The 1,153,433-nt window shown below is 46.8% G+C and overlaps 6 protein-coding genes, 3 long non-coding RNA genes and 2 pseudogenes across 28 annotated transcripts; 6 read left to right on the plus strand and 5 right to left on the minus strand.

Moving 5' to 3' along the window:
* Positions 1–1,518: 1,518 nt before the first annotated feature.
* On the minus strand, positions 1,519–13,953 carry A3galt2 (alpha 1,3-galactosyltransferase 2). The gene is made up of 5 exons (XM_021720644.3): positions 11,890–13,953; positions 5,214–5,300; positions 4,942–5,031; positions 4,518–4,655; positions 1,519–2,730 (listed from the first exon to the last, which is right to left on the minus strand). The coding sequence occupies exons 1-5, from the start codon at positions 11,910–11,912 to the stop codon at positions 2,043–2,045; spliced, it is 1,026 nt and encodes a 341-aa protein (XP_021576319.3). The 5' UTR covers positions 11,913–13,953; the 3' UTR covers positions 1,519–2,042.
* A 140-nt stretch (positions 13,954–14,093) lies between these two features.
* Phc2 (polyhomeotic homolog 2) lies at positions 14,094–118,692 on the minus strand. Of its 9 annotated transcripts, none has more exons than XM_040288330.2 (16): positions 118,565–118,692; positions 103,339–103,441; positions 66,040–66,267; positions 63,416–63,574; positions 62,173–62,250; positions 61,564–61,728; positions 59,631–59,783; positions 58,216–58,528; positions 45,229–45,632; positions 44,820–44,985; positions 24,463–24,665; positions 22,694–22,823; positions 21,772–21,886; positions 20,001–20,142; positions 18,806–19,082; positions 14,094–15,492 (listed from the first exon to the last, which is right to left on the minus strand). In XM_040288330.2, the coding sequence occupies exons 3-16, from the start codon at positions 66,211–66,213 to the stop codon at positions 15,338–15,340; spliced, it is 2,634 nt and encodes an 877-aa protein (XP_040144264.2). In that variant the 5' UTR covers positions 66,214–66,267; positions 103,339–103,441; positions 118,565–118,692; the 3' UTR covers positions 14,094–15,337. The 9 variants fall into 9 exon arrangements, with proteins under 9 accessions (XP_040144264.2, XP_021590964.2, XP_040144263.2 ...); XM_021735289.3 differs by lacking the exon at positions 118,565–118,692 and adding an exon at positions 117,736–118,535 and having other exon boundaries at positions 59,631–59,717; XM_040288329.2 differs by lacking the exon at positions 118,565–118,692 and adding an exon at positions 117,736–118,535.
* On the plus strand, positions 25,557–26,027 carry LOC120890703 (large ribosomal subunit protein eL39-like; annotated as a pseudogene).
* A 29,181-nt stretch (positions 118,693–147,873) lies between the features above and the next one.
* Positions 147,874–151,522, plus strand: LOC101965095 (toll-like receptor 12; annotated as a pseudogene).
* Positions 151,523–153,413: 1,891 nt separating this feature from the next.
* LOC144367992 (uncharacterized) lies at positions 153,414–155,912 on the minus strand. Its single transcript, XR_013427700.1, has 2 exons — positions 155,424–155,912; positions 153,414–154,808 (listed from the first exon to the last, which is right to left on the minus strand). It is a non-coding gene; the product is annotated as an uncharacterized LOC144367992 (long non-coding RNA).
* Positions 154,633–174,691, plus strand: Zscan20 (zinc finger and SCAN domain containing 20). Of its 7 annotated transcripts, none has more exons than XM_021735318.3 (8): positions 154,747–154,834; positions 162,219–162,737; positions 167,138–167,324; positions 167,780–167,856; positions 168,150–168,231; positions 169,564–170,250; positions 171,382–171,810; positions 172,513–174,691. In XM_021735318.3, the coding sequence occupies exons 2-8, from the start codon at positions 162,327–162,329 to the stop codon at positions 173,784–173,786; spliced, it is 3,147 nt and encodes a 1,048-aa protein (XP_021590993.2). In that variant the 5' UTR covers positions 154,747–154,834; positions 162,219–162,326; the 3' UTR covers positions 173,787–174,691. The 7 variants fall into 7 exon arrangements, with proteins under 7 accessions (XP_077882001.1, XP_021590993.2, XP_013217745.2 ...); XM_013362291.4 differs by having other exon boundaries at positions 171,385–171,810; XM_021735321.3 differs by having other exon boundaries at positions 154,750–154,830.
* Positions 174,692–190,126: 15,435 nt separating this feature from the next.
* On the minus strand, positions 190,127–732,400 carry Csmd2 (CUB and Sushi multiple domains 2). Of its 6 annotated transcripts, none has more exons than XM_078025879.1 (71): positions 732,048–732,398; positions 672,122–672,338; positions 626,752–626,864; positions 550,301–550,495; positions 539,736–539,943; positions 473,639–473,751; positions 460,327–460,404; positions 454,795–454,882; positions 453,972–454,096; positions 444,723–444,844; positions 428,578–428,681; positions 427,716–427,828; positions 411,367–411,549; positions 386,768–387,094; positions 382,718–382,912; positions 371,999–372,137; positions 370,917–371,104; positions 369,760–369,948; positions 369,461–369,577; positions 363,089–363,304; positions 361,467–361,655; positions 355,939–356,108; positions 346,015–346,171; positions 344,623–344,814; positions 340,074–340,200; positions 322,122–322,324; positions 316,630–316,821; positions 312,655–312,793; positions 309,154–309,341; positions 301,210–301,404; positions 299,912–300,028; positions 297,434–297,547; positions 290,545–290,640; positions 289,134–289,337; positions 288,592–288,716; positions 287,611–287,707; positions 286,432–286,536; positions 282,118–282,236; positions 281,528–281,597; positions 280,730–280,846; positions 277,316–277,525; positions 271,315–271,503; positions 268,336–268,513; positions 266,904–267,049; positions 256,531–256,611; positions 255,910–256,023; positions 251,084–251,272; positions 247,884–248,030; positions 244,491–244,679; positions 241,686–241,871; positions 240,661–240,855; positions 238,384–238,557; positions 236,693–236,866; positions 230,419–230,592; positions 228,887–229,075; positions 220,406–220,579; positions 216,585–216,767; positions 212,310–212,486; positions 210,919–211,098; positions 210,333–210,506; positions 207,108–207,281; positions 206,744–206,817; positions 203,870–203,951; positions 203,129–203,308; positions 200,155–200,220; positions 197,870–198,031; positions 196,331–196,443; positions 195,029–195,116; positions 193,583–193,721; positions 193,168–193,383; positions 190,127–192,591 (listed from the first exon to the last, which is right to left on the minus strand). In XM_078025879.1, exons 1-70 carry the CDS (start codon positions 732,232–732,234, stop codon positions 193,224–193,226), a joined length of 10,794 nt encoding a protein of 3,597 aa, XP_077882005.1. In that variant the 5' UTR covers positions 732,235–732,398; the 3' UTR covers positions 190,127–192,591; positions 193,168–193,223. The 6 variants fall into 6 exon arrangements, with proteins under 6 accessions (XP_077882005.1, XP_077882004.1, XP_077882003.1 ...); XM_078025878.1 differs by having other exon boundaries at positions 200,155–200,217; positions 203,870–203,981; XM_078025877.1 differs by having other exon boundaries at positions 203,870–203,981.
* Hmgb4 (high mobility group box 4) lies at positions 494,882–495,735 on the plus strand. Its single transcript, XM_005318017.3, has one exon. The coding sequence runs from the start codon at positions 495,157–495,159 to the stop codon at positions 495,733–495,735; it is 579 nt and encodes a 192-aa protein (XP_005318074.1). The 5' UTR covers positions 494,882–495,156.
* Positions 732,401–748,735: 16,335 nt separating the features above from the next.
* On the plus strand, positions 748,736–784,949 carry C11H1orf94 (chromosome 11 C1orf94 homolog). Its single transcript, XM_005317783.4, has 7 exons — positions 748,736–749,064; positions 766,637–767,319; positions 770,489–770,737; positions 771,775–771,950; positions 776,358–776,435; positions 779,838–780,046; positions 784,546–784,949. The coding sequence occupies exons 1-7, from the start codon at positions 748,736–748,738 to the stop codon at positions 784,619–784,621; spliced, it is 1,800 nt and encodes a 599-aa protein (XP_005317840.1). The 3' UTR covers positions 784,622–784,949.
* A 261,154-nt stretch (positions 784,950–1,046,103) lies between these two features.
* On the minus strand, positions 1,046,104–1,090,653 carry LOC120890710 (uncharacterized). Its single transcript, XR_013427701.1, has 4 exons — positions 1,083,917–1,090,653; positions 1,068,723–1,068,796; positions 1,050,451–1,053,386; positions 1,046,104–1,049,946 (listed from the first exon to the last, which is right to left on the minus strand). It is a non-coding gene; the product is annotated as an uncharacterized LOC120890710 (long non-coding RNA).
* Positions 1,090,654–1,102,078: 11,425 nt separating this feature from the next.
* LOC144367702 (uncharacterized) lies at positions 1,102,079–1,107,421 on the plus strand. The gene is made up of 2 exons (XR_013427227.1): positions 1,102,079–1,102,300; positions 1,103,278–1,107,421. It is a non-coding gene; the product is annotated as an uncharacterized LOC144367702 (long non-coding RNA).
* Positions 1,107,422–1,153,433: the final 46,012 nt, after the last annotated feature.

Raw genomic sequence — 1,153,433 nt, forward strand, 5'->3', positions numbered from 1 at the left:
TTAGACTTAGCTCCATTGGATCTATGTTCCTTATGATCATTGATTCCTAAGAGACTTGAAGATGTTCTGGTATTTGCGGGGGTGGTATCTGAGCTAGCATGAGAGGGTGGGGCACCTGGGACAGATGAAGATTCTGTATTTAGCAGTGACACTTGGGACTGAGAGTTGTATTTTCATCTGCTTGCCTGGGGAATATGTGAGCACCCCTGTCTGTGTGGGCCCCAGGATAGGTGCTGAGGAGGACAGAGGTGGGGGCCACAGAATTAGCTACAGAAGGAGCTTTTTTCTCCCTGTCAGACCTGTCTCCAACCCAAGTCCTTCTATAATCTCTGCTCCCTCCTTAGGCCTCTGGAATCCATAGGAGGGAGCCATTCTCAAGAAGCTGCCAACACCGCTCTATTCTGCCCTGCCTCAAGCCCCTCCCCTTCCTCTGGAAGGTCTTCATAGCAGCACATGGCTGCCCAGAGCCTGGGATCAGGAAATTCCCAACTTACCATGTTTTCCCCTGTAAAACTCTGTTCTTGGGTGAATTTCTTGCACTCCATGAATTTGCAAGGAAAGGGCAGGCAAAGAGAGGAAAAGGAGAATATCTGTTCTCTGAAATATCACCAAAACCCCTAAGAGGGCTATATGTGAGGAAACTTGAGACTCGGCTCAGGTAAGGAACTTGTCTACATCACACACACAGAAGAGGAACGGGTTCACATCCAGCTCTCACTGGCTTGTGGTCAGCTCTCCCACCGTCCAAGGGTGTTAAGGTTGGTGAAGTCTGCAGCAGAAGGTGGAGGATAAACTTTGCCCCACCAGGGGAAGGCACATGACAACTCACTCAGCCAACAATGAATGACCTTTTCTTGGGCACACCTGGCTTGCCCTTTCTCTCACCCAGAGTCCACAGGGACTGAGTTTTGCTCATCTAGTTTCGGTAGAAGGAACTGGGAAACACTGAACTGCTTTTGAAAGGAGAGATTTCCTCTTTTATCATCAATACTTGAACTTGCCTGTAAAAATTTTCAGCGTCTAAAGATCTTCAGGGCCAGGTAAATAGCTGGAATTGCTGTCCTACCTGCAAACTGCGGAGGCTGCTAAAAATTCAAGGTCAGTGAGAATGCTCCATAGAAAATACTGGAGACCCACAGTGAAGTCCTACTCCCTCAGGACCTCAGTTTCTCCAACTGTCTGACAAAATCTCCAGGGCTTCCAGTGGCCACTTTCTTTGGAAGGTCGATGACTTCCAGCCCCCACTCAGAGCCTGTGTTTGTTCCTGTAGTTTGAAGAGTCAAGTGCAGGTGTGGATGAGGAAAATTACCTCCCAGATTCTGGCCAAACAGCCTTACCAGCCCAAGGTCAGGAATGTAATTTTTTATTTTGGGTGGTGCTGGGGACTGAACTCGGGGCCTCACACATGCTACCTCTGAGTCACATCCTCAGCCCACGAATGTCATTTTGTGTGTGTGTGTGTGTGTGTGTGTGTGTGTGTGTGATTTGATTATAGTAGAAAAGGCCCATGTGGACAAATTTGGAAAAATTTATCTATTATAATAATACTCACATATGTACATGCCATGCTTATGGGCAGGACAGGTAAAAAGGGAGAGCCAATGACCAGGATGCCTCCTGTGTTTGTCCCTCTATGGCTCATTCTCAAAGTCAACTGGACTGAGAGTGGAGTGGGGTCAGACAAGAGTCCTGGCTCTCCCAACTGCTGATGCCACTACACAGATCCTCAGCCTCTGGCGATTATGTTCCCTCTGTGTCTCAATCTCGTTTAAAAGCGAGTGGGGTGGGGGGTGGGGAGATGAGGTAGGGATAGAACATCACTTGAGGAGGCATCAGGTGAATTCTGGACGGCCACAGAGGTGTTTCGGTTGTGTTTCAGCCCATATTGAAAGTGAGGGAAAGGCGCACAGGAGCGGAGCTGGTTCTTTTCATTCAATCTTTCTCTGTCCTCCAAAGTATCTTGTGGCTTCCAGAAAGAAGCCAACTGAAGGAAGGGTCTCTCCCTCCTGTAACTCATCGGGTGTCAGTGCCGGTGGCTGGCACTAGTCGCGCAGGATCGCGTACTCCTTGGGCGCTGAGAGCAGACGGGGCCGGTGAATCTCGGGGCGTGGGCCGATATCCAGGCTCCAACAGAACTCCGGCGATAGCACCTTGGTGGGCTTGTGCAGCCAGAAGTATTTGTTGAGGTGGCTCTCGTCGTGCCAGAGTGCCTCGAGGCCGCGCTCGCGGTCCTGCTGCTGGGCGCGAGCGCAGTGAGCCGTCAACCTGCGCACCGCGGCCACGCTACCCCCGAACAAGGCGGCATGGTAGTAGAAGTCGCCCTCACCCTGGGCCACTGCGGCGGCTGAGCGCGAGTTGCGCTCGAAGGGCAGCAGCCACCGTGGCCAGCGGTAGTGCCAGGCGTGCAACTGCGCTACTGACTCTGCCAGCGCCTCGGGCCCAAAGGCACTGCTGAAGTACTGGTCCACGTCCATGCAGAACACGAAGTGCGCCTCGCGCCCTAGACGCCCGCCTAATGCCTCGTGCAGCGTGCCCATGCGTGCCATGGACACGTCCTGCCAGCGCCGTTCGCGCACCACGTACTGCACTCGCAGCTGACGGCTGGGGCCCAGCGCCACGCGAGGCACAGCAGCGGGCCTCTCGGTGAATACGTAGTACACCACGCGCTGGCCCACCATGAAGTGCTCCTCCGCAGACTCCAGAAAGCGCGCCAGGTACTTCTCCAGATACCTGCAAAAAAGTCAGCCTGGCTGGCTGCCCTTCCGCACTCGCCACCCCTGCCTGCATTCGTGCTTCCCAGTTTTACCCACACCGGCTCCGCAACTCCAGATCCCCCAAGCCTCTTTCAACCTTGGAGAGGCGGGTTAGAGATGGTGCAAGTTGCCTGCACCATCTTCTCTGAAGATACTTGCCTCTGACTGCCCGGGTCCAAAGGGAACCAGGGAAGCTATGCTGTGCTGGCCCTTGGAGGACTGACAGTGATCACCTCGTTAGCGCTCTAGGCCTTCCATCAAGAGATCCCAGAACTTGGTGCTGCCACAAATTGAGGAAACCCAGGCTAGTGACATAGAGAGGCTCCGGCTAGTCATCAGCCCTTGGTCTCCTAATGGAGACCAGACATTTGAGAGCAGTGAGAAGCCCTTCCGACTGAGCCCTCTGAATTCCTGGCACACTAGATCATGCTGTAGGAATAATGCATTGTTTTAAGTCATTGAGTTTGTAGAATGCTTCAAATACTAAGAATCCTAGCTCTTAGGATACTAGAGTTTTAAAATGAAAGTAATAATGCCTGATATTTTGAACATCTATCACTGTAGCAGACACTTTGAAGTCAACGTGCATTATCTCATTTAAAGAGCTCTAATAAATCCTAACTACTTGGGAGGCTGAGGCAGAAGGATTGGAAATTTGAGGCCAGCTTCAGCAACTTGGTGAGACCCTTCTCAAAATAAAATAAAAAGGGATGGGGAATGTTGCCCAATGGCAGAGTGTCCCCTGGGTTCAATCTACTGTACTATAAACAAAGCTCTAACAACTTAGAAAAGTATACTTGATTGGTAAGTGGTGGTAAGTAGTATAGCCAGGATTTGAATCCAACTTGGCATTGAAGCTTGTATCTTTTCTTGCACTTGCTCTATTCTTGGTGGGACTGTGGGAAGGGGAATCTAGGTTCTTGGAAACTTCAACATTCCAGGGTGCTAGACTTACAGGGTCTTGGAACTCCAGACTTCAGGATCCTGGAATTTCTGTTCCTTGAGACTCCATACCTGGAGGCCTGTCCATTGCCTGGCCTATCAGTTCTTTGACTGACCTCCTCTCCTGTGATTCTGTCCTCTATCCACATTTACCTATGCACTCCTGTGGCCACTCCCTCAGGTTGGACATCATTAGCATCCCATCTTCAAAACCGCAGCCTCACCCATGCCACTGTGTGGGTTCCTCATTCTTCTGGCTCACTTGCTCTGATTTACACCCCTCACAGTCCTGCCTCACTGAGCCCTCTGATCTGGTGGTCTTCCCACTTCTCAGTCTCTGTCACCTCTGTGTACCTTCTTACACGCTCAGATTCACTCCCTTGCAACCTCCCTAGCTCTCCAGCCCCTCTCCCACCATCTGGCTTTCCTGGCGAGACCCACCATACTGTGTGCTATGGCTGAGCTGCTGCCTCCAGCAGCCAGTTCTGTCTCTCTGCTTGCCCAGTTGCTCTTTCCCTCTTCTCCCCTCTCACCTGGAAGACTCCACCATTTCCTCATCAGTGACATGCCACTTCCTGGTGGACAGCCCTAGCCCCTAAGCAGGTTCCTTATGGCACATAGTTCTGAGCCCCTGGCTGGGTGGGCTCCATGATATTGGTGTCCAGGGAAGAGGGGAAGGGAGAGGATATTCCTGCATTCACCCTGGGAGTCTGGGACAAGGGTGCAGCCTCCAGCTGCACTTTAGGATCCAAGGCCCAGGGCCATGGGGCCACATCCTTCCCACTCCCTGCTGGACAGTGGCGCTCCCCTCCCCAGGCTTACCTGCCGACCGCAAAGACAGTCAGCCCAATGGTGAGGTTCTGCCGTCTGGCCTCTCGCTGGGCTATATCTGGGTCGAAGGTGCCATCCCAAATAATGGGGGCCCCCCAGGAAGTACAGGTCAGGACTTCAGGCCGGGCCCTGGCCAGGACAAGAATGGAGAGAGCTCTAGTCACCTACTCATGGATGCATGATTACTGCCATCTCCCCTAGGGACCTAAGATGCATCAGACCAGTCCCTGTCCCTAGGTCGGAACCACCCCTAGACAGTTAAAGGAGAAGTATGACCCAGTGGGGCCCCTGGGGTTGGTGGTGCAGTGCTTGGATCTGTTGGAATAGCACTTGAAAGGAGCACAGGGGCCTGGGACAGAGGTCTAGGTTTGTGGACATTCTCAGAGTGGGGGGGAGGGGAAGGATAACTCCTTACCAGGGACGCAGGACACCTGTGAAGTTGTCTTTCATCTGGAGCATTGTGGCTGCAGGGCAGATACCCATGGGGATGAAGACTTCCAGCTTCCTAGGGGGTGGGGGCGGCAGGAAGTGGCATGTCACTTGCTCAGGAGGGAGGACTCACAAGGACACTTGCCCAGGCCAAGCTAGCCACCACCCTCCATCTCTCAACAAGGCACTTGGAAAGAGCCACTTTAAGTGTAACCCTGGTGATGGTCCCATCTCAGGTGCTGGGGAAGGGATTTGTACCTGAATATAGGGAGCCAGTTCAGAAGGAGCAACCCTAAGAGGCCAAGTGCAAGCAGGATCAGTCGCCAGAAGGTTCTCTTCCTGGGCCTGGAAGGCAGGGGGATCAGCAGCCCATTTACACACACACACACACACACACACACACACACACACACACACACACACACACACGTATGCACATGCAAGGTAGAAATCATTTTTTTGTGATTTTAGTGCTTCATTTTATTTTATTTTGAGTAAGAATAACTGTTTAATGGTACAGACATTCAAAAGGATGAAAGATAACACTGAAAAGTTCCTTCCTGTTCCTCCGCATGGAAACAGCCAGAGGGACCAGTGTCATGTCTTTCCAGCAGTGGTCTGTGCATACACAGGGAAGGGTGAATGTGGTGGCAAGTACTCTCACTTCCTTTCTTTTAGTTCCCCAGAAATGGTAGCACAGTGGACATGCTGTCCTGCACCTTTTCTTCCTCACTGACCAGTATGTCTGATTATCATCTCAGCACTTAGAGAACTCCCTCACCCTTTTGTCCAGCTGCCTGATGTGCCACGGAGTGGACATAGCCCCAGCTGCCTAACCAGGGCTCGTCTGATCCTTTCCTCTGGACAACAGTGGTGCTGGTCATGACTTTGGGCAGGCACGGAGGACAGGAGCATCAGGGCTTTGGGGTCTTAGCCTGGGGAGGGATGAGGATGACCTTGGACAAGAGAATAGGCCAGAGGAGGCTACCGATTAACTTATAGGTTGGTGGCTGGGAGTGAAGAGCTGTCTGGGACCTAGAGATGAGGTCAGGCTGGCTGTGGTCAGAGACCATGTGCCTGTGGCAGCCCCAAGCCAGGCTGGGGGAAGAGTTCCTTCCGCAGACCTTAGTGGCCTAATTGCTGGCTTAAGGGAGGTACATTTGGAATTTGTCTATGGTAAATCCAGGAAGGGTCTCAAATGTTGAGAATCTTCTGCAACCACATGGTAAGGAGCAGACATGGGGGCCAGACCCTCAGGTTTGAACCCCAGCAGAGGGCTAGGGGTAGTAAGCCCGCAGAGGGCTGCCGTGGACTCTGAGATAACATGAGCTGAGTGATTAGAATGAGGGGCTTACACACCGTAATCGCTCCCTCCACTGTTGATGATGACTCTTCCTAACAGATCCTCATCATGCCCTGGGCAGCCTCTAGCTCTGCCCCCTGCCCTACGAATCCTTCCAAATCCCAGCTCCCCTGCTAAGAAGGCTGCCTGCCTCAGACCCTCCGCCCCTGCCTTTTCTGCTATCCTACTTAAGGGATGCTTGAGAGACGAACCCAGGAGAGGCTCTGAAAACCTTGGAGTGTGTGTGTGTGTGTGTCCACCTGGACACCGTCTCAGCACACAGCACCTCCTTCTATTCATCTAGTCAACCTGAAACCTGCGGCCCCCAACCACTCTCTCTGCTGCATCCACTGTCTGCTGTCAGCCCCTGGGTTGGGTTGACTTGTCCTTCTTGATCTCGCCCCTTCCCGTCCCTCCAGCCACTGCAGTCTCCATCATGATCCTAGCCTGATCATCTGTCACCAAGACCATTGCAGGAGTTCCCTCGCTGCTCCCTGTCTCTCCCTGCACAGCCCCCAGAGCCATCTTGTAAAACATTACCTCCTTTAATAGTGTCTGTGTCACACAAACAGGTGAATCCTCGAAGAGATGCCTCCAGTAGGCAAACATATGGAAAAATGTTCACCCCCCACTAGTAATCAAAGACATACAAATCAGAGCAAGGTGGTCGGTTTTGCCTATAAAATGAACACTTTAAAGAACAGACAGAATGAAAACAGCCCAGCTTCCAGCACACGGCGAGGCACGCTCTCTTATGCTTGCTGGTGGCTGTGTGGATGGTTGGGCCTTGTGGAAAGTTTCCTGGCTGTGGGAATTGAACTCTTCGAATGCTCATTCCCTTTGATTCAGTAACCCCAGTCACTGGGAATCTGTTCAAAGGAGGTAGCCTTCAGGGTGGGGAACAAAGGGTGCACGTGGAGACAGTCGTCAGATTCTGTCTAGATATGCTTTCGACATGTCCAGACTGGGCACAGGTACAACCTTAGGCACTCAGAGGTGTGGAGCCAACATACGGTGTGGGGTGGGGACTGAGAGGACAGGTGATGTGGCAGACTGAAAGCATGAAGGAACCAGTGCTCAGTGAATGTTGAGGAGAGCGTTCATGAGGTGTGGAGGACGAGCAGAAGGGTGGCCTCGAACCCTGACAGAAAGTGAGGAAGTTGGGAGGCTTCCTGGAGGGGGTGACCTATCAGCTAGGACCTGAAAAATTAGAAATTATTCAAGCAAAGGAGGAAGTGAAGGGGAAAGGGCGATCATGAGCAGGAAACACAGTGAGGAGATGGAATAGAGCTGGGTGGGGCTGCAGGGCCTTCTGCCAGGCCGCCAGGGCCCACACTGCAGGCTCAGGGCCTTGGGCTTCATCTTGAGGGCCATGGGGGAGCCTGGGAAGGTATTTCCTCCAGGGAGTGCCACAGCCAGAGTTTTATTTGGAAAATAAAAAAATGTGTACCTAGTCTGAACCGTGGAGCCCGGACAGGGTGTGCTGGGAAAGGGAGGGGCTGGAGGAGGCAAGAAAATGAGGTGGAGGTGAGGACATCTGTGCCCGCTGTGGGAGCTCTGGGGAGCACAGCAGGTGTGGGGGGCTGGGTGGGGGAAAGTAGGAGGTGAAGGGCTGTCAGGCAGGGGGAATGAGCAGGGGGAATGAGCCACCAGTTGAAGGGACAGGGCTGTCTGCTTTTCTGGTTGTGGTAGAAGCCCAGAAGGCACGCAGGCTCGGGAGAGAGTTCTGGGGGCTCTCCAGGAGGGCAGGGGTGCCATGGGAGAGAGCATGGAGGGAGAGGAGGCCGGGCCCAGGCTTGGAGGGAGACAGTGGGAAGTGGAAGGTGCTGTGTGGGTGACTTCTCAGAAGCTGAGCTGTAAGCAGGAAGGACACAGGATGGAAACTGGAAGGGGCCAGGGCTGGGGTCAAGGGAGATGAGTGTTTATTTGACAAGAGGGAGACCATCTTGATGACTGCTGCCTAGAAAACATCCACAGAGAGGCGTCTGAAGTCACAGGGACACTCACTATCTGAGCTGCTCAGGTACCACTCAGGCAAACCTGAGAAAGGCCCCAGCATCTGGCCAGAGTGACTGGCTAAACACATTGTCATGGAGACCCTGCAGTCACACAGGAAAATGCATACCCTGGAGCATGAAAGGAAAAAAAGCAGGATCTGAAAGTGATGGCAATTTTGCAAGAATGAAAAAGAGTCTGAGTAAAGGAGAAAACTGTTTTTATATTGCTTTTTTTTTTTTTTTTTGGTACTGGGGATTAAACCCAGGGGCACTTAACCACTGAGCCACATCCCCAGCCCTTTCTATATTTTATTTAGAGACAGAGTCTTGCTAAGTTGCCTAGGGCCTTGGTAAGTTGCTGAGGTAGTTTTAAACTTATGATCCTCCTGCCTCAGTCTCCTGAGCTGCTGGGATTATAGGCCTGCACCACTATGCCCAACTATATTGCTTTTATAAAGAAGAAAAATACAGGGTTAGCAATTTACAAGGAAAAAAGTTATTGTATTGCCTCCTTCTGACTTCAGGACAAAGTCTACGTCTCTCAGTGCTGCCTAAGGAGCCTTCAAAATCTGAACCCTCCATCATTGCATTTCATTGTTCCCCTTCCTCTCTTCCTGCCTCTAGGCATGGACACTCCACAGTGGACAGTCCAGGGATGTTCTTGGGGCATTGTTTGTAAAAGCAAATGGATATCAATAGCCTCAGTGTTCACCAGTAGGAAACTGGATGAAAGAATCATGCATATCTATTTAATGGAAGTTAACATGGCCCCTAAAAAGAATGAGGTCGACAATAAGAGACCCTAATGTGTTAAGTGGAAAAGGAGTAACAGGACTCCCTGAGGAGGCAGATCTCACTTCTGTGAGGAGAGGCTCCTAGGCCGTATGTCCATGAACTCACACATATACATCCACGTTCTATAAATGTGTAGCGAGAGTCTAGACAGAACAGCATGGGCCAGCGATATAAAATGTGAGCCACATAGATGATTTAAAATTTCAAGGTAGCCACATTAAAAAAGTGAAAAGAAACAGGTGAAATTAATTTAAATAGTATTTTTATTGAACAGAACATATCCCAAACATCTTTTCAACATGTACTTGATATAAAAATTATTGAGCTATTTTCCAGACTTGTTTTGTGCTGTGTCTAAACACTCAACCCAGCGTGCATGTTAGGCTTACAGCACACTGTGGGGGCCCGTCGGCCCATGTGGCTTGTGGCAGTTCTATGTTGGACAGTGTGGATTTAGAGGAGAGGCACCAGCTGTTGGTGGTGGACTCAGTGGAGGGTGGAAGGGGCGCCACACCCCCACCTCCTCCCTGACGGTGTGCAGTGAGCATCGCTCCTTCTGCCATGTACCAGCTAGTTGCCTCCATCAGGCTCTGCATGCCTGGAGCCCCTAGTGGGGCTGATCTGGGCATCGTGAGTGCAGTGACCTGCGGGCATTGGTGCTGTCTGAGCTCTGTATTTGAGGGTCTCAAGGCATCTCAAATACATATGGCCAAAAAGGAACCCTCGATTTTCCTTAGAAACCTGCACCCATCCTGGCAAGTGACGCCATGATCCTTCCTCTGCCCTATTGCACACATGCCTTGGAGTCTCTCCCGAGGCCTCTTTTTTCCCGTTCTCCACATCTAATTCTCCAGCAAGCCCATGCCCCCCCCCAAAACACACTCAGTCTGTCACTGGCCTTCCCCCCGCTTCTCACTGCACTCCAGGCCATTGTGCCCCACACCTGGACAACTCCCCCTGGCCACCTCACCAACCTCCCTATTTCTACGACTGCCCCCTACAATCTATTCTCCAGAATGATCTTTCAAAATGTTACTGAGATCCCACCCCTCCCCTTGCCAAGGTCTTCTGATGATATCTCACTGCTCTTAGAAAAAAATCCACACCAGGACCGCCTCTCTCCCCCAGCTCTGTGTGGCTCTCCCCCATTCCTGCGCTTGCCGCCCAGCCACGCAACACATCTTTGCTGGGTTCCCACTGCCTGTTCCTCGGGACTCGGTTACAACTCTTTGCACTCCCTTCTGCACCCGTCTCGATCCTTCACCTTCCCAGTGAAGATGACTTCGTGTCCAGTCCCATCTTTGTTCAGACCGCTTTCCCATCCTCTGCCAGTCAGGTTGCTGGCTTCCTCAACACCTCCCATTCCCCTCCCCAGGAGGTTCCTCTGGCCCTTGCCAACCTGTGAGGGCACAGTCTTCCCTGTGGGGCTGAGTGCCCCTGATTCATCAGCCTTGGTACTCTGCCCCAAAGCCCGGAATCTGCCTCATACTTGGTGTTATTAAATAATGAATAATTTGTTCAGTAAATGGCTGGGGTGCTTTCTCTTCATCCTTTCCCAAACTGACTATTACTCATTTGCTTTAAACTCCATTTTTTCCCAGAATTAAGTCTGCACTCATTAATAATCCCAGACACTGCTAAGACATGTACAGAATTAAGTCTGTACTCTACTGTCTTGTTGAAGTCTGACCACAGTCCCTTGCAGAGGGCACTAGGATTATTTCCACCTTGGGAATGAGGAGATTTCAAAGCTCAGAAAAAGTTAAATCACTTCCTCAGCATCTCAAGCTGGCAGGAATGAGTCTTGAGTTTGGGTCTGACTTCTGAGTAGGGCCTCTAATGGCATTTGGGCTCCTTGGGACTGGATCCCTCTGCAACCCGAGCACCTCTCACAAGGATGCCTGGCTCCTCCCAAGTGACCTGTGGTCAGTGGCCAGTGTCTCTCCTGCAAGAAGCCTCCCCTTCCACACTTTGTCTTCGGCCCCTTCTGGACTCCTGGAAGACTGGCCGCAGCTGTGCTTTTCCAGTTTCCGGAAGCCTGAGTCCGTGGTTCTGGCAGCCGGCAAGTTTGGCCGGGCTGCAGGGGTAGGAAATGGCGGGAGCTGGCCATTCACTCTCTGCCTTATCGGCTTTCTTGGCCCTTTTAACCAGCCCCAGACCCACCCAACCAGGGTGGGACAAGCCAAAGTTTATCTTGGGCACTGGTCTGTCAGGGTAGCCAGGCAGAGCTGGTCCTGAGTGGGCCAGGCAAGCTCACATGGTCAGCTCAGGGTGAGTGCTGGTGCCCAAGCCTGGGGTGGGGACCCACCAGCTCCACGCGCTATTCCTGTGCCCCAGTCTGGAGCCCTTACCCTATAGGTACCCACTCCTCCACATTTCTTGGTCAAATAGCCTCAAAAGGACCTGTCTGGCCCTGTTCCACCAGCAGAAGGTGGTCCCTCAAGCCCCTTCCATGCCCTGCTCTCCCTCCTCCCTTTTAGGATCAGCCATTAGTCCTCCAGGAAGAACAAGTTCCTAGTCCTGGACAGGGAGGCCCACCGGGGGACTAAGAACCTCTCTGACTTTTGCTCTCTACCTCACCAAGAGAAGAGGAGGCACCCAGCTCTTCTCCAGGTACACAGGTCTCATACCCCGCAGTCCCTGCATGGCTGTGTGAGCCCCCTTTTCCCAGGGCTTGTGGCTCAGATGGTTCTCGCTAGCTAACATTGGTGCCTCTCCTTTGACTGTTCTGACCACCAGACTGCACCTCTCACAGGTTGGCTGTCCCACTGTCCCCACTCCCTGGCAGTTCCCCACTCACCTCAGTCCTTCCTTGAGAGCCATAGAAAGGAGCCAGTGGGGCAGCCGCCAGGAACTTTCTCAGCTCAGAGCTGGGGAAGAAATGACCTCTTTCCCGTGGTAGGGACAAACCAGCTCCTTCCTGCCCCTAGCCTCAGGAGCCACACCCACAGAAGCAATCAGAGATGAGGTGTAATGAAGGAAGCTGGTTCCAGGGTAGGGTGGGGGGTGGTAACCCCCCCAGGGGCCAATCACCTGCTAGAGGGTGGATCTGAGTGCGGCCAGCTCTGGTTGGCCAGGGACTTGGAGCTATTTGTACAGACTTCTTTTCCCTCTCCAGGGGTCCTAAGCCCTCTTCAGAGTCTTGTTCCTGGGACTGGCAGGGAACTGGGTGGGAAAGGGCTAAGGTGTTCCCATGGGGGAGAGCCCTGTTCCACAGAGCCCCAGCTAGAGCTGAGGGTACTGGGCACTGTGACCTTGAGCAATCCACTTCTCAAGAAAGTGGAATACACATGCCCAACACTCAGGCCAGTGTGAGATAAGATCAGGGCTGTGGAACAAGTTGTGTGAAGCTCACACTACCTATTTTCAAAAATGCACGTTTTGTCCATCAGAGGTACAGGAAATTAGTGGATTGTGATCAAGATTTTAAAACGTTGAAATAAGATTGAAAAAACAGCATCAGAATGTACAGTATGCATCTGACAGGTAGGTGTTGTTGCATGAAATTTTGGTTCTATTTTAAGTGTGTAGGCACCATTGGGAAATATTTTTTAAAACTAAAGGTCAAGATGGAAAGTTAACCAAGTTCTGTGTAAAGTATAAGCAACAGGAGCAAATGTATTTTTAAGGAAGTACCCTTTAAACTTACAATAGGTTCCCACTCTAAGAGTGGGACCAATAAAAATTAAACAAAGGAATGAATACACACATATCCCCCTTATTTACTCACTGAGAATGTTTTTAGAATAAAATATTAATTCTAAGCCTAAAAAACAAAACCCCAACAACCTTACAATAGTGAAGAAAACACAAATGTTTAGCTGTGAAAGACTATGCTCTTTCATTCCCTCTCTTCATCACACACATACCAGCAAACTGGGGTGGGGCCTGGTTTTCATTTTTCGCAGGAAAAAAGTCAAGGTCCAGAAGCAGAGAGAATTGCCCAGAGGGCTGCTGGCTGCAGTGAACCTGTGCACACGCCCTGTGTGCCTTAGCAGAGGGAAGAGGTGCAGGCAGCTTCCTGCTGTGGTCCCCATCCTGGTCCCAGGACTCTCCACTCAGGCAACTACCCAAGCCTCCCTGAACCCTCTGGCTTCCCAGTGTTCCCTGCCTCTGGGACACCAAGCTTTCCAGGCCCTGGTCCTACTGGATACCAACCAGTTTGTTTCTCCTCCTCCTCAAGTGGGTAGTTACATTTTAACAGGCTCTCCAGAGAGGAGTCACCAAGATAGGGAGGGTATTGGTTCTTAAAAGTTACTGTGACTAATCCGATTCAATACAGGTGGGGCTGAGCCTCAAACCCACATTCCTAACAGACACTTTAAGGAAAACCCCAATCCTGGGGAGGGAGCAGTGAGGCAGTAGTCTCCTTACTGCCCCATTCATATCTGAGGACAGACTCCTTTCTATGTGCCCAGCCCTCCTCTTCAGGTAGCTGTAACTGCTAGATGGCCAACCCCAGCCACTGCTGGCCACTTACACCTCACCCAACGTAGCCAGCATGGACCAACTCAACTGCATGTCTAGTCATATTATTTGTGCCCTCCCACACTGCCTGGTGTGGAATGTCCTTCCTCCTACTTTAGGCAAGGCTTAGGTGTTACCTCCTCTGTATAATCATAAAATAGGCTTGTAAAGTGCTGAGTGAACCAGAGGCATCCAAGGGCTCTTCTGGACACAGGGCAGCTCTCTCCAAGGCCATCTGCTGGGGGATGAAGTCTGGGTTCTGGCCCAGGCGTTCCAGATGCTGCTGGCCCACCAAATCTCCCAGGGGGACTCAGAGCTGAAGGGGCTTCTGGACCCTCCAGCTCTAAGGGACACCATGTGAACTGGGGCTAGGAGCAACCTCAGATGATCTGGAGTCCCAGCCAAGCATGAAGGATATGCTGTTCAGTTGAGGTGGATGTCTCTCCCTCAACCAGGGTCCATTCCTTTTCCTTATGGGTGAAAAGTAGCCATTTGGCTTCAGACTGATATCCCCAGGGGAGAAAGGCACAGAAGAGGCAGATTTTGCAAATTTATTTTTAAAAAAACAAAAAGGTTAAAAAAGTCCTTCATTTCCAACCTTGCCTGGGGGTGTGGGTGGGGAATAGAACAAGCTGAGAAAGGTGCCCACCCCTTCCTGTGAAGAGTCCAACTCTTCCCCCAGGAGCCTGCAAGGACAGGGCAAGTCAGAGGCAGGTCCTCACCCTTCCTGCCCTGCCTCCTCCTCAGGTAGCTGTAACTGCTGCTAGGAAGTTTTATAAGCTAAAAAGTGTGGGAGTGGGAGGTCAAAGGCTGCCTTCTTCACACCAACAGTGACTGGCTGCTCTCTCCCTGCTTAATTCTCTGGGGCCCCACCACTTGGGCTCCCAGGGCGGGCAGGCAGGCAGACCGACCCAGAGGCTCAGCTGAGGTGCCCAGCCCACCGGCAGTTTCCTTAATGCTGTTTGTGAGGCAGCAGGGCAGTCAGGGGACGTCACAGTGTGGGGAGGGGCTTAGAGACCTCTTGACTCCTCTGGAGGGGGACTTGCCTCTCCCTAGAGGCTGCCCTTCTTTTCTATTCCCCATCCTCAGGCGGAGTGGAGTCCAGGACAAAGCACTAAGTGGCCATTTGCTACAAAACACCTGGAGATGCCAGAGGGCAGCTGTGGACTGTCTGTCAGTCCAGGCTCCCACAGTCACACAGTCACACACACAGCATTAAGGCGTCTATGCCAGCAGGCACGGCCAACCTGGGCCCAGCTTCTCTCTCTCCACCTGCACCTGGTGTAGGGAAGCCCCTGGCTGCTGCCGAAACAGGCTGAAGGGGAGAAGCTGGCAACGGAAGGTTCACCAGGCCTGGAGAAGGAAGTGGAGGAAGGAAGGCAAGGGCGCTCCAGGCCTCGCTCAGGCCTGCTGGCTGCCCTTGGAAGGAACCCAACTTAGGTTGGGAAGCCCTGACCATAAACCCCCTGGAAAACGGGGGACAGAGAGAGGGGAAGAGAGCGGGGCTAGAGTACTGGGACTTTGGAAGAAGCCAGTGCTATCAATATATACAAGCATAAAGCCCCATCTTCTGTGCCACCTCCCTCTCTGCCCCTCCCACAGAAATGAAAGGCCCCTGAGAGCCATTGAGGAGGGCCCAGACCTCCTCACCAGCCATGCCCCTAGGGAGGCCCCTTTCCTCCAACTAGCCCCAGTTTCTGGGGCCCTCAAGGAATGTCTGTCTGGCTCTGCTCAGTTGGGGGGAGGACCCCTGGGCCAGGATCCTGGCTGCCCAGCCAGCCCTAGGAGTCCTTGAGCATGCTGATGCGGGCGTAGATTTTGAGGGCGGGGCCCAGCTTGATGTTCATGGCGCTCATCAGATGGTCCTCCTTGAGCAGCAGCAGAGCTTGCCCATCGATTTCCTGGGCTCGGAATTCCTCTGCTATCTCCTGGCAGCCTGAGGGGACACCACCAAAATCAACATCAGTTAAGTGGCCAGTGTCCACGCATGGTAGCCACTGCACTTTAGAGACCTTCTCTCCTTCAATCCTCACAGCCATACCTTGAAGATGGTGTTGCTACCTTGAGGCTTGAGAGAGGCTAAGTGACTGACCCCAGATAGCCATGATCCAAACATCCCCATTCACGACCTTGCTCATACTTCCCTAGATAACCAACAAGATGGTGCACACTGATAGGGTATGATTTCCAAGGCTAGGTCACAAAGGGCACAGCAACTTTCACCTTGTTCTTTCAGATAGCTAACCTCCCTGTAAGGAGATCCTTCAAGCAGCCCTCTGGAGAGGCCCATGTGAGAGCGACTGAGGCCACCTGCCAAGAGCCAGCCTCACTTGCCATGTGAGGCAGCCACGGTGGAAGTGGATTCTCTGGCTCAGACCTTCAGTGACTGCAGTCCTGGTTGACATCTTCACTAAGATCCTGCATAAGCTCCTGAGCCAGGGCCTTGATAGAGCCATTGCAAATTCCTGACCTTCAGATAGGGATTTTTGTATCACAACAATAGGCAACTAATATAGATTATGGTATCTGAAATAGGGGTGTGGCCATTAAAAAACTCTAAACATGTAGATGGGGCCCTGGAACAGGCATGGGCAGCAACTGTAATAACTCTGAGGAGGGTCAGTTAATATGGAAGGTGCGCTGAGCTGGTAAGCAAAGTCCAGTGGCCTCTGAGGCAGCTGCTGAGGAGGTTTAAAAAAAGTAAGGAAACTGCTATGAGAGATTGAAAGAAATGGGAATTTCAATTTCATATTGTTTTTGAAATAGCAGAAACTTTCTTAATGCTGTTTGGTGGTATAACATGCTGAGTTTAAAGATCCCAACGAACAGTGTGAATAGTTAAGGAGATTTCGGGAAGAATGCCAAAGGCGTTGCCTGGCTTCTCTTTGTTGCTCATAGTAAAAAAGGGAGGAGGAAAGGTTAGGTAAAGAAAAAGGTGTTCAATGCCAAGGAGCTGGGGAAGACTTCCGGGCCTCTCCAGATGGCAAACGATACTGGAATTATAAAATGGTTCTAGCCCAAGTCAAACCCAGGGCACAACCAAGAAATGATTTTCTACCCATGAAATGGAGGGTATGGCAAATCCTTTGTTCAGATTTCAGGAAGCTCTAAGGTGATGCCTTAGGGGCTCTCTAAGGAGTCGGGCAGCCTCACAGAATGTTCAACACAGGACTCCGTTCACATTTCAACATGGTGAAAGGTTTATCTGGAAGACAATTTTGGGTGTGGTTTTTGTCTAATGGAATATACTACTACAAATATTTTAAGAGAATTATATGGATAACCAAATTCTGAATATTTTCTCTGATATAAGGAGGCTGATTCATAGTGGGGTAGGGAGCGGGAGCATGGGAGGATTAGAGAAACTCTAGGTAGGGCAGAGGGGTTGGAGGGGATAGGAGGGGGCATGGGGTTACTAATGATGGTGGAACGTGATGATCATTATTATCCAGGTATGAAGACACGAATTGGTGTGAATATACTTTGTATACAACCAGAGATATGAAAAATTGTACTCTATATGTGTAATAAGAATTGTAATGCATTTCACTGTCATATATAAATAAAAAAAGGAATTATATGGGTAGAAATATTGGACTGGAAGGTCAGACAATATAAAAAAAAGGCAGTAGGAAGTGGGCTAAAAAACCTGCCACATTAAACAATCAGAATTCCCTTCACAAAAAAGGAAGGATGACTCAGAGGGTGGAACTAGAGGTGAGCAAGAATCACTCCCAGGCTGAATCTTCACTGAGAAAATGCCAACCTGTGCTTTACTGTATTGGGAACTGGTGTGGATCAGTGGCTCTGGTACGTTCTTTGTTTCCCCTTTTCGAGTGGGCATGAATTATTCTGCACCTATTCCATTACATGCTGGGTGTGTGTGTGGATCGGGGGGGACGACAGCCTGTGATTAGTCCTCACTGTCTGCAGACTGCAAAGAACCACACTTCAGGAGCTGGACCCATGGAACCTCATCCATGCTAAGACCCGAGTAGAAAACAAGACTCTGGACTTCAACTAATGTTGTCTTGGGTTGAGACTCCTGGGGACTCTGGCAGGAGGGCAGGGTATTTTGTATACGAAGGAACTTGAACCATGTTGAGCAAGGGTTAACCCACCTCCAAATGGCTCCCAATAATCCTTACTTACTGTACTCATGTCTCTGTGAGTTCCTCAATGGATAGGGCTTATTGTTATGACCAATAAGATATACAGAAGTGACAGTACGTGACTTCTGAGACTAGATCATCAAGTGCACACTGGCTTCTGCCTTGCTCTCTTGGATTCACTACCTGTGGGGGAAAACTGTGACCATGTATGTTATGAAAACAGCAAGCAGCCTCTGGAGAGGCCTGTAAGGAGAACAGGCCTCTTGCCAATAGCCAGCCTCCACTTGTGCATTTGCATGACTGAGGTGCCTTGGGAAAGGATCCTCTGGCCCCAGCAAAGCCTCCAGATCTTGGCCTTAGCTGACCCCTGCAAACTCATAAGACATCCTGAGACATGCAATCCTCCAGAAGTCTTTCCCTAATGTAACTGTGCTATGACAGATTTGGGGAATGTAGCAACAGATGAAAATTCATTGAGTTAAGTGACAGAGCCAGGGTATGAACCAGTTCTGTGATTTGGAAGTCTGTGTTCCCAACTACTATGCCACTGGATGAATAAGACTGGCTGAGCAGAGGGAGCAGCTCTGGGGTTCCACTGACCATCTGGGAATGACACAAGTCTGCCAGTCTGGGTTCCAGTCCTCATAGCTGTGCACACTTTGCCCCAAAGGCTACGTGCGGTCCCAGCTCTGTCCTGCATTTCCATGTCTTCTTCCTCAGTGCAAGCTGCTCCAGGGGACAGTCTCTCCACCTGGTAAAAGCGCACTTGCCCACTGTTGCTCAGTTTAAATTTTCTCAATTTTGACGTCCTCCTTGACAGATTTCCTACATTGTCACCTATCTCCCCTCCCAGCCTGCCCCAGGAAGAGAGATGGAGTAAATTTCATTATCATCTCTGCATTTTATGCAGACCACCTACCACACCAGTAGGTATTTAAAATTAGAGCTGAGGAATATTATTTATAAGATGTGTTCTATGCTAAAAAATAAGCTTACATGCAGGCGCTCATGTCACTCATTTCTGCACCCCAGATCCTACACCCGAGCCATTAAATGAACTACCTAATCCTTCCTGATGGAGTGAGGTGAGGTCTCCCGCTCCCTTTCATTCCTTGCTATTCCAGGCAAGGGCCTTACCTGGCAGAGAGCGGATGAATTCGTAGACATCTTCTACATTCCATTTGGTGGGCTCACTTGGAAGGAAGTGGTGTCCCATGCCCACCAGGTCCCGCATGTGCATGTCTGGGAGCTCCAGGTCTCGCTGGCCTTGTCTCCGGCGGGAAGTGGATGAGCTGGCTGAGATTGGTGACAAGGGTTCCTCATAGCTGGAGTTATCTGAGCAGCGGCTGGAGTCTTCCTGGCTGTGTGTCAGCTGCAGTGCAGCAGTAACTGAAAGGGGTACAGTGCCTGTTGGCTGGGAGCAGAGAGAACAGCTTCTTTAGGACAGCGAACAACCATCTTGAGCAGCAATGATGGGCCAAGGCAGGTGTTTCTCCCTTTTCAGCCTGGTCCACTACTACCTCAGAGACCCTGGATCAAACAGCATTATCTGTGCTGTCCCTCCTCGTACTTTCACCTGGGCCACGCTATATTGCAATAGCCTGATCTTACATCTACCTTTTCCTTCAGTTGTAGCTTTTAAAACCAGGGCTCTATTCATTTTAGGAGGCGGTCTATGCACCACCTGAAATCACTATGACACTTCCTGTACATTTTTGGACCACAGCTTTCATCAAATTCTTAGTGAAGTTTAAAATGAAAATAACAAGAAGCAAATACACAACAAATTTAAAAACAAATTAGGCTATGAATTCTTTTACGGTAAGTATATGTCTTAGGAGTCTCTGGGCCTAACAGAGTTCCTGGCACAGAGCTGGTGCTAAAAAATATTTAATAGATGAATTGCTCAGGGTCCTGGTGGGGACCTTCAAGAGCTCAGTGCTCCAGTGTTCAAGGGGCAGAAAGATACCAGGGATAGGGTGAAGGCCACCGTCTCAACTAGCCCTCCAAGAAAGACGGGCTGTAACCCAACAGCCTATCTCTGCCTATGATCAGGCAAGGGAGACCCCACCTCCACGGCCCACAGGTCAAGAACAGAGGTCAGCAGGAAGGCAAGGGTCAGGCCACTGGAGAGGGTAAGATGCCTCACGAGTATCCCTGAGTCTAAATGAAGGGACGCAGGGAAGGCCTGACCTGACTGGCTTGAGAGAAATGAGAAAGCACAGAGCAAGCTGAAGCCAGCACTGCAGGGACGGCGGGCGTAAGGGCCATGCCAGCAGGGAAACTGGCGGGCACCTGCGGAATGGAGCCTTGGGCTCTGCCTGCCTCTCACCTGCTTCTTGGTATCCTTGGTAAGTGTTGGCAGACTGGTCTTGCTGGCCCGACGGCGGTTGTGGGTGGTGGACCCTGTCTTCTGCAGCTTGCTCCGGTCTGAGTGGAAAAGTCCCACTCGCTTGGTGCATCCCACATTATACCTGTCCAAGATGGAGGAACAGGGAAGTCAGGGAAGTCAGAGCAGTCGTAGGGCTCATGGGCACCAGACAGAACAAGGCAGCTGTCGGAAGCCACCCATGAAATGTGCATGGACTAGATCGACATGGTAACCATTGAATAGGAAAATCAGGTATCTGGGAACTAACTCCCAGCAGCAGCACTTCTGCTGGTGAGACTGCCCAGGTACACGCGAGCTTCTATTCAGCTTTGGAGATGGGGTGACCTGCTGCAGCCACATAGCCACACAGCCTCCCAGAGATGAGTGTGGCTTGTCAAGATGCCATGAAGCAAGACTCCATCCACTGAAACCTTCTCTGCCTTTGATGTATCCCCTCTGTTCCAGCTCCTACCAGGACTAGAATAATCTATCAGGCACTCCCTTAAAACTATTTTTCTGACTCTGTCTCTTATTTCTTCCCTAATTACTTCAGACTATTTTTCTCAGGTGGCTTATCCCCTTTTGAGCAGGGAAAATTACCCTGGCAATATGCTGGCTGCCTCGAGATAGGCAGCCAGGCTGTTTGGCAACTTGTGAGTCCTTTAGTTGGTTCAAATCCTGACTCCACCACTTGCTGCTGGGTGTATGGCACCGAGCAATCACTTAAGCTCTGAGCCTTACTGTGAGTTGGGATAACACCACTCACCTTCTAAAACTGGTCTCATGGATGACATGAAGTAATATTGGTGACATGTTTAATTAACATAACAACTTGGGACTTGGCTGACACAATTCTATTTAATCTTACTTGTGCCAGGAAGCTGCTATGCATTGTTCTCTTGGACAGTGGTGTGAAAAGTTTGACAAAGGGGCCCTGGCCACCGCCAGCATAGCCTAAGCAAGGACAGTAGACTCTAGCTTAATTTGTAGGGCACCTTTGCCTGGGACCTACACATTTCTTCTTTCTAGGGGGCTCCAGGCTTCAAGATCAGCTGCCTCTTTCACCTTGGAACAAATATCACCTAAGACTTTAGTCAGACAAGTCTAAAGCTCCATGCCTATGACTTACTAGCTGTGTCGTTGTAAGCAAAACTGTTCCTTGGGCCTTACAAATATGCCTATACAAAAAGGACAACAGTAAGTATAACGAGGACAACAGTAATAGCTACCTTGCAGAGTTATTTTGAAGATAAGACAATGCATATTCTCGACTAGCACAGTACGTAGCACATGGCAGGTTCTCAATACATGACAATGGTTTTCGATATGATCACCAGTCTTCTAAGCTGGGTGAAAACTTGCCACAGGAACACTGTAACTAGTGTTATGGTTCCAGGCACAGCTTCAGGTGGAGAGCTTACACTAAGAAGGTAGTAGCTGCCAATGGCAGGCAAAGAAAGGGTGCCAGTGGGACCCCAAAGCCAGGAAAGCTAAAGCATTCTTCCTCTCCTCAGACTCTGCTGTGCTCTGGTCCACTCCTGGGGGTCTGGCTTGGTGCATTAGGAATGCAACAGTGCATCCAGGCAGGTCAAGGAAATAGGATGCTGGATAAGCCACACACCTATGGCCTCCTGGGGTGGATAATGGGTGGCGGCATAAAAACAAGATTCCAAAGTGCAGTCCTGAGGATAGGGAAGGGATCTGGCATGGCAGTGGGGCTGAGGTCACTCACCTCTTTGCACAAGCCATGGAACAAAAACGCTTGGATCGCTTGAACTTGTAGGCAAAGTCCACCCGGCCACAGAGCTCACACTTGAGTTTGAGGGGAGTACCCTCCTCTTTGGATTCTGAAAAGTACAGAAATGGGTATAAATATGGAGAAGGAGGAATTCCCACAGGCCAGTGGAAGCCACACTCCAGGGCCTCCCTACTCTATCCTGTCTCTTTTTTATGTTCCCATGGGTATCATATACAGTGGCAGTCTAGCTTGGACAATGCCAGTGCTTTTGCCACTGGGAAGTTCTCAAGGTGTCTGGTGTCCTTGGTAAACTTAACATTTTTTTTCTGCCAATTGCAACAAGTCTGGGGCACATCTTGGGTGGGGCAGCATCAGAAACCTTCTTCATGATCATGGAAGGAAGCAGGAGGTTCAGAAGAAATACTCTGGATACTGTCATGACTGTTCCTCTGGAATTATCCCACTTGACCTTGTCCCGTGGAGCTGGCTTCCTGGGTCAGAGAACCCCAGAGCCCACATTCCCATATTCTGTACAGCGTCCAGGTTGTTAGGGGTTCAGTCTTTTGCCTGGCCACTGCTGTGCCTCAGAGCCAGCGCCAGTCCTGAGTGCAGGCTCCTTAGTAAAAGACAGGAATACCTGACTGGTGCTGCATTCGCCCCAAGAATTTGCCAATGGAAAGCTCAGTTCCTGAAACCTTACAGTTGGCTGGAGTGGGGCTGGAGAAGCAGGGGACAAAAGGCACCTAATTTCTGCCATCCCTATTCTCCAGGGAATAAGAGTGAGGAAGGACTAGAGGAATTGTATTTATCAGTCCCTGTTCCAAGTTCTTCCATAGACATTCAGAAAGAGAAGAATGTGAGGCCTGCCATTCCTGCCAACCTGGAAAGCCTTCAGAACCAGGTCTGAGGCACCTACCTTGCAGGTAGGGCTCCTCCATCTCAGAGTCAGTGGTGGTGGTATGGTCCTGCTGTGGAAGCTTCTCAGGCAAGAACCCCTGTGCATACTTCTTCTTGAGATTCCCCACCAGCAGGGACGAGCGTCCCACCTACAGGACAGGTGACATGGAGGCCGCGAGGGTTAGGTGGGAGCAGCTCCCTTGCCAGCCTCATCACAATCACATGTATAAAGTATCCAGGCAGATGTCAGTCCTCTGCAAACCTCCCCCATGCCATTATCCAAAGGTGCCTGCTCAAGGCCTGATTCTGCTGTCTAGCTCCCAAGGCAGGATGCAGTAGGCACCAAAGTATGAGGATGGTTTTGGTGTAGAACCAATAGATGGCTTGGGAGGTTAGGAGACTATTTTTCCATGTGTAAGGGCAGCGATGGAGGCAAAGATCAGGTTTCCCACAGTGCTATGCCAAGTGCCAGGTCCTGAGCTCACAAGCTGCCAGGCAGGGGCAGGGCTGAGTCTGTGTGAGTGCACTTATGAGACTCAGATTTCTTACCATTCTCCACCTCACCAATGCCCTATCCAAGCCAAAAGTACAGGAGGCCAGAGGGAGAGCAGAAAATCAGACCCTGGGCAACAGCACAAGTGCCCCTTTGGTTGCCAGTTTGTAGACTGGCTTATTCGCCCCTTTGGTCCTCCCTTTGTTGTCTGTCCAGGCGTCATGGTGACCAGATCAACTGGTGTCCGACTCTAGGATGATGCTGTCAACCTGTATCCACCCTGTGAGGACAGCTGGTTCCCAGAGTTACTGCAGGGGCAGGGGAGGCCTGGTCCAGTAAGGGGAGGGTTGCAGCAATGTAGAGCCCCCTTATGGCTAGGGTGCTCCAGGTGGGCTTCTTTGCCAGTGGCCTTGGACAATCAAACCTCCAGGGTAAAGGGGACAAGGATCTATTTGCCATTTGACATTTTAGGTTATTCACCCATCTAGGTTATCAAGTTCATAGTTTTCTGCTGACTAATCAAACCACCCATGAATCCAAAGAATGAGCAAAAAGCAGATGGCATCCCAGAAGACTGGGTCTCTAATAGCCAGATAATCCTTATCAGGAGATAGGGCAGTATGCACCTACAGAGCAGCACCACCTGCCTGAGTCACGCTGCACAGAATCAATTGTAGAGCTCTCCTCTAACAGACCATCTTCATGATTCTTGCTACTTCCCTTCAGTCTCATACTTCTGTTGGAAACCCCAGATTGTGCCCTTTCTGAGGGCCCCTCAATCTCATGCACACCCATCAAGGCTCTGTCCCTACAGAACAAGCTTCAGGTGGCAACCCTGCCCCTCATCCTCATTTCCAAGAACTCAATACTAATCAAGTTCTTTTGTTCACTAACTGGCCAAAGTTTTGCTGTTGAGGCATTCAAAACTTAATGAGGTCTAATTCCCAAAGTCCACAGTCTCTCACCAAATGCCTTGAGGTGAACTAACTCCCTTCTAGCCAAAGGGTCTCAAATTACCAGACTGGGACACAGTTGGGTCTGTGTGTGGAAACTTCTAACTGAGGGGTCTTGACAATTATTTCTGATTACTGAGCCCTTCTCGACTCTGGACAGATACTCAATCCTAGAAAGAAATGGTTCTGACATGCTTTCAGAGGGATGAGGGGGAGGGATTAGCAAGACAGCAAATTGTTCACATTTTCAGAAACCATACACGGAAATGTAAAAATATTCTAATACACATCCAAAATATACTTAAAAAAAAAAAAAAAGAGGGGAAAAGAAGTAGTCCGTACCGGGAAAGGCTCCGCCCCCTCCTGGATCACAAACCCTTCGATAACATGCGTCAGGATTTGGGGTTTCACAATGGCCTGTGGTGGTTTATTCTCACCATTCTGGGGGGCAGTGCCGGCGATGCTGGAGGCAGAGTTTCCGTTCCCTGAGGTCATGCCGGGGCTGCTGAGGTCGGTCAGCGCATGAACAATGCCCTGCCCTGTCTCTGCATGGGGAGAGTGAGAAACAAAGCAGCAGAGATCAGAACAGAGATCAGGCCTGAAGAGGGACAGCAGGAACTCAAAGTGTGCCACCAAATGCCAACACCAACCCAAGCAGTCCCTCAACAGGACCCACTTGAAAAGTGGTACTGTTTCAATGGACACACCACCAAGTGTGTAATCAGTTCCTCAGCAACTCAGCTAGCAGCATTTCTCTACCACCACCAACTGCCCATTGAGCTGAGCTGCCTTTAACCTGGAACTTCCTTAAAAGGAAAAGGAGAAGCCATTTCCTTATTGGAACACACCTATAATATTAAGCACAACTCAGTGGTGTATGATATAGATTTTTAAAAATGATTTCAGTACCTTTATATCTACTCCAACATTCAGCTGTGCTAAGAACAGTTTAATCAGTCAAGAGTTGTGTCTTTAAGGAGGTAAAGCCTTGGGCAATACTGATTCTGACAAATAAAATAACATTCAATTTGAGGAAGAAAATTAAGTTGTATTCAAGATGAAACTTAAAACCAGGAAGAAAAGCTAAACTATGTATAAACTATGTACATATAAGTTTTAGGGTGTATTGGAGTCTGATGATCAAAGGTTACATGAACCTTCTGTGAGATTCCTTGGAGTTTTTTTTTTTTTTTAACTAGAGATTGAACCCAGGGTAACTCTACCACTGAATTACACCCCCAGCCCTTTAATTTTTTTTTAATTTTGAGACAAGGTCTCCCTAAATTGTTGAGGGCCTCACTAAGTTTCTCAGGCTTGCCTTGAACTTGCTATCCTGCCTCAGTTACCCAGGTCACTAGGATTACAGGTAGTCATTATCATCCCTGGCTAGAGGACTAGATTTTAAGAGCCCTGGGAATAGCAAAGCCCTGAGATCCATGTTTTCTCATAAAACTTTCAGGATCAAGCAATTTCTGGCCAAGAAACAAAAGCAAAATGGTCCCATTCCCCAATGGATTTGAGTGAAAACTGATAATAAAATCAGGTACAATTCTAAGAGGAGACATTGGAGGAGAACCAAGCTGGAGCTGAGGAATTACACATGAAAAGGTAGACATATTTATGCTGTGTCAAGGTTATGATCGTCTTGTCACAGCAAGCTGAAAATGTCACCATTATCTGGACAGTTGAGAATTTTTAACTGAGAATGTGAGCTTTCTTTAGTTACAAAGGTGCTATAGTACTGGTTTTGGGTGGCTCATTAATAAATATGTGAAACTTTGGGGACTGAACCCCAGAAATTGATGCCAAGAGATTTCATGTCAAACCAACACCAGACACTACCACATGGATCTGAATTATCCAGACACTGGTTTTTGAAGATTACTGCATTAAGAAATGCATAAATTTTCTTTCTCCACCACAGAAGGTGCTACACAGGTCTAGGACCTTCTGTCTTGTTTCTGTGGTCCTGGGCTATCAAGCCCCCCACCCAGTAAACAGCTTTATATCCACTCCAACACTCAACAAATCCCTCCATCTCTCTGTGGATCACCTAGCTTTCCTATAGAAGACCTAAAAGTACTCCAAAAAAGTGTGACAAGGTGCCTTATGCAACCCCACTGCAGCAGATCACCTTCCCTCTACTACCAACAGCATCACTCTTGAGTTGCCTCACTGCTTACACAGTAAGGTTTCATGGCCTTATTATTATTATTATTATTTTTAAGCTCTCACCAGCTTCTCTACCCAGGGTCATTTTCTACCATCACCAACTGTCCATTGAGCTGAGCTGCCTTTAACCTGGAACTTCCTAAAAAGGAAATGGGAGAAGCCATTTCCTTATTGCAACCCACCTATTATATTAAGCACAACTCAGTGGTATATGATATAGATTTTAAAAAATGATTTCGGTACCTTTGTTAGGTAAGTAATTTTTGCACAAAACATTACATGAAGATGTTATTTCATATTAAGAACCCAAAATATCATGATGAAATGGAAATTATGCAGCATGGGGAAATTGAAACAGACACATTTAATAAAGGTTTTTTTTGTTTTGTTTTGTTTTGTTTTAGTAGTAAAGGTTTTTTACCTGGGTCACAATAATCCTTTGCCTCCTTTGCGCTCATTTGCTTATGAGTAGTCCTAAGGCTCAATAAACCAGGATAAATCTTTTTAATGAAAAAAGCACTGTCTATGACACATGTCATTCCACAATTCATTTATATGATAAACTTCAGAGTTCAGCCGAAGAAGTCATTCAGGAGAAGTGACTGATGAGGGTTTTTTAAAATTAATTTTTGTTTGATGCACAAGTTAGAAAAATTCCCTTAAGTGTCTATATTCATTTGGAAAAATAATTTAATAGCTTTGCCTTTCTGAAGAGATGAAAAAAATTCCCCTTTTGGAATTAGTCTTTCTAATTTGTAAAGGTATCTGGGAACTGAAAAATATTCACTATCCATGAATAGCTAGAACTGAGTTAACGAGAATCAATCATATTGTTTCTCTGTTTTTAAGTTTTAAATATTTAAGTCTATGTTTACACAATTACATTTTCCTCGGTTCTTACTTTCTAATATTTTAAATACAAAGAAACAAATGCATATATTATTTAAAGTGATGGATATATGTTAAAACATAAAAACTAAAATTGTTGTTTTTAGATGATGGTGATTTCCTCCTAATTAGAGCCTAGTAAAACACTCCCTGAGGAATCTCATGAACCACAGATCATAAAACTGGACAAAGTAAGTGTCCATGTCTCACCAATGTTCTCCATAGTACCCCACCCAGGGATTTCCTAGCATTTGTTTGATGCTTCCAGTGACAAAGACAAATGAACCTTGTTTGTACCGAGCATCATGCAACTTAAAAGTTCTTCCTTATAATGAGCACCAAATCTGTCCTATAAATTTTTGCCCAATTAATCCAGGTCCTGTTCCTTAAGACTGAAGAGACCAAGGCCAGATGGATGTGTACACTGAGCATAAACATAGGCTTAGACCTGGCTTAGAGACTGGTCTCTATTACTGAACGAGTTATGATGGGTCATGGTCCCTCTCCAAGCCTGTTTCACGTATTATGGCTTGGATCTGGAATGTCTCCCAAAGGCTCATGTGTTGAGGACTTGGTCTTCAAAGCAGCAATGTACAGAGGTGAGTTTCAGAAAATGATCAGGTCATGAGGGCTATGACCTCACCAATGAATTAATTCATTGAGGAAGCCAGAGCTGAATGACTACTGGGAGGTGTTGGAAACTGTAGGAGGATTGGAGGGAAATGGATGGAGGGAGTGGGTCCTGGGGATGTACCCTTGGGTACCATATCTTATCCCTGGTCCCTTCCTCTCTTTCTGTCTCCTTCCCAGCTGCCACTAGTTTGAGCTGCTTTCCTTCACCTCATTCTTCACCATGACATTCTGCCTCTCCTCAGGGCCAAAACAAAGGAACCAGCCAACCATGGACTGAAACCTCTGAAACCAAAATATGAGTCAAAATAAATCTCTCCTCCAAGTTGTTTTTCTTAGGTATTGTCACAGTGGACTAACACACCAGGGTATAAAATAAGAATGCTGATATCTGCTTAACTGTGTTGCTGTGAACGGCAGTGCCACCTTACCACATGAAATGTAGGGTGCTGTTCCAGACTCCAGGGTAATCTCTCCTCCAGGCAACCCAGTTTGCTCTTTCAACTACTCCTTATGTAAAAATGGTGCAAGTTTAGCTGGGTGCAGTGGTACACGCATGTAATCCCAGTGGCTTGGGAGGCTGAGGCAGAAGGATCACAAGTTTAAAACCAGCCTCAGGGATCTGGCGAGGTCCTAAGCAACCCTGCCCTCAAAATAAAAATAAAAAGGGCTGAGGACATGGCTTAGTGATTAAGCACCCCTGGATTCAATCTCTGATACAAAAAGAAAAAAAAAAGTGTGAGTTCATAGTCATCCTTGATCTTCTTTGTCTACACTTTTAAACATCAGGTGCCCAGTCAATACTGAACATAACAATATCAAATATAATCATCTGAGTGATCGCATTGATGAGATTTTTTTTTTAAATTTAACAGTGCACATCCTGTTAAATAAAAGGTAGGGGGAAGCAAGTATACCCCTTGCTTTAGTTTAACTTCTGGGGTTAACAATGGAATTAATCCACTCTCTCTGAATTCTGGGGTCACTCCCACCTTTCACCTTTCATTAATAGTCATTACTAAACAGTTCCTGATATCTTATCCCCTTTTATGGGATCCCTCTGACCTTGCTCAATTGCAATCTCCCTGTTCTCAGGCTTGTGCATATTGATTTGCCTGTAAGATGGTGGGATAGGGTGGCTTGGTCTTAAGGTCAGATTCTTTCTTCAAGCCCAACACAGATACTACAGAACCAGTTCTTGCCTCTGGGAAGCAAAGACTTCGAACCTCTCTTTGAATCTCTCATTAAAAGAGAAGACTAACTAATAAATCATTTCACCCTAACTGGAAGCTCCCACTCTTCATTATAGCCCTGGGGAAGATTATAGGAGAGAGAGAATCCAAGGGACAGAAGGGAGGATGTTTTATAAATAACAAAGGTCCACAGCTGTTTTGCTGTGCAGTCATCTTCTAGGCCAATAACTCCACATCTGCTTTAGTAACAAAGGAGTACGGGCTATTTCTGGAATGACCAAATACAATCTCACCCCCTGCCAAGCTCAGCACACTGAGATTAATTTAATCTGCTTCCCGCTTTCCCAGACTGCTTTTCGGGCTGCTTGGGGGAAAGCAGCTTAACAGAGAAACTTGCAAAAACCTGCCCTGCTGGCCCTGAGGCCAGATGAAAGAGACAAAGAAACAGTCTATGGAATTCAGTTCCTTACTCTATTCTCTTAGCCAATCCTGGGGCTGAAAGTGCTGCCAGGGATTCCCACAGGTCTCAGATGCCTTTATTCAGATTGGCACCTGAAATGGAGTGGTAGGGCAGGCCACCCTGAGCTCCTGGAAATCGCTGGGAAGGGAAGTAAAACCAAGCTCCACTGGGTGGGTGGAGCTCGCCTTGAAATGGCTAGGCATCTGGGTAAGAATGAACCAAAACATGAACAAAATAGCATGGGCTGGGGATACTTGCAAAATGTCTGCTCAAAATTATGCTGCTTTGCCATTCTAGTCTCGTTTATAGGCTTTGGCAGACATTGTCCTTACGCAGGATGAGATAGGAAGGACCATCCAGTATCCCTTCTCTGTCCTATGTTTATGAAATTATCTGCTTTGGGGTTGGTCATTTCTGCTAAGCATAGCAGGGGGCTATATTTTTTCACCTCTATGCCTTCAGGAGCTAACCTGATGTCCAAGACAGGACCAATGCTCAACGTCTGTTACACTGGAATGTATGGAACCCAGAGTCTCTGTTTTCATTGTCAACATAAAGAGTTCAGGTCTCCCTAATATTAAAACAAGCAACTCTGCACCAACTGAGATCTATGAATTGCTTTTTGGAGCTATCATGATTTGAGAGAAACTAGGCTGATATCCATCTTCAGGGGTGGCATTTCTGGGTACCTGGTTATAAAGAATGGCTATTCTTTGGCCTACTTCTTCCTGTCACAGTGGGGATTTCCTCAGCAGAGGGGAGATACGGCCCTGGAGTCTGGAGCCAAGCCCAGGCATCCAGAATTTCAGATTTCCTGTCCTCTGAAACATTTATGCCAGACCCAAGAACTTGGCAAGAGAGGGTGACCTCTAGAGGCAAAAGCCAGGAGGCGCCTAGAAAAATGGCCTGGCCCTCAGGACACATGGGTGGATTGTCCAGAGAGACCCTATTCTCTAGCCCCTGAGGACAAAGGTCAAACTGGCCCCACATCTGGCTACCTCAGACCAATTTTAATGTTCTTTATATGCACAGATAAAACAAAACCATTCATTATGCTGGACTATGACTCAGTACTAACACTGCAAGGGGTATCAGATGGTCTAGCACTCATTCTAAGTGAGTACACCTGACAACAGAGAGCCGGGAAGACCTGACAACAGAGAAAATGGAGAACAAGCAGAGCTTCTACCTCCTCTGCCTGGCCAATGGCCATTTCCTCCTTTCTCTAGGCATGAAGAAGGAGTGCTTTAATTTAAAATTGTTTTAATTTAAAAGACTTCTATCTGCCTATGTTTGGTGACAGCAAGAATAAGACAGAGCTAATGAAGCCACTCAAGGACTTAGGAAGCAGAGTTAGGTAATAACATGGATCATCTTCTTGTGGCAAATTCTGCTCCACAAATGGCAAGACAAGACTGCCAATAAAATGCTGGGTGCTGACAGCTCTGTGCCTGTGCTTAGCAGGCCCAGTAAGTGACAAAGCAGTGGTGGAGGGTAACAGCAGGGTTCCTCAGGAACCACCTGCTCTAGAGAGGTGAGAGGAGCACCTGCAAAGTGACTCCCTGAATTCATATCCAGGAGACAGACAGATGCAGACCACCCCCTCTGGTCCCAGCAACATGCTTGCCGTCTTGCCGACTGGTAAGCTGTAGAGAGGTCTGGGGCCACCCTTTACAATCTCTAGTTTATACATGTGCCACCCCCCAAAAGGTCAGTGGCACTCTGAAAGTGAAGGAGATGCATTCCAAGAATACCAATTTACTGACACCCTTCCTCCCCCTGACTCCCAGGAGAGGAAAGTGAAGAGGAGGGCTGGGGTCAGGGAGGCAGGCTGGAGCTCTATCCTGGGACACTCAGAGAGCCCATCAATTAGAGATTCTCAGGTTAACAATCCTCTTTCAAATCAAGTGTGTACCTACAGACATTTACACTTTACTGTGAATCACTGCACTCAAATAAGTGCTTCTCCCTCACACACTTTGGGACAGAGGTATGGGAGTGGGGAGACAGTGATTATTTTGGTGAGGATTAAAAGTGAGTCCTACTTAGGGACAGAGGTGTGTGTGTGTGTGTGTGTGTGTGTGTGTGTGTGTGTGTGTGTGTGTTGGGGGAGGGGGGGATAGTGATTGTTTTGGTAATGGAGCACTCAGCTGAGAGGATTAAAAGTTGGTCCTACTTAGGGACAGAGGTGTGTATATGTTGGGGGGGGGTATAGACAGTGATTGTTTTGGTGATGGGGCACTAACTTACAAAGGATTAAGAGCTTGAGGGCCCTGAGTTGACCTTCTTAATTTCTTTTTTTAAACATCAGAAATTTATTGGTTGCTCAAAACATTACATTGATCTTGAACCTTCTTAATTTTTTTAAGTACATTTCATGAATCCCATTTTGTTTTAGTTGTAGCTGGACACAATGCCTTTATTTTATTTGTTTTTATGTGGTACTGAGGATCATACCCAGGACCTCACACATGCTAGGCAAGCGCTCTAGCACTGAACTACAACCCCAGCCTCAACCCTCTTAATTTTAATAAAGCAACGTGGTCTCAGGGTGAGGTGACTTACCCAAGGTCACAAAAGCTAGTCAGGGGTCAGAATCCAGTGCTTTAGATTTCCCTGAATGGACTGCTCAAGTGGAGCAGTGGAGGGAGAGCTGGGCTTTGTTTAGTCATGGGATAGCAGAAAGGGACCTAGGAAAAGTAGGCGAAAATGCAGAATGCATTCTGGGACATTCTGAAGCAGAGGCCAGATATCTATCACATGTGGTCTGGTAAGTGATAACTGGAACGAGATTCCTGGGGTAATAAGAACAGGATCCTGAACAGGTTAATGGGAACCCACAAGTTAGATCCAATATTTCAAGACACTTAAAAGGAAACAGCACATCTACCTTCAACAGGGATAAACATGCTATTTAAAAGAAGTTCCCCAACTTTAAAACGACCCATCTCCCTCACAAAATTTTTTATACAAATTTACATAAGATCACACATGCATCTTCTTTGCAGATTATACATGTTCTAAGTGTGCATTTTAGAACCAAGATGAACGAGTGCCACTTGGAAGGCAGTATCTTCTAGAACACACATCAAAGGAGCTCTTAGTAGTGAAAAAATTCTAAGCTCCTTCCCACCCTCAGGTACTGAGTACCACAGACAGGAAAAACCAGAGGAACCAGTGCCAAATGTTTGTAATCTTTTCAGTGCTGCTAAGGATGAGGCTGTCAGACGTGCAAGACCTCCCTGCCTGAAGGACACAAAGGCCGTGGCTCTCACACGGGGTGCCATCACAAGCCTGCCCCCAGCACCCTTCTCAGCTCTGCCAACAAGAGCAGCTTGCTCTGAAAAACCTGACAGAAGGGAAGAAACAGCAATGACAGGAGGACCTCTTGGGGCATCCTGCCCAGCACAATGGTGAGCTTTTCAGTCACCGGGGCGGGGGCGGGGGCGGGGGCGGGGGGGGGGCCTGAATCCACACCAGGGTTCCATGCAGGAAAGGAAGCTGGCAAGCAGAATGACCTTCTTGAGTCTGGGTAGCAAGAAGTCTTCTCAAGCACCTCGGCTGAGACATCCTTTAGAGAGGCTGGCTCCTCCTTTGCTGGCAGCCATTACCATACAGCTGACTTTCATGCTGTCTCTTAGGACACAGGCAAAGAGAGGGGCCCTTTTGACTCACCCACAATCCCCAGCTAACATGTACATAAGCTGAATTGTAAACAGCTGAATGTCTTCCAAGCTGCTACCCCAGCTAGGAGGGAAAGAATCAATGGAGCGAACAGCTGCCCTCCCCCATGCAGCTCAGGAAAACTGGGAGCAATGGGGGATTTCCAAGCAGCGGCTTGAACTGCTTCCCAGGCCACAGGCTGGGACCACAATAGGGCTCAGGTCAAACACAATAGCAGGACCACAGGGTGACTTCCAACAGGCCAGTGCGTCAGGAATGATAGCTAGCCCTGGTTGCAAGGGGTCAAGGTAGATTTCAGAGTTCTGTTTAGCACTGGCAATGGAGGCCAGTCACACGATGGTATGCAGTGAGGAGCTCATGGCTCCCAGGTGGTCTCACAGTACAGTACTCTGGCAGATGCTATGATTTCAAAAGGCAATACAAGTCTGGGGCCAGGGGAGAGGCCTCACAGAGGTATCCAGATCAAAGGAAATGGAAGGAAGAATGGCAGGGAGGAAGGAGCACTGGGTCTGGAGTCAGATCTGGGCTCATGTACAGGGCTCCATCTGTGATGATCTGTGTGGCTTCAGGCACTCAGTACCTGCTGGGCCTTGCTTTCTATATCTCTAAGGAGAAGGCTCATATTGCCTGTCTTGCACGGTTACAATATTAGTTTATATAGGTGAAATGCCTGCCATTGAATACGTGTAGAGAAGCTGTGCTACATGGCATTATAAGACTTTGAGATTAGAAAGGCCCTAGGCACAAACCCCAGCTTATAACGCCAGCAAATACTCTTGGTCTCAGTTTCCTGATCTATGGCAGGGGGTATCTGTCCTACATGGCTACAGCAAGGATAAATAAGATAATGCAACACAACAGAGTGGGATAGGCTTTTCCTGGCCATAGGAGTGGCAATATCACTGAGAGCTGAGAGAAAACTAGGAAGCAACCTTAAGCTCGCTCTCACGGAGCCTGGCCTCTTCATCTTCGCAGGGCGGCTAGTCTTTCCTGGGCCTCAAAAGGCATCATTGTGTCCCCCAGATGCCTTAGCTACTCAGGGTGTCCAGTGCTTCACTCTTGGGGTTGGGTTTCAGAAAAAAAGTGTTACCTTCACTTTGACAGTGATAACAAGAAACAGAAATGCCCTTCAAGGTAAACCAAGTCTTAATTCACCATCAATAGTTATTAATCCAAAGGGCAAGAAAGCAATGCCCGGTTCCCTTTCTATACGAATCTTCCATCAAGAGACTCAGTCATCAAGCAAACAGTGCACAAGGACTTCAGAAACCAGAAAACAGGTTCACCCTGAGACAAAAGGAAGAACCCCTTTACCTATTTAGTAAATTTATGGAACTTGTAATGATAGGAGGTATTTTGGTGTTCGAAATGAGTTTAAAAAACTGAAAATAAACTCATGGATGATGGATATCTTCCAGCTTATAAAAGAATCTAGAAATATTTAGTAAATGCTCTAATTATTTTCAGGCAGTAGAAAAGCAACCATTTCCCCACTATGACATGTTATTTACTTTCAGTTATCAACTACAGGATCACTAATATTCTCAAATAAATGGTGGGGTAGAGGATGCACCCAGTCCCAGTTGTCTTGCCTGCATAATAGTCCAGATGACACTTATCTTATAAATCAATCCTGAACATTTCTTTTGGAAAACATTATCCCTTCTTCTCATAGTCATTGTCTAAGCTTTCAACTACCCTGTTTAGCACCAATCAACTAACAGAACAGATTAATACTGAATACTGGAAGCCTGGAAATATGAATTTAATCAAGATTTTTAAAATGCATTTGCTTGCCATTAATTTTGTTTTAAAGTGTCACTTAAAGTGTTTCAAATGTCTTAATATAGCCGTATAGCTTTAAGCCACACAGGGATAGTTTCAAATATACTAAAGATATCAGTAACTAGGAATAATTATGCACTATTTGAGACATAATAGCCAGGCAACTAAAAGCTTTAAAAATAACTCCCAGCAGACATGAACTTTCATTTTCTTGTGTACAGTTTTGATATTCAGTATCAGGACTGGTCTTCCTAATCTGCTACAGAAGACGGGTTATAACATGGCATCTAACAGTCATCTCTTCTTAAAAATGATAATAATATCACTGCTAAGAAGAAATTTATCCAAGAAACAGACATTTCCTTACACTTTCAAGAAAGTTGTAAGAGCAAACCAGGACTCTTTTTCAACATCTGGATTCATCCTCAGAACACTGGCAATCTGTGTTTAGCTGTAATCATTTCTTTAGCAGATGCAGAAAGAATGGTCTTTCCTTTTGGACTTATCTAAACTAAGACATCATTTGGAAGACTAGGAAAGCACGTCCTTTCCCACTAACTATAAATAATTTGGAAGGGAAGAGAGAAATAGAGCTATGAAGTTTACTATCATGGCTTAGATGGTCTTATAATGAATCCCATGGCAAAAATTTATTTAAATCACATGCTGTGTTTCTTACAATACTCATCTTCAAAAACTAGTAATTTAAAATTGCATAATTCTTTTTTTTTTAATCTTATTATTATTTTTTTTTTGGCGGGGTTCTTTTTTTTGTCTTTTTTTTTTTGGAACTGGGGGTCGAACCCAGGGCTTTGCGAATGCAAGGCAGACGCTTTGCCACTGAGCTACATCCCAGCCCAAAATTGCATAATTCTTGATGAACTATAAAAAGTCCATTTCTTGACCATGTCATTTACATTCTAGTTTTGTTATTGATAAAGAAAAAAGTCCAGAATTTGTAAGAATGTTGTCTTGGATAAACAAATGGTTATTTTCCTGACAATTCCCAAAATATGCACATTGTAAATAAAGTATAATTTAAGATACTTTGTCCCTGAATATATTTACAAATAACTCTGATGAAGCTAGTTAATTAAAAATGAAAGTTAAAACTTTTAACACTTAAAATGAAACCTACAACTACTTGATTTTGTGAATAAGTAATTAAAATGATCTTAAATGGCATATTTTTTTAACAAAAAATATACTCAGTCTTTTTAAATGACTACTCGTGTTATAGTTTAATCCATGCCATAAAAACACTGAAAACATAAATCTATATATGTTCAGACCTCTACCTTGAGAGTCATCCAGCCTGGAGTTGTTAAATCGTTGAAGAGAAAGATTTCTGTCATTAGCTCGAAGGCCCTAACAAAGTAGACTACATAAGGTGGTCTCAACCTCACATGGCTTTTCCATGTGGAAGGGACTGGGGCGGGGAGGTGGAAGGTGGGTGGCAGGCTCAAACACTGAGCCTCACTTCATTCAGGGCAGTCTCCTGAGGGAGTACCCAAAAGCCTCTCCCAGTGACTTTTCTGAGATTCCCCCTGACCACAGAAAGTCATCACCTTCATATTTCAAGTGTAAAATGGTACAAAATAAAAAGACGACTCATTCTCATTGTCTATTCCCATCTCTAGTAGGCACCTTTTTACAACAGAATTTTTTTGTGGGTAGGATCTACTGTCTGGAGATTAAATATTGAACAGCTGGACAAACTTTAATATAAACATGGACTAACTCAAGAAAAGGGGGAAAAAACCTTGGTAATTTCATATTAACATGGAAAAGGAGTATCTGATACTCCTTTGGTGGTTCTGATCAAAACCACTATTCCATAGTTTTTAACTTTAATTTCATTTGAGCTTGCTGACTCATGCTGTCTAGAAGTAAGGGACTCTGGCAGGAGGCAGGTGAACTTTATTCAGCAAATGGTTACAGAATGCCCACATCAGACCCACAGCCCAAGGTAGGACAGAGACCTAGAGGGAAGAGTATAAGCCAATCAGTCATCCTATTTACATTCACAACAGGAAAAAAAATAGAGATACGATATTCCTGAGCATACAGGGAGAAGTACCTAATTTTGAGACAGTAATCCTTTCCTCTCTTTGCATTTCCTTAAATAAGACAATATAGGGAGAGGGCAACCTATATAAGAGAATGCAGGGCCAGAGGTAATAAAAACTCAATTTTATAAGATCATCTCTCCATTTATTCCTCTTCACTTAGTTTATTCTCTCTCCCCCTGAAAGATCAGAACCAGGGATCCAAAGCATCTGAGACAGGAAATGAGTAATGCAGGAAAAAGGATGTGGTCTGAAAAAGAGTGGATTCTGGGGCTGAGCCAGAAAAAGTAACAGGCATAGGTCAGAGATGGGGGAAGGGGTTTGGGTGGCAGGAAGAGAAATCTCAGAGTCAATCAGCTTGGACGAGAAAGTCAGTGACAGAGTATGTCTGGAGAACAAAACAATATATTTCCAAGGAGGCTGTCCTCCAGGGAAGGTACAGAGAAGCAATGGCTGAAGACCTGCAGGAGAACCATAGCTGTGACAGAAGGAAGAAGGCTGCAATATCCTCTTTATTCTAAGGGGAGGAAATAAAATACACCATGTACACTTGATGAAGTAAATTAGAAATTAAGATGGGATGTGGAAGAGAAGCAGACAGGGCTACAAGGTGGGTACATGACAGAAGATCAACATCCATTAGTACTTATATGCCACATGTCAGTAAAAAAAAAAGTTGGGGGAAAAATAAGGGGATGAAAACAGGAAAGACTACTTGTAGAAAAGCAGTTGGGTAACTGAGACACCAACTTGAGAACAACAGGAGAGTGGACTACGAAGCTACCTACCTCCTCAAGATAGAAGATGGAGGGGAAAAAATCATCTATTCTTCCCAGTGTGTATGGGCAAGCCTGGAAACAGATCCTGGGTGGGCAAAAAAGCAGCACTCACGTGATAAACAGGGCCTGGAAAGGGCAGGTGCCCAAAGAGCACCACTCTCCATCTGTTGGGCCCTCTGTGAAACAAGCCTGCCCTTGTGAAGGAGACAAGCCAGAAGCCATGGTCCCTGCCTTGCAGGGGCTGGAGCCTACATGTAGAAATGAATCGTGGAAAACATAGCTTATCAGCTGATTTAAAAAGTGGGAATATCCCCAATCCAGACACTGAAGCTTATATGTGAAAAGCACTTTATATATTCTCCATAGGGACTAGGACAATGTTTTACCTCAAACATTGTATTTTACCTTTTAGTGTTTTACCTAAAAATTTAAGGTGTGTTAAGTCTAACTAAACAAAACCCAAACTAGTTAGCTATACTGGTATATTAATATTCAAGACAAAATTCCTTGCCCTATAGCTAATGAAGCAGGATATGCTCTAGAGTCCAAATGATGTGAAGCTCTATACTCCTGTGACCCAAAGCTAAACCCTAAGCAATAGGCACCACCACAGGTGACCTGCCCTGCACTGCACTGGAATATAAGATAGGATTGGAAGTGGGGAATACGGAGCAAGAAGAAATTTCTTTGCTTCATCAGACTGTAATGTTCATGCTGACCTAGAAATCCTGGCAATTCCAACATTTGGGTTGACTCAGGAGGGGAATAAAAATCCCAGGTGAGTGATAATTGGATTACCCAGTAATGCCCCAGGGCCAAATGGCTGGAAAAGGCAGAGAGAGTAGGGTCTGGTACAGGGAAACATTATTTTCTAAACCAAAAATCAACACACTCAGGCTGATAGACAATGGGACGTAATAGTTTAAATTGGGGCTGTCCTAGAAAAATTGCGGACATATTATAGATTTAGGTTGGTAGTTTATTTCACAAGGGATCCTCTCCGGGCCCAATATGCTAATAGGCGGGGATTAAGAATCCAAGGAGGGGAGTTGTGTGAGGGGAAAGCTGTCATTGATTTTTGTAAAGCAGGAAAAAGAAAAAGTGTGTGCTCTGTAGACCAGACATGAAGCTGGTAAACATTCTACGTTTGGAGTAGGAAGGAAAGGAAAGTTGATCAGAACCGAAAGTGTATTAGTGAAATCTACTCAGGCAGCAAGGCCAAGGTTAGGTTGGCAAAGGGGGGTCGCACTGGCACAAACTGGCATCCAACGCGGGTGCCACGGGGCTAGGCGTTCAGATGTAGCTTCACCACTGGTTTGCAACCTGGCCTTGGGCAAATTATTTCCCTCTCTGTGGACTTCAAATTTAAATAAAGAATCGATCAGATCCCGCTTTTAACGCAAAGAACTAACAAACGTAGCATACCTTCATTTGGCACAGGAAGGAGAGAAAACGCTCTTCTAAAAATGGAAGAGAGGACAGGCACGGAACAGCCTGTCCCTTTCCCATCCAATAAAAAACCTCATGAGGCTGAACTAGATTAAGAACAAAACTCTCCAGCGAGGCCGCAGGCGCCTCCGGGATAGGTAGTCCGCTCCCAGTAAAGAGCAGCAGATGCCAGCAGTCCTGCTCTAACGGACCGTCCACCCAGGAAATCGTGCTCCCGGGAAGGCGACCAGCCGGGGCGGGGGCGTGCGGGGACAGGGACACACGGAAGCCTGCGGCGCGCGAAGCTGACGCGGCGACTTCCAAGGCTGCGCGGCCGGGGCAGCAGGGTCCCCAGGCGAGGCGGCGGCGGCCGGGCACCTCCCAGGCGCCGAGGCGGCGAGCGCAGCGGCTGGCACGGCCTGGCAGTCGAGTAGGCCCGCCGCGCGCAGCCCGGAGGGCGGTGCCGGGTTTCCAGCGCGGCGCACAGCCCCGGCCTCTCCAGGCGAGAACCCCTCTCCCGCCCCGGCACTGACCTGTCCAGGGCCCGGCTGGGCCTGGCCGGGCGGGGCCTATGCAGCCCCTCGGCCCGGCGCCGCCGCGCGCGGGGTCCCGGGCCCGGGAGGGCCGCCTCCTCTCCGCCGGGAGCCTCCGAGCCGGGGCCCGGGGCTGCCGCGGCGCATCCGACCGCACCGGCTCTGCCGGCCTCAACAAAGGGCGGCGGGGGCGCTGGCCCGAGCGGGGGCGCGGATGGCGGCTGGGGTTGCGCGCGCGCGGCGGGCGCTCGAGGGCTGCAGCGCCGCGGAGACAATGCGGCGCGTCCGGGACGGCTCCCGCGGCCGCCTCCGCCGGGGGCGGGGCTAGGGCAAGGCGGGGCCCGCGCGCGGGGCGGGGCGGGACGGGACGGGCGCGGGGCGGGGCCGTGGGCCCGGGCCGCGCGCTTCCTTTGTGCACCCGAGCCCCGCCCGCGCCCTCCGGAAGGCGCGGCCGGCGGGGACCGCGGGGACGGCGGGGTCCGCGGGGCAACGCGGCCGGGCGAGCGGGTCTGGGTCTCGGGAGGCGAGTGGCGCGCCCTAGCAAGGTTGCCTCTGTCTTCCGCAGAAGTGCCCCGGGGCGGAGTGGCTTGTGACTCCCGCCTTGACGGTTCACTGTCTGTGGGGCCTGGAAGGCAAGCGTCGTAATAACGACCACTAGTAATTGAGGGCTGAGTATGTGTCAGGGCCTAAGTGAACGCGCCCTCTGTCCTGTGCTCACAATAACCCTCCAAGTGGTCATTATCCTCCCCACTGGGAACCGAAGATCAGAGAGGGGAAGTAATGACTAAAGTGACCCAGTCATACCTCCATAAAGGGCGTAATCCCTACCCGTTAGGTTTAATGTGAGGGTTAACTGATTTACAAATTGCTTGCAGCGCCTGACGCACAGTGGGAGCCCAATAAATGTTAGTTTTCTTCCCAGAACACACTAGTTAAACCTGAACAGTCTAGAGAAACACCCTCATTCAGAAAACATGCTAAGAGCTGTGGGGTTCGAAAGATGTACAACATGACACAATTCTCACTCCAGGAGCTGGGGATAAACCACAGCGAATTTCTGTCTATTCCCAATATTCCCCCATCTTGCCTTTCTTGGTATTCCTATTCATTCTCTATCATTCTGTTTCTTTTAACCCTCTGGCCTCATACCTTTTGTTTGTTTCCACGTTTTATATTTATTTTGCATTCTCTAAATTTTACTTCTCTCCATTTCCCATCATTCCTTTTCTTTCCACTTTACTATTTTTCAAGTCCCTTTTTTATTAATATTCACATTTCCTTACCCCCGTGTCTCTGCATTTCTTACATATTATATTTTGCTTTACAAACTGAGGTAATGAGGGATTGAATACTCAGCTTCTCTCTATTCCCCAAACTTACCCATACTTTCTGACCCCACCCCTTTAACTTCCACTGATCCTTCTGGGAATGCTCTTTCCTCAACTTTCTATATTCCAGACTCAAGAAATGCAGTGACCAACTTTTTCTGTAAGGGAAGAGAGAGGAGATATCTTGGAATTTACAGGCCACATGGTCTCTGCCCAGCTACTCCACCCTGTCATTGGAGTATGAGAGATGCCACAGAACTTTGCCATGAACACTGAAATTTGAATCTCATAGAGTTTTCCTGTATCACAAAATAATATTCTCTTGATTGTTAAAATCATTATTAGCTTGCAAACTGTTAATACTAGGGTTACGATGGATGTGGCCCTGGGGCTGTAGTTGCCAATCCCTGATCTAGCACAATGCCATTTCCTCCCTGGAATTCATCCTTGTAATCTCCACCTGGCAGTAACATTTCCTTCCTTGCCACTTGTAAAGCACTTACCTAAGATTCTTCTATGGCATTTAACATGGCACCTTAGCTTTTACTGTAATTTTCTTCCTGTGTACTTTACATCTTTCCCTGCAGATGTTAAACTCCTTGAAGGTTGGGACAGTCTGTGTATTGCCTCCCATCCAACAGTGCAGGCATTCACACATACAAGAATGCATGGATATTTAAGGCAGGCTTGCTTGGCAATTGTTTCCACTATGCAAGACTTACTTCTTTCATAAGATAAGACCTCAAGAACAGGATGCTTTTTATGGGTTGATCATAACCACTGAGCCACATCCCCAGTACCACCCCCGCTTTTGTATTTTATTTAGATACAGGGTCTCACTGAGTTGCTTAGCAACTTGCTTTTGCTGAGACTGGCTTTGAACTTGTGATCTTCCTGCCTCAGTTTCCTGAGCCGCTGGGATTACAGGCATACGCCACTGTGCTCTGCAGAAAGATAATTTTGAGAGCTTTGTGGACAAGATGAAAGAAGGTAGGCAAATGTCAGTTCACTTAGGGGATGTTGGATAACAGGTCCTTGAACAAAGAATGTTGATTAGCAACAGCCTGGAGACAGGTATGTAGCTCAGGTAGGTCCTATACAACATTCCTATCAGCAAATTGGTAAAAGACTAGGAAATCATACTGTATAATTACAGGTGGCAAAGCTAAGTAGAAAAGATAGCATAATGAATAAAAAGGGTTCATATATAAAAAATTCCTTTCCCACATTTTATTCTTTCTGTACCTTGGTTTTCTCACTTTTAAAATAGGGATAAATGATAGTTCCTATTCAGAGGGTTATTGTCAGGATTAAATGAGGAAATGTATGTAAAGCCTTTTAGAAAGAGTTTAATAAATGTTAGATATTAACTATCACTAATTATTGTTAGGATGGGACTATGGGCTAAATTCACAAGGTAACATTTAGAAGATAAAATTAATCATATTTTGGTTCAAAATATAAATTTTGAAAGTTTGAGACTGAGGAGAGACCAGGCAAGATAGCAAATTCATGGGGAAAAAAACAAAACAAAACAAAGCCTTCCGAAATAAAACTAAAACTAAATCCAACCCTCTGAAATTCAGTTGACATAGTACTCTGTGAACCCACAGCACCATTCCCATGAGTGGGAGGAGTTAATATGGGGCCACAGTACATGGATAAAGGAAGGTGAGGGAATTACTACACTAGGAGCCAGGGCCAGATTGATGCCCTTTCACAGTTGTGTGATCTGTAGTTCCTTTAGGCTTTTGTTTTTCCCCCGTGAATCATGGGGATAATAATAATTATCTCAGGGGTATCATGATTGAGTAAAGGACAGAAGAGTATCCAATACATAGTAGGTGCTCAGCAAATTTTAGTTCTTTCCTACCTTTTCATGTGGATCTAGGAAATAGTCCTGTCTCTTAAAAGGCTTATAAAGATTAGTGACTTTTTAATTTGGAAGTACTGTGTTTAATTTTGGATGTCACACTTTAGAAAAACAAGTAAAAGAACATGGATTGATAAGCAAATCTAGAATGGTAGGAATGGAGGCTTTGACAAGTCATAGAGAAAAATGAAAAAAGTCTCAGGTCTTTAGCCTGGAGGGGTTTGTCATTGTCTTCTCCTTCTCCTTCTCCTTCTCTTCTCTCTCCTTCTCCTTCTTCTTTTTTTTTTTAGAACTGAGGATAGAACCCAGTGGTGCTTTGCCCCTGAGCTCCATCCAGCCCTCCCTTCTTTTTTAAATTTTGAGACAGCATCTCCCTAAGTTACTGAGAGCCTCTCTGTTGCTGAGGCTGGCCTTGAACTTGTGATCCTCCTGCCTCAGCCTCTCGGATTGCTGCAATTACATGCTACCATGCATGGCCTCAATTCTCTCTCTCTCTCTCTCTCTCTCTCTCTCTCTCTCTCTCTCTCTCTGTTAGAGGAAGATGGTGGAGACATAACAACTGTCAATGATACTGTGAGATGGATTCTTGTTAAAATTTTTAAGACAGAATCGTCATCAGTGATGGTCAAGTTCCAGAAGGGCAGGTTTTGGCTTACTTGAAAAGCAACTTTCTGGTAATTAGAGCAATTCCAAAAAGAAATGGGCCCGTACTGTCATGTGTAACTAATTAAAACAAAAAATAAAAATTAAAAATAAATAAATAAATAAATGGAAAAAACGGGCCTGCTTTTCTTTTCCTTTTTTTTTTTTTTTTTTTTTTTTTTTGTGTGTGAGTGTGGTTTTTCAGTGCTGGGGATTGAACCCTGGGGACCCAAGGACCCATGCATGCCAGGCAAGTGCTGGACCAGTGAGCCAAACCCCCAGGCTGCTTTCCAGAATGATGATCCTCTTACCATTGCAAGTGTACAATGAGAACGGATGATCTTCTTCCCATATTTAATTTTTCTAGTATCTTTTCTCCATATTCTTTTGCTTTCTATTTCCTTGATCTCATCTCCTATTCCTTTTAGGTCCTTATAAACTTTTAGCCCTACCTTGTTCCAAAGTATTTTTCTCCTCCCTACTCCTTTTTCAATTTCTAGATTCTTTTTCTCTGGTTTCTCCCATCCCTACTCCTAGCACACACTTAGCATCGTGACTGAACTGCCTCCCTGAGCTGCAGGTGGCCCATGGCTCAAAATGTCACTGAGATGTGGGCCAAGATTGCTGTGCAAACTGGCAGAGAGGGAAAGGAAGCAAATGGATCTCCATAGAGGGCGGAGGTCCTGCTGAGACTCTCCCATCAGGGAGGAGGGATCCAGCCTCCTAAATCCTGGGCGGTAACTCTCAGACAGGTGGGGACTCCAGGGCTGAGCACATTCCCTCAAAGGTGCTTTCTGAATCCCTTCTAGATCCCCTTATCTTTGAGATATGGCAACCATCTTGCCATATTTCCAATTTCAAGAAATTGAAAATTTCTCATACTAAATGAAGCAGACAATCAACAACGGGATGCCTTACCTCAACTCTCAACTTGGTGCGTCTATCTGCACATACATCTGACACCAGTGACAATGAAGTCTGCTGAGTCTGGCTCTAGAACTTTCAAGTCTCCTTTTCTTTCTCTACCAATTTCCTTCTATATCTCCTGGGTCCTCTGTCTGCATCCCTGATGCAGCTTCTCATTTCCCTCTTGTTTCTAACTGCCTAGCTTTCTCATTGCCTCGTTGGGTTTACAGTTTACCCTCACGTTCCAGATGCTCAGGCGAAATGTGCCAGGGGATGGCTAGGAAGACCGACTTTCTCCCCTCCTCCCAGGGCCCCACTATGCTTCATACCGTGAGCTGGAGACTGCTGGATGTTAGGGCTCTTGGCTACAGGCAGGCCACTAGGCATGGCAGTGACAATGGCTTGCTGGTGTGGTGATGGACCTGACCGAGTCTCAGGCATACTCTTCTCCCCAGGTCCCACTTCCTTCCAGTCATCAGGGGAGCACTGCTGGGGCTGTCAGGGGCAGGACAAAGAGATTGGTCTTCTCATAAACTGCCTCTGCATTCTCACACACTACCCCCGTTCCTGTGGAGCTTGGGGCAGCAGGCAGGGCTTTAGGTTTCAGTCATCTTCCTTGGAACACCCAGAGATGACTATAACACTCGGCCTACCCAGAAACACATCCAAATGGGGCTGTGGGATTGCCTGAGCTGCGGCCTCCCCAGTCGCTCCACACCCTGGGATCAGCTTACTTACCACTGGTGAAGCAGGCTGTAGTTGTAAGATGACAGCTGAGGTGTGTTGGAACCTGCGATGAGGGGTGTGGGGCATGCCCTCGGGATGTCCATTCTGAGGCCCAGGGTCTGGCGTGGGAGGGTGACACTGCTGACTGCTGCTGGGCTTGTGCAGATTGGCCGTGGGACACTGGAGTGGCAGGGTGGGTGTAACTGGGCCCAGGGGCATGGTGTGGGCTTCTGAGCCAGGCTGCAGGGCCAGGCTTGGAGGGACTGAGGTGAGCTGGGGTTGGGACTGGGCTTGGGGTGCAGGTCGTGGCGGCTGGGTCTGCTGCGGCTGCGGCTGCTGTTGGATCACAAACTGGGGCTGCAGGTGCTTTGATGATGGCTGCGAGAGGAGCTGATGTGGCTGTAGTTGCGCATAAGCTGAAGGGGAAACACCAGGTTAGAGGCACAGCTGAAGCTCCTCTGCCCGTGGCCCTTGACGCACCCCTCCTGCACCCACAAATAAAGGGCTTCCCCAATGCCACGTACCCTTTCATGTTTCACCTAGAGCCTGGCCTCGGCAATGCCAGAGTCCAACACATACTCCCTTCTTGCTTTTCTCTTATGTCAAACGCTGGGCTCTATGGGCTGCCTGTCAAAGCCTGACTCAAAACTCATGCCCCTTGAGAAGGCTTCCTTGACACATTCCAGAGAAATACTGGATTCTAAGTGTTTCCTCTTCTTCTCTCTTCCAAGCCCAGCACTTGCTGTTCTCTATGCCTACAATATCTGCAACCTCCTCGCCATCCACACCCAGCTCTGTGTGGTTCATCCTTATCCATCCTTTTGGCTCTGCCCAGGTTGAGCTTCCTAGAAGAAGAGTCAGTGGACACAGTAGTCCTCCAACACTGGCATTGGGCAGACCAGAGCTGAACTCCTGGTTCCCCCTCCCCTTTTTTTTTAACAAACCATGGGAACTAACTAGTTATTGCTACCTAACCTCTCCAAGACTCACCATCCTAATCCAAAAATTGGAAATAGTTTCTGCCCAGAAAATCACTGTAAAGGTGAAAGGAGGGGAAAACCTAAAAATAAAATGTAAGCAAATGACATAATGTGTATAGCAGTGCCGGGCACACAGCCATGATCAATCATTTCTAGATACAATTTTAAATATTATTTCCATCTTAGTTTAGGTTCTCAAAGCATCCCTGGTTTACCTCTGTCATAATAATATTATTCTTGGTGGGTGATATTGCTACTTATCTGTCTTCCTTTTAAGTCATGAATCCCCAGTGGTCTGAAACTACAATGTATCTCTTTATCCTGTACCTAACATAGTGCTGGACAGCCATTGTTTTATTTACAAGAAGATAAAACATGTCTTGATCTGGAAGTTCTTTCTTTCTCTCTTTCTTTTCTTTTCCTTTCCTCCCTTCCTTCCTGTACTGGGAATTGAACCCAGGGGCTCTTTACCACTGAGTTATATCCCTAACCCCGCCTTTTTTTAATGTTGAGATAGGGTTTTGCTAAATTGCTGAGGTTGGCCTCAAACTTGTGATCCTCCAGCCTTAGCCCCTCAAGTAGCTTGGATTGTAAGCATGAACCACCACACCTGGCCTGATCTAAATTTCTCTCTCTTTCTCTTTTTAGACAGGGTCTTGGTAAGTGCTGAGGCTGGCCATCAACTTGTAATCCTCCTGCCTCAGCCTCCCCAGTGGCTGGAATTATAAGTGTGTGCCATCATGCTTGACCTGATCTGGAAGCTCTTTGTTTCCATGTGTTGGTAGCTTTTCTTTCTGCTATTTGAACCAGGCTGTCTCTTTGAGATTAAGGAAGCTTATATTTTTTTAGTAATCCCTTCAGCATCTAGCGGCTGCTCTGTATATATTAAGGATTCAGGGAATTCAGCTGAAGTGATTGATTTCCTCCCACAAATCCCTCTGTTTACTGGCACCCAGGGTAGCTCAGTGATTCTATCCCATGTAGAAGCCACTCTCTACAGACTCCCGTGGCTGGAGACCCACAGGAGGAGCGAATGCCCTGGCAGTCACAGCTGGAAGCTTACACATGGATTTTACAACTAGAGGCTCACAACCTTCCGGGTCTCAAGCTAGTATTTTAGAAAGAATTCTGTGATGCAACAGGTACGCTGATTTCAAATTGAGTTAGGCGAGGTACCTTCTTTTGAAAATTTTTGTCTATATGCAACTTTCCGACTGTCTCATCACAGCCCAACTGGAATTCCAAGAAGGATGCCAACAGGAATGGAAAGGAAAGAACAGAAACAAGAAGCAATACGAAGGAAAGTCACAATGGTCCTGGTGACTGCTGTAGACGAGGGAATTTGGATGGCCCATAAGATTTTAATCTGAATTGTCCTGGATGGGGGAATTAGGAAACTTGACATTGAAGTGGTTTAAGGGGAATGTGTTGAGTTTGAGGTGATGGTGGGACCTTGGTGGAAACTGCCAGCAGACATTTGGCGATTATAAATTGTCCCTGATCCCAATCTAGGTCCTGTCTCCTAAGGCTATGTCAGATAGCTCTGAGGTTACCAATCAGCAAAGATTGTTCATCAGATAAACTAACACTCAGGTATTTTGAAAAACAACTCTTGATAAGGCACCTGAGAGATACTGCAGATGCCTATTAGACCCCAGTGGCCAAAAGGACCTGCAAGTGATGGGCATTTGTGTCACTGAAAATGCAACCCATTCCCATGGGACACAGTCATCCCGGGGGCTACCCATCTGAGGTGAGAGCTGGAAGTGGTCCATGTCAGGGGAGCTTACAGCATCAGTGGTGTGTCCCACCACCTGCTGACGATGTGGTCAGAGCTCCAGCTTTTCCCAGTGGAACAAGAGTTCTGGGCTAGGTGCTCACACAAATTTCCTCTAGCTCTACAACTTGATTGGGGTGGTTATAGTAGGAAGATTAAAATTCAGGATTAACAAGATGAGAAAGGAAAGTTTGAAGAGGCAAAAGGTCTAAATCTGTGGAGGACAGAGAATAAATTTAGAGATAATACATATTTGTTGTACCAAATGCTATAGTTTGGACCTTAAACAACCCACAAAGGTCCATGTGCTGGGAGCCTTGGGAGACTTAGGTCACTGGGGGTGTGCTGCCCCTGAAGGGGACTATGGGACCTTTGCCCCCTCATCCTCCTTTTGCTTCCTGGCCAGGAGGTGAGTGGTTTTGCTCAACTACTATGAATATGCTTTTGACACAATGTGCTGCCTGACCACAGGTCCAAAACACTGGGGCCAACCAGTCATGGCCTGGAACCTCCAAACCTGTGAGCCCAAATAAACCTTTTCTCTTTATAAGCTGATTGGGTGATGGCTACAGTGACTGAAAGCTAACACCAAAGGCTGGGAGAGGAAACCACCAGCTCCTGGCCCTCTATTCCTGCACTTCCCACCCTATTCCCTGCTCTCCCCTAACCTGTGCTGCTCGTAGAAAACCAAAGGGAATCGTTTCAGGATACATAATGCCACTATAACCCAATCTGGAAATGAAGCTCATAAAACTTAAATAAGTTCATAGATTAAAGATCCTAAGGTATTTTAGAGGAATGAATAGGTATTTTTGAGGTTAATTTAAAAAAAAACAACAACAACACATGGTTTAACTTATCCTGGGTAAAAAAAAAATCCTTTTGATAGAGTATTGCAATAATTTTATAACCCTTTTCCTGATTCCAGTTTCTTTCTGCTATAATTCATCCTATGAATAGAGTGCAAATTAATCTTTCCTAGTGCTCAGATCTGACCCTTTACTGAACGCCACCAAGGACTCTCCTATCTATAGTTGTCCCAAGCCCCTGGCATTCAAGATCTCTTTTCAATATAAACTAACCTTTTTATTCTTATTATTTCTTTGACCCAAGCAATCTTTACCATTCACTGTGCTGTGCCCTATCCCCTGTACAGTTAGTCCCTTTTCTCATAAACCAAATTTTTGTCATTCTTCCTTGATGCATATGGCCAATGGGACTCTTCCATTTTTTGAACTGCCACTAAGGTTTTCCAGATTAACACTGTCCTCTAAGATGCAATGTGCCCAGCAGTAAATGTGAGTTCTAGAGTCAATATGCTTGGATTTGAATACCAACTCTGCTGCTTACCATCTGTGTGATGCTGGGTAAGTGACTTGACCTCTCTGTACCCTTTTGCCATCATCTTTAAAATGGAGGTAAGCATGATATCTGTCTTGTAGTTATTTCAATAAATGACTAATCTTAGTAAGCAAGATTTATGGAACTCATTTGTTTCTTCCAAAGTAACTTGAATTTAGAAGATGCTTAGTCAGCACTACTGAGTGAATGAGTGATGGTATGTTGGGACTTGTTCTCTTTAGAGCCAGTCCATGGGTGAGATGGGTATCATCCCACAGGCCACACCGTCTCACCAACAGTCTAGCTGGCTGAACCCTGTGCCCGCCAGCCTATCCTGACCTTCCTGTACCCACCCACCCTGATTCCCTCATTGTGCCATAAGACTTCCTGTCCCATCATGTCTGTTGGGCCTCATTCTTAGTGCCTCCACCTATGGAGATGCCTGCCTTCTGCTTCAGTGATCTCAGGTTTAAGGGGCTTTGGCTGGGCCTCAGTTACAGGTGTTTCCCTAGAGTTCCTGAATGCTTAGTTTGATTCATTTGTAATAGGTACTCTCCTATATACATATTTCACGGATTTAAAAAAATTGATTATCCCCCTCCATTTTAGCATCTTTGGAAGTGGGCTGCTGCGTATTACAGCGGATGCTAGTTTCTTTCTTAAGAGTTAGTAAAATAACTTTCATCTTATAATTAAGAGATGTCTTAGATTAAATGAAATGGGAATACTTTTATTATTTTGTGTGTAGATGTCCTATTGCTCCAAGTAGACTATATGCTTTTTGAGTCAAAGGCTTTTGAGTCTTATCTTTTAATCCAAAAGATGTACTCTGATTAAATTAAAGCAGTGCTTCTTTTACCCTCTGTTTTGTCTAACATAATGGCAAGTTTGTAGGTGATCAGCAAATGTGTTCTGATGATCATGACAAGATCAATTCACTTTCTCCCTCTTCCTTTCCCTCCCTGTTCAATTTGGGGGCAGTGAGGCCACAATACCAGAAGTCATATCCTCCCCTCCAGCTAGGATGGGTATATCAGTCTGTGAAATATTAATGTACAGAAATCTCTCCAGACCTTTCTTCTTATTTCTTCCTAAAGACCAATAGCTTTCTTCTCCCCAGCTCACACACTCCCTCGCTGCCAGAAAGCACATTGCTTCTAAGAAACATGGGTCGTTTCTGTGGGATCTCAACCACAGCTTTGCAAAGCCTGATCAATCCTTTGTGTTATGGAGCAGGGGAGAGGCAGGCTGAGGGCTTTTGCAAATTAGGACCTCGCTCAAAGGAGAGACTGCTTTGAAGCATCGCTCAACTTCCTGGCTGGTGCTCTAACCTGAATTGCCTCCTTAGAATCTGAAGAGGCCAATTCACTGCTTCCGAACCAGTGTGTTGATACTAACAAGAGGATTAACATCTCGCGGGCAGGAGGGCTGACTGAGGGGTCACTGGCACACTCCCTTGACTGCATCCACTGCCAAAATTTATCAATAACAGTTCTCTATTGATCTCAAGGCTTCACATAGGTAGGGAACAGCTCACTGTCTTAGAAATACTGCGAGCACCCTGCTTACGGGTGGTGGGTGGGTCTGCCTACAGCCTTATTTTTCTGAGAGTCCAGTAAACTGACTTCCTTTGGAGGATGCCTGTGGGAGAGAAATGGTGTATCTTTTTCCAACCACTACTTTTCAAGATTTAAAAAGTTAAGTGAAGATATACTTTCAACCATTCAGTCAGTCAGCATTTACTAAGCACCTACTACAGAGGAAGCACTATGCTTGAGCTGGATAAAACATGGTCCCTAGATTAGACTGCAGTCTAGTAAAAGAGACAGATGGTAGACAGAGACTTTCAGCATCATTTGGTAAATGTTGTGATAGGATAAGCACAGAACAATAAGAACATGGAAAAGAGGATTTGGCTTTGGAAGGAGGGCAGAGAAGGCTTCCCTCAGGAAGTGCTTAATATGGTTCAGAGTTAGAAATTCCACAAAAGGAACAGCACATGGGGAGACCTGGAGGGACAGGTACTGTGGTGTATTAAGGGACCCACAGAGTGCTCTGTACAGTGCTCTCAGCCCAAGGGGTCTGTAGGAGGGAGCCAGATGAGCAGGCACTTTTAGGTTGGGTCTAAGTTGTGCACCATGTTCAAGAGGTTGCTCTGCTCCAAAGAAGCCTCATGTGACCAGGCTTCAGGAGGTGACTGAGACTGAAGCTAACCAGAGGTCAGAGCTCCACACACACATGAAAAGACGAGGTCACTTTTTAAAATTTATTTATTTGTTTATTTATTCATTCTGGAGATTTAACCAGGGGCACTTTACCACTGAGCTGCATCCCTAGCCCTTTTTGTTTTTCATTTTGAGACAGGGTCTCATTAAGTTGCTTAGGGCCTTGCCAAGTCGCTGATGCTGCTCTTGAACTTGTAATCCTCCTGTCTCACCCTCCTGAGCCCCTGGGATTGCACAACTATATCTGGCAAGGGTGCTCTTTTTAGAAAGACCTAAAACAATTCTACATGAATTTTCTGTGATGCATTCCCTCCAGGCTTAGGGTCAGGAGAGGTTTGAGAGGGGAAGGAGAACTAAGGGGAGTTTCCCTGTCAGAGGAAAGTAGGTCATAAAAACAGACGTGTAGGGCATTCTGTCACATTCTACTCAGCCTTAATGTCTTTGGGTCTGCTTGGCAGCATCTGGCAAAACCACCAGATACTCTTGTGTGGGCAGGATTCCTTGCTGAGTGGCTTGGAGAATTAAAAAAGAAACTGTTTTCTGCATCTCTGCCCCTGCCCTCCCTTGGCAGAGGGACGGCACTACAGGGAAGTGAGTACAGGCATGGGTTTTAGAGTCAGGTAGATCTGGGTTGGGTTTGGTTCTGCCACCTTATGATCTTAGAGAAACTGCCTAAGCCTCTCTGCATCTTGACTTCCTGTCCTGTAAATGATTGATACATAGCATCTAGGGTAATTGTTAGTATCAAACAGAATATTATGTTTGAACCACAAATACCATTGCTTTGAAATTCTCAGTTTTCATAATTTGAATCTCATTTACTCCTAATAAGAAGCCTATGAGGCAACTGAGCAGTGTCCCCATGTTACAACCAAGAACTGAGAGTAATTTCCAAATGACTTCCACAATGCAGAAGGCTGAGGGGAAGTTGACTTCATTTGACAAAGGAAGCCCAGTGGCTTGCCTACAGCAAAAGCCCCAAATGCCTATGACTGAGTGAATAGCTGTTAACAAGCACAAACTAATCTGGCAAGCCCAGGAATATGAACTGTGACTGCTGAGAACTTTGGAGAAAGTCTTAGAGGGATGGACGATGAAAAGGGTGTGTTCTGGCAGAAGGTAGGAGGCAAAAGGAATATGTCTAGTCAGGTCAGTCACAAAGGGGGTGGGAGTGGGAGAAGAGACAAGACCATATTTGCTTGAAACAGAGCGTCTATGTGAGGAAGCCATAGCAATCAAGTGGTGTGTCAAGGGTCCTGAAGGTCCCACCCAGGTCAGAGAGTCATCCATCAGCACTCATCAACATGCCGCTTTGTGGGCCCTTATGGAGACTCGACATTCCAACTGGCCAGGTAGGAAATACAGACACTGTGAAGTCTCTAAACAGGAAAGAAACAATGTTTAGGAAGATAATTCTAGCAGCTTAGAAGGATGTCCTGGAGATCAGTTAAGCCTCATCAAATCAGCTGGCCTTGCGCAAAGCAGGAAGCCAGTACAGAGGATGCATCATCAGAACCTGGTGATCAACTGGTGATAAGGTAAGGGTAGGAACAGGAAGGGAAAGAGAAGAGCATTTTCTGTGTTGGTCATTTTCGCAGGCCTCTCATTCATTGATATAGCCTATGGAAAATGTTTTATACATGAGGAAACTGAGGTTTAGTAACTTGATCATTAAACCAGTAAGTGATGAAACTGGGATCTGAAGCCAGGTCTAAGGCTGAAGCCCCTGCTTTTCCTGCTAGAACATTCTGCCTCCCTGGTGAAGGGAAGTGGGCTTAGGAAGACCTTGGGGCTGTGCAAAGTGTCAGGAATCTGGGAAAGGGGACCTCTCCATAGAGGAAGACTTCAGGAGTTTTGTTTTTGTTTTGTTCATAAATTCTTAGGGAAAAAAATGGTATAAAGTGGGATGAAACCAAAGTAGGAATACCCTAGAGAAGCTGGAAATCTCTGGGGAGAGGGCATGAGAGCAGGGATGGATGCATATTGAGAAGCGATTGGCAGACAGGTGGCAGGTATCTGAGGGGTGGGAAAAGATAAGTTCCTTTAAGAGTTAAAAATAAACACAGGGGGCACAGAACTGAGGAGACCCACAGCTAATGGCAGCAGGCAAGGGAAAAGGCAAAGACAGGTCCTACCTCCACACATAGATGGTCACGTATGTATGTGGCCACTTTGGGTTCAGGTGCTTCTCAGGGCCAGCTGAGACAATCCTCCTTCTGTTTCACGTGAAACAGACTCATTTTTAAAAGCATGACCCAAATTTTCATACCCCCTATTAAAATTTCAGCTCTTATTCAGTTATGTAGCTCCTATAGTGCTTAGAATAATGTTTGCCACATAATAGTTGCTAAATGAACAAGAGATAGAGTAGAATCATTTGGGAATGGCAGTTAATTATTCTTTCTGAACTAGATCTTCATTTATGCAATGGAATGATCACCATTATGATTAAATGAGATAGATAGGTAAATAGTTAGTACAATACCTACAGCATGGTTGTTCACTAACTAGAAATTATTATTATTAGCTGGTAGCAACCAGGGAAGTAGTATAATAGAAGCCTTAGGTAAAGAATTTTAGGAAAGAAGGAAAGCTGAACAATTCCAAGGCCCTTTGTGTATCACAGTGGGCTCTCTCTCCTCTCTGTCTCTCTCATACACACACACACACACACACACACACACACACACACACACACACAAATATGCATACATATATATGCAGTGAATGATGTTAAGCAAAATATAAAACTCCTCTACTGCTAACCTATATCTTCTGGATTTTCCCTCTGAATAGTAAGAAGAGATTCTTCATCATTTAAATGTGATTCTACAGTAGATAGTTGAAGTGACCTGCATGGCTAATTCCATGATTTTAGTGTTAGAATTGGTGGGAATTTTGATTTCCAGAGACAACAGGCTCACCTGCATGCACTGCTGTTAGCTGGATTCTGTAAGTAAAAGTGTGTTTACCCCATCGTTTGGTGGCTGCTTTGGAAGGGAAATGTGGTACCCGAGAATCCAAAAATCAGCAAGCATCACATTGTCCAGTCTATTACAGATGGAAATCTCTGCACCCTGACATAGAATACCCTCTGTGATTAAACAAAGCAGCTATGTGGCAGGCCTGCCCAACAGAGAATTCTCTCTTCAGTGTCCTGAGGCGGGTTGAGGCTATGGAACAAAGGCCTGGCATCTGGAAGCAGGACTGGGTGAAAAGGACCCCAGGTTTTCAATGACCCAAGAGCTCCCTTTTACCATAGCATCCCCCTCCCGGTCAGCAACTTTCTCCTCACCTTTGGGCACCCAAAGCCTGGAGTTTATCCTCTACAATGAGGACTCCAAGAACCAAGCTAGAGCTGTGGCCCAACTCCTTTAGGACTCGGCTTCCCTGGAGGCCAGGCCCATGAGACCCTTGCTGCCTGCTCCTCTTCTGCCCTCTGTGGTCCAGTCCTCCTATCACTGAGAAGGGCAAGACCAGACCATTGCCTTCCCCTCAAAGTGCAACCTCAGGCTCCCTTCCTCCCTGTACTCCCCTCCCCCACCCCGCCCCCTTTCAGGGCATAAGGGACCTTTTCTATTTGCAGAGCCTAAAGAAGCTGGTTGCCAAGGTGACAGGAGCAGGAACAGCAGGGAGCTTGCCATGGGGGAGGAGCTTTGCCCCCAAACAGCTGTCAGTGGGAGCAGTCCCAGCTGGGAGGGAGAGTTTGCCTCTCAGGGAGGAAACACCCAGGAGAACACATGCAGCCCCCCAGGGTCTCCACTGGCTACTTTCCCTGGGGGCTGCCTCCTAGCTGCCCCCCAAATGCTCAAATAGCAAACAAACACGCACACTCTCTCCCTCACATGCACGAGCACACTCTTCCCTTAGCTCTTTCCCTCCCTTGGTTCATTCACCATGGGTCCTCTGGGTAGGAGGCCCCAAGTCACCTCTGCCTGGGGAACTGTGAAGCCCAAGGCAGGTGCTGCTTCACGCTGTCCCCAGCAGGCCATAAGAATCATTTTAGTCTTTTTGTTCTGGAGGCCCTCAGAGGATCCAAGCTTCCTAAGCCTCCCCCAGCTGCCTTCCCTTGGGAGGTGAGAGAGGGGGAGTGGAACCAAGGGCTTGTAGAGAGGAGGGGTGGCCAGAATAGGAGAGGCCGGTGGGAGGCAGGAGGAGGGCAAAGCCCACTGATCTGTGTCTCTGGGGAGAGGGTCTTTGTAGTAAGCACTCAGTTCACAGCTGCTCCACGCAGAGTGCCATGGGGCCGCTGGCCTCTGTACTGTGTCGGGCACACACTGTTAGTCTCAAGCCACACCTAGGCTCCCGGATCACAAGACTGTTTCTCACTGATGCTTACAGGGCTTAAGAAGAGAGAGCCTGTCACCAGCTCTGCAAAGTCCAGACAGTCTTAGAACGCCTAGACTCTTTGAGCTTTGGGTCAGGATCAGGCAAGGCCAAGAAGGCCCCAAAGCAATCTAAGAACTAAGGGGCAACCTGGCTTGATTAAGGACAGAAGCTGACTCTGCCAGATATGGAGTTAGGTCTCAACTCTACCATTTACTACTTAGGTGACCTTAAGAACTTAGAATATACTAAGTTCTTCTGAGCCTCAGTTTTCTTATCTATAAAATGGATAAATACCTACCTTAAGTTTTTTTTTTTTTTTTTGAAGATTTAAATGCCTAGCAGATTAACAGATGAGGGACTTTCCCTAATGCTGGTCCCTTTCTATCTAATTTCCTTGAAAACCCAGAGATGTCTAGCAGGGGGAAGACCCCAAGAACTGCTCTTTCTTTTGAAAAGTCGTTAGACTTTGGGGGGCTTGCTTAGGTTTAGAGAGAAGCCATATGTTGGACTGGGCAGGAATGGGGTTCTCAGGGAGTCCTGAGTCCTGGTATTGTTCAAGAGTCTGTGGGTCAAGTGAGAATGTAGGAGAAACGCAGCTTCCAAGTTCTAGCTGGAATCCAAGCTGCTGTCAGCACATTGTAAGATCCCCTTGAGTTTCACCATTCTGAGCCTCAGTTTCTTTTCCCATAAAAGGAAGAGGCTGGAGTCTCTGGGGAAAGCTATGTCAGCCACTGAGAAACTTGGGGAGCCACAGCGCTTCAGCAGGGCAGTGTCTTCCTCACTCGGCAGTGGCCACTTGGAGGTAGCAACTGGCCCTTTGTCCCAGGTGGTTTCTGGAGTCTCAAAAAATGAATAAATTATTTCAGCCCAGTTTTTTCCAACTCAGGGTCATGCCCTCTTGTGCTTCCCTCTGTCTGCCTGGGATACTTTCCTCGCTTCATCTGCTGGGTCACTCTCATGCTTTCAGATGGCACCTCTGACCACTGTGCCTGGCAGTGAGGTGATCATATGCTCCCCGGTTCCTAATAGGACTATGAAATTGAATGGATTTGTTTATATGTCTGGTTTCTTCCCTTTGGCTGCACACTCCTTTAGGTAAGAAGTCATACTGTGAGCTGGGCATAGTAGCTGTAATGCAGCAGTACACCACGGAGGCTGAGGCAGGAGAATCACAAGTTTGAGGCCATTCTCAGCAACTTAGTGAGACCCCGTCTCAAAAAATAAAAATGGCTGGGATATGGCTCCGGGGTATACTGCTTGCCTAGCATATGTGAGGTCCTGGGTTCAATCTCCAGAATTGTGTGTGTATGTGTGCGTGTACACACACACACACACACACACACACACACACACACACACACACCACACACACACACACACACACACACACATATGCTTAGATGATCTTGGTTTTAATTTAGAGTAAACAAATAGTAGGTTTTCAATAAAAAATATGCAAGTTACATTGAATGGTAAAATGGCCTGGATGAGGGCAGAGGGTTAGTGGTTTTCTCAGGTATATGACCAGAGTCTTTCTTTAATACCAAGCCATATTGCCTGCCACTCTATTTATTTCCCTAGACCGATAAAGTCTGGCTTCTAGGACTGTTGGCAGATTTTTCCCATTAAAGATTGCCTATAATAGGCAGTGCTGGGAACATTTAGCAAGCAGGGAAAGGAGTCTGGCCAGGGAACACTGATTCATTCCCTTTGCCGAATATGCCGGGTTTTTTTCTTTTTTTAATCTCCTCCATCTATTCTCGAGTGTCACCCTTACTGGCAAGCCTTTCTCAGCTCCTCTCTACAAGGCTGGCCCACTCTTGCTCCTACAGTGGCTGGAGCTTACAGCCTGTCTGTACCTGTCAGTCTCCCCACCTAGACTGTGCCCTTCTTGCTCTCATTGATCTCTGTCCACCCAGAATTGGCAATGTGACTGGCAAACACCAGTAAACAAACATCTGCTGAATGATGAGAAGACAAACGCTCTACTCCCCACTCCCTGCATGGCTCCTCCGCGTTTCTGGCTAGCCCCAATTCTTTTCACTGAGTCACAGGGAATTTGAAAATAGTCCACCTGCCAACCTCTGCTCACTCAAGGTTAAGAGATATGATAGTGTACTCCAAGATCCATTGTGAAGAACTCATTTATTCCTACACATCTGGCTTCCTTTCTTAAAGTTAGAAACAGAAATCAAACTAGAAAGTTGAAACAGAATCAGGAGCTGATGAACACCCCAAGATTGGAAGAGGGGAGAGAGACACACAGCTGGTCCATGGGGAAAACGAAGGTTTCAAAGATTCCTCCTGATTCACAGCCTGGTCTGGATTCTGTTCCTGGAGCCCTTACCTGGTGCAATGAGGGGGTGGGCAGCCACAGCAGGAACAGTTCGGCTGAGCCCAGCCCGGCCCTCCACGGTCCCTGGCAGGCTGCCATTGCCATCTCCTTTCTTGAGTGGCTCCACCACACTGTCAGTTACGCCAGGCTTGGCACCTGCAGGGGAACCCTGAGCAGTGTTCCTGCCCTGTGATGGGGTAGGCAGAGGCTGGCTACTGCCAGGTGTGGGTTTCAGGGCCAAGCTGGGCAGGACAGGCTGAGTGGGGTTAGGGCCCGAGGCTGCTGCAGCTGGTGTCTGCTGTGTTCGGAGGGTCAGGTTCTGTACCTGGAAAAGAGGGGTCTTTGGGAGTCCAGAGAAAGTGGGCAGGAGAAATGCTAGCACAACCAAGAGAGAGGACTCAGGGATGGATCCAGCAGTGGCTGAACAGGATAGTGGGTTATAAAATTAGACAGAAAAAGAATGAGTTAGGGCTGAAAGAGGAACCAGAAGCAAGTGAAATTCTAGAAAGAATAAGAAAGATCACTACCGACTGGATCCACCAACAAAAGTAACTGAGTTCTCAGAAGTGACTGCTCCCCAAGCTGGGGCAGGCTGGGGGGGGGGGGTCAGGGAGGCCAGGCTCTTTCCCCAGTTAGCTTCCCTCCTCCCCAAACTAACAGGGTTGGATGCGTACACTGGAAATAATTCCCAGATATAGTGAGCATGGGGCTTCCCACGCTGGAAAAGGCCAGGGCAAAAATGAAAGTTAACTGGCCAGGAAAGCCACTAAACAAAGCATTATCTTGTCCTCAAAATAAGGTGAACTCCAGGCCTTTGCAGAAACGGGCAGCATGTTTACTCAGCCTGGTTCCTGGCGCCCTCTGCTGGATACATGGAAGCTGTGCCAGACTTTGATAACTGCTACCCAATCCTGGGCTCCCATCCCCATTCTGGAGATGGGGTAGAGAGATGGGAGCTGGAAGGACTCCTCCTTCCCCAGCAGCTCCTAGAATCTTCACCGCCATAAGAATATCCATGTGCTGCCAGCAGAAAGCAGGAACCCAGGACTCATCTCCTCCCTCTCAATGCCATTTCCCCTGAATCCTGGCAGAGCTGGCACATGTAATCAGAGTGGGATTTTCCCCTTGCAAAGCAGCAATAAGCAAGTTATCCCGAGGAGTGTTGTGGGGTATTAAACCCTCAGCATGCTGCCCTCTGAACCCTAACTGTACTTGAGGGAAAAGCAGTCAAGAGGGGCCGAGGCCGTCTAGCCAGGAACTGAAGAGCTGGTCTGGGAGCAGTGGGCCATCGGGTCTCCACTTGCTTCCCTAGAAGAGTCCAGCCTTTCCAAAGACTCAGAGCTCCTCCAGGGCTGCCCATCCCCAGTGTCCTACCCCTGTAAAGTGCTGCCCACCCACCTGCCCTCCCACAAACATGGGATCCTCACCTGGGCGGGGGTGGGGGGCCGGGCGGGGGAGCCAGTGCCGAGCTCAGGCTGCACAGTAGCGACGGTGGCCGTGGGCGTGAAGATGAGCTGAGGGGACAAAGGAACAGTGCCGCCTAGGCTCCTAGCTACCTGCACCAGGTTACCTGGCTGGGCCTGGAATCACAGGAAACGAGGCGCCTTTTACCTGCCCCATGTGGGTTCAGCCACAGGGCAGAACACTGTAGCCAGGGAGCAGAGATGGGGTTGGCTGGGAAGTAGAAATAAGGAAGCAGGTAAGGGCAGGGGTCCCAAGGACCACCTGAAAGTTTCAAGAGGCTTGTAGTGTGCTGACCCATGCTGGGCAGTGACAGGATGGAGCAGGAGAGCTGCTCTGGGACTTCAGAACACTGTGAGGGGCTCATTCTAGGTGGGTGGGTGGGGTGGACACCCTGAACTCACTGTCTCCTCAGCATCCTGGCCAACAGGGACCTCAGACAGGTGCCCAAGGACTATTTTCTGGGTCTAATTCAACCCTAACCCAACGGCTGAATCAGATCAAAATTCTCCTCCAGAAGGGACCAAATCAGACATATGCTTTTGGTGATTTTAAAGTCAAATTTGGAGGAAGGGGCCTAGGAGCAGCAATAACAGAGGAAGTAGACAACCTGGAGCTGTTGGTGTCTGAATCTCATCTGGAAGGGCACAGGTTACTTGCCATTCCCAGCTGGCACCTCGCCCCATGTGGGTCTAGACTGCACCAGTGTGGACAGGCTGTGGTGCTGTCAGGGCTTTCCCCTCAGCTCTGTGGCCACGCTTCCAGGCTCACTCCTCTATATGTGTATGTCCTGCTTTTGGAGAGCAGCAGGCAGGCATCGGGGTCCTAGTGGGGGCATTGAGTGGGACATGGGGGTGAGTGAAGTGGAGGCAAGGGCAGGTTTGGGAGGTATCAATGTGTGGCTGTCAATTTGCTAGGGAAGTGAAAGTCAATTTGATGTTGTGTGTCTAAGAAGCCTTGCTGGAGAATGGGGATGAACCTCAAATGAGGAACTCAGAGCCCAGGACAGGCGTATGGTAACAAGACTAAAAAACTCCAACTGCCAAGTTCTGGCCATAAGAGCAAAGGGAGGGGCAGGACTGCACTATTCTCAGGATGGTGTGCCAAGGGGCTGAAGAGAAAACTCTTTAGCATGGGAAATGTGAGGTATAACTCAGATGGGAGCTCAACACAGGCCATATGTTAGTTACTGCCTGCTAGGGAGAATGCTGTCATTGTCCCAGGGAATTCTCTAGAATCTTAGAAGCCCATCAGGTTTCTAATGGACCCCTTAGGGACAGGTGCCAAGGAGAGCTTTTATGTGTGCTGGCGATAGCCTGGGTGTATCCTGCCCAAACAAGTTCATGGGAACCTGATTAGAATGGGGGGTATGGGAGGGCAGTGGGGGCAGCAGCAGTAAGCATCAGGCCCTAAAGCTGCACCTCTCTGCTCTCCAGTGTACCTTTGGCCCCTGAGCTAGAGGTGGTCAGTCCATGCAAGAACTGTCAGAGTAGGGGAAGATTCCATTTTGGGAAAGTACCTGTGTGTATGCTCATCTTAAGTCTGAGTGTGGAGGATTGGCTGGGCATGGGCCCCTGCACACTCTACCCTAATTAGTTCTCAGGAACAGTTTCTGATAAGGAGATGATTTTATTTGCTGTAGGACAGGGAAGGGAAGTATTATGGGTAACTTCTTCTCAGCCTGGAACCCCACCCTTCCTTGAGTCATGGAGTCTACACCACATTCCCACTCAGCCTTCCAGGCCCACCCTTTTCTTTCTACCCCCTTCCTCTTGCCCCTGTCCCACAGTACTTCTTCCCCCTTTTCTTGTCTCCTCATTTTTCTAGTCTTCCAGCTCCCAAACTCTCAGCCTGTGTCTTCCTGGCCCCAAATCTATGGCTCAAGCCAGGGGTACTCACCATCTGTGCCCTGAGATACATCTGTGCTTGGCTGGCGGTGAGGGCTGGAGAAGATGTGTTGCCCAGGAGCACGGCCTGCTGGGAAAGGCCTGAGGCTGTGGCTGAGTTGACACTCTGAGCCCGGTTGATGAGCTGGGCTGCTGCTGGGGAGGCTGCCAGATTGATCTGATGAAAGAGACACGTGCAGTAGGGTACAGGAGGCTCTGAGGTGAGCTGTGTCCCCTCATTCATTTCTTGCTCTCCCTCTCTTCTGTTCCTTGGTTTATGTAGCCTCCTTTAGAACCTCTGGTCCTTGGGTCCAGGAGTTTCACCTAGAACTTCCCCATCTCTGGCCTAAGTACAGAGGTTCAGGGAGGACTCAGCATTCAAAGGAGGAGCTAGCAACAGAGCCTTGACACCAGAAAGATGACAGAGCATTGTTATAAGGGTTAGAGAGAAGTACGCACTTTTTATTTCCCTGGCAGGAGCAACAGACTCCAGATATGATCCTGCACAGCTAAGGATTCACTAAGGATCGCTGGGTCCAGGAACTCGTGAGTATCTTAGGTAAGAAGGAAGGAGTTGGTCCAGAGCTATGGGTGCTGTGTGCTGCTCCCCAGTTCTACTCACCGAAGGTGACTGGGCCGGGGTCTGTGCAGACACACTGCTGCCAGAAGTGCTCCCTTGTCTGCTGGCCACTAGGCTCGCCTGGAAAAGAACAGACTCTTGCTACTAGTGTCCCAGCACCCCACCCCCAGTCATTTTTGAGCTCTCATCTTCCAGGGACAGTGGTAAGGACAGCAACCCTGGGAGCCCAACCCCATCATGGGCCTTGAGCAAGGGCCCAGTCTCCCCTTTCGTAGGGGGTGATAATGACCATACCCAGCTGAAAGGTTGCTGGGAGGACTGAACAAGAGAACACAGGCACTAAGCACTCTGTCAGCCATTGCTGCTGCCCGTTTCTGCAGCTCTCTCCAGGCCTCCTCCCCACCCATGCAGCTTGCTGTGCCATGCAGAGAGTGTCGATACTCTGTCTCACGTACCAACTGCTCCCCTCTGCCTCTCCTCTTTGTCATCTTTCAAGCATCAGTTTTGATGTTATTCCAGTAGGCAGACCTTCCCTGACCACCCAATGTAGGGTCATCTTCCTTGTCCTTCAGTGACAGTATCTTTTCTTTTCTGTCATAATGCATCATACCACAACTGAGATATTTAAATAGCTTCTTTTCTTGTCTATTTTGGTCCTATATACTTGCTAACTCCCTACTCCAAGCTCCAAGGAGACAGGGTCCACAGCGTACCCAGTACCTGACATGAACTTTGCATAAAACATTCTTTCAGATGGATGGATGGATGGGTAGGTGGGTGGATGGGTGATGGATGGATGGGCGGATGGGTGGGTAGATGGGTGGGTGGATGGATGGATGGGCGGGTGGGTGGATGGATGGATGGATGATGGATAGGTGGATGGATGGATGGATGGATGAGTGGAAGAATAAATGGATGACCGTATTCTTCTCAACTACTGGGAGCAGAGGGAAACAGACAGAAAGTGAGTCTGGCACACCCTTCTCCTGTGAGTGCCTCATTGGAGTTATGGTCCCTTTCCCAGCAGCACAGTGATGTGGTTGAGGAAGTGGCTCTCCTAACACTTCTCTATGGGACAACCTGTGAGAATTCCAGCTGCTCCACTCACTAGCTGGGCTCTCTCTGTTCCTCGTCTGCCAAAAAGAAATGATGGCAAGCCCTCACTAGGACTCTGTGGACTGGCAAGAGGAGACAGGGGAAGCATTGGCAGTACCCACTTCCTCTTCCTCTTGCTCTAACAGTCTGGACACCCCATGAGCCTCATTCTTGCTGCCAGGCTCCTCACCTGCTGTACTGCTGCCAGGCTCTGGAGCTGGGCGCTGCTGAGATGCTGCTGCTGCAGGGCGGCTGTCTGCAGCATGAGGTGCTGCTGCTGGGCGGCGTACATCTGCTGCAGGTACTGAGCCGCAGTGCTGGGCTGCCTGTGCAGGGCCTGCTGGATCACCTGGGAGGCAGGGAGAGTGGGAGCTGGAGATGTCAGCTGGCTGCATGGCACACCCCTACTGCAGCCATGGCTTGTCAACCCAGCTCTCCTCAGCTGCTCGGGGAACCCCAGGATCTGTGACCATCACCACAACCCACTGCCCTCTCCAGAGCCTCTGACTCAAGAGACATCTGTTAGAAGAGTTTTCTGTCTATTTTGGCTATTTTGATTAGTCTCCAGCTCCTCCCTGACGGGCCTGCTCCTGCATCAATGCTGTGAGGAGAGTTGTAGCAGCGTACTACTGCTCTAACCAGCTCTCCCAGAGTCAGAAACCTCCCATGCCAGGCTTGCCAGGTACTCTGCAGCTCAGATGAAGGTGAAGCAAATGAGGCAGAATGAAGAGAGATTCTTAGAAGAAGAGCTCAATCAGAGGGGGCAGGTTCAGCAGAAGCAGCCAAACTGAGACTCATGCAAAGGCAACTGCTTTTGCAGAAGCTACAAGGTTGAATGGGTGCTACTCCCCAGGTTTGGCACACAATGCTCAAAGGATCCTATCAGTCCTGAGAAGGGGGCCTTGCAGCAAGCTGGGCCACAGGAATGACACATTCCCCTTTTCTTCTTTCCCTCCCTCACCTCTTTTCTCCTCTGCTCCCTCTTTGTAGCTACTCTCTCCCATTCTGTGGCCTTACTGCTTACTCCCTCCTTCCTGATTGATTGAACAGCAGCCTCTAGGAAATGATAAAGGGCTATTGTTTGATCCTCCCCCACCCCCAGGAACAAAGAGAGCTGGATGCTACGCAGCAGGCTTCAGGCCCTCTGTCTTCTTCTTAGGAGGCCCAGAGACATTTATTCTCCCTCCTACCTTTGCTTTCCAGCTGGTACCCAGCACTAGTGCTGCCTGGGTTCTGGCCTACTCCCTGCCCTAAACTCTGTGGGATCCTTGGCTATAGGGCTGCTCCTGACCCCAGGCCCTGCTAAGGGTGAAAGCTCTGGGCTCAGACTTGGGGTTCTTGAGAACAGGCTGATATCACAGATCCTCCGTGGGCTCTGGTGTCTCCCTAGAAACCCTAACCCCAACTCTTGCACATATTTCTCTGACTCCTCTCTCCCTGGTACGCTCTACTCTCTCAGATCCTCTTCATCTGGATTCTACTTTTTAACCCCCTGTTGTCCCCAGAATCATCTGCTCCTCTTCCCCTTAAATTGGCCCTTCTTTTTCCTTAACCTCCTAAAAGTGACCTTTCAGCAGTTCAGCCAGCAGTACCTGAGGTTCTGACTCTTTCTCATCAGAGGGTGGCAGTGGATGGGCCAGGAGGAGCTCCCAGTGGCTCTGCCTGGGTGTAAATGCAAGGCTGCCACAGCAGAAGCCCCGAGCCTCTTTTGCCTTGAGTTCTGATGAGTGGTGGGAGGAGGACACATCCCTGCTGCCAGATGCTGGATACCAGAGCTCAGATACTCATGCATGAAGGGGCAGAGGAAGAGGCAGGGAGCAGGGTGGGAGCTGGAGACATGGTTAGATTAAGTGTGAGGCAGAGATAACAAGGAGAGGGACAGTCCAGGTCATCCACTAGTGTCTTCTTTAGCCGAATTTCTCAGGCTTCTCACTGTCTGCTGTGGCTTCTCCCCCACTCCCTTATCTGGGCCTGGGGCCAAAATGGGATGAGGTCACACCTCCAGTACAGCAAAATTACTTAGAGTAAACATTTCTTAACTGCGGCCTCTCTCTTCTGTCTATATTATCTAGGAACCTCAAACAGATATTGTTGTGATTAAGAACATGGGCTTGGGGTCAGATTTAGGCTCATTTTTTTTTTCTTTATCTGAATGGCCTTTGACAAGTTACTGCCTTCTCAGAGCCTCCATTTCAGCAGTTATGGGACTGTGTTGATAACAGCCATTCTCATAGCTGGAGAAATAAACATGCAGAATGCTGCCACAGTGCTGGGCACACAGAAGGTGGCAACACATGGCCAGGACTGCATTTTGGAACGTTGTGTAATCATCTGGGGGTCTCATGGATGACATTTTGTTAATTTCAGGGAAAAAAGAAAAAAAGCTCAAGAACAATAGACTCCTTTGGGCTTCTTTTATGCTCCTCTGTCTTTGAGACACTTATTTGTTCCTGACAGGTCAATGTTCATTTGGATAATGGGTTTGGATTTTGGCTGAGCAGTTAAGTCATTTTTGCTGTTTCTTATTTTTAGCTGTCTGCCCTTTTACACACTATTCTCCTAAAATATCACCCTGGGATCTACACTGTTGGGTAAGAAAGAGATTTTTATGATCTGCTAAGTACTCTCCCTTTCCAAATTTCCTTGCACCTCTCCCACTCCCCTAACCATATACAAATATAGATCTACTAACCTACTCCCTTTTGCCCATCTGGGAGGCATCTAGGTTACTCCAGCAGATCATGCCTACACCTCTGCCTGGCTAACCCTGCGGATGGTTAAGGAATGCAATTCCTGGATCAATCAGAATCTTACCTGCACGGTCTGTCGGTCAGGAATGCCACTGTATACAGAAATCTGGGGTCCCGGGGGGCGTCCACTGCCACCACTGCTGCTATTGTTGCAGCCACTGCTACTACTGGCCCCGCTGGTACTATTGGTGACACTGGCACTGCTAGATGTGTGCGGGACTGGCAGCTCATTCTCCATGGCCTACAGAGTGGCACAGTCAGGGCACACAGACAGCAGAAGAGCAGGCAGACGCTAGGAGGGAAGAGGCAGTAGTAAAATATCTAACAAATGCTTTCAGAGAATGTGCATGCAGTTGGCCCTCCATGGTTATGCATCCTTGAGTTCAACCAGCTTTGAATACCTTTTTTGTCTTGTTATTTTTTTCCCTAAATAATATAGTAGAACAATTATTTACATAGAATTTTCATTGTATTAAGTACTACAGATAATCTAGAGATGACTTAAAGTATCTGGGAGGATGTGGGTAAGATATATACAAATACTATCCATTTTACATAAGAGGCTTGAGCTTCTGCACATTTTGGTGACTATGAGGGGTCCTGGGACAAATCTGCTACTGATACCAAGGTTTGACTACATGCACATCACCTTTCCAAACAGCCTGCCATGGAGCCACTTGTAAACCAATGTTTTGAGACACACTTGTCACCAAAAGCACAGGGCCATGGTTGGTTCATTAGTCGAGATTTGAAATTAGGTCAGACTGATGTTAAAGTCTATGACAAGTTTCTTCTGCCAGAGGAGGTAAAACTAATGCAGAGGAGGTGGATTTCTGCATGTTCTTCTGGCAGTTATCTTAGGGATCATCTTCCACCCTGTCAACCTCTTCTTTTGGGATGGAGAAACTGAACATCAGCATGCTTATTATGTACACAGCCAGATGGTGAAAGAAATAGGATTAAAAATTTGGAGAGAACAGAATAAGAGAAAGAGGCGAATAAGGAGGTAATAAAATAAACTGAAAGGCTGGTGATATAGCTCAGGGGTAGAGCATGCGTGAAGCTCTATAATCAAAATAGTCATTAATGTCCTGTTGGAATCTCCCTAGTGCTGCTCAGTTTGGGGGTTGACATTCATCAGGCTGTTTTCTTCAGACTAGGGAGGGTTTCACTGTGGGTTTTAAAAATATGAGTGAAGGCTGAAAGGCAGGACTCTTATCTACGTGGCAGGCGGCAAGTTGCTTTTGGCTTCCAAGGTTGTGAACCCATCTGCAAACCATGCTCCTGACCTGGGCCTTTCAGTAGAGGTTTTCCCTAGCATTTCCATGTCTACTCTTACTGCACAGGGCAAGGCCCTTGTCCATGAATTCCCTTTGTCTTGAACTGCACTGGCTACTCACTTGTTAAGGATGTTTATGACGATAGTGATGACAGGGGAATCAATGCACAGCAAAGTCAACAAGGGTTTCCTGTCCTCTGCTTTGTGGAAATCCACCTTATCTACATTCTAGCGGGGGAAGACTAGGCTGGGCGGAGAATGACAACAGGGTTAATTCATGACCTTGCAGAAACTGAAAAACTAGTTGTCAAGAGGGGGCTCAACTGGGATTTTAAGATCACTGAGCAGGAAATCAGTAAACAACAGTTCTGTCCAGACATGGGATACAGTTAGGGACTTTGAATCCCAAGGTCCTTTCTCAGTTCAAGGCCTCACTTCCTTTCCCCAAATGTTGACCTGCATTGGGTTTCAGTTCCTGCTTCTCATCCCACCCTAGGAACTCTCAACTAAAGTACTTGTAGGAAATACATGGGAAAACAGGGCAACAGCCACAGCAAATCAAGATGATAGGCTGTCCAGGCCTGGGATCAAGCCGCAGCTCCTTTTTGTTTCTTCTGCAGCAGTTAGGGACACTATCGTGGACAGTGTGTACTCAATCCTCTTGAAAAACAAGACAGCATCCTACAGAGAGCAAGGCATTCCTTTATAGAAAAAGTGCACAGGTAAGGACAGCCTCTGCTCCCCTGTGGGGTGAGACTTACCTAGCAACTTGGGGCCTCAGGCACACAGCACTTCCTGGACTCCCTGACCACATGTCCTTCCTGCTGTGGCCAGCACGCTCCCTTCTCTCTTCTCTCCTCTTGTTCTTGGCTCAGTCTGTCTGGTTTTTGCTCCCTTGGCCCCTGGGGCTGCCCCTGTCCCTACCCTTTCACACCCTCCCTTTCCCCGTTGGCCTTGGTGGCTATCTCCTTGCTGGTCCTCCCAAGTGTGCCTCACCTCACTGTGCTTTTGCTCCCAGGAGCCTGCTCTCCTCCTCACTCTCCTTCCTTCCCTTGCCCACTTGCCCTCCTGATTGGTCTGGCCTGGTCACTCTTTCTCTTCATTCACTGATGAGCTCTCTCTCCTAATCTTCATTTCTTCACTCTCTTTGGCCCCTTGCCCTTGAAAGCCTGCCTTTGGTCCTCTCTGTGATGGGCTCCCATGCTGCTCAGCTCCAGTTCTCTCTCCTCTTGAGGATCTCTGCCACCCGCTGATCAAACACACACTGTCTCTCCCTTTCAGGCACACATATACCCTTAACCCTTAGACAGTGCATGCTCACAATGTGTCTCATCCCTCAGCCCTTTCTGTCCTAGCTCATGCTCTTGGTAGCTACAGCTGTCTCCCAATCGCTCACAAACAGGGAAAAAGAAGGAAGGCACTGACTCTGATGGGAAGATCGGGAGATTAACCATTTTTAAGCATGCTGTTTGGTAACATTAACTCACAATGTTGTGTGACCATCACCTCTATCTATTTCCTGAGCTTTTTCATTACCCAAAACAGAAACTTTATAACTATTAAGCAATAAATAAGGCCCCATTGCCCTCCTCTCCTGACTGTGCCCTGGTAACCTCAAATCTACTTTCTGAGTTTGCTTACTCTGTCTCATGGAAGTGGAATCACACCATATCTTCCTTTCAGGTCTGGCTTATGCACTTAGTACAATGTTTTCAAGGTTCATTCATGCTGTAGCATATATCAGAATTTCATTTGTTTCACGTGTGTGTGTGTGTGTGTGTGTCTGCACACCACATTTTGTCTATTCATCTATTGTTGATGTCCACTGGTTTTACCTCTTGACTACTGCTACTGTGAATAACATTGCAATGAACATTGGCACACAAGTGTCTATTGGAGTCCTTGCCTTCAATTCTTTGAGTATATAAGTAGCAGTGAAATTGCTGGACCATATGACATTTTGTGTTTGGACATTTGAGTATCCACTTGTCCCTGCTCCAGCTGTTGAGTTACCACTGCAAGTTTTGGGATCCACGTGGTTCCCCTGGTAAGCTTCTCAGTGTGTGTAAAGCCCCCAAGTCTACTCTGCCTGTCTTTCTCACCTCATCTCTCACTACTTTTCCATACCATACACCCAATGGGCTCAGAATGATTCTAAATTACTATTTGCCACCTCTTTTACTGCTGTGGGCTACCCATGCTGCTCCTTTCCTCTGAAATGCCTTCCCTCCACCTTTCATTTAACCAGCTCCTTAGATCTTCAATAGTTTGAGTCTCTGCCATGGAACAGGCACTGAATATAACAACCTCTAGCTGTTCTGCTTTTGGTCTGAATTTTTCCTTTAAGCCATCCAGTGGAGAGCTGCTTCCACAATACCTTGTGCTTACCTCACTTACAGCACTCACAAGTGTAGAATTACATGAAAGTGATTTGATTGGGGTGGGTCTTCCCCACTGGACTCTGAACTCCTGGAGAACAGGGCTCATGTCATGTTTTCCCATGCACATCTAGGATTTCAGTCCATAAATGTTTTTTTAGCAGTACATGACGAGTGCCACATTCTAACCTACTGCTCATTTGAAAGTTTAATTTCCACCTGACCTACAGAACTCTTCCCAGCTAGTTTAAAAACATGAATTATCTTTTAATTACTATACCTTCCATCAATAGTGATTAAAATTTATTAAGCACTTATCATTTGTCAAGCATAGCAGATGCTTTATATAGACTCATGACTTCCATTATGGGGTAGCTATTAATACCCAAATTTTGTCAGTAGGAAACTTATCTAAATAATTTATCTAAGGTCATCAAAGAACTGGGATTCAGACCCATGTGTGACTCCAAAGGCAGTGTTCTTCCCCTACATACTCTGCAACTCCCCATAATCTCACCTTGAACTAGTACTTTAGTGACATTAAACAGTCTGTGTGAGAGCATATTAGATTTTTAGAGTTTGAAAGGAACTGAGATTACTAAATTTAATCCCCTAATTACTAATTATTAATTACTAATTAATGTCCATAAAATATTTTTATATTCACAAAATAAACTCTCTATATGTATAAAGGATAATACACATGTGTACCTAATAACCAACTTAAGAAAATGAACATTATCATAACCTCATTTTTCCTATGCAAAAACTGAGGCCTAGGGTTTAGAGAGTAAGTGCCTTACTCAAGGAGACCTGGCTCTTTTTACTCTCCTCTGGCACCATGGAAAGTGCCCCTAGAAAGCCTGTTGGCCTCATGGTGGTGGGATCAGAAGGCTGAAGTTTGCCCGGAAGAGAATCCAGGAAGAAAGTTGCCGTATATCCGGTTTTCATTGTTCTCTTAGTGGGAGGGAACTTGAATTAATCAGGAAGTGTGGGTCACTATACTGGCTTTTGAGCCTTTTCTTCTGTAGTTCCACTCTTTGCACCAAAGCTGTCACATTTGCCCACTCCTATCTTCCTTCTGCTTCAAAGCTCTGGGCTGGTGGCGAGCGAGGGCTACAGAGACATCTCACCCTCTGGTGTTCCACAGTAGAAAACTGAAATCCTTAAACATTCCTAGTATTTACTGTTTAAACATTTACCCACTCATATTCAATTTACTTTTAATTTCTACTCTTATTTCTTCTGACAAATGCCTTATTTCTTCCCCTAGGCCACCCAGCCCTGTGGAATCCCAGTGTGAACCACAGCCAAATCTCTCTAATGGCTAACATCCAGCATGAGAAGTCTATTTTTCTCCGGGTTCCAACTCACTGTGTGGTTTTGTGTGAGCCTGTGCTCTCTAGAGCCGGGACTCCTATTTCCGTTGATTCTCCCCTCCCAACCTCAAGGGACCACTTTGAATGATGTGCTGACTGTAACTGGCTTAGATGGTGATCTTATTACAGGTCTCTGCCGCCCACAGGGCTTGAGACCAGCAGCTGGAGAAATGCTGATGGTTCTGCCCTCCCAGGAGCCGCCAAGTCTAGGAAACACTAGGCCTTTGTCCCCAGGGTCAGGGAAATCCATTTGCTGTGGATTACAGCTGTGACAGCTTTCCAGGGACAAGAGGAAAAAGACACTGAAAATGGAGCTCTCCAAACCTAGTCTAAAGCCCTGGGGTAAAGCAGGGTGAGGTTTTCCTAATGGAATCAGAGCTTGACAGGAAATGAGAGGTCTAGTCAATTTTATAATGGCTGCTGTTGGTATTATCATGCCTGTTCCGCTTACATGAGCAGAGTCTGAGCAGGGGGAAGGGATTCTTCTTTGATTGCCCATATCTCTGAGGCACAAGAGAAGAAGGCTCAATTTTCTAGACTTACTGGCCTGGAGGAGACCTCTTTATACTTTCAAGTTGTTGCATGAACATAGGACCCTGATTCACACCCATGGAACTGTCCTCGGACAGCAGGCTGGAGTGATTGAAATACTGGCACAGTCCAAATGCACTCTTCCTAGTTGTCTGTGTTACCACCCTTAGTGTCTCTAGAAAGTGGAATAAATAAATGAAGGTCAACAAGACAGATGTAAAAGACGCGAAGTTAGACCCAATCATATAGTCCTAGCAATAGAAATCAAACCGAATGGTTTCACTGTGGAACATAACACCATAAATTTAAACAAATAATCTTTATCTGAAACCTTACCATTTTCTTCACAATTTATAAAAGGAAGATTTTTACCGAATATTTATATTATAACTTAGTACTGGTTAGTTGAAGAATATGAGAAAAAAGGATTTGATCTTTTTGGAAGGGACACATAGTTTGAGGCATGCTCTGCACATGCTGAGTGTCTGGGGACTGAGTGGAGGGTGAGTTTGTCTAGACTAGGACAGCTCTAGTTTCATTGCTCTAAGGCACAGAGTACACATCTATAGGCTCTTAATCCAGCATGAATGGTGTCTTTATAAGAGAAGCCATGTGAAGAGACGTCACACATAGGGAGAATCTGGCTGAGTGAAGCTGGAGGCAGACCAGAATGATGCTGCCACAAACTGAGGAATGTTTAAAGCCACCAGAAGCTAGAAGGAGGCAAGAAAGCATTTCAGAGGGAGTGTGGCCCTGCAGATACCTTAATTTCAGACTCTAGTCTCCAAAGCAGTGAATTGCAATTACTTGAAGCCACCAGTTTTTGGTACTTTGTTATGGGTAACCCTAGCAAACACTAAATCATATTGCCTAATATTGAAGCCAACTAGCTCAGAAACTGGTATAAAAGAATACAAATGAAATTGGTACAAAGGATGAAAAACCGCCTTGTCTTCACAACAGTTTTGCATACTTCAAGGCAGAAGTTCTCAAAATATGGTCCTTGGCAATTCTTCAAAAATGCCACTTTTGGGGTCACATGTGGCATACATGCCTGTAATCCCAGCTACTTGAGAGGCTGAGGCAGGAGGGTTGCAAGTTTGAGGAGGATTATATGTTTGAGGGTAGCCTGGGCAGATTAGCAAGACTCTGTCTCAAAATAAAATAAAAAGGGCTGGAGATGTAGCTCAGCAGTAGAGTACTAGCCTAGCATGTACGAGGCCTTGAGTTCCATGCCCAGTACTGCAAAGAAAAAATAAATGCCAATTTTTGGGTCCCATTTTAGACTTACCAAATCAGAACTCCTGGGAATGTCACTCAGCAACCTGTATCTTCATGAACGCTCTTGAGGAATTGCAATGCACATAAAGTCTACAGTTATACCTTGTACAAGATAAAAGATGAGGTGCTGGGGCTATAGCTCAGTGGTAGGGTGCTTGCCTCACACTGTGAGGCACTGGGTTCAGTCCTCAGCACCACATAAAAATAACTAAAGATATATTGTCCATCTACAACTAAAAAAAAACTTAAAAAATGAGTAGCTGCCTTTATGATATAAATGATCATTATAAAGTTCCTAAAGGAGGAGGAAGAAAATGGACAGTGGTGGAATTGGGGACAGTTACCAAACAGCTTGCTTACTGCTGAAGATCCCCAAATACCTGCCGTGGAAAGGGGAGATGCTAGCAGTGCTTCCCTCCAACTGCACCTACTGCTTGCCCACAGGCTGCAGTTCCAGAACCAGTCACACTTTATCTCATGACTCTGCCTGGACCCTTCCCTCTACTTGGCCACTCCTGTGTCCTCTTCCCATTTCCCTGGCCAGAACCCAGTCATCCTGTGCCATTCAGCTTGAATGTCTGCTCCTCCTAGAGGCTTCTCTTTGTACTGGGTTTGGTACCTTCTTCTGATCTTTGATAATGTGTCAGGATGGCTGATTTTCTTCAGCAGGCCTTGACTATTATTTTTAGATTCCAAATGCTTAACATAGTGTCTGGCCAGCAGCAGTGAATGCTGTTAAGCGAGGAATGAATAAAGCTGGAAACTCTGCTGATAGATCTTTCCTCCTGATGAGGAAGTACCCAAGTAGATACTGAAGTACCTCATGAACACGAGACATTGAGAAGGTACCTTTGAAACTCTCAATAGCCATTAACACTTTTATTCAGATTTGTTGGTCCGGACTACTATTTAGAATAGTAGAGCCCAGCACATTTTGGCTTGGAAAAGGAATAAGAGGGAAAGTTAAAGGAAGGTGGTGTTGAAGTGATGTGAATCTGTCACTGCAAAAGGCAGGTGTGGGAGATCCTGGTCAGGAATAATGGGTTCTAGACCAGCTCTATTACTCAACGTATTAACACAGGCAGAGACGGAAATCTTCTCACTTCTGCCTCTCAGAGCTTTTGCAAAAATGAATCAGAATAGATACATATAAGAAATCACTTTGGAAACAAAAATTACACAAACGCAAAATGTCAAGAGAGAGTTCAGAAAAAAAGGAAGAAAAATTAAGTACTATACAAATGAACAAACGTCACTAAGGCCTAGAATATACCAAAGCAACCCCGACCAAGTTACTTAGCTCTTTATGCCTCATTTTCCTTTTATGCAAAAAAGACAGAAGAATAATAGTACAGATTTCATTGGTTTGTTTTAAAGAATGGGAAAAACAATGAATTAAAAACACCTAGCATAACTCAGGCATAGACTGGTAGGTAGGTTAGGGTAGAAGATGTTTTTTCCCCTAGAGAAAAACTATATTTTCCTTCAATAGCCTCAAATTAGAAAAAAATCTTTCTTGTTTCTAATAATGAAGTAAATTCTTTATGATATGATCTAGTCAGTTCTTTCTTATTTAATCTTAGTAGAGCTATCCTTTTGGGAGATTTATATACAGAAATCTTGATAGCCAGGGCTACAAAAAGACTGTTTTAAAGTCTCTCCATGCTAGATCTCTGTCTGTCTGTCTCTCTCTCTTACACACACACACACACACACTCACACACACACAAACCCCACATCTACCATTTCTAGAGCTTGCCATTTTCTGTCACCCCAACTCATCCTTGAACTAGTCTGATGTCAGTGCAACCCATGGTAGGCTGGTCTTTCTATCACTGCTACTTAGTGACAAGCAGCGTAATTAAACAGGCCAGGGATTATAGGAAACAGTGAGCAGCCTTTTTCTCTCTACTTCCTCCTGTTGCACTGTCCCCTGGGCTGTGGCAATAGCCTCCCTCTAGGCATCGATTGATGTTTTGCAGCCTAAGGACTTTGCTGACTTACTAAGGCAAGCATCAAAAGCGCATCTGAAGCTGGACATGGTGCACACGACTATAATCCCTGTAACTGGGTGAGGGGGTGGGCAAGGCAGGAGGATTGCAAATTTAAGGCCAGTCTCAACAGTTTAGTGAGACCCTCAGCAACTTAGCAAAATCCTGTCTCACACTTAAAAAATAAGTAAGTAGAAAGGACTGAGGATGTAGATCAGTACCCCTGGGTCCATTCCCAGTACCAAAAACCAAAAAACCAAAACCAAAACAAAAAAACCCTCAAAACAAAACAAGACCAACAAACAACACGCCCCCCCCCCAAAACAACAACAACAACAACAACAACAACAACAACAACAACAAAAACAAACCAAAGTGCCTCTGAGAAGCAGGTATCATGTTGGAGTGCCCTAACAGGCTCCCACAGAGCTTTTTCCAAGGGCATAGTCTAAGTGTTTCCCTTTATATCCTCTTTGAGGAGATTAAAGGAACAGATTTTGAACACTTTGACATATTTTAAACAGACAAATTGCCAGGGACAGGTGGGGCATCTCTTGTCATAAATATTTTCATTTGGTATGTAAATGATCTTTTATCCATGAGGAAGCCAGCATCCTTGGAACTGATACTGGTAAATAATCATAATTCTTGGCACTTACTGTGGGCTTCTTAGGGAAAATGATCTCATCTCACAATCCCTATATTGAGCTCTGATACAGGGATTATTTCCTCATTTTTTTCCACAAGAAAACTGAAGTTCATAGAGGGTCTATTACTATCAGAGGACATAGAGCTGGCAAATAGCAGGCACAGGATTCAAAACCAGGGTTGTACATCCATATACAAGAGGGAAAACTGCTTGTGCTCACTCCAGTCTAGCTGCTTGGAGTTAATCCATTCTTATGAACTGAACCTGGCCCCAGGGTCTTCTGTCTAGTAGACTGTCTCACAAGTCATCCAAAGCTGTAGAGTCAGTCCAAGCAAATCTGTCAACCACAGCTCACACAGGTGTTGCCACCAAGAATCACTACTGGTGTAGTAACTGGAGCAAGTCTAACATCCACAGACCTTTCCTATTCATAAGTATTTTCACATATGTTATCTATACATAAGACTAGTTGTGTTATCACTGTTTACAAAATCACTTGCAGTCATTTAATTGTAAAGTAACACAAAACAATGACAACTGCCCCAAAGTGCTTTGCAAGGAAGGATAGAGGAATGTCTTTCCTGAATGCTGGGCACAGGGCTGGGCAGCATGACTTATAAGACAGAGGAAGAGCAGCATCACAGGGAACGCTGTTTTGATTTCTGCCTCCATCCTAGCTGGGGGACCTTACAGGTTACTTAACCTCCATGAACTCAGTTTCTCAGCTTCCTCATGTGTTTAACAGATCAATTATCAAGAATTATTGGGGTTATAGCTCAGTGGTAGAGCACTTGCCTAGCACATGTGAGGCACTGGGTTTGATTCTCAGCATCATATAAAAAATAAATAAAATATAAAAAATATATGTGTGTGTATTTGGTGTGTGTGTGTGTGTGTGTGTGTGTGTGTGTGTGTGTGTGTGTGTGTGTATGAAAAGAGTTTTGGGAAAAGTAAGAAAGAAAACAAGAAGCAAACACTCGATACCATGTTTTGCACCATGTGCTGGTTTGGTTAAAACTATCCCTGCCCCATGCCCCCCCAGGTCTGTGTCATCCTTTTAGTTTTGCTTTAGAGCAATAATTACAGATGAGAAAACAGTTTCTGAGAATTAAAGTAACTTGCCCAAGACCATTAAGCTACTAAGCAGCATAAACCAAAACAGCCTGAATCTAGAGCTCATGTTCAAATTGTAATAAGGGAGTGCCTTGCGTGCAAAAGGAAGGCCCCAACATGGGGGCCTAAGCCTTGATGTGATTGAATATGCTCTGAGTCCTGGCTTGGATGTGAATGTTCCACTAGAGGCCAAAAAGTTCTGTTCTTAAATCCTAGGAATTTTCTTGTCTTCCTAAGAAAAGAAAAAAGAAAAAAAAAAAAAAACTCACCTCCAAGTGAAACTGGGAGAAGTGATAACCCCGAATAGACAGAAGCCAGGCTGTGTGTGTGTGTGTGTGTAAGAGGTGGTCATACAACATGTGCACTCATGTACACATGCGTGTTGTGAAGGGAAGGGAAAAAGCAAGAAGCCAGAAGCTGGTTAGCGACAGCTATTACTAGATAACATTCCTCCTGTGACTCCTGGCTGTGCAGCAAAGGTTCTTACAAATCTGGAGAGTCGGCGAACGCTCAGTAAGCATTCTTCTTGGGACTATTTTTCATGCAGTGATTGGTTTATCAGGTGTTTGGATTAATGTCAACACTGCTGCACATTATGCTGCTGACAGGCATATGACTTGGAGTTTAGGCTTTCTTTCTTCACTCCCTTCTTCCATCCTCTGTGGGGAAGGTCTTTGTGTAAGGCCCTCTCTATTTTGGCCTAACCCACCATTTAGAGAACTCAGCCATTCCTAAGGGGTTTTCTCCTGCTCTGCTTCTGCTCTAGCATCCTGTCTGGGCCACTGTTTCATAGCTCTGGAATCACAAAGCAATTGCAGAGTCCCTCAGGCTCAGCTCTGGGGCCTCCTCATACTCATGTGACCCAAATAATAGCCTCTAATTGTGATTAACATTCCTTTCTAGCAGGGACATACTGCATACCTGTGGTCAGCCGATGATCTCCCGTGGCCACCAGAATGTCCTATTTCATTTCATACTTACAAGTTTGCTTTCTTCTTAGCATATGTGCTGGCTTTTAGTTCTTGTATTTCTTTCTTTCTTTTCTTTTCTTTTTTTCTTTATTTTTTTGGTACAGGGGATTGAATTCAGGGGCACTCAACCACTGAGCCACGTCCCCAGCCCTATTTTGTATTTTATTTAGAGACAGGGTCTCACTGAGTTGCTCAGTGCCTTACTCTTGCTGAGGCTGGCTTTGAACTTGAGATCCTCCTGCCTCAGCCTCCCAAGCCACTGGGATTACAGGTGTGCGCCACTACAGCTGGCTCAAATGAACTCCTTTTGCTCACAAAATGGTGTCTTAGAAAAACTTCATAAATCTTTCCTTTAGCTTCTCGTATTTCTAACCTATTCTCTTACTATTTTCAGGGGAAAACTATCTAAATGGGTAGATTCCCTTCAACACTCTACCCTTTCCTTTCAGGTATAATTCTACCCTACTTCCTACCTCATACTTACAAAGCTTAGGTAGCTAATTTTGATAATTACCAATGAGGACCACAGGGTAGAAATCATAAGGAGAGAGATTTCAGTGTAATAGAAAAAAGAACTTCCTACCAATTAGGCTGTTAAGAGGTGGACTGGGGCTGCTTCCTGAGGACATGAGCTTCTGTTTGGGGAGATGTCCACCCAAGCTGGGCATCCTCAAGGCAAGTGTAATCCTCAAGGCTACTAGCACTGGTAGTGTATTATTCCATGAAAACCTTTTACTGAACATCAGAAATCCACTTGAAGATTTTCCATTTCTTATTTTTAACTTTCATTTATGAACTAATCTTTTTTTAAATGCTAATCTTTTTTTTTGAGATGCAATGCAACTCCTAATTGGCTTTCATCATTTTAGATACTAAGGAAAAGAGTAAATACCATAAGTCTGAACTTCTTGATTTTTTTTTTTTATCTGCTTAAGTCATTGTTCCTATTTCATGGATGGGCAGCTACAAAGTGGCTAAGTAGGAAAGTTGATCTCTTTTGGGTTCCCAGAATACTTGGTGGTTGACAACCATCCAGTTAGTGCACCCAACCACCACTAGCTCATCCATTCTTTCTATATTTATTGAACAGCTATTATGTGCTCAGAACTGAATGGAATACAGAAGTGATTCAGATATTAACTCTGTCCTTAAGGAGTTAACAGTGTAAGAGGAGAAATAAGTACATAACATCTATAAAAAGAGTTAGAAAGCCTTTTTTTTTTCTGTAAAGGTACAGACAGTATATAATTTAGGCTTTACAGACAGCTTAGAGTCTCTATTGCATATTCTTTGACCCCCCTCAATCTAAAAATGTAAATACTGCTTTTAGCTTGAAGGCTTTATATAAACAGTTGTGAGTTAGGTTTGGCCCATGAATCCTAGTTTGCCTACCCTGGAAATGTGATAAAGGGTAAAGTGACAACCTTCAGATGAATCAGTTAAAGTTTTACTTGGGGTGGGACTTGTGAGACAGATTTGATTGGGACTTTAGGAAGGGGTACTAAGTGGAAGAGGATCATTCTCAATATACATTGTCCCCTGTTTTCAAGGAACAGAGATTTTACAGTGGTCAATTTCACCTGATAATTTATTTAAAATGAAATTTTCAGGTTCACAGTGGTTCTCAAACTTTAACGTACACCAGAATTACTTGGAGGATTGTTAAATGGTTGCTTGAATTCCACCCTCAAACTTCTGATGCTGCTGGTCCAGTGATTACACTTTGAAATTCTGTCTTGGAGAATGCTGGGGAAGAAGAGTAGAACAGAGATTGTTTTCTGAATTGATGTATGAGAAAGCTGGGATGAAGAATTGAGAACTGAGAGGTTAACAAAAGTCACTGTTGGAGACAGAGAGCCTTCACAGAGTACCAGGTTCATTCCATTAGTATCTGTACTCTGAAAGGGGCAATGAGCCCCTGTGAGTTAGGGATGGCTTTTTCCCTCCGGGGCAGGAGCTCCGAGTCTTGTTAATCTTACCCACTGGCAATAGCCAGTGTTTACTGGGGCAGGGGTGTGGTTGGGAGGATCTTCTTCTCTTCTGAGTCTGGATTTTTGGAATGCATTCTGTCTTGCTTCTGATGTATTTGTACATTTTTACCACTCCTATAAAATGGTCCTCTCTGCATTATGTCTGGGACTATCTCCTGTGATTAGGCAAAATATGGTAGTGCTTCTAGTTTAGTATTTAAATTGAATGGCTTCTAAAAACTCAGATGTGGAGCTCGAGAGGCTGAGCTGAGGATGTAGGAAGAAGGGAAAGATAAGCCAGAAAAAGTACACAGCAGAATCTCAGGAGGCTCTGGGCAGCCAGACACAGGAGGAGTCATTAATCTGGCAGACAATGAATGGCAAAAGGCAATTAGCTTGCCTGGGGTTGTAGCAAGCCAATGAAGTATGCAGTGTGGCAAGTGAGGGTCTAGTTTAAGGGCAGGGTCATTGCTAGGGAACTGAACAGGAGGATAAGACAAGGGAGGCTAGAGGTGGGAAAGCCACCTGGGGCAAACATGAAGGGAAAGGACAGTGCTCAGGGTCTTCGTGGATATTCACTACCCAGTGGAAGCATCCAGGTAGGGCTGTGCTCTTGCTAGGACTCTATGTGCTGTTAACCTTGGACACAATCTTAATAATGAACCAGGGCCTTTGATTATGTGTGCACGTGCACACACAGTCACACACAGACACATTCACATACTAATGTCTTTTCACCTACCTGCTAAGTGTAACCAGGCAGAGGGTAGGATGAGAGAGCCTGGCCGAATGACTAGAGGACCACATGCCTCAATGCAGGAGGAGCTACAGCAGACAGTTCTAAACTTCAGTTTCCGGGGCTCCCTTCCACATTTTATAGCATGCTTGTTTTTTCTGCCACATGCCTCATTCACATGCACTTTCTCACGTTCTGTTCCTTGCTGGCGCTCTGCAGCCATGCGAACGGATTCTTACCTGCCAATACACATTCCTCACACACCTTCAGTTATTCGCCTTCACTCAGTCTTCCCCACATACCAAACACTGCCTTTTGCTTCTAAAAATCAATTCAAATGTCAAAGTTGCTTCCATAGCTTCTGTTCCTGCTGTCTGCAGGGCCCTGCCAGCTTTGTCATTTGTACAAAAATAAATAAATAAATAAAAGGAAAATATACCAATATTGGCTTGACTGAGTAAATAGCCCAACCCAAAGCAGATTGTCCTACCGTGGGATGCAGGTTTGTGGCTGTGGTGTCCCCGCCTTCAAGACCATCCCATTTATCTCTCTTTGTTCCACTCCCTCTCTCTTCCTGCACAACGCTGCAATCACACACATACTCTGGGTTGGAAAAAAAGAGGACAGCCTAATTTCCTGATGATTATGTTGTTACCTAGCAACAGCCAATCAGGGGCTGGGCTTTTTGTCTGCAGTATTTCATGCAAATAGTTTGGAGAAATTGCAGGGTAACACAGGCTGCTTAGTCTGTCTTCTCAGGGGACACATTACAGAACACAACCAACCCAAAAGGGGACTATTGAAGCCAGACACATGCTTCAGAGAACAGACCATCTGATCTCATTCCCTTCTCTCTCCGCTTGGTACCCTCTTACAAAGCATGAGGGTTCCGCAGAGATACCTAGGGAGGCCCAAAACTTGAAGAGAGCTCACCAGCAGCCACCTTTACCTTAGACCTATGTACTGATAGCCCCAGCCCAGAGCAGCCTCTGATAGTCTGAGAGCTCTTCTACTTTCCCAGGAAGGCAAAGAATGTTACCTGCTCTATAGCTGTCTGTAGAGGACAGGAAGGAAAATCCTCCTCAGCCTTCCTGTTTAGAAAGAAGCTAAAGCTTGGCACTTTATCTGTACCCATGTTGGCCTATCTCACCTAATATGAAAAACCTACTATTTGCAACTCCATTCTTCCTGCTGCTAATAGGCAAATCTTCATTTAAATAGTTGAAGGATGAGAGACCATATCACATACAAGATCCCTTTAAGAGACTTCTTTTCTTCCAATAAGTACTGAGTGTTTGATATAAAACACTGTCAGGAGCCATACACACCAACTCTCTGTAAGGTTCAGGGACCTGTTCAATCAGATCTGGATGGTGCCATTTAAAGTGGATTCAGAAGAGTTTCCATGTCTGTCTCCTCAGGGGGAGTGTGACTTCAGACAGTAGGGATCAAATCTGAATAGGTCTGTTCCTTTGCTGTTGTTGACTCAAAGCTCAGCAATCCAGAGCCAGCGAAGGCATGGCTAAACTAGAACCTCTGCTATTGGATCACTCCCCACTGTTCTCTTAATACTGACTCTAACCGGCAGTCCTGTAAAGGTTCATGTGGGTACACAGGGACAGTGAATAGGGAGATCAGCCCAAGTCGCTATCAGGAAAGGAAAAGCAATACAAAATCCCCATCCTATTGAGTTACATATATGTAAGACAAGAGGTAATTATGCGTCAGTCATTAGAAGAAGGTAGTGACAGCTCTTCAACCTCTGACATCTACAGCCTCACCATCCACAGCCATTTTATGGAACTAAAGAAAAGAACTGTCAATCTGCCTTTGTTCAGAAAGGCAGAGCTGAGGAATCCAACTGGTTTGGAGGAGTTAGATAACTCTACTCCCACCCTGCTGAAAATTCTCTGAGTCAGGCACTTTTATCCTCATAGCCTTGGAACACACAGGAGAAGCCCTATATTGAGTAACGTTCCCAAAGTTGAACAGTCACCAAGTGGCAAAGCGGGATTAAAAAGTGGGTCTTTTGACTCTAAATTCTGCAGCAGGGTGTCCAAATAATCTCAGAACACCCCAAGGCTTTGTAACAGTAAAAGTAAAGGAAAAAAGGGAATAGCAACAAAAGTTTACTTTTCAAAAGTAAAAAAAGAAAATCAACTTTTCACATTTATTATAAGTAACTGGGGTTCATCTGGGGTTGAATGTTAAGCCTTCAGTGACTCCCCTCCAGATGGATGTTAGACCCACCAAGATGTGTGTAAGAAACACCTGTGCCTGCTCCTCACCAATTAATTAATTAGTTAATCATTTTTTGAGGGAAGGGCAGCTTTATTTTTAAAGCTTCCCACAAATAGCACAACCACTTCAGAAAATGACTGCACAACAATTTTTTTAATTTTTAAAATTTTTAGTAGGCACATAATAATTATACATATTTATGGAGTATAGGGTGATATTTTGATACACATATACAATGCAAAATGATCAAATCAAGGTAATTAGCACATCAATCACCTTAAACACTTATCATTTCTTTGTGTCAGAACATTCAAAATTCTGTCTTCTAGTTATTTTGAAATATACAATAAATTATTGTTAACTATAGTCACCCTACTATGCTACAGAATACTAGCAGTTAATCCTCTAATTTAACTGTATTTTTGGACTCATTAAACCATACTTCTCCCTTCTCTCTTTACTATCCTCTGGTGAACACTATTCTACTATCCACTCTAAGAGATATACTCAATTTCTTATAAAAATTAAACATTAACTCAATCTGTAACCCTGAAATTTCAACCCTAGGAATTTACTCAAGTAAAATGAAAATACATTTCAATGAAAAGCCTTGTATAGATACATTCATAGCCATTTTATTCATAATAACCCCCAAACTGTGATATACCCATACAAGGAAATACTACTCATCAAAAAACAAAGGAATAAACTATTGATATATACAACAATATTAATGAATCTAAAAAATACTATGCTGAATGAAAGAAGCCTTATGTATATTCAGGGCAATATTAGGGTTGTTTAATAGATACAAAAATACAGTTAGGTAAGAGGATTAACTGCTAGTATTCTATAACACAGTAGGATGATTATAGTTAACAATAGTTCATTGTATATTTTTAAATAGCTAGGAGAGAAAATTTTAAATGTTCTAACAAAGAAATGATGAATGTTCAAGATGACGGATTGCTATGTAGAATTTTATGTTGCATTTATATGATTTTCTAAGAATCGGAAAAATTAATCTGTGATAGAAAAAAATGAGAGCAGTGGTTGCCTCTGAAAACAGGAGGAAGGGGCAGGGAGTGGGAGGGAAAAGGCATGAGGGAACTTCTGATGACCATGACCTAGCGATTTGTTTAGTATCAGTGTATGCAGCTGTCAAAACTTACAGAATGGTATTTTTTAGATTTGTATATTTCACTGTATGTAAATTTTACCTTAAAAATGAATTTCAAACTCTAGCTAATGATGTACAGGTTGAAGCTTTTAGGGGTGAAGGATACTGATGCCTGCAACTTTGAAATATATTTTGCAAAAAGATGAACTGATGGATAGCAGGAGGGATAGCTGGATATATATGTGATAAGCAAGTCTGGTAAAATATCAGATGTAGAATCTAGATAGAATACACTTGGCATTGTGTAAATGTTACAACTTTATATTTAAGCATTTTCATTAAAATTTTTAGGAAAATCTCCTCAGATGATTCTAACAGATATTGGGATAAAAGACAACTTTCAATTATCTGAATTGAAAAGTACAAAGTGCAATAACTCTGTGTCCTAAATGTCCAGAAATAACTGCAGTCACCACCCCCACCACCATATCTGAACTATGAATGAATGTCCAGGTTGCAACAAGACTTCCCAGAGTTAGGCTAAATCTTCTCGAGATACTATGGATTACTTCACACTGGACACATCATTTGATATGTGGTCTCATGGGATGAAATATTTGTATTCAGGCAGTTCAAAAGTTCTGGGGAATGTGGTAACTATATTATTCTCTAAAACTAAAATATCTTAAACCAATCTCACAGCATGAGAATAAAGTACTTATTACTACTCAGTATATGGCATGAAGAGCCCCTATTTAGCCTCTAATTCTCCTTTGGGGCTCATACCTCTGGTCTCTTCAGACTCTAATTTTCTTTAGTTCTGTTTTCTACAAATCCACAGGGACATTGCAGGATAAGGCATTGCAGGATAAGAAAGAAACTGGTGTGTGGCACCTCAAAGGATCTGAATGGACAGTTATTTTAATGGGGTGGAGAAAGGTAAGGGGAGGAGTGAAGGGGAAATAATGCAGTCAAGTGCAATATGGAGCCCTATTCCCTGACCTGCCCCATTTATTCTGCATAATTGCTTCATTTCCACTGGCAGTGCATCTCCAAATGAATTTCATTACTGGTGCCTTGGATATCATATTGATTACCAGTTTCATCGATCCCTATCTTGCTAATTAGCATATAAATTAGCCATTTGGGGGGAGGCATTAGGCAAAATTGAATTTTCCCCTTAATCTTCTTTCAGAAGGTAAATGAAAATAGATGTGGCCTGTGAAGGCCCATGGCCTTCCTCTGACACAATCTAAGTGCTGTTCACAGCCAAGGAACCCTCTTGTTGAGGGAGAGAGAGGCTGATGGAAGAACCCTTCTTACCCCTGATTGACATAGCTGTGCTCTGAACCCCTTATGTTATCCAGAAAATTTTGAGGCAGAGGAGAGATCTGTAAGCCAAGATGTGTTGCCTTGGAGGAGACACTGGAGCTGAACAATGGCAGTGCCCCATCCCGCAGAGACATAAGAGGAGGCCTGTGACAGTTATCTCTGTAGTGTTCACTTCTAAGACTGCAGTGGAAAAAGCCATTCTTCTCTTGGTTTAGGGGAGTCTGGAACTGGAAGGTCTCCTACCAGCTGTGCAGTCTTGAGCATGCTAACTGCCTAGGTCTTAGTTTCCTCATTTGTATAATGGGGATGATCATAGCATCCACCTCATTGGGTAGCTTTGAGAGTCAAGAGAGAGGGAATGTATCTGGAGCATTTAGCACTATCCTGGCACACAGCAGTGCTCACTCAGTCTCCACTTGGCAACCTGAGCCAAGAGGACCAGAAAGACCACATAGGGATCTGAGGAAAACAAATGCCAGGGTTCTCCAGTGGCAGCCGCTCGGCTTTGAAATAGACATTATTTCAAAATTCCAGGTGCTTAGTTCCTGGGACAGATCACAGTCTTGATACCAAAGATGTGGCCCTTAAAGCAGTGGATCGCATCACTGGGAGCACATTGAAAATGCAGAACTTCAGGCCCCACCCCAGATGTGTGGCACCCCAGATGTGTGGACTGATGGGGGGCACAGGAAAGCTTGAGCAGTGTTGTGAGTGACCTACTGATTAGAATGTGACACTGTCAAAGAAGGAAGGGACTCTGGGTTACCTAGTGAAAAGTCCAGGTTCAGAAAGGTCAGACAACTTGTATACAGTGAGGCCACAGCACAGCTGGATGAGGCTTTTGGTCTTCCAACTGAGACTAGTTCAGGGTCAGAGGTGGCCCCCTGAGGCTCTGCTCCCTTTCTTTGGGGTGGTCTCAGTGGTGGTGGTCTTGACCTGGCCTTGGAATGCAGCCACCATGGGCTTTGAAGGGTGACTGGGTTCCCTCAGATGCCACTGGGGGTAGGAGGCAGGGTTACTCAGATGACCTCAGCAGAGGATTCTAATGAGACAGGGGAGTGCACCCTGGATGACCTCTATGATCTCCTGCCCTTTGAACTAAGAATGCTTCTCATAAGGACACACAGGAAACCACTGACGGAGACACCCACAGAGAGGACAACTGGGTGGCCCAGGGACTCAGCAGCAGGGAGGTAGGGTGGAAAAGGGGTGCTTTTCACTGTATGCTCTTTTATATCTTTTACATTTTGTTCCCTGTGCATGTAAAATACATTAAATAATTAGTCAATAATAACACGAACAAGAATGTCTCAGATAGATGGCAGCTAAAAACAATACCCCATCTGGCCCTGTCACTCCAGCTTCCAACTCCTGCCGCCCTCACCCCTCCGGAAACCTGAAACTTAAAAGCACCATGGAAAGAGTCTGTGGCTGGAGTGCAGATACAGATGCTGTCTTGCCTCGGCACTGTGACCATGACCAAGTCATTTCCTTATTGGGGTGTGACCTGCTTTGCTTTGCAAAGTTTTAAATGATATTAAGTAAGTGTAGGGATGAATCAAATTCCACCTCCACTCCACAAAATCACTGTGAAAGGAGGGACTGGACTTTCCCCTAGTGGGCTTTCACAAGGCTCAGGAGAACCAGTAAATATGGAAGGGCACTAAGCTTGTCCCAGAGAATGCACAATATAATAGCATTTTTGTTAAGTACATGTTATTTAACATATAGCTTAACTGGAAAGATATATTTCAAAATGTTAAGAATGGGGGACTGGGGTTGTAGCTCAGTGGTAGAGTGCTAGCCTAGCAGGTGTGAGGCCCTGCGTTCAATCCTCAGCACCACATAAAAATAAATAAATAAAGGTATTGTGTCCATCTACAGCTAAATAAATAAATAATAAAGAAAAAAGAAAAAAAGAATGGCTGCTTTCAGGGACAGGGTTACCCCATAGGTTTTTATTTACTTTGTGCTTTTCTTTATTTTTAAAATTATCTCTATTTTTAAAAATATCTGGCTTTAGCACCATATCCTTATATGAAACACAGGTGAAAGATAAAAACTCTGGAAAGGACACTCCTCTATCTAGACAACAGATCACTCAGAAGCTGGTGACACAGATTTGTCCACAGGGGCCCACAATGTCCAGACACCTGCAGCACCAAAGACTGAAGGTGTTCTTGGTTTCCTGAGTCCATATTCCAGTGGACCCAGGGAATACTTGGTGTTTTTAGAGCTGGAAGGCAAACACAGATCGGAGATACCATATTCCTAGGATTGTCTCTTAAGAGAGAGTACAGTTGGCCAAATGACCCAGACACTGACCATTTCTTGGGGCAAACCCAGTTGTCCTGGACAACATCACAAATAGTTGCTTGGAGGGTAAGTGAAAGAGATGTAGTTTCCGCCTTCTCGGACTTTGACAATGGAAATCTATACAAGGCAAAATGTGAACAATTCTACCAGAGATGTACAAAGTGCAGCCAAGCACTGTGGAGCATTGGGGAGTCCAGGCCTTTGTCCTTCAGTGCCTGCATGACTCAGGACAAGGCACAGAACCACACATAATTGCTATTTTCTCATCTACAGTGGAAAGAGCATCCGTCAAAGAGACACTCAGGAATGGAAAGGATGTGTGAAAAACCTCTGGAACAGCACTTGCATACAGCAGGCCCTCTACAAAAGGGTCTGGCATTATTATTCTTTGGGTACAGAGCTCACAAGGACCATGAGGGCCATATTATGGTCACGTTATCATCATCACTGTCATTATTTAGAAAATTTCCAAGGAATCATACAATTATAGGAGAATGCATACCAAAAAGCTGTTAATGGCTCTGCATCTTTCTGGAAGATGCCACACAAACAGATCAGCCTTTTTATTTGCTATAATCGACTTAAGCATTTTGCTTTTGAAGATACTAGAAGAGCCTGTTTAGCCCCTAGTCCACTTTTCTTGTTTTTCAGGCTTCACATCACCCAATGGGTGGTTTATATTTTGGGACTGTGACTCTGTTCATTTTTTTTGAAAAATTTTACAGCAAGTTCCCTGTACCAGTCACTGAATTTGGCAAAGAAGCTTTTGCTACCAAAGAAACATGAAATAGGAAGGAATAAAGGATAGAAGTCATAGACCTTGACCCCCCCCCAAAAAAAATATAGGTGGAAATGCTCAGGATATATTGAGGGGGAGGAAGGGAAAAGAAGCTTTAAAATCTTTACAAAATAATATCAAGTGAATGTAACTATTTCACACTTATATTTAACTTTCATAGTAACTATGTTTCTAAAACCTGATCTGACAATATTCTTTTTTATAAAGCACCAAAGACTCAAAAATCAACAAGAAATATATACATAACTTAGTGAGAAAATAGTCAATGAAGATGAAAAAGGATTCATCATTATTTGTAAAAAAGTATAGATGATAAGCGTACAAGTATGTTTAACCTTTCTCATATTTAAAGGTAACGTTAATATTGACACTTAGAAGTTTGATAATAGTTTGATAATAAGGTGATATACTTCTTAAACCGAAATTTGGAATACCCTTTTTACAAGGCAATTTGGCAATAGATACCATTTTTAGGTACATACTCTGTGACCTAACAACTCTGTTTATAGGAATTTAGGGATATACATCCTCTCAAATATTTTAAGATATATGTACATGGGTGTTCATCTCAGCATTGCTTATCATAGCAGAAATATGGAAATTAGCTAAATATTACTGGTAATGTAAGAGTGAAAAAATAGCAGTTAACATTTATTGAGCACTTACTAGATGCTCTAATGCTTCACATGAATTGTCTCCTATAAGTCCTCATACCAATTCTATGATGTAGGCATTGTTACTTTGTGCATTTTATAAATGAAGAAGATGCGATTCATAGAGGAAAGAAATTTGTCTATCACTTAGCAGGGTGGCAGAGCAGGATCCAGAGATAGGCAGTCTGCTTCTAAAAGTGCATGCTCTTAAACACTATGTCACACACATAAACATACACACATAATAGAATATTCTGCATTCTGTTAATATTCTGTTAAAAATAATTAGTTAGAATAGTATGTGTTGATATGGGAAAAATCTCTAAGATACATTATTAACTGAAAAGACCTAGGTTGGGATGATTTTCTTCAGATGTCTTCTCTTGGTGTCAATAAAAAAAATATATCAATGGATCATCATATCATTATTTTCCATATTTAAAAATATTAAATAAATAAAAGCCTTAGGAAACCTGTCTAAATATTAAAAGACTCCAGTCCAAATATATATATATATATATATATATATATAAAATAGCATAAAATGACTTTCATTTTGTTTGGATGGTATGAGAGGAGATGGTGAATGCAAATTTTAAAGTGGGTTTTCCTAAACTAAATGATTTCCTTAGCACATGAGGAAATGGGAGTGGAAAGAATGAGGGGAAGATGGTAAGAGAATTGGTATTGAATCCTCAAGGCCAAACAAGGTCTAGATTTAAAGTGTAACCCAGGCCTTTGTGAGTTTGTTTATAAAAGTGATTGATGTGATGACATTTTTTTACATGAAGATTGTTCCAAGGCCATGTATTGGGTAGAAAGAAGCTGCAGAAACAAAGGGAGAATAGTTGGAGTTTATAATAGCAATAAGAGCACAAGGGCATCAAAGTCTGGGCCTGGCCGCAGGATGGGGAATTAGGAAAAGCAGCATAGCTAAAGTCTATCTATTTGAATGAAATTTAAGCTGTTTTGTGGCTCTTGGTAAAAAGGATAGCTACTTGCCCAGTCTATCTTCACTCCGTTCTTTTCCATTCCAATTGCTACCACCTTAGTCGAGGCCCTCATCATAATGTGGTTAAGTTGTTGCAAAAGTCTTTTGAAGAGGTTTCCCTTCTTTCCCATGTCACAACTCTGATTCATCATGTCCTGATGCATTAGTTTAATCTTTTTATAATACTGGTTTTACAGTCTTCTCCCTTTAAGATTTTTAACAGCAACACTTTAGGAAAGAATTCACGCCACTTAGTGTGATAGGTACTGACCTTTAATTGGTCCCACCCATCTAACCCCTGTTTACTCATTCAACAAAGTCCTGAGCATCAAATATGTGCCAGGAAGTGCTCTCAATATAAGGGATACAGTGGTGAACAAAACAGACAAAGCTCCTTCCTTGTGGGGAGATACAGAATGAATTCCAGGTGGTGATAAATGCTTTATCAAAGACAGAGTAAGGTCAAGGGTACATGGACAGGTAGGTGGTGGTAGAGAAGGTCGATATTTGTGAGTGGCCACAGAATGACTCTCCAATAAGGGACATTTGAACAGAAAACTGAAATAAATGAGCAAGTGAGCCATGTAGTTCTCTGGAGGAAGAGTATTCCAAGCAAAGAGAGAGGCAAAGGCCTTGAGGTGGGAGCATGCTTCCTGCATGTATCTAAAAATAGAAAGGTCCCAGTGTGGCTCAGTGAGGTTTGAGTAATAGTGCAGACTGCATCTGTGGGCAGAGGTTCTCAACTGAGGGCAGTTTCTACCCTTAGGAGAAATTAGACAATGTCTGAAAACACTTTTGGTTGTTAGAACTGGATCGGGGGTTCCATCAGGATTCAGTAGGTCGAAGCCTGGAATACTGCTGCAAATGCTTTGATGCACAGGAGAACCCCCACAATAAGGAATTACCCAGCCCCAAATATCAGTAGAGTTAAGGCTGAGAAACCCTGATGTGGGGCCTTGCAGGGCATTACAGGGACTTTGGCTTTTCTCTATATGAGAGGGAAAATCCTAGAGGGTTCTAAGTAAAGGGGTGACATTTTAGAGGTATCATGCTGGTTGCCAAATGGAGAATAAATGGTACAGGGGACAGGCTGCAGCAGAGACCTGTCAGGAAACTTTTACAACCATCTAGGCAAGAAGTATTAGTCTGAATTTGGGGGCTATGAAAGACGTAGTAAGAAATGGTCTGACTCTAGATGTGATGTATTTTTGAAGACCAAGCTGACAGGATTAGCTGATTGAATCCAAATGAACTATAATCATTCAGCCTCTTACTCTACCACCATGTGCCAAGCTCATTCCTGCCTTTGTTCTTGCCATTTCCCTTCCCTGTCCCTTCCCCTGGCCTGCACTTTTTAACTCAGCAGTCTATCCAGTCTGGATTTCAATCAAGAATCTTCCTTAACCAAAGGAGCCCTCTTTTCTCCAAAGTACCTAGTTTTTCTAGTCTGCACATCCTAATTATATTTTCAATATTCTTTTCACATATGTAATAAGATGCCATGCCTTGTGATGAAAAGTGACCAGACCCCTGCTATTATCACTCATGAAATATTATAATGGAAGTCCTAGCCATCATGGTAGGGCAGGAAAAATAATTCAAATACACAAAGTAAAAGCATAGGGAAGGAAAGAACAAAAATTATCCTTACTTGCAGTTTACATGATTGTATGAACAGAAAACCTGATGGAATCTAATTCAGTTTAGTGATTTAGAACTATTGAGAGTTGCAAATTTCTGGCAACAAAATCAACTTGTACAAATAAAATGTATTTTTATTCACTAGCAATAGTGTAAATGAAAAATTTAAAATTACATTGTTTCTAATAGCAAAAGAATAAAGTATCAAGAATAGAATAGAGTAATAAAATATTCACAAGACACTTATGGGGTAAGTTATAAAAATTTTTAAAAAGCATTTAAAAAACCTAAATAAATGGAAAGATATACTATGTTCATGTTTTGGAAAACTTCATAATATAAATATGTTATTTCTTCCTCAATAAAACTTCATGTTATAAATATGTCATTTCTTCCCAAATCAAACAGATTGATTTAGTCCCTAGTTTTTTTAAAAAAAGAAAACGGACAGGCTGATTCTAAAATTTATATGAAAATGTAAAAGGCCAAGAATGGGCAAATTGCTCTTAAAGAGAAGAGTGTAAAGAAAACTGCCCTATCAGATATCCAGCTCTATTTCTTAAGAAAGTTTGATATTAGACTGGGAGAGATACCATTCTTTACCTCCACTTGTTGACATCTCTTAGCAATATCATACGGGTACCTTGTGTACAGGACAGGAGAGGGAAGAGCTGGTTGCAAAACGCTACTAGAACACCACTTACTGGAACTAAATAGAGATTCCCCAATATTTACATGGACCTCCAATTTCATATATCAATACAAACAAATCTCAAAAAGATAAAAAATTTTGAGCAAAAGAAGCGAGACTCAGAATGGATACAGTCTGATTCTATTTAAAGAGAGTTCAAAATCAGCTGCAACTGAAAAAGGATATTGTAAAAATACATATGTGGCCTGGGCAGAGGAAGAAGGTAGATGCAACCAGGCAGGGCAAATAGGTGTCATTTAAGATTCTATTTCCTAGCTTGGATTATAGGTCAACTTTGTTCATTCTATTCCTCAAATGCTACATATATGCTATTATACATTTGTCTGCATAATTATATGTTTCATGATAAAACAAAACAAAACAAAATCAAGCATCTACCCCATGCAGAGATACTGTGGGCACTAACCTAAACCAGACTCAGATTCCATCCCCACTCTGCTAAAATTACTTTCACTGAGCTCAAAGACTTCAATGTCACTAAAGCTAAAAAACATTTTCAATTCTCATTTTCCTTGTGCATCAGCTGCATCTGGTACCGCTGACAACTCTTCGCCTTGCAACAGCATCTTACCTTGGCTTCAACGAAACCACATTCTCCTGGCCCTCCTGCAGCCTCCTTCCTGGGGCTGTCTCCCACCATCCAGAGCACTACATATCAGAGTTCTTTAAGTTTCATCCCTGGAATCTTGTTCTTTTGAATTCTGTTCTCTCTTTATAGATATTCACATCATGCCTATGGCTTTGATACATCAAAGATTTAGACCTCCAGCTTAGACCTCTGAGCTCCAGGTGGATGAACCCAATCATCTAGTCAACATCTCTATTTGGATTTTTTGAAGCAGCTATACCTTAATGCATTAAAAATGAAAGTTATGATTTCTCTCCAAAAGTTCTGCTACCATTCTTTCTTAAGGAATGGCCCTACCTGACATCCTTGACAATCTATTCCAGGAAAACAAATAGTTTTTTTGTTTCTTTCTGTAGAATGAAAACACTCTCTTTTCTTCCTAAGGAAGAGCTGAAAAGGAGAAAAGTTATTTTAGTGATAACTCTCAGTAAGAATAAAATCTTTCAAACAAACAAACAAAAACTATCACCTGGCAATTTAGGTTCCCTACATAGGTAGTGTTCAATACAGTTAGTTCCTTTCCCTCTAATTAAGTTTTTCCAAAACACAACAGTAATAATATATAATTAAAGTATTTTCCTCTCTCCTTGTTTTAATTCTTTTCTGCATGTTTTCATGTCTCTTCTTTCCACTACATTTTTGCACACAATAGTTTCTTTTTTTATTCATTTTCTGTTTCTACATTTTCCCCCCAGTCCACTTCTCCACAACTAACAAAATATGGTATTTTCAATCAATATTTATTGAGAACCTGCTCTGTGCTCTCTGAGATAGAATGATGAACAAGATAAGGTTCCTCGTGTATTTTACATCTATCAGGGAGCAAATAAAAAGTCAGATAATAATATGAGCTAATTAGGAATTAGAACTTGAATGACATCATGGAGAATAACTGGGTTACTATTTTAGATTGGGTGATGAAAGACCTTTCTGAGGAGGTTATATTTAAAATTGAGATCAAATTACAAAGAGACCGACACTGCATCCCTTTGTACTACTTAGCACAAAGATCTAAGTGAGAAACAAGCTTGGCATGTTTGATGACAGGAGTGGTGTAAATTGAGGCGAATGCAGGAGTTAGATCATACAGGGCTTTGCATATCCAGAATAAGAAATTGGAATTTAATTGTTTAGAAATGTATTTTTTTTAATATCTGTAGGATCTGCATTGATGATTACTTCTTCATTCCTGTTATTGGTTATGTGTGTCTTTTTTCCTTGACCAGTCTTTATAAGGTTGAATAATCTTATTAGTATTTTAAAAGAACTGACTTTATCTTTGCAGAGCCTTTCTATAAGTGTTTTCTATTTCATTAATTTCTGTTCTCGCCTTCATTATTTGCTTACTTCCACTTTTTTGAATGCTGTTTTCCCCACTTAAGATGGATGAACTTAAAGTTCCCTCAAAGCTCAGTTTTATGTATATACCAAAAGATTTTATGTTAGAAAACATTCTTAACTGAATGATGATGTTACATAGAACTGTACTAGTTACTTTTCAAATTTTTGGTGTGGTGATGAGTTTCTAGTCACCTTTTTCTTATTGAATAATTAATTACATAATTACATTGTGGCCAGGCAGGATTGTTACATGTGACTTTAATCCTATGAAATTTGTTGACACTAGCTCTATGATCCAGTATATGGATATCTTTAATAAGTGTTCTATGTATGCTTGAAAAAATATACTCTGCAAATGTTATAGCTTTCTAAATATGTTCATTGATAAAATTTGATCATTGTGTTATTAAATTGGATGTTCTTACTGTCTTTTTATTGCTTGTTACATCAAATGCTGAGCGAAATATGTAAAACACCTTAAGAGTGGACTTGTCTTTTTCCTTGTGGCTCTGACATTTTTGCTTTATCTATTTAGTTGGATAAATATAGTTCATTATTAATTAATTAATTTTTACATAACTTTAAAATTACTAAATCTTTCTGTTAAATGAAAATTTTAGTTTTTAAAATATTTTGTCCAATAAAATTGGCTAGCATATTATTTTATCAATAATCCCAGAGGTTTTTAAGTTATGGAGAAAAGCAGTACATTGAGGAAATTTTAATAAAATTAAAACTAAGATTAAAAGTAGCCCCTTTTATCTCTAGAAGTGCTGACTCAGTATAATTCTGTCTATTGTTAACATAGCTGTATTGGCTTATCTTTTAGTGTGCATTTTCATAGTATATCTTCTTTCCTATCTTTTTATTTGTAAATTTTTTGTTTACTTATATCAAGGTTTCTCAACCCAGGTATTATTAAATTGGGCTAGATAATTCTTTGTTGTTGGGGGCAGTCTTGTGTATTATAGTTTACCATAGAAATCAATCCCAATTATAAACTACTAACATATTTTAAGTGTGTCTTCTGTAAATAGCAGAGTGTTAAATTATTTTATTTAGTATGACAATCTTTGTCTTTTAGTGGAAACATTTAGCCCATTTACATTTAATGTAATAATGGCAAACTCTCTGCATCTGTCTGGCTCAAATGCATTTAATTTTCCTTCTGCCTAAGTGTACCTGTGGGAAGAAGAGAAAGAACATATAACTTCAAAACTGAGACACTTTGACATTATTCCACCCTTCTGCAGAGCTGCTGCTAGTTCATTTGGTGATTTCATGAAAATTAAAACAAGGTACCTTCAATGAGTAGACGCTGCCCTACAGACACGTGGCTTGGCAAATGGAAGATACTTTGTGGAAATTAGGAGAAGGTATTCTTTGAGAAGAAACAATTGAGAGCCAGGGCCAGGTTTGGACACTTGGAATGAGGATTAGATTTTGATTTCATGCACCCCCTGGGCAGGAGGTCCTTATATAGCAAAGGATCTGCAAAGACTTCTGTGGAAGTCTTGTCTTTCATTATTGCTATCCAGAAGTTAGCCATATTTTTTACCTGATGCTTCTTTCAAGGCAAATTGTTTATTTATTAATCATCTTTTAAAGACTTATCTCTGGTTATCTTCAGCTTTACTATCATGTGCTTAAGTGTGAATTCTTTTCATTTACCAGTGTGAGATTCATTAAGCTTCTTGAAAATGTAGATTGTAGTTTTTATGTCACTTAGGGAAAATTCTCAGCCATCATTTGTTCAAATACACCTCCTTCTCAACTCCTCACTTTTTGGAACTCTAAGTAAAGGTATGTTAGTAGATGTTCTCCTTCTATCCTCTTTGTCTCTTGCATATATTCTGTCATTTTATTTTCCATGCTGTATTCTGGATAATTTCTTCAGACCTATTTTCCAGTTTTGTCCTCAGTTATGAATGATTTTCTGATAAATATGTTAACTGGAGTTCTTAATTTGGTTGATGTTTTTTTTATTTTAGAAGTTATATAATTATTTTTCAGATCTATTATAATACTTTTAATAGATTCATGTTCTTAAAGATATTTAAAAATCATTTAAAAATATCTTTAAACATAGCATAGTTTGCCTACTGATTGTAATATCTGAAAGAAGTTTTGTGGGACTCTGTGTTTTCAAGAGTATGACTCTTTACATGTATGTGTTTTCTCTCTCCTGTCTCCACAATGAGCTTTTCTGATGGTTATTACTCAAGGTATCTTGTTATTTTATGGAATGATTATGTGTAACTGCAGGTAATTATACCAGAAAAAATTTAAAGATTAATTTGAGTCCTAGATAGTGGAACCATTCTTTAGAAAGGATTTTTCTTTGCTTTTGTCAGGTACCAGAAGACACTAGTAGTATAGAATCACCCTGGTCTAAGCCAGAAGTCTGTTACCTAGGAGACACAAAATTGACCCATTCCAGGAATGGTTTACTTCCAGATCACTCTTAGATTTAGCTCTTCATAGTTCCCCTTAAAGAGGGAAAGGATTTATCCAATTTCTTACTTGGGGGAGTCTCTAGGTTTGATACCTATCTTTCTTATCCTATGAGATTGGCAAATACTCAGCTTGACTTCACAGACATTTCTTTCAGACTAATAAATGCATTCAGAGAAAAATGATTTGAGTGCTAAGTTTACCTCTCTGCATACTTGCTTTACCCAAGATTTTGGCTCAGTACTACCTTCCTATTTTGTTAACACTCTAATAAATGTAAGAAAATTTAAAAAGAATGCTGTTCTCAGCTTTTCTAGTTGTCACCAGTGGCTCTAAGTACCTAGATCCCATTAACAGAAGTAAAAGTTCCTCAAGTAAGAGTGAGGGAACGCGGTGGGGTGAGGAGAGGTAATCAGCCAGCCTGTTTTGATTATCTTCTGTCAGAGTGTTTATAGGCAAAAGGAAAAATGTATTTAAATCATCAATTGTGGGAGGCCATCCTCGCACGTGATTTGAGTTACCTCCCTGGCTGGGTGAGAGGCGCTTAGACACAGCTGTGTTAGAGCTTGCCCCACCCTTCTCCAGGTCGGAGGGCTTGTCCCTGCAGAGGCATGTCTGGCCACTGCCCCAAAGACCAAATCGTCGCCCCTGGCCTTGGGATCCTGCCCCCTTTAACCTTCATTGGATGGGATTTTCCCCGGAATTTTTTGTTCCCCAATAAAAGTCCATTCCCTGGCATGTTCTCTCTCTCTCTCTCTCTCTCTCTCTCACAATTGCTCCTGATAAGTTGGGGGAAATAAAAAAAACTACATTAAGAGTCATAGTATTTCATATAATTTTGACACAGTAATTCCATATTTAGGAATTTGCCTTACATAATCATGGGGGTAGGTAGTGTGTATGAAGTCCCAGCTAGCTACTCAAGAGGCTGAGACAGCAGGATTGCTTGAGCCTGAAGGACTACATGGCCCCAAACCCAACATTAGGAATTCTAACCCCTGTGCCCTACAGGATGTTCCCATGTACAACCCCCATGTTAAAACCCCACAAGCTGCACGTAGCACTTCCCAGCTGCACGTAACACTCCAAGCTCTATACAATGCCACCACCAGATGTTCCATATAGATAATCCTGGGAAGGCCAAGCTTGAGCAAATAGAGTAAAAACAGGAACTAAAAGAATAGGATGCAATTTATGGGTTTCTTTTCTGAGAACATAAAGTGGAAAAAAAACAAGTTTACCCCCCAGGTGACCTAAGGGGCTGGACCTAGAGGAACTTAGATAAACCAATAGAATAACTGTTACTGTGCTAGGCTGAAACCTTGCCCCCTGCTTCCTATAAAAACTCTGTACCCCCGAGCCCGGGTGTGCCAGTCACCGAAGCTCCAGCTGAGGTTTTGCTGTGCACCCGCAGGCGCCTGTGTGAGAATAAACCCTCCTGCGGTTTGCATCTAGTGTCTCGCGTGGTCCATTCCGGGTTGGGGGATCTGGGGGGTCTTTCAAGCCCAGGAGTTCAAGATTGGGGCACAGTGAGATCCCACATCAAACAATCAAACAAACAAAGTGGATGGTCACAAAGATTTACCTGGATGGTCATTAAAAGAGGGAACTAATACGTGCATGCTGATCCATAATGGTGGGGGCAAGGGAAGAATGGAGGAACTTTGGATGGGGCAGAGGGGAGTGAGGAGGGAGTATGGGGATGGGAAAGATGGTGAAATGAGACAGACATCATTACCCTATGTACATGTATGAATGCTCGAAATGGCATGACTCTTCATTGTGTACAACCAGAGAAAAGAAAAGTTGTGCTCCATTTGTGTGCAATGAGCCAAAATGCATTCTGCTGTCATGTATAACTAATTAGAACAAATAATAAAAAAAGAGGGAAATTAAAAATTTTAAATTCCATCAGTCGGGGATAAAGTTTCACAATAAGGTAATAAAAAGAGTTTACAAAAGATTATAAGGCATGGCTTTTGTAAAAAAAATATACCTACAGCTATGTCTATATATTCACAAACTTAAAAAGTTAGAAGGATATCAAACAAAATGGTAACAGCATTACTTTAGGGTGCTTTCATAATAGGTTTCTAACATTGACTTTGCTTATCTGAATCTTCTATAATAAAACATATTACTTTTGTAATTAGAAAAAACAACATTGATTATTAAAAAAAAAACCTAGAGTTCCTTTATATCTATTGCCTATTATTAGCCACCTCTGACCAGTGCTTTCCAGGTCCAATCCATCCTCAATCAGTGATTAGCAAAGAGGTTTATCTTCTAATTCCATCCTGTGTCTCAGATGGCCTACACAAAATAAAGAGTGGCACTCATCCATGAGTGGGTGGGTCATAATACATATTTATTGAACTGTACTCAGAAATCTACCTACATAGTGTTAAGAGAATGACAAATACTTCAAATGTGATCATTTTCTATCAAATAGTCTTCCTTTTAAACTATCCCTACCTTATAATTTCTTTTGCACCAAGTTAAATAAAAGATTTTTAAAGAATACCATAAGGAAAAAACTATATAACTTCATATCATTATACATGAAGTATATACTGGAAGGCCTGTTATTTATTTAGTAGTTTTGTGTAGGCTTAACTGCTTCTGCTGAATGGCCTGTCACATAAAAAGACTCAAACCTGCCCTGCTCTTACAGAGAAAAACAAATGCCTGGAAAGAGCTGGAATTTCCAGGAAAAACCTACCAGCTCAATTTGTTTCAGTCCCTATGGGATTACTGCACTGATGTCATTTTTAATGTCTTACTCTTCCCCTCTGATTGGCATGATTCCCTCGCCTCCTTCCTCAGCTGGCTGTGCCTCTCCTTAGAGCAGACTGTCTTTGTGAATGATGCTCAAGGAGCGAGAGACAGAGTTAAAGAATGGGGTAGGCATGGCAGCTGAATGGAGCAGGCCATGCTGCTTCTGGAAACTGAAAAGACCAATCCTGTGAGAGAGCTGATACAGCTCACATAGGGGAAGCATCACAAGATTCCAGAGCTGCCTTCAGCCACGTACTCACCTTTGTGATTCAATTGTGTTTGTACAATGCATTTGTTGAGGCAATGGGCAAGCTATGGCTTTAGGAATCAAAGGCTATGAAAATAAAACCTAATGGAAGACTCAATCAGCTGATGTCCCCCTCAGTGCAATTTCCATTTGTAGTACTGGCCCTGGCAACAGGGGAATGAATCATTCTTTCTATATTTGAACACTTATTTTAAACTACTTTCTTTACAAAAATAGCAGTCACTATGATAAGACAGGCCTTGTAATACCTAGTAACAAACAACCAAAATACCTTCCTATAAAGAGAACGAACATCATATGATGGCCACAGTTGAACAGCAAATGTGACAAATCAAGGTGTCAACTACGGAAGTCCCCATTTTGTTTATCATGCAATGAAGAACTGAGCATTTTATCACTTGGACACTTGTGCTTATTATAATTGCCACTCTAAAATATTTCTAAATATGGAGTGAATTACATCTCAACAATTATGTGTTACCTAGTCAGCTTCATTACCCAGTGTGTTCATTTATTTGAAAAGGAAGATCTCAAAAGAATTAAAATTGCTTTTCTGTGAATTATGGGAGAATTAAATGATCAGGAAGCTAGTGTAAATACTATATTATTATAGTTTTATTTCATCACAAAATTTAAATCACCAGTTAGAAAGTCTCAATATAATCATTTGTTTTTCCCCCAAAGGGTATATTATTGTTGTCTATTATGTCTTTAACATATTGTCTTTATAACTGAGAGACAGAGAATAAGCCTAGAGATTTTGAACTATCTTAAAATACTACCAGTTCCCAACAAATGCACAAAAAAAGATAATGGAATATCTCAATTTCCTTTTGTTATATTAAGAGAAATTCTAACATTTGAAAAAAATCAATATAAATCACTATATTAACAAAGAAGGTGAGCATATGATTATCCCCATAGATAGATGAAAATCATTTGACAAAATTCAGTACTCAGTCATCATAACAACTCCAAGCAAACTAGAAATAGAAGAAAATGTCCTCAATTTCAAAAGCCTACACTGACATCATGTTTATATAGTGAAAGATTGAATGTTTTTCCCCTAAGACTGGGAATAGAATTCAATTGTCCATTTAATATTACATTGAAGGTGCTAGCCAGCACAACAAAGTAAGTAAGAAAAGCATAAAGGTTTAAAAAAGAAGTAGTAAAGCTGTCTTCACTTGTAGGCAAAATGAATGAATTTGTAGAAAATCCTAAGGAATCTATTGAACAACTACTATTAGAATTAGTGAATTTACCAAGGTCACAGGGTACAATAACACAGAGAGGTTAAGTAACTTGACCAAAGTCACACTTACAATTAGTGACTGGAAGAGCTAGGGTTCAAGTTCAGGCAGTCTGGTCCTGAAGAGGACTTCTTAACTAATATTTATATGGTAACTTAAAAACCAAGGCTTACTATTTGTAAATAGTCAAGATACGGAATCAACCCAGATGTTCATCAGCAGATAAATGGATAAAGAAACAATGGTAAATATAAACAATGAAATATTATTCAACCTAAAAAATAATGAAATCCTGTCATTTGTGGCAAAATGGGCAAAGTCAGAGGTAATTTATGTTAAGTAAAATAAGCCAGACACAGAAAGAAAAATGCTGTATGTTCTCAGTCATATATAGAAGTTGAGACAGTTTCTCTCAAGCAAGAAGAAAAGACAGAGATAGAGACAAGGAAGAGTGTGGTGGGTGGATAGAGAGAGGTTGGACTATGGGTGATAAATAGGAATAATAAAATGTAGTGTTCTGCAGCATGGTTGGGTGACTGCAGTTTATAGCAACCCATTATATATTTTATGAAGAACTAAAGTGAGGAGCTTAAATGCTTCAAACACAAAGAAATGATAAAATATATAAGAAGATGGAGAAGCTAATCACCTTGATTTGATCTTTATACATTGTATAAGTGTAGTATATTAAATTATAACACTGTACCCCATAAATATGTACATTGATTTGTTAATTAAAAATAAAAAGTACAAATTAAAAAATAATAAAATAAAATAAAAATTAAAAAATAATCAAAGTGTTATCACACATATATATGTAAACACTACACATAATTTCTCCCCTTCTATTTAATTACCACTAGTTTCACCCTAAATTTTGGAGATGAGGAATTTAAAAAAAAGTGAATCCTGAGTCTCCATTCTATATACAAAAGCATGACATGACCACTGACTATCTAATAAAATCAATGTTGTAGATATAATCCTTACATAGGCCAGCATGTTTCACATTAAGAAAAACTCCTGACGAACACAGTACCAGATATATGTACCTTATAATTCTCTATCCCAATAAATGGCAAATTCAAGTTCAATACAACCTATGTATAATACCAAAAAACAATATGAAAGAGAGCACTGCTCACTGATAAATGCAGAAACTATTTTAAAATTGTGTAGGATTTGAAAGTAAGGCTCTAATACCTGATTAGCCACAAGCCAAAGTAAATCTGTTAGTGTTTGTATCTTTATAGGAGAAACTCAAGGTTATCACCAAGGACTTTATATATGGGTTTTTAAGTAGCCATACTCAAGGTTGTCTGTACCAATAATAGTAGAAATAATAAGATACCTAGAATTGATAAATTAACAAGCATTCATTGAACCTACTATCTAATTATGCGTTTCTATAATAACAGCAATCTACCAACAATGGACACCAACACAGGCAGAGAGAAGCTGAAGGAGGAGCCCGAGGCAGCTTCATCATCATGAGAAAAATCAAGATGACTGCAAGCAAAATACAGGTGGAGCATACCTTGACCATACTAAAATCCAAAGTGCTCCAGAATCTGAAGATTTTGAGTACTGACATAATACCTAAGTGGAAAATTTCATGCCATAAAATTCAGTTTCATGCACAAAATTATTAAATACATTATATAAAGTTACCTTCAGGATATATATATTATAAGAAACAAAAATTAATTTCATATTTAGAGTTGGGTCCCTTCCCTAAAACATCTCATCATTTATGTGCAAATATTCCAAAATTTGAAAAAATAAAAAAATAAAAAAACCCAAACCCCCAAATACAAATATCTCAAGCATTTCAGATAAGGGATACTTGACTTGTAGTTGATGTAGGATCTTATACAGAATGGCACAGCTAGAAGTCAACTACAGAAAAATTATTCCATGGTACAATCTCAAATGTGAAGGTCTTTATGAAGACCATCAATTTAACAGATAAAAGTGCAAACACAGACATTGTTAATAGTGACTATAACCTCAAACTTAAAGGCCTATCTAACAACAGGTAGTATGGTGTTGGGCACGCATCAGTCTCTTTCAGTTAAATTGGCCTAAATAAAGAAAATAATGTACTATTGCCTTAATTACTTCATTGTTGTTTTGATTTGCTGCATGTGAATTATAAACTTTAAATTTTTTTCCTAATGAAAGACACGATGATTATCCATCCAACACTGTCTTACTTGCCTTTTGTAGCTCAGGGTCATGACTGCAAGATGCATGGCCCAAGGTTGTTTGTGGTCTGTTGTCGGCTGAATTCTGATACTACATATGGTAATGCTGCATGGCATTGTAAGAGATAGTGTGGTGTAGTGGGAAAACTTGGACTTGTCATTTAGTATCTCTGGATCTCAGTTTTTTCATTAAATGTCTGAGATGTATACCTAAAAACCTGAATTTACAGGGTTGCCATGATGGTTGAGATGCCCAGCATATACAAGGTGCAAAATAAGTCAGGGAGCATGTGTACTTGCACATGCACTTTCTGTCTCTTGCATACATGCGCACACACCACACATACTCACACGAAAGGTTAATAGTTGAGGTTGATCTATTGCTCCACAGAAGTTGGCCCAAGGATGATTATTATAATTAGCCTCACTTATTTTCAGTGCAGTCAGCAAGGATCTGGAGAAAAATATTAATTCTGGTGTTAAACAGTAGTTAATGGAGACTATCACAGTTTAAATATTGTTAGCATTTTATTTGTCTGACTTTTTCACTATGATTTTGATCTTTATCACATTGATTCTGAGTATTTTACTCCTTATTCGAATTATGGATGAAACATCAAAATAAAAATTTAAACCCTGAAAAACACTGACAAAGGATTTAAATAGACAGTAAGGCAATGAGGGTTTATAGCTAAGATTCAGTGACTGGGTACAGCTCTGAGCAACCACAGTTCTTCAGTAAGTCACAATTTGATCTGCGTTAGCCCTCTTCTGAAACTACTTTTCAACCCCATGCAATTCTATAACAATGAATTAGTCTCTGGTCATATGATAGATAGCCATGTGGGGAAGATCTAAATTTCCTAAATAATATTTTGATTTATTTAGATATACAATTTTTATTACTTTAAATACAGATCTACTTTTTAACTGTTCAAAAGCCGTGTCTGTTACAGTGAGAGCTCTTTAAAGAAAGCAATCTACTCTCAATATGTAAGGTCCCTAAAAAATGGTAGAGACTTCTACCTAGAGGACGGAGAATCAGGGACCAGATTTACCCTCCTACTATACACAATTAAAAAATTGGACAAAGTATAGAAGCAATGGTTTCCAGGCAGTAGCTGATAGGCTTGTGGTCTCTGGGAAAAAGGAAACAAAGTGAGCCCTATGAATTACCCATTTGCTGCTTGAAGGCATTTCTAGGATGCAATGCAGAAGGGGACACACAACCAATCCAGGGGTTTCCCTGGGTTGAGGAGACTGAGAAAAGAGATCAAGGAGGGCAAAATGGCTTAAATTTGTGGAACAAAGAACCAGAGAGAAGGGCTGGGGAGGGAGGGAAGAAAAGCATGGAGAGAAAGAGAAGCACCCTGGAGTTCCACAGACAGGCCTCCCTGAGTTTTTGGCTAAGTACTAATCTACACATGCATGAGAGAAAACTACTGAAGACTATTTGAAAAGAGTAGACAGAACAACTCCAGTGTTGACACAGGGCTGTTAATAGTTTATGTTCAAGTAACTAAACTGTATTCCAAAACAAAAGCCAAAGCTAATTAAAGGAATATAACAAAATCTAGCAATGAAAAATATAAAATTCACAGTGCCTGGTATCTAATAAAAAATCATAAGGCATTCAGAAAAACAAAAAGACAAGACCCCTTGGGCTGGGGATATAGCTTAGTTGGTAGAGTGCTAACCTTGCACACACAAAGTCCTGGGTTCAATCCCCAGCACAGGAAGGAAGGAAGGAAGGAAGGAAGGAAGGAAGGAAGGAAGACCCTTAATCGGGATAAAAAAGTAAATAAATAAAAAATAGATCCAGAAGTCACAGGGATGAAAGAACTAGCACATAAGGTATTTAAATATCTTTAGAAAAATATGTTCCATGTGTTCAAGAAGTAGCAAAAACATGAAATGAGAACAAGAGAAAAGGAAAACATAAAAAAAAACTGATATTAAATTTTAGTGACTAAAAACACATCTCAGATGAAGAATAGACTGAATGGGATTGATAACAGATTAGAAATTTCAGGAAAAAAATCAGTGAACTCGAAGGCATACAGCATTAGAAATTATCCAGAATGAAGCCTACAAGGCTGAATAAAAATGGGCAGAGCGTCAGCGACCCGTAGGACAACACTAAGCAATCTAATATTTTTGGGATTGGAGTTCCAGAAGGAAATGATATCTGAGAGGAAGGGAATAACATTTTAAAATTTAAAATATTTAAACATTTCTGTATTTGATCCAAGAAGCCCAAATATAAGCAGAATAAATATAAAGAAAATGATCCCAATAACATCATAATCAAATTGCTAAGGTGATAAAATGAAAATCTTAAAAGTTGACAGGGAAAAAGACACATTACAGAAGACCAAAGATAAAAATTATAGATTTTTTATGAGCTTTGGCAGGCAAGAGAGTCCTGGAATAAAGAGCCCCCGCCCCCCGCCAAACAACAACAACAACAACCAAAAACCCTGCCAAGCTAGAATTCTTTGCCCAGCCAACTATCTCTCAAAATGAAACTAAAATAGAACATTTCAGACAGATGAACATGGAAATAATTAATTTTAGCATATTTGCACTACTAAAAGTATGAAAAGAAGTTCTTGAAGCTAAAGGAAACTGATAACAAAAAACAAAGTACAGGTTGAGCATCCCTTATCCCAAAATACAAAATACAAAATGATGCGTAAAAAAAGGCATGAGGATTAGAAAAGAAGAAGAAAAACTTTTTATTTGCAGACAAATAAAAATAACATGATTGAATTTGTAGAAAATTCTAAGGAAGATACTCAAAACCTTTTGGAACCAAAGTGAATTTACCAAGGTCATGGCATTCAATAACATAAAGAAATAAAGAATGTCTGAAACAGTACACAGGTGGGCTACTTGTTTTCCCACTTTAAAATATCTTTTAAAAATAATTGACTATTTAAAGCAAAAATGATAGCATATTAAATGAAATATATGACAATAGCAGACAGAAGGGGGAAAAATGGCAGTGTAAAGTTTTAAAGTACTTTCAGTAAAAACAAAGTGATACAATATTATTTGAACATGTAAATAAATAAAAGAGATATTAAAGAAGCAGCCACTAAAAAATGATAAAGACATAAAGACAATGTGTTTGCATCCTATTACTGTAACTAATACTTGTGATAATCAACTTATAGAGAGAAATGTTTTCTTTTGGTTCATGGTTTTGGAGGTCTCAGTCTATTACTGATTGGTCCCATTGCTCTGAGCCTGTAGTCACATGGAATATCATGGTGGGAGCATGTTGGGGAGGAAGCCTGATCATCTCATAGCAGGGGAGTGAAAGAGATTGAGAGAGGAAGAGACCTTGGTCCCACAGTCCCTGCTGCGGCACATCATCAGTGATCTACAGTCTCCCACTGGGTCCACCTCTTAAAGTTTTCACCACCTACCCATAGTACCATGCTAGGGAACAAGCTTTCATCACAAGGGCCTTTGGGGACATTTCAGATCTAAACTACAGCAGGCAATAAGCAATAATGAGGATAAAATGGAGTTATAAATAAAAAACTCAATCTAAAATAAGAGAAAAAATTTTTAAAAAAAGAATAGATGGGGTAAACAGAAAAAAAATAGCAAAATCATCAATTTAAAGCCAACCATACTAATAATTATGACAGATATAAATATAAATAAACATTCCAATTAAAAGGAAGAAATTGTTATACTGGATCAAAAGGCAAATAAACACACTCTATAAGAAACCAATTTTAAATATAAAGACACATATAGGTTAAAAATAAAATGGTGGAGAAAATATACCATGCAAACAAAAAACATGCCAAAATGATTTTATCAAAATCGAACAAAGTAGACTGCAGAACAAAGAATATTACTAGGGAAAAATAAGATAATGTTATAATGATAAAAGGGTCAATTCATCAAAAGGGCATACAATCCCAAATGTGCATGCACCCAGCAACAGTTTCACAACATATAAGGGGAGAATTCGTAGAACTAAAAGGAGGAAAAGACAATTTACATTTATAGATGGAAGTTTCAAAACTCCTCTTTTAGTCATTGTTAGATCAAGCAGACGTTAAAATTAATAAAGATATAAAAGAATTGAATAACACTACTAACCTAATATAGATATATAGAACACTCTACTTAATGACAATGGAATTCACATTCTGAACCACAAAGCAAGACTCATTAAATTTGGGAGAATTGAAATCATACAAAATATATTAACTGAGCCTAACAGAAGTGTACTTAGAATTGACAAGAAAAAGCTGGTAGGAAAATCCCTAGTATTTGGAAACCAACAATGCGCTTCAAAATAACTCATGGGTCAAAGAAGAATCAGAAAATATTTTGAACCTAATAAAATAAAAACATGACAGAAAAAAAATTTGTGGGATATAGCTAATACAAGGATTTTATAGGAATAAATACCTACAGTAGGAAAGAAGAAAGGTCTCAAACCTTAAGAAGCTAGAAAAAGAAGAACAAATAACATACAAAGTAAGCATAAGAAAAGAAATATTAATGAGAATTGGAATTAATGAAATAGCAGAAAATGACAGATAAAAATCAATGAAATGAAAAGTTGGGTTTTTGAAAAAGATCAATAATATCAATAAACTTCTAGTAAGAGGGATCAGAAACAAAACAGAAGACAAAAATTATCAATAGTAGTAATGAAAGAATTCTATAGATACTAACGGACAATAAGACACTAGTATAAAGTAGTTTATGCCAATAAATTAAACAACTTAGGTGAAATGGATGAACTCCTGTAAAGACACAAACTATCTGAGTTCACTCAAGAAGACAGAGAAAACCTGAATACCCCTGAATCTACTAAAGAACCTTGATTCTTGGCTTAAACACCTTTCCACAAAGACAATTCATGGTCCAGAAAACCCAGATAACTTCACTGGTGAATTCTATTAAATATCCAAGAAAGGGCAGGGCATGGTGGTGCATGCCATATCCCAGTGGCTCAGGAGGCTGAGGTAAGAGGATTTCAGGTTCAAAAGCAAAAATAAAAAGGGCTGGAGATGTGGCTCAGTGCTGGGTGGTTCAATTCCTGGTACCAAAAAAAAAAAGGAAGATATAATGCCAACACTATATGAACTCTTCCAGAAAACAGAAAAAGAAGGAAACTCTTGCCTACTCAGAGTGACCCTGATACTAAAACTATACAAGGATATTAATAAAGGATAAAAAGATATTAATGGTAAAAGATAACGAAGGAGGAAAAACACAGCAAAAATCAGAAACACAAAGAAGAGGGAGGGGCTGGAGGAGTGAAAGGACTCGACATTGTCACATGTCTTCTGTTGACCAGTTCCCAAGTGTAATGCCCTGTGTGGCACAGTGCTCAACAGCATGGACTGTGGGCGCCAGACTGCCAGGGTTCAGGTCTCAGCCCTCCTACTTGTTAGTCACATGACTTTTACCAAGTTACCAATTTCTCTGTGCTTTAAACTTCCCATCTACAAATGGAGATAATAATAGTATAGTTGTTACGAGGATAAAATGAATAAATATATTTCAATTGCTTATACCAGAACCAGGCACAAGGTAAGTACTTCATCTGTGTTTGCTGAAATTACTATCCGGGTTATATTAGTTGGTTCCTGTCTTCATAATATTTAACCTCAAAACGAACCAAGCAGCATAATTGGGAACAGTGATGCTACAAGTGATCTTCCTAAAAGGCAAATCTGATTATGCCTCTCTTGAGGTGGTTTAGTAAAGCATCATCACCTGGTTTCTGTGACTACCCCACTCATGTTGCACTGCCATCCTCAGGGTTGTTTGGAGTTCCCACATATGCTCTCACCGGCAGATGCCCCACTTAGGCACATACTGCCTCCTGTTGGCCTGGGAAGTCCCTCCCTATGGGTCAATCATCATCTCAAAAGTCACTTTTGCCAGAAAAATTTTCCTAACATTTCTCTGCAGAGCCAAGTGGTCCCTCTAGTAAGCTGTCGGATCTCTTACCCATATTCCTGTAATGACACTAACCACAGTATAGAACTAAAATTTCTGTGTCTGTCTCTAGAGACCTATGGGTAGGGTTGTGTCCATCTTAGCATCCATAAAAATGAGGTAACGAAGTTTAAAGAAGTTTCTTGGATAAATAAATAGATTTAAAGGCCAAAAATAGAAATAAAGCTTATATATTCAGGTGAACAAGACAGAATGGGATACTAAAAATCTGTGAGGGATGGGTAAGTTCACCTCTATAATTAGAAGATTTTGACATGATTGGCAGCTGTTGTACTGCCATTTCCCTGTTATCAATAACAGGGCTGGATATACTACAACCCTGGCTCAAAATGATATTCTCTTATATTTATTCCAATCATTTCTCACATTCATTCTGCCTTTGAGAGAGAATATTCATTTTCATGTGCTTCAGTGTCTTTTGTGAAGTAATTTCTATGTCAAAATGCTCCAAAAGCAAAGTTCTTCCCTTTTACTCTAATTCTCAATTTCTTTCTCTTTTATAAAGCAGAATAGGAAATTTCAGTGCCACACTAAAGTGTAAGAATAATGAGCTCAATCTTACTGAACGACTTTGGGGAAGTTATTATACATTTATACATCTCAACTTTTTCTTCCTTTAAAGGGAATCAACTCTACTATCTTGGAGGTCACAGGAAATAATAAAAAAAAATTACAAAGTGCTTTCTATGCACCTTACATGTATTAACCTATCTAGTTCCATAATTCTTAGAAGTAGGAGCCATGATTATCCCCAATATACAAAAGAAGAAGGAAGCATGGAGTGAGACTTGAAGAATGAATGAAGGTCACAGTTAAAGAGTGGCAGAAGCAGGCTGGAACCCAAGCATTCTGGCTTCAGTGTCCCTGCTGCTACCCTCACCTCCTGCCTCCCTGCAGGCCAATGAAAGCTAGCAGGCACCAAACAAAACCTCAGTACATTAAAGGATTAAAAGACTTTAAAGTTATATGTTTTTTTTTCTTCAAACAAATGCAAGCCTTATTATAACTGAACACAAAATAAAAGTGAAAAGAAAAGTAAAGCAGCAGTGAATAATAGGCTTCAGATATGGGGCAAGGTTTGATATTTCAATCACATCTTGCAGACAAGATTTTAAATTCTCAATCTATCCACCAACTATAGCAAAAATAAGGAGAGTTTTGTGATTTTAGCCTTTAAGAAGATGGACTTGTCTTTCATGGTTACTAAATCCACAGTAAAGGTGACACTGCCACTAGATGAACTTCTACCTTAGGGTAAAGCTTTACGAATCAGCAAGTTAGGCTGTTCTCAGGAGCAATGGCTGAAGAACACAAATACAGCACAAGATACACTTGTGTTATGTTTTTTTCTACAGAAGTCAATTTTATTTTTTATAAAACATTAAATATTTAATTAATTCCATGTCATCCTCTATTCAAAGAAGTAATTTACAGCAAAATTGAAGGAACATTCACTAGGTGTAATCCATTACCTCCAAATAGTTATTAATCTGTTACAATTATATTTCCTTCTGGGCAATGGACCTTAGAAAATGCCAAATAAATAACTGTTGAATAAAGAAATACTATTTCAGAGATGGGTTCACAGAAATTCTGCATTTCCAGATGGTTCCTTAAAAGGAACAGGAGCCTTATGCTAGTTGTCAGGTGCCCTGAAGAACTCCACTAACTTGGAGAACTTACACCTTAGGTCTCCAAGTCTCAAGCCCCATTTATCTGCAACTATGGTTTCTTCATGCCCTTCTCCCATCAGAAAGAACAGAGGAAGATCAGGTTACATTGCTTCTTAGGGACGGTATAAATTCCTGTGAGGTCTCTCTTCTGTCAGGAAAAGTTGCCCTGGCAACCATATTTACACATCCATCCATTTTCCTCCCCTCCTTTGATTCACTGGTTGGTATAAAAATTAATTTGCATTGAGCTGCTGAAGCTTACAAGTCAATCAGTCCAATAAACTTAAAAAAAGTTTAGACCCTGGTTTATGCCCAAAACTCATTCTTTTTTAAAAAATATTTTTTAGTTGTAGATGGACACAATACCTTTATTTTTATTTATTTATTTTTATGTGGTGCTGAGGATCGAACCCAGTGCCCCATACATATGAGACAAGCACTCTGCTGCTGAGCCACAATCCCAGCCCCCCAAACTCATTCTTAAAAAGGATACATTCACTTTAGAAATTTGAGTGCAATTTTCTTTAGTTCAATATTTTAAAACAGAATACATATGCTAGATGTTTCTGGTTAGAGGTAAAGAAAAGAATATTGTCCCAAGGGCATCTGGCCAATATTAGTTAGGAAGACCAAGAGACAACAAGGTAACTTAGTTCTAAGTAAGCTACGTTATGTATTGGAGAAAAGAATTAAGGACCAGGGCAGAAAGTCAAGGCCATATGAGAAGTCAGCACGTGGATAGCAGGAATAGGCATAAGGTTTCAAGAAAAGAGATCCATTAATTCATTCATCAAGTATTTAAGTAGCTTCTAGTGCCAGGTATTGGGAATATAGCAACTAACACTCAGACACAGACCCTGCCTTTATAAAGTCTCAAGTTAAATATTTGAAAAGTTAACCAATGTTGACTTTGAAACTATATGATTTCATATGAGATCTGGAACTGGTTTTAGAGAAGGGATGGCACAGGGATTCACAGAGTGAGAGAAGGCTGAGTCCTCACTAGAGCCAGAGAGCTGGCATGTCAAGTAGTCCTTGACATAAACCTTTACATTTTTACCTTCAGTGACAATAGATCTATAGATGGGAAGATGAACAAAGATATATTTATCCTAGGGCACAAGGCTGGATACTTTGCAGTATACCTAAGTTTTCTAAAGAGTAGTGTAAAAGATAAGAAAGGTAGTAGTTATCCTTAAGATTGTTCAACAACCATTTATTAAGCATCTATCATGTTCAAGGAATAGTTTTAGAAATTGGAGCTATAGGTATGAAAAAGACACAGTCCCTAGAAATTATAAAATTTGGTAAATGCTATCATGAGATGTTAAAGTACAAAGGAGGACCAGAGAGGAAAGATACTAAGTCAATAAAAGCAAGATGGATGTGTTTCCAAGAAGTAATGCTTGAATAGAGCCTTAAAAGATAAAGAAGCTGATTGTTTTAAGCTGATAAACTTTGAGTAATTTCTTTTGCAGCAATATCATAGCACAAACAAGAGAATGTGGAGAACACGTAGCCGCCTAAACTGCCTCATGAGGTATGCCATAAGTTATACTGCACCAGAAATCTTTTCATATTTTTAATCTCACATTTTCTTAGGTTTACTTGGTCCATGTTGGGAATAGGAAAGGAAAACAAACATTCCAAACAGGAAGGAGATAGGTAAGGGAAGGAGGAAACACAATCTCAGTCCTGTCTGATTTCCATGAAGACATCTGGGTTGGCTGGCGTAGGACTAGGTCAAGTGGTTGGTTAGTGTCAAGACCTGGTTAGTACTTGGTTAAATCATTACTCAGGGAGATAGAGAATAGGAGGAGAGAGAAGGTGAGTAAAAATTGTTTTCAAGAGAATAATAATCACTAAAACCATAAAAATTCTAATTTTTTAATTTTTCAGGTTCAAGCAAAGGCAAAAAAGAAAGAAAATGTAAAAAAAAAGTTTTTCTGTTTTTCATGGTCTGTGGGAGTACATGAAATTTTAACAGAATGAGCAATAAAGGCAAGAGCAGAAAATGAGCATTCCAGACACTATGGGTAAACAGGGAAGTCTGTGCTTTGGGAGTGAAAGGGTGGTGGCAGTCTGGGTAAAAAGGCACCAGAAGAGAACAGAAAAACTGTCCAACTCTAATTTCTGTTTCAGTAGTTTGAAAAGTGGTCTCCTTAGCTTTCCATAGACACATGGGTACATCTAACTACAAAGGAAACAGAAATGAACTCATGTTTTATTTACATTGGGAGTAAAATAGCACAGGATTATACCTTTATCAAATAATACCTTTGAAATATAATGGATGAGTTTCCAGAAGTCATTTTGAGTAAATAATTCCTTGTCTCTTCATTCTCTATTCTTTTCATACTGACTGGGAATCCACTTAAAATTCAAATTATCTCCTTTTCCCCTTCATACCACCAAACCAAAATGAGAGGAAGACAGGAAAATGTGATTGTACATCATGACACAGCAAGGACTCTGGGCCACTTGACCAAAATAAAGGCTACAGCGTGGCACACTTTCCCAGCTTTACACCTAAAGGCAGCACTGATACCCCAGCCAGAATGGTTACATGATTTGTGGGGCCCAGTGCAAAATGAAAACGCAGCGCCCCTTGTTAAAAATCACTGAAATTGCAAGCCAGCAATAATAGAGCACTAAATCAGGCACAGGGCCGCTCTAAATACAGGGTCTTGGGAGACTGCATAGGTTGCATGTCCGTGAAGCTGGCCCTGCCTTCAGAGACAGCAAGGCATGGTCCTGTAGAAAAGCTGAAGAGTCAGAGTTGGATCAAAATCCTATCTCTGCCACTCATTAGCTATGTGATTGTAGGCGATGTATTTCACCGCTCCATGTTTCCAAGAGGTTGTGTGATTAGAATCCAGCTTGTGAGAATTAAATGGGATATTTAATAGAATATATAAAATGCTTAGCACAATGCCTAGCACTTAATAAATGGTAACTATACTATTACTGTTCAGTGTAATGTACAGGTAGATAGTTATTAAAACAGTAAGTTGAAGAAATGAATTGTTGACTTGCTATTAAGGTCACAAAAGAAAAAGAACACCAGTTTAGAACAAAATAATGAGGCACAAAGGGAGGACTAAATCTTTTCTTTGATTCTGCTACTTTTTCTAACCATTTTCCTATTTTTTCTTCCTTTTATTGCCAAACATACACAGAGTAATCTACATGCTGTTTCCATTTCTTATCTGCGTCTCATGCTACAATTCCCCCCCCCACCCCCACCTTTTTGGGTTTTAATATCCATGCTTCTCTGCCCCCACCAAATTAAAGTTATCACTTTCAAAAAGTTACTCCGACCTCCTATCTCCTAAATATAATGGATGTTTCCCATGTTTTCTGCATAGTTTTTTACTATGGACCCACTCTCCCAGCTTGAAACTCTTTTTCTCGTGACTTCTGTGAGGCTGCACTCTCATGGTTAGCAGCATGGCCATGCATCCCCAGGGCACCACAAATAGTGGTGAACAAGAGGCACGCCTTAGATGAATAAATGAGTTCTTCTGCCTTTCTAATATTTCTTGTTTTCTGCCATTCTAGCTCCATTTCCCCTCCTTATCCTTAAGTGTGGCTAATCTCTGAGCCTCAATCCTTGGTTCTCTATACCTCCATTTTTATGCCATAATCAGTGGTGAACCCAGCTAACCACGTGACTTCAGTTACTACCTTCTCTACATACAATTCCCTATCTTCCCTCTTTTGACCATTAGCCCCCAAATTCCAAACACTTGTGGGGCATGTCCTCTGAAAAGTCTAGCATTCTCTCAGGATATTAGCATCTCTTCTTCTCCCCTGGCTTTCCTTCCTCTGTCCTATTTTTGCTGATCTTTCACCTAGGGTCAAGACTCCATTTGATGCTACTTTATCTCTTGCCCTCCTTATCCAATCAGTCACAAAGTCTAGTTCATTTCTCCTTTATAATACTTATTAGACACATTTTTATTGTTGTCATTGCAATATCCTTATTCAATTCCTGATCCCCTCACACTAACATCCTTTAAATAGCCAACTAACTGGTTGTAAAATTTTCTTTCTCTCCTTATTAAAGTCTATTCTCCATATGACTGTTGAGAATCTTTTTAAAATATTATTTTCATGACCTCACATTTTCCTAACCAAAAATCTGCTTTCTGTCATCTACAGCGTTTCAGTGCTTGTGACAATATGTCTTCAACAAACTCTTCCAGTCTCACACTTTTCTACTTAAATCCTCTGATCTTGCCAGACTGGCTAACCTCATTAATTGATGCCTGAAACTTTCATCTATATCCCCACCTAATGTTTAATGAACATTATTTTTCCCATCAGGAAATCCTGTCCACTTTCCTTCCAACAGAATTCACCATAGTTCTGAAAAAGCTTTCTTTGGTAATCATAGTCCATAGCTCATGTTGATCTTTTCCTTTCCTTCCCTTCCCTTCTCTTCCCTTTCCTTAAAAAAAATACATATATACATATATATATATATATGTGTGTGTGTGTAAATATATATATATATATATATATATTTAGTTGTTTATAGACCTTTATTTTATTTATTTTTATGTGGTGCTAAGAATCGAACCCAGTGCTTCACACATGTCAGGGAAGTGTACTACCTCTGAGCCACAACCACAGCCCCTCTTCCCTTTCCTTTTAAAATTGAAGCCCTAAGATAATTCATGATTATTTCTTCTTTCCTCTTCTTCTTCTTTCTCCTCCTCCTTTTCTTCTTCTTCTTTTTAACCAGAACTAGGGATTGAACCCAGAGTCTCACACATGCTAGGCAAGTGCTCTATCACTGAGTTATATTCCCAGCTCTTTTTAATATTTGTGTTTTAAGACAGGATCTTGCTAAGTAGCTGAAGCTGGCCTTGAACTTGCAGTCCTCTTGCCTCCGCCTCCCAAGTAGCTGGGATTATAAGTATGCACCACTATAACCAGCATGATGATCTTTTTCTTTCTCAACTCCTAAAATAACACGTTTAGTACCTCCAAAATGTGATGAATTAATGCTTTATCTTTGTGATTTCATTTACTCCTCAAAATAGTATGAGGTAGGTGGCTTTCTTACAGATGAAGAAACAGAAGTCAAACAACTTGCCCAAAGTTATGCAGCAAGTAACTGGAAGAACTGGGATCTAAATCCTAGTTAACTGAGAATAACCCCATACCACATCACCTCTCTCATTTTCTTGTCTCCTCCAAAGCACAAATACTGCACAGTATTTGCATACAAGCAGGTGTTCAGTAAATATACTGAGAAGATTGCTTAAGTACTACCCATGATTTTCTAGAACTTACACAACTGTCAATCTTAGCAAAGCACTTTAGGCACATCACCCCTGAGTTACCTTCTTTACACAGCTTAATCTGTAATGTAGTTCACAAGAGATGTGTCAAAAAATCTCCACAGTTCATTCTAAAACCAAATTTTGAATTACGTAAAGCTAAAAGGACTTTAATGATTCAAACATTAGATGAGCTCTGGGGAAAAGGCCCATCTTACAACTTTGTCACCTACCCTTGTGCTGTTTCTAAATGACCAGAAAGTATAAATAGGCTGGCAAGTTGATGGCTTATGAGGTAAAATGGACTATTTATAGTTCTGGAGATACATGCTAAGGCAGAAGAATAGGATTTTCTCTGCTCTCTTAGTTAAGACCTTAGTAAAAGAAATCCTACAAAAGTGAATCATGGGTAGAAATCGGGATTAAGAGGATAAGTAGTAAAGAGGAAGAGAGAATAGAAAGGAGACAGTACTGGAAATAGTTTCCCAAAGAAAAAACACTGTCCTTTTCTGCACAGGTGCTTGAAGTTGTCAGATCTACAGCTGTTTTACACCACAGTGGGTTCTGACTCATCTGCGTGATTCATGGCCTGTCCCCAATGGGCTTGCCCTAACTCCCGGCACAGTCCAATCCTCTTTTGATCCAGATCCTTCTAGTTTCTGATCCTATTACTCATTTCCCTAGGTCTCACAGATTTGACATCCAGCATTGCTTCCCTGGCTATGACCTGCATTTCTCTTTTTGTATGGCTTAGATCTGTCCTCCTAGGAGGCTGCTTCTAGTGCCCAGTTTTCAGGCCCTCTACCTTGGAAGTCTTGTAAACTACCCCGTTTCTACTTCCACTTGTTGGAAACTTTCTTGCCAAGATATAGATGACAAAGACCAGGAATGAGGCTCAGAAAAACTGATGAGGGTAAAATATGAGGGAGAAAAACAAATACCACTGGAAAATTGTAATAAGAAGTGAGAAATTCTAGGTAATATTGGTAAAGGCATGTTATAGAGAAAGGGAAAATGCCACAGTTACAATATGAAGCCATTCCCCAGAGAAACTGTTCTTTAAGTGGCTGCATTCACTGGTCCTTCTGCTTTGGTTGTTCTTCAAGTCCTTTCACTCTTCCTTGCAAAGCAAACTCTTATTCATCCTTTATCACCTTGCTTAAGTGTGTTCTTCCCTGATCTTCTACACAGTTAATTGTGCCCTCTTCTATTATGCTGCTATCACGTTTACTAACAATTTTGTCTCTCCCACTACTTCTTTGAGGACAAGGACTAATTATCTTATTTATCATGGCATCCCCAAGACATAGCAGAGTGCCTGGCATACGCCAAGTGTTTATTGTGTGATAAAAGACATCAAGAGCAACACGGAAGTACAATTTGCACTTCATTTGCAAAAATCAATTTGGTTCCTGGTACTTTACATGTGTAACCACATTTTCCCTAGATTTTGAAGAAAAGGCTTTAGACTCATAAATGAAACTCTATTGATATGACTGGTACATTAGTAGGTTTTTCATCACCATGGGAGATGAAAAAATTTTCCCTAACAGGAAAACTCCCAGGGCAAACTAAATATTAGTGGCACATCTCCCATCCTACCATTTCTATTGCAGTGAAAGCTAAATTACACTGTGAGCCTAAAGCTGCCGCCAGTCTTAGTGAATTGGGGGAGGGGGAATAATTAAAAGACGTCACTTCTGTAGCAGTCCTAGGAGGGGGGTGGGGAGAAAGATGAATTTAAATCTTTCCTCATAAGAAATTTGTTAGAAACTCACGTAAAACAGCTGCTTCCTCTGTACATGACAGACCCGATCCAGGTGTCCCGCAGTGACCTTTTTCCATGGGTGTCAGGTCATCACCCAGCACAGAAAACAAGGGGCCAGTGCCTTTCTTGGGTAAATTTCCTTTTCATACTTTGGGGCCTGTGTTTCCTTAAGGGGACTGTCCTCTCCTCCCAGTACCAACAACGGGGTTCCCTTGGCTGGTGATCCCACGCACCAATCTCGCCTTCTTCCCGCAGGATTCCCCCCTCCCCGTGCCCGACCCCAGGCTTGACTCTGGGTCAAAAGTGCCGGCGGCTGGACTGTCAGGCCGCGGCTGAGGAGGGGGCGCCGTGGTCAGGCCCGACCCCGGGTTTCCCCCGCATTCTGCGGGACAGTGGCGGAGACGCAGGCCGCCAAGGCCACTGGCTGCTGAGGCGGGCCTCTGCGCCGGACCGGATCCCCGCTCCCTAAAGCGCGAGAGTGCCAAGACTTCAGCCGGTTCCCCGCAGCTTCCCGCAAACCCGGGCCGCAGAGTTCGCCGCAGCCCTCTTCTCGGCTGGGTCCCGGGCCCCGGCGTGCCGCGGTCAGCTGGTCGCCCGCCCGGGCTGCGCAGTCCCCGCGCCGGCCCCGTGCTGCAGATCCCGGGTCAGGCCGTCCGCCGCCTGCCGCCGATGCCCACGGCAATGCCCCGCCTCGCGCGGCCGGGCCCTGCCGCCGCGCCCCGCTGCTCTGTGACAGCTGGGTGCCCAAAGGGTTAAGCCGGCAGCGCGGCGCCGGGAGTCCCCCGCGAGCTGCCGGTCCGCCGCGAGCCGACCCCAGCGCGCACGCGCCCGCCCGTTACCTGCGGTCGCCTTCGCGCTCCTCCTCCACCTGGCCGTTCTCTCCCGGGGGCCGCCCCTCAGCCCGCCCCCTCGGCTCGGCGCCGCGCACCCTGCTGGCTACTCGGACGCGGCCCGGGGAGGAGGGGCGTGAGGGCTATTACCATATATTAGCATACCAGCGCCGTCACGTGGCTGCTCTAGCCAATAGTCACTCTGGAAAGGCGGGGATTGGGCTAAACACGCCTCCCTGCTGCTCCCGACCTGAACCGGTGGCCATGGCAACGACTGGGTGGGGGAGTGGAGAGTCCGCTGGGCCCCGGGAGCATCTCCTCTACCTGAGCTCCGCTTGGCAGTACCGCGTAGTACTTTTCCCATCCCACGTAGGGAGAGGGGCTGAGTTTGGATCAGCCAACGAGATTCAGATTCAGTAAATACTTACGGAGTACTTAATCACGTGCTTAATACTTTTCTGCCGAATATGATTCTCTGGGTAACCCTGAGAAGTTTGTACTATTAACCTCACTTGATATTAGGAAAAACGGAGTCCCGGAGAAATTAGGTCACTCATCCAAAGTCACTTAGCCACACCAAACAGCAAAGGTGTAGATCTGATTTCAGGCCCAGGACTCTCTTGAGTTTTTTCTCCAGTAGGGGTCACCCAACACCTCTTCACAATTCCAGGTATCCCAAGCAGTTGAGAAAATCTTCATATATGAGCTGCCCAGTTCCTTACTGTTTTCTTGCAACGACTTTTGAGGTTAGCAGGCAGAATAGATATAGCCACATTACTGATGAGGGAAAATGAGGCCTAGAGAGGGGGATGTGACCTCCCTTAGGTCAGATAGCTATTGAGAGCTAAGGTTTAATTATTATTATTATTTTGGGGGGTACAAGAGATTGAACCCAGGAGCACTTGACTACTGAGCCACATCCTCAGCCCTATTTTCTATTTTATTTTAGAGACAGAGTCTCACTGAGTTGCTTAGTGCTCCTCTTTTGCTGAGGTTGACTTTGAACTCGCCATCCTCCTGCCTCAGCCTCTTAAACGGCTGGGATTACAGGCTTGTGCCTCCTCGCCCAGCTTAATTATTATTATTCATATATTCTCAAACTGATTTCTTTAGAAACTTTTAAATTCGGCCTTCTCAATGCAGTATTATAGGTGTAACCATTTTACAGATTAAGAAATTTTGCAAATTAAACAAATTGCCCAAGGTCACACAGCTAGCAAATAGCAGATTTAGGGTTCAAATCCAGGTTTGTCTGGCTCCAAAAATAACCTTGTGGAGTTTCATTATACCAGGGTCATTTGATTTAGGATTGGGCATTAGAACTCCTTTCTGTAATAGAACTTTCAAGATGTAAACTTATCTCTTAATCCTATAGCAAGTATATCTTGTGACAAGTGACATGTGCTAAGGTTACAGAGGCTAAATATTAAAAGAGAAGTCATTGGGTCGGTAGGTGCACTCTAGAATTCTGTCTCTTTATTTTCACCCCTGTGGATTCCATAGCTCACCTAGAGGCAGGGTAGCTTAAAAGCACAAACATCTGCATATAGACATTTTTAGCTCAGTATTTCTCTTAAGTTTAAAGTACTATATATGAATGACTGGATGGGACCTGAAGTCTTAAATGAAATATGCCAAACTGTATAGGCATTGTAAAGAATTTTGAAAAGTGTGTGTGTGTGTGTGTGTGTACACATGCTTTCCACTTTACTGGACTGACTTAAAACCCAATTCTCTCTAAATTATGACTATTTGATGCTTAAGAGCACAAACATAGACTCAGATGTGGTTCGATTAAAATCTTGACTTGGCCACTCATTGGCTGTGTGATCTCAAGAAAATTATATAACCTCTCGGTGCCTAGATTTCCTTGTTTGGAAAATAGGATTGGAAGATTGTGAGAATTAAATGAATTACTGTACAAAAAAACATTTAGTTCAGATCCTGGCCTAGGGGTTAACTGTTGTAATTGTTAGCTATTGTCTTTTCTGTCATGGTCCCAAAAGTTTTCTTCAAAACAGACAACCCACATGTACGACAGTGTCTCTCAAGCCTTCCTAACTGGTTTTGGAATTTTGACGCTGCCCCGAATCCCTCGGGCACATTAAATAGCCTGTTGTGCTGGTGAAGTCTTGTTATCTCTCCAAATGACATACTCTCTTCTTGGGACCATAAATAATTCCTGGACTCAAAGGAGCTGGTTTCTCTTGCACATCTCTTAGCACCAAATTACCGGAGTGGCTCTTTGCAGAAGAGGATCTTGACAAACAGTCGAGCTGTAAGTCAGCCTCCTTGAAACACTTTTATGAGCTCCTTAATGAGGGAGATGAGCTGTCATCAGGAACTTGTCCCGTCTTTCCCGGCCACAGGAAATGACCTCTTTGTACTCAAAGGGCTTCCAAAACTGAGGCGCAAAAAGCTTTCAGGAAGTGGACCAGGGATGAGAAGCTGTTGACTCAGAAGGTCCCAGAACTAAACAGCCCCATTCTGCCATTCACCTCTTAGGGTCAAATTACTTATGGTCTTATGGCAGCAATAGCACCAAAGGGTGGCTTGTGTGTGTTTATGGGGGGGGGGTGTCAATCCCCCCTGTACCCCACTATGTGCACACTCTGACTTCTATGACTCAGTATCTGTACTTTGTTAGGAAAGTTGCTTAACCTCTTTCTGTCTTAATATCCACATCTGTAAAACGGAACAAACAACAGTGCCCATTTTATAGGCTCTAAGATAGAGTGCTTAGGACACCCGATGGTAAGGACTAGAGATACATTTGGTAATTAAACAAAATGTAATTCTGGTAAATGTGCTTTCTATGCAGGCCACTGCAGCCTTCACTGAAGTGCCCTAGACCCTCTCCCAAACAATGTGCTGCCCTCCAGCCCCTTCTGATTTGCATGTAAATGTCACTCAGGAATAGGAAGAATGTGTGCTTAGGCGCTCTATTTTGCATTCCTTGCAGTGTACATGAACTTGGCTAAGTTGCTTGATATCTCTGGGCTACCGTTTCATTATTTATAAAATGAGATGAACTTCCTCCCAGAATTGCTCTGAGCATTCAGTCAGATGGTATCTGGCAAGAGGTGATGGGGGGTCCTGCTTGATCTAAATCACCCTGCTCTTTTAGTGAACTGTTTCTGGAAATAACTTTGCTCGCCAAAATATTTATTGAGCACTTATCCTGGCCCTCTGCTCTATACATCATTTTATTTAATCCTCACAGTAAGCCTGAGGGCCAGGGAGATTAAGAAGCTTGTCCAAGATCTCAATGGAAGTCAGTGGTAGAGCCAGAATCCCAACCAGGACCATCTGATCCCCAAGTCAGGCTGCATGGAGGCCCCTCCAACTCAGCTTGGCTCTTAGAACTCAGGGAATGTGTGTTCTATTTCTTTAGCATTCCTCCTCCATCCATCTACACACTCTGTCCTGTCTCCCACCAGTGCCTGGCATAGTAAGTGCTTCATATATATTTAATGAATGAATGAAAATAAATGTGACATCATCTTACAGTGATGAAAGCTCCTTATTCTTGGCCTGTCCCTAGTGGGGAGGGGGAAAAAAAAAGCACCTGGCAATCTTTCCCCATCCAGCATCCTCTTCTGGATAATAATCATTTGGAAGACCACTCCCATCTTTTTCCCTACAGGGAAGCCAGGCTTCTTGGTTTTAGAGATCCACAGTAGAAATGATGACTCACTTTCAGTGTATAATTGTAGAGATGTCAGGGCCACCAGAGCTCTCTAGAGCTCTGTTAATCAGTGGGATCATCTCCAAATAATGGCAGTATTTGTTTCCTGGGGCTTTCGAGACAAAATACCACAAACTGGGGTGTGTTAAAACAACACAAATTGATTCTCCCACAGTTCAGGAAGCCAGAAGTCTGACATCTGGCATCACTAGGGTGGATTCCTTCTTGGGGCTCAGAGGGGGAATTTGTTCCATGCATCTCTGAACTCCTGGTGATGGCTGGCAAGCTGCAGCAGACCTTGGTTTGTGGATGCATCGCTTCAGTCTGTGTCTCTGTTGTCACATGGAGTTCTACCTGTGTATTTGTGTCCAAATTTCCCTTTTCTTATAAGGACACAATTACTGGATTAGGGCCCACCCTAATTGACAAAGACCTTGTTTCCAAATAAAGTCACAGGTACTGGGGACTAGAACTTGAATATATCTTTTTTGGGGGAAACACAATTCAACCCACAACAATGTGGGGTAGAGTGGAAAGGAGATAGAAACTGAAGGATGGGAACAAAGAGAAAGAGGAGGTGGTCCTTGAAGGGCAGATCACTCTGACAGGACAGAGTATGACCTAGGGCCCATCAGGAAGGGGATCAACCTTTTTCTTCTTGGTCAATTCCATTCTTTCTCAGAGGTCTCCAGCATATAAATTTACAACACCAGAGCTGGAAAGACTTTGGAGATTTGCTCATTCACTCCATAAACATTTACCAAGTAAGCTTTGAGGATCTGGGCACTGAGAGGAAAAAATACATTGTCTTGGGAAACTGAGGTCCAGAAAGCAAATGTGAGTTTTGTCTAAGATCACATATCAAGTTAGAGTACAGCCAGGAACAAAACAGGTACCCTGAACCCCACTCCTGGGCCCTTTTGGTGCCTTCTAGGAAGGCTATCCATACCTCTAGGCATGAACCTCTGATGCACAAACAGATCTAAGTGTTTAAAAACCAACCTCCCCATGTGTCCATCAGTTGATCCAGTACTTGAAGCACTTTGGAGCCTTGGATTAAGCTACAAACACCCCTTCTCTGAAAGTGAAATCTGATAACCTTTCTTCTCTTGAGTCCAATTAACTGCCTGATCTCATCTCTGAATATGGCAGCAAAATTGGGCATAAGGGCACTCCTTGGGGGCAGACTCAATGACTTGTTCATCTTTTTCACCCCCAGTGTTAATACAGTAACTGTCATGGAATCGGCCCTCACAAAGCATTTGTTCAACAAATGAAAGCCCACGTTGTGCCAGTTTGTGCCAAGGGCTATTTCTGTTTCTATATCCCATACTCAGCGACAGTGTTGAATTGGTTTAAGATACCTGAATTCCACTCTCAGAGTTACAGTGGAACAAATATTCCATTTGTCCCTACATCATTAGAAGAGATGGCATTTCGATTTTAATCTTGGTGGCTGATACAAATATTGTCCTGCCTGAGCTGTCATGAGGTAAGGTATCAGCCTGGAGCAGTGAGGCGGAAAACTGGGGCAGGCCAGGGGTCAGAGAGGGTGTCAACCCAGCAGGAGTTGCCAGATCAGAGCAGGGGTGAACAGGAGGTCAGATGGGAGATCAAAGTCCAGGAACTAGGGCAGGTACAGCCAGTCCTGACTCTACTGAGGACAGAGGCCTGCTAGCTGGAACCGCTTGAGAGAATATCTCCTAGGCAGTTCCTCTGGGCGGGTCTTCTGCTCAAGGGTCCCCTCCCCGGAGGGTTCTTTGTCATTGATCTGGATTTGAGTTCCCTTGTCACAAAGACAATATGATCATTCAGCAGGCTTTATGTTCATAGAATCAGATAAACCTCAAAATAGTCAAAACAGCCTCGTTTGTTGTAGCCACACAGCCCTGGGCTTACTGCTGTTTTTTAGATTGGCACTTGTAGGTGTAATTCTGGTTGTGCATCAGAATCATGTGAACTTTTTAAAATAGAGATTCTCTGGGCCCACACCCAGATTCTGATTCCTTAAATCTGGGGTACCTGCTGGCATCTTGGAGATGGTGTGATGCGGTGGTTGAGGAGAGACTCTGGAGTAGGCTGCTTAGATTTGTAATGATTCTGCCATCAACCTAGTGAGCTTGGGTGTCTTTCTTAACCTCTCTGTGCCTCAGCATCTTACTTTTAAAAGGGAATAATAATATTCTGCTCATTGGCTTGATGATAATGATTTAAAACCTTCAAAGTCCCTTAGAATACTAAGAAATGTTATTACTATTGTTATCCATTTTTCTTTTCTTTTTTTTTTTAAATCCATCTCTACAAGAGATGTGGGAGCACAGTTCTTGGTTCACTCAGTCATTCATTATTAGTTCATTTGTTCTTTTGTTCTACAAATACTGAGAATTTCTACCTACCAGGCCTCTTGTTAGGTTCGGGCTCCTCTCCAGGTTATAGACTAGCAGGGAAACCAGTATTAAAAATACCTCCTTCAGTTCTTGAACCCTCTTTGGATTCTGAGGCTCTGGGACTTACCTCTGGTGTCCTGCAGGCACAGAGGCCTTCATTTCATAATCTTGAATTGGAACAAAATGGAAAGAGCTTGGGAGTCACTGGGACTTGATGTTTGTGTTGGTCATCTTTTTCCTTGCTGAGACCAAAAGACTTGATAAGAACAATGTGGAGAAGGAAAAGTTTGTTTTGGCTCATGGTTTCAGAGGTTCAGTTCATGGTTGTCTAACTCCATAGTTCTGGGCCTAGGGTGAGGCAGAACATCATGGTGGAAGGGTGTGGCAAAGGAATGTGGCTCAGGACTTGACAGCCAGGAAGAGAAGCAGAGAGAGCTCTGCTCACTAGGGACAAAATATAGATCCCAAAGTTACCCCCATATCCACCTCTTCCAGCCATACCCTACCTGCTGTAGTGACCACCCAGTTAATTCATAACAGTGGATTAATGCACTATACAGTTAGGTTATGGCTCTTATAACCTAATCATTTCACCTTTGAACATTCTTGCATTGTCTCACACATGAGCTTCTGGGGGATTCTTCATATCTAAACCTTAACAGTGTTCCATTTTCTAGCTGAGTGACATTGGGCATATCTCATGAAGAAAGTACCTGTGTCTAATGCTTGTGCAATATCTTTATAAATGGCCTTGACCCTCTTGCATCTACAGGGTTGGGAGAAGAGTAGCCTAATATACCTGTGATTCTTCCCTTCACTCCAGATCACAGATAATGACTTAAGTGGGCATCTGACTCAAGCTGAGCCAATCATATACCATCTCCAGGCCCCCACAGCCTTTCTGCTATTTCTAGCTCCTCCCTTGTATGCAGATGATATATAGGCAGAAACTGTTGGCACCATGCATACCAGAAAAAAGAAAGAGCTAGTCAGTATGTAGTGAGGAAGAAAAGTAGAGCCGTTGCTCAGATTTCCCAGGAAACTAAGTTTGCAGATTGCTTCCCTATCCTGGGGTCCAGTACCATCTCCAGCCTTGAGTCCTGTGACTCATTCCTTATCCTTATAGTAATCCCTCCTTGTATATAAGACAGATGTAGCAGGTGCCACTTGGGAAGGACCTCAACAGCTCAAGATGTCTGTGCCCAAGGATTACTCAAACAGAAGCAAATTCAAGGGCCCTGGTCTGGAATCTTGAGACCCAAATCCCTACCTCAGTTCTGGAGCCTCTGAAATTTTGGGGTCAGGGAACTTTAAGAATACAGAGGAATCTTGAACAGAAGTTGGGTGCCTGGCCAGGCTTTCAAGAGAGAGACTCCTATTTCTAACTTCCCCGAGTAACAGAGGACTCTCCAGAGGCACAGTCTGCTCTGCCACTGTGATGTCCAGCACTGTTCTCTTCCTTCATGTTCCCGGTTCCCAGGCACTGATGGCCTCTCCACCTTGAGCCAGACTCATCCTGCACACCTGGAATTGGCAATGAGGACTCTCTGTCTCTCTTGGGGCTGGGGTGGGGATGAGGAGCAGGAAGGTGGAGTGTAGCTATGTGTGTCCTAGCATTATGGATAATTTCTAGGGTTTCCTTTACTGTAGGCCTGCCTCTTTTACATGCCACAGAGCTTATGTGTGTTACCTCCTCTAGCTCCTCCTGTGCTCAGTTAAGTCTCTGTTCCTCCATTTTACAGATGTGGCTGACATTTAGCTGCTTTGCACCAGTACAGCCTCAAGTGCTTGCTAGTTTAGTGAAATGTTTTCCTATTGATTACTGACCCAAGTTGCCTTTTTTATGAGGGAGGGTGATGATTACTGGGGATTGAACTCAGAGGGACATGACCACTGAGCCACATCCCCAGCCCTATTTTGTATTTTATTTGCAGACAGGGTCTCACTGAGTTGCTTAGTGCCCCCCTTTTTGCTGAGGCTGGCTTTGAACTTACAACCTTCCTGCCTCTGCCTCCCAAGCTGCTGGGATTACTAGCGTGCGCCACTGTGCCCAGCCTGGATTTTGAATGCCAACATTATACCATGAGTAGAATATTCCATGCTTAATCTCAAGTGTCAGGTTGAAGTCAAAATATTGTATAAAATAATTTCCCAGGTTATATGAATAAAGTATATATGAAACAAATGAATTTCAGGTTTAAATTTGTATCCCACCCCCAAGATACTGTATACAAAGTATCCCCAAACCTGAAAAAAATCCAATATCTGAAACATTTTTGGTCTCAAGCATTTTAAATAAGTATCAAATACTCAAGTTGAATGACCAAATACTAATTAGCACCTGGGTGGTGCACAGGAGTTCAGGCAGAAACTTGCTTTTAGGTGGGAGGCCTCTGAAGGACTTGAGGGAAGAGCTGTCAGTTACAGGGGCCTGGCAGTTATGAAGATTAAGGCATGCATTAGATGAACTTGACCAAGGTCATCCAATGAGAAGGGACAGGGCTGGGCTGTGGGCCTACATCTGTCTGACTCTGATGTCTGTGTTCTTTTCTTTCCTCCTTAATGATTTTGCCCCTGCCACTTTTCCTAGGGTAGGGATCTCAGTTCTCCTGCAAATCTTTCCCATCACTGTCTATATGGTTAAACAATACCCCTGTAATACAGGGCACAGTCAAAGGCTTCTTGTCACCCCAACAAGCACATTTTTCACCAGACAGCCACATGATCATAAAAGATACAAAAGAATACTAGAAAAGCATCACAAGGAGAGTCTGCTACAAATTAAACCTTTGGTAGGTTGGAGGAAAGAGCTTTTCCTCCTCACATGCATACAGTGCTTACCTCTATTGCCAGTTTTACCCACAGATCCTCTGGAGTTAGTTTTATGCATGGTGGTGATAGAGCTCCTCCAGCCCTGGGCAAAGCTGAGTTGCCCAAGGTAAGTAGACATCCTGCTCAGGGCAGGCAATCCATAGGCCAAGGAAAATAAATAACAGAGGAGCTACCCTCATGAATTTGAGAAAAGGAGGGCTGCTTGCAGAGCAGAAAGTGAAAATGGTGGTCAGAGTGAGAGGAGAAAGCAGCAAAGACACCGAGAAGACATGGCCTGGCTATGGCAGACGCTGCTAACTGCCTCCCAGCACCCACTATCCTCAGTGCTAACAAATGTTGAGTTGCCTTTTGGTGGAGGGTGTGGGAGGGGCAGAGCCCAGATTGGAGTGTTGGCCAATTTCTGTGGTGTAAATACTCTCCTCAGGGCTGATTTCAAGGCCCATGTCAAGGAATACAGCATCTGGGGAAATTCATGCAACTGACTCTCATGAGTTTGGGTGAGCCAGCTCTAGGACAACACTGAATTAGCTCCTCCTGGGTTCTACCATTAGGAGGTGCCCTCTGAACTTCATCAGAGCAGGTGACCCCCTGGCTAGAAACTATATTTCCCAGCTTTTTTCCCCCCTTCTATTAGAAATGGCCATGTAAGTAAAATATGGTCAATGGGTTGTGAGTAGAAATGATGTGGCCAACTTTTCTGTCACATCTTTAAAGGATCACTGGCTGCCCGTACTTCTCTCTTTCTTCCGTCCTGTAGTCGGGACTGCAGACCTGGTATAAATGAGACTAATAACATGGGGGCCAGAAGGAGCAGGGGGTTAGTTAGAACCTGGATCTTTGTGCAACCTCTTGAAGCAAAGCTGCCTGGCAACCCTGGGCCACCCACTTACCTCCAGGCCCTTTCATCAGAGAGAAGTCAACATGTATCTTACTTAAGAGTTGTATTTTGGAGTTTCTTTATTTTGGCAGCTTGCCCTAAACACTAATTCTCATCCCTAGAGCTACCTGGAATTTGATGCATTTTATGGATCTCTTCAACCACAAATCCCATCTTCCCTTTTAATTTGTCCCTGATGATTCTGTTTATATCACAGCCAAAAGATTATTAGTGGGGCTGCGGTGGTGGCTCCATGGTAGAGCACTTGCCTAGCATGTGTGAGGCACTGGGGTAGATTCTCAGCACCGCGTATAAATAAATAAAATAAAGGTCCATTGACACTAAAAAATATTTTTAAAAAACATTAGTCAGCTTTTGGTAGGTTGTGCTACAGAAACCACCCCAAAATCTCAATGACTGACAAAAAAAAAAAAAAAAGGGATTTATTTGCAGACCATTTAAACTTCTGTTCAACATGTCTTCACATTCTAGGTTCCAGACTAAAATATCTGCCTATATCAATCTGAAGACAAGAAAAAATGTGATGGGTGAATTTTGCAAAGACTCAAAGTTTCTGCTGAGATGTGGCACATGTCACTTCTGTTCCATTGGACAAGGGAAATCAATGGCCTAGGCTGGCACCAAGGGGTCAATGAGGTCTATTCCTCCCACAAAGAGGTTCTGCAAAATTGTGTTGCAAGGGTAGGGATGGGTAATCCTCTTCCTGAGAGTCCAGAAAAATCATAGGGAATAATGCTACCATCTATTGAAAGGGCCTAAAACAGGCGTGTCAGGGCAGGTGCCGCTATTATTACCATTTCACAAAAGAGGAAACTAAAGTTTAGAGAGCCACATGGTCATATGATCTTATACTTGCTTTGGGGACTGGACATTTCTGAGAAGTTTATCTTGTTTCTTAATCTAATTTAATTTAATTTATTAATGATACATAAATCCCATTAATAAAATGTTGTAGATAGTCTAGAATATCCTCTACCTTCCTTCTATTTTTGGAAACCAAGCTCAGGAGTTTGTGAAGAACTGACTTTAAGCTCAGCGTGTAGGGAGAGAGGAGGGCACTGTGGACTGTGAAGTTAGGTGGTTTGGGGACTGGCTCAGGAACGATGCCACCAAATTCTTGATCAAACTCAGAAAGTTGTTTAACTTCTCCGGGTCTCAGTTGTCTTACATGAAAGGGCATGCAACTAATAAGGTCTTTCTGACTCTGTCTTAGTCCATTTTCTGTTGCTATAATGGGATACTTTATAAAGAATAGAGATTTATTTAGCTCACAGTTCTGGGACTGGCACCAGCATCTGCTTGGCATCTGGCGAGGGCCTTCTTGCTACATCATAATACGGCAGAGGTCATCACATGGCAAGACAGAAAAAGTGTGCCAGCTCGGATCTTTCTTTCTCTTGGTACAAAGCCACAAATGCCATAATGGGGGCTCGGCTCTCATGACTTCATCTAATCCTAATTACTTTCTAAAGGCTCCACCTCCAAATACCGTTAACCAAATGAACTTGAGGATTAAAATTCCAATTCACTGAATTTCCATCCATGGCAGGCTCCAGGAAGCTAATATCTAATTTCACTATTCCCAGCAGAACTTCAGATGGCTTGTTCTTTTTTTTTTTTTTTTTTTTTTTTTTAAGAATTACCTCAGGGGCTAGGGTTGTGACTCAGTGGTTGAGTGCTTGTCTTGCACTCTTGAGGTACTGGGTTCTATCCTCAGCATCACATAAATAAACAAACGAGTAAATAAAATAAAGATATATATATATATATATATTATACATATGTGTGTGTGTGTGTATATATATATATATATATATATAAAGATAGTCTTGATAAATGGGCCCATCTCTGTTCCTATGTTTATTCCTTCAACCATTCAGCTAGAAGTAGAAGTTCTCTGTGCCAGGTTCTGCTGTAGGCACTGGGGTACAGGGATGAGTCAGATCCCATTCTTTGTTTCCAGGAGTCCACAGTCTTTATCTATAGGATATGGATGATGGTAAATTCATGACAAGTGCCCTACCTATAAAACAGGGCTGAGGCTGTGGCTCAGTGGCAGAGTGCTTGCCTTGCACATGTGAGGCCCTGGATTCAACCCTCAGCACCACCTAAAAATAAACAAAATAAAGATATTGTGTCCAGGTATAACTAAAACCAAAACAAAACAAAAAAACCAACCAACCAAACAAACAAACAAACAAACAACAACAACAAAAAAACAGGGCCAAAGAGGAGGTTGTATGAAGATACTCATCATGACCAGAAGAAGCAGCTTTCTCAGACTCACTGTGGTGCTAACCAGATGTTACGGTGTAAATATCAGGTGTCCCCCAAAAGCTTATTTGTGAGACAATACTAAGAAAGTTTAGAGGGGAAATGTTTGGGATATGAGGGCCTTAACCTAATCACTGTACTAATTCACTTGAATGGATTAATTGGAGATAACTGAAGGCAGGTTGGGTGTGGCGGAGGAGGTAGGTGCCTGAGGGTATGCCTTTGGGATCTGTTTTGTCCCTGGTGAGTGGGGCTCTCTCTGCCTCCTGGTTGTCATGTTCTGAGCTGCTTTCCTCTGTCATACCCTTCTGCCTTGATGCTCTGAATCACTTCAAACCCAGAGCAATGGAGTTGGCTGTCTGGACTGAGACCTCTGAAACCATGAGTGCCACATGAACCTTTCCAAGTCTTGGTCGCAGCAAAGGAAAAAACTGACTAAAAACACCAGGGGAGGAGGAACAGGGAGATGAGCAGGCAGGCAGGTCAACGGGAGTTTAGGCTGGAACTGGGGACATGTGAGAGGAGGTGTCCAGCAGGCCTGTGGACAGCTGGGACTGAAACTGAAGGGAAGTATAGGTTCAAGATGTGGGTTGGGAGACATTTGCAAATAGGTGCTCACTGAAGCCATGCAGGCACAGGAGAGTGCGACTTTTCCTTCCGCTCATTGTCCCTGGGCCAAGATCAGGGTCCCGAACTCCCAGCAACCTTGACCGCACAGGGTGGCCACACAGAATAACATTTCCCAGGGACGATTCTGCAAGGGATTGACTTGAGCTGGGTGCATCCGCGGACACGTTGTCCCTAAAGGAACAAACAGGCAGCACCAATTCCGTTTTATGGCCTTGTCTGACGCTAGAACACGTAGAGAGGGCACCAGGTCACCCCTGGTGCAACATGGACATAAATCAGACAGCACCCTGCTTCCTGAGGCCCCAGCCAAGGAAGACAGGACCGGCCCAGCCCTGACTGGGATCAATTACAGGCCATTCCTCTGCCTGCCTCCTTCCACAGACACATGCAGGCCTGGCTCCAGGAGGCCCTGCGGAGAAGCAGCTCTCAGACTGTGTCTGTGACAAGATGCAGAGCTCTACCTTGGACAGGGCAAATGGGAGAGAGCTGAGTGAGGAGGATAAAAGTAACGGTAGTGAAACAACATCTACTTTTGTTGACTGCAGCAGGTCAGGTGCATGCCAGCAATTTATACCCATTACTTAATTTTAATCTCACACTAACCTTCAGAGGTAGGTTGTATTATTGCCAAGAACAGCAACTAGAATTGGGAGGTAATCCTGGAACTGAGGTGGCAGCAGGTCCTCTGAAGACAGGATGCATGGGTCACTGGTGACACAGTGTGCGAACATACCCCTGCTTCTTTTCTATTCCCAGGCCCGTCTCATTCTTAGTTTTGGCTCACTTGGGCTTGCCTATGCTATGGCCTATTCTAGTTTCACCAGCTTTCTCTACATTATGACCTTTCAATCATAGATCCTTTTGATAAGTGGCTCATTGCTTTTCAAGATAGAATCTAATTGGCCAAACCTCACCTTTTCATGCAGCCCAAGTCTGGATGAGGTGCAATGCATACCTGAATAAAATCAGGATTCCTTGAGGTCAAAAGAAGGAAGGATGGAGAGGTATTGGAATAGCATTCAATAGTGACCACTAGGTTGCACAATTATTTAGTTTCAGTCTGTGAAAAGTGTTTAGAAGAAATACAGGATGCTACAAGACAATGTAACAGGAAGACTTAGGTTGGATGGGAGTGGTAAGGTTTCAAAAGGAATATGGCTTGCTAGCTAGTGACTCAATGTTATGTTATCTAGAGTACAGATTAAGCTGCTGTAACAAAAAGTTCCCACACACAATGGCTTAGATGAAATATATGCTTATTTTTCTTACATGAATAGTTCAGTGTTGAGTAGTCCATTGCTAATAGAGCTGGCTCTGTCCTAAGGAGTCATCTGGAACGCAGATTTGTAAGTTGATGTTACTTCCCTTAACTTGAGGGTCTCATCTCTGGGTTCGCAGCACCAAGGGTGCTCACTTCCTATTGGCAATCAGAGTGCTCTACCTACCTGCCTGGAAAGATGGAGAATGGACGATCCCACTGGGCTTCCACGTTCTCTGTTTCAACTCTGATGTTGAGAAAAGAAAGAGGGAAAGGCAACCACTGAGGGCAATTCCAAGACTCTGCTGCCGGTACCTGCTCTTTGGGGAGAAGATGAAGGACTGAGCCTGCATAGTTGAATGCAGTAGGAAAGACCAGTGAGACGAGGGGAAAAAAGTGCTCACTGGACTTGGCATTAATGAAGTTTTTGTGGCCCTGAAGATCATAAGGAGTCAAGGACTAGAAGTGTCAATGTGGAGCTCGAAGTATAAGACAACGCTTTTGAATAACTTGGAGGAGAAAAGGAAGAAAGAGTGTCAAACCTAGATACAAAAGGTATAAGTCAAAGGTACAAAAGGGGTCTCTCTCTCTCTCTCTCTCTCTCTCTCTCTCTCTCTCTCTCTCTCTCTCTGTCTCTTGAGTTAGGGATTGAACCTGGGGCCTTGTGCATGCCAAGTAGGCACTCTACCACTAGCTATACCCCCAGCCTCTTTCTTTTATTTTCTTCTTCTGTTTTTAACATTGAGAATATTTATAGGCAAAGAGGAATATTTTAGGGAGGGAGCATTTGAAGATGTGAGAAAGTGAGAGTTAGCACCCTGTACCTGAGAGACACCTCTCACAGCAGACAGGAAGGGACCAAGCACAAATATGTGGACAGGAGCCTTGAACCCAGAGAGAAACGTCCCCTCTGAGGTGACAGGAGGGCAGTGAGGGTGGAAGGTGAGGTGATTACATTCGTGGGGAGGGGAGTCAAACCATTCTTGCCCAAGAGCTCCTGTCTCTGAGCCAGAAGGGAGGAGCTTCCTGGCACAGAAGAGACACATGGTTGAACAGGAAATGAAGGAATCTGTGAAAGGCCCAGGATCAGGGGCACAAGGATTGATCCAAGAGGGATGGCAGGCTGCAGTCCATCAAGAGGAAGTCAAAGGGCCGGCAGTGCAATGTGAGCACCTGTCCATGTAGAACACTGTCCTGCTGCCCCAGGTAGAGTGAGCAGCAGCTTCGGTGGGCCCAGACAGTGCTGGAAACCCTGAAGATGGGGGCAAAGCAGCCTTGTAAGGGTTCTGAGCCTTGCATTCACCTAGGCTGGGGTGGGGCAGAACTGAGCTAGCAAAATGTACTGTCCAAATGATACCTTGGCCTCCAGGTCACTCCTGGAACATGAACAGAAGGAACCTGCTGTGGTCAGATTGTGTCACTTACAGAAAAGTAACTTGAGTCTTGACTTTAAGTATGTCAGAATGTAACCTTTAAAGATAGGCCCTTTCTAGAAGCTCTTGAGTAGAGTGAAGGCATTAAGGGTGGCTTCAACTGGCCATCCACTATGGCTGGGAAATCTGGGCAGAGATAGACCACATAAAAGGAAGACAGTGTGAAGGGACGGAGAGGAAATGGCCATCTACCAGCCAAGGACAGAGGCTTGGAGCTGATCCTTCCCTCACTGACCTCTGAGGAACCGAGGCTGCTGATGCTCGGACCTTAACCATCCAGCCTCAGAACTGTGAGATGAGACCTTTCTGTTGTTAACCACACAATTTGTGGTACTTTGCTATAGCAGCCTTAGCAAATCCACTATTCCTCTGCGTCCACCGCACATCTCCTAGAGGGCTCATTGACCTGATGAACTTGGGGTGTGTGGGAAGGACCTTTGGTGGAACAGCAGGAAGCAGCAGCTGTGTCCTCTGTGCCCAGGAGTACAGCAGGGGAGCCCCCACTACCCCCTCCCTGGCAGTGTGGCTGAGGCAGCTGCAAACAACAGCTGTGCCCAGCAGGAGCAGCTGTGGGAAGTGGGATTTGGAAGGAGTATGGAGGACACAGGGATCAGCAGAACCGGAAGGGTCACTCTGGGAAAGGACTTGTTTTTTTAAGCACAAGTGAGACTTGTCTTGGGAACCAATAAAACTTGGTGGGGACACTTTACAGGGGGCTGGAGATGATGTGATTATTCAAAATCCTGTTCACTAACTCACGTGTATTGTCCCAACTCCTTCTTCCTGCTGTATCAGTAGCTGAGGTTGTCAGCAGCTGATGGTGGCCTCTCTCCACCATGCTCTCCCATCTTCTAGGAAGTCATTGTGTCAAGTCACTGTGCCCTGCCTATTTCTGGGAAGTAGCCTCAGACTTTGTGTCTCTAAGGAAATGGGAAGAAGCTCTTACTGCAGGAAGATTTTGGATCCTGCCTTAGATTGGATTGGGAAAAATAAACTCCTGTGTCCTGGGAAACCTGCCAATCTAGTTCCCGGAGTCTAGGGGAGGAAGAGGGAGTGTGGACAAAGGGAATGGGGGCAGGGATGGGTGGGAAGCAGATGTAGCTGAGTATAGCCCATTGAAGAAGTTCTCTGGGTGCTATTAAGTTGAGGACCGAGGAGGCCAGGGCCAGTTGATGGCTGCAAGGCGTCCTGGTGGTGCTTCCTAATGCCGAAAATCTCAGAGCCGGGCTGATTGGATGTTCTCCTCTGGAAGACTTGACCAGAGTTCCTAGATGAGTAGCTCAGGATATATACGGACTATGGCTCCACCCCTCTAGATGGCTTTCTGGTGCACATAATACTTAAAGTTGCCATTTTGCTCACAGACTTGCAATTTGGGCATGCCTTGATGGGAACAGCTCATCTCTGCTCCATTCCATGTTATCTGGGACAGCTGGGATCATCTGAAGTCTCTGTCACTTGCAAGTCTGGCAGTGACCTTCGCTGGAGCTGAGCTAGAACCTCTATATGGCCTCTATTGTGGCCTGGACTTTCCACAACGTAGTGAGTGGGTTCCCGGGGTGAGTGTCCTCTAAGGGAGAGCTCGGAAATCTGGCTAGCTTAGCGTTGGCAGTCTGATTGCCTCACTTCTGCCGCATTCGGCAGTCAGCCACTAAGGTCTTCTCATTTGCAAAAAGAGAGAAATTAAAAACTTTTTTTTTTTTTTTAGTTAGACAGAGTGTCAAAAAATTGTAGACATAATTTAAAACACTCTGGAAAGTAGGCCAAATTATCTCTGTGTTCCAAAGAAGCTGGGTGATTTGCCAAGATCACACGACCACCAAGAGACAGAAGTGGGCCTAACGTCAACATAGCTACACGTACACATCACACGATGCACGCACATGCACATGGATTTGGACGCATCAAGTGTTTCCTTTGCCTAGCAATTTACATTTTCTAACACCTGTACTTGGGTATAGGAGGGTCATTTTAAGTTTACACTTCAAAAGTCAAATACTAATTCTCCTAGTATTGTTCTGCAGTTTCACCATCCTTCTTGACTCTCCTCACATCCCACATTGAAGTCATTAACCAATGCTTCCTAGCTTCAAAATACACCCAGAATCCAACCATGTCTTCAATCCTTAACTCAAGTCTACCACCATGGTTCAAGCCAGCATTATCTGACACCTGAATTATTGCAATTGCTACCTGCTTATCTCTTGGTTTCTGTCTTTACTTACCCACCACTTCTGGTCTCCACAAAGCAATCTGAATAATTCTTTTATAGTATAAATAAGATCATGTCTCCTTTCTGCTCAAAACCTTATAATGATATCACTCCTCATGCAGAATAAAAGCTAAAGTCTTCATAATACTCTATAGGCTCCACCCTGAGCTGTCTATGTTCATCCCCAACCTCTTGAACCTCATCTTTTACAACTCTCTGGCTCATTCTACTTTAGTCACCATGGTCTCCTAGCTTTTTTCAAAAGGGCCAGGTACTGCCCCCCACCCCACCCCACACTGCCACAGGGCCTTTGCACTTACAGTTTCCTCTGTCTTTCAGGTTTCTGCTCAGATGTTACCTGTTTTTTTTAAGGTCTTTTTGGATTACATTAGTTATTGCAAGTATTCCTACACTTGCTTTTTCCCATCCACTGTCATTGCTTTATTTTTCTCCATAGGACTCATTATTATGCAAATATGTGGCTTACAATATTTACTTTTATAATATTATTACATGTTTTATAAAAAAACTGCTGTTTCCTACAAGTTCTGCAGTCTCGGGGATTTTATGTTTTGTTCAGTGCTTATTCCCCACCATTTAGGACAGTGCCTACCACATAATAGCCTATCATTTGTTGGATGAATAAATGAAAACTAAAATTGTGCTATCAACTTATCCTTATATTTTTGAAAGCTATGTTGGGCGTGGTGTTGTTCTAGCAATATAGTTTCTGTTCTTTCAATATGAGCCTCTTTAATATCATTTCATGATTTAGCCTTAAATTCTATTTTGCTTTCATATTATTATGATTACCAAGTTATGGTCCTTTCATTGTTGGAAAGATTTTTCAAAGTGATTTGTTTTGTTTTAGGTTCAAAGTCATGTTATCTGCTAAGAAAATAGGCTGGGAGAATAGACCCTCCTGTTGGTCTAGGAGAATTATTTGGTCTTAGCCCAAAAGTTCCTAATGTGGTAGCCCATGGGCAAAGCCATTGGTTCTATAGCATTAATACATGATTAGTAAAAACAGACAGACATACACATAGGCATTCACACACACACACACACACACACACACACACACGCAAGCAGACACGTGCATGTACACACACGCACATAAGCAGACACATCTACAAAACAACCAGTCTCCCTAAAACAGAAACCAAAACCCCTCCCAGATGGTAGAGCTTACCAGACAAAGGAAACGACTATTAGGAAAGCCCATGAGTGGAGGTGGGTCCAATTCTTCTGATGAACAGAGAGAAGGTCAAGTGTGGCTGAGGGAGAGAGAGAAAGGGGAAGAAAGAAAGGGAGAGAGGGAGGGAGAGAGGGAGAGAGAGAACACTATGGCTTAAGAGAGGTAGTCAGAGGACAACTAGGCAGGGCACTGTAAGTCAGAGAAGAAAATTGAGTTTTATTCTAACTTTGATGGGGAGCCATCAAAAAGGGCTTAAGCAGGAGAGGAGCATTTACATTTAAAATATTCACTCGGGTTCTCTGCGGAGAACAGGTTGCAGGGGGCCAGGATGAAAGCAGAGAGACATCACCCCTCTCATCTAGGCAAGAGGTGATGGCCACAAGGTCTAGGGGACTCTGGATGGAGATGCAAAGAAGAAGGCAAATTCAGGAAGGGGCCTGATGGGGTGTCAGCAGAGCTAGCTGCCAGGCATGAGCAAAGAGAGGAACCAGGAGTGGCTCTCAGGTTTGTGGATTGAACAATGAAGTGGATGGTGCTTGTCCTATACTGAAGCCAGCCCAGGTGGAGACGTGGCGAGGGGGGAGCAGGTGGGGTTGGACATGGCAGGGCCAGAAGTCCAGAGTATGCTCTGGCTAAGTGAAGTCTGAACTGCTTGTCTTGACCTCTAGTAAAGGTGACAGGCAGTTGGACACGAGTCTGGAGCTCAGAGAAAGGTCAGTGCTGATGATTGGCAAATCGATGATATCCCAAAGCCACGAGACTGGACAAGGTCACCTGTGAAGAGAACCCAGAGGAGAGAAGGGGGTTCGGGGTCCTCTGGGAATATGCTCACCGTGGGGAAGAGTCGAAGGGAAGCAGCAGCTGGAGAGAAAGTCCTGGTCTGGTCCCCTGGGGTCCAGTGAAGCACAGGGGTGACATGCCACGACCACAGACAGTTGGTGCAACCTGTAAGTTTTCTCAGAGACTTTTGGCAAAAGGGAACCTGGTCAGAGACCTACTTTCCTGAGGTCTTGCAGGTTGAGGGCTCAGATGGTTGATGGTTGCTGCTTGCACATTAAAAGGAAGTGTGGCCTGCAGGCTGGAGAACCAGGAGGACATCTGGGTCCCTCCTTTTCAATGGATTAGCTGCCCCCACCTCTTATGAGCCTCCTGAGGACAGGGACTCTGCCTTTGTACCCAGTGCCCAGTTCAGGATAGGTATGGCCTGAACAGAATGAGGGAATAGAATGAATGTCTACAGACCTTGGAGGCTGGCTGAATAATGGAATCTGTAAACCAAAAGGAAAGGAGGCCCAACTCCATTTGGGGGGATGAAAGACTGGTGTGGTTTGCCCCTTCCCTGAGTGGGAGAATCTTTTGCTTCCTTCCCTGGGACTGAGTAGAAACCCACCACCCGCGAGAAGGTCCACAATATAGACAGGGAACCATGTGGAAAGGGATTTCTCAGAATACCCTTGGAAAGAAAGGTGCTGGCTTCCGCCCTCCTGAGCCCCCATGGTGGATCCCTGGGGTGTGTGCATGAGGGTGGACATCAACATCTGCAGCCAGCAGAGGAAGGACCTCAAGCAGGTGTGCTGGGAGTGGTGAGTGGTCCAGTTTAGCAAGGGGTGGCATTTCTGCCCTCCCCCCACTGCCCTAAAGCTGGCCTTGGGTTTGGATTCAGCCTGGTGTTTCTTGGGAGTGTGGACATCACCAGCCATAACATGTAGAAGCAGAGATGGCCATTCAGGAGAAAGTGGGGAGAGAGAGAGAGAGAGAGGCAGACAGACAGACAGACATTGGTATGTCTCTGATGCATCCTCTCTCTGGCTCTAGTCCTCTAGACCTGGCTGATTTAGGCTTCCTTAAGATACACCCCCCACCTTCCCACAAATTCTACTTGTGCAATCCAAGTTTATTTTTATTTCAGGACACAAAACAGAAAGAAACTCCCGCAGAAAACTCAACTGAGCCCACTTTTGGCCTGGCACTTTCACTTCCCAGAGGGCTGAGGCTGCTGGCTCTGCAGCTCTGGGGCAAGATCTTCTCTGGAAGTTCTGCCCAGCTGCCCTGTTTGCTTCCCCATTTGTTCTGCGAATCAATGAGTATCTCCTCATTGGATGGCTCTTAGCTGGACTCCTCCATCTCTCCTTGTGATGTTTGACATATCAGGGAAGAGGGGCATCTTTTGGTCAAGGATACCTAGCAATTGCTCCCGAAAACCCCAAAGCCACAAAGGCAATAAAAATAAAGGATCTGGCAGTCAAACCCCAGTTGGCCCCTGGAAATCTAAATGGGGAAGTGGTAACCAAGACATTTTCTCCTTCTGAGAAGAAGCAAACCAACTACCCTGGGGCCAATGGCAGGTCCCTGAACCTCTTTGGGCAGCAGAACTTCCTTTGGAGATTTGGGGGAGGGGTGGGACACATACATACAAAAGCTGGGTCATGAGGATTAAAAGAGGGCATTATATGGCGCCTAGTGTGGTCTCAACAAACATTCTTTTTATAAGAGAAAGGAATTCTGGGGAAGTGAAAAAAAGGGGGAATTCTGGTAATAAAACATTGCTGGTGATATGGTTTAAAGTGCTTATCAGGATGTCTGATAAGCTTAGGAAGCCGAAATGGCAGGTTTAAGAAAAAAATGTTTAGTGTTGGGACAAGAACTGACAGGAACTCAGGCAAGTGAAAACCATTGGAATTGGTGGGCAGAGCTGCGCTGCTTCTTTTTATTTATGAGTTCTAATGTGGTTCCCCATGGAATGGCTGTACATTTGTTCTGAGTAGAGTTTATATTGGTGGAGTGGTTGACAGCTGTTAGTGAGGTCGATTACATGGGTTTCTTAGAAATCCGTCTTCCAATCAGTAGAGTAGACAAAAGGGAGGGAGGAGGGGAACAGGAGGCACCAAGGACTGAAATGGAGCAAATTAAATTCCATGCAGGTACGATGATGTCAAAATGAACTCCACTCTTAATTTATAACTATAATGTACTAATAAAAACATTTTTTCAAACAAAGGAGTCTGTCTTCCAGGAAGCCAGAAGGGCCTGGGTTGAATCAGGGAGCCTTGAACGTGAGGAAAAGGAGGTTTTGGAGAGGGGGCCCCAACAGTATGTGAGGAGTAACAATCCACAAAGTATTTCATGAAATCAAATGTATCTTCCCACAGGGAAAGGAAAGAGGAAGGCAGAGAGTTAACACACCCCCGTTGACTCCCCCAGGACATTATTACATCATACCCAAGGAGGTGTGATGGGGTGAAGGCAAGGGGATTCTACTGATGGAGTTTCCTTCACATGAAAGGAAACATCAGGAGGGAGTAGGAAGCATCTTCCCACCCACAATGAACTCAATGCATTTCATGCAGGGTAGTGAATTTTTTTTTTTTGGCTGTCCATCATCCACATCTTCTTTCTGTTTCTTTTAGGAGAGGAGGGTTCTACTCACAGGGAGGTAGAACATGCTTCTCATTAGAAAAGACCAAAAAATGACAAAGGCTTGCTTTCTGTCGTGCAAACCCGGAACTAGAATTCTTCAATCAAGGGCATCTAACCTTGACTGTGAATCGGAAGATACAACTTTAAATAGCAGGGACCAAGCAGAATGTCTCTTTGGTCATGGGTAGGAAGGGGCAGAAGGTATCTATGCCTGACATCTAGTCTGGCAGCAGCTCCAGTGTCTAATTTTTGGGAGACTGGCAGGGCAAGCTAACACCAGCAGCAGAACTGGTGTTCCCACTGGATCAATTCTACAGCATGATTTGGGCTCTAATTTTTGGCTGTGTGGTTCTATGGGTAGTTCTCAATATCCCTGAAGATTCCATGAGCTAACCAAAATCTTTATTATAAGTTTCTTTCCAGCTTTATTTAGCCAGATTCACATTCTGTTGCCTATAATTAAAACCTGCCTGATACAGAACTTTGTACAAGAAATGACTGATGACCACAGACCCTTAGGACCAGGGAGTGAGCCAAGAATTCGTTATTTGTGTCTGTTGGAACCAAGGGCAGTGAGAAATTCAGCTTTAAGCAATGGGACTCTGACAGATCAAGCACACATTGGTGAAATGGTAAATTAAATTAGAACTTGTAGTCAACTAAAATGAAGTGTCCACTAACAGCAAGGCCACAAGGCTGAGGGGTCATTGCTATATAGCAGCATGAATAGCACAGAGACTTCAAGAGCGAAGTGGGGTGGTTGCTTCTAATTACACTGTAGGAGCTCATATCCTGACTCTTCAGCCCAAGTGTCCACCTAAAAGCTAAGGGTCTTTTATGACTGTAATTGAAAAAAGCCTCACATTTCTCGCAGAGGCAGGAATAAAGAGAAGAGGTTGTATTACTTAGAAGCCCAGAGCCTAGAGTCAGCTAATGGAAGCTGGAACTCTGACAGGTCTGTCCTTCAGGGTCTGGAGACCCTGACCAGTTGCCACCAAAGCAGAGAAGGAAGGGGAGAAATGTCCCATCACCTCCCTTTCTACTCCAACCTCTCATTCACCCAGAAGTCAGGAAATATAACTAGAAGGCATCAGCCCATCTGTGATACAGAGCAGAGGAGAGAAAGGAGATGGATCTGGGACACAGCAAAAGCATCTTCTTTGCTAGACATGGTAGGACATGCCTGTAATCCCAGTGGCTTGGAAGGCTGTGATAGGAGGCTCTTGAATTCAAAGCCAGGCTTAGCATCGATGAGGTGCTAAGCAACTCAGTGAGACCCTGCCTCTAAAGAAAATACATAAAAGGGCCAGGGATGTGGCTCAGAGGTAGAGTTTGCCTCTGAGTTCAATCCCTGGTACTAAAATTTAAAAAAAGAAGCATTTTCTTTGTGGTCCAGTGATGTAGAACTAGAATCAGACCCCAGTGTACCTAGAGGGCAAATTACCAAGACAAACTCAAGAGGAGAGGCAAATAGGGGTAAAGTTAGGCTGTGAACACATGTGGAAATAGACCCTGAGGGTGCTGGACCAAGGATCAAGTACTATAATTTCAGATTGGACTGAATTTATGGATATGAATGCATTTACTAGAGATTCTTATTTCAGCAGGCTAATTTCAGTAGCAAGAAGATTCTGTTCATTCTTGATTGGTTGACTGGAACTTAGACTAAATGGTGGTCTACTAAACAATGTTAAGATGCCTTAACTTCCTTAAGTAGAAGGGAGATTAGTACATTTCCATGTGCAATGTGTTTCACACCCGCTAACTATACACCCAGAATGAACCCAGAAAACAATCCCTTTGTGGAGAAATTGAGAAATATATTAGTGAGAGGAACCCTGTCATTTTTAGACACTGCTGAAGCTATTCTCTATGAAGCTGGGAGTAGTGGTAAAAAATAGCATTTGCTTCCTGATTTCAATGGAGACAGCAGGATCCTAGAGTGGTAGAATCCAAGTAGTAGCACTTAACCACCCATATGTAGCAAGATGCACATGGTTACCAAGTAGGACTAGGAGAGGAGTCTAAGTGCTAGATACAAAATAAGTGCCCACTATGGTCTATCCTTTGCCTGTCCAAAGGATACTTACTATCCTCCAATACTTACTATCCAATTTAAACTTTCTGCCAAGTATAATACAACCAACCATCTTTTTTTTTTGTACCGAGGATTGAACCCAAGGAGACTTAACCACTGAGCCACATCCCCAGCCCTTTTTTATATTTTGTTTTGAGACAAGGTAGCACTAAGTTGCTTAGGGCCTCAATAAATTTCTGAGCCTGGCTTTGAACTCACAATCCTCCTGCCTCAGGCTCCTGAGCCGTTGGAATTATAGGCATGTGCCAATATGCCCAGCTAAACAACCATCTTTTGAAAAACTGTTAACTTGTTTATCCATCCCCAAAGAAGTCAACCCAAATTCCATAAGTAACTATAGTCCGTTGCAAGTCCACAGTCTATGAGTGATGGTCGTTCCTCTGGTAATACCATTATCCTGTCTCAAAATTATATATTCTGTGCCATAAATTATATTATAGTCCTACTTTCAATTCCTCCTACATTATTTCCCCCCCAAAAAAATATCTGCCTCACTACTATCTTTCCATGCTCTTTTGCACATAGAGTATCTTTTTATTTCAAAGTGGAATTATAGTGTGATATTTTTGAGAACAGTTAAAAAGACAATTAACCTAAAATGGGTAGTACTAATAATCTGCATAGCTCAACTGAAGTGATAATAAGATGAACAGCTATGGCCAACTAAGAAAATGTGCACGCAACAGTAATTAAGAATGTTGCCTGGTTACCAGCAATACCAATGTGATTTTAATTGTGGGATGCAGCCCTTTTTCAAAGGTGTTAAAATATGAATAAATGAGCATCTCAGAATTGATGAAGTACAATAGCTAATATAAAATCCACATGGCACATCAAGAAAGAAAGTGCAAATATATGTGAAGTTCTTCTTTTTCATATGGTCTATTTCACTTCTGTTTTCCAAAAACTCATCCATGTTCCATTTGACTTAATTCAGTATCTCTCTCTCTCTCTCTCTCTCTCTCTCTCTCTCTCTCTCTCTCTCTCTCTCTCTCTCTCTCTCTCTCTTTTGCTGTTGATTGTTTGCTTTTTCTTTCTATCCATCAGGGTAACTAAAATAATTCTTCTTCTTCTTCTTCTTCTTCTCCTTCTCCTTCTCCTTTTCCTCCTTCTCCTTCTCCTTTTTCTTCTTCTTCTTCCCGCCCTTTTTTTTTTTTTGTACTGGAGATCACAAGCAGGATACTCAATCACTGAACCCCAAACCCAGCTCTTTTAATTAATCTATTTATTTTAAAATATCTTTTTAGTTGTAAATGGGTGCAGTACCTTTATTTATTTAAATAAATTTTGTTTTATTTTCATGTGGTGCTAGGGAAGTGCCTCACATGTGCTAGGCAAGAGCTCTACCACTGAGCCACAACCCCAGCCCTTATTTTTTATTTTGATACAGAGTCTTGCTAAATTGCCCAGGCTGGTCTTGAATTTTCAATCCTCCTACTTCAGCCTCCTAAATAGCTGGGATTAAAGGTGTGCAACACCATGTCTGGCAGGTTAGTTTCTATCTCTAGGTCTTCAAGTTCACTAGTCATTTTTTTTCTATAGTGTGTAACCTGCTTTTAACCCTATCCAGTGAAATTATAATTTCAGAAATGTAATTTTTCAGTTCTAGAAGTTTCATTAGTTTAAGAATCATTTTCCCTTTCTCTTATTATGTTCATGTTTTCTTTTAAATCTTTGAGCATACCAAAATATTTATGCTAGCTAGTTTAGTATTTTTGTCTGCTAACACCATCATCTTTGTAGTTTCTGGGTGTGTTTGTACTGATTATTTTTTTTCTTGGTTATAAGTCTCATTTTCCTTTTTTAAACATCTTCTAATTTTTATTAGGTGTTGGGCATTGTAAATGTTACATTATGGACAAGCTGGACTTTGTTGTTTTCCTTTAAATATTATGTTAAAGTTTGGGCAGACAGCTTAATAATTAATAATTTCAAGACTTTTAAGGCTATGCTCTAGGCTATGTTAGCTGTATTAGTAAGGAGTAACCTAATTGTTCTCTACTAGTTGCTCTGCATATTCAACTATGTCTCTCATGTCTGACTGGCCAGACTTGAGCATATCCCAACCCTGGAAGAACTCTGGAAAATTTTAATCTTACAGCTCTCCAACAGGTATTCTTTGCCTAGTCCTGTGGTGTTTCATCCTAGACACATTCAACTTAGCATTCAGTCCAAACATCTGGGGGACCAAGGCAGATTTCTAGAAATTTCTGGAGCTCTCTCTGTATCTCCCTGCTCTCCTGTACTCTGGTTCACAGATGTAGTTGTCTTGATCTTGTGTTCTCTCAGCTCAGAAACACTGTTGCCTTCCCTCCCCTATCCCCACCCTTTTCTCCTGGGGATCAGTAAATACCTACAGGTAGAAAGTCAGGGCAACTGTAGAGCTAGTATCCTTTGTTTCCCTTCTCTCAAGGATGTTCATCTTTATGGTTTCAATGTGTCTCCTACACAATTTAAATGTTGCCAATGTAATAGTATTAAGAGTAGGATCTTTAGGAGGTGTTTAGGCCCAAAACTCCTCCTTTGGGAATGAGATTAAACCCTTGTATTAAAAAAAAAAAAAAAAGCTTCACATAGTGTTTAGCTATCTTGCTTTTCTGGCTGTGCATGGGATGACAGTGTTCTTCTCTTCGGAGGATCCAGCAATAAGGCACCATCTTGGAAGCGAAGCAGAGAGCAGTCCTCACCTGACCACCAGACCCACCAGGGTCTTATCTCAGACTTCTCAGCCTCAGACTGTAAAAAATAAATTTCTGATTATTACAGAATGCCCAGTCTGTGCTATTCAGTTACACAAATACAATGAGCTGATGTCCCTGTATCTGAGAGTAGTTATGTCATTATTTGGTCCAGTTTTATATTTGTTCGTGGGCTAGTTTGATATGTTGCTGCATAATGGAGGCAGTGAGAATCTTCTTATTTTTGAATTATTTCTTTTCTAAATTTTTGAGTCTCTTTCCTGGTTCACTAATTTTTGACTTTCTCTCTTATATTTTCTAACACAGATAAATAAGATCGTACATTTTCCTTACAGACATTACTTTAGGTTTATCCTACAAATTTTGTTTTGGTGGATTTTTGTTATTATTCAATTAAAGCACTTGCTAATTTTCATTATGGTTTCTTTTTTGGCCCACGTGTGATTCTGGTTTATATTTATTATATATCCCACACTTTGCGTCCTTTGTTAAGCATATGTATTAAAAATATCTTCTCCTATGCAAGGCTTATCTTTGCACTTTCTTAGTCACATTTTCAAATGAACACATTTTCCAAATTTTAATAAAGTTAAATTATGAAAAAGTTTATGGCTAGTAATTCTTGTGGCCAATTTAGGAAATTTTTACTCATCTCAAGACCATAAAAATATTCTGTTTTCACCTAGAAGATTTATTGTTTTATTTTTTTGGCACCAGAGATTGAACCCAGGGGTGCTTAACTTCTGAAGCACACCCCCAGCTCTTTTTACATTTAATTTTTTTTTTGTAATTGTAGATGGCCAGCATGCTTTATTTTATTTGTTTATTTTTATGTGGTACTAAGGATCAAACCCAGTGCCTCATACATGCTAGGCAAGTCCTCTGCTGTAATCCTCTTTTTACATTTTACTTAGACACAGGGTCTCATTAAGTAGCTTAGAGCCTCACTAAGTTACTGAGGCTGGCTTTGAACTCATGAAACTCCTACCTCAGACTCCTAAACTGCTGGGATTACTGGCATGTGCCATCATGCCTGTCTATTGTTTTCTTTTTTATGATTAGACTTATGATGCATCTTGAGTTGTTTTGGATAAGATAAATGGAATTAAATAGGTGTCTTTTATAAATCAGGGAATAGATATGATTAGTTCTATTTTTGGACTATATTCTGCTCCATTTATCTACAAATCCTTGTCTATTATTATTATTATTTATCAGAGTGCATTTTCTAATTGTCTGTGTTTATTTAGTTTTTCTGACTATATCCACTTTTCTGTCTCCATTTGGCTCTATGCTCAGAGAAACTGAACTGAATGAATTATGTTAAGGTTTTTCTTCCCTTTGGTTCTGGGGCCAATGGAGCATCCTGGGAAGAGATCAAAGGGAGGGAGGAGAGAGAAAGAGAGAGATAAAGAGTGTGTGGCCAGGAGATATCAGGACATTTGGGATTCTTTTTTCCTTCCTATGATGTCCCCTCAGGTTGGTTTCATTACTTGACCAAATGTCATTGCTCCTGTCAAGGTAGCTAATCCTACAACAAAACTCCCTTTCCTTTTAGGACCTAGTAACTCCTCCCAATCTTATCCATTCAATTTTAGGAAAGGAGACAGGTTCTGTGCTTGTCAATCTGGCCAACTTTCCTGAACTATCTTGTGATACCCAAAACCAGTTAACATCTTTTTGATCAGTCCTTTTGCCCAAAAAATTGCTAGAAAAATATTAATTTGAATGTGCTATTTTCTATAGAGACCTAAACTAAGGCATTAATGCATTAGAACATTAAAAAATATGTCTAGTATCCAGCATCTTTGGTAAATATTCTTTAGTTTTAATAGTCTGTTTTTAGAAATTCTTAGATTTCCTGTGTAGACAATCAACATCTTAACCTAGTGTTTCTTCCTTTAAAATACTTTTTTTTTTTAAAGGGGCAGCTGATTTTTTTTTTTTTAAGAGACTTTATTTTTTAGTTTTCAGCAGACAGACACAACATCTTTGTTGGTATGTGGTGCTGAGGATCGAACCCGGGCCGCACGCATGCCAGGCGAGTGCGCTACCGCTTGAGCCACATCCCCAGCCCAAAAATACTTTTAATTTTTAAATTTTAATTTCTTTTATTGCTTATTTCCTTGGCTTAGACCTACTTCCATTATACTGTTTACTGCAACATTTGATATAACCATAAAACTCCTTTTTCTCTTTCTGTCCTCCCTTGGGTCTTGTCTCCATCTTGGGAGTGTGTGTCAAGGTCAAGGCCATGAAGACCTTCCTACCTTGCCCTAGACTTCAAGGGCCTTTCAGTCCTCTCAGGTGAAGCTCAAGGTTTTGGAATCTTCCATGTGGAATGTTGCAAGATGTCCACAGAGGCATCATTTTGATATATTATTTTGCTTCCAAAACATCTGCTTTGTAATTTACTCAAGGACTCCTTTCTCTTAGGAGTCAAAGGAGGAAGTAGTAAAGGAAGTGATGAGGTGAGAAACCCTTTCTGACCCCCATTCAGTATTCGCAGCAACCCTATGAAGCAGGTGTTAGTAGGTTTATTTTATAGATGAGGAAACCAAAGCCCAGAGAGATGAAATGCCCTGCTCAGGTTAATGGCAGAGAGAAATCCTGGCTCTCTGGCTCTAGATCTTATGCTTAAAAGCACTGCTTGCTTTCTCACAACAGAGAAGTGAGACCTGGGCCCACTTCTGCACTAGTGTACTTCCTTTCCCTGCCCTTGGAGTTTCAGCTATAAGCATTTCCTATTCTGTTCCCACCCTCCCATTCAGTTCCCCAACAGTTGTATAGTCTGGAAGCACTGTAGTCCTCTATCCCTGCTCCCAGGCCTCCCAGGCACTTGAGGATATGCAACTTGCCACTGCTGTAAGTACTGTGCATGTGCATGTAGAGAAGGAGGGTGGGTTTGGGATTTATTTGCAAAAAGGAGGGTTGCTGAGAGAGGCTTTGATTCTGTGATTCTGTTTCTCTGTGGATCAGGCTGGTGCTGGGATGGCTGGGCACTTGCTGCTACACAGTCTGCTCCTGTCACTTCCTTTGATTGCTGGCTGGACTGCTTCCAATTGCCTAGTGACAGAAGGCTCCCGGCTGCCCCTGGTCTCCCGCTTCTTCCTGAACTGCCCCCTTGAATTCCAGACTGCCCTTCCTTGCTGTATGCACCAAGGTGACCAACCTGACACAGGCCTTGGAAGCTGTGCCTCAGAGTGTGGAGGGGCTCTGCCTTGCTGGTTCCATTTCTGTTCTGCTCCAGGATGCCTTCTCCAACTACCCTGGACTCAAGGTTCTGGGGTTGAATTTGTGTCTTACCTGACTCCTGCCAGGAGCTCTCCGAGGCCTGGGTCAGCTGCAGGAGCTCTCTTTTATGGCTCCTCAGTCTAAGAACTACCTCTTCCTACACCCCAATGCCCTTGATTACCTGAGATTCCTCCAAAAATTCAATTTCTTGGGCCCCTGTCTGGACAGGAACTCGAGTATCCAATTGCCTACCAGTCTACGTCAGCTGGTTGTCAGGTACAGTTGCCTTCAGGATGTGGGGGAACTGGATGACATCTTCCCAGATCTGGCTCATAGTCCCTTCTCTGGGGATGCCCGGACCCTGGATGTATTGGATTTATCATTCAACTGCAGCTGAAGATGACCAGTCCTGAGGCCCTCCAGGGCCTCAGGCTGGGGACTTTGCAAGTGGACCACACAAAGATGGATGCAGCTGCAGTGTTGAGTCTGGGACTGCAGAAGCTCAAGAGTCTGTCGGTGTTATTCACTGTCACGGCTGAGCTGCCTGCTGAGACGGTGGCTCACTTTGAGCTGCAGGAACTGCAGGTGGGAAACAAACAGATAGGGCACATAACTCTGGAAGCCCTGGCTTCCTGCCACAGCTTGCAGAGTTTAGTTCTTCAGAACGGTGGCCTAACTGATCTGCCACCAAATTTCCTGACTGCCATGCCCAGGCTTCAGAGATTGAACTTGGCTGGAAAGCAACTGCAGAGGGTCAGGCTGTGCATGAATGAGACAGGATTTGTGTCAGGACTGTGGACCCTGAATCTGACAATAGGCTGCTCGCCTTGTCCCCAGCCACTTTCTCTTGTTTGTCCCACCTGCGGGAGCTGCTACTTCAGAGAAACCAGCTGGTGAGCTTGGAGGGTGAGGTATTCCAGAACCTATGGAGGCTGGAGATCTTGGACTTGAGTACAAACCCATTGGTAAACCTGGGTGGGGGCTGGCTGGCTCCTCTGCCTTCACTGACCACTCTAAACCTTCTCAACACCCACATATTGTGTAGGCCAACCTGGGGCTTCTGGGGCCCAGAGAGTTTGCACCACTTGAGACTGCAGCTCCCCTCTGCCCCTGCTGGGGTAGTAATATCCCTGCCTGAAAGGCTCACCAGCTTGGAGCTTCAGGCAGTCCCAGGCATGAAGCACCGGAAGCTGTTTCCTAATGTCTTTCCAATCTTAGAGACTCTGACTTTAGATGGCTGGGACTGCACCTGGAGACCCAGAACATCTCGGAAATCTTCCCGGCCCTTCGTCAACTCACCCTTCTTGGCAGTAGCCTGGAGGCCCTCTGCTCTCAGGACACCTCCAGCTTCTTCCTCTGGCAGTTTCCGGGGCTCCAGTCCCTGAAGGTATGCGGAGATGTGCACAGCCCCAGGCCCTGCTGCATCACAGGGCTGCCCAACCTCCAGGAGCTGAAGCTGGACGCCTTGAAGTACAGAGCACGCCTGCCCAGCGCAGCTCCAGGAGGGGTGCTGCAGCTGGCCAGAACAGGGTTGGAGACACTGTCTGCTGCCGCTTTCCAGGGCTTAGGCAGTCTCCAGGTCTTAGTGCTGGACTGGGAGAAAGGCCTTGTGCTGGATGGTAGTCTACAGGAGCGGAGTCCTCAGATGCCCCAATATGTGTACATTCTGACTTCGTCCTTGGCCTGCCTGTGTGCCAATGCATGGGTGGAGCCCTGGTTTGAACGGTCCCCCAGAACATACATGTGGGTACAACCACCACAGTTGTGGCCGGCAGAATCAGGGGGCCCCTCCAAGAATCCTCTTTTCCCCTTTCTCTTGAACCACTGCCAGGAGGCCTTGGAGTTGGAACTCTTTTGGGGCAGCTTCGCCTTGCTGCTGCTTCTGATCTCCTTGCCCCTTCTACAGGAAGCCAGGAACTCCTGGGTGCTCTAAGTCCAGGCCTTGTTCAGGGCTTGGTTCCAGGGCCTGAGGGGTCAGAAGAATGAGGGCAAGAATTTCCTCTACGATGTGTTCGTGTCTCACTGTAGGCAAGATCAGGGCTGGGTGGTGCAGGAGCTGCTGCCTACCCTGGAGGGCTGCCCTCTGGTGGGCCAGGGCCTGCGCCTTTGCCTCCCCTAGCGAGATTTTGAGCCAGGCAAGGATGTGGTGGACAATGTGGCGGACAGCATGGCCAGCAGCTGAATCACACTCTGTGTGCTGAGTCACCGGGCCCTACATACACCTCACTGCCGTCTGGAGCTGCGCCTGGCCACTTCACTCCTGTTGGCTGTCCCTCAACCCCCAGTGCTGCTGCTGATCTTCCTGGAGCCACCAGCTGCCCTGCTACCATAGACTGGCCCGGCTGCTCCGCCGAGGAGACTATTGCGTATGGCCCAAAGAAGATGAAGGAAAGGACAGCTTCTGGGCTTGGTTGAGGGGCAGACTGAGGCAGCCCCGGTGCAGGTAGAATGGGGGCCTGTTTTAGGGCAGAGGTAGGGAAGGCAAGCCGCCTTGCAGGGAGATAGTGATATATGGGGCCGTGAATCTGAACCCAACTTCCAGTGAGATGGGGCTCTGCAGGCACCGGGAGGACCAAATGTTGGCAACCCAGACTTCGGGAGCTTCTGGAGGGTGAAGGAGAATATCTGGAACATGGCAGGTGGCCTTGCTGTTTGTGATGTGATTTCAACATCTCCAAATCCTCCAGTAAATTTACTAAGTCCATGAAATACTTGACTTGATTTTTTTTTTTTAATAAAAACCCACATGAGGCAGAAGGCAAAGTAACTTGAGTCACAGAGATTGTAGCACAAAGAATTTTATAAGGCTGGGATTTTATGAAGCATGCAGGGAAGGATTGAAGGCTCTGGACATTCCAAAACTGTAGAATCTGGGACTAGGCTAAGTTCAATCAGATCTGCAAGGGGCACAAGGCCTCTTTTGCCATCTGGGATTATAGAGGGATTGGTACCTAGGGACTAAAAGCTGAGACACTGCCCAGGAGACAACAGACTGTTTGCCTGTTCCCTCCTTGAAAATATGAAGTTGTGTTCAAATCTATTGTCCTTTGAGTACCTGAGTACCACTGTGCTTTAACTAAGATAACCCACCGGTGACTCCCAGAATAACATATGCTCTTGCCTCAGGGCCTTTGCACCTACTGCTCCTTTACTGAAGAACACCTTTTCCCTGGGGACCTCCAAAGCATTTTGTTTTTTGATTACACATTTTTTAATACCTGTATTTTATTTTTTTACTGTGGTGCTGAGGATCAAACCCAGTGCCTCATGACTGCTAGGCAAGTGCTCTACCACTGAGCCACAACCCCAGCCCTTTTTCCTAAGCATTCTTTCAAGTTTCATCTCAGGTATTATTTTCTCTGGAAGCCTTCAGAGACCTCCCACCTGGGTAAGCTGTTGCTTCTGGGCTCTCATAACTTCCTGGACCTCTCTGTCTCAAAGGACAGACTGCAGACCTGGGAGCCCCTAGAGCAGTGTCTCCAAAGTGGAGTGTACAAGATGACCTATTGGGCTTTGGAAAGAAAATGTTATAGCTTCTATTTATCTTTATTTTTTTCTCACTTTATTCTGAAGCTAGATGCCCTGCTTTTCAACCAGGAGGCTTTGGTGTGTTACTTAACCTCTCTGTACCACAGTTTCAAATTCTGTATTATGGAATAGCATTTTACCCTCTATCAGAGGATTTTGTGAGAATTAAATGAGTTAATATGTCTGAAACACTGAGACCAGAACCTAATCATGCATTACAAATATTCTATAGAAGATATTATTACATGTATATCATTTATAAGTAAATATACATACCTTGGAAATATGTGTTCCCTAATGTTCTACTAAACTCATAGGAGAGCTTGATTGGGAAAGTTTGGAGATCAGATCCTGGAGGCAGGGACCAGGTTTGTTTGAGTCATCTCTGTACTCTTGGAGCCTACTGCTGGCCCAGCTGAGAAAGGATTCTGATAGACAACAGTATACAGAATGCTTATAAACCAAACTCTGATGGATGCTGAACTAGAGAGAACCCAAGTCTTATTCAGGTTCTGTTGCATATTTCTGTATGACACTGGGCAAGGCACTTGGACTCTTAGGGACTTTCTTAGGGACTAAGCTGTGGAAACTGGGAACTTTACTTTTTTTTTGTAAAATGCCTGGCTTTTATTACCTAAAAGCTAAGGGAAGCTATAGAACAATTACTGGATTTAGGGCAAGGGGCGCCCTCTTGTGTCCTAACGGTGTATTTCACTTTCTGCATACTCACTTCCATTCTTTCGCTTCAAGGCAGGTGCAGAAGATGACTTTACTTGACCCTGAAAAACCATCTTTCAGCTTCAGATCCTGACACTCTCTCAAATGTCTCTGGCCCACCCAGCACCCCATATTCTGTCTATCCCATGAGGCTTCCCTTTGTCTGAGGTCTCTTCCTCTTGAAATGTCAGAGAGGAGGTCTTTGTAGGCACATACACAGGGGGTCAAATTCCAACCCTGGTACTTAGTACTCATGCATTCTTGAGTAGGTTACTTCATTTCTCTAAGACCCCACTCCCAAATTGCGGGCAACTCTATCAAACACACAGGGATGTTGTGAGACTTCAGCAATGAGGACTGTTAGTATTACATTTACTGAGTAAATTCACAACAGACATCATTATAAATAAGTTGGTACATGGTTTACGGAGGACAAGGAATTTGAACTGGGTCATTAAAACTAAGATATGGATTTCCCCTAGTTTTAACACTAGCTAACAGTAAGCCTCTGTCATATGCTAGGTACTGTTAATTTACCCCACACCTTATAGCTATTAACAAAATAATAATGGTTACTGGTTATTAAACTTTTTGTGTACCAGACTTGTTACATCCTTTCTCCTATTTAATACTCTCGACAACTCTATCAAGAAGATACCATTGTTATCATTCCCATTTTCCAGATGAGGAAATTGAGACATAAAGAGGTTAAATAATTTGCCTAAAGTTTCACAAATAAGAAAAAAAATAGCAAGATGTGCACCTTACATTTGAAAATAATACGTTTTGGACAAAAGCAGCCGGACTATAGAGACCCTTCTTTACCCACGTCATCTCTTTTAATCTGTTCAACAATCCATGATGTAGGTTCTGTTATATTACCTGCATTTTATATATGGAAAAACTGAAGACAAAAGTGATGCAGAATTTGTTCAAGACTACATCGCTAGGAAGTAGTTGGGGCTGGGATTTGTATCCATGTCTGACTATAAAACCCATATTCTCAGCTCCATATTAGATTGCTCTTACCTTGAACTATTCACAATGGTACAAAGCAACTACATATTAAGATTATTCTGTAATAATGATTAACATTGCTCTGACACCCACGAAGTGTCAAGCTCTGTACAAACGGATTTGCATAATAATGGCTAACATTCACTGTGCATTATTAGGCCCGCTGGTCCTTGAGCTAATCGTATTGTCTCATGAAGCCTCACATAAATCCTGTGACATGGATGTTATTATTGTCCTACATTTTACACGTTCAGAATTCATCCAAAGCCACACGACATACCTGTGAAAATGGAACCTACAACTGTTTCTCTATTGCCCAACAAACGGTCTATTCATCTCTAGCCACCCCTTTGCTTATTTCATATTGTTTCTTGCATTGATCTCTCCGCGTCTAGAGGTCGCTCAGTTCTTTCAACAGACCCCGCCCCCTTTGCACCAGTGCCCGCCTACTGGGCGGTGCTTCTATCTCGGAGCCAACGGAAAGGGTCAGGATTGAAGCAGGCCACGCCCCCAGGCATGGGCCCTGTTCCGATTTGTTCCGGTGCCAGGATCCGCGAGAAGATGACACATCGATTGGCTGACATCATCCGAAAGGCTGCAATCAGAGGGAGCCACTGGCGCTCTCGCGCGGTTTCTTCTGGGAGTTGTAGTCCTAGACGCTCCATTTCTGGGGTGGCCCGGTCCGGACTCCGCGTCCCAGAATCCCTTGCGCGAGTTCTGGAGCACTTCCGCCCTGTTGTGAAGTGGGTGTCTTGGTGGGTGAGTCCGGGTGGCGGGGCGGGGGCAGCTGAGGCTCAGGCACTGGGCTGGAAGCTTAGGAGGTGGTGGTGTTACAGGGGGCCGGGGAAGGAGAGCGGGGAGATAGAAGCGTAGGTGTGGGGTTGGCGGGTGAGGGGCGGTCAGAAGATGCAGCGTCCGGAGATGGGACGGGTCATAGAGGGGTCGGAGATGAGGAGGGACGTGGAGGGCCCTGGGAGTGAGGCGGGGGTTAGAAAGGTCTGTAGGGTAGGCGGCAGAGGGAGGTTTGGGAGGTGCGAGAGTCACTTGAGGGTCTGGAGAGCACAGAGGGGACGATAGAGGGTTCTGGGGCCCTGGCAAGAAGTGAAGATTAGAGGCCAGAGCTGGGAGCCCGACAGTAAAAATAGTTTCCTTCTCCACCTACCCGTCTGGGACAAACACACGCAATTTGATATCCTCGATTGGTGGTTCCCTCTAGAACCCAGGGGCGGGGCGGGGGGCGGGGGACGGACGGCTATTGTGTCCTGACTAAACCTGCACTTTCCTTAGGCCTGATAGGAGTGAATGGCACCATCATCCACTTTACCTACCTGCCTGCCTACTTACCTACCTGCTTGCTTCACCCGCTGGTTCATTCCACTTGAGTTCTTCCACATCCACGAATCTTTGAGTTTCTTTGATGTCTAGAATCTGCCCCTTTCTTGTCAGGGTATCTGCAGAAGCCTTCACCTTTTCACTTCCCCAGAATGGACAGATACATTGCAGCTGGTGTGATGTATTTAACCCGCAAATCTGATTATACTTTCTCCTGCTTTAAAAACCATCACGTGTTGAATTAAGTCCATACAGTCTGATATTCTGGACCCTTCATAAACTCCCTTTGGCAGCGTAACCTTTGCTACAGGTTTATCAAGGTTTTCTGCGTGTCCTTGGCAGGCTATTTGATTTTCCACCATTATGTATGCTGTTCTCTCTACTTAGAATATATCCTTCCACCCAATTCTCTGCCAAGAGAACCACTCTTCCTTCAAGAACCAACTCAACTGTTACTTTGTTCAGTTCCTTTAAGCAGATTAAGTCATCTCCAACCTCCAGCTCCCATAACCCCTCTCACTGTATTGACCTCGTTTGATTTAATTATCTGTGACTTTTTTTTTTTTTTTTGGTCTTCCATTAGACTGAGCATGTCCAGGATGGGAACAATGTCTGAGTCATTTCATTTCCCCATTGCTTGCTCAGAGCAGTGAACTCTTGATATAAATCAAGTAAATCAGTAAATACTTGGTGAATGTGTGAATAGAGGCCATTGGGGGTAAGCTTTATTATGCTAGGCTTGAAGACTGCTACTTTCAGTGGATTTCCAGTGACATGAGATTTAGTCTTCTCCTGCCTGTTGGGTCTGGCTTTTGAAAGCTGAGGCCGATTCAATAGCAGTGGAAATTTAAGCTAGGGGTGCCAAATACATGGATTATGTGCTATCACTTCCTCTTCTTGTGTCCCTGTCATGGCTAACTGGTCACAGCACATACTCCTGTGGATCTCATATTCCTCGGCACATTACTTGAGGCAGCCAGTTAAGTTGATTAAAATTGGTGCTTTAAATGACACCTATTTGCCATCCCTGGTTTAAATCCCTAACTGTGAGGTCAGCCTGCGTTATGCCACAGTTTGGGCCATTAGTCTAATGGACATGACATCCCTTGGGAGCCCTTTGTTTCTTTCTGTTGGAAGATCCCATCCTAACATTCCTTGTGTGGGCTTCTCTTTTTTTTTTTTTGAGAATTTTAATATTTATTTTTCAATTCTCGGCAGATACAACATCTTTGTTTGTATGTGGTGCTGAGGATCGAACCTGGGCCCGCACGCATGCCAGGCGAGCACGCTACCGCTTGAGCCACATCCCCAGCCCCAATGTGTGGGCTTCTCATGTTCACATCCAGGCTCTGCCTCCGGAGCCAAGGTGCTTCTCAGCTCCCTTGTGTTTGTAAAAGGATCCTGGTTTTGATGACCATCAGCACTTCTCCCTCATCACTTGGGAGAATCTGTGCTCTTTCTAGGTCTTCCTGGATATTGGAAGAGACCTTTCAGATCATCTAGTTGAAAGCTGGCAAAGTGGCAGCCTTCTGAATGAAGTCTGCCATCATACTTTATTTAATTCTCATGGTATTTGAAGCAGTTTTGAGTTGGTTGTTGTTTAAGTCAGCATTTATATGACCAGAATATCTGACAAGAACAATTTAAAGGAGAAAAAGTTAATTTTGGCTCACAGTTTGAGGGGTTCAGTTCACAGTCACCTGACTCCATTGCTTTGGGCTTGAGTGAGGCAAAACACCAGGGTGGAAGGGTGTGGCAGAGGAAAATAGCTCAGGAGTGGCAACCAGGAAGCAGAGAGGGAGGGAGCACAGGAAGGAGAGAAGGCAGGGAGAGTGAGTGAAGAGTGCATGAGCTAGCTAGCTGGTCACCAGGATCAAAATATAAACCTCAGAGTCATGTCCCTAGTGACCTACTTTGCCCAGCCACACCCTACCTGGTTACCACCTGTTAATCCATATCAATGGATTAATTCACTGATTGTTACAACTCATCATTTCACTTCTGAACAGTCTTGCATTGCCTCACACATGAGCTTTTGGGGTACACCTCATATCTAAATCATAACAGTTTTGACATTAAAAATCCAGAGTTCTAGCTTCTCTTGGAAAAATTGGAAAGTGTAGGAACACCCTGGGTCTATATTCCCCCTGGGCCTATCCAGTTCCCTTCACCCATTCACTCATTTGTGTTGCCAGGTCTCTGCAGCCAGTTAAACTCATACCCACTGATTCTGATTTCCCTGCTATGTCTTGTTCTACCTGCATCACACTATTGAGCAAACCTGGGACAACTACTGAATAGGACCAGACTGTAAGCTGCAACCTGGATGGGCAGCTGCAGGAGCTTCCTGACTTGTTTGAAGTGACACGGCTGATAAGTGGCAGGAATGGAAGTAGAACCCCAGTCTACCTGCTTCTACCTTCATGGTCTTCTCTCCATACCATATCCTCAGGAATTTGGATGACTAGCAGACATAGGCAGCCATGTGATGTGGTTAAGAAAAGAGAGAACAGATGTGGGCCTGGGTCCGAGCTCTGCTATCTGGTGCCAGGATCTGTGAGAAGATGACACATCTATTGGTTACTTGCTAGTTATGTAATCTTACATGAATCTTTTTTGTAGAGACAGAGTTTTCCTGTATGTTATTGAGGATATAGTGGAATCCTACTGTATCAGAGAATTACATTCTGAAATCTTCACAGAAGGTGAAAATCACATTTTGCCTTGAATGACAGCTTGAAAATCCTTTGGTAAGGAGCCGTTTCAGAAGCCAATGCACTTTGAACCAGCACAGCTGGGTTTTCTTGCGTGAACCTTACAAGAAAAGAGTTGGCTTGTGTAGGGACTGTGCTGTATGAAAGATACTCCGGAGACTCATTCTCAGTGGACAGAGGCTTCAGAGAATTAAGATTTGCCCTGGGAGTAGCATAGTCATGGGTATCATCACCATGTGCCCACTCTGGAACAGATGTGGTGGATGGAACTGGCTGCACTATTGAATTATGCTCTTGCTCTCTTTCTGGTCTAAGTAGAAGTTACAGTTCCGTGGAATGCAGCTCAAACTCTCCACTTCCTTGCCTGGAAGAATGGGTGAGAATGTGAACGTGGAACACTTTGGCACTGGGCAAGTGTATACTCTTAAAGGTTGTTGATCCTGGGGGGGATATCCTGAATATTCCTGGGAAGCTCCAGAACTGAGGAATGGCCTCGTCCATTTCTCTTGGTTATCTGTGTGAGTCACCCTACTGTTGGCTGTTGACCTCCCTCTCCCCACAGTAGGCTGCTATCCATATTTGTCTAAGGAGTGGAAAAGGTTGAGTGTGGACCTTGTCTTTCTAATTTCTGTTTGAAACTAACCTTGGGAATTGCAAGTCTTCCCAAAAGAAAGTACCAATTATTTGAAACTCAGGGCTTTGGGCCCTATAGGACTACCAGTTGCCTGTTGTGTTGCCTTTTTATGCAGGAGCACAAATTTCTTTGGTTGCTTACTCATTGTTTCTTACTACACTGCAGCTTTCATGAATGCAGGGACTGTCTGTCCTAGCTCCTGGCAGATCTCTTCTAGCTCCCATTGCAGTGCAGGGTACACACTGGGTACTATGTGAATGCCTGGTGAGTTAGTTCTTGGGTGAGACAGTGACAGAAATGTGTTTAGACTTGTGTGCAGCAGTAAGGCTATGGTCTTAAAAAAATCATGAAAGGTTAATTCTTTTTTAAATTTTTTTTTAGTTGTACATGGACACAATATCTTTATTTTGTTTATTTTTATGTGATACTGAGGAATGAACCCAGTGCCTCACATTTGCAAGGCAAGTGCTCTGCCACTGAGCCTCAACCCCAGCCCAGGTTAATTTTTTAATATAAACAAAAGACCCTCCATGGCTCCTTAGGCCCCCCAACCCCACCTTCTTGTGGTGCTAGATGAAACCCAGGACTTCACATGTACTAGGCAAGCACTTTATTGCTGAGCTACATCTCCAGTCCCCATTTTTTGGGGGGTGGGGGTGGGGGGTGAGGGTAACTGGGATTGAACTCAGGGACACTCAACCACTGAGCCCAGCCCTATTTTATATTTTATTTAGAGACAGGATTTCACTGAGTTACTTAGCACCTCACTATTGCTAAGGCTGGCTTTGAATTTGTGGATCCTCTTGCCTCAGCCTCCTGAGTTGCTAAGATGTGCCTGGCCGCCATTAGGCTTTGATATACCAGATTTACCATTTTAATGGTAAAACTTTTTAATGGCCCCATGTTATGGTTTGGATATGAGGTGTCCCCCAAAGCTCATGCGTGAGACAATGAAAGAGTGTTCAGAGGTGAAACAATTAGATTATGAGAGCTGTAACCTAATCAGTGGATTAATCTGCACTGATGGATTAACTGGGTAGTAACTGTAGGCAGGCAGGGTGTGGCTGGAGGAAGTAGGTCACTGGGGGTGTGCCTTTGGGGTTTATATTTTGTCCCTAGTGAGCAGAGCTCTCTTTCTACTTCCTGATTGCCCTTTTCTGAGCTGTTTTTTTTTTTTTCTGCCACACCTCTCCTCCAAGATGTTCTGCCTTACCTTGGGCCCAGAGCTATAGAACTGGCTGACTGTGGACTGAAACTATGAGCCAAAATAAACTATTTCTCCTCTAAGCTGTTCTTGTTTGGGACTTCTGAATCATAGCAGTGAAAGGCTGACTGAAGTACCCTGTTTATCAAGTGCTGTTTTGGGCATTGTAGATACAGAATTGAGTAAGAATCATATTGATCCTAGTAATACAGTCTAATGGGATTGTCATATGTAGGAACAGGTAACTATATTAATGTAGGATAACATGTTGTAGAGGTATATACCAGCCTCTTTGGGAACAGAGGATCAAGGAGACAATTTTTAGAGAGTGGGGATGGGAGTGGGGCATGACAACGGCATGTGAAGGAACTCTAATCAAAGAAAGTGACGTTTGGGTTGGTACTGATGGATGACTCAGATGTTGCCAGGTAGCCATGAGTTGTTGTTCTAGCTTCTTGCTAAGTATGTGGAGGTCTTTAAGATAAGCCTTTAGTTTTTAGCATGTTTATCGTGCTGTTTGGGGCATTGTAGATACAGAATTGAGTAAGAATCATATTGGTCCTAGTAATACAGTCTAATGGGGCTTGTCATAAGTAGGAACAGCCCAGTCAGAAGGTCTAAAATATAAAATGCCACCCTCCCTTCACTCCATTTGGGAGCAGCCAATAGCCTCCTTTGAAGAGGAATGATTTATGTCATCTGGACTTGTCACAAAGAGCTCATTTTCTCAGACAATCCAGCATGGTGTCATGAGGGAGGCTGTAATCTCCTTGGAGACACATGTGCATACATCCCTTTAATACAGTGTAGAAAGTGGTAAGTGTCATGGAGGGATGGAACTAAAGAGGAGAAAGGAAGTCCTTCTGGCATGAGGAGGAAGGTCATTTGTTCTTTATTTATTATGCACAGAAAGGCATTAGTTGTAATCCTTGCTTCATGACACACCATTGTCATTAAGCATTTATGACTTCATTGTGTCCTCTGTGCTGAGCACTGTACTAAAGCCTCTGAAACTTATGATCTAGTAAGTAAGGTAGTTGCAGTAAAGGATGATCAGGTTCATGGAGGAGAAAACAAGGTGCTATGGAAGTTTGTGGCTGAGGATGGAATGTTGTTTCAGGGAAGAGGGAAGGCCTCATGGAGCAAGTGCAGTTTAAGCAGAGACTTGGCTAGGCGAAGAAGAGGAGGAAACTTCACAAAGGAGACCACAGCATAGGCAGGCTCCTAGAGCAGCAGGTTGTGGGAACTGCAGGTTGCACAGCTGGAACACTCTGACTGGTGGGAGCTTGGGAAAGAGATGAGGTTGGAGACATGGGCAAGGTTTACATGGTCTCCTAAAGGTAAAGGAGATCATGGAAAGGAGTTTAGTATGGAATTGACATGGTCATATTTTGACCTAGACTGGTAGTTGTACAGAGAACAAATCGGGGGTTGGGGTGGAGAGTGGGGGAGAGCCATTAGTTGAGAAGCTGATCAAGTGGAAGACTTGATGATTCTCTGGACTGAGGTGATGGTATTGGGGAGGTAGATGCCAAGTGGACACAGCTTGCTGATGAATTGGTTGGGGCATATTGGAGAAAGAGGATGGTGAGGTTTCTGATGTAGGTAACTTGATGGAAGGTGGTGCCTTCACTGCATGAGGAACTGCAGAAGATGGACAGGTTTGCAGGAGAAAATGAATTTTTTTGACCCATTGAATTTTAGGTACCTAAGAAACACTCAAGTGGAAATGTCATGTAGATATTTGGATGTGGGGGGGCTGGAGATCTAGAGATAGTCCTGTCTGGAGTTTGAGAGTCATTAGTTTAGAAATGCCGAATAATGACAAATGGATGGGGTGACCAGTGGGGAATGTAGAGAGGGATTTTGTGAGGAGAGCATCTTTAGAGCAGTGCCAAGTTTTAAGGCTCAGAATGAAAGGCCTTATGAAGGGGGTGACATTTGGAACCCAACTTGAAGGAACGTTAGACTTTGGACATGTGTAGAAGGGAAGAAGGGTAGGCCAGGTCATGGAGGCCTGGGTTGCTAGGCTGGGGCATTTAGGCATGTCCCAAAGGACTTAACACTGTGCTGTCTTCCTCCAAAGTGCTGCTGCTGGCGTGGTGCCAGATCATGGTCTCGCTTTCTGCCTGTGGGAAGGGAGCGTCTCTTAGTGCCCAGGTGCCTTGCAAAGGTGGTGGAATGTGTGGGGGAAGTGAGCAAAGTGAGGCTTCTGAGTCCTCTCGCCCACTCACTTCTCTGTATTTTCTACCTTCACAGCCTTGGGGAATAGTCCTTCACTCAGGAGACCTTTGAAGGATATACTCCAGATTCAGGAAGTCATTGGACAAGGGCAGCCCATTTGACGTGAGGCATCCTGGCCAGAAGATGGCTGTGGCCCTGGAATCTGAGGCCCAGGCCTGTCCCAGTCCAGAGCCTGAAGACCTCCTTATTGTGAAACTGGAGGAGGACACATGGGGATCAGAATCCAAGCATCGGGAGAAGGACCATGACCTTGGCCCTGAGGCCTCCCGCCAGCGCTTCAGGCAGTTCCAATATAGCGATGCAGCTGGACCCCATGAGGCCTTCAGCCAGCTGTGGGCTCTCTGCTGTCATTGGCTGAGGCCAGAGGTCCGCCTCAAAGAGCAAATCCTGGAGCTGCTGGTGCTAGAGCAGTTCCTGACTATCTTACCCATTGAGGTGCAGACCTGGGTGCAGGCACGCCATCCTCAGAATGGGGAGGAGGCCGTGGCCCTGGTGGAGGATTGGCACCGAGAGGCCCGGGCTGCAGGACAGCAGGTGAGGCAAATAGTCTGTTCTCTGAGAAGCCAGCTAGGCAAGGCAGTGGGGCTGAGACTAGGTTAATAATTGCCAAAAATAATTCTTGAGCAACTGACATTTATTGATCACTACTATATAGCAGGTGCTATTCTAATTGCTTTACATGTACTAACTTAGTCTTGTCAACAGTTTAATAAGATAGGTGCTATCATTCTAATTTTACCAGTGAGGAAACAGAGGCAGAGAAAAGATAGGTAATTCGTTCTGGATCATACAGCTTCTAGATTTTGAACTTGGACATTCGGACTGTAAAGCCTGCACACCTGACCACTCCAAACTGCCTCCCAGTTGGTGCAGTGTTACGTTTCATGTTTTAGCACTATCTTTTTACATATGTGACCTCTCTGGATGCTTAGGGCAGTGATGTAAGTAGACAGAAATAGTATTATTGTTCTCACTTTATAGTTTGAACTAAGGCCCCAAAAGTCTGATGGCTCACTAGAGCCTCCACTCAGATCTTTGGGTTCCAGAGTTCCATTTTTCTTTCTACTACAGACAGATTGCTTCATCTGCAGTCTGTGGGAATTAAAATACCTCTCAGTTGTGAGGCTCAGATGAACTATTAAATGACATTTTGTGGGTGCTCATTGTGTATCAGACTCTGTTCTAGGCTTTTTGTATGTATCCCTCATCTAATCAACCCAGCAGTCTAATAAGGTAGGAACTAATAGGTTTCATTTTCCAAATTGGTTATCAGAAAGAGAAGTAAGTGATTTGTCTATATTTATATATAGCTAAATGGTAACACTAAGAAAAGTGAAAGTATTGTGGATCTAACATTACAGTCTCAACAATTTATAGACAATGACAAATGTGTGTGTGTGTGTGTGTGTGTGTGTGTGTGTGTGTGTAAATAAAATTTTGCTATGACATGGATTTTGGATACTGCGTTGAAGCTGGCATATGTAGAACAGGTCCTTGAGCTGGCTGTGTCTGTGTCATCCATCCAGAACACTCACCTAAATACAACCCTGTTGCTTTCCACTGGTTATAGTCAGAAATGCTTGTGATGTGCTAACCACACTTCACTGGGAAAGTTCTAGGTTTGAGAATATATCCTTGTAAATGGCAGGGGCTTTCTTCACATTTAAACCATAACATACTGAAAGATGTGAGTTCAGAGGAAGAACGAGTTAAGGTCTGTGGCTTTGCACTTGGGATTCCAACAGCAAATTCAGGAAATGAATTGAAAATACAAAGAGAATCTTAAAGTTACAGAACTAAGTATGAGAGTGTGCTTAGTTTTAGTATATTTCCTTCTCATATTTCTTTTAAAGAATATAGCTATTTATCTTAAATGGCAGTGAAAAAACAAAAGAAATTTTAGGACTTCAGAGCTGGTATATGTAGAACCTGATATCAAGAGATGAGAATTGTTTTAAATCTAGGTCTTTTTTGATTCTTCATCTGTAAAATCAGAGGTTGGACTAGACCGAAGGTTCTCAGATTAATGCTCCTATGAGCTGATCAAAGGTTGAACTATTTCTAAGATTGAGAAAAGGAAGGTATTGGGTTGTATAATTCCATTCTTTTAGACTTATTATGATTGTTGTCTGTCCCTTATTATCCTTTTAATGTCCATGACACCTGTAGTGATGTCCTCTCTTTCATTTCTGATATTAGTAATTTGTGCCTTGAGCCTTTATTTTATTAGCCTGATTAAACACTTAACTGGTGTTACCAATGTTTTCAAAGAACCAACTTTTGTTTTTTTGGATTTTTCTCTTCCTGTCTTTAATTTCATTGATTTATGCTCTAATTTTTAGTATTTCTTTTCTTCTGCTTATTTTAGATTCTTTTCTTTTTCTAGTTTCCTAAAATGAAATCTAGATTTTTGATGTTAGATGTTTCTTTTATCCTGATATATGCATATAGTGCTATAAATGTCCCTCTAAGCACTGCTTTTGATGTATCCTACAAATTTTCATAAGTTATATTTTCATTTTCATTTAGTTCAAAATATTTTAAGATTCTCTTTGCTATTTCTTCATTGACCTGTGTATTATTTAGATATATGTTGTTTGATCTCCAAATATTTTGGGATTTTCCAGCTTTCTGTTGCTGATTTCTAGTTTAATTACATTGTGGTCTGAGAATAAGTGTTGTGTGATTCCATTCTTTTTAGACTTATTATGATGTGTTTTTAAGACCCAGATTGTTGTCTGTCCTAGTGAATAAATGTTTCATGTGAGCTTGAGGAGAATGTGTATTCTGCTGATGTTAGATAAAGTACTTTATAAGATGTCCATTATATCTCTTCTATTTTATTCCATTCATGTGTCCTACTACCCTTGTAGTGCTGTTTAGTTCAATGTTGTCTTTATTAATTTTCTGCCTGCTGGTTCTCTCCTTTCATGGAGGGATTTTAAAGTCTCCTACTGTAGTAATGGATTAATCTATTTCTCCTATAGTTCTGTCAGTTTTTTGCCTCACATATGCTTTGTTAGGAGCATTTAGGACTAAGTATATGTGTATCTTTATGTGCAATAAGTATTGTTACTTTTTCTTAGGGTACTGACCTTTGTATCATTTTGTAATGCCACTCTTTATCCTTGGTAATTTTTCTTGCTCTAAAGTCTGCTATGTCTGAAATTAATATAGCTTTCCTCACTTTCATTTGATTAGTGTTAGCTTGGTATATCTTTTTCCATCCCTTCACTTTTTATCTCTGTGTATCCTGTAGACAACATATAGTTGGATCTTGTTTTTTGATGCACTGAAACAATCTGTATTTTAATTGGTACATTTAGAATAATAATATTTGAGGTGATTAGTGATATAGTTAGGTTAATATTTTAAAGATTCATATCTGACTGGTTCTGATACTTAATATTTTCTTTTCAGACTGTGATTTTTATGCTTTGTAATTTTGTTGTTGCAAGGGGGACATGGGGTACTGAATAAAAGGAACCATTGTAAATAGGCCTTTCATAATGTGATAAAGTGTCAGGAGAGCAGGAAGCATGCTGTTGTTCTATGATTAGGTCTCAGTCCTGTAGTAAGCCTGTGCCCTGGACTCTGAACTTCACTAGTGCTTCTCAAGTTCTTTTCCCTGAGGAGACTTCATTCGGGTGTTTCTCATCCGAATGTGGAACAATAGAGGGAGCTGAAGTTGGATATTTCCTTTCTGTAAGTTAGGTTAGACTCTGGTAAACTAGTTTATCCTGAGGGCAGGCCTGGTTAAGAAGAACAGAGTGTGCTGGCATATGTCAGAATGGTTCTTTTCCTGTACTCTGCCAAAAGCTGGAGGCGATTTTTCTCTTTACTTTCACTGTGAGGACCTGGTGCAGCTCCTGGAGGTAAAACTCATAAAAAGTACACATGTCCTCTCCCCTCCATGACGGGTGCCCTGGGGCTTTTACTCTCAGAATTGTCTACACTGAGCCTTCAGCAATTCATCAATTACAGATTAGTTTTTCCTGCCTGGCACTATTCCAGCAGAGATTTCTGCTCAAGTAAGTTGTGATCTCTGAATACACCTGTCTAATTTCTCCAATTTTGAGGGTAGTGGTGTGCCTTGTGACTCACTTCTCTGATGGATCTAAGAAGACTTATTGATTTTTCAGTTTGTTCAGCTTATAACCTGTTGTTGAGATGAAGTGGCAACTTCTCAGCTCTTATCACTGGACTAGAAACAAGAGGTCTGACTGAGTTTTTGCCCCCTCATTGTCATTTGAGGCTACTTTTTTCTGTGTCTACAATGATCATCCCTGGCATCAAAATCTTTGCTTAGGGATAGTAATTGAAGGAACTGGGGCTGAGAACAAAGATTGTTCTTGAGGCTGGGTGCAGTGGTATATGCCTGTAATCCCAGCAGCTGGGGAGGCTGAGACAGGAGGATCATGAGTTCAAAGCTAGCCTCAGCAACTTAGCAAGGTACTAAGCAACTCAGTGAGACCATGTCTCTAATTAAAATACAAAATGAGGTTGGGGATATGGCTTATTGGTTGAGTGCCCCTGAGTTCAATCCCCTGTACCAAAAAAAAAGGATTGTTCTTGAGTTCAGTCACATAATTCCATTATAATTATAATTATTTTAAAACAAAAAAGACTATTTTCATGCTTATGAATTTTTTGAATGTCACAAACATTATATGTAATTTATATCTGAGTCAAAAATACTTTGAATAGTGGAAACCCAGTGTTGAACAAGCCAGTGCTCATTTGATGGTATAAATGTTGGTCTTTTTATTGAAGTCAATCTAAAGGCTTTCATCTCATCATATTTGAAGCCCTCTTCAAATCTTAAAAAGCCTATTAACTCCTGGATCACAGTCATACTCAAAGCCACATTGTCTGCCTTATCAAAATGGGTCTTATTGAATTGGTGATTGGGAATTTCAATTATCTGTGTATAGGAACTGGAGTTTTGTGCAGAAGAGACCAGGTCCTCAAAGGCAGTTCAAGAATCTCAGAGCCTCAAACTACAGCCAGCAGATCCCTGGCCTGAGGGACAGGCCCAGAAGCAGTGTATGAAGAACACTTGCCCAGACCTTTCCAAGTATCTAAGTGCCAAGATGGCACCACGGCCCTTGAAAGAGAATGGTGAGTACCAAGAATCTGGGAACACCAGGGAATAAAGACTTTTCTCTCAAGGTAGAGGGTTGGGTTGGGCAGTAGAGAGTAGTGTTCGGGGAGGATGATCATAGAGAATTAAGGGCAGGGGGTAGGATGGTGCCTAATGGGACACACATAATGGAAGGTAAGAAGGCACTGTCAGAGGAGGGTGTTTGAATGGTGCCAGCATGCCTACTACATATATAGGCTGGACTGGGATGGGTGGTGAGCACAAGTGCTTAGGGTTAGGTCTCACCTGTGCCACATTACCCAAGGCAGCTGAGGAGCTGCATGCCCTGGAGGGAAGTAAAAGGTGACCTCTGCACTGGCTACAGGAATAGCCTTAGTTTGATCCATGTCTGACCTTTGGAAAACTAGATCTGAAGGGAGGTAGATTTTAGGGAAGTAGAACTTAGGTTTCCAAGACTTTTTCTTTTCCTCAGCTGTCCTTACTCCTCGAGTCCCTACTGTCCCAAAGATGGGGAGTGTTGGAGATTGGGAAGTGACCGCTGAGTCCCAGGTAGGCTCTTTTTTTATTCTCCCTTCCTGCCATGGCTACTGCTGTGCTCTTACCCTTCATTGCTCCTCTTTTGTCTGTGGCCTCCCCCCAGCTAAGGGGATAAGGCACAGGGTGTTAGCCTTTGAGCCCTCTACCCTGTACTGGGCCTCTCCTTGGTCTTGCTGCTGCGTGTGATGCTAGTCCCATACCTGATGCCCTGTATTTCCTTGATCTTTCCTGGGGTCTGGCAGGGTTCTCAGGCTATTTTAAAGGATCAGTGATATTTGAGGTCCTTCTTTTCATGCATCTCACAGGAAGCCCTGGGCCCTGGCAAACATGCTGAGAAGTTCTGCAAGGACCCCCGGGGAGACGACTGTGGAAAGAGTGTGTGCCTGGGTAAGGAAGAACATGCCCTGCCCCAGGGTGTAAGATGCCAGTTTTCTGGTACACTCAGTTTCCTAAGAGTTGTCTGCTACTCCTTTAAGAGAGAATCATAGCTCTGTGATCTCTGGATTTTCTGAGGTTGGAAGAAGACTTGGTCCTTATAGTCAACATTGTAAAGCAGGGAGAGTACACCTGGAGAGAGGCTAGCAGGGCGGTTTCTCCGAGCTTTCCCTGTTGGCACTCATTACCTCCAGCACCTCAGTACATTCTGCATGGGGTGGCAGCTCTGTCTAGCCTGCTGCCTGAGAAATCTCATCTTTTCCAACCAAATGCGATCTGCCTCTTAGGGCAGACTCAAGTGAATTAAGCCCATGAAACCCGTATTAAACCACAGTGAGAAAAAAGTATCACAGGCCTTAGAATACTTGAAGCTCACGTGATAACACAGACTTCTTTCTCTGTAAGTTCTTCTGCATGAGAAACCAAATAATAATAAGCCATTTCCCCTGGGATCACTTGGGGGGACTTAGACACTGACTGGGTGAAACAGACCATGACAGGTCTGCTTTAGTTAGATACTAGAAGCTTGTTGTCTACTTGCTTCACAGAGGAGCCCCCCCAGCCCCCACTTTTTTAATACATGATATCTGGTGGAATTAGTGTGTTAAAGGAACCAACTTTGGGAAATGCTGAATTAGATTGCCCTCAAGCCTCTTTTTAGATGTAGTTTTCTTCAAATATTTATTTTAATTAAAGACTTCAGGGATGGGAGCTGTTGTAATAGTAGTCCTTTAAACATACCTAACTGAAATAGGAGGACATTTATTTTCTCCCATTATTACAAGTCCAGAGGAGGAAGTGTTCCAACCATAGGACACACTAGTTCAGCATGGCCCTAATGGACCTGCATCCTTTCTGCCATCCTGAGGATGGCAGAAAAAAAGGTTTTGTGGAATGAGTCACATGTTTCTTAGCAAGAGAGCGACTCACCACATGCATACATATAGAATCCTTTCTCCAACAATGGAATTCATTCTGATGAGGCCAGTTTAGGCCACGTGTCCATCTGTAGACCAGTTATAGTCACTCTTTTATATGTTTCAAAACAATAATAAGAAAAAAGGAAATGAACAAAGCCATCGTGTTACTTGCATTTTTGTTCTGGCTTGAGTCTTGTTATTTCTATTACTTCTCCTCAACCCTTCAGACATATTAGGGGATTAGCATGGGAATCTCTTAGAAGCCTCTTAGGGGAAAGGATATAAATTTCAGGGACATTTTGGACAAATACAGTGTTCAGCAGGTCATTTCTACTCAGTCATTTCTCTTCTTCATTTTGTGTAGGAGTTCCTGTTTCAAAAGCAAGTATCACTTCCCAGCAAGAGCAAGGACCAGAATTTTGGGGTCTAAGTCCTATAAGTTCTGGGAAAAGGAACACTGCTAATTATAGCCTGGATAATGAACAGGCAAAACCAGCCCAGGCATCGGCCTGGAGGGACTCAGGGGCTTGGGAAGAACAGTGCCAGTGGGATGTGGAGGACACAAAGGTGTCAGGTGTCCACTGGGGTTATGAGGAAACCAAGACCTTCCTGGCAATTTTGAGTGAGTCTCCTTTCTCTGAAAAGCTCCGGACTTGTCATCAGAACCGCCAGGTGTACCGGGCTATTGCAGAGCGGCTAAGGGCACGGGGTTTCCTGCGGACACTGGAACAATGTCGCTACAGAGTCAAAAACTTGCTCCGGAATTATCGGAAAGCCAAGAGCAGCCACCCTCCAGGAACATGCCCCTTCTATGAGGAGCTGGAGGCCCTGGTGAGGGCTCGGACAGCCATTAGAGCCAGAAATGGCCCAGGAGAGGTAGTAGCACTCCCCAGGCTGGGGGATAGTGACGCAGAGATGGATGAGCCCGAGGAAGGGGGCTGGGAGCCTGAGGAAACAGCAGAAGATTGTAATGGTGCTGGTCTAGCTACTGATGGGTCTGTCCAGAGGCCCAGGATTCCAGGGGGCCGAGCTCTGCTCCAGAGTCGTATTGGTAAGAACTTGGGGATTTGACCATGTAGATTGCAACCCTGCCACTAGCCAACCAGCCAGGCTGCTGCTCCTGAAGTCAGGGCTCAGACTGTGAGTCTGGATTGATGGCACTAGAGTTAGGGTATAAGCTCCTTGGGTCACCCTCAGACTTTCACCCTCTTCTACCGTGACAAGGTCTTCTTGCTCAGAATTTTCTTAGAGAAGCAAACACTTTTAAAGCTTGACCTTGAAGAGAGAGTCCAGTATTTTCCAAAGTGTCACAGGTAATATGGAGATGATCATTGGTGTCACGTTAGTGGACTTTTAATTCTAATAGTACGCATAATGTGTGAGTACATCCTCTTAATGTGTGAGTACATCAACTTGTGATTTCACAGATAGTGAATTTAGGCTTTTAAAGAAAAATGTTGCAATATCAAACAGATATAACAGAAATCAGGCTCTGCTTGAATAGTCATTGTGTGACAGACACCCAGTCATTGTAAAGGTGAAAACATGGAAGCCTAAGAGATGAAGCATGTTACCTAAAGACACACAGAAGAGGTATGAGGAGAGCCTGTGGCTCCTGCTTGCTAGTTGCATATGGTTTTCCTTCTCCTGTGCTGCCTCCCTGGGCTACATCACTTACCAGCAGAGGAGCTGAGATTAGGCTGTCTCCTTTTTATTCTTCCACAAGAGAGGAAAAGGCATCTGCAGTTGGACTCTGTTGCATGATCATTTGAAATCTACTGATACCTCTGATGATCAGGGATTATTAGCATCAACGCTTTGTTAAAGGGGAGTTCATAAAGGAAATAGCGGATATGTATTGACTGGATGTGGGGAGAATCTCATGAATCCCAGGTACCAGTCAGCTGAAGCCAAGGGATTGATAATTGATATAGTACGACCATCTAAGTGTGCCCCTTCTGCAAGTCTCAAGGTGTTAATAGGATCTTCTAGAAGTGATGGAGTAGGGTATTCTGGCCAACTTTTCCAGAATAATCCTGAGAAGCACTGGTGTATTTCTGGGCATCTGAACAGTTTCTGAGATGCTGGTGATCTAGGTGGTTAGAGGGCAGGCGACCCCAATCTCTGAAGACCTAGGCAATCTCCTTAAATCTAATGCCTCTGAACTCTTCTCTCCTGACAGCAGGTGTGCACTGGGGCTATGAGGAGACCAAGGCCTTCCTGGCAATTCTCAGTGAGTCCCCATTCTCTGAAAAGCTTCGCACCTGTCACCAGAACAGCCAGGTGTATCGGGCCATTGCAGAGCGGCTATGTGCACTGGGCTTCCTGCGGACACTGGAGCAGTGTCGCTACAGATTCAAAAACCTCCTTAGAAGCTATCGGAAAGCAAAGAGCAGCCACCCACCAGGGAAGTGCCCCTTCTATGAGGAACTGGACTCCCTGATGAGGGCTCGGACTTCAGTCAGGGCCATGGAGACTGTTGGGGAGGCCACAGGTCTCCCCAGGTCTGGGCAGAGAAGTACTAAGGTTGATGACCAGGAGGACTGGGATGAGATAGCAGATGAAGCTGTCATCAAACCACCAACCCCACATCCTAAAACTCCAGACACAGGTAAGCTGGGAGGCACTGGATATCTACAAAGTCCGTAGGCATGTGGAAAGTGGGGGGCCAGGCTTGATATCTCTTTTGTTTCTAAGCTAAAAAGAATGGGATTGAATAAGAAAAGAATTTGTGCTTTGCTCTGATTATTGTCTGTGGTTTAGTGTGAACCCCCAAAGGAGGTGGTTAGTCTTGCTTATACATCTGGCCAGTTACAGAATTGATTCAATCTTGTATGACATGAGGATCCACTGAGTGTACTAGGAGGAGGCAAGTGTTCATTGTGGAGTATTGAGATCCGGGAGCTGGCAGGGAAGCTGACTGGCCAGCAGCTGGGCTGGGCCTTATGGTTCTCTTGGTGGGGTTACCAAGTCCCAGACTGTGTTCATCAGTTTTGCAGGATTAGAAACACTTGCAGGGCTGGGGTTGCAGCTCAGCGGTAGAGCGTTTGCCTAGGTAAACCACATAAAAATAAATAAATAAAATAAACGTATTGTGTATGTCTGCAACTAAAAATATTTTTAAAAAAGAGAGAAGTTTTAGAAACACATGCATGCACAAAAACTTGATGATTTCATGTTAGTCACATTTCCACTAGGTGAGACATAAGATACAAATTCATGGTAGCCACATTCACAATTCACATGACACGGATACAAAAATAAATGCTAACTAATGAATTAACAGAACCTCCATTTCTGTCCATTCTTTCAGGCTTTGAGTTGAGGCATGAGGATGAAGACCAAATTTCAGAGCAGGACATTTTTGAGCATTTGCCTGGAACCTTATCAAAGTGTAGCACTGAGGCTGTTTGCCACCCTCATGACTGGGAAGAAGACAGTGACAATGAAAACGAAGGTGAAGGGGTGTGGGGAGATCCTCCACAGGAACAGTGGGAAGAGAGTTCCTCTGAGGAGGACTTGGAAAAACTCATTGACCATCAGGGCTTGTACCTCGGGGAGAAACCCTACAAGTGTGATACATGTGTGAAAAGCTTCAGTAGGAGCTCCCACTTCATCGCCCACCAGCGGACCCACACAGGGGAGAAGCCCTACAAATGCCTGGAATGTGGAAAAAGCTTTAGTGACCGCTCCAACCTCAGTACCCATCAGAGAATCCACACTGGAGAGAAGCCCTACAAATGCCTTGAATGTGGGAAAAGCTTTAGTGACCACTCTAATCTTGTCACCCACCAGAGAATCCACACCGGGGAAAAGCCCTATAAATGTGGAGAATGTTGGAAAAGCTTCAACCAGAGCTCAAACCTTTTGAAGCATCAGAGAATCCACTTGGGAGGAAGTCCTGATTTGGGAGGAAGTCCTAACCAGAGTAGTGAGCCTGGGGAGAGCCTCGGCCAGAGCCCGTCTCGGGGTGCTACCTGGAAGGATTCCACAGAGGAGACCTCGGAACAGCCTCACAGCGTCAGTATCAGCTTGAGCTCTCCTGGGCCGCTCGCTGCCAACCCTGGGGAGAAACTGTATCAGTGCTCAGAATGTGGGAGGCGCTTCTCCAAGAGCTCCGCCCTCATTAGTCACCAAAGAATCCACACGGGAGAGAAGCCCTACGAGTGTGCCGACTGTGGAAAGAGCTTCAGCAAGAGCTCCACCCTGGCCAACCACCAGCGAACCCACACGGGGGAGAAGCCATACAGGTGTGCGGACTGTGGGAAGTGCTTCAGCGAGCGCTCCAAGCTCATCACACACCAGAGGGTGCACACCGGAGAGAAGCCCTACAAATGCCTCGAGTGTGGAAAGTTCTTCCGGGACCGTTCCAACCTCATCACTCACCAGAGGATTCACACAGGAGAGAAGCCATACAAGTGCAGAGAGTGTGGGAAATGCTTCAACCAGAGCTCCAGTCTTATCATTCACCAGAGAATCCACACTGGGGAGAAGCCCTACAAGTGCATGGAGTGTGGCAAAGACTTCAACAATAGCTCCCACTTCAGCGCCCACCGGAGAACACACGCCGGAGGGAAAGCATCTTAGGAGACCTCTCCCCAGTGGATACGTGTATATCCAAATCCCAAGATCCTGAGATGCACACTAGAGAGAAACCTTGTAATTTTTAAGCCTGGGGTATACCCAGGGAGTAATCTTGGTAAAAATCCAGGTAATTCAGAGATGAATTACTAATACTAAGGATCCAGAATTGAAGGCACTTTGTTTCTCAAAGTAATTTGTTTTTCTCCTGTTAAAACCTACACGATCCTCAGGCTATCCTTATATTTGTTTTGTAAGAGCTTTATCAATATATGAGCCAGAATGGTAACTTAGGGGATTAGAGTTACATCAGTGGCCCTGACAGCGCGTCATTCGCTCAGAGGCCTTCACACTGTCCACGTATACACACCCCATCAGAGAAGCTTCTCATATGTGGCAGTTTGCATTTGGGGCACGTCCTTATGGGAAAACCTTGAGACTGGTGACAGAGGAGCATAACTAAGAATCAGTGACGTAGAGTAGTCCACTGTGAACCCAATGGAGTAGGAACAACAATAACATCATTAAAAAATCCTTATTTTGTATGATAGCATAAATAGCCAGTATTTACTGAGCATTTGCTTTGTGGCAGGCTCTATGCTAGGTACTTTGTGGACATCATCTCATTTAGTCCTCACTTCAGCTCCAGGAGATAGCAACTGATTTTCTCCTCATTTCCCAGAAGAGAAAACGGAGGCCTGGGAAAGTTAGTAACTTGCATTGGTCACACATCTGAAAGTGAGAGAGGGAGGATTCAGCCAGATGTATCCCCAGAATCTGAAGTGCTTCCCAGTGCTCCACTGAGTTTCCTTTTCTAGTAGGGCAGCTAACACAGATGTCAGGATCTCAAAATGTGATGATTACTTAATGAATTTACCTTTTAACAAATAAAAAAGCTGAGAATTCCTAAAGATGAGTGGACCTGAATGTTCATAATGGAAAAGTGTTTTGAGTGGCTGAACTATTGTCAAAGCACTTGATGGGAGTTTCCATCTTTATAGTCACAGGGTGAGAGAGGTGGGTGGGTTGAGATGGGGAAAATATGAAGCCAAAGTGATGCTTCTTCCAGTGAGATAGTGCTTCCAACGAGGGACACTTTAGTTACACACTGATTGACGAAGTAGAGTTTAAGTCTCCTTTTTTTGGGTCAGTCTCGCTTCTTATTATATAGGTTAAATCTCCTGGAACCTAGAAAGCTCCCTCCAGCACTCACCCCTGTGTTTTGCCTGCTGAGAGCCCTTTAATTTTTGGTGTGGCAGAAGCTTTATTCCTCTGTCAAGACTGATGTGGAAGAAGTTGATTTTTGTACTGAGTGGACTTTGAATGCAGTTCCATGTTCTAGGTTCACAGACCCAATTTATCCTGAGCCCTGCTATCCCGTGCTTATCCATGCAGGTCAGTCTCACACAGGCTGAGAAGTTCACACAGGATTTTCTCATTTTTATCACATAGGCACCAAGAGTTTCCTCTTAGAAGGGTTTTAAAGTGTTGACCAAGGACTTTGGTTTCCATAGGATTTTAAAAGGCAGTCCTTCTCCTGACATCTGCCTATGATATTGGAATACCATTCATCCCCTTGAAGTTTCTGGAAACTTCACTGTGGAAGCAAGCTAAGCTCTATGTGAACCATCCCCTCCCTGGTTCCCTTTCCTTCACCTTATCTTTGAGGGGAGGGGTTATAGAATGGGCCCTGGATTGAAACCAGTAGATGTCAGTAAATTGCAATAAATTAACAATATGAAGAGCACCAATAGAGGCTGAAAGGAAGTGTCACAGTGGAGAGAAAGGAGTTCCTTGCTCTGGAATTGCTATTCCAATACAAGTGGAATCACTGTGTTGTGTAATAGTGATTCAGGAAACAGGTAAGTGACCATAAACTTCTTAGTACTACTGGGGTATAAAGTGGGTGGGGGAGTGGTGGGGCAAGGTCACAAAGGACATCATGTATGAGTGGAGCTTGGATACCAGGTGACATGTTCAGATATGCATTGTCAAAATCCAACAGCTGACTAGAACTTGGGTATGCTGCACTTAGAGTCGCCGCGGGGTGCCATGGCAGTATCTCAGAAGGCAAGGATTAGGCCACAATAGTAGTTACCCTGAAGTTGAGGGGATGCATTTTAGGGCTTCAGGGTGGACTTGAGGAGAGCAGGGGAAAGTTGGAATGCCTTAGACTGTGTTTTCATTCAGTAGGGACATGAGGAGCAGATGCAGGTAGTGCAGGAGGGAAGATATCCTAAGTTACTGGGACATTTTGACATGTGCCTAATGGACATCCAGGTGAGGTTGTGCATTATATCTCTGGGCCTGAAGTGAGAGGACCTAGAGTAATACCTGTGTTCATGTGGTAATTAATGAGAAAGAGATTATGCTCAAAAGTCAAAAAAGTATTGGGCTGGGGTTAGGACTTGGGAAGCACCAAAATGGGGAGGAAGGTGCCCTCAGAGGAGATGTGGACCACTCTGCACTCTCAGTCCTGTTATCTTTTGGATGCTGGCTCTAAGTTCTTAGTCCTGAGCTTTCTGGAAACTTCACTGTGGAAGCAAGCTGAGCTCTATGTGAAAGTGAGATACCCTCTCCTTCTTTGAGTATTATTCTTTCCACTTCTCTGGGGACTGTGCCATTGCCTCCTGTTGCCAGTGAACAGTTTTGCTGTTGATTATCTATCTGCTCCTTTCTTCCAACTTGGAACCATAGGCTCTGCTGTGAAGGTGAGGGCAGCATGGGCCAAGAGAGAACAGTGGACCCAGGTGGTCTCGCTCTCTCCCTATGTGACCTTTCCTCTGGAAGAAGCATTCTTTCAGATGTTGGTCAGTGTTCAGGTCCTGACCCTGCCCCTTGCTGGGGCCCCCATGTGTCTTCCAGCAGGTCTTTGCTGCTTTACACCTTTGCTTTTAGGAAGTACATTTACTCCACAGAACTGTGGACAATTCCTCAGCCCCCTGGCCATGGGTCACACCCTGGTTATAAGAAACTGAAGGAACAAATTCTTCCCCCAGAGGATGTTGTGTGTGAGCTGCTAAAGGTGAGATCCTTCACCCCAAGAAGGGCACTCGCTCCTCTGCCTTGACCAAGAGGTACTGGAAAGTCACTTAAGGCCTCCCGTTCTACAGACTCATTAGGACGCAGCAGGCTCAAGGAAACGTGGGCCAGGGCTGCTTTAGATGCCTGGTTTTACTTAGTCCCACCCTTACCCTGAATCTACTGTTCCCGGGACATACACACTCCCCAATGCAGTGTAAAGCAACTGAACCCCATTTTTCATTCTAAAAATTCTAAGAATTTTTTCATTCTAAAAAAGTAGAGTCAGGACCCTTGGGCAGCCCTTTTGCCTACCTCATCCTGTCTCTGGGCAGGGAGGGTTACTCTGCCTGAAGGCTGCAGAGGAGTTTATGTTTAGTCACCGAGAAGAATGCCCGCCCTGGGGTGGGGAGAGCAGGTTGAAGTCCTGAGTGCAGTGGAGGTGGGTGTGGCAGGAGTCCTTTGTCTTTGTGCTCTCAGTGTGGTCCCAGGCTTGCCTCTCCCTTTGTTTCTGCTTTTATTACTATAGAGAAGCTATGTCTTCCCAACCTGCCTGCTGCCAAGGCCTCAGGAACCCAACTGCCAACCTGCCAGCTCTGCCTGGGTGACTCCAGAGTCCCTCAAAGCTCCTGTCTACCTGCCACCCTCTGTAACCTCCACCCACCTGTTTAGCTTGTGCATGTACATACATACTTCATGACTTACCAACAAGCCTCCTGCACAGGTTCCTGGAACTCACAAATACACATTCTCCCTTGGAGAGTCTTTCAGATTGGGCTGAGGCTCTTAGCTGCCTGAGCAATCTCTTTGTGACAAGAGGCTTTGCCTAAAGTCAAATGCATGCAGTGAAACACCCCCTTACTACAATTTTGATCCTCTCTTCCCTTTGGATTTTCTTAATCCCCTCCTGTTAACAGCAGACACTAGTCCTAAGGCCCTGCCCCAATTTGCTGCCTACCATGGGAGATATACAGCCTTGCGGGAAAGTTGGAACCCCACTGGCTGCAAAGCCATGGACAATAAACTCTGTGGTCTCTCCTCTTCAGCTCCTGGTCCCATCTCTACCAACTCCCAGCATCAGCACCACCACTAGTGTGTTTTTAGCATTACTTTTTCTCACTGCTTTTGGGCAAACGTGCAATTTCCTCCAAATGCACATTGATCTCCATTGTTCCTTCTCCACCCACTGCAGATCAGTGAATGGCCTCCACTCCTCCTCTTCCTCTCTCACATCTTTCCCCTGCTCCCTGTCAGGACCCTCATCTGCCTGGAGGAGGTAGAGAGGGCAGAGTCGTCAGTTCTTCTCGGGGTATGCCAGTTCTTCCACTCTCAAAACTGACAGCATCTTTGGGTTAAGAGCCACTTGGTTAAGTCAAGAGCTTTAGAACAGTGGAAGGAAGAATCCAATTAAACAATGTTGCCTAACTACACTGAACAAGTGGGCTAGGGATTCACAGCTCTGATTTCCCACTCAGGTCACCATTAGTGATTCTGTTTGCATTAGCAATAATTCTGATGTTGTCTACCATTATTTGATATGTGTTTCTAAAGTCACATTTATTGTTCACATTCTCTTAGTAGAAAAATACCCTGTAATTGTACAACTCGAGTGTGGAATCCATAGGAAGGGAGATTAGGAAAACAAGAGTCTGTCTCTTAACATTGGTCCTGGAGTGGCATTATGTGGTTGCCTAAGCTCAAGCAGGAGAGGTGCTACAAGGCTGGTGCTGACAGAACTATTACCAGAATCTCAAATCAATGGGGCTCAGGAAGCCCTACATTGGTGACAAGTGACACAGAGGGAAAGGGGGCTTCTCTCTATTTCAATGCAGAAAATAGCTTGGCCTCAGTGCTTTGGGGGAACTGACTGATAAACTACAGAGTAGCTTCTTCGTATTTAGAGGCAGCAGAGACCAGCAGGAGGTGGTCTCAGGAGGTGGTCTCAGGGCGTACCCTGGAGGTGGTCTCAGGGCATAACCTGGAGGTGGTAGTGAGAAGCTGGAAAACCCAGGCAGGAGAGGATGTTTCTGAAGGCAGCAACCAGTCAGGAAAGGGTTAGTTCATGACTACATCTGAGGTTCCCAGTCCAACCCTGCTCCTGGTGTTTTCCAGAAATAGGTGGAGAAGTGAGGGTCTCCAGGCAGGAAGTCACAATAAGCCCCTCTGCTATGTCCTGGGGAAATGAAACACAGGTGCTGTTTCCAAGGACATCTCTTGATCAATTAACTTCTTACAGAAAGTAGACATTTCTCTTTTGAAAAAAATTTAAAATTTATTTTATTTAGTTAAACATGACAGTAGAATGCATTTATGCACTTTGATGTACCATATATGGATGGGGTATAATTTCTCATTTTTCTTATTGTACATGTTGGAGAATCACATTGGTCATGCATTATATAAGGTAATAATGTCTGTTTCATTCTACTATCCTTCCTATCCCCATATCCTCCCTCCCCTCACTCCCTTCTACCTAATCTAAGGTAACTCTATTCTTCCCTAGTGCCACCTCCCCTTATTGTGAGTTAGCATCTGCATATCAGAGAAAACATTTGGCCTTTGTTTTTTTGAGATTGGCTTATTTTGCTTAGCATGATATTCCCCAACTTCATCCATAATTTCATTCTTCTTTAAAGCTGAGTAATATTCCATTGAAAAAAATATATATCATAGTTTCTTTATCCATTTATCTGCTGTAGGACACTTAGGTTGGTTCCATAGTTTAGCTATTTTGAATTGAGGTGCTATAAACATTGACATGGCTGCATCACTGTAGTATGCTGATTTTTAAGTCCTTTGGGTATAAACCGAGGAATGGGATAGGTGGGTCAAATGGTGGTGGCATTCCAAGTTTTCTGAGAAATCTCCATACTGCTTTCCATAGTGGTTGCACAATTTGTGGTCCCACTAGCAATATATGAGTACCTTTTCCCCTACATTCTTGCCAACATTTATTGTTTCCTGTATTCTTGATGATTGCCATTCTGACTGGAGTGAGATGAAATCTTAGTTTTGATTTGCATTTCTCTAATTGCTAGAGATGTTGAACATTTTTTCATATATTTGTTGATTTATTTTATTTTTTCTTCTGTGAAGTGTCTGTTTAGTTCCTTAGCCCATTTATTGATTGGGTTATTTATTCTTTTGGTGTTAAGATTTTTGAGTTCTTTATATATCCTACAGATTAATGCTTTGTCTGAGGTGCATGTGGTAAAGATTTTCTCCCAGTCTGTAGGCTCTTTCATTATTATTTATTTCTTTTGCTGAGAAGAAGCTTTTTAGTTTGAATCCATCCCATTTATTGATTCTTGATTTTACTTCTTATGCTTAAGGGGTCTTATTAATGAAGTCAGATGGGGTCTTGTAAGGCCAGTGTGGTGAAGATTGGCCTACTTTTTCTTCTAGTAGGTGCAAGGGTCTCTGTTCTAGTGCCTAAGTCTTTGGTCCACTTTTAGTTGAGTTTCTTGCAGGGTGAGAGATAGAGGTTTAATTTCATTTTGTTAAGGTGGTTTTCCATTTCTCCCAGCACTACTTGTTAAATAGGTTGTCTTTTCTCCCGTGAATGTTTTTGGCACCACTCTTATACCTTTGTCTAATATGAGAACTGTATTAGTGTGGGTTTGTCTCTGTGTCTTCTATTCTATACCATAGGTCTACAGGTCTGTTTTAATGCCAGTACCATGCCATTTTTGTTACTATAGCCCTGTCGTATAGTTTAAGGTCTGATATTGTGATGCCTCCTGCTTTACTTTTCTTGCTAAGGATTGCTTGAACTATTCTAGGTCTCTTATTTTTCCAAATGAATTTCATGATTGCTTTTTCTATTTCTATGAAGAATGACATTGGGATTTCAATAGGCATTGCATTAAATCTATATAATGCTTTTGGTAGTATGGTCATTTTGATAATATTAATTCTGCCTACCCAGGAGTGTGGGAGATCTTTCCATCTTCTAAGGTCTTCTTCAATGTCTTTCTTTAGAGTTCTATAGTTTTCCTTGTAGAGGTCTTTCACCTCTTTTGTTAGATTGATTCTCAAGTACTTTATGGGAAACTGGACATTTGTGACTACTTTTGGTTCTCTTGGTGACTGAAGTAAAAATGGATTAAATGCTGGCCTCTAGGAGACTCTGGGATTTAAGGTTCTATTCTAAAAACAGACCCTTTGGCTTGCAGTTGGCTTCATCCTATCTGGCTTTGTTTTCCTTTTCCTATCCTTTATTATTTTCTTCTTTCTGAGGCATTATGTACATCTCCTAAAGCTAATCAAATTCTATTTTGGGATGGAGTGACCTGAGGAGCAGGGGGAGCTGGAGGTTCTTCATGGGTCTTCTGTCCCTTCCCTCCTCCATCCATTTCCCTTCTGCCAACATTCAGGAGATTTTGTAGCTCCAGGTTGAAGAGTCCTAAAAAGTTCACTCTTTTATCCTTGTTGAGTGGGATATAGGCACTTCATTGTCTTGGATTTTTAACATGTTTGTATATAACTTCTTTCTAACAGTTGCTCCTGCTCTAATGACCAGACCCACAGGGCTTACCTTTCTGGTCATCTGGAGGCTGCAGATTCCTTCTTGTCCATACTCTTGCTTGTAGCCAGGTTTGACCAAACAGCAAAGCAAATAAATGTCAGTTATAAATGTCAGGATCTGTGAAAACTTGTCAGCCAATCCAAATAAAAATAAGAACTCTGTTATCTGAAAGGGTCAAGGTCAGTATGACTTAGGATGTAACACTAGGAAAAACCCTACCTGAGAGAGATGCCTCATTGACAGGCTGGCTACGTTGGCCTTCAAGCCAATAAGCTGCTGAATACAATGTGTCCAGGAATCCTAGAGGCAGAGGTACCCAATCCTTAGACACTGGGGTTCATTTGGTGAGGTCAGGGCATCTTTGGGATTGACATCTGGAGAGGAGAGAGGAACCTGATCATCACAGCGCTCAGGTAGCTTGAGGAAAGAGCTGAGTCAGGTCAAAGGACAGAAGAGAGAGAAGAAAGGGGAACAAGCTGAGAAATGGAGCTGGGTGGATGAGACGTGCAGAGAAACAGAAAAGGAAAGAGGAGGAGCACAGGGACAGGTAGGGGAAGGCAAGATGGGAAGGGCAAGAGGTAGAAATAGGGAGCCCCTGCCTGGTGTGCAGGGAGTGAGGTAGGGAGCCTGTGGGACAGGTGGAGTCGGCTGTGGGAAGTAAGGAGAGCTGAGATGGAGTAGGAGGAGGGGCAAGTGAAGCAGGAGAACAAGGAGGCAGCTTCTTCATAGTTTCCAGGAGACAGATGGAAGGCTGGCTGCTTGGTTCAGTGTTCTACATTCTTCTTCCATGACTCAGACTCCATAGTGACCAAGATCAAGAATCCTTAAAGTACACCATTCAAGATGGCAGCCACTCACAGCGTGTGCCTGTGGAGCCCTCTCCATGTGGCTGTAAGTGTAAAATACATCCCAGACTTTGAAGACTTCTATGAAAAAGCAGCAAAAGAGCTCAATTTTTAAATATTGGTTACATCTTGAAATGATGATATTTTGGATATATTAGGTTCAATAAGATTTTATTAATTTCATCTATTTCTTATTTTTATAAAGTGGCTACCAGAAAAATTTAAATTGCACATGCTGCTTGCCTTTGTGGCTGGCATCATGTTTCCATTCTTAGCACTGTTGTAGGGCATTTGAACTAGAGAAGACCCAAGAACCTCAGTGTATAGATGAGGCCCAGATGGCAGCTCAGCTGCAGTGGTTTGGCCCTAGGGCTGCACTCTCACCACCACTCCACCATGAGGTCCTTGGAAAGCTCCTCTCTGTGATGCCAGTGCCAGTTGTCTGTATTATCCAGAATCCTTTTCCTGTTTGAGTCGGCTCTCGCCTCCTGACCATTCTCCTGCATTCATCTAAGACTTCATCTCTGGATGGCAGTCCTCTGCATCCCAACTCTTGCCTCCACCCTGGATGACGTGGCCATCCACAGGAAGGCCACATGGATGGCCATCTTTGATTTCATTGCTGCCTCCTCACTTCTTAACCACATCCTAGTTCTTGAAACCACTACTTCTGATATCATCATTCAACTCATCTAGACACTAATCTCTCTCCTGAGCTCCAGATTTGCACAACTAATCACTTGGCATCTTCACTTGGGCTTAGCACATCCATGCCAATTTCCTCCTAAGCCCACTCTCCAACTATCCACTTGCTTCTTTTTCATTCCAGCAAAGAGTGCCATCATATATCCAGATGCTCAAGCCAGACATCTAGGAGTCACCCTTGAATCTTCTCTCTCCCATGCCATGTGTGGAGTAAAGGTCCCAAAGATCTCTTAACTCCATCCATTTCTCTCCATTCCCATTGTTACTGCCTTAATCCTGGTTGCCATCACCCACCTGATGGACTGCAGTTGCCAAGCTACTACTTCTACTGCTACTCTTGGCTATCTTCAACCCAAGCTCAAAAACTAGCATGTTCTTTTCTTGAAATGTATATAAAGTCATGTCACTCAACTTCCCCTTACAGATGCATGAGTTAGCACTTGCCTTCTGTCACATGGTATTTCCCCCACTTGACCATATTTCAGCCACGTTGATCTCTTTTCAGGTCCTCCAACAGTCTAAGCCCTTCTCAAACTTAACACATGTAGTTCCTGATACTCAGGATGCTCTTTGCTGCATTCATCACCTGGCTGATTCCTGCTCACCTCTCAGGTCTCAATTTAAGTAACAAAAATGCAGTTCCTGACCCTTCCCTAACCTATGTCACCTTCCCACCCACTGGTTTTCCTCATACCACTCACCACGGGCTGCTATTACATGTTGGTTTTTAGTGTCTGTGTTGGATGCTGCTGGTCTCCCTAAATACTGCAATTTTTGTTTAGGTAACTTGCTCATCTCATGAAGCTCCTGTGTCTCAGCACTTCCCCTATTCCCAGTTCCAATGCGCCCATTCTTTGTCCAAAGACAATCCCACTTCCTCTCCCCGTGCCTTCATTCAGGTACACAATAAGCTAATCAGTGACAATCCCAAGATGGTGTAGATTCATTCAGGAATGGATGACCCAGTTTGTGCCAATGAGATGTGAGGTTGAGTGGCAGGGCTAGAGAATCAGTTTCCTCCTTTAACTACCTTGAGAAAAGTCTGCCTGGAGCCAAAGCCACACATCCAATCCAATAGAGGGAACCCCAAAGGGAGCTGGATCTTCCCATCTGAGGATTGCAAATTCTTTCTTTCTTTTTTTTAAAAAACTTGTTGATAGACCTTTATTTATATGTGGTGCTGAGAATCAAACACAGTGCCTCACACATGCCAGGCAAGTGCCCTACCGCTGAGCCACATAGCCCCAGCCCCATTGCAAATTATTTCAAGGCCAACCAGCACAACTGAGTGAGACTCTGTCTTAAAAAAATAAAAAGGAACTGGGAATGTAGCTCAGTGATATAGCATCCCTGTTGTAAACTTCCTAGTAATATAAAACAGACAAATGAAATAAATGGAGCTGGAGATACTGGCTAAGCCAATTTCAAAGCCCACTTGGTTGCTGGACTTTGCAAGCAAATACATTTTTTTGTTAAGTTAGTTTGAGATGGTTTCCTCTTTGCAGCTGAAAGAAATACAAGTAAGGACCTTTGGTCTCTAGTCCCTTCTATTCCTCTCTATCCTTCCCTCCTCTCTTCGTATCCTTTCCTGCCCAGCTTAGGCACCGTAATTCAGAATTTCAACCACTCCTACCATTATCTTTGTTTGCCTTAGAGCTGTCTTTTATTCCATTTGCTTGGCATATCTCAAATGAAAGAATTCAGTGATGTGCCTCTCTATTGCCTATGTTCATGCTATTGACTTTTTTCTGGAAGGAAAAAGAAACATTATCAGAAAGACTGACTGGTGCTGTAATAAAGCCATGGTCCATCAGGTCCTACACAATGTCCAACAATTCCCTTATGAGGTTGTTTGTGGCATCAATACGAAGTCAAAATATTTTATAACTGAAATGTCCAACGAAGGGGATTGTGATGCAAATGTATTACCAACAGGTATTGGAAAAAAAAGAAGTCAAATAAAATGGTAAAAAGCACATATATATACAACTGCATGTAAAAATGCCCACTATAAATTGTTAGCTGAGAAGAGCAATATTACAAAAGTGTGTGGGGCCACAAAAATGCTCTGAAAGGATCTATAGCAATATGTTACCATGGTTACCTCAGAGTTATAGATTATGTTCTGTTGTGATTTTTATATCGTGGTCAAAATTAATTTATCATAAAATTTAAAGTTATTTACATTTCTATGAAATAAAAGCAAGGTGATCACCAGAGGTGATCAAGAGTCCTTATCAGGCTTCTGAAGTGTACCTCCTCTCTTTTTGTTTTTAGAATACATCTCAGTAAAAAATTTGTTGGCAAGGTACTGGGTCAAGATTTATTTGAAATATTATTTGCAAATTTTATATATTGTTGTGTTCTTGTATGCAGTTTTTGGTTGAAGTTTTGCACAACTAATCACTTTGCATCTTCTTATTTTTTATTATTTATTTATTATACGTCTGAATAAGTTTTCCTTTTTCCCCCTCCCCTCTCTGGAATAATTCATATAAGGTAGGGATTACATATTCTTCCCCTGTAAAATAGCATAGACTTGAATAGGTCCATGAAAAATTGCTTAGCATCACTAATCATCAGGGAAATGCAACTTAAACCACAAGGAGATCTATCATCTTGCTCCAGTTAAAATGGCTGTTATCCAAAAGGAAAGTGTTGGTGAGGAGGTGGAGAAGGGGGATCTTGTACCCTGTTGGTCGGAATATAATTTAGCAGAGCCATTGTGGAAAAAGTATAGTGGTTCCATGGAAAAATAAAAAAATAGGACTACCACATGATCCAGGATCCTACCACTGGGTATACACCCAAAGGAAATGAGGTCAGTATGTCAAAGAAACCTCTGCTTTCACAAGCTTATTGCAGCCCTCTTCAAAACAGCCAGGAGAGAACAACCCGGTGTCCACCATCAGAGGAGTGATCCAGACAATGTGGGAGACACACCTCTTATTCCTTTGCTTTGAGCCATTTTAACTCCCTTGTTTTAGAGATGCCCCTTGTTATAGCAGAGTTGAGTTTTATCTTTTGAGCTGATCTAAAAATCATTTTAGATTTTAGTTACCTAGTTACAGGTAACAATACCATGGCTATGTTGGTTCTTAAATCTGTCACATAATTTTATGTTGTGTTTACTTTGCTCATTTGTCATATTTACTGGTTCTTTCCAAAACATGATTTTGGGGGGGGTACCTTAAAAATACATGTATTTATCAAAACTTGTAATTATAGTCTACTGATTACCTTTGTGTCGATCTATTTGTATGATGCCCTTTGTCTTTTTTTCTGCTTATTTTCTTACTGTGTTATTAGTTTGGGATTAGATGTTCTCCGTGGAGGTTGGGTGGGTGGGAGGGAGTCCTGTGCACATGGGCTTTGTTCCCTAGAGGACTTTTGGCAATGTCTGGAAACATCTGGTACAATCCAGAGAGGGGGTCCTCAGTGGGCAAAGGCCAGTGATGCTGCTAGTAGCCTGTGATGCACAGGACAGCCCAGCCCTCAACTACAACACAACGTTATCTGGCCTAAAATGTCAATTATGCCAAGTCCTTTAAATATCTTTTGACTCCTGCCTATTATCTATGTGGCAACTGATGGTAACATTCACTTTATTTACCCTTTTTCTCTCCCTTCTCTTTCCATTAAAAAATCATGGTATTTCTACTTTGTTGGAATCTATGTCATTAAAATACTGTTTTTCTGCCGTCATCTTCACTTTAGATTTCAATATATTCAATTCTTGCTGAAATTCCCCAATTATCCCATAGTAGGATGAAACTCGTTATTATTTAATGCTGTGTTTTCTTAGTTTTGGTGATTAAAAATCACTGCACATGAAATCCTTGGCTCGTTCTTTCTTTCCTTCCATTTGCTTTATTTAAGAAGAAATCCGATGACAACCTGGTTTTCTGCCCTTTACAAGTGACTTTTTTTAAAATCTTGAGGCCCAGAGTTTTATGGGATATGACCATTCCAGGGTAATTGCTCCAGCAACATGGGGGTCTTCTAGTCTATAGGTCAAGCTTTTCTTTTAATTCTAGAAAGTTTTCTTGGAGCACATCTAAAACATGAATGCTGTGCCCCCCCCCCCTGTTTTAGCTTCCTTCTTCAGGGGCTCCTCTTGTGCATACATTGGTCTGCTTTCTTGCATTTCACTTTTCACATCCTTTTTACTTTTTCAAATAATTTTTATTTTCTTTAATGTTTTAATTTTCTTCCTAGCTGATCTTTCTTTACTATGCTTTCTTTCTGTATCTTGGACACTTTGTAAATCTGGTCTTAATTTCTAAAACTTGTTTGTCCTGTTTTTGATAAGCTCTTACTTCACTTTTTGTTGTGCGTCCATTTATATTCTGAGTTTTTAAACTTCTGATTCGTGTTATGCTTTGATATTTCAATTGCTTATTTAATTGAATTCAATTAATATTGGGACACTTAAGATCTATTCCTTCCCTTTATTTTGGGGAGAATATTTTAATTAGTTAAAAAGTTCAGCTACTCATTTTCTGTCTGATTCTTAGAGAAACTTTGAAGATATGTGAATGTTCTACTCTCTTCATGAAAAAATAAGTGTGTAGGATTTTCATAGACCAGCAATAATGGCTGATTCTATTAGAGGGATGGGATGGCTTTGGTTGCTCTCTCTTTTTTTTTTTTTTTTTTTTGGTACTGGGTATTAAACCCACTGAACCATACCCTTAGTCGTTTTTATTTTAAATTTTGAGACAGGATCTTGCTAAGTTGCATAGGGCCTTGCTAAATGTCTAAGGCTGGCCTCAAACTTGTGATCCTCCTGCCTCATCCTCCCAAGTTGCTGAGATTACAGGTGTGTGCCACCTTGCCTTTTGGATACTCTTTTGATGTGTTGGTCAAGAGAACTCTCTTCTCTTTGTATAAGGGTTCTGTGTAGATGGTATAGCACGTCTCCCAGGCATTGTGATTTGAACTGGTCCCCTCTTTCTGTGCCCTTTTGTTTATGAAAATTTGTCCTGGACTGATTCCTGGAGGTGTTCAGAATGTTCTGGTAAGTCTTGATATGGCTGTGGTGAATTAAGATTCTGGACTTAGACTTGATATCGACTGCCTGATTCTCCAACCTCTAATCCAAAAGGAACATGTTTTACATCAGTTTGGTTCCTGACCCTGAACCCTGACAAGCTACCTTAGGTCTCCAGGGCAGGGCTAGAGATAAATGCCAGGCATTATTCCTCAGATGAAATGCCTTTACTGAAACTGGGAAAGTTGGTCTAAATCGAGTCATTGAGGGGACAAGTGGGCAGGGGTTTGGACCTGAATTACAGTGCAAAGGAGAAGGTAGTGGAAGCCAGAAAACTGAAGATCATCTGCGTAAACTCTCCACATAAAATGACAACTCTCAACATGCCCAGGGAAGTCCTGGCCTGGCCTCCTTTCCCTCCTCTGTTCCTTTGATGACGTCTTGCCTGGAAGATCTTCCGTGGGTGGGTCTTTCTCTACTATAGATTGTTCTGCCTCTGCAGATGGCAATCCTTCTATCCTGACCTCCACAGTCCTGCTAAACCTTATCCCTTCAACTCGTTGTCCCCAGTTTCTTGTTCTGAGCTGACCTGGGCTTCACTATTAAATTAAAACTTTTTTTTCATTGTGGTAACATACACATAAAATTCATCATCTGGATGATTTAAAGTGTGTAGCTCAGTAGTGTCTGGTGAATTTGCATTATCATGCAACCAATCCCTGGAAGTTCTCATCTTATAAACTGAAATTCTATACCTATTAAATAGTAAGTCCCTGTCCCCTCACCCCCCAGCCCCTGGCAACCACATTCAAACATCTCTATGAATTTCACTACCCTAGGGGACTCATATAACTGGAATAGCTCAGTATATGTTTTTTGTGACTGTTTTATTTTACTTAGCACAATATCCTCAGGGTTTATTAGTGCTGCAGCACATGTTAGAATTCCTTCCCGTTTTTCCTTCTTATTTTTACTTTATTTATTCATTTAATTTTTGAGTTACTGGGGATTGAACCGAGAGACACTTTACCACTGAGCTATCCCCAACCCTTTATATTTTTATTTTGAAATGGGGTCTCACTAAGTTGCTGAACTTGCCATCCTCCTGTCTCAGCCTCTGGAATCACTGGGATGACAGGTGTGTGCCACTACACTTGGTAGAGTTATCTCTCTTTTTCAGCCTGAGTAATATCCTATTTGATATGTGCACACATACATTTTGTTTCTCCATCCATCTGCTGATGGACATCTGGGTTGCTTCCGCCTTTGAGGTATTGCAAATAATACTACTGTGAACGTTGGCATGCAGATATCTCTTTGTGATCTCACTTTCTTTTGGGCATATACCTAGAAGTGGGATTACTGGATCATATGGTAATTATGTTTTTAATTTTTTGAGTGGCCGTCATATTGTTTTCCACAGTGTTTGTGTCATTTTATGTTTCTATCAGCGGAGCACAACTGTTCCAATTTTCTCACATTGTTGCCCACACCTGTTTTCTTTTTCTTTTCAAATAGCCATCCTGGCAGGAGTGGGTGTGAGGTTATGATTTTGACTTGTACTTCTCAGTGATTAATGATGCTGAGCATCTTTTCCTGTCCTTCTTGGCCATTTCTATGTTTTCTTTGGAGACATGACCAAGACTTTCGTAGGAGTTCCTTATATATTCTCCATACTTTCTATCTTTATACATTCTGGATATTAATACTCTATCATATATATGATTAGAAATGTTTTCACCCATTTTATAGGTTGCCTTTTACTCTATGGACTTTGTTGTTTAGTGCTCACAAGTTTTACATTTTGATATAATGCACCTTCTTTTTTCTTTTATGTATATATATTTTAGTTGTATATGAACACAGTAGCTTTATTTTTGTTTATTTATTTTTATGTGGTGCTGAGGATCGAACTCAGTATCTCCCACATGTGAGGCAAGCAATCTACCACTGACCCAGCCCTTATTTTTTCTCTTTGTTGCCTATACTTTTGGTGTCATAAAGCTTCCCCCTATGTTTTCTTATAAATGTTTTATAGTTTTAGATCTTTGATCCATTTGGATATATAAAATTCTATATATGTCATTTTTTGCTGGGTGTTTCCAAACACAGCAGTGGCCAAATAACGCAATTAAGAAGGTATTTCCACATCTCGACTCTTGGATCTTTGCCTAAAACATGTCTTTCCTCCTCTTCCCCAACAAATTCTTGTCTTCTAGCCATGAAAGAGGCCATAAAAATGTAAGAAAACCAATGCAAAAATTTATATTTTATTTGAATTCAAAAAATTTAAAATTGCTTTCAAATTCAGTAAAGTACCATAATGCAGGACCCCAGGGGGAAGCCTCATATACAGAGACAGATAAATTAAATGTGTATACCGCAGACAAGCCAAGAAGGTGTGTAGATTACATATTTACAGCACTTGATGATTTCTGAAAACCATATTTATACATTTTATTACATTTACAAAAAAGGCTTCCACTACCATTTACCTACAATAATGAAAAAAAATTTACACCTTTTTTTCTGTCTTTTTTGGTACTGTACAAACTTTGTATAATAAAAATATATCTCTGTACAAAAGATTTTTTTTTGTTTTTGTTTTACTTTTTTTTTTTTTCCTCATGGGATGGCGGTGGTGGGTGTATGTTGTGAATGGTGGGCCCAGGGCCTCATCTGCCCTGTTCCCTTCCAGGCCTCTGGAGGTGGAGAGAAAATGCCAGAGGTGGTACAGGGTGGTGCAAAGCAGAGTGCTGGGTGCCCACCAGCCTGTGCTCCTCAGGCATCTCCTAGGACTTTACAAGGAGACACAGGGGAGGGAATGGAGCCAGCGCTGGAGGAGGAGTCCAGTGGGTGGCAGAATATAAGAAGGGGAAGGAGCATCGAGAACTTCCTGCACTTGTTTTCTGGGACTGAAAGAAATGAGGGTGTGAGGGTGTTGTCTGGATGGGTCCTTCCCCACCAAGCCCCAGGATGCCAGGTCTCAGGGTGGGTGTGGGCAGGAGTGGGCTCCTGCCATTGCCGGTCTCCATTCTATCTGCTGGAAATTGACACCTCTCACTTTAGTTCATCTTGACATCAATCGGTCAGATCTTTTAATTGTTGCAACTCAGAACTGGTTTAAAAACCAGGTGGCCCTCTCCCCCTACTCCCACTCATTTCTATTTGCTATTTCAATACGCTATACCAATATCCAAGGCTGGCATGTCACACATGCACAGGGGAGTGAGCCCATGGGGACCTTCCCAAGGACAGAGAAAGTGGCTCTAAATGTCTGACTTTGTTTTCTAAACTCATGAGCTTCCCAGCAATACACATGAAATTCATTAACGACCCAAGCACAATGAAACTATCAAAATAAGTCAAACCCACTGAAAGGAGCTGGAGAGAGTGTGACTTTCATTCATTTCATTATTATTTTTGATTCAGAGCTGCTAGGTCCCTTTGTTTGCTGTGGTCAGGGGCTTCTGGGGCCAGCAACATCTCCAGCACACTGGAGATAATAGGTCGCTGTCCTGATGCTGCCCAGGCAGGGAGAGCAGAAACAAAATTAGACACAGGTGCCCCCTGCCTGGTCTGCCAGACCTGGCCACAGTGCTTTAGTCGAGATTCACCTACACCTCCTTTCTTTGGTGTCCCTTTTAAACCTGGGTTTCTGGCAGCAAGTAGAGTGAACTTTGGGGTCAGATTCATTAATTTGCGTCCTGACTCTACTCTTATTCAATCTGTTGCTCATGTCTCTTCACCTTCCCAGGACTCTGTTTTCTCATCTATAAAATGGGAGTAATATATCCTCTTTTGGTGGTGTGTACAAACTAGAAATAACACACAAAGAGTGTTAGGCACAGAGAGAAACCCAGTGTGTGGTGGCCATCATTTTTCTGAGTGCTGGGGCAGGTTTGCTCTCCTGTCATCCACAGCACCTCCCTGCTGCCTCCAGACCTGCCACTCATCTGGGTCATACATGTGTGTTCTTTTTTCTTGGTGAGTTGACAGCCAGATGTTCCCGGCCAGAATCCTGCCCTGTTCTCTCTGGCTTGCCATTTTCTTCAGGGGCTACCCAGGAGCCAAATGACTTTTAAGTCACTGGGTTTAGAACTCAGTACAATTATGTTTGAAACAAATTTAAAAAAATGATTACCAAACTATTTTTGATTTCCCCCCTGCCCTCGGGGCAATCCTGTCATTGTGCAGATGGGATCATCCATCTGCAGATGGCTGGTATCTATCTGCACACTGACTCCTTGATATGTCCCACCAATGCATTCGCTGTGTCCTCACACATGGGACAGGGGGAAGGCATGTTGGTTTGAGAGCTGACTATACCTCTCCCTATTCATTTCTTTTCTGTTTGTGGGGAGCATTTTTGACATGGGGCATTTTTGACATACACACTTCTCTTTTTTAAGCCTTTGTGGTCTCTTCCATGGGTTGCAGATGAAGGAGAGGTGTGTGTGTGCATGTTCGTGTGTTCAGGCCTGTGCACACACATGCACATCCACAAGCTGCTTGGCCATTTTCAATCTTCTGTCTGAAGCCCCTCTTCCTTTACTGCCCCAAGCCAGGGCATCGCAGGAGTCCTCTCCAGGGTGGCAGGAGCAGATGGTGGCAGGGTGTGGGCTCGAGTCCCAGCAGTGGCAGAGACAGGCGTAGAGACAGACGAAGACGGGCACCAGGCGCTGTGCTCAGGGGCGCTCCTTCCTGCCCCTTGGGGAGCTGGGAACAAACAAGCCACAGCAGAGGTGGCAGAAGAGGAGAAGGGGTGGCAGCAGGTGGAAGGAAGCAGAAGAGAGGCAAAACCAGGAAGGAATACAGGGGAGAGAATGAAAGACAATTCGTCAGCTCCACCTTTTCCTTTGATTTTTTTAACCCTCCTAAACTGAGGTGTGAGGTGAAGGCAGGAGGTAGATACAGTAGAATATAGTGTTTTGCATCTGTGGTCTTTTTCCCCTTGTGGGCCAACGTATGGAGCTGGAGACTGGATTTTGACCCCACCACTTCTCAGCTGCATGAGCTAGGTCAAGTTTGTTGATTTCTGAGCACCTGTTTTCAGCTTTCTCCTCTGCAACGAGGATTCCAATAGCACCTATCTCACATGAGGTGTGGGGATTCAATCAGATCCGCCAGGTCCCCAGCTCGGCGCCTACACACACTCAGACGCACAGCTGTGCTCAGGGCGCCGCCCTCTCCTCCCCGCGCTCCCGGGTGCCTCGGGTCTCCGGGCGAGCCCGCGCCTGCGCAGAAGCGTGCCCGCGCCCCGCCCCGTCCTCCAGCCTCCCCCCCCCAGCTCACCGGTTGCTGGAGGCGGGGCTCTCGGTGGCGGCGGCGGCGGCAGCCAGGCCTGGGGGCTATACCGCGGTACACACTGTGCTGACTGTGAACTCCGCCTCGCTGGCCATGATGTCTGTGGGCTGGATGTTGCGGTCGTACATGGGGTTCTCGAATGTGGCCCGAACGTTGGTGTTCTCGTGGCCGGCGTAGCCATTGAACGGCACTTTGGGTCTTCTCCTGGGGATGAGAGAGAGTGACCTTGACATAGAGAGGGAGGGAGGTGCGGAGAGACTCGGCCCGAGGGGAGGAGGGAAGGGGACAGGTGGGCAGTGGAGGCCCGGGCCGGGAAGGCTGGAGGGCTGGGGAGGGCTGGGGTCGGGACGGGGCGGCACCCTCTGGTCCCCGCTCTCGCTCCGATCCCCTTCCTCCACGGTACCTGTGCTTGTAGAGATAGAGCACGAAGCCTGCGATGATGAGGGCGATGAAAGGCACCAGGATGGCGGCCGCCACCGAACTGCTGTTGGAAGCAAAGTGGCGGCCGATGGATTCGGGGTCAGACTCCAGCAGCCGGAGGTCTGCAAAGTCCCAAAACATAACACTCAAGTCACAGAGACACAGCCCCAGGTGGAAGGTCCCACTGCACACCATCGGGAAGTGGCACCTAGTCCAGCCGTCTGCCTTCCCCAGCTCAGACGGGATTCCCCTGAGAAGAGCCCAGATGATGTTCTGGGGACAGCGTCCATCCAGGGGAAGCCATTCCACATAGGACTTAGCCATGTTCCCAGAAAAGACCTTAAAAGGATGCAGCCCTTTGAAAGTTTCTATAGACTTCCTTTGGCCTTAGAAGCCTTTTATCGGAAGCCAAAACCCAGCACAGGTGAGGTAGAACAGCTCTGGTTGAAGTGGGGAGGGGCTGAGGCTCCCTCTTCTGGAGGACACCTCTCCCCACCCCAGGCTGGGAAGGCCCAGATGAACATAAGCCGACTCTGGTCCTTGCCCACCTAACTGAGGAGGCTGGAACTCTAAAAGAGAGTACAGGGATAGAGTCCATTGTGGAGCCCAAACAAGAGCCCCAGTTTTCTGAGGTCTTCCCAGTGGACTCAACTGTGGGGGCTGGGGAACTCTGCAAGGTTTGAGGGCTGCTGCATGGAAGAGGGTGGTCTTATTCCATGCAGTCCATGATGGCAGAACTCAACTCTGGAGAGGGGCAGCAAACAGGGGAACTACAGGGAAGCAAATTTCTGCTTATAATAGAAATTTCTGGAGGTCACAGCTTTGGGAAAATGTAATGGATCACCCTGGCAGGCAGGGGACCCTGGGGCCCAGTGCTCGGGGAGTGGGGCTGACTCTGGAGCACCCATGACCCCCACCCCACTCCGCCTCCACTGCTCCTGAGAAGCCAGGGCCCCTCTCTGCGACAGTCTGAGGCCAGGTGCCCTGAGGCTCTGGGTCAGGGCCGTCCCTGAAGTGAGGAGGCTGGACTAGGATGACATGAGGCACACAGGGTCAAGGTGCTGGGGAGGAGCAAAGGGCCACCTCCTTGTGCTCAGCTTTCTCATCTGAAATGAGGACAATGCCAACCAGGATGACTTGCTCTTTTGTGGCAGCAGTGATGATGCCTGAGGCTCTTGGTGGCCCTGCAGTCGGGACTCTGAACTCAAGGGCTGAGCGAGGAACTGTGTGGCAGAAGTCAACTGCCAGGCATCGGTGTTTGGAGAGCTGTGACATAGCTTTTGTCAGGATCTCAGAGGTGTCCTGGATCCAAAAGAGGCTAAGAACCTTGTCTCAGATGTTGAACTTCACCAGTCCTCTCCTCTATCCCAGAACACAGTTTCCCTCCCACTCCACGAGCCCACACTTCCAGGAGACAATTGCTAGTTACCAAGTCTTTGAAAGCCAAATTGGCCAAAGCCTTGACCCTTGACGGAGCCTTGGTAGATGAAGGTACCTCCTGCAGATTCCGAGGAGACCTGCAATGGTGGGGGGCAGAGAGAGCAAGATGCAAGGCATGCTAGAAGGATCTAGAACTCTTGCTGGCCACACCAGGTCAGGCCAGAGATATGGTCATAGGTTCTTGCTGGTGTCCCCTACCAACCTGCTGCTCAAAGCACAGACATGACTCTGCCTACACCAAGGCACTGATGTGTGTGTGGGGGGGGGGCATGTACTTGGTATGATGTAGGAAGAATATTCTGTTTTCTACTGTTCAGATCACTGAGGTCTGGGCCTCAGTTTCTCATTTGTAAAATGGGAATAGCAGTATGTTATAGGGTTACTGGGAGGATTAAATGAATTGGAATTAAAGCACTAGGACATTTATAGGTCTTAGATACATAGGAGCTATTATTACTGTGATGGAAACCAATTTTTGGAGCTTCATGGAACAAACATGATTAAAATATCCCTAGCAGATTAATGTGCTTTGGAGAGTTGAACATAGTTTCAATAGCTGTTCATTTTAGGTGGGTAGTAGAGGCCATAAATCCTTCCTGCTCCCTCTCTCTCTGCCTCCACGATGCTCAAACAAGTGGCCGGTGACCTCAGCAGCTAAAGTGGGCTTTGAGGATGCTCAGCTGCTGGTGTACCTCCCAACCCTTGCTCCATCCCCAGGGCACACCCTCTGTCTAATGCACTCTAGGCTGACCTACCCTGCTATTCCCTTAAACAAGCCCTGGCTGGCCTAGGCTATTCAGCTGCTCCTGGTCCTGAATCTTCTCTTGCACAGGGACTGACTTCCACCTGGAGGAGTCCCTAGCATGTAATGCTCTCCCAAAGGAGAATGCAAGGAAGTTTCACCTTTCCTACGTGTGCTGGTTTCTCAAGCTCTGCTAAAAATCACAGTCCACATCTTGCAAGTACATGTTCAAGGTTACTTGCCACTTACCACCTTCTTCCTGTTCTCATGCACCAAACTATGACCTTCAACTTGCTTATACCCATGGCCTCTAACCCTGCTCTAAAAGCAGAACTTCCTCATCTTTCTCAGATATGGTGACCCTTTGGCCCTTTTAATTTTTTCCCTTTTCCACTTTATTAGGTCTCCCTTGCTCCCAGTCCTGGCCCCACAGAGAACCTCCAAGTTTCAGTGTTGATCCCCGGAGTTTCCATAACTCTCTGTCCTCCTCCTCCTCCCTGGGAATTGGGAATGGGGTGAGGTATGCGGAGATCAATTTGCTGAACTTACATGCCCATCTAAAGCCCAGTGGTCATCTTTGAACTTATTCACAAAGATCTCCACAGGTCCTGTAACCTGGTAGACTTGCAGCAGGAGATGGAAATCTTCTTTCTTGTAATATCCTGGGAAAAGAAAGTTTGGAGAGTGGGTGGTATACTTGAAAGAAGTATGAAAATCTCAAAATCTAAATTTGCAGGTAAATGGGTGTGAAGGTTTAAGTGGAATTTCACATGTATCCATCGATGGAAACATTCTCTGCACACCTGTGAGGAGGTGAGTATACTGTCACATGTTAGTATGGGCTGAGTGTGAGTATGTGCAAGTGTGTGCAACTATGTGTTAGTAACTAGACTACTGGGTGGAGACTGATCCTGTTTATACATGCACACATGAGATTGTGAATTTTTGCATTTTGGTCTGCCATTAATACATATATATGCTTAGAGTTCAGTGGGTGCAGGAAGACCTGAGGGCATGCACGTGGGGTAAATGAATGTGTTTAAGACTGTATTGGAACAAATGTGGCTGTGTGTATGTGTGACTATGAACACATGGGGTCGTGTATCAGCATGCTCATTTACTTGTGCATTCATCAGTCTATCATCTATTGAAGAAACACTCGCTTTCTAAGATTTTTAGTTTTTCTGGTTATACAAACATTGAAGATTGAGGAGATTTTTTTAAAAAAATGCAGAGGTACATGAAGGAAAAAAAATATTCCCTCCTGATCTCATGACTAAGCAATAACCAATGTTAACATTTCACTGTAAATGATACCAATTTTCTTTATTACAAATACATTTTTTCATTTCAAAAACTGGAGTCAGATTTTGAACGCATTATAATGGGTGCAAATCCCTCTGAGGTTGACATGGTATTTTATCTAGCAGATATGACATAATTATAACACCTATTTTATTTTTTGGAAAATTTCTATTTTTAGCTTTTTGTAGAAAAGAACCCTCTAAAGAGAACATCCTTTATTAATAAGTGTTGGACTCTGTCCATATCAATTTCTATGATAAAAACTGTTAGAAATGTAATTGATGAGTCCCGTCACCTTCAAGGACCTTGATGTGAATTGCTCAACTCACTTCTAGACTCTACATATTTTCCTTGGGTCTTCTTGCTAGACGTGACCTGCGCTGAGCTTTATCACTTTAAAAGCTCTGAGCTAATGGGGTCAGTGGAAAACCACACTTTGTGTTCATTTTTTCCATGACTGCCGAAAGACACATTTTCTTTGATTGATTGCTGTGTACTTGGGCTTCTGAGAATTCTCAGCCCCATTTTTTGGTTTGGTTTTAGGGATAGAAGGATAGAACTCTCTCTTCTAAGAGCTCTTTACACACGGAAGTATTAATGTTGGTCATCTAACCTTTTCATTAGTGTGTGGTCAAGATGAACAGACATCCCCTCTTTCCCTGACCACCAGGCACAAGCACCAGCCTCCTGTGCGATGCGAGATAGTAGGCTTCCTGGTGAAGGGGGGAGCCCACCCACCACCTTCCCACCCGCCCTGCTTTGTGGACATGGTCTCCTCCTTACCAGCCAAGTGCAGCTCCACACCACTGTGGTCAATCATGGTGGCGTTGACTTTGCTATTGGCAGCCTGGAAGCCGGTCACTCTGAGCATGGCTGGCTGCTTCTTCCCCTGGTACTCATAGGCCCCTTTCCATAGGGAATTCTTGGCAAAAACATCCCCAGGAACTAGAGGAATTGAGAATCAGGTGTGAGAAGGATTTGTGTGTGGGGGCATAAATGGGGGCCAGCTGAGGAGCGATCCCAGCTCACTCAAGGAAGCTGTTTCTTCCCCCAGTGTCTAACACGTGGGAAGGGTGGTCGAGTGCTCTGGCTCTCTTGTGATCATCCCGAGTCTCAGAGTGGATGGGTGGAGGGAGTTGAAACAGTACATCAAAGAGATGTCTGTACTTCCATGTTAATTGAAGCACTATTCATATGCGTCAAATTAGGGGAACAACCAAAGTGTCTCATTAATGCATCAGCAGGTAAAGCAAATGTGGTAAACATATGCATTCAGCCTTGAAAAAAGAAGGAAATCCTTTCATTTGGGACAACATGGATGAACTTGGAGGATATTATGCTAAGTGAAATAAGCCGGGGACAGAAAGAACAAATGCTGCATGATTTCACTTAGATGAGTGAGCTAAAAACTGAACTCAAGAAAAGCAGACAGTAGAATGGTGGTTACCAGGGGCTGGGCGGGAGGCAAGATGGTCAAAGGGTATAAGATTTCATCTGGACAGGAGGAATTACGTTCCAGTGATACATTTCACAGCACAGTGACCACAGTTAATAATTATGTATTGAATATTTCAAAACTGCTGAAGGAGCAGGTTTTAGATGCGCTCACCACAAAAACACCCAGGGGAGGATGTGTGAGCTTTATTCATACAACAACATATACTTGTTCCACAACTTCCCATTGTACCCCATAAATATATATGTTTATTATTTGTCGATTAAAAGCAAAATATTAAAAAAAAGAAGAAAGAAAGGGAATCACGAGACAGTGAGAGAAGGAAGAAAGAAAAGAGAAGAAAAAAAAAGAAGGAAGGAAGGAAGGGGTTTAAAAGATAGAGAAAGGGGAGAGAAGAGGAAAGTGCCACCAGTCTAGTCTGGTAGGGGGAACGTGAGCTGGTGAAGTGAGAGGGCTCTGGATTCCAGTCTGAGCTGTCATCAGCAGTTACTTGATCATGTGCAAGAGCCTTGACTTCCTCCCTGTCTAGGCCACACCTGTAGTTCAGCTAAACGGGGCCACCCCCTCTACCTCAATGTCAGGCTAAACGACTGAATGCTGCAAACTGCATGTTACACCATGCTGAGCAGTCACAGCACCTAATGCACGATGGCTACTAAAACTGTCATTTATCCTTGTAATCATTCTTGCAGGCAAGAATTCCAATCCCTATTTTACCAAAAGGCGAATTGAAGCTTTAGTGGAGACGCACATCCGCCTAAGGACAGAGCTGGTCAGATAGCAAAATGGCACTAGAACTGAGTCTATGATGCCAAATCTGGCCTTGGTTCCTAGTGACACACAGGCTCATGTGGTGCTGTTATTTGGATCTCAAATGCCTGTGTGGTAAAGGACTGGTCCCCAGTTGGGCAATATTGGGAGTAAGTGAGGCCTGGTGGGAGGGTTTAGGTCACTGGGAACATGCTCTTGAAGGGGGTTGTAGGACCCTTCCCCTTCCTCTTCTTGTCTCTCTTTTGCACCTCAACATGAACTTGCTCCTTCCATGATGTGCTGCCTTACCATAGTCCCCAAAACAAGAGGTCAATCATTCATGGGCTGACCTCCAAGACCATGAGCCAAAATAAACCTTTTCTGTTCACAAGCTATCTCAGGTATTTATTTGTTACAGTAACAGCAAGCTGACTAACTCAAGTGGTTAAAAAAAGTAGAAGGTTCAAAAAAGGCATGTGATAGTCTGCATTAATTTTGCATTGGTCAGACCACATCTGTCATTCCATCAGTTCTGGAACTGTCTTTGAAAGACACAATACCAATCTTAAAGAGGTAACAATTTCCAGGAAGCTCCCTGGGCAGGACCTGGATCTAAGCCTATGCCATGGGAGCAATTCATGGTGCCAGAGCTCAGAGCTCTGGACATGTTTCTGGGAGGCCCTGCCTCTCTCTTCTGATGAGGTTTCTGCTTCCTTCAGTCTCACTTACTTCTAGGCTGCCTAGGTGGGGAGGAAGGTGGGGAAACCGTGCCCTCCCACTGGAACTCGTGCGCGTGATTCTGGCTCACTAGGCAGTAGAAACAACACAGGTGTCTTGAGCCAATGGTCTGGACAGTACATACCCGAGGCTTGAGTGAGTGGCGGCTCCCGGGCAGTGTTGATGGGTCTCCCACTGGGCCGGACCTCTGCTGGGGAGAGAGAATGGAAGAAAACAGCATCAGCCTCTGGTCCACACTCTTTTGGAAACTGTGTGACACGAGGTCAGTGGGTCCTCTTTGGAGTGAGACCTGCTTTGGACTCAGCTTCTTAGACAAGGAGTGTGGCCCCATCTCAGAATAATAAAACAAAGAGCTGCAAAGGAAATCCATTGCACCAGTGACAGTTATTAAAATTTTAAATGAGGCTTTAGGAGATAACCATGTATATGATTTTTTTATTACTGTGTTAAATAACTAGGGGAACAGTATCTACCATAATCTTGAAGTAGCCAGGAGAAAGAGTGGAAATAGAATTACCATATGATCCAGAGGTCTCACTCCTGGGTATCTGCCCAGCGGGACTGATGTCACTATGCCCAAGTGATGCCAACACTCCCCTGCTCATTCAGCATCATCCACAGCAGACACGATATGGAATCAACCCCCTTGTCCATTTTTACACACACACACACACACACACACACACACACACACACACACACGAATGCTATTCAGCCTGTTAAAAGGAGATGTTGTCCTGACAACATGAGGACAGTAAGTGAAACAAGCTAAGTAACTCCTGCATGAGCTCACTTCTTTTTTATCATCATACAGAAATAAAAAGAAGTTAAACTCTAGAAGCAGAAAGGAACATGATAGTTCCCAGGGGCTGGGGCAGTGAACAGCTGGAATTGGGGAGATGTTGGTCAAAGGGTACAAAATTTCAGTTAGACACGAGGAACAAGTTCAAGATTTATTGTATGTGGTCGTGAACAGCTCAATAACAAAGTATTGTATATATGAAATTGCTAAGAGAGTAGCTTTTAAGTGCTAATTAGCTTGGTTCAGCCATTCCACAACATATACAGATGTCAGAACATCATGTTGTACACATACCAATATTTATTTGTCAATGAAAAATGAAGCATTAATTGGATGAAAAAACTAAAATCATGAGGCACCACTTGGCATCCTTTTTGGATGGCTGTGCTAAAAATGATGGACAATAATAAGTGTTGGCAAGTATGTAGAGCAATTGGAACCTGAGTATATATGCTACTGGGAATGCAAATGGTGCAGGCACTGTGGAGAACAGCTTGGCAGCTTCTCAACATGCCACATTCTACTTGTAGAGGTCTACCCAAGAGAATTGAAAATATTCACACAAAACATACACATTTGTTAAAAGTAGCATTTTTTTCATAAAATAGCCAAGTAGAAACAACCAAAGTGTCCCTCAATGGATGAATGGACAAACAAAATGTAATATAAACATATCATAAAATATTATTCAGCCATTAAAAAGGAGTGAGATTCTGAGACTGCCAAAACATGGATGAATGCTGAATACATTATGCCAAGTGTAATAAACCAGGCACAAAAGGACAGATGTTGTATGATGTCACTGACACAAGATATTTAGAATAGGCAATTTCACAGAGATGGAGAGAAAAACAGAGGTTACCACAGGCTAAGAAGATGGGAGTTATTGCTTAATAGGCACAGAATTTCTGTTCAGGATGATGACAAAGTTCTGGAAATGGATAGTGGTGATTGCTGAATGATACTGTGACTGTACCTAATGCCAATGTACACTTAAAATTTTATGTTGTATACATTTTGCCACAACAAAAAATGAATAATGAATATATTTTTAAAAAGAACCCATGTATCATCTCCATATGTGGAAAACACATAAAAAGGATAAATATGCCGTATCCCAAAATATGTGCCCCATACATATGCACAAATGTGTCACTTCAATTTTAATAATTAAAAAAACTTTAAAAAGCAAATATTGCTTTCTATAAATAAAATTTACAATAATCCATACAATGAAAATAAAACAATGTTATTCTGATCAAGACTCTGATCATCACAAGTCTCTTTGGCAGGCAGGATGGCCAAGTAGTCAAGAGCATGGACCCTGAGGTTAGAATGTCAGAGTCTGGATCTTTTCCTTTACCAGCTGGTGACCTTGGGCATATGACTTAACCTCTCTGTGCCCCAGTTTCCTTATACATTAATGGGACTCACAGGATGATGAGGACTGAATGAGCTAACTCACACAAAGTGCATATGGTGTGGTCAGCTCCTATAAGAGAGAGTTCAATTCTATTCCAGCCTCAACTGATGCTCTATATTTGACCCTTTCACTTAAGGCCAGACTCAAACATCACCTTCTCCAGGAAGCCTTCCCTGACTCCCCCCAGGTTTAGCGCCCTCCCTCCCCGTTCCCTCGGTGTTCAGCGCATCGCTACGTTCCTCAAGGTACTGTTACACCTGAAAACACGTCTGTCTCTCTGCAAGTCAAGTCTGAGCTCCTTTCAGGGCAGGGCTGTGTCTTCCAGCACTGAGTCCCGCACAGTGATGATGCACAAGAAATAGAGAAATTGTGGATGGAGAAGAGGGAGGGGCTGGCGATCACTTGAGGAGAGAGATGTTTGCTGACTTGAACTTTATGCAGTGTCCATGTACCGGGATGTCACATACGACCTCAGAAATGTGCATTATTTTTATGTATTAGTTTAAAAAAGTAACAAGGTGCGGGGGGGGGGGGGTCCTGGACATCTTGGGTGGGTACCGTTTCATCAAGTTCATAATCTGTGTCATGTGTCCTTCTGATTTGGTGGAAAAGCGACCTTTTCTGTGCCTGGTGATGAGCCTGCCCCTGCAGTGTGCTTAAGTACAGGCAGAGGTGGCGAGCTAAGCCTTGGGGTTTGCCAGGCGCCTCCTTAGACTGCTCTGGGGTGGTCTCCTGGAGACACAGTGCCTCGCAGGATCTGAGCCAGGGTCCGGCTGCTGGAAATCCCGTTTATTCCTTCCTTTCGCCTTTTCAGCCCAAGCACAGCGTCCCCTCTGGCCTCCCACCCGGGGGGCTCTGGGCGGGCTCACTCACCCAGGCAGATGGGCGGCTTGCCGGTCCAGCTGCCGTCCGCCCGGCAGGTGCGGTGCTCGGAGCCACCCTTGAGGGAGAAGCCCTCCTGGCAGGAGTAGATGAGCGTGTAGCCCATGGAGGGCAGGTCCAGGGCCCCGACGTTGGCATGGGTTGGTGTCTCCGGCTGCTTGCAGTGGTGGGCTGGCGGGAGGAGAGACGTAGCGAGACCTGAGGGGATGGGGTCTTCGGGGGCCTCCTCCACCATTCCGGTTCCAGATGGAACGTTCCCTCCCTTTCTTTCCCTTCTGGGTCCTTTCCTGCCCAGCACCCCTCCCCCCCAGACTCCTCCCCAGCCTCAGATTTGGTCAAGTCTAGGAATGGCCAAGATGGAGATGGCGTGGCGGATGGCTTGGCCAGCCCTGGGGGAATCCAAGCCTGCAGCACTGCCTACGGGACGATGGAGTCACTGTGGTCAGAGCCTGAAATCCCCGGACCCCCAGGACGGGGCCTTGTGCTTAGTTTTTGCTGCCACTGGACAGATTTTGCTTTGTGAAGGCAAGGAATTGCTTCTAATTCCAGAAAAGCTTTTGTGTGGAGACACCTGTGAAGCCCCAGGGGGCAAGTACCACAAAGAGGTCGGCACTGGTGGGGACAGAGCCGAGTGCTCCCTGCCACTCAGGGCACTCAGAGCATCAGCGCATCTCCCAGGTGCCCACAGGCAGGGGGACGCAGGTGGGGGACACAGGTGGGGGCCGCACTCACGGACGCAGTCGGGCGGGGTTCCGCTCCAGGTCAGGTTGGGCAGGCAGGTCCTGGTGGTGGAGCCCTGAAGCAGGTATCCTTTCTGACAACGGAAGAGCACTGTACTGCCAACCTGTGGCAAGGACAGAGGGTCCCATCATCCCTTTCCAGCCAGTGACGCCTGTCCCCCGCTGCTTACTTGCCCTGACCCAGCACCTGCCCACACTGCTGCCTCTGCCTGCAACCCTGGGCGTCTCTGCCTGGTTGACTCTCAGGTGAGGCGGTGGTGGGATGGAAAACATGGTGTACAGATCACCGCTCCAGTGTGTCCCTTTCTTCTATAAACGGTGAGTTTCCCAAGGATGGGAGACTTGCTTTCTTTACGGATGTCCCTCCCCCAGCAGGGCTCTGGGCTTTTTGAACATCTCACTCACAGAATAGCCCCTTCCTCCACTTCTCTCCTGCTCAGCTGCGTTCCCCACTGTCACCTCCACTAGCTCCTAACTGTCCCCCTCCATACTCCTGCAGCCACCAGCCCCACCTCCCCTTCTCCAATCCACTTGTGTGACCACATCAGTTTCCTACTCAGCAAATCAGACTGTACCACTTCCCAGCTCAGATGCTCCTGTGTCCCTGTCACCTCCTGGAGCAAATTCCAATGCAACATGAAACTCCATGATTTCCACTCCTTTCCATACCCAACTTGTCTTCCTCTTAGATTTCATCATTTGATTCAGCAAACGGCAACTTTATCCATCCAGTTGTGCAAATCAGAAACCTCAAGTCATGTTTGACTCTTTCCATGCCTCAGTCCGACCCATGGTCAGGTCCTCTTAGCTCTGTGGAAGGACACTGTGCCCCGAAGCCTCCATGTCTCTCCCTGCTGTCCCTGAGCTTGCACAACATCACCCTTACTTTTCATGTGAGTCACCTCCACACAGCGTCCTGCTTGTCTGAGTGCCTCTATTCTTCCCCCCTCTGTCCTTCAGTCTCAACTTGGCAGCCCAAGTGGTCTTTCAAATGATGTTGCTTCCTGTGACTTTTCAAATAAAACCCAGGAGATGACATTGGCCTCAGGGCCCTGCATGGCCTGGCCCAGATCCCCTCCTTGCCAAAATTATTAGGAGTTATCTGAGACGTACAAAAAGATGCACAGAACTGATGGGGATGGGATCACAGGGCATGTGATCACAGAACGAGCTCCGTGAATGGAGCCGCTGTGCCACTGAAGGCTCAACTCTGTGGCATGGTGGTCACAGCCCCTGCTCCTTCTCCGCCCCATCCCTTGAGACCCTCTCAGTGGTAACCATTCTCCTGAATTTTTCCTTACCCTGATAATAGTTGTCCTATCCCATCAATGTGTAATACATCTCCAAACAGTTTAATTAGTCTTACTAGTTTTCATCTGTGCATCACCGCTGTCATTAATGATGCATCTCCAGGATGCATCCGTGTTACGTAGAGCTGTGGTGCATTCATTTTCACTGCTGTGTAATAATCCACTCTATGATTATATTACAGTTTTTATTATTCCCTGGTGACATGTGCAAGACTGTCTCTAGGCAATAATAAAGTTCCAGGAGTGGAACTTTTGGACCACACAGAAACTTCTGGTGAGGTGTACTGTGTCTAACCTCAGCAGCCACTGAAGCTTCCACACCTAGCCCAGACCTCAGACTTCACCTCTCCTCCTCGCCCACTGGGCTACAGACTGGCTGAGGGCCTGCTGTCCAGCCTCACCCTGATAAGCCCTTCCCTGCCTCGGAGCTCCTGTGCCCTGGCCCTGGCTCAGACAGGAGTGTCACCTGGCTTTGCACAGGATTGCCCTTCTCATTGTGGAGGCCGCAGTTCAAATGTCACCGTCAGGAGGGCTCTTCCCTAACTACCCTACCTAAAATAGTGACCACCTTGTTCAAGCCCCCTTATACCACATTATGTGATGCTTGGTGCTTGTGGAAGTTATCTTGGTAGTTGGATTATTGTCACCATCTGGGCAGCTCCTCAGGGCAAGTCCCTCGCCTGCCCACTCACCCTGAGTCCCCTCATCTGGAACTGCTCATGGCAGTGAATATCTGCTGCCTGAGCACAGATTGAAGGAGTAAGTGATGTCACCTGGTGAGGGCCCAGTCTGTCCTTCCCAGGTTAGTCCCTGACACCTTCTTGGGCGTGTCTTGGGCTCTAGCTAACTGTCCACCCCCCTGCCTTTCTGCTTCCTTTCTTCCATTCACCCCCCCCACCCCAGGCCTTCCAAGACTCGTCCTCCCATAGCTCCTTCTGAAATATGTGAGGGGCCTCCATCCTCACAGGGTGCTTCATACACTTAATATCATCCTGCAAACATTTTCTATGTTTACAACACCATTATCATTTATTGGCTACACAATTTTGCAATGGGCAGTTGCACTGTAATTACATTTTATCATAAATCTGATGTTAGGCATTTTCTATTATAAAGGTACACGTGACTTTCACGTGTATTATTTTCTTGGGAGAATTTCTAGGAGTGCACTCATCTGCCTGCTGGCAGACATGCCTCTGGGGTGGCCCCTGCTGGTTCCCACCACCCAGAATAAGCTGTGTCTGTGGCCAGGGTGTGGGTGCCTTGAGGACAGGAGGTCTGACTGCCTCACGCATTTCAGTATTTCCACAAACACCCACCCCAACTCTGGGGTTGCGGGAATTGTTCACGCCCTGCAAGCCGCCTGCCTCCTCTGCCTCCCTGGTGGGCAGAGCTATTCCAGTTTCGAAGGGTTCGATAAAGCAGAACACTTTTTTCCTCCAATTTCAAGTCTTGTCTTGCCCCCGTGCTGTCCCCAAGAAGGTCCCTGAGTCTTCTGATGCTGTGACAGGAAGGGACAGGAGGCAGGAAGGCCCCGTCTTGGCTGACCTCCTTACCTGGTAGCCTTGGGAATTGTTCTGTATCCCGAACTGTGGCACTCCGGGGTCTGCGCACATGGTCAGCGTGGGATCTGGATGGCCAAAACAAAGAAGCAGGTCACATGGTTACCCACACTTTCACCGTGCCGGTCACCCTGACAGACGAATGTAGAAAACCAAGCCACATCCCGATGCCCCTGCCTTCTGAGGCTCTGCCTGCCCCAGAGCCCCAGCTGACTGCTGATTCCCCAAGACATTAACTCTGGCCATTTCTCATCCTGCTCCAAGAAACCTGAAGGAAAGGGAAAACAGCCTCTCAGGTCGCAAAGATGACTGCCCCGCCACCTGCCCAGCCCCGCACTCAGCCCCACAGCCCCCTCACCTATGCAGCTGGGCTGGGTGCCACTCCATGTCCCATCCGATTGACAAAACCTCCTTGGAGAGCCCACCAGCACCAGAGGAGGGTGGCAGGAGTAGGACACAGATGACCTGTACGAGAAGCCTCGGTCCTCTCTCCTCCCACGGGGCGGGACCCCAGGATCGCCACAGAACACAGCTGGGAAGACAGGGGAGAAAAGCGGGTCTCAGTTACTTTCTAGAGCCCAGTTGTCCACCGGCTCTGCTTTTGTTCTGCGTCCTTCCAGGTTCCACTTGAACTCTGGGACGACAGCTGCTTCCACCTGTCTCTGTGTTGCAACTGCTAATCTCCTGTCCTTTGCACATTCAGAGAGCCTGGCAATTACTGTCCAAGTAAAGGAGTAACATCTCAGGGAGTGCAGAATATGGAGGCAGGGCTGTGGGTGTAGCTCAGTGGTAGGGCCCGTGCTTAGCATGCTGAGGCTGTGGGTTCAATCCCCAGTATGGCAAAGGAAAAAACAAAAGACCAATTTTTGTGCATATCCCCTTCCATTCCTTATTTGGTTGTATGTATATCTGTGTTTGGCTACAAACTCAGTACCCACATGACTGCAATCTTGTTTCATTCACTTAATATCATCCTGCAAATGTTTTCTATGTTTATAAAATTATCATCATTTATTGGCTACACAATTTTGCAATGGGTAGTTACATTGTCATTACATTTCTGGAAGGTAGTAGGGAATGAACCCAGGTGTACTTAACCATTGAACCACATCCCTAGCCCTTTTTATTTTGAGACAGGGTCTTGCTAAGTCGCTGAAGCTGAGTTTGAACTTATAATCCTCCTACCTCAGCAACTTCCTGAGTAGCTGAGATGATAAGTGTTTGCCACTGCACCCAACTGTAATTACATTTTATCATAACTCTGATGTTAGGCATTTTCTATTATAAAATTATACATGACTTTCCTTCCACACATATTATCTTTTTAAGAGCATTTTCTAGGAGTGCACTTATCTTCAAAGGTTTGAGCATGGTCTCAGTGAGATATAGTGTCAAATTTCATTCAAAAAGGTTGACATTTACACTGTGGCAGGTGTGTATGAGTGTGCCCATCTACTGAGATCATGTTAACATCAGAAATATCATTAAGCTCAATTCACAATAGCCAAACTATGGAACCAACCTAGATGCCCTTCAATAGATGAATGATAAAGAAAATGTGGTATATATACACAAATGGAAAGTTACTCAGCATTAAAGAAGAATGAAATTATGGCATTAGCCAGTAAATAAAGAAAAAAAGCAATAGTAAAAAAAAATTCACCACCAGTAGGCTGGGATGCGGCTCAGTGGTAGAGTGCTTGCCTAGCAACTGCAAAGTCCCAGGTCCAATGCCATGGCAAAGCTCCCTGGCATCACTACAAACATCACTTTATGCTATCATGTGTGCACACACAGCCATGAGGTTCATTATCACAGGCAAGATAAAATGCAAGATGAACCTGTAGCCTATGCCCTGGAAATTGGAGATTCTGAGCTGACCAATCAGAAGCAAGCTAGAAGCCGAGTAGATAAGATACCGTAATATCTGGAAGAGACAACTCCATAAACAAGATATGCAAAGGCTGACAAAGACCCGCTCAGCCTGTCTAACAAGCAATGGGATACAATTAAAAGGATGAGATATCTTTTTAAACTCCATGGGCTTGTAGATATTTTAAAATATTGGCAACTCCATTGTTGATGAGGGTGCGAGTCTCAGCACCACATAAAAATAAAAATTAAAGATATTGTGTCCACCTAAAACTAAAAAAATTTAAAAAAAGAACCATTGCTGAAATTGCAGGTGGAATGTAAATGAAGATGCTCTTTCCAGAAGGCAGTTCAGGGCAACACGTGTCAGGAAGTACAGGGGCCTGCCCACTGGCCCAGCAATCGCATTCCCAAGACTCTTCTATGAGAGTGAAGAAATGTTATTTGCAGGGATGTTTACTACAGAACTACTTCTAACATGATTAAATTGGAGACAATCTAAATTCATCACCAATAGGAGGAGATTAAGCAAACTGTGGTGTGGTGTAGGAAATTCTTTAAAGCCATTAAAAATGATGATGCATAGATCTGCATATACTAATAGAGAGAGGTGTCCTTATGGCCCATCAGTGAATACAAGTCATGAAATAACATGTACAGCATGATCCAACACCGTTTATAGAGACTTGTGTGTGTATCACTATATATGAAAAATACATGTGATCCATGTGGAGGCAGAATCCAAGCCTGACTATGGTTTATCTTTGAGAAATATTATTTTCTAATATAGTACAATTTTCTTTTACAATGTCCTTAATTCATTATTTGCTTTGTGAGTGCGTGTGTGCGTGCGTGCGTGCGCTGGGGATTGAGCCCAGGGCCTCACTCATGCCAAGTATGCACTCTGCCACTCAGCTATACTGCCATCCCCACCCCCACAGTCCCCATCATACATTGTTAAAAAGAAATATTGGCAACTCCATTTTTCTCAATAGGAAAAGCAAGGTTGCTGAGTCCACATTCAGTGCTGAGACTCAGTGAACTTTCAATGACCCCTGGTGGTTGTGTGAAGTTCAGAGGTGTTAACCATGAACCAAATGCCTATGTCCACTTTTGGGCTGCTGGCCCTAATCCCTGATGAAATTCCCAACTGAAACAAATCTTAGAGGTATTTAAACAGTGTCATGAGCATGTAATTTGCAGAATTACAAAAATGTCGATTAGAAAGGAAAAATAGGTTTGTTTACCCAAAGCATGGGCAAGAAGAAAAGCTTCCAGAGCCCATTCATGAGGTTGTCAAAAAAAGAGACCCACAGTTTACTTCTCTGGGGACCTTGGTCAGGAACGAGTCCTGGAATGGGCTTGGGGCTCATCAGGACAAAGCTGGGCCAGGGGGATAAAAGGTAGCATCCCACCAGAAAATCAGGGACCTCCAGTAGTCTTTTCCATGCAAGGGATTTTCCACAAAGATGGGCATGTTCCTAGCACTGGCTGTCCCCAAATCTTTGGGTACTGCCCCCTTTAAGTAAAGAAACACCTTCCTCATCTGATTTAATTCCTTTTCATTGTGACTCCAGACACTAGTGACAAACTCTTCCCTGGTTTGGGGCAAGGGGCTGCTTACTCTAGGCTTTCCCCCAGCGAAGCTCTGTGGAGGGAACGGAAGGAGCCATCAGACAGGATGCACCCCAGGTCCCTGTGAGCCACTTACGGAAGCACTGAGGCAGCTCTCCGGTCCAGGATCCGTTTCCTTCACAGGTGAGCACCGCTGGCAAGGAGAGCTGGTACCCTTCCAGGCAGGCGTAAGTCACACTGGAGCCCCACATGAAGTCAGATCCCACCACTTTCCCGTTGGGGATGAGCTGAGGCGGCTTGCACATGATAGCTGGGGGACACCAGAGCAGGCCGAGTTCTGGTGCCGTCCTGGGGAAATCAGCCCCCCTCTCCCCACACCATCATGGATTCCCCTGGGTCCCCTGCACCAGCTGGGAGTCTGAGCCAAGCAGAAAGAATCAGAAAGGACCCCTCCTACTGCAGGAGCTCTGATCTTGCATCTGAAGTATGACCACCCTGTCTTGTCTCTGCACAGCCCTCCCACCGATGTTCAAATCCAGGCCTCACCTTGGTATCTTCCATCTCCCACCTGACAATATTCAGGACCAGTCCTCACCTTGGTCACTTTCCCCAGAGGATGGTAGGGCTCTGCTTGGCCACCCCTCCCTTCTAGATACTCCAGGCCCACGTCTCACTTGTGTATCCTCTGGCCCTCTGTCCACATCTTCAGCCCTCAGACACACCTTTGCAGACTGGCTTGGTACCATTCCATGTTCGGTCCTTGGTGCAGCTCAGCACAGACACCCTGTGTGACTCCATCATGTAGCCAGGGATACACTGGTATGTCACAGTTTTGTTGTACCTGAAGTCATTGCCCAGCCGGAGGCCGTTGGCTGGAATCCCAGGGTCACCACAGTTTATGACTAGGGTGAGAGAGAGACAGTATTGTTGACTCCCAGCCTGAACCCCACTTCTCAGCATTCCAACGCCATGCCTACCACTCCCTGCATGAGTCCAAGGAGGAAAAGTGTCAGATCAGTGACGTCCTGTGCCCTCCCAGCCTCCCAGCTGGGCAATGCCCATTGTAAAGTCCACTGAGTCAAATATCCCTGACTGGCCTCCCCACTCCCTGCTCTCCCTGCCCACACCATCTTTACGTGACCCAGAAACTTGAGCCTTAAAGATCAACCCTCTTATTTATAACCATCCTGCCAAGAGGAAGAGGGCTCTCACCTAAATGGGGCCCAGAGAGAGGGGATTTCTAGGTTGAAGAGCCTGATCTGTGTTTGTGGACCACGTAAGACAGTTTGCCCACCGAGTGCCTCTTATCATCTGCTGTTCTGCCTAGGAGGCCTCTGTAGGCCAAATGGCCTAGAAGCAATGGTCACATCTCTGTTGTGGTATCAAGCAAGGGTGGATCTGATAAGCTGCTGGTCTCAGAGCTTGACACAGACTTCAGATGGGCTTGAAATCACAGACTGGACTTAGGAAGGGAGAATGTTTTCAGATTCTCTCATCCCATCTGGGCTCCACTTTGTCTGACTTTCCGGGTAAAAGGGTCTGGGTGACCCCTGAGAGGAGCGAGGAAGGGAAGCCAATGCTCAGGAGCCAAGCCACATCTGGGATGGGCCCAAGGAGGAGAAGGAAGGAACAAAGTTGGTGGATGGTGGCAGCTTTAAAGCAGAAAGGGAACCAGGCTGAGCCTGAGAGTATTGAAGTCTCTGTCTCTCCTTCCCTTCCAGGGATGAGATGATCAGATGGAAAGCAGCAGGTGGCCATCTCCATCCAAAGGTCCTTAGGTAGAGTAGGATTTCTTTCCTTTTACTTTTCTACCCAAACTAGATAGAAATGTATATATTCTCACCTCTCTGAGCCTCAGTCATCCCATATCAGAAATGGGACTACTAGAAGCGACTTCATGGGGTTGTGGAGAAAATCAAATGACATATACATATCAAACAAAGCCCATGGCTCCTGGCTGACACACACGCATGCTCAATAAGCAGAAGCTATTTGTATGCGTCTTACTCTAGCTCAATCCCACCCTTCCAAGTAGTTTTCCCAGGCTCCCACGGACCCGCTTCTTCAGCAAGGAAGGGCCAATTGCATGGGCCACCGCTTGCCTGGCTCTCACCTGTGCACTCAGGGTCACTGCCTGTCCAGGTGCCGTTGACAGAGCAGTGCCGGCTGAGCAGGCCCGTGGCATAGTAGCCTTCCCGACACTCGTAGACAATGGAGCTGGAGAACACCAGGCCGTCACTGAACATGACGCGGGCGTTGCTCGGAGTCCCAGGGTTCCCACAAGAGATCACTAGGAAGCCAAAACAGCACATTATTCACCAGACAATGGTGGTGCCACCTAGGGGACCGAGGACTGCCTGGCACAGAAATCCCTTGCTACCTAAGGACCCTTGGATGGAGACGTCCCACCTGCAGTTTTCCCATCTGATCATCTCACCTCTGGAAGGGAAGCGAAGGAGGGACAGATATGTTTGATTGTTTTTTTATTTCTAAAAATTTTGTATTTTTTTAAAAAGGAAAAAGACTATATATTTTATGATCGTACTTAAAATTTTATAGTATTCCTTAATATTACCAAATATTCTATCAGTGCTTAACAACTTTTCTCATTTCTTTCTCTCTCTCCTTCTCTTTTTTAAAAATTTATTTTAGTTTTAGTTGGTACAATATCTTTATTTATTTATTTATTTTTATGTGGTGATGAGGATCGAACCCAATACCTCACACGTGCAAGGCAAGTGCTCTACCACTGAGCTACAGTCCCAGCCCCTCCCTCTTTTTTTTTTTTTTTAACAATTGTTTTGTTTGAATCAGGATCCAGATAAGGCATCCATGGGCATTTGGTTGGCACATCTCTAAGAATTTGAACCCAGAGCCTAGGGTTCCCCCTCCTATAATGGATTTGTCATAGAAACCAGGGGATCCTGTTCTGCAGAACTGTGCACTTTCTGGACTTTGCTAATTGCATTGGTGAGGGTCCTTTAACATGTTCCTGTCCCCTGTAGCTCCCTGACATTGCGTTCTACATGTTGGCAAAGGTCCTTAGGTGGCTTTCTCTTTCCTGATGCACTAGATTGGAAGGCGCAGAATTGTGTAGTTGCTTTCTTCTTCATGATGCTGAAGCTAATCAAGGGTTGCAGGTTTGCTTGTCTAATCTGGTTTTATAAAAGTTCCCCTTAATTTTTCACTTAATGGTTTTTAGCAACAATTGCTGATCACTGACCAGATTCATTATTTCTTAAGGGTTAGAAAATGGTGATATTCTAATTCTGCATGAGAGTTCTTTAATAAAGAAATTTCATATCATCAAATATTTGCTTACCCTGAAATATGGTTCATAGGGGAAGATCAGATAATGCTTGATTCTTTTTCTTTTTGTCAGACATCAGAATAACGAGTTTGTTCCCTAGCGTGTTTCAAAGGTGTCTGATAGGTTTATTTAGGGATCATTTTGAACTTATGGATTTAAATCTATTTACCATGTTGTCATCCATTGTCATTATTATTCTTATTAATGCTCATGTTATCCCATCTTTGACCAATAGGAGTCTTCTAGTTGGCTCCTGGGTTCCTTTCACATGACCCCAGTTATCTTAGGTGGATTCTTTGCTGGAGTGATAAGATATCCTATGTTTATCTTATATATTCCTTGCTTTAACCCTAGAATCAAATATTTCTCCAAAGAACCTGGTTCCTTTCCAATGGAGAATGGGTTTACAGACCACAGTATGGACACTGAAACTAATCTTACTACTGATGCAGTCATTGAATCTAGATTTTACAGTGGTTAGAGCTGGAAAAATGACCATTTCAACTGAAAATATGTTAAGAGTTTATATTGATATTGCCAGCCCAAATTTAGAATGATATTTTCCCTTGATTTCTTTATTTTTATATTGTACCTCTTATATGCCCCAAATCTTGGTTCTTAGTAACAGTAAATAGTATGTCTTTGCTTTATCCCATATATATTAAAATATTTAAGATGTGATATTTTTAGAATAGTAATATCAATATGGTTACTAACAGTATGATTGCTGATTGCTAAAAACAGCTGAAGAATTCTTTGCAATTCTCTTTGTCCTTGGGCTATATACCATAACAAATTCCACTTTTTTTTTTTCAATCTAGTTGAAATAATTCTCTGGGTTATTTAATCACCAACTTGATATATAGTTAGGTTCTCTTATTCCCATTAAGATTTTGATATTGAGAGAATGCATGTCTCTAATCTTAGATGAAATTTAATTTTGTAAGTATGTACATTTATGTAGTCCCAAAGTAAAACTACAAAATGATTTCTGTATAATGAGCACAACAGGCTCTGACATCCATTCATCCAACAAATACCTGTGCTGCCTACATGTCCAGAATACATGAGCCTACAATATAGTGTCCTCTGCCCTTGAGGAGCATAGTCTAATAAGAAACCTACCTATAATCAGATGAATTAAAAACATGAAATATGACATAATAAGTGTCATATTTAAATGGGAGTAGGGAGCACTAAGAAGGGAGTAGCCAACTGGGGCTGGAGATTAGAATCCTTAGGGAAAAGTAGGAGCTTTTCAAGAGAAGACACAGGAGCTGTAGATGTTCTCTCTCTCTCTCTCCTCACCCCTTCCCTCTCTCTAAAACATTCACTGTCAGGTCCAAACTCTTAATTGCCCAGTTTTTGACCCTGAACACTCCTGACCTGGTAACTGACTCTGCTTAGAAAGTGAATGCATTAAACGGGACATAGGACATAGGTCATGGGGGTTGAAGAATCCCTCTTTTGCCTCGCCTACAGAATTCTACAGAAACTAACTTTGCAAATAGCATACCAGGTAAGGCAGGATTTTGGGTGGATGAGTGGGAGGGGCCTTGACTCCAGGTCTCCTTTCCTGGGCAGGTGTCCCCAGGTCTTAGGCCAGGATGCCCCTCCCTGCTCCGCAGGACTGCTCCAGGGCCTTTCCCAGTAGCCTGCTCAGTGCCTGCTGCCTCTCCACTCTTCCTCTGGGACTAGTTCTTTCCTGAGGTTTTTGGTCCTCTGGGGACTGACAAACCTACTTTTTTCTGTCTCCTACTCCACTCAGAAATCTGCTCCTTCCTTGCCCATTAGATGCCAAGGCCCCTCATAACTACTGCACACATACACCCAGCCTCCTTTGCTTTGCCCCTTTTTGCCAACGTCTCAGCTCCTGGTCAAACCCCAACCTCAAACGCAACACACCGTCTACCCTGCCTTCACCTAAGTGCAAAACACAGTTGGACAAGCAGCCTGGAGCTGACTGCTCTCGCTTTGAATTACTAACCCTAAGTAAGGCCTCGGTGCTATGGTAATGACTTCCCTGCCCAGCCCCACACTACCTTACTAGATGGTCATTTCATACCACTCCTCTCTCCTCAACCTCACTCTGGCTGTTCAACTCGCCTTCTGCCTACAAGAGTCCTGTGCAGGCTGTTTGGGTACTAGCAACAAAAAGGGAGACTCTACCAAGAGAACTTTTAGAATTGATTCCCCATCCCCTAGAAATTTAGGAGTGTGTGGAAAAATATAATTTCTCCCAATAGTGTGACCTTCCAAGACATCATTGAGGGACCACATGACTTTTAAAGTGTTTTAAATTTTTTTCTTTGTATTTCTTTTGGCATTTTGCCTGTTTGTTTAACATAGTCTCTTCCCTTAGACTTCAAGTTCTGAGAGTGGGCTGTGTTGCAGTCAGTTCAGCTGCTGTGATAATACGACAGACTGGTGGGGCTCATAAACAGCAGAAATTTACCTTCACAGCAATTTGGAGGCTGCTCTAAGATAGAGGGGCTGGCAGATTCAGTGTCTGGGGACAGCCTGCTCTCTAGCTTCGAGATGGTATATTCTTGCTCTGTCCTCACGTGGCAGAAGGAGAAGGGAGTTCTCTAAGTCCTTTTTATAAGGGCTTCTTCTCCCATTCATGGGGGCTCTGGCTTCATGACATAATTACCTCCCCAATCCCCACCTCCTAATACCATCCCCATGGCGATCAGTTCTCACCATGAATTTTGGCACAGGTGGGAGTAGAAGGAGCAAATGTTCAGACCATAGCAGTGTGTCTGTCTTAGTCACCCCTGTGTCCCCAGCAGGAACCACAGCGTTTACACATAATTGTTGAATGAAACTATATGAGGACTGAATGGGGGAGTCTTTGGTGGCTTCCTCCTGCGCTGCTAGGTGAGGGTGGGACTGTGTTTGTGTTTGGATCACTAATGAGGACCAACCCAGCTCTCTGTTGATGCCCACTCCCTGTTTGCCAGGCCCAGGGCTGGAGCGGGGTTTCCCTACGAGGGCAGGTGCTGGACGGGGAGTGGGAGCAGCAGGGGCGTGCTGGGGCTGGGCTAAGGGGAGAAGCAGAACGGTCACATACATTACCTCCACACTCAGGCTGCGTGCCGCTCCACGAGCCGTTGGCCTGGCAGGTTCGCTCTGACGACCCCCGGAGCACGTGGCCAGCTTCACAGCTGAAGCGCATCAGACTGCCTGGAGCAAAGCTGTCCCCCAGACGGATGCCATGGGCCGGGATCCCAGGGTCCCCACACACTCCGGTGCTGGTGCCTGTGGAACAGAACCAAGCAGACGTATTTCAAAATGGCTGAAAGAGGGTTTTAAATGTTCTTAACATTAAGAAATGATAATTATCTGATGATATGGATCCTAGGACTTTAATCAAGATTTCCCTACTTACAAATTATGTGAGCTCCGGATGGAGTGTCCTAAGCCCTCACATTTCCTCCTACCTTCCCTCTATCCCATGTTTCATTCCATTATTTATCCAGCTCTGATATTGTACAAATCCACTTAAGTGAGTGCTAATGACCCAAGAGGTGAGGGAGGTGGATAGCAGGGGACAGAGCCACAGGACCTAATGCCTGAGCAAGTTAGCACATCCCATAAACAGAGATGAACAGGAGACACCATTAATCAGGTCAGGCTGGGCCATATAAGCCTGAGAACAGAAGATGACACATTATTTAGCTCCTGTGTGAGAGGATAATTTCCCACTGATGTGATATTTATCTCCTCATGACCCCACATATGTGGGCATCCAGTGGTAACATCTGAATGACCACAGTCAGGTTGTTGGAGTAAAAAAGGTGCAATTCCTGTATATCCTACCACTTACCCTTTATGGCTTTTTTGCCTTCTCAGTCTTGGAGTTATTTCCTTTTCTAGTAGCAGACTGTGAGAATGTGATTTTAACCCCATGCTCCCTACCAAGGAAGGGAGTTTCCTTCAACTCAAGCATCTGAACAAAGTGGGTCCCTGTCACATTGGGCTAGATTTTCTTTTGGAGTTTACCAGGATGTAGCTCATGCAATGGGCAGTTCTGGGTTGCTGGAGGGTCTTGCTGGCGGCTAGCTAACCTTGACTGTAGTCAGCACTGGTAAATAGGGCGGAGTTCTCCAGTCCTAGGGGTGTGTTTTGACAGAATGAGCCAACTGTAGTATTGGGGGGTCTTCTGTTTCAATGCTATAAAGGAGTCTTGGTCAGAATATTGCACCATTGGACTAGATAAACAGCAACAATCTTTCACTGAAGAGTGTATCGGTGGGCTGGGGATGTGGCTCAAGCGGTAGCGTGCTTGCCTGGCATGCGCGAGGCGCTGGGTTCAATCCTTAGCACCATATAAATATAAAATAAAGATGTTGTATCCATTGAAAACTAAAAAAATAAATATTAAAAAATTCTCTCTCTCTCTCTCTCTCTCTCTCTCTCTCTCTCTTTCTCTTAAAGAAAAAAAGAGTGTATCAGCAAAGTGAGTGAGTGATAGGAGATAGTTGGGCAATGAGCTTCCCAAGTGAGCCTCAAACTCCTGAAATCTGTGGCAAAAGACAGATGGAATAAAAAACGAAGATTTTAAAATTATTTTTATGTTGATTTGAATGTGCCACAATGAACTCACCATTCTGTATAATTAGTGTACATCAATTAATAATAATAATAATAATAATAACAATAGTAAATAATTTTTGAATGAGGGAAAAAACCCCTCCTGAAATCTCTGCAGGTCCATGTGGCCCAGGGGTGTACAACTCAAGGACTTGGGAGATTTTGTTATATATTGTTTGAGTCCATGGAATGCACAGGATGAGGCTCAGAAAATTGACCTGGAATTCTTGAATGTTTATTTCTTAGGGATATATATATAGCAGGAGATGCTGTTGCAAAAGATGATATCTGCAAACTCTGGGAAGGGAGAAACTGGCTCTGCTTGGCTCATTGGAGTGTACCTAGAGCTGCTTCTTGATTGCCTGTTTTCTCCTCTAATTTCCTTACTAAGGCACTGAGGCTTACTCATCCCCCAGTTTACCATTTACAGAATCCCTTCTCATTCTGCTCTTAGAGGTTTCCACAAGACTCAGCTTGTGATTGGTTTCTCCTAAGTGTCTGCCACCTTTGCTGAATACCCGGCAATAAGATGCTAACTATTCAGGATCAGGGATTAAATCTTCTACTTTTTCATGTCCCCAATGTATCTGCTTGTTTAGAGTTTTGATGTTGACAAGGAAACTCTTCTCTCCCCATGCAGGACAAGCACTCAGGGGGTCACACAACAATGAAATCTCAGGTCAAAATTCTTCCTTTCCCAGTATCTGTTAACACAGCTGAGAGGAGGAATTGGAGTTTGGACAAGAAGAGATTTTCAATGCTCTGCAGTGGTCCGGGGGGTGAACATGTGGTTGAACTCCAATTTTAAGGTGCAGGAGGTGCTTGATGCGTTCCTCTGGTTTCTTTCTCTGTTCTTCCTTTTACACCAAGAATAAAGATTCCCCCCCCCCAAAAAAAAATAGATCAAGTAGACTTTAAGAAGGCCATTAGCCCAGTATCCTGGAGGGCGGAGCTTTATGTGAAGATTAGCACAAAAGGGACTGTGGCAGATGTATGCATGGCTCCCTTTCCTCTTGGGATGCTTCTTTTCCTTCTGGAACTTTCTCAGTGGGTTCCCAGGTGGCCTCCATGTACATGACCCTGTTCTTCCCTTACCATCCTCCCACAAAGTTCAAAAGAAATAAGTCAGGTGCTCAGTTAGCAGGCATCCTGTGGTTCTTAGGTAGTCCTTCCCAGTTCATTGGTTGGCTGACTACTAACTCTCCAATGAGATCAACAGGAGAGAGGGTCCAAAGTCCTGGTTTCCGTATGTTTGGGACTGTCCTTGGAAGCCAACAGCATTTTGAAATGGTGGTTTAAGGTCTCTCCTTTATGGGGAGACCTAATGAATACCTAGGAACCTTGAGCTACATGAGCAGCTGTCCTCTTGAGGGTGATGTTCCAAATGGGATCCCTTCCTTGGGCCGGGCAGACTAACCTCAAAGAAGACAAAGCTGTGGGTGCTAATTTTTTTAACCTGGCGGTTTCTGTTATGAATGGCACAATTAATTCACTTTCAAATATTTTCCTTGTTATATGACATTACAGATGAATTTTTGGTTTGGAGAATATGGATGTGGGAGCTTTGCCAATTCCCCACATTTACTATTTTGATAGTATGTCAGTGTCCTTATAGAGATTAGCAGTAAAATTAATAAATAAGAAAGTCTGGGGACTATACCTGGGGGTAGCAGGGAGGAAGACGACCCCACCAGGCAGCCAGCACATGATAAGAAGAGGAAGCAAGCTAGGGGCCAGGAGACTGAAACAGGGTAGAAAAAAACACAGATGTGCTGGGCACAGTGGCACTTGCCTATAATCCCAATGGCTTGGGAGCCTGAGGAAGATTGCAAGTTCAAAGTCAGCCTCAGCAATTTAGTGAGACCCTATCTCAAAATAAAAGTAAAAAGGATTGGGGACGTGGCTCAGTTGTTAAGTGCTTCTGGGTTCAATCATCCCTGAAACAAAACAAACTCAAAACAATGAAGTGGTTTTGGACGGGGCTGGGATGGTCAGGAAGTCTTGGACTACTCTCAGAAGCTCATGAAGTCAAGTGTCTGGATAGGAGTGTGAATTCACAAAGTTGTGCGCTTCCTAATTTTGCAATCTGTATGGGTGTGGCCAGAACTGACCAAATAGGATGAACTGCACTCAGACCACGTAGGGCTGAAGTCCAGTTAGGACCTCTTTTGGCTGCCCTCTCCACCTGTCAGGGGAGGGGCAGGGTACCACCCATCAGGCATGCTCACACGGTGGGAGCTAGTCCACCTCCCAACAGCCCGTGTTCCCCAAGACCCCTTCCCGGTGGGTGCCAAGCTCCTTACCTGAGCAGTGGGGGAGGGAGCCGGTCCAGTGTCCATCCAGCCCGCACATGCGTGTGGCATTTCCCACCAGAGTCCGCTTGCCGGTGCAGCTGTAGCGCACGACTGCCCCCACGATATAGCTGTCTCCGGACATTTGGGAATGAGGTGGGGATCCTGGATGGCCACAGGACACCACTGTGGGGAAGAGCAAACAGCTCAGCAGCTTTTTGTGTGGGAGGCAGGGAAGAGGAGAAACCCTTGGTGTCGATGGGAGCAAGCTTCCTGCAGTCACACCCGCTGGACACCCGCAGAGGAAGGCTCCCACCTGCCTGCAGTGCCCAGGTCTGCACGGGGAAGGGGGAAGAATAAACCCTTGAGCCCACCTCTCCCTGTTTCCCCACGGCCACAGGACATATCCAGGGGGTCTCTGGGAAGAAAGATGATTCACAAGGGAACATAAGATAAAGAGATCCACCATTTTGGGACCCTCTTGCTGACCATGGTTCCAGAATGAGGGCCAGTGACAGCCCTTTTCCAACCGCATCTTACAGTTGTCTCATCAGTGGTCACTGAATTGTTCCTTTTACCCTGAAAGTTCCCTTTCCGGAAACACCAAGGTCTCACTGTGAAGGTGGTGATAAGAGTGGGACACCAGAACTGAGGTGCACAAGCCAGGGCAGGGCCACACTACCACTGTGGCTGGACTTGGCCTTCCCTCTGTCCTCATCACAGGCTGCTCCTTTCATTCACTCCACACATCTGTTGAGCATCTGTTATGAGCTAGGCGCTGTTCTCTGTGTTTGGGGAGAACAAAGTCCACGCACTCATGAATCTTATAGTCTAGTGGGAAGAGACGCTAAAAGTAAGAAAATGAAGAGGTAATGCCAGGGTGTGTTATGAAGAAAAGTAAAGTTGCCAAAGGAAAAAGGTGTTCAGGGTGAGGCGCAGGTACTCTTTTTGAGTGGGGTGACCTGAATGATGTGAAGGACCAGCCTTGTAAGCTGAGGGGGAGGAGTGCTATAAAAGAAGGGACATGGGGCGTAAAGTCCCAGGGGACAGAGGAGCTTGGTGTGCTGGGGAACAGCAAGAAAGCCAGAGATGCTGCAATAGAACAGGTGAGGAAAGAATAGAAGATGGCACGGGTGGAAGGGGTTCCTCCTGGGAACCAGATCATGGCACAGAATTTAGATTTTATTGTAAGCATGATAGGAAACTATGGAAAGATAGGATCCAGCTTACATTTTAATATGATTGATTATTCTGGCTGCTGTGTGGGGAAAAATCCAGGGTGGGGCATGAAAAAAGGGGCTGTTGCAGTAGTTTCAGAAGAGATGATAATGACTTCACCTAAATCATGAAGCCTGGTGGGAGATCCTCGTGGCCATAACTAGTTTCCAGGAAGGGCAGAGTTCTTGACATGGACGCTGATCAGGACAGACAATGCAGGGATAACATCTGGGTTGGACTAATGCTGTCCCTGGTAATGAAATTGTGTCAGGGCACATTGATGACATGAACAGGTCTTAGGTACCTTCACATCTCATTGTGGTCTTAAAGTGTGTCCAAAATGCTTCTAAGTGCTTGTGGTAGGTTATCTGCAAAGATTCTCATTAACAATTTTGCTCATCAAGGGATGGAGCCTGTTTCCCCACTCTTTGGCTATAAGGTGGGTTTTTGATCTGCCTTGAATAATAGAATGTCATGAAGGGGACCTTGGACCAGTGGTAGCCTCAGTGGTCTAGCAACTTCTACCTTCATGTCTTGAAATATTAGTCCTACCATATAAGGAATCTGTGTAGATTGCTGAATGAGAAGGAATCATGTGGACAGAGGGACCAGGTAGAGAACAATCATAGTGTCTCAGATCACAGCAAGCTCCAGGATCCCTGATATGTGAATGAAGTCATCTTGGATCTTCTAGGCTCTGTGGAGCCACAATAGCCAATGATGTGTGGAGTGGAGATGAATGTTTCCACTAAACCCTGCCCAAATTGTCAATCATAGCAATAAAATTATAGTGGCATTAAGCAGCTATGTTTTGGGGTGATTTGTTACACAATAGATAACTGAACACAATAACTATGATGTTGGAGGTCTTGAGGGTGAGGAGTTGTATACTGCACAAATCAAGGCTATGGGCTGTGGTGACAGAGGGCTAACTGCAGAGATGGCACCAACAACTCTTCCAACCCTGCACCTGCATGCCACTCTTCCTGCTCCAAGAAGTGGAGTCTATTATTTCCCTTTCCCTTTAATCTGGGCTGGCCTTGTGCTGCTTTGATTGACTAAATGTGGTAGAATGAGGTTTGAGGAATTCTGAACTCTGTTCTTCAGAGATCTGATAACTTTCTCCTTTGTCCTAGAAAAACAACCTTGTGGAAGAAGACAATGACAGTCTGGTAGAGAGAGCAGCCACATGGAGAGATGCCACATCAAGAAGAACAGCTTCCTCCTCAGCCCACAGCCAGTCCCAAGTGCTTTTTTGTGTGTCAACTTGACTAGGTTATGGGGTGCCCAGATGTTTGGTTAAACATTATTCTAGGTGTATCTCTGAGCGTGTTTCTGGATAATAGTAACACTTGAATAGGCAGATTGGACAAAGCAGGTTTCCCCTCCCCAATGTCATTGAGCTTCATTTATTCCTTTGAAGGCTTAAATAGAAAAAAAAAGAGTAAGAAAATTTTCTCTGCCTGGTTGTTTTCTAGCTGGGATATCATCTTCTCCTACCTTCAGACTTGGACTGGAACTTATACCATTGACTCTTCTGGGTCTCCAGCTTGCTGAGCCTCCATAATTATATGAATGAATTCCTTATGGTAAATCTCTTCCTATCTATCTATCTACCTATCTATTTATCTACCTATCTATCTATCTATCTATCTATCTATCTATCTATCTATCTATCTATCTATCTATCTTCTTCCTGTTTCACTGAAGAACCCAGACTAATACACCAGCTAAGCCTTACCTAAATTTGTGACCTATAAAATTGTGAGAAAACAAGAACAGTTGGTACTAAGTTTCAAGATCAGAATTGATCATTAATTCAGTGAGTTTCAAAGATTTTGCTATTTATTTCTTGAGATAACCCTATAGGGTGGGCACCATTTTTATCTCCATCTTACTGATCAAGAGAATAAGAAATGCAAGGACATGTAAGTTACCCAAGGTCACAGACCTATTCAATGACAGAATCAGCTCTGGAAACCAGTTTGCAGGGGCCATACTCTTATGCATGCTAAGAGACTTCCTTCTGCAATTCTATTTTAATGCAACCAACGAATTCTCTTCTTCTGAAAGCAGTGGAGTCTCCAATTTTCATTTAAATGCTTCTATGATTATTTATTAGTGATTTCTGCACTTCCCTAAATTGTCCAATTTAAACTCTCTAATAGTTTTTCAAATATACTCTCTTTAATGGAAAAACAACATACGTACAGAAAAATACAATAATCACCAGTGCACAGCTTAATGGATTGTCACAAAGTGAACACATAATTACACTCGTTAATGAACACACTCATTATACCCAGATCAAGAAGTAGAACACTGCTAGCACCTTAGAAGCCACCATGCTTTCTACCTACCGCTGCCCTCGCCACCTCCCTAGAGTAAACCACCATCTTGACTTTGTACACCATTCATTAGTTTTGCTTGCTTCTACAAATTTTTGCGCACTGACTGAATTTTATGTAAATGGAATTATTGGGTATGCATTTTGCATTTGGCTTTACCCCCTTGGCATCTTGCTTGGAGAAGCAGCTATGTGGATGCAGGAGCTCATTCATTATCATTGCGATGGAGCAGGGCTTGGCAAACTTTCTCTAGGGGCCAGATAGTAAATATTTTAACCTTGGAGGGCCATATAGGGTCTCTGTTGCTTATTTTTCTTCTTCCTTTCTTTTCTTCCTTTTAAAAAATGCTTTATAAATGTGAAAACCATGATAAGCCCAGGGTCATAGAAAAACAGGTCATAGGTTGGATTTTGCCCTAAAAGCTAGACAATAATACATATTTGCTATTGCTCAGGCTTTGTGAAGGTCAGAAATTTGAAGGTGGTTCTGGCTCAGGATCCCTCATGAGGTGGTGCCCAGGATGCAAGGTGCCCTTGAAAAGCTTGACAAGGCAGAAGTGGCAATGTGTTTTACAATGTAGCTTTGGAAGCCACTTCTACCACTTCCACCATGTTGGTCACAAGACCAACTCTGTTACAGTGTGAGAGGGTACATGAATGCATGAGCTGTGGAACTTTGGGGTCATCTTTGCATGAATATGCCACATTTTATTTATCCATTTCTTATGATCATTTAAATTGTTTTTACCTTTGGATTTTTATGAATAATACCAATAAGAACATTTTTGTTCATGTTTATTGGCATATACGTGCACGTACTTTATGTTGGCTAGATCTCATGATTTCTGGATAGTAGTGCCTGGATGCTTTTCTTTCTTTTCTTTTTTTTTTTAAAAAAAAGATATTCTTATTTGGCTTTAAAATTTTCCTGAGGAAGGTTTGAGGAGAGTATTGTATTGTGGGAATATCTAATAATCTCTGAGAAAGCACATGAATTTTTATTTTATTTTATTTTTTTTTTGGCATTGACTTGATCTAAGCTACCCAGGTATCTGTAAAGTCAGAGGAATATATTCTATTGTTTGGTTCCCTTTCTGTAGTTTGTCATTTGAAAGGATGAAGAAGTTAATAATAATATTTGTGACAAAAGATAAAATAACGACAATACCATTTGGCTGCTGTGGACAAGAAAAAAGAAGAAAAAGATGTATGATAATGGGAGAAACAACTTATGTTTGGAGTATATTTGCATAAAAATCAAGTAGGCAGAGAACAAAGAATGTGAATAGCTGCTGCTACATTTTTCAATTTGTCAAAATAAAGTTTTTAAAAAATGTTTTTAAGCTGGGCAGGGTGGCACATACTTGTAACCCAGCTACTTGGGAAGCTTAATCAGGAGGATCACAAGTTCAAGGCTAGCCTCAGCCATTTAGTGGGGCTTTGTCTCAAAAACAAAAACAAGACAAACAAACAAACAAACAAAAAACATAAAAAGGACCAGGGATGTAGCTCAGCAGTAGAGTACTTGCTTAGCAGGCACAAGACCCTGAATCCAATCTCTTATACTAGAAAAAAATGTTTTAAATATTCAGGCTGGTGTCCAAATGAGGTCTTTTGGGTCATGTCATTGACTCTCACTGCTAACTGCAAATTAAATGAAAATGTGTATATGAAAATAGACAAGATAGGTATTTAGCAAGCCTAATAATAACAGACTTTCTTGAATTACACAGAGTACACATTTAACAGGGGATTGAAACCCCCCCCCCTAACATTATAATTAAGCAAAACCCAAAAATATAAACTAGGAATTAGTGGTTGAATGGGCTATGCCAAGTCCCACAGCAAAAATAAAAGGACCCTTCACTGTTCTTGTCCCCTGAGTATGAGAGCTGTACTCTCCAGACACCGCCTTCCACTGTCTCCACAGCTCTCCAGCTGAGAAATAGACCCAGTCATGCATTTTCTTTGGTCTCTGCACATCCACACTCATTAAAGCAGTTTTCCTTCACCTGGAAGGAACAGAGGATTTTCACTGACTAGCTTGATGTGGGGTGGGTTGGGGGGATGTTAAAGTCCTCTACAGTTTGCCACATCCGTATTCACAGGTATATCTACATCTTCTAGATAGAGAGATGTGGTTAGCCCCCAAACAGTGTCACAATAATCATGAAGCATCAGTGAAAGAGTTTCTCTGGGTGGGGGTGTCATCAGGGATCAAAAGAAAAAAACAGATAAGCTGGACTTTATTAAAATTAAAAAACTTCATACATCAGAGGACATTACCAAGAAGTAAAAAGACAACCCACAAAACAGGAGAAGATATTGGCAAATCATAGATCTGATAAGGATATAGTTTTCAGAGCACATAAAGACCAGTTTCAACTCAGATTGACTCAGCTGTACTAAAAACCCAATGAAAAATAGACAAAGGACTTGAATTGATATTTCTCTAAAGAAGGTATACAAGCAGCCATTGTGTACACACACACAAAATACTCAACATCATTGGTCCTCAGGGAAATGCAATCAAGACCATGAGAAGAGATCACTTCATACCCCCTAGGATGGCTATGATGAAAATGATGGACAATAACAAGCTCAGGTGAGGATGCAAAGAAATTGGAACCCTCACATGCGGCTTGTAGGAATGTAAATGTTGCAGCCCCTTTGGAAAAGTTTGGTAGTTCCTCAAAAAATTAAACACAGAGGTACCATATGACTCAGCAATTTTACTCCTAGGTATACCCAGGAGAACTGTCACATGTGTTCACACAAAACACTTGTACACAAATGCTCAAAGTAGCTTTCTTCACAATAGCCAATGCATAATTGCAATATTATCTCCTGATGAAGCATAAACAAAATATGGTATATCCATACAATGGAATAGTATTTGGTCATAAAAAGGAATGAAATACTGATATATGCTAAGACATAATGTACTTTGAAAATTATTCTAAGTGGAATATCCCAGATACAAAAAGCCACATAGATAATCATTTTTTTTTGCAATGTCTATAATGGGCAAATTTATAGAGACTCAAAGTAGGTTAGTGATCACACAGGGATAGGGTGGTGGTGGGGGGTGGGGGTTAGAAGCTAAAGGATTTCCTTTGGGGGTGATGAAATGTTCTGGAAATAGCTAGTGGTGATGGTCACAAAACTTTGTGAATGTAAAACTTGCTGGATTTGTTGTTGTTCAAGTTGATTATACAAAACGGGGCCATTTATGTCATATCCAACTAAGATGGAGTTCAGAGGCCAAGAGGAGGACATTCAGTTTGCATAGGACCATTTGAAAAATGATATCACCAGCCCCATATCAAACTGCAAGGGCCTAACCATAACTCCAAGATGACCAGTCCTTCCTAGCAACTCCTGGCGCTCCCCAGTCAGAACTCGAGAGCTCTTGCGAGACACTGACAGCACCAACGAACTTTCACACCAACTCACGCCGCCTCTGGATGTACCAGGGGCCATGGTCTCTGTGTGTCCCAAACTGCCATTCTACTTCTTGCCTATTATTCCCAGCTAAATCCTTGGCTGTGAGATTCACCTCTGTATTTTGATTTCAAGTTGACATCATCTTTAAAAGAGTGAATTATATTTCATTGAAGGAAAAAATGCAAATGGATCAAATCCTCCAACTGAAGGAAAAGATTGTCCGATAGGTTTAAAAGGTAACGATACAATGTTTTCTTCTTTTGCATAAAGAATGGTTAAAAGAAAAAGGACCAAAATATATTATATACGTACTAAGCAAAGGAGAGGGGTTATAAATTTGATATTTATCAGTATTAACGTCGGATAAAAGAAGCCTTGGGGGCAGAATGTGATGTAGGTAAGGTCATTTTATCATGATAAAAGCTTTATTTTAACCAAGGACTCTAAATCTCTGCTGGACCACTGTCCATGGGTGGATGTGCATTCAAAACCAACAACTTGTTGGTCAAGTTCAACTGCCAGGTCAGGGTCCTCAAATAGGAGGACTATGTGCAGAGGGTCGCTGTACCAGGCTCCTAGCACCCTTAGAGGCAGGGTGTAAGAAGAAGAAGGCCTGGGGCTGGAGGGCTCCAGAGTGTATAGGACAGGGCTCCGCTGAAGGGCTACCACCCGTCCGTCCCTCGGGAGTGTGTCTTCAGCTCTACCCCTGGGGGGGATGGGAGAGAGTGATCCACAGGGCTCTCCTGGGGACCCAGAGGAGAGTGTGAGAGAACGGGCACTGCTCTCCTAAGGACACGGAGGCTCTCAACCAGAGGTTGGTGGCCTGAGCACCTCACCCAGGCTTGGTTTCTGTTTTTGCCCTGTTGTCCCCATAACTTTTTCTAAGATGAATGGATGCAGTTATTATTGATGGAGCAGCTTTTATGTACCACACGATAAATGGACACTCTCTGTGGGTTTTCTCACTGAATCTTCTAACAGGGATGAGTGGGATGTCCAGCCATGAAGAAGCTGAGGCTCAGGGAGGGCAGCTAACTTCTCCTGAGCCACACAGCACGCTCAGTAGCAAAGCCAGCTCCACATGCAGGGAGGCCCTGCCACGGAGCCTGTGGGACTTGGCTTCAGTCCTCCAAAGGAAAGGGGTTCCTGTGCTGCCTTTCTGGAAATCCCGGAAGGGCTAAAATGAGGAGATGGTGTCCCACTAGGCACTCATTTATGAAGGGACTCCTGAAGCCTGCAGGGGTTGGGGGCAATACTAAGAAGAAAGGGAACAGCGAGGAGAAGCACATGAGTTGGTTTGGCAACGAATCCAGCAAGGGCTCAGTGGGGGCCCTGCTATCCGAGGAGCAGCCAGAATGACGGTCACGGTGATAGAACACGCACTTGTGTGAGCACACACACACACACACACACACACACACAGGACCCATCTTTGCCATGGACCACCCATCAGTCACTCTGAGCAAATGACGCCTACTTACAGAGGCACTGGGGGCGGGGACGGTCCCAGGTGCCGTCCCCCTGGCAGCTGAGCACGGGGCTGCCCAGGAGGTAGAAGCCGTGGTTGCACTGGTAAGACACGGAGGTGCCAAAGCTGAACCTGTGTGGGCCACTGGCATGGACTTGACGGATGCTGTTTTCTTGGTGCCCAGGATCTGTGCAGTTGATGACTGTAATCAAGAGGGACAATTAAGAGGCAGGAAACTCAACGTGAAGATTTTTTTTTTTCAACTTTGCAAGGAGAATTCCCAGAGCAGCAGAACTCCAGGCTGAAGCCAGGTGTCAGAGCTGATCCTCCCCAGGAGGGTGGGCTGGACCTGAGGCTACTGCCCTGTCCCCACCTGGGTCCCTGGGTCAAGGGATCCATCCTTCATGTCCAGCTGGATGGCAGCTCAGAGAAGCCTGCCCCTCCTCATGGAGCGAGGCCCTCCCCTGCACAAATTGTACTGCTGACTTTCCCGGCCTGGGTTGTGACTGGTGCCCACATATGTCCCTTGGGGGCATGGCCCTCTTACTCGGGGTGCCGGGTCCCTCACACAATGTGGCTCCCACGGCAAAGCTCGCCCACAGCAGGTGGGGCCTGGAAACTGTTTTAATAAATTCTGTGAGTGCTTCAGGGAGACACTAATCCCCCGAGGATACAGTTGACTTTAAAATGTTAAAGTGTTTCCAAAGCAGCTTTACTTAAAATTAGGGTGAGATTTTAGAATAATGACAGTATTATTCATAACCTCTAATATGTGCTTTTGCTTTCAAAACACCTTCACATTCATTATCTAACCAGAGTCTTTTTTTTTTTCCTCTTTGGTAAGCCTTTAAGTATAAGGTACTTATTGATGAGACTCTCAAGACTTCAATGCTTTACTACTGTAAAAAGCCTTTAAAAGCTTTAGAAGTTACTTCCTAAATAGTTCAAATAGGGCCAGGATATCCTCTGCCCCGTTTGCCTGTGGAGTCTTTGGTTTCCTCTCTGAGCCTCTTACACACCAGCCCTAGCCCTTTGTCTCGACCCTTAAGTTCCTCTGTTATTTTTCTTTCCAACTCTGCTGCTTTAAACAAATTCATCAAAAACAGGGCTCCATTGAATGTGGTTACAATGGAGTTGCAGCAGCTAATCTGCAACCATGAGGAAAGACCAAGATGTTGCTCTGGACCTCACTGAGCAGCTACAGAAATAATACTACTTTTAGATTTCTTGCTTATATGAGGAAAAGTAAACCTGTTTGCTTATAAAAGAGTGTGGCTTAATAGGATTATTTGTTCTATGAAATTGCCAACAACTGAAGATTTAGAAAAATGAAGCTAAGTCTTGCTTTCCATATAACCCATGAAGAAATTTTACATGGCCATATCTAGGGGTCGACAAAATTTCCACTTATGACCCTTCTCTGTCTCAAGTGTTCCCTGAGTCATAATAACGTAAGGACTGAAGGTGCTGGCTTTTGCTCCTGGTTACAGAACCACAGAAGGTGGAGGTAGTGAGAGGTAGAGGGGGACAGGAAGGGAGACTCACTTCTGCAGGTAGGCAGCATGTCACTCCATTGCCCGCTGGCCAGACACTGGGACCTCGAAGCCCCCTCAGCCACATACCCAGGGTTGCAGACAAACTTGACCACATCGTTCAGGTTAAACTGGCTGCCGTGAGTGAGACCGTTGATAGGATTGCCTGGGTGTCCACAGGTGATCGCTGGAACCCAAACAGAAGACGGGTAAGCCCCCTGTTGTTCCACACTCCCCGAGATTGAGCCTCTTCTCCTTGGCATGACATTTGAACGGGGTCTCCATCCTACTCCAGGGCAAGCAGGACTTCACCATCAATGGGGCAGTGGTCAAGTTGGGGAGAAGCTCCATGAGCCCGTGCGTTCACTGCGAAGATCTGCGAAGTGGCAGCCTAGGAGAGGACCCTCCAGTTTCACCAGGTGGGCGAAGGGGCTTGGCCCCCTCCCCAAGGTTAAAAACCATGAGCCTTGTGCTTAGGATTACAACCCTCCAGGACACCACCTTTGAAGGGCACAGAGACAACAAAACCTGCAAAGGAAGCTGAGGAATGGTGGGAAAAGGAGCGAGCATGGCTCAGGAGGAAGGGGCAGTGTCACGGAGGCCAAGGACAGAGCTACAAGGTATGCTGGCACCCCATAGGTCAAGTAAGATAAGGACAGAACAGCATCCACCAATGTATCCGAAGGGGCACTGGTGGCCTGGCAGTGTCTCTTGGTCTCTTGTGGCTCTTGCTCTCTGCCTCTCACATATTCCCAGGCCCTGTCCATGGAGCAACAGGAACCGAGCAGCTGCTGCCACCAGGTACCATATCCTGTATCCCCACACAAGGGCCTGGAGCTGTCTGGGTCCCGGGTCACTGTCTGCTTCAGAGCTCCGGCTGCCACGCCTTGGACTCCCATCCCACAGCTCTTGGGCAGCAGGGCCCTGAGGACTCTGTGATGTGGTCCAGGACCAGAGCTCCTACTGCCTGGGAGGTTCTTTCTGATTGGAGCAGAGAAATGGTGGGGGCGTAACTCATATTTCAGTGGCCCTGGCTGCCACTGTGGGAAGAGGTGGAAGCAATTTGAGTAGACAATGTTGTCAAGCAGTAAGTTCAGGCGACAGTTAATTTCATGTGTTAATGTGGCCAGGCTGTGGTACCCAGATATGTGTTCAAATGTTATTCTCAGTATTTCCGTGAAGGCATTTTTTTTTTTTTTAGATGAGTATAACATCTAAATCAGGAGATTCTGAGTAAAGTGGATCATCTGCCATAGTGTGGGTGGGCCTTGCCTAACGTGTTGAAGACTTTGATAGAAAACACCTGGCTTTCCTGGAAGACGAGAGGCTTCTGTCTGCAGACTGCCATCAGCCAAGAACAGCAAGGCCCCCCTTAAGTCTCCAGCCTGTGCTGCAGATTCTGCACTTGCCAGCCTCCATGGCTGCATGAGCAGTTTCCTCAAATAAACCCCTCTCTCTCCAGACACGCACACTTCCTGTTGGGGCTGTTTTCCTTGAGACCTAACACAGGCTGCAGAGGGGAAAAGGGAAGGCATCACCAGGGGGAAAGGAAGGGTCCTGCTGAGGCATCAACTCAACAGGGGCTGACCCTCTTGGACCCCCGGCCCTCAATTTCCTGGGGGCAAGACTATGACACACTCCATTCTCCACGACACCAAATACAGTGCCTGGCAGTCTTGGGTGCTAAGGAATGTTGGCTGAATATGGCCGAGGGAAGCAATGAAAAACAGGGAGAACGGAGGAGAGATCGTTCAAGACAGACTAAGCTCATCACGGAGGCAGGAGGGAAGGAGACCCAGAGTCTAGGGAAGGGACAGCCCTGGACAGGGAGAGGGATTCTCCTGCTCCTAGGGTGGGAAGGGCAGGGATAGATGCAGATGAGATGGGTGGGCGGGTGGGGAAGCAGGAAGTAGAAGGGATTATTGTCTATGGCTTCTATCATCTCTGCAAAATAGAGAACGGGATGATCCGATTACCTAACGGTGGTTGGGGTTTATATGCACGAGCTCATTTCATCCTCGACAGGCAGGGTCATTATCCCCATGGGAAAGAGACTATCAGGGGAGTTGAGACACTTGTTTGGGGGGCTCCATTTCCAAGGTGCTTATCTGAGTTCTGAGCCTAGCTTCTCATTCCAGGCCAGCTTTGCCACTTCAGCTAGTTCCCCAGAGTACAGGCAGGGGTGTGGAATGTGAGTCTTCAGAAGGCTGGCGAAAGCATGAAACAGCTGTGTGGGCCCAGGGCAGGGGAGCTGAGGAGGGCAGTGCAGGAGGGAGGGAGGTCTGGAGTCTGGTGGACGCCAGGGAAAGTGAGTTTACATGGACAGCAGCCAATGCAGGGCCTTGGACAGAGTAAGCACCCCCATATCTCTTCTTTTACTAGTTTTTTTTTTTTTTTAACCAGAGATTGAACTCAGGGGTGTTCAACCACTGAGCCACATCCCCAACCCTTTTAAAATTTATTTTGAGGCAGAGTCCTGCTAAGTTGCTGAGGCTATCTTTGAACTTGAGATCCTCTTGTCTTAGCCTCTGCAGCTGCTGGGATTACTGCGTCCGGCTTGTTCTTTTACTTGCCTTTCTCCTCTAGGTAGCATGCCAGGCTCAGTGCTTGAGAAGAGAAAGGGGCCAGCATAAGGGATCCTGGATTCTGTGATGTGACAGGGTGGCAATATCACCACCCAGGTCACTGTCATCACTAGGCTGGTGGCAGCAGCAATAGGGTTCTGTTCTAACTATTCTCGTGTTTTAATTTATTTAATCCTCAGGACAGTAGCTGAGGGACTGGCTTTTCAGAGCCCATCCAGTGCATGAGCTGCTTGGTCTGCAGTCACATAGCACGTGGTGTCTGGCTGGAGCTGGGTGTGCGCCGGGTGGTTGAGGCCCACAGCTGTGTGCCTGCCTCCTCTCTGTGCCGCCTGGTAATACCACCCAGGCCTAAAAACGAGTATCTTTAGGTCAGGCAGACATTCTCCATCCAGACCCCTGTTCTCCATTATTCACAAAAGAAACCTCTTCATGTACACTGGGTGCCAATTCCTGAAGGCATTTGAATTTGCATCTTCTCATGAAGCTGAACATGGTTTGTTTAGATGTATCTGAAGGTGTGACTGGATACCAATGCGTCTTGCTTTCTGTACATTAATAATTCTTAAGCCACCACGAGGAGGACTACTGTTCATGCATTGCTTAAACAGCAAGTCTTGTGTTTTTTGTTATGGTTTAGATATGAGGTGTCCCCCAAAAGCTCATGATTGAGACAATGCAAGAAAGCCCAGAGATGAAATGATTGGGTTATGAGAGCCGTAACCTATTTGGTGCATTAATCCACTGACGTGGTAACTGCAGGCAGGTAAGGTGTGTCTGGAAGAAACAGGTCATCTGGGGCATGCCTTTGGGGTTTATATTTTGTCTCTGGTGAGGGGAGCTCTCTCTGCTTCCTGGTGGCCGTGTTCTGAGCTGCTTTCCTCCTCCATACTCTTCCACCAGGATATTTTGCCTCACCCTGGGCCCAGAGCCATGGAATTGGCTGTCTGTGGACTGAGACCTTTGAAACTGTGAGCCCCAAATGAACTTTCTCTTTTCTATTTTGTTCTTGCCAGATCTTTTGGAGACAGTGATAAAAAGGTAAAATAACTTTATGGCTCTATCCTGCATAGGAAAAGCCAAATAAAGACAAAGATAAAAATGAAGAACATAACCCTACACTTTACATAAATCTCACTTTAGGGAACTTTAAAAAGTGAGAAATTGTCCAAATTGCTTCCAGGCATCGGAGGATAATGGTGGTTGCCTAAACCTAAAAGTTGTAGATTAACAAGAACAAATGAAAGTACAGAAAACCCACACCTGCAGAGAAAACAGAGAAGGCTACAAACTTTAAATGATGCGAAGTAGAGAAATAAACACTAAACCCAGGTACAATGTGCCAGAATTAGTTCTACAACTATAACCCAATAGAATGTAATAAAATAAAAGAAGACCTGAATCTACACATTCACAGATGCACAGAACACCTGGGGAAATTGTCTTGGAACAGTCAACTCTAAAGGCATCACCTAGCTAAAATATTAGACTTTAAGAATAAAGCAAAAAAAATAATCAGGACCCCCAGAAAATCATTTAATAGCTTATAAAATGGAATCAAGCCAATCTTATAATTCTAAATGTTGGATACATAGAAATGGCGAGGAGAAGGGTGGTTACCAGAGGCAGTGGCAGGGGAGACAGGGAGATAGTGTTAAAGGGTTCAAGGTTGTAGTACAAGTAAGATCCAACCCACGGCATGGCAACTTCAGTTCACAGGACCGTACTGTGCAGTGGAAATTTCCTAAAGCAGCTTTGGGTGCTCTTCCCACAAACACCTGAAGGGAAGTAGGTGAGAAGATGGAGATGCTAATTACACGGAGTGTACTAAGCCTTTCACTGGGTCTCCAAACATTCTGTAGTTCAGTTCGAATACATACAATAAAAAGAAAGGTGTGAGGAAAAAAAAAAGAGTAACATGCTAAGCAAAATAATGGTGGAGGAACACTTTTTAGACAGTCAAAGCAATAAGGTGGCCAGGGATTTTCCAATCCAGCTGTCCTTCAAGTTTAAAGGTACAGAAAAACAGTTTTAAATATGTAAGAACTTGGGAGAATATTATGCAAGGAATCTTATTGAAGAATCTACTAGAGACTGAGCTTGACCCTACTAAGAGATAACTGGGAAAACTTCAATAGATTGGGTAAGCTTCTGATATATTTAATTATAGATCTAGGAGTAGAGGTAGGGGGAAAAGATAGAATATATAAACACTGTCATAAATATTTTATGTCCTGACAAAGTAGGAAAATCCAACTAAAAGTGAAAGGAAAGAGGAAAAGGGAAAGAACATAGAATAAGCTCATTGTTGTATAAACAGGTAAGAATTGATAAACTACATAATAAAAAGTTAAGTCAGACAATCAGAGCTAATGGCATTAAAATGTTACAAGTACAGAAGTAAGCAAAGAACAAAGATTCAAGCTTTCCTAAATACCTAAAGAAATGAAAAAGAAAGCAAAGAAACACATCTTACAGAGATATACTATACTATTTCATAATACTAACTACATAAAGATGACAGAATTAAGACCAATTCAGACCTATCAATACACATGAATGAGTTTAACTCATAAAAGGAAGATTTTCAAGTTGACTCACGAGGCAAGTTTAAATTCAATGCTGTGCATGAGAATAACACTTGATTTAAGAGATTCATCCACCATTAAATGGATGGTCAAAGACCATATCAGGAAAAAGAATCAAAGGAGTTGGTGTAAGCCTGATATCAAGCAAAGTAAAACTTCAACTAAAAAATGTTATCAGTGATGAAGAAGACAGTTTTAAAAGCTAAAACCCACAATTTGACATTCATGCCAATAATTATGAATATCTATGCACCCAATAACACAGCAATTACCTTTATTTAGCAGAAACTACAGAGTCAAAGGCAGCCTCAGGAACTTAGTGAGGCCCTAAGCAACTCAGAGAGATCCTGTCTCTAAATAAGACACAAAAAAGGGCTGGGGATTCGGCTCAGTAGTTAAACGCCTCTGGGTTCAATTTCTGATAATACAGAAAGAAAGAAAGATACTGCAAGGAATGCAAGAAAAAGTGGAAACACACTGATAATAGGAAACTTTAAATATACATCTTAGGAAAAAAAGGCCAAGTAGACCAAAATTAGCAAGAATAAAGAGGACATAAGCAACATGATTTATGAAATACATATCTACATGACTCTCTCTCTCTCTCTCTCTCTCTCTCTCTCTCTCATCTATCTATCTATCTATACACACACACACACACACACACACACACACACACACACACATATATATGGACAGAGAGATACTATAATACCAAAATTACAGACTTTCTCACAAATGATAAACCTTCATTATGAGACTCTCTGAGATACAATTAAAACAGCTGATCAAAAATAATTCCATAGGTTTCAATACTTATGTCAATAAATATCTATACAAACGAAAGAATGAATTAAAATCCCAACAAATGAATTAAAATCCCAACTCTGAAGCTAGGACATGACTATTAAGCAAACCAAATCATAGGGAAGAAACAATCCAAGTGAAAGCAACAATTAATGATGTGGACAAGTGAAAACAATGGAGGTCATGATTACATCTTTGAGAAAGAAAAAAATTAAAAAAATTAAAAACTCTACGAATCTTCTAGCTAACCTAAGAGAGGGTCCGTGTTGAATCTGAGCCGGGGACTAGGGAGAGCGGGTGACATACTTACGCACACAGAAAGGGGTCTTGCCCGACCAGTGGTGGTCCTGCTGGCAGATGCGCACGGACATGCCGATGAGGCGGAAGCCGGCGTTGCACTGGTACACCACGCTGCCCCGGTAGTTGTAGTTCTCTCCGTTGATGTGTCCGTTGACGATGGGCTCAGGGGTCCCACAGTGTCCAGCTTGGGTGGGAAATGGGAAAGAGGAAATCAAAGAGGAGCTTCCAGAAAATGAGGCAGAGCTTGGTCAAGGTGGAGAGAGACAGGGATATGGGGGAAAAAAGCACCGAGTCCCAAGCACCCTTCACTTTTCCCAGCTCCCCCTGAAAGTAGCAATACAGGAGTGACTTCAGGAATCAGAGACATGATAGAAATGGTCTCGAGGGCACGGCAACCCCAATCGCAGGGTTGCATCCCAAATGGCCACCTGTTTCTGAGCTTTTTGTTGCTGCACACATGTGGGAACTCACCTGCCTCAGGGATTGCCTTGGTTTAGATAAGATCCTGGAAGGCCCCTGTGCTGAGGCCCCTGTCCCCAGCCCACACAACTGTTAGAAGGTGGCAGAAGCCTTAAGAGGTGGGGCTTAGTCAGGAGAAGTTAGGTCACTGGGATGTGGGGTGCTCTTGAAGGGGATATTGGGACCCTGATCCTGTCCAGGTTCTTTGCTTCCTGGACGCCATGAGGTGAGCAGTTTCCTTGGTTCCAAGTTCCCTCCATGATGTTCTGCCTCACCACAGGCCCAGAGCAACAGGGCTGAGTGACCATGGCCTGGGACCTCTGACACCATGAGCCATGAACCTTTCCTCTTCACAAGTTGGTTACCTTAGGCATCTGTCAGCGCATGGAAAGCTGACTAACACAGGGGTGTCTCTCCTTCTCATCAACCAGCATTTACTGACCATCAACCTCATGGAGGATGCCACGGTCTAATTAAGGCTGTCAAAGCCTAGTCATATTAAAAACACTATATAAAAACATGGTTTGGCTAAATTTCTTTCCTTTTTGAGTGACACTTGGGTGAGTTATCTTTATTCAATGGGGTTTGAGTAGCAGGTCTTCCTGGCATTCTGTTGGCTCCTCTGTTGGCTTCCTTTGGCGCTGTGTGGAAATAACCCATGACTGTGTGCTTAACAGGGGCTTGAGAGGGTGGGAGGGCAGCACTGTCCACCCAGGAGAGATGGCCCAACTGATTCTGTGAGGTTTGTGTGGCTGAGACCCTCTTTTGGAATTGAGAGGAGCAAGAGGAGAGAAAAATGAAAACTTCGTATTTTGTAAGCCAGGTTGCTTTTATGTATGTCTTTTTCTTACCATATATGTAAGAAAACACACACATATATGCAATACGATGTAATTCACATATATGCATACATATGTATTTTAAATAATTTGCTAATATATAATATAAAGGGTATTTGAGTTATGTTACAGGAATGTGCCTCTGTAAGGTGGGGGCTGAGGCTTTACCCCTTATGCAAGGCCCAATAACAAGGGGTTGTTTTTCTGATCAGAATGAGAACCCCTCAAAGGCTGGTCTCATCGGACTTGAATGCTCCAACAGAAGCTGGTTCGGGGTTTTAGACATGGCAGCTGCAGAATGGTGCTTGGGGTAAACATTTTCCGACAGAAGGTAAAATGATCCTGGTGAAAAGGGGGCTCCCAGCTTTGGAAACATCTGGTCTGTCCGGAGGAGACCACTTACCCAGGCAGCGGACTTCTGAGCCGCTCCAGAGCCCGTTGGCCAAGCATTCCCGCACCCTGGAGCCCACCAGCGTGTACCCGGAATTGCAGGAGAAGATGGCAGTGGCCCCATAGACAGACAGTGTTCCAATGCGGTGGCCACTGGGGGGCGTGGGGAGCTCTCCACAGGAGGTGACTGAAAGGACCAGAAAACACACAGTCGGCTCTAAGAAGAGGGACACGTGCTGCTTCTGATGAACATGAATTATGACAAAAGTAACATCGGTTTAGCCTTCCTCCCCAGGAACTCAAGACCAGAATGTGGGTTGTGACATGGACTGGTGTGATGTGATGTCTCAGCTGCAGGTGTCTCTGGAAGGACCAGAGGAGCTATTATATCCTTGACTCTACTCCAGATGCCCTCAATCTCTGGAGATAATAAGGCCCAGGCATCTGTATTTTTTAAAAAAAAAAAAAACTCCTCAGGAGGTTCAGGCAGGCGCTGTGGTTAGGAAGAGGTGGCGATTCTGTACTCCCCAATGCCCTGGGCAGGCACTGCCAGTCAACCTCTCCTCTTCTGCTGAAGCCAGGGTGGCCTCAGGCTCTCTCTAAGAGCTCTGCTGATGGCCTTGGCTGACGATCAAGGTGAGGCCTAATCACCAAGCTGCACTGCAGTGAGGCTGTCCTATACTCATGACCTTGGGGATCTCTCTCTCTCTCTCTCTCTCTCTCTCTCTCACACACACACACACACACACACACACACACACACACACACTCACATATAAGTATATCACACTGTAAGGCCCACACCCTTCCCTTCCCTTCTACAGTGAGGATGGCCTTAGGCCCGAGACAAAGCAACTCTATTTTACAAACTCCAGTTTGAAACCTGCAGTCTCACCAGGAACACCCACAGAGCCCTCCAGTGTGGCCTCAGACAAGTTCCTTCCCCTCACCCTGATAAACAGAGGGAAGCCCCTGGCAGGCTGTCCTCCCCTGATAAGAGGGAAAGGTGAGAAGATCAGGGTGGAGACCACCAGACAGATGTTTCTGACCCCAGGGTAAATGATGTCACTGAGAAATCCAGTGGTAGCTGATAAGGATTGAAAAGGGGGTCAAAAGCCCCCAAATTTAGTATAAATAATAGAGCAAATGAACAGGGATTCAGCCAGCAGAAACAAGGATGCACTGGAGCTGGAGAGCCTGATGAGGACCTGACATCCCATCACTTGTCATCGTTCCCGAGCCTCTGCGTGATCCTCACCGCTCTCAAACTCTACTGCCTGTCTGGACCTTGGTGAGAGCTGCAACTTCTCTCTACAACACTCTTCTCAACTGGTCGTCCACTACACACCAGGAAAAGCCTGCCTTGGTTCTGGACCCGGTCACCATGGTCTGAGTGAGTGTGCATCTGCTGGACATAAAGCCTAAGGCTTGAGACTTTTGAACTTAGCATGCAGAGGGAATGTCTGTCATTAGCCTGTCTTGATTAAGTGTGTTTGCAATACTTAGAATTAATCTAGAATTGTTTGCTGTGAGTGGATTAATCTAGAATTGTTTGCTGTGAAGTGATCATGTCTATTGCAGTGCCTAGCACTAAGGATTGTCGTTTTCTTGATTAAGAACCTATAGAGTGAAATTATATTCAGTAAGTTGAGTGAATAAAGCATTGAAAGGGGCAGAAACACGTGGACATTCTTTATTTTTCCCCTCGACTGCATACATTGCAACTTTGCCCCCTCCCAACAAGTGGAGATCCCAAGAGCACTCCCTAATTAACCTCTGTTTCCAACTTACTTCCCAGGAACCGTGACCTTTGAAGTACATTAAAGAACTGAAGAAAAATAACAGTGAAGAAGGAGAGGAAGACAGACTAGGTGTCTGGTGCCTGTGCAAGCTTCACACCTGCACACACCATGTCTCACCACACACCATATTATCATTGCTTCTTTGTCTGCTGCTCTAGTCCTGCAAGCTCCTTGTTGGCAGGAAACACAGTCTTACTTCTTTATACCCCTACAACACCTGGAGTATCCTGCTGTGGGGCCTAAGGAATGTTGAACAAATGAATCAGTGCATGCTCACCTGTACAGCTTATTAAAAATGTACCTTCTAATATGAAGTACTAAGAAGTACTTTGTCAGTGGATCAGGCATTTCCCCGGCCCCTGATTCTAGGTGTGTGTACAAAAAGAGGACACTACAATCCCTGGAGGTACCCCTCCTCTCCCCTTCTCCAATGTACCCCCTGTAGGAGACCCTGTGCAAACTTGCCCACCCTCCCCTCCTGGGCTTACTTTGGCAAGTGGGCATGGAATCCCCAAGGCTCCATTTGCCATTGGCCTGACAGCGGATGACCCTCTGGCCAGTGTAGTAGTAGCCAGGGTCACAGATGAGCATCAGCTGGGCCTGGAACTGGTACTGGGTCTCAAAGATGAGCCTCCACCTGCCATGCTCCACACTGATACTGCTGACATCAGGACAGGTCACAGCTGGGGGAACAATGGGGGAGGAAGGTTAATCAATTATGGAAGACAGTGCAGGAGCCCAGAGCTGGGGACTGGAGAACCCAATGCAGTCATGATAAATTCAAGAACCTTAAGTCCTTAGGGAGGTTTGGAAAATGGGTGAAGTGCTGGGGAGGGGGATATGGCAAACTGAGGCGTGCAGATCAGAAGAAGAAGGAGAAGGAGAAGAAGGAGGAGGAGGAGGAGGAGGAGGAAGAAGTAGAGAAGGAAGAGGAGGAGAAAGAAGAGGAGGAGGAGGAGAGAAAAAAGAGGAGGGAGATGGTACTCAGTCACGGTTGGTGGTTGGTTTTTTGGTTGTGGGAATGTAAGTTCCATTTAGTCCGGCCTTTATTTTCCAGGAGAAGCCAAGAATCTGGATGTTTATTGAAAATTTCCTGATTTTACACTGTTGAGAAGCATTTTGTTTTTTTTTTTACAAAGCACAGTGTAGGCCAAAGGAAACCAAAAAACCTGTATCTTTGACCTAAGTATGACCATGAGGCTGCCAATTTGGATTCTAGCCTAAAAGTCATCATTTCAGATTTTTGTGATGGAGGGACATTCATACACACTCTCTGACAGTTTCTCCATTAGACGAGGTCACTTGTAAGTTCTGTGGTGGTTTATGGAAATGTCCCCGCACAACAGTCCATTAATCCTCTGAGAGGAACTTCAATGGCAGCCCAAGCTGGCAGAGGCCACTCCTCCCCTCCCCGAATCCCTGGACTGTCATGTACACATTCCGCTCTTCAGCTCGGCCCTTGCAGGCATCTTGTCTGCTGCCTACCCAGCCACTCCATTGCCCAGGGACTCACGGACACACTGAGGGGGGACGTTGTGGTTGCTCCACAGGCCTGTCTCCAGACACTCCGCGGTGGCATCCGCACCAGCCTCGAGGTGGTAGCCTTCGCTGCAGCTGTACACAGCCTTGGTCCCCACCGTGTACTCCTTGCCAAACACCATTCCATTCTTGGGGGCGTCAGGAAGACCGCAGGAAAGAGCTAGAAAAGGAGAGATGCATCATGAGTTTCTGGATGGGGTTCTGGGAAATATTTTGATCTTTCTTCTTCTCTCTAGGGCCCTAATAATATTATAGTAAAAAATAATAAAAGGGAAAAGACTCACAATAAAAAAAAAAGAAAATGGGAGTGTCATTGGCAGAGATTTTGAGGAAAACAAAATCTGGAAGATGGAGTAAAGACAAAAGTGCCTAGATAGATTAAATGAAGCAAAAAATCTGCAGCTCAGAAATATACGGGAAAGGCTTCAGGGTAAGACTTCCCTCCCTTCCCACAAATACAGCATAGGGGCATTCAAGCATCTATTTTCCAAACAAAATAGAGATTTTTGTCTCTTTTACTTAAGGTCAGAGAAAGAACTTTCTTCAACAAACTAGGGCAGCTGAGTTCTTTTCCTAGAATTTAAGGTCTCTGAACCTAAGGGATGCCCCTCTATTATCCTGGCTACACCTCAACTCAACCTCTTATTCATGGGAGAGACCTATGGGCAAAGACATTTGTATAAAATAACAACAAAGGCAATCCACGTTTGCTGCCTGGAAAAATCAACCTAGCCTTTACTTTTTAAATATGAATAATCACAGATCACAACCTGTAGGAGGAACACCAGTAGGTGTCCATGTGATACATAAAGATAAGATTAAAAAGTACAGGAAAAGATTCCCTTAGGAAACAGAGCTGATTCAGTAAACAGAAGATGTGTAATCTTTAAACTTTAGATTCATCGTGTCTTGAGGCACCTGGGGACCTCGGGTGAAGGAGTGACAGCAATCACCTCTCATGGCCCTGCTCTCCTGGATAGCTGAGAGGACAGAAGAGGACTCCTCAGCCAGAGAGAGGATAAGTCTGAGTCTCATGTTCTCCATGCCTAAGTGACATTCCCCAACCTAGAGGTAAAGGGACGTTTCTGTGGGTCAGGGAGGAGAAATACAAGCACAAAGTATCTGAAACGTATGGAATGAAACCTCTGTGGGAAGACTACATAGAGACAGAGAACGGGGCTGGGGAGGACAGAGAGGTATCTGGGGACCCAGAATCTCTCAGGTAGAGTAAATTCATGGTTTGAGAGAGAGAATGTCAGACCCTTCCTGACCCTGAAAATGGGAAATGGTGTTGGGGGGATTAACTTCCCTACTTCCAGGGCCACAGCACACATATGCTCAGGAGAGCCCTGGTCCCCGTGGAGGAGGGAGTGAGGAGAGCCTCCTGGGTAGGCAGCGAGGTGGGGTATAGAACCAGGATGCCAGAGAACACAGAGGGAGGGCATCGGAAGGAGGCTTAGTGTGGAACGGGAGGAAGGCACGTGGAGCAACACCAGGATGGCTTCCTTTGAGAGTGACAGAGGTAACAGATGAGGGTAGTTTGCAATGGGAGCTCTGGACAAAAGACTTGTCCATGTTGATGTGATTAAAGACACAAACTGAAGCCAGATAATATCTGCCATTTGTGGACAGTCAGTTCTTTGTGACCTTTGCTTAGGGCTTACAGTAGAATATTAACAACACACTGTTTCTTCTCTTTGGGAAAGAGCAGGCTCAGACCAGTAGGTTGTGAGGATCAGGGATGATGAATGTCACTAAAAGCACTTCACCACACTGGGAAGCAAAGAAAAATAAAATCTAATACAGCATAATTTCCTCTTCTTGTCTATATAAAGGACAAAGTTTTCCTCTTCTTTTTGAAATGCAGTACATATTGTTGAGATTGTGGGATAAAGGACAATCTCCATGTGCCGCTGGTAGAAGTGTAAATGAGGACAACATTTGTAAAAGGCTTTTATCGAAAGCTATTAATTTTGCATATTTTGTGATTCAACAGTCTCATTTCTGGGCATTTATTTTGATGAAATAAACATGAGTGTTCATAATATGGAGTTAAAAGTTTTGGGTAGCAAAAAGTATGGACTCCAAATGACTCATAGTAGAACTATACTTGATTACACGTCAGTTTTCCCATAATGCTATGCAATCACCAAAAATAATAATGAGGAAGTATATACAATTATTTGAAAGATATTGATAAAATATTAAAAGTTTTATACACTGACGATCCTATTTTTGCAATCAATCTATAGAAAACCAAAGGAAACGAGCTGAAATGTTAGCAGTAGCAATCTCCTGTGATGGAATTATTGTTCATTATTGCTTTTTAAAAATTGTTTGTAGTTTTATTCCCCCCGCCCCCGGATTCCTAGTCTAAATGTATATTCCTCCAGGGGTCAAAAGTGAAGTCTAAAAGATACTTCCTGCAAGCTAAAGGGTAGTCTGTACATTTTAAATGTCTGATCAACTCACTTGCTCCCCTCCTCCCCTCTGGAAGCCTTCCCTCACTGTCTAGTGGGTGGATCTGTTCTTACTGTGTCACTCTGCATTTATGTGCTCACATATCCATCTCCCCCATGGCTCTGAAAACAGAGACTGCTATGCATATGTCATCCCAGGGCTGAAGGTATTATGGATGCTTGGTAAATATTTGCTAGATTAATGAATTCATTATCAAACCCTTGGGAAACCTGCATGTGGAAGTGACTCATTTTGACAGAAGCCAAGAGTTGAGTTGGATCCCAGTCGCTTTGTGACTTGCTTCCCACCTGCTTCTTACCTTGACAGAGAGGAATGGCCTCGCTCCACAGGTGGTACCCCTGGGGGTGCCGGGTACAAATGGCCATGCTGTGTCCCACCAAGCGGAATCCTGTGTTGCAGCCAAAGTGGATGGAGCCGCCGGGCTGAGTGCTGGTCTGGCCCAGAATGAAGCCGTGGAGTGGAGCCCTGGGCAGGCTGCAGTAAGGGGCTGAACAACAAGATGTGGCTCAGGGAACCAGGTGTGAGCAGGAGCACAGGTGGTCTCTCATGCTGGCCCTTACCCCTTCTTCCCCCCTGTTTCTTTATGTTGGTCACTACCATGTTCTCTGCTATTTAGGAAGGTCTGAGTGGTTGATATTGGGAAAAAGAAAAAAGCCAGTTTAAAAGCAAAAGCAGAATAAAGGAGAATTTAAAAAACTGCTCCATGGGGGATAGTAGGGGATAGGAAAGGTAGCAGAATACAACAATTACTAATAAGGCATTATGTAAAATTGTGGATGTGTAACTGACATGATTCTGCAATCTGCATTTGGGGTAAAAATTGGGAGTTCATAACCCACTTCAATCTAATGTATGAAATATGATATGTCAAGAGCTTTGTTATGTTGTGAACAACCAATAAAAAATAAAGAAAGAAAGAAAGAAAATAAATAAAAACTGCTCCATGAAGAACTGGGTCCTCTTTGAGGCCTATGGGCAGCCCTGGATGCATGGCCCGGATCAGGCTCCCTGGCATCCTTGGAAAGTGCAACCCAGTGGGATTGGTTCCTGAAAAGTGAGACTGCAGGGGCCTCATTTTCTAAACTCTCCAGGCCCGTGACTTGGGACAAACCACTGAAACTTGTTTAGCTCTAGTGTCCTCCCCTGGAAGTTGGGATCTATATGTATCCACCTCAGGTCTGTGGACAATTTAAAAAACACCATGTATATAAAGCTCCCAGCACAGTGCAGGGCGCTGAGTGCTCCATTAATGATGGCTCTCCTTTTTTTTTTTTTTTTTTCTGCTGTGTAGGGGACCCCTGGGAATCCAGGACATAAATTCCCCAACATGTCCCCTCAACATATGGCTTCAGTGTTTCATCCATTTGTCCAACATAAAGATCTAGAATGTCCATTTACAGGCCAATGTCTGTTCTAGGTGCTCAGGAGACAGCAGTGAAAGAAACAGGAAAGCATCCCAGCCGGAAAACTCACATGACAAGCCCTGCCAGGGACCTGCAGGTCTATCCCGTGAGGCTGTGAAGACGGGATGACCTCAGGACAGATGGCATGTGCCCCTTGGTTTGCCTGAGGAGTCCTTGGTTGGGTCTCCCAGGCCAACAGGGATGAGGGAAGAGGGCCCCAGTCTCTGGCCTCTTCTTGTCTGGGGATCACACTCCTCTGTGAACAGAACTGGTGGTTTAAATATCTCCACACCATATTCATGGGTGTCTTTCCTCTCTTTGTCCCTTCTGTCCTGCATATATTGTATCTATGAGTCCCCCTCACTAAGGAACATGTTATCTTAGTCACAGTGAAAGACATATGCAAATTATACATATCTACTATACTGTAATTATTAAGTACTAATTGTTGTTACTAATGTAACAAATGTAGGAAATGCTGATTTCCCTTTAGATTGAGTAGCTGAACTGTCCCAAGTCATAGGCCTGGAGAGAACTGAGTCTCGTTCTTCCCTGAGAGGCACCTAGAGGTTCCTTTTTCATCAAGAGGAAACTGAGGCTGGAAGCAGTTCAGTGCCTTGGTAAATAATCCTAGAGCTAGACTGTAATAGAGCTGGTGGCTGATCCTGGGGGGTCATGATTCCCCACCCCAGGGTGTACATCAGGGAAAGGAGAGAACGTGGAAACTGGACCCCGAGGTAGTAAAGATCTATCTCCTTCCAGGTTCCCTGCAGCTTTATCTGGTTGTCTCTCCCTGGAGGCCACACTCCAGGGCTCTTTAGAACTGCTCTAGTGGGCCCTCTAAGTTTGGGCTGGTCTTGTAAGTAGGAGGCTCAAGCAAGACATGGATCAAGAAAGATAAGCAATACCAAAGGCAGAACTTGAGAATTTGATGTCCCTCCCTAACAATATACTTCAGAAATGTGTCCCACACTTGTTTGGAGTATGCTGAAGGGCACTGGGCATGGTGAAATTCCCCATGGCCTTAAGTAATTCAACTCCCCCCTCTAAGTCAGCAGTCAGGGGGTACCAGCCTTCCGAGTGGGTATCAAGCAGCTTGGCAAGTTCTCTTCCAACAAGTCAGTAATGGCAGTTTGGGTAGATTTGGTTTTCTCCATCTCATCACATGCCCAGGGATATTTCTGGGTTCCTGAATCAGCTGTTTGTGTGGCTTGGCCTTTGATCTGACTCTGCCTATAAGATGTGGCTTGTCATAAAAGAGAATGAAACCCCGCCACCTGGGGCCATGTGGATGGAACTGGAGGACATTCTGTTAAGTGAAATAAACCAGGTACAGAGAGACAGTACTGCATGTTCCCACTCATATGAACAAGCTAAAAAGGCTGATTTCACAGAGGTAGAGAGTAGAATAGGGGTTTCCAGAGCCTGGGAAGGAGAGCCGGCAGAGGGGACAGAAAGAGGTCGATCCTCAGGTACAGAAATACAGTTAGACAAGAGGAATAAATCCTTTTGTGCTCAGCAACACAGTAGGGTGACCCTTGTCAAAAATAAATTGTGTATTTCAAAATAGCGAGATAAAGGTTTTTGATTATTTTCAACATAAGTGGTAGATGCTTCGAGTGACAGACTTGCTAACTGCTCTAGTGGGATCACTATATACTTTTAGACATCTAAGGGCACAGTGTGGCATATACATAATATACCATACAGATATATCTATGTCACACTGTACCCATAGATACATAAAGGTTTATGTGTTAACTAAAAAAATAAAAAATAAAAAAGCAATAGGAATCAAAAAGACGGGGCTTGCAGAGCAGAGGAGACGCTCCTGGCCTTGGAATACAGCCCGTCCTTGCTGCTTGTGTGACCTTTCCCAGAGAGAGATCCACTGTAGGGTTTTTGGTTGAGGAAGTTTACTAATGTTTCCTAAATTTCTAAAGGGAGGCTTTTAAAGGGGGGACAGGAGCCCCCTTGGGCATCATGGGCTCTGGTATGATAGCTGGCAGGAACTGAGCCCTAAGTTATCCTAGAGATACAGGCTGGCACCATGAGAAGACGGGAAGAGACTGAAAGTGGGGCAAGGACTAGAGAAAGAGGCAACAGGATTCTGCCTCTGTGCTACTCCCAGGAGGGGGAGGTTTAGATAGGAAGAGGCTGCCCAGTCCCAATGAGGTACCACCACCTTGCTGAGGAGCTGGATCCCAGCTTATTTGGGTGTTTTGGGTGAATGACTGAAGGGCCTCAGAGGCCCTGGTCCTTCTCAGGAGCCCTGATGGGTTACTCACCTGAATACCGAATCTTAAAGCCCTTTCGATTGTAGGCGTGGTCAGATGACCAGCGCAGGTACACAGAGTTGCTTGAGCTGGTGACAATCAGAGGAGCAGAGTAATTCCCACTGAGGGCTTTCAACAGAGGACTTTGTCCTGAGGGACCTAGGTTGAGAAGGACACATGATTACAGGCTGCAACACCCTTAAGGAAAAGGAGGGCAGTATGACACCATGTCCCTGGAACACCACTTTAACTTCCCATGAACTTGGCAAAGTCAAGGGATCACAGAGAGCAGGCCCCGGGCCAGGATGTCTAGATAGTGGCAACTTGAAGGACACAGAATTCTCTTATAAGTGCTGGGAATGGGGATAAGTTAGTGTTAGGAATAGAAAGCTGCTTTTTTTTGTATGTACTCCAGGACAGCTGCTTCTTTGGATGCTGGTCATATGGGGAAGAAAGCAAGCTAAGCAAGCTAACATCACTGCTTCTGTAGTCTAACTTATAAGACCCCTGTCTCTACCATGACTGGTGCAGAAATCAGGGCACTAGATAGACTATAGGTCACTCATGCTGCTGACTACCCCTTGACAAAACACCATAGGGATTGGAGGCAATCTCTTTTGAGGTAGCACTATGAGGGACAGTAGGTACTATGTGACCAAGCACCATGAGGGAGGGGGGTGCTTTCTTTCAGATGTTGCTACTGGACTCTCTGGCAAAGTCTCCCATCCAGCCTGTCACTACTGGACCTTCTCTGTAAGCATTTCTCAATAAACCTATGTCTCACCTGCTATCTCTGGGTGCCTTCCTTGGTCTCTGCAGTCCACTCCACTAGTCTAGCACAACTGGGCTGGGGACATAGGTCATTCCAGCTCTACAGAGCACAGGTGCTGACACCAGGGCTTAAAGTGCTGAGTGACTTTGAGGGTCAGCAGCATCCTCTCTCTGCACCCACTGGTATTGCTCAAGGGTTCTTTCCTCCTAAGCCCAGATCTAAAGCAGTGCTCTCGGGAGAACCTGCCTAGAGCAGCTGGCAGGTAAGATGATATCTATTTTCCATTTTGAGATTTAGCCAGGGTCAAGCAGCTGGTTGATGGAAGAGCAGGTTTTCAAACTGGGAACCTCTTCCATTTGGATACCCTTCTTCTGCATGCTAAAAATAGAATGAACAGAGAGCAGCAAAACTAGAGGAAAACACGAGGTCTCAGCATCATAAGTAACAGAGATCCCCAACATTTCTTCCAAGGCCCCTTGAGGAAGGCCTCCCTCTTCCCTTTTCCTACCTTAAATGCCTGGGATTGCATTTCCTACCTTAAATGCCTGGGGTGCTGATTCAAGGGAGGCACAGCACACAGTGGGATAATCCATAATTCAGGATTTATCACCCTGGACAAGGCCCTGAGTGAAGGTTCTGATATACTATTAGACCACTCAAGGAAGACTGGGAAAGTAATAGACCACATTGAACAAAGCAGGACCATCAAAACTGCTGTGGCACACCATGGAGGAAGGGGCTCAGAGGCTCAGACAAGCAGCAGACTCAAATAGGTGTGAGAGCAGAACTCCCACCAGCTGACGGTATTCCCTGGAAGGGTCTGGAGGACACTCTGTTTAATTAAAGTAATCGAGAATGCACTGGGCAGGGGGATCACCAGCATTACCGAGGCCCTGAGCAATGGCTGTCCTCCATAAGCAGAAGCTTTGGGAGGAGAGGCTGTCATGGAACCAGGCTCCTTGGTAGTAATGGGGATGAGTACTGAGGATGGTCATATGGGGAACAAAGCAAGCTAAGCAAGCTAACATCACTGCTTCTGTAGTCTAACTTATAAGAACCCCTCTCTCTACTGTGACGGGTGCAGAAATCCTAGGATACATAGGCCAAGTGGAATCAGTGAACAGCCTGAAGCAAAGTTGGAGAAATTACTAAAATGGGTACCAAGGTTAGAATGGCCTTGGGAGGGCCTGATCAGAGGGTCTATGGAGATGGCCCATAGAACATGGGATTCCTAAGGGCAAGACAATGGGCAGCCAAAAAGGATAGAGATGTATGAGCAAAGCAGATGATGACTAGGTAACCAGTGGGCAAGGAAAGCTGCCCACATTGGACATTCTCAATCCCTTGTACAGTCTGCAGACCACCAGGCCAGGTTGCATCTCCCATTCCAGAACATTTCTGCTAAAGGAGAGGCTGGGTCCCTGTGAAAAAGGATCCTGCAAAATATGCCAATTGTATATAATAGTGATTTCTCTATTCCTTCCCCGCAAAGCCCTGCCACTATATACTCCAATAGCTGAATATTGTAGAAATGAGAATGTCTAAATATCTTAAAGTCTTTGGGTACAAGGTGTGAATGAGGCTGATTGCTGAAGATTCAGAGCCTATCATGACTATACTATTTAGATTGAAGTTGGTAATAAATGGAGACCTGGCCCAGTTCTACCTCACAGTCTAAACATAACTAAGGAGTAACCTAGTTGGAACAGCTGTGCCAGATGTTGTATCTTCGTCAGAGCAGATTAACATAGTCTTGGTTACATGGATCTGGCAATGCGTTCTTTTCCATACCCATCAGAAAGGAGGATCAGAATCAACCTGTATCCACATGAAGCAGGCAGCAGTATTAATTCTCCTGCATTTCGTCAAAATAGAGTATGAAGGACTGGGGGCCATCTGGACATCCTGTAGAATTTAGCATATTGGTTCACTATATTGAGGGCATCATATTAATCGGATCTGATGAGGCATTAGTGACAATTAGTGGAGATGCCTTTGCAAGGCTCATGCTCCACAGAGTAAGATATAAATCCTAAAAGGTCTGCAGTGAAATTTTGAGGGTACAGTGGTTTGGGGCTTGCTGAGATATTATTCCTTCTGGGTTAAAGAACAAATGACTGCACCTTTCCCCTCCCATGACCAAAGAAGCAGCTCAGTGTAGACTTCTTTGTGTTTTGGAAGCAGCAAGGTCTTTACCTGGGAGTAAGGTATTGAAAGACCCAATTTACTGGCTGACAGTCAAGTGTGCTTGCTTTGAGTGGGGACTAGAGTAGGAAGGGGCTCTGTAACAGGTCCAGCAGCCACATAGCCCATTAGATCCAGAGTCTTGGGTTTCTGTGTAGAGCAAGATAGCACATGGGGCCAGGAAAACTGCAGCACAGACTCTCAGAGACCTGAAGCCTTCTGTAGTAGAGAGGTACACAGCATTGGCCTGACTCACCGTCGAAGATCTCAAACTCATCATACTGCTTCTCACTGAGGAAGTATTCCACCGTGAGGGAGATGTTGTACTCGGGCTCCACTCTCACCAGCCAAGAGCAGGTCTGGAACTGGGGGTAGCTTCCAGGGTAGCTCTGGCTCAGGATCACACCCGTGGAGTCTGTCAGAAGCTCGTTTGTCGGGCAGTGCACTTGGAGGAAAAAAAAAACACCAGGTAAATGGGGTGACGATGGAACGGGGACCAACACATTTGCTTTTTCCTGGTGCAAAAGTCAACCATTGGAAAGTCAGTACTTGAGCATAAACAAGACCCACACCTGGCATTATACTGCTCCATGACATCAGGTGACCTTGGACACTGTGTCAACACTACAGTATTGCTGGGACTTGGGCCTTGCCAGTTGCTGGGAATCACTTCCTAGCTTAGATGTGGGCACTGCTACCTGGCTTTGGAGTAGGTAGGGATGGTGCAAACGTAGAGTCAGCAGTAAGGAACCCCAAACTCAAAAGAGTTGATCTCTAGGGAGGGTTAAGTTTATACAAAGATAGTATAGGGTGCAGGTAAGTCCATGAAAGTTTGGGCCAAATGTATTTGGATTTATAGCTCACCTCTGCCCTAGCAACCTGTGTGGTCTTCAACAAATTCTTTCTGCTTCGTGTGATGGCTTCTCCATCTCCCACTCAAGAGATATGACTTACCTCCCAGGACCATTGTATTATATAAAATATTATTTGTTATGAGACACTATATGTACAGTACACAACATAGTGCTTCAACAAATCATAGAGATGGTGATGGTGATGTGATGGTGATGGTGTTGGTGGTGGTGGTGATGGTGATGGTAGTGATGATGGTGATGGTGATGTGATGGTGATGGTGTTGGTGGTGGTGGTGATGGTGATGGTAGTGATGATGGTGATGGTGATGATGGTGGTGGTTGGTGATGGTGGTGGTTGGTGATGGTGGTGGTGATGTGATGGTGATGGTGGTGACAATAGTGATGGTGATGGTGATAAAGATGATGACGATGATGAGGATGATGATGATGGTGTGATTGCATCAAGAGCATAAAGGGTTCAGCAACACTTGGACTGGCTAAGTGGCAGTATTAACACATCTGAAGAAAAAATGCCACCCTAAGTAAGACATTCAGTATGGACCTTAAGAATGGAGGAGTCAGAGGAGAATTGGGCTTTCTCATGTCACAATGAAGGGGTAGGAAGATGCTGGTTCAGAAGGGCCTTGCACACCCCAGGTATGAGGAGCTGCTCTATCCTGGGGCACAGGGAGTGTCACAACAGCAAGGAACAAATTACGTGGGATCCATGGAATCAAGTTCCATTTGCTTGGTTTGGGGACTCCAAAGCAAAGTTCTAAGGACTAAATCAATTTCTTTGGTGCCCTTGACAGTGGTACAAGTACCAGGAAGAACTGGTGTTTTGCTGTAGATGTGCCGTTAGCCAGGCTTCCTGAGTGTGCTGGATTCTGCGACAGATAAAAGGGAGCTTCTGGGAAAGGAAGGCCAAGAAGTAACCCTGGGAAAGAGACTGTAGCTCTCTATCCATCTCACCATTTCCTTCATCCCCTGCCTTCACAGAGGAGGGGCTTGCTGATCAGCTCTGGGGATGGGCTCACATGCAGGGGTTTGCTGTGGTCCCAAATGAGTTTCATATGACTCATTCAGGATTCCTTCCAAGTGGCATTGACAGACACTAGCTTTTCCAGGGAGAGTTTCTTTTTCATTTGGTAAGAGGAAGAGGAAAGTAAATGGCTCTAGATGGAGACCCACCTGATTTTTGCAAAGCTCCTGACCTTACTAACCTGACCTGCACTGGCTACTGAGGTGAGGTGATATTTAAATTAAGGGGATCTGGTCCACTCTGGCCTCTACCAGTCCTGCTTCCCAGGGTTGTAGATGGCACAGTACATTTATTTATTTATTTATTTGTTTGTTTGTTTATTTATTTATTTATTTATTTATTTATTTATATTGTGCTGAGGATCGAACCCAGTGTGTCATACATGCTAGGCAAGCACTCTACCACTGAGCCACCACCCCAGCCCCATGACTTTATTCTTAATGTTGGAATTGCTCTGAGATGTTCTTAGATTAACAGTCTTCACCAACTCTTTCGTGTTTCCATAGCCAGAGGCATGCTGCTGGGACTATAACAAAATGCTTGATCCTAGTCACAGAATTGAGACGTTATTGGAAAAGGTGTTAGATGCAGTAGTGAGTGGAATAAGCCAAAGAGCAGAGGAAGTTGTGGAAAGAAGAGACATCCCATATGCATGGTGGGAAGACCATGTTTTTAACTTGGCAATACTTCCCAGATTGATCTGCAGATTCAAGTCCATCCCTACCAAAAATCAAATCTGGGTTCTTTGCAGATGTTGACAATCTGATCCTAAAATTCACAGGCATTCAAAAGACGCAGAAAAACCAAAATAATGTTGAAAAGGAAGAACAAAGTTGAAGGACTCCCCCCATTTTTAGTAAACGGTACTAGGACGGATGGATCTCTACATGCAAAAAAAGAGAAGTTGGACCCGTACCTTGGCCATATACAAAAATTAAATAAAATGGATCCAAGATCTAAATGCAAGGGCTTAAGTTATAAATTCTTAGAAGAAAGCATAGACTAGGCAAGAATTCCTTAAAAATGATACCAAAAGCACAACAAACCCAAGAAAGATATATAAATCAGACATCATCAAATTAAAATGATTTTGCTTCAAAGAAGGCCATCAAGAAAGCAAGAAGTCTGGGAGGCTGAGGCAGGAGGATTGCAAGTTTGAGGACAGTCTCAGGAACTCAGCAAGGTACTCAGCAACTTAGCAAGACCCTTTCTTAAAATAAAACATAAAAGGGCTGAGGATGTGGCTCAATGCTAAAGCACTCTGGGCTCAATCTCTAGTGCCCAAAGAGAAAAAGAAAAAGGAAAAAGAAAGTGAGAAGACAATCCATGAATTTTTTTTTTCAAATAACATATGGGAGGTTTCTATCAAGAATACACAAAACTATGACCACTCAATAATAAAAAGACAACCTAATTTTGAAAATGGTAAAGAACCTGAATGAACATTCCTCCAAAGAAGATATATAATAAGCACATGAGAAGATGCTCAAAATCATTAGCCCTTGGGGAAATGCAAATGAAGACCACAATAAGATAACAGTTTCTATTCACTGGAATGGAAAGAATTAAAAGAGAAATAATAATATGTGTTGGCAAGGGTGTGGAAAAGTTGGAGGCCTCAAACACAGTTGTTGGGAATGTAAAATGGTTTAGTCACCTTGGAAAGCAGACTGGTAGCTCCTCAAATGGCGAGACAGGGAGTTTTCATAGGCCCAGAATTTCACTTCTAGGTATATATCTAATTGAAATTAAGACATATTCTCCATACAAAAACAGATCCATGAATGTCATAGCAGCATAATTAACAATTGCCAAAAAGTAGAGTCAACCGAAATATTCATCAACTGATGAATGGCTAAACAAAATGTGGTATATCCATTTAATGGAATATTATTTGGCAACAACAAAGATAATAGTGATACGCACTATAGCAGGAATGAAACTTGAAAATATGACACTGAGTGAAAGAAGCCAGTCACAAAGGAGCAGATATTGTATGATTTTTTAATATAAAATGGCTAGACTAAGCAAATACATGGAGACAGAAACCAGATTGGTGTTTGTCTAGAACTGAGGAGTTAGAAGGAAATAGTGCCTGCAAATGGGCTTGTGGTCTTTCTTGTTGGAGTGATAAAGATTGTTCACAGTGATGGCTAAAAATTCTGAATGAACTAGAGTATTGACTTGGACACGTGAAATGAGTGAATTGCATCATGGGTGAATTATATCTCAATGAAGCTGTTGTTCAAAGAAAGTCTACAAGGGCAAGAATGACACAGTCCCGCAGGAAAGCCTGGGACTGAGCATGACTGAGCTGTTTGGCATGCAGGTGCGTTGGCTCAACTGAAATAAAGAGGCAGTGAATTTCTCCATGTCCTGGGAGCCCAATTCTGAAGGCTCCTCTCCTTCTCACTAACAACCCCCACTGCAGGTTCCTTCTGCCTTGCTTCCCAAGGGGTGGAGGAGAGGCAGGCTTGTTTCTCCACAGGCTACGGAGCGTTTGTTGTAGCAATAGCCCAGAGAGCAGCAGTAGTACGCGTTGTGATAATAGCAGTGACACGGAGCATCACGATATGCCTGGCATTTTTCTGAAGTGGTCCACATGAGGATCCCATTTCACTCCTCACAGCAGCCCCAGGGCCTGAGGGCAGTCGTCATCCTCATTTCAGGGAAGAGAACCTTCTACACAGGACGGGGGGGGTGCCTTGCCCTGGGTCAGATGCCTGGGGAGGGGAGGGTTGTTTGTGGTCGAGGAGGAGGGAATTCACCTGCTGTCAAGGCACTACACTGGATGAGGACAACTGTGGACTCGGGGTCCCCTGTCAGCACACAGGACCTTCAGCACATTTACACTCCAGTCGGGCAAGGTTTGGGAGTGAGCCCCGTTCTCCCTAAGGACCCAGAATGTTCTCCTTCCAAAGCTCAGGATGCAATTCCAGGGAATGCTCAGGCAAGGAAAAGGGAAGACAGAAATAAATGTGGCCACTGTGGCCAGTTCACAGCCCAGACCTCAGACCAGGGTGGGGACTCATTCCTCATTTGCTCACTCACCAGCATTTACCACATGGCCTCTAGCTTATGAGGCAGGGACAGTTGAGCTAAGAATTGGGACTCGAGAGAGGAGTGAAGCCAGGGTTTGGTTTGGGAGGAACTCCAGGCCCAATAGATGAGGTTCGATGCAATTACCTTCACATATTGGGGGTGGGCCTTCAAATTGCAGAGAGGTTCCAAGTTTGCAGGTCAGGATTTCATTCCCCACTAAGGTAAAGCCAGGAAGACACCTGTAGCGAACGATGTCACCTGCCAAGAGAGACCAACATGGGGATGCTCTGGAGCAGTTGGACAGGGCTGTTGGGAACCCCTTAGCACCTTAAATCCACTTCCAAGCAAGCAATCCATGGGGGGTCACATGCTGTCAGACTTCAACAATTGGCTCAACTCTAGTCCAGGGCCCAGATAACCCCTGCTTCCCTCTCACAGCTCTGCCTGGCCGAAGACCATGGATATCTTCATATTCTAAGAAATCCACACTGTCTTACATGGATTTATTTCTCAAAATAATGCTGGGATTTATTTCTCAAAATAATGCTGACTTGAATCACAGAGGAAAACCACTTTCCTGGCTCCTCTTCCGGGCATGTCAAAAAGGAAGAGGGAGGGTATTTTGGATGCAAACTCAGTTTGCATCCAAACTCAGCCTCTTGCTCAGGGCTCTTGCTTTTCTCTCCCTAGACAGGAGAAAGAGCTGAGCCCTGCTTCCTGCCCCTCCCTCCGGCCATGGCTTGCTATTTGGAATGAGGTACCTACCTATGTTGAATTCTTCATTCTCAGTGACAACTTCAGCATTGGGAAGGATGGTGGGAGGTGGGCACTTGGTGAGTGGATAAGCTGAAAAGAGGAAAGAATCTGAGTCAGGCAAAAGTGTCACCAGGGCACAGAGTCAGTCGTTCATCTGTTCAATTCCTCACTTTCTCAGGCCTCGCTCATGCACACGGTAGATATTTATTAATGAGTATTTATCTATACCCGGGGCATATTTAGCCAACTACCATTTTGCTTGTCTTCTGTCATGCTTTTTAGTTTCTTGATATGTTTTGGGTGCAAACACCAGGAACCATCTTTCATAACTAGTAATAAAGCAGCAGCCAGCGATGGTCCTCAGCACTAAGGGAGGGGGGTATTGCTGAGCACCTTCTCTATGTTAATGCTTCTGTGTGCTGAGCCCCCTAAGTCTCATGTGGCTGATCCCCTGGAGGTGTTCCTGCTTTACCTGTGAGCAGGTGAAATTCAGAAAGGTGAAGTTCCCTCCCCAAGGTCATGAAGGTATTAAGTGGCATTAGTAGGGTTGGAATCCAGATGTGGCTGCTCCCAAGTCCCATATTCTTTCCACCACTCTACGTCCTGAATGTGGCTGCTGTGGGCACTGGCTGAACTTTGGCCCAACGTGGCTGACCTCAGTGGACATCCTGAGTCTTCCCCTCGGGGCAGAGGCTGGATGGCATTAAGGTGCAGGGTGGCGTTCCCAGGCAGAGGCCATTGTGGGCTCCCAACTTGGCTTTCATCCCTTGGCACATAGTTAAGTGCTATCTAAGTGTCAGCTGCCACTGCTGTTATTATTTCCAAAATTACCTCCACCCCTGCTATGTTTTTTAAAAATAGGGGTTTTAAAAATGATATAAATGTAATACATTGTGAATTTTTAAAAAGCTGAGATTTTTCTATGAAAACAGTAGGAAGAAAATTAAACCCATGCATTTTCTTCTCTGAGGTATCAGTTACCTTTAACCCTAAGAACTTGGAGTATTTGTTCTCTGCATCTATAGCTATTTTTCTCTTACCACATTTGCATATGTTATATACTTTGTGCTCATCTTTGCCAAGTACCATTGCATTATAAGAATTTCCCCATATAATAAAATTTCTTAAAAAATATGATGGAAATGACATCACAGGATTTAATCATATGGATTTACTAGAATTTGTAGCACAGATTTCTAATGTCAACCACTTAGGTTTCCAAAGTTTTGCAATTTTAAAAAACTGTGATGAAATCCTGCATACAAGAATTTTTTTTAAAAAAATGATTTTTTTAAGAAACTAGGACTGATTAAAATGCATGGCCTTTTAAAAGTGCAGCATCTCCTGTTGAATGCCAAGAATGTATTCCCAGGAATCAAATGTTAACTAGGATTCCTTTTTCCAATATTTTACATGGAAAAACATAATGCATTGTACATCAAAATCCAAAAAGAAAGAAAAATACCATAAAACCCAACAGCCATTATGTTAGAAGCCAAACACTTAAAACATCACTTCCTGGACACCCAACTATTAAATGGCTGTACTAAATAAAGGGCTTGGTGCACTGCCTCACACATACTTTGTGTCCTGAACCATAAACATTCAGTGCATCCTGCAAAATTGCTGAGCTTTAAGACTTTAGGAGTTTCATGATGTAAAACTCGAGCAGAAACAAGGGCTAGAACATGAAAGCCACGGTGGGGATGTGTTCAGGACGGGTGTGCGGTGGTAGAGGACCATGGCGACGAACTGTTCCTGTGACACTTCTCACTTGCACTCCACTGTGGAATCTGAGCTTCTTTCCAGATGCTCACGTGGCATGCTGTCATTTTACCAACTGCAGCTGGGAAGTAATTTGGGACGTTCCCTATGTGTGGTTTTATTTAAAATGTCCTATTATGTTTGGGGGACCTCACTTTAAATTTTTATACAGTTGTGTTGGCTGAAGAGTGTCACACTGAGAGATACGTGAGCTTTATGGAGTGCAGGCATTAAAGCTCAAGAGGCGCTCTTGAGGTAGCTGAGCCTGTATAATCTTGATTTAACAGAAACCAGGAGGACCGCGTCTGCTCTTGAGGAGTGCTTCCAGTTAACTCTGCAGGAAAATTGTTCCAACTGACATATCAAGAGATGACAGTCTGTCCAACACCGAGGGCTGCCATTTTTCTTTTGTCCAATTCACTGTGTGGTGACCTATCGAGGGCTCACCTTGGGTCAGGTCCTGTGCCAAGAATACAACGATAACAAGCAATAGTCTCTACCCACCCAGGACTCAGAGCCCACCGGGGGAGACAGTCATTCATTTCAATCTTTGCCAATGTGACAAAAAACCAGCAGTTATTTTCTTTTAATTGGCATCTGATAACTAATAGGTTAAACATTTTTCATACACTAATAGGCTATTTGCATTTTTTCTTTTAAACTGGCTATTCATATCCACTCCCACCCCCCGCTTTTTTCTTTGTTTGCACGAGGGATTGAACCCAGAGGGGCTTAACCACTGAGCAACAACCTCAACCTCTATTATGTTTTATTTTGAGACAGGGTCTCCCTAAGTTACTGAGGGCCTTGCTAAGTTGCTGAGGCTGGCTCTGAACTTGCAATCCTTCTGCCCCAGCCTCTGGAGTCACTGGGATTATAGGTGTGCACCACTGTGCCTGGCTTTCTCACATTTTTTAAATGGTGCCTTATAGTCATACATACTGATGGGATTACATATTTGTGCAAGTACATAATGTACAAAGTAACAATGTAATTTGGCCAATATCATTCTATTTATGTCTTTTGCTCCTTTTTTCTTACAAATTTGAAGAACTCTGGATATTCAAGATTGACCTTAGCCTCTTAACTCTATTTTTACAGCTTGTCATTTGCTAAATTTTATTTATGGCACTCTTTTGATTATAGAAGTATCATTTTTTAAAAAAAATTTAGATAACTATCATTTTCCTTAATAGTTTTTTTCTTAAATTTTTCTTCAATTCTTAGCCTCATACTTACCTTTAAAACTTCTATGGTATGCTTAACTTTTCCAGAAAAAAAAAATCACTAAAAAATAATCTCCACTTAAACACAGCCTGGGTATGTTACAGTCTGTGGTTATTATTTGAATTGGGAGTGATTTCCCATTGCATTTAAAAAATTATTATTATTATTATTTAAATTACAAATTTCTGTTCCATGCAGGAAGTTTATGAAAGGCCAAAAAGAAACAAAGCAAAAATTCCCCCAGTCCCCCCATCTAGGTATAATACTCTTGGCATTTTGGTGCACGACCATCAGTCTTTCATAGACACCTCCATCCCAAACCCCCCAATACACACTATTACATTAATGGTGGGGGACAGGCAAGGCTGACTCCTTTGTTTCCACCCTTCTCCTCCTCCTTGGTGGTGAGGCACTGATTTGGGCTAGTCAGATCCTAATACTGTTAACATGGTCACTGGAAGGCAGGTGGGGTCCTTGCTTTATGTGAGCAGCTGTCCGCTCAGCAGTGGCCATTGAGGCCAGTGTACACCGTATTCTTTCTTTTTTATTTATTTATTTATTTATTTATTTTTTAGTTTTCGGCAGACACAACATCTTTGTTTGTATGTGGTGCTGAGGATCGAACCTGGGCCGCACGCATGCCAGGGGAGGGTGCTACCGCTTGAGCCACATCCCCAGCCCCAACACACCGTATTCTTTCTTGTGTCTCTTTCTGCTTGTCCTTCCTCAGTCTGATGGGTATGCTGGGCTGGCCAATGAGCCACATCCCCAGCCCTATTTTGTATTTTATTTAGAGACAGGGTCTCACTGAGTTGCTTAGCGCCTCACTTTTGCTGAGGCTGGCTTTGAACTTGTAATCCTCCTGCCTCAGGGATTACAGGTGAGCACCACCATATCCGGCCAATGTGTGTTCTTTGTTTTGAGTTCTTGGCTCATCCCCCCTTGGGTGAGTATGTCCTTGAGTGACTGTTCAGATTGAGACTAGGGTAGTACTGTCATTAAGCTCCCACATCCCAACAGGTGACTGCTTCCTCCCTTCACACATGGAGCCCCAATGTTTCCTCGCCTTACACATCTACAGAAGCAGTGTCTTTTATTTTCTGCAATCCAATGCCAAATATTGGTCTGAGAATTGCCTGGATTTGGTTCCCTTATGGTAACTTTCTCAGCCTGGATTCTAGTAAATTTCTTCTACTCTCCATCCTTAGAATTTGAAAATATTGCCTGGCTATTTTTGATTTCTTCTGCTTTAAGGTCCACCTGTTCACTCTACCTATACAGATCTTCCTTCATCTCAGGAAAGTTTATTATTTATTTATATATTTCTGTTCCATTCATTTGGCTCTTTCCTTTATATATTTTTTTTCCATCCTTATGCAAGATCTTTGTTCACTGGCTCTCCTGGTTCACCATCTTTTCCCAATCAAGTTCAAGTCTCTGTCCTCCTCCCTCCTCCTATAGACATTTTTGAGTTTGTTCTCCACTTCTCTGAAATGTTTTTCTACAATGTAGGTTCTCCTAGATAATTCCTGTGCTGATTTAAAATGTGCTATTGCATTTCTTTTCAATCTTATTTCTTGTTATCTAGCTCCCTTGTCAATTAACAAATTTTAATCTGAAATGGTCACAAAGGTATAGGAAAAGTTGGAACCATACTACAAAAACATTTCATTCCATGAAATGTTTGAATGAAAGCAACTATCACGATGCCTCATAACCCTGGATGGAATTTTTTAGTGTGTATTTCCTATAAACAAGTGTATTCTCCCACACAAACACAAAATAACAATCAAAATCTGGAAATGAATATGATACATTACTGCCCTCAAATCCTTCCATCTCATGCAAGTAAGAGATGGCTGGCCCCAGTAAAGTCTCAAATAGCGGAAGGATCCAGCTCAGAGTCGTGCTGTGCTAGATGTCATGTCTCTTTGGTTTCCTTTAGTCCAGTTCAGTTCTGAAGTCTTCCCTTGACCTTCATGCTTTTCCAAGTTTGCTGAATATTCACAGTGAATTTATAGCATGCTCCTAGTTTAGGTTTGTCTGATGCTTCCTCTTGATTAGACTCGGACTGTGCATCTTTGACTGGACCATCATGGGAGTCTCGGCAGGTTCTTCTCAATGGCATTTTCTCAACCAGGGTCTGATGTCTTGTCTCATCACTGACGATGCCAACCAGGATTGCGTGATCACAGTGGCACTTCTAGGCTTCTCTACCCAAAAGCGATTCTAACACAGATTGTAGTTATTTTAAAGGAAGAAGCTTGAAACCGTGCAAATAATCCATTCTCATAAAACTTGGAATGCATTCACTGATGTCTGTGTGGCTAGATGTAGTGTCCTGTTATTCAACAGGTGGCCATTTGTTGCCATTACCAATGCCTTTGACGTTCACATTATCCCTGGTGTGGTCAGCAGGAGTTCCTTCAAGCCAGTGTCTATGTTCTTTTGACATGTCTCCATCTTTCCTTGGGCATTTCCTTATTTTCTGCCATCAGATGCTTCTGGCTCATTTTGTATTTCTCTGCCTCAGCCTTGGGATGAGCCATGTCTTCAAGGAGCCCTGGTCCATCTTACTGAAAAGTGCTATTTAGAAACCAGGATCTGGTGCTTGATGTGTTCATTTTTATTGGGGAGACAGAGCTCTGAAGCCCTCTCAGTGGAAAGAGCTAAGGAGTATGTGTAGGCATAGATGTGTGTGTGCGCGAGTGTGCACACGCACACACCCACTCACACACCCACACACCCCTCTGAGTACTGAACACTGATATCTCCAATTCAAAGATAGGATATACCTTTATCTTAAGTTTTGCTCTTCCTGTGTTTCTAAGTCTCTTTTCTGATAGTGTGAAGCCTGCCTTCTATTATCCTTAACATATTAACTGGAATCAGGGTCTCATTTTACTGTCACTCTGCCCCTCACCCACTTGGGCTCTGACTCCCCTTGCTGGTCTGCTTTGTCTCTAAAACCCTACATGGATGCTGCTCATCTTGCTCTGAGCTCTGACACCCCAGGCCAGCTCTCTCCTTGTACAGATGCCAGCTTGTCTCTCATGGGCTTTAACTTCCCATGCCAGGTAGCCCCGCGGACTTCCTTCTCCTTCCTGTGGCCTGGGTCACAAAGGTTCCCATTCCTTGACAGGAGTGGACATCTATTTTGCCTCATTCCATGCAGGGGCCTTAGGACTAAATTGTTCAGGAAGGGAAGGACTAAGTTCCTCTTATATTGACCCCTCAGCCAGAACTCTCTTCTCATCTCTGCCTGTTGTCTCAACATCCTACCTTTTATTTAGAGTCCATGGGATCTAGATTCCTATGTAAAAGCAGAAGTAGATACTTTCTAAAATTTACTTCTACTTCCTAAACAATATATCTTTTCAAGGAAAAATTTCTCTGCAATTTAAACCCTATTTTCTCCTTTTAAAAACAATCAGAATCTTTTCATAGGTTTCTTGAAGGTATTTTCTTTTTCTGCTTATTGATCATTATGGAAAAAGAAAGTTACTTAGGGCTGATGTTAGCCTGTAGGAAGGTGGACTTTTTCTGTCCCACCCGACTCCCACTCTTAACTCTTTGCAGGTCTAATTTTTTCTTTTCCTTTAGTTCTTGTCTCAAATACTTCCTCTTAGTCTGTACAATTACTCTACATGGAGTAGAGTTCCGCTCTGCTACTTGCTGTCTTAGCCTCTTATGCATTTTTTTATAGCCCTTATTGCAAATTGAAAAGATTTGATTTGTCCACTTACTTGATTGCTGTCTCTCTATAGAGGAAGGAAGCTCAATGGAAGCAGGCATTTTACAGAATGAGAAAGTCCATGAAGACATGAAAGGATGCTCAACCTCATCATTAACGTAAAAGTGAAATGTCATTTCATGAATCTACCAGATTGCTAAAAATGTAAAGGTCTGATAAAACTCAGTGTCTGCAAGGGTGCAGAGAAATGGGAACACTTCCTGACTTGCTAGGAATAAATTGTTATGACCACTCTATATGACATCTCATCACCTAGTGAAACTGCACACATGTGCATGCTGACAATGTTATGACACTGGGAAGGCTTGTTCTCTAGAGAAACTCTGATGAATGTGTGCAACCTTCATAAGAAGGAATGGACAACAATGTTCATATTGCTTGAAATAAAAGAACCTAAATGTTCATTAACAATAAATTAGATGAGGGGCTGGGGATGTGGCTCAAGTTGTAGTGCGTTCGCCTGGCATGCGTGCAGCCCGGGTTCGATCCTCAGCACCACATACAAACAAAGATGCTGTGTCCGCCAAAAACTAAAAAATAAATACTAAAAAATTCTCTCTCTCTGTCTCTCTCTCTGTCTCTGTCTCTGTCTCTCTCTCTCTTTAAAAAAACAAACAATAAATTAGATAAACAATTGCATTTTTGTGTGATGGAATACTATATGGCATTGAAAATGAGCTAAGAGCAAGCATACACATCAGCATGAATTTCATAAACTTGATTTTTTTTAAGTGAAAAAAATCAAGCCACAGAAGAATATTTGCTGTGATTTGCCTTCCAAAGGTATGCAAGAAACTTGGTCACCAGTGTGGTGATTTTGAGAGGTAGTGGCACCTTGAAGAATTAGGAACTAGTGGGAGATAATTGTGTCATTGGAGGTCCTGCCTTGGATGTAGTTCCTTCGGCATCCTGGTTAGTCTTTGTGAGAGTGGGTTACAAAAACAGTGAGCCTGGCTCCTTGATCTCTCTGGCTTCCTGTTTTTCCATGTGATCTCTTCAGCACACATTCCCACCCTTGCGATGCTGTCTACTACAAGGCCCTCACCAGAAGCTGAACCTATGGGGCTGCCTGATCTTGGACTTTCAGCCTCCAAAACTGTGATCTTGGACTTTCAGCCTCCAAAACTGTGAGATAAATAAACCTCTTTTCTTTATGCATTAGCCAATCTGAGGCATTTTGTTGTAGCAACAGATCTAACAGACATTTATAGAATGTTTCCATTTATATAATGGAAATAACATGTACATTGTAGTGCCCTTGCCTGCTCCTCTGGTCATCGAGTCCTTGGTGGAACCTAGTGGAGGGAAGTGAGGTCTAAGCTGGCGCTTAAGGGCCATCTAGTCTGTTTGGGCTGGTGTAACAAGTTACCATAGCCTGAGAGGCTTATGGACAATAGGAATCCACTTCTCACAGCTCTGGATTCTGGGAAGCCTAAGATCAAGGCTTGGCAACTTCAGTGTCAGGTGAGGGCTTGCTCACTGGCCCAGATCAATTCACTGAGTCTTTACATGGGGGAAACGGTCAATGAGCACCCTGGGGCCTCTTCAGAAGGGCACTAATCCCCTTCCTGAAGGCTTTGCCCTTGTGATTCAATCACTCCCAAAGACCTCTCTTGACACCATCTTCTTGGAGGTTAAGATTTCTACCTATGAATTTTAGGGGGACATAAGCATGCAGACCACTGCAAGGGCTGCTTGTCTCTTTTGAGATACAGAAGGGCACAGTGCCCAGGATTCACCCTGAAGGATGTGCCCTTCATGAGGACTTGCTTGGAGAAGTGGGGAACAAGGAAGGCCTGGGGCTGGGCTGGGCCTCCTTCCCTGGGTCCTGGCACAGGTAGGAATGAGAGATCTGGCCTAGCACCAAGGCAACGCCTCCATGCCCTCCGTAATGTCATAATAATAACCAATGCGAAGGTGACTCTTATGGCTACCGATGCTACAATTTTGATCTGAAATGTCTCCCACAGGCCGTGTGCTGAAGGCTTGGCCACCAGCCTGTGACATTACTGGGAAGTGGTGGAACCTAGTGGAAGGAAGTGAGGTCATGAAGGGCTTGCCCTTAGTGGGGATACTGGGGCCCCAGTCCTCTTCTCCCCCCGCCCCCTGCTGCTTCCCAGCTGCTGTGAGGTGAGCAGCCTTGCTCCTCTGCACACTCCCTGCCTCATCACAGGACCAAAGCAAGGGGACCAAGCAGCCATACTGGAACCCCTGAAACCGTGAGTGAAAATAAACTTTTGCTCATTTAAATAAATAGTTTACTTCAGGTATCTAGTCATGGTGGCAGAAATTGGACATTGCCATTTGTTGAGTACTTTTGTACTCTGAGCCTGAAGCTAAGGATTTCTATGCATTATATAACATAACCCTGTGTGGTTAGTGCTGATATCATTCCTATTTGGAGGCTAATGAAACTGAGGCCTTGAAAGGTAAACTGAGAGACCCAAGGCCTCATAGCCTATATGTGGCAAGGCCAGCATTTCAACCCAAGCCTGTAAGCCTGTGACTCTGGAGTCCACACTTTCTCTAGGGAGCAGAGTTGAAATGAAATCACTTGAAAGTGTGAGTCCCATTTTTTGGGGGAAGAGGTGGGTTCAACAGGAGGGGTGTGGGTACTGAGACCAACCCAGAGGGCAGAGTCTTGTCTCTGGGTCACACTTATTCTGGGCCACAGCTCCTAGGGTGGTGGCTGGAGCTACCCGTCATCTTTACATTTTTGTTTCTGTTCGTCTCTGGTTTTATACAGCTGCCTCTTCCATGGATTAAGGGCTGAATGTGTTCAAGTTTCTATAAATGCACTCACACTCAACAGCCACACCAGAGCTGATACTATAGAATAGAAAGACCTGGGTGTTGTTGCCAGTTCTATCTGCACATTCTGGGCATGTTCTGGAAACTTCTTTTGCTCTCATTTCTTCCTTTGGAAAATGGAAATGATAATATCTGCCTTAAATGTCTCTATAAACTTAGAGGCCAAAAGGTCCAAACCATGCATGGCATAAGTGAAGAAACATCTCTCCTGTAGAAGGGTCACACAGTCACATACACCCCCCTCCACCCAGTGGAGCAGGAATGAAATCCACTTTTCCTCATTTCCAATTCAAATATAGTAATGCTCTGTAAATTGTGGACAAGGACATTATCCCATAGAGCAGCTCAAGCCCATGGAGAACTTTCTATGATTCTTTTTTCTAAAGCAGCATCTGCTATAACAACATGAAAATATCTAGGTTCAGAACTAACTTTGGATTCCTAGAAGAGAATGAGCCTCCAGCAAGGGCAAACCCACCTGAACTGTTCATGCTCATCCTATTTGAAATCACTGTCTTGGTGCATGAAATCACAGCATCCCTTGAGAGTTAGCAGAAGCTTCAGAGCCCTACGGAGGGGGACTACCCTCTAGAAGGTTGCTAAGGGAGAAGCTGGGCACAGGTGAATGGACAGGTCAGCTGACGGACTCCTGTGCTGGGAGCTCACACACAGGCTAGTCCACTTCCGTCTCATGACTCTGGGGACTCTGAGACTTAGAGAGACCATAGCACTCACACAAAGTCACACAGCTAGCAAATGGTGGAGTCAGGAGTCAAGTCCAGTCTTGAGAGCCTGCCCTTCCCACCAGGACAAGATTCGTACTGACCAGAGAAGGCGATGGCAAAGATCCCACCCAAGGCTGCATCATGGTGGAACTTGAGCAGGACCTGGTTGGTTGAACTGTGCACTGTTTTCTTGGCCAAGCTCCGGGTGAAGACTCCTAGCTGTGGAGACGTCTGCTGAGGCCCATCCCTGCATGTAGGAAAGAAGGTCCTGGCATGTCACCAGTCATGTGGCTGCCTGCTCTCCCTGGTGCCATCAGTGGCCTTAAGAGAGACCAGGAGTAGGTGACTATGACTCTTCTTGTACCCACTGCTCTTTCTCCAATGTCCTAAACACCTCTCTCCAAACCCTCCCAACTCCATATCCCAGTGGAATTGATAGAATGAGTGAAGCTCACATGGATTCCTTTTCACCTGATTCTTCACCAGCCCAATCCCTTAAATGGACTCCAGGGGCAACATAGGTGCCACAGAGCAAGGCTGAGAGTCTAACTGCAGTCCTCAGTCTGAGCAGCCCTGGGCCAGGGCTGAGGAACTGGTGTAGAACCTCATACTGTTTTCCAGGTCAGTTCCATTTTCTTTTCCCCAAAGAGACATAACCACATTGCCTTTCTGGAGGCAGGATTTTTTCACCAGAACCTATCTAGACTCTCCTATCTTTTCTTAGCAATTGCTTGAAAATTTAGCTAGAAATTAACTCAGGACAGACTTGTTACAATTATCTTTTACAATTACTGGGAGTTTTGGAAAAGAATCCCACTATCTCTTGATGATTCCCCAAAAGGTACTAAGCTTTAAACAAAGGAATTTAAAAATTATACTATCTCTTTCTTCAAAGATTCAGTGGTTTGGAAAAAATACCATCTAGGAAACCTCATTTATTCATAAATAACCTATATTTTCATTTTAAAATTAACTTGTTATATTATACATCACTTCATAAATCAGTGCTGAACTGTCCAGTTTAGTATCCACTAGCCATGTGTGGCTATTTATACTTAAGTTCATTAAAATTAAATAAATTTTAAAATAAGCTCCCTAGTCACTCTATTTACATCCAGATGCTCAGTAGCACATGTGTCTAGTGGCTACCATGTTGACCAAGCACTCATTGGCACACATGTCTAGTGGCTACCATGTTGGATAGCATGGACATAGAACACTCAATTAGTGCAGCACTGGCTCAGCATGAGATGACCAGAGGGACTTCATAAAATTCTACTACTACCATTAATCTTGGTAGCTTATCTATGGTACATGTAGAATATTGATTTGAATTCTGGAAACATTGAGGAACGCCTCATTATCCATGCCCACTGCCATTCACATCCCTTTGCTACTTTCACTGGCCCCTATGAGGAACCCTCTCATTGCTCTCCCTTTGAAGTATTAGAGTGACTAACTAAAGCTTCAACCCAGCATAGAGCCTGCTAATGCTCCCGTCTAACTGGTTTTCAACATGGCGCCTGATCCTACCAGATGGTGATGAAGTCTCCGGAGGGCTCTGTCTGTAGCAGGCTGAGGTTGAGGCGGACACCATGACCAATGGGCACAGTGATCATCCAGACACAGTCCTGGGAGCTGGAGTATGGGCTGGGGTAACCAGGGGAGTACACAGTGCCATTGGAAGAGGTGATGTTACCACCGCAGGGAACTGCCAAGGAGGGAACACAAACAGATGGATGAGTTTTGGAGATCCCCACCAATCTGCAAGTTCAAGGGGCTTCCTAACTAATCCCATTTCCCAGCACCAGTGATCCCATCAGGGGATTGTGTGGATGGTGGGGAGGAGACTGGGCTGAGGGTGGCTGATTCTACCCACCAGCCTCACACCCTGCTGGCCCTCAGTTGTCACTGAAGGTGCCTCTGTGGGTTGGTCTTACCCTTGGCCTCCTTCTCTTTCTCATGACAGTATCCTGCCAAGAAGAAAGGATGCATGGAAGCTGTCCCCTCTCCTTTCCTAGGAAAGGGGAGGAGCAGGTGCTAGGGTGAGAGCTGCAGTACTTTTTCTGGGAAGAGCTAAGAGATTATAAAAATGTCTCTCTTTCTGTTTGATTTGCTCTCTCTATAGTGGTCTTTCTGGACTAGAGTTGAGGATGTTTGTGGGGAGGCTGAGGTTGGGTTCAAGTCATGGATAGGCCATTGATTGACCAGAGAACCCAAGACAAGTAGTTTAGTCTCTTGGAGTCTGTTTCCTCATCAGTAAAGTGAGGCTAGGAACACCACTCATAGAACTGTGGTGGCAACTGGGTGAAATAATGCTTATCTAATATTCAACCCAGGGCTGTAGATTCAGCTCAGTGGCAAAGACCTTGCTTAGAATGTGCAAGGCCCTGGCTTTGACCCCTAGCACCATGATAAATAAATAAGTGAATGAATAAACATGAAAATGAATAAATAAGCAAATAAACCTTTTGGCCCAATATCTTACCCACCGAGGAGGGATCTACTGCATAGATATGACCCTCTCTCCTTATCTTCCTGTTCTCTAAAAGTAAGGTCCAATTTTAGATTCACTCTGATCCAGGCTTTAAGCAGGATTTAAGATGCTTGAGGCCTCCCTAGATTGGTACTCAATTGTCAGGGATGTTGGTCCAGAGTATTTGCGGCTGATACAGAGCATCAAGCAGATAGCTAGATGGGGGCAGATCAGACTGAGGAAGAAGAATCTCCCCTGCAGAAGGCAGGGTTCCTTTGAATTTATCCTAAATGCATGCACATGGACACACCATCCCTACTCCAGATGGGCAATATCCACTTGGTGCCAGGCAAGGCCTGGGGAGACCGTGGGAACACAACACTTGAGTTTTGTCCTGTGGTACCCACAGTCTACTGGGACCCAGCCAAGAATACCAGCATGGATGGCACAGGATGGGGCAAGTCATCATTGTGAAATGCCACGGGGACATTTGGGGGGAACCTGTCATCTGGTCTTCTGAGAGAAGTGTTCCCAGTAGAATTCACTTTGGGGCTCAGACCTGAGGGGTGCCTAGGACTGCAGATCAGAGAGGACTGTTACCTAGGAAGAGGCAGCATGGGAAGGAAACAGGGGCCAGGCTGTGCTACATTAGGGTGTGAATTTTACCCCAAAGAGAGGGGATGCCTTGCTGGATTCTGAGCAGGGGAGTGTCCTAGGGACTCACTCCCTGCCTGGTGAAGAATGCGCTGAGGCTGTGTGTGGATTGGCTCAGGGAGGTGTGAAGTCCGACCAATGAGGTGGTGCATGCTTCTAAAGGTGGCCTGGGTTAAGACAGAGGTGGTGGATAGAGGAGGATGCGTGTGAAATAAAATTAGCATGTAGAAAGCAGGACTTGGCACATATGGGAGACAAGCAGAAGGGAAGGCGCCCAAATTAGGGACTCCAGGTGGGCCTGTCACTAGATGGAGATTTCAGCTTCTTGGCGGAAAGACAGTAAGCCTTTCCAATATGTTGGGATTTAGATGTCTCTGAAATAAGTGGAGATAATAATAATAATTATAATAATAAGTGAAGATAATAAGTAAGCAATTAGATATTCAGGTATGGTGCTCCATAGGAGATAAAGGGTCCAGACAGAGATGGCATTTGGGGACATGAGAAAGAATGAGAGAAAGAAGAGAAGGCAGTCTAGAACAAAACTCCAAAGAATAACAACACTTAAGGAACAAAGAAGAGATGACCACAAAAGTGGGCCCAGGCACACAGGTGGTTGGAGAGCAAGAAAAGACTGTCTGACGAGGTCAAGGAAAGCAGCTTTCTGGGGAGGGAGGAGAGCTTCTGGCTCCGACAGCAGGCTGAAAAAGAACTGCTCATCTCTCTCCCGAGATGCCATGAAAGACAAACTAAGAGTAGGAAGGGAACAAAGTCCTCAGTGAATCTGGTCACGTGGCATGTGATTAGACAGCAGGTCCAGAATGACCAATCATGCTGGGTTAAAAAAAAAAAAATGGAACTCAGAAGGGAGTAGAGGCTGCACAACCTCTCAGTCATCCTGGTTCTGGTCAAGGAAGAAGACCTGAGAAAGTGCCACACCTTGGTGTGACCAATTTATCAATCTCTAGGAACATGGAGGGAGGAGAGAATAATGCAGGTGTGGAGACAAGTGGAGAGGGAGCAGGCCAGTTCTTAGAAACAGTCTCATTTTCTTCTTCCTTTGGGAAGCTGCCATGGTTAACTCTACCTCTCTGCCCCTCAGCACACACTGCTGGGTCCCTACACCCTCACCTGCATCTTCCCTTCCAACTGGGAATGTCTCGTTGGATCTTCCCAAGGGCTGGGCTTGTCTTTCCCCTGGCTATGGTCCACATCTCCCCCCTGCTAGACTGGGTCACACCCAATGAAAACAGGGTGAATAAAGTTTGCCAGGACCACTGAGTATTGGTGACCCATGGAAGGCAGGAGGAATGTGAGACTGCTCTGGGTCCGTCTCTATGGTCACCCCAGGAAGGATCAGCAGGGACAAGGGAGGAACATACCTTCACACCTGGGCAGGGGGTGATCCCAGTTCCGGTTGGTGCCATGTTGACATGTGAGGACAGGGTGGCCGGTCAGCTGATATCCTGGAAGGCACTCGAAGGTCACTGATTGTCCGACATTGTAGCCAGCTCCCCTCACAATGCCATTGGCAAAGGGCTCTGGGTCTGGGCACTCTTGAAGTTCATAGGCTGGAAAACATCAGAAGAGGTTGTCTCATTCTCTCTGGGTATTTTCTTTCCAATCACAATATAGGAGCAGCAGAGGGTTAGTGCAGGGTGAAGCACTGAGACTTGGACTCCAATGAACTTTCGGCACCTGCTAGATGTTGGCTTGGGGTCTGCAGTTTTCATCTCGCTCAGTTTTCCTATTTATAAAATGGCTATTGTGAGGACCAAGTAGAATCTCAGATGCATAGCCTTTGCACAGTGCTGGCTCATGGTAAGAGCTCAAAAAATGTTATCTAGGGCTGGGGCTGTAGCTCAGGGGTAGAGCGCTCACCTAGCATACCTAGCTAGCTCACCTAGCACTGGGTTCGATCCCCAGCATCACATAAAAATAAAATAAAAGTGTCTACCTCCAACTAAAAAAATATATATCTTAAGAAAAAGTATCATCTATTGTTAGTGTCCCCATGGGAAAAGGAGCTCAGGGGATACACTGCTGGGTTGAGCTGCTCTTCACCGAGCACCCATCTGGGGCCAGGCATCGGCCTAGGTGCTTTCGTGTTGTGAATCTCATGCAACAAGGATCGAGATCACAAACATAGGAAGCAGCAGTGAGGGCAGGAGTGGACCTGTCGTCTCTGCAGGATTATAACCTACAAAGAAGGAAGGACAGAAGGAATCTGGTGGAAGCCAGCCAACCTGCAGCCAGGAGAGCAACTTTGCAGAGGGACGAGCTGGGTTGGTAGGAATGTGTGACTGTCATGCAAGCGAGTCCCTCCAAAGAGCAGAAACGCGGCCCCCAAGAGAATGTGTGGGCCCAACTCAAAAGAAGATGCCTTAATGGGCAAGGCTGAGGCCCATCCAAAATGGGGAGGTGCTGAGGGAGATGCCCAGCGGGCACCGCAGAGCAAAGCCTCCCACTAATTGGGTCCACAGGACAAAGACTATCCTCTGTGGTAGTAATTGGGCCCATTCTGCAAAGGAAATCATTTTAAGGAGGAGAAGGCTTGGTCCCCCAGCGGAAGCTCTCAGGGGGAGCAGATGAGCCAGAAAGAAGGCTCCTGAAGGGGATGCGTTTATCGCATGTAATGACAATGTGAATAACGATGGCCTCTCAGCTGAGGTTTCCCGTGCACCCGTTCTGCCATCATGGCGGAGGTCTGTGCTTCCACTTGAGATTGTGGAGAGGTCTCAGTTGGGAGAGCTGGGCAGGTTTCCTGAGAAATCACTGAGATAACTGGGTGTCCTTAGTGGGAGTGGGTGGGCTGGAGAAGAGCCCTGTCACTGGGGGTGGTGGTGGTAGGGGGTTGGGTGATTTGGCCACAAAAGTCTTGGTGGAGGCAGGGAGCCTGGTGCCCAGCCCACTGGGTGGGATGGGGTGGGCCATTTCAGAAAGCCTGGGTGGGAGCTCGGTGGACCCAAGGACTCTGAGGAGCCCGAAGAGGATGGCTGAGTGCGAGAAGCTGCCGCAGCCTTGATGAGAGGGCCCAGTGTCGCTCTGGGGAGTGTTCAGGTGGAAGGAGCTTTTCAAAAGGAGAAAAACTTCTGTGAGATTCTCTGGATTCCTTTCAAAAGGCTGAGACAAAAACCTCAGAGTCTGGTCCCTGGAAGGAGCTTCCAAGGCAGAGGTGGGACCTAGGGGACAGAGCTAAACTCTCTGAGGAGAACTCATGGCATTACCCAAGGCAGGACTCTCAGGGACAGGAGCTGGGTTGTCCCAAAGGAGACACTTCAGTGAGAACACATGTGATCTCCAACAAAGGGCCACCGTTCAGAACATTAATAGTGAGGATGCCTAACATTTTGGAACCATGGTATATGTCTTAATCATTATGAAAAGTTCTAGATGAACATGATCCTCCTGGGAGTGTGAAAGGAGTGAGTTACGTCCGATGGAGCCTAGTAAGAGTAGCTCATGAGGGGTGGAAAAGGAAGCCCCATCCTGGAAACCCTGAGCGTCCAATAAGGCTTTTGGAGGAAGAGGGAGGAGTTGGACTTCTTCCAAGGACAGCCGAAGGACCACAGGGAGCTGGGCCTGTTTGACAGAACTAGCCTCAGTGGGGACAGATGGCTCTTCCATAAAGCTGGGTCTTCCCATGAAAGGAAAGCCTGGGGAGGGGGCAATGCCCAGAGCTTGTTTACAAGGCACGACTCCACAGGGATGAGGGAGGGGTACACGAGAATGCCAGCTTATCAGGCCGGGAGAATTGTCTGGGCCTGTCACAGCCTGGAGGCCTCAGTGGAAGTACCTGGGCTTCTGGCACCAGAGACAACCTAGTCTGTGAGGTGGGGTCTCTCAGACAAAAAGCCTTAATGGAAGCTGAGCTCCATTCTCAGGGCAGCAGGTGACCTGAGCCATGTGTGGCTCCACGGGTGTCATGATACGTGGGCAGGTGTGGAGGAAGCAGTGGACTTGTAACTCAGGGGAACTCGGGGCAAATTCTGAAGGTGAAATCTGGGTCTTGTCCCAGGTGGAGGCTCCCCACTGGACTGGCCTCTCCTGGTGCAGCGTTAAGTCTCCAAATGCAAACTCCGGCCCTCCCTCCCACTGTCCTCCCCACAGGGAAGATCCTTGGAGGAGGGCTGGTCCTCGGATGTGTGATGCTCAGTGGAAGCAGCAGGCATGTCACAGAGGGAAATGCTGGCCCAGAGTGTTGGTCTGTTGTCCTGAAGCCTGAGGGACAGTTGGGTTCCTTGTGCAGAGCAGGTTCTGCAGGACTCTCTCCAAAGAAAGGGGAAGTCTGGGGTTGGGGGGGTCATCTGAGTCGGGGGCTAGGACCCTGGGGAGTGGTAGGTCTCTTCTGGGGGTGGGAGGAGTCCGTGGAGAGTCTGAGGTTGCCATCCAAGGACAATCTTTACAAAGACAAGTGGGCTTACACACCGGGCCAAGCAAGAGTCACTGTCCTATCACAATGGACTCAGTAGGTGGACTGTGGCCATTTCAGGGTGAAGACATGGGGTGAGCCCAGAGCAACTGTCCTATAACAATGGTGGTGTTTCCACAGATCTATTTATCAGAGAGGATAGGCCTTAGGGAGAGAGCTCCAGGGTTAGATTGTGTCTCCTTCATATTCAGATATGAAATCTTAACCCTTAACACCTTAGAATGTAATTTATTGGGAGAAAGGACCTTCACCTATCTTATCTACTTTAGTCTTTAGGGTAGACCTTGATACAGCTGATGTATTTATAAAAAGGGGAAATTTCAGCAACCTCTGTACTATTTTCCATAATGGCTCTAATTTACCTTTCCACTAAAGGCAGAAGGGCTCCTTTTGCTCCAAGTCTTCCCCAACAGCAGAAAAATGATAACTGTTTAAGGTGATGGATATGCCAACAGCTCTGATTTGATCAGACACAATGCATACATGTATGGAAACACCATATCACACCTCCTAAATGTGTATGATTATTAGGTATCAATCAAGAAAAGAGAGGGGCTTAGAGATAGACACATCTGGAGAACACCATGAGAAGATGAAGCCAGAGACCAGAGAGCCAAGCAACTCCAAAAATGAAGATGCTGCAAACCACCCAGAGCTAGGGAGACAGGTCCTGCCTCAGAGCCCAGGAAGTACCAGCGCTGCCAACACCATGATCTTGGACTCCCTGAGCCAGGGTTGCCAGACAACAAGTTGCTGTGGCTCAGGCCACTGGGTTTGTGGTCCTCTGTGATGGCCACCCTAGCAAAATAAGTCACAGGGGAGGCATTGGTGGGAGGTGCTGTGTCTATCCTAGCAAGGAGCACTGACCTGGTACTTGGGACCAGGTCTCTCCCGTGACAGACCACTGTGAGATACCGTGGCCATCTAACACATCACGACCCACTGAAGAGGCTGCCCCCTCCACTTGATGGGCAACTCTGTGACAAGCCCACACATTGCTTCCCTGAGGGTGGCAGACTCATTACTACCAGCACTGTTTGCTGAGGCCCAGCTCTTAACTGAGGCCCTCCCGCCTAGGGCCCTGCCCCAGGTGACAAGTCTATTCACACTCCCTGAAGCTTCCTGTCCCAGCCAGACATGCACACTGAGGAGCATTTCCTGTATAACCAACCTGGTAGGACAGCCTTTAAGGCCAACCCTGGATAAGAAGCCCAGGCCTTGTTCAGTACCCCTCTCTGACAAGGGAAAAGCTACGTCTCAGAAAACTACAAACAGCATGGTGCTCTTTATACAGAAAACATGGCTGAAAACTTTGTGGAACATTCCTTATTCTTCCTGGTCCCATATAACATAGGCCTGTTGAAGTACAGAAAAATATCTGAGAAGTTCACATCGAAAGAACAGTGGCTGTTTCTGGAGAATAAACCTGGGTTTAGAGGCTGTAGACAGACTGTTAGCTTTCAGCCAGAATTTCCCACCCCCTCTCTTCCTTTTCTAACCAGGTGACTATGTTGATGGATTGTTTGTGTGATTAAAAATTAACTTGAAAAAAAGAAATTCACAAAACAGCATTTATAGTATGATTCTATTTTACTAAAATAGATTCTATCTTACTAAAGATGAAGTAAGAGAGCTACAACAGGAGAATAGGGAAACATGCATTATACTGTTAAAAGCTGGTATGTCTGCATAGGGTAGTAATGGATGGGATTTAAAAGGAATTCAGACTCTCTATGATGTGTGGTATAGCATGAATATTTGTGTCACCTCCAAATTCACAATAAAACTTAATTCCCAGTGTGAAGGTATTTGGAGGTGGGGTCTTTGAAAGTCTCCCCTCATGAACAGGATCAGTGCCCTGATAAAGGAAGCCTCAGAGATATCCTTTCCCCCCTCTTCCAAGTGGTCACAGCTAGAAGGCACTGCCTACTACCCAGAAAGTAGGCCCTCATCAAACATAGAATTTTCCAGCACTTTGATCTTGGCCTCTCCACCTCTAGAACTGTGAGAAATAAATTTCTATTTGTAAGCGCCCCCAGTCTGTGATATTTTGTTATAGCAGCTTGTGCTGACTAACACAATGTGCTCACAAAAACCTCTATAATGTTTTCATTTTTTAAAAAGCATGTACTGGCATTGGGAAAAATACTAAACATATGAAAAAATATCAGTGGAAGAATCTGGGAAGAGTTTAGAATAAATGATTCAGTCAGTCTTAGTAGGAAAGCATTCAAGCAAGAAGTTGGGCCTACTATGTGATGGGCCATCTGTCACTTATGGATATGGGGATTGTGCCCAACAGCTGCACAGGTTGGGCACAATCCCCATAGCCATAAGTGACAGATGGCCCATCACATAGGGGAAACCTGAATTGCATTGGGAAGGGGCCTTTTCAGGAAAAGTGTACCAGCAGCAGTGAGGCCTGCTGTAGGGTTTTGCCTTAGGAAGTCGAGCCCCATGAGCATGGTTGGGCCTCACACAGGAAAACCCATCTCATTGTTCCAGGGGGTGCTACTTGGGTTGTTATTAGAATCCTCCAAACTGACATAGGAAGAGCTTTGTTGGCAGTTATGGGGCCTGATTTACAGGGAAGGACCCTGAGGTTATAGTTTAGCTTATCATGCCTGAGAGGAAGAGGCTGTCTGGATGGTCAGGGATTCAAAAAGGAATTTGCCCAGGGAAGGCTGTTGGGTCTAGACATTTGTGGAACCTCAGAGGGCATGTGGGGCCTGCCACTCTGGAAAGGTGGCAGTACTTCAGCTGTCAAAGGGGAGATCCTAAGGGCCAGGGGACGTGCCTCTAGAGGAGAGCCTCTGCACAGGCCTACTGCCCCACCCCACCCCACCCCTCCTGGGGTTCTCTCTCCCCCATATGGAGGGCTGGGAAGATGGGTGGCTTGGGGCAGAAGATGAAGGTGGACACAGGAGCTCACAGGGCACTCCTGACCTTACCCTGATACTCCAGCTTGAATCCGGGCCGGTTCTGGGAGTGGTCGCTGTGGAAATACACGGTGGTCTCATGGGAGGTGGAGAGCAGGGTGCTGGGGAGCTCGCTGCCGCTGAACCTGCCCATCATGCGGCTGGTCTCGTAGGGGCCGTTCCGGATTTCTATGAAGTCATGGTTGGGCTCCGTGGAGAAGTTCAGGAACTGGATGTGAGCTCCTGGGAGCACAATAGAGGCAGATAAAGCCACGGCCACGCAGTCCTGCTTCAAGTGTGCCCCCAGGAAAGCATCCCCAGCTGAGCCCCCACCAGGGGAGTTCCCACCACTGACTTCCCACCAGTCATGGCAGCCAGGATGTGCTTTTTGAGTTGCTGGTTCAGTTCCTTCTCTTGCCTTTAGGTTGGACCTCCCCCCAAAACCTGTTATTCATTCTAAAGTGAAGGCATCGAACATTTCAGAGCTCCACTCTGAGTCTATCTGACTTCCCTGAATGCAAAGTTCAAGATCATCTCTTGATTTAAGTGAGTGACAAGTCTAATATCAATATAAAGATAGCCTCACTAAGATAAACTCTTTACTTAAAAATAACAACCCCATACTTACTCAAAAGGCATGACCTTTAAAACTGGTATTTTCTATTTCTAGTATTTTCTAGAACTTTTCACATGACTCAGAAACACAAGGCTTAGAAGTCTACATTGTCCCTTCTGTTCCATTAAGAAGCCAAATGAAGTTCACACTTTTGGGGATCTTAGTGGGTTAATCAAGATCTCTTAGCAACCTGACAGGTGAAATGAATCTAATTAAGTCCCTAGTTTACATATTTATATGTGCTTTGGAGAATGGGAGGTAGGAACATGAATACCTGTTTACTGTTAAGATTTTTCAAAATTGGATTACTTTGAAAAAAATGTTACTGGGCTTAGGCTGTGGCTCAGCCGTAGCGTACTTGACTGGCATTTGTGAGGCACTGGGTTCGTTTCTCAGAGAAAGAAAGAGAGGAAGGAAGGAAGGAAGGAAGGAAGGAAGGAAGGAAGGAAGGAAGGAAGGAAGAAAGAAAGAAAGAAAGAAAGAAAGGTCTATCAACAACTAAAAAAAATATATATTTTTTAAAAGTGTTACTGAAGAACTTTCTTTACTGAGCATAGGAAAATACCCACAATATATTGTCAATTGTGAAAATCAGATTTCAAATTAGCATGTAGAATCCAATTCTAATTTTCTTGGGTGAAAAAACCTAGAAGAATATTCATTCATTCTCCCACAATATTTTCTGAACATCTGCCCTGCAGTAGGACTGTGCTTGGCATTCTAAAGGATGAACAAGATCAGAGAGTCTTCAAGAGCATTATATTTTAATGGTGGGGACTAAAGCTGTTACCGATTATCTCTGCATGATAGGATTACAGACTGATTCTGATTTTTCAAATTTGCTCATCTGTACTTTCTAATTTTCTTAGAATGAACACATCTATGTAATTGAATTGCTTTTGCAACTGATTATGTGAAGAATAAAATAAAGATTTGACATATAATGTTGAGGACCCTTCACTTCCTGCCCTGTCCCATCCCCCCTCCTTTCTTTCACAGAAGTCACCAGCGTGAATTTGGAAGATATCCTTCCAGTTTAGCTGTAGATGCTTAAATATATGTGTGGGTTTACTGTATTTTAAACATTTACATAAATGATATTATGTTGTACATACAGTTTTAAAAACTTATTTATTACTCAATACTGTGCTTTCCAAGGTCAATCCGTGTTAATATACAAAAATACAATAATTCATTTTAACTACATATTAAGCAAGTCTATCTTATGATTACCCAAACACACAACTCATCCTCCTTCTAATGAAACTGTAGACTGTTTCCAAGTTACAGTTTTGTGATGAGCATCTCTACCCATTGCCAGTGGAGCCTGTGTCTTCCATTCCACCCACTGGGCACCTTTCCATGTTGGAGAGCACTGTCCCTGTGTGCCCATAAAGGGCTCTTTAAGGAGCTGTTGGAAAGAGCTGGGCTGTGTCCGCCATCTAGTGGTAGCAGTGTATAAATGCAGAGGCTCTTTATCTACCTGCAGGGGAGGGGGGACCTTGGCCTGTGTGACCCAGCCCAAAGCAGCTTTGCTCCCTACAGGTAAGCACCCAGGATTTAGAGACAGAGCGTCTGTGTGGATGAACATAGGCCTCACAGGGAACAGGCGCCCGTTTAACTTCGTTTGCCTCTGCATGTGGCCCTCTCCCTGCCTTCTATCAGCCTATGTGCCTCTGCTCCAAGCCTGAATGTAGAGCTATGGGGGCTCCCAGATCCTCTTTGCTCAACCCCTCAAAAAAACTAGGGTCTCCCAGGGCTGCCAAGGTGTCATCACTTTGCACCCAGTTTCCTTCAGAAGATGGTGCTACCTAGAAGACTCCAGACTTAGGAAGGTCATCAACCTCTCCCTTTCAGGTGGCTTTAAAGAAGCCCAGTGAGACCTAGTTGTCTAATCAGAAGACACACTCCTGGCTGAATAAAAGACAAAGTGAGCAATCTTCATTTCTGAGGCTCCTAGACTGGGAGATTGCAGCCTGTCCAGAATAATTCCCTTGGGACATTCTTTCCTAAGAGCAGAGCAATTGATGATTTGGGTGAGATGACCCCAGTGTACAGCCCATCAATTTCCTGTCAGTGCACAGCCTTTATCCCTTCAACAGGGGATATTTGGGGTCAAATTATATTCCTGTGCATGATGCATGAATCGCCAGCAGTTAAATTCATACCCAGATTAATGTCCTCCAAACCCAGCAACCTGCTATGCCTGGTATATAGTCCATGTCCCCTCCCCCTACTGCCCTCACAATCTCCAGGCCAGCTAGAATGTGCCTAAGAAGAATGCAAACTCGATTTCATATTGACCTTGGCTCAATTTAATTAGGATGATAAATCGGATAGGAGAATTAAAAGCACAACTTGAGGCCCAGTCTTGGTAGAATAGATTTCTTCTTCTTCTTCTTTTTAAAACTGTCCTTAGGTAACTTTTCATTCCACATCTCTGTATTTTAGTTCACTACTCAAATGATAATGATGGAAACCTCTAAGATTCCTTCCCCCTTGCACTTTCATCTCTGTCATTCTTTTTTTTTTTTTATTTTTTATTTTTAGGTGGACACAATATGTTTATTTTATTTTTATGTGGTGCTGAAGATTGAACCCAGTGCCCCACGAATGCCAGGCGAGTGCACTACCGCTTGAGCCACATCCCCAGCCCTCATCTCTGTTTTCTTAATGCATCCTCAGGATTGATGCAAGAGGTCACTGAGGGGGACTAGAGAAGCATAGCACTGATGTGGCCGAGGTTGTGCTGAGATGGCTGCAGACCACTGTTTTAACCCCGGGGCCTGGGCCAGAGGCGCCGCCTTCCCTAGGAGGCTGTGGAGACTCACCAAAGCCCACAGGCAGCGCTATCTTCCAGGAGCAATCCATGTTGCTAGGGTAGTTGCCTGGAAAGCCAGGGCTCAGGATCACCCCCTCCAACTCTTCCACTGCTCCTCCGCACTGTGCTGTGAGAGGGACATGAGACAGGGTGTTAGGACAACATCAAGGAGATGGCAGTGACATACCAATGTCTGGCAGCTTTTACAGCAGCTACTTCAAACCTTTCTGGAGTTATAAGCCCCTTTGAGAATCCATAGGAATCTCCCCCAACAGCTGCATACCTGGGCAAAACTGAGTCTGTAAATTCAGGAAGTAAAGCACACTCTAGGGTAAAGGAGTCCACATACCCAAGTGATGGCTCTTGACCTTGAGATCAAGATCACAGATCAGTGCCCTTATAAACAAGGCATGCAGGAAAAATGACAGGGGTCCACTCCAAGAGAAGTCTGACCATGTCTTACACTATCACCCAACTCTCCCTCTCCTCATTTCATAGCCCAATCGACTCTTCCAAGACTGCAGAAAAACGAGGAAGGGAAGGGAAGGGATTGCTATGCATCCTGTCCCCACTCTGTGCCAGGCTTTTTCCAAGGGGCAAACCTCCTGGGATTTTTCATTTGCAGGCAAGAGGTTTCCAAAAGTTATGACAGCTTTGAATGAGAGAGGTTACAAAATCATCAGTCCAAAACTGCACTTGGAACAAATCCAGAACATCAAATTATTTTTTTTTCCTGACTTGAACTTGAACTCAACAATATACATTAAAGGATGGAATTGAATGGATGGAAAAATCTGGGCTCTCTTACCAATACAGAGCGGAGGCGGGTAGTTCCATCTCCTCACCGTCCCAGGCATACAGGAGATGTGGGCGTGACCCTGGAAGAATTAGAAACAGGGATGTGCAGACTGTCCCCAGGGGCACAATTGTATGAACAACCCTGAACAGGGGCCTCGTGTTAAGGAACAAGATATACGAAGACACAAATGTCCACTGTGGGATTTCAGGTAAAGCAGAGGGAGAGTGATTTTGGGGGAAGGCCAATTATTAACAACCATTACCGAAGAATTCTCATTACTAAAGGTTTCCTTGCGAGATTCCTTTAATTACTAAATTCCCTCATGGCCTTAAAAGGAAAATTAAATTTTGTTAAGGTCCAATCAAACCCAGCTTTGCAGGAACATGTTCTAGGCTGGCTTGCGCTGAATTGTTAAAGTTAGCAAAATCTGTCTTCTGCATGAACAGCTCCGGGACAGGATAATGTCCTCATGGAAACAGGTCCTCATGGGAATCAGGGCGGCTCCCTGCTCTTTGATGACAGCACCTCTGCTGAGGCAAAGCTGGCCAATCGCAACTCAGGGGACACCTGTCCTGCCTTGGGGTGTCAAGGGGAGGTACCTGGAGGGCATAGCCCGGCTCACACTGGAAAGAGACCACATCGTTCACCAAGTAGCGCTCGCCAGTCTTCACTCCATTACTGGGCACAGCGGGTTCTGGACAGCTGCTCAAGCCCACCGCTGGACAAGACAGAGGCAGACAGAGAGGAGAAAGGACAAGCCAGCAGGTCAAGGGGACAATAGGTTCAGGGCTTTCCTGGCAGCAGGGAGGGTAAGGCGGGGGCTCACCTGTGTTTTCTTTGGCTTTAGGCCAGTGCCTCCCACCCTTTACACCTCATAGTGCACAGGCCAAATGTCCCAGGTGCAGGAGGCTATCATCCTGGAGACTCAAGCTGCCCTGCCTGCCCACTGTGGGCCAGGGAGCTCTGGGTCCTGGTTGTAGACCCCCAAGCCTCTCTGGGGGAGCCTCTCCCATGTCTTCTCTGCTGCCTGCTCCCAACCTCCCAACTGCTCTCCCTCCTCCTTGCCCTAACACAGTTCCTTTGGGCTGAGAGGCTGGAGCGGGCCAGATGCCTGGCTTATTCCTGATGGTCCAATAGCCGGATCTTAGAATGTCCTGGGAGAAGTTTGCCAGCAGATAAGACTCTCCTCTGCCTTATTTCTCCTGTTGTTTTTGAGGTCGGTCTGGCTTCTTCTTGGCAGAAGTACTGGCGGCTCTTCACATTTGGCCTTCCCTGGTCAGTGCTGGCCCTCACTCACTGCCTGACCTCATAACAGCCGCCGGCTCATCCTCTGCCCCAAGCTGCTGACCCAGTCCACCTGCCCTCATAGGCAACTGACATTGCTTTAGATCTCTCCTTGAATCATGGGCCTTCCTTGCTGAGAGGCCTGAAGTGGGTCCCTGGGGCCTATCAAACCAAGCCCAGGCTTCTCATCCTAGGCCTCTGGCACCTTTGCAATCCTGGCCAGGTAGGTCCTTTCTCTAAATCACCTGCACAGGCTCTCAAATTCTCCTTTGCTCTCCCTCTTGGCTTTTCAACTTCAACCTCTGCTCATTTAGTCCTCACCATATGCCCTGCATTGTACCCGGGGCTTAGCGGGGGCACCTGTCCTTGTCCTCCTGCTCCTGCACCATCGTCCCCTTAGGAGCAACACTCACTGAGCAAGGGCCAGGAGTGAGGCCAGGTTGGGAAGTCACATGCCTCCTGAATCCCCTCGAGGCAGGCCTTAGCCCCCATTTCACAGAGGAGAACCCTGGCCAAGAGAGGCCCGGCCTGTGCCCTGGAGCCACAGAACTGGGATTCACATGGAGCCCATTCTGCCAAGAGGAGGCCAAGCCCCAGCCAGCTGCCCTATTGCCTGCTCTGATCCCTCCTTTTCTCATCCCCACCCCCCAGGCCTCCAACTCATCCTCAGCCTGCTGAGTTCCTTTCTGGCTGAAGCACAGCACCCAGAAGGGCAAGGCTCCTGCCAGGGGGCTTTGTGCTTCTCCTGTGCCCCACAGAAGCCCATCTGCAGGTAGAGGCACTTCAGATGCACAGAATAAATTCCAGTGTATTGGTGGACAGAACATGGAGTGCCCTTCTCCAGGAACTAGGAGGCAAAGGCTTGACTGTGTGCTGGGTGCTCTGTTTGCTCTAAACTATGCTTCTGCACCCAGGGAGGCAGAATGGGGCGGGGGCACTAGCTGAGCAGCCTCTGCCCTCCTGGTGGCTCCCTGGAGAGATACAGGCTCCCAGGGTGTCTAGTGCCTTCAGGGAGCCAGGTGTCCATGGAAAAGGAACAGAGAAGGACTGGTCAGCTAAAGCCACCAACCACCAGCCCCATCTTCTTTTGTAGTCCTCTTCTTCTGATGAGCCCTCATGCTATATTCAGAAGTGACACTAATAATACATTTTGTTTCTTTTGAGGACAATTTACATATAGCGAAATGCATGAACTATACGGGTACATAGTCAAGTGTGATTGTCATGGTGGTAAATATACCTGCCCCTGTACCCCCCAAACCCCCATCAAACTTACAGAGCTGCTCTCCCTCCAGAAGGCCCCTCCCACCCTTCCCAGGCAGCTCCTGTCCTACTTGTTCTTTGAAGATGTGAAGCCTCTTTGGGCCTGTGTCCAAAACCTCAGCAAAAGAGACAAAAGACCCCAAGGACAAGGATTAAAACAATCTCCCAGCTGAGCCGAAGGACTTCACCTTGGCTGTTAGGTCTCTTTATCAAAAATGCACCTTACTATTTAGTGGGGGTGGTCACAGCTTAGGGACTTGAGGCCTATTCCTGGGAAGATAGTGGTGGCTGGAAGGAGAAGGGGGCAGAGAGCGGAGGGGAGAGAGAACAAAAGAGCATGGTTGGGGGAAGGGCACCAGGGAGGAAAATGAGGCTGGAGAGAGGAAAAGCAGGAGGAGGGAAAAGTCCCTTCTCACGCTCTCGCTCTCACGCAGAGCAGCTTGGTTTTAATCTGTGCTTACAATAAAGGAAAAATTATTTTTTTTATCCTATGTAATTTATTAATTTTGAAAGTGTATTGTTCCAACTTCCATTTCAATTAAATAAAAATTAAACATGAGTCATGGAGGAGATGTGACTCTACGGCACCCCTCACCATTTGCGTCTGCAATAGCAGCTCATTCTCCATCTTCTGCACCCTCTTTATAGAGTATCAACAAAACACGACAGGGTCTTGGCTTCCAGGAATTCCAGACTCCAAATGTCCCTCATGAAAGGACAGTGCATGGGAAATGCCACCTGGAGAGAACAGCCAGTTCCCCAGACAGAGAAAACCAAGAAGGGACAGGTGTTTTCTGAGAATGAGGCAATTGAATGACCAGCAGACTTAGGGAGGAAGTGATCTTTAAAAGAAAGAGCCAGCCAATAGTTTTAGGGAACATTTAAGGACTCAAAAGAGATAATAAAGAACCAAAATTGGAGGGACCAGAGAAGAGAGGATAAAGGGAATAATGTGAATTACTCAACAACCCAGGCTATTTCAGTCCCCCAGGTGAGTGAAGCCTTTCCTGTTCGGGGGGCCGGGGGGGGGGCAGGTCTCAGGGGTCTCTGTCCTGTCCTCCATCCTTCGGGGTCTTGGCTTACGCTGTGCCTTTCCCATCAGGTGCACACTCCAGTCCTTTAGGGGTGGGGCATCTGGGGATCCTGCTGGCCCTCCCTCCACCACCTGGATAGAGTTCATTTTTCCAGGAGACCCAGATGGGCATCTGCGTAACAGCCAGCGCTCACCCCATCAGGCCTCTAGTGCCACTAGAGCCTTCCATCTGAGGGGCCCATGTTGATTCAGAGAGTGGTGCCAACCATGCTTCCCACATTTCCTGCTTCTCATTCCACACCTAGCTCAGGCGTCCCCTTCTGCAGCGCCTTACTTGGCTAGCTCCCTTCCTTTGTATTTCTTGAGCATATCAGGCTGCACTAAAATAACTGTTTCCACATCTCTCTCTCCCCTACACTCTGAAGGCAGGAACCATCTCTTATTTTTGTTCCCTAACCCAGGGCTTGGTGCATTTTCTGGTACTCAGTGTTTCTTCATGACATTCACCTTTCCACCTGCCCAGAAGAAGTGTTGGTTCTCTCCTTTGAGCCACTGCTCTGCTGTCTAGAGATATCCCTGTGAGTTCCGGTAATGCTGTGATGTTCTTCTCTAGGTATCTGCCTCTGAATGGCTGACTTGGAAGGGACTAACCCTTCCTGATCCTACCCAATCCTAGCACAAACCAGCAGAGCATCTGGCACATAGTAAATGCTCAATGATTATTTGCTGCCACCTACCTGGTCTTTCCTGCACCCAGTGGGGAAAGGAGTCAGGTGAGCAGTCCCAGGATAAATGCAATCTCCCCACAAACTCTTTATGCCTCCCAGCTCTTTTTGTTGAGAGTTTTAATCGTGACCACTTAAGGAAGTTGAAAGTCAAGATATAGGGGTTTGAGCCCAGAGGGAAAAATCTTGTACGAGAGGAGTGAAGTTTCTAATGAGAGAAGAAACTTTGAAGACAATTGGATCATAGAACCAAGGATCAGAGAGGCCAGTTTGAAGGACTGGAGGAGGAGAGCACCTCCACATTCTCATATCCCAATTTATATACTTGGGCTGAGGCCAGTGACCAAGCCTCTTTCCAATTCCTGATTTGGACTCAAAGGAAGCTCACAGGTTGGACACTCCTGGTGAGTCCTGGCTCTCCCATGCTCATTTGCTGTGCAGACTTGGGGAGGTTCCAGACCCTCTCTGAGCCTTAGCTTCCTCACCTAGGTAAGGCTTGAGTGGGATGGAGAATGTACAGCCCCAATAGAACCCCTGCTCGTGGAGGGAACCCAATAATGTCTGTTCCCACCCTGACCCCCCAGCCAGCCAAGATCCCGCTTTCTCACTTTTGTACTCCAAGTGGAAGCCAGCAGCAGACACACTGATGTCTGAGTAGAAGTGAAGGTACAGTTGGTTAGAGGTGCTGTTCAGAAGGGCAGGCATGGTGGTTCCTGGGTAGGGAAACCAAGGATCATTTAGGCATAGCCTCCCAGGCCCCCCAGCTCCTCCCTGTTCCTCTTGATTCTGCTGCCTATTGACAGGAAGCTCTCAAGGTCCCCAAGTGTCCTCAGTGTTATCAAACTCACTAAATGACAATGGGTATCGCTTAGAGTGCCAGGTCTTCAATGGCCACGGGAGGGGAGACTCCACACCATTCCCCTCAAGATGAGCAGCGCTGTGGTCATGCACCAGCTAAGCGGGCCCCCACCCAGCCACCTTCAGAATGACTCTGCTATGTGAAATTGTCTGGGCAACCCAGCAGTGCAGCCAGTTTATCTGGGATCACATGATTCCTTTTCATATCTCAAAATCATGGCATTCTGAACCTAGCAGATTCGGTTAATTGCCCTGGCCATTGGGCAATTAAAAATACACACCACCTGCAGGCAGAAGTCCATCACTGGAATGGAGACTGGTGTGGCCACTTTGGAAAACAATTTGGTAGTTTCTTAGCAGGTTAAATTGAGTTTCCATATGGCCCAGCAATTCCATTTCTAGGTATCTATCCAAGAGAACTGACAATACATGCTCACACAAAGACTTGTGCATGAAGTGTTCTCACTGGCGTTATTCATAGTGGCCCCAAATTGGAAACAAACCAAGTGTCCATCAACAAATGCACAGGTGGACAGCCATGCAATAAAGTGCTGATGTACCACTACTTGGTGAACCTCAGAAACACCGTGCCAAGTGGCAGAAGCCAGACACAGAGGCCATAGTGTGTGATTCTGTTTATGTGAAATGCCTGGAACAGGAAAATCCAGAGATTGAAAGATTAGTGGTTTCCAGAGGCTAGGTGTGTGTGTGTGTGTTGGGGAGGGGTAGAGAATGAGTACAAATGGTTTCCTTTTGGAATGATAAGCATATTCTGGAATTAGATAGTTGGGGAACCCTGTGAATATACAGAAAAACCACAGCACTGTATACTTTGAAATGGTGAAATTTATGGTTTGTCAGCATCAGATTATAAAGATGATGATATTTATTATGATCTCCAAATTGAAGCCTCAGAAGCTCTGGCTTACCTGAGAAACTCCCCAGCATGGTGACGGTGTTATCTGCACCGTCAAATACTTCCAGGGAGTCCCAGTTCTGCTCCGTGACAAAACTGATAACTTGAATCTGGGAAGGCAGAGGGATTGACTTGTTGGTTAGGCAGCCCGAGTCCTTCCCTCCCTCCGCTCTCCTCCTCGCCCATAGTTGATTTATGGAGTGCCTGCTGGGGGCTGGACACCTGTGAGGCCCTCGCCACCAAGGCAAGATGCAGCCCCTCCCCTGGGCTCTTGCCCAGTGGGGAAGACAGATGTGAAGTGAAAGATCACCAGGCAGTGGGCTTCTCTGCAAGGAGGAGAACGGGGAAAAGAGATTCCAGGAATTGGGAAGGCCTGAGTCTGACCCGCCCTTCTCATCTCTGGAATATTCCTTGGGCTTCCCCACTCTCCTGGCTCCCTGGTATCAGATATGCTACAGCAATGAGCCAGTTGTGTAACTCCAATCCCAGCCTGTGGCCTCTCTCTTGGCCTGGTGGGCTCTGGATCCTCTTCCAGGCCTCCACCCCGGTTCTGGGCCTCCCTCCACTTGGCTGTCATCCTGGGCACCAGTGACACCCCCATTTTGGCTCCCTGGGTTCTCCACACTTTACCTGCGCTTGGCGCTTGCTCATTCCCCTCAGCAAGGTCTCCCCTTCTACCCTCCATAGTCTAAGAAAAGCATCCTTCAAGCCCAAGAATCCCCCCATCTTTACATTCTGGTTCTAGATCCACTTCCTTCTCTGAGCCTGCTCTGCTGGCCTGAGCCAAGGCTCACCTCTTCTCCTTCCTGAGTTATCTGACTCCCTCCTTATGCCCCATGTGAGCTGCTTTGTCCTTTCATGTGTGGTCACACCTCCACACCTGGACTGCACCTCTTTAGCTGAAGGGGCAGGGACACAGCTGGGGATCCTCCTCTTGGCTCAAGGCTGGGTCACATCTAGCACCTGTGTGCAGCGACCTGCCCAGGGCTCCCACCTGGATGCCGGCACCTTCAGGGACCATGATCTTCCACACACAGTTGAGGCTGTTGAGGTAGGGCTCTGGGAAGCCGGGTGACAGGATGGTGCCCTTGCGCTCCGTCAGATTGCCTCCACACGGCACTGGGAGGAGACACAGCTCTGGTCAGCGGCCTCTTGCACTTGTCCTGTGGCTCCTTGGGGGCCTCCCAGACAGATTCCTCCCTTAGGATCCCAGCCTCAGCTTCTGACTCAGACTCTTCTGGCCTCTCCTTTTGACCCCGAGTTCTGCCTTCTTTTTCTGTTCTTGGCCTCCTCCATGACTATTCCCCAGGGTCTTGGGCCCCGGCTCCTCCCTTCACAAGCCTCCCTCACCCCTCCTCCTGGCTGTCTTCACTCCTGGCCCACAGGACCAGTGAGTGCTGTGGCCTGAATGGGTCGCCTACTTAAGGTACATGTTGGGAAGGGCTGCTTTGTGATTTAGGGCATCTGTGGGGACCAACTGCCTCTCCAGGGAGAGAGGACTCCTGGCAGCCCCATCCTGGTTGCCCAAGTACTCACCCACGCAGGTTGGTGCTGAGACGTTCCACTGAGCCAAGGCCCCAGGCACAGGGAGGCACTCGATTTCTGGGGACCCCTGCAGGGCATAGCCGGAATTGCATTCGAAGCGGACGATGGCTCCCACTGAGAAGTCACTGCCCAGCCTCTTGCCATAGCGGGGTTCTGGCACAGAGCTGCACTGCGTGGCACTGGTTCGGGGCACCGCTGCAAGGGGCAGGGGACAAGGGCACTGAGGGGAAGGTCTCATTCCTTTAGAAAGCGGCTGATGGATGCACACACAATGGGACTTTGATAGACACTCTGGATGGGACCCTGGGAGGCCATGGGCAGTTTCCCTTAGGGGAAGGTTCTCTCTCTAGCATGAGGTGCATTTTCTGAATATAGTTGGACACAAAATGTTGCAGCCCAGTTTCTGGGAAACCATGGAGGTGGGGTGGGGGTGGGGAACAAGGGAAGGAACCCTGCAGGCAAACATCAGGCCAAGAGCTGCTCTTTGCTTCCCAAGGATGCCCCTTGCTGATTAGGGTCCTGCATTCCTTAGCGGGGAGAATGACCCTTCCTCCTTCACTGTCAGCCTGCTTTTGGCTTCTCTTCCTCAGATGCCTTAAGACCCTCTCTAGGGCTGCTCTCCAAGACCTGTTCACAATGGCAGATTGTGGAACCCTTTAACCCAGGCTCTAGAGATGGCACCTGTGTGGCAGGATTACCCCTATGCAGGAAAATGCATCTTATCCTGGATAGAGTCAAATACATAGGGCCAAGTTAGAACCTGGGCCCTAGGAAAGTGTATGTTCTCCTGGACAAGAGGAGGCTGGGGCCATAGGTAAAAGCTGGGGTGCTCTAAGACACTACCTTTCTGGACAAAGATGGGAATGGACATCGACTGCCTGGTACCAGCTAAGCCATGAACTCTTTTCATCTTGTCAGTGAGGAACTTGGACTACCCTTGTTCTATAAACGAGCAAACTTGGGCTCCAAGGCGTCCAGTAGCTGACACCACCTCACTCAGAGCTTGTGTACCCCATTCCTTACTGTGCCTTGCAAACAAAACCAAGCTCCATGAGAGACAGAGTCCAGGTAAAGAGGCCGGGCTGGTGTCCCCCATCCATCTGGACTGTCCCAGATAGTGGGCAGGAGTGAAACAGTGAGGAATTGGGAAGGAGTTAGCCTCCCGGGTCTAATTTTCTTCCTCATCCCACAGAGTTTGGTCCAAGAAATGTGTACTTTGGGTAAAGGTTCAGTGTATGAATTTCAGCTGAGTGTCAGGGAATTATTTATCCCAAAAGAATAATTGTCCCCCAGATATACTGAGAAAGAGGTCAGATGAGGGTTTGAAGGTTCCTATTTCTAGGATCACAGTCATGGGGGAGCTGAGATGCCTCGGAACCTCCAGCGTCCATGTCATACCTACCTTGGTAAACAAAGTGGAAGCCCCTGGCTGGTGCTTGGCCTTTGGCACTGAACTTAATGAGAACTTGATTGGAGGTGGCCAATGGTAGAGACTCTCCTGCAGAGATAAGGGGTGAGGAAGGGAGGAAGACTGTGAGCCTAGCAGCCGGCTCAGCAGAGAAAATCCCAGCCAGGGAGCAGGAGCTGCCCACATCCCACACAGCAGTTTGCTCCACAGTCCAGGCCTTCTTGAAATAAAACCTCACATGTTCAGTGTACCTTACAGTTCCAAGTTCACCCACGGACTTACCTTGACCTGTGGTCATTGGGAGTTGGCATGGCAGAGTTCAGGACCCTGACTTAACAGAGCAAGACAAGGGGGTTCAGAAAGATTACATGTCCTGCCCAGAAAGGAGAAAGTGGCTGAAGATGTGTTGAACCACAAGGATGGACAGAATGGTCATTACCAAGCTGACGGGCAGTGTACTTGGAAAACTGACATCCATCTGATTAAACAAACAAACAAACAAAGGACAAAACAAAACAAGGCACTGGCTAGGAAGGAGGGTGACGTGATCACCTGAGAGCAGCTGGCCTTTCCCAGACCTCCTATGAAATTATGGATAAGCAGAGCAATAATGTAATTTATTGCTCATCCTAGGACACTTTTGAGAGTAAAATGTCATGCTATTAATAATTATGCCAGGACATCCAAGTGAAAGCTAAAATGGTCTCGGGCAAATCAGGAGGTATTGTCACAACACACTCACTGGGGACATCTACATGGGCAGGGGAGGCTGGAGAAGGTGGGCAGCCTTGGCTGCAGAAGAAAAAGGTCTAGTCCTGTTTGGTGTGGTGCAGATGCACAAGAGGAAGGACAGCACCAACTGCTCTGCAGCCATGAAGCACAGTCCTGCTCCTCATCACCTTCCTGTGGGAGGACTTGCCCAGGGAGACATGGTGGCAGGCAGTGATATGGCCACTGCTACATGCTTCTCCTGTGCAATCTTATGGGTCCTTGAAAGTGGATGCAGAAAGGAAGTAGGGATCAGAAAGGACCATGCTGGAATTCAGACCTGCCAAGAAGACATTGGGAGAAACTGGGAAGTCCACCAGTGCTTCCAGAAAGCCCACACGATGCTACTGGTCACAGTGAACAGATGACCTTTTGCACAGCACACTTAAATTTACACATAACCCAGAGTGCTGGCCCTCTCTAGCTCCTCTTGGCAACAGAGGTGGGCAGAGAACACTCTCCTGTCCTCCCACTGTTTAGTCTGACAGATGTGGGTTAGGACCCCAGGGATGGCTCATACAGCCTGAGACTTCAGTCCAGAATGCATCAGACCTCCTTCTCTACAGAGCAACATCACCTGACACAAGAAAAGATTTCAACGTTTTTAGAGAGAAGACCACTCTAAGAAGTCAAAGCAAATATTTTTATGTCAAGTACAACAAAGGACAGCAAAAAATCTCAGAAGACTCTTGGTCACGGTTATCACAAGTTTAACTGGAACATCACATCTGTGAAGTCAGAGGAGGAGGACGTGTCAAAGGAAGGATCTGAGATAAAGGCCATGAAGGGGCAGGAATGCTCATACACAGCTTCTGGACCCTGCAGAAATCAAACAGTGGAGATGAAACATGGGAATTTCTTCCAGGATCCACAGAAAAAGGATGAAGGTTATCAGAACAATAAGAGAAATGACAAGTGACACAGATGATGGATGTGAAAAACCCAATAGACGTATGTCAGGAGTTCCAGAGAGAGAAGGTGGAGGAATCAAAGGAGAAGAAATAATATACGAAGGAATATACCTTTTCTACGACTCAAGGTTTAGACTGCACCAACTTGCCAAGAGCCAGATCTGCGCAGTGAATAGAGATGCCCCTTTACACAGTGGGCTGTGTGATTTTTAAAGGAAAAAAATATATAAAAATCATAGGGATAGAAAAGCATCGGTTATTTACAAGGACAAGGAATCAGGTTGGAACACAATTTGTCTGTAATATTAAATGTTGGAATAAAGTGGAACAGTTGCTGCAGTTTTGAAAGATAAAGGGTGTGAACCATAATTTGATTTGCAATTGAGTTGTCATTTATTTGATATATCAAAAGAAAGGCATTCTCATACATGTAAGGTGACAGGAAGTACTGCAGTTAGGAGCCCTACTGAAAAAAGGGAGCTAAAAAGGGAAATGAAGGATAGCAATGATAAATACTGCCAGGAAAGTATGGGCAACCCCAAATAATCACTGTTCATGAGGCAGCAAAACTGAGCACAGATGCCAAAACTTGTCCGTGGGGAAGAGATTCATGATTTTAAAATAATCGATAAGAACAATTAAAAGACCAACAAAAAAAAAATGGGAAATTAGAGATGGACCAGGTCTGAACGGAAAGAAGGTATAGCAAAGTCAACACAAAACAAGCAAAACCAGAGAGGACAAGCCGTTGACAGACATCAGGCCACACGTTTTACCTGCCAAGTAAGTAAATAATCTTCCTCTTAAAAAGTCTACAGTGGAACCAACGTAGATGCTCTTCAACAGATGAATGAATAAAGAAATTGTGGCACATATACATAATGGAATATTACTTGGCATTAAAAGAGAATAAAATTATGGTATTTGCAGCTTAACGGATGGAGTTGGAGAATATCAGGCTAAATGAAGTAAGCCAATCCCAAGAAACCAAAGGCTGAATGTTCTGATAAATGGATGCTGATCCATAATGGGTGTGAGCTGGGGGTGGGAGAGGAAGAACTTTGCGCAATGGGGAGGGAGGGAGGGAAGGGTGCATAGGGGCAGGAAAGATGGTGGAATGAGATGGACATTATTACCCTAGGTACATATATGACTGCACATATGGTGGGACTCTACATCATGTACAACCAGAGAAATGAAAAGTTGTGCTCCATTTGTGTTCAATGAATCAAAATGCATTCTGCTGTCATGTGTAACTAATTAGAAAATTTTTTTAAAAAAAAAGCTTTCAGGGGAAATGAGGAAAGAGAGATAAGGCAGATAGGGATACAAAGGGTACAAAAATTGTTAAAAGACATATGCAGACCAAGAAATATCACAATTGTGGGAGGTGTTTTAATGCAAGATTCTCCATCATTGCTGTATCCAATAGAAAACAAAATGAAGATGTTCAGTAATGTTCCATAAGCTTTTTTCTTAGCCCCAGTACACTATGGACAGTTCACCCCCATCAGTACCGGTGGGGCTCATTATCAGTGTTTCTCCAAGGGAGGAATAAAACTCTCTGAGTGATAGGTCTAATCCTTCCATCCTTCCTTCCTTCCTTCCTTTCATTTCTATTAGTCCTACACACCTATAACTATACCTGTAAATGTATCCATATTTGCATCCAAAGCTTCTAAATACATACCTACCTATCTCTCATTACCTATAGACCACATACCTAATCTTAGGTTTTTATCTCTACAGCTATACTTATATCAGTCAATCAATTGATCAATACTGAAAAGATATCCCATCTTGAGGGGTCCTGATTTATACTCTTGGCTGAGTGCATAATTGTGGGATGGTGGCATTGAGGAGTCATTTGGTGCAGAATCTCTGATAAATGGATATGAAAAACAAAATCGAGTAAGACTGATCCAATAGCTTTCAAGGCCCTTTCACTCCTGCTAATAACTCTAGGGGTAAGACTTCTGCTATCTGCCTTTTTCACCTGAGGAAACTGAGTCAGAGAGGTCAGGTACTATGCTCATGCACTTAGCAAGCAAGGCCAATAGCTCGGACGAGTCCGGTTGGTGTGACTGCAGAGTCCAAGATGGCCCCAGCTATTGTGTGGCCTCTCCATTCTACAGAGAACATACATTTTTCTCAGATCCTTTGGGGGTTTAAAATCAAAATGTCCTTGGCTACTGAAAGATCTCATTTACTCTCCAAAGTAGAAGTGGCACAGGCCACATTCTGTAACCATGTGGTAAGAAAAATAGAAATTAACAACAAAAGTGTAACAATAACAAGATCCAAAATCTTGCATGGAAAAGAAGAGACATTCTTAGTCAATCCTTGGGCAAAAGTAATATTGTGGGCTACTTAGAAAGTAATGATAATGAAAGTAGCACATATTAAGATGTGTGGCCTGAAACTGAATATTCTGCTGTAAATGTACTCTTTCTTACACGGGGGAAAACCCCCAATTCAAGAAGTTGAACAAGAAGAACAAAATAATTTGAAGAGGCAAAAGAGGAGAGAAATTATGAAATTAATTAGAAGTTAATTAGAAAATAACAATAAACTGTGTTGAAAATTTGACAAATTGTAGCAATAAAAAAATTTAAAAAACCAACTAACCAACCAACTACAACTACAAAAAACACAAAACCTCGCCTACAGTTGAGAAAAAGGGGAACTATGAATACAGCATTCAGCATACAGGGTCAGGGGATATGAGCAGCAAACAAAGTAAATGAAGGATAGTAAATATTATCCTAGTATATTATATGAATTATGTTGCTAAATTTAAAAGAAATTATGAAACAAATTTTTTTTGGTTAAAAAAAATTACCACTGAAATCAAAGTAATATGCTTGAATAGATCAGTGATCATGGAAGGAAACAGAGAAAGAAAAGAAAAAACACGGAAAAGAGGGAAGCAAAATGAGGTAAATTTATTTGCAAATCACATTGCTTCTTGCTTAATGGCCAAGAATTAGTTGACAATGGTAGCACTATTTTGGAAGATTCAAAATGAATATACCAAAAATATGCCTGTCTTGGAATTTAGTAACAAAGACCAGTTAGAAAACACAATGAGGCGGGAAAAAGATCCATTTGTGGCAGCAACACAAATGGCCACAAAACATCTCAATGAAGTCTCTAGGAATAAAGTTAACAACAAAAAAATGAATATTGTTTAAATAAAAATCAGGGCTGGGGTTGTGGCTCAGCTGTAGAGCGCTTGCTTAGCATGTGCAAGGTCCTGGGTTCAATCCTCAGCACCACATAAAAATAAAATAAAGATATTGTGTCCATTTACAACCAAAAAATAAAATATTTAAAAAAATAAAAAAAAATTTAAATAAAAATCACTGCACCTTCCCCTAAATTACAAAAGATAAATGAATGGCGAGATAGACCACGTCGTTCCTGGATGGATAGAAGTGTTCACCTAAAGATGTGGGTTCTCTCTAGTTTAATCTATGTTTTATGAAATTCCAGTCAAATTCTTGATGCAATTTTTTAAGTTGATGAAATAGTTCTAAATTTTATTCGGAAACAAAAAAGTAAGCAAGAAGAGTCAATAAAAAGAATTCAAAACAAAGAATGACCATGGGGATTGATAAGAGCATGTATTTAAAATGGTTATAACATTAAACATACGATAGTATCGGTAAAAGTGTTACAATAACTAAAAGTGATATAAGAATAAACACTGGAGGAAAAGTCTAGGAACAGACCCTTCTCTTCATAGAAATTTAATATATGTAAATCTGGCATTTTTAAAATTCTGCTAGGACAACTGATTAACTATAACTGGTTAGATCCTCTGTATCAAATAATAAATCAAAATAAATTCCAAGGGTATTAAGGTAGAACAATGAAACTAAAAAGAAGCAAAAGAAAACACAGAGGAATATTTATTTGATCAGCATAAAAGCAAAGGAGAAAACTATAAAAGGAAACATTGATAGATTTGATATCATGGGAAATTTCCATTTTCTGACATTAAAACACCCTGAAGAAAATTAAATGGCAAATGACAAACTGGAGGGGAAGGCATTTTATAGCATATAGGTTTTATCGTATATAATGTATATTGATTATAATTATATGGAGCTCTTACTCAATAAATAAGAAAAACAAGTGTTAATGGAAAAATCGACACAAATTTGCAAACAGAAAATACTAGGCGAATAAACACACTATAAAAAGGTTACCACCTAACCAGTAATAAAAAACGGTGAATTAGAAAATGAGATACTGTTTTTGCTTTGCAAACTGATGATGCTTTGGGTGTCTTAATTGCCTGGTTTCATGAGAATAACACCCTCTTTTTCACAGTTGGTGAACAAGGTAGAAAGGTCTTTTAAAAAAAATTTTTTTAGTTGTAATTGGACACAATATATTTATTTTATTTATTTGTATGTGGTGCTGAGGATTGAATTCAGTGCCTTGCTTGTGCTAGGTGAGTGCTCTACTGCTGAGCCATAAGCCAAGTGCACCTCCCCACCCAAAGATCTTTCTACAGGGGTGTTTGATGATCTGTATAAAAAGCCATAATGATCTCTCATATCTTTTGACTTGGTTATTCTGCTTCTAAGATACCAGTCAGAGATATGCATAAAGATATACATATAATACCTTGAATTACTTTTTTTAATACCTCGAATTACTCTTAATTAGAATAAAATATAGAAACAATGTAAATGGCATCTCCAGGGAATTCATACTTACGTATGAATACTTAAATAACTACATGAAACACTAGTAAGCAGCCTTTTAATACCTTGTTATGAAAAAAAAATGTCAGAGAAAAGTTCACAGTTAAAACATGTCTATTGTTTTTATTCAATAAAATATGTAAAAGATGAAGTCTAAGGAGATATAAAGAGTGGAAAGAAATGTAGTACATCTTATTAGTGGTTCTTTCTGGGTGGTTTTAATTTAAATTCTCTGATTATTTCGTTTTGCCCTTAAATTTTCTACAATGAAAATGAAACAAGCCTAAAATCAGGAAAAAAAGGGCCAGGCCGGCCCTCAAGCCACAGGCAGGGGCCTCGCCCATGGGACCTCCCCTCTGTGGGTGGATGCAAAGCCCCAGGGTCCACCTACGGCCCCTGCTGCTTACAAGGCCTCATTCCTAGCAGCTGGCCTGTGGTGCCTGCCCCCAGCCCACCATCATCCCCTGCTGGCCCTGCCCTGGGTACCTGTGTGGGAGCCCGAGAGGGAGCTGAGGAGCCGAGAGTGCTGGCTGTGACCATCATGCACCTCCACCACGTCGTTGAGGGCCGTGTGGAAGAAGGCGAACTGGCCAAACACCACTGCGGAGGAGACAGGGTGTGGAAACATCAGTGGGAAGACAGAGAGGCTTGCGCGGGCACAGAAGAGGGGTCCTGAGGACAGCGCCCAAGGTCTCGCTGTTGGAGGTGGCCCTGAGCTAAGCTTATTCCTTCTGAGAAAGCAGTGACAGCAGTTAATTGAGGTCTTGAAAGGGCTTTCAGCAATATCCCCATTTTACATGTGATCTTGGAACCCCAGATTCTCCCTTACTTTTTCTTTGAAGCTGACCGGATACCCGATGTTCCACGGTTAAGAGGGATGAGAGTGGGGAGTAGCTGCCTGCTCCTGGGGAAGGAGCAACTGTCGATGGAGCAGGCAATCTCTCTACCTCATTTTGCCGAAGAGAGAGCAAAACATTTATTAAGCACCTATTGGATGTCAGACACCACCTTTGCTATGTGTACCATCTTTGTGACTTTTCCAGAGATTATTCAAATTTTGTAGGCAAAATTCCATTTAGCTATTGGCCAGACCTGGGTTCATTCTGTCTGCTCCTGACTCCCAGTTGGCCTGGTATGCTGATGGCAAGAGCTTGGGTAGACCCTTCTCCACTTTGGCTCAGAGCCTTAAATATGTACAAAATAGACTGTTTGTGTGTGTATGTTGCATGCATTGTGTGTGCAAGTGTGTTGTATACGTGTGTTGTATGTGTTGAGGCAGAGGGAGGGATTCATGATAAGCAAGTGTTTGTAATGCTGAATACAGCAGCAGCTGCAATGAGATCCTTAGCTCTGGACTTATGGGCCAAGGAGCAGGAGGAAGAGAATATTCTGTACCCTGAGAATGGGCACTGGGTTCGGGCTAGTGGCAGGGGCATCTCCCTGCAGCGGTGGACAGGACAGGTGGGGTTCCTGCTTTCTCAGAGTGTGCATTCTAGTGGGACAGCCCCATCCAACCTACACCAACACTTAGCAACTAGATAAAAAGATCATTTCAGAGAGTGTTAAGTTTTGGGGTGATGGGCAGAAAGAGAGGGTGAGGCAGGTCACTTTAGATAAGAGACCACAGGAAGATCTCTGAGATGATGTCAGAGCTGACAGCTGAGCTGGAAGATAAGTGATCCAGACCCAGAAGGGAAAATATACCCTTTATCTAGTCTCAGAGGTTGGCCTCACTGGTGAAGAGAAGATGCCTGGAGCAGATCTCTGCCCCTTTAGAGCCAGTGCCCGCAGACAGATTTCAGCTCACTGACACTGAGCAGCCTCAGGGCTGGCTGGGTGCAGAGGGGTAAGCGCCTTGTCATTGGAGGAATGCAAGCATGAACATCAATGTCTGCCTATCAAGGATGCCGCTGAGTAGCAGATGGGATTGGACAACCTGTCAGGACTCTCCCTTGATCCTGCAGGTCTAAAGCTCCTGCCACATAAGCATGCTGGACAGTGAAGGTCCTGAGGCAGGAGCAAGTGCACAGGTGTCTGGAGTCCTGGGTGAAGATGAGACTGGGAGTTTAAAGGGACAGGAACATGTCTCTCCCATTGCAGTGGCCCCAGGACTCGAGAATGCCTGACCCCAATAGGTGCTTACTGCATGTTTGCTGAGTGACTCAAGCATCAGACCCTGTCCTGGGCTCGCTCCATCCTACCTTTTGGAATAAGCAGCCAGCTCTCTGCAGGCTGTCCCTCCCTCCTGTGATCAGGACACATTATCATCCTTCACTGTGCTCAATATCAATCGTGTTTTAAAAGAGTTGCTAATCATCCTACAAAGAGGTTCAGGAAGAAAGCAACCAGGCTGGCCACCTGGTTGCCCTTTAGGATCTTCTTGAATGCTTTAAGGCTGGCAAGACTCCTAGATGTCACCACTGCCCAGCAGGTGATGGATGAGCTTGTCTCCTCCTGTCTGGATCTCTTGGGGTCTGGAGATTTCTCTGTCTTCTCAAGGCAGTGGCTCCTCCCCACATTTTTCTAGTCCCTCCTATCCATAGCTCTGGGCCAGGCTGTTTTTCAGATGGGACATGGGTGACGTGGCTCCTATATCCCTTACCTGCACTTTCAAGCCCAGCTCCATCCTATCCTCCCCAACCTTCTTGCTGCTGGGCCCTCTGCCCCTCCACTCAGTCATAGTTGTGCTGGGGATCCTTCGGGACACCTGGCCTCTGTCTGGGTAGCTCCTCATCAAGTCCATACCCTTGATTCTGGCCAGCCTCACTTGAGCCCTTCCCTCCAGTGTCAGGAACACCTCCGGCAGTGTGTTTTGGAGCATCAGCACTCAGTGTCCTGCTGAGATGCTGGAGGCTGCTCTGCCTGTGCTCACTAGGGAGTGGATCACTGGGAAAGGCCTGAGGAGTTGCCCATCTTGGAATAAGGGAGAAGAGTCAGGAAACATAAAAACAAAATAACACATACCGTAGTCCTTGGGCACGGTGACAAAATACAAGCAGATCTGTCCGCTGGTGTAGTTCTGGGGGTAGTTGGGAGATAGGACCACACCATCTGAACCCACATACTGTCCCCCACAGGGAGCTGAAAGAGAAACCAGGTAGGGGGGCCAGGTGACCCTGTGGGCTTCTAATTAACTGCCCATCCTCCTTCTTGCTCCTAGCAGAGCCCCTGGAAGGGCTGCCCTGAGAAGGTAGCCCTGAGCACAGAGAAGGGGAGACCCCAGAACACTACCCTTCCCTGCTCAAGGACACCGTTCCTGGCCTGGCCTGAAACCCACCCCAGTGCTCTGGGACACACATCAACCCTTGCCCTCTATTAACACTGACTGGTCCCTGAAAGCACAGCTCTAGGGTGCAGGTCAGGAGCTCTCCTGCTCACACATGGGGCCTGGAAAAGACTGTTCTGCTTTCCAGTGGCAGATGTGTGTCTGGGCAACTGGTGTCTCATGAGTAAGAGGCTGATGTTTGTTCCCTCACACTAACCCACTGGGAGTTGCCACCTTCTGTTTCCATCTCTGGTGCCAATTTCTGCAAGAGAAGGGCTGCTCTCGCTCATGGAAACAGAAGGGAGCCTGTACTTTTCTTTCCTTCTTTCTTTGGGTAACAGGAATTGAACTCAGGGGCACTTAAGCACTGAGCTACATACATCCCCAGTCCTTTATAATGTTTTATTTATGGATATGGTCTCACTGAGTTGCTTAGGGCCTCAATAAGTTGCTGAGGCTGGCTTTGAACTTGCCATTCTCCTGCCTCAGCCTCCTGAGCCACGGGATTACAGGTGTGCACCACCATGCCCACCTAAGGCTGTACTTTTCAACTTGGGTAGTCCTGTGCTCTTGAGTTCTGACATTCTCACCCCTGTTAGGACCCCACAACTGACCCAGGCCCACTTGGAGGTGGCCCACTCCATGGCCTTAGTCCACATAGTAGAGCCCTTAGTGATTCCCCCAAGCTCAGGAACAAGCCCAGGGCATGTTAGGTTCCCTTCCCCTGGGGTATGCTCTCTGGGCTGCGTGTCTGTAGGCTTCTGTTGAGGACATGAGCAACCATCTGAATCAATAGATTACCCTGTGATCCAAGGGAGATGACACATTGACAGCGACTGCCACGCCTGGTGGGTTATTAGCCATCCCCAGTCACAGTACCCTCCTGTTTGCTGGCCCTGCTTACAGGAGGCACCCTTGAACACTGTGTCCCCTCCCCCTCCCCGGCCAACAGCATGCCTGCTTTTTCTCAGACCCTCCTGTCCCCGGCTCCCACCACCTGTGCAGACAGGCCGCGGGTTGTTCCACACGGGCTTCCCGTCGGGCCCCAGGATGCAGCTCAGGGTGGAGGAGCCCTCCACCTTGTAGCCGCCGTGGCAGTAGTAGGTGATGGAAGAGCCCAGTTTGAGGTCGGACCCCACTCGTGTGCCATTCTTGATGGAACCGGGGTCAAAGCATGACTCTCGTGGGTTTTCTAGAAAAACAGACAAACACATCCACACGCACAGGGCTCATTAATGACCTGCTTCCATGAGGAACACCTAGAGACTGAGGATTGCTGGTTCTATTCCCTTCAGGTCTAGAAATATCTCCACATTTGGTTAGAAATCTGAGCCTGGAAATCATGGAAGAGAGAAGCTGCCCACAGGTGCTGCTGGGAACCAGTGTCCCCACCCCACATCATGGTGCCATGCAGGGCTATGGAAATCAATGTCAGTGCTCAGGGAAACACCCCTCCCACCTCTGGGTTGGTTCCTTCAACTTCTGGGATAAGTGAAATTCTCCAACAGAGTTTTCTAGGGCTTTGCACTCAAAACAGCCACATTTTTCTATTTGGTCATTGATTCTTACATGTATTCCCAGTCAGGCCTACAGGGGATGTGCCTGACAGGCATCTACTCTTGTAGATGTCCCTTTGCACTGCATAAGGTTGCATTCGATGTTGTCTAAGGATGGGACTACAGGCAGGTCCTGAGTCCCTGGAGGACTATACAGACTCCCTTGCCATGAGCTCTTGGGAGCTGCTGCTAGCTTCTGTCCATCACTGACTTCCCTTAGTTCTGTTCCAAAAGCATTGATGGGCAAGAAGCCCAGCAGGGCTGGGTATTGGAGGGACATAGCTGAAGCCAGTTCATACCAGGGACATGCAAATATGTATCAGACTTTGTTGAGCGTCCTGGAGGCTGTCTAGAGATGGGGCTCACAGAGAGGTGCTGACAGCCCTTGCAGAAGGACCCTGGCATTCAAAGAGTTGGAGCTAAGGAGGAAAGAGCCAAGGGATCAGAGTTCAGAGGCAAATAGTTCAGGAAGAATTTTGCCGAGGGCCATCCGTGGTCACCTGGGTACCTTATAGACTAGCTACACAGTGGGCAGCTGCTGCTTGAGGCTGTTATTTAGCTGCCACTCAAGCTGTTGACTGATGGGAGAGAATCTTGACACTTCTGTCACATCTAGCCGCTCTTGCATCTGAGCCACGCTGGGCACACTACTCTTTAAGTCTCTGCCAGCAGCCGAGCGTGGAGCAGTCCCAGAGACACTATCGCACTGAAACTCAAGTGAGCCCAGAAAACACTCACCTGGAAAAGGGCCCCTTAGTGGTTTCCCTGCATTCCCTGGGGGTGGGGGTGGGGTTGCACCAACCTGACCCCTGCATCAACTCTCTCCTCTCCCTAAACCTTGTGACTGAGGTCAGAATACAATGGCCAGTGGTCCATCCCATGTACCAGACACTGGAATACAATAATGAATAAAACTGAAAAACTGTACCCCTGTCAAAGAGATGTAATAAAATGTCACTGTGTCTTATTCGTGCATTCTCTTCATAAATTCAAAGTGGGTCAAATCTTATTTGAGTTCGAGAAATTAAGTAATTTGGAACCAAGTTCACTCAGCTCATGCAAAGTAGAATTAACTGACACCCAGTGTCTATCTCCCGGCCCTTCATCCTTGAATAATGGAATCCAGATTTGATCCAGAGTTCAAGGTGCCAGCTAAGTTCTACATTTCCCAGCCTCCTGGGCAGCTAGATCTGGCCTGAGAGATGCAAACACGTCAGATCTGGCCTGCTGAAGTCAATCCAACAGCCAGCCTCTCCTCTCATTCACAGTGGGAGACCATCCTTCCAGGCCTGACCTTACTCCATGCACAACATCCATCCCTCCATCTGCCTGGCTCCCTCCCTCACCTCTTCCCGGACTTAATCCAAAACATCTCCATCTTGGTGACATTTTTCCTGAGCAGCTATTTTAAAAATCACAATATTCCTTGCCCTAGTGCTCATATTCACGCTATTCTGCTGTGTTTCTCTCTACTGTGATTAGTATTCTCTCATCTACTATATATTCAGATACTTTTTTCTATCTTCTTCCATGAGAATTTCTAAGTCTCTTCCAGGGGCCAGCTTTTCATTTTGTTCATGGTTGTATTGCAGGGCCTGGCCCATGGGAGGCACTCTATAAATATCCTTAATTGGTAAATATGATAACTTCTAGAAAGGCTGATTAAGGGAAGATGACTTGAGGGAATGCTCATTGGCCTTTCCATCTATCTTTTCTTTTCCTTTCTGCAATCTAGAACTCAGACATAACGGCTGGCACCCTAATTGCCATCTTGGATTCTGATAACCTTGAGGGTGGGATCCACAGATCAGCAGATGGAGCAGGAAGACCAAAGTTGCCTAAGTGAACCCAGTCCTGCCTGCCTACCTCCAGATTTCCTTCATTGGAAAAACAATAAACTTCCTTCTTGTTTAAGCAACTGCATTGGTCCCCAGCTGTGTAGGTCTGCTGCAGGACCTATATGCATGTTAGAATATCCTTTTGGAACAAACTGTGTAGCAAACTCCTATTCATTTCAATGCCACCATCTCTGAGCAGGTTCTCTCTGGCAGAATCTGATTTTCTTTCCCTGATTATAGCATCACGTTGACTCGGTAGGCTGGGTAAGTGTGTTTCTTTCTAGTAGGTTCTAACCTCCTAGAGGGTAGAGATAATCATCTAGTCCTCTCATAACCCCGGCAATAAGCACAGAACTTGGCACCAGGAATGGCCATGTTTGGCACATAACACAGGTTTAATAAGCGGCTGCTGGATTGTTTGGCTGAACATTTTGGAGCTTGGAAAATCAACAACCACATCATTGATTCCAACAACAGACTCTATTGTATATTTACTCACATTTCAGAGGAAGTTGGGCTTATCATTCCAAGCATTATCATATTAATAATAATGATGAGGATAATGACAATGATGATAGACCCTTACATAGGAATATCACCTATAATTTTGAAAGCACTTTGCAATTTGTTATCTCATTTCTGTTTCACAATACCCTCTGCAGAAGGCAGGGCCAGGTAGGCTCATGTTCAGGATACAGATGAGGAGTGTGATGATCAGAGAAGCTAAATGAATTTTCCAAGCCATTCAGCTATTAAGAGAGAGAATTAAGACCAAAATCAGGTCTTCAGTCAGCCAAACCAGAGCTCAGCTGTGAATGATAAAACGGAATGACTAAAACATCATGATAATAATAATAAATAAAACCCAGGCCTCCCCCAAATGGGAAAATAAAAAGAATCAGGTCCTAATAGATGAGGTCCACTTCCAAATTTTGTCATATCAAAAAACTGAAAATAACAATCCAAACATCTGATCAGCAAGGAACTGGTTTGAAAGGTTGGATTAGAGCCATCCACTGAAATACATGCAGTCTTTTAAAAGGATAGCACAAGTCTTTGAAAATGAATGTGGGAAGATATCCATGATCTATTGGTGGGCAAAAATAAAACAGATGACATACTAGTACATATGGTGTGATCACATTCATATAGAATAGGGCTTGGCAAACCACAACCCACAGTTTGCCGGCTGTCTGTGTTTGTAAATAAAGTTTTATTGGAACACAGTCATGCCCATTTTTTACATTCTGTCCATGGCTGCTTCAGTGATTCCATGGCAGAGCCAAATGGTGGCAACAGAGACCATATGGAATAAGACATTTACTATCTAGCCCTTAGCAGAAAATGTTGGCCAACCCCTGGGATAGAATTTATGTTATTTTATACTTACATAAAACCTTTGTAATGAGGTGATGAACTGTTGACTATGGTCCTTTAGGAGATGGGGGAAGGTAAGGGGAATGTTAAGTTTTTAGAGTACATCTTCCATGTGGTTTGAAGTCTTCCAAAAATCATTTTACTTTTACAATAGGCAAAGAAAGAGGAAGAGATTTCCATTTTGAATTTATAAAGGAAGACCCACGGCTGTGTCTGGTGAGGGTTGGGTAGGAGCAGGTGGAGGTGGGGTTCGGTTAGAAATCTGGCCACGACTCTCAGGCCCACGGTGTTACTTCCAAGGGTTTGGAAAAGAAAATAGATATATACTAGCACTTTTCTGGTAAAAGTTGATTTATCTTGACCTTTCCTGAGTTGCTGCAGATTCTCTCACAAACTTCAAACCCTTCCTTCTGAACCCCACCCCCACTCTTGCACAGAGATCTCCTCCACCTTCAAAGCCCTTTCTTAATGGCTCCTGCTCGGCAAGTCCATCACCAGCTACCTACCATTCTGAATGGGTGCCCTGTTATTCATTCTTTTCTTTTCTTCCCTAACTTCGTACACTTCTTTATTTCTGGTTTGTCTCCTTATTGTCCGTTTCTGTCACTCACCTTTAAGTTAGACTGAGGTAGGGACCAGGGACATTTTGCTCATGGCCAAATCCTCAATCTCCAGCAGAAGGCATGGTGCCAAGGAGGAGCCCAGTAAGTTCTTGTTGAATGAATAAATGGTCTCATACACATGCCTGGATGTTCTAGCCTGTTCCTGACTCACAGGAGGCCACCACAAAAGAGGAAAATGAAGGTATTTCCACCCATCCTTCCTACTGACTTACTGGCCAGAAGAAGGACAATAAGCCTTCCCTGGAACTCACTGTTAGTGATTGACCCCACAAGACAACATTCCCCACGCTGACCCTTTGCTTCCTCCAGCAAAGGGTAAAGCTACCCAGGAGTATGGAGTCCAGGGAGAAGTGCCCCAGAGGCCTGGTTCAATAGATGCCCACAGATAACCACATTCTGAATCCTCTCCTAGCAGGTTGGTCCAGAGATGGTCCACAGCCACCTAAGACCACCTAAAACTCTTTGCCTTAGAATTAGGTGGGCCTTCAACATTGCGTTTGCATGAGAAGTGTCTGTCAGTCTGTTTGTCACTTTGATGTGAACTCCATGGAGGCAGGGGCTTTGGTTCCCTGCTCTGTTTTTGGCTCCTGTATCAGTGTCTGGGCACACAGTAGGTGCTCAGCTAATATCTATAGTACAAACAAATAAAAATGCCTGACCTGGTCTCGTCTCTGATACACAAGCTGAATGGCATGATGCTTTCTCAGTGGACACTTGAATTCAGTCTGGTCCCTTTGACAGTCCCATGGGGACTTGGAACTGGAATGTAAACTGGGAAGCAATTCCAAGTCGAGAGGGAGGACATGCCTGTCCTAGGAGAGTGAAGAAGCAAGGAGGGGGACGCAGCCACAGGGGGGAATGAGGACTTGGACGTGAGGCTGTCCCCTGTGAGCTTCATTGCAGAGGACTCCGGGCAGCTCTGGCAGTGGCTAATGCTTGGCTTGGGTAGAGCGATGTCACTTATAGTAGCTGCAGGTATCATGTTTGTGAAACTTTCTTAATGTCCTTGCCATTTGGGTGTGGGTTTCCAAAGGGTGCGGTTTGTCAAGGTTTACATAATAGCAGGCCCAGGAGCAGGCGAGTTGAGGGTACTAATGAGAATATGAATAAAGGGATGAATAGCAAGAAAAATGATCATGAAGATGCAGCAGTGGGATTGGTGGTAAGTGGAGCGATGAAGGTGAGTCTAAGGCCTGCTTTCAGCTAGAATTCCAGAACATCTGACTGTATCTGTATTAATACCAGCAAAATATCCACTCCCCGGGTCAGCCCCGTGAGGCAAGAAGACTTCAGACCAACAGTCTGTGCACTAAGTATCTTCTGGAATTGTGCTTGACAGATTGCAGACAACTGACAGCTCTAAGGAGTTCCAGGAGCTGATGGACATAAAGAACCCGGGACAGCGCTGGCAGTTGATAAACGCTGAGTAAGCTATTATCATGATTAGCATTATTTGCAAACTCATATGAGCTCTTCCCAGGGGTTTCCAGAAAGATTTGATTAAGAGACATTTGAAGAGGCTGAGACTCTGCATTATGCAAGTGGGAAACATGAGTCAGAAACTTTTTAATTTTAACTGGTAATATGACCCCATTTGTACACAGAGGCTGATGAGGTCCGAGTGAACTTGGATTATAATAACAACAACAAAATCTATCATCTCTAGAGTAGCCTCAGAGTGTTGTGTACATTCTGGGCATTATGCTCATCTCTCTTCTCTTTATCTATCTCTATATATCTCTATATAATATGTATGTATAAAATATCTTTTAATCCTAACCTTCTGCAACATAATTTTCATTACCCCCATTTCGAAGATGATGTTCTAGGAGATAATAACTTGCCAAGCACACAAATCAAGCAAGAAATGGAGCTGGGATTTGGATAATGGGGTCTGGGATAATTAAGGAAGAGAGAAAGGTCAAAAAGAGAATAATGGAGTAGAAAAAAAATGAGTGCCCGAGAGCCTGGAACATACTTATCACTATTAATAATATTTGAACATTACAGAATGCTTGATAGGTGCCAGGCAGTTACCAGGGACTTCAGTGCCTAGACTCATTGATCTTTACCACATTTCTATGAGGCAGGAATTTTCCTGCCATTATTTTACAGACATGGAGGTTTTGAGAAGTTAAATAACTTGCATATGGTCCCGCCATCGCTGAGTAGTGAGCATGAATTTTCAGTCCGTTAATCTGACAGTCTGTGCTCTTGGCTAGGCAGGGACCACCACCTGTTTCTGCAAGAAATTTTTTATTGACACATGGCCATGCCTGTTCCTTTATGTTTTGCTTCATGCTACGATGGTTGTCATAGGCAAACCTAAAATATTTACTATCCTTAAGGAAAAATTGTTGACTCTTGCTTTTGACTTCTTCCACTATTCAGTTTGCATCAATTAATACAACGGTGTAATGGGAGTCAGAGAATGGGAGCACTGGTAGGATGAGAGCACATGCATGGGGTGGGGAGCCTGGGGATGCGGCTCAGTGATAGAGGCACCTCCCTGGTATGTGCAAGGCTCTGAGTTTGATCCCTGGCACTGAAAGAAAAAAAATAAGTGAATAGGTAAATAAACAAAAACACAAAACCATGATCAGGAAGGGGCATAAAGTACCTGGTTTTCAACAAAGTGCCAGAGAATGATAAAGGAGTGTCTTTGGGACAGAGGATCAAGCACTGTGACCCTAGGATTAGATAGGCTCTCCATAGGGTCTGCTGTGGTTTGGATATGGTCTGAGCATGTCCCCCAAAGACTGATGTGCAGACTTGGCCTTTAGTGTGGTGATACTGAGGTGGTGAAACTTTTAAGGAGTAGGGCCCAGTGGAGGGTGGTCAGGTCGTGAGAGGGGCACTGCCTCTGGAAGGGTTTAGAGTCGTTGTTCTTGTGGTTATAGAGTGAGCCTGGCTCTGTGATCTCTTTGACTTCCTGTCTCATCATGTCATCTCTTCTGCTTGGGCTCCTGCCATCTTGATGTCATGCACCGTGAGGCCCTCATCAGAGGTCAAACAGATGGGCTGACTTGATCTTGGACTTTCAAACTGTGAGCTAAATAAACCTCTTTTCTTTATAATGTACTAGCCTTAGAACATTATAGCAGCAGAAGATGGACTCAGACACAGTCACTGAAGTTACCCAGGATGGTGGAGACTTGGTATGGAGAGGACAATTGGGACTTATACTAGAACCCTCACTAAGGCAGAGGAGTGATCAGGAGGGCATTACCTGGAGTGAGGTTAGGAGAGTGAGGTAGAGTGAGGAACTATCCTCACAGAAGAGGGGGAGAAGAGGAGCCATGATTTGGAAATAGAAGAGGGATGCAAAACAGACAGCTGTTCCCCTTCTCCTGGGCCCTGGGTATTTGAGTGTGAAAGGTGAAGCCACCTGGAGAATTGCAGGGAGGGCAGGTCCCCTGCAGGGCAGCAGTGCCAGGGTCGGCCTGGGCTCCTGTGGGCAGCCAAGCTTCCTCTCTGCACTACACTGCTGCCCTCTGCCAGGCCTGGCTGGCCCTTCCTTCAGTGTCCCTGGCACCAGGGCCCTTACCTGTGTAGTCAATCACAAAGCCAGCATTGCTCACAGATGCGTCGCTGCGGAAGGCGAGGAATAGGCTGTTGCCACTGCTTTCAATGCGGCCTGGGAGCTGGGAGCCATAGAAGCTTCCTATGAGAGGGCTGAGAGAGTCCCGTCCATCGTAGATATGAAGGAAGTCATAGCCAGGCTCCAAGTTAAAGCTGGGGAACAAAAACATCCCACCCCCACCCATGAAGGTCAAATGAAAGGCTCATGCTGGGGGCCTTAGACTCACAGCAAGGATGGGGCCTCCCTAGGAGCAACCACCCTTCCACCAGGACCCAACCCCTGAAATCTGGCTGGCGGGGAGGTGGGGAGAGGATGGAGCCCGGTGACCTCCAGTCAGGCAAGATGGTGACATCAGATTCCAGAGTCAGTGTCCCCAAACCTGCAGCTAGCTGAAAACATACTGTCCTCCTTACACACAAGGGAAGCGAGTCACCAACTCTAGGCACCGAGGGACTAGCCAAGGAAGATCCAGAACCTAGGTCTCTTACCTGACACCCGTGTTTTTGATATCATGCTATTCTGCATTTCTTTTCATCAGAGGGAAGAACTGCCCAGGTAGCCATTCCCAGGAGGGAAGGGGCCTGCCCCCTTGCAGGACCCTAACATTCTTCTTTTATCCCAATCCAGTTCTCTAGCTCTTTTCAGGATCTGCTAACATTCTACTCCTAGCACCCCACCCAGGGATGCCTCTCTTAGCTGTCTTGACCCTGGTGAGTGGGGGGAATCCACTTGAAAAACTATCTTAGTTTAGCAAATTGGATATTAAAGCTCCTGAATGTAATTTATCCCACTGGATTGGCTAGAGTGAAAAATGATAAAAAATGCCAAGTCCTGCCCAGCAGCAGAGCCCCTGGGCCCTCCACCCTGCAGGCCAGCCTGTGAACTGGTTCGCCCACTTTGGAATGCAGCTAGGCTGGATCTGCTCACTCTGAACACAGGCTTGCTCTGGGATGCAGTAGGCCCGCCCACTCTGAAGTATCTATCTATCAAGAGCAATTGATGCCAATCAAGTGTGCAAAGATAAAAATAATAGAAAAGTAAATGAGTTTGCAGAAAACAGATTTTTCAATGTAAATTCAATCTTGTCCAGCCATGAGCCGGAAACTCAAGACATACCACTTGGCTGGACTGAGAATGAAATGATGAGAGGCCGCCACATTTCTGGGACAAAGAGGCCAAGGCTTGTAGGGAGACAAGGTGGGGGTCTGGGAGGCAGACATGCACTTCCTATATATATGGCCCACTCTCACACCGGTGCAGGCTGTAGGGTCACCCCACCAATCCTCTCTCACTGGGGCTGGATGAAGAGTCACCCCACCAGTTGGTAATATGGTCTTCCTGCCTCTGCAATTCAGCTTCCTCCCACCTGCTCTTTCAAAGTCTCCTGGGAACGGTTTTGAAGTCTGGCATCACAACTTAATTAATTGCCTTCTGTCTGTCCCGACCTTCCTTCAATCATGGACTTCTTATCAGAGCACCTTCAATATGCCAGGCACTGTGCCAGGTTCCCAGGACTGGAAGACATTCAGATACCACCCCTGCCTCCCAGGAGGGGATGGTGCTATTAGCAAGCCATGGAGTATAGCCAGCAGAGCAGAGTACAAAACTCCCAGAAGGCAGAGCAAGAGCACATGGGTGGCCCCGAGTGGGTGGAGACCACGTGTTCATGCAGGTCTAGCTTGAATTAGTCCTGGGACATGAGAAGACCCTCAGTGGGTGGACGAGGAGGGAGTAGGAAATGGCTGTGAAGGCAGAGGCAGAGGCAAGGTCACAAGGTCATGACGGAATCTACGAGACCCTGGTGACTCCAGAAGTTCAATCTGGCTGGGGTTCTGGACATCGAATGGGGTGGAGGAACTTTCTGGAGAGTCAGGCAAGGGCCAGATCATTTGGTACAAAACTCAAAACTTCAAACTTATTATGACAAGAAAGTCATTAAAAGGTTTTAGAATAAAGAATCTATTTCTTTTTAAATTGACCCAGAACATTCCCATCACCCCAGAAGGTTCTTAGGGCCCCTTCCCAGTTCATCTTCCCCAGTACCAGAAGCCACCACCATTGAGCTCTTCTCATCATAGATTAGTTTTGCTGACTAAAACTTCACATAAAGTTGAATTTTATATTCTGGACTTTTTTGTGTCTGGCTTCTTCCACTCAGCAGCATAGGATTTCTGGGACTTATCCACACTGTTACATGATCATCTTTTTTTTTTTCTTTTTTTTTTTTTTTAATACTGCTGAGCACTATCATTATAGGATGTTTAAGTGGAAAATGGGTAGTTATTTCAGCATTTTTGAGTGACAGGTTCACTCTTTCAGCTTAAGAAGAAATTAGCCTGGGAGGCAAGATGGTGCAGAGGAACCAGTCAGGAGACGGCAGCCATCATTGAGGTGGGAAATGATAAGGGGTCAAAACAAGTCAGGAGCTGGTAGGATGCAAAAGAGGGAAACAGAGGGGGAGTTAAGGCATAGAGATGGATGCCTTGGGGGCTCAAGGAAGAGGTAGTGAGGGGGGGGCAAGGGCCACTTGCCCATGATGAGAAGAGCTGCTCTGGGAAAAGTACTTGGTTTTGGGCAAGCTTCATCTGCGGTGCCCGCAGGCACCAGGCAGAGCTGTCCCAAAGCGGGATATGGGCACCAGCAGCTGTAAGGAGGCCAGGGCAGCAGCAGGGGAGGATAGTCCTTCACTTCCAAGGAGGCTGCTGCCATGGGGGGGGGGCGAGCTTGTTTTGGAGGGAGGTGTGGGTGCAAAGAGGGGGCTATGGCGAAGACAGGCAGAGGAACAGGGACAAGGAAAGGCAGCTGGGAAGGCCCAGAAGAGACCCGAGAAGCAGAGGAGAGGAACTTCACAAAACCAAGGGAAAGCAGCCTAGGGTGGTGGGCGTGGTCAAGACCTGGGGTGAGGCGTGGAAAGCTCCATGTTGTTGACAACCCCAGTTGGCTGGTGTCTTTTCTCAGTGGAGGCTGCAGTGGAATAGTGGCGGCAAGGCCAGACTCCTTGGGCTGAGTGACTGGGAGGGAGGAGCAAGAACAAGTGGAGGCAGTTCTTCTGCAAGCCTGCAGGTAAAGGGGGCGAAGGAGGCCGGGGCAGCAGCCAGGCGGGGAGGATTTGGGGGACCTGAGCCTGCTCCTCTGCCAGGGAGTGGGGAGGAGCAAAGGAGGAAAATGCAGGAGGCTACGCAAAGGACCTCAGCAAGGGCTTCCCTTCTGAATCAGAAAAGAAATCACGATGGCCATGTCAGAAATGATGACAAAGATCCTGGAGGGGACGGCGTGGGACCACTGAGCCCAGGAAGGAGGGATTTAATATCAGCTAGTTTTCCTTTCTCTCCTGTTGACTGGCTCACTTCCCAAGGTTCCAAGAACTCCGCCCACAGATCTGTGTCTACTCACCTGGGGACCCAGGTCCTCAAACCCCTAGGGGCTCTGAACCCTCCGTCTCCCACCCGGGGGAAAGGTACATACATGTTAAATACCAGGGCGATGACGTAGTCTGGTGAGACGGTCACTTTCCAGTCACACTCCTTGCCTGGCGGATAGGGCTCAGGATAATTTGGCGACAGGATGACTCCCGATGGTCCCGTCAGGTCTCCCCCACAAGGAGCTGAGGACAGAGGAGGTGGAGGGTGAGGCTGTCCCTTTCCCCCTGGTCACCTGCTAGTGGGTATCCAATAAGCAAGGTAGAAAGCGGGGTGGGGCCGAAAGGCCAAGTTAAAATGTAGCTGGAGCAGAGGGGACGGTGGGATGACAGTTCGACTTGGGAGTGATGGAGATGTGTTGGAAGAAGACCGCAGGGGCACCACATTGTGACTGTACCAAACGACACTGAATTGTTCCCTTTAAAATGGGCCGTTTTCTGCCATGGCATTTTACATCTATAAATTATGTTAAAACCATATCTGGCTTTGCCACTTCCTGGCTGTGTGACCTAACCTTTCTGGCCTTGGTGTCCTTCCTGTATGATAAAAAGAGATCATATCTGCTCTGTGGGGCGGCTGTAAGTGTTCTTGGAGGGTCTGTTGTGGCATTTGGCATGGAGTCAATGGTCAACAGGGCGCCATCTCTCTTTCTGACTCATGAACTGTGCAGTGCCCTTCTGCAGCCTCAGGTCCAGATTCCAGGGGAGTTTCGTGGGTGATCGCTGCCAGTTCCAGCCACTCCGTGTCAGAAGGAGTGGAAACGTGGTGGTCTCTGCCTGCCAAGTGCTGGCCTCCCTTGCTGCCAGTGCTCCTGGCATCGGCTCGGGGCTGCAGATATGGTCCAGCTTTCCAAAAGCCCTTTGCCAAGAGCAAGTGGGTGCCTCCCTCAGCTGGATGGGGGCACTGCAGATCCCCAGTGAGTCCTAGATGGTCCCCTTCCCTGAGATCACAGGCAGGTGTGGAGGGGCAAGGTGGCCAGGTCATCCAGCAAGCTCTCACCCAGGGACCTCTTGGGCTACCTCCCCCAGATCCTGAGCCAGGTCCCCCCTCACTGGTTGGGGCTCTTGCTGTTCTGTGGCAGGAGGCTGAAGAGAGTGAGAGCTGGGAACTGTGTGGGGTCAAGAGCAGGAGAAGAGGGCCCCAGGGCACCGCTGAGGCAGTGGGGTCAGCAGACAGTGAGCCACAGAGTGCAGAGAGCGGGTGTCGGGCACTTGATTCTCATTCTTCTCCACTGAGCCTCAGGGCAGAGGGCTGGATAGAGGGGCACACTGCGGTCAGTATGTCAGGACCATAAAGCAGCACTGCAAGGCCCAGTCACACACTGCTCTGGCCAGTCCAGAAAGAGTTAGATGTAGCCAGGGAGAGTAGAAAACCTGCCTCCCATCAGAAGCACCGGCCACCATGGAGTCATCCCTGGGGGGCTCTGTGAGGCTTCACCTCTAGGCAAAGGTCATCACCTGGACCTCCCTCTGCCAGCTGGGGCTTTTCTCCCCTCAAGATGAGGTGAGTCTGGGAAGTGCACTAGTTAAGGTTCCAGGCCTGACCCTGACCCAGCTCTCCTCCAGATGGGCTGCAGGCATCTGATAGGCAGGGACCGACTTCCCACTCAGGACCCTGCATGGGCTTTTATGCCCTCTGCCAGGGGTACCCCAGGGCCCTGGTGGACTCCCGAGCTGTGTCACCAACAGGGGTGTGCTGATTTAACAAACCATGGAGATACCCAGCTGGGAGAGGGCACCAGCTGCCAATCATCCCAGATAGCCAAGAAACGGGAAGGCTGTACTCAGGGGCAAGAGTTGCAAAAAGGGTATTGATTTAGAAACCACACAGTCTTGAGTTCAAATGCTGACACCACTCATGAGCTGTATGAATCTGGGCAAGTTCTTCTCCCTCTCTGAGCCTCCATTTCCTCATCTCTCAAATAAAAAAACAATGATAATAATGGATTCTAACACACACACAGAGTTTACTAGGAACCAGGCATCATGGTTCTGAGAACTTTACAGTGTTATCTTGTTTAACCTTAAAACAACCCTATGAAATAGGTACTATTATTTAATTTTTTACAGCAAGGAAACTAAGGCACAGGGAGGGTAAGCAATTTGTAGAAGGCCACCCAGCTTGTTGCAGTGAAGCCAGACTTGAACCTAGAGGTCAGAATCCAGAACCCGAGCTCTAAGCTCACATGGCGACTTTGACTGTGATCATGTCTAGTTTTGCACCTATCACAGAAGGATGCTCGAAAAATATTTGTTTTCTTTCTTTGCTTCCCTCTTATAATGAAGGGCCATCAGGGCCAGCTAGACCCACTCATGGCAGGCTGCCAAGGAGCTGGAAATTAGGGGCTTGTCACTGGGATTTCCAGTCTGTTTGTGAGAAGAGGCGAAGACATTTATTCTGTTGCCCAAGGAACACTTCCTAATGCCGTGTGTGGAACGAGCAATGAAAGCTGAATTAACCCCGCAGCCCTGCTTCCTGCCCATTATGGCTCCCGTCGGCCCAGCAGTGCAACTCCCCCTCCCAGGGCAGCTCCACTCAGGACTTGCTTCTCTGCAAAATAAGTCTCAGGAACCACGGCCTTGTGCAGAGTGGAATGTGGAAGGGGCCTAAGAGGTCATCTGAAATTCTCTTCGGCCTCACCAAGATTCCCTTGATCAGAGGGAAATTCTGGCTTAGGGAAGGGAAGCGAGCCCAGGAATTTGAAATAGGAAACACAGAAGAAAGGGAAGGAAGCAGAGATGGAGGGAGGGACATTCTTATTTCTTGAGATAAAGGTTAGCTGTGTTGTCACCCTACAATGCCACAATTACCCTTGCATTTGAGGAAATGGAGACTCAGAGAGTTGAAGCGATTTTCCTAAGGCCACAGAGCCAAATGCTAAACCCAGACTCATCTGCCCCCATGTCCCATGCTCTTTCCTACACATCACAGTGAGCAGTTAAGAACGGAGCTGGTTCTGGAATGCAGGTCTCCACCTCCTGTGTGTTCACCATGCTCCTGCTCATACATGCAGGCGACCCCTCTTCCCACTGAAGAACAGGACTTGGCATCTCACTACCAGTTCTAGCCTTCGACCCACAACTGACCATGGCCAGTCCTCAGGTGCCCAGAGGGTGCCTCCCACAGAGCGCATGTGGAAAGAGGTGCAGAGCATCCCCAGGATGGGGGTCTCAGGAAGCCCCCCGAGTCTATTCCCAATAGGGGACCTGGCACGGAAGGTGGGAGAATGAAAGGCTTTGTTTTCAGACTGGTGTGGATGCAGGTGATGGCTGTACCATGTCCTAGCTGTGATTTGGGCAAGACATCCAAATTTGTCTATTCAGTTTCCAAAACTGTTGATGAGAAAATGGTGCTAATTTCTGAGAGCTACAGAGGTGAGTTCAATGAGGTCAACTAAGTAAACATCCAGCGTGGGGCACACAGCAAGGGTTCAGTGACCACCTGTCCTCTGAGAGCACCCATCATGGATGCGGGCGATCAATGCATTTATCACTTCACCTGAGAAAAAGAGCCACGTGAAAGTGAGCACCTGGGGCGACTGCTCCGACCTCTTTTTCTTTCCTGTCCCTCTCTTCCTTCAAGTTCCCTCTTCCACCCATCTCTAGTAGGGAGGGGACAAGGTTATTCAGGCCCCACCCCTTACAAGTCTCAGGACTTCTATTTCTTCATTTGTCAAATGGAGAGGTTCTAAGACTGAGGACCCATTCCATGAACCCAAACCCATCTAGCCAACAATCCCCTGGAGAGGACAAGCACCTTTCCTTTGCACCTGAGCCTATGAGGTCCCTTCTGGTGCTTTAGCTAATTAAAGGGCCACGTTAGGACCTGATGACCCCACTCCCCAAGGTGACCCCTGCTCCTTCTTGTGCAAAGGAGGGTAGACTTTGGATTTTCTGCAGCTTTCAGCTGTTCCAGTTCTCCTGGCCCTGAACTCAAGATGCAGCTGCCACTCGTGTGGAGGAATCTGGGGCATGCCACTGTGAGACCCGAGGGCAGAGTGCACTCCGCAGCTGCTCCATACCAATGCATGTGGGCGGGCTGGGCTGCCAGAAGAATCTGTTTTCTATCTTCACGCAGCTGATCTCTGCGCTTCCCTGCAGCGCGTAGCCGGGGTCACACTGGAACACTGTGGAGTCCCCAGCTTCCCAACTGTTGCCACTCCGGCTCCCGTTCTGTGGGACCCCAGGGTCATTGCAGGATGTCGCTGTGGACACTGGGACAAGAAAACAGAAGAGGGAGCAGGTTGCCTGCATGTCTGCCAGTCAACGAAGCTCCCAGCTCATCACTCATGCTGACCACTGTCACCAGTGCCACTGCTAAGACCACGGTCATCAGCTGTGGCAACTCCAGGGCCACCATCCTACAACATTATCATCACAGCATGCACCTGTCACACTGACACCACCACCGCGGTTCTCCCAATACCTTCGCCATTGTCATGACTAAACTGTCATGTGATTCTACAGGGAAAGCATGATTGTGGAATTGAATTCAACTTAATTTAAGAACACAAAAATTGCTGTATAGACAAGGCTTTGCAACTTTGTAAAACATAACTAACATGATCAGTACCAGGGAGTGAGAAGATAAATAGAGCATACATACATGCCACACATTCAATCATAAGGGTTTGCAAAGGAGTCTGGAGGTGGCCTGCCCACATCTGAGCAGTCATTGTGAAGTTGCAGGGAGTTTACTGAGGTCCAGTAAGACCATGCTGTCTCCTGCATGTGCGTAAACAACTAAGGAGCCATCAGACTCAAACCACAGGTAAAGATAAATCAGATATTTATAGCAAGTGGCAGAGCAAAGTTCAAAACCAAGGCAAATGGATGGGGGGGGGTCTTAAAACTTTTTTTAAGTTGGGAATTTTGGAGACATGGATGGTACATAGTTGAACACAGAGCAGGTTTTTCAAAGCAAGTGCTGAGTGAATGTGGAGGAATGAATGAAGGATAAAAGAACGATTATATCATGAGAAAATGCACCAGAGGAAATGGTGTAAAAGTCCAGAGAATTCTGAGACAGTTGCAACAACCCCAGGTGCCTCCATACTCAGAGCTGATAACAGTGCCTGGTTTTCAGCTTGTTGTCCCTCCTACACCCCAGGAACAGACCCCAGGAGCAAGAGGATCTGGAGGTCAAGAAATAACTCATGTTCATTTTCCTGGGAGGGTTAGTGTTTCTAAAAATTTTCAGGAAAAATTGCTTTTACACTAAAGCAGAAGAATTTATTCTGGTGCAGAATGTAAAATTCACATGAGCTTTTACCCAAACACGTGAAGCCTCAAAGAGATTTCTATGTTTCTACATCCTCCAGCCCTCCTGCAGAGATGCACCCATTCTCTTTTGCTACCAGGAGGCCTTGAGCAGAAAAATCCCAGAAGAGATATTCTAGAGAAACTGTGCAAAAATGTCACTAATTATAGGATCTGGGATTGTGTGGGCCAATCTGGAGTAGCAGTACCTATACCTTAGATTCAATAACACCAATGGTAGCCTTGGACAAAGGGCTCATGGCCAAATCTGGCTCTGTGCTTCTTTCTAAAAATAAAGTTTTATTGGAACACAGGCATGCTCATTTGTTTACATGTTGTCTGTGGCTGCTTTCATGCTGTGCTGGCAGAAAACAAATTGTTACAACAGAGACCATATGGCTCTCAAAGCCTAAAGAGTATCTAGTCTTTGGCAGAAAATGTTTGCCAATCCCTGGTATATGGTATCCTATCTTAAGCCCTCCGTGTTTGAGATCACTTTTAAAACTGATCCTTTGCTTTTATCCAGTTCAGTCATTAACAGCCTGGATGATGTGCTACCGCTATGCTCCAACTACATTTGTAGAATCTTCCAACAGAGCAAGCTCAGTGTCCCCTTCTTTCCTCCCTGCAGGACCCTTGCATTTCTGCTTCTGCCTGGCACAGTCTTGCTGCAGATCTTCCTATGCCAGCTCCATCTTGCCCTTCAGTTCCCAGCTCCAACATCACCTCATTAGACAGGCCTCCTTGATCACCCGCTTCTGGGCTCATCCGGGAATACCTTTCCATCAATTTTATCATATTATCCCATTTTGTTCTTTTTTACGGCACAACCTATAATAATCTTGCTAATTTATTTGTTTGCCTCTTTCTTGTATATCACTTGGGTATCTCTATGAGAACAGAGACCTTGGCTGTTCTGCTTCTAACTGTGTCCCCAGGGCTTAGAGCAGCACTCAGCACATAATGGTGCTCAGTAAATATTTGTTGAATAAATGACTGAATGAACAAATCATCAGCGTTTGACACTTACTGGATTTATTTATAAAGTCAAATAAGAATCAATCTTCTTCCTTCCCAATTAAAAACAGACTTAGCTTTCATCTCTGGCTTTACGGTGCACTGTACACATGTAAATGATTCCCTAGAAAGAAAATAGCTCACTGTTCCGACCATACTCAGAAAGATTATTTATCGTGAAGGCAATAGAATGCAAAGATTAAGAGCCTAGGTCTGGGAATCAGGCTCATGGGTTTTGATCCAGGTTCTGTTACTTATTTAGTAGATGACCCTGTATGAGCCACCTCAGAACCACATCTGCAACATCATGGTGCTCATATCATAGGTTTTTGTAAAAATTGTAAGAGATGATGGAGCGAGCGGCAAAGTTAGTGTGGCACCTACTCAATACTGCGATCGCACTGCCTGCTCACCATTTTTTTTTTTTTTTGGTTTTGTTTTCATTTTCTCTTTAATGTTCCTGAATTTGAGCTGCTTGGCAAAATCCCTGGGGAAAGGCTGGATCCATGTGGTACAGACAGGATGTTAGATGTTACACAGTTATGTTTACTTAATAAAGCCAAGCCTGCGCTAATCGTCCCTGGCATTTCTGTACAATCTCCTGTCAAACACGCACTATAAAGTTAACATGGGGTAAGCCATCCTCTCCTCCCTAGAGTAGTCCTGGTATTTGCTAAGTGATGACAGCAACAGGGAAGGTGACCTTTCCCACACCCTGGTTATGTCTGGAATCCTGGGCCAGCTTGTTATGGCCTTCTTGTAGCCCAGGCTGAGTAGCTTTGACCACTCTTCCCGCTGTGGGCTTCAGCAATGCTCAGGGCAGCCATGAAAACTATCCGTCACATGGCAAGTCTGCAGGTGCCTACTTGCTCACGAAGCAGGGAGTAAGTGCCTGCTGCATACACACACTGTGGGGGAGTCTGGGAGGCATGGCATGACCCTAAAACTAAGATCATCGAGTGGGATGGCAAGTAGGTGAAGCATCAAGTCAAAACAGAACTACAGGTGTTGACAATGTGCTCAAGAAATGGAAGCCAAGTGCTGGGGCTGCCGTGGCTGCAGCAATTTATTCTGAGTGGGGAGAGCGGGCAGCAGTGGCATCAGAGATGAACCCTGAAGGATGAATCGGGCTTCTGCGAGCAGGGCCACGTGTGAGAAAGCAGTCGCAGCAAGGGCATGACCACTGGAGAGCACCAGGGACTCAGCCCCACATGGCAACGCTGAGGACGCAGGGGAGGTCATATAATGCAAATGTCTGGGGGAATCTGTCAGCATAATAATGGGCTTCTTCTTTGTTTTGGCTTTTGTTTTAAGCCATACCCATCAGCTTGGGCATTGCTGGGGAAAATACATGTTTGCCTTTAATTATTCATGATGCTCCTTTCCCCAGAAAGCCTGAGTCTCTGTAGCACTCTCCCCTCCTTATGCTGGGACAGCCTTCCAGCGGGATAGCCTTCCACCGCCTAACCCCAGCACTCTTTGTTCACGTTTGTTCCATGAAATGCAGGTCTCTTGAGATGGCCTCCAGCAAAGGCACCCATGGTCAAACATGTTTGCACACTGAGACCTACTGGACATGTTTTGAGCATATGTGCATGAGCATACCAAACACGCTCACAGGCCTCACGTTATGGATAATCTCTCTGAGTCTGCCTCATGTAGCACCTTCCTAATATTACTTGACCATGCAAACTTCTTTTTCTTGCAGTACCCATTAATATTCCATGGAGCTCTGAGAGAGACTGGAAATGCTAGGCTGGAAGCCTGCACAAGTGTTAAGTGGGCAAATTAATAAGTAGAGCTGTCCCTCAGTGTCCCCAGGGGTTGGTTTCAGGTGACCTCCCAAGGACACCAAAATCCAGGGATGCTCAAGTCTCTCACATTGTACAGCACAGTATTTGCCTATAGTCTACATCTTCCTCTATACTGTAAACCATCCCCAGATTCCTTGTAAAACCTAATACAATGCAAATGCTAGGTAAATAGTGGTTATTCTCTATTGATAGGGAAGAACAAGATAAAAGTGTGTACATGCTCAGTACAAAGGCTATTTTTTTCCAGCTATTTTGTTCCAGGGTTGGTTGAATTGATGGATGCAGAGCTCACAGACGCAGAGGACCGACTATATGAAAGAACATGATCCTGGAGACCCTCATCTACTCCACACGCTGCTAAATGCTCATCTCCACCGAGAAACAGCAACAACAACAACAGAGATGCAGAAAAGAGCTAGAAATAGGGTGTGCAATCCTGTTAAAGCCTTGACGATGCCAGGCGTAGATATACTAACTGGGAGGAGATGTAGGGGCAAGCCATGGCCCAGGTGCCACACAGACTTGCTCTGGAATCACCATGGAAACCTCCCCCCACCCGACACACACACACAGAGCGGAGTAAAGAGATGGTAATGAGGACAGCTGCTGTATAATAAACATAAGTGACAGCAGAGGCAGAGTCATTTGTTCAGGGAGAGGAGTGATGGAAGAGGCACTTGGGAGGAGATGAGACGGTGCGTTTGAGGAGAGGCAGGCACGCCACAAGAGCTATCCAGTGTCAGGACTTGGATGTTTGAGAATTGCCTGCTTTGGGCAGCGCTTTGTCACACTCCTCCATAACTGGCTACTGTGGTACATAATTAATTGAATTTAGATTACTTGTGTTTGGCTTCCAGTCCTCACCCTGACCTGCCCTAAATGAAGAGCCAGAGCATGTGGCATGTTGTACCGTTCCTCCATGTGCCTGGCCTTTCAGCCCCAAGGGACCACCCTCTGCTTCTGGACCCCACGGTCCTGCTCCTGCATCATTCATAGGTTCTTTGCACCAATTTTCTCCTTTTCACATAATAGGGGTCTGAGTCCAACTCAGTGGCACCTTCCATTTCATAGAGAACCACTCTGTCCTTGAACACTCTCTTGAGTTACTTCTACCAACTTTTGGGGGTCTGAGTTTGGATACCACCTTTTCTAGAACACCTTCCTTGATGTTCCAAGGTTACGGCAATGGTCCATGTCTCCATCCACAGCTGATCAATTTGTATGCAAGTATCTATCAACCTGCCTGCTTTCCCTACCCGAATAAGTTCAGCAAGGCTATTTGAACAAGTTATAAGTTAGGGACACAGCAGATGCTCAAGAAATCTCTTTTCATAGAAGGAGAGATGGAGGGAAGCAGGGATAGAGGAGGTTGGTGTGGCGTGGCTGGACACATGGAGAGGGGCTGGGAGAGGGTGAGCACAGACCTGAGAACTGAATGGCAAAGCCTTGCTTGCTGGTGAAGAAGTCCGTGCTGAACTGCAGAACGACCGAGTTGAAGGTGCTGTGCAGGTCCTTGGGCAGGACTGAGCCGCTCAGCTCCTTCAACAGAACCCCGCTCTCCACAGGCCCGTCCCAGATGCGCAGCACATCATGGACCTCCTCTGTATCAAACACCAGGAAGTGGAGCCTGGATGGAGAGAAGAGGCAGGTGGTCACACCGGGCTGGGCTCTTTCTTTCCAGGGACTTCTGGGCAGGGCAGGTCCTAAGCCTAGGAAGACTTGGAGGAAGGGGGAGGCAGCATCTGCAGTATCCTCTCACTGGAACCACTAGCAATGGGGACAGGAGTGAGGGGGTTCAGACTTTATGCATCTCATTTATTATGAACTCTACATTGCTATGGTCAGACCCTACCTCTCTCTTCTATCCTACGCAGCCCCCAGACCTGAGTCAATATCCTAACCATTCTAGATTGGGGAGGGGTCTGGGTTGGAAAAGGACACAGGTTTTTAAAAAAGGTAGGGGACAGGGGGCAATGTGGGGTCTCTGAGAAGCTGGCCCACCTGCAGCAGGAGCAGGGGTGAGCCTCTGTCTAGGTTTCTCAGAGCAGAACTCTAGGGATATCAGCTACAGACAGGCTTGGTTTAGATAATCCCTGCAAACCTCAGCAGGCTAGACAGGGGCCCCCCAGGTATGGCGCCCTGCAAGTCATGCTCAGAACTTGCAGAGCAATGAAGCTTGGTAGGAACCAGAATTCTTCCCAGACAAAAATGGTTCTGGCAGCCAAAGATACCTTGGCTCCAAGGTTGTGTGACTCTGTTAGTAGATTTCTTTAAAATTCTGGAATAATTTTAGACTTATAGAAAAGTGCAAAGATTACACAGAGAATTCCCACAGACCCTTCACCCAGGTCTTCCAGTGGGGACATCATACGTTTCTATAGTACATTTGCCACAACTAAGAAACCTACACAGGTATGCTGCCATGAACTAAGCTTCAGAGTTGCTGTGGATGTCAGCAGTGTCTCCTCTAATATTCCTTTCCTGTTCCGGGATCCAACCCAGTTAAGGCTCCCTTTTAAAAAAACATCTTTTTAAATGATAAAAATGAGACATGCCTAAGTCAGTAAAAAGCAATCAATACACTACACGGGTGCATTGAATTTCTGAAGTGTCTTTCTCACACAACCAATCTCTTTTGCAGAGTTTTCCACATAATAGCAGGTTTGATGCATATCCTTCCAGAAGTTTCTCAATGTGCTTCTATACATATTGTTTTCCCCACATGGGACCATATCTTAAATATTTTTTAAAAATTTTTCTTTCTTCACTTAATATTATATATATATATCCATCCCTTTTTTTCTATAGAAATTAACATTATATTTCACTATTTCCCATAAAACTGCAGGGAACTTTTTCATCTTTATGCAACTTTGCACATTTATGTTAATGTTTTGGTTGAGTTCTAGAAATAGATTTTTTTGGGGGGTGTGGAAATGTATCTATTTAACTTTTTTTGATAGATTCTGCTAAATTGCTAAATTATCCTTTCAAGTGGTTGTATCAATTTATATTCCCACTAAACAGTATTAATTTTATATTCTCTTTAAACTCCACTTTTCAAATATCAAATATTATGATGTTGCAAATATCTTCTATATTAAAATACTCCCAGCTGCCAAACCAAAATGGTATTTCACTGGTATTTTAAATTTAGATAATTTAGAATCTCACCTAACATGGGAAATCTTTGCACATATTTATTGGGGCATTTTTATCTCTTCCTATCCTTTATCCATCTTAATTGTGTTACTGGTCTTTTAAAATTCTATTTATGCACTATGAATTTTATTATCTTTACATATTTTGATTCTTCTTTTATATGATATGTATTTCAGTACAAATAGTTTATATCTGGTTCCTTTTTACCTCTAAGTTGTGTTTATGGTATTCATTTTGTATAGACATTATTTATTTTATATTATAAAATATGTTAATCTTTTAAAGATACAGGGATGCTATATTAAACCTAGGCAAATCTTCTTTCATTTCCAAAATAATTAAAAACCAAAACCTTACTGTTTTTACAGAATTTGCATAGTTTCATTATTTTCTCAATTGGACATTCACTTATCCAGACACCTATCTAAAGTAGCCTCCTTCACATATTGTCTATTAAAACATCCAGTTCACTTCCTAACTTAGGAAGAAACTCAGTGTAAATTTAGTTTATTTCTGTGTGCACAATCTCTTTCTCCAGCTCGAGAGTGATTTTCATCAGTGTGGGTCTTGTTTAAGTTTGCAGCTTCATACTTAGGACATTCTAGACCACTGGGACAGGGTTCATGAGTACCTATGGCATGAAGACCTCAACTGTCCAGGCTTGAAATGTCCCCTTGGTCATGGGTCTGTTCTGGGTCTCTGCTGAGTTCTAGTGCACCACATAGCCTGGTACTACTGGGTACCAGGGTCGTAGTGGTGGTACTGGGGTCGTAGCTCACTGTACTTTTCATATCCTCATATTTTGATATTCTTTTTTTGGAGCGGGGGTACGGGGGATTGAATTCAGGAGCACTCGATCACTGAGCCACACCCCCAGCCCTATTTTGTATTTTATTTAGAATGGGGTCTCACTGCATTGCTCAGCTGAGGCTGAGGTGGCTTTGAACTTGTGATCCTTCTGTCTCAGCCTCCTGAGCTGCTGGGATTATGAGGGCGCACCACCATGCCTGGTTATTTTGATATGCTTACAGGGAAAATTCCCCTTTATCTACTTTCCCCAAAATATCTTAGCTTATTTCCCAAATTTACTCTATCAGATAAATTTTACTCTTAGCAAGTTGAGAAAAAAATCTTATTGAAACTTTGATAATTGCACATATTTATTAATTAATATGGGAAAAAATTGATACTGTGGTTACTAATTTTCCCCCAGCCAGGAGCACTGTAAATATCCTTGGCAAAGTTTTATGGTTTTCTTTGTTATAATTGATTTCTTAGCACATTTTTTGTTAAATTCATTCTTTGGCTGTCTACAAGTTTATGGTTTTGGATTTCCGTTGAATGAGATTTAATTTTTAGTTACATTTTCTAGTTATTTATTGTTTTTTTTTTGTGTGTGTGTGTGTGTGTGTGTGTGTCTTATTTTCACTCACCAGTTGGTCCTAACAAGATTCAAGGGAATCCCTGGGATTTCCCTGGTGGACCCTTCTTAGCTGTAGATGGAGGTTCCTCAATAACAGGAGCTACATGAGGCTGAGGCCCCACCTTGGATTGAAAAGTGGGGAAACACACTCACTGCGGTGCCCTGCTGTCCCCTTCCTTCTCTGCATTCTCCCTATTACTCAGTAAGTACCCTGTGGAATCAGCAGCCAACCACAAGAATGGACTCTGTGCTGCAGGCCTACACACCTGCTCTCAGAAAGGAGAGGCTGATGTGGGCTGCACTTGTCACGGAAGGGAGGAGGAAATAAAACTTGAAGTTTGGGTGGCATAAAAGGGAGAGTGTTGAGATTTAATAAAATGAGACAAGAATGGAGGCAGAGAGGAGGTCAAGGTGCCTGGGAAGAGGCAGCTCCATGCTTGAGTCCAAGTGGCCTCAGGATGTCAGAGGGAACAGGCTGGGTGGAGAGGGGAAGGGAATGAGTCTCAGAAAGAGCCACGTGAGTTTGGGCTTCATCCTCTGTTAGCCAGAAGTCGTTCCAGAGGATGTCCGGAGTCCCTGAGGGTGAATAATTGAACAGCGAGGGAGTGAATGGATGAATGAATACAGGAACTCCCAGGAGGTCCAGTCTGACAGGAAGCAGAGGAAAGCGAGAATATGGAGACTGAGTAGAAATGAAAGAAAGTATGTTTCTCTAACAACTATGGTGTATAAGGTCCTTCTCCATGATCTCATCGAGTCTGCCTGAGCTTCTTTTTTTGGTATCATCAGTACCATCTTTTCAAATGAGAATCCTGAGGCTCAGAGAGGCTGAGTAACTTGCCCAAGGTCAAGGGCTCGTTAAAGAGTAAGTGGAATGAACATGACCTAATGATCATCCAGGTTGGACTTGGGGCTTCTCATACCCGCCCGAGGAAGATTCAGTGGTTGAAAGTGGAGCATGGGCTGCGAAGGAGCTGTCAGTAATGAACTGCTTCCACGTGGATCATATACAACGATGCAAGACCATGAATTTTAAATGTCAGATCACTACATTCAGCATAGTTAATCTATTAATCAGACACAGTCTTATTGGTATTGATGAGAACAAGAGGAGGGGAGGGGAGGGAGCTGGGAGAAGTATACCTTGGCAACTAAAAGGCCTGGGGGTCAAGTTCCCAACCCTGGGTGCCATATTGCAGAAGTTCCTAGAATTGGATGCTACCCCTGCATGCACAAATCCATTAAAATATTATCAGATGTGGCAGCTGTGGTGAGGAGAAGGGAGGGGTGCTGAGACAGAGGAACCATTTAAGAAATAGCAGCCTGAGAAGACCTCTCCAAGGAGGTGAGGTTTAAGCAAGATGACGGGCTTAAAGGGAGCCGGCCCTAGGCACAGCAGGCAGGGTCAGAGGTGGGAAGTGGCTTTTCCTGTATAAAGGGCAGCACTGCAAAGGCCCCAGAAGGGAAGCAGCCCCAGGGCATCTGAGCAACAAACAGGCCATGGGGGCAGTAGCCGGGCCAAGAGCAGCAGGCAGAGGCCGGGCCTGCTGGGACTTGGGGTGGGGAAGAAGTTTGGACTTTATTCTCTGGGCTAAGGGGGGTCACTGAAGGATTCTAAGCTAAGGCTTGATGAGGTCTGATTTGTATTTCAGGATGGCTCTGGCTCCAAGGACGAGAATAGATTGACAGAAGGGCCCGAGTAGATGCAGGAGAATTAGCTAGAGGCCTGGTTACAAACCCTTGATGACAGCCAGGGAAGACTGGGTTTGCCACACTAGCTACATTATTCAGACTCCTATTGAAAACTTTCCTCATCTTAGGGACATCAAAGTGCATAAATACTAATCAGAGTTTCTGATCAATAGAAGCAATTCCAGGCCCAAGCAGACATTTGGGTTGTCTGAGCACCTCCCCAGCCAGTGAACCCTGGGCCTTCTTTTGGGTTTTGAAATATTGCAAATGGTCTGAGGACCCTGCCTGTGCTGTGTCCCCAAGTGGGAAGCACTGAATGGGAGAGAAGAGGTGACAAGGTACCCCTTCCTATTGATGACTTGCATGTGTGTGTGTGTGTGTGTGTGTGTGTGTGTGTGTGTGTGTGTGATCAACACAAAACAGGTCATTTCCCTGGGAAGATGGATGATGTATATTGTGCATCTGGTTTAGCATTGAGCCACTGGGGTGCGCCAAGCTGGAGGCTGCTGCGCTTCTTCAAGGGGACACGGAACACACAGTAATCTATGTCCTAGGTGCTGCAGAGTGGGATACCACAGGGTGCTGTCAAAACAACTGGAGGAAAGAGAGAGCTAGACAATGGGGGGACCACCTCTGTGCCAGCTGCTCTGTGTGTATTGCCTCATGTCCTCGTGAAAAGCCTGCAATTTAGAGTCTGTTTGTGCCATCTTTCCAAGGGGGCTATGAAGTTCTGAGGGCTTGACACAGGCCACCTGCCAGCCATCAGACAGCAAGAAGGAGCCAGAACCACTGCCACAACCACGTCCACCAGGTCTGAAGGCTTTGCCTTTACAACATCTTCTAATTCAGGGAGGCAAGGAAAGCTTGGAGGAGAGTATGTCTTTGAAGCAGTTTTGAAGGAAGAAAGCAGAACTCAAAGAAATTGAGAGAGAGGAAGATGGCAAGAGAGAATGCGGCTCATACTCGACATAAAAAGAGCAGTCCAGTTGGCCTGCTGGACACAGCTGCCTCCCGCACCCCCCTCAACCAGGGCACAGTGACTTCTATACCATGCCTCTGATCCATCACTCTTCTTTCCCTACAGAGTAGAGGAAGATGGCACCTAGGAAGTCCCTCATGGTGGCCCCTGTTGCCTTCTCCTGCCCCTCGCTCTTCTCTGTTTCCTGGTTTTCTTGCTTTGGGGACTTCCTGTCTGGAAGGCTCCTACTGCCCCCCACCCCCCCAACCTATCCCGTATCACAAGTAGTGAGGTTGAGGGGTGCTTCTCCAGAAAGATACACTCAAGTCCCAATCCCATGTACCTGGGAATTTGACCTTATTTGGAAAGAGGATCATAGATGTCATTAAGCTAAGACCATGAGGTCAACCGGGTTAGGGTGGGCCTACACCTAGGGATTTATATCATCTGTGTAAGAGAAAAGAGCCACCTACTGACGTCCTTGTCTTGATGCCTCCCTTCACTGTTGGGCCTGTGTCTCACTCATCGCCTTGTCTCTGACACTGAACCTTGAGCCTGGCCACACCAACCACTTGGTGAATATGGTCTGATTGAATTGGCAAATGAATGAATGGCTATAGCTGTCAGAGACTCCACAGTTCAGCCTAACTCAACCGACTGTCCTTGCCAACTGGGTGCCACTTAGCCAGAGACAGTGGCATGAACAACCCCTCCATCCTAAGGAAAGTGCTTTCTGAGTCTCTGGAGGGTCTGGCATCTCTCTGCGCTCCCATGTCCAGTTCCTTGGGTCTTACAAGGGTATCTCTGGTACTCTATCACTACTCCAGAGGTTGGCTCTATCCAGCCCACAGACCTGGGCCAGCTCACTGCTGAGAGGAAATTCAGAAGAAACTGGGGGTTAGGCCACGGTGGTCTTACCCCTTAAATATGGCCTGGAGGTTCCCCAGGCCCATTCAGTAGGTAATGATTTTGCACAATCAACAAATGGCAGGGACCAGGTGCACATAGCTTAGCAGCCACTGCAGATGCAGTTAGGAATACGGCAGATTTCCTTATGACAATTCCAGAGTCCCATGTCCTACCACAGTCCCCTAAGAGCAGGTCCCTGCTGAAAATGCTCCCTCTGGCTCTTATGCCTTGCCTCCTCCTACCTGCTGCCACTGAGACTCCACCATGCCTTGATGGCGAGGCTGGTGAGGTTCAACCCCAGGGAGAGGTGCCATACAGGGGCCCAAATCTGAGAAGCTAGGAGAGTCCTGGGTTCTCACTGCTGGAGCGTGCCCCTCTCAAGTGCTGTGCCCAGGCAAAGCTCGCTCCCAGATTCAGCTCCTAGGTTCTTTCAGTCTGAAGGAAACGTGAACACATAGGGCCTTTTGGATTTGCATTTTAGCATCTCATTTGTATCTGTTGCACATTGGAAAGCCATTCAAAAATGAGAAAAAAAAAAAACACCTATGGCATCTCAACATGTGGATTTCATTTGCCTTTTGACTGGAGCCCCAGAATATGGAAGTGCTTGGGGTGCTCCCAGGCAACTGTCACCACTGGTGTGAACCCAACAGACCCTGCACAGATCCGTGTCAGCGGATCTTTATGTTAGGGGAAAATGGCATGTGAATGAACAGCTGCTGCAGGAGGGAGGGGGTCAGAAATCACTCCTGCCCCCAAATGAGAATGCAGTCTAAATTATCCTCAGTGACACTGGAGATGACAACAAGAAAATAATATTTGTTCGAGAAAATGTCCCCCTCTGAGCCACACAAGTGCAAACCAACAATTAAGCCATGATCATAATAACAGACAATAATAATTAAGGCATCGAGCTATCCAAAGAGCAAGCACTGAGAAGACAACCCGAAGCCCGAAGCCGGTGTCTAGAGGGTGTCGGTGGTGCTCTTCTCCCAGGACCAGCTGGTACTCAAAAGAAAGCAGTTCCTGGGTTATTTTTGAAAGTCAAAAAACAAAACTAGGCTTCAGATCACTGAAAAAAGTGGGTATCCATTGAGAGTGGTGACTTAGGCTGTGGCCTTGTGCTTTCCTCTACTGTGATAAGTCACCTTGAACCTTACTGTCCTCTCTTCATGGTCACCCTGTGGTTGGGGCCTCTGAGGTTGCCTGTCATTAGAGCTTGCCGTTATGTGTCAGGAATTTGATGACAGGGAGGTGCCTCTGTCCTTGGAAGAAATGCATCTCCCCCCCCCCAAAAAAAAAAGAAAATCCCCCCGGCTATGGAGTCAAAGACCTGATTGGGCAACTTTGCAGAGCCTTAGTTTCCCCCTTTGTAAAAGGACAGTATCATTATTAAAGAGGGTTCCATAAATGGAATTATGGGTACAGCATTGGATTAACATGAGTAACATTCACAAATGGTAAAACCACCTGAAACGAATTCCACTTTTGTTCTATTTATTTACTATTTTACTAGACTGGAGGGATGTGCTAAAGTCTCTGACTATGATGGTCAATCTCTGATAGATTGTGCTTTATGCTTTTTCCTTATGTTATTGGGGTGGACTCTGTATTTTATTCCATGAAAGAATTCCCTCTGCCCCTTTTAATGCTTCTTGGTTTTACCTTGAATTTTATCTTTTTTTTTTAAAAAAAGAAAATCAATATTATTAATGCCTGCCTTTTATTTGTGTTCACATTCTATTCCTTTGACACAGCTTTGCATTTTGAATATTTGTCAGATTTTTTAAACCTATCTATGCCTTGAAATATGGATGTTTAACCTGTAGCAAAAGAGGCTTCCCACTTCCGTGTGCCAGCATTCCAGGTCCCTTCTCTGGGATGCCCCCCACATCATCTGTTCTGGATCTGAGTCTTGAACTCTTGTCCCCTCTCACTTTGGTTCTTTGATGATCCTTCATCCAGGCCCCAGGCTGGAGCCTGTCTCTGCTCACAGCCCTGTATCTGTGGATCCTCCATCCTGAGCTTCTCTAACCTTGGCCTTCTCCAGAGGCTGCTTCTGCCCCTTCATTCATTTCTACCTCACTCAGTGGGGTGGCCAGACAGAGGCAGATTTATACTTAGCAGAACTGACATGTGTGCTCTTGGTGGAAGCGACAATGTCATGGGTTCAACTCCTGAGTCCTCTTCCTCGTAGGTGTGACCTCCCTTACTATGAGGCACAGCTATGAAATACATTTTGGTCACTGGGATGTGGGAGGAAGGCCTGTGTTACTGTCTGAATGTTTGTGTCCTCCCCAAATTCCTATGTTGAAATCTTAACTCTCAAGGGGACGGTGTCAGGAGGCACGGCCTTTAGGAAGTGATTACATCATGAGGGTGGAGCCCTCATAAAGAGGATTAGTGCCCTTATAAAGAGCCTTCAGGAAGCTTATTGGCCCTTCACCATGAGAGGACACAGCAAGAAGGTCCCACCTATGAGGAATGACACCAGATCTGCCTGTACCTTGTTCTTGGACTTCGTGACCTCCAGAACTGTAAGGAGAAATGGTTGTCAGATGTTCTTCATTTATTCTCTCTGGGTTGTGTTGTCACTCTATCTTCCATGCATGGCTACTTTTTTTTTTTTTATCATGGCTTCTACACATTTACTTTCTCTCTGCAGTCTTAGATCCTCTGACTTGTCATCTATTTCAATGCTTTGGTTTCTTATAGGGCACAAGCTGCTATTGTGGATTTGAGTTGTTATTGGACATTTACTCTCTTGGGATTTCTCACGTGTCACCATCACCACCCTTCTGCCTTTGGGGCTCTCTCCCCGATTTCACCATCCATCTCTACCCATCTTCCCTATTCCTATTCCTATTGCTTTTGGTAGCAGGGATTGAATCCAGTGGTACTTAACTACTGAGTCACATTCCCAGCGCTTTTTCTAGTTTTTTGTTTGTTTTGAGACAGAGTCTCTCTAGGTTGTGAGGCTGGCTTTGAACTCACAATCCCCCTGCCTCAGTCTCCCAAGCCACTGGGATTACAGGTGTGCCCAGCCACTGTGCCCAGTCCCATTCCTTATATTTGAATGAGACTATTACATAGAAAGCCCTCAGAACTTTCTTCTGTCCACTGTAGTAAAATCTCTGCAGAAAGAAACAGTTTTCCTATTTCTTTAGGGAAATGGTTCTTTTTCTTTGGATGGCATGTTTTGTACGGCACCCTTTAAGTTTGTTTCACTGATTATTTTTTTAACCTGTCTTTTGAAAGGGAGAGAGCTACCCTGGTCCAGTGTGTTACTCCACAGGACACGTCCATTTCTTTGGCAGAACTGCTCGTTCTCCTACTACGAGGTGTTGAAATTCATTCCTGGGATCGTAAACTGGCAGTTAAATGGTTGTATTGTGGTCAGTCCAATTACCCAGGGCAGCCCGGCAGGGTTATCGTTCTTGGATAATTTGAGGTAGTTTGTGTCTCTTTTTCTAGAGGTGATCCGTGAAAAAAGAAATCACCAGAGAGTACCAGCACTCTCAAAGCCACATTTATACCTACCAGGCTATCCACATCCTCTCCTGCAAAACACCTTCCCAGCTCCTGTTGGCTGTTTCCTGATTTGTTGAAACCTTAACTCTTGACAAAGGACCGGCCCCGCCGCGTGGGCTCATCTGTGGGGCTCCTTCGGGAGGGCAGCTCTCGCAGTGCAAGAACACAGCCCCTCTCTGTTTAAACTTTAACTCACTGTGGCTGCTCAAGAAGAAACCTTCTGGAAGCTGTTGAACCTGTGGACAGGACTTCTTGCCAGAGCTGTGAATGCAAGCTTCACTTCCAGTGCCTTCTGGCCTCCTCTGGGCCAATGCCCACTTGCTGGCTGGAGGGAGGCAATGACAACCCAGCAGGGAGTTGCTGTCCCTTGAAGGATCGGAAACTGCAGCAGGGGATTCCGGGCTGCAGGTACGGCCAGCTGTTTTGAAGACAAGCTCTTTTGCGCAGGGATCTGGTTCATCCAAACTGTGCCCCTCCTCTCGGCAATCCTGCTGCTGGGGGCCAATATCTCAGAATGAAGCTTGCCCTCTGCGTTAATCATTAGGAAGTTAAAAATTCACAAATAAGGATATTAGTGGAATGTGAGTTTTATGGCATTAGGAGTAGAAATCAGAGCACCCCAGAGCAAGAAATTCTCCACCCTCCACAGGTCCAGATCTCTGCACAGAGGACGCACCTGCAAAGGACCATCTCTCCTGTATTCCTAAGTATTCCTCCCTACAGTCAGCCACCCCAGATCTTTGTCCCTATTGAATTTGTGTGCAAGAAACAGAACCTGGTTCTTCTGAGTGTGACCAGGATCCTTAGAAGGTTGTGCTAGGCCTGTCTCTGATTTCCCAGCCAATTTATCCTCTGCAGTGCCACTGTGCATCGTCCTGAAGCAGAGACATCACTGTGTCACCCCAGACCAGGAGAGTTCCAGATGCTGCGGAATGCATCTGCACCTTCCTCTCTCCATGTGCCTGGATCCCCTTCCCTCTACTCCACATGGTTCTCTAAAGCACAGCTAAAATAGCACCTCCTCTCTGTACCTCCCCACTCGCCAACTGCCACCTAGAATTATGAAACGTCTTCCCAGATGCTCTTCTCTTGTGTTTGGTATGTAATTCTACTCTAGCATTTATCACATTATGTTAAGAATCTGCAGGTTGGCTCATCTGTACTTTATTTCCAAACCTCTCATCTGTCTCCACTATTGAGACTGTAAAAGCAAAGCAAAATTGATTTCTCTCACTTTTCCTCAGCCAGGTGTGGCAAGCTTTGACAAATTAGATAAACAAAATGTTTCGGAGGATGGTGGTTTTCCTCAAGTAAATATGCAAACCCTCAAAAGCAGAAAGCTCAGTGCCCTTTCCTCTTCCATTATCTTTTATTATTTTATTTTTTCCTTCTTCTTTTAGATGGGAACACAGACATAATGTCTGGAGCTGTGGCAGCTATCTGGGTAACCATGAGGACAAGAGCCTCAGGATGGGGGAACAAGAGGAAAGGTCACAGTGCCCTGAGCAGCCGTGTGAGGTCCAAATGGGAATTTCAGACTCTTGTTCCAGGAGAAAAAGGTTTTCTGTTGCCTTTCCTAAATGATAAAATTTCTCTCAGTAATACTGAGACCTTCAAGAGAAAGATAATTTCTCACTTATTTTTAATCACCTCATTCCGTGCTGAATAATTACTCCAAATTTTCAACTAGAACTGAACATTGTGACTGTATTAGAAATGTTCTCGTGGCTCCTTGTAACACTGGGAAGTCTATTCAGAGTTCTCATGTTGGCTCTCCGGGTGCCGCTGAGACCCCTCCTCACCCGGCAGCCTTCTCTGCCCCCGAGCGGCTCCAGCAAGCCAAGCAGGTCCTCTGCCGTGTTCCTCCATGTTCAGGCCTTCGCTTCTGCCTCCAGGAGGGTCGTCTCGAGCCTCCAGGCCGGACGGCCCTCTCTCTTCAGTTACTGAACTTCTGTGTGGCTTTCAAGTACTGCACCGTCTCGGGGGTCCCTGCTTGCTGTGCTGGGACGGGAACCCCTGGGAGACAGCGCTTCACCCCATCTTCTCTTTGTGGGTCCTGCCACACAGCATGGCACAGTCCCTGGCACAGAAGAGGCACTGGACGCCTGCTACGGAACCAGACCAGGCCAGGAGGGCAGCCTGGAAAGAGCAAGGTCAGGGACGCAGAGCAGGTTCAAGACTCAGGTAGTTGTTTCTGGGCCTTGGTGACCTCATCCACACAATGGGGGCACAGCCACTGTAAGAACCTGGCGCGCTGTAGATAGCTGAGAAAGGCTGGCGGAGGAGAAGATCCAGAGCCAAAGGCTTTCCTCCCCTTTCTCCTCCAATTTTCATCTGAGCGGGTTCATGGATATAGAAAGGAAAACTCCAACCCCGCCTTCACTGGAGATGGAGAAGAGCCCCAGGCCCACAGGACGAGCCTTCTATGCTAGGAGTTGATGCCCGGGTGCAGAGGCATGCAGGGGCACTGCTCAGCTCTCCTGCCGCGAGCCGCCAGGCCTGAACGGAGTTAGTAGGTCCACTGGTCCCATTCCTGGCACTCAGGCAGGAGCACCTGCCACACCTAAAGATGCCCCGTGGGCTGAACGGAAGGTCTGCCCATCCCCTCTTACCCAACACACCCAGGAAGGGACAACATTCCAGCCTGGGCCACGCCCAGGGAAAGCCTGCAGCCACCCACTGTCCCTCTTGGGTACTCCTGGAAGGCACTATCCTTGCCCACCTTGTTAGGGAGAACCTGGCCACGGATTCCTCAGGTCACTCCCAGGGCTTGGTCTGGGTGGGGACAGAGTGGCGAGACCTCCTGGAAGCCTTTTCCTGTGGGTAGCCCTGGGATCAGTCTCAGGGGCTGGCCTGTTGCTGTCCCAAGGCCATCCCACATGTCCTCGACTGGCACACCTGCTCCTGCTCCACATCACAGCAGCCACCACCTGTCACCTGTGTCTTCTGGGCACACGGGATGCCCATGGGTGGGTAAAATGAACAACTAGCTACCCGGCTTCCGGTGCTGGCTGCTCTTTTAAAGGGCTCACTTAATCCCCATAGCGACCGGGTTGGCACTGTTTTGATCATCATTTTTCAGACAGGAGGACTAAGGCACAGATGTGGCTGCGTGGCTAAGGAGATGCAGGCAGGCAGGCTGGCAGGGAGTCCAGCTCTCAGCTGGGACTAGAGGCTGTACGAACAAAACTCATGGGACATAAAAAACCCAGCTGAATAATCAAACAAGTGACACTGTAAAACCAAACATAAACAGTATCCTGGGGAGAAGCAAGATGATGATTTTGATAAAAACAAAAGAAGATTGTCAAGACAGTTGTGAACAAATGAAATAAAAACAAAAGCAAGGTTTCCAGAATGAAAGGCGGGGTACATGCCAGGATGGTCACCTTCTAGAACCGAATTAGCAAAACACCAGACCACCTGCTGCAGTGGCCCACACCTGTAATCCCAGCAGCTCAGGAGGCTGAGGCAGGAGGATCTTGAGTTCAAAGCCAGCCTCAGCAAAAGCGAGGAGCTAAGCAACTCAGTGAGACCCTATCTCTAAATAAAATACAAAAAAGGGCTGGGATGTGGCTCAGAAGGCGAGTGCCCCTGAGATCAATCCCCAGTACCGAAACAAAAAGCAAGCAAACAAACAAAAATAAAACCAGATCACCAGGAGCAGAATAAAGACAGGATAGAGAATTTTCAATCACTAGGCGGAAAACAAAGCCAATTAAATTAGATCAGCATCCAACAAAGAGAGTCAAAACTAAAAGTCGTAAAGAGGCAGAATCCATTTCATTTGAAAGCAATCATAATAACATTTGATGTGAGAGAAATAGAGAACTGTGTTCTCCTCTCATGCTCTTAAGCAGCCACAGAAGATAAACACAACAGAAAGTTTCATAACGTAAAAAAAGCCTCAATGCAGTAAAAGTTAAAAAAAAATTAAAGAGACCATTTAACTACCATCCTACAGCAGTTATAATCACCATAACCACTTAGTAACTTTAAAAAAAAAATCCTGAGATATTCTTGGGTTTAAAGGAAACCTAAACTGAAATGATGAAGTATTTAGAAACGAGCCCAAATGAACACTCTAAATGAATAAGACAAGCTACCCCAAAGAAGGATGTGACTGGGTGGATCCATTAAATAGCCTTTTGTCCATCAGGTTGGTGAAGACACAAGGGACAGACAACATGCAGCCAGGCAGTGTGGGAAGCCTGGTCCCATAGACCTTTGGTGGACTTGTAAGTTGCTGCAGTATCTAGAAGGAAATTTGAGGTCGTGCACCAAAATTGGCATTCTAAGAATATACCATAAGGAAATGATTGGACAGCTCTTCAGAGATTCATGTGAAGGATGTTTGTTGGAGTTAAAGTCTTGAAAATATTCACTTTGTCAATACCGGAGTAGTTAAATAAATGATGGCCATAATAGAATTCTCTGTAGCCATCAGACAGGATGAGGCAGATCTATACATATTGACATAATAAGATGGTGCTGTAGGATTAAGTGGCAAAACAAACAGCAAGCCTCTGAGTCATGTGTTGGGATGATCTTGTTTTAGGAACCATGCCTACTGAATTAGCTTTATGTATTTGTTGGTGTGCAAAATGTCTAAAAGAATAGAGCAGAACATCCAGATATCAACGGTTTCCTCACGTGGGTGTGTGGGAGAGCAGGATGACAGGATAAGATCGTGGGGACTGTGGATGCATACTTCATCACCTTCCTTACTCTTACTTTTTGAAGTCTTAAAAATGCATGCCTATTTTTTTTATATAGAAAATTCTATAAATATATTCCTAGTTTAAAAAACTGACTAAATAAGGACTCAAACACAAAAAAGTGTCTTTTCATGTCTGTGTTAGTTCCCTTAACTTTGCTGCTGTTCCTTGAAGGGAGGTGAGGGTGAGGGGGGAGGGGAGGGAGGAAGAAGAGAGTGAGGGACACACAGAGGAGAGGAGGGAGGAGGGAGGCAAGGAGAGGGGGAGGAAAGGGAGGGGAGCAGATGAGGGGAGACAGGGAGGGAGGAAGAAGGAGAAAGAGGAGAGAGAGGGAGGTGCCAAGGAGAGGGAGTGAGTACCCACAAGAGTGCCGATGGGCTCCTGTGCCCGCTGTGCCCACTGGAGGAAGGCAAGTGTGTCTAGCACCTCCATCTCCACTCTGGGTGCTCAGTGCAGACCCCTGCATTACTTAGCTCCCTTGGGGTGGCTGTGGCTCCCAGGAGCCTTCCCGAGTGGGGACCGGTGCTCAGTTCACATCCTGTTTTCCACCTCGGGTCCCCAGGCACACTCAGCAAGCCCCAGGCTTCCCTCTGAGACAGTATGTCCTGGTTGGCTTTGACCCCAGCCTCCTGCCCATCCCCCACCCAGCTGGCCACTCCCATTAGTGAAGATGTCCTCCCCTGTGCCCAGACTTCCCTTGATTTATTTCTGTGCTTTCCCTGTTGTCCACAGCCCCCAGATCTGCTCTGCTCTCCTCCAACCCTGGTCCTAAGCCTTGATTCCTCGAGGAAAGCCATGGGGCCCGTTAGGAAGGCCAACGTGGTTCTGTCCTGGAGATCATCTTTATCTTTGGACAAATACATGATGCCTACACTGTACTTTTGAGTGATTCAACCAAAAAGAGGGAGGAAAGGGTTGGAAGAAGAAAAAAATGACAGAAGGCACAAAATAGGAGCCTGGCTGAACCTTGATGGCAGGTGGACAGGTGCTTGGAACACCGTTCCTCCAGATATTCTGCGTTTGTTACCTATTGTCTCTCTATTCCACACTAAAACATGGGGAAAGTGAAGAAACCTCCATCTCCATATTTACTAAGGAGAGTGAGCTCAGCTGGTGTGGCTGCTTAAATGTCCCCTGGATGTGTCCCTTCCTCCCCCTCTCTGATGCCACTGCCTCGAATCACCACACCTGGAGATGGCCTCCTCACGAGGCTCCCAGGTTCAGGCCACCCGGAAGCTGCCAGAAGCCATCCAGGCCCATGACCCTCCAAGCTCTGGCTGCGCCTGCTCCACCAGCTCCATCTCCTCTGTGGCTATGGCCACCCACCAAGTACAGGCGACCGTCTAGTCACGGATGAGATGTCGAAGTTTTGCTTGTGGAGTGACCCAAGCTTCATGGGGTGCCATGGAGGCTTCTAGTCAGAGGCTGAATGGATCATCTGTGCTTCTGGAAGAGCATCCCAGCTGTGCAGGATGACAGTGTCTATTGAATTCATCCTCCTAGTGGTACAAAGTTCCTAGGAGTACTGCTGGCCTCATTTGAGGGTGCAGCTCAAAAACTTGCACACAGCAAATACTTAATACATTCTTTAAATTTAATTAAATTGAGTCTCAGGACGTGTGTCCCCCAGTGAATCTACGTCTACCTCTCTTGCAACAAGGCAATCCTTGAGCTGGTTTTATTGAAACTCTCAAGAACAGGGTTCTTCTTCTGGCTACTCTTCTCCTTTTCTTGGCTCACCATTTTTCCAAATCCTCAGTACTTCATTCCTAAATGGCTGGAGCAGGCTCCTGATCGTTGCTTTCTCATGGGCTCTCTGCACTGCCAAGGACCCTGGTGAGCCAACCCTTCTCAAGAGCCCACCACGACTCCCTTATTTACTGGCACTGAAGACCCTCCCTAGCCAAGCCATACTCTTGTCCTTATTTATATGCATCCTCTGCTCCAGCCAGACTGGTGACCCCACAATTCCCTTGTTCAATTCTCCTATCACACCTTTCATGCATGCTGCCACCCCAACCTGCTCTGTACCTGCTTACTCACTGGGCTCAAGAACCAGACTTGCCCACAGTGGGATATGGAGAAGAGATTCAGGAAGATCTGGGTTCCTATCCCAAGCCGTCTGCCTCCTTGTGCAATTCAGACATGCATTCTTTTGAAATCTCAGGTTTCTCATGTATAAAATGGGAATCATAATAATGTCTATGTCATGTCAGGGCATATTGTTATTAACCACAGGGCTACGGTGAGGGATGGAGAAGACGGGTCCTGAGGTGAGAAGTGCTGATGCTCTTCTCCTTCCCAGTTCCTTGGAATTCCAATAAAGAATTCCTATTACTCAGGTGCTAACGTGGGAAGGAAGCTATACTTGGAGGGAGAAGGTACCAAGTACCAGGCACCACCGGGCTTCTGTTATTTACTCCCTGCCCCCAAACCCCGCAATACAAGCATTCTTGTCCTCATTTTACAGATGAGGAAACACTGAGAAATGGAAGCAGCCTGCCCGGGATCATACACTTCTCAGCTGACCTTCACTGACTATCAGGGGAACGGGCACAGGGGCCAGGATCAAGCCTTCACTGTGTTCCAAATGCTGGTTGAGTGCATTCCAGGCAGTGTATCATTCAAGTGCTCTGTCCCATGCTTTGCAGAAGACAGTGAGACACCCAGAGGTAAAGGGACTTGACTTCTTCAAAGTCCTGCAGCCTGTAAGTGGAAAGGCTGGGATTTGAGCCTGGGGCTATATGGCTCCAAGCCCATTCCGCTGCTGCTGTACCTGTTTTCTGCACTTAGACTGCAGCCCTGGGAGGCTGACACCAGCCTGTCCAGGTTTTCCATGGGAAAGAGCCCAAGCCAGGGGTTATGGCCAACTATCATTGATCCCAAGGGCCTCCAGGAGAGGCAGGAAGGACCAGGCATGAGCTGGGGCAGCCTGGTGACCCACAAAGGACAGCAAGGGTTACTCTGGCAGTCCAACACTTACCCGATGGTGCAGCCGGCATCTGCTTCCACGGTCCAGATGCAGTTGAGGTTGTGTTCGTAGGGAGCTGGATACCCCGGCGACAGCACCTGCCCTGACACCTCTCCTTTCACCGTCCCTCCACACTCAGCTGAAAGAAATCCCCAAAGTGTGAGTTCCGCAGAGTGACCCAAGCTGTCAGCAGTCAGTCACCAGTTCCTTGGGTGCCAGTGAGCCCCAAGTCACTCTCATCCACTCCAGGAGGTTGAGGCCAGCACACAGACAGGTTCCACAATGAGAACTGTATGCAGAACCTGAGACAAATTCTCAATTCTTAAAAGACACAAAACCCAATTAAAAACTGGGCAAGGGAGTGGAATGAATAGACATTTCTTTAAAGGGGATAGGTGAATGGCCAATATCCATGTGCAATGATGCCATTAGGGGAATGCAAATCAAAACCACGATGAGATCCCATTTCACAGCTCCTGGGATGGATATAACAAAACACAGACTACAAGAGTGGGTGAGGGTGGGGAGAACCCTCTTATCAAGGACAGAATTGAACAATGATGCAGACGCTTTGGAAACCAATTTGGTAGTTCCTCGAGATGTTAAATACAGTTACCAAACATGATCCAGCACTTCTGTGCTCAGGTACCCACCCCAGAGAATTACACACTCACACAAATACTTGAACATGAATGTTGATAGCCTCATCATTCATGGCAGTAATAAGTAAAAGCAACCCAAATGTCCATAAAGTGAAGAAAATACACACAAAAGTTGATAAATCTATACAATGGAATAGTAGCCACAAGAAAGAATAAAGTTGGGAGACGTGCTACAATGTTGATGAATTTTGAAAGCATACACTAAGTGAAAGGAGCCAGACCCATAGGTAAAACATTGTGTGATTCCACTTATAGGAAATATCCAGAAGAAGTAAATCTATAGAGATAGAAGGTATATTAATGGTTGTGAAGGACCCAGGGAATCAGTGGGAAGTGCCTGCTAATGGATATAGGATTTCTTTATAATGGGGAAAATGTTCCAGAATTAAAGTATTGATGTAAACACTTGATGCTTACTTCCATAGGGAAGAACTATAACGTGCAAGCATGTGAGTGAATTATTACTTTACACATTAGGGAACTTTGCAGCCCTGTGAAGATACTAAATTGTGCACTTGAAGTGGGTGAATAAGCCTGCTAAGAAACAGGTCCATGGGTATGGAACTGCATGGCTACTCTGTGACCAAACTCTTCAGAGTCCCCTAGAGAGAAAACACAAGCACTTGTACTTGCTCACTGGCAAGGGAGCATGTGCCAGCTACCAGGAGAACAGAGGCCACCAAGACATGGTCCTCCAGCTCTGAGGGTCACAGAAGGCTGAAGCTAGAGACAGGGAGTCTTGCAGAGAGATGTGTATTCCCAGTGAGAAGCATCACCTAAATTGCAAGCTGTGGCTCCCCGACTCCTCCTTCCTCTCCCATGTCTGATCTGCTTCCAGTATCCAGTCCCTGAACTTCTGTGACTCTTTTCACTTTTGACTCTACTTAGCTCCTCTTTCTCGAGTCCTAGCTCTGGCCTTTGCCATCTCTCGGCTGGCACAGTAGCCCACCCTCAGCAGTGCCAGCTAAGGGATCTTTACGAAATGCAAATATGCACTCATGCTTTCAATCTTCCTTCCCAGAATTTAGTCTTAACCCTCCACAGGGCTCCCTTTACCCCACCCCCAGCCCACGAACCCCTTGGTCCCGCTGAGTGTTACAGGCTCCAGTTGCCCAGACAGCTGGGCCTCCTCATTCTGCTACTTGGACTGACAGCCTGACAAACACCCTCCCTTGAAACCTTTTGCAATACCCCTCCCTTCCTCCGGTAGTGCTGACACTGTCTTCCTTTGCATCTCCATTACAATGTGAATGGATTTTTGTCAGAAGAGGTATAACTTGTTATTAAAGTAATGTCAATCTCCTGCACAAGACTATAAGCTCCTTGGCTGCAGGGACCTTGTCTTACTCGTGTTTGTACATCAAGTGCCGACTATGGTGTTTGGCACAGTGTAGAAGCTTAATAAATGTTTATTGAATGAACTAGTGGATGATCGAACAAAGGAAAGAAACTATTGCTTCCCAGGAAAATTATGCTATGTGTTTGAGTTGAAGGTGCATGAGTGAAAACAGAGAGGAAGAGATTCATGGCAATGCTATCTGGGAAAGGAAATAATTGATAAAGTGAGATGCTAGAAGCCATAGGAGAAGATGGGATCAAAGTCCCAGATGGGATAGTGACCTTCACTTGTTGCTATGAAAGACCCACCAAGCATCTCCTGGACCCCAAGGACCACCTACCCGTGAGTGTGCTCAGGAGACCACGCCCTTTGCTCAAGCCTCACTTGAGGGCCCTCCTCCCATGGTGCCTGGGGGTGGGAGCCAGAGTGAAAGGGGACAAGGCAGGGCGTCCAGGAGAGGATGGACTACAATTGTGGGAAGGAAGCCTGCTGGCCCCACCAATGGAGGACGGGGCTGGAATAGTGGCAGGATATCATCTCTGTCCCTGGCCAGAGCTTCCTTCCATATTCCCAGGGAAGTACCTCCTGCTTCCCAGTAAGCGTATGTTCAGAGGCAGCAGCCTGGGGGCTCCTCCATGGAGCACAACTGCTTCTTCTTCCCCCACGGGATCATGTTATCTGAGGACTGGCAGGTGAGAAGAAGGGGACCGAGCAGGCCAGCCTGCCGCAGATTCACCAGTAAGATGTAAGATTCTATTCTTCCTAACTTCCCCTCCTTTCTGTCCTAGAGCCCTGGCTGCGTGTTGGGCTGCTGAGTCTACTCATCGATGAAGCTGGTCGTTGCCTCTGATAGAGCATGCTGGAGTCTAACACATGCGACATATTTGAAAATATGCACGCATAATCCCCAATACACAGCCTCACCCTGCTAAAAGCGAGGGGCCTGATGGACCTCCGTGGGGAAGGCCTCTACAGCTCACAGTATAAATATTCTTTCCAGCCTTGAGTGGCTCCTCTAAGTCTAGTCCAGTGGGCATATTTGATGGTCAAGGGAATCTTACAGTAAATCTTTTCTGCAAAGCAAATAAATTTCTTATAAGGTGAGTCATCATTCCTCCCTGAGAGTCGGCTTGCTTGGGCTTTCCTGCCTGAGGCCTCACACTGCTGTACAGTTGTGTGTCCCCTGGCTGGCCTGGGAGCTCTCTTCTCTGCATTCCTAGGGCCTAGCATAGGGCTTGACATGTGAATAAAAGAAAGAAATGAAAAGAGAGGTGAAGGGAGAAAGAGAAGGGACATGTCCATAGACCAGGCACACCGCGAGGACAAAGGAAGAGGAAGTCCCTGGGGGCTCCTTACAGGTGAGGGTCCTGGTCCTACTTTCAGACTTAAAATTCTGTCCCTTGATTCTCTGCTGTGTATCTGCATTGCAGATCCTGTTGAAATGTAACCTTCTGCGGGGGGGGGGGGGGGAGGACCAACTGTGGCCACTGACACTTACTGCAGTGTTGTCTATAGGTCCTGTGCTTAGGCTAGAAAGTCCCCCATTCCCGCTCGCCTCTCCTGTGGGTGAATTCTCACCCACCCTTCCTTCCAACTCTGAACTGCAAGCTCCTCCTCTGCCCCAACACTTTGCACACAGCCCTTTGTACAGTGATGACCTTGTATGTTAACCATCTGCTTTTGTTTCCTGAGGGCAGGAAACAGACTTCATTCTTTCTCTGCCTCCATGTACCCAGGCCTACACCTGCCCAGTTGTGGGGCTTGGGGGCACTTACATACTTGCCCACCAGATGTTTTGTTCTTATGAGATCAGCCAGGGCTGCACTGATGCATTGGCTTGATGTGTGGTGAAGGGAGCAGAGGGCAGGACCCGCCACTGGGGAAGCAAGACCAGACGGTGTGATGGGAATCCTGATTAGCAGGGAGGGGAAAAGCCCGGACAAACGGAGAGTCTGATTTTGCCTATTTTGTACTTCCACACCAGGCTACTGTGGCTTGTCCTAGGACACTTGTGCACCGCCTCCAGAGACCCTTTGCTGATGTTCTGGAAGAACAGGGGCTCAAGAAGATGCAAGCTCACAATCATGCTCTTAAGAGTGAAGATTGGCGAGGGTTCATTATCTTATCCTTTCTTTCAACATTCTCCCAGAAAAGGGAGCATGCGCCTTATTTTGCTTTCATTGAAACTGAGATCCATAGTGAGTGGGAGACTTGTTGGAGTGTTGGTATGGTAGGAAGCCCCGGAAACCAGGCAAAATCTCACCTCCCCCTTTTTAATGGATTCGTCTACCACTCTCCCATCACCCTGAGGGCAGGACTTGGCTCTGGTTCCACTTGCTAAATGTGTGATAATGACTGGCCAGTGCCTAACTATGTGGCTGCACAGGTGTAATGAGGTGGGAACGTGAGGAACTGGGGAAGAGACAAGCCACAAGGCCTATTAGCAGGAGGATCCAGTCCGGGTAGATAGCCCCCAGCCCTGGGCATCCTCAATGAGACCAAGGCTGGAGTTCAGGTGAGGGGAGACCAGAGGGGCCCCTGAACAGCAGGAGCATCCTACCGACACAGGTGGGCAGCGGCCGGTCCCAGGTCCTGCGTTCTCCACTCAGACACTGCAGCTCCTGGCTGCCCCGCAGGCTGTAGCCAGGGTCACAACTGAAGGACACAGAGCTGCCTGCAAAGTGACCTCCATCATGAACCTTGTAGCCAAACTGGGGCGTTCCAGGATCTTCGCATTTGATGAGCTCAAAACCTGGAGATGAGACGAGAGGCAGAGTGAGCGAGACCTGTGGGGGCAGAAACCCAACTTCTGCTCCTCCTTCAAGCCCAGGTTCTCAGGAAGATGTCTGGCCACTGCTCCCCACTTGGGATCCCTCAGCATTTCCAGGGAACATTCTCTCCCCTGTGCTTACATGTAAATGAGTCCAGCTTTTTAATAGTTTTCAGGCCTAGGCGCTGGATTTTCTATTTCTTTTGTTGACCCCACAGCATTTTGCTAGAGACCTGTTCCTTCCAATTTGCTCTCTGAGACATTGTGATGGGACAGGATAATACGGAAAAGTCACTTTAAATGTACATTCAAGAGCCTCATTATGCCCTGTTTAAACATATTCTGTTGGAAAAGGAAGAAACTGACTTATACAGAGCTCCTGCTATGGGGCTTAGCATCTGCTGCCTCTCAGTTGTTAATTCACAGGAGTCTTAGGTAGGTTTAATCATCTGCGTTTTACAACCCAGAGCATTGACTTAGGAAGGTTAAATAAATTGTTCCAAACTCACGTGACTTTCAGGTAATGGAAATGGAATTCAAATTTGAGTCTATTTAATTCTCATGCACTGAGCCATCTCTGAAATAGGCAAAGATCCCTTCGCCAGGTGGCCTGACATCCAGACAAGGGGGTTCCTGAATACACATTGTTTACTTTTTAAACCCCTAATATATTTATTGAGACACAATTCACATGTCATAATTCATCCATCTAAAGTGTAGAGTTCAGTGTTTTCTTTTATCTATCCACAGAGCTGTTCGACTAGTATCACTATTGGTTCTAGAACATTTTTATCACCTCAAAAAGCAGCCTAGATGAGTTTTTGTCTCAGCACTCTCAGCAAATTTGCCTTCTGTCTCTATAGATTTGCTTGCTCTGGGCAGTTTGTAAAAATGAAGTCATATACTATGTGGTCTTTGTAACTGTCTTCTTGGACTGTGTAATTTTTCCAAGCCCCACTTATGTTGAAGCATGTATCACTACTTCATTTGTTTTTATGGCCACATAATATTCCATTGTACAGACATATCTCATTTTATTTATCCATCCCTCAATTGATGGAGACCTACTGGACTCTGAAATAGTCTATAAGAGCATGTCTACCAGATAAACAGGAGCTCAAACAAATGAGTACAATGAGAAAGCCCAACTTCATTGTCCATTCAGATGCAGGAAAGACTCACTGGAAAACTGTAGCTCAAAGCCCTGACTGGTGTTTTCGGCATCGGTGATGAAATCCAGCCACAGACTGCTAGACGTGCTGTTCAAAGTCACTCCCAACATCTCAGAGCGGCTGAACACCCCCAGCAAACGGGCAGAGTTGTTGTTGCCATCGTAGACCTGGGCAGGAGACATCCCAATCTGGTAACACCAGCACAGCCTTATATTGGCCACATGTCACACCCCATGGCCCACCTTCCCAGGTGTCAGCACTGACAACCACTGCTAGATGGGTAGTTAATTGTCATCAGCAAGGAAGGTGGCAGCACGAAGCTGGCGGCTGAGCAATCAATTGTCCTGTTTCCTCTCAGTGTCAGTGTGCCCAGCCCATCTCCATTGTGAATCTAGTCTTTGAAAACTGGTTGCCGTTCCAACCTTTCCAGGGAAACCTGCTCCTGGTCCCTCAACCCTCATATGGCACCAGCTTCCTCTTCAGCAGCCTGGGGAGGCCAGGTTGGGACTGCCTGACTCCCCAGCCATCTGTTTCTGCAGACAGGCAGGCTGAGAGCATTCGACATCCCTCCATTGCTAAACAGTCACTCCCATCCTTCCAGGAGAGGAGAGGACCTGACCCCCATCTCACCATGGGGTGACCTGTCTTAACCATCTGCTGGACAGGATCCCTGAAACACAGGCAGGATGGAGTCAAAATGGCCAGCAGGGTATGGTGACTTTCCCTTCTCCAAGCTCAGTCTCTGCCCCTTCTCCTTGTAATGAGGGCTCCAGCTAGGGCCTGCTGGGCTTGCCAAGGGTGGAATGGCTCAGGCATCTGGCCTCCCTGATTCCCATCTGTCCCCTGAACTTCTGAGCACCAGCAAAGACAACAATCATCAGAATAATGAACTGGCTCCCCAGGTTTCGAGGTTGCTGCTCCTTCCTAGATAATTGTACAAATAACAACAGAAGTTGTGATTGAGTGAAAGAACCCCTGGTGCTTTAGTAAATATCAAAGATGGGATCTATGGGTGGGTGATGGATATTTGTGCATGGTGCACAATGTGGAGCCAGCTGCCAGCAAATTGGAACAATATTTCCATCCTCCTATTTATGAAGCAGCGCTTTGTAAAGGAAGCCATCCTTCAAGCTCACAGTGCTGTAGATTACAGAGATTCATTTAGGCTGCTGGGAGCCTTAAGTCTGTTTCCAGATCTGATGTGTTGGTGGTTACGTTATTGAAATACTGAGAGGATCCTGGAGTCCAACCAACACAGAGATGGCACCAATTCAGAAGTTTAGCCCATGACTGTATCCAAATTATTATAAAAATATTTTTACCCATTGAGGCATACATTTGAATTCATGGATCAAGGCGTTAATTCTCACCAGTTGCTAACATCACCATAAGGAAGAAAACTAAACATCAAGAGCTTCTTAATGGAAAGCAGATCACCATCTAGGGAATCACCTTGCCAAAGAGTCAAACCTGATCAGATCAAGCCACTAGATCCTATTCCCATCCTATAGGACATACCGAGGAAGGAGGAATACTAAAAAAGATACTATGTGCTGGAAGTCAGCAAAGTCCAGAGTGTGAAAAATTCCACTGAACAAACAGCCAGATTTTTTTTTAACAAATAAATTACAAGCATAAAAAGAAAAGAGATGGAGGGAGAAATCTACAGGTTAACAAACACACGAGATAACTAATCTACTGTTGTCCAATGGATCTTAGAGACTGATTTGAATAAACTGTAAATTTATAAAAATACTGTGACATTTATGAGCTCATTGGAAATTTGAGCATTCACTGGATGGATGATGGTATGAAGAAATTATTGTTAATTAATAAAAAGTATAATGAGTACAGGATATTTTCTTTAATTTTAAAGCATAATTCATTCTCATTTGCTAGGCACAAAAAAATGTTATTTGTAGCATTACAATAAAATGTGCATTGCAGAAAAACTTCTAAAACAGAAAAGCACAGAGAAAAGAAAAACAACTCTCAGTACTTGTTGCATTTTGGTATAATCCTTCCAAGCTTTGTCCTTACTTTCCTTACCTAGATTTATTAATATTTTTTATTTTATAAAAAGAAGCTCAAACTATCAATACAGTAGACAACCCTAAGCTCTTTCACTTAACATAGCGTGCGTACTTTTCAAGTCATTAAGTATTTTTTCACAGTGGCAATTAAATAGCTGCAGGGATTTCCATCATAACATTAACCCAATCCACAACGCAATTACTTGCACAACAGTGTATAGAATATGTGTCCTGGCACTCAGAAAATATATGGTAAATAAATAAACCAATGTTTCCTCTAGTATTGGGGGGGGGGATGGTAATCATGGATTAAACCCAGGGCTATTTAAACTCTGAACTACATCCCCAGCCCTTTTTTAAAATATATTTCATTTTGAGATGAGGTCTTGCTAATTTGTTTAGTGTCTTGCTAAGTTGACGAGGCTGGATTTGAACTAAAGGTCCTCCTTCCTCAGCCTCCTAAGCCACTGAGATTATAGGCCTGCACCATAGTACCTGGCTTATAGCATTTTTGTTTTTCAATCCACCTGGAATTTATTTTGGCCTATCATATAAGATTCTACCTTTATTCCCTAGTTGGTTAGTCATTTCACAAAAGCCTGTTTGTAAATGTTCTATCTAATACCAATTTTAAATTCATATATCTTTTAAATTCATATGTAATTCATATATAGTTACATAAATGTGGTTTGTTCGTGAACCTTCTATTCCACAGCATTTGGCTATTTGTCTATTCCTGTGCATGACCCATGTTTTTAGTTTGTGTAGGTTGATAGCATATTTAAATATATAGTAAGAAAGTCTTCATTTCCACCTAAAAAAATTCTCCCATATTTACTCTTCTAGATAAACTCAAGAATTTCCCCAAATTAAAAAAAATAAAGCAAATATGCAAAAAAGAAAACTTGTGTCATTCCAAGTTACATTAAAATGTATGGATTGATTTGAGAAAAAATGCACCTGTGGGATATTAACTCTTCTGATCCATATTCATGGTGTCTGACTCCATTTAATCAAGTTGTCATTTATGTCTCTCAGTGAATTTCTCTACTTATTCCTGGGTATTTTTATATTTTCGATTGCTTTAGGGAATTGGGCCTTTGCACACATTTATTTCCTCACAGGCTCTTGCTGGATGATCCAGTTCATCAGATACAGGGTGAGGGGAACATCTCTCTCAGAAATCCAGGAGAATCTACACATGTCCGGGACATCTAGTAAGACAGGTCAGCAAGGCAGCTGGTTTCCAAATGAACATGCTAAGTGACAATGTGTTATGGTTTGGATGTGAGGTGTCCCCCAAAATCTCACATGTGAAACAATGCAAGAAGGTTCAGAGGAGAAACCATTGGGTTGTGAGAGTCTTAATCCAATCAATGATTCAATCCCCTGATAGGGATTAAGGGAGTGGTAACTGACTTGGTAGGGTGTGGCTGGAGGAGGTAGGAATTGGGGTGTGGCTTTGGGTATATATTTGTATCTGGTAAGTGGAGACTCTTTCTGCTTCCTTATCTCATGTGAGCTGCTTCCCTCTGCCACACACTCCACCGTGATGTTTAGCCTCACCTAGAGCCCCAAGGAATGGAGTGGGCCTCCTATGGACTAAGACGTCTAAAACTGTGAGCCCTCAAATAAACTTTTCCTCCTTACATTTGTTCGGGTCAGATCCTTTAGTCACAGCAGCGACTAAGGTGACTAAAACACAATGCAAGCATTATTGTGTCCAAGAACATGCCTGGCTTGAGTTTCTCCAGCACAAGAAGCTGGTTGAGGGAAGACACATCTTCAGCTTTGCTAGCTATTTCCAGATTGCTCTCTGAAGAAGAGGAATACCAATCAATAGCATCCCATAGCAGCGATGGCTCTTTTCATCATTTTATATTCTCACCAACTCTTAGTATTTCCAGGCATAATTTTTTTTCCAGTTTGATGGGTGCAAAATGGTATCTCACTCTAATTTGTATTTCCTTGATTCTCACTAAGGCTGTGGTAATCAAGTATCAACAATTCCCCTCTTCTCTCCCATGAGTGGCTGTTCATCCATGGGGAAGGACATCTCCCTGCATTTGTTTTAGTTATATTGCCTTTAAAATAATGCTTTATAATTTTCTCAGTAAAGATTATCCACATTTTGGAGGACTCATTCCTAGGTGGCTTATAGTTTTTATTCTATTACGAATGAGATTTCCCTCCCTAATTACATATTATAATTGGTTGTAGAAACACCAGCTGCTTTACTGACTTGTCTTATCAGTTCTCATGGTTTATTTGTTGATCCTTTTGTATTTTCTAAATAAGAAAGGCAATTTTCCATATTCCTATATATTTCTCTCTGGATGTTTATTTGCCTGGACTATGTCTCTTGTCTATAAATAATTTTAATGGTTTCCTTTTCATTTCTGGGTATAATTGTATGGGCTTGGATCATCAGTGCAATGCTGATTCTACGGGTGATGGCAAAGTCACTGTTCTTGGGCTTGATGCCACTAGAAATCCTCAGGAAGTGTTGCCATTAAGTACAGTGTTTGCTGTAGGTGTTTGGGAGAAACACTTTATCAAATTGAGAAGGCACTATTCACAGTTTTAGGAATACTTTTAAAAATCGTGAATGGATATTGAACTTGATCACCTGATGTTTGGGGAATGGGTCAGCAGGATCGTGTGTTTTTCCCTTCTAGTCTGTATAACATTCATTTATAGAATATTAGGTCGAGTCACAGGAAATGGCCAATATTTGGCCAGTTTTGACTACAACAAAGACAATCTCATGTGATTCGTCTAAAGAATAAACATTATGAGCTTTTCCCATGGTTGACATATCCTCACACTCCTGGCCTCAGAGGCCCTTGGTCATCTTTGCTTTATCATCCAGCTAGATTCAGTCTGATATCATAGCCAGGATTTTTAGATTTATGATCTTGAGATTGTTTGGTCTAATAGTTTGGTTTTTTAAAATTAATTTTTAAATTATAAATTGACACATGATAGTTGATATTGTGATATATGAATACAATGTGGAGAATCAAATCAAGCCAATTAGCATTTTCATCACCTCAAGTACTTATTCTTTTTGTGGTGTAATGTACATTATTATTTATCATCATTGTTATCATATTTTGCAATAAATCTCAAGGAAAAAAAGCCCTATTCCTCCTGTGTAATCAAGACTATCCCATTTGACTATCATGGTCTGGTGCCAGCACTCCCCAGCCTTGGTCAACACCATTCTCCTCATTGTCATCCAGGTTTCTATTTGATGTATTAAAAAAAAAAAAAGAGTTGGGACATGGATCTTCATTTTTATCTTTTCTAGAATATTTGGATTACTGTGGGGATTCATTATTTCTTTAAGTTTTATTAAAGTTTACCTGTAAAACATTCTGGTCCTGGGGCTTTTGAGAAGGGATCTAGAAGAATTCCAATTTGTTAATGGTTTCTAGTTTATTCAGATTTTCATTTATTTACATCATAGTACATCATAGTACTTTTCATCTACAAAAATTTCCATTTCATTTGAGCTTGCAGATTTCTTGAAAGAACAGTTGTTTCTAAATATTTTCTTCTTTTCACAATCTCTATTGTATTAAGGATTATGTTCCCTTTTTCATGCCTAGCATTACACATTTGTCTCTTTTTAATTCCTTGATTCATCCTGCCACGTGTATCTATTTCATTATCAACCAGTTGGTTTTGTTGATAATTGCTATTCTTTTTCTAGTCATTTCTGCTTTCATCTTTAGAAGTATCTTTCCCCTACTTTCTTTGGATTTATTCTGTTATATTATCCAAACGACCCAAATCCTTATTTATTTTTAATCAGAGTGACATGTCAGAGACTAAGGGAGGTACATTAAAATCTCCCACGATGACTGTAACTTTATTAAAATTTTTTTATATTCCTATCAGTTTTTATTTAATTTATTCATACTATGTTATTTGGCACATAAAGTTTTACTGCAGATTGATTGTACATTTTATTAATATAATGGAACCCTCCTTTTCATTTCCTTATGAGATGTGGAGAAGTTCTTCAACATATCTTACAATGAACTGACTTCATTTTTCTGTGGCTCATCCTCTTCCATTCATCGCCTCCGTTCCATTTTCTAATTGGGTGATCATGTTTTTCATCTCCATCCAATCTTTCCTCATCTCAGATGGTTCTGTTTTCATTATTGCCTATTTTTTTTGTGCCATCAATATAATACTCTCTCAAATCCTGTTAAGAATACAAACTCAGAGCTTTTAAAGTGTGTTTCTGTCCTTAGTTGCTTACAGAGGGGCAATTAGCTCTCATTCCTCAGGCAGACCTCCTTCTTCTGATCCTCTGAATATTTACTCACCTCGGTTAATTTCCTTGTTGGCATAACATTGTGGAGGGAGAATGGCAGTGGAGAATGTAAACACCCCAAGTCTCTAACAGGGAGCAGAAGAGCTAGGCCCAAACAGGGCACAGCAAGCTGAGGCATTTCCAACTAAGAGAGGGAGAGTGGTAGAGAGATGGTAGCCCCTTCCCTAGTGAGACTTGCCACCCTGGTTGACTTGCCAGCATGGCATTATTTGCTTTTCCTGATGTGCCCCCCAAAGCCAAATGAAGGCCAGGAAGTCAAGTCAAGGCCAGGAATCCACATAGGCTCCCGTCTGGAGGAGCTAGAAGAATGGAGATTTTGTTCTTGCCAATGGTCTATATTCTATTCTTGGTTCCAGGCTCTGCTGCTCTGAACTACATGGTCTTACATGGATTTTTCCTTAGTGTTTCTGGTCCTTAAACGACAGGCAGGATTTTGCTTCATTTGCATGAATTGTAATTTGCTTAGGCCCTTTCTCAATACAGACTTTCTTCCTTGAATATTCTATTTTGGCAGAAATTCCTTTAACTTTTATGCGAAAGACACTTTTGCCCAATTTCCAGGGCTGAGACCACATTCCCCTGTCTTATGTCCCTTCAGTTATTCTACTGGGAACTGGTGGAGGATGTAGTTACATGCATGTCTTCTCTTGCCCTCATAAGCTGGAAGTGGTGTTTTCTTTTGCGTTTTGCAAAAATCTTATTGCATTTAAAAGCCTCTCCTGTCTTACTCATCTGAAGGTAGTAGCAAAATCACCTGGCAGGGACCAAAGGAAAAGAAGTCAGGTGGTTATGGGAGACAAGCTGGAGTGACAAGTACGGGGTGATTCTGGGAAATCTGCAGTTATTGAGGGCATGGAACACATGCAGGGAAACATGGATTTTTCATGGGTCAGAAATGCAAGAAAGTTTGGAGGGTTAGTCAGATGCAGGAGACATCCTATCTCAAGAGACAAGTAAAGTGTGGATAGATTTCCTTGGAGTTCAGAGGCATCTTCGTAGGGACAGGCAAGGCCTTGGGATTAGGAACATACCAGCATTCAGGCAGATGGGCCGGTCACACTAGGGCAATGGCAGATGTTCTTGGAGGGGACTGTTGTGCATTGGGTTCCTTCCACACATATCCATGTGGAAGCAGAGCAGATGACAGGCTTCAACAGCACGGCTGCTGCAGCTGCCTGAGGTGACAGGGTGGCTCTGTATTCTGCTGAGAAACTACGACTGTGGTTTCTTTTAATTCTTTCATTAAAAGAAACCAGAAATAGTTCTGGTACCCATTGGTGACCCAGGTTCTCCCTATGGAAGGTAAGGAGTCTGGGAAAGAAAAGGGTCCTAGGAGGGGACACAGATGCTATCCCAATCTCCTGGAATCCATTGCTCTTCCTTCCCTAGGAATTCCCTAGGAATTTGTTCCAGAAATTCCAGTAGTCACAGGGACGCTTGTGGCCTTTCAGCCATATCAGAACCACAATGCAACCTAATGAGCAGGTTTAAGAGATGCAGACACAGGACACTCTTTGTCAAGAAGGTTGAGCTCCATATTACAAGCTGGGTGGCAGGGCTGGCTGGGCATGTGGCTGCAGAGGCCAGGTCTGGAGTCTGGGGTGGTCCTCTTTTAGAAAAGCAGGGATTCTTCCCCTTCCTGCAACTCTGCAGGTGTGCCTGTGTGAAGCCTCCCTGACCTCTACCCTACAACTTCTGCCTATTTGTTACCCTGACTGCCTTGGAAAATCACTCTTCTGCCTGTCTGTTATGCTGATCGCCTGATGCCGAGGCCAGACAGTTGTGCAGGCACTCTGTTGGCCAGTCTTAGGTTCTGAAGGCCTGAATCTGAACACCCTATTGAGGGAGCTAGGGCCCTGGCCATGCTCCATGTGACCTCCAGCAGCCATTTCTGCCCCTCCACCCCTATCAAGCCCTGTGCACAGAACTTGGCCCAACCCCCCAACACCTGCTAATTATGACCTGTGCCTCAAAGCTGCCTTTTCCTGCTGGGCCTTCATCCAGGAAGGCCTCTGCATGGCCCAGCTCACATCCCTTCATCTGCACCATGACAGAGAGGAGGCCTCTCTGCCCTGCTGTGCTGGTTAGGTCCTCTGAAGTCATGCCGTTGATGAAGAGCAAGCAGATGGAGAGAAGTGAGGATCCAGGGAGAGGCCTGAAGGCATGGTGTGTGTGTGTGTGTGTGTGTGTGTGTGTGTGTGTGTGTGTGTGTGCGCATCTGTGCATGTATCTGTGACAGTGCATACAGCAGATTTATCCCTGCATCTGCTGGTGTGGTATCATGGGGTATATCACAAGGGTATCAAACTCTCCTGTGTCCGCTTGTCTTGTTTCTATGCGGCATTGAAAGCAGAGCTGAAGAAGCCAATAACAGCCCCCTGGGATTGTTGTGTCCTATTTCATACACACCCAGCCCCAGTTTGTCATCTCATGAGTGCAGCTTGGGTTCAAAGGAGATTAAGTAAGAGTGAAAAATCTCTCTCTCTCTCTCTCTCTCTCTCACACACACACACACACACACACACACACACACGCACACCACACACACACACACACACACACACACACACAGCCGAGAACACATGCCCCAGGGTGGGTCAAGAGTATCATCTGAACATAAAAAACGATGGGCATTTCATGGCTTCTCTATGGAATTTCCAGAGTAGTGACCTTTGGTTGCTTCTATTTTTTTTTTCTTCTAATGTCAGGACTTCTCTAGCTACAGAGAATAAAACTGTATTGGAATAAACTACAAAAGATCCTTGGTCTAGGATAAAAATAGACTTACTCTGGACGAGGCTGTCTTCAGAATCCATTTTATTAGGGCAGCTCTTTGATAGATTCTCCGACATCAACCCCTTGATCATACGTAAACACACACAGGGTGCGTTATTGGAGATAGTCACATGATCACACAGGGAACTGCAAGACGTGTGTGTGTCAGGATCTCACCAACTTCCTCTCGGTAGCGCTACCATCCCATCCTGTCCTTTCTTTTTCTTACATATTTATGTGCCTTGAACTCACTTTCTTTAGTGGCAATGTCACACGAGGGCCTTTATCATGGTACATGGACACTCACTGCCTCCTCAAATCACATCTGAGTGCAGGGATGCCAAGCACTCTCACAGAATCACACCCATGTGAAAATATATATGTAAAAGTATCTATATTCACAAACATGTAGCTACACCAATGTGTGTGTGCACACTCACACACACACACTTGAGCAGTTCATGATTCAGGTGGAAAGTCGGCATTCACAATGGAAAACCTGGCCCACTGGCTGCTCCAACTGAACTACTATTATTTTTATGATGCAGCCAACTCCAACGAGCCGCACTTGCCTATGGCGGCAGCAGCCTCTGAGCACATTCCAATCCTACATTCTCAGATGCTCACACACACTCTCTTTCTGATCCCTCACTTCTTCCCAGTTGTGTGAGGATACCATCTCGGGACTCAGGGAGGAAGGAGAAAGCTTGGACCATTCCCGCAGGGACGAGCACACACCTTCACACGCATGCGCTATGCAGTCCATCGATTTTACCTTGAGGACGTCTCCTTCTGAGAGTTCGAATGCCCTGGCTTTAAGCTGAATCCCCTTCCCCGGCTGGGTCTGGATGGAGTAGATGCATTCGTGATTGTTATTGTAGTTCACAGGAAAGTTGGGGGACAGCAGAGTACCCTGAGTGCCGGTGACTGAGTTCCCACACTCAGCTGGAAAGAGAATCACAATAACCACAGATTAACCCCCATCAGCCGCATCCAGAAAACAACTCACAGCTCTGGAGAACCTGACAGAGGTGACGAGCCGCCAGCCTGTCTACCTGTGGCTTGGTGGCTTCTCTGTCTGCCTACAGGACTGCCTGTGGAAGTTTAAATAAAAAATAAAACCTGCCTGCCTAGAGTTCTGTTGGTGTCTCTCTCTCTCCCATTCTGTCGGGCTGGTTCTCTTTTTTGTGGAAATAGAAACTAACCACCAGACCCCCTTTCCTTTCACGGTGCTATAAAGCAGTCATTCCCTGCATCTCTTGGTGTGGTATCATAGCAACAGAAATGATGGAGAAGGACGTCAGAGGAGTGGGTAGTCAAGTGAGGAGAAAGGACGACTTTCAGTGTCCAAGGATGGAAACCAGGAGGGGACAAGATGGAACAATAATTGCTAACTCTATGTGCAAAACACCACAATAGACACTTAATAAGGCTCATTTCATGACCTGTCACAGCAACCAGTCCCCCAAGGTAGGCCCAGTTATCATCCTCAGTTTAAAAATAGGGAGCCTAGAACTAAGGAATTTAGACCAAGTCTCTTAATTCACAGAGGACGCCACCCCCTCAGGCTGGAGTTTAGGGCCCCTGAGGCTCTGGAGAAAGTTTTGGCACACCCCTGTTGAAACCCTGTTTCATTCAACAACTAATGAAATCACACCCTCTCCTGGAAATTGGTTTCTCCTCCTCTAGAATTAGTCATTTCTTCCCTGTTGTTCCTATGCGGTTATTTATAGCAGCTATCGCATTTTACTTGACTTATTTGTGAGTACTGCTGTCTCCTTCACTGCACTGTGATCCCGTGGGCCTTGGTCATATTTCTGTCTTCCCAATGCCCAACTAGTGCCTGGTCAGGACACCCTCAGAAGATGTAAGCAGAGAGCTCAGGGGCAGGGCACATCTGGGGAACCCTGCAGTGGCTCTCTATTTTTTGTACTTGGGATTGAATCCAGGGGTGCTTATCACTGAGCCACATCCCCAGCCCTCTCTATTTTTAATTTTGAGATAAGGTCTCCCTAAGTTGTGGAGGCTGCCCTCAAATTTGCAATTCTCCTGCCTCAGCCTTCTGAGATGCTGGGATTCAGGCATGTACCATCACATTCCTTTTGTTTGAATTTTTGATTATGAATCCCCTTTCTGTGCATCCCTATATCAGAGAACCTATCACACCCTGCTCCCTGATTGCTTTTACTTGCTTGTAATCCCCACTCAAACTGTGAGTTACTTGAGGGCCAGAGTCATCCCTGATGAATCTATGACTTTCCAAGACTCAACCCAGATGGTCTGCAAAATAAATATTTGCCAAATGCATGAATGGATGAATATGGCATACACTGACCTTAGAAGAGGTACAGTCCTAAAAATAATTAGGTTCCAGAAGGATGTAAATACAAGACCAGATGGCAGGCTCATTATTTGTCTGGACATATGGAGAGTTTGGAGCATGTCTTAAATGTTTACAGTTGATGGTAGCAAGGCTGCCTTCTCCAAGCCAGCCCTCCTATCCTTATTCTAGGCATAATTTTTTGGGGGAAGGACTCCGATGTTGACCGAGAGGCCATTTCTTTGGTTATAATTGTTAATTCTTTGACTATAATTTCTTAGGACACTAATTGTCCTAAGCTGGGCAGCATAGATGGAGCACATAGACACCTTCAGAGATGAACCTCCTGCTGGGTTTGTCATATGCTTGTGTGCTCTCTTGTCCCCAAGGCTGCTCTTAGTCCTTTGAAGATGGTGACCAAGTCCCTACTTTTCAACTGGCCCTACTCCCTGGGCCTGTGCAGTTCAGGTCAGTTTGGTTTCCTGAAGCTTTACAGAAGCATTTGTTTATTTTTTTTGCAGGAGCAAAGTAGCCTGGTGGATTTTTAAACTCGGCTGGTTTGCCAAGCAAACCAAGTATCTAATGAATGTGCGGAACTGAGGCATTGAACTGAAGGGGCAATGGTAGTAGCAGCCAGGCCCTCTGGGACAGTGGCTGCTGACAATTTCAGTAGATAGGTTTCTAGAGAGCGCGCAGTTCATGGGTGCCCTCAGACTAGGCAGTTACATACTAGTCCACGGTCATACCACAGACAGCTCTGAGGTGTCTCCCCACAGTCTCTGGGGTCCCACATACTCTCCTGCACCTCGGCTGAGGCATGTGGTGCACTGAGATGAGCACAGACTTTGGAGAAGACAGACAAGTTATATCAACTCTCTGAGTCTCCATCTCATCTTCATCTGTCATTGCCTGGATCATAAGGGCCCCTCCTAAGGCTGTAGAGAACAAATGCACCAGATTTTCTGTGTATAAAAGTGAATGAATGGGAAGTCGTGGTTAGCACATAGTAGGTCCTCAATCAGTGCTATTCCTCCTCTCTCTTCCTACTCATTCCCTAGCTGACCATCCTCTGGGACTGGCAGAAAGCCTGGGAAGCTTATGGAAAGTTTATGCCTCAGCTAGGGCCCTCAGGTGGTCCCTGATGCCTCTTGCCCTCTGCCCAGTTCCTGGCAGTCAGCTTCCTTTCAACATGGGCCGTGGCATATTTTTGAACTGTCTTTGCAGCCCTGGCTTCCTGAGTCGCCTCCCTGCCCCAGCATGACCCTCTTGTTTCTCCCACCTGCCCAACACCTTTTTAAGGAAGGACACAGGGCTGACAGCTTCAGATGCAGCCAGGCCCTGGCCAGTCACCAAGTCCTGACTCCCTGCCAGGGCCTTGGTCTGGGTACCAGGGAGGGCATGGGTGGTTGAGGAATGTGGCACTCGCTTCTGGGAGAGTTTCCAAAGGAACAGAGGAGGTGAGCAGATGCACGGAGAAGCCAAACGGGGTGTAAATGGAAACAAATAAATGTTCCAGAGAAACAAACAGTCGTGTGCAGAGAAAAAATGCTGCCGCTGATTCAGACATCTGTGACTTCTGTCGCCCCTGTCAAGAGAGGTCTTGTTAAGGGCAGGGGCTGCATCTTATCCATCAGTCTGGGCTCCTGAGGCAGAGGGTTAGGGCTTCTCCATCACACTGGGCTCCCAAGGACAGGGCCATGTCTCCTGCAGCAGACTAGGGTCCCAATGGGTCAGGGCTGTCTCTTCCACATCAAATTCAGGGGCCCCAGAGGTCAGGGGATATGTCACCCCTGTCACACCATGAATTGGTGCCCAGGCTGTTCATCTCCTTCTCAGATGGGAATGTTTCTGGTAATGCTACATGAGCCAAATAACCCCAGTTACACCCACAGTGCATGCGGCAACTGGGTGCACCCCCCGGGTGGGCATTCCCAAGACACCTCCAGCACGAGGCTCTGCGACAGGGCTGGCAGTAATTACAGGTGATTATAATTGCTGTGCGTTATTAATAACATGTGAAACAGAAGACAAATGTATAATAATAATAATGAAAATATTGTGAGGTGTCATGAACAAACAGTAATTGAAATAATAAGTTAAAGGATGAGTTCGTGTAATGAGATCAATGAGGCAAGAGTCTCAGCCCTTTGAGCATCTGGGGGCCTGGAGATCTCCATTCAAGAAAAATATCTCCCACACCCCCTCTCTGAGGACACTTTCCCAGAGGCAAGAGTTGCTGCACTTGGGGGCATTAACCAAACCTTCCCAGGGGGTGTTCTAGTGTCTGAGTGTGTCCTGGTCAACAGTCAATACTTTGGGGGGGGATGGGGACAGGAGAAAGGAGGAACTTTGAGATGATTTAATTGGTCAAAGATGGAATTCTGCGACTCTTTATCTTAATGTTTCCCTCTGGGACTGTAAAAGGTTATTGACAAAATGACAGTTAGTTATCCATGAGTACGGCTAAAAAGGTTATTGGCAAAATAGTCATTATGTGGCACTTTCTTGTTTATGTCAACTATTTCATCTCATCTGGAGTAGAGCCTGGGTGTTGGCTGTCCTTATCTCTGCTTTAAAAAAGAGGAAGCTTTATGAGGCTGAGGAGTCTGGTGGCTCTAAGGGATGGTAAGTGGCAGAGCAGAGACTTGACCTTGGGGCCTGAGTGACGGATCAGCCCATCTTGCCAGGCTATTCAATGTTCAGCTGTCCTCTGCAGAGCCCTGGGCTCCTTGGTGACATCGTGTCATAGGCCTATCTTTTTTCCTTTTCTTTTTGGCAGGCTGGGAATGGAACCCAGTGCCCCACCTGTGTTGGCAAGTGCTCTGCTGCTGGGCCACTCCCAGGCCCCTCGGGAGCTTTTGTGATGCTGATGCCTCTTTCAGTCTGTGCATTGCTGCTTTGATCTATCAATTCTGTATATTTTTATGGGGTTTTACGTAATATTTCACTTTAAGTGAGTTCCATGGCTAACAGTGAGCATGTAAGTACTCCCCTAATTCAGCCTGCATTTCATCCTGTCCTGCACTGTGGGTTCGGGCAAGCAGAGCCGTGAGTTTTACAAATTAGGAGAAGCCAGCAATTGTCCTCCTCCCTGGGCCATCACCATACTTCCCTCTATGCTCTGGGCCCAAAGCTCTGATCAGCCTTTAGGGGTCCGTCAAGGAGGCAGATGGGGCTTCTGCCAACCCCTAACCAGCTACATCTTGGCGCTTTGTTCCCACTGCTAAAACACAGCTCAGCAGAGAGGCCCTTGCTGCCCACTCTTTGCCACAAAGCAACCTCACCTCCACACATCCTGAGTCTTTGTCATTGTGCTCTGTGCTCCTAACACTGCTGGACACATTGTGTATCTATGTATTATGGCTTGTGTTTCTCCACCATTATGGGAGGCCACTACGGAGAGACTTTCTCTTTTTTGTTCACTTTCGTATCTTCTGGACCTAGGTACGCATTGGATGTGTAATGGGTGCTCTCTCAATGAACCCAAATTCTTTCCCTGCTTCCTTGGCTGGATGGGCTGCCTTCCAAGGGATTCTCCAGAGCAAGACCTTACATTGGACTAGTCAAAGCACCCACCCAATGCCCTGGATTGAGACTCAGGCAAAGGGCTCACCCAGGGCCCCATCCAGATCTCCCTGCAAGAGGCATCCTTCAGCCAGGGGCCTGCATGTTAAGGGCAGGAGGTGAGAGTACTGAAGTCAACCTCATTTCAGAGCCCATGGGCGATTCACTTGGCAAAGGTCAGTTTAGGTTACAGAACTGCCTCATGGAGTAGGCATTACTGTGCCTGTTTTACAGACAAGGCGGCTGAGAGGAGTTGAGGTCACCTGCCCAAGGTCTCGCTGCAGGTAAGCTTGGGCTACATTAGTCCCCAAACCCAGCTCCCTCTGCCTCTTGGCGTGCGCGTCCACCACCTCACACCGATCAGCTACGTCTGGCCCACCCCATCAAGTGAAGCAAAATGAAAGCACGTGACCACCTACCAACACACCTTGGCAGAGGCGAGCTCCACAGGCGCCGTCTGCCCCCCAGGCACGTGATGCGGGCGGTGCCCTCTAGACGGTACCCGGGGAAGCAGGAGAAGGTCAAGGTGTCGCCCACGCCAAACTGCAGGCCCTTCCGGATGCTGTAGGCTGGGACCTCGGGCTCCTCGCAGGGCTCCAAGTCATACTCTGCAAGGGCAGCAGGAAGGTTGGGCTCAGAGACGTCTCGGGAGGTGCAGAGAAAGAAAATCAGAACACGGAAGCCCAAATGCCAGGGGACAGGGCCAGAGTCCAGACAGACAGAGGTACAGACCAGGTGCACACTGGTCCAGAGTGAGGAGGCAAGGAGGATGAGCCCCAGAAGAGCAGAGGCCCAGAGAAGTGCAGGGAGGCGGAGGAGAGGGCTGAGGCACAGTGTCTCCTTCCTAGGGAACTTCTGGTAGGGCCTCAGGTGCCTCAGGCCTCGGCTCTCTCTTCTCCATCCCTCCATCTCCATGGAAACCCAGCCTCTGGCCCCCTCCACTCTCCCACTCTTCCCCTCCAGGCACTGAACCAGATCAATCCAGTCAGTGGCTTTCAGAGGGTCAGTCTATGACACAGCTTTGGGCGACAGGAGTAGCAAAGGACTCCAAATGCTTTGCTCTAAGCCTGATCTCAGAAAGCTGGCGTTGAGGCAGATGGCAAGCAGGATGGGGTGGCATTCATGGGCCAGGGACCTGCCTGGTGCTTCTAGAGACAGCATAGAAATGACTGTCTCTTGTCCTCCAGAGCATCTCCCTTCTGGGATGCAGTCCTCTGGGGCTGTGTGGAGGAGGAGCATCTCTCTCATTTGAGTTGAGGTACACTGGTTGGGTATGTCCCATCAGCCAGGACTGCCCTGGAACATGGCAGGTGGCTTCTGCCTGAGGGCCAGGTGGGGGTGTTAAGGCTAAGCTGGGCCATATCCCTGTTCCTAGAGGCTGACATCTCCTGCCCATCCTGGGAGGAATCCATCTGGCTTCCCTGCTCTTGCTGAAGGTAGGGGTGGGTTAGGGGGCCCTGGGGCACCTTGGGACAAGCATGGGGGGTGGGGGGAGGAGGGCTTCACATGGGGACATGTTTCCCTGAATGCCAAATGAAAGAGATTTCTTTTCAGGTTTCCTAGACACAGAGATAAATATCTATTACTACAAAATTAGCATTGACGAAGAAGCACCCAAATGAGACTAAAACACTCCTGTATGTTAATTTCACACCCTTTCTTCTTCTTTGTTAATTACTGGAGTCGTAAAATAGTGGAAGTGGAATCAGGAGAAGAATTTGGAATTACTAGGGCAGGAAGGGACATTTGTGAATCCTCTAGGAGCTATTTGAAGCCACCAGCTGGGTAGGTCATGTTCAGAGCAAATCCTGAATCAGAGTAGGAGATTCCTCAAGGAACCTGCTAATTCCTTCCAAGACCATGATACAGAAGTTCTTCCATGGATCTAACCGAAATATCTTTAGCTGTAGCATTGAGGTCATTCTCCCAGAGACAGGGGAATGATTACTGTACATCTACTAGAAGACCAGAGACTGGCAGCAGAGGGAGAGAGAGGATGGTGCAGCGGTCTCCTCTCCCCAGGGACCCCCACACCCTGTACCTGAGAAGGTGATGTTGAATCCTTCGTAGGACATGGAGAAGTCGGAAATGAAGCGGACCTGAGCCGTGAAGTTGCCATAGAGTCCGGCACTGATGGGTGCGGGCAGCCGGGAGCCGGTCAGCTGCCTCAGGGGCTGGGTGAAGCTGCCGTTCTCGGTGAGAAGGAGGTAGTCGTGGCCGCTCTCCAGGTGGAAGGTGTGGAAGGTAAAGAACACACCTGCAGAGAGACCAGAGGGGTCCAGCTGGCCGCGGGAGGTGGCTGAAGCAGCCCAGTGGCGAGGCAGGACCTGCCCAGACCTTTCTAATTTGCACCTACCTGTCCGCGTGTCCAACTACAAGCATCTGTGGATCAACATACCAGTGGATGGACCTGAACTTGCCATGACCCGAAGATCCAGGCAGGGAGATGGACAGCTCTTTATGGTTGTCAGCATGTGAAAGGGGGATTTATGGCTCAGTTTGAGAGGATGCTTCATAGCCAGTCATTAATTCATCCAGCAAATATTTGCATATTTGTTGAATATGTCCTATGGCTGGGATCCAGGGTGAAGTGCAAGGGGATTCATGAGGCATTAGACAAATGGGTACAAAATGGAATCATGAAAACTATAAGGAAATGTAGATCAGCGTGACAGGGGGGCAGCATGGACAGCCCTTCATAGCAGGAAGCGGGGAATGGGGGGCAGCTTCAGAAACAAAGGAGTTAACTGGGGAAGGTAAGAAAGAACATCCTAGATACAGGATGCCCATGTCAAGGGACAGAGAAGCTGTCCCTCCCAGGGCTCTGTGGTGGGAGATAACTGGGAACTGAGGCTGGAAAGGTAGGCGGGGCCAGTCAGTCACTGTTCTGGAGGTCACAAGAAGCTGTCCTATCCAGAGTACATCAAATTTCAGTTCCAGTAAGATGATGGTGACCATGAGGAGGATGAAGTGGAAGAGAAGGCCGGAAGAACAGTTGGAATGTGGGCTGATGTGCACTGGACCAGTGTGGACGGGGCTTGTGGGAGGGACTTAAATGAACCTGCTTCCTGAAAATTCCTCAGGTGTCCAGCCTCATCTGTCCTACGTTGACACTAGGGGAAAATGAGGCACAAAGGCATGAAGTCATTTGTCCAGGGTAATTCAGCTGGCAGGTGCTAGAGCTGGGCAGCTGAGGCCTCACTGCTGAGCCACTCCAGGATGTCTCCTCTTAGGCCACAAAAGGAGACAGGTGGGAGGGTGGCAGGTGGTGAGAGGGTCGGTAGTGAGTAAGGTTATGGAGCAGCAGGAACTTAACACCCAAAGCAGCTCTCAAACTTGTCCAGGTGGCAGCAGCTGTATTTGCTTGGATACAGCTGTCAATGCATGGCCTCCAACAAGTCTGTGTTCATGGGGACATGTGTTATGGTGGTGCCAGGAAAGGTGCACTGTTAGACTGGGAGTGCTGGGCCCAGCTGCTACTCAAAGTGTGGTCCATGACCAGCTTGCTAGAAATGCAGAATCACCTCTGTTTGATTTATAGGCACCTAAAAGTTTGAGAAATACTTTCCTAGATAATTACTGATGAAGTTTTAATAAATGATGATGGATCCAAGCCTGTAATAGAGCATTTTAAAAGTTTTATTATTCTTGCCTCCCTGTGGATAAAATCTGGTGATCCTGGAGTATTGGAGCTTCTCTGAGTAGGGTTTGGAGAGACATAACCTAGCAGAGGTGGTAGGTTGTGGTTTACAAATTACTGGTTTGCAGGCAATCGAGATGCAATCATGTATCTATTTGTTCAAGGATATGGGTCTTAAGCACCTACCAAGTACCAAGCCTAGTGCTTAAGAAGAGAAACATCTTTTGGTTTCATAGAGAAGACAGATGCATCAATGGTGAGAATCCAGCATGGGGCATGAGGAAGGACAGGGAACTCTGCTTTGAGGGCTTGGACGGGGAACTCTGCTTTGAGGGCTTCACATAGGGACACGATCCTTGGCGTAAGAGATGTGAGCATGTGCATAGGAAACGTGTGGACATGTGTGCCTCCATGTGTGCTATACTCTTGACACACAAACATGTGTGCAGATAACTATTGAGCTTGGGAAATGTATGTGCCCCCTCCTTGCTAGAACATCAGGTTGGGTGGAGAGCGGGTCAGATACAGTAGCAGGATGAAGCACCAAGCTTTGCACTGTTCTTCTAGCGTGCAAATACAGCCCCTCCGAAGGAGTAAACATTTGGCAGGGATTCTAAGGATGAGCAAACAACCGAAATGAAACCCCTGGGGTTCCCAGCTGTGCTGATTGCTTGGGGCTGTTTTGGCCGTTGTGAGAAAATGAAGACATTGTCACAGAAACAGAGAGGTCCCATGTTGGAGTTTGAATCCAGATTTGGTGTGACAGATGTACACACTGGAGTGAACTGGGCAGAACAGTAGGAGTGATATCAATCCTGCACCAGGGCAGGAAAGGCAGGGATCAAACGCCCGTCTACCAGCTGAAGGCCTGAATCCAGAACTGCATGTGTGTGTCCTTAGCTGCGCGTGTGGATGCCGATCCCTCCCTCACAGGTGGCACATTGGGATGGCATATGCAAAGCCTGGAGCCCTGGCCCTCATCAGGTGAGCACCCACAGGTGTTTTCTGCTCGGCTCAGCCCAGCCCCAGATGACCCTGTGGGTTAAGAAGCTGCAGTCCTGGAGTCTCTGCAAGGGCACATTCTCCAGCCTCCTGAACTGCCCTAGGAGTGGCCAGCTGGGCAATTCTGAGTTTCCTAAAGTTTAGAATTTCCCCAGCTGGAGTGTTCGGGGACAATCCAAGTCAGCAGCCTAGCGGTCTGTTCACCTAACATATTAGGAGCAGAGACTGAGTGGAAGGATCTGGGGTCAGACGCATGTCTCCAAATACCCCTGGGGTTCCTTGGGTGCCAGGGGTGGAGCTGGGCAGGCAGAACTGCAGGAAGCAAGAGAGTTCAGGTCTGTGGGCAGGTGGTGAAAGTTCAAGTGGGGTGAGGTCTGGGGAAGAACGGGGGTCTGTGGGAGCTTCCCAGGAGGGAAGCTCAACCTGGATGCTGGAGAGGGGAGGTCAGGAGAGGCTGGTGAGAGGAAGCAAGCATGAAAGTTGAAGAGCTGGTCAAGCAAAGGGAATGGGAACCTCCATACCCCCCTCGAGAGGAAGAGAGAACTCAGGCAAAAGTGCAGGGCCCCAGAAAAGAAAGAACTTGGCAAGCTCCCGGGCCTGCACAAAGGCCTGTGGAGGCCCAACTCTGTCTGGAGGGCTCAGCATGAGGCCCAGAAAGGCAGGGCAGGCTGAAGGGCCTGGCTCACTGGGCCCCTGTGCTAGGGGTTAGGGGAAGTCAGGGTTCTAAGGAAGAAGCAGTCACTTATTCGGGCATGATTGTTGATTCTCTGCGTGAGCACATTTCATCCTAGCTAATTCCTGTTCCTTCTGGAAGACAAGCTTATGTCTCAGATCCAGGCCTCCTGCCTAACTCCCTGGGCCAGGCTGCAGATGTGTGTTCCACTACACAGATGCTGCTGCTCTGAGCTCTGTGTTTAGGCTGTCTGTCTAGCCCTGGACCATAAACTCCTGAGGGCAGGCGTCAATAAGCATTTGTTAAGTAGTTAGTGAGCTACACTGACTTCTAGGCAAAGACATAGAGGATCATTCACCCTGATGATCTCAGGTGCTCCTGTACAGAAAATCATGACCACAGAGGTTGTCCCTCCAAGGACTCTGGGGGGCTTCCCTGGACTGCCCGGAGGGTCTTGCCTTGCCTGGAGAAGCTCTGGGACATCTGAGACCTGGCCAGGGAAGGGCTCATCTAGACCAAAGTAAAGCTCTTAAGTACACATGATGAAACTAGAAATAATTTTCTTTTTTTTTGTACAAATAGCATATTTTACATGCAATATATATTTATTGCTCAAAATCAGAAAAACAAAAAAAAAACAAAAATGAGAATAATAAGAGAAAACTAGTGTTAAAATCTTTGGGTAAATCTTTTAGACCATTTTCTGTGCAAATATCCTCCTTAGCAAAAACTATCTTTTAGCAAGCTTTGTTTCTTAACAATTTTTGCCAGTACTTCTATAAATCTGCAAATATTTTCTCCCATTTTTCCTAGTATTTCATTCCATGACCATTCCCCAGCTGGAGTGTTCAGGGACAATCCAAGTCAGCAGCCTAGCAGTCTGTTCACCCAACATACAACTGTATGTTTATTTCATGCTTTCTTACAGATGCCCATTTGAATCGTCCCTAAGTTTTCAATATCATAAATAAATGTTTTAGGGGACACTTTGGCTGTTAAATCTAAATGTGTGGTTTTACTTATTTTCTGCAGGTATATTGCAGTGTGTGGAATTGCATGTCTAGAGGCATGTATCTTTTGAAGACTTTTGATTCCTATTACCAAACCACCAGGTGAGGAGGAAGGGCCTACGTTTCTCCTCCTTTCCCCACAGTGCAGCGTTTCTTTGATGACTTGAAAAGGAAGATGGGATTTTGCTATCGGCTGAAATTGCATTTCTTTCATTATTGATGGGGTTGATATTTTTCAATTTGTGTTTTTGCAATTAGGAAGCATTTGTTTATAGTTTTGCTCTTTCTGCAGGCTGGTGGGCCAGGCTTCTTTCTCTTAGAAATTCTGAAGAGCTCTGTATGCACCAGGCCGGTAATCCTCAGTCAATTATATATATTGCAAATATTTTTGTCTATTTACTATTCGACTTTGCATTTTTTTATGGAGCTTTCTTTACATAAATCCTATTAAAGTTTTACTTAATTGAATCTAACAGTCTTTGCCTTCACAGATTCTGCTTTGGGTGTTCCAGAAGGTGCTTTCTCAGCTGAGGTTAGAGATCCATGTTTTCCTAGTGCTGGAATTTATGTGGCTAAATGTATAAAGTATGGATTGTGTTTTTTTTAAAATCTTTTTTAATTTTTTTATTGGGGCATTGTAATTATACACAATAGTGATATTCAGTGTGACATATTTGTACATGCATATAAGATAATTTGATCAGTCTAATTCCCCAGTACCTCCCCTTTCCCTTCCCTCCTCCCTCCCCTTGATCCTCTTCCTCTTACTCTACCGGTCTCCCTTCTACTTTTTTTTTTTTTAATTTGTGTCTTTTAATTATACATTATACATAAAAGTGGGATTCATTGTTCATGGACATAGCATAATTTGGTTGATTTCATTAAGATCTTTTCCCCAATGGTTAAGCTCACTGTTTTAACACCATTTATTGAATTCTTTTCTTCAAATGAAATGACACTTTAATCATATGCTGAAGTCTGTCTCCCTCTCTCTCATCCACAAGCACATGCGCGTGCACACACACACACACACACACACACACGGGGGGGGGGGGTTGTTTCTGGATCTTTATCGTCCCTCACTGATTTGAATGTCCACTCCTGCACTCCTGCCATGCTACTCACATTTTTCTTAGCCCATAACAACATTTGAATATCTGGAAAGGGTATTCTTCCACTTCATTCCCCCTCTCCCGGGGCTCTTCTTTTTCCTGGTTAATTCTTCTAGATCAGAGGTTCTTAATTAAAGGCATGCCTCGGAGTGACTGACAAAATGTCCTCAAAATGTACATGCCTGGTTTCTACCCCCAACGTAGAGAATCAATGCCTCTGGGGCGGAGCCTTGGCATTAACTCAGCATTAACATTGCCAGACTGTACAGGGGCAGGAGACAGCACCCTACAGAGGCTCTGGAATAACCTTCCACACCTGTGGGGTTCCCGCAGCCCCAGTGTCTTCCACATGGGTGGCACTTAAAGCATATTTGTTGGATGAAAGAGTATGTTAACTAATGCTTATTTATAACCAGCACCCTGACTTTGAACTTGGACTCCCAAAGACCACTTAGGTTAGGGAAGCTGGGGCAACAGCGCAGGAGGAACATGTATGCATGTCACTCGGGGAAGAGCTGAGCTACACGAGAAGGGGATCTCCGTGTTCAGAATCTGAAGGGGTGACACGAGGCGGAGGAAGCAGAGGTGCCCTCTGTTCTTCCAGGACATAGGACAGGAACGTGGGTTTCAGAGCCACCTAATAGGCTATAAGGAGGGAAATGAACTATCAAAAATATGTGACCACTGTGGAACGGGTGGGAGACATCCCCACTGGAGGTGCTTTAGAGAGGACTCCTGGCCCTGATGGGATGGATTCCATGGTTGGTTACCAGTATGATCTCTTTGGCAATTTTGGATTCTCAACAATATTTATTGAATGAGTTCTGTGACTCACAGAGATGAGAAGGTTCTGCTGAGAAACATTCAGACTGCACTTACACATCACTCTCTAGGGAAATCCCCATCGAGGTTGCCTTGACCTGGGAGCTTAGGGCCTGACCTTGAGTCACTTCCCAATATCTGCCCAAACACTTACCCTTGCCATGCGAGGTTTCGATAACCCAAGTGCAGTTCAGGTTGTTGGGGTAGAAGTCAGGGAAGCCTGGCGACAAGATGGTCCCACTGGAGCCTTGAATGAAGCCACCACAGAGAGCTACAGAAGGGAAGAGGGCAGTGAAGACCAGAGTGGCTCAGGGAGCCATTCCACGTGCTTAGGTACCCGCTGCCCCGCCTCTTCCCCAAGCCCCCATCTTCCCTATGGGTCCGGGAATCAGTGGCCGTCTCAGCTCCTGGTTTTCCTGGCAGGAAAGGCATTTGCCCTTTGATGGGCCTCACCTTCACAGCTGGGCAGAGCTCGACTCCACTGGAAGTTGGGCTCACACTCCAGGGGCTCCCCGTCACTCAGTGTGTAGCCCGAGTCACAGCTGAAGGTCACCAGAGCGCCCACATAGAAGTCATTCCCGTGACGCTGTCCATTGACAGGGATTCCTGGATCCAGACAGTGGTCTGACTGCAGTGTGATAGCTGGAAGAAAGAGGTCACAGCTGGAATAGAATGTGCACCGTCCCCACTGAGGGACACCAGCTGACCCACAGAGAGGAGGGATTTACAAAAGGCTGAAGTTGCTATTAGCACTCATGAAATGTGGCCATTATTTTTTTTGTGGAGAGGCTTTCTAAAGACCTATCTCTTTTTCTTCCTTTTTTAAAAAAATTATTATTATGGTATTAGGGATTAAAGCCAGGGCTTTGCACACGCTAGCCAGGCAAGTTCTCTATCACTGAGCTACAACCCCAACCCTTTTGATTTTATTTTGAGACAGGGTCTCTTTAAGTTGTTGAGGCTGGCCTCCAACTTGCAATCCTCCAGCCTGAGCCTCCTGAGTAGCTGGGAGTGCAGGTGTGGGCCATGGGGCCTGGCTTGAAGACCTCTCTCTTGAATAGGAGATCACTTGCTTGTTGGTTCATTCATTAATAAACATTAGCTGGGCATCAGCTGTGGTGCAGGTGCTAGGCTAAGGCTTAGGGATATAAACATGAATAAGAAATGACCCTGTCCTCATGGTGCTTCCAATCTTTTCTACTTTGGTCTGCAAAGAATTGCAGTGACATCGACCCTTTAAATCAAGGGGAGAGGTGCAGAAGATGATGTGAGAGGGCAGTGTGAGTAAGAGCTGCCATTCCACTTCAAGTTCATGGTTCATCAAATACTCTGTCCCCAGAGTCTCCGGTGCTGTGACACCCAGTCACCTGCACCCAGAGGAGGCCATGGAGTGTGAACATGGGATCTGGCATGAAGGTCATGAGCAACTCTTAGCTCCTATGATCCCTGAGTGATGCTGAGAGTAAGGGAATACCTTCCAAAGGGGACAGCCTAGCCAGGAGTGCCACGGGATGGCTGGATCTGGTCTCACTGGTGCACAGCCCCAGGTTCCTTCACCCGCCTGCGCCAACCTTGTCATCTGCCTCCCTCTCCTACCCCATGAGACTCACTCTCATAGCGGAGCTGAAAGCCGATGTCCGAGTGGCTCTTGTCCGTAGAGAAGAGGAGGTAGAGGTAGTTGCTGGTGCTGATGAGAAACTGGGGGACCTGCGTCCCGTGGTAAACCCCGATCAAGGGCGCTGAGTATGTCCGTCCATCTCGTACTTCCAGGGTGTCATAGTTGACCTCAGTTTTAAATCTGTCAAATGACGCAAGCGAAGACCTCTTGAGAAACCCAAGGCTTATTAATTTGCAAATGATGAAAACCCTACCCCACTCAGTGCTTCAGACACCCCGAGTTTGGCAGGCTGGGATCTTTTAATATAATTTGGACACATTTACTAGTGATATGGCAAGGACCTTCTCTACTGAGCTTCGCCCTTCGTCCTCCTTGGTCAGACGCAGCTCTCCAATCTCCTCTACGGCCTGGGTTCTTAAGCCCTCCAGGCACCAGGCCTAGCTCCTAGGCCAGGGGTCAATAAACTAAAGCCCCAAACATGGCATACAGCCTGAAGCTAAGAATGTTTTTTACATTTGGTAAAGGATGTTTGAAAACAAACAAGCAAAAAATAATATGCACCAGAGATCTGAAAGTGAGCAAGAAACCCCCCAAAACCTAGCAGATTTACTATCTGCTCCTTCCCAGAAAAATTTGCAGACTGCTGTTTCAGGTCATGGTTGCTTTGTCCAGAAGAAGTTTGTGTCCATATCTCCCACTGAGGGGCAGAGGCAGGGTGGGAGTAGACGTGGGGCATGTGGAGGATTTGGGACCAAGGTCAGGAAGACCACCCTCCTATTAGAAGTTTGGGAGTTATAGTCCTCGGATGCCATGCCTGGCTTCAACATCTGATGGTGTCCATCTGCCACTCTCCATCCTTGGGGGTTAAGAGAAGGGCAGGCTTTGGCATCCCCAGTGAGAGCCCAGCCTTCTCCCCTGTCCAGTCCCAGCACAAGCCAAGCCCAAGGGCAAAGTCAGGGAGTCCTCCCCCAAGGGCAGTTGGCCACAGTGTCCTCTGACGGTGCCTTGACAGTACTGGTGTCTGCCCCTCCCCTCACTCCCTCGCCCCCTCCCCCAGGCCGCGGTGCCCAGCACCTGTCGAAGGTGATTTTGATGGGGTAGCCTGGCTGGGCTTCGATCACCCAGGCACAGCTCAACGCGTCCTTGTAGAAGCCGGGCCAGCCCGGAGAGAGGATGGTGCCGCTGGGCGAAGTCAGGTGGCCACCGCAGGGAGCTGGGAGGACAGAGGGAGAGAAGCCGCGTTCTTGGGGGACAAATGAATAAGCACACAAAATACATCTCTATCCACTAGACCAGCCAACAAGGATCGTCTCTGTTTTTATGGAGAGTTACATAAACTATAAACTGTGAGTTTTGCCTATCGGAACCTTCATGATGGGCCGAGTTACGTCATTGGGAGGTTTATTAAAGGCCAGAGGGGAGAAATGAAAAGAATCCTTTAAACAAAGCCCTTTACTCAGTCTAGAAGGGCAGAAGTGCAGCGAAATCTGGGTCACACTGGCTTTTTCTCTGTTCCTTACTCAAGTGTCAGGCCTGAGGCAGAGACATTGTTGGGCCTACCTCCCCCTATCCACACTAGGGAGTGAGCGGCCAGACCCCACTCAGCTTGGGGTGCAGGCACTGATACTGATCTCTTCACAGTTTGGTATCCCCAGAATTTAACACAGTGCCTGGCCCACAGTCGTATATGACTATCGAATAAATGAATGAAAGGATGGATCAGTGTAGCCATGGTAGCCAACTCCACAAGACGCTGACAGGCCTTGCCACGTTTCCTGGCTGTCCCTGGTCTTGTCCCTGGTCTGTCCTCTCCTTTCCTTGGCCTCCCTTCACTCAGCTCCCCCATTCTCACCTGCATCTTCCCGTCACTCCTGCCTGACCCTGAAACTAGATCCTGGCTCCTGTGGTGGACATCAGGGCCATTCCAGGACTCTTCCTCCAGGGCCCACAGTAGATGTCATGGCCCACCCTTTGGAAGTGGAAGCAAGGTCACGTGACTGCTTGGACCAATAAAATGAGAGCAGAAGAGCTGCGCGTCTCGCCAAGGAGGAAACAGTAGGAACCAGGGCATGACTTGCCCTGTGTCCTGTCTCTCCACAATGGAAGCAGTGTGTCAAGATGGCAGACCATCTGCCTGGACCTTCAAATGACTCCAGCGAGCAGATCCGCTGTTCACCTGAACTGAACTACAGAGCTCAAGTGCTGGGTGATCCTGTTCTTCGGCCATCCTGTTCTTCAGGGGTTGTCTGTTTACAGTCTACCCACTCAGGGCTGATGATGAGGGTGGCATCACCACCCACCACTAAGGCTGTCACCTCTGTCAGCACCACTGTCCCAGATCAAGCACTCCCTTCACATCACACATTCAGATGCACACATAATCAGGTTCACTCTTCAGGAAACAAATGCTCCTGTGAGGCTGGCACAATTATTAGCTCCTAAGGAGATTCAGGAACTGGCTGGGGGTTTGCAAGTCATAGAGTCTGAATTCAGACTGGGGCAGCAGAGAACCAGGATCATAGTATAAGCAGCCTCCTGGTTTTAAAGGAACCCCTGTTTCCTTTGGACTGTCTTACTGAGGAGCTACGGGAGGCCAGAACTAAGCAGAACTAAGAAAGAGTTAAATGAGCTACAGGGTGCTGCTCTCTTTGCAAAATTTTGTAGATTTCTCCAGGTAACCAGTTTCACAGATTACAGCCAAATGAACTTCTGTTCTTCCTTCCTCTCTTTATTTTGTGTTAGCATTCACACATCACAGAGAACATTTGGCCTTTGGTATTTTGGGACTGGCTTATCTCACTTCGCATGATAGTCTCCAGTTCCATCCATTTACCAGCAAATGCCCTGATCTCATTCTCTGTGGCTGAGAAGGGAATGAAGGGAAGGGAGGGGGAATGGGAATATGTAAGAGAGTAGAATGAATCAGATACAACTTTTCTCTGTTCATATATGAATACATGAACAGTGAAACTTCACATCATGTACAATTATGAGAATGGGATCCTAATTAGAATAAGTTATACTCCTTGTATGTATAATATGTCAAAGTACATATTACTACTGTCATGTATATCTAAAAAGAAAAGTAAATTTTTTTAAAAAAGAATACCACCAAATGCACCCCTCTTCTTTTCTCAATTCTATAACCTTCTGGAATTATCTAAAATAGTTATCAATAGTCTTAATAAAAAATTACATTAGGAACTTTAACAAAGATAATGATGATGATGATGATGACAATAGGAGCTGTCAGCTCTTCATGTGTATTATCACATCTAAATGCACATGCCTTGTGAAGTCTTTATCCCCACTTTCCAGGGGAAGAAAATAAGGCCAAGCCAGTTGAGACACTAGATCAAGGACACTGAGCTCTTGAAGTTGGAGCTGAGACTTAACCTTGAGACCTCTGTCTCCAAGTCCCTCTGCAAGTGTTTGGACAGCTCACCAAGTGCTAGGACTTGATGTGTACTATTGAGTGACAACTGCAATGATAAAAGGCACACACATTGTGGTCCTTATTACATAGAAGGGGGTCATTACCCCATTTTGGTGAATGGAGGCATAGAGACTAAGTAATGACACATTACTTATATCATCAGCATTGAGGGAATAAACCACATATATGTATTGTCATTTCTGGGGAACACCAGTTTTCAGAACCCATCTATCATCTCACTGAACCTCCTAATGCTTCTCTATCTTCCTTCAATGGACATGTTAGACCTTGAAGGTGGGGGAGCTGTGCCTGTTGCTACGTCCCAAGGTTTTCAGGCAGGCACTGGGTCTCAGCAGTGAGCTGAGGCTCTTTCCTGGCTGTAGATCAGCACAGGCTCAGCATCTCTGGTCGCTGAACTGTGACCTCTGTAGTTAATCTCCAGGAATCCCTGGACTACCCAGTCACTATTGCCTCCCCAGCACTCTCCATGCTGGGCATCTGTCTCAACACAACCCGCCCATAACCTGCAGGGAGGGAAACACAGCCCCTTCCTTTGGTGGACACCAGTTGGTTTTATCTGCTCTATTGCTTCATTAGTTCTCTTAGTTAATCTCTTCTTCTGCTCCTGTGAGTGTCAAATGACCTCTCTATTAACTCAGTTCTTCACTTCCTGTTGTCCGTCTTGATACTGCAGGGAGAGTGGTAGTTGCCGGGCTGGGATCTGGAGGGGAGGATTCTAAATGCAATATCCCTTAAACACTTGAAAAGATGCTCAACTTCATTTTTAATAAGAACGATTCATTCTAAAACTATAATGAGACATTATTTCTCATCCATCAGGTGGGCAACACCCAAAGTTTGAGGTCATAGAGGCTGCAAAAGCCAGGAATTCTGGTGATTTGCTGGTGGAAATAAAAAATGGCAGACCCCTATGGAGAGAAATGTGGTAATAAACAGCAAAATTCATATGCATTTACTCTCTGACACAGCAATTCTATTTCTAGAACTCTATCCCAAAGATCTGCTGGCAAATGTAAAAAAAAGAAAAAAATACACATTTATTTGCACAAGGCTATACAAGACAGCACTATTTGTAATAGCAAAAGAATGAGAACAGCTCAAATTTTAGCAATAGGAATCTACTGAATAAACTAGGTAATCAATGAAACAAACTATTTATGTAGCTGTAAAACAAAAAACAAAGAATATGCTACACAATATTATGGAGTGGTCCCCAGAATATATGACCGAGTGAATAAAAGCAACATAGAGAATACTGGGTAAAATTTGATTCTATTTATCTAAGAAAGAGCTAATATTAAAAGTCAAATTAATGTTAAAGTACTAATATTCAATCAGATTAATAATGAATAAAAAAGTAAACCAAAACCAAAGGTTTATCCATGGACAAAGGGAGGGAACAGGGCAGAAAGGGTAGGTTATAAGCAACACTTTCCCCAAATGTATCTTCTTTTATAGATTGAACTTTGGAACTATGTAACTATTTTATATAAATAAAAAGAAAGATTAAATTTGATATGCACCAAGAATTTGAACACTATGTCAGTTGGTAGCATAATCACACAGGAAGAAACTACTTAAAGATTTTAAAACAGTAATCTGATAGCTCATCCTTGGTAGGATATCAAAGAACAAAAGAACTAAAAATGATGAATAAGGAGAAGATTATTTTTAGTAGTCATGTTGTCGGTAATACTGGCGTGGCCGCTCTGAGATTCTTAGGTGTGTGTTATGATGGGAAGTGACAATGGTATTTAGGACCTTTTACCTTTTAGCAACAGTGCAATTGCTTTTTTGTTCTTTTATATTTTTTTAGTTGTAGATGGACACAATACCTTTATTTTTATGTGATGCTGAGGATTAAACCCAGTGCCTCATATGTGCTAGGCAAGCGACCTACCACTGAGCTATGGCCTCAGCCCTACAATGCATTTTCTTTTAAAAAGCATTTCTTAGTTGTCTTCAATGAGAAACCTCCGAAACAGGAACAACTTGAGAGTAATAAGCACCCCCAGTGTCCAGATTTTAAATATTGCCAGACACGGTGGTGTAAGCTTGTGATCCCAGCTACTTAGGATGTTGAGGCAGGAGGATCACAGGTTTGAGGCCAGCCTGGGCAACTAGTGAGACTCTGTCTCAAAGACTAAAAAGGACTGAAGGTGCAGCTCGGTGATAGAGTGCTTGCCTAGCATATATGAGGCCCTAGGTTTGATCCTAAGCACTGAAAAAAAAAATCCAATTTCTAAATGTCAGTTTCCTCTAAGGGACCAGGGCTCCTTGGAGAAATAACCGATTCTAGGTCAGGGGCAGAACATGTACGAGATGAGGTTGTGCCATCTTCAAAAGGCTCTCTCTGCAAAGAGAAAACTTGTGCATCAGTTAGAATAATAATTGCAATAGACTTAACATACAAAATATTACATCCATTGGACTGTAATGACATTTAAAAATGTTCAACTTTGGAAAATGTTAGGGAATTAACTCATTAATATGAAAACTGGCAAATAAAGGAAAATAAGTGTCTCTCCTAGACGGAGAGAATTATACCTGTCACGAATTATATTATATTGTATCATGAATTATACCTTAGAGTAAGTGAATAACTGATGAGGACAATTATTCTTTAAATATTTCAGCTTATCAAAGCAGAACTATAAAATGTTAGTATTTTGCAATTCCTGGGCTATGATCATCAATGACTTCTACTGTCCCCAAAAGAGAAGCAACCAGATGTTATTCACCTGCAATAAATACACAAAACCCAGCTTGTAAAATATTCTGGATGATAAATGGAAAAGGAGTCTGAGTAAGTTTTCTAGATCTTACTGACAATTGAAAGAAATATAAGAAACTCTCAAGGTAGCAATCAGCAAAATCCAGAATGTAGGAGACTCTTCAGAATGGATGCCCTGACCTTCATCAATGCAAACACACACACCAAAAAAAAAAAAAAAAAAAGAAGATAAAGAAAAATAGAAAACACAAGGGCAAGAATAGATACCCATAGATTAAGAAAGACTTGAGACAAACTAGTTTCTTTTAACCTATGAAACTAACTAGGATTCCAATTTTCAAAAACATATCACAAATGTATTAGCCAATCATGGATTGCGCTAAGTAATCATTTTTAATTTTTAGGATAATAGCATGGTGGTATGTTTTAAAGAGTTTATCTGTCAGACATGCATACTAAAATGTTGAGGATGCAATATTATGCCAAACATTTAGTCCAGAGTGAGTGAGGGGTCAAGGGGCAGTGGGTGGGGCCCTGGGTAAAGTTGGCCCTGGGTTTACAGTTGGAGCAGAGTGAGGAATGGACAGACACACGGGGTACGTTACACCATCTTCTTTGTTTTGGTATAAGTTTGAAGTTTTCCATTAAAAAAAAAATGGTAAGACATAAAAAGGCAAGTGTGGATGCACACAAATACATGGAAAAGAAGGTAGGGAGGGGAGCCCAGCAGAGGACAGAAGGGAGGGCCTGTGCCTGACCCTGTGCCGGGCACACAGTAGATGCTCAACAGATACTTGCTGAAGGATAGAAATATGACTGCAAGGTAGAGGTACTAGGTGTTGTGGGCTGAGCTGCTCCTCCTGAAAGTCACAGATTGAAGCTTGTACCCTGAAGGTGACTGAATTTGGAGATGGGGAACATTCAGGGAGGTAAATAAGGTTCAATGAGGTAAAAAGGGCAGAGCCCCCATCCAGCAGGGCTGGGGCCCTTATTAGAAGAGAAAGAGACCCGAGGTGGGCACACACACAGGAAAAAGGCCATGGGAGGACCTAGAGAAAAGGTGGCCACCTGCAAGCCGCCGAGAGAGGCCTCAGGAGAAGTCAGCACTACCCGCGCCTAGACTTGGCCCTCCACCTCCCGGAAAGTGATAAAAGGAGGTGTCTACTGTGACACATGTGAGGGATGGTCACCTTCTCCTGACCTCTGATGCTAAAGTTGTGCAAGGGAAAGAGGAGTTTGGAATGGTGGCAGAAGAGCATGCACCGAGAACAAGCCTTCCCCGAGCCCTCTCACGGTGCCAGACACTGCTCTGGACATGGGTCTGGGCTTCTCCTGGCTTTTGCGTCACAGCCTATGGATGGGCACAGTATTTGCCTGAGTTCACAGTTGAGGACACACAGTGGTGGCTGGCTGAGGAGCCCACAGCTGGGAAGTGTCGGAGTCAGGACTTGAACCTGGGAGGCCTGGCTCTAGGGCCTTGGTTTCTAGACAGACAGGCGGGCCTGGGAATGCCACCTCTGCCCACTGTTTCTGTGGTGAGACGTTGGCTGCCTTCAGAGGGGTTGGCTGACTACTTGTCCAGTGTGAGTGACCTCTGACCAGAATGACAGAAGTTCTTTATCCTGAAGCTAGAAGTGTGGCCTCCTACTCCCTCCCCACTCCCCACCTGAGCCCCTCACCACCCAGCCTTTACCCTTTTGTGGTAGAATGAAAGTAGAACCAGCTTTGGACTTACATGGCTGTGAAAAATGTTCTGGAATCAGGGTACCTGAATTTGAACACTGACTCTCCTCCCATTTACTTAGCTGTGTATCTTGGGTGAGGGACTTAACCACTCTTTGCTTTCAGTTTCCTCCTCTGTGAAGTGAGGATAATAGGACCCACTTTAAAGGTTGTCATGAGGACTCAATAAGACAATGTATGTTACATAGCACATAGTAAGGGCTCAGTTAATACAAGCCAGGTGATTCGGGGCAACTCAATTCACCTCACTGGTTGTTAGACTTCTCATGTATAAAATTTAACAATAACTTTCTCAAAAGAGTGATAAGATTAATGAGATAATAGTAGAAACACAACAATCCCTTCACGATCCTTCTTTGGATGCCTATATGAGCTAAACCCATGGCTTAGATTTCTCGTGGGAGTGGAGAAAAACGGACATTTTTTATTACAGTAAAGCATTTGATGTAGAAATGGGAGAAAATATGTGGATACCTTTATACCGAATTCTTAAACCATTGTGCACTAGGGGCTGGGGCTGGGGCCTGAGGTTTTTCACTTGGAACATGATTGGTCTGTGCATTGTGTGAAAATTTTACAACCCACATATTCCCTTAAAACGTGAGACATGAAAATGCACTCACTGTCCATTATTTATCTCCCTTTTCCTCGTGTATTTCTTGTAAGCAGGATATTTTCCTAAACTCAGTTTGAGAGTCTTTGTCTTTTAATAAGGAATCTAATTACCTCCGTAATTAAATAGCTGATACGTCCCTCTCACTGCTGGCATTTTGCTTTACGCTGTAGATTTCTGATGCTTCCATGGGGTGTCCTGCCTGCTTTGTCTTTTGTGAGAGGCAGAGTGTTTCCTTTTGTCTTAATTTTCTACTGGGATGTGGAAAGTAGAAAACCCACATTTCATTCCATTTGTGGATGCTTTTAAGTCTTTGGTAAACAGGTTTGATATTATATTCTCTCAAGTGATAAAATTCAAGAAAAAAGTAAGGACCAGCTAGCCAGGAGCCTCCGCCACTTACAGGCTGAGAGCACCTTGGGCAGGTGGCCAAACTTCCCAGGTCCCAATGGGGACAGTAACTGCACCTATTCCCTGGGGCTAGTGAAAGGTTGAAATGAGGGAGATGTTTTTAAAACACTGAGGTGGGTTCTCCTTTAAAAATAATAAGAAGAAGAACGTGGGAGATGACAGGGCGTTCTTAGGTGGCTTCACTTACTCCCTGGAAGTCTTTCTTAGGACACTGTTGGTTAAACATATGGAAACCCCTGACCCCACGTCTTCTGTACCCTAGATCCACAGTCATCAAGTTACCACCCGCAGGCCAAACCCAGCCCAGACATGGACATGCAGTCTAAGGCCATTTTCACATGGCAGTGACGGGATTGAGTAGATACCCTACAACACACAAGGTCAAAAGTACTTCATTTCTGGCCCTTGAAGAAAAACTTTGCCCTCCCCTGCTTCCCATGCACCCACGATCCTCCGATGACCCTCCTTCTTTCTAAATTTAGAAGGAGATATTTTCTCCCATGTCCTATCACAGCCTCTCAAAACCTAAGTGGCTCTTAGCATATATTAAAAGATTTTCTACAAGACCCTTAGCTCCTGTGTTTAATTGTCCACAAGGTGGAGATACTTAATCAAAAACAAAACTATAAAGAGTGGACAGGACAAAGACACTGACCACAAAGCAGGGACCCCCCCCCCAAGGCTCAGGCAAAAGGCAGCCAAGCAGCCTAGGAGGGCAGGTCCCCAGGGCTGCACTGTCCCACCCCGTCCTAGGTTTCTGTGCTGGGTGAGCTGCTCCGGGCGACGTCTGCCTCTCACTGTGCTTCTCTAAAGTGCTGCCCCCCCAGACCCCCCCAGGCTGGCATGCAAGGCTCGTCACTTGGAGAAAACTGAGCATGCTCTCCCTGTGTCGGGTCAGTGTCTCCAACAGGCGGCCCCTTATTTCAGGTGCCGACTGCCCCCAAACAGACAGCATTTCCCCCCAAGTGGAGCAAGTACTGATGGGTCTAGTGAAGACAGGGTTCAAAACTGGTTAAAAGAAGGCTGGCAGCCACACTTATTGAGTGCCACCTCTCCACCAGGTGCTGCTCCAGGAGCTGTGCGTGCTCAGAACAACCCCACCGAGGTTCCACGAGTAACCTGCACTTGATGGGGTAACTGAGGCTCAGAGAGGTCAAGTGGCTTGCTCAGGGTGCCCAGCCAGGTAGGTTGCAAGGCAGAGACAGCAGGAAGGATGGCTCTGAAGGCGTTTCATTGATGTGCTTCTGATTAGTGAGACTCTAGGTAAGAGATCATTCATTCACTCATTCATTCATTCCATGATTCATCAGTCAGTATTGGCTGAGCCTCTACAAGTGTCAAGCACTAGGCCAGGTGTGGGGATAAGAGGCCAAGGAAGATTCTCTAACCTTGTGCACTCACGTACCAGTAGAAGCATAGCTCACTGTTATGAGTACTTAACTTTATACCTGGGCTGGCCCTTTACATACACTGCTTATTATCATCTTGTCAGGTTATTTATTTTTATTTTTTTTCCAGCCCAAAGAGCAGAGGTTCAGGGGCTGGGGATGTGGCTCAAGCGGTAGCGCGCTCGCCTCGCATGCGTGCGGCCCGGGTTCGATCCTCAGCACCACATACCAACAAAGATGTTGTGTCTGCCGAGAACTAAAAAATAAATATTAAAAATTCTCACTCTCTCTCTCTCTCTCTCTCTCTCTCTCTCTCTCTCTCTCACTCTCTCTTAAAAAAAAAACAACAAACAAACAAAAAAAAAACAAAGAGCAGAGGTTCATAAGGAAAAGCAACTTGCTGGATCCAGCTCAGGATCCTCTGATTGGGAAGCCCACCTGGACCCCCTGCCATGTGTAGTGTTCGGGGTGGCCTCTATCCTCCCCCACACCCCCACCAGCCTGGGGGCAAAGCCCTCTCTGCTCCCTGCAGCTCTCCCATTTGTGGTGGGGCCATTCAGATGGAGAGTCAGGACTGGGTAAGAAGTCTCTGAGTCACCATCCTCTGCCCACCACAGGAGAGGAAATGAAAAGCTTTCTGTCCCCAAAGGATAGAACCACAGCCCCTGCCTCCTTAGATGACACTTCTGCCATTAAGAGAACTTTGGGGTGTGTGCGCTCTTCATCCATGTTCCCAAACATTTATTGAGCACCGATTCTGTGCCAGGCACCGTGCTTGGTACACACATTTGACACGGTCCCTGCCCTTATCTGTGCCTGCAGTTTGGTGAAACAGATGGCTGGTCCCTGAAATCGACTCAAAAGCTGCCCTGTAGGCTGAGATAGGGTGAGGAGATGCCATAACAGGCCCAGAGCTTGCTGCGAGCCGTATTTCTTCTGGCTGGTCTATCCTGAGTTGCTGGGAGAGTGGTCACAAAGATATCAAGGCAGCATTTAACAGGGGCACAAAGGCCAGAACGGGAGAGAGCCCAGAGAGCTGGGGAATACGAGCACACAGAGAAGGAGAGAGAAGCAGCCGGGAAGACTGGGACGCTCAACGCTGCCATCGCTGCTGGGCTCCCCTGGGCAGGCGCTGGGGCAGGGCTGCTACTGGCTGTGAAATGGAGAGTTCCCAGCTGAAACCAGAGGCATTTCTGATGCCTGACCGTCCATACCCAGCATTTTCTCCTGTGTAATCTCTGGTCCCAATTCAAGTTCCTATGCAGACCCTTCCTCTAAAGCCCTTGCCACTCCAGGGATAGGGCAAGGAGTGGCCCTGGGTCACGGGAGGAAAGGATGGATGGATAGATGGACGGATGCAGAAATGGACCTCTGAGGTTCAGGTCACTCAGTCCCCCTGTGGAACCTGTCTGGCTGACAGCCACGGCCCCCGCCCGAGGGCACATACCTTCGCAGCGCAGGACGGCACTGTTCCACACCACGCTGCCCTCCTTCAGGATGCAGGTGATGGTCTCCGAGCCCTGGGTTCCGAGGAAGCCTTCGTCACAAAGGAAGGAGATGGAGCTGCCCAGCTGGAGGCTGTCCCCAAACCGTTTGCCATTTACTGGAACACCAGGATCTGGGCACTCATTGTGTCGGAAGGCTGCATGGATGGGGGTCAAGGACAAGATTAGACAGAGCTGGTGTGTGGACCACAGCCAGCAAGCTTCATTATGGTGGTCAACCAGACCTCTACCACTTCCCCAAGAACCTGCCATGATGGAAGGAGAGCTAGAACCCCTATAACCTGGGATCCCCCAGGTTATGGGTGATAGGCCCCACTGGGTGTGAAGCAGGTGCTTGAGCACCCAATCCAACTTCATTCGAATGGGCACCTATAGATCAGGCATGCGCTCATTTATAACTTATCACGATTCCCTCCATCAGACACCGTTACCCTAGTTTATAGACGAGGAAACTGAGGCTCCATGTAGTCAAGGAGCAAATCTGTTTCCTCAATGTCAAATCCATTCCCTGCTTCCTTAACTTCACATGGTTATGGGATCGCTTATGCTGCAGGGGAGCCGGCTCTCAATCCTGTGACGCTCATAGACACTAACATCATAAAGCAGGTGCCCTGGACTTAACCCTGTCTGAAGCCGTCCCCCTCATTTCCTTGCTTCTTGTCAGGCTGCTGCTCCCTCTGCCCAGGTGACTGCTAATGCAGTTTGGGGAAGAGCAAAGAGACGGCAGCACTGCAGATTCAATAGAGCTCGGTCTCTAATTAGTTCCACCATCCTGGGTGACGTGTGTCATGGTGCCGAGCCTCAGTTTGCTGATCTGTAATTTGGAGATCCTATTCAATTGCAGGGTCATGCGGATTCAGGAATAAAATGCAAGTTGATTGGAATATGACAGAGGTGAGGGTTTGGTGTGGTGCCTGGTAGACAGTAGGTGCTCGTTAAGGATGATTCCCTTCCTCTCCTGCTCCCCTGCATGGAAGGATGCCCTTTGCTATCTCATCTCCACCAAGCCCACTTCCAGTCCTCCTCCCCCAGGAGTGCCACACTCTATCCTGAAATATCTTTGAGGTTAGGCCCTATGGGTGTCCTCACTGTTTTAAGGATGGTGACCTCCCCGTGTGCATGGGCAGGTGCCACTTCAAAGAACCCAATGCACAGCACACTGACATTCCCTGGTGATGGGGACACACAGGCACTCAGAACCACAACTGACCCTGGAGGCGGTGGAATCTGGCTGGAGGCAAGAGCCCTACAAACCTGTCACCCTTCCCACCTCAGATGAGCTGCAGAGCCTGTGACGGGAAGATGATTGGGATGGCTCTACAGGGCCTCGTCTGTATAGTTCCCCACAACCTTCCTTCTGAATTGCAAAGTCTGGGGCAGCCCAGAATCAGTTTCCCAACCTTTCATCACTAGCAACTATGATTGTGGAGTGCCCTGATGATCAGAGATATGGGGAGGGAAGAAAAGTGGTACCTGGGATTCAGGAGTCCAGTCATTTTCTATTAAAACCTCTTAGCAGTTGCCCACACATATGTACATGTTCACATACCTGTGCACACACACAGATGTACACACACATGCATACATACAGAAGGAATATGGGGCTGTTCACAAAATCTAAATCAAGGATTTAAGCCCCGACCATTTCTACCTGTATACCTTTTCAAAGCTCAGTTTCTTAATATGTGAGAAGGATCTTGGCTTATGGGGCTTGGTTGTGAAGCTACCGGCAGATTGTAGACTGCTCAGCACAGGGTCTGACACACAGTAAGTGCTCAATAAACAGCAGCTAGTATTGTCATTGTCAGTTATGCCCCATGTGGAAGAAGGATCAGGTTTACTGCCAGGAGCTGCTGAAAGCGGATCTCCCAGCCCTGCTACAGGGGCACAGATTTTAAGTCCCAAGTGGGAAAGCATGGCACCTCTGTAGCTGTGGAGAGAACTGCCTGGGGCCGAGTCAGGCTCAGCCCTGATGATCACTATGAGACGGGGGAGGAGATAAATGTCTTCTGGGGGAGACTGTGTTAGCTCCCAAATGCTCATCCATGGGCCAGTGTTTCACTGGATGCATCTGAATCCTTCATCTCTGTAGATTCTGGGACCCTGTCCCCTTAGAGATTCTGACTCAGTAGGACTAGGATGGGGTTTAGTTATGTAAAATGTTATTTGCCTTTCTCCATCCAGCTATATATATAAGTGTATAGAAAAATACTTGCTACCTCTAATTCCAATTCACCAAGTGCTGGCAAGGACCATTACTGGGTGGGGGATTCTGGGTGGTGCTTATTATTTTGCATTGACCTGTCCCAGATTGTGAGTGTTGCCATGTTGCATATGTATCATCCTGATGATGGTAGAGAGAAACGCTAGGGAGAGCGTCCTCAGCCGGGTCTGCCCTCCCACTGGAGCTGGTTCCCTGGGCTTCCTGGGCCTCCTTTTCTCCAGGACTCTGGAGATGTTCCTTCCCTGGAAAGCAGGGACTTAGTGGGATTTGATTTTCCTTGGACACTGAAAGTATCCATTGTTGCCCAGGTTCCTCACTGGGGAGCTCTCAGCTCTCACGGTCCCCAAGGCATGAGCTTCCCAGGCTTCCTCTTCCCCTCATTCCTGCTACTGCACTGGGGTGAGAAAAAGCCGCAGCCACCCACAGCTCCTTCCATTCAACAGGCCTTGACTGATCCTTGCCTCATCGCATGCCCCGTGCTGGGCAGAGGGGATGGGAAGAGAAGTAACAGGTACCTGCTCCTCTTGAAGCTCATGATCTTATGGGAAAAGCAGGGAGGAGGACAGGGATGCTCAAGAGCAGGACCCTGAGGCTAGAAGAGGATGCTTAGGAAAGGTGGGACTGGGCTCTACCTCCTCCTGTCCCTGGATGGTGGGAAAAGGGGAGTCGCACCTTGAGAAGGCTGTTCCCAGCAAGTCTGCTGTCCTGAAGAAGGGTGGTGAGGGAAATGGGCCTGAGCCTGGGTGCTTCCTTGAAATTTGGGGCCCAAAATGGCCCACTAAGTAGCCATTGAAGTCTTCAGCTCAACTGGGCCCCAGGGATAGGTGGGACAAGGGGACACAATCTCTTTGCCAAGGGTGGGGTGGGGGTTGGGAAGAGATGGGCTTCTTCATATGGCTCCAGGTAAGTGTTTGTGGGTGTGGGGCAGAGCTTCAGCTGGGGACTTGCATTTCCAAAGCAGCCTCTGGGAAAGGATCTGGAAGCTTCAGTCCCACCTGACTATCTGTCAGGGGCCAAGTTCCCTAGGTTTATTGTTTCCTGTGACCTGATAACAACTTGCTGCTATCTTTGGAGCTTGGCTTTGTTCAGTCCCTAGGTTTTTATCCCACTCCTACCCACTGTTATCTTGAGATACAGGAATGAAAAATACTCACTATGGAACTTCAAGTTGCTTCTAGAGAAGGGGCCCAGGGTGGAAACTGGAAGTGACCACTTTGAGATTGTGGTTCTACGAGGGGCTATGACTAGATGCCCTAAGAGTGTGGTCTCCAGGCCAAACAGAAATGCTGCTCCAAACCTTTGTTTTTACTTTGACCACAGGAATGGGACTGGGCAAAGCAAAGAGTGGGTAACCCCCAGGAACACCAGGGGTCAACAGGAAGTAGTGTTCAGGAACTCAGGGAAGCACAGCGGAGAGGGAATTGGGAGTTAATGCCAGAATGCCAGAGGCCTCCCTGGTTCTAGAAGGGCCTTGTAGAAGGGGGAGACTGGGAGGAGAAAGGAGGCTTCCGAGCTCCCTTTATATCACATGTCACCTAGGGAAATAATGCTCATTGGAAAGTGAGACCACAGAAAAGAGGTCCTGGCCCAGCAGGCAGACATTTATGCTTTTTCTGGTCATTCTGGGGTCTCCCAAGCCAGGGTCTGTAAGCCAGCAATGCCCTTGGGATTGGTGCACCCACATCAGCACTCCTCCCTGGAGCACCGCCCCTCATCCTCAGAAGGGGACACTCAGAGATGCTCAGATAGCGACAGAAGGAGGACTCACTGGTAAAGGTGATGTTGAAGCCCCTCTTCCCCGTGGAGTGGTCAGTCTGGAACTCAAGACGGGCCACGTGGCCACTGCTCGTGATGGAGGAGGGGAGCTGGTTTCCTGAGAAGGTACCCAGGACCGGGGCCTCGGCAGTGGCCCCATCCTTGATGACCAGAAAATCAAACTGAGGCTCCACATCAATGTCATTGAAGGCCAGGTGGATGCGGCTCTCGGGCCTGGCCAGGATGAGCCAGACGCAGTGTAGGTGGTTGCCATAGTCCTCTGGGTAGTTGGGAGACAGGACGACTCCGGAGGGACTGGTGAAGTTGAAGAAGCAGGAAACTGCAAGAGAAGAGCAGGGGAGGTCAATAAGTGTCCCCAATATTCTTCCCAGGCCACCGAGGCCTGGCAGAGGAGCATTTTCTTAATCTACTCCAGGGTTGGGCTGGACTGGCTGGGCTCTGAGCTCTAGGCAGAAGGCCTTCTGAGTTTAATGACAAGCGTAGACTAGAAGGTTCCCTGTGGCAAAGGGCAGACATGGCGGAGTTGGTAATCTCTTGGCCCCTCTCCCCATTTCAGTGGCCACCCCAGGCAGTCTGCATGCTTTTGGTCCCTGGTGTTGAGGGTATTGTCGCCTTGGTGTGCAGCAGTAGGAAAGGACATTGATCATGGAGATTGACATAGTGGTGGAAATCTCCCAGAGAGAATCCAAGTCCATTTCTCTCTTTTAAATGTTTTTGATGGGAAAATGATAGGTAGCCCTGGGGATTCTGACAGCTTCAAGCCACAACAAATGCTATGCTAATGAGGTACCAGGTGAGCACCATCTCTTAGAGACCAAAGCTTTTGAAGGAACTGGGTGAGAGGCCACAGGGTCTTATCTTAATGCCCTGCTCACTTCCTGTTACCTTTTCCTCCCTGCACCCTGAGAACCCAATCTTCTTCCAAAGCCCTCATTGAAAACCATTTTCATGCCAATTGGTCATTCCAGACCCAGAAACAAGGATAAGGCAAGGAAACGGCATTAAATGGAAAAACAGACCAACAGATAATAAATCAAAATTAGAAGGAGGAAATAAAAGACGAACAAATAATTGCAACAACTATGATTCAGGGAAGTATCAATATTGAATTAAGGCTTTTATAATTCTAGATGAACATCCCCAAGATGAGTAAAGAGTACGCTCCGAGCACTCAGAGGAGAGCAAATAGAATGAACATGAAAACACAGTCCATGTCACTAGAGAAAAGTCAAGAAAGAGACATAAAACCCAATACCTTTGAGGCTTTGTGGGAACTCGCACATGCATTTAATGCCGGTTGCAGAGGAAAGCCGATGGAACCCTTTGGAAGGGAGCATAGGAATTCTTATTAAGAGCCACAGAGCTGTTTGAACACTCTGACTCAGTAATCTCCCGAAATTAATTCAAAAGAAAAAGAGCCACCCGGACAAAGCTGACGATAGTGACATAATTGTATTATGGAGAAAAAAAAAATGAGAACAAGCTATCTGTCAGTCAGCCCAATAAAGTGAGGTAAATTATAGCCTTTAATGTGATGCGGTTGGAACGCAATCATTAAAGTGATAAATATGACCTTGTAGAAAGAGTGTTAAACATCATTTTAAGTAAAACAGTAGATCATAAAATTATACGTGTACTTTTGATGATAGCTATTAAACACTTGTTTATGTATGGATGAGGTTTGGACACGGTCCCCAAATAAAAAATGGTATTAGGGTAATATGTTTCAGGGTGATTTTTTTTTCCAAAATTAAATACCTTTTAATTTTTGTGATTGCAAAAATGCTATAGCATTTCTAAACATTTTTTTAAAAAAATTACAGAAAATGACAAAGAAGAGAGAAAGGAATATGCATAATCACTTAAATCCCTGTATGTTTATATCTATATTTGGTGTTAATAATATTGATTTATAGTTATACTAACTATAAATGAAGCTAAGATGAAAAAATAATAAAATTCCTTTTGTCCAAGGAAACACCACACACACACACACACACACACACACACACACACACACACACACACAGGGAAGTAGTGACTTCATGTGGCAAATTTCCTCTTGCTTCTCCCTGCCCCACCCATCTCCTTATATGAAAGAGGAATTTCTTTTCCAATCTGCCACAGATAGCTCTCCCACCAACCTGAGAAAAGTGAGCCTGGTCTCTAAGACCATTCTGTCTCATCCTTATAATCCCTCTATTTTTAAGTATAGAAAGAATTTGAATCAAGGGGAGAAAGAACACAGAAAAGCTTTTAAAGCGATGCATGATAAAGTTAAGAGCAGAGATTATTGGGTATTACTGAGGGTTTACTAAATATGGGACACTATTCTAAGCACTTCCATCAATTCCTCAATTTAACGGTCACAATATTCTTGAGGTCGGTATTATTATTAACCACAATGAAACATGAAAACACTGAGGCACAGAGAGGGTAAGTAACTTGCCAGGGTCACATAGCCAGTAGATGGTAGTACCATATTCATAGCCATACAGTTTGACTCCAGGGACCAAGCTCAGCCACCCCTCCACACCCAGTATGAGAATGATGCTGCCCACTGGGCCTCAGTCTGACAGTGGAGTCCCTGGGAGATCCTTCCGTTTATCTCAAGCATTGCTTCAGCCCTGATCAGGCCAGAAAATGGAGGCTCCGCCACCCTGACCCCAGCTTTGTGGTAGTTCAGTTGTGGGTACCAAACAAATGATGCCCACAGGCAATGACCTTGAAGACAGAAGGGGCCTGTCATGTGGCCTATTAAACCAGTCTAAGATAAGCCAAAGACGAAGAAAGATGCTACAATTTCAGAGGGAAGATGACGAGGAACACTGTAACCAGATGAACAAACGGATTTGTCGAAGAGAATTTAATTAATACCATCTGAGCTCCCACCCGCTACCCCATCACTCATTTTATTTATAGCCTTTTTTCAGGGGCACCAGCTTAGATCTTGAGCAGCTATATATGGTAGCTCCACTTATCTCTAAATTTGTCTTGTTCACTTGTTTAGTTGTTTACTGCTTGGCCCTCTTTCTCCCCAGCATATACCCAGATGTTCTGTGAGAGCAGAAATCCTGTCTGTCTAATTGCTCTAAACTTCTAATGGCTCCCACAGTACCCGGCACACTCTAGGTGCTCAGCCAGCACTTGCTGAATGAACCAGTGAGTATCCAATGGTTGACAGATGTGAAAAGACAGTGACCTGGACATATGGGCTTCACAATCTCATCCCACTCCAAAACTCAAGCAACAGAATTGACCAAAGCCTATAAAAATAGCTGGACATCTGTGTTAGTCCTGAAAATGAGAAAATACTGTGGCACGATCGTCAATACATTTCCCTCAGACACAGTACAGATGTAGCCCTAAATAATAGTAGAAAAGGGTGTGACCCAACCAAGTCATCGAATAGCAGACATAACAGAAGCTGCTCTCAAAGACCTCAAAGAATACGGTCTCCACATACCATTCATAAAAGATCACTTGAAGATATTTTCTGTTCAATGGAGAGATGAGTTAAAAGGAAGAACTCAAGTATGGAAAGCTGTGGTTAATAAAAAAAAAGATTAGTAACAAGTGAAACCAACATCGTAATGAATCTAAATAATTGCTATAAAATGGAATGCAAAGGTAACAAATATTCCTTGGAAGAGAACACAGAAAATATCATTCCCATCCAAACCCCAGGGTAAAATATTCCAGATTATACTGACATAAAGAATAAAGTTAGAGCAAGGAGATCTGCTCATTTCCTCATCTTGTAAGAAATTGTTTTATAGTTTCTATGGCTAATTAGAGAAAAATAGGTTAGAGTGTGTTTTTAAAGATGTTAAGTGTAATTAGAATAAGAAATAGCTTATCTTTACAATTACCAAAAGGGGAAAAAGCAAAGCAATCAATTTAGAAAAAACAAATGGAATTCAAAGGAAAAAAAATGTATAGAGGAGAACTAGAAAGTAAGGTGCTTAAAAAAAGACAAAATTTGATTTATGACAATAAATATATATAGCTTAATCTTCTAGTAAAATACAACCCTCAGTTTGAGACAAGACAAAGTAAGTCTAGGTAGTCGAAAGGAGAGGAATGGGCCAAGTTGGTTCACAACAGAAGAGTGTCACAATTTCCCAATGCCCAGGCCCCAAAGGCTCCTATTTGGTTGGTGTAGTAGGCCTAGTCATCAAGGATATTAAAGCTCCCCAGGCAATCCTAAATTGCATCCAGCATTTAAGAACTACTGGTGGAAGTAAATGTGAACAACAGCAACAAAAAGTAGTTTTAACATTAACTTCAGACCCTCCGATGTTATATTACAGCTGGCTCTTAGACGGCCCTTGTTTCCAGCCAATAGTCTTGGACAGCTACCAAAAGACATTTCCTCTTGCACCTGGAATGAGATGGGGCTGAAAAACTGACACTATTAGAAGGAGACTATGGCCTTATAAACTCTGTCTTCCATCTCAAGAGAGAACCCAGACCTGCCCCAACCAGGACAGGAGAAGGGATATGCAGTGTCCCACCATAGCCTCATCTTTCTCACTCTGGAAAACTGTATAGACAGTTTACTGGACTGTTTCTATAGGGAATAGGAAGGGCCTGATTCTCAGTTCCCAAATGAGGACAGTAACTACAACAAAGCGTTGTAACTGGATCTCAGCGTTATCAATCATCCAACTTAGAAGGGAGAGATCAGGTGATTCTCCCTTTCAGAAGTGATTACCAGGTGGTGCTATTGCCTTGACCTTGGCTGGGCAAAGCTTTTAAGTTGGAAGGTTCTCAAGGAGGTTTAGACTTTTGAAAAACAATAGTGGTGGAAAACTCATGAACAGATGGAGGTGGATAATATAAATTTACTATGATCTTGAGTAATAAATGAAAGGGGCTTGTTGGAGAATTCTCTTAGTATACTTTCCTTTTGGTGTGGTCACTGTTGCTTCACTGCTTTCAAAATTCTAAGTCAATTACTTGGACTAAGAGAAGGGAGACTTCACCAATCCTTACAAAAACCAAAATGAAAAGTCAAAGATGATAGTTAAAATCTGCATGATGAGCCCATTCCCAAATGAAGACATGACAGTTATGATTCTGTATGCCTCAAAGCATTGAAACAGACATAACAAAATATGCTAATTTGAAGTCAAAAGTAAATAAAGATAAGGAGGATCTGAAAAATACTAGGAGTGGATATGATGTGTTAGTCAGCTTTCTGTTACTATAATAAAATACCCAAGAAAAACAACTTAAAGGAGGAAAGGTTTATTTAGGCTCATGGTTTCAGAGATTTCAGCCCATTGTCGATTGGCTTCATTGCTTCTGAGCCTGAGATGAGCAGTATATCATGGTGGAAGGGTGTGGCCAAGCTCACCTCATTATGGCTGGGAAGCAAGAGAGAGGGAGGAAGGGGCTGAGAACAAAAAGAATCTTTCTAGGGCATACCCCCGTGACCTTCCTCCAACTAGCTCCTGCTTCCTAAAGTTTCTGCCAGTTCCCAATAATCCATAGGCAATGAACTTGTCAATGGATTAATCCATTGATGAGGTCAGAGCCCTCAGGATCCAAACACTATTCAACAACCTCACCTCTAGACATTGCTGCGTTGGGGGACCAAGCCTTCAACACAGGAACCTTTGGGGGGCATTTCAGATCCAAACCATAACATGTGGGTTTATTTGAAACTCTGTGACTTTTAAACAAGGAACACAACCTTCTTTACAGGTGCCCATGGAATATGGCAAAAACAGATCTTCTTTTATGTTACAAGGAAAACTCCATAAATTCTACTACAAAACAAAAACTACTGGGTCACATTTTCTGTTTGCTGGACAGACTAGAAATCAACAAAAAAGAAGAAAGAAAATCCATAATCATTTGAAAATTCACAAAATTCCTAAGTTCCTGAGTTCAAAGAGGAAAGAAGAGCTTTCAATACAGACTGCTTATAATGGTGATGATACTAGGCCAAAGCTGAAGTAAGGAGAAAATTCATAGCCTTACTCATTATTGAATAATAATAATAATAATAATAAAGAAATATAAATGAAATGAGTATTTATACTCAAAAAGTTACAAAGAGAATAACTAAAGAAGATTAAGAAGAGAAGGGAGAATAATAAATTCAGAAGAGATAAAAACAGCCAGCTTCTGAAGAGACAAATAAAAGAGAAATTGCTGATTGTTTTAGTTAAGAAATAATAACAACAGCAATAATAATAATAATAATAATAATAATAATAAATTAAGGCAATAATCCAATTATAAAAGAATGATGAATATAATATACTAATAAATTTGAAATCTTGTCAAAATGAAGAATTTCCCAGGCAAATCTGAATTACCAAAATTAGTATGAAGGGAAAATCCTAAGGCAAATGGGAACTACTTAGGGGATAGATGGTTTCATAGGTAGTGCTTTAAACGTTTATACAAACTTGTAATAGCCAAACTATTTAAATTAATCCTGAACAAATATTCTCACCATGATAGTGTACACGTTTCTATCCACCTACTCACACATGGTCACATCAACAGTGTAGCACAAATCCTATATGCAAAGTGCTAAAAATCAAATTCAGCCGCAAAACAATAAAAACACAGCCTATATAACCAAAATAGCAAAACTTTACTGATAGAAAAGTAAATTTAAAAATGGAGACAATGTCCCTTGTTGAAAAGAGTTCATAAGTTGACAATTATCCTCAAGTGATGATACACATTTTAACCCAATTCCAGAGAAGATCCATACCAATTTTTTTTTTCCTGGAACTAACAGCAATTGTAAGTTCCATTTGTTGGAATAAACAAGTCAAAACAACCACACTCTCCTTGAGATAGATGAGAAAAATAACAAACGGGGTCTTAATAAACATCCAAGAGCATCATGTCTTAACTCATTAACCATCACAGCAATCTCTGAGGTGGATACTTTTAATTATTAAGTCCATGTTTTAGATGCAGAAGTTGAGTTCAAGGGTTCAAGTAACCTGCTCACAGTCACACAGCCTTATGTGATGGGACCAGAATAATGAACCCCGTCAGGCTGGTTCCAGAGCCCACACTCTCAACCACAACATGTGATTCTACTCAGTGGACAAAAGGCTTGTCGATACAGATACTAAGTACATTAAAACATGCTATAAAGCTGTAACAATGAAATCTGTATTGAATTGGTTTTGAGTGAGAGATCAATGGAACTGAAAAAGAAAGTTCACAAATAGACATAGGAATGTAAGAATTTAATATATGATGAAGGGGATTTCAAATTAACAAGGTTACTTGATCAATATAAGATACTAGAACAAATGGCTAACCACTTGTTAAAAAAAACAACAACAAAAAACTAGACAACAGCTGTTTCCATACATCAGAAGAAAATATAAAAAATATGTGATGGTGCAGGAGGAATTTCTTAGTGTTATATCAAAGTTAGAAATCTTAAAGGAAACAATATTTAAATTGAAATAGAAAATTTTGGATTTAAAATATCACCATAATCAAGGCTCAACAGTCAGTGAGGAACAAACTGGAGAGAAAATAGTTTCAAGTTATTGTAGTTGAAGATTTATTATGTTTCAGATACAAAGAACTGGAATTCAGAAATAAGGGAAACTCAAAATAGATATTGACCGAGGAAATTTAAGAGGAACTAACAAAGGAGTAAAGTTGGCCAGTGAAGATGTGCAAAGATATACAATATTATTAGAAAAAGAGAAATGTAAAAAGATTGAGCTACTGATTTGGCCAAGGACAAAAATGGCACAGAACTTTTTGAGGAAAAGGAGGGAAGTTGGCAAGGTGGAGACCAAGCAGTCAAGAGATAGACAGGAAAGCAGGAGAGTGGTGTCACATGGACAAGGAGAAGGGATTTTAGAGGAGGACAGGGCATCTGCTTGGGGAGGCTGCTGTGTGCATGTCTCCTCTGGGCTGAAAACTATTTACTGGGTTTCAGCAACAAGAGGCTCCCTGATGACGTCTGGGAGAGCAGATTTAGAGGCTCTGTGGATGCACAGTTATAAGGGGGTGGATGACAGGGGCCTGGGAGGTGAGGCACACACACAGCAAGGGCAGAGATACTGTCAGAGAAGCCCGGAGGTGAGAGTGTACCCAGGATCCTGCAAAGGAGATGCCGGAAGTGGAGAAGGATGCTTCTGTTTTCTTGAGAGAGGTGCAAGAAAATCTTAAATGTTGATGAGAGAGAATGGGAAGAAGGGAAGCCGCTGAAGTTCGAGGCAGATGGAGGATGAGTTCCAAGAAGGTGCTACAATTTGAATCTGAAATGTCTCCCAAAGGCCCATGTATTAAAGGCTTGGTGCTATTGGATGAGGCTATGGGGAGTGGTAGAGCCATTGAGAGCCATTAAAAATGGTAGAGCCAATTTTAATGACCTGTGGAAGGTCATTAAAAAGATGCTCTTGAAGGGGATCATGGAACTCTGGCCTTTTGTCTCTTTTGCTTCCTGGCTGTGAGGTGGGTGGTTTACTCTGCCTTGTGCTCCCACCATGGTGAGCTGCCTTGCCACAGGTCCAAAACAGGGAGCCAATCAATCCCAGATGGGAATCTCTAAAACTCTGAGCCAAAATAAACCTTTTCGCTTTATAAGTTGATTATCTAAGTTATTTGTTATAGTGATGGAAAGTTGACTGACACAGAAGGTGAGAGGTGGGGGAGAGTCCATAGCAAAATGGGTGAATCAGTGGGCTGTGACCCATATGAAACTGATGTGGTAGATCATGAGCAAGGTGTTAAGAAACAAAAACAAACAAACAAACAAAAACCAAAAGAGAACAGAAAAGTATGTCAGTTCATTACAGGTAGTAAAGGTAAGCACTGTTTGTGAAAGATAGGCTGCAATAATGTGCAAGTGTGTACTGAATGTGATGTAAAAATGCATTTCTTAATGTGATGTTAAAGGTGTCTGGAGATGCCTGACCTTAAGCATAAATGTGATTATATTAAAATTTTCTTCCTGATGTATAATCTATGGTGGGATTGGTTTTCAATAGGAGAAAAGATTGATCATCTATTATAAAAGGAGAGAAGGATGGAGGGAGAGTGAGGATGGTCTGCACGCTTGATGTTTTTAGTCTTTGGAAGTTGCATGGGTTGCCTGTGAGCTGGAAGTCAAGGTCATTCTCAAATGCAATATGGGGGTGGGGAATGGGTCTGAGGAGAGGGAGAATGCTTGGGGTAGTTTCCATGGAGAAGTGGAGAATAGCCTGACTTGAAAAACACAGATGGATTGCCAGGCAATGTTGCAAGCTTGATTGAGATGGGTGACCATGGATTGGTAGCAGTGCCAGTTTGCCCAGTTGGGCGGTTTTTCTCCAGCAACTCACCCCAGCAGATGTGGCCCACTCAGATGGCTCTTGGTTCACTGTGTGTCTCTGGATCAGTAAACTGAGGAAGCCCTGCTGATTAAGGCTAGAGCTGGGCTGGAAGGGAGGCCTTGCAGCTCACCTGCATTTCTTTTGCCTCTTTCTGCTCACTGTCATTTCCATCTCAGTTATCTAGATGCCATCTTTGGGACTGGGTCTTGGTGAAAGTTATCATTTAGCCTCACTGGTCCCAAGAAGGCTGTGTGAGGTTCTTAAGGCGACATGCATCAGGGGTGAAGCTAGTCACTTGGCAGCCTCATCCTTATCATAGATGAGATTAACTCTAGCCTTGGTGCTCTCTGAGAATACTGAAGACGCCTTCTAGAAATGTACACACATTTCATAAGGAGCAGCAAGCACAAATAGACAGTCCTGGCTAAATATGTCCTGAGTACATTAATTATTAAATTCATATTTGATAGAATCGGATCTGAAAGCCATGAATTGTGCTCAAGTTTTTACATTTATTTATTTTTTGCCTGATTCCTGCCTCTTGAGGGTTTGGACAATTGCTGTCCTGAGATGAATTGGCAGGACATTCAACAGAGTCCCCCCTCCCGCTTCTGTCTTCCATGACACCCATTCCAGCTTGGACGTCAAGCTCTGTCTTCTCCCCGACTTTTACATTTGGAACATAAAAGGCCCTCTTTCTGAGTCATCTTTTCATTTTAAATTCCACATTCTCATTAGGGCCCCTACCCAGCACACGCCTCCTAACTGTAGACTCAGGACAGACCTTCTCCCGAGCTACAGACATGGATGTGCGATGGTCTCTGAAACGTCTTCACCTAGGTGGCGTTTCAATGGCATGATGTGGCATCTGCTGCCTGCCAGCCTCTGCCCTGCAGATGGGGTGGGCAGACACAGGATGGAGAAGCACATCCAAGACCCTGTGCTGTTTATCTTCTCACAGATGACAAAGAACCTAAGACCCAGCAAAGGGAAAAAGTGAATGGGGTGAGCATGCGCGACTTTCAACAAAGGGAACAGAGTTGGCCGGTTTGAGGAGGTGGCCTTGGAACTGTGGCCTGATGACAAAAAGCCAGCCATCCCAAGGACAACCACTCCAGGTGGAAAGAACTCTAATTGCAAAGGACCAAGTGGGGAGTGAGCTTGGGACTTGTGGGGGACAGAGGAGGACAGTGTGGCAGAAGCATGGCGGTGGATGGAACAAGAAGCATGAGATGAGTTGGACAGGATGGCAAAGGTCTTTGAGCCCATGGAAAGGGGTCTGGGTTTTATCACAGCAAGTTTAACTAAATATGTTCCAAGCTGAACCTCTGGTCTTCTCCCCCAAACTTGATTCTCCTAGATTCTAGAATGTTCCCTGGCATCTACAGATGATTCAACCCTGCCATCACCCAGTGTGAGCTTTCCTTAGGCCCTCTTCTCACCTCCCACTTGCTCCCAAACAAACACCCATGGCCCAGACACACCCTAGACTTGATGCATAACAGCCTGATGTACAGCTCTACAGGAAATCCCACCATCACCTTGAACGAGTGTCCAAAATTGAACTCTTTATCTATTTTCCAAAGATTCTTTCATTCCTTATCTTCATGAATGACAACGTCCAATTGCCTAAGAGAAATATATCCACTGCTTCTCCCACGCTCCCTCAGCCAATCAGCAGCTAACTCCTGTGGGTTCTATCTCCTCAGTAATCTCTTGTACTTGTCACATCCTCATCACAGCTCTATTAAGTGGAGACCCCAGTCTCCTACTTTAAACCTCACTCCTTTGGAATCCGTCCTCCACAGTGGCTCAATATGGAGAGCCAATTTTGTAGATCACAACTGTCTGTTCTGGTGCATCCTTGCCTGGGACTCTTTAAGGACTCCCTGTGCTTGCAGGATAATGTCTAGACTCCTCAAAGGGGCAGGGGACTCTCAAGAAAATAAACAAGGAAGGATTACACTTCTGGATAAGGATAGACGTTCCCTCTGGGAGGGTGACCGGTGAGGAATGATGAGGAAGAACCAGCATTACGAGGGACATTTCAATATGGCAAAATGCCAGCTGCAAAGGCACTGAGGTAGGAAAGTTTCGAGGGTTAGAATGGCATGAGATGAGGGAGAGAGGGAGGAGGGAGTTAACCATGGACTGCCTCCTAGGCCTTTTGCTCAGGGTTCTCCCTTGGCATCCAGAATACTCAGCTGAGGCACAATCCCTTGCTTGGCTTGAAGGTCTGTTGGGCCATAGCTAGGGTGGCCATATAAAATATTGCCCACACTGGGACTCTTTTGAAAATTAAAAGTGAAACTATTAATAATCAGTAGAACAAAAGGTTGTATATTGGGATTGTCCCAAGCAAATAGGGATATATGGAGACCCCACTCATGGTCCCTTTATTACTGACCATAAAAGCATCCTTTCTGGGCTGGCAGTCACTTCTGTTTCAAGTTCCTTCCTTACTGCCCATTCCCTTCTGGAACTGGAACCCCACACAGAAGCTCATCGATGAGGGTCTGATAGCTGTGGAGTGGTTGCCCACTATGGCCATCCCCCATGCCCCTTGGAACCTCACTAGGTCCTTGGTTTCAATTTCCTGTCTGCTTATCAGTCCCACCTGGGAGAACTACCCACAGCCTGCAATGATCCTGCAGCATGGGCTGATTCTGGCCACACTTCCAGAATGATGCCCACCCAACCTTCCTGGGGTTGCTCGGCCTCCAGACCCTCTTCATGGCCAGGACGTGAACTGGGATATTCATGAGCTCCTTCACTGCTGGTTAGGCCTGGAGGGGTCTCATGTCACCAGCTCACAGGACAGATTCTGACACTTTATGGAGCAAAGTGTGAAGAATGTCCCTTAGTCTGCCCTCCTTATAACTAGCTGCGTCCACACTGGAGGGCTCAGATTTTACCTTAAAAAATGATCATAAATCCATACATGTATCCAAAGAAAGCCACCATCCCAAAGGTGGAGCAAATATGAATCCTAAAAATTTTGAGTTTGCATCTCAGTTTTTACTTACTAAATGTACACCTTTTTTTTTTTTTTGGTACCAGGAGAATTGAATTCAGGGACACTCAACCACTGAGCCACATCCCCAGCCCTATTTTGTATTTCATTTAGAGATAGGGCCTCATTGATTTGCTTAGCACCTTGCTTTTGCTGAGCAAGATTTGAACTCACGATCCTCCTGCCTCAGCCTCCCGAGCCACTGGGATTATAGGCATGAGCCACTGAGCCTGGTCTAATTGTACACTTTGATGGTGGTGGGAGAGCAGGTATTTTACCTCTCTGACTCTTTTCCCACATGTATGAAGATGGGATTAGTAACTTCTAAACTAGAGCTCTGTTGTGAAGACCCAGTGCCATGAAGCTTGAGAGACAGGGAGTCTAGCATGTGCCTGATACTTGGGGGTATACGTTCATTCCCTGGTTTGAAACAAGAGGTTCTGTGCCAGTTCTGCTGCTGAAGGCAGTGTCCCAACTCATGCTTCTGCTCAGTGTGTCTCTGAGTCTCAACTGGCCAACTGAGGCAGCAAAGGGGTTGCCTTCCTCCCCTCCCTTAGCCTGGCATCCACCAAACAAGACAACTCTGAGAAAACTCTAATAGAACCCCTCGTTTGCAGGAATGATTGACTGCTTGGTTGCCAACTATGAAGGGAGCTGCTGTCTTCTGTGGGCAGAAGAGATGCTCTGTCAGCTCTATGGGGTCCCTGGTGCTCACAGCTTGTACTGGAGAGATGGGTATTCTGTCATTCTTTTTTTAAAAAAAAATTTTGTTTTTTAGTTGTTGGTGGACACAATACCTTTTATTTTATTTGTTCATTTTTTTTATGATGTGCTGGGGATCAAACCCAGTGCCTCATGCATGCTAGGCAAACACTCTGCCACTGAGCTGCAACCCCAGCTCCGGTATTCTGTCATTCTTGAGCTTGACTGGGGATTCTGAGAAGCTGAGACACATATGGCAATAGCTTCCCTGAAGACCCAGTCCCTCCATGTTCCAAGCAAAGGCTATTCACAAGTACTTCTTGCCCTTGTGAGGTCGCACAATTACGGGTTCCATGTCCCTAGAGCCCCTGTGTGACTCAGAGGGTGATATCCTTGCCACAGGGGCAGATCCCAGCCAGTCTCTGTGCCCTGCTGGGGTTAGCTTCAGTTTTCTTATTACCCCACGGGCCAGACACAGGGATCAGCTGGGGAGAAAACTGGTTTGGTATTGTGCCATCCCAAAGCCCAAGCCATTCCACAGCCCAGAGCAATTCAAAAAAGAGTGTGGACAACATCTGTAACAGCCCAAAAGGAACAGGGGGAGGGAGGAGGGAAGGAAAGGGGAAATACCAGAGGATGATATTGGTCAAATTATATTGTTATATTTTGTGATTGAATAAATATGTAACAACAGAACCTACTATTATGTAAAATTATAATTCACTAATAAAAACTCTGGGGAAAAAAAGTGCTTCCGGGATAGTGGGCCCAGGCCACCGGGTCTTGGAGGCCCTTGGGGCCTGTCCTCTTCTCATGATTCCTGAGTTCTGCTAGAGGTCACCATGTTTCCAACAGTGGTTTTAGCAGAAGACCTTTATTCAGGCAGATTAGAACCACCCATGCCAAATCACACCTCAAATCACCACCCACAGAAGACTGGGAGAGAAGACCTTCACCCAGGGAGACTAGAATCATCCATACCCAGTCACACCTCAAATCACCACCCACAGAATAGAGATGGCTGCTCAGCACCATCATAGGGAAGTCCATTTGGATTTCCCTCCAGAGGAATCCGCCATAATCCAGGGGCATGGACTGTTAGCCTGAGACAGCTACCTTCAATTCCATAGGGGGGGGGAGCCTGAGGCTAGAGGCCCATTACTGAACTCCCTCCCACTGAGTCCCCCATAAGGTTGTCTTTGTACCTAAGGGAGGGCCAAAAGGGTTCTCCTAGAAAGCCAAGCCCTATAAGAGGTGAGTGGTGTCTTCTCCAAGAACCACAGAACCTGAGGCCACCTACAACACCCAGGGCTGACAGGGATGGATTTCTGACCAAAGATGATGTATTCACCAAGGGGCCCAGAGAACAGGGCGAAGGATCCTGGTAGAACTCCACACTCTAGCTCCTGAGTCAGTAGCTGTGAGAACAGACCCTGGTTGGTGGAGCTCTGTGTCTGCCTCCATTGTTCTCTGAGTTAGACACAGTAGAGCGCAGCTGAGAAGATGCCCAGAGCATTCAACATTTTACAGAGAAAAAAAGAGCTTGTTGGTTTGATCACAGCTGAAGTGAGAGTGACTGAGATACCCATTTCCCCACAGGTAGAGGTCACTGCCCAGGACTAGACTACTGCAGCTTGGTCAGTTCCCCCCAGATGGCTGCGGTCCTAGCATTTATTGGACAGGGCTCTTGGCTATAGGAACATAGCCTTTGGACCGGGCCTTGGATTAAGTCATGTTTGTAGTTCACTTTTGGATAGATTCCTAAGTTGGACTGGACTAAATTTTGCTTATGTTACAATTCTCCAAAAAGACTTCTGAGAAGCTTCCAGTTGGAATATATTTTTTGTCTTCCTTTCTTAAGATACTTTGTGACCACATCTATTATTGTGAAATACGGTGTTTATGACACTTACTAGACTATGAGCCCTTGAAGGGCAAGAACCCTGTGCCAACCGTCTCTAATTACTCTTCCCGTGCTGAGCACAGTGCACAGAACACAGTAGCCTCTCCCTCACATTTTGCTGCATTCAAACTAAATGAAAGCAGGTGATAGCATCAACAGGCTATGATGTCAAAGTGCTGGATCATGCATCTTATTTCTTGCTGGAGGCCGGTATTTCACAGATCCAAGGAGACCATGACCATCATAATAAGACCATGACTCTCATAATAACTGAATTCTGGCAGTCTCAGCCTAGCCAGCCTCAGAGCAGTGGCATATGACCATAATATACCAACTCATGCATCATTACCAGGTCTCATAGGGCTGCCATCTTGTCAAGGGACCAAACCCTCAGGAAGGATACAAGACTCCACCAAGCAGCTGGCATGACATGTTTCATATTGGAGGTTCAGAAATCTGGCATAACATCTAGGTTACCTAGGAAGGTCTTAGAACAACTCCTGGGCCCTGTCCTAAGTCTACCGGGTATTTTAAGAATGAGGCGAGGTCTTCCACAGTTTAAAATACCATTGAGTGATTCTAATTTTCAGTCAGGTTTGGGTTCCTTTTAGACTGGGTAGAACCACTGAAGGCATCTCATTCCCCTATAAAGCATCTGCCTATTTGAACATAAAACAGTAAATGATATATGGGGCCTAGACTGGTTTGGCAGGAAAAGTGCTGACAGTGTTCCTCTGGACCTTCTGATAGGAGAGCCTCTTCTGTGAGCCAACCTTTCCTCCAATCTTTGCCTGATCTGACCCTGGCCAGGGACACTGGATACCTGCATTCCCTCAGTTCAGATCCTACAGCCAGGTCCTGAGCCAAGTCAAGCCAAGCCTGGTGGCACACTGGGATGTTACGACCCCACAAGCCAGCGGGGTGGGCTCTGGAGGAGCTCAGATACTCATGGGCCCTCTAGGCTTTAGGACCCTCCCTTCCCACCAACCCTTTCTTAACATGTGTGCTCAGCCCAGGGACCAACCTTTAGAGCTGGTTCTGGTTTCTTCTCTAGTCTCTGTGCTGAGCAAAGCCCTTTTTGAAGCTGTGGCCTCTGGCTGGTGTAGGGGTCCAGCCAGAATTACCCCCTGTTCTCCTGAGTATGGAACTGATTCAATCCAGAGGCCTCTTTCCACCATCAAGCATTTGCTGTTTAAACACAAAGGCAATAAGTAATGTATGGGCCTCACACTGGCCCGGGAGGACAGGGGTTGACTCCGCTTCCTTGGACATCCTGATAGGCAATGTGGGCAGTGCCTTTGTGGCCATCCCTTCAGCCCTTCTCCTGGCCCTGGACTCCCTCAGCTCTGCCTTACCCTGCCGTGGCTGCCCTCTGGTGCCAGGAGGCCCATCCCCAGCCGTGACTAAGCTGCCCACTCTCCAGGTCAGGAATAGATGCGCCCCCTGCTACCAGCACAGACTCCACTAAGGCGACCGCACCTAGCTCTGCACATCACTAGCAAAGTGAGAGCACAGGTTCTCATGTCTAGGTTTTTGAGACCTGGGTGGCAGAGGGAGGGTGCTCTGGAACCCCCCAGGTTGCCTGCTCACTTCCTGGGACCCTCTGTGGTCAGTGGGTCCTTGAAGGAAACCGAGAGCCTGAGGACATTACCCAAAGCCGAGGAAGCTCACTCAGCCCTCATCACCGCCAGTGCCCTGTCACAAACATTCCCAGGAATCCTGTTTCCCATACGGAATCTAACACTTTCAGACCTTAGCTGGTCCCGACTCTGGCTCTGAATACTTGGAGGAGGTAATTGTCAAGGACTCCAGTTATTGAGATCGTATTTTCTGGGCCGAAGGAGAAGATGATTGAAATTGCACTTGTCCTGGAAAATCTGGGATTATACACTTACAGGGAATACCAGGTTTTAGTCACAGAGGGGCGGGAAAATGGGGACACGCTTTGCCTGTGCACGGAGCATGGAGGTTGAGGTGGGAGTGGAACTAAAGAAAAGTACCTGCCAATTTCAGAAGAAAGGTGACAAGCCATGTATGTGACCTATATGAAGAAAACCACAGAGCTGCTATATTTAGAAAAATGAAAGTGGAGTACCAAAAGAGACAAACGCGTCATGGATCTGGGTGGGAAGCCTGCGTATTAGAACAAAGCCCATTTTCTTTGAGTTAATTTACAGTTTAACAGGAGTGCACACACAAAGTCCCAACAGGATAGCTTTTTCCCACTCTGACAAAATGATTCCAAAATTAATCTTGAACAACAAACAGATGAAAATAACAATGAATATTCTGAAAGAGAAAATAATTAAGGAAGGAAGGAATTGTTTTCAGCTCTGCTAGATATTAGAACATATTATAAAACAGCAATTAAAATTATTCAATATGGGGGCTAGGAAAGCCGGAGCAACAGAACAAAGCGGTGACTCAGGAAATAGACTTAACCACATTTGAGGATTCGGTATATGATAAAACAATCCATTTCTCTCAAATCACAAGGGAAGTGAATTACTTAATAAATTATGTTGGAAAACTGCCTAAGAGTTTGGACAATATTATACATTCATCTAAATAAACTCCAGATGGATTAACAAATTGTAGTTTAACAAATCAAATTACTGACAAATAACTAAAAATAGAAGAGAGTATTTCTCAGATCCGTGGCAGAATGATAACTCTGTCAGCTTTGAAAAGAAATCATAAACATTGGGGGATTTGTCTACATAAAAATGTAAAACAACTATACAATACAAATTAGCAAACTAGAAAGGGGGGAAGACAAGATAGAGGATTTCTACCCCATGATAAAAAGAGCACCTTCAAATTGGATTGGAAAGTACCAAGACCTTAGTGTGCCACAGTCCCCACATGGCACTGCCCATGGCAAAGGCATCATGTCTCTGTTAGACAAGGCTGGACCCCATGTGGCTGTGGATAGGCCAGGACTGAAGTCCCCATCCAGTGTCCTGGGATAGAAATTCTGGAACCTCTCCTGACATGTTTTCCATACTTCGTGTCCTAACAGGGGCATGCTCTGCACAATGGATGGGGTGACAGCCTCTTTCCCACACTCTTATCCATGGACCCCACTGGCCTTCCTTACTCACATTCCCTAGGCAGCACCTACCCTCTAGGATCCCCTGCAATCCCAATTACCCAGCTAGTAGTGCATGTGTGTGTATACACGTGTGTGTGTGTGTGTGTGTGTGTGTGTGTGTGTGTGTGTGTGTCAATGCATCCATGGAACACCTCTCCCTCCCTTGCACAGGCCCACACCTCTCAGCTTCTCTTAGAACCCACTACTGCAACTTGGATGTGTCCTTTACCAACAGGCCCCAACACTGTCTTCCCATTTTCTGGTCAACCATTCTAACAGAGATGGTGCCCTAGGAGAAGAGGGGCCACGGCAGCCTGTTCATTTAACACATATTTATTGAGCATTGCCAGAGGCATGCTCAATAAATATGTGTTAAATAAAAGAATGGGCCCACGAGCTAGGCATGGTGGCACATGCCTGTAATCCCAGTGACTTGGGAGGCTGAGGTAGGAGGATCATAAATTCAAGTGTAAGACCTGGGTTTGAACTCTAGAACTGCAACCCAACTGAACCGGACCAAACCAAACCAAATCAAAACAAACCAAACTTAAACATATCTATGGCATCAGGACTTCTCATTGAAGAAAACAAATTTTAACGCTCAAGGAACCATTTCCTTTCTTGTCTGTCCCTGCAAGGGGAGGGCTCCGGGAGCTCAGGCATTCCAGTCTGGATTCCCAGCACTTGTAACACTTACAACACTGGGCACTTTATAGCATTTGCCAAGGGGTGGGTGTGCCATAGGGACAGATTCAACTCATATGTATTAAATTAGCAAGTTTTAAAAGGCCACACAGATACTTGAGGTTTAGTGAAGCAGATAAAGGTTATAAGCCATCTACGTGACCTATAGGAAGAAAACCACTAAGCTGTTATCTCTAGAAAGTGAAAGTAGATGTACATAAAAGAGAGCTATGCTGTTTGTTGATAGCAAGGCCGAAGGCTACAGGAATCTCAATCTTACAGCTTTTGTTATTGACAACATTTTGGGAGAATAATATAACTGTGTGCATCAGAGTTTAAAAAAAACATTCATACTCTGGCCTGATAACTGTATTTCTGGTAATTCATCCCAAAGAAATAATTTAAGAGGAGGAGAAAAAGCCACGGGCAGGAGGATGTTCATTATAGCCTTATGTAAAATAATTGAACGTGATCAGTTGAATAAGTCATGGTCCATTCACTAGAGAATATTCCATTGATCTTTAGAAGGAGAACTGTGGAAGACACAGAGCCACATGGTAAGACAGACGCCACATACGGACTTGGAAACAATGCAAAATGGTATGATTGCTTTGATTGGAACAATGTGAAAGATGTGCAGATGTGTAAGAAAAAAAAAAGCAACGGACAAATTTGAACCTGTTTTTTTAATTTATGGGAGGGAGATTAAGAGTACTTTCTTCATTCAAATCATTAAATTCATTTAAGCTTTTAAAATACCGGAACGTACCAACAGCCTGTATGGAATATTGGCTCTTGAGTTGAAGATACTTTTTTTTTTTTTTTCCACCTGAGGTATTGGGGATAGAACTCAGGGGTGCTTTACCACCGAGCTATATCCTCAGTCCTCTTTATTTTTTATTTTGAGACAGGTTTTCACTAAGTTGCCCAGGCTGGCCTGGAACTTGCAATCCTCCTGCCTCAGCCTCGTGAATTGCTGAGATTATAGGTGTGCATCACAGCAGTGAACCTGTAGGTTCTTCTTGATAGAGAGTCACAACACATCACACTAGACACAGCACTAACCAAGCGCCCCCTCAGCCTGAGAGGGTCATTCCCACGCCCTCCAGGTGAGAATTTGATCAAGAACAGCCCTAACCTAAGAAGGTTGCTGAATTTGTGCCTGGTAGGGGAATAGATAGTGGATGGGGAGAAGGGATGAGAAAGAGTGAAGATTTGGAAAAGATTTCATCACAAGTACATGGCATGGTGGTGTACGGTGCTGGGCTAGTTCTAATAAGGACCATGGATCCATTCTTCATGGATCTGTTTAACTCCTGACAACCTCTTTTACTTCTTGGGGGTAGCTCAGTGTGCTTCAGGTCCCTGGCCCAGTAATTTTGTCCTAAGGCTTCTTTGTTCTTGCTTCTGCAGATGAGCCTTGGCAGGACTTGGAGTGGGAATCGAGGTTCACATGGCTACTGCTCTGTCAATTAATCGTCCAAATTTTAGACCATCATTTAGTGGTTGCACAGCCTTTGAAATAGTGGCCTTATCTTCTTGAATGTTGTTTTCATCTATCTATAAGCTAAGAGAACATATAATCTGCTAAATTGTGGGCAAGATAGTGCCCCAATGAAATAAGGCATTTAATAATCACCAGCATCCTCTCCTGCCCCCTACTTTCTCACTGTCATAATGCTATAGACTTTAATCACAGTCTCACTTAAAATGTAAATCCACATAGGTCTTCATTTTAGATGGGACAAAGTTTCCCTGATCCAGTGGTTTTTAATCTGGGATGGGTTTTCTACCAGGGAATATTTAGCAATGCCTAGAGGTGCTTTTGATTCTCACTACTGGTACATGGGGTGGGTGCTACCGTCATTTGGTGGGTAGAGGATAGGATATTGCTAAAGTATCCTTTGATGCCCAAAGCTGTCCCATACAGACGATTATCTTCAAATTATTATACTGAGCTGCAATATCAATAGTGCTGAGATTGATTAATCCTACACTTGAGTAATGGTCCATGGGAGGGACCAGCTTCCTAAGGACCCTATGACACAATCCATTCCTTTCTGCAGTGGGTCAGGGTGGTAGGGCATGTGTGCATATGGATGTGCAGTGGGGGTAGGGAGGAATTCAGGGCAAAAGGACAAGAGAATGCCAGGAGGGGCCATTTCCTATAGCCTCCCTACACAGAACACTCTCTTACCTCCCAACTCTTCAAAGCCTGGTTCAAGTCCTCTGTCCCCTGTGACATTTTCTCTGAGCGCTCAAGAGACCCAATTTTCCTTCTCTGACCTCTCCAGATTTGGCTGCTGATCTGTAACTTAAACTGTGCACACCCCAGGAGGCCCTGGCTTCTTATTTCACACATATGCCATATACAGGAAGACCTGAGCAATTAGGATTCACACCTTCTTACAGCGCTTTGCAAAATGGCGAAGGAAAGTGAGCTTTTGTGCTGTCCTGGCTCATCTCTGGGTGAAGGCTGTTTTGAAACTTCTTTTGAAAGTGGCTGCTAATGGACTGATAATTGGTTTCCGGGCTTCCTTATGATGTGTGAAGTGCTCTGCTAGCCTGTCAACAAAGCATCCTGGACTGTGTAAACCACCCTCAGAGTTATTTGTATCTTCCTTACTGTTGTAGCTCTTGTGGTGGAATGGCCCTCCATCTTTCAGTCAGGATGGGTAGAAATAGGCAGAGCTTCTAGAAGGGAAAGAATGTGTGCAACCTGGCCAAAGCTCTCTCCCCAGGACAGCTAGTTGGAGCACAATTCCTAGGGAGAGGCTGAACAGCTCAGAATCTAACACTGGGCCTGTGGCACAGGGTAGACAATAAATATCCCTGAATGGATGGAAAGTGGTACTACTTCAGGTAGATTTTGAGCAGTGGTCCCTGGAGACATGCATTAACTGAAGAGGACAAGAGGAAAGAAGTCAGCTCCATCTTTTCTTTCAAAATGCTTTTTCGCTGTGAGATATATCATCCTCCTGAAAACCAAGGTGGAAAAAGACTGTCTATTGAGGATCTACTACTGTGAGGGCAGCTCAAAGCCCACAGAATGATTCTGAAGTCTCTGGCTGCCACAGAAAATGTTGGGGAACATGAAGGAAGAGTGTTATTTGTGCAGTCTCGGCAGGGCGATTCCCTGGTAAGAGCTGTTTTGAAGAGAATGTTTCAAGAGAAGAACAAATGCCCTGCTTTGCACTTCTTTGGACAATTGTTCAAAGAAATCTGAGCTATTAAAATAGTTTTCCCAGTCCCCTTCTAACTCCTGAGAAGGAAACAGCAGTGCTGTTCGCTAAGTATTGTATTAATATTTATTGTCACTAATGAGCGGTAAAATTCAGGACATTTATGCTGACTTTTGCTGAAGGTATTTTCCTGTGTGCATTTCAAACACTCAACAATGCATAGAAAGTAACCTTATTCTTTTATATTTTATAGGCATTTATAGATGTTGCTCCTTTGCTGTTGACTACACACTTTATATTTGACCTAGAACAAGGAACAGAACTTTCCCTCCATCAAAGTATGGCCTGCTCTGTAATGATCCACTTTATGGAGTAGTTTCCAAGAATTCATTGTGGAAATGTTGTAGTTATCTTTCCCTAGGGATATGATCCTAGAGGCTTAGAGCTTCTGGAGCCAGAATGAAGCGCTGCCCTGCTGAGTAGATCAGGAAACCAAAATCCAAGACGAGACACCCTGGCTATAGTCCAGAAGCTGAGCTAGGACCAAGAATCAGGGCTCCAGATTTGGAATCCAAAGTTATCTCAGTATGCCAGGCCTTCCTTATCACTGTCCCTCACTACCAATTAGATGGCGAGCTTATGAGGCGAAGCCCAGGACCTCAGGAAGCGTCAGCTCAGAGGCTGGGTACTGAGCAGACAACAGACAGATGGCGGTGCCTCGTGTCCAGGAGCTGCAGATGTGACAAAGGTGCAGAGTCATGGGGACACTTGGCTCTCCCTGGCCTCTTCCACTGAAGCCAGCATCCCTGGGACTCTGAGTAGCTGAGGACAGAATACCCAGGGATGTCATCCTCCTCTATCCCAGAACTGTCTAGCAGAAGAAATGTCAGCCCCCATGCCCACATCCAAGTGCCTGTTTTGCAATTCTTATCAGCAAGCTCAGGTCCCTCATCCTTGCTTGAAACACAGAGGGCACCAATCCATACTTGCGGGGACAGCTCTGCCCTCTTTTCTTCTCAGCTGCTTGCAAGCCGTGCCCAGCCGGCTGGAAGCTGCCAACCCTGCTCCTGGAAAGGAAGGGCCAGATGAGCTACGCTACAAGGTTTTCTGCCCTTAGCGAAGGTTTAAGAAAACTGTTCTGAAACTACTCCTAAGAGGCGGAGGGTCAAGTAAATTCTTGGAAGACTCCAGGGGCATTCTGGGTACTACCTGCATCTCTCTGCCTGTGGGGCCAGGGAGTTTTGTTCTGGTCCGGAGGACCTGGCTGACTCTTCTTCCCACTTCCATCCTACCAGTTCTCAGTCCCAGACACTTGGCCGTCTTCCAGTTCTGCCGCCTGGCTTTATCTAGATGGATCTCAGAAATTAAGCCCCATAGTATTTGGGGCTCCCATAGGCTGTAACTTTGCCTTCTCTAGCCCTGTTGCCAGCCAGTGTCTGCAGAGCCCTGTTCTGCTCATTCCTGCCCTGGGCTTGGTCTCTGCAATGTTCCTCTTGTCCCCATGGCTCCCCAGGAAGCTAAGGAGCTGGTGAACATTATTTTACAGCCACAATGGAGAGCAGAAGTGGGCAGATGACCTTGTAATCTAATTTTTTTTTCAGTAAGGATGATTTGTTTGATGTATATCTGAAAGTGGTTTAAACTCTATAAACCTCTGAAGAAGTCTTATACAGATAAACTCACAAGTCATAGACAGTGCTTTGTCAGATAGAATTATTACTTTTTTGTTTGTAAAGTATAATCACTATGCTACGACCCAATTTGTCAACTCACACGCCCCAAACCCTCATCATCGGAGACCCTGACAGTCTCCCAGTCTCTTCCTCCCCAGCACCAAGGGGCTATCATTGTCTGATATGCAGGACTCTGAGGTCCTGAGTGGCCCACTAGGGTGGGAGAAGGATCAGAGGGGCAGGCTCTTTGCCTTTCCCTGAAAGAAGCACATTGAAAGAGCTGGAAGAGGTCAGAGGGCCAGGGTTGGGAGAAGAAGAGGTGACAACCCAGAGAAGCTGGAACCCTGGAATTTCTGACAGAGACCATGTCTGCCTTGCCTTGCTACCCAGAGCCCCTCACACTTGGGGTCCCACTGGGGATGAGACTTCTGATATCATTTGCGCCGCAAAGTATCGCCAGCCCGTCGGAGTGGAAGGCAGGTAGAGGGCCCTTCGTTGTTTACTCCATTCCTTCTCCCAAAGATCAACAACCCAAAGACAGCCAGAGCCCTCATCTGAACCTAAATTCCATATAAGAGGCAGCGACTATAGGGTATATTTCATGCCAGGTTGTTTTTTTCCTGCAGCCCCCGGAGGCTGGTAGAGGTGCCAGTCCCTCTAGCCCCAGCTGATTGAGTGGTGTCAGACGTGGTAACAAGGGTGAGGAAGAAATGTCTGGATCTAAGCCTTGTGGGCCATGCCCGAGGGTCTCTGCCTTGCTCTTAAGGATCACCAGGGAGGGTAAGACGACGGTGAAGAAGGCCCTCCAAGGTCAAGAGCAATCGCTGTCAATGCTGCTGTCTACAGTACTGCCAGACATGAGGAGCCAGCCAGCAATGTTGTAAGGATCAGAAGAAACCAACCAAAATGGTGCTGCGGGCACACAGTGCAATGTGGCCAAGAATGGGCCCCGGGACCAGCTAGGAAACGGGCCCTGCCTCTCTGTGGGGACCCTGCAGCGGCTGCCTCCGGCTCACTTACACACGCAGCCTGGCTTCTTAGCCGACCACTGGTTATTCTTTTGACACGTGATTGCCTTCTGCCCCACCAGCTCAAAGGCAGGCTGGCACTCAAACTTGAGTGTGTCGCCGTGGCGGAACCGAGAGCCTTCCCTCCGGCCGTAGGCAGGTATGCCAGGGTCACCGCAACTGCCCTGCTCGATCTCTGAAAGACAGGAAGACGAGAAAACAGACAAAAGGTGACTTTATAGCTCTCCTGGACATTTCATGTTCCGCTGCCCTCCTGCCAAGAGTCAGTGCTCGGAGTCACACAAGTAGACATTTAGCGTTCTTACAGGGGACGAGCTTCATGTCTGATCACAGCATCCAGCTGGCCGTCTAGCTAGCACATGCCTGCGACCCTGGCTCCATCTGAAGTACTCCAGACCTGCAGATTTTTATTTAGGAAAGGTGGACCGACATGATTGTTTGTGGGTTATGCATCCCAGGGGTCCCAAATTTTGGAGACTTCCTAGTTGAACTTGACCCTGCATCTGATGACAGATGTGGCTAAATGGATCTTAAGCACAGTCCACTTCTGGGCAGTAGAACCAGCATGGATGAGGAGGCAGTGGACACCTGCTCCTTGCCACTGTCTCAAAATGGAGACTAAGCGAGACTCAGTATTGGCAGCCTTCCTAGACAGAAGCGCTTTCATGAAGATTTTTTTTTAATTCAATTTGAGAGGGCAGCAGGTAAAATGAAGCCAATGACTCGTTAAGTCAACTTTTCAAGTTCACTTGAGCCAGCAGTGGTGAGTCAGCCTGTTTGGTGGAGGCTCTTGGAGACAGTCCTGGGGGCCTGGACGCTGTGGACGTGACAGGTCACTACCCAAGAGTCGGCTAGGACCCAGCCAAGTGCTCCTGCAGGAGACCGTCCCTGCCACACCCCTGGAGTCCATCCCTGCCACACCCCTGGAGTTTCTCCAGAGTCACCCCATCTCCACCGGTGCTGTGCTTAGGGCTGTGAGAGGGAGGGGAAAGAGCTCTGCTGCGGGGTCGGGGGGAAGGCGGCCTACAGCAAAGACAGGGGTGCCAGGTGGTGAGGCGAGACCACAGGAGTTCTGAGATTTGGGAGAGAGGCACCTGGAGCCACTAAGGGAGTGGTTCAGACACCTTCCCAGGGTTCTCAGGCCCAAAGGACCCTGTCTTTTCTGTAGACATCATTTGAGCCATCAGAAGCCAGTTGTGGGAATCACTGTGTGTGATCCTGACAAGATGATTCTGTTAAAGCTTTCTTGCCATAGCTGTGAGGTTTCTGTGGGCCGATCAGGGTTGCTCCTGCTAGTCCCGGACTCTGCCATAGATGGGCAGGCTCTTGACTGTCACATTCGTGTTACATCAAACACCAGGACCTCCAGCCCTGGGCTGAGAGGATCAGAACAAAGCATTCTATGGGACTCTGTGAGCATGTGTGTGTGGGTGTGTGTGTGTGCATCACGCATGTGTGAGCTAAGTCAAACATCAAGGGTCCTAGAGAAGGGGGTCTGCATGACCATGTGCCAGGCCCAAGGAATCTCAAGTCCCAGCCGGCCCACCCACCCCTCATCTGGCCTCTCTTGGCCCCACTTTCCACACCTCTGCTGAAGTCCTATCTGAGCCCTGATCTGAAGTTAGCTTTGTGCAGGCTCAGGGACGGGGGAGGGGATTTGCTGAAGGAAGCCCAGGGAAGGTGGCCCCTTTGTTCCAGGTCCCAGAGCTCCTGGCATAGGGAGGATATGAAGTAGGGACACCTGTTACAAGTTGACCTGGAGAGGCAAGCTGCGGGGCCATCCTTCTTCCAGATGTCTCTAAACATGCTCCCTGGAATTTAAGCTCCAGGGATGCCAGGACTGTACCCATAGGCCTTTGAGATCTGGTGAAAGTTCCATGGCATCTGAAGACAGAGCTGGGTGCTGCTAATGGGGGGTGGGGTGTGGGATCCAGATTTAAGGTTTCCTAGTGAGCCCCCAGCATACTGTAGATAACACACTCAGGGTACATGTGTCCCTGTCCCTATGCTCTGTAGCTAGTCTGAGACTGTGATGGGGACAAGAGGACAGGCATCCATAGCAGGAGGAAGGAGTCTGCCCAGCCCCCTCCACCACTGTCTGGGCACAGACACATGCACCTAATTTCTCTTCCCATTAATACAATCATGGGTGTACTATAAGGACCTACTGTGTGCCAGCCCTTGTGTCCAGCCCTGGAGATCCATCACCAATGCGTGAACGGACAAGGAGATGGGGATTTAAGACCCTGGATGCTATGGGAGCATCCAGGAGAAGCAGCTGACTCCAATTTGAAGGGCCAGGCTGAAAAGAAGGTTCAGGGAGTGAGGCTCACAAAGCTTTAGGGGTCCCAAGGAGTCAGTAATCAAGACACTAAGTCTCAAAGCAATTGAATTTTTCCTTAGGAAATCACAACAAATACACATAAATCCAACCCACCCAATGAAGAAACAAGGACTGAATCTGACCTTGCGCTTGGCTTACTCACCTTTATCCTAGACCTGCCTCTGTCTGTTGGAGACGGTCTTTATTTAAAGTTTCATCACAAATATTTTGCATTGATCTTGATTTTAAAATATATTATTATTATTATTATTAATCTTAGTTACTGAGCTTTTTTCCCCTCGCCCTTAATTTTTGTGCCCAAGGTGGGTGCCTCACCTGACCCGAGTCCCAGCCATGGGTTAGGGACTTGGAGGAGGCCACGTCTGAGCTGAGGCCTGAGGCTATGAAGGGCCAAAAAGGTGACAGGAATAGCAGGTGAGAAGGGGGAAGGGCCCTTCAGGTGAAAGGAGGAGCCCAGGCCAAATCCCAGAGGTCAGACTGTAAGACTGCAGTATAGCAGTGAGCGCAGCCACCTAAGAGTTAGGATCAGAACTAACTTTTAGTTATACAGCGAGTAACTCCAGAACTGATTGTTTGTCAGCAGCTGCTGTGAAGACTTTACGTACATTGACTTACTTTAGCCTTACAGTTACCCTGAGGGCTGGGCACTATTTTCCCATTTTAAAGATGAGGAAACTGAGATGCAGAGGCATCATGTAATTATCTGAGGCCAAAGAACTAGGAATGGTGCATGCTCCAGGGCCCCTAATTCTGTGCCACTGTAAGTTCAAGTGCTTTCAGCAGGGTGATGAGAGGTGAGCTAGCAAAGGCACCCGTGGGCAGGGCCAGCTCATGAATGCCCCCCTGGCCCCCGCTATCTGCTAAGGAGACTGGATTTCACATGGTAGGCAGTGTGCATCAATAAGGGATTTCATTCTATTTAGCATTTGTTATTTTGTATGTGAAAAAGGTCACTCTGATCGCTGTCTGGGGCAGTGGGGAGAGGAAGAGAGAACATTCAATCACTCCACAAACATCAGACTTTCTGCTTCGTCTAAGCCACTGTGCTGGACGCTGGGGGTGCAGCAGAGACCAAGGCAGATGCAAGCCCAGCCTTTGAAGAGGCTTCATGCTACTGGGAGGCTCATGGTAGTCTGGCAGATGTGTTGATGCATCCTAGGCTGGGCATGGGCAGAGGATCTGGAGAGAGGCAGGGAGATTTGGGACGTTTAAGGCAGGACACAGCCGTAGGCCATACTGAGGGTGAGGATAGGGACCAAGGAGGAGCAGGAGTGTGCTGGGCTGAGGGCCTGGCCAGGGCACTGGGCTGTACTGGCACTAAGGTGAGAATGCAGGATGAGCTGCTGGTGTGAGTGCGGAAGCATGCTGAGTTGTGTGGTACAGGTGGAATCTCCAATTGGAATTATCTAGTAGAAAGTAGCTACATGGGTCTTAAGTTGAGGGGCGAAGTCTGGTCTAGATGCGGCCACATCAATATCTATAGCAGCTCAGTTCACAATAGCTAAGCTACAGGACCAACCTAGGCACCCTTTAATAGATGAATGGATAAAGAAAATGTGATATATATATATATATACACACACACACACAATGGAATATTACTCAGCCATAAAGAAGAATGAAATTATGGCATTTGCTGGTAAATGGATGGAACTGGAGGCTATCATGCTAAGTGAAATAAGCCAATCCCAGAAAACCAAAGGCCGAATGTTCTCTCTGATATGAGGATCCTGACTCACAATAGGTGGGGGCCAGGGGAGGAGTGAAGGTTCACTGAATTGGACAGGGGAGAATGGGGGGAAACAAGGTGGGTTAGGAATGATAAGGATAGTAGAATGAATCAGACATAACTTTCTTATGTTCATATATGAAGACATGACCAGTGTAACTCCACATCATGTGACAACAATGGGAAATTACGCTCCATGTATGTATGATATGACAAAATACATTCTACTGTCTTGTGTAACTAAAAAGAAGAAATAGAACATAAAAAATAAATAAAAGGTATTTCATACACATAAACACACACACACAAAGAAGTCTGGTCTAGAAAGATAGACTTTGAGATTCTGCTGGGAGAGTAGCCATGAGAAGGATAAGCCCACCCATGGAGGGTGGAGAGAGGTGCCTAGGACAGAACAGAGGTGCCCAGGCTGCAGGGAACAGCAGCATGGGAGGCCCAGTCCTGGGGGAGGGGTCACGAAGCTCAGAGAAGGAGGTCTCTGAGTAGGAGATGGACAGGCCCAGGCTGCAGGGAACTTTAGGGAGGTCCAGAAAGTAGGTCAGCAGGAGGGGGTCACTGTTGGTGCTGGGAGGAGTGGACCAAGGGTCACAACGGGACAAGGCCAGGTAGGAGAAGAGGAGGATGAAACGGGGAGAGAAGACCTTCAAAGGAAGAATTTCTTGACAAAGAAGGAAAAGAGGGTAGCAGCGTAAGAGGGTTATGTCCTTGGGGGGTGGTTACAAATATTTTTAAGATGGGAGGAACTTGACTAGACTTCAATGCTAGAGAAGAACAAGGGAGGAGGGAGGAGGGAGAGGGAGAGGAGGAGAGAAGAGGGAGAGGGAGGGGGAGGGGGAGAGGAGGAGGGAGAGGGAGGGGGAGGGGGAGAGGAGGAGGGAGAGGGAGGGGGAGGGGGAGAGGAGGAGGAGGAGGGAGAGGGAGAGGAGGAGGGAGAGGGAGGGGGAGGGGGAGGGAGGGGGAGGGGGAGAGGAGGAGGGAGAGGGAGGGGGGGAGAGGAGGAGGGAGAGGGAGGGGGAGGGGGAGAGGAAGAGGGAGAGGGAGGGGGAGGGGGAGAGGAGGAGGGAGAGGGAGGGGGAGAGGGAGGGGGAGAGGAAGGGGTGGGCAGAGAGGGAGGGAGCCAGGGGGAGGGAGGGGATTGAAGTGGAATGGTTAGTTGAAGATAAGGGGGACAGATGGGAAATGGTGGCAGGAGACCCCAGGGAAAGCAGGAGGCAGGGGACCCTGGGCATGCTGGAGGGTGGCCCCGAGACCAGGAGGGACTCTCCTTCCCTGCTGACAGGAACGAGCAAGGAAGCGGTGGTGGCAATGGGTTTTCGTGCAGGGTGGCAGGTTGAAGGAAATCCTGTGTGACACAGGCTCTATGCTAAGTGGGGCAGGAGGCTGGGCCTTGGGTAAAGGTGGGGTAGCAGTCAGGGGGGCAAGGACTTGATGTTCACAAGAATGGCTGAAGCCAACACTCAGAAAAGAGGAAACCGAGGCCGGGTGGTCGGCCATGCACCTGTGGTGCCCACCAGGGGTGGGGGATGGCTCTCTTGTATAAGCATCAGCTCGTAGGGCTCTACCCCTTGTCCTTGTCCCAAGGAGCCTGCAGTGACTGGGCTCACACAGACTTGAGGCCACTGTGAGCGCATTGCTGAGTCACAGACGAGGACCTGAGGCTGAAGAAGGAAGTGATCAGAGCAGGAGGCCAAGGAGGAATGTCACTCATCACTCATGGAAAGCATGAGGAAGGGGGAGGGGGAGGGACAAGCGAAAGGGCCAGGGGACACAAGGCCCCAGAGCAGGACTGTGAGCTTGGGCTTCAGAGGGGCTGATGACGAGCTCCAGCGGCCGCCAGAATGGAAAGAGAAAGGAAGCGAGAAGGTCCAGACCCGGGGGACAAGGTGAGGTCAAGACTTGGAGTGGAGAGGACGAGACCGGGGGCAGCTGGGATGATGGAGGAGATGCTGAGCTGAGGCAGCAACAGTCCAAGGAGAGGGTCACACAGGTGGAAGGGCGGTGGAGAGGGAGTTCATGGGTCACCTCCCAGAGACAAAGTTTACTGGGGGTGGGGAACGACTGCTGGCCAGAGAGGGCTACCCTGTAACGATGACCTGGAGGGAAATCCCAGAGGTCTGGGTCCAGGAGGGTGTGTTCAGTAGAGGACCTGGACCTGTAGGGAGGGAGGGGAAGAGCAGTGGGGGTGAGAGCTGGGGAGGTCCTTCAGGAAGGTGGAGGTGGCTGGGGCTTGGCTCCTGTCCCTCCCACTCCATTGTCCTGGCCTGTCTTCCCTCTGAGGCCAACACCAACCCCTGTGGGAACACAGGAACCAAGTCCCTGCCCTCCTGCAGAGGACCCCCTGAGTTCCGCTGCTCTGCCTGAAGGACCCTAGGCCTTGGCTCTCCTGGCCAGGTGCTAACTAAGCTGATGTCAGGACCCAGAATTATAAATAGCTAAGTGGAACTTTGGCTTGGAAAAAAAAATCACTCATGCAATTTCCTGCTTTCTGGTTTAATATAGTTCTAGTTTATAAGTACTGTTTCTCTCTCTCTCTCTCTCTCTCTCCCCCTCCCTCCATCCCTCCCTCCATCCCTTTCTCTCTCTCTCTCTGCTTTTGGTACCAAAAGCAAGCAGGGAAGCATGAGACCAGGACTTCTAGGATTCCACCAGGACAAGGCGTAGTAGATTTGCTTTCTCCTCGGCTATTTTACCCTATCATCTATGATCAACCTCGCAGTCTTCTCCCAGTTTTTCAATTTCTAATACTAAATTGGAATCCTTCCTTTATGGCAACGTCTGAACAGGAGGAACTGCACCGTGTCTCTATAAATCCACTGCTGTCTGATGTGCTCCGGCGATGGGGGGAGACGGGAGTCCAAGCCAGGGCTGCCTCAGCGGTCTCTCCAGACAGTGGGACTTCATGTGTCCCTTCGTGTCGTCACAGTCCCCTCGGCTGGAGCTTCCTCTCCTCCCCTGGTGTGGCCAACTCTTCACACCAGCAGACCTTACTGAAACTGTCACCTCTGATTTGCTTCTTGACCGTGCATCTGAGATAACTACCCATTTTCTTTTCTCTCGGCACCCCATTCTTTCCCTTCATAGCTCTTATTGCCCCCTTGTAACCAACTAGTCCTCTCCTCATTCAACAAGTATTTACTGGTTACTGTTCCAGATGTTGGGGCTACCGCAGTGGGAAATAAAGGGCAAACATCTGCCTTCCTTGCATTACCATCTCGGTGGGCAGCCAAGACACGATGACCCTCTACCCTGGACCCTCCACTCCCAGGGGGGCTCCTTGCTTCTTATCTCCCCATGCTCTCAAGGAAAGCCCTAGGAGTGTAGGCATCGATCACGTGCTCTGGATCACGCTGTACCCAGCACGTTGCCTGGAACACAGAGACTGTTCTGTTGAATGCGTGAGTCCGTCCGGTGAACATTGATTGTATGGGAACTGCCAAATGGCACACGAAGCACCAAGATAGAGAGCTGTCTGTTCTCCAGGTTCCTGTGCCTGGAGGACTCAGGGTCAGGTGGGTGTGGACAGGATTCCACTGTGATGATGAGGGAAGGACGAGGTGCAGAAACTGACCACACAGCCTGGAGGATAGTAGAAGCTCTGGCCTCTGGCTGGGAGCAGAGGTGAGGCTTTCTGGGTGCTGTCTGCCCAGATTCCATTCTCCCCTCCCCTCCCTCACCTTGGCTCCTCCTCCCTTCACATCCAGGCACCCTCTGCGCTCCATCTCTTCCTCTGCCTGGACACAGCCCACAACTGCCCACCTGGGTGACAGCAGCAACCTGGTGGAACCCCACCCCTCCTCTCTTATCCACACTTAACAGAGCAGCACAAGATCACTCAGAAACAAAAGTACGATTGCATTGTTCCCTCCTCATTGATCTTCTCATGGTTTCTTAAAACCCACAGTTTAAAACCCTAACTCCTGAGCAAACCTTGCTCCGCCCCCAGTCTCATTTTCAACCATCCTGGGTCTTGAGACCACGACCTGAAATTCAGTGATCTGGAGGGAGGTGAAATTGGGCAATGGTGATGTGTGAGGACCCTGCAGTCACAAAGTCCAGGATCCAACATGAAATAATAGTCCTGGGGACATTACTTATCCTCTCTAAGCCTTAGTTTTGCCATCTCTATAATGGAAATGGCGATAGTAACACCACCTTCCAGGGTCATTGTGAGCATGGAGTGAGCTTATTTGTATGAGAAGATTTGCCAAAATGTCCAGCACACCATGCACAGCCAGTAACTAGAGGGCGTTTCCTCATCGTTATTATTGTCACCCTGGTTGACAGAGCCCCATGGGCTTGCTCAGGGCTAAAACTGGGCACCTGCTATCTGCTCTTCCTGAAAAGAACACCCTGTGCTCATCTGTCAGGTAAAGAATCATCTTTTGGTGTCAGTGCAAGTGCATCCGACCCAGGTCCTCCCTGGAATCTCGCAGGCAGCCTCAGGGGTCTTCCTGTCCTGCTCTGGTCCCCTAGGAGGCTTCTGCCAGAGCCACGGTGCTGACCTTTTGGACACGCATTTCTCACTGTTCAAGGTGAAATTTCTCGAGAACCCAGACTGTGTTTCTGAAATGTCTGTCTCCCAGCTTCTGGTGGACTGCAGGGCACAGAGGGGACACCCAGTTAGTGCCAGAGGGAGGGTGAGGGGGAAAGGATGGAGGGCAAGAAACAGGAAAGGGAAATGGAAAATGAGAGTGTGGGGTCTGGAGAAGTCAAATTCACTGTGGCAGGAAGTTCAAGGGATGGTGAAGAGGGACGAGGCCAGGGAGATACTCTGCGGAGACTGAGAAGGGCCGGGCTGAATGAGTGACCAGTGGGTGGGGCCTTTGCTCCTCAAAGCCAGGGGTCCACCTCCAGAACCAAGCCCAGTACTTTATGCATACTAAGTGCTCAGAACCCAAAGTTCAATTAGCACAACATCTGAGCAATTGACCAGGACAAATTGGTATCAGGACCACACCCTGGACATGCATGGATCTCTTGCATTTCTTTGTCGTCTCATCTCACCCTGATTTTCTAAAGGAACCAGGAGGTGAAAAGCCATACATCTCTCTGCACATGATTCTCGAAAATGGGACAGAGGTGTGGATGGATGAAATGGGTGACGTTCTTTCCTTCCCATCTTCTTCCTCCACAACTCTGTCTTACGTCTCTCCCTGGCTGAAGGAGATTGGGAAACAGTGGTAAATAGGGACATGAAGGACATTGCCTCCAAGCTGTCTGCTTTAGCTCCAAACCAGAGCTTCCCATAGTTAAAAGCCCATACATTTAGCGTATATCTCCCTGACAAATGACCTCCTGCCAAACTGTGAGGCTGCAGCCTCCTCTGCTGCTCTCCAGCCCAGCCCCCAGGGGCCAGAACAGACTGGATCCTCTGAGGAGGCAGCTGCTGCTGCTCTCGAGCTGAACCTTTGTTCCCACTGACTGGAAAATGCTTAAAGGTATCTTGCAAACTCAGTGAGTGTCTTAGGAACATGCCAGGTGTCATTCTTGGCTGGAGCTGGAACATTCTGGCCTCCTGACTTATAGGGACCAGACAAAAAAATAGAGGAGCCCTGAAACAGAGGAAAGGCTGAAAATGGCCATGTCCTTGACATCTGACAGGAGGAGGGGCAGTGGCCGAAAGGGAGTGGAGTCCGTGGTGCTGTTCTGTTGCCCTGGGCCTCCTCCCAGAATGGCCTCCATCTCTACCTCTCTGAGGAGGCTCACTTGCACCCAAGTCAGAGGTATGTTCTAGAGAAGGGGCAGGGGCACTGTGGCAGAAGGCAATCTTGGCTCTCTCCAACTACTTGCTCTCAAAATTTATTCCTGTGGAGATTTTAAACTCCATGCTATCCACATGTCAGCTGTCTGAGCCAACATGTCCCTTTTCTCTGGGATGTCTGAAAACCTCCTTTTTATTCTTCAGGTGTAAGTCTCAGTGTCTGACATCATCTCCTCCAGCGAGACTTCCCTGATGCCCATGAGCGAGGTTAGGCACGCCTCTCTAGTTCCCCTTCTAGAACTTTCTCCATGCTGGTGAAAACAGACCATGCATTAGGTGAAGGCAGAGCTGGTCTTGTCCTCAGACCCTCCGTGTCCTGGACAATGTCTGCAACACCTCCTCCCCCAGGCCTTAAAAAAATGTTGAATCAACAGATGGATGATCTGGTTTCTAATCTGAGTCCCTTTCTGCATTATCTCTACTGCCTTGCTCTTCCCTGCTACAGGGGCAGGGTCCCTGTTCCTGCCTCCTCCTGACCAGCCTCCCAGACTCAGCCTCCGGCTGCCAGATTCCAGGCTTCAGCCAGGAAGCCAGGAGACTTCCAGATTGATGTGAAAACTTGTTAGCAAGTTGTGTGTAATTTTATAATGTTTCTGGTAAGTGCTAATTGCCTGCTCCTTAAATATTTCTTGTTCTACTGGGAAGCAAAGCAATTGCAACTATGAATGCATTGCTCACAGCTGGCCGCCCCCAGAGGGAGACTGAGTGTCTGGGCTCAGAATGTTCAGATATTGATAGATCCTGAGTCTCCTCCTCCACCCTGACCTAGGATTGTGACAAGTGGAGCTGGAAGAATTTCTGGGAAGTCAGTGCCCCAGTTTTCCCACTGGGGCTCATGCTTTCAATGGGGGGAGAGATGTGATGCTGCGGAGGCCCCTGCCCAGCCCAACATCTCATTTCTTTGCTTGAATTGGGGAGAAGGGGGCATTGATGATGATGGGCCCAGCTATGCCTGGGGAGGGGGGCAGAAGTGATAGAGGTAGGAGGTCCCTGCTCTCAAATACCTCACATCACCCCACGGGACATCTGCGTCCTGGCTACCCTTCCATCCAGATGTCAATCAGGTTCAATGGAATTCCCTAGAACCTGGGATAAATGAAGGGCCAGGATGGGGGAAGAAGTAATACTGAAGCTTTGGGCAATGGTGTCAGTCAAAAGAGCTGCAGGCCTGGGGAAGGGATCGAGCCTACAACCCAGCATTTCCTATGTGCCAAGCGTCGTGCTTGGTGCTTCAGAACAGAGCCCTCAGGAGACCCGAGTGGGTTTACCAGTTGACAGCCCAGGAAACTCTGGCTTGTGGATGAGGAGGGACTGGCCCGTGGGGCTCCATGGGAGAGCGTGATTGTAAATTGGGTTTATCCAATTCCCAAGCCTATGGGGATGTAGGGAATGCATGCACTCTTGGCACCTGAGCACCCAGAAGTGATAAAGGGGACTGAAGGGAGGCTTCGAGGGTGGGAGGAGGCTGCTGATTGTACCCTTATAAAACGTCATTGCAATTTAACTCTGCAAAGCTTCTCTGAGCACATGTTCTGTGCCAGGCCCCGGCCTGGCCCTGTAGGACTGGAGAGATTAATCAACTGTGATCTTTGCTTTGAATGAAATCTGAGGAGCTGGAATTTGAAATTGGTTTGGAATTATGATTGCAGAGAACTTGGGATGCCACATGAAAAGTTTTTGTGCTTCACCCTGAAGTCAATGAGAAATTGTCATTAAAGTCTCATGTTTCTTTCTTTTAAGTGGCAAAGAACTGTGCCAGACTTCGATTCCGGGAAGATCACTGTGTGCCAAGTGGCAGATGGGTCGGGAGGGGCTGCTAAGTAGGAGGGCTGTGCCATTATCAAAGTGAAAGGTGACAAGGGACAAGCTTAACCAAAGCGACTAACGGGAGTGTGGGATGATCTCCTACAGGGGAGCTGATGAATCTGGGAGAGGGGCTAGGAATGGGGGAGGGAGAAGAAAGCAGGTGAGACGTGGCTTGGTGATGGGGTGCAGGGTGGGGCACATGTGCCGAGGTCGTGGGAGTGGGGGTGGGAGATGGCGAGCTTCGTATTTGGAGATGGGGCCTCTACGGAAGTAATTGGGGTTGGATGAGGTCATAAGGGCAGGGCTCTGATTTGATAGGATTTATGTTTTTACAAGAAGAACACCAGGAACTCATGTGCTTTTCCCAGGAAAGGCTGTGTGAGGACGCGGGGAGGAGGTGGCCATCTGAGAGCTGGAAGAAAGCCCTCACCAGAAACCAAAGTGGCCGGAACCGTGATCTTAGCCTTCTAGCCTGCAGAACTGCGAGGAAATATAATGGCTATCATTTAAACCACCCAGGGTGGCATTTTGTGCTGGCAGCCCTGGTGGACGAGTGCAGATGGGCTGATGTTAGATGTGCATAGACTCGTGCAAGGGTAGACAGACATGCGGGTGGGGAACGGATGTGCAGGTCAAGCGGGTGCAGGTGGAGGTGGAAGCTTGGGAGTAGATGGGTGGACTGCAGAAGGTGCCAGAATGAGAGGACTGAAGGCAGAGAAGGGGTAGTAGGAAGCCAGGCAGCAAGCATGGAGGACCGGCCAGGGGTGGCAGAGGAATGAGAGGTGGAAGGACTCACCCACCACCTTGGACAGCAGAAGGTTCTCCTCACCATGAAGGTGTGTGACGGATGGGCTTCCCCCCTCAGGTCAAAATCCAGGGTGGAGGGGTTAAGAAGGGAAAGGGGATTTGCCCTTCCCAGGTTCTCCCCACTGGACAAAGTGCAAATGCTTTATGAAGACTAGAGGGCTTCCATGATCTGGCTTCCTGCCACATCTGTCCCCACACCTTGCACTCGCCACCGTAAGCCAGCTCATTTTCCAGCCAGCCAGCCGGTGGGGACTGCCAGTGCGAGGCAGTGATCTGAGACCAGGGCCTGCCGGAGCCATCGTGGGCCACCTGGGTGCAGATCCAGGCCTGGCCTGGAGGACAAGGAGCCTGGAAGGTTTGGATGGAGAGGAACTTTGGTGGCTTTCAAGAAGAAGGTGCCATCTTGGGGACAGGCAGTGTGCCAGGAGCTCTCTGTGACCTCAGACCACTCCTAGGCTGGCATGATTATCTCTATTTTATGAATGGGAAAACTGAGGCTCAGAGACACCATGTGGCTTTCTCTGGGTCACCCAGCTGGGACCCTGCTGGGATTCACCAGATTGATCCATTTCCAGAGTGTGTTTGATCCTCCCTGAACCTTGTGTCTCTGTTCCCAGGACCTGACACACCATAAGGCTGAGTCAGGCCTCTAAACCCCCAGGCTATCCTTCCTCATTTGTCATGGGTCCAAGAAGTCTTGCTAATGCCTCGTCTGCGGCCAGCATTCACACCATGTACCTTTTTAGACTATGTCTGGGACTCACTGTTAACGCAGCACCCAGCATAGTATTGGTCACGTGACACGTGTTTAATCAATACCGGCCGAGTGAAGTGGACAAATGAACTAATGAACAAAAATTCCAGCCTCTAGTGAAATGAAACCCCAGCTCATGATACATGGGGCATTTGATTGGGGCAAAGTTTTGGCTTCTATGAAGATTTGTCTAAGGAATTAAGTTTTGTAACTTTGGGAGGCTCTCAGAATAGGGGATAAAAACATGGGCTTTGAGGTTGAGATATGTGCTGGATTCCCAGCTCTGCCACTTGCCAGACTCCTGTGTGACCTCAGGTGGGTTACTGCACCTGTCTGAGTCTCAGATGCCTCATCTACATAATAGCAGCCCTGGGAGAGCTGTCAGCAAGGCTGGAGATGAAGCATTGCTTTTCAAACCATGTGTAGAATGAATGTTCTCTTTAAAGAAGGCTCACAGGGAGAGAAAGAGAAGAAGGGAGAGAAAACAGAGACAGGCCCTCCCCCGGCATCTCCTACTCCATCTGGGTGGTCCCTGGGGCTGCCCCAAGGTTCTGCCATATGACATTGACTGAGAACCCTGAAGAGATGAACATAAAGCATCCAGCACATGGTAGCTCTCAAGCAATGTCCCTTTTTTCTTCGGCTTAAATCCTCTCCTTAGCCATCCCACGCTGACGTCTCCACAGCTAAGCTCAACTCTTTGATTCCTGATCAGGGAAGAATAAAGAACAACTAACTCCTCGGGAAAAGCTCTAGCAGCTAATTTTTAAATATTGCTCCTACTTCATCGTATTCTACTGATTTAGCTACATCCTTAACTGTGCAAATTTTATTTTAGATAGGGTCTCTCTGCTAAGTTGCTAAGGCTGGCCTTGAAATTGTGATCCTCCTGCCTCAGCCTCCTGAATAGCTGAAATGACAGGCATGTGGCATTGCATGTGGCTTGAAACCCAGACCTTTTTGCAATCTCAAGCAACTGATACTATCATCTCTTTTAAGCTCGAACTATTTGTGTTTTATTTAAACCATTGGGCAGATCAAGGGTATGTAGATGTCACAGGGTTATCTCTCCCACATTTGGGAGCATGCACTGATGAGCATGCGCTGATGAGCATCCATGGAATTGCAGAAATGGGGGGTGGGGAGACTTAGAAACTTTGCATCCAATCTGCTCCCATTTTCAAAATACTGGACCTGCATCAAGCTCTTCTCACTGGGGGAAATCACTTTCCATGGCCACACATCTCCTTGTGTATAACGATATATCTGAACAGCTCATTCATTTAACTATCTATATAGTCGTTGCTTTGCAGTTTCCCACATTTTAATTTTCATAGTTTTGATCTAACAAACTCTGCATATATCCCTGTGACCTAGATTGTATTGTTATCTCCATTTTACAGATGAGAAAACAGTCCAGAAACATTCCAGGACCTGCCACAGAGTGGAAAGGGACAGAACCAGGATTTGCACTTTGTGACCCATTGTGTCCTCTGCCTGCTGCTCTGCTTCACCTAGACACGTGGCTCCCTATTCTTGGAACATTGCAGCCATCATCTTCCCCTGGGGGACACAGTGGGATGACAGTGTTAGCATAGGAAATATGGGCTAGCCTCTTACCAGTTGATTTTTATCTCCCAAAAAGTGATGTTAAAGTTCTAAGATCTGGTCCCTGTCGGTAGGATCTTATTTGAGAATAGTCTTTTGGATAAAATCAAGTTAAGACAAGATCATGGTGGAGTAGGGTGGCCCTTCATCCAATATGCTAGTATCATTATAAGAAGTGGAGGAAAGACACCTAAAAATGTGATAAAAAAGGCAGAGATTGGAGAGATACGGCTGTAACCCAAGGGATGCCAAGGACTGTCAGCCACCAGCCAAAGTCAGTAAGAGGCAAGGAGGGACACTCCCCAGAGCCCAGAGGAAGCACGCTCTGCTGGCACCTGGAGCCAACCTCCAGCCTCCAGATCATGCTAGAATACATTTGTTGCTCTAAGCTCCCTGGTTTGGTTGGGGAAGCCCCAGCACCTCCTGTGTACCCAGCTTGGGAACAATACAGCCCCTGGTACAGGAAGAACCTTTGGAGGAGCAGGTGTGTAAGACACACTAAGCCATGCCTCCTTGCCCCTGTTCCCTTCCTTCTGTCTCTTTAGCAAACACAAAGTTGTTTTGAGGACTTAGGGCTCACTTCCTTGGTGAAGGGTGGCTGATCCCTACCCTGTGCTCCCACTGGCTGTCTGGGCCACCATCTTGCTTTTACATTCATTTGTTTCCTCAGTGTCACTGCTACAGCAGAGGACTCAAGGCCAAGCCTACATCTGGCACATCTGTTGCCCTAGGGATGGTCTAGTGGCTGGTACCTAACAGGGGCTTAACAACTACTGGTGAAATGTCTTCTCCCTTTTTTGGGGGGATGGGCATTAGCAGACATTGGCCAACAGGAGGTTTGGAAGCTCATGGAGGGGCAATGGTGGGATAGCCCTTGGGCCCCAGAGTTTGTATGAAGTTTGTTTGGATGAAGACCCTTGCCTGCATCCTCCTCAGGCTACCAACAATGGTGATGTCTATCCTTAGCCCTATGCTAGAGTCACTCACTCAGCACCATGATATCCAAATCGGGTGGCTTGGGAAGATAATGTCCCCATGTAAAGATTTTAAAAATAAGAGAGGCTCAGATAGTTTATGAGGCCTTTAAAAAAGTCCACATGAGCCAGGTATAAATTGGGCATGGGATTTTTATGTGAATCTGGCACTTGGGCTCAACATTTTAAATGAATTATCTCAGACAGTCCTCAAAAGAATGTGGGAACGAGCTAGGGCTGGGGCTCAGCTGTAGAGCACTTGCCTAGCATGTGTGAGGTCCTGGGTTTGTAACCTGCATCACATAAAGATAAATAAATAAAATATAAAAGATACTGTGTTCATCTATAACTAAAATGAAAAAAAAAATGTGGGAAGCCCCCAAATAAAGGAGGCTGGATTTCAGAGAGGCTGAATAATGTGCCTGACGAAGCTGCACAGGGCGGAACTGGGATCTGAACCCGGGGTTTGTGACTGTAAATCCAGACCCCAAGTCTCTGGCATCTGCAGTGAAGTTTATTGGGCTCTCCAAGGACAGTTACCTTCATATGAAGCCTTGAATCCCAGGGAGCTGCCACTGCCATCGGTCTGAAAGAGGAGCCACATTTGATGATTGGTGCTGACGATGAGATCTGGGACCGATGTACCTGTCAGGCTGTCAGGAGAGAGAGATTCAGAGAGGTGCGCCCCACCATGGCACCCGAGTAAGATGACTCCCCAACTGACAACATCTGGAGATCAGGGGGCTAGGCCCGTCCTGAGGCCCGTTGCTTCTGAAGCTGGGCCACATGCACCAAAGGGCAGCATTCCCCAGCTCTCAGGTGGGTCTACAAGTGGTGGCAGAGGAGAACTCATTGGCCCCAAGATCAAAGGCCCAACATAGTGGAATCATAGGACAGCCTGCTACTGTCCTCTCCCTTGACTACACCACACCACAGGGGCCTTCCTCCACTCAGGAAACGGGGTCACTACGTCTATCTGATCTCCATTCTCTGGAACCTCCAATCTCAGGAGTCGGATAGTTGTGAACATGCTTCCCCTGGCTCCGTGGGAGGTCGCTCTGCCATGGTGGGCCAGCTCTGGAGTAAACCCTGCTGGGCAGCAGACGCACGCGGGGTCTGCATAGAAGCAGGCAACCATGCGGGAACCCCAGACTCGCCCTGCCCTCGAAGAGACTCTGGGCACTTCCCCTGTGAATTCACAGTGAGGACTTGGCCCAGTGCTCCTCCCCGCTTGGCAGGAGTAGAGACAGGCAGAGGATTCCTGTGAAGCAACCACAGGGTCGCGTGACACGGTCCCTGCTGCAGCGAGGTGTGGGAGCCAGGGAGGACTCGGTAAGCCCCACCCTCAGCCAAGGTCCCAGTGCCGTCCCAGCCTCTGGATCACACACGGCACTTCACTTACATGTAGAGAACTGTCTTCTGGTCCCCATCCTGCCCACCGTCCCCGACAGTCAGGGTGTCGTAGCCCCTCTCCAAATCAAACTCCTCGAAGGCCAGCTTGATCACCTAGGGGGGAGCAGAGGGTTAGCAGAAGCAGGGGCAGCGGGGGAGTCTCCCACAACCTGGAGGACAGCAGGAGCTTTCCTCAATGGGTCCTGATGTCCACAGTCACTGTAGGCATACGGACCATTTCTGTGGCCACCCTTAGGAGTGTGAACTATTTCTCTCTAGGCCACATGTCCTCTGGGGCCTCCTGTGTCTGAAGAAGTTCATGGCACAGCTGCCTCATTCCAGGGCTGTCTGAGCAGCACCAGGCACATCTGGCCGGCTGAGATGGGATTGGACTCTGTCTTCACGCTCTACTGCATAGAAATCCCTGGGGGCTCAGTGGCAATATTTTAAGCCACATGTGGAATCTCGGTTCCCTTGCCCCCAGGGGCCTGGAGACGCCTCCGCTAGTCTTTCTCTGCCTGCTTTTCTCCATCCTTTTTGTTTGTTGAATAAATAAATGTTCTCAGAAGGGGATTTTGACAAGATTCCTGCCTCGTAACTTCTCTCAGTCCTGTCTTCCACAAATATTTACCAGCCATATGCCAGGCCAGGGGGCGGGGCTTTCACAGTGAGCAAGACACTGTCCCTGCCTAAGACAAAGGGGTCCAAGAAGTAGACTGAGAAGCTCAGTATAGGTGACAGGGGGCTACGGTGGGGACTGGGGAGCAGAGAGGAACCTGCCCCTGGGGCGGGAGAGGAGGCCACTTGAAAGGCGGCATCTGAGGGAACTCTGAAGGCTACAGACTGTCAGACCAAAGTGTGTGGCTGGCAGAGGGAGGGGACACTGTGAGAAGGAGTTCCCAGGGCCTGTGCTGTGGCAGAGATGGAACATTCTGGAATGATCTGTTTGGAGTAATGACATCTCTACCAACAGGCACAGCTGCCAGCTGCCTGGCTCCAGGGACCATGCAGCTGAGGCTTCAGTGCAAGGAGGTGACTCCAGAAGGTCCGGAAAGCAAGAAGCGTGCCTGGAGCTGGGTCCCAAAGGTCTTATACCTGTCCCCTGAAAAAAGTGGCTTTGCTCTGGAGGGAGGTGACATCCTCAGGTTGGCTGCTGGGCAGAAGTGAGGCGAGTGGTGAAGAGGGTTCTGGGCTTTGGGGTCAGCGCAGGTGAGCAATGGAGAGCGGTGGGTGGAGAAGAGGTCAGGGCCTAAGGACATTCAGGGCTTCGGGGCTGGGCTGGGGCGGGGGTATCTGGGCTGATGTGCAGATTTCTGGCCCATTCATGAAGACGAGATGCACAGAGTCACTCACTTCTAATGTTCAATCCAGGTCTCTTTTTGTCCATTTCTAACTGGCTTCAATTGACAATGACCTTCCCTCCTCCAACGGGGAGGACAAGGTGGCTTGGCTTTCTACTCTACAACCCAAGGACTACACAATCCCTGTGGATCTTTTTTTCCTTCTTGTGACTGAGGCCTTCTGCAGGTTTCCTCTGTCCAAACCCAACAGCCCAGCACCCTCATCCTGCCAGGATGCCAGCAGAGCCTCACCCCTGGATGCTTCAGGCATCTCAGAAGCAATCTGATCTTGCACCCATTGATGAACCTGGTGCCGTCGGCATAGATGTGGGGCACAGAGAGGAAAATCTCTGGCTAAGAAGAGACCTAAGTATGTGAGCAGGTCTACAGGTAGTCCCAGGGGAGGGAGCAATCTCATTGACTAGGGGACAGGTCAAGGAGCTCTCTGGAGGGAATGAAGCCCAGGCTGAGTTTCGGCGGTGAGCCAGAGGAGTCCAACAAATGGAGGGGAAAGCAATCCAGGCAGAGGGGGCTGCAGAGACGTGGAGCAATATGGCTCTTTAGAGACTTGTAATGAACCTGGAGTTGTTTAACGGAGAGGGAAGCAGCGGGTGGCAACCTAAGGGTAGTGAAGAGGAGCCAGATTATGAAAGCTGTCTTCCACGCTAAGGATTTGGGGCTGTGTCCTAAAGACAGTTATGGAGAGTTGTAAGCCAGGCCTGACATGAGCTTTCTTCTTTAGGAGCAGCAGCAATGAGGGATGTTGGAAACCAGCAATTGCTGGGCAGTAGTGATGGTCCAGCAGAGGAGGCGATGTTAGTAAAGATGGGAGGGAATTTAACTATCATTAGTGGGTGGGAGGTTCCTTGGCCCTTTTAAGTTTCCCAACTAGAATGTTCTTTGTTGGCTAGTGGCTTCATCATGGAATCCTCTGCTTGGGCTGGAATCCCTGACTGCCCCCCCAGCCCACCCCGCCGTGGTCCTATCATGCAGAACATTTCCTGGAGTCTCATTATCTACCTGTTACACAAGGTGGGGGGCCTCTGCATCTGCTCCCCATCACATGGCCTGTGTGACCACCTGAGCTCCTGGGCATCCCCACCGTGATGGCCTAATCTGGAGCAGGATTTATTCAGTGTCTTCCCTCTCCCTCTTGTCCCCTGGCAAATTTCTCTCGGTGAGCTCTGACTGGTGTGAGCTCTCTCTGACCACCCTCTGCAAGATGGGTTCTCCCTGCCAACACCTTCTGCTCTTCTGTTTCAGGACTTACCTACTGGGCTGTGATCTGTCTGTCCACCTGCCCTTCTACTAGACCAGAGACTCCCAGAGGGCAGGGACAGGTGACACGCCCTCTGTACACTACTGCATGTCTGTATGCCAGGCACACGCCAGGCACACGTCAGGGCCAAACCCTTCCTGATCCTCCAGCATGGACAGATCACCAGGCTCTGGGATCCTCACTGCAGTTACCATTTAGAGTAAAGGCGGGCAATCATTTCCTGTCAATGACCACATAATAAACCCTTCCCATGGGCTCTCTGTTGGCCCTGCTCAGCTCTGTTGGGATAGTACGAACACCGCCATACACATGTTCTTGAGTAGGTGTGGCTGCGTTCCAATAAAACCTGATTTACAAAACAAGTGATGAACTGGATTGGGTCCACAGGATATAGTTTGCCAATCCCTTAATCCTAGACAAATCATCTTTTCTTATTTCTTCACTATAAGAAGGGACACTAACTGTTGTTCCAAGCTGTGAACTCAATGTAAAACTTAGCAACAACAATGGCTACTTTGTCTCCAGTCCTGGAAAAAACACAATAGCTACATTGATCCCCTGCCTTTTACAAATTTGGAAAGCCCAGGCACAGAGAGTTTAGGCAATTCGCCTAGGCTCACACAGCTCAGAGGCAGAGTAGGACTTACACCAGGCAGCTAGAGGCCAGGCTCTTTGTCACTTGGCTGCACTGCCTCAGAGTATCCCAGCAAGGTCTCAGGTCTGAAGGCAGGGACCATGCTTGTCCACAAAATCTCCCTTAAGCTCTTTCCGGATCCTAGCAAGTGCTCAGCAAATACTTGCTGTACATAAAATGCCAGAAGGAGACGGTGGCTTCTGCAGGAGGAGGGGCCTGGGCTCTGCGGGGACTAAGGCTGTGCTCTGTCACCAGTCAGCCTCTTCCAGCCAGACCCTGGGCAGAGGACACCTCTCACCAGGCCATCTCCAAAAAGGGAGTGCATGATTATTAGGCCTGTAATGGGAAAATATTGCTTTGAAGGCCAGAACCCAGAGCCATAAAATGATTCACATCACTGGTTAGCGCTGCCATGGATGTGAACCACATTTCAGAGCACTGACCCTAATGGAGGAGTTAATTACACGGCGCAGCACACAGCACTGCGGCCTCAGGATGGCCCTGCTGCACCGCGTAGTGGAACTTTTTTTTTCCCCCTTCTCCTCTGTTTTGGCCATTGTTTAAAGACAGGATCCTGTAATGACTCATTAACTAACATGCAGATCAATCAAGCTCACAAAGCGCATCTGAGGCAGGAGAAATAGAATAGCCATGATCAAAGAGGCACATTTGTATACAGCTCAGACACCCAACTTAAAGCCATTGGATAAATGAATAAACAAACCCATCGTCCAGGATGTAATTGCTGAGCACCTGCCATGTGCCACGCAGTGGGCTAGCTGCTGCCCATAAGTTATCTGGCTCGCCTGACAATTCAGCGCAGAAGCTAAATACCAAGGGCACGGTGCAGACAGTGAGTGCCCGAGGACTGCAGAGGAGAGAAGGACGGAAGAGAGTGTGCAGAGGAGGTGGGTGTGCTGGGCCTGGAGGGTGGAGGAGAGCGGGGGCTCAGACCAGGCCAGGCTGTGAGCGTGAGAGGGAGCAGAGAGCAGGCAGGGCAGCCGAGGCCGGGGACGAGGGGCTGCGAGAACAGGCTGCGTAATCTGCAGTTGGATTCTACCCAGCGGCCGAGCATTCAGGCTGGATGTCAGGGTCAAGTTGATGGGAAGCTGTCATTTAGCATGAAGGTAGGAGCAGAGGCAGAGGGTCCAGGAAGGAGCTGGTACAGTGTCCAGGAACAGGGAGGGTTCGGGAGGAGCGTGAGCCTGTCTTCCTGGTGAACACTGGGGAGGGGCGGAGGGCTGGAGTCTAGACGCTCACAACACCTGCTCTGGGATGGAGTGGACCTTGAGGGACTGCACCTGGGCCCTGGGGAACATTCCCCCTTCCTAAGCTCAGTGCAAGAGCAGCCAAAGGACTGGGCTCCAGGCCTGCCGTCCTGCGCCCAAGGTCTGGGAGAGACTGCTGAGGATTCCACAGTCAGGTGGTTGTCTGGGAAGCTGGGGTCCCTGCGGACATGGACCAAGGCTGTTTTGTCTCATGAGTGTTTTTCTACAACAGCCTCTAACCGGGGGCTCTGCCTCTGGGTCCCATCCTTCACTCTGTTCCCCAAACTCCCAGTCCCTAGAGCAGGGACTGGAAACTGTGGCTTTCAGGCCAAATCGGGCTCTCAGCCTGTTTTCAGACGGTCCCTAGAGTTATGTGTTTTTTTTGTTTGTTTGTTTTTTTACATTTTTAAAGAGTGAAAAAACAACACCCTGCAACAAAGAACTCATATGGTCCTCAAAGCCTAAAACATTTATCATATAGCTTTTTTACAGAAAAGTTTGCTCTCTTCTGCGCTACAGCAATGGTTTTCAGACTGGGTTCCCAGGCACCCTAGGATTTCATAAAGGTGCTTCAGGGACCACCTCAAGTTGGAGAACAAGCAAGAACTGGCAAGGCCCTGCTTCCACCAATATGGTTCCCTTTTGAGATAGTTCACATTGTGGGATTCTTTGACAGACATGTAGTTATTTACTTAATGTTTTTCCATGTACTCGCTCTTTCCTAGGGGAACCCTGGCTTTCTGGGAGTGTGGCATTGTACTCAGCCAACTTCGTAGCTAAGGATGGATCCATGACAGAATTCTGAGCAGTAAGACTGAGCTAGTGAGTCCTCAGGACATTCTCCCATCTTTCTCTTTGCTTTTCCTGGAATACAAATGTGAGGCCTGAGATGGGACAGCCTTTTTGTGATCATGAGGAGGAGAATCACATACAAAGAATGATAGAGGGGAAAATACAAGATCCCAGAGCCTGAAGGAACTGCCAAACCAGCCCAGACTCTCTGTCTCTGGATCTTTGGTTTGTGGAGAAAATAAAATACGTGTTGTTTAAACTTCAGGGGAAGAGTTGGGCTTTTCAGAGCTCCTCCCCCACTCCCATGCCAATTCTACCTCCTTCACAGTTGCCCAGAACTCATCTCTGAGCTCCAGAGGGTCAACCTTGGCCCCTTAGCCCTCTGCAGGCTAATGCTGTGGTTAGTGGGATTCAGTTCCTGCAGGGGAGGGGACTGGCTTTTCCTGGGTACAACCTGAAGGGTGCCTCCTGCCTGGGGCCGGAACAGGGATGGAGAAGGAGCTCCTGGGGGTAGAACAGAGGGAGGCCAAGGTGGAGGCTGAAGACTGAAACCTCAGGCGCTTCAGGAGAAGCCTCCTTCCTGGGGTAGGGACTGAGAACTCCCAGAGGTTCTGGAACTTCCGTCAGCCTTGGGTTAGTTTTGGTGGTTCTGAAAGCAGTTGGCCGTCTCATCCCCGTTTCCTTCACTCCTGATTGAGTGGTTCCTCCACCCACCTAGTCATTGCACAGTTAACACGCATTTGCAGGTGCTGGGCTTGGGGAGACATGGACAGGCAGGATGAACGGGCCATGGACCTCAGAGGCCTCACGTGGGAGAGGAGGCCACAGAGGGCCTTAAGTACATGGAAAATCTATGGTATGAGAAGGGCTCCAAAGCACGAGCAGGGGCAAATCTAAGGGGCATAATCTAAGCCAGGAGAGCAGGTAGGTGTGTCTCCAGCAACAGGAAGAGTGTGTGGATGCACCAGGGCCTCGGCTAGGCTGGGGCTGGAGGAACGCCCTCAAGAGAGGTAAAGGGAGACCACTGTGTAAAGGAAAGGAATCAGGTTTAGGGGTTGGGGGAGGCCATTAAAGGGTCCCTCTGGAGCTCCCTCGGCAGGAGGAGCAGGCATCAGAAGCATCCAGGGGAACCTCTCTGATCACCAGCGTCTCACACTGGGCTGGCACAGGAGAGAGGTGGGTAAATGTTTATTGAATGAATAAGTGAGAGAACAAGTGGACCAACAAAGGCACTGCTGACATTTACACTCATGGCGATCACTTGCCTGGAGAGAGAGCTCTTCCTTGCTCTGTCAGTCTACAAAGTGGAGAGAGGCAGGATTCACTCCAGGAGTGAATAATCAGAATGTTGTTATCTTTGACTTTGAAGTTTAAGGAATGGGCTTTCCTTTCCCTGCTTCTTCGAGGTCCCTCCTTCTGACCCCCACCCTCCTCATTCTCTCCCTCTCTCGGGCCTGTCTTGCCGTCTTTTCTAGCAAGGGTGGACTGACTTTTCCCATCCAATTCAGAGGCTCCTATGCAAATTGAATCACATGTCTGCAGTTCATACTGAGAAGTTGGAAATAGAGGCAGATGTGTGCAGGTGGGGGGCCCCGACACATGTCTGGGTTTCAGTCCTGACCGCACAAATGTCAGGAGCTCTTCTTCCCTGAGGCTGAGCTGAAAGGTCCTCACAAGAGGAGGACCCAGGACCACGGCCTGACCTCAAGGCCAACATGGGTGGAGATGGCGCTGGGGCTGCTCCTCCTTCCCCGAGCTCCTCTCTGCAGAGCCTGGTGCTGATGGGGGGAGAAAATAAACAAAACCCCGCCCCTGCCTGCAGGGTGCTCCAGGCTTGGGGGAAATAGATGCTAAACACAGCACAACATGATAGGCAGGCAAACCAAAGGTGCCCAGGAAAGGCTGGAGGACAGAGCAAGGGGCAAGAGCTGGTGGAGTCCAAAGGCTTCTGGGAAGAGGACTGTATCTTCCGGGGTGGGTAGTGGGGACAGGATTGCCTGGAGGAGAAGGGAAGGCCCGCTGGACAACAGTGCCCAGGCAGATCTCTTAAAGGGCCAGGCATGCCTACGAACCTGAGTTCAATGTGGCAGAAGCTGGGGCTGCCTGAAGGGAGTTGGGGGCTGGGCCTGGGGGATGGCCTATGTTTTGCTGGAAGGAAGGGACTGTGATTTCTCATGTAAGCTTGGCTGGTCAGGGTCACCAGATGCTCTTTAAAATAAAGCTACCAAGCATTAGCCCCAGACCCCCTGAATCATATCTTTGGGAGAGGATTAGCCTTTAAAGTCTCCCCAGGTATTTTGGCTGATGAGTCAAATTTGGCAGGCAGATATTATATTAATATTAACATCAGATAAATATTGCAAGGACAAAGAGGAGCCTAGCTGCTGGAGGAGGGTGAGCACTGCCCAGGGTCATCCCTATCAAGGGAGAGGAGGGAGGCCGCATGTATAGGAGGCCAGCATTGTTGCTCTGAGTCTTCTTTTTCCTTTCCTTGAATCCACCAAGCCTCTAGAATGGATTAGGGTGCTTTTATTTTACTGAGTATAGTTAAACTGCAAGCCTTCCTCCCCAGTGTGAACAGGTTTCTGGTTGTGCCCAGCTAAGATGAGGTTCACACATCAGGTTCTTGACCGTTGTCACATCAGAGCCTCTGCTTTCCTCTCCTGGGGCCCAGGACATTCCCCAGTCCCTTGAGGCATAGCTGGAGGAGGTCCTACAAGGGAGATGGAGTTCCAGGAGGACTCCTCATGTCCACCCAAGTTCACGTTCCTGAGGTGCATAATCCTTCCTTGATCCCGAGAAGACCAGGGACGTGCGTCCCACTCCACACTCCTGCGGGCAAAGTGCTCAGCCCTGCTCATGACAGCACCACCTCTCCCTGAAAAGGACCCCATTTTCTTCTCACTTCCTCCAGAACTTTCCTTCACTTACTGTCCGCTCTCTCCCACATTGTCACATCTCGGTCCCCTTGCTCTCTCTGCTCTCAGCCTGCACACAATCTTATTTCCAATATATCAACAACCTGACATCTTACAAGCTTTCTCTCCATCTGCCTCCCTCGCATGCTATTGTCCAAATATGTCCAAAGGGCTATCTATACTCATGGCCTCTGATGCTCACCTCCCACCAGCCTGCTCCCTGTCCAGAGCTATCTGTTGCTAACCCCAGAGCTCCATTCTGAAGGTCCTCCTGCCAAGGCCAAAACCAACAGTCTCTTTCAGTCCTCTTCTATCAAACACATCCTAGTTGCAAATGTCCTGTTTCTGCGTCATTCTCTCTTCCTATCTCTCCAACCACTCTTTCTGTTTCTTACACCTATAAGCATGGTTCCCGGATCCATTCTAAATCTTCTTATTCTCTTCATTCTTTCAAAAAAATGTTATCCATTTCTTAGGCTACTATTCCTATCCATGTGCTAAAGAGATAATGCCCAACTCTTTCTCTTGAACCCAGATGTATTCAGAGTTTCCACCCAGTGTATCCAAATGCTATTGGATGAACCACAGATACTTCAGGTAGACCATATTCATTTCCCTTTTGGCCTTGCAAAGCCTGTTTTTCCTTTTGTATTCCCTTTTAAACTCTCCCATTAGTCCAAGCTAGAAGTACTGAGTCATCATTCATTTATTCAATGACTAAATACATACTGAATGCCTACCGTATGTCAGGCATTGTATTGGTCCTTTGAGATACAAAGTCCTCCCTCAACCCCTACATCCAATCAGACACCAAGTTGCATTCCGTCTCCTCAATCTCTCTCATCTGTTTCTTGCTCCATGCCTGGAAAACCTTGGTGGATGCCCCTATTTTTTCTCCTTGGGTAGCTGGTCTTGCTCCCCTCCTTCCCCAGTATCCTCCTCTAGTTCCCTCCAGTGCTGCCAGAGTAATCTTCTGAAAACTTGAGACTCTCCCATTATCGCTCAGTTAGAAGAGAGGAAGAGGGCATGGCTCTGGTGCTTTCTAGCTCATTCCAGTGCTCCTAATTCCAGTTCTTCCATCTTCTCTGAGACCTTGTTCTATCCAACAGCATAGCATGGCTACTTAAGTGACTGAGCTCTGGAGCCAGAAAGAGTTGGTTTCAATCTGGCTTTACCAATTCCTGGCTGAGAGCTATGGCTGTTTCCTGACCTTTGACCTCTCCATGATCCAGTTTCCTCATCTCTCAAGTTTGTCTATTAAAAGCAAATTCATTGTGCTATTAAGAGAATGAAATAAAATCATTTACACAGAGGGCTTAGCTCAGTAGTTGGCACAGGGTAGACATTATTCAATAAAAGCTATTACTGTTGTTAACAACAGTCTAACACTTCCAGCCTTAAAAATGTCGGTTTCAAAATAAGACCCAAACATCTTTGTCAGGCAGGCAGGCTCCTGTGATCTGGATCCTGCTGACCCTCCGTCTTTACCTTGATGCCAGCATGTTGAACTATTTTCAGTTCTAAGACACTGTTCCAAACCTCAGGGTCTTTGCCCACACATACACTTTGAGACACTGATTTCCAAGCCCATTGATCCTTCAGGACTGTGCTCAAATGTCACCACCTTTCTGAAAGCTTCCCTGACCTGCCCGTTAGTGGCTCCTTCCTGGTTTTCCCCTAGTACTCTGGATACACTGCCATCAGAACTTGCTTGAATTCTATTTTTTATGTACAAGCCATCTTCAGTCCTCTATGTGAGATCCTCAGAGGCGGAAGTTGTGCCTGTATTCAGTGAATGAATGAATGAATGCTCATCTCTTAAAACATACTGCCAACTGTTCTTTTCTAGCTGAAAGAGATACCTGGGGTGGGGGTGGCAGGACATGCCCATGTCTTGCATGTGGACCTGTGCCATCACAGGGTTAGGAACTGCTCCTGCTTCCCCCATTGTATGAAGGAAGGCTTCTCTGACCCCTTAGTCTTAGTTTCTACAAACTCCTAGTTGCATTGTGGCCTGTTGCTCCCCACCTGGTGCCAGGATAGGATGGGGCTCCCTCAGCACTTCCTGAAGACCACCAAGGACCCTTGGAATGCTGGGAACACTCTTTGCATCTAAGGGAGTATCCTTGAAAGGGATGGGCTTCAGAAGCCCAGGATGATGTGATGTCTCCGGGAATGTCTGAGAGTGACCAGCAAGGCCACTGACCTCCACACACTGGCCTAGTAGAGGCCTAATGGGAATGAATCAAATAATTTCTTAGGAAATTCCCAGGTCTTGCCTAGAATTCCCCCAGATCTCATCAATATCAAACAAAGATAAGTGTCTTTGACAATGCCCAAGGAAGAGCTCTCTGGTCAACAATCCAATAACCTCATGGTAGAAAGTCCTTCTTTTGGTCTTGCCTCCACTCTCACCCGGTGTGGCTGAAGCATCCTTCCCCCAGACTAGGTTCACCATGAAATGGTTTAAGAAGACGTGAGTCCTTTGTAAAATGCTGTGCAGAGGAGATCTGCTTCCAGGGTTTCAGTACTGTGGCCTCAGGCATTTGAACCAAAGGATTTTGAAGTGTTAGGTAAAATTTAGAAAGAGAAAAAACATCTTTTTACAAGTTAGTGTTATGGTTTGAATAGTACGCTCCCAAAATTGAGATGCCGAAGCCCAAGTTCCCCACCTGACTGCATTTGGAGATGAGGCCTTTGGGGAGGAAGTTGAGGTTAAATGAGGTCAGAGGGGCCAAGTCCTAATGAGAGAGGATTGATATCCTGTGCAGGGAGGAGGAGAAGGCAGAGGGCTGTCTCCACCAGCGCATGGAGGAAAGGCCATGTGAGGACATGGGAGGAGGCGGCCTCAGCAGAAACCAAATCTACCAGTGCCTCGATCCTGACTTCCAGCCTCCAGAAATGGGAGAAAATGAATGTAGTTTAAGTGACTGCCCAGCTGGGGTGTCCAGTTACAGCAGTCTGAGCAGACTCACCTCAGGAGGAATTCTGGGAGCCCACCACACAGGGAGGGTAGGGACCCAAGGTGGAACTTGGAGCATGAGGTCGGCTTTGGCCTTGAGTGCATGATAAAAAGCTGGTGAATTCATCTATCAAAATGAATTCTACTGTCATGTACAACTAAAAAGAACCAATCAATAAAAAAGGAGAGTGAAATTTTAAAAATAAAAATCTGATGAAGCACAACTTTGGTTTTCTTGGATTCATGGAGAAGAAGGGACAGGAGCCAAAGGCCAGGGCCTTCAGGGTACAGATTCTATTAGGACACACCTGCATAGGACAGGGCAGGGGGTGGGGGGCAAACTAGAAACAAGCCTGTCTGCCTACTCTCACGTCCCTACCACTCTCTGGGTAGACCTGGAGGCTCCTTCTCCGTTGACAGGGAGAGGAGAGAAAACAGAAAACTTCTGCTGAGAATCCATTACTGCCCCTGGTTGGCAGCCTCTATGTTACTTGGGGGGTTTAAAACCCTCATGCTGAGAACTTGGTCTGCAGGGGTTTCTGTCTAGTGATGACCTCAGCACCAGGCAGAAGAAAATGCAGACCTCCTCTGCAAGAAACCACCTTCTATTCAGGTCACAAAGGATTTCCAAAGAGCTAGTTGATGATTCTAGTCACACAGTTACCCAATAAAATTACCCAATAAAAAAGGAAACAGGGTTCTGGAAGAACCATGAAAGGGGAAAAGAGACCACAGAATCGAACTTGCAAAGATCTCAGATATTAGAATTAACACACATAGGATATAAAATAAACAGGTTTAACATATTTAAAGAAGAAGGATCCATACATATTGGTAAGAATTGAAAGACTGTAAAATATGATTTTCTTATTTTAAATGTTGAATTTTTTTGATTATATAGATCTATTTTTTAATTATATATTTCTACCATTGTCATATAATAAAAAGATTTTTTCAAGAAATTAAAAAAAGAGAACATTTGAAAAAAACAAACAACCAAATAGGATTTCAAAAAATGAAAATTCTAATATTTTTAAATTAAACTAAATCTCAAGTGGGTGAATTTAACAGAGGTTAGATACAGTAGATCAAAGAATAAGTAAATGGAATGAGAGGGAGAAAGTATGAGAGAAGTTAATAAATAAAAACATATAGAGTGAGAAAGATGCATTTATCTTGTCAGACTTCTGGAAGAAGAAAACATAAAGGAGAAACAACAGTTGGGAAGTTGATGGCTAAATATTTTCCTGAGCTGATAAAAGACATAAGCTATAGATTCAAGAAGCTTAATGAATTGAAGCAGGATGCTGAAAACTTATACTCCAACAAATTGGAAAACCTAGAGGAAATGAATATATTTCTAGACAGATAAGAATCTGCCAAAATTGAATCAAGAGGATGTAGGAAACCTAAACAGCCTCATCATTAGCAACGAGATAGAAGCAGTAATAAAAAGCTTTCCAACAAAGAAAAGCCAAGGACTAGATGGATTCCCAGCTGAAGTCTATCAGACCTTTAAAGAAGAATTAACACTAAGGTTCCTCAAAATTATTCCATGAAATAGAAAGGGATGGAACACTTCCAAATTCATTCTATGAATTCAGGCAGGGTGAGTACAAAATACTCACACATAGACATGACAGTGAAACTGCAAAACACGAAAGACAAGAAACACATCATAAAAGCAGCCAGAGAGATGTCAAACAAAGGAACAACAATCAATGGAAAGCAGCAACGGAAGCTCGAAGGCACTGGGACAATATCTCCATGTGCAAGAGCACGTGACAGTCTCCTGAAAATCAAATGTACATGGAGGGCCCGTGTTCTTTCAAGAAGAGAGGGTAAGAGGCATTGGAAATTCAAAGAACTGAAAAAGTTCACTATGAACAGAAAAAATGAATTCTAAAGCAGGCACCTTGAGCAGAAAGTAATTCCAAAGGGAAGGACTGATATGCAAAAAAGAATGGTGAATGAAGAAGTGGTAATATTTCTAGGGTGTTTAAGGGTAACTCTTAAAGAACAGAAACAATTCTATAATTTAAATGGTCTCAATTCTCTAGTTAAATTATTAGACTAGACTTTTAAAAATCCAGTTATATGAAAAACATATAAAGCCTAAGTAAGCAGAGGTTGACAGTAAGAAAATGGAAAAGATTTATTAGACAAAGATGGAAAGAAAGCATATCTAAGAGCTGAGGGTGGGGAAAGCTTTAAGGTCAAGGGCATCACTACAAATAAAGAGTTATTACATTGTTATGTTAAAACTGTTCAATTCTCCAGGAAGATAATTCTTAACTTGTATGCTTTAATGATACAGTTTTGAAATTATGTAGCAAAAAATCGACAAATTCAAAGAATCACAGATAAATCCACTATGGGAAGATTTAAATTTTCCTTCTTTTGCAGTGGATTGATCAAGAAAACAAACAAAAATATCAACAAGACTATAAAAGACATAAACATTATTAACATTCTTGATGTAATGGACATGTTAGAAGACAAAAACTGTCATTTAATTTTTCAAGTACACATAGAATAAATGTGAAAAAAATCATTTCTCATTCTGAAAGCACATCTTAACAAATTTCAGATGATTCAAAAACAGACAAGTTTCTCTAAACACAAGTTTTATAAATAGTAACAAAAAGCTAGAAAAACCTTGTTTGGAAATTAAGAAATACTTCTCAATGATTGAAAGATGACACAATAATAGAAATTGGAAAATACTCAGAACTAAACTATTATAGAATTACAGGCATTGAAAATTTTGTAGGAAGGTAACCAAACTTGGTTTGGGAAGGGAATTTATAGCCTTAGATACTTAAATAAGAGTGAAAAACATAATGACTTATGCATCAAAATTAAAATGCTAGATAAAGAACAACAGAATACAATTGAAGGAAGGAAATAATCAAGAGCAGAAATTGATAAAATAGAAAATAAATATATTAAAAGGAGTATTGATAAAATCAAATTTGGTTCTTTGAAAAAACTAACAAAGATAAAACTTCCAGGAATATTGATTTAAGAAATAAGAAAAATGGGAATGAAAAAGGAAACAGAAACACAATAACAGGGATCAGAAATATAATGAGATGGACACACAATTTTATAGCCAATAAATTTGAAATATTAAATATAAAATTAATATTTAAAATGGCCTCAAGAAACAAACACACAGATGACCTAAATAATTCCTTAGTAATTATATCAATCAAATATATAGTCTAAAATCTTCCAACGAAGAAAACATCAGGCCCAGAAAGTTTTCTGAATAATCCTGCCAAACTTTCAAGGCAACAATCATATCAATTTTCCACTAATAGCCCAAGGGACAGAAAGAGAAGAAATATTTTCCATGCCATTTTATGGAACTCATATTATTTTGGTACAATGGTAAGGTGAAAATAAACAAAGAAAACCCTACCAATCTCACAAACAAAAACAAATTATTAGATAAAATGTTAGCAAATTAAATATTGTCACCTACACAAATGCCAGTACGAAATGACCAAGTTAGGTTTATTCTAGGTCTGTCAGGTTGGTTTAACAGAAAAGCCGACCAGTGTAATTCCTTACACTAGGAGAATAAGAAAGAAAAATCAACGATTGTGTCAATAGATCCAGAAAAATAGCTTGATAAAATTTAACATCCTTTCTCAATAACAGTTTTCTCTGAGCAAACTAGGATTAGAAAGGAATTTCCCCAATTCCAAAAGGAGTATCTGGAAATTAAAAACAAACTTCAGCAAACATCTTATCTAATGGTAGAGAAATAAAAAAAATTCTATTTAACATCAAACAATGACAAAATTGCCCACCATCATCACAATGATTCATTATTATATGGAAGGTTCTAGTCAGATCGATGAGGCAAGAAAAATAATAATTAAAAAAGGGCAGAAGGACTCAAAGGGAAGAAATAATGTCATTGTTCTCTGGAGATGATGACCATTTATGTAGAAAACCCCCAAGAATACATCCAGATAAATGATTACAACAAGTTACTCTATATAAAAATCAAAGTACAAAAATCAATTGCATTTCTAATACCAACAAGAAACAGGTAGAAAATGCAATTTAAAAGGTATAACTTTTAATATAGTTAGGAGTATCTATACTAACAAACAGAAGACAATTAGGAGTTAATGTGTTAAAAAATGTACAATATCTATGATGGAAAAAAAAAAAAAGAAAAGCACACAAGTTTATTGAAAAGCCGTTAAAGAAACCCTAAGCAAACAGATATACTATACTCAGGTACTAGAAGACTCAGTATCGAAAGACAGCAATTCTTCTCCCGTTGGTCTGCAGTTTTGATATAATTAAAAGAAAGATTCACCCAGGTTGTTGTGGACCTTGGTAAGATGTAAAAATTTATAAAAGAAAGTAGAAGACCCAGGGAAAAAAAAGGTAAACGGGAAATAAACATATGAAAAGATGCATACAGAAGTGATAAACTACACACAAAATAGATGGATTTTGAGTGAAGTTGGTTAGCACACAGTACATACAACGTGATCATGTTTATATGGATCAAATGCTGGCATACAAAACAATCCATTTAGGGACATTCACTTAAGTGCTAAGTATGAAAAAAAAAGCAAAGGAATAATCAACACATGGGTGAGGCAGTGCTTACCTCCAAGGGAGCAGGGAAGGTGCTGGGATTGGTGACAGCCAGGAGTCACTAAGGTGACTGTGACTCCCCCCCCCCTTAAGCTGGGAGATGGCTATGCAGGCATTTGTTGTGAGATATTATTTATATCTTGTTTATATTTTATGAATGATTTTATTTATTCAATACGTAGTTAAAAAAAAATGAACAAAAAAGTTTAAAGGAATTGTTTGCAGAGAAGTTCCACCACCAGGCTCTGTGTTTGAAATCCCTCATAGACCAACTGTCCCTGACTTGGCGCTGCCCACAGGACCCCCCACCCACCCCCACCCCAAGAGCCTTACCTTGGCGGGGTTGAGGGCTGTGATGATCCACACGCAGTGCGCGTTGTTGTCATATTGAATGGGGAAATTGGGGGAGGTGATGATGCCTGAGGGGCCTCGAAGGTGGGCATCACACATGCGGGCTGCAGAGAGGAGACGGGAGACAGGCCTCTTCAGTTTAGACTAGGTCTAGTCCCCCTTCCCGCCTCCCACTTCCAGCCCAGAAGAGACCCAATCTCTATAGTCCCACTCCAGAAATAACCTGCTTCCTGCATCCTTCCCTGATAGCTCTCAGCAGGTTCAACAGGGGATCATAGTCTCTGGAGCACTTGTAGGGGCGGGCAGGCCCCACAAGCCCTGCCCTGCTGCTCTGCAGGCAAAGATGCATTTCCAAGGCAGGTTAAGTTCCCTGAAGCTCCTGCCCACATCCTGGACTCCACTGAGATCAAGCAGCTCATCTTCAGCAGGAGGGTGCAGACGTGTTGCCCTGAGCTGGTTGGGTGAGGGCATCTATGGACCTGCCTCTGTTCTCCTGGCTGTTTCCCTATTTTCATTCGAGTTCTCCAAATAGTTAGTGTTACTTTGGACCCAAGTCTGTTTACCTAGGAGTCTGACCTCATGCCAGGTCCTATCAGCCCTCAATCCCTCCATCTACAAAACTGCAGTCCTCCTGAACTAGAATCTCAGGATGTCCTTGTCAAGGCCACTCCACTAGGTCTCAGAAGGCCTGTGCCCAAGGACCCTGCCAAGGTCCCCGACTCAGCTCAGTGCTGGGCACCAGAGTGACTTCAGTGCCAACCAAGTAGTTTCCAAATCCTTCCCCATACTCAGCCCAGGCCCGAAACACGCTTTTGCCAGGAAGTGTAAAGATTCAAGGTGAATTAGAAGAAGTGCTCTCCTCAAGTAGATATAAAGTGTTATCAATCACAGCTTAATCTAATTAAGCTCTTTAAAATAGCTTCTAAACTAATTAGATTAAGTAGTGATTGATCACAGTTAAGGTACGACATTGTATCTAGGTGTTTGCTTTCTTTAAAAACATGCGCCCGAGTCCCGGCCACTTCATTCTTCAACGTTAGCGTGCAGCTATTTTAATAAAGGGCTCTAGGAACCTGCTTTGTCGCTGCCCACATGGCAATTTATCCTAATTGTGGGCAAAGTGCCTAACAGGAAAGAAAGAGTGAGCAAACTCAACAGGCCTAAGTATATAAAATGAAAGTGGTGTCAAACCTGGTTTCCACTGACGAGCCCAAATGTCCTGGAGCTCCTCTCCACGCTGGGACAGGGCCATGATAAACCTTTCCCGGGAAACCCTTCCCAGGGTCTGGGAGCAGGTTGCATGGCTCCCAGACGTAATGAATCTCTTCCCGTCTCATGTACTCATTCACTCCAACATTTATTAAGTGCTTATTACGGTCCAGCCAGAACATGGGGAGAGAAAAATGCCCGACACCATTTCTCCTCTCTAAAGGGCCAGAGAAAATGTGGGAAGCGGGCATGGGAACGTTTACGATAGAGCAGCAAGCAAGAGCTGCAACAGGCTTGTCTGCAAGGGAATTGCTCCCTCCTCCCTGTAGCTGAGTCCCTCTGCAAGCCCCTCCTTCCAGCGGCTCAACCTGTCCTGCACCTGGGGGATCCCCTGCTCCCCTGGGAGGAGCTCAGATATTGACTGAATTGAGTTTTGACCCACACCCCCTCCCCAGTTTCCCTCACGGGTCTCTGATTTCTCCTTTAATCACGTGCTGAGAAACTTAGATGCACAGATGGTACTTGATGTCCCCGGACCCCAGGGCAGGGTGGCATGGTGGAGAAGAGGTGAGCCTTTGGGGCTTACCAATGTCCCCTCCCGGGTCTAAGTCCCTTTGCTGGTTGGTTAAGCCTGGGTAAATTAGAAAACCTTTCTGATTTTGCTTCATCTGTGAGTGATAACAACTCATGGAGAGGAGGCGAAGATGAAATTATATGAGATGATGGACGTGAAGGCTCCGCCCAGAGCCAGGGACATTGTTAGTATTCAACAATGGGGACCCAGGATTACCAGATCAATGCCATGTTTATCCCTTTCTCTATGCCTAAGATTTCTCTCAAGGCTAAGGAGCTTTTTTTTCCTGCCTCTCCTGAAGTTTCTTTATATAGGCTTTTTCCTTTGACTGCACTTGAGAATGACAGCATCATTAAACCAGTTAGAATAAGATAATGAAAACCCAAACCACGATCCCATCCCATGGCTGCAGAGAGGACCTGCGGATTCAGAACTCCAGCCCTGCAGAGAATCCTTACAAATCTCCACCAGCACCATCTTCCACCTCTTCTGGAAAATCAGATCTGGTTGCCAAAACCCTCAGCTTCAGACTCAATTTATCCTGCACTTGTTTCCAAGAATTAGATGCTGTTTGCAGTCTGTTGAAATATGTTGGAGGTAATTAGAGAGAACAGGTCAAAAAGGCATTTCCCACTTTAAGGGCTTGGAGGGGCTTAATTAAAATATTACAATCTGCAGTTAGCACGAGGCACCTTAAAATAGGCTCTGAATAGAGCTTTAGCTACTTTTTTCCCTTCACTGTTCGGGCAGACAGTCTTCCCCCTGAGCAGCCAGCTCCTGAGATCCCACCAGCGGTGGAAAAGCTCCTTACTGGGTCCCAGATGGGCTGGCAAAATGGTAGGTACTCAGACAATGTCTGAATCAATGAGTGAACGTCTCTTTGTGTTTCTCTGTTTGCCTTTTCCTATTGAAGCCTCCTCTGAGTAGCTTTCAGGAGAGAATTCTGGGCTCTGCATCCCTCCCCCTCTTCCTCTGGTCATCACTGTGCCATATAGTGGGAGAGACCACTGCACCTGCAGCCAGCACTGGCACTGGAGAAGGGAACTGCTTGGTCCCAGAGGCATAGGAGTCCTTCTACCTCCTAGATTTCCTCCCCATCATGTTCCTCCTGGCACCGTCTGCCTTCCCTTGCTTCTCCTACCACTGATCTTCCTCCTGCCTTGTCCACTATCCCCTGGAACCATCTCCCCACCACCCCCAAGGTGGACAAACCCCTTGGGGGTGTTGTGGCTGCACCATTCTTCAGAACCTCCTGCCCCAAATCGGGCCCTGACTGCATCCCACCCCTCTCCCTGGGCCACTGTTTCCTCTGCAGCCCTCTGGCTGGAGGTAGCGTCCCTCCCACCTACTAAGCTGCTGGCGGTTCATTTTGGAAATGATTGCTAAGCCCCAGAGTTCACTTTGACCCATCAAGACCTCCGCTATGTTGACACCAATGTCTTCCCTCTGCTCACCAGCCCCCTCCTTCTGCGTGCACCCAGCTTATACCCCATGATCCCCCATTATGGTCATTTCCTTGTCACCCTCCTAAGTCCCTTGCCCTCTTCCCTTTCATCAGTTGCCTGGAAGCCATTGGTTGGGAGGAGCCTCTCTGCCTGCATTCTCTATACCTGCCCCTACATGGTTGAGATTTGCTGGGAAAAAAAAAATCACAAAAGAAAGAAGATTGATGTCATTATAAATTCATGATTTCCCATTGCAAAGAAAACTAGGTCTCGCCCAGCAGTCCTGCCATTTAGCTCTTGAGCTCACTTCCATCCTGCTCAAAGACCCTTTCATGCCTCTGACAGGCCCCTGGGCCTCTCCCCTTCCTCTCCCCTCCCTTTCTCTGGGCTGGTGGTCTTGTCTCCTCCCCTTTGAAGGAAACAGAAGCATTTAGCAGGCATATCCTTGCTCCCACTCCTGAAGTGTGCAGTTCTGTCTCTTGATGTGTTCATTTTCTTTCTTCTCCTGTCCTAACAGAGGGGTGGTCCTTTCTTATAGAGGACATCCATTTTCATGACATCTCCGGTCATACCAGGGCCCCACTGCCCGGGCCATCAGGTAAGTTTCACTTTCAGCGCTTCAACTCAACCGCCCATCCCTTCCTCCATTGTCTAAGCTCCCGGCAATGACTTTGGTCTCTATGCACCTGTTGTCCTGGATCCTGGGCCGCTCTAGCCTTCTTGCCCCCACCTTTCTCCCCTTCTCTTGACCCCCTCTGACTGCCCAGTCTGACCTCAATACCACTCACCAATGCCTTTAGTTCCCTCTGCACTCTCCCGTGTGTTTGGGGGAAATGCCTGCTTGTGTCAATTCTACCATCCACTTTTCTATTCCTGATTCCAGAGGCCACAGGAGCCTCTAGGAGAACTGTGGCATTACCCCAAATTCATGGTTTGCCACCATAATTAAAGCTCCAAATCACTCTTCTCCCTTCTCCCTTTGGTTTCCTGGCTAATTCTCTGCAAAGACAACTTCAAACATTCCCCAGCTGCTCAAGCCAGATACCCATATGGTCACTTTTCAGCTGTTATTATGCTTGACCTCTCTGGGGTCTGTTGATCCCACGGACCCTTCTTTGGCTTCAAGGATGCCTCTTTGGTTTTCTCCTGTCTCTTTGACTCTCCCTCCTTGAGTTCCTGCTCCATTAACTCCTTCAAAGAAGTTGCCTAAATCTGGGTGATGGGTATATGGGAGTTTCTTTGCACCTTAAATGAAACTTTTCTATAAGTTTACAGTTATATTAAAATAAAAAGTTACCCCCAGTGTGGGGAGGTGGAGGTGGAAGGGCGTTATTCTGTATGGTCCAACCAACACTCTGAAGGATGGGCAGGAACAATTTTCAAGTGGAAGAAGCCTAGAGCCTCTGGAGTCTGGGTTTGAAACTCAGATCAACTGATGATTGGCTTTGTGCCCTTGGGTAAGTTGCTGACCAGCTAAATGTGAAATATGGTTATTGCTACTTCCTCATAAAGAAATTATGAAAAATTCCTAGTGCCAGGCTTTTGACAAGTATAAATAGCTTAATAAATGGGAGCTTTGTCATTAGCACATATAGGTAAGGGATTCAGGGACATTCTTAGGGCTGGAGCATTGGGACATGCAAGAGAGAGGGAACAGAAGAGGAGAGGAGAGAAAAGAGCAGAGAAGAGAGAAGAAAGAGGAAACTAGAACTCTGAAAACCAACAGTGTTCAAGGGGAGGCTCAGGAGGCTGATCCAGCGAAGGCCACCAGGAAGGAAGAGCAGACCTGTCATATCAATGGCATTGGATTCGGCCTGGCCTGCGTACTATTTCCCACATTTCACCCATTTTACGGGTGAGTGAAACAATTCTGGGCATGTCAGTGATTTCCCTTATGCTGTATGGTTTGTCAGTAATGAAGCTGGAACTTGAACTTTGGTCTCTGAAGTCCCAAGACTGGTATTCTATCCACCAAAAAGGATGTATTTTGAACAAATGTGCACACACACACACACACACACACAGATTTAGCCACAAAGAAAAAATAATATATGGTTTTCCGTTAATGATTGATTTTATGAATCAGTATTTACAGGTGAATCAGTATCTCGTCTGGGGCTGTTTCATCCACACTGACTTGTGGTCGAGAGAAACCAGGTCTTAGGGGCTGGGGTATGGCTCAGTGGCAGAGCACTTGCCTAGTATGCTGTGTTTGAACCCCAGCACTTGGGGGGAAAAAAAGAAAGAAAGAAACCAGGTTTCTGTGTTGTTAATTTGATCCTGTTCTTTATATCAGTGGTTTACAAACAGTGTTTCCCAGAGCCCCAGGGTTGGACACTGCTGAGAGTGGCCAGGGAAGAGCCCCTCCAAAGTTCCCACCCTATTTCAATCAGAGAAACTCTAGCTGTATCTGTTTTGCTTGTTGCAAAGTTTATTTTGAAGTATTTGGCCCCCCCATGAAAGCCCTGTGCCTCACTACTCTGCCTCTATCTGGGGCTGCCCGGAATTAGTTTACCGGTTCTCTGTGTTGCCCTCAATCTCCTTTGCATGATCAAAGATTTCTGGGAGTCAAAAATTAGAAGTTTATTTCTTCTGATGGGGGGGAAAGAAAAGAAAGGACTGTGAATACCTAATTTCAAATTCCAAAATGAGGGCACAGTTCCATATTGTTCATTCATTTCAATCTCTGATTCATCCAGGTGGCCCTCAAACATTTATTGAGAACCTATTATTTGCCAGGCCCTGTGTTTTAGTAGAATTAATTGTGTGGAAAAAAATGAATATTTAAAACCAAATCATATTTTAAATGCATTAGAGGGAAAATAATACCACTATGTATGGCGGCCAATGCTTTTTAGAATATGATCTTTTGGTAACCTGCTTCTCAGCAGAGCTTCTTATAATTGAAAGATTATTGTCCTTTTTATTCTTAAAGTGGGCTTCACCAAAACTCTTCTAAAAATCATAATTAAAGTAGCAATTCCAATTAATAAAAAAAAACCAAAGTGGTTTTAAAAGAAAACCTTAAAGACTTCCAAAATAAAGAGACCTTAGAATTTAATATTCATTTCAGCCCTTGGCCTGAGCTGGCAGGGAAGCCCAGGACAGATCAGTCAAGCACAAAGTGAGGAGCCTTGGCCTTCTCTCTGTCTCCCTCACAATGGCCCATGGAAGAGGAGCAGAAGAGGGAGAAGAAGCAAGGGGTGAGCCTGAGCCCCCTGACCCCCCTGGCAGTTGGGGCTTGCCACTTTCTGCAATGTAACTTTTTTAAACCTCAGAATTGGTAGACAGGGGAGGTTTTCTTTTCTGCATTCACAAGCAAGGGCCCTGTGGTTAAAAAGGACAAACTCGCCCAGGGCCAGCCAGATAATAGGCGGCAGAGTTGTAATCTAGATCAAAGTCCCTGTGACTTCCAAACCATGTGGTTGCATTAAGATTGAACAAGACAGCGGCTCTTGAAAACATGCACAGCTGCTCGTGGCTGAGGTTTGCTCTGGGACTTGAGGAAGCTGTATACCAACAATGACCAGAAGGTGCACGAGCCAGAGTGTGCAGCACGTTGGCACCGCTTCTCAAAGAGCATTGTCAAGACCACTGCCTCATCTCATTCCCCAAGTAATGCCCTCAAGAAATGTTCGAATGTCACTGACATTTTGCAGGGTGAAAAAAAAAGATTTAGAGAGGTGAAGAAACTGTCTCAAGGACACCAAGTAAAAAAGCGATGAGAGTTGGATTCGAACCACGGCTCCCACCACCTCTGTTTCACAGCAGCAGGGGACAGAATGAGATTACAGATGTGACAAAGGTTAGCCCAACGCTTGGTGAAAGCATAGCAGAGAATTCAGCCCGCTGGGTCCAAATCACTGGAGATGGCTTGGATGAGCCACATTTTTGGAGAAAAAGATGAGCATGTGTTACCCCACCAGGAACTTCCTCACCACCAGCCTTTCTCCACCCTTGGCATGTTCGTGTAAACAGCCATCATTAAGAACAAAGTTCCTCCCAGGGAAAGGTCTTGATGAGACATCAGATCCCAGCACTGCCTGAAGGCACTCTGGTTCTGGCTTCTCGAAAGGGATTTTGGAAGAACAGATTGGCCATGCATCCCATGGTCCTCAGACAGGATCATTCTCTGCCTCTCCACATAGCTGGTGCCCTGGCTGTGCAGTTGGAGGGATGTGCTCTGCAGTTACGTGCTCATCCCATCACTCATTCAACATGTGCTATGAAGCACCTACTGGGTGCCAGGCCCTATCGGAAGTGATGCATGAAGCAGAAGTCCTTGTCCCACAGAGCTCATGCTCTAGCATGAGGGTATTAATTTCCTCTAGCACCTGCCAATTCATCAAGGATTTACAAAACTACAAACCATTTGCTCTTCACACAAAACACAAGCGCTAGGACGGTATAATTAGCCATGCTTATAGGTGAAAAAATAGGGCCCGGACAGGGCTCAGTGGTAGAGCATGTGCCTGGCATGTGCGAGGCCCTGGGCTTGATCCCCAGCACCACTAAACTAAAACAAACAAACAATGGCCCACAGGAAATAAGTAATTGCCCAGTTAGTTGGCCCATTAAGTCCCAAGTCATACACAGTACATTTGTTGATTAATTTAAGTTTTTATATGTGTTCCACATCTGGGATGATGGAACAGAATAGGTTAGAGTTATACTAAATTTTTTGGTTGTTATTTGATTTTTCAAAATAATAGTTATGTATACCTTTGAAATAATATATCTGAAAGTCATGGAAAGCAGAACACATAATAAACCAGGGATCGTGGCCATCTCAGAAGAGTGAAAAAGAATAAACTTAAGACTTATTTAAAGATTTTCATGGCCCTCTTCGAGATTTCTTATCATCACATTAAAAAAAAAAGAAAGGGTTTAGATGGTGGAATGTGATGGACCTCATTATCCAAAGTACATGTATGAAGACATGAATTGGTGTCAACATACTTTATATACAACTAGAGATATGAAAAATTGTGCTGTATATGTGTAATAAGAATTGTAATGCATTCTGCTGTCATTATTTTTAAAAAAATTTAAAAAAAAACAGAAAGGGACTGATGTTCAGCTGCAACCTTGCCTCTTCCTTGGTGTAAGAAGGATCTGCTTTCTCTCCTGGACCTCTCTTACTCTATGTGAATTTCATGCTGATGCTTATGTCTAGAGAGAGTCAAAGAATCCAGGTCAGATTAGGTCAGAAGGATCCAGGATGTATTCAGCAGACAAAAGACCTTCTCTCCCAAAGGGGCACCGAAATGAGCCCCTGTTGACTTTTTAAGGCCATCTAAGAGCCCAGTGCTCAGGAGCCCCCTTTGAGGGCATCCTGGGGAATAAGGTCAGGGGCTTCCTTACCAAAGCAGCAGTGTGGTCCTGCTCCAATAAAGACCTCCACTCAGGTCTGATGTTTTAAGATTACTTGTGTGGGGGGGAAGGGTGCCAGGCCAGGTTATCTTTGGTTTGAGTGATACCTGGACATGTGGGTGGCAGTGCCCTCTAGAACGAGATGCCCAGGTATGGGGCTAGAGGAAGCCCAGAGAGAAGCCTTTGGATCCAATGGTCCATTCCATTTAAGTAGAGCTAAAAACATCATTTCAGATGTTCTAGGTCCACCATGTGGGTAAACAAACAAGGTCACAGGAACAGAGGGCTCTAGTGTGTATGTGTTACAATGGAGGACTCCAGGGGACAGGATAAGGGCTGATGTCCTTCCCTAGCTAGTTGTGGTTGTGATGTCTTAGTGCAGTGAGCTAGCAATCTGCTACATAAGTGCATCCCTCCTTCAAAGGTAATGTCCTCTGTTTGTCCCCATCCTAGTAGGCCTTGATACAGAGAGGCTGCCGGATAAATATGGTCATTGGCAAATCAACGCAGGACTGAAAGCCCCAAGAGCAGAAGGATGAGAGCCTGGGTCTCAGGAGCTGGAAGCTGGGCCTCGTCCTCCCATCCCAGCCCCTCTTTCTGGGTGGCCTCCCTTCCCCAGGGCGCCCTCACCTCGGCAGACGGGCCTGTGGTCGCTCCAGGCCGCAAACATGTCGCTCACTTTCATACAGGTGATCCGCTTGGACCCTTGCAGGTCATAGCCCTCATTGCAGGTGAACTGGACGCTGGATCCTAACCTGGGAGACAAGGTGTGTCCGTGAGCTCAGTGCCTGGGCCTGCCAAGCCCCGCCCCCAAGTCCTTCCTGTCAATCAAGTTCCCCAAGCAACTTCTGGCCCCAAGCTCCTTCTCCTTCTGGCCTTTAATTTCTGCTCTACTGTTTATTACTTAAAATCTCCAATGGAAGTAATATCCGCTCTTCATCTTTTTTTGGATCATTAAATGGTTTTAGGATTGAGTTAAAAGCTGACTTTGTGAGCAAAACAGCAATCCTCTGAGATAAGTACGAATTAGGGCAGCAAAGAGTAGGGGGAGATACCATACACTGTAATGGAAATGGAGCACTATGGGAACATAACTTGATAGTTTGAAATTTTGCAAAATGCACTATCTCGGGGACCTGGGGTCTCCTAGATGATTGCTGGTATGAATTGCTGCTGGCTTATCATTCCTGAGAATGGTGGTCTTTTGTACCCTGGCTACATAGGCTTTCTGGACAGCATTGACTATTGACAACCTCCACTGGCCATAAGACGTGGCTTCTACAGACTGGACCAGGAGAGAAGGTCAAAGGCCATGGCTTTTTCTCCCACAAGTGCCAGTTCCCTCATCCATGCCTTCCTCTTCTTTCCACCTCCAGGAAGGCCAGGCCTCATCTCCCCCCAACCAGGCCACCCCACCCTTCTTGCAATCAGAAAGTTCCCCAGTGGATCTTACCTGAAATCCGAGCCTAGTCTTTTGCCCCTTTCAGGTATGCCAGGGTCTGGACACATATTATGTCCTTGGGACACACCAACCTGAGTTACTACAAGGCAAAAAAACAGTACATACAAAGTGGACAGTCACAGAAAGGCACCATCTGGGGCAGTGTCTCAGGGTGGGGGGTGAAGGCAGAGACAGAATGAAGCCCTGCTCTGTGGGGCCCTGTCTGGTGGCTGGGGTCTCTTGGGCTGGGCTTTCCTGAGTGAGTAAAGTAGGGATCTGCTTTTGACAAATTCCTTTGCAAGAAAAATCCAAGTGAAATTTACCAAGAGTCTGTGGGCTCCATGATACACTCCCTCCACCAACAACCACCTGATTCCCTCATCCCACACCAGTGGCCAGAGGTGGACCGTTCATAGCCCCTGATGACCTCCCCACCCTGTGCTCCAAGGGGTGGAGACTCTAGATGAGATGAGCCCCCCCACCTCAGCCCCCAATGGAGAAATGACTCAAAGGAAGTTAAATAAAAGGTGGATGCATGATCAGAAATAGTAAAGAATGTAAGAGAAAGCTGAAGTTTGAAGTTCAAAGCAGGGACTTGAGCTCAAATATTGATATTTCTTCTGCAAACCTCTTCCCATCAGCCATTTGTCAAGCCAGAGTAAGTGGTAACCAAAGAATTCCCCCAACCCTGCCCAATGCCACCGGCCAACCCCACCAAGTAGAGATGGGATGTGTGGTTCCAGCAGGTAGTGTAATAACCCTGACACTTGCCAACACCAGACTCCTATTTACAGAAACCATGTGCACAGTTTTCTCCACTAGAGTAGACGCTTGGTCCTGGGGCGGCACGTACAAACACGGTGCAGAGAGTGAGTCATTGTCAGTCCCTGCCTGACCATTGTTCTTGGATGTGCTCACTGATGAGGGTAGAAGCACTCACAACTCTGGATTCCTGGCTTTGAGGATGGCCAGGAGTTGCCTGGCCAGAGGAGTTTCACTCAAGGACTCACCCATCCCACAATCCCAACAGCAACCTCTGCACGAGAAGTTGTAGGGCATCTGGAGCATCAGAACCTGAGTTTGCCCATGTCCCGCCGCTTCCATTCAACATCCCATAATGTGAGCAATGAGCTCTATAACCCACTCATTCATTCCTGCACATGAGCACACAACAAGCAATCATTGAGCATCCAATGTGTACAAGGCCTTCTTTTAGATACTATAGGAGATGCCAAGTGTAGTCAGATATGATTACTATCCTCAAGATGCTTCCAGTTGCGTAAAGATATGGAACATGGAAATGAACTATAGAACCGCACTGGGGAGGGGATGAGCATGCTGCTACAGGGATGTTCAGAGGGAGGACCAGTGTCATGTTGCTGGGAGAAGTTCGAAAGGCTGCCTGGAGGAGAAGGTATTTAACATGGACCTTCTGGAGAGGTAGGATTTGAACACAGAGTGACAAGGCAGACAGACAGATATGGTATTATGGTTTGGATCTGAGTAGTCCCCTAGACAGCTCATGTGTGAGACAATGTAGCAATGTTCAGACGTGAAACGATTAGATTATGATGGCTATAATCTAATCAGAGGATGAAGTTACAATTGATGGATTAATAATCTGAATGGACCACGCTGGGTGGTAACTGGAGGCAGGAGAGGCGTGGCTGGAGGAAGTGGGTCACTGGGGGTGATATATCTCGCCCCTGGATCCTCATTCTCTTTCTGCTTCCTGGATGCTCTGAGTTGAGCAGCTCTCCTTCACCAGACCCTTCCACCATGATGTTCTGCCTTATCTTGGGCCCAAAGCAATCAAGCCTTCCAACCATGGACTGGACCTCTGAAACCATGAGCTGGAATAAACTTTTCCTCCTCTAAATTGTTCTTGTTAGGTATTTTGGTCACAGCAATGAAGAGCTAACTGACACACAGGAGAAAGGTGGAAACAACTGGGGGTTGCTCCGTGTGGCCAGACAAGGGGGTGTGTGAAGGGTGATAAGGAAAGTTGAAGATGAGATTTCAGAGGTCAGAATTTTAAGAGGTTTGAGTCTGATCTCAAATACTACGGGGAGCTCCTGAAGAGTTGTGAGTGGGAGAAGGGACGGTGAAACCTGGATTACTCTCATTGTGAGATGAGTTAGGAAGTTTGGTGATTACTCAAGGACAACAAGAACCTGACAATGGGGACAGGCAATGAGACAATGGGAAAGGACATGGCAAGGAAAGGATCACCAGAGCTTGTGGAGGACTAAGACAGGAGAGGGAGCAGGGTTTCCTGGGCCCGGGGTGCTGTGAGAATGTGGTAGTTGATGGAGGCCGTGGCGGGGGTGGGGGGTCCCAGTTTAGATTCACTGGCTCTGAAACTCATTTCTAAAGGTAGAGGCCTAACAAAGACCCTGTTCAAACATCCAGGTGGCCGAGCACGTGGATCTGAGGATTGAGGCAGACTGCATGCTTAGTCAGACACCACACACCTACAGCGTGTGACAACAAGTGCAAGGCCTTCTGGGTAGTCTCCTTTCTCCAACCCCCACACCGCCAGGCTAAGGACAGTTCCTCCCCAGGATGCTTCTCCCCTAAACATGCCCCCTACCTTGCCAAGCTTCTACCTCCAGAGCTTTTACATCCTAAACAAAGCCACCATTCCTACCAGCCCAGAAACTCTTGGGCTGGGACATGAAGATGTCAGTGTCATCCTCAAAGGTACAGCAAGCTCCTGCTTCCTGGGAGCCTTGGTGTTTAGCAAGTGATGGAAAGAAGAAGACCCCAGAGGGGAGGGGAACCATGGACCCTCTCTCCAGAGGAGGTGCAGAAGACAGTCCTGAACTATACTTAGTTTTCCTGTTGGTAGGTTGGCCACTCATACAGCCCCAGTGACCAGTCCCCACCACAGCTAAGTACCCCTTAGGTCTTGCCTACTTGACCTGCCACAGGCCACACCCAGCACAGAGGCCCTGCCACCCACCACAGGGAAGCCACACAGAGCACTCTCAGCACAGTGACACTGTTCAGAGGTTCCCACGCCTTCTCTTCCCTCTAATTCACCACTGACACCACCCAGGAAGCAGAGTTGAAGACTTATGGGTGACAGTAGAGCTGGACCATGGCCAAGGCCACCTGCCCAGCCATAGCTCCTGACCACAGAGCAGACCCCGCTACTCCCCTTCAGTCAGCCAGCCCCAGGGGAGGTTCAGGCGCCATCCAGGAAGTTTCCAACCCAGCCGTGATGCAGCTGACACCAGGAGGACCCAGCAGGGGACAGCAGTCCCAGGAGGACCTTCACGCCTCCCCAGGAAACAAGCAAACATTCATCTCAGTGAACTGGTTACTAACTCATCATGGAGGCAAGAGGCATTGCCCTTTTCATTGCTTCCTGCCAGTCTCCGCTGTCCATTTAAACCCAGTGGCTGGTGTTGACCATGTTGATTTACTATTGGCTACTAAGGGACAGGATGGAGTGTGAGTCTTCCCCTGCTCCAAGAAGGCCCCTTAGTGAGGACAAGCTGTGACATGATCAAAAGGCAATGACTTCTACCCGACTGAAGGGAGACACTGACAGATGGGTGGCCAGGAGCAATGATGGCCGGGGCTTTGGGGTACTCATAGATTGCCTGGTCAAAGCAATCGGCAAGGTCCACTGCTCCCCTCAAGTGGAGGACCTCTTCCCAGGGAACTGGGGCAGAACCCAAAGGGCCAGATACCTACAGACATTTGGCTTCTGGCCTCTGAGCAGCCTGGTCACATCCATACTTTTCTGAGGAAATCTTGGAATGAAGATTATTAATCCCTTGTTGATGGAAAGATACTCATATATTTAGAGGGTTTGCATTATTTCATTAGAATAGGGTTTTTGTCATATTTCAGAGGGAGCTTTGGGCATGAAAAGCACATGGACCTGCTCCAGAAAACCACCTCCAAGAGCACACAGGCAGCTTCTCAGCTAGTTCATGGACCCCTGAAGTCCAAGGTCAGGAAGGTCCACATTAGATCCAACAGTATCCTTCAGAGGAAGGCTAGGAAGGGCTTTGTATCCCTTTTTCTACAGATGTAGAAGCTGAGACATGAGTGTCCCGGGTGGCATGGCCACCTGAGGACACCATTGGGATGAGCATTTGGTCCTTATGCAGGCCATTTCCCTAAGTTTGTCCTGGAGCCACACCAGGGCAAAGTCAGAAATTGAACATGCCTTCCCCAGCTCATATGGTCTCCTATGGCTACAGACAGAAAGGACCTGTGAGGGTTAAGGTCACGGCTCCAGCCTTCTCTTCAGATTCTCAGCCTGGCCCAGGGATCTCTGCCCCTTCCCCATTTAAGCAGAGCAACAGGGCCTCCCGATGGCCCTGTTATCCAGTCCCCTCAGGATGGGGCCACCAGAGATGCTAGATGCCAGCTGTGCCATCTCCATTCCCAGGGCTTGAAAATCCAGATACGTCCCTATACCAAGGCTCAGGCCCATCGGGACCAGGCCCCAACTGTCCCTGCCTTCGACCTTCTCCGGGCCACTCCCCCAGCACAGAGCTGGGAATTCCATGGCAGCCCCATCTCTCCATAACAGGCCCTTCTGGCAGCACACAGAAGTGACATGGAAGGAGGGCGATAGGGAGGGCAGAGAGCCAGGCAGGCACCATTAGAGAAGCAGGGAGGGGGGAGTGGAGACGGGAGGGGAAAGATGGGGGAGAGTGGGAAGGCAGAGGAGAGAGTGGAGGGAAGGGGAGGAAAGAGAAGCAGAAGGACAGGAAGGGGGAGGAAGGGGAGGGAAACCAGGGGTCAGTCATTCGGGGGACCAGGGCAGGCTCCCTGCACTTGCCTCCAGAAGGCAAATGGAAGATTTCTGGAAAAGCCTTCTGGGGGCCCAGAATCCTCCCCGCCCTTTGTTCTCGTTCAAAAGGACCTCGGCACAGAGCCCATCAGGTGTTTCCCAGGGTGACCTTCCAAATGCCCCCACCCCCAGCCCTGGAGCCCTTTTAATCTTCCAAACACAGTGGCAGAAACTTGTTCTCGGAGATGTGATCCCCGCTGTGAGCCCCAGCCCTTCACCATCATCCTCAGAGGCAGGATGGCTCCCCGACCCCATCCTCTGGCTGTCCCACCAGGCCCCTTGGAGGAGGTCCCTAGGCATGTCCCTTCCTCCGCTCTCAATCTGGCTTTGGGAGCTCGCGCTGGGGCTCAGTAGCCCCCAGATCCCAACCCAAGGTTATCGACTCCTAGAAGAGGAGCCAGAAGAGGACCGTCTTAGCAGGTGGAAGTGATTCAAAAGGAAAAATAAAGAGAGAAATGTAGTAGTAATGACTCCCTGGACTGCGGTTCAGATGGGAAGTGAGGGGGGAAGGGGAAAGGGGAGGGCAGGAGGAGGAGGAGAAGGCAGAGGACAGGCCCCCGGGCCTCCCACTGGCCACCGGGTCAGTGTGTCCATGTGCAGAGCCCAGGATGGAGGGAAGCAGGGGTGAAGGGAAGCCATCCAGCATCATCTGGTGTCCCCACAGTCACAGCATCAGCAGATCTGACCCACGCAAGAGGCCCGGCGGGGGGCGAGTGGACACTTACATACAGATGTCTTCCGGCTGCTGTCCTTGCTGGGCATCAGCTTCACACCTCGGGACTTCAATTCGATTTGCTTCTTGACTGGAGAGGAGAGAAGAGAAAAGACAGCTTGAGTTGTCTGTGGCCAGGGATGGGCTTCCTCTAGAATGACCCGTTTTCTGGTCTGGAGTATTCTATAGAAGTGACTTTTAAGCAGGAGCTCCTCTGGAGGGGGACATATTGAGGACAGCAGGGACTCAGACATGGAGGAGGAGATGCTAAGAAGGCCCACCCTCTGGGGGTAGCAGGAAAGGTGCCCTCCCACTTGGTAGGCTCTGGGACTCCCTGGTGGCCCTTACAGGTAACTGATATGTCACCACCGGATCTACTGAGTTCAGTCTGCTCCTGGTGAACTAGGTGTGAGCATCCAACTGAGAAGCCTCACAACCTGCTGAGGTTTGAATCTGTAATGTCCCCAAGGACCCTTTGTTGAGGGCTCTGTCCCCAGCCTGTAGCACTGCTGGGAGGTGGTTGGACCTTTTGGATGTGAGACCTAATGGAAGGACATTAGGTCACTGAGGGTGGGCCTTTGAAGGGGATTTGGGGACCCTGCCTCTTCCAATCTTTTTGTTTCCGTGGCTGCCATAAGGTGAGCAGCTTCCTCTGCCACATGTTCCCGCCAGGATGTACTGTGTCACCACAGGCCCCAAAGCAATGGGGCCCATCGGTCATGAACTGAAACCTTTGAAATCCTTTGAGCCAGAGTCAAACTTCCCTCTTCTGAAACTGATTCACCTTGGGACTGCGTCACAGGAGTGGGAAGCCGCCCAGTTGCCACTCCCCTCTGCCCTTGGCTCCTCTGCAGGTTCTGCCCTGCTCAGTTTCTGAGCCAGCCCTGGCAGAGGATGGTAGATGGAGTTACGACTCCAAGCTGCCATCCCTCCTTGTGACCACACTCGGTGATGTGATTCTGTCGTCCCTCCTGTTACTGAGGTGGAATACATTTTTCCCACCCCCTGACTTTGGACTTGACCATTGGAATTTTGGAGGCCTTGACCTGCCAAAGGCTTAGGAAGCAGATTGATTTTGCCCTTTTGCATCTCTGTCACCATTGTGGGAAGACAGGACTAGTCCTTGGAGGATGAGAGACACATGGGGCAGAGCCAGCTGGCCTAGGTGGGTCTGGCCCACATTAGCTGACCTCTTGCGGGCAGGGTAAGCTCAGTTCTGAGAGTTACTGAGGGATAGGGCTTGGCTCCGGTGGGTACCAAATGCATTAAATATGGCTTTGACCCTGTGATTCAGTCAAGACCACAGCTCATCTGGACTGTGCCACACATGGCAGCAGAGCCAGCTCTCCACAGTCCCTGAGGCCACTCCTCTGTACCCATCAAGCTCCTTTGGCTGGGCTATCCCTGTTTCCCAAGGAATTCTCCTGGCCTCAGAGGGCTTCGCCCCTTCTCTGGCTATATGCCCAATCCCAGATCCCCTCCAGCTGGCCCAACAGGTGGGTACAGCCGTGCTAACACCGACACCCAGCCATGGTGAAAGAACTGGGACCAGCTACCTCTTATGTGCCAGGCCTGGGTGCCCTACAAGTTCTTTATTTAAATCTGCTTCCTTGGCTCCCCTCCACACCCACACACAATCCCTCAGCACATTCTTCCAAACACATCACCAATGTAACCACTGCCCATAGCCTTCTGCCTACCTCCCTCTGATACTGCTCGCCTTGTAGCCCCATGCTCCCACTTTCCACCCTGGCCTCCTTAGAGTCTACCCTCAGCACAAGAGCCTGAGGGATCCAGTTAACACATAAACCAGCCCACACCCCATCTCTGCCTGGAGCTCTTCAGCAGTGACCCTTCTCTCCTAGAGTGAAAGCCAACATCTTTAAAATGGCCCGTGAGGACCAATGTGCTTTCCTTGTGACCTCTCTGGCCTTTCCTTGACCTCGATCACTCTTCCTCAGCCTCATAAGCCTCCTAGATGTTCCCACAATGCTCCTGGCATATTGCCTCAGCCTGCCAGTCCTCTGGAATGCTTCTGCCCGCGTATTTGAATGACCTGCTGGCTTTTCCCTGAAGAAATCGTGCAAAACCCACTTCCTCCTCGAGGCTCTCCCTGACCACTCCATTAAGTTGACACCTCCAACTCCCACACCCCCTTCCCCCTCCCTACTTAGTCTCCCCAACTTTCTAACATACTCTATTATGTACTGGGTCATTTTTTTGTCACCCACATTTGCAAAGTAAGCTCCACAAAGTCCAGAACTTTGACCCACGGCTGTCTCCTCAGTGCCTAGAAGAGCACCTGGTGCAGACACGGTGGGGCCTCAATAATCAGTTCATTTGGTCCTTTTTAAAAATCTTTGACCTGCAATTATTGTATCTACTTGATAGAAAACAAAATTAGGGTCCACAGTGGTTTGGGTGACAGGCTGTAGGACATACAAGCAGGAAGCAGCTGTGCCTTAGGCTGAATTCCAGCTACTTTTCTGTGACCTGTCCCTGGAGCAATTCCAGGGGCACCCTTTTGACCTTCCCAGCATCTGCTCCTCCCCAGCTCAGGCCCTGAACACTCAGGTGCTCACAGTAGACTTGAAGAAACACACGCCCATCTTGAAACCAAAGCCCACAGCAATCAGGGAGAACCCCCATTCTGGCTAAAGAAAAAAATTTGCCAAGGGTTTGTTCTCCTGGTAAGTCACTGTCTAAGCTGAATGCCTGATAAAATTCAGTTACTACCAGAGTCCTAGCCTCCCGGCGTGCATTCAAACCTCTTTTATAAATGTGCATTGCTCTCTGTGTGTAGCCAGCAAGAAAATTTCCAATGAACACTAACGTGGACCCATTATCAAACAGAGGGCATAAGTAGGGAAACATACATTATTCAAACCTGGATAATACTGTGTGACAGGGGAAGCATCCCTGATTCAACCATCTCCAGGGGCACTGGAGGAGCCCAGCCCCACGAGAATAGTTCAAGTTCTTGGCCCTGGGGACCCCTTGGGGGGTGGCGGGACAGGAATGGGGCAGGGTCTCTGTGACTCATGTAGCCCATATGAGGTCAGTCTGCAAAGACGGCTCAGGAACTCCTGACCAAGAAGTAGGGACAGAGTCAGTTTTCATTGTGTCCTGTCTTCCATTCTAGGATCCAGTGGAGGGAGGGGGGTGTGCCACAGATGCCATTCCCAGTGGCACTGGCTGCTCAGGATTTCCTGGTGGCTGTTGATGGGGACTGTGAGATGTGGTAGGCAGGAGAGGAGGTGTTGCCAACAGGGAGCCCCTCTTCCTCTCTACTCAAAGTTGTACTGAGGAAACGCTTCCTGTCCTAATCCCCTCTAGAGGCCCAGGATAGAATCCTGATTTCTGTGTGATTCTGTTCCCTGATCCCTCCCCGGGAAGGCCTGACAGTCTGCCGGCTTGGTGCCTAATACTCATTGGGTTGCTTTTAGTAGGGGATGATATCATCACGCCTCCCAGGCTGGAACTAAATTCTGTTTTTCTTCTTTCACTTCCTGATACTTACTATGGGATGGAGCTTGTCAAGGTGATGAGAATTAAATAAGGAACCTGAAAAGCTACTGGGGGCCTCTAATTTACATATAAACTTTGTGACTGATTTTTCCTCACTTGCATGGCCTTTGGCTACTGCATGATCATCAGATGCACCTTACCATCCCATGGATAGAATTCTTGTTCCCATGTTGTTAGCCTGGGAAACGTAGGGCCCATGGCTCTTAGGGTAGAGCCTGATTCCAACAACACAATCTCTGAAAGACAGACATCCAGGGCCCAGCTGGCCCAGGCCAGGCTCTGGGGAGGTGTGGCCCACTGTGTGGAAACATACAACTGGGTCAGGAAAGTGGATCCAGGCAAGACTCACATCACCAAGGACATCAGCATTAAGAGACTGCCTCCAGATGTTGGGGCCTCAGTTTGTTTTTTGAGCAATCCCAGGGAAGCAGTCACACCTGGGATTGTATCTAGTGCACTTTTTTTTTTTTTAAGTCTGCCCAGGTGCGTGGTGAGCCACTGGGGATCATGGGGAACCCACAGTAAGCTCACTGATGAGCAAGCTTGGCATTTCAAAGTGGACAAAGTGTGAAGGATCAGAGAAGAGGGCAGGTCTCCCTCTAGAACTCCAGAGTGCACAAATGACAGACCCAGTCAGAAAGGAAGGTGACGGGCATCACAGTAGATGGACAAAACAGCAAGAACCTACAGAATTGATGGGACGTATTCATTCAGGTTGCACATTCATTCACTTGTGGGGTGCCACTAGCTTCATGCCAATGATACTATTGAAACACTGGTCTCTAAAAGGAATTGGTCTTTCTTTAATGACCAAGGCAGTGGAGACCAAATGGAGCCCGGAGCTGGCTTTATGTTTCTGAATTTACACCCCTCACTGCACACATATCCATGCACTCCTGAGTATTCATGTCTATGAGCCCCCTTACACTACACATTCATGCATACGTGAACACGTGGCTGCAAATAATCACATACAAAATGCAAGTCACACACATATTCGTGCTTTTCTCCCACAGGTGAACCCAGTCAGGACTCCCAGGAGAAGCGTGCTGGCTCTAACTGGTTGATGGAAATCTTACTAGGTACATTCATCTCCTCTGAGTGATAATGACTACAGGAGACTGCCAGGCGGCTCCATTCATTCTTTATATTCTGCTTAATTACAAGACATTTCCCTGCTGTTGTAAAGGTTAGCGGGACACATGGTACACATTTAGCTAGAAGAATCTGGCAATACAAATGGCTCTCGAGTCTGCAGCATGAGTTATTGGGCTGATCTAACAGGCGACAAGGACCCATTAGGGCACAGGGAGGCCTGACCTGTCTGTCCCCAGAGTGCTAGGAAACAGGAGTTAGATTCTTTGTCCCCAGGGATTCAGATTTCCCTCCCCAAGGAGGAGTCCCTCCACTACTTTGGTCACCGTCCAGTGTCTGCCAAATGGTATCCTGCCTGCTGAGCCAGCCCTTACTCTCCCCGCTGCCCACTCATTTCTCACATCCAATTGGTTCACCCGTAGAAAATTTCTCCAACATGTATCCTTCTTCCAAGGGCCTAAACCAATTCTGCCTAAACTCATCCTCTTTTGCGTGAATTTCTTTTGTCACTCCCTCTAGCCCACGTTTTCAAAAGTCGCAGAGGGTGATCCTTGGAAACCTGAAATCCAATCTCCTTTTCATACTTGCAAATGTTGTCTGCCTGTCCTGCCGTCAATCCTTCTTGTTGCCACTGAGATGGGCTTCTGCCACAGCCTCACCACCCACCCTGAGGATGTGCTTCGATTACCCACAATGCTTTGCCACATGAGGCCAGCATTGGGAACACTGGCTACTAATTTCACTCATATTTATGCCACAGATATAAAATTGACGCAGATGCCTGCGATCTCATGTGTCAAGGTGAGGATCTAGCAGGGGCTGCCGCCATTCCTGCAGCTGTTCATTGCCAACTGGAAGGACACTGACCCTTAAGCAGAGGTGGGGAGCTTCAATGTGAAAGATGGCGTGTCTGCAGCCAGATCAACTGACTCAAGGAATAAATATAAAACTATGGACACCTGACTTGATCAGGAAGAGGCCACACTACTAGCTACTGTACTGGCATATCTTATTGCCATGCAAGGCTTAACGACGATTAGCCAAGGCGTCCATTCAGTGGAAGCCCGGCCAGGGGTGAAGCTGCATGTTGATGCTGTAATTACAAACTTTAGAAGCAGCCTAAACCTGGGACACCCCCTGGGGAGACTCTCAGCTTGCTGCCATGTCTGCAAATGGAGGCAGTATATCTGATGTCATTTCAGAGGTTGGAGACGTGTCATCATAGCCAAGGACAGAAAAACATAGAATGTTGAATGAGAAATCGAAGGCACAGAGATGGATCAACATTACAACTGTAGCTACTCATATGACACATCCAGAGTTCAGAGAGAAGAACCCTAGGATGCTTGGGATTTCCAGGGCCAGTGCGTTGTTCTCACTCTTGAAATGGCCAATGACCACAGGATGCCTCTCAGATTCGCTGGAGAGGCTTTGGAATAGGATAACAGTTGGCTTGTAGGTGATGGTGGCTCAAGCTCCTAGTTTGGGTGACATAGAAAGAATCATCAAAACTATTGCTACTGATGATCTGGTGCTATACGCTGAAGGACTTAGGGAAAGCTGGAGAAGCTATCATGAGTAACAACAATGTCAGTGACGACACTCAAATGGAGAAGCCTATGCAAGAAATCAGCGAGCCATTAGAGATCACCGCTGTGTCCACAAGGAGGGAAAATAATGAACATCTGGCAAAACTTGAGATGTGGTAGCTGTGCCCAAGATTGACAGGACAAGGGGAGAAGAAAACCAAAGGCTACAGTCACAGATGGCTGGTGCCACAGGATCTGCTATGGAAAAACAGAGGTCATTTGGGGGCCTGGGTTCATTCTGTGGATTCACTGCTCCAGCTAACAAAGAGCAAAGAATTGGCACAGAAATCACTAGAAGAGCCTCCCAAATTCTGGCAACCATTGCTAAGAAGGCAGGTGTTGAAGGATCACTGATAACTAAGAAAATTATGCAAAGTTACTCATGAGTTGCTAATGCACCATGCTTGAGATTTCTTGAATATGGCAGAAAAGAAAAACCATCGTCCCCAACTAAGGTTGTAAAAGTGTCCTGTTCGTGCATGGTTGTGCACACCTGTGATCCCAGAGGCTCAGGAGGCTGGGGCAGGAGGACTGTGAGTTGCAAGCCAGCCTCAGCAATTTAGTGAGGTGCTAAGCAACTCATGAGACTCTGTCTCTAAATAAAATACAGAAACCCAAAAAAAAAAAAAAAAAAAAAAGGGCTAGGGATGTGGCTCAGTGGTCAGTGTCCTTGGGTTCAATCCCCAGTACCAAAAAAAAAAAAAAAAGTGTTCTGAAGGATGCCATATTGGCTGGCTTCTTGGTTAGCCATAGCAGATCTTGAAGCCACTGGAATTTCTAACAAAAAGGATTCTTGCATAGTAGAGGGGCCATGAGATAGGGAATGGCCTGTTCCAGTCCCTATAGCAGGATTGTCCTTATTGGTGGCCTTCATTAACAACTTTAGAGAATTTGGCTGGAAAAAAGGACTAGAGGAAAGATATTGAAGGGATTCCCTGCAGCCATCAATTACTGGTTTCAGGGACTGAAATGCTGCGCTCTCTCTCACTGTCCTCTGTCTGGCCTGACTCAAATGTTACCACCTCCCTGTGGCCATCTCTCCAGCCCTCTCTGGAAGTCACTGTCCTCCCAAGACTTTGTTCAGGAGCGAAACCTTTACCACACTGCACGCCATGTCCTGTCTGTCTAGTCCTGGCCCAGGAGCTCAGATGTCTGCCTGCAGGGGCTGACGCAGAGCCTGGTACACAGAAGGTTCTTGATATCAGTTTGATGACTGAAAGGCGGAAAGGCCAACTGTTAAAAGGATGTGTGTTTTAAATTCATTTCCTGACAAAAGGGTGGGTCATAGGGTTTCCATATGAGGTGTTCCCCAAAAGCTCACATGTGAGACAATGCAAGAGAGTTTGGAGGTGAGACGACAGGGTTGCCAGAGGCTTGACCTAATCAGTGCATTCAGCCTCCGATGGGGATTAACTGGGTAGCTGTAGGCAGGCAGGGTGTGGCTGGAGAAGGGGCGACCTTGGGCGTGCACCTTTGGGTTATATATTTTGTCTCTGGAGAGTGGAGCTTCCTGTCCCTCTCTGTTTCCTGGTGTGATGTCCTCGGCCACTTCCCCCCTCCACACTCTTCCGCCATGCTGTCCTGCCGCCCCTCTAGCTCAGAGCAACAGAGCCGGCCATCTATGGACAGAGAATGCTGAAACTGAGGGGCCCCCAAAAAACTTCTCCTCTAAGATTGTTCTCATCAGGTCTTTTGATATCAGCAATGCAAGAGGCGGATGAAAGCACACCTGAAATCTGGGGAGCAGTGCAGGGTTTTGGGTCTCCACCTGGGTAACAGACTTATTACCTGGACTGGCATTTTGCTTTGTGGCTACCTGGCCCTGGAGACCCAAAAGCTTGGAAGTCGGCTGGAAAGAGTTTGGCAGCTCAGCAGGTCAACGGGGAGGACAGGAGAGCCAGAGCTGGGACAGGGGAGCCCCAAGGAATTGTCTCTGGCTGAAGGCTGCAGGTGAGCCCTGAGCATGAAGGCCACACCAGGTGGAAAACATAGGACCACGACGAGCCTCATGCATCTCAGTCAATTCGAACTATTTTCAAATGGGAAGTCTAGTCTGCAGGCCTTTGAGATGCCTTCCGCCCCAAGGCATTCAGAAGGCAAAGGAGACAATGGTTTTCAGTGAGGAATATCTTCTATGTCTCACTACCAAAGTTGACTTGGCAAGAGAGGCAGAGAGAGGAAGAGCAGGGTTGGGCTGGGATTGGGGTGCAGGGGAGGTGAAGCACCAGAGGACGATCATCAGGTCTGAGTGGGAGGCAACAGGCAGGTGTCTAGGGAGGAGGCGGCAGCACTAACCCTCACGCTCTCCCTGCATAAGGTTTCACCATACAGAGGAAGTCAAGGTGGTTGGTGGGGTATGATGTCAAGGGTTCTGTTTCCTGAGCACCTACTATGTGCCAGGTATTTTCCCAAGATATCCTTTTATTTTCAATAGCTCTGTGACTTAATGACACTCCCTGTGTACAGATAAGGAGGGTACTGATGGGACTATCCTCCTGCCAGGGAAGGCCCTCAGCAGGTGTGATTATCAGTCATCACTGGGTGCATCTAAGAAGGGCTCTCCTTACCATCAGTCCTTGTAGGCTTCAGGAAAAAAAAAAAAAAAAAAAAACAACCCACAAGAGCGATTAATACCCTGAGAAGGACTGGCAAGATTCCTCACCTGGAGGCAGAGAGATCAATGACATGACCTTCACGTGTCTTCCAGAACAAGAAGGAACTTTAAGGTTTCCTTGAAGAACGTGTTTTACGCTTGGGGAAGGGGTTGTGGTCTCAGCTAGAGACCAGGCCCTTCTTCCCTGAGCTGCAGACCCACAGAACAGCCCATTGACTACGAGATAGTCCCCCCAACCCTGACACCCCTATACTAAGCAAACGCTGTCCCTCATCCCTGCCCCAGACTGTCTTGATTAATAATCTTTGTAAGTCAGTGACTCAAGCCACACACCTAAGAGGCTTCCCAAGGCCCTTCTCTCCTTCATCCTCCCCCACCCTCCTGCCACCAAATCCAGTGAGTCCCAAGTCCAGCGTGGCGTATCGGGGAACGGCTCTCCTGGTCTGTCTCCCCCTCACCGTCTCCCCTCCTTCGGGTGGAACTCTGGCCCTGGACCCAGGGTTCTCAAAGACTTCTAACCGTCCTGTGATTTTCATTTTCAAGCACAGATCTTTAATGAAAAGCTCCTCATGTCACCTCTCTTGCTCAGAACTTCTGCTCACCCCTCACCTCGGACGGTGGCGGCAAGCCTGGTTTCCCCAGGATGTCCCCAACTGGACTCCACCTGGCTTTTCAGTCTCAGGCCTCAGTGACCCTCCATGGCTCACCCTTGCTCCAGGTGGCCGGCTGCCTGCAGCTGGGCAGAGCCACTCTGTGAACGGCCAGGCAGTGAAGCCATGAGCTGGAAGGCCACCACCCCACCCCGCATAATCTGGGGGATTCTTCCTGGTGGCACTGACACAGTCACAGACAAAGCGTAAATGAGCGAGCAGAGCTGTGTTCTAAGAGACCTTCTTTAGGGACACTTGAATTTGAATTTCATACAATTTTCACTTGTCATGAAATATTATTCTTTCTTTTGATTCTTTTTGACTCCTCCGCTGTTTAAAACTGGGAGACCACTCAGCATGCGGGCATCTCAGAAACAGGTGGGGGGCTGTGTTGGGGCTGGGGTCCGTGCATGCCTAAATTTTTGTGTTTCCTTAGATTTGGCCTTTTTCTGTCTCTCTGGCACCTTTTTGAGACTCACCTTTAAGACTTGGACTTTTTCTTGCTCCTGTTTTTTTTTTTTTTTTTTTTTTTGTCTTTTTACAAGTCCCCACAGTCACGCTAATTGCCCCTTTATCTCTGGTCCTAAAACTCTTAATCGACATAACTGCAGCCCTTATCACTCCGCACAGAGTCTGCAGATTGGCATCTGTGCCTCTTTAACCTGTTCTCCTTGAGAGCAGCGAGGGCCCACTAGTGTCCGTCATTCTATGCTGTCACAGGGAGCGTCACATCCTTGCTCTGGAACCCCATAGCCTAGGTGCTGACAGCAGGGGAGGGAGATTCAACTGGAAGTCAGACCCCCTGGGACCCTGTGCCACTGGGTCTGCACACAAAGTCCCCTGCGCTGTGCCTGGACTGAAAGAAGAATGGGATGTGTGCGGTTGTAGGTCATTTATCTTTTTTTTTTTTTTAAATTTAGTTTTTGTTTCCCTGAGGTAGAAAATAAATCCATCAATATAAATTAGGGTTTGGTAATTATTAGCTTGGAAGGACCATAAATCATGTGAGTCTCTAATGCCTAAAGCTGAGCCTGGGTGAAACTGACCCCAGGCTGATGCTTCTCCACCGCCCCTCCAGGTCCATCCTGCACACTCCTCCATCGCACCCTGACCTCTGAGGCTGATAGAGGGCAAAGGAGCCACTGGCAGCCCCACCGTCCTCCTGCCCCCAACTCCTCACTACCTGTTTGGTGGGCAGGTGGGAGCATGGCAAGATGGAGGGAGAGATCCCCGTGGCCCTCCTCCTGCGCTGGCCACACATTCCCCTGGCTCTAGCTCTTGCCACTGGGTCCCCTGTCCCCTCTAAGCCTAGTGGTGGCAAAGACCTGCTGTTTGGTCCTGGGTGGGGACCTTCCCATCCCTATGGGTTCCTTGAACCCCATCCTCACCTGTAAGTTGCCCCTTCCCGAAACCCTTATCAGCTAAGCCCTTAAGCACCACCCAGCCCACCATGTTCGTGCGCTGAGGGCGAAGACCCCTCCTGGGGCGGTCGCCAGTGCTTGCTAAATGCTCACGGTACCTCCTTGCACTAGGCACCAGCCATCTGGAAATCACTAGAAAAACTAGGTTCCAGGGGAGGATCACGTCTTAACACAATTATCGCATTAACCGTGTACTAATCATGTGTCATCTGTGCAGTCACCAGGCACTTCAGGTCCAGACTGACACCGCCAGGGGCCAAACTGGGGCTTTGACACCCTGAGACCTTGAACCCTCAGCACTCTCTCTAGGGCTGTTTGCTCATCTGTTAAATGGGGCACACACTGACCGCAGGAGCAACGTCATCAATGGTGACGCCCATAACCAAGGAAGCCCCTCAAACATGGGCACATGCTGATAGGAAACCCCCCGTGGGGCATGTGGGAGGGGCCTGGGTGGAGGGGCTGGGGCCTGACCTCAGTGAGGATAGGAGCGATGAAACAGGGTTCTTCAGCTTGAGGGGTGGTCCCCGCTGCAGACTTGTGAAATGAGTTTAGAGGTTATGAATTTAGCATAAAAAAATAGGAAAGAAATGTTCAGGGTCCATCACACTTAGTAAGGGTTAATTGCCCTTGGTGACATTTTCCCGTAGTTCTATGGATACGTGTATAAACTGCACTGTGGGGAAAGCATGCATTTAAATGTATGTAAATAGAAATATCATGTGCAAGCTGTGGTGGGGTGAGACAGCTCAACACAGTTAAAGAGCCAACAGTCAAACAGGGAAAGGAAGACCCTCTCCTGGGTTAACCTAGCAGATGGCCCCGTGATTCTGCAGACAAACCTGCATGCGTGTGTGAGTGAATGCAGGTTTTCCCATTCGGGGGCTGTGTGATCTCGGGCTAGTGATTTCGACCTCTGGGGTCTCCACTGGAAAAAAAAAAAGGGAACAAAACCACATACACCACTGCGCTATGGGAGGGACGTATGGGGCCACGCAAGCAAGGGTGCTTGACCCGGGGCCCTGCACACAGTAGGTATGCAATTCCTGAGGCTACCTAGTCTGCCATCGCCTGACCTCCCTTTGCCTTAACCTACTACAATGACAAACGGAGCCACCCCCAGTGCTCCCCACGCCCAGCACTTCTTTAATCAGAAGAAACTGTAACATTCAGTTCTGCTTTTTTCTCTTCTGGAAAACACGACAGAAAGATTCAGACAGGTGCTTCCCTCCCACAAAAGCCCAGCCCGGGCAGAGGACAAGCGTCTCCATGAAAGCACCACAAACCAAATGGGGTTCTTGTTTATTTTTTTAGATGTTTCAAAGGTGTCCCCTACTCCAGGCTAAGTGAATGAGGACGCTCACAAGAGGTACAGGTTCTGAAGATGACACTTCTGCCTCCAGTGACACTTTTAGCCCAGTTTCCAGCCAGAGAGCTGGAAGCTCCCCAGGGACATTGGAGAGGGGGCTCTGCTCTGCCTCAAGCCACCTCCGGGTGGGACAGAAGGCCCTGGGCTTTGGAACTCCAAGGCCTCATATAAGGCCTTAAATTGATAGATGTCCCGTAGAAATGCATTGTCAAATCTACGAAAACCACCATCAGCCTGTGACAGGTAGCAGTTAAAGGCTCAACGAGCACTCCAGGAGACCCACCCTTGGTGTTGGTAAATTTTGAGTATTCAAGGTTGGAAAGCAAGTCCTCTTCTGTCCCCCCTGCATCCCTGGGTTTCTGGATCACCTCCAGTTGCAGAGAGCTCCCTGCTTCTGGGTTAGCCCGCTCCATTTTCTCGGTGGCTCTGGGGTTAGGAACTGCGTCATTGTTGGCATAGAAATGTGTTTACCTGAAATCTCACCTGCCACTCCTGGTGTGATCTCTTGCCACCTGACAGCTCTTCCCAGATCTGAGCATGTCAGCGACAATGCTCCCTAAAGTGATTTTGCCTGTGTTTTTAATTTACTAGCTTTCTCAGTAAAATGAAGAAAGAATGGAAATGTGGGACACTCCCCAACTTTGTATGGAGGTGGGTTAAAGGTCGGTGGATAAGGTGGGGGGTCCTCTGGCTCCAAGGCAGCAATTCAGGTGGCCTTGGGGATTGGCTGAGCTTCTCAGCTCCCTTTTCCCAAGTCAGGGGACCGTACCTACCTGGCCATGTAATGCTGAGGATCAAATGAGAAGATGCCTGTCGGGGGCCTGCACTGTTTCTGGCTCCTACGTGGCATTAGTATTAAAGTCCCCATTACCCTGGCCTGAAGAGGGACAGCACGGGTTACCTTATTCAGAAAGTGTCGCTCCCTGATGCACAAGTCCCCAAGGGCAGAGGCGTGAGATGCAGAGATGAGGGGACAGTCCATGGACCCAGTTTGGGGGCAGGGTGAGGCCCAGTACAGACTGTCAGGGGGAGGAGGCCAGCGGCCCGGGCCCTGCCTACCTTGATACTGGGCGCTGAAGCCGCGCTGCCGGTGGTTGCCATCTGCTGTGAAGTGCAGCCGCAGCCAGTTCTTGCTGCTGATGACAGGAGCCGGGAGGCTGGCTCCAGTGAACCTGTGGGAACAGGACATAGCAGGTCAGGGATAGAGCCAGGCAGGATGGGGCAGGCATCCAGGAGTGGCCCTCTCCTCCTGGCCTGCCAGGCTCAGCCCAGCCCGGGAGGAGCCGCAGGCTGCTGCACAGTCCCAGGTGGCCCCCCAGGGGCCTGGGGCCTGAGGGTCTCTACCACATCTCCAAGGACTCATTTCCCCAGGGTCCCTGAGATGCCCAGAGCAGGGGACTGACCCTTCAGGCCGGGAGCAGAGGGTCAGCACTACCTCGCACATTCCACGCCCTTCCTTCTTCTGGATCTCCGTCCCTTTTCTGCCTGGAGTAAACCCCCGAGGTCTGGGACCCTCCTCCTGCATTGTCCACACACCTGAGAGGACCCCAGGGGCCCCTTCGAAGCCTTCCTCCCCCTCCTGGCTTTGAAGGCACACAGATGTCTGCTCAGATCCAGCTTCCCCTGTGTGACCTGGGACCTGCTCCTTAATCTCTCTGAAGATGAGAACAGCACCTGCCCCAGAGCCGGTGGGATGGGTGGAGACAGCGAAAGGGCAGGCGTCTGGCCCCCAGTCTGGCACACATGAGCTCACGCCCTTATTTTTGCCTTCCAGTCCTCTCTGCTGCCACAGCAACTTAATTAAATTCTCATCCAGTTCCTCGGGTGTGTGTCTCCCTGGGATCATCCCGCAAAAGGGTCCGCAGAGCCCAGGGGGAGGCAGCTCAGGTCCTGCAGGAATTTGCTGTGTGACCTTAGAGAAATCACCTAAACCCTCTGAGACTCAGGGACCTCGTCTTTAAAGTGAGGACCATCATCAAGGATCCAGTGGCTGCACCCCTGGTGGGAGCAAACTCCAGTACCACCGGCTGCTGTTTGATTCTTTGTCTTGGTCCCCACGTCAAACCTAACACTAGGCAGCTCAGGGTCCAGCAGAAAGCAGGTGGCACTGTCACAGGAGTGACTCCAGGGGTCTGATGAATGACTCAAAGATGAGGGCAGGCTGTAGAGAAACCACCAGATTGGGCACAATATCCTGGGGGACTCCTCTTCCTGGAATAGAGAGAAGAAGAAATAGCCCCAACACAGGGGACACAGGGCGACATGGCAAAACTCTGCACAGCACCCAGGTCTTCAGTGGGCTACAACAGGTGTAGGAAAACCCCATCAGGAGGGAGCAAAGAGTGAACTCACTCACTCTTTCCTCCTCAAATCTATTGCTGATGCTCCTGTTGATCTAGTCTAATTGAAAGCCACAGGGAAAAGGGGGTAATTCTGAGGTTTTCCCACAGGCCCATCTCCCCACGCATGGAGCAGGGTAGAGAAAGCCAGGGAGAGGATCTGGAGGAGCAGGAGGCAGAGGTCTGGCCAAGTGGATCTTCATAAATATGTAGTAAACAAAAGACTTCACCAAGGAGTTTCACACCCTGCAAAACTGAATTGTTACTATAATGAAAACGCTGACACACACCAAACTCTAGGAATATAACCCATAGTGCTAGGGTGAGAACTATTATAGAAACCAATTACTGTATTTCACCGGATCCCATTTAAAATAGTTTATTACAGGGTGAGTCATTTAAGTTTTCTAAGGAACCACAAATGATATTGTGGGCTTCTTTTCCCCCCCCCCCAGGCCAAATCCAATTCTATCTCAATGGCAAAGCTTGGAGGCGATTTGCAAACAGGAAGTAGAAATAGGAGAATTTTCCTGAATAATTCAGAACCAAAGGCTCTTTACTGCCAAATGGAATGAGGTGGGGTGGGGGTGGGGTGCTGGGGTCTCAAGAGCAAGGTGAGACTAATGAGGGAGATTGTAACTGGGAATCAGCAGGACTTCCCCAGCTCCTGGGACCAGGCGATGGCTTTCACCAGGTGGCTTTAACTTGAGAAACCCTGGGAGCGTCTCCCACCTCCAGTCTCTCCCACACCTTTCAGGCTCTCAGGAATTCTCCAGGGTGTTCATTTCCAAGGTCAACCTCCCAGGACCCTGAGCATCTTTCCTCTGTCCTGCCACCCCGCCCCCACTGCCTCTGCAGGCTTCCGTGCTGAGCATCCGAGAGAGTTTTCTTGACTCTGACCAAGAATCAATAGGCAGGACCCTCAGCAAACTCAGCCACCGAGATGGTGTCAGACTTTGCTCAAATTCCTGCAATAGAGAGAACCTGCCAGTGTGTGGGACGGCCTCGCGCTGAGCACTGGGAGGACGGAGGGGGTACACAGGGTGACTCCGTTCACGGGGACACTGGAAAAGACTCATGGTGGGGCAGAGAGAGGTTGGGGGTGTTGGGGGTCAGGGGAGCAGGTAGGCTGGGAGGGAGCTCAAGAGGGTCCTGGAAAGATTCCATGTCTTAAATGAAATACTAAAATATGGTAGGTACAGCTTTGTCAAAGCCCCAAAGAACTGTGTGTTTACAATGGGCAATTTTATTTTATGTAAATTATAACTTAATAGAGTTAACTGAAAATAAAGCAAAGCAAAGTGAGTCTTCAGTGGCTCTAATAACTCAGAGTAACTTAAGTTGACCTACAAGGCCTTAAAAAAAGCCAGTTGCTCTCCATTTTCCTGCCTCCTCCTCTTCTATTCTCTTTTTTCTTTAGGCTCCAGCCATGTGGGACTCCTTGCTGTTCAAGACTGGCCAGGCCTGCTCCCGCCTCAGGGCCTTTGCACATGCTGTTCCTGCTGCCTGCTACTCTTGACTTTTCTCCCAGACCTCCAGCTGCCTCACTCTCTTGTTTCCTCCAGGCCTTTGATCAAATGGCACCTTCTCAGTGGGGCCTGCCTGGTCTGACACCTGTCTGTCTCTTCATCTTGAGCGTGCACAAACACACAGGTGTGCACACACGTGCACACGGTTCTCTAGTCAAACAGAAGAGCTTGGTCCTGAAACACACGCTGCTCTTCTGAGCTTCTCTGCCTTTACCCTTGCTGCTCTGTGTGCCCTTTCCTGCTGCACCCTCTGGCTGCAGAGAGAGGTAAGGAAACTTCCTCAGGGTCACACAGCTATTCAATGGCAGAGGTGGGATTAGAACCCAGGCCAACCCACTCAAGACCCAGGTACTGAGCCACTGCATTAGAGTGTCACCTACGGGCGAACATGAAGGGAGGGCAGAGGAAGCATTTAGGCTGAATTCCTTTCTGTTCCTATTCTTTCCCTCCTTCTTCCCCACCCCACCAGGATCCTCTTTAATTTTGCTCCCTCTTAGAATCGTAATTAAAGGAGAGAAACACAAAGAGAGATTCTCCCCTTCAAACCTTTCTGTCCACATTAACTTCACTATGGGGGGCCTGGGGAATTCCAAGTTCGCCCAGTAAATTGCTGTTGCAGTACAACATAAAATGTATTTAAGCAATTACACTCAAATTTTTTTTTCTTTTTGGTAAATTGACTTCCGTTAAATGGGGCTTCATTAATGGAATCTGGCTAGGGGAGAATCAAAATAAAAGTCGCTCTCTGTTTAATGCATGTGGCTGATTAGGGAAGTGGTGGCTCTGAGTTCCTCAGCACAAAGCTCTGAGCCTTTCTCTTGCTAATGTGAAGGCTCAGGGCAGACTGCACGGGGAGCCGTCCATCTCTTCTTAGAAGCTTTTTGTGCAGTCAGGATTTGGGGGTGCTAGGAGACACTCCCCACAGGGACTCTCAAGGAATTGGAGAGAAAGGAGATCCTGGTATCCCTGGAAACAGGCAGCCTCTGGACAAGGTTCCTTCATGAACTGGCCAAACCAGGGTGTGCAAGGGCTCTGAGCTTCCTGGACATGCAGAGTCCCCAGAATCCTGTCACCTCAGATCCCAGCTGTGATGCGCCATTCTCTGTGCAGCATCCACTCCTGGGTCATTGGCATCTGGTTTCTGTGCTCCCCGAGAGCCTCCCCAGGAGATGTCCCCCAACTAAGTCATGCACACAGCCCACGTCTGACTCAGGGGTGAAGCTTCCTGAATTCTCGCGCTGAGCTCACCCACCCCTCCGTGCCTGAGGATGCTGGGGGGATGGAAGACAGGGGAGGGCGGCCCTTTCAGTGCTCCCAAGCCCTCTTCCCTTCTCACCAGCCACCAGGGTTGGACAGGACACCAGGATGCAAGCAGGGAAGCCCTTGGGTCTTGGTCAGTGGTCAGCCAAGGGCACCAAGGTCCTTATGAGACTGGTTTCTGCTCCTGCCCCTGGCCAAGCTACCTCTGCTCCCTGCAGCAAACCTTTGTCATCTCAGTGCTGACACCTGGTCTCAGCAGTGATTTCCATGATCACCTTCCGATAGCCAGGGGCCTGGGTTCTACGTGAGACGACGAGCCCTTTCCCAAGACAACCCAAGATGTTAGATGGGTTTCAGAAACTCGTGTAGACCTCTAGGAGGCCAGGCCCTAGGAGTGGGAGCCACAGCTCCCTCAGCTCTGGCCTTTGAAAAGGGCCCCTTGGCCTCCCCAGGCTCTTTCCCAGAGGCACCTGCCCGCACCTTCACGCAGGCAGCCCCTGGAGCCTGGGATCCTGATGAAGACTCAACTCCAGGCTACCTGGGGTGGACGTGGGGTTGGTCGCTGTGCTCTGGACACACTGAAGCTTCCCAGCTCTACCTGCTCTTTAGAACATCCCTCCCCGTCACCCAACCCACATCCCACCCTCCCCTGCGCCCCTAGGGCAGTTGTGGCCAGCTCTCCCCATCTGACGCCTCACAGCCCCGTGGCTTCCCACCCGGGCTGCAGAGACAGCCTCTGGCCTGCCCTCTGCTCCCAGTCACCTTCCACGCTCTGGGATGGTGTCACGATGGAAGAGTTGAGTCATTGTGCCAGAGACAATGACTTGCAAAGCTAAAAATATTTGCAGGAAAAAATGTTGCTGGCCCCACCATAGGAGCCTCACCGACGATCGAGTTAGTGAGTTAAAATTTCATTTCCAAGTACGGCATCATAAAAGTGCGAAACACAGCGTAAATGTTCCATCGTAACGTAAAATGGCTTCAACATCCATGTAATTGACAATCGTGTAACGCAGGATCGAGGCCTTTCCTCCGACCCTGGACATGGTCCGCACGGTGTCTACCTCGTGTCCATCACAACCGTAACGACATTCTCCATTTCCAGTTTTGCTCCAGGTCTTTCAGGTAGCAAATATGTATTGAGTACCTACTGTGCGCCAGGCATGGTGCTGGTCCCCAGGGAACCTTGTTCCAGACTCCCCTGTCCCTGGGGGGCTCCTCTAGCGGGGTACAGTATTGAGGAAGCAATTCTTTGCCGAGACGCTCCTGGGTGGAGTCACTCCAAAGCCTCCGATGGAGCTTTCATCGCTGCGACTAGATTCCTCTCACACTCGTATTTCATCAGTTATGTGATGTTTAATTTAAATCACATAATTACAATAACAAGTATGACTGGCACTGACAGAGCTGGCAACAAACCCAACCGATTCTCGGAAAGGGCAAGCCTCAGCTGGCGGGAGCGGGAGCGCACAGACGCTGTGGGCTGCAGCGGCGGGTGCTGGGGCGCCGTGGGCACCGTGGGCACTGGGCAGGGTGATGGGCTGAGCCTCGGGAGGGAGCGCCAGCTGGTCCCTGGAGCGGCGATGGTGGAGGGGCCGAGGCTGCTTCCTATACAGGCTTGTGAGTCGACTGCAGGAATGAACGCGGGCAGTGAGGTGCTGTCAACATCTCACGATGGTCCCCCCCCAATCAGAAGGACAAGGACCAGCGAGTCTTCAGCTCTTAGATTTGGGAAAGACTTCAGCGCCTCCAAGGCCCTGTCCCCAGCTGGGTATGAAGCCCAGCAGTCTCGACCTTGCCATGTCTCCTACAGCAAGCACTCATCTCCCTGCCACTTCTCTCTGCCCGCCTGTGCCCACCCCGCACCTCCTCTGGCTACCCCTCCTCCTTCAGGAGGACCAGCCCTATCACCCTCACCACCTCCTCAGTCCCTCGGCCTGGATTGCTCCCCATTCTCCCAGCTGCTGCTGCCCCCTCCAGGGACACTCCTCAGAGGTGGGCGCCTCCCCAGTGCAGCCGCAGAGGGGCCTGGGAAGCTCTGTGGGCAAATGTCCCTTTTCTCCCGGAAGAAACGTGATACACTCAACCAATTATCAGAGCTCCTTCCTGCTCGGGGAGCTCCAGGGAGTCCGCAGGGACCACAGCAGGTGGATGTCTGCCTTCCCCATGCCTGGCCCTCTGGAGGACATGTGTCTGCACCTGGGAGCGCGGGGGGGGACGGGGCTCCAGCTGTGTCTGCCCTGGGGACCAGGGAGGAAGTCCTGGAGGTGACTCCGTGTCACTTTCCCTCCTTTCCTAGAACGGAGGGGCGGTGGGCTTCTGGCCCAGAGGAGAGGAGGCAGCCCTGGTGTGGCAGTGACAGACGGCTTCAGGTCTGAAGGTGGGAATTGGTGGCGCCTGGTTTATGGCGCGTCCTGCCAGTGTTGCCAGCTCCTTCCTTGTTGTGTCTCTAGGTTTCCATCAGGCAGTTCACCCTCTTTTCCGAGCAATGGAAGGCTGTGAGGATCAGCCTTCCTTCCTCGACCACAGATCCTGGAAGGGGCAGCCGTTATGTGATCTTTGGGCGGAAGCTGATTGGATCAGGGTGGTCACCTGACACAAACTGAGCCAATCAGGGCCCCTGACTTGGGGTGACTTGGTGGACACAAAGGCCGAGCACTCACGTTTGATGAGGAAAGGCCCAGTGGGGCTGGCTTCCTGGGGCACTGGGGAAAGGGCCCCAGTGTCACTTCTTCCTCTTCGGTAGCTGCCTCCTCACCCTTGTGTGATGTCCTGTGGGCCTGCTCCAGCCTTCACAGCCTGGTGACCTTGAACTCTACCCTGACCCCCTCCCTTGCTCACTTCTCTGCCTCAATGGAGACTTGTCTAGTTCATGTCCTGTCTGCTCCCGACACAGAAGCAATAGGTTTAGGAAGGATAAGGGCTGAGGGCCAGGCCTCTGGAACTGGACAGTCCTGTATTTGAATCCAGGCTCCACCGTCTAACAGCTATGTGGGCATGGACGTGTGATAGGCCACCTCGAAGCCTCAGCTTCCTCTCTGTGTGATGGGGCTCCTCTAAAGACTGTGCTTCTGTCCATGTGTCCAGAACCGTGCCTGACACAGTAGGTGCCTGGTAGGTGTGAGCTGGCTTCCACCCTTGCTGAGGTCTGAGAGGAGGAGGCGGGGTCTTACCAGTCCCTTGAACCCTTCCTCCAGAGGACAAGGATTAAGCAGACCCCAGAAAAGTCTAGGGTAGACCCCAGAGAAGTGGGGACAGAACTGTGCTGGATGGAAGGTCAGCATGCTCTGTGGTACCCCGAGCAACCAGTCCCCTCTCTTAGCCCCTCCCCCAGCTCCCGCTCCCCAGCCAACCAACTTCCCCTGTTAGTGGCAGATATGACTTGGAGAAGGAGGCTGCCCTGGCAGAGAGGTGGCAGTGCATGCCCTGCAGAGGCCCCCAGAGGTGCCATTTGGGTAGCGCGTCTCATGCAGGGGGAAGGGAATGTTTGCAGATGGCTTTGGAGGGGCCGCCAGGCCAGTGTTTGCCTGGCTGTCCACTGCCATGTTCCCAGTCCTCTCTGGGCAAAGGGACTCCTGCACAGGGTGGAAAGCAGTTTAAGGTAGAGGTTAGCCCGGGGTATGGGGGGAGCCTGCCCGGCAATCTCAGCTCTGGATTTACTCTTTGGATCAGTAACAGGCCTCCTGCTTTGGGCCAAGTTTTGCTGTCCATTTAATAAGACCACAGTAGCACCGACCACAGGGCCCCTGTCAAGAGGGTAAAGGGGGAGGAGCACACAGACACTCCCAGAATAGGACCTGCCCAGAGCAAGGGCCAGACACACACATTAGTGCTGTAAGGTTCAGGGTGTGCCAGAGTTGCACACATCCCCTCCCCGTCCCTATTGGGTGTTAGCATCCACATATCAGAGAGAACATTCCATCTTGGTTTTTGGGGGGATTGGCTTATTTTATTTATTTCCATTCATTTACCAGTAAATGTCATAGTAGTATTTCATTGTGTATATATACCACATTTTCTTTATCCATTCATCTGTTGAAGGGCATCTAGTTTGGTTCCACTGCTTGGTTATTATAAATTGAGCTGCTATAAACATTAATGTGGCTGTGTCACTGTAGTTTGCTGATTTTAACTCCCTTGGATTAGACAAAGGGGGATGGAGGGAAAGGCAGGGGATAGGAACAAATTGGGCATAACTTTCCTATGTACATAGATGAACTCACCACAATGAACCTCCCCATCAGGCACCACCTCAAGACTGGGATCCCAATTAGAATAAGATAACTTCCATGAATGTGTCAAAATACACTCTACTGTTATTATATCTTAAAAGAACAAATAAGAAATCAATGCTTTGAACCAGGAGTGCCAATGCCACACGTTCCTCTCTGGGCTCACCCCTGCCATGCTCTGCTGGCCTCATTCTCTCTACGGCAGATGTGAGGCCAGGACCATGGCCATTCTCGTCCCTGACTCACCTCTCACCTCCATCATCAGAGAGAACCCGAAGATCTTAGTTCTCATTAGAGAAAGCCCGTGGAGGCCCCTGATCAGTTCAGGTGGGCGATGTGCCCATCCCTGGGGCCAATGCGTGGGTCTCAGGAGGAGCCCTGGCCTGGTGTTTCAGTTAGCTTTTTTATCACTGAGGCCAAAAGACTCAATAAGAGCCACACAGAGGAGTACAAGTTTAGATTTTGGCTCATGGTTTCAGAGCTTCAGTCCCTAGACACCGACTCCATAGCTCTGGAGCCAAAGTGAAGCAGGATTTCATGGTGGAAGGACGAGGTGGAGGGAAGCAGTCCCAACATGGAACAAGGAAGGAGAGAAGGAGAGAGAGGGAGAACTGTGTTCAGAGATGAAATATAAACCCCTAGTCATGTCCCCCCAACGGACCTACCTCCTCCAGTCACACCCTACCTGTCTATAGTTAACACTCTATTAATCCATATCAATGGATTAATCCACTGACTAGACTACAACTCTCATAATCTAATCATTTCACCTGTAAAAAATTACGGCAGTATCTCACTTCTGGAGGACACCTCCTATCCAAAGCATAACAATTGGCGTGGGGACAGTTCTCTAAAAGAAGGAATATTCTCAAAAGAAGGGAGAGATATTATGCAGGCCAGTCACAAGATGTCCACGTGGTTGGAAGAGTCAGTGGAATGGGCTGAATGATCTGGGTCCTCACATAAATCGTGGGGGTATTCCTCCTGGACTTGGCCTTGTCCTAAACCTATTCTAGACTTTGCTAGAGGTAACCAGTCTTGCCTGCCCCTCTCCATGTTGATCCAATTCCTGTGCCTGGTCATCTGTCCCATTTCCTGTCTGGCTATCCACAAGGCCGTTGGGCTGGGTGGTGACATAACACCCAGCTTTGCTCAGCCTCTGCCCTGGAGTGGATCCAGGCTCTGTGGGTACCTCTAGATGCAGGTGAAGTTCTATGGGTCAGTCTACCTGCTGGACCTGCAGCATCCCATGACCAGGAGACAAAGGGACTAGATCTTCCACGAATGAGAACCAACCAGTGTGAGGAAAGACTTGCTTCAGTCCCTTTAAATGTTTAGATTTAGGCCATTTATTCTCCTTCCACCTGTCCACTTCCTGAAGCACTTGGCCTTGTTCCATCTGGTTTCTTCCTCCCTTGGCCTCAGTGTCAGGAAGTTCCAGACTCAGTAGAGGCCAAATACATGAACTGAGGAGTCAAATAAACCCAAATTTGAAGCCACTCATTGCTGTGTGGTGTGGGACAGACACCTCTCTTTCTCTCTCTCTCAGCTTTCAGAGATGATGCTTCTAAACCATTATCACCATTTCATGGAAATACCACGGTTTCTCTTGATTATCAGTTCCTGGCATGAGGTCAATGCCAAGGAGTCTGGGTCTAACTGCTCATGGCCTTGCCCTGCCCCCGCCTGGCTTCTCATAGGCAGGAAGCCCTCAGTGTACATGTGCATCCCTACGCTGGAACCTTCAGTGTATGTGTGCATTCCTGTGCCGGAGCCCTCAGTGTACATGTGCATCCCTATGCTGCAGCCACCTCTCAAACTGCTCGTCACTGGTCATTGAAGAAGCAGCCACACTGCCCCAGCAACTCCAGAACTATTTATTGAGATGTGTGTTGCGCATGTGAGTGAATGAACTGAGCAAATATAAGAGTGAATTAATTGGTGAGCGAATGAGGGAATTAGTGACTTAATGAGTCAGCAAGTGAGTGAGGACGAGTGTGTAAAATTGAGTGGATCCTACTCTCTGCCCCCCATCTAATCCAATAAGCAATGGTGTAGATTTTTCATCTTTATTAACGTAAGCGGGGGTTAGGAATAGCACGGGAAAAATTGCAGACCACCAGCTGCACACGAAAGATAATGTGCTCATTTCCTACGCTGGCTGCTTGAGTGAATTACCACTGACGTAGGTGGTTTAAGCAACTTGAACTTACTGTCTTACACTTCTGGAGGTGAGACGTCCCAAACAGATTTATCCCTGGGCCAAGATGGAGGGGTCAGCAGGGCTCCCCCTCTGGTGGTTCAAGCTTCCAGCTTCTAGTGACCACCTTCATTCTTAGCTTCTCTTTCTCCATTTTCAAAGCCAGTTTAGGACCTTCAAGTCTCTGACTCTGATCCTCTACATCTGTCATCATGTCTTGCAGGATGGACACTCTTGCCCTCCTCTTCAGAGGACCAGGTGACAATTACAGACCCACCTGGAGAAGCCAGGCAAACCTCCCCATCTCAAGGGCCTAGATATAATCTCATCTGCAAAGTCCCTTCTGCCAAGGGAGGCAACAGGTTCACAGGTTTCCGGGATGTGGCTCATCGGCAGGTGATGATCTGACCAGCCATAGGCACCTTGCTCAAAGCGTAAGTTCAACCAGTGAGTCCCATTCCAGGAGGGAGGACAAGAAGAGGTGCCTGTCCTGGGTACTTTGGTTCTGGTTGTTGTACTTGAGCCCTAGCACTTTGCAGAGCTAAGCAATGCCTGCATGCCCTTGAATTTGAGAAATCCTTTGACCGTGGTGGGTGGGGTGCAGGGAGAGGGTGAGGGAGGCATATGCTGTTGCAACTGAGGGTCGACTCGGACCCTGAGATTCCTGGAGATGGTGGACATTAAGCGCAGCGTGGCTTAATGCTGGGTGTATATTACTATCAACTGGGAGATTTCTTTTAAAAATACTTTATTTTGAAATAAGAACAGAGTTGCAAAAATAGTATAGAAATTGTGTTTATATGTCACTTGATTCTTTTAAGACATCCTAAATAACCATATAGACTTCGTTGCTCAGAGATTGTTTTGTCCCTGAAATTGAGTTTATTCAATGTTTTTTTCAGGATTAAGAACTGGGTATGGATCTGGGGGAAGGACACCATGTGGTGAGATGTTCTATTGTGATATCAGAGAAAGTGGGGGTGTGGTGATATCAGGGTGTCCCGTTACTACCACCCTCCCCTTCGACCAGTTGGCTGAGGTGGTGCCTCTTAGCTTCCCCCATTCTGAAGTCACTGTCCTTTTCCAGCCTATGCTGCAGGGGACAGGCAGGCCAGCTGCTTTTACTCCCATCATTTAAATCTGGGCTTTATCATCCACCTCACTACTTCCTACAGACACAGTTGTAAAAGGATTAGTCTTGACCACATTATCTGCTGTAAGGGCAGAGCTAGAGAATTTGAATTCATCTCTGTCTGGCTCCAAGGGCCATGCTAGTCCACTTTGTGGAACTGCCACCAAGGAAAGGGGTGCTCACGGTCTCCAAGGGGACTTGCCCAGGCAGAATTTTTCCATTAGTAGGTCATGAAATCAGTCTGTGGATTGTATTGCAAATAACAAAAGAAGGTAGCGGAGACTAATAGACTAGAAAATGAGAGTCTATCACACATGTAGTAAGTAGAGTTTGGTACAAGTTATTGTTTGTGTGACCTCCGTGCTTAGCTGCCTTTATCTTTACACTGAGGATAAAAATAGCAGCCCACAGGGTTGTTATAAGAATTAAATGAATTGATACACATACCATAATCACATAGTAAGCATTAAATACACAATAAGCATATATATAAATGATTCATGATGTAAAATGCATTTCTTATCAGACTACAACTGAAATGTTTGGAAATACTAAACTCACATCTCTGGGCAAGGGGTCAGCAGATTTGTGACCTCCAGCCTACAGCCTGTTTATGTAAATATAGTTTTATTGGCACATAGTCACAGTCATTTGTATTGTCTATGGTGACTTTTGAGCCACCATGGCAGATTGAGTACTTGCAACAGAAACTCTAGAGCTCATAAAACTTAATGTATTTACTGTCTGCCCCTCTAGATCACTGTGCCTGCCTGGGGGTCATCTCATAACACACATGTTCCTCCAGAAGGCAACCGGTAAAGTGCTCTCTTATGATAAAGGTAGTTCACACTTATTCAGGGGTCATCATGCTCCAGACACCTAAGTGGTTTGTCAGAAGGACAACACACAACGGTCCCACTACCAGCCAGATCCAAGCAAGTAGGGGGTCTGTAAGGAGGAGAAGGGGGTCTGGCTGGAGGGGGCCCTTAGGGACACTTGCTTTGAATCTCCAGACATAGGGTGAAGAGAGGACCCAAGAGGGGCCAGAAATGAGGGGGAACATTAGGTATTGGGCTAAGAATGGAGACACGGGATAGGTGGAGCTTGAGGAGATTAGCGGAGCTTGAGAGGATTCGTGGAGCTTGAGGGGATCTTGTGGGGAGGGATGACAAAAGTACTTAATGACAGGTGACGATCACTGGCTCTTCTGATGAAGGTGTAGGAGCACTGGGCTTAAGACTGGAAATGTGAATCCACGGGATAAGTTGGATATTAGACAGCTTGAGTTTGGCTGCCGAGGGAGTGCACATAATCACCTGAGCAGGACTCTCCCATTTTGGTTTTAGAGGGGGCTTTCCCCCCGTGGGCAATAGTAAACAAGTTGACCAGGTGTTAAGGAGGTAGGGGTTTTGAAAGAGACTGGGGTCAGGAAGGAGCCAGTCTTGATAGCTTCAGAGTTCAGAGCGTGGATGGAAGAGGAGGGCAGGGCATAGGTTTCTGGGATGGGTAGGGGTTCTGTAGGCAGTCCGGGCAAGGCTGTAATGCACAATAAAGCCAAGGGGAGCACCTTTACCCAGTCCAGGCTTAATTCCATGGTGAGCTTGGTAAGGGTCTAAGGGACTGATTGGTCCTTTCAACCTTTCTGGAAGCCTGGGGGTGGTAAGGGCAATGGAAATGCCAAGGGAGTGATAGCGTGTGAGCCAGTCCCTGAGTTATCTGCCAGGTGAATTCTGGGCCATTGTCTGATTGGATAGAAGTAGGCATCCCGAAATGGGGGATTATGTGAGTAAGCAACAGATCAACTACCGTAGAGGCCCATTTGTTAGAAGTGGGAAAGGCTTCAACCCATCCCGAAAAAGTATCTACCAATACAAGAAGATAAAAATGTTTTTTACTCGGGGCATGTTGGTGAAATCAATCTGCCAGTCTGCAGCCAGGATATGACCGCAGGCCTGATGAGAAGGGAAAGGTTTAGGTTTTAATGGAGTATTGGTATTGGTTCTCTGGCAGATCTGACAAGCAGAAGTGATCTGTTGTAGGAGGGTCTTATGGTGTGGGGAAAGGGTGAAAAAGGAGTGAAGGAAAGTAGTGAGACTCTGGACTAGAATGGAATAGAGAGTGAAGAAACTGGAAGAGTTGTTGGGGATCTTTGGGCCGATCCCCGGTGGTAATGAAGAGTAGCGGAGAGGAGGTAAAGCTCTGTAGGGCGGCTGGTCAAGCAACTTGATCGGCCTTGGAATTCCCCATAGTATTAAGGGAGGTGTCAGTTTGGTGGGCCTTGCAAAGGATTATTCCCAGTTGGGAAGGCAGCCTGGAGTGTGGGAGATCAGGATATGGAAGACATATTATATAGGGAGAGGTTTTTTTTCCCTCTGCTAGCTCGCATGCCCTTGTGGCAGCTATGAGTTCAGCTTGTTGTTGGTGGTATTGGGTGGGAGAGGTTTTGCTTCTATGATGGATGAGAGGGAAATGACAGCATACCCCGCCACTTTAACACCTTTGTGTATAAGAGGGCAGGGGTCCCTCAGAAATGGTAGTAGGGCAGGGTAAAATCGTCTCTAATATCTCCAGGCATCTGTGGACAGGATCTTGTGAGGGAGAAGATGGGAGGAGGGAGGCAGGGTCAAGGAATGAGACAAGGAGGGGTAGAATCCTGGAAGGAGGAAGTGACTGTAGCCCCTTGTAAGTGAGAAAATCCTTTAGATGGTGAGGAGATGAGATGGTTAGTGGGGAGCCAAAGGTAAGCTTGTGTGCTTCTTTCTGGAGGTCATGGGCTGCTGCTAGGGCTCTGAGGCATGGGGGCCAGCCCCTAACGGTGGGGTTGAGCTGTTTGGATAGGTAGGCCACTGGTACAAATGTGGGGCCATATTCCTGACTCAGAATGCCCAGACTTTGTCCCTGTTTCTCATGTACATAGAGGGTGAAGGGTTGGGAGAAGTCGGGGAGATGCAGGGTGGGTGCCCAGTGGAGGGCCTTTTTAAAGAGCTTCCCTACCGCTGAGAGTAGGGGTTCATCTTGGGGGTCCTTGGCCAGATTATATAGTGGCCTGGTGAGGAGGGAGAAATTCCAGGCCCTGAAGTACCCATGCAAACCAAGAAGGAGAGTATGTCATCTTTGGTCTTATTGTGTAGGTATAGACACAATTGTGTAGGTATAGACACAATCAACTGTTTTCTGTCAACTGCAATGGCCTTTTCCCCTTGAGAAATATGAGACCTCTTTACATGCTATTTGGGCCTTTTGTGGAGAGGCCCGATATCCCTTTAAGGCCAAGAAAGTAGGAGAACTGTGTCATCTGTTGAGCTCCCCTTGGATGGGCTAGAAGAATTTGTAGAAGTTTGCAAGAGGTGCAGAGAGCAGGATTGGATCGGAGCAAGAAGAAAGCCTGGACATAAGCCATCTCTACCCATTTAATTGTAGCCATCCCTTAGAATGGAGGGATCCAGGGACCCAAAAAGGGGCCATCTGCTTTGGTTGTCTAAGGGATAAATGGGCCAGACCTGGGTGCTATATTTGATCAAGAGGCATTATAGGGGAGAGTCGACCAGCAGAGAGGACACATTAGCCATGTAAGGAGGAGGGAAGAGGATGCAGAGAAGGAGGAAACTGATTTATTGGCAAAAGGGGAGTCCCCGCTAGAATCAAAAAATCAGGAGTGCCTAAGTGGCAGGGTCGAGCTGCAGTGATTGATCATCACCGAATCCTGACAGTTGAAGCTCTTGTCCTGAATGGAGCCCAAGCCATGGGAGACCTTGGCTTTTTGGGACCCCTTCTGAAGAGGCTGGATACTTCCAGGGCTGGAAAGAGGGGAGAGGCAGGGCAAGAGAGAGGAAGGGGAGGGTAAGTGTCTCTCTAGCAGCCGAATCTTAAAGGTGAAAGGACTAGGACTTTAGGAATTTGCCAAGGGAGGTGGTGGGGTGCTTTCCTCCCTGCAGGTGGCCAAAGAGATTTGCTGGACGATAATCAACATATTGCAAGAGGGTAGATTCGGGGCACTGGGGGTGAAAAGATTGGAGGTCGGGGCCAAGGTTTGTCCAAAGAGGCGTGGACTATCTTGAAAGCCCTGAGGAAGAACAGTCCAGGTTCGAGAATGTCTGGTGGTGGGATCTGTCCAGGTAAAGGCAAAAAGATCTTGTGATTTGGGGGCAAGAGGAATGGAGAAGAAAGCATCCTTTAAATCAAATCTATGACCGAGAAGTGAGTGGCAGTGTGGGGGATCTGAGACAGCAGGGTGTTTGGGCTGGGAATCAAAGGATATATGGGCCCAAGAGAGGTGTTGATGAGACGTAGGTCCTGAACAAAGTGACAGGAGCTGTTGGGTTTTTCTACTGCTAGTATAGGAGTATTGTAAGGGGAATGAGCAGGACGGAGATACCTCTTGCTAAGAAGGTCCTGAATAATAGGTTGTAGGCCCAGAAGAGCTTTTGTGGACAGGGGTATTGAGCCTGACTGGGGAAGGTATTAGGATCTTTACTGGTGGGCAGGAAACGGTGGAGGGGGTGTGGGTATCCCATACAATCAGGTCAACCAGGTTCGTAGGAAAGGGGTCCTATGGTGTGTTTCATGTCAGCCTCACAAGTGGAGCAGAATGGCCAGTCTTCTGCCAAAAGGGCCAGAAAAGATGAACAGGCCAATTCTGGGGCCTGACTGATGCCAGGAGCCCAGATGTTGATTGCTGTATTGAATTTAGAGAAAATACCTCGACCGAGCAAAGGAACTGAACATTGGGGCATAACTAGGAACATCCGAGAGAATGGGAAGTTGTCTATGGAACAGGGCAATAGGGGAGGAGTCTTTCTTGGATAGATGGTCTTTCCTCCTCCCCTGACAATAGGAGAGGTGGACGGCACTGTTTGCCCCTAGAATTCTGTCAGGACTGAGAAGGTAGCTCCAGTGTCAAGGAGAAAGTCAACCTTGCACCTATCCACCTGAATCCGCACTCTGGGTCCCTGTCTATTGATCATTATGGCCAGGGACAAGGACCCAAGGCTCCATCAATCTTTGATTGCCATGCCCAGAAGGTTGGAGGGTTCCTGGCCATAGGCTTCCTATGGGATCTAGGATAGTCAGAGCCCCAGTGATCTTGTTGTTGACATTTAGGGCCTGGGGTACATGGAGTGTGTGGTGCGGAGCATGCCCTGGCCCAGTGTCCCTCCTTGCCACACTTGAAGCAGGTGCCGGGTGTGGGTGGTTGACCTGTGGTGATGGGCAGTGACCCGAGGAAGCACCCTGCAGGGCCTGGGCGAGCATCTGAAATTTCTCAGTCTGGGGGGTGGGGTGGCAGGGCCTTGTTAGAGCTTTTTTAGTTTGGCCCGGATGTTGGGGTAGCTCTGCAAGAGAAAATATTTCTTAAGGACATGACGGCCATCTGGGGTTTCGGGATCTAGGTTATTGCTGAAGGGTTTTCGTAAGCCGATCCAGAAATTCCGATGGGGTCTCTTGTAATTTTTGGAAATTATCAGCCTTATGTGCCGCTTTTTTGAGCCCAGCAATAATACATGCAGAGAATCGGTCCCTACTCTGTATGTCAGCTTGTGTATAATCCCAGTCGGGAGTTTGATCTGGGGCAGCAAGTGGCCTCGGAGGGTGATTGGGATTAACTTGGTGAGTTTCGTCTGCATAGGCTCTGGCAAATTCCCAGACTCTGGTATGTTCCTCAAGAAGAAGAGTATTAGCCAATGACATATAAGTGAGGCTAAAGCCTGGAGGACCCACTGAAACTCTCTTATGTAAGTGGTGGGATCTGTGGTGAATGAGCCCAACCTTCGCTCGAGTTGCGTGAGGTCATTCATAGAGAACAGGATACGTACCAGGATAATGCCCTCAGGTCCAGCAACCTCTCTTAAGGGGGCCATGGTTTGTGGGACTAAGGAGCAGGACCTAGTTTGGGGGGAACTAAAGGTGTCAGCCAAGTCAGGGGGAGCACCTAAGGGGCTGGACGGAGCCGATGGGGGAGGTCGGTAGGGAGTGGATTCATCTGCCAGATAGGTCAGGGTGAGAATGAAGAAGAGAAAAATCCTCAAACATAGGGGAACTCCTTCCACTTTTTCAAGCGTTTGCAGAAGTTAAACAGCTCTCTGAGAATTGCAGGATCTAGGGATCCTCCTGGGGGCCATTGACTTTGATTGTCTAATTGATAGTAAGGCCAATCTTGTGTGCAGAGTTTAATAAGGGGGAGTCTGCAGGGAGGGAAGAAGAGGCCCCCATAGGTCAGGAGAGGGACAAGGGTGGCTAAGAGAGAGAGAGAGAGAGAAAGAGAGAGAGAGAGAGAGAGAGGAGTGCCTGTTCTTCCACCTCTCAGGACCTCCCGCTCATGAACCGGGTTCCAGAGAGTCCACTGTGACCGTGAAGGTCGTGCTGGGGTGCGTTCTCTCCACCAGATTGGGCGTCAGAGGTTTGCCAGATGATCACAGTGAAAAGCCCCTGTGTAGCCCGTCTGAAGTTGGATACCTGATAGGGAGCTCACCTACTGAAGAGCCAGCGTTGTGTGAGTAGTAGCAGCGCTCCAAAGAGTGGACGAGGACGGCAAGCCTTGAGAGAGGGGGGCCCTCGAGCAGCGAGGCATTCCCCCTCCCGGGTCTTGGCACCAATGAAAGATCGAACAAGCCTTGTCGTCGTTGGAGAAAATGCCTGGTTATTGAGGAACAGCTCTGCATATTTATAGAGCCGGGGGTGGTTTGACAGTTATGACAGTTTAACGGTTGAAGGGTTTGACAGTTGGCATAGGGTGCTTTCTGATTGGTGGGTAAGGATCATGTGAGTCAGCAGGGCTAGTCTGATTGGTGGGTAAGAATCATATGAGCCAGCAGGGCTAGTCTGATTGGTGGATAAGGATCATGTGAGCCAGCAAGTCTAGTCTGATTGGTGGGTAAGGATCATGTGAGCCAGCAGGGCTCACCATTGGATGGCTCTTCTCAGGGACAGGGAAGTTAGTCTTTGGGGGGGGGACTCCCAACAGTGAGCCCCAGCCTACAGTCTATTTATATAAATATAGTTTTATTGGCACAGAGTCACAGTCATTTGTATTGTCTATGGTGGCTTTTGAGCCACCATGGCAGATTGAGTACTTGCAACAGAAACTCTATCTGCCCCTCTAGATCACTGTGCCTGCCTGGGGGTCATCTCATAATGCAGAGGCTTCAGACGACTCTTTCCAGGCCAGGTGTCTTGTCCCTCTCCCACAGTAGCAGGCATCGACTCTGCAGGCCACTCGAGGTTGTGTGACTTTGGGCACTTGGTTCTCCAGAGGCTCAATACCCTTCTGGTTTGGACTGACGCCTGCACAGTGGCAGCCAAGTGACATGGCACTTTTGGTCAGCAGAAAACAGATGGCGACTCAAATTAGAATAATTCCAGGAGTGTTTAATAAAGTGACGATCTACAGGGTGAGGGCTAGGTGCAAGAAAGTCACTGGATATATGAAAGTGGCAGAGTCCTCAAGGGCCAGTAGAAGCCTAGCTGTGATCAGCCTAGGCAGGAGGGGACAGGGGAAGGGAGCAATTCCTGAACCTGAAAGGAGAGTCATTTCAAGGCGACACCTTAGGAGGAGCAAAGACTTGCAGTTGGGGGAGGCATCCAGCTCCAGGTGACTCTGTGGGAAGGGAGTCAGCAGCACGAATACCCCAACTTCACCTTCCTCCATCCCTGATGTAATGGGGTCCCCATAGGTCAAACTGCAAGGGAGGCCACAGGGCATGGAGTCTTCGTATGGCCCCTGTGAGTCAGCTTCCCAGGATCGAGCCAAATAGAGAAGGGTAGAAAGGGAGTATGGAGGGGCAGACTGACACGTGTCCCTGGCACTGACTTAGAAAGCTAGGGATCAGATTCCCCAGCCTCCTGACAGAGGCACATCCGCATCTCCCTTGCAAGTTGGTAATTTGGCTTAACAGGTTGCCACAGCTTTGAACTCTCACTGCCTCCTCCTGGATCTGCCAGCCTCCAGATGGTTATCATGGGCTTAGTATTCCTGGATTGTATCCTCACGAGAGGGGTAGGAAGTTACGCACAGAAGCATAGACAAACTGTTCTGTGTGGTGTGCACGTGTGCGCGTGCACATGCACACGCATGCCTGCATGTGCATATGTGTATACGTGCCTAAGCAGTCTGATTAATCTGTGTCAACTTTAGCTAAAGTTCTGCCTCACGTCCCATCTTTGGATTTCAGGAAGAATCCCATTTATCTCTGCAGCCAGCTCAAGCCCAACAAACAGGTGAGCCGGTCTCTGGCCCCTTGGGAGAAAGAAGAAGAGTGAAAAAAGCTAACCAGGCTGGTAAATATCCCCAGAAAAATCTGCTTTATTGGCCAGATCCCCACTCTCTACCCCTGATGCCAACACACACATACACACATGCAGATTTCCTCCACTGGCGTCTGAGATGACAAAACTGTAGCATGTCATCTGGAGGGGCTTCCCTGGTGAGTTCAAAAGCTTAGTTTATGAGAAACCTAGGCTCACAGGGAGGAAGGGCATGGCTTAGGCAGCATGACCACCTGCAGCAGAACTGGGGCCAGAATTCAAGACTGGGGACTCCAATCATTTTCTTTTTTTTTTTTAAATGGAGGCCAAAAAATTGAAATTAATCATAGAGTTCTAAGAATGGATTTGGCAAAAATGCAAATTGTAATGTGGTTGTAGGCAAGTTTCCTTGTCAGGTTCGGCAGCGGAGACCACATATCTGGACCCTGGACCCCCAGGATACAGCTCTGGGCAGGCAGGATGAAGCATAGGCTTGATAGACAGTGCCAGTCAAAATCCACACTCCCAGCTGTTAATAGCTGTCTTGACCTTGAACTTGTTATTTCTCATGTCAATGAAACTCAGTTTTCTCATCCTATAAATATGACACTATCACCAACCACAGAGTTGTATTAAATCCAATTCCACAGTAAGCAAGTACAGAGCAGGGTCTGAAGGTCAGCAAACAACACTTTTCTTGTCTTTTTCTTCCAACTGGAAGCTTCCTGAAATATTCTTTAAAAAGACAGAAGCCAACTAGTTTGAGTGTGGCAGTTAGAGCTTTGTGCTCTAATGATAAGGAACGGGGGTTGGGGGGGGACCCTGCCTGGGACCGTGGGGAGGCTTCCGAGGTGTCAAGAATGCTACTGCATTCTCATGGACTTGAGGGTAATTAATAAAACCACAAGTTTCTCCTCCCTCTTTCCCCTCAAATTTCTTCAGAGAAATGAAGAGTTCAGACTCATAGCCGGAGTGCTCAGGTTTTAAATTAGACAACTTTGTCCTGACAGGAACAGAGTCACACCTGTCATAGCCGATTATTTTTAGAGTTACTACTAAACCCTTTGTACAGCAGGAGCTGCCACTGTTCAAGGCAAACAGAAAGACTTCACATTTTATCATGACAGCTCGGGGGCCGTCCACCCCCTCCTGTTCATTATTTCCAGCCCGTCTTTGGAAGGGATGATGCGGCATCCTGACACTCTTACAGTGAGGGAGGCAGACCCTGGTTACTACACCCAAGAGATTTAAAGCCCTCAAAGCAGAGGAAAAACCCTCTGCCTCCAGGAAGCCAAGGAGGATTGTTCCCAGAGGAATCCGCAGCTCCATCCCTTGCTTTGGATAAACCATCAATCGCTCTGGAGAGATGAAAAATGACCCTTGTGGAACCAACCAATCAGAGCCCGTGTATGCAAATGCACGCAAGTGCGGGCCAGGATTGGCCCGCTTGCGAGTGACGTCACAATTCTCTTCCTCTGACCCAACAATAGGACCACCACTGAAAAGGCCAACCTGGGACTGCAGCTCTTCCCAGAGAGAAAAAAAATCACCACAAGGGGAGCACCCTGTATATTGCTCCTGGATGTGCCCGCAAAAGTCTCTGCTGTCCAAGGTACTGAAACCAGAAAAAAGCATGATCTTGTGAACATGGGAAAAGAAGTCCAGCTGAAGCCCAAGGTGAACGTCTCTTCCTACATCCACTTTTTGTTGAATTACAGAAACAAATTCAAGGAACAGCAGCCAAATATCTACCTTGGTTTTAAAGAGTTCTCTAAAAAGTGTTCAGAAAAATGGAGATCCATCTCAAAGCATGAAAAGGCCAAATATGAAGCCCTGGCCAAGCTCGACAAAGCCCGCTATCAGGAAGAAATGTTGCACTTCGTTGGCAAGAAGAAAAAACGTAGAAAACGGGACCCCCTGGCCCCCAGACGGCCTCCATCATCCTTCCTGCTCTTCTGCCAAGATCACTATTCCCAGCTCATGAGGGAGAACCCCACCTGGTCAGTGGTGCAGGTAGCAAAGGCCAGTGGGAAGATGTGGTCTACAGCAACAGAGATGGGAAAGCAGCCATATGAACAGAAAGCAGCTCTCTTGAGAGTGAAGTACTTTGAGGAGCTTGAAGTCTATCGGAAGCAAAACCGTGGCATGAAGAAAATCCTGGCTAAGAACCAGCAGAAAGGCAAACCTGAGTTGGGAAAAACGGATACATCCAGTCCAAAAAAATAAAGTGCCATTGAACTCTACCTTCCTGGCCCTGGTCTCATGAGTGGTGTTTGAATAGCTGTTCCCACTTGTGTTGGGGAATTGAGTGGCTTTGGAGAGAGGTTGGGACTGGGGGGTGGGGGCTGGGCGGTGGCTTGGAGAACAGGTGGCAGCAATGTGTAAATGATGTGGAGCAGAGATGTGAAGGTCAGAGTCACGAGGCAGGAGCCCCAGGTTCCCACTGGGTTGGGGTCAGGTGTGGGAAGACTACCAGACCCAGCTCTGGTGGTGGGGGTGACAAGCTGGAGCACAGCTCATGGTTCCACTCCAGGTCCCATCAGAGAAACATGACAAGACTGTCAACAGGAGTGCACCCCATGGTGGCACCAAGTCCAGCAAAGGTTAGGCAGCTGGACTTCAGACCCAGGGTTCCTCCAGTCCTTCTGGATACCAAGTCTCCAACAAGACTTAGCTTCCCTTAGTGGGCCAGGATGAAACCCCAGGGGTGTCCCTAGTTAGGATGAGAAGAGAGGCTGATTGGAAGGCAGCTATGCTCACCACTCTACCACCAACCCAAGAGAGGCTGATTGGGCAAAATAAAATGAGGTCCCTGACTACAGCTCCCAGACCCGGAGCATGTTGAATATATAATCCCCTGGCGCCCACTCCTCCTCTCCATCACACACAGCACCCCAACTTCCTTTTGTGACTCCCTTCTGGGACCAAGGCTTGATGAGAGGACTGAATCACTCTGGCCACACTGACTCATGGGCATATGACCCAAGCTGACCCGATTAGAGCAGATCTAGGGCTTTGTGTAGGAGTCCTGGGAAGGGTGGTGCTCCCAGAGATGCTGCCAGCTGCCAGCAAATTGCCACCCAATAGCCTAAGACCAAGGCCAAAATAATGGAGCCTCTAGGCATCGATCCTCCTGGACATGACCCTTAAGATGCAACTGAATGTTTCTCTCTTTTGAACCTAGGATGGCATGAGTTAGGTTTTCTGCTTCTTGACGGTAATTTGACGGGAGCAGGATGGTACTACAAGTGTCTGAAGAGTAACTGGATTTTTTTTTTCCCCAGGCCACAATACACTGTGGGTAACGTTTCATTCCAATCAAAGTAGATTGAAACAGAATATTGTGAAATGGTTCTTTTGACTTCCTGATATCACAAAGGCTGGTCTCAGATGCTGAGCTGATTTTCTGTCCCCGAGTTAGGTATGTGGCATACTTCCCCGATGCCATGCCTAACCCCACTTTCTACTCCACGGCACCGTTTGAACATTGACTTCCAAAATAAAAGTAAAAATACATAGTTTCAAAATGTCTTTTAGAATTGCGTGAGCCATAAGGGATGAGAGGTAAAACAAGAACGATTTAGAAATTTATTGTCTGGAATCAGGCTGGTTAGGGAGGCTTCTCAAGTGCCAGGTCCCGTGTTGGGCATGGGGAGGCGCCACGTGGACTGCTGTTAGGTCCCTGTCCTGCGAGAACTTTCCTTCCAGTGACAGAGATGGACTTGGCCTGAATCACAGCACTCCAAGGCACAACGAGGAGAGTGAATGCTGGGAGGGAGTGGGGACCACTCCTGACCCCACCCTGAAGTCTCCACGGCAGAAGCAGCCTACTCTCTTGGCAATGTGTCCTGGGCTGGCAAAGCTCTTGCTCCCCATCACCCCCCAACTGCTGTGCCAACTCAGTTCTGCTTCCCCTCCAGCCCATCCTCCACCCTCTCAGGAGACACCCTCATTTTCTGCTTCATTGAGTAAATAGAGATCATCAGACTTAAGTGCTCTGTTTTCTTTCTCAAAATGCACTTTACCCCCTTCGTTTCCTGTGGTCTCAGGTCTCCTGGGGCACTCTAGCCCTCCTCTAGCTACTCCCTGCCCTTCCTCTCTCAGGCCTCTGCTCCCCACTACAAGGATGCTGAGCCTTTGGTCTCAACTGGGCCCAAGTTCACTTGATGTTTGTTCCAGTCTTCACACTGGCAGGACCTTGGGCCAATGTGCATTGCTCTGAGACTTTAGCTTCTCATCTGTGCAATGGGATGACACCTGCCTTGCAGGCCATTTTGGTGAATATGTAAGCGTATTTGGCACAGTCCTGAACACCTGATAGGTACCGTGGTTGATACCCTCTAGGGTGGCAGTTCCATGATTCCCCCATCTGGTGTCTACACCATTGTTTGACCCCTTCCCATTAAATGTGGGCAGAACTTTTCACCTAACTTTTAATCAATAGAGCCTAGCAAAGGAGAGGGATGTCACTTCCCTGGTTATGTAATGGTATGTAATACCCCATCTCACTAGCCAGTCTGCCCAGAGATTCTCCTTGTGGTTCAGTGAAATAAGCAGCTGACTTTAGGAAACCCACGTAGCAAGAAATTGCAGGGACGAATCTCTAGCAGCCAAAGGCAGCCTCAGGTCTACATCCAGGGGAAAAAAAAAAGAAAAAGAAAAAAAATGAAGAAGCACTCAGCCCTGCAACGGCCAGAATTCTAGATGCTGCAGCAACCACACAAATGGGGCATGGATCCTGCCCCAGTTGAGCCACCAGCTGAGAACCCAGTCCTATTGGACACCTTGTTTGCAGCTGAATCCAGCTGTTACTGGACCTCTGACCTGCAGAAGCTGTATATGTTTACACATGTAAATGTTTAAACAATATAAGCAGATATTTTTAAAAATTCTAATAAGTTATACATGACAGTAGAATGTATTTTGATACATCATACATAAATGGAGTATAACTTCTCATTCTTCTGGTTGTACATGATGTAGAATCACACTGGTTGTGTAGTCATGTATGTCCACAGGGGTAATAATGTCTAATTCATTCTATTATCCTCCCTAATCCCATATGCCATCCTGTCCCCTCACTGCCCTCTGCCTAATCCAAAGTTCCTCTATTTTTCCCTAGCCACCCCGCCCCTCTTATTGTGAATTAGCATTCGCCTGTCAGAGAAAACATTCAGCCTTTGCCTTTTGGGGATTGAATTATTTTGCTTAGCATGAGATTCTCCAGCTCTATCCATTTGCCTGCACATGCCATAATTTCTTCAACTTTAAGGCTGAGTAATATTTCATTATGTATATGTAGCACATTTTCTTTATCCATTCACCTGTTGAAGGGCATCTAAGTTGATTCCATAGTTTGGCTATTGTGAAGTGAGCTGCTATAAACATTGATGTGACTGTGTCACTGTAGTAAGCTGATTTTGGGTATAGACCGAGGAGTGGGATAGTTAGGACAAATGGTGACTCCATTCCAAGGTTTCTGAGGTATCTCTGTAATCCTTTCCAGAGTGGTTGCACCAATCTGCAGTCCCACCAGCATGTATGACTGTACCTTTCCCCCTCACATTTAGCCCACTAGGTTTGTGGCAACTTGTTACACAGCAATAGGTGACTAATACATTGTTCCATAAACCCAGCTTCCTCCATTCTCCCTCTAGTCTCTACCCGACCCCTTTAGTTTCCCTTCCTTGAAGGTCCCCCCAACACCACAGTGCTAACTAGACCCTGTCACTATGCAGTGGTTCCCGCGGGCTGTCTTGTTTTCCATCGGAACTGTGGGCCCTTGGTGGGCAGCAGCTGGGGCTGCACCTCTCCTCTCTAGAAAGAGCCCTGGGGCCAGTGCTCTCTGGTTTCCTGTGTGATGAATTATGGGAATGTGGGGGACTAAGTCAGAATTCTGATGACCATGTGTAGCGCCCCCTGCTGGAAATCAAGTCCATAATAGTTCTTTATAGAGAAGAGGAGGGGAGGGTGGGAGTCGGCCAGCCCCTAATGACCACAAGGTCCTGAGAGTCATGGGGAAGAGGGAAATCAGGCAGGGAATCCGGAGCAGGGCTGGCTTTCCAGGTCTACTCAGCTGGGCACGGGGACCCTGATTTTTGGAAAAGGAGGGAGAGCCTCTGGGCCCACTGTCACCTTGATGATCAAATCCCTCCAGTCTAATCCTTCTCTCCTGTGTTCACGCAGTCATGAATTGATGTATGCATTCAATAAATATTTATGTAAATTTTATGCCAGCAACAAACCAGCGACTGCTCTGGTGCTAGGGATACAGCAAGGTCCCTGATCCCCGCATTCCAGGGAGGGAAGGAGAGACAACAAAGAAGTCAATGAATAAACACATCAGATCAATTTTTGGACTTTCTTCAAGCACTCTGAAGAAAATCAATGAGAGGAAAACTGGAGGGCACTCGGGATGGGCAGGCAGAGGCTCTCTGTGGGACGATGTTTGGGTTTAGACTTACAGGACAAGGAGCCAGAAGTCTGAGGAAGAGCCCTTCCATCAGCAGGGGAGCAAGTGCAAAGGTCCTGGGGCTTTGTATAGGAGTCCTGGGAAGGGGTGGCATATGAGAGGGACAGAAGTGGGAGCATTGGTGAGATGCCCTTGGACAGGTGCAGGCCTTGGCAAAGGATTCGTTTGGGAACCTAAGGGCAACAGGAGTCACAGAGAAGTTTCAGCCATGGGGGGCAACTTCCACCAGACCTAATGACTAGCTAACCCGGAGGATGTGTTAGAACTCAGAGGGACCCCCTGCCCCAAGTTTGCAGCAGCACTTCTGAGAGTTGGACCAGACACTTCCAGGTGACACTGGAAGGTCCCAGGACCAGAGGACCCTTCTCCCTCTCGCAGTCCCTTGTGCACTCCCAGAGGAGGCTGCTTGTGAGCTCAGCAGGAGCTGACGGGGCTCCGTCACTCCCCGCACCCTCTCTCTGTCCTCTCTCGTGCTCTTTCCCTCTCTGTCCTTAGCTGCAGAGTGTATTCAGATCTACCTTCCAATCAGTTCATCAGCCATAAAGGTGACATGCTGATCCTCCCCTGGCTTTCTCCTGCGTCTGCCAATGGATTCCGCGCTTGAGAGGGAAATAAGTATATTTTATCGATTGGGTTTCCCTCAAATCCCAACAGAGACGTTGATCCCAGTTGCAAAACAATCCAATGGCATCTGGGTGGCGCGGTCACTTTGGGATCTTGGATTTAGCCTCCGCTGAAAAACATCAATTGCTCGGGGGCAAAAAGGATCTGTTCCCTCCAAAGACTGGAGGTCAGGTCTGGGTAGAGGGTGAGGTCACCAGGATGAGGTCACAAAGGCATGGCGCCCCTGTCACGTGACCTCCCACAAACAATGCCTGCCCTTCAGGCGTGCCCAGAACAAGTCACCGGCAGGGACTTCGTTACAAACGGAATCTGGTGTGGAAAAACGTCACAGGAAGGTGGGGCCTGCCCTGGTCTCTGAAGGATGCTTGAGAGCAGGTGAGAAAAATCCAGAAAGGGAGTTTCAAGCAGGAGAAAGATCGAGGCTAAAGGCCCAGTGGAGATGGACATGGGTCAGAGCTGACCCTGACCTCTGGGTTGGGTACCGGTGACCCAATGTGCACGGACTGTTACCAGCCAGCCCCTGTCACGGTTGCTGAGCGATAGCCCACCCCGCCCAGGCTGAGTGTGTTTCTCCGAGTCTCCGCCGGACAGTGAAATGCTCCAGTGGGGGCTCTTCACCTCTGGGGGTCTGACGTGGCATAATCAGGCCATCGAGGCCTCACCGGTCACACACAAGCTTCTGGAATGTTCCCAGCGTCCTCATCTCCTGGCAGTTACACCCTGGCGCACTCCTGTCCCTGAAAGGACCCAGAGACTGGGTTCTCATGAGTAGAACAGGGCAAACGTGTGTGGGGGTCACTTTGGATCCTAGGCTGCGGAAGCCTGTGGCTTTTCTCGCACACCTGCTGGCAGCAAACTGACATGTGGACAGCCGTCCTATGGAGAGATTCGTGTGACAAGGACCCGAGAGTGGCTTCTGGCCAACCCTCGTGAGCACCGTGGCCCACAGTCCTGCAGCGTGCGAGGCTCGGGATCCTGCCAATACCCCAAGGGAGCTTGGCTGCGGACCCCTCCCTAGGTGAGCCTTGAGGTTCCCACAGCCCCAGGGGACACCTGGGCCACAGCCGTGTCACAGACTCAGCTAAGACACACCTCATTCCCAACACACGGAAACCAAGCCATGTTGTCTCATGTCACTACTAAGGCTTGGTGGGATTTGTTACAAACTGGAAGAGGGGGTGCACGTAGACTTTGGTATCCAGAGAAAGATGGCGTCATGATAGACACCTAAAAATGGGAGATGGCTTTAGGAGGAGGTGACAGTCAGAGGCTGGGGGTACCCTGAGGTTTGAGAAATTCCCCCCCTTTCCTCAAAGGCATCACTCACAGAAATCCCAACTTTGAAGATGCTTCTGGTGGAGGCTCGAAGGCAATGAAGAACATGTCATTGGAAACCGGAGGAACAGGGTCCTTGCTATGTGGTCAGGAAGCTTGGTGACAATGTTGTCTGCACTTGGAGAAACATGGGCCAGACACACTTAGGAATCTAGCGACAGAACGCGAGCAAAGTGGATTTCTTCTGGGTGTTGATATGAGAAGACAAGAATCGCTGTCCGGCAGAAAGACGCCAGGATTTGCTAGTTTTGAAAGTTCTCAGTCCTCGGAGATAGCAAAGGATGCTAAAATGAAAAAAATGGCTCTGATGCTGATAAGAATCGGTCCGAAGACAGCGCCGAAGGTGTGACTGTGTAGCCTTTGGTTGAGGTTTGCAGGAAGATCAAAGGAGTGTCGTGTGTTGTCTGCCACAGGAAGGACTCTAAAGAGATCAAGGTGGGCCTGAGCAATTCTTCATGATCAAACCACAGGGAGGCCGGGAAGAAAAAGAGCTCTGTCCTGGTCCCCTTCACAGGAGGCCTAGGTCAGGAAAGAGTGTAATCTAAACAAATTTGTGGGTGTGGCCTGTGCAGAGTGGGACTCTCAATGAGATTTACAGGAGACCAACAATGTTTTTGAGAAAACCATCAGCAGAAGAAACACTGCAGGCTGCGATCGAAAGGAACAGAGGGAGAGAGCACAAGATGAAAAGGGGCGTCGGACACAGGAGTCCTGGCAGGAAGCTGAGGAACCATGTCAGCTTCAAACACTTTCATGAGAAGGGAAGGGCAACTCAGAGGGAGGGAACCAGAGCTTACAAGGTGGAATTAAGAGTCACAGAGAATTAGTCCCTGACTTTGAAACCTCATCAAGAAACTTGCAAAAAAACTTTTCTGGCTGGATTTCAAAATTGTTACGGACCAATGACTTCGTGAATCACATTTTCCCCTTCGTGGCCAGGAGTGTCAGTACCCATTACCCTCTGTCTGTCCTACGATTGTAGGTTGAGTACCTGAAGACAGGTAATGTATCTCTGGTTGCCAAGTCACCAAATCCAGAGAGAGAGTTTTCTGGAGCCCCCACTTAGGAGGCACATCCAAGAGCTTCATCCACATCTGGACCTGCTTCAGATGTTGAAAGTCTGGACTTGCATGTGATGCTGTCAAGAAATGAGATCTCTAGAGGCCTTGGGAAGGAGTGAAGGTGAGTTGTAGGTGGAAGAGGCCACAATCATTGAGAACCAGGGTGCAGGTGGTGGTGAGCAGATTCAAAAATAACTAAATGGGCCCCATTCTCTGGTATCCATGCCCAGTGCAATCCTCTGTCTCTGTGTGGGCTAGAAATAGCAACTTGTTTCTAGGGGACAGAACACAGCAAATGTGCTGGGAAAGGATGTCACCTCTGATATTAGGTCACGAAAGGCTATGACCTGTGTCTCATTCTCTCTGGCTTGTTCTCATACAGCAAATGGCTGGGCTAAAAAGCTGCCCCATGGAAGGGAACTGAGGGTGGTCCCCAATCAACAGCACCGAGGGGTTAAGCCATGCAAACAACTGTGTGGGTGAGGTTGGAAGCAATCCTTTCACCTGTTAAGTGACCACAGCCCTGGTGCACACTTTGAACGCAGCCTTATGAGAAATTCAAAGCCAGAGAACCCAACTGAGCCACACCTAATGGCTGGCTCACAGAAAATATGAGATAAGAAATGTTGTTTCACATCAGTTACACATCCACTTTTTTACATACTAGCATATAATCCATTTGAATCAAATGTATGAAATATGTCAAGAGCTTTGTACTGTTTTGAAGAACTAATTAAAAAAAAAGAAAAAAAAAAGAAATGTTGTTTCATGCCACTAAGTTTTGTGGCAACTTGTGACATGGAAGTAGACGCCTAATACCCCCACCCCAAAGTCTAGCTATACTGTATTTCCTCCAGAGACACTCTCTGTTCTCTCCTAGAGCCCCACGGCCTTTGAATATGCTATTTCAGGCCAAGATCATCCTGTCTATGCTCAGGTTTCAAGTATCCCTTTGTCCAGGAAGCTCTTTGACCTTCCCACCCCAGCCTGGGCCCTCTCAACAGGTTATGCAAAACCAAATATCTGTAAGTCCACACATAAGGTCAATGTGTAGCACATGGTGACCACTGACTGTCTCTGCAGCTGGTGGGGGAGGGCAAGAACCTCGCCTTCAATCATCTCAGTATCCTAGAATCTAATGCAATATTTCACAGAGTAAAATAATTTATACAATAGCAAACTTTCCTTGAGTGCCTACTATGCTGTGCCCCACTCTGTTTGAAGCAATTTAATATAACTACCTTAATTAAAAAAAAATAAAACTAAGAGGTAGGTACTTTTATTTGCTGCCTTGTTTGTGAGTTACTGGGGATCCAACCCAGGGCCTCGCCCATGCTAGGCAAATGCTCTACCATTGAGCTACACCCCAGCCAGTAGTTAATTTGAACACCCTATGTTGCAGACAAGGAACTGGACTCTCATGGTTGCTGGGAAATGAACACTTGACCCACGAGAGACGCTTTTTTCCTCCTGACCTTTGCCTGGCAGAGGCCGGTCCCCCTCCTGTCAGGACCTCTTTGCAGACACCAGATTGGGGCCTGAGTTCTCCCTGGACTGGACCCTGTTCTATGCTCCACTGGTTACCTAGTTAGGTGTTTCCAGCCTGGACCCGCCTCTTGGTGCCTGTGCAGAAAGGCTTGGCTGGAGCCCAGGAGTTTGATGCTCACCCCAAACCACGCCTCCAGCTCCTGGCTGGCAGCAGCGCCTGGCTCCCAGGCACAACGAGCACTTTGCTCTCCTCACACCCTGTCATTACAAATCACAGAAATTCCCCAACACCCGTGTTCAAGCGAACAGATGCGGATCTGTATTTTTAATGCATTATCTGCAATTAGCAGCCATGGGCTTGGAAGGACCTTGGGGTCCCTGGGATGGACCCACACCGATGCAGCTGGCCAGGGGGCGAGGGAGTTTCCATTTGTAGACCCCTTGCTCGGCCAGGGAGCCGGAAGGGGGCCACTGCAGAGGATCCGGCCACTGTTAGCCTGCACCACTCCTCTGTGTTGCCGGAGCATCCTCCGAGGATGCCCTCCATGGGACAGGGCAGACCCGTGGGTCCTGGGTAAAAGGGGCTTTCATAGGTTTGAGGTCCGCAGGCGGGGGAGGGGCAAAGGTCCGAGGAAGGCAGCGAGAGGTGACGCCAGGGTGAGCATCAGAGGGTGTCTGCGAGGACTTCAAAGACGACACGGGCTGCTCAGGGACAGTTCAGCTCTGCCCACAGGGGAAGGTGCGTTTTGAAATAAATATAAATGCTATTTACTCAAATGCACTGGGCACTTGCTACGTACCAGGCCCCACTTGGAAGTGCCTTCTAGATATCATAACGTTTCATTTTGGAGGCAAAATCAATGTCCCTCCCTCCCCAGCCAAAGAACACCAGGAACCCACCTGGAGCCAAACAAACTGAGGTTTATTGGCTGGTGGCAGTGAGGGGGGGTCCCAAGGACACAGGGAATGCTGAGTGTCCCACTAAGGAGAGCACCGGGAAGAACTCACTGTGGGTCAGGACCAGGGTGTGTCAGGTGGTTTGGGGACAGGTTCAAGGAAGCAGGGCTCTGGTGGAGATTGGTGGCCCCGGATGGCAGGTCTGATCCTACAAATGGGAATTTAGTGCGTTCAATCTAGAAGGTGGGGTGGGGGATCCAACAGGACTAGAGTCACAACGGGCAAAGGAACAGCCTTCTGTGATGTCAGTGGGAATGGGAAGGGAGGGGCGGCTGGGTATTTTTGTGTTTTGGATAATGTTCTTGTTTTGTCTGGGTTCAGACATGATTTGGAAGTGGTCTTGTTTTTGTCTTAATCCATCATGGTCACAGAGTGGCCTCGCCTGGCGTTGACATTCTGTGAATTATTTATGGTCACCCAGAGAAGCCCAAGGCCTGGGTGTGGGTGCAGGGCAGCCCCTGGCGGCACACGGCCTGCTCCTGCCACCGGGATCCCGACACTCAGCGTCGCTGTTGTTCCCTTTCTTAGTTTCTTGGGCCAATTTACAGAAACCAAAGGAATCGAAGCTCAGAGAGATCAAGGAACTTGTCCAGGTTGTCACAGATAGGAAGCCATGCTGAGATTCCAGAGCCACCAAAACTCCCGTGGGCTCCAGGGGCCCATGGGGGACAGGTAGGGATGGGCCATGATGGTGGCAGCAGGGCTGACCATGAGGGGCAGTGTCACAGGGGAAAATAAGAAAGAATACAGGATTTGCAGTCAGAGATCTCCACGAAGGAATCTGCCCCTGCCGATTTCTAGCCTTGTGACCCTGAGCAATTCAATAAACATCAGAAACTCGGTATCTTCTGCATAATAGAAACACAAAAACCTGCTTCCCAGGCTTCTGTGAGGATAAAACAAGGAGATGTAGCAGAAAGAACCTAAGCAATACCTGGGGACAAGATACCACTCTGAGCACCTATGGCATGACAGACAGCTCTAAGTACCTCCCATGACTAATTCATCTAATGTAGTGACCCCATGAGAAAGATTCTGCTATCACCTCTAGCACAAAGGTGAGACAATGGTGGCACAGAGAGGTTAAGCAACTGGTCTGAGGCCGCACAGCCAACCAAGTAGCAGACATGGGGCGTTCTGGCTACAGCACCCTCACACTACTGCTTCTCGTGGTAATTATGGGGCCCCTTCCCTCCGGTGCTGCCCTAAATCATGAGCTTCAAGTCATATTTTGATGGAGATTGAATGCCCAGGAACTCCCCAGGCCCCAGACTCCTGCTTGTGGCTAGTTCTAAGCTGCTTGCTTGGCTCTGGTTGGGAGAGCATTCATTTCCTTTCAGAAGGTCAAAAACATTCTTGGCCTGACAGATCATATAGATTCAGGTCGCTGCCGTGGATAGATCAAATAAAACGTACTATTGCCTTGTTGGTATTTCCGCTCCTTCCAGTAAGCTCTAAAGTCAGAGGAAAACATTGGAAAATGAGTAGAAACTAAGGAAGGCGGAGGTGGAGGGGTGGGGGGGGGGTGACCCAACGCTGCAGCACAGCCCTCTGCTGGCAAGACCCACGTGGGGGCGGAAGGTAGGTGGCTGCCAAGAGGAGATGGGTCAGACTTGGCCGGTTTCCTTCCCTCCTGAAACAGCGCAGAGCTGTCACAAGTAGCCTTGACGCACAGCTTTGCCTCTCGACAGCCTGCTGAGTGGGCTCGTGGGTGGCCTCCCAAGTCCCTGGAGCCTGGATGGAGGGGTATGCCTGGGCCTCTGACTACCCCACCTCCAGTCCTCACTCCACCGCCACCAGGGGGCGCCCAAGGCCCGGAACTCACAACAACATTCTCTGTGCCATTTGATGCGATTCCAGATCATCACCATCAACCTCTTGGAGGCTCATCTGTTCTTAATTACATCTCCAAATCCCAAGGCATTACAGCTCTGAGAATTTGGGGAATTTAGCTACTTAGAGGATTCATAATAATCACAGTAATCCCTGGTATTTACTGAGCTCCCTTTTTGCAGACTGCAAGCCAGACAGACAATACTGGAGTGGTGAGGACATCCGGAATTACTCTCGAGTTCTCTCCACGGCGTGCCAGGGCCTTTGGTCTGCGTAATTTGGTTTAGCTTAAGGAGCTGGTTGAAAAGAGTGATTTCCCCCATTGCCTCCTGAGGGAGACCAATGAGAAGAGACAGAGGTGAGACCAACTTAGAGGTACAGCTTGGGCTGCCTGCCCTCTTCTGGGGACTGCTCTGCTCGCCTACCCTATCACAAGGCCAAGGGCCTTGTTGGCCAGCTGACTGCAGAAAGAGCAGACCCTTGACTAAAGACAGAGCGGGTCTGATTCTCCTGCTTGATAATTTAAATAAGAGATGTAGAAATGGAGTCACCAAAGACACCAGAGCTAGAAGGGCTAGTGGGACCATGTGTACTGATTAATAAGCAGAGAAAAGGGTACCTGAGAGTTGCTTCCAGAACATTCCATCCCAGCCAATGGGTAGAGATCTGAACTCAGCGCGGGGGCGGGCCCTTCCAGAGACCCCTGCTGACTGTGATCAGAAGGCAACATGGGCCTCCCCAGAGCTGCTGGTGTGTTGGGCACGGCTGCCACTGACCTCCCCAGCGTGGAGGAGAAGGACTGAGCAAAGCCTTGCACAGAAGCCATTGTTATGTCACAGCACAGCCACCTGTGCCCCCCACGGATCTGACAGTGGCAGCAAGGGCTGAAAGCAGCAGACAGAGGCCCAGGGAGCTCAGCTCTGTGAACGGTCCTCATTGATCCATTGATGGCCGCCCGGACCCTGTGTTTGAAAGATACCATGGAAGGTCAAAGCTGGAAAGGTACCTTAGGGAGGCCTCAGGACAGCACTGGATTGTCACAAACGGAAAAAGCAAGCCCCGCAGACACAATTGAGATGTGACCTTTCCAATTTCAATCAAGGGAATCCAAACGGCTGCCATTGTTTATGGGACAGCCCTGGGGAGCAGTGCCATGTAGCCCCATGTTCCCTACTGGGAGGAAAAAAGAGAATATATATTTATATGACTCTGTAGGGCTGAATCACAGGCTTTCGGACTCAAACAAAAAGCACATTCTTACCACCAAGGTAGCCGCATGTTGTCACTCAGAACCCCCACCGGCCCTGCTCCACGGGGCACAGACTCCAATAGCCGCTGGTTCTCCCACCTGGGCGTTCCAAACGGAGTGTGGGGGACTCTGGCTCCTGGGAGGCCAGCTTTGGTCCAGCCTTTGCTTAGCCCATTTTCAGGTCATCTTGCCGTGTCCCAGGGCCCCTCACCCATCTAAGGTGGCATGAGATTTAGCCTAGTTAACCACCCCACCTAAATATGGCCCCTCTGTCTCCTCCTTACCCATCAGCTCTAATCTCTGGCCCCTGTTCTTGTTCTTCCTTGGGTTGGAGGAGGGTGAAACTCTGGATGACTAGGTTTGGCTCCATTCTCCTGAGGTTTGGAATTTATCCTCCTTCTTTCTATTTATTCACAAGTATCCCCTATCTAAAATTCACCCAAGCACCTGACTCCTATGCCCACCTGGGACCCTTAGACTTTATCTTCTCAAACTGCCTTACTTCCTTGGATGGTTGACAGAGTTGCTGTCAGTCTGTCTCTAACCAGCCCCAGCATAATCACAAACACTGGTTTTAGGTGAGGAAAGAACTGGCTTTGAATTCTGTAGAGACCCATTGACCATATGAACTTGGGCAGGTTCCCTAACCCTGTTCTTCTGAGCTACATTTTCCTCGCCCATGTAAAGGAGATATTAGGACCTACTCAACAAGCCTGGTATAAAATAAATGAGAGAATTAATGAGATAAACTCAGCACCGTCCATCACACCTAATGCTAATATGTAACATTCGCTGAGAGCTTTCAATATATTAAATTCTATGCAAAGTGCCTTGCGAGTGTTACCTTATTTAATCTGCACAATTATCCCATGAGATCCCATTATCCCAAATTTTTAAATGAGAAATCTGAGGCTTAAAAAGTTAAGTATATTGCTCACGGTCAACAGCTGGTCAGTGGTTAAGAAGCACGGACCGTGACCCCATGGAGACCAAAGATTATGATTTTCTATTTCTAATGTCCTAGTACAATGTCTTTTAGGTAGTGTATGTCTTTTAGGTACTCAATTGTGTTGGAGGCCCAACTGCCTTTTTGCATCACTGGGTTGAAGATGAGGTCTACCAATTTCTGGTTTCTCTTTTTATTTGGGGGGAGGCACCAAGCTGCTGTTTTTACTTCTTCCAGTGTTTGCATTCTTATCACTCAGATGGCTATTACAGGGTCTTTTAATACATTCAAGCCTTCCATCCGAATGAGCACATTTCCACACCACCTACTCTCTAATCAGAGATTAAGAGATCTGAACTCACAGATTCAGCACTTTGGACAGAGCTAGGATTTTTTTTTTTGGTGCTAATGTGTAGTCAGTATTGGATTTGCATTTTAAAGCTATTTGCATTAAGTGTGTGACCCACATAGGGGAAGAGACTGCATCCTCCACCCCTTGCTCTGGAGTTCCGGCTCTCTCTTCCTTCTTACTGTCTAGGAGATGAGGAAAGGTGGCCATAAAGATTTTATGAGTCCAAGAGAAACATTACTCAAACAGGATTTATTTCCAAGGTGTCATTCTGGAGGTGTGGCATGTCATTTAAAGGGGAAGAGAAGCTCCTCTTGGTGGGATTCTTATACTCAAGCAAAGCTCAAATGCTGCAGAATCTCCTGTAATGTCCACCCAGTGAACAGTTTCTTCAGTTTGGTTTGGATCAACAGACTATTTATGAAGTATTGTCGGCATCTCTGGGGTCATCATTGGAACCAGTGATAATCCACAATAAGAATGTAATGCTTCCCCATTTGCACGAAGACAAAGAGAGAGGGGATTGCAAACTGGTCCTTTCAAACCTTCATACTCTGGGACAGAATGGTAGACAGGATGCCCAGTGTGTGCAAAGCCCCCAGGGACTCCCCTGGCTGTGGAGAGAGACACAGGCTCATGTGTGGCACACTTTGTAATGGGATTAGGTGATGAGAGAAATAGGCACCGGAGCCTTCTGTCTGGTAACTCGTTCGTGAACTGGGTGGGATGCCGATCATCTTTTGCCTCGAGAAGACACTCCTATTCATGCTTTGAGAACTCTGCTCTGTGAAGCCTTTCTGGGCTCTCTAAGACAGACTGAGTCCTCCCTCTCTGGGATTCCCACAAAATCTTGGGAAACGGAAAGTGGAGATGACAGATAGTGAATAAGTTGATTAAGTTTACGCAAAGTGATCCTGGGGGAAAGGACGGGAAGCCATGAGCAGTCAGGGAAGAGGTGGAGGTGCTTGAATTGAATCTTGAAAAATGTGGAGGAGGTCATTCTGGATGGGGGAGGCAGGGAGGACAGAGCCACAGGAGGGGCAGGAGACCAAGGTGCTGAGTTGGGGTGATCTCACCTTAAGAAGACCCCTTAGGAAGTTTCCTCTTCCCCTGCAAGTGGGGGGAACTCTCAAAATCCATTTTAAGGAGCTGCGGGTGTGTCTCAGGTGCAGAGTGTCTGCTGAGCACCCACAAGTCCCCAGGTTCCATCCCTGGACCACACACACAACCACTTTTTAACTTTAATTTCTTCTGTCCCCAGAAAATAACATAGCCTTGGTGTAAAAATTATGGAAAACACAAAAGAATATAAAGTAAAAAAAAAACAAAACAAAACAGTAATACCCCATTTGGAGCTAAGAGTATTAACATATTTTGACTTCTTTTTCCTTTTTATGACCATTATATAAATGTATGAATAAAAATTTTACTTGATACTATATCTTCAGCCTTGTATGCTGATTTTTTAACTTCATATCACACATTAAGCACTTTCCAATTTCTTTGAATATTCTTCAAAATTATAACTTTTAATGGCCACATTTTATCAGCCACATGCACCACAGTTTATTGACTCATTAATGTCAATAAACATCTCTAATAAATAACGCTGCAGTGAACATCCCTGCACACACAGCGCCACGTCAGCCCTAACTGTTCCCTTGATATACATTCCTAACAGCGCTGCGCACATCTTACGTTTTAATCGTCACTGTGAAATTACCTTCGGAAAAGGTTGTGCCAATTTATGATCCCACCAACAGGGCACCAGGCTCCAAAGGTTAACCAGCTCGCCTAAGATGAAACAGCCGTGAGTGGCCGGCTGGGAATCCAGTGTGGGCGACACATCCACGGGTCTGTGGCAGAGGTTTGGTGGGGAGATGGGAGCGGGGTGGCCAGAAGTAATTGAGTCTGCAGGACCCGCCTTGACTCTGGGGAAGATGGACGGTCTAATGAGACAGTGTCAAAGGACAGGCTGTCGATGCCACAGCCTGTAACTTCATACGTTTTTAAGGCTGCCCGGGGCACGACTCCGCACTAGAGTGAGGAAACACATCTCCCTCCCTCTCTCTTGACTGGCCTTGCTTTGTGGGTGCAGGCATTGGGGTGACGTTAGCAAGAAGGGCACAAGTCAAAATTTGCTCTTCTGAACTTTGGTTCGAGGAGGGTTCTTTTTCAGTGCCTTGGGTCCACGAAAGGGGTCAATACTGGACACACACTTCACTCCGCCATAAGGGAAATCGGGTACTAGTCACTACACGTCTCCTCAGTGGTCTCAGAGTTAAGAAATGACTCAGTGAAGGAGAAAGCTATTTGCATTTCCCTAACGCTCTCAACCCCCACTCCCTGAACTACAGCGCACTTCGTGGTCACAAAGGCAATGACAGAAGATGGCCAACATGAGGACCAGACACGGGATCAGCTTGCCCAAACTCCCCACGCCACAGGCTTCAAAAGGACTCAGAGTCCCATGCGCCAGCCCACTCCCTAAATCCCTACTCTCTAACTAGCGTTTGTCCAGCTCCAACTTAACACTCAGGAAGTTCTTTTATTGGGCTGTTGTACTGAAACAAGATTTGTCTCCTATAGGTACCCGGTTATCTGAAATCTCTTCCATAGGATGGATATTTAACGATCTGCAACCAGGTGCCATTTTCCTGGCGGTAGGTGGTGGGTTGGTGTATCAATGTCAGACAGACCTGGGTTTCCAATTCTGATTCTGTGAACCAGCAGTGTGAGTTGCTAAATATCTCCGAGTGTCAGATTATTTCCTGGACCACATAGGATCATGCATGTACCCTGCTGGAGACTCATGAGGACCAAATGAAATGGCAATAGCATGGCAAATGGTTAGGTGTTGGAGCCCTCGCTATTATCTTTTTCTGAGTCAAGTTTCTTGAAGGTGACCTCTGACCTATTGCAGCAAGATGACCTGGGGTGAGTATGTAAAATGTAGACTGGGTCATGTACTTAATCTACCAAGTCGCATCCTATGACAGTGGAATCTAGAGACTTCCATTTGTTTAGTTCAGAGCAGTTTCCACAGTGCCAAGAAGCCAGAAGCCCTTAGTACTTACGGGGACTCTTCAAACCTTCTTGGAGGGTCCATAATCAAGGACCCTTCTGATCCCTGATCTGGAAAGTAAGGCCTCATTCTCAGGATGTCTTACTCTCAAACACCTTCCTCCCTCATTACGGGCCCTGAGTGTGGAACCAGGAAGGCCAGGCAGAGAGCTGCAGGGCCTCCAGGACCAGACACAGTGGGTGATGGAAGGCCCCGGCCCTTCACCTATACACGGGGCATCAGCACAGTCAATGCCAGGCCACGCTCTGCAGGAGCTGGGCTCCCAGAAGTCCCAGCATGGCCTTGAGTGTCCTGACACCCACCTTCCTGCCCTGTCACCTCCAGCTGTCATCTGGGTCCTTGCACCCAATTTGATGCTGATGGATCCCAAACGTCTTTTACAATCCACACCTTTCTGCAGACTTCAGATCCTAACCTCTCTCCAACTTGGGTGCCCCGTGGGCATCTGAAGCTACCATGTCATCATCCCCTGCCAGTCTGTCCACAAGCCACTCAAGCCACGAGCCAGTAGCCACCATCTTTCCTCTTCCTCTGCTTTGGGTCACTAGCCCAGTGATGTCATTTCCATGCTCTTTGATTCTCGTCCCTTTCTCCCCCAACCCCCTGTCTCCAGGGAAACTGTGTTCATCTGGACCCACCATGTCTCACATGTGCTGCAGCCATGAGTGGCTCCTGCCTGGCCGCACCCTCCCGTCCACCGGGTTCTCTAACAGTAGCCAGCAAGGCCTTTCATAAATGCAAAGCTGGTCACATCACTCCTGTGCTGCGCAGCTTTCAATGGCTCCCTATTGCCATCAGAATAAAAGAGAAACAATCTGGCCCCTGTCTGCTTCTCTGGGCTCATGGCCTCTCAGTTTTCCAATTTTCCAGGCACAGAACCTGGGAAGTGTCCCTTCTTCAGGGCAGTTTGGTGGGGAGATGGGAGAGGGGTGGCATTGACTCTGGGGAAGATGGACAACCTAATGAGACCTGCTCTGAACCCTTGAAGACCCTGCTTGCGGATTTCTCTCTGTCTTTTCTTTACTGTTGCTGCTTCTCATCCTCTGCCTGTGCAATTCAGCATAAATCAAAAAAAGAGAAAAAGAGGGGCAGTTATGATAATTATCGCCCACGCCTGGGCACTCTGATGATGCATTGCGCATAGTAAGAGTTTCGTATTCAATTTCTTGTTTGAATTCTTGCATTATCCTCACGGGACAGAGACAGACAAAGAACTAAAGACTCAGAGAGGTTAAGTAACTTGCCCAAGGTCATGCACCAGTATAAGTAGTACAGATGATTCTTAAGCCCAGATTGCCTGGCTTCCAAGACATATCAGAAAACGGAATCAAAAGAGCACGCACGATTCACATCTATTTGCAATGGTCTATGCAGAAAAAGCTACTCAGCCTGAACAGAAACCTCTAAAGATATACTATCCTCAAAAACCTAAGTGCTCAGCCTGGCTTAAGGGAAAGGCAATGTTATCTACCACAGGGTGATTAGGACGACAATGAACTGAAATCCCAGCCACTACTGCACAAGATCTGCTTCTGAATTCAATTTGGTTCAATCCAATCCAATTTAATTCAGTGCACTTATCGAGTGCCCACCACGCACTGCGCGTGGGGTTGGCTGAGAAAAGTGCAGGGAGCAAGGCGAGAGGCCCCTCTTGGGAAATCACCAGGAACCCAGGCAGGAAGTGGGATGCTGGGGGCCAGGGGACAAGGCAGGAATCTAATGGCCAGTCCTGGAGACTTAGAAGGAGAAAAATTGGCCATCTCTTATGCTAGTCCCTGGTCCGTTTTATAATTAGTGGCTAATTACCTCTGTGAATTCTATGCCCATACTTCCTATGGGATACGTATATAAAGATATCACCAGCTTAATACATATTCTCAGACATAATACACATGAAAAAATTGGGACTGATGAGAGGTTGAGGCATGGGATCTAGTAACAAAAGACTTGGCTCTGAACTCCCAGCGGAGCCACCTTGAGCAGGCTGTGTTAACTCTCTGAACGTCGGTTTCTTCATCTGTAAAAGGGGAAATGAAAATAATACCTGCCTCGTGGGATTACTAAAAGGGACAAGAGAGATGAGGCACAGAAAGTGCTCAGCACAAGCCCCAGGTGCCTAGAAAGAGTGCACGTGTGTCAGGGAACACCATTCTTGTTCTGAAGCGGTGACTTGGAAACTGAGCGTCATTATAACTCCAAACCCCACAGGAGTGGAGCATTGCTAAAGAGTGTTAGCCAGCTGGAGACCCTGGTGCTCATAAGGGTTTGGACAGTTCCCCTCGGGGTGGCAGGAGCCATCAAAGGGGTCTCAGCAGGGAAAAGGCATGGCCGGGAATGGGCCAGAATAGAGGCTGGATGTGGGGGAGCACCTCTGGGGAGTAGAAGGAGCAGCCTCGGCGCTGTAGGAGCGAGAGCACCTGAACAGGCCAGTGTCCCCGTGGGACAGAGATGGAGAAAACAGAAAGACATTTAGGAGGTAGAACTAGCAGGACTTGGCGATCAGGAGATGGGAGCAGGTGACACCTGCCTTTCTCTGTGCAAGGTCCACACAAGAGAGGATCCAGGTGGCGTGCTGGGGAGGAGCCAGTGGCCTCTCTGGGGATCCCCACCACGGAGTTCCTGGGGCATGCCTGGCTGGCTGCCCCTTCCTCTTCCCAGGCACAGGAGACACAGGTCTGGCCACAGGGACGCCTGCAGAGAGTGGGTCACAACAGGCAGCCCGAGGGAAATTTTTGCACAGAAGAAGCCTCCCCGCTTCCAGCCGGGGCCAGCAGCCAGCCGCGGGAAAGGGTTTCCCCCTTGGCAGATGGACCTCGGCAAAGGGGCAGAAGTCATTCCTAATTGCAGCAGATTTTTCAGGGGGAAATCGCCAAAGCTGGTTAGAAAATAGAAAACCTCGGAAGAGTCCAAATAAAGGGGAGGTTGACTCCCACTTGTTGATGACTGCTTTGTGCCGAACGCCACCCGCAGTGCGTTCTCCTTCTGCCTTTACCATGAGCACAGGAGGAATTAGCCACCCATTTAACAGAGAGGGAAACTGAGGCTCCGAGAGCTACGTTCTAAAAACACGAGCCAGTGTTTCACTGGAGGAACCAGAAGTCCAACCCCACTCCCCGCCTCCAAAGCCCACGGTCTCTCCTCCTCCGCAGGCGACTTCATGACCTTTAATTCTCAAAGGTCCACGTCTGGAGATGTGCGCGCACACAGACGGTGGCGCTGGGAGGTGATGGAGCGCTTTCAGGAAGCAATTTGGCAGTGAGAATCAAGAGTCTTAAAAAAACATTCATTCTGGGAATTGCTCCTAAAGAAATAATCATAAATTCAGTGGGGAGGGGGGGAGAAGAGGAGCGTCACATACAAAAATGTTCTCCACAGCCACATTTATACCTCGAATGGCTGGAAACAGCCCTAATGGGCACAGAAGGAGAAAGTGGTTAAGTAAGTTGTGATCTATCCACTTAATGGGATATTTGCAGGCAAGGGTTTACAAGAACATAGCAAATGCTCATGAGATAAGGTGGAAATGATCAGGGTATGAAATGGCCCAGGACATCATCATGGGGAGCCTCGCTGGAGAGCTGGGGCCTTCTGGGACAGTCTCCCATCCAGTCCCCATCGGCCCTTTCCAAGTCACTCCAGAAAAAAAAAATAAAAATAACCTGGAAAATGTATGGCTTCTCAATTTAATATCCAATGGGCATAAAAAGTCTCTGGACATGTTGCTTTTTTTTTTTTTTTTTTTTTTTTAAATTGCTGTGTCATAAGGAATCCAGGGAAAGAAAGCTGTTTTCTGCTCAGTCCCTCTTAGGCAGAAATCTTGGTGTGGACGAACCTTTCACTCCTCTTTTATTGTCGTTCCGGAGGTGCTGGCTGAACAAACCAAAAGGAAGCAAAGGAAAGGGCATGCAAATTGGGGAGAAAGAAGCAAAGTGACTTTACTTACATCGAACATGATTGCCTAAGCCAGAAAATCTAAAATAATCAACGTTAGACTTATTAGAGCTAATGAGGGAGTTCAGCAAGATGGCGGGCGAAGAAAGAAATGTACAAAAATCGATTGGTTTTTATTCACAAGCAATCAGCAATTAGAAAATGCACCACAGCACGGTTCCATTCACAATAACAGGAAAAAACTATTCCACAGCAAATACCCAGGAGACTGGGCGGGTGGGCGCACACCTGTGATCCCAGCGGCTCCGGAGGCTGAAGCAGGAGGATTATGAGTTTAAAGCCCGCCTCAGGAACGTATGGAGGCCCTAAGCAACTCAGCAAGAGCCTGCATCTAAATACAACATTACAGAAGGGCTGGGGATGTGGCTCAGTGGTTAAGGCCCCTGGGTTCAATCCCTGGTCCAACAAACAAACAAATAAACATAAAAAAGCCCAAGAATAAACCTAAGAAGGAATTTATGGGACCACATGACAAAACTATAAAAGTCTTGTTAAAAATTCTTAATACGACATGAGGTATGCCATGACTCTGGATAGGAAGATTCGCTCCTGTGAATGTGTCAGTTTCTCCAAATGAAACTACAAATTCCAATCAGAATCACAGTGGAATGTCTTTTAGAGGAAGTCTTAAATACTGACTCTCAAACTCCTCCGGAAAAGTAAATGCATAATTGCCAATAAAATATTTAAAATATAATAATGACGAGGGAGGTCTTTGACCACTGAAAACAAAAATTAGCGCAGAACTATAGTAAAGCTGAAATAACAGAGAAATCAGACAGAAGAGTATGTCCAGACAGAGCCACGGCCAGCTGTGACCTTAGTTTCTGGTGAAGGGCTGTTTCAAATCAGAAAGGACAGGTTGGGGGATAATTCAATAATGGAACTAAAATAAACCTCGATCTATAGCTCACACCTGGTACAGGACAGATTAAAAACTTCAGCTTAAGATATGAAACTCTGAAAACTCTACAAGGAGTAGAAGAAAACAAATTTAATAGTTTCCAAGTTGGGAGATATTTCTAGCTGATGGAATTCAGGAGTTCTTGGTGACCCAATCAGGAGATTAGGTGATTTGATCACATAAACATTTAAAAACTCTCCTATGAGGGAGAATAAAATAACAAGACTATATGACAACTTATTGATTGACAAAACTTTTTTTACAGTATATATTAACATTCAAAATAAATAAAGAGCACCCAATTCACAATAGATAAACTGTGGAAACAGCCTAGATGCCCTTCAATAGATGAATGGATAAAGAAACTGTGGTATATACACACAATGGAATACTATTCAGCCTGTAAGAAGAATGAGATTATGGCATTTACATGTAAAGGGATGGAATTAGACAATATCATGCTAAGTGAAGTAAGCGGATCCCCAAGAAAACAAAGGCAAAATGTTTTCTCTGGTAAGTGGATGCTGACCCAGGGGGAACTTCGGATAGAGCAGAGGAGAGGGAGTGGAGAGAAGGGATGGAAGGTGGAGTGAGTAGGAGAAAGATGGTAGAATGAGATGAACATTATTACCCCTATGTATGTGTATGAATGCATGGATGGTGTCACTCTACATCATGTACAACCAGAGAAAGAAAAAGTTGTGCTCCATTTGTGTAATATATATAAAGAGCACCTACAAATCAATAGTATATATAAACTAATAGAAAAATGAGCAAAGAATAGGAATGGGCAATTCAGAGAAAAAAAAATAGCCACAAACACATGAAGAGATTAACAGCTACACTAATTGGAGGGATGGAAATCACAAGAAGAATGAGATGGGGTGTTTCTTGGTTTCTGATTTTCCAGACAGGGCCTCTCTGTGTCATCCAGGCTGGTCTTGAACCCCCATGCTCAAGTTATCCTCCCCCTCCGTCTCCCAAGGGCTGGGACCACTGTCCCCAGATAACTCAGGTGTTATTGCTCACCCACGGAGATGGATAAAAATAACAAAACTTTTCTTTGGGGAGGAGGTAGGGAGCTAGCCCAGCTTCATACATAGTTGATGGAAAACTTAAATTGGCACAGCTTTTTAGGAGTACATTTTGGCAGAATGTACATTTTAAAATAATGTATACGGTGACCTAGAAATTGCACTTTCAGGGAGCGATCCCATAAATGCACCAATGGGCACCTAAGTTAAGTGCATGCGGGTGCTAACTGGAGCATTGTTGGAGACGGTGACAAAATGCAAGGTGAGGCAGTTGTTAAAAACAACGAGATGTGCATGTGTGTGTGTGTGTGTGTGTGTGTGTGTGTGTGTGTGTGTATAGAGAAAGAGAGAAATATCCAAATGTACCTTAAAAAACAAGCCACAGGGTCATGCGCACATCCCCCCCACCCTGAATATGTGTGAGGTGCGTAAAGAGACGGGTCCACAGGATACATGGTCACTTGCTAATAATGGCTGCCCATGGAGAGGACTGTGGAGTTGGCGTAGGTGCTGAGAAGCAGAGGACCTCAACAGCTTTATTCTGTACCCCTGAGTTTTGAATTTTTCACAATGAGCATGAATTGCTTTTGTAAATAATAAAAATAGGGATACACACCTACACACGCGCCCGTGCACGCACACACACACACACACACACACACACACACACACACACCCGGGCAGTCTATGAATATAGCCCTTTAAATTAAAAACAAAACCACGACTAGAAAGAAATAGATAAAAATGTCCACGGAAGCGTTTACCCAGTGTTTCTCTATCTCCTAAATTTTCTTTGATAACCATGCCTTATGTTTATAATGGAAAGAAAAGAAAACCCTTGATTCTTTTTCAGTTCTGTTTCTTTTCTCTTTTTTTTTTTTTGCTGGAAATCAATTTGGTAAAATTGTTGCTCTTTCCTATTTTTCTGCAGAGGCTGCTCCGGTGACTTGGAAGCAGAAGTCAGGGCCTGGTGCTGCCGGGCCCTGCACAGGGACCTGAGCCCGTTTGCAGGAGGCGAACCACCAGATGTGAGAAGGGAACCAGAGCAAACGGGCTGATAAAAGGTTCCGTTGCCCCATTAAAAGAGATTAATGGGCTGTCCCTGGCATAATAGTATGTGTGAATAAATTGATGACGCCTCGTTATGGCTGTGAATGGATCCTCACGCTCCCCCGTCCTCCAACCCCACATCTGTAGGAATATCTGGGTCACATGCCTGGGACTGTCTGAATGGCTGAGCAAGAGAAGAGGATGAAAAGAGAGAACCCAAATCACTTCTAAGAAAGGAAGGAGACAGGAGAATGGCTTCTACGGAACACTCAGTAGACACCACTGGTGTGGCCAGCACCATTCTGGGCACTGTGGTGCCCACTTTGCAGAAGGGAATGCTGGGAGACTGTCACTGTCCAAGGAAGCTTAGTGGGACTTGGTCTGTCTGAGTCCAGGTATGAGGCCTCCCGCCAACCTCCCAGGCAGAGGCTAAGAGAGGACAAACGACAGGGCAGTACTGGGGTGCACGACGGAGCTTTCGCCCACACGCGGGAGAAAAGACTGTGTCAACTTTGCACGTTTCTTCCTCCCCAGGCTGTGTTCTGAAACTTCTCCCAGTGGTTCCAGAAAGTGACGGAGGGAATGTTGGGGCATGTCTAAATAAAGTCCCAGGTGGGCGTTCCTGCTCGACTATGCATGAGCTCCCGGTGACTTCACCTCCGGTGCCTACAACTTGGGAAATGAGCACAACTTCAGTGCACAGCCCCCAAATACAAGCTTTGCAAAAGTATTTTATGTGGATGGCAGATGCATGCGTCCCAGGGAGCGATTCTGTGTATCTGTGCGTGTGCGTGCGTGTACGTGTGATGTGTGTGTGCGTGTGTGTGTGTAGTGGGCGCGCGAGTGTGTGTATGTTTGTGTGCGTGATGGCAGAGGGGTTTACAGTCACAGCAACAGGCCCCTGAGGATGGAGTCTTATCTTTGGTACCCGCTCTGCCCAGCCACTGTGCCCTCTGCAGGTCTCTGTGGACTCGCTGTCACATGGCTTGCCGACGCTAAGGCAAAGATGCTGTCCCTTCACCACCTCCCGCTGCTGCTCTTCTGGACACTCTGTTCACCCCCAGGAGCAGCCCTGGGCTTTCAGGACCTGGTGGATAAACACCGCTGCGCCCTCGTCCCTCGCTGGGTTCTGTGGACCTGGTTTCCCAGAGTCTCCTGTGAGCCTGTGTCCCACCCCCACTGTGGTGGCTGGCAGGGTCTCACACCCTTCTTTGGCTGCTGCCCCTTCCCGGGGTCACCCCCTCCTCCTCTCTTGGTTTGACCCGCCCTCCCCATATGACGCCTGCCCTTGAACCCTTGTCTCAGGTCTGCTTTGGGGACATGGGAACCAGGACGAGGGCGCGGTGGACTCCTGCGTCAGATGCGTGCCGTGTCACCTCTCCTGGGACTTCTGTCTTGGGACACCCAGGGCACCGACTGAGTCCTCATCTCCTGCGGGGCAAGACTGACTCCCAGGAAACGACACCCCCATCTTTCATGGAGTCCCCAGTCCCTTTGTCCCCAGGGGCTCCCAGGGGGTCTGTGAAGACGCGAAGCTTGGCCCCGCCCACCACATCCTGCGTCCTCTCCGGCGCACCCCCAGGCCACGTCAGTGAACGGCCGGGACCGTGACCATGAGGGACAGCGGTGGCTACGGTATGAGCGTCACCTGCGTGCGGAAGGCCAGACGCTCTGCGTGGGGCTGACCTGAAGCGCACAGCGGCCCGAAGGAGTGGGAGCTGGCGATCCTTTCAGCCCTGTTTCAAAGCTGGACAACAGAGGCGCAGAGAGGCTGGAGCTGAGGTCGGGGCCACTGGCTCCGGAGCCTCTGGGCCTCCCAGGGAGGGGTGTGCAGCTGGTCAGGGCCCGAGGGCCCGAGGGTGTGGGCGATCACCTGCTCTGAGGGGGTCCGGGCCAGAGGTGGTCCAGCCTGGGCCATGGCAGAACCCTGGGGTGGTCTGGGGTGGATGGGGACGTGGTGCAGCTGGATGTTAAATCCAGGGACTCTTCGACAAGGGGTTGCAGCAGGACCAACCCCAGCCGCTGGGCTGCGGGAGGATGCTTACTGTGCCTCTGGTGAGGCGTGGGGACATGTGGCAGGGATCTGGCTCGGGTGTCCAGGTTCCCAGATGTGGGTGGGCCATCCCCAGACCCCAGTGGCCAGGTGGTGAATGTGGCGCTCCCCTGCAGGTTCTGAGGTGGGGACTTCTAAGTCACAGTGCCCTTCGTCCCAGGGGCGACCCTGAACACACCTCCCCTCTCTGCCGGGCCTGCTGGCACCTGTCCCAGGCTCCCAGGGCCTCACTCCCTCTCCCAACGCCACCCACTTCAGCAGCATCTCCTAGGGACCCCAGAGGCCCGAGCTCCCTGTGTCCCTAAAACTAAGCGGGGCTTTCTCTTGCTCAAGTCATAGGATGAAGCACTTTCCATATTAATCAGGTTGGAGTCGGAGAGCACATGCCAGGGGACTGGAATATGTAGATTTGGATGATGAATTCACGCTCATCAGAAAACCAATGAATCATCCTAACTTCATTATCAGGAATTATTTGATGGGGGAATTGGCAGGGTGGGAGAGGGGGCGAGCGGGGCGGCCGGGGAGAGATTCCTTGGTTCTCAGCCCAGACGGCGCTCTCTCCAGCAGTGCATCTGTCTCCAGGACAGAGGTCTGGGTCCTGCACATGGCCATGTCCTGGAGGCCCCAGAGAAGCTTGGGGACATCATCCGGGGAGGCTGCACCCAGAGGCTGGGAGTATTTGACCTCTAGAGTTGCTTGAAGGTCACCCTGGGACTTGCTCCTCTCACACTAACTCCAGGGGTGACTTGGACAACGCCTGTGCCACCTCCCTGTGCCTCAGGGTCCTCATCTGGAGGAGATGGCTGTCAAGCAGTAGCACTTTGGGAACTGGAACTAAAGAGGGGGGTGAGAACTCCTGAGTCCTAGGTTTCCCTCGTGCTAGGTACTATCAGGCATGGGGTCCAGCCAAGAAACACACTTGAAAGAGAGGGAAGAGGCTTGTGGCACCTTCAACTGGTGCTTTGGGAAAGCCTTGCTGAGAATGTGGCCTTGCAGGTGGGAGCTGAGAGAAGTGAGGAAGTGAGTCCAGAGGAAGAGAACGGCAAGTGCAAAGGCCCTGGGGTGGGAAGAGCATGCCCAGTGTCTAAGGAGCAGCCAGCAGGCCAGTGTGGCTGTGGGAGTCAGTAAGTGAGAGCGTGGGAGGAGGGGAGGTCAGAGAGGTGGCAGGGGAGGGGAGGGTCAGAGGGTGCAGCCCTATAAGGAGGGGGTTGGGGTCAAGGCCATATGGAGAAAAGGTGAGAAAAAGTACCAGAGCTTAAAGTGGCTCCTCCCTGAGGTCAGCCGAAGTACCGAGGGACAATAAATTACAGGAAACCAGGACAGGAATGTGGTGTCGTGTCCAGCAGGGATCACGGTAGAGATTCTGTGGCCCCTCACACGAGGTCTGGCAGCCAGGCTGGTGGCCAGGAAGCGCCTGGTGCAGGTGAGTGGAAGGGCGTGGACTGCACCCCGGCTGCGGCCCGCTCAGTGATGCTCAGCGGGACTCGGTTTCCTCCTCTGTGGAACGAGGCGGTTGGACAACAGCGCACTTTCTGTGGAATTTTCTGGAAGCTTTGGAATCTGTGATTTCCCCGAGTCTTCTCTTCTCTGGGATCAGTGAGTTGCAGCTGCTCTGCTCAGTGGTGCCAGTAGAAATCTGTGGGTGTGGCCACGTAGGCCCAGGGGAGCCAGCAGACCTTGGGGCCGAAGGTCCCGGGTCCAGCAGGACAGCTGAGGTCCAGAGGCCACCTCACCCCCAGCACTGCTTCCTTTGGGAGCCAACTGAGGACGCCACTGGGTGATGTAGTGCTGGACGTGTCGGCCTCAGGTGGACGTGAGAATTGCTGGGACCCCCACCTGGGACAAAGTGAGTCAGTTCTCTCCAGGTGGAGAGCAGGAACAGTTCTCTCAAGGAAACCTCTTCGAGAGAAATACAAAATGAGCTGACTCAGGCTTGACAGACGGGAGCTATGCGCCCTTCATGGGCCAGGTGACGTCCCATAATATCTCACTTGACCCTCCCAGAGGCTCATTGGAGGAAGAGGGAGGAGTTTCCGTACCATTTCACAGATGACGAAACCAAGGTTCGGAAGTCAGCTTGTCCAAGGCTGCGTGATTCTAAGTGTGGGTGGGAGGTGGTCTGGAGACCTGGACCACCTGGGTTCTCACCCACTTCCTTCCTTCCCTCCCCCTCCCCACTTCTCCTTTCCCTTTCCTTTCTAGTGTTTGATCTAGGGATCAAGTCTGAGGACTTGTACCTGAAAAGCCAGTTCCCGACTATCGAGCTACACCCTCGGCCCATAGCCACTTTCCTACGGAGCACCCTTTTACTCTTAATCCTTACCCCGACCCCGAGACTCAGAGAGGCAAAGTAATATTCTGAATATCACACAGCACAGCACAGAGCTGGTATTTCCTGCCAGCCCACGGAATCAGATGGCTCAAAAAAAATGCTGTTTGTCTCGTCGTCATCCAAACCCAACATCCCACTCCCCAAATAACCCATCTGGGCTCCAGCTCTTGCCGAAGGGAGACCGTGGACTCATTACCAGACCCCGAAGAGATAAAGCATTGCAAATGGAATGAGAAAAATCTATTTTCACATCCTGATGAAGACATAACTGGCACCGGAGGAGCCGACTGTTCTTTAAAAAAAAAAAAAAAAACTTGGAGTTATAGCTTTAGAAAAACCAGAGCAGCTGACTATCACAGATAAAAATGCCCTTTTGCCTAATTGGATCTTTAATAAGGAATCCTAATTAATTCCCCTGAATGGAGAAGTTCTACCCTGGTGTTATCTCGGCCCCTCGGCCGATGCTGCTGGTTATTTCCAGATACGGAATGATGACTCGTTTCCAGCCGGGCTGGGAGTCGCCAGAGACTTGTCAACCTGCCTGTGAAGGTAATTACCTGCTAAGGCGCCGGGGGAGGTGGGGCCGGGGCGCGGCCTGGCTGGTGACCATGGCAGAGGGACTGGGGATCCAGAGGGCGCCACCCCACAGGGTTGGGACTTTGGCCACCGTGAAGGAACCCCTGCAGGAGGCAGGGACGCTATCCAGCCTCCAGGATGTCATCCCCTGCTCGAGCAGACCCACGGGACCCTTGTGTGGACCGTGTTCCTTGATGGAGCTTGACAGATGCCCGTGATGGCCAGGGCTGCCTGCCCGGGACTCTCCTTGGTCGGGGCCAAGGCTGGGCTGTCATCGCCTGGGGACCCACAGAGACAGCACTAAATGGAACAGGTTATCAGGACAACTCGGGCCACAGACCAGCAATGAGAGAAGAAGACGTGGCTGAGTGACACGGGCCATTTGTCTACAGTGACAGGGCTTTGCTGGAAAGGGAAAGGAAGGGGACGGCGGGCTGTCCCACGCCGGCGGCAGCACTTGGCCAACGGGGCCTCAAGGAGCCGGGCTGCCTGGGAAGCCACCTGCAGTGTCCCTCAGCCACAGCCCAGGGGACAGAGCAGCACAGGGTGGAGGAGCTGAGGCCCAGGTGCGGGCCCAGGAGCGTGCTTCCAGGAGCCCACCGTCTCCCCCACCCTCCAAGGTCCACACGACGGACAGAGACGGAGAAGCAAAGAGGGGTCTGGCCTGCAGCTTGGAACCTCTGTGACCAGGGGCGCATGGCCTGGCTGAACCTCAGTTCCCACAGTGGCTATAGAGACTAAGCGGCCGAGGGGGCCAGGCCTGGCTTGTAGCAGGGACTCTACAGACAGCGCTCGCCTCTTCCTCCCCAGACCCTCCCGGGTCCAGAAAAATCACCCCGGGACGGGCAGACCTTGCTGGAGGGAGATGTGTGGCCCTGTGTTCATTCATGAAAGATGAGAAAGTCTCCAGGTCCCAGGCCTCAAGTTCCAGCCAGGTGGGAGGGGGTCAGGGACCCCCCACTGCTTTGTTAAACCAGGACAATGGAAGTTCAGAAAGTGGAGTGACTTCTTGGCAGCAAGAGTCAAAGTCACTTCTGTTCACCGGACCTTCTCCCGAGCCCTTCGGATGCTGCCAAATGGCCCCGGGACCTCAGAGCTGCCGGGCCCAGAGGGACATGACAGTCCCCTGCTGAGGCCTGTGCCCTGGGCCAGCCGGAAGCAGCCTCCCTTGCCCTCCGGCTGCAGAGGTCGGGCCCCCACAGCACCTTGAACCTGGGAAGGGAGCTGAGCGCAGCTGTCTGCAGGGAGCCCAGGGAGGGAGGGAGACCCTGGTGCCGCAGCCACACAAGGTCGGAGCAAGGACACGAGCAGGATTGAAACGCTGGTCCTGCTCAAAGTCCTCTGTGCCAGATTATCTCTTGTAACACTTTGTAATGCCCCGAGAGGGTGAGTTAACCGGGGTCACAAGAAGAGTTGGCAGTGGAATTGGTCTCGGAGTCCAAGGTTGACTTTGAAAGCCGTGCCCCGCGCTGCCTGCCGCGGTGTCAGAACAGAAGACGAACGGGAGCCCAGAGTAGCAGAAGCGGGTGGTGGGGGACAGGTCAGGGTTTGGAGCTCAGAGGTTGGGGCTCCTGCTCCTGGCTCAGGGGCCTACTGTAGGTGACACAGATGTCTTCATCATTCCCATCTCAGCTTTCCACTTGAAAGGGGGATGGTGGGACCCTCTTCCACAGCGTTTCTTAAGGATTAGTGAGATCGTGCACGTGAACCCCAGAACAACGCTGGGCACACGGCAGCTTCTTAGCGTGATGACGCTCTTCCAAGATACCAAGGCAGGAGGGAGGCAGGAAATCAGAGGCTCAGGGAAGCCAGGGAGTCTGCAGCAGCTCCGAGAGCAAGGGCTGAGGCTGGGAACAACGGCTGGCCTAGGATCTGCAGAAGGAACCGGACAGGAAGGCCCGGTGGAGGAGAGCACGTAGGTGAGGTTCCATGTCTTCATCTGCAAGGTGGATGTGTACTCCCTAACTCAAGACGGTACCAAGATTCAATGCAGCAAGATCTGTGAGGACATTCAACCTCTGTGATGGCCTCCAGTCCCTCCGGGCAGGGGACAGAGATTGGCCTGTGTGTTTATTTATTTGTTTTAAAAAATAAATGTTACTAGGTATATGTGTGACGGACAATAGGAGGTGTTAAGATCTATCTATCTGGAGATATTTGGAAATATCTATAGGTAGACAGATATCTCAAAATAGTTACTACAGTGGAACAAGGTGACCTGTCTGTCATCTCACATAATTAACCCACTGCTCCCTGAGACGTAAGCCACATCCATAAAGAAATCTATAGCATGATCCCAATGATATGCAGCATCTTAAAATGAAGGTTTGATACATAGTACATATAGAATATACAGAAAGAGAATGAAACAGCGGTGGTAGCTGGGAGCGGTGGGCCACACCTATAATCCCAGAGGCCCGGGAGGCTGAGGCAGGAGGATCGTGAGTTCAAAGCCAGCCTCAGCAAAAGTGAGGTGCTAAGCAACTCAGTGAGAACCCTGAGTCTAAATAAAAGAGAGAGAGAGAGAGAGAATAAAACAGTGGTTGCCAAGGAAAGTGGAGGGTGGGGACTGGGGAGAGGTAAATCAAAGAATACAAAGTTCCAGGCTCCCTCAGTTCCTGGTTCTCCCTGCGGTGCACACTGGGATCCCCTGGGATCCCTTGGGATCACCAAAGCCTGATCCTACCCTGGGGGTTCCTCTTGGAGTCCTGGGCACCACCTTTTCGCCCTGATGGTTGTGACTGGGGTCAGAGCTGCACGGATCCTGCTAAATCCTCTCTCCCTCACCTTCTCTCCGGCCCAGAGACGGACATCAACCAACTCTTCTACTTTCCCTGAGTCTCCCCTCGGCCATTCCAGAAGAGGAATCTGGAGAAGAAGCTGGAGCCACGTGCAGGACGGGCCTTTGAGGTCAGAGGCTGCGGTCTGAAGGTTCATGGGGCCGCTGGAGGTCACCCAGCTCCTCCTGCCCATGGGGAGTCTGTCCATCTCCCTGACTGTCTTTCCTCCTCTCTGCCCGGGGTTTGTGGGCGGGAGGCACAGAGCGCTATCAGGACTCCTGGTGGGACAGGTCGCTGCCAGGTTGGTTCTGTCCCCAGCCCAGGGTGGATGGACGTGCAGTGGCCGTCAGTCCCTCCCCGGCCCCGCGCAGGAAGAGATGAAGCCAACGTGGCTGCAGAGCCCGACATCAGGTGCCAGACAGGCATTCACTTAGCAAACAGGCTAATTTTAACCTCTGCCTCTCAGACCAAAACTCTTTTGAAGGAAAGGAATAAAAAAGAAAGTGATATTTAGCACATTTCTATTTCTGGGCTCCACCGTCTCTCTCTCCCTCCTAGGTTGCAAGTTGGAGCCTAATTGATTTCTTAGTCAAAGGGGAAGGGGGGAGAAAAGACAGAAAAACAAACAACCAAGAAACCTCACCTGGCTCACGTGGCAATCAAAGCTCTCCAGTTCCGTCAACTGCCGAGCATTTTCTTTGTTTTCTTTTTTTTTTTTTTAGAGACTGGCCAAATGACTTGCATAATTTAAGATTTTTTTTCCTTGCACTGATCAGCCTTCTCTGGCCAAGCAGTTTGATGATTAATTATTAATCAGACTGTTCAGGAGGAGTAATCAGCAAGAGTCACTGCTAATTTGCAAATGTCCCCCAGGAAGGTCATTACTTAAAATACTCGGTGGAGGGGCTCCATGCTCACCTCTGCAGTTAGCCACAGGACATTGTTACTGGCCAGGCGGGGGCCAGATCTATCCTCCTGACAAACCAACTCTGGAGACCTACTAAGTGCCGAATGCCCAAATAAAACAAGATGGTGTGATAGAGAATAAAGGGCCACTTTGGACTTCATGGACAGAAATGGGGGGATTTAAATTGAATTCTGTTTCCAAAGAGCCAGGTCTTACCAACAAACCAACAAATAAACAAGAAAACCTTAAGGAAGAAGATTTGAAGACCTTGTAGCAGGAGTTCCTCAGCCAGTGCAGAGGCCCAGGGAGGACCTGCTTAGCCTGCCAAGGGTCAGGTTGAAGGAGAACATGACTGGGGTACTGGGAGCGGGTGTGAATGAGGGACAGGAAGGAAGTCAGAGAGACAGGCAGGGGCTGGATAAATGCAGGGTCTTGTAGGATTTTATGCTAACTGATGGGAAGCTGCTGGCGGGCTTGGAACAGGGAGAGACCCAACTGGATGGCTAACAAGTCACGCTTGCTGGATGGAGGGTGGATTACAGGAGCGGTAGAAACAGGGCTTCAGGCACTGAGCAGCCCAAACATGCTGGGGGCATAGAGTGTGCAGAAGCAGTGCCTCTTGGGAGTAGGTAGACGTGGGAAGGCAAAGAGAGAGGACGAGACGATGGGTGGACAGGGGATGAGGAGGCCCACTTCCAAATAACCCGGATGTCCATGAATGGATACAGCAAATATGGTATGCACACGCAATGGAATATTACTTAGCCTTAAAAATCATTAAAATCCAGGCACATGCTACAACATGGGTAACCTAGAAAACAGTATGCTACGAGAAGGAAGGCAAACACAAGAAGAGCAATCGTGTGTGACCGCACTTACAGGAGGTAGCCAGAGAAGTCAGGTTTGTACAGAGAAAGGGGCACGGTGGGGAGCGATTCTGTAATGGATCTGGAGTTTCTGTTTGGAAAGGTAAAGAAACGAGAGTGGCCCTCAAATAACCAAAGTGCTTATTACCACTCAATTGTACACTGAAAATGGTTAAAATGGTCCATCTTACATGACGGCCGCCTCGCCACATTGGGTTGGCCGTGCTCATTTTGAGACACCTGTGAATATCCAGGGAGCCCAGAAGACACCTCGGGGCTGGAAATTTAAATGGAGAGCTGCTGGTGTGAAAAGCCAACTCGTCATTGGTTGGACGATCCTATACTAAATGGCTTTAGGGAAAGGCTGGGGGCGGGCTCACCGGGGCCTTCTAGCAACTTCTCTGCACCTCCTGGCTCCCGTGCAGCTAGATGGGACCACGCAGCCGTTCCTGCCCAGTGAACTGGGAATTAGATGGTGGTGCCTTTTATCTGGAGCAGGAGTCAGTGACGATCCTGCTCTGGGTGGACCGTGGCACGGGGAAGGCCACGTACTCTAGACTGTGCAGTTCCCGGGTGGCAGAGCCCCCTGGAGCCTGGGTGCCCCCCTGTATAGCACGGAGGGTCAGAGCCACTCCCACGGACCCATGACAGGCACGTGACCAGCAAGAACTCTTCCTTTGCCACACGGCTGAGTTTTGGGGTTAATGAACTTCAAAGAAGGAAGCAGCAAGACAGGAGGCTGGGGGTAGGCAAGGGCTAGTTCCAGAAGGCTCGTGTGTGCCCTATCAAAGGCTTGCATTTTATTCTTTTAAACAACAGAAGATGATTGAAAGTTTCCGCCTGGGGCTTGGTGTGTCAGAGCTGCATTTTAATTAAGCCGTTCTGGTTAGCAGTGGGGGAGATGCCTGGGAGAGAACCAAGATGCTGGGAGGCCACTGAAACCCACAAAGAGAAAAGGATGCGGGGTCCAGGGGGCTGTAGCAGGGGTGGAAGACTTAGTGTAGGAGGCACCCCGGGGTGACCCAGCCATTAACTGGCTGGCACGCGAATCTCAGAGGGCTGGATAGCTGGGTAGAGGGCCGGGCCGTCAACCAAGGAAGAGAGCAAACTCCGGCTACCCTAGGGGTCCCGTGGGAGTGAAGGGGGGACAAGCTGAATTGGAGACACTGGTGGGACAGCAAGGTGGGGTGCCCACCAGGAAGCTGGTGCTGTTGTTTGGTGCTCTGAGAGGAGGCTGGGTGAGGGGCCAGCCGTCGGGGACCAAACAGGCAGGTGGCATCAGAAACCATGAACGCAACCATGAAGACCCAGGGGGACGTGTGGCTGAGCGGGCACAGAGCCTCGGAGACACCGACGACGCACAGAGAGGAGGAAGGGAGGGTCCGAGAGGCGCAGGAAGAATCCGTAAGGGGAGGACAGAGCCGAGAAAGGGCGGCTCCCCAAGGAGAACCACTTGCAGAGTGACCCGTAAGAGGGGCCCAGGAAGTGTCTTCTGGAGTTGGCGAAGGGAAGGGGCGGTGTTTGGGGCCGGGATGGTCTCTGATGACCATCTTATAGGAAATGGCTTTCGGGAAAGGCCCGGGTGGAGATTGAGGGGCATGAACAAGAAGAAAAGATGTGGGGCGCCAGTGGGGGCCTCCGTTTGAGGCGCTGGGACCAGAAACGCCCTCTCGTTTTGCTCAGATGAACCCCGAACCCTGCCCTGCCCCGTCCCTGAATTCAGCCGTGATGGCTCTGACATCGCATCAGATCATCCGATGCTCTTTTCCTGTGTGAATCCTACTCCCCTGGTGAGCCTGGGGGTGTCAGACCCCAGCCCCTGGACAGAGATCGCCGGGATGAAAAGAAAAGTCCATTCTCCAGGAGAGAAGCAAGCAGGGCGATAGGTCGGTCTTAGGAATCTGGGAGGAGCGTGCAGGAACGCGAGAGAGGAAAACCCAAGTCAAACAGTGCGTGAAGTTAAGCCAAGAGCGGGCGGAATGAAGGTTTGTGGCCAAACGAGAAAACAGAGACCTTGAACATTCTCAATGAACCAACGTGGTTCCGGAAGGCAGGTCTTGCCAGGATCCGGGGCTCTGGAAGGGCCCAGAGCAGCTCCTTCCATCTGCCTTAGCTGCAGCATCAGGCATCTGGCAGCTCCTCGGGAGAGGTGGAGGACGGCCTCTTGCTGTCTGCTGCCCTTCACAGCCCTGGCACAGGCCTCCACGCAGATGCCACACTTAGTACCAACCTGTTGCCTGTGGTCGGGCCCACGGGGGGCAGGCCAGCTGCCCACCTTGGCTCCCCACGCACAGAACGGCCCTGACCGGAGCTCTGGCAAAGCTGCAGACAAGGCCGGCTCTCTCCCTGCCCCTCCCAGGTCTGGCTTAGGGTCTCTTCCTGGGAGCCAGTTCCCATCCACCCACGGAGGCAAGCAAGTCCCGCTACTACCCCGTGGAGGACGCGGGAGCCCCGGCCCTGGCCCTGCAGACGCTCCCGTGCCCGCATGCCGGGGCACTAATCCTTTCCTACGGCTCGGCTGCAGAGCTCGTAATGCTATTTCCAACTCGGAGAGATATGGGAGATGAGATTTTAAAGGCTAGTTATTTATGGGCTGGCTCCTGATGGATAGAACAGAGGCGATTTCATGGGCTCCATCAGCGAGAACGGTTTCTTGGTGTGGCTTAAAGCGTCGGGATGCGACGGGGAAGGAGAAGGGACCGGGGCATCCCACAGCCCAGGGAGGGAGGTGGCAGGATCCGCATCTCAGCTGGAGCAGGCCCAGTGGCTCCCAGCCACTGAGACGGGCTCAGCCTCCTGTGTCATCGAGCAATGCAGGTGTGAGGGAGCGTCTCCGCCCGCCCTGGCCCGACCTTGCTCCTGGCATTCACAGAGGGTGACACTGCAGAGGACCAACCTAAGACACTTCTCAACAGTGAGGTCTCGGCCTATATCCTGTCCCCTCAGTGAGTTCCTCCGGCCCTTCATCTTGTAGCAGGATCTATGCTAGTCTCATTCCGCACCCTGCTCATCTCACTCACGGAGCACGTGGGGGTTTTTTATGTTTGTTCAGTGATTAGTGTGTAGAGCTCGGTGTCGCCAAAATAGATCATGAGTCCCACAGAGGCCCGGGCCATGTCTGTATTCCGAGTGCCGAGCCCTGTCCGTGTCCCCAGTGAGAGAAGGGCCCAGCAGTTTGCGTGAACTTTGATGGACAGACGTCGGCCATGAAGACGGAGATAACGGAGTGACCTGGGGGATGGTGGACATGCTGCTGGGGAAGATGAGTCGTCCTCATCAGGACGACTCTGCGGGGTCACCTGGAACACCAAGCTTGGGGACAGAGCTACCGAGTTCCCCAGTCTTCTCCTAAGGGCTGTGTATCATGGCCAAGGGCAGCGGTGCCCCTGCTTCTAGCCTCAGGGCCTTCCTGGCCATGACCTTGACTTCCTCATCAATGCCCAGTGTGTGCTGGACATCTGGCCAGCGAGCACCAGCGCTCCGACTCTGCCCCAGCCCCGTGGTCCTCTGTTCCATGAACAGATTACCAGAGATCGCCAGCCAGGGCCGTGGGACTCGCCCTGGACCCTCCCCAGTCTTCCCCCTCCCTTCACAGCTGCCCAGGCTCAAGGTTGGATCAGCCCGAGAGCCTGGGTGGCCGCAAAGAGACTTACAGCTGGTTTCTAGCCCCTGTGGTGTGACTGAATCAAAGTTTAGAGTCGCGGTCGCTTTCCACAGCCTGGGAACTCGCTCTAACCCTGCACATGGGCGGGGTTCTCCCTGACCTGCCGGTCCTTGCAGGCCTCCTCTCCTGGCCCTCCGGCCGTGTCCCCTGAGCCTGGCTTACAGCACCCAGACACAGCAGGACTCTGTCCTGCCTCACACTGCAGCAAGATGGCTCTGCAGTTCAAGTCAAAGGTCAGCCCCCAGGAGACTCATGCATCCAAGTCCCCCATTAGTGCCCCCGTCACGCTGGGGAGAGGACACATTCTGCAGGGCAGTCTGTTCCCACCTTCCTAGTGCCAGGTTCTCCTTGGTTGGACAGCCCCTACTCCTACTCCCAGCTCAAGATCTGGGTGGGGTTTGCCATCATGTGACCCGGGTCTGGCCAATGAGGTCACCTTCTCACTCCAGGGTGTTGAGGCATGGGCACGTGACCCAGTCGTGTCCAATCAAGGTTTAGCTGGGAGTTTTTACAGGAACCCTCTGGAAAGACGCTCCCTTCCAGTTAGGACTGCTGAAACAGAAACTTGATGGACGTGGATGTCACCTTTGCCGGCTCATGGGAAAAACCTGCCTGAGAATGCAGCTGACACATAGGACAGCAAACCCTTGGGAGGGGGAACAACATTATTTGTATGCCTTGATCCAGCAGTACCTGAAGCCAATTCCTGGGCTTTTCAGTTACAGAAGGCAACACATTCCCTCCAAAGCTTAAGTCAGTCCGAGGTGGGTTTCCATTTCTTGAACCGGAAGACTCCTGGCTGTGACATTTGCCTTTTCATTCCCTGGGGGATCTTCTCTCCGCCTCTTAGAAAAGCACCTAACATATGATATTATAAAACATTGAACAATATTCTGCCTCTTGGCTCTGAGTGTGAGCCCCAGGGTCCCGAACAGTGCACGGCTAGTACACAAACATCTGTGGAGTGAATCAATGACTCCTTAGGAACCCAGGCTGTGTCTTTTGTCTCCCTAGCACCCAGGCGAGCCTGCTGCGTCCAAGGGTCTCAACAAACCATTATGGAGAATAAATAGGGGGAAAGTAACAACGAACGTCAATAATCTAAGCCGATGGTGGGATAAAGTGCACGTGAATGAGCAAATAAGCAAATAGTTATTATTAAGAGATCCCCGTTGGCACGTAATTCTCACTCTAACTCTTATCTGCATCTAATAGGCTTCTGTAAGAAATTTCTAGTTAAAAGTCACGGAGATCAAATGTTTCTGGTTGGCTTAAATTCCTAGTGTGTAAAATGCCTCATGATTAAAACCAGGTCTTTCAAAAGGAGAAAGGATCTCACTAGCAAAAGATTCCAACGGACGTCAGCTTTTGTCTCCCCACCTACAAATGCGAAATCAAACAAGCGAAGGAGAACAAAGTGAAAGAACTCCTCCAGGCTCCCAGGAGGTGAAGAGGCGGGGCCAGGTGAGGAGGGTCAGCCATGCGCCCCTCGGGCTGGCTGCTGGATTCGGGTGGCCCAGCTGCTTCCCAGGGAAAGGCTCTGTCTGAAGGCAGCCTGCGGGTGGGTCCACGGCCCAGGAGCCCACCTGGGAGCGCAGAGGGAAGAGGGGCTTTCTTCTCCTCCTCTCAGGGGCAGGGAGCTCCTGGGCTCAGCAGTGGACACCCGGGCCCCCGGGAGGGGTGTGTGGTGGGTGCATCTTCCCTGGAGAATGCCTGGGACTGGGTCCTCTCCACCCAGCATCCCAGGGACCAGGGAGCTCCCGCTCTCTGGCAGAGAGACCCAGGCAGCACCTCTGTAAGACTCTCCTCCTGCGCTGTCATTATCAATGTCCCCTTGGTCCCCTTGCCGAGGCCTGGCTCAGATGCAGCCTCCACCCAGAGGCCTTGCTCTCCTGCCCGGGGGGATAGTGTCCTCCTGTGAAGCCCTGCAGTCGCTCTGTTCCTACTTTCAAGGTGCTCAGAGGAGGCAAGTCTGTCACCTACAGGACTCTGGGGACTAGGTCTGGGGACATAGTGAATGGGCAGGGGATGATCATGTGATCATGTGATGGGGGTTGGCGTGGTGGGGGGTGTACATGGTGGGGGAGCCCAAAGTTCCTTCTCCCACGTGGGACTTCTCTGTGGGCCCTAGAGCCTTCCCCATGTCGTTGGTTGTGACTCTGGAACAGCCTCGGTGGGTGGCTCTGGGCCGCTCTTGCTCACCCTGACGCAGCCGGTCCCCAGGACAAGCGTGGCTTGGGTCTGAGTGCCAGGCAGGCCCTGGTCTAGGAAGAAATTGCCCCCGGAGGGACAAGGAGACAGGAAGGCCCAGGGGACCTCCAGCCTCAAGGCCAGAGACAGTGAGGGCCCTGGAGGAGATGCCCCCGCCACCCCGCGTCCACAGGCTCAGTCTCTCTTCTCTGCTCCCTGGGCCCCTCGGGGCAGGGGCTACACCAACGGCTGTGGAGAGCCCGGGCTCCCAGCCCTGCACCAGCAGCCAGCCCTGGTGAGGCTCACTGGCCAGGCGGGGGCTGGGCGGGACAGAGGGGTGGCACGTCCCACCATGAGCCTGCAGGTTGCAAAAGCTCTGCACCCCACCCCCCGCCTTCTGACCTTTGCAAGGGCGTCCTCCACCATGACCCAGGGATGCCCCCACCAGTTCCCAGACCCTTCACCCAGAGCCAGGTCCTTCTGGGCAGCCACGGCTGTGCCTTTCTGCCTGGTGAGATGCCACCAGGTGTGGATGACAGCCTCAAGGACGCCACTGAGAAGGGGACCCGGGAGGCTCGGCTTGCTAGAGACGCCTGCCTGACCCCTTTTGCCTTCGAGATGAGCCCTGAGCGCTGATCCCGTCCCAGGACTGTCGGGCCCGTGTGGGGCCAGGCAGCAGCTCACTCGTGGCTGGCGGTCACGAGCCCCATTTTCAGATGTGGAAACTGAGGCCCAGAGAGGTGGGTGGAGATCCCAGGAAGACCCAGCCACGGGGCGGACCTGGGTTTCCAGGCCATGCTGACGACCCCGGCCTGTGCCCCGCTCCGCACACGCCCTCTGCCACTGGACGCCTAACCCCAGGAGGACGCGCTGGCCCCCTGTCCCATGTTGTTGGAGGGGATGTCTGTCTGTCTGTCTTTTTTCTTAGCTCAGAGGAGAATTCAGAAGAGACTCAACAGGAGGAGGAGGGAGACATTCGGGTCAGCGGCTTTTGGTGACGGTGCTCCGCTGACTCCACCAAAGCAGAGGTGGCCCCAGGGACCCAGAGCCCCGTGGATTCAAGTGACCTCCACATCTCTGGGTCCCAGCCCTCCGAAAATGTCCAGGGCCTCGTGATGGACGTTAGCAACAGGACGGCAGTTTCCTCTCATTTGGGGGAAGGAGTACGCTCAGAACCATCAGAGGGAACCGGCTGGGTCAGAGCAGAGCAAGGAACAGGCCTGCACAAGGGTCAGGTGAGAAATCTGGCCTCTAAGTTGAGTTGAGTGAACCAGAGACAAAGTGTGTGTGTGTGTGTGTGTGTGTGTGTGTACGCGGGCGTGTGTGTGTGTATGTGTGTACGCGGGCGTGTGTGTGTGCGTGTGTGTGCGTGGGCGTGTGTGTGCGTGTGTGCATGTGTGTGCGTGTGTGTGTGCATGTGTGTAGGCATGCGCGCACAATGACGGAACAGCACCTAATCTACTGTCTGGGTTGTTGACACCCAGCTTTGGCTCCCAGTCAATGTCACGCACACGGTGCAATTCACATAGGGAGAGTGACTCGAAGCCCCAAGGGACTCTCCAAACATGCCAGAGCAGCCAGGCTCAGCTCTCACCAAAGCGACAGCCTTTTCCTGTCCCAAACACGCATGGCTGGACTCCCCAGGCCGGCGTGGACCACCAGTGGGCACATGGGCACCACGGGGCTCTGGTGACAGGCAGGCACTGCTGTTTAGGTGGGCTCTGGGGCCCATCATCCTGGATGTCAACACGAGGTGACCAAGGGACTATTTCCTGCCACATTTTGGCTGTGGGTGGTCTTTTGTTTTACAAAATGATGTGCTTGTAGAGTTGACAGGTTTTCTTCTACGAGTCTCACTTGGCAAAATAAAAAAAAAAAAAAATCATCCGTCCTAGGTCTCTAGGACTCTTTTACTAGTCCCGCACCCCCCATTAAACCTCTCCCGAGGTTCCCCACTCGAGGGAGGCGCACGGTGCGGACACGGAGTCAGGGACATGGCCCGCCCCCTTCTCTTCTGCCCGCTGCCCCGTACAGGACAGGCAGGTTTTTTTTTTCTCTCTCAAAGGGGTCCCCAATTTCTCGACAGGTAAAGGGATGCCCCTCTGTTCAAATCCATCTTCTCCAACAGGATCTGTTGTCTCTCTCTGCACAGAACAGCCTGAAGTCTCAATGCACACAAATAAAAGCAGTCTGCTCGTAAACCGGCGGCCTCAGGTTTTCACAGGGAGCTGGGGAGCCATAAAGGAGAGGGCCCGGGGACAGCGCGTCCCTCCCACCCGGCCCAGCCTCCGCGTCGCTTTCCCGTAATTGCTCTGCGCGTATCAATTAGAACAACAAATGCATCCTGCCTGGGATGGTGACACCAACCCTGTAAATAATTATAATTTAATCTTATAGCAAAGAGTGCCGAATGACTCCCCCAACGATTTCCTCTGCTTAATGCCTTCCCCACCGAGTGGCTCAATAGGAAAAAGAAGACTCTTTCAGATTCGTTTCAGTCGAGAAGCTTGGACCATGTGTAGACTCACCCCTGGGGCGGGGGGGGGGGGGGGGCAGGGGCCTTGGGAGAGAGACGGTGGGACCCACTGATAAACAAGGGACTCAAACAGGGCCTGAGCCTGGGAAAGAGGGGAGCGGTGAGCATATCCACCTGGGCGTCTCTTTAGACAGTAAAAACAATCCAACAAGACATCTGAGTAAACTGTGCCGCAGTCTGAAGAGGGAATGACACACAGCCATGAAAGCCACCACAAATGGAGTGCATCCTTGTGTGCTGTCCCGAGAAGACAGGCGTGAGAATAGGCCTAACCCGGGGGGGAGGGAGGGTTGGAATCCCAGGTCTGTACCGTACTAGCTGTGTGACCCCAAGCAAGTAGCCTAACCTCTCTGGGCCCTGTTTTCTTCATCTGCGAAGGGAGGAAAATTATGCAACCTACTTCACAGAGTTTTTAATGGAGAAGAAATGAGATTTTAGCTAGAAAGAGCTTAAAACTGGCCTGGCACCTATTGGTAGTAAATGCTCAATAAATGATACATTTATCACGCCTTTTATAGTTTGGAGGGCATCTGTAACAAAAATAGGAAAAATCTTTCATGATCTCATGCCAAGTTAAAAAATACATGACTACAGATATATTAAGATCATAATTTTGTAATATCAAAATACATACATATAAAATATTAACATTGCCAGCTAGCTTGAACTAGGCCAGGCAAAAAAAAGGACCAAGGGGGAATATGACAGAATTTTAATCATTGTTATTCATTTCTCTCGACCTCGGTAGGTTTTCTCTGTTTGGTCTTCCTTTTACAATTAAAAAAAAAAAAAGTGTTTTACCAAAAGAGGAAGGGGTCCGAGGTCTGGGGCAGGGCCTCTCGCGGGGACTGTAGTGCACAGGAGGCTCGGCTGACCTTGGACCCCACTCCCTCCCAGCTCCGAGGCTGGTTTAGGGGACCCTGACCTCCAGGGGGCAGAGCCAGCCTTGCAGGGGCTTCTCTCAACCTCCCCGGGGAGGAGAGGAGTGACCAAGGTCTCTGGGCTGCATCCACCCCGCTGGCCGCTGCATCAGGAAGCCTGAGTTCTCCTGGGTACACTGGTCCCCAAATCGGGGTCTGTCCTTGGGCAGAGTCCATTCCCACAGTGTCCCTCTAGGTCGTCAGGCGGGATTCCTGTCCCGGGTCCTGTGATCCACCACAGCCCTGATGCCCAGGGACCCCACCTTGTCTGACTCTGGGCCCGGCCACTCCTGCTTCTCCCAGCAGCCTCTCCGACACGCCCTCTGCAGCAGAGAGGCCACAACGTCCCTTCCTAGAGCACATCTGGACACATCCTTGCCTGGGCTCCTGACGCGCAGACAGAGCTTCACGCGTCTCATCCCGGGGACACAACCACAGCCGTCCCAGGAGCCCGGGAGCCCCTCCACCCAACAGGCAGCTCCTGAGGCCAACCTGGGCGCGAGCACATCTGAGTCCACATCTGGGAGACCCCAGGCAACCAAGGCTGCTAAGTCCTCAGCCACTCGTCTCCCTGACCCAGCAACGTCCCAGGATGTCCAGGGACACACCACGGGCAACTGGCACCCTTGGCAAAGCTGGTGGATGTCTCTGTGCACACACCAACTCGCAGCGCCACTTCCCCCAGGGCCCTGGGCGTGGGAAAGTGATCGCCCTGGAAGGTTCTGGTCCCGAGGTGGGACTTGAGTCTTAGACCAATCTCTCAATGAAACAACAGCTCGGGTAGTGTCACCGAGACCCCGTCCGCGTCCTGAAACCAGAACACTTTAGTCTCAATGCAAGTCACTCAAGGCCCATCGCGAGGTTCTGCATAAGGACATGCTTCGAATCGGACGTGAGAATCACTATTAAAATTTACCCGAGTTTTAAAAATACCGAGCGGTTTCTCATCAGGACGAGGCGGAAAGGCTCCGAGCAGGAGTCGAAGGAACAAGGAACTGGCCGCGTCCTGGCGCAGGGCCAGAAAGCAGAGCGCAGGATGGTAGGAAGGAGCCGGTGCTTACCAGAGGGAGGAGCCTTCGGTCCCTGTGACCTCCAGGAAGTCGTACCCGTCCTCCAGCTGGAAGTCGATGAAGACCAGGGCGATGGTGTCCCCCAGCTCGGCCAGGATGGTCCACGTGCAGTCGGCGTTGTTGTGGTACTCGGAGGGGAAGTGGGGGCTGGAGATGATGCCACTCTGGCCCCGCAGGGTCCCGCCACACGCATCGTCCGCTGTGGGCACAGACAAGGGGCTCACGTGAGAGGTCTGGTCCCCAGGACCTGGCACTTGGGCAGAAAGGGGCCCAGAACGTGGCACACAGACCGTTCACATGAGATTCTGGCCTGAAGGGGCAGAGGAAAAGTGACTCTGAACTCTTCCACATCCCTTCCTGGGTGCTGGGCACCGTTGGGAGGATTTCAGATACGGCTGTTTTATATAACAGATAAGGAAAATCAAAGCCCAGAGACACCGAATGACCTGCCCAGCGTCACACAGCTAATGAACGGCAGAGGTCATATCCGGACCCTCTCCTAGCAAGCGCTCTGTTAACCATGACCCCACACTGCTCCCCGGTGACCAGGAAGGGGCAGAGATCAGCCACCGTGTTGACCTTCGCGGTCACGACTGACGGGAATAGACCGTCTCTTCCCACCAGATCTTAGGTGGGATATTTGTTAAGACAGAAACTCCACACAACTCCCCAGGGCAGAACCCCAGGGCACCAGAGCCCGACAAACCCGCTCCACCTCTGCCGTCTCCTCCTGCCCTGTCCCCCAGCCGGCTGGGATCCAGCCTTGTGCCCGACCCAACCTCCTGCATGATGGGAAGTGCTGAGGATTCAGTTCAATAAAACAAGAGCCACTGCCCCATGATAAAGGCCACTCCATGGCCAATAAAGAAACTCAGGCAAAGGAGGTGGTGACAAGAGCAGAGGGGACAGGTGTGTCCCATGGGGCATGGACATTTTGGAAAGGGTGGGTCAGAAAAATGTCACGGAGAAGTTGATATTTCAGCCAAGACCTGAAGGAGGGAGAGAGGACCCATGTGATCATCTACAGGAAGAGCATTCCCTTAGCTGGAGCAGCAAAGGCAAAGGCCCTGGGGTACAGAGGCCTGCACTGTTGAAGAATAAGAAGAGACCTGAGAGGATGAGCAGCAGGAACAGGGAGGAGAGTGGCAGGGGGCAAGGCCAGGGAGGGCTGGACAAGGAGGGCCTCAGAGGTGCCTGTGAGGACATGGGCTTTGACTCTCATAAGACGAGAAGCCAGTGGGAGGTCCTGAGTGGGGCAGGACCTTCAGGCTGCCGCAGAGAACAGACCACAGAGGCAGAGGCAGAGAGCAGGGTTGGTAGGGCCTCCTCGCAGGCAGGGAGGTGGGACGCGGGTGGGGTAGGAGGAGAAGAGCTGCCCAGCGGGGGCCCTTGAGGGTCAAGTCTAAGTTTCGCTGTCCCTAGAGATCCTTCCAGAAGGTTCTTCTCTCCCCAGTTTTGAGATTTCAGAGCACTACATGATCTTTCATAATGAATTCTCATTTTTCGTTGGCCCATTCTTGTTATTTAATATTGTTTTAGTCAGTGTTTTTGCTGCTGTGACTAAAAGATCTGACCAGAACAATTTTAGGACAGGACGTCGATTTAGGGGCTCACGGTTTCAGAGATCTCAGGCCATAGGCTCCGTTCCGTGAGGCTCCAGGCGAGGCAGGACATCATGGCACAAGAGGGTGGCAGAGGGAAGCAGCTCACATGGTGGCCAGGAGGCAGAGAGAGACTCCACTCTCCAGATACAACATAGACCCCAAAGCCACAGCCCCGCGACCACCACTTTCTCCAGCCACACCCCGCCTGCCTCCAGCCACCGCTCAGCTAATCCCATCAGGATTGATGCTCTGATTAGGTTAAGGCTCTCATAACCCCATCATTTCTCCTCCCAACCTTCTTGCATGTCTCACCTGGGAACTTTTGGGGACACCTCGTATCTAAACCGCAACAAGTATCTAGACAGTCAACTCCCTGAAAGCAAGGCCATGTCAGCCCTGTCCGCAGCCCTCAGCCAGCTGCAAAACCCATCTGCTGAGCAAATAAATGAAACAGGAAAATGAAGCTCAGGGAGGGTGAGTGACTTTCCCAAGGCCCCACAGGAGGTGGCCGGGTTAGGGCTTCAGTGGAGTCCAGGGTGGCCTGTACCGCACCTCCCTGGGGTTTGGTGAGTCATCCTGAGATTTTTCAACTTCCTGATTTCAGCCCACGACTTCTGGACAAGTGTTGGGCGCTTGTGACCCTCGGTCCAGAGCCACCAGTCCCCTGTGAAGATGCCACTCGTGCCTCCTGGGCCCTTCTGACGCCCTGGCTCTGGCCCCATCCTGTTTGGACTCAGGAGGCAGGAACCGCTGTCTGGCCACTTCCTCCTACTCCAAACACGGCACCGCATTTCGCGGTCACAACTTGGTAGTCCTAAAGTACGACCTTCACCCGACACCTCGGTCCTGAAATATTCACCTGCACTCTCCTCCTCTGGCAGGGGGCCCGGGGCTCCACCAGGAAGCCGTGCATACTGCGAAGGGCAGGTGTATTTTGCTGAAAGCTGCCTTCCCAAGTTTATGACTTTATTTAGGATGGACGCTGGGCTCTACTGAACTCTCTCCAATTAGCCGTGATTTTACAGAACCACCCCCTGCTGTCTGCGGGCTCCACCATGGCGCTCAAGGTCCAGGTGGCCGTGGAGGAACCAGGACGTCATTCAGGCCACCTCCAGGGCACCGTCTTGGACACGGGCAGGTTCTAGAGTCCTTGGCTTGGGCTCTGTCCATGTTCTCCCTCCCTGGGACTCCTCAGCCTCTGAGAAGAGAAACAGCCAGAAGGCCCTGGGAGAGGCCACCATCTTGAGGCCCAGGGCAAGAAGGAGGGAGATGCGGAGGAGTGACCCAGAGCCACGGCCTGCCCCTTTTCTCAAACTATATGGCACCATGTCCCTGTCCATACTGAGCCCCATAACCTGTTCAGCCTCCTCAGTCCCCTCTTCTTGGGGACTCCGGTGTCTGCCCCTTTATACCTGGCATTTATCAAAGATCGCCAATCCATAAGAACATCGCCATGACCCCGGGGCTCCTTCCTCAGATCCTACCGTCCTTCTGGGGCGATGGACAGGCCTTGACTGTGGAATATGCAGGTCTCTGTGGCACTCTCCCCAGGGACAGCGCATCAGGCGGGAGCCTCCACCTGCATTTCTCATTCAACTCTCAACCTGCTTCCGCAGACAGGCACACCACCCCATTTTACAGACGAGGAAATGGAGGCTCATGATGTATTAGAAACCTTCCTTGGTCACACAGCAACCACATGTCAGAACTGGGATTTGAACCCGGGACACGGACTCCAGAGCCTCCCCCAGTACCCACCTGCTTCTCTGCCTCCCGGGGCTCAGTCACCATGATGCTGACCCAGAAGCTCCTGTTCAGGAAGAGGTGGCTGAGCCCTGGGGCCAGGCTTCCTTCTGAAGAAGGAAAGGCAGTCCCCCAGCCCCCACCCCGAAGCAGCCCCCGCCTAGCAGAGTGACGACCTTGGGACCTTTCGCAGGGCTCCCTTCCAAGAGCTCCTGGGGCAAGTCAGGAGGAAAGTCAAGGGACCCACCAAGGCCCAGGCAGTCCCTGGCCTGGCGGACCCTGCAGGGGATACATGCACCCGAGCCCTGGACCAAGGGCTGGAGCAACTCTGGAAGTGGCTGTCACTGTGAGTCTCTTGCTGAGGGTCACAGGCCACCACCACGGCCTGCAACAGACAGCAGTGGTCAAGGTCATAGCTGGGGGACACCCACACGGGGGCTGAATCCTGGCCCTGCCACCTGGGCAAAGCTCCTCACCTCTCCAGGCCTCAGGTCCCTCTCTCAAAGCAGAGGACGGTCATACTCTCATCTCTTAGGGCTTCTGTGAGGTTTAAATGAGATAACACAGGGTCTGGCCTACAGCACCGGCCAGCAGTGGTCATGGCAGTAACAGTCACAAGGACAACTAACCCTCACTGAATGGCTGCTGTGAATGAGGGCCTCTGCTCTGTGCATTTATTCACAAGAAGCCCAGGTCCACCTTCCGAGTTCAGCAGGGCTCTTGCTCCCATGGACAGATGGGAAAACTGGGGCACAGAGAGGTTGAATAACTGGTCCAAAGCCGCCCAGCCAGAGGGGCAGGTGGCAAGGGTGGGACGTGAACTCAGGTGACGGGACTTCAGATTCCGGAGGAGAAGTGGTTCTGTAGAAGAGCAATGGTGAAGGTGGTGGGCGGGAGGAGAACCAGCAATGTCACAGTTCGCACAAGACCCTGCGGTCAGGGGCCAGCTGGGGTCCAAGCTCAGAATGACTCCAGGTGATACTGCGCCAACAGGGCGCCCGGCGTCTTCCCCGTGTCACTTAATCTATGAGCGCAGCAGGCCCGGCGTGCAGGTCCCTTTGTTCTGTGCTTGCTATCTGGGGTCTCTTATCCTCCCCCAGAACTTTCTAGTTCAGGACTCCCTTGAGCTGCAGAATTAACACCCCACCTGTCTGTCTCACGGGCATCGAAAATGTTACCTGGACGGACTGAGCTACTGCCCCTGTCCTGTTGGTGCCCACCCAGCCGGCACTCAGGAAGAGCCTGGCCATCAATCTTGTCCTTCTGTCCCCTCAGCATCTACATCTGACCACTGGCAAGGCCTGTGGGCTGCACCCCAAACCACAGCCCCGATCATCTATGCATGTCCCTCCACCAAGGCCACCCGAGACTGAGTGCATCCTCTCCTGACGGTCTCTTCACCATCTCCCTGTGTCTCTGCAAGCCCTCTCCCCTTAGCATCCACAGTCATCTTTGTTCAAAAGTTAAGTTGAACCAGAGAGACGGTCCCCTCTCTCCCGGCTGCCTCCTGACCTTAGAACCAAACCAGCCCCTCGCCGCTTCACGCTGTTCTGCCCTCTCTACCCACCCCCCCACACCATTCTGCTTTTGCCGCAGGGGCCTGTTTTCTGTTCTAACATGTCGGGCTCCTTCCCACCTCGGGGGCTCTGCACTTTCTCTTCCTTTGGCTGGGAATGCCCCTCCCCAGGCCTTTACATAACGAGACCCTTCTGGTCCTTGAGGACTCAGCTCCTGAATCCCCTGCTGGTGGCTCCATCCCAAGCTCCTTCCTCACCACCGACTACTTCACTTCCTTCCCGGTTCCTAGCCCCTGGTGGCCTGCAGGGTCAACTCCACGAGAGCGTGGGATTCGATCGGACTTGGTCAGTACTGCAATCCTCTGTGTCTAGAACACTATCGGGCACAACATGCGCCGTTAGTAAATGCGGACTGATGGATGACCGGCTGGCACAGGGTGGACACTCCAGAGAGAGTTGTCAAATCTCTGAGCGAATGAGTGAGCCATCAGACCCATCCGCCTGCTCCTTCTGTCCCAACTTTAAAACTCAGAGAGGTTTTGCAGCTGACCGGTGACCACACAGCTGAGCTGCGGCAGAATCTGGGCTGTCTGGCTCCACACACGGTCTATGCCACCAGGGCACCACCGCCCGTCCGTCTCTGTTTCTGTAGATTCCTCCCTCTGGGGCCAGAACATTTGGAATGCACATCACCACGGCTTCTGCAGACCAAATGACTGTTTGCCCAGATCTGGCTGAGCCTGCAGCATTTGCTGTGAGTCTCTGATGCCAAGCCTGTCTTGCTCTGGCCCGTTTCTCCGACCACCTGCCTCTTGGACCCTGGCATATCCGAATTCCCTTTCTTCCTCACGAAGCCCTCTTTGATCCTGAGCCAACACCCTTCAAGAGCCAGAGGCTGATGGCGGAAAGCACTCAGTCAGTCACCCCTTCCTAGGGGTCCAAGAGGTGCCACCAGGCCCAGGACTTCCCCGGGACCTCTGTCTTTGCACATGTGCCCAGAGTGTGATGTACTCAAAGGGAAGTCACAGCTCCTGCCTCTTGCCCTCTGCCAGCTGGACCAAACCTCAGTGGGCCAGGACCCTTGGGATGGGCCTCCTGGAGGCTGGCCTCACACCTGCTGTGCCCCTGGTCCTGTGGCTTCCTATTCCCCTCGTCCCCACCTTTCATCGAGGCACATAGAGCATCACACCCAGCTCTCCAACCGACTCTGGTGGCTTTGGTGGCAAAGAGATCATGTCACTCAGAGCTGCTGGCCCGTGGGGTGATTTGGGGATCTCCCTCTTGGGCACGTCTGCCTGTGGGACCCTGACGGGGACATAGGCCCATCCAGCCGTTCCCTCTGCAAATATTTACAGACCACTGTCCAGTGGGCGGGTTGATCCACATAGATACCAGCCCTCGAGAGTTCTCCGTGAGGAGAAGAAAGGCCAAGAAGCTTTCCATCCTTCTGGAGCGCGAGCCCCTCTACTCTGGCCTGACTGTGGACCCTGGGTCGCACCCTGTGCTCCGGGTGGCTTGGCCTCCTGAGGAAGAACACCTGACACCCTGGGGGGGCCTCTTAGGGTGCCCCTGCGGTTGGCTGCCCATTAGGACACAGAGATGCCCCAGGAGGAGGGCGGGGCCCCGGCACTGGAGAGCAATCGGGTCTCTCCTCAGCCTCTGAGCAGAACCCCACCTCCGCCCCCCGGATGGCAGGGCGCCTCCGGGGCCTGACGCCTTCTGAATGCCAGGCTCTGCTCCCGCGGGCTCCCTGGTGTGCCGGGAGGGAGTGCTCTGGGCGCGGCTCCGCGGGGAGCTACTTAGGAGAAGACAGAGCAGGGAGGTCTGTGGGACTCTCTCTTTCTGATCGGTCTTGGGCTCCATGCGAAGGAAGCCGAACTTGACCCCCTCAGTGCCAAAGAGCCCCTGACGAGATGCCAAGCAACGGGTGACGGCGTCGGATAGAAAGTCCCCCCCACTGTGGAGGACGGACTGGGTGGTGTGTGGGCCTGAGGACGGCTGTCCACAGAGGGGCGCTTGCAGGGAGGCAGGTGGAGAGGAGGAGGCCTCCCGAGGAGCGCCTGGGGTGGTGAGAGTGGGCAGCTCAGGGGGCAGCAGCCAGTGATGCAGGAAGGAAGGACGGAGCCTGAGGTGCCCGGATGTGCCAGGCTTGGCCACCCCGGGAGGGGACACTCCTCACCACGCTGGGGGAAACGGAGCCGGGGTGTGCATGTGCCAAGCTTGGAGCGTATCCCAGAGGGGGCTCCGGGGAGCAGTGGACTTCCACATGGGCTGAAGCTTCGGAAGTCAGAATCAGAGCTGAAGAGAGGTTCCAGACAGGGAAGGAGATTCCCAGAGCAGAGGCCTCACTGGGCTCCCGGCATTTGAGGGAGGGGAGAACGGGGGAGAAAAGCCAGGGTGGGGGCAGGATCGTCATCAATTGAGAAGCTGGAAGAAAAATGGAGAGACTAGGGCATGGTCGTGCCAATGGGGGGCACCCAGGCCCGCGCCCACGATCACTGGTGCAGGGAATGCAGGAGACGGGTGTCTTCCCATTGAAAGACCAGCAGTCATGGCCGTGCACGGGCACACAGTGGAATGTGGGGATGTGATCAGACCTGGGAAAGAGCTCCCTGGGAGGGCATTCACAAGCTGTCTCTGAGCTCAAGCGAGAAGGGTGCTATGATTGATTGATTATGTCTGCCACAGGAGTGGGAAGAAGGGGAGGGGGTACGCATGCCAAGGTGGCCCTCCTGGCTTCTCTCTGGCTGGTGAGGTTGACCGAAAGGATTTTGGCAGCCAGCCCCAGAGTTCCTTTCAAGGTGAGATCACTCATTATTCAAGAAAATGTCCCCCTACACCTAATCAGCTTGGGTGGGGAAGAGGAAGATGTAAGGAGGTGGCAAATCCAGGAGGAGAATGGGCTTCTGTCTAAGAAATGGATGGAAGTCCTGAAACAGGGTCAAGTATGGCGGGTACGAAGGCAGAAGGGGCTGGTAGAAGACGAGAGGATGCAGTGCACACTGTGGGGACACTGGAAAGGCTGAAGCCAGGGAAAAACTGGCAGGGGCAGGGGCCAGGAGACTTTCAGACTCAATGGTGGTCCTTTCCTTTTAAGTCATTTGCAAGGCCGAGCTGTGAACAATGCTTCAGTAACGGGGGCACTGCTTGCAAACACCTTTGTGCTTTGGTTTGGTTGGGTTTTGTTTTTGTTGTTTGGAAGATGGTGACTCAAGAAAAGTGGACCAAGTTCCCAGCCAGGGAAGCGAGGCATGGCCAGCCATGAGTTCAAGGTCCAGAGGAGGCTAAATCTGAAGAGGATTCCTGAAGGCATTGGGAGAGAGCGTGGATTAGGGGTGGAAATTCTCCTGAACAAGACAGCCTCTCTGCCTCCGACACTGGGACTGCAAGTGCCACTCTGCAGAGAGTGATGGAAAGTGAGGAGAGGAGACAAACCAAGATGGTGCTTTCACAATGCTGAGCCATAGGGGCTGCGTGGTGGACTACCACAGTGGGTGTGGCATGGAGGACTGCCATAGTGGGTGTGGCAGTTCTTCAGAGTGGATTAAAAGTTACCTTGATGCAGTACGATGCTCATCTAGATACATATTGCATATTTAGTCTGGCTTGAGCAAATGCTGAGTTTCTAGTGGCACAAAAAAGCTGTGGCTTATATTTCACAAAATAAATACACAATTTCATCTGCTCTCCTATTTCCTTTTCTATGGGCATATCACAACCCTGACACTATCCAGAATGTTAAGGGTCATGCCCTCGGGACAGGCAGGGCATGGCAGGGGGTGCTCTGTGGAAGTACATACACCTGCCTCAGGCTGAGGTTAGGTCCCACAGGGCCACACACACCTGAGTGTAGGGACAGGGTCCTGCCCAGTTGGTTTGGTCACTCCTGATTTCCATCTCATGAAGAGAGGAGTTAGAAGTAGGACCTGAGAGGACGGGACTTAGGAAGGCAAGAATGGAGACTCTGGTCCCCTTGGGACCCACCAAGAAGGATCAACATGGCTAAAGCCAATTCCACTGGCTGAAGAGGAGTAAACAAACTTAAAGGGAGGTGGCAAATCAAATTGGTTGGTTGTGGCCTGACTGATGGGAGGGAATTCACAGCTGTCTCTGAACTCAAGCAAGAAGGGTGTTCTGATCGATTAATTATGTCTGCCATGGGAGGGGGAAGAAGGGGAGTAGGTACACATGCCAAGTACCGTAGATCCCTGGTGTCAACACTAAGAAACGTGTGCATATGGCGGTGGAGGGAGCTGCTTAGACTCGGAGCTAGTCTTTTGAGAGTAACTGCAGAAGAGCTTCCTCCAAGAGGAAAGTAAAACTCAAACCAAAGGAAAAGCTTCTTCTTCCAATCATCGCTCAACTCCCTGAAATGTTTCTCCTAGACCATTATTTGGGGGTTCTGGATCTATGAAATGTAAAGGTGAGAGTTTAAGAAGAAAAGAAGGATCAGTAATGCCAAGGGCTGTTGGGAGGCCAAGGAGCATAAAGATTTAAAAAAAAAAAAAAAAACAAAAACCTCCCATCTGACCTGGCTGCATGAGTAGAACACTGGGGGCAAAGTGCCACTCTGCAGAGGGTGATGGGAGGTGAGGTGGGGAGACAAACTAAGATGGTGCCTTCACAGAGCTGAGCCATGGAGGACTGCCATAGTGGGTGTGGCATGGAGGACTGCCATAGTGGGTGTGGCATGGAGGACTGCCATAGTGGGTGTGGCAAGGAGGACTGCCATAGTGGGTGTGGCTGTTCTTCAGAGTGGATTAAAAGTTACCTCGGTGCAGTAGGATGCTCATCTAGATACATATTGCAGAATATGCATTTGTGCAACATTATAGGAAGAAGATGAAAGAAATACACAAAACTCATGGTTAAAATTGACAAAATTTGTTTCTTTATGTTTTGCATTGTCTAAGATTTTTCAGAACAATTTTATATCATTTTCATCTTTAGATAAGAATTGGAAATTGTTCTAGAAATAAGCTTGGCTATGATCAGTGTGTGGAAGGGGACGATTAGGGATAGGCTGGGCGTAGGATGCCCAATGTCCCGGCTTGCCTGGGACTGAGGGGATTCCAGGACATGGGAGTTTCAGAGCTACAAATGGGAAAACTCTGAGTGAATTGGGGTGAGCTGGTCACACTAGCTGGGTGGCTTTGCTCTTTTTGGGGAGATGTTGAGGTTAACAGGTTTTGAACCTATTTGGAGGCTGGGAGGAAACAACCTTTAAATAGGGAAAGAGGCTGAATTTCTAAGAAAGGAATAATTGCCCGTGCAAGGTCTGTCCGAAAGCCATTGGAGAAGCCATGCAAACGCAAGAGGAAGGATGGTCTCCAACAGGAAGGAAAAGAAGATGATGCCCCTCTGTGACAGGAGGACTCTCATCTTTACATTCCATGGATCCAGGACTCCCAAATAACTCTGCAGGGCAGAGTGGCTAAAAATAAGCTTGCTGATGTAGGGAAGGAAGTCCTGGGAGCTCAGGAAGGGCTGAGAAGCTCCTGATACCTGGAGTCCCACCCCAAGGACCCTGGATGCTCCCCAGATTGGACTAGCCACAGTGGGTCCGCCATGCCCTGCTAGGACAGTGAGGTAATGTCCCCCCCCCCCCGCCGCCCGCCCCGAGACTGGATCTCATGGGAAGCTCTTGCACCCCCTCCCCACTCACGCCCTCAGACTCTCTGCGGCCACCTACCTCTGCAGGAGGGCAAGGGGAAGTCCCACGTGGCACTGTTCTCGGAGCCAGCGTGGCAGGTGAGAACAGCGTGACCCTCGAGGAAGAAGCCAGGGTGGCAGCTGTAGCGGACCTTGTCACCCAGGTTGAAGGTTGAACCCTGCTGGATGCCATTGGGCAGCCTCCCTGGGTTCCCACACGTGTGGCTGGGGAGAACTGTGAGGAGAGGAGACATAGCCAGTGGGTTAGCGGGAGGAACCACGTGGGACATGGACATTTTCTGCTTTTTCTAATGTGCTGCCCTGGGTGTTGGGGTGTCCGTCCTGATTGCGAGGGACGTCATCCCAAGGAAAACATTGCCATTGCTTGGGTACAATTGCCCTGATTTCAGACTCCATGGAGGGGGCACAGAGCATTGCACAGAGTAGTTGCTCATTAAACCCAATGTCCTTTCCCCTCAACCGAGGGAGTCCTGTGGTCCAGTGGGTCTGGGGGCTCCAGCTTTGGTTAATGCTGGAATAAGCAGTGAGGGGAGAAGACAAGAGCCTGAGTTGTCATCAGCCTGATCTGTTTAGAGAGAAAATTGGGAACTGGGGAACACGGTGTACAGCGACCAGAGCCGAAGCCATCGCCACCAGCAGCAAGTTCACTCTGGTTAACCAGACAAAGAGTCTTGTTAAGGACGCGACAACAGCGTGACCTGCCAGCTAGGAGGGAGGGAGGATGCAGCTCTTCTGTGCCCGGGTGGCACCTGTTACCTGACCCAGCTCCCTCTGCCTTTGTCCCCAGAGCTGGGACGGCCAGTGCCCCGAAGTCATACACCCCCTCACCATTCCAGGACAGTCCCCTCCGGCAAGGACGAGGGGTCTCAGCCCTGCTCAGACCACGGCTCAGGTGAATCCACTGGATAATGACTCACCCTGGGCATCTCCAAGAGGAGGGAGGGTGCCGACTCCAACCTGCAGGCCCAGGTCCCTCCCCTAGTGGACAGCTCACCATCTGTGGGACACTGAGCAAGTCTCCCAACCTCTCTGTCTCCGCTTCTCCCTTGTGAGATGGGATCATGGCAGCACCTTCCTCAAAGGCTCACTGGGAGAATTAAGTGAATATGAAGCACTTAGAGCCTGGTGCACAGCGGGTAGACACCAGCACCCTGAGCTCCCAGGCCCGTGGGAGGTCTGCATGGCTGACGGCAGGTGAAACGTTATGGGAGGATAAGGACAAGGCAGGTTTCCAACCCCAGTTTAGGAGTCAGATATAACTTTCTGGAGGAGGTGACATTTATGCAGAACTCTGAGAGATTAGTAGGAATTCACAAGGCCAGAAAGAGTGTTTCAGAGCTGTGCAAAGGTCCTGAGGCTGCAGATAAACTAAGGGATCAAGAGACCTAGATTGAGAGGGTGGAGTGGCTGTGAGGAGCAGGTGGAGATGGCAGCCTAAAAGGCTCCCCGAGACGCTGCAGCTGGTGGCTGCCAACCTGGACCTGCTCTACCCTCGATGATCTCAGAACCCTCCAAAAGGCAGCCTGCCCTCCTTCTTCTTCCCTGGGAGGAAAAAATCCTGGGACGAAACAGCTTGGTACAGAGGGAAAAGGAAGCCTTTGGATCATCCTGCTCTGGGTCTGGAAATAGGCGCTACCACCACCTTACTCTGCATGACCTTGAGTCACATGACCTTGAGTCACATGACCTTGAGTCACATGACCTCTTTGAGACTTAGTTTCCTCAGCTGAGAAAGGAATGGTTGAGGTTACGACAGTAGATACTTCACGGCTCACACAGTTCCTGGCACACGGTAACTCTCAAAAGATGGCAGATGTTCTCATTCCACGGGGCCACAGAACCCTGAGGTCAAGGCCTGGGCAAGTGTGTCCTGGGGACTAACACAGTGCCTGGCACTGGTAAGGGGTGTATTTGTGTGTTCATTAATTAGTTATTTGAAGAGTTGCTCATTGATTTATTATTTTCTTTCTGCAATAAAAATGTATGGTGGCCACCTGTGCGTGGTGCTGGGAAAACAGCAGAGAACTTGAGCAGAGCAAGAATCTGTCCTCAGAGGCTTATATTTTTTTTGGAAAATCTTAAGGACCAGAGATCTCTTCCTTCTCTACCTCTGACAAGTGAGAGGAGCAGGTGGAAGGATTCGCCTCTATCATCTTGTCCATTTGCCCGGCTGAACATTTCCCATGATCCTATGCTGCCAGCCCCACTTTGTGTTTCCCATGATCCCCTGCTTCGGGCCCACTTAACATTTCCCATGATCCCCTGCTGCTCGCTTGCAGCGGAGGCAGTAACGATGTGAATGTGTGAGTCCTGGGGACGGGAGGAGTGGGTCAGTAAACATTTGGAGAAGAAAGTAAGCTAAGGTGAGGGGAGGGAGACCACCAGGGGAAACGGGCTGAGAACTGGTGTAGAACTAACGTGTCATTTTCTGCAACAAGACGCGAAGACCCGGTTTAATTAAATTACTAATGTCAAATTTTTAATGAACCTGCTTCTGCTTTGGGCTTTCTTCCTTGGAAATTAATGACTGGAACGTCGCCTATAAATAAAAGTCGATTCTTTTTAAAAAGTCACTCTCAAATGCTTACTGCTCTTTACTTAATGAGCTGTTCATAATCAGCCCACTGTGACCTAGGTGTGACAAATGGCACCCATGGCAAACCTCACCGTCTTCTCCCAAGCTCTGATCCCCAGAGGCTGCATGGTGAGCGGAGTGTGGAATTCAAAGAGGTCCAAGTTCAAATTCCAGTTCATCCACCTCTGGCTGAGTAAACTTGAGCTGTCACGTTCGCCTCTCTGGGCTTGGATTCGTCATCTTCCCCTTTGGATAAGGACCCGGTCATCTTGGATAGGGCACATCCTATTGACCTCATCCCAACTTGAGCGTCCGCAAGATCACAGTCATAGGTGTGGCCGCTAGTCTCCAATGTGTCTTTTGAGGGAAAATAGCTCAACCCACAGAGGGCTGTTGTGGGGATTAAGATTAGATTTATAATACCCACCGCTGAGTGCCTGCTGTTTTTAGTCCTGATTCAACACTTATTTCCTAATCCCCAAAATGAACCCCGTAGGGAATGTATTGTGCTCACCTAATGGGTGAAACCCAGGCACAGAGAGCTCAAGGAACCAACCCACTTGCCAAAGGCCACCCGGCTAGGCAGTGGCAGCACTAGGCTTGAACCTAGGTGTCTCCACCACTTAGTACCCTCAGATGGAACGTGCCAAGGAGCCAAGCACATAGTAGGTGCTTACTAAATGAGTGTTTTCTTTCCTTTTGCATCTTGCCCGAGACCTGGATGAGATCAAGGGCAGTTACCTGATTGTCCACGTTCAATGGTCTGATTTTTCCAGTCTGATTTGCCAGTCCTGTACTTTTCTTTTTAATAATGTCAAGGGCAACATTAAAAGTGTGTTCTTTTGTGGCATGTCTAATAAGCAACTTGCTGGACAGACAGAGGAGATTGGAGATAAGCCACAAAGCGGTGCTTTTCTAAGGTGGAGTGTTCTTTGATTCTTTTTTTGTTTTGTTTTGTCCATGTGTTTCTTGCACAGATATTATAACTGTTCATGCTCTTCTGTCTGGAAAGCTTCCCTTTGATTGCTTACAAAATGAAAAGTGGGATATTTACATCCAACGCAGCCCAGAACGATATTATTAAAGCTGTACCTGACATTGAACAATTCCATTGTAGATTAGCTGTGGGGAATTTTGTCCCTTGTACAAAGCCCAGCTCTTGCCAATCAACATAATATTCTCCGTGATTGTGTGACAATGACTCTCCTCAGTTGGCTGGATTGCAGAGGAAAAAAAAAAAAAAAAAAAACGACACCATGCCCTGTTTTATTTTTAATTTGAGACTTTGGTTCACATAATACAATGAAGAGTCATTTGCGCTCTCTGGACAAGGACCCTCCGTATGTTTTGATTTCTTATCTTCCATCAAGTAACTTGTTTCATCTCATGGTCACGTGACGGTCTGAAGTGGCAGGAGAGCTGGGAAGAAGGATCCGGGGAGAAGGAGCTTGTCTTCCCACCGCCCTCCAGGTGCAAAGAAGAGATGGAGCTACGTGTGCAAGCAGCTGCCCACGTCCCTGGGGAGGGGTGGGCAGGGTCACAGAGAGAGAGACATAAAAGCCACCGTCTTCTGGTTCCTGGCCTTGTCTAGGCACTTCACACCACACATGTTCTTACTTCATCTTAGTGCCTGTATTTTTAGTGGTTTGGCCTCTGAAACGTAATTCATCGCACACTCACTCTGTGCTATCCTCAATGTCAAGTGCTTTGCATCTATTTCCATCCACCATACTTGCTGTCTCCAATTCCCCTCAGCTCCTCTGTCATGTTCAATATGTTATTATAGGCTTACATGTAAATTTATAGGATATAAAATATATATTTTTAATATAGAATTTAATGACATATATGATTTATCTATATCATGTATAACAAATGGCACGGGGGTATTCTATGTTGGATGCAGTCATTATGGTTTGTCTGTGTCACCCCCCTTCGATGCATACTCCATGAGGACGAGCCTTATTTGATTTGTTTTGTTCACTTAGTTCCCAGAATAGTACCCTGCTCTCTAATAATATGTTGAAAAAAAGCTCGTTCAATGACCTATTGATAAAAGTGCTGTTGTTCCTTGTTGAGGTGAACATGGTTGCCAGAGAGGGAGGGGACAGTGACCCAAGGCCACACAGCTCAATGTAGGGGAAACAGAGCTGTTTCCCCTCTGTGCCTGACCTCTGGGCTTGCATGCTTCCTGCCCACTGTTGGCCATTCCTGCATTGAGCTTTCTCCATGAAAGTGCATGGTGACCGTGTACCTCGACACCTCCTGATAAGAGACTCATACTCAGTGTCCTCAGGAGGATTTGGGTGACAACCAGGCAAGTTGACCTCAAGCTCAGTCCCGGGCATTTCCTGCTCCCTGTCAATCAAACCAAGGGAGGGGTGCCAGCGTGAGTTGCCACTCACAGCAGGCCTTCCCGGCCTCCCCCTGTCGTGCATAATCCACCCACCAGAAGTCCAATCAGTGGCTCTTGTTTGTGATTTCTGCAACGTTCAGCCTCAGGTTCATGTGGGAAATTTTATAAAGATATCGATGCCCAGACCCTGCCCCCAACCTGCAGCATCAGAATTTCCAATGTGAAATTTCAGGGACTGAAGCTAGACTCACGCCTGTGATGTGGGCTACCAGGGAGGCTGAGGGTAGAGAAGGAGCGTTGGCGGCCAACCCCGGGGCGACTTGGGGAGACCCTGTCTCAAAAAACAAAACCACAAAAAAAGAAATACAAAGGAGCAGGGTTCCGGGGTGCTCAGGAGACGGCAAGGCCACGCTGAGAGGGACAAGAGCTCCACGGACCCAGCTGGGTTTGTCTCGGATTCTGAGCTGCTCAGTTCCCAGGGCCTTTCTTGTCGCCGGCTTTGTCTTCTGCAAGCAGCAAGGCTGGCCGCTCCCTGGATTTATGTCCTCCATAAATCTCACCCGCCCTGTAATCCCTTCTCGTTGGAAGACTCTTGTCATCTCCTCCCTGTCTGCAGTGTGTGGTCCCCACCGAGGCCAGAGAGAGGGTTCTAGAACGGCAAGCTCCCTGTGGGACCCCACCAGCAGCCCCTGTGCCAAAGTGGGCTCCCTGCCTAGGGTGCACAGGCAGGCCCAGGCCCTCTGGCCTTCTGAATGACCAGTGCAAGAAAAATTATTTGAGAAATTCATAAAAAAAAAAAAAAAAGCAAAGAAAAAGAAAACTTCGAGACCCTCTCCACGGCTGTCAGGATGAGTGAAAGCTTAGGCCCCACAGCCCAATCCTCCCATGCTCTAACCCCGCTGATGTTATCTGCTTCTCTCCTGCTGCCCTGTCTTGGTCTGGTCCCCTCCGTCATCACTTGTCTAAGGCACAGTATCTGCACACCTTGCTTTTCTTTCAAATTCTCCTCAGTCAGGGCCACAGTTAAGTGGCACCTCCTCTCGGAAGCCCTCCTGGACACCTTGTGTCTTGTACAAACCAGAAAGCCCCATGTCTTGATCGAATGTCCAAATGCCATTGGAAAGTGGCTCCCAGAGTCTGGGTCCTCCTGGTCCACAAGGTGAGCCGAGCCTGCCCCGGTAGTTCCATTCATTTGGTCATCGCCCAGTGCCACATTTTAAGCAATCAGACTTTCTGGATCCTTCGTGTGGCCTTCTGTTGGGGCTTAACTGGCATCTCAGTTCCTACACTTGTCCTGTAGCCGGGTGAGTCACCCATTCATTCGTAACACCCTGGAGTCCACGCAGCAGCTGAGCCTGTGTGGTTGGCTCTTTGGGTGTCTATTTTCACCTCTGGACACCTGGCCGGCAGGAACTGGGATGGCATTCTTTATAACACTAGCATTTGATTCAGTGCCTGGCAGGAGGAGGGGGTCAGCTGGAAATAGGGATGTATTGAGCCAATTAAATTATGTGTATATATATATATATATTCAAATAAATAAAACTATACAATTTATAAATCATAAAACTATATTATATGTGTGTGGGGGTGTTGAAGCAGTGACAAGTACTGGATCGGCAAACTTTTTCTATACAGGGCCAGCTGGTAAATAAAGTCTGTGACCCCACGGACTCAATCCGTCTGCTGTTGTGAGTGCAGCCACTGAGGCAAGAAGATCTCGAGTTGAAAGCCAGCCTCAGCAATTTAGCGAGGCCCTAAGAACTCGGTATGACCATGACTCTAAATAAAACGAAAAAAAAAACCAGACAGCTGCAGTTGGTTATGTACTTATTTTGGGTCCTGATTTGAAGGCCCCGGCTTCCTCTTTCACCTGTGATGTCTTAGAAACACCAAGAAGGAAACCTCACCGTCTGAGGTTTAATTAATTGCTCTGAGAGCAGAGGTGCTCAGTAAAACACAGGCTGCCCAGTAACACTCGAATTCCACATAAACATAAATACTTTTTTAGTACAAGTGATAACCCTTGAAATGTTGGGAACCTCCTTATGTCAAAAATGTATTTGTTCTTTGAAATTCAAATTTAACTGGGCCTTTTGTATTTCAATTTACCTGTGTGACAGCCCTGACCCAGAAAAGAGGTGTCTCCTATGCATCAAAGACTCGGATCTGTTACAAAGCTGGGACCATCTCTCTGGGGAATGAGGAGGGAACGGGGGCGGGGGGGGGGGAGAGCTAGCCCCAGCCCCCAGGGAGCTCCTATGGAAGAGTGGGTGCAGCAGGGCCTCCTCAATAGGGCCCCGGAGGCCTGGGGTCAGCAGCCTCAGGGGAGCGGTGGGCTGCCTGTCACTCCCCAGGTGAGCTCACTTTTGCAGAACCATAACACGTGCCACTCCTGCTTCGGGAGCCTGTGCCACGCCCCAGCTCCTTGGATAAAGAGCTTTAGGTGGCACCAGGTCCTCTGCAAGGCTCCTGCCCCATCTCTCCCAGCTCGGCCCTCCTGCCCCACCAGACCCCAGCCCAGGGATTATCGGATCTGTCTAGACAGAAAAAACCTTGAAGAATCAATGGCACCCCATGGGGACACAATGCCAAATACTATTAGCGTTAAACTTAGAGTTGCTAAATATACATTTTGGGGATAAATTTGATTAATTGCAGAATGGAGCTTAGAAATAGTTTCAAAAGCCTGCTTTATATAACGCTGGCTGAGAACGCCGTGAGCAAAACACTCCGTGGGCCAGGTTATTTTGGAAAATAGGGCAGGACCCTCCCACCACCACCACCTTTTTTCCTTCTCACACCAAAAAAACCAAACCAAACCAACCAAACAAAAAATAACCAGCAAAACAGTCCTGAAGTTCACGTGGAATATTTGAAGACCCAGAACAGCAAGAGCCATCCTGAGTAGCAGGGCAATGCTGGACGCATCACAGTCCCCTCCTTCTGAAAAAAAACAATGCCAACAGGTTTTTCTGACGGTCTCTGCAGGGAGAGACCTGCTTAGCCTTAATTAATCCGGAATTTGCAAACACCCGTTGACAGAAGCGCTCACTTTTCCCTAGTAGCAACTACCACCCTCCGAACCTCTCTATTGAATACACTTGGGCTCTGCCGTTGAGGGTTCTAGATTCAGAAAGGCCTGAGTTACCTCCCTTTCCTTATCAGTCTTTATCACAGTAAAGCAAAAAACAGCATCCATAGTGGATGGCTTCATAGGACTTTCCAGGTTAACAAACTCTTTTTAAAAAAAACAAATATGGTACCTGTTACGGTAGGAGGTGTCCCCCCCAGAGCTCATATGTGAGACAATACAAGAAGGTTGAGAGGTGAAATGACTGGGTTCTGAGAGCCTTAGCCCACTCAGTGCACTGATCCACTGATTAGGGGTAACTGGGGGTAATGTGGGCAGGGAGGGTGTGGCTGGAGGAGGTGGGTCACTGGGAGCGAGCCTTTGAGGTTCATATTTTGTCTGCTGTGGGGGGACTGTCTCTCTCTGTTTCCTGGCGGCCCTGTCCTGAGCCCTCTTCCTCCTCCACACCTTCCTGCCTTCATGTTCTGCCTCCCCTTGGGCCCAGAGCCATGGCGTTGGCTGCCATGGACTGAGACCTCTGAGACTGAGGCCCAAATGAACACCTGCTCCTCTGGGTTGTTCTTTTCAGGTCTCTGGGTCACAGAGGTGAAAAAGCTGCCTGGCCCGATTCTCTCTGGGCTCACGCAGACCTGTTCTTCTGGACACAGGGAGGAACTGAGGCTTCCTAGGGCTCTTGGTCCTAGGAAGACCAAGATTCCGGGCGTCAGACGGATTCTGCCTGCAGAGGTGAACGTGTCACTTCCAGTTGCGGGCATTGTATGCTACAGAGCAAAGGGCAGGCTCTAGCTTTTTTTTTCTGACAACTTTGAGAGCAGGGTGTTTTCCGTTTGGCTGGGGCAGAAGGACTCTTGGCTTCTGGAGGTGGAGGGCCAGCCCTGATGGCCCCAGCCCAGCCCAGCTGCAGTGCACTGTCAACACTTGCAGCCTCGGGCCTGCACTGACCCCGTGAAGGAGCCTGAGAGCTGGAGGTCCTGCAGGAGGGTCCTGGCTCAAGGCTGGGACTTGTCGCTATCCCTAAGGCCAACCTCTCAGCAGGTCATCCCACCCCTTGCCAGAGCTGGCTCAGGATGCAAAACGGGCCTAGCTTTCTCCTTAGCCTCCCCAGAGTGGGAGCCCTGTGCTGGACCAGGCTCCGACGCCCCCTTTCCAGGGGTGGGTCTGGACACACGATACTCCACAGACCCTGGGCCGCCTGGTCCAAGGAGAGCTGGACAGAAGGCCCCAGGAGGGTCGCCCTCAGAAGCAAGCTTCTAGCACCTTCTTCCACTCATTCCTGGTACTTTCTGCAAAGGAAGGTGGGTACAGCAATGACAAAAGCCAATGATCTGAAAGTAGAAAGGAGACCAGGAGAAGTGGCGAGGGGAGGGCCACTCATATGTATGATTATAATGCACCAATAAAAAAATTAAAGACAATGATTAAACATCGGGTGCATCTGCAACTCCCCAGAATGTCCCTTGGAGGCTCTTGCTCTTCACTTTTCTCCTGGGTCACACCGCTGCTGCCTGACCCCTGTCATGGACTAACTCTGCTCTGAGCCCCGCTCACTCTAAACTCCTGTCGGTGCTGGGTGGAGACTCTGCCCCTTTCTCAGGTGAGGAGATGAGAGCCGTTCACACTCACGTGACCAGAGCCTGCACAGCTGGGGTGTGGACCAGCCAGCCGGCCTCGGCCTCCTCTTTCCTGGCTCCTGTGCCCTGGTGGAGAAGGGTCAGCGGGGCTCTGGGCTCCCCAGTTGGCTCAGCAGTCTGCTCCAGGGCTCCTCATCCCACAGGGTCCCTCAGCTGTGGGAAGCGGATGGTGCCTGGGGAAGGACAGGCCCTGCCTCTTGCTCGTCCACTCATCATTACTCCTTCCCAGGGCCCAGCAACTTCTTCAAAGGCTCCACAAAGCAGCAGGGCAGGTGGAGACCGTCTGCTCTGGTCCTGCAGGGTCACAGAGGCACGAGCTAGAGGTGAGAGCCACCAAGGTCTTATGCAAACACACGGCCTCTCACAGCCACGGGCAGAACTCCACCCACAGAGCATCCCTTTACACACTCCAGTGCAGAACACATCTGCACACAGATGTTGTGGAGGCCACCCTGTGCACAGCTGTTATAGTCACACACCCGAGAACAGACACAACATGCCCTCGCCCCCCCTGTTCCAATAGAGAACCTGCACCACATACAAATAAATTAAATAAAGATTCATTGACAACTAAATATATTAAAGAGAGAGAGAGAGAGAGAACCTGTTTATGTCTCAAGAGACGCATCCATTTCTGTGCAGCTCCTTCGGACTCATAATCCTTTCTGGCAGAAGTCTCTTTACATGACCAGAATACCCCTAGAGGCCAGGGTCATTGTCCCCACACTCATGGAGCCACCTAGCACCTCTGTATGAGCTCTGGTCATGCTGGACTCAGCCTGGCTGGGCAGCAGGGCTGGGCTAGGGGTCACTTCTGATCTGAGGGCTGCATCAGGTGACTGTGGGCTCCCTCTGTGATCTCTGAGGCGGAGAGTGAGCCCCATGGGGGGCAGGGAGGCCAAAGCTGCATAGAGGATGCCTCTGGTCTCCCACAGACATGGGCTGACTCCATCTGGGCTCTTCCCAGCTTGGCTCACAGCTGCTGCAGAACAGGTGGCAACGCACGCAGGTGAGGAGTGACCCTGGAAACACACGACCCAGGTTCAAATCCCAACCCTGTTACATAATAGCGGGAGACTGCACCTCCCTGTGTCTCTGCCGCCCATCGATAAAATGGGAATAATCACTGCGCCTACCTGGGGGGGCCGCTGAGAGGACTAAGGGAAAGAGACCAGGCAGAGCGCTTGTCTCCGAGCCTGGCACAGAGTAAATCCTTAATAAATCTGGGCTGTGATTGCATTTAAGTCCCTGGGGTTCTCTGGGAGAAGATTCCAGGGCTGGGCAGGAGAGCTGGAGCCAAAAGAAGAGAAGCTGGGCAGCAGGTGGGGAGAGGAGGTGGCCCCGGGGCTGGAGCATGGGCAGGCCCCTGCTCTCTCTCCAGCGGCTCTCCTCGGAGCTACGCTGCTCCTCTGGAGCCAGGCGGAGGCTGCTGGTCTGAGTCTGAAAGGTCCCCCCAAGGTCTTAAAAAGCATAAGCCACGAGTGGTCCTACCATCCGCTAATGCAGGACAACACAGAGGCAGGAGGAGCCTTCGTATCAGTGAGCCCCTCTCCTCAGCTGCCCAGGGCTGCCCCAGGGCCCTTCAGCCAGGGGCTCACAGCATCCGGGATGATGGGAAGCAGAAAGTCAGAGCCACTTCCTGGAAGAGGTATTCGATACGGTCTTGGCAGACAAGGGAGGGAATTCCAGGTAGAGAGGCTGGCACCGGCCCAGGATCTCAGCAGCACCTGTGACATGTTCGATTGGCTTCTAAACTCCTGTCTGCACTCAGTCCCAGGCCAGACTTCCCCGGCTCCCACCCAGGGTCCTGCTGCCTTCTCCACACTGCAGTCTTACCAATGCCTCCTGCTGCACAGGGCCCAAGCCAAACCCTGCCCCTGGCCCAGACCCACATCTCCTCCTGGGAGGCACACTGTCCTGGCCTGATGTCTGCTGGGTCTGTGGGATCCTAGGACTAGAATCCAGGTAGGTCTTACCATATTGGAGTTAGGGATCTTTTGAGAAATCATAAAGCATAGGGACCCACTTCCCAGGAAGACAGGATCCACAGATGCTCAAGGTCAGGCAGGGACCCCTGGTGCTTTGGCCCAGCGTGGCAGACCAGCTAGCCCAGCTCCGGGCTCCAAACGTGCAGGCTGAATACGGGCCTTGGCTGTGAACGCTGACTCTGCTACCTGAGGACATGGATTGATTTCACCAACCCAGGATCCTGTCCAGAATGTACCATGATAACATGACCACCTCTTGGAGAAGCTCTAAGGATCAAATAGTCAAGCCAAGGGCTGGTGATCCTCAGCACGCCCCCGTGGTGCAGGACTACAGGACTACGAAGCCCCCCGGTTATGCGCCAGGTTGTCAGATGAGGAGACTGCAAACACAGACATGAACAGGGGACCCAGCCAGAGCTCAAACCACTGCACACCACCACACTTCACAGCTGACGGATGCAGGGTTGCTATGGAAACCTGCAGGGCCCAGGATAGACCTGTTAAGGCCAGGAGAGGGTGCATCGGCGTATAGTGTAGGTGGCTGTCCTGTGGGGAGACACTGATTAACCCTGGCCACCCGAATACGATGGTAGTCAGTCACGTCAAGGCTGGGGGGAAGGAGCTGTGTGACAGTATTCACAATATCCAAGGTGTCCATCACAGGATGAAGGATGGACACCTGTATGTCCTTCCCACGGAATGCTGTTCCCCCTTAAAGAGGAGTGACGTCCTGTCACACAACAGGGATGAAACCTAAGGACATTCTGCTCAGTGAAAGAAGTCAGGTACAAACAGAGGGCTGTGTGGTCCCGCTGTGTGACCCCACTCACACAAGGCCATCGAGATCAGGCTCACAGACACGGAGAACTCTGTGGAGGCTTCCAGGGGGTAAGGGAGCAGGAGGGGGATTAGGGTTCAGTCAGGGTGGAGTCAGACTTGGGGAAAGATGAAAAAGTTCTGGAGATGATGGTGGCCATGGCACAATGACGTGGGTGTGCTTAGTGCCACCAGACACTCAGAAGTGGTTAAGATGGCAAATTCTGGCCAGGCGTGGTGGTGCACGTCTATAATCCCAGCAGCTTGGGAGGCTGAGGCAGGAGGATCCTGAGATCAAACAGCCTCAGCCAAAGCGAGGCCCTAAGGCACTCGGTGAGACCCTGTTTCTAAATAAAGTACAAAATAGGGCTGGGGATGGGGCTCAGGGGTTGAGTGCCCCTGAGTTCAATCGCTGACATCCCCCACCAAAAAAAAAAAAAAAAAAAGATGGCAAATTCTGTTGTATTAAAAATAATAGTGATTTAAAGAAGGCGGGGAGTAGAGGATTTTGAATGAAAGCGGCTGCGGAGCCACACTGCCCAGGTCTCCACTTGCCCCCTGCCTGCCTCATTTCCAATTCCAGAATTATTTATCATCCAGGAGCTGCCGGAGATGGAATTAGGAGCCCAGCTTGATTTTGTTTTATCTTATTTCCCCCCATGAGGTGCCGCTGGAGTGGGGCGGGCGGGAGTGTGCAGAGCCTTGTTGTGACTTGTCGCTGAGCAAGTGCAGTGTCAGCTTCCACGCGGGAGGCTGAGTGTGCGCGTCCCGGGGCCTGTGCCGAGGATGCTCATTCCAGGAAATAATGACTCGGTGTCCCTTCAAGCTGGCCCAAAAAATAGAACAAGCACAGTCGTACCCTCCTAATTAGTCTCCTCGTTTAACCCGGGCTGTTACTAGAAAGGCCGGAGGCTCTGCTGACAGACAGGCCAGGCTTGGCATCGTGGCGCCTGCTTGCTGGGGGCAGCCTGGCACAAGCCTCTTCATGCCGCTCGGCCTCAGTCTTCTCATCTGTAGATTGGGGATGATGGGCGGACTGCACAGCAGGGTCACAGTGACGACAGATAAATGCTATGGGTATGGGAGGTGGCACACGGGTGCCAACACGTGGGAGCAGACAGCGTCCTCGTGACCATCTCTATCGTCATTATCATTTCTAAAGAGTTGCTGTGGTTGGGCATGGTGCACGCCTGTGATCCCGGTTGCTCAGAGGCTGAGGCAGGAGGATTGTGAGTTCAAAGCCAGCCTCAACAAAAGTAAGGCGCTAAGCAACTCAGAGAGACCCCGTCTCGAAATTAAATACAAAATAGGGCTGGGGATGTGGCTCAATGGTTGAATGGCCCTGAGTTCAATCCCTAGTACCCATCCCACACCAAAAAAGAGTCGCTGTGTATGTCAACACTACAGACAAAGCCAAGTGGTGGGGTGCGGTCTCCTTTCTGTTGCTCCTCTCTCCGGTCAGGCATCCCACCTGCCCCCTCTGGGGGTTCCCTGCGCTGGTGCCCTGCGGGGAGCTCAAAACTGGCTGGGACTCTTTCCCGCTGTGGGATCCTGGGCTTGTTTTGCTTAATGGTGGTAAAATACATAGATCCTGGTGTTGAGCATCGTAACCACGTTCAAGTGCACGGCTCAGCGGCACTAGTGCACTAACATGGCTGTGGTACCGTGGTCCCCGCCCGTGCATAGAACGTCCCCCTCTTAACAGTCTGGAACTCTGGGCCCTCGACACATCAAGCCCATTTCCCCTCCCCCAGCCGTGGTCACCTCCAGTCCTTCTGTGTCTCTGAACCTGATGCTCTGAGCACTCTGCTGGAGTGAGCCACACAGCACTTGTCTTTTGAGACACTTCTGTATCGCGGCTTCCTACCTCGTTCTTCCATATTATAGTGTGTGGGGGCCACCCTGCCCCTGCTTTTTAAGTTTAAGAATCCACTTAGCCAGCCTCTGCATCCTTACACACCATACTCTAACCACAGGGGCCCTTCTCTTTCTGTTCCCAGGATTGCCAAGCCAGTCCCATCTGCAGGGCCTGTGCACAAGCTGTCCCTGCTCCTTGGTACAGATCCAGATATCTGCTGGCTTACCTCCTCCTCAGGGAGGCCTCCCCTCTCCACCTTACAGCAGGGAAGCCCACAGGTCCTCACTCTCTGCTGTTAATTCTTTTCACAATGGGCTCTTCCCCTTCTGCAGGCCAATGATCTCCACCAACGAGCAGGGACCCCGTCTAACCCACTCCTTTGCATGTGCCCAGAACCAGGCACAGAATCAGTGCTTAATACATATCTGTTGAGGTGACAAATGAGCAGTTGGACATCGTGTGGATGGAGCGCTTCGTGTGGGGCCCACCTGTGGCACACTAGCGGGCAGTCATGACCACCCTGAGTCACTCTAATCATTACCCTGGACCTCCTGCCTCTTCGACCCGCAAGGGCAGCTCTAGCATTAACATTAGGGACAAGATCACTACGTGTCCTGGATTTTCTGTGTCACGCTGGTAGTGGGGACTCATTGGAGGGGCCATGAGTGAGCAGCTCTGAGGCCTTGAGAGGTGTCGTGTAGGATGAACATCCATGCACCCTGCGCTGCCCACTTCCACTCCCCGCTGGGCAGTGAGAGGCACAGGGAGGAAGGACAGAGCTGGGGGGGGGGGATGGTGGCCTAGGGCTGGAGGGGTGTGGGGCAGGCAGCTGAGACGAGGGGCAAGCTCTAGACCACGGTCACTGAAGCCTGACGGCGAGGCCCCATCGGGACCTGAGGCTTCCTGGGTCTGGGTTCTCTGCAGCAGGGACACCGGCCAGAACTGTGGTCCCACCAGTGAGTCTATTTGCCTATCAACGGACCTCCCAGAGCCCCTACTGCGCGCCTGCTGCGAGACCTCTTAACTCAGCCACAGTGAGTGTGTGTGTGCGTGTGTGTGCGCGCGCTGCTGCGTGCCTGCAGATGCACCCCGAAAAAATAATCAAACAGCTCTTTAAGTGATGCTTCGTGCAGGGTTTCCATGGCGACGCTTTATGAACCGGCAGTGAGAAACTTGGTGGACTTTCCTCCCCTCCTCCTCCCTGCCCGGCACGGGGTCCCTGCTCTGCAAGGCTGGGCTTCAACAAAGACCTGGGGCGTCTCGGCTGGGGGACCCTGAACATATCCCTGACCCTCTCTCTGCCTCAGCACCCTGGCTTGTGACCTAAGGATGACTTGGTATATATCCTGAAGGATTGGCCCGAGAATTCAATAATTTGGAAGGTGCTGCTCATGTGATGAGCAGTCGGATTCTAAGATGGACCCCAAGAGTCCCAGCCTTTGGTCCCACCCCCACAATCCCTTCCTGGTGAGTGTGGGTCGCGGCCATGGATATGACGGGATGTCACTCTCCTGATGAAAATAAAGTTATATGGCAAAGGCTGAGGGAGTTTTTGCAGACATAACTCAGGGCCCCCATCGGTTTTGACTTTGACTAATCAAAGGGGGAATTATTGTGGGTGGTCTAGACCTAATCAGCTGAGCCCTGAGGGTCTGGGGGTCAGAGACTTGAACACCAGAGCTTCCCCTGCCGACCAAGAAGAAGCAAGCTGCCAGGAACTATGACCCATAAAGAATGAATCCTACCCACCGTGTCCTGGGAGCTGCAGAGGGGACCCCAAGCAAGCCTCTGATAAGACCCCTGCCTCAGTCTTATGAATCACGGCTTGAGTTGTGGGTACTTGAGTAGAGAACCCAGGCAGGCCAGCAGAGACTTCTGACCCCTGGAAGCTACAGGATAATACATGCATTTTAAGCTAAGTGACAATTTGTTACACAGCAGCAGGAAGCTGATGCAGTCAGTGGGTTGGATAGATGTTTGCTCCTGGGGTATCACACCTGGCTGCTCACACAACTGCCAGAAGCCCCATCACGAGGCACTGTAACTGCCCACCTATCCTGAGTCTCTCTGCTGCTCTGTGTCTAACGCCCATGCCGGTAAAAGTGAGCCAGGATCGATTTCCAGGATGACCTGGGTTATTACCCAAGATCAAATAACGTGCGCTTCCTTGTGGTCACAGGGAGACCATGTCTGGACCCAGCGTCCTATTGATCTCCTGAAAAGGAAAATACCCAGGTGGCCATCTCTGGCTTAACAGCCAACGTGAGAGAGCACACAGGTGGGCCTGCATGCTTTGGTCCTCCTGGCCCCTCTCTAGGTGACCCTCTGACCTCAGTTACCCTGCTCTCTGACCAGGCGCATTGCTGGGAAGTCCAAGCCTCGTGGCCGGCCCCTCCCTTCCCCTGGTGCACTCGGCCACCCTCCTCCTCCGTAGGTCGGCCACCCGGGGGTCTCCAGAGGCTGAGCCCCCAGGATGGGTCCTGGCCTCGGGTCCTCTGTACTGGAAACTGCCTTTCATTTGTCAGAGGCTTGAGAAAACCCACATCTGCTCTGCCTCTGGTGCCTCTCAATTATTCAACACACCAAGTCCTTGGGAGCCGGATTCCCTCACAGACATTATCAGACCGCTGGCTCGGAACCCGCGAGCGCGCTCGAAGCGGTTTCTTCCTAATTAGTCATTAATTTATTTTATAACTCTACGGGGCAGCCTGAGTCAGGCACCGGAGAGAAGGATGGGGACCCGACCCAGGCCCTGCCTTCAAGGGGCTCACGGTCTGGTGGTGGAGACCGATGTGGAGGGAAGTAGGTAGAGAAGGGGGGGGTGCCGGAGCAGAAGCGGGGCCCAGGGGCTGGGAGGCTGGGGGTGGCGTGCATTTCCCATGGAAACAGGAGTCCTCATTTGTCAGCCTGTCTGATCTCGAGAATCAAATGCCTCTTTCCCCAGCTGAGAGGATCTCTCAGGAGGACGGGAGTTTTGCATTCCTTCCTGTTTTGCAGAAGTCTATGCATATGATACCTTTGGAAAGTGCCCAGTGACTGGGGACATAGCTGGGTTGGAGGCGACTCATGCTGGGGAGTTATTGGGAGACTGCGAGGTGGCAGCATGCCCGGGCAGGTGGGCTCTGACATGGCCTGTCCTTTTCTTGGTGTTGGCCCCGGTCCAGGTTTCTGACTGCATTTCCTCCTCTTCTCTCCTGCTCCCAGCCAGTGCTGGACCTGAAACTGTCCATCAAGGTGACAGGGAGTCTCTGCCCCCTCCTCTGCGCGCCCTCCCTTGCCAGAGCGCCCGGAACTCCCTGGCTCGGAGAGTCTGCCCACCTGGTCTCACCTGTACCCAACCCCCTGCAGGCACACGAGGGGGTGTTTGAGGTTTTAGTTGATGTCACTGGGTGCCCTCCTGAGGGCCTGCAGCCTGCCACTTCTCCCTAGCCCAGCACAGTCCCCAAGGGACCCCTTCCCCACAGCCTGCCCCTGACGTCTCCTTATGCCGTGGGGGTGGGTGGAGAGTTGTGTTCCCGGGAATGACCGGGTGTTCTGGCCTGTTGTGTCTCTGTCCCATTTGGAGGGCAATGGACACCAGCGTCTCAGTGACAGTTTGGAGAGTGTGAGGATGTCACATAGAGGTTCCAGGCACCCTTCTGCAATCAGACAGACCTGGGGACCTATTTTAGGTGTGCCTATGTGACTTTGAGAAATGCAATGCACCTGCTGGTACTGGGCGGCTCACCTGTGGGGAGTCATTAAGACTCAGGGACATTGAGAAGATTCAATGAACAGACCTTGCAAAAAAACACCACAACAGCGGCTCCTGGTAAGGGCTGAGAGTGGGACGACAGCGGTTTAAGCCAGGCGGAAATGCACCGGCTACAGAGAGGCTCAGCCTCCTTGGTTCAGGGTGACTGCAGGGCCAGCCCGGCCCACACTGCCGCCCTCTAGGTGTGCATCCACCCCTCTTTGCAGGCTTCATCCACTTTTAATGAGGGTGAGTGGATTTGCCGGAAGCAACCCCTAAGGTGAAGAAACGGGCTTGTCTATGGGCAGTGCTGCTATTTGAGAAGTTTGCTCTCTAACTCAGAAGGGTTTGGGGTTCAAGGAGTCACAGAAGGACATAATGTGGGAAAAGAAGGTCCAGAATCTGTGCACATGCACCTGCTCTGGGGAGCGCTGTCATTGCATGCAGGGCCCTAGGGTCAGCCTGGGCTCTCAGGGGAGATTCGGCACTCACCTGACATACATCTGCTTTGCAAACAACCATGTGGGAATGGACTTATTAACCACTTCTCTGTCTCTCCCTCACTCACAGTGAATGCCGGAGGCCCCACCTAAGCCGTTCCCTCTCGGTCCTCTGCCCTGCTCCCCTGCCTCAGGGCCTTTGCACTTGCAAAGGCCTGGAGATTGGCAAGGTCCACTCCCCCATCTCCTTCTGGTATTTTCTCCAATGCCAGCTTCTGGGTAAGATCTTCCCTGATCATGATGCTTCAGATTGCAAGCCCTGCCCACAGTTCCCTCTCTCTCCATCTCTGCCCCGACTTTTTTTTTTTTCTTCGTAAAACTTCTAAGCACCTAACATATCATATGGGGCATGGAGACACACAAGTAGGCTGTTTATTTTCTCTAGAACAAAGTCGGCGCGAGGAAAGGGCTTCATTCATTCTGCTGACAGGGCATCCAGTCCCTCTCGGGCCCTCGGCAAAGGGCTGCTGGATACAATGGACCAGGGAAGGAGGAGCAGGACACGCAGGGCCCAGAGCCGGACCCTGCTGGGGAGATGGGACAGCCTGGAACCCGCCTCCTCACGCCGGCTCTCAGAGTGGCCCACTGAATGAACCCTGGCACGTGACTCTCCCCACGGAGCGCCCCCCCAGTGTGAACAGCCACCAGCCATCAACGCACCCAGGTCTCCCCGCCACCAGCAGTTCTCAGCCTGGCAGCCCAGTGGCCTCGCTGGGGAGCCCCTACGTCCTACGTCTGTGTTCTGCTCCTCGTGGCTGATGGATCTGGCCTTGGATGAGGCCTGAGCATGGAGATTTTCATTTTATTGTATTTTATTTATTTATTTTGGGGGTACTAGAGATTGAACTCAGGGGCACTCGACCACTGAGCCACATCCCAGCCCTATTTTGTATTTTATTTAGAGACAGGGTCTCACTGAGTTGCTTAGTGCCTCACTTTTGCTGAGGCTGGCTTTGAACTCGTGATCCTCCTGTCTCAGCCTCCCAAGCTGCTGGGATTACAGGCATGGGCCACCGCACCCGGCTTATTTTATTTTATTTTTTTTACAATCTCTGGGATCACAACTGAATACAAAAACCCCATAAACTTTAAAATGTACTCCAATGAATTTTCACATAGGTATGCCCCTCGTGAGCCATCAACTCGATCAGGATAATGACGATATCTGTCACCTCCGAGAGTCCCCCTTGGTTCCCTGCAATCCCCTCCACCCACTTCCCCTGCCCTGGCCACCACGGATCTGCTCTCCTCTCCATGAGTTTGCAATTTGGAGACCTTGACCTAAGTGCAGTCCTACAGCCGTGCTGGTTTACGTCTGGCTCCTGCCACTCGGGATGGTTCCCTTCAGATCCAACCATGTTGCATGTCCTGCATCCCTTTCTCTATTGCGCAGAGTGGACACGCCCCCGCCTGGCTATTTGTTCACCATGGATGGACACCCGCCTCATGTGCAGCTTAGAGTTCTACCAATAAAGCTGCTATCAGCATTTGGGCACATGATTTGGGGTTGACATGTGTTTATGGTTCTTGGGGGGATACCTGAGACGGGAATGCTTGGTTCATATCGTAGATGTGCTCAAATTTTTTAGAAACTGCCTATTTTTTTTTTTTTTTTGCCAAGGTGGTTGGGGAGGGCACCCGCGTTCCACCGAGAGTGCGCGTCAGTGAGCACGGGTGGTTCTGACAGTGGCCCGGGTCCTTCTCGTGTGGCTGGGGTACAGAGCAACTGCTTCAGTAGCAAGAGCTCTGCGAATGAGGTGGTGCTGGGCAGTGAGGCCCGAGTTCAGGTCCAGTTCCGTGGGACTTCACCCTCTCTGTCCCTATTGGTTCATGGAATGCAGATGACCTGCACTTCTTGAGCAGCACCTGCCCCCTGGGGTGCCGGGATAAGGGCTTCTGATGCCAAACCCACATTCGCAGGCACCAGCTCCTCACTGGGCACGTAACTGTCTCTCCAGCTCTAAGCTTCTAGTCCCTCCTGCACTTCCTGCTCCTTGGAGGTAACTGAGGGATCCAAAGGGAGCTGCGGGGGTGGGGCCATGGAAGAATTCCCCCCACTCCCCGAATCCTCAGGGTCCTCTCATCAGGAGCCTGACACCCTCTGAGAAGACGCCAGGGCTCAAGCCATCTGCACGTCTGATTTTATTCCTGAGGATGAGGACCGCAGACCCCCTCTCTCCTGGCCCGTCCAGGGGAATGGATGCCTAACCCTCGCTCCTCACATGAAACCCCTCCTCAGGACCCAGAGGCAGGGCTTCCTGGTCCCAGATGGTGAGCAGCAGGGAGCTGCAGCCCCGGGGCTCAGGTTTCGGGAGTACTGGGCTATGTCCTTGCTGTGTCTTTAACTGGCTTTGACTGCGGACGAGCCACTGGGTGTGTGTGTGTGTGTGTGTGTGTGTGTGTGTGTGTGTGTGTGTGTGGAACTGGAGATGGGGCTCAGGGCCCAGGCCAAGGCCTCAGTCCCCTTGTACTCCATCTCCTCATTTCTAAAATGGACATTCTCATAGGACTTTCCCCACAGGGTTGCGGAGTATCCGATGGAAACTTGTACACTCAACATTTTGCACTGTGACAAGTGGCACGTGAATGGCACTTGGGAAACGTTCACTGTTATTCCTTCTTGACACCTGGAGAGCAGAGAGGTGGAGGGCTTCTTGGCCCAGGTGCCTGAGCCAACTCCGTCCCTCTGGGCTGCCTCTGTTCAGCAGCTCCCCCCGCCCCCCTGGGGAAAGTGCCTGGAGCTTGAGTCGGAGTCGGCCAGGATGGATGGGAAGTTCCTCTTGCAGTCTCACCCTCATCCACTGCCTCTTGGGCTTCTTCCAGGTTCTCACAGAGGGCCTCTTAGGACGAGGCCTGATAAAGAGCTTGGGCTTATGGTGCTCTGTCCTCCCTGATTTGTGAGGCTTCATCAGAGCCTGACATTCCTGCCTTTATCTCCGTCTGGCTCTGAAATTATGCCAGAGGAAGAACGCACGTCATGCTTAGCCTCGGAAAGGCAGCCTCCAGGAGCAGCCAAGTTTACTGCTCAGGGGTCCTCCTGGGTCCTCCTGGGTGCAGGGAGCCCTCTCCTTATTTTCAGCTGACACCAGCCAAAGTCAAGGGGGTGGGTGATGGTAAAGGACGCCCTGGAGTCTGAGCGGGTGCTGGGTGCTGTCAGAAAGTGGGCTGCACCTGTGGCCCCTGCCTTAGGGATTCTCACCTGGGGCTCTCCTGACATGAGAGCTGGGGTCACAGCAGCCCTGTCAGGCATCCCTGTTTACCAGTTTATGAGATGCAGGATCCAAGGTACCCCATCTGCAGGATCCAATGCTGAATGCAGAGCCAAGTCCCTTGTCCAGAGAAAAATAGTTAAAAATTTCAAGATGGCAGCAGGAGGGCATAAAACCAGGCATGGAGCCCTTGGTGCCCTGCAGGACTGCCTGGGCCATCCACCCTTGCAGCTGCATAAAGGGGACATCCTTTCAGGAACCAGTGGCAACAGAACAGATGAGGGGGACGGGAAGGACAGGCCCTGCCTCAGGGAGTTCAGTGCTTAATGGAGTTGCAGACAGGGAAAGCCCAGCCTGGCGAGTCCAAGGCCACGGCCTGACAGGCATCAGCCTGGACCTAGTGGAAGCGGATCACCTGCTCTGGGGAAGCAACGGGGAGGTCAGAGGTGACATCTAGGGAGAGACGGCGCCAGGTCTGATTTTTACAGGACTGGAAACCTATGCAGCTCCTTGAACTTGTAGGGAGTTCCTGGAACCACCAAGTCCAGCTGCAGGCTAGATCCTGCTTCTGGGCACCCCACTGGCAGCAAAGGTTTCTCCCGGGCAATTCTCAGCCACCCCCTGGCCCCACCCATCCATACCTACTGCAACCTGGGGCACTTTCTGCCCTGGTGATTGCAGTTCCTCCAAGGCCCAGGCTATATCAGGTGAAGCTTTGGTCCAGCTCATGATTCTCAGCTACCACGAGGCTTGAGCTTGAGTCTCCCGTGGAAGAGGCAGGTGTATGGGCAGGCAGCTGGCCAGTGAGGACCCCACCCCCACCCCCGCCCATCACACGTCAAGTTCTTGGGGGTTTTGTTCTCTTAGCTTATGAGGCAACCCCCGTAAAGCGATGAAAAATCTTTAATTTTATTGTGAAAAATCATTTTCCCAAAATAGAGCCAACTGCCCGGGGTGGTAATGGAAGTGAAGTAAGCGAGGGAGTTGAAGGAAGTAATGGTTTTCAGCTAGGAAAATAGAAGTTGTGGGTGCATTAAGGAGAGGATGTCGGATGCGATGGGGGCCCTGACTTGCGAGTGTTTGAAAACAAGAAAAAAGATGATTTTATGAAATCATTTCGGCAAGTGCTTCAGCCAGGGCAAGAATTGCTCATTGAGTGGGAATGAACACTTCGGTGACAGCTAAAAAGGTGGCTGAGAGCGTGGTGAGAACATGCCCAGGAGCCCTTGGCTTGGAGGAGCCACGCTGGGTGCCTCTGGGAGCTGTATCAACACGTCCATAAAGCGCCAGGAGGTGGCGTGGGGGAGGGGGGCCTGTGGTCTCCAGACTGACCTTTAAGCACCAGGAAAGGTTTAAACATTTTGCAAAGTGCTCTCCCCCGCCAACCGGGAAGTTAATGGGGGCGTGGCATTTTTACTCCTCCGGATCCTATTTGGGCTCCTTGGCTTTACCTAAATTCCTTAGTTATAATGTCGGGAGCGAGGCAGGCTAGAGTCTGTCTTAGTGGAGAATTGATTTTAATATTTTATAAATGGCTTGGGACCTCTACTTATGGAGCCCCTGAAGCTCTGAAGAGGCCAAACAAACATGTTTTCCTCCAGTAACGGGGGAGATATTCTAGAAAGACGTCTGAGGGTTTGAGAATGTCAAGGGCTCGGGATGTGCGTCCTGCTGGAATCGCAGGTTCTATGCACAGGTAAGACGCACCCATGTCCTCGTGGAACACACACGTGACACGCTCCTGCTTTCTCACCCACACACCTGCGCCCAAAGGTGAGCTCCAGTTCAAGCGTGTCCACCCTCTGCCTGCCTAGCTAACCTTACTGATTCTTTCTCACTTTCACCTCTCTTGACCCCCCAGGTCAAGGACAAAAGTCCCTCCACAGGGTGGCCAGAGGTGTCACTGAGAAAGTGCATTCACCCTCTATGACCACCCGCGGGCTCGCCGGGAAGTGAGGCCTTAGACCTTGGAATGCCTGCAGGAGATCGGGCTGATTGGTTCGCCATGCCCCAATGCCAGTCCCCCCCGTGGGCGCAGTGGGTCTCTGAGAAGACGCCAACCGACACCTTCATCTTTCCTGATGTACTTTCAGGACTCTGGTCTGGGAAGGAAGAGCAGCATAAACCTGGAGGCAGAGAGAGAGGGCTGACTGGGAGGGGTTCATCTTCCAGGATCACCCAAACTCAGAGGGACGCCCCACCTTCCTTGGGCAGCTTTTGCTGAGGTCAGAAAACAACGGATGAGAGACCACCGCTGTGGATGCCCCAGCGTGGGAACCACCACTTCTGTCTTTTTTTTTTTTTTCAAACCCCGACCAACGATCCCATAAGGAAGAGCCGAGGGGTCATGACCTGGCCCCTAGAGACTCTCCAGCTATTCATTCAGCGTCTTTGCTAAACTTTCCCCAAGGTTGACATAAAAAAAGAGCAGAGGTGAGCAAGAGAGGTTGGGCTGCTGTGCTCAGTCTTCATTCTGTGGCCGGCATGATGGAAAGAGGAAGGAGAGGAGTGGGGAGCGGGAGACCTGGAGTCAAGGCCCAGCCTTCACCTTACCACAGAGGCCACCTGACCCCTCGGAGCTCCAGCCCTCTCATTTCTAAACCCCTGCCCCGGCCACTGCGGGCAAGAAGACCTGCCAGGTCAGGGGCACGGAAGCCGTCAGGAGTCTATAAATCGAGCACCGCGCACGTAGGAGAGGTTATTTATGAACTAGAGGGGGCCACGCACCTCTCCCTGCTCCAACAGAACTGTAAATTCTTTTTATGTGTGTTGAGGAGGCTACTTAGCTCCCTTCCTTGGAGGAGAGAATATTTCTCTTGTCTCTCCCCATCCCCCATCTTTATTTGTCCCTCCTCAAGAAAAGAGGCGCATGTGACAGATTATTGAGAGCCTAGGTCCACGGGTCCTAGAGAAACAGGTCTCTGCCTAGGTGGGAAAAGGGCCTGCCTCTTGCATTTTGCTGATTTAATCCTCCTTCCAGGGGAAGAACACACCATTCTCTCCCTGCAGCCCACTGATGCCAGGGGGGTGAGTCTGGCCCACCCTGCCCCATGGGCCTGGCTGTGGGAGGAAGATGGGGAGCCCCATGTTCTCCATCCAGCCCTATCCAGGTCCTGCAGCTTGACCAGAAATGAACAAGCTGCTTCTCTGTTTCCGACTCGGTAAGTTATCTTGGCGACTCTTCTTTCCTTGTCTAAGAACTCAAAAGGGAAGCAGGGGGCACCTTATACCCCTTGACTTTGCTATTCATCTTCACAATTTTTCAGACCTTGGGAAGGACCCTCGAAGCCGGTCCTAATAATTTTCTACCCTGTAAATGTGGGTAGGACCCATGACCTGTTCCCAACCAACAGAATATGGCAAAGCTGGTGGGCTGTCATGCATGGTCATGTCACATGATATAAGACTCTGACTTAGTAGGCCAGACAGACTCTCTTTGAAAGCTTGGAGAAGTACGTGACCAGTTTGGAGGAGTTCATGTGACAAGGCACTGAGGTCACTCTGTGCAACTCACACTGCCTCTAGACCCTGAGGATGGCTCCAGATGACATCCAGCTGCCAGCAACCAGAGTGAACTTGGAAATGGACGTGCCTCTTCCGTCTGAGAACGCCGGCCAGCCAACGCTGTACCCCTCCACCCCACCTGTGAGCCCCTGGGCAGAGACTCCTGACCCTCAGAAACTTCGACAGCACTGTGTTATTTTAGGTGACGTGGGTGATAATTCCGTAATTGTGGTAATCGATCATTGTGATCATTGGTAATTGTGATCATTTACTAACAGTAGGAAATAAATGTACCTGCTGTTCAGGGACTTGGCCAATCTGAGGCTCTTTGGGGAGGTTTTGGGGTCCTTGGCTTACCCCTCCCCCTTCTTGGTCACCTGCTCCAGGTACCTCCTTTGTGTTCTCTAGCTTGGAGTCTGTCTTCTAAATCACTCCCGGCATCGATACCTTAGAAGGGATCACTGTCACCGTGGGAGTCAGTGAGATCACAGAGAAGGAGCAGAGTGACGGAAGAGCACAGAACAGCTGGAGTCCTGGGGTGCTCCTGTGTAGAGGTGGCTGATCCGAACTGAGACCTTCTGTGTAACATGCACGAATCTCAAAGGCTCAGTCAACACGGGTAAGCTACCAACAGGAAGACCAGAGACCATCTCACTGATTCGGATACATTGGGCTAAACAAAGCGCATTATTAGATTTAGTGGACCTGTTTCTTTTTTATTGTTTTAATATGGCTACTAGAGCTTAAAATTACATGTATGGCTTGCATTAGAGGTTCACCCGGTATTTCTACGAGACAGAGATGTAGACAGAGATTTGACAGGTTTTTTTTTTCTTTTTGAGCATCAGCTGATATCAGACACTGTGCTGATTTATAACAACACTTCTTTGATTCTCCTTGCAATCCTGTTAATTTAGGTATTTTTATTTCCAAGAGAAAGGTGAGGTTCTGAGAGGTAAGTGACTTTCCCAAGATCACATGAAGAATTAATGAAAAGACAGAAATCAAAGCCAGGTCCATCTGACTCCAAAGCCTGAGCTGCTCACCGCTGTGCCCAGCCCTTGGTCCCCCTCCCTGCCAGAAAAACAAATGCCCACTCAACACAACGGCCCAGCCAGCCAGTCTGGGTCTTCCCCTGAGGGGACATGGCTTTCTCTGAGCACTTCCCAGCCTTCAGCGCTGCCTGGGTTTATGTGTGAGCAGGCGCAGGTCTGGCCCCGGAAGGGGACACATGTACCTGTCTGTGCCCACTTGCTCTCTCCTACTGAGACGCAGAGCCGATGTGAAACTGGACGGGTCACTTAAACAGATTCTAACACGGACTGTTCAACTCCAGAACGTGCTCTCTGTTTGCCATAGCCCACGCCGCATCCCTCCTGAACCAACCATCTGCATCATTGCTGAATCCCCCCCGGCCTCAGTTTCCTCGTCAGTAAAATTCGGCTGATAATGATCAGGCTGCTGGGAGGATTAATTGGGATAATGCTCGTAAGGAGCTTAGCACAGTGCCTGGCACAGCTTAAGCACTCGGCAAATGAGGGCCGCGATCATTATCAGGACCGTTATCATTATCATTATGGCGGCCCTCCTGGTGTCTGCAGGGACTGTTGGGAAGTGGCTGGCAGTTACAAGGACCTCCTTCAAGGTTTCTGGCACAGCCAAGGACACCTTCCAGGGAGAAGAGCAGGACTCATGACTAACGTGCGGTGGAGGATCGCTGACCACCGTCCTCCCTGGAGGCCCTACACGGGCCACATGGAGTGAACTCCAGAGTCCCTGGGGCCTGCAGAAGTGGCCTGTGGCATGGCTGAGCCGGTGCCAGTGGCTTCAGGGAAATGGATGCTCAGGACCTGTCTTCCTCCCACCTCCTGGGTGAGGCAGCACCCAGCCCAACGCCGAGGCTGCTTACAGATTGGAGGATGTGCAGGGCCTGGGGAAGCGCTGCACCGGCTGGGGCCGTCCCCCTGGTCCCCATCGCCTGCCTCAGCTTTTGTGTGAAGCTAGACACATTCCAGCGTCCTCTCAGCATTGCATACTGGCCAGAGCAGAGCCACTAGCTCTGGAGCAGCTCTGGGGGTCACATCGCTGTGAAATGGGAGGGACCTACCATTGTCCCCATGCAAGCCAGGGATTAGGAGGCTGAGAGCTCCGTGGAAGGCCAAGTGGGGCCATCCAGGTGCCTCCTGCAGGGTGGGGGATGTCTGTTTGGGAAGGTGGGAGAGAAAGTGCCCCTAGAAGCCAGGACACCACCCGACCTTCCCTTGCCAGATGGCTCCTCCAAGGGCCTTGGACATCCTGGAGGGGCGATGGCAAGCTCTCTTCCTATAACCCTTCCCAGGAGCACAGGAGGATCTGGGTGGGATGAGAGACAAGACACTCTCCAGAAACGAGTGCTCATGACATTGACATGTCCACCCTGACACTCCCGGGGGAGGGCTGGGGAGCACTGTTGCTATTCCTGACAGTCACTCTGATGTTTGGTGATTCCTGAAGGTTGCCCTGGTCAGAGACAGGAGCTGGGAGTACAGACAGTGGGTGGCTACAGGTAGGGACTTCCTGGGGACTTCTGGACTGCAGATGGGGCAGTGGGAACTGACAGGGCTTGAAAAATAGGGGGGAAGCCTAGGGGGAAGGTTCCCAGCCCTCACTGTCCCCCAGGCTAGGCCAGGACCCCATTGGACCCACAGGGCACCGCTGCACCATGGCTAGGACTAGTCCAGGGTCCACGCGATACAGTTATTTGATGGTCATTTGATTGACAGCTTTCCATTTCACCACACTGCGGCACACTTCATAGTACCCCGTACCCTGAGCGTCCACAGGACGATTTACCTTATGGGGAAAAGAGACCTTGCAGCTGTGAATAAGGGCCCTGAGATGGGGAGCTATCATGGATTATCAGGCCTGGCTCAATGACAGCACCAGGGTCCTTGGAAGAAGCAGGCAGCAGCCAGTCGGTAGCAGGAGATGTGGCCCTGGAGGCAGGAGGGTGGAGTAAAGCAGGGAAGGGTCCACAGGCCAAGGAATGCAGGCGGCCACTAAAGCCAAAAAGGGAAGGAGCAGACTCTACCCCGTGGGCCTCCGCGAGGAACCAGCCCTGCCACACCTTGACCTTAGTCCAGTGAGGCCGAGTTAGCACTTCTGACCTCCAGACCATGAGATGACAAATTACTGTTTAGCCACAAAGTTTGTAAAGATGAGTTACTGCGGCAAGAAAAGACGAACACACATAACATGAACTGCTCAGGGCTGCTGACGGGTCTGCTGATGTTTCTCCAAGTTCCAGCTCAAGGTCTGGAGCAGCAGGATGAATCCCATGGTCAAAAGACAATAGGTCTCCATTCAAGCTTCTCCATCACAGATTCAGAGAAAGCAGAGTTTCAGCGAGGGTAAGCCATCACTCAAGGTTGCCCAGCTTTAAGTCCAACTCAGCTGTCGGCTCCTAGCCACCCATCCCACCCCAGGCTGCCTCTAACCCCCTCCTTAACCAGATTCCAGGCCCAGCCCAGCCAGAACCCAGCCCTGCTAGAACCCTACTCTGCCCACACTATCTGCCTAAGGATGTGCTGGGCCTGTTGCCAGGTACCCTGGCAAGGCCCCAAGATGTCTTGCAGCAGGAAGGAGAGAGCGGTGGGGGCAGTGTAGCTGGCCACTGGGGAGGCCAGGGGGCTTCCTGCCAGGGCAGTGGGATCTGAGATGAATTGGGGGAGGCTCAGCGGAGGCTGATGCTGTGCTCATTCACTCAGATATTCACTCTCCCCACACACAGACCTCCAGGGGCTCCTGGGCTGACGGAGACCAGGCTCCTGTCCCCGGGGTCACAGGTCGGTGGAGGAGGCAGCAGGTGTGATGAGCGCAGTGTGGAAGTAGAACTCACGCAGCTGCCTGAAGACGACTTCTGCTCTCCCGGCAGCTTCTCCCTGTCCTCTGCCTGAGACAGGCAGCCGACCGCACACAGAGGAACAGCTGTGACCCTTCCCTTCGGGACACAGGACCTGGCTGGGGAGACAGGACCCCACACAGGAAGGCCGGAGTCCCCATGATGCCTGAGCAGGGTTGGGCACCTCAGGCCGACGGCTCAGGACCCTGTCCCTCTAGTTTGGGGAGGAGGGACATCAGGGGCAAAGCTGGGTCTTTGGTAGAACAAACAGACCAGCCGCAAGGGGCAAGGCGAGCGGAGGCATGGGTCAGAATCCTGAGCCGCTGGGAACTGCCCTCTGCCCAGGCACCCACCGGGCCACGCTGTGCCCTTACCCCCACCCCAGCCCCCCGCCAGGAGTGCACAGAGTGACAGCCCTGAGCAATGGCCCAGATGCCGTGAACACACATCATTCATTTGCCTACCTTAAGGGCAGCTTGTAAGTCTTTCTTTGTGTGTGTTTTCATCAAGAAGTAATCTTTACAACCACAAAAAAAATGTCCAATAACATTTTTCTCCCTTGGCAAACATCCCCGTATATCAAAGGCTCAAATTCACAATGCAGAGGCTCCCAGGGCCAGGTGTTGGCGGTGGCTGGATGGCAGCCTGCAAGAACCGTCTGCGGGTCACGTGGGCTCGCACCCACCCCACGTGGCTCCCGACAGAGGTAACCCAGCCTGCAGAAGGGACTCCTCCTGCGCTTTGTTCATTCCACCTTTCTCCTGGAAATGTTTCTCCAAGCCAGGCCGAGGGCTGGGCCCTGGGACACAAACACAAGCAAATCAAGCTCTCTGCTTGTCCAAGGAGCGAGTTTTATGTGTGCTGTTCTGAGTGTTCGGGGTGCTGAACTCACGGAGTCTTTGCCAAAGCTCTAGATAGTCCTCTAGAGACTGTACCGTTCTACAGATGAGGAAACTGAGACCTAGAGAAATTTAAGTAATGTGCTCCACATCCCTGAGTTGGCTGGTGGCAGCCACTTTGCCTGCATGTCCTTCCACAGGGCTGTGAACCTGACCTCCTGAGGTCAGGGTCTGAACATGGCTCATCTCATCAAGACGACAGACACAAAGCAGCACTCAGGAAAATACTGGCAAATGGATGCATAAATTTGAGGGACAGAAGGGACCGTAAGGCTCATCTTGGAATTGACTCCTATCTGCACAGTAAAGTCACCATGATCCAGAGAGCAGAAAAAACTTCTCCAAGAAGCCACCTGCTCGGGGCTGGAGCTTCCTGTCCCCCACCACACTGCACGTCACTTTTGCCCAAAAAGTCCCTCATAAGGTGAAGGAGGAGGGCACCGTGCAGGCGGAGCAGTCAATGGGAGCCAGACATGATGTCAGGTGCTTGACGTGTCCCCAGTTCACCCCTGCAGGGAGGAGGGGCTGGCCCTGCCCAGCTCAGCTGACCCCTGCCAGGTGCTCAGCCTTCCAGGAGCCAGCACCAGCCTGCTTCCAGGAAGGAGGGCAGGGAGGGGTCCCTGTGCCTCTCGGCAGGGCACGTGTCCATCACAGAGGCCTGGCGTCTGAAGGCATCTTGCTCACACCCAGACCTGTTGTGCAAGATGCTGTGGGTCCAAGGGATACTCTCTCCCACGGACCAGAATCCTCTTACTGTCTATATTGCAGGCTCTCGTTTTTAGGGCCTGCACCCCACAATATTACTGCCCACCCTTTTTTATACTTTGCTTTCCATGGTATATATGACCATCCAGCATAGTACTGGTGGGCTTGTATATTTATTTTCTCCTGGGTTAGAGTACAAACAGACTTTGCTAAGTTCACTGCTGTAACCCTAGTGCCTAAAAAAGCACCCAGCATGTAGTAATTGCTCAGTAAATATATTTTAAATAAACAAATAAACCTCTTTGACAAATTGAAGACATTAAATAGATTCTAGTCTCTCTCTCTCTCTCTCTCTCTCTCTCTCTCTCTCTCTCTCTCTCATACATACACACACACACACACACACACACACACACACACACACACACACACACAATGTTGCAAAGATGTCCAAGTTCCACAGGTTAGGGAATTCCAAGCAATGTCTGGCCATTCAGATTCCTTCCATGAGAAAGTTCCTGCCATGCAAGATCTAGTTTGCTCTAAGTAGAGATGACACCATAGAGATGCCATCTCAAGAGCTACCTGTGGTCTCCCTCCCGGCAGGCAAGGATATTTAGAGGCCAGCATGGCCTCTCTGGATCTCCCTGGCGCTCTACGTGGGCTGCCTTCACAGAGCCCCTGGGATGCCGGGCTGGGTGGGAGCCCTGCTTCCCTCCTGACAGCGAGCCGGTGCTGCTGAAGCCGTCTCTGCTGCCTCTGCCTCTCCTCCAAGCATGGCTAATGAGTGTGCTTGACCCCACACGCTCACCCCAGCAGCTCCACAAATGTCACTCAAGATCCCTCCCGACACCCGAATGCAGAGGGCAGTGTACTTTAAATTAAAAGTTATATCCTCGCACATTTCATTTCTCTATTCTTTCAAAAGCAACTTGCTGGTAATGGAAGGCCCTTTGATGCTGAGCCAAGGGACCAGGGTTGCTGTCTCACCCTGGCAGAATATGCTGAGTCAGCATTTGGCAGATGTTCAGCATGTGGGTGGCTCAGGATTTCCATTTGCCCCGGGGAGGCCCAGACCAGAAGCTTGCCCACCCTGGCCCGGCAGGCAGCGTGACTGGGTGTGGAGTCATGAGTAGGGACCGAGTGCGGCAGATGGACCTCAAGGAGAACCCTAGTGCAGGAGGGTCTCAGGACCTACCTGGGGAGCCTGGCTGTGCCCTTAGCCATGCAACACACCTCCGGGACCTGGGCCTCTGGCTTCCTTTCTACTCAGGCTCCAACACTGCCTTCTGAAGCTGTGTCTGAGCTGGGAGCTGCTTCCACCCATCTGGAGCACCATCTGACCCAGGGGACTCAGGGTGTCCACTCTGGACTCAGAGCAGGGCTGTGGATTGGGCAGCCCTGACCCAAGGCAGAAAAGAGGGCAGCCTCACCGCTCAGACACTAGGTGAGAGGCCTGGGGAGGTCCCCTTTCTCCTGCACACCTCCCCCCCAGGCCATCACAACACCGGAAGTCCCACCACGAGCCGTGGTTTGGGGTGAGTCCTCTGGCTGCCACGGGGGCTGCTTCAGAGTGTTCTCTCATGGACAAGATGGGGACACGAATGCCTCCCTCCGGGGTAGACTGACACTTAGATGACGTAGTCAGCGTTGCTGGCATGGTCCTTGGCATCTTAAAGGTGCTCAGTTGATAGCAGTTCTTTTCTCCTTCCTGTGGGTTCTTCAAGGGTCACTGAGTCCTGTGCTTTTCCAGGAGAAAAGTGGCAGATGATGGGAAAGGAGGAGGGCAGGGGAAAGGAGGAGAGAAATGGGGTCACAGCCCAACACAACTGCAGGAGAAGGCCGAGATGGGGGGAGGAGGTTGGGAAGTTGGAAGGGTGGGACGGGGAGAGAGGAGGGCTTCAGTGTCCGCTGGGTAGGGCCCTGTCCAGGGTGCTGGAGCAGACACAGCCAGCAATGACCATCCCCCAGGACCCCCGTGTGTACTAGAGGTGGGTGCCCAGGGGGCAGATTAGCAAATGGACCTAGCTGGTGTGACCTGGTGGGTGAGGTGCCTGGGCAAGGCCGTGGCCCTGTGGAAATGGGGAACTTGAGCTCAGACACCCGTGCAACCCCAGCAGCTGGTCCTCCGTCGGCCTCCCTCAGGGTGGGCTCTTGTCCCCTGCTCAAAGACCTCGAAGACATGCCATTGCCTTCAGGACAGATTCCAAAGCTGTCACAGGAACCCCCCACCCAGCCCTTGGGAGCATTCAGCTTTACTGGGACCAGGGCTGATGGGCTCCCAGGGCCGAGTCCCTGGCCTCCATCCTCTGCCCTGCTCTGCCCCAGACGCCCTCCTCTGCCCCTTCCCTTCCACCCGGCCTACCCCATGGAACTAGGACCTACGGTGGTGGCAGAACAGGGAAGCCGCCCCTCCGAGGCCCCTACCGCCCAGAGTCTTGCTTTCAGACCATGGTTTGGGGCTTCTCCTTTTGCCATGCTGCCCAGTACCCAATCACCCTGCCACTTGTCACATGGCAGGAGCTTGCTGGCACCTCTTCCGGGCCGTGTCTCACACACCATGGCGCCTGCTGCCCCAGCTCAGTGCCTAGCCCCAGTGTGTGATTGAAGGACTTTGCGTGGAGCATAAGCTGGGTTCCAGGGGGAGAAATGCAGACAGCGGCCACAGCCTTGCCCACATCCGGTCTAGTGGGAGCAGGCATTAATGAGATTCAAGATATAATTAATTAACAATGACAAGCAATGAGAGGGGAGATAGAGGCACATTCTGGGGGGCTGGGAGTGAGAAATAAAAGGACTGTATTGTCCAGGGGCCTTGAGGTTCCCCTGGGCTGGTGACCCTTGAGCTCTGTGCAGGATGACAGAAGAAGAGGAAGGGGGACAGCACTCTGGGTGGGGGGACAACAAGGAAGCCCTGTGGCTGGGGATGAATGAGGCCCAGAGGGGAGCCCACACCCCACCTGCGGGACCCTGGAGGCCACGTCTGCTCTCAGGGGGCTTGTCCTGGAGTCACTCGGGAGCTGGGTTCCTTCAGGAGAGCTGCTGAGCCCAGTGCTGACCTGGGGAGGTGTTCCCGAGGGAGCCTGGGTGATGGGGGGGTGGGGAGATGGCCCAGGCCCAGCCAGCAGTAGAGGGGACAGAGAGCAGACCCAGCACGGCAGGAAGGGGCAGGATGTCAGGATCCAGACAAGCAAGCCGAGGCGTGGAGGACACTGAGCTCCAGTGTGACCCCAGAGGCTGCAGACCCTGCCCCACACCCACACGGAGGCTGGCAGCCTCGCCCCTCACCCACCGACCCCGGAGACAGGAAAGAGGCTGGGCCGAGGGGAGGGCCGGCCTCTGGGGACCAGCCCAGACTGGGAAGGCTGCGGAGGAAGCGTCCCCACGCCCCGTTCACCCTGGGGACAGCTCTGCCAGGGGAGACCTCCCTGTTCCCATTCCGCAGATGAGGAACGTGAGGGAGAGAAAGGCTCAGTGGCTTTCCCAAGGTCCCACGGCGACTAGGGAAGGAGACGGAGTCGGAACTCAGCAAGTCCAACTCCAGACCTGAGCCCTGGCCTCATCCGGTCTCGGTGCAGCCTTAAGGTGCTAAGAGAGGAGCCAGGGTCTGTGTTCAGGATGCACTGGGGTGGGAAAGGACCGTGTCCTGACGTAGCTACGCAGCACCCACAGGTCCCCAGTCTGTGACACTCTGGGATCCTGTGCTGGGCGAGAGGCCTGGGGATCCTGCCTTCAGTGGGGACAGACAGGTAGGTCACCAACCCTCCTGGGAGGGAAAGCTCATAGGTGGTCTTGGGAGTCCCAGGAAGAGTCCCCTACGGCGGGTCCCTACAGGGCAAAGGTCAGCAAGGGCTTTTCAGACGGGGCAAGGCCTGGATCTGAGGCCCGAGGATATGTCAGAGTTCATCTCCAGAAGAGTGCGGAAGAGATGCTCTGGGCAGAGGGAACAGCCAAGGCCCAGAGCAGGCGGCACCTCTAAGGAGCTGCAGAGACTAAGGACGCCCTGTCCCTGGGCCCCCGGATGTCCCCTTCCTCACCCCCAGCAAGGTCCCTTCTGTGTCTCCACCCCCAGCTTCATCCCCGTCACCCTCACTGGTACCAAGCCTCAGGGCTGACGTTTACTGCACGCTCACAACATGGAGGAAGCGTGCTGAGCTCTCTGCAAGATCACCTCCTCGGTGAGCGCTTCTGCCAACTCCATTTTCCTGAAGAGGGAAGTGGAGCACAGAGAGTCAAGCAGCTGGCCCTCCGTCACACAGCCAGTGAGCAGTGAGGTCAAGATCAACGGAGGCCTGGGTTCCCTCCCTTGCCACGTGGAAGGCAGGGGCCGGAGGGGCCCAGTCCCTACAGAGGCTGCGGGGCTGTGTTGGTTTTGTCCTAACGGGGTTCCTATGGCATCTCTGAATTCCTGGGACAGAGATAAAGGAGGCATTTGGGCCACCACCCAAAACAGCTGTCAAGCCAGGCCAGGGGCCTGCTGAGAAATAGCCCTGCTCCCTCCCCCACCACGGGCACCAGTATCCAAGGGAACTGCGGGCTCCTGGCTTCCAAGCCTCACTTCCAGCCTGGCCTGCAGGAGACGAGAGAGGACAAGGACGAGCCCCAGGGAGGCTTCCCAGGGAGTTTGTGTGTGTTGATTCCGTGGGTGCTTTTGTGAGCCCACGTGTCCGGTGGTGGCATCTCGGCCTACGATTCAGGGGTTCAGAGCAGGGACTCTGGAGCCCACCTGCCTGGAACCAAAGCCCAGTTCTGCCACTGGTTAGCTGTGTGGCCTAGGGCAAGTTTTTCAACCTTTCTGAGCTTCAGTTCCTAGGGCTGCTTGGAATCTAGCCAAGCTTTTGAAGGACTGACAATTATTATTTGGAGTCTCTTGGTTGGTTTATGTGCTGCGTGAGTCTGGGTTCTGTATGGGCTTTATAGATTTGCAAGATACTTGTTGGCAGCTCAGTAGTTGAAACAGGTGACCCTGAGCCAGGCTGGAGTTGTCACTATGGATCCTCCCCTGGCTAAGACGGGAATGGCAGTGACCAGATCCCAGGATGCTGTTTGGAGACCGGGACTCGGGAAGGATATGGCAGGGTCTGAAATGAAAAGAGGGACTTTCTTCAGAGATTCATTGCAGACTCACACATTACCCTTGTGCGGTCGGTCCTTGGGGATCACCAAGCAGTGGGTCCTCCCTTAAGATGAGTACACTGAGCTCTTGGGGCCACCAGCTGTCTCTGCAGCAAGGTGCAGGAGGGGAGCTGCCGTGCAGGGCACCGCCAGGGGTACTTTGCTCTTTCCTGGCACATTTGCAGGTAGACCAGGCCCCACAGTGAGCACAGTGAGGGTGGAGCCTTCAGACTCTGGACAGACAGATGGTTCACAGACAGGCACTGGAACACTAACTAAAAGGGACGACTGAGCACAGAGCCTGGCATACAGTAGGTGCTCAATCAGTGGCAGTTCTTTTCTTTTCTTTGCCTCTGCCTCTGTGGGACTCTCCACCTACTCAGACATTCACTTCGTTCCTCTGCCCATCCCTCCGCCCAGCTCCTCCTTAGGAGTCCCCACTGTGTGCCAGGCTCTGGCCAAGGCACCAAGCATTCAGTGGTGATGTGGACAGGGCCTCCACTTTCTAGAAGTTCTAGGCTAGTGGGGGAGACGGGCTTTCATCAGAAAACTCCACAAGTATATGTAAACAAAGGAACATAATCATTGTCCTCCTTGAGGATGAAGAAATGCCAGAGGATGGAGAAGAGAATCTGATCTAGTCCCTCTGATATGGTGATAGGGGAGTGGCTGCAGGTGCAAAGGCCGGGTGGTAGGAGGGTGCACAGCCCACCGAGGAAGTGCGTGGCGGGGCAGCTGGAGCTCAGGAGGAGTGGAAGGAGGCTCCTAGGAGACCAGACTAGCAGGTTTGCTTGAGGTGTCTCACGAGAGACACCTCAGGGGTCTCCTTGGCACACTTTTCTGGGAGAGAGGAGGAAGTGAGGGGCCCAGCCCTGCAGGTGGATCTGGGGCTGGTTGGGGAAAGCAGGCGGCAGCCATCTGCATGCGCGAGTGTCCGCAGGCCGTCTGCTCCCTGGCTATTTGCAGCCCTGACTCCCGGCTGTTTGCAGTTCGGCACCTCAGCTATTTGCACTCCCTACCCACTTATTTGCAGGCCTTATCCTCAGGAGTGTGCCACCCCCGCCCCAGCTGTTCACAGCCACCACCCACAGATATTTGCAGCCACCACCCCAGCTGTTCAGTCATCTTCCCAGCTGTTTGCAGCTACCACCCTCAGCTCTTGATAGTCCCTCTCCAGCTGTCTGCAGTCACCACTCCGGTTATTTGCAATTTCTACCCCCCTTTGGGCATCAGGTAAGGCTTGCTCAAGATTACTTCCAACAATGACAACAATTACTCTTCCCTACCATCGAGTGCCCCTTTTATGCGAGGCACCTTGCCTGGTGCTTTCTGCATGCATTCTCTTATTCCAGCTGCACAGTGACCCCTTCATTTGTTCATCAGAGATTTCTGGTCTGCTCTATGGCAGGCACTGGGCCAGGTGCTGGGGATACAGGAAGGATCAGAGCTGGACATGTCCCTCCTCTCCTGGAGCCTTCAGTCTCATGAAGGGGACAAGTGTCTATAGTGTGAAGACACCCCTGACTATGCAGATGTAAAGCCACACAGGTCCAGGACAGAGGAGGATGCCTTCGAGAGGACCCTGGAGCTCAGGGAGGGCACGGTCCCACTGGGCTGGGTGGGGAGGGCTGAGAACAGCCAGGGCGGGGTGACCTGATCAGCTTGGCTGAGAATCTGCTAGTTTCCGTGAAAACTGGACAGTTGGGGACAAGAGCCAAGGCAGCAAAGGCAGTTAATGCAGCCGTGCAGGTGAGAGACGATGGGACCTCGGGCGAGGAGGTGGCAGGGGACGGTGGGGAAGCTGGGCTGATGTGAAAGATACTCACGAGGACCGGGTGATGGACAGGTGGAGGCTGAGGTTTCTGACCCAGGCACAGCTCCCACGCTCTGAGTTAGGGGCATAGGAGGGGGACCGGGGCCAGAGGAGGCTGGAGCAGGGGACCGTGGGGGCTGGATGACATTGAGCAGGGGGCTTTGTCTTCAGGCTGCACAGTGGGCTCTGGAGCCAGACTCCACCTTCAAGTCCTGGCCCTCCACCTTCTGGATGCTAGTCCTTGAGCAAGCCATCAAACCCCACCGTGCCTCCGTTTCCCCACTAGCAAAATGCAAGGGGAGGGGGAGCCATCCCGAAGCTTCCGGGGCTCTCGATACTTCAAAGGAGTTCCTGTATCGACTGCAGGCTCAGCATGGGAAGAGAAGGGAACTGACTCAATTCCTGTTCAATGGAGCAAGGAGGTGGCTCCCTGGAGGGTCGTGGAGGCCACCGGAGGCAGCACCTTAGAGGCGGGGCCTCTGGAAAGGCTGGGGAGCTTGGCAGGAAGCTTGTTCCTGTGCATTGGTTTCTGTTGTCAGAAAGCGGAGGGGAACTAGCCTCTCTAAGGGCAGCTGGAGGGGCCTGTGCCGGGGGCTACAAAATGCAGGCTGTTCCAGCCCCGGTCAGAATCATGGAGGAGCCAGGGAATCTGCATTCCTGACCCAGATGGGACAGGGCTTCTCTGGCCGTGTGGGGGTCACGGGGTCCCACAAAGGGCAGGTCCGACTCCCTGTGTGGGGGCTGCCGCTGGCTGAGCTCTGCGTTTCTAAGCCAGGGGAACGCCCCCGCGGCAGGTCCTGGGGCCAGGCAGGTCCTGGGGCCAGGCGGGGAGCAGCACGGCAGTAACAAGGGAAGGTCTCAGTCCCCAACTTTTTTTTTTTCCCAAAGAAAACAAACCTCTCTCAAAAGAAATCCTGCATAGAGCCCCCTAGGCATAGAGCAGATGACGTCCATGCAAAATCATCATCGTGCACCCAGAAATGTGGAGTCTGCTTATCACAAAACGCGTCAATGGAAACACGGCGGCTCCGATGACGTCAGGAGTCTGACGTTAACGGTTCCTGACGCTCTTACCTGGGCCTCAGGGTCCACCACTGAGGATCTGCCGCAGCCCTGTGGCCACAGGTCCCAGGCTGTGTGGCAGGGGCTGTGGGTCAGGCGGCACGGGGGGCCTGATTCAGCAGGGACGGGGCAGCTTCGGCCTCCCTCCCAACCTGGAGCTCAAAGCTCAAGACTTCCCTCCTTCCCCATCCAGCCGGCCTCCCTGGGAAGTAGCCTCAGCTAAATATAGCCAGAAGCAAGGCTTTCCAGGGGACAGAGTGAGAGGGACACTGTGAAGAACAATTGCTAGCGCACACGGGGAGTCCACAGTGCCAGGCACACTAATTAGTGGCTTGGCAGCAGGGGAGGACAGGAGGGACCCAGGCAGACCAGGGCCTGAGGCTCCCAGGCTGATCTGGAGGGAGGCAGAGCTGGGTGGAGGCAGACGTAGCCGGCCGTGTCCTGGGAAGGCTTGGGGACTGCAGGGTGGGGAAAGATCTGGCCAGTGGAACTCAAGACCCGAGTGTGAATTCTCTTGGTGCCGCTCGCTCATTGTGTGGCTGTAGGTAAGTTGTTGGACCTCTCTGGGCTTCGGATAAAAAGGGGATGCCCTGTAGTTCCAGAAGAATTGACTGGGCTAAGTGTGGAAGCCCTGCCCCCAGCAGATCTTGCACCTTGGTTTCTCGCTTGCTAGAGGTCAAGGTCCACAGGGCGCTGCCCAGCGTCGTCCTGCTGGTACCCACCTGTGCTCCCTTCCAAGCTCCCAGTCCACACAGTAGAGGACTGGATCCTCCAACACCCAGCACCACAGAGGGACACACAGGGCCTGGCACGCCATCGAGGCTCTTGGGAAAGCACCGGGCAGCAGTCACCGCTCTCTCCTCTGACCTGGGTCCCTCCATCATCGGGAAACCCCCCATGGAGATGCTCCAGGTGTGAGTCCACCTACCTCATCACCCGGCATTCCCCAAGGACAGAGGTGACACCTCAGTCACCTTGCACCACTGGTCCTTCCCTCTTTATCTACTTTTTTTTGGTCCCCTAACCCCTCCATCCTGGGGCCCTGTGCCGGCCATGATGCCCCAGGCTCCAGCCCCTCCCTCTGCTCCCCCGGCCCCTGTGCTTCCTGGACTCCCAGGGCTGTGAGGTCTGCCCTGCAGAGCCCGCCCTCCCCGGGGGGCAGGGGCTGGGCTGGGGAAGCCGACTTCTAACACGGGGACTCAGCACCCAGTCCTCACTCGGACCCTCGGAGGGTTGCACCCGTGTCACCCCCACAATCCAGGGAACTGAGGCGCAGGGAGGTGGCAGCACTCTGAGACAGAGCAGGTGAGTCCCGGGCGTCCCTTCCCTCCCCATCTGATCTGCCTGCCCTAGGGTCCTCTCCACACTGGCTGCCTCCTGCTGGGCCATGACTCAGCGGCTCCTTAACTGGCGCTGGTCAGAACTTCTGGCCTCTCTCTGCACTTTATTTGCTAATGACCTTCCAGATCTCCCCGTTCGCTCTCCTGGCCTCAAACCCATGCTGTCACACTCTCTTGGCCAGGGCTCAGGGAGCTCTCTTCTCCAGTGGGTACCACCCCAGGCCAGGGAACCAACTTCCACCGCAGACGGGAAGGCTTTTTCTTCCTCTGCCCTGAGACCAAGGCAGGGGACACACACCGCCAGGGGTGGACGCTCTGGGGAAGTGGGGCTCCCAGGAAAGCCTCCTGGGAGAGGAGGAAGGACCTGCAGGCCCCGGGGCAGGGCCATCTGGAGCAGCTAAGAAGGGCCCTGCCACAGGATGCCAATGTGAGCAAGGCCTGCTGCTTGGCGGGGTCCTCTGGCCCCAGCCTGCACAGCTCAGCAGCTGGGAGCCCTGTGCCCAGAGAGGTGTGAGTCAAGAGGTCAAGGGGTGCACAGGCTCCGACTGCACTGGACAGTGGTCTTATATGGGGGACTGTGGGGACACACAGACCTGTGTTCAGGTCCTGGTCTTCATACAGCCCAATGCCATGATGGTGGGCGGATCCTGCCTGTAACGCAGCTAATGATAATCCCTATCCATTAGAGGCGCTGTGGGAATTAATGGATATGATGACTAACAGTCACTGGTCACACTTAGTAGGGTGTAACACTGGGCCAAGTGGCATACATGTGCTGAGTGATTAATCCTCATCACACCCACAAGGTAGGGTCATCCTCACTACCGCTCGCAGACAAAGAAGTAGGGGCATAGAGAAAGGGGTGACTCACCCAGGGTCACCCTGCTAGGAGGGAGTGGGCATCAGAATCCAGGGTCTTAACCACACACCATGCATTTGGCAATGTGCTTGGCGGGGACCCTCCCCGGACCATCTCTTTCTGTGCCTGACTTATATTTCACTTAACATGATGCCTTCCAGGTTCATCCATGCAGCCAATGGAAAGAAAACAGAATCTCTTCTTTAAGGCTGACTAGTATTCCACTGTGTATACATATGTCTTTTGTGAGATGGCTGGTTGTCTGTCTCCTGCAGCTAGACCATGACCTTCATGAGAACAGTTCCACCTTGTTCACCACTGCGGCTCAGCCCTTAAAACAACACATGACAGGTGCAAAAATTCAACAAATATTTGATCAGGGGTGAGGAGATGAAGGACAAAAGAAAAGAATTGATTGGGTATCAGCCATATTTCTCCTTAGCCAATATCTGATCTAGCAGTCTTCAATCAATGGTGCTGGAAAGACTGGTGTCCCCTTGGGAAGATGAACCTCCATCCCCACTTCACCTGGTTCCCAGATGTCAGCTAACAATGGGTCAAAAACCTAAAGGCATGAACTTCTAGAAGAAACAAACAGTGATTTCTCATGGCTTTGAGACAAGCAAAAAAATTTCTGTCTCACATACATTATATACATACACAATTTTATGACTCACTAATAAGAAGATGAATAATTTAAAAATGGGCAGACAACTTGATCCTGCATCACCCAAAATGGCCATGAAAAGATGTTTACCACCATTGACCAATCAGGGAGATGCAAATTAAACCACAACCAGACACTATTATGCTCCCGTGAGAATGTCTAACCATCAAAAGACAGAGGACACTGTTTTAGCAAAGGAGGCGTCCGCTACACATTGCTGATGGGAATGGGAAATGGCAGAACCGCATGGAAAACACTGGAGCTGTTATCTGTTGTATGAAGCTAAACACACACTTCCCACATAACCTGATAACTTCACTCCTAGGTATTTCAAGACCCAAGAGAAATGGAAACGTCTGAGCGCACGAAGGCTTGTATAGGAATGCTCCTTCACTGCAGCTGGATTTATTTATAACAGCCCGAAACTTGAAACACCCAAATTTCCATGAGCAGGTGAATGGGTAAACACACTAGAGCATATTAATACAATTGAATATCCCTCAGCAGAAGTGAATGAACTAGCGGTACGATCACAACTACATGGGTGACTCCCAATCATTACAGAAAGAAGCCAGATCCCAAAGAGGATGCATTACAGGATACCATGATGTGAGATCTATGAGAGATAAACCAAATCTGAAGGAACAGAAGGCAAATCAGTTGCTTGGGCTAACGGCAGGGGGTGGGATGGGGGATAAAACAGGCACAAAAGAAGTTCTGTGGACAGAAATGTTCATATTTTGATTGTGGTGGTCACTTGGCATCCACCAAGTGCATAAACCTGCCAGAACTCTTCCAATTGTACACCTAAGATAGGTACCTGTGGTAGGGTCCATATATCTCAATAAAAGTGATAAACGTTTACAACAGGCATCCGAGGCAGTGCAGGATGTGTACTGATACAGGAGAGAGAGCCGCCAGAGGCCCAAAGATCCAAACACGAGCTGTGAACTCACTCCTGCAAATGGAGTTAGAGTCAATTAAGTCGTTATTTAATTTGAATTAATGTGGATTCACTCCATTTAAGGTGATGAGAGTCTTGTGGGAAACACACATTACTCTCCCTCTCTCTCTCTCCATCCATCCCCTCTCCCTTCACTTTACCTGCAGGGGAAGCCCCATTAAGATAAGGCTTCTCCTTGTCCTTCGCCATTCCTGGGCTTTCTCATCTGAGCCTTGGCAAGGGCTACAGAGGAGGCCCGGCCACCTCACATTCAGACCAATTTGGCCCATCCATGAGACACAGCTTGATCCAATCCTCAGCTCTGACAAGTTGCTTATCTCTTTGTATCTTAAATTCCAAAATCTGGGACATTTAAAAGTTTTCCCTTTTGATTGAGACCCGAGGTCAACCTACCAAAGCCCACCCGGGGTCCCCTGTCCTTTCCCAGCTCCTCCGTCAAATATCTGATTTAAGATACAAGACAAATGATTTTTTAGTATAAATAGATACTACAGGGAACATACCTACACTAGGATGGTATATGGGACAGATTTACAACTCAAAATGCACTCATTATTTTCCCCGGATCAAACTTGGCGAGGTGCCCTTCTGTTCTAATTGCAAATTTTGGCAACCCTGTACCAAAATCTGGCCCCTGGTCCATTACCCTTGAAACCCGAGGGTTCCAAAGAACACAGTTTGAAACCCTTCAGTGGACAGCACGTCCTCAGTGAGCCTGAACTATGAGCTGGTCAATCTTTGAGATTCATTCATTGGAATATTGACAGACGAAGGAGGGGAAGAGGTGGAGTGAAACCAAGCAAGACCCGCCATGATGGGTTTCCGGTCTCAGTCAGCTCAGCAGCCTGATAAAACCCCAGCTCATACCAAGGAGTGTATTCAGTTGTACAAATCCACCCTGCTGCTCTGCAGAAGATTCCTGGATCTGGTGGAAATAGTGCTGAGCACAGAACACAGCCTGGGCCAAAGGACCCCAGGCCAGTATTTAGAAGATCTCTTTCCACTCCATATCTTCACCTCTCCACTGGGCCTCGAAGTGAAAGTTACAAGTCACCATGTGTACAGCAACCAAAACAGTGACACTCAGAATACATTAAGAGCTCCAAATTAATAAAGAAAAGGCAAATAACCAAACAGGAAAAAAGTGGGCAGGAGATATGAGCAAGTAATTCACTTGGGGAAAAAAAAAAAGCGGATAAGCATATGAAAAGACGTACCTCATTAATAATCAGGAAAATGCAAATTGAAACAACAATGAGGTAGCATTATTTGACAATCAGATTGGCAGAAATTAAAAAGATGGATAAAATCTAAGGTTGGGAAAAGGAAGGGGAATCAACCTAAGTTGTGGGTGGGAATATAAATGAGTCTGGCTTTCAGGGAGCAGAGCTGCATGATATCAGAATGATGGCCGGCATGCTTTTCTGACCCAACAATGCCATTCCTCCCTTTGCGTTCGAAGGACATTCTCACGTGAGCCCACAACCGTGCATGGACAATGAGATGCATTGCTTTCAGCAGAGATCATTGAAGTCACCCCAATGTCCATCAGTATCATAGCGTGATAACTCATGGCACAGAAACCTACAGAGCCACAAAGAACAGATGCAAACACACAGAGAACTCTAAAGACTTCCTGCTGAGAGCCATAGCCAAGTAGGAATGACGCATGGCAATTTCCTTGTCAGCCTACCCAATGTTGCTTAGACAGAGGACTCTCCATTGTGGAAATGGGCTTGCCTTGGACCCAGGTCATTTGCAGTGACATTGCATGAATGTTTGAGAGTTTTGGTTTGAAAGGTGACCTTGTTCAGGGATTAGGGCGGCTCCGGGTTTAGGGTGGATCCTGCTGGATTAGGGTGGCTCTAGGTTTAAGGTGGATCCTGCTGGGAATAGGGCGTATCCTACTGTCTCAGGCGCCCGCTCCTTGAGTTCCTGTGGAGTTCTCGCTGGGTTCTGAGAGTATTTAGTACGCAGAGCCCGGTGGAGGGTGTGTATTTTCCCAGAACGTGCATGTAGAGTGCCCGTGAGAGTTCGGGAATAAAGAGTTGCTGTTGGAATCTATAAGGCTTTTGTGGTGGCTCAGTTATTTTGTGCCCAGCCAGACTGCGGCATTTGGAAAGAAGCATGATGTCTGTATATGTATATATGTGTGTGTTCACAGGTGTCTATGTCTAGATACGTATACGATTGTATAAATGTATAGGAAAGATCCAGAAGGTTATGTGTCAGACCAGGAACCATGAACAATCTGAGAGGTGGAAGTGGGCGAGGGCTGGTAAAGGGGAATCTCAGTTATAACTTTGGAGACGTCTGTATTGTTTAGAATTTTTACAGCAAAATGCACTGCCCATATATTTTCCTTTGTCATTTAAGAACTTGGTTGACAGACCCGTGGTGGCGTCACACTGGCTCCCTCCCTTCCTGAGCCTCCCTCCCACAGATTCTCCCACTTCCGCTTGCCTCCTTTCTCAGAAAGGTCTTTAAACCTTCTGTCCAAGGTTGACCTTTGGGCTTGGGCCCTCGACTCCATTTTGGCCACCTCTGTCCATTCAGTCTCTCTTCTCTCTCTCTTTCTCCCCCACTTCTTTCCTGTGTTACCTTGACTGCCTCCAGCTGCCATCTTACTGACAAAACATCTTGAAAGACAAAGGCATCCCCTTGCCCGTAACCCTCATGACTCATAATTCCATGTCACCCAGCTTTTATCTACTCCCATGATATTAAACAAACACTTCTCTGGAAGTCCCTCTCCCTGTCGGTCCCGTGCGGTTGGCTTCTCTCAGGCTTCACGCTCCTGGATCCCTCAGCCACATCCAACTCTGCTCTTCCGCCTGCCTACAATGGCCTCCTCCACCCACCGCTGACATCCGAATTCTATCCATTCTTCCATGCATAGCTCAACGGCTACCCCCTTCCCCAGGACTCACCCTCTTCTCCCCCCACCAAGTCCCACCGCCTCCTCCTGCCTGGCTCATGACCTTCTTCCCATGCGGGGTGGTTCGCTGAATAAGGATCCGTGAGGGAGGCTTTTGCCCATGGATGGAGGCCTTCTGTGACTCCAGGACATGTGGATGAGTGGAGGGACACAGTGGAGAACGATACAACAATGAAGGTCCCTCAGAGGAACCTGGGGGGAGAGATAAATGGACAAGGCGGAGACAGTGGGGGAATCTGAAAAGGGCGGTTTAACTCCATGGACGTGTTGGAGGTAGAACAAAGAGGACCTGGTGAGCCCCTGGCCCTGGAGGTGTGCCATGGGGTTAAGGAATATGGACGCCAAGCACAAGGCAGGAGGGAGAATGAATGGCAGGAGGGCGTGATTCGCTGAGCGGGGAAGGCCTGCCTGGCTCCCTTGGAGAGTCCTTTTAATTCTAGGGTCAACTCGGTGACCGTTCCTCCCACTAGGCCGGTTTCCCGGTGTCAGGCTCACAACGCCCTAGGCGGCTCCTTGGTGACCCTTTGCACAGTTGAGCTTTACGTGGGCTTACGGGTGGGTTCTTGCTTAATGTTTTCCTCCTGCTTGAAGATCCACAAAGAGAAGGATTGCACCTGTTTTTGGCTTTCATTCTATTTCCGCAGCCCACCCAGGGCTCGACCGACACATGGTAGATATTCCACAAATCCCCATCAGAAGAAAGCAATCTAGTTAGTCGTTGGTTAAAATGCCTGTCACCCTGGACCGCCTTCCCTAAAGTCGTTTCCACTTCTCCGACACTGATGGGCCAGGGAATCTAATCACGTTGGCCTTGTCCACAGACCAGCTGGTTTCCAGAGCCAAAAAACACTTCCCTGATCTCCCCTCAGCCCTGAACACAAGAGCTGCCCCGTAAATGAGTGACAAAGAGAAAGGGAAAATAAACTTCTTCGAGAATGTAAATTCCCAAAGAGTGGACTCGGGCAGCCCAGACGCCCGTGAAGTCCACACCTGGACTCCTCTGTTCTCTTTTGGCTCCTCACAGACGGCCTGCCCCAAGTTGTAGACACATGGGAAGGGTTCCACTTTCCCGAGGTTGGAATCATCCCTTTTGAACCCACAACGGCAGGGCTCCTGCAGGCCCACCTTCAGAGACTGCGAATCAGGCAGGGTCTGGTGGCTTCGGGGCGGTGCTCTGGGATACCAGACCTAGTCTCTTGGGCCTTCATTTCCTTCCAGTTCAATAATCTAGGACCGTAAGCCACAGCCTGGCTCTGCCTGTGGGATTCTTGTCTCTATAATTGGCCTCCTGATCAAGACCCAGGGCTCTCCCAGAACCTCCGCGCTCTTAGGTCCAGCTTGTCTCTCAGGAAATTGAAAACCGTGGCAGCCGTCTCACCCCCTACTGGGTTATTCGCTAACAATTTTGCTCATATTCGGCTCCCAGGGACAGTGGGACTGTGGTAGTTTATCCCATCTCGGCTCTCTTCTCACCTGGGAAAGAAAATGACTTACTGCAAATAGGAAAAGCAAATTCCAAAGTCCAGATGTGTTCATTTTGAGTAACCTGCGGCAGAGGGTCATCTGGGTCTTTCTGTTGATGTGCACCCAACAGATACTGTCCCTAGGGCGAACCCAGCCATCTTTACAGACATGGCGCCACCTGGCTGAGGTCAGGTGGAGCCATAGGGTGAAAAACACGATTGACAAAGTAAAGACCGGCAGCCAACTGGAAGAAAACATGTCCAACAGACACAGCAACAGTGAACGCCCCTATTCAGAGCTCCTGCAAGTTATCAAAAATGGAAAAGAATTCAAATGGCCCAAGAAGACAAGGGAAGGATGTGGAGAGAAAATTCACCGGGAAGGAAATACAAACGGCCGATAATCATGGAAAGATGCTCAATACCGCTGATAGGAGTGGTATGCCATTCCCACACCCTCTGGCTCTCTCTGCCACCCTTTCCTCCTGCCCCAGTCCAGGGCATACCTTGGCTGACAAAATAAAACTCACAGAGGATGGGGAAGTGTTGGAGGGCAAGAAGCCACACTCGGTTAAGCCCCGAGTCGCTCTGCCCAGGCTACTCCATGACAGGCTCTTGGCCTACAGGTCCTGGCACAGGTGTGTGGATTCTGTGTGTCTCAGCTGTCGGCACGCAACATGCAGAGGACAAACAGAATGTCGCGGCAGCAGGTCCTAATCATCCCACGGCTACAGAGAGCTGGGCAGACAGTGGAGCCGTCGGAGCCAAGCCCAGTAGGGAGACCCGGGAGCAGGCACAGGCTGGCCACCAAGGGGCTGCTCCTCCAGGCAGGCACAGCAGTGTCCAGAGGGTACCCTCTCTGCACAGGAGGGCTGTGTGCCCCTCTTGGAAGATGGAATTAGAGAAGTTATGAAATCGATTCTATGAATCAACTGGAAATGACTCCATGAGCCAAAACAGGGAAGGAAAAAAGAAGGAAGGAAGGAAGGAATAGGAGGAGTGGGGAGGGAGGAGGGAAGGTTTGGCAACATTGCATTGGGCATTGTGATCTGCACCCGTTATCTCATTACTCCACAGAACAACCCTTTGAGGGAACTATCATTGGATCATTGATACCTGCAGAAAGTGAAGTTCAAGTCACTTTCTCAAGGTCATGCAGTGGGTAAGTGACCTGGCCAACGCATCAGACTCCAGGTTCTGAGCTCTGAATCTTCAGTCTACCCTGCGTGTCCCCGAAGGCTGGCCTGTGGGCACGGCTCAGTCCTCGGCACTGAACAGACAGTGGAGAAAGCAGAGCTAGTTTCCTTTCAGTGCCCAGGAACCTGCCCGAGCTGGCTAAGCCCGACAGGGGGCACCTGGAGGGCCGCAGAGGCAGAGATCATCTGGCAGTTGTGGACTGCTTGAGAGGAGCCAGGTCATGACCTGTCACCCCAAGATCATTCCCAGTCCAGATTCGGTTCCGACGTGTCCCTGCGGGTGTCTGCGTGCCCTTAGTAACAGCATTATTATTCTCCTCTTTCGGTGTCTGGGCTGATTAATCTAATTTGCACATGTGAACACGAAGCTGCTCTGATCCATTTAATATGTTGGGACCGCATCCCAGCTCATTTGCATGGTGGGTCTGGCCAACAGAGGTAGCTCCTGTCCCCTGCCTCCCTCCCTCCCTCAGTCCCGCCCTCCCACCAGGCAAATTCTTGCTGAGCAGGCAAATGGTGATCCGTGCTGTTGCTTTTAAGTCTTAAAACCCATTAGGAGTGTATTAGCAGACGTGCTGAGAGCTCATTTGAGTAATAAAAATCTTTTTGTGGGTAGCTAATAAAACAGGAAAAAGAAAGGGGAGACAGAGAAAGACTTGCAGGGGACAGAGACTGTCTTTCAGCCACAGTTAGGAAGGAAGGCTAGGATCTGTCTGCACAATTATCTCAGCTGAGACCCTTCCGCCTTGGTGATGTGGCTGGTGATGGAGGAAAATGGAGCGAGCATCTAATGAACACCTTCTTTTCAAGCAGTCTCCATAATCCAATGCAGCCCAAGAATGCAGGGGTGCATCTCATCTGCCTCTGAGATACAGCTCAGAGGCCCTCAGCTCATTTGCATACAGAATGGCTGGTTTGCAGCATGAGGAGTTAGGGCTACAGGTCCTGAGGACGGTCACCTTGTCCAAGTGCCCCTCCATCTGCCTGGTGACCTTAGCCTAGCTGCTGTTCCCATGCCAGGCTGCGGGGGCAGCTCTCTGCAGGTTGGTAGACTCCAGGACCTGCAGCCCTAGATCCAGTTCCCTGCTTCTTCCTGGGGCAGCCCCAGGTGGCCCAGGGGACAGAGCTTAGGACTGCGTCCAGCATCTTGGAGGACCAGTGACTTCATCAGCATCTAGGACAGAATGAAAACGCAGGGCCCCTTGATCCAGCACGATGAAGAACTTCGAGAGGCAACAGGAGAGCATCCAACAAAGCTTGGATCCTTCTACACACACAGCTCTGAGAATCTGGCTCCGTCTGCACATTAGATACTTCATATTTGCCATTTACATATGGATGCCACCAAAGCATTGATCCACTATTTAATAAAGTCCAAATATCTCGGTGGCACAAACAGCTCTGACTCTTGGAGTCTGCCTTTAATGAGGACATTGAAGAAGAGGGTTTGAGGGGCCTTCCAAGGCTCGTCCAGCTTCCCTGATGCCGTCCTCTGGCTCCAGTTGGCCCCTGATGTTCCCGTTTCCCCTGATGGCCCATTAAGGCCCCATAAGCCAAGACTTATCTAAGTCCTTTTGTGTGAATCCAAGAGAAAAAGCTGCACAGAAATCCTCTTACAGCTAATCCCTCGGAGAACAGGGGCTAAATCTACAAGAATGTGGAGCCAGAGGAGGAGGAAGCAAATTGGACAAGCCGGACACCAGGAAGGAAGGGTCTTTCCTGGGATAAGCAGAGACTCAGAGCCGTGGCAGCGGGACAGCTTTGACACGAGCATCCTGAGGCTGAGCTTGCAGCCCAGGCCTGCGGGTCTGCTAGTAAGGAGATTCCTGACCCCATGGGCACAGTCCCTCAGCACTCTGGGGCTTCCCCTGTTTCGTAAAGGGTGGGGAGGGTGACTGGACAGATCTCCAGGGGCATTCCTACAGCACAGTTTACAGACAAACCAACCAGAAGAGGAAGAGGAAGAAAAAAGGAAACAAGATAAGTGTCCTGCAAGAGAGAATTTTCACAAATTAAATGTGGCTACATTTGCACTGTGGGGTTCTATGTGATCATTCATTGATGTTATGGGAAAGGTTTCTTTCTCCCTATATATTCTTTTTAATATTTATTTTTTAGTTTTTTTTAAGTGGATACAATATCTTTATTTTACATTTATGTGGTGCTGAGGATCGAACTCAGTGCCTCAAGCGTGCTGGGTGAGCACTCTACCACTGAGCCACAACCCCAGCTCCTTTCCCTATATTTTTATTGTTGCATGACAGTTGTATATAAGGGTGGGATTCCTTATCACATATGTGTACGTGCACACAATGTAATGATATAATGTGGCCAATGTCATTCTCCAGTATTTCCCCTTTCCTCTCCCTGGTCCCTTTCCTCTACTCTACTGATCTCCTTTTGATTTTCTTGAGATCCCCCAACTCCATCTGTCTTTTACTTTTTTCCTCCCTAGCTCCTCTTATGAGAGAAAACATGTGACTCTTGACTTCCTGAGTTTGGTTTATTTTGCTCAACATAATGTTCTCAAGTTCCGTCCATTTTTCCTGCTAATGACATATCCTTCTTCTTTATGGCTGAATAAAACTCTATATTTACACACACACACACACACACACACACACACACACACACACATCTCACATTTTCTATATCCATTCATCCACTGATAGACACCTAGGCTGGCTCCAGAGTTTGGTTATGGTGAATCATGCTGTTAAGCAGTGTATGCTGGTGTTGCTATTGTATGCCGACCTTAATTCTTTAGGATAAATACCGAGGAATGAGGGTTTCATCTTAAAGAGTGAAGTAAAGCATTTACACTTTGTGTTTCCCTTGATATCCAAAACCCACAATGATCAGAACAAACACACAGGAAAGTAAAGGCTGAAGCCTGTGGGAGACCAGGAAATGGTGCCAACCACACACCATTAGGTACCCACACCAAATAATGCGGAATGTGGGGAAGACTCAACAAGGAGAGATGTTGAGTCTACATGGTCCTCAGACGTCTGCAAGTGCAGATTTCCCTAAAGTGAAACCTCTCACCCCTCCCCAAAGCCTTCAACGAACTTTTGAAAAGAGGGACAAGAAGTGGAAATTTGGACCAACCACGGGGGAACTGGAATATCAGGCATAGACTTTGTTAGCTCTACCAAAAAGTGAAGGGGCAGAAGGAGATACATGAGGCCTTTCCCTTGAAGGGTCTTGGCCCTGCCTCTGTCCTGGGGAAGCTTCAGAGTAAGGCAGCGGATGGTGAGGCATTTGTCCCTGGAGCACTTTGACACACAGCAGATAGAAATCCATATCTGGATCCCAAAACCTGGACTGCAAGGTGGAACGACTCGATTCATGACCCCCTGGGCCCAGAGTTGGGCACACTACTCTTCAGTAAATATTTGCCCCAAAAGAGAGAGGATTGGATAAAATCAGCCAGAGAAATATCAGCTGGGATGACAAACCACATAAACAAAATAAGACAGGCAGAGATGAACAAAGAAAAAGACCATAGAGAACATAGAAGTTGGAAGGAATTATCAAAAGCAGCAAGGTGAACTCAGAAAAACATGGCTCTCTGGTCTTGAAGAATGACATATTTTTTTAGAAAAGGGAAGTCAAGGAAGAGTGTAAAGGATCTAAAAGGAAAATAAGCAAAAAAAAAAAATCAAAGGTGAAATGATAGAGTGGGGTGGGAGGAGGAGAAAGATGAAGACCATTGAAGGAGAAGAAGAGGAAAAGACAGATGAGGAAGAGGAGGAAGCAGAACGGGGAGGAGGAGGGAAGTAAAGGAGGAATAAATTAAACAAATATTAAAAAAATCAGGAACTCGGAAGGCAAACCTGAGAAAATTAAATAAATAAACGGGGAAGATCAACTACCTTAGCATGATGATAAAGACCACAGATGTGTTACAAGAGATCTGACATATCCATAGAGAAAATATACAAAGATATAATCAATGAAAACATCCCTGAAATAGAAAAAGCTGAATCTCAAGATCAAGAGGGTCCACGAGGTCTCCAAACACTCTACATCTAGCAATCACCTTCAAGACAGAGTCTCATGAAGTCACTAAACTTCAAGGGAAGAAGAGTGACTTACATGGGTACCCAGGCAGGAAAACCAAGATAATCAAAGAGAAAACCAATTCTGGTTGGCCTCAACCAAGATCAACCCATGCATGCTTTGAGAATGACGGCTTACCAACTGCATACTCAGTGAAGTTGTCATTTCTGTATTTAGACAATAGGCAGGATGTGCCTGAGCTTGTAGAAACTTGGCCGTGTACCTTTACTTTCTCAGCAAAAGAAGAGATCCATCAAAATACAGAACTCTAGAATGCAAACTACGTGGTGAGGAGATTGGTGTTGAGTGTCAAATCCTATTAAATATGGAGCTAAGATTGCATAGCACTGAGAATGACCACACAGAACAGAATAAATGTCATGAATCTTGCCAAATAGGATGACTTTAAATTTTAAATCAGGAAAGAGAGGTTAGGGAAATGAGAATATAAATGTACTTTCTTTAAATGCAAGGGGTTAATAAATGTTATAAAAATAATGAATAATAGAAAGAATGAACATAATGACTGCAACTTCTTAATGTGTTCTTTAAACCTTATTCTTATTTTTAGAAGTATATTTTAGGAACTAATGTCTATTTATGTGAAGCTTAATGACGCCTTCAATTTTTTAAAAAATTTTTCTCCATCTGTGAAAATTAAGCAAAATTTTCAAGAGGAAAAATGAAATGAAGAACATGCAGCCACCCCAATTTTTTTCCCCCCTTAAATGTCTTTCTTGCCATTTCTCTCATGAGCTCATCTCCCAAAGGTAACTGGAAGTATGGGGTGATGCTCTCAGGGGTTGACAGTGCTTCACATTGGGACTGTTAGAATTTTATGTGATTGCCAAGATGTTTTATAATTACATTTTACCAAATTGCTTGAATATTTATAATAGAGACAAATACTTTAAAGTCTAAAATCATTACTCCTCCTTTGGACATGTTGATGAGATCGCTCCCTACCAGAAGGACTCATCTTGGGGTCACAGCAGTCGCTGGCTTTGAAGTTCTGGGTTCACTACTCTCCCAGTTCTATTAGTTGCTCAGTGCCTCAGTTTCCTCACCTGTCAAATGGGGACACAATAGTTAACAGCACTACCTCAGAGAATCTCCATGAAGGGTCAGTCAAACATCAGGGCAATGCCAGTGCTGAATCGATGTTAATGTTCAGAGTGGCCACAAAGTGTCATCACGTGCTGATGGGAAGGGATTTGTATGCTGCCTTCTGTTTGATACATAAATTTAACATTCCCCATGTTCTTTGGGGAAGAGCTGCTGCTGATTGTCTTTAGGTCTTCAACTGTTATTAGGCAAAGCTGTCATTAAACACATAATCGATGGAAGACCTCATCTTATGCATCTGGATTTTGCAGCCATTCGGAATTGCCCCACCACAATCATTGGCACAGAAAGATACTCTGGCTTGCTGGGCACCGTGGCACACACCTGTAATCCCAGCAGCTTGGGAGGCTGAGGCAGGAGGATTGCAAGTTTAAGGCCAGCCTCAGCAACTTGGCAAGGCTCTGAGCAACTTAGTGAGAACCTATCTCAAAATAAAATATAAAAAAGGGCTGGGGATGTGACTCAGTGGTTAAGCGCCCCTGGGTTCAAATCCAGGTAGCAAAAATGAAACAGAAAAAAATATATATATAAAAATAAAAGAAACTCTGGCTACATCTGTTGGCTGAAAAAAATAAAATAAAATTTAAAAGCGACGCTCAGCGTTCTGAAACAGTGTATGTCGGAGATGGCAATGAATAGGGACCATGTCGTGTTTTGCAGGGGCCAACCAGGAAGCCGGGAGCAAGGGAGGAGGGAGTGGTCTGGGTAGGCCAGCCCCCCACCAGCCAGCAGAACTTGATCTGCAGAAATGCCACCTCTGGGCTGTGCCCTGAGCTGAGGTAGAGAAGTCAGGGCTACCGGGGACTCCCCTGCTTCTACCCACCAGCACCCCACTCCTCCAGCTCCCATCGTCCTCCATCCTCTCCCCCTTCCCTTGTGCCCAAGTCCTAGGTGCTCAGGGACGGGGGGGGGGGGGAATTATCCTAAAAGCAACACTGAAATCTGTGGGAATTACATTTCCTTCTTCCCCTCGAGGTCTCGACGACAGAATTGGATTAATCTCTAAGAACAAGTGCTCTTGTGTCCTGGTGGAAAAACAGAAGCTTTTGATTTCCATGAGATAAGATTCCTCCGTGGTAACTTCGTTTTGTGCCTTTCTGTCATTGCTTTTTACAAGGTGACTAATAAATAATCCCCATTACACAAACACAGCCTGCATCCATCATGCCCAGACCGCAGGCGCTGAGGGATGATCCCTAATGGGTAATAATAATAGCTACCATTTATTGATTGGGTGCGGGGTGCCAGGCACCGAGCTCAGCATCCTGGTGTATTATCTTCACAGGAGGAAGCAATCTCTCCTGTCCCTGCCTCCCTCGCACCATGGCTTAGGCTGCTCTAAGCCTCTCCAGCTATTTTACTCCTTCCTGTAGACATTGATGCACCCTCTGGGGATGTGCCCCCTGCCCCAGGGACTCTCCTGCACTGGTACAGTTCAGGTCCTGGAGCAGTGACACATTCTGTCACTCCAAAGAAATGTCGGTACCTTTCTTTGAGCAGAAGTGGTAAGTTAATTTCTGAGCTCTGGATGGAAGCTCTCTGGCCCCAGACCCCCCAGGCCTATTCAAGAGTGGGCAGTGATTGCTTTTACTTGCCCAGTACTTGTCTTCCCACTGGAGGACTGCCCTGTCCCCATCCCATGTGGTCCTGTGTGTTCTATCAATCAAATCACAATGTCCTCCCTCCTCCTCACTACATGAGGCTGGCCATGATGGCACCCAGTCCCCGAGCTCTCTGTGATTTCTCCGGGGATGTAGCGCATAACCCAAGCAGAGCCAGGGAGAGTTGCTCCATGACTTCTGATATATGGGAAGTTGAGAGCAACACCATCTCTCTCCTTCTCTAGGATCATGCAAGCCCAAAGCTCCCAAGCGCCATCTTGTTGGCACATACAAGAGATAAAGCAGACCTGAGAGATGAGCAAGGTCCTAGTGACACTGGATCCAGCTGTTCCTGAACTTCCCTGGCACTTAAGCCCATAGATTCCCTTTGTGTTCAAGCTCCTGGGAGTTGGCTTTCTCCCATGGACCACGGAAAACATCATGGAACTAGGCTAAAGACGTTTTCATTGGAACCCGGCCAGTGCACTAGAGTATTTGAAGGCACAGCTTTATCTAGTAATCAAGGGTTTCTTTGCCAGCTTCATTCTTTGAATATATACCATATTTCCTTGATTCAAGCATGCCATCAATAATGACATGCACTGTCAATTTAATTAGAGCTTTTTGGAATCAAAAGAAATAGTAAAACACAGCACAAACTGCATTTGTTAGTTGTAAGAGCTGTTTTGACTGCAGAAGGGTTAAACTACCCGGTGAGATGTGGCAGGGGGTGGGGGGTGCAGGAATCAGAGAGAAATGGGGCTTCCCTAGTGTACCTTTAAGGAAGAGATGGTCTAAGGTATGGTTTCCAGGTATCCCAATGGACTGTTCAAATGCCATCTTAATTCTACCCAATCTGCTCTTTCCAACTTTCTCCTACACCCAGGAACTTGCTGTTATTCTCAGAGAAGTTTCCTTGTCTGTCCCGGATTTATTAATCCCATCTCTTCCTCCTCCTCAGCAGTGACCTGCCCTGAGTTGTCTCTGGGCTGAGCGGGGCAGGGCAGGGGCTGCTACCATTCATCAGTATCTGTCAATTATCACTGAAGACAGGGGACTCGAAAGGCCGCAGCAAGGGCACAGTCTCCAACCACTTCCATCAGCCGCTCTTCCGACCAACCGACTGACTCGGGAAACCATAAACCGTGTCCTCCCTGTTTAGGGAAAATGACCTCTCCACAGGGAGCCAATGAGAGCTGAGAGGGAGCGCTTTCACCACGCCCAGATGAGAGAGCATCCAGCCAGGGCACCCCCCTCTGCCTGGGCCAAAGGCCAGGGGCAGGGAGTGAGAGACCTATTTCCTGGACAGTGACATAGGCTCATCTCTTGCTTAGTTATTTATGGGGTGACCTCTGAAGTGCTTGGGTTACAGAAGAGAACCGGGGTCAGAGGAAAGAAGGTGACTTTTAAAATGCTCCTCTTCTATCACTTCCCAGGAACTACGTCCCCCATAATGACTGATCTGTGACATGTTCAGGAGCAGGTGTGACTCTATCCTGCCCAGGCTCTGATGATGCACCAAATAGGGCAGGGTCATCATTACAAGGTGGACTCGACATTAGCTCTGGGGCCACAGGCCCGGTATCAGGAGCCAAGAGCCCTCTGCCCGCTGAGCTGAAGCCTGGCCAAGCCCAGCATATGGGCCTAGTACACATGCCCGGGTTCCCACCCCAGCTGTGTCTAGGGAAAAATAGCTCCATTGGTACTGGAACATTACTGGAATCTGGTCACCAGGGTCGGGATCCTAATGCTCTGCTGAGCTCGGGGATGTCCTGGCTCCTACTTCTTTGGCACCTTGGATGGCCCATGAACACGTGTATAAAGCATGCATACCACCATGATGCTGCCCTCCGCCCTACAGCAATTCCCTGATGACGGAGAACAAGAAAGACGGAAGTCCCACAGCGCTCCCATTCCCATCATCCACCCACACTGACAGCACTAACTCATCTCTGCACTCTCCTCGGTGAATCCAGATGCAGCCTCAGTACATGGTTCTTGGCAACCATAACCAATGGACTGACGGTGGCAATCCAAGATGAAATTGCCCTCTTTGCCAGATCCTTCAATCAGTACACACTGGCCTCCTTCCCTCTAGGACTCCATCCCACCTCAGTTTATCGTGAACCCCATCCTGATTCCCAGCCACATCACATCCCAAGGTATCTCAGTCTAGGGGTACCTGTGGGCTGTCCTCTCAGGCCTCACCTGAGTCCTGTGGTCCTCACTCAGAAGCCGATGCCCTATACTGAGGAAGGGGATGTTGCAGATGGTACTGGAGAATTCTAGGATCTCCAGACCCCACCAACCCCAAGAACTTAAACCAATGGCTGCAGAAGACCAACTTCCTGAATCTCAGCCCATCACAACCCAGATCTCCTTATCTGGCCCCTTCACCTCCAGTTCACCAACCCAAGCGGCTTCCAGAGGAAAATTTTCCTGCAGTATAAATAATGAATGATGGTAGATGAGCAGCCTGGGCTTCCAGTCTCAGGAAGAAACTGTTCTCGGGCGTCTCTTGCACCCCCGAGCTTTGCAATTGCTGGTTTGTGAGCCTGTATATCTTACTTGCCTGCGAGCTCCTACAGGGCACCAAAGGACCTGGTCCTGTCTGTCTTCATTCTCCTCTTAACATCCACCATCATGCCAAATCGCAGGAATAAATAAATGAATGAGCCACAAGTTTACTCTTGAGCACTGACAGGGGAAGCTCATGTTTCCCTGTCTTCACTTCCCGTGGGCCTTCGGCCACGTTCCGGGCAGAGCTATGATCACCCCAAGGTGCACCAGGGCTGGGAGAGTGGAAGGCCCCAGTGAGTGAGCAAGTGCTAGTGAGAGAGGGCAGCATTCCTCAGAGAGCCTGCTGGCCTGGCCACTCAGGCACTTACAGCAGGGGAATGCCAACTGCTGTCCAGAGGAAGAGGAAGGCAGTGTGAACAACTGGAACATTCCAGAACCTAGTTCTGCTGGAGCCTAAAAGCGTCTAATGCCAGAATCACATCCAAGAGGATGTTTAAGGGACTGGCCTGCCTCCACCTGAAGCTCCTCCTTCCTCTCTAGGACACAGATGTCCCTTAGCATCAGGTCTGACCTAAGCCTCCTGGGGGAGCCCGACTCCGGGGGAAGCAGGCCGGGAGCACTCACCTGGTCCTCAGGGAGCACCCCTAGGTCTGACCTCAGTGAAGGAGGCATGGACCAGGGCTGTGGCCTCAGAACCACAGGCTTCTGAAATCCCTACAGAGGCAGGCTTCCTCCCAGAGCCAGCCTCCTCCACACCCCTGTTGGTGGACCATCTTTTCCTCCTCCACTGGGTGCATCCTTGTTTTAAAATGTTAATTTTCAGTGTTGGGGAGGATAAGTGTACATGGCTGGTAAGAACAAAAAAAAATCTTTCTGGAAGGCAATTTGAAATCATACGCTAACCGTCTTTGAAATGGCCACGCCCTTATGGATTTATTCTAAGAAAATAATCAGAGGCAACCTAATGATTTATGTATAGGGGTTTTTCACTGCAGCCTTATCCATCACAGGGGAAAAGTGGGAAACAAACTAAATGTTAAACACAGGGGCTTGGTTAAATAATCACAGCGATATAAATAGTGCAGAATATATACATACATAAGGGTTTATATCTATATATACATTTCCAATTTTATGTACACAAATCTAAGAAGAATAAATAACAATGTATTAATTGCAGTTATAGATAGGGGGGGTCAGATAACAGATGTTTTTAATTTTCTCCTTGGTGCTTTGGTGAGCATCCTCCACCATCTCTGGGGAACACGGAATACAATGTATATAAAAGGAAGACACGTGGTCTTGAACACAAGGTGAGCATGTATTCAAATCGGCCTGTCCAGCTGCGGTTTGAGTATTCGTTGTCTGACTCTTTGAAAAAGCCTGGCGACCTCACTGAAACCCACAGACAATCGTGCATTACAAAGCACGCCAAAGCCAGCGGGGATCCTGAAATTTCCAGTTCCCTGCCCTCCTCTGCCAGTGGCTCCTCCTCCAGGTGGGCACAGGTGAGAGAGGAAACCCCCAGGTGTGCTCGGCTCATGGGGTTTCACCACCCACCCTCCCACGTGTACTCTCATTTAAACTTCTCAAGTGCCATGGGAAGAAGGGACAGCAGGAGTCAGCATTCCCCCAGGACGTCCCCCCTAGCGAGGGCCTGACTGGGACCTCAACCCAGGTCTCCTGACTCATCCCAGCCCTTGCACCTGTGCCTCGTCTCCTGTGGGTCCTAAGGCACCGTGGAGGGGAGGGACTTCCGGGAGTCGAGATGGAGAGGTGCGAGGCCCTGAGCACCAAGAAAACGACCTTGGGTCAAGTCAGGGGACGCTTGGCTAACGGAGGACAGTCTCCAGCCGTCTGCCACAGGGAGCTCTCGTAGTCCTCTCCTGCTCAACAGAAGGACAAAGCAGACAAGCTCAGGCTCCCGAGGGCCTTCTCTAAGCACACGGAGGGCGGCTCTCGGAGCTGACGCTGAGAATCCAAGTGAAGTCTCGCGAGAACCGCTGGGCGACAGGCCCGGGTTCCCACGTTTCTTAGTGTGGCTATTTGTCGAAGGTCTCCTCCCTGAGAGACTGCACGTTTCCTGGGGACAGATCTGCGCTGTTAACTGTATTCACAGCACCTCTTGAGCGCCCTGCATACAGTGGTGCACAATAAATGTCTGCGGAATAAATGAATGAAGGAATGGTGTGAAGTCCTCACGACCCTTCCCACCTAAGCCTGTCCCTGGGGAAATGGAGACATTTGCAGGTGAGCTCCCCGGCTTCCTCTTCCACCCCCTCCCGCCCCTGACACACACACACACACACACACACACACACACACACCACACGGGGCATTTAAACTCATCCGCACCCACAGCACCCCTAACACCCCCAGCAGCTTCAGAGCCCAAGGGGTTCCTCCGGCTGCTCAGGGCCCCTCCGCTTCCCCCCAGGACATGGCCACCCCTCTCCTCTCCAGCAAGCTCCTTCTCCTCAGTTTTAAAACCGCCCTCTCGTCCCCTGTCACAAAAATGCAGCCTAACAAATGCCCAGAACGAACCAGGGCAGCCAGACAAAGGGGGTCAGGAAGGACAGGCGGGGCCAGGACAGGTGGGGCCAGCACAGCCAGGCCCTTTGGAGGTGAAGGAGCTGAGCCTCGCAGCAACGCAGGCTGCTCCCAGGCCACAGCTCCCCTCACCATTAGGACGTCTCAGAAGGGCCCAGACGCCTTCGCCGCTGCTGACCTCCTCCACCTGGCGCTGGACTGGGGAGCCCTGCACGTGAACCCGGATCACCCGGAGGCAGCATCCGAGAATGGAGCCTCCCTGTGCCACCTCCATCTCTGTGCGCGGCTCAGGCTGACCGCCTTCTCCTCAAGCTCTGACCCCTGGTCCCCGCACAGGCTCGTCCCCGCGGTAGGTCCTGTGTGATACCCTCCAGGAGCCTCTTCCTCTGGCTGCCCTGGCTCCTTCCAGGCTCCCTGAGCTGCCCACTGCAATGGGCAGAGGGGCTCAGCTCACAGCCCACTGTGAGCCGCCTCCCTGAAGCTGCGAGGCCTCCTGCGTCCTTCTGGATACTTCTCTGGTTTTTCCTGCCTGCACTTCCCTGAGTATTTAATAGACACTATGCTCTGTGCTCTCCACCCATCCACACCCCACAGTCCTCATTCATTGATCCACAGTGTATTGAACGCATTAGCTTGCCCACTTTCTCCCCCACATACTAGAACGGAAGCTCCCCAGGGCAGGAATTTTGGTTTTGCTCACTTCTTTCAGCTTCGAATTTCAAGCTGCCTGGCACATTGTACAAAGTAGGTGCTCATTAAAAACTTGTGGCATGAATGAATGATCTTCCTTCCAAAACACAATGCCATATGCAAGGCCAACGACACATTGCCAAATCCTAGACAGTTCCTCTCATTATAGCTACCAGGGCACAGGGACAAAGGAGTCACATCTGCCTCTCCCAGGGTTTGTCTGCATTTTGAAGTAACCAGGACTGGCCAGTGCTTTCTTGCAACGTGCCCCTCAGGCCTGACATTTTATACCAACACTTAGCCCTTAGAAAGAGGCCACAGGCCAAGCCCACACCGCAGACTCACTGATTAGCCACCAGCGAGCTGGCTAAGTGCTGGGGCCTTCTCTCAGGCGCAGCAGCGGGAAGCCAGATCGGCATTCTGGGGAAGGCCACTTTGAAAGCCGACGTCGCAACTTCCTTTTAAGTATTATCACTCACTGTCACGCCCGCTATGGATTTTTCAATCCATAGTTCCAGGGCAATAGGTGCCCAGTCCACAGAAGTGCGGGCCAGCCTTTGTCTGCTGCCATGAGCTCCCCAGCCCCCCCATGCACACAGGCCACCTCTGAGCACAGAGGACCCCCTCTCGGGGACCCTGCATCCCTGCTCAGCCAGCACTCACTGAGGCCCGGGGGGGGGGGGGGCGCGGGGGACGGGCACCTGCCTCGGGAAGCAGGTAAGGAGGAGCTGGTAGCCCCAGGAGGCCCAGCTCACCCTGAACCCACCCTTCCTGCAGGCTGCCTTGGCTTTCCTGGACCTCTGCAAGGAACTGAGCTGCATCCCCCCCGAGACCCAGGAAACAGAACCGATGCCCAGATGCCCACCTGGCAGAGAGGGGGAGGGGCCTCTGGATGCCAGGGGCAAGTGCAGCTCTGGGAGTAAAGAGAATCTCTCTTTGGTCTCTTGGCCTTTTGGAGGCTGTCCCCCTCCCCGCCCTTTTGGCTACAAATAAACTACCCACCTGCTGAGGACACCCAGGCCGGTGTGATGGACAGGTCCCCTCCCTCCAACATGCCTACCTGCCAGTTCATCCTGATGCTAATACTGTCTACTCTGCACACCTGTCTCTGTCTCCGGGGCTGCCCCACCCGTAGACGTCTTCATTGTCATCAATGGAGGCCCCACACTGCCAAGTGTGGGGGACAAAGCCCTTGGGGCCACCGCTGACTTCTGACACCCATTCCATCTGTGAGCTATTCTGCCGGCTCCACCTTCCAACTCGCCCTGGGATCTGTCTGCTTCCCACACCCACCAGCCTCCCGGTTCCCACCTCTGTCCCCCTCATCACGTCCTCAACACAGCAGCTGAGTCGCAGGGCCCCTCACACTCAGAGCAAAAGCCACATTCCCCTCTCTAGGAGTGACTCTCCCTTCCTTCCTCACTCTGCCCCAGCCCCCTGCTGCATCTCTGTCCCCCAGAAATGCAGAGAATCTGTCTCCTTGGAGGTTGAAGTGCACTGACTCAGAGCCCAGTAGGTGGGGTGTGGGAGTCCCCATCTCCCAGTGAGTGACCAAGAGATGCCCAAGCCCTCGTCCCTCCTGCAGTTATCCACTGTATCCAGCTACTTGACTTCTTATCTCCCTCCCCAGGAGACCCGGCAAAGGGCGGCTCTTACTGACCTGGGTTTCCAGGCCTTGCTCACAGTCAGTGATCCAGGCTCGGGGCTGGCTGGCTGGCCGGGTGACAGATGATGGGTGGATGGATGGATGGATGGGTAGGTTGACAAAGAAACTAGGTTGTCACAACCTTCACGGTGTTGGGGACATTCTCTCCTACGTGTGCTCGACTGGGCAGAATGAGGAGCCAAGAAAGACTCTGTGTCCCAGGAAGCCGCAGCCAGAAGCCAGCCAGCCACGTGCGCCTCTCCGCAGGTCCACGCTGTGCTCCGAGGCAGCTGGGCGCAGCGCAGCCTGGGGACGGGGCTCTTCAGGGCTCGGGAGGGTGGGCCGTAGGAGTCACCGCCTTCCACACCCTGCCCAGGGAGGAGCAAGGCCCAGCTCGGCCCCTCTATTTGAGATGGAGGTGGGAGCTTTCGGGGAGCGCTTCGTGGGGTCCCAGGGCCCGAAGAGCCCTTGGAGGGGGAGGCACACTCAGCCTCACTGGGCATGGCGGTGGCAAGTGCCCACTTCGAGGCCCAGAGACGAGGCTCTGAGACATCACAAGCATTCCCCAGGTGACACACGGGGAGTGGCGGATGAACACCAGCACCATAAACCCCCGTGCAAGCCTGTCCTGGTGTCTGGGTGCAGGCGCCCGGTAGGTGAGGGGTCTAGGCTGCTTGTGCCGGGGGCCACCTGCCCACGCCTCCTCTGGCCCCTGCAGCCTCCTAGATCCGTAAGGGGGACAGAGGTTCCAGAACCTGCTGAGATGCAGGACAGCAGGGGAGGCCGGCCATTACTGGACACCCTGGGCTTCTTATTGCTGAGACCCGGCGGGAGCTTAGGGAGTGCTTTGCTATCGGAGTCCACGGAGCTAGTGGACGGGAGCTGCTGACTCGGAGCGGTGTTACGGTGTCCCGGGCCCGTCCAAGGAAGGACTCTGAGATTTGTCACGGATGGCAGAAGGCATCCAGGGCCCACCCAGCCAGCGCAGCCACGGCCCCCACAAGACTCTGTGCAGAAGAACTGTGCGCACACACGGGGTCCGGGTCCCGGTCCGGGGTCCGAGGGCTGCACATAACCGACAGCCCTGCAGAGGCAGCTCAGACACTCTCCTCCGTATTTTAACAGATGCCACTGCATCTCTCTCTCTCACACACATATTTATTTACATAATTCCATATAGATTTTGTATCTGAAATTATATTTAGTTAAAATAGATATTTGCTCACGATTTAATTTCTATGTAAATAACTTTAAATTAATTTAAAATTTTAATATTTTTTTGGAATATGTAAATTAAATAATAAATCATTAAATTATTTCTATAAGAAAGATTACATATATATATATATATTTTTTTTGTGTGTGTGTGTGTGTGTGTGTAGTTTTCTGACAAGACTGGAAGGTGGCCATGATTACCCTACAGATTTGGGCATTCCCACCATACCCCATGCCCTCCATGGCTACATGATATTTCATTGATATATTTTTTCTATATTTAAGCATCTCCCAAGTCAGGACAAGTCTTACATTCAAAGATAGGTCATAATTGAATTGGCAGAGTTTTTCCTTTCTTAATGGTGCAAAAAATAATGGCATACATCTTAAAATCAACAGAGTGTTGACTTCAGTGAAATGCAGGATGTATACCAGCTGGAGAAATACGCCCACTGCATCCCTGGCAGGTCTGGGTCAATCAGACCTCTGCTTGATCACCTCCAGAGATGGGGAACTCATTACCTCACAATACAGCCTGCTCCCACTTAGGGTAATTGAAGCTACGTAAAACCAGTTCTTGATTCTTATTTACATTTTGTCTATCTTTGCACTGGACCTTGTTCTGCTAACTAGAACAGCCCAGAGTGAACACTTATTCACATCTCTGTGACAAACCCTCATGTCACTCGTCTTTTCTTGAGCTGTTCTTTGTGTGGTCATTACTTCTCTCTTTCATTCCTCCCAGGTAGCTACTTTGCTTTGGGTCTTTATTGGAGACGCAGTGCACGACCCTCAAAAACATCTTGCTTCCCGATCAATCAGTGCATTATTATCCAACTTTCCTTCCCCTGAATGCATCCCCTTCAAGATATGGAATCTATACTTCCATTAATAGAACCATGTGACATTTGGCTGGTGTTCTGTGCATAGCCAACTGAAACCTCTATGTCATTTCTGCACAAATTAGGAATTCATGGCAGTTGATTTTCATTTTGGTTTACTCTGATTTTGGCTTTTCTCCCATTTGCTATTAGTCACACAAACAACACTAGAGCAGCCATAAAGAAGAAATCTTAAAAAAAAAAAAAAAAAACCCACAAGCTCACTGCTCTCCCATGCCAATTGTCTCCCTTTTTATTTCCACCCTGTCCCTGTCCATACGAGACCTACTTTACATGGTGCAATAAATAGGAAGCAACAAATTTTGCATTCCGCTTTATTTTTGCTGAAAATAATATCACACACATCTTTCTGTATTACTAAATAATGCTATTATAATTTTAAATGGCTGCATAAATCCATTAGGTAGATCTACCATAATTTTCCTAGCCATTCCCCGATTGTTGGACATTTTTACAGTTTCCAATTTTTCATCATTATAAATAATGCTGAAATCAACATTTTCATGCATATAACTTTCTTCGGCTGCTGAATTATTTCTAGAGGAAACATTCCCAGGAGGGGAATTACTGGGTCAGCGACAGGAGCATTTTATGACTCCTGATATACGTTGTCAACTTGGATTCTCCAGGGACTCATTTACCTCACCAGCGGCGATGCGCATGAGGTGTCCGTCTCTGGGCGGCCACTCCAGCCCGGTCTCACCCTCTCAAGTCGTTGAGCTAATTTAATGCGGTTCAAGTGCCACGCGCTGCCGGGACTCGGGGGCTCCCATAACCAGGGAGAGCCAGGGCCTCCCGTGTGCGCAGTCGCGGAGCGCATTTCCCCGGGTGCGGACGTCCGTGCATCCTTCCTATCATTTTGGATGGGCTCTTTAGAAACTGCAGACATTAATCCTTTGCTTCCATATTTGGTATAATATTATTTGACACCAGTTTTATTTTATTTTTGTTGTAAAAACTTCCACATTTGAATATCGTCTGATTGCATCTGTTTCTTTGTTAGGTTCTTTAAAATACAAAGCTTGGCATCGTTTCCCTGTCATAAGGGGTGTTTTATTTTGATCCACTAGTCCCGATTATGTGCAATTATTACACGCCTTTTTACAGCCTTGAGTCAATCTGCTTGGCTTCACACCCAGGTTCTACCAACCCCTTACTAGCTGTGTGAACTTAAGCAAGTTACCTAACCTTTCTGGGCTCCTCTGTGCCATGGGAATCATAGTAGTGCCTACCTCATAGGATTGCTGTAAGGATCAAATGTTAAAATGTGAGGCTCTTCTTGTCATCGGTTCAGTCATCCCCGGCCGCACACTGACTCTTCCGCCCTGCTCTGCATAAATTCCAAGCAGGGGGCTTCAGCCCCATCTCCTCTAACCAGAGACCCCAGCACGGAACACTCACCGATTCATCAGGACTGTCACCATGAGCTTGGAGACTCGGTTGCAGTCATGTCAGAAGTGTGCAGAACAGGCAAGAATGTCACCAACATCAGCAGCTGTGACAGCCGAGGGGCTCCACACACATTCCTTCTGTCCCCACGGCTCAGATGCGCACGCATGGAGCGCGTGGGGAGCCAGGCGCTGTCCCCCGCGCTGGCCGGGTCCAGGCTCGCTCTGCACTGCACGTGGGTCCCCCGTGTCCCGTGCCCCTCACCTCCAGTCGGGCCTCTCCGTCCATGCTGTCTCTAAAGCACACCTCTCACCGTGTCACCTCCCTGACCAGGAGCTTGGGCCTCCTCCATCATCTCCGCTCTGTCCCCTCTCTGTCCCCTCTGTGCCCTGCCGGGTTTCTCTCAGTTGCTCAAATCCTTAGACCTCTTCTGGCCTTTGATTTCACTCAATCAATAAATATTTATTGAGCTACTAACATGTGCCCGACCTCTTCTAGGACCTGGGGGCGCAGCCGAAAGCAATAACAAGGCACCAAAGACAGAGTCCAGGAAGCCCAGATCCAGGCCGGGAGAGGCAGACAGGCAAAGGGACAAATCGTCCTATCATCCAAGGGTGACAGAGAACCTCGGGGCAGGGCGAGGCAGGAAAGGCCTCTGGGGAAGGGGGTGTCCGGGCAGAGATGGGTGGGGGTGGGGGAGAGCTCTGGGGCCCCCAGGCCACGTGGCCCGCAGTGGGCAGGCCCTGAGGCCTAACGGGCCTGAGCGGTCATTTCTCTGCCCCCTTCCTCACAAGCCTCACTCCCGGGTCTGGGCCAGTCCTAAGACATGGCTGGTAACCAGCCAACCTCTCTGGGCCTCTCGTCCTTACTGTACATGGGGGCGGTGAAGCCTCGCTCATGAGCTGGTGTGTGGGTGTCTGGTGCCCCTGGCTCCGCAGGGCACAACCCAGGTGCTCAGCAGGGGCCGGCTCCAGGCTCCTGGGTTTCCTCCATCTCAGAGCCCCGGGCTCCTGGCGGCTGCAGCAGGGGTGAGGGCACAGGGCAACCAAGGGGACGGCGGAGGGAAGGACAGAGACGCATGGTCCCCCACCAGTCTCCAGATAGGCTCTCCACCCGCCCGGCCATCGCACCTCCCTCTGCTGATAAACATGAAACGTCGGTGGGTTCAACCCTCCGCTACCCACAGCAATGAAGGAAGGACCAGGGGAATGACCCCAGTCACAACTCACACCCCCAAGTGATCTTTGGGGGAGGAGTGGATTGATGGTCCCCGTGGTGCTTCTGTTAGGACGCCTGCTCTCCCTGTGGATGCTGGGCTCCTGGGCTGCCAGCTGTCACCCAAGGAAGAGGTGGTGGAAAGGCAAGTGTCCCCTGAGCCTCCAAGGCTGGGGTCAACGGAAAAAGCTCTGATGGGGTCCCCTGACTCCTGCCCACAGGAGGGAGACAGGTGCACCATGTGCCCGGCTAGTCCCTGCAGGAGCAGTGGTTGAGAGTTGGTTGTCTCCTACAGGAAGGGTCACCTCCGAGTTCCACCTGGGGTGAGAAGCATCACAGGGGGGGGGGGGCTGGCAGCATCCCGAAGGAGCCACATTTGGGGTCCTGTGGTCTTTTGCTTGGGTACAGACATGGGAGGGAGGGTCCAGCCTGGGCACCCTGCCGTCTCCCATGAAAAGGACATTTCTCAGCTCAAGACCTGGGCTAATAGGTGTTAAATAGAGTTCAGTGCAGAAAATTGAGAAGTAATGAGACTTGGAACTGGGAGAATAAATTAAGAGGTGACCACACTGCCCAGAGCTTCCACCTGAATGCGGAGAAGAGCAAGTCCAGCCATGAGGCGGCCACAGCGAGGTCAGAACACTGAGCCCACCAGCACCAAGGCCAAGGGCTGGCCAAAGTCATCCCACGGCTGCTGTTTCTAGGGGCATCCAGGCGGCAAGCTTTTCCGTGTACCTAATGCCTCTGTACTTGGGATGCGTCTCATAAGTGGTGGCACGTCATGCTGTAATTGGCAGTATCTTTTTGTCCTTTCTTAGTGGTACTTCGGATAAAGCAACTTAGAGCCAACGGAACCTGGGACCCGGCACCAGGAGCCAGTCTCCTTTTTTGTTTGGGTCTTTTATGGTGGGCGCGATGATCGCGTGTTCATTCACTTATTTCACCAGTCTTCACTGAGGAAGGGTGGACGTGCGGCTCACGTATAGGGCTCTGATGGCCAGGTAAAGAACTCAGACTCCATCCTGGAGACAATTAAAGTGTTTTCAGTGGAAGCCCTTCAAGGTCCTCAAACTCTGGCATGTAATTTTCTATGAATCTTTGCTGAACAATGAATAGCTGCAGAAAAGGGTCTGGGGCCAGCTCACCATGTACAGTTGTGTAGGTTGAGTATAATAAAAGTGTGCCCAGGCAGAGAGGAGATGAGGACTACAACCCAGCCCATGCCCCATCACCAAGCCACATACTCATGGGACCTCCTCCTGGGGCCACTTGTACTAACTGGCACACAAGGTCCTAGACGACATACAGACTCATGAGGATCCAGAGCAGGAGGAAAAAGCCCTGGCTGTATGGCAGGGTCCCTCCTGACTGAGGTGTGACAGTGTCAGAGGAAACAAGAAGTAAGGTGACGGTGTGGCCCTTGGAGAACCAGGAGGCTTGACTGACCAATGCCTTTGACAAGGAAAGGAAATATTTTTTCACTCCCATAAAACACACAGTGCCCTGTTCCTACAGCTCCCTTTTACTGAGTGACTACTATGTGCCAAATGTCATGCTGGATGCTCTCTGTAGTTTTCCCCTAGTGCTTGCAACTCCTTTGAAAGAAGAGGGTGTTTCCCCGTTTTCCATAGAAGGGGTCTGAGAGGTGCAGTGCCTGGCCCAAGGTCTCACAGTAGGGCCAGCAGAGCTCAAACTTGACCCCCAGAGAGCTGACCAAGCGTGACGGCTGAATAGCAACTCTGCCAGGCACCACGGATGCAGGAATCCTTCGGCCCTCATCTAGACACACTGACGTGGGCAAGTGTTATTATTATTTGCAAAAAAAAAAAAAAAAAATCAGTTCAGAGAGGTCAAGAGACTTGCCCGAGTCCTCGCAGCTAGTAGGAAGCACAGCCAGGGTTGGAAGCCACATCTTCCTGAGCCCTGTGACAGTGCTGTAACCTTCCCCGACACTCCTGGGTCCAGGGCTCCTTGACAGAGAGGCCACTGCTTATCCAAAGCCTCCCTGCCCTCAGCCACAGCAGGTGCTCAGGGAGCACTGACGGAATGAATGAATGATCAGGGAGTAGAGGAGCATTCAGAGGAACACCTTCCCCGCAGGGAAGCCAGCCGCCTAAAAGTGCCACCACCCATCCCCGGTTCTTCTGACACCCTGGCAGGAGGAGGGTCGGGACACCAGCCCTTGGCACGATAGCATCTTGGAGCTGTGCTGATGCCGCTTCCCAAAGCGGGGAGCATCTGTGTGCATGACGGGCTCTTTGTGGGATTATGGAGGACGTGATAGGAAAATCATCCTGATTCCCCACTTATTGAGAAGTGCTGCCCAATTTGTCTCAAATGTCACCTCTCTGTGTATTAATTCGCTACTCCACAGTGCTGATTAAAACGAATGCTCGCCAACTCCCAGGGCACAGCCGTCGGAAATGGAGCAGGTTCTCTCAAGAAGCACATGCCGTCCTCCTGGGCAGAGGAAATGGATGTGGGGCGCCCCCACCCTGGAGGAGGCTCCGGCAGCCCCGCTGTTCTGGCTCAGGGCGGCCCGGATGGTGCACATTGCATAGGGAGAATATCCCTATGTATATTCTGAAATCTATTTCTGTATCTGTATATTCATCTGTTATCAAATAGCGTCTATTAGCCCAATTTTGAGATGTCTGCATGAAGTCCTAGAATTGGGGCACTATTTCAGAATGGAGGAAATTATCTTGGAGGCTGAGGATAGGAGAGGAGAACCAGCCAGTGTAACTAAAAAAGACGGTTGTGGGGACTCTCAGGAATGGCCCATGGCTCCGATGGCTGGGTCCTGGTTCCACCTCTGGGCCCTGGTTTCCCTGTGTGCAGAGGCACGATCCCCCTTCACCCAACCACCTCCTCCAAAAGCCGCAGAAGCACATTGGAACTCCGTGCTTGCTCCTCACCTGCCTCTCCAGGTTCAGCGAGGCAAGGAGCTGTTGGTCTGTCCCACCCTCACAGATGCACCTGTAGGACCCCACCAGGACATGCCTTGCCCCATACAGAGGTGGCACTGCTGACCTCCCTCTGGTAGAAGAGCACACTGAGGTGTTTTCCAGAGCACCTCTTCCTCCTCCCTGGTCCTCTCTGGGAGGGGACATGGAGAAGGATGGAGGGCCCTAATGTGACTATAGAAATGGACTTAGATGGAAACCCAAGGAGTGCACACAGTAGGCACTCAATAAACAGTAGCTCCCTGAGTGACAGATCTCCAACACCACTGCATGAGTGACAAAAATCTAGGCTCACTTTTTTGGATGGATTAGGGGTTCATCTTGGGGTAGGGAGGCTGCAGGGCATCTGTGAATTCCCTGAGTTAATTATGTAGAAAATGTGGTGTGTGGGCGGGGGGGAGGGAGTCCACAGCTTTCAAGCCCATGACCCCCAAGGTACAGGGACCGCTGGGCTTAGACCCTTAGCTCTAAGGCCAACATCTCCGATACAAAGCAAGACCATGGTAGCACCAAGTTCCTGAGCTCTTAAGCTCCTGTGCCAGGTGACAGGGCCTGACACTGCTTCCCTATCTGAGGACACGGGCCAGGTGGGGCTGGAAGAAGCTCCTGCATATGACAACACTGCTCCTCCCCCCGAAAAAAAGCCAGGGTCCTCCTGCAAGAGAAGCCTCACCATGAACAGCAGGACTGAGCATTTATGCAAACTCAGGGGCCGGGGAGCTGGGGTGGAGCTGTGATTGTGACCTGTGGAGTTGACATATTTCTTCCATCTCCTGTTAGAATCCCAGTCAAGTCGGGTTAGGATGAGAGTGACTTAATTAATGAGCTGACATTTATCAAGTGCTAACAGTTCACCAGGTCCTGTGCTGAGCACATCCTGTGATCTGTACCTTCTCTCCCTCAATCCTCACGACGGCTCCGTGAAGTAACCAACCGCAGGCCGAGTGTCTTTTACGGGAAATGCTTGGCACCAGAAGTGTTTCGAATTGGGATCTTTTTAGATTTTATAATATTTGCATATACGTAATGAGATTTCTTGGAGAAGGGACCCAAGTCCAAACACAAAATTCACTTAAGTTTATGGACCTTTGACACACGGGCTGGAGGTAATTTTATACAACACTTTAGGTGCATCCGAGATTTGACGGAGTCTCCCCATCCCATGAAGTCAGGTAGAGAATTTTCCACAGGGACTATCACATTGATACTGGAAAAATTTTGGATTTTGGAGTATTTTCAAATTTCAGATTAGGGATGCTCCACCTGTATGGTTCATACCCTGATTTTACAGGCACGGTGGCCTATTTAAAGAAGCTCAGAGAAATGACATGCTGGCCCAGGGTCACACAGCAGGTGTCTGACAAGATGGGGTTTGATTCCAGGCATCTCAACCCGGAGCCACGATCTTAATCCTTGATCTTGGCCACTTCTTCCCTTAGGGTCACTCAGAAGTTTGCAAAAATGAGGGTCCTTCATTTTGTATAAAAGAATAGTTTGGAATTTTAAGGAAGCCTCCTGCAGTTGATGGTGAGCTACCAAGATCACAGTTGGACTTCACTAAACCAAGAAATGCCTGTTTCGAGGTCTAGACCATTAAACTGATCTAACAGACTGAGACCCAGCAGTCGCAGATGGGCTCCCCTTCCCACGAGTTCAGGGCGACCGCATGTGATTTACGATACTAAAATGCAAAGGTGTAACCAGGGTTAGGCACTGAAAACCTGTCCAGACCCTTGCCTGATGAACATCCTGGGATGCTCAGAACTCTTATTTACATGGTGACCAGCCCGAAACATACATAAACGATTCCATGTGACCTGTGAGGGCTGGGCGAGGGGCAGGTGGGAAGTCTGGGGGCTGGGGTGGGAATAGCAATGCAGCTAGACTAGAGGCTTTGGTGACAGATGCCAGGGGGTCCCATTAGGGAAGACGCAGGCTTCACCACACTCAGGCAAAAATGACACACACAGAAAAAGGGGTGTCACGGGGGCCAGGACAGATGGAACTGAACCCCAGAAAGGACTTCAAAAGGAAAAATTAAAAAACAAAATGAAGGGACTAAGAGGAACATTTAAATGAATAGTTATCTGATCTTGGCACAGAAAAAGACCTTGGCAAGCAGGGCACCGAAAGGAAATGTCATAAGAGAAAAATTTTAAAAATTAGAATTTAAAATTAGTGGCGTAAAAATTAAAACGGCTGCACATCAAAAGGAAGCCCATCGCCTTAATATCCTTAATATACAAAAAACTACTTATGAAGAAGATAAGAAAAACACTAACACCTAATGGAAATGTGAGCAAAAACTGGGACAGGCAATTTACAAAATGATCTACAAATGGCCTGTAAGTGGTGACAGGTGCTCCACCTTACCTATAATCAAAGAAATGCAAATTATAACCACACATAGATTTCATTTTTTTTTCCACCCATTTTAATCAATGAAACTGATTTAAAGCTCACCAACAAACAACCCAGGCAAGGTCTCGGGAGCTGGCCTGGGCCTGCTCGTGCACGGTGGCCGGAAGCCTGCGTTGGCATAACGTTTCTAAAGACACTCTGGGATCATATATCAGAATGTAAAATCTGCAAACTCTTTGACCCAGCAATTGCACTCCCAAGAATTTATTTTAAGAAGATAATTAGACGAGGGCTTAAGTTGTATGTGTAAGGCTGCTCTTCATCTAAATGTCTACAGAGGAGGGCTGGCTAAATAACTGGGGTATGTTCAAACCACCGTGGCTCCCTCCCTGAGCGTCATTAGGAAGGTCATTAGGAAGGTCAAACCAGGGCCAGTTTTGTGAACATGGATCTCGTTAACCAGATTGCAGAGCTGCACATACGGCATAATCCCACTTGCCCGTGGACCTGTGTCGGTGTATATATGTGTGTGCACAGAGAGATGTCTGCATGCACACGACCGTCAAGGGCAGAGGTGAGGTTGGACCTGGACAGACAGCCCTGCTGGTGTACAGCAGGACAGGGGGAGACCCAGGGTGTGAGGGTTCCTGAGACCTATTTTCAGAACTCAGGCCCAAAAATGAGGTTGTGAGATGGAACAAATTAAAAAATACAGAGGCTCTGTTAAATTCGAATTTCAAACAGACACACCATGTCTTAGTGTAAGTATAGCCCACAAAATGTTTGGGACATACTTATACCAAAAACCATCCCAATTTGGGGCGTCCTGTTCTTTCTCTCAAGTCACCCTGGAAGGTTACTAGGGACACTGCAGGGTTTCTGTGTCCTCCCTGCCTCTGGCTTAGCTCCAGTCTACCTGCCTGTGAAATGGTGTCCCTAGCCTCTGCCTTACTCAAGGACTTTTGCAGGGATCAAAGAGCTGGACAAGAAAAGCCACATTTAAAATTCCTGGTCAACAAGTCGCCTTGAGCGGCCCACACAACTGCCCTGAAGCCGAGAGGTACATCTGTAAGATGGAGATAGGACCAGCTCCCGGGCGCTGTCTGGGGATTAGATGAGATAATGTATGTAAAGTGCCAGGGCGACAGTCAGAGCTTCAGGAGAGCCCAGCCCCTTCCCTCCCCGCTCCTGCCCCCGGGGATTACAAATCGAGCATCCCCTGTCATCTCAGGGTTTGACTATTGGCCTTTTGATCTTTCCCTTGATGTGGTGGCAGCCAGGAACTGACACCCTTCACCTGACTTCACCTCTCTCCCAAATCCCCAGCAGCGGCTCCGTCCCTTATCTGCTTGCTCTCACACTCCAGATGAGGGCGGAGGATCAAACCCGCTTTGATAGCGCACATTCAGGGCCACCAGCCACGGGCAGCGACCGAGAGGCGCGCCCCGATGCCATTTTGAAATGGAGCCGGCCGTGTGGTGAATGGGAACCTGAGGGAGCCATCCTGATTCAGGGGCAGCCCTGGCTGGCAGGGGACCTTCCTCGGGCACCTGCCGGCCTGCCACCCAGCACGGGGACAAGGGTGGTCTCCTCCAGGGAGGGAGGGGCCGGCCTCCTTCCCTGACAGCAAAATCTCCCTCCCTGGCTCCTGTTGACTTTGGGATCTCTCCCCTCCCCCAACCCCAGGAAGCCCAGAGAGGGTGGCATCTGCCCACCAGGCCTTCATTAATCAGTTACAGGGCCAGGAAACGAGCGTGTGCAAGGAAGGGAGTTCAGATCTCTTGTTGAAAGGCCCGAGACCCAGCAAGCCCAGGGTATAGGTCACGTGGGTGCCACCGTTGCTGCTCCTCCTCCCTCCTTGCTCCTCCACCCTGGGTGTCTCCAAAGTAGGTGTAAATCGCTTTTTCTCTGGATGCACAAGTTGCCTCATGGTTCATCCCTGAGCAGAACCAACAGGATTCGGTGATAGCCACAGCCTTGGCTTATGGGTGACCCACCAGACTGTGTGGTACAAGGACAGCCAGCTACATACACATCCTGACAAGCGTGCAGAAATCCCGTGGGGGTGACTGCACAGAAACCCAGAGTTACAGCAACCCGTCTACAATGGCCCAGGGTTCCCAAGCCTCACCGTACTTTCTCAGTGCCAGTGGCTTGGAGATCTGACACCATCATGTGGCTGTGTAGGACAGGCCTGCGCTAATGCCCTGGGGGTCCCCTGTGCAATGCTGAGCACTCTCAGATCTGGGCTGCCTGACCTGTGCCAGGCAGGACAGAGGAGGGACCCACTGGCCTCTAACCTCTCCCTGATGTGCTGTGACCTCTTTTGCATGACAGGCCCCCCTTGTGAATCTGATGAAAAAGTCCTGTGTCTCTGCTGCCAATAGGGTAGCCTCAAGCCACATGTGGCTGTTAAACACTTGACGTAAGACTAGCGAAACTGACACGAGATTTCAAATTTCATTTAATTTTATTGATTCCTAAGGCCTCAGGCAACGATCCCCAAGGACTGCTAAATGAGGGCACCAAGAGGAGCCAGGGCCCAGCTAGGACCTCTATATCAGTCACTCCCAGAGCCTCTGCAGGCATGTCCTTTAGTGTCACTGCCTCAGTCCCCCTCCCTGACCCCCAGACACAGTCCGTGTCCCCAGGTCCAACATATGGAAAAAGGATCTATGGCCAGAAAGACTTAAATATCTCCTGCAAAGGCCTCTCTTAGTAAGGAACTTGTAGCTCAAACTTGGAAAGAATTAGTTTAAATCCAGGGTGAAGCTCTAACCAGGATGACTAAGATCAAGAGTTGATTCGGGGAAGAAATGGTCATTTTTTAAAAAGAGGTCAGGTATTCTTGGGCATACTTACTTTAAAAACAGGTAGGTCTTTGTCAGGAGCCATCAGTTAAAGTGGAGTGGAGTTATGTCAGAAGCCCTCAATTAAAGGTATGTGGAACTTTCTTAGGAGCCTTCTCAGGAATCTTAAGTTAAAAATAACTGAGATCTTTTCAGGAGCCCTTAATTGCTCGGGTTAAAGCATCAAACTGCCTCTCCCATACCCATAATACTCGGGGAGGTTTTTGCCAAGGAGGTAGGACTCGTCTTTGTGTGCCGTGCTCCTGGCCAAGACAAAAGGTAGTGTGTATTTCCTTATTGCTATAGCTTCATTCAAGAAAGCATCACTTATTCTTTTAAGTTTTTAAACAAAGGCTAGGGAAAGAATAATTGGCATGCTTTACTAGGGTGTTATGTCATTACTGTTATTAATTATCATTAACGGTCTTAAAATATGCCTATTAAAGATCTCAACACAAAACAGCAGTGCGGGTCTTAGCCAAGAGCAGCCTAATTACCTATTAATGAGATGTAAATTTCCCAGGGAAATGACAGAGATCTAGAAGTACCACCTTCTGAACTAACATAATAAAGTTAATAATAATAATAGTGTATAATATGAAGATATTAGTGTTAATTTGAATTCTAACACCACATTTAAACAGACTGAGAGAAGTGGAAATCATCTGCAGAGCTCAAACCCCACAGCCCTAATCCATGCTATTAAGGAAAAATTGATTGTTCTTTCTTGGAATGATGTAAATCTGACTTTTTGCAATCACTGTATTGACCTTCCAGCTGCTTTTTTTTCTTTCTGTTACTTGGGAAGGACACACCCCCAAAGACCTAACTTCCTTCCTTTAGTCCTCACCTTGGGCTGTCTCTCTCGCTCTTATTTTCCAAAACAACCTGGGGTACCATATACAATTGAGCCCAGCAGAAAACGGAATTTAAAAAATAAAACACAACAGAACCCAGTTAAAGGGGACAAAGAAGTGGCCATCCCCCGGCCCCTGGGATAAACTCCTGCAGTCAAGCTCTGATTCCCATTCTCAGTTTCCAGGATCGGGGGAGGGGCCAGGGCAGTAACTCAGTTCCTGGTGCAGAACCAGCCTCATGAGAACAGGCCCCAGCTCTGAGTCTGCAGAGCCCTGCCCCGTGGACGGCAGCGTGGCCCGCCTATGGCCAGGACCTGGCCTCTCAGGCTCCCGCGGCCCGGCAGCAGGCACCTACCTTCATAGCTGGCGTGAAAGCCCTGGGCGCTGACTGCATAGTCGCTGATGAGACGCAGGGACAGGATGGTGGCCATACTGACGATGGTGGCTGGCAGCTGAAAGCCAGTCAGCCTGAAAGACAAAGAGGTGCGATTAGGGAGAAGGGCCACCGTGGGAAGGTGCCCATCCATGGCGCTCCTATTGGGTGCCAGCTGGATGTGCATTGCTGATCTAGGGATGGGGACTCTCATAGTTTGGATCCTGAATGTCCCCCAAAGGCTCCTGTGTTGAGGGCTTGGCTGCCAGTCTACGGTGTTACTGGGAGATGTGGAACCTTTAGAAGGTGGAACCTAATGGAAGGGAGTTAGCTCAGTGGGGTGGGGTGCTTTTATTTAGTTTTGCAGTGCTGGGCATCAAACCCAGGCCTTCACACAGGCTAGGCAAGCATTCCGGCACTGAGCTATCCCTTTGGGTCCTCTGTTGTTGCTTCCCAGGTACCCTAAGAGGAGCAGCTTGTTCCACCACATGGTCCCTGCCATGCTGTGCTGCCTCACCACAGTCCCAAAATCAACAGGAATGACTGACCGTGGACTGAAACTTCCATCACTGTGAGCCAAAACAAACCTTTGCACTTTTTAAGTTGACAATCTTGGGCATTTCATCATAGCAACGGAAAGCTGACTAAAACAGGCAGGGATAGGAAAGAAGACTAACTCCAGGCACACAGAGGGTATCCAAAGGCAAAAAGATTCTCAGCAGAGGTGATGAAAACCAGCAGTCAGCTGACAGAGAAGTATAAAAGGGTTACTTCCCTGAAGCCATGGCCTGATAATCCCCAAGCTACAGGTCTGCCTGCCAGGTTTGTTTCTCTTTGCTTTTTCTCCTCCTCTGGTTCCTTTTCTTGTCCCCTTCCTTTCTCGTTGAGGTCCTTTGAGGCTCTGGGTAGAATGCACCATGAATTTATAATTAATAACTTCCAGTGGATAATACCTGTTCACATATTTAGGAAAATACATCCAACTCTAAGTAGCAGAACGTGGATGCTACTTTATGTTTATTCCTTAAGAGGAATGTCCACGGCTTTTTACAGAAATAAGTGCTTACTAGGTGAAAAAGAAGAAGAAAAAAAAAACCCATAACCTAGAAATAGTCATTCTTGAGAGCTGACATGCAAAGAGATGGAAGGATCAATAATGGGATCATATTCAAGGAAATAATTCGATACAAATGGGATCTTGCTGTGTGTGCTTCTGAAATCAAAATGTTTATAGTTTCTTTCTGGAATTTACATGAGGGAAAAAAAACACATAAATGGGTGAAAATAAAGGAAATGTTGAACCTAAGATGATATGCTTTGAGCATAAGATGGTCATTTTTAAAGATTCCTCTAAGGTTAAAAGCATACCACTGGACGTTTGGGGACATATTTATTGAAAGAATGTGTCCACCACTGGGGGGGGGGGGTGTCTATGCACGATGGCACCCACCTGACGGTGCACACACAGGTGGTAGGCAACGGCCAGTCTCCTGGGCACCTCTGTCCTTTACCCTCTCTCTGAGGCTCACCCTGCCTCCTCCCATCCCTCTCGGGACACTGGTGGGGGGTGGGAGTCAAGGTCTGCCTTTTCCCCTATTTTTATAACCTTAGGATAGCTACAGTGTTCCTGTGAGATAGACAGGCTCTCCGGGAGAGGGGAAAAAGAGACCCGGATCTGTGAGAAAAGCCGTGCTTGTCTCTTTGGTTACATGAACATCAGATCCAACGTATGCTTGTACCAGCTCAGTTGGAACAAAAACACAATCAATTTAAATGTCACCAGATTCAAAGACCTCCACATCGTGCCCACAACTGATTTATGGCTAGACGGCTTAACCAAGAAGAAACATTCTAAACTCCAAACATTAAGTGATTGACATGGGATTTGATGCTCACAAAAGCTTGCAGGGGAACCTGCACTTCTCTTCCCAGGAAAATCACTTCCAGAGTAGGAGGCTCAACCCTGAGGACAACACTTGTCTCCTCTTCTCTGACACCAGAGGGATGTCTGCACCCTGCCTTGGGAGTGCATATACTTCTGTTTGCTGTCCTTCTAATAAACCTTTGCCTGTGCCATTGCTTTCAATGGGTCCTGAAATTCTTTTCAGCAGAGTAATTCAAGAACCTGATGGGAGAGCTGAGGGCCCTGGGTTCAGTTCCCAGCACTGCAAAAACAAAACCAGGAACAAGAACCCACTTGGGTTCTGCTTCCTGATTGCCAAGAGCTGAGCGGCTCTCTGTCCACCACAGTGTTCGGCTTCACCCTGGGCCCTGATCAACGGAGTCAGCTCACCATGGGCTGAACTTTGAAACCAAGGAATATGGCTATATATAGGCCAGCAATGGCTTTTCTATGTCTGACCTGTTCAGGGAACTTCTTTTGTTTCTACCTGTCCATCATTTTGCTAGGGAGCTGAGCTGCCCATAGCTTGGGATTCTGATCAGGATCCCACCTGCCCACCAGCCACTGAGCTGGGCGAAGGATCCATCATGGCGCGCCATCCCTCATTTTTATGGACCGTAGATAAGAGAGAAGAGGGCGTACAACCCAGGCAGGGTCCTTCTGAGTCTTCCCGTGGAACATGATGTATAGATCCTAAAGTCTTTTATTTTTGGATCTTAAATCATTAAAATATAAGCCTGGGACTGCCAGCAGTCTTTTTTTATCATCACCTGGAGCCTCTCTGCCTCAGGAAACACAATATCACTACATAAATATTATCAAAAGCTGAGCCGTGGGACAGGAGACAGGGGCCTGGTGAAAGACTCTTGAGATCCTTGATCCAGACACACAGAGATCCATCTCTTCAATGTCTTCAATGCTCATTTACATCAGCCAACATTACTTCCTTTTGTTTTCTTTAGATTTTTTGTTTGTTTTTTTTTTTCTCAAACTAGTTTGCTTTGGGTTTCTTTCTCTTAAAATTAATGAACCTTGAATGGATACAACGTGAAAACTCCAGGGGCCTTAAATATTGATTGATTTAAGTATATGAAAAAAAAAAAACGGGTATGGGTGGCAAAAAACAACAACAACTATAAAAAGATAAAGAGAGATCTGCAAAATGGAAGATTATATGTAATCTAGATGACAGGAAGAAGGTTACTCTGCAGAAAGAGACCTTACAAACCAAGAGGAGAGAAGGCAAAGGGGATGGGCTCTGCTTGCTGATTGGCATGAGCTGAGCGGCTCTCTGTCCACCCTCATGTTCTGCATCACATGATCCATCTGATTAAGGTTAAAACGGAAAAACCTAACCTCAGTCTTTACCTGCCAGACTGGTAAAGAGCCAGCCAGCAGGGGTTAAAGAAAACAGTCCTGCAGTTGTCAAAAGGATCAGGAGATACCACGAATGACTCACGGTACACTTGACAAATTAAGCAAAAGTGACCTCTTCCTTGGAAAGCACATCTGTCCTTCACTTAACCAATGAAACAGATCATTTAAATAGCTTTGTAACTGTTAAGGAAATTGAATCAGTAACTTTAAAACTCCTTACAAGGAAATCCTCGGGGCCAGATGGTTTCTTTCACCAGAGAATTCTACCGAACATATAGAGAAGTATGAACAACGAATCTACCCCACACAAAGCCTTCCAGAAAACCCAAGAAGAATCCTCCCAGACTCACATTATGAGGCCAGTATCACTCTGATAACCAAAGCCAAAGGCAGGAGGAAGAAAAAAAAAAACTGAAGACCAATGTCCCATGTGAATCTAAACACGGAACTCTTAAAATGGCAGCAAAGAAAATTTAGTTGTTTTTTTTTTTTGAAGACTCCCAAAATTTTTATTTAGGTAAATTACGTCTATCAATATTTACTACTAGAAATTTTAAAAGGAAATTTTGAAATGATTATTAATTTAACAATAATGATTATTTTAAATAATGTTGATTTAACAATAATGATCATTCAATAATTAACACAAAAATGTTTTTATGAAAATAACTCAAGAAAGGAAAATAAATTTGATGAGAGAAAATAATACAGTCTTGCACATCTGCGAATCTCTTTCATGTCTGGTTTAGTAGCAGACAGCTGGATCCTCTTTTGGCTTCCGCATTCCATTTCTTAGATACAATGTTTTGGTTGAAGCATGGGGAGAATATAAAACTTCACATGGATATGCTGTTAGAAAATTTAAAAAAAATTATACTGGGAATTGAAGCAGGGGCATTTTGCCACTGACATATACCCCCAGCCTTTTTAATTTTTTTTTAATTTTGAGACAGAGTCTCACTACGTTGCTGAGTGCCCCACTAAATTACCGAGGCTGGGCTGGAACTTGCAATTCTCCTGCCCTGAGGCTGACCTCCTCAGTCACTGGGATTGCATGTGTGCCCCACTGCACCCAGCCACAAGTGATGGTTCTTTGTTTTGTTTTAATTAGTTTTACATGACAGTAGAATGCATTTATGCACTCTGATATATCACACATAGATGGGATATAATTTCTCATTTTTCTGAGTGCACATGCTGCAGAATCATATTGGTCATGCAGTCACATATATACATACAGTAATAATGTCAGTTTCATTCTACTATCTTTCCTATCCCCACATCCCCTCCCCTCCCCTCCCATCACTTCCCTCTACCTAATCTAAGGTAATGTTATTCTTCCCTAGTGCCCCCCCACTTTATTGTGAATTAGCATCCGCTTATTAGAGAAAACACTCGGCCTTTGATTTTGTGGGATTGGCTTATTTCGCTTAGCATGATATTCTCCAACTCTAGCCATTTACTGGCAAATGCCATATTTCACTCTTCTTTAAAGCTGAGTAATATTCCATTGAGTATATATACCACATTTTCTTTATCCATCAACCCTGCTATCCCACTCCTTGGTTTATACCCAAAGGACTTAAAATCAGCATACTATAGTGACACAGCCACATCAATGTTTATAGCAGCTCAATTCACAACAGCTAGACTATGAAACCAACCTGGGTGTCCCTCAATAGATAATGAATAAAGAAAAATATATAAAGTATATCTACTCAATGGAATATTACACACGCTGTGTTAGCTGATACAGAAAAAGCATTTGACAAAATTCAAAACCTATTTATGACCCCAAAACAAACTTTTGGGAAACTAAGATCAGAGGGAAACTTTTCTCAACTTGGTTAAAAAAAAAAAAATCTGTAAGAAACCGGTTAATGGTGAAATACTGAACGTTTTCCCCTAAGATTAAAAATAAGACAAGACCGTGGTGACCCAGCAGCTCAGGAGGCTGAGGCAGGAGGATCACAAGTTCAAAGCCAGCCTCAACCAAACAGAGATGCTAAGCCACTCATTGAGACCCTGTCTCTAAATAGAATACACAAATAGGGCTGGGGATGTGGCTCAGTGGTCGAGTGCCCCTGAGTTCAATCCCAGGTACCAACCCCCCTCAAAAAAAAAAAAAGGCATGAATATAACTAATAATCATTAGAACATCAGCAAAGGACATTTTACCAAAGAGGCTATATGGATGACAAGTAATCATACAACAAGCTTTTTGACATCTGTAGCTTGAAGGAAATGTGATATTAGGAGTTCAATAAAATATCAGCACACAGCCATTTGATCAGCTAAAATAAAATAACCACAATACCAAACGTCGGTGATGATAGGAAACAAGGCACTCTTACAAACTTCCAGTAGGAATAAAAGAACCCACAGACACTCCGGAAATAATCTGGCAATTTCTTTCTTTAAAAAAAATCACATGCTAATTATGTAACAACTGGACTCCTGTCCATTTATCCCAGAGAAATGAAAACTGGAAATCCACACAGAAACCTACGCCTGATGATTCAAAGCAGCTTCCCTCCCACAGCCAAAATCTGGAAAACCACCAAAATGCCCTGTAACAGGTGTCTGATAAAACAAACCCCAGATCCATGCTGTGGAATACTATGCAGCAGTCAATGGGAATAGACGATGGGCACAGGTAACAGCTCGGTGTCCTTCACGGGCATCACGCTGAGTGAAAAGAAAGCTAACCTCAAGAGGCCCCACGCTGTAGGAGTCCTCCCACATAGCATTCTGGAAATGACAGACTCATAGGGTGAAGAACAGATGAGCAGCTGGCAGAAGTTAGGGATGGAGAGAGCAAGGGAAGCGGCTGTACCCCCTGAAGGGGCGCGGCCTGAGGAGGGTAGGGAGGGCGATGGAATCATTCTGCATCCTGAAGGCAGGAGGAGCCCTAAGAAGCTTCCGGGATAAAATGACACAGAAGTCTATCCCCACACACAGCACCAGTGTCCCTGCCTGGTTTTCCTAGAGTGCTACAGGTATGTGGGAGGGAACCAGTGAAGGGGACTGGGGGAAGGGGACATGGGACTTTCCCCACACGACCTTTAAACTTCCTGCACACCTGTGATTACTCCAAAATTAAAATAATATGACTGACTGCATTCGGTACCTCTCTTGGACAGTGCCCCAGCTCTCCACCAGGTCTGGGTCAGGATCAGCATCTCCCTGGACTAGACCTTGCCAGACTCCTCACCCGAGCTGCCTTCTGTTCATTGGAACCCCCAGACTTCTCCCTCCCCAGCCACCTGCGCTGTCTGGAAATATCCTGCCCACCACAATGACAACCCAAGTCCCAGGGTCCCATTCTTGTGTCCCTTGGTCTCCTGTGGATGTCCCCAGGTAGCCGAGACTCCTCCCTCAGATCTAAATGTTCATGTCTCCAGGGACAGATTGGTGCGCCCCATTGGACCCTCACCATTAAAATTCCATACTAGATCATGGTGCACAATTTTTTTGACGTGCTTTTGTATCCAATTCGCCAGAATTTTATTGACGGTTTTTGCATCTAGGTTCATCAGAGATATTGGTCTGTAGTTTTCTTTCTTTGAGATGTCTTTGTCTGGTTTCAGAATTGGGGTGATGTTGGCCTGAATTTGGAAGAGCTCCCTCTTTTTCTATTTCCTGAAATAACTTGAAAAGTATTGGTATTGATTCTTCTTTAAAGGTTTTGTAAAACTCCACTGTACACCCATCTGGTCCTGGGCATTTCTTGGTTGGTAGTCTTTTGATGGCTTCTTCAATTTCATCCATTGATATTGGTCTGTTCAAATTGTGTGTATCCTCCTGACTCAGTCTGGGCAAATCATATGACTTAAGGAAATTTATCGATGTCTTCACTATCTTCTATTTTATTGGAATATAGGTTTTCAAAATAATTTCTAATTGTCTTCTGTATTTCTGTAGCATCTGTTGTGATATTGCCTTTTTCATCCCGTGTGTTAGTCATCTGAGTTCTCTCTCTTCTTCTCTTCGTTAGCATGGCTAAGGGTCTGTCGATCTTATTTATTTTTTCCAAGAACCAACTTTTAGTTTGGTTAATTTTTTCAATAGTTTCTTTTGTTTCCATTTCGTTGATTTCCGCTCTGATTTTAATTATTTCTTGCCTTCTGCCACTAATAGGGCATTATGTAAAAATGTGGATGTGTAAACCGATGTGATTCTGCAATCTGTATTTGGGGTAAAAATGGGAGTTCATAACCCACTTGAATCTAATGTATGAAATATGATATGTCAAGAGCTTTGTAATGTTTTGAACAACCAATAAAAAAATAAATAAAATTAAAAAATAAAATAAAATACCATACTGTCCCCGACAGGCCACACACCTATCTGGGACCTACAGGGGGCTAGGCCCTGGTTGCCTCCCCCACCCCGTGGGCCCAGTTCACAGCAGCTACAACTCAGCTCTCACCCACACCCACCAGAATCATGCCCCTGGGGGTCCTTCCCAGGCACAGCCTGGGGACAGCCTTCTCTTCCAACAGCCCAGCGCCATGGAGGAACCTCAAACTTCATTAGGGCTTCTGCCATGCAGCCGTCTCTGGGAATGGTACTCCTCCCCCGACTGGAAGCGGTGGGTTTTATTCCCCAGTTAGTTCCACGGTATTTTTGCACTGCCATTAAAGATTCCTAGACCCTAGTTTCTTGGTGCTATATTGACACAAGCTGTGAATAGCTAATGTACACTGTCAACAAACAATTACAGTTTTATCACTGGCAATATATGGAATTGCAGCTTGCTAGGCATTTTCTCTAATCAGACGTTTACCGCGGCTCCGTTTCCCGGAGTGGGTGGATAATTCTGGCATGGAGGAGTCTCAGGTGGGGGAGGGGTGTGCAAGCTGGGGCATCCCCCTCTGGAGACGGGAAGCTCGCTCGTTCCCCTCCTCCCCACCCCTCAGTATGTCCAGGTTGATTGTAGAACAGCCACCCCCCCCTGCCCCCGTCAGGAGGAGTTCTCATGTGGCTTGGGGAAATGAGCAAGGACACTTTGACACCTGCCCATTGTTCACGGGACAAGTCTGCATGCCGTATTAAGAGGAGCAGCGCGTCCTTCAATGGGGGGAGCCAGACTTGGTGGAAGAGGTGGGGGGATAATGGAGAGCACGGTGCGAGACCCTGTTGTGGGTGGTGATCCTCCCCGGTGACTCTGCAGACAGCAGCGTTTTACAAACAGGTGGCCCGGCCACACATGTCAAGTGACACTCATCTTCTGCTTGACTGGGCCTTATTGCCCTTCCCACCTCCTCGGGCACCTTTTCTTTGCTTTCACCCTCCTGTCCAGAGCCATCCAGAGTCTGAACAACTGGTGATGTCCAGACTCCAGCCTAGAGTCCACCCGCAGCTCCCCCTGTCTTTAGGGTCCAGAGAGGGGTCCCTCACATGGTCTGCAAAGCCCTGGAGGTTAGCGCTGCTGCACCCCCCACCTGGCTCGGGCCCCTCCAGTCTCCTGGGTCAGGGGCAGTCAAGGGTGGGCCGAGTGGCCAGCCTAGAGTGCAGGCAACTGAAGGGCACGTTTCCTGTTCAGAATTTGAAAAAATAGAACAACACTGACTTTGAAAGTCCACTCACCACCACGCGACCACAACCCAAATGACATCAAGGCAAACCCCTTCCCTGCCTCTCCCCGGCGCCCTCCTTGCCCTGGCGGCCCCCTCCTTGCCCTGCCGGCTTCGGTTCCTCCAGTCCCCTTGCCTCTTCCTCGGGTCCTCGCACCTGCCCTTTCTGTTTGCAGCGCTTCCTCTCCAGGACCCGTAGGAATTGTCTAGTCAACTCTTTCTCATCATCCAGATCTGACTGTAAATGTCTCCACACTGTTTCTGGCAAGATGAGTTCCCAAACTCGTCTGTCCTGTCCTGGCAAGTCCCTGTGGAAGTCCCTGGTATTTGTCACCCAGCACCCAGGCATTTCCAATCTCTCCTCTGGGCCCCTCCCCGTCCCTGCTGAGGTCAGGCCTGGCCATGACCAGGCTCTGGCCAAGGAGTTCGGGTGGCTGGGAAGTGTGCTGTTTCTGGGCAGGTCCCTTGAGCTGCCTACGCCCCTTTTACTGAATTCCTCTCTTTCCCTGCCACAGTGATCCCTGGCCTCTGGGAGCCAGGATCCCTGAGTGTCACCCCTGGGCAGAGCCCCTGCAAATGCTCTCTGTGCACGCAGAATAAATAAGAAATAAACTTTGGTGATCAAGCCACTGGGATTTGGGGGTTGTCTGCCACTGCCGTGTTTTCCAGTGGGGTTTTGTGAGTACGCAGGCCTGGTGAGACCAACGGATTGGGACACATTGAGAGAGAGTTTGCTACAGTTTCCAAGAGGAGGGGGTGGCCTGTGCCACGCAGGGCTACAGGAGGAAGCACCAGGGTCTGTCTGGAGGCAGGAGGAACAGGGGAGTTGTGGGCAGGGGCCTTTACTGTGGTGCCCCAGTGAAGGAGCAGGTGGGCAGGGCCAGCAGATGAGCGGAGCTCAGACTGGAGTCCAGAGGAAGATGCCCTCAGCAGTAAGGTCCCCAGCCCCGGGCTGGTGAGTGGACCAGGAGCAGCTCAGCTCTGAATCGGTTGCTTTGCAAGCAAAAGACACACTCCTGGGTCAGCTGTTTCCCGTCCCAGTGTGCAAGATCCCGAGATGTCAAAGCATCTGAAAAAGAGCTGGGGAGAAAGCTCAGTGGACAGCACCTGCCCATGCTTGAGGCTCTGAGTCCAGCAGCTCCCCTTGCCCTGAGGGTCAAGGGAGGGGTCCTTCACGTGGTCCATAAAGCCTGTGCGGCATGGAGGAGTCTCAGGTGGGGGGGAGGGTGTGCAAGCTCGGGCATCCCCATCTGGAGACGGGGAGCGGAGACAGGAGGATCTCAAGTTGGAGGCCAGGCTGGACAAGCTAGCAAGGCCCTATCAAAAATAAAAATAAAAAGGGGTGGGTGTAGCTTAGTGGTAGAGCACCCCCGGGTTCAATCCCCGGTATCAAGGCTGAGGGGTACATCAGAGGGAAGAGAGGAAGGCACTTGGAGGGTAGGAGGGAGCAGGACGTCCTGGTAGGAGGGTGAGACCGTCCAGCGCTGGAGCCAGCCCAAGGGGCCATGGTAGCAATGAGGCCTGCTCCAGGTGTGGAGGCCGGGGAAGGTGCAGAAGCTCCGAGGGTCAGTCTCCAACATGCCCCAGGGTGTCCGATGATTAAACAGAAAACTGGAAAATGCTGCGTTAAATACGGTTAAGGACTTTTCAGAAAGCAAACAATGTGGGGCTCAGTGGTGTATGCCTGTAATCCCAGCAGCTCGGGAGGCTGAGGCAGGAGGATAGCGAGTTCAAAGCCAGCCTCTGCAAAGGCAAAGTGCTAAGCAACTCAGTGAGGCCCTGTCTCTAAATCAAATACAAAATAGGGCTGGGGACGTGGCTCACTGGTCGAGTGCCCCTGAGTTCAATCCCTAGTACCCACCCCAAAAATAATAAAAACAACAGAAAGCAAACAAACAAAATAAAAGCACTTGTGAGGGCTTGTATTCCGCTAACTCAATGTAAACCTCCAAAGCAAGAATAGATTATATATAACAGCTCCCTAATCCATTTGGTCACACAGACTTTTATTCTTAGCACATCGGGTGCACTTGGGTGCTACCGTGGTCCTGAGACTGCTCAAGATCCACATCTCCAAAGTCCCCAAGGCAGACGGTTCTTGTGCCCACTGGAGACTTGGAGGTCTTCGTAATAAAACCCCATTTCTGCAGGTGATCTACTCTTTATTGCGACTTTGAATCTTCAAGAGCCCAACTAATATAAAATTATCCAGGAATAAACAGTAATATAGCAAATTGGACCTTTATTGAATGGTTCTTATTTAAGGCTCTTAGCATATCAAACAGTGATATAAAAAAAAAGACACATCAATTGACCTTGGGAATAAAAGAGCAAATGTAAGCAACATTTGTCACACTGACAGGCTTGGCAAATAGTGTTTTGATTTGCCGGCAGCCCTGCTCCAGACAGAAGCCACTAGTTAGATACATAAACCATTAAGCTAAAAACAGAACTATCATTACGGGCATCATCTAGTAATTTGCAGGTAATTGATGGACATTAGTCATAATCACACACAATGCACAGACATACACACACACACACACCCCTAGAGACACATATTCTCTCTGGCAATTCCCATTTGCATTTCATCAAGAGCTTCTAAAACTGAGAAACTTGAAAAAATTTGGCTGTCAGTGCCTTTCTGTATGGATCTCCTAGACCCTTTTATTCTCAGAGCCTCCTGTGGGCTGGGGTGCTACGGAACCCTCTCAGGGAAAAGGCAGGTGACGGAGGTCAGGCTGTTGCTGCACTGGCCAGGAGAGCATTGACACGCTGATCCTGGAATCCCAGAAGAGGTGGTTGTTGTGCTGCTCTAGGGTCTGAAGATCCTTGAAACATCACCATTTCTGAGGGTGATTTGCCATTATTAACCAGATCCCTGATGGAAAAATCAACTTCTGTTCTTCTCCAGAGAATCTTCCCCACCTGTCCAGAGCCACTGTCTCTGCAAACCTCTGCTTTTAGTGACACAGGTACATTGCATTTTAGAGGGAGGATACATTGGCTGCAAGCAATGCCAGTTTCCCAATCAACATACACTGGGAGGATGCACACCAGCTTTGGAAGACAGATCTGGAGACAGAGCAGCACCCCCTGCCCTCCACCCCCACCCTGCTAACCCTGGCTGAGGTCTAAAAACAGGGAAGGAACGGTGCAGGTGGAGAAGGCAAATCCTCTAAGCACACTCCCTGTCAGGACCCAGGACTGGTTCCCACAGGAATGCCCCGGGGCAGCCTCTCCATGCACTCTATCCTGCAAACCCCCAGTCTGTGTTTCCAGATCACCACCCAGTGTGATGTGAGATTTTCCTGGGAAAATGGACAGGTGATCTTGGGAAACTCTACATGTGAAATAACGTGGTTTCCACTGCGCTGCGCGATGCTCTCTCTGGGTGCTACAGAGAATTTGCAAGGATGCTCCGGGATATTTGTGTGTCCAACCGACACTGTACATCACTGCTTCTCTTGGGAATTTAAAACTGTTGTTGGCTCTAGGGAGTTTAATTTCAATGTCAAGCTACATTCTGTCAGATAATATCATATATTTGCAAAGCTGGGGTTTGGTGGTTGGTGTAATATACAGTACGTATCCTGGGGAAATCAGCATGGAACAGGGTAGGAGGGTGGTACTGTTCCATGTGACCCCATGATTGGAGGCAGTCAGTGCCCACCAGGTATTCACATGCCATTAGTGAGTGATTGTGGTTAAGGATGAACTAGAACTATTTTTTTTTCTTAAATTTGTAAGGATGCTAGTTATTTTTCTAGTAGCTTTGAAATTGTTAAGGGTATCCATACTTATTTAGTTATTTGAACCTAATTATGTAATAAATGGAGCTGATGGCTATTTCTTTTAGCCTTTGAACACTAAGGCAACGTTAGAGACACTGATGGCAACTGGAACTACAAGATTTTGAGCACTGTTGCTGGAGTGTATTAAAGGCTCTGAGAAGTTTCATTGCAAGACAAATAAACACACTTGGAGCCAGCGTGCCCTGCGGTACTTCAGCTTGATCAACCTTCTCGACAAGCCTGCGAAGTCTAAATAGATGTCATCCATGATTTGCTCCATGCTCTGATAGGTTCAAAAAAGACACCGGAGGCTGACTTATTAGCACTGGTAACATTTAGAAACTTTGCTCATCTATCATTCATGCAACAAATTCATGGGCGCCCTATTAAATGTCACATACGCTGCGTGGGTCTCAGGATAGAAGTTCACAAGATATAGACTCACCCTCAAGGGTCCATAAACATCCAGAGAGCCAGCCACTTTCACGACTGCCACTTCTACCATTCTGGATCAAGCCCTATCCACCTCTTGCCTTTATTCTTGCAGTAGTCTCCTAACTGGTCTCTCTACCCTCCATCTTGTCCACCTGCAGACCATCTTCAACACAGCAGCCTGAATGACTACTTGAAGTTGGATTGTGTTACTTTTCTTCTCGGAATCCTTCCACTTGATTTGGGATAAAAGCCAAACTCTTGACCTAAAATCACCAAAAAGTCCTCTGCCACCACTCCATTACTTCTCCTTGTCACCAACCAGCTCCATTTATTCACTCACTCTGCCCATAAATGCCTCTTGCTGTCCCTCATGCACACCTGACAAGTTTCTGCCACAGGGCCTTTGCACCTTCCACTCCTTCATCTTTCTCCAGCAATCTCATCTCTTACCAAAATGTGTGTGTGTGGCTAGTTCCTTCATCTTCTTCAGGTCTTTGCTCACATATCCTTTGCACCAAGTTGACGGCCACTCTATTTCATCTCGCAACCCTCCCCCCTACTCCTGTACCACTTCCTGGCTCCTGACCCACCTGTCCTGAATTTCTCCACAACACTTACTGAGCATTTGAGACACGATATTTGACACCTCTTTATTGAGTCCACCTTCTCCCACTAGCCCATGAATTTCTCAATGGCAGGGATTCTTAGCCATTGGTTCACTTGATCTAACCACAGCATTTGAAAGCAGTACTGGGCACACCCCAGGAATTAATAATTCGTTTGATTATTGCTGAAGACACAACGAGAATGCCGTACAGTGAGTGCAATGATAGACATGTGCCCGGGGAGTCAGACATCCCCAGCCCGAGCTGATCCAAAAGGAGAAATTGTGAGCCAGTCTCCAGAGGGCGGAAGGGCCATGGTAGGGAAGGGAGGCCGTTCAAGCAAAAGAGATGACATGAGCGGAGGAAAGACAAAACCCAACTCTCAGCGTAATTTATGAAATTGTTCCCCTATCAACGACAGGAGAACAAATGGATGCAACCAGATGCTCATCCTCCGCTTGTTTGCCATGACTGCTTAATTACCAGTCTCCCCAAGAGAGGGCATTTTTTTGGAGGCTCCTCAGCCTTCTAGCAGATGCACACATTATTTGCTTCCACAGGGGCCTGACAAACCCGGCCCCAGCGTGGTCACACACGACGGAGACGGAAGCATCCATCACCCGGGGGTGGGAGGTTGGGTTGGATGGGGAAAGGATGGGGCCTTTGAGAAAGAGGGGCCGCCACATTCCAGAAGCCTGATGCTTCTGTACCTGCCTCCCCAAAATCAGGCCCAGGGGCCTCACCCCTTTGGGATGGGAGATGCTGTCCATCAGGGCAGCCCTTGAAGTGCACACCAACTCAGGGGGCTCCGCGGGGCACCTGGGAACCACCCAGGCCCTTGGATGGTGCCATTCTAGCGTAGACATTTTGTTCCTGATGTACCAGGAAGACAAACAGCAACAGGTCTGCAAATATCAACGACCGCCCAGCGGTGTCTCCCCGGGGGTCTCCGTCCTGAGGGCTTTGTGCCACCCGGGCCCTCTGACAGCGGCTGAGGTCCAACTGAAAGAAAGCAAGTGCAGCCCCTGGGACTTCTAGAAAGATCCAAGATGCTGAGAATGTTAGCCAAAGGAGGGGTGCTGCAGAGAGGCCACCCCTTACTGGCTCCTGTGCCGTGATGCTCTTCCTGTTGGCCACCAAATCCATTCTGAGCAATGCTCTTGGTCTGGAAATATGGCGTCTCTGTGTTCCAGAGTGTCTGTGCCAGGTTCATGGCAACATTGGAACATGGTCACTTGCACACGTAGCTTCGCTGGACCTGCATCCTTATCCTTAGGAACAGTTGGGGGGCAGAGCCAGGGCCCCGCACACCCGGGACACATGTCCACTGTTTTCCCATACTCCAGGGACCCGGGGTAAACAGCAGCCTCCAGCGTCATGACCCAAGGGGCACAAACTATGGAGATCCCCCTCGGGGCAGGAGGTGCCTGGGGGTTCTGCCCAGGCTGGGTTTCCAGGGCATGCTGAGCCCACAGCTGTACCTAGGAGCATGACCCTCAAAGGCCAGGTCACAGGTGACAGTGGTTGGGAACCGTGAAAGGTCGACGTGAATGGTATTCCAACAAATTCTCTCACCGTTAACAGTAAAGAGGCTGCACCTGTCAGCTGCACCTGCACAGGGGAGAGGGCGAGGGAGGGGCCGCAGGAGGGTGAGAGGCTGATCTCTTGAGCCTGTGCAGGTGGCTCCGGGTCTTCCTCGGGCTCCCTCTTCCAGTGTCTGTTCTGAACCTGTGGCTCTGCCTTGGCTTCTGGGACTTCTCAGGGCCACCAGGCTGCACAATTCCAAGGGACGCCATGACCCTACGTGGCTCTGATCCTATCCTTGAATTTGGCTTGGACCCCGAGGATTAGGTAAGTGGTGACTGGAGCCGGGAACTAGGTCTTACTCCCTGCTCCCCCTTCGAACCTTTGAGTCACTATTAGTGCCACATTCCACAGAGCAGGAACTTTCCCCACACCCAACATCCTGCCCGAGTTTAAAGAGTGAGATGACACAAAGAAGACAGGAGACCCTGCAGACCGGCTAGGTTTAAGCTGTGTATTCAATTGTATATTGGACCCCGGCTGTCCGCCTGGGCGCCCTGGAGTTCTGGGGGTGGGGGGATTCCTGGAGAGTTCGAGTTGGTTGAGGAAGTTCCGGAAGACGGATTTCCAGCAGTCGGAGGTTCCTGGAAGGCTCGCGTGGGTGGCGTGGGTGGCGTTCAGGGGAGTGCGGGGAATAAAGGAGTTCCTGTTTTGAACCTACAAGTGCCTCATGGCAGCTCGGTTATTTTGTGCCCAGCCAGACTGCGGCAGGAGGTGAGAAAGACGATGTCCAGAAGAGAGGAGATGCCAGGGAGCATCTTTCAGCACCACCTCAGCCTATGATTCAGATCAATGGGAAACTGCAGCAGCCCAGTCCAAGTGGGAGTACCAAGGCCCTTCAGGAATGGATGTTGGGTCGCCACAATCAGTGAAGGACCTTGACCCGCTGAGGCGTATGCTGCAGGCAAAGGGAACGGAGGATGGTGTAGGAGTTAGCCATAAATACCAGCTGTGGCCATTTAACCAGTCAGAGTGAAGGCTATAATTGTTTCGAGTATTTTGTTACTAATATGTTTGCAGTATCTGTGTAGAAACATATCTTTATAGGGAACCTGTGGGTCTCCTGTGTATGTGCATGCATACACACACAGATACATAGTAAGCAAGTGTCTTGGCTCACTTCTCTCTCATTCCCTTGTCATGGAACACGAGGTGTGATGACTCTAAATGTAGTATTTAAGCAGTGGTCATTCAGCATCGCGGCATTTTAGTTAAGAGACAGTAGACCTCGCTGGGGGACTTCTGACCTCCTCTTCTGGGGAGGGATTAATGCATTTTTGCATGGACGCAGGCCAGCTGTTTCCTGTTAGGTGGAGTTGTAAGTTTGCTACTGTCTTTATTCACAGGTGAAGTGTGTTGTAAGGAGCCGTGTGTGGGTGCCAAGGTGACAGAGGAGGGACTTGTGACAGTTAATTCTATGTGTCAACTTTATGGGGTCTGGGGTGCCCAGGTGCTTGGTTAAGCACTATTTTGGGGTGTCTGTGAGGGTGAGTGTGGATGAGATTAACATTTGAATCCGTGACTGAGTAAAGTAAGCTGCCCTTCCAGTATTGGGTGGGCCTAAAGAAACAAAAAGGAGAATTCACTCCATCTTACTTTTCCAGCTGGGATGTGGGTCTTCCCCCTGCTGTCCAGAGACAGACTGTAACTTGACACCATCACCTCCTGGGTCTCCGGCTTGCCCCCTGCAGATCCTGGGACTTCTCTACCCTCCTGACCATAGGAGCCAATGCCTTATAATAAATTTCCTGATAGAGTTTATTGATATGTATTTGTTAATTGCCTATCTTCCTCTGCTGAAGTGTAAACTCCACGTAGAACAAAGACTTTGTTCTTCCAGTTACCCTAGCAGGAGCAGGGCCCAGCACAGTGCCTGGCACTCACTAGAGGCTCAATAAACACATGTGAAATCAAATGAATCCATGAGAAGCTGGTGATGCCAGAGAAGCTAGAAAAGAATTAAGAGGGCAGAAAATGCTTTGGAGGAGACAGAGGAGAGAGGGTCAAATGGGACCGTGGATTTGGCGATGAGGAGAATGTGAACTGTTCCAGGGCAGAATCAGTGGGTGGTGGGACTGAAACTGGGGTACAGTGGGGGAAAGGAGCCAGTGGAGTCACCGAGTTGGGACAGCTCTCTGAGGGTGACTCTGAAAAGAACAGGGTCCGTGGAAAGCTGCCTTGAAACAAAAGACGTTTTGTCCCCAAATGAAACATGCTCGTCTGTACCTGCCCCTCCTGTCCATCCCTTCCTGGGGCTTCTCTCAGCGCACACTCCATGAATCATCTCTCATTACTTGATTTTTTCATCGAAGAAGCAAGTTCATGGGCTACAGCCTTACATCCATTCTCTAGGCAGGATCATAATTGATACCTTAAGTGACCTCATTAATCAGCAGGGACAATTAGAAGGATGTCAGTGGAGGACAATTTGCTGGGTCACCTGTCTGGGGAAGAAAGAAAGGCCACCACGTGTCTGAGCTGGAACAGGACACTTCCACGGGTGACTGACTCTTCAGGTCCCTCCAAGCAGGGAGACAAGCAAGTCCCCAGGGAGGACAGACCTCGGGGGCACACACAGGCTCCACGTGGTCCAACTTATGACGGAGCTCTGCCACCCTGGAAGCCCTCTGCGGGTCCTGGTTCCTTGGAGACACGCATCTGCCTTGCCGTAGGGATCCCCGAAAAGACCAGTGGAAACCGCTTCAGTGGATGAGCCAGAGTCAGCTGCAGCGGGGCCACGTGGGCCATTCCAAGGCGACCTCTGATGAGTGTTTCCATCCAATGAGAACCCCTTACGAACTGTACCGCCGTCTCCGTCCCTCTTTTAAAACTGTACAAACACGCATGCAGGGTGGCAACATCCTTATAAAAAATTATTTCAAATGACCTGTAATCACTGGACCTATTGATGAGGTGCCGCATGACAACACAACACACAGCTGAAACTGGGGTACAGTGGGGGAAAGGAGCCAGTGGAGACACTGAATTGGGACAGCTCTCTCAGAGAATGATCAAGTCACTCCTGGCTTTTGTTTTGTTTTGTTTTCATATATTTTTTTAAAATATACATAATATTGGGATTCATTCAACCTGATGATACAAGTGCAGAGTATAATTTGCTTCAATTTAGGGCCCAGTACCTCCCCTCCCCTTCCCCTCCCTCCCCCATGCATTTCCTCTACTGATCTTTCTGCTATTTAGCTAGAGTTGTGTGTGTGTGTGTGTGTGTGTGTGTGTGTTTTAATGAGTGCATTATAGAAATACATAAGAGTGAAATTCACTGTGGTATATTTTATACATTTTTGAAGAGTTACCAGGTGGGAAAACCAGGGAAATGTGGTAGGTATACCACACTCTGACTTCAATAAGGCATTCAGAAACTCAAAAAGGGGAAGGCGGGCTCCACATTATCACTTAGGACCTGTTTGTGGCTGACTCGACTCCTGTACAGACAGCAGCTGGGACTAAGGCTCCTGTGGCCTGAGACGCAGCTACCTCCTCCATGCCACCCTGCCCACCAGAACTTGTAAATGAACCCCAAATTCTGGAATAACCGTAGACTTACAGAGAAGCTACAGGGGGAACCCAGAAGTTCCTATTACTCTTCATCCAACTTCTCCTAACACCTTACATCACCACGGTTCGACTGAAAAACTAAGACATGGATGTTGGTATTTTACCACTAACTGAGTGATGAACGTGGTCTGTATTTCACCTTTTTTTTTTTTTTTTTCTTTCTGTTGCAAGATCTGGTCCAGGCTACCACATACATCTGTGTTATGATTTTCAGTTTCTTCTCTGGGAACGGAGACAGTGCCACTGGTCAACTTCAGCCTGACAGGAAGCCAGAGGGCTGCCCAGGGAGGATTGAGACCTAGATTCAAAAGACCCGCCCAGGCTTCGTCTAGAGGACAGGCCTGGAAGTCAGGCAAGAGCAAACTTGGGTTCTAGACCCAAACTAGAAAAACTAGTTTCCGAGCAGGACATTGCCAGACATCCTCGGAGGTCACAGTTGACTCTGTGACTTGGGGCTCAACTTTCTAAGACTAGAGTGTCCTAAGGAAGCGGGTAATAATTCTGCTCTCTCCCTGTGGGTTTCTCTAAAGGTTTTTATTTTTCTCAATTGTTTTTTAAAATAAAAATCTTTCAAAAATGCACACAAGAAAGGATCGAGGATACCATCACCAGCACCTGGGTATTCAAGACCCCCCCCTAAGGGACTGCTGCCCCACTGGGCCCCCGGGTGGCTCTCCCTCCCCTTGGTAACCAGCCCCCTCCTAGTATGGTCTCTGCTTTTTCTCCCACAGGTCACCGGCTCTTACCCCAAAGAATTAACTAACAAGGGAAAAGCTCTTCAGCCATACAGAAGGCCAGGCAAGTCCCTAAATATCACCACGATGTATGCACTTCACCCCTCTCACCGCTGTGCCTGGACACCCCCCATCCACCCCCGGCTACCTCCATCTCTAATTTCTGCTTTCAGACTCCGCCGGAGGCACCTCCTCAGCCACACCTCCCTGGTCCCCCCAGGTGCTCCCCGCTCTGAACTCCCCTCCGCTGAACCCCTCTCCCCAGAAGACACCGGCTCCTCTCTTGCCTTCACGTTTCTGCTCAAACCCTGCAGCGCTCCAAGATCGGGGCCGTGCGTGCTTCACCTCTGGATTCCGGGTGGCAGGGTGATGTGCTTGGCGAATCGTTGAGAGGCCTGAAGTTTGGTGTGATCAGAAAGAAAACAGTCTTGAAAACTAGTAGCACTTGGGGTGAGCACCCCGGCTCCACTGGGTGACCTCGGGCAAGTTCCTCTGTGGACTGAAGGGTCAATAATGGTATCTGCACCCTCCGTGGAATACTAAGATAATCCAGTGACTTCACCCGGGTAAAATGCCTCGATCGGTACCTGGCCCACAGTAAGTGCCCAATGGTGATCATGATTTCTGCCAGAAGGGTCAGCACCTGGTAGCCAGAGTCACCTGAGTTGGGTTTCCAAGAGGACCTGGGTCAAGGTTTTGGGTGGAATTGAGTTTAGTTGGAATTTGAGTCCAATAAGTCCGTGAGGGGTGGGTAGGGGGGGTGACACAGGAAGAGGAAGCAGCCAATAAAGGGTCTTGGGTCACCTTAGGTGCCATCGTGAGTACGCAGAGCTGGAGCCGGGTGGCCCTGGGGAAGGGCTGGGACAGGCAGCGCATGCACCTGAGTTATCCCAATGCAGGGAGAGGAGGTGGGGCCAGCTTCCCTCCCCACTCCTGAGGACAGTAGGTCCACAGTGAGCTATGGCAGGACCTGCTAGGCACCCCTGCCTCCCATGGATACCTGAACAGAAGAAAGTGCGGAGGCACATGCCCAGCAGCACTTCTGACTTGTTTGGCATCTGGCTCTTAAGTCCCCCTAGTGTCCCCTGCCCTGGTCTCTGCTTGACTCCATTCTGATCACAACCTCCAAGGGCCGTCACCCCAGACTTATGACAGGGCTGGAAACTAACCTGGGTAACAGCCCGCTGCAGACTGAGGTCCTCCTCCTGGACCCTCGACACCCCCCCCCCCGGCCCAGGGGTGGGCAGAGTCAGGACCCAGCTGCCCACTTCTGTCCTCCCCCACCCTCCTGGGGAGGGGGAGGAGCCTCTCTCTACTCCCCCCCCTCCCCCCGCAGCCCCCCACTGGCTCGTCCCTGGTGCCTGACAATTAGGCTGTGTTTATTAAACCAAGGGATGCGGCTCTGCCTGCCTGGACTCTGCTTCCCGTAGATTTTCCTGCGAGGACTGCAGAGATCGTAAAAACAACAACCCACCTTGTCTCTCTGGCTTATTTACTAACTTGGCCATAAATAATCAGAACGATTTGCATATTACTATTTGGCTTTTTATAGCCCCACACATCTGAGGGCTGGCAGGCATGCGGGGGCGGGGCGGAGAGGTGAGCTGTGCTCTGGGTTGGCAATGACATTGGACAGGGCTGCTTCTGACTTCCCCCTGGAACCCAGAGGGCCTGGCAGATTCTCAGCTTTTCCAGGCCTGAATTCAGAGAGGGGAACAGGGTGGCAGTGGGGTGAAGGAGAACCAGCCACAGTCACTGGTCAAGGGCAGAGGTGGGAACAGAGAAAACTCCAAGATGTTCCTTTCTAAGAATGGCTGTTGAGCAGAGGAGCAGAACCTCCTCCCCAGTCTCCTGCAGACCTAGGAGCTGATCAGCACTCAAGCAATTCAGACCCTTGGCTCTGCCATTTTATACTGTGTGACCCTGGGCAGGTACCTCCCCCTCTCTAATCCTTATTCCCTTATCTGCAAAATGGAGGTAATGACAGCACTGACTGACCTCAGAGGATCTGTGTGAGGATTCCATGAGCTGATCCAGGGAAGGAGCTTGGCGTGATGTCTGGCCCACAGTGAGGGCGGATGTGATGATGATGGTGACCAATCAAATCCTCTCCACTTCTATTTCCATAGCTTACCAAAATTTGTTAAAACAAACAAACAGAACCAATCCCAAACCCCTGACCTACTCTAAGGACAGGGAAGCCCTTGGGCCGCAGCGAGAGAGGCTGTGGCCCTGGGTTGAAAACACGGAGGAGCCTGCAGCTGCAGGGACTCTGCACCGAGGCAGCTGGGCAGGGAGTCAGCTGGGCTCAGAGTGGAACTGCCACCTGTGCCCACTCCTGGGGACCGGCGGGTGTGGGGTGGCTCAGCCTGAGGCCCCCAGTGCCCCCGGGTTGCCGGCTCTGCTCCCGAGCACACACCGGCCCTCAGTACTGCTGGCCCTGCCTTAGGAAGCCCCCTGCCCAGGCCCCCGGACCTGCCCTGCATCCTGGGTCCGCCCTCTGCCCCGGATGCCGTGATCTTGGGTCTCAGCCTGCCTCAAACCTGGGGTGAAGTCCCAGCCTTGACCATGTTTTGGACCCTCTGCCTCCTGGGGGCTGGTCAAGGAGTGTCCCAGGAAATGGAGTCCAGCCCTGATCCCCACCTGCTTGGGCCTCTCCCCGTGCCTGAGGCCTCTGCCAATCCGGAGGCTTAGGCACTCGCTACGTCCGTCCCACTTGTGGGCAGGCAGCGACCACAGCCAGGGGCCTGACCTGGCTCAAGGGCTTAGAAACAAGGTGTAAGCTCACTACCACCCGTGGGAAAGGAGAGAGCGTCACTGTCACCAGAAGACAAGGTGTTTCCAGTGGCCAGCGTGGCTATGCCTGATGGCTGGGATGGAGGGCAGGCACCCCGGGGCCGTCATCAAAGCCAAAGGCCACACCTCCCTGACCATGGCCTGTGCCAGGGGTTCCACTGCCTGGAATCCTCGTCCCTTGGCCCCCTGACCTGCGCCAATCCCTGCAGTCCCTCCAGGAAGGCTCAGGCCACCTGAGCAGGTCGCCAGGTTGGCTTGGCAGTAGCACCACATTTATTTCCTTCAAAAAACCTGATCAGGAGCCGTCGTCGTCGTTTGGTTCTCTGCTTATTCATCTCTCAAACTAGAGGCTAGGATCAGGAGAGCCAGAAATTTAGGTTTTGTTCACCCTTTTTTCAGATGCCCAGTTCAGCCAGCAAGGTGACTATGGGTCCATTATAGTGAGCAGTGCTCGCCCCCAGTGCCCAGCCTCTGCTGGATGCTCAGGGCCTCTTTGGGGGATGAATGAACACAAGCAAATGAACACAAGCAGCAGAAGCTCCCACTTTGGCTATGGCAGACACCATGGTCCTGGGGCACCTTTTGCTTTTCCAGGCCCCTGTGGTCTGAATCCTCACCAGCCATTTTCTCCTTGGGCGCTCACCTGCCTGGTCCCCTCTCATCTGTGTTGGTTCAGATGCTCATCTTTCTGTCCCCCCACCTCCTGGACCATCAGGTCATCTTCATGGACTACCTCTGCGCTGCCAGAAGCCACAGCCATGGCCAGAATTGACCCCTTGGACGTCCCCTGAGTTCTAGTAGAGAGGGAAAGGAATCAGCCAGGAGAGCCCAGAGTGCCAGGAGCTGAGGGTAGGGGCAGGGGCAGGGAGGGTCTGATGCCACAGAGGGCAAGGAGGACGAGCCAAGGGGAGGCTGTGGCCCGGAGGGAACTCTGAATCCAGCCTTCAGGGGGCCAAGGGATACAGAGCATAATCCATTTTTGGCAAAATTGATGGATAAGTGTGCCTGGGGGTGTTATCAATGGTTCTCTCTGGGTGGCAACATTACAGCTGATTTTTCAAAATTCTCCATTATTATAGTCTGCATTTTCCAAGTTTTCTATAATTAGAATATATTTATGTAATGGAAACATGTATCAAAGGAAGGGAAGGAGGAAGCCTGGGAGGCGGAGGAGGCGGAGGCAGAGCTGGCGAAGGTGCACAGCACCAGCTGGGGAAGCCCTGCAGGTGGCGCTGTTCCCTACTCCCAGGGGACCTGCCCTGGGCATCCTGGGACTCCTCGCCTCTGGGGCCACGTTGCTCAGCTCCCAGGCAATCAGTGCGGGATTTGTGCAAGTCATGGGGCTCCCCGTTTCTATTTTTTTTCTCTCTCTTCTACTTTGTGTTTTGTAAGAATCTAATTTTAAACTCTCCAGATGCCACATTTTTGATCTCTTTCAATTGATTCTTTGCAGAAATGGAGTCACGAAAGTGCCATGAACCTTTGGAATGGAAAAGGATAAAAGGCCTTGTCCAGGCCGCCGAGCCTCACCTTCATGGCACGGGTCCTCCCCAGCCTCACCTCTGCCACAAAGCTGAGATGCACAAAGGCTCCACCCATCTGCATCCTGGAGACCACAGGGGACGGCCTGGTGCCGCTAACTGCATAAAAGACCATCACTCATGGGTTGGGGAGAGACCTTGACGCATAGGCAATCTCCTTCTCCTAATTCCCACGGCTATTTTCTCCGTGCCCTGCAGACATTTGCCATTGTCTGAAGACAGCTTGGTTTCCGCACTGGGGGGAGGGGTGCAGGTGGCAATGTTGTTCAGTGTCCTACAAGTAGAGGAGAATCCCCCAACACAGACATTGTCACTGGTCCTAGATGTCAGTAATGCTGTGGTGGACAAATCCTGCTGGACAATGCGCCAGGCTCCAGGCCAGGCCTGTTCACGGGCATCATCTCGTCCTGACAGTCCAGTGCCTGTGGCTCTGATGGCTGCCCATTCTTGGGTCATCCAGACACTCCACGAGGCTGGTGGCTTTTCAGCACTGAGGGCCACTGCTCGCTGCTGCTGTGCCATCCTAGTGAGAAGAGGGGGGCTTGGGGATCAACTGCTTGAGTTCAAATCCTGATACCATCACCTTCCACCTCCCTGAGCCTCCACTTCCTCATCCATACAACGGAGACTCTGTTTCATAGGGTGCGTGTAGGACTTACAAGGTTGAATGCAGGTACAGTGCCGAGCAGGTGGTAAGGGCTCAGGAAATAGTATTCCTTAGTATTGTTACCCAGAGGCACGCAGGGGGTCACAGGGCACCACGACTGGCCATAAGTGCAACACGTCTCCACCAACACGCACGGAGACACACACTCAGCCCCGGCTCCACAAGACCTCTTCAAGGCCTGTATATCCTGTTACCACCATCGTCACCCATGTGCACGGCCCAAGAGGCTGGGAGCACCATCCTCATCGTCCAAATGAAGAAGCTCTTGGCTTAGCTTCGTGAGGGGACTTGCTTTGTGAGGGCACCCCCACAGCAGGACACCAGGATGGGACAAGACCCCAGTGCAGGGGAAACTGCTGGCCTCCTCTGTGGTGGGAAGTCAAGCAGGAGAGAAGCAGCACTTTGCACCTTCAACCCCCTGATCTTGATGCATCTACCAACACAACCGCGTCCTACCATGGCCCGTGACCTCACGGGAACCCAGATGCTAGCAATAGCTCAGGGCAAGACTGAGCAGGCTCCCGTCAGGTCCTCTGAGACTCCGTGGTGGCACTTTGAGGCAGCAACATGGGGACCCAACCTAAAATTAAACCCTTACGCCTTCAGCTATTTTTATGACCAAGTCACACATTCAATGACTTCCATCAGGGGTGTCCATGGCATTCGCGACAGGTGACAAAACAGTAGGCTGCCCATTCTGATGGCCCCTTCATCGCAGATGCCTTAGAATGGCGAGGCCTGGAAGTCCCATGGTCGCCGTGTGTCGGGTACAACCTGGAAGTGCCACAGACAGGGGGACGCAGAGAACAAGGAAGGTGATGGACCTGGCTCCCCCAGGCCTGGCCCACTGGAAGGCTCCGCGTGCTTCTGCTGGCCTCTAAGGTTCTGTTCTGTGTCATCCTCAACTAATGGTCTTTAGAGAAGCAGAGCCTGAAAGGTGGCTGTAGCGGCCAAGACACAGGACCCTCTTCACAGGAGGGGCCCCCACAGGCCCTCATTCCATGTGGTGTCCCTCCCCTGTCCAACTCCCTTGTCCCTCCTGTGCCCAGTTCTGCCTTCAGGTCTGGCAACCCTTTTCTGCTCCGTCTTCCAGCTTTAAAGATGGTGCAAACTGCTGGATAAGCACAGAAGCCATAATTCCAAACAGCAGACTCCATCAGCCCAGGCTGGGTTTAATTCTCTGGTCAAGAAGAGAATCCAGAAGCATCCATTGGAAACCCTCCCCCAAAGTGCCCCTTCTCTCCCTGAGGCCTGGATCTCCCATGCACAAGGGTACCAGCCTCCCCTCCTGCAGGCTGGCTGGATGATGAGCCCTGATCCTGGTAGCAGACCTGGGCTGAGGTCCATCTCTGGTGTGTACTAGCCACTTAGGCTTAGGACACTGACTTGACTTCTCCAAACCCCAGTCTTTTTATCCGCGTTTGCCTCATGGAATTGTGAAGAATAAATGAGGCAATTCACTGAGTCTTTACTACTGTGCTCAGAACACGGTAAATACTTAAAACGTGTACAGTAATGATTATTCTTGCCATCCATACACACCATCTATAAATCTATAATATTCTGAACCTGGTGAATTTGTGAGTCCACCCACTGAAATGAAATACAAAATTTTAAGTGAATATATTGTATATCATTGGGGGAAAGTCCTTGGGTATCTTCAGAAGTTCAGAGGGGTCCGTAATCCTGATGGTGCCAGTGAGGAGCTTGGGATGATACTGAATAGAGGTCAGGACTGTGAACTCTGAGGTCTGATTGCCTAGGTCAAAATCCTGGCTCTGCAACTTACCAGCTGCGTGACCTTGGCAAGTGGCTTCACCTCTACCCTCTGCCAGGTTCCAGGTTCCACCTCCACCACGGGGATCATCATGCCTACCTTGTGGGGCTGCAGAGGGCACTAACTAAGACTCTGCACTTCAAACTAAGGAGAGTGCTGAGCAAGTCTACATGTTATATATACAGATGTCTCACACCGACACACGCACACACATGAGTATCACGTTATGATCAAGAGCCACTGTTGAAAGCCTTGCTTTGGATTTATCCCACCTCTTCTAGCTCATTCCCTCCTGCACCCCCTTCTCTGCCTTGGGATCTCCACTTCTCAGCATTCCCTCTTCTTCTGCATCTCGAAACACTCATCTGAATCAACAGGGATAAGAAACAAGGATGGAAGGTGGGGTAAAGTTTGGGGTTCAGCAACCAGCCTGGTGGGGTGGGGCATGCAGGGAAGCTGGAGGTCCAAGGCCTGTGGATGCAAAGGTCCTGGGGCCAGGTCTGACTTGGAGTCAAGAGCCAGGAGCTGAATGAATCCAGCTGCAGGGAAAGTAGGTTAGCGAGTCACGTGGGGTCTGGTCCTGGCCCAAGGGGGCATGGCTCCGGGCAAGCTGGGCATGGACCAGCTAGCGGGTCAGGTATAGCAGGGGTCATTGTGTCCTAGGTACCAAGATCCTGGGCCCAGGAAGCTAAGCGCTTGGCCACCCTCTGGTATGGGTGGAGCCTCTTGAGAGTTAGAATGGGCTCAGGACTGGAGAACAGAAGGCACTGCCTGCCACGGAACGGGAGCAGGGGCGGTAGAGAGCGATATTCAACAATCAAATTAGAAACATCACAAATTGCTGGAAATGAGACTGAAACTCTGCTCAGAGCGGGGCAGCGATCAATGGTATCGGCAGGCCTGTCACACCCTCGCAGATTCATGGAGAAAGTGGCCCCAGCTCCCTCAGCTCCCAGTAAGACACACGTGAAGATGTGTGCTCACCCGCACCAGGATGGCCATGAATGGGGTGGCCAGAGGGGGCCGGCACGGGGGATGGACTCCGAGAACAGCCCTGCTGGCTCCCACATCGTCTCTCTCCATGACTCACAGCTCTGAGTGGTGATTAGAGGGGAAAATGTTGAGAAATATATGCTTACTCCAATCCCACGCTCGATCGGAGTGAAACACACACATCATTAACCATAAAAGTAGGATTAAGACAACAGAGCATTATTTGCAAAGGATAAACAGATATGGACACAAACAGAAACCTGAACAGAAGATGTGAACCTGAACCAGGTCTGCGGAGCTCCAGGGCTGCCCAAATGCGGCTTTTCAGCCCTGCCTGGGTCAGGTGGGTCGGCCACCCGACCTGGCTCCTCTGCACAGACTCTGTACAGGATGTGATGAGGACTTGAACCTAAGCAACCAACACCCTGCCATTCGGGGGAGCCCAGGGCCCCCAGAGACGGCTGGAAAGGCCTCAGAGAACACGCTGAGTAGCCCACAAACTGACAGCATCCGGATACCTGCAACCTCATTGGAGATGCAGAGCCGTAGCCTCCCTTGGACCCGCTGAGCTGACTGGGCAGAATCCCAGATGGCCCACATGCAAGAGACAAGACCGAGAAGCTCCCACCTAGATGGCTCTGTCAACCTCGGAAAAACTGGGGCCTCTTACGATCCACATGAAGAATCACCCCTTCTTTAATGCGGTTTAAAGCTTCAGAATCAAGTGAATATGAAAACAAGCGAAATCAACAGCCATTCTGAAGATTGATTTTTTTTTTTTTCAAACTGCACATACTTACTCCTCTCCCTGCCTTCCACCTACAGTGTCTGATACCCCAGGAACTCAGGGCTGAGGGAGGGGGATCTCCAGGTAGAGCATCAGTGTGTAGAGCTTCGCCCCCACCCCCTTGTGAGGGTAGGGTGGGAATGGGAGACCTGTGGCCCACAGAGGGGCATCCCCAGAATCTTCAGCCTCTGCACTGATGCTTCTAGAAACAGGCAATCAGTGCCTCCCAAGCAGGAAGCACCAATTCTAGCTAGACACACGTGAGAAGTGGCTTGGGGTTTGCTCTTTGGCAATGTCCATCTGATAGCCCAAGAGCCACATTTGCTGTCAGACTTTGTGACCTTTCTCCAGGCCTTCAACAACAGTCCCCATGTCCCCTAAGAGCCTCCTGCCTGAGTCAAGGCTCTGAGTCCTCCAGCGTCTATCTTACAACATAAACTAAGTTCTTCGTCATTCCGAAGGTCACTCTCACTTAGATACGCTTGAGTTGGCCCATGGCTGTCTTTGGGTTTGGGTGGGGAGGAATGGATGTATGCTTTTCCCTATTCTTTGACATTTAACTTTGGATCAATTGGAAACGCATTGCTATTGTAAAGACAACACCATAACAACGCTACCAAAAAAATTAAATGCAGAAGATCAAAAAACAAAAGCCATCCTCGTGCCTATATAATTAGCCCATGGCAGTATTTCCTGCCTGCCTTGTCCACGTGTGTATGGTGTCCTTACACAGCAATGTACATATGTCATGCATGGGCCGTACTACAGCCTGGGGTTGTTTTCTAACCTGAACATTTTTCTCTGCTGTCCAGTCTTGATAATTGTCCTTCACCCATCCTCCACCCGCCACCGCCATCACCCCCCCACCCCCGAGTGTAACTGAGAACTAACTTCAGTCTCCTGAGGTTTGACGAGTTCAGAAGAAAAAGGGAACCGTTTCTCCACCAAGCTTTTAAATGGCCCCCAGGACAGTCTTCAGACTATACCCCTCAGGGCTTCATGAATGTGGCAACTCTTTGGAGCCAGGACTCTCTCCCTGTACAGGTGTCACCTGCTGGTGGGGAGGCGGGGGAAGGCGCTTAAATGCACAGGACATTCATTCACTTATTCATTCACTGCACAAGTGTTTGATGTTTGTAACGGTGACCATTACTCACCAGGAGTCTCATGAACTCATGGAGTGTCCTGGTGGTGGTGACGTTGGCAAGGCGGCGGAGCACAGGGAAGGGAGGGGAGAGACATTTGGTGAGAACCCATCACAGGCCAGACATCAGCACACCTACATCAGCTCACAGAGCCCTTTCTTCAACTCTCCCACCTCGAAGATGAGAAAGAGAAGTTCAAGGGTCCTTGCTGACGGTCTAAGAGCCAGCAATGGTATTGCCAGAATTTGAATCCAGGACTGCCCCACTTCAAATCTCTTCTTCGATTCCATAAATTCTCACTGAGATGATGAAAGCCTGTGTTTCTCTCCCGACCCCCCAATAGGCTCTAGAAACTGCAAAAGGCTTTCCTGAGGCACCCCCAACCATGTGCTTCAATTATTTCATAAAAGAAAGAAAAAAAATAACAAGATACTGCCGTGTCTCAGGGGCCTGATCACATTTAGAGAAAGGAAGGAAAAATGAACTTTTCTATAGAGACGCCTCAGCCAGGAACATGATTTAGACAACGGCGTAATTTAGACAGCTTATTTTCCATTTGACCAGCCAACATGCATCTGTGCAATTTAGACCTTTTCGGTACCACTCGGGCAACCTGCGTACCCCAGAGTCAACTCGATCCGCTCCTTATCACCATCCGACGTTGAAAACCCCACCTCCCCTTTCATAATTACTCCAGGCAATCAGCACCAACTGATCAATCAAACAAAGAAAATTGCAGGTTTGAAGCTTTAATTAAATCTATCCGGCACTATCTAATTAAGGAAAATCTTTACTCTTCTACATACTCCAAAATAGAAGGAGCCCACTCCTCTGGGATGCTGCAAATAATCTGCCCTGTCAAGGCCTCTGCCCAGCTTACATTGGAGGATGAGCCCAACAGAGAAAGACAGCTATTGTTTTCTCCCTTCCTTTGTGCCCAAGTTCAAAGTACATTTCAATATGGAGGGAGATGGGGCTGGTGAAGAAGAAGCCTATCTCTGACCGGCTCCCCATGGACGGAAGCTTGTTCAGGCTGCCAGCTCTCCCGGAGCATTTCTCCTTTCTCCCCCACGAGATCGATCCCCTAAGAGGCTGGAGGGCACTGCTCCGAGCAGGGGCAAGGTGCTGACAACTCGCCATCTTATTAGCATAGGGCTTATTAGCCATTCTGACCCTCAGCATTTTTCTCTGCAAAATGATATGAAGACAATGCTTATTGGATTGTTGAGAGGAGTAAATAAAGTACTGTGCCTGGGAAACTTCAACAATCAAACAGAAGCGGGGAGCAATAATCAATACCAGGCACTTAAAAGGAGGAGCTTTGCGGTTGGTGGATGTTTCCAGGCCTGTCTCGGCCTGCAGAAAGTCTTTGTGTCTCCATCCCCCACCCACCCTGGGCTTTGACGGCTTCCTACCTTTCTGAATTTCTTTATCTCTGGACACTGGTGAAGTCCTGTTATGATTGAAGCTCAGCTGGATTATCGGAGCTGGGATCTGTGGCTGTTTCCTTGGCTTTGTAGGGTTTACCTAAGTCCGAGATGTGCCTTGCGTGTGATATGTGGCTGTAGAATTTTGGACAAGGAGGAGGTTGGATATACTTCCACCGATTGGCCTGAGCATCACGAATTGGTCAGATCACTAGTTGAGAGCCCTTTGGTGCCAAATAATTACAGTGGGACAGCAGAACCAAAGGTATCAGCTTCCTCCCTTCTGCCCTTTGATAGGGCTGTCACTGCTTAATCACAGGATAAAGGTGGCAACAGTAATGGGGAGACTGAATCTGGAGGGCACAGTGACACACTCTTCCAGGTGCAGAGGGGATGGCCCGTGTCGGCTCAGGAGAACATTTTCTGTTTGGGGCTGAACTGAAGATACCACATTGCTGGCCTCCAAGAAGCTCAGGATCTTGATGGGGTCAGAAGTCGCTTTGATGACCACCAGCGTGACTAGGCTTTGCTGTCTGCACTACCTTTGCCAGGCCACCCTGGGAACCCCCACTGAAGCAGCTCCAGGCAGGATCAGTGCCATGGTGTATGCCCAAGTGTCCATCCTGTCACCAGAAGTTGCCCTTAAATTTCCTTCATAAGACCTTCCTGAGAATGGAAACCCCATGCGCCCCACAATCTGATACAACAGGTCCCTCTGGAGCCACCTGGAGATAGGTGGGGACACTGACTCTTACTCCTCTCCTGTGACGACTTCCTTGGCCACCCTATTAACTAACACCTTGATAACCTCACTCCCTCTTCCTGGGGTGAACTCACCAGGTCTTGTTTGGGTTTTGGTCTATCTGACCCATCCAAATGTGAGGGCCATGAGGGCGTGGACTTTGGGTTACTGTTCCTCTCCATAATCTTAGAGCCTAGGAAAGAATTCTAGGCACAGTAGATGTCTGAGATATACTGGTGGGATGAAATCTTTGTTAAATTCTTATTCAGAGGAGAGGAGTAGTGAGATAAGGCCAGGGACTGGGGTCCAAAGGCTGGGAGGAGCGGGCAGGGGTGGGTCCCACTCACCCCCTTCACCCTTGACCAGCTCTCCACCCAAAACCCCCTCAGGAACACAGTGAGTGTCTGAAGGCCTAGCATGTGCCAGGCAGGCGACTCTTGCAGAGGATGCGGTATGGACACCAGCATGAGGTCTACCCCAGGATGACATTAAATTCAGTCATCCTCCCTTAGCCACAGGAGGTGGGTTCCAGGACCCCCCCACAGATGCCCAAACCCTCAGATGCTCAAGCCCTTCCTATAAGTAGTGAGTAGGGCTGGGCACAGTGATGCATGCCTATAATCCCAGTGGCTAGGGAGGCTGAGACAGGAGGATCGAGAGTTCAAAGCCAGCCTCAGCAATGGTGAGGCCCTAAGCAACTCAGTGAGACCCTGTCTGTAAATAAAATACAAAACAGGGCCGGGGATGTGGCTCAGTGGTCAAGTGCCCCAGAGTTCAATCCCCCTCCCTCCAAAAAAGTGATTAGTAGTATTTGCATAGAATCTTCTGTCATCTCCCTATATACTTTAAATCACTTGTAGATGACTAATAGTAGCTAATACAATGTAATTGCTATGTAAATAATCGTTATACTGTTCTGTCTAGGGAAATAATAACAAGAAAAATCTGTACACGTTGATTACCGATACAGGTTTTCTTTCTGAATACTTTTGGTCCCCGGTTGGTTGAACCTATGGATAACTGGAGTTAACTGTATCTAAAAAACCACACAGAGGGAATCATTACTCCCAAAAGAAAAAAAAATTGGGTGGTGTCATGCCGATTAATAATATTGGCTCATTATTGTGACAAAGGTATCATATGAGCATAAGATGTCAATAAGGGAAAGAGCTGGGGTAGGGGACATGGGGCTTCCCTGCATTATCTTCACAACTTTTCCTTTTTGACTTGATTAAAAGATTATTTTTTTAGAAAAGTAATAAATAAATAAACAAATGCAAGTCTCCTCGAGCTGCGGTATCAGGCCACACTGGAGGGAACACAGGCAGTATCGGGAAGACCAGGACAAGGCTGTTCTGTCACCAAGGCAAGAGATGACGCTGGGCCAGGTGGCACAGAGAAGGTAGTTGGAAGAGACGAACTTCTGGATAGAACAATAATTTTAATATGAATATTATTTACTGAGTGCTGGCCATTTGTCCAGAATTTTCTGGGTATGTAAAACCTGGGTGGTTTGAATCTCCACAAATGTTCTAGAGGCAAGAACTGTTACAACTCAACTTTGCAAATGTAGAAATTGGGACAAAGTGGCTTTCTCAAAGTCATGCTGCTAGCGAGAGGTAGAGCAGGGACTTGAACCCAGGTAGACAGGCTCTAAACACAGCCCCCACCCTCCAGGATGTGGGCTAGGGATCACCAGAACCATATCTCAATGCCAAGAAGAATCCAGAACATGTCAGGAGCACAAAAAAAATTGCTTAAAAATAAATCACACCTTGCAGTTCCGTGGCCTAATGCTTAGGCACAAAGGCCAGACCATCCAAGAGCTTCATCTCCCCCAAAGCAAATATGGCCACATGTCAGTTCTGCAAAGTGAATGGACTCTGCTGTCCCAAATCCTCACCTACCTGGCATAAATGCCAGGACTCAGAGTTGCCCATGGCTAAGGAAACTCTAGCTGCAGTGACGGATAAACCCCGGACTCCCAGAGGGCTGAGTTCATGGGCAAGCTGGTTTCTCACTCCAGTAAAACCCTGTTAATCGGCAGCAGGTGGGAAGGAGTCAGTTCTGCTCCGTGGAGTTATTCAGCATCCAGGATTCTCCTGGCTTCTGACTGGAGGGGAGGAGAGAGAGTAGAGCCTACAGGGGAGGTTTCCTGAGCTCTGGAGGGGTGCATGTTGCTTCTGTCCATTTCTCCTGACCACTAAGTCATGTGGCCCTGCCTAGATGCAAGTGGGGTTAGGAACTATCACCTCTGGCTGGGCATCTGCTTCCCCCTGACAGGTCTGCATCATGGAAGAGGAGCAAGACTGCTGGTGGGCTCTTCGCCTCCCTGCTACACGGTTTAACATGGAATGAGAAAATGGGCCCTCATGCCAAACACACAGGGTGGCTTTGTTAAAGGAGTCAAGAGTGGGTCCTGAGTGGACAGAAACAACCCCAGACCATGGGGGCACCGTATAGTCCATCTTCACACATCCCTGGTGTTCTTGGTCACACAATTTCCGGACTAGAGGTGGCTGTGGCACTCTTCTGGACTTTGATCCACATCTTGTAAGTCAAAAGGACACAGCTGGCCTTGAAAAGGGACAGGACTGAGTGACAATCATACAGAAACCAGTGGTCTGGTCTCCAGGGCCCAGTCCTGGCTCTTGGTACCACAAGGCAGCTCACCCACCTGAGAGTGCAATAATCTGGCTCTTGGTTCACTTAAAGGATAACAATCGGTTTTCCTTTAGATTTAACTGTCTTTCCTAGAGATAAAGAAATCAACACTTGGGCATCTGCTTATTTGGGTACCATTTCTGCCAATAAAGAAACGAAGGTAAGGCTATGATTAATTACAAGTCCAAACCCACCTCTACCCTGAGGACAACATCCCTGGGTTCTCTGGGTCCTTGGCACAGCAATTTCTGTTGCCCCAAACATTCAGGAAATAAGAGTTAAGGATCAAGAAGGGGACGCTGTCCTAGCTCAGCACGGCCCAATGGGCAGCCACTTGCAAAGAAGTGCAGATGAGAGCCTGGAGGTGGCCAGCTCCATTCAAGGGAATGCTGAATCTCTGACCAACAAGGCAACGTGGTCAGGGCACTCCTGAGGAGGGGTGCAGGCAGCTCAGGCTTTGGGCCTGAGCCTCGGGCTCCACAGGACCCTATATCTTGCCTGTTACTGAACAGCAGGCTTGGCAAATGAACAAGGTGAGTCTTTGCTACAAATTGACTTTGACCTTGAACCACAGGTTCCTACTGTGAATGAAAAGATTGCTCAGGACCCCGACACTGCTGCCCACCTGGCTTTGTAAATCACCTGCTACCAACCCCTCCCCCTACCACATCCGCCAGACCCCCACTTTGGCAGTAAATGAGGAAGCACATGGTACCCCATGGGTCACTGCAGCTGCTTTCCAGAACCCCAAGCCTGGAAGACCCCACTCCCTCCTCTTCCAAACCCCCGTCAGCTGACTTGTGTGAACTTGGGTGTGAAGCAGATCTGGGAGTTGGAATATGGTGCCACAATGCGTCCTGCCTCTCCAGGCCTCCCTTTCCTTCGCCATTAAAATGGAGGTCATAATTCTTACTTCTAGGAAGATCATGAAGATGGAAATACAGCATCAAAAGCACGTGGCATGCTACAGGTAAATTTTCATCCCAACCTCCTGACCCTCTTCTAAGATCGTCTGAATCATCAGAGTTCACAGTTTAACGGACAAACTGAGGGTTGCCCCTAAAAGCCCCTGTCTTGTCTCCTTGGCCCTGTAGGACGTCCCAGATGCTCCAGGTCCACGGTTGGGGATGGTGACCTTGCTGCTGAGGACCTCAGCAGGTATCCTCCCACTCCAGGGCTGGCCTGGTGAAGGATCCAAAAGTAAGCTGTTGGTAATGACCCTGCTCCGTGGGCTGCTACTCTGTCCCATGAAGCTCTGTCCAGCAGTAAAGCTGACTTTGACCTTGAAAGCCCACCTCAGCCGCCTCCTTATTCGTCACAGATAACTGTCCTGATGAAATACACAGCTCCCACCACAGGGTTTGCCTCTGGAGGCAAATTTGCCAGCGTTTAGGGTGAATCAGGCATATTTACTTTTCTGATGTTAGGGGTTTGATAAAATCCATAATGTCTTTGGCCTCAAGCCCTCTTCCTATTAATTATTAAACCCTTGTGTGTTTCGAGGGTAATTGAATCCGTGTTTCTAATTAGTTTACACTTAATTCATCAGAACAATTTTTAAAGGGCTGATGGATGTCCCAATAAGCCTCATGGGCAGTCTAATGAATCTTTATTTAAAAAGAAATTGGACACCTACCAAACTGTTAACAGTGGTTACCTCTGGGGAATGGGGCTGGGACAAGGGCCTGGAAGAGGAGGCACTGGGAATGTTTCTCTCTGTACACTGTGTGCTGCTTGACTTTTCCAAAGTGGCGAGTACCCATGACTTGGACTATTTCAGAGAAACTGCTGAGAAAGGAAAATGGGTTGGGAAATGGAATCCATGCAATGAAACCAGAGAAGTAAGAAGGCATCTTGGGTGGGCAAAAGCCTGGTTTCCGGCTCTAAGAGACCATAGTTCCCACCTCCTCTAGCCACTTAGCAGATTAGAGACCTTGGATGCTTACTTAACAGGTTTAGTAACTACCCACTACTTTAGGAGCGTGTTGCTGAATGATTAGATGACATGCATAATGCCAAGTTAAAATCTTACTGCATGTCCCCACCTCTCTTGGGATGTGTGTCAGGCTCCCACAGGGCCCCTGGTCATCTGGCCCTGGCCATTCTCCCACTTTCCCACTACACTCCTGCTACAGGGAATCAACCTTCATTAATCTGTCAATCTGCAGGTCACCTTCCTGTGGATTTTTTCCTGGACCTGTGTGCATGCTCTTTTCTCAGTCTGAAACACTTCCTTTACCCTTCCCTCTATGCCCTATCGGGGATTCCTTCCTTCTGAGAACATTCATTGATTCACTCCCTTTAGAAATATTTGTTGAGCATCTACTATGTGCCAGGCACTGTGTTAGTTCCTGGAGTCACAGTGGAAAGTAAAAGAGAAGGAGTTCCTGTAAACATGGAGCTTGTTGTCTTGATGGGAGATGGACATGTGTCGGAAAACCACGAATATAGGAAACCACAAAGGATGGATGTGGGGCCACCTGAGCAGGTATTCCAGGATGGTTAGGCCAGGAGGTGGGGAAGGTGTGTCCGAGAAGGATTCCCTGGGTGAGGAAGTGACCGCTGAGCTGAGACATGAAGAGTCAGTAAGAGATAAACAAATGCAGGGAGCGGGCAGCCAGAGCGAGGGCATCGCAGACCTACAGACAAGCCTCAGCTTCCTGGGTCCCCGAGCTGATCAAGCCCCACTGTCTGCCTGATCCCGCATCTGTCTCCCTCAAGATCCTGTAAGTTCCTTGAAGGCAGAAGCTGTCTTGTTAACTGTTGTGTCTCCAACACCTGGCACTCCCAGTAGGCATTCAGTGCCTGTCAAATCAATGACGAGTGAATCAAGGCATGTGTGGCAGGCACATAATGGGTGTTCAGTGTCACCCTGTCTTCCTCGCCCTCTCTGGCATCTCTGCTCTGTTTCAGTCCTAAACAGAGACGTTCCCCTCATTCCCTGGGTCCTCTTGGTCACCTCCTGTCCACTAGAGCACATTCCTGAAGGACTCTGGGCAGAGGACCCTCCAAGGACAACCCTATTGATGTGCAAGGCACACTTCATAAGGAATCCATCAGGCAGGTCCTTTGGGGGCCTCTTGCTGTGGTACATATTCATAAGTTGACAGTAAATCTGGCAAATTTGTGGATTTTTACAACTTCCAAACAGGTGTCTAACGCCAGTTGAGTGAAATCTGCAACCAGCTCCAAATGACAGAAACTGCCTTCCACCTTAGGCTGATGACAGAATGTGTATTGCCAGGAAGCAGGGGAACGAGTCATCGTGTTTCCCATAACTTGAGCCCAAACGTCTAAATTAAGGGATGCTTAGCTGTGCTTCACGGGCGCCGTCATCACCAGCACCCTATAAACCCTCCGATACACGGCGATGCGGTTTATTAGCAGTGCCTCCATAGATTCTGTTTGCTCGTGTTCCATTAGAAAAACTTCATCCCACATTAAACTGCAGTGCCATCGGACGTGTGCCAGCACGGAAAGGCCATCTAATGGTGCCAAAGCAGAGACGTGGGGATTGTTTCAGTAATTCCTCCAGGCAGGGCTGACTCTGCATTATCTGGAAGGCTCTTTGTTCTTTTCTTGCTAATTTCCAAACTCCTACAGGCTTCCCAGCCTTCAGGACGCACTCCTACCCCCTGTTCCCCACCCTGATCCATTCTGAGAAGGATCTGATCAGCTTCTATTGTAAATTTAATTTCAAGCAGCCAGACGCTGCCTTCTGGCACCCTGGGATGTGGCTGCCTGTGAATAGCACTAGATGAAATGTGAGACGCTTTCAAGGAGATGGCTCTGAACTCCTGATGGAAAAAGGGAGGCGCTGGGAGATGAATGGCATCTGCATATGGCACAAGCTGCGTGCACTGTGCCTACTGGCACCTCTGCATCGGCGACGCCAGGTGAGGCTGTCAGGACACAGCATGGATGAGATTGCCCCATTTTGCAGAGGGGGAAACTGAGGCTCAGGTGGGTTGACTGGGTTGCCCAAGGTCACTCACATAGAAGGAGGATTCGAGTACACGCACGTCTGAAGTTAAGGCTGTAACTCCTCAAATGGACCAAACTCAGGTTCTCAAGCTCAGCACTACCGCGTTGGGGACCAGCTAGGTCTTTGCCATGGGCCACAGTCCTGTACATGTGGGGTGTTCAACAGTACCCTGGGCCCCAGCCTACTGGATGCCATTAGCACCCTTGCACTTGTACAGTTCTGTAGCAACCCAAAGTGTACCCCAACACGGTCAAGTATCCCCCAACACAGACAAGGCAGGCAAGACGGCCTTCAGTGGAGAATGGCTGTTCTACCTTATGAATTTCAAATTTATGGGAGGTTTCTACCTTTGCTTAATCACATTTTCTAGTTTTGTTTTCTACGAACATATGCGTGTTCTTTTATTTATGTCTTACTGTAGTTCAAAACAGTTTACACACTTGATTTAATTCTCACCAACCAGCAATGAGGTACATCCTGATACACCCACTTTACAGATGAGGCACCCAGGGTAAGAGCACAAGCAACCTGCCGGCCCCTCCCGGTTGGGAGATGCTGGAGCCCGAGCTCACATCATGCACAGGCAAGAGCAGTGAGGCTCCACTATTGAGGCTTCACATGGCAGAGAACACAGCAGGAGGCTCAGCTCCAGCTCCAGGGCTTAGTTTCTATAAGGGGGAGCTCACTGCTCACAAGGCAGCCCAGGAACAAGCTGCAGGTGAGCGGTGGGCTTCAAAGGGCGGGAGGTGACTTTCAACATCCATAAATAAGGTAAGAAGACAAGAGTGTTGGGCGAAAGGGGGAGAAAAGAGAGACGCATTAAGAATGCAGTGAGAACAGCAACTGCTAACCATGTGCCTGTTGAGTTTCAGAGAATAAGTACAGAAAGCTCCCAGGTGACACAAGCAGAGAGAAACCTGCTGCAGGCCTCTTGGTGGTCCTGTCCCACCATCTGCCTGGGAGGAGATGGCGGGGAGAGGGCTATGGAGGAATCAGTAATGCGCTGATACATCACACGAATACTCCATGCACACACAGGCATGTGCATTTTACATAAACATGGTGTACAAACACAATATGCATACACATGAGGCATACATAGATGTTACATGCATACTCATGAAGCATGGCACATGTATACCTTACATGCATGCATGTGATACATAATACACTTTACATGCATATGCATGGCTCCTTGTATGCAAAATGAATGGCTCCCCAAGCCCAGGGCTTTCTTCAGGGTCTTTCTACCATGCCCCAAATTCTCTGATCTCAAAAGTCTGCAGGGAGGACACAGATGGAGAATCAGACAGGCCCCAAGGGCCCCCAGAAAGGACTGAGCACTAGATCCTACCCACTTAAGGATCTGCAGCTGAGGGATCCCTTATAACCACCTGGCAGATGGGTCACTGTCCCCTCCATTTCACAGACAAGGCTTGGGGAAGACCAAACCTTGCATGAGTTCAAAATTTTAATAAATGCAGAGCCTTAGGGCTTGGGGATGTAGCTCCAAGGTGGAGAGCTTGCCTAGCATGTGAGGGGCTCTGGGAGGCGTCCCCAGCACTGCAAAAAATAAAAAAATAAAGTGAACAAATAAATACCGAGCTTTACTAGGTACACGTCTAGGTCTGTCCCCATCTACTATACCCTGCCACTTCACAGGAAAATAAGGTAAGAAGTGGCCCACCTGTTCCGCTAGCCGAGAGAGGAAAAGCATCAGTGTGACAAATGGTAGACCAGAAGGACACGTTGTCCTGGGGACAGGAGTTCACCACAGGCTGGGTCTGGTCTATCTTCTATTGCCCAGCTAGATGGCACAGTCCCCCACGCCTTCCTTTCCTTTGTTCTCTCCTCACAGTCCCCACAGGTCCACTCCTGACTCCGAAGACGACCCTTTCCCTTAACTTCCCACAAATCCACACGTCTTCCTTCTCCATTGCTCTAGCCCAGTCGACCACCATCTCCTGTCCTGTCTGACAGCTGCCGGTCTTTCCCACCCCCAAGGTGACTTCCACACTGCAGCCAGACCAGGCCCAAATCCTCTGCCTGAAAACTTTTATTAGACGGGTATTGACAAAATATCTACTGATAACATATACATCACGGTGGAAAACTAAATATTTCCCCCACTATAATCAGTAACAAGACAAAGGTTCTGCTCTGACCACTTCGATGCAATTCAAAGGAGGATGCAATCAATACAGTCATAAAAAAAAAGGAAAAATAAAAAGAAAAGGCATCCACACTAGAAGAGAGGAACAAAAATTGCTACTATTCACAGATTCAAACAATATCATTTGAACTAATAATGAATGCAGCAAGATCATAGGACGTGAGTGAATATACAAAAATCAACTGCATTTCTATTTATCGGCCCTGACTAGTCCACAAATCAGATTTTTAAAAGTATTCTATTCACAGCGGCATCAAAACAGTAAAAGCTTTTATAAGAGAAATTTCTAGCTCAAGATGGAGAGCCAAGACTCCATGTCAAACTCCCATTCCATCTGACCCCAAGATTCTCAGGAAAATGCCCTGAGATGTACAGACAGACAGCATATTTTACGTCCACCTTGGAAACTAAGAAAAAGAGACAAGATACCGACGTGCCACGGAATGCCAAGGCACTTCTCCAAGATGCAAAGCCAGTGAGATTCCATTAAGAAGGTTAGCAAGGCAGGATGTTGACAGAGAGATGCAGCTTAAAATAGGTTTTAAAGAAGTAACTTGAAACACTTGTAGTATAGAAATCACAGAAAAAGCACAGAAAACTTGTACTTGAAGACAGGGAAAGGGAAGTAACAGCAAGAAAGCTTAAAAATAGAAAGCACTAAATATCATAGAGAAGCACATATATCAGTTGTCACCAGAAAAAGGTGAGGGGACTAAACTTTCCTGTTAAAGAATAAAGATTTTCTGTGAGAATTTTTTTTTTAAGAACTCCAACTCTATTTTTCTATCCCTAGACAATGACAGATGTTTTAAAGATAGAGGAATAGGCAAAGATGGACCGAACAAATCCAAAAGGAAAAGAAAATGGGAAGAGGAACCCAGCAATATTCAATTCCAAGCAGAATTGGAGGTTAAAAAAAAAAAAAAAGAAAAAACTTGAAGGATAAAGATAATTTGTACGTTGGAAAAATAGAAAACTCACTGTGAAAATGGGATGTTTACAAATATTAAGGGGCCAAAGATATAGCATCCAAATCTATAAATTAAAACTTAGAAATAACAGAAGAAATTGAAAAATAAAAAAACAGTTAAAATGTGAGACCAATATATTGGTCTTGACAAATACCAATTAGGCCACAAATAAGAAATTAGAGCAACTGTATGTCATGAATAACATGAATTTTTACCCTTTGACTGCAGAATATCTGTTCTTTCCCAATACTCATAGAACATTTACCCCAAAACTGATCTTATACAAAGGAGGGGGAAGTCAACAAATTCTCCAAGTAGAAATCATAATGCGATCTTAATGCAATAAAGCTAGGTAATATTTTTTAAGTATAAGCAAATATTACTTGAAAATTTGAGGGGAAAAAAAAAACCCCTAGAGTCAAAGAGAGAACAAAACTGCAATTAGAAACTCTTTCTGAAATAACAACTACCCATCAAAATTGATGGGATATGGTCAAAGTTGTACTTAGGGGAAAATGCCTCTTAATGTTTTTATTATCAAACAAGAAATAATGGAACTAATTCAATTCACGAAATCAGCATAAGAGCAACATCGGCCTAAGGTAAGTGGGAGAAAAGAATGGATAAAGATAAAAGTAGAAATCAATATGCGAGATAATAGAGGAGGAATGAAATTGATAGCCCTAGCTCTGGGACTTTAAAAAGGCCAATAAAATAGGCAAAGTTCTGGAAAGACTAATGGAGTACAAGAAAGGAAACACCAAGCCGAGGAGAAGATGGCGGAAGGGAGGCAGCCCAGACACTGGAAAGATGGACAGGTATGGTGCTAGGTTCCTAGTAACGATGAGTGAGTCCCTAGACAAACATGCAGGCAAGAACTGACTCATGAGGAAGAAGAAAACCTAAGTAGACTAATAACTAGGGAAAAAGAAAAATGTTCACAACCATCCAAAGATCCACACCCCCAGAGAAACCCCACTCCAACACCCCCAAGACCAGCATATTCCAATGTTATTAAGATTATCTTCTGGGCCTTCCCCTGGGCAAACCCTGCATGCCCTTGGCTACTACTGAAATGAACTGAAATGAGCAGACCAGGTGAGGAATCTAAGCAGGGTGAAGGCAAAGAACCCCAGAGCCTCCTTCTCAAACTGAGCTGGCTGGCCAGGGTAGGCTGTTGGGCTGTGCCAGGGCAGGACTGCCAAGGTCTCGGCTTGGCACCAGAATCACGAGCCACCACACACCTTCGTAGGTTCAAACAGCAATTCTTTATTCCCGCTCTCACACCGCCTCCACACAGGTCCAGGGGCAATCGCGTTCTGCCGTCTGCCCGCACAATTCACCTACTCCACGAGGCTCTCTCCAAATCCCATTTTAATCTCACGAGAACTCAACGGGAACAAGCAACAGGAACACCCTAATCCCAGCAATAATCTTCAACCTCTAACTTCCCTAAAACCCATTATCTTAAACTGGCAACGCCTTAAACTCAAGGAGCCAGTTACTTCCTCAAACCTGATCAGCTCTAAACCCGGATCCGCCTTGGTCCTTGAGCAAGGTCACCTTATTAAAGCATGCATGCAATGTCCCATCGAATGTCCTCTAAGCAGCATGGGGTATGCTTGGCAAGGAAATTTCGATGCGTCATTCCTACTTGGTAATGGCCCTCAGCACAGGACCACCCTCCTACAGGCCTTTATATTCCCTGTACCCAGAGTGTGGAAGCATTCCCCAGATGCCCAGACAAAGATGCCATGTGTGACCCTCCATGATTCTGCTGTCTTCCCCTGAGAAAGGCCTTCCCCCACTGCCCTAGAGAACCCCAACATCGCTCCTGGACCCCGCGTGCAGGCTTGGTCTCCCTAGTGTGATGGGCAGGGTGTGTGCATGCCTGTCTTCCCATTAGCACATACACTCCGCAAAGGCGGGGGCTTCGTTTTGCTCACTGCTGTGTTTCCAGTGCTCAGACAGTGCCAGGACATAGTAGGTGCTCGTGAAATATTTATGGAACAAATGAGCAAAGAGGACTGTTGGGGTTTGGATGTGAGGTGTCCCCCAACAGCTCATGTGTGAGACAATGCCAGGTTTGGAGGAGAAATGACTGGGTTATAGCCTTCACCTAATCAGTGAATTAATCCCTGATGGGATTAACTGGAGGGGAATGGGAGGAGGTGGGATGTGGCTGGAGGAAGTGGGTCATTAGGGGCTACTGGTATATATTTTGTATCTGGTGAGTGGAGTCTTTCTCTCTGCTTTCTGATCATCACGGGACCGCTTCCCTCCACCAAACTGTTCCGCCATGATGTGCTGCCTCACCTTGAGCCCTGGGGACTGGAGCCTGCTGTCTGTGGATTGAGTCCTCTGAAACTGTGTGCCCCTAAATGAACCCTTCCTCCTGTACAGTTGTTCTGGTCAGGTCTTTTAGTCACCGTGGCAGAACACCTGGCTAAAACGAGGGCTACTCTTGTCCCTTTAACGGAGTTTCACTGAACACCTAGTGAGTGCCTCACTCTGCCCATCTCCAGGGAAGATGGATGAGCCACGTCTAAACCCGAATGGGTTGGACCCTTGCTGCAGCCCTCCCATCTCACCTGTGCACTGCCCGGAGAGGGCAGGGAGAGGGAGAGAAGAGGGCGGGGTCCACCCTGAAGATGTGATGTGACCCACTCTGGGAACCCAGAGGCCCGGGCTCAGAAGCATCTTAGACAAAGCCTGGAGATGAAACCCAGGGCTGGGAAAGCTCATGAATGCACCAGCCATTGGAGGCAATTAGGGCTTCCCTTGACTCCGAAGTCATTAACCCCTTGGTTCCAGGGGAGCCCGGAAGCCTGGCTACAGGACAGGGCAAGGCTTGTGATGGAGCACTTGCAAAGCTACCACTCTGAGGCCTTTGCCTTCACCCCCAAATGCCTGCCCTTCCTGCAGAGGGTGGAAGCCCTGGCGCCCTGTCTCCCTCCTGGTGTGTCAACTTTCCACCTTGGGACACCATTCAGGGGCACAGGACAGCCATCTCACCTGCTCCACAGTTTTGTCTTTTATCTGCTGACATGGCATCGAGAGGGTGAGAATTCACCCAAACTCCCAATTTCTAAAAGTGCTTTTTCTAGTGCATCACCGTTACCCACCGCAGCAGGTTCATCTCGACAGACGTGCAGGTTCCCAGTACGTCCTCCTCCCCCCTCTTGCCCCTGCCCTTGCTCCCCTTCTTCCACTCTGCTGGTCTTCCTTCTACAGGTTTATGTTTCATAATCGGTGCTTTATAGATGAGCAGGAAAGTGGAATCGCTGTGGTATGTTCATATACCTACAGAGCATAATTTGCTTGATTTCATTCTGCAGTCCCCCCTTTTCCTCTCCCTCCTCCTTCCCCCTCACTTTCCTTCCTCTCCTCTGCCCATCTCCCTACTATTTTCATGGGGGGGCCCCCTAATACTTTTTTCACTTATTGTCTAGCCTTCCCCTAGGAAAGAAAAATTTCTGGCTTATGTCCCTTAGCAGGATGTTCTCCAGTGCCACCCAGTTACTAGCACATGCCATAGCTCATTCTTCTTTGTGGTTGAGTGAAGCTCCACGGTGTATAGATACCGCATTTTCTTTGTCTGTTCCTCTGCCAAGCTCCCAATTCTACACTCAGAGTCAAGGCCACCCCAAATGCAAGGCAAATTTCAGCAAAGTATTTGTGGTTTTGAATGCATGATGCAAGAGATACTCATCACCCACCGCCTGCATTCCCCACATCTGTGGGGTCCAAAGGGGAAAAATATAAATACTTCTGTCTGTGCATAGAATAGATACCAACAGATGCCCACACATAACGTGCAAAGCCAGTTTCAATAGAAAGATCTGCATTTCTCCATACTCCTTTTATGTTTTCCGTGTGATTTTCCCTACTCATCAGTCTTGCTGATTGGATACTCTCAAGTAGGGGAAGGAAATTAGGAGCTTCAAGAAAGTAGAGGAGCGGAAGGAAAGCCCCATAAAAACAGAAGCCAGTGCTGATGACCATGAGCCTTTCAGCCCAGTCCAGCGACCTCCTCCTCCCTGCAGCTTGGCCGAGGACACAGCTGGGTGCCATGGGGAGGGCAGAGAGGGTGGTACCTGGTTCGCAGGTTCTCTGGCTGGGGTGGGCCATCGAATACTGACAGGACATCAAAGTCCTCTTCCAGGGCGAAGGACTGGAACACGAGTTGGATCCTGTGCTGGTCCTCGGCGGTGATGGTCCACGTGCAGTTGGCATAATTGGGGTAGCCATACGGGAACCCTGGGCTCTCCACCGTCCCGTTGGGACCCTGCAGTTGGAACGTGCAGTTCTGGCCTGGGAGAAAGAAAGGAAGCAGTCAGTGTGGCTAGAAGAACTTACAGAAGCTTCTAGAAAGAAGGGAGCAATGTGTTCAAGAATCACCGACCCACTTTTCCAGGTGCTTCCTAGGGACCAGCCGTGTGCTTGCCCCAGAGGAACGGAAGATGGGAGACCAAAGGGGCCTGTGACCAGGTGGTCGGTTGTGCATTGCTCTAGTCAAGCCTTAGAACAAGTCTGTGGGGTAGGACACCAAGGCTAAAGTGGCCCAGGGCCATTTGAACCTCCTCCCTGTGGCCTGACTCTCAGCTAATGTCCTCCCACCCTGCATAGAAAAGAGAAGCCATCAACTGGACTCCCCCTCCTCCCAAAGTCAGCCCTTCTAGCTGTCCTCGTTCCTCCTTCAGAGGGACCCCCTCTCCATCGCTTTGTCACGCTCCCCACAGGCCCGTTCCTTCCATCCTTCCCTACTGTCCGAGAACCTGCTTCTCTCAAACCTGTTCCATCCTCTCTCCACGGGAAACTTCCCATGGTGAAGGAACCCAGACGCCCACCCCACCCCTCCACCCTCCCTGGCCTTGGCTCCCCCCTCCACAGCCAGAGTTCTAGAAGACACATCCAGTCTCCACGTCCTCTCTTCCCCTCCGACCCAGTCCACTCCCTCCAACCCTGTCTGCTCGGCCTTCTGGTCCCGTGGATCCACCCCAACAGACCTAGCGAGGCCACAGGTACGACCCGTGGTGTTTCACCTCCGGGGTTCACTGGCCTCTTGCTGCTGCTAGTGCTGTTCCCACCCCTCCCCAGGCCAGAGCACCTGTGACCTCGGGGTGCACGCCCCACCCTTGGATCTGGCTCAGGAGAGCAGCTGATGGACAGCAGGTGGGCGGGGCCGAGTCTGCATTTCCTCCTGCTTCCTGGGGGTGTGCTGAGCAGAGGCTTGGGGACCACGCTGTGGGCGGCCTCGCCCTGGGCTTCCTCCCACGCCCCGCAGTCTCCTGCTTCCCTCCACTGCCCTCCTCTCTGTCCTTCTCCAGCTCCATGCCAGGGCCTCTCCTCCTCTCTCCCTAGCCTGCTGGACCTCCCGCGTGTGCACCAGATGACACAACGGCACAGTCCAGACCAGGTGCCGGCCACTCCCTTCAAGGCCGAGGTCTCCTTTGGGAGGCTCTGGACACCCCGGCCACTCTGTGCTCTTCTGCCGCTCCCTCTCTCTAGGGATGGACTAGTCCCTCCGCTCTTTGTGTAGAGAGACCCTTGAAGGTGAACCACTCCCTCTCCTTCATGACCCTCTGGTCAGTGGGTCACCCTGTGTCAGTTTCATCTCCCCCACCCCACACCAAGCTCTTTGCTGGCCTCCCATAACTCCCAACTGGTGAGTCCCATTGACTCTGGCCCTGGACGCCTCACACTTCACCCTGCAACGGAGAGCATCATTTCAAAATAGAAGTCTCATCAGGCATCCCCCACCCCATCTGCCCCAAGCCTTCAATGACTCCTCATTGCTCTTCAATAAGGACAAAAACACTGAGGGTCTACAAGGGTCTCTTCATGGTCTGGCCCTTAGTGACCTCTTTAAAAAAATATATATTTTTTAGTTTTATTTACCTCTTGCCCCACACCCACTGGCTTTCCAGCCAAACACCTGCCCTCCACAACCCTGCGCACCTGCCCTCCGACTGCACAGCCACGAGCCCTGTGCACCTGCTGTTCCCTCTGCCTAGAACACTCTTCCTTCTTTCCTGGCATGTCTTTCAGACCTCAGTCTGGTGTCCCTCCTTGATTAGGTCAAGCCTCCGCCCCCATTATCTTCTGTCACAAACTCTCCTTGGCAGCACTCAGCACAGGAGCAAGTCTCCAGGCCTCCGTGTGATGGTTTCATGAGCACGGTCTCACCAGGCCGTGAGTCTGTTAGACCAGAGACCAAACGAGTCTTCCATCTGTGACTCCACCCTCCAGCTCAGCAGCAGGCACAGGGTAACTTCTCAATAATTCAATAAAGCTCTCTTGCATTTACTCAGTATCTGCCTAGACGCTCTCCTAAGACCTTGACCTACACTGGTCTGCTGCTCAGTCACCACAGCCCTAGGATGGACACTAGTCACATCGTCCCCATTGTACCGATGCAGAACTAGGGCAGAGAGAAACTAGGGAAGGGGGTCTGAGCCGCTGTTACTCAGAGGTGGGATTTAAACAAAAGTCGTCCACTTTCTTTACCGTGATACTGATACATTGTCGCAACACTTTTTTTTTTTTTAAAGCCACTTTAGGGATTAACTGACAAAGGGCACTTAATCTCTAAAATGACTTTAATATTAAGAAATCTCTTAATACAAACTATCCCATTAGAGGAGAAAAAAAGTTAAGGTCTTCTGAATAAACTCTAAAGAGGCATTTAATAAAATTAGACATGTAACTGATTAAAATAAGTATTCAGAACTAGGGAAGAGAATATTTCCTTTCCATGATAAAGCATCCATTTTTGAACAATACCCTACATCGTACTTTTGGCGAAACATCTGATTAGGATCAAGAACAAGACAGAGATGCCATCTTCCCCGCCCCCAGGGACTTCATGCCTTATTGGAGAAGCTAACCCATGCGACACAAGAGAAAGAAATGAGTAAGGAAGAAGCAAAAAGATGGCTTGCAAATGATACATTAATGTACTTAGAGAGTCCAGGGGAATCAATCATAAAGTGATTAAAACTCTAATAAGAAATTTCAGTACAGTAGCCAAATGCAAAAACACATAAAAAAAATCAATAACAACCCTATACACCAGCAACAGAGAAAATATTAAACTAAAGTTCTTGCTTATGGTAACTACAAAGTGCATTTAATACATAGAAATAGACTTAGTAAGAAATGTATAGGTACGACATGAAATAATTTTGTGAGAAGGATTAAATATTTTTAAATAATTGGAGAGAGAGAATACAATCTTGAGTGGAAAGACTAACTACTGAAAGGTTAATTTATAATATTGACCTCTTGGAAAATTATTGAGAAGTTAATTTATAAGCTTAATACAATTCTGATCAAAAGCCCAGTGACCTGTTTTAAATTTGGTAAAATGACACCTAAATTTAACTGGAAAAATAGGTTATTATGGACAGTGCATTTTAAAAAAAAATGGTAGTAAATTTAGTAGTTTCACATTATAAGATACTAAGTGGAGTCACAAATGACCACTGAAAATGATGTGGGGGTAGTACCAGAGTGACGGATAGAATCCGAAACAGTAATACAAGAATAGTCTTAACATAATAATACATACAAGGAAATGTTTTAAAAATCAAGGAGGCAGGGCACAATGGTACACACCTGTAATCTCAGCTACTGAGGAGGCTGAGGCAGGAGGATCACAATTTCAAGGCCAGCCAGGGCAACTTAGTGAGACCCTGTCTCAAAATAACAGAAGAAAGGACTGGGGTAGTGCTCAGGGGTGGAGTACTTGCTTGGCATTTTTTGTGAGGCTCTGGGTTTTATCCACAGTACCTCAAAAAAATTCATGAGAAACTAAAAAGATATTTGCAGGTACAACTACTGAACAGAGAAAAAATTGAGTTGTCTCTTCAACTCATGCCATAGACCAAAGTAAGTTGCAGATGGAGTAAAGAGTTAAAAATTAAATATATATATACTTAATATATTTAATATATAATATATATTAATATATATATTAAAAGAAAATTTAGATAATTATCTGACTGTGATTTTCTGAACAGAAAAGTTGTGGAAGAGACTGCAAGATAGTTTTATCTAAAAACTGTCAAAAAAGAAACAAAATCAAAATGCTTACAAAAATGATAGAAAAGTAACATCCTTAATAAAGAGTTATTACTAATAATAATTTTAAAAAGAGCAAGCCCTATATCTAAAAAAAAAAAAAAAAAAATGGGCTCCAAGAGAAGACTTGAGTGGCCAGGGAACCAGAAATACACCCAAATGAGATAATGAAATAAAACTTCCACCTCCACAACTTTTAAAGGGGCCCTGGGGACACCTCACAGGCACCAGATCTCTATGCCCCTAACCCCTCCTGGGTATGTCGCTGCCTCATGTCATTCACTCATTCACTCACTCCTTTAGGTTAGACCCTATGATAAAGCCAAGGGGCCCAGATCACAGACTGGACCCAAGTGAATCCATCCATCCATGGGGACGGACTGTGCGAAGGGTCACAGAGAGTGGCGCTGAGGACCTCACAAGGGCTGCATCGTCTGGGCCACCCTCCTTCATTGGCGGACAACTGTGGATACCAGCATTCACCACCAACCCCTGCCCTGGCCTAGAGATTCTGACTCGGAACCTGGGTATGAACGGTGTCTTCTACAAGAAGTATCTAGAGCAAGAGGTGAAGGGTACTCAGGACATTTTCCATGGGATGGAAAAGATAAAAAGAGGAGGAAGCAAGAGACAGATACCATAGGAAGAGGAGATCTGGGGAGCAGTTCCATTAGGAGAAGGTGACTCCAGGTGGTGACCACCACTGAGAGACTAAGATGAGGGTCTTGGATGAGGTCACTTGGTTTGACGTCTGAATGGTCCCTCTGGTAATAAGAACACGGAAAATAGGAGCTTTGTTCTGGTCTTTGGCGGGTCTTCAGGGCCTAGAATCCAATAACTATCTGCTCAGTGGATACATCCATTTCAACAAAGGCAGGTGGGAGGGGATGAGGTGGATAGAGGCAGGTTTGTAAGATGTAGAGGCAGGATTGGCTGGTGCACCTTGCAAGGCCATTATATTTTAAACAAAAACATACACATTGCTCGTTGTAGAAAATGTGAAAAACACATCAAGACTGTAAAAAAGGAAATGGAATCTCACTTTCCTTCCAGAGGCAACTGCTATTAATATTTTCATCTTTTTTTTCTATAATTTTCCATGCATATTTCATATTGTTGAGATAATATTGCACATACAATTTGGGGAGCTCTTTTTACAGTAAATTATTCTTAAATCTTAAATTACAAAAGGCACTTGTAATACATACAGATACAGGGTGCATGCAACACGAGTATAAAGAAAAATACATCTGCAGCCTCCCTCCCTTACGCCCTACCTAAAGTTACTGAAGTTAGCGGCCAGGTCTGAGCCCCTCCCCACTCCGCCCTTGCTCATGCAAACATATGGACACATTTTGGGAGAATTTTATTATATTGCTTTAAAAGTGAGATTGCAATTCAGTGCATTTCTCTGCAGCATGCTTTCTCACTTAACAATACGTTGGGGACACCTTCCAGGTCAGTAGATACAGATCTAACTGATTTTTTTATATATAAATGTGCAATATTCCCTGGCATGGGTATATCTCAATTTATTCAACCACTCCTCTGCTGCTGGCCATTTGGGTCATTTCTTGGTTTCCTTTCGTAACAATTCAGTAAACATTATAACGTGAGTCTTCTCCCAAGAGTTGAATCTGTTCATAAACAGCATTTCAAATGGATCCACAACAACCCAGTGTATGTTTATACTAGAATTTACTCAACCATTCTCCTATTGTCAAACATTTACATTGTTTCTGGATTTTTTCAAATACATATTCTGTTATAAGACCTGGACCCTCAGCGAGTCTGGGGACAGGTTGCTGGCCAGTGCAGTGGAAAATGATTTTCCATGGCCAGAGTCCCAGAATGAATGTTCACTTCGTGTGGTCATTGTGTCCAGCTTTGCTTTCTGGTGGGGTTCTGTCCTTGTGAGGCGGGCTGACGTCTGTGGCGGGCACTGTCAGGGATGACTACAAAGAGGCATAAAGCCTGACCTGTATGGAAGTCTCCTGAATCCAAATGGATGTTCCCGAGTTGGGAAAGTTGGACCCAGTGCCCGGACTCCAGACTGGAATGCTGATGGAATGAGTCCATGCAAAATGGCCATGTGTCCTTTTAATGTCCTTGAAATATGAATTTCTTCCAAGTAAAAGGCCTTCACGTCCAGTCACTGACGTTCTGCCCCACGCAGGGAAGGGCTGCCGCTGACTTGCATGGAGAGGGGCCTCCATTTCTCTCCCAGCATCATGTGGCCTGCCCACTCTCACCCATGCCTTTAGCCTCTGGTGATGTAGCTACTAAAGGAGGCCAAGACCAAGGCCATGGCTCAAGAACAACCTCAGAGAACTGGATTCTTGGGGCTGTTTTTCATTCTTTTTTTGGGGACAAATTCCCTAGCACAGGTTTCCAAAAGTGCAGGCTTCTGAGTCAAAGGGCATAAACATTTCTGAGTCTTTGGCTTTCGGTCACCAAAAGCCTTTCTAGAAAACATGCACCCTTTTACGTTCCCAACAGCCATGTCTAGGAACACCTATGTCAAGCATTGTGCCAACACCGTGGGTTATCTTATTAAGAAGTTTTTGCCTGGAAAAAAACGGGGGAAAAGGCACCATGTTTTAGTTAGCATTTTTTTTATGGCTCGGATTCTACATCTTTCAAGTTAAAAAATTTAATTTCTCTCTTTGGGAACTAACTGATGAAACCTTTGGGTCATTTTTCATCCTGGCATTGATTTTTCTTATTGAACTACATATCCGTATATCATCTAATAGAAGTGAATCTTCTAGGCATCTGTGGCATTACATGGATGCTGAATTAATATGTGTCGAATAAATACATGCTACATGTATGTTTTGTAGTTGTATTAGCTATTTATTTTTATTATGTTTGATATAGAGAGCTCTCTACATTCTATGTACTCAGATCTTGTAGATCTGACTGTTTTCTTGCCAATTCATGCCAACTCTGTACAGAATCGGGGTTCTGCTCTTCTGTGGTGTTTGTTGTCAATATTGTTTTCTGCCTGGCGTGTGCTTTCTGTGTTATTTGGAGGCCTCCCGTGGATTAAGCGTCCAGCGCTCACAGCTCAGAGGCAGCCTCGTTTCCCTCTTTCTTGGTGATACTGTCCCTTCATTTACACTGAGAAAGTCTTTTCTGGAAGATTGGCTGGATTCTCATCTCACCAAACAGAAAAGTCAAAGTCTTTGCTGTGGCCCCCCAGAGACCCAAGTTTACAGGTGTCCCTTGCCCCCTGTCCTTTGTCCCTGTGATCTGGCTGCTCTGCCTCCTAGATGTTCCCTGAGCCATACACTCTCCTAGGGACCCTCACTCTGGCTGGCCCTTCAGCCCAGAAAACTCCTCCCACAGGAGCTGCGTGACCTGCTCCCTCAGGTGTCCATCACATGCTCAGAGATCACCCTGAGTAAAACCCAAGTCATTCTCCTCTCAGACAGGTGCTCCAGGTCCCTGCTTGTTTTCTCCACAGCACAAAGCACCTCTGGTGTGTATTTTCTTGTTATTTTCTGCACTGTCACCTCCACTAGAATGCACCCCTCCATGACACTAGGAGCACCGTGGTTCCGTCCTCTGCTCTACCTCCAGCCCCCAGGGCTGCACCTGGCACTTAGTAGATGCTCACTGAAGAGTGATGGGCTGAGTGGATGCATACCCATCAACGGCCTACTTTGCTGTCTGTGTGGCAGCCAGCTCACTCCAAGCACTTTGAGACTCATTACCTCTTCTAGAAGCCTTCTCAGAACTTTCCAGCAACCTCCCAGTCCTTCCCCATCATTCACAATGCACACCACTGCCCTCGCCAGTGGTCACACCATGCTTCGGTGAACATCTTTGCAAGTAGATTCCTCAATTTTTAGTCACATATTTTTCTTCAGCACCTAGCTCAGCACCTGTCCTTAACAGACACTTGGTACGTAGTTTTTGAATGAGTGATTGAACCAATCGAACTAATGGTGTATAATTTTCAGACAACACCTGCCAACTTCATTTGTCCCTATTTTTATGGCTTGCTTGGGAGGTGGCTTCATGAAAAGCTTAGAAGTATAGGTTTTGGAAGCAAAAGCCTCGGATTCAAATTTCAGGTTTGCCACTTAATACCATGTGGGCCATTTCTTGAAACTCTTTAAACTCTAGTTTCAACAGCTTTAAAATTAAACTTGTTTCTAGAACGGCTGCATGAATGAACATGATACTGCCTGCTAAATTACTAACTACCCAGAACAGTACCTGGTATGCACTGTCAGTGATCAATAATTACCAGCTAATCTTTTAGTAAAGATTTGTAATTTTATTGATGTAGGTCCCAGTCACATCTTGTTAAGGTTATTCCAGTATATTTTATGTATGTTTTTGTTACTCTAGTAAATGACATTTTTTCCCAACATTTTTTTCCTAACTGGTTATTACTGATATGCAGAATTTTTTATTGATTTTTATATATTCATCTCACATCCAACCAGGTGTTTGAACTCTCATTCATTCTCAAGATTTCTCCGTTGATTCCCGTGGGCGTTTTAGGTACACAATCATGTTGTCTACAAATAATGATAATTTCAAGGAGATAACTCTTTTGAGAAGTTTGGCAGGAAAATTCAATTGGGTTCTGCAAATATTTACGGACTGAGAAGGTCAGTTTGGGATAGATTCAGTTGGAGATGCGAGTGAGACATCCCAGAAAGATGGCCAGAAGGCTGTAGACCAGTGTTTGGGGGTGCAATCTGGGCTGGAGATATGGCTCTGTCACGGCCATGCCACTAAGGAAGCTGCCCTCCAAGGAGCACAGAGGAGAGCTGCTGGTGCCGGGGAAGTCGTCACCGCCCTGCAGGTGACTCAGCTGCCACATGGAACACCACTGGACACGTCAAGACCACAGTTGGCCTCTGGGCCACCTGCATGTGTGCTTCCTGGCAGGGCCACGTTGTCTGCAGAAGGGAGAGGCAGGGGTCAAGCAGTATCACTGGCCCTCGACAATGACCCCACAGAAGAGGACCAAGTACCTGGTCATCAGGGGTGCTGGCATCCAGCCTCATCTGAGCCCCTCTCCCGCTGCAGCTTGTGTACTGTGGTCATCCCAAATAGCTCATCGGCTGCAAACACCCCAGGTCCTCTCAGGCCTTCACAGTGTTTGGCCCTTTGCCCAGAATGCTCCTCCCCGCTGCCTCTACCTAGCGAATCTTGCTCACTCTTTCAGATTCAGTTCACACAGCACCTCCTCAGAGGGCCTCTCTCATTTCACAGACAGATCTGTCTCTGCCTCTTGTCTCTGACTCTCTCTCTCTCTCTCTCTCTCTCTCTCTCTCTCTCTCTCTCTCTCTCTCTCTCCACCCCCATTACCCCACAGGGGTGACCATCCACCCCCAACTCCAGACCTGTTCTCTCTCATCTGTGTCTTTCAAAAAAAAACAAAGACAGTTTGCCACTCTTACTTAAAACCCTTCAATGGCTCCTCTGGATAAATCCTAAACATGGGGCTGTGAGCTGGCCCTTCCCTGTGAGCTGCCTTCCCTGAGGGAACTCTCCAGCCGGAGTAGGCTCCCTAGGATCCCTAAAGCTCAGTACTGTCGCCCACTCCGAGTCTTGCTGCTCCCTCTGATGAAGCATCCTTTATCTCCTGCTCTCATCCATTCTACTCATCCTCTAGGTCACAGAGGGTCACAGCTTAAATTTCACTGGCCCCAGGAGATCTTTCTGGCTACTACCCTAAGCTCTATTCCTCTCCTTCCACACATACCACACTCTGTGTTCTCAGGAGCCTTGTGTCTGCACTGGCTCATGGACCACATGTTACCACATTGTTTAGTGTCTGAGATGTGGATTCCATAAAGGTAGAGCCCACATTCTGTTCCATACAGATCCCCCATACAGGAAATTACTATTTCACATTGACTTGGCCTCCAGGAGGAATGCAGGCTTAACTTTCTCATACCAGAAGTGGGGATTTGTCACCCTGGACTGTCTCCAGTTCACCATCTCCTTGTGATTCTCGAATGTGATCATCCAGATAGCTGCTCCATGCAATTGCTTCCAGGTGACCATCTCCCATAAGACAGCTAGATAGTGCCTATTTGACTTATCCACCAACTCATCCCACACCCTTGTGTGCTATGTAGATATGCCATGGTTGTTGGGTGCAGAGCAGGCTGAACTGTGTTGTCTGCAGGGCAGGCTGAACAGATGTTGGCTGCAAGATAGCCCACGCACTCAAACCCCCCTCTATCTGGTCCTTTATCACCTGTTTGTGTCAAGTCCCGCTCAAGGCTGAGCACTCAACCCCCCTTGGGCCAACAAGGCAGCTTGCAGACCCAGAGGCCCCATTAAATTTGGGCTATAAAAACTCCCTCCTGCCAGGCCCCCCCTCTCTCTTGCTCTCTTTCTCTTGCTCTTTCTCTCTTGCTCTCTCTCTCTCTCTCTTGCTCTCTTTATCTTTCTTGCGCACGCTCTCTGTCTCTTGCTCTTGCTCTCTCCCTGTTCATCTCTTCTCTTTTCTCTCTCTTTCCTTCCTTCTTTTCTCTTTGTTGCACTGCTGCAATAAAGATCTTTTGGTCACTCTGAGTGTTGTGGTCACTTTCCTTTCAATGGTGACCCTCCTTAGTCACAATGTGACCTCCTGGAACTTATGCCTGTTGCTCTAAACCCTCCAATTCCAACACTTGGATAAAGCTCTGGACCCTGGTAAATGCCTCAACCCTCTGTCCTACTTCCCACTAGTTGAGCATGTCCCAGACGGCTCCCCGCTTCCAAACAGCCCTGCAGGTGTGTGGCCCTCTTCTTTCTGAGACCTGAAGCAATTAAAACTGCTGCTGCTATTTCAAGTGTTCTGTTGAGCTGTCTCCCATGTGCCTCCCCTGACTGCCACACCCAAACCTAGTTCTCCTGGTCACAGCTCTGCCATGTGGCTATCTTAGGAGGAATAAACTAGACACCTTCCAGACAGCAGACACAAAGGCATGTGCCAGGATAAACAGCCTCACGGGTTGGACACGCAGGTATTCTTCCATCTGCCAGGATAAAGAGGTACCCTGTGACAGGGACACTGCCCCCATCCTTGACTACCAGAGAAGGGCTAAGTTTACAGCCACCCTCCCTTGGAGGCCTCAAAACCAAAATAAGAGGAAAATATGATGCCAGAGCCCAGAACATGGTCTGAAATCCAGTGGCCACCCTGGGAGAGCTGTCAAGGGCAGCGCCTTGCCCATAACTCTGCGAAGTCACACAGCCCACTGAACGGCAGACCTGGGGCTCTTCCACGATCCGGCACCTGTCTGTAATCCTAGTGCCCCGTCCACGGCCTGGTATGCATCGTGGGTGCGCAATAAGTGTGGAAAGAGACAGGGGTTTTTAATAAAGCTGTGCACTGACTTTTTGCCCTGTAGGCTTTAATGAGCAGAGAGATTTCCATTAATGGCTAAGAGGCTAGCCAGCTTTCCCAGCCTGAGCACGACTGACAGTTAAGGAGAGCTGGTTCTTGGCTGTGGGGTACCGTCCTGCACACAGAGGATGCGTGTGAGTCACCTCCAGATAAAAAACACTAACCGTTTTGGAATTCCTAATGAAAGCTGGAAATTCTCTCTCCAGAATAATGCACCTAGGAACCTAACTTCTCACAGTTTCCACACATTTCAGGCTGAAGTTGCTCTACGTTTGTTGTGCCATGGCCCCCTTTGACAAGCCCTGTGACCTCTTTTTCAAACGATGTCTTTAAATGTGCACAACAAAGTGCACAGCATTTCAAAGGAAACCAATTATACAGAGATATGGCTTTCAAAATATTTTGAAATTTTATCATAAAGTAATCTAGGTACTCCTTTATCAATGCATTATAACCAAGATGCAGCAGCAGGCCTGATAAATACTATAGCTCAAAGCATAAATGCTACAATAGAGATGGCGGTAACAATCGTAATGTTCTATGGTAATACCCCATGATCTTATCAGTGACAGATTCCCAGGTACTGCTAATACTACTGTGCTTTGCTGCCTATATTCATGATTGATAGAAATGCTAAGCTTCAAGAAAACATGTAATTTTCCCCATCCAAGCTAGGGACTCCCTGGATTCCAACAAGAACCCCAGAGATCCAAGCCCAATTTTCCATATTTTATTCAGCAGTTGGGGTTAGGTCTATTTAGTTCCAAACTCTGCACATATGTTGGGCTGGGGAGAGAGAGGCCCATGCCCTCAGGGAGTTCATTGTAAAGTGTGGGGGACACACGATCCTGGCCCATCTTACTAAGTGTGTCTCCTCTTGGTGAGGGGCTCAGGAAGACCACATTGTTAGACCTCAAGGGAATGAAAGGGAGCACATACAAACTACCTAGGAAAACTGGTGCTTCTCTGTAGGTCTAAGAAAGAGACTAACATCTATCCAGTGGCTTCACCAACATCCATCTCCCTAATACTTTGGCCTTTGAAATAGCTGTTACAACAACGCCCTTATCACTTTATGGGTGAAGACACCAAAGCACCTTGATGTCTAAAAACAGCATCAAGGTTAAACAGGTAGCCGCGGAAGAGCAGGGATTCAGACCCAGATCTGTGTGAAGGCAAAGCTCAGGATCTCCATCCCCACAGCCTCTTCCTCTGCCAGGCTGCAAGGGCTTCACATGCCATCTGGGGACACACTCCCAAAGCTTCAGTCCTGGTTCCACTCTGCACCTAGTGCCACGGGTCAGAGCTTGGGATTTACTGAAAAGAGCTTAGCACAGTCACTGTGCCTCAGGGACAAGGAAACAAACAAGGTTTCCTTCCTTCTCTCAAGCTGGGGCTACAGGCAACAAAGGCACAGAACAATGCATGGCGGGGAGGGGGGTGCAGCAAGCCTCTCCTGCACCATATCTAATTGCTCTGTGGGAATAATCCCATACCGCTCTGGTTCCTAATTCTACCTCTAGGCTCCCTGATTCTCCTGGACATGCTGCACACAGAAGCCACCACTGTGGACCAAATATGATTTTCCTTGCCTGGCAATACAGATGAAGCTCATTTTTCATCATCTCGAGCCAACACCAGCTAGGGGTTGTTCACCATGTTGACGGGGAATCCTGGACCTGCACAGGCATCTCTGCTCTGCTGATGACAGAGACTCTCTCTCATTGAGTTGTGCCACGTCCTTGGATCAGCCCCAAGAGAAGGGGGCCAGGATATCTGGGGACAATTGTCTTTGCCAGGCTGGTTCTGCTCCTGTATGGGATTTTTAGAATGAAAACGGGACCTAATCATTGAGTTTTCTCCACCTGAGAAGATAACTAAGCTGTGGCTTTGTTCCAGGGGACAGTGGCTGTTCAGAGCCACTGAAAATCTAGGGCTTGAATGACAGGGCTTAGTAAATGCTTGATTCATTCATTTACCCACTTAAAAAACAGTACTGTGCACCCACTCTGTCCAGGCACCATGCCCTCATGAAGCTGACATTCTAATAAAAATAGAAAATTAAACACGTTTTCTGTGCCAAGTGCCACTGTCATAGGCACTTTACATGTACCAATTCATTCCATCCTCATGGTTTTATTAGATAGGCATTATTATTCTTTTCATTTTACAGATAAGAAAACTGGGGTCCAAGAAAACTAGATATTATGTCCACTGGAAACAATCAAGCAACCATCTGCCAAATTCTGTCTTCTTAACACACTACTCTCATGGATGGATGAATGGGTGGATGGATGGAGAAGGGGAAGAGTAGAGAGCTGCTTATTTTGGCCAGTGTAGTAAACCATACCTCTTTCTAGAGTACTCTCATAGGGATAAAAACAACTTTGCTTCAGGTACCCCCTTCCTCAAGTGTCAATCATCTCAGCTCAAACTTCTAGGTTTCTGCCCAATTGCTAGCCACTTGGGGGATAAATCCACTATGACGAGAGAGAGAGAGAGAGAGAGAGAGAGAGAGAGAGAGAGAGCGCTGTGTCTGACTCTTTAATTTCCCACCTGGTGCAAAACATCCTGGAGAGGTTGAACAGGCATCCCCAGTGACCTGGGGCCAGGAGAAACAATCACCCTGAATGAAGGCATCGATGGTTCAGCACCATGGACAGCAGTCTTGCTCCTGGAAGCCACCAACAATTCACTTGCATCAGTTGCCTCAGTTGATACAGCAACACCACGCAGAGAAGCCTGCGCATTCCAGACTTCCCAGGTGGGGGGAATAATCATAACAACTTTGGGAACAAAAGTGAATTGTCAAAAAAAAAAAAGCATTAAACCAAGCTTATGTCTCTGTCTCTGTCACCAATCCGAGGACCTGATGATGACAAGAACCACCCCCAATGCACTAGTGACTCTTCAGCAGAGGGCTTGGCATTTCCAGAATGTTCAGCTAATATTTGCTGAATAAATAAATCAAAACTGTGGTTGTCATCTGTGCCTTTATTTATTTATTTTGGCTTTTCATTTGTTATTCTATCCATTAAAAACACATGCCGCTGTTTTGTCTGATACATACAGACAAAACAGACAGTAGAATCGTTCTCATCTCTGAGGCAAATGAACGACTTCAAGCCCTTTGCTCTCATGTGACCTGCATTTGGAAATCAATTAAACAAACAAACTACCACCACAATAACAAGAAACCCTAACACATGCAGAGGGAAAGGATAGGAAAACCAGGGCCCTTGATTCTGCTTTGGTAATTACTGGCTAGAGGTATGGCCAAGTACCTCAGAGCTCCTCCATCTATAAAATGGCACCTTTCCATAAACACTCTGAGACAATTGACCCAAGTGAATGGTCGGTGGCCACCTGGAGCCAGACCTCTGTCCATGGTGCTGAACCATCGATGTCTTCATTCAGGGTGGTTGTTTCTCCTGATCCCAGGTCACTGGGGATGCCTGTTCAACCTTTCCCAGGATGTTTTGCACCAAGTGAGAAATTGAAGAGACTCGCACACGTGTGCACACACACCCCCACACACACATACACACAGATGGAGTGCAGGTGAGAACAGAGAGCACTGGATTTCAAGATTCCACTCGAGGCCCTGAGTGTCTGAGACACTGTCCTTGGTCCCTGGGCCACATGGAACTAGGGGTAACACTGCAAGTGGTTTCCCACAGGAGGTTTGGGTGGTCCCTCAGAGGTTTTCCTGTGCTATTCCTGACACTTCTCAGCAGCCCATGTCAGGGACGGGGGCAAGTGGGAGGTTTACCTCTCTGGAAATTAGAGATGAGGAGACTCAAATCAGACAACATGAGGACCAGAGTCCAGAAGGGTACGACATGTGGTCATCAGCTTCTGGGTGCAGCTTCTCCTCCCTCCATGGTGGCCTAATCTCCTCATTTCCCAGCAGCTTCAGACTGGACACCTGGAAATCCAAAAGGTCTACTCATGGAGACACTCACAGCAGCTATGGGGCAAGCCCAGGCCAGACTTTTCTTTCCATGAAAGCATTCGAAGGTCCTCTGAAATTCCACGTGTTTCCCAGTCTTCAGCTGTGGGGAGCCACTCTGAATGACCCACGCCTCCACCCTGAAGCAAGAGGCTCTGACTGATCACTACATTTCTGCATTTTGTAGTGACTTGGGCATTATCCCATCCCAGAAAGTAGAAGGCGTGTCTTCAAGAGCTACAATCACCTGTTCCTTTGTAATACTACCTCTTTGCCCTGTTTGGGATAGAATGGAAACGCCCTTTGTGTGACCCCTTCTCTTGCTCTGCCCTTGGGTGTGGCCTTCCTAGATGTCAGTCAACCTGCTGACAACAGACATCATGAAGCTAAACTCAACCCACTGAAACAAGACCCCTTGCCTCACTTGAATGGCTTCTCCTCAATAAAAGGGTTCGGCACATTCTCCTCTCTCTCTCTCTCTCTCTCCCCCCCCCCACACTAAGGTCAGAGGAGCCATCACAGACCCCAAAGAAAAAGGTATCTCTATCTCTTATGTGATTATTTCGTGCAGCCCAGTTCACCTGGAATGACCCTGAGTGTTTTATTCATGAGGAACATGACAGTCAGCAGATGTATTGCTCTTTTCATGTGCAAAGGAAAGGACTTTGTGTTTCCATGCCCCCAACTGCACATTTGAGTTTTATATGAGCTGTTGGTGATCTGGAAATTGCTCCTATCAAAAGGGAAACTCAAGCTAATTAGCAGTGTGGTCAGACCCAGCCTGGCTCAGCTCAGACCAGCCTAGATGCCAGCAAAGATTCTGCACTCAATGGACATTCTCTGGGCTTCCACACATGCCAGGCACTGCACAGACCCAGGCTCTGCTCTCCCAGGCCTCCCTCCCTTGCTCACTCCTCTCTAGCCACATTTACCTCCTTCCTGCTCCTCTAGCACATGGGCCACGCTCTCTCCCCAAGGACTTTGTACCTGTTTTCCTTTCTTCTCACAAAGATCTTTCCTCCAGATAAGGCAAACTCTCTTCCATCAGGTCTCTCAGCATTGCCTTCTGTACCAGGTCCATCCATCTGACAATCCCCTTGTAAAGCATTAATCCATCCTTATTCCATCTCTGGCACCTCCAATCCTCCTTAACTGCTCTATTTTATTTCTTTGATAGCATGTCCTACCCTATAGTACACTATGTAATTTACTTATATAGTGTGTTTATTGTTTGATTCCTCCTGCTAGAATATTCACTTCATAAGAACAAGGTGTTTGCTTCATTCACTGATGCATGCCAAGCACCTAGAACAGTGCCTGGCACAGAGTAGGCATCAGGTAATCCTTTGTTGAATGAGTGAACAAACCACAATCTGGTGCACTTATAAGAGCACAACACATGTGAACCCAGCTTTCTGAATACCCAGGAAGCCAAAGCAGTTGATATGGCTCCACCTGAAAGCAGGTTTAAATGGATAAATCAGCCATAGTGGAACTAGAACTGGGAAGGAGGATCCTGTGGGACAACTGCCCATCTGCCCACCAGATTTTGTTCCTTGAAGTCTCAGAGCATGGCCTGCCTCTTGCACCACCATATCCTCAAGGGCTCAACACAGGATGCACAGGTCAGTAAGCAGGAGTTTGAAGGAATTCCAGGTAGCATTTATCAAACACCTTGAGTCCCACACAATACTGAGCTCCTTACTTGCATTATTTCTTTCAAACCTTGTAGGTAGGTATTTTTCTTGCCCTTTTTAACAAATGAGGTTGAGGGTAAATGACTCACCCAAGATCACACATAGAATAACAGTTGGCAAAGCCAAGGTTCAAACACAGATTGGTCTGACTGCTGAGACTGAAATCTTAACATATACACCCGACCAGCTCTGTGGGGTGACAAGGGGGAGGGAGAGGGGGGAGGGCAGGGCTGGCCACACACTCAGGAGCTGGCCAGAGCTAAGGAGCTTCTCCTCTGGGCCAGACATGATAGCCCCATCATAGCCTCATCCCTCTGTCACTTCCCTCCAGAAAACAGAGGTGATGTACCTTGGCCTGGAAGTGAAGTGACTTTATTTCAGTAAATTCCTTTAAACTGTCCCTCAGTGCGTCTCTGTTTCCTTCTCTCTCCATATCTCTCTCTCTCTCTCTCTCTCTCTCTCTCTCACACACACACACACACACACACACACACACACACACACAACTAAAATGAACTGAGGGGAAAATATATCTGAGTGGGTGGATAGATAATCTAAAAATTGTGCCAGGAGTAATGGAGAAACGCATTTCCTCTTAAAATCTCTATTAGAGGAAACCCTAACAGCTCCATTCTGCCCCCTCCTCAAAGACATGCACAATTAGGCTGGGTGTGTGGGAGCATCTGGTTCAGACCTGATGTTGGTGACCCAGACTTGTGCCTAAAAGACATCCCTGTCCATGGCCATCTCCTCTGGCACCCAGTTCTGCCCTCAGTGGCCTTTGGGCATCCTGCATGTCCCCAAATTCATCAACTGCAACCCCCATCTATACAATGCTGTCCCAGAGCTTCAGGCTCTAGCACAGAGGTCCGTCCACAGGCACCCTGGCCATAAGGTAGCTCCAAGGGGCTTCCAACGGACTACTCTGCAGAGGATGGAGGTGTTCCAAGGCTGGACACCATCTTTTGTAGGAATATCAAGTTAATGCCACTGTTACAGACATGAGGTGACCCTCAAAACCTCTTGGGTTCATGCAGGAATAGTCAGAGGTGATATGATGAGATTATGAGAGCTAGAACCTCATTGATCCATCCTGGTTTGAATGGGTAGGAACTGTGAGCAGGTGGGGCACGGTTGAAGGAGGTGGATCACTGGGGCATGCACTAGAAGAGTGCATCTTCCTATAGCTCCTTTCCTGTTCCTCTCTCTGCTTCCTGGCTGCCACAAATGGAGTAGCACTCCTCTACCACATCCTGCCGCCATTATGTTCTACCTCAGCTTGCACCCAGAGTAATGGCCTCCACCAGCCATGGACTTAAACCTCTGGAACTGAGAGTCAGAATAAACTTTTCCTCCTGTTCTTATCAGGTATTTTGGTCACAGTGATGAAAATCTGACTGACACAGCCACTATGAGAGACTGGGGCAGAAATTCCCAGGGCCATCTACTGAGTGACCTTGGGAAAAAAAATCAAAAGTGTTTACTGGTTGAGTGGGTGAATGGGCCTTCCAATAGGAGAATCTATAAAAGCAAAGTCAAGCTGGGGCCTCTAAAATCTAGATGATCCCAACACTGGAGATTTCTGGCAAGAAACTCGTTGGATTGAGGTACACACAGGACTATGGAAAGAAAGAATTGAAGCCAAGTCAATGGCTGCTTCCTGGGGCCTGTTATAAGGCTGTCTATCGTTACCGTGGCAATGCTCATGACTGAGAGGCAGCTGGTAAGTGGGTGCGTAATGGAGAAGGGCAGGGAATTTATACACAAGAGAAAAAGAGGGACATGGGGGGGGGGGGTTGTGGGACCCAGTTTTCTCCCCAATGCTCCAAGGTAAGCTCTGCTCCTGGCTGAGCCACCCCATAGCTCAGATAGCTCAACTTAAACTGGGAAATGTGTTATGGCCCTGATTTCCCTCACTCCCTCCTAATGATACTATCACAGAGAATTGGAAAACTGCTTTCACTAAAAGCAGTGACTCTTTACTTGGGCCTGCAGATGTCCAATGGCTCACTAAAAGGATAAAGCTTGGCATCTCTGCCTTCATTTTGTATCTGTCTCCTTTATTACCTTAAACCTTGGGTCAGATTCCTGTTAACTCTGCACACAGGCACGTTAATCACTTAAGGAGTGTAACACAGGCTTATTAGCCCTAAAATTACCTAACATTTCTTGTCCCACTTCAAGACTGAAGTCACTGAGATGAAAATAGCTAAGATACACTCGAGATTTGCAGGGACATTCAACCACCAGACCCCTGGAGTGATGCCTACAAATCTCTAGTCATTGCCCCAAACCTGGAGTCACCTTGTATTTCAGGAACAGCAGAGGCTCATGGGCATTTCACCCCAGGCTGAAATCACATTCCCAAAAGGGAGCATTTACACCATGATAGGAACTGAGGCTGTAGCAAGAGTAACTCTTATAGACTAGTGGCCTGACTGAGGGACAGTGGGGAAAGGTGACTGGAAGAGGCTCCATTACAAAGGGGCCTGGGAATGACATCAGCAAGGTGGCAGAATAAGAAGCTGAAGACCTCATTATCCCACAGAGACGCTGACTTAATAATATGTGGTCCAAAAACCTTTATGAGAAATACAGGAACAAGAAGTCATAGTACCATAGTTGAAAGTCTTCTGTTGTACAACACTATCCCAAAAGGACTGGGAGACAGCACTGTTTTTATCAAATGCATGAATGACAGGAAAAAAAAAAAAAAGCAACATGAGCCAATTAAAGAAACTAAATAAGTCTCCAGAAATCAACCCTAAATACACAGGAATATATGAATTACTTGACAAAAAAAATAAATTAAAATGGCCATCTTAAGAAGTGCATGTTCTACAAGAGAATGCTCGGAGATGATTAAGTAAAATCAGGAAAAGTATGCTTGAACAAAAAAGAGAATATCAATGATAGGAAAAGGAAAGACACTGGAATGAATATCAGATGACTTTCCTGTGTACATATATGAATACACCCCAATGAATCTCCGCATCACGTACATCCAGACTCTGGAATCCTAATTAGAATAAGACATACTCCCTGTTTGTATAAATATGTAAAAATAAACTCTACTTTCCTATATAACTAAAAAAAAAACAAATAAAATTTTTAAATAAAGATATTTTGAAAAGAATCAACATAAGGTTTGGAGCTGGAAGATAAAGTAGTTGAGAATAAAAAAATCATTATAAGGGCTCAAAAGCAAACTTGATCAAGCAGAAGAATCATTAAAATCAAAGACAGAGATAACAAATAGAAAAAATATGAAGAAAAGTGAGTAAAGCCTAAAGGCACTTAAAGAACAGCATCCAACAGGCCCATGTATGCCTTATGGAAGCCTTAGATGAAGAGGAAAGAAAAGGTAGAATAAAGAACTTATTTGAAGAAACAATGGCTGCAACCCTTCCAAGTACTATGGTGTATTCAAATTTGAGCTTAAAGAACTCCAACTAGGATGAACCCAAGGAGGATGTCCACACTGACGTGCACAATAATCAAAACTCAAAGGCTAGGAGAGAATCTGCCAAGTAGCAAGAAAAAAGTGAACATCATGTACAAGGAAGGTCCCATAAGACTATCATAAGATTTTTTAGCATAAACATTATAGGTCCAAAAAGAGGGGAATGATATATTCAAGGTGCTGAAAGAACTGTCAACCAATAATACTCTATCTGGCTACACTATTCTGAAAATAAAGATCTTCCAAGATAAACAAAAGTGAAACAGTTCATCACCATTATATCTGCCTTATAAGAATCACTAAAAAGAGTCCTTCAAGTTAAAATGAAAGAACACATCATATAGCCACATGAAAGACTACGGAAATTTAGAATGCTCTGAAAAAGATAGATATATAGACAAATGCAGAATCCTGTGATACTGTAATTGTGGTGTATAAATCACTTTTAATTCTGAGATTGAATTTTTAAAATAAAAGCGTAAAAATAATATAACTATAAAACTATGTCAATTGAGAAAAAATATGAGATATGTAATTTGAAACATCAATAACAAAATGTAGGGGATATAAAGGAGTAAAATTTTTTTTTTTTTTTTTTTTTTTTTTTTTTTTTAAAGAGAGAGTGAGAGACAGAGGGGGACAGAGAGAGAGAGAGAATTTTAACATTTATTTATTTTTTCTTAGTTCTTGGCGGACACAACATCTTTGTTGGTATGTGGTGCTGCTGAGGATCGAACCCGGGCCGCACGCATGCTAGGTGAGCGCGCTACCGCTTGAGCCACATCCCCAGCCCAGGAGTAAAATTTTATGCAACTGACATTTAATTATCATCAGTTTAAAAGATTGTTCTGACTAAAAGATGTTTTATGTAATCTTCATTTTTGACCATGAAGAAATCACCTATAGAAGAGGCCTACAAGAAAATAAGAAAGGAATCAAAAGCCTGTCGCTATAAAACACAAAGTAAAGCAGCAAGAGAGGAAAAAAAGAACAAAATAACACAAGATCCATTAAAAACAGAAAAATGATAATAGTAAATCCTTTTCTATTTGTGTTATTTTGTAAATGGGTTAAACTCAGCAATCAAAAGACATGGAATGCCCAAATGAGTTTAAAAAAAATATCCAACTATATGCCATTTTCAAAAAATCCTCACTTTCAATATAAGGACATATACAGGCTAAAAGTGACAGGATGGAAAGATATTTCATTAAGTGGTCAGCAAAAGAGAACAGGATGGCTATGTACATTAGATGAAATAGACATTAAGTCAGAAACTGTCATCAGAGACAAAGAAGGACATTACATAATGAAACGAGGGTCAATTCAAGCAGGAAGTAATAACAATTACAAAAAGATGTGCTCCTAACAGTGGAGCATCCAAAGGTATGAAACAAATATTGACACATTTGAAGGGAGAAAAAAGATGCTTACACAATAATAAAAGGGGATTTCAATAGCCTACTCTAAATAACAGGAAGATCAACTAGACAGAAGCTGAGTAAGAAAACAGAGGACTTGAACACTGTAGACCAAACGGAGCTACGAGACAACAAGTAAATGTCAGTTGCATAACCAGAGTACATACATTTTTTTCTCAAGTGCATACAGAACATTGTCCAGTCCAGATCCCAGGTGGGGCCTCAGAACAAGTCTTAACAAACCCAAGAACTGAAATCATATCAAATATCATTTCCAACTACAATGAGCTTAAAAGTAATAGCAGAAGGAAACTGGAGAATTCAAAATATGCGGAAATTAAATACTACAGTCTTGAAGAGTTGATGGTTCAAAGAACAAATCACAATGGAAATTATAAAATATATTGAAACAAATAAAAATGAAAAAACAACATAACTAAAATTTATAGAACGTAGTCAACACAGCAGTTCATCATACACCCATTAAAAAAGAAGAAAAATTTCAATATAACCATCTACATCTCAACTTTACTCCTCAAAGAACTAGAAAAAGAAGAACAAACTAAACTCAAAATTAGCCAAAGGAAGGAATCAAGATTAGAAGAAAAGAAATACAGAAACAATAGGGAAAAAAAAAAAACAGTGAAATTAAGAGTTGTTTTTTTTTTTTTTTCTTAAGGGTCAACAAAATTGACAAACCCTTAGCTAGAGTAGCTAAAAAATAAAATAAAATAAAAATAAGACATGAAAGATAAAACATTACAATAGATGGCACATTAAAAATTTTTAAAAAGGGATCATAGGTATTTTAGTCGACTTTCTGTTGCTGTGACTAAAGGACCCAACCAGCACAATTGCAGAGGAGGAAACGTTTATTTGGGGGCTCACAGTTTTAGAGGTCTCAACCCATAGATGGCAGGCGCCACACCTCAGGTTCAAAGGGAAACAGAACATCATGACAGAAGTGTGTGCTGAAGAGAACAGTTCACATGATGATCAGAGGCAGAGAGAGAGACTCCCCTTGCCAGAGACACATATATACCCCAAAGCTACACTCCAATTCCCACCTCCTCCAGCCACACCCCATCACTTCGGTTACCACTCAGTCAAGCCCTATCAGGGGATTCACTCACTGACTGGGTTGACTCTTACAACCCAGTCATTCTCCTCTGAACCACCTTGCATTCTCTCACACATGAGCTTCTGGGGGACAGCACATCTAAACCATAACAGTGGGAGACACTATGAACACTTATAGGTCCAAAAGATAAATAACCTAGAAGAAATAGATAAATCCTCAGAAAATGAATCATGAAGAAATTAAAAAAAAAATCTGAACAGTCATATAACTACACAAGGAAACTGAATCAGCAACCCGAAACCTCCCAATAAAGAAAATCCCAGGACCAGATGGCTTCACTGGAGAATTCTACCAAACATTTAAAGAAGAATTAACACTAATCTTTTTCAAACTCTTCCCCAAAACGGAAGAGGATGGAACCCTTCCAAAATCATTTAATGAAGCCAACATCACCCTGATACCAAAATCAGACAAAGACACTAAAAGAAAAGGAAATCAATGTCCCTGATAAATATTGATCCAAAAATCCCTCCACAAAATACTAGCAAATCAAATTTTTAAAAATTTTTTGTAAAGATTACATATCATGACCAAATGGGATTTATTCCTGGAATGCAAAGATAGTTCAACACATGAAATACTGTACTGATATATAAAATAAAGGTCATATATGAAATGACCACAGCTAACATTACACTTGATGACAAAAAACTGAAATCAGGAACAGGCATGTATGTCCTCTCCCACCACTTCTATTTAATATAGAAGTGGATGTGCTAGTCAGAGGACAAAGAAAAGGGAAAAAAAAGTATTCCAAATTCAAGGGGAAATGTAACATTCTTTATGTTTGAAAGCAAAACAATCTTATATGTAAAAAACCCTAAGGATTTCTCTCTCTCTCACACACACACACACACACATATACACAGGTGAAAAAAATTGTTAGGATTAAATTAACAGGGTTGCCAGATACAAAAATCAACATGTAAAAATCGTGTTTCTATACACTAATGATGAACAATCTGAAAAGAGAATTAGGAAAATAATCCCATTTACAATAGTATCAATAAGAATCAAATACCTACAAATAAATTTAACCAAGAACACAAAAGATTTATATGCTGAAAACTACAAGACACTATTGAAAAAAAAATTAAAGAAAATACAAATAAATAGAAAGACATCCCATAGTCATGGATTGGAAGACCACCAATGTTATTAAAATGTCCATATTGCTCAAAGCAATCTACAGATTCAAGGCAATCTCTGCCAAAATCCCAAAGGCATATTTTGCAGAAATAGGAAAATAAACCTAATATTCATATGGAATTTCAAAGGACCCTGAATAGGCAAAACGATTTGAAAGAAGGAAAACAAAACTTCGGGCCTCACATTTCCAACTCCAAGACTAATTGCACACTAATAATCAAAACATATGATACCAGAATAAGGAAAGACACACAGACCAGTGACAGAGTACAAAAGCCCCCAAATAAACCCTCACATACATGGTCAAATGACCTTTGACAAGGGCACCAAGGCAATCCCACAGGAAAGGATAGTTTCTTCAACAAATGGTTGCACAACCTGGATATTCATTTGGTAAAGAAAAAAAGCCAAACTCTTACCTTATCTATCCCATACTCGAAAATTATTAACCAAAGGGACTAAAGACCTAGAGGTAAGACCTGAAACTATTGCTCGAAGAAGACATGACATTGGTTTTGGCAATGGTTTCCTGGGTTGGAAATCACAAGCATAGGCAAGAGAAGCAAAACATGGACAAATGGAACTATATTTAAGCTTCCCATAAACAAATGGGAGAAATCTGCTGAGCAAAGGAATTCACAAGGTGAAGGGACAATCTGTCCAGTGGGAAAAAACATTTGCAAATCATATGTCTGATAAAGGGTTAACATCCACAATACATAACGAACTACAATTCAGTGCCAGAAAAAATAATAATGATCTGATTAAAAAGAGACCAAGGACTTGAATAGACATTTCTCCAAAGACAAAATACAAATGGCCAACATGTGTATACACACACACACACACACACACACACACTCACACACTCCCACACGTATATGAAAAGACACTCAATATCACTATTCATCAGGGAAATGCAAATCAAAGCCACAGTGAGATCTCCCTTCACATCTGTTAGGAGAACCGTCACTCAGAAAACAGAATAACAACAGTTTATAAGGATGTGGAGAAACTGAACCCTTGTGCACTCTTGGTGGCAAGGTAAAATGGTACAACTGCTGTAGAAAAAGCGTCGATGGTCCTTAAACTTTTTTTTTTTTTTTTTGGAAATAGGATTACCAACTGAGTCAGCAATCCTACTTCTACATCCAAAAGAATTGAAAACAGGAGATCCAAGAGATACCTGCACACCGGGGTTCACTGTAGTCTTATTCACAATAGCACAGAGATGAAAGCAACATAAATGTCCACCGCTGGATGAAGGGGTAAAGAAAATGTGGCATATACATAAAATGGCATGTCATCCAGTCTTTTGAAAAGAAGGCAATCCTATCATATGTGATAGCATGGATGAACCTTGAGGATATTAAGTGCAATTAACCAGTCAGAAAAAGACAGTACTGCATCCCTGCCGTGAGGTACCTAACACAGGCAAGACTCAGCAATGGAGAGCCGAATGGTGGTTGTCAGGGGCTGAAGGAAGGGACAAAGGAGAGACCTCGTTCCCGTTTAGAGTGCTTCAGTTTTGCAAGATGCAAAATTTCTGTTGGCACAAGAAGGTGCATGTAATTAACACTATTGTGCTATAAATTTAATGATGAAGATGGTAAATTTTTATGTTGTGGGTTTTTTGGGTTTTTTTTTTACTTCAATAGTAAGAAAAGAGTGAGGCTTAGGATTCGAGGTCAGATTACACAGAGAGCAATATAACGAATACAATAGAAAAATAATCAGATGGTAATTTTAACCTCACCTCTTCCAATTAGAGAAAAACTTGACCTCCTGCCAGATGCACACAAAGGGCTTTCCAATCACTCTCCCTTGCTTCTTTGCCTTCCCGAGCACTTTCCACCACCCAACATACATATTTACTCATTTATCTGTTTATTGACTACAAATAACCAGTCACACAAACTTCCCGAGGACAGGAATTTGACTTCTTTCTTGTTTATGGCTGATTCCTAGAGTCCAGAAGGGTGTGTGGACTTTAGTAGGTGCACAAGGAATATCTGATGAATGACAGCGTTGGCGTGGAGGTGAGGAGAGCTGGCGGGGCACCTGGGGCCTGGGGCTTCTCTCCTGCATTCTTCAACCTTCCTGATAGAGACAAGGAGAGGGTGGGAGAGAAGTAACGGACTGGCAGGAGTGGGTGTCTTTCCATGAGCTTGCGGGGACCACCAGAACAGCTCATGAAGCACAAAGGATGAGGAAGACACATCCCCCACTTCCTACACCCCGGGTCAGTGCTTCTTGAACTTGAATGTGTGTGACAGCCACCTGGGCATCCAGCAGGCCTGGGTGGGGGCTGAAACCCATTTCTAACCAGCTCCCTGGTGTCGCTGCTACCAGTCCTTGCTGACAGTGGCTGGTTCTCAACCCTGGGAGGCTCTGTAAACTCACAGGGTCCAACCAAAATGTCCAGCCCCAAATGGCCAAGGTTGAGAAATTGTGTAGTATAAGGGAGTCCCACAGAGAGGGACTAGGGGCACCTTTTCACCTTTACCAAGTTTCCCTCTCCTTCTCAAGGCTCCGAGGTTCTGTGGTGCAAGGGGCAGAATGGGTCTCCTGCTCCATCTGGAACCTGTCTCCACCCTCAGGCAGGGGGCTGGTGCCTTCCTGTCTGGCCAGTTCTCCTGGTCCTCCTACTCATTCAGAGTGGGTAAATTCCCTCTCTGGATCTCATTCTGCATTTTAATTTTCACGGGGTCTCTCCCCACCACCTCCGCCGCCACTCCGGTAGATGTCTACACGTTTCCAAACCCTATCTATACTTTAAGCTCTTCCTCATGAAATTTCTGAACCCCATGGAAATCAGGAGTGTGGCCACTCACTGCCAGATTGCACCAGAGAGGTTCCTACATGCCTTCATCTCTGAAGCTCAGCCAAGACACCCTATCACACATATCCTGGGTACTTGCTATGTGCCAGGCCTATTTTAGGGATTTCTCACAAAATCCTTCCAATAGCCCTGGAAGGTAGGTACCCCGGTTATCTCCACAGCCAGATGAGCAGACCGAGGCACAGAGACTAAGTAAGCTGTCCAAGGTCACAGAGATGATAAGCAGTAGAAGGAGGTGTGAACCAGGGCAGTTTGGGTCCAGAGCCAATCATATGACATGTTCCCTTGTGCATTTCACATTGACAACCACCCAGACAGGTTTGGATTCTGTTCTTGGGTTGATAGATAGGAAACTGCAAAGAAACCTTCCAAAATCACTCCAGCAGAGAGTAGTGGAGATGGAATTCATATCCAAGACAGACTTGAAACTCAGGAAAAGAATCTACAAACTTTGGAAGATGGCTCCATCCATCCTTCCATCTGTCCATCCATCCACTATTCATGCAGGCAGCAAACAAACACTGGTGCTTCTGGTTGATCAAGCCTGTGCTGTGTGCTAAGATCCAGAGAGAAATCAAGCCATGACCCCTCTGCTAGGGAGCTCACATCAACTTGGAGGACACACTGCAGGCTGGTGGGGGCACTAAGAGGGAGGGAAGGACAGAGGGCACAGCAGGATAGGGGTCTGTTAATATGTATCCTCCAGGAAACTGAGCAGATGTGAAGAGGCACTCTGGGAAACTCCACGTGGGCACTGCTTCTGTCCTCAGTGGGCACCTGGATCAGATAACCTTGCATTGATCCAAGTTCATAAGCACGGCTTAGGGACAAAGAGGACTGGGCTTTGTGCTCCCCCAGTGGATCAATGCAGGGTTGGCTTCCCAACTCATCATCCTGAGGTCCCAGAGAGAAACCAAATTGTGACTGTCAGGAACACGACAAAACTGTCAAAAGCAGACAAAATCAGCCACGTAAATTGTGAAACTGAAGTCACAGTTCTATTTGTTCTGCCAGAGTGAGCATCTCACTTTTTTTTTTTTTTTTTTGTCAAGATGGAAAATAAAAACAAAGAGACTAAGGTCCTGGCAAGTACTTCATTCCTGTTCAAAAATCCCCCAGCCCCCAACCACTGAATCTCGGTGGCTATGGATGCCCACGCCCCACACATCTGTGTCCACGTCCGTGCAGTAAACACTGAGGGAGTCCAATAGTGACCCTCAAGAGTGCATCGTGGGAAATGATCATGGCCCGGTCCTTGCCCTGGACCAGCCTACATCCAGCTAACAAGATTAGAATACAGCGCCAGAGCCAGAACCAACAGAGCAGCAGGCAGCACAGAGTGGTCAATCCTCCCCAGCTGGGATTCGGGAGGGCTTCCTGGCAGAGGTCACATCTGGGCCTTGAAGATGAATAAAATTTCACTAATAAAAAAGGAAGAGAAAGAAACTACAGAGCCAGGGAAAGCGGGTACAAACGCAGAGAAGCAAGGCTGGTGGACAAGGGGACCCAGAGCAAGAGTGTACAACAACCAGGCTGGGAGGGTTGGTGGCCGCTGGAGAAGCTTGCTGAGCCAGGCGTCCTGCACTGGAGAGCAGAAGCAGCCCCCAGGTGTGCTTCAGGGCACACACAGGTGGGCTGTGCGCCATGCAAGGGCATTTCCCATCAGCCTCAGCGGTGCCTGTGTGCGCGTGTGGGAGAGAGACCAGTCTGGGCCTTGGGGTGTGCGCATGCGCACACCGGCGCGCTACTGGTGATCTGGCGGGTCTTTCTGCAGAAGCCTTGCAACAGCGTCGCGTTGCTCACCAAAATAGCATCCAGCAATTTAGGTCAGGAAGTAAGGGCTGTGTTATTATTACTAGTTACCGGTGAGGTTATTTAATAAGAATGTCACATCCAATTGAGAGCATGGTGGGAACTGTCAGCAGGAGGAATGTAATTACACTAACTAGAGGCGCTCAGGGCCCCACACGGCTCCGGCACCTCCACCTCCGCGGATCGGCAGAGATGGACTCTCCCCCTGCCCTGCTGCCGCCGGCCCAGAAGGCATTTCTCAGGTGGGGTCACAGTGCTCAGCCCCAGAACACGGAGGCTTATGCTGCTCTGTCCAGGATCCCTGGGGATCTCCTGAGTCACTCCCTCTGTGGACCTCCAGTGACATTCAGAGGGGAAAGGTGCCCCAGCCCCCTTCTCCAACTCTTCACAAAGCCCAAAAGATGGCGTAGACATGCAAAGGCCAAGAGTCCATCCGCTCTGTTGCCCACAGTCCTTAAGTGACTCAGAAACGAACCTTTCCCTAGCGGCCCTTCCTTCCCTGTCCCTCAACTGGTGGTTTCTGGGCAATCTTCAGAATTAAACCACTCAAGGCCACTGGAGTCCTCCTCTGAGGCCCCGCACAGAGAAACCCAGCCCACGACACTCCCCTGCCCCAGGAGCCCCACTGCGTTCCCTAGAAGATAAGGCCCAGCTCTGCCCCGCAGCCGGGCTTCCTGCGGTCAGCAGAGCGCTGAACAGAACCACCTCCCTTGGCTGGGCAAGGGGGACCCCCAGGATGCCTGGCTGGGAGCAGAGCCCCATGACCCTCTAAGGCCAAGGTTAAGGGGGGTTCACACTGTGGCACTGGAGGGGCCCAGCCACTGCCTTCCACAGAAGGGGCCACCCACGTGCTTGCTTCAACACTCACACCCAGTAGGGTTTCTAAGAGTCCTGAGCCCTCGACCCATTGCAACAGCAGCTGGACTCCAGAGGAGGCCATGTCCACTGCAGGGAGGGAGAAGAGCAGGGGAACTCTCATTCTCACTGTCTGGGAATCACCATCCCCATCAGCAAAGGCAAAGAGGCCGGCCGCCTGGCAGTCAGGTGAAGGAAGGACGCGCTGTCCAGGGCAGGAGGGGAAGCCAAAGAGAGGGGGACCCAGAGGGGCAGGAGAGGGAGGCACGGGGACAGGGACGTGCAGAGACAGAGAGCTGAAGGCAGAGGAAATCAGGGACTCAAAAGAAAAATAAAACAGGCAGCGAGAGAGATTTTTAAAAATGAGACACAAAGGCAGACAGGGAGAGAGACTTGGGGGGGGGGGGAGACACACAGAAGGGGAAGGAATCCAGAGGCAGAAGTGTGACAGAGACACACAGAGACACGGTACAGAGGCCCCCACGCAGGGAGACCACATGGGGGCAGGAAGACAGGAGGCTCCCCAAGGCCAGGGACAAAGGCTCCTGAGACCCCAGAGCCCCCCTGTGGGTTATCTGGGAAGAAATGGAGACTGAGTTCCGACTTCCCACTTCCCTTTAAGTGGAAGAGCAGGGCAGCGGCCAGCCAGTAGTTCAAGGTCCAAAGGGAGCTCTCCACTGCTTAAACTTCAGGAGACACTGGAGAAGGGAAGAGAAATGGGAGGGGAAGGGGCCAGAGAAGAGCCAAATCCCAGGGGAGGAACAGAGAGGAGGGGGCGGGGCTCTGGGAACTGAGGATGTAGGAAGGACCCACCTCTTCCTGCAAGAAGGGGCGGAGCCTCAGGCGGCCACCACAGGAGCCACAGGAGGAGGAGAAGGCCCGTGCAGGGCAAGCACTCTGCCCCAGAGCTGCACCCCCACCCAGCAGCCCATTCTTGACCGTCCATGTGTCCTCAGTGAGGTCTCCATGAGGTCATTCTGTGATGGAAACAGGGATTTGTGTCTTGGAATGACAGGTAGCCAGTTAACAAGGTGCCAACAGAAACATGGCTAAGCAGTGCTGAGCTTAGGTTGGGGACAGCGGAGGCCTAGCAGCAGCAGGATTCCCAGCCCAGGTAGCAGGCCAAGAACTGGCTGTGGACAGACCTGGGGCAGTGGACACAGAGCAGGAGCAGCAAAGGGACTAGCGGTGGAATGTCCCTTCTTGGAGGGACGGGACAGCTGTTCAAGGGTGGACAGTGGAGATTGGCCATGATGATGAAGGTCAGGGACAGGAGGGGCTGCTCAAGAGGAAGGGTCCAAGGTCCACGCAAGGACTACCCTGTTCTGCTCTTGTGCCTTCTGGCCCGGGATGTCCCCTGCCCAGGAATTCAAACCACAATGACCTCTGCTGGCCCCTGGGCTGCAAATCATGGTCCATTTCTTGTGGGAAGTGGCAGCCCCTCCACCTGCACAGCCATCAGCCCCCATTGCTCCCTGATTCCATGTGAGCCCCACCCCAGGGCATGGGCATCCGTCCCCACCTTCTCTCTGGACACTGAGCTCAGTGTGCCCCCGGTTGGTGGGTCCCTCTCCTCTAGACTGGGTGCCAACAGCCCAGAGGGAATAAAGCAAAGTTCAGGCAGCCTGGCCCTGCCTGCCTGCCTGCCCCACGAACACCAGCTCTGGAAACTTCTAAGGCTGTTCCCCAAAGCCCTAGAAACACCCTATGCAGACCCTGAGGCTCGACTCCGGGGAGTCTTGCAGGAATTCAGGGTAAGCCCCTCTCCTCGAGACTGCACCCACCCATGCCAGGACTGCTTAGCCAGGGCCTGAGGGAGTGACCCTACCTCTCCTCTACACCAGAGAGCAAGGACAGCTTGGACTCCAAGCAGGCAGGCTGTCAGAGAGCCATCAGGGTGTCCAGGGTGTCCAGGTAAGCCCGGGGGTCAGGCAGAGGCACAGACCTGGCTGGCTGAGCACAGGCTGCCACTCCTGGGGTAAAAGGGCCCAGGAAGCGGGGCCTGCTGCTGCCCTCGCTGGCCCTGGCTGTTGCCAGACGTGGTGGCCAAGCACAGACGTGCATCTTGGGTCTTCTGAAAGCTGCCAGGAGCCAGGAAAAGCAGCCCTAGGGTGGGGGACAAGGGGGGATAAGCAGACCTGGCTTCTGTTCCCAGGAGGGCCTTGCTTGGACCCAACAGAGCCTAGAGGTGGCCTGGAGGGGCCTGGACCTGGAACTCCCAGCTTAGGGCTGGGGAGGGGGACACCGAAGGTCAAAGCCTGACACCCCACCGCGCCCCAGGCCAGAGCTGAGCCGAGATCCAGGCTGGCTGGATGCTCACGGTGCTGGCGAGCAGAATTCACTTGCACGGACCCAGGGACAGCGACAGACAGGTGTCCTCACCCACTGCACACCCAACACCCGCCCACACCCACACAGTGCCCGTGGCCCTCCAGCCACACACCCTGCGCTCCCAGCCTGGATGGGCCTGGATGCTGATCCCCTCCCTCCACCAGGACCCCAGCAGCCTTCTGGAAGAATCTGGGTGAAGTTCTGGGCATCCCTCCCACCTGCTGCTGTGTCTGGAGTGACCCAGCAGCGTGCCCCTGTGGGAATGGTGTGTGTGTGAACAGGCGGCGTGCGCAGAAGCAGGACCACATGTGCTTACACGTTTAGCTCACAGGACGCGACACACACGTGCAAGGGCAAAAGGGAAAGAAAGAGCCCATGATAGCTGGGATCACACCTGCACCACCCCTCGATATCGGACACACACCTACGAATTCCAGGGTATCAGCCCCTGCGACTGGATCACTGCCCCCCCACACACACCCAGAATCCCCCAGCACGGCAGGATGGGGCCACCTCAGAACTCATAGTCCCTCACCACCACTTGCTGGCTGTGTGACCTTGGGCACCCAGCTCACCCACTCTGAGCCCCAGCACCCTCATCTGTAAGGGAAGCATAATAAAACCTCCCTCAGAGGCATGCTGGAAAGATTAAATAAAATTATGGATGTGAAAGTCCTGGCTCTAGGGAGCTCAACAAACACTAATTACCACGCATTCCGTCCCTTCCACCCACTCCTATGCCTTTCTTTCATATGATTGATAAATATTTATGGGGTGCTAACTGGTGCCAAGGCTGCCAAGGGCAGTAGGTGTACAAAGTCCCCATCCTCAGCCTCATGAAGTGAGAGGAAGACGGGCACACCCAAGTGAGCGATAAGCAGAACTATGAAGAAGGTGGTGTGATGCTCCTCCACCAACCCTGGGGACCTCGAGGATGCCACCTTGAGCAGACCTACAGGGTAAGAGTGAGCCATGTGACAATCTGGAGAGAGAGCATTCCCGGCAGAGAAGAGAGCAGTCCATGCTGGAAATGGAAACAAGCTCTGTGTTCAAGAAGACCAGCACAGCTGGGGACAGAGGAAAGGGCAGGAGAGGCGCGAGACGGGCAGCCCAGGTCACATCAGAGCTGGATCGTCCACACACAGGTGACTGAGTCACAGCCACGTGTTCCAGGTCCTCTCTGGCCGCTGTGTGAAGGGCGAGCGCAGGTGAGAGCAGGGGCTGGTGAGGGCAGCAGACCAGCTGGGGGGACAAAGAGGCCTTTAAACCTCGCCTGCCAGGCCCCAACCCCAGTGTCCTCCCCGCTGCCACCATCCTCAGGCTCCTCCTCTCCAGGAAACTTCCGGGGACTTCAGACAACAGAACTCGCTCCCCACCTCCCCAGAAGACCTCCCCGGCCCCAGCTCCGAGTGTTTACAGGACCTGGTTCCTGGTTTGAATCATTGCCTCCCCCCAGGACTTAAGAACAAAGATGGCGTCCAACAGACAGGGCACACACTAGGTGCTCAATAAATACTTATGTTCCCTATGGCACCCGTCCTTTTCTGCCCCGGGTTTCACACCTCTCCCCACCCCATCTCCCTTGCCTCCCCCTCACCCATGAGTACCACATTTTTGTTAGACATGACTAAGTTCCAGCCACGTCCCGGATCCTTTCAAGTACATGTTCTCATTTTTATCTTCCCAACTATCCTTGGAGACAAGGGGCTCCTATCACCCCCCTTTACAGATGAGAGAGTGAGATGCAGAGAGGTTAATTAACCTGCCCAGGGTGGCACAGTCAGCTACCACTGCAAGAACCAGATGAGAACCAAATACCCCTGACTCGAACCCCCAAGTTCTATCTGCTCCACAGGCAGATGAGACGGAGACACAACTTAATTTTTTTTCCCAGCAGAAAAGCAGATGAATTCACCTTGGAGGCCCTTTACGCAGGCTGGCCTGGCCCGGGCATGTCTCTGTCCTGTGCTCTCTGGCAGAGTGCATAGGCCAGACCCCGGCCACTAACTTGGCCTTGGATCAACCTCGGCATCTTGCACCTTCTCCCCCAGCTCCACTCACTCCAGGAACCCAGCTCCTGGGGACTTGCCCCCCACCATGAAGAGCAGAAGCGGAGGAGAGCTTGAAGTCACAGGCTCGGACTGGCCCCGCCCACAGCCAGGCCACAGCCAGGGCCAGCCCTCCAGGGAGGTGGCCCAGAGGCGGGCTCCCTAGACACCCTCTCCAGGTGCTCGCTCCTTTACAGGAACACAGTTTTGTTTTGTTTTGTTTTTTTTTCTGGTTTTCGAATGAGTCAAGGCCAGAGGGTCAGACTAGAGGGTTCCATCTCCCGCTTGGCCACACCCTCTCAGTCCTTGCAGAAGCTCCCTCTCAGCCCCTAGGTCCCTTCCCCACTGTGATGAAGGGTCAGGGTCCTCCAAGGCTGTCTCTGAAGGTTGGCTCGGGGATGCCTGAGCCATAAGCTAGATGGGACCAGGGCCCCTTAGTTCAGCTTTCCAAGACAGAAAGAGGACTCCCGCTTCCCATGGACCCCCAAATCCCCCAGGTGCAGGGCTGCAGGCCTTCTAGATTATTCCTATAAACAGCCCGTGTCTGAGCAGCTTGCAGTCCCATTAGTGACCAGCTGGCTCACAGGCCTGGCCGGAAGGAGAACAGCAGGAGAATCATCTGGAAAGCACACCCTTGCTGAAAGTCAGGCAGAGCCCCCGGCCCCGGCCCACCCCTCCAGGGAGACGAGAGAGAACGGAACCTCATGCAGCCCGTCTCACCCACCCACTGTGTCAACCGTCACCTTCTCCCTTGCCAAATGACACTGCAGAATTCACCCCAAGCCCTAATGTGCCGCAGGTGGCAGCCACCACGCTTATCCCCACTCCTCTCTGTCACCCTGGGCACAGTGACTTGCTCCTTCCTCTCAGCTCCTGTAACGGTTTGTTTTGTGGGTCAACTTGCCTGGGCTAGGGGAGGCCCAGAGAGGAGAGCATGGTTGCGGTGCGTGCCATGAGGGTGTTTCCAGAAGACGGCAGCACGGACTGCATACGCCCGGGGAAGAAGCCCTTCCCTCACCTACGTGGGCTGGCCTCACGTCCCCCATCAAGGACCCACATACAGAAAGGAAGAGGAGGGGCAAATTCACTCTCTTTCCCTGAACAGGACCATTCTCCTGCCCTTGGACATCAGAGCTCCTAGTTTCAGGGTCTTTAGTTGATGGGACTTACGGGGTCCCCAGCCGTACATCCATGTCCCCACTCCCAGGTCTTCAGACTGATTGAATTATGTCGCCCACTTTCCTGGGGCTCCAGCCTGCCAGGGGACAGATGATGGGACTTCTCAGCCTTCCCAAGGCAATGCCCATGCCTGCGCACTGTGCATCCTGTTGCTTTTCATTCTCCAGGGAACCCGGACTCCTACAGACTCTGAAACTCGCTCATCCAGCCACCCTGTAGGGGTTGAGCACCTCAGTGTCGGGCCCTGTGCTGGGTCCTAGGACAGATGACGGGTAGGAGAGAGTTCCTGCCCCATAGAAAAGCAAGCCTTGCAAAACCACGCGATGGTTCCATGAGTTCAGCCGCCCATCATAATGGCCTGTGCAAAAGGCTGTGTGGCCCAGCTCCCACGCCCGGGCCTCCTTTCCAACTTAGGTAAGCCTTGCAGCCTAATCCAAAAGCAGATGCCAGGGGACAGGGAGCGTGAGGATGAAGCCCAGGCCGCCCCAGCAGCCTGACCTGCAGAAAGTGAGTGGCGGGTGGAGGGAGGGGGCAGCTTTGTCTCCCACGCTGCCTCTTGCTTGGGGCTTCCAGGGTACTTTCTGTGCTTTGTCACTTTAGGAACATCTGTTTGCCCAGAAACAGACGACACACTTTGCCCTCAAACGTCAAACTTTTTTTTTTTTTTTTTTTAAATCTCAATGCATCACAGCAATAGCCTGAAGAAGAGGAAATCATCAAATGGGAGTTTCTTTTCTCTCTTAGAAGCACAAGGAACAAAGAGGCTGCAGAGATCCCTTCAGGTCAACTCAGAAATATAAAAACTCCACATTTTCATTTTCAATTAAGTAATTACTGTATTTCCAGGCTAACATTTGCTGCTCTGTTTCAGCTGAGAAATAAAAAAGAAGCATTAAGACATATTCATTGTGGACTTTTATATAATCTTAAAGTAAGAAAGAGCTTTCTTCAAGCATGACACAAAACCAGAAAGCCACAATCTTGACAAATCTGATGGTATAAACACATAGAGCCTCTACAAGTGTAAAAACAAACAAAGATGCCACAGAGTCAGAAGAAAACATCCAAACTGGGAAACAGATCTGCCACGTCACTGCACATAAAGAATTAATGTCTTCCAAATGCAAAGAGTTCTGAAAAATCAAGAAGAAAAATGTGGACAATGCCATAGAAAATGGCAAAAAAAAAAAAAGACACAGAAGACTCAAGAAACTTGAAAAGATGCTTAATTTCAGATATAATTAAAGAAACAAGGTAATGAGATAGCTTTCTGAAACCTATCAGATTGGCAAGTGTTTAAAAAGCTATTAGAAAGATACAGAGCAGTGGTTCCTAGACCAGCAAGTCAGAATCCTTCGGGAACTTATTAGAAATGCAAATTCTCAGATCCCATTCCAATCTACTGGACTGCAGACCTACTAAATCCCAGGTCTACTGAATCAGAGACTTGTGAGCCCAGAAATCCGTACTTTAACAAGTCTTCCAGGAGATTCTGTGCACTCAAGCAGAGATATACCAAGAGCTCTGATTCCTACCGATGGTATTGAAATGAATGTAATTTGGCTTTTCAACAGCATAAATGTATACTCATTTTGAGGTAAAAATCCATTCTATAGGCACATGTGTTTTTGTTTAAAACACACACACACACACCACACACACACATACAAACACACAATTATTTTGTTATGGTACTGTTTGGGGTTTTCTAGCCAAAAACTAGAAGAAGCCTAAATAATGAAGAATTGATTGACTGATTTATGGTAATTTATGAATATTATGCAGCAATTAAAAAGAATGAGATGAATCTATACATGCCCACCCAGAAAGGTGTTTAAGAGAAACTGCTAAGAGAAAAAAAGCATGTTATCAAATAGTATTATGACATATCTAGAGAGATCCTATTCTGTAAAATGTAGAGAATAAAGGTTACATTTCTACTTTCTTACAGGCTTTGAAAATTTCCAGAGTAACTCAAAAGAAGCTTTTGGTAAGTGGAACTGGAGGTCTGCGGGGGAGATGGGATTTTGTTTCACCATATCCTCTTCTGAATTTTTGCCCTGAGCGTGCATCGTAATTAAAAAGTAGTTACAACTAATTAAACTTGCAGGAAAGAGAAGGAACCAGAAAGAGAGAGAAGCATGGCTCAAAGAGAAGGAAAATCAGGTCATTTGGGGAACCACAACCTGCAGGCTTCAAGGCCCCAAGTGAGAAGCCCGGACGCCTCTGTATTTTATCTGCTGTCACTCAGGTGACTTGACTGCAGAAAAACTGAAACCCATTTCACTGTACGGGTGCTTTCAAAATAAGTCACTTTTCTCACAAAATGAAAAACAAAAAAAACCAAAAAAAGCCGCATCCTTTAGACAAGGCAAGAGCCACATCCTTTAAGCAAGGCAAAAGCCCCCAAGTCACCGATTTTCTTTCCTGATGGTGTACCCACCCATCTGAGTGGGCTGCGGGCTGTTAGCCATTGAGGCTCATTTGGTCCCAAGCAGAGAGCAAACAGGTCTCACTGATTCACAACCTGGAGTGTGAACACCTGTGCAGACGCACACTCTATCTGCATGTCAGAGTCATTAAGACTGTGCTCGTGCATTAGAACAGTCTGTTTTCACAGAGCCACGTGAACATGGCCTGGTGTCCCAAGAGTTTTCATTAAGGACATTGTGGGAATTGACAAGAGAATGATACTTTAAAATCCTGGTTCCTAATCTCGGGAAGTCCCTTTAAGGAGGTGATGTATTTTATTCTCCTGTTCAGCCTTAACCCCACTTTTGGACAGCCAGTCCTCCGATTAGCTTGTTTGAGCAAAAAAATTATGAAAACACTGATCCATCCATTATCCAATTGTCCCTCCACCCACCCACGCATGGATCCTTTCTTCTAACTACTCGTCTGTCCAAACACCCATACGTCTACCCATCCCATGAATCTACTCACTGTCTGCTCCAGCCATCTTTTCATCCAGCCATCCCATTTCATCTCTAGAGTCTCTTAATGAGTCAGTTCTTCCATGTGTTCGTTCATCCTTCCACTTGCCTTCCCATTCATTCACAAATTCCACTCATCCATCCTACTTTGTCCCATTAATCCTTCCAGTTTAATCAGCTCTTCAGCCAACTACATCCTTCCATCCTAGTCACCCATACTTCATTCATTCTCCCAAATCTCAGCCCATCCATTTGTTCTTCTGTCCCAAGCACCATCAGTCCTACCTAGCTATTCATCTCATGCACCATCCTTCCTTCCATCACCTTCTACCTCTCTGTCCCATCCATCCACCCACTCACCTATCCACCCATCCATCCATCCACACATCCACCCATCCACCCATCTACCCATCTACCCAGCCAGCCAGCCAGCCAGCCAGCCACTCAACAGCAGCATGACTTCATCCCACGCCATAGCCTGGACTTGATTGTGCCTCTGGAGGTGGAGAAACTGGGCAACCAAGCCTTTGTAAGAAAAAAAGTGATTGAAATCCTGCCATTTTCTCCAAAGCCCACTAAGCTCTTTTTAAGTAACATGTAACTGAGCACTCTTAACAAGACGTCTTTATCCAAACTTCACATTCTTCTTCCTTCCATGCCTAGATGCTCACACTGTTCTCTGACCAGCTGAGACATCGAGGTACCAAAAAGAGAAAACACACTGGGCTCAGAACTAGCCTGCAACCTCCACTGTCCATTCTGGACCCAGGTAACCAGATACTCTTTTCCTTCCTTCACCCCAGTGCTAACCTTGAACTCTAACATAGCGTGGAGTTCTAGCCGTGATGTCTGTGGCCCTGGCCCAGTCTACACGCTGGTCCAGCCTGGTCCAACCTGGCCTAAAACCTCTCACAATAGAGTGCCAATCAACAAGACCTCAACCAAAGAATGTGCCTTCCAATTGGGAATGGAAAAAAAAAAAAAAACAACAACACCTACAACAACTCAGAAGCCATATTTAGGTGCTTTCCATCTGACACCCAAATGCACCTTCACTGCACTCTCTGGCTTGGGCAGAGAGGCTCAGAGGAGAAACTAGGGCTTGGAGAAATTAAGTCATTCATTTAGGATCACACAGCTGTTGAAAGAGTTTGGGAATTCAAACCCAGATCTGACTCAAAAGATTTGCCTCTTTCCACTCCAACAAGCTACAAGCAAGAGGGCAATTTCCAAGCTAACCCAGGAAGAAGAAATCAAAAAGATACAGAAGGAAACCCCTGTTTTTCCTAACAGATTCTCTAGCCAAGAAATCATGATCACGTGAATTCTAAATTATAGTATTTACTCAGTGTTAACTCTGTGTAAAGTGTCGGCTAAAGGCTTTCTATAAATTACTTCATTTAAAAGAAGCGAGATCATTCTGATGATCCTCCTGGGGATTCCTCCACACACCATGGTGGGGCTGGTCCCAGATCAGGGTTCCAAGGATTTGGGGCGTCTACCCTATACTTTGGGGCTTGCAGTTTTCCCTGGGGGTGGAACTTGAGCAACAGTTTGTATGCTGATCACAAGCTTTAATAGTAAGATAGGGATTCTTAGAAAATATATAGAGGTTCTAATTTTAGTGCGTTTCGGTGGCCAACTGACTTCACCTCCCTGAGCCTGTTTCTTCCATCTGCAAAACAGAGATAATAAGAGTGCCCAGGTCTGTGGTCATGAGACTTCCATTTATTTGTTGATATAACAGTTTCCTTAACCATTCTCTGATGGCTGGCTATTTAATTCCCATTTTTCCTTCTACTCTAAAGAATGCTATGCATCTTACACATAGATGGTCGACTGCACCTCTGGTTATTTCTTTAGGGTAAATTCTTTGAAATGGAATACTGAGTCCAAACATGTGAATATTCTAAAGCCTATTGCCAACTTGCTTTCCAGAAAGTTTGTAACAATTTACACTCCTACAGGCAGTTAGTGGAAGTGCCCGTCACACTCTCCCCTTGCCAGCTTAAAGCCTTTTTTTCTGGAACAAATTTTTATGTTTCTTTCTACATACACATTCATAGGTAATCTTGCATCAATGCCGAAGTATGACGTTCTAATGCGTGTTGGGATTCTAGTGCCATTTTGCATTTTGTTTTATTATTTTACACTTGGCTTTCTCTCCCTCGCCTCCGACCTCCCCTCCTCACATTACCCACTAAGGCAGTCCTAGGCACCCCATCCTAAAATCTAGTTGCATCTTTCTATATTTTTATTCTTGTTCTTAAAATCATATGCAAACATCAACTTACTGCATAGACACATTTATGCATCTAGTCAGAGTTTGGTGGTGTTTAAAATTGGATCATATTACACTTACTTCTCCGCATCTTGATTTTCTCACTCAATAATAATGACGTTTCATTTAAATGAAGTAATGTCTACAGAGTGCTTAGCATAGTGACTGGAGGGCTGAGGATGTGTTATTTATCATTGCTGTTGTTGTTATGGGAAAAAAGAAAAAACTGCCACCCTTCCTAAACCTGTGAGGTTCACAGCTAGGGTGGCTCCCAGTCTTGTTTGGAACAGGACAAGACAAGGTCATGACAGTTGTACGTGTCATTTCTATCTTCCTCGAGTCTTTCTTGACATTAAATGAAGGAACTACTATTTGCCAGGGATTATCTGTGTCCCAGAGACAGGACAGTAAGCAAAGCCACATGTAGTCCCCGCCCTCCTATGAAGGGTACAGTCCGGTGAAGGAGATTGTTGTCCACAATAAATTAATGACTGTGCCAGGTGTGGTGGTACACACCTGTAATCCCAGCTGCTTGGGAGGCTGGGGCAGGAGGAACACAAGTTCAAGGCCAGAATGGACAACTTAGTGAGATGCTGTCTCCAAATAAAAAACAGAAAGGACTGGGGATGTGGTTCAGTTCACAAGCTCCTATATTGGGGCTGGGGGTGGGGGTGGGGGGTTGGGGGGGCAAGGGATTCCCAGAACCAGAAAAAAAAAATTATTTTTGACTTTGATCAATGTCCAATCATCAAATTAGATAAGCCATCCAAGGTCAAGGAACAGTCTAGTCCAGGAGGGCTTCTTGGAGGAGGCGAAACTTGAGTCATGATTCATGAAGCAAAAAGGGGCAAGAATCCTCCAGACAGACAGAGGAATCAGCATGTGCAAAGGCCCAGGCACAGGCAAGAGGGAGCACGGCCCTCTGAGGGCCTGAAGTCAGGCGGCAGGCAGAGAGAGCAGTCTCTGAGCCAAGGCACGGCCCCCTCGCAGATAAGGACCAAGAGCACTGAGGCCCTGTCAAGAGCTTCAAAACCACGTTTTCTCCCAGTGTCACTGATTCCACTGAATTCAGCAGGCCCCGTCACCTTGGCAACCATGACCGAGGACCAGGCCAGGCCTGACTAGGTGCTCCCTGCACATCGTCTCTGCATCGTGCAAAGGCTTTGTGGAGCAGGGATTGCTGCTCTTGGCTTAGAGATGGGGAACTGAGGCCTAGGGAGGCACTGAGTCTCTTACACAGGCCAGGACCAGGCAGGGACGGGATGTGAGTCTAGCCCCTCTGATGCCCCTGTCCTGTCCTCAGAAAAGATGTCTCACACTCTTCCTTGAGGTCCTTGGCAATGATTCTCAGCCACTTCCAGTGGAGACCCACAAAGCTTTCGTGCAGGGCTGGGCCCCGAGTCACTTCTCAGTGAGCTTCCACATCCTCCCCCTCTTTTTCCACCTACTCCCCTCTTCAAACTCATGTCCTGTCCCCAGCTGCCATACACACAAGATCCACTCCAACCCCCGGGGCCCCTCTTGGAGGCTCCTCTTGGGAGCCTCGTTCCTTTTTACCCCTGAAAATTGCCTGCTGCACCTTTAAATCTCACCTCTGATGTCCTTGCACCCAACAATGACCCGCCCCCCCCATTCCCATAAGCTCCTTGTCTGGGCTCCCATGAGCCTCGGCCGCCGTCTCTCCATTCAACACCCCGTGAATATTCATGGGGCTCCTGCCCTGTCTAGGAGCTGGGCACACCATGGACAGCAAGACAGCCAAAGTCCTTGATCTCATGGGACTTACTTGAGGAGACAGACACTCAATGGAAAAAAAAGGGAAAAAAAAGCATAGAAAATTTATTGGGTGGTTAAAAGGACTATGAAGTCACCAAGGGTAGAGGAAGGAAAGGAAGACGTTACTGGAGATAACAGAGGTGAGCAGGGCTTCTGAGGAGGTGACATCCATCCAAACAAGATGTCACCTCCACCAAAATAAGGGTTGATAGGAGCAATGGACAACCCACGGAATGGATGGCAAGCCCCAGATCTATTAGAGCGTGCTCTGTGTGTCTGAGCAACGGCAGCAAAGCCCCCCGCCACGCCCCCCCACCCGCCGCCAGAGCAGAGCAAACTGGGCAAGTCTTGGGGTAGGGCAGGGGGAGGTGAGGAAGAAACCCGTGATGAGAACACGGGACAGACCTTGACTCGTGTGCGGCAGCCCCTGTCAGGGAGAGGAATGCGTGACCCCCCCAGATGTGGCTCAAAGCTCTCCAGCTGCTGGGGTGAGGGAAAATGGCAAGAGGTGAAAGTGGAAGGAGAGCCACCAGCAAGAGGCTCCCAGGGGGCGTTGGGCAAAGGCAGGGGACAGCTTCGGCGCCGGGGTGTGCCGCGGGTGGTGGGAGCGGGTTGGATCCTGTTGTTTTGACGGTAGAGACAACAGGATTTGCTCACGGTGGGGAGAGAGGAAGGAGAGAAAGAGGGGTGTCCGGGGTGACTGCCTGGCTCCTGGGTGCCACGCTGCACGTGGCCGTTTCCACATGTGTCTCCCCAGAATGTCTCCTGGAGGCAGGCGCGGTGTCCATCCCTTGGTAGCCCTGTGCCTTTGTCACCAGGCCATAGACCTTCACTGATGGCTTGCAAGCGAGGTGCCCCTGAGTCGCCTTCCTGAGCCTCCCTTAGTTGTCGGGACCTTCGGGGAAGAGATGGGGCCATCCTGTCCTCAAGGCCCCCCTCAGTCTACAGAAAGGCTCTGATCTTTCCACCTCATGAGCCACTGGCACGTCCCTCCAAGGGACGAAGGATCTGCACAACCCAGTTACACGGCTTGTCCCCAGAGCAGCCCCTCAAGTCCTCTGACAGGCAGCTGCCAAGCCGCTGGGGAGACAGCAATTCTCAGGTTCAGCTTCAAGGGCCACAAGCCCCGTGGAATCCAGTGTCTGCCAAGCCCTGGTGAGCTGCCGCCACCCCTGTTTAAGGCAGGCAAGAATGCCTGTCCCCTTCACACGGATGAGAAAAGCGCCTAGAAAGTGGCAAGAGTACGAGCTGGTAGTGGCGGTGCCGTGAGTGTGAAGGGCCCCTTCTCTCCTCGCGCTTGTGTGAAGCTGTCGAAGAGGAAGTCAGTAAGGCTGTGCCCGGCAGCTGGGGCTTTGGAGTCGGGCAGCTCCCACATTTACCCATCATATGTGACCCTGAGCTGATACCAAACGTAGTCTCAGGGTCTCAGTTATCCCACTTGCAAAATGGGAATGATAATGCTGTCTATCCAACAGACCTCATAAGATTTATATTAGAAGCAGCACAGGAAATGCTTGGCACAGAGCTAACAGTAGGAACTTCATATATAAAATTGCTGCTGTTATTAGAGAAATCGTATGTCATTAGCACCAGTGCTGAACTCCATTGAGGGATCCTGGGCCCTGTACTGTGGTGCAGACACCAAGGAGAGACCCTGCTGGGTGGTAGCATTAGCCCCTGCTCCATCTCCTCCCTGCCATGTGACCTTTGGACAAATCATTTTGTTGGTGCAAACTTCAATTTCCAAATCTATAAAATGGGGGCAATTCTGCTACCTAACTCAGTAGGGTCTGGGGACCATAGAGTGTAACAACACATCTTAAGCATCTAGCACAGTGGCTGGGTACAGCAATGTGCTCAAGGTCATCAGTCAGAATCCGAGGGGGCCCTAGAGTTCCCACCACACATCACCCTAGAGCAGCAGTCTCTCGGGGCATTACCAGCAGTGGATGCCAAGGAAATACACTGAGGTTTGGTCTTCTCCATCTTGCCCAGAGCAGCTCCCACTGGGCCTCCTGGGGTCGGTTAAACACGGCCACCCTGTGGAAGTCATCTCTGCTATCCTTCAGCTGGATTCCTGCTCTTCCTCTCTGCTCCTATGACCCCCTCCTAGTCCCATGCAAGGATTGGTCATCACACAGCAAATTAAATTGTCTGTTTAATTGTCTGTCCACCCCAGAGGCGGTGTATTAGAATGACCAGAGCTGAAGAGATGGTTGATGAGGACAGCTACAGCATCCCATCAGCTCTGTCTCCCAGGACTATGCCCGGCACCGAGTGGGAGCTCAGTATGATTTGGATAAATGGATACATGGATGGCTGCATCCAAGGAAAGAAAGAGAGAAGAAGAAAGGAAAGAAAGAAGGGAGGAAGGGATGGAAGGAAGAGAGAAGAAAGAAGGGGAAAGTCTTGGTGTGGCTGCAGCCTCGTGCTGATAATCTCTGTCCTCCCCATCTGGCTCCTCTTGCCTTGGACTTGCTACTCCACTGACTTGCAAAGCAAATGCCTGGTGCCTGGCCCTGATCCGCCATCATTTTCTATCAAGGCGCTAGCCAGGGTGGATCAGGTCTGACTCCAGCACCCTGTCTTCTAGACATTGGTCCCGCTTCCTCGCAATTCACTTGCATGCGGCACATTCTCCATTTACTCTTCCAGGGGACAATGAAGGGGAAAAGAAAAATGATCAATTTATTTTCTTATTTAAATATGTCACAGAGATAAGCGAGCCAGATGATGAACATCTTAGTCAACATCTCCTCTCAGTCTGCATGAGGGCTTCCAGAAACCTCCCGGGCTGGCTGGCATTGACAGCAGAGCCTAAGGCCCTTGTTTCTTCCCCAGCACATGGGAGAGGGCCTGCCTGCCCGGCCAACCTCTGCAGCAGGTGCTGTGACCTCCGTGGGCCCTGATCCACTATGCAATGTCAAGAGAGAATGTGCATCTCAGCCCTGTTTCCAGAGAAGGGAGAGATGGCCATTGCATGTCGGGGAGGGCAAAGGGCTAGGAGCACACATATTCTTCAGTCTCTCTGCGACCTCCCCTCTCTCCCCATCCAAGGCGCAGTGGCTTGTGCAAACAGGGCTTGGAGGAAAGACCTTGGCACGCTTAGCTCAGCTCTGACCTGCCTGGCACCTCCCTGCACCTCCGGCAGCCCCTGCCCCATGAGGGAATAGGTACAGAAGTCTCTCCTTCGAGCATGGTGTATTAAGAGGTTCATTTGGCCGCGTATCCAAAGCCACATTCTCCAGTTGGCTTTATCGGTTAGAAAGCTGGCATTTTGATCTCTCCATTTGACTCCTCTTGTGTTTTTCTCTCACTTGATTCCCAACTTGAGAGGGAAAGAAAGGCATGGGGGTGGGGAGGGTGTAGAGAAGGACTTGGACACGAGCGCATTCCCTGCTTGGGGTTCCCAGGCCCCGAAGGGTCTTCAAAGGCAGTAACGAGAGTTGCGAGCTATTTTCAATATTTCAAAGAGCCTAACAGAAACTGCATTTATCCGCGATCAAAATGCACAGGCCAAATAAATGCCAAGTGTCTGCTTCGGGCTGGAACAATTCCCAATCAGTGAGGTCACGCTGCCCTTTGTCCATTCTGATTGGTGGGTCTAAGCCATGGCCCTCCAGGGACCCCAGAGGCTTGACAATTAAGGGATGTTGGTTTCCCTGAGCCCCTCTGCTTGACTGCATGAGAAACTGTAGCCCCTTGGCAAAGCTGCCCACTGCTTTGAAAGGGGAAATGGAAATGAGGCCCGTTGGGGGGAATGAATGGGGGGTGCCTCAATATTAGATAAAGGGGAGAAGAATGAGGGTCCAAGAGGTGCCTTTCCCAGGGCCAAAGAACAGCACCACCCAAGTCAGCAAAGGGAACAATGCACTGCTTCAAGTCTCGCGATACACAGGGGATGGAAGAAGGCAGAGGCCCCAGAAAGGGAGCTGGAGCTCGGGAACCCAACAGCAGAAAGGCAGACGGAAGGGCCCCATGGCTACTGCAGGCTGTGCCTTCCTTGCTGGAACCTGCCTGTGTCCTTGTGTAGTCTCCAGTGAACCCAACCAACCTCTGGGAACTCTAATGAACCCTGGTCCCGCCCCCTGGCAGCGGCTCCCTGCAATTGTTGCGGGATGAGTGGGATCAGGAGGGAGAGCTGATCTATGCCAACAGAGCTGAGAAACGGGAATAAAAATGCGGGAAAAGAATCTACATCTGTGCAGAGTGCCTTGAAACCCAGGGTTCTTGGAAAGGACTCAGAGGATGGCAGAGCAGGCATAGCCATAAAAACGTTGGGTGTGTCCAGCACAGGAGAGACATCTAGGAGTCTTGCGCCTGTCCTCATCCCCATGGACCTTCTTCCTACACATGCTCAGGAGGGCTCCTGGGCAGTGGACCTCTTTCTCTTGTCCTCTCCATGAATGCTCCTGCCCTGTCTGCAACTGGTGGGTAGAGCGATGGTAGAGCATCCTTTACATGCTGAGGGCTACCTGGGAAAGTGGACCCACGTGGAGACCCAGTCCTAGCTCTAATCCTGCCTAATTCTGTTCTGAGTGCTCAGCTCCTACAATTAGATTCCTGGTGGGAGAAGAAGAGAAAGCACCCTGTGACCTCAGGGAGCCATGCTCTCCAATAGGATGCTCCCGAAGACCTGTGTTTTGAGGGGTATCCAGAAAAAGCCCAGCTATTAATGAAAGAATCAATACTTCACCTTCCATTTGGCTAAGGTTCTTGGCACCCACCACAATCTCTGGAAACCCCAGAAGGAAGGGGTATCGGTGGTCTATCAGTTAAATACCTTCCAGGGCCACTCTTATCCCACAGGCTTCAGATTCTCTGCCACTTCTTCAAGGGGTCCCAGCTTCTCCTTGATCTCTGTCTTGCCCCAACTCTTCCATCCCTGAGAGGAAAGCCCCCCTGCCCCCTGTATCTCTCTGATGGATGTGTGGGCCAACAGCTGGAGGAACCCAAAACAGATGTGGAGAGCGTACTGTATCTGCTGTCACAGTTGCAAGAGTGCAGGTTGCACATATCTGGGAGAAGAACGAGTTCCAAGTCAGAGCAGCCCCAGTAAAGAGGCAGGAGAAGCTTGAGGAATTGTTTGGAAGGTAAGGTTCACAAGATTTGGCTAGCGAAAGGGGATTGGTGGGGTGAAATTCAAGGATGATCCCTCATTTCTAGCTCAAGCAGATGCATGGCTACTGAAGCAATTCGTTGAGGTGGGTGACAAGAGTCTGGGATGGTAAAAATGCTGGTGGTGGGAGTGAGTCAAATAGAGGTGACAAGGGGAAGGAAGAATTCCATTTGTGACACACTGAGCGTGGGCTGGTGGACCAGTTGGTGGTATGCAGGTCTGGAATCCAAGTACAAGGTCTTCCTGGGAGACCTAAATATGGAGATTATCAGCATTTGGACAGCAGTGTCAATAGGAGGGAATGAAACAGAATAAAAAGAAAGGGCTAAGGCTAAAGGCCGGGCAGCACCAGCATTAGAGGAAAGCAAAAGTGGGAAGGAGTGCTGAGAGCATCAGATGCTGAACAGGGGAGGCGGGGAAGGACAGTGGGAAGGTCAAGAGGCAGCTACGGCCAGACTGTGAAGGTCCAGAAGCCAAGAGAGACTCTCGGAGTTGGTAAATAGGAAGTCAGGTGGTGCCCTGGGCTGGAGCGCTTCCCCTGGAGTGGGAGGGTGGAAGCCAGATGACAGGCACTGAGAAACTACTTGGCAGACACCCTGCAGGAGGCGTGGTGGGATGGGAAAGAGAGAGACAGGGTGAGAGCCAAAAGGGGGTGCAGAGTCACGGAAGGTTTTTTTTTTTTACTTTAAAAATGCAAATAAAGTATGTTCATGGACTAAAGGAAATTGAGGGGCTAGAGATATGGGGGCTGGGGCAGGGATGTCAAAGTAGAATAGTGACATTCCTGGGGAACATGGGGTACAAGATTCTCACCACTTCCCTGCACAAAGTCAGCAGCAAGTTCCACACAGATGTTACCCTTAACATCAACCTTTCTGGGAATCAGGAGAGGAGGCTGTTCAGAAGTGGGGGTGGGGGGCTGCCCCACACATGAGAGAGGGCCAGAATGGAGCCTGGGATCCAGAGTGGCCAAGAGTCAACAGAGACAGAGCTTAGTGAGAGGGGCCAATGAGAGGCGGGCAAGAGGAAAGAGAGGTGCAGGTTAACTTCTGGTTTCAAAATCTGAGGTCTGAGGACATTGGAGGGATCCAAATCCACATGGGTCTACCCTCTTAACACCCTACCTAACCCTACTCTTTCCTAACCTATAAGTTCAAGCTTACTAAGGTGTTAATGGCTAACATCCCCCATAATATTTAATTATGAAAGTGGTCAAACCAAAGATTTCAGCAATCATCAAATCTTCCTGATGCCCAGGCTGACACAAAGCAGCTGTCGCATTGCTCTGTATCAGAAATTTCCACCACCCCCTAACCCAGCCTCTCGGCAATCCTTCGCCTTGGGAAATCTGCCATGACTGGGTGCAGCAATGGAAAATGGGAAAGGGAAACTCACTGTTCTTTGAGGCTCCCAAAAGCAGCATCCGGGGTGTTCAGTTTGAGCTGACACCAGCTTGATGGGCATTCATTCATCCACTCTTCAATCATTCATTCATTCACAATCTTCAATGTGCCTACCTGGCTGCAGACCCTGTCCTGGGCGCTGGGGACACCAAGTAAACAATAAGAGCCAAACCTTCTCCCTCCGTGAAGGACACCTTGGAACCCAGGAACAGGAGAGAGGCAAGCTCTGAGCCAGGCACTTGGCAAGCGTGGACCTTTTCACACGTGACCCCAAGGGCAGGATTTTTGTCCCATTTGAACACTGTGGTAACTGAGGCCCAGAGTGAACCAGAACCACGATTCACTCCCAGTTGGCCTTCCTCCAAAATCCGTGCTCACAGAACGCACATGAATCATGTTAAAAATCCATGGGAATTTGTGTTAAAAATACAGATTCTGCTTCCATAGGTAGGAGGTAATAAGGCTTAGGAGACTGCATTTCCAAGAAACTTCCTGGAGAGACCCTGGGACTACTGGAAACCACAGACTACTGCTCCCCAAACTTGTCTGGTAGTGGAACCCACTTCCCCCAGGCACTCACTGAATAGTCCCTAGCTCATTTCCTGGAAGGATAAAGGAATGAATGGCTGGGTGGACCAGTGCCATCCGCTGGCCACCCAGTGTCTCCGTACTTCCTGCCGTAGCATTCCTATTTACATCACTGGCCATGTGCCTCAGTTTCCCTGCTGAGTCCCTGGCTCCTCTCTGGGACTGCAGGCTCTCTAAATGCCCCTTCCCTGGACTAGGGCGCTGTGACCCTGGCAGCTTCCTCCCTCGGGACTGCATCCTGCTCCCGCCAAGATGAGTCAAGGGTTGGAATCTGAGCTCCTTGGCTGCCCACCTCTAGCGCCTCCTCCTGGACCCCTGTCACCCTGAGGCTGGCCACCGCCACCTGTCTGCCTCCTCAGTCCCAAACCACCAGTTGCCTCCCCTCACAGCAGGCCCAGGGAAAGTGACATGTTGGTGCTTTGTGTCCGCTCCTCCGTGAGTATTAAATCTAGAATAATGGGAATCAGCACACGGAGGAAGCTAAGGCTAAGACTCCCCTGAGCGTCCTGATTTCTCACCTAACAAATCCCGGGGCTGGAGGAAGGGCTTAGTGATTCAGGAGCTCCCAGCTGCCCTTCCCCCACCCACTGGCCTTTTGTGAAGTGCACTAAGCAGTTTAGGAATGCTAATGCTTCCCCAGGCTCCTCTGGGGGGCTGCCTAATCTCATCAACACAAACCTGGTCATCCTGGTGACCACCTCTGGAGTGCTACAGCCTCTGGGAACAGGTCCCCAGTACCACCAGTGCTGGGGCTGGTAATCAAAGAGGGGCAGAGGGAGGAGAAGGAAGCGGGATTGCTGCACCCAGCAGCCCAGGTGTGGGCTGACAGGTAGGTGGAGGCAGCCTCAGCTCCAAAGCCACTGGAGCCCTTCCTCTGCTCCTCCTGAGGCAGGGTCATCAAGGGGGTGGGGGAGCAGAGGAGTGGGTGGAGGAGCAGAGGAGTGGGTGGGGGAGCAGAGGAGCGCAGGTGGGCAGGGGCTTCTTTCAGTCCTGGGGAGCTGAAACCTGAGACAGACTGCAGATGGGAATGCAGGTGGCAGGGAGAATCTGCGGAAGAACAAGGACCTTGACATCACCCCAAATCCCCCAATACAGGGCCTGCTGTCTCAGCCTTCACTGGGCTGCTCCCTCTAAGCCATCCTGGTCCACGTCATCCTCCTGCAACGACACTCCTGCTCCGACTTGAAGAAGCTTTTGAATGAGGGCTTCTCTGTGCCCTTCTCCTTCCCAGTGTGCTTGGTGCTCCCTGGGCCTTCAATAGCTAACAGCGGTCCCTGGGGGAAGGAACATGGCTTTCAATGGCATTTGCATCCAGGACTGCAGCTCATGGCCACTGCACTAGGTACCCAGTTCATATGCCAGTGAACCAGACCACAGGTCCTACCTAAGCAAACAAGGACCTTAAAAACCCTCCCTGTTGACAGAGTCGCTGGGCTGAAACCTGGTTAAAGGACAGGCTGGGGAAGGGAGGGTCCTGAGTGGGGTGGGGGTGGAGGCAATAAGGTCAAGTTCAGGAAGAGCCTGTAACTGATGGTGAGGCCGAGGGTGAGAAGCAGGATGACTGTACAAAGAAGGAGAGCAGCTTTGGAGTCCAGGGAAGTGGTGAGGCTGGAGAAGAGGGGAACCTGAGGAGGAAAGGGGGCAGGAGTTTGGTAGAGAAGGGAAGGAAAAGGAGAGAGGTGGAAAGATCAAGCAGGGGACAGGCTCACACTCCTGTGGCCCCAACACAGTGGAATACAATAGGACTCCCTGGAGACAGAATGGTGAAATGTCAGGCCGCCTCAGCCCCAAGCAGGGAAGTTTTCTATTTTTATTTTGTTTCCTGAAAGTTTTGTGATGTTAATGCTGAGGCAGAAGGATCCACGATTTATGGAGTGGGTTTCCATAAATCAGTTCTAGGAGCTCCAAGAGGACAGGGCACAGGGCAGAGGGTACGTGGCAGGACTCCCTGCTCTCCTGCCTGCTGCCCTCTTGGGATGATGCACCAAGTACCCACCCCAAGACCTGCCTGCCCCAGAGCACCGGCCCTTCCCGTCTGCTTGTTCCTTCAGAGACCTGCAGTTCCCAGCCAACCCAAGCTGCCCCTCCCCTGCTCTGCTCAAAACCTTCCAGACTTCACGCAGCAGGAACCTCTCCCAGTCCTTGAACTTACTCAACCAAGCACGTCCACAGATAGCCCTCCAGCCCAGGGCTCTTCCCATTCCCCACTCCTCTCTCCGCCATCTGCTCACCACTACTGATTCCCAAGTGTATCGGCCACATATTGCTCTCCTAGATGTGTCCCCTTGTCCCCTGAATCTAGAGAGTAGCCTCTCTTCGTTTATTTTTTGTTCTGGCAAAATATACATAAAATTTGAAGGACTGAGTAATTCCTCACATTCTCTAAATGTAGCATCCTTTGATTAATTAATTTGTACTTTAATTGGGGTCTTTAGACAGCACAGGACCTTGAGCCAGAATAGAGAACTTCTATAGGATTTGGAAGCCTAGGAGGGACAGGAAGGCTCTGGGTCTCCTCAAAGCACACACACACAGAGACCAGTCCTGCAAGAGAGAGGATTCAGTTGGGCCTGGGGACCTACCTGTCCCCAGTTCATTAGCATTCATGTCTTTCTCTACTTCTGCCTCCCCTAAAACACTGGATGATTTGACTTCATCTAAATGAAGCCTTTCTGTTCAAAGAAGGACCCCATAAACAACACAGATGAAAGATTGGAGGAAGTTCTTTGTAACCTCTAAAATTGACAGAGGGCAATATCTGGAAAATAAACAGAACTTCTTCAAATTAACCAAAAACAATTTTTTTTTAAATTAAGACAGGAAATACAATTTTAAAATGGGCAAAGAATTCGAATAAGCAGTTCACACAAAGAGAAACTCAAAGAGATAACAAGCATATAGCAGGCATTCAAACTTACTAGTAACCAGAGCAATGCAAATTAAAACAATAAAACGGCACTTTAAACTTGTTAAAAATGGTAAAATTAGAAAGGAGGATAATATTAGGTATTGATGAGGATATGGGAATTCAGGGAAACTCTTGTACACTCTTTTTTAAAAAATATTTTTAGTTTTTTTAAAAAATATTTTTAGTTGTAGATGGACACAATACCTTTATTTTATTTATTTATTTATTTTTAATGTGGTGCTGAGGTTCGAACCCAATACCTCACACATGCTAAGCAAGAGCTCTACCACTGAGCTACAACTCCAGCCATCTTGTTCACTCTTAATAGAACTGGGACCTGCGATGGCAGTTCTGGAAAACACTGTACAACAAATATACAGAATTAACATAATTAAGGAATCCCAATCCCGTATTTGCATAGCTCAAAGTTATTTCCAAACAGGATCCTAAGAGAGCACATACAAGGATATTCTTCAGAACTTCAGGCAAGGTGGGAAAGAGCTGTCAAGTTCTTCCAGGGATCTGTCCCAGGAATGGAGACATAAAATTCAATGGATGCAGAACTTACAATCAACACAGGAGTTAGAAACCCCAGACTAGACACACATAAAGAGCATAACTAGATATTTAAAATCGGGTGTTGAGCAAATAAAGGAAGAAACCAGAAGAAATGTTATAGCTCAATATCAGTGACAGAAATTTGAAATGTATATTTACACGTATATATGTATACATATATACATACATACAAAAACAACCCTACATATTTTATAAGGATCCATGCATATTTCTAGACTGAGTACCTTTTGGAGGAGAGAAGCAATAGCCTTAGGATCGGGGATGAAGGGAGGAAAACTTTTAAATAAGATAAGAAAGGCTATTGCACAGACAGATGATCATAAAGTGTGACGGACTGAGAGTAGGGGGTGGGAGTCATTCTGTGTTATGCTCCCGTGAGAGGGAGGGGTGGTTTACAGAAGACAAGGAACAGCAACTGTGCCTTCCACATGACTCAGAAAGATTATCCCCGTGATATTTTCCTCTTTCCATGTTTCTTAGAACAAAATGTCATCGGAGATTTGAATCCCACTGGCCCCTAAGAGTAGGCACATTTCATCCTGTTAGAATTCAAAGGTCTCAGGTCAATTCTTGCTGACTCCCAAGCTAAAAAAAAATGCCTTCCTCCTGAACACTCTAGGGCTCACCCTTCTGGGACTGCACTAGGACATGAGACAGGAGGCCCCTCAGAGGTAGGGCTGCTGTCATCAACATGGGTATTTTCACGCTAGGAACATTTTAACATGGATTTAAAATAAACCATTAAACTTTCACCTCCTTCTTATTGGCAAGTAATGTGTTGGACACCCACACATCATCACCCAGCTTCACCAATCTCTCTCCATCCTTGACCTCCACTCCTGAAATTGCAATGGAGGGTGCAATTGGAGGGCAGTCAGTGGGACTCAGGCTGGAGTGGGGGAAGGGCTGGGATCAAGGCAGCAACCAGAAGGCGAATCTCCAGAGAACTGAGTCGACTCTACCACACTTGCTCATCTCTGGAAGAGCCATCAATCATTCTCCACAAAATGTCGGTGCATTCTGATAATACACTTGTATCTCAAATGGTCTAAATTTCAAAGTCTCTGCTTCCTCCCTTTAAAGTTGCAACCGTCACACTTGCTTACTTTCAATCAATAAATAGATGTAGCTACTTAATAATGGAACTTAGATTCTGTTTCTATCTGAAAACCTAGAAGATGGACACATACCTTTTTTTTTTTTTTTGAAGTTTCTGGGTTATAATTGCACCTAATTGAGTATAAATGAGACGGTAGCAGGGAAGAAGTCTATTTGTGCTGCAATGTGAGCCTTTATTTTGTGCTGCAATGTGAGCCTTTATTTTGTGCTGCAATGTGAGCCTTTCTTTTCTGCTCTAGACCACACTGAAGATTCACGAGTAAATTTCTAAGAGTTGTTTGATGCTCTCAGTAATTTAACCATACATACATTATTTTTAGCATCACCAAAGTTCCTTATAATGACTTTCAAGGACAGGACTGACATCCCCTTATAAGACCAATTCACTTGAAAATTTTCCAACAATACAGAAACAAATACATAGAAAGTAAAAGGCCATTTCTGGTGCGGAAGCTTTCCAAAAGAGCAGAGTCATGGACATGAACCCCACTCCACCCAGGCCTCTGCTCCCCATGGGTACAGCCACCCAGTAGCTCGAGGGTAGGCACAGCACTTTTTTCTGATGTTGGACTTGACATGAACTGCCTTAGTACTCCTCCTGGCTGTGCCAGATGTATATGTTCCTAATAGGTTTCCTGGTGGTGGCCACATAGGAACTCCTAGCCTCTCGTTGAAGAATGACCCCTTTAAGCAGAAGACAGGAGCCTCCAGCATTTTAGGACCCCTGTCATGTGGGACCAAAAGCTAAATACTAAATACTTCAGGCAAGGAAGAAACGGACCAAAGTGCAGAATCCCAGGAAGGAGGATGAAGATCTTACAATAAAGGAATGAGGACAGTCATGAGAGCCTACATCCAAGTTCCACCAAGATGAGTGTTTGGGACTAGAAACAACTGTGACTTTGTAGCTTTGGTAGAGAGGGACTTCCTGGATGAGTTCCTGGATGACTCCGATGTCCTGCTCTGCCCCACCTGCCATTCAGTGGGCACATGGGATGAGGCAGGTATGGGACTGGGCCCTCTGCATCTGATTCAGAATCTTTCCCATAACAGGAAAGACTTGTCCCCTTGTAGGCAGAGCATAGGTAGAGAGGGATGGACCACGGCTGCTTGAAGATTGGAAGTTTGGGATGCAGGCCTCCAGTGTCGAAGAAGAAGAAGAAGAAGAAGAAGAAGCACAACATAACAAATGGGGACGGAAGGATCCCAAGGAGGCAGCACCTACTAAGTCCCTTGAGAAGTCAAATAGCAATGTGGTTCCAAGTAAGGGATTTGCAGTCAGGCAGACCTGGGCGAAACCAGGGCTTGGTCAATTACTGGATGAATCATGTGCCCTCTCTGGACCTGTTTCCTCGTCTGTCAACTAGGGCAATAATACCTCTGGCCTCACTGGGTTGTGGTGAGGACTGAGTTGATACATGCAAGTGATTTTGAGAGGGTCAGAAGCATTAGCTATTAGGGTCACTCCCCTGGGGACCCAGCACGGCTTTTCTGAGCACAGTAGGCAGAAGGAGGGCATGAGGAGGACATGCTGAAGGCACACAGACTTCCTGGATGAAGTCCTGTTGAGTCCCACCTGCCATTTAATGGGTGCATGGGATGAGGAGGTATGGGGCTGGGCCCTCTGCATCTGATTCAGAATCCTTCCCATAACAGGAAAGACTTGTCCCCTTGCAGGTGGAGAACCTGTGCCCTAGAGACATCTGGCAATCAGCTAGGTCTCCAACAAGGAACATGTGGCTTTGCTGAGCAATCAGATTCCCTGAATCCTGCTGGCGTGACAATGAGGATGACACAGGCGGGTCAGGCTCACAAGTCAAGGTGGTGCTGCTGAGGCCACCTGCTGGACTCCTCTGGACAAACGGAAACCTTGCCGCATTCCAGACCCTGCAATCTGGTTCTCCAGTCCTCTTGCCCATGATTCTAGTCTCCGCTTCAACAAGGTCATGTGATCACCAGCCCTAGATATGGCCAGCACTGTCTGCTGAATGATAGGCAGCTTGGGTTTTGTTTTTTTTTCCCCAAGCCATAAGCCCACAATTCGATGGCAAATGGAAATTCCATACACACATTGGTGACAGAGCAGTTACAGTTAATTGCCTTTCCTTGGCATGCTGGTGGGGTGCCAAGGACTTGTTGCATCAGTTCAAAAATCTAGGGAGCTATTTCAACAATCCATGGAAATCAGGCAACTGGGGACCAAGTGTCTTTCTCATCAGAAACCAGCTGATTTCCATGACCCCCCAAACTCCTGATTTAGCCTCAATGGTCCCTGGAAAACTGTCCAAAGAAGGGGGAAAAAATAGCAAAATCAGGTTACTCATTTAACAGCCAATCGTCAATCATTAATTCTATGCCAGGTGCTGCCTTCAGGAAGCTCACAGTTTAACAGGTAAAGCAGACGTATAAATAATTTTAGAACCCTTCAGTTTGTAGTGTAATTGAACACTGGGACAGTTGATGCTCCTGTTTGCAAGAGGCAGACTAAAAGCACACCCTTAGCTGACAAGAAAAGCAGGAGACATGTTAAAATACAAATTTGATATTTGATTTGTCTTAAGCCATGAAGGTAGTGGCATGGGGGGAATCAGAACTTGTTGGAACTCTTTATATTTGCAATTTAATATTACTTCTATTTTTAGTTACTTACTAAGTGGGATGGGTTACATCATAGTCCTCCCAATGCTCAGAGCTTCTTCATTCAAAGAAAGGTGGCTACAGTTGAGAATAATCGAGGGTTATAAGATAGGCAGAAAGTGGCAGCCACCTAATGTGAGCAAGGAGCTAAGGATATTTCTAAGGTTCTGAGCTGGGTAACTGGGAAATCCTGGAGGCTTAGTGGAGAGGCTAATGAGCTTGTTTTGGAAGGGAAATGTTGAGGTGAGATGTCCAGGAGTCAACTAGATGTATGGGCTGTCTGGATCCAGAGTTTCCATGGACCAAGAAGCCAAGAGACATATATTAGGAGATGTCTTGGCAGGAGAGACCTGTCTGGAAGCTGCAGCATGTGTAGTGGAAGAAATGGGCATGGATGAGCTCACCCAGGGAAAAGGGAAAAGGAATTGAATCCTGCAGGACACCATACTTCAGGGAGGGGAATAGCGTTAGCACTAGACACTGAGGTAGAACACCTAAGAGTTAGGTGGAAAATAACAATGTCCAGAAGCCCAAGAAAGAGAAATTTTAAAAGGAATGACCCAAAAGGTTTAAAGCCACAAAAAGGAAGATAAGAACAGACCAGCGGGGCTGGGGTTGTGGCTCTGTGGTACAGTGCTTGCCTAGCATGCGTGAGGCACAGGGTTCGATAATATAAATAAATGAAAACAGGGGTCCATCGACAATTTTAAAAAATATCATAAAAAGAGCAGAAAAAGTACAATGGATTTGACAATATTGGTGGTTATCAGGGTTCTCTTCTAGAATGTTCCAGTGGAGTCCTGGGGGACAGAAAGCAGACTGTAGAGAGTGCTGGGTAGTAGAGAAAGTGAGTGAAGACATATTTGAGGGGATGGAACAGTAAAAGTTAGAAAGGGTGGGATAGTGGTTAAAAGAGATTAGGGGCACCAAGAAATCTCCCTGGCTTGTCTTATGTTAAAATGTACCTGTCTAGAAGCCATGAGAAAGATGTTCCAAGGAGAGAGAGCTATCGATGGAGAGTGGGAGAATAAGGTAACTGATGGAGGTTTCAAGGAGGCAGGGCTCAGAGGTGTTGAAAGAAGCAGGCAAAGGTGGGCAATGAGCCTGGGCTTCCCAAATCCTCATGCTTATTTCAGCCATTGATCCCTAAGCCAAGGAAGGGAGCAGGCTCAGTCCTAAGCATCTTTTAAAGTCAACAGTGTGAAGCAAACACAAAATGAATGTGTTCCACATCCTGCGGATCTCCTGTTACCAAGTCCATTTCCAATCTCTGCTGCCTGTAAAGCCAGACAGAGCATTTAAATGTGGGAAAGGTTTTATAAGAAATGAATGCACTGGAAGTTGGGGCAGGGCCTGAAGGAGCTACTACCCCTCCTCATTCCCTCCACAACCCCAACTTATCTATCCACAGAGCTGCAAGCAAATGAATCTCTATAAGGCCATATTCTAGAGCCGCTGGGCAGTGTGCAAGCTCTCTGGTGAGTAGGCCTTATTCTCTCCCCAGGGGCATGCTATGCCCAAAGGCCAGGGACAAACCTAACCAGAAAAACAATCCAGCCAGATATGGAGTAATTCTCCAGTAAGCTAAATCATAGAGGGGACTCGCCTGAACAGCCAGCCTAGAATCCTACTGGTCCGTAACAGCTGTCCCCACCACCATCCGTGTGGCAAGTCTGTGCGACCAGCAGCGTCGGTGTGAGCATCCTGGCTGTGGGTGTGGGTGTGCTTGCGCGAGTCCAGAGCAGCCCAGCGCGTGCATCACGGGCGCCCCTCTCTGGGTGTCAGTGGCTATGACTCTTAGGAGAACCTAAGAAAGTCCGGTCAAGTAGAAATGATACATCCAGGACTGGCTTGGGGCGCCCTCCCTAACTTGGAACCCCAATATAATGCGGTCAAGGGGAAGGCGACACAATCTGCGGAGACGCGTTCGTTCACAAGATGCTGGAGCCAGTGGGCCAGGGAGCCACCACCCACTGTCCTGCTAGCAGAGGGGCGCACTTTCCAAGAAGGGGCACAGGGGTTTAGGGGAGGTGGAGGCCAAAACCTTTAGAGATTCAATCAGTGCTTTGAAACAACAACAACACACACACACTCACACACATACACACACACTAGGCCTGAGGTGCCTTGGATCCAGGCCCCCCGGCAGCAGGTGTTTCGGGTTTTCTTCCCCAGTGGGTGTCAGTCTCTGGGCTAAATGAAATGGGGCTCCAGGCGTCCCTTTTTTGGATGCTCCCCATCAGGACACACGGAACTTTCTAGGTTGTGGCTACAGCTGAGCTTCGAGGGTGCCTTGGGTAAAGTGGGAGTGGACCAGTTGGGGCCAGTAGGCTCCACTGGGGACCAGGTTCCCTAGAACGTCCGAGTGCCTCTTACACGAGCTGCAAGCTGCAGCCAGACATCGCGAAGTTCCGGGACTCTCCGCACCCGCCAGCTCTGCCGCCCTCCAGGACTCGGTTGCCGGGAGCGGGTCCCGCCGCCCGCGCCGGCGCTGCCGCAGCCCAGGCGCTCGGCTGCAGCAGGGCGCGGGAAAGGGCACTTTGGCGCGGAGTGGGAACCGAGGGGAATGTGGCGACGCGGAGCCTGGAGGAGACACTTCCTCCCCCGCCCTGGGCACAACCCCCGCCCCCGCCTCCCGTTATTCACACCCTCCAGCCCCCAGCTAAGCCCTCTAGCGAAAAATGCGCCGGACCCCCCGACGTGGGCGCGCGCCCACCTGCACCCCCCTCCTAGCTCGGAAACGCGAAGGGAGGGGACGCTTGGGGAGGGGGATGGCGGCCGCAGTCTCGGGGAGGCTCCGGCGGGGGCAAGGGTTTGAGTCGAGAAAAAAAAAATGGGCGGGGGCAGGGAAGGACAGACCCTGCAGACGCGGATACGCTGAAGGGGCGCGCCGTTCCTCTCTAGCCCCCAGGACAGGCGTGCCAAGCAGAATCCGGAGCAGGGGGAGTAGGGCTCCGGGAAAGTTTATCCGCGAAAAGCCTGGCACCTCGGGGGCTGGGAGGCTAGAGAAACTGAAGCCAGGGTCCAGGTGCCCCGCAACCCCCGGGCGGGGATGTCTGTCTCCCAGGCCCCCACACCGGCCAAATCCAGCCAAGTTGCGGCTGAGGTTGGGGAAAGCAGTGAGGGTGAGGGTGGAGGTGAGGATGTGGTGGAGGGTTGGGTGGAGGATCAGGGGCTGGCAGAGGCGTAGATGAGAAGGAGGTGGGCAATTGGGAGGGGGAGGTTGAGACCAGGGTGGGGGCGGGGGAAGGCACTGGGACCGGGTCGAGGCTGGGTGGGCTCGGGTTCGGGTGGGGCGTTCAGTGGCCGCCGGCTCCCCGGCGCAGCCAGACTTACCAGCGGCGGCCGAGGCGCTGAGCAGCCCCCAGCCCAGCAGCAGCAGCAGCGGCGGCGGCGTTGGTGGCGGAGGGCGGCCCCAGCGGCTCCCGGCGCCCGACACCAGAGCCGAAATCCCGGCTTCGCCGCGAGCTCTCCCCGCGGGGCAGCCGCAGCGCCCCTGCTCCCGTCCCCGCGAGCGCGGCATGGCGCGGCCGGCAGCGCCGAGGGAGAGGCTCCGCTCGCCGCCGAGGAGAAAGGAGGTCAGGAGAGCTCTGGAGCTTTTTTCTGCTCGGAAAAAATCCCGGTACGCGGGAGCCCTGAGCTTCTGCGGCTGGAATGAACCAAGTGTCCGCCCGGCCGGGGAGAGGCGCGCTGCGCTCTCGGAAATGACTCGCTCCAATCCCGCTTCGCAGGGTTCGCGCCGGGGGGCGGGGGGGGGGTGAATTATCCCCGGATTAATCACTCCGGAGCCGCTTCTCCGCCGCTCCAAATGCTGGGGGTGGAGGCGCAGCCAAGGAAAAAATATTGGGGGGTGGGGGTTCCTCTTCAGCGCCACCTCCACCTCCAGATAAACCACAAATTACATCTAAAGGGTTGTTTATTTCTGTTTGTTTTACAATTGACCAGATTCTTTTAAGTTCAGTCCTCCGGTTTGCATTTATAAGATCACCGTTAATGTACCCCCATATACACATACACGTACACACACACACATACACACAGTGACACAGGCATACACGCACTCACACACACAGGCACATACACACACGCCTCTTCCACGTTTAGGAATTGGAATACTGTCTGGGAATAGGTAACCAAAGAAGGACGCGGTTCCCAAGTCGTGGCTCTTTGGAGCTAATCTTGGGTGGTGGCTTTGCAACTTGCAATCTTGGGCCAGGATGATGCTTAGGAGCCCCATTCACAATAGCGTCCTACCCCATCCCAGGAGAAGGGCGTGCGTCCATAGGCAGAGGAAGGGTTGATAATTGGAGAACTGATAGAACTGGGTGTGTGTGTTTGGGGGCGGGGGGGGGGGGGTTTGGGGTGGGTTACCAGTTCATTTGACTCAGCGCGGTCCTACCCTGGGTTTAAAACAAAATCTGAGGATGGAAGAAGGATCCCTGTGTCCGCGGGGATGGGGGTGGGGACTGAGGTTGGTGGAAGGACGGTGCAAGTTACTTGTACAATTTATTCTCAAATAACCGGACCCTTCTTTCTCTCCTCCTCCCCCTCCCAGCCATGGCCCCAAAGCAGGCGAGTTTCTCCCAAAGCCCTGAGCCATTCCCCACCTCTCCTCAGTAGCCACTGCCTCCAAGCCCCAAGGGCTCAGCTTAGGTCCCCACCCCATCCCCCACCCGGACAGGGCTGCCTGTCTGGTCTACCCTGGGCTCCTCCGCCAGTCACGATGGCTTTTTAGCTGTCTACGCCAAACTCTTCGGCGAGAGGAAAGAGATGCTTAGGGAGGTGGGGGAAGGCTGGAGGGGCAAAGATGGGGAAGGAGGCCCTGGGTTGGTGCGCGCAGCCGAAAGGCACCTGCGGATGGGCACTCCTACCGATTTGCCAAATGCACCCAGAGAGGCTGTACTCTGTTTAGGGAGCCAGGGAGCTGCGCGATTTGGCCAGTCTGGAGATCTGGCATCTTCTCCAGGCCCCGGGGACAGTGGCTGGGGACGGGGACGGGGACGGGGACGGGGCGGATTTCCCCGAAAAGGCGAAGAGAGGGACTTTGGAGTTGGCGACCCAGGTGGGGGAGTGGGGAGTAGCGACTCAGGTAGGCAGGCAGTCGTTGGGACTGGGAATTTTGAGGGAAGGGAATGCAGAGGGTTACCCACCGACCCTGGTTAGGAACCCAAGTTGGAGGGGAGGGGGCAGGACAGGAGGAGTGGAGGCTGGAGGCTTGTCTTTATTCCCTACCAAAAACTTGCTCCCCAGAGCCATACTTCCTCAGCCTGCTAGATGCCGGTCTTCCTCCCAACCCCCCTTACCCCAAGTTGTTCCGGTTTCCCTGCATGAGCTCATCTCACAGCTGGGGAACCAGCCCGGTGGCCCTGGGCCGGCGAGCCTCCTCAGAATCGCCGGCCCCATCCCCATCCCCACCCCCAACACTCCTGCTTTCCAGCCCCTCCCGAAGCCGCCTCGCTGGGTGCCAAGAACCAACCAAAGCAGCCAGAACTCCTCAGTGAAAGGCCTGCTTTATGTCCCCAGGGCAGCAGGGAGGGGGCTTTTCGCTTCCCATTGTGCATACGCAGCCCGCAGCCCTCGCCCCCCAAAGAGCGCTCAGCCAGAGGAGGTCTGCCAGGCCTTCCCACCAGCCCTAGAAAGGGGGGCGGGGGCTGGCCCAGTCGTGAGTGGGTAGCGGTCTTGGGGGCTGTTGGCTGGGTCTTGCCTGGGGTGGGCTTCTGGCTCCTCATCTAGGATCTCCCTGCTCTCTTGCGAACACAGTTCTCCTCCAGAGAAAGGAGCTGGCAGTGATGTCCAGGCCTCCTAGGCAGCCCCACAGCTGGGCAGAAGAGCCTGGGCTGTTCTCTAATTCTGGGGCACCAAGCCAACTGGACTTTCCCCCACCCCAGAACTTTGCCCCGTGGCGGCAACTGGCAGATGAGGTTTACCCTAAACCCTCCCAGGCAACAGGAGCATTTGTCTTCCTTCTCCCTGGGGGCTGTGGAGAGCAGGGGCACCCTTTTAATCCTTGTGGACGACCCAGTTATTCACATTCCCCACCATGGGTGCTCCCTCTGATCTATTTGGGTCCGCATACCTTTACCCAGCACCTCCCTGCTCGGGCCTGGAGCGCAGCTGTGCTGTGAGCCTCGTGGAGATGCACAGTGTGCGGTCCTGGTTTGGGAGGAGGCAGGGCAGAGGCGGAAAGCCATGTAACTGACACAGCCCGACAGCGATACTGAAGAAGAGGCGTATCATGACAATAGGCTTTTCTTGGACTTGATAGATCAGAGGTTAATTTAAGGAGAGAAGTAGGATTCTAGCTGGACCCTGATGCCTGGATAAAGATTTTAACCAGGTGAAGATTCATTTACTCAACAAATATTTACTAAGCATCATTATGTGCCCTGGTGCTGTGTTAGATAAGAAACACACACACCACGGTGAACAGTCCTTGGCTTGAGGAAGGCAGGCAATAAACAAATATGCATAGAGTTCCTAATTAAGGATTCTCGGAAGGAAAAGTTCATAGTGCAAGGAGGAAGAATGTAGGGATGTACCATAAAAGGACGGATGGGAACGGCTGTCTTACCATTGGGATCTAAAATTAAGCAAGGCAGTCATGCAATGTTGGAAAGGGGTTTGAGGTATGCAAGAGAGCACAGGCAAGACCTTAAACAAGGGAAGGGACCAGGGAAGGGGTGTGGGGCAGGGTCTCACAAGGTGTTACGGTTTGGATGTGAGGTGTCCTCCAAATGCTCATTTGGGAAACATTGCTAGAAGGTTCAGAGGAAAAATGATTGGGTTGGAAGAGTCTTAACCCAACCAGTGATTTAATCCCCTGTAGGGATTAACTGATGTAATTGAAGTAATAGGGTGTGGCTTTGGTGTATATATCTGTATCTGTAAAATGGAGTGTCTCTCTCTCCAATCCCCCACCACCACTTCTTGATCACCATGACGAGAGCTGCTTCCCTCTGCCACACCCCCCACCATTGATATTCAGCCTTATCTGGAGCCTGGAGAAATGGAGCAGGCCTTCCATGGACCAAGACCTCTGAAATCATGAGCCCTCAAATAACCTTTTCCTTTTCTACGGTTGTTCTGGTCAGATCCTTTAGTCACAGCAGCAAAAAAAGCTGACTAAAACACAGGAGGGTGAGGAGTTTTGCTTTTACTCCCAGGCAGTGGGAAATAGGACCTGTATTCGTTTGCTAGGGCTAACATAGCAGAGCACCACAGAATACGTGGCTGGAGGTTAGAGGTTTAAGATCAAGGTGACCAAAGGTTGGTTCTTTCTGGGGCCTCTCTCCTTGGCTTATAGATGGCCCATCTGCTCCCTCGGGATCTCCCCTCTGTACATGTCTGGACCCTAATTTCCTCTTATGAGAACACCAGTCATTTTGGATTAGGATTCCCCTAATGATCTCATTTTAATCTAATTACCTCTTTAAAGACCCCCATCTCCAAATAGGGTCACATTCTGAAGGACTGGGGGGTTAGGACTAGGAAATATAAGTGGAGCAGGGCATAATTTGGCCCATAACAGGAAGAAAGTTGGAGGAAGGAAAGCTAACAGAATACATAGGCCAAGAGTTGTGTGTGAAGACTGTGGATACCATGGCGGATTTGGCAGAAGATACTTTGGAAATATGGACTCAACTCTGACAACCTGGCATGTGCTCTGGCTTCTCTCTGGGGAATGAGAGAAAGGGAAGGGACAGAAAAAAAAGATGACCACTTGGGAGGCGACTGCAGTAATCAGAGTGATATGGGCAAAGGCGGGGATGGGGGCCCTGGTAACCCCCTAAGAGCAATAGAGACCAAAGAAAGTGTGGGTCTCAGCCTCCTGGAACTGGATCTCTGCCTGCTGCTTCCCTTCCCCAGATGAGCAAGAGCAGCCATGGGTCAAGGTCTAGTCACGATATCACATTGCAAAAAAGCCAAATGCAATGTAGTGACTTGCTAAGATAAGCCTCATATTCAGATAAGATCAGAGTTTGTTTTAGAAAGAAAACAAAGCCCAATGCTCTGGAGAACTCAGCCTGATTCAAGGAAGGACTGTAGACTCAATGCCCTGAAATTTTCCTTCTGACCCAAGAAGAAAATCAAAGAACCTTCTGAAGCCCAGAGAGAGAGAGAGAGAGAGAGAGAGAGAGAGAGAGAGAGAATGAAAATGGATGCTCCAACAATCTGAGGAGAGAATGGAAGTCAGGGGGCCAAGCAGGACTGCAGAGGAGGGCTACTGAGTGTGTGTCCAGGTAAAGTGAGGGAAAGCTTGGGATCTGAGTTGGAGTAAGGATTTCTAAATCCTGTGAGGTGTCCTCCAAAGGCTCATGTGGTCAGACACAAGCACTTATTTCCCAAGATTGAGGCTGTCACTGTAGAGATGGCCGCAATCTGCTTCCCCAGGAAAGGTAACAGAAAGGGCTCCTGAAAGAGTAACCCAGGACAAATCAGGTCGAGCCCTTGGACCGCCACAACCTGGAGGGAGAAGCAAGCCGGTGAGCCACAGAAGGGTCTCTTCCTTCAATGCCACCAAATGTTGAGGCCACCAAGTTCTGATATTCTTCTAGAAAATTCTTTTGTGAATTGAGGAAAGGGAAGGGACAGAGCTCACACCCGTGACAACACACAGATCAGTGCTTTACTCTGTGCGTCAAAGACCATAATCCACAGGCAAGCGGCTTTCCAGCTATCATCCCTCCTTGAAGGTCCTCCAGCCAGCTACACTACCTCCTCCCTGCTCCATCCACCTGTTTCCTCTGCCCGCAATGCCATTCTCTCTCTCCTTAACTCCCAATCACCACTCAGCTCGAGTGTCACCTTCCCCAGGTGCACTTTCCTAAAGCCTTCCCACTTGCATCCCTGCTGCGTTTGATAGCCCTTTCAGCATGGACAGCTAGCTGGACATCACAGATTCTTGCTTCCCCTTCTGTAGTATAGAGCAGCAGTTATCATCTGAAGACCATTTTCCCTCCAGGGGACACTTAGCAGTATCTGCAGACATTTTTTAGCTGTCACAACTGGCAGATGCTACCAACACCTAGGAGCTATAGACCAGGGTTGCTTCTAAGCATCCTACAATACATAGGGAGGCTGCTTCTGCCCACAAAGAATTATTTGGCCCAAAATGTCAATACTGCTGAGCTGTCAGTAAGAATTATGCCCAGCCAGGACTATGTCTCCCAGTCATCATTACAGTTGGGTGCAGTTATGAAATAAGGTATGTAGTTATGAAATAAGGTGTATGTCACTCCAAGCCTTAGACCATAAAGTCCTCCCAGGGCTACTCCCCTGTCTACTGAGTGGGAATATACCATTTGGAACCTTAGGGATGGCAGCACCATAAGATGAAAGAAGTCACTATGGGAGGAAAGTTACCTACTGAACAGAAACACCTGCAAAGGACCAATATAGAGATGGCCGTGATCAAAAGGAAAAGCCCTTTGATAGTGTTAAGCCATTGAAATATTAGGGCTTGTTGCAGCAGCTAACAATGCCCTTTTATGCATCCTTCCTCCTTTTTGCTGTGGTATCCTAGGCAGTCATTTGCTTGTTCCTCACTCTTCCATTCATTGGTTCATGCCACAACCATTGATCTACATATCGGCTGTGTGCTAGGTGCTAAGGAAACAAGTATGAACAATAAGAGAAATCCTTCAGGGGTTGGATAGCAAACCATGATTAATTATGCCTGGAGAGATAAAGGGTTCAAAGAAAGCAACACAAGAGTTTCCAGTTCAGCCTAGAGAGAGAGGTGGGTGAAAAGAAGCACTTTCCAGAAAGAAAACACAGGCCAATGTGAGGAAGCTGGACTTAATGTGAATGATCCACAGCCACCCAGCAGTCTAGGGACCCAGGAAGGGCCCAAGGAGAAATTAGGCCTCTGTTCTGTGACTTCTAGTATCAGTAACTGTCCACTTTCTCATTTGACCCCACTCCAGTGGACACCGGCAGCTCCTTATGGAAAAAAAAACCTGCTCTTACCTCCCAGGTCCCCAATGCCTACATTGTGCATGGTGCTCTCTTCCCTCAGATGAGGAAATTCCCAGCCCCCAGCCTGCTCAGAACTGAACTCATTCGTTTCTAGGCTCTGCTCAGTTCGCTAGCTCCGAAAATGGTTTCCACATCCACTCGTGTTTCTGAGCCAGAAAACTGTTGAGTCATCCTAGACTCCCCTCTTGCTTGGACCCCACATCCAGACTATCACTGGGTCCTCTAAATTCTGCATCCTTAACGACTCTCAGATCTCAGGCCCTGCTAGGGTGTGGATATGATGTAGTCACCCAAAACTCCTGTGTTAATGCAGGAGGTGGAATTATTAGATTATGAGAGCTGTAAACTAATCAGTGGATTAATCCACTTGATGGATTAATAATTTGAATTGATTAACTGAGTGGTGACTGTGGGCAGGTTGGGCATGGCTAGAGGAAGTTAGATCACTGGGGATGTGCTTTGGGGATTATATATTATGTTTCTGATTCCCTGAGCATGCTCCCTCTCTCTCTTTCTCTCCCCCAACTCTGTCCTTTCTGATTGCCATGAGCTGCACTCCTCCCCCATGCCTTTAAACATTTTTATTAGTTATTGATGGACCTGTATTTATATATTTGCTTATATGTGGTGCTAAGAATCGAACCCAGTGCCTCACACAAGCTAGCCAAGCGATCTACCACTGAGCCACAGCCCCAGCGCCCCCACCCCATGTCTTTTTGCCATGATGTTCTACCTTATCTTTGGCCTAGAGCAATAGAGTTGGACAACCATCGACTGAATCTCTAAAACCAGGAGACAGAATAAACTTTTCCTCCTCTAAGTTGTACTTGTTAGGTATTTTGGTCACAGTGTTGAAAACCTAACAAATGCAGAAATTGGGACTGAGAAGGGGTCATTGCTGTGACTAACCTGACCATATGATTCAGAAATCTTTGGAACTGGTTTGTGGGAGAAGTTTGGAAAACTTTAGAGATGCAGACTAGAAAGGCCAATTCTTGTGGGAGCTCAGACCAGAATGCTGATAGTCAAGACTCAGCATTGTCAGTGCTCATGAGGTTTCAGAGGGAAATGAGGACTCTGTTGGAAACTGGACTAGAGGCCATTCATATTATATTCTGGCAAATAACTTGTCTACATTTTTTTCATGTCATTTTTTTTCTGTGAGGCTGAATTTAAAGGTGATTAATTAATTGATCTTGCAGAGGAAACTTCAAGGCAGCACAGAATTGAGGCAGTAGCCTAAGTGTTGCTGGCAGCTTTTAGCCATGTTTACTGTGAGAATCTGGGGCAAAAACTAGAGATGAAATATTTGAAAAATGCAGTGTGACCAGAGAGGAAGCACAAGAAATATTGGCGCCAAGAAGTTGGGGTTGCTGAGGAGATTAGTGCCACTAAAGAGAAGCAAAGTACTTTGCACAGAGATAATTTGAAAGATGCCTTCAGGGGACTTCAGGAATCAGCACGACCACACCCACTGCAGGCTCTAGGTTATGAAAGTGAAATCTACAATAGGAGACCTTGAGCGTGCTGGGGTTGTGGCTCAGAGGTATAGCAATCACCTGGCATGTGTGAGGTACTGGGTTTGATCCTCAGCACCACGTAAAAATAAAATAGAGGTTTTAAAACAAAATACCTTGGGGGCACTTTGCTTGTACAGGGGTACCTAGGAAGTTGTTTCTCCAGAATCACCATGCTCGGCCACCCAGGTACTCAGAGGCCACTGCAGCTGAGGTCCTAGGGGACCTGACTACTGCCTGAGCTGGGGGGCAGACCTTGACATTGTCTACATGGTAATGGTTCTGCAAGATACTATAATTAAAGCGTTATGAAGGCTTCCACTGAGATTTCAAAGGAAGGCCTGTGTGGCCAGGCCAAGGGTAGCGGGGTAAGAATCCCTGCAGTTAGCCCGTGAGAGGGTGATGTGTGAAGCTGTGGGACAGAAGCCACAGCTGCAGTGGAGAACCCAGGATTAAGAGATGCCAGTAATATGAAAAGTCTGCCAAGGGAAGCGGCTGGGTACAGAGAGAGCCAGCCTATGAGAGAGGCCAGGGGACTGCAGTCAGCAAAGCCATGGGGTGGGGCTGCCCAAGCCCTTTGGAGATCACATCACCATGTGCCCTAGTTGCTACACATGGAGCTAAAAGACTTGTTTTCCCAAGTGGATTTTGATCTTGTTTTGGTGCCAGCCCTTCTTTCTATGCGTCTATTTCTCCCCTTTGGAATGAAAAAAAAAATGTTTATGCTATGCCTTTCTACGTTGAATATCTGCAATTCTGATTTTTACAGGCACCCATAGCCAAGATATGGCCTTGAATCTGAGATGAGATTTTGGACTTAGATTTTTGGGCAATGCTGAAACTGTTGAGACTGTGGGGACTCTTGGAAATGGACTTAAATGTGTCTTGCATTGTGAAATGGGCAGGAGATTTTGGACATCAGGGGCTGCGTGTTACGGTTCAAATATGAAGTGTCCCTCAAAATCTCCTGTGTTAATTAATGCAAGAGGTGAAATTATTCAATTATGAGAACTATAACTGAATCAGTGGGTTAATCAACTTGATGAATTTGGATGAACCAACTGGATGTTGACTGGAGGAAGTTAGGTCACGGGGGGCATGCCTTGGGGATTATATCTTTTTTTCCCTGACTGCTTGAGCTCACTCTCTCTGGCTACCATGAACTGAGCAGCTGTCCTCCTCCGTGCCCTTCCGCTGTGATGTTCTGCCCCACTTCAGGACCAGAATGAGGTAGTCAGCTCACCATGGACTGGGCCTCTGAAACTGTGAGCCCAGAATAAACGTTTCTTCCATGAAGTTGTTCCTTTCAGGTATTTTGGTCACCGTGATGAAAATCTAACCAACATAGCCCCCATCATCTCAAACAGCACAGTAACAGCTCACCTCTGCTCTTGCCCCATGTCGCAGGTCTTCCTGTTGCCACCAGTCACCTTTTTAAAACACTAACTTGATTCCACAGCTCCCTTGCCTTCCTGGACTTTGTCCATGGCTTACAGAGTAAAATTCAGATTCCCACTAGACCCTGTCTTCAAGAGCCTCTATTATCTGCCCCTGCCTGACTCTCCAATTTCAGTTTCCCTACTCCTGAACCCCCATGCTCTGGCCAGCCTGAGGTCCTCACACTCCTGCCAGGACCCATGCCTTCTCCCCATATCCTGGAGTCATAGGGGTGGGGGAAGCTTTTGCAGGCTGCTTCCTGTGCCTGAAATGCTCTCCTCCTCCTTTGTCTGGCTTTCTTCTCTGTCCCTTAAACTCAGCCCAGATATCAGCTCTTATCAACAATCCTCACTAGAGCCATTCAGAGTGCCAGACACACGGTGCACATTCTGTGAATCCTGGATGGATGGATGCATGGGTACCCGGGTACACAAACAGAGCACGGGTGGATAGATAGGTGGACAGGTGGGTGAACCGATGGAGGCTTGAGTTGGAATGGACCCAAAGGTATCTCTCCTCGACTTCATTATCTGAGTTCCTTAAAGGAACGTCTTCATTGGGTTATGATTTAATGTTATACTCTCTTGTCTTCAGAGAACCCTGATCTGAGAAACTGACCAACTTAACAGCATTTCTGTCTTTTATGAAAACAGAATTGAATATATTGCCCACTGTGTCACTCAGTGTCCTTTATACAAGGACTCATGATAAATTCATGCTTGGGGTTATTTCCAGGAAACATTTTGTCTCCGCAGATGAAGATGTGTATTTTCTGCTGTCAGAAAATAAAAAACTCTGCCATCCGACGTGTTTCCATTTTTGCTGTAGCTGACAAACAGGAATACCCGGTTTTATTACCTGATTACCTCCATGCCGTCTGACCAATGCAGGGGCCGAAAAGCAGCAACTCTTTCTGCCTTCCTTAGGTGGAATCAATTCTGGCTTTATTCTTTGATGCCCTATTTTGTACTTTTTAATCTGAAAGCTGCCTCAAATCAACTTAGCAGTAGAAAGAAGCCTTAAACAAACATGTATAGGTGACAAAAGACCCAGAATGGAAGCTGGGGAAGGAAGGGCAAAGTACAGAGCATCTAGTTGAGAGGGATCCCATCAAGGCCTCTGCAGGAACCTCAGGATGCCCACCATGAAGCGGGTCTGGCAGAAGGACTCAAGCAGGAAGTGATGGGGCCGCTGAGTTCTAACTCTGTGGCTGCCTTACAGGGCCAACTCTGCCACGCCATTTTCTTTTCCTCTGACAACTATGGCCTTCCCTTTCCCCCGACTTTAAGTGGAGATCTCATAGGCTATCATTTTTGCATTACCAGGTTGTGAATACTAATAGCCGACCACAATAATCGGTTTCTTTCCTTGAGGATACACCATGAGCCAGGCACAGTGCTGAGAACTTTGCATTTCCCTATTTCAACCTTCTCCCTACCCCAACCTGTCTGTCATTTTTACCACTTTTCAGATGAAGAAATGCCAGAGAAATTAAGCCACCAGCTAACAAGCAAGAGTTCTAATTCGAGTGGGCCAGCTGTCACCGTCCACACTCGTAACTACCTCCTCACATATGGGAAACCAGGGACAACCATGCTCCTCTTAGGAAATCGTAGAGATTGCCAATGCTGGTGCCCAGAGAGAGGCCACTGAGTCACAGCGCTTTGCTTCCGGAACACTGCAGGTTTCTTTTCAAAGTAAGTCCTGGAAACGGTGGGCTGCTGTGCAGCCCGGTTCTGCTGCTGAGACAACACCTAGAGGGGCCTATTTCCATGCAATGTGGCTGTGGCTTTCCCTTCCTCTATCTCTGATGATGTGTTCCTCAAGAAACTCTCCTGGGATCTCCCCGTGCAGGGGCCCTGTCCCTAAGCATTTTGACCTATTGGGCATTACCAGCATGGGAACGGGAGTCTTTGGGATCTTTAGGGGACTACAAAAATGTTTCAGGCCTGGAAATTCTCTTATTAGCCCCACCAGACAAAGAAGAAAGCTGCGACACTGAAATCAGTAAATATTTAATTAAATGCAAAGTGTAACATTGTGTCAACTTCATTAACTGTTGAATTTAGGAGTCATAAAAATTTCATTACATCTGATAACGATTTGTAGGTTGGAGTTTTCTCACCGTGGACGGTTTCCCCAGTAGTCACCAAGATTGGTGAGAAATCAGAGCCAATCGTAAATTAAATAAATTACTCACGGCCAAAGACTTTCAAAAGCAAAATGGCAAAACCCTTTGCAATTTTCTTTTATAGCTGAAAAGTTGTATTTATTCTGAGAGGAAGGTGTGTTTAATAAAATATTCTAGGTGAAGAATAGAGCCTGCAGAGTAAGTGGTGCAGGCCTATGAAGATAAATGAGCTCAGCTCATGCTCCTCTTGCTGAGTTTTCCAGTGTGGCTAAGTTTGTGTCAGAGATGTAACAGAGATGAGTAGAGGCTGTGGCTAGCGGAGAGGTAGGGAGCATCGCCTCCCCCTGAGGCTTTCCTGCTTCCAAAGAGGAAAGCAAGGATCTCAGAGTCCTACCTAATGAAATTTACTTGTGCTGGGGAAATTGTTCAATGTGGAAATTCTATATATGTGCCAGACTAACTTCTGAGCTCTTTATGCGTATTATCTCAATTGTCACAAAACAACCCTCTGAGATCAGTATTTTATTATGTCTATTTTGTAGAGGAGCTAACAGAAGCACAAAGAGGCTGGACAATTTGCCCAGGGTTATCAGGGTAATAAAGGGGAATTTAAGAACTTTTCCAAGCTAAAAATAATTCATAGATGAAATGGTAGCTGTGACCATTAAATGACTTACTTTGAGCTCGAAAACAAGGCAGGACAAAGCCTGTCTTCTTCACCGCTCTTTCTTTAGCTCCTGCAACAGTGCCAGGCACCTCAACATTTGTGCTGGGGGACATAACTACCTGTTGTCTAGAGACTGGAATAAGCTCTGTTTATGCCATGGCTGCCCTATACCAGGAACTCATGGAAAAATTTTTCCCCTTCGCTAGGCTGTGACTCTGGCTGGAGTAGATATTATGGTTTAGATGTGGTGGCCCCCAAAAGCTCCTGTGTGAGACAATGCAAGAAGGTTTGTAGGAGAAATGATTGGGTCACAGCTTTAACCTAATCAGTGATCCAATCCCTGATGGGATTAACTGGGTGGTGGCTGGAGGCAGATGGGGTGTGGCTGGAGGAAGTGGTTCACTGGCAGAGGGCAGGGGGGTTGCTATGGGGTATATATTTGTATCTATAGAATGGAGTCTCTCTTTCTGCTTTTTGATCACCATGTCAGCTGCTTCCCTCCGCCACACTCTTCCACCATGAGGCTCAACCTCACCTTGAACCTCAAGGAATGGACCTCTGAAACTGTAAGCCTCCAAATAAATTTTCCCTCCCCTACAGTGGTTGGATCCTTCAGTTACTGTCGTGAAACAGCTGATTAAAACAGAAGAGGACTTATCGCTCATCTCTGCCTTGCACAATCATGGCCTGTGATAGTTGCTCAAAATCAAACAACCTGGAGAGGCTCACCTGATGATTTGAAACCATCAAACAATTTCCCCAGCACAGCTAAAATTCTCCCTCCCTCCGCACAGCACAAAAGCTGTTGTTCAGAAGCTCTAAAGGCATACATTTCAATGTAATCAACAAGCAAACCAATGTATAGCACTTTTATGTGGCTCTTATGTGCCAGGTGTTGTTCTAGCAATTACTATGTGTTAAGCAATTGCTTAGTAATAGAACATCTACCATGATTCTACAAAGCAAGTGTTCTTTATTATCGTCCTATTTTACAGAGGAGGAAAGCAAGTGTTATGGGTAGGATTGTTCCTTCTGAAATTCATATGTTAAAGTCCTAACCTCTGATCTCTCAGAATATGGCAGTATTTGGACCTAAGGCCTTTAAAGAGGATGTTAAGATAAAATGAAGCCATTAGGGCCAGCCTTAATCAACTATGCAATGCTGAGGATCATACCCAGGGCCTCATGCTTGCTAGCAAGTGCTGCCCCACCAGTGAGCTATCGCCCTAGTCCTGGTGCTCTTTAAAGACAAGTGTCCTGCACAGAGGTCATGGGAAGCGACAGGGAGAAAAAGGCCATCTACCTACCAAGGAAAGGGACCTCAGAAAGAAGCCAGCTCTGCTGACACTTCGATCTTGAACTTGTATCTGGAAGAAATGTGAAGAAATAAAGTTCTATTATTTAAACCCATATAGTGTGTGTGTGTGTGTGTGTGTGTGCGCGCACGCGTGTTTTAATGCAGCCCTAGCAAACGAATACACCAAGGTACATAGTAACTTGCCTCGATCTATATACACTGCCAGGGAACTCAGAATTTAATGAACTCTGAATCTGAACCCAAGTACTTTGATTCTAGAGTCCACGTGTTTTGCAATAATAGAAATGTCCTCTCTACAGTTTATCACGGTAGCCACTAGGCACATGTGGCTAATGAACATTTGAAATGTGGTTAGCATTAAAAAAAAAAAAAAACTGAAAAAAATTTTAACTTACATTAAAATACAATTAAAAAGTAAAACAAAAACCATGTGGCTACCATAATAGATGCAGCCTTATACAGTTTCACGGCATAAAACTTAAGGTGTTTGCAGAATCTTCTAGAAGCCTTCTGTGTGTGCTCTGAGAACCGTGCTTCTATCCTTGTTCCCTCTGCCTGCTGTATTTGTTTCTCGCAACCCTTTCCATCTCAGCCCCTGTTGCCTAGTTTCCTGCTAAAGGGAGCAAGGGGTCAGCTGGCTGCAGCGCAGGGTGGTTGGTGCTCTGTGCTAAGCATGGGTGTTAGCCAATCAAATGGCAAGCAGCACAAACACTGAGTGACATTTTCAGAACTATTAATATTTCATCAGAAATGATCACTTTCCCTTTAAATACATTATCTTAAAAGGTTTTCTACATTCTTAACTATAATTTTATTCAGTCTAGGTCCTCGGAATATCCCCCAAAGGAGAACATCTTCAATTTTATAATGAAAATCAAAAAGGGAACGAAGCTTGGATTTCAAAATTCAAGAGTCAACATTTCTAGGAACTCAGCCCCTCTGTAAGGAGCAAGGTTGTATTTGGGGGTACCTACGGTATGCCAGACGTTTTATAGTAATAAACACCTTTAATTTATCCAATATGTATTTATTGAGGGCCTACTATGTGGCAGAAACGGGATCTTCAAAGTAGTTTTATTATTTAGCACTATTTCAGGAAAGGATTTCCTTTGGTCCTTCCGTTTCATCTCAAATGTTGCCTCCTCAAAGACCCTGCTGGACCACCTGCCTCTCCTCCTTCCCCAATGCCTCATCTTGTCGGTTACTTTCCATCAGAGCCTTGATTTCACCCCTTATTACTGCTCCTTCACTTGTTTGCCCTTTAGTGATCTATCTCCCCCCATTGAATATGGACTCCAGGAGCGCAGGGACTGGCCAGTTTTGTTCACTCTCTTGCTTCTCCGACGCCCAGCAGCTCACCTGGCACAGAGCCAGGGCTCCGCTGATATTGAGGAACCCAGGAAGAAGACTGTCAGGGTGGCAGGGCTGGGAGAGGCAGTGACAGGACCAAGGCAGCCCTACGGCTACAGGCTGCCATCTCTTCTCCCTTCTTTCTCTGCCTCTTGCAGGTCCTTCCCAGGGGGACCGCTGGAGGAGCTACCACTGCCTTTGGGAGCCAGAGAGCGAGGGGGGGAGAGGTGCCCAGCCGGTTCTGGTTAAGGAAGCCTCCTCACTGAGATTAGGAGGGTACCGATTAGCAAAGAGCCCTTCTCGCTGCTTCTCCACCCCGCTGTCCCCCAACCCCAGGACCTCCTGAAGCCAAGGCTGGGAGTCTTTCTGACGGCTGAGGGTACAGGATTGGACCCAGAATCCTGAGGTTGAATCTCACCTCCCCATTTCTTCGTGGGCCTTGGACACACCCTTTATAACTTTTGAGACTCAGTTTCCTCACACCATGTAGAACGATCGTGGAAAATGGTACTCATTTCACAAGCCTGAATAAGATTAATATGACTCCAGAGCCTGGCACCTCAGTCAGGCCCACAGAAGGGCAGTTAGGGTTCAAATCCGGAGGATAAAGGGACACCCAGACAGGCTCTGAGGTTCCCTGGGGGTGGTGGGGTGGCGCGGCAGGGGTTTGGCCATGACGTCTAATGGGAAAAGCGTCCTGGCGTCGGGCGAACCCCACCCCACCCCCACCCCACCTGCAGGTGCCCGCGCACCAAGCCGTTGCGTTTGAAACCCACAGAAAGAATTCCAGCGCTCGACGGCAAGGGTGTGGGAGCCACTGGCGAGAAAATTGGCCACAGCCGCCCGGCCGGGCCGGCCCTGCGGACACTGCGCCTTTTTAAAGGGTTGGGAACCTTCCGGGTGCTGATCGCAGCCCTGCGCAGGGGGCGTGGCAGGTGTCTGCTGGGGGTCCGCGGCCGGGCGGGCTGCCGGCCCATTGGCACATTGGGGATTTATTTCCCAGGCAGCAGAGCATCCTCAGGAAAGGGGGTCAGAAGCGGGGATCAGGGACAGCGGCAGCCACCACCACTCCCCGGGGGGCCAGGGCCGTTGGCACTGGGTGTGCGCGGGGTTCCTGGGAAGGCCCGCGCTGAGAACCTCATGGCAAGCTCCTGCCCCCAAGGAACCTAGCACAGTGCCAGGACCTTGCCCAGCCATCCACTGTGGCTCAGCGGGCAAGAATGGGCTGAGCCCCAGGTGCCGCAAGGAGTCACAGGGGTGTCGCAACGGGGGAGTGACAGGGACTGTGGGGAGAGCCAGTCCTCCCCCTCCAGCTGCTCCCAGATGTCATTCTGCCCGCCCAGGCCCCTGGTTCCTGAGCTCCCGGGGATTCCACAGTTACTAAGCTACTGGTTTTTGTTGACTTTTAAATATTTTCTTCTAAGGGAGAAGGGGAGGGGGGCAAAAGTCAGCAACGAGCAAGTAAAAACAAGTCAAAATAAGCCCCCTCTCCCCCAAAGAAAGCTGTCCAGCACCCACCATCCCTACACAAACCCAAGGCCTTCCAATATAACCATCTGGCTGGAGCAACAGCCGGACAGGACTGACCTGCTTCCCAGGCTCCCCCCTCAGCGCCCTTCTTGGTGAATGAGGGGCGGTGGTGGATGGTCTCTCTGTCTTCCAGCCCTGGGAGGACAAAGGGGCTTCCAGAAAGAGAGGAGGAGGATGGCCAGTGGGAATGGACTCTCTTCATCCTCGGCCCTTGTGGCCAAGCGCCCCTCTGCCCTGGGCCCATTCCCCAGATATGTCTGGATCCACCAGGACACACCCCAAGACAGCCTAGACAAGACTTGCCATGAAATCTGGAAGAGAGTTCAGGGCTTACCTGAGGCCCTGCAGCCCAGGACCTCGATGGAGCAGCTCTCTACCCCCATGGCTGGAACTCCAAGAGACCGTGGGTTCAGCTTCCAAGAAGAGTGAGTATCCATCCCTCTATTTGGTTGGCAGCAAAGGCGGAGGGAAGAGATGAAGTGAGACCTGGGAGAATGTTCTGGCTTACTGTTCAGTTTGGTTGAACCCTAAACACTCTATATTTTCCCTCCATTCCCATAGTCCTATGTCTATGGTTCTAGGTTCTGAAGTTACTTGTGCAGACATCCTGACCTAGGTTGTATTCCAGACCATCTTGTTACCAGCCAGCTTAGGGAATATTGCTCATTCTAAATAGGCAACCTAGAGGTGGATCTGGAGTCCTTGAAAAGCACTTTAGCCAGGTTGAGGGTTGGACAGTTCTTGATCATCCCCAGAGGCAACTAAAAGATCCCTCCCTTCTCCCATGCTAAGTCTGGGCATTCGTGCAGATAAGACTGGTGGATTTAAACCACATCTGGAATTCCCTAATATGGGGAGCAGCTGTCCCATTCAGCCTCCACATACGCTACTGCAAGAGCGTGCATCAAAATATTTACTGGGAAGGCATTGACATATTCAGAGGACATAATAGGAAATTAAAGTGCGGGAAGATGGCTGTAAATAGCCTGTTTCCTAGATGGGAAATCCTATGTCTGGGAAACACAGAACTAAATGTTTCTCCCCTAGGGCAAAGTTGGATGGATATTGTGGGGGAGAAGAGTATTTGCAAAGGGAGGAAGGGGCAAAGAGGAAAAGAGGAACCTCATTGGGAAAATGAAGTAAATCTGCCACAGTTATTAATGCCGCCGTCGAGCACTTCTTCAATGCTCTGCATCTTTAAAGTGGGCCACAAGCATTAATTAATCTTCCCAGAGTCCCTATGAAGCAGGTATTAGTGTCCCCATTTTACAGATGGATTAAGTGTTAATAATTAAGTGCTAATTAAAGACTAAGTGATAATTAAGTGTTGTCTGCTTCAACACATGCTCCAGCACAGTTCAGAGATGATGCTCTGGAGTGGCAGGGGGTGGGGGGTGGGGGAGGTCAGGCATTTGTCAGCTGCTACTGATTTCAGGGATGTCTAAGCAAGAGCTCAGAGCAAAAGTGATGTATAACTGAAACCCAGGTCTGCTCTACCTCCCGTCTCTTTGCAGGCTTATTTACTTGCTGCAGATGAAGGTGGAAGGCACTTGGGCCGTTCCTCCCTCCCCTGCCCTGTGCTCAGCATGACATGGCTCAGACAGGAATGGCCTGTCCACAGCCAAAATCCTGCTATCAGGCCTTTCAGTGGCACTGAGCTCTTTTCCCTTGCCCATGGCCATCTGCTCTGGGACAGGGCCTTGGCAGGGGGTGCCTTGGGGCTGTGCTCAGCTCTCAATGGCCAAAGAGCTGAATGGCCACTTTGTGGACCCAGGGTCAGTAGCAATTTCCAGTAGATGGCATCCTCTCTGCCAGGTCACACTGAATTAATGCAGACAGACTCGACTTCCAGTCTGCACTTGGCCGAAAAATTGAACTGGCGCACCTTCGGCCAGTTGCTTAACTCCATTTGGCCTTGATTTGCTCATCTGCAAATTGAGGATGATATGGCCTGCCTTGTCCACCTTAGAGTTGATAATGAGGATCAAATGTGATGGGAGACAAGGAAATGAAAGATGCATTAGACAAATGAGGCTGCCCTTGATACGTAATTCATAGAGTCTGGGGCTTTCTGCTGTCGTGGTCGGCTTCCATCTGGGGTTTTCACACTCTGCTCCATAGACCCCAGGGTGCTTCTGCAGCCACCCAGAATCAAGTGGCCTGTTTCTGGGCCCTAATTCCCACTTCAGCTGGAGCTGTTCGGCTTTCATGGGTTTTACTTCCTGGAGTTCTGAGGAAGGTTACATTTGAAAAGAGTTCGACTGAGAAAAAAAGCCGCGGAGCCACTGACTTAGATGAATAAACGATATCATAATCGTGTAGATATCAACCAAGGAGAACACAATGAGCTATTCTTGAAATAAAAGGCAGCTGTGCCGCTGGAGTCGGACAACTCTGATTTCAGATCACATTTCATCCCCACGCCAGCGGCAGGATTTGAGGCTGTTTAATTAATCTGAGCTTTGGTCTCCTCATCTGCCAGGTGGGAGATGATTACTGTACATTTTGCAGGGCTGGTGGGGTGGTTAAATAGGATAATTTCCACTGTCCTGATAATAATTAGGATTCCTGAAAGTCCCCATAACGATGATGGGCAATGTTTCTATTACTATTACACGAAGTAAGTATTATTTGAAACTCCCTATCGTTTTTACGTTTATTATAGTAATTTTAAAACAAAACATCAAGTAGTATAGTGAATAGTAACATGTCTAATGCTGAGTTTCAGTGATTATCAAATTGTGCCATTTGGGCTTCATTGGTCCCTTAGCCCCATTTTTAGGTGAAACTCTGTTACAGATGAGGCAAACCAACTTTGGACGGGTTGATTTCTTTGCTGGGGATCCTACACACTTAGGAAGTGGTAGTCTCTGAAATGAAACCCGGGGACCTCTTAGTCATGATGTGATAATGGTGGCTGTCTCCCCCTAGATGGTTATCCAAAGATGCGTCATATTTGGAGGCATATTCTGAGTTGATTCCACATGGATTTGGAACCCAGGGTGCTGTCTATGGCAGGGCTGGGATGCTTTCAGGTCCACAAGACACCTCTCAGCTCTGCTGCATTGCTTAACTTGTAGACTGGGTTTGGGTGACACTTTCTTCCACTGGGGATAGCTAAGTAAGTGAATTCTAGAACTCTTGTTAGCCAGAATTTTTTTCTTGACCCTGGTCCTGTAAGTCATAGACACCCAGGTGTCTCAAGGTTCATAGAGATCTTGAAGGTGACCCTGTGCTGTTTGAATCCCCTCCCCTACTTCCCTGCCAGGTGGCTATCCACTCAGATGCTTTCTTAGGTGGGGAGCTGCCCTTTCCAAGGGCAGCCCCTTCCTTTGCTATGAACTCTCTGGAAAGGTCATTTTCTTCCGGTAATTGAAATCTGTCTCCATCAAACGAATATCCAGTGATCTGGATTCTGCCCTCAGGGCTCCAAGGGAATCTATCCTCCCTTCCCTCAATAGCTCTTTAGATGATAAAAGATGGCAGCGAGATTCCTCCTAGACTCTCTGGTCTCTACAAGCTAATGCTTCTAGTTTTCTAAGTTCCCTTAACCTGCCGGTGTGGTTGGTTTCCTATCCCCGTGGCTGGGCCCGTGGCGGTGTGGTTGTCCAGCAGTCTTCCAGGTGAGGTCCAATGCATGCAGAAGGGGTCCCGGCTACTGTGTGTATCCCTGTGATGGTGATTAATACCACAGGCTCTTGTCCCTCCACAGTGACCGTTCTGTGGACACATTTTGACTTCATTCATTCTTCCAACAGATATTTATTAATCACGTGCCTGGCACTAGGCTAAGAGCTTGGGGGATAGAGCTAGGGCGATTGATACTGCAACCAAAAAGGAAGTAAATTAAAAACTGTGATCACGTTGGAGCGTGTGAAGAACTAGTATTCTCCTTTGGAGGAGACCAATGATCAGCACATAAAAATAAATGAGATAATTTCAGAGAGCAATGAGTGCAATGATAGAAATAAAATAGAATAAAGTAATAGTCAGAGATCCTTCTGATGGAGGATCAGGTCTCTTGAGCTGAAGCCAGGATGCTGAGAAGGAACCGGTCGGGTGGCAATCCTGGTCAGAACATTCTGGCAGAAGGAAGGGCAAGCGGAAAGACCCTGAGAGACACAGCCTGGCTGGAGTGCAGTGATGGATGGGGACATGGTGTAGGCAATCTCAGAGCCTAACAGACAAGGTTCTAGAGGCCTGAGCATCACTGGAGGGAGTTCAGGTTTTATTCTGCATATGGTGGGTCACGTTTGGAGGCTTTCGGGATGTGGGAGCAACATAGGTTCATTATTATCATTATTATTTTATTTTTTAAGATGTATCCAGCTTATGTGTGGAGATAGCTTGTGGGTGTGTTGAGGCTGGTGACAGTGATGGTGGCTGGAGCAGAGTGAGGACAGCAGAAACATGGTTGGGAGGTGGGGGTTCAGAGTCCCATACCAGAGGAGCCAGTGGACCCGCTGCTGACCTTCGGGCATTGAGGCTGATCCTGGGTTTTTGGCTCAAGGCCTAGGTTGACCATGGTGCCACTTGTCGAGGTAGGGGAAGAAAGGGCGAGAAATTAGTTCTGGCAAGAAATGAATGGTTTTGCCTGGTATCAATGAAACTTCAGAATCTTTTTCAGTTATTTTTTTAATTAGTCATAAGTTTGAGCTTGGAGAATTGTGTCAAGCTGCTTCCTAACTCACATTCAAGGATTACCTGTTCTTTCATTCCTCTCATCACCAAAATTTCACAGCCTCCAAATGAGGCCTTTGGATTTTCTGTTGACTCCATGCTCTGACTGTGGAAAAGAATTTGTTAATTCTTCCCAGCCAGAGCCCTGTGGCTGGATCCCAGGGATAGAGGGATAAGTAGGGCAGAAGTCCTCTGTCAAAGAACTCCCAGTGATATCCAGTAAACATTTATTGTACACCTACTATTTGCCCATGTTGAAAAAACATGCAAGAAAGGAAAAGATGGAGTCACCTCTGACCTCCTGCCTGCATCTTGCAACACTTTACGATAAGTGTTGTGATAAAGACATCCTAGAGCCCTGTAGCACACCAAGGGGACTTGAACTGACTTAGGCTTGAGACTTGGGGAAGTCTGCCTGGACAAGGTGAGGGGAGCAAGCTGAAGGGTCCACAGACATGATCTCTGAACTGTGAATGTGATGAAAGATGTTCCTGGGAGCAGAAGAGGTCATGATCCTGGTAACTGTGAAGGTCTCCCTCCTCCAAGGCCTCCCCTGAGCTAGGTCTTGATAAGAAAGAAGGGACAACTTATGCAGGTGCAGGACAGAATGTAGCATGTGCGAGGGGCCATGAGAGAGGAAAGATGGGCTGCACCTGGCCGGGTGTGGTCAGCCTTCCTGGTTGCTCCCAGGTCTTTGGCACAAATACCCAAGACTTTCTCATCTCTGCAAATCAGGCAGAACTTAGTTTGCAGAATCAAAAGGTTTTGATGAGCATCATTTCGAGCCAGATCCAAGGAAGAAGACAAATTTGCAGAAAGAAGAAATTTGTTTAACCATTAAAAAAAAAAAAAAACATAAATGATTCCTGACTCGCAGCTTTCGCAAGAAGGAAGAGGCTGTTTGGCACTTTCTTATTAGATCAGTGTCAGCTCCCGCCAGCCAGGCCGCCACGCTGGTGCAGTCAGTGAGTCTCGGGAACCCATGTCTCAGCCTTATTCAAATTGCTCTCCCAACAAATCAGTTTCTTGGTGCTATATTATTTAAACTAATGGATAAACCCTGTTTTGTGGGAATATATATCCTCTATCATCATCGTCATCATCATCGTCACTATGATTATTTTTAAAGCTTGAGACCTGGTGATGGGAATGGAAAGAACAAGACTCACACTTGGGCTGTTACCCCATAGCAGAAGCCAGCACTGAAAGTCTCCAGAGTGTAAAACCCCAGGACAGTGCTTTCTTCCCTTTGAGGAGTCCAGTGCTTCTCTGAGAGTCTGCGAAAGGTTGCTGGACGCCCTTCTGCCTGAGACACATCTCCAAGGCTCCCGGTATTTTGAGAAAGATTTCGGGGGGTCCCCTGGGTTGCAGGAGGAACACATTGCCCTGAGACCCAGCACTTAGACAAGTGTCCCCCTCCTTTGACCCCCCAGCACTGGGACTCAGCACTCTGCCTTGTTGCTGTCTAGGCACCCCCATCCTTGATTGTCAAGTGACATAGTGCTGGGGGACGGAGGCTCGAGGCCCCTGGCCCTTCTCTAGGCCAGCTCCCTCCACATCCCATCAGTCTATCTTAAACGAGGTCTTTGACCCTTTCCTTCCTTGCTCATCCCTCTTCTGTCACCTCCTCATCTCATCTTGCTGCCCTGGGTTCCATTGCCTCCCTGTCCCTCACCTCTCCAGCTTCATCCTCCTGAAGCACACCAACAGCACTGCCCACACTCCTTCCATGGCTCCCCACTCTCCTTCAGTCCCTCAGTCTGGTCTGCTAGGGTCTCTGTAGTGGGCCTGCTTTTTTCTCCAAGTTCAAGTCCTGTTGTTCTCCTTCACATGCTCTGTCAACCAAGATGAGCTCCCAGCAGGCACACGTGGCCCTGCCTTTCTTTGCTCAGTGCCTCCACTGTCAGGAGTGCCTTGCTCTCTGTCTGTCTTCCAAAATATTGTCCATCTTTAAAGACCCAGAGTAAATGTGTCCACCTGGGAATTTTTTTACTGTTTATCCCACTCAACATTTTTTCTTCTTCTTTCTTGTTTCTCTTTTTAATTTAAATAAAAAAATAGTATTCTACCTCTTCCATAAGGGTCTTAAAGGTATCTCATATAACAAAAAATAAGCAGACAGGTGGGCTAGAATCCCAGCACAACTTCCTAGCTGTAACCAAGTTCTTCAAACTGTCTGTGCCCTGCTTTGCTCATCTGAAAAATAGAAAGTGATAGGGCCAAACTGAAGCACATAGTGAGACCCATGTAAACCCTACACAGCACCTGGATTAAGATAAGGATCCCATGTTCATCACCATTGTCATCACCATCATCACCATCACCATTACCACCACCATCATTATCGTCATCACTACCACCATCACCATCACCATCACACCACACCACTACCACCATCATCATCATCATCATCACTACCACCATCACTATCACAACCACCACCACCACCACCACCACCACCACCATCATCATCATCATCATCACTACCACCATCACTATCACAACCACCATCACCACCACCACCACCATCACCACCATCATCATCATCATCATCACTACCACCATCACTATCACAACCACCATCACCATCACCACCACCACCACCATCACTATCACCACCATCACTATCATCACCACCACCATGATCACCATCACCACCATCACCACCACCACCATCACTACCACCACCACCACCATTACCACCATCATCATCACCACCATCACCACCATCATCATCACCACCACCACTACCATCACCATCATCATCACCACCATCACCACCATCATCATCACCACCCCACTACCATCACCATCATCATCACCACCATCATCACCATCATCATCACCACCACCACTACCATCACCATCATCATCACCACCACCACCACCACCACCACCATCACCATCACCACCACCACTACCACCACCATCATCACCACCACCACCACCATCACTACCACCACCACCACCACCACCACCATCATCATCACCACCACCACTACCATCACCGTCACCATCACCACCATCACCACCATCATCACCACCACCACCACCACCACCACCACCACCACCATCATCATCACCACCACCACTACCATCACCGTCACCATCACCACCATCACCACCATCATCACCACCACCACCACCACCACCACCATCATCATCACCACCACCACTACTATCACCATCATCATCACCACCACCACGATCACCATTCTCACTGTCTTCATTATTATTATCAAGGATAAAATGACAAGACAAAAATGATATGGGGAGAGACTTTACATATCACAAGACTTAGGCTAAAGGAAACTACTCGGTGGGGACAGCATTTTGTTCTGAGATTCTTGGCAAGCCAGGGCGAAAAGGGAGAACATAAGAGTTGCTTTTCATAACTCATTATCTAATGAGAGAAAGCTGAAGAGATCATCGTTGGAGACAAACACTGCCCTGGCTCTGAGGACCATATGGTGTGGGTCTTTATATGAGGGCGAGGGAACAGAAGAGTTGGCCTGAAACCAGCTCCGCGTTGCCCATTGGCTGGAGGAGAGCACCCAGCGCCCCGGCACACCACTCGGTGTGGCTCTGGAGTGGCACTTCTAATGAGGTGGTGGTCATCTGGCACATGGTGTACCCTGCCTTGTGGCAACAAATCCCTCCTCCTCCACTTGACCATGGGCTCCTTAAGGGCAAGGGCTGAGTCTTACTCATCTTTGTCTCCCCAGTGTCCGGCCAAGTTCCTGGCACTCGGTGACTCTGCAGTGTATACGAATGAATGAGGAAGTGAATGATGGATGAGCCATTAAAATGCCACCCCAAGGAGGGTGAGGCCCAGAGGTGGCCAGGATCCAAGCAAAGGGTCATGGCCATCAGAGAAAGCACTCGGGAACATAGGGACAGAATATCAATAAGCCCAGACACGGCAGTCTTTTTTTCTCCTTGTGCCTTAAGCTACAAAGAAGGGAAGTAGCAGCTTGGAGGTGTCAGGCTCTACATTTGAATTTTCTGTCTTCTCAACTGTCTTAGCAACCTTCCCAGCAGACAGTCACTATCACTTCCATCTTACAGAGAAGGAAGGTGAGGCTCAGAGAGGTTCGGCAACTTGACCAAGGTCACCCAGCCGGGAGGGAGCCGAGCGAAGAGTCCTGTGGGAGACCTGCGCTCCAAGGAACACTAGGAGCCCTTTAGAATCTCCTTCCCCGTCTGCTTAGCACCAGGAGCCATGAGCAGTGAAGGGAGATGAATCATGATTAACGTCCCACTTCCCATGTCCCCCTTTGTAATTTAATTTTATGGTTTCGGGAGCTGTGTCGCAGGTTGTGGGAGCCTGCAGAGATGGGCCACCAGTGGTTTGGTTTAATCCCCTTTTTAATATCTTTGTTGCAACATTCTTTCCAATTCAGCTCCCAAGTCACATTAAAAAAATACCTCTTCCTTGGGGTAAGCCTTCCCTTATTAAACAGATTCAAATGAAAAGTTTTAAAGATAATTTGAACAATAAGAATCACTCTGTAGCTCCCAGCCCAGGCTCCTTTATTGCTGTATTTATTCCCCAGTATTTCCTGTCTCATTCCCCAGCTCACTGAGTCCCTCGTCGACCACCCCCAACACTCTCAGTCTTTGGTCCCAATCAATGTCTGTCCCCCCCGGGGGGAAGAATCAGGAAGGGGTATCTCACCTCCATGTGCCAATGTGCCTTCCAAGGCTGTCCCACCCGCCCTGACCCACATGCAGAGAAATGGCTGGAGCGTAGAGGAAAGTCACACCCGCAAAGTCTCAGAGGGGCCATGGAAGGTGGGGGAGGGGGGCAGGTGGAGAAAGGACACTGCTCAAAATGCAGATGTCTGGACCCCTCCCGGGGTGCCCAGGACCCTGCATTTGAAACAAGCACACAGGCCTCTCTTTGGCACATGGAGGGAAGTTTCTCTGATACTTTAGGGGCCAAAGAGGAGGAGCCCCAGGCTTAAAAATCAATAGCAAGGCACAAATTTGAGGAGGAAGTACTGACCTTTTGTGAGTTCTAAGTGTATGCCATTTTTTAAAAAAATTGAATCTACTACGTGTGAAGACCTTTGCTAAGAAATTAGATGAACACAAAGTCCGGGCTTGGCCTCAAGGGAGCCGGGGGATTTCCTAGTGTTGTCTCCTATAACCTGGGGTGAGTGTCACCATCCCATTCCCGCTTAGCAGATGAAGAGACTGAGGTCTCAGTGCCTTGCCCGACTTTGCACCTTTAGGAAGTGGGACTCTTGGCCAGCGGAGTGCCAAGGCCAAGGCCGGCAGCCAGGCTCTGCTCTCCCCGCGCCACAGCCTCAGTCCGAGCCGCTAACATTTGCATAGCGCCCTTACAATTTACCAAGTGCTTTCCCGTTCATCATTCCCCTTAATCCTCAGAGTCTGCGAGAGTGGAGGAGGACTGGGGGTGGAGTGTCTGAAGCTTTCCGTTGTAGGGAGGGCAGAGACCTCTGGGGATCTGTGTACCCCTTGCCCCCGGCCAGAGATCCGAGGTAGCTTTGGGACTCGGGCTACAGACCTCGGATAGTGGATAGTGGGTGTCCCTGCAGCTTCTCTCCATGGCCCCTTCACCCCCAAACTGAGAGTGGTCCAGACCTCTCAGGTGGCTGGAGAGGTGGAATCCACCCTCCTCCCCTGCTTTCTTTCCCTCCTGCTGCTTTTCCAAGCAGGATGCCATGGTGGTATGTGTGTGCATGTGTGAGCATGCACGTGGGTGCAGTGAACATGTGTATGGGTGTGTATGCATGGCTGTGGTGTGTCCATGTGTGTGTATGTGCATATGTGTGTGTGTGTGTGTGTGTGTGTGTGTGTGTGTGTGTGTCTGTGGGGAGAGGGGACCCGGGCAGTTCAGTGAGTCCTGGATTTGGAGCAGAGGGAAGAGGGAGAAGGACACAAGGAGCTTTGGCAGAGGTGGCTGCCTCTCTTCCCTCCATATCGGGCAGGGGTCACCCTGAATGCTGTGGCATATACACCAGGGGACTGGAAGGTGGGCCTCTGATACCACGCAGACAGGAAGACCTGGCAGTAGCCATCAGCCTGGGCTGGAGCCTGGTGGGGCTCCTCTGGGGGAGATGCAAACTGGACGCTAGAGCCTCTGCCAACACAAGGAGGGCCTCCTCTTGTCACTCACTACTGCGGCTCCGGCAGGTAGTGGACACCTGCCTGTCCTCTGAGTTCTGTCTTCTGGTGCCTTGTCCTCCTGATCCCCGGAGGCCTCTGCCCTCCCTACAGCTGAGGCTCAGGGTAGGGAAGTGACTTACAGAAGGTCACTGTGTCAGGAAGCACAGAGGGGGTGTTAACCTAGGTCTGCTGCCCACACACAGAGTATCCCTCTTGCGCTGCTTCAGGGACTGTAGGGAAGTGGCCACGTGGGGAGGTTGGGGGCCACCTGGGCCTGGGATCCCATCCTACTCCACACTGATCCTCTTGGGCCAACCGAGCAAGTCTTTCACCTTCCTGAGCCTCAGTTACCTCCTTCCAAATTGGGATTGAAGATGCTTCCTGTCCTTCATGCTGTGGTGGGGACCTGTGACAAACAGAATTCCAGGCACAGAGTTGAGTCATCACAGAGAGGGGCCCAGGCCTCTGTCCTCGGCTGCCACCACTCCTCTGAATGGCTCTCTGGGAGAGATGCCTGCCCTCATGGAAACGGCAGCCTGCATCTTCCTGCTTACGTCTCAGCTGTGGCTTCCCTTTAGAATAAAGCTCCCTGGCACCGTCTCAGGGCCTGGCAGATTCCGACTCGTGCCTTATTCCCTGACCCGCCTCCTGCCACTCCCCTCTGCCCCTACAGTGTGCCCTACCACTCAAGCCAAGCTCCTTCCCAGCTGCTCCCTGCATCTGGAACCCTCTTCCTCACCTCCTTTAACTAAGTACTCAGGAACTTTTAGGCCCAGTTTGAATGACACTTCTCACAGAGGCCTTCCCCACCCTCCTAACTAACTTAGGTGTGTGACTGGTCATCTCACACACAGCATTTCACGCTTCGTTTTCAGAACAGGATAGCCTAGTGGTTAGGAGAGTGGCTACTGAGCCAGACGGCCTCCGTTCATCTGCATTGTCCCTTCCTAATTCTGTGACCTTGGAAAAATTACCTAATTTCTTTAGTTTTTTTTTTTTTCATTTAAAAAACTGGGATGATTGTTATCTATTTGAATCAGTTGACTTTTTTTTTTTTTTTTTTGGTACTGGGAATTGAACCCAGAGGTCCTTTACCACTGAGTTCATCGCCAGCCCTTTTTAATTTTTAATTTATTTATTTATTTATTTATTTATTTTTTAAAGAGAGAGTGAGAGAGGAGAGAGAGAGAGAATTTTTAATATTTATTTTTTAGTTCTCAGTGGACACAACATCTTTGTTGGTATGTGGTGCTGAGGATCGAACCCGGGCCGCACGCATGCGAGGCGAGCGCGCTACCGCTTGAGCCACATCCCCAGCCCCTTATTTTTTATTTAGAGACATGTTCTCACTAATTTGTTTAGGGCCTCGCTAAGTTGCTGAGTCTGGTTTTGAACTTGTGAGCCTCCTGCCTCGGCCTCCTGAGTCGCTGGGATTACAGGCATTCTCCAGAACACCCAGCTCAGTTAACTTCTGAGATATAACAAACCACTCAGAAATGTAGTGGCTCAAAACTACAACTAGACCCTTGGCCCCCATTTATATAGTTAAGTAACTGGGCTGGGCTCAGCTGGGAGCGTCTCTGTGGGCTGAGTTCAGCTGAAGCTGGCACATGCTCATTCGTGCATCTGCAGTCAGCTAGCTCTGGCCCACAGCTGGACAAGGCACCCTGGAATTTTCTTCCATCCGACTGGGACGCGTCATCTTGCAGCAGGAAGCTTGGGCCTGTCTGCATAGAGGCTCCTAGTCCCAAGAGAAATAAGGCGAAGTCCAGGTGCCCAGGCACATTTCAAGCTTCTACTTCTTACTGAATCAAGAACAGAGGCAACTATCCAAGGGAGGTTAGATACAGGAAGGGCTCCGGTGGAGATTAAGATGAAGAGCGTTTTGCACTTGAAGTGTTTAGACACACATGGTGGCTTGTTAGTACACGATGATCGCTAACTCTATTATCTTGTGAAATGAGAGTAGGACCTGACGCTTGGTCGGACCTGTTCAAGGCAGGCCTCCTTTAAACAGAGAGGATCTGCTTCAGCCTCTCTCTGGAGACTGACCTCTTCACCACCAGGCAATGCTCTCCTTCTCACGTAGACACACAGAAGTGGGAGTCTCCCCCCCAGCTGTGAGGTCAGTCTGCAGTCAGATTACAATCCAAGTCCAGGTCTGCGTGAGACTCCAGAGCTTTCTACCTGCTTCACTCTTTAATCAGTCATGTGGCCAGGACATCCGGCCTGGGGACTGTATGTGTCGTGGGTCTAAAATGCCATAGCTGGAAGAAAATATTTGTTTTGGTGTCTCCTCCAGCACTGACAATTTTCTGCTTGCATTTTCTGTTGTTTGGCTCGGATGAATAGCAGTTTTCGTCTTTGCTCTGTGTTATCATGTACACAGAACTGTTGCTGAGGGAGCTAACAGCATGCTTGCTTAGTCATTATTCTGGGAAGGGGTGCCAGCCAGTCAATAGCCTTTATTTTTATACAACTCTGCACACTGCAAATGCAGGAATAATGCACAGCATTTGAGTACAGAGCCATGATCAGACACCTATCATTTCTGGAGGTGGGCGAAGCAGAGGTGGCAGCGTGGAGCTGAAGCCCTGGAGCCCCGGCACAGATTCTAACTAGCTTCCTTTGTCAAGAGCCCAGGAGCTGGATTGCCCTCCCTGAATGATTCACTGGATAGAGTCTGATAGATTTTTTTTTCTTTTTAACCAATCTGAAGGAGAAAGCAAACAGCACAGGAGAGGTGCCAGGACCAGCAAAACTTCTCAGGAACAAAAAATAAAACCTTTTTAAAGATAGATTTCAGAAAATGAAGGTTTAACATCAAACTCAGCAAAGTCATGCACGGTGTGCAAAATGGTCCTGTGAGCCCCCAAGTGATCGCTCTGAGTCTCTGCCAGTTGCACAGGGGACTGCTTTTGCAAAGGTTGGGAGGGCCAAGCAGGGTCATCTGATCAGCTCATGGGATGCCAGGCCAGAGGTGGAACAGGGGATAGAAGGGCAGAAAAAGGATCCAAAACTAAACCAGTAGAGAAAGCTGGGGCCCTCTGGCCTGAGAAAGGAACAGGTGTGTGCACCAGGGAATTAAAGAGCTCTGAGGGGCCAGCAAGGGTAAATGTAAGTGAGCCTGTTCATTCATTCGATCACTCAAAAGTACTTATGGAGCCGGAGTTTTGTGTCAGGCTCTGTTCTAGGCTCAGAGGCCCCCATCTTGAACAAGATAGAGGCCCTGCCTTTGAAGAATGCATTTAATTATGGGGAGTGAAGATGTAAAAATAATACTATATGACAGTGATAGACTCTGTGGAGAAAATAAGCAAGTTGATGCCTAGCGAGTGCCTAGTAAGTGGTGGAAGGGCTTTTTAACAAATGGGTAGGAAAGGCCACTTTGAGAACAGGACGCTGGAACCCAGGCCTGAATAAGGAAGAGGAGGAGCCAGTTCAGGGAGAACTGGGGGTGGGGCATACCAAAAGAAGTGCAAAGTCCCTGGGGCTGGATTGAACCTGGCATTTCAAGAGAAGAGATAAAAGATCCATGTGGCTGGAAGAAGGGGGAGATGGGGCCAGTCTGAGTAGTGTCCTAGAGATCAGAAAGGAGGGTGAATTTTATCCTGTGTGTAATGAGAACCCACAGGAGGGTTTTAAGCAGGGGAATGGTTTGATCTGTGTTCTGAGAATGTCCCCACTCTGTGGGGCATGCAGTTTTCCAGAACAAATAAGAACAAGCAAATCTTATTTTCTTGGGTGTGGAGGGCGCAAGGTTGGGGAGGCACTGAGACTAGGGACTTCTAACTCTCTGGCAAATCTTGATTGCAGCGGGCTTCTTGATAAAGGCTCTTCTCATGGAGGAGTGGAGCGGGGATGATAGTATTGGATTGATTTATTCCCCCAAAGTGTTGATCCAGGATTACCATCAGGCTGGGAGGAGGGTCTCCAGCAGTGTCCCCACGGCCTTGCCCCGGACTCTCTGCCGTTCAACATTTCTATCTGTAAATTGGCGGAAGACTCGGAAGATGTGCTCATCAGACATGCAGCTGACACGGAGCTGTCAGGGACAGCTAATGCCACGGATGACAGGCTCAAGATTCGGCGTGATGATCCTCCCGCGGCTGGAGTGATGGGATGAGAGCAGCCACATCCCTGATTGCATTCAGATCGGGAGAAAAACCCAGCCAAGCCGGGAGAGACCTCTCTGGAGACTCCCCCTGGAAAGGAAGCCCCCGCTGGGGCGGGAGGAGGGATCCAGGGCAGCTGGACCAGACAGCGCCCCACACCACCTCCTCCCTCTCCCAGTGACAAGATCTGTGGCCTTTCCGACATTCTTTGTGAGTCACCTGTGGGCACCTGGCTTCCCATCTGGCCTTTGGGGAACTCATGACAAATGATGCCCTTGGGTGGCCTTTCAGGGTACAACCAGGGTGGACACCTGTTCTTGGCACACAGCTGCTCCTTCTAGGAATGCCACTTAGATCCTAAGAGTCCCTGTGGTGTGTCCAGAGGAGAATGACCTGGAGGGGTGGGGTCTGGAAGCTGGGAGGGACGCGAGTATCTTCTCAGATGCCACCAGGACTGCAGAGTAGAAACGGAGAAGCTGCCTTCTCCTCCGTTGCTCCAGGTACCCACAGCAGTGCACCGGGCGCACTGTAACTGAGAGCTGACCCCTGAGAGTAATGGCATTATAGCAATGATGCCACAGACATTTCTCCAGGGCTTGCTATGCACCAGGCTCATGCTGAGTATTTTGCATAACTCATCTCTAAGCAGTCGCATGGTCTGACCTTGAGAGGTAGGTGTCATCGGCACTTGACAGAGGAGAAATAAAAGGCTTAGCTGGCAGCTATCTAGGGGCAGTACCAGGATTCGCACCCAAGGCTTCCTGGTTCCTCTCTAGCTGCCTGGCTTCTGGGTTGGGTGGGCTGGGAGTGTCCACTTAAGTGCTAAAAAGGGACCATGCCCGGAATTTTTTGGTACAAAGACCTCAGGACCCCAAGGGTCTTTTAGGAGCTGCTTTTCTGCTCTGTGATTCAGTAGTGAGGTGTGTGTGTGTGTGTGTGTGTGTGTGTGTGTGTGTGTGTGTACTTTCATTAAAAATAAAAACAACAGAAACTAAATGTAGACAAAAGTAGAGTGGCTGGCGTGTGGCGATCCCATGTGTCTTCCCCAGCTTTAGTGGTGATCAGCATATGCAAAGTGAGACCAATCTTGTTTGATCTGTCAGGCCCTCCTTCTCTGCTGGATTAATCTAAAGGCAATGCCAGACATGATTTTATCTGTAAATACTTTCCTGTGTATCTCTGAGAGATAAGTACTCATTTTTTTTTGTTATTGTTGTTTAAGTAGAACCACAATGCCATTATCACAGTTTTTAAAAATTAACATAATTGAAATGAGTCTTTCAAATCCAGAAAAGCTATTGGCATATGGCTGGCTTTGCAAGGTACTGGGGGTGGGGGCAGGGAGGGAAGGCAGATGCTATTCCTTCAAATGCCCCATTCCTGGGGATGGAGACTCACTTGTTTGCTTTGGGAGGAGGAGGAGGAGGAGGAGGAGGAGGAGGAGGAGGAGGAGGAGGAGGAGGAGGAGGAGGAGGAGGAGGAGGAGGAGGAGGAGGATGATCTGAAACTTGGGGCCACACATTGGCAACCTCTTTATTCTGATTGTTCCCAGGGGCACAGCAGTGAGAGTGGGACCTATTTATAGCCCTAAGTCTAGACATGAGAAGGAGGCAAAAGGAAGGGAAGAAGTGAGGGGGTAGTGGAGAGGGAGAGGAAGGAGAAAATCCAGAGCAGGGACTGGCCCCACATCACCATCACGCAGCCTGATGGCCCTCTGGGGCGCGTGGCCGGTCCAGCTCATACCAGCAAGTGCTGAGTGAGCTCAAGTGTGGATTCCCCCTCCACATCCTCCCCTCCATCCCAGGAGGCGAGCGTCACTGTCATTTTACTGGAGAGGATGCTGAGATTCCCGGGTCTGGCAGGAAATAAGAATGGTGACCAGGTTCAAACCCAGGTCTGATTTTCCTGGAGGGGGCTTGCTCCTAGCCTCACTGAGGTGCTGAAAGGATGGGAGCCTCAGGGCTCAGAAGATTCATACACACTCCCTACATATTTTTTGGCACAAGCACCCTGACTCCCCACTCCCTGCCTCAGGACCCATGTGCCTCTGCAGGACCCAGTAACTATAAAGGGTAAAGGGAGCCTCTAGACTACACCAAACGCCCATTCTGGTGGGTGGTCAATGCGGGGGCCACTGCTCTGATGCTGTGTGTGCCGACACATGAATCATGTGCCTCTCTGCTCCTGTCCAGGTGTGTGTGCGTCAAACACACACACGAGTATGTGTATGTCCATTGTGTGTATGTGCGCGTGTGCATGTGCATGCACACGCACTTGCATGCAGACCCCTACCCAAACAGCATTGCCAGGAAGGCAAGACCCCTGCTGGGGCACTCCATGGGCACTGTTTTGGGGACACCAGTGCCCTCTCCACTCATGGGGTCTGCCTTTCATCATCTTCTTCCTCAGCATCCCCAGGGCTAGCGTGCTGAGCGGTTTTTCAGGTGTTGGAGGTGTAGGGCACCTCACCCGGCCCTCACAGGAGCCCACGGAGTAGGAGAACAGATGGTGGTAAGCTCAGTGCCTCTGGCGCCCCTGAGAGTGCCAGGCAAGAAGGTGCCCCCTGCCAGGGATGATGGCAGGAAGGTGGGGCTGAGGACTGGCAGCAATCAGGAACCTAGTGTCCCTGGGACCACCAGAGGCCATTGGGCTTCTGCTGGCCAGCAATATCTATGCAGGTGTCCAGGTCTGAGTTACAGGTGGAGGCCAGTGGTTGGGCATCAGGAGATCCTTAGGAATCAGCGCAGGGACCACTCAACTGCTGGCACCAGCCATGACTGAGGTGAGGCCAGTCCAGGGTCCATGATCTTGCCAGAACAGTGCCAGCAAGGAGGGACTCAGGTAGCCTCGGGGCTACAGTGTAGATCGGGGTCTAGGGGCCAAGCCAGACTGTCAGTCTTTTTTTTTTTTTTTTTTGCTTGAGAAAGCAATAGTTTCCCTCAACAGGAAACATGTTTCCATCAAGTGCGGCATCCGTCCCCTTTCCCTGGGGCCCGTGTCCTGCTGTAGAGCCACCCCTTGGTGAGCAGACTCTCCCACCGCCTCTCTCTCTCTGACCTGTTTGCAGAGCTCTGGAACTCAGCAGCGGCAAGGATGAGATCTCCCTGTTGGTGGAGCAGGAGTTCTTGAGTCTCACCAAAGAGCACCTCATCCTGGTCAAAGAGAGCTCAGGGGACCTGGCAGCCCCTAGAGGCATTCCCCAAGGGACCAGAGAACCAGTTCCTTGTATTCTCGCACCTCCTTTGGTGGCTGGTAGCAGTGAGCGCCCTGGAGCCTCCATCATTGCTGGTGACAACCTGCGGGAGCAGAAGGTGGCCGTGTCTGTGATTGGCAGCCGGCAGGACTGCGATTCTGCCCTGTCCACGGTGACAGGCATCTTGCGTGCTGCCAAGATCAAAGGGACTGAGGATGGGGGCCACAGCCTGGGTGCCTCCAACTCAGAGATCAGCAAGCTCCTGGCCCAGTTTCCACTGAAGTCCACGGAGATGTCCAAGACCCCCGACAACAAGATGGTGCTGGAGGAGGCAAGGGTCATCAAGGACTTCCTGCAGAACAGCATGTTCAGTGGCTCTGGGAGCTTCAGGGAGCCTGCAGGGCTGGGCCCATTCCTGCTGCTGCCACCCCCACCTCCTCCTGCACCCCCCGACAAACTCTTGGAGCTCCCTGCTCAGAAGAGGCAGCTCCCCGTGTTTGCTAAGATCTGCTCCAAGGCCGAGTCTGACCCCACCCTGGAGGGGCACCACTCGATGGGTGAGTGGGGCTGGGATCAGGGGTACAGAGTGGGCCTGCGTGGAGGCGGCCTCCTAGGAAGCCGTCAGGGCCACAGCACACACATAAAAAGCATCATTGGGTGAAGCAGGACAAAGCAGCCTCTCTGGTGGGCACAGGCTCCCAGGTGCAGGCTGCTCTCAGTCCCTGCAGGCCTGCTCTGCTAGATGCCCGTGTGTGAGCAAATGCAGAGCCCCTGATCCAGATCACTTTGGGAAGAGGGATCAGTACCATGTATGTAGTACCTGGCTCCATTTTTGACTCCCCCAGGAAGAAAGTATTTACCCTAGCTGGGTCCATGGTGAGGCTGAGGCTGCCTCATGGAGATGGCTGGAGAGGAATTTGATTGGCAGCTGGGGTCACTTAGCTTGGGATGGAGGCACCTGTTCTGGCCCTTAGGTCTAGTTCTCACTCTCCCTGGGGCAGAAAGTGGATGCATAAGTTCTCATGGCTCAGCCTGTTGGCCCTGGGATCTGCTACCTAGACACTTCTCACATTTCCCTCTCCCCTTAGGTTCTGTCTTTTGTCCTGATCTAGCCATTCAGAGTAGTTGGTTCCAAGAAGACAGACTGATGGCAGAAGCATTTGCCCACATTGAGCAGTTACCAGGGAATATATCATATTCATGCCAACCAAAGAAGAATCACCCCCAGTCTGTCAGCATGGGGAGATAACAGAGATGCCCATATCACGAGGGCCCACATTCATCTCCCTGAGAGAATAAGAACACAATCACCCTTGAGAACATTCTGTATTCTGAGCACTGTCTGGAGTCCAGAACAATGGAGCCAGGGATCACCAGCTGGATTCAGTGTTGGGAAGGCCTGGGAGAGCCAGAGAGCTTTGAGATGATGGGCTTTGGGGGTTGTGGGGCGGGGAAGGGTTGAGCTCTTGGCAGGGGGAAGGGCCTTCCTCCCCCTCCTTCTGGAATCACCCATGGATGCATTCTTACCAGATGGGGCTGTGGGATTGGAAGTGGTCCTGGCCACCCACCCTCCTGACCATTTGTGCCTGCGTGTACAAATATATGGGCAAAATTGTGCCAAAGAGAGCTTTGCCAGTGTAGGTGTGTTTGTCAGAGAAAAATGCAGAGGGGGTGAATCTGTTTGTGTCTGTGTGTACGTGTCGACATATGTGTCTGTCCTGTGTATAGTTGTGTACATGCGGGAGAGGCAGAGGAGAAACAGGCAGGGACGTGAGCATTGTGTGTACCCAGGTCTCGGAGGAGGGGCCCTCGTAGGTGTGTGTGGGGCTGCAGGTGTGTGTTTTCTCTGAGGAAAGGGCTATTATTAGTGGGTGTGTTATTTCAGCAAACTAGCTGGTGGCAGAACAGCAAGAAGAGAAACTCTTAGAAGAGACTCTGGGCATGCATTTTACGAAAAACAACACTGGCTTCCAAACTGGCCCAGGCTGGAGCAGCTCTCCTCTGCTGGGACAGTTCTGGGAAGGCAGACGCAGTTGGGTGCATGCTCAGCCCTCAAGGTCACTGGGTTGGAGGTCCTAGAACTGGTGGGATCAGGTCCACTTCTGATCCCTCTGTGACCAGAGTCCCCAGGTGCCTGCAGTGTGTCCAGCACGGAGCATTGCCATCTAGTCGGCAGGCGGAAGTTTCCATGCCAATCTCTGGGGAGCTTCAGATACCATCAGATGGTGGAAGGAATGAAGGGGCTGGCAGGAAAAGACCCTCTTCCCTACTTCAACCAGAGCAGTGCTTTAAAAAACATATGATCATCATCATAAATATATGTATATGTATGTATATACAGTTGTCCCTCCAAATGTTGGTTTCAGGGCTCTCTTTAGATGCCCAAATCCACAGATGCTCAAGTTCCTCATTTAAAATGGCATCTAACTCGTGCACACCCTCCTACCTACTCCACACCATCTTTAGAGGATCTACGATACCTAATAGGATATAAATGTCAGCTATTCTGTTGCTCTACTGTGCTGTTTAGGAATCATTGACCAAAAAAAAAAAAAAAAAAAAAAAGTCTGCCCATGTTCAGTACAGATACAATTTTTTAAACATTTTTTTTTTAGTTATAGATGGACACAATCTTTGTTTCATCTATTTATTTTTTTGTGGTGCTGAGGATTGAACCCAGTGCCTCACGTATGTGAGGAAAGCGCTCTGCCACTGAGCTACAACCCCAGCCCCAGATACATTTTTTTTTTTAGAGCATTTTCCATCACTGTTCCACACACATGCATTTAATTTCATTTGAAGAAAGAGTTGCAAGGCTAAAAGGATATGGGGGGGTGAGAGCGCGGTGGGGGGCCCCCCACTGTGGTGCAGACAGTCCTTGCACTGGGGGATGGATGCTTGGTCTATTTGGAGCGAGTCCTGAGTCCTTCGTCTGGCTCTGACTGTGTCCTTCCTGCATCTCTTTGATGCTTCCCAGTCTCTGTCCATAGTCACCCGGGACTGTCACACCCTCCTCTCAGCTACCCCTGCATGCAAAGCCTAGCTGCACCCCACTTCCTTCTGGGAATAAAAAGGACCCTCTCAGATAGAAGTGATGTCAGCCACCGTCTTCTCCCGTTGTGTACTTCTGTCACCTCGTGGTGCCCATCTGCCTTGTCCTGGAGCTATTCTGGGCATGTCTCTCTCTTCTTCCTTGTTGTGAGCTCCTGCAGGGCAGAGTCTGGCTCTGACTCATCCCTGTGTCCCCAGTACTCAGGGCAGGGCCTGGCACTGACAGGAGAGCCGAGCTGCCTGTGAGCAACACAGCCGAGGTGGAGTCCATGGTGAGGGAGCAAACCGTGGGGCTCAGACCGCGTGTCCTGCAGGGACGCGTGTCTTCCCCCCCCCCCAAGCTGTGCACCCCCCGATGGCGAAACTGAGTCCAAGTCATCCTTATATCCCCCCGACTGGCACTGTGGAAGGAAGGAAGGAGGGAAGGTGAGGATGGATGGATGGATGGATGGATGGATGGATGGACAGACATCTGGATCATGAGACAGGAAGGCCAGAAGGGGCAGTGGTCAGGGAAGGCCTGAGAGAGAGACTATGGTTCCATTAGGCTGAGGGAGAGTCTGCAGGCTCGGGTGAGTACTATGGAAGACCCGTCACCTGGTTCATAAGAAGATGCTCCCTGCATCTAGCACTTGGTACCCCGGGAGCATTAACTCCGTTTCTCTCCTGCTCCAGAACGGAATCCTGGCAGCAAGGAGCTGGCCAAGGGTCGAGAGAGCCTCTTCCTCAGCCAGTGGCCCCAGAGTCGGAAGGACAGCTGCAATGAGGAGGGTTGCATTGACCCAGTGGGCACCATGTCCACCAAGAAGCCTGCATGGCCGGCCGAGAAGAACCTGCTTTACGAGTTCCTCGGTGCCACCAAGAACCCGAGCGGGCAGCTGAGGCTTCGCAGCAAAGTGGAGGTGGATGGGCTGGAGCTGAAACGTAAGCTGACCTAGCCAGCAAGGGCCCCAAGGGAGGGACCCCAGAGACCTCTCAGACCCAGGCGTGGCTCTGTCTTAACCAGGGCCAGTCACTGCCTTTCCTTGACGTCAGGATTTTTAAATTGTAGAACCCGGGAAATGGCTTTTTCCATATGTTCCTTGTGGGAAATAAAATTAAAGAGATAGGTAGTTGGCTTCCAGGGGTCACGTGGACATTTTCAGTGGTTGATTTTGAATACAGCCCTAACCCAGAGTTATACCCTAGCTTCTCAAAATGCCCAAGCCAAGGGGGAAAAAAAAAATCCCTGCTTTCAATCACTTTCACGTGGATATATTTCAAGTCCCTGCTCTCTCTTCTTGCTCCTCTCCAGTCGTTTCAGTCAAAAACTCCTTTCTAAAAATGATGCCAGATGGAGGGGAAACCAAGGGCCCATTTCTGATCCCATAAGCCCCCCGGGACACAGATGTTTCTCAGGAAGCAATTCATATCCAGAAAACTCATTCTTCTAGACTAATTTAGAGCCACTCACATCGAATTATCCTGTTTTAAAATATTTTAAAAGTCATTCCCAGATAGACACAATACCCACCCGAGATATAGTCTCTGCTGAGTGCATGGGCCTGGTGGGGGGCTGTGTGAAGGGTTTGATCCGAATGAATTCCAGTGACATAGCACTTGTTTGCATGACATAGCTATATTTTTCTAAAGCACCTGGAAGAATTTGCTTTTTAAGTTGGGGACATATAGCAATGCGGGTTGCTGTATCCCTTGCTAAACCGCCCACCCCCCTGACTAGCCAATGATGGAAAGAGAAGCTCCAAGCCAGACCCTGCTGGGGTCCCCTTCAGATGGGCAAGGTGTGAACTGATGATGTTTTTTTTCCTGTGGTTGGAAATTCACCAGGACTTTGAAGGACCCTCTTGGAGCTTTAAAGCCCCTGGCCTCTGAGAATCTCTGGGGAGGGGAAGAGACCCAAGGCCTCCTGGCCTCTCCCTGCCTCAAACACTGAAGGGCTTTATGTCTCCTGTGACTTGCAGTTAACCCTCCGGTAACAGTGGCCGACAAGAACAACCTGAAGTACACGGGGAACGTTTTCACCCCACGCTTTGCCACAGCCTTGACCTCCACGACAGTGAACCAGCCTTTCTGGCTCAACCTGAACTGCCCGCCTCCACCGGTGTTCACCAATCACTCCACCTTCCCGCAGTATCAGGTGAGTGGGGGGGCTGGGGGCTGGGCACCCCACCTGCAAACCACACCATGACGGGGTGTGGCTTGCAGGGAGCCTATCTCACAAAGAATCCTTGGGCGCCATTTCCTTACCCCAGAGGCTCCCAGGGAATGACAACAGGACACTCTCAACTTGTTACCTCGTCTGTTGCTATTTTTTTTTTTTTTAAAGAGAGAGTGAGAGAGCGGGGGGGGGGGGAGAGAGAGAGAGAGAGAGAGAGAGAGAGAGAGAGAGAGAATTTTTTTTTAATATTTATTTTTTAGCTCTCGGCGGACACAACATCTTTGTTGGTATGTGGTGCTGAGGATCGAACCCGGGCCGCACACATGCCAGGCGAGCGCGCTACCGCTTGAGCCACATCCCCAGCCCCATGTTGCTATTTTTGTTGTGACCAGATCACTTGCTACACACACACACACACACACACACACACACACACTCACACACACACACACACTTCACACCACGCTGATTACTCCAGAGCCCCTTGCCAGTCTTGGCTGGTTAAGTGCTTGGTCCCCCAGAACAGGAGGATGGCATAGTCCTTATTTCCCACCCACCTCCTGCGACTCAGATGGCCTTCATCTTGGATGACTTGCGACCATCTCAGCTTAGGCATTTGGTCCCAGAATGATTACTAATGACATCCCCGTTCACTCCCCAGTGTTGTGGTTTGGAGGTCAGATGGTGACCATCTCATTTAAACTGTATCTGAGCAGCCTTTGCTTGTACCAGCCGAGGTGCCTGGACATGCATTCTTGGTCTTAGGCTCCGCGTTAAGAAGGAATTAGTGACCAGAAAGAAAGGAAAGGTCGAAGCACTTATAGCAGGGTTTGAAATTTCACTCACAGAACTTATTTATGCAGGGAAAATGTAGTTTCTTTATTTTGTCCATTTAACTTAATATCCCTTAAGAGCTGCAGCCCACTCAGTAGAAGGAGGGAAGAATCAAATAAATGTCCACTCTAGTTTAAGACTTTGTCCAATCCAATAACTGAAACAGTCCCTCTAGGTAGTGCTCAGGTGTTTGTTTTTTTTTTCTTCCCCCCAGGAAAGATGCTCAGCATTTAAGGTTTCTGTCTTCAGTTCCCCTTCCTCGTTCCTCTCCAGAGTGGCACGTAGTTGTGTGGGGAGGTGCAGGTCCTTGGGGTTCGATGTCCAGGAGTATGGCCATCTGCTGTACCCTCCTGGCCCAGCAAAGCCTGGAAAGGGAAAAGAGGAAAAGCACAAGGAAATACACTCGTATTCAGTTTATTTTCCTCCACATCCCTTCCCCTCTCACCACCCCCTTGGCCCCTGAGCCATTTCTTTCTTTGCAAGAGAGCTCCAACCTTGAGGCTTAGATGTCCAGGGCAGAAGCAGGTCTCTTCCACTCTAGGTCTCTTCCACCGAGCTGGCCCACCAGGCTTAGCTCCTGGATCCTAAAGGGTTCTGTTTCTCTGTTCCTCTGTTTTGTTTTTAAGCTTGTCTGTTTGCTAAAGAGAACAAGTGGCCACGGAGAGGCCAGGGCTTGCAGCGCAGGGTGATCTAAGGGGAGATGAAAGCCAGCCCGTCCCCCATCAGCCACGCTGTCTTTACACAGGTCCTGAGAGAAACGTGTCGCTCCTTGATTCACTGACTCCTTCACCAGTGTTCTTCTACCCTTGCATTTGAGGCTTGCTTATTCATGGTTTATTTATTTCACTATTTAGTGATTTACCCATTGCTATTTACTCATGCACTTAAGGAATTTTAAAAAACCTTTGCTCCACGCTTTTATAAGCAGAGTGTTTTGGGCTAGGTGAGAGGACTCAAAGATGACCAAGAAGTACATCACAGACCAGCCGACGCCCCTCCACCTCCGAGGGAGGAACAGTCGCAGGGTTGTAGGTGGTGCGCACACATCCACTCTCAGACGCGCCCGGGGAGCGCACCGTGGAAAGCTAATTTGCAATGGTTGGCTGTGCTATAAGTCTAGGTGGCATCACTCTGCGGTGTTGATTTCTTCCGCTTTGACTCTTTCGGAGTGAGCGAGAAATGGACATACTGTCTGAGCATGACGTTCCCCTGTCTTCAGAGAAGAGGCAGAGGTTTGCATTGCAGGGTTTACTCTGACAAGGTTCCCCAGCTTCTGGGCAGGAGCAGTGGAAGGGGTCCTCTGGCTCGGAGGACCCGCTGGGTTCCGTGAGGCAGTTCACAGCTGAAGGGGGCCATGCAAAGAGTTGACCCTCCCAGGAAGTAACAACAGACAGCATAATTTACCTTCTGGCAGCTTCTCAAGATCTCATAATGCTGTGTTAGCTTCAAAACAGCTGATCAAGGGGTCCGAGAGGATAGAAGGCAGATTTCAAAATTGGTAGATTTGGATGGAACGATCCTGCTGCTTCCAAACTGTGTGGCCGTGGGCAGGTTAATTAGCTGCTCTGAGTCCCAGGTTCTTCCTTTGTGAGATGGGTTCATCGTCATCATAGCAACAGCAGCAGAAGCAGCACAGATTGATCTGGGGTAAGGATTGAGCCCAGGGATGGGAACAGGCCGTAAAAGCTGAAGTGGGAGATGGAGTGGATTTTGATGTCGTCATTACTTAGCCCTGATCTTCCAAGAAAAATGGGGTCGGGGGTCTCCACAATCCTTGAAGTGGCAGAAGATGACAAATGGGGTCTACTCTCTTGCGGCTTCTTCCCCACGTGGGATCAGGAATAAATCCAGTTTACTCAGAGCTCCTTGGTAGAGGGACCAGAGGTGAGGAGGAGGAAGGTCTCGTGCATAGAGGAGGCCCAGCGGCTCCCCAGGGAACTTTGTATAAAAGAACTCTGCACCCGATGATGAAGAGGGAGGCTGGGTAGCAGAAGGCCACAGCCTCAAGCAAACAAGAGTGAATGTCTGTTTATCCCAGCCCAAGTTTACAAAATTGCAATTGTAGACGTGCTGTTCTGGAAGTCAGATGGTGTTGCTTATCCCGTTGACTGTGGCCCTTGTGTCCTGAAGTCAAGGATCGGGTGGGGGCAGCTGCCCTCCTCTGCAGGTCCTGGGGCCGAGGTGGGTGGGATGGAGGTGGCCACCTGTCCTCTGCTGGGCAAGGTGGCTGTGGAAGGCAGGGTTAAGTGCTAAAGGGGTCCATGGGGGAGGGGTGAGACAGGGGAGGGACACTCAGCCACCTGCTCAGTGGCCTTGCAGCAGCAGACTGAGGGCTGGGAATGGGCGAGGCCACTGGCTCTGCATGACTTCTTTGTCCAGGCTCAGGACAAGGTGGGTGTCACGGGGACCCCATTGGGTCATAAAGGTCAGGCTGCTAGCTTCAGGGCTTGGAGTGCAGGGGAGAGGGAGGGAGCTGGTTTGTGGTGAAGGGCTGGCTGGTGGAGTAGAAGAGATCACTGCAGGAATGCGCCTTGTTCTTGGGGAACAGAGAGTGGGGCGGGGCTCTGGGAGCACCTGTTCTCCTGGGGACCTAGCAGGTGGGGCAGCAGGAGCTGAGGGACGCGCCCCTGAACCAGGTCAGGGGTTCCGCAGCTTTTCATGAGGAGCTTGGGAAAGTCAAGGGCAGAGTTTTGCCCCACCCCTTTGGTATCTGGCACAAACCGAGCCCAGAATGGAGGCAGCATCTCAAGAGTGCAGAGGCTGGGGGGGCAGGTCCTGACTGGGAGGGGCTTTGGGCTTTGAGCCTTGTGGGGGGGTAGGTAAGGTGGGTGTAGACAGAACCTGAGACTGGAGGGCTATGGGCTGCATGCTTAGTGTGTGTGTGTGTGTATCTTAGTGTGTGTGTGTGTATCTTGTGCACCCACACCCTGACAGAATTGTGAATAAAATTTTCATAAGCTGCCAGAGAGCCTTTTCAAGGGAGGGGTCAGTGGGAGATGATGGACAGACCTAACATTTACCAAGTCCTTACTAAGTGCTGGGCACTGTTCTCAGCTCTTTAGATGCATTAATTCATTTATTCCCACACTAATCCCCCGCCCACACACACACATACTCACACTCACATGGATGTACCTGGATATCTCGTGTGTTAGGGCAGGAATGGGGCCTGGGGAAAGCACTTAGCAAAGGTGTGCAGACAGCAACAGAGAACGTGGCTTTCTTCATGGGCTTTGCAGGCCCGAACACACATAATTCTGCAGACAAGGAAAAAGGCTCAGAGAGGCCAAGTAGCTTGCCCCCAGTCACAGAGCCACTGCAGGGCAGATCTGGGATTCAGGAGGCAGTTTGAACACTATGAAGACTGCCTAAGTGGGGCTTCCCAGCAGCATGACTTGGGCTCATCTTGGCCTAAATCTAGGTGGCCTCAGGCAGTGACAGGTGCAGTGTGATGGGCTAGTTCACTTCTGTCTGCAGGTGCAGGTGTGGGAGCCAGGCATGGCTGCAGCCCTTGCCCAGAAATGCCAATCCATTCTCTTCCTGTCTCCCCAGGGCCTGCACCCCCAGCGCTCAGCCAGGACGCCCTATCAGCAGCCTGTGCACCCCCAGCTGGGGTGTTACTCCCGACAGGTGAGTATGAGTATGGATGAGCCCATGGGCACTTAACCACTAAGCCACATCCCAGCCCTCTTTTTTTTTTTTTTTTTGTTTAATTTTGAGACAGCTTCTCACTAAGTTGCTCAAGCTGGTCTTGAACTTGCGACCTTCCTGCCTCAGCCTCCAGAGTCACTGGAGTTACAGACATCAATTCTGAATGTTGATTTCTCATTCTGGAGTTGACGGGTTGGCTGAACTGGGCTGTGGATCAGGTTCAGTCCTGTTCCTTGCATTCGTCCTTTGGGTGTGGGCTGAAGCTGCAGGAGTTGTTGCTCATCCTGTGTTAGGTGGCAGGAGCACAGGAGGTGTAGAGCTGGTGCGTGGTGACTGCCACCCACCTTCCACTGGCCAAAGCCCATCACACAATCTGCCCTGCATCAGTGGTGGGGAGTCCCATCCCTGCTGGGTAGGCTTGACCGTTAAGATACAGGACACCCAGTGAAATTTGAATTTCAGATAAGCAATGAATATGTTTTAGGCATGTCCTATGCTTATGCTAAAAACTTATTCATTGTTTACCTGAAATTCAAATTTCACTGGGTGTCCTGCAGTCTTATTGGCTAAAGCTGGCAAGGTTATTTCCACAGATAGGCTGGGATGAATACCTGTCGGACAATCACAGAGTGGCAGAATTAGGGCTTGACCTCTGCAGTCCCAGGTGCCCAGTCACCTGCCTTAGCGCCTCTTGTATACAGATACACAGAGACAGGGACAGCAATGCAAACACTCACCAGAGCAGGTATACTTACAGATACAGGTGTACATACGCCCCCAGGCTGCCTGAGTGTACGTGCATGCAGGTGCACACACAGATGGTCTTGGGGCAGAGGTAGGAGTGTGAGGAAAGGTGCTGAGGATGAGGGTGTAGAGGGCACCAGAGTCCAGCCTGCTACAGGGCCTGGCACCTCACATTCAGATGGGCATCCCACACCCAACTCCAGATTCTTCTGCCTCTCCTTCCTCCTCAAAGATCCCTCTACTTTCTCTGCAAACTACACCTCTGACTTGGAATATTCTAGAATGTTCTGGAAGGTAGAGAAGTATTCATGAGTGTAGGGCACTTTATTCCTTGGGTCAGGACTGCTCTGTCAGCAGTAGGAGCCCTTTGCATCCTGAGATGAAGCAGGGATGAGAGAGACCCCCTTCGGGAATTCCCGGTCCATCACCTCCACCTTAGCAACAGTGACATCTCCCACGGGGTTCCAGTCCTTGTGGACAATTGTACCCATGTGTGTATATGCCTGTGTATATTTGAGAAAAGTAATATAAAACATGGTAAAAAAGAATTTAAACACCTAGAGGCAATCCTTGCTTATGTGTCTTTCCAGTGACATCTATTTATATAAACATTTTTATACAAATGTGGCATTCAGGGCACACTGATCTGTTGCTTTTGTCAGTGAGGGGTATATTTAGAGATGGTTCCAGAGAAACATACAAAGCCCTGTTTGATGGCTTTGATTGGTTCTGTGGGATCCTGGGTACATTTCTGCACACAGCATGCGTGTGCCCTGGGACCAGCTTCATCCCTTCATCTCTTCCAGGCTCAGGGCCTTCCCCTGCCATGAAGACCAGAGGTATCTCCTTCCGTGTGCCCCACAGGGTCTGCCTGAGAGGTGCTCTCCTGAGCTCTTTCTGGAAGCTCCTGGCATGCTGGTCCTTTGGGGTTCTGGTGCCTGTGTCTGTACCAGACCTTGAATCTCAGGATGATGGCAAGGACCAGGGCAGGAGCTCTGCCTCTGGAGAGAACATAGCAGAACAATGTTGGAGGAGGGCACAGGCTCTGGGCTCTCCCTGCTGGGGTTCTGACCCCAGCTCAGAACTGGGAGACATTCACTGAGCAAGTCACTTCACTTCTCTGAACCTCAGCAGTTTCCTCATCTCCAAAATGGGAATGATCATGGCTGCCTCCCAGGGCTGGATGCAGGGCCCACACATCCCAGGAACTCAGTGAGCGTCAGCCTAGTGGGTGTTTATCAGACAAAGGCATGCAGGGCAAGAGAGGGCTGTCCCGGGCACTGGGACTCAGGCCTTCCTGTTGAAGTGGAAATCAAGAAGCTTCCCCAGTCTTGGCTGAAAGTCCCCTTAGCACACAGGGGTCAGATGAGCACACAGCTTCAGAAGAGAAAAGGTTCTCTCCCATTTGAAGCTGTGAGTAGAGAACAGAGGGCTCAGGATGGGGTGGGTTCCCACCACTTCACGTGAGCAGATGCTTAGTGGTCCCCCTTTCCACCTCCCCAGTCCCCTGTTTGTTGCATTCATTTAACATTTTTGTTGTGGGGAGGATACTGGAGACTGAGCCCAGGGTCTCGGCTGCTGAGCTATACCCCAGCTCTTTTTATTTTTTATTTTGAGATGGGGTCTTACTAAGTTGCCCAAGCTGGCCTCCAACTTGTGATTCTCCTGCCTCAGTCTCCTGAGGAGCTGGGATTACAGGCGTGAGCCATTGCACCTGGCTCATTTAGCATGTATTTACTGAGAAGCCACCGTCTAACCCACTCCAAATGGGACAGTGGCAGACACTGTCTTGGAGTTGTAGCAATATCAGCAAGTATGATAAGGATGATCCCTTATTGGGAGCAGGAAAGCTGGAGTTCTGTTGTTGGAGGGAGCTTGTTCCACATAGTCTCAGAAACCCCACTGAGTTCCTGTCTTTCCCTTGGATACAAGCTGAGCCCATTGCCCATTTTTTTTTGCCTTATCTCACATGGACCAATAAGGTAGCCACTAGCTTTGTGTAGCTATTTAAGTTTAAATACATTTAAAATAAAAAAAACTTACTTAAATGAGTTAAAATTTAAAAATTCAAAATTCACCTCCTTGTTCACACCAGGCAGATTTCAAGTGCTCAGTAACCGTGTGTGGCTGGTGATTGCCACAGTGGTCAGCACAGAGAGGGAGCATGCCTGCTATCACCAGTGTGTCCAGTGGGTGGGCTGTCTTGGACTTGCTTTTCTATTGAGATCCTAAGATAGAAGCCAGCATTGTGTACATTCCAAGATTTGAATAAAAAACTTAAAAAATGAACAAGAACCTTTGGGAATGGTTACTGAGGTAGGAAGGCAGGGAAAAGAATGGAAATACTATTTAATGGCTATTTATTTTGTGCCCGTCTCCACTTACATCAACTGACTCCATTTCCACACAAGGTAGAGAGTGTCTGCCCATCTGACAGAAGCGGGACCCAAGACTCAGATACCTTAGGAAACTTGCCAAGCTCACTGCCGAAGTCGAGCTCGGGGCTTGTCCCACCCCACCATACTGTCTTTTGTGGACCCTGCAGTGACTTAACTGGGGCATGGAGTGGTGTCCGCTGGAGTTTGGGTTAGGGCTGAGAAATGGTGACCCTGCCCCTCTCTCCTCTTTGACCTGCAGGTGACACCATACAACCCCCCACAGATGGGACAGCAGATGGGACAGCAGATCTTCCGCTCGTCCTACACCCCCCTGTTAAGCTACATCCCCTTCGTCCAGCCCAACTATCCATACCCGCAGAGGACACCTCAAAAGCTGTCCGCCAACCCCCGAGACCCTTCCCCCATGGCAGGAGATGGGCCGCAGTACCTCTTCCCCCAAGGATATGGGTGAGTCCTCAGCCCACACTGGGGGTCGGACTTGTATATAGGGAGTTGCTGGGATGGGGGCCAGTGGGGTGGGCTCCACAGAGCCTTTCTTGGTATGTGAGGACCTGGTGTGGGGAGGTGAGCAGAGTCTAGACTCTGTTTGGGAGTGTGGCCCTACAGTCCAGTGGCAATTGCCCAGGCAGAAGCCAATGAGCACCCTGCAGGTGGAGAGCTTGACCACATTCCCTACCCACTTGCTGAGTTTAAAAACAGGACGTGCCCAGGTGATTCTCTGGCTGTCCCTCCACGGGCTACACCCTAAGCCCCCACCAGCCTAATTCCCCCGCGCAAACATCCCATTGACTTCCAGGCGGCCCTGCTGAGGGGCCTTCACCTGCTTATCAGAGCTGCTCACGCTTTTCCACCACAGCCCCCAACAGCAGAGAGACTCATTTCCTGGGATAATCTGAGGGTTTAGCAGAAAACAGCCAACACTAACTCCATGTTTGAGCTGACAATTCCATTCAAGTTTAACATGCTGCTGAGTAACACATTTGTGTTTGTTTTAATATAATAATGACTAGCCACTCGTCGCAGCCTCCAAATCTTCAACTGATATTGACGCTCCCAAGAGACAGGCCGCGCTGTGTCATCCCCGTGGTCTCCCAGGCACACGATGGGGCATCTGTGCCCCAGTTTGAGAAATTCACTTAATAGGATTAGAATCCGACTCTGTGACCTGACATTGATTCCCATCCTCGCAGACCCTTCCCTGTAGTGTCCCTCCCACATTCCCCAACCACCCCCCCTTCTTTCAATCTGCATTTCCCCTGAATGTCTCCTTAAAAGGGATAAATGTTAGAAAGAGGTTTCTGTAGTCAGATCTGTTTGGGGAAAGCTGTGAGAAACAAAGATAAACAGATTTCTTAACTGTTGGAATTCTCAGATCATTTAATTTCCTAGGGTGCATGGGAAATGTTCAAGAAGGTGGTCGATAGTGTGGTTTGAACGTGATATCCACAGCCCCTTTTATCTCTTTCTTTCTCTCTTCCTCCCTCCCTCCCTCCCCACTTCCCGTCGTCGTCCTTCTTCTTGTAGAGCACCTCCTGGTGGGTTGCACCCAACACACCACCTCCCCTGTGCTGTGTTAATTCCTGGAGTTAATTTGAATTTAGCCTGCAGGGGACCCGCACAAGAATAGGAGAGACTTGAGAGAGTTGAGAACAGAAGAGACCTGAGCACAAGGATGTCAGTGCCCGGGCAACTTGGGAAGACCATCAAGGTGGCCTGAGGCCAAAGGCAGGAGCCCTGCAGGATGGGAGGTTCCGGTGCATTCCAGGCTGGAAGAGAGAGAACCCCCAGGCAGGAAGGAACAGGGCAAGCCCAAGGCCTGAGGATAAAGGCTGCTGGTGGTGGAAGTATTAGATTTGTTCCTGAAAAAGGTGGAAAACAGGATTAGAAAAGGGAGATTGGGGTTGGATTATTAAAGGCTTTTGGCTGCTTGGCCTGAGGATCCATGGAAGATGTGTGCACACCCGAGTGAATTGGCACCGCAGTGAACAAGACGCAAGGTGTTCTTCTCTCAAGGAGCTCACATTCTAGGGGAGGAGAGAGACAACAAGGAGATAAACACACCTGTGAAGTCAGGTGCCGGGGAGGAGGGGCCGGAGAATCAAGGGAGGTCTCTTGAGCTGAGATCTAAATGAGAGAATGAGCCATGCATAAATATGGGGAGCAGAAAGAATAGAGTGCAAAGGCTCCCAGATGGAACGTGTGGCTGGGTCCCAGTGAGAGCTGGAAGGGGTGTGTAGAATTGGAATCTGTAGGCCAGGGTCAGATGGACAGGATGTAGTGGGCATGGGCTGTTCTAACAACAGTGGGAAGCCAGGAAGACTTTTAAATGGGTGAGGACATGTTCTAAATTTCTGTATACAATAGAACACATTAGCCAACGTACGGACTCTGAGGGTGAGAAGTGGTGCAGGGGATCAGGTTAGGAGCCTTTTTCTGCTGTGCGGTGACCACAGGAAAGAGGGCGATTGAAAAGATCTGGGATGTTCATCTTCTTGGCAAAGTTGATGGGATTTGATGGTTGGATGTGGACTATGGAAAGGGAGGAATCTGGCATGATCTCTAGGTTCTGGACTTGTGTGCATGGATGAATGGCCACTGCAAGATGCAGAGGCCAACATGACTAAAGCAAGGATCTCTTTGGTCTTTAGCGGGGTGCTGTGACACACACCTGTGGATCCCAGCTACTGGGCAGGCTGAGGCAGGAGGATCTCAAGTCTGAGGCCAGCCTGGGTCAGCTTAGCAAGATCCTGTCTCAAAATTTTTAAAAAGAGAGAGAGAAAGAAAAGCGCCAGGTGGTAGGTGGTGGGGTACTAGGAATGGAGCTCATTGGTAGGTCTCTTGCCCGGCATGAGTGAGACTCTAGGTTCAATCCCAGTACTGCAGAGCTTGGTCTTGGACATGTGAACTTGGAGATGCATGTTAGATAATTGATGAACAGGTGGATATAGGAATCTAGAGCTCAGGGGCAGGTTGGGGCTGGGAATAAATGTGGGAGTCATTAGCATATTGATGATATTTCAAGAATGGGATGGAATGGAATGAAAGGGGGTGGGATGAGACGGCCAGGGAATGTATGTGTGTAGAGAAGCCCTTCAGGCCCAAGGACTGAGGATCCAGCAGGTGGAGGAAAGGCTGGAGATTGGAAGAACAAGCAGAGGATTTAAAAAAGATCCTCTAGTGAGGTGTGGGAGAAAGAGTAGGAGGCTCAGGAAGAGTCCCAGAAAGCAGGAAGCATTTCCTGGAGGAGAGTGTGGGAGGAGGAGTTTGCATACTTTTATCAGGACAGGACAGCTGCACAATTGGTCTCCCAAGCAGTAATGAACTTAAGAGTTAAAGGGGCATTAGTAATAATCACACTGGGGACAGCATTGTAGAGGCTGTCCCAGGCAAACCAGGGCACAGGATCAACCACACTTGAGAAGCCAGGCCAGCTGTTGCTGCTGCTCTTCCTCCTTTTCCTCCTCCTCCTCCAGGAAGCATTCCTTGATAGTCTAGTCCACACCATTGCTCCTCCTCCTGACCCTCTAGCATGCATCCATCCTGTCCAGCCCAAGTCCTTGGCAGTTTGTCTGATTGTAAGTTCTGAACCTGGAGAAGTAAGATGCATGGGGTGTGGCAATCAGAGACCACATGTGTCAGGAGTCGTGGTTACTGATCATCGTTATGGGTTACAACCTTCATTGTATCAATCAGAGTGGAATCCAAGGTATTCTTAAAATAACATCATTTTTTAATTAATTATGCTCCAATATGATTTTTGAAAGAGAGGAAAAGAGGTATGATTACCACTGGCATTAATTACGCATTAGGCACCTACCTTGTGCCAGGGGCTGGATACAAGGTGATCAGCCCAGATTCCTCTTCCATGGAACTTGTTTGAGTGAGAAGGGTATGAAACAAAGCTTAGCTGGTTCACAGATGCTCACAGTGAGCAACAGGTACCCTTACCGCAGAGGCATTATAAATTAATGCAGTGGTCTGTCTCTATCGCTTCTTCCCTCCCCTCCCCACCTCCCCTTTGATTGTTTCATCAATTCATGGGAGGGGTGCCTTGAATGTGAATCTCGTCTGAAATATGCATCTGCCCAACTGGAAAGTGGCTGAGAATCCCTGGATTAGATTAAATCTAGCCATTTGCTCTGCTGCAATTTGCAGTGAGCTCTGTTCCCATTATTCCCATCATTCAAAGTATCCTAGCAGATGGGTAAAGAAATTGCAATCAGATCCCAGAAGCATGAGTACATCATTCCCATCTGGAGAGGCCAGCAAGCTTCCCAGAGGAGGGGGCTTTAGAGCCCTATTTTGAAGTACGAATAGGAGTGTGTCTGGAGAGAAAGCAGAGGCGTGTGCGTCGCTGCTCTTACCAGGTGAGGCTGACAGCTTCTGTGCTCTTCCTTGAGGGTTTAGTAAAGACCCAGGCACCTGGCAAGCCTTGCTTCTCAGACTAGTCTTGAAATGGAGCAGCCCAACTCAGCGAAGTGAGCAGGGATGTTGTGCTGGGATTGTCTGGACTCTGAGATCTAATGCTAGGAACCTGCCCTGTGTTCTCTGATCTTCCTGAAAGCAGAGCTAGCCCCGTAAGGCAGTGGAGTGGTCACAGACACACACGTAAGGTGCTCAGAGAGGGATCCCAGCTCTGTGGTCCTGGCATGGGACGAGTGTAGGCTCCACAGAAGTAATCCTCAGAGGCTCCCAGGGTCTTCCTGGTCCAAGTTAGTGGCAGGAGAAGCGCTTTATTGTCCTCTAATTATGTCATTTTAATATTTTATTTCCCCAGAGTCAACACTTTTTTTTTATTATTATTATGCTAAAGCTTTCAGCCTGCAAGTCTGTCACGGTCTTCACAGTCTTTGACAGCCAAAAAATTAATATGTTCTTTTCTTTTTTCTAATCTCTCCAATAACATCCGGAATCTCATCATGGAATCCATCCTTCCTCTCTTTCAGGTTTGGCTCGACGTCTGGTGGGCCCCTGATGAACAGCCCCTATTTTTCCTCCAGTGGGAATGGCATAAATTTTTAGACTTCCTTCTCTTTTCCTTCTTCCCTGCTTAGCCCTTGGATCAGGGCTAAGGGCTCTGGAATTCTGGATTCTGCAACCACTTGGTATGAAGTTTGGAAAGCCAAGGTTCCGACCAGGTCACAGGCAGAAAACAGCAAGACCAGATGCATCTGTTGACCGGCACTCACACATAGCACACACCCTCTTGTTCATACCTGTTCAACCACACATGCACCCATATTTAGGTAACATGAGTGATTTTTTTTTTGTTTGTTTTTGTTGTTGTTGGTAAAAAAATAGAAGTAAGATACTTAATTTTAGAAAGTTTGTATTTTATGATAAAACTATGAGCTGCATGAATTGGCATGTGTCTCTTTATTTTTGTTACAATTTGCATAATCTTCACCCCTCATTTCCCCCTGTAAGACTCAACATTTCTTCAGGACCTGAAAAGAGACCAGGGGCTGGAGTCTTCCCAGTGCTGCTCTCTCAGGGATGGCAAGTTTGAGGGCTTCTCTCTTTTCCTCTGGGATCCACTCATTTCCCAACAACCCAGTTTATGCATCTTAAGAATAGACATCATAAAAGGAATATGTCCAATTTCTCTTCCAAGTTCCCTTAGAACTAATGCCTCTCCTTTTCTTCATGGTCTCTCTTGGACACAAGATGGGAAAATGTGTCCTGGAAAATAATGTCAAAATAAATCCTAAATGCCATCTGTATCCAGTGATTGGACTTCAGTGCCAACCTCCAGGTTAATCTCACACCATACCTAACACAGCACTCTCCTTGGATAACAGCTCTTATGCGTGACTTCAAAAATGATATTGAGGGCATCCTGATCATGTTGGTGGAGGGCACCAATCCAGGAAGAGGAGAGAAAATGAATCGGTGATAGCACATGTTCTTTAACTCTGAGTGTACACCAGTGGCAGGCATCGCTAATCAATGGTGGCATTCTGTTCCCCTGAGCCTGGACAGAGCCACAGATCCGTTCTCCTCATGGTGCTCCAGGCAGCCATCACTCACCAGACTTGAAATAGAGCCTATGTGTTGTGCTTCCACAAACTCTAACAAGAGGAAATGAATCAGGGGTTGATGTAAGGATGCACAACCCTGATAGTGAGCCCCACAATGAGAGCCAGTTCTGAGCTCTTGTCCTGATGCCAGCGAGAGCCTGGGAACTGAAGACACCAGTCTCTTGGGATGAGCTCAGCCAGTGTCCACACAGTGTTTCTCTTGACCTCATGGTGTGGTACCATTGTCTTCATTGGCCTTTCTTTCTGGATCCCTGGAAACCAATTTCTCTCCCAAGTCCCCTAGGACTACATTCTTCTCCCTTTCTCCATGGTCTAGGTTTGGGATTCTCCATGAGCCCTCCAGCCACTACTTCTAGAATTTCTGATATCCTTGATTAACAGTCTGCCCCTTAGGGTGTCCTCAAATTCTATGTCCAGGGTATTGATCCAGGCTGGCTCTAGTTTGCCACCCTCCCTTGATCTCAGCATGTCAGGAGGCAGGAGAGTGTGAGAACACGGGTTTGCCCTTGGCAAGATCTGGTTTCACTTTCCAATTTTGACCTTGGAGAGAACTTAACCCCTCTGAACCTCAGTTCTGTTCATGGCAATGCAAGAGTTGCAGACTCGGTGTCGACTGGATGTCTACTTCATTCAGATTTGTGTTTAAGAAAGGAAAGATGGCTCTGTTCTTCTTCTCTTGAAACTCGCTCCCAAATAAGAAGGAGAACAAGACAACCTGTATAAACTCCATCCTCAACCTGGAAGAAGCCAGCAATCCTGTCCCATATACAAAGGCAGAAATGGGATGGAGGGATGGTAAGTGCCTGAGCAGAACAGAGGAAGGTCAAGTGAAAGTGAAAATGTCTGCCAAAGGAAATATCAACAAGAAGCAAGCCAAGGTTCCCTGCAGAGCTCTGAAGGTCTCAGGATCTGGAGGTGCCAGGTGCTGGACTTGGGAGGTGGGGCTGGAGACAATGAAAGCAAAGGGTTGATGTAATAAGTAGCTCCTGACCCCACAAAGTCAAGGGCCACAGAAAGCTCCATAGAGAGCAGAAGGAAGTTTTTCTAGAGAAACTTTTAGACTATGCATAAAGATTGTGGAAATTAGTGCCCAGGTGAAAAATGGGGTTTAAGTGAAACATGCATATAAACACTCCAATGGCAACATCTATGTTCTAATCAAGAGCAGGAGTTTGGAGAATCCTCTGGAGAAACTGAGTTGCCCCAAAGACCATTGAAGGGACCAACAGAAGTTAACCTACAACTAACAACCTTTTATAGGACCTGATGCTTAACAAGAATGGTCAGTCTCCCAACAAGAAAGAAAGAGATCAAAGCAAAACTCGAAAGGAACTAAGGAAAGCATAATAGAAGACAAGAGTGTTTAAAATAGAAGTACAATGTTCTACATGTGTATTGTTTAAAAATAGTTTTTGGAAGAGTTTTTGGAAATCAAAACAGTGATAATTGATTTAATTTTTTCAGGAATGGGCTGAAAGTTGACATTGGAGAAACTTGTGAAAAAGAATAAAAAATGACACAGGATGCATCATAGGAACTAAAAGATAGCAAAAAAGGGAGAATAAATCAAGAAGATCCAACATCTAATAGGAGTTCTAGGCTGCAGAGTGAAAACAGAGAAGCAGATATTGATTAAAATTTCTAGGAAAGTTCCCAAGTTGAATGGTCCAATCTAGTGATCAACAAAATTAATGAAGAAGACCATAAGAACTTCCAGAATATCAGAGACAAAGACATGATTCTACAATTTTCATAAAGACTTTGAACATGCAAATGCCCAAGAGTTAGAATGGTATCAGATCTATCAACAGTAACTTTGGAACCTAGAAGATCTTGGGATGAACATGTCAGAACTTTAAAAATTTGAGTGGAAATGATTTCATTTGTTTTTAATACTGGGAATTGAACCTGAGAGTGCTCTACCACTGAGCCTCATTTCCAGCCCTTTTTATTTTCAGACAGGGGCTCACTAAGTTGTTAAGGGTGGCCACAACTTGCAATCCTCAACCTCCAGAGTCACTGGAATTACACTACGCTTGGCATCAACCTAGAATTCTAGACCCAAACTTTTTTTTTTCTAGTGAATAATAACCACAAGATATTTCTTCAAGTTCAAGACCTGATGATGGTGTTTGTTTGTTTGTTTGTTTTTTAAATTCTTAGAGGATCTAGTGTGTTAAATCAGGAAACCAGCATTGAGACTTGTAAGAAAAGTGAAGAGCTTCTTTTTTTTTAAAATTTTAATCTTTATTTTTTAAACATCAGAAATTTATTAGTTGCTCAAAACATTACATTGATCTTGACATATCATATATCATACATTTGTTTCAAATGGGGTATGAATTCTTATTATTCCCACGTGTACAGATTGCAGGATCACATTGATTATTAGCCACTAAACCCAAACTCTTAATGATAAAGGCAAAATGAAAATGTTTTCAGATATGTAAAGTCTCAAAATAAGTATCTTCTTGTGAAAGCTAAGGAAGTGTGTGCTCTACGAAGACTAGGGGGTAAACCAAGAAAAAAGACAAAGGTATCCAAAGCAAGAGAGAAGACCAGGAGACTCCTGGGTAAGAAGGAGGAAAAAGGAAGGTCTTAGCTTAAGGGACATGAAGCAGAGCTCTTTGGGACAAGCACCACCACCAGTACTTATTGAAATAGGGAGTTAACCACCTCTAGAAAAGAGACATGTCGGTGTGGGGCTGGAGAAAAGGAAAATGGTAGATTTTTCAGAGTTGATTCTGGAAAATTGTATTGCGAGTCCATTTAGCGGTTGGTGGGAGTGGAAAGATTTAGCTATACATTCAAATAAAAAACGAAACAATTGTTATTAACTCGGCAGTGAACAATATTTACAAGCCATAATAACGAAAAGTTCAAATGTGGACTTAAACAAGATTGGTGATATAACCGTGGTGGGAAGAGGGAGGTGGAAAGAAGGGCGAGAATGGAGCCGAAGTCCTCATTTATCACCGGAGGCCAGGAGGCAATAATCTGAAATGAATGATTCAAGAGACAATGGAATTTGCATAATCATTTAGAAATCTGGAGGTGAACCCCAGAATAGAGAGCTAAGAGGGCTAAAGGGTTTGCCTATGAGAAGCAGGATGGGTTTGTGGGGGGAATGATGGTCCAGCGCTTGCTGCCTCCTTTTTGAGTCTTCTGCCACTATTTGGCTTTTAAACCATGTGCCTGTGTTACTTTAATAAAAATAAGCATTTATTTTAAAAAGAAAAATTGCCTGTGGAACATATCTAGCATAATGCTTGGCACATGGTGGGTGTCAAAAATGCTTGTTGAATTGGATTGAGCTTCCCCGACACAGCCAGAGCCCAGGGCCCAGCCAGCCCTTCTCCCAGACTGGCTAAGAACTGGATTCTCTAAAACTGCTATGGTATTTTTCTTTTCTTAAGAAATTCTAGAAGGGAATAATTAAGAGGGGGGGGGCTAGTGTCAATGCCCAACACCTTTCCAACACACTGTACTCTCCAACTCTGTTCACCTCTCAAGGAATCTCAGAAAGAGCTGGGAAGTAGCGGGAAGAGGCACCCTGAACACTTTTCCTGATTCAGGATCATGAGATTTGGGTGAGGTTGCAAACTCCAAGCTCCTCTGTGTTCCTACCAACCCATCCCTGTCCCCTATCTCATCCATTCAGCATATATTCTTGAACACTTATTTTCTGGGATACATCTGGGCAAGACAGATACAGTGTCCCCATGACTTCCTACGTATGGCCATTAAATTATAGTTACTGTGCAAGGTGATGAGGTTTTCAAGGGAACATACCTAGGAGCTCTGAGAACACCTATGAGGGCCAGCAACCCTGTTCAGTGACATCTACTCTTTTAACATTCCTGATCCCTGCATCTAATTCTCCTGTGGTCTGTTTTCGAGTCATAGTTCTACAGTCTCCTTCCTTAACACAATTCTATTTGCAAATCTTAAAACGAATGCTAGCCCTATGTGGTTCAAGCAAGAAAGCTGAGAAATAGTGTGTTTTTGTGACTCTCAGAAACTCTTCATTAAATAGGAACAGCTACTAATCATGGAGCACTTACAATGGTGCAGGCCCAGTACTGCATACATCACCTTTATTATCTAATGTTTGTAATAAACTGTGAAATATACATTGTGTATGCAGAAACTAAGGTTCAGAGTGATTAAGTTATCCTATTTAAGATCACCTGGTGACTCAAACTCAATATTCTCACTGGCTTTTCCTCCTGCCTCCCTCTTTCCAGTAACATAGCACAGATCTTTGTTGGAACGTACATCATCTGGTTAATGGCTATTAAGTTTTCAGACAACTAATACTTCTAAATCATTCCCTACTTTTAAGACCTAAGAGTGGAGGGCAGGGCTGAAGACTGGAGGGAACACTTCCCAGAGGAAGGAAGCCAATTCAACCTTTGAACCCTTCCTCCAGAACTTCAAATTCTCCTCTCAGACTCTCCTCTTTGGGAGGGCAAACTCTGTGGTATTTTTTTGTGCCTCAGAATGATAGGGTTTGCCGGTTGGTACCAAGTATGCATTTCGCGATTTCTCCTTAGTAATGCAATCCTCTTTTCAAACTGACACGTGACCATCCAGAATATAGGACTTAATTATAGCCAAATAGGATGTAGGAAGAGTGTGGCATGTGAGTTGTGGAGGTAGAAGATACACTAGGAGATGGGCAGAGCAATGAGGTGGAAGAAGCTGATCCTCTTAGAACCTTTATGATTCTGGAGTTGCCAGACAACCCCTGGGTGCTCATCCCTGGGCTTTGTTTACCGAAAAGCCAGTGAACTCTTTTAAAACCACTGTTATTTGGGGTTTGTTTCACACGTCACCAATCCCAATCCTAATTGATGTACTTAAAATGAAGTTATGTAAATTTTCAAGAAAGGTTTCTTCTTTCCACTATCTGATGTTCTTGAGATCAGGTTATAACCATCCATCCATATATACATACTTACATACATCTTTCTATCTATCCATCCATCCATCCATCCATCATTCCATCTTTTCATATACTCATTCAATTACTTAGTAGATATTTATTGAATACCTCCCTTATACCCAACATTGTGCTAGGTGCTCAGTTGCACAGTGGACAAACATATATTCTGCTCTTCCAGAGCTAACTTGCTGAAAGAAGACTTTTCAACAAGGAATACTTTATTTACTACAACTCTACTGCCCAGACATTACCAAAATGAGAAGGAGAAAAAATGGCTTTGTGGGGTCAGTCTCATAAATGAAATGTATTTACTGTTTGCTTCACTTTACCAAAAGAAAAGCAGCCTTAGAGAATGTGAGAGTGGCCTATCTTTATTTCCTGGGATTATGGCTTCCTTTCAAATGAATGCAGCCAGGTTTCCACAATCAGTCAGAGCCCAGGCAGGGGACAGAAGTGACTTCAGCTATTTTAACAGAAGATAATATAAATAATCGTGAAGTCAGTATTGAAAAGCTGAAAAGTTAGAAAAAGAATCCCAAAGGTGACTCAGAAGGAACAATGGTTGGAAGCAGCTGTCACTCAAAGGGAAAGGGGTAGAACTATGCAAATCTAGAGGACTGGAGGAGGAGCCATTAGAGCTGGAAATGAGACACCCGGATCTTGGAAAGGGCGGTTTGGGGGTGGGTCTTAGTGTCTTGACTCAGGGGGCTCCATGGGGTAGGGGTCCATCCCTGTGAGTAGGAGATGCCTGCTTAGGGGTGATGGTGTTCAAAGGAGGCAGGAAGGCTGGTGTTGCAAGTGTTTGGAAAATGGCCAAATGAATGTAACAGTTGGTGAAAAAATGACCTGAATAGTCAGAGCAGAACAGGAATAAAGAATTCCTCTTCATCCTCCAGCCCTGGGTCTCCCCTCTAGTGCCCCTTATTGGTGGAGACTAACGGAGACCCAGCAGGCAAAGCAGAGATGGTTTGTAGAGTTTCGGGATCATTTGGAGCCAAGTAACAGGTCTAGTCACTGGAACAACCTCTGTTATGGATTGGATGTTTGTATTCTGCCCAAATTAACAGGGTGAAGTATGATGGTATTTGGAGGTGGGGCCTAATTACCAGTGGGAATATTTACGTCGAATGAGGTCTTAAAAGTGTGGCTCCTGTTCTGGGATCAATGTCTTTATAAGAATAGACACTGGAGAGCTTGGCCCTCTTACCCTTACTCGTGGGTATGGGATGAGATGGTGGACACCTATCAGCTAGGGATGAAACCTGCTTGCTGGCACCTTGACTTTGGTCTTCTCAGCCTTCAGAACGGTGAGGAATAAAGTTCTGTTGCTTAAGATCAAGTCCATAGAATTTTATTATGGCTGCCTGAGCAGAGAAAGAAGGCCTTCAGTGACTGGACACAGAGACCTCTTAAGGCTGGGGAAGTGCTCTGGAGTGGTCCAGTGGGGGAGTGACCACTCCATGTGATCTTCAGAACTCACCTCAGCCAGCTCTGTAGACCTCAGGTCTTAGAGAAGGAGACAAAACTCCCTCTGATGTGATATTATTGTACAACGTTTCCCCAAATCTTCCTTCTTCAGAAATTGCCTGTTGTCCTTCAGGAATCACCCCAGGAAACGGAGGGGGCTGTTGGGTGAGGGACGATCAGAAACTATTAATCAACAGACAAGTCTTCTTCTTGCTGCATCATAAAGTCTTAAGGCTTAGCTTCAGCAGTTTATTAAATTACCAGAACGCCAAGAAAAATAGCTTTAATAACACATTTCTGCCTATCTATTATTTTTTTATAACCCAGAGTGGAGAATTAAAAGGCTCCCTACCATTTAAAATAGCATTTTTTAAATTAAAATGAACATGTTAGAGGGATTTAAAAAAAAAACTCCAAAAAAGAAGCCATTGATTCAGGATGTGATTACTCTAAGCTGAAATTTTACAGCTAAATCTTTGTGTGGTGTAAAGGAAGGAGGAGAAATGGTTTTCCTTGAAAGGTTTAAAAGTATATTAATTAGAACCGGCGGATGGGCAGGTCACTTTGTCCTCTCATGTGGTTTGGCATTACAAACACTATTTCTAAGAATTATGATGTTGAAGATGCAGAGATAGAGATATTGTCTAGGGGACCAGCTGGCCACCCAGATGGGGCTTCACGTTGAGCAGAGCCATGGTGAAGTGCCCACAGTTCATGTTTTGCTTCTAAGCCCTGAAGACTCAAGAACTTTACCAGGTCCTTAAATTCATAGGTTAATGTATAAATCCAATTGCAAATTTATTTTTAATGAGGGACTCCTCAATTGGTTTCAACAAGCATTTATTGAATTTCAAGCATGAGACTGCAAATGTGCTCTGATAAAATGGTAAGAAAATCACAGTCTATGCCCACAGGGTGATGGGGAGGGTGAGAAACACAGGTAAATATATATATAAAGGGTTTCTACTAATGGAGGGAAGTGCAGGAGCTGCAGGGGTGCAGAGGGTTTTAGTATCAGGTGTCCAGTGTTGCATAGCAAATGATTTCAAGATGCAGAGGCTTAAATCAGCCATGTTTATTATCTCACAGTTTCTGTGGATCAGAAACTTGGGTATGCCTTCTTGCATTAGGCTCTTTTGCAGGCCACAATCCCATGTCTGCTAAGGCCATGGTCTTATCAGAAAGCTTGACTGGGAAAGATGGGCTTCCAAGGTGAGTACTGGTATGTTTGTTAGCAAGATTCGATTCCTTGCATGCCACTGGCTGGTAGCCTCCTTTGGTTCCTTGCCATGTGGGACTCTCCACAGAGCAACTCACAACCTGGCAGCAATCAAGCAAGAAGGCAAGATAAAGCTAACATCTTCTAGAAGGGGGAAGTCACGGTATTTCAGAACTATCCTAATCATGAAGTGGTGTTCATCACTTTTGCCACATTCTATTTGTTAGATGTGAGTTACAAGGTATAGCCCACCCTCGGGGGAGGGGAGTATCCAAACACATAATTTCCAGGAGGTGGAGGTTACTGGGGCCATGTCAAAAGTCGTCTGCCATAGTTGTCTTATTATGAATGATGGCAAGCCCAGAGGCTTCCTTGGAAAGCAGAGCACAGTGGTTAGTGGTTCCGGAATCATTTTGGCTGTATTCAAAGCCTGTTCTACAACCTACAGTTTTTCTGTCCTCTGCAGTGGAGGTGCTTCATCCAACATATATTTGCTGAGTACCTACTATTGATTTGGTAGGTGCTATGGAAAGTCCTGAGGAATCAGCAATGAACAAGTTCCTGCCCTCATAGAATTTGCTATCTAGTAAGAAAGAAAGTATCATTGCTGCTATTATCAGTGGTATCTTTCTGAAGAGCAGAAAGATGTGATGGATTAATACACAGGTACCTGGAGGAGAAGCATGTTCCAGGCAGGAATTATAAATGCAAGGAATAATAACAGTACCTACTTCCCATGGTGGTTATGACAGTTAAATACAAGAAATCCTATAACCAGGGATGATAAGGACCCTGCAGAAGAGTAGAGCAGAGTGAGGGAGAAAGGACAGAATGGTGAGCTCTCCTTATGAGAGTTTCTTTTCTTGGGGTAAATTTCATTCTGAAATAATTTCAAATACACAGAAAAGTTGCAAGAAGGAGCTCCTGTATAGCTTTAACTCAAAGTTTCCTAACTTATCATTTTGCTGTATTTGCTTTATCCTTCTTTTAAAAATATTATTAGTTTCTGAACTGTTTGACAGTAAGTTGCTGATATCATGCTCCTTAACCTCTAAATACTTTAATATGTGTTTCCTAAGAGCAAAGACATTTTCTTTACATAGTCAGAGTATAATCATAAAAACCAGAAAGTTAACCTTGATGCTATTACCTAATCTACAAACCTCATTAAAATTTTAACAATTGTACCAATAAAATCCTTTAAAAAAAAAAGTCCCTCTCCCTCCTAGTCCAGGAACTACCCAAATTCCACTTGCTGTCATCTCTCTTTAATCTGAAACAGTTGCTTAGCTTTTCTTTGCCTTTCATAACTTTGAAATTTTTGAAAAGTACAGCCTACCTATTTTTCAGAGTGACCTCTCCATTTGGTCATATCTTATGTGACAGGAAAACCACAGAAGTAATCATGTTCTTCTCACTCAACACATCGTATCAGGATGCACGTGAGATGGTTTTCTCCCCTTATGGGTGACATTAACTCTGATGTTTTTGGTTAAGGTGGTGTTCATCAGCTCTCAAACACAGAGGCACTATTTTTTTTCCCTTTCATCAAACTTTTACCCACTAGTTCTAGAATTCATTGAATCATTTACTAATACAATGGTTGCCCAATAGTGATTTCTAAATTTCATGCTTATCCCTTCTGAATTTATTGGTGGGCATTCTACTATGAGTCTTTTTTTTTTTTTTTTTTTAGGTAGGGTCATCTGGGAAGGCTTTTCTGAGAAGGTAACGTTTGAGTGGAGACCAAATGAGAGTGAGGGAGGTCACGTGAGATTAATGGGGGGGGGGGAGTTCTAGGCAGAGGAAACTCTAACTGCAAAGACTAAAAATTATATCTACTTTATATGGTTATTAAGAAAAGCAAATGCACTATTATATATAAAGCATGGTGCTTGGCTTTTGGAAATACTAAAAGTAAACTGTCATCATTATTTTTTAAATCTTTTTTTTTTTAGTTGTCAACGGATTTTTCACTTTATTTGTTTATTTATTGTGGTACTGAGGATCGAACCCAGGGCCCCACACATGCCAGGCAAGCACTCTTCCACTGAGCCACAACCCCAGTCCCCTAAAAGTAAACTATTACTAAATACTTATTAGGTTGGAACATCTGAGATTTAAAAGGCAGGAGAACCAGGTTAGTGAGGCTGAAGGAGGATGGGGGAGTCCAAGGGTGGCAGACAGAATTGTAAGATGGTCTCCAAGAACCCACCCCTTTGAGTAACTCCCTCCACCTCGAGTGGGGAGGAATCTATGGATAGGAAGAGACATCACTGCCTTTTAAATGGCCTAATCCCAGGAGCCCCTAAAATGGACAAGGTCTTTCCTAGAGAATGAGATTCCAAGTCAGAGAGATATGAAGCATGAAGGCGATGAGATGGATGGGACGCCCTCCGGTGGCCAAGTGACAAGGACAGGAGGGTGGTCTCTAGGAGCGGAAGTGGTCCCCGGGAAAGCCAGCCAGAAACCAAATCCTACCAACCATGTGAGCGAGTCCAGAAGAAGACCCTGAGCTCTGGGTGTCAATGGGGCGAGCTGACACCTTGATTTCAGACTTGTGAGACACTGAGCAGAGACCCCTGGCAGAAGGCGCCTGGACTTCTGATCCTAGAGAAATCGTGAGATGATCAAGTTATGTTTTTAAGGGGCTAGGTTTACAGTAAGCAGACACATCCAGAGAATGGCAGTAAAAAAGGCCTCACAGGGAAAGAGAGGAGCAAGAGGAGCAGAAGAAAGAGGGAAACGCGGCCAGAGGCGGGCAGTGTCCTCACCTGGGCATGGAGTTTGGATCTGTTCTGTGCTACAGGTTCACTGAGGACCTTGGTGTAAGGCCTGGTGCCCTGAGAGGCTGGAGTCCCAGAGATGAATAAGACCCAGTTTCTGCTCTCAAGAAGCTCACATTCTGCTGGGCATGGTGGTGCACACCTGTAATCCTAGCAACTGGGGAGGCGGAGGCAGGAGGATGGCGAGTTCAAAGCCAGCCTTACAGCAAATGCAAGGCGCTAAGCAACTCAGTAAGACCCTGTCTCTAAATAAAATACAAAATAGGGCTGGGGGTGTGGCTCAGTGGTTGAATGCCCCTGAGTTCAATGCCCAGTACCCTCTCTCTTCATGCCCCCCAACCCCCCCCCGCCCCCCCCCAAAAAAGAAAAACAGAAGCTTACATTCTGGTAGAAAAATCAACTCAGTGGTCAATCCAAGATGGAAGCTCTTGAGAACAGACCTCTGTCAGTTTTGCTTACTGAGGTACATTCTCATCACCTGAAAGGGTGCCTCCACACATAGGTGATAACATCTGTTGAGATAAGTGAAGTCCTGTGGCATCTGGGCTAGCAGCAATTTTGTTCATCTGGGGCCGTATCTTCGGACATTTTTGGTTGCTAAAACTCGTTGGTGTTACCAGCATCTGGTGGGTGAAGACCAGTGATGCTATTAAACATCCTGAAATGCACAGGACATCTTCTCTCAACAAAGAATGGTCTGGTCCAAAATAGAGCTAAGACTGAGAAACCGTGATCTAGACAATAGCAAAACTCAATGAAAACTTCGTTCTCCCCAATAAACAGCAACTCCTTAAATTCTTATTACTCCTTGTCTCACTGTGTCTGTCATTTGGAGAAACAGTGCAATTTCCCTTTCCTGGATCCTCCTAGGGCTTTATGAATTACAGTTTCCCTGTTGACATTTTTTTTTTTCTGCAAAACTACCAATGTCTTTGATTAGAACCCAGCGACGCTTCAGATCCCCTGCTCTGTTCTGGGAGGTACCCAGTTGTGTACTCTCAAAAATATCAGCTCTCAAAAAGATATGTATGTTCTGCACCTATGTATCCAAGTTTGTTAAAATGTCACTGATCGAACCCGTAGCACACAATTCACAAATCATAAAATATCACTGTTTATTGTCAGTTCTATACAGTTTGTTGGTTCTCAAAGAACACTTCCATTGATTTTTGCTGAACTCTTATATCTATATTCAACCTATGGAACACTTGGGGAATAATTACAGTTCTGACATGATTGGCAGCTGAGATCTTCTGGTTACATCAATGAATAAGATGATATCGAAGCTGGGACTCTATTGGGTTCATCACTGATGCAAGTGTCTACTCCACTGAACTGGATAATTCTTCCCAAATAATGCAAGAATGTTCCCTCAATTTTTGTGTCATTAACCATGTAGCATTTACAGACATGACAGGCTTTTAAGTTTAATCTGCATTATTAATATTTTCTCCATCACTTTCTTAACAATCCACAAAATAATGATTTCTGTGGTGTGTGCACTCCAACTGTGGCTGATTTCAAGCCATCAAGGTGATGTCACTGCACACTGAGTTGGGAGGAGATGGGCAGCAGTGTGCCACGATGCAGAATTTCACCACACAAATCTAATAGGTGTAACTAATCTCGAGAGCCTAGACAGCAGCGAACTGTAAAATAAATAGGATGAGTTCTGAGTACTTATTATCTTTGTTTTTAATAACATTTATTTAATTATGGGTTTAGAAAATTTAACTTCTAACAATGTCTGTGTTTAATAAACAGTTCACAAAATTCTGGAAAATTTAAGAATGGACTCTTGCAAGCCATGATAAGCTGGCTCCAGCCTACTGTGGGTTTATCTAGTTGGGGCTTTGTGCTGATGGCCCAAACTTATCTCCACCTGACACCTTTAACCGATTCACTGTTGAAGAGTTACCTTACTTAGAAGGACTGTTTACTCACCACACACAATTGTGTGTATGTAATGGTCCCAAAGGAGCTCACTCATCCTCCATCACATCCCCAGGCCCTATTGGCTGTATCAACGTCATGCAGAGAAGATACCTGAGTTATAAAAATCAGGTGAGACTACCTGGGCTTTTCCTTATCCTATTCCTGAGGGGTTTTCCATGGGCAGCCATAATGGTAAGCAGAACAGGGAGCGAAATAAGAATTTATAAATTCTTTTTTTTTTTTTTTGGCAGGGGGATGCTGGGGATTGAACTCCGTGGCACTCACCACTGAGCCACATCCCCAGCACTATTTTTTTTTTTTTGTATTTTATTTAGAGACAGGGTCTCACTTGAGTTGCTTCGTGCCTCGATGTGGCTGAGGATGGCTTTGAACTCGAAATATTCCTGCCTCAGCCTCTGAGCTGCTGGGATTACAGGCGTGCGCCACCACACCTGGCCCATGAACCCTTAATTGATGAGCACTGGCTGCACGTGCCTGCAGGAGAGATGTGCAGTTAGGTAACTTGCTTAAGATTGAGGGCACACAGGCTCAGTTTATTCTTCTATTTGTCACTCTCGGTGTCCTCTGCATATGATGTCACAGTGTAAAGTCTTTCCAAACCCCTCCTCTGTCCACCCAGCCCTGTCTGGGTTGGAGCTAGCTTTAGTCCACTTTGCATCAGCTTTATTGGTAGGTGAGTTTGCCATTTCCGGCATAATTATCAGGCAAAGCAAAGCAGGTGGAGTGGTGGTCACCTGATTCAGCCTTTATGGCATCCTCCTTTTATGTACTGAAATCCAGCCATGGCCATTGTTCACCTTAATCCTATGGTTTCAAGAAGATGAACACAAAGCATCATTGAGTTACTTTACCTGTTCCTTCCAATGTCTGAATGAATTCTTTGTTTTCTTGAATTTCCCAACTTAAAAGATTTTTTATTTATTTCCACTAAGCATAAAATACTAATCATCCCTAAACATATTTAAGCCACATGATTAAACCTTATCCACTACCAAACTTCTTACAAAATACACTTAATGTTTAGCCTACAAATTCTCTTCTAAAGCAACATATTTCCTTTTATCCAACTTAGACATTAAGGACATTATTTGCTTTATGGAAAATATTTGTTTATGCCTTTTAACAAACACAAATGAATGCCAGGTCTGGGCTAATAATTGAGGATATATCAGTGAATGAGAAAGACATTTTTCCTCCTCCCAAGGAGCTTTTTGTCTGATGTGGAAGAATGGCATCAAACAACCACACATACAAATATATAGTTAAAATATACAAAGGCAAAGAGTGGGGGTTCCCGTGAGGAATGGACATGCTTTGCATCGGGGGACAGGGAAGACATTATTGAAGGAGTGACATTTGGAATAAGAATGAGAAGGAAAGGGCCAGATGAGGGGCGGGGGATCAGAGTGTGCAGAGAGAACCCTGGAGACGGGAGAGGACCTTCTCCTTCTCCTACTCGGGAATGAAGAGGTGAGTGACACCGGCTTAGCTGTGAGCCCGAGGTAGGTCTGGAGGACCCAGGCTGGCAGGCCTGGCTACAGCTTTTATTCTAATCTCACAGAACCACTGAAGTCTTAATGCAGAGGAGATCCAGCTCCCACTCACTTTCTAAAAAAGTTACTTTGGATGATAGGTGGAAAGTGGACTGGGAAATTAGGGCAAAGGGGAAGCAGAATGACAGTTACGAGGCAGTTGTAGTAGCCCTGGAGGGAGGTAATGGTGATTGCAGGGGAGAGGAACAGAAATGGACAGATTAGAGAAAGCATTTAGGAGGTAGAAATGGCTGAATATGCCAGAAAAAAAAAATCACTCTGGTGAAGGAGATGAATGAAAAGGAATCGTCAAGGGTAGAGTTCGGGTTTCTCGATGGGTAGAAGGAGGGCTCATTCTCCTGGAAGCCGGTGAAGGTGCCATCTGAGAACAGTATCTGACCCAGGGGTGGCCAGCTCTGAAGGAAGGCAGGGAGAGAAATCAGATAAGTTCAGCCACTTTCCTTCACTTAAAGGGTGATTTAGACAAAGAGGGAATTTCCTATTAATAAAATATACTGGCTGTATTGCCCCATCCTCTCTAATAACCAAAATGGTCCTCCATCGCCCGTCTTTGTTCATTCATTCAAGAATTTTGACCAAGTTCAAAGCCTTGGTCAGATAGTGTTCTTTAGAGCTCTGAGCAGGTAGCACCAGAGGCATGGGAGTGGCATGGAAAAACGGCTTCTCGATGCTGTATGGATATGGCCTCACATCACATTGAATCACACAGTGAGAAAGTAATTTCCTTTTCAATTCTTCCTTAGGCCTTCTGATTACATCAGGGAGAAAGGCTCAGTTTGGTGTTAGTATGTCTTTACACCTCTCGAACACTTGATAATGTCTCTTTTTAACAAAGAGAGAACAAGGCCACAGTCTCAGGATGTTTTTAGCAGGCCACCCTCTCCAGCAGAAATTTAATAACAGGGTTTTGTTTTCACTGGTAAAAAAAAAAACAATTAAGATTACCTTCTATTTGTGGCAAGTAATATTGGTTTCTCATTTGCGGTTGTATTACAAATAAATGTATTTAAAAATGAAGATCTAAGTACAAAAAGGGAGACTTGACAAATGCTGATTAAATAACAGACACCTGGTACACGAACGAGGTGAGTATCACGGAAGAGGATCCCGGTAGGTGAGCTCCCTTCTTGGAGAAACACTTTCTGATTTGCTTTTGTGAATTCTCTTTGTCCAAACGCTCTCCGCCACAAAGTCGACTTCCTTCCTGAGCTCTAGGGGGCAGCACTGGGACTCTGGCTCAACCAATCAGCATGTTCCATTATTTTTGGCCAGTGATTGGCTGATGCATGGACACCTGATCCAAGTGGGGGCCAATCAGGTCCAGAGCCGGGGTTTGAACCCAGTTCCGGCTTGGAGGCCACGCAGGAAACCCCCGCTCGCTCCCCTCCCTTCTACTGTGGCTTTGGACTGTGATCCGAAGGATGAATGTGAGAATTAAGGAAGAGGCCGGGGTGCCACTCTGAGGCTCCGATGTCCTCAGGGGCCTGACCACCCAGGGCCTTGTAGACCACGGTAAGAACTCCAGTTGGAACCCCATCCTAGGAGCAGGGGCCAAGTCTGAATTTTTCTACTGGGACATGCCCAGATTAGTATTTTTGAAAAGTCATTTTGGTAGATGAATCACTTTGCATGGAGTTTGGCACCTAGGCAATGTGAGTCTTGGCGAATGCCCGGTATTTGCCGGATACATCCTTAGACCTCAATAAATGTGCATCACCCTCCCCCTTCCTCTCGGCAGGTTCCAAGGCTGTTTCCCTCTGAAGCAGCTTCTCAGAGCCTCAGGGAAAGTAGGCTTAAGTAGGACGGAGCCTTGCCCCAGGCCCTGAAGTTCAGATAGGGCCTGCTAGCTGGGGGCGGAGGCGGGGAGCAGAGGGGAGAGCTCCCAGAACTTTTTATGCTCTGGTATCACTGAATTTCTCTGGTTAAAAAAAAAAAAAAAAAAGTCGGGATTCTGGAGTGAAGAGTTAATGAGGCAAATGGAAATTAAAGGAAAAAGTCAGAGCGGTGAGTAGTTAAGGGGAAAGTCTGACTTAACACAGGTTGCTGAAGTCGGAAGAACGCTGCTCCTTTTCTGGGTCACGGCCAACAGGCAGGCACCGTGTTCAGCCCACAGGAAACAAGGCTGGTCTGCTTGCAGTTCCTGTTGGCAAGTGGGAATGAATGCGCGGCTACAGGAGGAAGATGAGAGTGTAATTTGAAGATAGAAGTAGTCAAAGGAATTCAACTGAGAAATAACATCCCGGCACAAACTTAAGACATAAAAATAAAATCAATTTCACAAGACCCAGAAAAGCCTGGCTCTTCTTGTAAAGGGCCCCCGTAGAATCCCAACAAGCTTCGTGCCCCCAGTCTCCTAGCCCCTCCCACTGCTGTGCCTTGACTTCGGCCCCAGCGGAATATTGCAGTCTTTCTGATCCTCACCTGCCTCTGATCTGAGCAGGCTGGAACCCTCAATCCTGCTGCTCCCCACCCCGACCCCCGGACCCAGAGGCCCACCAGACCCACCTCACTGAATAAAGGAAGCTCCCCATCCCCCACTACCTTGTCTGGAACTGGTTTCACCCTCTCCCTTCATACCTGGCTTCTCACCTGTGTCAGGGTAGTGTGGCTCAGTAGGTAAGCATAGTCTCTAGAGTTAGGCAGATGGACCTGGGGTATTGAGTGGTGGTTAAGAGAGCGGACTTTGGTGCCAAGTTACTGGGGTCCAATTCCTAGTGTCTTCACTGTACCATGTGTGCTCTCTTGAATAGATCATTTAATCTTTGTGGGCCTCTGTTTTCTCACCTGTAAGATGGGAGTGATAATTCTATTACCGTGTGGAGCTAGGAGGTTTATTAAATAAATTCATATGAGTTATGATCCGAGAACGTTTTTGACACCCGGCCAGTGCTCTGTAAATGCTAGGTTTTATTATTATTTGATTTTTGCCCCCCTATCATTTACCAGCTGTTAAACCTTGTGCAACTGATTTAATCTAAGCCGTAGCTTCAAAATTACCCTCCTTGTCACCCTCCAGCAGTGTATCACTCCATGAGCAAATGAGAGTCGTTGACAGGCAAGCTTGTGACTTCCAGGCTCCAAGTGATCCAGATGAATAGGACTCACCAGTATGGAGGCACCTGTCGCTCAGCCCCTGCTCCCCTGAAGAATTCATCAGTAGCTACACTTTGTGACTTCATTCTTTTGCCTCTTTAGGCTTCAAACACGTGGTCCAGGTTTCCTGACCTGTTTGTTTTCAATGCAGAGCTTAGTCATTTCCCAATGTCAAGGTCCAGGCCATCTCTAGAATGGGGCAGCTCCCAGGGCGAGGGTAACAGGAAGTAATGCAGAAAGCCTCGATGACTGACCTCTGCAACTGTCCACTAAGTTCCACCAACTCGACCTCCCGGCTATATACCTCTCTCTCTCTGCTGTCTTCACCGCCCCCTGCCAACTCAGGCTACCCACCTCTTTCCGTCACCACAGGAGTCCCAGACTGGTGGCTCTTTCTCTGGTGGGGTTTCCCTTTTGTAATCCATCTTGCTCCCTCGTGGCCAATGTGACCATTCCAAATCAGAAACATGATAATGTCCTGATCCTTCTTAAAACTGTTTCATTTTCCTCATGGCCACAGAGAAAAGACTTCAATTAGGATCATCACCCTCTGCCTCCCGCCTATCACAAATGTTGCTAGACACCTCTCTGAATGCGAACCCATGATAGCAGCCATGCATTTAGTAACTGTCAGCTGAGAAAATGTAGGATGCCAGAAAGCACTGACTTTTAAATGCCTCTGGGTTTTAGAAATCATTGCAACATTTATTTATATGATAAAATAGCATATGTATTTGCAATATTTATTCATTCAATGGGAAATGGTCGGTGCACATAAAAATATGAGGACTCCTTTTAAATGATTTTGTGGTCCTGACAAGTTCTTTGGGGACTCCCAGGCTGAAAACTGACCTAGAACTTCAACTCTAAAGTTCTTGTACCCTCCAGCACTCTTTTTTATTTTTGGTACCGGGGATTGAACTCAGGGGCACTCAACCACTGAGCCACATCCCCAGCCCTATTTTGTATTTTATTTAGAGAAAGGGGCTCACTGAGTTGCTTAGCACCTCACCATTGCTAAGGTTGACTTTGAACTTGAGATCCTACTGCCTTAGCCTCCTGAGCTGCTGGGATTATAGGCGTGTGCCACTGCACCCGTCCCCCCCACCCCTGCCCCCAGCACTCTTAAAGAACCTCTCTGAACATTGTCTTTCCACATAGATCCAAGCTCCGGCCATGGGGACCTCTTTTGTTTCACCAGAGAACACCAGAACCTACCACTCCCCTGGGAGCATCTATTTTTTTTTTTTTTTTTTAGCCGCATTTCAGATGTCATATCCTCTGATGAGTCCAGAAGTTTACTGTTTTCTCCTCTGAACAAAACTCAATTAGCACCAAAGCTAATGTGTTGCAATTATACGTCAATATATTTTCTCCCCCTTTAAAAGCTTCTTGTGTAAAAATACCTTGACTACTTTGTCATCTTTGTGCCCCATCCTCTAAGACAGTGTCTGCAATTAGTAGGTACTTAATAAATGTCAGGGCGAAGGAGTGAACGCAGGAACCGTTTCAAAAGAGACTTGATGGCATCAGTGTAGCTGTGCTGATGGGAGAGGGCCTGCGGGTTGTCCAAGGTAAACAACATGCATTTTAATTTTAAAGTCCTGGGAGAAGAACAAATTAGAAGCCCCTCATTTCAACCCCAAAGCTGGGTAGCATAGGGACCGTCTTTTCCAGAGAAAGTTCTGAATCCCCCATTTGTATTAGAGATGGTTTTCTGCTCTTCTTGTGGGGAGGGAAGGGATCCCAACAGACTGCTCTTCCTCTGTGACCTGCTCAACCCCAAGATCCCAAGTGTTGCTAGACACCTCTCTGAATGTGACCCCATGATAGCAGCTATGCCTAGGAGGGAATGCATCCATGCTGGAAGCCAGCACCCTCACTGTCCCAACTTCCCATGATGCAGTCAGATTTGTATAGGACCTCATCTGCTGTCCAATGTCTAGAACCAAAAAGAGCTGTTTGCTAGAGAGAAGCAGCAGCTGGTGTCGACTGTACCCATGGGTGACGGGGACATGACCCATGGCCCCAGACATTGGACTTTATTCTGCAGGGGGGATGGTCAATCTACTTCTCTCCTCTGGGATTAGGGTCTTTAAGCTCGTCTTATCAGTCAGGAGGATTGAATTCAAATTCCAGTCCCATCATTGAAATTATGTGTGATTTAAAGTGTTCAAATAAGGGGCTGGGGATATGGCTCAAGCGGTAACGTGCTTGCCTGGCATGCGCGGGGCGCTGGGTTCGATCCTCAGCACCACATAAAATAAAGATGTTGTGTCCACTGAAAACTGAAAAATAAATATTAAAAAATTCTCTCTCTCTTTAAAAAATGTTCAAATAATACAGAAGCAATTATGATGTGTGTTCATAAAGAATAAAAACTTATATCATCATGATTTGGTGGTGTAAGAGATAGGATTGCCAACCTTTGGTTCTTTTTGTGCACCCCACTGTGAACCCATATTCCTTAATAAACTTTTCAGAGATTGTTACTACACTGCAGGTTAAGTTTGTCATTCTGTTGCTTTTTGTCATAGTTCCTCCACTTACATAAATGCATAAATATGTTTATGAATTTTGTAAATGGACTCCAATCTGTATGTTCCTCTGATACTTGCTTTTTAAATCAACATTATGAGATGAGTTTATGTTGATGTATTTAGTAAGAATCCATTCCTTTTCATTACTGCATAATATCCCATCATATAAAATAATGCAATTTATCTGAAGTTGGATATTTGAGTTGTTTCTAATTAATGGCTAATATGAATAATGTTGATAGGAACATGTGAGTACCAGCCTTTGTATGTCTATGGTTTTTAGGGAAACTCTTGGAAGTCGAATTGCTAGGTTGTAAGCTAAGTGAGATTTAACACTATAAGAAACTTCCCAACTATTTTTTAAAGAGGTTGTTCCATTTTACATTCCCACCAGGAATCAATGAGGGTTTCATTTGTTCTGTGGTATCATCAACATATGGTAATATCAATTGTGTTAATTTTAGCCATTCTACTGGGTGTTTAGGGGTATCTCATAATTATTTTCACTTTTCTGATGACCATTAATGTCAAGAATCTTTTCATGTATTTATTTTTCATCCTTATATCTTCTTTGGAGAAGCGTCTGTTCACCTTTTGATCCATTTTTACTGAGTCTTTCATCTTCCTTTTACTGAGTTGTGAGTATTCTTTTCATATTCTGGATACAAATCCTTTGTCAGATGCATGCATGGGAACTTTTTCTCCTAGATGAGACTTGCTTTCCCATTTTTTAAAATAGCATCTTTCAAAAATCAAAAATCCCTAATGTTGACATAGACCAATTTATAATTTTTTCCTTTCTATTGTTTGCCTCCTTTTAGGCCATAAAGATTTTCTAGAAGTTTAAGAGTTTCAGCTTTTATGTTTAGGTACATGATCCTTTTCAAGATGATTTTTTGTGAGTAGGGTAAAGCAAGGGTCAAGGTTCACTGTTCCACATGAAGATTCAGTTGTACCAACACCATTTCTTGGACAGATGACTGTTTCCCCATGGAATCACTTTGGCACCTGTAGTAGACAGGAGACTCACCTCTCCAAACCTAACATGGATGTTAGGATGGGTCATGTGACATCGAGAGGGGGGATTAAGGTTACAGATGGAATTCTGGGTGATAATATCCCAAACTTAAAATAGAAAGACTATGTTGAATTCTCTGGGTTGGACTAATATAATCAAAAAGATCCTTAAAAGTATAGAGAAGCGATGAAAACAGCTTCTCCCTTTAGCCTCTAGAAGGAATGCAGCTGGGCTGAGATCTGGACTGCTAACTTATAGAATTTTAAAGTAACAAATTTCTGTGGTTTCAAGCCACTAAATTGGTAGTAATTTGTTAGAGTAGCATAGAAAATTAACACAGGTATACTTGGAGGTAGTTGTAGGTTTGGTTCCAAATTACTGCAATAAAGTGAATATTGCAATAGTGACATGATTCTTTTGGTTTTCCAGGGCCCATCAAAGCAATGCTTACATAATGCCACAGTATTATGTCTAATAAACAATGCACATACCTAAATTAAAAATATTTAATTGGTGGCAGGCACGGTGCACACCCAAAAGCTGGGGAGGCTGAGCCAGGAGGATCAAGAGTTCAAAACCAGTCTCAGCAACTGAGCGAGTCACCAAGCAACTTAGTGAGACCCTGTCTCTAAATAAACCATAAATTAAAAAAGGACTGGGAATGTGGTTAAGCACCCCTGGGTTCAATCCCCAGTACTAAAAAAAAAAACAAAACTAAACTTCATTTGTAAGAAATGCTGATGCTCATTTGAGCCGCCAGAGTCATCTCTTTGTTGGTGGAGAATCCTGTTTCCAGGTGGATGGCTGCTGACAGTCAAGGAGGTAGCAGCTGAAGGCTGGCGTCTCTGCAGCAATTTCTTAAAATAAGGCAGCAGTGCAGCTCCCTGCGCAGACTGACTCTTCCTTTCCTGAAGGTTTTCTCTGTAGCGTGTGATGCTGTTTTTTTTTTCCCCCCCACAGGAGAACTCTTTCAGAATTGGAGTCAGTCCCACCCCCCATCTTGTGCTGCCTTATCCACTACGTTTATGTAATCATCTAAACCCCTTGTTGTCGTTTCAACACTGTTCACGGCATCTTCACGGGGAGTCGATTCCACCTCTAGAACCACTTTATTTACTCCCCTGCAAGAGGGAGCTCCTCTCATCTGAGGAAACTAGAGAGAAAAAGGAGGAGAATCTCATGACAGTAGAGGGGAGGCTGTGGAGTAAAGGAGGGGGACCAGGGTCAGTGAGGAGGGAGGGAAAGGGGAAGTATGGGGCCGGGGGACAAAACTGACCAAATCATATTGTAATATCTTGTGCATGTACAAATACGTAACAATGAACAATGGTATTTATTGTACAGTCAACGCAAATTCATTATGTAATTACAGCGCACCAATAAAAATATAAAATATAATTGAAAAAAAGCCACTTTTTATCCACTGAAGTTTTATCAGGACTTGACAGCACCTCAGCCACATCTTCAGGCTGCAGTTCAAGTTCGAATTGTCTTGCTGCTTCTACCACACCTGCAGTTACTTCCTCCTCTGAAGTCATCCAGGATGGTTGGAATCAACTTCCTCCAAACTCCTGTTCGTGTTGCTATTTCGACATCCACCCAGGATGCCGTGTTCATAATGGCCTCTAGAATAGTGAGAAAATAGTCCCTTCCAGAGGTTTCCAATTATGTTACCCAGATCCATCAGAGGAATTGCCATCTGTGGCAGTTATAGACCTACAGAATGTAATTCTTAAATATTAAGACTTGAAAATCAATGTTACTCCTTGATCCATGGGGTGCAGGCTGGATATTGTGTTAGCAGGCATGGAAAGAGCATTAACCTCATTGTACATCTCCATCGGAGCTCTTGGGCAACCAGATGCATTGTTGATGAGTAGTAATATTTTGAAAGGAATTTTTAGTTGTGTTTTGTTGAGCAGTAGGTCTCAACAGTGGACTTAAAATATTCAGTAACCATGCTGTACCAAGATGTGCTATCATCCCAGGCTTGGCTGTTCCATTTATAGAGCACAGGCAGAGCAGATTTAGTGTAATGCTTAAGGGCCTAGGATCTTCCGAATGGGAAGTGAGCACTGACTTCAACTGCATTTAGCTTCCAACAAGAGAGTCAGCATGTCCTCTGAAGCCTTAAAGCCGGGCAGTGACTTCTCTCTAGCTATGAAAGTCCCACATGTCATCCTCTTCCAATATAAAGCTGTTCCGTCCACACAGAGCACATGTTGTTAGGTGTGGCTGCCTTCATCCATAATCTTAGCCAGATCTTCTGCATAACAGCCTCAGGTATCAATCTCTGTAGCTTCAGACTTCTTCTGCCACTTCCTCAGCTCTCTCAGCCCTTGCTGGACTGCAGAGAGTTAGGGTCTTGCTCTGGATCAGCTTTAGTGTACAGGAATGTTGTGGCTGGTTTGTTCTATTCAGACCACACGACTCTCCTATCAGCAGTAGGGCTGTTTTGCTTTCCTATGGCTTGTGTATTGGCTGGAGTAGCACTTTGCAGTGGCCTTAAAAACATTTCTTTGTGATCACAAAGTGGTTGACTGCTTTGCACAAGGGGCCTGGCTTTGGGCCTGTCTTGGCTTTTGACACAGCTCCCTTACTAGGTTTCATCATTTCTAGCTTTGGGTTTAAAGTACAAGGTGAGCAACTCTTCCTTCCAGTGGAGCACTTAGAACCCCTGCGGAGATATTAATTGGTCTGAATTCAGTAGTCTTGTGATCTGGGAATGGGAGAGCTGAAGAAAGGAAGGGAGACAAGGGATAGGTGGACCATGGAGCAGTCAGAACACACCCTATATTGATGGATTAAAAGTTGTCTTATATGGACCTGGCTTATGGTGCCCCAAAGGCACTACACTACTAATCACAGATCACTATAATAAAAACATTAGAAATATTGGGAGAATTAGGAGAAACGGTACCCATGGACTTGCTCCATGCAGGATTGCAACAAACCTTCAATTTGTGTAAATAACCAGTGTCTGTAAAGTACCAAGAAGGGATATATGCTGTGTAGGGTTTTTGTTGGAAACAAATTGTCCGTATGCCTGTGACTCTACTTCCATACTGTCCCATGGATCTACATAGACAGCCTTAGGGCAGTGCCACATGTCTGTTACCTTTGAAGTTAGCTTTACAGTGAATCTTTAAATCAGATACTTCTTCTTTTTAGAAATTCCTTGTTATTCCATTTCTTAGCATGTCTGTGGAAATTTTAGAATTAGCTTTTCAATTTCTGTATAAAAGTGTCTAGGGTTGGTTGGGATTGAGTTGAATCTTTAGATGAGTTTGGAGAAGACTGACAGACATCCTGTCAATATTGTGTTCTGATTCATAAACATGATATGTCTCTCCATGTTTTAGTTCTTTATATTCTGTTTTTGTAGGTTTTTTTTTGTTATGCAGTCTGGAACATATTTCATTAAATTCATCCCTATTTTATGTTTTGTGATGCCTTGTCGATGGCCTGGTTTCCTTATTTCAGCTAAATGCAGGCAGTTTGCAGAAGTGCAATCTATCTTGTGTAATGACCTTACTAAACTCATTTATTAGTACTTGTGGCCTTTTTGTACATTGCTTGGGATCTGATACTTAGAGATCAAGTCAACTTAGGCCTTTTATATCTCTTCTTGTCATTTTGTACTGCCTAGAACATCTAGTGTGATGTTGAATAAAAGTGTTAAGAGCAGACATCTTTTCTTGTTCTGAATTTAGGGGCCAAATCATTTAGTTTTTCATTGCTAAGTATAATGGTAGTGTTAGCATTTTTTTCTCCCAGATGTCCATTATCAGGTTGAGAAAGTTCCCTTTTATTCCTAGTTTGCTGAGAGATTATCTCATGAATAGGTCTTGAAATTTTCAAATGCTTTTTTTCTGTCTCTATTGAAGTGATCATAAGCTTTTTCTCTTTTATTCTGTTACTCTGCTGAGTTACACTGATTGATTTTTGAACATTAAACTAATATGGCCTTCCCAATTAGTCAAGATGTCTTATCTTTTTGTACATGGCTAAATTCAATTTGCTCACACTTTCTTAAGGATTTTGTGCCTATGATCACAAAGAATATTAACCTATAGATTGCTTTTCTTGTAATGTCTTTGTCTAGTATGGGTATCATTGTACTTTGGGTCTCATAAATTAATTTGGGAAATGTTTCCTTGTATTCTATTTTCCGAATTTTTTTTTTAATGAAACTGGTCTTATGCTTATTTTTCCTTAAATATTTAATAGATTTCACCAGCAAAACTATCTGGACCACGTGTTTTCTTCATGAGAAAGGTTTAAATTAAAAATTTGATTTCAAATAGGTAAAAGGACTATTAAGATTTCCTGTTTCTTTTTAAATGAGATTTTTCTCAATTTTGTCTTTCAAGGAATTTCCTGTTTTATGGAAGGTGTTGAATTTGTTGCATGAATTGCTCATAATGTGCCCTGTGTAGTATGTTGCTATAGTTCTGCTTTCTTGGCGTTGGTCATTTGTGTCCATTTCTAGATCAAGCTCACATCCCTGCAGGTTTATTAATTCAGCTGTATTTTTTTAAATTTGTTTTTCAAAACTGAGATTTGGATTTTATTGATTTTCTCAATTTTTTGTGCATTTCCCATTTTATTGATTTCTGCTCTTTCTTTTCCCCTTCTTACTTTGGTCTTGAATATTTTTATTTTTATATAGTCATAAGATGGATGCTGAGATGAAGGGCTTTACAACTCTCTGCCTTTTTAATAAGGACACAAACCTCTACATTTTTCTCCAAGCCCTCCTTTAGTTTCATCCCACAGGTTTCAATTTGTTTTGTTTTTATTTTCATCTAATTCTAAATATTTTCTAATTTCCCTTGTGATTTCCTCTTTGATTTGAGTTAGAAATGTTGGGCTCAGTTTCCAAACATCGAGGGATTTTCCAGGTACAGTTTTCATTATTAATTTCTAATTCAATTCCTTTGTATTTAGAGAACACATGCGCTAAGATTTCTTTCTTTCTTTTTTTTTTTTTTTAATTTGTGAAGGTTTGTTTTATGGCCCCGCACATGGTTTGTCTTGGCAAATGCTCCGTGTCCTCTGGAGAGCACGTGGCCTGTTGTTGGAGCAGTCTCCTATGAATGGCAAACTCCAGTTGTGTGTTTGTTTCCTCTCAGTTACTTTGTTTTTTTGGTTTTTTTCCCCTCTATTCCATACACACACTGAAGATTACCACATCTCTTTAAAATTAATGAAACTTTTTCATCTTTATGAAATGATCCTCTTTATTCCTGACTTTTTTTGGTATTAAGACTTACATTGATATCAATATAATTACACCCTTTTCTATTATTAGTATTTCCCTGGTACATGTTTCCCAATCATTTTATTTTAACCTGTCTGTGTCATTAGACTCTGCATCTGTTATTTATAGACAGTGTAATAATAATTGGGCCATGCTTTTAAAATTCTGTCTGACAATCTCTGTCTTTTAATTGGAGTGCTTAGACTATTTACACATAATGTAATTATCAGCAGGGTAAAGTTTAAATTTACAATCTTATAATTTGTTTTCTATTTATCCTATTTGTTTTTTCCTCCTCCTCCTTCTCCTCCATTTTTTTTTTTTTTGGTTTTAGTATATCATTTTATTTCCACTTTGCCTATTTACAACGTATCATTTTATCTATTTATTTTTTAATTTTTTAGTGTATGCTTTGGGATGTATAATATCCTCCTCAAACATATTAAGACTGTTTTAAATAATGTATAGCATCTGACCCTTCCAGCTCTGCTGTGGACTGAACAGGATCCTGGATTACTTTGAATAGGCTGTTGGTAGGAATATGGAGATTAAAGGAGATTCTGACCAGGAGTCAAAAACAAGAGAACAGTGGAGAAAGCTTTTGTTGCCTTAGAGAATAGAGATGTCATCACGAACAGAATATTGCTAGAATTATGAATGTTAAAGACACTTCTGTGAAGTTTAAGAAAGACATGTTATTGGAAACTGGGAAGAACTGTCCTGACTATAAAGTAGTAGAGGGGTTGGCTGAATTGCGTTCAGTTGGATGGAAAGTAGAAAGTAAGCTATGAATATGAGCATTTAGCTGAAGAGATTTCTAAACACGATGTTGAAAGTGTAGCCTGGTGTTTTCCTGCTGGAAGAAGAGAGAAATATATCAAAACAGGAATTGCTGAGCAAAAACAAACCATAACTTGATGATCTGGAAGACTCCTGGCCTATCTAGATAGATACTGTGCTCTAGAAACTTGGCCAAGCGCGGGGCTGGGCAACCACTGGTTAAAGACATTAGGTGTGTAGCTCATGGATCCAACCAACCATCTCTGTAGCAAGCAGGAATAGAGATGTGTCATCCAGGAAAAGTATGTGGGGGACCTTTTTATGAATGGCATGGACTCCCATGAATTTCTCAGAAGGCCAAGGGTTGTGGAAGAAAACCCCATAATTATTATCATTTTGTAGTACATTCTAAGCTTCTGTAGAAGTCCCCAACACTAATCTTTTCTTCTCTGGAGGTGTGTTTTGTTTTTCCACATGCCTTTTATAGCTTACTTTGTCGATTCCACCCAAAACATTTGGGGATTGCTATAAGAAGAATTACATCCCAGGAGGATACAGTGGCACACACCTGTAATCCCGGTAACTCTGGGGTTTGAGGCAAAAGGATCGAAAGTTCAAGGTCAGCCTCAGCAATTTAGCAAGGCCCTAAGCAACTTAGCAAGACCCTGTCTCAAAATAAAAAGGACTGAGTTTGTGGCTCACTGGTTAAGTACCCCTGGGTTTAATTCCCAGTATTAAAAAAAATTTTCATTGCCTCAATATTGTTATATTTTTGAGCCCTCAATATCTATGAATGGTACGTTTCTCCACTTATTTAGATCTTCATAATTTTTAATGTAGTCATGTCACTGTATTTCCTGTCTTGCATCTCTTTTGTTGGATTGAATTTACATTTTCCTAGAATTTGGTTTCAGTGTGTACAAATGAAATAATCAATATACATATTGATTGAAGTATCCAGAAACTTCATTAAGTTATCCTAATTTGAATAATCTGCAGGCCCTTTGAGTATTCTTTGAAGATAATCATAACACAACAAGCATAATGATAATTTTCTGTACTCCTTCGCAATCTTTATGACTTCTAATTTTTTTTCCTTGTATTACTTAGCTGTAATGTAATGTTGAATACAGGAGTAAAAGTATTCTTGGTGTGGGCCTAATTTTAAATAGCATTAAAAAAGTTGACTATTCAGTATGCTGTTTGCTAGATACCCTATGTCAGTTTAAGGACATTTCCTTCTATTCTTAGTTTATAATAATATATTTTAAGTAGAATAATTAATGAATGTTAAATTTTATTGAGTACATTTCTGCATCTCCTCAGATAATTACATGCTATTTCTCCCTTAATCTGTTAATGAGGTACATTACATTTATTGATGTTGTATTATTTCATCAATCATTTGCTAATATGTTGTTTAAATTTTTGCATTAATGGCTATAAGTGAGATTGGGCTATGATTTTCTTTTATTTTGCTGACTTATTAGGTTTCAGTGTCAAGGTATATTAGCCTTATAAAATGCGTTTGGGGGTATTCTCTCTTTTCACAATCTCTGAGAAAATTGGTGTAATATTGGAATTGACATATTTATTTAATGTTTGGAACCTTCCAGGCCCTATATTTTTTATATAGGACAATTTAAGTGTACCAACTCAGTTTCTTTAGTTTTTATAGGACTGTTTATGTTTTTTGTTTTGTTTTTGATACTTTTTGGCATTTTTTAAAGGAATTTTTTTATTTCCTATATTGTCAAATTTGCCTTAAATTTGTTAGTGATAGGTTTTGATTACCTTTTTATTTTCAATTATATTCCATTTTTTATACCTAATATTTTAACATTTCTTTAACAGTCTTATCAGGTATTTGACAAATAGTTTGGTCTTTTTGAAGTATTTACTTCTGACTTTTTCCAGCTCTCTCTATTGTGTATATTTCTAATTTTAATAACTTTGTTCTTATTCTTTTTTCCTTCCTTTTCCTGTAATCTGCTTTATTCTCTTGTTTCTTATTTATAAGTTGGAATAAACTTAGTTCATTAATTTGCAATCTTCTTTCCAAATATGAACATTTCAGTCTATACATTTTTCTCTAGTATTAGCTGCATCACACAGTTTTGATATGTAGTACTTTCACTATTCACTTTTCAGCATTTTCTAGTTTTCATTACATTCTCCTTTTTGACATGAGCTATTTAGAAGTCTGAATTTTTATCTTCAAGTAATTTTTTTCTAGTTATTCATTTGTTATTTTATATAATTTAATTTCATTATGCTCATAGTCTGTGCAATACAGAATTTTTGAAATTTGTTCAGACTTTAATGTTCCTTATTAACATGAGAAAAATAGTTATTCTCCATTTTTTGCTACAGAGTTCAATTGGATCAAAGTTTAAAATTTTTAATCAATGCGCAAGGCCCTGTGTTTAGTCTTTGGCACTGTAAAAAGAGAAAGAGAGAAGAAAAGGAAAAGAAAAAATATATATACCTAGATGTATATATGTATATTCATATCATCTACATTCCTACTGTCTTTTTGATTTATGTGTTTATTACTGCACTATTGAGACTGTTTTGAAATCTCTCAGTTTGAAGTAAGTTTCTCCTTGTGGTGCTATCTGTTCTTGTTTCGTTTTTTTTTGAAGTCATATCACCATCATGTGCATGTAGGTTCAGAACTTAAGTCTTCCTAGTGAAAGAAACTTTTATCAGTGTACAGCGACCTTCTTATCTCTGGTAATTCTTTGTGCTTTGAGGTCTGTTTAATCAGACATTATTAAGCCTTCTTTTGTTAGTATTTGACTGATACCTTCCCAATGCTTTAATCTTTTTGTTTGCTTCTGATTACTTTCCATCATATACAGCATTAAAGTGAACTGTTTTTATATTTTCTGGCAACCTTTTTATTTTAACTGGAGAATTTATTTACTTTATACTTATTGGGATCACTGACAGAGTTAAACTTGACCATCTTACTTTTTGATATTAGTGTTTCTCTTTTATTTCTTTTCTCACTCTGTTCTACTTTTTAACCTTCTTTTTGATTGACTCTCTAATTCATTATTCTTCAGTAGCATAGAAATTTCACATCCTGTTTTTGTTACTTTAGTGTTACCTTATAAATTTTATTATGTATATTTAAAAGAATAAAGACATACTTTAACAGAATAAGTACATATGCTTCCCACCCAAGGCAATGAAGGAATTTAGGACTCTCTAGAATTATCCTTTTTCTGAATAAGGCTATTATTGTTCAGTGTTTTTTAAAAAAATATCCAAAATTAGATATTGTTATGATTATTATTTGTATGGTCAATAATTATTTGTTTATACCCACATGTCAATATGTTCCTTTTTTTAAAACTCTGGAAAATTCCAAGTTATTCTCTCTTTGAATATTGCCTCTCCTCCATTGTTTCTACTATGAAGAATAGCCAGAGGGTATAAAAAACTCATAAAAACGGGTGCAGCATCTTATGTAAAGTCTTCCACCTGTCATCCTATTCCCAGAAGCAGGATAAGAACCTCAGATTCAAGGATAGAGTCTCAAACTTGGGCTGCACAAAACCTAATAGCTTTTGGTCACCTCTAAGTTAAAAAGCCCTTGGGGTGGAGTCAGGCCAATTGCAAGCCAAGTAATCAGAGACAAGCAACAGCAAGAAAAAGCAGCCTGGGTCCCCATCTTGCCAATTTCTGTCCCTTCAGGGCTCAGCAGTACTCTTGTGCATTCTTTGGATTGCTCCACTAAATATAGCTGGAGTGGTTTTTAGCTTTTGCAGCAAGAGTGCAAGGCTAACATGCTGGAGCCTTATCTTCTGTATCTGTGAGATGGGATGCCAGACTAACAAGATTCATAAAGCAAGTGCAATGGTAAGAAGTATAAACGATGAATAAAAGGACACCCGAGCCCCAAACAGAACTAGCCTGTCCACAGGAAATCATGTCATGGGGCATGGTGTTCCTTGGCAAGAGCATATTTATTTCCTAAAACAGAGGGAATTCCTGTCCTAGTTTTCGATTACCCTTTTGAGAGACTGTTCATCTCCTCTCCCACTCATATCTGTAAGCTAGCTTTCTTGCTATATAATTACTGCACCTATGGAGTATCCATATTTTGTGAGCCTATAAATGGATGGGATTTTTAAAGAGAGCTGACATTTATTGAATATTTTATAATGTGTCATCTACTTTTTACATCCATGACCTCATTTAATCCATCTACAGAGCAGAACAACAGTACTGAATTAATATGCTCATTTTACAAACAAGGAAACTGAGGTTCTGAGAATTAATATAATATGGAGCTGGAATTTTGAGTCCAGGTCAGTTTGACCAAAAAATCCATATTTTTTCAAATTTAACTAGCATTCTAGATGAACAATGAGAGCCAACATGAGTAAGTCATTAGGGATGCTCCAGAGATGAGTAATGTCAGTGACCTACATGAGACCATTCGCTGGACCTTGTGGGTGTTGAGCCATTCAGCCACTCTGGCTTCAGAGACACGGGTTGAAAGTCTGGAGAGGAAGAGGATGTCTTCTACATTGTTCTTGGGGTTCACTGAATCAAGAGAATAGGTAGCTTCTAGAACACAAGATGCAATTGTAAATAAAGAGTTGAAAACCACAGGTACATACAGTGCCCAGACGGTATCATAAATGATTAAGCAGGCTCTCTATAGGTGTACCCGCAGACATCAGGTGTCCAGCTGGAGGCCAGAGTAGCCCATGTTCTGGTCATCAGAGACATCATCACTTTATGGCACCACACTATTGCCATCTGGGAAATGGAAACCTTGATTCATCTTCTAATTTTTCTAGGGTTTTTGAGTAACATCTCCAGGTTGTTTTTCACGTTGCCTGTTAGTAGTCAGAATCTAGTTTGTCAAAGACATCAGTCCCACTCTGATTTTCTTGTCCTTTGTAGCTTCTTGAGGAGTCAAAAATGATGCCCAGATGTCACCTGGACCACAGATAGGCAGGGCAGGGAGCTGGGAGGGAAATCTAAGCTCATGATCCTGAGGGGACATGTCACCTCTCCACTGGGGACTCTGGCAGTGTTCACATCACCTGACATTGGGGGGCTCACGGGTACAGACTTGGGAAGAGGATTGAGTTTATGCTCCGTGTGTTTCCTGTGCTCATGTCTATATGCACATCATTTTGAGAGGATGTTTCTCAGAGGAGAAAGAAAATTTATGGTTCCTTGAAACGTGCTAGGACTTGCAGAACTACATGAGATGAGTTACGGAAATTGAGAAACTGAAGTCGTGGCTGTACTCGTGCTGTGATGCAGATGTCACAGAATCTCCATCAAGATGGTGAATAGACACCGCCCTTTCAGCAAGATGACCCAGTGACTCTTCACCACGAGCCTCCCTCTCTCTATCTGGACCCTTCTTTCTTGTCTCCTAAGGTCAAGCCCTAGGGAGGTGGCTTCTAAGCTGGAGGTCAGATGCAAAGGAAAGATGGGTGGCTCTGGATCAGACAGTCCCGCTGTTCTAGGCTGTCTCATTCTTCTTCAGTCTTTTCTGAGGGAGGAAGAAAGTCTCCAGACCTCTCACTTTGGGTTTTGCCATGTTACTTGCCTTGGCCGAGTGGAAGACGAGTGGACTTGACCTATGCAGTGTCTGAGAAGAAGCTTTACGTATGTGGTTTGTGTCCTCCTTTCATTCCTCCCTGATCTCTGAGAAGGGCACATCCCACAGAGGGGATGCTCCTTCCCCTGGGTCCTAGAATGAGAAGCTACCTGGAATACAGGGATCTGCCATGTGGGCATGAGTAAAATGTATGTTGTTCTAAGCCTTGAGACTGGGGAGTCGTTCACCACACTTGGAAGCTGGTGATTTACCCGGCTTTGCCACCTGTGGACGCTGGGGTCGTCAGAAAGTTGTTTCATTGATCAATCCAGGATGCTTGCTATGTGATAGGTCCTGTCTAGAAATTGGTGACTGAAGAGGCTGAAGGTAAGTTCCTTATCTTATTGTGTTGGGGGATAGCACAAAGATCAGGGACGGGGGCCCTGGCTCAGTCACTGAGATAAGAGAAGACTTGAAAGAAATCTTCAGCCTAGATTCTTCCTGGAAGAGTGCATGGGAAATCCTGAGTGACAAATAAGACAGAAAAATAAGAAAAGAGGAGAAAGATTTTCTTGCCGAGGAAGTAGATCACATGACTTTCACACTGAGGGCTGCTTGGGACCAGATGGCCTCTGAGATCCTCTCTCTCCTTTCTCAATTCCACACATGCACAGAGTCTAACAAAGACAGCTCAGACCCAGGAGCCGCCAGTGGTAGCCTGGGACTATGTCTAGACACCCAAATGACTGCGGTGCACGGCTTTGACCTAGCAGGGAATTGTCCGCTCTCAGAATTGACCCCATTTGGAGGTGTCCTGCTGCCATCAGTCCCACGCTTCAGGGCCAGGAGGCGGAGAGACTTGGGCCCAGGCTGCTGCAACGTCCCCACAGTTGACAGAGAATGACTGATTCTGAGTGAGTGTTTCCACATTCATCAGACTAAATGAAGAGTTCCCTCATCTGAACAGAATGGATTGCCCGAGTTAATCCCAGAGTCTGTCTGGGGTAAGTGAAGCGTGGTAGAAAAGTAATATGGAAGTCTCGCTGCTGGGAAATATATTGAGTCCAAACAAAACAAAACAAAAAAAGAGATGAGAAAAGGGTAAAATAACAGCCCAGAAAAACAAGGTTCCCAGGTGCTAACTCCTGTAGTTAACTCCCAAACAGGTTCAGTATATCTCATCGCAGTCCTGACCATACCTGCTTGCTCGTTCATTTTCCTGTTTTTCTTTCTTTGATTATAACCAAGCGCCAAGGATTTCAGCGGAGCTAACCCAGGCTAATTGGGTTATACTTGTCTGTCATACTTGACCTAGAACAAGAACACGAGGCATTCACAGATTAACTCCCCCCGAGTCTTGAGAGCCTGCTATGCATGGGGTGCTGTTCGAGTGAGGCCCTGAGAATGGAGCAGGATAAGGCAGTCTCTCCTTCCGGAGCTTCTGATGTGTGTCTTCTGATGTCCTCCTTAAAGTGGCTTCGGTCAACATGTGCAGCAAGATAGCGTCCCAAACCCCATCCTCCCCAACTTTCCAGGATCCCTCTGAGGCGATTTCCTGGGGTTAGATTTTGATGGTAACCCTAGGGGCTGGCCGCATCTCACTGCTGTCCCGCATCCTGTCTCCATCTCACAGCGAGGATGCTGAAACAGAGGCGGGAGTTCCTGGGGGCCAAGGGTATATTAGGGTAGTGGGGACCACTGCTGCCCTGGGTCTCTGTGCCACACACAGCCTTGCTCGTCCCACTCCTTCTGCTCTTGGCTGGGAGGAAGACTAGTGGGCTTCTTAAGTCTTGCCCTGCGAGACAGCGTGGATGAACTTGGAGAGCATCACCTGAGATAGACCTGTCACAGAAGGGTACATGTCACATGATTCTAATGATAATAGGAGGGACTAACAGGGTCAGATTCATGGGAGCAGAGGGCAGGATGGTGGTTGCCAGGGACTGCAGGAAGGGGGCAAAGGAGAGGGGCTGTTCAATGGGTGTAAAGTATCAGTTACACAATGTGAGTGCATTCTAGAGCTTTCCACACAGGGTGCCCTCAGTCTCCAGCACTCATGCAGCATTAGTACCTGAAGATTTGCTAAGAGGGCCGATCTCGAATTGCCTTATATAATGATAATAATGATAAAATGTTCCTCCTTTTGTCCTGTGAGTTGGAAGAATATGCCAGTGTCCTGCGGTAGGGGGGAAGCGAGAGAGAAGGAAGGGAGGACCTCAGGATATTTTCCCCCCATTCGCTGTAGGGTGACCAGTATTTACTGAACACAGAATCTGTGCCAGGTACTCTTCCAGGCACTGGGGAAGCTCAAATGGTAAAGTTTATCCCTTTGTGCGGATTAGATTCCAGTAGGAGGGGCAACAATACATGTTAACGTATATTAAAAAATATCCAGAAAGTCCTTTCAGACTAAGACAAAGCTCTAGAGAAAGAAGATGGTGTGGTGTGACAGACCTTGGGACAGGGTTTTAGATGTGGTGGTGCCTAGGGGACAGTTGCGTTTGAACTGAGAGCTGGGGGATGGGGACAAGCCAGCCGTGTGAAGAGCCAGAAGGGACCGTTACACACGGAGGACCTGCAAGTGCGTCAAAGCTGGAGAGGCCGAGAACAGAAAGGAGGCGAGTGGGGAAGGAAGGGCGGGCAAGGAGAGAGTGGCAGGTGGGGGTGGAGAGAAGGGCAGGGTGGCCGTTCAGCCTCATAAGCACACTGGGCTCAGGGAGCAGGAGGGAAGCTGCCGGGAGGGATGCGGATCAGTCCCGTGCAGAGGAAGTGGCCATGGAGGCCAAGGCACCGGGAGAGACCCAAGGTCAACTCTGGAGATAGGGCTGGTCAGACTTGGTGATGGACTGGAAGAGTAGGTTATGGGAGACGGAGGATCCTTAGGACATAGACCTGAGCAATTGAAGGTGACATTTTGATGAGATGGAAGAGCCGGGGAAGAGCTGATCTGGGGCTCAGGGGGTAGAAATCAGGAGATGTGGATTGGACACCCAGGTGGGGAGTGTTGCTGCCTCTCCCCGGTGCTCAGTGAAGAGGCTTTGAACCACACAGTGTGGCATATCTGGGACAAGTGACAGGCACAAGTGTCTGAGCCCTGGAAGAGATCTTCTTTTCCACAAGCAAGAAGATTTGTGTAAAGGGGGTGGAGTCAAAAAATAAGGCCTTGTTTCTGCAGATGGTGTTTCCTCTCTTGAAATGGTCTCCCTCGTCCCACCTGGGGAAGCTGTTTTTCCCCACGAGGCAGAGGAGCTCAGGAGCCTGGGCCCCCTTCAGCTCTGCCCTCCTACCCCAAGAACCAAGAGAATGTCCAGTTCCCTGTCACGATGGGGACCAGGACACATCCTCCTCTCAGTCTCTCCTTCTGGGTCCTTGTGCTGCGGCTTCCTGTCTACTGCCCAGTATCTGTCCCGTGTGAATACTCCACCAGAGAGTTTGCTTGGTCTCGGGAGATAACATTGCCTTTTGGAGTGGAGCTTTCTGGCTAGACCAAGCCTACAGCTGGCTTAGGTGCTCCCTGGGGTCCGTCAGCTGGGGTCTTGGTGGGGATGTCACGTAGTACCACCATGACACCCTCTGTGGAAGGACCCCATGGTAAGGGAGTGGTGACACACCAGTCTTCTGAAGCTGCATCTGCTCTGTATTTTGATGACAAGGGCGCCATTTCCTTTGGGTGGGTTGAGGCCGTCCTCAGTGCCTCCCACATTCGGAGATGGGGATCAGCTAGTCCTGGCTAGATGGTACCTGCCCACAAACCCCAACATCTGTCACCAGCTAAATGCCCACTTCCCAGCCACCATGCTTCTTCCTGGGACTTGAGACGTCCTGTCTTGCTCTGATTGGTGGGAGCCAGACTCCTCCCGCCAATGCTTTTCTCAGTAGGACATCGCTCTCCGCAGCATTTCTACCTAGCTTGCTTTTCCACAAAGTTCACAAGCTATTCAGAGAGAGCTGTCCTTCCCACTCTCCAATCCTCCGCAAAGCATGAAAAATTCAGTCATTTGGCTCATTTAGATTTTCCAGATGTCGGATGTTGGGCAAGAGATACACGATGCTGATGGATGGCACATTTTTTACCTTCCACCCACATATTTGACATTGTGCAGATGTAGGCATTTGAAAAAGAAGATTGATTTGTTTTATTAATGAAAAAGTCATGAAATAACAGCCTAGAAACTTGACAAGTCCCGCAGGATCCCACTGTTCTCACACAACAGCCATCGCTGCTTTGGCATTATTTTTCCCTCCAGGTTTTGTTCATCTTAGACATTGTCTCAGTCCATTTCTGTTGCTGTCACAAAATACTTGAGACTGGAGAGTTTATAAAGAAAATAGGTTTATTTTAGCTCCAGTTCTGAAGGCATGGAAGTCCATGAGCAGGGGACCCACATTGGCTCCGCCTCTGACTAGGGCCTTGTCTGCATCATAGCTATCGCCGAGAAGCAGAAGGGCAGATGTGCAAAGAGAAAGACATGAGGGGAGCCTCAGACTAACCACCACTCTCTGTGGCTAATCCAATCCCAGCAGATCTGACTCCATCCCTCATCATGACCTACTCACCTTTTAAAGGTCCCACCACCTCTTGACACTTGTTCTATTGAGAACATGAGTTTAGGAGGGGACAGACGACATCTAGACCATAGCAGACGCAAATAAATCTAATTGTAAATACAGTTTTCCCATCACTTGGTAATCTGCTTCTTTCATCTATTTCATGAGACATAGTCTCTTCCTGTTTCCACAGCATCTTTAAAACCATTGATCTTAATGTCTTCCTAATGGTCCTTTGGAATGGGTGTAGCATTTCCTAAGTAGAGTGTTATGGATGGTCTTCAGTGTTAGCTAACCTCATTTAAAACCTAATAGTTCTGTGAACTTGGACAAATTAGCATTTTAATCTCCCTGAGGCTCAGTTTCTATATCTAGCTATAAAATGGGTCAATGGCAATCACTCATAGGGATATTATCAAGATTAAAAATGAGATAATATTATGTATGTATTAATCAGGAAACATTGCTATGTTGCAATAACAAATAACCCCCAACAGCTCGTGTGGCTTAAAAAATAGGTTTATTTCTTCCTCTTCTTACATGTGCCTTGTGGATTGATTAGTGATGGGTGGGGTTGGTGGTAGGGGTTGGTGGTGTGACTGCTCATTGTAGTTGTTTAGAGACTTGGGCTGACAAAGCAACCACATGCCACTTTTATTTATAACTCACCTAATGGAATCATAGGCCCTTCCCACCAACAAAGAAGACCTGGTACAACTTTATGTAATATCCAAGGAAAGGAGAATTAGAAATATCTGATCATTTTCTGTAACATAAAGTCATGAAGCTGTATATTCTTATAATTATTTCCGCAGTGTATACAGTTATACCTCAATATCCATAGGAGATTAGTTCAAGACCTCTCAAAGATACCGAAATCCATTGGAAGCTCAAGTCCCTCGAATAAAAGGGCACAGTAATTCAAGTCACTACACATGTCCTCCCACCTCCTGGAAATCATCTCTAGATTACTTATAAAATCTGATGCCGTATAAGCATTATGCAAATAGTCATTATCTTGTAGTGATAGGAAATAATGATTTTTCAAAAGTCTGTACATGTTCAGTGGAGGTGAATTTTAAAAAATGCATGTTTGACCACAGTTGGCTGAATTTGTGGATGCAGAACCCACAGATTCAGAGGGCTGATTGTAATCGAAATGGAACGACATGTGTGAAATTCTTACACAGTGTTCCCGGAACACAGTTAAAGGGCACACAGTAAAGGGCAGGCGCTATCATTATCGCTATTATATTTTATCATCTTGTGATTTCAACTGCTTTTGCTATAATAGGTGGTACTCTGATGAACATCCTCATGCAGAAGGGTGTTTTTTTTTCTTGTATTGTTTCCTAATGATTAATTTTCAAAAGTGGAACCAAGTCCCTAAAACTTTGGGATCAGACTGAGGAGGATTCAAATTTTTACTGCAAAAAAGAAACTGGATATAAAACCAAGGCCAGAAGTTATACTCGTGGTGGTAAAAAAAATACCTCTACTTTATATTTTTAGGTACTAACCACAGGTCATGAATTAAGATTCTGAGGACATGACGTACCCTCTACAGCTACACTTTTATTTCTGTCTGGTGATGCTCATGTTAGACAAACTGTTCAGTGTCTGACTGGTGGGTGATCTTGGCCTTGCTGTATTCTCATTAGTTGAATGAACTTGAGATCTGTCACCTGATGACATCATTCACAAGAACTAAAGCAGAGTTGAAATAACTGCTTTTATTGAGACAGTAATGTGCACATTTTTTACAGCATGTGGTGTTGTGGTCTAGCTCCAGACCCAGGGTCTAGCCTGAGACTCCAGATTAGAACTTGCACAATTTGCCTTCTGGTAGCTTTGCTTTGGACTTCGAACAAACTTCTTAACAGTTTTCAAGCCTTCATTGACTTCTTGGTAAACTGACACCATAATATCTTGGCATCTAATGGGCATAGCATACATTTGCTATCTCCTTTCTTACACAGAGACAAAATATGCTTATGGCTTTTGCTAAGTGCAATCATATTGAAAAGAGGACATTGTGGATTTGTCTATTAAATATTTAGATGAATGATATGCAGCCCTCAATGTGCATCAGAATCACCTGGGGGACCTTATAAATACTGAAGTCTGCATCCCACTCTGAGGGATTCTGATTTAATTGGGCTGGATTGTGGAGTGGCCACTGGGATTTTAAAAAGCTCCCCAGATGATTCTAATATTCAGCAAAATTTGAGAACTGTTGACTAGACTGGTGGTCCTCAAACCTAAGCACGCTGCCAAATTCCCTGAAGGGCTTGTTAAAACCCAGATTGCAGGGACCCACCTCCTGGGTTTCTGATTGAGTGTTCAGCAGATGTAGGGGGAAGCCTGGGAGCTGGCATTTCTAACAAATTCCCTGGGGCTGCTGCTGGTCCAGAGTCCTCAGTCTGAGAGCCACTGAGGGATGATCCCATCAGTCTAGCACACTTGTCCCCAGGTCAAGGGGCTTGAGAGGCAGATGTTGGAACAGGCCTTTTGGATGGACAGAAGGTCCTCCCAGTACCTTCTTGACCGGAGAACTGCAGAACTCTTTCCTGAGATGCTGTCCCCATACACTTGATCCTCAGCATTTTTTTTTTTTTTTTAAATTTTAGGAGCCAGCAGCCAGGCTGCTGGCTGAAGCACTCAGACTGGGCCTGGCTCGGTGAGCTTGTGCCACCAGCCCTCCTGTGACCTGGGGACATCAGTCTCCCTCCTTCCATTACCTCCATTAGCACAGTTATTTGTGGCAATTTCTCTTCCTGGCTGCTGGGGATATAAAGTGCTGACTGCGAAGCTGCTCGTGATGTCTGCAACTTCCAGGAAAGAAAGGGGGGCTCTGATGGCCTCTGACCCCGGTGACCAGAGCAGCATGAGGCAGGGATGGGGTGGGGGCACAATGCAGTAGTGCCTGGGGGTGTGGGTAGAAGAGGAGCAGGTGGAGTCGCTTAGAGTCCGGATAACCCCCCCCCCCCCGCCCCAAAGAAGCTAACAGGCCTCAAGACACCTGACCAGGGCATTTTTTCCTCTATTACTATCCAGATAAATGTAGAGAGGAGGAGGTGTGTGTGACGCCGGGGAGTTGTGGGGAAAAGGATCAGGAGAGAAACATAATACTTCTGCATATTATCTGAATGACTGGCATGTACATCCTGTGGCGTGGCAAGAGGGTAATTTAATCATCCTGAGTTTATGAAGGGAAAATGCTCCATCCTGCATTTAGCAGGCAAGTATCTCGAGAATTAACAAGAGCAACAGTAACAGTGAACACACAGCATTGATTCTGGGCTAGGCAGATGGCTAGGCTAGATGGCCTCATTTGCTCCTCACATCAACTTTATGAAGTAGGGACTCTATAGTCCCATTGGATAGATGAGTAAACTGAGGCATGAGGCGGTTAAGTAACTTGCTCCAGGTTGCACAGCTACCAAAGATTTGAGCCCAGGCACTTTGGTCCCAGTGTCCATGCTGTTGGTCCTAGAGGGTCTTGTGGAGAATCTGGCACCGGCACAGGTTCTCTCCAATCTGTGGTCAGGTGCTGTGAGCTGAGAGCAGGGCCCAAGCATTATCAGGTTAGGTGTGCTACCTGGGCATCGCTCCCTCCTAGGGTTGCCCCCTCTCCAGAGGCTCCTCCTGTGAGGGGGCACCAGGTCTACCTTAGGCAAGAGAGCAGACCTTTTGCAGGAGGAGGCCCAGTTCACCTGGCCATCTTCCCTTTCCATGTCCACATCTCCCCACTCTGGATGGCCAAAGTGCTACCTCAACATGCCTCCCCAACCCCCAGTCTCCTCAGCCACCCTCTGGTAAACTCACTGGATGCCTCATGGAAGGGAGGCATTCAGTGAGTTTACTAGATGATTCTAATATTCAGCAAAATTTGGTTCTTTCCCCTAGGCCTCCAGGCCCTTCCAGCACAAACTCACTCTCCCTTCTCCCTTTTACCTTCTTTCCATCCTCTTCTCTCTCCCTGGTCACCACCCTTTTCCACCTGGGGGGATACACTGAGGAGTAGGGTCAAGCCAAAGTCTGGTCCAGCTCTGACATTTATGAACTGTGAAACTGTTGACCAGGCCCACAGTGGTGTGGCAGTTATGAGCAATGGCCCTGGTGTCAGGCATCTGCCACTGCCACTTTGGGATCTGGGGCAAGGGACTGAATCTCTCTGCATCTCCAGTCCCTGACCTGTAAAATGGGGATAATAATTCTGATCTTATACCATTCCTGGGAGGATCATATGACTGTAAGCCAGTAAAGTGCTTAGCACAGTACCTGGCACAGAAAGCAAGAGTTCAATTAATGGTAATGACAAGAGCTGTTCTCATAATGACTCCCTCCCTGGCCTCAGTTTCCCCGGAGGTTGGACTTGCTTGATTTCCAAGAGCCCTTCCCGCTCAGCGTCCTCTGACTCACTGGCATCCTTCTTGTTTCAGGTTTTTTATTAGATTTCTACAACTGACTCATCTTTCTCCATTTCTCTCCCTTATCATCACCCTCCATGAAAAATGTCCCCTCCTTGCCTTTGTACTCAGACCGTGGTCCCATCATCTCTGCTCTAGGGGGTTGAATAATCCAAGCCAGCCAGCACCCCCTGCGTGCCACCGTCACTTTGAGTCAGATTCCGTTGGATTTATAAGGCACCAGAGGAGTAGGTAGTCGATATGAATAACCATTACGTTGGGGAGGGCTTTTTCTTCTCCCTCTGACTGATGACAGCTAAATTACTGCTAAATATAGGCCCTGAATTTGCATGAATCTGCAGCTTGCCACAGCCAGGCTGGGGGTTTTATTGACAGCTGAGGCACTGGAGGCAGGCAGGCACCTGCTCTTGTACACCTCTTCCCCAGGAAGTGCAGAGCCGCGCAGAGCACGCCCCTCCCTCACCTCCTCTCCAAGACACGCTCTCCTCCTCCCGACTTCCAGCTCCACTGCTTCCAGGAAAGCGCCTGGGCTGTGGGTTTGAATCCTAGCTCTCCCATTTAGCTGTGGGATCCTGAGCCAACACCAACCACTCCCTCTTCCTCCCCCAGCCTCATTTCCTCATGGGTCCCATGGGACTAAAGTGGGCTAATATGGCTGACATCATCTCACCAAAGAAGTTTTGAGGTAGGCTGCTCCAAGTTCAGCAGGCTTGCTGTTTTTGTCCTTAGGTTTTGCTTCAAAATCCCCAAATGGCAGCTCCAGGAATCAAATTATATCACAATCAAGTTCAAGGCAGAGAAGAGGAGGCAGCTTTCCTCGTCACCTCCTTCCTTCCTTCACCGAAGCACCCAGGAGGCTTCCCTTTATGGCTCATGCCAATAATGATAGTAACATTTACTGAGCACCTAGGACAGGACAAGTACCTTTCCATATACTTAAATGGGTCGACTGCATATAATAGCACCACAAAATAGCTGCTATTTCTAAGCTACTGAGGGGTTAAGAAAAACTTGCCCAAAAGGTAACTGTCACTTTTTAAATTTGAAACTACAGAGCTTGGCTATGGAGTTCAAGTTCTACACTTGAAATCTGAATGTCGATTAAGTTAACTCTTCCAGGCTGAGTCCACGTTGGTGAAGGATGAGACGCTGGGGCTGAAGAAGAGCCCTACCTTTCAGAGCACGAGAGACCCACCTACTATGCAAACCAAACTGGGGTTCCATAAACTAAGGAAGAAGGGAAAATGGGTTGTGGTAGAAACCAGAGGTGTCTCACCGCTACCTCAGGGGGTGGTTGGAGTAGTTGGAAGGTTAAAAGACAAATACCCCTGTCTTGTCAGCTCAAAACAAAATCACAAAATGGCAGAGATTGGGTGACTTGAAAAACAGGAATTTATCTCTCACAGTTTCAGAGGCTGGAAGTCCAGGATGGAAGAGGCTGGCCAGGTATGTTCCTGGATACCATCTATATCACAGTGCTCCCGCGACTTCTCTAGAGGGAGAGAGAGAGAGAGGGACAGAGAGAGAGACGGAAGGCAAGCCAGGACCGTGATCTCTGGTGTCTCTTCTTATAAGGCACTAATCCCATGATCAGGACCCACCCCCCATGGCCTCATCTAACCCTAATTACCTCCCCAGTACCTCCAAATACCATGGCACTGAAGGGTAGGCATCAGCCTAGGAATTGGAGAAGGAGGGGGTCCTTCATTCAGTCATAGCAGGCTCTAAATGCCATTTTAAAAGTAGATGTTCGGTAAATGAGAGTTCCCTTCTCCTCTTCCTCCAATTATTGATTCAGTTATTTATTTTGGACATGAAATATGAGCGTAACGTGAAGATGCTGCAATCCAGTTAGGGAGAGAAGGCAGGAAATGATAGTGAAGTCACGACTCACAGTGGCATTTGTTTAAGGGCCAAACGCCAGGGCTGGTTCAGGGATGTGCCAGATGGAGCAGCGGGTTGGGCTTCTCTTGGCGACCATGGTGGCCCATCTGCAGAACCTCCAGATCTCCGCTGGGCTGAGATGCAGCACAGCAGATCCCAGTTAACTCAGAGACAGGTTTTTGGACATCCTGGGCTTAGACCATTTGAGGATTGAAAACTCTCAGCTGGCAGACCCGGTGTTGGAGAGAGAGGCAATTTTCTGTGGCTGGGGTGAGCTGGACTAAATGTGGATGAGACTCAGGTTTAAAGCCTGTGACATCATCAGCAGATATTTAGGGAGAGATGACACCAAGGAGAGACAATGGGTGGTATCAGGTCCAGCCTTCCTGCCTCTGGGGCATTAGATGTCAGGTGATACTCCAAAGAGGCATGGGCAGAGGGACAGCACTGGTGAAGTTTGGAAAGAAATATCACAAAAATAAGTAGCATCAGGTAGAAGAATGGATGCCTAGCGGGTAGCAGTTGCACGTGGAGGAAGCCAGAGTGAGCGAGCAGATGCAGCCCAGCTGCCTGGAGCTACTGCTGCTGCCATGGGCGGGCCAAGCCAGGGCGAGGACCGGGCAGAGCTGAGTCCAGACCGGTGGCAAGACAGTCTGGGTGTTGTGGTTACAGAAATGCCATGGCAAAGGCTGCGAAACGAGATACCCCGTGGTGTCACGGGAAGCACCAATTTAGGACAAGTGACAAGGAGCAGTTAGTTGCCCAATGACCCAGCTCCCAGACTGACCCGGGACTGAATCCCAGCTCTGCCATTGCTAACTCATGATTTTGAACAATCCCGGAAACGCTCCACATCACATCGCTCTCCCCTTCCACCCGGGCTACAGAAGACAGCCGTCGCCGAGGACCACGGGGACCCGCATGCCACGTGCTGCAAGCCGTGCCCCGCACGCCGTGGGAGGGACGCTGGGGGCTCTGTCTTTTTAAAATTAATGGAACAGTGCATGGAGACAGGCCGCCTCTGTCCCACCGGCCCTCCTGCCAACGAGAGCAGCTACCAGAGGCTTTTGTGATGAAAGCCCGACGTTGGGAAGAGCGTCACCCGGGGAGAAGCTCTTTGAACCCACCTTGATGGAAGATGAATCAGAGGCGAACCTCATTTCAGAAGCAAGTCCTCTAATCCCAACTTTTCATCTGGCTTTCTGCCGTCTCCAAGGCCTCCTCGGGGAGGTCCCGGCTCTTTTGTTTTTTAAGGGGAACCCAGAGGGGAATTCTTGAGGCCCTAGCCCCACCCCCAGGTAACCAGACTGATGCTGCAGGGTTGGGTGCCGGTGGGTTTCTGAGGGTTCTGGGCAGCCCTTAGCTATTCATGTTCCCGATTCTTGGGGACATTCCTGGTCTTTGACCAGCCCTAACCTCCCACAGAGCACAGAGCGCCTGGAAACATCAGTGGGTTAGAAATAAGCTCGATTGCTCTGCAGAACAAAAGCAGAGAGAGCCTTGTTGGAGATGAGGACCTGCCCTGCTCCCCTCTGCCTTTGGCTATGCGTGTTTCCCTACCAGCCCCCTCCTCCTCCTAACCCCCTAAGGGGCTGAGGGCACCCTGCTTTCTGCCTGGGTCCTCAGCTCCCTTCACCAGCACAACCTGAATGGGCCTGGTTTTGCTTTCCTCCTGGAATTCCACGAAAGACCTGGCTCTGCTCTTGCTGTCCCCTGCCACCTCCCCTGCATTCCAGAACCGTCTCTTTGTGCTCATCCTGCCAGCAGCATTGATTCCTCTTGGACGGTGAACTGATGGAGTAGGTCTGCCCAGGCCCTCCTAGAGCTTGGATTCTGTCACCATGGCTGGCTTCCCTTGACACTAGTTCTGTTTGCAGTTGCCCCACATTCCTGCTAGCTCCATGGATGTCCCTGGATGTGTCTGCCATCTCCCCAGCATTTCCGGCCCCCAGCCAATCTCTGCTCAGCTGGGCAGGCATGGGGCTAACAGGCGGGATTCATGGACTTAACAGACCTCATCTCCCACTTCCCCTGCACACTTCAAATTTGGATATGAAATACCACATTGGTGTGCATGTCCAGAGCTTTCTTCCAATGGTTCATGACCCACCAAATGTTACAATCCAGTGGGGGAGAGTCCTTCTAAATACCTGTTGTAAATATACCTTGTGGTATATTTATATACCTCTGGCCTAGCCTCGGGTCCAGAGGAGATGCAGGGTTTCCTGATCCACCCTGAGACTAACTGGACAGACCTTGGGCTCCGATCTATCAGAACTGTATTTTGTTCATCTTTGTGTCAACAATTCCTAGCCTGCTTGTCTGACACAGAGAAGCTGCTCATTCAGTGTTCATGGTAAACAAATGGTCAATGAACAGGTGGTCCAAGATGTGGTACATCCTGGACCCAGTGGGGGAAATGAGGAACTTGGAGACCCTCCAAAGCAGACATGTTTCTCTGCCTTAACACCCTTAGTGATGGGAGGTTCCTCTTGCAATTTAGAACACCGATTTCCCCAGACAGAATTGAGTTCTGCCCTTTAACTTCACCTCTTGGGTCAAGCTTGGGTCTGGAGACTGTGCAGGATTCTGTCCACCTCTTGAGCCCCTGGAGGGACCACATCCCAAGTGCAGGCATCACCATCCCACCATCTAACATCACTAGCATCTAGCCCAAGCCAGGGCCCTCCCCAGGAAAGCTAAAAGGTAACCCCATCTTCTGTGGGGTGTCCACCTCAGACACATCAGACTCTGTTCCCAGAGTGGACCATAATTCTCTTGACAGAATAAAGAGAACAAAAGACAGCTTTAAAGCCCACAGAAACTGATCACCTTAATTTACAGACAAGCAGACAGACAGATGCCCAGAGAGGGGGAAATGCCCCTCCACAGTCATGCATCTGGAACCAGGACCCCGCTGCCCCGGTTCCCAGCCCAGTGCTCCTCTGGCTGGGCTGGAGCCTGTTCCTGGCAGACTCACATCGGGGGACTGGAGCCCTGCACCTCCAGCATCTGACACTAGGTCCCAAACGCATGTTCCCTTGGGTGGTTGAACTTTGCTACATTTCCCAGTGCCTGGGGCTCCATCTTGTTTTGCTGGAGTGAAGAAGGGCTAGGAAGTCAACCCATAAGCCTCAGTGCATGTGTTCTGGGCCAGGTAGGTGTCAGGTATGTCAATTTCACAGGCAGTTTAAAGCACGGCCCCTGGAGCCAGACTTTCTGGGGCTGAGATGCTGGTGCTGCCACTTCCTAGCTGTGTGATCAGGGGAAATTACTTAACTTGCCTATGCCTGAGCTTCATAATCTACAGAGTGAACTCATGGGCTGTTTAAATGCAGGTGACTTGTTTAACCCAGTGCTTAGGCAAGGCTTCACTATGTTGACTGCTGGCTCCCCTTCTGATTTACCTCCATTCTCTGGAGTCATCTCACCTGAACCAAAGACCACCCTACAGGGATCTTGGCCCAAGTACCCTACTGTGTACAAGGAATGGTCCCTGGCATTCTCCAAGGGAAGCACAGCAGGATTCTCTGTTTCTGAGAAAACACGGTGTTCAATGATGTTTGTAGCAAACCCATCAGAGGAGACGCCTTCCCCCAGGCAGTGCGTTGCAGTGGTTAGGGTCACTGTGGGCTCTGAGCCTGACTCCCTGGATTCACCTCTCTGCCTCATCCCTTCCTAGACATCACATTATTTTGTCTTTCTTTGACTCTGTTTCCTTATCAGCCAAAGGGGGATGATGATACCTGCCCTGAGTACTGTGCGAGAATTAAATAACACATGTGAAGAATGGTATCCGAGGTTCAGTATATCATTGTTAGTAGTGATGTTAGCTAATATTTATTGAGCACTTAGTGTGTGCCAGGCATGATTTCAAGCACTTTTAGATATATTAATTCATTTAATCTTCCCAACAACCCTATGAAATAGATACAATTTTTCTCCCCTTTTGCCTGTGCAAAAACTAAAGCACAGAGAAGTTAAAAGTGACTTGCTTGTGACTAAGATTTGCAGCCAGCTGTTTGTGCACATATTTACCACCTGGCACCATGGGAGTGTCACACACAATAGTGGTGGCTGCAGAAGCTTTCTGATTGATATTAGAATTTGCAACGTATCTCAAGCAGGCATGAGACTGTCTGGGAGCCATCTTTTTCCAGAAAGCTGGGCCAACACTGGGAAAGAGAGGGAGAGAAAATGACCCCTGGCAGAGATTGGCTGCTAAATTTACCACGCAGCAACCACTGACCATGTGCCCAGGCTTGCAGCCCAGGGGCAAAACAGCTGTTAGTACCATCTCCCGGGAGCACCTGGCAAAAGAAATCTGCTATAGACACTTGAAGTGGTTTAATTATAACTGTGGCCTAAACTGGCGTTGGGAGGGAAGGAGTGAGCTCTGCAGTGGCCAAGACAGGAAGAAGACAGCATCTTGGGTACCCTGGGATAGCCTGGGTTCCCTGGCCTAGCCTCGGGTCCAGAGGAGATGCGGGGTTCCCTGATCCACCCTGAGACTAACTGGACAGACCTCGGGCTCCAATCTATCAGCATTCACAGCTGATCTCAGATCTCCTGGCCTCTTCTGAAATGAAGTCAATCCATCTTTCTAGCCCTCAGCTTTCTGGGAGCTCCGCCAACCAAGATCTATATGCTGACTGCTAAACTCACTCTGAGAAGCTCAGAAAACTACCAGACCATACTGCAGATGTCTAAGCAAAACCTGGGTTGAAGAAGTAGGGCCTGTTTCTTGTTATTACTTACAAATTCCACCAGACTTCCACTGTACCCCGCACACAGTAGGTATCAACGCATCTCGGTGCACAGCACACAGTAGGTATTAAAAAATTGTTATTGCCGTCACTGGGGGAAGATGCTGAATAGCAGGTCAGATGGGTAGGAAGAAGAAACCCCGGTTGGAGAGAGTAGTAGCCATAGGTGGGTCCTGAGCAGGTGGTGCTGGTGAGCGGGGCAGTCAGCCAGGTACACATCACATGATCCCGGGGACAGGGCTACACTCAAACCTCAGTCCTCATGTGGTGCTCAGCTCTCCTAGGCCCTGCACACTCCTTGGTGTAGGCAGCAAGTGCTGAGAAGTGGTCAAGGTTCTGCACCCTCCACAGATGGCCACCTGCTGTCCAGGCTGAGCACAGAACTCCAGGGAGCAGAGCCGGGGACTCTGGGGTCAGAGCTTATGACGCTAGGCGGACACCTGCCTGCAAGTACAGCCACAACTGGGGAGCAGCGCCTGGTCCTCCAGGTGCTGATCTGGGTCCCCCAGCCGGAGCCAGTGCCCACCAGGACTCCCCGCAGGGGCTCCTCACAGGCTGTGTTCCACATGTTGGGAGCAGCCACAAATGGGCCGGGGCATCCTGGGAATGGGCTTCTGGCCTCCAGGCTGTGAGTGTGGAAGCAGGTGTTCGTGGCCTGGCCAGAACAGAGTGGCCCAACCGCACCTTTACTGGAGCCTGGCCAGTCAAGCAGATTTTATATGACAATCCTAGACAGGAGCCCAGTGCTATGCTCTGGACCACTAGGTTGGAGGGATGGCCCCATTGGAGCAACTCTACACTTCAGGAATGGATCTTTCCTCCTTTAGAGTAAGTCTGGGGCCAATCTCCAGCGGGATAGAGAGCTCCTTATTACTGTATACCTTTTACATTGACAGTTTTTCTTCCAGAAGTAGTCCATGCATACATAATCCCTTTTTTGCATCAACGATAGAACACTCAGTACCTTGCTTTTTAAAAATTAATATATCTTGGTTGCACCTGTTATCAGCTGTCTTATATTTTTTCATGGCTGCGTAATTTTCCATTTCATAATGTCCTATAATTTATTTAACTAGTTCTCCATTGATTGTCATTTAAATTATTTCCTGTCCTTTGCTATTACTTGAAGTCCTATAATCCCACATGTCTTTGCCACATGCCTAAGCCTATCTGAAAAACAAGTTTCCAGAAGAGAGATCGCTGGGTGAAAGTGTTGCTATATGTCTGTATGAATATCCCACCATGAAATCCCATTATTCTGTATAATTAATATGCATTGATAAAAATGTCTGTGCTGTTTTAATATTTCTTTGGGGGAGGGGTGAGCATGAGGTTCCTTTATGGAAGGGATGGTGGACATGCATAAAGATACTATGGGGTTGTTGTGGCAGAGATGTGCACAGGGTGAAGGGAACCCGAGGCAACCCCGGCTGCACTGGGAATTCACTGCCGTGACCCAGAGGAACCCAGCCTGGAGCTTGCCTCTCGCCATCACTCTCTCCCAGGACGTGTTTGTCAGAAAGATCCTTCATCACGCCACACTCCTGGGGCCCCATCTTGTGAAAATTAGTTCCGTGGTGGAGCAGTTGGCTCCAAGGTCACCCCGTTCTTTGATGGATTGCATCTACTCATTCAGGTAATGGGTCTCAGCGAATTCTCAAAGTGAGGGTCAGTTGTGTCAGTGGCCAGTTGGTGCAATTTCCATAATGACCAATTCACACTGGCGCAGGGCATCCTTCACTGCCTTCAGCCCCCTCCCATTTGCCACCGGCTGCTCCCTTGATGTTCTGAAGGGACATTGGCCACCCTATTGGTTCCACAGCTTCACTGGTTTCTCGGCTTGTTCCCGCTCCTAATGGGCTTTGAGAAGGAAACCCCTTGGCAGTGTTATTTACAGCCACATCATCCTGATGGAAAGCTTTATGACAGAGGCAGTGGATGAGGAGCACAGAACAGAGGTCCAGGCTGGTCCGGCATGAGGAGGGTCCCCAGCACTGGTGGTAGTTTAAGGGGTATGTGGAGTCCAGCAGGGGGCAGAGGTCAGGTGAACTTGGATCCCCGAGGAGCTGGCCAGGGTGAGTGCCCCAAAGCAGGAATTTTATCCACTGAGCACTTGGTCCACTCTTTTCATTTCGATAGATGTCACCAGATTCTCCAGCAAAAAGCCTGCACTGATTTGTTTTCATTAACAGCATCTGGGAGTCCCATTTCCCTCGGCCTAGGCTCCCACAGGGTCTGAGATTCAAAAGCTCTGCATTTTGCCCATCGAATAGATGAAAATTATGTCTCATTAAAAACATGCTCTTCTTTGAATATGAAAGTTTACATATTTAAAAATATATATTAATGGCTGTTTGCAAGTCTTTTTCTCTGAGTTGTATGTTTGTGGTTTTTGTTTTTATTGCCCCCCACCCCCTTTTTCCAGTTGGCTGTTTGTTATTTCCTTATGGACTTAGGAGAGCTTTTGACATGTTGAGTAAAACAGGCCTTTGTCATATGAGTTGCCTATATTTATTTCCGAGTTTGTGTGTTGACTTTTGAATTTATTTATAGCACTCTTTGAAGCTCAGGAAATTTAATTTTTCTACTCAAATGAATCAATTCTTTAGTTGTTGTTTTTTTTTTTCAGCTTACAAAGTGTGCCTTGCTTCGAAAGGCTGTCTCCATTGTCATAAAAAACTTCTCCTACGTTTCTTCTAGTATTTTTATGGCTTTATTTTTTATGTTGAAATCTTTGCTCCCATCTGGAATTGGCTTTGGTGTGAGAAAAGAATCCAGCTTGACTTTTCCAGAGGGCCGGTTGGTGGTCTGAACACATCTTACAGAATAATCCTTTTCGTCTAGCTGATTTATAAGACCAAGTTTATCATACACTATATTCCTGGGTGCTCTTGGATTTCTAGGCAGATTCTATTTTTCTTTATTCTACTGTTTTCTCTTAGTACCCAGTTTTAGATATATAGGTTTTTTTAAAATTACATTTTGATATCTCATAAAGCTTGTTATTATTTCTTTATTCCTTTTTTTTTCTTTGGTGGTGGTGGGGTGTCAGGGATTGACCTCAGGGGCACTCGATGACTGAGCCACGTCCGCAGCCCTATTTTGAATTTTATTTAGAGACAGGGTCTCACTGAGTTGCTTAGCACCTCGCCATTGCTGAGGCTGGCTTTGAACTCAGGATCCTCCTGTCTCAGCCTCTGGGAGCTGCTGGGATTATAGGCATGCACCCCTGCACCCAACTATTCCTTTTTTTTTTTTAAATTTTAGAATTTTTCTGGCTAGCCTCACATGTTCATTTTTCCATGTAGACTTTAAATCAGCTCATCTGTTCTTCCTTACCCTCAAACCCTGCAGGTATGTTCACAGGGATTATATGGCCCCATGAGCATCTCTCTTCCCCCAGGACAGGGCAGAGTCTTCTTGGGCTCAGAGGCCCTTTGGATGGAAGTATGTTGGTCAGCCCAGGCTCCTGGTATCAACACCGCCCCCCCACCTCCTGCCATCTTCTTGCAATTCAAATGCTCTCTGTGCTATGGTGAAAAGGGTTTAATAAGTTTGGAAAACCTTGGTCTGAAAAAGTTAAACAATTTTTTTTTTCTTGATCACTCATTTAGCGGGGATATCAGTGGGCACCTCCCAGGTACCAAGAATATGAAACACCAGCGATAACAAGAGGAAAACTCAAGTGTGGTCCTGGATCTCACCGGGCTTGTGGTCCAGTCAGAAGATACTAAACCACAAGTTCCAAACCTGCAGTAACTGAGGCTTGTGCCAGGAGGGGGAGCCCAGCAGAGGTACTACGAGGAGGAATAGAGGCCTGCCGTCCTCACCAACTCCAGGGCGAGGAAATGAGTGGTAAGCAGATGAGGTACCAGGGGAAACCTTCAAGGCACAGCATCTCCCAAATATTTTGGTTATGGAACTCTTTTCAGGTGGCCTCTCTGGAGGATGCTTTTTGGGGAATGTGGACATTCTACTCCCCCTCCTAGGTTTGTCCCCAGAGCAGACTCATTCTTGTCAGGTGTCTTCTGGGAGATTGCTTGACTTCTGTGACTCCACGTAATAGATGACCACAAACGTGGTGGCTTAAACAACAACAACAAAAAAAATCATTCTCTCATGGTTTTGGGAGCCAGAAGTCTACAAAGTGTCATAGGAACCCTACTCCTCCTGCAGGGTATAGGGCAAAGTCCTTCCTTGGTTCTCCCAGACTGTAGACTCTGGTCATTCCTTGGCTTGGGGCTGAGTCCCTCCTGTCTACAGGAGATGTTCATCATCTACGCTTGTCGTTGGATTTAGGAGCCTCCAGAATAAGCCAGGATGAGCTCACTCAAGATCCTTAACTCATGCACCTCGGCAAAGACCCCTCTTCTAAATAACATCCCATTGACCATCACTCTGAGAGGTTCTGGGATGTGTCTTTGGGGGTGGGTTTGCCATTCAACCCACACAAATGGGCATCAGAGCTTGCGTCAGAGGACTGTATGTGAAGCTGCCTTCTCCAGAGTGGGTGGGTGAAAATGCCACTTTTCTCCCCGTTTCTCCCCCCAGCCCCAGGTGGCTGTACTCTCAAGAGGACCTGGCACTGCTAATTCAGTGGGTGGGGACGAAGGCTTCTTCTTCCACATGGGCTCACTCAAGAGCATTTCATTTTAATCAGGGAATCGGGAAACGAAATCACTCTTTCTGTTTCTCAGGGCTCCTGGCTTCCGAGTTCTGGGTGCCCACTCATTGTCCTCTGGGAGGGTCCTGGCCAGCTGCTCCTCTGCACTCTTGGCCATCTCCAACCTGGATGATCTTATCAAGTTCTCAGCACAGATGTTCCCGAGAGCAGAGGGTGGGGAGCTGGCAAACCCTCCCCAGCCGACTCCCACTCCTCTGACAGCTCCCCCCAGGGACTTCCATCTTCAAAGAGCGCCTGGATGCTTTCCCCCATCTCCTGGGTTTTCACTGTGAAATGAAGACAACCTCTCCAACCTCTTCCCTTTTCTGATTTTCCTTATTGAGATGCGCTTGTCAAGCTGATGTGGAGGGGCAGGAGCTGGAGACGGTTGTGGGGGCGGGGGAGTAATGAGCCAAACAGGAAGGAGCTGAAGGGTCCCCCTCACCTCTGGGGTATGTTCAAGGCCTTATCCCGCACGCATCCCGATTGCTCCAGGCTGAGCTCTCTGCCCCCACAGAAGCAGTTTCTGCTGTGTCTTGAACCCCCGTCCCTGTGCCTCCTGAAGCCTGGGTCCTTCTGCACCTTGCCCTCATCCCCGTGCCCTGCCTCCCAGCACTTCCCATCCCCCCTCATGATGACAAATCGATGGTAATTGCTTAAGTGCAGCTGTTCAATTCTCAGACTGTTGAGAGAGAACTTAATGTCCAAGGAAGTCCCCAAAGAACCACATGCTGCTTGAATTATGTAAAGGTGAGCGGAGAAGGGTGAATTTCATATGCAGAAATTCTTTTTGGCATTAAAGTTTCATGGGCAAAGCTGAACCCTTGGACTCATATTTCTGGTCCAAGCTTATCTTCTTTCATTCAGCACACATTTATTGAACTTTTATTATGTACAAGACCACAGTCTAGGTGCTATTGGGAGGAAAGAGAGACTAATTAATCAGTCTCAGACCTTTCCTAGGGCTGCCCCACCCCCCCACGCCTACACCTTGGAACCAACAAGCTGGTCTGGGGTGAAACCACACCTAGGGCCTAATATCATCCATCCGTCTGTCCATCCACTGACCTAGCCCATATCCACTGAGTGCCTGCTGTCAGTCAGGCCCTGTGAGGGACACCAAAGGCCCTGAGCTAGGTACACAGTGAGACATCCATTGAAAGGAGGCAGTCATCAAGTTTGTAAAGGACAATCCTATAAAGGAGATGCTTTTTAAGTTGGATCTTGAAGGGCAAGTTACAGTTTGAGCAGAATGCTTATGTATATACATGCAAAATGCAAGCAAGGTCAAACCTCCCATCCCGTTTCCTTTTCTCCCCAGAATTTATGTATATTCCAGGACAAGGTCAATTCCAATTCCCTCAGGAAGCTCAGCTCCTCACAAGCTTCTCTCTCCTGGGGCTTTCTTTTCTCTCTGGTTTACATGGACCCGGTATCAACCTCCTGTTCTTGAGTTTCATAATTATGAGTCACTGTATTAGTTCATTTGGTGTTGCTACAACAGAATACCTGACTCTGGTACTTTGTGAAGAAAATAGGTTGGTTTTGCTCAGTTTGGGAGGTTGAAAGTTCAAGATTAGGCAGGCCATTGGTTTGGCCTCTGGAGAGGACCTCCCCTCTCTCCCCTTACCTTGGCTGCATTACAATCTGTCAGGGAAATAGAAAGGGAAACGGACTTCCCATCAGAGCAAGATGCACCCTAGAGAGCAAGACATCAATCCCTTTGGAGGACAGTGCCCTGTTGACCTGACCACCGTCCACGAGGCCCTCCCTCCAGCACCCTAGGGACCAAGCTTCTGCCACGTGATCTTTGGGGGACAGATTGCATCTAAAGCACAGCAGTTTCCCACAGTGAGCCTTGGTGTGCAGGTAGCAGCAGCCTCAGCCCTTTCAGGCTTGTGCCCCCAGATCTAACGACAAGTAGGCTCCACGAAGCAGCACCCATCGCACCGTCACCCCCACGTGGGTCTCAGCAAGGAGGAGAGAGAAGCAGAAAGGTGTGCCTTCAGTGGAAGCCCCGTGAGAGCGAGGAACATGCTGGTCTAGCTCAAAGTTAGGTCCAGAATGGAGCCTGGAAGAGTGTCTGGCATGCGAGAGGGACTTGAGAAATATTTGCCAAATTTATTGCATAAATGCTGTCACCCTCCAACCCCCTTAGGTCACTTCAATCAGAGACAAAGGGTGGGAGTGCAATGACAGCAGCAGGAACAGCCATGGTACAGTGCTCCAGGGTTATGCTCCCACATGAGGAAGAAAACCCAGAGCTCTCCCCAGCCACTCCCTTTGTCAAAGACCGCTCCAGAGACCCCAGCTCCCTTGACCATGCCAAGCATATTGCTGCTCCAGGTTCTGTTACGGAGGCTGCTCCTCTGCCTTCCACCTTCCACAGGGTTCATGCCCTCACCTGCTTCAGGTCTCTGATCAAATGTCATCTCTTGGCCACCTGCGTTCTCTTCCTCATTATGTGCATTACTGTCTGCTGATATCATAAACATTATTTGTACCTGGTCTCTTTCCTTTGGACATGGTAGCCCCATAGAGCAGGGGCTTTGTCTTTTTGTTGACTACTGCAGTGCCTGCAATTGTGCCCAGCAAACAGAGGCCACCTCATAAATAATTGCTGTTGATAAACGAATGGCGATGAATGAACATGGGTCCTACCCTCAAGGCTGTTAATGGTGGTGGGACCCCACAGAGGCCTGGAGATCAGCTCTCAGGAACAAGGACCAGGAGGGAGGAGACAAGGCAGAGGGGAGGACTGGGGTGACGAGATCAAGTTCGATAGTGACAGATCAATTCAGCCGTGAGCATTGTCAGGGACGGTGGAATGGTGCATGGTGGTCCATGCAGTGCCCTGGTGTAAATAAGAATACAGTGCTGCTTTCTCTGGGTGGACTTGGCCTTGTGCAGGGGACACTGTGTGGAGTGGAGGCTTGATTTCAGCTGACATCCATCTTGGGCATTTGCCTCTGTGCAGGGGTGCATAAAACTCCGTGTGACACCCTTGTTAGGGACAATCCGAGTGTGCATGATGACATTTCTGTTGCCCAGTTTGGGAAGCTTGGGGAAGAGCCTGGACTGAGGTCAAATGGCTACCAGGGGCAGAGCTGGGATCTGACCTGTGGACTTGTACCTGCCTTTTGCTGCTGGACATGTGGTCTGAGGCCAGTGGCACTAGCATCATCTGGGGGATTTCATGAAACACAGGATTTCAGGCGGGTCTGCCCCAGACCCGCCGACACAGAATCTGCACTCTGACAGCCTCCCCTTGGGATTTCTGCACACACTGAAATTTGAGAAGCGCTACAATGGGCTCCTCCTGGGTTTCATGCTGATCTACTAATTTCTACTCAACTTGGAGTTGGGTCATCTCTATTTTGTCCATGTGACCTGTCACCAAATGTCCACAGGGCCAGCCAGCTTGTGGTTCTGGAAAGGACACTGGACACTGAATTGTGCTTCAATGGCTGTGTGATGTTGGACCAATCTTTCACTCCTAAGAGTGTAGGCCTTCTAATCTAGGGGAAATAAGAAAAAAAAGGAATAATGACCTAGCACTTTTGTGGGGCTTAAATGACATGATAGATGTGAAAGTACTTTGTCGATTGTAAAATTCTACCCAAACGCAAAGGATTATTGCTCCCACATAGTGTAATATGAAGGCCCCTGACAGAGACCACTTATCTCTAGAATGCTACTTCAACAAATTAGAAGGAGGGAGAAAATGAATGGTCTGGGGTCAGTCGACTCCAATTAGCAGCCTGGGATAGATGCGGGAGTCCACAGATTCATTTAGCTTACGAGGGTAACTAGCTGACACCCGGGGGTTTCAAACAAGGCTTTGATGGTGGGGTTAGCTCCGGTCTGGTGAAATTATGGAAGGGAGATGTGGGTGGGGGTTAGCTGGGGAATTTTCCAGGGAGGAAGACTTACAGCCATGCATGGCGGGTGAGCAGGAGATGAGGGCTTCTGCAGGTTAACTTCCTGTACCCCAGACTGGCTGGGATACCTCACCTCCACACCCAGCCACCACCTGGCTCTGTGACCAGGATGCACACCTTTGCGTGTCTGAGTCTCAGTCTTCCCATTGGTACAGTGAGGATGGATCTCTAGGGATGCTTTTAGCTCCAGTCTGTGGCTCTGTGACAGTCATCTTCTAGGTGGCTTTGGAAGACTGTTCACAGGAGGTGGTGCAGAGGAACAGAACCAGGTGGGAGTCCTCACTCCAACACTTCTTAAGGACTAAGAGTTTTGATGAGGCATTTGACTTCTATTCCATATACAGTGCTCCCAGCTCAGGGCCTGGCGTGTCTTCAGAACTGACTAAATGTTAGCTCCTCGTCTCCTCACCATCTGGGCTTGCCTGCTTAGTGCCAAATGAGCCTCAGCTCACACAGCCACACAGCAGTGTCCTGAAAAAAACTTTGCAAACTGGAAAGGGTTCCCCAAATGTAAAGGGCTCTCGTGGTGACACACATACCCAATCCCTGGCCTCCCTACACACAGAGGAAATGGAGACCACAGTCGCTATTTATACCAAAACCATCGCATGATTCACCAGCCTCCATGCTCATCCGAAATGTTGCACCTGACGAGACCAAATTCACATTGGGTTTATCAAAGTCTAATTAAAACTTGATCATCGTGTCTAACATGTTACCTTATTATTTTGGCTTAATTAGGGTGATGAGAGGGGGCTGAGAGTGGCAGTTCCAGCCGTGTTGTGATGCAACATCTGGAGAGGAGCTGGGCTTAGCCAGATGAGCAATTAAGTTGAACTGCGCACATAGCAAGGATCTCTGCATCTGACAGCTGTCTGGACGGCCTCCCCCAGTTCAGGCTGGGTGAGAGACAGACTGCCGGGCTCTCTTCTCCACCTTCTGAAGAATCAGGAACAGGTCTTCAGGGAGCAGGGGAGCAAAGCCACCACTGTGGGCAATGTCCTGCTGTCATGGTTTCTAGTCACTGGCAGAAGAGAAGTGCAGGCATCTGGTGGCAAGCGGAAATGAAGTCTCCCTGAGGTCTTGCAGCTGGTCAGCGGTGGTCACTATGCTGATGTGTCTCTTGCTGGGCTGCCTGGGTTCTCTTTAAAGTGTCTTCTCCCATCTCTTCAGTCATGAATAACATGAAGTTGGGCACTTCTGGCTTGGGCTGGGAATGGGCAGGACACACAGGGCAGATGTTTAAATAACCTTCAAAAATACTACTCAGTACTGAACTGGAGAGCTGCTCCATTAGGCTCAATGTACTCTCTGGGGCAGGACACATGCTGTGGCATCCAGGGATCCTGGCCTTCACGCACTGCGTAACTCTCCTTTTTCACTCATGCATATTAGCCCTGAGTGTGGGCCAGACCCAGTGACCTGTTTCTAATGAACTGAATGTGGTGAAAAGAAGGGAGGTCAATTCTGAGAGTAGGCTGCAGAAGTCGCTCTACTTGGCTACCACCCCTGACTTGCTCTCTGGATGAGGGAAGCTGGCGTGTGGTGAGCTCCTCTGTGGAGAGGCCCACACAGCCAGGAACTGGGGGCTGCCTCTGGCAGACGGTCCAGGAGGCGCTGACTCCTGCCAGAATCCACCCATGGTGAGCTTGGAGGAGCAGACGCCTCCTTCCCCAGCAGGCCTGGGATGCTGTGGCCCTGACACTTTGACAGCAGCCCCACCTGGATTCCAGATCCACAGAAACCATGAGAGAATAAATGTTGTTTTCAGACGCTAAGATCTGAGGCCACGTATCCCATTGTAATAGAAAATTATATAGACTTCAATAAGTATAATGGCTCAAATGCAGTATAAACCTATTGGACCTGTCACCGTGTTTGCGGAGACTGGCATTGTCAACTCTCCAAATAGCTTCTGAGATGGCCTTGACACTGCCTCCATGTCAGCACAATGAAAGGGAACATTGACCTCCCTTCTTTTTGCCACATGATCAAGCAAGTCTGAGGGCTTTTTAAAAATTTATTTTTAAAATTTTGGTAAAATATACCTATTGCAAAATTTTAACCATTTTTTAAGTGCACAGTTCAGCAGCATCGAGTGCATATGTGTTGGTGTGCAACCATCACCAACATGTGTCTCCAGAATTGTTAACATCTCGTGAGAATGAGGTACAGGAATTTTAAGGGCCAAACCCGGAAGTGGTACAAATCACTTCCTCTCATATTGCAATGGCTAGAACTTAGTCTCAAGGGCACATCTAACAGCAAGGGATCCTGGGAAATGTAGTCTGACTATATACTAAAGAAAAGGAAAATATGATTATGTTGAGCATCTATTAGTCTTCACTTCACTTATGTATAACGTTTCTGCATTCTAGATTAATAACTAAAATATTATTACAACACACACCCTAACTCAAGGATAAACTAACTCACAGCCCCTCATGATTGTGCTGGCCCCAAACAGCCCATCACTAGTGTGCTCTTAATTTTAGAGTCAAGATATTTCAAGAGAAATTTCTTGAAAGGTAGATGGCTAAGGATTCCCTGATGCTTCTCTGAAAAACTTTGTAAAATGTATTCTAGACATGTTATATCACTATATCAGTGTTTGCTCTCTGCACACTTGGTAATGGATTTGTTTTTTAACTGCTTGGGACATTTTCTAGAACCCAGAATTTTGTTCTCTAAAGAATCTCCTCTCCTGAAGGCAGCTACCTTCATCACTGTCTCATCACATCAGAGATGGCTCAAGTAGAATTGATGGCCCTATACTGTATGACATCTTCCCTCCCCTAATAGGATGACAGCAGCTTCTGAGACGAGGGACTCTGAGGAAGCCGCACCCATCTTAGAGAAGTTTGGCTTTCTATGTCAAAGGCAGGTGACCTTTTGGTGCCCTCTGAATCTTGCATTGCCTGGGTTATGGCCAAAATGACCAGTTCCACTCCTTAAATCTCTCATTTCTAGCATGTTTTAGAGTCTGTTTTCATGAGAAAGTGTTCATTAGTGAAATAAAAAAGAAAGAGCAAGACCCCTGTGATCTCTTTAAGGCTTCGGAGTGAGTGTAGGGTGAGTGGCTTTGCAAGTTCTTTGTCTGTGGAAAGTTCATTTTGAGACCCATTGCCTTAGAAATTGCCAAATGGACTGAAATTTAGATCTGTACATGAGTAGCTGGTGATTTGAGCAGTTTGGGGTACTTGGGCTCTACTTTTCTGAACTTGGACTATGCTGCATGATACTTTAGCAACTGTTCTTTTGGAATATGTTGGATCATGGTGCTTGGCTGGGAGAAAGGTAGGTAGCACCCAATGGCCCATTCTTGAGGCCAGAGTCCCTGGCTTCAAAAGGTTCCATCTAAGGAGGGAACTCTGAGTTCAATACAAGGTGGTGGGAGAGAGGAGAAGCACGCAGGAGATGCATGCGGGGAGAGAGGAGGACCCGGTACCATAGAACCAATCCAAGATTAGGGTATAGAAGGAAAAGAGAGGAAATACCAGTGCATGAATTCTGGTCAAGGTCAAGAACAGGAAGACTGAATACCAAGGGGTATGAGGAAACTGGGAGACTGGGCTGTCACAGAAGCCAATGGGAAGAGAGAAGTTTCAAGAGAGAAGTGGTGAAAGCATCAAGGCTGCTGAGAATCCAAGGGACTTGGTGACTAAAGGGTGACTAATGAATTCCAAATGAAGGCTGGTGAGCATAGTAAGGGAGAGGTCATGGGGAAAGTAAGGCCATGATGGCTCATGGGGACAAAATGTGTTGACAATGTTTTCAGAAAATGTTGATGATAAGAAGGGAGAGAGATCTTGTAGTACTAGTCAGCAGTAGGAGGAAGAATAGGTGCCCTTTCTTTTTTAATTGGTTCTAATTAGTTATACATGACAGCAGAATGCATTTTGACTCCTTGTACACAGATGGAGCACACCTCATTTCTCTGGCTATACACGATGCAGTCACACCACTCATGCTATCGTATATGTACATAGCATAATAATGTCTGTCTCATTCCATCATCATCTCTCCCACTCCCACACCCCTTCCCCTCCCCTCACTCCCCTCTGCCCAATCCAAAGTTCCTCCATTCTTCTCTAGTGCACCTCCCCCACCCCCATTATGGATCAATATCCACATAGGAAACATTTGGCCTTTGGTTTTTTGAGATTGGCTGATTTCACTTAGCATGATAAACTCCAACTCCATCCATTTTCCTGCAAGTACTGTAATTTCATCCTTCTTTAAGGATGAGTGATATTCCATTGTGTTTATATACCACATTTTCTTTATCCATTCATCTGTTGAAGAGCATCTAGTTTGGTTCCATAGTTTAGCTATTATGAATTGAGCTGCTATAAATATTGATGTGGCTGTGTCACAGTAGTATGTCGATTTTAAATCCTTTGTATATAAACTGAGAAGTGGGATAGCTGGGTCAAATGGTGGTTCAGTCCAAGTTTTCTGAGGAATCTCCATACTGCTTTCCAGAGCGGTTGCGCCAATTTGAATAGGTGCCTTTTGTGGTTGTTGTTTTGTTTTAAAAGTGGGGAGACCTGAGTACGCTTCAATGCTGTTGGTGAAGGGGTTGATAGAAGAGTGGTTGGGCAATTCAGGAAGAGAGGGAATAAATAGAATATTTCAAAGAAGTGATAAGAAAAGAGATCGATGCTGAAATATTCCTTTTAGACAGAGGAAGAGAGATGGGACCAGAGAGAGATAAGAATGGATGGTTTTAGACTTAAGTACGTTTATAGGTTGAGGGAAGAAAGCTGGGGAGGCTCTCTCTGAGAGTCAGCTTTCCCATTGCTGTGGCAAAGGGCCTCCGACAATCAGCTTACAGGAGGAAGGATTTATTTCGGCTCATGGTTTCAGAGGTTTCAGTCCATAATTACTTGACCCTATTGCTGTGGGCTTGTGCTGAGGCAGAACATCATGGCAGGGAAGGAGAGTGGAGAGAAGCTGCTCATCTCAAAGGATGTGGAATGGAGAGGGGGAGGGGGTGGGGAGGGGGAGGGAAGGAGAGATCCGGGAGGATGAGGGACAAAATGTACCTTTCAAGGTCATGCCCCTCCTGTCACCCCTTGACCAACTTCCTTCAACTAGACCCCCACCTCCTGAATTTTCCACCACCTCCCAGCGTCCACCCCCAGGGGCAGATCACGCCTTCAGCACGTGAGCCTTTGGCTAATATTCCAGATCCAGCCATTCCTGATGGCTTCTTTTTTTTTCCCCCTGTGAATAGGAGTAAATTCATCTGCTCAGAAAGAAGGAGAAGCAGGATTTAAGGAAGGGTTAAAACCTGTACGAGCCACCACTGTGGAGGATGAGAGAGAGCTAACAAGGGACGCAGAAGGATCGCTAGGCAGCATTGGGGCCCATTGGAAGTCGGAGACCATAAATTCAGAACGGCACCAGAGATTTATAGTGACACCAATCTGTGTGGATTTCCAGCAGTGCTTAGCAACCAGAGATGAGCGATAATTGGATTCATCCAAAGTTGGTATTTTGCCATAAGTTGTACTGGGGAAGCACGGGGCAAGGGCACTGGTAAGAGAGAGACGGGAAGGATGGGAGGTACTTGGGCTGGACGGGGGAGAAGGGGACTGGTATACAGGGAGGAGCAAAAGCTGGTGGCAGGGACCAGCAAGGTGACTTCTCAGGTTCACCTCTAAGGACTGAACTTTCACAATTTGCACAGCCCAGGCTCCTCGATCTTCCCTGTACTTTGGTATTTTCTCCGTTTCCTTCCTCTCAAGCATCTCACCACCTCTTTACCCTGACAACTCACTGCCCAAAAAGAGCTGTAAGGCCAGGTGATCAGCAGAGATGACAGCCGCCCCCATCTGTCTCTCGCTCCTGCATGTTTTCAGCAGAATGAAACCAGCACCCATTTGATTGCCTGAGCCAAAATTTAGGGAGTCATCTTCAATTCTCCCATTTTTCTCATTCTCTTTTACCAAATCCATCACCAGATTCTGTGGGTCCCAGTTTCCAGTTCATCGCAAATCTTTTTTTTTTTTTGTCTTGTCTTGTTTGGTTTTTTCCTCTCCAACTGTGGCCACTGTTACCTGGGTCTAAGCCTCCGTTAGTTTTCACCCAAACCTCAGAAATAGACCCCCACTGGCCTCCTTGTTTCCTCTTTTGCCTCCTCAAGCATAGTAGCCAGTTGCTCCTTTAGGAATATAAATCAAATCATATGTCGTCACCCCTCCACTTCAAATCCTCTACATTCCATTGCTCTTAAAATAAAATCGAATTCCTCACCAGGCTGGAGAAGCATGTAACAAGTTCCTCTGACAGGCAGGGCCTGGACCACCGGGAATTGGAGGAGGTCATGCAAGGAACTGTGGAGAGTCCCATTTTGAAAAGACCACCCGGGCCACCCAGAAGGCAAGAGTGACTGTGAACATATCAGTTATGAGGACATTATAATAATTCAGGCAGGAGTGGATGACAGCTTGGACCAGTTGGAATTGGAAAGGAAAGTGGCTTTTGAAAAATAGTGCAGGAGATAAAACAGAAGGCTTGGAACTATCATGTTTGCTGGCTCAGACCTCCTTATTATTTGGAGGCCAACTTCTACCTCGTCAGGACCATTCTCTGACATTCCAGACTCTGTTGTTCAGAAGGCCAACAACGTTTGTGGAACTGACATGGTAGAGAATACCTTGTAAAGATGGAGGAGATTTGAGGGTGCCTGTGGACTAAGGGGAAGGCTCTAGTAGAGAGGTGAAATTTGTTACCTTATCAAGAAAAGGTACTTGGTGGAGTGACCATCTCAAGGTGGAAAGGGACATGGGGTCTGTAACTCAGGTGGAAGCGCTGGACTTAGATCACAGGAAACCTCGGGTCCTGCTGGCTGAGGTGCTGGGATTACCCTGGGGAACACGGACCCCACAGTGGTGGTGACCAGGCTAGGGGTTGCCAGCTCTCCCTAGCTGAAGCTCCCTTTGGTTATTTCCTGGGTGCACAGGTGTAGCTATACTTTTAATATCCATATATTGAGAAAATGCACAATATCAGAAGCTCAATGAACTCAGAAAAGCTTTTAAGTGGATTTCCTTCATGTTAATCACAACTTCATCCACTCTCCTTTAAAATAGCACATCTATGTGTGAAAAAAAAAACCTTTTCTTTTTCCCTAGAAAATGTCTCGTGCCTTAAAATTTTGCAAATCTGGATGCCCTCTGCCTCCTGCTCCCGAGTGTACAGATAGGAAATCATAACTTCTACTTGACTACCTTCTGTGGGAGAGGGGATCATGTCTGTGACTGCCTGTTTTTCCCCAGACTGGGAGGTTCTTAGGGAAAGGACTCATGCCTTTTCCTGTCCCCAGCACCCAGCATAGGACCTGATACAAAATAGGTTTGTAAAAGTTCTGAATGAATGAAGATGGAATTCTTTACATGATCTTTTTTACTATTATTAAACTTGACATGTCCAGATATTATCACATATTCAGTTCCTTACCAAAAAAAAAAAATCTGTTTTTCTTTTCTCCTGCTGATTAAGACCATTTTAATTCAACCCATTTCTTGAAGGTGTTCATCTCTGTGAGCTGGGAGAGCCTTTCCTGGCTGGGGTTCAGGTCTCTGTTTCTAGACAGTCTTTAGCAACGCATCATCTTCGTCAAGTGCCTGGCTCATTGCAGAGAGTAAAATGTACTAACTGTGCAGGCACATCCTGTCCTTCAGATGTTCCAGCTCCAAACTCAAATCTCTGCATTTGCTCATGCTTATTTGTCTAAATGTATCTTGTAGGATTTGCTTAAGCCACTGCTCACAGCTGACTTTTTATTTTGAACATTAATGTGCAAATCGGAAGGAAGGAATCACCTGGCATTAGTCAATGAAATAAAGAGGCCTTTCAGCCTTTGGCACCTTAACTGGATCATTTTGATGGGAGAGGCCAATGGAGACACCAAATCCCAGGATGTGATGCTTTAACTTCAGGCTATCCTTGGAATAATGGAGAGAAAGCTGGCTGTGAGCGCTTAGGGGCCCTACTCGCCAGGAACAAATTGACAAATGGATTTGAAAGTTCAATGGCAGAGTCAGCTGCCATTTCACAGGTGGGCCCCAAATACCACTGGGTTAATGTGGTTCTACCAGACCAGGGTTTAAAGTGCTGAAAAATGTCCCACGTGGGCAGTAGATAACGAGAGTTATTACTTTGGAGGTTGGACAGGCTGATTGGTGGCCTTGAAAGAGATGGAACACAGAACATTGTTGAGAGCCACAGCCAAAGGGGCCCCAGCAAACTTCCAGCTTCCCTGCCAGCTGATGATTGGCTCACAGTGGCCCCAGCAACATCTAGCTGATTGGCTCCTCTGCGGTGATGCTTATTGGGCTGTTTGCCTGCCCTTTCAGATCATGGAGCTGCTCATTGGGGGACTTCTTTGGCTCCACCCACGTGACCCAGCCAATCGGCCTCAAGAGCAGGAGGATTGTGGGAGGTGGAGAGGCTGGTGTTGGGAAGAGAGGCTTGTGGGAAGCCTGGCAGTTGGGCTCTGAGGGTTTTTTCCTGAGGAGCTGTTTTGTTTGGTGTGTGTAGATCTAAAAATAAAGTTAGTTTCTTTTGACAAGTGGCTCCTGAATTGTGCCCAGCCAGACTGCGGCATTTGGTGGCTCACACGGGGAGCGACTGAGGGTAAGTAAACTGCTCGCCCCTGAGGGCGGGGAGAGAGGATGGGTAGCCATTCTAAGATTCCTCTTTTGTTTTGCTTCATTTTTGTTTTAAGTTGCCTGTCCCTGGAGATGAGTGAGACGGAAGAAAAACCGCTCACATCTCAGGAAAAACTATTTGCAACTGAGGAACAGATAGGGAGAAAGGACGAAATGGACATTTCAGGAGGATAGAGAGGCTGATATAATGATTTTGTGTGGTTCCATTTTTATTTCATTCTGTCTCGGTTTTGTTTGGCATCATCTTGTTGGGTTGTATTATAGTAGAAATACGGGATCAGAAATTAGTAAAAAACAAACCGAAAGACTGTTAAGTAAATTGTTAGAGGAAGGAGGCATCTCAGTAAAATCAAGAACAGTCAGGTCATACGTTGATACAATACAAAAATATAGCCCATGGCTTTTTAAGGAGGAGCTGTTAGATATATCACAATGGAACCATCATGGTGAAGCTTTTAAAAGAATAGAAAAGAACAACCCAGAGACTCTGCCAGTTGGCACATTGCCATTGTGGACGTTTGTATCTGGTTTGCTTAGTCCAAAGCCTTCAATTCAGACAATGGTAGAGGAAGGAGAAGACATATTGATTCAAGTAAAAGAGAAGGTCCCTCAAGTTAGTCAGACAGAGAAAAAGATTCAAGCGAAAGAGAAGGTCTCTCGAGCTAGTCAGACAGAGGAAAAGATTCAAGTAAAAGAGAAGGTCTCTCAAGTTAGTCAGACAGAGGAAAAGATTCAAGTAAAAGAGAAGGTCTCTCAAACTAGTCAGACAGAGGAAGAAAGTGTAAAGCAGAAAAAGCCATCAGGGGAAAAGTTACAACAGGAGACTGCTACTAACACCTTTCTATCAGAGGGCGTAAGTGTCCAACCAACAGCACCACCTCTACAGGAGACTGCTACTAACACCATTCTATCACCAGAGGGCGTAAGTGTTCAACCAACAGCGCCACCTCTACAGGAGACTGCTACTAACACCATTCTATCACCAGAGGGCATAAGTGTCCAATCAACAGCACCACCTCCATATGCTAGGAGGCTCCCAACCCCCACAGTTGATAGTTGGGATCCTGAGACAGGATCTCAAGTATTAACATGCCCTGTATTTGAGGTAGGAGGGCAGCGAATTTACCATGCTTTAAATTTCAAAACAGTGAAGCAGCTAAAAGAGGCTGTAACAACCTATGGTCCTCAAGCACCCTTCACTGTAAGCTTGGTCAAATCCATTAACAATTTGAACATGACACCAGCAGTTGGGCTAATATGTGTAAAGCTGTGCTAAATGGAGGTCAATACCTGTTATGGAAGGTTGCCAATGAGGAATTTTGCAAGGAGACGGCTAGGTGAAATGCAGCAGCTGGTTATCCTCAGAGAAATCTAGATATGTTGTTAGGAAAGGGACCTTATGAGGATCAGCAGCAACAAATTGCATATGATCCTGGCATATACTCACAAATTGCTGTAGAGGTGATTAGGGCATGGAAGACTTTACAAGGACATGGAGGTTTACAAGGTCAATTATCTAAGGTAATACAAGGAGCTAATGAAACTTACGCTGAATTTGTAGATAGGCTTATTCAAACAGCTACCAGAGTTTTTGGGAATACAGAACAAGCAATGCCATTAATAAAACAATTGGCTTATGACCAAGTGAATCGTTGGTTCAGAGATATCATTAGACCATGGAAACATGAAGATTTAAACACATATATTCAATTATGTAGAGACATTAATGAACAAGAGCAAGTCATGGCAGCTGCAGTAAAACAGGCTTTAGATGCCAGAGACATTAATGAATTGTGGCAGCTGCAATAAAACAGGCTTTAGATTCCAGGCCAAGAACATGCTACAATTGTGAACAAATAGGACATTTTAAAAGGAATTGTCCCATAGGAGGAGGGTTTAACAAAACTAGGTATCAAAGGAGTAGAATACTGGGTATTTGCCCATGATGCCATAGAGGGAGATATTGGGCTAATGAATGCCGTTCTCAAACCACCATAGAGGTTACTCCATTATCAAAAAATGAACAAGGACCAAGTGTTTATCCACGATATCGTGGAGAAAGGCATCGGGCTCCATTGCCAAAAAATGGACAGGGGGGCCCAATGCTCCGGGGCCCCAAACCACAAATATACGGAGCACTGGAGGAACCCAGCAACCCCATCAGGGTAGTGCCCAGGACACATTGTCCATCAGATCCCTCATCAGACAAACCAGAGGGAGCACAGGGTTGGACATCTGCGCCTCTGCCAGATCAGTACTAACTCCAGAGATGGGAGTTCAAATCATTCCCACAGGGGTAAAAGGACCTCTTCCCAAAGGAACAGTAGGCTTATTATTGGGACGCAGCTCTTCTACTCTAAAAGGACTTATGATAAGTCCTGGGGTAATTGATCCCGATTATGAAGGTGAAATAAAAATTATAGCCAGTTCTCCAAAGGGTATATCAGTAATTTCACCAGGAGATAGAATAGCACAGTTACTAATAATACCAAACCTACATGATAAATTTTCCAGTCATGCTGTAGAAAGAGGTTCTAAGGGATTAGGCTCCACAGGTGTAGATTGGGCTATGTTTTCTTTAAATTTAGTTTCTTGCCCCATGTTAAAACTAAATATTCAAGGACATGAATTTAATGGGCTACTGGATACAGGTGCTAACCTTAGCATCATATCTCATCAAGAATGGCCAAAACATTGGCCATTACAACAAACCACTCAAACACTTCGAGGCTAGGAGTGGCGACTAATCCCCATAGAAGTGCAATGGTATTAGATTGGAAGGATCCTGAAGGATGTGAAGGAACTATACAGTCATATGTATTGGATCATCTTCCCGTAAATTTATGGGGACGAGATGTTCTAGATCAATTAGGTTTGACAAATAACATCAATCAAAATGCACCCACTATTATGGCTAGACAAGGTTTTAGGAAAGGAAAAAGATTAGAAAAACAAGAACAAGGTATAGCAGCACCAATACAAATAGATCAAGGAATAGACAGACATGGGTTGGATTTTCAGAAAGGGCCACTGAGACAATAAAAATTACTTGGAAATCAGAAAGACCAGTATGGGTTCCTCAGTGGCCCCTGACTAAAGAAAAGATACAAGCAGCCCATGATCTGGTCAAACAACAATTAGCGGAAGGACATATACAACCTTCTGTATCTCCCCATAATAGTCCCATTTTTGTCATCAAAAAGAAATCTGGTAAATGGAGATTATTGCAAGATTTAAGAGCCATTATAAATGAGATGGTTATTATGGGACCTGCTCAATCGGGGATTCCTCAATTGTCTGCTTTGCAAAAAACTTGGTATGTTTTAGTTATAGATATTAAAGATTGCTTTTTTTCAATTCCAGTTCATCCTGAGGATAGTCCATGTTTTGCATTTACTATCCCTGCACTGAATCATGAAGGTCCTGATCAGAGATATGAATGGAAAGTACTCCCTCAAGGGATGGCTAACAGCCCAACTATGTGTCAAATTTATGTTAACAAAGTAATCCAGATACTTAGAAATCAAAATCCTGAACTACAAATATTTCACTATATGGATGATGTATTATTAGCACACAAAGCTAAAAACACACTGCTAGAATGTTATGCCACACTTACAAACTTATTAAAAAATTATAATCTAGAGATAGCAATAGATAAAGTACAATTAAATTTTCCAATTAATTATTTAGGAGTTCTATTATCCTCAACCATGGTCCGTCCACCAAAAATTCAAATACGAGTAGATCAACTCAAATCACTTAACGACTTTCAAAAGTTATTAGGAGACATAAATTGGATAAGGCCTTATCTAGGTATACCAACAGGAGAGTTGGGACCTTTATTTGATATCCTAAAAGGTCCATCAGATCCAAATTCACCCCGAATGTTAACGCCTGAAGCAAGAAAGGCATTAAAAATCATTGAAACATATATGGAAAATATGCATTTGGATAGAATTGATATAAGTTTGCCTTTATTATTTATTGTACTACCAACAAAAATATTCCTACAGGAGTATTTTGGCAAGAAGGTCCATTATTATGGATACATTTATCTTATTCTCCTAACACTATTCTTACTAGGTATCCTGAGACTGTAGGACAATTAATACTCAAAGGAATAAAAGCAGCAAAGGGAGTGTTTGGAATTTCTCCCAATAAAATTATTACTCCATATACTATGAATCAAATTGATGAATTAGCTAATGAGTTAAATACTTGGGCAATAATCATGTGCAAATCTAATGTTTCATTTGATAACCACTTACCATCTAATCCTTTATTGTCTTTTTGGTCATTGCATCCTGTAATTTTTCCAAAAATGACAAGAAAAACACCTATCATGAATGCTCCAAATATACTCACCGATGGGTCAAATAATAGTACAGCAGCAATAGTTACACCTGATCAAACTTTTACATTTTTAGTACCCAAACAATCAGCTCAAAAAGTAGAGCTTAATGCAGTATTACAAGCTTTTGTGATGTTTAAAGATTCTGTATTTAATTTATTTTCCGATAGTCAGTATATAGTTAATGCTATAGTGTCCCTTGAAGATGCTGGTAGGATTTCCCCTTCCTCTACAGTTTTCTCTTTGTTTTCCACTATACAAATTCTAATCTGGGACAGAAAAGATCCATTCTTTATAGGACATATAAGGGCACATACAGGATTGCCTGGAGCCCTTAGTTTGGGCAATGATTTTCAGATAAAACTACACATGAAATACATATTTTCTCTACACTAGAAGAAGCTATAAATTTTCATAAAAGGTTCTATGTCAATGCTAATACTTTACAAAAGCGTTAAAATAACTAAGGAACAAGCTAGACAAATAATAAAACAATGTCAAAATTGTGTGATCTTTTTACCACAAGTTAATCTTGGAGTCAATCCTAGAGGATTGATACTTAACCATATTTGGCAGATGGACGTCACACACTTGTCAGAATTTGGAAAATTAAAATATTTGCATGTTACAGTTGATACTTCTTCTGGATTTTTGATGGGCTCCCTTCATACCGGAGAAAAAAACTAAAGATGTTATAGCTCATTGCTTACAAAATTTTGCCACTGTGGGTGTTCCAAAACAGTTAAAAACAGATAATGCCCCTGGTTATACTTCTACCTCTTTTAAACAATTTTGCTCATCATTTGGCATTACTCATATAACAAGAATCCCATACAATCCATAGGGACAAGGCATAGTTGAAAGAGCTCATCAAACTATTAAAATGTACTTATTAAAGCAAAAAGACGGAATTGGGAAGGAGGATATATTCCCCAAAGATAAACTTAAAATAACCTTTTTTACTCTAAACTTTTAAAATTTGGATTCATCAGGACTTAGTGCTGCGGAAAGGCATATGTGTCCAAAAAATGTGCATAAGCCGAAGGTACTTTGGAAGGATATTCTAACAGGACAATGGAAAGGTCCTGACCCAGTAATTGTCTGGAGTCGGGGGTCTGTTTGTGTGTTTCCACAGGAAGAACAGCAGCCGATTTGGATTCCAGAGAGATTAACTAAAGCCATTTCTACAGACCAAAAAGAAGATGATTTGGCTCAAATCCATAACAGCTGATATCCAAAACTCCAATTTGGCTATCCTTACATCTGTGACAGAACCAGGATGCTTTTTTCAATATCTATTTTATTATTGCCCTTTCCCATATCATGAAGTTCTATTTTGTTTTTTGAGCTCATACAGACCTAGGTTAATATTTTGCTGATCAGTTCTATTTTTTTGACTATTGAGTTTTTAAACATTGCAATGGAGATTTCACCTGTAAAAAGTTATAAGGCCTTTACTATTATGTTATGTGTTGTATGTATTATATTATGTGTGCACACTTGTGTTTTGTGTTATATGTTTGAATGTACGTATGTCCATATATCATATATGATGAGCGCTCATGAAAAAATGGATCCAAATATTTTTTTTTATTCACATGATTTAAATGGTTTAATTTAAATTGGGTAAACAACTGTTGAGGATTGTTTTAATATATGAACAAAAAAGGAGGTTAACAGATCTGTTTGTTTACTTTCACCTTTCCTTTTCATTATATTTAACAATTCTCTTCAAGATAATGTAAATTGTTAAGAAAATTGTTTTCTTTTAGTGCCTCTGGAATGTTACATAATTTTTTCTTTAACCATTATTGCCAGAATTCCTATCTTCATCCCAGTGCTGGTGAAGACAAAGATAAAACCAATCTACAGCTTCTGCAATAGCCATCAGTGAACTGCTTGCAGAACTTGCCTAGATTATGTATCACTTGTATGCATTGTGAACTCACCTGTATGCATTGTGAACTATCTGTTGGTACAGCGACTTGTGGTAGTGTTGGAGTATTTTTGCTGATGATGTCATAGGTGGTACAATTTTTCCAAAAGGAGCTGTCAATTGGCTTGGTGTATCTTCCTCCCTTCTGCTTGTCATGATCGTTCAGCCAAAATTTGGGGGCCAACAGAGGTGAGGCAAAGAACCTCACCCCCCCCCCCCGCTTGTACCTCTCCACAGGTGTGGCTGTATACTGGACCGGTAGTCAGTGATGGGTAAGATCCAATTACAATGGTACCAACCTAAGACAGGAGGCTGATGCCTTGAGGTCAGCTCATCCGATAACAGGTAAGGACCATATGTAGTATTGGACAACCTAAGGCAGGCACGGTCCCTAAGCCACATGCTTGTTGTTTAAACAGAGAGGGGGAGATGTTGAGAGCCACAGCCAAAGGGGCCCCAGCAAACTTCCAGCTGCCAGCAAACTTCCAGCTGCCCTGCCAGCTGATGATTGGCTCACAGTGGCCCCAGCAACATCTAGCTGATTGGCTCCTCTGTGGTGATGTTCATTGGGCTGTTTCCCCGCCCTTCAGACTGCCAGCTGATGATTGGCTCACAGCGGCCCCAGCAACATCTAGCTGATTGGCTCCTCTGTGGTGATGCTCATTGGGCTGTTTCCCTGCCCTTTCAGACCATGGAGCTGCTCATTGAAGAACTTCTTTGGCTCCGCCCACACGACCCAGCCAATCGGCCTCAAGAGCAGGAGGATTGTGGGAGGTGGAGAGGCTGGTGTTGGGGAGAGAGGCTTGTGGGAAGCCGGTAGTGGCAGCTGGTCTCTGAGGGTTTTTTCCTAAGGAGCTGTTTTGTTTGGCGTGTGTAGTTCACACACACACACACACACACACACACACACACACACACACGCACGCACGCATTCACGCACGCACGTGCAGCAGGGATGTCCCAGACAGCTAAGGTAGGCGCCTGCTCTGCTTGGAAAACTGTACTCCTGTCCTTCGCATCTTCCTTCAACATTCCACCCACCTGCTGCTTTTTTTGTGGCATGTGGCTACTGTTTGAGGATGTCACCACTCTGGTACCCTTCTCAGGGGGAACCTGTATTTTCTTTTAGTTTTTTAAAATAATTTTAATTATAAAATGAAAAATTACAGTTGTATGTACTTATGGGGTAACAAAGTGATGTGCTTTATGAATACAATGCAAAATAATTTAATCAAGCCAATTAACATATCCATCACCTCAAATATTTTACTTTTTTATGGGGAGAACACGTGAAATGTACTGTCAGCGATTCTGAAACATACAATACATTTTATTTATTATATTCATCATGCAGTACAATATATCTCAAGGGGAAAAAAATCCTCTTATCTAATTGATGCCTTGTAGACTCTCACTGTCTTCGGCTCATTCCCTCCTGATCCCAACCTCTGTGACCACCATCCTGTCTTCTCTTGGAGTTTGATTGTTTTTGATTCCACATACAAGTGACAACATGTGTATTCATCTGTCTGTGCCTGGATTTTTCACTTTTCCAGTTCTATCCATGTTGTCATAAAGTGACAAAACTTCTTTTTAAAGATTGCACAGTATTCCATTATGTATATATACCACATTCCTTTATCTATTCATCTGTTGATGGACACACAGGTGGATTCCATAACTTGACTATTATTAGTAGTGCTGCAAGGAACATGGGAACATATCCTTTGGATTCCAATTCCATTCCTTTGTATGTATTCCCAGAAGTGGAATTGCTGGATTATTAGGTAACTCTATCTTTGTGGAATCGCCACAGACTTCTCTATAATGGCTGTCCTAATTTGCCTTCCTGTTAGCAGTATATAAAAACATCCCCTTTTCAGACTGAGGATGTCGCTCAGCATATGCCTATCATGCATGAGGCCCTGGATTAAAAGAATCCCTTTTCCCTACATCTTTGCCAAATTTAACTTTCATCTGATTTGATAATAACCATTCTAACGGAGGTGAGGTGATTCCTCTAATTTTTATTCCCCTAGTGATTTAGTGACATTGAACATTTGTTCAGACATTTGTGTCTTTTTTGAAAAATGTTTGTTCAAACATTTTAAAATTTGGATTTTTTTTTAAATAGAGAGTTGGGTTCCTTACATATTTTGGATATAAATCCTTTACCAGGTATATGGCTTGCAAACATGTTCTCTCAATCAATACCTTGTCCCTTCACTTTATTAATTCTTTCATTGGTTGTGAATAAGCTTTCTATATTTTTTCTTCTGTTTAAAAATTTTTTTGATTTGTTTTAATTAGTTATACATGACAGTAAAATGCATTTATGCACTTTGATATATTGTACATAGATGGGATATAATTTTTCATTTTTCTGAGTGTACATGTTGCAGAATCATATTGGTCATGTAGTCACATATATACCTACAGTGATAATGTCTGTTTCATTCTACTATCTTTCATATCCCCACATCCTCTCCCCTCCCCTCCCATCACTTCCCTTTACCTAATCTAAGGTAACACTATTCTTCCCTAGTGTCCCCTGCCTTATTGTGAATTAGCATCTGCATATTAGAGAAAACATTTGGTCTTTGGTTTTGTGGGATTGACTTATTTCACTTAGCATGTTATTCTCCAACTCCAGCGGTTTACTGGCAAATGCCATAATTTTACTCTTCTTTAAAGCTGAGTAAATATTATGCTGAATATATATACCACATTTTTGTCATCCATTCATATTTTGAGGGACACTAGGTTGGTTCCATAGCCTAGATATTGTGAATTGCTATAAACATTGATGGGCTGTGTCCCTGTAGTATGCTGATTTTAAGTCCTTTGGGTATAAACCAAGGAGTGGGATAGCTGGGTCAAATGGTGGTTCCATTCCCAGTTTTCTGAGGAATATCCATACTGCTTTCCATAGTGGTCGCACCAATTTGCTGTCCCACTAGCAATGGAAAATTGGTCTGAAGTTTTCTTTCCTTAATGTGTCTTTGTCTGGTTTTGGTATCAGGGTGATATTAGCCTCATAGATGAGTTTGGAAGGTTTCCCTCCTTTTCTAAATCATGGAATACTTTGAGGAGTACTGATGTTAATTTTTCATTGAAAGTCTTGTAGAACTCAGCTGAGAATCCATCTGGTCCTGGGCTTTTCTTGGTTGGTAGGCTTTTGATGGAATTTTCTATTTCATTACTTGAAATGATATGTTCAAGAATGCATGACCTCCTTGTTCAGTTTGGGTAGGTCATATGTCTCTAGAAATTTGTTGATGTCTTCAATATTTTCTATTTTATTAGAGTATAACTTTTCAAAATAGTTTCTAATTATCTTCTGTATTTCAGACATGTCCATTGTAATATTTCATTCTTCATCTTGCAGTTTAGTAGTTGAGTTTTCTCTTTTTTCTCCTTGTTAGCATGGCCAGAGGTTATCTATTTTATTTATTTTTCAAAGAATCAACTTTTTGTTTTTTCAATTTTTTCAATTGTTTCTTTTGTTTTGATTTCAGCTCTGTTTTTAATTATTTTCTGGCTTCTGCTTTTGGTGTTGATTTGTTCTTTTTTTTCCTAGGACTTTGAGATATAGTGTTAGGTCATTTATTTGTTGACCTCTTATTCTTTTATAAACTTTCCTCTTAGAACTGCCTTTATAGTGCCCCAGAGATTTTGATATGTTGTATCAGTATTCTCATTTACCTTTTGGAATTTTTTAAAATTTCATCCTTGATTACTCCTACTATCCACTCATCATTCAACTGTGTATTATTTTGTCTCTATTTGTCACAGTAGCTTCTATTACTTATTTTATCATTGATTTCCAATTTAATTCCATTGTGGTCTGATAGAATGCTGGGTATTATCTTTGTTTTTTTTTTTTTTTTGTATTTACAAAAAGTTGCTTTGTAGCCAAAGATATGGTTTATTTTAGAGAAAAGGCTATGTGCCCTGAGAAGAAAGTATAATTGCTCGTTGATGGATGAAATATTCTATATATGACTGTTAGATCTAAATTATTGATCTATCATTTAGTTCTATAGTTTCCTTATTTAGTTTTTAGTTCTATAGTCTCCTTACTTAGTTTTTGTTTGGACGATCTGTCCAGTAGTGAAAGAGGTGTGTTAAAGTCACCCAGGATTATGGTATTGTGGTCTATTTGACTCTTGAAATTGAGGAGAGTTTGTTTGATGTACATAGATGCTACATTGTTTGGGGCATAAATATTTATAACTGTTATGTCCAGCTTATATATCCTTCCCTTAGAAGTATGAAATGTCCTTCTTAGTCTCTTCTGATTAACTTTGGTTTGAAGTCTACTTTATCTGAAATGAGAATGGAAACCCCTGCTTGTTTACACAACCTATATGAGTAATAAGTTATTTCCCATCCTTTCACCTTCAGCCTATGGATGTCTTTGCCCATGAGGTAAGTCTCTTGAAGACAGCTTATTGTTGGGTCTTGCTTTTTAATCCAATCTGCCAGATTATGTCTTTTGATTGATGAGTTTAGGCTGTTAACATTCAAATTTATTATTGAGATATTATTTGTATTCCTGTCATTTTGATTTATTTCTGTGTTTTTTTTAAATTTGTCTTAGTTCCTCATTTGGTTGAATGTTCCCTTAGTATAGTTCCTCCCTTTGCTGGTTTTCACTTTTTTTTCACTTCATCTTCACAGAATATTTTGCCAAGACTGCTCTGTAATATAAGCTTTCTAGGTGTGAATTCTTTTGATTTTTGTTTATCAAGGAATTTTTTAATTTCATCTTCAAACTTGAAACTTAATTTTGCTGGATATAAAATTCTTTGTTGGCATCCATTTTCTTTCAGAGCCTGAAATATATTATTCCAAGACCTCCTAGCTTTGAGGGTCTGAGTTGAGAAATCAGTTGAGATCCGAATTGGTTTCCCCTTATATGTAATTTGATATTTTCCTCTCACAGCCTTTAAAATTTTATCTTTATTCTCTGTGTTAGTCATTCTCATTATAATGGTTTTGATGTGGGTCTGCTATAATTTTGTACATTTGGGATCCTGTAAGCCTCTTGGTTTTTAATTTTCCATTCCATTCTTTAGGTTTGGGGAATTTTCAGCTACTATTTCATTGAAAAGATTGTGCATTCCTTTGGTTTGTATCTCTGCTTCTTCATCTATTTCCAAAACTCTAAATTTGTTCTTTTCATGTTATCCCATAATTCTTAGGTGTTCCGTTCATGGTTTCTTATCATCGTCTCTGCATGGTCAACTCTACTTTCAAGATGATATATTTTGTCTTCATTGTCTGAGGATCTGTCTTCTAAGTGGTCTAGTCTGTTTGTGATGCTTTCCATTGAATTTATAATTTGGTTTACTGATTCCTTCATTTTGAGGATTTCTGCTTGTTTATTTTTCACAATTTCTATCTCTTCATTGAAGTGGTCTTTCACTTCCTGTTTTTTTTTCTTTGATTTCACTCCTTATACTATCCTTTACTTCAGATACTAATTTAACTATATACAATCTGAACTCCTTCTTGGACATTTCTTCTACTGTGTTATCAGTGGCTTCTGTTGTTGAAGCATCTTGCTTTGTTTGGGGTGCTTTATTCCCTTGTTTTTTCATGTTGTTAGTGTGTTATCCCACCTAAAAGTATGGATCTAAGGCAGGATAAATTCTACCTTATAGACCTATAGTGTTCCTGTATGTTTCCAGTGCTTCACCTTTACTGGTGAGTTCAATATCAACAGCACCCAGTGTACACAATATATAGCTTTAAACCTAATAGCTCCCACTAAAGCATCTACTGTTTTCTTACATTAAACCAAAATGATGAGTTCAATAACTATCTATAGTCAAACACAATATTTGTTAAAATGATTTACAGTTCCAAATGTTAGATGAGAGAACAGAGGTAGTGTAGTATTCATGAGACAGGAAGAGAGAAGCTAGAAGTAAAAATTCAGAGTAAGAGTCGAAGAGGAGCTGACAGAGATTGGCTGTTGGTTGGAGAAAAGTTGGAAAGAAAATCCAAGAAAATAGACAAGAGAGAGGAAGAATACAAAGAGAAAAAATTAAAGACGTAAGAATACAACAAAATGCAAAACACAATATATCATTGTCCTCCACACACTGATGCATAAAAAACATCCTGTTCCAAATATGGTAGAGAGATTAGTGAATCAAAAAATAAAACAAATCTTGCTGGAAAGTCGAACCGTCTCTGCCAGTGTTCAACAATTTCTCAGCCCTGTCTCTGATGTCTCTCAGGATCACCAAACCTAGATAAATCTTCACAAACCCAGTCTCTATCCCAACAATCTGGGCTTGAGATACCTCAGGCTCAGCCACGCTACAGTCCCAAGATCTCAGTGCTGCTCCTATTTGCAGAGAGACCATCAGGGACACACTCTTGCAAAGGAGCAACCCCAAGGTGCAGCAGCAAGACAAGGGCCAACAGCACTCTCAGCAGAAAGACTCCAGGCTCCTCTAAACCCACAGGAAACTCCCACAATGGACTAGCAGGTCCCAGCTGGAGTCCCCACTCAGAGGCTCTTGTGGTGGTAAACCTTCTGGCACCCAGGCCCTGGGCCCTGGCTGGTGTCCTAAAATGGGTGCAGCCACATGCAAACAAACCTGGAGACTCCCCCTAAGCAGTCCTTTATGCAGTGCTAGCAGCAGTAGTGGTGGTGGTTGTTGGTAGCAGGTCAGTAATAGGGACAGCTGCAGCTTGTGGGGGCAGTTGTGAGGGCAGCATCACCAGGTGATCTCTGTAAGTCAGCAGCAATGTCAGCTGTAGTTGCATATGGGGCAGCAGTTTCTTCTGTGGCTGCAGCACCCAGAAAGAAAACCTCTAGGTGACCATGGGCTGGCAGCAGCGGGATCAGAGAGAGCAGCAATGGCAGTAGGTGCAGGACAGAAGCTTTCTATTTTGTTGTAATCCAACTTGTGTCTATTTCTGTTTCTGTTGCTTGGAGTCAAATCTAAAATCTCATTGTCCAGATCAATGTCATGTACTTTTTCTCTCTGTTTTCTTTTGGTAGTTTTACAGTTTTAAGTCTTATGTTTATGTCTTTAATCCATTTCATGTTGATTTTTGCCTGTAATGTGAGTTATGGGTCCAATTTCATTCTAGATAGCCCATGCCATTTATTGAAGAGACTGATCTTTTCCCAATCTGTGTATGTGGCATTTTTGTTAAAAATCAATGGACCATATGTACATGCATGGGTTCATTTCTGGGGTCTCTGTTCTATTCTATTGGTTGCTGCATCTATTTTTTATACCAGTTCCATGCTGTTTTAATTATGATTGCTTGTGGTATAGTTAGAAATCAGATGGTGTGATGCTTCAATTTCATTCTTTCTGCTCATGATTGCCTTGGCTACTCATGGTTCTTCTGGTCCCAGGAGTTTTGGGATAGTTTTTTTTTCTATGAAAATCGACACCAGAGTTTTGATAGAGATTGCATTGAATCTATTGATTGCTTTGGGTAGTGTGGACTTTTTGGAGACAGGAAATAGTGATTTATTTCAACACAGGCAACTTCTTTTTTTAAAAAAATTTGTTCTAATTAGTTATATGTGACAGTAGAATGCATTTTGACAGATCATACATAAATGGAGTATAACTTCTCATTCTTCTGGTTGTACATGATGTAGAGTTACACTGTCATGTAATCATACATACACATAGAATTATAATGTCTGATTCATTCTACCATCCTTCCTACCCTCCTTTCACTACCCTTTTGTCTAATCCAAAGTACATCTCTTCTTCCCTAGCCCACTCCCCCTTATTGTGAATCAGCATCTGCATATAAGGAAAAATTTTTGGCCTTTGGTTCTTTGGGATTGGCTTATTTTGCTTGGCAAAACATTCTGCAGCTTCATTCATTTATCAGCAAATGCCTTAATTTCATTCTTCTTTAAGGATGACGTTTAGTATGGACATTTTAACAATATTAATTTTTCCAATTTACCAACATGGGCTATCTTTCCATTTATTTGGATTTTCTTCAACTTCTTTCATTAACATTTTATAGTTTTTAGTATACACGTGTTTTATCCCCTTTGTTAAAATTTATTTCTAAATATTTTAAATTTTTGTAGCTATGGTAAATGGAGTTGATCTCTTAATTTCTTTATTTGGAATGTTGAATAAATTAAAAGGGAAATTTTAGAATACCCTGTGATGAATTAAAATGGGAACACAACATACCAAAGTCTATGGGATACAGTGAAACAGTTTTAAGAGGAAAGTTTATCACAATAAATTTCTACCCTAAGAAGAGGAAAGACCTCAAATAAATGACTTAATATTACGTCTAAAGGAAATAGAAAAAGAACAACAAACTTAGCCCACTGTCAGCAGAAGGAAAGATCAGAGCAGAAATAAATTAAATAAAGACTAGAAAAATAATACAGAAGATCAATGAAACTGAGTTGACTTTTTTGGAAAAGATAAACAGAATTGACAAGCCTTTAGTTAGACTAAGAAAAATAAAAAGACTCAAATAAAATCAGAAATGAAAGAGAAGATATGATAACTGAAACCACAGAAATATAAAAAGATTATAAGTGACTATTATGAAAAATTATATGGGAAGAAATTGGATAACCTGGAAGAAGTACATAAGTTCTTAGACTAAATCAAGGAATTTAGGCTGAAGCATGAAGAAATCGAAAACCAGACTGGACCAATAACCAACAAGGAGAAACAAACAAGGAGATTGACTCAGTAATAAAAAGTCTTCCATCAAAGAAAAGCCCATGATCTGATGGCTTCTTTGCTGAATTCTATCAAACATTTAAAGCAATCCACAAATTTCCAAAAAGCAGAAGAGGAGAGAATCCATCAAAACTTATTTTATGAGACCAAAAATATACTACTACCTAAGCCAGACAAGGATATACACGATATTTAGGCAAATATCCTTGATGAACATAGACACAAAAATCTTAAAAAAAAAAAAAAGAAAAAGAAAAAACCAAGGAAACCAAATTCAGTAACACATTAAAAGGATCATTCATCCTGATCAAGTGGGGTTTATCTCTGGGATACAAGAATGGTTCAACATATGCAAATCAATAATGATAGGTCAGGTTAGCAGAATAAAAAACAACAACATGCCATCATCTGATTAGATGAAAGAAAAAGAATTTGACAAAATTCAACAGCCTTTTATGGTTAAAAAATACATTTAGCAAAGTACACATAGAAGGAATGGAGTTCATCATAAAAAGGCCACATAGATGAAAGTGCAGCCAGCATATTCAATGGTAAAAAATTAAAACCCTTCCCTCTGAGGTCCAGAATAAGACCAAGTGTCCACCCTTGCCACTTCTAGTCAACATAGCATTAGAAGTTCTTACTGGAGTAACCAGAGAAGAGGAAGAAATATAAGTAGGCAAATAGGAAGGGAAGAAGAAAAATTGTCCCAATTTGCTGATGACAAGATCTTATATATAGAAAACCCTAAAGATTTCACCAAAAAACTTAGAACTGATGAAGAAATGGAGTAAAGTTCCAAAATCACACAAGAATCAAGGGCTTTTAATTTCAAGAATGCATTTCCAAATTCTTCAGGACCCGGGGAGGCTGGGGTGCTCACTCCTTAGGGCTGCTTTCAGACCATTTCTCTGCCTTGAGACTCACACATTAGGATTTAACCTGCCTCGATCACGAACTATCGTTGCTGCTACCACTGACCTGGCTAAATCCCCTTCTTCTCTGCAGACTTATATCCTGATTATTTTTTTAGAGTAAAAATTACATGTTTATATTTTAAATCATATATATATTTTTTTAAAAAAATATTCTTTTTTGAAGAGCATAGACAGAGGTTTATTTAGGAAAGTAGAAACATATTCAAGGGAGAATGAAGGACATCTCCAGAAGGAGAGACAGTCTCTTTTCTTTTTTTTAATTTGATCTTTTTAGTCATACATGACAGTAGAATCCATTATGATATCATTGTACAAGCATGGCTTATATCTTATTCTAGTTAGGATCCCATTTTTACAAATGTCCATGATGGCAGGATCCATTGTGATGGATTTCATATATGTACATGAGAAAATTATGTCAAATCCATTCCACTGTCTTTCCTTATCCTAACCCCCCTCCCTTCTTTCCATTTCCCCTTATCTAATTTACTGAGCTTCTGTTCTTCCTCTAACTCCCTACCCCTTATTGTGTGTTAGCTTCTACATATCAGAGAAAAGATTTGACCCTTGGCTCTTTAGGACTGGATTATTTCACTTAGCATGTTAGTCTCCAGATACATCCATTTGCTAGCAAATGTCATAAAGTCATTTTTATGGCTGAGTAATACTCTGTTGTATATATATATACCACATTTTCTTTATCCATTTATCTGTTTTAAGGGTACCTAGGTAGATTCCATAGCTTAGCCCTTGTGAATTGAGCTGCTATGAACATGGATTTGGCTGCGTCTCTAGAGTATGCTGATTTTAATTCCTTTGGATATATATTGAGGAGTGATATAACTGGGTCAAATGATGGTTCCATTCCAAGTTTTCTGAGGAATTTCCTTACTGCTTTCCAGAGTGGTTGCACCAATTTGCAGTCCAATCAGCAATGTATGGGTGTAACTTTTCCCCCACATTCTTGCCACTTTTTATTTTTACTTGTATTCTTGATAATTGTCACTCTGACTGGAGTGAGATGAAATTTTAGTTTAAATTTGCATTTCTCTAAGTGCTAGAAATGAGTTATTTGTGTGGGTTTTTTTTCCAGTTCTTTGTATATCCTGGAAATTAATGCTCTATCTGAGGTGCAGTGGCAAAGATTTTCTCCCATTCTGTAGGCTCTCTCTTCATGTTCTTGATTGTTTCCTTTGCTATGGAAGAAGCTTTTTAGTTTGATGCCATCCCATTTATTGATTACTTCTTGTACTTTAGAACTCTCATTAAGGAAGTCTATTTCTGAGTCAATATGTTGGAATTATGAGCCTGCATTTTCTTCTAGTATGTGCAGGGTTTCTGGACTAGGTCCTTGATCACTTTGAGCTTAGTTTTCTGCAGGGAGAGAGATAGGGGTTAAATTTTATTCTACTACATATGAATTTCCAATTTTCTCAGCACCATTTGTTGAAGAGGGTCTTTTTTCCAGTATATGCTTTTGGTACCTTTTTCTAGTATGAGGTAACTATATATTTGTGGGTTTGTCTCTGTGTCCTCTATTCTGTTCCGTTGGTATACTTGCCTGTTTTGGTGCCAATGCCGTGCTGTTTTTGTTACTATAGCTCTATGATATAATTTTAGGTCTGATATTGTAATGCTTCTGGCTTTGCTTTTCACTCTAAGCATTGTTTTGGATATTCTGGGTTTCTTATTTTTCCAAATGAATATCATGACTACTTTCTCTATTTCCATGAAGAATGTCCTTGGGATGTTCATGGGAATTGTACCAAATCTGTATAGTGCTTTTGGTGGTATGGCCATTTTGACAATATTAATTCTGCCTATCCAACAACATTGAGTTCTTTCCGCCTTCCAAGGTCTTTCTCAATTTCTTTCTTTAGTGTTCCATAGGTTTTCATTGTAGAGATTTTTTCATTTTTGTTAAATTGAGTCCCAAGGTTTTATTTTATTTTATTTTATTTTTTATTTTGAGGCTATCATGAATGGGATGGTTTTCCTTATTTCTTTCAGCTGATTCATCATTGGAGTATAGGAATGAAATTGATTTATGAGTATTAATGATTTTGTATCCTGCTACTTTGCTGAATTCATTTATGAGTTCTAGAAGTTTTCTGGTAGAGTTTTTCTGGGGTCTTCTAAATATAGAATCATGTCAGTGAACAGAGATAGTTTTAGTTCTTCTTTTCCCATTTGGGTCCCTTTAATTTCTTTTGCCTGACTGCTCTGGCTAGATTTGAGGCCTGAATTGAATAGTGGGCATACCTGTCTTGTTCCCGTTTTTAGAGAGAAGGCTTTCAATATTTCTCTGTTTAGAATGATGTTGGCCTTGGGTTTGTTGTATATAGCTCTTACAATGTTGAGATATAATCTTTCTATCCCCATTTTTTCTAGCGTTTTAATCATGAATAGAGGCTGTATTTTGCCAAGTGCTTTCTCTGCATCTATTGAGATAATCATGTGGATTTCTTATTTTCCCTATTACTGAGTAACTGAGTAAAGTGGGCCCTGTTGTAATGGGCTAAATTGTGCCCTCCCTCCCAAATTTGTACCGTGAGGTTTTATCTCAGGATGTGACTGCATTTGGAGATAAGTTCTTTAAAGAGGCCATTAAGGGAAAATGAGGCCAAATGCCGTGTCCCTAATGTAATATGACAGTGTCCTTATAAGAAGAGGAGAGAAGAACACAACAACGCAGATTGAGGAATAGCTATGTGTGGATACAGTGAAAAGACATTCATCTGTGAGCCAAGGAGAGAGGTCTCTGGAAAAAAACAAACCTTGACTTCAGACTTCCAACCTCCAGAATGATGAGAAAATAAGTACCTGCTATTTAAGTCACTATGTCTGTTGTGTTTTGTTACAGCATCTTTAGTAAACTAATACAACTATCCTTTGGGTTTTTAGTTCCTCATTCTCTAATGACACTTTCTCTTCTCCACCAATGATTTTCAAGTTTTCCCCCTTGACTTTGTAATATCTCCAAATGGTACCGCTACCTCCAATACTATCGTTTCAACTCTGACTATATCCTATGTTTACCCTCACGTGCCTCCACTAGATCACTCTGAAATCCAATTATTGATCTCACTCCCATCCCCAAATCAAGCACATTTTCTCACCTACCTTCAGCTCCAGCTTATGCACCACTGAGAATTGTGGCTCACTGCTATAATTACTCCCTTGCAAAGAACCTCAACCTCCTTGCTCATTTCTTCATTTATCATGCTTTTCTGAGAAAACTCCAACTATGGACAAACTCAATCATTTATCTTCTCCATGCCTGTATATAAGCAGGTTAAATACATCACATATCTGTGGCCACCAGCTTCTCTTGTTTTATATTTTTAAAGCTGACTCCTTTCTTTACTGAGACTTACCTACTTAAGAAACGCCACACTGGTTACCTGTGAAAATCAGCATGTCCCACTGTTGCCTAGATAATTAATTTCTCATGCTTAGTCTATTGCAATCCTCTTATGCCCCACTTTTCTTGGTTCCTATCATAGCAAAGTATCTAAAAAGAGCTGCCCACATGGGCTCCAAACTTCGTCATCGCAGTTTTTCCTTTACTCAGTGCATTCTGGATGCAGCTATGATGCTCCAACTATAGCTGATTGTCACAATCTCCTTGTTCCTCAACCCTTTAGCATCATTTAACAGGACTGATTCTTCCCTCGTTCTCAAAACGCTCTCTGTCACATCGCTTGCATCCGTTCATCCCCATGTTCTGGCCACTTACCAATCTTTTGGCAGGCTTCCCCTTCTCTACCCATCTTCTCTGTGGTCTGCTGTGTCAATCCCAGGATCCCCTCAGCCTGGGATCATTGGTCTCTCTGAACTTTCTTATCTTCCATTTCCGGAACTTCAAACACCCTCAGAGGATGGTGACTCCCTAATTTATATCCCTAGACAATACTATCCTGGGACTCCCACACATTCACTTTCAACCACCTCAATGACGTCTCCACTTGGTTCTCAGACTCAGCATGTCCAAGAGTCCTGGGGTTCCTCCTCTTCCCGACATCCAATTCCCTCCCAATCTTTTCCACCTTTGCAAATGGCGCCACCCTGCTCTCAGTTTCTCAAGTAGAAACCTGGGTACTGACCCTGCTTCTCCCTGTCTTCCCATCCCTTCCCCATACAAATCTGATGTTGATGTCCAGTTCATCTCTTTCCATCTCCTTCATATGTCTTGAAATTCTAGAATTTCTTTTCCCTGCTCCTCCTTACTAGTCTCAGCCACTGTCATTTCTTACCAAGAAAATAGTACTGGCCTCTTTTCTAGTTTTTCTGATTTGGCTCTTGGCTTCCCCAATTTATCCCCCACACAGCTGCCACAGTCATCTTTTTAAAAAATCACAAATTGGACCGTGGTGTTTCCCTGCTTAAAACCCTCCAGTGGCTTTCCATTATACACACACACACACACACACACACACACACACACACACACACGGAAAAAAAAAACACAACACAAGCACTCCTGATGCTGACTTACCTGGGTCTGTGAGACCTGCACCATATCATTCCATTCTCTTTCTCATCCATTCCAGCCCCAGTGACCTTGAACCTTCTCAGACAGAACAAGCCTTGGTTGTATTCAGGCTTAACAGATCCTATGTGTATCTCACCCTCTCCCCTCACTGAGCATGACGTGTCCTTTTTATTTTATGTCTTATTTACATTGAAAAAAAAAAGTTCTTCATTTTAAAATAAAATTTACACATATCAAAATAAACAAATAAGAGCTGCAAAGTTTTACAGATTGACAGATATCTGTGTAACCTACAAACCCATCAAGAAAGTTCCCTTCCATTAAATTCCCACCCCCAACCTAGAGATAAATGTCCAGTTTTGATTTTTTCACTCTTTTTTAGAACTTCAAATACATGAGTTAATACAGTTCGACATCTTTGTGTCTGGCTTCTTTTGCTCAGAATGACATCTGTGATGTTTATCTGTGCTGCTGCATGTCTCATGGCATATCTTTTGATTAGTATTCTATTGTATGAATATATCACAATTTTTAAACCCATTCTCAATGTACAGTTGAATTGTTCCCTTTTTTTTTTTTGGTTGTTTGGAATTAATTTGCCACAAATAACTTTTTGAATACACATTTGCTTTTATTTCTCTTAGGCAAATACCTGGAACCAGAAATACTGGGTCACAGGTTAGTTCCAGGCTTTACTTTTTTAACAAACTGCTTAGGCTTTTTCCAAAGCACATGAATTGTTTTACAACCCCACAGACAATAGCTGAGAGTTCTGGTTGCTCCATAATCTTAGTGCTATTCTCTTTTCAATCTTTGGATTTTTTTTTTGTTATTCTAATGGATAGTAATGCAACTCATTGTGGTTTTAATTTGCATTTCCCTGACAACTAATGAGTTTGAAAAATCTTTCATTTGCTTTCTGAGGTTCATGTATTTTTTTGTTTGTCTCTCCTAGAGATGCTGAGGACTGTCCTTTAACTATGTATTTATTGGGTTGTTTGTCTGTTTTATTTGGGAGTTGTAGTTCTTTATATATTCTGGATACAAGTCCTTTGTAAGATATATGCTCTGTGAATGTTTTCTCTTAGGCTGTGGATTGCCCATTCATTTTCTTAATAGTGTCTTTTCATGAGCACTACATTTAAATTTTGATGAAGTCTAATTTATCAATTTCTTATTTTATAGTCATTGCTTTCTATGCCATTCCTAAGAGATCTTTGACAATCCAAGGTTATACTACTATTTTATGGTTTTTTTTTTCCTAAAGCTTTAGAGTTTCAGGTTACATTTAGGTCTGTCTATACATCCTGAATTGATTTTTGAATACAGTGTGAGATGAGATTTGAACTTTAGTTTTTTTCCATGTGGTCATCTAATTGGTCCAGCATAAATTGTTCAAAGACTTGCTTTTTTTATCGTGGTAAAATATGTATAGTGTAAAATTTGCCACTTGGTCATTTTTAAGTGTGCAATTCAGTCGCATTAATTACATTTATTGTGTCATGTAACCATCTCTTCTATCTATTTCTAAAACTTTTTACTACCTTGAACAGAAACTCTGCAACCATTAAGCTGTAAATTCTCATGCTTCCACCTCCCCACTCAGATTCTGGTTGTTCTTTTTTTCTTTTATTTTGTACCTGGGATTGAACCCAGGGTGCTAAGCCGCTGAGACACATCTCCAGCCCTTTTTGTTTTTTATTTTGAGACAGGGTCTCACTAAGTTGCTTAGGGCCTTACTAAGTTGCTTAGGGCCTTGCTAAGTTGCTGAGGCTGGCCTTAAACTTGTGATCCTCCTGCCTCAGCCTCCTGAGTCACTAGGATTATAGGCATCTTGTGTGTGTGTGTGTTGCCACATATTTATATATGTCCCAAAATTTGTTCACCAATTTATCTATTGATAGACAATTGTTTTTTGCCTTTTGACTATCGTGAATAATTCTCCAAAGAATATTAATATATACAAGTATCTATATTTTCTTGTGTTCCTTTTTATATGGATTGGTAAAGCTGGATGTTAATATCCTGATTTTCATTTATATTTTTAGCTATTTATGTTCTATCTTGTTTTTTCTTCACCAGTCTAGCTAAGGGTTTGTCAATTTTATTGATCATTTTAAAAACAAATTTATGTTTCCAGTGATTCCATTACTTCTCTATTTTATTTAATCTTTACTCTTCATTATTTTATTCCCTTTGCTAGTTTTGGTTTTAGTTGTATTTTTCTGGTCCTCAAGGTGTGAAATGAAGTTACTGGTGAGAGCTTTGTCTTTGTGTAAGTATTCACATTGATACCTTTCTCCTGAGTTCTGTCTTTGTTAACATATCATACGTTTTGGAATGCTGTGTTTTCTTTTTCATTAATCTCTAAGTATCTTCTCTTGTGATTATCCTGATCATGGGTTGCTTAAGGGTGTGTTGTTTTATTTCTACACATTTGTGAGAGTTTCAATTTTCTTTCTGTTATTGATTACAGTTGTAGTCAAAAAATTCACTCTGCATGATCTTAATATTTTAAAGTTTATTGAGCCTTGTTTCGCGGTATATCATAGACTATTCCAGAGACTGTTCCATGTGTAGTTGATGGTAATGTGTTTTCTATTGTGGGATGTTTATAGGCGTGGTGTTACATATACAGCTATGTGTCTGTGAGGTCCAGTTGGTGCACAGTGCTGTCAATTCCTCTATTTCCTTATTGATATTCTGCTTAGATGTTCCATCTATTATTGGAAAGTGGGATGTTAAAGTCTACTAATGTCTTGATTTCTCCTTTGAAGGACAGTTTTGTCAGATGTAGGATTTTGGTTTCTTTTTTTCAGCTCTTCATACCATCCCGTTGCCTTCTGGCTTCCAGAGTTCCTCATGAGAAATGAATCAGATTGAGGATCCAGTGATGGGGACCTTCTTGCTTTAAAGATTCTCCCTTTGCCTCTGGCTTTTGACAACATAATTACAATGTGTCCTTGTGATTCTTTTTTTACTCTCTCCTACTTGGAGTTGGTTGACTTCTTTGATTTATAGAATCATGTCTTTCATCAGATTTGGACCATTTGGGGCTATTTCATCAGGTATTCTTTCTCCTCTTTCTCTCTCTTTCTCTCTCTTTCTTCCCTTTCCAGAACTCCTATGACCAATGTGTTGATTTGCTTGATTATGTCTCACATTTCTCAAGATCTGTTCGCTTCCATTCATTCCTTTCCCCCCTCTCTCCTCAGACTCTCTAATTTCAAGTATACCACCTTTCATTTCACCGATTCTTTCTCCTGCCTCCTTAGGTATGCTGTTGAACCCTTCTAATAAAATCTTACTTCTGTTTTTCAGACTACTGCCAAATCTGCCAAATATTATTTTGACATTTTCTGCTTATCTTTCAATATCCGTGTGTGTGTGTGTGTGTGTGTGTGTGTGTGTGTGTGTGTGTGTGTGTGTGGTGGGTTTGAAAGCTTTGAGCCTCCCATGTTTTCATCTTATTCATTCCACACCTCCAAAAAACCAACTTTCTTTGGCACCTTTGTCAAAAATCAAGTAGGGTCATTTCCTGGACTTTATATTCTGTTACAGCAATTATATTTTATCTATTTTTATGCAAATGCCACACTTACCTTAATTACTATCATTTGATAGAAAATCTTTAAGTTTTGTAATGAATGTCATGCAGCCTTGCTTTTCTTAAAAAAGATGATCTTGTCTTTTCTAGTATTTTTATATTCTCCTCCTTTTATTTTATAGCCATAATTTATATCACATCCACATACTCTTAAAATCCCATTATGCAATATTATAATTATTTCTTTTACCTGTCAATCATAAAGAATCAAAGAGGAGAAGAACACTGTGTTATGTTTACCCAGGTATTTGCCATTTCTATTGCTTTTCCTTCATTTTAGACGTTCCAAGTTTTCTTCTGGCATTTCTCCCCTGGTGTCTTAAGAACTTCTTTTAGCAATTCTTTCAGAGCAGCTCTGCTGGCAACAACTTCTCTTAGCTTTTCTCCATCTGAGAATGTCTTTGTTTCATCTTCATTGCTGAAAATTTTTTTTGTTGTTGTTGATTTGCTGGATGTGAAATGCTGGATTGACATTTTTCATTTTTTTGAATTTAAAATGCGTAGTGATATTTCCTTCTGACTTTCCTGGTTTGGGATGAGAAATCCACGATCATCATCTAAATCATTTTTTCTTTATAATAATGTGGCAGTTACCTCTGGATGCTTCTGAGATTTGTCTCTAGTTGTCAGCTATCTGATTAAGTTGCATCAGAGGCATGGATATATTGGATTTACCACGAGTGAGATTCACTGAATTCACTGAATCTATAGGTCAGATTTAGAAGGTTTTCAGCCATTATTTGCTGAAATATTTGTTTCAAGAATGCTCACAGAGCCTGTTGGAGCATTTTTATAACAGTTACTTTCAGACTTTGTCAGCTAATTCCAGCATCAATGCCATCTCAGTGTTGGCTTTCTTTTACTATGAGAGTCGAGATTGACATGCTCTTATTTTTTTTAAAATTTTGTATTGTGAGAAATTTTTTGGATCGTATTCTGGTCATTTTGAAAATTATGTTATGAAATTCTGGAATTTTGCCTCCTATGCAGATGCTGATGTTGCTTCAGCAGGCAATGCACCCGGTTGGCAGCAGGTTTTAAGGTCAGAACTTCTTCCAGTCATTCCAACGCTGGTTCAGCTTCCAAAGCTTTTTCTGTGCCATTGGATCTTTCCCTGTATGTGCGCCACCTAGAGGCTAGTCTTGGACCTAGGTGTGGGTCTATCCTTTTAGTTCTCAAAAGTCATTAATATGCTGATGAGGATTGTACTCACACGTGTGCAGCTTGAGGGTCAACCCAAGAATCCAGAAGATTTCATGAGCTTTCTTTAGTTAGTTCCATTCTCTCTCCAATTCTTTCTGACTCCCTGGGAGCACCCCGTTTTTGGTCCTTTGGACAGCAAGTTGGAGTTTTAATTACCCTATTCTGTAATTATACTTGCACGCAGGGCCAAGCTGCATGAGGAATAAAAGGGAGGGGGGGGGAAAGCATGGCATATTTTACCACTTTTTCTTGGACTAAACCCTCTGTACTCACTCTGAGTGTTAGCAGCTCCTCTCCCACTCCTTGGGAAGCAGAGGCTTTCTCCTGTTCTGTGTTTGTTTTCCCCCACCCCAGTGCTCACATCTAGATCTTGGGACCCCATTGGGATTAGAGATTAGATCTGTAGATCTGGGGGTACTAGAAAAGAAAAAAAATCAGGTGAATTCACTACCCGTTTAGAAGTACTTTGCATTCTTGTCTTCTTCCCCAATCTGCTTGCTACTATTTTCTTTTCAGAGTCCTCAAATAGCTGCTCTATATATTCTGTCCAAGTTTTATAGCTGCATGCAGTGGGAGAGGCTGGGTGGAATGTGCTTCCTCCCTTATACCCCAAACTGGTACTGCTTTTATAGCTTCTTAAGGTAGGAGTTTAGATAATTGATTTTTTTTTAACCTTTCTAACACACGCACTTAAAAATACAGATATCCCTTTAGGCACTGCTTAAGTTGCGTGCCACAAATTTTGATAATTTGTGTTTTTCATTATCAGTCATTGTGAACTAGTTTCTAATTTCCCTTGTGATTTCTTCTTGGACACAGAAATACTTTTAAAGTACATTATTTAATTTAGAGATATTTTTGGCTCTTCTGGATATCTTATTGTTACTTATTTCTAGTGTTGGTTAGAGAATTATTTTAGTAACACTTCAATATTTTGAAACATTATAAAGACTTTTCTCTTTTTTTTTTTTTTTTTGGCCCAACACATTATCTGTTGTGAACATAATATGTGTCCGTGAAAAGCATGTGTTTTCTGTCACATAAGGTCATGGCAGTTGGCAGTGTGAGTTAAAGCCTTTAATTTTAAAGCTGAGTAATATTACTTTGTGTATATATACCACATTTTCTTTAACAATTCATCTGTTGAAGGGCATCTAGGTTAGTGCCATAGCATAGCTATTGTGAATTGAGCTGCAATGAATATGGATGTAGCTGTGTCACTATAGTATGCTGATTTTAAGTCCTTTGGGTATATATTGAGGAGTGATATAACTGGGTCAGATGATAATTCCATTCCAAGTTTTCTGAGGAATCTCCCTACTGCTTTCCAGAGTGGTTGCACCAATTTGCAGTCCCACCAGCAACCTGTGAGTGTAACTTTCCCCCCACATGCTTGCCAACATGTATTGTTACTTGTATTCTTGATAATTGCCATTCTAACTGGAGTGAGATGAAATCTCCGTGTAGTTTTAATTTGCATTTTTCTAACTGTTATTGATGTTGAACATTTTTTCTTTTGTTTGTTGACCATATTTCTTCTTCTATGAAGTGTCTGTTCAGTTCCTTTGCCCTTTTGTTGATTGGGTTATTTGTCTTTTTAGTGTTAAGATTTTTGAGTTATTTGTATATCCTGGTGATTGATGTACAGATGACAAAGATTTTTCTCTCATTCCGTAGGCTCTTTCTTCATGTTCTTGATTGTTTCCTTTGCTGTGAGAAAGCTTTTTAATTTGATACCATCCCATTTATTAATTTTTGATTTTACTTCTTGAACTTAAAGCCTATTTTGTCTGAAATTTATACTGTTCTTTCATCCCCCACTTTTTTTTTTGGACTGGGGATTGAACTAAGGGGTACTCTACCACCAAGCCACATTCCCAGCCCTATTTTGTATTTTATTTAGAGACAGGGTGACTTGTGTAGGGTCTTACTAAATTGCTGAGGTTAGCTTTGAACTCACGATCCTCCTGTCTCATCAGCCTCCAGAGCCGATAGGATTACAGGCATGCACTATCATACCCAGCCTGTTGTTTCACCTTTAAAATGTTTTTGTGCACCAAAATTTATTTTACTTTTTTAAAATAACACCTTTAAACTATTTGTATCTTTGTATTTAGAGTATTTATCTTATAGATAGCATATAGCTCGGCCATTTTTTTCCTTCCAAATATATCTAACTTTTAACCCAAATCCATTTATATCTGGCATAATTTTTGATAAATTTTGGCTTCAGTATGACATTTGCTGAATTTTTAATATACATTTTACTAAGGTAACTATATGTTCACATGTAATAGTAGTGTGAACATATAGTTAAAGGATACAAAGTTTCAGGTATGTAAGATGGATCAAGTCTGCAGATGGATACAGCACAGTGCTATAGCTAGCATGTATTGTATGCTTAAAAGTTAAGAGGGTAGATCTTATGTTTAAGATTCTTACCACCAAAATAACAACAACAATAGTAGTAGTAATAATAATAATGGAATAATAATAAAAATATTGGAGCAGGAGGAAATCTTGACTAGTGATAGATTTTTTTTATGCCTAATGGTGGTCATGTTTCCGTGCCTGTTAACTCATCTCCAAGCTAAACAAGTTATACACATTAAATATGTACAGTACAATCATACCTCAGTAATTTTAAGAATGCTTAAAATTAATAGAAAAGAAAAGAAGGAATGAAGCACAGTATTCTTTTGTGCCTTTTGACTCATTTTCCCCAATGATAACATTTTGCAAAACTAGATTATAGATTATATCACAACAAGGAGAGTGACAGTGATACCCTCCATTAGTCTTATTCTGATTTTCACAGTCTTACTTGTACTCAAGTGTGTGTGTGTGTGTGTGTGTGTGTGTGTGTGTGTGCATATACATTTCAGTTCCATGCAATTTTATCATCTGTATAGGTTCCTGTATCCACCAAAGGTAAGGTACTGAATAGTTCCCTCATTACCCTTTTATAACCATACTCAACTTCTCCCTGTCTTGCCACCTCCCCTTCCCAAGCCTCTGGCTACCATTGATCTGTTCTCCATTTCTAAATTTTAACACTTCAAAAATGTAATAAAATGGCATCATACAGTGGGTAAGATTTTTTAAATTCGAAGTCTTCCATGCTATGTATATGCCACTGTTGTTTAACCAGTATCTGATGAAGGACATCTGAGTTGATTCCAGTTTTTGTTATTACAAATAAAGGTGCTAGGAACACTCATGTATAGGCTTTTGTGTGAACATAAATTTTCATTTCTCTGGGATAAATGCCCAAGAGTGCTATTGCTGGATTTTATGGTAATTGCATGTTTCGTTTTCAAAGAAGCTGTCAGATTGTTTCCAGAGTGCTCTACCACTTTGCATTCCCCATAGCAGTGTGTGAGTGATCCAGATTCTCTGCACCGTTGCCAGCATTTGGTTGTCACTATCTTTTGTTTTAGCCATTTGGGTGGGTGTATGAAGATGTCTCATGTGTTTTTAATTTGTATTTGCCTAATGGTTAGTGATGTTCAACTCTTTTCACCTGTATATCCTCAATGGTGAAATATCTGCTTATGTTTTCTGTTCATCTTCTAACTGTTTTTTTCATTGTTGTATTTTGAAAACTCTTCCTATATTCCAGATAACAGTCCATTGCAGGATGTGTGGTTGGCAAAGAGTTTCTTTTGTCTTGAATGTTCATTGTTTTCCCATGGCCTATCACTGAATAAGAGTTTTAATTTTTTATTTCAGAGATAAGAGAGATTTAAATATCAAGATTTTTTCTTCTTAAGTATCATTGTTGTTGTTGTTGTTTTTATTTTTTTTTTGTATTATGTATAGGAACTCTTTCCCTCTTGCTGCATCCTGAAGATTTTTCTCATAAGATTTTTGCTAAAAGTTTTTTATTTTACATTTGTATGTGGTCCATCTTGAGTCATCTTTATTTAAGATGCAAGACTTATGTTGAAGTTTATTTTCTTGATTATAGGCATCCAGCACCATTTTCTGAAAAGCCTATTCTTTCCATCTCTTTTGTCAAAAATCAGTTGGGCATATTTGTGTGATCTCTTTCTGGGTCTTACATTCTTTCCTATTGACATATTTGTCTGTTATTTCACAAATATCTCACTGTTTTTTTTCCCATTACTGTAAATATGAGGTAAGCCTTAATATTAGATCATTTCTCCCACTTTATTCTTCTTTGTCAAGATTATATTAGCTATTCCAGAGACTGTATGTTTCCACACAATTTTTAGAATAAGCCTCTATTTGTTTCCAAAAAACCCCACAATGACAGTAATTTTCATAGGCGTTCATAAATCTATAGATCAATCTAGGAAGAATTCCACATTTTTATGATATTGTATTTTTCCATCCATGAACATAGTATGTCTCTCCATTTGTTTAGATTTTAAAAATTTCTTTCACTAACCTTTTGCAATTTTCAATATGTAGATTATGTATATGCTTTGTTAATTTTACACTTAAGTATTTTCTTTGGAGTTACTGTAAGATCTATTTTATTTTATAAATTTTAATAACTGCCTTCCATAAATGCATATGTTAGTACATCAAAATACAATTGCTTTTGATCTTGTATCCTGCAACTTTGCTAAATTTATTTATTAATTCTAGATATGTGCTTTTAAATGAGATGTTTTTCTAAATTTTCTATGTTTTCACTCATGTTATCCTCAAATAGAATTATTTTAATTTAATTCTTCCTTTCCAACTTGTATGACTTTTATTTATTTTTTTCTTATTGCTGTAACGAGAACTTCCTTCTTTTCAATATGAGTGGTGAGAGTAGATATCTGTGTGGTTCCTAACATTGATCTTTCTCTATTAAATGTGATGTTAACTGTAGATTTTTTTGAAGATTTATTTTTATCAAGTTGAAGTAATTTTCCCATTTCTATTTTTCTGAAAGTTTTGCTCATGCATAAGTATTGAATTTTGTCAAATACTTTTTCTGGACAATTTTACAATTATATGATTTTTATATTATAATCTTATATTATAGATTACATTAATCAAGTTTTAAATATTGAATCTATCTGGGATATCTGAAATAAGTTATTTGGCTATGGAATATAGTGGTAATATCACTGGAATATAATTATTTTTATACATTGTAAAATTCAGTCTGCTAATATCTTTTGAAGATTTTCATGTCTAAATTTGTGAGAGATAATGGTCTGTTGTTTATTTGTATTGTTCTTGTCTGGTTTTGTAATACTAACCTCATAAAATGAATCGAGAAGTGTTACTTTTGTATTGGTTTTCCATACCTATTAGTTTCCAATTGCTGCTGTAAAAAATTACTACAAACTTATTATAGGATTAAAAAATACAATAAAAATGTGTCATCTTATAATTCAGGAGGTTATAAGTCTGAAGTTAGACTAACGGGGCTCAAATTAAAATATCACTCTGTGGGACTGGGGTTATGGCTCAGTGGTAGAGTGTTTGCCTTGCACATGTGAGGACTGGGTTCGTTCTTCAGCATCACATAAAAATAAATAAATAATATAAAAATATAGTGTCCATCTGCAACTAAAAAAAATTTTTAAAAAATGTCATCCTGGGTCATTTCTTCTGGAAGTTCAAAGTTCAAGGAGAGAATCTGTCCTCTTGGTTGTTTTGTTGTTGTTGTTGTTTGTTTTTTTCCCCCCAGCAACCTACATTCCTTGGCTCCTTCCTCCTTATTCAAAGCTGTCAGTTTGTCATCTTCAAATCTCTCCCTGGACATGATCCCACAGCTTCCCACTTTTGCTTATAAGGAAAAAATAATAGAATTCATCCAATATAAATAACAGAGGAAAATAGTCTGGAAAAAAAACAATAGGAGTTTTTGCACCTGTGGTGCAATAACAAAAGTTCTAACATCTGTATCTTCAGTCCCAGAAGGAAAGGAAAAGAACAATGTTGAAAGAGCATTTGAAGAAATATTTGAAGAAATCCAAAATGTGGCTAAGGGCACAAACTTATAGATTCAACAAACTGTGCTAGCTCCACCAGGATGAACCTTCTTATAATTAATTACAGTGGACTCACCTGGAAAATACAAGAAAAAATTACCATCTCAACATGGTTAACAAAGTCTTTTTTTTCCATGTAAATTAATGTGTTCACAGGTTCCAGGGCCATCTTTCTGCCTGCCACACTCTTCTGTTTTCTGGAAGAGATTGTAGAAAATTGGTATTAGTTTTTCTTTGAACACTGCTCAAGTTTTTTCTCGTGACTATCTGAACCTGGATATTTCTTTTTCAGGAGTTTTTATGATTAAGAATTCAATTTATATGATGATTTCTGTATCATTAAATTGTCTATTTCATCTTGGTTTTGTTTTGGTAGTTTGTGGGTTCTGAAGCATTATTTCATTTCTTCTAATTTGTCAAATTTATGAGTATAAAGTTGTTTATACTTATATAATATTTCTCTATTACCTCTTATAAGTAGACTTGATATCTCTCTCTCTCTCTCTATCTCTCTCTCTCTCTCTCTTATGTGTGTGTGTGTGTGTGTGTGTGTGTGTGTGTGTGTGTGTTAGTAGGGATTGAACAAAACTGAGCCCTTGCCTATGCTTGGCAAGCACTCTACCTCTGAGATATGTCCCTATCCTTTTCTTAAAACTTAATTTTGAGACACAGCCTTCCTAAATTCCCCAGGCTGATCTGTGACTTGTGACCTTCCTATCTTGACCTCATGGGTAGTATGTGCCACCACACCCCCCTTAGCCTTGACTTCTTTAGAGAAGTTTAGATTCACAGCAAGCTGAACAGAAGGAACCCAGACTTCCTAGACACCCCTATCCCTCACTTTCATAGCCTTTCTATTTTCAGCTTCTCCCATCAGAATAGCACATTTGTTACAATTGGTGAATCTACATCAAAACATAATTACCATTCAAACTCCGTAATTCACAATTGAGTTCACTGTTAGTATTGCACCTTCTGTAAGTCTGGACAAATTTATGCCTTGTATTCACCATTATAGTCTTCTACAGAGTAGTTTCATTGCTCTGAAAGTCTTATGTTTTCTGTGCATTCATTTCTCCCTACCCTCCAATCCTTGGTAACCACTGATAGTTTGACTGTCTTTATAACTTTGCTTCTTTCAGAATGTCATATATCATTGAAATCATACAGTATGGACTTTTTCAGACCATCTTTTTTCACTTAGTAATATGCATTTATTTTTCCCTGATGTCTTTTCATTGCTTTATATTGTGTAAATGAAGCATAGATGATTTATCCACTTGTTTTTTGAAGGGCATCATGGTTTCTCCCAAGGTTTGGCAAGTGTGAATAAAGATGCTATAAACATCCACGTACAGTTTTTGTGTAGACATCAGTTTTCAGCTCCTTTGGGTAAATCCTAAGAGAGTATGATTGTTGGCTTGTATGGTAAGACTATGTTTAGTTTTGTAAGAAATCATCAAGCTATATTTTAAATGGCTGCATCATGCTGCATTCCCACCTGCAATTCAGAAGTGCTCCTGTGGCAAACATTTATGCCAGCATTTAACATAGTCAGAATTTTAGATTTTGGCCATTCTGATATGTAGTGGTATGCCATTATTATTTTAATTTGAATTTCTCTGATGATATATTATGTGGAGCATCTTTTCATATGCTCATCTTCGTTGAGGTGTCTTAAGACCTTTGACCCATTTTTTAACAATTGGGTTGTTAGCTTATTGTTGAGTGTTAAAAGTTCTCTGTGTGTTTTAAATAACAGTTCTTTATCAGATTTATCTTTTGCAAGTATTTTTTTTCTCAGTGTTGGGCTTCTGCTTCTATTCTCTTGACAGTATCTTTCACAGAGCATAAAATTTTAATTTTAATGGAGTCCAGCTTATCAATTATTTCTTTCATGGACTGTGCTTTGGTGTTGTATCTAAAAAGTTATTGCTAAATGCCGGGTGTTCTACATCTTCTCTTGTCTTCTGGGAGTTTTGTAGTTAGGCATTTTGCATTTAGATTTATGATCCATTTTGAGTTAATTTTTGTGAAAGGCATAAAATCTATCTAGTCTCCTCCTCCTTCTCCTCCTCTTCCTCCTTCTTTGCATGTGGATGTCCTGTTTTTCCAGCATTGTTCATTGAAAAACTATCTTTGCCCTACTATAGTGCCTTCACTCTTGGTCTCTAGAATTTTCTCTTTATTATTTATAGTGGATTTAATTGTATCTCTTCATAGAGTTTTCTTAGTGGTTTCTCTGTACACTATCAGATAGACCACTGGAAGCACTGGGAGTGAAGCATGGAAATCTATCTCCCATTCAGGTCCCTTTCTCCTTCTCATTTTTACATATCTTTGGCTTTAGTATGAGATGATATTATAATTTCTGCTCTAATCACCAAATATGATTTATAAAATGGATGAGAAAAAGTACAGTGTATAGTCTGTGTCCATAATTTTCCAGTGTATGAGTCTATGAGTCTAGGTCTGTTAGTTTGGTTTTGGTTTCTTTCATCAGAAAATGTTTTTATTCCTCCCTTCCATTCACAGTTGATGATTCTTTTTTTTTTTTCCCTCATGAAAAAATATGGTGCCACTTTCTTCTGGACTCCATAGTTTCAGACGAGGAATCTGCTATCATTCTAATTGGTGCTCCTTCCTCTCTGACTGTTTTCAAGACTAGCTAATTTTACAATTAAAATTAACTAGTCTTTTTTTATGCCTTGATGTGGATTTCTTTAGGATTACCCTAATTGGGGTAATCTTTTACCCAATTTGTTGAATTTGTAGTTTGTGTTTCTAACCAAATTTGAGAACTTTTTAGCCAACTTTTTTTTTTCAAATACTCTCTCAATGTTGCTTTCTTCTGTCCTTCTAGAATTCTGAAGATGTTAGATATTTTGCTATTTGTCCCACATGTGCCTGAGGCTCTGTTATTTTTCTTTCTCTCATTCAGATTAGATAAATTCTGTTATTCTTTCTTAAAATTAACTGATTCTATTTTTTTGCCATCAGCACTCTATTCTTGAGCTCACCCAGTAAGACTTTTATTTGTTTTTGTTTTCTTCAGTTCCAGGATTTCAATTTGATTATTTTTATAACTTGTTTTTTTAACTGAGATTTTCTGTATTTCATTTGTTTCAGAAAAATTTGTAATTACTTGTTTAAAAAATTCTAAAGATGGCTACTTAAAAGTACCTGCCAGATGAGTTCAATGTCTGGTTGAACTAATTGTTGGCATTGGTTGATTTTGTGCCTATATTCCTACTGCAGCCCAAAGAAGCAACTGGGATGGAATAGGGTGCCAAATGTGGAGGCAGGGATTGTAACCACTAGGGACTATCTCAAAAGCCAGCTCAACATTGGGAGAACCCCAGGTTCCATGGGAAAGGAAAATACCTCTGCTGGTCAAGCAGTTTCCCATGTTGGAGATGTTGGCCTTGATGGATGTTGTATAAGAAATTTCAGCTCGATCCAGGAGAGGAATGAACCTATTCAATCCAGGGAAGAATGGACTGCCTTCCATTGTTGGATTGAGATTTAGAAAAAGCCAGGCTGAGTGGGTTTTCTTTGTTTTATGGTACAACACACCACGTCACCTTCTTCTTATTTCCTTTTGACTCATTCTTACTAGATTTCTTTGGTTGTCTCTTGTGCCATTCCAAGGGTTTATAACTATTTACCAGGAAGGAGCAGGAAAAATTGATATATATCATCTTGTATGCATGGAAGTTCTGCTAATTGTTTCTAATTTATCTTATCAATTTTTGATTCCTCTATTAGTCTTTTTCTGTATTCTTTTAAGTCAGATGAATATTTCTATTATTCCATTTTGGTTACTCCATTGGCTTTTAATGTATATCTCTTTGTAGTATTTTAAGCAGTTTCCCTGGAGATTATAATCCATGTCTTTTGCCTCATCTTCCATGTTATCTTCAAAGAGTTTTATAGTTTTGAATTTCACATGCATATTTCTGATCCACTTAAGCTAATTTTTGTGAAAGGTGTAAGGTCTGTATCTCAATTCAATTTTTTTGCAAGTGGATGTCTATTTTTTTCTAGCATCATTTATTAAAGAAACTAGCTTTCTCCATTATATTGTCTTTGTTCCTTTGTCAAAGAGGAGTTAACTCTGTGTGGGTAAATCTCTAGACTCTTTATTCTATTCCATTGATTTATTTATTCTTTCACAAATGTGCCACTTCCTTGATTACTGTAGCTTATAGTATGTATTGAAGCTAGGTAGTGTCAGTCCTACAACTTTGTTTTTCTCCCTCAATATTGCACTAGCTATTCTGGGTCTCTTGCCTTTCCATATAAACTTAAGAACAAATTAATTTATCAATATAAAAATAATTTCCTGAGATTTTGATTGATATTGCATTATATCTATAGGTCCAAAAGGAAAGAAATGACAGCTTCACAACAATTGAATCCTTTTCTCCATGAACATGGGAAACCTCTCTATTTGCTTAGATTTTATTTTTCTCATTTTCCAGGGTTTTATAACTTCCTCACAGATTATATATATACACACACACACACACACACACACACACACACACACACTCACACACACACACATTTTGTGATATTTATATCTAAGTATTTAATTTTGGGGTGCTAATGTAAATGATGATATTTTTATTTCAAATTTCAATTTTTCAATATGGGTATATAAGAAATCAGTTGACTTTTGTATGCTAATCTTGTATCTTGCAACCTTGCTATTACTTATTGCTTATCAATCAGTTCTAGGGGTCTTTGTTGTTGTTGTTCTTGGGGATTTTCTACGTAGATAATCATGTCATCTACAGACAGTTTTATATCTTCCTTCATAATCTGTTATAATTTGATTGTGTCTCCTCTAAAATTCATGTTGAAATTTAATAGCCAATGGTATTAAGAGATGGCACCTTTAGGAGATGATTAAGTTATGAGGGTTCTATTAATGCCCATAAAAAAGAGTCTCCAGAAATAGAAAGAGAGGGTGTGTTAGTTCACCCCTTCTTGTGCCTTCCATTCCTCCTTCTGTGTGGGGACAAGGTGTTCCTGTCCTCTGGGGGATGCAGCTACAAGAAGCCATCTTGGAAGGGGAGACCAGGCTTTCATCAGACACTGAACCTTCTAGTGCCTTGATCTTGAACCCTCAATTTCCAGAATTGTTAGGAAGAAGTCTCTGCTCTTTGTAAATTACCCAGTGTCAGGTATTTTGTTATAGCAGCACACACAGAAAAGAAACTTTTGTCTTACTGCATTACCTAAGACTTTCAGTACTGTGTCTCATAGGAGAGGTGAGAGGATACCACCTGTACTGATCCTGAATTTAACAGGAAAGCATCTTGTTTCTCACCATTAAGTATGTTGTTAGCTAAAGGTTTTTGGGTAGATATTTTCTGTCAAATTGAAAGAATTCACATCTTTTCATAGCCTGATGAGAATTTTTATCCTGAAAAGATGTTGGATTTCATTAAATGCTTGTTTCGTGTTTGTGTCTAGCAATATGATTCTTCTGTTTTTCTTTAGTCCACTGATGTGATGGATTGCATTGGTTAATTTCCATCTAGACATTTTTAAAGGAAATTTTTTATAACTTTGTTTATTAAGTGGTGCCAAGGATCAAACCTAATGCCTCACACATGCTAAGCAAATGATCTACCACTGAGCCACAACTCCAGGCCGATCTAGGTAGTGTTTAGCAGCATTTATTACTGTTGTACATACACACACAGAGACACACCATTTACTTTTTAAATTTTTTTCTGTCATCTTATTTGAACAGTAAACTCAAGCAGCCTGTACAATGTACCCTCATGAATATTAGTCAAACAAATGAACTCTCCCCCATTTACATTTGTTTGTGTCTATTGAGAAGCCGTGGAAGGAGGATGGCAGTTTATTGAGGTCCAACTAACAGGGTAGAGACAAAGAGACTGGGGGTAAAGATGCCCTTGATATCCACTTCTCTCTGGTTCCAGATGGCAGGTCTGAGCCTTGCTGGAGAGAGGGTTAAAGCCAGCAGCTGATTGATTTGTTTGGCTGAGAGATATCATGGACTTGGGGAAGAAGCAAACTGCTTTGAGCCTAGGTGACAGAGTGTGACACAGTTGTTGAGAAGAATGAGATCCTGTTTTATAAATGCTGTAATCCAGCAGGTGGGAGGCTTGGAGCGATGGTAATTTGAGCATTAAATGTGATTCCTTTTCATCTTCAGGCTGCATTCGAGTTATAAGCAACATTCCAAAGAATCAGAGCTCTGCTTGATGTGCCTCAAAATGTTTTGATTTTTTTTTTTAAATCCAACCCATTTCTTTCCAGACATCTTATCCTTTCTCTGAGTCCCAGTGCCTGGAAACACCCATTCCATTAACTGGCTTTCAGATGCTCTGTCTAATGGTGGATGCTTCTTCTGGATCCCATGCACTGCTGGGACCCCAGTGCCTTGCGGTCCAGAAAGAGTTCTCCAAGAAGCCTGTTTCTTCCCTTCTAGCCATGCCTTACCTTAGTTTACTAACAGTCCTTGTCTAGACTGTTGCCTGCTTGCAACAACTTTTCCTCTTTGCTTTCAGAAAACCTTAAGACTTTCTTCTGATTCCCCCAGCCCCCCGGCCCATACTTCTATCCGTAGCTGCCTGTAGCGAATACCGGAGGGCTTCCTTCCCCGGACCCTACCCCCAGCCTCTGTTAATCCATCTTCCGTTTTTTTTTAAAACTAAGAATCCCAAACTTCCTTGGAGGAGCTCTCCTTCCCTGCACTCTAAGCTCCTGTGATGTGAGCGGGGCTGCCCCACCTGCTCTTGGATGGGCGCTAATTAGCTGAAGCTCATCCATGTCTGGTAGAACTTCAGGAACTGGGCCTGGTTCAAGTTTGATCACATGGTCTCGTCGTGCCCAAAGAGTTAGACCCAGAACTTTTTGTAAACCATCAAGAGTGTTTCTCATTCTGCTGGGTGTAAGCTGTGGAAGATCTGCGGAGGCTGCAGCCATTCTGTCTCCCTGAAGGAAGAACCAACATGGTGGGGAGGGGAGAAAATGGCCCTGGTGACATTGTTTCAACTCCTGCATCAGGACATGTGTGAAAACATCTTATTCATTGAGCTTTTCAGTTTTATGATGCACAAAGCCCCTTTCTGATCATTTTGAGCTGAAATTTTCTGTGATTTTCAGCCCCTGCCCCCAAATCCTGGACAATGTACTATTTATTCATCTTGTTCAAAAATATTTCCAGCCCAAGCTTTCCTAAGTGTTTCCCCTACTGTTGGGTCCTGGTAAAGGTGCTGACTGTGGTGCATGGTCCTTGACCTTGATTTCCTCTTGAACTTTGGATTGACAGTCCTCATAGGAGTGCTTATCCTGATCCTGCAATACCACACTCTCTCTGTGATAATGTCTTCCTGGTTACTGGCACCATCGTAAGCTAGACCCCCAGGTTTAGCTTTCTAACTGGACATTCCTGAGAATTCGTCTCTAGAATAAACTTGAGTCCAGTTATTAGAACTTATTCAGAACAGCCCACAGGAGCAGCTTTCCCCTACTAAACAACTGTACTCACCTGTGTGTGGCCAGCACGGGGTAAAGAGCTCTGAGCAGCCATGTCTTCTAACCATGGTGTATGCAGGTTTGTGCTGGTCCTGGTCCTGTTTGGGAAAGAAATTCAATCTCACCTCGCACATCAAACTTTATTAGCCTCCAGAGCAAATCCAAGAGACAAGAAGGGGGGGGAGGACAAGAATGTGCTCTCTTGGATGGGCACTTCTTCTGGGAGATGTGATGGAGACTGCTGGGGGGACATCGCCATCAGTTCCATCCCAGCTTCTAACATGAGCTGAAAATCAGTGTGTTCACGTGTGTTGATAAAACTTGATGAATTTTCCCAAATCTGGCAGCTCAGGGTGCCTGTTCCTGCTGCAGAGACACTCAGGTTCTAGAAAGTCTCAGTGGCAGCAAAGGTGCCATCAAGGAAAAGGCACTTTCATCTTTCTGGATGATTCTGTAAGACAGAATGATTTGTGGATTATCCTTTCTTGCTTTCAAAATGAAAGTAGCAGAGACTGAGAATCACAGGACCACAGAAGTTGTGGCAGAAACTGAAGAGCCTGAAGCAGCTTACATTGCTCTTCCACTATCTACATAAGTGAATCAAGATCCAGAGATGCCAAGTGACTTGCTCAAGGTCACCCAGCTAGAGTCAGGATAAGAGGTAAGTCTCTGCTTCCAAAGCAGGGTTCTTTGACCACATGCCTCTGGGGCTTTGTAGTCATTGATAGGACTGCTTCAGGACCCCCATAATAAACCTTTGACTTTTGAGGACCTACTACTTTTAGGTAAAGCTTGGATTTACTCTTTCCTGAAAGGAAGCATACCAGTTTGCTCTTTTAAGGTAACAAACTTTCCCAAACATGGCAACTTTAAACAACCACCACTGATTAGTACTCATAAGTCCACAGGCTGGCTAAGCAGCTCTTGTGGTCTGGGTACGGCCAGAGTGCTCCCTGCAGCATCCACTCATGTGACGACTGTCTGATGAGGACAGCTGATCTAGAAGAGGCTCAGCTAGGGTGGTTAATCTCTCTGCTGTGTGGTTTTCCTCCTGCAGCAGGATAGCCTGGACTTGTTCCCGTGACAACTGGGTAAGCTCCCAGAGAAAGAACGAATATGTCCAAGGTCTTTACTGAGAGGCAGGCTTCAAAGTGCTGTGTACTCTCACCTCCATCACCCCAGCCCAGCCCAGATTCAAGAAAAATGGACACCGTTGCTAGATGGCAGGAGGTGCAATATCATTTTGCAAGAGGCATGGACACAGGGAGGAAATAATCATGGCATTTTGCAAAAACAAACAAACAAACAAAAAACTTACCTCAAGAGATATGCTCTACTCTTGCTTACAGAAAGGGTCTAACCATCCTAGTCATTGGCATAAGTACAGCAGGAGCTTAATGCATGCATGTCAGATGCACTCTGCCATCTCATCCCTCGTGAGAGTGCTGTGGATGAGTTTATAACATGTGTATATGTATAGGTGGAGCACAGAGATAAGCAGGACCAAGGCAAGCAGCCTGCCTTGTAAGGGTGCTAACGCAGGGACCTCCGCCAAGCCCATCTCAAGTGGCAGGCCATAAGTTAGATTCTGTTTCCTGGTAGCAACAGCAATTGGGTAATAGAGTTTTCATTTTCTAACATCTGAAACAAAATTTGTCTGAATTTTGTCAGAAACATTTTCCGGAAAACCATCTCAAAAGGACCACACCAGGGAATGGAGATCAGCTTAAGACAGCCACCTTGAGGGGGTCTTGACCCACAGGAGCAAAAACCACTTCATCCTCTGATCCCGTGGGCTCTCTTGAGGGGTCAAGGCCATGGCTGATCTCCACATTTCATTCTATCTTGCTCTGGCTTTGTAGTCTTGGAGCTATAGACTTTCTCACAACTGATGTTTACTGAGCAGATGCTGAGCGCCAGGCACTCAGCCAGGTGCTAAGTACATAAAGTAAGAACAACAGTCTTCACCCCATCCTCATGATAGTTCACAGTCTAGTGGGGACAGGAGAAAATAAATGAAGAAGGAGTCTAAGATGCACTCATGTGTCACACAAAATTTATGAAATTATATAAAGAAAACAATAGAGTGTTTTAAAAGAAAATAAAGAATAAGAAGGTGCTATAGTTTGAATGTCCTTTCATCAGCTCAGGTTGATAGTTAATTGCCATTGTGATAGTATTATGAGGCAGAAACTTTAAGAGGGGATTAAGGCACAAGGATTCCACCCTGGTGGACAGGCTGGGGGCCATAATAAAAGGCAGGAGGTAGCCATCTCTTGACTCTGTTGCCCTTCTGTCTTCCACCATGGGATGAAGTGATAAGTTGAAGGCCCAGATGCAATTCCCTGGATCTCGGGCTTCCTGGTCTCCAGAAATGTGAGCCAATAGACAACTTTTCATTACAAGTTACCCAGTCTCAGGCATTCATATTATGATGGCACAATATGGACTGAGACAGAAGGGAGAAGCCGGTTCAGACTGGCATATTAGGAAGGTCTTCACTGAAGGGTGATGCTGCAGCTGAGATCTGGAGGATGCAGAGGGAGGAGGAGAAACCATTTGAAGTCAATAAAAGAACAGGTACAAAGGCCCTGAGAAACAGTTTAGTGTTAAGAACCTGAAAGAAATCAATGGAACTGAAGTCTGAAGAGAGGTAGAGTTCAAGGTGAGAGCATAGAAATAGCAGGGACCAAATTAGGAGCATGAACCTGTAAACTCTATCGTGGAGATTGGACTTGAAAAATTGAGAGCATTCCCTCTAAAAACTGGAAGAAGACAGGGATGCCTTCTTTCACCACCTCTATTCAACAGAGTTCTTGAAACTCTAGCCAGAGCTACTAGACAGATGAAAGAAATTAAAGGGATAAGGATAGGAAAAGAAGAATTCAAACTATCAGTATTTGCCAGCGATATGATTCTATACCTAGAGGATCCAAAACATTCCACCAGAAGACTTCTAGGACTAATAAATGAGTTCAGCAAGGTGGCAGGATATAAAATCAACACCCATAAATCAAAGGCATTTCTGTACATCAGTGACAAATCCTCTGAAAAAGAAACTAGGAAAACTACTTGATTTAAAAAAAATAAATGAAATACTTGGGAATCAACTTAACAAGAGAGGTGAAAGACCCCTACAATGAAAACTACAGAACGATAAAGAAAGAAATTGAAGAAAACCTCAGAAGATGGAAAGATCTCCCTTGTTCTTGGATAGGCAGAATTAATATTGTCAAAATGACCATACTACCAAAGGCATTATACAGATTTAATGCAATTCCAATAAAAATCTCAATGAAATTCCTCATAGAAATAGAAAAAGCAGTCATGAAATTTATTTGAAAAAATAAGAGGCCCAGAATAGCCACAGCAATCCTTAGGAAGAAGAGTGAAGCAGGAGGCATCACTATACCAGACCTTACACTATACTGCAGACCTACAGTAACAAAAACGGCATGGTACTGGCACCAAAGTAGACTTAGACCAATGGTATGGAATAGAGGACACAGAGACAAACCCACACAAATACAGTTATCTCATACTAGACAAAGGCACCAAAAACATATTGGAGAAAAGAGAGCCTCTTCAACACATGGTGCTGGCAAAACTGGAAATCCATATGTAGCACAATGAAATTAAACCCCTATCTCTCACCCTGCACAAAACTCAACTCAAAGTGGACTAAGGACTTAGGAATTAAACCAGAGACCCTGCATGGAATAAAAGAAAAAGTAGGCCCAAATCTCCATCATGTCAGATTAGGTCCCAACTTCCTTCATAAAACTCCTGTAGCACAAGAATTAAAATCAAGAATTAATAAATGAGATCTATTCAAACTGAAAAGCTTCTTCTCAGCAAAAGAATCAATCCGTGAGGCGATGAGAGAACCTACAGAATGGCAGCAAATTTTTACCCCTTGCACATCAGATAGAGCACAAATCTCTAGGGTATATAAAGAACTCAAAAATTTTAACACATACACACACACACACACACAAAAAAAAAAAAAACCCCAAATAACCCAATCAATAAGTGGGCCAAGAAACTGAACAGACACAGATCTCAGAAGGTGATCTACAATCAATCAACAAATATATGAGAAAATGTTCAACAGCTCTAGCAATTAGAGAAATGCAAATCAAAACTACTCTTAAGATTTCATCTCACTCCAGTCAGAATGCCAGGTATTAAGAATACAAACAACAATTCGCATTGGTGAGGATGTGGGGGAAAAGGCACGGTCATACATTGCTGGTGGGACTACAAATTGGTATAACCAATCCTTGGAAAACTGGGAATGGAACCACCATTAGACCCAGCTATCCCTCTCCTTGGACTTTACTCAGAGAAAAACAGCATATTACAGGGACACAGCCACATTGACGTTTATAGCAGCACAATTCACAATAGCTAAACTGTGGAACCAACCTAGATGCCCTTCAGTAGATGAACAGATAAAAACAATGTGGCATATATACACAATGGAATATTGCTCAGTGTTAAAAGAGAATAAAATCATGGCATTCGCAGGTAAATGGATGGAGTTGGAGAATATCATGCTAAGTGAAGTTAGCCAATCCCCCCAAAAAACAAATGCCAAATGTTTTCTGTGGTATGTAAGTGCTGATCCATAATGAGGGTGTGTGGGGGGGAGCATGGGAGGAAGGGAGGAACTTTAGATAGGGCAAAGGGGAGGGAGGGGAAGGGAGGGGGCATGGAGATAGGAAAGACGCTGGAATGAGATGGACATCATTACCCCTAGGTACATGAATGAAGACACAAATGGTGTGACTCAACTCTGTGTATAACCAGAGACATGAAAAATAGTGCTCTATGTGTGTACTATGAATTGAAATACATTCTGCTGTCATGTAGAACAAATTAGAATAAATAAATATTTTTTTAAAAGAGTAGGAGTGAAGAGCCGGGGTTGTGACTCAGTGGTAGAGTGCTTGCCTCCCACATGTGAGGACCTGAGTTCGATCCTTAGCATTACATAAAAATAAATAAATGAAATAAAGGTCCATCTACAGCTAAAACATTTTTTTAAAAGAGTAGTAGTGAAACACAGGAGTGCTTCCTCAGACTTTCTTAGGAAATCCAGACATCCTTCCCCTCCTGCTGAGACTCCCTGGGCTAGAGAATCTTAGGGAAGCCAGCGGGAAACACCGCCAGATTCATCCTGTTGTCTGATGAACAGATTTGGAGACCAACTCCCTTGTCCTTGGGGACCAGCCCAGACACAGGCCCAGAGCTACTCTGTCTCTGGGGACTGAGCCCTATACTCTGGAATGCATGCTGGTGTCCTGCGGAGCTGGCGCCCCCAGCCTCCCTCAGCCTCCCTCAGCCTCCCCCAGCCTCGGCTCCTCTTCTTCCCATGCAGTGGGAGCCTGGGAGGTGCTACTTCCTCCCACCGCAGCCTCAGGCAGCCTGGCACTCGTCCTCGCCTCCTCTTTCCTGGCTCCTAGATCACAGCTCCCTTGCTCAAGATGTCAGGCCCTTCAGCAGCACGAATGATAACTCACTCTTGCGCTCTCTCAGAAGTCCTTCCCGTTTTCCTCTCCCCTGGGGCCCATTGACTGAAAATTCTGCTCTTTGGGGGAAATCTTACCTTCTCTGCCGGGGCCAGTGAGCCAGTGCTGCCAACCCTCCACCACCAGGAACTCCTTTTATCCTTCCCTCAACCCTTTCCACCAACCTGATATGTGGAAAGTTGTCTCCCAAGCAGGGCGTACCTAGTCCCAGTGGCCAGCCTTCCCCGATCTCTTCCTACAGGCACAGCCTTGTCTTAAAGGCTTCCTATTCAAAAGTGTAATTCCACGTGCAAGACCATAATACACGAGTGGCAGATTGCATTCTCCAAAAATGACAGCCACAGTGTCACAGGGCCCCCTCATCCATTTACAAGCACAATTCGTTTTCCCCTTGAACCTGGCTGCCCTGTGACTCACTCATAATCAATAGAGTGCTATGGAGTGGCTGGTTGTTTTCTGAGGCTCTCGGTCAGAGAAGGTGATGCAGTTTCCCCGTGGCAGAAAGGACAGTCCCTTTTGGGAGCTCGGAGTGGCATGGAAGAAGTTCAGCCCCAAGCTGCCAAGCTAGAGAGGACATGTGTGCCCATGACAGGAGAAGCTCCACCGCGGCGTCCTCAGGCAGCCACCCTAACTGCCTTGGATATTTAGCTCAGTTGAGCTTTCCGAGGGCAGCAGCCCCACATGACTTTGAACTAGAGTCATCTGACAGTGGCCCCACAGCAGGTCTGTCCAGCTTAACCTTACCCAAGATCCCGATCCACCATGTCGTGAGCCATTGTTGTAAACTGCCAATCTGAGGGATGATTTATTCTGAAGCCGTGGTCATCAGAACAACAGGTGTTGTAATTGCTTGTGTTCTATAGACTGGGAATCTGAGATACAAGCCAAGTAAACCCCTTTTTTGAGGTCAGAGAGCTCTTAAGGGGCAGGACTGGTCTTTTCACATCTTAAGTCTTTCACATCTCCTGACCTGTTCCAATCACTGTCCACTAATGAGCAGGGGACTGGGCAATTTGGCCACAGGTTTGGTCCAAGATGCCCAGGTCCTGGTCTTTCCATTCAGGGATGGAATCCAGGGTCAGGAGTTCCTATTCCAGGCTCATCTTAAGAATGAGCTTCTGTAGCTGCCCGGTGGTCTCCAGGGTGGATCCAGTCACCATGGATGGTCTTTGCACCCTGCCCACCCAGTCCTGTAGCTGCCCAAGCTTGGAGCCAGAAGTCACTCCCCTTCTCTGAGCCTCAGTTTCCTTAGATGGAAAACGGGATGGGAATCTAATGCTTGCGGTTGTCGGAGTGTTCACGGGATAATGTATAGAAGGGACTGACTACATTTCCTGGCTGTCAGCACGTTCCATTTGAATTTCCTTCCTAATTAGCTACCATCGTTATTACAGGCTGGAGACAGATACACATTAAGCCCCGTGAAAAAGCCAGCTCGTTCCCCACTCCTACTGCTCCACGGAGCCCCTTTAACAGTAGCTAACTCAGCCGGTTATCCTCACAAAAGCAGTAATTAAAGGTAGAAGACTTTCTTGGATGAGTGGCAAAACACACTGAGTTAAAGGAGGCTGTCCTCCTGCTGTGTCCCAGCTCCTGTCTTCACCTAAAGGTGCAGTTGTCACAGAAGAATGATGACAATTTGGGTGCCTGGCTTCCTGGCTCTCAATGTTCTCATACACCCCCCCCAGTGGCATTGATTACCTTTTGATGGCTGTGAACCGTCGATTGTCTGGATTGTCTGGCTCTGGAACGTGGTGCTGGGAGGACACTACCTCTCTGCCTCCTCCTCTCTGTTCTTCTTTGGGGCATCTCCAAAGGGAGGCTCAAGTGGCGCTTCTCCTGCCTACTCCTAACTCGGCCAGAGATCTCTGGGCTTGTAGCAGGGCTTTCAAGGAGTTGAACTCCTTCTATGGAAACTCAGGCAGAGCTAGGGTTCCCCACTGAGTCCTTCCCCGTGCCCCGTCCCTTCCACTCCAGGGAGTCAGGAAGGTCAGAGTTCATAGCTTCCACAGGACGCTGCTGTCACCTAGGCCTTGGGAAGCCCACGAAGAGTCACATCTGCTGGATGGGAGGGTCAGAAGATCTGAGTGTGACATGTGCCCCCCCGTTGTTTTGCTCACTTCTCTTGGCAATGGCACTGAGCCTGGCCTCTGCACCTGTGAAGGTGGAGACAACGATTGGTTCACAGACTTGCTGCAGGGTTGGGAGAGAATAAGTGGGATGAGTCAGGAGAGCCTCTGCAGGTTCCTTCACTGCTGCTAGGCTTGGGCCGGAATCTGACCTGTTACACAACCCAGACGACATTAGCAGGTGTCTTTAGAAGTGAGCTGCAGAGCTTAATCTATACACTAGGCACCTTTTCATTCTCCTGGAAGAGAACAGACTTTTTTTTTCTTGGTCCTGGGAATGGCACCATTACAGCCAGCCCTGTAGAAACCAACCCCAGACTCACCCTCTAGCTAACTGGCCCTATTTAATCATTATCAGGTCCATGGATTTAATAATGATTAACTACAGAGCATTTGCAAAGTACTCGGTGCTTTATGTGGATCATCTCATTCATTCATGGGACAACTGCTATGAGGTACTTGTGTTTATGAACCTTAGTTTAGTGATGAAGAAAGTCAGATACAGAGAGGTTAAGTGACTTATCCAAGATTACACAGCTGGTAAGGGATACAGGCAGGCTTCTGGTCTCCTCTGTGCCTGTCTCCATCATCTCTTGCTGAGATTCTTACAGAATCTCCTAGCTGGCATAAGTACCCTGCTCTTACGCCTTTACAGATCACCCCCCCCCAATAGCTACCACCCAACTCTTCCTAAAAGACAGCTCTGATCAAGTCACTCTCTGCTTAAAGCTTTTCAAGGGCTCTCAGTTTTCTGCAGGATGACCAGGCTGTTCCAATGGGCCCATAAATCCTGCTTGGTTTCCTGCCTGCCTCCTGCCAGGCTTCTTCCCACTAACCTTTGTTCATTTTAAACGTGGGGACCCTGGAGTGTCTTATATGTTTTCATTCCACTGCATCTTGGTATATTCAATTCCTTGATCCTCCTGAATCCCTCTTCATTGCCTGAAAATTCTTACATATCCTATTCCAACACAAAGCCCTCCCTGCCCACCCAGGCCCTTCTTCTGGGCTCCCTGACCTTCCTGGCCTTCCATCTATGGTGCCAGTCACCTTGGAATGCAGCATTTATTTGTCTGCACACCTGTCCTGTGTCGGTGGACCACAGGTTCTCACAGGCAAGATGCTATTAGTCCCTCCCGTAAGGCTAGTACAATAGGGCATTGGTGAACATTGCTAAAAAATAACTTTAAGTGTGAAAAATGGTTTCTATTAGTACAATGGCACAATACCAGGGAGCAATGCCCCCTGGACTCCAACCTGTCACCTTGAGTTCCTACAAGAACAAGGCCTCAGCAACTCCGCCTGGGCCCCCTTTCTCCTAGCTGACACCAAAACCCAAGAGTGCGCAGCTTCAGCCTCCAGCCTCCGCTCCCCCACCCCTTCTCCCATCGCTCTCATTATCCAGCTCCTCTGATTCCTGCACATACCAGAGATGCTCCGTCACTCACCCAGACCAGATTGTGTCCACTCCTGGGCCACCCCTGTGTTCTCAGCTAGATTTAGCTGCAACTAGGTGCAGGAGTTTTCAAGAGACACCTTTAATTGAGCAACCAGGGAAAGCAAAGGAGAAACAGGTGGCTAGCAAGGGTGGGATTTTAAAGATCCCAGACCTCTACTTGAGTCTGCTTTCCACACTGGGATGTGCGCTGCGCAGGGTCACCTTAGACCAGGCACAGTGGCACTGTGCCTGGGCTGGGCATGTTGGTGGAATGAGTGAATGAGGGGAGCATCTCCCTTCCCGCCTGCACACACGGGGTCACCTGGGTACGGGTTACTGGAAAGCACACTTCACACAAAGTGCCTAGTGGAAGGGTGCAGGCCTGATTCCTTCAGGACTTCCCAGGGCACAGGAGGCTGCAGGGCCGAGACCAGGTCAGGGGCAGGAGAAGCCCTAGAAGGAGCCACGTCTTCCTGTGAATTGGAATTCCAATTCTCCACTTGAAAGGGAGACTATCATCCAACTTATCTCTGCTCCAGCCCTCGGGGTAGACCTAGGAGAGGCTGCCAGGGAAACTGCCAGGTGTTTTATCTCTCGCCTTGGTGTGTAAATGGCATCTAGCTGCCTTTCTGGCCAGAGGGAGGTTTCTGCTTAATTCAGGCTCTGGAGAGAAGTTTCTGGTAACCCTCAGCCCCAGCAGCCAGGTTGATCTCATGGCAGGCCCACCCCCCTGCCAAGTTATTGCTCACCCCGCTCCTCTGTGAAGCCTTCCTGGCCACGTGCTTGCAAATCCCACCAGAGCCCCCTTTTCCCAGTCTGCTCCAACCACCCGATCAAGTAGCAGCATTCCCATGAGTTTTTGCTACATAACCACCTTTCCATGACGTGTAGATTTAAAACACAAGCATTTATGAGCTCACGATTCAGTGGGTGGGTCTGTCCATCCTGGTTGGGTGCCCACCTTCATCATCAGACAGCTGTCAGTCAGCTGGACTCTGTAGGATGGGTCATGGGCCACAGCTGTCCTCCTCCAGCAATCGAACCTGAGCTCTGCAGTGCAGAGAGTCAGAGTGATAGCAGAGGCCGAGGCGCTTCCAGAGGCCTAAGCTCAGAACTGGCCCAGCATCCCATCTGCCCATCCATGTGTAAAGCAGGTGACAGAGGCCAGCGCTGGTTTCAAGGTCAGGGAAACCAGTCCCACTCTCCAAGGGAGGAGCTTTGAACTCGTGTTGCAAACAGGCCTAGGTACAGGAAGAGAAAGAATCTGTGGCCATTTCCACCCACACATGGTCTGTTACACTATTTCATTACCTAAACCTGTACCTGAAAAGGATTAGGTATGAGGCCAAAATCCAGGAAGAGATCCAGGTAACCGTCAAGAGAGAATCTAGTGCGTAGCCTACAGCGTGGACTGTGGGAGCCTCAGACCTAGGTCTGAATTCTGTCTCTGTCACTTAATCACCATGTGACCTTGGACCAATCATTTCCTTCTTTTCAGCTTCCATTTCCTCTTTCACAAAATAGGAATATTAATAATACCTGCCTCGCCGAGTTGTTGTAAGGATCAAGTGACACATGAGCGCCAAGCCCTTAGTGCAACGCCTGGCATGAAGTATGCGCTTAGTAAAAGTGACTTTTACTTTCGTTGTTATTATTAAAAATAACAGTTATTATTTCACCTGCCATATTCCAAAGCCATGGAATTCCCCATCCCAAATTCTTATGCTGTGAGTTCCTCAAGGGCACAGACTGTATGTGCAAAAATATTCACTACGGGTTTGTTTATAATAGGAAAATATTTGAAAGCAGCATAAATATCCAACAGTTGGGGGCTGGTTAAACGAATCTTAGTATCGACCCAAAGGATTGCAATGCAGTCATTAAGAATGATGTAGCACTGTGTGTGCTGACATTGAAAGCTGAACATGACGTATCATCGAGCGGAAAGGAAGGTTACAAAACAGTACGGGTAGCACGGAGCCCTCCGTGTAAAATATATTGATGTGCAGATGTATGTAGAGAAGGACTGGTGGGAAGATCTGAAACAAGTGTGAAGATGAGAAGATGCCTGTCCCCATGGGCTGAGATTCTAGAACTTTCTCCCCCTCTAGCTTTTCTGGTTTCTCTATAATGAAATGTGTTACTTCACTAAATGCGTTTCGAGGCAGGCTTCAGAATATTCTGAGCTTTTGAGCCTGTTCGAGGCAGATGCTGCACTGGGCAACCAGTGGTTCATGGAGGCTGCCCCTCCACCAGGCTCTGCCTGGGTTTCCCAGAGCTTCTCAAAAACTTGGGATTCACTCCTGACCCTCACGTGGGACTTCTTCCTCGGAGGCCTCTGAGTTGCTGCATCCTCTCCTGCTCCTTGTACTGCTCCAGGCGTTCCCGTGAAGCCAGATGGCAAGGAGGGGGAAGGGTCTGTGCTCAGGGACCGCCTCACTTCCTTTCCAAGCGACGTGGGGGATGGAGGGCGAATGCTGGGGCCCAGCTGTCCAGGCCTGCAGCTCAGGCCATGTCAGTGGATGGGGCTGAGTGTCCAAAATCCGGGGGTAGGACTCCATCTCCCTGCTCTGCCTTCATGGGCGGGTCCAGAAGGGAGGTGCCTTCTGAGGGACAGAGACCTGCCGGGGAAGGGCAGGGAGGCTGAGCTCTTTGAAGATTAAGGATGTCCATGAGCCACTCACAATCTCCTCCTGGAGACCTCTTGGGCCTTCAGGGAAATAAACAGTCCATCCTGGGCTCATCTTTCCCTCCCAGACTCACTTCGCTCCCCAGTTGCTTTGGCTTTGGGGTCTGTTCACGTTCATGGCCCAAACCCTCCCCACTAGGTCTTCCCCTCACTGATGGGCCTAGCTCCAGGGGGTCAGCGCGTCCATTTGTCTTCCCGAGTATGCCGAAAGCAAAATGAACGATCCCAACCACTTAAACGAGGGGAGTCACCAAAAAGGGTGCTGGTGGTATCAGAAGCAGACACACCTGCAAAGGTTTATCCTGGTGGAGGAACTTCAGCCAGCTGAAGACTGATGGGGAGGGCTGGTCCTGCAACCACGAGGAAGCCCAGGGCACATGGAACAGGGGTCAGAATAATCCAAGGAAACAAGATTTGGGGACCGAATACAAGGATTTTAAAAAATATTTAGCAGAAGTGTTTCCCTGATCTCTCTGGCTAGATCAACAGGGCCAGTAGTTCTCAATGAATCTACGCTTCCCCAGTGCTTATTGTGGGCATGCTGGGGGGCTGGCAGTGTGATGGGGTGGATGAGAAGGTCCCGGGCCGTGGCTAGAACTTTGTAACTTATATATTAAATACAAAAACCTCTCTCACTGACTATCATTTAGCCTTGATCTCTGCAGTGATCAAAGTCTTCTAAGGTTAAAAATTCTGAAGTCTCTGTCTTAATTTATATAACTCTAGGGTCACCGATGATAAGATATGAGGGGATCCATGAATGGTGTATGTGTGATAAGCATTGGCACAGGTTTCTGGAACATTCTGGAATCTCACTCCACAGACATACTGTGTCTCCTTTAAAAGCCTCTGGTGGGCCAGGAGGAATCTTTCATGTCTTCTGTGGTTGTAAGATGAGTCGGGCACGCAGTAAAAATTCACTGCTAGATTGATTGCTCCAAAATATAGGAGGAGCTGTGAGAGGCTGGGGAATGTTCCACAGTCAGTCTTTCCACCCGACTCTATAGCTGGCAATTTCATCAGTTGATTTCTCTCTGCAATTACGGTGAGCTGGCTTACCTATGTTCTTCTCCTGGCAAAGTTTTTAGAAAGTTTAGGCGAAAACCTGTGAATTTCTGTGGATTAACAAAATCCATTTTTCACCCGTGAAGAGCCTAGACAGGCCAGGTGCAGTGGCACATGCCTGTAATCCCAGAGACGAGGGAGGCTGAGGCAGGAGGATTTTTAAGTTCCAGCTGTTGTTATTAAAAATAATAGTTATTATTTCACAGCCTCAACAATTTATCAAGGCCTTAAGCAACTTGGCAAGACTCTGGCTCAAAATTTAAAAAGTAAAAAATAAAAAGGGCTGGGGAGGTAGCTCCGTGGTAAAGCCTTCCCTGGGTTAAATCCTCAGTATCACAAAAAGAAATAAGGAAAAGTCAAGTCCAGATGGGTGTTTGGAGGGTGGTCTTCTATGAAGGTCCGTCCCTGGGGTCAGTCCTTCCACCCCTCAGAGCCCTGGAGTTCTCTGTTAGGATCCCTGCTGGCAGGTGGGGAAAGAGAGCGAGTGGAAGAACTGTCTGAGCCAAGCCTGGCAAACATGGTTGCTTTTGTGCCATGGGCCAGAATTTTGGCACATGGCCATACCTAGCGGCAGGGGAAGCTGGGAGATGCCATCCAGCCATGGGTCGAGGAGGGAAAGATGGAGCTTTAATGAACAGGAGCTCTGAGCCTGCCATGGAGAATCTGCAGACCAACGTCAGCTTCCCCAGGTCACGTGAGACTAATCAGTAGGTTAGAATCACTGTGTCTCCATCTTCTCTCCAAAACCCCTTTTCCTTAATTCTCATTTCTCCTGATTCTGTCAACTCACTGTACAAGGATGAAAAGTTTAAGGTCTGTTTACCCAGGATTTGGCTACTTTTTCTAGGTCTGCTGGCAGATCTGTCGCAGGTCAGGCTGGTGTCTGAGATCTGTGGTCTCGGAGGCTTGGCCAAAACTTGCGCTGTCCTCAACAGTTGTTATCAGTTACTGAGAGCCCAGCAGAGGCAGAGGTTCTGAGGAGAAGGAGCCCAGGGTGGTGGAGGAGCATCTAGGGCCTGGAGTCTGGGCATGAGTATCTTGCTCCCTGGCCCGTCCAATCCCCCAGGGCCAGTTGGGTGAGTCTGATGAGCTGTGTAACACCCGGGTCTGTTTCCACTTCTGTGAACCAGGGATAACAGAGGCGTTGATCGCGTGAGTTTACTATGGGGATTGAGTGAGATGACACAGCTGCTGTACTCGGAACCGTGTCTGGCATGTGAGCTGTGATTAGGGTCACTCCATCATCATAACTATGTCCTAACTCTCAGCCATCGTTGGCCCGGACCCTCATTTCAGAGAACTTCAGGCAATTTCTGCCTTTTGAATCCAGTGTCCAAAGTGGCACAACGGGTCCGGGGCAGGCTGAGTTCTTGCTGTAGGTGATACAGCTCCGTGGCCATCCAGGCTTTGGTCAGGTGGCCCAGCCTCAGATGGCTCATGCAAGATCCGCCCGTCCACTCCCGCCCTGCTTCTCTACCGCTGCGCTTGCTTGGTGCTATGTGGGTCTCGGTTATCTCCACTGGACGGGTCCTTCTGGGCCTCCTTCCTCTGCTGGGAGTTTCTTATTTGCATGTGTGTTGTAGCTGTCATTAAATTCGAATGCAGAACCAGAGCCAGGAGACTGTCCGCTGAAGAATGGAAGACACAGCTCAGCTCTGATGCTCCCTGTGAGACCCCCTTCCCCAGGCAGAAAGGCCACTCTCCCTGCTCCTCAGAGACCCACTCCAGACAGCCATGAGTCAAGGGGATGGCCAGGAGTCTGCCCTCTGAGGTCCTCTGCAAACAGGAGATCTCTATACGATCAAGGGACTCTGCGGTCCCTGATGTTATGACTTTTCACTCTAAGCAACAGGCAGCAAACCAACTTAGTTCTACGAGGACAAAGGGATTCTGACAGCTAGTAGTTCATTGTGGTGAAGGTGTGAGTCCAGCAGAGCTGGTTTCTTGCTGACAGCACCCTGCAGATTTTACCTACAAACACACACACACACACACACACACACACACACACACACACACACACACCCCACAGAAAAGGGAATGGGTTTAACCCTTCAGGAGCCTATCTCCAATTTAGCCCTAATTGTTCTTTCATTCAATTGTTTAATCAGTCAATCAAGAAGAATTTAATAAACACTTATTATGTTGCAGGCAGTGAAATTGGTATTGGGAACACACGTATAAATAAGGCTGCTGCTTTCCTTGAGGAACTCGCAGTCCAAACACATATCACAGCGTGGCCCAGCCTTCAGAATACTGCGATGGAAGGAAGCACTCAGTCTTGGGGGACACAGAATAAGATGGGGACTATTTTGCTTGACAGGGGTTAGAGAATGGTCTCCACACACCCAGCTTCCAGAGACATTTGCGTCATTTCTGCACTTGAACAAGTGACAGTAGTGAAGCTCCTTTCTTGGCCAATTTCTGCAAAGAAGAGACCGTTTGCCCCTGCTCCTAAATAATGCAGTGTTCAACTAGCACAACTGTATGGGGCAGCCTGAGACAGCCTCCACACTCCTTGCTCCTGAAGTTCTTTCCATCTGTTTCCTTCAAAACATAACAGTCTTGAGGAAAAGGCCAGAGAATCAGGAATGTGTTGAATATTTTGCTTGTAGCAGAAACTGACCAGTCTGTTTAAATAAGAGTTATCCAGAGAATCTGGTTGTTTTCAGGAATCCAAGGAAGAAATGAACTAGTAAATCTCAACAATGGCAAGAATCCAGAAGTCTGGGAGAAGATCATGACCCTCCTTTTCAAAGAGCTTGTATTGAGATGCATCGTCACCGACTCCTGGTTTCGGGTATCTGGTGCAAAATCCCAGATTCTTAGGAGAACCTGATTGGCCAAGCTTGGGTCAGAGGCTCATTCCTGTTTATTTAGCTGAGACTCAGCTCAGATAGTTTAACCCGAACCCCTGGATCCAAGGCAGTTCTCAGAGGAGAGGAATTGTCATGCGCTTGCTGCCTACCCCAAGACAGGGCTGCTGCAGGAGACAGACACTCTGGTTGGAAAGCCGGTAGGAGCAGGCGTACTGAAGAGCAGAGACAGAAGGGGGCCTGGGCTGCTGTCGGCAAAACAAGCTTGGGGTAGGTTCTGTTGTGCAGTGTCTGTAACATTACAGGGAAGCAGAGTCTCCATTGACCATGGCATGTTTTGCATGCACAAAGGGAACCGATTGTTGATAGACATCTTAGAAGGTTTGTTGACTACCTTAAGCAAAAAGGATATGGTTAGAAACATATGGGGAGGTCCCAAAACCAACAAAGAGGAAAAAAAATCAAACTTGTCATTGACAGGATCTGGGTACCTCCAGGAAATCTTGATGGCAGACCCTCTCTGCCTTCCTCTGGTCAGTCCGGCTGGAATGAATGGAGTTGAGCCGTGGATGGCAGGATCTCTCACACAGTCCAGACACGGGGTTGGGGACTCACTGGTTCCTGGAAACTTTGCCCACAGTGGGTGAGAGGACTTGGATTTCTTCAGTGAGCTGCTTATATAGCTTGGCTTGGGCACAATTAGGAAGAGCAATTGCTGGTGGGGTGGATGGAATCAGCCACTGCTTGGGAGGGGACCCAAGAACCCTGCAGAGTGTGTAGTCAAGGCCAGCTGTGCATATCTTACCTCTCTCCACACTTCACCTCCCTAGAACACCTTCACACCTGCTGATGCCCTTAGGCACAGAGATTAAATCTGGGGAGAGTGGAGTCAGCAGTCTGGCTGTGTCTTCAGGCCCTGCCCCTTCCTAACTGGGTGGCCTTAGACGAGTTACCTCGCTTCTCTGAGCCTCAGTATTTCTTCTGAAACATGGATCTAGCTGTAATCACGTCATGGGGTGGTCGTGCAAATGAGATAATGAAAACGAACCACAGAATGTTTGGCGGATGCTCAGTAAGTGGAAGTAGCATTTCTGGCTCTATTTTAAAGTCAGTCTGTTATCACTGCCTGGGAGCGTCTATGCTGGCCATCTGCCTGTGGACCTAACAGCAAACATCCCATAAAAGAGTTTCTCCTGCTCTGTTCCTCTGGGAATCTTTCCAAACTCTTTCCTGACTCTGCTGGCCCACTTTGCTGCTCCTCTTTTATGACTGATCACAAGAGATTTGCACCTTTAGGATTCAACAAGACTAGGAAGAAGATAGGACCAGCTAGGACTAGGATTAAACAGGGAGCCCTGGCCCTGCCCCCTCAAAGAGGTTGCTGTTCACCTTGGCGCCGAGTTCCTAAGGGAATGGAGAGCTCAGGCTGGAGTCCCAACAGATCCTCTATTGCCTAGGAATGCATTCAGCTGCAAGTAACAGAAAAATTGGCTAACGGTGTTTTAAACAAAGGAGGCATCTGGAAATGGCTTAGCCGCTAAATGATGTCAGAGATGGCATCTCTGCCATTCTCTTGATTTTTACCTCTGCATTTTGCTTCCTGGCCACAAGATGGTTACTGCAGCTCTGGACATGGCACCCGAGCCCAACATGGGAAGGAAGAGAGAGGGGAAAGATGAAGACAGATCCAGCTCTGCCTTTTCCCTTTGATCAAGGACATAGAAGCTTTCCTGAGAAACACTCAGAAGACTTCTAGTCAAAAATGTCCATAGGCCAGCCTTACCTGCCAGGAAAACAAGGACTAGCATTTTCATGCTCAGATGAGAAATTATTCGTGACTCACCTCCAAAGACTGGGCACATCATTGCTCTGAACAAAATGAGGGTGCAGTGGGCAAGGGAGAAAGAGGAGATGGCTATTTGGTGGCCAATAAACAGAGCCTTCCCACTTTCACACCCAAGAAGTCACCCTTGGTTGTGTGGACGGCAGCAGGAGCACACTAGCCTATGAAGAACTATGTCCGAACGGCCCTGTGAAGTGCATGCTGCAGGAGCCCCACCAGGGCATGAGGGGCTTGGAGATGCTCCAGGCATGTGAAGTGTGGGGCAAGGGAAGGACAGACCTCGTCTGCATCACCTGTATGCTCTTCCTGCACCACAAGGTCTGTGGCCCTGAGGCCACATCCCACATCAGCACCAGCCTTTCGTCTTCCCAGAACAGCCATTGCTCTCCAAGGGGTAGATATTCCAAGTGTGCCCAGGCCAGGCTCTGGCACACGGCTCACCTGAAGAAGCCGGTGTCCTCCCGCCCACTGGTGCCTCCAGGCTGTGTGCCCTGGGAGCCAGTGACTCCTCCCTTCTACCTCTATCCTGCACATCAATGGAGGTGTCCTAATAGGGTCGCTCCAAGCAGCTCCTTGAACCACGCTTTGGAGCCTGATGTCTTTCCCAAGTCCTTTCTCTGTCCATGCATGTTCCTGAGCTGCTGCTACTGCCTGTGACTAATGGCTTATGACCGTGGCCTTCTTTGGAGATTTGTCCTTGCTTGATAGGAAACCATCCTGGAAATGTGTCGGTTATACTCAGTGACTGGCTGGGAGGTGTGGATAAACACCCGGCCCTGAACTCCTACCAAATGACCATTCCACACTGTGGTGTCCACCCAGGGCACCTCCTCGGGTCAGGCGAGGGTAGACTTGACTTGGCTCTCTCCCCTCCATTTCCTGCTTCTCTCTGTCTTGTAGGTTTTCCTAAAGCAGCTTCTCTTAACAAAGTAGGCACATTCAAATCCCTCGGGCTGTATTATCAGGGAATCAAACCCAACACAGAAATCCATATGAAGAGCATGCTTTCCAAGTGTCCCCGAGCCCTGAGGGTGACTCTTCCCTGGAGTTCCAGTTGACCCCGGGAGCCCGTCTCCCAGCCTCACAAGCTCCTCACTCCCTGCTCTTCACCTCCCTGTGCAAGGTGCTCCCTCACTCCCAGCCTCTCTCTTCTCCTGCCCCACACTGTGCTCGGCTCCCTCAGCCCTGGCCCAACCTCAGGGTCCCCTCCCTGCATTTCCGGTCCTTTCCCATTCTGTGGCAGACAGACTTTCCTGCCTGCTTGAACTTTTCCCAGAAGCCCCCTTCCACCTCCTGCCTTAGCTGAGAATGAGCTCTCCCCAGAGGACGCGGCGCCACCACCGTCTTCTCAAGCCACAGCTGCTCATTCTGCCAAGGTGCAGAATCTCAGGTCAGCATTTGGTTTGCCACGCTCCCCAGGACCACTTTTGAGCCATTACGCCTCCACCCTCGTATTCAAACGCTTCTCCTTTGTTTCTCACGCCATCTGGCTGCATCATTAAAACCAACTGATTGCGTACCCTTTGACACAGAAACTCCCCTTCCTACAGAAATATTAGCTTGGTGCGAAAGGATATGTGTAAGAACATTTGTGATGGCATTGCTGGTCACCACAAGGGGAAAAAAAAAAGGAATTGGAAACAATCTAAATATCCATCAACAGGAAGCTGACAAAAAAATTGTAGTGCAGCTTCACAGAGGACCACCACACCCCTATTAGAAAAAGTGGCAGGTTTTTTATACTGACGTGGGGAGATGTGCGTGGTGTCTAATAGAGAACGGAGCAGAAAGATTGTAGACAGAAAAGAGTGTGATCTGAAAAGAAAACGCACGCAAATGTTTGTCAGATGAGGCGCCTGTGGCCACTGTATGACCCTTGGTTAGCAATGTCCTTGCAGCAGCTGCTGTAGATTTAGCCAGGGAACCTGCTCAGAAGCACCATACAATTTGGAGTCCATCGAATGAGAACAAAACATCTCACTCTTGATACCATACACTGCTGCTTACCTTGTCCTCCTGGCAGGAGTCTAATAAGTGCTAGTAAGATCCAACGGCTCTGAAAACCTCATTCATAAAGGCCTTTTGAATCTACTCCTTGAAGTTGTGTATCTGACAGAGTCTCCATCTCATCTCTCCAGGCAGGGGAGAGGTGGTCAGGAAGCCTGCCCTGAGTTACCATGAAACCCAGGCTTTATTGTCTTTCCTTCTTACATCAAACCCCTTCCCTACACCATAATGCAGCCAACCTAGCACCATCTCCTTTTTGTCTGTTTCCTGTCAGTTGGAGGCTGACGGAAGCATGTGGCGCAGAGACCCACAGGGAGGAATGCAAGGGGCGGGGGCGGGGGCACATCTGACTTTGCATTCGTTGCTTTTTACAGTTTGATCTTCTTTCTAGAAGCACATAGTATCTTTGTAAACACAAAGATTAAAAATGAATTTAAATGGTGGCCAATTCAGACCTTAAATGTCCCCAAGGGCCCATATGTCAAAGGACTGGTCCCTACTTTGGTGCTATTGGAAGAAGGTGGAACCTTTAAGAAGCAGGACTTTGTGGAGGTCTTCTGGTCACTGGGGGGGGGCATGTCCTTGAAGGGAGGGTGAGACCCTGCCGATTCCTTTCACTTTTGCTTTCCAGCCACGAGGGGACTGACTTTGTTCCACTGTACGCTCCCAGCCATGATGTGCTGTCGTGCCACAGGCCCAAAAGCCACAGAGCCAACGGACCTTGCATTGGAATCTCCAAAACTGCACCAGAACAAACCTTTCCTCTTTTGAAGTTAATTATCTCAGGCATTTGTAATGGAAAGTCACGGAAAGCCAACTCAGACAGCCCATCATGCCTACGGTACGCTCACCTGAAGAGAAAGCCCTGACATCACCATCAGGTGCAGTGGTCAGGATCAGCTGGGGAACTACACTACCCTGTTTCTCAGCCTGCCTCTAATGAGCTTTGAGACCTTGGGAAAGTCACTTAGTCTCTCTGCAGACTGGCAGAACAATGTGTGCCTACAAGACACCATCCAGTCAACAGTGAGAATGGCAGGTACCCTTGGAGCTGTGTGGTGCAGAGGCACCGGGAAACCTTGCTCCTCTGTGCTTTCCTTCCTCATCTGTGAAATAAGGATGGTGGTGCCACCCACCTCCTTGGCTTATTCTAGGTATTTGGTGAACTAATACACCTAAAATCATAGTGGGCACTTAGCAAATACACAACAAACATTAACTACTGTTTTAGTCAGCTTTGTTGTTACTGTGACCAAATGACCCAACAAAAACAATGTGGAGGAGAAAAAGTTTATTTGGGCTCATGGTTTCAGAGGTCTCAGTCTCAAGACATCTGATTCCATGACTCTGGGTCCAAGGTGAGGCAGAACATCATAGTGGACAGGCATGGCGGAGGAAAGCAGCTCAGGACATGGAAACAGGAAGCACAGAGATTTCTGTCGACCAGGAACAAACTATAAAGCCCAAAGGCACACACCCCTGAGATGGACTTCCTCTAGCCATACCCTAGCTGCCCACAGTTACTGCCCAGTCTCTCTGTATCAGTGTGTGAGTGCACTGATGAGGTTGATGTTCTCATAACCCAATTACTTCACCTCTAAACTTTCTTGTGTTGTCTCACACATGAGCTTTTGGAGGACACCTGATATCTAAACCACAAGAACTCAGCATAATTACCTTCACCACCACACCATCATCATCATCGTCAACATCAGCATCATCCTCAGGTCCCAGTGCAGCTGATCTTTTGAGCACAAACTCAAGCCAAGTTCCAATTCTGCCCAGAAGAATGGCCCTCACCTTTACTCAGGGTTGAAGGCTTCATAGTCTAAAAGGGTCTGCTAGAGAAGCCTTCTCTTGAGAGGCAGATGGCACCTGTAGGCAATATAGCAGATGGAGAAATCCCTCTGAACGACTACCTACCAGAAAGGAACTGTCCGTGGTCCTGGTCATACGACTTCCAAACTACCTTCACACTATCAGCCCTCCCGGGCTCTGACTATGGGCTCTGCCACAGGCAACCTTATCAAGAAACTCCCCTTTTAAGATTGACCTGAATTCTGATAACTATTATTCTTGTCAGAAAGGTTTGAGTTTTAATGATACTTAACTCACAGTTAAATAAAAGGCCTAAGATGGTGGAATTGATTAACCTGTAACAAACAAGATGAGAGAACTTTCAGAAAGTCCACCCTGTAGGTAGCTATCTCCAGCTAAACCTGAAAAGGTGTGCACCTATTATTCTTGCAAAGCTCTTCATTGTGTTTCCATTAATATCTTACCTTAAGTCAAGTACTTAAAAGCAGAGAAGAAAGACATGTGTCACATAGAGCAGAACCAAGAAGTGGATGATACCAGGGTCACACTCCAGTGTGTTCTGTCACGAGGGCAGACGGGAGTGCTGGGTGTGGGAATGATAGGCAGGAACCTAGACCTGCACTCTGAAATAACCCAGGGGGAGGGAGTGGGAGGTTGTGGGGAGACTTGAAGTTGCTCTACCCAAGGCTGATCTCTGGCACAGTGACCTCTAGAACTGGTTGGTTGCAAAGGAAACCTAGAAGAAACCCAAGAAGTCTGAGATGCAGACAGCCCTCAGGTCTCAGAGCAGGAAGTGGACCTGAATTTTGGATTGTCTTGGACCTAGTTGGGTGGTGGAGGTGGGACAGGACAGGGAGAGAGCTGTCCCGCACTCATGCCCAGCCCTGACCCTGCAACAGCCTCAGATGGCAGCCCTGGAGGGTCTGAGATTTGCCTCCCTTGGGGAAGAGTTGACATGTTTCATATCAGCTCCCTCCCACTCATCCCCTTCCTCATTTCCCCAACCTCCTCCAGGGCCTGAGAGTTCACTCAACACAACCCTTCTATCCCAAACTCCAGCTGTCAGACTCCTGTGTCACCATCCGCCCCCACATACCTTCCTGCTGCAGCAGCAACTAAACAGACACATCCTTGTTATTTTCTGGAAATTTCTCTGTCATCTTTTGTAATATCATCATGCCTGGAATTATTCCATGCTCTTTATTGGTCTTATCTCTCATCTTCACAGTGAGTTGGTCAAGTTTCTTGTTGTACCCTTTTTGAAGTTGAGGAAATCGAGGTTTTAATTCTCTTCATCTTGTTCAACTGCTGGGAAGTCTGGAGATAATGTTACTGATAAGCACAGGATAGAACAAGGCACTCGGTACAGTGTCATGACCATCCCATCCAACTCACTTTCTAGACTTTAAGCTCCTCGAGGTCTGGAGCAATGCATGCCTTCATGTCAAAGCTAATGCTATTTAAAGGAGGTTTTGATCTCCAATAGGATTCTCTAACATGCTGAGAATGTGTCTTATCTTATCAAGATAAGAATCTTGATAACTGCTTTGTTATGGTCCCCCACATCAATGTGCCAACCTACTGAAGTAGAATGATGATAATGATCATAATGATAATTGTTATTATTTATTGAGCAAAAGTTATAGGCCTGGGTCTTTGCTATGCATTAGCATGCAACATTTCAAGCAATGTTGGGGAGCCATCCTAAGTTCAAGGATGCAGAATAAGCAAAGAAGGCTATATCTGTGTACCCTTATATTCAGAGACCTATCGACCCCACCTCCAAACACCATTACTCTTGAGGTGCATGCCTAACATATCCTGACCATTCCGTCTTCCTTGGCAGCTTAATTGCCCAAGAACTCATCTAAAGCCTGCAGAAAACTCAGATTCCCCAAGTGTTTCTGCTTCACCCTCCCTCTTCTCCTAACATCTTTAGCATTTGAGTCTGAAACACACTATCAAATCCTTGATTAGATATCGACTTCCAGACATCGATAATAATACTAATAGCACTTACTGTTTATTGAGCCCTTACTAAACACATTAGCTCATTTGGCATCACAACCACCCTGAGTGAGGACTATTACAATTCCCATTTTACAGATGCACAAATTGGAGGTTAAGTCACTTGGCCGAGGTCACCCAACACTAAATATCAGAGTGGAGAGTTGGACCTATGTGAGCCTCACTCCAAAAACCACTCTTACTCACTGCAGTTGAGCCATTCCAGCTTTATTGCCTGTCTCAGTACTGCACCAACAAGAGCAGAAGTGCTTTGAGGATACAGGCTTTCTGTCAAAAGCAGTTTAATGTAGAAGGAAAGGTGTGAGTTTTCCTTTTGAAGGTAGACATGAACTTGATTCACAGCTTACAGGTACTGGCTGAGAAGTATGTCTAGTGGAGATGGAGATGGAGGCCATGAATGGGAATGAGAAATGAGAAGATGGTCTAGGATGGGCTGAAAGGTTGGGGCGCCAGATGACAATATCTATAAACAGACCTCCTATTCAGAGGCTGGATGAACTAAGTAGACATGAATAGAATTTACAAATATCTGGTTCTTCTTCCTGGGAAGCTCTCAAGATAGGTGGAATCATATTATTAATTCTGGTCAAGATTGTGAGCAGAAATAATGTGTGTCACTTTGAGAACCACACAGTTAAAAGCTCTTGAATGACCATAGCAAACCATGTGTTAAGATATCAAGAATCACAGATTGGAACCCCCCAGACCCCACGGCACTAGTTAAAAACTGATTGCCCTTGAAAGCCACTGAACTTGCTGCAGGCTTCACATGGGTAAGAAACAAATCTTCATTGAGTTAAGCCACTTGTATTTGGGGGATTTTTTGTTATTGCAGCATAACTTCACCTATATTGACTAATGTCCCTGTCCACCTCATATTCTCACCTGGTCTAATGAGTAGAGAGGGGAAGGGAAAGAATGGTCAAATGAAAGCAGGTCTCTGGCAGTGGACTAAACTGCAGTATATGGCTTCCCTGCAATGTTCCTAGCACTGATCACGTGGCCAGCCCCTCACTCTTCTTTGTCCTCCACAGGCTTTGTCAGAAGGCTGAGCATCGAGCAGATGCGGTATGGCTGTCAAATTTCTGTGAAGTCTTCAAAGCTCTCTTCACATTCTCCCTCCTTAGAGAACTCCTCTCACATCCCAGATTTCACCTCTGCCTTCCCAATCCCTCACAGCACACAGACTATGCTTTTATTCTAACATCTATCTCTGTCTATCTTAACTCAGAGTTTCTTGTGCCTAGTTTTGTCTCCTCTGTCGAGTGAGCTCCTGGAAGAAAAGTACAAAGTCCCAAGCAGATGGAGGATTTCCTCTGTGTTTTTCTCTCTTCATCGCACATCTTCAGGTTAGTGTGGAGCGGAAAACCTTGCTGAGCTAACAAAAGGAAGGGTGGGTCTTTCCTGAACCAATTCTGATTCCCAGCCTGACATTCCTTCCTGTGGTTCTTGAGGTTGACCCAGACATTTGCTCAGCATAGAATATTTATATCTAACTATTTGATTGATCTATGTCCACTCAATTCACATTTAATTCTAAGAGGGCAGGAGCTGAGATCATTTGTATAACCCTAAATATATCTAGACATATCTTGATCCTACCATAGGGTCCGGTCAACGGTAGGTTGTATTCTACTAGTGCTTGTATTCCTCAATAAAGGGAATGAATGAAAGAATGAATGAATGAATGAATGGACTTATGATCTGTGAATTCAAGGTGGGATATTTCTGCCAATTGAACCTTTATCTCCCTCTCTTTCCCAGCTGCATTCTTAACCAATTCTTCAAAAGAGGTCATCAAATTCTAGCCCTGTCTGTCCCCCGTCTGCTGACCTTGCTGACTTCTGAAGAGAGCTCTTCATTTGAAACTTCTTTGGCTTTTCAGGACAGGAGCAGAGAGAAATGGGCCCTTCATTTAGCTGATTGAACCAACAAAAGAGAAGTTTGAGACAGAAAATGAATATAGATCCAGCTGCAGCAATTAGAGGGGAAATCGATAGAACATCATCAACAGCTCCAGACCTGTGTAAGTCGGCGTCTCCGGGGATGGGTTGGCAGGGCGGTGTTCATTTCATTTCTGTTTTCCTAACTTAATCCCAAGCAAGTCAAGAGGGGTAGGTGGGGTGTTTGGGGAGTGAGTAGGGGGAATGGGGAGGAGGGAAGAAGACGGGATGGCATGGAGAGAGGAGCACAAGGTCCCTTCTCCCCGTACCACTGCCCCCATCCATGCCATGCAAGTCGAACCCTCACATAGCCCCAGGTTTAGATGTGCAGGGGTCTGGGATTGAATGTCAGGCCCATGGTGTGCTAGTGGTGATGGGCAATTTACTGAGTCTTGCAGAGCCACACTGTAAGATGGGGATCATGGGGCCTGTTCCAACTGGCCCTTATGAGGAATAAGAAAAATGGTGCATACAAAACCTAGGTAGCAGATGGCCACTACCACGCCACAGGCCCCAGGGTAGGTATAGACTCTTGAACACTCCCTTTCTCTGCAAGAAAAAGCCTTCAGACGACTCTTGTCCACCTTTCCTGCTTCTTCTCCCGGGGTGAAGGCCCTTCACTTTTGAGATGAGTAAACAGATGCAGAGGTCAGAAGCATGGAAGTCAGAGTCACAAAGAAGCAAGTTCAAATTCCGGTTCCACGGCTTGCTGGCTGGGTGGCCACAGTTCTCGACCTCACTGTGCCTTAGTGTCTTCAAAATAACAAAATGAGGATAATAACAGTAGCTCTCTCATAGGACATGATACGGATGAAATGTGTTAATATTTAGCATTGAGTTCAGTGCTTAGAACAGGGCCTGACGCACAGGAAGTTCAGAGTAAATGTTATTAATAGAAGGGCGGAAAGGCTTCTAGCGACCCGCACACTAGCATGCACATACGGAAAGCAATCCCTAATTCCTGCTTAGTGATTCTGCAGGCCAGTGTCCAAACTCCAGCTGTCATTTATTGCTGTGCTGTCCAGCCCCTGGTCTATGGCATTGGGTCCTTGGCCTTACAGAGAGAGAGAGGCCTGACCTGCCTGCAAGCCCTCTGCCTAGTGTCAGCTCCCCCACTTTAGCCAAGGAGGGGGCTGCACCTGGCTGTGACCTAGGGCAGATTGTCTGTTGCAGCCTGAGAGGGGAAAGCAGTCCAGCTGGGCTCAAGGGAAGTGAACTTTGTCTGATCAAGGTCGCACTGGCACCCAGACAGTTGGCCTCAGGAGCAAGGAGGACATGACCATAAGGAACTGGGGTTCCAGACAGCAGCCCCAAACACAGGGAATGCAAGACATCTGGAGAGAGGCACATAGCAGGTCTCAGGAGCACAGGCAGCAAAGCTGCTCCAGGACTTGGATGTCCCAAGGATGGCCAGGAGCTGGGTCAGGAGCTTGTCAGCAGAGCAGAGAGCATCTCTAATATCCGGAGGCTGCAGCCTGGGCTCAGTGGCTAGCTCCAGCTCATGGGGAGGACATGGCTCCCTCCTTCACTAGCATGGCAGGAGCCTCAGACCATGGCCAGCCCGGCTTCCTGAGTCCTGGACTTGGGTAGGGCTGAGACTTCAATAGGAGGTTTAATTCTGCCTCTCAGGGAAATGAGTTGGCTGCTGGGAACTGACCCAACAGGGATCTTCTCCAGAAACTCCAGAGACGCTGCAGCCTGTGGTGCCAGGAGGACTGCAGAGCAGGGATGGCCTCCCAGAGGCAGTGAGTGGACAAGGGGCGAGAACAGGGAAGAGCAGACTCAGCCTGATGGAGCAGCAGCGCAGCAGCGGCGGGTCATCTGGGGGGTCTTCAGCCTGGATGTGTTATGTCTAGTGGTGCCACATTGTTGAGGAGGTCCTACTGCAGGGGGACCCCGTGATGTGGCTTCACATGAGGCATACCAGACTCCTCATTAACAGCCACCAACATCTTCTTGCTGAGGGAGCAGAGTGAAAGCAAGAGATTAGGTTCTGAGCATCACTTGGGCCCAGGTCGCCATCCCAGCCCTGCCACCATTTAACTGTATGACTTTGGATGATCACTTAACTTCTCTGGGCCTCAGTTTTTGCTTTTGCAAAGTGAAAGAAAATCCTAAGAACTCTAACAAGAATCCCAGCTTGAGTTTAAATGAGATTCAGATAGACGTGGAGTTAGCTTACCAGAAACTAATGGGCATTTTATTGGCCCATCCACCCATCTGTCCATCCATCCACCCATCTGTCCATCCATCCACCCATCCATCCATCCATCCACCCATCCATCCACCCATCCGTCTATCCATCCACCCATCTGTCCATCCATCCACCCATCCGTCCATCCATCCATCCATCCACCCATCCATCCATCCGTCTACCCATCCATCCATCCACCCATCCATCCATCCATCCATCTACCCATCCACCCATCCATCCAATCATCCATTCACCCATCCGTCCATCCGTCCGCCCATCCGACCGTTCAAGATACATTTATTGACTGCCTAATCTCAGTCAGGTAGGAGAAATGCTCTTGAGGAAAGGAGACTTAGATAAAGCACTGACCCAACAAAACAACCTTGGGTGGAGTTTGAGGGGTGGAGAAGTAAAGAAGAAGGAGCGGAAGGAAGGGGAGGAGAGGGCAGGTAGGTTCCTGGATGCAGTATGGGTTTCTGATGTTTATACTTGTCTCCCCGCCCAGTCCCCTCTAGTGTCATGCCAGTGCCAGTGGTAAGGATATATGTGGTGAGGACAGGGCACTGATGGAGACATTTCAGTAACTGTGTAATATACCACGGCCCAAGCAGAACTACTAGGACCCCACTAACCGTATGTGGCTGCTATGGTTTTCATGTGTCCCTGAAGGTTCACATGCTGGGAGTTCAATCCACAATCTGACAGTGTTGAGGCAGTGGAGCCTTTAAGAAGCAGGGCCTAAAGGAAGGTAAATAGGTCATGACAGCACCACCCTTCAGAGGGATTGATGCTGGTCTCCTGGAGTGAGTTACGTTTTGCAAGAGTCAGTTGCAAGAACTATGTAGCTGGTCCCTTCTGCATGTACTGGTTCTTTCTGCTTCTATGCAACATTCTGATTCAATCAGTGGGGCCTTTGCTGGGACATCCATAGCATGGTATTGGACCTCCAGAACTGTGAGCTAAACCTTTTTTCTTTGTAAAATTCCTAGCCTTTGTTATTTTGTTACAGCAATGACAAATGGAATAAGACAGTGGTATGGAGTACAGGAGGAGAGAGCTTCCCCAGGTTTTCCTCCATGCAGAACGGCAGAGCCAAGTTTCCAGAGCAATGGTAGTGAGCACAGTGCCTGGTGGCTCAGTAGGGACTGGGTTGCTAGTGAACAGTCATGGTAGTAACCATGGATCCTGGCAGATCTGGGGGGGGCATCCCAGGACCCATGGAGGACCCACAGAAATAGCTGGATGATGCTCCAGCATCTGGTGGCAACAAATTCGTGAGGTTTGGGTAGTGATTAGTAACATAATACCATTTGTACCTAGAAATGAACAAAGTGTGTGGTGATCTTGGTGACACCACTTTGCAAAGTCACTGCACAGTATTGTGGTGAAATGCTCACAGGCTTGGTGCACTGTGGCTCCTTCAAGTGGGAGCTGCTGTAACACTACCTTCATTGTTACTGGTGAGATTGTCATTAGGGCACAGATCTGGGCCAGTGTGTCAGTCCCCAACTGTTCTGGCTCATTGAGCAAAAAGCAAACTAGGAGGAAGAGAGAGAAACCTAACCCTCAGTTTTCTAGGTTTGCATCCATTTTCAACATTTCTGGCCCAGTGCTCTGAAATGAGGAGGGGTGAGCTGGCCTGCCCAGGTCCTTGTGGCTTAGGTGCAAGGGCTGGCAGGAGAATGGCCAGGGAAATAGAGAGGGCTGGTGGACGTGGATGCAGAGCCCAGCTGGGTCTAGTGAAGTCCTGGAGGGCTTCTGCCACATGCTCATGCTGTGTCTCCAGTTGGGATGGGGTTGTGGAAGTATCACGTGTCCATGCCAGGTGTGGGACCCCGTGCTAGAGGGGACAGTTCTGTCGTGGGCATCTGGTCCTTGTATCTGTCCATATCCTGACTTTTCTTCTGGCTGCTTCTCTCTTGGTGACCATCCTCTTTTTAGTCTAAAACATAAGCCAGAGAGCTCTTAGTGATTGGATCAATGTGATTGGATCAAGGATGAACAAGCAGACCAATCAGAATCTGCAGGGTCATGAGACATTTTTTGGTGGGGGGAATCTGAGATGTTTCCTTGGTTGGATTTGAAGCTGAGAAGGTGTGATTGCTGGAGCGGCTGCAACCCTCTTTGCTACACAAGGGAAATGCCTGTCTGAGAGTGGAGTTGACCTAGAGGAAAGAGCACAGAGATGGAGAGAGAAACCAGTTCATTTGTGGTGGAATTGCTTGAGCCTCTGCATCAAGCTGCACCAGTATTATTTCCTGGATCTCAATTGTTAATAGACACATAAACACTCTTTTACCAAAGCCAGTTTGGAGTAACTTTTCTTTAACTTGCAACTGAAAAGTACCATGAAAAATTTTCTGTTTTGGGGGCTCTCACTGTCTCGAGAGGAAGAGAAATAAGTGAACAGTTATGCCAGTCTGTGTAGCTCCTCCCTGGACATAAACAGAGGTGCTAGAGCTCTCAGGGCTGTGCATGTGTAGGGGAGGGTGCCCCTGAGTCCTGAAGAAGGGAACAGGGATGAGTGGAATTGGGGGAAGATGAGTACAGGTGATCACCCCTGCCCCGCTCGTCAACATTCTCAGTCATTTCCAGCCTCCCTTTCCAAGTTATAGACCTTCTACTGCATTTTTTACACTCTTCTTCTAGAGAAGACTGACCTACTGTCCGCTCATCTCTCCATCTTACCTTCCTTCCACCCACCCACCACCCAGCCATCCACCCAGGCCTGGTGGATGCCCACGCTTCCATGCAGTGTCAGCCTCTGTGTCAGCATGAAGCTCAATCAACAGTCTCTGCTTGGGCCCTGGGGAGTTTCATGCAGTTCTATCCGGGGGCCAGGGTTCCCACAAGACGTCCTCATGCAGGGCAGCCCCCTCTCTCTTCCTTGAGATTGACAGAAACTCCCTGGAGAGAAAATTAGGCAAGAGCCAGAGGGAGGGACAGGTAGGGGGATGAAATCTGAGGCAGAAGTTGGCCTCCATGGGGCTACAACCTCTGCTCAGAGTCAGGTTGCCTTGGTGACAAAAGCATCCTGCTGGCTCCTTTTCCAGCGCAGCAGACCTTGCAGGAGAGGGGCGAGGAGAGGGGGCAGGATTCTAATTATGCTACTCATTCATACCCTCATCCGGCTCCCTGCCAGTCCCATGGAGGTCGCAGAGGTGCTTGGGATTCATCCTGCCCTCAAACCTCAAAGATGGTTTCAAACCAGCAGCCTTTTCACACCAGGGGTCTCCTCTGGCTCTCAGTCCTCAGCTTCCAAATGAGACAGGTCTAACGCTGGCTCACCTTGAAGTTGGGAGGGGGCTCCCAGCTCTGCAACTACTACTCACAGCTACATTACTATTACCTATGCCCCCAAATCCAATTATTTTGTTCATGACATGTTATTTGCTAAATATAAAAATATTCTTAATTCAGAAAATTGGGAGAGCACACAAAAAAACACAAAGGAAATAAAAGGCAGTAATCCACTGCCAAGTGAAAAATAAAGTTAACATTTGGAAAATACATGTGTACAGACACATATGCACGCACACACACACACACACACACACACACACACACTCCATGGTATTATCTATATTGCTTTGTAGCCCCCTTTTTTTATTCAGCAATATTACAAACATTTTTATATGTTGGTAAATATTATTCAACAACTTCATTTTAATAGTTACAAAGTATCTCATATTATGGATATTCTGTAATTTACCAACTACCTATGGTTGGATATGCAGATTGTTTCCAGTTTTCATTAATATGAATAAAACTTTATTGAATATACTTAGGCATGAATAGTTTGCACATAGATTTCCTTTGATCATTAAGATAAATTTCTAGGAGTAAAATTGCTGAGTCAAGGATATGTGTGCATATATTTAAGGCTTTTAATAGATATGGCTAAATTGCCCTCTAAAAAGGTTGCACCAAATCACACTCTCTCAGACAGGGCCCAGAAATATGCCCAATTCCCCGCACTCATTGTTGATTTAATTTGCATATCTTTTGTTTCCAGTGAGACTCAATGTTTCCTCATATGTTTATTGTCTACTTGTAATTTTTCCTTACTGCGTTGCCTATTTCTGTCAATTGCCCATTTTTATGGGGGTACTTATCTTTTCCTTTGACTTCCTAAGACCTCTGCCGATATACCAACCCTTCGACTGAATGCATGCTGATTGTATTTTCCCCAGTGTGTTATTCGCCTTTTAATTTTGCTTATGGTATTTTTGTTGACCCAGTGATGATTTTATTTTAAAGTAATCAAATTCATCAATCTTTATCTTTATTGTTTTGCTTAGAAGTGCTTGAATGCTTAGGGATATTTAGGAAGGCTTAACCATCCCCTGTTTATAGAGACAACTCTCTAGACTATTCTAAGTCACTTACAGTTTCAATTTTTTTTTTATAATTATCTCTTTAACCACCTGGAATTTAGTTTCCTTTTATTTTATTTTGTTTGCAATACAACAATGTTGCAATGGCAGTGACTTTAATTATGTACCCAAATAGTTAATAAGCCTTCTGAGCTCCCTGTCATGCTCTCTCCCCTTATCTGAAGCAGATCTGTGTGGTTTACACAGAACCTGGTAGCTCACTCAGCACATGCCCGTGCCTTCTCTGCCTGGGGGTGGGGGTGGCTGAAGACAGGTGGGAGCATGCTCTTTTATTTCACCTCAGTGGAGTCCTTAGCTAGCTTTGCGTTGCTGTGACCAAATGACCCGACAAGAAAACTTCAACGGGGAGCAATGTGTATTTTGCTTCACGGTTTCAGAGTCAATAGACTCCATAGCTTTGGGCCTGAAGTGAGGCAGATCCTCAGGGCAGAAGGGCGTGGTGGAGGCAAGCAGACCAGGACGGCCACCAGGAAGTGGAGAGAGAGAGAGATCTATGGACAAAATAGGAACCCCAAAGTAGCAGCCTCAGTGGGCTCCTTCCTCCAGCCACACCCTGCCTACCTGAGGTAAGATGGAAAGTTATGCTAGAAATACCGCAGGGCTGCAAGAATCAGACACGTGCTCAAAAGTGGGCGAGCCAGGCAAACTTTTTAGTGCCCCCAGAAGAACGTGCTAGGGAACCTCCCTGGCCAGCAGCCTGGGCTGCCAGTCAGCCTATTGATACGCCAATACTGCGCGGCCTTCATCGCCACCTGCGCCCTGATTGGAGGAGCTCAGGGGCACAATCTATGCGATTGGCTAATTTTAAGACTGGGGCAGACAAAGGGAAGGACTATAATTAAAATGGCTTGGATTGGAACCAATTAAGGTTATGTTCTGAAAATGGACCACCGGACTTTCTATTTCTCAGGGTTACCCCCCAGGGTCTTATGGATGCTGGGTGAGCCACCAAGAGCCCCCCCCATGAGATTAAGGCAATTTATGCCCCAAGTGGTCAGGAATATTAGCTACTGAAAGCTCACAGTTTCCTCCCTGGGAATCTTCTCAAAAGGTACTGCCTTGCCTGGGGTCAGTGCTCCCCCACAACTGATCTATGAGTAGGTCGAAGGTCAGTCTCCTTACTATGATTCAGGATGGCTTTGAAGGACCACCCCAGTTCCACAGTGGGATCTCCTAAGGTCTCAGTTACAACTACTGTAACCCAACTCAACTTTTCCACTACCCAATCCTGTTGCCTTTGTTCATTTCCTTCTAGATGATTCCAAGGTTAGATCCCCGCACACACACCCACACCCATCCCTATACACTCCCACCTCCCTCCACTTCTGCATAATAAACTTCTCAAATGCAAACTTCCCTCACAGAGTGTTTCCAGAGGAAAAGCACCTGAGACAAGGTGTAAGGTCGTAGCTTCTGCTAGACTAATGATGAGGGGTGGATCCAAGGGTGACCTCTGGGCACAGCTGGCTGGCATGGGCAAGGATCAGCCTAGCAGACTTTCCCCCCGCCTTCCTCTTCTTCCTCAGGGAACTTGGCGCATCAGGCATGCTCTCTCTCTTTTCTTTTTGATACCGGGGATTGAACCCAGGGCGCTTAACCACTGAGTCACATCCCAGCCCTTTCTATTTTTTTATATAGAGACAAGGTTTTACTAAGCTGCTTAGGACCTCACTAATTTAATGAGGCTGCCCTTGAACTTGTGATTCTCCTGCCTCAGCCTCCCCAGTTACGGGGATTACAGGTGTGCGCCACCACGCCGGGCGCAGTCGATCTCTTGAATTACATATTCGACTCTGAACAGAAGCACCATTTAGCATCAGAATTATGAAATTCAGTTTTAGTCACAGAAATATGGCTTCAGAAGTCCTCTTCTAGACAAATGTGTACCAATTAGGCCCTGTGCTCAGGGACAAGACACTAATAAATGTCACAACTTAATTGGTTTGTTCTCACCCAATCCTACCTGGTATTGCTTCAACTCACTGATCTGAACAAAACGGGCTTCTTATTCCTTAGTCTTTAAACATAACTAGGTTCTTCTGGTGGGAATATTCACATGAACGCTTCCATTTCTTGGCTGATAGGGATGTGTGTGTGTGTATGTGTGTGTGCATGCGTGTGTATACATGTATGCGTGTGCGTGTCCCTGCCTAGCATGAGCACATTTACAAGCACCGTAAGCCTTGACCCCAGGACTAGGCTCCTCTTCAGATCAGTCACCATGGAAGAGGCGGAGGCACCACCCTCCTCCGGAGATGTCTGTATCTAATCACACATTTTGCTCTTTTGCTTTGGGCTGTGGCAAAACTCCGAGGCCCAGACAACAAGATTGATGATCTCATATTACAACCAGTCCAGAGGCAGGGCAGCTCCAGGGCTGGTTATTTCAGAGGCCTGGAGACGCCGTCCAGCTCTTTTTATATTTCCTCTCTGCTGTCCAGAGCGCCTTGGCGTTGTCTTAAGTTGGGTTCTCCCTGGAGCGAAAGCCATTTCCAGGCATCATATCCAGACCTGACACTGAGAAGAAAGATGATACCTTCCCTCCTCTGTGCCTCCTTTTAGGAGCAAGTCAATCTCTCCCGGAAACAACCCTGCAGGGGTTCCCCACAACTGACTGGCCAGAATGGAGTCCTGGGCACTGAAATGGGAATGGCCACGATGAGTTTAGACTCATCAGGATGGACCACCCAGGGCTGTGTCCTCTTCCCCCCAGGAACATGGGCAGGCTGGGTAAGGGAGACAGCCTACAGATGGGGGTCACTGGGAAGAAGGAAAGCAGTGCTGGGCGTGGATGTCGTGGGCAACGACGGGCGAGGATATTTTGCTTCAAGGAAGTGCAGGGAGGTCGCAGGTAGATTAAGGAGAGAGGATGAGCCTCACACTTCTCAGGTGTGTGGGGACCTGAGTCCCCTTGGGCTCCACCGCTCTCTGCTGCTGGTCTGCCCCTCGCTCGCTGGATCATAGCCCTGGTCTGTTGGCCATGAAACCTAGAGCACATGCCAGTCTGCCTCCATTCTTAAAGGATCTTGTATAGTCAAGTGATCACACAGGAGGGGCTGGGGGGGAAGAGATAAGGAGAGCCTCGAGCAGTGGGGTCCCTCTGAGCTGCCCACAGATCTTCTAAGGCCTTGGGGCTGCTACAAATGGCTCCCAGTTTTTTTTACCATAATCTTTAAACTGCAAAGGTTAGCATAAACATCAGTGGGGATAAAAGGCATCTACAAGAAGGGAAGAGGGAACTCAGTCAAACCCTGAGCATCGTGTCTGCCCTGCCTCTTGGCCCAGACAAATGAAATGCTAGTACATTTACTTGCAAAAGTGATTCTTTAACCATAATTCACTGATCTTGAGGGAGTCGCGCAAGTCTGGTAGTGACTGACCGGCAGTCTGGGAACAGGCAAATGTCATCTGTGTTTTCAAAGCCTTGGGTGATCTCTATAAGCCATTGTCTCCAGCCAGAAAAGGATATCCGGTGTCTGCTGCGGGTGGGCAGTGAGTGCCCAGATGAGGACACGAGGCACACTGTCAGCTGCAGGGGTACATCCCGAACAAGTCATGTCACTCACTTGAGCGAGAGAGTGAGATGCATGGTACCCATGAGGTCAGTCCCTGCACAGAGCAGAGAGCCTCAAGGCTCGGAAGCCAGCCTCGCCCAACACTGACAGTGAGTTGTGTGCCACACGGTGTTGTTCCCTCTGGCCCAGTTTGCCTGCCGCTGGGCTATGCCACTAGTATTCACCAAGGAGCCAAATCCAGGCAGCGGAGCTTCGGAGCCCTGCAGTCATTGGTTCTCTCATTTATCTACCGAGTTCCTCACTTACCTTTCAACTGCTGCATGTTCCTGGGTGCCAGGTCTTTGAGAGAGCTGATGTTAAATACCAAGGATACACTGGGCACAGAGCAGTGGACAGCAAAAGAGGGCCTCTGTGCCCACGGCCCTGCACTCGGGGTGCAAGAGTGATTTCCAAGCTTCCATGTGCGTAGAGGACTCCTGGAGGATCTTGTTAAAATGCAGCTTCTGATGAGGTGCCCTTGGGACAGACCTAAGATTCTGCATCCCTGACAAACTTCCCGTTCATGTTACTCCTCCTCGGACCCTTTCCATAGCAAAGATGGTCCTTCTCTTTCCTGAGAAGGCAAAGCCCCAGCCAGCCTAGGTCAGCTCAGGTCTGCTCCTGAGCCGCCCTCCGTGTGTCCAGAGCACCTACTCACCACCGGCCCAGAAGACTTCTCTCCAGCTGACTTGGCGCTGGTTTCCAGAGGTTCTTTTGCACATGTTCCCTGAGCTCCAAGGACATTGAGGTAAAGAGGATGCAGAAACCATCAGCGCAGCCAATTCCCTCTCCTCTCCCCTTCCCAGGCTGCTCAGCAGCATCCTCTTCAGCAATCACCTGGTTCTAACGTCCGTCTCAGGCTTGCCAAAGCCAGGTATTCCACTTGCCCATTGACCACAGGTGTTAATGCTTGTGAGTGAAGAAACCAGCCTGCGCGGTAGGGACTGCTCACGGGCAGCTTCTGTATTAATATTCCCATTTTGTTGGTTGGGGAACCTAAGTACAGAGAGGTTAAGTGATGTGCCTGAGTTCACACAGCTAGTATCCGGCCTTCCCTGGCTCCCGTCCACATTTTCTCAGAAATGCTGAGGACTTTGCATTCCTCCATTGTGAATGCTGATGGAGCCAAAGCTGAGCAAGGGGGGAGCCTCCAACCCTTTGACAGGTCTTTGCTGTGGCCCAGTTTGCAGGGTGGAGGAGGAAGAGAAGGCTGAGGACAGGCAGAGAAAAGCAGAGTTAGGATGCATGGACCAGAAGGCTTTGAAATGGCGGTGAGATTAGATCTGCCTGTTAAATTGCCTGTAACTGGAGGGAGGGTTGGGGGAGCCGGGGGAGGGGGCGGAGGCAGGACGTGCTGCTCCTGCATAAAGAGCAGCAGCAGAGGAGACCAGAGTCCCCGCTCTTGCCACAAAAGCTGGAGGGTGATAAAGCCTGATCGGCAGGACCTTGGGCACCTGGTGGCCTGAGTCCAAAGGGGGCGTTCCCTCTTTTACTTATTTGGGAGGACCCCTGTCTAGAGGTGTCCTGGGGCTGGCCTGAGGGAAGAGGAGCTCGGAGAAGCCGTCCCCGTCATCACTGTGTCCTCCACGCCATCCTGCCCCCCATCTTCTCTCCCTGTGGGAGTGATGTCCTAGGGGTGGTGGGGGACAGGGGATGAAAACTGCGATGGCTTCATTTTAAATGCATTAAAGAGCCCGCTTGTTTGTGTTATTATTGTCCCCAAACAATTTTATAAGCTTCAAATGGACTTACATTTAGCCTCAGGTTTCCCAGACCCACTTTGATCCGTTGGAATAATTGACAATTACATGGAAACAGACTTCACTCCACATACACTACCCAGAGCTGAAGCCTCAGAAAAACCAGACGGATGAAAAGTCCATTCCATCAGCCAGGGCCCAGAGGCTGGTGAGGGGACAGGAGAGCACAGCAGGGTCTGCTGTCTCAGCCAGGCTGCTCCGCACAGCGTAGAGTGAGCCAAACCCGGACCCCAGGCTCCTCTGGCGCCCGTGTCAGCTCTTCCTTCCTGGGTAGGTGGGATTCACATCAGGGAGGAAGGCAATTTCAGGGACAATAGAGCCACAATTTCCCCCCCTTCTCATTTTCCATGTAACCCAAAGTTTGCAACTTCGCATCTCTGGAGTCTCTCCTCCCCTTCTGAAAAACAGTAGAAAACCTTGACCTTGGAGAAGCATGAAAAGTGCCTTGATTTATCACGGAATGTGGTCTGTTCCACTTGTGCCAGTACAAGTGATGTGAACTTGAACCTCTAATGTCCCTTCTCTGGGCTGTGGAGTCCTAGTCTGTAAAACAGGGGGGTTGAGTTAGATGGTTCCCCGAGACTCTGGCCTTCACTGAAGGAGTGAGTATACCATACAGTAGGGACTCCGGATGGGGTTGGTTAGCATTGCGGCTGGAGGTATCCAGTGGGCTGGTGGCGTGTGGTGTGGCCACACTGTGGAGAAAACAAGAAAAGATATGCCCTATGATCCTGCAGTCCCCCAAAGAAATTCTTATGCCAGTCCTTAGGGGCAGGCGCAAGGCACACAGGAACATGTGAACTGTGGGAGAGGGACCTGGAGCTGATCCGGCTTAGTCATCATGAGGCAGAGAAAGCAACGGAATCAGATGTATACCCAAGAGCATGGACAGACGTCACCAGCTCAGTGAAAGAAAAGATATGAAACGTGGCAAGGTCCTAACCCAGGCTGAGTTCTGTGGATTGAAACAATCCCTACTCCCTAAGATACGTGCACGCAGATGCTCCCAGGGTCAAGAGGGTGTTCCCCAGAGGTAGAGCTGGGAGGTGCCCACTAACGGGGCCCCCACAGCTAGGAAGCCGGGGCAGGCACCGCAGGTGAGGAGCAGGCTATGGTGAGAGAGTCGGGGAGAGAACTTTCAACTCGATTCCTTTGTTCTTTGCCTGATTCATATTCTTCTGGCTGAGCCCGTTTGTGGAGCCCGACGTGACAGGACTTTGTGTCCATTACCCCAGGCAATCCCAGCACCATCCTTGCAGGGTTAGAGTGACCATGGTCAGCCTTGACCCTGGGACTTGAAACAGACTTGCCTACTTGGGCCTTGAGCATTCACACCTCCACGCCCTCGTGCCTTCCCCAGCCCTCAGCAAGCATGGTGGCCTGCTCCCCTTGTGATCTCCTCCCCTACTTTGCCCCTGAGTCCCCCACTCTTGGCTTGCTAGCTCTTGGAACTCCTCCTGGAGATGTTGGCTGTCCTATTCTGACCCCGAGTGTCCTAACAGCACCTCTTTCTCTATCGCCTGCCTCATCCTCCTCCCGTCCATCTGCCTCTGATCCAAGGCACCCTGTGGTGCAGCCCACAGGTCATGTGGCACTTGTGAGGCGGGCACACAAGGCCCCTAGGTTGGGTCTAAGTGCAGCTGTCCTGCCCAGCACTCTGGACACCCTCCGACTACAGAGAAAAACGTGTGAGGTATGGTCTCAAGGTCACACTGCTGATCTCCAAGGACACGGGGGTTTGCTCCCTGTCCAGAGCCCAGGGAGCCCCTGGAAGCCGAGCTCAGAGGAAATGACTTTTGGTGGCAGACACACCTGAAAGTTGATTTCCCAGGAGGAACCCAACAGGCCCTTGGAACGTGGACATCAAGGAGGAAAATCAATCGTCTTTTAAGTTTTCACCTTGATGATTGATCCGCTGCTTCCAGCCCCTTTTTTTTCTCTCTCTCTCTCAAGTCTCCAGACGAGGCCTCTCTCGCGTCCACAATTTTCCCTTCTCATCTTTAAAGTGTGGGGTTTCCTGATTCTGATCTGAAACTGAAATGCATTGCTTTATGCAAACTGACCGGGTCTGGGTCCTGTGCTTCCAAACTTATATTTTTTTTTCCTGCAGAAAATAGGCCTTGGGGAGCCCACCAGGAGGGAAAGGAGGAAAACACACGTTGACGAGTTTCTGCAGCACCCCTTGCAGCTACAGCATCACCTCGTGGAAACTCTGCCCCCGTCCAGTCCAGATGCATCCATTGACCCTACTTCGCAAATGAGGACGCTAGAATTCAAAGAAATATGTTTGTAATCCTAATACCAGCCTCATGCGTTATGGGATTACAAAACACAAAATTGAAACTGAAACTGCTATTCGGCCTTCTTTCTACCAGGACCAGGACTGAAGACCCCAAGCAGAATGGGCACTCCAGCGGGGCAGCATTAGTATCTCTCTTGACCTTGACCACAAAGGGGTTGAGTTATCTAGGAAACCAGTTCCCTGGGTAATATTGGGGTTGCAGAATACCATTCATTCACTCACTTAGTGTGGGCTGAATGCCACCCTCACCACAGGCTCTGTGGTCAGAGGCATGAACAAAGCAAATCCTTTTCTCTCCTAACATTATGGCCTGGAAGAAGCAGACTGCTGGGAAACTGGGACAAATGTGACAAGGGCTTTTCTTAGTTCATTTTCTGTTTCTATAACAAACTACCTGAGGCTGGGTAATTCATAAAGGAAAGAGGTTTATTTTGGCTCACAGTTATGGCATGCGAGACAAGAGCTTGGGGTGGGTGTCTGCAGGGCTTCTGGTGAGTGTCCCATGGCAGATGGCATCACATGGTGGAAGAGCAGCGAGACTGAAGGGAGGTACCCGGCTTTCCCTAGAATCCACTCACAGTAATCAATCCAGTCCTGAGAGAGTGGGAACCCCCTGCCACAAGGAAGGCACCAAACCATCTTGACAACCTAATGACTTCATACAACCTAATGACTACAATGTACACCGGGGACCAAATTTTCATAGGAGTTTTGAAAGGGGCAAATCACATCCAAAACATAGCAGAACTATAAGAGGATAAGAACAAGGTACTCAAGAACACATGCCAAAGACTGTCCTTCATCTCAGGTGTGATTGGAGAAGGCTTCCCAAAGAGCCTGACAATGGAGATGGCCGTCATGCTGTGAGAGGAGTGTGTTCATCAGCTTCCATCACTGTAACAAAATACCTGACACGCGCTACTTATAAAGTAAAGAGAAACCCATGGAGCTCACAGTTTGGGAGGTTCAAAGTCCAAGATTAGGGGCCCCATTGGTTTGGTTTCCAGTGAGGGCAGAGGGTGGGACATCCTTGTGGGAGCATGTTTTGGAACCGTCACGTCTCAAATAAGGGCAGAGAGAAAAGAGAGTGGACAGAGCCTTGCTCTTGTTATAAGTGTCCTTTTCTCTTATGAGAATTCCAAGGGTTGCATCCAACTACCTGCCGTCCACAGTGACCTCAGGGCTTCCCACAAGGTCCCACCCTCCACAGGCTCTGTCCCCTCCCAATAGCACCACCCTGCCAACCAAGCCTTCAGTCTCAATGGAGCCTTGAGGGGCACTCAGACCATTTAACAATTAAAATAGTAACGGGTCAGAATCAACCTGGCAAAGTGGGGCGGTGAGGGTGAGGGGGTTGGGCCCAGGAGGGTTGGCAAGAGCAACAACAGCCACACTTCAGTGTCTCCTGCTGTGACCCGGCTCAGCCCCTCACACAGGGCTCTTCTAGCACTTTGCATACATTGGCTCATTTCATTCTCATAGACGCCCCACAACAAAAGGTCCAGAGGAAGAAAGAGAGAGACGGAAGGGGTTTCATAAGGGAGGCTTAGCGAGGGTGGAGGCCGCAGAGGCAGAGGTGGGTGGCTTTGCAAACAGGATTGCCAGGAAAGAAAAAAAAAACAAAACTCAAAATTTGAATCTAAACTCCATTTTAAATTTATCTAAATTAAAAATTTGAAGTATTTCGATTCAAAATTTGAATTTAGAGAAGTAAAAACCAACAAGTTTGTTTTTAGAAAAAGTATATTCTAAACATGGCAAGAGAGTACACGTATAGGAAGGGAAGCATTTGATGATTATGTAAAAATTCAAATGCACCCGAGTGTCCTCTATTTTTATTCACTAAATATGGCAGCCTCCTGGGTTAGCCACGCGGATGGGTTCAGCTTCTGACCTCAGAGCAATGGCGGCTCTTGGAAGGTTTTGAGGAGGAGAGTGCTGTGTGGCCAGCTCTGTGCGGTAGAAAATTGCTTTGGGCTGTACTGTGCAGTTGAGCCCAGAGACAGGAGGTAGCTTACAGGGCGTGAGTCTCAGCCTATGGCAAGCACCTGTCATCTAGGTGGTACCTGTCAACCAGGTGTGCTGCTACCTTTCCTATGTCCGAGGCGAGCAGCCTGGTTGATCATCAAGTAAGCACTGAACACCAGTAAGGAGACGTTTGGGGAATGAATTTTTTTTTAAAAAAAATGCTCCCCTGCTGTCCCCAAGCTCCTAGAAGGGCTCTTGAGCCTGAACAGACCAGTGACATGATAGTGTGGTAGTCCTTCGGGAGCCCAGGTAACAGACTGGGCAGCAGGTCATGAAGACCGAAGAGGGTTTAGGAGGTGAGACTTGAGCAGGGCTTTGAAGAGCACATTGGGACTGGGGTGTCTCTGTGGCAGCAGCAGATCTGTATCCTAATTAATGTCACCTTGTCCTGGGCCTCTTGCTGAACCTGGGTTCTGGGAAGCCAGCTCTAAATAGCTAGTTGTATCTTTGACTTTATATTAAATGAAGAGTTCATTTCCTTTTCTTGTGGCTTTTGGAATGTTTTCATCAATCTTATCACTGTCACCTCGAGACAGTCATATCCCAAGGAAGAGGAGAAGGACGTCCCAGCCATGGAGATGGCACCCACCTTGGAGGGGCGTTAGGGGGAAGCTGTGAGCTCTCTGGTGTCAGAGGGGCCGGCAGGTGAGGGGAGTGTGGGGTCGACAGGGACGGTCAGACCTGGAAGGGCTTTGGATGTTAAGAAGTGGACACATTCACTGAGTGCCCCCCGTCGTGCGGTGCTGAAGGAGGCCAGCATGGGCCAGACGTGAGCAGACAAGGTGTTCTCCAGAACACTGGGAAGACAGCCCTGGCTGCGTGCTGGGGGTGGTTTTGAACAGAATCCACTGGTGGGAGAGCAGGAGGGTGGTGGGTCTCCGAAGGAACCAGTAACAAATCAGATGACAGAGGCTCTCCTCGGCAGGTCTTGGGACCCATTCCTGTCATTTCTCAAGAAAGAGAAATGAGGAGTCAGAGGAGAGGCTGGGACCCAATCTGTCCGTACCCACTGGACTCACACCCAGTGGATTTCTAAGGATCTCTTTCCACCTCAGGAATCGAGAGATGCTGTGAGGCACATGCATTGGTTGGACTTTAACTGAAATAACCTACAAAAACCATCCCAAAATGTAATGAATTGAGCAGACTCACTTATGCCAGCTGGGGCACCCCAATTCAGACCATAGATCTCTGGATTAACTGGAGAAATTCTGTTCCACGGGACTGATTCTGGAACCCAGCACATTCTTATGAAATGAGCTATAAGCTCTCCGTGTTGGAGGGGCTGGCAGGTGAGGGGCCAGAGGAACCCGCGGAAACATGCGACCCCCTCCAGGAATCTCATCTTCAGCTTCGACCTTCACACACTGCTGCCCACACTCTGTTGGTCAAAGCAAGCCACGTGGCCAAGCAGAACACCAGTGGGGTATCTAGACTCTCCATTCATGACGGGCAGGTGGCGGGGAGATATCACAATTGAATGTACCTCTAACGATCACAGTCACCACCACGGGGCATCACTGACCCCAAGGCAGACTTGCCAAGCTACAAAAAGAAACAGAGCCCACGTGGTGGCACTCTGCATGAACGCACGACATCCTGATATTTCTGCCAAGGAAAAGACCAGTGTGCCTACAAGTAGTCTGCCCTTCTCTCTGTTTTTCCAAGAAGGTGTTGTTTGAATGATGGTCAGGAATCAGGTAGGGACCACATACATTTTACAGGTGAAAGGACACAGTAGAAGTCATGGTTCTGTCATGAACGGGTCGAGGCATGGTTGAATGAATGTGAGATGATGCACCAGAGGTCTACCTGGATAGGAAGCCAAGGGACCAACAGGGAAGAATGGACGGAGGTACATGAAGTGCCGAGTGGTCCGTGGGGAGACATTTGAAGGAGATCCTAGTAGAGGGCCTCATTTATCACTCTGCAGCTCCACGAACTGTCTGGATACAGGATAAAAGGGCTTCTATGGAGAGTGAGTATAACTTCAGAGACCTGGTGCTGTATGGTTTCCAGAAGCTCTGGAAGCCAGACTTCCAGCAACGGGGTAATTCTCAGCATAATGTTCAACTGCATATAATATAAAGTCTCAAAATGAAAGTGGCTTTAAAAACCTGGGATGGTGGTTCTATGGTGCCCTTAGGGGCATCATGAAAGTCATCTTCAACACATGACTTTCATTCTCAAGGCCATCGCCATCTGGAGGTCTAAGATGGCTGCTGAAGTGCCAGCCATCCCATCCACTGCCTTCTGGGCAAAGTTAAGAGAAAGGAAAAGGAAAATGGAGGGTGTAGCTTTGTCACATTCAGGAATGTCTGTGAAGTCTAACACAAAATTTGTGCATCAATACTATTGGTCAGGACTTACTTTTATAGTAAGGGAGTCTGGGAAACAGCCTTTCCACTGGATGCCGATATGCCCATCCAAAAGTTGGAGTCCTTTTACTAAGAAGAAAGACTAGAATAGGTACTGAGGGGCCACCCCTTCTCTCCTACAAGAAGGCACCAGTGTAGACACTCTCCATACTGGACAGCCTCGGCCTTGGTATGGAATGAGGAGTTCCTGTTAGCAGCGACAGTACTGGTGCATTCCTCAGGAGCTGACGTGTTTGCTGTGGTTAGTAGCAGAAATCATCATGGAGTAACAGAGGATGAAGGACGAGGCAGATGGACATTAGGGTTACCACGGAGGATCCTATCCAGAGCACAATGGACCCTAGCAGGAGGCACCTAGAGAGTCCCACGGTCTGTTAGGAGTGAATGTGGGAATGCAGTGTGGACCTGAAATAGTGAGTTCTTCCTGTCCCGGGTAGGATAACCCTGGAGCCAAATGTGATCCACCGCTGCATTTCCTTGGGCTTCCCCAGCCCTCCCCAACCCTGGCTCCCACCCCAAGACTCTGCCCAGCCTCCCGGCTGTCTGGGTTACTGAGCTATGGAAATGGCATGCTGATCCACGGGGACTTCTCAAAGCTAAGATATGCTGGTGGGACCTGATTCCGTCCTCACGGTGGTTTCATTCAAAGTCATGGCGGCATCTGACGCTCTAGAAATCTCACCCTCACCATCATAAGCATTTATAAGAGCCCATCATCAAGCAAGGGCTCACATTAGAAAGGAATCTCCATGGAGAAAGTCAATCTTTTCAAAAATTTTAATTTTTATTTTTTGGTGGGGGGGGCGGTCAGGAAATTAAATGAGTTGCCAAATTGTCTCTGCCGTTATGTGGCCCTTCCCTCCTGAGCTCTTCCCACTCTCATCAGTGTGACATTTTCACATGTAGCAACGCAGATGGGGACGTTTACCTCCTGATGGAGACCCCCTGTTTGCCATCAGTCAGTCTCGTGCCAGCGTCATCTCCTGCTCTTGGTTTACGGTGCTCTGAGCAGAGTGGCAGATGGGCCAGCTCCAGACCTCGAAGGTGTAGCTGCCCTTTGAGGGGTCAGCCAGGGAGACCCTCCCCATAACAGTAAATAAAAGAGGGCTCTGAGAGATGAGCCCAGAATGTGTGGCTGAGGGCCCCGGGGAGGCCCAGCCCTGACCTATCTGGTTGACTTTGGGAAGCACCAACCCTCGGCGACGTTCCTTAACGGTGACTCCAGATCCTCTTGATGAAACCCATACGCTGCTCTCTTCCTCCGACCCTCTTGAGCCACATCCCTGTCGGAGACCTGGCATGCTCCCTGCTGAGGCCAGCTCTGGGCACACCCCAACCCTCCCATCCACTCACCCCAAGAGTGAGCCCAGACACCCGTCACAGACAGTGAGTGCATGCTGTGCTTTTCCCCTTTCTTACTTTGTCATCCTCAAAGCCCAGGGAAAAATGTTAGGTCTAAAAAAACAAAACTACTGACTGCAAAAATCCAGAAGAAAGCAACAGAATCAAAATTAGAGTTTATTTCAACGTCTACCAAGTAGAGCAGTATGTCACTTTCATTAGTGGCTAAACTTAGTATTCATGAAAACGTCAGTACACTTAAAAAGTATTTGCTAGTTAAATTGCCTCACTTGGAGGGAATTCCCTGGTATGCACGATGATTACTGAGAAATTGTAGTCAATCATAAATTAAGTAAGTTACCTAGAGCTGGATTATTTCAAAAGCAAAATCATAAAGTTCCTTTCAATTTTTACAGCAAAAATTTTTATTTGATGAGGAACGTGGGTGTATTTAAATATGCTTGATGTGATATGAGGTAGAAATTCCAAAAGTGAGTACTCAGGGTCTCTAAAAGTTATAAAATGCCTGTGAGTATGGAGTCTTCAGAGATTGTGATGACATGTTTAAGAATCAGATTGTACACCAAGCCCTCAAAGTGCCAGTATGGCAGGGGTTCTATGAATTATGGTTCATGATGGACTACTATGCAACAGTGAAAAAGAATGAAGTGTATTTACATGTGATAGTAGGAGACGAGACCCAGGAAATACTATTACATGCATGAAGTAAGTTTAAATCACTATCTATAGTACAGTTCACTTTTGTGTCCAAACACTGTGTGTGTGTGTGTGTGTGCATGTGTATACCTAATAAATATGGAAATGTGTGCTCTTACATGTGTAGAAAAAAAATGTGAAAGGATCCATAGAAATTGCAGTCATTTTCCTCTGAAGATCAGAAATAAAGATCAGGAGAAAGAGGACTTTTATTTTCATGTTATAATGCTCATCTGAATTGCAAGAAAATGTTATCATTGCCATACTTTCTTTCATCATTTTGAGAAATGATAACAAAATGGCAGTAGAGTGGTCCACAAGAAAACTGGAAAGCGCAGAGTTTGCAAACCAGGAATTGGCACTACTGATCCAGGGCTGTCCATAGGAGACCCCTTGGAGCATGACTGACGTGAAGATCCTGCTGCTACAGGGTGGACCGAGGAGTGTCCAGGGCCTAGAGGACTCAGCCCTCCAATTTTTGTCCTTACTTTGCTTGGATTCCATATTCATTAGAAAACCTGATTCCATGTACCTCCAGGATTCAACCAGCATTCACTGAGCACTGATTGCACCGGCTTTCTGAGGCTGCTGTAAATAATTCCCACCGTCACCGTCTTATGGTTCTGGAGGTCAGAAGTTCCACATGTTCCCTGGGCTCTGGCGGCTCTGGGGGAGTGTCCACCTTGAAGAGGCTGCGTCCCTTCCCCTGTGGTGGCTTCCCATCTTCAGAGCCAGCAGCCTTCTGATCTGACTCTCGTCTATGTCCCTCTTCCACTTCTGAGGCCCCTCGTGATTACGCTGGTCCCACCCAGAGAATCCAGGAGAGCTTCTTCCTCCCGAGGTTGGCTGATGGGCAACCTTAGCTCCACCTGCAGATTCGACTCCCCTCTGCCACGGAGCCTAAGCTTTCCAGAGGTTCTGGGGACTAGGATGTGGATGTTTTCTGGGCCTTTATCCTCTGTCAGCCAGAATTAATCAGCAGCTAAAGGTCAAATGCAGGTTAAGAGTCTGAGACTACAGAAGAAACCCAGATCGAATCCCTGACTTTAGGAGCTCACAATCAAGAGGGGAGGCTGGTGGCTTCTTGATGGCTTGCTTGGCCACCTATGCAAGTGGGAAGGTGTTATGCTTTAGATTCAATGTTCTCCAAAGGCTCCCGTGTGAGACAATGCAGGAAAGTTTAGAGGTGACTGTGTTGTGAGAGTTGATCTAATTAGTAAATTGGTCCTCTGTTGGGATTAACTGGGTGGTAACTGTAGGCAGGTGGGGTGGCTGGAAGAGGTGGGTCCTTGGGGGCATGTTTTGAGAGTTTCTATTTTGTCCTTGTCAAGCAGAGATATCTATCTCTCTCTCTCTCTCTCTCTCTCTCTCTCTCTCTCTCTCTCTCTCTCTCCCTCCCTCTCCCCTTCCTGATCACGTCCTGAGCCTCTTCCCTCCACCACACTCTTCTGCCATGATGTTCTGCTTTTCCTCAGGCCCTGAAGAATGGAGTCAGCCTTCCATGGACTGAGACCTCTGAAACTCGGAGCCCCCAAATCAACGTTTCCTCCTCCAGTGGTTCTTGTCAGGTCTTTCGTTCACAGTGGTGAAAAAGCCGACCAGAACAGAAGGGGTGGCCAAAACCCTTTTGAGGATGTTAACTGAGCACCATCCCAAAGGGTCTTGTTTGACATGGTGGCAGGCGAGAGCCTGAGCTGTCCATCCCAGTGTGTCCACCACCAGCCAGTGGGGAACAGGGTGCTACCCCCAGCTTAAGCCAAATTGGGGAAGGGGCTTTGAGGGGACCTCTGGGCCCTGGAAATCAGGGGAGACAATTTCTGGGGCCTAACACTAGCCTAGAGCCAGAGGTCAAGGCTCAGCGGACCGGGACTGCTCCTGGGGACTCACGGTGCTGGGCAACAGAGCAGCACGTGGTGGGGGAAGTCAGGTTCCCCAGGAGTCCAGTGACCCGGGGGGAAAGAGGCCTGGAGCCGTCTTCACAGGCAGTTTTCCCAAGAAGGGTCCTCAAGTCAGCATGGCTGTCACTCAGGCCGGAGAGAGTCCACGCCAATCATCAGGCCCAGCGGGGCCCGGCCTGCCCTCACTGTCTCCGCCTCCTGCTTGATCCTGGGAGGGGTGGAGAGCAGCCTGCTGGAGGTGGGCAGAGGAAGAGCGAGGAAGGGGAGAAGCAGAGAAGCAGCCTCGCACCCCTGGCCTGGTTCGACCAACGGAAGGGGCCCAGGCCACGCTGGGGAAAGCCAAGAACTTTGTAAATGAAGCATGGAGCCCTGACGATGGATGACTCTACCCTGGGTTGCCAATTATGGAAACGAGGTACCCTGAGACCTGAAAGGACCAGGGGGCTTTATCATAAAGGATGGGTGCTGAGTTACAGTTCCCTGAGATCTGCCTAAGATTTTGCCCAGGAGGTTGGAAAGCAGGGATTAAAAGACAGGTGAGGGACCCTGGCGTCCAGCCGGCTCCTGGTAGCTTGTGGGTGCCTCCTGCTAGGACGGGAGCTGCCTCCCGCCTCCTGCTTCAGTGGGGGACTCCCATGTGATGCTCACCCTCCGATTTGCCCTTAGGTGTGTGGCTGTCCTTCAGTGGCCCTGTCCACATCCAAGCCACATCCCATCTCTCCTCTCGCCCCACCTGGCCTCCGGGCTGTCTGTCAAACCCACCCGAGACGGTCCAGTTTGCAGGAAGCCTTCTGTGCTTCTCCCTCAGACTCTTAGGACTAAAGCTGGGTACAGACTGAGCGAGGGGGGACCAGAGCATGGGCACACGTGAGCCTCCCCTGAATTGTGGCTTGGATTTTCTGTTTGTGAAAACTCCCCATGGAAGAAGGAGGTGGAAATCTCAATGTCCCCCGCCGTCTGGCTCTGGTTTGCCTTTGAAGCCTTGCGTCTGTCCTCCGTTCACCTACAGCTCTGCAGCGTCCATGCTGGGCAGCTGTCCAAAGATGATGGCGATGATGATGGCGATAACAATGACAACAGCAACAGCTGATACCCCCATCCTGCTCACAACAGGCCAGACGCTCTTCGGAGCACCCTCTGTATTTTAACTTTTCAAATCTCCCCTCCGGTTCTCTGGAGTCAGTACTGTTTGTTCACAGATGAAGAAACCAAGGCACAGAGACGGTAAGTAGCAGGTGCCGGGTCACACGGCTAGTCAGTGGCAGAATCTGTTCCCAGCTTAGTGCCTTGGTTCCCAAGTTCTTGTGTCTACCTGTTGTGCTCCTTTATTTGCTTTTGCTTCTAGAATGCTCTTTTCCCTCTCATTCTCTTCTCCAGTCCTACTCATCCCTCAAGGTCCAGATCAAAGGCTTCCTTCCATGCCTGGCTTCCCGGATCCTGTTCCCACCCCACTGCCCAGGCAGATTTCTTCAGGGTCTGGGTGGATCCTTTCTGTTGGAAATATACAGTGCATTGCCGTTATTACCATTATCAGCTCCCAGGTCTCTCTTCCCAGAAGGATTGTAGCTCCAGAGGCAGAGTTTGTGTCTTTGTAGCCCCAGAACTTGCCAGAATCAATGATATGCTGAATTGAGATCCCTTGGAGTCTCTCACCTACCATTGCATCCCATCTCCCTGACTCCCCCAAGGTGATCACAAAAGATGTCAGCTGTTAGGCTCTTCCATGGGGCCCAGTGACCTTGAGAAGAGCCCAGAGTCCGGTCAAGAGCTGAGGTCAGCGCAGCAGTTAGTGTCAACAGGCCTCCTGCAGCCTGGTGGGCTTCCCTACTTCTGTCTCCTCTCCTGGGGTGCCGGGTGCTCCAATTTGCTTTGTCTCCATGACCTCAGTCGAAGTCGGGCTGGCCCCGGAAGCTCAGGAGACTGTTGGGCGCTGACACCTCTGTGTGTCACATCTGAGAATGTCGCCTGGGCTCCTCACCTCTCCTGACACGGCTGCCTCGGTGACTCAGAACGCCTGGGAACGAGGCCACAGTCTGAAAGGCCAGCTGTTGGCCAGGGTTCCAGCTGGATAAACATCTTGAGTCCCGGCCAATGAGGGAGGAGCGACGGGCCAGAGGTGGGCAGCCGCTGCGTAAGTTGGCAATAGGGGGATTGATTCTAGCACGTTCTACTCCAGGACCCTCTGCAAGGGTCTGCCTTGTGGGAAGAGAGACCTGGGCCCCTTCCCAGGCTCCTCATTTGCATGACAAGGATAGAGACATTTGCCCTTCCCATGCACTGGCCTCACCCAGCCTCAGAACTAATTGGATGTAGCGTCAAGCAAGGCCGGATCCTGTTGGTGACAACTCATACCCCTGCTGGCCTTGCAAAGAAGGTCACGGTCCAGCTCGGATCCCTCGTGGCGTCCTTGGCTCATAATACGCATTCCAAAATCCTCTGTGAAGGCCTGAATGGCCTGAGCCCTGCTGCCCTCCAGCCTCAGCTCTGGTCACCTCCTGCCTGGCACTGTACCCTCCTCACACTGGCCTTCTTTCCACTTTGTTTTCTGGGTTCCCTCCAATCTCATCATTTCACGTAAAGTCCCCCTGTGTTCATCAGCTTTGCATCGCTGTGACCAAAATGCCTGATAAGAACAATTTAGAGGAGGAAAAGTTTATTTGGGGCTCATGGTTTCAGAGGTTCAGTCCATGGTTGGCCAAGTCCATCACTCTGGGCCTGAGGTAAGGCAGAATGCCATGGTGGAAGGGCGAGAGGAGGAAAGGTGCTTAGCTCGTGGCAACCAGTAAGCCAGAGCGGGAGAGAGAGAGAGAGAGAGAGAGAGAGAGAGAGAGAATGCACAAGGATCCTGGACAATGTATAATCCCCAAGGTCACACCCCAGTGACCTACTTCCTCTAGGCATGTGCAACCTGCATGCAGTTACCACTCATGAGTCCATTCAAATAATTAATGCTCCAAATGGATTAATCCACAGATTAGTTCACAGCTTTCATCATTGCCTGAAAGCCAAACCTCTGAACCTTGCTGCACTGGGGACCATACTTGCAAAACATGAACTTTTCAAGGGACGTTAAAGATCCAAACCATGACAACACCTCACTGCCACCCTCACCTAGCAAATCTCGGCTGCCAGAGATGTGTGACTTTCTGTGGTCAATTGATTGATTCGTTCATTCATTTTTGCATATCCTACACTTGGGTTGAGCTGTGTACCTGGAATTATGATTGATCCACCGATTAGAAGAAAGGAGATGATACTTGGATCAGGAATTCTATGGATCCTGCTGGGACCAAAGGACAGACGGACTCCTCTTAAGGACTAAGCCAGGATTAGTGGTTCAAAGGGTAGTGCAACCTAGTGGTCAAAAACCCGGTCTCTGAAGTGAGACTGCCTGTATTTGAATGCCTGCTCATTACCAGAGTGAACTTGGCAAACTGTTTCGCTTGGCTCGCCTGCAGTTTCTCTACCTATAAGACCTGTAAGACAGAAATGATTGTAGTATCTATTCCTTAGGATTGGTAAAACAGATAAAGCCACAGAGAGGAATACGTGGTGTGTAGTCAAAACTATATAAAGGTTAATTATATCTATTTGGGAGAAATCTTGCATATCACAATTCCTGTTTTTCTTTAAAGATGATACTTGTGCATAGTTTTAAAAGTTCTAGCATGTGTGCACATCATCTCTCTCTCTATCTATCTGTTCATCCATCCACTCATGCATCTATCTATCTATCTATCTATTTATCTATTTATCATTTGTCACCAAGTTATTGCATTCTGCTGTTTTGGTTTCTGGACTTTGCTTTTATTCACTTAGAGACATAGCTCAGTAACAGCTCTGGGTCAGCCCTCCTAATGCTTCATTCCTTCTGAGGACTGCAGGGCTGTACCAGACGTTTCAAGGGGCAGGAACTAGCCACCCCAGTTACCCCCAAGGGATGCTGCTTTAGTCAGCCTTTTCACTGCTGAAACTAAAGGACCCAGCCAGCACAATTATAGAGAGAAAAAAAGTTTATTTGAGGGCTCACAGTTTCAGAGGTCTTAGTCCATAGAAGGCTGACTTCATTTCTTGGGGCTGGAGGTGAAGCTCAGCATCATGGTGGGAGAGTGTGGAGGAAGGAAGCAGCTCACTTGATGGTGATCAGAAAGCAGAGAGAGTCCATTTGCCAGATACAAACATATACCCGAAGCCACACCCCAAATCCCACCTTCTCCAGACACACCCTACCACTGCAGTTAATCTCAATTAGGGGATTAAACCACTGATTGGATTAAGACTCTGCAACCTTCTTGCATTGTCTCACAGATGAGCTTTTGGGGGACACCTCACATCTCAACCATCACCATGCATTTTCTGGCTCCCTCCTGAGGTTTAGCATGAATAAGACTGTGGTCCCCACACTTCAGTGAGAAACACTTGTGAAATTAATAATGCAGATCCAGAGACCCAGCCCCTAGAGATCCTGGTGCAGGGTGTGCAGGGTGGGCCCAGAACATGCTGGGGATTCAGACGCAGACAGCTCGCAGAAACCACATGGAGAAATGCAAGACCACAAGAAGTTCAGGCCTGGAGACAAGCGATGTGTTTGAGACTTCTTCGATCTAAGCATCACTCAGAGCCAGGCATGAAGGTCCAACACACCATCCCAGTTGGGATGGCAAAATTCACTAGGGAAAGCATCCCTTAAGGTAAGAAAGGTGAGCAGAGAGAGAGAGACTGTGCTGTGACTTCAGAAGAGGCGAGATTGAGAGTTTGGGGTACCAGGGATACTTCCTGGAAGAAGGAAGGTTTCGGGGTGACCTTGAAGGATGAAGAAGGAATAGCTAATTGGAGAGCACACTGGACATCTCAGAACACAAAGATGTGCTGGGAAGATCACATTGTAAGTGGAGATCTGGGCCACAGCATGGCCACAGCACATCTTTATGCAAATTAGGAAAATGTACCTGCTCTGTGTAAAAGAAGGATATGGTGTAAGGCCAGGCAAATAGATGCTATCTTTGGGCAAGTAAAGCAAGACACCCCTTCCTTTGGGGAAACCCAGCTGTACACCAAAAGATGTGATTACCAAGAATATGATTTAGGTTTCAGTTTCCCCCTTGGTCTTTGTGCAGTGCACAATCTTCCCAACCACACTTGGTGATCCTGGCAGATAGATCCTTAAAGAAACAAAGGCTGAGATGTTGTGGAAACAGAGAGTGTAGGAAAAGGAGCAGGCCTGGGAGGGGAAAGGGGAATGGATTCAGTTTGAGATGTACAGAGGTGTACAAGGTGTCTGTTGGAGATTCAGGGAAATCCATCCAGGGAGCAACTGAATATGGGGGTCTGGGCCAAGGTGCAGGAAGAACTCGGACCTCTCAACTATAGACTGACCACAGGATACATCCCTTGCCTATCCATGAGCCTGTGGGGAAGGGTAGGACATGTATGCGCGCGCGCACACACACACACACACACACACACACACACATCATTGGGAGAGTTGTCTGGTGGGGCACAGTGTGGGCGCTGCTCTGGGCTAGAGGCACCAGCAGATGCTGAGAACTTCAGAGAAGATTGCTTGGAGGAGGTGGGCTTGACGGACAGGCATGGCAGGCTAAGGAAGGCATCAGTGCACCATGTAGAGTGGCCAGCTTCTCCACTTCATCCATATTTCACTCCACTGCCACCCAGTGTGGCCTTCCCTGGCCACCCTGGAACACTAATCCCCAGTCACTTCCATCTCATGACCACGTTCTCTTCTGAATAATTACCTCCCTCTGAAATTATCTTATTTTATATGTTCACATCTTTATTAAATCTCCACCTAAGCAGGGACCTCATCTTCTTTGCCCCACCCCATATCTCCAGGATCTGGCGCATTCTGCCTGATCAACAGGTATACTCTGAATGAAGGAGAGGAGGGTTCAAGTGCAAATGTGCCCAACTGCACCATCGGTAGCACACTTCTCTGTGCTCTTGCCTCGTTTAAAGATGGTGACGGCTTAATTCCCCAGCCTGAAACCCACCCACGAGATTTCTGAAACTACCTCCTGCCCCATGGGCCTGAGCCTTAGGAGCAACCGTGACAGATCCCCGTGTGATCAGCCTATGGCTACGTCCCCCAAACCCACCAGACTAGACAGTCTCCCTGACATCTCCTTCTGTCATTAGTCCTTCTCTCCACAGCCCAAACCACCTTCCTGCTGTGAATTGATCAGAAAGGTGAAGGACTCTTTTCCCTGTTAGTGAAAATCATCAGTCGTGGAAATTCAGGAGACCCTGCAATGGGATTGGTCATTTTGCCTTTGTCCAAAGTGGAGCTGAAGTGTCAATAGAGAAAACCTGAGCCTCAGGACATGTATATTTAGCTAGGATCGTGTAGGAGCTTCAGCCTCATAGCAAAACTCTCCGCCAGAGGGAGGATTAGTGATTCAAAGAATGTGTTTTAAGTTGGAGTCTCTCTGGACCAAAGGGTGGAATTATTCTAAGGTAAATAAATTGGTCCTCTTCTTCTTGGAGGATCAGGTAGCTCTGACAACTTGAGTGACCCCAGCAACCTAGGATCAACCATGAGGGCTTGGCTGTCAATCAGAGAACAATCCTGTTTCTCTATTAAAAAGAAGACCTTTGAAATTGGCATCAGTTCCTTTCCCCCTTTCAATAAAATCCTATTTTAAATTCTGCTTTATTCTGCAAGCACATAGCTCATTGAAGAGAATGTGAAAACAAAGGGCGATAAAATGAAAACGGAGCTCACCATCTTTCTATCTCCTAGAAAGAGGGAATCGGTGCTAACAGCATCCTTTCTTCTCTCTCCTCCTTTCTTTTATCATCTGAGCTTTCCTAGGAAGAGACATTATACTTTACTTTCTCCAAAGTCTTGTGGCCCCATGTTTGATACTCTGCTCACACACACACACTTACAAGTGTACTGTGAACAATTAGGGCTGTCGCTCCACACTCTCTGAGAAATAGGGTTTTGCATGGCTTTAAAACATTCTCATTATTTTTGTTCCACGGTTATGTGTAACCATCCCCTTTGCTAGGCATTTGAGTTGTTTTAATCCTCTATCTCCTCATCTGTAAAATACAGATAATAATGGGATGTACCTCACATGGCTGTTTGAGGATCAAATGAGATAATGCATGTGAAAGGCTTGGCAGAGTGCCTGGCTATTTTATGTGTTCAATAAATAAATATTAGATTTGCTTATTATCGTCGATTTTGACCTGCTTAAAAAAATGCTATAAAGATCATCCTCATAGCTAAATCTTACTGGGAATCCCTGCCTGTTTCCCTAGAAGAAATTCCTAGGAATGGGACATTTCTATCCAGGGTTGTGAACATTTTGAAGGATTCCAGTGGAGGGGTGCCTATTTCTTGGGCCCTCTCCCAACCCTCAGCAGCAATGTGCAGTCTTTAAAATTTTTCAATTTGCAGACAAGTTGTTTGAATTTGAATATGTTTGTCTGTTAATGAGGCTGTACATTTTTCATACGTTGATTGGCTACTTGTGTTTCTTTATTTGTAACTCATTCCACTGTGTGTTTTGCCCAGTTTTTTTCTATTAAGTGCTTTCTTTTTTTCTCCAATTGGTACTAATTTCTATATGGCCAGGACATTAAGTTTGAGTGTGTGTGTGTGTGTGTGTGTGTGTGTGTGTGTGTGTGTATCACTTTCCTGTTCTGCTTTTTCTCTTTTAAGTTTGATTTATGAACTTTTAAAAAATATTTTTTATGTGTCAATGGACCTTTATTTTATTTATTTATATGCAGTGCTGAGAATCGAACCCAGGGCCTCACACATGAGGCAAGCGCTCTACCACTGAGCCACAACCCCAGCCTCATGGTTTATGAACTTGGTGACAGAGAAATTATTATTTTCTAATATTGAATATTGTTGTCGAGCCCTTTATTTTCTACTATTGTTCTGTCTTCTTTTTTGCTTTTTTTTTTTTTAGCTAAGAAATTCTTTCTTCAGCTGTGTTATAGCACATGCCTATAATCCCAGTGACTTGGAAGACTGAGGCATGAGGACAATCTTAGTGAGATCCTGTCTCAAAATAAAAAAATAAAAACAACTGGGAATGTAGCTCAGTGGTAGAGCACCCCGGGTTCAATTCCAAGTACCAATAAATAAGTAAATAAGAAAGAAAAAACGTTTTTCCTCATTCCTTTACCAAGAGATCAAGCAAATCTTTATTCTTGCTCTACCTTTATTTGACTTTAGTTATTCTGTGTGTTTATATTTTACATTTAACATTTTAATTTATTCTGTTTCATTTAGATGTGGACTATAATGTAGGGACCCAATTTCAATAATTTCCAAAAACTATCAAAAAACTTAATAATCTATTCTTTACCCAATGCCATGAAATACTACCTTATTTTTTCTCAGGATTTCTAGTAGAGTTCAATAACACCTTTTTTTTTACTCTCTTACTTCATTCACTGCAAAGTATTCTTACTATCAAATATAAGTGCTTCTGTTATTCTATTGCTTCAATTTTTACTTTGATTTTCCCCATGTTCATTCTTCCAGAATAAGTTAAAAATCATTTTGCCAAGTTTTTAAAAATTCTATTTGAATGTTTATTAGAATTATATTTTATTTATGAATTAATTACAAACAAATTGAATTTCTAAAATGTTAAGGCTTCCTATCAGGGAACATGAGATTTTTAGACATTAATTTACTTTATTCACCTTCTTTTATGACCTAGAGCAGGTTTTTAACTTTTCTGTGATATAAACTTTAATGGACTTCAATTCATCATTTAATAGGAGTCTTTTAATTGTAACCAAAGATACATTTATTGTCACAATAGAGGAAAGGTGGTTTTATTTTTATTTATTTAGATTTTGTTTTTATGCTTACATTATATTATTTATTGGTTTTGTTCTTCTATGGAAATAGTTTTCTCTGTCCTTTTTGCCTGAAGAATATGAAGTTTATATCCTGTGTTTGTCCTGGAAAGTGGTTTTAAATTTTAAAAAAGACATCATTTTCTCTACATCCTGCGAGAAGAGAAACCTCTATCAGTACTTACTCGAGAAGGGAAAAACCTAGTAAACTTTTGCTTCCCTCATTATTACTCCCATTTGTCAATTAAAAAAAAAAAGAAATACAGGATATTAAATCTGGGTTAATATTAAAATCATTTTAAGGCATTCTTAAAAGAAAATATTTGCATATGATGAAAGGTGATCATTTAGCTTCGACTCCGTCTCCAGAGTTTGATCTACAGTTCTTTAACGTATGCCTCTGCAGGCTTGAATTCTGCATAGAATCCATTTCTTGGGCGGTTTTTCCATCAGGGCCCCGAGGGGAGTGTACTCGGAGCCCTTACACGGGTCAGAACACCTTCCCGCTGCCCCCGCAGGAAGGCGGACCTCGAATGACAATCAGAATCCCCCATCGCTCTTTCCCTCTCCTACGGCACCTGCTTATCCAGGTTGGCTTCCGAAGACAGAAGTCGAACTGGTCTGATTTTTCCCTTTGCAATTTAATTGTGCATGTGTCAGGTCTCTTTTTCCTGGTCGCTGGAATTCGAATGTTTCCCTGGACTGTTCGAAGTCTCTGTTGCTTTTTGCTCCGGGAGTCCTTTCCACGGGCGTAGAGAGCAGAATATATTTTCCAATTAAAAAAATAATAATAATCGTGATGATTAATTCAAAGTCAAGTTATCGCCTTTTTGACTTCCAAGATCTCTCTGGAATTTCCTGCCCCCGTGACGCGCGCCTCTCCTCTTGTGAAATCTCGGTCATTTTCCTCTCTTGCGTCTTTTCTTTTGAAACGAGGGAGAATTTTCCCAATTTGCCTTCCAGGTTGCTCTCGGTTTCTGAAGACGCTAGCTCGCTGTTCGTGCCCTTCGAGGTGATCTCTAAATTCAGCGGCTGTGTCCTGTCCATCTTCCCAAGAATACCGCGTTCGTTGCGTGCCCGACACTGCGCTAGGCTCTGTTGCCTTATTTACGCTTTGCAACACTCTCTGCAGAAGATACTATTTTAAACCCCCTATTTTTAGGATATTGATGGGCTCTAGGACTTTTTTCGGGACCACAGTGCCCACACGTGTGGTGCCAACACGCAGCCCAGGCTCCCACCATCTCTCTGAGTCATCTCCTCCTCTAGATTGTCCTAATTTGTTCTCCTTTCATGTCTTCATGGGTGAGCTTCCGCTTCAAATTCATAGATGCGATGACATTTTGAATCTTGTTGAAAGGACAGTTAAAAATTCTCTAAAATTACGTCTTGCTTCTTTCAGTAATTTTACTGTTTAGGAAGTCAAGTTATCCAACGTGTCTTTCCCCAATATCTGACTATTTTCTGTCCCTTCATCCTCCCGGGGAGAAGTTTGGTGTACCCAGAACTGAGAGTTGGTATCAATTCGGGCTGAGACAGATGGTCAAAGTGGCCCTTGGATTCAGGCAAAAGGAAGAAGAAAAATCAGATTTACTGGGAATGTACTGGATGATCCAGAGACTCGGCAGTTTAGGGAAGAAGATGTTTTGGGACCCTTTGCCCAAGAGAGGTGACCTGGTGTTTCTGGTGCTGTATCTCACAGCAATGGAACAGTGGTGCTTGCTTCCTGTAACTTGATCAGACACCAGTGTCTCTATGACTCCCAGCCCTGGAATGCTTCCCCACCCAAACACACCTCCGACAATGCACCCACAGTACACCCTCATCTCTGCTTTCCCTCTAAGATGTGATGGCAAGAGGATTACATAGCATTCCACCTGGATCTTTCTCTAACTTCAAAAGCCCCCAACTCCACTCCCCATGTTCTGCCAGGCTGCTCTCATCTCAGCCTCTCCTGGAATATTCTCTCCCTTGTCTTTCTCATGAGGCAGCTCCTTGCTGTCATCTCAAAGCTCACCTCCTCTGAGAGGCCTTCCTAACCATCCAGGGGTGTGTAACCTAACTGTCCACTCAACTCCATCACATCGCCCGGTGTTTTTCCCCAGAGAATATTTTTCATATATGTCCGTTAGTCTTCTGTCTCTCCAACCTGGTTTATATATCCCCCAAAGCAGGGATCTTGTTTTGTCCTGTTCTCTCTTCTGTGTCCCCAATTCCTAGAGCCATGCAAGGCACAAAGAAAGCACTCAGGAAAAATCTGTTGAATGAGTGGATCCGTTTGGTCCATGCTTGGGCGTGTGATCAGCCTCCTTTCCCCCTGGACCAGTCTGCCTCCATCTTTCAAAAATCTCCTTACATTTCGCCCATCGATGGTCCCTGTTTTATATTCTATTGGTAATTTTAACTTGACCCAGTGTGGAGAGGTGCAGGCGGGGCAGGTAGAATCTCTAATGAGAACTCTGGTTTTCCTGGAAGTTCAAACTGAATTTAAATCAAACCTTTTCTTTTTTCCCTGGCCTTGGAGGTCATGTTCAAGAAGCCAAAGCAATCTTTGGGGAAGTAGTTGAGGCACAGTTCTGCTCAGAATGGTACCTAGTAGTCTAGGTGACTTCAAAGAGGGCCCTCCACACCCAGGATCTCAGTTTATGCTCCCCGGTCACCTGCTATAGGAGGCTCCTCCGTTCACTGTGAGGAAACCAACAGCTTACATAATGTGGCATCAAATCAGAGGCCCTGGCAGGGGAGTCACTGATGATAAGTGGATGCCCCCCTCTGCTCTGCACCCTCCCCACACTAAAATCCACCATCCATTCCCCAAAGTCACCTGAGACATAGTCCTTTGAGCAAAGACTGCAAGGAAGCCCGAGCTTAGATTCAATATCTCTGCTCTATGCATTGTGCATAGATTGGAGCTGCACATGCATCTAAGTAACTAGAATTACAAATTCACAGCAAAATAAACTCTGAGCTGGAAGGGCCTTGGCCATCTTGTCCAGACTTCTCACTTTTTAGATGAGGCAGCTCCAACCAAGAAGGGGGAGAAAAATTCCCCCCAGGTTATACAAGGAGCAAAAGGCAGAATCTCCATGCTATGTGTTGAATGTCTCCTCCAAAATTCATGCTGAAATCTAGTTGCCAATGTAACAGTCATAAGAGCTGGGGTCTTTAAGAGGTGCCTTTATGCTCTCAGGAGTGGACTAAAGCAATTACCATGGGAGGGGGCTGGTTATGGCCAGAGTGTGTTCTAGTTGGGCGCTCCCCTCTCTTCCTCTCTCATGTTCTCCTACCCTGTGATACCATCCACCAGGTTACCATGCAGAAGAAGTCCGGCTCCGGAGGATTGTACTCTGTGGGGGCAAGGCTGTAGGGGGGTGGGGGTGGTGGTGCAGAAATATGCTGCTTTCCATTCTGCCTGGCTTATGACCCTCTATGCTGGGAAAACCGAGGCACAGTCAAGAGCAAACCACCTGGACGTGTGGACACTGTGCTCCTGCACCCAGGGAACACGGGACTGGGTGCTGTGGGGGAGGGACGCCGGTCAACACCTAGAGCCCACCATTCCCCTGCGGCCTCCACCAGGCCTGCTACAGCGGAGGCGCTGACTCATCCGCGCAGGGAGCTCTGGACCTGTCTCTGGGCAGAGCAGAATTAGCTCAGTGCTCTGACTCATCCAGTGATGTCAGGACAATTCCAGGGCACAGAATCAGGCACTCTGAAGAAGAAAAATGGCCATCATTACCAATGGGAGAAGAATATATCAAATACCTTAAATCAATGAGGCTTAAAATTGGGGGCTGTTTCTCCTCCTTTCTCAAGGCACAAATTGCTCTGGAAAAGCCGGGCCATCAAGCGCCTCCTCAGTGCATGGGCTGTCAGGGCAGAGGCCCTGGGAGGAGGAGCCGCAGGTCAGGGAGCTGCGGCTGGTAAGTGGGGCCTGACTTCTCACCCACGGCTGTCGGGGCCCATCCAGGGACAACAAGCTCCCCATTAGCCTCCACCACAACATTTCATTTGAGGGTGTGCTTAAGAAAACTACCTGATTGGCGAAGAGTAAATTCACTTAATAGCCTCTCTCTCCCTGCCAGACATAGATTAAAAGTGATTTTTTTTTTTTTGCCTAAATTACATTTTATTTTCTCACCAGCTGCTAACTCTCTGAGACAGATTGGGAGATAAATTATCACAGCAGTGAATGAATCTAATTTTTCAATATAATTCACGGTAATTCTATATTTTCCACACAAGATGGAAATAGCGCTGGCCCTTTGCCAAGAGTCAAACTTCAGAGAAAAAAAAAAAATCTTGGACTCCCCAAAGTCTATTAGTTTGGAAGGTACAGACCACAGATCAAAGATCTGGTCGTTTGCAGAGAGGAATCCTATAGCCTGGGGCAAGGGAGGGGACAGGGACAGGGACCGGGAGGAGGAAGAGAAATCAGGAATGAAGGGAAGCGAATTTGGGAGACACAAGGTGCTCAGACACCACCGCCTTCCCCAGACCACAATCCTTCAACCCCACGGGCCTCTCTTCCTGGTTTGTGTCTTCTTTCTGGAAGGTTCTTCCACTGGGACCTTCACCTAGCTGATTCCCATTGAAATGATGATTCAAATGTCAGCCCCACCCACAGGTCATCACCCAGGTCCTAAACCCACTCAAACTCACGTGGGGCTTGAGCTGGTGGGCACTTTAAGACAGTTAGGACCAGGAGGACTCCACCTTCATGAGTGGAGTTATGTCTTTCTCATGAGACTGAATCGTTCTGGGGCAGGGCACAGATTAGCGACTGTGACAGCCGGTTATGAAGTGGGTTGGCCTCCAGGGCCCACTTTCTAGCTCTCCTTTCACACGTGCCTGCTTCTCTTCCACTTCTCTGCCACGCACGGAGCAACACACAGCCCTCACCCAAAGTTAAGTAGATGCTGGCACCATGCTCTTCAACTTCTCCACAAGTCAAAACCATATGCCTGAAAGAATCCTCTTCTTTATAAAGTACCCAACCTTGGGTATTTTGTGATAGCAATGGAAAGTGAACTAACCCAACCGATGGGTAGGAAAGAGCCGCACCCAATCATTTCTTCTCCCATTACCGGATCTTGTTCCCTTTATTCTACTTCCCATCATCTGAAAGGCTAAGCTTATTTTTCTTTGTTTAAGTCCCTGCCCTGTATAGAATGTCAACATGACAAGAGAAGGGTCTTTCCCCATCTGGTTTACGATGTGCCTGGAACAAGGTGGATACTCCATAAATATTAGCAGACTCTATGAAATATGAGCAGGAAAGGAAAGGCGAGGATTCGAATTTATTGCAGACATCTCATCAGGTGCTTAGTCCCAACACCGTGGCGAGGGTGTCATGTAGCAATTTGTTATTGTTAGGGAGTTATTGATGGGAATTTGGGGGCAGGAATGAATAGAGCAGCCCTGGATCAGGCACCCCGGCTTGGCTGTGAGCATGACTGCACTTCGTGTCAGTGAAGAATCTCACAAGGCTCATTTTTCTTCTGTGGGGACTTCCCCTGCCAATATTTCAGGAGAAATTAAAAATGGTAACTATTAAGAAGGTTGTTTACTAACAAGTCTTTCCCAGTTGGAATCAGACCAAGCACAGCTGGGGCCGACCGGGTGCTGCCTGACAGTCCCTCCCATTGCTCCTGGTGACCTGAGTCCCCGAGGCCTGCACAGAGTGCCTGAGAGGTGGCGGCCCCCAGGCATCCAGGCCAGATGAGCTTCAATAATTGAAAGAAGTAGCATCTGCCATAGGGAAAGAGTGTGGCTGTGCTGTTTGTGTTAAAGAGGCTGAGACCAGATCTGGCTTGGATCTGTGGGGAATATAGATGATGCAATTAATTGCCTATAATTTACAAGTCGTCGTTTGCGCAGAGCTCTGTTGAGAAAGGGTTTGGAAACTCCACGTGGAAGGCTGTGGGCTCGAGTTGACCCTCACCCTCCATACCTGATACCTATGGAACACCCACGCAGAGTCGGCCGAGGGCTCAGCCCAGGTGCTGCCCCTGCAGAACCTCCCTCCACTCCAGATTGTCTCGCCTCCCCAGGTCATTTTACCTGCATTTGGTCCTCACTGCTTTTCCACTTTGAATGGGGATTGCTTGTTCCTGTGTTTTTCAGAGATCCGGAACCTGCCAACAGGTGAGTCTGTGACTCAGACATCTGGATACCACCCCCCTTTCTCTGCGACACCATTTCTTACCCATGGTGGGTGACCACGGCATCCCAGGGAAGATGAGGCTAGTCAGCCACCCTGACCACGCCAGCCAAGGGCCATATATTAGCAAAAAAGTCTCTGATGGATCCTGAGGTCCTGAGAGGGTAGAGTGGAAAGCAAAGCCATCGACTTCCTCTCCACACTTTGGCTTCACAGTGACAACGGCATCTCAGTGATCAGTTGTGGCTTTCCTACAGCCCTTTCTCTTAGTCCCTCTGTTTCAGATGAGGCTGATTCTACTCCCAGTCCCAGAGCCAGAATATGTAACCCAGGGCCAAAACCAAGGACAGCCCCCACCCTCCCCAGGCCATGGTGCTGGGCCCAGAGCCGGCTGCTTAGTCCTTGGAACCAATGGGGTGCACTGTGGCTTTTGTCACAACTTCTGGGACAGGGGCAGGCATTTTGGCCAGCCGGACTTGACCCTGAGGATGAGAACTTTTGGAATGGTTGTCAGCATAGGATATCATATAAAGCCTTAGCCTTAAACCCCAGTCCAACGGAAACGAGAACTGAGGGCGGCAGTGAGAACCAGAGTCCTTCGCCTCTAATTAGACCTGAATATGGCTTTTCGACTCACAGGCTTTTCAGTTACCTGAGTTGGGTTGTTTGTCACTTGCAAGAGAAATGCCCCCACCCCACAAAGGCATATTCTTCATGCCAGTGAACTGTGGCCTGAGCAATGAGTAGGGAAGAGTCAATCGATGTCTTCAAGGAAATGTTCAACCTCGCTTATAATCAAAGAAGAGCAAATTAAAACAATGAGATAACATGGTTTGCCTATCAACCTGGCAAAGATCAAACACAATGATAATGCTCTGTGGTTAGTAGATAAAATTTAATAGGGGTACTGCAGGCAGAGTATTTATAAACTGCCAGTAGGAGGATAATTTGAAGGGTGATTAATAAATGCATATTAAAATCCTTAAGAACATGCAAATGCTTTATGTGCATCTGGGAAAGTATCCTAAAGAAATAAGTAAAAAATGTGCAAATTTGGTTAGTAGAATAAACATTGCAGTAGGTGTTTCGAAGTCAGGGAAAAAATGGAAAATTATGTAAATGTCCAACAGTAGAGGTTAAGTAGAGTTGGGTACATCCCATGATCAAATATTACATATTTAGGTGCTATGCATTTATTTTTGCATTTGAAGTTATACCTTAGAATAAAATTTATTCACATGGAAGATGTTTGTAATAAATAATAAAACAGATTAGCAAAGAAAATATTCTTGCAGTCATGTGCCGCATAACAGACTGCATGTGCCCTGCAGTGATCTCATAAGATTAGGTTTCCTAGTGACATTGTAGCCGTCTTCATTTATGTAGACACGCTCTGTGCTGTTGGCACAACCAGCAAGTACCTAACACTACACGTCTCAGAATGCGTCCCCAGCATTAGGCAACACATGACTATAAGTATTAGAAATCAAGAACGATATACAACTTGTTATGATTTACTTATGAGGTGTCACCCCCAAAGCTCATGAGTGAAAGAAAGTTAGGAGGCGAGATGATTGGGTTAGGGGAGTTTTAACCTCGTCAGTGCACTGATAGGGATTAATGGGCTGGTAACTGTAGCCTGCTCTGGTGTGGCTGAAGAGGTTGGGTCCCTGGGAATATTTTAATTGTTGTGAATGGAGTGCTCTCCCCCCCCCCCCCTGTTGGCCGAGTCCTGAGCTTTTTCCTCCACCACACTCGTCCACCACGATATCTGCTGCCACACTTTGGGCATAGGGCTTTGGGGCCAGCTGTCTCTGGACTGAGACCTCTGAAGCCATGAGCTCCATAAACCTTTGTTCATCTAAAAATTGTTCTTGTCATTTCTTTTGGTCACAGCAGTGAAAGAGCGGACTAAAGAGTTCTCATTCTGAATGAAAATAATAGAGCATTTAAATTTTTTTTCTTCTTTTGATTTTGTGCAACTGATTCAACTTTCCAAATCATTCCACATTTCACCATGACCCACCATCCGCAGGGACGCCATCTGTCACGGAGGACTGGGATTGCTTCTGCTCTGCTCCTCCCACACCAGTAAGGGTGAGATGCTCAACATGTTTGTAAGGTTAGGTCTCTTGTCTGTCCAAGGTCTCCTTAGCTTTCCATAACACTCATCATAAGATCAAAAGTCATGAAGTCAAGTCCCCTACACTTCTGGACACAACTGGAAACACTCAATGAACCTGAAGAAAGAGCAGTAAATTCACTTAGCATTACATTAGCCAATCCCCCCCCCCAAAAAAAAACACAAATGCTGAATGTTTTCTCTGATATAAGGAGGCTGACTCATAGTGGGGTAGGGAGGGGGAGCATGGGAGGAATAGATGAATTCTAGATAGGGAAGAGGGGTGGGAGGAGGCAAGGGATCAGCAAGGATGGTGGAATTTGATGGACATCATTATCCAAAGTACATGTATGAAGACACAAATTGGGTGTCGACCTACTTTACATACAAACAGAGATGTGGAAAATTGTGCTCTATATGTGTAATAAGAATTTTAATGCAAAAAAGTACATGAATAAAGACATGTATTGGCGTGAGCACACTTTATATACAAAGATATGAAAAATTGTGCTCTACATGTGTGATAAGAATTGTAATGCATTCCGCTGTTGTGTATTTAAAAAAAATAAAACCAATTAAGTAAAAAAAAAGAAAGAACAGTAAAAATTCCTGTTATAGTTTGGGTCTGAATGTCCTTGGTCCCTCCCCTCCCCTCCTCTTCTCCCCCCCCCCCATCTCTTTCTCTCTCCCTCTCCCTCTCCTTTCTGGCCACCATGAGGTGAGCAGCTTTGCTACACCAAATCCTTCACCCATGATGCACTGCCTCATCCCAGGTCCAGAAACAGTGGAGCCAGCTGACCATGGACTGAAAGCTTTGGCACCCTGAGCCAAAGTAAAAGTCCCCTCTAAGGTTTTTTCCCTCAGGTTTTGCCACAGTGATGGAAAATTGACACAGAAAACTGACCCCAGGAGTAGGATTGTCACGGTGACTCTACCTGATCATATTGTTACCGCTGTTGACCGGTGATGAGTCCTTGCTTCCCCAATGTTGAAGAATAACAGTAAACTTCTAGAACTAATAAATGAATTCAGCAAAGAAACAGTATATAAAATCAACACCCATAAATCAAAGGCTTTGCTGTATATCAGTGACAAATCCAGTGAAAAGGAAACAAAGAAAACTTCCCCATTTACAATAGCCTCAAAAAAAAAAATTCTTGGGAATTAACAAAAGGTGAATGACCTCTACAATGAAAACTACAAAATGCTAAAGAAAGAAATTAAAGAAGACCTTGGAAGAATGGAAAGATCTATCTTGTTCTTCGATAGGCAGAATTAATATTGTCAAAATGACCATACTACCAAAAGCACTATATAAATTTAATGCAATTCCAATCAAAATCCCAATAACATTCCTCAAAGAAATAGAAAAACAAGTCAAGAAGTTCATCTGGAAAAATAAGAGTCCTAGAATAACTAAAGCAATCCTTAGCAAGAAGAGTGAAGCAGGTGGCATCACTATACCAGACCTTAAACTATACTACAGAGCAATAGTACAAAAATGGCCTGCTTTGGCACCAAAATAAACCTGTAGACCAATGGTATAGAATAGAGGACACAGAGACAAACTCACATAACTACAGTTATCTTATATTAGACACCAAAAACATACATTGGAGAAAAGTTAGCCTCTTACAAATAGTGCTGCAAAAACTGGAAATCCATATGCAACAAAATGAAATTAAACCCCTATCTCTCATCATGCACAAAACTCAACTCAAAGTGGATGAAGGTCCTAGGAATCAAACCAGAGACACTACACCTAATAGAAGTAAAAACAAGCCCTAATCTCCATCATGTCGAATTAGGCCCCAACTTCCTTAATAAGACTCCTATAGTGCAAGAATTAAAATCAAGAAAAAATAAATGGGATAGATTCAAACTGAAAAGCTTCTTCTCAGCAAAAGAAACAAAAAAATGAGGCAATGAGAGAGCGTACAGAGTGGGAGCAAACTTTTACCACATGCACATTGATAGAGCACTAATCCCTAGGATATAAAGAAAAACTCAAAAACTTTAACACCCCCCCCAAAAAAAAAAACATAATAACCCAATCAATAAGTGGGCCAAGAAACTGGACACTTCTAAGAAGATGATATACAATCAATCAACAAATGTATGAAAATATGTTCAACATCTCTAGCAATTAGAGAAATGCAAATCAAAACTACTCTAAGATTTTACCTCACTCCAGTCAGAATGCCAGGTATTAAGAATACAAACAACAATAAGTGTTGGCGAGGATATGGGGGGAAAGGCACGCTCATACATTGCTGATGGGACTGCAAATTGGTGCAGACACTATAGAAAGCAGTATAGCGATTCCTTGGAAAACTGGAAATGGAACCACCTTTTGACCCAGCTATCCCACTCTGCAGTTTATACCCAAAGGACTTAAAACCAGCATACTACAGTGACACAGTCACATCGGTGTTTATAGCAGCACAATTCACAATAGTAAACTGTAGAACCAACCTAGATGCTCTTCAACTGATGAATGAATAACAAAAATGTGGTATATATACACAATGGAATACATTCAGCATTAAAAGAGAATAAAATCGTGGCATTTGCAGGTAAATGGATGGAATTGGAGAATATCATGCTAAGCGAAGTTAGCTAATTCCCAAAAACAAAATGTTGAAAGTTTTCTGTGATATAAAGATGCTGATTCATAATGGAGTTTTGGGGGAGATTGGGTGGATTAGAGGAACTCTAGATAGGGCAAAGGGGAAGGGAGGGGGCATGGGAGTAGGAAAGACAGTGGAATGAGATTGACATCATTACTGTAAGTACATGTATGAAGACACGAATGTTGTGACTCTACTTCATGGATAACCAGAGATATGAAAAATTGTGCTCTATACATGTACTATGAATTGTAATGCATTCTACTCTCATACATAACAAGTTAGAATAATAAAAGTCAATTTAATCCCATTCTTTGATAGTATTATTGACTTATATATATTTTTGATTTTTCTATCTAATTGCTCTATCGATTATTGACAGATGAATGTTGAAGGTCCAACAATTTTCTTGTTTCTCCTTTCAATAATATTAGCTTTTGCATCACACATTTGTGTATGTGTGTGTGTATGTGTGTGTGTGTGTTCATAACAACTTTATTCATAGCGGTCCTGCCGCAGTCCGGCTGCAGCATAATAACCGGGGGATGACGAATGACTTGTGTACGTTGATGCAGCAGGAATGGAAGCCGTTTATTGTAGGACAACAGAGCTATTTATACATTTTGCACAGCTTATCTTAATTAGCATAAAATAGATACATCAGTCAACCAATAAGGAATCTCCACACTTAATGGCTTGCTTTTGTTATTTCTCAAACCACTCCCTCTGGCATTTTGCCAGGCACCATCCAGACTTGTTTACGAACTCTAACATTTCCCTGGCAAAATACCACGTGTTATTTTGACTTGTCTACAGACCTTAACACGGTCCCAAGCTGGAAACAACATAAATACTCTTCAATAATGAATAGACAAATCAATCTTGGAATGTTTAAATAATGGAAAACTATTCAGTAGTAAAGATAGATGGATTACTTATAAGGCAAAAGCATACAAATCCAAAATCATTTGTATCACACATTTTGGGAAGAGGAGTACTGGGGATTAAACTCAGGGGCATTAAACCAGTGAGCCACATCCTCAGCCTTATTTGGAATTTTTTTAGAGACAGGGGTCTCACTGAATTGCTTAGTGCCTCATCATTGCTGAGGCTGGCTTTGAACTCTTGATCCTTCTGCCTCAGCCTCCTGAGCCTCTGAGTTTATAGGATTATAGGCATGTGCCACCCCACCTGACTCACACTTTTTTTAGTTCTCTTATTTTGTGCAGATGTATTTTAGATTTGTTATATCTTCTTGGTGGATTGACTCTTTTCTTTCTTATTTGTTCTTTTTAGATATTCAATTCATGATAGCAAAGCTATGGAACCAAACTAGGTGCCCTTCAACAGATGAATGAAAAAAGAAAATGTGGTGCTTATACACAACAGATTGACTCTTTTATCATTATGAAATATCCAACTTCATCTATGATGATTTCAGTGCTCTAAGTCTACTTCAGTTTTGCTCTGATGATTGTTCAGATGATACATAGTTTTACTTTTTAAAAATTTTATCCCAGGGCTGGGGATGTGGCTCAAGTGGTAGTGTGCTCGCCTGGCATGGGTGTGGCCTGGGTTCGATCCTCAGCACCACATACAAACAAAGATGTTGTGTCTGCAGATAACTAAAAATAAATATTAAAAATTCTCTCTCTCTCTCTCTCTCTCTCTCTCTCTCTCTCTCTCTCTTTAAAAAAAATGAAAATTTTATCCTGCCCATATTGCTATATTCAAAGGGAGTTTCTTATAGATAGTTCATGGTTAGATTATACTTCTTAATTCACTCTCAATATCTCTGTCTTTAATTGGCATATTTAGACAATTTACATTTAATATAACTATATGTTATAGCTTATGTCTGCCTTTTATATTTTGTTTTGCACTGTTTCATTTTTGTTTTTTTAATTATCTTTTTCTGACTTTTTATTGATTACTTGAACATTATTTTAGAATTCTATTTTATTGATGTTAGATATGTCTCCTTGTTTAGCTTTTTTAGTTGTTGTTCTGGATATGATTATATACTGCTCTCGTACTCTAATATCTAATGCATTGAGGTCATCATTTTACCAGTTCAAGTAAAGTATAGAAGCTTTACCTCTCTTTATAGCCCTTTACCCTATATCATTTATGATATAAATTTGTCTTAAATATTCCCTCTCTATATATTGAACACCCACAAGAGATGGTTATCATTTTTTTTTTTTTGCTTCAACTGTCAAACACAGTTTTGCAAACTTCAGAGAAGGAATTGAGTCATTGATATTGACTTAGTTTTGTCTACCTCATACTTTCTCTCTCCTGGATGTTCCACTTTTCCCTCTTATATTTTCCTTTCTGTTTAGAGAATCCCCTTTAACAATTCTTTTAGGGAATGTCTGCTGGTGACTAGTTCTTACATTTTTTTCATTTGTCTGACTATTTCTTGGTTTCTCACTCATCCCTAAAGAATTATTTCACTGGGTATTCAAGGTTGACTGTTCTTTCCTTTCAACATTTGAAAAATTCCATGCCAATTCCTTCTGGCCTCCCTAATTTATACTGAAAAATCCACTATCATTTTGATTGTTCTTCCCCCATAGATAAGGTGTCCTGTCTCTCTCACTGTTTTCAGGATTATTTCTTATTTTTCAGAACTTTGATGGTGATGCCTTGGTGTGTATTTCCTTTTTTTTAAGAGAGAGAGAGAGAGAGAGAGAGAGAGAGAGAGAGAGAGAGAGAGAATTTTTTTTAATATTTATTTTTTAGTTTTTCAGCGTACACAATATCTTTGTTTGTATGTGGTGCTGAGGATCAAACCCAGGCCTCACGCATGCCAGGTGAGCGTGCTACCACTTGAGCCACATCCCCAGCCCTGGTGTGTATTTCTTTAAGTTTATCTTGTATAGGATTTGCTGAGATTCTTGAATTTGTATGTTTATGTTTTTTGTTAAATTTGGGGAGTTTCCGCCATTATTTCTTGTTTTTACTGTTTTGCTCCTGCTCTCTTTCTCCTATCTTCCAGGACTCTAATACATGCTACATGGTCCTGCAAAGTCCACAAGGCTCTGCTTGCTTGTTTTTAATCTACTTATGCAGACAGGGTAATTTCTATTTTTCTACCTTCCAGTTCACTGATTCTCCCTTTTATCCCTTCTAGTCTTCTGTAGAGTACATCAGGATTTTTGTCATTGCTATTGTTGCTGTTGTTGTTGTTGATAATTGCTCATTGAATGTATTTTTTAAGATGACTTTTTCAAGGTTTGGTCAGATTGTCCTACCCAGTGTCTTCTCATCTATTGATCGTCTTTTTTTCACTCAGTTTGAGCTTTCCTGTTCTTGGTAGGACAAGTAATTTTCTACTGAAACCTGGACATTTGGGCATGATTTCATGGAGCTTATTTAAGCCTTCTCTTTAAGCTGGCTGCTTCTGTCTTCTTCTTCACGAGCACCAGAGGAAGCAGATTGGGTCACCCCTTCATTAGGAGGTAGGGATAAAAGTCCAGGTTCCTAGGCCAGCCTCTGTGGACACCTGAAGAGGTATGTCCCTCATCGCTGCCAGGAAGGTCGAGCATTTTGACTCTTCACTAGACCTTCACTAGCACCTTCCCGTTAGGAGGGGCATGTTACTGCTCCAACTGTCACCGCAGGGAAGGCAGCAGACTCCTTCTGGGCAAGGGTGGAAGTCTCCTGTCTCTGACTCCACTTCAGAGGGGAAGGAGAAAAGTGTCTGGTTATTACCAGACGGAGGTGTGTGTCCAGGTCTCCACGCGGTTTTCACGGACACCCCAGAAGACAGGAGCTTGCCTCTGCCTGACAAGTGAAAGTCCCAGCTGCATCTTCGGCCTTCTCCAACGCTTTGCAGGAGGGGCTGGGGCCCCATGTCATCGGGGCAGAGTGGAGGTTGAGGCCTCCCACGTACCCTCTGCTGGATGGGATGGAGCCTTGGGCTACCTTGTGGTTATGGTCTAAACATTTTCTGTCTTGAGAACCTGTTCCTTTCCTGGTCATTGGGAGGACAGAGAGCACAAACATTTATTAGAGTTTTTTTGGGGGGTTTTAGTACCCATTTGTGTGTTGCTGGATTCTTCTACTTTAAGTCTAGAATAGAGGAGGTAGAAAGTTGAAAATGTACAAAAACAATAGGAAACTCACCATCTGTTGCTCCCCAGGTCCTAAGGCTCCCAGCCAGTCTGGCTTCATTCTCTTTACCTTTCTGAGTCTTCTTATATATGCTATTTATATATAGCATCCAGGGTTTTTAGTTGTGTGCGGCAGAAAGAATCGGGAAAAGTACATCTCCTCCATCTGCCCAGAACAGACGTCTCCAGTTATCTTTTTAATACATAAAACAAATCACATTTCTCCTCTTCTTAAAATACTTCAGTGACTTCCTATCCACTCCCCCACCCCACTCTCCAAATCCCACACCCATTCCTGGTCTGAGCCTTCAGGAATCATCCCCTGCCACCTCTCTGGACTCGCCTCTCAATGTCCTTCCTCTGCCCACTCAGCTTCTGCCCCACGGGCCGCCTTGGTCTTTCTCACATCCTCAAGCTCTTCCCACCGGTGCCCCTACTATCTGACTGCAAAGAATCCTTCGCAAAAAACCCCAATCTCTCTCATATCCTGGTTAAACTTTTTTTTTTTTCCTGGCAGAAAGGATTTGTTCCTATTTCTGCATTTACCCTCTGGGTCATTTGCTTGCTCCCTGTTAGGAATATCAACTCCATGTTTGGTCTGTCTTATTCCCTTCTGAATTTATCCTCAGACCCTAGCATAATACAAAGCAAACTGAAAGTCCCACCCAAGTTAATTGTTGGAAGTAATGAGGGAGTAAATTCACCTGGGCTAACCACCTATGTTCTACCTGGGCCAGGAAAGGACATGTCAGAGCCAGCCAAAAGACCAGCTGCACAGCAGGCAGTAACAAGTATTGTGACTAAAATTCCCCCCAAGTCTGGCAGCTAGGCAAATAATGCTCTAATGGTAACATAAGTTTAAAGAGACAAAACAGCCTTAAAGCTTGTTGATGAAGAAAATCCTCCGCAAAATTACGTTTTGGTCAAATAAAAACAAATGTGGAAATCAACAAAAACAAAATTATTAAATATAAAAACTTCTGTTTTATAGAGAAATCAAGAGGAAATTAATTGTTCATTTTTTAGAATAACATAATTGCACTTATCTGGTTATCAAATAATGCACTTTCATTGTTTGCAGAAAATAGAAACACAAAAAAGAAAATAAAACCTATGAATAACCGCTCATAACATGTTGGTCTATTTTCTTCTAATCTCTCTTTTTTTTCTCTGTATGTGTAGATGTGCACACAGAAAGATATAGATTTGATTTTTACCTAATTTGGACTTGTAATTCAAAATAAGAATCTGGTACCTTACCTTCTTGGGAAAAAATTTAAGACAACCATTAAAAATAAGCTATGTCCTGGTGATGACTTCTAAGAATAGCAGAAAATGGGCAAAACAAGGATTATCCAAGAATCAGGGGATCTGAATCCTTCTGAGTGATTCATTGAAGAAATAATGAATTTGCATCAAATTCAGCCTCTTAAAAAAATCAATTAAGTCAGGTAAGCATTAAGGTTTAAAATGTGAGAAAATATCTTAAGACTTATTTGGTTGCATGAAATAGAAATTCTAGCTTGAGGATAAAATAGGAGTTATATAAAAATAGAGGGAGATCTTCATGGAAATACTGTGTACAAGTACAGCCAGACCTCAGAGGAAATGAAAGGACAGGGACAGCTGGGGTGGCATGGTCCCTGGTCTCTGCTTCTGTCTGCACATTCTTGGCTTTCTTTTATTCTTTCCTAAGCTCAGGTTGATATCCTTCTTTCCCCAATTTTAACTTTCATGGGCTTTTGCTGGTGACAATGAGATTGGTCTACACACATTCTGACTTGTAGCTTGACTCCCCACCATGAAAAATTATAGATTTTGAGTCTTTTAATTACATTTCTAGTAAGGATATAATGGTTAGTCCTTCCTTCTGGAAGATCAGCCAAACATCCATGACTAAGGAAAAAGGGTCAAGTCACAGGGGCAAAGGATATTACTGGCAATAATAATGGCAATAGAAACACAAAGGAATTAAGAAAGAAAAAAGTAAACGAGTGACAAAATAAAGAAACTGTGTTATTCTGTTTTCTGTCACTGTGACAAAATACATGAGATAATCAGCTTACAAACAGAAAAGGTTTATGTTGCTCACAGTTTTAGAGGTTACAGTCAATTAGACCCATTATTTTGGGTCTGTGGCAAGGCACCGAATTATGACAGGGGTGTGTGGCAGGGCAAAACCACTCAACCTGATGGCCAGGAAGCAAAAGAGAGAAAGAAGAATGAGCTGGATCACACATTTCCCTTCAGGGGCATGCTCTCATTGATCTAAGGACATCCTAAATGCCCCAACTCTCAAAGATTCCCCCACTTCCCAATAACACTATCCTAGGATAAAATGTGGACCTTTCGGGGACATTCAGGTTCCAAATTGTAGAAGAAACCTACCTAAGCAAAGTTGATCAAAAGTAAATTCAAATGAACACAATTAAAATTTTAAAACTGACATAATAACCAATGTAAAACAATTATGTCCAATTGTCAGATGATTTGAAACCTCAATAAAGTTGAGGAAAGTGTCTTTGAAACATAGCAATCCAAACTTGAAACAAGAAAAAATGAAGAGTTTTACACTCAAGTTGAAGATTATTTACAATGCCTACAAAGATGTGCTAATTATTCCTAATACAAATGATCCCTTTGTGCTACAAACTGTTCCAACATAAAGAAAAGAATTTCAAGGTGTTCATATTAGTCTGTGAGGTCGGCATAATAATACAGAGCCTCAAATCTGATAAAGATACCCCAACAAAGCAAAGTCTATGCCAACCTCACATTTGAATACAGATGGAAAGTATTAAAATACAATATCAGTAAGTAAAATCAGCAAGTTGAAAGAATAATATACCAAAAGCATATAGGATTTTATTCTGGCAAAATAATCTATTCATATCAGCCAGACTTCTTGTAACTTGTACAGTTCTAAAAGACCTTCACAGTTCAGATTGCCTGTTTTGATCGTTTGTGCCCATGTTGCTTGTAAACACAAATAGCAAAATTCCTACCAGACAGAACAGTTCATAAATCTTGGGAAAAATTAATGAGAGAGCCTTGCAGTGTGGCCTGTGGTTGAATAGATTTCCTAAGAAATGAGCAGTCCAATCTAAAGTTTTTTGGTAACAGTCACAGAATCACATATAAAAAAATCCCCCCAAGTTCATTAATTTTCAAACATTAAGTAAATAAGCACTAAATATGCACCAAATGAATTAAACTATTTTAACTAGTACTCATTGCTAGTCTTGATTAGAAATTACTAGAAGTGGTCTTTACCACTTAGTGCTTGCTCATTCACAGATTGGGGTGTTCATATGACCCCCACACCCAGGTGAATCTTACCTAAACTTTCCTATTATGCTGTTTAATTTTATGCATCAACTTGACTGGGCTAAGGGTTGCCCAGATAACTTGTGAAACATTATTCCTAGGTGTGTCTGTAAGGATGTTCTGGATGAGATTAGCATTTGAATCAGTAGACAGAGTAAGGGAAATTCACCTTCACTAACATGGTGTGCATTATCCAATCCACTGAGAGCCTGAATAGATCAAAAAGGTATAGGAAAGGATACAAGAAAAAATAAAGAGTTTTACACTCAAGTTGAAGATTATTTACAATGCCTCTAAAGATGTGCTAATTATTCCTAATACAAATGATCCCTTTGTGCTACAAACTGTTCCAAAGTGAAGAAAAGAATTTCAAGGTGTTCATATTAGTCTGTGAGGTCGCCGAGCCTCAAATCTGCTTGATCTGGGGCATCCACTGTCTCTTGCTTTGGGACATTAAGATAGGGACTTTCATCATTGTCTCACCTTTTATCATTGTTGCCAGGCCTTCTAGCTCAGACTGAAACTATACTGCAGGCTTTCCTGGGCTTCTAGCTCATAGACTGGCAGATTGTGGGACTTCTTGGTGTCTATAATTATATGAGTAAATTCTTTTTACTAAATCCCCTACTCCCTCCACCTATCTATCTATCTAGCTGTTTGTCTATGTATCTGTCTGTTTATTTATCTATGCCCTTTGGTTCTGTCACTCTGGAGGGCCCTAATACATCTACCATTTGTGTATGTATAGAGGCTACAGGCTGAACCAGAAGAAGAATAACAAGAACAAATATCTAAGGAAATTTACTATAAATTATAAGTTACAGAAATCTAAGCAAATCTAGTTAAGAACGAAAGCACATCACTTTAATAGTAAGCAAAAAATGTTAATAACACAACTGCTCCAATTAGTGACACAAAGCATTAGATACAACCTAAAACCTGTTTATTATGCTAAGAATTTTAAATAAAGAAAAAGAAATATTCACTTTTGTATCCAAAAGGATACCCACTGTGTAGAAAAGTCCCACTATATGCTTCATGATAACTCTAAGAACCTATGTGCTGTAAAACCAGCAACAGAGCAATCATGCCAGATAAACTTTTAATAATTTTTGTAATTGTGGGAGCTTTAGATGAAGCAATAAGACAAAAATTAGTGATTTGAAAGGACTGATTCTCAAATTTTGACAAAGACCAGGTGTCTTGGAGAGGAATAAAAATAAGCATAACAGATATCACATGTACTTATTTGATTCTCACAGCAAACATTTGAGTTAGGAATTCCTACCATTCCCATTTAAAAGCTGAGGAAATTGGCAAAGAGAAGGTAAATTATTCCCCAAATATACTTAGGTAGATATGATTCTTAAATGCTAGATCTGAGAGTCTTAGGTGCAGAAACCACGCCATCCGCCAGTCTTGTGCGAGGTCAGACATGGGGCTAAGTACCATAGATCCATATAATCAGCTCAACAACTCTGAGGAGCGGATATTATTCTCTCTATTACAGGCTGTAGCAGCTGTGGAGTAAAATATATTACATAAATTCAATAGACTTTTATGCAAGTCTTAAAATTATAATTACAAATATGTAGTTACATGGAAAGATTTCAATTATAAAACTTTAAATAAAAAGGCCACGTATCAACTAGCATGTTTGACATAATTACAAATAAGGAAAAAAATATATCCATTTGAACAAAGGCTAAATGGGATTGTAAACTAAAATGAAAAGAGTTGTCAAGGCAGGGTGATGGGACTATGGGTGATATTCTTTTTTCTTTTCTTTACCAAATGCTCACAATGAATATTTCATAAATAAGTGGAGCTTGTAAAAATTATATATAAGCGACAAGCAATGGAAAATATTGTGAGGACCTGTGTGTGGAAACATCAATTAAAGCATTAAGTCCGAGTAAGGAGATTGGGGTGTAACCTGTGATATACTTGGTAGATGCTTGAGAGAACGGAAAAGGGACAGGATGATTACCCTGCCAGCGACTGCTTCCTCTGCCACTCTGGGGGCTGCCTGCCTTTGCTCAAAGTCATCTCATTAAGTTGCTGCATCCAGCTCCCTAACCCAAGGCAGGACCACACCTAAAGCAAACCAGATGGATTGGCCTCCAGCATTCAGTGTCCACTTCCTTCCCAGCAGCCAGGCCATTGGCCACTGGTGTTTATGCTCAATTGCTTCATACGCATCAATCTTAGTTTAAACCCAATTCTATCCAAGACACGGAAAGTTGGGCTGGGGGCAGAATAAGCGTCTGTAAAATGGTTTTTTTCACAGAATAAGGGTCATAAACGTCAACCCTTATTAAGAGCAAAACCCAGGAAACAGCCACCTTTCAATGCTGGAAGCAAACTCTGGCCACACTGAATTTATCCAGAGTATTAAAGTCTATTTTAAATATTAATCATTCTCACCTTATAACCCAACTACAGAAATTAACCCACTTAAGAATGCAGTTCCATTGTATAGTCAAAAATGAAGTAGAAATGAGTTGGGGGAATGTTTCAATGTGTAACCCTGGTGGTCCAAAAAACCAAAGTATATGCCCCCAAATAATTTTAATCCTTATTGCAGGTGTAAAGCCTCAGTCATTGCCTCTTGGAACTGTGTCAAGTTATGTCAATGAAAGTAAAACTACTCCATTGCTATTTCAAAGCACCCCAAGATGAAGTGGCTTACATAAAGTGGTTTATTTCCCAGTTGTACCATAATCCAGATGGTCTAGGGTGGTGAAGTCAGTCCCAGATTTTTGGAAGGGAAAAACGGAGCCACATCCAGGAAAGGTGGTTTGTCTTTGTTTGGAAATGACCCTGAAGTTTCCACATTGAATTGCTTTGGTACTTATTCGCATGATCACACCTACATGGAACTAGGCAAGCCGAGTTGTCTTTTAAGCAACTTTCCAAGCAGAGATTGGATATTTTTCTGGCCCATAAAACTTCCTTTACCAGGAAAATGACCTCTAGAATCTTCTCATTTATACACACCCCCTCTCCTGTCTCAAAGCTTCATCTGTGGATCAAAATCCACAGTGATCTCCACGCTTGAGATCTTTGGTCTAATCCAGCTATCACAAAGGAATTCAGACAGCAGCCCACCTCTCACAAGTGTGCTTGAGTGTGTGCATGCACACGCACGCACACATGCACACACACATACACACACACACACACACACACTCCCTCAGGAACATGCTGATAGCAACTCATCAGTTTTCTTAAAGATGCTGTCTGATAGATACCTGCTATGGGAGCGGTGGTAAACCAGAAGGTTATCATCAGCAGATGGAAGGCAGGTATTTGCAGGGGAATTACCACTTGTGGAGGGTTTCTCATTCTCTATAGCCACTACGGTATTGGTCTGGGACTGTCCTATCAACCTGCTTAGCACCAGCAGCCATACATTCTTTCAACAGATAAACACACAACACGGGTTGGAGAAGATGGGATTCATGGTGGACAGGTGGGACTGACAAGAGAACAAGGGCTATGGTTGCTGCTATAGAGGGACAAGAATGGTTAGAATCTCTTTAAAGCCATTTTCTCAGGACATTGTCTTCAAAGAAGCAGAAGCAGGATCTGAGTTACATACATATCCTTTCTCCATGTCATGCCAGCTTTGGGGACTTGGATAAGTCACTTAGCCTTCCTCAATAAAGGGTTAAACCTATCCTTTGAGTGGAGCCTGGAACCAATCATAAGCTTTTAATAGTAAGTACTCATTATAGTTGAGATTATTATTATCACTACCTCCCTCTGTCGTGGTGAAATGAAGCTCAAGTGAAATGACCACGGGAAGGCCCCTGGGCAGTACTTGACTCATGATAAAAGTGTCTTTCTTTTGCTAGACCTCCTAATGAATCTTCTAGATTTTCTCACATTGGAACCTGTATTAGGAAGTTTCCCTGGTTAGGATTTATAAGGCCCAGGGTTTAGCACTGATAACAGGAGGTGGGAGGGGGGTCTTTGGGATGTGATCAGATCAGAGAGGTGGATTAATGAAGGAATAACCAATGCTTTCCTAAATGATGGGTTAACAGGACTAGCGGCTTTATATACAAAGCCTTGGAAAGCTGAGAAAGCAGATCATCACCAGACACCAAATCTGCTGGCACCTTGATCTTGGAATTCCCAGACTCCAGAACTGTGAGAAATAAGTGTCTGTTGCTGGTAATCCTCCCAGTGTGTGGTACTTTGTTTTAACAGCCTGAATAAACGGACAGCTCACTCTAGGTCAGGCACTGCAACGGGCCTATAGGGCCACCGGAGACAAGCTCTGCAGTCTTCATATTTTCCTGAGTTGGCATTGGTTACTGTATTAGTTTCCTACTGCTGTTGTGTGACCACATGTTTCGTGGCTTAAAATGACATAAATGTATTACTTTGTAATTCTGGAGGTCAGAATCTAAAATGGGCCAGCAGGGCTGGGTTCCTTCTGGAAGTTCCAGAGGAGGACTTATTTCCTTGCCTTTTCCAACTTCTAGTTCTCCTTGGACTGTTCTTTACTTCACTCCCATCCAGGCTTGTATTGTCACCCAGCCTTCTCGGGCTCTGACCTCCCTGCCTCCCTCTTTTAAGAAGCCTCGTGTTTACACCTGATGTAAATTCTCCAGGTTAATTCCCACCTCACCACCCTACATTTCATCACATCTACAATCTTCCTTTTGCCCTGCAAAGTAACATACTCAGAGGTTCCAGAAGTTAGAAGTGGACACTTTGGGAGAGGTCATTGTTTTCTTTCCCAACACTCTTATTCACAGAGTCTGTGAGTAGACCCTGTTAATCTCCACAGTGATTAAGATAAACAAAGACCAAGAACACATCTGCACAACATATACCGCCTAAGTAAAATTCAAGGGACCTTGGAGACCAATCTGTCAATGGCTAGCAGAGCTGACAGTGCGCACCCGCTCCGACTCCACAATTCCCCTCCAGTGAAGGCCCTGGAAGCTCCAGGACCCGGGCTCGTGAATCTCCAGAACAGCATCCTCTTTGCTTGAGAAAATCTTGGACTGTGCTTCAGCATGAGAACTGATATAGAAATTCACGCAATGGAACCACATAAACCCAAAGGAGCTATCTAAAGCCGTCTGGAGGGTTCTGAGAGATATATAACAAAGAAAACAAGACGCAAGAGAATACACGCAGAATGCTATCATTTATATAATTATATATTATTCAAAGAAATATCACCTAATGCTTAGAAATCACAAAGATGTGATGTGATAGGATACGAAACAGGCACAAGAAGGGAACTACCAAGTTTAGGATGCTGGCTTCTCTCGGGGAGAAGGGGAAAGTGGAATTGGGGAAGGGACATATTTATCAAGCTAGAAGGTGCCCATTCTATCACTCCTTTTTGTAAGTGTGAAAAAATTCTCAGAAAAAAAAATTTAAATAGCGACCTTGAAAGGTTTAAGCACAAGTGTATCCAAATACATCCAAGACTGAAGGAGATGGGATTTCTGATGGGGACTCAGGGAGGGGGCACACAATTCCTAAGATGTACCTACAAAGAGCCAGAAGGAGTGACTGTGTCAAGCAGGGTGATTCCTGGGAGGCAGTCTGCAGGCCTGAGCTGCCACTGCCTCAGGAACCGTCAGCTGAGAGTCTTTCAATCACACTGCACACACACACACACACACACACACACACACACACACACACACACCCCAACTCAAACTGAATTAGAAAGGGAGGGAAGGAGGGAAGGAGGGAGGGAGAGATGCAGGCAGGGAGCACACTGGGTCATACAGTTGAAACGTCCAGACATGGTTCTGGTGTCAGACACAGTTCCCAACCTCAGCACCACTGACACTGGGCCCGGATAATTCTGTGTTGGGGGCAGTCCCTGCCCTGCAGGGTGTTTAGCAGCATCCCTGGCCTCTGCCCTCTAGATGTTGATGGCATCCCCACGATCCACACCCCAGTTATTGTCAACCCAAAATACTTGCAGACATTGCCAACTGTCCCGTAGGGAGGGTGCTTAGAACACCCCTGTTGGAGGCATCTGCCCAGGAAAACCGGGCAGAGATGTCACCAAGACCTGGTTTGTCACAACCAAGACATAAGCTTTCTGTGGCTTCAGTGCATCCTCGGGGTCCATGTGTAGGTCCCCCTTAGCTCCACATGTTCCTCGTGTGGTCATGAATGGCCCTCACCATTCCAGGCCTCATAGCCTCTCATTCTGCTGACCAGGAGAAGAGGTGGTCTCTTTTGGTCACTCCTACAGAACAGAGAGGCTGTATCAGCCTGTGTGAATCCCCAGCAAGTCTCTGCACCCCTTCTTTCTCGGACAGGTTAGTGCCTATGACTAAGCCAGTCTCTGTGGTTAGAAAGACAGAATACACTGATTGATCCAAGTCCCTCTAGACCCTCTGCTGGAGCTAGGACCTATCCAGCCACATGGCTCAGGAGGAAAGCAAGGTGGCTTCCTCCACTGACAGGGGCACCATGCCTGGAAGGAGCAGGAGCAACCCCCCAGCACCCCAAGCATGTCACGACGGTGTTGGAAAAGGAAGAGCCAACATAAAGGGTACTGCGCAGCAGAGGGAGAAGCTGAGAACCGATTCACAATTCCTTGGCCTCTCAGCAGGATCCTCTGCCCCAAATCAAAATCTGCAAGAGAGAAATAAACAGGGACTGGAGTTGGAAATCCAAACAGGGTGAGTGTCTGGTGGGCAACATGATCTCCTCCACCTCAGGCTATAGGGGGGCCCTTAAGAGACCCTCAGAGAGCCAGGGTGGGGCCCCTGTATGTTGTAGAGCCCTTTAAACTGATCACACACACACACACACACACACACACGGGATTTCAAAGGAGAGCTTGTGGTTGTCAGGCTGAGAAGGCAAAACGGCAGGACAGTGTGGCCTGGGAAATTGTTGCCGCAGCAAGACAAGATGGCAGGCCTCTCTCCCTGGCCAGGAGAACTCACATCCTGCAGCCGTATTCATTTTGCCAAGGGGCCATCTAGACCCGGGCAAAGGGTGTCCAGGTGTTGATGAGGCAGAGGAGGCTTCTGGACTAGAAGCCAGGAGGTCTGAGCTGGACAGGTGTGGCCAGAGAGGAAGCCTCAGCCCGCAGACCCACATCAGCTTCCCAGAGACCCCGTCCCTGTCGGCCCAGCTCTGAAAGGGTCAGAAACCTCCAAAATCCCCAGTGCAGCTGGGGAAGAAGGAGGAATGCTGTGGTCGGAAACGAGACAGCGGCCCTGCCTCGTCTCCGTGGTGAAGGACCCCATTAGCAGGCATTAAAACAAGTTCAGAATCACTGTGATCGGATGAGAACATTTTAATTACTGAATTGAGACCATATTTGTGGTTTAGTGTTCAGAGATCTTTTTATTACCTAAAAGCCAGGAGAAAATTATGGGACCTGCCTGAGACAGAGATTTCGTCCTCAGGCAAGGGGAAAATGGTCTTCACTGAATAAATTTTAAAGAGAGAATGAGAGCAGAAAAAGAAAACGATGCTTCGGCCATATCTTCAGGTCATGCTCGTGGAAGGAGCAGGCTTCATGTCCCTAAATGGAGCCCAGTGGAAGGGGATCCAGCAGGGTCATGGAGAGACAAGGGGCCTGGGAAGTGCCATCTCCTACATGTTCGCAGGGAGTGTACGGTGCAGCAAGGGCTGAGGCCCTGTGGCAGCAGCAATCAGAGAAGTAATGGGGTTCAGGGGGGAACTACAGAGCCAACTCCAAGGTCAGGTAGGGACAGCAGGCAGCAGCAATTGCTGACAAATGTCACATAGCAAAGAACAGTGTCCCGACAGAAACAATTGGAAGGCCATTCTGGAATCTGCCTAGGAAACTATAACTTCCCCTCTCCCCCCAGGGCCTCAGCTAGATACTAGGTTAACGCTGTTATTATTGACCATCTGCCCCAATTTTCTTGCCTGCTGCTCAGAGTACTGTGACCCAGGAAGCAAAGGTTACAAAAGGTGCTGCCAGGTCAGTGGGGTGAAGGATCACGGGCCAGGGCCATCATTTCCCCTCGTTCCAAGCGAAACATCACATGTGGGCCCCGAGTGCTTCTCTCTCCTCCACGAAGACCCTCGAGGGCCATGTCATACTGCTCACAAGCACTCTCCACTGACTTCCTGTTTATTGTTCTGGTTTGGCCATTAACAGGGCAGAAAGCAAACTGAATTGCAGGAATCAGCCCGGTCTTAATAAAACCGAGGCAATATGGGTCTCCCAGAGCCATCTCCCATTCTGACAAGTGTATGCTAATTGCATTCTGTCTCCTTGCAAATTACAGCTATTCCTCGGGTTGAAAAACATTTGACATTTCGTTTGATGCAGCCCTTTCTTATTTCCTCCAGCATCAGGGAAAGGGGACGGGCAGGTGGGGCTGGGGGTGGACACTGACCTCATGGCAGGAATGCAGCTGATGCCATAGCCATCAAAGCCTTTGGGACTTCACAACAATAAGATGGAACCTAGATAATATATAGGGTCTTTCTGCTTCTAGCAGATTCAGACAAATTGAGTTCAAACCCTCACATTTTACGGCTCACATGGATTCAGGACCCTGTTGGTGTCTTCTGAAAATTCTTCTAAAATGCTTCCTAAGTGGCCCTGATTTGGCTCCTCTGGCTGGGTGACCCATTCATACTTTGCTTATCCACTGGTGCACATAGCTCAAGTAATCGGACCTCAGCGCAACTGCATGAAGACCCTGTCTTGTCGGGGCTTAAGGAGCTACAGCAGGAGTCCCATCACCAGCACACTGTGCCTTTGACCTAGAGGTTCTCAAAGTGGGGTCCAGAGAGCACCTGGGTACCTGAGCGGTCTCAACTGTCTTCCTACCTGCACTAAGATGTGTTTTGACTTCTCCACTCTTTCTCTCCCCAGTGTACAGCCCTGCCCGAAGATGTCCCTTCTTGAGGACTCTCGGGGTGTGTGCTTGTGAAAAGGTTTTTGGTTCACGTTTCCAATATGATACATGGCTGTAGATTTTTGAAATGCAAACCAAAGTTCTTTGGCATCCTCAATAAGTTTTGAGACCCAGGAGCATGCTCACTGCTATTCCAACCCTACTTTCTTTCAAGTATTGCTCCTGCTGAGAGACTCTTGCAGGCAGACCCTGAGAGGTGAGGTCCTGTGACTCCTGCTCCAGTTGCTTCTCAAACCAAGAGCCATGTGTGGCTTCCCTGCCTTCCACACCCCCTCTGATCCAGAATATCTGTGAAAATAACTCTTTCTCCATCTCAGAGCCAAGTTCTCAAGTCTGGCAAAACTTGACAAGATCCGTAATGTTCTTGGCAAGGGACTTATCTTATTTTTGAGATCGTACCTAAGTCCTTCTTCAGGGCAGAGTTTAGAGGAAGGGCTAAGTTGGTTCGGGCCCATTTCATAGGGGGCAGATTGAGATTCTGGAGCCAGATGGTGGCGATGCAGTTAGAATCTGCCAAGCTGCAATGGCTTATCTGAACATCCCAGCCACGGATCCTCTGGAAGTCCATTTAGAAATATTCTCTCTCCCTCTCCCTTGTTGATCTTATTTCTCCCTCACTCCCTTTCTTCTTAGCCACTCTTTCTTCCTTTTAGTCTCCTTCTCTCATTTTCTTCCTCCAAGCTTTGAAAGTGCTGTTACTTGTATCTCTGTGATTCTTTGCCTGAAAATAACAGTGAATTTCAATAAATGCAAATAGCGGAGAAATCCAGATTGTGATCCTTGGATTGACGCAGCGGGTGGCCCTGTCAGTGTCACCGCATAGCTCCCCAGACTCGGGCAGAACCCCCGCCCTCATTTGAGTTCCTCAACTCCATGAGTCCCCAGCTCTGGCGGAAATTCAGGCTGCGGCTCTCCAAGCCTCTGTCAGCCCGCAGCCGCAACAGCCCAGCCAGCCCCACAGATGCCCTTCATTTTGCTCAGTGTCCCCATTTCTTCCCCGTTCCCCAGAAGGGGTTTCTCAAGAAGGCTGCAGATCTGCCCATCTTTCACTTATTCCCTTGAGTCAGGAGAGGAGAGGAGGAGAGGAAGGTGGGTAAGAGACAATGTCAGTCCAAGAGGAAGAGATGGAGACACAACCAGACAGTGCAGCGGGAATGAGGGAGGGGAGAGAACTCTGGACCAAGTGTCACAGGACCCTGTCCACGTGGCTGTGAGACTCATTAGAGTCCGTGTCTCCTTGGAGGACCTGGGGAGGGGGAGGGGCTGAGACTGGGATGGTTGAGAGGACTCGGGCCCAGCGTCTGGATTACCCAGATTCAAATGAACAGTGATAGCTTAGGGACCTGTAGGTGTGTGCGTGGGGGGGGACTGGAGCGGGGAATGGCAGAGTGAAATTGAAACAGAAGCTTCTAGGCTGTGTTTTGAGGCAGTAGAGGGTAATGGTTAAAGACATTGGCCATAGAGTTAGATGAATCTGGATTTGCCAACTAACTCTGTCACTTACCAACCTGTAAGACTTTTGGCAAGTCTTTTAAGCTCACTTTTGCCATCAGTACGAAGAGGACAATAGTAGTACCTACTCGTAGAATTATGAGATTTACATAAGTTATAATAGGCCAAGGTGACTGTAGTATAGAAGACATAAATAGGTAAATGCTAGTTACAATTATCATTGTATTAAAGAATAACGGAAAGAATTCATATAAGGCATTTAGCACAGTGCCCAAAACACAGTGGACCACCCGTAGGGCAGGAAGGAACGAAGCTCACTGTTCTCCAGGATACCCCAGGGCTCAAGACCTTAACACAACAGACAGCAGGTAGAAAAGGAACAGGCTTCCGGACCCTTTCCATCCTACTCACCAAAGGGAACAAGGCTCCAAATCCACTAACTATCAGGCAGGAATGTGGACGCTGGGTGAGTTGGGGGACGGTAGCTGGAGATGGGTGGTGTGTGGCTGGCAGGCAGCGAGTGGCTGAGTCTGTGTTTGGACATCTGTCATCCGTGGTCATCCTAGGATGAAGCACATACCAGGCCTGGGGACATTAGGAGAGCCTTCACCAAGGAGGGAACATTCAGTTAGATGTGAGAAGATAAGTGGGTGTTTTTCTGAGATTATGTAGGAAACGAGTCACATAAATGTCATTTCTACCACACTTCTTGAAATAGCTTCGCATAACTTTCTAGAATAATGGTTCATGCATTTAAAAGTTGATTTTTTTGTGTGTGTGATTATGTTGCTAGAATCTAACATATTAACAAAACTCTGGCGACTGGTACTAAGTGAGGAACGTCTCATCAGTGAAGACATTTAGACCCGGAGGCTGGTGCTAACTGTGTTATGCTAGAGTCTCCATCAGACGGAAACCCTGATTCATCCGTCCAGGTGCAGCTGACAGGTCAGTGTCGGCTCGTTTGACCTTCTGAAGTGGGCATAGTGTCCCTAGGCTACCCCCGAGGTAAAGAGGGCACTGCCTGGAGGCCATGAACCTCTTTGGCCCCTGGGAAGGCCTACAGTGAGCAAGCCTCGCTCCCCCTTCCAGGCTCCTTCTTATTTCCGGAGAGAAGACCAACGCCCAGGCAGCTGGAGCTTGCTAGCTATCACGGCCATGAACAAAGCAGAGTCGAGAGCCTCTCGAGTGAGCCTTGTATCTCTGTTTTGTATGGAGAGAAGACAAAGCCCCCTGGATGGTCATTTGTGCATCAGCTCGTCTAAGTCACGGTCCCCAGTCACTGAGTCAATGTCACTCTGGAGTTTGCTGTGAGGGTGTTCTGCCAATGCCATCCCAGTCCCTAATCCGTGGACTCAGGTAAGGGAGATTATCTGGGATAATAAAGCCTTCAGAACAGAGCTGGGGCTTCCTGCGGGAAACCCAGTGTCTACCTGTGGGCCGCGGCTTCGCCCCACACTTTAGACTTCCAGCCTGGCCTTCCGGATGGTCTGCCTGTGGGCTTTGGACTTGCCTAGCCAGACCCCACACTCGTGCGGGCCAATTCCTTGCAAGGCATCTTTTCAAATTCTTCTCCCCTGGCTCTGTTTTTGTCATTGCAGGCTCAGGGTCACGCCCTCTGACTTGAGCTGGCCATCTTGGAAACCCAAATCTGACGTTTCTTGTTTCCAGTGCCAGGACTTCCTTATCAGGGTCACAGGCAGGAATCACAAGGCCAATCGAGAGGACAGAGCCCCTGTGGCTTGCAGGCCTCAGAGAACTTGTTAATGCGGCTTCCTGGTGGTTGAAAGTGCTGACCACTCACTGCCTCTCTCTGAATACTCTAAGGGGCAAATGGGGAGTCCGCGAGAAGCTTTATTGGGGGTTTCTAGTAGTAGCATGTTGGAGAAGGCCCAACGTGACCTGAGGCCCGGATGGAATGTCTGACTCCTTGTTCCATGAACCAGAATCAGGCCCACCGCTGGGAACAAATGGGACTGCTCCCTCTGGTCCCAGAATGGAAGAGGGCATCCTGATGGCCTAGAAGACGGAGAGGAGACGGGCTCTTGGAAGCAGGAGAGGGAGAGGGTGGCATGAAAGAGAGACCAGGGTGGCTGTGTCCTCCTGCTCCTCGGGAACAGGGGCAGAGAGTGCCAAGCTCACTGACTGAAAGGGTGGATACAGGTCCTAGAGGGAGTAGGTGCAGGGACGTCGGGAGGAGGACACCAGGAGCACTTTCTCCAGTCCTCACCCCTCCAGGGAAGGAGCACTGAGGTCCTCTGCTGGATATGCGAGCAGGAGAGGGCTGCCAAGGGCTCACCCTTAGGGTGCGCCATCTGTGAACACAGTCGCGGGGCCCGGCCTCCAGCACGGCTCCAACATTTGGCCAAAGGTGTTTCAGGCTAAGGCCTGTCCGCACGGCAACCCCATGCAAGGTGCCCTCCCTGCTCCGTCTCCTCACTTGTTATTGACGAGGGAATCATCCAGAGAAATGGCAGATGGGAACTTGAAAATGCGCCCATGCAGTGCGGTCTCTTCAGAGACATTTGTTCTCAGAAGCCTCCTCCCCAAATAATATTGCCCTCCCTCAGCCCTGCGGTGACCCGGGAGGTACAGCCCTCTCCAGGGGCCTGGGAGCAATCTCAGACACACTCCGGAGCTCCCAGGCTCTCAGCATCGATGATATCACTCATATGTTTTGTCTCCAAAGCCAACAAAAAGCATAATTGCATTCACCCTAAGAATCCCAAACTGCACCCAGGTCATAACAGCAGGTTTTAAAAGTGTTTAAAATAAAAGCAAGCATTGGGTATTACAGAGTTATAAAAAGCATTATCCAGAGAAACAAAGACAATGAAGGCTGAGGCCAGCAGACTGCAGGCCTCTGCCTGGGAAGCCGAGTGCCCAATATAGCTCTCCCCAAATCCTCCCGGGTATTTCCCTTTTAAGCATCCCTAGTGCTGCCACTCAAAGCTGCCTGCTGCCCGCACATTGCTGAATGTGGACTCCAAATCCCCAAGCAGGGCTCGCAAGACGTTCCACACCAAGGAGCTACACCCTCTACTACCCGCCACCCTGGACTCCAGCTTCACCGATGCCCTCAGGGTTCCTGGAACGTACCATCCATTTTTATGTCTCCATGAACCTCTGAGCCTGGTAGGTCTTTCCCTCCCATTCTGCCTCATGGCCTGCCTATTCCCACACTCCATCCCAAGTCCATTCTTTAGGAAGAACCTCCAGCGTCCTGTGACATTCCCGAGTGCCATTCACCATTTCAACCACAGGCTAGTCACACAATAGGATTACATTCCCAGGGCTGTTGTGTCTGAGGTCATGTGACTCGTTCTGGCTAATGAGTCAAGGGCAGGAGTAATGTGTAGCAGTTCTGGGCCTGAGCATCTTCTTGCCCATGTGGGACTCTTCACATTCGTCTTTCCTTCTGGCATGGAAACCAGTTAAGTCCAGATGCCAGCTACTCTTTTAACCTAGGTCCCAGAGTTAGAATAGTAATGTGGAGCAGCTTCCTCTGACAACCCATATAGGGGAAGGAAAGCTTTCAACCCTTAAGATTTGGGGTTGTTTGTTACTGCAGCATAACCTAACTCATGCACTCTCTGACCAAGTTGGTCAGTCTTGGCTTCTCTAGGCTCAAACAGCACTCTGGCTCTTCTTCCACATACCTGCGCCCCAGCTTCAACTGTTCTGGCACCAATTCTGGGACCACATCTCATGCAGCTTTGCATCCAATTATTCATCCCAGGGTCCGCCTCTTTGTGGGCATCAATACACAATCATTGTGTTGTGATTTGCTCATTTTTTTCTCCTCTTCCTTGTTGTGCAGGAAAGAAAGTGGCCTTGACAGCTTCCTGTTCCTCTTGCCTGCTTTCTCCCGCTGCTTAGGTTACCAGAATTGATTTCACTTCTCCTATTGCCAGTTCAATGGGGGTCAAGGAGTCAAACTTGTTCTGGTTCACACATCCTGACTACCCATAAAACTCCTAAGGATCTGGTTGCTGAACAGTTGTTGTAGGTGAGGGATAGGGCCTTGGTGACCACTAAATAACTCCACGGCAGTGTTAGAAGTCATGGGGGACTGCCCAGATTCTTCCCATCCTCCAAGAAGTTGGAGAAAGAGAAGAGGGCAAGAAACTCTCGCCTGAAAACCCAGGCCTCTGGATGCTTGTTTCTGTAGTACTGAAACCTATCCCAGCCTCATTAAAGCACCATAATGAAAGCACACACACACACACACACACACACACACACACGCATGCACACGCTTCTCCCCATGGTCCTCGGCCAGTGGAAGACAGGTCTATAAAAACATCAGGCATCAACCTGTATCTGGAGTCTTAAGCGACTCCATTTCTTGCACCTGGGGAGGCAGAGCTCTGGGCCCTTGTGGGCCCACAGAGCTAGAAACCCTCTTGCACCCTCTGTCACAGCCTGGGGCCTGGCCTCACCCTGGCACTCTGTTGGGCTTAGGCCTGAAACTGGACCCACTGGATCCTGACTATGATCCGTCAGTCCTTCCTTTCCCCTGGAGACCTGCATCCTTCTGTTGTCCTCCCTACTGACCCGTGTAGACTCTCTGACACTTCACATGAGACTGGGAACCACACCTGGAACCCCAAGGCCGGCGCGACCCGCCCTGCCTCCACAGACAACCCCAGTGAGACACTCTGACGGGAAGCAGTAGATCGCACAGCCTCCGTGGATGTGTGATTTGGGTAAGTTTCCAGGGACAACTCTCCTCTCCTGGTCATTTCTCCCAGGCTGGTTGCATTCATCAGTCTCTCCTCGTCTCCCCACCAGTGTCCCCTGACCAGCCCTGTGCTTCCTGCCATGAGAAAAGAGGCAAAGTAGAAGTCAAGCTGGTCAACTCAGCTGTATCCTGAAGCCTCAAGGGAATTCACAGGAACAAGAATTACATTTTTTTTTGTTTCCTTTGATTGGGAATCCATTGGTAAAGTAAAAAGAAAACCACTCAAATGAGATAAGATAAAGGAATCGAACCAGGCCTCAGAAGAATGGAAAGTTTTAAAAGTAGAGCCTTTGAATTGCCCCAAATCCTCACCCCTCCACTATGTCCATACCTTCTGCTCTGTGACTCATGGGCCCATGAACTCACATCAAGCATCATGGGACCAAATGACAATAAGGAGATAATCAGAGGGAGATTTCACAAATCAACTCACTTCTACACAGAGAGTATTTTTTTTAAGGCTTATCATGCTGACAGATGGCAGGGCAGGGGTGGGAGGAGAATCATGTGGGCAAAAGTTGCAGGGAGCACACTGTATAGACCAGGCACGTTCACCGCCTGGTGAGTGAATTGCAAAATTATGAAAGTCTAGTTGCTCTGGCAGGATGGAAGTATGCGGTGACCCAAGGTCCTGACAAGAACAACTTTGAGGAGGGAAAGTTTATTTGGGGCTCCTAGTTTCAGAGGTCTCAGCCCACAGATGACCAGCTCCATGGCTCTAGACCTGAGGTGATGGAGAACGTCATGACGGAAGGCCGTGGCAGAAGAACATGGCCACCAGGAAGGAGAGAGAGAGAGAGAGAGAGAGGGAGAGAGAGGGCTCCTCATCAGGGACAAAATATAAACCCTAAAGGGTTTATATTGCCTCCTCCAGCCCCACCCTTCCTGTGCCAGCCACCACCCAGTTAATCCATATCAGTGGATTAACCCACTGATTAGGTTACAACCCTCATAACCTAATCATCTCGCCTTTGAAGAATTCTTGCATTCTTGCATAAGCTTTTGGAGATACCTGACATCTAAATCATAACCTGTGCCTCCGTGGGAAATAATGTAATTAAATCTTGGGGTTTACCTTTTACCTGTGGTTCTTGGGAGAGGAGGAGTCCGGTACAATGGAGACTCACAACAATTTGCCAGGTCCCTTGACACTGGAGGGCACTGGTGGGTGAGCCTGCAGAGAGCTGCTCTAAGACTTCACGACATGCGACCCCGTTGCTACTTGAGCTGTCAGCCTTCAGAGAAGTGGCTGACAGAGGGCAACCTGTCACACCTAAGCTCTTAAAGTGTCTGTCAAACTCAGATTCATGTATTTTGAAGGCGAGCAGCTGAGGTCAGTAACTCACATATGGGGGGTCTAATAAAGTGTGATGTAACATTCCCAAGGAAAAGGGAAGTTCACTGTCATGTTCTTAAGGGGCCAGGAGTATATGCTCCAAGTTTTTATCATGTAGCAAACCATATTTGTTTGGAGTCATTTCAAACCCCAAAGCTTTGGAAAGCATTGTGTGCATGGGCTGGTCTTGCACCTTGCCATTTCCAGGAGAACAACATGCCTGGGATAGCCCACTAACTCCAGGAGGTAAATGAGAAACATGGGGCTGATCCGCCACCAGGAGAGCCCAACCTAGATCAGCCATTCCCTAGCTAGTCACAGATATGTGAGTCAGCCTGGCTGAGACCAACAGAACCGACTAGCTAAGTCCAGCCTGTATCAACCAATCTCAGCTAATGGAAAGATGCACATCTAATCAATACTTGTCATATGATACTGAGAGGTCATGCTTGTCTCTTATACAGCATTTAGTGACAATAGTAAACTGGTGCCGCTGTCCAGCAGTGACTCTCATGTTTTTGCTCTCCAGTTCCATGTGGTCTTTCATCTCTGCTTTGCTCTGCTCCTCTGTTTCATTGCAATCTCTTTCTAAAACTCACATCTTTTCTTTCTCTTCTACTTACACATGATTGTCCATGGATGGAACAACATCCATGATTCCTGATTTGGTTTTCAGGAATCTTCAGTCAGCCCTAGATCAGTTCCTTTTTCAAATTCTGAAACCCAGAGAACTTATTCCACCTTTCTGTTCCACGTTAGAGTTTGATCAACCAGGAAGAGGCTCAACTTTAGAAACCCAGAGGATTCCTTACCATTCCCAGGCACAAGGCAGAACTTGAGAGAGTTCCATTTCTTCCTGATGAGTATCCCCCCAAGGAAATCTGAAGATATGCCTTTCTGCTATAATGTAAAGACAACAAGTTCTCAGCAGGTCACTCTGCTCCTCTTGCAAATAATCATCTGTCCTCGGGAGAAAAGCATGTGGGATTTCTACCTGGGAGAATGGCATGTATGGGGACAGGGAGGAATAAATAGCTGTCCCAGAGGGGACTAGGATAACTAAGGCCCTGAAAGGTTGACGTAGAAATGAGGTAGAAGCCCAGCTACCTTTGCAGCCAACCTTGTATAAGGGGTGGGAGAAATACTGATGGGACACCTCCAGACACAGAACAGCAAACGTCACCACCAATGCTAATGGTACTCAGTGCTGATGGCTAGTGCTGATTAAACAGGGCTAGAGAAGTCCAGACAGAGAAAGAGGGAGATTCACTGATGCCAAAGGGCAGGGCAGATGTGTGCACAGCTTAGGATGCCAACAGCAGAGGAGAAGCAATTATCCTGAGGTAGGTGACTGGCTCAGCCCAGTGGTCTCATAACCCCATCCTTTCTGTACCAACAAATTTCTAGGTAATTACACAATTAGAGAGGTCGCTGAAACCAAGTGGGAGAGAGAGAGAGAGAGAGAGAGAGAGAGAGAGAGAGAGAGAGAGAGAGAGAGAGAGAGAAATCCTTGCTGGTGACAAAATAAATTGGTAGAGGCACTCTGGAAAGTTCTATGGAAATATGTAGTAAAAATTAAGTTCGTCTATGATCCAGCAATCGTCTCTTGTGTCTAGGTCCAGAGCCATTTCTAAACAGATTTATAAGGGACGCAGACCAGAATGATCATCCAGGCACCATCTCTCATTAGCAGAGGCCTGGGGGGATGGACAGGGAGAAGATGGCGGATGCCTCTGAAGTTATGAACTGGCTGTGTAAAAACAACAGAAATAGGTCTTAAAACATAGTGCAGAGGGGTGAAAAAAAAGAGTAAGAAGCAGAACAAGATTTATAGCACAATACCATTAGTGTAAATTAAAAACACATACACACCACAAACAACATTAGATTTTAACAAGGATCCATGAGTATGTAAGGCCATATATCATGAACACTGGAGTGTGTACCTAGGGGAGGAGAGGGAGTAGGAGCGAGGACTGCAGACAAAGTAGAAAAAGCTCATAAAACAATGAAAGGCCTTGGACAGACTTTTTATGATAATGAGCTATGATGTGAGGAGTATGGTTAACATAATTTTTGTATCTGAGTTTTTTTTTTTTTTTTTAATCTTCACTAAGCTTTGCTGTGGGCTTGATGTGGGGACCCTGGCTTCCTACCTCTGGCCAATGCAGTAAGCCGGGGACAGGGTGCAACCAAGTTCCTGGGTGGAGCCATCAATCTTCAGGTGCTGGGAGACGAGAAATGGAGAGATCAGCCGCTCAGGCTTTAAACATCCAAAAGACCCAGGTTTCCACTCTGACTTTGCCACATGCTCATTGAATGACCTTGAGCAAGTTGTGCGACTGTGGACAGGTCACTTAACTCTCTATACCTCCATTATTCATCTGTGTGAGAGAGATAGGAATACTCAGGGGATTGTGGAAATCAAATGAGATGATGCATGCAAAAGCTCTTAGCATAGTGTATGGCTTCATAAATAGCAACTCTTATTATCCTTGGTTTTTTTTTTTCCACCCGGTATTCTAAAACCTCTATCATTCTCAGACTCGAAAATGCAGCTTCATTTCCATCTCTCTTGGTCAGCTGCTTTCTGTAGGGAGAGGCAGCTGCCGAAGTCTCTCATGGGACAGAGACTTCCTGCCTATGATCAGGTTGGGAGGCTTGGGAAGAGCTTCCCGGCAGCTGGGCAGGCCTAGAAGCCACCGTCCAGGGGTGGACAGGTAAGTCCAGCTGGAGGTTGAGGCTGGGGAAGGGAACACAGAAATCACTGATCCAGAGCATTGAAGGGGGTGGAGGGAGGGGGTGAAGAAGACTTGGGGGAATGTCCTGAGCTCAAAAGACCAGAAAAAGATTCTGTAGCAGATCCAGAGCTCCCTCCACCTAATGCTCACCACAAGCCCCTCCTTTCCGCCCTGTGGTGTCTCCTCTCCTACCTCAATATCTCCTCTCCTAATCCTTTCTCTTTCTCTCCATTTCCTATGCCCTGACCATAGTTTAAGCCAAGATCTTCTTTATCTGGGGCCACAACAAAGCCTTCCTCACCTGCCCCCATTCCTTGGGATGCTCTCTGCCATGAATGTAGCCACCAGAGTGAGCTGACATTGAGGATAACTGAGACCCTGAAAGGTTGGCACTAAAATGATGTAGAAGCTCAGCTACATTGGCTGATGTTTCTATGACAAAAAAATATCCTATACATCATTCTCTGACACAAAACTTTTCAGTGGCTTCCTGTTGCTCTGAAGATAGAACCCAAACCTCGTACCGCGTGACTCGGGCTCCGCACCATCTAGCCTGGTTCCACCACGTGTCATTCCTATCTCCAACGAACACCCCAGCAAGACCGTATGTCCTTTATCCCCACAAACGCTCCAGGATCTCCCCTGCCCTGGACTTCACACGTATTTTCCCCTGTTCCTTCTTGACCTGGCTGACTCCTATTTACTTTCAAAGGTTAATTTCCCTTCTTCCAGGAAACTGCTGATCCAAGTCCATGTGAACAGCCCAATTGTGAGTTGAATTATGTTCCCCTAAATGATGTGCTCAATTTCTCAAGACCCAGTGTGTGAATCTGACCCGATGTGGAAAGAGGGTCTTTGCAGGTGTCATCAGGTGGAGGTCACACTGGATTAGGATGGGCCCTCCTCCAAGGACTCATGTCCATAGAAGTCAAAACTCTGGACACAAACGCACAGGGAGAACATCCTGTGACAGTGGTAGAGAGACATCTGCAAGCCAAGGAATGGCCAGGCTCACCAGCAGCCACCAGCAGCCTGGCAGACACAAGGACAGCTCCTCGGCTCAGGCCTCTTCAGGGAGCTTGCCTGGCCAGCAGCTGGAGTTCAGATTCCTGGCCTCTCAGGCTCTTGTGTTGTTGGGTCAGTATTATCACTGTGACTAAGTAAGTATCTTGGGAAATCAGCTTAAAAGAGGAAAGATTTCTTTTGCTCACAGTTAGGAGATTTCATTCCATAGTTGGCTAACACCACTGCTTTGGGCCCGAAATGATAGAACATCATGGCGGAAGGGTGTGGTCCAGCAAAGCTGCTCACCTCATGGCAGCCAGGAAGCAGAGAGAGAAAGCCAGGAACCGGTGACAAAACGAGTCTTTCAAACGCACACCCTCAGTAGCCCATTGCTTCAGGTTCGGCTCCACCTCCTGCAGTTTCCACCCTCTCCCAATGGTGCCATTGAGTTAACCATCGATGGAGTAATCCACTGATGATGTCAGAGACTGTGATCCAATCACTTCCCAAAGGCCCCAACTCTGAACTTTGCTGCACTGGGGACCAAGCCTTCGACACATGAGTTTGTGGGGGACACTCCAGAACCAAGCCTTAACAGACTCTGAGAGAAGAGATTTCTTTGATTTTAAAATCACAAAATCATGGCGATTCGTTACAGCAGATCTAAGAAACGGGGGCAGGCCCCAACCAGGTGCTGCCACGGCACCCTTTACTTTCCTCATCTGAGTGTGGACCCTTCGTATTTTCGTTGTTGGTTTATTTGCTCTGAATCAGTCAGTTATCTGCATGTGAGCAAGGGGCTGCTTTGACTTGCTCATTGTGGTAACCCAGCTCGTAATCAGAATCTCTCTGTTGAGTGGTGAGTGGATGAATAATGAATGTCCTGGCAGGAGGGGGACAGGGCTGGCCAGTGTAAACACGGACAGAGTGGGAGGCAGCTGACAGGTCTCCAGGAGATTCTGCAGGACCTGCAGGCTGGAGGTCCAGGCCCCCTGCTGGGGCATCTCAGAGACCCTGGCCTATCACGTGACCCTGAAGCAGGCGGAAAGCTCCCCCTACAGGGCCTGTAGGACAATGGTGGAAGCAGGCAGTTTCAGGATCTGACTGGGGTTGGAAAGAGAACAGAAAGTGAGGCCCTGCTTGGAGCTTGGAGCAAAGGAGCTGTCAGCACAGGGTCCCATCTTGCTCCAGGGGACCCTGAGCCCTAGCTTGCTGCTGATTTGAGAACGCTCTCACCTCTGACCCCGGCAGGCCTCTCTAGACCTGCAGGGGAAAATATCTTTGCTGTAGACAAGCTGCTCTGAACCTCCACTTGACCTTCCTCGTCCCCTGGAGCATCCACCCACATGCTTGCTGCTCACCATAGTGGCATTTGGCATGTTCTCTCCCCTGGTCCCAAGCCCTCCTGCCCTTCTCTGCAGGTCCTCACCTCCCCGTTTTCCCTACCCAACCCCAGGAGGCAGGGGCTTCCAAGCAGAAGTGCCAGGGCAGGGGGAGGCAAGCAGAGGAGTCTCCCAAGGTCTGATCCACTTTTCTGGTGGCACTGAGAAGGCAGCTGTGCTGGAGGGTGGTGGAGTAAGACTGGTGGTGAGTAAATGGATCTGCATAACTGCTCAGGGCTCAGGGAAACCCTCTGAGCCAGGACTGTGTCTTTTAGGATGGCTGGGATCTCATGGGGGAAAAGCTCAGCCTAAATCTTGGTTTCTAAGGATTCTAGTCCAAAGGGGATGGGATGGGAAGGGTGGATAGCCCCCAGAGTTCTGGATAGTATTGGGGTCCATCCCAGGCTAGGAGATTGTTATGGACTAAATTGTGTCTCTTCCAAATTCCTATGTTGAATCCGTAACCCCCAATGTGACTGTATTTGGACACAGGGCCTTTGAGGGGGTCATGAAGGTTAAACGTTGTTTTAAGGGTGGAGTGTTATCTGATAGGACGGGGGTCCTTTTAAGAAGAAGAGACACCCGAGTCTTTCTCTCTCTCTCCACATGTGCACACAAAGACACGGGCATGTGAAGACACGGGTGGAAGGCCTCATCGGCAAGCCAGGAAGACAGACTCCACCAGAAAGCAACCTTGGCCTTGAACTTGACATCAAGCCTTGAGGACTATGAGGATATAAACTTCTGTTGTTTAAGCCACCCAGTCTGCAGCAGCCCCGCAGACATTCCGGAGACTACTTCGCTCTGCTAAGTGTGGACTGCTAGGTGCAGGAAGGGCCCTGACCAGAGTCCAGCCAAGCACGTCCCAGGTCCCTCAAGAGGCCCAGAATCCCAATCTCTTCGGGTAACAGAGACGACAGGGATGGTGCGAGAGACCTGGTACTTTGGGGGAAGGGGATCCAATCAGACGTCATCAGGCAGAAGGACGGGTAGCCTCACAGCTGAAGGGTTTATCTGCTGTCACTCCTAGGTGAGCCAGAGAGCACTGGACCTGGTCATGGTGGGGACTGCACAGTGTGTGTGGACATCCGCAGCCACCCAAACATGAGGGCAGGGTAGGTCTGAAAGAGCCTTTCCCAGGTTGCCAAAGTCCCCGGCCCTCCCTGGCCAGCCCTTAAGAGATGGTCAGTCCCCCCTCCCGTTGCCCAGATGGAGAGAAGATAACTGGTCCTCTACTGCTGAGGAGCCTCATGTGAACTAGATGTTAACTTCTCTTGGCAAGTCAGAGCTTTTCCGGGTTCCTGGGGAGGGAGCCCAGGAGGTTATTATGAAAGACACTGAGAGAACCTGAAGCGAGAGGGATGATGTCCAAAGCCAGGCCCGGAATGGAAGCTGGGGAAGGGAGGGGGCGGCTATGGCAAAACCAGAGGAGATCACATCTCAGGGTCTCGGGACAGGCAGGTGTCATTGACAACCTGTGCTTCCCAAGCCAGGCCCAGAGCAAAGCCAGAAGAGACAGAAGACGCAGCGTTGGATTCGTCAGGTGTGTGCTTACTATTTATTTCACCAGGGCCTCAAGTCCATTTCCATCAGGAAGCAAATTGAATTCTGCATAATTCTTGCCTAGGGCCAAAGAGCAGGCAGTGGAGAGAGGAGATTTTACATCAGCTGTGATATCCAAAGTGGCACCAAAGGTTTACTATTAGTCAAGTCTGGTACATGGTAGGTGCTCAGTAAATATTAGTGAAATGCACACATCTCCTAGGCAGACACTTGCCAGCTGGGGCGTCTTGGCCTTGAACTGCCCCCTGTGGCTAATGGGTATTGAGATAAACGCTCGGGATGGGGGTGGAGGAGTTGTTTTTGTATTTGGTAAACTGTCTGCTCACAAGGCTGCCCTCATCTGCTCGGCCACGCTTACTCCCTCATTAGACGCCCACCTCGGTGACATCGGTGACATGGTGAGTGGCCTGCAAACAGGAGAGGGAACCCAGCAGGGAACCTGGAAGCCTGGACAGAACCTTGACTGGCCCCCGGAGCTGGAGCCCAGGGCCTGCGCTCTCTGCCCATTCCCTTCCCTCTCCCTCTCTAGTTAGAACAGAAGCTCCATTTGAAATGCAGCCATTGCCAAAATGTTAGGGTGGCCTGTGGCCTGATGCTGCTTACTCACAGCCCAAGAGCCGGTGATTCTAGAAGGTGCTCCAAAGAAGGAGAATTTTGAGGGATCAAGGGATTCCTTTCTCTCACAAGGGCCGATAATCCCGTCTCTAGCCAGGCCTCGTCTGGCTGATCTCTGTGCCCTGCCTGGAGAACCAGAGTCATGGATGGAGTGTAGGTTTGTGGTTCAAACAGCTGGAGCAGGGCTGCACCACTTACAGGTAGTCTTCGTTGTGAACAGGGTCTGAGCCTCTCTGAGCTTCAGTCTCCTCATCTGTAAAATGGGCACAATAGTACCTACCCTCTAAGGTCCCTGTGAGGACGACATGAAGAAGAGTACGCAAGGCCCCGGCCCTGGCCCTGGACCGCCAGAGGTGCTACTGCCATTGCTGTTTTCTAAATGGGAACCCAGACCCTAATGAATGGCTTCCCCCTGGCCAGGACGTTTCTGATCCCAGATCAGAAACAGACACGAATTTAAACGAACTTTAGCAAAGTAGAGGTTTTGTTAACGGATCTAACTGGAAATCAAGGACTCCACACCTCAACCAGTGACCTTACCCCAGCCACTATCTTTGTCCTCCTCCCATCCTCCCTGCCTGCCTCCCTCCCTGTTTCTCTCTGGACATGTGCATCACTGTCTCCTGGCAGATGAGCTTCTGTGATCATGGCCGGCAGGACTCTCCTGCACTACCCAACTCCAGTAAAGAGGGGAGCCTGGGCCTCCTGCCACAACATATCAAATCCTAAGGAGGGACTCTGCAGGGCTGCACTTGGGTCATGGTGCCATTTCTTGGAGCAAGAGTCAGTGGGAAGCTTATGGAAATAAAAGAAAGGACAGAAAATGTGACTGTCCAGCTCCGGGCCAACTGTCCATCTCTATGACCAGGGTACTAGAGTTCGGACCAGCAGCCCCCACCCAACCGTTTTCCAAGGTGAGCTGTGCTGGATGCTGTGGTTTCAATGGGCCCCTGGAACTCCACATGTTGGACTCTTACTCCCCAATGAAGCAGTGTCGAGCAGTGGACCTTTGGAAGGGGGTTAGGTCTGGAGTCCCTGCACTCCTGAGCAGACCAGTGCCAGTACCGCAGAAGGGGTTAGTACAGTGGGAGTGGGCTCCTAAGGAAAGGATAAGTTTGGCCTTCTTCCCCTTTCTCTCTCTCGTGTGTTCTCCCTTGTCCTCTGCTCCCACCACAGGATGACCCAGGATGAAGTCTTTCACCAATAGCAGGCGCCTTGAACTTGTATTTCCCAGGTTCTAGAACTATAAGAAATAAATCTTTGTTCCCAGTCTCAGGTATTCTGTGACAAAGAGAGTCATCTGGTAAGGAAAACCAAAGATCCACCCTTCCTCGCTCCATGACTCCCCAGAGTTCACAGGAAACCGTGAGTCAAGGGCCCACAGCAGGCAGGTTCTGTGCCTAGTGGCCAGGGTCATAAGGAGATGTCTCCCAACAAAGTCAGACGTGGTCAACATCTAAACCTCCGCTGTTCCATTTCTGTGGTGGCCCACCAGAGCCAGATCGGAGACCATCCCAAGGGCTATTAGCAGTTCTGTTGGGAAACATCTGAGCCGTTTTTACCTTGTAGTGAGAGCAAGAGGGAGACACAGTTTCTTGCCTGAGACTCCAGAGAACATCAGACGGGAGTGTACAAAGCTGATAACAAAGAAAAGCTGGATGCAGTGCAGGCCCCAGAACAGGCGTGAGGGCAGGGGGCTGGAGACCAGAAGCCGGAATGGAAATTGAAAGTCCAAAAACACAAGGAGAGGGGTTTCAGGTGAGGCAAGTCCAGCAGGCAGCCACCAACCTCTCCTGCACACACCCTCCCGAGCTGTGCTAGCGGGCGGCTGCCCGTGTGTATATTCTGCTGGTCAAGTCAGTGGGGCAAGGGAGGCTTCCCGGGAGTCATGCCCTGTGTGCAGGCTGAGCTTCCCACCTGGAAGACACAACAGGCTTTCAGATCCATTTCCTAGGAGATCTCAGGGGGTAGAGAGATGAAACGCCGGCGCCGAGCTGGTGACTGTCATATTGAGTTAAATCTGATCCCACTAGTAAAGGGATCTGTGTTTCGGTACTAGGAAATGGACACCTCCTGAATTAGCAGACAAGAGGGTGGCTGGAAATAAATCCAACCAACGCAGTCTGTCAAGTTAAAAAGCAGGAAGGCGTCTAGGATGACTCCTTTGTGTCGTGAGGATGTGACACGGGGAAACGCTGGCAAACTCGGGGATGGAGGGATTGCTGTGAGGGATGCAAGCCCTGGTTCTGATCCACGGGGTCATGCTCTTTCGGCAGGCAGGCAGGGCGTGCTGTGAGCCCCCACTGCCCACCACCTTCTCTAGACGCCTGCCCACGTCAGCCTACGCCCATCCCACCCCACCCCTGCCTGGGTAGAACCTGGGTAATTCCCAGTTAGCGGTGCCATCAGCGTGGGATTCTGAGGATTTGGAATGGATTTTGAAGCCCTGACTACCTGTGCGGGGGCTTGGCATGAGCAGAGAGGAGTCCCCTAATCCTGCATCCCCCTCATCACGCAAAAAAAAAAGAAAATGACTTTGCGCCGAGCAGCCTTCTGGATACATTGTGACATGCAGATGATGCTACCAAAACCAAAGGCGGAGGCCAGGTGGACAGGCCAGGCACACAGGGCCCCGGGAAGGGGCAACACCCCGGGCCTGGCACACGTACTGCACACCAGGTCAGGAAAACAGCTTCGGAGTCTAGGCCCTGCAGCCGGTGGGACTCCCCCCAGGACCTGGCTGGCCAGCATGGACTCAGAGTCTGCTGGGGACAGGTCACTGGACTTCATCAAGGGTCAGTAAACGGACAGGCAGGCATTGACGGGACCCTTGGGACCTGCAGGGGGTGACTCTGGCTGCTCAGCTGCCCCTCTCTCCTGGGTGTTTGCTGACAGTCCTGTGTTCTGTCAGAGCAGGAGAGACTCCTCCCCGTCTGATTGGATTGATGAGGGTTTTATCCAGTAATCCTTCCCTGCGTTCTTCCCATGCTGTTTATTGTGTAGCACAAAGATGGAAATCTATTTACTAATCTGTTCAATTTTAACTCAATGCTGCAATCACCCTGGGGGTGGCGGGAGGGCTGGGGCTGGTGTGAATTCCGGGGGAACACAAGTCGACCCCAGCTGAGTCCAAAGTCACTTCAACACAATAGGTTCTGAAATAGAGAAGGGAGCAGTTTTGAAAAGAAGGTGTCGCCTTCCCTTTCTCCATCTGGGTGGTTCTATTGTGCCACATTTGCCTGAATAATCCGGGTAATTGCTTCACTTCTCAGGCTAAGTGAGGAAGGGGGGCCTCCTGCTGGGTCCTCCAGGGACCAAAGGAGGGAATTTTTAACTTGTCACAGCTACAATCAGAAGACAAATAAGTCTGCCAGTGGCTGAACTCGAACTTGCCCAAACCCACCAGCCTTGTGGGTGTCAGAGACTGTCAGAGCGCACCGCCTGGCCGCCAGCCCGCGTGAGACATCAGTCACTTGGGTTCACACTTGGACAGCCTGAGATGAAGGTGGGGGAATCTGCCCAGGAGCTGGAACGAACCGAATGCTGGGTGGGACCAGAGAAAGGGCCCCCGAGCTTCCTGAGTCACCAGGTCCTCACCAACACCCTCAGCCTTCTGTTCCTGTCCACGGGTCAGGTCTTGGCCTCCTGCTGTCCCCCCAATTGGGTTCGTCTGAGCAGCCACATATCAGGATGAATCTTCATCTCCACCAGGAGACGGCTGGGCCTCCACCTCAAACCATTCGGCCACCATGCCCACCCTGACCGGCGTTCAGCTCGGTGGCTAGACCTTTGCCTGGCCTTGTGCCCAAGGTAGGCAGGAGCTGAGGCCCTGCAGACCCCCACCCCAGTCTCCTACCCCCTCTTCTTTACCTCAGCCCCTGACACTCTCCTCTGACCCTCTGACACTCTGCCCCTGACACTCTCCTCCAGCGTGCTTCCTTGATGGCTCATTTGGGACACTTGTCTCCAGCCTTGGCTCCCTTTTCCGGAGACACAGTCCTTGTGCCTGCTCCCAGCCTCCCAATTCTCTGCGCCTGGGTCTTTGAGGGTACCAAGTCCTCTGTCCACTGAGAGAACCAGGCTGTCGTGGTAAGATGGCAGAGGCAGCCGAGGTAGAAGAGGAGGAGCTTGATCTCTCTGGCTTTCTAAAGCAACTCCTATGCTTTCCCCCAAGACTCCTGCTGACCCCAGAATAGAGGGGGGAGGGGCTGCCTGGCACCCAAGTGCTCTGTGGTTGGCACGGCGACACCATCCACAGGTGTGTGCGCTAAGCCGTGTGTGCACTCAGCCATCCGTACACAGAGCTTCCGGACACCCCCCGTGGAAATGTTCTTTATTTCAATCACAGATCACATCCACATCAGAGAAAACAGGCTGGATAAATCAGGCTCCCTGCGCCATCCTGATGTGTGCCCTGGCATATAAAATCAATAGCTTAAAGGCAAATCAATGAGCCAAATGAAGTCTGCAGTCTCCGGAGTTGGGCTCACCGCCTGTGCATCAATTTTTCAGATTCAAAATCAACTAACATTTATTGAGCAACTATATTGGCCAGGCCATGAGCTCTGTTGCTTTCACATATGCTGGTTGATGACGAGATGCAAAAGCCCTGCAAGGGCATTACGCCCACAGGGAAGAGGAGGAGGAGAAGGAACGGCCTGAGGTCACTCAGCTGTCAGGGACAGAGCTGTGAGGGCACCTGGGACTTTTCCACTGTTTTCTTGCTACCCAAGACTAGTTCAGGGATAGAGCACAAGCTGCTGATCAGGGCCTAGGGCTTCTGCCCATGCCAGGGCGTGGGAGAGAAAATCACCCCAGAGCTTGGTCAGCTTGGAAGGCCAACCTGTCCACACTCACCAGGGAGCAGTGTCCATGTCCCACTGCTTCCCCAACATGGACACTGGGAGGGGCCTGGCTCCGAGGGAGGAACGCCATTTTTTTATGGTGGACCAGGACACTAAACCGAGCTGTTACTGGTGACACCTGGTCTGTCTCGGGTTTCTCATGTTGAGTGTGAAGGCTTCACACTTACATCCCCAGGGCTATTGGAGGGTCAAACTATAAACCTTGCAGGCAGAGAGGGCCACCACATCGTGAGCTTCACGGGAGCAGAGAGTTTTGTATGTTCACTGCTGTAGCCCGAGGACAGTGTCTGGCACATCATAGATGCTCAGTAAATGTTTGTTGGGGGGTGAATGAGAGCTGGTTGTCTTCCATCCTGTCCCATAGTGAGCAGGCATAATCCACAGCCATAGGGATGTCCCCAGTGCCCAAGGCACAAGAGGCTCCCACGACATACTATCAGAATAAGGGACAGTCCTTTCTGAGAACAAATCACCCACAAACAGATTAACATATTCCTCCCAAATGTTTGGGCTTTCAATTTTTTTTAAATGCAGAAAAGTGACAATGTAGAATCTTATTTTATGATGTTATGTGGCTATTTTTTTCTTGATATAAGTGTGTCACCTTGAGGATCTGTATTCAAAACAAGTGATAATGACTAATAACCAAAAATACTTAACAAATAGTCACCGTGGGCCATGTGCTAAGCCATTCAGTCGTCTTTCCTCCTTAAGATGCAACTTGGGAGATGGGGACATTACCCCCTGTACTCAGATGGGGAAGCTGAGTCTTCTTCCTTCTCCCTGACGGAGGCTGCCCGGGGTGTGGTCCAAGGAGGGTGGCAGGAAGAGGCCCTCCGAGGCCACACCCTGAGTGGCACATCCTGGAGTCGGGATCAGCCAACCCAGAGCAGCAGGAAGTATGTCAGGGAAGGATACCACTGTTGGAAGAGACCACGCCCCGGCCAGTTGCAATTCTGCAGAAGGTGCCTGGGACCCATCTGTCAGCAAACCACTAAACGGGGGTCCTGCAGTTTCACGTGAAGGAAAGGAGAGGGAAAGGACAGAGGGAACCCCCTTCTGCTGATTGTGAGTGGCTCTTCTCAACAGTAAGTACAGAAATCCCACAGTCTTGGCTGGAGCCTGCTGTCATGGGCACTGGGGACATTCCATACAGTTGTAGAAGGTGCCTATTCACCATGGAGAGCAGAACAGAAGGTGACCAGCATAGCTGCATTTATTCACTCTACACTTTTTTTTTAATATTTATTTTTTAGTTGTAGCTGGACACATTACCTTTATTTATTTATATTTATGTGGTGTTGAGGATTGAACCCAGGGTCTTGCACATGCTAGGTGAGTGCTCTACCACTGAGCCACAACCCCAGCCTCTCCCCCCCCCACTCTACAAATATTTATTGAGCACTTCCTTTAAATCTTTATCGGCCAGCAAAGCAAGAAACTCAACAGCACATTGCAGGAGCTTCGGAAGGAAGGCCATCGAAGTTCTCATACTTCAAAACATCAAAAAATACCGTTCTGAGGTGTTCTGAAGGAAAAGCTAATATTTATTAAAGAAACACTAATCTAATCTCCAGTAAAGGTATCACAATAGGCTTATTGATTTTTTAAAAGAAAAGTTAAGATTTAAAAAGAATTATAGCAATTTCACACGCATCCTCCGGCCAGATTCCAGGCCCTTGGGATAACTCGTAGCAATTCTGGTTAGGAAAAAAAAAAAAAGAAGAAAGAAAAGAAAAAGAAAAAAAATAAGTCTTCAAAAAGGGCTTTTCATACAGATGTACAAGAAAGTAAATAAAATCGATTGAAAATTCTAACAGAGCGCCATTCATTTTGTTAAGTGTTAGAAAAATGCCAAAAAGCACAACCTTATTCTCTGGTTCTAGGGCTCAAGATATTCCTTTTTCCAAAACCTGATGTCTACAAAGAAGTCCATATAGGGAAAAAATAATAATCAATGCCATTTTTCAAAGGGCCAGGATGGTTGTGACAAAGATGTGATCTCATTAACTCATTAACCAAGTAGCCAGGCTCTACTTGTCAGGCTATCAGAGGTGTTGGGGCACAGGAGTCATGACCTCTTTGCCCAGAAGATTCTGGAAGAAATATTGTCTTCACTGGGACTCAAAGTTGAGTCTCTTAACGAAGATTCTCCATCGGTCAAAATGGCAGGGCTCTGGGTACCAGTCAGAGTCTCAGCAGAACTCAGGTGGCAGATTCAGCTTGGGTGAGGAGAATTTATAAAGGGGCGGGTGGGGTATGGGGTAACCTCAAAGGATGCTGGAGGACCCTAAGCCTACAGGAAAGAGAGGAAGAGACAGATCCAGGAATGCGGAGTCAGAAAGAAGGGTGGTTTTCTGTCAAGGGTATCCGCCAGCTGATGGCAATCCCACCGGGAGACAGGCTGGAGAACGGTCTGCCTGCCCCCATCTTCTTCCCGGGATCTCCCACTGGTGTCCCTCATTGGCCAAACCCAGCTGGAATCTGTAAGGCAAAAGTCCTTGTGATCTATGAGGTGAGCCTCCTAGGTTCAGCACCGGGAGTCTCAGGACAGAGACTTGGTCTATGCAAGAGTTCAAGGAGTAGATATTGAGCAGACCTAGAAATATATACACCTGTTCCTTAACTTACAATGGGGTTACATCTAGGTAAACTCATCCAGAATTGAAAACATTCTAAGATGGAAAGACGTTGAATTCACCTAACCTATCTCTCATCCTAGCTTAGCCACCATATGCCGTAGAACATCTCATAGCTGACTGGGAGCTGTAAAACAGCTGCCACTACTCACTTCACAAGAGAGCATCATCCTGCATATTGCCAGTCTGGGGGAAAGATCAAGAATCAAAGTCTAGTTTCCGCTGAAGGGGTATCACTCTTGCAACTTCACAAAATCAAAAAGTCGTTAAGTCAACCATTGTAAGTTACAGACCATCTGCATATGGGAATGGAGGCAAACAGGAACTCATTGAATACTTAGCTCCCTGGTTCCATTTGGAAGAGAGCATCATAGGACACTTTGGGTCAGATGGAGTCTTATACAGACTACCCTCAGACCCAACTCTAGATGGATTTCTCCAACTGTAGGAAGAAAAGTTCAAGTTCCTACAAGTTCAAGTTCAGCAGAAAGGTTGGAACCTAAGGGGCACCCCAAGAAATGATAACTGTGAGAGCCTTCCCCCCACCACTGAGGACAAGATGGACTTTCCCCCAGCAAGCCAGGAGCAGAGGAGCCAGATGACCAGGTCTGTTGGTCAGCTCTCTGTTACTAGAAGCTTTGGTGGTTTAGTCTCATGGTTGGTTGGTCCCATTGTTTGGGGGCCTGTGATGAGGTAGGAAGTGGGGGGATGGAGCCAAGCCAGTCACCTCATGGACAGGAAGCAAATAGAGAGAGAGAAAGAGACAGAAGTACCCTCGTTCCCTTTGAGGGCATATCTCTAAAGACCTAAAGACTCCCATGAGGGCCACCTTTAAAGCTCATGAGATAGGGAATGTCAGTATTTCCATTTAACCTACTTGCTAGAGCACCAAGCTGGACACTGTGCCTTTAACATACAGGAACACTTAGGATCCAAACCATAGCACCACACAAAGGTCATAAAGGGTCCAGTGTCCCTTAAACCCAAAGACTTCACGGAAGAAAACTCCACAGCATTGAGGAGAATGTGTGGGCCACCAGGGACCCTGTGGTGGGCAGGAGGGACGAGGGAGTCTGGGGAACCAGATAATCCATGGGTGGAGGCTCAGGGTCAGGTGCCTGCACATGTGTACACACACGCGCACACACACACACACACACACACACACACACACACACGCACTTGGTTTGGCCTTGCAAGCAGTGATTTCCCTGAACACCCTGAAGCGTTAGAGGTCTGTGAGTGACTCCAAAGTGTGACTCTGTGATCCCAGTCACAGAGCTTTCGGAGAACTCTGGCCTTGATTTCACAGCCTTCCTCAAACCCATAATACCCCGCTGACCCTGAACTCCCATGTCAACTTCCAAAATAAGCCAAAAACCTGGTTTAACCTGCTCAAACCCACCAAGTGCCCATTCTGCACACCAGGCGCCTCCCTGCAGCCACATCTCTCCGTGCTCCCGAGGGGGCCGTTATTCCCATGTTCAAGATGAGAAAACAGAGGCTCCGAGTAATTAAGCAAACCCGATTCCAAGTCCGATTCCTCCTTTATCATGGCATGGCTCCAGCTAAAAATCAGAAGAGGACAACTGACTCCATTTCCTTTGGGCTTTGTCACTCGGAGTGCCCCGTCAGATTAGGCAGACGGCAGACCTTTTCCAGAGTACTCACCTGCAGAGCGGACCTCTTGCGCCCTCATCTTTACACATCTTTCCTGGACCACCTCAGTCGGATGAGAACTGGAATTCCTCCAAGAGGCAGAGGAAGGGGACACTTCTGCCCCCGCCTTTAAGGACTAAGGCAGCAGCTCTCCCGGACAGCGTCACGTCCCTTGATCCTTTCAACTCAGGAACTGAGCTGACAGGTCCCCAGAAACTGTGCCTCCTCTGTCCTTCCACACCCCCAGAAGTGCTCCTGGAAAGAAAGAGGCCCCCTGTGTGGATGGGGCCCAAGAAGTCCTGATGGACCAGCCCCATAAAGCCAGGCGGCGGGGCTACGTACCTGGGGAACCAGACCCTGAGACAAGGATTTGAGCAGAGTAGTTCATATAGGAACACAGGAAACGGGAGGAGACCAGCGCAGGATTCTGATTTAGGCAATTGGGACCCAGCTCTGCAGGGAGCCTGTGGGAGACTGTGTGGCGCATGCTCAGAGCTGTCACACCTGAGGGCAAAAAGCTGGGTAGTTACCTGCTAATCCTTTCCCGGTGGCTGGTTGAGGGCTGTTTTCTGGGGTTTAACTCCCAGCAGTCCTACCCTCTGGCCACACCTGCTCCCAGTGGAGATCATCACCAGGCAGAGGGACTAGGTGACTGCAGAAAGAAATGTTTGGCAGGCAAGAGAGTGACAGGTGCAGAGGGGGAGGTTTGGAGCACCGCCCCAAGGTGGTTCCATTCCAGCATCATGAGTCCTTGGTCTGGCAGAGAGAGAGGGCAGAAATTGGGAGGTACTCTAAGGAACATGATAGGTCTGTTGGTCTGTAGTCACTTTGAAATTATTTTGTCTGGCTTCTCTGCACCCGTTTCTTCTTTTGTTCAAGGAAAATACCGACATTCCCTCTTGCATGCGCTTGGTGTTTGATTGCATGAGTTAATGTGCAGGCAGCCCTCAGAACAGCACAAGGCACACGATGTAAGGTGCCCAATAAACGGCCATGTTCTGCCTGATCCACAGAGTTGGAAGCCCTATTCCCACCCACGAAGTAGAGATTGGAATCACTCTTAATGCCTTAATCCTCAGGCACAAGAATCCTCAGAGACTCCTAAGTCGGATAGACTTCAAGCCCTTGGATGGGCCTCATTCCTAGATAATTCCCTTCCCATAATTACCACCCTACTGAGCTGTCTGCAGGACCAGACTCTGCCTTCCAGTCCTGCCTGTGTTAATGCCCCCACCCAGGCTCCTGATTTCCCTGCATCCTGGCCCAACTGGCAGCATACTGAGCTCTACCTGGATATTGAATCCCCCTCCCCAGGTTGCGCTGGGGTCTTGCTCCAAGGAGACAGCCCCCATCTGGCTCCTTAGTATCACTGTGATGGTTTGAATGTGTGCCCCAGAAACTCATCGTTGTAAATTTAATCCCCAAGTTTATGTGTTAATGGTATTTTGAGGTGAGGTCTTGAGAAGTATTATAGTTTGGACCTGAAATAGACCCCAAAGGCTCTTGGGTTGAAAACTTGGTCCCCAGCTAGTGGTGCTATTGGGAGGAGATGAAAACTTTTAGGGGGTGAGACCTAGCTGTAGGAAGTAGGTCACTGAGAGTATGCCAGCTATCCTGGGACCCTGGTTCCTTCCTCTCTCTCTTCCTCCTGGCCATCATAAAATGGGGTGCTCCCCACTTCATACCCTTCAGTCACAATCTACTATCTTACCACGGGCCCAGAAACAACGGATCAAGGTGATCATGGATGGACTGGTGAAACCTCTGAAACCGTGAGTCAAAATAAATCTTAACTCCTTCAAGTTGATTTTCTCAGGCATTGTATCATAGCAACATAAAACTGACTAGCACAGGAGGTAATTGGAATTGATAAGGTCATGAAGATGGGGTCCCCAGGGTGGCATTAGTGTCTTTATAAGAAGAGAAAAGAGAGGCCTGAGCTAGCACGCTTTTTCTGTCTCGCCAAGTGATGCCCTCCACCATGCTATGCTGCAGCTTGAGGCCTCACCAGATGTCAGCACCGAGCTCTTTGAAATCCCAGGTTCTGGAACCAGGAGCTAAATCAACTTCTAATCTTTATGCATTTTACCCAGCCTGCAGCATGCAAGTACAGGAAGCAAGTGAACTTAGACAATCCCTACTGCTGGATAGCTCATCTGTTCCTATGTGTCCACCGTAGTCCCTCTTTCACAGGATCTAAAAGTCATGGAAACAAGAGAGGGACTGGACCTAGTACAAAGAGAATTAACAAGGATCCACAAAACTCCTTCACCTGAGCCTCAAATGGAGCTCACACAAGCAGGATGGGAAAGAGATCAGCAGTGGCCTGAAGCCACTGATAAGCCCAAGGTGAAGTAACCGGCACACGTACCCCGTGTAGATCCAGGATCCGCCCCCTCACACAGAGCCAAGGGGAGCAGAAGTTGGCAGGCTGAGACTCTCTGGCTTGGAAGCTGCCCTCAGTTACCCTTGCAGGGGTGAGACCTGAGGGTTCAGAGATCCTGAGGCACATGGTGACAGAGGCAGGCCACACCTTCCAGAGTCATTGCAAAGAGCCTTGGAGATGGGGGCCCAGCATGAGCATCCAATCACCTTCAGCCTCGTCCTTGTTCTCATTGCCAAAGCCCCCAGCTATCAAACAGACGGAGGCCACCTGGGCTCTGTGTCGGATGCCCCAGGTCCTGCAAGCCCTTTCACAGGCCTGAGCTCTACCTCCAGACTCCCTCAAATCACACGTGACTCGCTGTTCCCAGGAAACTAGCCACCTCTGCTCTGCCTCCTTGTGGTACCCAGCCCGGAGCCTGCCTGGAGCTGGGCTTCTCTGGGGTTGGTCCTCGCCTTCGGGCTCAGTGGCCACCAGTAGCGAGGCAGGCCTGGGGCGCTGTCGGAGAGCAGCACCTCCATCTTGGTAGCCTTCTTCCTACCGACTTGAGAATAAATGTTTGCTGATGCAAGTCTTTGAAAATGCATTTACGTTTGCTGAGACATGATAAGGGACTGAAATCAGCCGCCAAGGCAACTGCTAGGGAAATGGAAAGGGTGATGGATTCTCTCGGGGCACGTGGCCAATGAGAGGCAGTCCCCATTCCCACTGCACTTAGCATCTTTATTAAGAATCTGGTGGAAGGAACATGAACAATGTGCTTCAGCATCTTCTTTTTTTTTTTTTTAAACTTCAAATTTTTTTTTAACAAATAGTGCATGTTTTAAAAAGCAGATAGGCCAAAGGAAAATTTAAAAAAATCACTCTCCATCTCACGATTCTGAAATGACCTCTCTTCTTAACACATTTGCACAAACTTTCCATATCTAAACGTACATGTATAAATAAATGTCTAACTGAAATTCTGGATCCACGGTGGATTTTCAACCTGGATGTTTAAACCTTTGATAGAAGCAGTTTTTGTCTTGAAAGGGATAGAGACCGGCATTGACCTCAGGAGTCGACAGTTTATTTTGGGAAAACTCTTCGAATGGGCTTTTTGTCACAAAACGTTAAGCAAATGACTCCCTCTGCCAGCGCCGGAGGAATGCACTGATATGGAGCCATTGTACTGGACACATCGTCCGCTTGGAGGCTATTAGGCAGGCCCTGGCCACATCAGGGAAGGAAAAATGAGCATCTGTACCACCAGCCACTGTCAGAAAAGAAAGATCCCCAGAAAGCCAGCAAGGCCTGGGCAGGTGAGCCTTGGAAGGGACAATTAGGAACATATCTGCCTTCCTCTCCCAGGTCCTATGGCTACAGGGGCCTGACCTCAGAGGTCCAGGTGGAAGGCTGGCCTCCTACAGAGTGACACAATGTGACCAGACAGAAATGACAGGGGACCCTTTGAGGGAGGCTGTGTTCCTGGGGTCAAGCAGTACCCAGATGTATCACCAAGGCTGGGAACGTCGTATTCCGAGGTGCTGGTTGGTTGGGAATGTGTTCTCGCAGGTTGCTGAAGTCGGAGGCGTGCTGTTTACAAACAGGTATCTGACAAAAGTAGGAGTGAGCTCTACCTGCCGTTTGGAGATCCACTCCCCCACCGCTGCCTCCACAATAAATAGTGTGCATCGTTCCACATCAGCAGCTTTGGACTTTGTCACTTTAATGGATTAATCACATTTCTCCTTACAAGTGCATAACCACGACTGATTTAAATAGACACCCATCAGAAAATAATCCTTCCTGCCCCAACCCCGCAAGTGGAGGTTCCCATCATATATTCAGAACCTATTTCATGAATGAACAACGAAAAATCACTACACACTTGAGAGAAGAATCAAACATAAAAGAGAAAGGATAGACCAAACAAAATGAAAACTCCAATATCAAAACAGGAAGAACAGAAGGACATGCAGATAAAGCAGAACTCAGAAAAAAAAAATCTTAAAAAGTATTATCCAAATAGTCCACTCAGAGCCATAAGAGAAGAAAAATAGAGTTCATTAAAGGAAACGGGGTTCAAAAAGAAGACACTACAAAGAAGCAAGAAAGAACTACAAGAAATTAGGAACAGGAGGGGGAATACAATCATTTAATGAGAGTTTTTGAGGATAAAGATGAAATGTATTCGAAAGCAGAAGAAAAAGAAAAAAAAAGAAGAAAATTCAAAATTTAGATAACTACACCAGAATTCCAGAATCTGATTAATAGGACAAACCAAATGAGAGAATAGAGGAAAAAGGAGGAGACAACACTGTCAAAGAACTGATTCAAAAGTTTTTTCCTGAAACTAGACTTCAGGACTCATATAAGTTTTCAGAACACCAGGGATAAGAATAGATCCTGAAATTTTTCAAGAAGAAAGAAAACATACTGTATGCAAAATACTAACCAGAATGGCATTTCACCTCCCAAGTACAGAACAAAGACAATAAAGTAATGCCTTCACGTGTTGAAATAAAATGTTATTTTCAGCCTTGAATTCTATCTTAAGCCAAATTAGAAATTAAGTGAGGATAAAATAAAAACATTTTCCGACATTAAAGACTCAGAATAAAAGATGTTTTTCAAGTGTCTTTCTTTTAAAAAAAAAAAAAAAACTACTGGAAGATATGCTCCAGCAAACTTAGGGAATAGCCCAAGAATAAGACAAAGGATCAGGAAGGGGTGCTCTGGAAGGTTCTGGAGGGTAATCATGCAACATGCCTTCAGATCAGCCAGTGCAGCTGGAAATAAGGCAAAAGAATTTTTTTTAAGATGGAAATCAAAAAGGGTGTGATGATAAAATATGTCACATGGTGGGATTTTTATTAAAAATTAGGTAGATGATATATGTAACTGATTTTGAAAATTTTAAATATTATATATATATATATATATATATATATATATATATATATAGAGAGAGAGAGAGAGAGAGAGAGAGAGAGAGAATAAATGAAATTGCTAGGGAGTTATTAACTCTAAGGGAAAACAAAAACCATTCAAGAAGGGAAATGGGATTATAGTAAATCCTAGAATTTATCTAGGGAAAGGCAAGGTTAGGATTAAATTGGGATGCTGGGATTGGGTGTGGGGTGGGGAGACCTACCATGAGAGAGCTAAATTCTTCCCTCCCACAAGGAATACAAGGGTTAGATGAGCATCAATGTAAGATAAAGGATTAAAGTAATACCAGAAGAAACAACTAAAAGAGTTTAAAATGATCAGTTCAAAGACTGCTTTTTCATTATAAGCCTTTTAGCATTTGACTTGTTTTACCATCTGCATTGTTTTTAAAACACTTTTTAGAAGTTTGAATTTCTAAAAATAGGTCTTTTGTTGTTGTTGAATGAATGAGATCACCAAGCCATGAGTCCAAGATCTGAGTTCTCTAGTGAGCTGTGTGGCCACTGGCAGGGCATTGGGTCTCTCTGGGGCTCTGTCCAAGGCCAAAGCTCTCAGTCCTTTCTGAGTTTCTGAATATCACTGACCCAAAGACCACAGGAGTCAGGCCTGGCCTCCTGATGTGGTCCCATCTCTGGGTCACCTTGAACAACAAATGACTTCGTAATGACAAGAAACAATTCCACATTCAAGGAGGGCCTCCAGGAGGTCACACCCAGGCTGTGGCCACCATATAGCTTTCTAGAAGCTCAGTCGATATGAATGACTTGAATATCCTCCACGTGGGCTGGGGGAAAACCAGATCAAAACAGACATGACCAGGTTGGGTTTTGGAAAGCTGGGATGCCACCTCGCCCAATGGCAGAGGAGAGGAGTGACGGCAGGTCATCCCCCTGAGCGGGACATACCCAAATCATCTCAGCTGCTGCGTGCACAGGCCCCTGGCCCTGGGACGAAATTTCCCCCACCTCTCTCCGTTTTCATAACCAGCATTTTCTTAACACCCAGAGAAGGATTTTGCTTTTCAGTCTGTGATTTTTTGTGCCCCCAGTGGCCTCTGGAGTTCCATTCTGCTCGGGCGAGAGTGCTCTTTCCAGGCTGTCAGTGGGGGAAAGATGACAAGGCTTTAATGAAGTCAAGTCATCATTTTTTCATGGCACATGAGGCTGCGGGCTGGCAGCTCCACTGGGAAGGGAAGATGGAGATGGTTTCTTTTCCCTGGGCCTCTTCCCCGATGCCCCGACATCCTGTACCCAGCCCTCAGGAGCTGCTTCACAGAAACAAGCCCAACGTTGCTGCAGGGGTTCCCCGAGGCCCCTGGCTGGATGGCTAAAGAGTACGCAGAGGTCCGGTGCCATTCATCTCCCAGACACAGCACTTGCAGATTCTTGACGTGGCTGGGAGCTCCCTCTCCTCCCTGTCCCCCAGAGAATAAATCTGTCGATTTTCTCCCTGTGATTCAACCAGCAGCTAATATTAACATGGCCTAAATCATCGCGACTCCCAGAAGTCAGTTTTGTGCTGGTTTTCCTACAAATGAGCCACCAAATTTAGCCAGAAATGCTCTCTATTTAAATAAAGTCTATGCATCCGCTTGGAAAAAATATATATATTTTAAGGTCTAGTTAATATCTGATTCCCCAAACTCCTCCCACAGGCCTGTATAATTCAAAAACCCCAGTGAAAGGAGATGCTCATCTGCGGATAGGAATTTTTTTTATCCTTGAAATGAGGGAAAACGCCTCTTTGATGTAGAGGATAGCTTCGGACACACCTGTGAACGTCTTTGGACAACCTGCCACTTGTGTGGTACAGGTGAGGGGAAGGAAATGCTAAGGATTCGGCTCTGGCTCCAGTCCTTCCAGAGCATCTCAGTGATCCCAGTTGACAGCGGGGCCAGTGGTTCTTAGACTTCAGCAGGGAGCAGGTTCACTTAGAGGGCTGATGGGCCTCGACCGCCCCCTTGAGTTTCTGATTCTGAGAATGTGCATTTTGTGGCAAATTCCCCCGTGATGCTAACGTTGCTAATCCGGGACCATACCTACTTTGAGAACCTGTGCTCTGGACCACCCTTTCTCCTGAGCCAATCATTTGCAAGCATCTTTCTTGGAGCTGGTACTGAACACAGCTGAGAACCTGCAAAGAAACTTGACCCCAGCCCCTCACTTTCAGGTTGAGCCTTTTGCCGAACTTAGCCCAATAACGGCCAGTTGGCCTGAGATGAACCCTGGGCATTTGCCTGCCCTGTGACTCACAGCTTTCCAGATCCTTCAGATGGGTCAGCCCAGGCATTTGGGTGCACCTTGGTGAACCGGCCTAGCATCTCAGTTTCCTTGGGATTAGCGCCAGGCCCTAACACACCATCTGACCCTTTCCAGCTCCACCCCCCTCACCAAGGTCTCAGACCTGGAGTCCTACCTCCTTCCTGCCTGCTCCTCAGGCAGGATCTGAGCAGCAACCACTTTGGATGAGAAGCACTGTGCCCTTCTCACTTGAGGTCACACACACCCCACACTCCACCCAGGATGGGCTCTCCCTGGGAATAATACCCCCAATACTGGCTCGGTCATCACAGAGCTACCTACTGAGATTTGGATGCTCATAACTCTTTTCAGGGTTGGCAGTTTGGGGATCAGGACCCCCTATTCCCAGTCTCACCCTTCCTGGCACCTTAACTACCTCTGCTCCCTTATAGCTGAGCTCCCACCATGTCTACACCAGAACCTAACACCCACCCCCTTCTCCTCCCCCTGCAACTTCTTGGTTAAGACACTTGTAACTGGGCCTCTGTAAAGTGCTCTTGCTTTTGACTCTATGACTTCCTAGCCCAGCCTTGCAAAGGCTGCCTGATTTCCTGACCACCTCTGCCAAGGCCATTATTGAGCTGTGTCTGCCAGGCAAATAGCCCTGCGGTGAGGAACATGAGCTCCAGTGTCAAACCCTTGTATGATTTATTACTCTGACGCTTGCTAGTTCTGTGATCTTGAGCAAGCCAGTTGGCCCCTCTGAGCCACGGTTTTCTCATCTGTAAATAAGAAGCATAAGAGCTTCTAGTGCATGGGATGAAGAAGGATGAAATAAGCTAAGGTGTAGAAGGTGTTAAGGTTTGGATCTGAAATCTCCCCCATAAGCTCATGTATTGAAGGCTTGGTCCCCAAGGCAGCAGTGTTCAGCCTCTAGGCTGATTGATCATGAGGACTTGAACCTCATCAATAAATTAGTCCCTTCCCTTAAAGGTAATATCTTTAAGTCCCTTCCTCCCCTGGCCCTCTCTCCTTCCTGGCCCCCATGAGGTGAGCAGCTTTGTTCAGCCATGCCTTCTGCCATGATAGTGTACCATGACCTTGACCCAGAGACCACAGAGCCAATTTACCTGGACTCAAACCTCTGAAATGGTGAGCCAAAACAAACCTTTCATCCTTTTAGGTTATTCTTCTCAAGCATTTTGTCACGGTGAAGGAAAGCTGATGAATACATAAGGTGAAGCATTCATTTCCCATTGTTCTATCACTAATTACCCCAAACTTAGCAGCTTAAAACAACCCAAATTCACTCTCTCATCATCTGAAATGAGTCATCCAGGGCTAAAGTCGAGGTGCCAGGAGCTGATTCCTTCAGAAGGCCCCAAGGTAGAACTGAATTCTTTTCTCTTCCAGCTTCTGGTGGCTGCCAACATTCCTTGGCTTATGGCCACATAACTAATCTCTGCCTCTATTGTCACACTTCCTTCTCCTCTTGCCAAATCTCCCTCTGTCTTCCTTCTGTAAGGATGCTTGTGATTATACTTTGGGCCCAACCAGACAATCCAGAACAATCTACCCATTTCAAGATCCTCAATTTACACAATTTTCACAACTGCAGGGTCCCTTTTGCTATTCAAGGTAACATTCTCAGGTTCCAAGGATTAGGACCTGGATATTTGGGGGGCCCATCATCCAGCCTGTTTCAGGGGCTAAGCAGAGTGCCTCATGTTTAGACACTTTATAAATTACTGTTACTCTTCTCACTACTATTTTTATTATTACCCCTGTTGAACCTTAATTCTGCCCAAGCATTATCCCCGTGATTGCCACACAGTCAACAAAGGGTCGAGTTTCTATAAGTCCAAGGAGCATAATTATATAAGGCTTGAGTAACTAAAACTCAGAATGATTAGCCATTTATACCATCTATAAAATTCTTCCTTCAGAATATGCACTCCTAGCAGGAGGTAGAAATTCTCCATGGGGTGCAATAAAAGCCCCTCCAGGTGAATTTTTTAACTACCAACTTAGCAGAGCAAGATGATGCTCTAATGAATACTCTGAGCTTTCTGGATGCCTCCCTGCCCAGGGCGCTCTCTGCCATCACATCTGAGAGTCCTTTCAAGGATGTGGCTTGCCTCTGCTATTCTTCTAGCTGACAAGAGCTGAGCAAAACCCCCCAGGGCTCTCACCCCAGGGGACTGCCCTCAGAACTGTCCACATCTGTCCATAGAGCACCTCCGCAGACTTATGGGATCAAACTTTACCCAACACCTTCTTGGAGCCCCCAGAGCTTATGGGCTCCTTTGAACAGTGGACACAGATGACATGAGTGTTCCATGTTCAGGGATTAGTGCAAGGAATATGTTGAGTCACAGCAAGGACGGTCAGGTCCCAGCATGGATGGTCAGGTCCCAGCCAAGAAGAGGTTAATTCTGAACTAGGTATAATGCATGAAAAATGGAGTCATGGAGCCACCAAGGCCAATGAGATGAGTTACCAGAGACAGAGACTAAAAGGTGCACCAGCTAAGGCCAGGAGCTAGGAGTCACCCCTAGAAAAAGAACAAAGACAGAAAGTGCCAGGGCAAGACCAGGCAAGAGGGGTGACAGTCATCAGACCAATCCTGGACTTTTCCTATCAGGGCCTCTTCTGAAGGGTCAGCTCTTTCCCACGGGGGTTTATAAGCCAAGAATACTTCGGACTCAGCGCCCAGAAACATTCAAAGTCTCAAAATGCCTAGGACTCTTCTCATCAGGAAGCCGATGCTCATGTGGCTCCCTGTGACAGGTGACAGCCTGTTATCAACTCTGCTGAGACAAAGAGCCTCTGTGGCCTCACCCACACGACCCCCAGTGACACACTCTTGCAGGTCTTTGGTGAACTAGCAGCCTCTTAAAATGTCATGGAGTGTCTTCTCAGAGCAAAACGCTTTTTGTCCGTTAGATGCTCTCAAGGCTAATGTGGGGTCCCCAGAGTGCTCACCAACTCTCTGTCTGAGACCTGGGACTGCAGGACTCCACTCCTGGGTACTTCACTCGGGACCAGGAGCATCAACTCTGTCCAGATTTCTGGAGAGGACTTTGAAGGAAGCTTCAGGCGGAGACACTTAGGTCAACTCCCACCAGGCCTGGCTCACTGCCCACCCTCTGCTTATACTTCATAGGGTAGGTTTTCTATGTCTCTTCTACTCTCCCAATGTCTTGTCCACACTGCTTCCTCCCACTCACTCTTCCCGGCACCACGCCCATCTCCATCAGATTCTCCATCCACGACTCCAAACAGGTGACTCCGTCTTCATGGAAACACCAAGGTCGCAGGATGGAAACTCCCCACAAGACTCCCATCTTTACCCCATGCTCTCTTTTTGCAAAAAAAAAAAAAAAAAAAAAAAGCAATGAAGACTGGGTTAAGTGCAGGGATCTAGAATTTTCCATGAGGACCCAGAGCATATTCTACTTCTTTACTAGCTGAGTGAACTCAGGTAAGCTGCAACGTATGCAAACAAGGATGGCATTGGTCTCTTGCACCTCAACCAGCTGCTAAGGAATAAGTGAGTAAGCACATGGAAAACAGTGTCAACTCCGGGTATGTGCGGAATAATGTGAGCAGTGATTACTCTTCTGATGTGAGAATCACAACATACAGGCAAATATAAATCCGTTGGGAACATGGGAGCTCTGGAGTCCTGGCTGTGTCATGCTTCAGCTCTGGGACCTAGAGGGAGTCCCTTAACCTTCTTGACCTTCGGGGGTTTTGTCCAGAACGCCAAGCCATGAGAAAGCTCGCCTGAGACCTCAAAGGACACAACCTGTTTGAAGTCCTGGGCATGGCATCTGGGGCAGAGAGCGCTCACCATAAACAGGACTTATTAAAATGGCGGCCTTCTTTCCCTTCCATCTAGGTCACGCCAGCCCCTGAGAACTGGCTGCTGCACTACACACTCAATGATCGATCGTCAACATCTCCCTCCCTCTGGATCCTGCTCCTCAGTCTCCAACAGGCTCCAACTCCCCCCACACAACAAAAGCTTTCTTTCAATCTTTTTATTACCACCCTATCCTCTCTCACGTTCCACGAGGGAGCTTCTAGAAAAGATCGTCTACCCTCAGCTGCAGGCTCGGTTTGCCAAAAGTGGTGGAGCCCCTGTGGGCTTTTGACTGTTCCCTATCAGATGTCTGGTATCTCTTAGGGACATCTCAAGATAATGAAGTCCTCAAGTGTGTGTGAGCTGTTGTGGAGACTTTGCTTCCGTGCACTGAGTTTATTGGGGGGGGTCGAGCATCCTATACCTTCTATATAAGCAGACAGAGCAACTCATCGTGGGCAGCGACAATTGCTCGCTGGGTGGCTAGACTCAACCCCAAGACAGTTAACCCTCCCAGCCTCTCTCTCACTGAAGATGAACTGGCTCATTAAAGGTGGGGTGGCATGGGGGTGACAGAAGTAGCCTGACTCAAGAAGGCAGAGAAAATGGCCAGAGAAAGGTGACCTCTGAGAAGCAATCTGCCTTTAACCGCAAGCAAAGTGGAGAGGCAATCAGTCGTCATAATTTTTCCACTACATTCTGAAGGGGGAAGAAAACCTCAAGTGCCTGAAGCTTCAACAAAGATGAAGAGCAGACAAAATGAAGTTCTGTTCATTTTGTGTAGGCAGGTGAGGGCAGGGTTGCGAAGCAGGGAGACATGTGCCTGTACCCCTTGGAAGGAAACCTTGGTGAGGGAAGGATCCCTGTCCTGGGATGGCACACCAGATGCCCACTCCAGGGGACACATCGTGGGCAGAGGCTCCTGTCTACCTAATCCTACTTGTGGCACCAACATCTTGGTGAGATGACCCTACTGGATCCTGCCAGTCAAGATGCCCTGCTCTTGTGGTGCCATGACATATTGGAGTTGTGAGTCCAGCACCCTGGAGGATGGTGCTTCCTGTGTCCACAGTTGAGAGGCTCTTTTCTTTCCAGCCTGATCTCCAAGACCAGGGCACTCTCTGCCTTTGGGATTTCCTTGAGGACACAGTCTAACCAATGCCTCCTCCTTCACCGCAGGCCACATCCCTGTGTGCAGCCTCCAGGTGGGCTCCTCCTCCCCCACCGCACCTCACCCCCTGCTGCGCCCCTCATTCACTTACACACACTGTACTCATGCCTGGGAGAGGTGCACGTCTGATCCCACTTCATGCCGGGAGCTCCAGAGCATATCTTGTTCATCTTTCACCACTTCATAGGGTCTGACACATAGTAGGTTCTTAATCACCATGTCTTCAATGGATGGATGAATAACTAGCACTTTGGTCACAATCAATAAGCATACTATAATATCTATCATTTATCAAGTGCTTTTTTCCACTAGATCTTCTTTATAGCATTTTACATAAATTGACTCATTTTGCTCTCACAAAAGCCCTAAGAGAAGGCATCATTATTATCCCTATTTTACAGAGGGGGGGGGGAGTCAATCCCCAGAGATGCACAGTTGCCTTAGGATAGACGTCTAGAAAGTGGCAGAGCTAGGATTTGAACCCTAACAGTCTGACACCAGACGCTGGGCAGTTAACTAACCCATTAACTGCTTCTTAAAATATTTAAAGTAAGTTTTCTCAGTGGGATTGCCAAAGGCACCTGTGAGCAGATTGGTAAGAACACATTAGACGCGGGGAAGATTGGATTTTTGTTTGAAATGGCTTATTGCACTGGCAAGGCCACAGGGGTCTGGTTGGAACCTGCAGTGGGAAGGAGAGGTAGAGATGGAAGCGGTGGCCAACAGTGTTGGACTGATAGGTCAGGGGAGTGGGAAGGGCCTGACCCAGAGTGAGCCACTTATCAGACCCCCCGTAGACCCCGGGGGAGATTAATGGAGACACTGCAGATGAGAACAGGGAGTAAAGATGGAGCCTGTGTAGGCTCATACCAGAGAGGCTGAAGTGTTAGTGGGCCACTGAGAAAAGCGGGGAGCTTGAGCCCATTAGGGTTGTCTAACCTGGCAGGTAAAGGGTGACCCAGTCCCCATGCTGGATCTCAATATAGCAGCCTTAGTCTAGAGAGGCCCAAATATTACAGATCCAATGTGTACATCAAGGGAAGTGATCTCCGCTGTGGTTCTAGAGGGTCCAGCCAGCCAGCAGCTGAAACTACAGGGGACAGGGTTCAGCCCCTGAGATAGGGGGCTGGAGAGGTCCTGGCAGGCCGGTGGCGTAGTTCTAGAAAAGCAGGCAGGGGTTCAAGCCAATCTGCAGTCCCTGCAGAGGACAGGGGGACAACTGGGAACTGAGGCAGACAGTCCCGGGGAGAGGGCTTAACTGGGATAATGAGGGGAGTGACACCCAGCCACTCCTTCCCCCTCCAGATTCCACACTGAGAGCAGCAGAGCCTGTGGCGGCCCCTCCCAGGCAGACTGGCTGAGTCCTGAGACTGAGCCCCTGTGTTGGAGGTTGTTAGCGTCTGAGGCTGAGCGGACCCTCAGCCCGGGGCGGCAGGACGGCAAGGGACCAGGGAATACAGCATTCGTTGGCCTGCCCATTCATCATCCATCCAACATTGACTGAAATCCAAGTGTCAGGCACTCTGCAGGGTGCTGCAGAAATTAAGATTCCCAAGATCTACTCAGTGCTCTCAAGGAGCCCCTGAGCAGCAGACTCCTGACACTGAGTTAAACTGACAATGTTCAGTGAGCTCGGGGACACGTATTGATAAGAGATGGAGAGAGCGGAGAACTGGCGGGGCTGAGGGTGTGCGCAACCAATAGGAGACCACGTAGGCTGCCGGGTGCATGGATAGTCAATACGAGTTGTATAAATATCAGGCTGCGGCTGCTTTCTAAAATAAGCTGCCTGGCAAGCCCCTTCACCTGCTCACCCTGTGAATGGGTTCGGTGAAGTGGCTCAAGAAGCCATAGCCATTTACGCAACGAGTTCAGATGATCCTACCCCAGAAGGAGCCATAGGAGCCATACCGCCAAGACCAGGGCTGCCACTTACCCAAACACAGAGCGTCCCTTGGTCAGGCAGAACCCAGTGAGGCTGAGGGGGTGGAGTTTCATAGGGGTGGGAGTGGCTAACTGCTAACCCTAAGGCTGCCCTCACCCGGAGCTCTGCTCTGCCTCCAAAACCCTTGGGCCCCCAGCCCATCGCCTCACCCATGAGAACTGTGGCAAGTGGAAGAACACACCGACACCCCATCCAACCTCCAGAGGTCCTCTCAAGACCCTGACTATGCCAGGAGTCAAGTCTCCCTCCTTGTGGACCACAAGGGAGCAGTTGATCAAAATTCATGTGCATTTTTTAAAATATACTAGTTATTGTCTCTTTCCCCTGTTGAATTTAAGCTCTGTGAGAGTAGCCATCTGCTCTGCCTCGTTCATTGCTATATCATGAGAACTTGGTGCCAGTAGTATGGATGATGCTTAATACAATTTGGTTAAATACATTTGTTATATATGAATGTCTATTTTAAGACCATGGTTGGCTCAGGTTCCAGTCCCAGCTCCACTGCTTATTAACTCTGTGTTATGTTACCTAGTGTTGGTAACCTTGCCACAGTTTTCCTCTCTGTAAAATGGGAAAATAGATGTAACTTCTTTATGGAACAATTGGGAGTATTCCATGAGACCATGCGTGCAAAGTACTCAGCATGAGACCTGGTTCGTAGTAAATAAAGGAGTAAATAAAAGGAAGTAAATAAAGGGAGTAAATGAAAGGAAACATGAGCACAATATTGTTGTTGAGTTTACCTAAATGCCTCCTTCCTGCACTGCACTCTGGATCCTCAAATGACAAGAGGAAAACACACACACACACACACACAACACACACACACACACACACACACACACAAAGGCATCCCAAGCAGCCTCAAGAATGGAGAAGCAGCAGCCTAGAGCAGTGGTTCTCCAAGTGTGGTCCCTGGACCAGCCGCATTAGCATTACCTGGGAACTTGCTAGAAATGAAAGCTATCAACCCCACCCCAGTCCTTCAGAATCAGAGATTCTGGAAGTGAGGCCCAGCGATCTGTGATTCTCATACACACAAGTTGACAATTCCGAGCCCAGAGCAAGAGCTAGATGAAGTCTTGATTCCTGCTCAGAATGCCAATAGATTCTCCCAATGTGTAGGGAAAGACAGAGAAGGATCTAGGGCAGCTTCAGGTCCAATGCCAGAGAGCCTCACCCATTTTGCAGTCATCGGCCTGGCCTTTCCTTCTCTGCTGCTGGCAGAGGTGTTTGGCTGCCATCCATTACAAGGAAAGCGCCTTTGGCTGCGAGGAGAGCGCTGTTTGCTAGCTGCTTCTCTGCTCAGCATCCCTGCCCCTGCACGGCTCGGGGCTGGCTGGCCAGAGGTCAGCAGGAGGCAGGACTGGATGCAGGCAAAAGACACACAGGACCAAGTTGTCCTTAGTATCGTGTATGTTGGGGAGCCCAAGGCAGGACGAGGAGATCTGTGTTTGAAGAGAGGCAAAAAGCCCTCGAGTGTATCAGAAAAGTTAGAAGAGTTAGAATAGCAGCAGACACTGGCAATTACAACTGCCTGCTAGGTAAACAGCAGTCAGCTACCACCAGAATCCCCAGGACTACTGTGGAACACAAATTGGAGCCATACCTGGGAGCAAGCAATGGCAAAAAGAGGTCTGTAGAAGACTGATCAGGTCATGGGGACTGCTAGGCTCCCTAAGGAGGCAAAAGTATATGTGAATCTTTGAATGTTGGGCACAGGGAAGCTGCCTGTTAGAGCCACCTGGGGGCTCTCAGAATCACCACTGCCCAGGCCCTAACCCAGCAGATTCTGATTCCACTTGTCTGGGATCCAGGCATTAGGATATGTTTGCAAGTCTTCCCAGGTAATTCGAACACCCAACTAGGGTTGAGAACTGCTCTTCTGGCAGTTTCTCCTCCACTGAGGACAGCAAATGCACCATCTTGTGTATGTCCCAACACACGTGTCTGTGAACATATGTCCATGTTTCTGTATCTTTCTATCGGTGGAAACGTCTGATGTTGGGACTGGGGAATTCTGAATTTGAAACCAACTCAGAAAATAAGCCCTAGAGACAAATATGGAGATCAGAAAGTCAACTCTGTACTTGAACAAAGTCAAGTACAGAATGTGGCTTTAGATCTGTAGCCAAATGGGTTTGCAAATGTTTCACCGATGAATTAGACAGATGTATCCATTTGGCACCATCCACACCAGGCAAAAGCCAGAGGGTCAGAGCCAACCCCAGGAGATTAGCCTGGACCAGAGAATTGACGAGAATGTCGATCCCACTCTGCAGGCAGCTAGGGCAGAAGAAAAAGAAGCCCCGGAGATGTTGAGTAAGCTCATTTTCTCTCCCAGACTCAACATTGAACCAAAAAGTCACTTCTCTGGGGATAAACAGGCAATGGGGTGGGCAAGAGCAAGGAGTTTGGCCCCTACTTCCCCCACTATCCAGTGGGGAAAATCTCACCATCCCTGGAAACATGAGTCGTGAGGTGCTCACTTTCTTTTCTACTGTCTGGATATTTATCTAAGCATTGTTGTCTTTATGCTGAATATCTTTTTTGCAGTGCCTGGGAATGAATGAATCCAGGACCTTGTGCACAGTAGGCAAGAGCTACATCCCCAGTCCCTCACTAAATACTTGAAAGGGTGATTTCCTATGGGTGTGGCTGCGTGATTGGGAGTCCCTTTGTATTAATACAGGGGTTTGTGTACCTCTGCTTGTGTGTTTGATTTTGTGTGTGTTTGTGTGTGTATTATCTTTTCATTGCTGTGAGCAAAATACCTGACAAGAACTTTTCAGAGGTTTGGTCCATGGTGGGCTGGCTCGCCTGCTCTGGCCCAAGGTGAGGCAGAGCATCATGGCAGAAGGGAATGGTGAAGGAGCTTTCTCCAGTACTCACAGCAGCCAGGAAGCAGAGAGAGAGAGCAAGGGGAAGAGGCTGCAGGGAGGATGAACCCTTCTAGGGTATGCCCCCAGTGACCCACCAATGACCCACCCTCCAGCCACACCGCCCCTGCCTACAATTCCCACCCAGTTAGTCCACTCCAACTGACGTGGGCTGATTAGGTTGTAGCTCTCACAGTCCAAGCATTTTCACCTCTGAGCATCCCTGCCTTAACACAGTTGCTTTGGGGGACACCTCATATCCAAACCTTAACAGTGATGAAGCTTGAATCTACACCCATCCTGCTGCCGGGTCCCTCATATCTCAGCAGCTGTGCCACCTGCCTATCTGCAGGCTCCTGTGTTTCTTGCTCAGACCACCCGAGGGATCTTGCTGATGTTCCCAGCAGTCACTGTGCTCCGGGGCACACTGTCCTGAGTGGTGATGACCACCCTCTCATCACCACTGTCAGTGCCATGACAAGACGGCAATGAAACTCATCTTGGGACAGATAGATCTTCTCTGGGTGAGGCTTACCTCACGGTCCTGGTTCATGAGCTCCTGAACAAAAGGAGAGAAGCCAAGAGACCAGGGCTCCACCCCTCAGTTGCCAGCATCTTACATAAGCCAGGGAGAGATTCAGACATGTGTTGGTTCTCCCATGTACTGGAAAGACCAGACCCCTCGCTAAGTCTGAGGGCAAGAGCCAGTCTTCCTCCCCATGCAGAGCCTTGGGGGTGGATGTCTGTGGCTGTCTCCGGTCAAGGACCCTGCCCTTTGTAGCCGCAGGGTGTAATTCTCTTCTCCACGGCTTCCCTTGGAAACCTGCCTTCCCTTCCTTAGCACCCCCCCAATGCATCCCAGGAGCTGGGTAGCAATACTTTGAGAGCACAGGGCATGGAATCAGACAGAACAAGGGAAAAGACCCTACTCTGCTAAATATTGTGTAACTTGATTGTGTCACTTGATTGTGTCACCTCTCTCTCTGAGCCTCACTTTTCTCATTTATGAAATGGAAATATAGTCAGGAACCACATAAAATTTTGGTCAACAATGGACCACAGGTAGAACAGTGGTCCCATAAGATTATAAGGGAGTTAAAAATTTTTTTCTATAACCTTGGAGCCATCATAATATCATAGTATAATGTATTACTCATGTGTTTTTATGGTGATGCTAGCAAACAAAGCTGTATAGATATGTATAAATACACAAATACTTACCATTGTGGCACAATTTCCTACAGTATTCAGTAAAGTAATGCTGAACTCAGTCATAGCCTTGCAATAATAGACTATGCCAGTTAGCCTAGGAGGCTGGTAGACTCTACCCTCTAGGTTTGTGTCAATACAAGAAGTTTGCATCATGACAAAATCATCCAACATTGCCTTTCTCAGTCATTAAGCAACACATGCCTGTATTCATAATAAATACAGTCAATGCCTTGAGGACTTACGAGGCATTAGGAACTGCTCTAAAATTGCATGTGTTTTACATTAGTTGCCTACCGCTGTCTAAAAAATTACCCTTAAATTTGGCCTAAAAACCACAAGAATTTATTATCCATTTCTGTGGGTCAGGAATATGGGCAAAACTCCCATCCTTCGTTCCTTCCCAGGTGGGCTTCACCATTGGGCAGCCCAAACATGCGGGTGGCTCTGATCAGAACAGGTGAGGGAGCAAGAGAAGGTTATCCAGTGGAAGTCACAGATTGTAACCTAATCCCAGAAGTGACAACCTATCCATGTGGACATATTCTCTTCACTAAAAGCCAGTCACTAGTCCTGGCCGGTGCTCAAGGGGAGGGGATTCCTCAAGGCAGGGGCCACTGGGAGCCACATCATGGGCTGCTCACCACATCAGTTAATCACTTTACCCCCACAGCAATACTATGTGGCAGCTTCTGAGTATCCTCCTTTGTCACCATTCAACAGAGGGAACTGAGGCCCGGGGACTTACCCCGGGACATAGAGCTGGTCTGTAAGGAGCCTGGAAGCTGGCTTCCATGTGCTCTGAACAACCACTAAACCCTATGGGCTTAGACAGATGGGCTGTTGGGATGATCAGCTGCGACTTTTTATTAGTCCAATTTTATGGGTATTGGAGCCACTTCCTCCTTTCTTCCCACCTCCTCTGCCCATGCTGCCCAGTTTCCCTTTCAGATGAAATGAGAAGAGGGGAGATATGTCCATCTTTCCTTCCACCCTTCATCCTCTCCTCCATGTGGGTGGAGGAGAGACTGGGGTGATTGCTGAGGTGGCAGGAGGTTGACATCCATTGGTCTGTGCTTCTCGAATGCGAAAACGCCCCTCTCCAGGTGTGACCTCTCTCCTAGCCACAGGTTTCCACGCATCCGGCTAGCAGTGCACGGTCAAGTCCCAGCACTACCCTCAGGTGGACTTCAGGTCCATATGAGAAGGAAGGTATCAAGGAAACCACTTCAGCTTCAGGTCCCACCTGTGGTCAAATTGAGCTTTACCAGTTATTCTCCTCCCCATGAAACTCCAGTGTATCATTGGCTCAGAAACTTGAGGAGTGCGATTTGTTATGATTCTTCCAAACCCCAACACTGAGAGGCAATAAAAGGCTTGTCATGGGCACCTTGCTTGCACACAGCAGAGCTGGGACACATGAGCATGCCAACCAGGCTGCCTGTGCACCTGGCATTTTATTACATCCCTTCCTCAGAATTTCTGTGGTGAATGAACATAAGGCCACAAAGAGGAAAACATTCTTCAAGGTTCAGACCCAACGTTACCACCTCCAACAAACTCAGGACTCAGTTCCTGAGAGTACAGAGGTACCTCACCAACCACCTAAACCAGGGGCATGACCATGAACCCCATGTGGTATGACACATACTATTCATCAGATATTGACTTCCCCCCATCAGCTTCCTTGGGGGAAATGCATTCTCCACCCTGCAGACCTTGGGCTTGGTCATGAAACTTGCTTTGAACAAGAGAACGTGGGTAGAATGAAGAGTGCATAAGTCAAATTCCAGATCTTGAGTGGCATCTTATCCCAAATAACATGCCCACAGTAGCCTCTGGGCACCAGAAGAATGAGAGACATAAACTGAACCCTGCTACCAGAAGAAGGAGACCTCAACTGAGCTACAACAATTTGCAGTCTACATCAGGCATTCCCCACTTGACCTGTAGATGTAACAGCAAAAAAGCAAGGTTAGGGTTGCATCTTGGTGGTAAAGTGCTTGGCTGGCAGATGCAAAGTCCTAGGTCTGATCCCCCACACTGCGAAAGAAAGAAAGAAAGAAAGAAAGAAGGAAGGAAGGAAGGAAGGAAGGAAGGAAGGAAGGAAGGAAGGAAGGAAGGAAGGAAGGAAGGAAGGAGGAAGGAAGGAAGGAAGGAGGAAGGAAGGAAGGAAAGAAAGGGGGAGGGAAGGAGGGAGGAGGGAGGGAGGGAGGGAGGGAAAGAAAGGAAGGAAGGAAGGAAGGAAGGAAGAGAAAGAAAGAAAGAAAGGAAAAAAATAAATGTTTTTTGTTAGTTACCATTGAGTTTTTGTTTGAGGGAATTTGTTACATAGCATGATTGTATGATAGCTAACTAATATGTTCTCTAACATGATCATAAAAGGGAAAAAAATTAGCAACGTTTGTGTGGTCAAAGAAGACTTCAGGGAGAAAGCCTTCAGTAAGTACCAAACAGTGGGTTCCACTTAGAGTTTAGGGTCTTCAAAAGCGGACCTCTGTTGGTCACACTGTGGGTGTATCGTAGAAGCATGCCACATCTTGTGCACGAACATGTGTGTGCTGAAGACCCCCCCCTGGGCCTAGTCACCTTCGAGGACAGGGTGTGGCGCAGAAGCAATCCCCTTCTACAAGCAGTCTTGAGTGTTGACATCTTTTTAAGCCAAGAGCATTTTTTTCTCTATTTTCCTCCCATGAATTAATCTTTTTGTATTATTATGATGTTAGGTTTATCTTGAGTGAAACGTGGATGTGAATTTTATCTGTAGCTTAAGACATAATTGTAGGATGGAAAATTCAAACACCCAAGGAAAACATTGCTATCAGCTCTGCCTCACTGGGAGGTGCAGCGGCACCGCGTGCGGCAGGACACGCGCCTCCTCCAGTGCATTCTCCTCCTTCGAGCTTATCACCTCGGCCATTTGGATGAGGTTATTTGCCCAATTTAGGAAATCATTATAAATGGGCTAAGTGGGACTTTTGTGTCATTGAGCTGCACAGCGTACTCTCTCGACCACAGGGTGGGAGGCGACACAGACGGCATCTTCCAGACCATGTTCCAGAGAAGTTTCCCCACATTTTTTTAGAGGAGCATTCGTTTCTTGGAATGTTCAAAAGATGTCACTTGGAAAAAGCACTGGATTCAAGGAAGTGAAACAAGTATTCCTTTCCTAGGATTCCTTGGAATTTGATGCAACTTCTCAAACTATGGGAAATTACCACCTTCCTCTCTACCTCCCCCTCTCCAGGGCTAGGATACATCTAAAGTTCCCTGGAACACTTTTTTTTTATCAGTTAAAAGTTATTCAATAAAACATCCCTTGATTCCATGGGGACCTTCTTTCATTGCTGGAATGTTCTCACAGTGAGCTACTGTCCACCTGTCCACGGCTCCGCCACTCATTGTCACTCTGCAACCCCCCTGCTAGTTCCACCTGTGAAACGTGTAGGCACTCAAACGCAGGGATTCTGCCCTCTCAAGTCAGGTTTCCATGATTTTAATTACTGCTCTTGTTATCAAAGAATATGTGAGACATGGGGGGGGGGAATGTGCATTTGTTTGATTCTAGGTTTCTGGGCTTTGATTTCCTCCTCTGTAGAATAGGGACTAGAGGTGATACACCTTGTGGGTAGATGCTCAGAGATTGGTACATGGAGGCTCTCAGGAAATGGCTACTACTGTCGCTAGCCTGGGATTCCTGTCTTCTAGTCCCTGCCCTTTAATTTAGACCAACGTGGTTTCTAAGAAGTGCCCCCTCTTCTCAGGGCTGAATTCAATTCACATCAACATTTACTGACACCAGTTATGTGGCAGGCCCCATCTAGGGCGCTGGGGACACAATCACAGATAAGACAGGATAATGACCCCCCAGCACTCACAGTCCAGAGGAGGACAGGGACATGAACACCGTGGTTCCACTGACCCACGATGACACACTTTCCGCACCCGCTGCCGTCCGCGTTTGCATCTGGAAACACAAGCTGATGTCCTCTTCCATCTAAACACTGTGTCCCTGAGGGTTGGACTGCCTGGGAGGACAATGAGTCAGAAATCTGCATTCCAATCACTTTGAGAAATGGAGGTAGGTCCAGAAGCCAAGGACTCAACAAGGGGATCCTCAGGTCCCTCCTCTAGCCATTGATCCTGGGTGACAAAAAAAAAAAAAAAGAACAAAATTAAAATTTTGAAAGCACCCAGTCTTGTTCAAGAACAAGAGGACAGTTTCCAGCTGGGTCTGAACTTTGCCCCATGCTTTCTCCTTCAATATAAATGAGTACCATTTGCTTGACTCTAAAGGTCTGTCTCCGCAAACCGCAATCACCATACTTTTTAAAGTTCTGTTCTTCCCTCCACCTGGCCCTGAAGACAGAGGCCACCGTGATCCTCCACATTCTGCAGGTTATTTTTCCCAAAGAGCCTGCCTCCCATCCTTCCACCTCCCCAGAGAAGGGGAGGCACACAACAGAAGCAGAGTTGACCGTTCGATACCTGAAAGAGCTTTGTCAATGTCAAGAGTGTGGAAAACACGAATGTGCACCCAGCTGTGGTCATTCATTCATGGAATCGACGTTTATGAAGCATCTACCAGGTGCCTGGCATGGAGCTGCTGCGTCCTAGGGACACAATGACAAAGATGACTACAATGAAAGCAACGGTGGTAGAAGGGTTCACATATTGAGTGCTTCCCTTGTGCCTGGCACTTATTTAATTCCTTAATCTTCCCAACAACCCCAAGAGACAGATACTATTATTTTCCAATTATGCATGAAGAAAATGAAGCGTAGCAGGATCAATGCAGCCAGGAAGCGCAGAGCCAAGATAGGGGGCTGGCAGTCTGTCCCTAGAGCTGGTGAGCTTGACCATCACTTGCTACCATCTCTCCACAGTGACTGAGACAGGGTCTGCCCTCAAGGCTGGTAGGGAAGATGGCAGAAGAAGGGTGATGTCGACAGAGTGAGACAGCTGGTGCTTGGCAGGTGTCAGGGGAGTTCCCAGGAGTGTGCCAGTTTAGACATGGTGCTAGACACTGCCTAGTCCCTCCTTCCTCCTAAGGGACTCCGGCTCAGTGCTCCTCAAGGTTTGATGTCCATACAATTTCCTGGGAATCTGGCCAAAAAGCAGATTCTGATTCAAAAAGTCTGGAGGGGATGGAATGAAGCCGAAGAATCTGTATCTCTATCAGTAGTGTAAGGTCCAGGGCAGGGCACAGTAAACGTATTAGCCACTGGAGCATTATGATGAGAGCCACTGGCCACTAGAGCATTATGATGAGGGCCACTGGCTACTTTCTTCTTAATAAGAGAATAGTATCTTAGTTAATGATGCTGTGGCTGCTGTCCATCCTGCTCTAAGGTCCCAGGTTACTAACAAGGCCACCTGCAACAGGCTTACCGTGAGCCAGCCCCTGTTGTAGGGTGCCTCACAGGGATTGAGCCCTCACAAGAACCCAAGGAGGGAGGAACTATGATCAGTCCCATTTAACTGATGAGGAATCTGAGACTTAATAATTGATTTAGTGGCTTGCCCAAGGCCATACCACCACTAAGTGAGGGATCAGAAGGGGGATCTGAACTCTGCTTGTCTTTAAAGCATGGATGCACAGGACCCTCTGCCTCCTTGATCTCATTCTAGCCCCCATTTTCCTAATTGAGAAGCTCAGGATCAGAGCAGTTAAGACCTGTGTGTAAGGTCCCCCAGCCAGCAAGGGGGCAGAGTCAGGATTCTGATTGAGCTGGATCCAACCCCAGCCCATTCTTTTAACTGCTCCACTACGAAGTAGAAATTTGAATTTCTACTCAGACCCCTCAAGAGCTTGGGTCTCAGGCTGTAACAGAGTTAGGATCCTTTTATGCCCCCCACCCCACCGAATGTTGATGGGCCCACTGAGGATTTAGGCCACCAGCTAAGCCCCAGGCTTGTAATGGGGAGGGAGAAAGTACTCTTTGCCATTGACCTTTTCCATTTCAAATATATTAACAGATTTTGTTTTCTCTAACCAAAATGGGTCATTTTCCCTTATTCTTCGTAGGGAAAAAGAAAACAGAATCATTCTAGGAACATCATCCTGCTGCAGACTTCTGGAGGGAACTGAGTCCCCATTGAGGCCATGCTGACTCCTGGGAAGGGGTGGGGGTGGGTAGTGGGCCATGGATGCGGAAACGCCCCTCCAGCCTCACCCCACTCACCAAGGCCACTGTTGTCCCCCCAACCTGGAGCTCCATGGACCTCTGCTTCCTTCAACCTCTTAGAATAGCATTCCTCAGGGTCCTGCCTCCCCCCCCTCCCCCTCCCCCTCCTGTCCCCCCCACCCTCCTTGGCCCCCTTGCTGTCAGAGAGTCCACCACCGGGTCTCTTACGTCAGCACTCCTGTCAGGGCCTTGATTGCTAATAAAAGCCGTACAATTGTTGATGGGGAATAGGAAAGAAAAATAAAGCACTCAAGCTGACCAGCCACTGTGCCGGGCCATGTTTCAAGATTGTCATCTTAAAGCCAGGAAACAGGAAAAATTGCTGCCAGCTTAGATCGGCTCCCACACTGCCCACCCAGCTCCCCAAACCAGCATCCATCACTCCCTTTCCAAACCATTCCTGCACCAGCCCCTTGGTTCTTGCCCAGAGATTCCCAAATCCACCCTGTCCCAGGGCATCCCAGGCAGGTTATACCTGTCACCAGCAGCAGCCCCAACAGGGGAGCGTATTCATCTTTCTACCATAAGGCAGGTAGGGAGGGGGGTGTCTAGAGCTGCAGATGTCGGGGTACAGAATTGCTAGAAGGCAGAGGTTCAGAGATGGGGTGGGGGACAGTAACTTAGGGCCTAGCGATACCCAGTGGAGCCTCAGGGATGACTCAGGAACAGCGGCAGGGCTTGCTGATACCCAGGCAGGTATCTACCATCCACAGGGACAGCAGGGCATGTGCAGCCAGCACCTGGCACCATTCAGGGTCAAGGCCTTAGGCAAGAACAGACCTCAGTCTTCCAGGGTCTGGGGAACTGTGACAGTTCCTGGAAACTCTTTTTGGGGGACTCAAAGTTGAAGTCCAGTTGTAAATCGGGGTGGTGTTGGGTAGGAGCTCTTTGGGTCTCCAGAGGAAATAATCTGTGACTCTGGTGACATGTCAAAAGCTGAGTCAGCTGTGGTCTCTAAGTCACAGTGGAGGTTGACCTAAGAGTGGCAAGAGCCATCATGTCTCCCCCTCCACCCCCTCAGCCCCTGCTTGCAGCTCACGCTGGTCTGGGATCTTCATGACAGGTGAGGTTCACACACCTAGGTGAGGGTCCAGAGGGCTTAGCTGTAAGGAGGCCAGAGGACAGAGGGACAAAAGGAAGGTGCCCTTCCCCCAAGTCTCTCCCTCCCATTTGATTTGTAAGATACACACAGTTTCCTCATGGGTTGGTTGTCTCCCTTTGGGATTAAAAATGGTGCTCCCAATGTTTTCCAGATCTTTCCTCTGGAGATTTTATTAAATCCCTAGTAAGACATAACAGTCACTGCCATTACCAATAGGAGATTCTGAACGAAATCCTGAGATTTTCTCTGATTGGGCCAATTTGGGTCATCTGGCCCTCCCTGAACCAATAGCCATGGCTGGAAGAGTGTGATATGCAGATGTGAAAGAGATCCTGTTAGTTTCAGCCAATCAAGACTCACTCCTGAGCTGGGCATGGGTTAAAGCCAGGCTGCATGGATAAAATGTCAGATTTGGGGTTTTCTTAAGAAGAAGGAAAGGAGAAATAGATGCCAGAAAAGCACCCAATAATGGCCAATAAAACTGCCAGAGATTGAGGACCTACTGTGTGCCAATAGCTGTGTACCTTGTGCAAACACTCTCGTTCAATTACTAGATTTAAAATAGACTTCAGGGACATGGTGACTCTGTGAGCAAGTCAGCACACCACTTTAGGGGCCCATAACAGAATCTCTGCAGGGAAGTGTGAGATTTGCACATCTAACAAAAAAGGAGGGAGTGGATTTTAAAGATTGGGAAATACTACCCGGTTATCTCATGGGTAACCTTCCAAAATCCTGACACAGCAGTCTAGCACAGTGCCAAAGCGTCTGAGCCTCCAAGGTGTGACAGGCTTGGGTTCGAATAATTGGGTTCACTTGTGTTGCTCCCCAGCTTTCCGACCTTGGACTCGGGCTTCTCATCTGTACGATTAGCTGATAACAGAACGCACACCACAAGGTTGCTGTGACCATGGAGTGAGACAAGGCACATGCCCTGAGCAAAGGAAGTGCTCAGCAATTGGCAGCTCTTCGTTATCATGAAAGTGTTGAGAACTTGCATCACACCTGCCACCGGGAAGAAGAGGCAGAAAGCACCATCACCACTCATCACCTTCATTTTACAGATGAGAAGCCTGCAGCCCAGATTGGTGCATGATGTACCGAAGGTCCCATGATGTAGGAGTGGTTGGGCTAGAACCAGTAGAGAATAAGTTTCCACTCAAGGCAGCCCTCCTGATTGTCAGTCCAGGACTTACACCGCCCATCAGGCTGCACTTTGTTCCTTGATCTCCCCACCAGAGAACCCAGTGCTGATTCTGGTGCATAACAGGGCTCCACGGCCCTTCTTGAGAATCGGCATGACTGGAAGCAAGAGAGATGGAGCTCATGACTTTCCAAAGACCCTTCCAGGAAATGGACTTCAAAGATTTCAGCCACCTTCTGTCCAGACACCTCATCCAGATTCTGTTGCCAACTACTACTATTGATTTAGGAGGGAGGAAAACTGAAAAGGTGTTCTTTGGCTTCTTAAAGCCACTGCTGTAGCAACAATGACAAATAAGCGTGCTGGCCAAATGGCTTTAATTGGATGATCCCAATTACTAGAAGATGGGGCTCGCATAATGAGCATCTTTCTGATTGAACTTTCAAACACATGACAAGTGCACATTTGAAGACCTCTGAATCTGCCTTCAGCTCTCCACTGCAAACATATGTATACACACACACACACACACACACCAGCTCCACACACAACTTCTCTGCACGTTCCCATTCAAGGTGATTGACGCAGCCTAATAAGTACAATGCTTCTCTGCTGTGGCACCACTGGTCCTAGGTGGCACTCAGTTAATGCACAACCCTGCTGGAAAGCTAATTAAAAATTTTTTGAGAACATCTTGAATGCAAAGAGAAAGTGTCCGTGGACCTGCTGTAATATCTCTGTTTTGAAGGATTTGATCTCATAAATTCCCAGCGTCTCTTCCCTTCCTCAACATTCAATCAGCCTTGTCACCTTCTGCTTTGCCCATTCAGAAGTACTGATCGACGGTGCAGGAGGACAGCTGTGGTTGACAACAATTAATTGGACATTTGGAAATAGCTAATAGAGAGGATTTTAATTGCTCCCAACACAAAGAAATGATATATGCCAGAGACCACAGACATGCCCGTGACCCTGATTTGATCATTACCCATTGTATACATGATTGAAACGCCACACTGTACCCACAAACATGTGCAACTCCTATATATCCATTTAAAATAGGCATTAATTGTAAAACTTTTTAAAATATTTTTTTTAAAGAATTGCTACTAGAGCACCTACTGTTGAGTTAGAAATAATAGACGCTAACTCTCTGCCTCCCGAGGCACCTAGAAAAGAGACAGTTGCAGAACAGGGATATAGGAGATTTGCCGGGACAGTCCCAGGTCTATGGGAGCCCAGAGGAGAGGCTCTCGGCAGCCCAGGGAAGCTGGGGAAGGTTTTCTGGAGGATGAAGGGAACTGAGAAAGGCACAACAGATGGGGTGAGCTGCTCCAAATCTGTCCCTTCTCCTTCTTGCTTTCTGAGTCTTAATACAGACTTTCTTTCTATGGCCTTACACATGTCATTGAAGCCACCTTCTCACGGGGGTTCCGGGGGCTTCCCAGGCTGCTGTCAAGTCTCACCTCTTTAATACACAGATGTGCCATCACTTCTTTAGAACATCCCTGTCGCCTACGGAAATTTCCTAAGGTCATGATAAACACCCCAGCAATAAGACCGTATTGAGAACGCATCTCATGTAAACCTTGTTTACTTCTAAGTTCTCCATCCAATTAATGTGTCGGTGTGTAAAGGGCCGGCGTGTTGGGAAAATCTTGCACAACACCTAGAAAATTTTAAAGAATAGACAAAGTTGAAAAAAAAAATAGGCTTTATAAATAAAAATGTCCAGTCCTTAGCTAAAAGAATGAGATCAATATAATTATTCATTGTAAATGCTTCATTGCTTTCAAAAATCATAGGATGAGGCAGGAACAATAGCATATTCCTATATTGCCAGTGACTCAGGGGGTTGAGGCAGGAGGATAACGAGTTGAGGCCAGGCTTGGCAACTTCATTAGGTCTAATCTCAAAATAAAAAATAAAAGAGCTGGATACAGCTCCATAGTAGAGCATCCCTGGGTTCAATCCCTAGAACTGGAGGGCGAAAAAAAAATAGGCTATTTTTTTAAAGAATCATTTGAAATCAGGTTGAAAGGATGTTTATTTTGTCCATGGTTTTTCTGGATTTGACAGGCTGTGAGGCATCCCAGAGACATGGAGAGTAAACACAGAAGATATACATTATTGGCTGCACTTTCTACACATTAGGCTCATTTTTCAGTAACTACCAATTATACAAAAGACATTGTGGACATTTGCCTAGTAGATTTCCATATTCCACATGTCAATCTTTTTTTTTTTTTGCAAACAAATCAGAAGGTGTGGCATTTTTATGTTTTGAACAAATGTGTTCAGAACGCTCTAGAATTCTTTATTTAGAAGATTTTTTAACACCTTAGAAAATTCCGTTTCCAAATCTTCATAGAATACAGATGTGACAGATTTTACAAGTGACACACTGACAGTATTTTAGGCCATAAGATCACATAATGGTGGAAACACTTCAAACGCCCATTTTTAAATGCTCTTTCTCTCATGTAAGCCTCTTCCCAAAGCAGTCCCTTTCTCACTCATTGTTAAAAATGTCACCTTTACCTCAAAAAGGCAGGTTACAGATATTTACTTTTTTTTTTTTTTGAAAATATATAATAGCAACAGCTACCTGTCATGACGGGAAAGGTCAGCAAATTTGGAAAACTCGTCTTTTTGTAAAAGAAAATTATACGTCTCATTGTTAAGTTCAACAAGCCCTCTGGGCAGGGCAAGATCACTGCTCTTCTCATTACAAACATCCAAAGAAACTCCGGCTTACAATATTCTGCTCTGCCAGCCCCTGCGACTGCTATGTGGCTCCTTAGACTGAAAGCACAGGAGGTATCTATCTTTGCAGCCCTCTGTGTGGGGGCAGGTGGAGACTCCCACTCTGTCCTTGGCAGGCCTTATGCACCCTAAGAGATACTGGTATCTAATGAGTAGAAAATTGAGGGTAATGGTGTCACTTCATTTATTAAATACTAGCAAAGTTTAATTTCTTTTTCATTTTCAAGATGAGAACTAAAATCAAATAAAGGCCTTGTTATTTTCTTCCCACACTCCAACATATATCTGGTGCCTTGGAGATGACTAGCCGGACAGGGATGGAGTCCTTCCTGTCCCCTTGTCCCTCAATGTTTCATCCATGACAATAACAACTAATATTTATTGAACAATTACTATGTACCAGAACTGATCCACATCCTTTTTATGCATCAGTCCCATTCAATCTCCATAGGCATTTTATGGAATAAATGCTATTATGATCCTCTTCTCACAGGAGAGGAACTCAAGTCCAAGGGATTGAGCAACTAATCCAACTTTTGAAGATTAGAGAGTGGTGGGGACAGGATTCAAACCCAGGGAGTTTGGCTTCAGAGTCTACACTCCAGCGCTGTGCTATGGTTGCTCCAACTTTACAAAGAGCTTTGCAAAGTTCTGCACATTATGCCACACTCTTCAATTCTTCCAGAAATTTGCGGATGTTCTTTTTGCCCAGACCAATCTTTTCAAGGTCAAGATTTGCTGCTACTGGCAGAACTTCTGACCCTGCTGGAGGATGGGTTGTCTGACCCGGGATGATGGCCCTGTCTCTGCAGACTGCCAAGAATATGTGAGTCAAGCTGGATCGATCAGTTTCCTTCTCTTGGGATTTGAAATTTGAAAAGAGTGACACAGGAACTGGATAGGGAGATGGCTTCTGGGGTTAGGGAGGTGGGTATCATTGAAAAAGAATCAATAAATTGCTGCTTTCCAGAGAGTTCTTGAACTCCCAGAGCCAATTCTGCCCCATAAGCTTGGTGATCAAGATCTTCTCTGACTTCCAAAAGAAATCCTCATGTCTTCCACTGAATCTATCCAAAATCCATTTTTATTTGCTTCAGTGAATAAAGCCGACTCAGCAGATCCACTGCGCTCTGGAACATCTCTCCACAGTGTATCTATCAGCACCCTCTGAGGCCTTCCATTTGTTTGCAGGCTTGGGGACCTTCAGTGTCTGGGCTTATTCCACATGTCTGAATTTTTGGTGCCTACAGCCATCTGTGACCCAGAACGGATGTCTCCAAATGCTTGCTCAGCACATACCTGGATGGGTGTATTTCCCAGAAAGCGGCCACACGTTTGGATGTCTCCATTCTTTTTTGCACTGATGTTTCCAGTGGGAACCTTGAAAATAATATCTCTGAAAAGAAAATCCAGGTTAGAATCATTAAAAGCATGAAAACATGACCTTTACTGGTGAAGGTGTGATCCATTAATAAGGTACCATGTACTAGAGAGATAATGGGAGCCTTCCACAGCGAGATTGAAGAACTATTAGAATCTGGGGGCAATACTCATTTTCCAAAATTGCTTTATCCCCCTGAGGTCTAAACAGTGGGGAGCATACCAACTCTCCAGGGGCTGACAGGAGGAGCACTGGATGGAGGGGAGGACTTAGGCGAGGGAAGAGATACCATCCAGGAAATGCCACTTAACCTTAACCGTCTTCCTGATGACACCCTGCAGGAGGCTCCAGCCTGTCCTCGTTTGCTGTGACCAGCAGTCTGTAATTTTCTGGTCACTGACCATGGACAACACTGCCAGTCCATTGGCAAAAGTAGAGGTTTGGGGTAGAGGATGGGAGTGGAGCTGGCATTAGAGTTTGGGGTTCTAGTTATGCAGGACATCACTGGTACACAAGCCTCAGACATAACTAAGTCCCCAAGACTCTCCCAATGACTGAAGGAGGCTCTGTCATTCCTGATTCATGGAGTCACGAAGTTCCCAGGTGGGAAAGACCTAAAAGGTCATCTTTGCTTCAGCACCTTTGCTGACAGATTTACCAGCTCCCAAGGCTGGCCATTCATCCATTCTGGAGATCTCTGACAGTCCCAACGCTCTTCCTTATGCCCCGCCCAGGCTGAGATCTTCACCTGGGGCCACCATGCCAATCAGAGCAGATCATGGGGTGAGCAGGAGCAGACAGCCCCGGGTGAGGGCAATAGGAGGGCACATTGTCTACAGAGAATGCAAAAACAATAATAAAACCCACTAAAAGTTGTTCTGCTTTTTATTATCACCGTTCGCCAGCAATTCTGAAGAAGGTTAGTGGTAAAATATTCCTCTTTAACAAAAGCTTTTGTTGGTCAAATTCTAAATAATTGTTACAGTTACTGTTGAATTTTCATAATAATAATGAATTTGGAATAAGCTTTCATTTAGCACATTTTTATTACTCATCCTTTAATGACATCGTGCTCTACACTGGTACTAATTTGGAGAAGTCCCAGTTCTACAGTTGGTCTCCAACACATGCAAACTCAGCTCTCTGTGTTCATTTGAAGAGTAAATTCTTAAGGTTTGGACCCGTTCCAGCTTGCTCTGAGCACAGTTCATGTCTTCAATTGCTATGGTGCTACACATCCCTGAGTTAAAATGGTAAATTCAAAATAAGCACTGTAATTGGTAAAGGCAGAAAATGAGTTACTTCAATTCTGACAGTCTTTGTGAGCATTTGAAGTTTTTAAAATTTAGAACAGTGAACACCACAAAGTGAAATAGGGCTTTTTTGTTTGGTTTTTTTTTCTTTTCTTTTCTTTCTTTCTTTTTTTTTTTAATGAGTGCAATTTTTAGATCATCTGCATTGAATTTGAAGGCTATCTTGAAACTCATACTTGCTTTTAAATTGCTCATTTTTTTTAACAGAAGAATTAATCAGGAAAATAAAACTGCACTGTTATTATTTACTACTGTCACATTCCATGGATATGTTTTCCCTTTGCCCCAAAGCTACACCATTATAATAAAAATATGAGAACATCACTGTTTTCCTTTTTATAATATTTGTTGGGTTATGTTAAAGTAATTACATATTTTAATATGATTATGTGTATTAATGTTAATAAAGGAATTTTTTCTCTACTTTTCCTTTGTAGGATTATTGTTACTTTTATGTTCTTTACTGAAAATAATTGTATGCATAGGGGGAGGCTGGTAGAGAAATAATTCTTTCCAAATATCCAATATACTGGGCTGATTCTAGATCCTTCTCTGAGCACAGCCCCAGGGTTTGAAAAATCCCCATCATGTTCCCCCTAGACTTTTCTAAGTGGATCATTCCCATGCTCCGAAAGATTTCTAACAAAAATGATTTTGAGTATTTTTTTCTATCCTCCCTATAATGGTTATCCTTTATCTTATAACATACAAGTTCTCCTTAAATGCTCTCTATTATTATTACGTTTTAGGTATTAGATGTCCCCAAAGCAAGAAAGTTTAGAGATGAAAGATTGCATTATAAGAGTTTTAACCTAATCATTGCATTTTTCCACTTGAATGGATCAATTGGGTGGTAACTGTAGGCAAGTAGGGTGTAGTCTGAGAAGCTGGGTCAAGCGGGGTGTGCCCTTGGTATTTATATTTTGTCAGTGGTGAGGGGAGTTCATCACCCCTTCCTGGTACCATGTCCTGAACCACTTTCCTCTGCACAGTCTTCTGCCATGATGTTCTGCCACACATTGGACCCTAAGCCATGGAGTCGGCCAGCTATGGACTGAGACTTCTAAACCCATGAGCCCCAAAATAAACCTTTCATCCTTAAAATTGTTCTTGTCAGGTCTTTTGGTCACAGCAGCAAAAGCTGGCTGAAGCAATCATCCTGTGAAGCAGATATTGTTTGTCCCATTTTATGGCTGAGATATTGAGAATCTTCATCTCTTTCCCCAGTGCTGGGACTCAAAACCAGGACCTCACACATGATAGGCAAGCACTCTGCCACTAATTTAGATCCTCAGCCCTGACACTGAGGATCAAATTGGGTGTGCAACAGAAGATGTGCAATCCTGTCCCCATCTCCCATACCCTCCATAGTGTATGGTCCAGCTTGTCTACCTTGCTCGTCCCCTCGTGGCCTCCCAAACCCCATATCCTCCATCTGCAGGACATAAAGGTTTGGCAGGGAGAGATTCACCTTCATTTCAGAAGCCGCATTTGTACCAATGCTGTCTCTGAGCTCATTGGTTTTATGGCAGCTGCAGTAGACAGAATGGGTCCCAGGAGGAGTTCAGCTTGGGCCATGAAGGTCCAGCAAGTGATATCCAGGATCCATGAGATCTGAAAGTGGGAAAGAGCAAACACTGAGATTAAATGTGTTCCTCTGTGTCATTCAGTGAAGGAACAAAAATCCCCAAGACCCAAAGAGAGGGTCATGCAAGAGCTCCCCGCTGAAGACAGTTTGGTGTCTGGAGAGCCCTGGTCTAGAGAGGGGAACCTGGGGCAGAGAAGGAGAGGTGAGCAGCCAAGCACAGAGCCTGCCTCAGAAGGCAATAAAGGGAGGCCAAGGCTGGTTCACCCCAGGAGAACACCCCTGCTGTACTGGGAATGGTTGCTGGTCTTTTTTATCATTTTATTTAAAAATGAGGGTTAATACATATTAAGTGATTGGTTAAAAAAAAGTATTATTTTATAACTTCTTATAGTTTTTTGGTAGATATCCTGAAGTCTTCAGAGTTTTTTTCATATTTTTTTAATTTTATGGGTTCTTTTTATTTATGCATGACAGTAGAATCCATTTTGACATAATCAAAAAGCATGGAATAATGTATTCTGTTTTAAATCAGTCCTCAGTACCTCTCTTTCCCCTTCCCTCCCCCACTCCTTTGCCCCTTCCCTCTACTGGTCTTTCTACCATTTACTCAGTTATTTTTTTCAAATTAATTTTTTTTGTGTGGATGTACACATGCTGAGCTTCACTGTGGTGTATTCATATGTGCACATAGAAAAGTTATGGCAGATTCATTCCACTGGCTTTCCTTTCCCCATCCTGGCTTCCTTCCCTACATTACCCTTTGTCTACTCCACAGAACTCCTAGTATTTTTTTAACCCTCCCTTCTTACTGTGGGTTAGCTTCCACATATCAGAGAAAACATTCAAACTTTGGTTTGGGGGGATTGTCTTATTTCACTTAAGCTGATAGTCTCCAGATGCACCCACTGCCTTGACCAGCACAGCCAAACTAGCATGTTCCGGAGAGGGGAGATGGGAGATTGGAAGAAATAAGACTCACATACACAGATTGTGAAGATAAAACAGCTGGGATTGGGTGGAGTGCTGTTCTCTGAGAGAGAAGCAGGTCTAAAGAATTATGCCAGCCATCTTTATTATATAGGTCTCATTGATCAGATTAAAGACTATGCTAGCATTATTCTTTGTATTCATGAAAGTTACAGTTAGCAACATTATGCAGCTCATTCCTCAGTTACATTCTACAGTTGCAATGTGCAATGTTAGGAGCATTATGTAGCTCTCAGGAAAGTCCATTTTTTAATTGATTTTGTTTTTTTAGATACATGACAGTGGAATGCATTACAATTCTTATTACACATATAAAGCACAATTTTTCTTATCTTTGTATATAATATAAAGTATGTTCACACCAATTTATGTCTTTATATATGTACTTTTTTGCATTAAAATTCTTATTACACATATATACCATAATTTTTCATATCTCTGTTTGTATATAAAGTAGGTTGACACCCAACTCGTGTCTTCATACATGTACTTTGGATAATGGTGTCCATTACATTCCACCATCCTTGCTAATCCCCTGCCTCCTCCCTTTCCTTCCCACCCCTCTTCCCTACTAGAATTAGAAAATCCATTGTTTAAAGTTACTATTATGAGGGCAGGTTCAGGAGCAGCAGAGCTGGTGAAACATTGTAGTTGTTTTAGCAAAAGAATTCCTTCATTCCAAGAAGCTGTGGGCCTGAGAGCAAGGTTGAGGCCGACAAGACTCTAGCATAGAGCCTCCCCATGGAGGGCATTACCATAGCAACGGGACATCCTGTACCTTTGCACAGAAACTTTCCCAGGGACCCCAATCTCAGTCACTGGTCTCCCAATCACTGTCACCTCTCTCCACAGTTCATTTACCAGCAAATGTCGTAAAGTCATTCTTCTACTGAGGGGTCAGAGGACTAGGCTGAAGGATCCCAGATGCCCATGCCAGACCATCTCTAGCCAGCCACTGTAGGGAGGCTTACAGGGATGCATCCCGATGCTGCCATGAGCCCTTTCAGTCCTCTGACTCCCTTAAAACCTTGCTTCTATATGAAGATAGTTGAAACCACCTTCCCAAAGCCATTTGATAGAGGACAGAGAACTTTGGACAACTTGCTGGACATTTTCTGTTTCTGTTATCCCTGGTGTGAAGGCAGGGAATCAGGGCTGGCAAACCCAGACAGGCTGAACACCCAGAAGGACTCGGGTCCAAATCAGCTTGTCCTCTCATCCTGAGCCTGGGTTGACCTCCTTCCTATCCTGCTTTGACCCTGAGCCACCCATCCTGATCAAGAACATTTGACCTTAGCACAAGTCCTGACGAGAATCCTTGTTCCAGGTCACCTCATTTGGCTTAGCCCTCGGATCCAGGTTCTGAGATATTTGGGGTCTCAAATAAGTGGTGTTCCTGACTCCTATGGGGTATTGAGAATCAGTGAGATTCTCCAACTCCAGGCATCATCCAAAGGTGGACAGATGCTGTCTCTCCAGGGAAGAACCCCATCCTATTGTCAGGAGTGAAGACTCAGGTACCTCCCCAGTGAGAGGAACTAGCAGGCTCAGGGCTGGGGAAGGGTTCCTGGCAGCCACTCTGAGGATCAGAGGCATGGAGGCAGGCGCTCCAGACCTTCAAGAGTGTTCAGATGCTCCCAAGTCTCCAGCAGAAGCTGGCCCTCTAATCTGCTCAGTAAGGCGAGGATGAGGGGCTGTCTAGTCTGTCTTGTGATGCTCTAACAGAATCTCTTCCACTGAGAAAGAACAGAGGCTTATTTCTTCCAGTTCTGGCAGTCAGCAAGTCCAAGGTCAAGGATCCCACATCTGATGAGGGACTTCTTGCTACATCATCTCATGGTGGCAGGCCGGTGAGAAAGAGGGAAGAGAACCAAATGCATCCTTTCATCAGGAACCTAGTTCCATGGTAACCAACCCACTCCCAAGATAACAGCATTAATCCATTCATGAGGACAGAGCCCCCATGACCTGGTCTTAAAGGTACCACCTCTCAACACTACTGTATGAAGTGTTTAACACATGAAATTTGGGGGACACATTCTTAACTTGCCTTGCTCACTCATGGACAACCAGGTTCCTGCCTCCAGACCCACTGGGCCCCAGGCCTGGGGCCATGAGACTAGACTTCAGCCAGCAGAGATAGGCTTCTAACATGCAGGCCCGGGCAGGGTATGGAGGGGCTGAGCCTAGGGGTGAGTGCCCTTGGGGACTCGTGAATGATCCAGGAGAGGAAGAAGTGGGGAGGAACGTGATCACTCCCAAACACATCGACTCAAGAAATTGCATCTCATCTGTGGAGTCTGGTGTAACAGGCCAGGCTCAGACTTTGCCAGGCTGACATCGTTTCCTGCTTGTGATTTCCTTCCCGTTGCTTTGGGTTAAGTGTGGGGAAAACGAGAGCATGACGGTAAACACTGATGAACCGATTAACCGTGGCCTGAGCAGGGAAGAGAAGCTTCTCCTTCCTATTTCTCTTCCTCCCACCGGTTATCTCTCTCTCTCTCTCTCTCTCTCTCTCTCTCTCTCTCTCTCTGAAGAAGCACTGCTCTTTGTCCTAACCTATGGAACGGTGGGTTAATTGGCTTATAGAGCTGCTGAATATGGAACAGAGTCCTAATGGAGACTTAATCAAAGGAGACAGTTATGTCGAGTGAGGTGTAAAAGCCATTGAAGATGAATGGAGATGGACACAATTTTCCCCCCAGAGTTATTCAGAGCCATTTTAATAAAGTGCAAGTTTAACTATGGAATGGATTGTGTGACCAAGTGTCATTTGGCTGTAGGGCACAGCAGGGTGGGCACAGGAAGGAGGACATGGAAAGTCCCTTAGAGAAGGCGGAGACTCTCTCTGCTCCACGCAATGGGTGCAGAGCCAAAGTCTAGTGTTCCCGGCCAAATCTTCCTTCTGCCAAGTGGCTCATTTTGGTGACTCATTTCAATGATGCTTTCTGCATCCTCTATGGTATGTGGCCAGGAGTCTCAGTGGCTAGAGCAGGAAGCTCACTGAGCCTAGGTCAAGGCTACAATCAGAGGTCCAGAAAGCCAAGCATGTACCAGACACCTTCCCTTGGACCTCTGCATCTTCCCTCTCCGCACCTCCGCTCATTCACCAGTGCCTAACTTAGTTGTCACTCCGTCTGGAAAGATCTTCCTGATCCACTCCTGTCTGGATTTCTCCAAAGTCTTATACACCACAAGATTTCTTGATTGGTCTTTTCTTATTGTGTTCGCCATCACCGCTAGACTATGATCTCCCTGAAGTACACACACACACACACACACACACACACACACACACACTTACTTCCTGGGATTATCCCAGACCCACTGTTGTGTAAATCGCTTCTTTCCTCGGCAATATGGGATAGACATCTTTCCCTATGATGCATTTTCCCCATAACAAGCTCTTGAAGAGCTGCGCTGTGTTTCTTTGAATGGCTGGAACATAAATTATTTAACAAACCTCGTAGCTTTTTCTGCTATCAGAAATATCATCGAAAGGATCATTCTCCTACATATATGCTTTTTTTGAAAATGTGTCCAATTAACTCTCTCATAAATTCCTAGAGGGAAAATCATTGAGGTCAAAGTTTTGATATATATTTTCAAGTTGCACGCCAAAAAAGTAAAAATGTGTGCTAATGTACACTCCCACGGATGTCGTCGGAGAGTGTCTGTTTCCCTACAGCCTTTCTCGGCACTGTCAATCATGTTCGTTTTTGCCAATCTGATGGGTAAAACTCGATGTCTCCGTCTTGTTAAATTTGACAATTTAATAGTCCAAGAAAGGCCCCATCGAAGGAGACGATATAACTACATGTCTTGGCAGTGCTTGTGAGGATTCCAGGAGCCTCTGTTGGGCACAGAAGGGCTTGCAGAGAGTTTTCCTGAAGAAGTCATCTTAGATGAGGATTTGGATCCCTGAAGGAGGAGACTAGAAGCCCAAACCGTGAAATCCACGAGAGGTAGTCAGGTGTGTCCTGGTTCATTTACTATCGTACCCATGGGGATTGGTGGATTTTCTTAGGGCACATTTTCCTGGCATCTGATGGGCTTTGAAGTCTCAGATCTGAGAGGGCCATCTAAGCAAGTGTGAGGGCTAGCAGGAGCGATGCACGGGTCAGGGAGATGGTGTACCTTACACACGAGATAAAAGGTAGTGAGACAGAGACAGAGGAGCTTGCACAGCTGGTGTGGCTTACAGAGCTAGATAAAAGCAGCCGGGCAAAATCATAAACAAGGAACTAGACAAGAGACAGTTACCCTCAAGGTTCAGGCTATGAGGCTGCAGCCCGGTACCTTCTTGGACACCCAGGGGCTAAATAACCCCTACACACTGGGCGTGCCTGAAGTCCTGGCACTAATGATTTGAAGACTTGACTGACCAGGGACCCTGAAGACTTCCAGGCTAAGCCCTCATTGGCTCAATGAAGGGCAGGTTGCAGAGCGACTCAGGAATATACTGTACTCCTGACTGAGTCTGCTGAGCCAGGAGGTGCCTTCTGCCAGAAAATATCTAGATAATTTCTTCCAACTTAGGCCCTTTCCAGTCTAAAGGAGGGAGTAATGACGGGCACAGTCATGCTATACCTACATGACGGGTGTCAGGTTCAGACCCTGGGCTTTGGCTTATCAATGACTGAGGAAGGCTTTGGCAAAAATCCAGGGGTCATGCCTGACCTGGAGTGGGGCAGGGTTTGGTCCCTGTGATGGTTTGGATCTGTAACATTTCAATAGCTCGTGTGTTGAAAACATGGTCCCCCATGAAGTGGGGCTTTTAGGCAATGATTGGATCAAAAGGGCTCTGACCACATCAGAGGATTAATCTGTTCAGTGGGTGGATTGATAGCTGTCCATGGATAGTCCATTGAGAGCCGAATGGGCTACTGGGAGGTGGGGCCTCCTTGGAGGAAGTGTGTGCCCTCTCTTCCTTCTTCCCCTTTCCCTTCCCCACCCCCAGCCTCCCGTCTCTCCCTCCTTCCTGGCTTCCGTGAACCCAGCAGCTTTGCCATGCCCTTCTGTCATGATATTCTGCTTTACTTCAGGCCCACAGCAATGGAGTCTGCCAACCATGGACTGAGACATCGGAAATCATGAGCCACAATACATCTTTCCTCCTGATGACCTTATCTAGTCCTGATTTCCTCCCAGAGACCCCCGGCTCTAAACACCACAGTCAGATTCAGTTTCTCCCCTCTGGATGCCTCCCAGTGGAGAATCAGGTTCAATGCAAAAACCCTGGGGGCCACACTCCACTTCCAGACAACAGCAGCCGACTAGCCTAATGTGAGGGCCCAGAGCCAGGAGGGCGTGAGCTGCCGTCCCCTCCTCAGTGGTCAGGCTGTGGGCTGGGGGTCAGCTCGTGGCCTAACAGGAGAAGGCGATGGGCAACCTCCCCTGGTGGTGGTGGTGTCACCTGTAGTGACATCAGCTCTCCCCTTTCTGCACATGTTGAAGCCACCACGAGTCTGCTGGGGTGACAGTGTTCTTGCCTTCCTTGAGAAAGGGCAGCGAGGATACTTCCCAGAGAAGCTGGTGCCCTCCTGCCTCATGCGCGAGGTGGATAGAGCAGCCACAGGGCCTTCCACAGGGCGGCGGCCGCAGCTTCAGAGAAAGGCCCAGGCTGAGTGGGAGAAAAGAGAGAGGCTCCCCTGACTCCAAGAAACCTACCGTGCCTCCCAGCTGGGATCATGCTCCATGCCTCACGGAATCTAGGAGGCACAGAATCTCTTGCTTCCAGTGTCTACTTTATGTTCAAATAGATATTGAACTCAGACCACTCTCAGCTTCCTTTCAGCCCAACAAGCAAGGCTTACAATCAATCAGCTCTCCCCTTTCTGCAGATGTCATGGCCACAGTAGCACAGTAGACCCACTGTCTGCCTGGGCAAAGGGGCAGCATAGCACAGTGCTTAAGAGCACAGGCCTCCTGCTAAACAGCCTGGGTTCAAGTCCTCGCTCTGCTATACTAAGAAGCTCTGTGACCATGAATAAGTCATTTGACCTCCTTCTGTGTCTCTCTGAACTCAGTTCCATCCCCTGCAAAATGAAACTCATAGTAGTATTGCTAACACTGGCATTATAGTAGTCTCTCCGTACCCTGTGAAGCCAGATACTGAAGTCCCAAGTCCCTTATATCAAATGGTGCAGCATTTGCATATGACCCCTTCACATCCTCCTGTATACTCGAAATCATTTCTAGACTACTTATGAAACCTAACCGTTATAAATGCTGTTTAAATAGCTGTTACACTGTACTTTTTAGGGAGTGACAGGGGAAAGTCTGTACATGTTCCGTTCAGTTGAAATTTTTCTCCAGATACTTTTGATCTGCAGCTGGTTGAATCGATGGATGCAAATTCACAGCTATGAAGAAATGATTCCATGTGTAGACATGTAAAGATGAAATGAGTTAAAGTACATCAAGTCCTCAATAGTACCGCGTGCACAGTAAGTGCCATTTAACTGGTGGTGATTGCTATTCATATTGTCCCCTCCCATAGCCTGGCTGAGTGATATGACCCAGTTGTGTAAGTAGAAAAAAACAGTAGCTGGTTGGATTATGTCTATTATTTATTTTTATGAAAAATAATGTGTTCACTTTTATGTATTAACAATGCCAGTAACTATGGGTTGTTGAGTGCCTATTATGTGCCTAACACCAAATACGCCTATTTGATCCCTGTATCAACCATGTGACAAAAACTTATTACTGTTTCCATTTTACAGAGGCAGGAACTGAGGTTCATAGGTGTCAACTCCCTGGCCCACAGTCACATGGCTAGTAAGATTGCAGCCCAGGTCTAGCTGACTCCACGCTTGCCCACCCTTTTGTGATTTCAGGTAAGAATTAAAGAGTAAGATGAGAACAATCCTAGCAAAAAGCTCACTCCTGTCTCGGATGGTTTGGACATAGTAGTAGCTTCTATTCTTTGCTCATAATTGTCTCTTCCCCCTTCCTGTGAACAGCCCTACTTCCTGCCCTTGGACGTCAGACTCAAGCACGTGACTTGCTTTGCTCTTGTGCAGTAAGACAGGACTTACACATCTGAGCCGAACCTTTCAATATGCTAGTTTAGCTCTTTCTCTCCTGAGCTTCTTTCTGTCCCTGCCATGAGAACAGCATGCTGCAGATGAGAGCTTCTCCTTCAGCTGGGGTCCTGGAATAACAGGAGTTCAGTGGAGCTGAGCCAAACCTAGCAGAGCCCAGAAGAACCAAGGACAACTACTGCTGACCAGCCACCCTCCCACAATTCAAGCAGGAAATAAATGCTCGATGCTGTAAGGCATTGAGATTTGGCAGGAGCAGGTGGAGGTTGTTGCCACAGGAAACGCTGGTGAATGCAGACATGGTCCCAGGGGCAGGGAACAGACCAGGTAGCCTCCTCTGTGAAGAGCAGACCTAGGGGGAGGATAATCCAAGCTTGCTGCTTTGCAAAATAATAACACATTTGGTTGTAAAGGTGGGCTGTATACCCGCCTGGAGCATTAGGGTACATAATTAGTGATCTGCATATGTTCTCAAATTTAGCAATAAGAATAATGAAGTCACAGACGGCTCTGGGGCAAGAGGAAGGAGGTAGTGCCCAAAGTATTTTGAGTTTCCCTTCCCTCGTGGGTGGTTCCAGCAGATGCAGAGAACAAGCCCAAGTTGAAAGGGTTTTGCCCTGGAGAAGACTGTGTTCATGAACAGGCAGAGAGGCAGAAGAAGCCACCAACAGCAACGCAGTCCTATGGATTTGGTTCCCACAGTGGCTGGGACCTCTTCACATGACAGGCTGAGTCTAAAACTCCCAGTCACCCAGCAAGAGTGGGATCCAAGCATAGATCCTGAATTCTGACCAAGACCCCTCTCACCAGCATGCAGAGCAGATGATCAGTACCTGGCACTTGGCTAGGACAGGACTGGCACAAACCAGCTTCGTGGAGACCTCTGTGAGCAGCTGGGTGCTGGAGGATTCTTTTTAGGCTATATTGTACACAAAAGTGCAGTCGTGAAGGTGACTGTGCCCAATCCCATGCCCAAGCCTGCTCTTGAATGCTGGATAACCCCTCAGGCTTCTGTCCTTAGCACTTCCAGGGACAGGTGGTTCAGGCCTTTGGAGCATGTGAGGTTTCCTGAGGTCTCTGTGAGGCAGAGGAGAGGACTGAAGCTCTGGGGCCACTTCATTAGGCTTCTCCTATTGGTCTTCGGCCAGCTGAGACCCAGGGAAAGGCTCCAGCGCAGTGGAGGTGTTTCCATGGCAACAGCAGGCAGCACCGCTCCAGAGGCAAGGAGGGAGTGGGGGCGGGATGGGGAGGGCTTGGGGAAACGGGAGAGGCCCTGGAGGAAGAGAAAGGGGCATGGGGGAAACCAGGAGAGGAGGGGACACAGGGGACAGGAGGGGGAGAATAAAATGGGAAAGAGAGAGGAAAAGTCAGAGGAATGGGGGAGGGGAGAGAGGCCGTCACAGGAGGTTAATGGAAGCAGGAGGAGGAAAGACATGAGGGAGGAGTAAGAGGAGGCACGTGGAGAGGAAGAGCAGCAAGAGAGGAACTGGGTAGGAGAAGGAAAGGCAAAAAGAAAGTCTGTGTCTCTGACTTCATGCACCAGAGGCCAGAGTGCCCACAGCCTCAGACACCATGGACCACCCACCTACGGCCCCTGCCGGCTCCGTCTGACAAGGTAAAAAGGCACAGAATCCAGCCCCATTCCAGTCAGCCATGCCACTCAGTCCCTGTTAGGTGGGACAGTAGGAAGTTTCCAGAACAAGTTTGACATATGACAGATTCCGCCTCTGGTCATGTGATCTTGGGCAAACTGCTTAACCTCCAGACCTCAGTTTTCTCACACACACGGAGGAGATAGCGGCCATCTAGCGCCACTGTGGAATTACGTAAGGATGCATGGGAGCCTGAGCAGGGTGTCTGGCACGTGGTAATAAATAAATGTTGTTATTTTCTATGTGTGATTTGGTGTGTTCATTAATATTTTGTCCCTGTACCTGATTAAAAACAACTTAAAAGAAGAAAGATTTATTTGGGCTCACAGTTTCAGAGATTTTAGCCCATGGTCCTCTCCCTCCGAGGTAGAAACACCATGGCGGAGGAAAGCTGCTCAGCCCACCACAGCTGGGAAACAGAGAGAGAGGAAGAGGTCAGAGCAAAGAGAACACTGCCCAGTACACATCCCCAGAGACCTACTTCCTCCATCCAGGTCCCAGCTCTCTGTAGTCCATTCAACAATCAATAGGTTAGTCCACTGAGGAGGTCAGCCTTCTCAAGACCCAATCACTTCCCCCAAACCCCACCTCTGGATCCATGAGACTTCGGAGGACATTCCAGATTCAAACCATACCACGTGGTCGTGGATTGACTCAGAGATTCCATTTCTGCGTCTGCAAAATAGATAATCACCTCAAATGGTTTTTAAAATATATCATTGTAAGTGCCTCAATAACTGTTAGCTAATAGAGGTATTTTCTGAATAATAAGAATAAACTTGATGGAGGACCTGGTACTTTTTCGAAACCCATTGCCCAGTGTCAATTCATTGCGTGCAAAAGAATGTTCCTCGTTACATCTACGCTTCAGTTCCAAGTGCTGCGCTGAAAGCTTTATACCCAGGACCACGTGGAATTCTAGAAAGAATCCTTCTGTGTAGGTATCACCTTCGTCTTACAGGTGGAAATCCCAGGCATTCAGAGGGAGGCGAATTTGCCTGCCACTTGCTGGTAGGTGTTGGAACTTGGAATTAAATGCAGAATGACAGGTGGTGGTAGGACAGCTAATTTGAAACAGCTCATTGAATCTGCCCATTTTTGCCCCCAAACCACCCTTCTTTTTTTCTTTTAATTGAAATCAAATGTATGATTTAACGGACACATAAAGACATAAAAAGCATACATACTCATGGAGTGCCATGTCTAACTGTTGTGGTTTGTGCTATGATTCTCTTAGAGGAGAAGGAAGACATCTTGAACCTTTGGAGAATCTCATTCACACGTGACAATGCGTTGGACAGGCACGGCCGACCCTGCCACCGGCCCTGCCACCATCCCTGCCACCGGCCCTGCCACCGGCGGGGCTTCTTGGGGTTTGTCCAAAGTCTGAAACAGAAGGAGCACAACTAAAAGTGAATTCACCAGTCTCGGGGCCAAGAAGCAGCTGCAAACCTATTTCTACTGGCCCCAGACAGAGGAAGCGGGGGATTTAGGTGCCTTCCCTGGCTTTGTTTTTTTAAGAGGGAAGCAGGTTGAAGACAGTTCACCTCCTTTTGGGTAAATATAAAAGAGGTTTGTGTTTGTTTTAAGAAATTGTGTGTGTGTGTGAGTGTGTGTGTGTGTGTGTGTGTGTGTGTGTGTGTGTGTGTGAGAGAGAGAGAGAGAGAGAGAGAGAGAGAGAGATTTGGAGAGAAAAGAAAACCTGGGAAACGAGGGAAAGGAGAAGAGGAGAGAGACACAAAATACAGAAAGAGATGCCAAAAGACAGGAGGGGAGAAAAGCAGTGCCAGAGGATGAGGAGAGAGAGAGAGGTGGGCGGAGGGAGAGAGGGAAAGGGGGGGCAGGAAAAGAGTGACAGGTAAATAAAGAGGCTGTGACATGGGCAGGGAAGCAGAGACACCGAAGGGAAAGGAGCAAGAGGCGGAAACCCCCTTCCATCGTTGGTGTTGGCACAGCTAGGGTAAAAATCCCCCCTCTCCTCTCTTCTCTCCTCCTCTCCTTCTGGGGAAGGAGGCTGGATCAACTCTCGGCATTCTAAAAAGCCTGCGCCCCGCCAGCGTTATTTGCAATGTAGGTGTTTCAAATCAGAGCTAAAATTTGGCAGCATGGATGCCTAGAAATCCTCATCTCATTGGAAATCTCACTGAAATCTTAATTTGATATTCTGGGAATTAGAGCTGTCCTACCTCATCTCTCAATGAAATAGGTGTTTTTATCGCCACATGTCACTCCCGTTGCTACTAACCTTTTAAAACATCGTTTTTTAAAAAAACTGTTTTTGTTTTTGCCATGAGGTGCCTGCTTCTGGTGGGCCTTAGTACGGGGGGATTGAGTGTTTGTTCAAGAGATATTTATTATGTACCTACTCGGTACAGGATCTGGCCCAGAGCTCTGGGTGGACAGCAGATCTCGCCTTGGCTGCCTGCTGTAATCATCCCCACAGAGGGCTGAGTCAGTACCCCACCTCTCTCCAGATAACTCACACAAGGCCATCCTGCTTATGTTCCCCAACCGTCCCCAAGGTCATTCTGAGAAGTGAGATCCCCAGGGTAGAACAGGGCCTGGACCTAGGTCAAGCCTGTCCACAACTCCTGATTTCTATGGTCAGTGGGAAAAGCAGGCATGCTCTGAGGCCCTGGCATAAGCTCCATAACTATGCATCGGGAGGAATGTGGCTGAGTATAACTGGGAGGACGGTGGCATTCATGGACCCAGCTTTCGTGTGCATCAGCTCTCACAAGAGCTCTCCCTTCACAGTGGTCAGGTAAGGTGCCCACGCATCCTGGAGACCCACTCCATTCAGTTCCCTTACACAAGCCTCTGGCTTCCTATGTCTTTCTGCCCGAGGATGCTCTCTAGAGGCCAGAGGGTGAGTGCCTTGTAGGTAATGCCCCAGGAGAGAGTCTCAGTGGGACACAGGAGTGGGGTCAATAAATAGCCCAGTGACATCACTTCTGATCTAAAAAATTCCAAAGTATGTTCTACACAGTTTCTCAGAGAACCTCTGTAGGAGCTCAATTACCCACAGTGGAACTCACCCACAAACTCACCCATTATCGCTTTTACTTCCTCTGTTGCCCACTCTCCCACTCCTTCACCTCCGACTTGGATCAACAATCAAATGAACTCCTTGTGCCTGGATTCTTATTTCCCATGACCCCTGTCATGTAAGGAAGAGCTCATCTTCTGGACTAAACAAAGAAGCTAAACCAAATGAATTTATTCAAATGAATGAAGTTATTACTGTGTCAGGTGCTACAAAGAAAAGGTACTAGGATTCTGAGGATGTAAAGGAGACCTATTTGCCCTGGTCAAGGGGCCAGAGGGACCTTCTCTGTGAAGGTGACACTTCTGTTGAGAGCAGAAGGAGGAGTAGAATTTAACCAGAGCATATGGGATGGGAAAAAAAAACACTGAGAGAAATAAGAACAATCTGAATAAATGATGAAATTGAGGCAAACCAAGGTCAGGTCACACTTGTACCAAGTGGTTGGAAGACATTTGACTTCAGGTCTGCCTGACTAGTGTCCAAGGTCTTCCTGTTATACATATCTGGAGCAGAGATGGGTGGGTAGGAGTTGGGGGAGGCTTGGTATTCTCATCATTTATGTGATAAAAGGATTAACTACAAGCTTCCTTTAAATAGAAAACCCCCACAGGGCATTTAACAACTAACTCAATCACAAAAGAGGGAATTACAAATGTGTGTGAAGATGTCTGCGGGTGTCAAGGGGAAGTGGCTAAAATTGTACACAGGGGATGCTCTGAGTCACCCAGAAGTTGACCATCCTCCCGAGCCCAGTTCTCGGGATCTGCCACCAAGAGAAGAGCCTCTTCAAGAAGAGGGGAGTGGGGTGTTCCTGGGTGACAGAGAGGTGGAGCGGGAGGGTTGTCAGGGTATCTAAGGTCATAGACCTTCCTGTCATTTCAACCCAGAGTGCATTAACAATGGAAGATAACATTTTAGAATGGGGAAAGGGGAAGGTGATTTTCCTTTCTACTTAGTGTGTAACTCAAAGGGTACCAAGGGAGAAACAAACTCTGGAACTATCAAAGAGCAGTATATGAAAGGAAATCTTAGTAAACTTTATTCTAGAGAGAAATGAGTAGAGCACAATGGTGGTTTCCATATGTGAAGACAAGGGCCACGACTTCATATTTGTCATGAAAGTGGGTGGAGAAATGAGGTCTGCCACTGACAGAGAGCATGTTCAGAAATAGGAGAAACCAGACAAGCTTCAAGTGACGGTGGGATAAGGCAAGAAACATTGGGATCTGGAAGAGCCCCAAACACATAGATTAATCATGCAGCCCCATTCTGGAATTTTGCTGAGTTGCCAGCACAGGAAATACAGCTATAAAATAGAAAAGTTTGGGCAGTCCTGTGGTTCTTGAACTTTTAAGACCCTGCTGGAGTTTCATTCAAAAGTGATCAAATCTATTTGAAAGCCCAGCTTTCTCTCAGATCAGATCCTTAAAGAGAAAGATCAGTCCCTTAGAAAGTCATGGATTCAGAGGAAAGGGGAAAAGATATATCCTTGGTCTTCTTTGAAAACAGAAGGGAAAGTAATCTAATTATAACTGTGTCCCAACCCCAGCTTAATACAGGTCTTCATAAAATCTGAATTTCACCTGAAAGAGAAAATGATTTGTGCTCTCTGAAAAATTAAATAAATACAAAACCAGAATTTGGATTTCAATATCCACTGTTTTTATAGGCAATATCTGGTGCACATAAAAACATTATAAGACATGAAAAAGCAAACGTGATTCATAATCAAGAGAAAAACAACCAGTAGAAATAAATTCACAGAAGACCAATCATTAGAATTGGTAATCAAGGACTTTAAAATAACTATTACAAACATGTTAGGAACTTCACCAGAAAGAAATGAATAGAATGCAGAAAGAGATGTAGAACATCAAGAAAAAAAAAAAACAATTCTAAAAAAATTTGAAGGCACAAAATGAAAATTATAAATCTGAAATTTTATTTATTTGAAATTGAAAGTTAATTTTATAGGCTTATTAGCAGATTGAGCACAACAGAATAAAAAAGAATAGCAAATTTAAAATCAAGTCAGTAGAAATTACCCAAACCAAAACACATAGAGAAAAGGGCTGAACAGAACAACAGTTATATGTAGGATAATATAAAATGACCTAACATACATGTAAGTGTAGTCCCAGAAGGAGAGGAGAGAGAGAAAATATTTTTGAATATGAAAAGATATATGGCTAATTTTTTTCAATTTTGATTTTTAAAAATATACCCAGATAGCCATTAAGCTCAACCAATCTCAAACAGGATGAATATAATAAAAACTACATCTAAGAGCATCATATCTTGTCATCACCTCTGGTGTACACACACACACACACACACACACACACACACACACACACACACACACCCCTTTTACCCTATCCAGGCTGAAATATTTGAAATTACATAACTGTTCCAGTTTCCTCAGGTCACCAAGCCTTTAAATACGTTGTCCCATACATTTACCATGTCCTATCAAGATCTTGTCAATCCGACACACTCCTAAACTTCCCGTGAAACTCAGCCAAAGACTCCCACTATAATGGACATATGTTCTTTGGGCTGACTAAATCTTTCACCACCTTTCTGGGTGTGAAGAGAGTTACTCATCTTCTCAAAACCTGAAGTCAGATTTTTTCCCAGGCTTCCTTGCAACTAAGACACAGGAACATGACCCAGGCTTCACCAGTCAGACATATTCCCACTTGGCGTTGAACAAGAAGCTTGTGGATTGTAGACTCAGGCACTGTGTGGAATCTCGTGGAGGCAACTGCATCCGGCTGTCAAAGACGTCAGCCACGGGGAGTCTAACGGTAGATGCCCCTCGCCCATGTCAAGTTAGATGTCCATGACAGTGTCACAGAACTAGCTCTGCCATGTAATGGTGTTGTCTTGGAACACATAGTCTCTAGGCCCTTCTAAAGATTCTCCAGGCTTTCTAAGGTGTCCTGTTGAGTCTCTTTTCCGCTTATCCGGGATTGGTTTATGTTGTTTTCAATTAAGGGCTTTCACTGATGCACTCCGCCTGCCCTGAAATCTTCCCATGTCTCCCTTCTGCCATCTCCCTGCAGCCATCCCTTCTACATACTATCGAGGTACTTTATTCCTTGTTCTGGGATCCCACAGCGCCCTGCCCTGCCTTCTCTCCAGAGACATTATGGTTTCCTCCAGTTGTTTATTTATGTGTGTCTCCTCAGGTAGATGGCTAACTCCTGAGGTCAAGGTTCATTTCCATTCCTTCACTGAGTGCTTAGCAGAGTTCCAGGCAGGCACAGAAGGGATGCTCCAGAGATGCTGGATTACACGTGCAGTGAAGGCAATGTCTCCTCGCACCCAGAGTCCGTGAAATGCAGAACCACTGTTTCTCAATATTCACATTAAGAACAAGTCCAACCGGACCAATCTCTTTTTTTCCAACACGATCTTGAGATGATACAACAAACAAACGTGTGGACAGTTACAACGCAAGGTGCATGACAAGCTCCCTGGGAATGTCGAGTGTGGGTTTATGCAAGAAGAGTGCATCAGTTAGCAGCTGGGTGAATGTCGAGATCTTTCCCGGGGCTCAGTGGACAGTTCTGTCTTGTCCACCCCTTTTGGATGGTTCCAGAAGCCAGCCCAAAACCGTTTATGCAAGACAAAAACTCAGGGGACTATTTTAAGAACTGTACAGTTGTATACTGATAAAACATTTAACAATTAGTTTTTCAGGAGGAAAAAGGCCCATATTTGTCATATCTGCCAATTTCCATTCTGTAAATATTCCTGTAATCATTTAAGGTACCAGTGTCACTGCACCAACATGTGAAGTTGGGAGGAGAAACACCGTGGCACACCACTAGGTAGGGTTTCCCCCAGATAGATCCCCCAGGTACACATACCATAGAGACAAATAAATAATTTTCAGAATGTAGACACTCGTAAAAATCTCTAAAACAACTAGAAATGGATGAGTTTTGGGTATTTATTACCTTCCTCTTGGTAAGTATGATTAATTTTAAATTTAAATGATCTAATTTACTTAAATGGCTATCTTTAATAACTGGCTCTCAGAATTCCTGAAAATTTAATGATAGGTGTTGAGCTGTGGAAGCTGACTTAGCACCACTAACAGTTCGAGAGACTTCGTCCTCTTTACAGCTTGGCTTTGGTTTATTAGGAAAGATACTAAAGGAGGAAACTACAGCCTCTTGAGTAGATGAGAGACTTATCTGGAATGCTGCAGCTAATTCCTGACAAATAATAGCTAAAATTTTGGAATGCTTACCTTGGGGCAGGTACTGTAACAAGCATTTTACAAGATTCGTTTAATTCTCACTATGACCCAACGAAATAGGTCCTATAATTATTCTTTTTTAGATTGAAATAATAAATACATCCATACATACTTGAGAGAAGTGAAGTCATTTGCCCAAGGTTACACAATCAGTAGTACGAGAGCCAGGAAGCAAACCCAAGCAAACTAACTGCAAAGCAGACTCTCTGAATCAGGGTCTCTGTGCCTCAGGTTTTCTGACTCTGGGTCATGTTATCGCCGCCTTCATTTTTTTCTTTTTTTTTTAATCGGGGATTGGACTCAGGAGCACTTAACCACTGAGCCACATCCCCAGACCTTTTTGGTATTTTATACAGTGAGACAGGGTCTCACTGACTTAGCGCCTCATTAAGTTGCTGAGGCTGGCTTTGAACTCACGATCCTCCTGCCTCAGCCTCCCAAGCCACTGGGATTACAGGATTGTGGCATCACACCCAGGCCCCCTTCCTTTTTTTTTTTTTTTTTTTTTTGGTGCCTGGCTTACTTTCCCTTACTTAACTTCACTCTGCGCCTGTTGGATTACTCCACACCTTTTTTTGCTTAAAAACCCATTAGGACACAGCTTTTTTTAGTTCAGGGGATTTTTACTCAAGTCCCAATAATCCCTTAGCAACCATTGGCCTTGGCTGTCCAAAAGTCAGAACTGGGATCCAGAAGGGGATGCAGAGCCATAAGGGAAGTTCCTTGTTCCTGAAACTCGACTTTAGAATGCGTGACATTTATTCATTATCAGATGCCCTTAATTAATTTATTCATTGATCAAATATTTGAAAGAGGAACATACTGCATGCCAGGCACTGTGTGAAGTTTCCAGGCCCAACTAATCTATTAGACCACATCAAAGCAGCTCCTGAGACTCATGAGCTTTTCAAGGGTTTATGAAAATATTTGAGACCTGAAAATAATTAATATCATCTCCAAAGTACAAAGACTGCAACATTAAACCAAAAAAAAAAATCTTCTTTAAAGTCTATAAACGATAACCTTATGTCCACCTATCAATTATCTTTCAGCACAACACTTACAGGGTTACATATAAATATAATGTATTGGATGTAAAATAAGACAGGCTGCTAAAACAAAGAGCACTTCAGGCCCTCAGAGGCCATGGAACAACCTGGAGGTGCAAAGACACGAGACATGATCTCTGGCTTCCAGGAACCTAATCTTACATCTTGTTTGTTTTCTTGTCTATTCTTGTGAGTTCCCAGAAGGCAAAGATTTTGTCCTGTATTGTCTTGTTAAGCTTCATATTCCCTGCTCCTGGATCAAGGGCTGCTGCATTCTGAGCCGTATCTGTCAGTAGACAAGCAGAATCAGGTTAGTGCTATGATCTAGTCTCCAAATTGTGAGCAGTCCACAGAGATGTAGACATGATTTTCTTGAATCCTCTCACATCCACACATGCATGTGGGACACCCATACCCAGTCACGCATCTTCATTTCCCACTAAACCCCACAACTAATGGAAGAAAACCAGCTGCTGCGCTGGGTTCTTCTCATACATCAAACTGGCTCCCAAATACTCCCCATGGCTGCTAATTGTGGTGGCATTGCAGATTGCTGAGAAGTTGACTGCATTTTTTTCTCCACCTGTCTGCGCCTTTCCCAACTTGTGTTTGTGATCTCTTTTGCAAAACCTCTTGCATACCAAGTGCATGATGCATGATCATAAAGGGGAGTGACAATTTCAGGCAGATTACAAACCAAGCAGGAAGCCGTCACCCGAAGAGGGGCTGAATTTCTTGAAATTCATCCTGCTGCTCACTTAAATGAAATGTTTATCTCTCCTGCACTTACCAGGTTCATTCGGATTCCGGGACCAATCTTGTCACGTCGGGCAGATTTAATGGCCTTGGTTTATGCAAGCTCAACACTAGCACTTGTGAACGGTTGTCCACTACGGAGCATCCTTAGCCTCCCTCTTTCTCACGGACCTGAAACATTCCCATAGTCCAGGGAAATTGAACCGTGGGAAGCTGCGTTACTCCTGTGTCAGCATTCCATGTACCGAAGGCGATTATTTCAGAGGGATGGGCTCAAAGCTGCTCAAAGGCTCAGAAAAAGATAAAGAAAAGCATGAAAGTGTGGGGGACATGGAAAATGGTCTCAGCCCAGGGTCCATCTGCACCTTTCCAAACTTAACCCATGCAACAGGACAGGATTATTTGAGTGATGTGATTTTAAGCAAAAACTTACTTGGTGTTCTATAAATATGAATTTAGGTATTCTAGCAAAGGTTGATTCCTTCCTTGACGTAAGGTTATTATTTTTATTTAGCATTCATTGGGCACTAATTATGTTGCTAAGAGACGTCTGTTCGTTATCTTGGTTGAACCCATCCACAAACCTCTGAAGTAGGTAGGAATTTTCCCACTTACAAATGAGGAAACTAAGTTTCAGGAAAGTGAAATGATGTGCCCAAGGTTACACATCTTGTAAATATCTCAAGCTGGATGAAACTTCAGTTTGTTGCTCTCCAAAAAAAAATGCTTTTTTTTTTTTTTTTTGGTACTGGGGATTGAACTCAGGGACACTCGATCACTGAGCCACATCCCCAGCCCTATTTTGCATTTTATATTTGTATTTAGAGGCAGGGTCTCACTGAGTTGCTTAGCACCTCACTTTTACTGAAGCTGGTTTTGAACAAGATCCTCCTGCCTCAGCCTCCAGAGCCACTGCTGAGATTATAGGCGTGTGCCACCGTGCCCAGCCCCCAAACTTGCTTTTTAATACTTAACATACACTATTGAGCCAGAGGGAAAGACAGAAAAAAAGATGAACAGGTTCATAGGAGAATAAGAGGGGGTATGATGGCCCATAACCAGGTCCTCCTGGAGAGAAGGGACAAGGAGGCTAGACAGGGGTGGTGGCAGGTGAGCTGGGCTTTAATGCCAGAGTCAGAGCTTGCCAGGTGGAGGAAAGATATGCACCTGAGACAGAGGGAAGGTCCCATGGAGCAGAGTGGGGGAAAGGACCTGGGATGTTTGGAGTATGGATGACGGGGACATCCAGAGTGGCTGTGGTCCAGGCCATAAGGAGATCTCATAGACTGGAGGCTGGAGAGAGGAGTGGAGTGAGAGTTAGGGGGTTCAGAGACCCTTGTGGTTCGGGAGAGGGCTGTGGGTGGTGGGGAGAACATAAAGAGGGAAGAGAACATAAGGGGCATTTGGAAGAGCCCAGGTGAGAAATGGTGTGTCCTCCACTAAGGCGGTTACCGTGGGAAACGGAAAGGAAGGAAAAATGGCTTTGGGGAGTGGCTCTAAAACGTCAATGCATTTTTTTTTAATCACCTGGGAAATGACCTAAAATCAGAGATTCTGAGACCTACCATAAGATAATGGAATTCACTCCATCTGGAGCGGGTCCCCAACATCTGAGTTTTAAGGAGCTCCCTGGGGATTCTGACGCCAGCCCCGAGCAGACAATTTCTCACGAGCTACGTCCAGGAGAGAGGAGCATGGGGAAGGATGGGGCATGAGGGTGAGGAAGAGGGAAAGACTGTGTCCCCTCCCCTGGCTGTCTTCCCCATTTCTTGTCCTAACTGCCTGATTTTCTTCTCCCTCTTAGTCCACGAGGTTTGCACGGGGGTCCCTGTGATCAGTCTGTGGCTTTCTACTTATTCCGTGATGGGAAGATGACTCAATCAGAGCCCATTCTGAGGCCCACTAGGAAGAGAGGCAAGTAATCTTCCCTGTTGGCCTTGAACCTGGCAGCGTAAGATGCGGCGGCAGCTTCACTCAGGAGCCCCTAAGATTAAAGCCAGGAGAAAGCAGATCAGAGACAAGAAAAACCAAAAACCTATGCTATTGGGAGAGGCCTGAAACCAGCCATGACTAAAACCAGTGTACCCCTCACTTTTCATGGCACGCACCTCTGCTTTGCTATTTTGTGTTGTTCCCTTGCACCTGTTTCGCGTCCACCATTCTGTGCTGTGTTTCCTGCCTCTGACGGAAGAAAGACCCCGCCACTCACTTTTAGAAAACCTGATACATAAAAATCTTACCTTACAAATCAGATAAATGAAGAGCTGATTACTTCTATTAAAAAAGGGACTCACTCGCCGTTTCCTTTGAAGAGTGAGCCTCCCCAAGGTATGAAGTGGAGAATTTGATTTATTAAATTTGATTTACACATGACCTTTTCAGGAGGACAATCTTAAATGCAAAGTAAGAGCTGCTCTACCAAGATAATTGCTCTCAAAGCCACTGCAGAGTGACTTTCAGGGGGTCGGCGAGGGTGGTTCCCTCAAGCACAAGCCACCCTGCCCTACTCTCAGGGGGTCTAAATTTGATTTCGTAGACCCTGAGTTCTCACACATGTAAACTCCAACCTACCTTCGACAGGACCTGACGTAGCTGATACACACCTCTGCTCTGACTCATCACTGTCGTCACCTGTAAGATGACTGGCATCTATCTGGATGGCTCTTCTTAGACTCCTAATAGAAAACAAGCTCTAAACACGATTCCTTAATGTATCCATTAACATATTCATTATTCCTTATTAGGAGCACAGATGAAAAGGCTTCCTGCTAAGACCTGTGTTTCTCTGGCTTGGTGTGAATGCATCACAGGGGTTTCTGTTGTACAGGTAGATGGTTCCCCACAGAGCCCCAGCCCAGGGTTCAGGACGAATGAAGGAGGCTTCAACATCTGTATCTGAAGCCAGCGACGAGCTTCACTCTTCTCTGTGCAGTGCTGCCTGGCATGCGGTAGAGGCTGTAGCCTGGATCTCTGTTGGATGATTAAACAATTAGGTCAGAATCTGGAGAACTCAGCATAGAACACCTCAGTCATGGGTCTATCTATCAGCGGGGTAACATCATTCTGATCCTGGAAACTTCTTTGTTCTGAAACACAGGTATGCCCAGGGTGTCATAGGAAACAGAGCCCAGCTCCCCCTGGGGCAGCAGCCACATCCGTGAGTCTCCAACCTGAGACTCCTTTCCAGTCTAGAAGTGCATTTCCTTAGCTCCAGCCTCCAATTGCTCCCCTCTGTCTCAGGGTTTTTGTAAGCACCCTTATTTCCAACTGACAAGGTTTGTTCATTTCTTCTTCCAATCCATTCTAGGGAGCAAATGAAGCTAGATTTTTCTTTCCAACCCAGAACGGGTTTCTGGTTCCCTTTTCTGGTTCCCAAGATTTATTTTTCTCCTAGGTTCTCTGGATCCTGCTTCTAAACCAGTCATGGCGTGTGCAAGCACACGCTCCCTCTCTCTCTCCCCTCGGAAGGAGCAGGAAAATAAGTTAATCTTACTTCCTGGTTCACAGCACATACTGTACATACCATGAGCATCAGCCTGTTTGAAGTTCAGCTCTGGCTAGATTTTGTTTCATTATTTTTCTCTTCATCCCCACTTCTCAGTCCCATTTCCCACAGGCTCTTACTAGATTGTGTTTGGTAAATACCTTTGGATACAAATGCATGGATGCTCTGGGAATGAATTTGTTTTACATGTGCATCAGTGACAGTGTGCGGCAGATGACACATGGCTTCCTTTTTCCACTCATCACTCCATTTTACAGTTCTAGTTGTGTTGCTGGGTGTATGCCCATTTTCCTGTTCGAACGTCCACTCTGTATTCCACAAAAGCATCCTCTACCGGTCATCTATCCGTGTCTCAGTGACAAGTGCCTTGCTTGCCTAGAATTCCCTGACATCACCAACAATGCTACTATGAGCATCTTCGGCTGTGTTCCAAGATGAACCGGTGCCCCCAAGTTTCCTCAGGTATATATGCAAGAGTAAAATTGCCAGGTCACAGGACATGTCCACATTCAATTTCACTAAATGACATCTGAAGGGCTGCACCAGAATTTAGGTCCTTTGTTTCTCTAGGTTGCTCTACATTAATATTAATGATAATTATTTTCACATGCAATTTTTTAAGAAAATATATTTATTTTTTAGTTTCAGGTGGACACAATATCTTTATTTTATTTTTATGTGGTGCTGAGAATTGAACCCAGTGCCTCACGCATGCTAGGCGAGCACGCTACCACTTGAGCCACATCCCCAGTCCAAATTTTCTTTCATTCTTTTCACAAACTTTTTTTTTTAAGATCGATAGCACAGATTTTTAAAGATAAATACATTCCCATTCTAAATTTGGGGGAGATGAGCTTGCATTGCTAGAAATCAATAAGCTAGAAATTGGGTTCAGTCCATATATTAACAGAATCATCAGTTAGCAGTTGAAATCAACTCCAAGGGGACATTAGGAGATAAAAAGATCCATCTTGAGTCCAGTGGTTCTCAACCCTGATGCACATTAGAATTAACTAGGGAGCATTTAGGAAATATGGATGCTCATGCCTCTCTCAAGACCAATTAATCACACTTTCTGGGGGAGGGCCTTGCGTAGGTATTTGAAGAGCTCTTGGGTGATTTTTATAGGCACCATAGGCTGAGAGTCTTGCTCTGTACTAAGGGGATGAACTTAGAAAGAGGGGCACCTGCCATTTGTTCACTGAGCACTGCTTTAAATATCTGATGGCAAGCAGGGAGTCCAACAGGTCAGTACCTAGAGAAATGAGTAGAAAGGACTGCAGCTGCTGTCGACCGCCATCCACTAAGAGGATAACCCAGGGCACCAGGCACCACTAGTTCAAGGCCTGGAGAGAACTGAATTACAGAGTGTATTTTAATTCATGCCTAATAATTAGAAACTCAAAACTTCCAAATGATTGAATAATTACAGAAATATGGGAAGCCCTGAGGCCATTAACAAGACTGCCATGGATCATTACCCAGGCCTAGCAAGAGCCCAGCTGACAAAAACCTGGCTCTCGGGTTCCCTGTCCAAGGTGCTGACGCCCACTGGGCTTATTGCTGGTTCCCTCTGTCAGCAGGAAGCAGGTTTCCAGAGCCACCCAGAGCTGAGCGAGCAGGCCCTCTGCAGATTCAATTTCTCTCCGCCGTCTGTACCTAAATCCCTTACCACACTGATGTTCTCAAGCCACCGAGAAAGTTTAATCTCCAAATTGGCAGCAATGGTGCTGACTCTGAAAATGACTCTCCCCTTCCAAGTCTGGTTCTTTGTCTTCCTTTCTGATATATTTCAAAATAATCATAATGTTCAATGGTAAAATGGCCTTTGTAGAAGGGAGAAGACATTAGAAGGGAGATTATTGACATTAGTTGAGCATCTACTTTGAACCAGACAAAATGCTGAGCCTTTTACACGCTTTATCTTGCTTAAACTTTACAGAAGCCCTGATAATCCCTATTTTATGTATGTAGTACAAAAAAAAAAGTCTGAGAGGTTAGGTGACTCATGTAAAGAAGATTACCTTAAAAAGAGGCATAAAAAGTATTCCAACCATGCTCTCTTTGATTTCAAACCCCAAACTTCATTGATGTTGAGAAAAATCCAATTTATTTCTAATTATTTCCCCAACAAGAAATGTCATAACTTCTCGTGAGTCCCTTTTGTGAATTTTGCAGTTTTTCTTATCAGTAGATTCTTCTTGGTACTTGATCTAAAATTTTCCTGGGTCAATCTCACCAATCTGAGATGATAAAGTCAATTGATAACCATTGATGGGCTATGAAGCAGCCCATTCCAATGAGAAAGAGAATTTCTATTGCTAGATGAGTCATAATGCCAAATTCCACTGGTTTCCACTATGGTTTAAATGTTTTCCTCCAAAGTTTATGCATTTTGAAACTTAATCACCAAATTCATAAGTGGATGGTATTTTGAGGTAGGGTCTTCGAGAAATAGTTAAGGTTAGATGAAGTCATGAGGGTGGGGCCCCCACGACATGATTAGTGGTTTTATGAAAAAGGAAGAGTGGCCCAAATTGCTTGCTCTTGTCCTCTCACCATGCCACGCCCTTCATCCATGTTACAATGTAGTGAGAAGGCCTTCCCCAGACACTGGTACCACTTCCCAGCCTCCAGAATCATGACTTGTTCTTTATAAATTACTTAATCTCCAGTATTTTGTCATAGCAACACAGAATGGACTAAGACATTTCTAAAAATCCATTCTTTGAAGCCACGCCTCCCTGGAGAAAATGTCTTCGTTATATACCAAGGAGACATACAAAGTGCCTTAGTCCAACCATAACCAAGAAGATGTGACTTTTCTCAGTGAACTTCTTGAGTCGCCTGATGTTTCTTGAACCTTGTTTCAATGAAAGGTTAGGAAGACACATGGGCTTCCCTAGAGTAGTGATTCTCTAAGTGTGGTCCTTGGGCCAGTACCACTTGGAAACTTGGTTAACTACGCAAATTCCTAGGCCCTACCTTATACCTCTTGACCCAAAATCTCTAGGTGGGTTCCATTAATATATGTTTAAATGAATCACATACACACATACACACACACACACACACACACACACACACACACACACACACACTTTGGGGGAAAAAAATGCTTCTAAATCTTCTGCTGGCCAGTAAAGACACAGAAAGTACCAAAGTATACATTTGCTTTGACTCTGGGAATCCAGTGAAGCAGTCCCCTGGTCTGAACAGAGCCATCTAAAGACAAATAGTAGACAAGGCACCATTACCTTACACCTCTGCTTACAAACTGTGAGTGGTCACCTATTGCCCACCGTGCTTAACCTGAATGCCTCGCCTGTTTTCGCAGGGTACTTTGGCCAGGCTGTACCCCACCCAGCAAACTTTAGCCCCTCGACCTTCCCCCCAGGCACGGGGTGCTCTAGGGTGAGATATGAAGATCTGGAATAGGGAGGGGTTGACAACGAGGAACGAAACCAAAACGTTATCTTCCTGAAGATTTTTTTGTTTGTCAAGAAATAACCCGTTTCCCCTCCACCAAATCTTTTGCTTCTTTACAAGCGCTTACATCCCTAAGTCTACAAAACATGATCATTTTCTGAGCAAATCAAGTCACACACAATGCATTTTTATCGGCACCTTGAATAAAGACATGGCAGACATGAATATCAAAGGTGCAGATGAAAAAGGGCTGAGAGGAGACTCACAATGGGAGAAGAGGGAGCAAAAGAGCACCTGGCGGCTCTGACAGAGCCAAAAGGATTTTGCTGGAGGAACCGCACCCCACAGTCCTCAGAAGATGTGCGGACACACTCACTGAGCCCCTCGTTTCCGAGAGGTATCGTGGAGAATGGCTGAGCGGGTGATCGCTGTAGACGGAGAGGGGCGATTAATTTAGCAACAACTAAAAATGTCGATTCTTCAAACTACGGATGAGTGGAAAGTTTCCTGAATACTTTGGAGCTCCAGTAAGGGTCCTGGGACTCTGTGTTGATTTACCAAACACACATTGTGCCTGCAAAGGAGGTCTCCGGGCAGGTCTTTCTATGACGGTAGATCGGCAGTAGGCAGAATCATTTTATGCCTTATGGTATCCACGACAGACAACATTGACGAGAGGTGACCGCGGGGAGCATCAAGTCTTTTCCTTCACTCTTCGGGGGACATCAAAGCCGAGAGAGGTAACGTGGCTTCAAAGCCAAGGTGAGTGCTCCTAATTCCCGGTGTCTTTTCATCACACTGAGAAATTCGGAGGGGGGGAAAAAAAGGGGTCATGAAAGATGAAACTCATTTCCTGTTTTGCCAGGATCCCTAAACTAGCAGAAAGCTCTGTGACTTGTAAAGTTCTGTACAGATGTGAGTCGTCATTATTGCTCATAACATCGGGCTCTTTTCTTGACCCCTTTCCCACTCAACTTCTTTATGAAATGTCTGGAGAAAGGGAATGATTTCTTCACTTGGGGCCAGGCAGTGAATATATTTAGATGTTTCTTTTAAACGAGGCAAACGTAGCATGCGGAAATCTAACGAGACCCATGTCAAGTCAGGCACTCAATGCACAAAGCCGGTGGGCTAGTAGCAAAACCTGTGGAGAGTGGGTTAAACCAGTTGGGAAGTTGCTCTAGATATATCTAGAATGCCCCTCAAAGGCTCACGTGTTAAAGGCCTGGCGTTCAGCTTGGTGCTCTAGGGAGGTGTTAGAAACCATCAGAGAGGGGACCTAGAGGGAGGTTCCAGTTCACTGGAGGCGTGCCCTCAAAGGGGATTGTGGGATACTGGACTCTGGCACTCTTTCTCTCTCTCTTCTTCCCAGCCACCATGAGGTGAGAAGCTTGCTGTCTTGTGCACTCCTTCTGTGGTGTGCTGCCTCGTCACAGGTCCACGAGCAACTGGGCCAATCACTCATGAGATGGAACCACCAAAATCATAAAACAAAATAGACCTTTCTTCTTTTTAAGTCGATTATCTCAGGTATTTTACTACATAATGGAAAGCTGACTCACACAGCAGTAAAACTCAGTCAATATTTGTCAAAACATCAGTCTTTGTTGTACTGATTCTGAGAACAGTATCTATAGAATAAGGAAGGAAAGTCGTGCTACTACTCTGGGCAGCACCCACCCTATTTCCCTGTGGGTTTCCCTTCAATTCATGGGCATCTCAGCTGTCATGCAAAGCAGCTGAAGAGAGCACCGCCATTTCACTTGAATAATAGAAGTTTACAAAGAACTTTCACCGTTACCTGTGGTGTACAAAGACGAAATATCAGTCCATTCAGGCTGCCATAACAAAATAACATGGTCGGCAGGCTTAAGCAGCAGAAATTTATTCTCACACTTCTGGAGGCTAGAATCTAAATCCAGGTGATGGAGGGTTTGGTTTTTCTAGAGGTCTTTCCTCTGTCCATGGCTTTCAGTGACCACATTCTTTCTGTGTGGCCTTTCCTTAGGACACATGCCTCTTTCTCTTCTTAGAAAACCCCAGCAATCCCGTCAGATTAAGATGCCACCCTTAGGACCTTACTTATCCTTAATCACCTCCTTAAGACCCATCTTAAACTATGATCTCATCAGGTGTTAGGATGGATGGGTTTTAGGCTCCCTCTCTGAGGTCCAGAGAGGAAAACAAGGACTCTCAGAGAGCTGCTCCAGGGGAATTATGTCCCATGTAAGGAAAACATTCTAATCCATCATCTTCTGAAATGTAAACAAGTTTCTTGATATAAAAGTGAGGCCTCTACCATTTAGTGTTTTAGAATCCAAATGGCCACCTTTCCATTCCATGGCAGAGGACATTCCTGTCCAGGGAGAGAGAGAATGAAATGGGATCCTGGGTCCTCTGCGTCCATCAAATTCTATGATGCCTTCAAGAATGAAATTGTCGCTTTTTGAAAGGTGTTCAAAGAAAGAGGTATTGTGTCTGACCCAATAGTGACGAACATGGCTAAATCCCACCACCCAAAACTTTGAAAATTTGACCGGGCCTTGGAAGTCTCCTCGCTCTCCCACGGATGCTCTACTTTCCCATCGCTCTGCCCTTGTCGGCCCTCTTCCCTCTGGTGTCTGTCTAGCCTAATCCAGCCACGGCCCAGCTACAGCTGCGGAAACGGCAAGGTTTGAGAATGTCTCCCACGATGCTGCCAGCCGGGTTGGTTGGGGTAGTGGATTCTAGCCTGGGTGAAGGCAGTCGTGGAGGTAGATAGGGATTGGGTGGGATAAAAAGGAACCAGGGTCTTGAAGCCTTGCTGCTCTGCCAGGTATTCAACTGGAATGAGCTGCTGCACTTTTTTCTGAACCCCAAATCTTCTACCCGATACCCAGGGCCGCTGTAAGTTGGCAAGGGAGGGGAAAAAAGATCACAGGCCTCTATGGCTTGTATCTTAAATGTCCCCAAAGGCCCACGTGGTAAAGGCTAGATTCCCAAGGGCTCCTCTTGGGAGGCAGTGAGTGAGACCTTGAAGAAGTGGGACCTCATGGAAGGTTTCAAGTCATTGGAGAAGTCGGGGGCCCTGGTTTCTTCTTTTCTCTTTCTTTTGCTTCCTGGACATTAGGTGAGTGGTTTGGCTTTGCCACATGCTCCTGCCCAAATCAAAGGGGCCATCCAACCAGGAGCTGGAACTTCCAAAGCTGCGAGCCAAAATAAACCTTTTCTCTTTATTAGTTGATGATTTCAAGTCTTTTGTTATAGTAACAGAATGCTGACTTACACAGAGATTATCAAAATCATGATCTTTATTAAGGATTCTGAACCTCTCTATGATCTACTGATGAGTTTGGCCAAACCAAGGTTCCAATGAAATGCTCTTTTGCCTAAGTAGGGGCAGAGATGCACACTTATACTAAAACAAAAGAGTGGTCTGATTCATTAATGCACTCAGTAGGTACTTACTGTATTCCAGAATTGATTCTAAGTGCTGAAGTTTATACAGTGAACAAGAGAGATAATGTCCCTGCTCTCAAACTTAAAATCTAGTGGGAAGGAAGAAAAAGACAAAAAACAAACAAACAAACAAACAAATAGCCAGATTAATATCAGATAGTAAAAGATGCTATGCAGAGAAGTAAAATTGTATGATGTGACAGGCACTAAATGGCTAATCTATATTTGGTGGATCTTAAGTGGTTGACATTTAGACTAAGAAAGGAAGATAAGCCTGTTTATGGTGAGATTGGGGAGAAATCGCTCCAGGCAGAAGGAGCCGCTCTTGCAAATGCCACAGAGTGGCAACCAGCCTGGCAAGCGCGAGGAACAGAAATCAGACCTTTTCAGTGAGATCACAGTGGAAAGCGGGGTAAAAAGAGGGGCATGAGCTGCCGTCGGGGAGGTAAACAGGCTACAATCACATGAAGTTTTGGAAACCAGGATAAAATGTCAAACGTTGCTCTCGTGGCGTGAAAAGATGTAGAAGAATTTTTAAAAGAGGGATTGATGTGATCCGGGTTGACCTTTGCAAGTGTAATCCTGGGTCATCCACGTTGTCACAGACAACAAGTTCTCTTCAGGCATTAAGGCTGAGGAGTGTTCCATTGCACGATGCTGATGAACCAGGAGGATATTATGCTTAGTGAAATAAGGCCGGCACAGCACGATCTCACTTATATGTGCACTCTGAAACGACCTAACTCATAGAAGCAGAGAATAGAATGGTGGTTATCAAATACTAAGGGCAGGTCAGGGAATGGGGAGATGCTGGTCAGAAAGTACAACATGTGAGCTGGGGAGAATGTGTTCTGGAAATCTACTGTGACTAGAGGGAATCATAATACATTGTACACTTGAAAATTACTAAGAGTAGCCGGGCATAGTGGTGCTCATCTGGAATCCCAGCTACTGAGGAGGGAGGATCCAAGTTCAAGGCCAGCCTGGGCAATTTAGTGAGACCCTGTCTTAAAAATAAAAATAAAAATAATTGGAACGTAGCTCAGTGGTAGAGCCCTCTTGAGTTCCATCTCCAATACCGCAGAAAGAAAAAGAAAGAAAATCTCTAAGAGCAAATTGTAGATTTTAAAGCTCTCATTACAAAAAAAAATGATAAGGATGCAAAATGATGGATATGTTAACTAGCTTGACACTCTACAATGTGTATGTATATCAAAACATCATACTATGTGCATAAATATATATAATTTTGTCAATTTAAAAAAATATGCAATTCTGATTTTCCAAGCACACCAGTTCTGAGATCATTTCAGTATCCAAGCAAGAAATGAAAGAGGCTTGACAATGAGATGGAAGCAGCAATTAAAAGCCTTCCAACAAAGACAAGCCCAGAACCAGATGGATTCTTAGCTGAGTTCTACCAGACCTTGAAAGAAGAACTAACACCCATCTTCCTCAAATTATTCCATGTAATGGAAAGGAAGGGAACACTCCCAAGTGCATTCTAAAATGTATAACCTGGAGGCCAAAACCATACAAAGGCACATCAAAGAAAGAACACTACAAACCTACATCCCTAATGAACATAGATGCCAAAATCTTTAATAAGGTATTAGCAAACCGCTTTCAAAACCTATTAGGAAGATAGTGCAACATGATCAAGTGGGTTTCATCCCAGAGATGCAAGGTTGGCTCAACATATGGAAATGAATAAATGTAACTCACTACAGAAATAGAAGTAAGGACAAGAATCACATGATCATCTCAATAGATGCAGAAAAAAAAAGCCTTGACGAAATCAAGCACCCATTCATCTTACAACACTGGAGAAACTAGGGATAGAAGGAATTTGTTTCAAATTTATAAGTGTTATATCTGAAAAACCCAAAGCCAACGTCATACTTGATGGAGAAAAAAAAAACTGAAAGCATTTCTTCTAAAATCAGAAACAAGGCAAGGATGTCCACCCTCATCACTCTTATTCAGTATAGTCTTTGAAACTCCAGCCAGAGCTACCAGACAAGAGCAGGAAATTAAAGGGATATAAATAGGAAAAGAAAAAGCCAGATGATCCCTGTTTGTTAACATGATCCTATATCTAAAAGTCTCCCCCCCCCAAAAAAAAAAAAACCTATCAGAAGATTTCTAGAACTGAGAAACAAATTCAGCAAAGTAGCAGAATAAAAGATCAACATTCATGGAATACAGCTTTCCTATAGTCCAATAATGAATCTGCTGAGAAAGAAATCAGGAAAACTATTCCATTCACGAAAACCTCGAATACAATATAATATAATACTTGGGAATAAATATAACCCAAGGAGGTTAAAGATCTTTACAAAGAACACTATTCAACATGGAAGAAAGAAATTGAAGAAGACCTTAGAAGATGGAAAGACCTCTCATGTTTTTGGATAGGCAGAATTAATATTGTCAAAATGATCATACTATCAAAAGTATTATACAGATTCAATGCAATCCCCATCAAAATACAAATGACATGCTTCACAAAACTAGAAATCTGGAAGAATAAAAAACTCAGAATAGCCAAAGCAATCCCGAGCAACACTGGAGGCATAACAATACCTGATCTTAAATTATACTACAGGTCTATAGTAATAAAAACACCTGAGTATTGGCACCAAAACAGACGTGAAGATCAATGGAATGTAATAGAAGACACCAGAGACAAATCCACATACTTACAGTCAACTTACACTCACCCAAGTTGCCAAAAAAATATGCTAGAGAAAAGACAGCCTTTTTAACATTTAGTGCTGGGAGAACTGGACATTCATATGTAGAAGAATGAAATTAGATTCCTATCTCTCACCCTGCACAAAAATCAAATCAAAGTAGATCAAATATCTGGAATTAGACCAGAAACTTTGCAACTGCTAGAAGAAAACATAGGGTCAACATTCCAACATATTAGTACAGGCATCAACCTCTCTAACAAGACCTCAAGAAATAAAACCAATAATCAATAATTGGAATAGCATTAAAAAAAAACTTTTGCAGAACAAATAAAATGATTAAGAATATAAAAAGAAGACCTATAGAGTGGGAGAGAATCTTCACCAAATATTCCTTCAACAGGGAAATTAACATCCAGAATATATAAAGAACTCAAAAAAATCTTAGGACAAAACTCCAAATAATCCAAGGAAAAGAATTAAACAGACATTTCTCAAAATAAGAAAAGAAAGTGGCCAACAAATAAATGAAATTCAAGTTCAATGTCCCTACCAATCAAGGAACTTCAAATCAAAACCACATTGAGATTTCCTATCACTCCAGTTAGAATGACAATGTCAAGAATACAATTAATAATGACAGCTGGTGAGAATGGGGGTGGGGAGCCACACTCATTCCTTATTGGTAGACTGCAAGTTAGTACAACCACTTTGGATAGCAGTATTGAGATTCCTTAAAAGACGGGGAATAGAACCAGTATATCACCCAGCTATTTATCCAAAAGAACTAAAATCGCATACTATAGTGATACAGGTACATCAATGTTTACAGCACTACAATTCCCAATAGCCAGGTTATGAAACCAACCCTGACGGCCAACAACAGATGAACAGACAAAGAAAATGTGGTATATTGACACAATGGAGTTTCACTCAGCCACAAAGAAGAATGAAATTACGGAATTTGCTGGTAAAGAACATCATGCAAAGTGAAATACGCCAGACTCCGAAAGTCCAGTGTCAGATGTTTTCTGTCAAATGAGGAAAGTAGAGCAAAGGAAGGGGCAGATATCGTGAAGACCGAGGAGACATCAGTAGAAGGGGCTGAGGCGGGAGGAGGAGGGATGGGAAAAGGCAGGAACCACAGAATGAAATTGACGAAATTATGCTGTGCACATAGGTGAATAGATCACAATGAATTGATTTTTTATGCATATCCATAAAGCACCAATTTAAAACAAATAAATGGAAACAATAGAATAGAAGAAGGGAAACAGAGGTAGGGAGGAGGGGAGGGAAAGAGGAAGCCCGGGAGACTGAAATGGGGGCAATTCTATTCCGTGCATGTATGATTATGTCAAAATGAACCTCACCGTTACGTGCAACTGTGAGGTGCTAATGAATGCACGAAACCAAAGAGGCTTGAACCATGGGGAGATGGTGCAGATGGAGAGAAACATGTGACTAGTGGGGTCTGAGAACTTATTTGTTGGTCTTGGCCAGCAGAAGAAAGGAGTTAGACTAAAACCTAGATGCAGGACACGAACAAGCAGGAGACGTTGTGCTGAGATGGAGAAGAGGGGAGGTTTGAGGGACAAAACAAGTTTTACCTGGGTCACTTGTAGTTCAAAATGCCTTCATTAGACATCCACTTGGATATGTGAGCAATTGGTGTAGCTCAGTGGTACAGCACACTCTAAGTACTCACATGGGTCTGGGTTTAATCCCCAGCAACACACACACACACACACACACACACACACACACACACGATATGAGCAACCAGATCTAAGGGTCTGAAGTTCCATGGAAAGGACAAGGCTACAACGAGAGTTTTGTGTGTGATCAGCACATAGAGCCCAGGAGTCGTTCCCAGAATGGACACACCTTTTAAGCAGGAGGCAGCTCCAGGGCTGAATCTGTGCACCTGCCCAAAGGAACATCAAAGAGACATCACATCCCCAGAAAGTGTGCCATGTAGATGCACCACTTTAAATCTTTATCCATTGTTGTGGAAAGCTGCCCATTTGGCCCCTGCCCTGGCCACTCCAGCAACCTGTCCCAGCAGATAACTCTACCTTCTCTCCAGCATTTATTTGGATGAGGCGCAGTAACTGTAGAGGAGGCTTGAGTTCCCCCTAGAGGTCAGACCATGGTATGGCATCTTATATTGCCATGGGTTCACTTCAATACTTCCTTGGGAGCTCAATAAACACCAGTCACTGTGCAGTGTGCTGTGAACCAGAGAAATAGCAACTCTCTGAGCATCCTGTGCTTCTTCTGACTATTGCAATTGAGATAAACTATGGGGAAAATTACCAAGTGTTTTAAGAGTATATAATGGGTGAAAACCTGAACTTGGGCGTTAGAAAAAGATTGATGAGTGTCATATGTAGTTGTATAGTATTGTACAGCTTAAAAAGACTTTGTCATTCATAAACTCATTAAACTTAAGAACAAACTAGATATGAATATTCTAATTTTGCAGATAGGAAAACTAAGCTCCAAAGAGATTAAGTACAAAATTAAATGTATCCTTGTTGTTGAACTTATGCTTCCCTCTGTCCACTGAGAGAATCTATTAGCCAGGATTCTAGAGTACCAAGGTCAGAAACTCAACCCCCAAATTGATGCAAATAATTGAAAAAAAAACCCCACAACCTATATTTCCCTCTTCCTCCAGTAATGCAGCGTATCTGGGCACACGGACACATAGCTAGATGTCATTATTCAGGTTTCCTCCTTATAACCCGATATTGCTATATTACTAAATTCTGACAACCCAGTGTTAGTGAGCAACTTCTGAATCTTGGCCTTAAAAGATTATCCCCTAGAGGACTTTTGCTTCTGACCATGAAGGTTGAACTGATACAGAAATTTCCCTCTTACCATAAACCATTAGAAAAACAAACAAAATGCAAACAATAACTTTTACAAGACATTGTACAAAATAGAGACCACAGGACTGCTGTTACCCAGATAAGGAAACTAAGCAAGTATCGCACAATGGTGGTCCCTGCTTACTGCCCAGAGACAGTTTCCATGGTATAGTGTGGGGAGGGGAGGTCAAATTGAGCTCTGTGGTCTTGCTGAATTCGGGAGACAGAAGAGAAATTGATGACATAGGCAGCTAGATTCTGTATGGGGAAATGTTTTTTAAAAGGGAGGAAGCCGTCCCCAGGTAAATCCAGAAATCAGCAAAAGAGTCTTTTTATGTAAAATACCTTTAAAACTGGGCTTATTTTCTCACAGCTCACTAAGCTCTGTTCTTTTTTTTTTAGTCTTTTTATCTTTTTTGTACTTCTTTTAAAATACAGGTTTTACTGGTACATCTTCAAGTTTGCTGATTTTTTTCTTCTACAGTATTAAACCAATGAGATAAAGAAAACTCTTAAAATAGGTCATAAAGGGCGGGGGGAAGACATTATATGACCAGAACAAAGAGTGACAACAGATTTCTCAACAGAAGAAATGCAAATCATGAGACAATGAAACAACATCTTTTTTTTTAATTTTTAAAAAATATTTTACTGAAGTATTACAACTTTTGTGTGTATATGGTTCTGGGAATTGAACTCAGTGCCTCAACACACTAGGCAAGCACCCTACCACTGAGCTACACTCCCTCATTAGTATATTAAATATCTACACACACACACACACAGGTGAACAAATGAGTATATTCCTCAATTATAAACATAAAGTGAACACACTAGTGTGGTGTGGCCACCACCCAAGCCAAAATCAGAGTATCACTCAGAATTAACAGTCACACCCTCTAAGACTATTTCTCCAGGAGACCTGGATTTCTAACAGTATGGGCAAATTCATTTCCCAAATTAAGTGAACAATAACTCTTAATCCATCTTTTTCTCTTTGATTTCTTTCATTGTACTTGTGATTTTTCATCCCTATTGATGCATGTAGCTTTGATCTGTTTACTTTTAAATAAGCTTTTAATTTTAGAATAATTTTATATTTACAGAAAAGTTATAAAAGCAGTACAGAAAGGATCAGCATCTTTAGCATACCAAGCATAATATTTAGGTATACCCAGCAAAAATAGCTTTTTAAAAATGAAGGCAGACTAAATACATATGATAGATTAAAAATCCATGCATATGAGCAGTATACAGGAACTATTAAAGCAACCCCTCTATGCAGAAGGAAAATAACTGAAGTAAGTCTGGAACTCAACAAAGGAATGAAGAACCCTCAAATTGGTAATTATAGAGATAAATATAAAGGAAATTTTTTCTTATTTTTTAAAATCACCTTAAAAGGTAATTGTCAAAAAAACAAGTAATTTCTGGTTAATAGCACACATAGAAATTAAATATATAACAACTATAGCACAAAGGCCAAGAGTTCTTGCATTGCATGTGAATTAGTAAACATCACTTCAAGGTAGCCTGCAATAGGTTAATATATCCACTCTTGAGCAATTCATAAAGCAAAACTATACACATGCATGTATTGGAAATAAAATGGAATCTTAAAATTTTTTTTCAGGAGAAGAATACAGATGAACAAAACAGATGGGACATACACAAACAACAAATGTCATGTTTAAATCCAACCATATTGACAATCATATTAAATTTAAATGGCTTAAACAAGCCAACAAAAAGGCAGTGATTGTCAGCTTAACTAAAAAAGCAACACTCAATTTAATTGTAAACACTCCGTTTTATTGTAAAGATCAGATAGGTTTGAAATCAAAAGGTGAGGAAAAAAGATCCTCAAAACTTTAATCAAAAGAAAGCTTGGATGGATAGATTTATCAGATAAAGATAATTTCAAAGCACACTGAGGCAAGCATATAAAGCAGAATTTATTAAAAAGCAGGTAACATAGACTTCTCCTGGGAGAGAGAAGGGGGCCATAGCTGGTATCCTGGCAGGATGCAGAACTCGTCACCGATAACCCGTGGTATCCTATTTGGAGTTTCCACCGAGATCTACACCAAGGTATACAAGTCTTTAAGGTAGAAGCTTTAAAAGAGTATTATATCAAGCTGGTGTTCTCCAAATTAAAGTTGTATGAGGTACTGCTTCAAGAACACACAACCTGGGTTAATTTAAGATAATAAGCCATTGCCTACAGGACAGATAGGATAATGCAGACCCCAATTAATGAAAAGGAAGCACTCATCCCCAGATGACTTTACAACCTGTTCTTCCCCAACCAGACATCAATCCTTACTGACTTCTAAAAGGGAACTCCAAAACTGCTTACCCCACACCTCCCGCTTCCAGCTCGAAGAAGCCAGAACGGTTGTTGTCCCGTTTCCTTACAGCAGTAAGGAGTGCCTAAAATTAGAGGAGAGAAGGAAGCCAGAATTAGGCAGGCAGGCAGTATAGATAAGTAAATTGAGTCATGTCAGGTCAAGTCAGGCCAATTTTTGAGTAAGCCCCACAAGTTGGAGACTGTCCCCTGAGGGACTGAAATGTTAATTCCTTCAGAGCCCTTCCTCCATCCTCATCAAGAACCTGCCCCTGCTCCAACCTGTTGCCAAGTAACCTGTCTCAGGAATTCCCCTCCCTACTGGGAGCTAGGAGGTTGTTATTAATGTGTCCTTTGACGCTCCATCCTGCCCTTCCCCTTCAGCCCACCTGTTTTCCACCTTGTGGCCATCCCACCAAGCATTCCTGGTAGCATTCCTGGGCCTCATCAAAGCAAGTCACATTCCAAAATGGGGCAACTGTAGTGATAAAAGGGCTATTCATTAGGACAATATAACAATATCGGGTGTGCTGGCACCCATTGGTAGTGCTTCAAAACACGTGAAGCAAAACCTGATATAGCTGAAAGGAGAAACAGACAAATCCATGGTTATAGTTACTCATTTCAACATATTAATCTTAGTCATTAAAGGAAAAAGTTCCCCCAGAAAGCAATAAGACTTGAATCTCACTTTCTATTTTTCTTCTTTTTATTTATTTATTTTTTTGATACTGGATTTAACTCAGAGCCACTTTTGCAGCCTTATTTTGAGACAGGGTCTCCCTGAGTTGCTTAACACCTTGCTTTTGCTGAGGCTGGGTTTGGACTCATAATCCTCCTGCCTCAGCTGCTGGGATTACAGGTATGTGCCACTGCGCCAGGCAAATCTCACTTTCAAAAATTTGACTTAACTAGTATTTATTGACCACTCCATTCTATACCTGCATGCACATTCCTTTCAAGTAAACAAATAATATTCCTAAAAAATAGACCATATTCAGGACCCAAAACTCAATAATGAATTTGAAAGCATTGAAATCTTTTATCACACTAGAAACTAGAAATTGATAATAGAAAGATGTTTGCAAAACCTCAATTATTTGGAAATGAAACAACACATTTAAATAACATGTGGGTCAAAGAAGAAATCACAAATGATATTAGAAATTATCAGCCCAGCGTGAGGGTGCATGCCTGTAGTCCCAATGGCTCAGGAGGCTGTGGCAGGAAGATCACAAGTTCAAAGCCAGCCTCAGCAACTTAATGATCTCCCTGCAACTCAGTGAGGCCCTGTCTCTAAATAAAAAATTAAAAGGGCTAGGGATGTGGCTCAGTGATTAATTTCCTTGGGTTCGATCCCTGGTATCAAATAAAAAAGTCTTTTTCTTTAATTTAATTAAAATGAAAATGTAATAGACCAAATTTGTGAAATCCAGATAAAATGATATATAGGCAAATTATGTTAAGAAACTCATATTAGAAAAGAAGAAAAGACTAAAATCAACAATCTAAGCCTATATAGTCACATACTAGAAAATGAACAGAGCCAAAACCAACTGAAAAGAAAACAGAAGCAAGATGCACCCCTGTGATTTCCGATAGTCTATAGGCTGAGGCAGGAGGGTCACAAGTTTGAGGCCAGGCCAGACACCTTCGTGCAACCCTGTTTCAAAATAAAATTTTAAAAGGGCCAGGGATGTACTTTGGTGGTAAAGTGCTTGCCTAGCATGTGAGAAGGCCTGGGTTCAGTCCCCAGCACCACAAGGGAAAAAACAGAAATAGAGAAGAAAAAATCAATGAAAACAAAATTTATTTGTTTAAAAGATCAATACATTTGATAAATTCTGACCATAATGATCAAGAAAAAAGTAGTGAACACATAAATGACCAACATCAAGAGGGAAAAGGCATAACTACAAATACTGGAGATGTTAAAATCATAATAAGAGAATATTGTAAACAACTTTACACCAATAGATTAACAGCTTAGATGAACTGGAAAAAATCCCTTAGAAGACACCAACTACCCCCAAACAATGGAGCATTTATGCACATCAAACAAACCCTTCTCAATTTCAAGAATCAAATACAATTGATAATTTAGACTTAACAGACTAGAGAATATTTCATCCATCAATAACTGAATACAGTTTCTTCTCAGCAGCACACAGATCCTTTTCTAATATAGACCACATTATGTAAGCTATCACATATGTTGGCATACAATTGTAATGTTACATTAATATATTTTAGAATCTGTAGGATTATTTTGATAGCTCCTTTTCCATTGATATTAATTTTTGTGTTCTTGCTTTTTTCCTGATTAGACTTGCTTGTTTTTAATCAAATTTTAACTCTATTACTTCTTCTCTATTTCATATATTTCTGCTCCTACTCCTATTTTTCCTTCCTGCTACCTATTTGAAAACAATTTGATCATTATTCTAGCTTCTTCCTGATGCAAGGACTTTAAGTTATAAATGTTCATCTGAGTACTGTTTCATTCAGAGATCCTGATATTTTAAGCTTCTATCATCACTTAATTCAGAGCACTTTTTATTTACTTTTCTTGTGCTTTCTTCCTTGACCTCTGAGATATTTAGAAGTGCACCATTTCATTTTGAAATAGTTGACATGTGGGAGTGGAGTTCTAGATATCTTAAGTTGATTGATTTCCAATGTAATAAAATTATGCAGGAAACACAGTCTGCATGATTTCACATTTTAAAAAGTAATGGAAATGCTTTCTATATTGATTGCATTGGTTACATATATGTCAAAACTAATCAAATTGCATACTTCAAATACATGCATTTTAGTGTACTTCAATTTTACCTCAGTAAAGCTATGGGGGGTGGTGGAAGACACCAACTATCAAAGTCCACCCAAAAGAAAACATGGGCACAGTGGTGCACACCTATAATCCCAGCAACTGGGGAGACTAAACATAAGGATCACAAGTTCAAGGCCAGTCTCAGCAACTTATTGAGGCCCTAAGCAGTTTAGTAAGACCCTGTCTCTAAATAAAAAGGGCTGGGAATGTGGCTCAGTGGGAAAGCACTCTTAGGTTCAATCCCCAGTAGCCTCCACTCCCCCATCCCCAGGGAAAAACGGAAAGGAAGAAAATACATCTTGAAAAGTCCCTGTAACTATTAAGAAATTTGAATTTGTAGTTAAAATCCTCACTATGAAGAGAATTCTAGGCCCAGATGGCTGCCCTGATGAATCATACTAAAAACATTTAATGAAGAAATCACACCAATTCTACACAAGTACAAAAGGGAGAAATACTTTCTAACTCGTCCTATAAGGTCAACATAACCCTAATATCAAAATCCAGCAAAGATAGTACAAAAAAAAAAAAAAACTACAAGATATCCCTCATTCATAAATGAAAAAACCCTACAACAACCCTATATTGTTGATTAGATTACACTAGTAATCTAATCAACAATATATAAAAGGGTAAGACACCATGACCAAGTAAATTTTATCCCAAGAATGCAAGATTGGTTCAAGTGTCAATCAATACAATGCACTGTATCAACAGAATGAATCAGAAACATTATACGATCATCTCCGTGGTGCAGAAAAGCATTCCTTTCCTGATTTAGACATGTTCCGCAAACTAAGAGAATTAGAAAGAACTTCCTCAACCTGATAAAGAGCAACTATGAAAAACCAAAGGCTAAGATCATACTTAATATTGAAGATCAAATGCTTTTCCTCTCAGAGTCAGGGCCAGGGTGGCCATTCTCGCAATTTCTATTCCACCTCGTCCTAGAGTTTCTGGCCAGTTTAATAAAGCAAAGTAAAAATGATTCATGCAATCACATGGCTGAGCCTCAAAAACATGATGCTAAGACAAAGAAGCCAAATGAGAAGAATACATAAGATTCCATTTATGTGAAATTCTGGGAAACACAAAAGCACAGGGATAGGAAACAGGCTGGTGTCACTTGGGGCCGGGGGTCACGGTAGGGGACTGACATAAGGTTGAAATGACCTCTACTTTGAATGTAGTAATGGTTATATGACAGTATACATGTGTCAAAAATTGTAAGACTGTACACTTCAAAGTTGTTAATTATTGGATGAAAAATATAACTCAATCAACAATTTGAGGGAAAAAAAATACTTACCCGCTCCTCTTTCCCCTCTCTCTAGGGAGCAGACAAGCACTTGAGAAGCCACCTTGGACCTAGAGATAGAAGCCGAGAACCAAGGGAGGCAGAGCCGTCCTGTTGCCGCAGGCCCTTGCTAAAGGAAATGTGTGGTTTCCGCCGCTGCCCGTCAGCTTCTTTGATGTGGCACGGGGGTCTGCACGCTAATCAGTGAGCAAGCTTCAGCGTAACCGGTTTCAAAGGCTCAGACAAGGTCCCCGTTCTCGAGCTCTGCCTGCTGCCTGCTCTTGCTCACCAGGCTTTGTCTCTGTCCCCCAGGCTCCGGGTGGAGGCGGCCTGCTCCTGCTCCGCAGATCCAGTCTCCTGATCTCTTGTGTCCAGTGGGAGAGTGTGGACTTGGCTTCTGACGGTTCCAGCCAACATCTCCTGCCCTCTCTGGGCTCTGCCTGAGTCACCTGCCCACTCCTGAGCCAGTCACTCAGGCCAGGTGAGCACAGTGCCACCACCTAGGCCACGCCTGAGTAGAACCTTCTGTGCGGAAAATCCGGGGTAAAGCCACACCCAGTGCACCATATGGGCAGAGGGAGTCCCCCGGGAGATATGGGGGGTAAGAAGGGTGGCCAAGGGTGACAGATGGCCCTGTCGGGACTATGCAGATGAACTAACGACTTCCCTACTGACACCCAGTGAGAAGGTGACAGGTGCTGGAGGCTAGCCTCCTGAGCAGGTCTAGTGTTCCCTCCATGGCCCTCACAAAATGTGGCACAGAGCAGTCCTGCAGCTGCCATTCCACCCTGAGCTCCTGGCTTGGCCACCTTGATTTGTCTACCCTTGATTGGAGTCAAAATTATCACCACTAAGGAGAGGGTACCAAAAAATGAAATATGGTAGGAAAGACCAGGGTTTGTGTATGGACATGTCATGGAGGAAAAAGCACTTACTCCAACATCCCATGTTTAAAGCAGTCTTATCTTCTACCCCTAAACTCTGATCCCACCTCGTTCAGCTGTGTGATTTTGGACAAGACGCTTAACCTCTCAGAGTCTCAGATGTGTCACCTAAAATGTGACCATTACAGCTCCCCAGGACTATAAGAACAAAATGTGCCACCAAGTGCAAGAGTACTCTATAAACAGCAGCGACAGCCCAAGGAGCAGTCACTGCCCGGCTGTTCCCACGGGCTTAGACCACTTAGCCCATTCGGCCATTTCTCCAGTCTGTACTCTCTAAATGGAATCCTTCAAATGCACCCTCAGTTTCAATTTCCAACTCTCCATCAGGTCTACACAACAAAGAAAAACCCTCACTTGGAAAACCTGTGTTTGCTGTGCCCAGTCTGTTTGTAACACTAAAATGATTTACTATGTTGCAAAAAAAAAAAGAAGTTGCAGAGCAAGACAGAAGTAATGGAGGGGCTTAGACCCCAAATCTCCACCTCTGGTGACCAAATCCAAGGGAATTGTGTCAACCCTGTTTTCTCATTTTCTGGGAGGCAGCGGCTGAGATACAGTGGCCTCTGTGGATCTGGTGTGCACACAGGCCTTCCAGGCTACAGGGCCCTGGGGGAGGGCTGCTGACCAGCTCCATGGCCAAGTGCAGGTCTAAATCAGCTGGACAGCTGTGGGGATGGATATAAGGAACTTGTGGCCCATCCGTCAGGATCTTTTGCTGAACGGCCTGGTTGTTTGGGCATCATCTAAATTGTGCCTGGGAGGCTCGGTCATGAAACAGCAGCAGGCTCTGCCAGCGATGGGTGGAGAGGCAACCTGGAGTCTGGCTAGCCAGGAGCATGCACCGAGATGGAGAAGTGCATGCACGCCCACGAGCTCACTCACATCGCCGGCACACTCAGTGAACACACCTAGGATGCACACGTCAAATGAACCCTCTCTCCTTCACAAAGGTGCTCCCATGTCCCCATGCGCACACCTTTACTCCACTTCACTACTCACATATCAGACACACTCACCTGCACTCAAGAAAGCAAGTTTAGCCCACACTCACCCATGCACACACTCAACCCTGAAACCATCCACCACTCACAGGCCCACGGTCACTCTCAAAATTTACACACCTCACAATTCACAATAAATGAGTAGTCATATAACACACAAACACAGCTACACACTCAAACCTGTTCCAACACACAGGGTCAAGCATGCATTGCACACTCTTCACACACACGCATGCACACACACACTGGAAGTCCTGCATGTGCAGGTGAAGGCCTTGCCTGTGCACATCCTAGCTTTCATTTCTTTGCTGACTTATGTTTTCACTAGAAATCTTGGTTCAAAATGGATCCCCACTGAGCACGCTCTCTGAGGGTTCCCAGCCATATGCTTGCTACAAAAATTCTGCCTATGTGTCAGATTCTGGCATGAATGAAATTCAACCCACACACGTGTATACATTGCAAACAGGAGCCAGAACGGAGTTCTCGCTGCAGGATGGATGGGCACCTTGGAGAGAGCCCTGGCACCTGGCCAGGAAGGGCATTTGGGTTGGGAATAGCTTCCGGCAGCTCTCCTGAGGCTGGTCTCTGGTCTACCCAGCCCCAATGCCAGCCAAGTTGGGGTTCATTCGACCACAAGAAAGAAGGGCACAGCTGGAACCACTGGGAGCCATGCCCAGCATCTGGGAACATCGTCAATGCAAAGGCTTTTCCAAGCTGGAGAGGGAGAAGTTAGAAAGGACTCGGGGCTGCTTAAGGGAGGTCAAGGTTTGGGGTTGGTCTATTTTGCTGGTCCAGCATCAGGCAGAGGTTTGCTGCTAGTATCAAATAGCTGCAATGAAACATTGGTGCTCTGCAGAGAATAGAGGAGGTGCAGGCAGGTGAAGGGTGCAGAGGTGAGCCTAGCAGGAGGCAGAGTGAATCAGCCACCGGAGACAAGCTCCGAGCCAAGCATCTAATTCATGCTCTAACTAGTTCATGCTCTGCCCCTTGCTGACCTATGACCCTGGGCAAGTGTCTGCACCTCCCTGGGCCTTAGTTTTCTCATCTGTAAAAAGAGTGTGAGAGTGATGTTCCCATGACAGGGTCGTTATGGATGGATGGGTTAGTAATAATAAGGGATGGCTCATGCTACCCTTCCTGCAGATACTGTTAGGGTTTAGATATGAGGTGTCCCCAGAAAACTCATATGGGAGACAATGTAAGAACATCCAGAGGTGAAGTCATTGGATTATGGAGGGTTATGACCCAATCAATGGCTTGATCCACTGATATGGAGTCACTGGGTCGTGACTGTAGGCAGGTCGGCTGTGGCTGGAGGAGGTAGGTCACTGGGGCTATGCCATTAGGGGGTTATATTTTTGTCCCTGGTGAGTGAAGCTTTGCCTTTCAGTTTCCTGATTACCTTGTCCTGAGCTGTTTTCCTCCCCGATACCCTTTTATCATGATGTTCTGCCTCATCTCAGGCCAAGAGCGATGGAGTAGGCTGGCCATGGACTGAAACCTCTGAAACTGTGAGCCCGGGTACATCTCTTCTTCTCTAAAATCGTTCTTGTCAGGTCTTTTGGTCACAGTGCCGAAAAGCCTAAAAACAGGCACCAAGAACAGAGCTGAGCACGCAGCAAGTGCTTGGATTTTTTTTTTTTTCCTACTGTTGTGGTAACAAATGCCACAGATTTCGTGGCTGTTAACAATGGAAATTGATTCTCTCGTAGTTCTGGAGGGCAGAAGGACAAAATCTTACAAGGCTAAGATCAAGGTGTTAGTGGGGCTGATTCCTTCCAGAAGCTCCAAGATGCACTTCTTTCCTCATCCAGCTTCCGGAGGACGCCTGCATCCCTTGCTTCGTGGCCACATCACCCCAGTCTTTCTGTAATCGCATCTCTGCTCCTCTCTTGGATCCTACTTTCCTTTCATAAGGACCTGCGTGGTTATATCAGACTCACCTGCATGACCTCCCTAAATCAAGGTCCATAATCGCACTTAAAAAATCACTTTTGCCATATAAAGTAGCCTATTCACAGGACATGGGTATCTTTGGGTGGAGGGACTTCATTTTGGCAACCACAGTGCTCAGTAAATGTTAGAAATTGCACTAGGACACCTTCTGCACTTGAGTATCTGATGCTGATTCTGGGGTGCAGCCCAAGACTTTGTATTTTTAATAACATTCCCCGTGACGTTGAAGCTGCTGTTCTGGGTACCAATCTTTGAGAATCACTGTACTGCAATGTGCTGCCTGCTGAGAGGAATCTCTGTCTCTGCAAATGTTCAAGGAGAGGACAAGTGGCCATTGGTCATAATATAGTAAGACAGGGTCAACCAAATTCTCCTTCCAGTGCCTTCCCTCCAAGAGGCTCCGAGCCTGGGCCCTCCGAGGAAAGGGTATCCAAGATCTTCTTGGGACAAGCGAGTTCTGTTCAGTCTACTAACTAAATGCCTCTTAGAGTTCAGGTCTCATTATCTCTCTTGGAGGTTCCTGGTGCCATCAAGAGGACCTGGGTGCTGGAGTCTGATGAGCCTGGGTCCTAGCCTTCTCGCCCCCTCCCTCACAGCAGGGACTGGGGCAAGCCACTCAAACCTCAGTCTAAGGTTGCTCCTATGTAGGATGGAGAGCTCAGTGCTAGTTTTCTAGATCAAGAAAAAAAAAATCTAGTACTATCCCATGATTCACACAGCATCTGGCATTTGGTGTGAACCCAAAATGTTAGTGTTCCCCTCCCCTGAAAGAAAGAGATGGTGGTCACCTTTGTACCGATCAGCCGTCACTATGGTCTTCATGATCATGAGCAAGACCCTGTGCACAGTAAGGTCATCAATGCAGAACTCAGACAAGAGGACAGACTGGAGGGGACAGCAGAAGGGATGCACACAGGAGCACGATACAGGAGGGCAGGGTGGCCAAAGGTGGAGGAGAAGGACTGTGGCTGGGAGGCATCTCGGCAGCCTTTGAGGGTACCCACCTAACAGTGGGCATGTGCAAGGGACCAGACTGAAGCCAAATCCTTCTGCTTTGGGCTCCTCCTCCCTGTCTTGAAAAAGCTTTCCTGGTCCCACCTTCAGCCTTGAGAAGGGAAGACAGATGTGCATCTATTATTTTTCAAGGATCTATAAGCCTAGGTGCCAGGCTCTGTGCACCCTGCTCTGTCTACCTCATCTGAGCTGCCTGATGACCTGAGGCGGATATGCTCATAACCTTATACGAGTGAGGAAATGAAGCCTCTTACAGCCTCATCTCCCCTCCCTCCCCGCTTCCAGATGTAACATCACCTGCTCTTCCCAGAAGCTGCTGTCCTGTGCCAGTTGCAGGACCCCTCAGATGAACCTCAGCTTCCTTCCCGTCTGGCCTCTCTCTGTTCCACGTTCAGTGGGATTTGTGCAGGGCTGCAGGAAGGCCAGGTGTGTTTGCGGGGGCGGGGTGGGGGGGTGGAGGTGCAGTGGAATCTGTAGCCATTCATCAGCCCCCTTCGAAAAGCTGTCTCCCCTCTTTGCTGCTTATTCTTCTTATTATTATTTTCCAGGCGGCGTTGCCCACAATGGTTATTGCCTCCAACTCCAGAGGGCCCCATCAACTGCCACCGGCTTTTATTCCTGCAAATAAAAATGTAAGCTCCGCAGCAAGGAAACTGCAGGCTAAAGAGACAAAGCTCATAAACTGGCATTTTAAATGTGGAAAGAAGGTGCTGGAAATTCTCTGGGTGCTGCCTCCTGCATCCCCTCTCCACCCATCCAGTTGCTGGGCACAACTGCCCCCTAGAAGGACTTCTTCCAAGCTCAGGAGGGAGCCCATCGGTGGGTGAGAAAGGCAACAAATTGGAAAGCCTTAGGATGGCATTGAAGTGGTTTGAGCCACCCCCCAGCCCCCAATGCACACGGACTTGGGTACCTCCTTTGGTACCAAAGCACAATAAAAATAAGTCAAACCCCTCACACTCTCTGGATATTATGTCTTGGAGTGTTTTCTGTGTGTAACAGACATTTTCAACTAATTTCCTATGTATTGGCCTCAATGGGAAACCTGGGGCCTTCTTAAAACAGGCTGTGCTTTTCTGGCAGCCAGAGGCGAGAAGAGCAGCTGCCACCCTGAAGGGGCAGAGACCTCTTCCCGGCAGGGGTGCAGCTCGGCCACCATCAAATGACCTTTTCTTCAGTAGCCAAATGGGGCCTCCTTCTGCCATGCAGGGCATCGAGGAGAGAGGAAGCACCATCCAGACTCCACCATTGGCAGGCCACAGTCCAGAGCCCGGCAATGCCAAGGTGAATGAGACGAGGGCCCTGCCATGGAAGAGCTGGAGACCAGCGGGAGGCACACATGTGGACAGTCACTGTCAGGGTCAGAGGAGCGGGCGGGGGCCGGGAGTGCTGAGGCACCTGGGAAGTCAGGGTCAGCTCCCAGGGAGCACATCTTGGAGATCCCCAGGAAGAGGATAGAAGCCAAGACCCCTGGGCCCCAGGCTGTCCCTGCCCCTCTCTCCCATCAAGGTGCTGGCTGTCCACCTGTGCCCTTGAGGATGTCTTGTGATTCTTTTTCTCTGTCCCCAGATGGTGAGTTCTTTAAGTCAAGGGAAATCTTATTTTTTCCCTGTATCTTCTACGCCTGAGTCATAGTTGGTGTTTAGAAATGTGTTGGAGGAAGCCTAGGACATGGGAGGGACACTCAGGTGCACTAACTGCTGAGACCACGGGAGGATGAGGGAAGATTGGTGCAGAGGAGGGCAGGGCCCATGTCAGGGCTGTGAACCTGGGAAGGCCTCGACTCCACCCCATAGGAAATGCACCAGAGGTCCTGGGACAGCCTTGGAATTGTCCCCATAGGTAATGTGTCTGGGCGTCTGGGTCTCTCCACCCACCACGTAGGCCCCAGATTGCTCACAGCCAGTGTTTTAGGCCGTGGCATAAAGAGCCACCCCCACCTTTCATCCTCCCCCAGCCTCTTCCTGCCTACATTGTTCCAGAGTGTTTTACCTGGTACAGGTGTGCTGCCTCCACCCTCACCTCCCGCCCCCTTGAGGCCAACGAGGCCTTCTAAAAATGTGTGACCAAAGATATCACCTCCTTACTCAGATCCCAGTTTCTGTGCCTGGCCTTCCCATCTCTGCTTCTCCCAACATCTCTGACCTCACCTTCATCCTACTCACTAGCTTCTGCCACCCTGGTCTCCTCTCTGTTCTGCAAACAAGCCCATGCCCCAGGGCCTTTGCTTGCGCTCTCTCCCCACCTAGAATGTTTCCTTTCATCTCTTGGATGGTTCCCCTCATCTCGGAGGTCTCCATGGATACCCTTTCCTCTACAGGGACTTCCCTGAACACCCTTTCTAAGTGAGCCTTCCTCTGCACCCCCAATCCTCTTCTTTTCTCACAAGGACAGCACCTTTGCTGTAGTGTGTACCTCCTTTGCTAGAACATTTGCTCTGTGAGGGTAGTGACCTTGTGTGGCTGGTTTCCCTCCATGTTCCCAGCACATGAGAAGCACCATGTGAGTGTCCTTATTACTGTCATTGGTGGTGGTGGTGTTTTCTTGGTTTTGTCCTCGTACTGAGACAGGAATTTGGGGATATGGGCAAAGAAAGAATATACTGAGTCTCAAAAGAGAAGTGCCCTATGAACTGCTGGGATGCAGGTAATGCCCATCAACCTTTGAAAGGCCACGCAAGCAACGGTAAGCAACCAGCCCACAGCCTTAGCCCATGGCCTCGGTCCTGTTCTTGCCTGCAAAAAAGCAATACGTGATTCAAAGGCAATACTCAAGCATAGAGAAAACTGGCCTGGAATTGTGTAAGTCCCCCCTGATTCCACCTCTAGTTTAGGCCCTAGCTACCATCGCTCTCCAAATGTTTACACCCCGGAACAACGGGTTGCTATCTCTCCCCTGGAGATGGCCTACTTTCTCCCTGGAATATGAGTTACTTTCTTTATCCCAAAAGATGTCCCACTCTTGAGATAACCTGAATTCCCCCATTGAATGTGTATCTTTTACTTAAATAAATCTCTGTGTCTCTATCAGCATGTGCTGAAACCCTTTTCCATCCATATACGCCAAGGACCCCACCTGTCCTGAGTTGAGGTCCTCCTCTCCGGGAACTCCTCCAGTCCAGCGGCAGTACTTGCTATTCTCTTTCTCCCTCTCTTCCCAAGTCTCTAGCACCCATAGAGCTGCCTGGCCTATAGAAGGAACGGAATGGAACTGAATAAGTGCTATTTGGACAATTAAATGCAGAAGTCAGACCCTGGTGTTTGGGTGGAGGAGGAATGGGACAAAGGTGTCTCTCCAGGACACAGAGAAGACTCCAGAAGATACAAGCAAGAGGGGGCTCATTGGTCTACCCAGAGCCCTCCAGACATGAGAGGACCCGGGCCTCTTGCACAATCTCAGCCTGAGCCAGACAGTCACAGTGATTTAGGATTTGGAAGGACCTGTTAAGTATCAGGACACCTAACCTCCTACCCAGGACTAACACCTCCTCCAGAGTGTCCTGAATCATGGTCACCGTGTCTGCTGGCCAAGGACAGCAGAAGGGACAGGTCTCTCCTACAAGGAACAGCCCCATCAGCTAGTCACAGCCCTAATCCTGAGGCCCAAGGTGGTCTCCCCCAAGGAAGGCCCTGGAATTCCCAGCATCGCTCTGAGACCCCACCCCTCAGCACCCACTCCTGGAAAGATGAAGCAGAAACTCAGGAAGCAGCCCTCTCCTGCTCCTTTTCCTCCAGTGCCTGCAGCCTCCCCACTCGGCCCCTCCTCATGGCCCTGTGAATCCCTGAGACTGTCAGGGCTCCTTTGAAAACACCTGGGCTTGGAGAGAGTGACCACAGGTGGGCTGGCTCCACGTGCAGGGCGGAACACCCCATTCACTAGCCACTACCAATGGAGCTCTGGGATCGGCAGCTCTCTGCAGAGGAAGGGCCGGGAGTGCACTGAGGGCAGGCAGGGAGGTGGCCTCGAAGCCAGGAGAGCACATTTCCACGACACAGGAAAGATGGAGACTGGCCAAAGCTGCAGCCAAGAGCCGCACAGCCCCTCAGCCCCTGCAGGAGACCCGCTGAAGGGGAGGAGGCCGTGATCTGTGGGCAGCATCTGAGCCTTGGAGGATTCGCAGTGTCAGGGTGGCACTGCAGGTCGGATGGTGAGGAGCAGAGGAGACACCCTAAGGTGCAGGCAGGTGGGAGGGACATGCTTTGCCGCTGGGAGGCTCGGAGGGCAGGACCCTAGGACAGCGGAGTTGTGTCCAGATCCTTCCTTTCTCTGGGAACTGAATGTCCACTTCTTTGGGCTCATTTTCCTCCTCCAACCCCAGGCACTTAGTTTCAGCGGGATCTAGGTCCCCAAAGAGGCATGACACCATGGCATGCCGACCCAAGCCCTTCCCTGAGATTCCTCAGATTAAAAACAAGGAAAACAAAGCATTGTCCCCTCTGTGGGTGAAACCTGGGATTGGGGAGATAGAGAAAACGCACCTGGGAGAACCGATGTGACATCCAGAGAGACCGAGGGGCCTATCCCAGGAGAACTGAAGTGTGTGAGCCCGTGCCCGGGCTGAAATCTGGCAACTTCAGCCAGTAGAGCCCCTGGTAACCTAAACCAAGTCACTGGCCACCAAAAGACTGCTCGTATCAGAACTGCAGGCCAAAGGGTGGGCTCGTGGCGAGTGTGCCCGAGACGGTGGGAGGCTGAAGCCGCCGGTGTGCAGAGCCAGGGCAGCCCCCAAGGGCCTCGGCCCTCTCAAGTCTGATGCCCCCAGTCCAGGGACCAGCGCTAGTGACACCTGGCATCCGCGCCTGCTGTGATGATGGTGCCAGCCTCGCTGCTCATGGAGAAAGTTATTTATTTGCTTCATAAGCAGTAAAGCCCGAGGTGCACCAGGGCAGGGCCCGAGCTCGCCTTTCTGTGCCATTTCACGTTGTATTTCACCCTGGCAAGAGCGATTCTACTTGGCTGGGAAATTGATTTTAAATCAACTTTTTTTTTTTTTTTTTTTTTTGCTGCTGACAGCCCCATACCACCCTCCCCTCCCTGAGCCTTTGCCCTCTGTCCCCTCTGAAATCCCAACTCCCATCTCCCACACTCCTACACACACACGCGCACACACACACCAGCTCTTCTCCACGCTGGGTGCTTCATCTTTCCCCAATTCCACTTATCGATGCACTTTCATAACCAACTCCATCTGTGGCGCCGAAACCAATCTGGGGTGATGGGTCCCCCCCGAGAGAGAGGAAGCCGTCTGGAGGAGATGTGGACTTTAATTCTTGGCACCCGCCTGGAGGGAGCGAGCTGGCCCTGGGCACCAGGAGGATGACCAGCTGTTCTGTGAGGAACTGAAGCCCCAAAAGGACTGAAGAAGAGGCTGGAGCTTCTGGCGTGGACGCCATAGACCGCCAGCTGGCTGAGCCGCAGACCCAGAGCAGGGAGGAACTTAGGGAAGACAGAGCCCAGCAGCCGACTGAGGCTGGACCTGGCCCTCGCCACCCCCACCTCCATTAGTCTTTATGTCCCCTCTGCATGTGGCCTGTCTCGGATGTAGGGGAGAGACCTTGGAAATTGGTACAAAATTTGGAATTTATGGGATTGGGAAACTGAAAGGTCTTCTGTCCCCACCTCAGCTTGTCCACTTCCCAGCCATGTGGGCCGGTCTGGTGGGGCTCTGTGAAGCTTTTCTTCAGTGGCCAGATGGCAGGTACTTTAGATTTTGGGGGGCCCTAAGATCTCTGTCACAGCCACTCAGCTTTGCCATGGTGCGGCCAGAGCAGCCACAGACAGCATGTCAATAACTGGGCACGGCTGTGTCCCCCTAAACCTTCACTCACAAAAACAGGAAGCCAGCCTCGGGGGTGTAACTGGCCAGCCCTCAGGTCCTCCCAAAGCAGGTGCAATTCTGGAAATTCTGCTGGAAGCCCCGGGAGCTCAGCCCTCCTGCTCAAAGCCACGAGAAAGCAATCGTGTCTGCTACTCACTGACCACACGTGGTACAGCTAAGCAGTCAGGAGCCTGGGCTAAGTTCAAGCTTGACTTTGACACAGACAAAGCTCTGAAGCCTTGGGAGAGTCCCTTCCCTGCTTTGTGCCCCAGCAACAGTATCTGAAAATGAAGACGTTCAACAGAGAATGGGGTGAGGATCTGATCGGCTCACTCACCTGCAAGGGTAGTGTGTGGCAGGTCCTGCGAGCCTCAGTCATGGGGAGTCTGATGAGCTCACCAGATGATGATGTCAGGAGGCTTCCGTGGGATGGCAGAGGAAGGCCGCGTTTAATCTAGCCTGGGGAGGGCCTCCTAGAGGAAGCTGAGGCTCTAGTGATAACCAGGAGCTCGTTTAAGCACCTTACTAATGGCAAGAGAAAGCAGATCCTCCCACATTAGAGTTTCACAGGAGGCGGTGGTGTACACCTGTAACCCAGCTGCTCAGGAGGCTGAGGCAGGAGGATCACAAGTGTGAGGGCAGACTGGGCAATTTAGTGAGACCCTGTCTCAAAAAGAAAAAGGGCTGGGGATATAGCTCTGCAGTAAAGTGTTTGCTAGTATTCAAATTTAGGCCCTAGATTTGATCCCAGTCCTGAAAAAAAAAAGAAAAAAATATCAGAATAAGAAGAAGATTAGAGTTTGCTTCAGCATGATCAGAGAAAGACAAAGCTGGAGAAGTCAGCCAGGCTGGGCAGGGCAGAGTCATGGAAGACCACACACATGCAGTCAGAGGCAGATTCCATCTTCATGATGAAGGGCCAAGGGAAGATCCTGGGGGAGACGTGTACCTTGCCCTAGCTGCTGGTAGAAGATGGATCAGAGAGAATGAGCGTGGAGGCAGGGGACAACAGGATGCCTTGCCTCCATTCCGGCAGGGAGGAGGGGACGGCCTTAAGGCCAGGGCCCTGGGAAGAAAGACAGACACAGCAGGACATGTTAACCAGGTCCCACTGCCAAGATAGGGAAGGCTACTGGATACAGTGGGAAAAATCAGGGTCCACCCTTCCTGTCCCTTTTCAGTTCTAAAATAGTGGAGCATGATAAATCTTGATAATTTAGGGCCAGTACTCAAAACCCATCGGGTAATCCCAACCTGCACAGGAAGGATCCCGTCTCTGACAGCTCATCTCATCCATCCCTCTGCCTCTGGCCCAGTCTGCATCTGAGCATCAGCTGTGGATACAGCGAAGGACAGACCCTCCTCCACACAGAGGTGGGCTCCTCATCCATGAGAAAGGCATACCATGGTGGCGGTGAAGGGGCCAAGACCCTGGAGAGACAGGCTTTAACCGTAAAGAGCAGTGGACCCCTGCTCCCTTCTTTCTTTTTTTTTTTTTGAAAACTGGCCAGCAGGATCAGTCCCCACGCTGGGAGGCAGGGCCAGGCTGGCACACGGCCACCCAACCACATCACAGCTCCCCGGCCCGGCTGCGACAGAGGCAATTTATCTAGAGCCCAGGGAGAGTTGGAAGGAGAGGAATGCCACTCCTTCCCTTCCTTGCTGTTTGGGGCCATTCATCACCCAGGTCACTCTGACAGCAGTGTGGGAATCGTCCACTCTCTCCACCAACCCCCAGGAAATGTGGGCGGATGAGGAGGAATCGGGGAGCCCTACTATCAAGGAAGGCATCTGGGCACCGCGGGGTGCTTCAGAGGGGAGGTCAGGTTTCCACCCTCTGCTGCCCCCCTGCCTCTCAGCCTAACTCCCTCCCTTCCCCAGGACCCCCGACAGGACCTGAGACTCCATCTGAGTGAGAGGCCGAGGGCTTCTGTGCTGCTGGACTCCGCAGAAGCCAGGGCTTTCCAGTGTGGAGGGATCCTTCTGGACCCAATGGCAGAGGCGTGGCCCGTAGTGGCCTTCTGTGTATTTAGACCAGGATTCGAATCTTCACTCCTGTGTGGCCTCAAGAATTTTGTAAATTTCTGAGCATGATGCCTATCTCATAGGGTGATTTTTATCTTTAAAAAAAAATCTAATTTTTAAATGTCTCCATTCAGTCTTCCCATCTAAGACCCAGTGCCAGCTTGGTTTTGGAAGCTCAAGTTGTGTGGACCGTGGCGTTCCACCAGGCTGTCTCCTTCTTCCCACCCTCCAGATGTTCCGAGCACATCTTGGTGTTTTCCATTCTTCAGCCCTAGAATCAACTGTTTCTCTTAGGAACCCCTGGTTCCTTTTCATGGAGAATGGATGGTGTTTAGAGCCCAAAGTCTGGATTGCTGGTGTGTTCACTGGCCCTGAGGTGTCACTCCTAGGCCCACTCATCAGACAGAGCTAGGAAATGCGGGTGTGCCTAGCAACGTGCGCAGGAGTACATACATGTCCCGTGAAGGGAGCTTGCAGGACTGGCGGTGGTTCTGGGTGAACCAGTGAGTGAGTGGGAAGTGAACGTGAAGGTCTCGCAAGTTACTGGACACTGTTGTCGACTTTATAAACACTGCACGCTTCAGCTACATGAAATTAAAATTTTTCTTTCTTCAATAAGTGGTGTTTTTTTTCCTTCTTCACACAAGATTTTTCTTCAATAATAAGTTGATTTCCCAAACTTTTTACTTTATGAACTTTTTAAACTCTTTGTTTGGAGAACAGTTCTATGGCTGTACGAAACCACTTTCTTTAGATCCTCATTCTGGAAACGTTTCTCTATTTTCTTAAATTTTTTTTTACTATTTTGTTGAAAATGAAGACACAAACACACAAATTAGCCTGGGCCTACCAGGGCCAGGGTCATCAGTATCATTGTCTTCTCTCTTTACATCTTGTGGGAGGTCTTTAGAGGAACCACAGGCATGGAAATATCACGTCCTACGATAGAGATGCCCCCTTCTGGAATCCCTCCTGAAGGTCCTGCCTAAACTCTTCTTGGCAGGTGTCACCCTTGGGAAATACGTCCAGGGTGGTTTACTTGGCTTGTTTTCCTTTTCATCATAGAGTTGGTTGTTAGCAGATCATACATCATGAACTTCCCTCTCTAGCCACAAAAACCTGTCAGTGTCAGGGCCCCTATTTTCAAACATTTTAAGGAACTTGTTAAGGTCTGCAAAAGCTTCTGCTAGACCCCTCACGGTGAATTTCCTCAGGTGTTCTTTTTCTCCCCCTGCAGTTTCCTTTTCTCTCACCTCTTTGGCAGCCACATGCTCCTGTTCTGATCCCATTATAATCTTGTGGACCAGCATCGAATGAGCTCCCGTAGTGACACGGATATGTGGCACCTGAGAGAGGCAGGGGTGACTCTGTCTTCATTTTTTTTAAAAAAATATATTTTTAGTTGTAAATGGGCACAGTACCTTTATTTGACTTGTTTATGTGGTGCTGAGGATCAAACTCAGTTCAGGATCGAACTCCGTTCCTCCCATGTGCGAGGCAAGCCCTCTGACACTGAGCTACAACCCCAGCCCTCTGTCTTCATTTCTGTATCTATCATATTGTGATTCTAGAAGAAGAAAGGGGGGGTGAGGAATATAAGCCATGCTTCATCTTTTGCAACTTTTTGGTCAGCTCAAAATTAAACATTTTTTAAAGCATGGGAAGCCTCTAGAATGGAATACCTATACCAGAGCTGTGAATTCCCTCTCCATCCTTCCACTTCCTAAACCTGACTCCCCTCTTTACTTAAGAATTTATAAACAGGATAACAATCTCCACCCCATAGTGTTTTTATAAGACCCTCTGGATGTGCTTCAGGATATGAACCTTAAATGTGCCCGGTAGCAGCAAATTCACAGCAGGGACCACTCTGGCCAAGCTCATTGGGCCACAGCAATTAGCTGACTCTATACCAAGCTTGGAGCAGAGTCTTTTATAATATGGAGGGGGATGTCACTTGGGTTCCTCCAAGAAGCAGAGCCTGAGACAGGATGTAAGGGCTAATAATTTATTTGGAAGTACCAGCAACACAGGTAGGGGAGAAGAGAAGTGACGTAGGAGGAGGGTAAGTATTACAGTGTCCCCTGGAGAGCCCCTGAACACACACCTGAAAGTGGCCCACAGGCTGAAGTAGTCACACACGGGCTCCGTCCAGTGGCAGTTCCTGGGGATTGCTGTTCTTCTGCCACATGGAGATTAGCCTCCAGAGGTTCTGGGAAAAGCCCAGGGAAACAGAGCTGCAGGTCTTGGCAGCTCTAAGCCATCAGATCACCCTCCGCTACCCAAGGCAAGGGGGAGAAGGGCACAGATGGGCCTTAGCCCTTGGTCCACCGCCCATGACCACGCCAAGCCCAGGTTCAGTCTGCTAGATCCACTCCCTCGCTTCTCCAGCTCTCCTGAGCAACCTTGGGGGACCAAGAAATGGGAAGAGAATTATGGCATGGCCTGAGCTTTGGGCTTAGGTGGAGGAAATTTGTCAAGGAAGAGCTAGTTTCATCCAACCAAATATTCATTAATCCGAGACAAGGTAGCCAGGTCTACAAATTTCCTCAAAGTGATATTAAAATGTATTTATATATTGAGCGGGGCGATATTTCTATATATATATATATATGAATATGTAAATGTCGGAGTTTGTAAGTATCTCTGGTGGAGAATGAGAATGAGACGGTGAGTACAGAGCCATGAATTCATAAAATGTTTTAAAAGGAGCTCTCTCCAACCTTTTTGGTGTGTTATGTGATTAAGGTACAGTAGACTTGCAAAGTACGTTGTAAATTTAAAAGTTTAATGCATCATTTGCAGAAGTTTTCCACTGAGTTGGCTCTAAGAAAGGGCAATGAGGAGAAAGAGATGCCACCTCTATCTTCTCGTCCCTTGAGGAAAGCAGCAGGGACAGCCTGCCCAGCCAGAGCTGGCATCTCTCCCATTGCAGGGAATCCAGAGCCTCCTTCATGGACAGAGTCACCACACAAAAACCTGCAGGTTGCACCCAGCACAAGTGCATGCAGTCTAGGGGTAAAGGCACTCGCCAGTGCCTCCCTCCCCAAGCCGATCCACCCCGTGCAAGGCTGCATCTGCATGAAAGAAGGGCATCTTTTCTCAGTTTTACAAAAGGACCACATTGGCAGCTTGAACGTCACGTGTGAGCCCTGCAGACAGGATGCCCATCATTCTAAGCATTGCAAGGCCAGAGCACACAAAGGATAAAGACTGGTCCAGAATACGCGAGTTTGCTGAAGCTGCCACAAGAAAGGACCTCAGGCTGGTTGGCCTAAATAATAAGAATTCATTTTTTTCCCCCCCACAATTCTGAAAGCCAGAAGGCTGAGGGCAAAGTGGCAAGGTTGGGTTCTTCTGAGTCCTCTCCTTGGCTTGTAGATGGATGTCTTCTCTCTGGGTCTGCACAAGCTCTTCCCTCTGAATATGTGTTTGTCCTACACCCCTTCTTTTTTCCATATTTTTTTTTACTGGTGCATTATAGTAATATGTAATGGGGGATTTGCTGTTACATATTCATGCCAGCACATAACAGAACAAGATAATGTGGCCAATATCATTCCCCAGTATTTTCTAATCTTCTCTTCTTCCTCTTTCTTTCTTTTTTTATTTATTTATTTTTTTTTTGATGGTACCAGGGATTAAACTCAACCACAGGGGCACTTGACCACGGAGGCACATGCCCACTCCTATTTTATATTTTATTTAGAGACAGATTCTTATTGAGTTGCTTAGGGCCTTGCTCGGTTGCTAAAGCTGGTTTTGAACTCATGATCCTCCTGCCTCGGCCTCTTGAGCTGCTGGGATGACAGGTGTGCCTCATTGCCCCCTGCCCCCTGATCTCTTCTTATAAGGACCCCAAGCAGAGTGAATTGGAGTCCACTTTAATGACCTCTTCTTAACTTAATCCCCCCTCTGTAGGCGCTCTTCTCAAACACAGTCACATTCTGGGGTACTGAGAGTTGGGGCTTCGATGTATAGCGTTGGGCGGGGACACACCATCCACCCCATAACAGAGTAACAGGAAGTCATCGATGAATCCAGAAACAGAACTTGGTGTCTTCTGACTCTCCATCCGTGAAACTCTGGGGCTTCATTCCCCCGTGGCTGTGTTCCCGTCCACCCTTCTTTTGGACGGGGGCGTGAGTGGAACTGTAGATGCTGAAGAGAAGAAAGCTGCTCTGCTTTGCTGCCATGGCTGCTGAGTCATGCTGACAGACCCAAGTGAAGCCTCCTCTCCCGTGACAGCCCCCCAGCACCCACCTGTACCAGTTCCTTTGGCAGAAGAAAAGAACATCACACAAGAGCAAGGGTTCACAGATATCAGTTAGACCAACTCACTGAGTGGCCACCTGAGCTTCCCAGAGAATGGGCTCCACACACCCAGCTTCCAGAGACATCTGGGTTATTTCTGCACATGAAGAAGTGACTATAGTAAAGCTCCCTTTTTGGGCAAACTTCTGTAAAGAAGAGGCTGGGTTGCCTCCACTCCTAAAATAGTGCAGTGTACAGCCAGCACAACTGTATGGGGCAGCCCTGAGATGCTCCCACACCCCTTACTCCATAAGTTCTTTCCATCTATTCCCTCCTGTTTCTTCTCTCAAAATTCCTTGCCCTTTTCAAATTGTTGCTATATGAGAACTGCTTCTCCCTTATAGCCAATCAACCCACAGGCTACACAGTAGCCAATTTCCAAAAATGCCACCCCAAGATGATCACCACCTCCTGCCATTCATGTCCTTGTGGAGTCACCTCCCACACTGTGCCAGGATGACTGTTAGAAGCAGAAAGGATAGCATATCACTTCCAACATCATGTTATGAAAAACACCGTGGCTTCTGTTGGGTCCTTACCTTGCTCTTGGAGGAGTAGATTTGGAGGAAGTGACGTCATGGGAAACCCTATAGCAGGGCTCACTTAAAATCCAAGCTTCCTGCCAATGACCACATGAGTGAGCTTGGAAACAAACCCTCCAGGCCTGGGCAATATTCAGATGACTGCAGCCCTGGTTGATCCCCAGCTCCGCTGCTCTTGGAGTTCTAACCTAGAGAAACTAGGTGATAACAAATGTTGTTGTTTTAAGCTGATAAGTTGGGAGTCATTTGTTATGCTGCAATAGATAACTAATACAGACAAACTACATGCTGGGCCATCAGCCCTGCACCAAATGACCTTCACCGAGCTGGGTCTGAATGTTCCCCTCCAATTTTTGTCAGCAGTGATTACAAGAAATAGCCACGTGAAATGTGCCACCAATTGGACCACACACCTGCTGTTAGGCGGATTTTTTGACAGTGTCTTTACCTTTGGGGTCCTCTCTGTAAAGGGCCATGTGAGAAACACTTAGAGTTTAATACAGGGCTTTCTCTTATTTTAGCATCCATTATCTGACCCTCCACAAATATTAGGTTACCTAGGGAAGAAAAAGAAAGGTCTCCACTCCTCATATTAGTCCTCCGTCGGTAACATTCCCCTCCCTGTCGCAGCGAGGCTGATTTTGTCCCATCCACGTCACTGCCGCTCCATCTCACGGGCTGACAGATGATCAATACACTGGGAATACAATGCAAACTGATTGCAAAGTATAATGGCCAATCTCACAAAAAAAGGAGGGCAGGATTTCATAAAGTCCATGAGAGTCACTGCTGGCATCGTCGTGAGCAAAGGCTTCGACAAGTACGTGTTTGGAGAGTTGGAGCCGTCAACACCGCCCAGAGAAGAAAACATCCAGGACAAAGAAAACCAAGAGACTGTGAGAGAGAACGGCTGGAATATCAAAGGAAGAGGAGACGCTTCTGAGAAAATTGGGGAAGCACTCAAAAGAGATTTTTTTTTTTTTTTGCAAAACCCTGCTTTTCTTTCTTTCTTCTGTTTTTTATGAATAACCCTGCATGTGATTATGCTGCCCAAGTCAAACATGAATTTGAAAATGTTCTTTCATTCTACCATGGACTTTTGTTGGAAAAATTCCATCCCAAAAAGTCATCCCCTCGGTTCAGCACGGTCAAAGAGGACAAAGAGTCACAGATGGGACTTCAGTGGTGGTTGGGTTACCCTTTTCAACTGCTGTGACTAAAAAGATCTGACCAGAGAAATTTTAGGAGGAAAAGTTTATTCAAGGGCTCAGAGTTTCAAGAGGTGTTGGTCCATAGGAGGCCGGCTCCATTCCTCGGGGGCTCCAGGTGAGGCTGAACATTGCAGCAGCAGAGTGTGGCAGGGGGAAGCAGAGAGCCTCCGCTGGCCAGATATATAAATATATCCCAAAGCCACACCCCAATTCCCACCTCCTCCAGCCACACCCCACACCTCAGTGAATACCCATCAGGCATTAATCCACGGATGAAGACCCTGACCACCCAATCATCTCTCCTCTGAACCTTCTTGCACTGTCTCACGTGGGAGCTTTTGAGGGACACCTCACATCAAAACCATAACACATGTCAAGTGTAAAGTCAACTCATTTTAATCACTGTTGTTTCCATTTTGCAAGATGCATCTAACAAAACTCTTTTACAAAACATTCACTATGAAATTTTGGTTTCCTCCTCCCCAACTTTTATCCGTTCCCTTTCCTAACTGGGAATTTAATCTTTTCTATCTGCAAGCATCCCAAAGTATCAAAGGCTATCTTAAGCAGAGGAGAAAAAAAATGCTTCTTTTGAAGAAACAGCCTGTGGCCTCCTTTCTAATGAGCTGAGCTTCGTAACTTCCACTTGGCACTTGTTGCCTGGAATTCCAGGAGGTTCAGTCAAGCTAGGCTCTTATCATGTTTTAGTTCCTCTTTTATCCCGGGTTCCCATTTCCCCTCCCTATCCACTCCTTACTAAGTCAGCAGAATGCATACATTGTGGGCCAAGTGTTACCAATGCTTCTGTAGAAAGAGACAAGAGTTACTGACAAATTCCAAGGCCACTCTCCAGGAGATGACCAGGGACTTTTCGTGGCTCTACCCAGTGGCCTTTCTCTGCCCTCTGCCTCTCACCAGGTCAGCCACACACCCTCCCCACCCTCCTTGCCTGGCCTTCCCTAGTACACGGCTCTCCAGCTAGTTTTCTTGTACATTTCTCTCCTCCCCTGCTTTGCCTCCTTTTCTCAAGGTATAGATTTGCCCGCCTGAAACATTAGCTTTCTTTCCAGATGTTTCCAGACCACATCTGGAAAGCTAGGCTTATCCAACAGCCCTATCAGTGAGCAGAGAATATCTTAAGCCAGTGGAGGCCTCCATGAGCTGGTGTCCTGGCTCCTCACCCCGCCCCAGCCCACACTCATTTAAACTTTTAGCTTATTATGAAATATATGCGTTATACAGAGAGGTATAGAGAACGATGCAATGAATATCTGGTTGCCTTAGAAGGCTAATGCAATAAAACATCACATGGTGAAGTCTTCCATCTACAGCTTGTTATCAATTATTAAAGCAGACAGAAGGGGCTGTGTGTAAGGGCAGCCCAGAGGGTCGGAGCAATCACCAAGAAGGAGCACAGGGGCCATAAGTTCTGGCTTATATGCATGCCCACAGACGTTTATTCTTCCCTATAATCTAATGAGGGGTCTATTGCTCTTCCCATTTAAGGATGAGAAGATAAGTTCAGAGATCATTTGACATGATAGCGTGCAGTGGCTAAGACATGGAGCCAGACCGACTGGGTTTGAGCCCTGATTCCAGTAAATGCTGGCTGTGCAGTGCAGACCCAGTCACTTAAATGTTCTCAGCCTGTTGTCTTTCTTGTCTCTAAAATGGGGGTATTTACTCCATGGGGTTGTAAGGAGATAAAATGCCTGTTCAGAAGACAACCAGGTGTGGTAACTGATGCCTATAATCGCAGCAAATCAGGAGGCTGAGGCAGGTGAATCACTAGTCTGAGGCCAGCCTCAGCAACTTAGCAAGACCCCTAGAAGAACATAGTGAGACCTTGACTCAAACTAAAAAAATAAAATAAAATAAAAAGGGCTGGGGACATAGCTGAGTGGTAAAGTGCCCCTGGATTCAATCCCCAGAACACACACACACACACACACACACACACACACACACACACACAAAGACAGCCTTGCATCTTATAAGTGCTATAGAAATGTTTGTTGCTGCTGTTACTACTATTAGTATTACTCTGATTATTATTGCCTGATAATTATTATTATTGCCTGATTATTATTATTATTATTATTATTATTGCTTCTTATTACTGTGCTACAGTAAGGACAGCTGCGTGTTCTATGCAATTCTCTGCCCCACAAGGATCTCAAATGCCTACAGCTACAGACTCAGGACCCGATCATCTGGTACTCAGGAGAATTTAAGAAATATGCAGCCTGCTTTCCTGGTTCATCCTCACCAGCCAGGATGTTTGGTCTCATTTTGAATTTGCATCCCATAAACACTGGATTTATCTTGTGCCTCGGTTTCTGTTCCCCCAGGGCCATGCAGGGTGGGGTCCAGCTGGACCTCTCTGCTGCAGCTAACCACCTGCCAAGACTAACTACCCACCCCACTGCCATCCTTTCCTGGCCCATCCTTGCCTGGCTGTGGGGTGCTCTTGGACTTCTGATCATTACAACACCAAGTTAACACCCTGGCCCAGTAAACATGTCCGTCCGGCCTCTGGATCTGATACCTCAGCCTCCCTCAGCACGCCGCCACCAAGCTCTTCTTCGGACAGGAGTCACCCAGGGTGGGAATGGCATTTCTTCATTTCCGCCGGGTTCCACTTTCTCTCTTGACTACATAATTAGAAATTTTTTTTTTTTAGATCTACCATCCCTTACTAACCAGCCTCCTGACTTGGCTTTTGCCCACCGAGCGTATAAGGAATCCGGAGCACTGGGCTGGGTTAGGCCTTCACACAAATGCAATTGCGCTTTTATTGCTGCCATAATTTTGAGTTGATGAGTAATGAGATTGATCTCTCAGAGAAGTAGAAGGCAAATATGTGGCCACTCAGCAACCAGCTCTTATTTCTTTATAATTTGGTGCTGCCAGGGATTATGTCTTGTTTTTCCTTATTTCTTGTCATGGCAATCTCAACAGTCAGGAATTTCTAGGTGGTGCTCAACATGAACCGGCTCTACTTAGTCATATTTATCTCTTTAGCCATTCGTCCTGGAGGGACAGAGCTGTCCAAAAGGCAGAGGGAGGAATGTGGCAGACTCTCTCCAACAAAGCAAGAATGGGGTGGAGATTATTTTTTATAATTATTTAAGCTCTCTGGAAATTATCCTAAGGGTATAAGACCAAGGGAGTAATAGGCACTCACGAATAAAACTACTAAGTGTCATTAGAACAACAGAAGCCTGTGACATTTGAACTTCAACCACCACTCCCAGTTCCATTTTTGGAAGCACTACCCTAAGCTAGTGGGGCCAAGAAGAGCCTCCCTCCCCGTCTAGCTCCCTCTCTGGGGAAGAGACAGACTCTTGGCTTTTCTTGTTTCTCTCCCCAGCTCTGTGTTTCAGAAGTTCTTTTGGGAGGATCAACCTCCTCCATTCAGCCTCCACCCCTAGGGTGGAATTTCCATACTAGATTTGAGGGCCAAGAATAGTGGGGACCCAATTACCCTAGCCCCAGCTCATTTGTAGGGGAGAGATTCTATGCTTCTAGAGATAACAAAGAACATTTTATAACGGTACAGAAGTCCATGTGTCTAAAAATATTACAACTGTAAACATATATGCAGCCGGCAAGGTGGCACACACCTGTAATCCAAGCAGCTTGGGAGGTGAGGAAGGAGAATCGCAAGTTCAAAGCCCGACTCAGCAAAAGCAAAGTACTAAGCAACTCAGTGAGACCCTGTCTCTAAATACAAAATAAGACTGGGGATGTGGCTCAGTGGTCAAGTGCCCCTGAATTTAATCCCCAGTACCAAAAATATATATATGCATATTTATCTAATAACAGGTCAAAAATACATGGAGCAAAAAAAAAAAACTAGTAGAATTGAAAAGGAAAATAGTTTATCAATAATAATTGGAGACTTCAATAATGAGTAGAACAATTGACATACAATACTGATAGATAGTTAAGCAAAAAAAAAAAAAACAAGAAAATTGAAGACTTGAACAATGCAATAAACCAACTAGACCTAAAAGACACTCATAGAACAAACCATGTACTGGCAGCAGAATACATTCTGCCATGTACACATGTAATTGTCTTTAGGATAGACCTTATTCTAGGCCACAAAATAAGCCCCAATAAATTTTAAAGTTTTGGAATTATACAAAGTAAAGTATGTTCTCTAACTACAATGAAATTAAATTAGAAACCAAAAACAGAAGGAAATTGAGGAACTTCACAAATGTGTGGAGATTAAACAACACATTGCTAAATAACCAATGGACAAAGAAAACGTCCTATAGAAAATACTTTGACATGAATGAAAACAAATATACAGCATAGCAAAAGTGCTGAATGCAGCTAAGTTAGCACAAAGAGGAAAATTTATAGCCCTAAAGACCTACATTAAAAATAATAAGAAAGATTTGGACTAGACAGAGGAAAGTGAAGAGAGGAGAGGGGACATGGGAGTAGGAATGATAGTAGAATGAACTGGACATTATTCCCTATGTGCACACATGATTATATGACCTGTGTGATTCTACATCATGTACCACCAGACGAATGAGAAGTTATACTCCATTTATGTATGATGTATCAAAATGCATTCTACAGCCATGTATGACTAATTAGAATATATATATATATAAGATATAATTATAAATAAAAGAAAACTAAAGCTAAAATATATATAAATATATAAATAAAAGAAAACTAAAGCTAAAACAAAACAAGAAGAAAGAAGAAAATAAAAAAATCTAGAGCAGATAAATGAAATACAAATTAGAAAAACACAAGAGAAAAAAAACAAACTCAAAAGTTGGTTTTTAGGGGCTGGATGTATAACTCAGGGGTAGACCATTTGCACATGGCCCTGAGTTTGATCCCCAGCACTGCAAAATAAGATAAAATAAAATTTTGTTCTTGAGAATGCCCATTAAAATTGACAAAATATTAGCTAAAGTGATTAAGAAAAAGAATTCCTAAATTACTAAAATTGGGACAGAAAGGGAAGATTTCATTGCTCACATTACAGAAATAAGAATTATAAAAGAATGCTCTAAGCAACTACATGCCCACAAAGTAGACACATTAAATGAAATAGCCAAATTTCTAGGCAGACATAAATTACCAAACTAGCCCATAAAGAAACGGACATTCTGAATATACCTATAGCAGGTGAAGATGTTGAATTAGTACTTTTAAAACATCCCACAATGAAAAGCCTAGGTTCATTTGGCTTCACTGATGAATTCTACCAAAGAAGAATATCAATCCTTCACAAAGTCTTCCTTAAAACAAAGCAGGAGGAACACCTCGAATTCATTCCATGAGGCCAGTATTACCTGACAGCAAAATAAAACAAAGACATCCAAAGAAAAATATATAGACCAATAGCCCTTATGAATATTCCTGAACAAATATTTAACACCAGAAAACTAAGTACAGCAACATATAAAAGGGATTATACACCATTACCAAATAGGATGTACCCCATGCATGCAAATAATATTGGTTTAATATTTGATAATCAATTTAAGTAATATACCATATTAATAAAGAACAAATAAATGGGAGCACTTCAAAATATAGAAAATCTTTTGACGATACAATAACCTTTCATAATAAAAATACTCAACTAGCACACTAAGGAGGGGAGGGAAGAATAGAAGTTCAGTGGATTAGGCAAAAGGGAATGAAGGGAAGGATTTGGGGATGAGAACAGGAAAGACAGTAGAATAAATCGGACAGACTTTCCTATGTTCATATATGAATATACAATTCTTGAAATTCCACATCATGTGCAACTGCAAGAATAGGATCCTTATTAGAATAAGTTATATTCTATGTATGTATAATATGTCAAAATACATCTTACTGTCATGCATACTAAAAAAAAGATCAAATATTTTAAACTTAAAAATAAATAAATACACTCAACTAGTTAGGAAAAGAAGGAAACTTCCTCAATCTGATAAGGCTTCTAAGGAACAACTCACAGAGTGTTTTTCCCCTAAGATGAGGGAAAAGACAAGATTCCACTTTTGCCACTTCTATTTAACGTTGCAATCCTAAGATTTTAGCCAGATATATTTAGGCAAGAAAATTGGGTGGTGACAGACACTTTGGAAAGGAGGAGGTCAAACCATCTCTATGTTAGATGACATGCATTTAGAAAATTATAAGGAATCCACTCCAAAAAAAAAAAACTACTAAAATAAGTTTTAAAGGTTCAACAAGGACATAGGATACAAGCTCAACTTGTCAAAGCAAATTTTGTTCCTATATGCTGGCAATAAACATTCTAGAAATGAAGTTATAATTCCATTTGTAATATAAATAATATAATTACAATTGATATTATAATTCCATTTACAATATCAAAAAGAACAAAATACTTAGAAATAAATTTAACAAAAGAAGTAAAAGATTTGTACAACTATAAAAATGTTTAAAGAAATTGAACAATATCTAAATAACTTGAAAGAGATCTCATGTTCTTGGATTGCAAGACGATGTGGTTAAGATGGCAATGCTCCCAAACTGACCTACGGATTTACACAGTCCCTGTCAAAAGTCCAACTTCCTTTTTTTTCAGAAATGGAAAAACAGATCTTCAAATTTATATGGAAATTCAAGAAATCCCAAATAGCTAAATGATCTTTTAAAAAGAGCCAACTTGAGAGGATCACATTTCTAGATTTCTAAACTTGATAAGAAATTGCTCTGTAATTAGGACAACGTGGTATTGGAAAAAAGATAGACGTCTAAACCAATGGAATTGAATTGTGAGTATAGAAATCAACCTTCACATTTATGATCAATTAATTTTTAACAAGAATAGCAAGATAATTCAATGGAGAAAGGACAATTTTTCAACAGAGTCAGGACAACTGGATTTCCACATGTAAATGAATAAGGTTGACTCCTAACTCGATTATAGACAAAACTTAACTCAAAATTGGTTTGAGTTAACCTAACTATAGATTTATTAATGCTAAATTTTCAGTAAATGGTAAAACTAGGAAACTCTTAAACCAAAATATAGAAGTCTTTGTGACCTTGATTTAGGTCATGATTTCTTAGATATGCCAAAAACACACAAGTGATAAAGGAAAAAAAATAGGTAAGTTGGAATACATCAATATTAAAAATGTTTGTGCTGCAAATGATCATCAAGAAAGGGGAAAAACAACTCAGAGTGAAAAAATATTTGCAAATCATATATCTAATAAAGGAATTGTATCCAGAATATATTTTTAAACTCTTACAACTCAATAATAAAAATACAAATAACCCAATTTTAGAGTTGGCAAATGATCTGAATAGATATTCCTCCAAGGAAGATATGCAAATGTCCAATAAGCACATAAAAAGGTGTTCAACATTATTAGTCATTAGGGAAATGTAGATACAAACCACAGTGAAATTCCAATCATCAGGATGGGTATAATTAAAAAATAAATAAATAAGTAACAAGCAATAACAAACGTTGGCAAAGATGTGGAGAAATTAGAACCCTCATACTTTGCTGGTGAGTTTGCAAAAAGGTGCAGCCTCTTTTGAAAAACAATTTGGCAATTTCTCAAAATTCTAAACATAAAATTACCACTTGACTCAGCAATTCCACTCTGCAGCATGTATTGAACACAAATAAGCAGGTACATCCATATGAACACACGTACCCAAAGGTTCATAGCCACATTGTTCATCATAACCAACAGTGGAACCAACCCAAATATCCATCAATGGAGGAATGGATAAATAATTTGTAGTATATCTATAAAATGCAATATCATTCCACCATCAGAAGGAATAATGTGTCAATACATGCTATAATACAGGAATCTTTAAAACATTCTGCTAAGTGAAAGAAGGCAAACACAGAGACTATATATTTTATTTATATAATGACCATTTATAAGAAGTATCCAGAAATGTACAGATAGGAAAATCTATAAAGACAGAAAGTATATTAGTGGTTACCTGGGCTGAAGTGGGGGACAGGAAGATCTAAGTGACACTACTGAGTATGAATTGTATTCAGAGGAAGAAAAAAATGTTGTAAAATTAGATAGTGGTAGTGGTGGTTGCATAAAACCTGTCCATATACAAAAAACAAACCAAAAAACTCACTTTGAATTCTAGACTTTAAATGAATTAACTGTATGGCATATGAATTATATTTCAATAAAGTCACTAAAAATTATGGCTTATAGATAGGAGACAATATTGTTAATATGTCAGTTTTCTCAACATGATCTAGAGATTCAATGTAGACCCAGTCAAAAATCTCATTATTTTGTGGTTATTGACAGACAGAATTCTAAATTTTATACAGAGAACCCAAGATAGCCAACACACTACTGAGAAGAACAAAGTCAGAGAACTGACACTATGCATCTTCAGTGTTTACCATAATGGTACAATTATCAAGACAGTGTGGTATTGGTGAATGAGACAGATCAATAGAACAGAATAGGGAGCCCAGAAATAGATCTGCATAAATACAGGTCAACTGATCTTTGAAAAATAAGCAAAAGCAATTCAATAGAGAAAGAACATTCTTTTCAATAAATGATTCTGGAACAACTAGACATCCACATGCAAAAAAAAAATGAATTTAGACACAGATCTTACATGTCACAAAAATTAACTCAAAACACACCACAAACCTAAATGTAAGTGCAAACCTAAAGAACACCTAAATCAGGAGAAAATCCAGGAGGCCATGGTTTTGGTGATAAGCTTTTAGATACAACACCAAAAATGTGATCCATAAAAGAAAAAAGAGAGATAATTGGAGTTCATTAAAATTGGAAACTTTTGGTCTGCAAAAGACACAGTTAAGAAACTGGACAGATAAGCCACTGATTGGAATATTTCCAAAGCACATGAATGATAAAAAAAAAAGGATATGTATCCAAAATATACAAAAGACATTTAAAACTCAACAATAAGGAAATAAACTATCCAAATAAAATATAGACAATTGGAACAGTATCTCACCAAAGAATGGGTACAAATCGCAAATGAGCACAAGAAAAGATGCTCAGCATTGTATGTTGTTAGGAGATGCCACCGCACCCCTCTTAGAATGGCAAATGTCCAAAACACTGGCACCACCAAATGTTGGAAAGGACGTACATTCATTCATTGCTTCATTCATTCTTCATTCATTGCTGGTGGGAATGCAAAATGGTGCAGCCACTTTGGAAGACAGTTTGCCAGGTTCTTGCAAAACAAAACACACTCTTACCACATGATCCCGCAATCACACTTCTTGGTATTTATCCAAATAAGTTGAAAATGTATGTCCACATAAAAAACTGCCACACGACTAATTATAACATCTTTGTTCATAAAAAAAAAACTTGGAGACCACCAAGATGTCTTTTAAGAAGTAAATAGATAAATGAATCATGGTACGTGCAACAGAATGTTATTCAGTGCTAAAAGAAATGAGCCATCAAGCTATAAAAAGATATGACGGGACCTTAAATACATACTGCTAAGTGAAAAGACCCCATCTGAAAGTTCCCTTAATGTATAATTCCAACCACATAATATTCTGGAAAAGGCAAAACTAGGAAGCCAATAAAAAGATCAGTGGTTGCTAAAGGTTTAGATAAAGGGAGGGTTGAGTAGGTAGAGGACAGTGGTTTCTAGGACAATGAAACTCTTGCACGTGATACTGTAACGGTAGATATATGCCATTGTACACTTATCAAGACTCAATGTATAACAAAGACTGAACCTCAATGTAAACCACGGGCTTTAGTTAATAAAAATGTGTAAACCCTGACTCATCAATTGTAACATATGTGTCATGCTAATACAAGATGTGGATAACCAGAGCAAGTGGGTGGCACAAGGATATGCCTGAACCCTGGTACTTTCCATGACTTCTGTAAACCTCAAACTGCTCTAAACACTAAAGTCTAATTTTTAAAACACGCTCTCCCTATTGCATACATCAACTCAAACATCACAATTCTTGATTCTTTGGAGTTTGTGTTTGCTCATCACTTTCCATACTGAAACAGGTAAATTACTTTAAAATTAGCATACAACGTGTGCTGCAGGTGAAAGAATGCATGTAGCCTACATGGGAACTAGACAGCATGATTAAAAAGTGAACACCCACTTATTGTGAATACTCACCCAGTATTGTTGCACCACCAGTGTGGTCCTCCCCTATCCCGTCTCCTTCCTCACCTCAGAGGGAATTGACATTTTTCCTGAATTCTACATTTGTCATTCTCTTGCATCTTGTGAGATGGCTTAGTGTTAGATCTTTGCCACTATCGTAGGAAGCTTCTAAAAACAGTCACCAGTGATTCCAGCCATCTGGTATTCATTCCCCTTGAGTGTGGGTTGGACCTGAGGACTTGATTCTGAGGAAGAAAAGATGGCGACCGTGACGGAGCCACTTCCAAGACTGAGTTGCGGAAAGATCCTAGCAGCCATCTTGCCCACCCTTTTTTTTTTTTTTTTTTTGCTGTTTCCCTTGCTCACACCAATGGAAGTCAATAACTGTGTTGGGAGCTGCCCTGTGCAAAGGCCCACAGAGCAAGAAACTGAGAGTCCAACCACCATCAAGGAACTGAATCCTGCCAACATCCTCAGGAATGAGCCCAGGTGGGTCCTCTACCAGGTGAGCCTTGAGATAACTGCAATCCCAGCTGACACCTTGATTACAACCACCTAAGAAACCTTGCCTCAATTCCATCACATCTAGATGTCTGGCCTACAAAGGCAGAGATAAATTGGGGGGTAATTTCTCATGCAGCAATAGATGACTAACATAGGTGCATATTAGGTATGTGATCTTGAGCACATTACCTATGATTCCCATGCCTCAGTTTCATAGCTATGAAATAGAAAAAAACAATTGTGCCTTCCTCAAGGGGTATAGAGAGGATAAGTAAATTAACACATAAAATGCTTAAAATAGTCTGTGGTGTAGAGTGAGTGCTCAATAAATGTTAGCTATCTGTTTTGGTTACTTGCTATAAGCATGGATTTTTCATCAACTATGAATCCAAAACCCAGCTTCTCCTGACCTAAGCATAAGCACACACTGCTGACAGCGAATGGTGGAGAAGGGGCTGCTGGTCTACCTTAGTTATGCCCGTATCTCTTGTTTTATTAGGATAAGGGACTGGGTTTCAGGAATTGGTCCTCCAATAGTGAGATAGAACTTATTAATATTGGTCTAAACAGTTCAATGTTCAGGGAGTTCCTCCTGTGACAGACTTGAGAGGTCCCCTGAAGACATTTTTGTCACACAGAGGAAATCCCATCCCTTCCTAGACTCTGGCTTTCCTGTGTGGCAATCACAGTTCTTTGCAAATTCTCCATATGGTTGTAACTACCATCGCTCTGGGGCATCTCTAGATCATGTCAAACTAGAGGTGACAGAAGTAAGAGGATCTGGGTATAGACACACGGAAGTTAGGGGAGTAAGATGTGCATTTCTAAACGTGGCAATTTGCTTATTCTTGGGTCATCAGCACCAAATAAGACCAAGGAACTTTGTTTAGGACTTAAGGATCCGTGAGAGGGCCTGGAGTGCTGTCTGCCTGGGTTAACCATTCCCCTCTTTCTTTCCCTAGCACTGAGGTCCTGTTGCTCCATCTTCCTGCATTTCCTCCTCTGTTAAGTAGGGAGTCCTGGAAACAAGCCCTCCTTTAGAACGTGTTTCCAGACCCTCCTGGCAGCAGTCCCAGGGGTGTTTGCTAAGAACAGACTCCAGACAGCTTCAATCTACATCTCCTGGTGAAGACTCTGAAATCTATTTTTAACAAGTACCTCCAGGTAATTCTTATCATCAGCCAAGTTTGGGAAACACTATCTTAGAATATTCTACTTTCATCTTTCCCCTGGTTCTGGGCTGTGAATAACTGCCCATGGCAGACATCACTAATTGATCACAGGACTCTTTCATACTGAACCTGGTTGAGGCCTCCAGATCCTTAACAAGCACTCGGGGCAAGCACCAGCTCTCTGGTGGAGTCGCACTGGAGATGAAATGCAATGGCCACCCCTGCCCTTGTTACTGTGTATTCATGTGATGTTGACATTTTCCTGATCTGTGGATGGTGTATACAGAATTGGGCGTCAGTGTAAAGACTGGAAAAATTCAACTCAGTCAGGCCTTCCACGCAGATCAACTGGCACCTCCACAGACACATGTCTTCAGAGAGGTCCAAAGACCCCTGCAGGGCACTTTCCTCCTGTTTCTTCAGATACTAAGATCATCCTAGTTTTAGGGTAGGGTACAGAATTGGTGGCATGGGTGTGTCTGCCTGCCATCCGGAGGTGAGTCTAGAAATGTGTCGAGTGGAAGAAGTTGTAGCCATGCGAACTGGGTTTAGAGGCCCGTGATGGTAGCACATCCATAAAACAATCTTGGTTTCTGGGAACTACAGTACCATGGTTTTCATGTCTTGTCAAGAACTCACGTTGAAACTTAATCCCCAAATGTATATGTAGATGGTATTTGGAAATCAGGACTTTGGGAAATCGTTGGAATTAGATAAAGTTGTCAAGGTGGAGTCCCCATGGTGAGACTGGTGGCTTTATAAGAAGAGAGACCTGAGCATACCTGCTCTGCTTCTCCATGTATTGTCCTCCACTGTGTTACGATGCAGCATGTAGGCCCTTAGCACACGCCGAGCAGGAGTGGGCACCATGCCCTTGGATTTCCCAGATTCCAGAACCATAAGCGAAAAAGACTTCTGTTCTTTATAAATTACCCAGTCTCAGGTATTTTGTTAAAGCAATAGAGAATAGACTAAGATAGAGTGTCTCTCATATTTCCATATTACCCCAAGATGCTGAAGTGTCACCTGTGCTAAAGGAACTTCCAGACCAGGACCAGATAATAGAGCAAGAAAAATGTACTGGGGTTAGTGGGGTGACAAACAAGCAGAAAATCATGAGATTGCAGAGTGAGATGCCCATAGAGGGCCACCGGGAGGTCTGAGGGTTGACAACAGGGAAAGGCTACCTCTGTCCTCAGATGAGGAGCCAGGAATTAGACAAAAAAGATGGGGATGCAGCAGAGCCCTATTAGGTAAGCAAGGGAGTGAGAAAAGGTATTCTGGGCCAACACTCACACAGATGTCTGTACCTGCTCATTTCTGGTAGTCATCCAGGAGTAGCGGTATGGCTGCAGGGAAGCCTGTATACTTGGGCAGGGTAAAGAGTAGGGAGAACAGAGTATAACTAGCCAGAGGCCTGGACAGGATGATAATCACCAATGCAAGAGGAGACTTTAACATACTAGCATTTGTGGGTTCTGGTATGGTTTGGATAGAAAGTGCTCTCAAAGATTCATGTGTAAAGGCTTGGTCCACAAAGAAGAAATGTTCAGAGTTGGGGCTTTGGGAAGTGATTGGATCCTGTGGGCTCTGACCTCATAAGTGGATTAAACCATTGATGGATGATTGAACTACGGGGAGGCAGTGGAAGCTATGGAGGTGGGACCTAGTTGAAGGAAGTGGATCACTGGAGGCGTGCTCTAGAGAATACTTCTTGCTTCTAGTCTCCCCTTCTCTGCTTCCCAGCTGCTATGAGCTACGAAGCTTTCCTTTTCCATGCATGCCCTTAGCCATGTCTCCACCTCGGAGGCAACCATGGACTGAAACCTCCAAAACCAGGAATCAAAATAAAGCCTTTCTCTAAGTTGCTTATGACAGGTGTTTTGGGCATGGCAACAAAAATCTGACTAATATGATCTCCCACTTGAGCAGCTTGGTCTTGCCCCATAATCCTAGAGGAATTCAGCGCTCCATAAACCTGTGCACACAGAGCTTGCACTGAACATTTCAGTGCCTCCCTTTTAAGATAAAGGGCACTCAAGAGCCACCAGACATGTTTGAGGAACCACTCTATCATGAAAAGAAAGACTAAAGTAAGCAAACAGAAAAAAGAAAAGTCCAAAGAAACAGAAGAAAACAATCCTGTAACTAACATCCTCACAGGCATATGACATATGTATGCTTAAACAAGTATAATTATTAAAGAAGAAATATGAAAGAAAACTCTTGAACATTGAAATCAATATAACAGAAATAACAATTCAAAAGAATGGCTGTAAAAAAAAAACAGAATTGCCAAAGAAAAGCACCCAACTTCAAAGATATGGGAAATGACAGAAAATATAGTGAAATTATAATACCAGCAAGAAGAGGCAATTTTTTGATGGCAGAAGTTCCCAAAAAAAGAGAAATCGAGAGGGGAAAATTATTTAAGCAATAAATCCACACTTGAGTTTCTAGATTGAAAATGTCACTAGTTAGTAGAACAATGGGTATTCCACTCACGCATATTCCAAAAGCAGGAAATAGAAGGGCACTAGACTTCTCAACCTCAACACGGAAAAGTAGAAATAGGAAAACACTGTCAAAATCCTGAGATGGCAGGTGTGGGGAGTGATTTCCACTCTGTGATTCAGCCAAACCGTTAATCAAGTGTGAAGATATAATGGATACCATCTCACACAGACAGGACCTCAAAGTCATTGCCTTCTGTAAATCCTTACTCCAAAAGCTACTGAAGGATGTTCCCCACCACAGTGAGAGAGTAAATCAACAAAGAGGATGCTCAAGATCCAGGAAACAAGGAACTGAATTCAGTAGGCAGTCAGAGAGAATTCCCAAATTGATGCTGAAGGTCCAGGGTGACAGATTAGTGGCAGACCAGGTTAGAGCAGGAGAGCCAAGAAATGAATTAACCCAGTACATAATTCAATGCATGCCAACATATTTAAAAGAAAATTATAATTCTGCCAGAGAGCTCGGGGATGAAATAGTGATAGCTACCTAGAAAACCAAGTAAAGTCACAAAATCATGGTAATTATAACATGACACCATTATACAATAAAGGAAATAAAATCCTGATGTGCTATGTAAGTCAACCTGAAAATAACAAAATCATAATACTGTAAATACTGAATACTGATGATTACCAAAAAAATGATATCATCCTATTGGGAGCATAGGGGGAGGATGTGTTTGTGGGGGAGAAGGCAGCTATATGGTCTTCTTATACAGAATCAAGTTAATAAATGATAAGAATTTTTTTTAAAAACTATAGAAGAAGCATGATATTTAGAAATATAGAGTTAATAACTGGAAGAAACAGCTAAAAGAGTGGGAAATGGTTGCCTTGGGGGAAAAGAGAAGAATGCTGCCTTCCCCTCAAAGCCTTATATAAATATTTATTCTTTTAAATTAAGTGCATGAAATTTAAATATGGACTCTATTAGATGATGGCACCGATTTAATGTTAAATTTCTCAGTTATGGTAATGATGCTGTAGTTACGTGAGGGAATGCCTTTGAGTGGATACATGATGAAGTATTTAGGGGTGAAGTGACACAATGTCCGTAATATGCTTTTAAATCATTCATCAGTAGATAGATACAGCCGCAGATGAGAAAATAAAGCAAATGTGGTAAAATGCTAACTGGTGAATCAAGAAAAGGGAGTCCATAGATGTTCATTGTATTTCTGTTTCAACTTTTCTGTCATTTTTTTTTTAATTCAAAATTAAAATGTTTGGGGGGAAATGAAGCATAGGTGTTATCCTGATAAAATTTTCATTTAAAAGTGAAATGAATGAGGATGTGGCTCAAGTGGTAGTGTGCTCACCTGGCATGCCTGTGGCCCGGGTTCGATCCTCAGCACCACATACAAACAAAGATGTTGTGTCCGCCGAAAACTAAAAATAAATATTTTTTAAAAATTCTCTCTCTCTCTCTCTCTTTAGAAAAAAAATAAATAAAAAGTGAAACTTGTGGCCCATTGCCTGACCTACATGGGCACTTAAAATTGTCAGGTATTGAGGTTGGGGCTATACTCAGTGGAAGGGTGCCTACCTCGCATGTGTGAGGCACTGGGTTCGATCCTCAGCACCACATAAAAATAAATAAATAAAGATATTGTGTCCATCTACAACTAAAAAATATATATATATATTTTATTAAATGTCAGGTATCTTTATCAGTTTTAGCAACAGCAGCAGCAACATGCTTTCTTACTAGGCGAGAAATAGGCGAGACAGTGACAGACCATTGATTGTTACACCCGGATAAGGACAGGAAAAAAATATCAACCAAAGATTATCTTCCCTCCACCCTTCTGCCCACCCCTGCCCTAGGACCTGATGTGTAGCCCTGAGAACTCTTGGGCCATAGCCGGGTGGCAGTTCTGGTCACCTTGGGTTCAAGATGGACCAGAGAATGACCAGGGGCCAGGTTAAAGAGAGAGAAAAGTGGCAGAGTCACCAAGATTAAGGGAAAGGGCAGTGAGGGTGCCTCTCAGGTGTCCAACACGAGGGTCTCGGTGGGTGACAGGATGTTGCCCCCCAGCTCACAGCACACCGTGCCAGGGTTGTTGAAGAGTCAGCTCTGACCTGCCATCCCCAGGACCTTCCATCCCAAGGTCCAGAGCCTTTATAATTATTCCCCTCTAGGAATGCTCCATTCACCCTAGACCCTACTTAGGTTCCTGTGGCCTGTTGGGTTGTTAAGTCTTCCCAGAGTTCATCCCAAACAACTGAACAACTCACCTCCAAGCCTCCCCCACCCTGAGTCACGTAGAGATGCGTAAAGAACCCCAGGGTGGGGGCAGTCTCAGAGGAACCCCTCCGCACAGGGCCCTTCTCCGAAGCACCCGGTCCCTTCTAAAACGTTTCCAGGTTGAGCTCCTGGCCTAGGTGTGTAGGTGTGCACATACACAAAGGTCTACTTACAAGAAAACACATAGTGGGTCCTCATGATTCACCACTTACTAAAATGTATGTGTAACTCCAAGGTCGACATCCACGTGCCTTCACAGTCATCGGTGGCCACAAGCAGAGGAGGAAAGAACTCCAGTGGCCAATGCACAGGTTTTCCCACAGATGACCCTCTGCTTCCTGTTTCATACTGTAAACAGGTGTCCTCTTTATAGTCCATTCAGGGTTGTTGGGGTTTTTTGGGGGGGGTGGCATTTTTGTGGGGTTTTTGTTGATGATTTCACTCTTTAAAGTGACCCCCAAGCATGTACTAAAATACCGTCTGGTGCACCTAGACCATGATGTGCCCCCACAGAGAAAATACCTGCGTTCAGTAAGCTTCACTCAGGTGTGAATTACAGTACTGTGAGTTCAATATTAATCAACCATATACATTAAAGACAGTGTCTTTACAAAGAAACACTTCATACAAGGTTACGTACTGATCAGGTGACAGAAACACGTGACCATAGGCTCACAGGAACCTCACCCTGTATTTCCTCTAGGAACAAACAGTTCACTAACTCATTGTTTTTAGCATGTGTAGAACATAAATTCCTTGAATAACAAGAATGGACTATTCACACTCCTCCTCCTCCTCCATCTTTACTCTACTTTGTGGATTTAGTTACCCATAGCCAACCATGGTCCAAAAATACAGTACCGTAGGATAAGATGTTTTGAGAGAGAGGAAGAGAGTGAGCACATTCACATAACTTTCATTACAGTGTATTGTTATAATTGTTCTATTTTATTATTAGTTGTTATTGTTAATCTCTTACTGTGCCTGACTTATAAATGACTGGAGGAGGTATTAGGTACAGGAAAACATGATATACGCATAGTGCATACTACCCGCGGTTTTGGACTTCTGTGGAATGTCTTAGAATGTAACCCCTTTAGAAAAGGGGACCACTGTATGTGTGTGTATGTGTGTATATATATATCTTTCCAATGTCTTTAAGAGGTAACATTAGTTTATTTAGTGTGGTTTTTTTTTTTTTAAATAACCATCAAAAGCACTTCCCCCAGTGAGCACAGAGTCATTCTGGGATAGAGCTGAAAAGAGGAAAGGATGATAGAGAAGAGAGTGAAAACCATCAAGCTGGTCAACTGGGTGAGTCAGGAATCACCTCCCTTTGCAGAGCTGTCAGGTCTCCTGGGCTGTGATCACAGCCCTTGTCCCTCCGTGCCCCCAGCTCAGGTCTGAGGTTGCCACCACTATGGAGGTCCTTCATGGGCCTGAATGGAGTCATCTCTGCTGGCTGTGCCACTCTAGATTCCTGGGGAAGGCTGTTCCCCATGAGAAGAAAAGGACGAAGTCAAGCCTTCTCCATCCCTTCTGGCCTCCGCCACAGAATCCTCACTAGTAGAAGGAGACAAATAGGAAAATAACTCCAGTATTTTCTCTTGACCCCTGGTCACCTGTTTCAAGTGAGATTATTCATACAATGTCTGCCCACATCATTGGCATTCAACAAATTTTGGTCGAACAAATAAACCTCTTAACATAAAAAGTCATTCTTTCCCTTGAAAATCTGATTCTGGAAGATCTGGGTGCTCTAATGATGGGTTATTATTCTTAAGGGCATATTCTTTTTTTTTTTTCCTATTAGAGAAGCAGATCTTGAATTCTGCCATAAAAGTCACTGGGTAAAGTCGATTTGATTCAGTGACCTTGATTTACTGAAGATTGCTAATGCCGTAAACAGAAGCACATGTGGAAAGTGATCAGCTGAGACGTGCTCGGGTCTCACGCTAGCACTACCCCTTCTCACAGCTGGCACTCCTCAGGTCCACACAGTTGGTTGGCATTCCATCCCACACGGATAGACCCAGTAGGCACCTCTGGCAGATAGTTCAATCTACACACCTGGCCCCCAACCCCACACCACCTGGCAGGCACCCCAAAGCACACAATGGCATGCAGGTCCACACAACCGGCTGGCACCCCAGCTCACACAGAGGGTGACCTAGTCCGTACAGCTGACTGAATTCCTGGACCCCACAGCACACAGCTGGTGGCCCCCAGCTGGGAAGCTTCCCACTGTCCCCTGCTCCCTTCAAAGCAGGCTGCCCTGGTCTCTGCACACAAGGGAAGTTACTACTCGGATCTCACTTCACCAGACAAGCTAATATTACACCCAGGAGATGCTTACATTTCACCAGAGATGGGAGGAGTTCCAGAGACTCCCACAAGGAACCTTTTCCTTGGAAGGTTCTTGGAAAGGGAGTGCCGACTCGTGTCTCAGATGGTGTGAACACACTTCTGAAACCCAAAGGTTTCTAGATGCAGCTTTGACCTGCAATGGGATGAGGTGGGTTCCTTCAAGATGTCAGTGCTGATACCAGGCACGGCAAAGTCAAAAGTATAACCCAGATGTACACAGAGAGCAAGTGACCGCCAAAGCCCGTGACCCTCGTAAGGTGTGATGACCCCACAACGCTTAGACAAGCCCAGAATCCAGGTGGAGGGGACCATCAGAGGAGTCCTGGATGCTGGACCAGATAGGTCCCAGTGGCCCACAGAAGGTCAGGAACAGTGTTATTCGGGGCTGGAATCTACTGTGGAAGACACACAGGCACGTTTACCTAGATTTCTGATCTTTAAACTCCCATGATGGATTTTTAAAGAGACACCTGAATGTGGTGCCTGTTGGAATCCCTGGGCACGGGTCAACCTTGGATCACTCATCTTGAAATGAGGATGACGCCCCTCTCTCAGTAGCTCCTACTGCTGCCTCAGTCTGAGCTAACCCCGCTGAATTTTCTCTCTAAGGCATTTGAAAATGACATTAGGGACCACACAGGCAGCCAGGGATACTCTCCATGTGCCCCTGCTCTTCTCCCCTCCGTCCTTCTCTGCCTATTCTGAGCCCTGGGAGGCTGGTCTCTATCTGTGGGCTCATCACTGGTCTCCTCGATTCTTCTGGATTATAGTTGGCTTTGGCCATCACTAGAGACTAACAGAACACCCAAGGGTGGGCGGAGAGAGAAATGGGGGAATGCATTGTCCCAGCTCCTGCTGGCTGTGGCTGAGCCCCTACCTGGGGCCGTGATTCTCCTATCCCTGTAGCCTGGCCATTCCTTTCCTTCACCCCTCCAGGTCTGTAGGGAAGGGGTTTCCATATTGCTTAAGCATCCCTTGTTGGCTTCCCTGAACTCCGTCCTAACTTCCTTAGATGCTCTTGGACCACCCCTTTTGAATGAGCCATCTGTGTACTGCTGGACTCTGACAATACGGGGAGCCAAACTGGAAAGGCCCATTGACTTCATGGCTCGAAATCATGATTTTTGAAGCAATTATATGAAGAAAGACCTTGGGACCCGGAGAGAGTCCAAAGGGCAGAGTAGCTACCTGATAACCTTCTAGGACTCACTGGACCTTGCCGTGCATGCCAAGCATTAAGTCCACGAGTTCTTATAACAAACCCTTATGGTTGAGCTAGATTAAGTGGGCTTCTGATTGTTTGTGTACAGCCAACTCTGATTGTTTGTGTACAGGAAACACTGGCCTGTCCTCATTCCTCTCTACAAGGGCAGCTGACGGCCGTTTTTTGCAAGGACTGGAATTCCTACTGGTAAGGTCCATTCCCCTTAGCCAGCATGCACCAAGGGTACAGGTTCTGAGTCTGGTCTTGCACAAGCAGTACCCAGCCTAGTACCTGGCAGAGTAGGCACTCGATATATCCTAATGAATGGATCAAAGAAAACAATCTGAAAGCCAGTGCATCTATGGCTTCACAGGCACAAGATCATTAAAGAAAAGACGCTCAGTTGAAAAGAAGGCTGAGTATTTTGCTAATTGGCTGAACACAACAGTGTTCACTTCTCTCGTTTGCTCAACTGTCTTTGATTTCTCGATGCTCTAAGAAATTGGCTGCCCGTAGCTGACCAGGCTCAGAGGGGCACTAGAGGAGAAGGAAGTTGCCTAGGGGTACACAAGACCTGAGCGTTGGCTTTCAGATTTTCGAATGGAAAGGTTGGAGAAAGAAATTTTGGCTGGCTGTAGGGGATCATCTTCCTGGAACTTTAGGTTCTCAGAATTGGGAGGATGGCTCAAAGTTGGCAAGTCAAATCTCCCACAAGCAGTAAAACAGACCTCTTTGAAGGCCGAAGACCCCCGTGGCCAGCTCCAAGAGCTTCTGCCCATCCTAAGAGTCCTCTGTGTCCCAGCAAAGGCCTAGCACGCTAAAGGGTCAGGCTGGGGTGTCAGAGGTAAAGGACAGATCTTCTCTGTGGGTTTCACAGGGCACGTGGCAAAACATGAAAGTGGTATGAACAAGGTCAGGAGTGGGCCGTCCTGATCACACCCTGCCTACGCCTCCACAGGCATGGGGTCTCCCAGGGCAGTGGCCATGGCAGGATCCTCCTCCCACAAGCAAGGGCTCATCTCACACTGCCACATCTACGTCTTGACTTGCAGTAAACAGGTACAACCTCCATCACCCCCAGGAACCTGGACTGGAGCCTCATCTGCCAAGAACATACCTCCTCCAGCTTGGCCCACCGATAGAGACTGCGGTGGCAAGCCCATGTCACAGAAGGCGACTGATGCTCAGAACTGCTCTCTCCAAAGTATGGTAAATTTTATTCTGTTAATTCCATTGTTCTATTCTATGACCCCCATTTTATAGATGAAGAAACTGAGGCCAAGAGAAGATGAGCAACTCATCAATGGCCAGAAAGAGGTGACACGAGGATGTAAATCCTGGTTGACTCCGAAGCTCCTCGTCTTTCAAGACCTGCAGGTGTTTGGTGTGGGGTGGAGGGAGAGAGCAAATCCACTTCAGAATAAAGGAGGAGGGCAAGGCATGGGCCAAGCCTCCACGGTCAGGCAGGGATTCTCCTGGCCATCAGAGAAAGGGCATGGCAGTCAGGGACACGGGGAACCCCGACTCGGCGCTATCACACGTTCTGCTGAGTCTGGGGAACTTCGGTCACTCAGTCAACGCCAGCCTGGGCAACAGCAGCGCCCACTGTGGCCAGGCAGTGGACAGTCACTCAACCAATATTTACTGGGTTCTTATGAAGTGCCAGACTCGTCTCCAGTAAGACAGAAAAGCCTGCTCTGGGGGAGCGCACAGGCTGGTGAGAAAGACAGACAATAAACTATAGATAATTGATTCTTTATGTGCTAGGTGATAGACGTCGTGCAGAAAAGTACAGCAGGGAAGGGGAATTAAATAGGGAGTTGAAGAAAAATGAGATGCTCAGGGGAGACTTCCTCAGAAGGATATGTGAGCAGAGGCTTGAAGGATGAGAGTGCAAGTCATTCCCTTCCGTACAGGTAGAGAGAGGAGCAGGGGCAAAGGGCCCAGGGCAGGGGCATGCTGGGTGTTTGAGGAACACCAGGTACCCAGTGGAGGGAGTGAGAAGAAGGCAACTGGACAGATGGACTCTACAGTCACCCTGTTGGGCCACCTGTCTGCACCTTGGTTTCCTCATCTGTATAAGAAAGGTAGCTTCCCTCAGCACCCTCGGGCCAGGGCTCCCCATGCCTACGGCTCCCACTGCTCTCTCCTCTGGAGCTGGAGTCTTATTATTTCTCAGTAAAAGCTAAAGGACAGACAAAGGGAAGGACAGACAAAATGACCAGAGAAGGAACAGCAGCGGGCAGAGGACAGGGACAAGACAGAGACAGGATTTCTGGATTTCGGCCAGCAGGAGGCCTCGTAAAGTCTCCCTCTCTGCCATCGCACCCCCAAATCTGCCTATAGAGGCTACGGAAGACACAGGACTGGGATCAACACCCCCCAAGGCTCCCAGCAAAGCCTCCCGGAGAAGACCTCACATCCCCAACTTCCTCTGCTGCCCCCACAATCCAGGTGGACTTCATCACCTGCCCTTGCCCCCCCCCACCATGTTGTGACCTTTGCAGTGGGTGCAGGGTGGGGGCGCCCAGGGGCAGTAATACCTGCATGGGATGTGCTGTCTGTAGAGATTCTCAGCAGAGTACGAAAACCAGCTGAAAAGCAATCACCTTATCATCACCAGGTACTGACAGCTCCACAATGGTCAGCGGTGAATGCTGTCCCCCCCCCCAAAGCCTTCTGCTGCAAAAATGCTAACGACTGCTGTCATACTGTACTGCTGAGTGTGTATATATATATATATATATATATATGATGCATACATATATATGCATATATATACTATGTATATATATTTTTTCAAATCAGCCCTTTTGAGTGTTTATCAATTAATGAACCTCGCTTTCCTCATGCAAGTCAATACAGAGCCCATAGTTTCCACAGGTGGCCCCACACAGGTGGGGACTTGTCAATTCCCAGAGTGTTCTGACCCTCAAGATGGTTCAAGCTCATTACGGAAGCAGTTTCTGTCTCCAATTCCCATGAGACTGCATATTCCTGTGTTTAAAGAGATGCTTCCAAATAAACAAAGGTAGCACTGTGTCAGTAAAACAAAGAAGCTGAACTTGAGTGACTGTAATTCTGTCACTCATGGGCCCCTCGAAATTGTTATTGTGTGTATACGTTTTCAAAACAGTGAAGCGGAATGCAACGGCGAAGTACTGTCTTTTGTTCGGAAGCCCAAATTTTAGTTCGCACGTGAACTATTTTACTGGATTTGAAGAATACCTTTTACATTAAAAGTACTTCTTCTTTTTTAAAACAGTGTTTGTTTAAAATGAAAGAAGGAAATTTACAAACCCAGGAATTGTAATGTTATCACATGCTACTGCGACAGACCAGTAAATAGATATGTTTTGCCCTTTTTCAAAATATATATCAATATAGTTATAATTAGCATAATTAATCCCTTACTTTAAAAACATTTGCTTTACAGAATTTGATTTATTTTCACTTATTTTACTGACATGATTATATATATATATATGTGTGTGTGTGTGTGTGTGTGTGTGAGAGAGAGAGAGAGAGAGAGAGAGAGAGAGAGAGAGTGTATCAATAAAACAAACATTTAACTGAGTTTTTCAAGTTACTATTATTGGTTTCATTTCCTAAGTGAGTCGTACTGAAAATAGCTTTGTTAGATGGAAGAGGGAGACTGTTTAAAAGGTGACCCGCTCCAGATGTCAAAATGCACCACTGCCCCCGCACATAACTTCCCACTGGACTAGACAGACCCCCTCCCACGTGCCCTGCTCCCACTCCTCAGCAGCAGGCTCTGACATCCTTACCTCTCTAGCTCCCCCCTGACTTCCTGGGGTAACTGACACCTGCTCTGCCCCAGGTCCCCCATCCCTCAAGCCCATGGGCTCCAGGACGGGAGCTGGCAGCATGGACACCCTCCGCCCCTTTGCCTTGGTTACCATCTCAGAGAACAGCTCCCTGAGGGCTCAGCCCCTCTGTTCCCCACTCAGGCTGCGGCAGCTGACCCCAACGGCACACCTTCATCTCCCTGGAGGTTCTGACCAGGGCTCAGGTCCTCCTCCCTGCCCTTCCTCACCATCCATGTGGGCTCAACAAATCCTCTGCCTTTCTGACACCTCAATATCCTCAAATACAGTGGAGGGGTGCAGTCCCCAGTGGTCCCTTCTCATCCCAGGGTTTCATGTGAATGTTGCCTTCGGAGATCCTGACCCTGGACAAAAATCATTTGATCATTTCAACAGATGCAGGAAGAGTCTTTGACAAAAATTCAGCTCCATTTATGATTCAAACAATGACATGTGATAAAGGGAACTTTTGTCAACATCATAAACACCATAAATGACAAGGCCAAAACCAACATCACGCTGAATGGGGAAAAACCGAAAGCATTTCCTCTAAAATCAAGAACAAGACAAGGCTTCCCATTCTCACCATTATGACTCAATGTAGTCCTTTATATCTTAGCCAGAGCAATTAGGCAGGAGGAGGAAATAAAAGGGATACATACAGGAATGAAGATGTCATATCACTGTGTGCAGATGATATACTCCTCTACTCACAAGATCCCCAAATCTCCACTGAAGACTGCAAGAGCTGACAACCACATTCAGCACAGTAGCAAGGAACAAAATCAACTTACGAAAATTAATAACTTTTCTATATGTCAGTAATGAATCCACTGAGAAAGAAATCAGGAAAACAATTTTATTCACAATAGCCTCAAAAAGATAAAATATCTAGAAATAAATCCAACCAAAGAGGTGAAAGATCTCTATAACAAAAATTGTTGAAGGCTGAAAAAAGAAAGAAAAGACATTCCAGGTAGCACACACCTGTAATCCCCATAAATTTAGGGGAGCTGAGGCAGGAGGAGCCTAAATTGGAGGCTAGCCTCAGCAATTTAGCGAGACCCTGTCTCAAAATAAAAAAAAAAAAAATTAAAAGGCTGGGTTCAGTGGTAAAGTGCCCCTGGGTTTAATCCTCAGTATCAAAAGAAAAAAAAAAAACTAAAAGTTGGAAAGGCGCCCCCATGTTCATGGCTGGGCAGAATTAAAATTGTTAAAATGGCCATATTACCAAAAGTGATCTACAGGTTCAAAGCCATCTTCATAAATATACCAATGACGTTCTTCACCGAACAACAGCAACAACCACCAAGAAAAGTCGGTCCTAAAATTCACATAAAAGAATAAAAGACCCAGAATAGCCAAAGCAATTCTGAGCAAAATGAGCAATGCAGGGGGCATCACAATACTCGATTTCAAATTATACTGCAGAGCTACAGTAACAAAAACAGCACAACAGTCGCAAAGCAAAGGGCCAGCAGGCGTGTGAAGTATGGCAAGGATGCTCAGGGCACTTGGATGGGTCTGGAACACCTTCCCCATCCCTATTTTTTGCTCCTAGAACCTCAAGCTGCCTTTAGATGTCCATCCAGAGGTCATTTCCTCCATGCAGGCTTTTCTGACTTGAAGTTTGATCAGCTCCACTGTTGCAGCCCTCGTGGGTCCCTCCAGAGCCCTTGGCACCACACAGCCCATGCCTGTGGGCGATCATTGAAGTAGCATCTGCCTGGAGCAGCTGGCTCACCCTCCCACCATGCCTGCGCTGGCATTTCCTCCCCTGGGCAAGAGCAGAAGAGATGCCACCCTTCCCTGCTCTCTGACTGTTCCTAGCTCCTCTCTGCTCGACGGTTCAGGATAATTGGTCAGGAGACAACTTTCCTGACATGATCACATCTTCCAGAGGCTCCTGCTCATTCCCTTGACTGGACTCGGGTGTTTTGTCACCACTCCATGTAGGTCTCTGCCTTCTCAGAGTGTTGATTTATGCCATCCAGGGTGGATGCTTCAGTGTCACTCCCATGGATTGTTCTGACCTCAGTAATCTCCTTATGAGTCCCCTCCGTGCCTCCTCTGACAAGAGACCGCTTCACTCCAAGCCCTGTGGCCCAGCTCCCATGTTTTACTCTCCTGACTATCCTCTTGACTGACCGTATTTGATTGGCACAGAGTGTGGACACCTGACGAATCACCTAAACCACCACAGATCCAGAGGCAGCCACTGGATGCCAGCCTCATGGAATCCAGCCCACCATCCCCCTGTTCTTAGATGGACTTGAGAGTTCCTATCGCATCATGTGCTTTCATAAAACTCATGGACTGGCCAGACACTGCTTGACCTGATTAAAAAGAAAAAAAAAACTGAATCAATGTAATACTCTTTCTTGAGAATATGACCCAAGGAAAACAGAGTTTTTCAATTAGTAACTAAGAATTTGAAAGGATACCTTGAGTTGAGACAATGGCAAACAAAGGCCAAGTACCTTGAAATACTATAAGAGAGGGAGCAGACATTGGCTACAGGTAGCAGATACACATCCATGGCAGAGCGGTAGATTCTGCTAGAAGCATCCAGAACCACCTTAGATCCACAAGCTACCACTCCTTCCCATCTTTGTGGAGACCAGCCAGGTGCTTCCGTTCTTGGATCATCTTGAGAGTTCCCGTGCCTCCATGTGCATTCTTAAAATAACCAGCTTTGCTTAAGCCAACTGTAGTAGACCTTTAATAAATGTTGTTCTTTCATTCAACAACATTTATTAAAGGTCTACTATATGCATGATGCTGTAGTCAGCAAGGATAGAGCCATGAACAGATCTACAAAAAAAACCTTGCGATCTTAGGACTTTGCATCCCAGCACGGGACACATAAAATAAACAAACAAAACTGATGTCGGATGTCAGATGGTGATTGAGGGCTATAAAGAAACCTAAAGCCAGTTAAGTGAGGATTCAGAGAGAGTAAAAAGATGACTCCTCTTCTAGAATTAAGGTCAAGATAGTCTTTGACTCAAAAAACAACAATATGCTGCACAAAACATGGTTTTTGCATTACTGGACTCTCAGAAGATGGGACAAATCTCCAAGAGGCCGGAAGAGAAAGGTCAGCAACTATAAACACAAGTGAATTGAGAGGTTGCAATCCAGGCACTGAGCATTCAACCAGAGCCCAGGTCGCCTGAGCGGGGACTGCCAGTTCAGCCAGGAATCCTAAAAGGGCTATTTTAGTCAGCTCAGCTCTTTGGCTGCTGTGTCCAAAAGACCTGACAAGAACAATTTCAAGGAGGTAAAAGTTTATTTGGGGCTCATGATCTCAGAGGTCTCAGTCCATAGATGGCCAATTCCTTTGCTCTGGGCCCAAGGACATTATGGTATAAGGGCATGGAGGAGGAAAGCAGCTCAGGACATGCCACCAAGAAGGAGAGAGTCGGGCAGGAGGTGGGGGGAGACTGACTCTGCTCTCCAGGGACAAAATATAGACCCCACTCCTACAGCCACACCCCCACATGCTTACAGTTACCGCCTACTTTATCCATTCGGGTAGATTAATGCACTGATTAGGTTAAACTCTCATAACCTGATCATTTCACCTCTTAACTTTCTTGCATTTTTTTCACACATGAAAAAATGGTGGGGGGAGGGGAGTCTCCTCAACCATATGGGGCCAGAAAGATTTCTGATTCTTCGTGCCCTCTCGAGCCAGGTAGAAATAAACGTAAGCCTCTTTGGAGAACAGTATTCTTAACTTATTGCCTTGGATGCTGCACAGGTGAAGCTGGGCCAGGTATAAACTCACATTCAAAGATCACCAAACACACAAGGAAGCAAAGCACCATGAAAAAGAGCAGCATCAATAAACAACAGCTTTAACTCTGCCGCCACCCCCCCCCCCCCGAGGACTTTTGATGCTGAAATTGAGAGGCACAGAATAGAAAATAACGGCATGTCCGATGTTTAATGAAGCACAAGATAGAATCACAAAAAAATTGTACAAGACGGTAAACTACAACCAGACTGATTTTTAAGAATTGCTAATGAGGGCAGAGGGTAACATTGTATGGGAAGGTCAAGGGAGCTTCGTGGATCAGTTAGCATTGGAGCAGAGACCTGAAAGATGTGAGGAAATGAGCCATGCACACACCTGGAGGTGGAATGTTCCAGGTAGAAAGAGCAGCAGGTACAAATAGGAGTGCGCCTGGCATTTGGGGTAAGCAGAAGTCAAGGACGCTTCACAAAAAGCACCAAGAGTGACTTAAACTAGGAGGTGGATTTGGAGATAGAATTTTAAAATTGGGCACATGTTTTGAAAAGTGCAGCAAGTTTCGATTGAATGAACATGGGGCGTGAGAGACCACAAAGAATCCAGGATGACAACAGGATATTTGGCCTGGCTAAGTAGAAAAACAAAGCAGCCGCTAGCTGCAATAAAGGAAACAAAAGAAAGTGTACTTTTAACTAATATTGGTTTTTAGTTGTTGATAGACCTTCATTTTATTTATTTTTCTGTGGTGCTGAGAATTGAGCCCAGTGCCTCACACATGCCAGGCAAGTGCGCTGCCTCTGAGCCCCAGCCCCAGCCGTGAGTACAGGAAGAGCTTCATACATTTGAAAGGAAAAAAAAAATCAAGGGGTTTGTTGTGGGATGTGTTTAAAATGAGATGCTCTTTAGACAACCACATGGAGAGGTCAATGAGAGAGGCCAACACGTAGGTCTCGGCTCACGGCATCATGTTGGGCTAGAGTCATCACGTGGGAGTCATCAGCATCCAGACGCTATTTAAAGCTATACTCTGGGATGAGATCACTTGGGGGTTGACTGTAAATAGAAATGAGAAGAGATCCTTGAGTCAGGAGGATGAGAAGAATCTAGAAGAAACTGAAAAAGGAGAAGCCAATGAAACAGGAAGAGAAACAAGAGATGGATGACCCCGAGGCCAAGTAAAGAAGGCATTTCAAGATGGAGCGTGGGATGGGCAGTGGCCAATGTGACTGAGAAGTCCTTCGAGGGGCTGGAGCCAGGGTTTCCCAGATTAGCCATTGGACTTCGCAACACACAGCTCACTGGCGACCCTGACAAAAGTCATTTCATGGAGAGACAGAGACAGGAGAGAAGGAAAGGGGAGAAGATGCAGATGAAGAGAATGAATGATTCATGAAGGGCCACCTTTTCTTTTTTTTTTTTTTTTCTTTTTCCCTGTGGAAAGAAGCTAGAAAATGGGATGGAAAATAAAGGGAGAGGTGAAGGTCAAGGTCAATTTTTGGAAGTAATTGATCTCCACCCAACCATAACAATAAGGCCCCTCGACTTGACAGCCTCCACGCTGCCTTCAGAGCTTGTGCCCTTGTTGCCAAACTTTGGAGACAGGGTGGCGTGTGAACGCCAAGGCCAAGGGACTCTCCCCCATCCCCCAGCTCATCAGTCCTAGCGGGACCCTGAGAACTTCTGGCCTGCCAAAGTGACGTGAAAATCTACTTGGAGCAAGGCCCTGCAAGTTGCAATTACAGCCAGCACAGGCCTCACCCCTCATTACCCTTTGTGATCAGGTCAGGGAAAATTCCGCTCAAAAGACGTGTGTAATTGATAAAGTGAAGAAATGGAGGGGAATTGCTATCTGGGGAGAAGAATAATTTTATTATTTCGTGGCTCTCCTGACAGCCCAGCACGCAGGCAGACGGGAAGTGTGTAGTAGCAAACACCGTCTGAGCAACTCCCTCAAGGATTGACAAAGCAAAGGACCCGTCTTAAAGATATTCAGCAAATAGTGGCAGTTGGTGAAAACATCTGGTGATTTCTCCTATACAGATCCAGGGGAAAGAAAACTGGAGTAGACACCAGGGTCGGGTGCCCCTTATCTGCTGGGCTGTTGCTCCTCACTAAAGGCTGGATATACTACATGTATTTTGTCCTTTAATTCCCACCACCACCCAAATGCTATGCATGGGGTATAATTATCCTCATCTTACAGATGTGGCTCAGAAGTGAAAGGTTACCAGTAATAGACACCATTTATTGGGAATTTAGAACATGCTGGTACTGGGCTAATGCATTGTGTTGTTTCATTAATCCACACAGCAATTTGTCAGGTAAATTCTATTATTATCTCCATTTTACAAATTAGCAAATGGAGGCAGAAAGAGTCTTAGCCAGGGTCACACAGAGAGAAAGGTTGCCTGCAGGTGACTTGATATAGTACAAAAGGTCCATGGACCCTCAACAGCAGAGCTTACCATTAGACCCAGAATGTTCTGACTCTAAAACGTGTGTCTTTTCACTACACCACGCTGCCTCGTGCCATTTCTGCCCATGTTTTCCTATAATCAACTGACCCCGAGATGCCTAATGCATAGGAGGGCTGAGATGAGAACCGTGAACGTCACACACCTGATTCCTGCCTCCTGCAACGCTGGGTTCCATCCCCATCTCTGGTGGGCCACAGGAGGAAGTGGGTGGCTGTGTCAATACAGGGAGCTAGAGACAGGTCACCCTCCCTGGCTGCCACATGAGCATGTCCTGTTCCTTATCTCAGCTCCATTGTGTTTTCCCCCAAACAACTCATAGGACCTCAGAAGGCTTTCCTCGTGGAGAGAAGATTTTCTTTTAAGATCTCAGGGAAGGACCTAACAGCATGAACTGGACCTGCACTCAGCCCGAGAACTGGGGGGAAAATCCCCAGTGGCACCACTTACTTGAATTTCTCAGATAAACTGCTTTACCTTCTAAGTTAACTTCTTGCCTTCAAATGAAGATAGCAGTCCTGATGTTCAGATGGGATTTAGTGAGGCCAGGCTCTGGTGCCATACCTGGAATATAGATGGGACTGCCCAATGTCCGTCCTTCCTCTTCCCACTCTTCTCTCATGTTTCATAAGTCTGTTGTGAGCACAAAATGACCTAATCCAGCCTGGCAAACTTTAGGCACTTAGCAAATGCTGAGTAAAATTTGAATATCCTAAAATGTCTGTTATCACCATGCAGCTTCGGCCTGGGCACAGTGAGCTGGGGAAGGAGAGTCCAGACATTCAGGGTGGCCTGCCTAGCCCTGGCCTGTGATCTCGGCTGGCTCTGCTCTTGTTCATCACAGGGGCTCCGAAAGGGCTCCAGTTCTCAGGCAGGGCTCCACATGCAGGGAAGCCCAAGTGATCCTTCTAGAAAGCACAACTAAGTATACCACCCCGCTGCCAAAAAAACTGTTCAGTAGCTCCTTGTGGCCCTCGGGGTCGAGTTAAGATCCCTCAATATATTTTACAAGTTCCTTGTGATCTGACCTGGGTTCATTTCCAGCCTCACCTGTCACTCTCCAGGTGAGGTAGTTTAGATGTGAGGTGTGCCCCCAAAACTCATGTGTGAAACAATGCAAGAAGTTCAGAGGTGAAATGATAAGGTTAGGAGAGCCTTCACCTGACCAGTGTGTTAATCCATGGATAGGGATTAACTGGGTGCTAACTATAGGCAGCTGGGTGGGGCTGGAGGAGGTGGGTCCCCGGCGACGTACCTTTGGGGTACACATTTGTGGGGCTGAGTTTAGTCTGTCTCTGCTCCCTGGTGCCATGTTCCCAGCACTTTCTTCTGCCACACACTCTGCCATGATGTTCTACTGTCTATGGCCTACAACATCTGAAACCTTGAGCCCCAAATAAACTTTTCCTCCTTAAAATTGTTCTTGCCAGGTCTTTCAGCCACAGCAGTGGAAAAAGTTGACTGAAACACTCCCTGTCCTTGTTTATACTCCAAACACCCTTGAGTTTCTCTCAGATCTTCAGGCTTGGGACTCCCTTGATCCTGCACTCCCAGAGTATCCCAAACGTCCCCCTTCACAACACACATCACGGGGGCTACCCTGGCACGTGTCATGTCCATCCACACGACAGGAACGTGAACTGTCTGGGGCAGAAGGGTCAAGTCTACCCCTGTTTTACTCCTCATTATATTCTCAGTGCCTAACAGAACTGGCACCTAGTCACGATTGAGCACGTCGCATTCACAAGCAGAAAAATACAGTCTCATCTGGGCCATCAAAGGCAAACAAGTGCGAAATGTCACTTTATATATGCCACCATCCTGCTCGGTCTGGTAAGCCAGCACAGGATTTGGGGCCTCACTTCTGCAAATAAAGCAGTTCTGACCCCAGCCAGGGTTAATACAGACTAGTGTCCATATGGCTTAGAGCACAGCTTCTCCAGTGCCAGAGAGCATGTGTTTATGAGCTCTCTCTCTCTCTCTCTCTCTCTCTCTCTCTCTCTCTCTCTCTCTCTCTCTCTCTCTCTCTCTCTCTCTCTCTCTCCCCCACAGAGATTCACTTACTTGTATCTGGATAATGATGCACCTGTATGGGAGGGCACATGTGTCTTAATGTAATATCTAGCCTAAGAGCGCATCTCCGTGCATGTGTATAATATGAGCAGACCAACTGCTTTTTAAAAATCCCCTTAAAGGTGTCCATATTCTCCCCAAAGTCTCCTCTCCCTTGCATCACCACCTGGTTCTTTTTTCTCTGCTAGCCCCACTAATGTTTTTCTCCCCATAGTTCAGAGTAACTCAGCTCTGTTCTGAGAGTCACATGCCAAGACAAGAGCCCTGCAGTTCATAGGACCTCTTCTCTTTAGAAGGGGGCAGTTTAGTTATAATCTATTATACTTAAGGATAATCCCAGAGGTCTCACCCAATTCCCAAACCAAGCCATCTAACAAAGGGTTCGAAGAACATCTACCATTTGACCCAAGAATCTTTCATTTCAGCTGCTTAGAGGATAACACAAAAGATAACACTTCCCCTTTAGGAGGCACAGATCCATACATGTAGTCAAGGTAGGTCCTCCCTCTCTAGCAGTGCCACAGGTGATGTGGCTTATGTGGGTCTGTGTGCATAAAGAGGAAGGGAACTCAAGGTCGGTGAGCCGTATGTTCGCCCTACCCATTCCCTAATGATTTATGACACCGTCTTGTTTCATCCTCCCCCATAATTCCTAGGGTCACATAAATACACGGAGGGTCAGAAAGGATAGTCAACCCGCCCGAGGGCACAGTGAGTGAAGGGCAGAACCAGGACTTGAGCCCAGGTCTGGCTGGCTCCTGGGTCCACACTTTTCCACTATTCCAGGATGACTTCTTTCAGTCCAACCGAATGCACTGAGTCAATATTGCAATGAGGGGTCTTCAGCATGTGAAGAAAATGTTTGAGCCATACTTAGAAAGAGCAAAAAGAGAAAGATCTGGGGGTATGATCTCTAAGAAGGTGCATCACAGCATGTTGGGATCTCAGATGGTTTTGCCCAGCCACCTCATCTTACAGGTAGGGAAGCTGAGGGGGAAAAAGTCATTTGCCCCTGGTCACTCAGTAAACAAGCACCAAGTCAGACCAGATCTCGGATCCGACAATGGCCTGATCAAGATCCGCCCACTACCTTCTCCTACTGTTCCGCAAATCATGTACATATTATTCTAATGCTGACATGCATGGAAGCCCCCAGTGTTTTCTAAAACTTGAGACCAAAATGTATCTGCCTCAAGCAGGAAAAACTGCTAAAAGGGCTCTTCCCCAGCCACCCCCTGTTCTTATCATTCAGTGACTAAAGGGAAAATCACATTCACTGAGGTCTTTGGTCCCTCCAGCGGCTGAAGGCCATGACCATGGACCAAGCCCTGGTCAGCACTCTGATTAGAGATGCAGGTACCTCTAGCACTCTTTGCTTTCCAGTAGAAGAGTCTGGAAGTGTTTCCATTCTGGATTCAGCTCTCTCCCCCAGGATGGAGCAGGCTTAGGGCCGCTCTCAGTCATCTGGCAACGGGAAGAACGCGCCTGCAGGCCGACTCTGGAGCCAGCCCAGGCCTCTCCGTCCGTGGTGCAGTGCGGCACTTGCAAAAACCCAAGACCAACTGCAAAAAGATATGCCTTTGGCTCAATATGTAAAAACTCTTCAGCAATAAATTTAAGCAATTCCATTTGGGGCTCTCACAATTTCCTCCATTCAGACAAACTGTTTTTTATTTCAAACGTTCCTGAAGGAAATTGGCCAATTGCTTACTTCAACTGTCAAGGCCATTATGCTGGGCCTGACGGCAGGACACAAATACAACCTGGGGATTTCTTGGATTTGGATCCTTGCAAAACTGGCCTTTAGAACAGAGGTCCAGCCTAGAAGGTCTACAGACATTGACCCCTAACGAATGATTCAGAACCACCATAGACCATAAGAGAGGCGTTTGAGGCCAGGGCACAGCTCTGGCAAAGTAGGAATAAGGAAATTCAACATTCAACCTGACCCTACAGATTGACAACCACATGATTAATCAAAGGGGGCAAGGTAACCTCCAGCCAGCCCAGGGTGGCTTCAGCAGTCAATCAGACCAACTAGAGGAAGCAAGAGGTGACATCACAGTTCAAGGGGTCTGACCGTGATAATGGCTGCTCTATTCATGGAGCATTTCTCTCTGCCAGGTGTTGATGCTGGGCATTTTATATGGAAACTGTCGTAATTCCAAACTCCTTACCAGGCTCTCTGGAGCCTTGCCTGGTACATGGTAAGCACTTTACAAGTGTGAGCAACTGTCCTTGACGTCATCGTTGTTGTTAACAAAAGGCTTCCAGTGAACTCCCAAGCCAACCCTGACTGGCTTGGAATGGACAACCCGACCCTGTAGGTTCCTAAGTCACCCTCGTATCAGAGGCACCCTGGACTGCAGGCAAGGATCATTTGCATTGCCTCCAGTTTGGGCCAGAATATGATTGGCGAGTTGTGTGATCCCTGGATCCCTGATCTTGACGGATGATGCTTTCTCAGCACTTGGCTCCCAGGGAGCCCAGGAAGCCTGGCTCAGAAACGGCTCATGCACAGCCACCTGCACCAACAGGGATGCTCCCCCATCCTCGCCCCGCAGCAGGCAGCGCTGCACCTGACACTTCAGGAAAAAGGAAGAAGGGATTTACTTTTTTATCGTCGAAGCAGAGTTGTGGTGAGCAACTCCTGACTCCAGCATTGCCATGACAACACCTGGAAGGCATCCCTGGCTGGCGGCCGAGGCCCAAACAGCCTCTTTGTTCATGCCGTGGAGCAGTGGCGGTCTCAGGTGAGCAGGTTCTGGGATGGCCTCTCCAGGCCGAGAAGAAGGGAGCAAGCGGGGACTTCATAAATCAATCACTGGGAACACTGAAGGCTGGAAGCAGATCTCCTGGTGACCAATTCCTTCTGAAAATTGCCTTTTTTAGGGCTTTAGGCTTCACTTTTCCTCCTTTCCCTTCCAGAAAGTACTTTCTGCTTTCTTTCTCTCCAGAACCTCCAGAATGGATCTCAAACTGTCAGTTGGACGCCCCTCAATGCCAAAACTGGATCATAGTCACAAGAATATGCTAAGCACCTGTTGTTTTCTAGCACTCAGGTCATACTCTGGGAACAAAATGATTTTTTTTAAAACAGGGCATGCCTGGGTTCCCTAGAGAACAGACTTCGAAGCCAAAACTAATGCCAGAATCCCTGTATATCAGTGTCCAAGTGCGAAAAAGTAGAGTAAATGAAAAAGGGAATAGGTTAATCCAATCTAGCCCAGTGCCTTAGAGACGTGGAGACGGTGTTGTATATGCAATGATATGGAGAAAATCATTCACAGAACTGCTCTCAGGGAGAAAATTCCCTATGCTTGGAAAGAGATTTTGCTAAGCCAATCCTGGGCAGAAGCCTCAAGGCACATGTTTAAGAACTATAGGTGCCTTCCTGCCTTCCAAGGAGGCTCAGCCTGGCTAGCTGTGGCACTTCAGTTTTATTGGGAGGGCTAGGCAAGTTGCAGGGAGAGTTGAACAGCTCAGGACAGGAGAGAAGAGATTGGCACCTCTCCATCTGTCCTATTTCTCCTCCTTATGGAGTGTTATCAGACTGCCTATGAGTTTGAGTACCACTCACATTTAATCCTTGTGTTGTTTTATATGTGAAGAGTCTCAGGAACGGTCTAATTCCTCTTCTGAACTGGGGTGGTTTTGATTTGGCCCCTGATGCTCACACTTTTCAGGGTTTGCAAGGAACCAAACATAAATAGAGCAGGTGAAGTCATTATGGTTGTTAGCCTGGAGGGTGAGAGATTGCAAGCCACTTAACGGAACAACTCTCTAAGTGTCTGAACCACTCAAAGAAAGAGTAGGCTGACTTCACAGGTAGTGAGCTCCCTATCACTGGGAAGGTTCAAACCGAAGCTGGGTAGCCACCGGATAAAGAAATGGTAGAGGAGAGTCAAGAATCTTTAAAGGTCTTGCGTCCAGGGCCCTATGCTCTCTGATAGCCTGTCTGCTTAGCCTCCTCCTACAGAAGCTTTCTGTGACCTTGCCACTCTGAGGACCCATTATTCTACAGAAAACATTGTGTCACGTGGCAGCAGAAGTCTGCTTTCCCTCTGTCTCCCTGTGCCTGATTCCTTCCCAGTGGCAGGCAACATCTCCCTCGTTCTTCCTGCTCTAAACGCAACGAGGGTTTAGTCCAAGGAAGGGAATTTTATTTTTTAAGAAAGCTTGTTAGCTCCAAGAAATAAATAAAGATGCTGTGAGTAAGCAGAAGAAGCAGGGATCCAGCTACCCACAGCTTTCTTCCCCAGGATTTTATTTCCTGGGGAGACACCCAGCAGGGATCATCCTAGGCCGTCCCTAGAAAGGTAATGAACTGCTGAGAAGAGAGGCTTCCTGGCAGGGGAAAGCAAGAAGACAACCCCACTTCCAGGTGTCCAGCTACCGACTCAGAAGAGAACCAGCCATCCTCAAATACACCCTGCCACCCTAAGGTGTTTAGAAGATTCCAGAACATATGTAACTTCTCACAAGTTGGTTAGTTTCATTATCTCCTGCAAGATTCTTGGTAAGAATCTGCAGTCAAAATCCTTAAAATGCACATACTCCACTTACTTGCTTTCAAGGACTAGAGAGCAAAGACCCAGGAAGACAATATCCCACTTGAAGGCCAACCTTCTGAGTGGCAGCTCAAAGATAATTGCTACAGAATAAACTCCAGAGCTCTAGGCTCAGATTCCCTGACCTAGCAGTTGAGAGGAGTAGAATCACCAAAGCCTGCCAAGTCCTTTTTATCTCTGGACCAATTGTTCCATAGTACACCAAGGTAATCTGCAGGTAGCCATGTTTGGGTGATGTGACTATACCCCATGGAACACACCTAAACAAGGTGGCCCCGTCCATTGGAACTGGGGGACAGGGCTGGTATTTAAGAGCTGAGTCATGCTAAGAGCAGTGCTTTTAAGCCAACCAGAAGCAGCAGCAGCAACATCCCCTGGAGACATGTTAGGAATGCACCTTCACGCTGGAGGTTTTTAATTTGGAGTTGGTTGAACCATGGATGGATGCAGTACCCACAGAAACAGTCCTCTCTCCCTGGATTCTGATGCTAACTGAAGTCAGAGAAATTTTGCCCTTCAAGAATGGAAGTCCATGAACTTCTACGGCTAAGTCCCTCCCTCAGCCGGGTGGCCCAACTGCTTCTTTGAATTCTATAAGACACCCAAATATATTTTCAATAAATCAAATATGTTTTTCCTTAAGCTACTTCAAATTGGCTTCTATTACTTGCAACCAGGAGAGTCTTAACTAATACAGCTGGTTGAGCCTGGGATAATAGAAGCAGACAGCTCCAGCCCCAAGTCACACCACACTTAGTTCCCAGGCTGGCCCACCTCCTGCTCCTCTGGGGGCAACTGCCCAGCCCTTCATCGGGCCCCTTTCCCACCTGCATTTCTTTAGATTTGTCCTTTTATTAACTTATGTTTTCCATTTTACTTTTCTAATTGATAAATAATAATCTTATATGTTTATGGGGTACAATATGAAGCTTTGATGCACTTACGTTTGTGAAATGATCAAATCAAGTTAGTTAACATAAACAATGCATCACATGATTTATCACTGTTAATGGAAAGAACACTTAAAACCCACTCTTTTAGCCATTTTGAAATATACGTTATTATTAACTACAGTCCCTATGCTGTACAACAGGCCACAGAACTTACTCTTCCTGTCTAACTGGAACTTGGTCCCCTTTGATGGACATTTCCCCTTTCCCCTCGTCCCTTAACTACCATCAGTCTAGAATCCAACAGGCTGCCATACCCTTGATTTTCCCCTCTAGTCAACTCCTAAGGCTCCTCCCAGACTGCTCCTGTCTTCTCCAAGGTGGAGGTATCCCCCGCCTGGTCTCAGGGATGCATTTCTTCTCTGTTTCCTTTGAGAGATCTGGAGGATTCTCATGGAGCATCCAGGATCACAGATTAGTAAGAGGCACCTTCAGACACCAACCAAGGCTGCCTGTCCCCAAAACCTATATTCATTCCCTGTATCACTGTATTTCATCTGCAGGGCATCTCCTTAATCCTCTTCCCTGCCCCGGTGTGAGGAGAGAGGACCAAGCCCAGAGCATCTCCAGTCCCCACTCGACCTAAGGATCATGAGCTACAAAGCAACAGATTTTACCCTTCATCTTACTCACCCTCTTTTTTTTTGTCGGGGACCAGGGTGCATGTGTGTACAGTAAGTTCAGTTCCAAATGCCTGTCTGTAAGTACATTTGTACTTTGCAAGTCCAAAGAACCCAGTAAGGGTTAAGCTTGTAATCCCCAGGTCCATTTCCACCAAACAGAAGAGCTGGTGCTTCACATGAGCTGATGTGTGCTCTGATATATGCTCTTTCTCTAAAATAGCACAAGTCCTTCTACTCTGAAAATCTATTAAGACGGGCAACTGCCTCCTTTTCAAGCCCTCTATGATGGAAGTCCTGAGTGGCTGTGCTACGGACATCACTTGGGCCTTGCGGAGACTTGAGGGGCCCTGAGTCTCTGGAATGGTCCATGGCTCACATCAAGCAACAGCACTTCCTCCCTGGCCTCCATATTCTCAGACTTTATCCTTCCCCAGACCCAAATTAGGCTGATGAGCCTCCATTCATACTGCTCCTCTCCAGCCACAGACACAAGAGTCATTCTGCTTTTTTTGATTTTTGCCAATTTCGTCCCATCCTGTTTTGCTGATGATAGTCGATGGCATGGGCGCAGCATTATTTTGCATGTTGCCTGATTTACTCTCAGTCCCTTACAATCATGCCACTGTCTAAAAATTTATCCCATTTTCACTTGCAATATCCATTTTCTCACCACTTTCAATTTTTGAAATTATTATTCCACTTTGGTTTCCATCATAACCATATGTCTCCTCCGACTAGCATTTTCAACACACTCACGCGCTGCTTCTCCACTTATCGGTCATGATGATAACAACGTTTGTAAAACACCTTCAGTCTAAGCACAAACACCACAAACATGCTCTAACAAATCAAGTGACAACCAAGTACAACCGCCAACGCCATCTGTTGGTGGCAGGAAGAAGTCGAAGTGATTTTGCTATGGGAGCAAGGACGGACAAACCTTGTCAATAAAGCTTTATTGGGACACAGTCGTGTCTATTCATTGAGGTACACACGTGTCAGCCTTTGACGTACAGTGGCATATTTGTATAGTTGTGACAGAAACCACCGGGGCTTCAAAGAATAAAAGATAGTCATTCATCTCTATCCACAGGAGACTAGTTCAAGGATGCCCACCCATGAATCCCCAAATCCAAAGTTGCCAAATCCCTTTTATAAAATGATATCATATCCATACATAGCCCAAACACTTTCCTGTATACATTAAATCTTTTCTGGGTTACTTATAATATCTAATACAATGTGAATTATATGTAAACAGTTGCTATGCCATATCTTTTTTTTTCTGTATAAGGGATCGAACCCAGGAGCACTTAACCACTGAGCCACATCCCCAGCCCTTTTACATATTTTATTAAAAGACAGGGTCTCTCTAATTGCTTAGGGCCTCCTTAGTTGTTGATGTGGCTTTGAACTCATGATCCTCCTGCCTTAGCCTCCTGAACCACTTGGATTATAATTGTGTGCCACCATGCCTGGCCTATGCCATATCTTTTAGGGAGTGATAACAAGAAAAAAAGTGTGGGGGCTGGGGATGTGGCTCAAGCGGTAGCGCGCTCGCCTGGCATGCGTGCGGCCAGGGTTCGATCCTCAGCACCACATACCAACAAAGATGTTGTGTCCGCGAGAACTAAAAAAAATAAATAAATATTAAAAATTCTCTCTCTCTCTCTCTCTCTCTCTCTCTCTCTCTCTCTCTCTCTCTCTCTCTCTCTCCTCTCTCACTTTCTTTTAAAAAAAAAGAAAAAAAAGTGTGTGCATGTTCAATACAGATACAAATGCTTGAATATTTTTAATTTGGGGTTGATTGAACCATGGATGGATGCAGTACCCACAGAAACAGATGGCCAACTGTATTTATGATCTTGCCCTTGACAGAAAGAGTTTACCAACCCCTGCTCTGGAGCATTTATGAAAATTAATAAATGTAATGTTTGCAATCAAGGAATGTAAAGCTACAGTGCACTCCAGGGCTGGATAGAAGGCCCCGGTGAAAGTCATTTGCATGAGACCTGAGAGCCTTTTGAGAGAACATCCTAAGTAAAGAAGGGATCCGACTGGAAATACCTGACTCAGTAAGTCAATGAAAGAAAACTTCTCATTACTACATGGAGGCTATGACTCTAACTTGTCCATAGCTATTCCAAAGATGCATCTGTAGATCTTATAGGTGAGGGAGCTTGTCTCAGTCAGATGTCACCTCAATAATGCTGCATAACAAACCCTCCCCAAACTCAATGGCACATAGCAGAAAGCATGTATTCCTCACTTGGGCATCTGTTGGTCACCAGGGAGGCTCTGCTTCAAACCATGGGTCTGCAGTGTCTAGTCCCCTTCCCCATGTCTCATTTTTCTGGGTCAGTGATCTATCCAGAGGGATATGTTCTTCTCCTGGTAGTGGCAAAGCCCAAGGAGGCAAGTCCAACTGCCCAAGCACATGCCTAGCTTCTCTTGCTTTGCATCTGCTAACATCCCATGAACCAAAACAAGGAGCAAGCCCACACCCAATATTAATGCTTGGAAAGTACACTTCTCTCCTAGTGGTTTGGAGGAAGAAAATGAATTTTTGCTGAACAATAAGACACCTAAATAAAGACTGAAAGGCCTGTTTCATCAAACTCTATAGAACTTTGGGTTGCCTCCAAAATAGTGCATGCAGGGACAGTGAGACTGTCTCCTTCCTCTGCTTCCACCACGAATCATCTTTGTTTCTGGCTTTGGTGGTCCCTTGAGAGCTGGCAGCTGTAACAGAGTCCAGTGACACAACACTGGGGCAATGGTGGGGCCTGGTGGACACTACTGAACAACACCAGAGCACAACAGGGAACCCAGGAATGCAGAGAGAGAGGCTGGGATGGCCAGCGGAGCTGTCGCAGAGCCAGAAGTTCCCGGCACCTGCAGAGCAGCCATGGTGGGGGGGCGGGGTTTACGGTGCCCAGTGGAGCAGCAGCACCCCCTAGAGGACGACATGGTAGGCAAGGAAATAGCATCCTGGTCCAAAGGGGCCAGAGCCATCTGGGGGGTTCTTGAGACACCACAGGTAGATCTCTCACAGAGTTCTAAGCGAGGACACAGGCAATAAAATGTGAGTCATTTCTTTTCCTCATTATCTCACTGATATGGATCCTGAAGAAATTTAGATTATACAAACTGGGATATCTAACCCTGAATCCCACACCCCTTGGTGCAGAGAACAGAGTCCCTTAAACACACACACATGCATGCACACACACACACACACACACACACACACACAGCACAAATACCTGCAGATACCACCCACTTAAAAGAAGCAGGAAACTTAGCTGCTCCCAGCACTTCCTTCCTTCCTTTCATGGACTCATCAAATGTAGATTTCTACCCATTCCAACCCAGACACGTTAGTGAACTGGAACTAATCCTGTGCCTGGGGACAGAGCAACCTCAATTCTGAAGTCTCTGGAGAAGAGCCCTGGAAAAGCCTCCGTGGGCAGAAGCTCCTCCCTTCCCTCCATCTGTCCAGCCCACCAGGCCCTGGAGCTGGTGATCATTAAGCAGTGAGAGCTGCCCTAATGGTGGCTAATGGCAGGCCTAAGTACTCGTTACCCAAGGAACCCCTGGGGTTGGCTCGCTGGCTGTACTGAGTGATCCTGCAGGCCCACGGAGCCGCTCCTCCTAATGAGAAGATTGACTAGATGCTGAATTGGAGCCCAGGAAGTGTCTGGGGAGAGGAAGGGCGCCCTGCCAAGGCCCTAAGTGAGGGCCCAACATGAGAACACAGCTCTCCTTTTTCTGTGCCCCACGGCTCCAGTTGCTTGAACGGACTTCTGGATTCCAGATTTCACCTCTGCACTATCCCAGGCACCATTCCCATGACAGCTTTTGCCTACCAGAACTGTCCTTGACACCCAGTTCATTCTGCTCTGCTCACAGGACCTCCAGTTCTCTCCCACCCACTTCCATCACCCCTGCGTTTGATCTAACAGTCAGTATTCCACCAGTGACCACCCTGTGTTTCTCCCAAGTATTCAAGCCTTTCCGAATGTCTTTCTCTTCTTTGACCCTCCCTATATCAATCCGTCACCAACTCCTACTGAGTTTTCCTTCTAGATTTCTCTGAAATCTGTCCAGCCCTCTTCCCCTTCCTGTCTAATTTCCCATCGTCTCTTTCTTAAACCACTAAGTGGGCTCCAATGTCAGGGACCCTGTTCCACCCATCTTTGCATCTCAAATGTTGCATCTACACCTGGCACAAGATAAGAACTCGGGAAATTTTTGTTGAAAGGATGGACCAAAAAAAAAAAAAATGAATGAGTAATTGTTCTCCGTGTTCCGGCTACGCCATCCCCAGCACTTGCTGTGTGTATTTGGACTAGTCACTTCTCTATTCTGAGCCTCTGTTTCCCCACCTGTTGAATCTAGGTAATTCACTCTTAGGTAAAAAGATGAAAATAAATAATAATGACTAAAGAAATTAGTTCTATTAATAATAATCTGAGAGACAATGACCTAAGCCAAGCAGGGTAATAAGAAAGCCTCTGAAAGTGGCTATTCCTATCTATAATAGCCAAGGGACTGGGGGGCATCTAGTCCAATGCTTCTATGATATTTTTGACCTTTTCCTTATAATTAACTCTTCTTTACAAAATGGTGGCTGTGCTCCAGCATTAATCCACATCACCAAGAAAAAGAAGGGGAAACCCTAAGGGCAAAGAATAAAAGGGATAACTGATCTCCTTGGAAGAACCACACCCACTTCCCATTCAACTAGACAATAAGGCGTTGGACTAGGCATCAAACATGGCTGAATGAGCGAGCCAGGGCTCACAGCTGCACGTCTGACTATATTGATTTTTTGAAGTAATTTATATTGGAATGATATTAGAGGCCCACAGAATTATTAGGAGGCTGGACCAATGAGATTGGAAAAGAAGCAAGGGCTCCCACAAGGGCCAAAACATAGCACATGCCCTGGCCGGGATGCTATGGCCAGTGCAGCAGGACACCCTGACACCAGCCATCACTGCTGTGGCCATAAGGCCTCACCATGGCCTCTACAGTCAAATTGCCAGCCTCAGTCCTTTTTCTGCATCCTTTGCTCCAGGTTGAAGATCCCAGGTCATACCACTAATGCTCAAGCCCAGTGTCACAGTGAAGGTCCTGGCAGGAACTGGGTGCTCCGAGAAGTGTTTAATAAAGAGGCTGTTTATAAGCAGAGGAGAGGAGAGGACAACCACAGAATGGTTCGGCTTTCTGGGGCTTATCACAGAAACACGCCATTATCAGCCTAAAGAGGGACAGAGTGGATACTAGAACCCAAAAAAGAGTTCTGCAGAAAAGGCCACCGGAAGGCGCTACGACCTTCTAGACAGGAACTCAGTGGGTCAGCCCCGGGGTGGTCCAACAGTTGCAAGGGATCAAGGAAAATGAATACCTGATCTCATTTTCTTCCCCCTCTCTAATTTCCTCTAACACTCCCTGTTAACCAACCAGAACCTAAAGAGCAATGTACTCGCAGACATAGTTGATAAAAGTCAGTCTTTGGGTTCACAGAGTTGAGTAAAGAAGGTGCCAAAGGATCTGAGAAGCCCATGAAAAGAAGCTAACACAAGCCACCATTCCTACCTCTTCGCATCCATTCTGCATAAAACATTGATGTCTTCGACTCAGGGGACATACCAAGTCCATCGGCTTCTGTTTCATTGCAGGATGGTGTCAAACTCGCTGTGGAAATCTAAACTTGTAGTCACCACCAGCCCTACCCACATAAGGTAGTAGAGGGGAAGGAGAGTTAAAAAGCTGACATGAAGCTTTGCTGCCACTGCCCAAACTTCTAGAGCTAAACTCAAGGCCAAAGTTGGCATCAGTCCACATTCTCCTGGGCCTCTAAGAACACCTTGACTGGATGGGATTTATGACCAGGTGGGGACGACCCAACTCTTTCTTCCTGTGAGATCCCAGTCCTGCTGCTCATGTCTTTATCTGGATGCCAGTTTCCCATTGATCAGGATATTGCACAAGAGAGTAGTACTAAGAGATGTCATGGTAGTGATGCAGTTCCAAAAAGAATTCTTCTTGCTTCATTTTGTGACAATCATCAATTTTCCATTGGCAGCCAGGATCAATCATCACCTTGACCTGCATAAAGATGCTGTCATCATCCGGTTGATTTAGCTGCACGAGGTTTCCACGTGACCAAGAGACTCTCTCGGCTTCTAATTCCCAGTGAAGCCCTCTAGCATATCAGTGGTTCTCCAGCTGTGATCCTCAGACCAGCAGCAGCAAAACCTTAGATCTTGTTAGAAATGCACATTCTCAGGCCACCCCTGACCTGCTGAATCAAGACCTCTGGGGGTGAGATGCAGCAATCTATGGCTTCAAAAGTCTTCCAGGTGATTCAAATCTCAAAGTTGGATATAAGATTGGCAAATGTCTAGAAAAGGCCAGACCATCACACTCTGTCATGTCTACTTAGCCCAGACTTTGTACTGTGAAAGCAACTACAGACAACACATGACCACATAGGCCTAGTTGTGCTCCAATAAAACTTTACCTACAATGAAGTGTGAATTTCCTATCATTTTCACATCATAAAAACATTATTCCTTTTTTTAACTGTTTGAAAATTTAAAAACTAGTGTTACCTCCAAAGTCATTAAAAAAACTCATCGTGGGCTGGAGGTGACCATGGATGGTAATTTGCCTGCCTCTGTAGTAGACCATTAACAGACTCCCAGATACTCAGGCTGGCACTTTAAACCCTGAATCCCAGAGAAGCAAGCCAGCTTGGGGAATTTGAACAAAAAAAAAAAAAAAAAAAAAACCCTGCAAACCTTATTCTCCTCCGCCAATGGCTGAACAGCCTCCTGGGACACAGGGAAGGGTGGAAAAGGGCAGTGAGTAGATCTCATTGGGTGGGAGGACAGACGAAAGACATCCTTCACACTCCACCTCGGGGCAGAAGGAGGGAGATGTCCCCATGAGCACCCTGGAGGGAACACTACCTCAAAAAGAAAGGAACCGTGCTGCTACAAGCACCAGAACTGCCAGATCTCTGCTGTTCTCCTCCGAGTCGGCTGGTTGCCTGTGTCATGTCGATGCAACCCGAATCCCACGCAGACAGAAGATTCAGATGTTCTCTGCCACCACAGCCCCTGTGTACCCAGGGAGGTTTCATAGATGCTTGTCTCTCTGCAGAACCCAGTTCATCAAGTCTTACTAAAGCCCAGCCTCAGCCTGAGGGGCAGGTCGGGGCTTGACACCAGGTAAAACACCAGGTAAAGCACCTCGTGTGGACCGTGATGTTTCCCTTGGGCACTCAACAAAGCCACTATCAAAAATTCAGTGATGTTCTCTTGCACTAAAGGTGGGTCCTTGGTAGCACCGTTCACCTGGCACATTAATCAGCCCTTCAGGCCACTGTTAGGCCAAGGCCACTGTGAGGGGTAAAGAACATACATGTGCACCTCCATTCCTCACCTCCAGCAACACACATGCCTCACACGTCAACCCACACCCGCACACCTCAGGGAGGTTCCCAGACAGTATGCAGAAGCGAGTCTGCACACACACTTGTACCCTAACACACAAACACATGAGCCTTTTAAAAAATAAATCTATACTGCAGAAACCACTCCAAGCTACCTACTTAGAGAGCCCAGAGACCCTGTGGGGGAGACAGGTGGTGGGTGGGTAAAGGAAGGAATCTTGAAACCAGACCCAAATGGAGCAGAAGCAGGCAGGTTCCCCTAAAGCATCTTATGCCCCTCACAATGGCTATCAACACCTCAGAAGCTGGGAAATGGAAGAGTGACCGACTATCCACTTAGTGAAGTGGCCACCTGGAATTGATTTCCTCAATAGTGAGAGAGAGATCAAGGGCTGGTGGGATGGACTAAGAAGGGCCTTCCTATAATAAAGACAACCCAGCCCTAGAGACACTTGGATCTGGGTTCCAAGTACACGATTAGCTGTGTGATCTTGAGCAAGTTACCTCACCTCTCTGAGATGGTTTCCCAGGGAGGGATCAGTGAGATAATGCAGAGTCAGTAACTGGGACAAGCCTAGGTTAAGTGGCAATCCACAAAGGCTATTTCCCTCTCTTCCCCACACTGTGGAGGGAGAGTGAGGGGCACACCACCCCTTCTCCAGCCACCAAATCCTGGCTGTTCTATCATAATTCCACTCCTGTTACTAAGCTGATTTGGCCCCTGGTTTGGGGGGTGTTTGTCTTATATCCGGCTCTGGTGCTGGGATTCTGTCCTCTGGCTGCATTTCCGACGGTGACCCTTTTCTTCCCACTCTGCTTCCTCATTTGACTCCTCTGGCTTTTTCTACTTTTTCCTCTCTCCTTCCCTCCATCTTTCCTTTCTTCCCTCCATACTGCCTTCTTTTCTTCCCTCCCTCCCTCACTCTTTCCCTCCTTTCTTCCTTTTTCCTTCCTGTCTACACTAGGTCTGATAATCTGCAGCATGTCCAATGCCATGCTAGGCATGCCGCCCATGGACAGTCCCAGAAACAAGACAGATGCCGCCCCTGACCTCCAGGGCCTTCATTCAGAGGGGAGAGACGGGACGGGAACAAATATATAGCAGGATGTTCAAATGGAAGGGTCAGCCAGGGCGCCCAAAGACAATCGCGCTCATATTTCAAAGGCAGTGCTAGACCATATGCAGAATTTGCAAAGGAGGTTGTCAGAATCAGCTTCACATCAAGTGCACATGCAGGTCAAGAGTTGGAATTGGAAATATTTTGGCAGAGAATTTCTTGGTGTGAGCTGCGCTGTGGATCCCAACCTCACCCAGGAGGAGGAGCGGGAGGCTGGGGGAGGCCCTAACACTCTTCACAGCGGTTGATTTTTTTTTTTTTCTCTAACCTTTGGGCACCAGAGAGCCTGTGCCCCAGCTACCTCCTTTAAAGTCAGGGGTGAACATGTGATTTTTCTTTGGCCAACAAAATGTGCCACTCAGAGACAGAAGCATTTCTTGGTAGTCCTCAATTCTCCAGCCCCCTCCCCCTTGCCGTAGAAACTACAGAAGTATTCTTTCATTATTCAATTGTATTATAGTTATTCAACACGTCAACATGTGTGTCAAGTACAGGAAAGAGGAAATATGGTCAACATCTGAGTGAACATCCAGCAACTATTTAAGGTAAAAATTCTTATATGGAGCAAAGATTAGGCTCACTAAAAATACCTACTTTTTTTTTTCTCCTGCAACATTCTAACGTGGCAAGATACAAAAACATAAAATTTACCATTTAACCATTTATAATTGTACCATTCAGCAGCCTTCTGCACATTCACATTGTTCTACCTCCAGAACTTTCTGTGGGAGCATTTTTGATATGGAGGTCCCCTATATGAAAGCAGCCTGGGACAATCACCTGGAGGACAATCACCCTTAAGGGCTGTCTGGATCCATAGGGGGACTGAGAGCCAGAAATGAATTTGTGTGATATCAAATCACTTTAAGCAGGGCCTGTTTGTTAACTCAGCATAACGAAGCCTCATCGGATCAGTGCACAGATACTATGGCCTCACCCCAAATCAAGAGACTATGGCTTTGAGAGACCTCTTGGAGCTCTTAATGCAGGAACCCTGTAGTTTTACTTGAGAAACCCAAATGTCAAGAGCCTGGCTGCTGCAGCCTGTGGAGCAGAGCTCAGGGCTACAGAAAGAGTTTGGGGAAGAAAGAGTTTGCCAGAGCCAAAGAATGACAAGCTCCCTGTGGACCTGTTATAAATCAAGTGCAAGAGACAGACAGAGTAGAGGATATTTCAGGTCCTGTCAAGGAGGGTCGTGTGCAAGCCCCCATCTGAGAAAATGCAGAGGCACCGCCGGTTTCCTAGAGGAAGGAACCCACCCACGTACATTTGCAGGCGGTCTAGACCAGGGACTGCAGATGAGAGATGCCCAGCCATGAAGCAGCACCTCTGAAGTCCCTCAGAAGCACCCAGGAGAGATGAGAGTTCACTTCAAACACCTGCCAAAACCAGAGTGTTGAAGCTGTCACCACCTTGGTAACAGTCCAATGAAGATGTCGCCTCCCTTCCATCCTGGAGGCAACAGAAACCTGGCTTGCACCAAGGGAGAGGGTTAGAAGGACAAGGAGAAAACTCCATCCATACATCTCCCTTCCCAAGAGAGTCCAGCATGCAGTGAGCCCAAGTGGAGGAGGGGAGAAGTCTCCCCTTTAAGACAAGATTGTGGGGCTGCTTATTTGAATGGCTCAGTTAGAAGCCTAGTTGAAACTTAGAGCATCCCTAGGACTCTTTGTGGCCACGTAACAACCACAGATGTCAGAAGCCTGCTGGGTTTTCATGGAGAAGCAGAAGAAGAACTAGCCCCAGCCATTGGGACCGCAGGAGACAAAAATAAAGTTGCCTTATGATCACATCTCCCAGGGCATGCTTCCTCCACCTCACGGTACAAACAAACCTACAAATATTTTCTGAGATCAGCAAAGTCACATAAAAGATTTGACAGGAGTGTTATAGCTAAAGAAACTGAATCAAAATGAGAACTGGCCGGCCACAGGCACAGAACAAGAAAAGTCACTTAGAAAAACAATGGGTGTGTCCATCCCAACCCTGAGGGTCCAGGTCACCATGGGCCACAGCCTTGACCTCTTCCATTTCCAATGGCATGTCAGTGACAAATGTAGAGATGTCTCTGTAGGATATCTCAGCTTCACATGTTACAGTTTTCAAATCGTGTAATTAAATCCTCTTGTTCTAATCCCACCTGTACCGGGTGTGGCAGAAATGATCAGCTGGCTTTTGGCATTGACTCACACCTCTTTCTCTGGGAATTCCTGTATTGGAAAGGCTGCAAAGATTTTTTTTTTTTTAGAACCCTGTATTTCCTAGACTCACTTGTGTACTGAGTGATCAAGTTCTGGCTAAGAAATAGGTTTCACTGATCAGAAGCCCTGGGGGCTATTTTGCAAATGAGGAAGAGGCAGAGGTTGTCTTCCTGCTGACAGAGGGTGGAGACACCTGTAGGCTTCTGTCTGTCGCTCTGTGTCTCAGGGTTCAGGAGATTGTGATGGAAGGTGTGGATTCCCAAACCCTGGATCACAGACAGAAACTGCATACCTTTGACCTTCATGACTTCAGGGTCATCCCTCTGATCTCCCACCATCCAGATTATGTCAAAGGTAACTTCTCCCCTAATGGATTCCTTCCACTGGGAATCATACCTGCAGGCTCAGCATGGGGTTTCTGCTCCAACCCCTCCAGTGTGATTTTGGAAGCACACAGTTCCTCATATGAAATGAATCTTTTTCTTCTTAAAATATCCAGAGTTTGTCTTCAGAACTAAACCCTGCCTGATGCACAAAAACCCTTCTAAATTATAATTTAACTTCTTATTTGGTGGCCGCAAACAATGAAAGCTATGGTCAAAAGACACGAGCAGTCATTCACCCAGGTGGTGATACTTGTCAATGAGGTGTGATGCCGTTCATCAGACTCTTAGGAAGTTCATGGGCATTCATTCCTCAGTTGGAGCAACTCTGGAGCACAGATCAAATTGTGTTTCTCTAAACAGAGTAGACTGAACCCTGGACATGGATGAATTCACCAAGGAAAATGTTTCCCTGTTAGGCCTTGAGGGAAACAGACTACCTGGATTTCTCTGGTGGTTCCCCAACTTTGTACACATCCCAACACCCCATAAGTCCTTGATCTTCCCAGGTCTTCCTGGTAAGTCCAGCCCTCCTAGGCCCTACTGCCCAGATCTGGACAACTCGACATGTCCACCCTCCCCTGCCCTTCTGCTGCTCCCTAGAGGATCCCTCCTATGACAAAATCACCTCACGGTGGAATGATCCCGTTACTACCCACCAGGAAATACCGGGAAAGCCCAGTTTCTAGGTATTTCCACCTAGGCCAAATGCATCTCAGAAATAGAGCAGGCTGTGGCTCCCACCAACACAAGCATCAAATTCAGTGCCTCGGCAGGGACAGGGATGCCACTCCAATGACTTCCTCTCAACCTTTGCTTTGCCATCTGTTCCATTTGAGCTGCCTGAATACCAGACACTCTTGAAGGCAGAAACTGTGCTCATAGTGACTTTACATTTCCAGCACCCAGCTATGGAGTATGCAGAGAGCAGGCGCTTGGGGACAGTGTGTTGATGAATAAATGACACTACTGGTCCTTGCCACGGTCCCCTTGCCCTTTACACACCAGCCACCGAGGACGGCTTTCATCTCATCTCTCCCACTCTCTGCCTTCACGTTCGCCTTTCTTACTGTCTGACACACTCCATCTTCAAGTCACCACTTATACCTCCACTTTTCCCAGAAACCTTCTTTGACTCCATGGACCTAGTTGATCCCATTTGACATCCTCAATAGTCCCTGCAATCCCTCCCTCGTAGCACTCATCTCCCCCAGGGGAACAACTTGTCCAAGTATCTATCCTCCCCGCCGCACGATAGGCAGCAAGGAGGCAGTAGCCCACACACCCTGGAAGTATTCGATGAATAGATGAATGAATTTCTCTCTGAAACACAGGCATTGATTAGGACCTTGCTCTCCAAAACGCTCAGTAGAGTGCCTAGCCACAGAACACCGAAGGGAGCTCCAGTCTGCGTCTGCCCATCCAGAAGACAGCCTACCTTGTCCCCGGTTTGTCATGCTTAACTCACCCAGGAGGTCTTGCTGGTCTCTTGGGGACTCCTATTTGTGTCCTCTTATATCCTGTGTTTACTACAGCAGGTTGCTTTTACCCTTTCTCTATCTTCTTTTCCTTGTGTCATTTTTAGCCTATTTTATTCCTTCTTATTATATTTTATTTATTACTATTTAGAAGAAAGTTGTATCGTAAGAAGGAATAACTAAGCCGCTGATTTGGCCTAAACAGGAACATTAAATGTCACTCACTCCCCATCTCCTCCCATTTGTCCCTACAAGCTAGCACCAAAGAGCCATCTCCCCTGTCCACAGGCATCAATCTGGTCCAGTCCTGGGAGGCCCTGAGGCTGCAATGCCTTTCCACAAGGGTGGTGAGATCTTTACCACCAAAGGTCACCACATCTGATCACAAAGGAGAACAGGGTACCAGATTCCTGGTCCCATGTACTGAACAGGTTCAGTTTCAAACCCAACCCTGCAGTTAGGTGCGTTTGTCTGTACTTCCCCACGGGCAGGCTTAAGAACCTTCATCTCTAGAAAATGACTGGAAAGTGGATGAATTAAAGAATGAATGAATGAGCAAGTGATGGAGTAGTTGGGAGAACGAGTGAGTGGATGGACAGACGATAGATGGAGGAACTCGTGAGCCACTGAATAGATAAATGAATGAATTGACGAGTGGCAGATGATGAATAAACAAATGGAGGGGAAGTGAAGGATGAAGAAGTGAATGAATGAACAAGTGGGGGAGTGAAGGAGTGAATCAGTGGGTGAGTGAAGCGATAGATCAATTAATAACTGAGCTAGAGCGAGCCCAGTAACCCCAGCGTCCACCAGGCCTGCTCTTGGGACTGGAAAATGGAGCTCAATATTAAAAATACAATAAAGTAATTAAAAACAAAAACCTGTGACATCAGAGCTTATCGATTAGTGTCCCCAAATCAATAGTCTCCTGGACCAGTCTTCGGCGTGGCTTCCTGACCGGCTCCCCTCTGACCACGTGGACTGTCACTGGAGCCGTGGACAGTCTGGAAAAGACGGATTGAGGGAAACCTTGCTGGATGTTGAGAGGTTTGTGTGTTTGGCTCTTTTCCTTAGCTGTGCTTTAGAATCACCAGGGGAGTTTTTACGAGATAGTTCTGATTTACCTGGATTGGGAGGAGGTGGGGGGCAGAAGGCAGAAGGGAGGCAGGTATAGTTTAGTTGTTTTGTTTGTTTGTTTGTTTTTTAAATCTTTGTAAAGTTTCTCCCATGATTCCAATGTGCAGCCAGGATTGGAAACCACTGATTCCACCATAAGTGAAATGTGGATGTGGGTCCTTGGGCATCAGCATTTCCACACCAGTTATATCAACAGGTAACCAAACAAAAAAAAATTAGAATTAGCCTTTCTGGTGTTCTTTTAACCAAGGAATATGTGGAATGAACACCCTCAGTCTACAGGCAATGATTTCATTGCCTACCCTACCTATAGAGGAGGGCTCATCCTCCTGCCTCAGCCCATACTCTTGGCTGATTTTTCAGGACTGGACAGTAGGCCCAAGGGGCAGAGAGTTGGAGTAGGGCAAGACTCGGGAATACAGCCCAATCCCAAGAAAGAGTGAAACACAGGAGGAAAGAAACTTACACATGACTTGGTTATTTTAAAATCTTTTTCTTACATTTTGATATAGTCACGTTGACATAGTAGTATCAAAATAATCAGGGGCTGGGGGATAACTCAGTGGTAGAACGTGCTTAGCATGTTCAAGGCCCTCGGCTCAACCCCCAGCATACACATTCACACACACACAAAATCGTCCACATAAAATACCCCATCTGCCAAAATGTCGCACTTAGAAGACAAGATCACAGACGAGTCTTCGCTAGGCCAGGAAACAGCAAGATCCCTATCAGCCACCTGGCCAAAAGGCAGGCAGGAAATCAGGTGGCGAGCAAGCCAACCACTTGGAAAAGGAACGTGGTGTTCTCGGGGCCTAGAAACCAGAGCTCTGGGAGGAGCTGCTCTGCTTCCGTGGAGGGGCTTGAGCTTGGACCACCCGACAATTTGTGTTTTGTTTCTTTCTTGTCCGGGTTGCCTTCATTTTTTAGGAAAGCTTTTCTTGGAAGGTCATTCTACTTCAAACACTGTGCCAAGAAGAGATGAAAGGAAAGGCTTGGAGCCAAACGAGAACAGAGAAAACCAACGGGTCTCTCGGGATGAGGAAAAAACAGAGAAGCAGGACGGGGGTGGAACATGGGGAGCTGCTCACCCATTCCTGGGTACTTGTTCCAGAGGAAGAGGAAGGAATGGGAAGGAGAGAGGCTGTGAAATTTGACATTGGTAGGAGGTAAACTCAGGATCAATAAAAGGAAGTGGTTCCTTCACTCGGCAGAGAACAAGCTTGTGGAACTTCATTCCAAGGAGGGATGCAGATGGAAAAATAAAAATAAGATCCTAAAAGCCGCAGATATGTGTTGGGTTATTGAAAGGAGATGAAGATGCTAAGGTGACATTGACTGCTATCCCCTTCCTTGTCTTAAGCCCTCTAGAATACGACCAGATGCTGGCTGTGGGCACCCAGGAGTGCTCCCAGAGGCCATGCAGGGGTCTCATGTTGATCTAGGGTTGCCAACTGCCACTAACTCCCTTGCTTCCTTCTTCCTTCCTAAGAAGCACCAGTGACAGGTTCCATCTGTTAAACACCTTCTATCTTCCAGACACCATTATTTTACACTCACTGTCTAACTTAAATCAAGCATCCAAAAAGCACCCGTGAACACTGTTTTTCGGTACTCGCCACTTTACAAGATTCTACGGGGAGTGGAGAATTTATGCCTCCAAACCAGGTCTTCAAGGAGTCAAAGAGACATTTGAGAAGCCCGAATACATATGCATAACTTATTAAATAATTGATATGCATTTTTTAAAAAAAAACACTAGAAATGATTGACAGATATAGGAAAATACTGCACGTTTGAGATGACAAGATAAGGGAAGCGTGGGGGCTGAGGACTTAGCAATCGTGTGTTGAATGCAGAGATGGTAAGTGACATGGAGTAAGGCCCTGGCTGAAGACACTCTACTTTCAAATCCCAGCTTTCCCAGCTATTAGCTGTGGAATTTGGGCAAGTTACTGCATCTCTCTAGACCTCATTTTCTTTTATCTATAAAAGATGAATGACAATGTCTTTCTCATGGAGTTGTTGAAGGATTCGATGAATTGATGCATGCAAAATACTGAGGACAGGACCTGAGACATGGGACGTGCTCAATAAGCATTCATTATCAGGACTGTTATCTCTGCTAGGGGCCACCCTGAGGAGACAGGTGACCAGGAAGGCAGGCCATTGACCTCCCCTGCTGGGCGGCTACCTGAGGAACGAGACCCAGATTCCTTGCCCAGCCTGCAGAGCTCCAGCCGCGCTGCCCAACTCACTCCCCACTCTCCTCTCCGCCATCCCTCCTGCCCACTGCCCTTCTCGCTGTTCCTTGGATATGACAACGAGCTCTTTTCCACCCGGAGTGTTCCTGCGCCACTTCCTCCTGCCTGGAGTGTCTCTCCTCCCCCGTTCTTCACATGGCTGGCTCCCTCTCATCCCACAAGTCTCGCTTAAATGTCACTTCCTCAGAAAGGCTTCCCATTGCCATCTGTATTCATGGGGTCCTGGCGGGAAACAATGGCACTTTCACATTTGGATAATTCAAGGAGGCTGGATAAAAGGAGAACTCATACAGGCAGGCGGCAAGAGGCAGGGAGACCACGAGGGACAGGGCCACCCCAAGGCAGGAGGGATTAAGCAAGACAATGAATGCAGCCATCCAAGGTGACCTGTATGGAGAGAGCTAGAATAAAGACCCCAGCCTCATCGCGTCTCGCCCTGCAATCTCCTGCAGGGGACTCTCTTTGGATGAACACTATGGTAGCCAGATGACAAAAGGACCCATCTATGGGTTCTATCTAGTTCAGACCATCAGGGAAGAGATCCAGTAAAGAAGGGAAAGGAGACCTGGAGGATTCGAATAAAGACACATGGCCCACCATCCCACTCAATGCGTGTTCCCTGTGCCACTCCCACAGAATCTCATTCTTTTTCAACACAGTTACCACAAATTACCTGTATTAAAGGTGCATCCCTCATAATTGCCACAGCACTGACCTATGATGGCCACACTAATACTGGGTCCCTAGTGGACCACTGGGAACAAAGTAGATACTTAGTAAATGTTTGAAACAAATGATTGAGTGACTAAGCTCACTGCTACCCAATAAGTGATAGCCAAAGGTCCAAACTGGATTGTCCCAAGATGTGATGCGATCTTCACCTTGGCCCAAACCAGTAGTCAAGCATATCAGTACACAAGTCCAGATCACATGGACAGGTGTCCTCTATAGGCACAGACTGTCCCTAGAGGGACAGAATACTTGTTCCAGGTCACTTGTCCACTTTGAATAAAGCCTCAGTCAACAGCTGAGAATAAAAGACCATCCAATCCCCCAGGAGGGAACCCGAAAAGAATCAAGAAGGGCGGCTGGAGTTCAAGCCCAGCCAGGAACTGGGCTGCATGGGGAAAGAACCAAGATGCTTCTGCTACGGGAGACTAACAAACCAGCCTCCTTCCATTCTTTACACCCAGCCAGGACGATTTGCAATTATAAATCTGATCCTGCCATTCCCCCACTGAGACACTCCCACTCACTTTCTCAACAAACATTTATCCCATGCCTGTGATGTGCAAGTTCAAACTCCTTAATGTGGTTTATGAGTCCCTGCATATCCTGGCCCCGGACTGACGGCTTCTCCAGCCTCATCTCATGGACACCCATGCACACACCCACATATTCAAATGCAGGCATGCACTCCTCTCCACCCCCATCTCTCTCTCCATCTAAGTGTCTCTCTCCCTACTAGAAAATGACTTCATGAAGTTGGGACCGAGTCTGTCTTATCCACCATATTATTAACACTTAGCCCAGGACATAGCAGGGGCTCCAAATATTGCTGAATAATTGAGTGGATGGATGGATGGGTGGATGGATGGATGCTCTGTGACTGATGTTAAGAGAAATATTTGACTGAGGGCAGTTCAGCAGAAAAATCAATAAAACATACTGAACAGTGGACCAAAGAGAGACAGAGAGAACTTGTCATCCCAGGTTCATCCATGGGATCAGATACTGAAAGGACCCCTGCCCTGATGGGACCCACCAGGGGAAATTGTTTTGCCTGTGGGTGCAGAGGGTCGGGGAGGGCCAGGCTGCTGTACTCAGGAAAGACTCTGCGGAAAAAAAAAAAAAGTAAATACCAGGAGTCAAAGGAAGTGAGGCACGGTGGTAATAATGCTGTCACTGCGTACATTATTAAACATTTATCTATGTCAGGCTCCAAGCTAAGAGTTTTATATATTTTATTTCGTGTAACTGACGGAGGCAGAATATGAACCCAAAGAGTCGGATTTCAGGGCTACATGCTTAATGAATATATTACAAAGTCTCTCAAGGCGTGGTCAGAGATGAAACAGGAAGATGTCCCAAGCAGAGACGTCCAACAAAGACCAAAATGGCAAGAGGCTGGTCCTGGACAGGATCTGGCAGAGTGTCAGCTCTAGCAAGTATGGAGAAGCAGAGAGCAGAAGACAAGGGAAAGATTGAAGGAGACAACGAGAAAGCAAGATTTTAGAGATGGCTGCGTGGGCCTTCAGAGGTGGCATGGAGTCACGGTTACCTGGCGCCCGAGACGGAGCTCTCCATGGGTAACGTTCTGGGTGGGTGAAAAGGGTCAGAAAGACAGGAGACCAGTTGGGAGGCTTCAGGGTGACCCAGGTGACAAGTGACAAGTATCAACTTGGAAGATGTCCAGGGGAATAAAGGAGCCCTGGCAGAAGAAGGGAGAGGAGGAGTAGGCAGCCCCGTTCGGCCCAGTGGTTCTGTTTTTATTCTCAGTGCAAACTGAAGTATTGACTCAGTTCTGGCTTCTGCCCCGGACCCAAAAGCTGCTCCTGTTTCCATTTGTCAACACAAGCAGAACGAAAGTCACCAACGTTGGTTAATTGCCGTGCTGCCGCATGGAGGGTCCGTGGATCCCAGAGTCATTAGCCAGCGCTGGGTTTAGAGTCACTGACCTCCCGTCTCTCCAGGATACTGAGGGGGAAGCTTAATTTAATTGACCTGATTAAAAAAAAACAATTTCTGTGATGACTTCCATGGAAATAGGCCACTAGCAGAGAGACCTTGGGGACAAATGAAAATTCAAATGCCTGAAGAGTTCCGACAGTCCACAGGTCTTCCACTGTGAGCCTGGTTCCCTTGGATTGGATCCTTGGGTGCTAACCCTTCCCCCAGGTGAGTTCCTTGACCAAGAAGGGCTCACTCAGTAAGGAGATCACTTGGACTCAGGGGTGAAGGGCAGTGCCAGATGGAAGGGCCTGGGAACCCTGTCCTCATAGTCCAACTCCTGTCTGGCTCTCAACCTGAATTGCTCGGAGACACCACTCATTGTTTCACTGAGTTCTTCTCCAGGGATTCTGGAGGCCCTGGAGGTGAATTCAAAATCCTCCTTTGTTCTCCGGGACCCAGCGATGCTTCAGCCCTGCCGCCCTCCACGGGGCTCCTGGGTGGAAGCCAGGACTCCCTGGATCCCTCAGCCTACTTTCCACTCCCCCCGCCTTGATGGTGGACCAGGACAGAGCTGTCTAGGTCCTACCCTTGGTATGGGAAAGTCTAGCAAATCTCATATCCTTCGGGTATGACAGGTTCCAAAGATCGCATAAGGTATCTGTGAACAAAGAGACAGAAGGGGACCCGTGAGAAAAAAAAATGACCAAATTGGGGGTGCAAACCCTCTGACCATCCACTTCCACGGTTCACTGCTCTGTACTGGGAAATGTCACAGAATGAGGAGGTGGCTGACATTAGGAGGGCCTGTGCCATGTTGGACAACAGCTGAACAGCATCCGCTTGGCAGGAGAGACGGATCCTGAATCCTATGGAACTCCTGGGGCAGATCATTCCCCTCTGGACTGGAGATGTCACCTTGCCTACTGGCTCTTTGGTCCCACCAGCATGGTAACAGTTGCCAAGGTACTATAAGCCAGAAAGTCTTTGTCATCATTACACACTCCAGTGTCCCAGGGGCCATGGTGACTGAAAGGCAACCTAGCCCCAGTGATACAATGCGTGTTTACTGAGGGAACTCCAGACTGGACCCCGTCAGACACGCCGGAGCCATCGGGGGTTGTTGGAGGCCGCTGCTACTGGCATCTAGAGGGTGCAGACCAAGGATGAAGCTAAATATCCCATAACACTTGGGACAGCCCCCACATCAAAGAAGCATCCAGCCCAAACTATCCACAGGCTGTGAGGTTGGAAAACTCCGGGCAAGACCCTTTACCTCCACAACACGCAAGGAGGCTCTGAGGGGGCGGGACTCCCTCCCGCAGCCAGGGTCGTGCCGTGCCATCTCAGGCTTATTGGGTGAGCTGGTTTCCCTCCTAGCACCAGGCCCACCCCTCTCCTGCTGGCAGCCCCACCCCCTGGGGACAGCATTCATGTGGCTAAGATGAAAGATTGGTGCCGCAGGCCCCCATGCCAACTCGCCACTTGATTGCTTTTAATTAATTCTCCTTGATTACAGCACATGGGAGTCGCATCGGAGAGATAAGACAGGCTCTTTATATTCTGTCTTCATTAAAAAGTTTGGATCTGGAAGCTTTTTCAAAGAGCTCTCTGTGTCTCCTTCACTTTTGTGTCATTTTTAATTGAGGAGGGCACCGGGAGATGCGCTGGGCTGAGGCTTTGCAAGTGAAAGATGGAACAGCTGAGGTCCCCTTTGGGGGACAAGGCAGTTGGACTGGGGTCCATTGATCCAGCGGAGACAGCCAGGACGGAGCCAGTCCACGATGGTGGGAAGAGAGGTGTCGGGAGGGAAGGGCGACCGCCAGCATCTCTTTTAGAACCTTACCAACAGCACGTGGCCTGGAGGAACAAGGCTCAGAGTCCACGCCAGGTGTGAAGGGCTGCGGAGGTGAGCCGGGAGATGGTGCAGCCGAGATAACAGAGATGGCAGGGGAGGTGGAGCCCCATCGATCATCTGTAGCCCTCTTCTCTAGCCAGGACCACCCCCTCCTCAGGGAACCCTGCCCGACTTCTCTCACTGCCGCCTCTACTCCTATGGTAGAAAGCGTCTTGTCTTTGACTGTCTGATGCTGCGTAAGAAGATACCCCAAAACTTGGTGGCTTAAAACAACAAACATTGATGATCTCAGAATTCCCGTGCATCAGGAATCCAGGTGCGGCTGAGCTCAGGGCCTCTCCATGGAAGAGCTCACCATACGGCAGCCAACTTCCTTCCAACCAAGGGAGCGAGGGAGAGAGGACAGTCCAAGACAGAGTCCTATGGCCTTGGCTGTTTTCTCTTGGTTTGAAGTGACTCCCTGGGACCAGCCTGCATACAACAGGGAGCGATCCCATTGGGTGTGAACACAGGGAGGTGGGGACCGTCGGGGGCTATCACAGAGGCTGGTTTGAGCATTGTCATCATCTGCCTCTTCTTCTAGAACAGTGGCTCCTTGAGGCTGGAACCCCTGTTTATTTACCTTGGAGTCTCCAGCACCTAACCCAGTATCTGGGATGTGCTGGGCACCCACGGGGTGTTTGGTAGAACGAAAAAAAAATGCCTAAAGTCCATGTCTGCATGCCTGAATGGATGAGTGTACAAATGCAATAATTACTTTTTAAACCTTCTTTACTTGTCAAGCCAGCCTTCAACAACAAAAATAGAAAAAGAAAACTCCAAAAATGCTATAGCAGGAGCCAATATATCCAGGTCAGCTAAAAAGCCAATAGGTTATTTCGATGTAAATGTGAAATAACAGTACGCATTCATATTTTATTCCGTTTAACATGGGGCCATTACTATCCTCTCCTATTATGGTCGAATCCGAGTCCACTCTTAAAATATTTTCTCCTTGGAGACTAATGACTGATAGTAAATCGATAATGCTGAAAAAACTATGCTTTTCATTATTTTGAGCGGCTATCCGGGTGACACTAAACAGGATGGCAATGATCAGGAGCAGAGTAGTAGTGTCTAAACCTAGTTAGTGTTCCTGCAAGATCGATTGGGAGAGAAGCTGGAAACTCAGGAGGGGGGTTTCAGAGGGACCTGGAGAGCTGGAACTGGAGGCCCAGCACGTCGCTGGAGCGAGGGAAGAGCTGGCAGCTGAGCGCAGCCGAAGCTCATTGAGATAGGCCAGTCCTCGGCCTGGGCGCCCTGGATCTAGAGACAGGCTAGCAAGAGGTCAATAAAGGAACAACTGTCCAAGGAAGCCCAGTCACAGGAAGGGTTAAGGGGCACTGAGAGCTTTGCAGGTGAGTGGAACCTTCAAATGCCAAGAATCCAGCAGGGAGCAAGGACGCTTCAGGTTCCAGGGCCCTGGAGTCACCAGGAGAGTCTGAACGGAAAGCCCTCATATTAGAAGGACGAGGGCACCAGGTCAGAGCATAAAAAAAGGAGGGGGGGGGGACACATAAAATAAGCTCCAGACATCAGGGTTACAAAGTTAGGCCTTGGCTTCGGGATGAAGCAGAGGGATCCTCATCAAGACCAGACAAAGTCCTTGAAGTCCCACAACAGGATTCATATTTCCATTTCCTCTAGAATCTGGAGACAGCGGGGAAGGGGATGCTCAGTGCTGGGGAGGTCAGGGAACCGGTGCCTTCCGTCCACCTTGCTCCCCGCCTCCTGAAGCCAAGGGGCTGCTCTGTCCAGGGCCAGCACCGTGGACCACAGTCCCGCTGAATGGGCTTCCAAGGGTCCAAGTCAACACTGTGGCCATTTAGTAGCCTATAATCCCAGCAGCTCAGGAAGCTGAGGCAGGAGGAGAGCAAGTTCAAAGCCAGCCTCAGCAAAAGCAAAGCACTCAGCCACTCAGTGAGACCCTGTCTCTAAATAAAATCCAAAATAAACTAGATTGTCTAAATAAAAAAACAAAGTAAACTAGATTGCCAAACAAAATAGGGCTGGGGATGTGGCTCAGGGGTCAAGTTCCTCTGGGTTCTATCCCTGATATACCCCCCACCAAAAAAAAAAAAAAAACCTCTAGGCCAATCTGTCCTCACACTGAAATGGTTCAAGGTTGAGGTTGAAGACTTAAAGTAGAAGAAGATAAAGCACCAAAACATTTTAGGCCACTGATGCCAACATTGCTAAGGCAAAAGTGCCCCCCCCACCCAGGTCAAGGCCAATTGACTGGTGCACAATATTGGGTTCTTGCACACAGAATGCCCTTGGGTTGTCCTGGGATCCCAGCCTAGGATCATCACACTCTCATATCTCAGCCACACCACAGTATTACATCTGGGAGTCAAAGATACCTAACCCGTGTGCCCAGGAACCAATGTGGGAGGTAAGGAGGGCTCTGGAGTATGGAGTGAAATTGGCCATTATGGATTTAGATGGAGAGAGGCAGTTTATGCAGAAGACCAAGAGCATAGAAGCCCACATGACCATCGTGTGGTATAAATAAAGGGTAAATCTTCTACAAGATGAGATAAACCCCATATATTGAATCCATCCCCAGGGAATTACTTTGGAGAAGTTAATTAGGATAGATCTTTGGGTGTGGGTTATTTATTTATTTATTTATTTAACAGCCCTCTATCGATGCCTGCCTGCAATGTGGCGGACACAGCAGGGAGCCCAAACATACTGAAGGTATGCTATGTGGC

Source organism: Ictidomys tridecemlineatus, chromosome 11 (genome assembly GCF_052094955.1).
Source record: "Ictidomys tridecemlineatus isolate mIctTri1 chromosome 11, mIctTri1.hap1, whole genome shotgun sequence".
Taxonomy (NCBI): Eukaryota; Metazoa; Chordata; class Mammalia; order Rodentia; family Sciuridae; genus Ictidomys; species Ictidomys tridecemlineatus.

Excerpts from the sequence above, each read along its gene's own strand:
- A3galt2 (XM_021720644.3), bottom strand. The coding sequence starts at position 11,912 with ATGGCTCTCAAGGAAGGACTGAG. Across the intron at positions 5,301-11,889 it reads GCTCTCAAGGAAGGACTGAG|GCCCAGGAAGAGAACCTTCT; the intron begins GTGAGTGGGGAA and ends CCTGCCTTCCAG. Across the intron at positions 5,032-5,213 it reads AACTGGCTCCCTATATTCAG|GAAGCTGGAAGTCTTCATCC; the intron begins GTACAAATCCCT and ends CCCACCCCCTAG.
- Phc2 (XM_040288330.2), bottom strand. The coding sequence starts at position 66,213 with ATGGAGAATGAGCTGCCAGTCCCGCACACATCTAGCAGTGCCAGTGTC. Across the intron at positions 61,729-62,172 it reads CCCCGGCCCAGTCACCTTCG|ATCAATCTGGCAGCCTCCCC; the intron begins GTGAGTAGAACT and ends CTCTTTCATCAG. Across the intron at positions 22,824-24,462 it reads AGGGGGCGGAGCCTTTCCCG|GTGGGACGCTCGTCCCTGCT; the intron begins GTACGGACTACT and ends CCTGTCCTGTAG.
- Zscan20 (XM_021735318.3), top strand. The coding sequence starts at position 162,327 with ATGGCTGTGGCCCTGGAATCTGAGGCCCAGGCCTGTCCCAGTCCAGAG. Across the intron at positions 162,738-167,137 it reads CCCGGGCTGCAGGACAGCAG|GAACTGGAGTTTTGTGCAGA; the intron begins GTGAGGCAAATA and ends ATCTGTGTATAG. Across the intron at positions 168,232-169,563 it reads TGGAAAGAGTGTGTGCCTGG|GAGTTCCTGTTTCAAAAGCA; the intron begins GTAAGGAAGAAC and ends CATTTTGTGTAG.
- Hmgb4 (XM_005318017.3), top strand. The coding sequence starts at position 495,157 with ATGGGAAAAGAAGTCCAGCTGAAGCCCAAGGTGAACGTCTCTTCCTAC.
- Csmd2 (XM_078025877.1), bottom strand. The coding sequence starts at position 732,234 with ATGCCGCGCTCGCGGGGACGGGAGCAGGGGCGCTGCGGCTGCCCCGCG. Across the intron at positions 309,342-312,654 it reads ATCGCCCTGGTATTTAACAT|CTTTAACTTGGAGCCTGGCT; the intron begins GTATGTACCTTT and ends TTTGTTCCCCAG. Across the intron at positions 206,818-207,107 it reads CACCCAGCCCAGCTGCATAG|ATCCCACGCTGACCATGTGC; the intron begins GTGAGGGGGCTG and ends TTGGCCATCCAG.
- C11H1orf94 (XM_005317783.4), top strand. The coding sequence starts at position 748,736 with ATGAGGGGCGGTGGTGGATGGTCTCTCTGTCTTCCAGCCCTGGGAGGA. Across the intron at positions 770,738-771,774 it reads GGATGGGCTGGAGCTGAAAC|TTAACCCTCCGGTAACAGTG; the intron begins GTAAGCTGACCT and ends TGTGACTTGCAG. Across the intron at positions 780,047-784,545 it reads CTCTTCCCCCAAGGATATGG|GTTTGGCTCGACGTCTGGTG; the intron begins GTGAGTCCTCAG and ends CCTCTCTTTCAG.